The sequence below is a fragment of the Tamandua tetradactyla genome, chromosome 1 (genome assembly GCF_023851605.1).
Source record: "Tamandua tetradactyla isolate mTamTet1 chromosome 1, mTamTet1.pri, whole genome shotgun sequence".
Classification (NCBI taxonomy): Eukaryota; Metazoa; Chordata; class Mammalia; order Pilosa; family Myrmecophagidae; genus Tamandua; species Tamandua tetradactyla.
The window spans coordinates 216,406,360-217,559,792 of record NC_135327.1 but is presented as its reverse complement, the minus strand read 5'-3'; the positions used below and the strand labels follow the sequence as shown (position 1 = coordinate 217,559,792).

Here is a 1,153,433-nt window from a genome sequence, read left to right as displayed (position 1 = left end):
CTCTTATAGGAGAGCTAAATCTCCAAGAACAGACAAAACTGAGAGTCCAATTTCATTTGCAGCCAGTGGCTTTTTATCTTATCCAAGAAAACCTTAAACATTCTTCGAAAGATCTACAAAACTTGGCATTGTGTTCCTCCTTCAGGTACCTATTGCTACATAGCAAACTCCCAGCAAATCTACTGGTTTAAAACAATCACTGCATATTTAGCTATCATTCTGCTGGGCAGAGCTTGCATGGGCTCAGATGGTCTCTCCTGGGCTCAGTCATATGTCTGTGTTCAGTTGACATCTGCCAGGGGTTGGGTGGTCCCAAATGACTTCACTCACATGTTTGGAGCTTAGCTGGCAGTTGGCTGGGGCAACAGGGGAGGTGGCCCAGAGGCATCAGGCTAGCTCTGGGACCATTAGGATGGTGAGGCAGGGTTCCAAGAGTAGCAAGAGGGCAAGTCCAAAGTGCAAGCACTTTTTCAAATATCTGTTTGCTATTGTCCCATTGGCTACAACAACCACATGGCCAAGCCCAGGCCAGACTGGGAGAAGCCACCCCAACATGTGGGCACTTGTAAATTCCCATTTAATGAATGGGAATTCATTAAATGAATTCATTAAATGAATTCAGATAATGCTCAAAAAAGGAGGAATCTGGCAATAGCAATAGGGACCATTCCTGGAAAAATCCATTGAAAGTACATATTATATATGCTGAATGTTGTTAATTTTTAAAAATTAGATAAATTGTCAGTCTACAGAATAATCATGCATAAAAAATAGGATTCCCATATACCCTATATTAATACCTTGCATTGTTGGGGTACATTTGTTACAATTAATGAAAGCACATTTTTATAATTGCACTATTAACTATAGTTCATTAAATTTTTATTTTAGTATCATGAACACAGCCTAACATTTCCCCTTTCAACCACATTCGAATATACAGTTCAATACTGTTAATTACATTCACAATGTTGTGCTACCATCACCACCATCCATTCCCAAAACTTTTCCATCATCTCAAATTGAAACTTTGCACATTTGAAGCCTTAACTCTCTATTCCCTACCCCTATCCTGGTCCCTGGCAACCTATATTCTAGAGTTTAACTCTATGAGTTTGCTTATTCTAATTTCATATCAATGAGATCATACAATATTTGTCTTTTTTGTATCTGACTTATTTCACTCAACATGATGTCTTCAAGATTCATCCATGTTGCCGCATATATCAGGACGTCATTCCATTTTACAGTTGTGTGGTTTTAAACAAACAAATAAAAAACAAGAGTTTCGCCTTCTAAAACAGGGGTCCCCAGAATTTTGAGTTTTGTGGACTATTAACATTAAAAAAGGGATAAGGGAGGTGGGAGGAAAAACATAGGACTGCCAAGATTTTTATTTTGCTTAGTAAGAATATTAAATAACAAGGAAGTAATTCCCATCCATTATCACCTTTATTTTTAATAAAAGAAAGGGCAGGTCAATACCAAAGTAGGAGCAAGATGCAATTTTCGAATAAACACTTGTCCTTTAAATAGGATACATTTGGCTTTATGCAATGCTATCTCTCTTCCCCTTTTTTTGTTCTCATTTCACTGAATGTCATGGAAACTTCAATTAGAACTTGCCTTAATCAGATGACTGACATCTAGGAACCACTGGTCTAGAGAAAGATAACAGAGTAAGACAGGGTTTACTGATTAGTAGTCACTAGGCATTTATTGAGTGTGCTGTGCTAATACTATCATCTTAAGCACATTAAGGAGTGAGAGAAGAGGAGACAGTAATCATCCTCAAGGTGTCTGTAGTCTAGCCTGGAAGTAAAGACTGGGAGTTAACAGCAATGGTCAAAAATTTGGAAAACAGAAGCTCTACCTCCAAGCACAGAAAAGAATTGCAAAAATAATAGAAGTAATGCAGGAACCAGACTGCGATACCAGTTCCCAGGCAAGGAAGAAGACCAACATTGTTAATTCATTTCATCTTTAACTAGCTGCAAACCCTGAGTTAAATGAGGGCTTCCTAGAATCACATAGAAGACTGTTTTCTTGCTTATCTCCAGCATTCTGTCCATTCTGTCTTGTCTGTTTAGCTTGCATCTCTCCTGGGCATGCGTCTCTGTCTGTGTCTACTTCTAAGCTGCACACAGCATTAGTCTAGACCACGTGGTTGGTTAATTAGTACTGCAGCCCTCTGAGCATGCATTGCTTTTACATATTTGGATTTGCTGGTCACACTGAAATGAAGAAAGAGAAAATAGATTTTCCAAGTCCATTGCTTTCTATGATTCTTGGAATCATTTTGCTGAAGAGAAGCCAGTTGAAAAAGCACGTATGTGCCAGTAAGTTCCCACCTATCCTCTCTTTAAGACTCTAGTTTTATTCTCTGGTGATGGGTAGAGTAGGTGAGCCCAGGATAGTTTTGCCTATTTGGGAGAGGCTTTTTCTAGTTTCTTGCCTGTGTTACTGCTACTCAGTACAGCAGATGGGGTGATTCTCATTTGAACATCAGCCCACCAGAAGTTGAACTGAAACTGCTGCCAAAATTTGATCACTAAATTGTTATTCAATGTCTTCCTACATTCAAATGAGATGCCTTCTTTAAGAAACCACTTTCTAGGAGAAACATAACTTTAGAAAGACTATAATATAAAAAGTATTCAATATAGAATAAAAGTCCAGAGCCTATTATTTTGCTCTTTTTCATAAGTATCATTCTCTTTCACAGCTTGTCTCTTAGCCAGAAGATTGGCATGGCCGCACACTTCTTTCACTATTTCTAAGCAGAAGTTTCTTTGGTATTCAGATGCTTTTGATTGCCACATGTGGATTTGTGAATTTGGAAAGATCTAACAATTTCTAAAACATGTCTCCTTTATTCTTATTCAGTTACTCCAGATTTGAAATTAGAATTCATGGCTTGACAATGTCAATGCATTATACATTTACATTTCCTCCCAATACTTGGTTCTGCCCGAATCTGAAAACTTTGGTAGAAGATACCACATCACGTGTGTCCACTTGTTCTGAAAGCCTCAGAAACACTCTCGGGAAACAGAACCATTTACGCCCATAAACTGCCAGTTTTTGTTCACCTCTTCTGGTCCACTCAGAGAGAATCATTTTTTATTTCCTACAATCAGAGGCTATCAAGACATGACTTCGAGTAGCACTGTTCCGATTCATTATCTCAGAGTTCTATTGGGAAGAGAGTTGTGAATCTAACCAAGATATTACCTAATTAAAGGGACTTCACTTTCAAAGTGCCCTCCTCCAAACTGCTTTCCTTTAGTCTGGTACATTGTTCACCCCCTGTGAGGGAAACCACCCACCTGACTGGTGCTTTTTAAACCACTACCTTATACCATTTTCAGGCAAGCAGAAAAGACTCGCTGGTAGAGGTCTGAATTGAACATCAAAAGATCACTAAGTCCCTGTCTGCCTTTAACAGGAAGAGAGAAGACACTAAAAGATGGCCTTTGTTACTCTTCACACATAACTAACTTTCTGTAGCCATCTCCATGATCAGAAGATGTAAAAATATCCTCCCCTCACCTGATGACCTAGCTCCTTCCCTCTGCTGGGCACCTGTAGTGTTATCACTGAGCAAACTCTCTATAAATCCCTCTTAGCATGAGCACATTTTTGCGTGTGTGTATGAGGCTGTGGGATTCAGAATCCAAATTTCTCACTACATACAATTTTCATCATGGTAACCAAGTAAAAAATGTTAGTTCCAATTGCAGTAATCTTTACATCAAGAGCTGGGCATCTGGAAAGCCATTTATTGATTGGTGGGACCTAGGGCTACACGAGGCGTCCTGGTGCATTGAAAAAGAGTGATAATGCCAGTTGTCTTAACACTTGAAAGAAACATTAGCCACTACTTCCTCTGAGTCCATTACCGCGGTCTATCTTGTGTCAGATCTGGCAATGGTTCAAGGGAACTTCAAGTTCTCATGGGGATTTGTCTATCAGTTGAAAATCCAGAAGAATCCAAAGACTGGCCAATGAAAACTAGTTCAAATTTACTACATTCTGAGCTACAGTTCCTTTTACTATAAAATTACACTTAAATACAAAATTGCTGATGTCCAGACACAAAACTCACCTGCCTAGAAGGCCATAGTCGAGCTTCCACGTGACTAGGGAAGAGCAAGGGGAAGAGAAGAATTTCCTCCTGAGTCCAGCTGCATTGGCAGCTGCATCCCTTCCCCTGAGTATCCCTGCCCCCACCTCTGCCTCCAAGATGAGCTGCATCGTGTAGGGCTCATGCACAATTTATCTCTTAGTAAAATGTACCATGTGGGCATTATGAACAAATACCTTACAGCTTATTGTGTATACTTGTCCAGGGAAGGTCTCCATAGTGTTGTAAGAGGTCAGCTAGATGATTCAAGTTAAAGCACAAGACCATGCTGCACTGGCACACCATGGGCAACAGACATATGTGATGGGGATGTCCACTGAGTAGGGGAAGCAGGAGGTGAGCTCCTTTGTCAGAAAGAGATAAGAAGGGGATGAAGGCACATGTAGCAGGTGGGATGAGATGGGTGGTTCTGATCCCAAGAAAACTTTTCTATGATAAGGAAATAAATGCTATTAGGTTAAATATTGTGAATGGAAACTGTGCTTTGGAAAAGAATCCGTATGTGGTCATATAGGTTCCTTATTTTGTTAGTAGAAATAGAATTTATTGAATAAGTAGAATTAGGTAACCATGACTTTGTCAGCAAAACAATGCATGTCTCAGTCAGCAAGATACTCAGAGACACAGGAATAATAAAGAGGAAGAAACTGTAAGGTCTTGACATTTTTGCAACTATGAAAGAGAGGAACTAGAGGGGGTGGGAGGTAAATATTTGTGCAGTGGACAAAAAATGGAGTTAGGAGTAGAGAATTTGAACTATGGCTAATAAGTTGGTAATCCATGATAACTATGGAAATACTGAGCCTCTTTGCTGGAAACACAGGGGGGTCTGTATTCTGCTTACCAGCCCTTGTCAGCCTGGTTATAACAATCACAAATAAACCAATCTTTGAAGACCTACATTGGCTCAACTGTCCGCCTGTCAGGCCCCCAGAGCTGAGGAACAGCATAGCTTCTTTTCCTGTCAGCTTCTTAGCCATGGCTTGAGCTGCTAAAGAGCCAGAGAAGACAGCATATTGGTGACCTCACTCAGAGCCCTTGCTAAAGTCTGCCTTTCTTACAGAAAGCATTGGACAGGCCTCACAGGAGAGTTAAGCAGGGGCCTGGGCCATCTTTGGTTTTTGCCAAAAGACCCCAGGGCTTTCACTACCCAGCTCTCATAGCAAACCAAGTAAAGAGATGAAATAGCAAAGCCAGCCTCCTTGAGGAATAATTGCATGACAAGTCATTTACTTCCCAGATACATTTCTGATATTATAAGGGCCTCTCAGTGCCCCAGCGGTGTTCCTCAAGATCTCTGAGTCAACAAACCAGTTTGTGCAACTGCATGATTCTGTCATCTGAAATTGCTGAGCCTGGAAATGATTTTTACACAAGATCTTAGATCCGAGTGTGATGTGTCTGATTGCGACTCTACATTTGTTTTCGACTGTGGTCATCTTCTTGTTTTCAAAAAGCCCTTTTCTTTTTTGGAATGTTCATCTCCAAGCTAGTGTTATTCAGCCCGTTTTGTTTCTCCAAGGCCCTGCAAATGCCTACCTTGCCTTGGTAGAATAAGAGTGACCTTGGGTCAATCTTTCTAGACAGCATTGGAAGGTAGCAGAGAAATCAATCTCCCTCTCCGGTCCCATTAACTGCAAAGCAGCTACTCTACCTTCAGAAGGCATAGCTGGAGGTGCAAATGTGCCATCCAGGAAGGGTAAATATTCAGCTACTTCCAACTAGTAGCTACTTGTGTTGCCTTAGGTTCTCAGATTAGTTGACAAGGCCCAGGGAGAATATTCATAGTAATTTCTAAGATTTGAAGTATGTCTCAGATTATAGACACTTTGTTGAACTTTATGTTAGCTGATTTCACAAAAACCTAAGATGTAAGCAGGTATGATTTCTCTTTGCTGTTGAGAAACCTAATGCTCCAAAACGTTATAAAACGAGGAATGTGGTAGACCCAGGTCTTCAGACATGGCCTGCCTTTCTGCATATGTGGCTCGTAACTAAGTTTGGACAGAGGTGGGAAGGAAAGAGAGGCACCTAGGGGCTGCAGGAGGGAGCCAAAGCTCTGATGGGGCACTGAGGAAGGGGTGGGGTGGGAATGAGAACTCCTGGGGTGGGGGCAGGGCAGCTGGACAACATTAAGGTCCACGAGATAGTCTACCATAGCCCAAGATGGAAGCCACCAAGGGCATTTGGAGAAGAGGCCATATTTAGTGCTTGGAGGAATGTGGTACAAGGAAGGCACATTGGGCAGGAAACGAAGAGAACCTGCCTCCAGCCTGCTCTGTCAGCTTGACTTACCCGACCTCAGCCTCAGTATTTTCAGGTGTAAAACAAAGGACTTGACAGATTATTCCCCATGTCCTGATTCCTGGGGAGCATCGCAAACATCTGCAATCCTGACTGGATGTGAATGCATGAGGCAGAGGGGAGGGCGGAGGGCTACACTGGGTGCCCAAATAAATCTTCACCAATTATCCACTTCATAGCTTACCTTGAGCCAGCCTTGGCCAAACCAGACTCTGAACTGTGGGACCTGGGGACAGGAGTCCAGTGACAGTGCTTCAACCACATCAGTGACAGGAGGGGATATTGAGACCAGACTAAACTTAAGCTACTTTCTCAAAGTGTGGTGTCTTTATTAGCTTCTTCTTCATGTTTCAAGGAGCAAGAGGAGGACAAAGGGAATTCCGAGAACATGATTGAGGAGTAGCCTGGAAGCCCTGGGGGATTTGGATGTCTGGAGCTGCGCCACGATGCTGAGGCAACCCGACATCCATCCAGCCTCCCATCAGCCACCTTTGACCAACACTAAAAGCCCCTTTACCAAGAAGAGAGAGAAAATAATTTCTCTCCTATTAGTCCTTTCTCCTTCGCAAATGTGGTGCTAGCCATCGGGAGCTGTAATTGCAGACATCACCCAAGTACTGTGGATATAAATTTCACAAAGGGCAAGACCTTCCATTATGAGTAGGAAGATGGCTTTAATTAAAAAAAAAAATCAATATATTGTTTCCAATCATTAGAATCCCATGTCGGTGGCAAAAATCAATCCTTTTCATATTAAAATGCTTACATTCACACTAAAATGTTATATTACACATGAGTCACTGAGAGAAGTGGGACAGGGGTTTGGCCTAAGGGACAAGAGGGACACTCACCGAGCTGTGACATGGTGTGCTTTTCTGGTCAGTCTTCAGGAAAGCTCTGAAGAAATTCCTTACAGCATCACAGAGATTTGAAATTGCATGCAGTGGAAAGGGAGTCTCATCTTGACCGACTCTCCCGGCATGCTTCCAAATCCTCAAATGAAAACAAAAGGAAAAAAGCGAAGCTGGAATCACATTTTAAGAAGCGGGAGTGGTTTCCATTTCACAGTCATCTCTCTCTCTGCCATGATGGCAAATTTTTACCACAGGGTTCAACCAACAAGCACCAAGGGGATTCTAACGTTAAAAAAGGCCTCCGTTTTTAAAAAGATAATTTATTTATCTGTGCAAGAAAATGCTTCTGATTTTAATCAGTGGCAAGGGTTTGATTTCCCCCACTGATTTTCTGAGAAGTAACAGCAAATGGAGACGGCGTTGATCTTGTTTGTCACATATTACAGAAATCGACTCTTGACAGCATTAAATTCCCCAAAGTGCTATTCCATTTCCCACACAACATAATAGTAATGATCTTATGAAGAAATTTTGCTTTTATGGAAACTGTTTATTTCTGAGAACGTTCTAATGTCAGGCTAAGTGTGAAGCTTCCCTAATAAAGAAGTGAAAGAAAACAAGGGTCCTAATTAAAAACATCGTTTAAGGAGACACTTGTGAGATAAAAGAAAATCATACTTTACATTGAAAACTTAATCATGTATGTTGCTAGGAAGTACTGCCGATTATTCAAGCCAATTTCGCAGTCTCCGTTTCTTGCCATTATTTATGCTTTTCAAGCCCAATTCTTCGGAATATGGTTTCCCTTAACTCCAGTTGAGCTAACTGCTTCTTTTCAAGTCACTGTGAACCCTGTGCCCAGAGGGGAAAGAGATGCTGGGGCATATCTGCCTATTAGTCTCTCTCATTTCACTAGGTCAGAAAGTGACGGTGGAGTCTTGGTGTCTGCCCAATTTGATCCCTTACCTGTCTGAACAGAGCAGGTATGCTTGCGTAGTGCCTCGATGTTCATTGAGTATGACAATGAAAAAGGTTTCATTAACATTTTAGGAAATTGTGGGGCTGGATTTAAAAGCTTGCATATTTACCACACCTTGAAGTTTTCCTGACTGTGGGAACCAGGCTTTGGTTATTTTTTTCTGAGGGGGTGCACCTGCCTGGAGTCAGCCCGACTGGATTCAAAGGCTGGCTGTGCCCAGGTCGTGTGACCTTGGGATTTGGATGTCTGTGACCCTGGGACTTGCATGTGTGAGAGGTGACTTCTCCTCCCTGCATCTCATTTCTTCTCCTATCCCATGGGGATTTGATAAGGGCTTTTTGTATTGGGCCATCAAATCTATGCAAAAAGAAACCTTTATCAGATAGATACTACTATGATCATCATGTTACAGAAGAGGTTAAGTTCCTTGCTTAAAGTCTCAGCACCTGTACAAAGGGTTGTGTAGGAAAACGATGTCACCTAATATAGTGCCTGCCTGGTACATAGAATGGGTGCAGTACCTGTCAACTGTTATTGGTTTTGGATCATTCTGTTGCTATTTAAAAATAGTGAAAAGAAAAGTAGCTATAGTTAGAACTCCAGGCAACACCTATAATTAGGGGCAGGTAAAAGAAGAGAGAAGAGAGTCTTCAATAATAGCAATGATAAGACAATACGTGTTGATGGTTTGTGTATTAGTTCAGGATCTCCAGAGGAGCAGAGCCAGTAAATAGACTCATTATAAAGAACCGGTTCATGTGACGACAAGGGCTGGCAAGCCTGAACTCGATAGGCTGAAACTCAGATAAAGCAGAAGCTGAAGTCCTTCCTAGGAATTCCCCAGGGGACGCTATCTGGCTGGAAATTCAGGCAAGAGTCAGTGCTGACGTTGAGTCCAACATCGTCTTCTGACCTCTGAAAACCTCAGCTCTAGCTTTTCTGTCTTCCAACTGATTGGATGAGGAGATGCTGCATGTTGCTTAAGGCCAGCTCCTTTGTTGATTGTAGATAAATCAACTGATTATAGATACAAATCCCACTTATGAAATATCCTCACAGTAACAAACAGGCCAATGTTCAAACAAACAACTGAACACCATAACCCGCCCAAGCTGACATGTGGAATTTATCATCACAGTGTGCTTAGTACGTATCAAGGATTATTTAAGGCTTTACACATTTTAGCCCATTTCATCTTCATAAAGAAGCTCTGAAGTAGGTAAGCATTATATCTGCCATTCATAGATGAGGAAACGGAGGTCTAGTAAATTTCCAACGAGATGCAGACAGCCCATCTCTGGAGCCCATTTCCTTAAGCACCAACTCTGCTGTTTCTCAAAGGAGGACTGATAAACAGTGGCAGAGTTAAGAGAACAAAAGAATACCATCATTAGACAACCATTGAATGGTTGACAAAATTAACTTACCTTATATAGGTCATAGTTCCAGTGAAAAAGACATGGCACACATGAAACTAGGAAGCTTGATAAGAGGTTAGTGAAAGGATTATTTACAAATGGGGGGCAGGCATAGGGAACTCAAAATTAATCATGGGATACCCAAAGCTGGTAACACAGCAGATAGAAGAATTATCACATCTAAGCCTGGGGGGCTGAGAAGTGAATACTGGAACCCCAAGAGAAAGAGAACTGTGTGAAGGATCACTGAGGAGAAGGTACAATTTTTTGTTGAGGAGGCAATCTTCCCTTGGCAGGCTGTGCTGGTTTAAAGCTGTTATGTGCCCCAGAAAAAGCCGTATTCTTTTAATCCATTCTTGTGTTGTGTGCAGACCTATTGTGGGTGGCATGTTTTGATTAGATTATTTCAATTGAGATGTGACCCATCCAATTCAAAGTGGGTCTTAATCAGTTTCCTGGGGTCCTTTATGAGGGTAAGAAAGTGCAGAGAGAAAACACCCAGAGACGTTTTGGAGAGCAAGCTCAGAGAAATGCTCACAGAGGACCCAAAGATGCTCAGAGAGAAAGCCAATGAAACCAGAAGCTGAAAGCAATGAATCCCAGGAGCCAAGGACCAGCAGACACTGGCCATGTGCCTTCCCATGTGACAGAGGAAGCCCAGATGCCATTGGTCTTTCTTCAGAAAAGGTTTGGTCCTGTTGATGCCTTAATTGGGACATTTTCATGGGCTTATAATGGTAAGTTTGTAAACTAATAAATCTCCCATTGTTGAAAGCCAATCCATTGTAAAAGTCAGCCCATTCTTGGTGTATTGCATTATGGCAACTTTAGCAAACAGAAACAGCAGGCTCACTGGGAGGCAATGGGAAATAAAACCCAGACCTGTCACTTCTCCCTTTCTCCTATCATCTGCAGGGTCTTCCCATCGGCCAAACTCAACTGGAAGCCAGAGGACAAGGAAGCCCATGGATAGAACTCCTACAGCTCAGCTTCCCAGCATATGGAGCAGGGGGAGGAAGGTGGGGGAGGGAGGGGTTTGAAAGAGAACACACTAGCAGTGACTTAGAAAGGTTGAGTAAAATGAGGACCAGAGAATTTACTGCTGGATTTTGCAACTGGAATATTATTGAGAAATTTGTTGAGAACATTTTGGTGTTATGGGGTGCTGGAGAAGCTTAGTGGCTGTGGGTTAAATAATGAATGGAAAGTGATAGTCAACAGAGTTTTCAACAACTAGGCAAGGAAAGAGGCAGAAGGCAAATACAGTTATTAAAGGGAATATTTACAATCAAAGAGAAGAGGGAAAGAGTGGTTGAAATATAGGAGATGGAGTGAGGTCCTTGAGAAGTTGAAGGAGCCAGGATTAAGAGCACCTCTTCCAGGGAAAGAGAAAGGAAGCAGGGAAAGTAAAAGGCCCATATGGATGGAAATAATGTGTTCCTGTGGGGAACTAGAAGGAGATGGTATTGACAGCAGTTATCTCATCCTGTGAAATGGGCCAAAAAGTCACCACTAAGGATTGATGGGGAAGGCATTAAAGAAGAGGTATGAGTGGACAGTGAGTGCTTGAGGGAGCCCTTACGGGGAATGGGGGAAGGAATCAATCCCAATAAAATGGAAGGATTACCTAGCTCAGATAGGAGAAAGATTACCTGGCTCGCATAGGAGAAGGATTACCCGGAGAAGATGGAATTGCAGAAACATGGGTTTCCTGTTGCATGGTTTTCTCCAGGGAACCTTATAGGTCTGGATGTCCGAGGAGGGAAGGCAGGCAGTTGAAAGAATTCAAGGTTTGTCATTTTGTCAGTTGGGGTAGCAGAAAACTGAGAGCCAGAGAATTCAGAATATTGATGAGAAGCAGTATAAATGGTACAAGAGGGTAGATAATGGATTCTAAAATGAATAGAAGAAAAAAATAAAAATACAAGGAGACTGGCTGATAAGAAAAAACAGATAAGATGAACTGGAAAGCTTGAGGCGATATAAACACCTGTTTGTCTAGAATGATGTTAAAAGAGAGAGTTGAAAGGTGAGAAGGATATTACTAGAGAGTGGGATGTTAGAATTTGCAATTTGAAGGGATGGGATAACTTTTCGGTCATGGCCCTGAATTCATCATAGTGTTCATTTCGACCTATTTTTGAGTGCTTCCCGGTGCTGTAACTGAGGCTGGAGTGAAGAGTGTCGGCAGGCTGGGTACTGAGGTGGGAGAAGGAGGCACAGTGGGATCTTTTCCAGGCACTACGATGTGGAGATGGCACTGAGCCTGCAGTCTGGAGGGATCCCCTAACTGAGGCCAAGGAGAATTTCATCCTGGCTGGGGGAGAGGAGTGTCACAGTTGAGAGTGGAGGGAGGCAGCTGCTCAGGAGGGGGCATTGGATGAGGGTGGAAGGGACAGCATGGGTGCACAGAAGCACTGACGCCGGTGTAAGAGGCACCCATTCTGCTGCTATAAATTTAAAATGATGGAATTTCAGCAAGGGCTGTGCCCCTGGGGCAGCCCTGAGTTACTGCGCCCTCAGAGAAGTGATGCTACACCACGGGCCCCTGAAGAGCAGACACTGTGGGGAATGGGCAGAGGCCAGAGCGTCCCGTGGCCTGCTTCTTAGGCTTGCATGTGCAGTGTGTTGACTCTGGGCAGTAAAACTGTCCCTGGAAGTAAGGCCTGAGCATTCTCTGAAGCCACTTAACCACTTCGGTCTGGATTTTCGTCTGCTAAAAAAATGACTTTTGCACGACACCAAGAATAAGGATTTGATCATCTCTCAACTCTGAGCTTGCAACAATTTTATCCCGAAGTATTGGGGACATCATCATTTATTTTCAAGTTCTTTTTCTTCTGAGGAGTTAGTGGGGGAAGCAATCAAAACATTTCTTTAATTAGAAGAAGCCAAACATACAGGAGGGGGATTAATATTTAATTGCAAAATGCGAACCCAATTAAATGCAGTTGGAAAGTTCTGCGAAGAAATTATTAAATGGGTACGGGATGGAGGTAGAGGGGGAGATAAGAGGCAGAAGGAAGAGACTGTTCCCAAGCTGAGATTTTGTTTGCCAAGCTTGAACCAAGAGCAAAGCTTAGCACTGAAGGAGCAGCCCTGGAGAAACAGGGTTTAGGATAGAAATGCAAAGAGAAGCCCCAAGGGCGTGGGTTGAGGAGACAGTCTCTAAAGCAGCTCATCTTCAACAGGTGCTGGCAACATCTATAACAAGGCTGTCCCTGATAAAAAGCCTCTTATACCTTAATCCACACTATATTACATTCATAAACACATCGTCATCCTCCTCTATTTTCCTCCCCCAGAGGCAGGAATAAATAACACACTATTAAACTCACATCTCTGCTTTCTGCCTAAGAACATTAAAAGTAAATATATAAATATATTTTCTGATATGTATATTAGAAAATAAAATAGCTTCCACCATTACATTATTCCCAGAGGAATGCAAATGGCAAATATGAAGACATATTTGGGATTTTCCAATAGAGTAAGTCCATATATAACCATCATATTCATCTGTTATGTATATTATGATGCATATTATGTATATTATCTGTTATGAAGATTGTATATTGAGTGGCTTCTATAGAATATACAAATAAATGAACAATCTTAATTTACTGCAAATGTCATCAAGATAATACAGGTGCCTAAATTTGGAAAATAAAATCAATTTCTTCCTGAGGGATGAACTCCAGAGCCTGCCTACCTTCCTTCCTTCATTCATTCACACACTTACTCATTTTTCCAACAACTAATCTGTACTGCTCTTTTACTAAAGTGGAGAAATACACAGAGTACAGAAATTCAAAATCTAGAAAAATTTAAGAAAGCACTGCGTGCCACTTATGTTTTATGGTCTGTGTCTAAAGATGACTAGTAATTGGATATTCTCTGTTCATTAAAGTTTCCTACCTTAATAGCCTACCTCTACTATGGGCCTAATGTAAAACTCAGTTACTCAATTCAAAATGTATCTGAATACGGAACTTTATAATCTGGCATACTACTGTACTTTTTCATAAAAATAACATGAGATCTTGAATCTGATAGTCCTATTATTTTTGGCCTAGAAAAGAAATACATACCTTTCGCTCCTTACATGGCCCTTTCCTTTGATTGATTGATTGATTCATTCATCCATGCATTCATCAAAAAAATGTGCAGCATCTACTAAGCTCCAAAAAATGCTTGGTGCTGGGGATAGAAAGAAGAATAAGACAGTCTTTGCCATGTAGTGGGTTGACCAGAAGATGCAAGCATCCCTGCACAACTGTTACAAGGGCTGAGATAACATGGGTACAGTGGGGGCCAAGGGGAAAAAGGCTACTGGAGGGTCAAGAAATGATTCATCAAGTCAATGACACTTGGGCTGAATTTGAATGACAAGTAGGAAGGTAGGGTGGGAAAGGAGGAAGACATTTGAGGCAAAGGGAGTCATGGAACCATGACATGCACAGATGCAGAAAGAAACAGCCTGATATGTTTAGGGAATGGCAAGTGTCTGTTTGGCCAAGTAGGTGGGTCCATAGTGGGTGGAGGAGGATAGAAAAGTGTGAGACAAAGACAGGAAGATCTCCTGGGGTGAGGATTCTCTTCACAAGAACAGCGGTGCATGTGTATTGCAGGACACACACCTGAGAGGGCGGTGTGAGTGCAGGGAGGCTGTCCTTGTCACCGAAAGTGCCTCTGGGCTATAACAACTCGGACTTCCTTCACCTGTCATATAACTTAAGTCTACCTTACTGGAGGATTTTGCAAAAAACAATGTAGATTTAGAGAGAAAAATGGAGAAACTAAGAGATAATTCTGAAACTGTGATTTAAAGTGACTTTAAAGTATCGATTGGATACATTGGAATGTTTTGAGATCTGGCTAAAATAGAATGCCTAACAGTTTTCCGAAATGATTGGCCTAACAATTTTATTCTGCAAAGCAGACTTTTTTTGTAATTTACCAAATGAACGTGATTTTTTAAAAAAAATCAGGGGTGGGTTACCTTCTAACAAATCATGCAGGAGGTATTTTTTTTCCCTTTTGTTTTTTTGTTTGCATGGGCAGGCACTGGTAATTGAACCCGGGTCTCCAGCATGGCAGGTGAGAATTCTGCCATTGAGCCACCGTTGCACAGCCCCAGGAGGTATTTCTTAAATGTTGAAATACATGTACACAGAAGAATAAACAAAACAATATAAATCTCATATATCTCTATGATTATATATATGCAAAGTTTTATAGCTTTATATTTAGATAATATACTGTAGAGAATATATATATATATAGTATTTATATACAAATTCTCTAATCTATTTTTATACTCACTAGTCTTCTTTTAAAACTAAAAATACTACCCAAACCTGTAAAAAACAAATAAACTTTCCAATCCAGTGCCAATTTGCAGGGGGGAAAAATGGGATCAAACAAAAGTCAAGCAAGACATTGTTTATGAATCATTTATAGAGACAGCAGTTGGGACCTCTGCCCCTAGCTACATCGCATGACACAGCTACACATTAGCATCATTTTGCATGTTTTCAAATCCAAATTTACTTGAGGATGGACCACAAATAGGCATTTTACGGGCACGTCACAAATAGCAGCCTCAGAGCTGATTAACCATTTTGTTTCATAGGGTTTTCTACTTGGTTCCATGCTGTGTTGTGTCATCTAAGAGAGAGCAAGAGAGAATGATTTTGACCAAAGACTCCAGATTCTGCGGGAATCCTGAAATGTCCCTCATGTCTCTATCAAAGACTTATCTTCTGTTGTCACCAGCCAGCTTATAGGCATGTCACTGGAACAGGCCTGGAACACACCAGGCACATGAGAGCATCAACTGGTCACTGTTGCTTGGTCAGGTCTGGAGCTTAAAACATTAGGACTGGTGAATTGAGGAGGCAGGATACACTCACATCATTTCTGCTCATGTGAAATTGTTGTTCATGACAGACTTTTTCCAAAGTACTAAATAACTCCATCTAGCAGATTAATCTGTCTAGGTGACCTGACGGAACATTTCTGTAGTTAATTCACTTGAGCAGGTCTGCCAGAAGGTAGGGCTGATCAAAATCACACATGCCATAGGATAAATGTCTTCGTTCTTTATCAGCAAAGGCAGATGACTAGAGATTCCACCTCAAAACTTTCCAAATCACCCTCAACAGATGTTTAATTTTAGCCACATCTCTGGAAATCACTTGGATGCTGTTAAAAGAAAAAAAAAAAAAAGAATTAAGAAAAAGAAGCAAATTCCTAGGCCCAAACCTAGACTGTCCCAAACAGAGTCTCTGGAGGTGGAGTTCTGGATTCTGCCTTTTTACAGGGTTCCCCAGAAGCCCCAATTGCACACTCAAAATTGAGGACACCTGCAGCATGGCTTCAAGAGAATATTTTTCTAGACATAAGGACAGATCCATTTTCTGCAGGAAAACGGCATCCCTGCCTCTGGAAGCCTAATAGCCTTTTCTGCATTTCTCCCCCCACAGCAAAAATCAGCCAACCCCTTTGCCTGATTTGGGGGGTTAGACTACAATGGCGGGCATCCTCAGAGGAAAATTAAGTCCTCTGAGATATTCACCATCCAATCTCTTATATCCCACCACTGTATATTTTGCACTCCTCTTTTGTGGCCATCATTAATCTCATTCCACCAACAGGATCCCTCCTCAACTTTTTGTTCCTTACCATTCAAGATGACTTACCCAGAAAAATCAGGATGGTGGCACTTCCCATCACCTTGTGAGGTAGTGAGATAAATCAGTTAAGGTTTGGAGAGTGCTTGGAGAAAGGTTTTGTCTCAGCATTCAATATTATAATTTATTTGTAATGCAAGTCGAGAACTTTCTCCATAATGGGGAAAAATTACCAACATCCATTTAATTCCTCAGGGTACTTGAAAGCAAAAAGCCAGCTACAGGAGAGCAGGGAATTACGGCCAGCCTTTACGATAATAACCACCAGCATGGAAATGAAATAGGAATATATTAGCTCCAGGTGGAAGGTTATCAGAGGAATCTAAATGGGTCTGTGGCTGATAGACTCAGCTGGCACAAGTAGAATCCGGCCATTCAAACCCCTCCCACTGTCTCCTCTGGAGTGGTCAGTACAGACTCCCAGAAACCCCAAGTGTGTGAAGATGTCAGAGACAATAAATAATTTTTCAGTTAATGGGCTTCATGAACACACAGATTTTCAAGTTACGGCAATTATCTAGTTTTGAATCACCACTTGCTAATTTACTAATTCATTAACTCAGCAAACGGCCATCCTGTGTGATGCTAGTCTCCTGACAGCAGAGCTGAGCTTTGACAGGGATTTATTTTCAACAACACCAGGGACATATAGCATGAGATATTTTGAAGAACAATAAAAAATGAATTAAAGGGACTAGAAATAATTTATCATGCACAGATGTGCAGAAAGAAAAGATGGTAGCTTTGCAGCCCGGTTTTATAAAAGCTTATGGTCGAAGGCATCTTCTCACCCCAATCACCAATTTGTAAAAACAGGGACCTAAATGTCTGATGAGCCATTAGGTATACTAGCTTTCATTAAAAAACAATAATTTCACAATCAAAGGAATAAACCCGAAACCCCCCTCCTTGGGCTTTGCAACCTTGATGAGAAGGGAAGGCAAGAAAATCTGGCAGGTTCGTTGTTGAAAATATAAACAGGGTGTGCATGCCAAGGTGCCTCTAAGGAGGTTCCCAGCTGCCTAAAAAAGCCCTCTGCAAGTTCCACACAGTAGGAAAAGATGAAAAAAAGAAAGCCAAGGATGGAAGGAAGGAAATATGGTTTGAGTTTGGACTTGCAGCTTCTAGAGTCTTTTAAGGAGAAAGGCACTTCCAAGGAGCATTTTGAAAGGACCATGCTGGTTCTGGAAGGTAAGTGAATGGCCCAGGAATCCCATTTTAGTAGACAGCTGAAGATTTTATTCTGAGGATTGCCTTTAAGAAGCCCATGAAATTCGTCATGCATTTCAGAAAGATGTAAAATCAAAACAGTTACAAGTTTCTTCCATTTTGTGGTTTGCTTTCCATACTCTGTACCCTTCAATGAACAGGAGTTCTTGATTTTAACGTGGTCCAATGTGTTAATCTTTTTCTTTATAGTTAGTGCTTTTTCTGTCTGTTTAAAAAACTCTTTCTACAGTCTAAGCTCATGAAAATATTCTCCTGTATTATCTTCTATAAGCTCTACTGTTTTGGCAATTGTAGTTAAGTCAGGAATCTACATGGAACTGACTTTTTTAAGCCATAGAAGATGCTCTGATCTCATTAGCCACCAGGGAAATGTAAACTAAAACTGCAATCAAATACCTTCCCCTGCCCACAACTGCTAAATTTAAAATAATAGTAACCAACACTGGCTAGGATGTGAAGCGAACTCTAATACGCTGCTGGTGGGAGTATAAACTCTGTCAGGAAACAGTTTGGTTTTTGTGAGTAAAGCTGATGACACACATCTTATGACCCAGCAGTTCTACCTTAGAGAACACCCTAGAGAAATGTGTATATTTGTCCTCTCAAATATACATAAGAAACTTAAATAGCGAACTACAGAAGACTGGATAAATATATTGCAGTAAACTCATGTAATGGAATACTATTCAACAATTAAGATGAACAAAGCACAAATACACACAGAAATGTCTCACACTGTAATATTGAGTGTAAGAGCCCTAGAGAAAGGAATAGCTATTGTATGATTGCATTTACATCAAATTTTAAAATAGGCAAAACTAAACTCTCATGTTTATGATGCATACTCTGGGGGTGACAGTTCATAGAAGGGCAAGGAGATAATTACTAAAAAGGTCAGTCAAGAAGGAAGAGAGGTTTGTAACTGGAAGGGGAGCTTGGGGTGGTGGTTCTGGGGGTGTGGAAATGTTCTCTTTTAATACTGGGTATGCCCATGAGGCTGTTGTTGCTATAGTAAGTGATGAAGCTTTATATTTCTATTTTATGCAATTTTCTGTATGTGGCTATATTGCCAGATAATGACAAAAAATAGGTTTTTATCATTTCAATGTTAAAAACTTAGAACATTGCACACACACTGTACACACATCCTGCTTCATTATATAAAGTTTGTAGATTGCATCTGTGTGATTGTAAATACAACACACAGAGTTTGTGTTGGGAAATATTTCAAATCTTCAGTTGCTAAGTTATCAATTTGATAACTAAGTTATCAATCTGAATAAAGAACAATCTTATGATGTGAACTACTTGATTATAATGTTCAACTTTGAAATACATGTGTTTTCAGCACCATATTATATATCTATCAACATACATTTAATTATAAATATACCCCCATAAAAATATGTATACTTTGTTACAGGAAGAGTATTTAGTAGGTACTTTTGATAACGAGATTTTGCCTTGGGAGAAAGCATATGTCCAATTATATTTTATTTTGCATTTTTAAGTTGTTTCTGCATCTGGTTTTTGAATTCATAAACATTTAGATGGTATGAGTATACTCTCCCATAAAGCTGTTGAGTAACTTTTATATGGCTATGAATCATGGGAAATTATTTCATTTCTTCAGTAGCTAAAATAAGAATTGCTATGGCCTTCATAAATAACAAAAACTGATTAAACAGAGTGAGTCTCTATTACAAATACACGATGCTGCCTGAGCTTGGAACACATACTCTCCCTGTTTATTGTGTGTGGGGTCCGTGCTGTTTTTTTAACCCTTGTAATGTGTTTCTGATTCAGAGGAGGGACTACTAACTAAGAAGTGTTATTTCACATAATGCTAGAAAACTGGCTGATACTTTACATAGATTCTCAATAACCATTTGTTGAAGAAAGAAAAGAGAGCAAAGAAGAAAGAGAGAAAGAAGGAAGAAGTGAAAAGATGGGAAGAAAGTAAAAAATGAGTATAAGACACAATTAAAGAATAAATAATGAATGATAGAAAAACTAAGTGAACAAATGAAAGAAAAAAATGAATGAATTAATGGATAAAAGAATTAATGGATGGCTACAAAATGAATAGATGAATAAGGGTTATTGGCTGCTTTAAAATCAATAGACAAATGAGTGAGTGAATGAAGAAAATATATAAAAAATAGAAAAGAATGAGTGAAAAAGTGGATAGGTAGATGGATGAATAAATGAAAAGTGAATGAATGACAGAAAGACATAGTAAATTGATAAATGGATGAAGAATAAAAATGAGTGAATGAAAGATGAACACATGAAAGCATATATGAATGCATCAATGAAAAATGAGTGAATACGGAAAATATGAAAGAAAGAGAACCAAAGGGGTTAGTGTCATGCCTTCATTTTATAGAAGTGGAAACAGGGTATCAGTGAGATTAAAGGACTTACTTCTGATGGTGATAGAACAAACTAGAAACTAGGTTACCTGCGTATGAGTCTTGTATCTTTTATAAGCTTGGGTTTCCCTGAGGGCAGCGCCTGAGACAAAAGTCTTTACATGGGCTGTTTATTAGGGAGACATCTCAGGAGCAGGAGTAAATCTACAGGAAGAATAAATCAGGGAAGTAAAAAAAAAATCAAAATTGTTTTGGGGTCTAGAGCTCAGGGCTACAGATAGTGGGCATGAGGGAAATATCTGTGGAAGCTCCCTTCCCAGAATTGTCACCCAAAGAATGAGAGGTAGGAACATTCATCCATCCGTCCCACTCCCTTTTGTTTGGGGGTGGCCCTTGGGAGTGTTGCCTCTAGGCTATGCATGTGCTCCAGGTGTGTGACCTCCAGCAGGTGTGGGAGGGGCTCAGGGAACAAAAGTGTAGGAAGCCATGTGTGAGACAACGCACTGATAGCAGGAGAAAAGCTATGGCCTCTGCTGAATGTCCATGAGAGGTGGCTGAGATCAGGGCAGAGCTTGTGAGGATGCCAGTTATGGCATGAGAAGCATCTGGCACCCTCTTGCATATGATTTGTTCCAGGAAAGTTCTAGAAAGTGATAAAGAAATTGTTAGGGAATGGAAGATGAGTAAAACAATCATGATTTAGGTGTGTGGGTAATTAACACAAACTCAGCACAAAGTTAAATCATGTTGAAGTTTCTGTTTCCTTTAGGCTCCTGGTGCTTTACAATCCAGGTGGTAAATCCTAGTACTAGTAACAGATTATTAGAGTCTTGAAAGTGGCTTTTTAGGTTCCTGATAAATTAGCCTTTCTTTCAACACAGAGCAATTGTCAGATTTGACACAGAAAAGGGAAAGCTATTATAAAAAATAAGACTATGTAGAAACATTAAGGAATTAGGGAAACTATCAGCCCTTTGAAGAGTACCTAGGCTCTGACCAGCAAAGTGGAAAACTTCATAGGGAGAGTCCACACTCCAGGCATTGTTCCTTACCTTGCCTCTTATCACGTGTTAGGGCAACTCTGCCAGGCTATGGCTTAAATTTGGGGGGGTGGCCATTTTTCTAATCTCTGCGCTGCCAATGCTGGGGTCAGGCTCTGCCCACTTGCACATGCTCGGGGTAGTTGCTGAGCAAAGTGTTAACTACTTATCAGATATTTACCTTCAGCCCCATACCACCCCTGCCTCTTTACAGCTTCCCCCAATCATGTCTCCAAGATTTCCCCTGGAGCCTCCCACTGTGCCTTCCCCTCCCCTCAGCAGAGCCAGAGCTGACCTCCTTACCCTCCCTCAGCAACTGTTATCCACCTGCTTGCCCCTCCCAAAGCCTCCCCTTGTTAGAAGGGCCAAACTGATAAACTAGTTCAAAGTTAAGCATTTAAGGCTGGTTGTGGCTAAACAGGCCTCATTCCAAAGTAATGTTTAGATTTTAACAGGGAGTTTGGTTTTGCAATCCCAAGTAATAAATAATATGGAAATTTCTGGAACTTGAACAAGGCCAAAGAGGGAGATTCTGGACACCATGAAAGGCTTTCCCTTGACTTCCCATACAGGGGGAATAATTTTACTCCCAAATGCGCCTTCTACTGTGAACCTTCTCCTCTATATCTCTTACCTCAGTAACAAGAATTATCACCAATCCAGTCTCTAAGCCAGAAACCTGGACCTCAGTCTTCACTCTTTCTTCTATAACTCTCTCTATTCTCACTGTGGTAGGTTGAATTATGTTCTTCAACAAAGCATGTTCTTAATCTTATCTGCATTCCTGAGGGTGTGGACCCATGGTAGATTAGACCTTTTGCAGATGCTATTTTTATAAAAGATGGAGTCAACCAAAAAAGGGTGGGTCTTAATCTACATTATTGTAGGCCTTATAAAGAGAAGCAGGAGAAGTGCCAGAAACCAGAAGTCATTGGAAACGGGAAGAACAGATGCAGAAAGGAGAGGACATCACCTGGGATGGGCCAAGGAACCCAAGGATTGTGGCTCGCTGGCAAAAGAAGGCCACAGATTTTGGAGCAGAAAGCAAGCCTTGCTGAAATCATGATTTGGAATTTTGAGCCTCAAAACTGAGAGCCAGTAAATTCCTGTTAAGCCAACCCATTGTGAGGCATTGATCATAGTCAGATGGCGAATTAAGACACTAAACCTTCCCCATCTAATTCTCATCAATTCCCCTTTCTGACCATCTTGCACAGTTGTAAATTTCTCTGCTTCCACCACTTTAAGTTAGGTTTCCAGAGAGATTTTTGGGCAAGTTACATATGATCAGGATACTGCCTGCTCAAGACCCTTTAGTAGTTCCTTTTGTCTTCAAAGTCCACATCTTCTGTAACATGGCATATCTGCCAGTCAGCTTAACCTTTGGCCAATTTTCCCATTTTGAAGAATACATGATGTTTTCTCTTGGTCCCAGATTTTCACACTTCCTCTTTCTCTTACTGTTTCTTGCTTCCCTTCTTCTGGAATGTACTCAAAGCTTATCCTAAAATCTCAGCATTAACATGACTTTGACTTCATAGGAGGCATCCTCTGAACCGCAGTAACTCAGGATTGTGCAGATGCCATTACTGTCAGACTCCTATTGCCCTCGATTACTCTGATGGACCCCTCTTTGCCCTACTATTTATTGCCTATTCTATTAATCATTGCCTTATCAGAATTGTCAGTCGTGTGCTCCCTTGACCTCAGATTGAAAGGACCTGCTCAAATCTCTTCAGAATGCCAAGTACTATAAATATTTATCCTAAGCAGATCCTCAAGTCCTATTCTCTCCACTATCAACCCCAGTCTCTACCCTCAACACATTCCAATATCTGCTCTCCCCAAAGATTCTTCCTAGGGTTGAAAGTGGAGGGAATCCCTCTCCAGTTCAGAAAAATTCTTACCCAAATAGCAATCCCTCCTGAACAATGGGTCAGAGCAGGGAAGGGTCTCCATTCTTGCCAGGATTGACTCACCCTAGCCCAAGTTGCTGCTTTTCCCCCTATTCCTCCCAAAGGAATTGGAATCTCTCCTGAACCTGACCTGTCAGCACAAGGCTGACAGCACCAGTCACCATCTCTCTGAGGTGCCAATCTGGCTGCTTCTGCTTCCCCATAGGGATCAGTGGTGGCCTCCAAGTCCTTGCTTGTCTTGAGAATAAAAGGGAGCCCCATAGTGTTGGTACTATGCTTGCCATTTCAGTTCACGCAAGACATTGGACAGCATCCTATGCTCTCAAATTTTCCAGATCCTTCACCATACCTTCCAATGTCCTCAGCAGCAGACAGAATCCAAACACTCTTGTTTCTTTAGGGGATCTTTGGAAAAAGAATTATTTAAGCTTTATGTGCAAATGTTCATTCAAGGCTGTCTTCCTCCTTTCCATGCTGTAACTAAGCATCAGTAACTTGTCTCATCGCCTGTTGCAGGGATCATGGATCTTAAAGTCTCTCTCATGCTTTTAGGGGCCAAAGGAATGTATGCTCCTTTGGGGCAAATGGTCATGATCTGCTAATGTCCTTTTTTGAGAGAGTATAATCACCCTTAGGTATACTGTTTAGATCCTGTAGGTCATGGTTATACAAATTACATAAGATGCAACATTCCAAAATAGCAAAACCAAGCAGTATTGTTTAGCACTGTTTTTGCATCTCAGCTTTACCAATAAATATCTATGTGACCCGAGTAAATTAATTTGTTTAAGCCTCAGATTCCTCTTCTATTAAATGGAATAGTATCCATTAATAAGATTGTTGTCAGGGTTGAAGGAAAAAATGCCTGCCTAACAGAGGAGCTTTTCCTAGATACTCAAGGTGCATAAAATATTATAGTCCCCTACTGACTCCAGGATCTGCCAAATGGATATTTTCTAAGAAGTTAATGGCCATTTCTCTGTGGTCTTCACACAGAACACATCCAGGTGCTGGAAACAAATGGAGTTCCTATATAACAGACTTCTGAATGACATTATTTTTTCTGTTGTCCAGGAATCACAGAGTAAATTCCACCAGCAGGTGTCAAGAGACATTAATTGCTGTATCATTAAAAAAAAAAAATCGTATATGTAGCTCCTTACCAGCATCACTCTTAGAGACTGGGGTTGCCGGTGATCTTCTTTCCTTGCTGAATGTTTGCTGAGCTATTACACCTGAGGCCCACTCTGCAGCTGCCAGTGAACTGGAGAGGAGTTTGGGGAGAAATTCCTTGAAAGAGATTGACATTTGTCCTCAACTATTTGGGCATGCAGATGAACACAGAGAGGAGTTCCCATCTCATATCTGGGGATTTCTAAAGGTAGTGTGCTTGCCAGAGTGGACCTAGGAAAAGGGTTTCAGAAAGAATTGTAGAGACGTTGGCCTTGGAAGCACAGCGGGACACTCCCAACCCAGTTCTCCAACTCCTCTGAAGGATGAGAAGGAGGGCTCTGCATGAAGGAACACAGAAATAATAGAAGGAAGGGCAGAAGCATGGGCTGAGTGTGTGCTGGTGAGCAGGCTGAGGGTATAGGCTGTCAGGTGAAGAGAGACACAAGTCCCTCCCTCTGAGGGTCTTCAGCAATTCAGAGTAAAACTGAATACTGCCAAATACCAAAACCAAACGAAGGACACCACCACTTACATGGAGATGTCCATTTCAGCAGAGGTCAGCCACATCCAATAAAAATTGATGGAACCATGGAGAATGTGGGGCTACTTCCCTGCCACCACTGTGCCAGCTGCGAGGAGAAATGGTGTTGCAACCACTGTCACCTTTTCTCAACCTCTACCTCCCACCCTTTGGCAGGGAAGGCAGGAGGCATGGGCTGGGTCCTAGGGTGTTCCTCGTGCTGCAGCAGAAGGAAAGATGAAAGAGGAGACCTGGATCCAGGTCCCCTGAGCCTCCGGTCAAACCTGCACTAAGGGAGCGCTGAGATGTAAAGTAAGTTTGCAGTTAATGTACTAAGGTAGGCAGACTTTCTTTTTTTTTAAGAAAAACAATAGTAACACTTCTATCACATATATAGTTACCGAGAAGAGTTAATTTTTTTCACATGTGCTTCCAAATTTCTCCATTTCATTTTTAAATTTACTTTTATTTTTACAAACACTTCTGCCTCTTCCCCTCTTTCCATCTCCTTTGTAACCTCTAATCTCCTTTCTCTCTTGTTTTTAAGGTTCTTCCATGTTGTAGTATGTCTCAGAATCTCATTCTTTCTTATGACCAAATGCTATTCCACTGTGTGTATGTACCACATTTTGTTTATCAATTCATTTGTTGATGGGCACTTGGTTGTTTCTAGCTTTTGGTGATTGTGAATAGTGCTGATGTAAATATCGGTGGACAAGCATGCATTTGTACCTCTGTTTTTGCTGTCTTTGAAAAAGGAATGGGACTGTCAGGTCATAGGGCAATTTTATATTTAATGTTTCAGAACTCTCCATATTGCTTCCCTAGTGTCTGCACCATTTTGCATTACAAACAACAGTGCACCAGAGTTCCAATTTCTCTGCATCCTCTCCAACTGTTGTTATTTTCTGGGTTTTTTATTTTCTTCTTTTTCTTTTTTTACATAATAGTGATCCTGATGAACATTAAGTGGTGTCTCTCTTTTTTTTTCTTAACATGGGCAGGCACTGGGAATTGAACCTGGGTCTCTGGCGTGGCAGTGAAAACTCTGCCTACTGAGCCACCATGGCCCACCCTCATTGTTCTTTTGATTTGCGTTTCCCTCATGGCTAATGATGTGAAGCAAATTTTCATGTGCTTAATGTCCATTTATATATCTTCTTTGGAGAAATGTGTATTCAAGTCATTTGCCCATTTTAAAATTGAGTTGTTTGTCTTTTTATTGTTGTATTGTAAAAATTCTTAATATATTGTGATTGTAAGCCTTTATCTGGTATAGAGTTTGAAGCTATTTTCTCCCATTCTATAGGTTGTCTTTTCACTTTCTGCTAATTTCCTTTGTTACACAAAAGTTTTTAATTTTGATGAAATCAAATTTACCCACTGTTTCCTTTGTCGCTTATACTTTTGATGTAATGTTTATGAATTCTTTGCCAAATCCCAGGTCATGAAGCTATGCCTCTGTTTTACCTTCTAAGTGTTTTTATAGTTTTAGCTCTTATATTTAGGATGATGACCTTCTAATATTAAAAATAGATAGAGGGCGGGCCACAGTGGCTCAGCAGACAAGAATGCTTGCCTGCCAAGCCCGAGGACACAGGTTCGATTCCCGGTGCCTGCCCATGTAAAAGAAAAAAAAAGTAAAGAGAAAATACAGTATCTGCCTAAATTTAAGGGACAGAAAAGGATTTTTGACAGACCATGGTTTAGGTCAAGGTGTTAAACAAATTTCTTTTAAAAGATAGATTTGTGTTTACACCTCACCAAATCGAGAATTCTCAATAAACAGGTTCCACCCCTAAGCCCCCTCAATAAACAGGTTCCACCTCTCCCCTCCTTAGCCTCCAGGCAACCCCCTGTGCAGCCACGTCTCTCTTCTTTCATTTTCAAAGCCTGTAGTCTCCATCTGATTTCCTCCCACTTTTTCCAAATTCCAAGTAGTCCCTCCCTGGACCTAAGTTTTTGAAAGTCGTGGCCTGTTAAATCTTTTCTGTGGGGAAGGGAAACTTAGGGCTCCACTATCTTCTTGAGATGGAGATACATGCCACAAGGAAACAAAATTAAAAGTTCAGCAGTGCTATAACTCCATCCTGACTCTACCCCATCCCTAATCTTAAAGCAAATCTTTTGTTTTCCTCCAAAAGAAATCATATATCCCTAGACACCAAGATGGCTGGATGAGAGGGATGGGTGAGGAAGTATTGAAGAGAAAGTCCACGCAGGTTCTGGGTTTATTGATGATGAAGAAAAAAATCGATCTATCAAGAAGGCAGTGCTATGCTGGCCGTTGGAATTGCAGACCTAAGAATTCTTTCCAGAGCACACTACTTCACAATCCCCTATGGGGCTAATGTCTGCAAAGTGGTGCTGGCCTTTTATGAATTGTATTAATTACACTCTTAAGCCGCATGCAAATTGCAAAATAATTTTTTTCCAATTGAGTTAATGAAGCCAGTTTAGTAGAGCCGCATTGTTTTTCAGCAGAAAATTAGCTGGGCACATTGTTTGTAGATAGCAGGAATTTGGTGCATGGTCATCCTGGGTTATGATTGCAGTGCATTGTCAGATGCCTGCCTGGTAATTTCTCTTCTCCGTGAGCGAGTGTGATCTGTTTTCCCTCTGACTGAGCAGGATGTGCAGGGGGCTGTCACACTTTCTGATGGTGTTTTATCCATCACTGGGGAGCTGCAAATTCATTCTCCAAGTCTCAATACTGAGAGATGCTATTAGCACTTAGAAACTTTCACTGTAAAGAAGAGAGTCTTTGAGAGTGGCTGGCGGTCCTCTGACTGATCTGACTGACCTCCTGACAGCCTGGGCCTTCTTTCCTCAGGAACTCCAGGCAGCCAAAGAGAAAGCACCCACCCCACCCCCCTTACCTCCCAGCTCCCTGCATAGGAACCACAGATTTCTAAGAACCAGAATCCCTCCAGCATTTTTCTGACCTTGGAGTCTGGGAAGCAGCAGCCTGAATGGTTCAATAGGGCCTGTGGCAATTTTGCTTCCTGGGTATTTTCATGCACTTAGGAAGCCTTTGTGTGGTTTAGAAAAAAGATGTCTACTCTCGGCAGAGGAATTGCAATTAGCAGTCCCCGTGGGAAGGCACACCTTTCTCTGGACTACAGCAGCCCCCATTTCTAAGCTTCAACTGAAGGCCTTGTGTAAGGCACAACCCACATACCTGTTCACGGAGGCCTTTCCCACAAGGACACATCTGAAAATGAGAAGAGATAAAACTTGCCATTAGTGTTTTCTAAGCTGCCTATCCTGCATTTCATTTCCCTAGGGCTATAGTAGCAAAAGGAGATAACCCAATGAAGTTGGGCAAGAATGGCTGATAATAGTTTAATACGTTACCTCCTGGATGATTTACCTTTTACTGGGAAACCCTCAGAAACATTCAAATTATTTTGATCAAAAAAAGTTTTAGAATATTGGAATATTCGGGGCAATGATTAGCCCATGGTGGAAGGTGTATTTAGGTGAGGGGTTTTCACTGGAGGCTTCTCCAGCATGGCCATTTCAGTCACATGTCACCTGTCTCAACCACCAGGGAATGGGATCTAGAATTGGTTTCGTGGCTAGCACCAAGGTGATCCACATATTAGGGTTTTTTTCTGCATCCCCCTGCTCCCCACCTTGTTGATCTGTCCTTGGTGCCATTGGCTCGTATTTTGAGTACTGGATAGCACATTTTGCTTCACTATGGCCAGGATACTTAGCCAATCCCCTATCAGAGGATGGAGTTCTAGACTCTGAGATTCTGTTGGTGTCTGGAGTTCTCTTGTGAAGGAACTGACTCTTTCTCCTTCTTAACCAGGTATTAGCCTCCTAGAAAGGGCCTGCTGAACCACGTCAGTACTCACCCAGCATGAAATTGTCTGGCTTTCCAGGCCCTTATACTGTCTGTTCCAATGTGTCCTTCTACATAGGTTTGTGGATGTCCCACCATTTCCAATGTCTTGAACCTGCCTTGATCAGTATCAAATAAGGCTTCTCATTATGGTTCTTAAAAACAAATATGGTTACTTCTTGGTATACATACCCAACTAGTTTTCATCATTACATAAAAATTCATGATCATCATCCCATTTTATCCTCCTAACAATGTGAGTGGGGTAGATATAATAGACATTGCTATTCCAGTGAGAAATAATTATGAATTAGTAAATAGAAGTTCAATGTGAACTTCCAAGAATCATAAAGATTACCAGTATTAGAACAGAAAGGAGGGTCTAGGTGTTCTTGTTTTTATCCTAATGCTCTTAACACCACTACTTGTAACAATTTCCAGCTTCTTCCATTGTCCATCAAGATCTATTCTAATCTAGGGAGAGTGTTCTCATGAGAGAGCATGGCATGCTGAGCTCCTGACTGCACTGGCTAAAGAATACTTTTCTCCTAGTTTTGCAAAACAGAATTTCTCTGAGCTGCATGTGAAGGGCAGCACTTCCAGAAAGCACTGTAGTGCATGATAGAAGATAATGTAGATAGTGGATTTAGAAATAAGAGGAACCTCATGGAGGTGGAAAATAGAGAATACACAAACATTTCCATGTGCCTTGGTTCCTGTTGAAATGTCCCACCTATGCTTAGGTCCAGCATGTAGTGCACACCTACCTTGCAGCACAGCTGTCTCCAGGGCCTTCTTATTGAAACAAGGCATAGAGCACTCATGGATGACCTAAGAAGGCACATATTTTAAAATCCATCTAGTGTGTGATCATGAGAGTAAAACCACAGTCCAACAATTAATGGATAAAGGCCTAAGTGTTGGCGTTAGTTGTTGATGCAAATGCTGTTTGTTTTGAAATTGTACTAATCTTCCTTGAAAGTACTACCAATTTTTTTAATTGTTCTGCAGTCATCATAAAAACAAGTCTAGATTTTCTTTTTTTGATGCCTAATTCCATTTCAAATTCCAACATGAATGTGACTCATTTATTCATTTTAGTTTAAATTAGGCACACTTAGGTCATTACTCTTTTTTCTGAAAGGCCCAGAAAATAAATAAATATTTTAGGCTTTGCAGGCCATATAGTTATAGGAATGAATGGGTATGAGTGTGTTCAAATAAAGCTTTATTTACAAAAACAGGTGGTGGACCAAATTTGCTCTGGGACTGTAGTTTCCCAACTCCTGGTTTAGTTTATTGATATTGTGTATTATCTAATTTTTAAAAAGCCGTAATACTTGTTTCAGCCAGATAGCATTTTTGTAACTTCTCCCATGCTTAGTGAAAACCATTATTCCATGCGTAAGGGTCTTATTAGAAGAAGAAGTTCACTACTGTCAGCAAGGAGACACTATTCCAGAATTCTGATATACAATCCCTGTTTACAATTTCACTTACAAAATCCATTGATTTCTTGAATGAAAGGGTTTACCTCCATTAATGATATAATTAATGGAAACAATTTCATTATACAAGACTTTTAGGCTTTCAGAAGCTTTACCTTTTCTAAGAAAACATGAATGGCTTTTCCTTCTCTGATAAGCATAGATGCTTTATTTAAACAACCCAATAAAGACTACTTTGAAAAAGAAATATATACAAAATATATGCCATTAATGTATTTTAATTAATTTTCCATAATATAAATATTAGCCACAATTCCTTCTATATTATAAGCATTATGTTAAATCATAAGTAAAATATGAATAAATATAAATGTGATGGATTATATATATTCTTGGCTCTTTGTGGATATGCTGCTTATGAACAACCTATACTTGAATAGGGGTGGAAGGGCTGAAACAGTTCTCTGTATTCTCATCTTTCATGACTGACAAAGATGTGTCCCCTGACCTTACATTATATTGCCTTCCAGAAGTGAGAGAAATCATTAACGAGAATGTGTTGCTTAGGAAATGGTGTTGTTATTGGATAAAAACAGTGGATTCTTTGCCCAATGTGCTCAGTGACCAATTCGAGATACCTGGGTTTCAAAGACAGAAAGAGTTTATGTTAGGTGCAAAGCAGGGGAGTAGATGGCCTATTGGCTTCAAAATCTGTCTCCATGAACTACAGTAATTCTGATAGTTTTGTAGTATCAAAAGATGGGCAGGTTTTAGGATAATAAGCACAATGGCTCTAGAGGATGTAATTAGAGGTGATCTAATATTGAGCTTGCACAGATTAATTACATACTTAGTCACAGAATATACGTAAGAAAATGATGGCCTTAACATGATGATGGGTGTGTTTTTTAGTATTAAAATGAGGCATAGGTGACTTATAGGTTAAAATCTAATCTACTAATCATGTCAGGTGGGCCCATTTTGATTAGATCTAGCTTCGGTTATCAAGATAACTTTGGAATTGGGGATGGTTAGCTCTGGGCTGAGCCAAGGCCCTTCATTAATAAACATTAGGGGCTGTCTTCAGTGATCACAAGACTCCAAAGTAAAGAAAACTGGATAAAATGGGTACAAGTGAGGGTCAGTCACAAGGTTTTTACAAACACAAGGACACAAGATAAAGGCTATACATCAGAGATCAAGGAAGCTGGATTACAGTTAAAAATTTTCAGGTATTTTTCTCTGTCTACTCTGATATGCCAGAAAACAAAAAGGAATATCTATATAATGACTCAGCAACCATAATCATCCCTTAAATCCTAATGTCTCATTTCTAGTTCCTCTCTCTCATTTGATAATCATCTCTTAATCTTGATAGTATCTGGGCAATGACTTTTCTATTTTATTTATGTTGAAAAAGGGATGTCAAAATTATGGTGCAGAGGGATAAAGCTGGTTGTTGTGCTTGGAGAGACCAGTACTTCTGGTTTTTAGGGCTTATCTGGGCATTGGAACAATTTGGAGGCTTTAAGTCTCTGAAAACTGAACTTGATAAGTAAAAGTTTTATAGAGCGCAGGGTATCCTTTAGGGTTTCCAGGATCTTTCTTGGTTGGGGCTTGCCATACTGTGGCAGTCTGCAATATATGGCTGAAACTTTCATAAAAGTAATTTTCAGAATGACTTCTCAACTCGATTTGAAACCATTAATCCATTGAAACTGTATTTTTCCACCTTTTGGTTTACCAATCCTACAATGTCACCCAGGCTCATCCGTGGGAACTATGTCCCACATTAGCAGGGTCAGGCTTATCCCTGAGAGTATGTCCCATGTTGCCAGGGAAACTTACACCCTTAGAAGTCATCCCACATAGGGAGGGAGGTCAGAGTTTGGCTTAGGGAGACAACACATCTGAACAACAAAAGAGGCTTTCTGGGGATGATTTAAGCATTTATTATAAGTAGGCCCAGCTTTGCCATTATAGAAACCAGTTTTATAAGAGCAGGCCTCAAAGCTTGGCTTATTAAATTGGGAGCCCTTATAACTTAAGACAATATCAAGAATTCTCCAGGTGAGGAAGTTTAATAGTCACACTTTTTCTTTAATCCCTCAAGACTTCGCAAATATTTTTCTTTTTTTTTTTTTGCCCAAAATACTTTGAAATACATTGGGGCATAACATTAATGTGTATAAAATATCAAGATTTTATACCTTATTCTTGTTTCCATGTCAAATACAGCTGAATTAGACTGTTTAAATAAACTGACTAGACAGGTTAAATTAGATAGTGTGCTACATAAAATTTAAATTTTGGACAAAATATACATCACTTCTTTTGGTTTTGCACAAAAGTTAAAGTCTCAAAATACAGACAATATCATCTTTTACCCTGTATTCTGATTCAAAATACACACAATATCATCTTTTACCCTGTATTCTGATTTACCTTTGTCTTAAACAGATCAGCTTCATTCACACTTTAATTGAGGTCTGATTTTTTTTTTCAGCTTTCTAACAATTGCTGCATGGAATTAGTCTGACTTTCAGAGCTGGAGAACTCTAACTCTGAGCCTCAGGTGTCACACAGGTACTTAAAGTGCCAGGGAACTAATAGTTTATACAAAGAGTAAAGCATCTCAGATTTAAGAAATAACAGTAAAAGCTTAAGAGTAAATATGATTGCTGTAAAAGTTTACAGTTTAAGCCATAATTTTCTTATAAAAATTTTTAAATTAAGCTACTTTTAGAAATAAAATTATTTGATGGTTGCTTTTTATTGGGATCAACCACAAACTTCAAACCATAACAGAAGTTTGTCCTATTTCACCTTTACACATTTACCAGAGTTATGATAATTAACAGGTAAAATACAATTTATATATTTGTCCTGCCTTTTAAAAAAGTTTTTCCTTTTTTGCAGATGAAGCTCTAACCTATAACTGACTACATACACTTTTAGAGAAACATTAGAACAAAGCAGTGCAATTGACCTGACAAATAAACATTTTTCTATTCCCATGATCTGTATCCTTTCTCTAAGAATAACTAAAGCCATGTCTAACAGCATTATATTATTTGTCTAGGAGATCAGTATCAGGACATAATATGGACAATGAGTCAAGTTTTGCGGAATGTTTTACAGTCTCTAAATCTACAATAGAAAAAGATTGAAAATCCTCTTTAATTTCTGTAATACTTCCCAAACACCTCCTATGTAATATGTTAAACTATTTTGGCACCTCACTTTTACAAGGTGAAGAACAAATTCTTTTTAACAGTTTTCCTTTAAAAGAAGACTTGTCGGGCGGGCCGCGGTGGCTCAGCGGGCAAAGTGCTTGCCTGCTATGCCGGAGGACCTCGGTTCGATTCCCGGCCCCAGCCCATGTAACAAAAACAAAAGAAACAAAATACAATAAAACAAGAAAATGTTTAAAGATGTTTCCCTTTCTTCCTTCCTTCCTTCCTTCTATCCTTCCTTCCTTCTCTCTGTCTTTCCTTTAAAAAAAAAAAAAAAAAAAAAAAAAAAAAAAAAAAAGAAGACTTGTCTTCTGAAAGAAAGGGTGATAAGGTCAACATAAACATTAACAAGATTATTTTTCTGATACAAAATCTTTGTCTTCTAGACAGAATGTTCGGATGGCAAAAAAAAACTTTTTATAACTTTTCATTAAGAGCAGACTAACAATTAATATTATTTTAACAGAAAGCAAACTAGACTTTAGTTTTGTATGAATACCCAGTTTGACAGAAAGGTTTTTTAAAAAAATATTATAAACAGACCTATTAATTTTTAGTCAGCATTGACTATGACAGACAGAATTCACTTTATCAAACCTTCTACTACTTTCCATATCCATTCAGGGTTTGTAGTCAGATACAAACAAAATTCATTTTAATCAGAAAATATGGTCATTTTAGTGTGGAAAATAATAAAAATCCTATGTATCCCACCTATTGTTTTTATTTATCCAGATTGCATACAATCATAAATAAATGAGATAAATTTACATAGCCCTTTGAACATGCATGCTTCCTTCCAGTAACGGTATTCATGAAGGGCAGAAGAGACAGAGATAGAACAAAATAATGGAAGAAGGAAGAAATACGTGCTTAGGTTTGAGACATAGGCATTTATATACGTTATACTCACAACACACAAATGATTACAATATGCTTAAAATCTCTCACTCAAAACTAGCACTACCTTCAATTGTCAGAAGAGCCCAAGTTTGAAATATAATGAGCTTTTCAATGATTAAGGGATTTATATCCAGAAAAAACTCAAACTTTTCTTAACATTATTCCCAAGTGCTAAATAATACCAAGAATATGTTAGCTCACAAAATTAAGCTATGGCTACTTAAAAAACAAACAAACAACTAGTTCAGAGCCCTATACAAATGCTGTTTTCTTAAGTAAGTGTCATCTTTCTATGAGGCTTTCTTAGTTCATTTTTTATCTGGCTGGCTTTTAAAAATTTTACAGCATTTTTATTCCTTTATTAAGATAATCAGCAGGTACTTTAAATACTACTGTCTTACACTATGCCCTGGCACAAATGTATTTTAACTAGAATATAAATTCTTTGAAGCTAAGAATTATGTCTTTAAAAGTGTATTGACTGGGTGGGCCACAGTGGCTCAGCAAGTAGAATTCTCACCTGTGATGCTGGAGACATGGGTTCAATTCTGGGGCCTGCTCATGCCAAAAAAAAATTTTTTTTAAGTATATTGACTGTTGGGGTGCACAGGTGGTTCAGTAGTAGAATTTCACCTTTCATTCAGGAGACCCGGGTTCAAAAAAAAAAAAAGTATATTTACTATCAAGCTCTGGAAAATATACTGCAATTGCTTAATTTGTCCCAAGCCTAAATCCAGGAAAACTTTCCCATAGCTCTCAAGGACCTTTCATTTTATTTACTGAAATTTGACAATTAGATCTTATTCAATTACTCCTAACCCAAGGCTATTCATATTTTAATCATGATCTAATTGCTATGGTTACCATTGCAAAAATATTACTGAAAAAAAAATAATTTCAACAAATATGGCCTATTCCTCAGCACTTTTTCCTATGCCTACCATTTCTTATCTCCAGGCCCAGTTGGACAAATTCTAAACCACACTTTCCCCGTCTTTCTGCACCCAGTCTCTCCCTCATAACTGCCTTTGGTGCTTAGGCAGGGACCGGTTGCACAGAAAGCATGAAGCCTGGCCTGTTGAGCTTGGATTTAAAAGTTTTAGCTGAGGGCAGTGAGATTTGAGAGTTCTTATACCCTTCTTATAATTCTTTCCAATTAGTAGATCTATTTCACTTAAAGCTGTGACCCAGGCAATTGGAAAAAGTTTTTGCCTTTTCCCTGAGGCAGCCCTCTGGTAGCCCTCTGGTACCCCTCTGTTGCTGTAGGGAAATTCCAGGCATTGTTTCTTTCTAATGCCCAGGTTTGTTCACAGTAATTACAAAAACTAAGGCTTTGAACCTCACTGTTCAGAAGGCTTTTTCTCTGTGGCTACAGGAGTACTAATATGTGTGTGTATGTGCACACTTACTTATTTTTAGGCAATTCAAATAGAACCCTTTAAGAATTTTTTTTTTGTTAATTTGTTATTACCATATGGAGGTATGAGAATATACATTGAACAGGCAGACAGATACAAATAGAAAATTAATCACAAGTAACAGGAACACAGAAATACTTTGGCGAGGGACAAATAAAGGATTGAAAATACATTACTTTATCCTATTTCTGACCTTTTGCAGAACAGTGATAGAGCCATTCTCAGGTCATTTCTCTCCAGATTCTAAATCATATTGAAGCCAGATTGTGTTATAGAAATAAATTTTTTCCTCATAGGCTCATAACAAAAATCTTTCCAATTTTTCAGGACAGCCCAAAGGGTCCCATTTTAAAGAATTTCCATAATCAGTAACCAGTTAAGAACACTTGGCTAAGACAAATGCAGTAAGACACCAACTAACAAATTTAAAAACACTTATCACTTACTATATATTTAAGTAACACTCCCATTAGCAATTAGACCAAACACACCAATCAACAAATAAACAGGTATTAAACACTTACTATACCTAGGTAACACACCAGTTGACAGTTAAAAAGGCATACATAATTTCATTAAATATCAATTGTTAGAGGACTTATTTTGCAGGAGTAAACTCAACAGACAAATTCAGGGCAAAGTTTTAAACCCTGTGCAAACAAACACAGGTCAAGGCCTCAAACATCATACAGAATAGTACCCAGAAAACAGAAAGGCGTAGAGGTCAGAGCAAGGAGTAAGGGGAGTCGTTCTGGAAACAGGACCCACTGTACTAACTTCCTGGTCCACTTTTACCTTGATGACTCACTTGCCCAGTCAGATGGCCAGACTTGGAACTGGAAATGGTTTCTCTCTTTGAAGCTTTGTAAGGTGCCAAAAGGGTCTTGAGTGCTGGCAGAACAGAAAAAAACCTGATTGCTAAGCCTCTGGACTACAGAATGCCCAGCAATCTCAAAAGGCTTGGTTGCCACACTTACCTGTCCTTCTGGGGCCCCAGAACTTTGGACATTTGAACTCCTTAGGAATCTGTGTTTCATTTGGGTTGCCAAATTCTTACCAGACATAGGCAGTAGATACTATGCATGATGCACTCAATAACCAATTCCTGAGACACTGGAGTTTCAAAGAGAGAAAGAGTTTATTGTTAGGTATAAAGCAGGAGAGCAGATAACCTACTGGTCCAAAAATCTGTCTCCTTGAACTACACTAATTCTGATAGTTTTATGGTATTAAAAGATGGGCAGGTTTTAGGATAATGAGCACAATGGCTCCAGAGGATGTAATTAGAATGATCTAATTACATCCTCTGGAGTAAGATTGATTCCATGCGTAGTCACAGAATGTATATAAGAAAATGGTAACCTTAGTGTGATGATGGGAGTGATTTTAAGTATTATAATGAGGTATAGGTGATTTATAGATTAAAGTATAAGCTACTGCACATGTCAGGGGGCCCATTTTGATTAGATTCAGCTCCAGTTTTGAAGGTAACTTTGGAATTTGGGTGGGTTAGTTATGGGCTGAGACAAGGCTCTATGTTAATAAATATTGGAGGCTGTCTGAAGTGTTGACCAGACATCCAAAGTAAAAAAACTGGATAAAATGGGTACAACTGAGGGTCAGTCACAAGGTTTTTACAAACGCAAGGACACATGATAAAGACTATATCAGAGATCAAGGCAGTTGTTTTACAGTTAAAAAATGTAACTCTGCCTACCCCAATATGCCAGAAAACAAAAAGGAATGTCTACGTAATAACTCAGCAACCATAATCATCTCTTAAATCTTAATTTCTTGTTTACAGTATCAGGAATGAAAAATAAACAAGTTTTAGAACTTTGATGCTGAAGCAATAATTTCCTGTTAATCCATGGTAATGGGTTGACTTTCTATGCATTTGGGTTTCATAGTAGAGACTTGGATTCATACCATACATTTCATTTCCTGGAGGTCTCTCTTTTCAGACTTCATGGATTCCTAACAGCCATATCCTAATGTACACTGCTAAGGAAGGATGAGTTATGACTGCACAGATACCATGTTCAATTTCTCAAAAGCTATGTATGACCTTTTAAAATAGTGAAATGAGTGAATAAAATGAAAAGGCACATGACATACAAGTCTTTAGTAAGCAGCACCAAATGAACTGACAGGCAAAATGAAAAGTGAAAAAAAGCTGAGGATTCTTACACTGACAAGCCATTGTGAAATTCTGAGCCACAATAGAATCAAGCTGTTGTGCTTTCTTTGAGATCTCCACCGCCATGGAAACAAAAAAACATCATTCAGATTGGGAAAAAACTTCCTCCCCCACCATGGATATTCGCCAGTAGAGCATCCTTACCCCCTACAAATACACTAAATCTAGAAGTTGGGCCTGAAGTTAAGCTCTTCACGGGACCAGATTCCATTTAAGCCCTGGTTCTGTGCATTTAATTAACTATCTCTGTAAGAATTTGAAATACCAAAATGGATTGCGTATGCTTGGCATTTTTGCAGACCTATAAATAGCATGCTTGAAACAGAGAGTGAGGGCCTTTCGAATTTCATTGGTATATGTTGCTTGAATTCTTCATGTAAATGCACATCTTGAAGAATGAGAAAAAGGGCCAGTCTCCCAAATTCCTTGAAAGGTTTTCAGCAGTCTTCATTGAAATAAATGTACTGGAAACAGCAGAAGTAGAAAATGACACAAAGGCGATAACGTTTGCATAAAGAAGCCATTATGGAGGCCACCAATGGAAGAATTGTGTGATGTTGCATAACAAATGCACACTTTCCTTTAGTTATTTTAAAGATTCAGTTTATCTAGTGGGTTTTTTTTTTCTGCATTTAAAAAGCATGATGCTGACTGATTCTCCATTCTTGAGATGCCAGCAATTCTTGAAGAAGCATTCACAGAATTGATTAAAAACATAATAAAAGGGGAAACCCCAGAGTAATATTTTTCTAGTCTGAATTTTCAGCGTAGTGCATCCAACTCCATCCTCTCCCCCAATTTGCACAATCACAGCTTAATAAAGCACGTATTTTAAACTTTAAAAACGGTGAGAGAGAAACTAGAAATGGAACTACCAAAGCTCCCCTCATGCCTCCCAAATAGGGGCTAGATAGATTAAAATTTAAGGTGAATTTAGTAAGCTGTGCCTTCCAAATCCCTCTCAAGATAGGAGCTGAAGGTTCTTCAGGCCTCAGAGAGCAGAGCACGGAGCTAAATTCAATTCACTGCTCAAAGAAGATGAACTTCAGATGTCCAATGAGCACATGAAAAAAAGTAGCCTCAAGAGTCGTGGAAAATACAAATTAAAGGGAAAAGTCCTCTCTCATCTGTCACATTAAGAACAAGTAAATTCACCCTCCCTGGTTTCACCTTCACTCTTGCAGCCCCACCCTCATCTCTCCCCTGGTGGAAACCTCTCTAGGGCTTCCCTTCCCACTTAGAAGAAGCCCTCTTTCCCCACCTCCTTCCATCACATGCCACTCAGCTCACACTGGTCTCCTTGTCAGCCCTGGAAATTGCCAAATGGGTGCCATCCTCAGAGTCTTTGTATCTGCCCTTCAGTCTACCTGGAATGATGTTTCCTGGGATCCTCCTAGGCTTGTGTCATTTCCTCTCCAAAACAGCATCTGCCTCACCTTCCATCCTTGTCGTTTTCCATACGACATATCACTATGCAACATCTGACTGTGTATGTATGTATTTATTTTTTGTCTGTCTCCCCATGAGGACATAAGTCCCTTGGGGGCAGGAAATTCTCTGTGTCATTTGTGGCTGAATCTCAAGCACCTAGATCAGCACAAACATGCAGCAAACTAGTATTGATGAAGGGAGTTTCAGCGGTACTACCTCACGTCATCAAGGCTGTCCTTCCTGTGTTCTCCCATTCAAAGACAGTGGGATTGATGTCGGTATGGTCCCAATGGAAAATAATTCAGCGACATTGCCAAACACCTTTGCAAAGTTTATATCCTTAGATTCAGTTTATCACTTTCAGGAATTCATAAATGAGGAAACTAAGGCAACCTGCCTGAGTCATCTGTGGGAGAAATTGGGAATCAAACTCTCGCTGCCGGCCCTGAGCTAAGAAATAAAAGAATGGTGAGGTGAGCATCATTTATTGGAAACTGCCTGAACTGTGCCTGAATCACAGAACATTGCCATGCATTTTGTCTTGCAGGGTGGGGTGGGGTGGCGTGGGTGGTAGAGTAAAGGGGACAGTCCTGATCAGGACCAAGATACGCTAAAAGTCAATTCATTGCTCACTTTGGGTGGATTGTATGGTATGTGACTCTATCACAATAAAACTGTTTTTTTGGTTTTTTTTGAGGAATGACAGTTGTCCCTTTAGATGGGAACAGCCCCACTTCCCCTCTGCTGCACACATGGAACTCGATCCCGTCAGTCCTCTGAAGTTCTAAGTGTGTAGCTCTGGGGACTTTTCAAACATGTAACACTGACCCTTTATAGATCAACATTAAGCAAACAAGCTTTCCTCTACCGACCCTGCCTTCTTCCTATTGTTGCCAGGATCTATGTTTTCCTCTCGAATCCCTGGAATATTCTCCATGGAGTCTCATTCATTTCCTGCTAGGGAGCCTTGGCATCAGACCTGCAGTCCAGAGGCAGGCCGGGAGCCAGCAGCCCTCGCGGCTGTTTCTCCTCATTGTCTCTGGGGCGCCGGGGGTGGCTCTGTGCCCCTCCCATCTGATGGCCACTGGCTGAGCCCCACCTCCCATTTTGGTGTCCCGCCATCTAGGCCCTGCTGCAAGACTTGTTGATGGGCTGTTCCCTCCCTTCCTCCCGCCTGCCTCTGCCCCCTTCTGTGCACCCCGAACTGCAAAAGGAAACCTAGCATCCCAGATGCTTGCAGCTTGGGTCGACTCCTTCAGTTCTCAGGTCCATATGGTCTGGATTCACTTTTCCAAATGACTCTGCCTCTAATTCCCCATTTACTATTCATTTGCTCATTTTAAGATTGTGTCCCATTGCCATGTTTTCTTCTGCTCCATTTTAAATTGTTTTAATTTAAAGCTGATGCTACTCAACTGATTAATCAAACTTCTGCCAGCCATATGCACATATACATACAATCCTCTGCTGCATTTGCCTGTGTGTGTGTGTGTGTGTGTGTGCATGTGTTGAAAGGAAAATTCCTTTCACATGGCCTCTTGTCCCCAGAAATCTGAAAGTTTCTTTGTCTTGGCAGTTGTCCCAGCAACACCACTCTCTGCCCTTTTCTTTGGCCTATTCTTAGGGTATTTCGAAAAAAAGCCCAAAGGCTCGTGCAGTGCTGATTCTCACAAGTGCTTCAAGAAATGGGACCAGTTTGGCCTAGTTAGGGAAATCCAAATTTACCCAACTCAGGGCTTGCAGGAAGTGAAATTGTGACCACATTCTTCACTGTTGCTCAGATTCCTTTCTTTGCTCTTACTTTGGCACCCTGCCACATACCCAAGGACCATTGAATGCAAGCAAAGGTTACAGAACTTTTCTCCATCCCCTGCCTTAAGTGCTAATTCCTTGGAGTCATTCTGGGGAAAAAAAAATATTACTTTGATAAGTTAATTCAATAAGCACTCATGGTTGATGGGCAAAAGCAACCTCAGGCAATAACCTACTATTTAATATTTTATTGTAATATCAATGATATCTTAACCCAAAAGAGTTATTAATATGAGAACTTCAAACCATGATAATGGGAAAATTATTTTTAGTTATCTCACTTTTCAATTTTGTCTTTTGGCCTCTCTCATATTGTACCACACCACTAGGAAATATCTTCCTATAAGGCTGACTCTGACCTTACTGCAACCTGGGCAGGGAATGTTTTTGGAGTTGAAACCACTGAGCTATTCTGAGACTGCTGCTGTAGTCGTGGATCTTTTTCTGGTAACACAAATGTTCAAATGAACAGTCTGAAAGCTCAAATGAGAACCTGAATGTGGATTTAATTTCTAGTAGTGAGCATCAAACCTAAATTTCCTCCTATTCTTTGATTTAAATTTAGGGTTTTCCTTTTTTCTTTGTTTTTCTCAAAGTAGGATGAAGAAACAAAGGCTGGGTAACTACTGTGAAGCCAGAGGCCTGGACCTCCTTTTTAATATTGTTTTTATTGATGAACAGCCATCTAACTCCATTTCCTGGCTCTGTCCCTGGCTGCAGCACATTCAATTATAGTTTCAGGATTGTGTGCTACAAAGATCATTCTGCTTTCTTCTCTTAGAGATGGGTTGGAATTTAAAACAAAGAGGCCTGTGTTCTTAAGGAGGAGGATGGGGGAGTCAAAATCACTGTGTTTTCCTGATTGCAGACAAATGACTATTTGGTTAAGCTCGCAGAATCTGCCTGGCTAGTGTCTTTGTCCTCATTTCTATTTCTCCAGCATTGAAGGAGGCCTGGCCTCTTGGCTAAAGCAGGCCCTGCTCTGAGGAATGGTGCCCCCATTCCAGGAAAGACAGAAGGCTGCATGCAGAGGAACCAGGATTCCTATATGCCGCCAAATCAGGGCAACTAGTTGATTCAGACAGGAAAGTCAGCCAAACCAATGTGTCAGGGTTGCTAAGTTAAAAGGGTAAGTGGATTAATCTCAGTGTGGGGTAAGTGGATTGAAAGATCAGTAGCCAGGAGACCTAGGTTTAATTTCCAGCTCTGCTACATGCTACCTGTAGGTCATAGAAAGTGTTTAGCTCCCTTCCAAATCTCAGTTTCCTAACTGGTAGACTAGGGATAGAAACATCTTTCCTTACGGTGCTGTCATGAGGATCAGCTAAATGTTGCGTATGAAATACAAATCTCAATTGTGAGATTGGTGTCGTGGCTCAGTCTTAAGGGAATGTCCCAAAATCCACAACTCTCAGAAGTGAAGGTGTCTTGTCAGGCTCTCAGACCTGAATGGGAGAAGATGACACATAAAATTGGTGACTTTGAAAACTGTGTGGCCCTTTCTAATTTTAAAGAAAAAACAAGATTTCCTTTGTAGATACACAGACACTCTAGAATCAGTGTGGTCCCCATTCTGAATCAGAGCTCCAGTTCCAAACTTGACTGCTGCATTAGCTTCCTATGGCTGCTGTGATAAATTACTACAATCTGGGTGGTTTCAAACAACAGAAATGTATTGCCTCACTGTATTTGAGTAAGAAATATGAAATCAAGGTGTCATCAGGGCCTTGTTCCTCTAAGGGAGGATTTTATCATGCTTCCTCCAGCTTCCAATGGTTTTGACAACCAATCTCTGCCTCCATTTTCACATGCCGTCTTCCCTCTATGCCTGTGTCTCTCTGTCTAAATTTCCCTCTTCTTATAAGGACATCAATCACATCAGATGAGGGTACACCCTAATCCAGTATGACTTCATTTTAACTAATCTCATCTGCAAAGACTAGTTCCAAATTAGATCACATTCAGGTACCAGGGATGAAGACCTATCTTTGGGGAGAGAAGGCACAATTCAGCCTACACCAGCTATGCTTCTAGATGATGTGATGTATGTGTAAAAATCAATCTCTTATGCACATATGGACCTGTCTGTAGGGCCTCCATAGTTTGGGCATTGTAATGCCACCTCTTTTGTGGCAAAGAAAGAAATATAGATGATTTATAGTCCTGTGGAATGTGACTCACTCAATGGTTTATCGGCTTCTGACAGAATTGCATTGGTTCTATTAACTCTAGCCAAGCTTTTCTCAACTAAATTTCATAGGCCTGTGATCCAGCTTCTATTTGGGGGGTCGACTCTACACACGAAGGCTGAGTTGTCCCATCCATGAGTCATTCCCAAGACACACCTTGGGGATTCATAGTGGCAGTCACTTAAATTTTAAAATAAAGCACTAATTTTCTGTAGTTGAGTCCTTTTATGTTTCCTTGTAACTGAATGGTCCTTTGAAACCAAAGGTATTGATATATTCTACCCTGCAGGGAAATCAATAAAAACTTTAATCACAAAATTAAATAAACACCAAAGCTACTGACATTATGCGGTAATACTCAATGAAGCAAACAACTTGAAATTTTATGGTTCTCCAGTGGCTGGACTTATTATTTGTAGGAAAATCAATAACATCTTTAGAGTAATTTGGGATCTCATCATCATAGAAAGCAAGTTCCTGTGGACTTTACTAAAAAAGGTAAGAATGAGGCATCAGAATGCATCTGCCCACCCAGAAAGTGATTATTCCGTGATGGTAGGAAAAAGTACAAGCAGTATGCCTCCAAATGCACCTCCAGTTGCGTCTCAGAGTGCATCATCATCATCAAAGGCTGTGGACCCCTTCTACAAACACACTGCTGCTCTTGTTGATGGGCCATGGGCCTTTCCTTGAATAATGAAAAGCTTGGGGTAGTAAATGAGTTAAAATGTCCCCAGAAATGTAGCACAGGCTTCATAGCACATACAGTAATAGCACTTATTTGTCATATGACCTCAGTGATGTCCGATAATAAAAGTTCCTATTTCTTGCAAAAAAAAAAAAATGCTCTTGCATATCATGGGATCATAGAATAGGATATAGTCATAAGAGGCATTAAGCCCAGTAAGTCCACCTTCTTTGTAATGCAGGGAGTTTTCTATGGTATCCCTGAATAATGGATTTCTTCTTTAACTGTCGTATTTTCTTTCTCATCATTCAGTGGCAATGCATATCCAGACACATGTGTGTGTTCAAGACCTTTTATCTTCATCAGTCACAAGTTTTCCAGTTCTAATGAATTATTAGGCTGAAAGCATGTGCTTTCTCCCCCATAATACTGTCTGTGTGGTAAACCCCAAAGTGTAAAGTGAAACCGTTGGCAACCTGAACCATCAAGGGTTTCCCAGGCAGTGATGTGGTAACATACTTTCAATAAAGTTTAAGAGAACCTTGAATTGATGCAGGAGGTTATTGGAATCTAATGCAATAGGCTTTGGTCCCATGTTCCCTTGTGTTAGATCTTCCAAATGACTTTTTAAAGAAACACTTGAAACTGCTCACTCAGAATCAAAAGCAGAACTAGAGAATGAGACCCCGTTTAACATGTGGCAACAACCAGCTGGATTTGCAGTGGAGATTTTGAAAATCAGGAAATGAAACCAAAAGATTTTGCAAAGTGGAAGCCAGTAATAAACCCGACCAAGTTCGGCATGCATAGGCTTGGAGCCATCAACCTTGAATCAATAGAGCAAGACAGAATCCAGATTTCAAGGATAAGAATTATTCCTCAAAGGAAGAATCCAAACCCACCACTGGGGAATCCATTCTTGGGGAGAATGGAGGTAGGTCTTTACTACATGCTCATGGTTCTGTAAGATGCTTGTACTTTTTATCTTTTTACAACAGGGATTGCTGGTCAGTGACCAATGCTCAGGAACTAAGGTGGAATGTTGGTAGAGACAGGTTGAGGGAAAGTCAGGGCTTGTGAAAGAGCAAAGGAATCAAGGGATCAAGTTAGACACTTATGGACGTCCATGTCAGCATCTCAGGGTATCAGCACTTCTACTCTAAGGTTCTTCCTTTTCTGCACAACTTCTCTGATTGGGTAACTATGAGCCCCTTCAGCATAAGTTTCTATAGGCAGTCTGCTCCATCAAGACTGGCCTTAACATTGCCACACACATGGTCCATCCTTAGCTTAGCTAGCTCTTCCTCATCTTTGTGACCAGGTTCCAACAAGTCTCCCCTGCCAAACCTCGTCCCCTCTCTACAATTCACACTCCTTAAGGTAAGTGTGTCTTTCACAGGCTAAAAACAGAAAAACACACAAAATGGCTGTGCACATCTCTTTTGCAAATGGTGTTATAAATATTGAACCAATGAAAGGGCCAATATTTGACCATGTTTGACTTTTAAAACAACGGCCATTCCATATGGTTCAAACAAATAGTTTCCTATTTATGTATCTATATTCTCAGCTAGACCACAAGTAAGAACTTTGTCTTGTTTTCACTTTCCATAATCAGATTTTAATACGTTTCCTAGCACATCACTGGTATACAATCAATAGCTGATGAATAAATGAATACATGAAAGAGTTGAGAGTCTAAGCCTCAGGTCCAAGGATCCATCTTCTTGAAGAGGACTGCTTGGGTTGTGTATTTGACAGTAAGGAAATTATGTGACCCAGAAAATTCCCCTCCATCTGACAGAACTATAAGCACCACACATTTTGCTGGATGATCTATTTCTTCAATAGAAACAAGGTCATGCTGACAGATAAACATACTATTTTATGCCATAGCTGAATGATTGTTCTCTCAGGTTAGTATGTCCTCCAATACCTCATGGGATGGGAGCCAGACCTTTGGTCTTGTTCCTTCATCTGGTATTTATATACAGTCTGTTCATAACAAAGGCCAAAGCATTTTGGCTGAAGACACTGGCTTTGCATATTTCTGTACACTGTCATGTAGGGAGATGCTGGTTCTCAGAGGCCAACAACCACACAATGCTCATTCCCTTCCCTACATTTTCACCATATTGAAATTACAATCATGGTATGATTCAGTAAACCATGCATGGTTTGTTATTTGTGATTAAGCTGCTTTAATCTCTAGCTTGTGGAATTTCTGAGAAATCTTTAAAAAATGTTTTTAAGCTAACATTTTTTGGGGGGAGGAGGGCTATGTTCAGAGTTTTCCAGAATCAGATGAAGAATATTCTACCCAAACTATGATTATTTCCAATGCAAGTCTTCCATCTTACGGTGAACAAAGTTACATGACCTAAATATTAAGACCAGCAATCATCAAAGACAGATAAGGACAAGGAAGTGAAGCCAACTTACAAAGATTTTAAAGATTATTTTGGTTAAAATGATGTTTATTTCAAAATATGTATATCAACTTTAACAACTCTTTAGTGGGTCTATGAGACAAAATTAGTGCATTTCTTTTCCCTCTGGCTGTCACAATTTTTTTTTTTCTTTTTTAGCGGAATGGTTTAGGAGGGGTGAAAAATATTGCAACTTTGAAAAAGTAGACTAAAATTCTTGACATTAATTTTTAATTTTATTCCTAACATCTGGGGGACAATTATTCTAATGACTGGACATCTTTACATCAGCAGCAATAAAATCCACACAAAGTTCAATAGCAGCAATCCACAGAGGAGGTGTTCACATGTGGGGAGGGTTTCCTCAGTTTTTGATCTTAGGCTCAGAGGTATAACCATTTCAGTTCCAATTTTCGTATCCATAGTGCTTTGACTCACAATGCAGAAGAAAAAATAATTTTAGGGATAAAGTTCATACGTTTGTATAAGCATATTTTAAACCCAACCAGTTGATTTGCACTTGACATTCTCATCTTCACCACCTTCCCATTAGGAAACAAATGAAATTAGTGGTTTATTAGTATTGGGAGCTCTAGATGGATTAAGTAATAACCTATTAAGCCCCTTTTACATTTTCCAGGGAATGGTGAAAAAGCAGAGCTCTGCGAAGGGACAAAGGAGTTTTGTTTTTCTGTGCCACTTTGGGTCTACCTGGTTTAGGGGATCAACATTAACAGGTAGTGAGGTCCACCATAATGGATAATTTAAGTCCGATTAGATTATATTTAGATTTAGATTTAGGCGGTGTTGTACTGTATGTAGCTCTTGGTTTCTCAGGTTCTATCAGCTTGGGATCACTCAGGGCTTGGGTGATAATCCAAGTGGTATTTGGTGTTGAAAGTCTACTCCATTTGCTTACTGAATTACTAGTTGCTCTGGCTGGCTCAGGCTGCTTGCTACTCAGTGGCTGCTTGGTTATTCTCTGTTCCCTCACTGTCACTGCTCATCCTGGTCAGAGACCATGCCCTGCACAGGATCTGAAATGGTGAAACTGGTATCATACTGAACCATACTCCAAAGAATTTCCTCTAAGCCCACGCTGGGGTCTTGGAAAGGGAAGTAGGTACTTCAAGCCTCTCCTATCGCAGGACAAGTTCTTGGCTTTCTAGAAACAGCAAATTTCATCCCCTTCAAACCATCTAATTGGAACAATTTTGTGCTTCTCCTCTTTATTCTAGTCTTAAGAGTCCTAAACTGAGTGTCCTGAGGTCCTGATCAGCAATCTCAAAATTCCTTTCTCCATTTCTTTCAGGCATGGGTGGGGGCACATGTTGTTTATGCATAGAACACCAGTTGGTCCTAAAATGCCAGAATTCTCTATCAAAAGATAGCTCTCCCTACCACATTGTCCTACATGACCCTCAAAAATAATCACAGATCTCAAAATATCTAATGGGAATCTTCCAGAAATAAATGCCCAGAGCTACATTTTACAGAAATGGGAGTCAAAAACACAAACAGTAGTTATATAAATAGTGGACAACTTTGCATGAATTGTCAGTCATATAAATGTTGCAATTAGGAAAGAAGGCAAAGTGAGTTTTTCTTTCATTTGTTTGACTCAACAAGTGTGGAGGGTTTTTCCAAGACTAAGCAACAATATCTGCAGTGGAAGGGAAAAAAAAGATTCTCTTTACCTTCTCTAAGGAAAACTAGGATTTCCTTTGAAGACGTTCTAACATTTTTTTAAGTGTAAAAGTTGGCTGATCAATAGGTAAATATGATGTTTTAAAACATCTATTTGAGCATATTTTCATATGGATTTTGGAGGACTCATAACCTCAGGCTAAATTAACCTTTAAAAGTAAGCTTTGGACAATGTATATATTTTTCAGCAGGCCTTATGAATGCATGGGCTTTTTAGGAATTTGACTTCTCAGCATGTGAAATGTTACAGTTGCCTGGTCATATTGCATAGTATCCAAGAAATACTTTGCCTTGTTTTGCATTTTAATTTTGCAAAATTTAGCACTTCCCTTCTTCATTGTCCTGGTCTGGTTGTACTCCCTTTATGCGAGCCGAGCCAGGGACTTGAAGCCTTTAAGCTACCGATATTTACATTTGCTGTCTTCTTAGCACAAGGAAGGAAGGCTCCAAGGCTGAGACCTTCTGTCTCCAACCATGTTCTGATTTGGACACCTATTTTCTGAGCCCTGAGTAGCCCTGGGGCCAGTGAACTCATCTATGTCATGAATTACCCTCCCCAGAGGTGATGTTGTCATTTCAACAGTGCCCTTCTGAAAAAAAAAAATTTGCCTTTAATCAAAGTACTCTGATTGAAGAAATTTTAAATTCTGAAGATGCCAGTGGGGAGATTTGGGGGGCAAGGCGGTCTTCTGGACCCTTTCAATGACATCATGTCCATGGCCCTTTCTTCTGTCACATACAAGCTGTGACCTACGCTTACCCCCTGAGGAGCTGGCCTTTTCTGAATCCACAAGGCAGCAGAGGTCAGTGTCAGTGTTATTGCTAAGAGCTTTCCTGTTCCAAGAGCGAGCAAAATTCTTTCACACTTGGAATAACTCAAAAAGGACAATGTGAATTAGTGAAGGGTGAAGAGTGGAATGCTTTCGTATTTTGTAAATGTGTACAATTTATAGATCTAGATTTCCCTAAAAGTCTAATAGAGGTCCTCAGGGAGCTTGTTTTAATGAACAGATAAGAATGATTTGTAATTCAGACATTAATTGCTTATATGTAAATAGCTGCTTCTGAGATGCTTAAGGGTCTGTTTGAAACCAGCTCTTTTTAAACCTTGGCCTGCAATTTAATTTGCATTCGCAATTTACTCTCAAACTCCTTATTTTATAGATAATGCAAAGGGAAATTTCAGGGAAATGCTCTATGTATGAGGTCCAAATTTCTGTGGTTTTCACCAGAGTTGCTGGTTTTGAATCTCGGAGTATCTGGTGTTTTGTTGTGACTAATGCTCTGTTTCAAAGCACATTTAAAATATGCAATTTTGCTGTCCTTGCTTCATGATGCTAATTTTAGCCAAGGCTGCAGTGATAAAAATCTACATAAATAAATACATAAATAAATAAAATCTACACAGCTTCCTGGAATTACCACTTTCCTGAAACAATAGTTTCCAGAAATGATTCTAATTAGTGAGTGTTCCATTGGCTCCAGTGGACATTTTTATAGATGGTTTCCATTTGCAGGAACTTGCTCATAACACGCATCTATTTTCATAAACATATGTGTGTGTGTGATTTCTGTTCGTCTGTTGGCCTCAGTGTTTGCCATCCTCAGTTCAAGCTATCTTAAAACTAAATATTAAATATGGGTTCAGTAGGGTTCTGCTGACACTTTAAGCCTCCATCATGGTGGAAATAACACAGAGCTGTCTTCAAGAGATCTGGTTGCTGATAAATCTGTAATCCTTTTTATAACATTCCTGTACATTGAAAAATAGGGTTCCAAGATCTGAGAAATACACACAATGGAAATCCCAATGGCAATGAAGAGGATATTTTGCAGGTGGCCCCCTTTGGTCTTGGGAAGGAGTTGACTTCCCATGTAGCTCTTCCAAACAGCTGGAGAAATCCAACTCCAATGTCAATCAGATTGCACTAAGTAGAGGTCAGCACTAACATCTGGCTAGCCTGTCTTATTGCAGCATATACTCACACTCTGCTCCTTCCTGCACGTGTTCACTCTTCAGGAAATATTTTATTTATTCCACCGTCTGCAAAACAATATGGCCTCTGGAGCACAGATGAGAGTTGGATCTCTTCTTCGAATTTGTTTTAGGTCAGTGCACAACTGCACAGCAGAATGCATTCTTTTTTGCACTGACAGAGTGATTAACAATGTTCACCTCTCTCTTTTTGGAGTAATGGCTTTTATTAAGTCTCTTATGAGCAAAGGATTAAGCCATGAACTTGTAGTGATTTTCTTTTACAGGGTGAGAAAAGGACAGCATCATATCAATTAAAGTTGGCATATTATCAAGCACAAGAAAAATGAAACTCAATAGTTTTCTATGTTCCAGCCTTTGGAAAGTGCTCACTGTCAGAGTTATACCCCAAGGCAGGTGACAAGTAGCAACCTCTCTCAAGGTCCACAGATGCTAATTTCCCATCTTGAGCTTCCTTCTGGTATACAGGGAGCGGTTGCTAGGGTAACTCGTGCAGTGGGTGGGCTCCAGGTATGGGGGACTTGCTAAAGATGCAAATTTCCATTTGTTTTGGAGGAGTACCCTAAAAATGTTGGCAAGTCTTATTAAGGGTTTTTCTATTGTTTTAGAACTAGCTTGAATCGAACCAAACTCTGCTGGAATTCTCGTCAGAACAAACTCTCTCTCATGGTTTCTAGTATTTCCTGTCTCTGGCCAGGCTGAAGCAATCAGACCAAAGGTTCTTATGGTATTTTATCCTGTTTGGACTCCATTCCTGGGATAAAGTTGAGGCAATGGGAAACAGAAAAGAAAAAAAGCATTGAGGAAAGAATTAGCGCCAAAGTCTCAATTCCTGCTACAAGAGTGTAAAAGTTTATTATTACTGTTTAATTTAATGGCAGGTCAGTTTAGAGGGAAGAATGCAGGCGAAGAAACCTAAGTTGTGAACTTTTTTCTGTTGCTACCTAAGTTGAATTTGCAAAGATTTTTTTTTCCTCATCTGTAAGGGAACATCTTCTCTAAAATCTCTTTCAGCTTTAAGAGCACATATGCTGAGGGGCTAAACATTTCATTTTGAAAATACATGAATACTTTGGAAAGTTTGTTTTTCTGGCTAGTTCTTGCCTGAAAGTCAGAATACTTTTCACACATGGAGACTCTATGATTAGGCATTTTCACTTTCTTTTAACACCAATATTAATATTTTAAGCAGGTGCCAGGAGAATTTGTTACAAACACATTATTTCTAGTTAATGCTTTTGCTGACCCAGGAAAATGTATAGCTTTTGTTTTCAATAATGGGGAAATCTGATGTCATTTCCCCCTTCAAATCTTCTCCTACATTACATAAAAAATGAAAAATACCTATGGATCCTCCTTCCCACCCAGGGCCTCCACAATCAGCCTCTCAACTGCTTGCCCTGGACAACTCTCTACCCTACAATGGGATGGCACCTTTGGGAATTACCGGGTGATGGCCTTGATCCTCACTTCTTACTATTCTAATCATGATGTGTCACTTGTCTTTTGTGAAATAGTCGTACTCTTCCCTGTCTCCATACCTTTGCTCATAAGTTTCCTTTTGCCTGAAATAGCCTCCATGATAGCACTGTCCATCTTGCACCCTAATTAAGATTTTTAGTCTATTTCCTCAAGCACAATGAAATCCCCAAAGACAGCAAGCAACTCTGTACCATGCTTCGTAGCACAGGTAAATAAAAGTTTTTGGAAAGAATAGTATTTTGGTGTGTTTTGCCCAATCCATAAAATCTGGAAGTACAACTAACAATCAGAGGGAGAGATTAAACATCACATTTTAGATGGCATGCAATTAAAAATGCCTTGTGGCAATCTATATATACAATTTTTAATTTGTCTTCTCTTGCTTTTGAATTACCATCCTCAACTCGATTACTGGTTTTCTCCCCTTGTTTTTCTCACTACTGGCTCATCATTGAAGCCCAGAACTCTCTTAAAATCCGAAAGGTGCAAAAGCAAGTTTTCATATTCCTTATTGTTTCATATTTCTTCTAATATTCTACATGTTCCCATTTTTTTAAGTGGATCACAAAATAGAAGAAAGCATAAAATGAGACCCATGAAACACTAAAATTCCAGATAAGGCATCCATATAAAGGGATAAGCAAACAGAAAAGGCATGTATAGAAATTTAGCATTAGAAGAGCTATTTCACCAGGGTACAGTGTAGCAAGATGGTCAAGGGCACAAACACTGAAACCTGAATGGCCTGCGTTCTAATCCTGATCCCACCACTTATAAAACCTCTCTGTTCCTTAGTGTCCTTGTCTACAAAATGGAAATGATAGTGTTGTCCTAAATTTGAAGATATTCATATCCTTTTAAAACTCTTATAAGAGTGAGTGGCACATGGAAAACCCTATGTACATGTCTGTTGTCATTGTATGAAGTAGGTATATGTTTGACTGTTAATATCCTTGTTTTCAATTATTTTCCCTTGTGTTAAGGTGATAGAACAAAATGGGAAGGACACCATTGACCATCAGGAAGTCCAAATCTTTGTTTCATCTATGCCACCTTATCAGTGGGTTTCACCAGCCAAATGTTTGGACTGGCTCTAATCTGTGGACCCATTTGCTTCCAAGATTTCCTAGGCAGAGGAAAGCAATGAGCACAGGCCTTCTCCTCTCACTCACCCTGCCTTCCAACTCCCTTTAGAGACTCGCAGAAAGTGATGACTAGTACATTAGAGATTATTTCATCAAAATGCAGGTCCACATTTCCTTTCTTTCTCTTAAAACTGGGCATTGACACTTGTAGGACTTGCTCAGTCCCTCGCCAGACTCTCTGAACCCTTGGGAAGTGCTGCCAAGTGTAGGCTTCACAACAAAAAATTATGAGAGATTAACGGTGGGATGGAAGGGGGTGGGCAAAATGGGATCCTTTCAAAGCCCTGAAATGCTAGCAGAAAATTGATCAAAGCCTAGATGAATTTCACCCATCTCTTCTAATGAGCTGCTAATATGGCAGTGGCAGCCCTGTCAGGATAATTTGTCACACATACCCCTGTGTGGGCTGAAGCCCCTTCAGAATCATCTTCCCAACCCACTGCCACAGGCATTTTGCCTGACACAAAGCTCTTAAACATAATGGAAAGGAAAAGGGGGGGCAGTTAATGGCACTGGCACATTATCTGGACCCCACTCCACAGACTTGCAACCTCAACCATTGCTACCTTCATTAAATCTGAAGAGCCTGCTGTTACTCCAGTTACAGTTGTGTTACTGCCACAATGGCAGTGTCCGCTGTCACAAAGATGCTGTCCAGAAAAAAAAAAAGATACAACCTCCTGAAAAATAACACAGTGTCAACAGTAGTTACCAGACCAATCCAGAACTGTGATGAGCGGGACTCCTTACTGAGACAGGAGTGATCCCTAAGCCAGGACAAAGTGCTCTCGGGTGAAGAGTGGAGCGACTGCCTCTGACCCTGGAGGGACCTGAGTCTGAGCATCAGCTGTGGGGTCCCCAGCACACATAGCGAGTCCATCCATCAGACAGAGGACCCTATTACGTGCTTAAGTGGCTCTCGGGCCAGACCATCAATTGACTAACACAGTAGCCACCATTGAGTCTCACAAAGCTCCCATTCTTTCTTTCTGTTTTTAACACAAAAACTCCAACAGAACAGCTGTTGCGCGTAGACCAGAGAACAAAAAGATGTAATGGACTCCAAGGTGCAGTGGGCATTGGGGGCAGAAACTGGACCTACATCGTGATGCCTGCGATACGAGGTCTCTTCCAGACTGAACTGTTAAATATGGTAGAAGAAAAGGCATAATTTCCCCTTCTTTTTCCATGTCTTTGACATCATGCCAAATTATAAGGAAATTGTGCTGTGTTTTTTTGAAGCAAGATGTCTAAATTATCTATATGTTTATATATATGCTGCTTGAAACCAAGATAGATTTGAAATTGCATAATTTTTATAACAATGTTAATTGCATAAACCCTATATGGAAGCTACTCAACTAGGGCAAGCTAACAACTAATCACAATTATCCTAGGGTGCTACAGCTAGGGAGTACCTTAAAAATCAACCATCTAGTCTAAATCTATCACTTATCAGTAGAGTGATTGGCACAGATTGAAGAGGTGACTTTTCAAAACTTATACAGCTAGTGCATGGCAGAGCCATATTTCCAACCCAAATGTCCTCAAAACCTAGTGTTTTTTCCACTACCCCACACCAAACCCATATTAATTTAATTGGGAGTTAAGGCAGAATGAAAGTCCATAGGGAGCACTCTGGGAACAGGTAGGAATATCGCAGGTTCAAATGATCAATCAGGATTCAAAAAGTCATGCCATTTGGGCTGGTCAACTAGCTAGAGAATCAGCCTGAAAGTCAGGAGGGCAAGAAAAGAGGATCTTAGCCAGGGATAGAGGTGGAAATGGATACAACCAGGAGGAAAGCAAAGAAGGAGCTAAGCTTAGACAGAGTAAGTACTTAAAGACCTTACAATTTGTTTCAGATTATAAAATCAATAATTTCAACTTAAATTTTACACTGAGTAAAGAGGGGTCCATACCATGTAGTTTATCCTCCAGTTGCAAACCTGAGTATATGTGCTAGATTACTCCACTATTAGTAAAGTTCTTCAGCCTCCAGATGTGAAAATGTGCATATTGCTGATGATTAGCTAGTTTACAGAAAATAAAGTGAGAAAACATAGCGCAGAGAAGTCCCCACGCCCCACCCAAAGATGGGTGATGACAGTGCAGTGAATAATGGGGAGAAAAGCTCTGACAAAGTTCTAAACAGTCTTCCAGGAAGAACAGCAAGTCAGCATCGTGCTATAAAAACTACAAAGTGGAGTGAACAAATGTTTACTTTCCCCCTTCAAACTGCTCTTTTTGTATTTGCTCTCCTACCACATTCCCCAAGCCTTTTCCATTCAGGTTCTACAGGAGAAACAAATATCCAGCAAGTTAACTTGGCACATACTTTTTTTGTGAAAAAAATTGGGAAATATCCCTGTAACCAGATATTGGAAGCCAATTTTACCCATTTTCCCCCTCTGTTGTGCAGCTTCTTCTCTTGTCAGCCAGAGTAAACTGAATCTGGAAGCTCAAGATCTATGTGGGGAAGAGTTTTACAAAGACTCATCTATCATATACCACAAAAGTCACTAGGGAGCAGAGGAGTGAAGGGCTCAAATGCATGACCTCAGCAGCTGTGAGTCTCCCCATCTTAAAATTTTTCCAACAAAAGAATAGATGCAGTGGCTCTCATCCCAAATCAACCTGGTTGCTGAGCTGCTGAATTTACCTGCCATCTTCAGTAAGCTATGGATGACCCAACTTCTCAACCTCAGAGCGCAGAGAGATGCTCAAAGCCGATAAATAACACAATGCATGTAAAGCATTCAAGGTTCTCCAGAGAAGCAGAAACAACATATACATCATATATATGGATATATAAAACATCTATTGTAAGAAATTGACTCATGTGATTGTGGAGTTAGAAGGTCTGAGATCTATAGGCAGGCTTGCAGGCAGGAAATTCCAGTAAAAGATTGAGGTCTTGAGTCTGACATCCAGAAGGCAGGCCAGGAGGTGGAAACTCAGAGCATTTGATAGCGCAGTTTTGAGGCAGAATTTCTTCTCTCTGAAGGCCCCAGTTTTTTTGCTTGTAAGGTCTTCCACTTATGGGATGAGGCCTACCCACAGTATCAAGATAATATGCTTTACTTAAAGTCAATTGATTGTAGATGCTAATCCCATCTACAGAGAACCTCCACAGAAACTGCTAGGCCAATACTTAACCAACATTTGACCAGACAACTGGACACCATAATCTGGTGAAGTTGGAATGTGAAAGTAACCATCACGAGCACAGCACACAGGGCCTGGAATGTAATGAGTACTAGATAAATGCTCACTGCTGTTATGATCATGGTTACTGTAATCTCTCTCCTCCTCCTCCTGCTTCGTTCTCTCATCATCTCCAAGCAGATATCTGGCTGCTAGGTCACCTTTCACATTCTAGCCTTGTTTTTTAGTATAAGTGAATGAATATTGTTTTGGTTTGTTAAAGTGGATGAGATGCAATAAACCAGAAATGTTTCGGCTTTTAACAATGGGGATATATTAGTTTACAAATGTATAGTTCTAAAGCCATGAATATGTCCAAATTAAGGCATCTACAGGACAATACCTTCTCTGAAGACCAGCAGGTTTGGGGTCCTCTGTCAGATAGTAAAAGACCTGGCAACTTCTGCTGGTTTCATCTTCCGGCTTCTCCGTCTGTGGCTTTTTCCTCTACATTTTTCTGGGTGTCTCTGTTTTAACTTCTGCCTCTCTTTCTGTCTTTTATACTCTTATAAAGAACTCCAGTAAGAGGATTAAGACTCACCTTGAATGAGGTGGGTTACATCTCAATTGAAATAACGGAGTCAGAGGGTCCCATCTACAATCAGTCTACACCAACAAGGACAGATTAAAAGAGCATGGCCCTTTCTGGGGTGTATACCAGCTTTAAGCTACCACAAATGTTAAATCAGTTATAATGCTTCAAATATTTTTAGGTCCTTTGGGCAAGTAAATGGAATGAATTTGGGGAGTAGCTCATGGTTTCTCAGATCCAGAATTCATTCTCTTTCTCTCTCTCTTTTTCTCTCTGGCTTAACTAATTTTCTGGGAAGATAAAAGTGTAAAAACTATCCTGAACATATACATGACTAAATGAAATCACACATTATTAATTATAAATGTTCACTCTCATGTTATATATAATTTTAAAATACCTTATTGCTTTAGTGTACTACTTTTACAAATAAAAGCATGAATTACCTTGCATTTAATGACTTTCTATATTATTTTGATATTTAAGAAATTATTCTGGTGACACACTAATGCATTTCTCCATTGTTTCTTGCATTCTATTTTTCCCATGCTAGAATATAGCTTCTCCTAATTTTTTCAGAGAAGGCCTATGAATAGTTAAACATTCTGCATTTTTTTCTGAAAGTACACTTATTTTATGTTGCCTCTTGAATGATAGTTTAGCTAGGTACAGAACATTTGAATTTATCTGTTAGAAATTGCATTTGGCTGCATGAATAAAAATGTGACAAATGAGTCTTGACAAAATAGACTTTTTTTTCATGTAGCAATATCTGGAGATATAAGCCTTGGGCTAGTGCAGTTGCTCAGAGAAGTCACCAAAAACTATTTCTACTGTTTTAGTCTGCAAATTTTAGCATGTGGTTCTAATTTTATGGTCACAAAATGGCTCAAATATCTCTAGTCATTAAGTCCATGTTACCAGAAAAAATAAGGGGATAGGGAGAAGGGTCAAATATGCAAGTCAGCTATATCCGTCTGTTTTTAGTTGGAAAACAATAGATTTTCAGGAATCCCTACCCAATAATATTCTGCTTCCATTTTTGTGTCACATGGCCACTTCAGTTTGCAAGAAAATCAGGAGGAAGTGATTATTTTTAAGTGGGAGCATTACTGCTCTGAGTAATTTGGGAGTTAGTTTTTTACTAGCAAGAAGGTGAGAATAGATATTGTGTAAAACTGGCAGTGTCTGTCACTTAAAGAAATAATCATTTCCCTTCTGTACGAGAAATTACTCCACCCTCTTCTTCTTTCGTGCAGTATATTATAGATTTTGGCCTTTTTCCTTAAATCCTTTTCTGATTGTTCTATTAATTTTGTGCTTTTGGTGCAAGTTCTTCCATTTGCTCAGGATATTGTTGCTCCTTGAGAATAGTCACTTGAGAACCATCACTTGAGAACCTATTTCTATAGTTGAGATACCCTGTTAGTCTTTTGGTGGCCCCAGTTGTGCTGCTGCCTGATTGTCAGCTTCCTGGGCAATTTGGGGGAGCTGAACTGTAGCCCAGGGAAACTCCTCATCAAATCTTCAGCATACTGCAAACTCAAGCTTTTGGGAGTTGCAAATCAGCTGAGATTACTCGTATCTTCTTCTTAGGATACCACAGTCACTTCTTTTACCTGTGTCTGACATATCACTATTGTTACTTGTGGAGTGTGGAGAATGAAGGGCAGGGATAAAGCTACCTGGCTGCTCCACCTGTGGTATCACAATGAATCCATCTCCTCATGGTTCTTGGTCACATACTTCTCCCAGCTTTTTCCACCTCCAGGTGGAGAGCTGGTTCAGTGTTTCTCCTACGTTATGTCCTAGATTTCTCCTGTACTTATCCTGTCCTTGATTCCTCCCCCTGGTGATATTCCCTCTGCAGCTTTCCATTTGCTTCCTCCTAGAAGACTTCTTATAGTTTCTGGTTCCCTGAGAGTAGTTCTCTTTCTTCCTTCCAAGTAGGATAATGCATATATGTTTATTTCCGTGAACTTGGTGTAAGAAGTATGTAGTGGGTGTTGTGTTCATCAGCTTGGAAACTAGAGCCTTTTAAAAAATATATATGATCGAGCAAATTTCTGTGTGTTCTTTCATGCAATTATCTCCACTACCGTACAAAATAAGTTATGCAGTTATTATGAGGCCCGCATCATAGATAAGGAAACTGTGACACTATGCTTAATCATGATAATACCCTACATTTAAGAATACTTTTCTACTTGCAAAACACTTTCAAATTTATAATTTCATTTACTGTATGTCCATCTGTTTTACTTTCACTACTCAAGTCTACTTACTGCTCCATTAGGGAAATCTAACAGGCAGAGATTGTCCTTTCTTTTGTGAGCTATACAGTGTTACATACTGAAACAGCACCCTAAATCATCCAGTATGCTAGACTAGTTTGTCTTTGCACCCTTTCCATGGGCCTGGTGTCCCTGTTCCCGCCTTGCTTCTCCTGCCTTGATCTTTCCCATGCCCTTCAAACATTCTAGATTTATCTCTCCTATGCTTTCAATCCCTCATTCCCCAATCTGGAAAGAGGCCAGAGAGCTAAGTGGCTGTTATGGATTGAATTGCATTTCCCAAAAAGATATGTTGCAGTTCTAATCCCCAGCACCTCAGAATGTGATCTTACTCAGAAATAGGGTCGTTACAGATGGAATTAGGCAGATTAAAATGAGGTCATACGGGAGTAGGGTGGGCCATTAATCTAATATGACTGGTGTTCTTATAAAAAGGGGGAATTTGGACACAGACAGAGGGGAGAGTGCCATGTGAACATGGAGGCACAGAACCATGTGTTATTGAAAAACCACTGCCAAAAATCAGAAGAAAGCCATGGAAGCGATTCTTCCCTACAGACTTCAAAGGAAGCATGGCCATGTTAACACCTTGATTTCAGATTTCTAGGTTCCAGAACTGTGAGCTTGTGTTGCATGAAGCCAACCACTCAGTGGTACTTCGTTACTGCAGCACAAGTGAACTAAGACAGTGGCCTTTGCGTTTGATGTTGGGCACCAGAGCTATAATAAGCAAGAAATCACGTGCCCAAATATTCTAGGGTGGAAGAGTCAGAAATGAGTCTAATCCAGTGCTTTAGAAGGTGAGAAAGAAGAAATCCAGGGAAAATAATATTGATTGTTAAACCTAAGTGGCAAAAGAAAATTAGAATTACAGCCTAAGAGCCCAAAGCCAGTAGAACAGAAATTAGAAAGAGCAATAAAGAGGAGGAAGTGGAAGAGAGAGTGGAAAAAATGAGGCCCCTAAACAATTTTCTCAAATGGATTTGGGTTAAAGTGCCCAAGGCTTGAATTTTTGGGCCACTGACAAATGATATGGGTAGATAATGCTAATGTAAAGATCTAAAGGGTTAATGTAAATCCCTAACCTTTTCTCTCCAGGCCTTCCCATCAAGACAAAATTAGCTACCTACTCTGATAAATTCAAGAGAGTATTATGTCACCCCATTCCAGGTGGTATACTTAGAACTAATTTTGGATTCCTATATAAATCTTCTTAATTCATCAGTGGAATATGGAGAACCTTATACGAATACTAGGTTAGGTCATTTGGAGCCGGTAATAGTAACCTATGAGAAACTTGGGGTGATCTTATTATCCAAGAAGAACCTTGCCAAGAACAGTAACAATTTTTTTTTAATTATTGTAGGCCCCTCACAAACTGTATGAAAATGAAGTGTGTTTATGCCTATCCTACATTAATGAAAGATACACCCACTAGGGCTATAGATACCTGGTCCAATATAGGATAACCAGTAGCAGATACCAATAATTATTTGTGGGAAGAGAATCATTAGCTCTTTGGCAGTTTTGATGCTCTTATAAAGGGGAGACATTAATAGTTAGAGTGTCTTTCTGCATATTCATTTTTGAGTTGTTTCATCTTAATTTTTACAGACAAAGAGCCTAATGAGTGGTAGAAAACTGAATATAACATGCTGTGTTCCTAGTATATTCTCTACTGATCATGACTTACTTATAAACCTTGCCATCTTCCCTGGTACACGTGCCTCTTTTTCTTCTTCCAAATCCAGCAAGAGAGTTTGCATCCTAAGACCTTACTTTTGTACCTCCTATTGCCACAGCATACTGAGCCATAGCAGAGGCGAGTTGAAATTAAGATGACAAAAACAAACTCAAAAGCAGAAAACTCCACTCCCTAGATCCCTGCAAAATCTCCCAGCTGTGATCCAGATAAATGCCCATTTTGTGTATTTTTTCAGTGAGTGCCCTCAGGTGTACTTCAGTGCTGCCAGCTTTGTTATGGAATGACCCCTATTTTTCCTGTGGGTTCCGGAGGAAAAAAGCCTGATATGGCTCAAGGGAAAGAATAATGGTCCCAGGAAGAATGGTTAAAGGAATTGAAGTTGCTCCAAGCTTACTTAAATTTCATCTCCCTCATAAAAATTTCTCTGACTACCCAACTGAGGATGCTTTTCCAGTTCTCTGAATTCCTAAAACCCTTAGAATATATTGCATCTTCTGATGCGGAGAACCGTCTTCTGGTGGCTGTGGGTTTAGAACTCTTGTCTGCCTCCCTGAAAGATGATCTACGCATGCTCAGGGACAATGGCTTCCAGTTTTCAGGGCTACAGAGAACCCAGGACATTGGACGGAGGGCAGGCAGGGACTTATTAAAGATGTTTTCACTTGATTAAAAAAAAAAAAAGATCTAATTGTCTTCAAGCCAATGAGTTTCTTTTAAAGAAAATGGAGCCATTTTTAATGTTCACAGAGTATTAGACAAAAGGAATTTGTCATAAATTCAGGCAGGAGTGTTTCCTTCAAGCAGGTCCAGAATACATACAAAAGACTTCTGCAGCTGTGGATGCTGGAAATGGGAATGCATTGCTCCATAGGGTGGGTGGGAGGCTGCATCCTGACTCCAGTGAAAACACAGAATAATGATATGAAGTGGTCAATAAAATCCTTACAAAATAAATCCAGCAGATGCTATTTTTTTTAATAAAAAGCAACATTTACATACAATAAAATGTACCATTTAAAGTCAGTTCAATAAGTTCGCATAAATGCATACATTTATGTACTTTACAATCAAAATATAGAACATTTACAAGTTGCCTGTTGTTCCTTTTCAGGCAATCTCCATCCTTCTCCTACCCCCAGCTTCTGGCAACAATTCCCGTTCTTTCTGTCACTGTAGATTAGTTTGCCTTTTCTAGATTTTCATATGAATTGAATCATATAGAATGTTCTTTTTCTGCCAAGCTTCTTTTACTCAGCATGTTTCTGAGATTCATTGACATTGTTGTATCTATCTGTAGTTCCTTGTATGAATGTAGTACGTTTTGTTCATTCATTCACAGTTGATGAGCATTTGGGTGCTTTAGTTTTTGTGCTACTAGGAATAAAGCTGCTGTGAGGATCTGTATCCAAATCTTTGTTTCATGCCTCCTGGATAAACACGTAGAGGTGAAATTGCTGTGTGCTTGATAAGTGCATTTGCAACTTTAAGAGAAACTGTCAAACTGTTTTTCAAAGTGGTTATACCATCATAGATTCTCACCATCAATGTTTCAGCCTTCCAGTTGCTCTACATCCTTGTCGATGTTTGGTATTGTAATGCTTTTAATTTTAGGCATTTTCATGGGTGTGTAGTGATTTGTCAGTGTGTCATTAATTTGAATTTCCTGGTAACTACTGATGTTGAGTCTATTCCATTTATTTATTGGCCATGGTTTTATCTTAATTTGTGAAGTGTCTTTTTCAAATCTTTGCCCATTTTTAACTTTGATAGTTTGTTCTGCTATTATTGCATTACACAAGTACTGTATATATTTGGATGCAAGTTCTTTGTCAGGAATAGGTATGTTTTATTTTCTTAATAATATCTTTTGAAGTACAGTGTTTTTATTTTTATGAACTAGAATTGCTTATTTTTTCTTTTTCAGATACTGGCTTTTGTGTCCTGTCTAAGAAATGTTTGCTTACTTCAAAGTCACAAAGATATTATCTTATATATGTTTTCTTTTAGAATAGTGGTCAACAATTTTTTTTCAGTAAAGGGCCAGATGTGAAGTTATTCCTCTAAACCACTTTTTTCTCAATCTACTTCAAAATAATAGTTCATATATTATCCAGGAAATTTACATTCAATTACTTCTGTTTCCCTGCTCCCACTCCTGTGCTATTATTGCCATACAATTTACTTCTGCATATGTTACAAACCTTACAATATATTACTTTAAATTTTTGATTTAAGCAATCAGTGATCTTTTGGAATATTAAACCAGTTTTGCATTCCTGTGATAAACTCCACCTGGTCAAAATATATTATCACTTTTATATTTTTTAGATTCAACTTGCCAAAACAGTGTATATATACCATTAGAAATCATTTTAAGTATAATAGAGCAATTGAACAGAGTGTCATGGCAGAGAATATGCAGGGGACCTAAAAGAGATTGGGCTATCAGGGTAGGCATCTGGAAGGAGACAATGTGCAAGCTGTGACCTGAAAGATAAGAAGGAGACAGTCATAAATAGATTTCTTCCACCTATATCATTTAGTGATTCTATGACACCAGTAGAACTAGAAAAGAGTCTAGAAAACATTTTGGTGGAAACTCTTATTTTAAGGTGAGGATATAAAGTCCAAGAGAGGAAAGGAATAAAGTGGCTTGCCTGAGGTCACCCAATGGACTATTTGTGGAGCTGAGACCAGTCCACTTATCTCCTGGCCATAAGTCATGTGATTTATCCACTACATATGCTTTTCCATTATTAAATCTGATTGCAAATTATAATATCTGTGAGTATAAGAAGGATAATTGCCTTGATTTTGGAATGATCCAAAATAGTTTGCTTCTGGACACCAGAGGTGATTCTGGTATTGGATGGAGTTAAAATGGTTAAAAAGTAGCCCTTGAGAGAAGGGATATCTTAGATCTTGGGAAAAGAGAACTATCCCCAAGAGGCCCCTTTCTTTTTCAAATTGAGAAGTATTTTACATGCAGTGAAAAACATAGATCTTGAGTGTTGTATTTGATCAGTTTTGACAAATGTATATATTCATATAATTCCCACTCTTATCCACAAAAAGAACATTTCCAACACTCTAGAAAGTTCTCTCATATGCCTTCCCAATGGGTACCCCTTCCCAAAAGCAATCAGTTTTCTGATTTCTGTCAACACAAATTAGTCTTTTTTTTTGTTCTAAAACTTCATACAAAGAGAATCATGCCATAAGTACTCTTGCATGTGGCTTCTTTCTCTCAGCATGATGTTCTTGAGATTTAGCCATGTTGGTACATGGATCAGTAGTCCATTCCTTTTTTATTCCTGGGTAGTATTTCATTGTATGAATATACCACAACTTGTATACCTATGTTTGTGGGCATTTATGCTATTCCTGTTTCCTCTGGTTGTGGTCATTGTTACTTGAATAAAACTGCTATGAACATTCTTGCATATGTTTTCATTTTCTATAGATAAACACATAGGTATATAATTGCTGGGTCATAAGTAGATGCATGATTACTTTAAAAAAAATGGTCAAATATTGTTTTAAAATAGTCATGGCATTTTACACTCCCACCAGCAATGGACAAGAGTTCTCATTGCTTTAAATCCTCACCAATCTTTGATGTGGTCAATCTTTCTTATTTTTGCCATTTGGTAGGTATATACTGGCATTTCAATTGAATTTGCCTTTGTTTTGTAAATTGAATTTGTTTTTTTCTTTTCATTATTGAGCTCTGGGAGTTCTTTATATATTCAGAATACTAGTTCTTTGTCAGATATATGTCTGGCAAATTCCCAGGCATTTTAGATTTGCTCCAGAGCGAATTTAGCCTCAAGAACAGCACTGGGGCTAGGTAGAAAAATTGTGCCCCAGAATATTCTCATCTTCATCACCACATTCTCTGTAGGTCTGGGCATCTGGGAGAAATGAAGCAGAGCAGGGCTTGCCTAGGAATGCCTGTAAGGTAACTGCAGCAGCCAAGAGGAGTGAGAAAAGGACCTGAGTTTAAAAGAAAGTGTATATAATATCTCAATTCAGTTGCTCCAGAAACATGTCTCACTTCAGCCCTCACAGCAGTTTATCATCCCCTTACCCCCATTATTCCCTACAGGGAAGTTGTCACATCAGATCCGGTCACCAGGGACCCATTGCTTCCCCCTGCTTGACCTCGAACCCCATCAATTTAGAACTTTTAAACGGAATTAAGAATGGAAATTTAAAAGGAAGTTAAACCTAAAAACAGATGTCCTCTGGGTGAAAAAGATCCTTCCCTAAGCTGCCCCAGATTCCCTTATTAGACGTTCTCAACTTCTCCTAGCCTTTGTTCAAACTGTACAGGTTCAGGCCCACAGCTGTTCTTGGGTACCTGACCCTTTTCTTCCTTCCATATTGGCAGCAGGTCTTTCCATGCTGAAGTTAGGTCACTCCAAACTCCCCCCGCCCCCCCCCCCCCCCCCCCCCCCCCGCTGCCCAAAGTCCCTACTTCTAGTCTTCTGTTATCGTGAATTTTGGTTACTTGTGATTTGGCCATGAGACCCTCAATGCTGAATATAAATGTGCCTTCAGAAACCCAGCTGCCTGACCAACCTAATACTTGATGGACCAGGCTTCTTTCTTCAGCCTAAGGTTTTCAATGGCTCAGACAAGCAAGAAGATATTTATTAAAGAGGTTTGCACTGTCTAGATTCAAGTTGTTTTCTAAACAGCAGCAACCAAATGAGCAGCTGTGCTTGCTTACATCCGATTGCTCCATGCATTTCCTATTCTATTCATTAAGGGGTGACTCATGTGCTTATTAGTTGAAGCATACCCACCCCCCGAAGTGCATTATATTATTAGTCCCATCTGACAGAAAAGGAAACTGACAGTTTAAGGGAAAGGACCTCATAAAAATGCCTCCTATTTACACAAATGCTCTACACCTTCACTTGCATTATCTCATTTGGTTTTCACAAATCCCTCCTGGCTAGGTGGGTTCTTTGTTGTGTCCTCTTTTGCAACAGATTAACAGACAAGAGAGGTCTCAGGATGAAGCCATTTGCCCAAGGTCCCACCGAAGGTCAGCAAAGGAGCTTAAATCCAGAACACTGTACTCCTGCTTCCTGGGTTGGCCCTCCCTCCACCCCCACACTCTTAAATTACAGTGAGTCAGTGGGATGTCAGGATGGGAACAGAATCTGGACTGAAGACAAGGAGGTGATGCCATCAGTAGAACGAAATGAAGCCAAACCAAGGAGACTTCCAACTTACCCAGAAGGGGTAGAGGATTTTTCATTGAAAGTTTTTCTACCCAAAGCTGGGGCCACTGGCTCAGGCTCTCCCTTCAGTAGGAGCCTAGAAGCTTCTCCTGCAATAAACCTCCTCTTCCTTCTTGCCTCATGGGTGCATCTAGTATTGCTCAACTTGAGAAGAACTAGCCGGAATGCAAAATGACTTCAGGCAAGTTGTTACCTTTGGGAAAAGAACATCTTTTTTTGCTTTGTGTACAGACCTAGGTTGCAACTTAGCGGCCAGGTCCCTTTGCTCAGGAGAAAACAAAGAGAGTGCTGGAAGTTTTTTCTAATGTATTGTACAAGCACTTAGAGTTCAGTGTTTCTCTAGAGGGGAAAAGGCTGATTGTTAGTAGGAAGAAAGAGGCGATATAGGGGCAGGTTCAAACATGTTCAGCAAGAACCTGGCTCAGTATTTTCATTTGCTTGCTCCAGCAAAAAGAAAGTGCTAAAGGTGGTTTCAAGGTCAGCAACTGATAGCCCCCTTTACACTTGCTTTGGATGAGATTTTTGCAGTCTGACTTGTTTTTAGATCATAATGAGGAAAATTGACATTTAATATTGATATGAAGGGAAAAACATTTCGGAAAATGCCCAATTGATCTTACAGTTTCAGAAATTGCAATATAAACAGCAAAGGAGCCCCCATGGCAACAATAATTACTATAAGAATAATTATTATTTAAGTAGTCATTATACATTGACTAGGTACTAGGTACTCGCCCAAATGGAATATATATATGTGTTTGTGTGTCGTATTCTTCACAACAACCTATTAAATTGGTGCAATTATTCTTTTATAGATTAAAACAAACAAGCAAACAAAAGCTCAAGCTCGGCAAGTAAAATGACTTGCCCAAGTTCAGAATTTGGAAGCCAAGGAATTTAAGTTTGAAACTATGCACATCTGGTTGTTCAGACCATAGTCTTTGATAAATGATTATATCCTCAGTGCTGTGACCAAAATGCTTATCATTATATCAAATGTACCACACTATAGGAGATATGCATAATAGGGGAAACTATTTTTGTGGGGAAGTGTATGGGAACTTTCTGTATTTCTATGTAATTTTTCTATCAACCTAAAACTACTCTCAAACTAAAGTTATTATTTAAAAAGAATGCTTATTACTCTAACATGAGAATATCAGGTATTATTAGAATATGACTGGTGTCATGGCTCATATGGCTATTGCACTCAGTGCAATCACCACACATTTCGAACTTTGAGGGTTCAGCAGTTCAGTTGTACCCTTTCATCCAAAGACGAAAATGCATTGTTGAATTTATTTAAAATAATCAAATTCATAAAAGTTTGCTTTTTATATCAGGATACTGATGGATTCATTTTGGCAGGGTGATTTTCCCTTTCTGGCCATATTAATCAATTCTTTAGAAAGAATAATATAACAGTTGGAGGTAGGTAGCATTGGAACAGTCAAAGATAAACTGAAGCATTAACCTTTTTTTTTAAGTTCATCTAGGAAACATGATTTGAAAATCAGACAGTGCCAAACTGAAAGTGGTAAGGAGCTCCATCAAGGGCACGGAAAGGGGAATTATATAGGGCAAGCTGTGAGGCAAGTGATGAAATGTTCTGATTGACACTAAGTTCCCATTTTACAAAGTTCCACTTTTAGGGTTTTAGTGGAGAGCAGATATGCATTGATTAGCATGGTATGCTTTTCCATTCTAATCAGGTTTCTCTATTGGACTGACACTGGTTTCTCACCAGGTGTTGCTTATCTTCAGTTCTTTTGGGTGCTTTACATTGTTCCATTTTTTCCAAAAGCCACTACAGGTCAGTTGTTTTGTCTTCAGGAAAACCTTGTCTTGGAAAGGGGCCCTTCCCGGCAATGCCCAATGCAGGTGACAATCTTATTTTACTTAACAGAACAAATAGTAGTGAAAAAGTGGGGAGAACATTTTGGAATTAAAAAAAAAAAACTAGGATAATGGAAGTATAAATAGAAAAGAGATGCTATAACCTGAGAGACAGAGCAAGAGGAATCAAAAAATTTTTGAGGCTTCTAGCCTAGTGATGAAAAGATGGGTGATTCCATTTTTGGGAAGAAATTAATGAGAGAAAAGAGGTATTTGGGATTTGAGCATGGGGACTCCAAAGTGCCTCAAGTAAATCCAAATGTAGATAATGATTTAGCACCCCAAATCATGGAATTAATTAGGATAAAAACTCATTGTTGGGAGTTTTGGGGGAGCACTACGAATATCTAGGGCATCTAGATTGAAAATGTATGGAAGGCAGGAACGAGAACCATTATTTATTTATTTCCCTCTAAAAATTGCCCCTCGAACACACACACTAATGCCAAACCCAGTCTTAGCACCCTGGATTCCTCTTCAGTTGCATGCCATGGAATTTTAGCAAGCATTGGCTGACGGTTATTTCAAGCATATTTACACTGGTATCGTGGTCTCTTTCTTTTCCATGCTAGGAATTTTTTATTTGTCATACTTAGGGATCCTGCCTTTTGAGGGGAGGAGAATTGCTTTCCTGCTCAGTTTAGATCATGGGTGTTGCCATAAGGTCCACCCACAGGCCTCCTTCTACCCTCTGTGAAGCCAAAAAAGAAAATCTAGAAAAAGAAGGATGTTGCCAGTTGATGTATCTGTGTAGTAGTCCAACAATTATAACTTTAGGTACAGCTGGGACAAGGAAAATTTTATTAAATAATGCTTAAAGTACGGATTGTGGGAAGAGACAATGACCTCTTTCCCACACTGGCGTTTCCAAAAAAACCTGGAAATGTTCATAGGCCAGGCATCTTGCCATAGAGATCATGAGTCAGGTTCCCTGAGACTCTCAGACTATGTCCAAATCCTTGTTTGGCCCATTCTTCTCTCCAAGCCACTTGAGATTTCCTAAGATCAAAAGTCCTATCAGGATAGAAAACAATAAGGACTGTGTAGGTGTTTCCAGCTAGAGAGGGACCAGGAAGTTTTCTCCCTCATGGCCATAATTTTTAAACACCGTCACTTAATCAGTAATGCACACAGGACCTCTAAACCTATCATTTTTTCTCCTTGTAAAATTATCATAGTAATAATAACAGTTATTATGTTCTGTTAATAATAGATGCCTAATATCAGCAATGGTTCGCATTTATGAATGCTTATTACATGCCTGGCGCTGTGCCGTAGATTTTAACTGCATCATCAAATTTAACCCTCCCAGAACTCTCACATAATTACTTTCATTAGGAATTATTTTATTCCCATTTTGTTTACTGTTTAGTAATCTGAGACTTTCAGAAAGGAGAAAGGTTTGAGGTTGTCTAGGCTAGAATTAGTCATGAATTTAGCTTGGCCGTCCATGTTATCTAATAGGCCTGAGTTTCACTTTTTCTAGTCTACCTAACATTTACCTATCAGTTTACCTTGGATTCTTTTTCTCTTGGGGTGTCTGCTACAATTTTCCTCTCTTCAACTGCCAAATGGCAACTTATCCAGCATCCTAACAGCCACATAATTCTGGGGTATTTTTTCTTGTCCATGCAAAGGAAGCATTAAGTCCATTTATCAAATTCATCTAATATTCATCTAGTATGTACCAGGAACATCTTCTTCATTTTAGAGTTGTTTTGAATTAAAAACAAACTCATGTCGGTATATGTGTACCCCCTTTTGACCAGACCCTGAGTTCTTGAGAAGTTCATATTCTCTTCCAAAAATCCTTACCCTGAAAGGATCAGGACACTTGCAACCACTCAACCCAGAATGGAGGATGGCATTGAAAAGCAGGCCACATCAAGATACACAAGATTTAGATTCAGAATCCCTTCCAAATGTTTAAGTAGTCTATTCAATAACATGAGAGAAAAATAAGGTGAAATTTCATGTCACAAATATCTTCTTAGAACAGATCTTTGGAGCTCCCAAAACACATGGAGTTGGCAATTCTCACTTATGAATTTAAATGTCATCTAGACAGATTTTATCTGTAAATTCTTTGTCCACCAGCATGGCCCCTTGTTGGTAGGTGGCCTGAGCAGCTTCTGCCCCCTACTACAAACACCTCACGGGTGTTCTCAAGACAGAACACAAAGAACAAACCTGCATGAGCACTATGTCTGTGCTTCCTCTTTGCAAGTCAATGTAGAAAGGGACTCCTGTGTCGAGCATCTGCTCTTTACCTTTGCTGAGTGAATCAAGAATAGCTACAGCCCCCACTGTCATGAAATTCCCATTTCCCTAGTACTAAATTCATAGAAGCTGACAGGCATTCACTTTACCTCCCAAATCCCTGGTCAAAATTGGTCTATTTAACTAAATTGTTCTGTTCTCTTTTTTGGCCCTTTTCCCCCCAAACTGCTGGAACATAAGGTAGAAGTAACTAAAGAATACTGTGACTAATTTTATGTTGGGGTCTGGTGTATTTTAATTGAAGAAATATGAAGTACTATTACAAATCATATATTTGAAACCACAATCTTTTACAAAGACATGCAAAACACAATGGATGCAAGGGATAGCTTCGTTGGTCTAAAGAAATACAACCTGCAAGAAATGGAATGGCCATGGCCCAGGTCCAATTCTCCAAGATGTTTCAACTCTACTTCACCAACCAGACGTGAGGGCTTGGGAGCAGCATCGAGACTGTCCAGCTTCCTGGAAAACTAAGTCCCTGTCTTGAAACAAGAACCACAGTGCTTAGCTTATTTTCATCCGAATTTTATTTTTCAAGAATCTAAAATTAAACCACTTATAAGGGTATTATTAGAAATGATTTTAGTCTATGGTGGCTTTTGGGATTCTATCTTCACTCTACCTCCCTTTTTTTTTTCCCATCACAGAACAAAGGAAGACAGAGGAGACAGATGGGACAAACATGTGGAAAGTGGGGGCAGCTTCAAATGACAACAGGGTGGAAGGACAAAAATGGGCTCCACTCATTATGCTCATGGAACACCAAATATGAAGAAGTCAAGCTGCTTTTAAGACCAAAATGCTTGTGGTAGCTCATATTCCATTCGGAAAAATGTTAACATTAATAGGTTACAGATGAAAAGTGTCCAAAATCAACACATCCAAGGCCAGTAAAATTACCAGTATTATATTCAGATATGCAATTACTCCATTAGCACTAACACGCAGGAAAAGAAAATTCCAATTTGCATGGCTGTGACGCTTCTTTTGGTTGCCAGCAATTTTGAGAGTGTATTGAGATTTTCAAATTAACTGGGGACATTTTACTCAATTTTATCTCTCAGTGCCTTTGTGTCACTTTTTCTTCAAGGTCTATGCATTTTACTGATTGAAATGCTCAAACGTTTATTCATTTCAAAGGAACAGATCTTCATTATGAATTTTTTTAAAAGAAGTATTGTCAAATCTTACTAATATTCTTTTCTGTCTCCTCTCTCCCTAACCTCTCATCCTTTTATCTCCAAATCCTTTACTCTTCCCTCCCCGCAACCCCCACCCCCACCCTGGCCACCTCCTATTGTTTCATCGGGAACTTTTTCAATGTTTGGTCTTGACAAAGAATCTCTCCTTAATCTTAAAGCATTCTGTGGAGACTCAGCTTCCTAATGTCAGAATAAAATTGTCTGTGAACGCTTGGGTCCTGGACAGAATGTAAGGAAAGCGGACATGATGGTATGTAGTCTTAAAATCCAAAGGCTGTTCAGTAGCACCCTACCATCTGAACTAGCTGCAAATGGTAAATAAACCCAGCTTGTAACTTAATGATCCTTGTGTTTGTGTGTTTGTGAATACATTAAGAGCTCTCAAAGAAAAAAAATTGTGTAATCATAAATAAAAGATAGCAGTGGATTATAGGCAGACAGGCAGAAAGAAGCTTCAATTCTCCCAAATGTGTCAGTATGAATATTCACATGGGTTCCTTACCCCCTCGCTTTACTGTGACAGTGTGAAACCCACTCTGGGTGCAGGGCCATGGGCAAAAGTTGGGGGGGTCTTTGTGGCATGCTGTCTGCCCTGGAAAAATCATCTGCTTTACTTGGAATCGATTTCAAAATCAGATTCATGCGGTGCCTGATATACCACAATAAACAAATAAATTAGCTGCTGTGATATGGAAATTTACATGAGTCAGTGTACTTAAAAACTGTTAACAGTGAACTTATTAATTGAAAACCACAGGACAATAATCATCGTGTCCTTCGGTGGAAAAACGAATCTCTGGTTAAAGTGAATCTGTAAAGCAATAAAGATGTATTTTTCAAATAAACTTATGCCTCAAGCCGCTTGATGTGATATTTTTAACTTCATCTTTCAGCAGCTCATGCTTTGTTTGTAGACTACATATTGATTTGTTTCCCCAAAACGTGTAGTGTATAACTCTACATCCCCACATGGATTTTTTTCACCGTCCTATGCAGGTTAAATTCATTCCAGTCAATCTTGTTTTTTCTGCTTTCCATCTAGAGAACTTTAATTAAAATGGTCTGCTAAAGCTTGAAACACTTAAAAGGAAGCGCTTGGAATCCTAAGCTGCGTTTTCATCACAGAACTCCCAAGGAACATAAGCCTTCCCCCTCAAACATATGTTCGAAGGGGAATGTTTGTCTTGAACCTAGTAGGTTGCACTGAGGACTGAAACATAACAAACTCTGAGAGGAAAATGACAGTAGAGAAAATGTCAATGGTTTTTACAATCCGGCTATTCCCCAGTAGAAATTCTGAGGTTGGGCCAATCAAAGCCGGTCAATGCACCATCTATTAGCACCCCCCACTTGACCTCAGAGAAGAGTGCAGGATAACATGATGCCAGAACACAGAGAAAATCTGTTCACTGTGGCAATGGGTGCATCCCATGTCTCACTGGAGCTTGTCCTCTAAAACTGTCAGACTGATGCTGGTGCTACTGTCACTCCCAGTCTCCCTTGAGAGCAAGGGTTCTGAATGATCATTTCATGTGATGATAAATAATAGAAAATCTGAACCAGAATATTTATGTAAGAATTTGGCTTAAGAATTTTAAAATGTCTGTGTTTTCTCATGTTACTTTATCAATGCAACCATTTCCTGTATCATGGGGAAATCCTTCCCATTCATCTTTTTCTCTGTATTCTCCTTTTCTAGTTGACTCATCAGAGCTACCCCTGCAGTGGAAAAAGTGTCCATTGCTCCTGATATCTTACTTCCCATAGAGTCAACCCAGAGAACTTGGGAATGTTCCAGAAGGGTTTTAGACCATGAGACCTCCATTCTCTCCTGGGCTGAGCAGTGCCATTCCTCTGCCCAGAGGGTCCCAGGAGCTGGCACTTCTAGCTTCAAAGCAACTGGGCATGAAGAAGAAATAAGTGGTGATGCTCAGGGTTGAGAATCAAGTCACTTATGGAGGAGGTGTTAATTAAGCATAGCAATTATATGCATGGTTCATTGAAGCTTGAATACCACATGACACTGCACTCTACTCAACCCACCAAATATGGTGCTTTCTGAAATAGTCTATTGATCTTTAAATGCATATCCAAAACTGACACCAGTAATGAAAATTTTTAAAAACTCTCTAGGTGTTGAGCTTTGCAAATACATAACTCTTATGTGTATGCATTCTTGCTTTTCCTCCCTGAAGAAAATCTTTTTTAAAAATTGCATTCTCATATTATAAGACTCAATCGATTTGGAAAGTTGTCATTCACATGCCAGTCAGATGTGGCCTTTTCAAAAGTGACCCCAATTTCTTTGCCACGACTTACATTGAGAGGTGGAATATATGTCCCCTCACCTTGAATCTGGGCAGGCTTTTGTCTACTTTAGTGAGTAGGGGAAATGGCTGGTTTGTGACTTCTGAGACCAGGTCAAGAAAGGCTGAGTTGCTTTTCACCCTGATTATCTTGGGACATTTGCTCTCTGGATGCTTCTTTTTTGGAAACCAGGCACAGTGCTGTGAGAAGTCCAAGCCAATTTAAGATGCCACATGTAAGTGCTCAGGGTTCACAGCCCCAGCCAAGCCCAGCCTTGGAGTGATCCAAGCTTGGAGAATAGACATGTGAGTGAAGAAACTGCCAAACGATTTCAGCCCCCAGCTTTCTGAGTCATCCTCAGCCATTCATGTCTTTTCAGCTGAGTCCCAACATGGAGGAGCAGGACAAGCTCTCCTCGCCAAGCCCTGTCTGAATTTCTGATCGATAATCAATGAGCATAATAAAATGGCAGTTGTTTTAAGTGACTACATTTATAGATCAGTGGAGCATAAGAAATAATGGAGGAGGAAAGTGAGCACATAACAAAAATAAGAATGTCTTAAGCCATTCCTATCAAATGATTTGAAAGAGAAGAAATGTTCAAAATCCATCGTTCTGGACCTGTCCTATTTAATGCTAGACTTGGTGAGTTAAATGAAGACATAGAATGAGGTTTTGTTTGCTGTGCAGCTCTTACAGGTTTCAAAAGGGTAAAATAGTGTAGGATTATGGCACCAGCTCAGTAATTCTTGATGGACTGATATGCTGAACCAGATCTAACCAGATGAAATATGACAGGGATAAATATAAAATCTTCCCACTGTGTTAAAGAAATAAAGGAAGACCTGACTTAGTACCAGCAAAGGATGAAGGGTTTGTATGTTGAGAACAAGGTTCCTAGGAACCACGAGATTGCCTCAAAATAATGTAGTGTGAGGCTACATGAATAGAAACAGAGTGGCCAGCATAACAAACTAGGTGGGGCCTGGGATGGCCCTCCTCTCCTCGCTGGAGTTCAGTGTCCACCAAAAATTTTCTTTTTCATTCTGGCCATCTCTCTTAGAGACAAACAGGAGTAAGAATGATTGGATATTGAAGGTACTTGAAAACATGTGTTATGGGTAATAGCTAGAGAACCTTGGGGAATTCTTGGAAATTGTGGAAACCAGAAGACATAGAGATTTCATGACAACTATCTTCAATTTTATGGAGGCAAGTAAAGTGGCAGAAGATGAGAATCTTTCTGTATAACCCCCAAGGATAGGACAATGTACACTACTTAGTAGAAACTCTAGGGAGCTATGGTCGAGCGACATAAAGAACCTTACATGGTCAAAGTTATCTAAAACTGAAACTAACTATTGAGGTCAATAGAGAATATCTCAGTGTAAAAAAGCACTTGGCAGAGATGTCAGAGAGGGGATTAAATAATCAAATGACTTAAATCGTCCTTTAAATATTGTGGTTCTCTGAAACTTTGGGATATCATTTTTAGTGTGGTATTAGAATACAATGCCATATATTCAACAAATAATTGCTGAGTGCCTCTGAGTTAGGTGCCATGCCAGGACACGCAGGGGATAGAAGAATGAATAAAGCTCAACCCTACCCCCCAGGACCTGGTGATAAAGCAAATGGCTTACAGGCAAATATAGGAGTTTAAAGTAGAAAAGAAAAATGTGCAAGGGAAAGGGAGTCAAGCTGCTTTTAACCACATGTCGAGCGCAGTGCAACAACACTGCAATGCTTGGCTGCTGTATTTTAATAGCATTCTGAGATAGACACCTATACACAGCATAAACATGGATCTCACATCTTATTTGCCTCCATTTCAGGCTCAATGTTTGGGTTCTGTTTGAAAAATACATGAAATCTATGTTGGCATTTTATTTTAAACAACCTCATTCAGTGTTTCCTAATTGCCAAATTCTCTGACTTTGATCCCCCGAATCAGAGACCCTAGCAATAGGAAGTTGTGACAAATTGGGAAGGCTATTTATTTTGGTTAGGGACAAGTGAACAGAAAAGTAGGGCAGCCCCGAGGGTGTTCAAAACAAACACAGTGATCACAATATTTACCGCCATCCTAATAATGTGCTCTTAATTGTAACTATAACCTTAATGATAATTGTATTGGCTTGCTCAGGAGAACTCTCAATATCATATAAATTTATGGAACTTATTTAAGGTGAGTTTGGTTTCGAGCATATTGTCAGCTGTCTTATTGCTGCAATGAATTCTCATTTCCCCTGCTCGGAAGTGCAGACAACTGGGCGCTTTGACAGTTGACATCAGGACTCTTCCTTGGCCAGCTGTCAGAGGTGTCTCTTCCCTGGGGGCAGTATGCGTTATGGAAGTGACACATATGTGTTGCTCCTCCAACTGCACAGCAGCTGAGCCGAGCTGAACTGGGACTCGGCAGCCATTGCTTTCTGGTGCATACTTGGCACTTTTGCTCTTCAGAAGAGACGAGAACAAAGAATGATAGAGAGGACTTCAGGATCATCTGGGCTTTGGGTTTGAGAGATTTTAGAGGTTACTCAGTTCCACTTCTCACCTACAGCTGGAATCATCTATTCAACATTGCTGACAAGTAGCCTCCAGCCAACAGGGAGCTCACTACTTTGGGGAGGCTCCCCATGCTTCTTATGAACAAGTTCTCTGTATACTGAAATACGATGGGAATCCCTGTCATAGCTCATCAGTCACAGTCCTGCACTCTACTGCTTTTACACCTGGCAGACTTTGGAATACATGAAAAATACTCGTATGTCCACTTCCCTGCCTCCAATCTCATATTCTCCAAGCTAAACAACCCTAGTCCCCTCTATCATTTCTTATACAATCTGATTTCCACATTTATCCTCATGATTGTCCATTTGCACACTTTCTAGTTTGCTAATTTTCCTCTTAATGTGATTTCCAGACCTTGTTACACTTTCCCAGGAGGGCTTATCCTCTTCAGGGGACTGTGCAGCACCTACCTCCTTAAATTGGGGGTGATCTGGATGATTCCCAGATTTGCCATATTATTACCTTCCATGTTCACTCCAGGGCCAAGTCCAGGGCTATCCTCAGGCCAAGACGGACACACAGGTTAAAACCTACCTCCATTTAGAGTCAAATCCATTGTGCCAACAGTGTGACTCCATCTAACTTTACTAGTTAGATACAAATAATTGATTCTGTATCTTCTTTCCAGGGATCTTATTCATACATTTATTCAACAAATAATAATTGAGCACCTATTCTGTGACAGGCACTGTGCTATGCTTTGTTGAATTCTTTGCTAGCAAATTTCACCCCTCAAAGGGAATTGAGAAAAGGTTGATATGAGTGAAATATGGGCTCGCAGGGAATTCCAATTCTTTTCCAAATGCTCACAAATCAGCATTTAAATAATCTATTTTAGAGATTTCTGTGGATCCATGTTAAGCTTACCAAAGCCGGAGTTACCATTAGCTTGCTTTCTTTCCTTTCTGAAAATCAGGGTCTTTGCCTGTTTCCATACTCCTGACTCTGATTCTGTATGTTCTCATAAACGTTGGGATTCACCTAAGTCTGGAGGTTTGGATCCATTTTATAGGTTAGATGCTCTACTTACCAAAGTAGTTTCCCATCTTTCTTGAAGGAGAATACAGAAGGGGGTGGAGGCTGGGTGGGTCCCTGTGGCAGCTGTTACTGTTATACCATCTGTTCCAATTGCCGGGCCTGTTCCTTCCTGCCTTTTCTCTGACCAGAGTGTAAAGTTGTTTTGGTTGCTTTTCCTGACACATGATGGTCTTGGCAATTTTCTTTAATATATCCTGGCTCCCATATTTTGCTCATGACCTTTATTGCATGCTCTTTGGACACTGTGTATTTATATTGCCAAAATTTGCTTTCCTCTTAAATCTTTCCTTCCTTGGCGAACCATATTCACATTTTTGTTCTGTAACCAGGAGGTAATTGTATTTTCTTGGAAATCTTTGGAATCTGCTTACCTGAAATCCAGTGTCTATGCCCAACTGTGTCAATATTTCATATTCTTGCTCCTATGAACTCCTAGGTGATATGTTCACTTACTTCTACTATCTCTGTCATATTCCCATCCCCAATAAGATCAGACTGAATTTTGATAGACTTTATCTTCTGAAGTAAGGATAGCCACCTAAGAAAATCAAGAATTTATCAGCCTCAGATCACAGTAATAACAATGATTAGGAAATTTAATTTCACCAACCTCCTGATGATATAGAGCTACAAGAATGAAGGGACCTGGACCCCTGAAAGAATGTTCCAAGGGTAGCTTAAATTATGTACCTATTATAAATAGGCACTTATTATCAAGGAACCTGTTGTAAATAAGACCTTTTGAAGATACTATTTTTTAAGATGTTAGCGTGGCCAACTGAATCAGTTAAGAGTCTTAATCTTATTACTTGGGCCTTATAAAAGACAAAGCCTCTGGGGCAGGGGAGGGGGAAAGTTGAAAGTCAGAAGCCAACAGAACTGGAGGAGAAAGGGAAGGATATCGTCATGTGACAGGAAAGCCAAGGAACCACAGGGATTTCCAGCCTACCAGAAACCTACTGACTCTAGGAGAAAGCAAGCCTCCCAGCCTCCAAAACTGTAAGACAGTAAATTCCCATTGTTAAATCAACCCACACTGTTGCATTTGTTGCAGCATTTAGGAAGCTAAGAAACTTGGAGAAGAGCCACCGGTTAATCAGGAGTACCCTTTTGATCCTAACATGAGTAAGGAGCAAGCTTCTTTTTGTTAAGCCATTGGGAATTGAGATTTGTACGTTACTGCACCTGCGTGGAAGATAGTCATTAAAACAGATAATAAGAGCAGACTCCTGTCTATCACAAATGAAAGTCCATGTTTAATTACTTAACGAGCCCAAGCCACAGGTTCCTTATCTATAAAACAGCAATTATTATATCTACCTCATAGGGTTGCTGTGGGCATTACATAAAGTGATGCAAGTTAAGGGCATAGCAAATGGTCTGACATTTAGTATCTACTCAATAAATATACTGCTAAAACTCACATTACTGCTACATTGAACTTCCACAGAACCATATCTGCCTCTAGAAGTATTTTGTAATCTCTTTTATAGTAACATCACCTATGCTCTTTCTTTGGCTGAGTGCCTGTATCGTAACCCTGGCGCATTCTTTCTAATCATCTTTTCTAGATGCTTTTCCTTATGATCCCATACTTTGGTTAATAGACTTATATATGGAAGAATGAAAACCTTTTAGTTGACTACCAAGTGTGTAATCCTCTTATTTTTATTTTAGATAAAATATACTGTGTCTTCTTTGTCATCATCATAAAGCTCATGTTGCAAATATGATGATAAATTATCTTGGAGGTAAAATTAGACTGCTTGGCTAAAATTCTCACACAACTTTATTCCAACTTCTGAAACAATCATTCCTGATTGTCTGAAACAGTCTTCTAGAGAAGTGCACCTTGAGCAGATTTACAGATTAATTTGCAGATTAATTACCTGGAGTTCTTGTTACAATGCAGATTCAGAGTCAGGGGATCTGAGTAGGAGCCAGAGATTTTGTAGCATCATGAAGCTCCCAGGTGCTACCGATGCCAATGCAGCCAGACCAGGGACCACTCTGGGATATAACAAGACTCTGAGTTTTATACAAATATTCATCAGCCTCTGATTTGGTTGCAGTTAGTTTAATTCATGCCAGGTGATAAATTTATTCTATAAGAGTCAGAAAAAGATAAAACTAAGCCGTTCAACAAAGAAGAAGAGAAATGCATAGGTCTTCAAGGGTCAGAATAAGAAAAGTCAGTGCAGAAAATAGAATTCTATTTACAGAAAAACATTCTCATAGTCTTTTTTTTTTTTTTTATGGGTAGGCACTGGGAATTGAACCCAGATCTCCAGCATGGCAGGTGAGAATTCTACTGCTGAGACACCATCACACTGCCCTCTCATAGTCTTTTAACATATTATATAAAAGAATAAGGGAACTATATTAAGAATTAGATGGGTAGGAGAAAATATGACCTTTTATTAAGGCAGTAGCTCTCAAATTTAGTATGTCTCAGAAGCACCATAGTGTGTTTATTAAAACACAGACTGCTGATTCAGAGGTCTGGAATGGAGGGCCTGATAATTTGCATTTCTAACAAGTTCCCAGATAAACCTGATGCCAAGGGACCACACTTTGAGAACCTCTGTATTAGGGAACAGGGGTAATTGCTGACAGATGACACCAAACAATCAATATATTCAATTTCAGTGTATATGTAACAGTGTGGGAAGCCCTGTAACAGAAGAAAGGAAAATGTGCAAAATAAAAGAAGCAGTTAAAATCCATTGCAAGCCCTGACAACTTGCAACTACAAACACTTAAGCACATGTCCAGAGTAATATCAGGATCATCAGCTATTATTTTAAAGACTTTTTGAAGGGTAAACGATTTGAACAATTTAGCTTCTTTTTCTAAATGGAAAAATAAATGACCCTGAAAAACCCTGGACCTCTAAGTTTAACTTCTCTACATAGGAAGTTGGGGGGGGGAAGACAGGACATAATCACAAAATCTATTGTTAAGTACCTTGAAAAGAAGAGAGCATTGAGTAATAAAGAGGATAGCTTTCCAAAGAAAATGTTCTTTCATACAGCTTTAGATTTGAAGAAGGTCTTAGAATCACATGGCCCAAGCAGCTTATTTTAAAGATAAAAACCAACATATAAAGACATTTCTGTGCCCAAGATCATACGACTAGATAACTGCAGGTAAAGGAGAGAAACCCAGTCTCTCAGGTCATTCCTGGCTCTCTCCATCCTGAAGCAGCCTTGGGTTTGAAGCCTTTATCAGGTAGGCTCAGCTGTACCTAGTTCTTGAGCTAGTCTGACCAGGGAGGCAGCATAATTTGGAGAACCAACATACAGCAGGGCCAAGTTCACTATGCTTCATCAATATGCCACTCACAGACTCAGCTAGTCACCTGAGATAGACATGGCAAAGAGATGGCTGGCCAAGTCTGGGATGCACTGCATCTCACTCTTATAAGTTCTGACACCTACAAGACTATTCATTCTGTCTGTATAATTGGCTCATCAATACCCTTGGGGAGAATAATCTAAAGCCAGCACTTTCATTTGATCAACAGGAGTAAGTACCTACTGTGCACAAGAAAGTGTGGCACTGGGCACAGTGGAGCATCCAAGGAGAAAAGATTTCCTCATCCCCAATACTCGGTTGTGTAGCTGATGAGCTGATGGTACAAAGCTATATCATCAAAGGGCCATTCCTTTGAATGGGTCCTTTGAAAGGGTCATTCCATCAATGGGTCACTCGTGGAACAGGGCACTTTGTACTTTCTTTACCACATAAGTCACAACAGAAAGGAAGTTAGAGTCCTTCAAGTCTACAAACTTCCAGGTATAGGTGAGGCTTATAGGTGAAGAAATGACAGCATAGAGAGATGAAGTGACTTACCTAAGATAGTAGCTCCTTAGTGAAGAGTTTGGAGTATACTCCAATGTCTTGGCTCCTGATTCTGAGTCCTTTCTTCTTCATGGTTATCAAGATAGATCATCTTGATGTAAATTAAAGGCCTTCATATTACTGTCACACAGAAGGAAGGGAGAAAAGGTTGTAGAATATGTGTTAGGTCACTCTGTTCCTTGAGTAAAAGAGATTTTTTTTTTTTAATAACAAGCACTATTTCACAACCTTGGCTGAATATTAGAATCCCCTGGAGAGTTTAAAAACATGCTGATGCCTAGGACCCACCCCCAGAGATTTGGGTTCAATTAGTCTGGGGTGCAATCTGAACATCGGCATTGTTAAGAGAATCCCAGATGCTTCTGAAGCATGATCATAGTTGAGAAGTGCTGCTCTGTAGGTATTATTCTGAGCCTAGTTAGGTTAATAGAGTCAAAGGGCTTAAGAGATGCTGGTGAAGTGGCTTCTTACAAAGAGATCTGGATTCCCATAGTGAAATGGATTCCAGAGCCAGCTGGAGCTCGCAGGTGAGGGGGAGGCCAGCCAGACTGAGGGTTCTCCATTCTGTCTGGATTTCCCCAAGTTTCATCTTGCCTTTTGGGCTTCCCCTCACTTTCTCTCTCTCTCTCCCTGTCTTTTTTTTTTTTCTTTCCACATGGGAAGGCACCAGGAATCGAACCCGGGTCTCTGACATGGCAGGCAAGAACTCTGCCTGCTGAGCCACCATGGCCTGCCCTCTCTCTCTATCTTTTAATGGTGCTATTACTACTATTACTTCCATTGTCGGTATTAAATGCTCAGATGCAATGTGTGTTTCCAACCTCCTTTCCTTGTTTGTATGGCTGATAAAGGCTGTTAAACTCCTATGAGGCATGATAATATTACAGAAAATAAAAGAGGATGGAAATACAGAGAATATATGAAACATAAATATTCTGGCTTCCAAAGTAAAAGATTCTGAATTTACCATGGCTAACTTGTTCCCTGAGGTTTACAGATGCCAGTCCATTCTCACTGTGAGTAGAGAAGGCAAAGAGGCCTCTTCCAGGGAAGCCTTGCTCCACACCCTTTAAATGCTTTGCCTCTTCTCTCAGTTGAGACCAATCTGTCTTATAGAATTTTCTGTAATGGTGGAGATAAATGTCTTATATCTACGCTGTCAGATGTAGTACTCACTGACCAATGCTGGCCACATGTGGCTGTTGAGCACTTATGTGGCTAGTACAACCGATGAATTGAATTTTCTTTTTATTCTATTTTCATTCATTTCAACTGATACAGTCACACATGGCTAGTAGCTACCCATCTTGGATAGCACAACATGAGGATGCCATCTTGTCCCTGAAGCATATTCACCTGTAGTATCTTCCAGGAACATTCATGTAATAATAGCTTCACAATACTGACACAAGAAAAATAGTGCCCTTTTATGGAGTTGGATTGGAAAGAAGAGGCAGTAAAATACACGAGTGGCTTCAACATGGGCTGGAGGCCCTACCACCACGTACAGCCATGACTCAGATTAAAATTAAAACGCAATGCTAGTTTCATGATTGACAAAAACATTTCCCAAACCAGCAATTTAATTGGAATCTCCTGACTAGGGGGAAAAAATCCAAGTAGAAATGTTGCAATAACCATCTTTTTTTTTCAACAGTTCCCAGGACTTCCTGATTTCTTTTGTATCAAATTACTCTGACCATCACATTCCTGTTATGTTAGTAGTTCCTGGTTCCATAAATACTGGAAATAGACATTCGGGATCCCCAAAACCAAACAAAGCAGAACACCAAGGTTTTGTTTTTAGTAACATAACCTTTTGAACCTCCTGAAGTATTCAAACAAACGTGTAACAAGGGCTGGAGTTAAATTCTCAGATAATGTGAAAGACTAGGTAGGCACTATTTATTCCTGAAAGCTAAAAAGTTAAAGGTTAGTTTACATCTGCAGTTAATCTAAACTTGTTAAGCCTCTAACAGTTGCTGTGGCCTGAACTTGATGGGTTACCCTACTCCCTTTCTTTCTGAAAGCTCCATGCTCCTAGCCACTGGTGCTTTTCTCCCCTCTTCTCAGCCTGGACCTCAGAGCAAACCAAGCACAGAAGTGGTTAAGAGCACGGTTTCTGGACTCAGGCCACCTGGGCTTGAATCTCCACTCCACTATTAGTTGTATGACCTTGGGCAAACTACTTAACTTCTCTACCTGCATTTTCCTCACATCTAAATGGTAAAAAATAATAGCCCCATTCCTAGAGTTGTTCGAGAAATAAATGAGTTAATGTTTATAAAAGGCCTAGAAAGATTTCTCGGACATGCTCATTTCTTAATGCATTTAAGCTATTGATACTAATGGCATTACATTCTTAGTTAGAAGGCCTGATTCCCAGACCTTCCTCTGCAACCCATGAGTTATGGGCCCTTGGTCTGTTTACCTCTCTCTGACCTTTGGTTTGTAGCCATTGGAAAATGAGAATGAAATAACGATTCTCAGAGGGTTATTGTGAAGATTGAATGAGAAAGCATATATACAAAAGCAATTAGGGAGGAAGTAGATGGAAATTCCTAAAAGTAACAGGGTGCTGTTCATAATATCCCCAGGGAAGAGGATAGCTCAGCTTTCAAATAGCCTAGGGAGTGAATTTGCCAAGGTCCACAATCTGATCCTCAGTTTTACATACTTGGAAATCTCCATGGTCAGCCTGTGGAGCATGGGCTTATCACCCAAGATGGACAGAGCTCCGCCAAGCTCACAGGACTGAAGAATAAAAGTAGATGTACCAAATTAACCAGAAACAAATGGACAGAAACTGTATGGTCTCACTAATATGAACTAACGTTAATGAGGGAACTTTGAGAGTTAAACTTAAAAACACAGGTTTTCAGGAGATAGAAATAGGGTAGAGATGAGGTATTTGGTGCTGAAGAAATACAGGTTGTAAAAATTCAGAAATGGACAGCATAATGCTACCTAATGGTAGCACAATAATATAAGTACACTGAATGAAGCTGAATGTGAGTATGATTGAGGGAGAAGGGCTGGGGGCATGTATGAAACCGAAGGAAAGGTAGAGGATGAAGACTGAGGCAGTGTAATTTAGGATGGTGAAATTTAGACGGTGCCTGGAGTGGACAATGATGGTGATTAAATGTACATATATAAAAGCATTTTTTTGCATGAAGGAGAACAGATGAATGTCAACATTGCAAGGTGTTGAAAATAGATGGCGTGTGGAAAAAGTACAGTCAATTCCAGCTAGGGTCTGTAGTCCACAGTAATATTGTAATATGCTTCCACTGAATGTGACAGAGATATTAGGCCAAAACTAAATGTCAACATGTAGGGATGGGGTGGCGTGGGGTCAGGGGTAGGGGTGGAGGGAAGGTGTGGATTCTTGCAGAATAAAAGGAAATGTCTTCATATAGATTATGGTGGCGAAGACATGTCTGTTTACTTAGGTTGGATTATAAGATGTGCAAATAAAACTGTTTAAAAATGAACAGAGAGAAACAAGTGCTAGAGAAAATGTGGAGAAAGAGATGTACCTATTCACTGTTGGTAAAGAAACGGAGAGGTGTAGCCCCTTGGAGGGCAGTGTGGTGGTTCCACAGGAGGCTAGGGGTGGGGTTGCCATATGATCCTGCAACCCCCTTGCTAGGTATATGCCTGGAGAAACTGAAAGTGGGGACTGGAGTGGACATTTACACACTGGTGTTTCTGGCTGCAGCGTTCTCAGTTCACAATGGACGGAGGTGGCCTAAGGGCACAAAGACTCAGGAATGGAAGGGGGAACTATGGTGTTTACATATAAGGGACTACTGAGCAGCTACGAGAAAGAATGAAGTTGTGAGACATGCAACTAAGTGAATGAATCTTAAGGACGTTGAATGAAATGGCAGAAACAAAAAGATAAATATTATCATGCCTCACTAGTTTTACGTGGACTAACTATAATGTACAAACTGGCAGAATTGAAGTTGAGAGCATGGGTTATCAGGTTGGGGCCTATTGTAAAGGGTCCTAGATAGTCAGCTTTTGTAGCAGTCACATATATCCAGGAGTTGTAGCTGTTATTTCTGAATTCTGAGATACTGAGCTGTTTGTATATAACCTTGTCATTCCCAGAAACTTCAAGTATTTATTTGACACTGGAGACTCAGGGTTAGAGCTCTGAACCTATGAAAGTCAGCAGTACCCCATACAGCAACTATTTAAAAAGTTGAAAAAGTGACCAGACTTCGACTAGAGATATGAATGAAGCTGATCTGGATAGGACTAAGGTAATTCAGAATACAGGGTAAAGGATGAAATTATTTATATTTTAAAACTTCAACTTCTGTGTTAGACCAAAGGGAGAGATGTTTATTTGTGCAAAATATATATTTTGCATAGCACATTACCCAATTTATTTTGTATCATCAATTTAGTGGAACACCATAAGTACATAGAATTTTGAATAGGATGTGAGATCTTGTTGGTTTTTACAAGTTAGTGTAATGCCCCGATATATCCCAGAGTAACTTGGGCAGAGAATAAAAGGGTATTTGCAAAGTCTCCTTGGCGTACTAGGGAGAAAGGAGGAAATATTCAACTTCCCCATTTGGGGAATTCCTGATATTCTCACAAGCAGTGGGGACAATCAATTCAACAGGCTGAACCCTTGGTCTTGGGGTTTGTTCCTATGAAACTTTTTCTTGCAAAGAGAGGCTAAGCCTACTTAAAATTAGGCCTAAGAGTCACCCCCAGAGAACCTCTTTTGCTGTTCATATGTGGCTTCTCTCTCTATGCTAACTTGGCAGGTGAACGCACTGCCCTCCCTGCTATGTGGAACAGAACTCTTGGGATGAGCCAGGACCCAGCATCTAGGAATGAGAAAGCCTTCCTGACCAAAAGAGGGAAGAAAGAAATGATACAAAATAAAGTTTCAGTGGCTGAGCAATTTCAAACAGGGAGTCAAATGTTATCCTGGAGATTATTCCTATGCGTTAGATATTCCTTTCTGGTTTATGGTGTATTGGAGTGACTGGAGGGGAGTACCTGAAACTGTTGAACTGTGTGCCAGAACTCCTGATACTTGGAGATGATTGTATACCTATATAGCTTTTGCCATGTGACCATGCGCTAGTGAAAACTTTGTGTCTGATGCTCCTTTTATCCAAATATAGACAGATGCATTAAAAAAAGGGGTAAAAAATAAATAACGGGGAGATAAAAGGTAAAAAAAAATGGGTAGACTGAAATACTAGTGGTCAATGAGATGGAGGGGTAAGGGGTATGGGATTTATGAGATTTTTCTTTTTATTTCTCTTTCTGGAATGATGCAGATGTTCTAAAAATGATCATGGTAATGAATACACAAGTATGTGAAGATACTGTGGGCCATTGATTGTACTCCATGCATGTACTATATATGTGTGAAGATCTCTCAATAAGAATATTTTTTAAAAAAATAGATGTACCTCTTTGCTCAGTCCAAACATAACTGCCATCTCAGACAAAGGAGGCCAAACCAGCATATTCTTACTTTGTATCCATACTATAAGTCTACCCACTCCAGAATCAGTAGGCTGCTTGAAGAACATGTAGTCAAGACAACAGGCATTGGTTATATCTATGGTCCTGAGGTTTTGAGGAGTCAAGAGGCAGCCTCTGGTGTTTGCTACTCTGCAACAGGTTGCCAAACACAGGATCAAATTGGTTTCATCCTTGTGTCTCAGCAGTCTCTCTCCTGCTCATTGCTTAAATAAGTACAACCAACATCTTTTCTCCAAGATGCCTTCTGTTCTATGTTTACACAGCCCTTACCAATCTCTGACCAGGACCTTCCTTCTATGGATAAACAATAATCTAACATTATTCTGGCCCATTCAGACTCTTTTCACTGAGCTCCACTCTTATCCAATAAATGCTGATATCATCATTTATTGCTCAGAGGATAATAAGTTTTTCAGGTTCTCAGGTACTGCTTCCAGATTCTGTATAACAAAAGGCTAAACAAATATGTTACTATTATTATGCAACTAGTGATTGAAGGTTATCATTACCTAAGGAAAAAGATGGAAACCATTTTGCCCTGAGGTTGTGTTTATTTGTGTTATATGCTAGATATCTTTTCTTTGACTCTCTAGACCTCTTCTCCGTCCTTCTCTACTCTCCTTTCTGCTTCAGGAGGGGAATATGTATGGGTTATACCAATGGAAAGTCCTGCCTTTTGGCTTTAGCCAGAGAAGAGCCTTGGCAGAAGATAAGAAGGAGGGTGGAGAGTATGTTCAGATTATTCATTTTCCTTGGCTCCCTTTCTGAGAGATTATCTTGGACTATAGGTGTCCCTCAAACAAACATCACTGCTCCTCTGGAAAAAAGTCTCCTGTATAGGTCTTTCAAGGTTTGCAGACATCACTGCGTCCCCTCGTCTCTTCAGGCTAAGTCATGATAGCTACTCTACTGCCGATAACCTCCAGCTTACTGCAATATCCATTGTTATTCTCCACATTTTTATAAATAGTCCCTTTGTAAAAAAACCTTCTTTTAAATTCCCTAATTTGAGTGAGCCATCTGTTCCTTATTTGTATCTTGACTGATATGCTTTGTTTCAGTTTTTAATGTTTGTGATTTTTCGAGCAGATGTATGGAATACTAACATTTTAAGAGGTGAGTGAATGTCCTAGTGGTAGAAATACATCAATGAAGAAGGAGGCATGGATTCTGGGTTCACCAGCCCATATCTTAATGATAGCATCCCTTGCCCAGTAATCAGCACCCATAGACTAGTACCTTCCAATATGCACCAAGGAGACACTGCATCTTGAATAAGTGGTAGGGATGTGGGGAAAAAGTCTCATTAATGTACATGACTCCTCCTTCATTCAGAAAAGAACCAATCAAGGAGTGTGAAAAACATAGGAGTTGTAGGAAAATTCATATCCAGCATGTTTTCATATATTATAAAGTCATAATTTTTAGAGCTTAAAAGTTCATTAAATACCCCAGGCCTTCATTTCACAGGTGAGGAAATAAGCCCAGAGGTAAAGCCGTTGATCAAAGATTTTTCAGAAAGCCTGGTCAGGGACTCAGCTTTTTGATTTCTAGTCCAGCTAATTTCCAGGGGACAGTAGTTGCTCTTTATGACTTAAGGAAGAAGAGATCCAGCAGGGGCTTTTAAACATGTAAATTTTATTTGCTTACTGCAGAGATTGCATCAGCTCACTTCTGACTTAGATTTCCATTAAACCCATTGAAAAAGGATAGAAATAAAAAGCATATATTTTACGTATAGCTATTATATATATATATATATATACATACATATAGCTCCTTTTTATCCTTATACTTGGTTCTCATTAGTTTAGCTTGGTTGTTCTAGCCCTGGGCATGTGCTTCTCTTTATGGCTGGTTTAGCATTAACATTTTGGGAATTGTGACAGACTCTTTCAAACTGTGAAGGGAGAGCTGGATATTCAGTAGAAAAATAACCTATCAAATCACATTTTTCCTGTCATGAGTGAACTTAATGAAAAAGTAAGAAGAGTTATTTCTTAAACCTGCTATCTGAGAATAAAAAGGAATTTAAGGCAATGCCAGGATATTGAAATTCAGGCAAATTAGGGAAGTTTGGATTTGCCAAAGCCTTGTCACTTGCACTTTTATTTTTTATTCAAAATATATATGGAGTGATTTTTACACATTCAGAGTTTCCTTTTGTCACTTGAGAATGTCAAAAACAAACATTTTTCTTTCCATTTTGATATAATTTTTCTGTTTGGATATAATCAAATTTAAAAGGCCAGATTTCATCTGTAAAAGCCTATTATACCTCAAAACCTAGGACTTCAGCCAAATCAAAACTAGCCACCTGGGTACTAAAACCCCAGAAGTCAAGGAGTGAGATTTTCTTCCTGGTTGTCTTTCTTTCCTGGTGACCTGGGAAATATGCCATTGCTCCCACCATGGAGAAGATGACTGGTTCTTGGTTCAAACAACAGAAAAAGTGTCAGCCTTAACAAAACAACGGGGAGGGAATTCACTGGAAAGATGCACAAGGCTACAAGAGCTGGAGGGGCCTAAAGGAGCCCAAAGGAACCAAATGGAAGCAGAGGAACCCACCAGCTCAGGAGGCCCAAGAAGTGGGAATTATGAGAAGTGCCTTTTAGCAGAAATGGTCTGTCTGAGAAGCTGCCGTATGGACACCCTCTTTGTTACCATGAAGTTTCCTCTTTTGGTTGCCAGGAGTACTCAACCAAGTACCACAGCCTAGGTGACTGAATCAACAGAAATTTATTCTTTCTCATTTTTGAAGACTGGCAGCTTGAAATCAAAGTTTTTGGTAGGGCATACTTCCTCTGAACCCTGGAGAGTTCCAGTGGTAACCTGCAATGCATGCTATTCCTTGACTCATGGCTTAACTTAATCTCTACCTTCATTACAAGGTTGTCTCCTTCTTCATGTCCAAATTTCCTCTCTTTTTAAAAGGACACCAGTCACATTGGATTAGGGCCCACCCTACTCCAGTTTGGCCTCACACCCTACTCCAGCTTGGCCTCATCCTAATTAACAACGTCTTCAAAGATCCCCCTTAAAAATAAGTTTACACTCACAGGACCAGGAGTTAGGACTTGAACGTGTCTTTGGGAGGACACAATTCAATCCATCACACCATCCATTCCTCATCATGGTGACACCAGCTTTATTTCAAGTTCTCAGGTAGGGAATTCTAATTGGCCACACCAAGGCCACATGCTTAAAGCTTGGGCTTCAGAGGACAGTGGAAGATTTTCCACCTTCTTTTCACTTTCTATAGTACAGACAGAGCACAGTATCCCACCAAATAAACCCACAGTGGAGGACTTGTCTCACATAGGCATGGGGGTTGGATGCTGAACAGCCGAAAAAAAATAAAAAAAAAAACAAAAACCAAAACAATCACCCAACAAATTTCCCATGGGGGCAGGACTAGCTTCAGTCTCTCCCACCCAGTCACAGGGTCAAGGTATCCTTGTGATAATTTTTTCTTGTGTCTCTCTAAACTTAGCTGAGAATTCACCATCCCCCCAACCTGCTAAGTCATAATAGAGGTCTCCATAGATTTCCAACTGGTGGGTGGAAACAGTGCTAAGAGCAGGGGTTTTACGTAAGAGAAAGTAAGGTTTGTCTGCTTGCCCTGATCCTTTTCAATCATGCTTCCAGTAATTTCCACCAAATGATCTTAGCTTCCCCCCTTGTAAAATGGGAGAAAGTTGCCCACCTGGTAGGTTGTTATAAAGATTACAAGAGGTAATACATACAAAGCCCTAGGAACAGTCCTTGGCTCAGAGCTTACCCTTGATCTTAGCAGGTATTTCCAATGCCACGAATCTCCACTGGGTTCCAAACCAAGTCTGGAATATCCTTACACAGGCTTTCTCTGGACCGTGTGACCACTTCCTTAGACATGTACGCTAAAAATGGCTGACTGTCTTGCATATGTAACCACAGTCATTGACATTGCCCAGTAACGCCAGAATCCTGTGAATGTACTCCCTCACCGTGCTACCCAAATTAATCCTTGTCGAATACCTGGATCTGACCTACTTGCAGCAACTACATCAGAGTGGGGTTCCATGTTCCGTATTTTATACATTTTGGCTAAATTGTATTTGAAATGAAAATTGAAAATGTCAGCAGTTTATAAAACAGAAACACTTTTTTATTGGTCCACCAATACTAGAAAAGCTCTCATCTTTGGGTTAAATATTAATATGGATTTGTGGTTTGGGGAGGACGGTCATTGGATGCCTTGGCTGCTCTCTGCTTTGAGGATCCACGCAGGGGGGAAGCTTAAGCTTGTGGCTGAATGAGATGTGTAATTGTGGTACCAGAAGAGAAGAAAATCAAGAAATCATCCAGCCACAGGGGGTGCCCATTGAGCCAGTGAGTGAAGGGCAGAGGCCACTAAAAAGCCAAGATATGGCTTTATAACAATACCCCAGGCTTTTATCAATGACTCCAGGGCTATTTCCAGCAGCTTCTTCCTGTTGATAAGTGCTTGTGACTTCGTTCATGTAAAGAAAATGGAGCCTGACATACAGTGCATTTTTTCCAACTTCCTTTCCAGGGCACCAGAGACTGCCTCCAGGACAAAGCTGCAACTCGGAGCTGGCAGGACCATCCAAGAGGGATCAGTCTGACATGTCTGTGGGAGGCGAGTCCAGGTGCAAAGGGCACAAGGAGACCCAGATGTGAGTGAAAGATATTGTAATGGGGGTATGGGAGTCACAACAGGTGGGACCACCTGAGTCTTCAGAGCCCCACAACAAGGAGGTACCATGCGGGGCTCAGGGTGGGTTGCTGAGATGTCTGACTGCCTCCGGATCAAAGAAGGCCAGGCTTTATAAGGCAGGTTTTGTCCCCTGGCAATTTGTCATTCTCCCATCTTGACTTGGAAATCTGCCTACTTGAAGAACTAAACTGTAATCAAACCAAAGAACAAGGAGAAACCTAATGCTTTCTTTTAAAATTGGCTGGTCTCGGTTTTAAGAACTTCAGGAGCTTCATGTGAGCACGTCCAGATGGCATAAGAACCATAATGGCAACGTGAAGTAGGACCCTGGAGCTGCACTCCTGGAGGGGCCCTAAGCTTGTTCTATTCAACCTCATTCCCACAGAAAATACCACGACCCCACTCCCCTTGTGGGGAGTGACTCAAGGGCACAGGTGTGACTCAAGGGCAGGCTTTGGTCAGCAGCCTCCTTGAAGCTCGATAAAGAGCTAAAACATGGTCCATTAACCTTAAAAACCCAGACATTGAGGGGCGTAGATGCTTCAGAACTGCCTGACAGGTCTTATCAAATGCACCCCGATCCTCTCGTCACCTCGCCTCTCCCCACCCCACCACCACCACGGAGCCTTGCCATGGCACGGGGCACTTGCTAAAGGAGGGGACCTTACTCCACAGGTTTGATGGGGCATAAAACAGATGCAAACACTGCTTTAATGGGTTTCATTTCTGACTTCCTCGTTCCCTGACCTGTGTCTATCTGCCCATCGCTTCTTCAAATGAAACATTTAGACATCTGCTCACCAGGACACCTGGTGAGTACCAGACAGGTACACATAAAGCTCTTTGAGTTCTTAAACCCTGGCCACATCCAGAATAGCCTTCCATTTTCCTCTTACCATTTGTTCATATATTTGTGCAGCAGCTGCCATACAGACTATTTGATCTGTGATTCAGATCAACAAGAGGCTCTCTCAGTTTGGGATTTGATTTTTCATGTAAAATTTTGGAAGAGGGCAATCAACCAGAATTACAAATTTTGGAAGAGGGCAGTCAACCAGGGACCATTGTTCAAGTTTAGATCCCCAAAGTATAAAATCTGGATATGTTAAAACTGCATCGGGCACCCACCCCTGCCTTTCAGGATGCCAGGTCCTGTGCTGAGAACAGAACAGGCAAGTCTGTGACCATGGACTGGCTGTGCAAACTGCAAGTTCCTATACCTCACTACACTCAGTTTCTGTCATCTAAAACCATGGTGCCTACCTTGCAAGGTTGTTAGGCAGATTCAAGGAGTTCTGGGGCTCCTTGAGGAGAGGCTCGGTCCATCCTGGCTGGGAAGGTGAGAAAGTAAATGCTACCATTCCTTGCTAGTGCTACCACCTCCAAGATCTTTGAGTTACAAAGCCAAAGAGGAGTGGGATAAAGGGGATGCTTTCCTCAAGACTGGGAAGGCCCATGCATTGCAGGCTTAACTTGAAACCCTGCCCTGTCCCTGAACAAGTGTATGCCAGAGACTTTACAACAAATGCTGATATTTTTAAGGGCTCTGCACAACTCTGAATTTCCTATGGACATTGCTGAACCCCAGAGCCTCCTCCTCACTTACGTGCTGACATTTTCCCTTAAGACGTTGAGCCCACTTGCCGAGCAGACCAGCAAGTAATCAACAAGGATTCTTTCAGGAACCTGTGTTTATTAATGCACCTTCATCTTCAGTTCAGAATGTTTTTAATCTTGTAAATCAGTAACCGACTGAGGTGATTGCTGCTGATTTTAAATACTTCGTGTTGTTTTTAATGGGCTTTGCAGAGCTGGGATCTGATGAGCGTACATGCAATAAAAACACATCCTCCTATCATTTTTTTTTTCCTTAAACACATTTTCCTTGTACGATCTGGCAAAAAGACAGATACTTATAGAGTAAGTTCTTTTGCTGTTTATATTTCTCCTGGCAAAGCTCCAAAGAGCATTTAGCAGCGTATTAATCAGCCAAAATGTGAACTGAACGGACCACTGCATTTTCCTACTGCACCTGAGAACTCCAGCTGAATGCTCAGCAACTCTCATTGAGCCAGAACTCTATTTTCAGTATATATTGAATTCATGGATTGCATATTATCACCTTCAGCTTCCAGGTGAAGGCTGAAATTTCTAGCAGGACCTCCCAGCCCTAGGAATGTGGCAAACAGGGGGCCATGCTGCCCCTTTAAACATCACGAAAAAAAAAATTCTCCCTTACTCATATTCGATCTTAGAAATGTCCATCAGAATTGTCAATAGGTTTTTTGATTAGTTTATCAATGAGGATGCCACAGGGTGATGAGTTTTTTCTCATTGGGGATGAATTCTGAACAAGGGTTAAATTCTAAACAAGTTAAACATGAATGAAACTCAGCCTCTAAGCTTTAAAAAAAGAAATGTAAAAAATGGAATAAAAGATCAAAATGGATTTTGGGTATTGTGTACCAGAAAATCCAAAAAGTCCATTTATCTTCCTTTATTAGATTTTATGCAGGTCTAGAAAATATCATCAATTTAAAATAATCTGGCAGCTTTTCTCATTGTCGGAGGACGCTGTGCTTTTCAGCCTTCTGAGGAAAAGCTTCTGCTCGCCTTGCCTGTTCTTGGAGACTCTTGATGTGATAAGCCAAATGTGAAAGTTGCCAGATCTCAATTACACAAAAGGCAGGGAAGGCTGATGGCAGAGGCACTGGGAGCTGAAGCAATTGCTTCAAGGAATAGGAAGTCAACAGCTTTGCCTGCACACAAGTCCTTGTCTAGCACAGTGTATGAAATGCCCAGCTCTGGTAAACAGAATTTGAAAAGGATCATCCACCTTTTGGCAGTCTTGAGATATTAGAAAATTTAAACCTCTGAACATGAGCATTTTTAAAACTGGCTCCCCTTCCTCTGCTGGCGAATTATGACATATGTACATGCATATATATGTGTATGCACACACATATGCACACATGCATTTTGTTTATATATATGTGTGTGAATATATATATAAATGGAATTTGCATGCAAATAAGGCTATGCAATGGAGGCCTGTTTGGTTTACAAACTGCCCCCAAACTTTTGAGCATAATATTTCCTTAAAGATATGTCTTGCATACAAGAAGGGCCGATATACTTGTCTCTGACTTTGTTTTATTCTCAGAAATCTGAGAAGTTTATTCCCTGGAGCCTATTTATAATGATGCTTCAGGTTCAGCTGTGTGTCCCCTTTGGCTTTCCTCCTGAAGCAGAGAAGCATTTGCACAGAGCACACCAGGTGTTACTTTCATATTCTCAGACATACCAGAATACATTAACACAAATACTAAATCAAAACATGGCAAAATTAACGATCATTGCCAGGGTATCTAGACCAAACTCCTTGTTACTGCACAGGACTTGTGCGTCTTGTATTTCATTTTGCATTGTCCAGATGATTTGACATTAGATACTGGTATTAATGGACATTTTAACCATTGATTGATGTTCACATAAATTATAGACCAAAATGCATCTCGCTTAGTCAGTATCATGTCATCTATTTCCTTTGGCTCGTTAGATAATGACATATCCAAAGACTGGATATGGGGGCTTCATTTTGCTGGCCTGGACCCAAAGAAAAGTCACTTTCCTGGCTTGAGCCCCAATGTCAACCATGACAGCCATTTGTCATTCCCATTTCTTTTTTATTCTACTATCTGGAAGCCGATCCACCACTGGAACCTGATAAAACTCTTGTAAAACATTAAAGAAAAGGACATATGTGGATGTAGCCTTCCTACAGATGTCAAAATGCTCAAGAAAAGGGGATTCCTGGGCATTCCACACACGTTTCTAATTATATTCAAATTACCCAAGTGTTAAACCTGAACAGTCACCTCAGAGACAGAACTTCAATCCCATGCAGCTAAAGCAAAATCTTTTATTATCTGTCACCTTTCCATCCTTTCCTTAGCTGTGGTATTCTTTCATTAGGCACTGAACGCCAGTTGTTTCAATATAAAAATATCATCTTTTGAATTATACTTTCTGAATTCAGGCAAGGAACCTATTAGTGTCCTAGGGCTGCTGTAACAAAGCACCACCAACTACGTGGCTTAAAATAACAGAAATTTATTGTCTCACAGTGCTGGAGGCTATAAGTCCTAAATCAAGGTTATCAGCAGGACCGTGCTCCCTCTGAAATCCCTAAGGGAGACTCCTTCCTTGCTTCTTTTAGCTTCTTCTGGTGGTTTCCCGGCAAACCTTGGAGTTCCTTGACTTACAGCTGTAGCATTTCAGTCTCTGGCTCCATCATCACAGTGCAGTTTCTCCTATTGTCTGTCTCTCTGTCTATTTCTCTTTTCTCATAAGTACACTGTTGTATGGGATGAGGGCCCATCCTAATCTGCTTTGGCCTCATTTTAGCTAGTCATATCTTCAAAGACCCTATTTCCAAAAAGGGTCATAGTCACAGGACCAGGGATCAGGGCTTGAGTATATCTTTTGTAAGGAATATAATTTAGCCCATAATAATTACCAAGCAAAAAGGAACATATACTTTTCTAAAATCTATAGGTTAGGAAGGCAAAGTTACTCTACGGCACCTCAGCTCATCCAGCTTACAAATACCATAGAGGTGAACATAGTTGGTTCTCATGATGATAGGAATACAAAGTAGTGGATCTCATTCAAATTTCTCAGTTATTGAGCATTTTTCTTTCCCTAGAAAAGGATAGCCAGCTTTTCTCCTACAATGGCAATTGAGGAGTGAGGAAGATTCTATTTATCCATTGGAAAAATACTAGGATGGGATTTGACCTACAGAATCCTTGGGAGACCCCAGGAACACCTCTCTACCGAAGATAAACCCAAACTGCATTCCTGAGAAAGTTCTTGAAAGGACAGTAGTATGTACTGAATAATAGATGAGCAAAGGAAACTGAGAATTCCCAAAAGAAAGCAGAAAAAAAATTATTTACCAACAGGGGAGATAGATATTGCTAAAATTATTGAGTTAAAACTTTTCCCCTAGTTTACAACCTAAGTTGAAGGGAGATATCAAAAACAGATGGTAGTTTCCCAAATGGGAATGGAAGAAACTCTGGGCAAAAAGAATAACAAATGTTCTGTTCTGACAGCCAGTCAAGGACTCAATATCTTAGGAGATTAGGCCATTTTAATGCCCCATAGGTCTGTCTCTAAGTTCTAAAGTAAAAGGCAGATAAAAAGAAAATAATTAACCTATATAAGTTTTAACTTGTAACTATTAACTTGAGAAAAGTTTTGTTGGTCTGAATAGTGGGACAATTAGGGGGTATTGGATTGATTACTTTTAGGTCAGTCAGTAGTGCTACCTCAATCTCCCAAGTTCTATTTCTCCAGAGCAACAGAGATAACATTCCGTTTTCCTGATTACTCAACTAATGTTCTGTTTTGTTTTTTTTTCCTACTGAAACTTGCTGCCTACACTATTCAATATTTAGAGCTTCAAAACCTAGCCAATATGGCATGAGTTAAAACAGATTTCACCAATCAGTAAGTTAACATATATGAATTGCAGGCATCCTAGGTCAGAACGATTTTAGTTACACAAAATAAAGACCCAATTAAAGTGGCTTAAACAATTGTGGAAATGCACTATCTCACCTAAGGAGTCTGTAGATGAGGTGGTCCCAGGACTGGTGAGTTAGTAGCTCAATGATGTTGACAAAGCGCCAGAGTCTTTCTCTTTCCCACTCCATCATCATCAGAGAGCTAGCTTGTGCTCCTGACCTGGATCCCCTCCTAATGCCACAATGGCTACTGCAGATCCAGGCATCACACATTTATTTTCTAGGAGCAAGGACAACTGTTCCAAAAGCATGGTTCATGCCTGGTCTTAACCAATCTCTGGCAACAAAAGCAGGATTAACTAAGATTGACTTAGACTGATTACAGTGCACCTGAACCAGCATGGGGCCCTGGTCTTTTCTGAAGCACATGACGACAATAGCTGACAAAGCCCAGGTTGTGTTGGCATAGAAGCAGAGGTAGTAACTGACTGGTAGGCAATCAACAAAGTCTAGTACTCCACTACTCTAACAAGCAGAGATGTTTACCACACAAGACCCACAAAATTCTTGCTTTCAATCAGTTTGCTTTCCCACTGAGGGAGGAGAGTATAGGTGGCCAACTTAGTGGGAGAGATGAGCTTAGTTATAGTGCCAAACAGCCTCAACAATGTAAAGTAATATGATATATGTTATCTCCTTGTGGGTGGGTTTTAGTATTACTAGGATGTGCATATTATCAGTAGAATTGATGCGGCAATTGTGAGTGATAAAGATTTTAAACATGGGAACATAATGAAGATATAGAATAGGAACAGGTCAATCTCCATGTCATTTCTGAATATTTACTGCATGCAACGCATTGTGGAGGACTCTCATAACATATAGAACACGACCCAAAAACATCAGGGTAGTTGGGTGATGGTGCATGCATCATAAACATGGAGGTACAAATGAGAGATGGGAAGAGGGTGAGAGATGATGGGATCACTGCAATACATTTTGCAAGTTTGTATTTTGACAATAATTAGAAGCAAAGACTATATAGAGAGTAATTTTTTTTCTTTTTTTGCAGAAATTGAGCTAAGTAGGGAGGCAACAAAATTAAAACTGGAGGGTTCTACAGTAAGAGAGTAAGTTTGAAGATAATCCCACTGGATGCTATTGACTAATGAATCTAGGAAAGCTGATTAAATAAAAGAAAATGTTTTGTGTTCATCAAGCAAGATTCAACTTGGAGGTGACTACTGGATTTAAAAATACTGATGACAATAATAATAATAGCTAACACTTACATAGCCCTTACCAGGTACAAGGCACTATTCTAATAACTTTCTTTACATATGTAAAGTTTCTATTTTTATCCTTAATTTACAGATTAAGGGGGGTTAAGTAATTTGTCACACAAGCCAGACAATGACAGAATCGGGATTCACACCTGAGTTGGTGCTGTCAACCATCAGATTAGGAGGAAAACAAGCCCTGAAGGAACATGAGTATTAGAGAAAAAAGAAAGTACACCTGGGACATGTGGGGAGGAAAGTATCTTAGTTACACAGAGGATTTAGGAGTCTAAGAGAGGTTACGGAGAGGTCCTGGGATGACTCAGTTTTCACATGACTGGGAGGAAGATACCATGAGATGGTCACTGGTCACTGCTGGAGTTCCTAGGTGAGGATGAAGAGAGCATGAACATGTCAATGGGTCATCAGGCCTTAAGGGAGTTCTCTTTTATGGAGACTTAACAGAATAACTAAAATAATCGTATAAAAGGAACCTCTCATTAAATGGCTTCCAGAGTCACCTGATACAAACAACAGGACATGTTGGGGGATTCCACAGCAGGCAGAAGAGCAAGACTTGGCCTTCCTTATTTTAACCATCATTCAGTTGCCATAAACCTACTCTTTTGCCATCATCTCTCATTTTCTGTGGTTATCATCACCTCCTCTGTATCATAAAATTATCTCAACAGCATTCTCATGGCTTCTCTGCAGCTCTTCTGCTCATATGAGTCAGGGTACATCAACCATCACAGCTGCTGAAAGGCATAAAGAGAACTGAATTTTTTCCAAAGGTCCTTTGGCCTAATCTATTTAGAGATGTGCATCACGTAAAGAATCCTGGATTTGGCTCCAGAGACCTGGAGTACAAACTCTCAGGGTGACTTCTGATGAAACATGGATTCTTTTTATGACTCAGTTTTTCCAACTGTAAAATGACAGTAAGCAGACCCTGACTTCCACAAAGGGTCTTAAGAATATAATGAGAACCAAACCAAATAAAATGGATTACCACATTTGAAAGGGACAAATTACCGTACAAGGGCAAGGAGTTATTGTTACTTTACTCATGTTGCTTCCACTACACAAGTGTAAGAAAATCCCAGTACCTGCAACAGGGATCCTGGCCCTGCTCCTTGGCTCACCACCGCAAGACAATTCAGGAAGAAGAACTGCAGAGAAGAGGCAAACTGGCTGAGTTTCCTTTAGGCTGTCCCACCTCCTCCATCCTCTAGCACAGGCATTGCAACAGATTATCCTCAACGGGTCCCATTTTGACTGGTTCTAGAACTGGGGAACAGATGACCACTACAGGTATCTGTCCACATAAATTAATATGCTGGAAGATATTGAGCTTTTAGATGGAAAGAGGAGGTTTTAGTTGTTGTCTTGGTTGACTTGTACAGGGTTATCTGAGAACAGAATGGCATGGTATCTATTCCAGGCTCATCTTCACAATTGGCTTTGAGCCTCTTGGCATTAAGAGGTCAAAGGCGTAAGTTGAAGAAGGGCTTTCTTTGCATTTTCACCCAGAACCCATGACTGCTGGTACTTCACACCCCAGAAACGTAAGCATCCCTGGAAATCAGCACCGTGAGCACAGGCAACATCTCAGTACTGAGACTCCTTCAAGCTCGTTCATGGCCAGAAGATCTAGACAAAGAGGAGATGAAGGGGCAGGTGTAAGTCCTAACTGGCAGCGTATGTGAATACCCCAAGGTTTAAGGGATAAGTGGGGGGGGGGTATTTATTTGACTTATTTGTCTCTACAAGCTGGTGAGGCATAGCATCCAGGTCAAATGCACACTGCGAGAAGATTACAGTTTATGAAGAATGGCGGGGATGGAGGATGGGGAATTGCTGCTCAGTGGGCACAGAGCTTCTGTTTGGGGTGATGAAACCATTTCAGTGATGGATGGTGGTGATAGTAGAGTGACCCTGTGAATGGAATCAACACCACTGAACTGTACTCTTGGCAGTGGTTAAAATGGGAACTTTTGTGTTGTGTGTATGTTACCACAATCAAAAGTTATAAGATAAAATTTAAAAATGCTCATGAGGTCAGATATGAGGGAACACATTAGGGGAAGGGGATGAGGAGAAGCAAACAAGAGGAATTTCCGGAGGAGAGTGGAGATCAGCTCCCCAGCAGAGGTAGACTGGCCTTACAGAAGTTGAAAGAGATGGGCTTGAGGTGGAATCTCCTGGCCCCACACATCCTAGGACAGGATGCCATGCAGTTGGCAATCGAGGCACAATAGACTAAGGGAATCAGCTCATTCAAAAGTCAAGCAAGGAATGTGGGCTCCAAGAGTCTCTTTACCCACTTTACACATGGGTGGTAGAATCAGAAATCCTGATCTGTTTTAATCTGGGCCTTTTTACTCTATCAGAGTAGTCAGTTCTTTCTAATTAACTACTGGTTAGGACAGAACTGGTGTGCCCACAGTTGTGATGGAGTGCAGGTTGTAGGGAAGCCTCTGAACTTCATGAATGCTTTAATGACGGCACAGGTTTCACCTGTTCAGATGAGCACCACCTGAGAACAGCTCATGGGCACATGAAAGGGGCAGGATGCCAGGAGCCGGGTAGCCTAGGGGCCAGGGATGGGGCCTCAGTTATGCGACTTGTGCCACAGGCTCAGCAATCTCCCCAAGCAAGGCTCTGTTGCCAAAGGAGACAGCCTGAGTATGCAAAGCCTTCATTATAATCCAGTGCACCAGCCAACAGGGGCAGGTGGGAGGCATGTTTGGAAGCCAGCCTTGGGAAAAGCCAAGGAGAATAAGCATCCACCTCCAGCTTGCTAGTTAATCTTAGAGAGGCAGGCAGGGAGGCTGGGCCCTCAATGAAGCTCATAATTTCTAAAGAGAAGAATCTCCATTAAAGATCTCATACTCAGAATCTCTGAATGAGATTTATTTCAAGAACACATTTTCTCCCAGCCCTGAAATAAGTGTGAACTGAACTGTGAAAAACAAACCTTGACCATATTGTTGTCACTCCCAATTCACAGCAACAATCTTCACTTTTGAATTATCACTCTCTATTTTTTTCTCTTTTTGCCTTGAAGGATTTGGAGATTTAAAAAATTCTATCTAGACAAGAGGACTCAAAAGATTTCCATTTTTGAAATCTCGATCATTCTTATGCCAGCCTGCAGATCTATAATACAATCTATGCTCCAGTCGAGGCTGCTCACTGGGACGTGCCTAATGAGAGGGAGCTTTCCCCTGGGCTTCTAGAAAGGTCTCTGCAACGTAACTGTGCCCTCCATAATGAGAGAGAACTACCTGGGGAATTCCAGTCCTTAGCAAACCTCAAGTACAAACCAAGCTTGTTCTTTTCCATCATGTTCTAAGTCAATCTGAATGCATTACAAACCACAGAGTTGCAAATTGTATTTGATTATTCATAACCATAAAATAAATGGAATAATGTAGGACTTGTGATTTTTTTTTTCTTTCGGCAGATAAGGCAAGGAAAAGAAAATTCCCTGGCGGGGATAAATGATGAATGTATGATGAATTCATGACATTCATGCATTCCCAATCACTTTTCTTGAAGGGGTTGAGACCAGTTTCCTGGGTACAATACCTACAGTTTTCCAGAACTTTCAAGTTTTCTAGCCCTGAGCTCTTTCAAAAACCACTGGAGTTCAGAAAAATACATAAATTTTGAAGGCGAACACGTATTTCTTTTCTCTGGGCAACTCATCTTCTGATGGCAAAGGCCACAAAATAACATCCTTTCACCTGCTTCTAATTTGGTATAAAGGCAAAAATAATATGCCTAGGTTTTTACCTCTAAAATCATCCTATAAGAATACTCTGAGATGAAAGGGAGCTGTGGGTTGCTATCTGCCATTGGCTTATCATGATTAAAGGTAGGGTACCTATGTGACCTGGGCTAGCCACATCAAAGGCTTCATTAGGCCAGCAGGTGCAGGGCCGTGTGTCTGGCGATCATACTGCTCTGAAGTTAATATGCTTTCATTTGATTAAAGTCTGGATTCCTAACAAAATAGCAATATAGAGATGGAGCTGCTGTTCTCTGTGCGTCTTCCCTCTGGACACCTCTCTTCTTTGTGAAGCCTCTGATATACCCACATAACCTCACCCCTTATCCTCAACAGTGACCATGGCCCAAGTTTGTTGTGTCTCAACTACCTGATTGGCACTTTGCCAAATCCTTCCTGCGTGTTATCTCATTTAAGCTGCACATTGAAACTGTGATGGGGTTTACAGATAAGGAAGTTTTCTAATGTTCCATGGCAAAGTAGGGGTCGCCCAGGGTCTCCAGGCACAGATGGATGACTGCGGAGCCTTGCCTCATAACCACTCAGCTAGACTACCCCCACCTCCACCCCGTTCAACTCCCTTCAGTGAAGGGAAAAATACTCAAATCAGATTGACCTACAAGTTCTGGTAATCCAAGACCCCCTTATTGGAGAGGAAACTCTTTCACTGCCCCGGAAAAGGTACGGTAACCTGCAAAATAGTGGCTGCTATCACTTGAAGCAAAAACTAAGGGGAAAAAATGATTCACTCCTTTCTGTTCCTAAACCTCAAAATCCTCCCAAAGCAGTTGAAATGATCCCAAGCCCTGCCTTACCCCTTCGCAGCATTCATAGTCCTATACTGTTTCCCCCCGAGGATTGCAACTGAGATCCTACACTCTAGCAGAGAGGAAGAAGGAAGCAGTAAATGCGAGAAGCTTCCACCCCCACGGTGCAAAGTCCCTTTTTGTGAACACCTGCGTTTCCACGGGCGGACATAGAAGCTGAAAGTAATTGCCTATAAAGCAGACATTAAGGCTCTGAGCCTGCCAACACTTCCATCTTACATGTGCAAACGGGTTACACATAGGATGCACGGAGCTATTCCATTGAGAGAAATCCGTTCCGTCGGCCAAACAAGTACAGCTCAGCACATCCTTCTCCGCACACCCCCCTCCCCCCGCCAGCAAGGCTAATGGCAATCACTACCCCCATCTCGAGAAGAGAATGTGTTGCAAAGTCAGAACCTCTTTTACACCGAGCATCAAGAGCAGAATAACCGCCAGATCTACCCAAACACCTAAGGAGTCTGAGCTCAAAGAGCAAATTGATGGAAAGTTGCTGCTGAAACAAGTATACTTACACAGAGAACTATTGTGCATGCAGCACTCTGCCTAAGTAGTAGCAAAATGCGATGGTTTTGCCATCAGACATGCACCATTTGTAGCCCATCTGCACCTTAGGCTTTTATGGTATTCACTAAAGTTGGTTCAGGGTAAGCTGTCCACAGTTTAAAGTCTTTTCATATGTTTTATTTTCCAGCGATGAATTAAGATTAGCTTTTGCTAATATGGAATTAATTTGGCAGCTATCAAAACACCCACCTCCTTTCTTCAGACCAATATTTTGGGTGCTAGGAAGATAGACAGGTATATAGAAACTTTGCTGGGACTGTAAGGATGCTGATGTCTCAGAAATTTGGATTTTTTTTTCCTTCTTTTATTGCTAACTTTCAGAAGTAATTAGGGCACTCATTTCTAAGCTAATGCCTTCTAATGGTCACTTAATTCTGGACAAACTGCAGAGTAGAATGCTTTGAAACTAGAATTAATTGTTTAAAAAACATTATTGGTATTAGTCTGGTAAATGTAGGGAGAAGAAAAGATCTTTTACTGAGACATTAAAAATAATGAAGTTCCCTTACAGTCTTCAGCCCTCATATATTTTGTGGCCTTTTTTTTTCTCCCGGAAAATAATCAGCCAAAGGAATGAAGCAGTACAAAAGAACTTTACACCTGTTTATGGGAGTTCAGTGATGTTTCCTGCTATTCTATCAGATCAGTCAGGCAGAGAAAGGGAAAATGTATAGCCAGGATGGGCCATGCTGCAATTATTTTTCTCTCTCATTTCAACAAATATCCATCCAATCATGACCGTGCACAGAGTTTTCAAGAAAGCTAATAAGAAATACTAAGGAAAATGCTTTAGTGTCTAAAGCTCATAGTCTATTGATGGCCACAGAAATAGCCAAAAACACTAAAGGAAACGTCATAATAGAATTACAGACAGGATCCGATAAGAGTCAAGGAAGTAGGTTTGGAAAAGCTGGGAAGGCTTCAAAACCTTTAAGAGTGTGTAGGCTCCCAACCATTGGCTAAGAAAAGAAAGTGAACAACAAGTATAAGGAACTGTTTCAGCAAAGGCACAGAAGTAGAAAAGTTGACTTGGAAAATCAGGATGCATGAAGAGAGAAGAGATAGGGTTCTGGGGTATAGGTTACTTTGTGGCCATGATGTGAAAAATTCTGAATACTGCACAAAGAGTTGGGACACGGGTACAGAGACAATCATGAATGGTTTGTGAGTGAGAAGCTGACATAATCAAAGTGCAAGTTCAAGTTGGTTTTCAGCTCCTTTTCTTCCTATAGGAATGATAATGTAGCTAGAATTGAAGTTTTATGAGGGAACAGGCGGATCTATGGGGAAAAGGTAGAAAGGTAGAGTGGGAAGCATCAATGATACATGTTTTGACTTTGCCATTTTGGTCAGGGCTTATTCTTCTTATCTATTTTTTCATTTCCCACTTATTATTGAGTCTTGGCATTCTCCCCTCTTTAATATCTCTGTGATATTTAAATATCACCTCAAACCTGCATCAGCAGACAAGAATTCTGCCCCAAGAGCTTGTCCCAAATTTTCATCTCCCTGTTGAACATATAAACCACTCATCTTCAAATTCAGCATGGCCAACTTGAGTTTATCTTCCACTGGATGTCTGATCTTCTGCATTAACATTCTGTATTAATATTACCTTCATCCTCCAGACCACCCAGACTAGAACTATAAATGTTATCTTGAACTATGCTTTCTCTCAATCCTTCAATATACAATTCCCATCATATACAAATATGTATATACATTTCTTATTACCTATCCATCCATCCCCTTTATTTCATCATCCTCTGGCATGGCCCTATTTCAGGTCCTGGATGATCAGAATAATCCTCTAATTGATTTCTTTGTCTCCAGATTCTTACCTTACTGCTCCATCCTTTACTTGGCAGCAGACAACAAAGAATAGATCATGGTAGGATCTTCTCCTAACACTTTACTGTTTTCCCATTGACGATGCCATGAGGTCAAACATGATCTAGCCCAAAGCCCCATCTCTCCCTGTTTTCTTGATTGTCCATGCCCCAAACACATAACACCATATCTTGCCTCTGCCTGCATATTTTCCCCAGGTTTGCCTGTTGAAATTCTACTTATTTTTCAACTCCTAGCTCATATCCTACTTCTTCCACAAAATCTTTCATCATCTCCCCATCCCAGATGAATAAATGGATCCTTCTTTTCAGCTCACATGGTTCCTCATGTATCTTATTTCTGTTTGTTATTTTTTATTTTCTATGTACTTGTATTTACTCAATTGTAAATTCCTTGAGAACAAGAGTCATGCTACATTCATCAATGTATTCCCTATTATCTGGCATTGTGTTTTCCAAGTAATGGTCTCTGTGACAATCATTGAGAATTTGATTCATTCTTAAATGTATTGTCACGTATTAAATATTTTTTTTTTAGTATTGTGAGTTTCCTGACCAAAATCAGAGCAGCCTTTAGAAAGGGAAATTGTATCCACATTAGTTTGTTGAGTGATTTGTGCCTTAAACTTCCAATGGCTAATGAAATAAATGTTGGGTCCTAACTATCCTAGTGAATCCTTTACTCATTTGCTCATTAAACAACTATTAATTAAATATTAAGTTTGTTCCTGCAACTGTTCTACTTGTTGCAGATTCAGTGATTAATAAGACTTAGTATGGTTCAACTTTGTCTAATTTACATTTTAGTGGTGAAACAGATTTTTTTTAAGCAATGAATTAAGATAAAGTTAGGATAGAAATACATGGTAGGACAAAAACAAAACAGAATAATAGGATAGTGACTTGAGTTGTCAGGGAAAGTCTCTCTAAGGAGATGACACTTGAGCTGATACCCTAGTCTGTCATTCTATCAAGCCAGATGCTTGGGCTTAAAATGAGGATTCCTGATAAAATTAGTGACTCCGATGAAATCAGCCTTTTTTATCTGTAAGTAAGCTCCTAGGTCAGAACATTGTTAGGACCATGACAGTGCTTTCCTCTCCAAGGTGAAATGTCTGACACCAGATTACTGTCTGCTTCTGTCAGGGTTTCAAGACTGATCATTGCTGCTAATTAGACTCTTAGGGATAGCAGAATCCAGAAAAGCTTTATTGGAAAGAAATCCAAGTTGTTGAATCTATACTCAACCTCCATTTCTGCCACCAGGGTCACTTTATTCTGAACCCATAGAGGAGTCCTGAAATAGCTGGGCAGTAAGGTCAACCAATATCCACAAGGATGTTCATCTTGACTACTTGATAGTTGAAATATAATTTTGCTGTGGAATCCTTTTAGTGAATATCCATATGAAAAAATCACATTCAGGAAGCCGTTGCAATAGGTCCATCCACAAATTGCCTCTGCAAACTTCATTGTCACTAACCCTATGACATTTTTCTTTACAAGTACCCAACTTTATAGCCACATCTTTAACCAGGGTGCATACATTGGTATATATTCTTATTTCAGATTCTCTCTCTTTCCTGGCGGTGTGGTCATGAGATATTCCACTCAAAGTCATTTGTTCTGGAATGATGTCCTCTTCCCACTCCCTTCAGGACCATTTATGATGAATGGGGTTATAATAACACCACATACCATTACCAAGTTGGGGCCAATATAGTATCCAGAATCAATTATAAAGTAGACTTTGAAAGTTTCCTCTGTAGTCATCTGTTCTTGGGAACTCCTATGAGGTCATAGGGTGGATTAAGTGATAGTAGCCAAGAAACAGTAGTTACACTGGGAAAATGAGCTACATACTTATGTAACTGTGCTGTCCCTTCACGAATTGTTTTGTCCATCTCTCATATATCTTATTGTTATGTGATGCAGACGTACTGGGTTATGATAGGAATCAGAAAATCCTTATTCTATGATGGGTGACAAGGATCATATGGTTACCTTGTGTCTTGTGATCAGGCATTCAATTCCTACTATGGCCCAGCAATAACCTAAAAGCTGTTTCTCAGAAGGAGAACAACAATTTTCTACATAAGGTATGATTAATGTTTCTCCACTGGAAATGCCACCATTTCACTTAGGATTCCTATTTGCCAAGGCACTCAAAGTAACAGAATTCTGCTGGGTCATAAGAACTGAATAGTTGAACTGCTTTTCCTCAAGTTTGCCTTGACCAGATACTCATCTCTTGCTCTTGTTCCCACTTACGTCTTGTTCCCACTTGCATCTTTCATGTAAGTGGGTTAGAATCATATACCAAAATACATATTGCCTCCAAAATCTGAAGAGGCCTCCTCTTAGTATGAGGAACAAGGTGCACTGTTTTGTGGAGAGGATCCAAAAGTTAGCAGATAACTGTCCCCCAAATATCTCCAAGGTGATTGTACCCCACATTTTCAAGGGATTTATCTAGACCCTCTGGTTTGCATGTCTTATGGCTTCCATCTAGATTCAAACCAACAACGTTGATGTTATTCTTCATTTTACTCTCATGTCCATGATCAATCCTTTGGTAGTTTCTGTAGATTTTATCTCAAAATCATATCCTGCCTGATCATATTACACAATCCCTGCTGCTACAACACTTGTCCATGCTACCACCAACTCTTACCTAACTAATGAAATAGACTTCTAACCTGTCTTCGCCATTTTTACTCTTGTCTGCTTATGGTCCATTCTCTACCCAGAATCTATGATTATTTTTTGAAAAAAAAATCAAATCATACCACTCCCATGCCTAACATTTATAAATGACTTTCCACTGCAACAAGAATAAAATTCAAAGTCTTCATCATCAAGGGTCTGCATGATTTGAATCCTACAAAATTCACTGATATCAGCTCCTCCCAATCTCTCCCATCTTCAATATACTGCAGGCTACATTCATTCTGCCCCTAGAGTCTATGACACACTGTTCTCATCTCAGCATGTTTGCTCATCTGTTTTTTGTTTGGAACTCTCTTACAGGACACTTTCTTCCTCATAATTTGGGATATAATTCAAATATCATGCCTCTGTAGCTGACCCTGAATAACTTTTTTGCATTTTACTTCTTTAGCTTCTTCAGAGCATCAATCCATTGCTGACACTAACTTTTTAATCCTTTCTTTATTTATAATCTTTCTCCTCACTTTAGTGTAAGTTTTTTAGAGGACTCTATCATGCTTACCACTGGATTTCCTGCACTTAGAACAGTGTTTATTATACAGAAGGTGATCAATAAACATCTGTTGAGTGAATTACTGACCCCCTACAGTTACTCATTTGTATTGGTGGGCTGCAATGTTAATTTGAGTTCCCAGAAATTAAAGTTAGCTCAATCCAGTGTCTACTAATCCCTGGAATGACTGGGTATTTCCTTTACCTTAGTTCATAGTTACCTTGGTTAATAGCCACATGCTCCTTTGAGGAAAGGTAGGAGGATGTTTCATTGTCCCTATTTGTGAGATTATTGCAGGTTCCTCAAGGATTTTGTCTTTTAAAGAGCTTCATAGAAAGGGTTCCAGAACTATAAATGAGCACAGATCTGGAAATAGAATGAGGGGTTACCCACTCCCTCAATGGCTTTCTTTCAGGGGTCCTACAGTTTTATTTTATACTTAATATTAATCAAATATGATCTTAAAGAAATTCCTATATTTTTCAATCTTAGGATCCCATCATCAGTTAGCTATCACCCCATGTCCCTGTAGGCCAAATCATTCTGTTTACCAGGCAGGACCTGCAGCCTATTATGATAACCTGTCCCTTTGCCTTGGGCTGTTATTCACTGTCATATCATCTCTGCTGCTCCAGGATCCCTTTAGCATTTAACATTGACATTAAGGAACATATTTTAACTATAGGGCCTACAGAAAATAGGCACAAACATGTTTTTCAAAGATAACGGTATCCTTTCACCTATGTATTTCTCAAGGCTTTGATAAATAATGTTTTCTAGGCCCTCTCAGGAAAAAAATAGGGAAAGTCACAAAGATAAATTCATCTCAACACTACTAACTCTGAAGAATTTGGATTCTTTACTTTTCACTTTACCAAAGTGAATCCCATCTCAACTTCATTTAACAGAATCTGCTATTGAATATGGGTTCAGTTATCTAATTGAGTAAGCAACTAAGCCACTTCCAGGGCTCAAATCAAGCCACTGGAAAAGTCGTAGTATCTCCTGCTGAGATGCAGAGAGTAGTGGGGTTTTTATTCAAATAGGAAGGGGGAATTCAGATTCTGGATAGCAAAGAAGTGTCAAATATAAAATACATATTTTGGGGACTTTATAATATAAATTGCAATGAAAAGCTAAGAAGGAGGGCGTCAAACAAGGATGTAAGAAGGGGATATATGCTAAGTGGAAGGGAGAATTTCAAGGGAAAAGAGTAAAATCAGGAAGCCAGTTGGGAGGTGAGAGAGAATCGTGGTATGGACTAGTCAGTGAGGGGGTGAGAAGAAGTGAGATTAGAAATGCATTTTTGTCATAAAGCTGATAGGACTAACTTTTTAAATATGGGCAGGTAATAAAGAGAAAGAAATCAAGAATGAGTCCTTGGAATGTAAGATGGTCTACTAGCTATGGTAAACAGTTTGTAAATTCCTTAAGAAGTCAAAACGTAGAATTTCATGACCCAGAAGTTCCACTCTTAGGTATAATTCCCAAAGTTCCTGAAAACAGAGACTCAAACAGATACCTGTATCCCAATGTTCATAGCAGCATTATTCCCAATAGTCAAAAGGTGGAAATAGCTCAAGCATCCATCAACAGATGAATGGATGAACAAAATGTGGTATAACCATACAATGGAATATAATTCAGCCATGAAAGGAATGATGTTCTGATACATGGTACAACATGGATGAACCTTGAAAAGATTATATTAAGGAAAAGAAGCCAGATACAAAAAGGACAAATCCTGTATGATCCTGCCTATGTGAAATATCTAGAGTCAGCAAATTAATAGAGACAGAAAAATTAGAAGTTATCAGGGGCCTGGGTAAAGGAGGCATGAAGAGCTATTGCTTAACAGGTTTAGAGTTTGGGATGATGATACAGTTTTGGTAATGGATAGTGGTGATGGAAGCACAATATTGTGAATGTAAGTAATATCACTTAATTGTACACTCTAAAAATGATTACAATGGCAAATGGTATGTTATAGAAATGTTACCACAATAAAATTTAAAAACAAAATGAGTCTTATATTTTTGGCTTGGTGCCAGTAACTAAGGTGAAAAACTTGTGTGCATTATGGGATGAGAAAAGATTATTCTGCACCTGTCTTCAAGTTCACAGTCAATTTGTGACTCTTTATAGACATATCTAAGTAACTAACAGAACACGTTCAGCACCAAAGTAGTGACTGAGAAGTCAGGGCTTGAGTTGATAGGAAGGGCTTCCCAGAAAAGCTGTAAGTAGGAGGATGAGCAGGACTTCAGTTCTTAAAGTATGAGAAAAGGGTCTCCCAGAGAGGCAGAACAACCTCAAGAAGAACCACTGCATCAGGTCGCACATTGCACACCTCCAGGGGGCGTCATTCCCAGGCTCTGTGTGTGAGTTCAGGCTCAACAATGGGAAAAAGTCAGGTACGATATTAGGACAGCAAATAAACCAGTTTAACCAAAACAAAGACCGAGTAAAGGCAGCTTAGCAGGGTTAGAATGTTAAATGGATCTAGGGTGAGGCCATTACAGAGTTTCATTTTAAGGCATATTCGATAAAGCCTCACTCCACAGTATCTGACATCCGTGGGAAATGTTAGTAGGCAGTCTATTTTTCCCAAATCCCCTGTTAACTAATTATCAAATATTAGCTCATCCAAGTTGCAGTAGCAGAGGAGCCATAAACATTTTTTATGAGAAGCTTTTCTTTCATCCGCTAAGGTGAGACAGATGATTCCTCTAGTCCTTGTTCCAAGAAAGCACTCCAACTGCTGGGGCTGGACTTAGTTTCATCAATAAATGAGCTGTTAAAATTGATTTCTCCTCATTGAAAGGCACTTCATTCACAAATATATTCTGCCACATGGAGCCCATTTTATTCCACAATCTGGGCTCTTTCAAATGAAACTCTTTCATTAGAAACATGCTTTTCAGGACTCTTACTGGTGCTGCCACTGTGTAAAATCCCATTTTTCCACATAGTCACAGTACCTCGAACTTAAATGTGAGTCAGGATCTCAGGGCTTTTTTCAACCTTAGAAACAATACAATTGCATATAGAAAGCGTGTTATTCCTGTCACAGCACCCAGTGAACTATCTGGAAGGATAAATATCACTTACGGAAAGATGACTTATGATTACCTTCTCTATATCTTGTAATAGCATTATTCCATGCGACACATGGGCAAGGGAACATTTACTATATTCCTGCCATTTTCAGGGGGAAAATACCACAACTGGAGTAACATTGGTCCTATTTTGGAATTCAGGGAAATGTATAAAAACCTTACTTTAGAAAAATATGTTGGCTGTCAAATGTCTTCTTTGTTTGACGGACAAAGTGATGGCAATAAATGAACAAGCCTCGGATAGGGTTTGGGAGATGCCTGAAGTAGGAAATGCCCCGTGGACAGTGTCCATACTCAATTTTTCTGCCTGTCCAACTATTTTGTTTCACCCCGAGACTCAAAGAGGGAACAGTTAACAAGGTGCAATGCAACGGTGAGCACATTTAAAGAGACCTGGAATCGATCTATCATGATAAGATATATTTAAATGACTGGGTCAGGATTATAAATGCTGTTTCCTTCGGGGAAGACACTGCACTCCACATAGTCCTTCCTCACGCCCTGAGCTACACTGGCTGAGGGTTTTCCCCAACAGTCAGAGGTATATGCCCCCTCCCCTCTCCCTCTACACACAGAAAAATTCTTTATCTTTTGCTGGTTCCATATGTTTCTTGTGACATCTCCTAGTATTTCCACTAAAAAAAAAAAGCTGTTTTATATGTAGAATGGAATGATTAAAAAAAAAAAAAGCTGTTTTAAAATCCAACTCGGTGTGTTCCCTTGTTGGGATTAAGACGCTCCGCAGTGCTTTGCCCTGAAGAGTATGATTTGTTTGGGGTCTGTAAGCAGCATCTTGTTTTGAAAAATGTACTTTTTTTTTTTTGCAGAAATGTTTGAAAACAGTCAGGGGTAGGGGGGCAGCTGCAGCTCAAATGTTGATGTGGACATTAGCCAGTCCAAGGCTCTTTTACTCTTCACCTCCTTTTCCCTATACTGTTTGCAATAAGGAAGGGAGGGCAGCTTTTGTTCCTTAGAAAATGAGAAAGGAAGAAAAAAATTGATTAGCCCTTGCCTCCAATGGGTGGTCAGCCATTGTATAAGAAAGGGACAAAATGTTCAGAAGGTCCACTCAATTCTGTTAGCACAGCTGCACAATGACAACCATATGCTCCAGCCTGAGGGGTTAACTATTACATTGAAACTGATTAGAGCAGTTTATCTTCACTAAAAACAACTTCATCTGGATTGGTCGTTACCAGCAGTAGGTAAACATAAATACATTGAATTGGCTTTATATACCTTTACCTACTTTCCAAATAATATTCAGATTAAAGGAATTGATTTACACACTAAATGTACACACTAACCTTAAGCAAATGTGTTTACAGTATGAGATTCTAGGCAGCTGAAAGAAAGTAGGGAAAATCAAAAGGCAAGAGACTATCCACAAAAGGTTTCCATTTAGTTGCAGCACCATGTTAGAGAGGTAGAAACCTTAAATATAAGCTGTATGAGTGATGCCCAGTGGGTATGAGACATCGCCAGAATTAGCTGGATAGCTTTTCCAAAATCTACTTGTCAGCCCCTGCCCCCATATTTCCCCTCTTCTGTTCTAATATTTCTCCACATGATCAAGCTAGTGTGTGTGTGTGTGTGTGTGTGTGTGTATGATATGCCCTATTTTCCACCCTATCTCTGGTTGAGAGCTAGTAGTTGTTCAATACCTTCATTTTCCACGAAGTCCTTGACTAGTGAAGTGTTTTCCCCCAAGTCATAATATCATGCTCCTGACTGATAGCAGAGCTAAGTCTAGAAACTAAGTCTTCAAACTCCTAGGCCAGTTCTTCTTCCATTGTTTTTTTTCCCCTCCAGAATTACAAAACATGTGTGTGAGTCCAAATGAAGACCTGATTCTTCTCCCATAGACTGATTAGGTGATCCTTCCATTCAATCAACAGTGTTCATTGAGATACTGTTTCAGGTTTTGGGAAATAGTGATAAGCAAGATAAAGGAACTAAATAAATCAATGTTGTATGTGTAGATTTATCTTTAACCTAAACCAGGCTACAAAGAGGGACAAAGAAAATCCCTGAAATAACCTGTATGCCTGGGAAATAGTAACTATAATGATGATGCTTATCATTGATAATAACATGTTATACTTGTCTTATGTAGTAATTTAATGTTTACAAGATTTCAATTTCTTTGAACTATTATCATGATGCATGCCATCTGTCTACTCCTTCAGCATCAGCATAGAATGATGTCAGTGATTAACTATCTTCCATGAGTGTATGATTTTCCTGTGCAGATTATAAGTCCCTTAACATCAGGTACTAGGTCTTTTACCTCTGGCATCTTCCATAGCTACCACTGATGTGTTCAGTTCAAAGCAAATACTAAAACTGTCCTTAACTTACATAGGTCTTAAGAGTTTTTAAATACATTACCCCATTTGATTTTTAGAATATCCTGTATTTGGATTTTAAAGATGAGAAATTAGAGGTTCAAAGAGGACATGAGTTATTCACTCAAGATCACATAATTAGTTAGAGAGAAAGTACTATGTCTTTTTTGCTTTTTTTGGTCTAATGCTTTATTTCATTGTATCATGTGGTCTTGTGTATTGTGCATCAGATATTTTAGACATACAATGTCAGACATATATCAGGTTTCTATTTATATATGGTGAAAATGAACTTATCCTTGGGAATTAGGAGTGAAAATGGGATATTTGATTGCCTGATCCACAAAGCAAGCTGCTTATTGGGTAACCAAGATGGTCTGAGAATTAAGTGAGCAGAGGCAGAGATGCGACTTCACAGCTATAATCAGAAGGCCCAACACACTGAAGACATCCTTAGGATAAGTCATGGTCACACAGTGTTGAAATGATTAGAGAGTTCTATCAGTCAAGATGGTATTTGAGAGGTGTGGCAGCTAGTATAGTGCCTTTCAAGATGATAATTGAGCCCAAGCGAAGACTGTACCCTAGCCTTCATCTCAGTTGCTCCTATGCTTTCTCACTGCTTTTCTAAAAATGAGATGCCAATTTTCTAAAAACGAGAGCTTACTTCTCAATTCATGCTTGAAGTCCCTAAGGCTTGACATAGAATATATCAGTTTATCTACAGAGCATGCAGTCTCTGTCTGATGATCAAGCGAGAGATATAAAAAAAAGTTAAAGCTACTATGAGCAGTGGGGGACAGGACACAAACCAATTTTGTTCCCACTGTTTTTGAACACCACAAAGTTTCCAGCTAGACTCAGCCTTATTTGTTGTAAAATGCACGCACAGGAAGTCACTCAGGGATTCATGTCCTGCTTTTCTACAGTCTGACAGCAAACATCCAACAGCAGCAATGTCAGCCATGGGACATAACTTTTATACCAATTTTGCTATGCCTATAAAGTTTTCTCTCGTATCCATAAGGTCACAAAGACCTTCTCCTTTGATAGCATAACTTAGATGTACAAATTAAAATTCCATTTCCTGAATCCCTTTCATTCATAAGAAGCAATTAGTGTAGAGTATCTAATATACTGTATGACACTGGTGAGGGCATTCATTAGTCTTCATTTTCCTCAATGGACTATGCCAAAATATCTCTTTCGTTTATTAAAACCATTTGTGATTGCCACCAACATGGAGCTGAATGGCATCCCAAGGCCAAATTTTCTCATTCATCCACTTGTTTAAAAAAAAATACCAATAGAGGAGTCACTGATTGATTAACCTGTGGCAGTTTCTTATCTTAAGCATCTTTGACTGCATGTGAAGACAAAATTTGCAGTAAACTGTCCAATATGCAAAGCCATTGGAATTTGCATATTCCTGTCCAATATGCAAAGCCATGCCAGCAGCTATAGGAACATTATTCTACGACTTGAGCTTTACCCAGAGTTTGATTATCTGTGGCCATAGGCCCTTAGCAATCATTGTAGAGCACCAAGCTAGGTGGAGCAATAAAAACCTAGAAACCCACCCACCCACCTCCTGGGCTGCTTGGCTTTGCAGGGTGGAAAACAGAAAGCATCATTTAATAGCTATAATATGAAACAAGCTCAGAGAAAAGTGTTCATGGTTTTTTGTTTGTTTGTTTGTTTTTTAACATGGGCAGGCAGCAGGAACTGAACCCAGGTCTCCGTCATGCAGGCGAGAACACTGCCACTGAGCCACCGTGGCCCACCCAATGTTCTTGATTTTACCTTGAGAGAAGGCAAGAAAATTGATACTGATTTTTCTGCTATTTCTCAGGCCCTTACCTCATTCATTTTTCTGCTATTTCTAAGGCCTTTACCTCATTTAATTCCCACAACAACCATACAAAGTGGGTAATATTATCCCATTTTGCAGAATGAAAAAACAAGGCTCCGAAAGTAACTTGTCCAAGGTTATAAAGCTGGTAAATTATAAAGCTAGGTTTTAAACTTAATTCTGTTGAACTCCAGAGTGTCTTTGTACTCTAAGATTTTACCTATTAACAGCCATGAGCACAAGGTGAAAATGTTGATAATGAAGTAGAAAATTATTCATGGTCTCCCAATGCTGTTTTAGATAATTAGGGGAGAGAAAGAGAGATCTTTTAAAATATTTCTTTTAGTTTAAAATGGAGGCTTGGTGGATGATAACCAAAAACACTATTTTAATAGTAGAAGCCAGAAGATAAATTCACTCAAGATTCCATACTTTGTATGGCAATCCCTCAATGCTTGCATAAAGTTTACTCCAAACTGATCACTCAAATAGAAGCTGCCCAACTTCACAGACCCTCAAAATGGGTCTGGTGCTGATTTGTTTAATGTATTTGTTTATGAAAACACTCTAAACATTAATCATTTAGAAAGTCTACAAAATAGCATGTCTTAAGAGCCATGACCATATCTAATCTATCTTTAAATAGTCAATGTCCAGCATATATCTTGATATATATAATGAGTGTCTATTAAGTATTCAGTTGAGAGAAGGAATATTAGCCAAGTGACATGTACCATCCAAATGTTAGCATGGTGATAATCGGCTTGGCTGGTCAAACCATCTACTGGATGCTTCCCAGATCAGCAGAACTAGAACAAGGATACTAAAACCCAGCTTCATCATGGAAAAGCTTAAATTCTAACCCAGGGAAGAGACTAAATATATGTTTTTAAAAATGCACAGTACATAAAGCAGAAACAAAACGAAGTGTGACAAAATGTAGCTGTACGAAGAACTCCTTGTGCTTGGGGTAATTTCTCAGCTCACCATGATTCCTTTTTCTCAGGGAAATGAGTCTGAAGTCCAGACCTGGCCTGCAACAGTTGTGGCAATATTCTGTGTTCTATCCTCTTGTCTGAAACTGATTCATGCAAAGTTGGAAAGTTGGACAACCAAAGCTAAACGGGATCTGTCAAATTCTTCTGTGCAATAAATCAGGATTTTCGGTCAAGTTTCTTACATGGAGAAGGGATTCCCTGAAGCTGAATAACATTGGAACAATATTTTAGAAAGAAGGTTAATAGGAGTTCTGGTTGCTGAGATCACTGGAACTGTGCTTCTCTCTGCACTTCTGAAATTTTGTTTATCCAGTTCTTCCTGTAATTCTGTTATATCCCACTCTCCTCCCAATAGTTTTCCTGTCTTGCTCAAGTTACTCAGAGTTGGTTCCTAGGACTGGCAACCAAAAGAAACTTAAATGACTCAGAAATACAGATGGATGGCTCTAAGAATTGCTGTAATCAGAGCTAAGTGAATTAAACCTAGAAAGATGACAAATGTCTTATATCTGAAGCAACATTTTTTAAAGTACTATAGAATAGGAAAAGCATTCCAAAGTGGAGGAGTGGACCAAATAAAAGATAAAACATAGCACAGAGTTCATAGTGAGCAGGGAGCACAGCTCCAATGCCGGGAGTAGCATGGGATCCATGCCAACAGTCAAGAGAACATAACAGGAGTTGGGGAACCAGCCCAATTAAATTCAAGGGTAAAGTTTTTTCTTTTGTTTTATTTTATTTGGCTTGGGGCTTCATGTAGTAAGCTCTCAAGAACTTTGTTCTGTGGCTTGGCATCTCAGAACATTGCTGGTTTTGCTATAGGAAAGAACATTTAATGAGAAAAGCCTTGAGTAGAACTTTGAGTTTGGAAGACATTGAGGGATGAGTAGTGGCTGTCACTGGGAAGCTGTACCCCACCTGTGACATGGTACTGGCTGGTGCCATGACCAGAATGTCGTTTCTGGTGGCTGGAACTGGCCAAGGACCTCGAAGCAATGGGGCAGCCATGGTCAAGCCTACCAGCTTCTTAAATAGGAGCAGTAGACTTGAACCACATACAAGCAAACTTTTGAGAAATGCTTTTCGATTTGAGGGGTTTCTTTAGGAAGGAGCAGATCAGGCATTTTGTTCACCTTAGGTGATAGATGATTCTCGCCCATCTCAGGATCAGGAAAAGTGGGGTACATAGAAACAACAACTGTGGCTTAGTATCCTTTCCAAGATTTAGTCCTTCAGACCATCGTTCATCTGCTTCTGCAACTCCTGGGCTCAGCCCTCTGGTGCTCTCAGCTGGGGAAGGAGTATGAGAATTGTACTAATTTTACGATTAAGCCTAGTAGAAACAAAGTTATACTGCATATGGCAAAAGTTTAGTTCCTAGGGTCAATTTTCAGAAATTAAGTTAGTATATTTCACAATCCCAAGAAACAAAAAAAATTGTGTGGTTCTTTTGCCATATCTGTTTCCATCATACTTTCTCTTAAATAAAGTCTTTTAATATTTTCTTTGAATCCTTCCAATAAACTCTCTTTACCAATGGGGTTGGAAGCTAGGAGTAATTTTGAGTGAGACTGCTGAAGTTATCAGGTCAGGTGGATCTTATGCAATTAAACGCTGAAGCTAATATTGAATATTGCTCATCACATTAAATCACTTAAAGAAAAATTAAAGATTATCCTTAAAATGATGAATAGCCATTTTCCTCTTACTAGGTTTTTAGGAATTTTCACCAAAGACTAAAATTTAGTTCTATAAATTTAAGTGCAAAACAAATGTATACCCTAAACTCCAATTGGACTCTATTCTGGCTCAAAGGAATTTGATTAACAACTTTACAATTTTACAGCTTTTTACTTCTTGGTGTTGTTCAAAGTCAGAAGTAGAGAACAGAAACAGCCCCAGAAAGTCTGTTCTCTTGATATTTGCAACCTGGCAGGAAGCTCAAAATGTCTCCTGAGAGGGAATTAGATAAGTCCTAAGAAATTCCAGTGTACTGTGGGACACTTAGCCCAAAACAATTCTTATTTTTTAGAAAGATTCATTCACTCCTGGACTCAAGTTTCACATTGGGCTTTTCCAATGACCACAGAAATGTACGAATGATATTTGCCGAAACCTCTGAAGAAAATATTAGGTATCAGAAGCAGAGAATGATGAATAATAATAGCTCTTAAGCAATCATTACATCTTAATAACACATACTGTTTATTGCCATTTCCCAAAACTATTCCAAGGAGTTTGGACTCTGTCTTTTAGTATTGCTGCTCTTAGAGTGACAATTTGTCTGGGTTTCCCCTGTAAAATTTAGTGGCCACAGTGTGGAAGCATGGAAAAAACTATAATTTATTTATATAAATGTTTTTCATGACAGCATTTCCTATAATGTCGCTGTGATGTCTTGCTTTATTGCAAGTTTAAGAAACAAACAAATGAAGCAACTGGACTTTTAGGCAAAATAAGAAATTATTCCAGCTTCATTCTTTACAGCTAAGACATTAAATGACTTCTCTTTGGTAGGATAAAAATAGCACTGAATAGAGAAAACAAATCTGCTATTGATAAACTAGGAGTGATAGTAATAATACAGAACAAATATGTTCTGAAGACCAGTGCTTGGCAAGTCATTGTGGACAATGCAAAGCAACCACTTCTCCCAATAATTGATCTTGGGACCATGAACTTATAACCTGGGAACATTAATTCTGAAACCAATGATTCACATTAAGTTCTTTCTGAAGATGGAGTTTGTTGGAAAAGTCTTAGAGAAGGAGAGACCAAGGTCTTGAGATTTGAACGTTATGTGGAAAATTAGAGAGAAATGGAGAAAGTATCCAAGAAAACTGCAAGGACCATTTAGGGAGAGTGAATAAACCATATGTATTCCACAGTTAACTCAACCAATATTTACATAAGTGCCAGTTTCTCTCCAGGATTCAGCTAAGCTTACAAAACTGAGGAGATTCCTAAGCCTCAAGTAGCTTCAAGTCTAATGGTGGGAAATATACATGCACAGAAAATTACGACATACTGTGGAAAATGCCAGTACAACAGAAACATAGTTGGGGCATTAGGGGAGCAAGGAGGAGAAGAGTAAGCAGGGTCACCTTAGGCAGAGGGACCCACACTGTAAAGCTCAAGGGGTATCAGGGAGCATGGTCCAGTTCATGAACTCAAATTAATTCCAGGTTCTTGGAGTATAGGGTAGATTGGGAGAAATAAGACAGCTACAAGCCAGATTCCCAAAGGGTCTTTAATGTCATGCTAAAGACATTGAACTTTACCTAGTGGGCTATGGAGAAACAGAAAAATTGGGGGGAAAAAAGGGGGCTTGATCATATTTCTTCTTGAAAACATCTCACTTGCCAGATGTGGTGGTAGGGAGCTATGCTAGAGGCAGGGGACTAGCTAGGAGACTATGAAAGCAATCCAGGTTTGTCTCGGGTGTTGACATATTGGGATCAGAGGAGAGAAGACAGATTCAAGAAATATTTAATAGGAAAAAAATGGAAAAGTTTTGATGACTGACTTGATTATACCTGTTGGATATTGGGGAGAGTAAAGATTCTAACATGACTGCCAGGCCTCTAGCTTGGACAAGTGGGTAGCTAGGGTATAACCATTCAACCAGATATATGAAGAAAACATTGTGAACAACCACAATAAGCTCAGATTTGGAAATGGTGGGATGGTGGTGACTTGGGACACCACAATGGAGATGTCTCATGAAGTTGAAAACATGTAATTAGCAATCAAGAGAGACTTTTGGGTCAGGAGACTTAGATTGGTAGGGATAAGCTTTGAGGGATTAAACGACATTTTGGTTGTGGTTGAGCTCATTCAGGAAATTGAAGGAGGGGATTCTTGAAGATATGTATCATCAATATTTAAGGGTTGAGCAGAAGAAGCATTATCTGTGAGACTGAAAAGAAGCATTAGAGGAAGAAAGAAAACCAGGAAGCCCATGAAAGTTCCTAAAATGGGAGAATATTCAGCAGTTTAAATGACTATAGACAAGCCAAGGTCTAAATGTATATGGAATCTTAGAAATCATCTGGCTTCACTCAGTGTACTAAGTAATACTAATTATACTAAGCAAGTACTGAGTTCAGTAAGTATAAGGAAATTAAGACCAAGAGAAGTTATGGGACTTGCCATAAACACACAGCTGGTTAGAACAGAGCTGACAGAACCCAGATGCCCTGAACTCCCTTGATATGTTATATCCACTCTATTGTGCTGTACCTTTGGTTTGTTTGTGCTGAAGTTGCATGGAATGGAGTTGGGGAAGATAAGGCTTGGAAAGGTGAGTCAGGGCTATGCTGGAAACGTGCTGTGGTAAGGTGGAGTTAAAAATTATCCTGAAGGAATGGGGACTCACTGAAGAGTTTTGAGCAGGAAAGGACTTTTCCTACTTTGCCAGGGCAGCTGTAACAAAGTACCACACACAGATTGGCCTAAACAACAGGAATTTATTGTTTCACGGTTTTAAAGGTTAGAAATCTGAAATCAATGTGCCAGCAGGGTCATGGTTTCTCTGAAGCCTGTAGGTTTTGCTGGTGGCTTGTTGGCAAATCATAACTCAGTCTCTGCTTCCATCACATGGTCATTCTCTCCCCATCTGTCTCCTCCTACTGTGTTCAAATTTCCTCTTCTTATAAGGACCCAAGTCATAATGGATTAAGGCTTACCCTGTCCTCACCTTACCTAGAAACATCTGCAAAGATCCTGTTTACAAATGGGTTCATGTCAACAGAACCGGGGGTTAGGACTTGAACATGTCTTTGTGGGGGACATGATCAATCCATAACAGGTATTATAATCAAAGAGATCTTTTGGGAAATGTTATATGACTGTTTTCAGATACACTGTCAGTATTTTGTCCAGATTAGTCTTAGATTGAGCAATTATGAGACACCCCCCGCCATGATAATTGAACTGTGTTGGATAAAACCCCTTAATTATATCAGAAATTAATAATTAACCAATAAATTAAATCTGTTATAAATTAAATCATTTATTCCTTAACTCCACCCATACCATCTAAAATACATCTATAAATATAATGGGAGATTCTACGAGATTTGAAGCCATCTTAGGCCTTAAGTTCAGCTCTGCTTTGGCCTGAGTACACCATGGTCCATCCTTACATGCTTGAATAACGCTTTTAAGACTGATGATTAGTGCCAAATAGGGAGAAACATTATTTTTATACGATTTCTTGCTCTTCCTCTTTTTCCTTTCCCTTTGCTTTTTCTTCTTTAAATACACATCTGTTGGAAAGATGATTCTTAAAAAATTACTTTGGTATCTTTTGATGAATGTCTTAGAAGAGATTCCCACCATCCAATATGGCTTTCTCTTGAGAGTAGCCTTTGCATGAGCTGGTTATACGCAGTGAAGCCACAGAGCGAGCTGGGTGAAGACCCTACCTGACGGCCAAGAAACCCCTCAATGCCGTCCTCCATCTCTGTTTCCTTGGAGTGCCACAGCTTTGAGGTTCACAGAAGCACAGATCACAGTTTGCCTCGTTGGTGATGTTACATTGGTGGGTGGAAATTGACCTGACATTACCGAAAAGCCAAGGTCCCATGGCCCCTGAAGTCTGATTAGGTGGTTCATTGCAAGACTAACATCAAGTGATTGAACACAGGAAAATGTCACAAATAATGCTTGAAATTGATTTTCGGGTCACAGCAGCCTGAACTTCCGACCCTGACTTTTAACCTCCTCACATCTCGCTTTCCATCTCTGCTGTTATGATTGGGTACCCTCTGAGCAGAAAAGTCGGCTCTGCTTTCCACGGTCCAAGGCAGGATACTGCAGTGGGATTGTTGCCGGGCAACAGCAGCTAGAACAATTTGTTTGGGGAGCATTTTGAGAATGATTACACTTGCAGGGTTGGGTGTGTTTTTTTTTTTTTCTTTCCTATGGTACCTATTCCTGGATGCTGTAAATATTCATCTGAGTTTTGCATATATGAGAGGAAAACGTTATTTAAATGAGTTTGGGAGGGTAATTTGCCTGGGTGCATCACTACACTCCTTTATGTGTTGCAGGCAGACTGCTGCAGAAGGAGTAAAAGGGATTTTGTGACCATTATTGACATCGATGACAACGCTGTGCTGGCTTGTGTCAGCTGCATAGAACAATGGGAGCAGAAAAAGATGCTGCGTAGCAAAGGCATTTAGCACTCTGAGTGTCAGAAAACAGTGAGGATACAGAAGTCCCAGCTAAGTCACAGGGTACGTTTCCTCTCCAGGGTTGCTGCAGTTACTCCCCTGGCCTTCTTCACCACCCCATCCGGAGACGAATGCCTCCTCTTCCTCGTGTTTCGTCATATCAACACAACGAAATACAGCACTTAGTTAAAACCTCTGAGAGCTGACTTCGAAAGGTAATGGGCAGAAATATTTCCTTTCAAAAAGAGTCTGGCAGCCCTGAAGGATTTGCAGCACACACATTTCAAGCAAGTAGGAGTTGGGTAGGAATTACAAATACTTCAGAAATCACTGGGGTCAATATTGCCCACGCCCCTGGAATATTAATTTGTACACATACCCACATGCCGCCTGGGAACTGTGTTTATTTCACAATTCACAAATGGCAAAGGGACCTTTTCTGAAATTTTCTTCGGGAACTTGGGGAGCCAGCATTAAAATGGTGATTGTGCCAAATGTCTGCCCATATGCCTTAAATACCCCCATAAAGCCAATTTTCTCCATCCACACACATTCTCAGTGTCTCAGTGACCACGTCTTTGCCTCACTAGAGAATCTTTCCTTGAGACTGCTGAGGCCTCTCTTGGCTGTGACTTGGTCTGGAGCTTCTGATACCAGATGGCAGAATCCGAGGCTGTACCACTGGCCAAGTGCAGCAGTTGTTTCTGGGCCCAGTCAGTTATGGGCTCTATCTCTTTACCCTCAGGGACATGTCTATGGATATAAAATATGCCTCTAAGCCATCCGACAATATGCGCCCTGAAGCTGTTGGGCTTTCGGTCCAAACTGTATCCAAATAGATAACCAATCAAATGGACTCCAGTCTCTGGCCGATAATACCAGATCCTCAGGCTGTAGGTTCTATTGCATACGAGACAGCCTTTGGCATAGGAGCCAGTGAAATTGTTCCTGGTTACTAGCTTTGCTGATTCTAGTTAGGCAGTTTCATTTTGATTAGGAGGCTACTTAAATATCCGGAATTAAAATTGGGGTTCCAGGGGTTGACAGTAAGGAGAGTAGATATAGAAGAAGGAATGAACTTATGCTCCACCTTTCTTTTCATCTTTGGAATTGGTGCTAGATTAGAACAGCAGGTCATTCAAAACTTTCATTGTGAACTCACCCCTTCCTTATTTCTATCAAACCGTCTTATGTTTATTGAGAACTGTTATGTATATACAGTGGACTCCCGTAGCTCTTGCATAAGGTATAGAGAAACATAAAATGCAGACTTTCTCTTCAATAAAGCAGCACACAAGACATTCTCTTAGCTTAGAGGAGAGAAACTTAGCTTCAGACAATTATGCCAGCACTTGGCCATACTGCAATAGCCTGGTGATGAGTTAGGAGACGAGACTTTTCAACTCAGAGAAAAAATCTGGCTCCACTGACAACACTCAGCCCCATTTGACATTATTTGCCTTTGAAAAATGCACTATATGTCTTTTGTTTCAAAGTTTATATCCAGGAACAACCCCTTTCTTTTGTTACACCTCTAGGCAAGGAACATATGTCCCAAATGCCATACCCATATTTAGACATTGTCTGTTGTTCAGCTTCACTGAGCCCACCGCCAAGTTACCTTTTACATGGCAATTATTCATGAAATCTTAATGCTCCTGCAAATTAGTGTTAGGTGGCTTTCATTTCCCAATTAACTGCCCACCTGCTATTATAAGATTCAAGTTAGTCATCGTCAGGCATTTCCCCTACAGTCTTGGGGGGAGAAAAAGTACCCAACTTCTGATGCAGAGAATAATTAATGTGTTAAATGGTCTATCAAAGGCAACAATGAAACATGCAACTGTGGGTATATTCAAAGAAGAGCCAGACAACGGAGAAAAACATTCCATGATACAAACATTAGACAGGCAGGTGGATGGGTTTGGATAGACCATATGGCCTCCTTCTGTCTTGAAATGTACTGAGAGATTATATTTTGCAAAATCCCTTCGAGAACCAAATTGATTTCTAAATAGTAAATTAAGGCAAAGAAAATACTTGTGATGCCTTAGTAATGTCTATTATTTTAATGGCAGTTTTGTATTTCTGGGAATATGTTTCAAGACCGAACTAAAACACTTGTCATGCCATAAATGAGGTGGCAGAGAGTTAGGTGGAGTAATGGGGGACAACAACTTCGTCTTGTTTTCTTTTCTTAAGAGAAATGGATCTGTCCTTTCCAAATCTGTAGTGAACGCGCACACGCACGCACACACACACACACACACACACACACACACACACACAGAGAGCTTGTGGAAACAAATATCGTGATGTGAATCCAACGTATTGAGCTGAACAGCAGACATAAATGCACCAGAAAATGAAAAGCAGTGTCATTTCTGGAAAACATTAGAGAGTATCTTTCTTCCCCTCAGGAAGGCAAGGCATATGATTCCCATTCTCACATTGTGACAGGAATGTTGCCTGCACTGTGTGGAAAGGACTGCCCCTGAAATTTCAAAAGGCCATTAATGGTGGGCAGAGAAGAACATGCTTCTTCAAGCCCAGTTTAATTGACATCCTGGTTAACAAGATGAAACAGTTTTGACAGAGACTCTGCACTCTTGGATTTTCTCTTCGAATTTTCAAAATGTACCTCCTGTGAACAGGTTGTGATGCAAGAAATCCAAAAACCTTTAAGGACAATTTAGTTATGCCTTGGGAACATGGTCCATGTTCTGTGATACCACACTAGCCTAGGGACAATAAGGGGGTCACAGTCATGGTGACAAAATGGTATTCCTCTGTCTCTACTCTCCTCTAACCATCTGTGCCCACAGAATGGCCTGAACCCTCAAATCCTTATATTCCTTCTGGGGGGCTCCAGAGTTGACTTTGCTGGCACTTAGACCTTCACAATTGCCATGTGGTTCCTGCCATTGTCCTTCCCTCTGGCTTTTTGCCATGACACCACCAGTAGCTACAGATAACAAAGTTGCCAGTGCTGCTTTGATGACTGCCAATGGCACTGATCTTTCCACCAATGCCTACCAATGTCACTGCCTCCTGAGGTCTGGTCAAAGACTATCATGTTCACCACAAGTGCATCTGTCTAAACACACCTACAGTATGCTGCCAATGTGCAGTAGAAACATCCCACATCCAACTTGGTTGGAGTTGCTTCATGTTCCAACAATAAACTTGGGCTACACTGCCATTCAGACTATGCAGCCCATACTCCCCTGGTATATTATAGAGGTCTTAGGGTAGTGACTCTTTCCTTTGTCACTCAGCTCTTTGCTGTGGCTTCTTCCTCCTAGGATTGTGATGTGAGCCACTGGGAGCTTGGGAGCATCAATTTGAGTGACAGATATTATGGTGCCTTTCAGATGTTTCTCCACGAACCTCAGTGTACCCTTACCTGAGACCTGTCCTTTGTGCAATGAAACCCCTGGCAGATTTGCTTCAGGAACTTTCCCAACCTGGTCAAGGATGGCATCATGCTGGCTCCATACCACTAGCTTTAAGAACAGAACAAAATAGTATTTTTATACTCCCTTGGTTTCAATTTTATGTAAGAGAGTTCTATAAACTTCCAATGAGAAAATCTGGCTGTCTTAGATGATCACACTGCAAGCAAAAGGCAGAACTTGTGAATCTATAAAATTGAATTATTCCATTTTTTTCTCTGTTCTTATCTTTGTTGTAGATGAAAGAGAACTGGAAGGGAACTCATTTCTCCTGAGCTTGGGACAATCATATTGTCCTCAACAGAGAGCAGAGCAAGTAAAAATAATGTGGTAAAAATAGAAAAGACAAAGAGGCTAATCAGATAGTCTTTTCAATCTTTTGTCTCGTCTGTCCCCAAACTAATTTAAACTATAGCTACAGGATATCATGACAGCCTATTGGACAGCAAAAAGATTTGGTAATTTAACCAATCATTTTAGCTGTATAAGGCCAAGTACTTGGTTTGACCTACTTTTTTTCCCCCACTGAAATGATCGATTCATAAATTTGCTTGATTGGTCAGTATTTGAAAAATGAACTCTAATAGTACACTCCAAAAAGAAGTCATCACTTGTCTCAATTTTGAGATATTCTCTGTCTTTTTTTAGCACATCAAATGCAATAAGAATAATTTTGTAGGCCCTGTTATATGTTTTCTCAGTTTACTTAATCATTAAAGTCCATATGGTCCAAGAAATAGAGATGATATCACCTTCCAATAGCTAAGATATTCTTCTAAATTTATAAAATTGTAATGAGTTCAAATCTGGATGGATAGAAATGGAAATGGCTATTTTTCATTATGAAAATGTCAACAGTAAGCACTTCTCTTTTTATTTTATAGCTCTGTTATTGAATCTATTCAAGATGATTACAATCAATTTTTCTTTAGAATACTGACATAAGAAAAACATCTTTCTGACCTAAAAACTGAAAAAGGGTGCCATGTCCCCAAAATAACCCTAAAGTATACCTGGCTGTGAGCACCCTAAAGTTAGAAATCTGCCACTTTCAGAGGGAGATAAACAGCTCCACCAAGTATTTATAGCCTTTTCAACATTTCCTTGTATCACTTTTCAAAACAAATACAATCAACCAATACACTCTCAGAAAGAGTATCGATGTGTTCTGTATTGCTTTTTTAGTTTCTTGTGAATTCTAGGCCATTAAAGATATAATTAAAACACTTGCACGAAAAGAAAGCCCAAACTGAGGCAGCTTCAATCCACAGCAGCCTGTCTTCTCAGAACCTATAATTACTCTGTGTAGCTCAGTGCATTCAATAATAGTTGCCTGTTATTTGGGGACCATACTGTTTGGTGTATGTACAAAGAAGCACCTGTGTTAAACAATGCCCAGTTTTACAGAATGGCAGCTTTTCCTACACTATAAAGAGATGACAGATCAGCACTTTCCCACCACAACGCTGGCCCAGGATGGGAGGATTCCAATGATTGAAACACAGAAAATACGCACATATTTATAAATTGCCTCAAGAGAAAAAAAAAAAAAAGCAATTCTAGCTCCTGGGTCTAAAATATAAACTTTTAGGAGATAGAGAGAGTTGAGTATAGCATAACCCTGATAACAGAATGTGGCAATTCCCCAAAGATTGGGAGTCCCTAGATAAGTCATTCATCAAAAAGTAAGTTTTATTTGGGAGGTCGGCCCCAAAAAAGTCGATTCTCAAATTTTCCAATTTGGAAAATTTACACTGAACTGAGGAATATAGTTCTTCTGTCTCTTCCCAAGTGATTAATGACATACTGTGGTTGGAGTCTGCTATTTCACATGGAGAGAGCCTCCTGTGTGCAGCTGTGTGCATCGGATGGAGCAAAGGGGTTGGAGGAGAAAGGAATTACCCTGAAACACAAGCATTTCACCTTCGCCCGTTCCCCATAAAGCATTCAAAGCACCAACCCAAGCTCTCACTTCATGATAAATACTGTGATAGATGCTTAAGTGAGAAAGGCTTCAAATGTACATTACAACCCTGGGCTGGCATGTAGCCATTACTGGTTGAGTCGTTCATTTCTCAGCTACTCTCTGATGCCTAAGTGTGAAAAAGTCAGTATGCTTGAACTGAATTTTTAGACTGCTTTATGTCAATGCACATTTGTTTGTTTTCAAAATCAACAACGAATACAACATTAAATACTTTTGGCTGCTCAGTTGTGCGGCCTCATCTATGCCTTTTGCTGAAACGGGGTTCATCCCCTTTGTGCTTGAGCTGCTTCCTGATTGAACCAATGATGCATGTAGAATCATGATTCATTGAAGTGAATTAAATGATAAAATGCATTTTTCCTCCAGTTACTTATTATTTCCCTGTAGAAAACAGGCACCAATGTCTGTGCATGCCTCTGTGTGTGTGAATGTGTGTGTATGTACATGTATGCAAGCACGTCCATAGAGCTCAGAATAAAAAAGCAGACATTTGTGAAGGGGGATGGATTCAAAGAGTTTATACTCAGTTTTGCACAGGGCTCCCAGATTGAATTGGATCCCATTACTTGATTCTTAAGTGGCTGAGTCAAGTCGCTTGAAGTGGTGTTGCCGTTTGCACCATCCGCAAGCTGGAGAAATTCTTATCACTCTGGAAACGCTATATGGGAGAAGGCTGATGGGATTGAGTCTCAGAAATTTTGTTTCTAGTTAGTTCCAGAAATCCCAGGGATATAAACTAGAGTAAAAAATAAATAAATAAATAAATGAAATAAAATAAAACCCTAGAAATATGCAAAAGTTAAAAAAATCCGTAATTTACTAAAGACCAAAGCTGTCATGACTTCTGAACAGAATTGTGCTCCTAACCAAAGAGGGGGAGATGTTCCCACTGTTTTTATTGAGTGTGGGAGAGTACACTGTCCTTCTCAGAACCCAGGAGGCCTGCACACCCTCACAGGACAGTGTCCACCAAGACATTTCCTCTTTCTGGCCTATGGCTCTGGGAAGAACATCAGGTTGAGGAGCTTTTAGCATATAGATTTTAAGATTGTAAAGACTTCCATTCACTCAATTATACATCCATTCATTCAACTCTATATCAGCCCATATGTATAGTATATATATATGTATATATATATATATATATATATATATATATGCATATGCTCATATATATATATATAGTATAGAGATGCCTTCTGAGTGCCACTAGCACCATAGATATGAAGGAAAAGAAGTTTTGAGAAAGTTGACAGCAACTCCTTGAATTTACATCAGGGAAAGTTACAACCATTGGCTAACGGAAGCAAAAGAGAAAAATTGAAAGCAGAGATGGAACAGTATTGCAATCTTATCTAGCTCCATTCCAGCCAGCAAAATCTGAGTTACCAGGTAGAGGCCCTGATTTTCTTTTTCTAACATTTTTTTATTGTATAGTATAACATATATACAAAGCAAAGAAATAAAAAAAAAAAAATAGTTTTCAAAGCACTCTTCAACAAGTGGTCACAGGACAGATCCCAAAGTTTGTCATAGGCTACCATATGATCTTCTCCTATTTTTCCTTCTAGCTCCTCCAGAATACAGGCTTAAATATTTTTTTGTCATCACAATCGATTTTTTTTCCTTCTTTTTTTTTTTGTGAAAAATAACATATAAACAAAAGAGGCCCTGCTTTTTGACCATGGAATCCAACAGTAGAACAATGAGCTGATGTGGGCACTTCCTTCGGGCCCCGCTGTCAGAGAATGCACTCCTAGACCATCTGACCACAAACAGGTTTAAATCTGACCACACCTTCTGGGGCACCCAGTCTTGTTACACTCACACCTGTGATTTCCTCTCGGTTCAATATTGACCACAGACATTTAAATCCTACAAGAACTCTATGGGACAAGACTGTAAGGATGTCATGTCTGATAATCTGCACTTGTTTATTTTATTGTTACAGTTACAGTAAGCTTAGGTTTACACTGTAAATCTTTTATCGGACTAGCTAAGCTTTTCTCCCTGGGGATCAGACACCTCATTAGTCACAGATTATTGTTGCCTGAGCAGATCTGATGCCCTTTTTCTGAGCTTAAACTCTCTGTGGTCCCCAGTGCTGGTCATTCAATCCTTCAAAAACTCCCACTGAAATACAAAACTGCCAAAGTCCTCAGAGTGGCTGAGGAGGGTTCAGTGTGTCCGAGGGTGGTGAGCTATCCCCATGGCTTCAGGGCAGGTGGAGGTGGAGGTGAGGCTTGGGCAGAAAGGCATATAGCTTCTAAAGGATCTGTGCATACTGAATTCAGGTACATTTTTTATATCATCCTTTAGGTTACCCAGAGGGAACTGGGGAAAGAGGTGGTTTGAGATGAGAAGCAAGGAATAAGAGGAGAAGTTTACCCACATGATGGCTCTACTCATGCTTGCCAGCCTTGGTTAGGACACTCCATACAGATAAAGTGTAAATGGTTTCTGGCCTAGGATCCCACTCATCTTGCAAAGGGTAGGATTTGGACATCCTTCACTGCCCCCTTAGATGTGTGGTTTCTTGGGAATGCTGGGACACCCTGAACCTACAATTAGCTGCATGTTTACAAGGAAGCATCTAAGACACAGATAAGATAACAGGAATCTCTCCAGCTATTGGGAGGGGGACTTTGAGCCAACAAGTAACTGTAGCTGATAAACCATGGGCAGTGGGGGGCCTCAGAGTTCAGATGGTGATGACTTGGAAAGAAGTGGTGTCGGAGATCGGACCGTGGCCTCCACAAAACATGTTCAGATCCTCTACTCTGCTCCTCTGGGTGTGGCCTCATTTGTAATTAAGATCTCGGAAGATCATATTAAGATGAGGGCATACTGAATCAGTGTAGGCGCTAATCCAATAGAACTGGAGTGCTTGTAAGCAAAGGAAATTGGACACGCTAGAAACCAAGGAGGAGAAAGAGACACACAGCCATGTGATGAAGCCAGGGCTTGATTGCCGGCAAATACATGGCCAGCCAATACCTTGAGTTTGGACTTCTAGGCTCCAAATTGTGAACCAATAAATTCCTAGTGTTGATATGGTGGTATGGTATCTATGGTAGCAGCCCTAGCAAACCCAAGACAAGTGCACTTGTGAATTCTCACAAACAAACTTTGTATCTATGAGGGCCTGGACAGAGAGAGCGTTGAACTCTACTTTGCTCCAAACCCTCAGGAATTGCTCGTCAAGGCAACCCTCTGGTTGGGACTGAGAAACCAGTTAAACGACTGATCCCATTCTGGATGTGGCCTTCCCGCTCACAACAGCCAAGAGGAAAGGCATCCAAGTAGAGCACTGGGAGGTATGGTTTCACCTGGAGACATAAGTACCCACAGTTGGAAGTGAGGTTGAAAGGTTGGAAGTAGATCTTCAGCAGAGAGGCCTGAGGAGTTAATGTTTTACCTACTAGGTCTCCCAGCTTCCTTATTATTCTCTATATCTGCTGCATACGATTCAGCATGTGCTTTTCACCAATTTGTGTGGAAGGAGACTGCCTAAGCAAGAAGTTTTTTAAAATGTTGGGAAATCTCCCAAGAAGCTTCTAGAATTTGTCAGTGCCTGCTTTCATTTTAACATAATGCTGGGACTCAATCGGTGGGGACAAGGATGAGATCAACATGATTATTTAATATGAAGAATCCAGTGGAACCAAATAGTGAGATTAAAAACTGGGGCACCTTGGGGGTGCAAGGGTAGTTCAGTGGTAGAATTCTCACCAGCCATGCGGGAGATCCATGTTCGATTCCCAGCCCATGCACTTCCTCAAAAAACAAAGAATCAAACAAACAAACAATGAAACAAAAATGGTGCTGCAATAGCGGGATGCTCACGTGGAAAAAGAATGAAATGTGACTCCCACCTTACAGCCTACAAAAAGCAAAATAAACAAAATCGGGGCACCTTACCTTCTCTATGATTATTTTCTAAGAGATTCATCCTGCTCCCCTCTACCCTCTCTCCATCAGAGACTGAATCTTCTATTTCTAGTCATCTCTCATCAAAAAGCCTGTCATTTAAAATTTTTTTAAAAATTTGACTCAGGTAATAGAATTCTCTGAAGGCTGCTGACTTGTGAGAAAAGTAAAACAGCTGTTTCCATGTGTTAAAAAGAACTTGGATCAACAGTTAACATAATCTATCATGAACATTTTTTCCCCACTGTGGGTAGATAAGTACATTTGGCTTGACTTGTTCACTCTCTGAATTTGCAGATTGTATTGATATGCAATGAGCTGCAGAGACCTAATTGTCTACAGAATAGCTTGACAGTTCATGTTCAAGACAGGCAATTCCCCCCCCCCCCCCCCCCATGGATCTATCACTTTTAAAAGGAAAAAAACAAATCCTAATTTTTCCCCCTAAGCCAACAGGGGACCACTCCTGTCTTCTAGTGATAAGGCATGACAGAATCTGTCCCTGAGTAGTTGGAATAAGTCAAGCAAAGGCTTAAGGCCCACATGTTCACCAGCGCACACATGTGATCCAACAGTGCAATCCAGAAGCAGCGCTCTCTCCCAGTACAAGGAGAACGAGAAGCTGATAGAATTTAAAGCAGAACTGTCAGAGGGGTAGCTATAGGAAGGAAATGCTGACCATTTTCTTGAATTTTCAAAATGCCCTAGAGGAGGGCAAATCCCCCCAAAATAAGAATACACTTAAGCTAAAGTAAGGAAGATTTCAGCTCAATGAATGGAAGAAGGTCTTTGATCAGAGATAAAAGAAAAACAAAATTCTGCAATGGCTTTCTAAGGGAGAGATGCTTACTCATTTCACATTATATATTGAGTGCTTGCTATGTGCCTTGCTCTGGGGATCTTTTCTTTTATGTTTCTAAAATGTTAATTATATAAATCAAAAACAAATTAATACTACTTATCTACATTTTATGCATTAGAAATAAAATTCCCCAAGACTGACCCCTCCCCATCATACCCTTCTCAAAAAATGCAAAGCCCATTAACCTATTCATTCTGTAGTTTTCCAGATGTTTTCAGAAAAACACAAATATCTGGTGAGTGGCCTCTATTTATATATGACAGATGTTATTATACTGGATACATTATTCTATAGCTAGTTTTCATTAAAAAACATACCTTTTCGTGATCTGCCCATGTCATGTCATATATTGAGCCGAATGTTGCAAAGTATTCCAGAATATGGGTCTAAATATAAAAGTCAACCATTTCCTTATTGTAGATACTTGGATTATTTTTAATTTTGTCCACTGTGAACAGTGCTAGAAGTACCAGCTTAAACTCATAATGCATGGGTTAGAGACCCTCCCATGTTGGCTAATGCTTGATATTAGCATGAAGATCTTTGAGAATAAAGTCATCAATTTAATCTGCCCTAGGGGATTTGATAGTCACTCATGGGAAGACAGAAGAACAAGAAAACGAGATTGCTCAAGATCTCTTGACTGCTTGTTTGAGGCAATGGCATTGGCCAAGAAGGGTCTATGTGATGTCTACAGAAAGGTTATGCAGAACAGACATATTTTTAGAAAATATGTTGTCCCTTTAAATTTAACACGCAAATCCTCTAGAGAGAACGCAATTGACTGAGGGAATGACTGGCTACTTCGGCTGTGGGAGAGTCAGAAGCAGTCGGCTGAGGCACTATGGGAAGAAAGATTTTAGCCGCCACCTCCAGGTTATTTTTCATAATACAACTCTGAGTGCCATGGGAAGGAAATATTTATTATTTTAAGGCCCTTTCCCATGAATTCACAAATAAAGTATGGGCTAGGCCAAGTCCTGGACTCTGAGGAGAGGGAGAGATAAAGAAGATATTGACTCTCCCATCAAGGAGTCCACGCTCAAAATCTACCACCTTTCCAATATAACCTGAGAGGTGAGCTGTTCTCCCAGGTTGAGTCTGTCTTGCTGAGGCCAAACAGTGCTGTTTGGACAGCATGGACGCCTTCCATACAAGTTCTGAATGCATCCTTTAGAAAATGCCTGAATGATATTTTCACCATAGACATTGCCAATAGTTTCATCCCCCAAATCCTCTGTCTTGTTGGCCATACCTGTATTTCACAGCAGCCAAGCCACCATCTCAGAGCTGCAGTCTGGAGAACCGACAGCTGCTGGAACAGAGGCTCCCTCCAGCCCGGAGAATAATGTAATAATTGAAAACAGAGAGGTGACACTAGATTTGTGACTCAGAGGAAAACAGATGTATGCCCCAAGTGACTGATGACCCTGGGTCACTGCCCTCCTTTACACTAAACTTTAAACTAGCCTTAACTAAAAGCCCCATTACTTTTTTAACTTTTAAAATCAAAAGGAAGCCAACTTCCTTTTGCCTTGTATGGATAAACGGCAGGCACCAACTTTATAAATGAGCATATTACCTAAATTGGTACTTAGATCCCGACTCAATTAAATTCACAGGTGGTAAAATCTGGATATTCTGGAGACAGAGCAATTTATCTATAGATGCGCACATTTTGCCAAAAATAGAATGCAGCATTGTCGACAGATTCTCTTCCCATGTTAGTTTGTACTTTTCTAAAGATTAATTGCTTCGTCTAGTAGACATTCGTTATCCTTCTCCCCAACATCCAGATAAGAAGAGCATTTGAGGGGGTGAGTCATTCACTTGGATTTTCAGGGGCAGCTGGCGGACTGAATAAGAGACACAGTTGTGTGCCTAAAGTTGACATACCCGGCTGGGATCTCAATGACCACCATTGTTTCCTCTGTCCAGGAGGAGCTCATTGTGGATGGACGGGCCTTTCTCCAGGGTCCATAATGAACACTGGGCAGGTGGAGGGAAAATCAGCACTGGATGGAACCCATCGCTGCCAACGAGGCTTGAGTCTGCCAATTGGGACAATGTACATCATAAATTGGAATCACCCATGATGATGGTCTGCCCTTGCCAAATGAGACTGGCTATAAATCAGCAGCTCCTGGCATGGACGACTTTGAAAAACTGACCTAGGATCCAAACTTGGGTCTTAAAAGCGCTCCTAATGTTTGACCAAGTAATTCTTCTAGCAGACATTATTACAGGAAAAATACTTATTTATCTATCTACCTACATAAAAACAAACACATATACACATACACATAAAATAAACAGACATAAGATTGCTCATCAAGGGTTATTTATGCTAAATAAAAAAATTGTAAATCCTAAATGGCATGCATGGACATTGGTAATATTAATTTCTTAATTTCCTTAAGATAAGGAGGTAGTCTTCAAAATTCATATTTTTGATGAATTGTTAATATTATGGCAAAATGTTCAAGATAAACATATTAAATGGTAAAAGGTAGCTATGCAATTGTATATTTAATATGATGCTTAATATGATGCCTATGTATATGAATGTTTATTTCTATGCCATCCCCCAAAAGTATTTCAAGTGAGTGACACTCTTTAAAATATTCTCCTTTATATTCTTCTGTATTTTCCATTTTGACAATGAATATATATTAAAGTCAGCACCAGAAAATAAATATGCATTAAAAAATTTTAGGCTTGAGGATGAAGTTTCTCTTTCATCACACAGCATTCCCTGAAGACATTTAACTGAATTTCAATTGCATAATTTTAAAAAGTGCCAGATCTGTATTAACTCAAAGTAGACTTAGCCTTTTGAGAATCTGCTTATAGGTACTCCTGGATCCAGAAATTTTTAAATTTAAGTCTACTGATTCCTTAATATTACTTTGAAATATTTAGCATTTCAAATATCCTCTATCTAGAAAGTCAGAAATGAAAGCAACCTGGCTCTCCCAAGTTCGGACTTGATGAGGTCACAGTTCTCAATTGTTTTACTTATGTCCACTTATTTGTATTCCTCATGAAAACATCTACAAAACCAGCAAAGTGAACATTATAAAACATGAGGGGTTGATTTTATGTTACACAAAATTTTGGAAAACTCCACTGCAGTGTTTTGTGAATGTATCAATTGACCATTGATTATGTTTGTAACGATTAGTTGCTGTTGAATTTAATAAGCTAATGCATATTTTAACACTGCCTCTTTCATGTCCAACATCAATAATAAATAAATATAGAACCAAAAATGTGAAAGAAAAAAAAAAACTTAAATATTCTTGAAACTTCTGAAGGAGATAGCAAATGTCCAAATCTCCTCTAGTACCATTTCTTCTTTTCTTTCTCCTTCTTCTCTTCCTCTTCCTCCCCCTCCTCCTCCTGCTTCTCCTCCTCCTTCTTCTCTTCCTCCTTCTCTTCCTCCACAAATCTCTAGTTCACTTTAGTTCTGGGCCCAGCAGCTAACATTGCCTCTTCCTATCATCAGGGTCAAAGCCAGTCTCAATACATTTGAGAAGGTCAAAAACCTCCCTTCAGAGTCCCCGGTTCTGTGCCTCTCATCCTATCATCGGTGCCTCTGCTTAAGGTTTCTAGTGCCTTTACCACCTCTTTCCCTCAAGCCCTACAAAACTGTTCTCAGGAAAAACAAAACAAAAACCCTGAAACAAATTCGCTTTAGTTATAACTGGAGATAATTAAGCTCCAGTTTCAAGAACCAAATGATGAGTCAGGAAGAGTTTTGTGAGGACTAGCAGAGGAGTTGGAGGTGGAGGGGTAGAGAGTTGAAAGAGGAGGGCAGGCAATGGCTGCTCTCGTACCACACTCATTTAGCCTAGTGTGACCAGAGGAAGGGCTGGTCACCAGCGGCGTGATGAGACCAGAGGTACTTGGGCTTAGACACTGAGAGGCGTGGGTTTAAATCTCTTTGAGACTTTGGGCAAATCACCTTAAACTACTTGAGCCTCTGTTCCCTCAAACTGGGAAGATTAACTATAATCCTGGGCCAAAGGCCAAACCCATGGCCTGAGACATAAGCAGGTGCTCAAAATTGGCTAGTATTCTTATGATGTTAATTATGGATATATTTACATTGATAATAACAAAGGGGATAAAGAAGAATTTCCTCTGTTTAGAATTCTAAACCAAGGCCACTCACTACCTTAAATGTTATGAGAAAAATAAATACTTTTTATGTCTGAAAATAATCCTTTCTTGATAGGATATACAAGTATATCTATTAATAAAATACAAAGCATCCAGAGCCATTATTTCCTAAGGGAAAGGCCAAACTAGCACCAATGTCAAAAATTAAAAATGCAAAACAGAAGTAACAGGATCAGGTTAAAGAGAAGGGTTATGATTTTCTTTTTCTTTTTTACCCAACACCCGCTGCTTCTGACTAACCTGAGGTTTTCAATCTGCAACCTAACTTTCCATTATCATGTTTTAAATCCCACAAGATGTGGCTGTTTTCTCTTCTGGACACCCATAGTTTTGTCTTTATTCATGATTTATCATGGTGGTCCTGTTCTGCCTTGACTTAGAGTCTGGAGACTGTGTTTTTGCTCCTGCCCCTGCCCCAATCCCCTTTTCTGAGGTGGCTTCCTCATCATCACTGCGCCCTCCACCAGCCTGATTATTTTATTCCCCTTTCTACAGCTTGAACCTGGTATATTCCAGTACCTAGAAGGAGATTTGGTTCTCCATAAAAGTGGGTGGGGGCAGTGCGAGGGTAGTTCAGTGGTGGAATGCCTGTCATGCGGGAGACCTGGGTTTTATTCCCAGGCCATGCACCGCACCCCCCAACCCCCCCAAAAATGGGTGAGAAGGGTCAAATGCCAAAAATAAAGAAAACTCTGAAAGCCATAAAAGAGAAGCAACGTGTCTCTTGACAGCCTCAATAATATTAAATGCCAATTTCTCATCAGAGGGCATGGAGGCAAGAAGGCAGTGGGGTGACGTATTGAAAGTGCCAAAAGCAAAAAACTGCCAACCAAGAATTCTGTATCTGGCAAAACTGTCTTCCAAATTGAGAGAGAAGGACATTTCCAGGTAAGCAAAAGTTTAGGGAGTTTGTCACCAATAGTCTTGCTCTACAAGAGATGCTAAATAGAGTTCTGCAGGTTGAAAGGAAAGGTTAATAGACAGTAGATTGAAGCCACTTGAAGAAGAGAAGGTCTCTGGTAAGGGTAATGATGTGAGTAAATATAAATGTCAGTGCTATTGTATTTTCGGTTTGTAACGCCACTTTTTTGCTTCCTGCAGGATCTAAAATGCAAATGCATAAAATAAAATGATACATCAGTAGTTTTAGAATCATAGTGCATGAGCATGTAATTTGTGACAAGAACTATGTAAAGGTAGGGGGACAAGGGATGTAAAAACATAGTTTGCATATACTATTGAAGTTAAATTCGTATCAAATTAAATGAGAATGTTACAGATTTAGAATGTTAAATTTAAGCCCCACAGTAACTCAAAGGAAATGTCAGAGACTATGCAAGTTCATAGAGACAGAGATTAGAGTATAGGTTGCCAAAGGCAGGGGGCAATGGGAGTGGGGAATTAATGCATAGTGGGTACTGGGTTTCTGTTTGAGAAGATGGGAAAGTTTTAACAATGGTGAGGGTTCTACAACAAAGTGAATATGATTCATCCCACTGAATGGGATTGGGAAGTGATTGAGATGGGAAAGTTTTAGGTATAGATGTTCCTACAACGAAAAAAAAAAGGAGCAACTATAGAGACAGTGGTGATTAAATACAATACATGATCCTAGACGGATCTAGGAAAAGAAGAGAAAGGTTCAAAGGGACATTACTGGGATACATGAAAAAAATGGTATATAGGCTGTGAGAATGATATCAATTTTGAATTTCTTGAACTTGATAACTCCACTTAAGGTGGTCACACAAGAGGATATTGTTGTTCTTAGGAAATGTAAATGGCAATATTAAGTGTTCAAGGAGCGTGATGTATAAGGTCTGCAATCAAGTGTTCAGAAATGGATAGCGAATGATTGATAGATAGATGATGGATAGACAGGTAGGTAGATAGACAGATAGATAGATAGATAGATAGATAGATAGATAGATAGAATGATACAGAAAATATGGGAAATTTTTTAAATTGAAAGATCTGGGTATCTGGGGGGTGGAGTGGGAGTACGTTGGAGTTCTCTGTATGGAGCTTGTACTATTTTTATAACTGTCCTGTGAGTTTGAAAGTATTTCAAAATGAAAAGTTAAAGCAAATTTAAAAAGTGGATGATAAGGGAAGGAATGTAATGGAAATGATGAAAAGAAAGGAAAGTGAAGAGTGAATATTTGCCAAATAGTCACTAAAATTTTCCCAGTGATAGACCCGAACAATGAAACAAATTTAAGCTGTCAGAGCTACTTCTGTCTGCTGACTTTAATCTAAATAGTACCTGAAAAGATGGCAGTATGACTGACTGCCCCACATTTTATTTACACCAGGTTACACAATTTCCCCTCTAATCATTTCATTCTATTCCTTCCTTTTCCCAGAACCTTTGGCAGCAAAGGAGAGAGACTTGTATCCTGAGAGTGTACCAACTTGCATTTGCTTTTTGATATGAGCTGGGAACCTCTTGGTTCAAATACTGCTTCCCTGAGTCCACAACTGATGAGCTTGGGTCATACAAGCCATTTTCTCTGGGGTGAATATGGCATTTTTTAAGTGACTAAGGGCATTTACAATGGGCTTTTGTATAAACACCTTGTCATTTTTATTGCCTCTCTTTAAAGAAATATTTGCACAACAATTTTTATTTTATTAATAGGTATATTTTTCTTGCAGCAGGAAAGGATTATTTGCGGGCACTAAAGTGTTTATTTTTCCCATAACCTTCTGGGTATTGGCCTTGGGTTTGGAATTCACTTTCCCTATCAGGAAAGTGGAATAGAGAAAATTCCTCAAACATGACCAGTGAAAATAAACAGACGGGTTTGGGAGGCTGCTTTTAGAGCCGTCAGTTCTGTTGACATCTCTGTCTTGCCAAAGGAGAAAGGGCACATTCTGACCTTCTGTATAACACCAGCTCTCATTACCATACTCCTTCCTTCTAAATGAGTTGGGGGCGCCACATAAAGAAGAGGCAGGAAAGAATCAGAAAAGACTGCAGCTGAAATCTCTTAAATTGATGCAAAAAGATAAGGCAAATCAAAAGGAATGAAAAAGCCAAGCATGGTACTGTTAAATTAGACTTTTAAATATCCTTTTGATATCAGGAGTTTAGTACAATTGTCTCCTTGAATTTGGCAGGGAAATCATTAATCATTTGATGTTAAATTTATACAGATGGTTGACTAAATGAGCGGCACTAAGGCCTATGCTGCAGTAAACCAGAAGAAAAAAGGGAGAGAAAAAGAGGAAGAAAGAGAGAGGAGAGAATGGAGATAGAAGAAAGGGGAAATTTTCTCCTTGCAGGTCACTCATAAAACTAATCTAGTAGTCCTGACTATTTCAAGACTCCAGTCTTTGGATTCTTGCCTGCCTAAATGGTAAGTGGTTTTAAGAGCTTAAAACAAACAAACAAAAAACTTGCCAGGTCCAAAGATAGAACTCATTCTAGTACCAAGCAACTTTTAATAGATGTTAACTCCGGGCAGATTTGAGTGTTGCATAACTTAGGGCTTATGCTATCCACGTCAATCATTTGATGAGCTGCCAGTTTCCACCTGTCATCACCGGGCACCGGGGAGCACAGGCCAGATGCAGAGCAGTGTCCAGGGGAGAACACATTCCTGCTGTCATGCGACTTCATGGATGTGAAGTTAAAATGTTCAATGCAGGTGGTTCCCAGGTGAAATGCGTTCCCTCCTGCCTCCTAACACAGCCACAACCAATACATGTTTAAAGACCTCAAGTCTGGCTTTCTCTTACTTTTGTAGCAGAACAGCAGAAAGTGGAAAAACCCAGAAGCCCAGACAGATACGAACAGCCCACTCAAGTAAACCAGAGAAACAGAAGTCTATCAGGAAAAAATATACTTTGGAACATGTTATTTTTTTTATCTGTCTTCTAACTGGCCATCTTATAGAATTAAAATGCGCAATGATTATGGTGTATACCCTCAATATCAAAACCCCGAATCAACCGCCATGGACCTGCTTTGCCGTAGAATTATATTGTTCAAATGTTCCAATGCCATGCGGTTATTTGTCTATCAACATTTTATTTTTAATTTTTATTGTGTATTTGTGCACTAATGTCAAAACACTATGTAAATTACTACAGGGAGCCCAGAAGCAAATGAGATGTGGTACCTGCCATCAAGGACCTATCCTCACCAAATGTAATGTTCCCAGATAGGAATTCCTAAATCACCTCTCCCTCCCTCCATTTAAAAATATGTTAAAAGAACATATTTTTCCTTAGGCAATCTGAGATTCCTACATTATCTCAGTTGGAATGAGTATCAAGCCATCACCAACTTTTCTTGAGGAACAAATACCTTCTTTATCCACCCACCACCCACCACCCACCATCCACCTAGCTGTTTCCCCTTCTAGAGGCCCAATGCCATATTTCCTAGTTTATACCCTCACAGCTTTAGTTGGATGCCCTCCTAACTTCACTCCAAGCCTGCACGATCCTCGTCCACCGATAGGCCTACAGAGCTCTGCCAGATTCATTTTGCAAAAATGCCAGGTTCATCAAAGCACCCCCCTGAAAACATCAGTAAAGCTCTCTGCTGCCTATGACCTCAACTCTAGATTTCTCCAAGGGGTGCTCAAATTGGGACCCTCTCAAGGCACTGAAATAAAATGAAGAGATGTGGCCCAGCTAAAGTCAGTTGACCAGTAGGGTTTCTGGCCAGGTTGGAGTTTGTTAAGTGAGAATCACATTTGAACCTAACTCACCTGCAGTATTTAGGGCTGCATTCATTTTTTGGATGTGAGTGGCAGCCCCATTTGTGCATATAAATTGGATAATTACACTAATAATTTGGAATTTTTGCATTCAGAATCAGCACCTGTATATAACAGGAGAACGAGACAGAAGGCCAATTGAAACTTTGGCCCTTAATATGTGAAAACAGCACTTTCTAGACAGCTTAAAGACTGGAGGTTTGAAGAGACCTAAGAGGAAAGCGGGGTGGGGGTGGGGCAAAAAAAGAGTACATAGCCATTTTGTTTGTACATTATTTTCTATTTAAAGATAATAATGTGGTGCAGAAAAGTTGAAACATGAAAATTATATATTTGGTTGTCTCATCTCAACATCCAGCAGAGTAACAATTGTCATAAAATTACCATACTTGTGCTGGACATAATTTGTTACAGGTCGATGGTCTGAAGGCTCACATCTACCCTGAGATGGGAGAAGAACTTATCATAGCGTGAATTCTATCCTGCGTCTTTCTAGAAAGAACATGGATGGCAAATGGAAAGGACCAACTTTGCTAACCAGCCATAATATGTAAAATACTGTTGAGGAGGAGTAGAAATATCTGTGTGTTGATTGAGGGTAATTCATTTAACCCCCAACGCATCAGATCTGCCATGAAGGACTTAATCATGTGGGAAATGAAATGAGCATTCTCTGCATATCAACAACATAACAAACTATTTACCTATGATATCTCGTTTGTCTTAATGGCACTGTGCAATAGATTATTATGGTCCCCATCCTACAGATTGGGAAAGTAAGAGAGGTTAAATAACCTATCCAAACTCTTCAGCTAGTAAGTGGCACAACAAGGGTTAAAACTGGTTGGAGAGATGGCAATGGAGGTAGAGATGGCAATGGAGGTAGGGATGGAGGTAAGGATGGAGATGGAGGCAGAGATGGAAATGGAGGTAGAGATAGAGATGAAGGTAGAGCTGGAGATGGAGGAAGAGATAGAGATGGAGGTAGAGAGGGCAATGGAGGTAGAGATGGAGATGGAGATGGAGGTAGTGATGGAGATGGAGTTAGAGATAGAGATGGAGGTAGAGATAGAGATGGCGGTAGAGATGGAGATGGAGGTAGAGATGGCAATGGAGGTAGAGATAGAGATGGTGTAGAGATAGAAATGGAAGTAGAGATGAAGATGGAGATGGAGGTAGAGGTGGAAATGGAGGTAGGGGTGGAAATGGAAGTAGTAATGGATATGGAGGCAGAGATAGAGATGGAGGTAGGGATGAAGATAGAGGTAGAGCTGGAGATGGAGATGGAGATAGAGATAGAAATGGAGGTAGTGATGGAGATGGAGGTAGTGGTGGAGATGGAGGTAGGGATGGAGATGGATTTTAGTGGTGGAGATGGAGGTAGGGTTGGAGACGGGGAGTGTGAAAGGATACTAGTAAAATGTTTTGGGATTCTTCAAACTACTCCCTTAGGCTAGATGCCCAGAAGAAGAGAGAGAGGGGAGAATGGCTCAGCCACAGTGGCTGTTAGGAACATATCATTTCCTCAAGCATATTAGTGCACAGACCAAGACTGAAGGCTTTGGTCTGGTTTTGAAACTCTCAACTTACTGTACACTATCTCTTGGTCATCTTTAAGGTCTCTTTCTTCCATTTAATTTTTTTTTAATCAAGGGCCATGAAGCTTAAGTTAACCCAGGACCCTTGAACTTGATGAATGTCACATTTGAGCTTTAATATTATTTTCAAAGCTAATATAACATTCAAGCAACCGCAGAGATGTCACAGGATTTGAGGGATAGTAGAAACAACTTTCTTGAACAAGTTTCCCCCACTAATCTTGACACCATGCCTCTCTGCATTATTCTTCTTTAGGATTAAGGTAAAATGCTAAAATGTATATTAAATCTGGGAGCTTAACAGACTCAGCCATTGGCACTCTGCTTTCCTGAGCTTTTCCACCACACCCCCACTCAGTCCATGACAACTAAATTTAGTTTATCAGATTATTCCTAGCAGAGTGCAGCCTCCTAAGGCAGTAGGATAAATGCAAGTGGGTTTAGATGGGAAAATGAGATAAGGACAGATGCAGAGCCCTGGGCACTTCCTGAGGGTCATCAGCAGGGAGAATTGAAGTAGGGAGAGCCTCGAACCAGCAGAATCCTGAGCCCAGAGAACAAATTTTTTCCACTTCTCACCTTCTCCCAGCACTGGCTCCAAGGGAGCTCTGGTTACAAATGCTATGATTTGACAAATTTGGCTTTTAGGATCCCTTATCTGTACAGCTGGTTCTTTCCCAAGGAAGGAAGAGTCCTGGTCACTCCAGCACCTTTCTGAGGGCTGTGTGCATAAAAAGGATGCAGACAGGCTCTTTTGTGGCTTGTGATATAATTGCTCAAAAAAGTGTGCTTTGAGGCTTTTCTGACTCTCAAAAGTCATTTTTAAGCATGTGAGTAGAGCTGAGTTGTGTTTTTTGAAATATCAAAGTTCCAGCTTAGCCATAGTTAATCAGTAAAATCTTCATTACTGATACAGAGTAACAAAATTTGATCCTAATGAAATAACTTTAATAAACTACTTATTGGAAAAGTTGATGGTAGATATTAAAGAAATGAGTGACCATCTGTATACTTTATTTTAATAGATTGCACTTATGTTCTATTTAGCACACACTCCCTGTGGAAATAAAGGGTGCCTTAGGCCTGAGAAGTATTCCAGAGCTCGAGAGAATAAAGTTACAGGAAATGATGCACGTAAATATAAATTGGTGGGCAAATGTGACACTAATGTTATGGATTAAATTGTGTCTCCTCAAAAGACACATTCAAGTCCTAACTGCTGGTCCTGTGAATGTGACCTTCTTTGGAAACAGGATCTCTGAAGACGTGATTAGTTAAGATGAGACCAAACTGGAGAAGGTTGGGCCCCTAAATCAGTATGACTGGTGACCTTATTGATTTGGAGGAGAAGTGGACACAGACAGACATGAGAGGAGAAAGAACATGTGGTGAAGGAAGCAGAGATTGGAGTGATGCAGCAGCAAGCCAAGGAACATTGAGATGCTGACAAACATGGGAAGCTGAGGAGGCATGGAGTGTTCTCTTCTACAGGTCAAGAGAGAGCATGGGCTTGCCTACACCTTGATTTCAAACTTCTAGCTTCCAGAAAAGTGACAGGGTACATTTTTGTTTTAAGCCATCTAGTTTATGGTCATTTGTTATGCCCTATGCAATTAGGACACTCATAATTATTAAAATGATAATGATAGCAGAGAATATGGATAGCCTAGTGCCAGATGCAGTTCTAAGGACTAGACATTTAATCATTCTTCTATTCCTTCCAGCAATCATATGAGGTAGGCACTAATATCTCCATTTTATGGATGAAGGAACTCAGGTACAGAAAGGTTAAGTCAATTGCAAAAGTCACACATAAAATCAAGGGGTGGAACTGAGATTCAAACCCAGGCAGCTTGGTCCATGTTTTTAACCTCTCTGATGTAACAATGAGACAAAGCCTGGGCTAACTCTACCCTAAGGCAGGAGAACATTTATTCCAGTGAGGAAGGGGACAGATACACAAAATTAGGAGATAATGGAAACAATCCCATATCTGCTTTATGGAATCCCAAGTAAAGGTGTTGAAAACTTCTGAAAGATCTCATTTTTTAATGTTTTCTTCCATTTATTTGGTATCTCATAGCAAAGGACTTTTAAATGGTGAGTTTAGATATGATGTAAGTTCTGTTTTCCATATATACTCCCAAATAAATAAATAAACTACCTAAAGGGACAAAAGATAAAGAAAAAAACTTAGTAAAATGCTATAAGGTTTTTCTCTTGGAGCTAGATTTTAATACATTCAAGATTCTATCTCTGATATGTTTTTTTTTCAATAATCAAGAAGAGATCTTCTTTCTGGAGGTAATGTGAGTATAGGCGGGAAATATCAGCTATCTTGGAAGAGCTGCCTTGGGTCAAGCAGGTAGTCTCTCAATACAAGTCTTAATACATATTATTCACTAGAATTGTAGATAGGGCATGATTTGGGGAAGATGAAGGGAAGCTATTAGAAAAGAGAGGTCTAAACAACATTTGAAAACCAATTTAAAATCATAAAAATGCTATCTTCCTTTATCATCATGTGGTGTCTTTTCTAAAGAGATTTGTGAATAACCGTCTTGTCTTTGACTATATGTGTATTAAAGTTTATGCTCAAAATGATCACACCATTTAGTTACTGTGTTACTGTTAAACTGAATACAATTTTGGCCATCGTCATTGTTGGGAGAATGGCCTTTTCATAAACCATGATCACAAGCCCAGGCTTGGATGGCCTAATAGGCATCATTTGTTCCTCTACCTTCACATGTCTGCCTGGTGATAGGCTTTCCCATTTACTTCTCTCTGCTCCACATTTATGCAGCTTGTCCTACTGTGAACTTCTTCAAATTGACTCTCAAATGACCTTGAAGGTAGCTCATGAAATGAGATGCTGGGACTCTCCAGGTGACCCCTAACTCCAAGAACTCTGTATGATCTTTTGAACAGTTTTGAATACATACATATATATTTTCAAATATATATATTTATAACCATTTTTGTATTTATATATAAATATGTATTTTTATTTATATATATTTATAACAGTTTTGAATATATATAAAAAAGCCGCACAACTAATCCAAGCATTACCCAGAGACCTTTTATTCCCCATACCTCCCGCAGCTCCAGGGTATGTTTCCTATTAAGGAATTACTTTTCTCTGAGAAGTGATCTGCCTGGCCCCTGAAAGAGGCTCCATTCCCATTTAATGCCTGCTAGAAGTTCCTGAGATTGGTTTAGGCAGGTGGTCTCTGAATACAGGTTCAGCACACATTATTCATACAGGAAATAAGATCAGGGCTGAGAAAAATCCAGGTCTGAGGACAGGTGAGAAGGATTGACAGCCTTGATTTGGAGTCAAGTTGTCCTTCTTGCTTGACCTTGGGCAGTTCACTTAACCTGTGTCTTCACCTCTCTAGATAATATGCACAAATACTTCCTGTCCCCTTCCTATCTCATTCAAGCATTATATGGCAATTATATGAAGCATTTGGAGTTCCTCTGTTATCCTTGCCCTGGAAAGGTGAGAATTATTGGTATTATATATGATTCACCATTTACCAATTGCCCGGCATGAAAGGGGCATTCTCGGCTGACATACAAATAAGAGTGGTCCATTTTTTTGCAGCTGTACCACGTCACTGCCTGTGAAATACAGAAGTCACACATAAGCTAGCCTCAGGTGTGCCATGTACCCCACCCCTATTTTTAGTTATTTTAGAACTCTACCGAAGTGAAGCACAAAGTATAAACCTCTTGCAAACTTTTTCACCTGTGGCTCAGTTCTGAGCACATGCAATGCAAATAAAGTCCCATTGAACCATGTAAACTAATAAAAGAAGAAGCCAGCCCATGTGCTGGATCCAACAGCCATGGAAATATGAAAGTTTCTGCCTCCCTCTGGGCAATAATCTATCTGTCTCTCCAGTATTCTTCCCAGGAGGCCTCCCAGCTGCTCAAAGTTGACACAAAGAGGGACCAAGTTCACCCTTTTTCCCACAAAGCACCCCATTTTCCCTGCACACAGACACACACTCAGTTTGAGGCAATTATTGGCAATTTCACTTTCTTCAGCAAATTGGCTCAATTTGGTTGTTTCACCCTTCCTGCCACAGATAAGCTCCCGCCCATTGACTCTGATACATCGTTCATAGAATCTCATTTTCATCCCTGTCACAGGAGTCCAAATGCCAACATACTGATTATTCTTGCTGTGACAAATGCTGTACCTCTTCATCATTCTCTTCAGGTCTCAGTCTCTTGAGAAAACAGCTCCCTCCTTCTCCCAGCCTTGTCATAGCCCAGCCCGCTAAGATCACCACCATCCCTTTTCAATCCCTTTGCAAGTCCACCCTGGACATTTTTCATACAAGTTCTGAAATGACATCTTTTTTTTTTCTCAGTTCTGCCTCACCCATTTCTTGCCTATCTAAGTGTCCTTGGATAGCCCTTAGGTTAGCAGGGCAAATCCATCTGCCTGTGTAGACTATCTAGCCAAGATTAATTTTAGCACTCCACAAACCACAGTTCGTCCTGCTGATCTAATCGAGGTATCCAACCTGCATGCTGGCCAGAGCTGGGTGCTGGCTGATGGCACAGCAAACAACCTCAAAAATTTCTTGTGAGTCAGCTAAGGAGCATCCAGGCATGCAGAATCACTGGACAAGTTCACACATTTAAACATGATGACTTGGCAAGGATCATTTAGCATGAAAGTGACACTCATTTTCCAACTGCTACTTTGGGCAAGGTCGAAGGGCAGATCCAGTAAAGCATCTGGAAAGGACACCACATGGTGACCTGGCAGAGCTGGGAAAGTTCCTTGGACAGTGTCGCCTTCAGGACATCCTAAAATACACCGACTTGGGCAAATGTGGCCTAAGTGCTATTAGTAAATTTGATGTCAATTTGACAAAGAAGCTGGGGCTCAGCATCTCCAAAGCCCAGAATGCCCATTATATCCCTGAGAGCTGTGACTATAGGAATTTCTTTCTCAAACACTTAGCTTGCAAAACAATTGAATTGTTTGTCAAAATTATACCTCTTATTTCTTTCTTTTAAAATATGCCCGCCGAACCTTTTAGCAAGGAAATGCATCTTGTTTTTTTATTCTCTATTGGCCTACTTTGCCATTTAAAAATGCTTGAGAAGACTTTCCCTCACCCTTTCCCAATGGCGTATGGGGAAGTGATGAGTGCACAGATCAACTCCTCTCTGCTCTCTTAGAGTATCTTCAGTATCCCAGGAATTTAAATGTTGGTAATGTTGACAGGAGTGCTGACATTTCCCATCTGAAGTCTGGAAGGAGATCAGTCCTGTGAAACAGACAGCCTGATCTTGAAGTAAAGTTCACTGGAGAATGATTTAGATTGACTTTTTAGAGGCCAAGTATGATCAGACAAAATAGATATCTTTTATAAAATAAAAAAAGCAAGGCCCACTCTGGGCAGTTAAAACTCAGAGAAGTTAGGTTTCACTCTTTTTTTTAACAATATTTTTCCCACATCCACTTGATTTGTGTGAAACTGTGGAAAAAGCAAATCATTTTCTTTTCTTCCTTCTATCCTATCTCCTACATATCTTACTACTTTCCTATATGATAATTTTATTGCAGAAATATTTTAATGCTCCAAATAAATTGAAATTTGATTAAAGTATTAGGAATGAGGAAACACATTAGATGATAGGACCACTGAGTACCCAGCACCTTGCCCAATGTTGTCTAGATGAAACTAAGGTAGTTAGGTTTAGGTGTTAACTTGGCCAAGTGATGGTGCTCAGTCATTCTGTTGCTATGGACTTCAATCATCAGCATATGAAATTCACTGATGGCTGATTACAACTGCAGATGGCTAAGGGGAGTGCCTCCTATAATGAGTGATGCTTAATGTAATTAGCTGGAGGCTTAAAACGGAGCGGTCAGAAGAGAGCAAAACAGCCTAGCTCACCTCAGCTCAGTGCTCAGAGCAACTCAGACCCAGATGTTTAGAGATGCAGAAAGGAATGGCCTGGAAAAAGCCATTTGAACCCAGGAGCCAGGAGGGAAGGCCTGCAGACATCACTGTGTGCCTTCCCATGTGACAGAGAAAGCCAGAGGAAAACCAGCTGCCTTTCCTCCAAAGGACTGTAAATTTGTAACGAAATAAATCCCCTTTATAAAAGCCAATCCATCTCTGGTATATTGCATTCTGGCAGACTTAGCAAACTAAAACACTAAGGAATTGAAGAAATCTAACTCCCAAACTTGGGTAAAAATGAAATGACACCCAGGATTGTGCCTGGCACAGAGTAGGTATTCAATACTTTTTCCTTCCTTTCCCTTCCCAAAACAGCCAGAGAAATCTCTTTCTAGGGTAGGCCACCAATCAGTTTTCACAGACAGCAGATCAAGAATATTCAGTGTCTCATTCTACCCAGCCATGAAAAATATCCAGGTCAGCAAGCAAGGCCCAAAATGCCTATGAGGAGAGCCTGAATTCAGATTACAAAATCAGATAACTGCTCCAACTTTTCTATGTTGCCTTAGTCCTAGAACTTCCCTAACTGTTGTTAGTAAATACCTCCCTGAGCCAAGAATACGTTCAAAAGAAGGCTTTCTCCCTCACTCTAAGTGGTCAAAATGACTCTCTGCTCAGTGCTACTGCTGTTGATTGTACTTGCTGCTTCAGAGGGAAGTCTGAAGAACAAGTCCAGATCTGGGTCAGATGTCCATCAACAAAAGCCATGAAATATAGGGATATAGGATAATTCCAGATTCTACCACATATTTTTTTCAAAGTGAAAGATGATATCTTCTGGAAATGGCTTGAATACAACCCTTTCCAACAATCTAGTAACAAATTTCAGAACTTTGAGTTCTTTCCATCCTTAGAAATCTTTGGAAAACTTTTAAAAATATGCTCATGCATTGGCCTAAAAAATTGCACATGTGTGGAAGGGCCTACATTCATTCCTCTACTGAGAAGCTTTCTCATTTGGTGGAAACAGATTATTCTCTGGGATGAAAGAGTATAGTCTGGCCAAAAAAAAACAGAGTCAAACTTTCAAAAATTGCACTCCTTCAAACAATTCTTACCAATTGCTCATCATTTTTCTCAAGAAAATGGTCAGACCAATTGTAAGTTTTATTTAGGTAAATGCTTGATGGGTCATTAAAAGGTGTACATGGAAGACTATAATTTTTTTAATGCAGCCTTGGATCAGCAGCTTTGGATCAGTATTTGAACTAAGGAACTAAAGAGACAGGAAACTATGATGTAATAGTTTCATTTTTTTTCATATATAGTCTTGTTGATAGGTGTAACCCACATTTACATAGTCATATATATGAACAATTCATTATGTATACACATATGTGCACATTGTTCACCAATGAAAATTCATTATCAAATTCAAACATTACTAAAATATACATGTAACATCCCTCCTTAGTTTCCCAAAAGTGCCAGTCCAAACACAGTCAGGTGAACAATTCCGTCCATCACTGGCCTGTATTGTTCCAGGTACATGGTTTTCTTAGGTCTGGCTTAAAACAACAGTCAATTTTAGGGCATCAGAAAGAATGAAATGGCCTGGCTTGACTATTTTCCAAGCTATCCTTAATAATCATTAATTCCCTCTGCTGTATCTTTGAAGTGAAAACCCTAAAAAGCCACGTGAGAGGAGAAACTTGGCAGCCATAACCAAGTAACCAGGTAACCATACTTAACAAAACCAAGTCATTGAACTTAATGTCATCAATAATGGGACACCAGCATCATGCGGCTCCTTGCATGATGTCCTAAGAAGGCTACAACCTCATTCCTGTGGTCTTACTACCAAAAATTCATAATCTGAATCTACTCATGAGGAAACATAAACCTAACTGAGGGGTATTCTACAAAATAACAAGCCTGTACTCCTTAAAACAAAAGGGACATAACAACTAGATGGTGTCATTACTCTTGGGTTGGAGCTGGGCCAGGGAAGAAGTCATATTCTATCTAGACTGTGACCCGAATGATATTATTATGCCAATGGCAAATTTCCTGATTTTGATAATCACGTAGTACTTATGTGAGAAATTTCCTTGTTCTTAGGAAATACCCAAGGAAGTATTTAGGAGTCAATATAATGTGCCCGTATTTCACTATCAAATGGTTTCCCCCCCAAAAAAGAATATGTGTGTATTCCTTTTTTCATGTGTTTCTGTTATGCACACATGTGTATATATGTATATATATATGTGTGTGCATATATACACACTGTGTGGGAAGTTCTTTGGACCAAAACTTTTCATTAAGTTTGAAATCACATCAAAATAAAAAGCTGAAAAAATTTTTCATGTGTGAAGAGGGAGGAAATCTGTAACGATGCAAAAGAAAATACATAATTGGTCTAACAGACATAGACAGAGATGAGGGTGATTTTGATCCTCTGCTCCTTTTTCTAACTTAGGAGATTTTGATAAGAGGATGTTCTCATTTATTATTTTCATTCTTAAGTTTAAAAAAGAAACAACTTTCTTTCAACTTGAATATCCATTTCCCCCATTCTCACTGAATGGGGAACTCATTTATTCTTGTTACACTTACCCCAGGCAGAATACTGTGCACTTTACAGTAGGGAGCACAACAATGAACAGGCATATCTCCTTTTCCGCCAGCTTAAAGTTTTGTGGATAGAGAAGGCCTTCTCTCTTATGTTCAACTGTTTACCTGCAATAAGAATTGAAAAAAAAAAAAGTGATACAAACAAAGTGCCATAAGAGCTTGCACTTCTGCATTCTCTCTGAGTTTTGAGATGAGAGGAATTGGTGGAGGAAGAAGAGGATGGGGAGACAACACAAAGCATCTGGTCTTGCCCACACCACAGGCAGGGGTGAAAAGTGGGGCCCAGAAAGACCTGCCCTGCCCTTGACAGACATTTTTTTTACATAGGAAATATTTCCTTCAGGACCGGGTGTTGACAACTTGAAGTTGAATTGAAGTTTCCAAGTTGAAGTTGGACCAGAAACATAAGCAAAGATGTGCAAATCCTGACTCAGGTAAGAACGAAATTTGGTAATGACCTTTCGATGGAATCGATGTAAGGTGATTCTTGATTGGTTTTGTTGCAGATATTTTCACACACTAAAAGTGAACACTGTCTGCCACCTTTCCTATATTCCAAAACTGAGATACTGGAAATACGCTGAGATGACAGAGCTGGTCAGAGTAATTCTTGGATTTATAAGTTTTAATGCTATCAACAATCTGATCCATAGAAAAATATTTTTCTAGTTATACCAATTTTAGATAAAAGAGTCCAAATGGATTCCTATTATTTACAGTTTATAAATCTACCCTACTCCTCACCCTTCCTCTCTTTTAAAAACTACAGAGAAACAAGACATGTGACATATCAAAGGACCCCTGGTTCAACCTTTCCTAAATGAGATTGGAAGTCCATATATTTTTCAATACTAGGTATGGCCATTAGAAATCATGGCACCTATATATGATTCTTCCACAGCCATGGAGATAACTCTGACCTACTGAAATAGATTACTTCAAAAATATGGAAGAAGTAGCACTTTATTTTGTTAAGATATATGAAATCAGGGTCCTTTTTGCTTTTGGAACTGACATGACACAAAAGAAACAATTTCAACTTCTTTTTGTTGTAGAAAGATTTATATGTGGAAAGCATTCTACCCTCCCTTGGGCAAAAATATCTGGCATGGTTAACAAAAATACTGTGACTCATTATTTCTTGGCCAGAATTCTTTGCCATGCCATTGGTCTGGTCAGTTTGACTGAAAAGAACATTTTTAAAGATTGCTTTAATTTAATTTTATATTTTATTATATATTAGATATTTATATAAAGGCAAATTGGTTTTTGTAATTTAATTCCTGCAGTTTGGGCTATACATACACTTCATTTTGCCATAATATGCTTTGAGTAATTAGAAATGACAATTTCTCATCATAAATATTTGCAAAGCTCCCATTTAGTTCTGGGCACTTGGGAACTGTAAACTTATAACCACCAAAAAAAAAAATACTTCCAATGTTAGTATCTGCATGTGACTCCATGTTTATTTGTAGTTATGATGACCAGGAAAATTGAGGTGAGATATTAATCATACTGCTTTTAAAAGCAAGACAAATTCAGTTATAGTGTAGTCAAATATTCAAGAGATTAAGTGGACTAATTATGGGTCTAAGTACGCTTTATTTCTTGGGGGACTTTAAAGGATATTCATTACCATCACTCTTTAACTGGCTTGTGAACCCCCTTTTAACTGTCCTTACATTCCCTTTCTCTATCTAAAACCAAAGTGAAAAGGATCCAGGGAAATGAAGGAAGTCACGTACAACCAACTCTGCTCAGAGAACCTGCAAAAGATGGGAGCTTATTAAGAAGAAGAAGGAGGAGGAGGAGAAGGGAGAAGCGAAAGAGGAGGAGGGAAAGGATGGACAAGGACAAGGAGGAGGAGGAGGAGGAAGGAGAAGAAAAAGATCTTTGGGCAAACAAAGGGAGCCACCTAAATATTTAAATTGAACTGAGAAAGTGCTCATTCCTGGACTGACATCCTCACCTGAGCAAAACATCAACCAACTGTTGCCTCCAGCCTTGAAATACATGGTTCATGTGCTTGGACGCATTACACCTGCCCCAGTCCTGAACCCCACCCTCATCACACTAAGAGTTTGATGAGTCTTTCCCATTATTCTAGACTTTATCCTTTGATTTATTCTTGGTCATCTTTCCGCTCAGGTTTAAATGTTCCCTCTATCCCCCTTTCTGTTTTTCTCACCTCTTAATGCTTGACCTTTTCAGGACCCTGTATAAAAAGACATATCGCCTCTGTTACTTGAACATTTTTTCCTTCTCAGTCTACTCCCCGAGTCTCAGATTTCTTCTTTTGCCTTTTTAACTTTGCTTCAGCTGTCATTGGCATGTTAGTGCTGTCCTCCTTTGAAACCTGTCTGCCATTTCCCTTTCCCTCATCTGCTTTGACCTTTAACTCTATAACTACACTGAAAACTGTGAGGCATTTTGGGATACAGGCTGGATGAAAAGTGATGCATAAAAACTCATATGCTACAGTATGGTAACAGCTTCAGCTTCTATTGTTTGCTCTTTTCTATAGGTTGGTTTGAAAGGGATATCACATTTTTGCCATTTTACCTAACTTCATTATTTCATTCTCAATCCAAAATGACCAAACTGGTTGGGCACATAGCAGAGAACAATACATTTTATTTTTAAGTTATTAGAGCAAAGGGGGGAAAACATCAATTTCTTGGAGTTCTTATTTTGCTTTTTAATTACAGAGTAGTGAAAAATATGTATGGATGCAGAATAATAAATCTTAAAAGTGAATTTTCTCATTAGGCAAATTGGTAGTGTCCATTGCTGTTAAAATAATTTTGGTTTCCATCTTTAATAGTTTTATGTGGAACAGCAAAATGGAAAACTTCTTTTTTCCCCATTCAAGCTGAGGGCAGCAAAAATACATTTTGTTAGAAGGACTTGGTGCAAGGCACTGCCAAAGGGAGAAAGCTTTTGGAAGTTTGTCATGGTAAATCAATGTGTTTGTCATGGGTTAAAGAATGGCTGAAAATACATGAAAACCTGAGGCTGATCGCTTGGTTACAAATGACTTGCAGATGTTAGAATGCGTTTCCCAATAAAAACTACAACGACATGCCAGGCTGCCTGGCAAGAAGGGGCCAAACACCTGCCTAAAAACAATGAGAATCAAAACAAACAGCCACAACCCAGATATCCCTGAGACTTCCTTCCCCAAAGCTAACAATAGCTCCTTCTATATAGGTTTTTTTACATGGAGTGCAAATTCCAAGACTGAACACATTTAAAGTGCATCATTGCCATTTCTTTCCCAGTATATATGAAATGCACTCTTTTTTTCTTTTTTGCAACTTTCGTGACATTGTGATTTATAAGGGGCCTGCTTCTAATTCTCTCATTTCTATACTGATTGCAGAATGCTTCTTCAGAGCCGCCTCGCAGGGCCTGGCATCAGCCTCTCAATGACTAGCAGCTGCCTGATTGTACTTCAAATTCATCATAGAGATTCAGGAGAATTATAATGTGACAAATGGTAATGAAATAGACCCTCTGTTCCCTCCCTAGTTTGAGATACAGATCTACCCTGAAGTTGGATCATTTAAAAAAAAAAAAAAAAACAGATCAAACAATACCTAGGAGGTCTCTAGGCAGAGAAACAGGGACTGCAGGTCACCCACTGGGAAAAGCAACGTTTATTTCTCAGGTCAAAAGACAAGTACCCAATTACCTCCTAAGATAATCAGACCTCATTGAGAGCCAAGTTTCATATTTATAGGCAAGTCTAATGAATGGATTAGTGCAAGGATTTGCAGATTCTGGGAACCCATGCAGGAGAGAAAATGGATTATAAAAGCCCACAAGGATTAATCAAACATTCTGAACTTTTTTAACTTTACCATGAAAGCTGGAAATCACTGGAATATGGTTCAAGATACACTGTAGTTAGGCTACTCAAGGACCAAAGGAAGGAATCCCTCTTATAACTTTGGAAAATATGTAAGTTAGTATCTAGAGAAGGAAATTATAGATACGCATCACTGTTACAAGAAAGAATTTATTTATTTGTCTCAAATAATGGGAACTGCTATCTCTTTATTTACATGTGTATATTTTATTTGTGCTTTGGAAAGTTTTTAACTACCAGTAGCAATTGTGGGGACTTTTTGAGTTCAGGTTTACGTTTATTCTGGAAGGATTTGTTTTAGTTAGATGTGAGCTAACTGCATTTAAACCTATTAAAAGGGTATAATTAAAATGGTTAGGATGTTGAGGCCAAACATTTTGGAGTCTATTGCTTTGGCAGTTTAATTTTATGCAAACACATACACACACACACAGAAAACAATGAAGCCCACTTAAATGAACACCTGCTCAAAGAATAGCCTTGTAGGAAAGACCACATCTGAAATCAAACAAATACAAGTTAAAAACCTCGTGTTAAAGTGATTCAGCCATTACTCTTGTTCTGACTATAATGAAATAATGAATATTTATAATGCAAGCATGAAACAGAATGTAGATATCCACGTGGTCATTTTTAACTTCCAGTCTCAATTAATCACAATCATTCTCATTAAAGCAATTTTCAGTGAAAATATAAACAGATATCAAAACCATTAAAAAGAAGGTATTCATAAATAGATTCATCTTCTCACATGGGGCAGAGACATAATAAAAGGACATTTGCAGAAACCGAACCAGCAACCGAAAGTTTTTTAGAGGTTTGCCTTATCAAAATAATCTTGATTTGCAACATTTCCAAAGTTCAGTTGACGGGTAGCCTGGGTACTTTTTATATGTCATTCCTTTGAAATTTTGTGTCACTCATAAATTCAAAAATTCAGAAAAGATAAAGCTTATCTGGTATATAAATCAAACATAATTCTTCAAATCCCATTCTCTGTTAACTATTCAAGACATTTTCATGTTAAGATTTCCTTAATTACATTATTTTTGCGTAACAGAAGGCTATACATTACATTTAAGGCACAAAGATAAGGTAAGTTTTTACCCTCTCCTTAACTTTAATGACAAGTCCATAATTCCAATATTTCTCCCAAAAGAACCTAAATTCTTTGAAAATTGCAATGCATTTCATTTCAGAAATTCTGTTGTAACGTAGAACATGCAAAAGCATTGCTTTGTGGAATTTGACTCTATTCTGTTTCTAATTATTAGAAGAAGATTCCTGAATGGGCATTCTGATGATCAGATAATCCATTTCACTTTTAAATACGGAAGCATTTTCAGGAGTCCTATCAACTCTGATCTTTTTTTATAGACATTATTGGAAAATGTCACACCAACACTTAAGGACACAGCTCCAAGAGGACATTCTCCAATAACATTACTCTGCAGAAAGGTCAGAGTTGGTTTAAAGATTACATAGCCAAATCTTCCAGAAGAAGAGGTTTTAATTCGATTTTATTTCAGAGGAATAAAAAACAAAACAGGCTTTTCCTGTGATTAGTACCATGGAAACATGACAGCCTTATTTTTATTTATTTAATTTTATTAACAAAGACTTTAAAAGCATTTGTGCCCTTTAATGCCCTAGAAAAACTATCAGATTGATACAAATTTCTATTAGATTTTACAAAGATTGAAACTAAAGTAGAGGGAGAGTCTGTTCTAGGAGCTCACCCACGGTAAAAGGATTCCCAGGAACTGGAACGGCAGCCCCTGAGAGTCCAGCTGAGCCAGTGGTTGCATTTTCACATGGGGCTTATTCATGCCAAGCAGAAAGGAGGGCAGCTTGAGAGCCATGGGCAGTGGCTTCTCACCTTCTAATGACTGTACAATCCCTTGCTGGCTGGAAGGAAGCAAACTCACCTAGAGAAGGTCTGGTTCCTGCAAAGCGGAACAATATAATGAGGAAAATCCATAATTGGCAAGACAAAAATGTCTTGCGTGGCTCCTGGCCCAGTTAACATTCTTGATGCATCTTCTTCTTAGTTACTACTCCTGGCTACTTTGTTAACCAAGTCTCAAGCTTTGGCCTTGCTCAATGTGGCCAAATGTGGCGGACCATTTTGTCATCATAGAGCAAAGCAATGAATTTACAACTACAGTAACAACATATGTTGAATAGCTTCTGTGTGCCAAGGGCTTTGCACACTATCTCACCCAAACCTTGTAATCACCTTACTGAAAGGGAGTTGTTCTCAAATGTTCCAAATTAAGTTTTAGAGAGGTAAGGAACTTGTCCAAGATCACAGAGCTCTAAAGTGCCCAATCTGAGATTGGAAATTAGGTCTGTTTGATGCCAATTCCAATGCTTATTCCAGTTTGCTTAGTGATGAATTTTCAAGTGCAATGACAGGAGATGTACATCTTAGCACCCCTCTAATCCTATTATTTAAATGAGAGCCTACTCATGTGGCCAACACAATGGCCAAATTTCTTTAAGTGTTGCTGAGCATGTTTCCATAAACCAAATCCAAGGGCAGTCTATTAAGCCATTTGTGGTCTAGAGCATATCCTTGGATAAAAACAACTTCATAAATCACCACTAGACTAGGGTGATAGTTTATGTTCAGTTGACCCCCACCTGAGGATTTGTTTCATGTCTTGGATCAATTTGGCAATTTGGGGAATGGATGGCTGGACTGTAGCAGACTTTGATTCTCTTGCCTTGGATTTGCTATGACCAGGGAAGGTATTTTTGGCTTTTCTCTGCACAGCACAGTGATGAGAACTTCCTGTGGGATTTGAGCTTTGTCTCATTTTCCAGTTCCTTGCATAGTGCATTGTATGAGCTTTTGTTCCCTTGATTGTTGATTTTATCAAACAAGCCCACCACAACCTGCATCAGTATTAAGTTTCTACTAAGTACTAAGCACCACACTAGGCATTAGGGACTCAATTATGAATAAAACTTGGCCAGCCCCCAAGGTGTCTTATCTCTTATTCTCGATCATGGTGGATTGTCCAAATCTGATTTACTGAGTATTACCCATAGCCCAGCATGATAAGCCCCCACTTGTCACAGGCATAAAAGTAGGTAGTGGTTATTTCGAAAGCTGTGCAGAGCTATAAGAGCAGTTTTGCTTTGTACTGCTTTGCTTTGCAAGGAAGAGCCACTGTCTCTTTAAGAATGCAGTTTCTTCTAAACTTCCATGCCTAGATGATTAAAGGAATTTCTTAATCTTGATAAATTGCCGCTTGATTCTGGACATGGATTTGATAACATCTTTTTATCTGACAATAGAGTGTCTTCTGATTCAGAATAGCTTCTATTCACATGGAAAATAAAGAAAGGTGATATGGTTGGTTTCCTCTGATGCTTTTGAACATGATGGATGATTATCCTGGTCCAATGACTTGCATGTGTGGGAGACCCCCTTTGTAGTGAAGAGTTTTCTTCCAAGGTTTTCTCCCAAATGGTGTTTTATCTTATAGCCGTATCTCCAATTTGAAATGCCTTTTCAATGAAGTGAATAAAATCCATACCTCTTGACTTTTTTAACATCAAAACGAATTCTTGGACCAGATCTGCAGGCTGACAATCTGCCTTAATTATAATAACATCTAAAATTTTTATCTTAACTATTCACTAATCGAATTATTCCCATTTTTGGATTCAAACCAAAATATATAGTGGATATAAGGATTTGGATAGGGAAATTTGGGATTACATAAGTGATTTTGAAGCTTCATTTTTTCATAGCAGGATCCTTTCTTCCAATGATATTAGAATGTTAGATTTTATCTGAATATGTAAGTCAGATAATAGCAGACTTATTCTTACTGAGGTGAAGAGCAGAACCATCTTCCATTTTTTCCCTGTTTTCTCTTCCCTTGTCTACACTCCTATCCTCCCTTGATGTCTGAAGACCACAACCCCTAGAAGTTGAGTTTGGAAATGATAAGACCAGATTATCTACTTTTACACTAACTTCTAGCTCCAAAACTGGCATCACAATTCCTGGGTCAGCCACAGTCTCAGTATAATTGTCTTTCCAAAATGGATATTTCAAGATATTGAGAATCTGGACTTTTGTGCATGCATTATAATTGCCATTTCCTCTACAGAGTTACTTATTCTGTTTATCACAGAAGGTGTATTAGCCTCTAATTTGCCCTAATAAGACTGTAGGCAATGTTTTTATATTCTACAACACTGATTGTTGCTTATAGATATTTGACTCCCAACAATTGAAATATTTGTAAAGCCCCTGAGGACAGGAAGCATGTCTGTCTCCCTTGTCACTGTGGTCCCAATGTGTTGCACAAAACACCATGTGGTAGGTGCTCAATAAATGTTCATTAGATGTTGTTCTAGTTTTCAAGCCACTGGAGTGCGATATACCAGAAACAGAATGGTTTTCAAAAGGGGGAATTTATTAAGTTGTGAATTTGCTGTTCTGAGGCCATGAAAATGTCCAAATTAAATCAAGTCTATAAAAATGTCCAAATTAAGGCACCAACAAGGGGTTACCTTCATTCAAGAAAGACCAATGATGCTCAGAGTTTCTCTCTGAACTGAAAAGGCACATGGCGTACATAGTGATGTCTGCTAGGTTTCTCTCCAGGCTTCTTATTTCATGAAGCATTTTCCTTCTCTATCTCCAAACGTCTCCGGCTGCGTAGGTTCTGTGGCTCTCATGGCACTCAAGCTTTTTCCAAAATGTTTCCTCTTTTAAAGGATTCTTTTGAATGGGCCACAGTGGCTTGGTGGCAGAGTTCTTGCCTGCTTTGCTGGAGACCCGGGTTTGATTCTAGGTGCCTGCCCATGCAAAAAAAAAAAAAAAAAAGATTCTATTAAACTAATCAAGACCCACTGGGATAGGTGGAGTCACATTTCCCTCTGATCAAAGGTTAATACCACAATTGGGTGTGCCACTTCTCCTTGGAGAAAATCTAATCAAGTTTCCAACCTACAGTACTGAATAGGGATTAAAAGAAATGACTGTCTCCACAAGATGGATAAAAACATGACTTTTCTAGAGTACACAATCTTTTCAAACTGGCACAGATGTATAAAAGGTTAATTTACTAAATATGTCCATTTTACCTAAGTTGTTTTTCTAATTTGTGTCACGTTAAGCCTCAGTATTTTTATACACAAAATGGGGCAATCGTATCTTTTCCATGGGGTATTGGAGAAATCATGATGCTACACAAGAAAGGAACTGGTATTTGGCACAAAGTAGGCATTTAGGAAATATTTATTAATAAGTTAAGAACATTGAGATTAATCTAGGTTAAGTGTTTGGATTTATTGAATTAGTCATTTGCTTTATTATCTCAATGAAATAGGGTTGTATTTTTTTTCCCCCACCTTGAAACCAGAATAATCAGAAAATAGTAATATATGTGCCTTTTTCATGACACTATTTGGTTATGCACTTTTCTGTTGGGATAATGTCAATTCACTAAGTTTCTCAGAGATTATAAAATAAAGCATTTTACGATGGAAATAATCTTTTTTGCTTAAATTGACCAATAACTCAGAAGCAGCTGCAGACAATCTTTTTCTTATGTTCCCAAAAGAAAAAGGAAATCTTTGGCCTCAAAAGGAGGAAGAAAAATTTTAATCCCAAAGGATAATGTTTTAAAAAGTTACAATGGAGCAAAACTGAGGAGTACAATAGAAATTTCATACAAACCTAGCTATAGCTTACCCTAGAATGAATAGCATAATGCATATTGTGGGACCCAGCTTAATTTACTCTGTATCATACCAGACAACAAACATGATACAAACAGAAAGAACAGTGACGCCTTTTAAAATGAATAGTTGGTAGGAGAATATTGACAAAGGGAATTAGTCAGCAAAAAAAAACAGAAGTGGGACCTATATGTATCTAACTCTTCCCTTTATTCCTTTACGAGGTATTCATTTAAAAGGAATTTGCTAGTCTCTCATGTAGTTTACTTGTCAGATGGTACAATTACAGTTATTTTGCAGAGTCAATTTTCTGTTACATAATCGCACAGTCTTATGTCTAATGCAACAGAAAATTGCCTGGGTGGAATAACTTTCAGGTGTTGGTTTGACTCTAGAGGTTTTGCATAAGCATTTTGGTCACAAAACTTTATTTTTGCTCAACTCTCTGCTCAGAAGTCTTGGTTCCAACATCCCTCAGGAGAAGGAAGCATATGTGTCACTATTAAGAGGGTAGGCTTTAGAGTCAGATAAAACTGGGGTTGAACCCCAGCTCCAACGTTTTCCTGTTATTTATCTGTGGGCATGACGTGTTGAATGCTGCCTCACCCACAGTCACCCAGCATGGCCCCCTGATGAGACAAGACTGAGTCTAGCCCTCATCATGGGGAGGAAGGACGCTACCTTGGATGATATCTTGGAGGGGAAAAGGCAAGGTTGGATGTTATTTTATAGCACATGAGCAAGTAGAACAGAGGCAGAGGACATGGTTATATAAATGCAGCTGAGTGATGTGATTGGTGAGACAAAGGTGGGTTGGACCTGTCCACAAATCTATAAGCATGTTCACCCAAATGTATAGCATCTCCAAAGCTGTTCCCTGGAGAGACCCAAGAACTCAAACCATCTACTCCTCTGTACCGTACACTTATATCAAAACTCCCTCCCCCTCCTCAAAGCTTACTATCTGAAGAAATATATCTTTTTTCTCCATTGCCTTTATTAGCATAATTTACCATTCCAAGAGACTCTTGCCAAAGCAAATAATAGTATTTTTCATTAGTGGAACTTCTTTGTGTGTGTGTGTTTTAACATAATTGTACTACATTTAGGTAGTATTGTGCTGTCCATTTCTGAGTTTTTACATTCAGTCCTGTTGCAAGAAGTCCTGGAGCTTCTTGAAACACCTTCAACTTGTGGATAGGAATCATCAATGTACAGCTTATGCCCTAAAATTCTTCAAATCCTGCACTTCAAAACCCTTGACTCACTGTTTCCACCCACCCTGAATTGTTGCATTGTGGTCATTGCCCAATCCTAATCAAGACCCTGCTTTGAAAGACCCATCTTCAACCAAACTTCAAATCCTCAATAGTATCTAACCTTGCCTTTTGCCCTCCAAGGTACTATCAAAACTCTGCAAAGGTGGTGTCTCCCTTATTTCAGTAAGCAATAAACTCAGCTTTGTCTTTTCAACAGATTGTGCTGATTTCGGGAGAGCCAGTCTTTGACAGGCTACATGTTTATACATAATGGTGGTGTCATTTCTAAAATCCAATACACAACACTTAGAGTTTGGGAAAAGTATTTTATATGGAATCCTGTTAAAAACTATAAGAAAACAGTTACACACCCTCCCCACTCCATCCCCAGAGGTTAAACCAAGTGTCTCCTACCCCAAATCTGTTTCTCTGTTTATTCAAGTTGCAGAAATAACAAAAAAATTCAAGTTGGAAATATTCAAGTTGGAGAAATATCTCTGTCTCCCTGGGTTTGTATGTTATGTTTGCTTGGGTCTTCTTGTCACTTGTCATGCACTGTCTTCTTTTGTTCATTCATCAAACCATTTGGATGCTCAGTCTGGAAGTGGATTGAGTTGTATACGGCAAAGCCATTGGCCACTAAGAACACTCAGTCTAACAGTTTAAAGAAAATAAAGGTTTCCTCACTATTCTAAATGTCTTAAAAACAGACATCATGTCTTTATGATGCTCCGTATCACAGAACCAAATACATATCATGAACTCAAGGAGTAACTATGGATCAAAATTGGCTCCCCTCACCACCAATCAAACCCCTTTCTTCACAGACAGAGGATAGAATAGCGGTTTAGAAGATCTGGTGTTTCCAAGGACGAGATGAAGTTATATCTGCTTGACATTTAAATGATTTAGTCAAATTCATTCTAAAATTGAATCGGTCCAGATGTGTTTAATTGTGGAGACAATGCCCAAGCCTTCTAACACCATTGCTTTGGGAAATATGCCTTTAAGACTTACTTTCCTCCCTTCAGGTCTTTGAAAATGGTGGGGGGTGTTAACATTGCACGTAGAAGGCTCTGATTTTCCTGCTCAGAAACCTGACCTTACTGTGGATCTTGGAATTTCAGCAGGACTGATACCGACTGTCCATTAGACTCATTTGCAAAAGGTTTCCTGTCATTGCCCATCCTCCCTGGAAAGTCACATCATTGGCCCAGCTGTGGTATGAGTGGGATGGAATTGCTCTCAGACTTGCAAATACCCTGGGAAAAGAGAAGAACCCTTGTGTCCAGCACACCTTGGCACTATCTGGTCTCTGCTGCTTTGAGCCTATTTATTTCTCTCTGTTTTTGAGGCTCTTGGTATTATTCCAGTTCTTAATAGCCTCCCTTCTGTTGTTTTTCCAAACAAAGCATCCTTTGTGTCAACCGTCAAGTACTTTCCTTGGACTTTGCCCAGTGTCATCTACTCTCCTTTTGTGGTTTTTTTTTGGACTAATGTGCAGTGGCTGTTTGAAATATTTTTAGTTCTCTTCATTATTTTAAAACAGCAATTAAGACAACAACCAGAAATCTCCTGTGCTTTATTGGAAACAAACCCATCACACTCAGCCTTCCCTAAAATTTAATTATTGCGGCTTGAAGTCATTTTGGTTTCCATGCAGTACAAGTTCTTCAGAGTAATTTTATCCTTTCTCAGGCCTGATAAACTAGTCCTTGTGCCAACTCTCCAAGGTACCTGAGATCGAATCTTACAAGGCCCTAATTTCATTTTCTTTATCTGTAACGTAGCGTTTCTTGCCACATAACTGCTCTTAACATTGTTTGTATTGCCTTTATTATATTCATTTATGAAGTTAATGAAACTTTTGCTGTTTAAAATACTTGGAAGATTTTAAAATAGTTTTTGTAAAGTGATCGCAGGAGACCTAGTGGAGTTGGTTTAATTCTTCCAAATAATGCTGCAGTCATGCCATTGCAAAACATAATATTAATTCCTCATATTTTTCTTATTATTCAGTTTTAGTTTTATGATCAATTTTGCTACTTGATCTCTACTACTACTAAATCTGAGTCTATCAGCAGTTATGCTCTTTGCATGCTGCTGTGCCAACCCTTTGTGATAGTCCCCAGAGTTGAAACATTGGTCTCTGTTTTCTTCTCGGCAACTAATTTTCATTATAATGGCAAAATGCTAATTATTTTAATTGTATATTCCTCCAATGCGAACGCCCATCAATGGTCCTAGAACCAGTTTGACCTTATTGGTTACAAGTTGAAATAGCTGTCATATTATTGTAAAGAAGAACAGAATCTGGGCTCTCATTTTAAGTCAATCTAAAAGGCAAAAAAAGGTTCTACAAATGACTGTTACAGAATTAAAGAAGATTGTACAGACTTGTGACTACTTTCCAGGAGACCAAGCTGCATGCCCACTCCTAAAGCCTTGTTCTTCAACTTTTGCCGAACAATCATGAACCCCTCGCTGGGAAGGGGATAGATGTAGGATTCCCTTTATTCAGAGGCTGCTTCCATTTTCTGCCACATATTAATATGCAAGAGAACAGAAGATGTGGCAGGTGGAGCTATGTCAAATTATGTCATGAACTCTGCGTTAGTCACAAATGTTTTATGAATCCAATTCAGCCAATGTGTTGTGGTCCAAGAACATGGGAAATGAGCTCTCCCCAGTCTTTAACTAATCATTTAATAATAGAATTAATATATTACAGGGCATTGAGTGCACTGCAAATCAAAGTACAGGATCCATCTCCATTTGAGATCTAATGAAGAATTCTATCCCTTTCTGCCAATATGTTCAGTTCATTTCAGTGTCAAAATTCTCAGTTGTCCAATATCACAAGTTAACCTCTTCTTATTTCTGGAACAAATGTCTTTCAAGTATTTCCCAGACTGTCTCCTAAGAGGAGTTTTCCTGGGACTTCCAGTGGAGTAATATTCTGATTGAATGAAAGCCTTTTTATTCTATAAGAAGAACTTCCCTGCCACCTTTTGAAACCCAGTAACAAACGCTGGTTCCCCAAACATCACCAACCTCATGTTGGATGAAATAAAACTGGGTTTCTTGTTTATTACAGTAGGGAAAAACACCTCTGCCACATGGCTTTGAGTGTGTCTTGGAGTTGAAAAGGTAAGGTCAGATTTTACTGAGATTTTGAAGTTTGGTGTAAGGTGGGTGGTAGAGCCGGGTATTTGGTTAAGATTGAATGAGGATCATGATGTAATAGTTTAGGATTGGTGGAAAAGGCAAGGGGAGGAATTTTAAGGGAAAGGTACAAACAATTTTGGTATGCAAACTACATGCTTATGCTTTCTTTTGAAGAACTGATAGAATGAGTTGATTTATTATTCAACTAAAATAATAAATAATAAAATTATTTGCTGGGGGGCGGGCCACGGTGGCTCAGCAGGCAGGAATGCTTGCCTGCAATGCCAGAGGACCCAGGTTCGATTCCCGGTGACTGCCCATATAAAAAAAAAAGAAAGAAAGAAAGAAATTATTTTCTGGGCCAGAGTCTTCTAGAATAGTAAAGCTATGCCATTGAAGACATTGGAATATTAAAGCCACGTTAATGGGGATGGTAGACTGTGAGGTAGTTGGCTTCCATTCTGACCAATCAACATACTGGGCTCCTGCTATTTCTTTGGTTTATGCACCAGCTAAGATGGCCCTTAAATTTGCCTTCCTATAGAAAGAATTTTCCAATCAATATTAATTACCTTTTTTTTTTCACATGGGCAGGCACCAGGAATTAAACCTGGCATTGTAGGTGAGAATTCTACCACTGAGCACCACCCTATTAATTACTTTTAATAATAATTTCATGTATACTTTGAAAAGGCTGGACTTTTGGCTCTTTATTTTGAAATGTTCTTGAGCTACCATTTACAGCATACAATTACTGATTTTATTGAAATTCAACACATAAAATATAAAAACAAATTAATATATAGTCATATCTTCACATGCAAAGGCATATGTCCAACACTCCAGGCCACATAAAAAGTCATACCTCCCTGGTACACACTTGCATTCCTTTCTGGTGGTCAGAAGATAGGGACCTGACTCTGCCTGCCCTTAACTTTTCTTCCCTGTGGACTGATAGCTATCTGCAATCAGGGCTCCCAGTGAACCCCCAGAAGAGGTCCTGCTCAGGAGAGGCCCTCTCCCACAGGTGAGAGGTATGAAGGTGTCTTGCTACCTCAGTGAGAGCCCCTTTTACCCTTTGTTCACTACAGGTAAATTCAATCCCAGGTCAATCCTCTAGCTATTGAAGTTGATGTAAAAGAACTTATGGCCTGGGCTTTGAACGGAGGGGTCCAGGGTATTTAAAGGGATCTTGCTGACATCAGGGCTCTGCCATTTTTCGTTATATTTTTAGGGCCTGTCACATAGAAAGCACCCCAGGAAGGTTGGAATCATTTCCACTTCACATACTTGGAAAGCCCAAGAGCTTTTCCCTTTCCAGTTTACGAACCTTCTAGCCTAGCCATATCAATGTTCCACCAGAACAGCTCTATCAAACACAATTCTTTGGAAAGAGCAAGAGAAGAACAAATAGGGCATGACCGACTCACACGGACCCAGTTCCAGGCCAGCTTCAGAAAAAAGAAGTTTTATTTTAACAATCAAATGTTTTTCTCCCCATTTTTTTTTACTTCTCCTTTCAGGTGCTCACAATCTCATGTTATAACCTAGTTTGCTCAAGATCTTCCACCATGGATCCTGAATTTGACTTTCCCTTCTCAGCCAATGATTTGGCCTATTTCAAAATCAAAGTTGACTTTCCCCCAGTTTCCATTATTCAATGATTTCCTTTAGGATAACAGTTATTCATAGTTACTAGATGACTCTTCCTACAGAACACACTCATATCGTCAGCAGACACCTCCAAAATCATCATTGCAAAGAACTGAAGCACAGGTATTCTCAGGGACCTGAGCTTGAGATGATGCTAGTGCAAGTTAGACTGCTGTATACAGTTGCATATGCAGTGCACTGCACAACATGGATGTAAATGGTGCAGCTAGAGTTATACAGTAACAATCTTCACAATTGCACACAACTGTGAAGTAACCTTTTGTTGATCCCTCAGATTTCATGGTAGAGAGGCCTCTATGTAGGACCTTTGGTGAATTTACCATAAAAGGCATAAAAGGTAAACACACAGGCTGTGATTTTCCAGTGGCAGTGTTAGATGCAAATTGATTGATCCCCCTCCCTATAGTCACTTTGAAATTTATCTGGCTGGTTTTTAGGGTTTGGAACCAGACTCTTCTGTATACAATGTCAATTGTGAAGGAGGAGAAACTTTGCATCTTGGCTGCCATCATACACATCGTACTTTGGTTTCAAACCAATGCATCTCGAGGACTACCATCTGGGTTAGGTAGGGAAGAGGTGTCTTATTCCAGGAGGGTTTTATCAGAATGCCATGTAGGACAGAAAGTTAAGTCTAATTTCAAAAAGCTATGAAAAAAATTAATTTGGGAAGAAAAGTACAGTATGGTAATAAAATCTAAATAGAGTAAAGGTTAACAAGCCTCGACTGGTGAAGTGATTCTCAGGCAGGTGGAACATACCCCTTATGGGAATATATTGGAAACTCCTATAGGGCAAGTGGGCAACACTTTTGTTTAGCAAAATGGGACATAGGTACAAAAGAAACACTCTGCAAACTGTTGCATGCAAATTAATCTCTAGGAAGATCAGAGCTCATATTTGAAAACACATCATGATTCTATCAGACCAGAGTAGCAAAATAACATTAAAGAATGCAGATTGAAATCAGGCAGGCCAGGTTTATATCCTTGGCTCTGACATTCATTTGCTGTGTGATCTTGTACTTCTCTGAGCCTCAGTTTTATTGTCTTTAAAATAGGGTCAATAAGTAGTCATTGTGTCATGGGAAAAACTCTATGAAACAAAAATACATGTAAAAAAGCAAATACAAGAAAGTACTCCATTGATGATAGCTTCAATAATTATCACTACCCTGAGCATTTTAAACCATTTTTAAATCTCATAAAAGTCACCCAAAACTTTTCTCCTATTCTTAAGGAAAGCAGGGCTCCTGAACCTCTAAGTGTGTGTGAGTGTATGCATTTTAAGTATTTTAGTTTGTAATGCAAGTGACATTCGCCTATATCCATTGTGAGAGAGAAAAATTGCAAGTGGTTTAACCAGCAAAGACTAGCCAAAAGAGACAAGTAAGCACCGCTTTGCCTCCAGAAAGCCCTCACAATCTCTGTAGGTAAAAGACAAAATTTCTCAGAGAGAGAAATATACTGAGGGCCCTGGAAGAGAGAAAAACCACTGGGCAGAGAAACCAACAGGGCATAGTTCTAACTGTATTCAATGTTGCTGCCTGCAGGATACAACTCTGGATTATTTTCCAAATCCAAATAAAAGGAAAAGACATGAAGCCAGCTCAAGCTCTGTCTATGTGACTCTAAACGCCCACCCGCATTCAAACAGAGCCAAAAATCTGGGTGTTTTGGCACCCTATAGATAAAATACCCATTTTAAAATGGAATATTTAACATTTTTATTTGGATGTTTGACAGCCTGTATTTATTTATTTATGTATGCTCTACCTACTTCCCCAAAGGGTTGGAGATGGCAATGTCCTAAAGATAGCTTTAGGTTATAATTTGCTCTAAAAAGCCCCTGGCACCATGCTTTACAAAAACAGAGTGTTTAAAGGGGAGGAGTTGTGGGCTTATATAAACACAACATCATTAATTTAAGTAGCAAATTAAGACAATAAACAATATATTAGGCATAAAATTGAATCTGCCATTATACGTTTAAGTACAGGCATGGAAACATTATCATTTTAACCGGTGAAGGACACTCTTAACTTTATTAAAATTAATCTGCAAAACCCGTTTGCATTTATTTACGAGTTTGAAACCAATACCATTTCAAAAGCAAGTCTCCTAAGAATGAGGTCATTTACACACCTCTCTGGGCAAATTTGACCAGAACGAAAATTTAATTGGCCTTTAAGATCAGTAAGAAAGAAAAGACCATATTTTATGACACACCAGGATGAAGGCTTCACTTCCTCACCTCATTTGTACAATTTACCCATAAAAGGTAATCGTCAAATTATAAATAATAACTACAACGTAACAGCTGCCATCTCCTGAGCTGTTACATGCCAGGTACTCTAAGTACATTAACTATAATGACACTGGATTAGGACCCTAAGTTGAGTACTTATCAACATTACATCTCCATCATCATTATTATTGTATTTCATTAACAATAAATTTAAAATATGTGGTTGGGCTAATTTACCAAATTACACAAGCATTGAAATTCCAATTTGTAATCTAAGCAGGGACTTTGCAAAGAATGTATTTTCTCAGGCTGTTCTCCTGAGTGTATTTCGTACAGCATCTAAATAATCACGATGCCATCAGTCTATATCCAGGATCAAATATTTATGACTGCCTTTACTGAAAGCTTCTTACAATGTGCCAGGCACCGAGTTAACTTCATTTCATTCTCAGCACAAGCTTGGGAGGCAGGCAACCCTGTGCTTGCTTTCCTGTTGCAGCAGCTGAACCTCAGAGAGCTCAGAGTTCCAAGTGAAAGAGCCAAAATTCACATCTGCTTGTCCCCACAGACCATGCCCTGAATCACCACCCTCTTCTATCCTCTCTTAGCATTCTTATCTAATACTTAATTTTTATTATTTCCTTGCCTGGCTTTTGGCCCCTGATGCTGAGAGTATGTAATTCAATGAAGTTCATTGTCAAATTTTATGACTTTTGTTTCTGTGTGTCATGAACTAAAAGAACATTCTAGAAGCATGGGCCTGCCATTCAAATTCTCTAGCGTCCATTCCTTTGTGGAGACATGTGCTGACCACTCCTGCAGAAGACCGGTCCACTCATGCCCTGGCGACTTGGGGAAAATAGCCTGGCAATTTCTATGCTCCTTTTGGTGAGCAGAATGTAAGTCTGTCCTTCATTCATGAGTCACATTTGACTTCCCAGAGAGACTCTGAGTTGAGAACAATCATTGTGCATTACACTAGAATTCTCCCTTGGATGCTAAAACATGCAGCATAGCCCTGGGCTGTTACCGAGTAAGTACCCATGATAAGCATTCAATAAATACATGCTGCTTGTTCATATCAAGACTGTGAGAATCTGGTTCACAGCTACGGCTCCATCCCAAGCCAAATCAGGGCCTCAGGAAATGACGAGTGCATGGCAATGATACAAGCCTCAGAGTCACTCAAATTTTCCCTCTACTGTGCTTTGCAAATCCATTGTCCTGATGACACCCAAACTTTGTATTAACCACCTAGAACTGCTTTGTTGTTAGAACACCTTGTTCTCTCTCTAAATCCCTGCATATTCATATATTCAATCATTCAACAAACCTTTAAGGATCTACAGATGGTAAGCAACATGGTCAGTTGCAGGGATATGGAGATGGATAACCCCTGGGCCCAGATAAAGGTCTCACTGTTCTGGTGGCAAAGAAGATTAGGAAAAAAATCTACTGGCATCCAAAGGGGTATGAACCAGGAGCCATGAGGTGGGGACAGGGGGGAGAACAGTGGGGGGCTGTCATCCTGAGAAAGTCAGTACCCTCTTTTCCAATTGACACCCTGAATCAGCCCAACTTCCCCCTCCCATGAACATTAGCGAAGCCAAGGGAAGGGGTCTCTCCACACTAAGAGCCTCTACCTTGGCACCTGGCTCAGCTCCTCCAGGAACAGAAAAGCCAGTGCACCAGGAAAGAGTCCTTAAACTTCATAAACACTGCAAGTCTATTTGTCATGGCATGTACCCCTTTTACCTCCTTCTCTTGGGTCCTTCTTCCTTTCAAAAGCTGATGCTTCTGCAGAGCTTCAGGCCCTTTGCATCAACAATCCCTGTACCGGTTACCAAGTCAGGAATGAGTCGCACAAGACGTTACCCATCCAGTGTCCCATTGCACTGAATATGTATTCAGTTAAATTTCCCTCTTAGGAGACCGTTCTCCTGAATACCTCTTGAAACTGTCCCTTCATCTCCAACAGAATGACATGGGTAATGGAGATCAGATCATATTGCTTCCCTTTCACTAATTTCAGTGACTTCCCACTGTCTTTGGTTGGTATGCCAGGCTTTTCATTTGGCTCCTGCCACCTGGCTGCTTTCTCCCCACTTCCTTTTTCAAAAATTAAATTCCAGAAACCCCATCCCAAACTTCTCATGGTGCTTTGGACACCCCACATGCTTCCACATCCTCAAGGCTTTCTTATCATACGGGCTTCTCGCTCTTTTCATGACCCCTGACCACCAAGTCCTGATAATTCCAACTGCTCAATGGCTTTTGAGCACTCCTCCCTTGTCTCCTACGTTAAATCATATCTGCCCTTAAAATAAAAATATATTTTATTGATAAATCATATCATACAAGCAGTCCATACATGGTGTGCTCACCATATCACCACGTAACTGTGTATTCATCACTATGATCTTTTTTTAGAACATTTGTCTCACTCCAGAAAAAGAAATAAAAAGAAAAAAGAAAAAACTCATACATACCATACCCCTTACCCCTCCCTCTCACTGACTACTAGTATTTCCATCTACCCAATTTATTTTAACATTTGCCCCTCATGATTTTATTTTTTTTATCCATATCTTTTACTCATCCTCCATGCCCTAGACACTTTTATCAGGCAACAGACACAATCACACAGTCACATTGTAAAAGCTATATCTTTATACAATTGTCTTCAAGAATCAAGGCTACTGGAATACAGCTCAAGTTTCATGTACTTCCCTCCAGCCACCCCAATACACTATAAACTAAAGAAGGATATCTATATAATGCATAAGAGTAACCTCCAGGATAACCTCTTGACTCTGAAATCTCTAAGCCACTGAAATTTTATTTTGTCTCATTTCTCTTCTCTCCCTTTTGGTTAAGAAGGCTTTCTCTATCCTTTGATGCCAGGTCCCAGCTCATCCCAAGAGTTCTGTCCCATGTTGCTAGGGAGGTTTACACCCTTGGGAGTCATGTCCCATATGGGGGAAAGGCATGAGTTCACTTGTCACTTTGCCTTAGAGAGAGAGAAAGAGAGGCCACATCTGAGCAACAAAGGAGGTTCTCTGGGAAGGACTCTTAAGCCTAATTTTAAGTAGGCTTAGCCTATCTTTTGCAGGAATAAGTTTCATAGGGACGAACTCCAAGATCGAGGACTCAGCCTATTGATTTGGTTGTCTCCACCAGAATTTCTCAAATGGGGAAGTTGAATATTTCCTCTTTTCTCCCCAGTGTCCCAAGGGCACTTTGCAAATACTTCTTTATTCATTGCCCAAATTACTCTGTGATATATCAGGGCATCATACTAACCTGGACAAACCAATGAAGTCTCATGTCCTATTCAAGATTCCATGTACTTATGGCATGCAACTAAACTGGCCATACAAATTAAATTAGGAAATGCCCTACCCAAAATGTAAATTTTGTACCAAATAAACATCTCTTCCTTTGTTCTCACACAGAAGTTGAAGTTTTAAAATATGGACTATATCTTCCTTTACTCTGTATTCTAATTTACCTTAGTCCTACCCAGATCAGCTTCATTCATATCTCTACTTGAAGTCAGATCATTTCTTCAACTTTTTCAACAGTTCCTGTGTGGGGTACTGCTGACTTTCATAGCTTCAAAGCTCAATTATGAGTCTCAGATGGATGTCACATAAATATCTGAAGTTTCTGGGAATGACCAGGTTACAAACAGACACTCAGTATCTCAGAATTTAGAAATATGGCTCGTAAATATATGTGACTGCTGTAAGAGGTTACAATCTAGGACCCTTTACAATAGGCCCCAAAATAATAGCCCATGCTCTCGACTTCAGTTCACTGGGTTTTTATATTATAGTTAGTCCATGTCAGTGAGGCATGATAACATCTGTCTTTTCCTTTCTGACATTTCATTCAACATACAGTCCTTAAGGTTCATTCATCTAGTTGAATGCCTCACAACTAGGTCACTCAGTAGTCACTTGTATGTATACACCATAGTCCCCCCTTCCATTCCTCAGTCGTTGTACCCGTAGGCAGCCTCCATCCATTGTAGATTGCCAACACTGCCACCATAGACATCAGTGTGCAAATGTCCTTTCGTGTCCCCACACTCAGTTCCTCCAGGTATATACTGAGCAATGGAGTTTCAGGATCATATGGCCACCCCACCACTACCCTCCAGTGGGACCACCACATTGCCCTCCAAGTTTCCCTACCAACACTAAATAGGTACAGCTCTTTCTCCGCATTTTCTCTAGCATTTATTTCTCTCTGTTCACATGTGATACAATACAGCCTAAGTGTGTAGACATGCCTTTGCCACCATACTCTATCTGAAGACATTTCCTTTTCTTCCACAAAGAATCCTTACCCCTACCCCATGCCCCCCACCTATTGACATTTAGTTTTGGCATAATGCCTTTGTTACTTTCAATGGAAGCATATTACAATGTTACTGTTACTATAGACCTTAACTTGCATTGATTGTGTTTTTTCCCATAGACCATCTATTTTCAACACCCTGCAATATTGACATTCATTTGTTGTCACTCATGCAAAAATGTTTTTTTGTTTGTACATTTAATCACCATCATTGTCTACTCTAGGCATTCCTAAATTATACCGTCTGTCTTTATCCTCTACTTTCCTTCTGGTTTCATACATGCCTCCAGCCCTTCCCCACCATCATACTCACATTCAGCTTCATTCAGGATTTACACTGTTATGCTACAGTCAGGTAGTATTGTGATTTCCATTTCTGAATTTTTACAATCAGTTTGTATTCCTTCAGCACCAATTGCCCAATCTCTACTCTCTTTCTATCTCCTGATGACCTGTGTTCTTTATTATTATTTATTTATTTATTTTGCATGAGCAGGCATGACCTGTGTTAACTTCACTTCTCCAAGTTCACTCCTTGTGCTCAGTGAGACCATACAGTATTTGTCCTTCTGTTTGCCCTTAAACTTTCACTTTAAGCATCTGCTCCTCTGGTAGCTCTCCCCTGGTACTCTATCTTACAATGGCTGGCTTAGACACCTTGTCTAAGTCCTCCTGTAGTGCTCACTTCACAAGGGATATCTTCAGAGGGGTCTCATTGCTTGTCAGACTGCTCGCTCCTTGAGGGAAAGTGTTGCCCTTTCTTATCTGCCATGCCAGTACCTACTATGGAGTCTGAAACATAATAAACATTTAAATGATTGCAGAGTGAATGAAGAGATTGAAATGGGACATGTGGTCATTTTGACTTATCATCCACTAAGGACTAACTTTTGGGTTCTTAGTTTCTCTTCTTCCTTAAGAAGTATAAGCGTAACATTTACTGTGGGTTCTATGCACTCTCTCCCTGGCTTCCACATTTGGTTCTTTTTCATGTCCCACACTGATTTCTGAATTTCTTCTTAACTCACTGGTGGGAGAAAATTGTCAGAGGCTGGGGAGAGAAGGAAGGCAAACTAGGTGGCTGAGAGATATTTAACACAGTTTCCTATATTCAGCTGACCATTTCAGGTTTAAAATAATGAAACCTTTTACCACAGGAAGGTTTTGTCTTTATTTCCTCTAAGTTCTGGAATTTTTCTGTGGCTCTTGATAAAAGCCCTCCATTTAGGCAGAATTCATCAGCTTCTATGTTCTCCACCCTGCAACCTCAGCTCTTCCAGCTTCTGTCCAGTTACCCTGCTCTCCTTTTGAGACTTTTCCATCTTGTAGTGTCTCCTTAACTTGCTCTCATTTTGTGATTCTTTAATTCCAATGCCTTTGTACCATTTTCTTTCACAAGCCCTATATGTGAAAGCAGTCTCCTTTGCATTATTCCCTTTAGATCTTTAAGATACATTTCTACTCTTTAAGCACAACTTGTAGGGAACATGGGTTGATACTTTGAAAATGTTCATGCCTAATATTTAAATGAAGATAAGTCTATCTCAAAGTATAAGGGACCCCTCTGAATTCAACTGACCTTTTGGAAATGAACACATAACCTCAAGGGAAGAGGAAGTTTCTTTTTTTTCCCTTTTATCCAATACAGTATGACCCTAGATAGAGTGTGACAAAATAATGGAGACCATTGTTCATAAAGAATGGGACTCAGGGGATATCTGTCCATCCTGAAGGATTGAATCCAAGTATCTATTTAAGGCTTGGTACTGCCAAGACCTGCTCTTCCTGACATGTGCAGGGTTGGTCCTATGGTGGGGATGCTGATGAGTGAGATGGGTTAAGATGAACCCATGGCCCATTGGCCTCACATCTTGACCTCCGGAAGTCGTATGAGAGCATGACATGGGTGAATCCTCTGCTGAAGAAGATAAAACATCTAATAGTGGGTGGGTACTAATTTTTACTAGTTTCTATAAGAAATAGCCCATATGCACTCGGAGAGCACTTTTATCAAAATAATCAAGCACAAAATGGAAAGTTTGCAATGTTCCTCTCAATATGGTCCACATTTTGCTCAGAAAACTGTTCTAGAAATTAATTTTTGGAGGTTTTTACTGCCTCCAGAAAATGCAAGTTCTTTGATAAAAAGAGAGTGAGAGCATCCTCTCACCTTGTGGTCCTTGTGTCTCTTGTCTTTGATATGCTGTTTAAGTTTTTGCAACCAGGGTGTATAAATGTGAGCCCAGGCTACTGCGTGGATGAGGAGGAGTTGCCACTGAGATGGGCATCAGCTGTAATCTTCTGCATGGTCATTTGCACTTATTTTGCATTCAGAGAAAACAAACTTTTTTTAAGGCACTTGTTTTTTTTTTATAGATTTTTCCTTGAGAAACTCAAAACAACAATGAGGGCTGCAAAACTCTGGGAAAATTGATAGATTATCCTGTGCAAACATGGGCCTTTTCCTTCCTTCCATTTTCTCCCTCTTCTGAAGAATAGAATTTTTTTTTCACTGTTGGTTTTGAACATGGTCTAAAGGGGTCCCCTATAAAGCTAACATTTATGTGGATTCACAGTCTAAAGCTTACAGTTTCCACTATGCTTAGAGGCCATATCCTGCCATTGATTTTTACATACAACTCCCCATTGATTTCCATGGGGCGTTTTTTTCCCCTTAGATCGATGGCAGGATATAGCTGGTGACATTAAGCATAGATAAAAGACCCTTGAGTTAACTGTCAACAGAACTAAAATTTAGATGTAAACTCACTTAACAGAAATTGGCTTTCAAAGGGTCATCAGAAAGGAAAACATTTCCAAATGCCTCTTCCCCACTTAAGGTCACTGGCAATGAGATTTCTTAGTCCCAGATCATTATTTCCTCAGATTTCTCTTTTTGCTATTCATGTTTATCAAACTCACATTCTCATTAGTACGGCTAATAGATTTAAAGATTTTTTAAAAGGCGTGGCTTTTACTGTCAAAGAATTGACTACCTAGTGGAGGGAAAGATGCATATACTTACAACTCTAGTGCAAAGTGGGTCACAGGGACAAAGAGCAGAAAAGGAAGAGATTGTTTCTAACTCTATGGTATTAAGAAAGATATATCTCTATAGTATTCCACAGGCTCTTAAGTAATGGAAGCAAAAATAAATAAATAAATAAATAAATAATTATCGAAAAAATTTTAATGCTCTGTGATGCTACTCAGTTACTGACCCTTTGTACATACTGCTACTACATACACTGAAATCCAAATGAGGGCAGAATGGGCTCTTAGTAAGGCAGTCATACCTCCTAGTATTCCTGGGAGAGCCCAGTTTGTGCCTGAAGTTCCAGAGTAATAAATAAGAGCACCCCTTTCACTCTCAAAAGGGACCCTGCCTAGATGATGAATTCTAGAGTCACCTTTTTAGCAGTACTGACGTCAAGTTGGGTCTTCCTCATGGAAAGTCAATGAGAAAACGAAGTCTCTGGTCTGGGCCCAGACCCTTGAGAGTCTGGATTCGAACTTGAAGGTTAGGCTGGGTAGGCAGTGCTGGCAGTGGGAACGGCACTCTGTGGCACCCCATAACCTTGGAATTGTCCCATTCTTTTCCTCCTTTTTTTCCTTTCTTTCCTCCTTTGCTTTCTTTCTTTCTTTCTTCCCCTACTAAATGCATATATATATATATTTTTTTATTTCTTTTTTTTTCCTTCTCCCCTTTTCATTCCATCCTAAGGTGATCAATTGCTAGATTATTATCCCTTAAATCAGCTGTTCTGCTGGTCAGCCTAAGAGCTTCCAAAATCTCTTTCTGTTTGTTGGAAAGTCGTCCATTCCAATCTATCAGCCAGTATTTGAATAACTCTTTGGAGCCAAGTACACTGATAGATGCTAGGTATATAATGGTGAAAAGTCAAAAAGAGCAATAATAGTTTATCTTTTTAGATTTTTACATAGGTTCATCATGTAGGACAGGAACCATAAAAATGTGATTTCAAATTTGCTGACAAATTTGTGAATGTAATCACGTGATGTTGTCTTGAAGATTTCTTCAGTATGATCAATTTAGATTGCAGCCAGTAACTCAGAAACATTTTTCTAAGTAGCAGGGGAACATTTGGGGTTGATTGATGTATATTTGAAATTGATATTAATCAAATTCAAACATGTTTAATGAGCAATCATTAAAATTTGATACAAGTAGACTTCCCGGAGCTAGTCCTTTTTTAACAAAGGAATTGTATGGGTAAAATGAAACACAACACAGTAGCTTTGTTCATTGGACATAAAGACATCTGATTGATAGATTTTTTTTAATCTATCAGCTTAATGTTTAGGAATGATTGTTTAGTTTTCAGGTTGCTTATTTTTCCCTGCCTTTATAAGCCAGAGTAAAGAATCTCTGATTTTGCACAAAATAAGCTGCTTGGGTTGACATTCTGGGAATAAAATCCTAAATTTGAAGAAACTCCAATGGCTACAAATATAGGCAAACTCATAGTTAACACATTTCAGAGATCTGATTTCTGGAACCTCTAGGTAGCAAAAAGCATTTTATATAGCTCTTGAAGTTTCTCCATCGGACACAGAACTCTAGCTGTTTCATCTCATTACCCTTGTCATCTCTGCCCACCAATTTCCTCTTTCACTGGAGCTAGCGATTAAGAATGGGCCTGGATCCGACCATTCAGATGCAAGTGTGATATTTGGATTCAGCCTTATTTGTAAACAGCATGATTTCCAAAAACCCATGCGACTAACAAAAGAAAGAGGACAGTGCCCAGTGCCATGTGAAGCTTTAATTAATGTGAAGCTAACCCCAGGATGTGCAAACTGTCAATTTCTTCCTGCTGTATGGGAGGCCATGACCAAAGTGTCAGGCTTGATTCAAGGATGGTTTGCAATCTCAATAAAGCAGTAATCATGCAAAAGGCTGGTAGAGCTGCAAAGTTGTTTCAGAAAATGATCACACTCTTCTGAAGGATTGTCCTCTGGGTGAAGAGTGAAGAAAATATGTTCATTTCTCTCAATTCTTTCTGTGCCAGATAAAATCATCACACCAGATTAGAAGCTCAGAGGGTGGGAAGTACTTCCTCACCAGCAAACCCTTCCCGTTTCTCCAAGCCTTCATGCTTTCTGCTGGCATCTGGAGCCAACAGCTGCCTTCCGGCCTCCTGACCAAGACAGTTCAATGTCTCTTTCCTTCTCTCTGACTCAGAAATTCTCTTCAGTCATGTCCAGCTGTCTCCAGCTCATTTTCAGCCCAGCAGACAGGGATTGTTAGAATATAAATTAAACAATTTGATTATAGTTAAATACCTGGGTGCTTAGGTTTATTAGGGGAAGATGACTGTAACTTTCTTTGTCTGCTTTCACACCTTAGCCCCTCTCTTTACTTTTGTGGCACACATAGAAACACATGCTCATTCACTAGAAATTAGAGGAGATTATCTGGAGTTTTGGAGTCACTTCAACTTGCTATCCAAATTTCATCTATTTGCATTATTTGTAGCTATGATAGTCATTAGTGTTCTTTAGCCAATCGTTTTGCTTTTCCTTCCATGCGTGTGGTAGGATTGCAATTCTTTGTCCTCTTAAAGTGGAATGTAACTGTGTGGTCTGCTTTTGCTCACGAATGAAGTGGGAAGGGCATCCCTTCCAGGAGGAAGCTTTAAGAGCCAGTGTCCAATCTGTCACCCTCTTTCATGTCTCTTCCACATTGACCCAAAAGTTTTGCTGGTGTTATCCTGTCAGACCCAGTCATAGGCAAAGGACAACACAGAAAAGAAAACAGACAAATGCCTGAACAGAAAATACAATTTGCTTTTATAAGATACTGAGATTCAAAAGTTGGTCATCACTTTAGTTTACCTGAGCCTGTATGGCTGATACACTAACCTTGACTATCTCATGGTGTTGTGATTTGCTAAAGCTGCCAGAATGCACTATATCAGAAATGGGTTGGCTTTTACAGTGGGGATTTATTAGCAGATACGTTTATAGTCATAAGGCCATGAAAATGTCCAAATTAAGGCATCGATAGGATGATACCTTCTCTGAAGAAAGACTGCCAGCATCTGGGACTCCTCTGTCACCTGGAAAGGCACATGGCCCCTTTCTGCTGGTCCTTCGCACCTAGGTTTCATTGCTTTCAGTTCCTGGCTTCAGTGGCTTCCTCTCCTCTTCTGTAGATATGTTTTTGTCACATGGCCCCTTTCTGCTGGTCCTTCGCACCTAGGTTTCATTGCTTTCAGTTCCTGGCTTCAGTGGCTTCCTCTCCTCTTCTGTAGATATGTTTTTGTCTCTCAGCTTCTCAGGGACTTCTCTGAGCTCTGTTCTCTTATAAAGAACTCCAGTAAGGGGATTTAAGACCCATGTCATTGAAGGTAGGCCACATCTCAATTGAAATAATCTAATTAAAAGGTCCCACCCACAGCAAGTCTGCACTTATTATGGAAAGTCACCTGGAAAGGCACATGGCCCCTTTCTGCTGGTCCTTCGCACCTAGGTTTCATTGCTTTCAGTTCCTGGCTTCAGTGGCTTCCTCTCCTCTTCTGTAGATATGTTTTTGTCACATGGCCCCTTTCTGCTGGTCCTTCGCACCTAGGTTAGAATGGATTAAAAGAGCATGGCCTTTCCTGGGTCACATGCAACTTCTAATTACCACACATGGAATGGAAGAAATTCTCATGTTTCCTCAGCCTATCTTAGACAGAGCCTCAGGGGACAGCACTTGACCTATGTCCTTCTCTTTGAACAACACTGATGGAGTATCTGTGATGCTAGAGCCCACGTAGACTCCTACTGATTTGTGCACCTGCAAGATACTTTGCAAAAGCTTCCTGATGCTTTTGACATCAGAACTGCTCTGGGCACCTCTGCAAAGAAAAAAGGTCCCTTTAAACATCTATACCATTGGGTTTTGAAAATAGCTCTTGATCTTGATGCCTTTCCTACCTGAACTTATTCTTTCATAAACTCTAACAAGAGAACTAGCCCATCAGACATTAATCAAGACATAGTGCAGCCTATCCATTTTGGGAAAGATGCGCTTAGTCATCCATTTCTCCACCTAACTAGTCATCTGCTCCTACTTCCAGGAATTATTTCTGTTAAGAACAGCAGTTATTCATTCTCAGTTCCCCAGATCTTCCTGGGCTGAGACATCTCTCAATTCATAAGAGGGCAATTTTGAACACAAACCAACTCAAGAGATGGACTGTGACTCAGCACATGTGTTCTGCCCAGGTTTCTCCATATGCCCCGCTGCCTTGGCTTCCCTAGCAGAATCCACCACTAGTTTAGGATTCTTGCCTTCCATAAGCACACACATAATAGATATAGAATCTGCAATTGTAGCCTTCTGCAAATTTTAGATTTATTAACCTGAAGTTAAAAGAAAAAAGTTCACATGGTGATGCCAGAACTTAATCTCTCCCACAAGCCCAAAAGAAATGAAATTTGAAGAAAAAAATAGGGTGGCACTGAAACATTCAAATATAGAATTTGCATGATATTAGGGAAATAGATTAACATTTTCACCATTCTACAACAAATGACTATAGAGCTGTATAATTGCTTGCACAGCAAAAGCAAATAATATTTAGACTAAACGCTGAAGTTCAAAAGATTGAGAGACCCCTCTTGCTCATTTCCAAAACAAAGGCAACAGAAGACACCAGAATATACCCCGATCTTGCTCTCTCTTTCCAAGCTCAAGAACAGAGCTTTTCATCATCATGAAAGCCCTTTCTGCTGAAACAACCTGCAATGTGGGTTAGAGCAGAGCACATTGTTCTGAAAACATCTCAGTTTAGGAAAAGTCACCCCTTATCTCTGGTTGGGTGTCACTTCTTCATGCTCCTCGAATTCTCTCAACATCTTTCTCTGGTATACTGTTTATTGTTCACACCGCACTGGGGTTTGTCTGACACCCTTCTCAGATTGCACATTCCTGAAGGGCAGGGACTGAATCTGATTTCATTCCTGGATCTTTGGCAGTGAGCGCCATGCCTGGTCCGATAGCAGACACCCAGATACCCAGTAAATATCGCGTGTTTAAGGCTTTCCAATGATGCTACTGCTGAGTGTCTTACGCTGTCCTCGTCATGGGACAGGAGTGGAGGGAAGCCTGGAGTTCCACTAACTAGTCCCTCTCACAAGAAAACACACATGAGGAATGGGGAACTGGGGAAGAACTTTCTCCAGTTGGGGGGAAAGTTGGGAGAACGGCCTATCTGCTAATCACCTTAAATGACTATAATTCTAATTTAGGACCTACATTCCTATATCTTAATGCATTGAACTCTGCCTTAAAAATTATGCAAACATTTGATTCTGCATTCTGCAGATTGAGCTCTCTCTCTCTCTCTCACACACACACCCACACATACACACACACGCACACACATACACAAAAGCTTCCATTAGAGTCTAAAAAATTCAACTTCTTATTGCAGCTGACAAGGCCCTCATGATCTAACACCATTAGGGCCCACCTCTCTGAACTCATCCCCTATCATATCCTCCACCCCACTTGCTCATTCCATTCCGGATCATTCCATTCCAGCCACACCTGTCTTCCTTTACACTGACTTACAACAAGCACATTCCCAATTCAGGGTCTTTACAGCACAATAGTCCCTCTGCCTGGAACACTTTCCCCCCAGAACATGGCATGACTCACTCCTTCCCAATGTCCGGTCTGCCTCAGATGTTTCTTCTTTAGCAAGGACTTTCCTAATCACCTGTTCTTTTCTCAACCCTACTGCTCTTAATCCCTGGATTCACTATATTTTCTCCCCGACACTTAACACCTTCTGCAATGGCATTACTTACTTACTTATTTTTACCTGTTTCTCTCTTTGTTGCTAGTGTCCCCCTCGAGAATGAAAGTTCAGTGTCTTAGCTTACCAGGGCTACTATGACAAGTACCATGTGATAGGTTGTCTTAACAACAGGAATTTATTGGTGCAAGGTTTGGAAGGCTGAAAGTCCAAAATCAAGCCATCAGCAAGGACATGCTGTCCCCTCAAAGTCTGTATTTATTCTTGTGTTGGCTTGCTACATTTCTTGGGGTTCCTGGGCTCTTCAGAGAACTACCTTCAGTCTTTGGAGTTCTCTCTCTCTCCTCGTGTCTGTTCTTCCAATTTCCTCTGGCTCTGGCTGCTCCCCATGACCTCCTCTGGCTGAATGTACCCAAATTTCTTCTTTTTATAAAAGCCTCCAGTAATACAAATTAAGGCCTGCTTAATTTAACTGGGTCACACCTTAACTAAAAAGAATATCTTCTAAAGCTCCTATTTATAAATAGGTTCACACCCACAGGAACACAGATTCAGACAAAGGACACATCTCTGTGAAGTATGTAATTCCATTCTCCCACACTCAGTAAGGACCAAGACTTCATCACAACACCCAGAAGTACTCAACAGACACTACTCGAGCAGGTGAGTGTGGGAGCAAGTAAATTAATAAGCTCAAGGTTCTCAGGGGAAATGACCTGCTCAGAGCCAGAAGACTGGAGCCTTTCAATCTCCTTCTGGACTCTTTCTCTAACACCAAGGTGCAGGCAACAGGAGTTCTAAGTCACTTCCTCTTAACTCCAGGAGAACTGGGAGCCCTTTCCTAGTGCCAACCAGGTTATTTGCATGAAGCTCATGAGAGCCACTTCAAGAACAAACACAACCTTCTGGCTTGGTCTTGTGTCCGGGCCATACAGCATCTGCCAGGACACCAGTAAAGTGGCTGCCACACAGCCTGTGCTGCCCAGAAGCATTTGGAATTGGGGGGGCAGGACCTGTGGTAGAGAAAGTCTCTACCATCTTCACCACTGGCCATGAAGGGGAGTAAACACAATATATAGGAAGTATTTAATTGATGGAAAGTTGGGAATATTGGCAAGGAGCAGGGAATCACACTTAGTGTTCCTAAGAAGGCCAGGATTTTAGAAAAGAGACAGAGTCCACATTTTTAGCAGGAAAGCAAACAAGTCTAGTCATAGCAGTGAAAATATATTTACCAAGTGGCACAAATTTCTGGAGCAGAAATGTGAGAAATGACCCCTGAAGTCTAGACAGCAAGTGGTTATTCTGTATACACGAAAAACTAAAATTACATCCCAGTAATGCCAAAACCACCAGATGATAGAGTAAAAATACCATAAACATGCTACTTGTTCTATATGATACCAAATGTCCAACTGTTGTGTGTTTTTTATTTTGTTTTGTTTGTTTTTTGGGCAGAACTAACAGTTTGATTTGGTGTTACAGTCATGTAAAGTGTAATGAGAAGTTAGGTGGGAGCTAGGATATCTGAGGTGACCCTGGGCCATTTCCCTCTATCACAGCCATTCGAAGAAGTTCTGCCCTAACCAGTCTGAGGATTTCAGAAGGCATGCTGTTTCTCTCATCTACCATGACTACCCCTGGTGGCAAATGAGGGGCACCAACAGGAGAATTGTGGATTTGCTGAAAGATCTAATTTGACAGAAGGCATTGAAATGGTGATTACGAAATGTGAATGTGTTCCATTCCTAAGAAAACTGACTATTTGACTTGGGGTTCTCAAGAAGTAATGAGGGAAGATGTGATATCTCTTAAGATTTATGTAACTTGAAGACCTTAAAAAGAGAAATGAATTTCATTTGGCTCAATAGTGACTTCCCAAATATAAAATCTTCTTCCATGTTTGGAAACAAGTGCCTAATTTTGCAAATATACAAGCAGTGACCAAGTAGGGTAGTATAGAATGAATTCCTGCAAAATTGTGGGAGATAGTTTCTCATGTTCTTTCCAACTCTAAAAATTGTTTAATTTTGAAGATTGAGTTCAGTTCCAGAAGAATTCAGATATACAGATATTTCATATGCTTTGAGAGAGAGAGAGGTCAGAGAAGAAAACAATAATAAATGATATAGAAGGGGTTTACTCATGGATACAGTGCACAAACAAGCAGCTGATGCCCCAAACCAAATATCTGAGAACATCAAGAGCAGTTGTCTTCACTCTCAGAGGTTGATCTTTCCTCAAAGGACTAAGGTCATGGAACAATTTCAGAGAATGGCCTTGGGATAATACATCCCTCTAAAAGAGCCTTAAGAAGGGGTACTTCTTTTATGATTTATGCTTTATGGCAGTAGTTCTAAAATTGGGAAAGAGGGTGCCTGGATGGGGAGGAGAAAACAGTTTGCGATCATCTCAAAAGCCCTCCCAAATTCCATCTGCCCATTCCTAGAAGGCTCAGGGGACGGATGGAGAGAGAGGATGGAGAGGGTGGCCAGGCATGTAGAGTTTGAGAAAGTTCTCCAAAGGTGAGATGGATAGACTTACCTGTGTGAGAATCACTTTATATGAAGTAGAAGAAAAAGAACTTCCATTCTTTTCCTTCTACCATTCTTAATGAAAATTTCTCCACAGTTGGTTTCATTTTTCATGGGGCTTGTCTTTTCTAGTGCCTGGGAGGCTGCTATAGAAATCAATGTGAATAACAATTTACTTCTAAGAAATTGTCTTAGCCAAGTGAAAAAGTTTTTCATCAATTTCAAAAACTCTATTAAATTGTGGTGATAACCATCTTTCGCATCTTGAGAGTTTGGGGAAAAATTCAAAATTATATGATTGCCAAGAAATGTGCCTAATTCCCCTTTGTATTGCTGCACAAATATGAATTTACCCCAACCAGACCTCCCAAGTTTAGGGACTTTCCTCAAATCTCCTGACTTTTCAAGCTTATGAAACTTGCTCTGGGTACATCTCCCTTAAGTATCCACACCCTCCCACTCCATGAAAGAAGCAGAACATCTGTTCCTGATCTCTCTGGGAAAGTATCTTTATTTCTTAGATATTTTTTCTTTTCAAAATGATGCCTTTTTTTTTTTTTTTTTAGCCTCCAGGGCACAAACAAAATAAAATCATCCCTCCGATGCTTAAATCAGATAATAACATCTGCATCAACAGAAATAACAGCTAATAGCATAAAAAATGTGTCTTCGGTACTTGCTGAGATGCAAGAGTCAGTACCAGAGCATTGTTTTTTCCCAGCATCCATGGAAAGAATTTACCTCAGGCAACTTCCAGAAGCAAAGGCATGGCAAGAAGGAGACAGCTGGTGAACAAAAAGAGATTATGGAATCTTGCAGACTTGAGGGTCCCAAATAATCAGCTATTGTTTTTCAATTCTAGCAGAATCTATTGGACAATTGTATGTGTGTGTCTGTGCATATCTGTGGTTCTCTGTGTGTGTGTGAGAGAGAGAGAGAGTGAGAGAGAGAGGGAGGTGGAGAGAGATATTGAAAGAGAAAGGATAACCAAACATCTAAATCTCTGTACTGAGAAAACATAACAATATTCTCCATATCTCAGAATAAGAGTCTGATAAAATGAGATAGAAGGAATTCCCTGAAGTAAATATTTTAAAACAAGCAAACAGCAAACAAATTTAAGCAAAGGTGCATCTGGCATCATTCACATTTTAACACCAAGCAAAGACCAATACTAAAAGTCTTTGTAAGAAATGTTTGCGAGTTTGTAATTTCTCTACTGTCTTATTTGTATTAAATCCTGTTTCTCTAAAAACAAACAAAAACCAGCCTAAAAGAAATTTGGTTCAAGAGCAGGAGAGGAAAAACATTAGGAATAATAATTAAATAAAGGTCAGAATCAAAAAATATATTCTGAGTCATTCTCTGGTTTGAATTCAGTTCAATTCAAAACTATTTTGTGAACCATTTCTAAGCCAAACAGAGCCCCTGCCCTCACAGGGAGGACATTTATTGGGGAAATATGCAATTAAAGGCATTTCTAGTCCAGATGAAACTTAGCTCAGAGATGGAGGAGTGAATCAGGGATGGTTTGCCTGATGCCAACACATGGTCTCAGCCTTGTCCATTCTTGAGAATTTTCAGTGAAGTCTTTGAAATGGCATATTCCAGAATCTCTCTCCAGATCTTTTATATTGGAATCTCTAATTGACAATCTCATGTTTAAAATCTTCCCCATGTGAAACTGAGGCAATGGATCTGACACCGGGCTCTGGGAAGGGAAGACAAAGAAAGGATGCTTAAGAACCCGGAGGTGAGAAAGCACATTGGAGAGAGAACTGGAAAATAACCGGGTGTGGCTGGAATTTAGCAAGCAAAGTGGGGATTGTTGGCTGCTAGTGCTGGAGATAAGGGAAAACCAAATCATGTCCAATGTCAAGGAGTTTGGACTTTATCCCAAGGACGATGGAGTTGGAAGAATGGAAGGCAGCAACTGGGAAGGAGTAGAGGCCACCCTAAAGCCTGTGAGAATAAAGATGAGAGGATATCAGAGAGCCATTCCAGATCTAAGCCTCTCTCCAGTCAGCCAAATACCAGTTCCATTGCCCTTGATCCATTGCTCATCCCCCACCTTCCCTTTTATCTGAAACACATCTTATTTTCCACTGGGGGAAAGGGGATGAGGTGGATTATATATACTGCTTAATGATCAGCTGAGACCGCCACACATTTTCACATGCATAAGCAGAAATGCACATCACCTTCACCAAAGAAGAAAGCGATCCTTGCCATTATGCCTTCCACCATACCTCTCTCAATCTGCCCTGTACAACCTCCTTCTCCAAATAAGGCTGCTTTCGAAGCTCATTTTAACTGATCTCACTTGTATAAAAACATTGCGATTTCTTTGAACCCTCACCCTCTGACTATGGGGCTTGCCAACAACAATAAAATGCACTGTAGGGTGATGACCACATTGTCCTCCCTGCCCTGTGACCGTGTCCTGAGACTGAAGTTCTTCTTCCCAGCTTCAATGAGGAGTCATAACGTAATAATGAATGGCATCAGAGTGGATGCAACGGTGAAGACCTGTTACAGGACCAAAGGAAAGGTGGACTCTTTCCCCTTGAACTTGTAGCCATCCTTGTTTCTCCACCCAAAGTGCCTCAATGCTGGTTTGACTAGAGAAACTAGAAATCAGGTACAGACATCAGTGGGAAGATTTAATAACAATATTTGATGGTGACAGGTCAAGAGATGGGTCTTTGAAAACCACAATTTCCTCCCCGTGCCTCTGTTTAAGTGAATACACTTGCACAAATAAGAAGTGAGATTTCCATAAGTAGAAGAAGAAGGTGAGTAAGAGGAGTGAAGTACTTTAAAAATCAAAGCCTTAATGAAAAGGTTATTGTCTTTACCTGAAATCACGTATAAAACAAACAGCACTGGGACGGGGTGGATGCAAAGGAAGTTCAGTGGTAGAATTCTCGCCTGCCATGGGGGAGACCTGGGTTCAATTCCCAGCCCATGTACTTTCCAGAAAACCAACCAAACAAGCAAAACAAACAAACGAAAAACCAACCAAACAAAAATTCAACAAATGATGCTGCAATAAGAGGATACTCACATCGAAAAAGAATGAAATGTGACCTCCACCATACAGCATGCAAAAATAAATAAATAAATAAACTCTACTGGGGCATGGCTTTAAAGGCATACCTTCTTTATCCATAGGGTTTTAAAACAAGACTGTTATTGAAAGACTTGCCTAATATGAACAACCTCAATTTAAATGCAATTAGGGACATTGGCCAATGGGTCACTTCAGATGCTGCACAGCTTTTTTATTCTGGTGTTCCTAATTTTCATAGGTCTACATACATTCGAAGGGGAGAGTAATCAAGGAATGAGCCCAAACTTTATTTTCTACCCTGGGTCTAACTCAAACCATTTCATCCCAAATTAAAAAATAGATAAATTTGCCTCTCTCTCCCCTACCAGAAATATTTTCCCTTAAAGATAAGCAAGTATCTTGGTAAGAGTATTCAAGTATCGAAAACCTCTAATAAAGGTCATATTGAGGTCTAGAAACTAATTTTGATGAAAAAGCTTCCACATAATAGATAATATTAAAGAGTGGGGAGAAGCATCTTTGCAGTAGGTTCTTAGTGTTTTGGAAAAAAAATCCTTAAACATGAATTGAGTCACTATTCTAATGCTATAGTTTAATTTATTGAATGAAGCCAAGATCCAGATTAAAAAGAAAGCAATTTAAAATACAAATCTAAAAGATGAGCTCATAACTGAGCTCTTCTTAAAATACACACACACACACAACTGAAAGCATCAGAGTTTTGAGCTATTCTTCCCCAGAGAGAGAAAGGAAAAAAATGGAGCAGTAAGCAGAAACAGAGAAATGCCAGGTAAATAAGGAAGCCAGAATATTCTGTTATCCATGGGTAGGTAGCTTGTCTGTGGTTCACACTTCGACTGAACCCAAATTCTGAATGTACAAGTGAGATAGAATAATAATTCTTTCCTTGGGTGTTGGATAGAGTCTAAATGCCTGTGCATATGGATTCAGAAACATCTGTCTTCCACATCCTATTTCTCTATGCCTGCCTTAGACTAAAATCTTGGGTGGAACTAACAGTGCTAGTCATGCAAGCTGCTGCCTCCAGGGAAAGGAGCGAGAACACAGAATATTCATACAGCCATCAGAGAAATTACTCGAAGCCAGCAGCTGACACTGTTTAGTCTCTTTGACGGTCAAGGACTGAGTTATTTTAAAATGAATTATCAAAGTGGTTAAAGGCTTGCTTGAGGAAAATGCTAGCAGGTATCGAAACCAGAATGTTTGTGGCCACTTTTAAGATTTCAGCTGACGTGGGTCTATGGCTGAGGAGTTAGGAAGGCTCCCCAGGGGCTACAGTTCAACCCGTCTAAGTCCGGTGCCAAATCCAAGCTGGGCATGAAAGCCAATTTTTATAGAGTCAAAGGCACTGACAGTATATAAAGTTTTATAATCTGATTTCTACAACTGGATTCTTGCCTTTAGATTTCCATCCTGCTGAGAATGTGGGTCGGAAGACCCCTGATGCAGGCACATCGAGATGTGGTCAGGGCCTGCAGGTTAAACCTGAGCGATCACCCAGCCTTCAAACCTGAAAAAAAAAATCAGTATCAAAGTCAGGGCTGGTCTTAAAGCGATAACTCTGGGCATTAGGGACCTCACCTAGGGGAAGGTACGTGGAGATGCCTCAATGGTTGTGGGACCTGGCAAAGTTTCAGATGAAAGTCAAAGGAAGAAAAAACACAGGTGGTGAGTCCCTCCAAGCTCTCCTTGAAGCAAACATTCTGCAACAGCAAGGCAATGACCCTTAGTTTTTAAGCCTAAAAGCAAATTAAGTAAATGTGACCAACATAAAAAAAAAAAAAAAAACCACTTCACGGACAATTCGTTTCAACTTAATTAATGATCAGCCCCTCCGCCCCCAATAGCATATGATTATGTAATTTTTTTTTTTACTTAATGCTGAACATACACTAAAATTAGCATCATGCTTTCCAATTTTGTAAAAATAAATCCATTTTATTCTTAACTATTCAAAAATATCCACAGAGGCATGGAATGATTTCTATGACAATTTCATGGGTCTGATTTCAAAGAAGGCACATTGTTTTCCTAGATTGGCCCAGCAGCACAGATGACAAAACAGCAGGACCACGTAGTTCTCATTCTCAGCTTGGCCAGTCATGTCCAGTCCCCAGAGATATGGGACAGTGACTGGAACAAGCCCTAATTTTGAGTCATGGGATCTGGTTTGGAGCCCCGGCTCTACTACCTCCTGGCTGAAGGACAGTAGGCTAACTGGAAGAGATTTCTACTTTTGATTTGCTCTAGATCTATCTCCTTTAAGAGCACATTCTCATCGGTTTTATACATAAGTTCGTTAACTTTATCCATTCACCACTTTTATTACATCTGTTTTGTCATGTGTTTATGAAACAGCGTTATGCCAGATCACACAGTTGCAAGCTACCTGATCAGTGTATAAATATAGCCCCAGAGGTAGAATGCTACCATGAGTAAACAGCTTCTGGAATCAAATACTTGGGCTCACAGCCCCTCTGTGACACTGACTGGCTGTGTAAATCTGGGCAAGTTTTGTCACTTCTCTGAGCCTGAGGTTTTATAAGGTATCTCTCTTACAGTTTTCAATGAGGAAAATAAGGTATCTACTACATAGAGTAAATGTGAGTTCATGTAAAGTTATTAAAATTGGTGCCTATCTAAGAATAGATGCATAGGCGTCTATTCTTATCAAGTCAAATCTGTGCACATCATTTATAGAGTAACATGGTACAATAAAGTCACTTCTTTCCACCCTCTGAGTCCAGCTGCCTAGTGGTAACAGCTTTCAATTTCTTAGCTGGTTCTTTGATATTTACTTCCATTTTTCTAAATAACATAGTTAAATTCAGACCTGATCTATCAATTCCCTATAAAAGTAGGTAAGAATTTTACTGTTATTATACCAATATCCAATATCCATCTCTCTCTCTCTCTCTCCATAGCTGTGATCTTGTGTGTCCCCTCCACCCTAACCCAAGAACTCTTTATTCTCTCTGTCAGGTTAGATCCACAGTTTTCTGATGTCTTCTCTTTCTCTTTTTCTTTTTCCCCCCTCGTTTTATTAGAACTATCTTCCAGTAGCTTCCACAGAAAGATGCATGGGAGGTAACTGTTCTGAGATTCTAGCATGTCTGAAAATAACCTCATTTTTGTTTGCTAATTTGACTGATAAAGGATTCCAAGCTGGAAAACATTGTCCTTCAGAATTTCAAAGGCATTGCTACATTGTTTCACTAAAATTCTACTGGGGCTAAGAAGACATTTGGTTCATTTTACAACTCAGTCCTCTGTGTGTTCAATCTGTACAGGCTTCTGGGTTTAATCTGTTTAAGCTTCTCTTTATGCTTGTTGTGGTGGAATTTCATAATAACGTGCCTTTGTGTTTTGTTTATTTTAATTTTGTTTTTATTTTTAATTCATTAGTCTGGTGCTTCTACGTGGAAACCCATGTTCTTCCGTTTTAGAAAATTTTCTTGAATTATATCTTTGATAATTTCCTTCCTTTTTTCTCTTACTATTAATCAGATTTAATTACTGGATTGAGCCTCTAATTTTATTTTCTTTTTCTCCTTTTGGGAGGATAAAAGTCTTCATCTTTTTATTCTACTTTCTAAATGATTATCAACTTTATTATTCTGCCTTTCAAGCAATATTTTAGTTTAGTTTATTTATTTTTAATTTCCAATGGCTCTTTGTAGTTTTCCCATTACATCCTCTTCTTGTTTCATAAAAGCAGTCTCTTCTTTATCTCTTCGAGGAGAATAACTTTTGGGATGTTTGTTTGCTTCATTTTTACTTTCTTCTGCTCCTTGCTTTGCTGTTTCCATCGAACTTTTTTTTTTTTCCTTTTGCTTTTTTCTGTTTTGTTTTGCCTTTCAAGGGAAAGTTCCTCCCAAGGACCTGGTGAGGAACTGGAGAGTTAGTTATCTAATCTCCTAGAGAGCTAACAACCTCCTTAAGAGAAAGGAGCTAGAGATCTAATTATAAACTCAGTATGCCTGGGTTTCACCATAGCATGTTAAACAGTGACCAACCATTTCACTGGGTGACCCCAAATATCAATATCTCTTAGACCAGTCAATTTCTTTGGAGAGAAATACTCCAATCTCCTGTCTGGGGTGAAAAATAACCTACAGCCAGGGTTCTGGAAGCCCTGGGGGCAGGGAGGGAGTTGGGGAGAGGTTGCTGCTGCACCCATTAAGTACGCATCACTGAATCTCCCTGTCCTGCATTTCACCCTGCCTTTAGCTGCCCTTTTTGTCCAGCATCGGACTCTCAACTGTGAGTTCTAGAGACACTACACCTGCCTTCTGCTGAGGTCTAGACGGGTCACCCAGCCGTGTGGGGTAAGAAGCGACGGGATTTCAAACTACTCCTTAAACAGACTCTCAGGCCTTCTGAGGTCCCTGTCCTGCCACTGCGTGAGCCTGACCCAGGTTCAATGAAATAATAAATTGATTTTTCATTGTCATTTCTCTCCGAAGACACATAGACTTCAGATAAGTCTATTTCCGATTTCCCCTCTGCTTTCCAGCTTCTGAAATGTTGCTGACTTGCAGCCCACCACCTGTGTGCCCTCTCTGTCTCTTTCTCTTCTGGATTTATTCCTTTCATTTATTTGCTGTCCTGTTTTGCATGGTTTAGGAGGAAGTGAGGGTAGTCATGTGTGTTCAATCCACGACGGTTTATATATATATAATGTTAACGATTTAATTTTGTAATTAGTAGTAATTCATAACATTAGTATATTACAATATAGTTACAACAGCCATTGCTCACATCCCCTGGTCACTATAGATATAAAGAAATTAATTAAAAGTAGGAAGTGTTGCTGATGAAAAATCAGAACCAGGGCAGGTTTTGTATCAGTCTCTGTATCAGTAGAAAATTCTTTTTCCACCCTCTCCACTAAATTGCACCTCCTAGCGGATTTGCCAAAACTTCCTGGGTTCCTTTCCTCCTGTAGCTTTTTAATAGGTCCCCTGGCTACATTTTGACCTCCCTATGACCTTTTGCTTCCTTATAAGTCCTTTGCTTCACAACCTCATTTCCCTCACTTTCTGACTGTTTCCATTTGGCTTTCTCCTTGTCAGATCATCAGCAGATCTCAATAATTCTGCTCCCAGATCACTGACCCAGCAAGGCATAACTGAGCTTTGAATTAAGTCCTTTGGTTGTGGTATGTGGCCCTGAGCTCCTAAGGAAGACGAAAAGGCTCTGTGTGAGGGTGAAATAATAAAGGAAATAAGAACAAACAAGTGCAGCTAAGAACGCTTCCAATCATTCTACAAACAAGTAGTAAAGGAAGGATTGCTACAGCAACACCAGAGGGGTGAGAACTGAGAGCTGCCGCTATCGAAAAAGTGCTGCCACAAGAATACATCGCGATAAAGAGACATTTTTCTGTCCTAGGTTGCATGAGGGGAGAAAAGGAAGGACGATCTTTCTGGCTTTCTTAAATTGGAGTTGTTCAGTGGGATGAGCCAACATGCTTTCTTTGCCTGGAATATGAATTATTGGCAATTTCCCCATAGACCTTCGGATGCAGGGACTCAAATTTCTGAAGCAAGCTTCAATTTCCATTCCACCTTTCTCTCTAAGTACTGCATAATCATCATGCTGAGAGAATTGGGATTCTGATTGCAAGTGAGATCCCTGCTCTTCTCACTGTTTCCTTTGACTCCAAGATTCTTCAGTTTATATATATATAGTAAAGAGGCATAAGTGCCCTAAAAGAACTGCCATGCTCTGAAACCTCCGGTTTTGCACAGGAAATTTCAGCTCTATAGTGAAAAGAGCAGAGAAAAGATGTGTGGAAATAATGGAAAGACACAGCTTCACCACCGCAACAGAAAATATGAATAGCCTTGAGGGGACATGTGCAAAAGGGCAATTGTTTGGCAACTTCCCTTCTACCAAAAGACAACACCACAAAACCAAGCTAAGAAAACTATACAGTGAATCATGCAGTATGTGAATCAGGTTAAATAATAGAAGAATTTAAGGGAAGGCACTATAATTGGCTGAAAACTCCTGAACTGTAATCGTTTGATACAAAAGAAACACTGGCAAAATCTCAAGTTAGAAATCCCTTGGCTGATTTAACTTTGCATTCCCACTGCCCCTTAGCAAACCTCCCAGTAAGTTGAGGAGGTTTGCCAGCGCCATGAAATATCTTGGTTTAATAGAAAATTGTTTATCTTGGCTGCTAAAATTCCACATGTTGTCCCCTACCTTCTCTTGGATTGAAAAATATTGAATTTGCAGAAGAGATAAGAAAACATGCCCTTTGGAATAAAGAAAATATGTTTTGATTTATCAGACTCTCCTAGAATGATGGAAGACACACAGTCTTTAAATGCACCCCCTGCCACCACCACAATCCATTGCCTCCCCCACCCCCAAATAAAGGTATTTAGTAAGACTGAACAATGAGAATTTATAGCAGCATCAGACCATTCATGATATGACCCATTTGTTTTAACCAAACAGGCTCCATTGAGCAATCACAACACTAACTTTAATTATAGTTTCCACCATCAATACCCAATTGTGAATAAAGCAATACAGTAAAATAATGTCATAGAGGTGACTTTCCAATTAAATTTTCTCCCACTTTTTTCTTTTATAAATAAAGAATCTTTGTCATTTCTGTAGAAAAATTAAAATGATTCACGTAAAAGAAAATTTGAGAGGTTTAATAAATTGGGGGGGTACATAAACAATCAAACAAAGTGACAAAATTGGGGGAGGGTTATCTCACAAACTCTAATTAAAAATATCAATAGGGCATAAGGTTCTACGTCTTTCCACCAGTGATGACTTTAAGATAATATTTTAAAGCTTGCATCACACTTGCAGAGGTGCAGCTGTGGGGCTGTTTTTCTTGGCAGGCATCAGGATCCTTTGTGGGTACTGAATAAACTTGAGTTTCGAAGCTGAGCAACTCTAGAACCAGATTGCTGGATGGTTCTCCCGAGAGTTCAAATATTTGAGGAAAAGATGTGTACAAGACTCGCTTCTTGTTGGGATGCAAGGAGATACGGACACTCAGCCAGGTGTGAGAACACGGCTGAGCTTCTGTAAATGTGGTGTTGGTATCTGCTAGTCTCAAGGGATGATGTAAAGTGAGCCTTCCCAGGGCACTGACGCTTGTGCATAAATAGGGAGCCTCCCAACTTGCCCTAAGTAAATATCCACCTGGACTTTGGTGACCTGGTTTTCTTGGGGTCTTTCAGTTAGGAGCACGTTCCTTTTTCTCCCTTTGCCGTTTTCAAGTTTAATCCAGGTCAGTGAGCACCTGAAGCTTTTAGAACAGTGAATAATAAGCTTAATCAGCCTCCTGATGAGTGAAAATGCTCGCTGAGACTTACAGCCTTTGAGCCTTTGGCATTTTCCCATTCAAGATAAGCCTAGATAATATCTGGGATCAAATTTAGTTGAGGCGGTCCGAAGTGTCCAAACACCCTTCTTTTTCTTTTTAGAGAGAATTTAGTCTGATTACACTTGCCTACTAAGCACCCCACCTCTTCCATTTTTTTAAAAAAAGTTTTCTTATAGCCAGAGTATAAAAGTGGCAAGCATTTCTGCTGCAATATTCCTTGGCTAAGCAACCAAGGAAGAGAATGTCTCAACTTCGTAAATAACTGAAAAACAACCATCTTAGTATCTGTGGAAGTTACAAAAGTCTGTTTAATTTGAGGAGGGCTGGCAGAAAGCGAATGAATAGTTTTATGCAAATAAACAATCCCTACGCAATTCACGGTGGTCTTCTCAGAAACACACCATCTGTGACTTTCTTTGGCAAATTAACTTAGTTCAAGTTACTATTCATAAACAAAAGAATACCTTAGCCATTATTTTTTTTTAACCTATTGTTGGAAAAATTAAATCCATATTTCCAGGGATTTTTTTTTTCTATGCATCCATATGAATAAATTGCTCTCTGGGCCCTGGCACACTTTTATTTCTCATGCAGCTCATTTATAGGAGACAATCACTGTTTCTGATTATGAGGGCACTATTCAATGAACTGAAGTCATAATCATTTGGAAATGTATTGGACCCCATTACTCACTGTGAACTAATGGAAGAAAGCCTGTCCTTGTTAAAGGGCTGAGGATTTCCTTTTATCCCTCAACATGGTCTCTAAGCCCCTAGATGGGACTGAAAGGGAAGATATGAGTCATCCCATTATGGGGGGGAACTTGTTTCATTAAACTTGGCAACAAAACTCATCTGCCTGGAGGAGAGCCTCGGTGTCACCTACCTCGCACTGTCCTTGCCCCACCACCCCGTTTAACTTCTGCTTGGAGCCTTGAAACCACGGCTTCCTCACTCCTTTCGCCTGGCAGAATGCCAGAGAATGATCTCTTCTGAACTGTTTCATAATGACGAGGAAAGTGTGTTACCATAATGCAGCAGCTAACCATTACAAAACCAACATCATCTCTGTATAACAGCAGAAGAAAATGAAGAAACCCGGTTATAATAGAAGATCAACCACAGTAAAAAAAAAAAATTAAACCATAAGTATGCAAGACAATCATTCTTCTACAGACAAAAGGACCAGAAACCTTGGAGTTAAGTGCAATGTGAGCTTTAGTTACACAAGTAGCTAGAGAGTGTATGTTTGAGAAAGAATTGTGATTAGACCTTGATCAAATATTAATGTTTCAATTTATCAATTTAACTTAATCAATATTCTGTGCAATAGAAACCCAGGGGTGGGGGGGGTGTGGAGAAAAAGATGACTTCTAACTAGAAAATTGGGAATAACTTTATGAAGAAACCAGCACTTGAGCAAGACTTTGAAGTTTAGACAGAATATGGTTTCATGGAGGGGGGTGGGGAGAGAGAGAATCTGGGGCAGAAGAAATATCATCAGCAAAGGCATTGAGGCAGAGAATGGAAGCTGTTGTGTAAGGAGGAACAATAGGAGGGTAATAAGCTGGAAAAAGTGTGTCTTATCTTGGTTGGCTTCAATTTCCACATTAAAGGATGTAAAGTTATTCTATAGACAAGGAGAGCAATGAAAGGCCTCTAAGCAGGAGATTGTCATCATCAGAGGAGTATTTTTAGAACAATGAATCTGGCCATGGTAAGTGGATTGGATTGGAGGTAGGAAGGAGAGGAAACAGGCAGCAATGGGGAAGTTATTGCAGTAATAATCCTCAAGATACGCAAAGGACTGAGCCATTGTTGAAGTGATATGGGAAGTCAGAAATAGATGTGAGAGGCACAAGAAGGAAAGGACCAAAAACTTGGGTATGTATGGATTGGAGTTGAGCAGGGATGGAAGAGGGACACACAAGGCATTGCACAGGTTTTGTGCCCAGCTGACCAGGATAGCATTGTTACTATGGACAGACAAAGGGACCTTGTCTTAGGTATGTTTCATTTGAGAACCAGGCATCCAAGTCCATTTTTGAAGACAGAGGACTGAGGACTAGAAAAGAGAGAAGCACCCTAAATGCAAATGGCTGGTGGGATGATGGGAAGGATGGGGGTCTGCACAAAGCAAGACCCCAAGGCAATTAGCACCATGTTGCTCATTCAGTCCCCACTCAATAAATATTAATTAAATAAATGAGAGTGGAAAAGGGGAGAAAAATATGAATCTATATTCATGAATCCCACTTAAAACAAAGTTGATCCCAGTGAAATCCAGAAACAAATAAAGACTAAAAAGTATAAAAGACCCAAGTAAGTGAGTGCTATAAAAAAAAACTGAGTTAAATAGAAACCACTTCTGCCATCTAGAATTTACTTAATAAAATAGGCATAGAATGATGTAATTATATCCGAGAGAGTAACTTGCATTAATAAAGTATAGCAACCACTCCTGTAAAGCCAAGAATATTTTTTGAAGTATCAAAAGTACTTCTCTGCTCAATAAATTATGCAAGTCAAATGAATCTATGGCATTCTTCTTCCAAAGCAGTGTAATTTCAAAATTGGAGAATCTAGGAACCTTGCTCCAGAGGTCATCATTACACAGAATTTCTTCCCAGTGCCTTGAATCTCTCAATGAGGATCCTGCTTCAGTTCATCAAACTTGAAAATTGTTTTGTGCCCCCCGCCCCCCAAAATAGTGGCATGTCTCAGGAAAGTTATTGACAATGGTTATTTCTCTAAGCACTTGTTTTTTTTCTCTCTCTCACTTCTTGAGAGGTTGGGTGTTGGTGGAAGAAGAAATGTATGTATATTTGTCCAGGAAACTGTCAGTGGTTGAAAAGAAATGGGGAGCTGTGATAATATTACCAATTCGTATTTATATAGCATCCTTACTGGAAAGAGCTTAGAATGGTTTTAGAACTATTTCATTACATCAGTGTGCATGGAAAATATTATGGCATTCATGTTATAGATTTCTTTAGCTTAGTCAATAAAACTTTCTGTACTCTACCAATAGAGTTCTACTCTTAAGACGTCATCTCCTAAATCTGAGTTCTCTTTTCATGAATGGTCAGTTATTCCTAAACCTCCATAGTGTATGTATCATCCAAAATCATTTTCACTGAAGTTCCCTTGGCTGCAGATCTAAGCAAAATTAATAATTTGAAGAAGCACAGCCTTTCATTTCCAAAGGAAATAATGTTACCATATGAGTAATGGTAGGGGATGGAGGTAGAAGGGAGAGAGTGAGTTGGGCTAGTGGAGAGGGGTGTTGTTTAGAGAATCCTTTACAGGAAAAACTTACCTCTTAAATATAAATAAGAAAACAGATAAATGATAAAAAAAAAAAAGCATTCTAACTCTGTCGGTGAAGTCCAGAAATTTCTGAGTTCCTCCTCAGCTTTTCTCAAGCCAGCTGCCAAGGGTAAGGTAAAATGAGTTCCAGCAAATGACATTAGTAAATCATTTGTAAAAGCCTGAACATCTTTCAATGTTAGCATTCTTTTGTGTGGTCCTCAAATAAGTTGGCAGCTGAAGCCTTTAAAATATTTCTGAGCCACTGTCCTTTCCACACTGCCACAAAACCCTCAAAGAAAGGGTGAGATAGGGAGCTACCAATTCTGTCTTCCAGGCCCACCAGTTGCGCCACATCAAATGGGATCAAAAAGAGGATCTCATCTAGTTTAGCAATGGTGAGAAAACATGGCCCAGAGACTCTTCCATGCAGCCCTCCAATGTTTATATAGAGGCTTCTGGGAGCTAGTGTTATGAGGGATTAAAAAATAAATAGAATCCCACTCCTGCCCTTGAAAGCACCTGTCAATGGAGGAACTATGAAATGCCTCATTCATTGCCAAAATGAGAGGGCTGGGCCAACAAACTTTGCTCTAGGCCCCCCCAGGTATCTGCAAACCTCCATAATACATTATCTTCCCAGTGTAGGAGAAGGGAGAAGGCAAAACTATGAAGTCTTTACCGTGTGTCTTGGCATCTCCAGTTCCTTCAGATCCACTCTTTTCTCTCCTTCTTGCTGCTATTTCCTGTTCTTCACTGACCCATTTTGGAAATCCTGTTATCTGGCTCACAGTTCCCTCATCTCTTTCAGGAGAGGGTCTGAGGCCAGCCATTCAACAAGAACTGTTAAGTGTCAGGTATTCTTCTCGGTTCAGAATGTAACAATGCATCTTTAGCAGGAGCTAACTTCTCTAAATTGAGGAGGCTGATTTTCTCTCATGATTTATGGAAAGCCATGTAATCCCTTCCTTTATAGCCACAACCACCCCACCTTAGCAAGAATTTAAATCCAAATGCTACTTGCATTTAAGGTTTTGTTGCTATGGACACTATCTGAAACATTAGGAGCTGGCAGGTGGGGCAGCAATTTTGGAGTAGAGGGCCCTTCTGATATCTCTGAAATCACACCATTCACCGAAACTAGCATTGTTCAGTATGATGGGCACAGCCACAGGTAGCTGTTTACATTTAAATGAATTAAAATTAAATTAAATTCAGTATCCCAGTTACTCTAGCTGTATTTCAAGTGCTCAGTAGCCACATGCAGCTAGACACTGCCATGGTGGACAGCACAGAGCATGTTCATCTTCGCAGAAATTTCTGTTGGACTATGCGGCTCTGAGCCTATATTTTAAACCATGACTGAGCTTTACTTTCAGATGTAAAATTACGCTGTAGTGATCTAACCCATTACATGAAAGGGCCAGCTACAATAAAAAGTTAAGCCATAATTATGCAAGACAATTATTCTCCTACACGTAAAAGGACCAGAGACAACATTTTTCATTGTATACCCAAGAAAGAACGTAACAAAGACTTCCCGCATATAGTAAGGATTGAACTGTAATGCATTAGGAAAAAAAGAAAAAGATCAATTTATCTTGTAAATATGCTTAGTCTTTTTGTAGAGGTACTTCATAATTATAATGTTTCTTACACAATACTCTAAAATCTACACAAGCATGTTAATCTTCATATTGTTCCTTTACCGTCCAATAAAAACATTCAATGAGAGCCTGCAGTGTTATCATTTGATATATCAAACATAGAGTACAAGCTGAGTCCCCAGCCCTTGGGCAATGGGGTTGTAAATCACAGAACCCAAGAACCAAAGAGATTAGTGTTAAGAACAAAGAACATTCACGTGACAGCCATTCACTATGGCCCTCCTGGTGCTCTGGCAGCCAAGGACACACTTGTCTTTACCGCACACAAGTTCTGGTTAGTATTCTCTTTCTCATTTGCAGCAGAAGCTGTAACATTTCTTGCCCAAGAGGGTGCTCTTGCTGCCTCCATTTTGCATGCCTATGGACAGCCTGCTGGTGGCCTCACCTATGTAAGGCAGCAGAGCTATGAAGGGAGAAACACCATAGAGAGCGGTGAATTGTAAGCCAGTGAGATTTTGAGAATGACTTTGTGCTAGTTTGAAACTGTTGTATACTCCAGAAAAGCCATACCCTTTAATCCTGATTCAGTACAGTGCAGTGAAAACCCTTTTAATTAGATTATCTCCAGGGAGTTGTGGTGCGTCCAATTGTAGGTGTGGCCTTTTGGTTAGATGGAGATGTGACTCCGCCCATTCAAGGTGGGTCTTAGTTTACTGGAATCCTTTAAAAGGGGGAAACATTTTAAAGAAACTTTAGATGCAGATTCAGACACAGAGGTTTGGAAATGCAGAAGCCTCAGGAGACACAGTTGCTTGAGAACCCAGCAGACATTGCCTTCTTTTGTGATGCTAAGCAAGTCAGAACCCAGAGTTGTGTCCCAGAGAAGCTAAGTGAATGTCCACAGATGCTTAGAGAAGAAATCACTGGCATTAGAAGCTGGAAGCAATGAAACTGGGAGCAAGGACCAGCATACTCCAGCTATGTGCCTTCCCAGATCAGCCTTTCTTGAGTCAAATTATCTTTCTCTGGTTGACTTAGTTTGGACATTTGTTATGGCCTTAGAATCATAAACTTGCAACTTATTATATTCCTTTTTTTAAAGCTGTCCCACTTTCGGCATATTGCATTCCTTCAACTTTAGCAAACCAAAACAGGCTCGAACTTCAGAGAAGAAACAATATATACCCATCCCTGAGAAACCCCCATCGGCCTCTGTCTGCATCCATCTCTATTTCTATCTCATCACTTAATAGAAACACAAAATACAGAATGGCAAAAAGAGGAAACAAAGATTGAATTTTGTAGGCTATCCTTGCCTCTTTCCCCTGTGCGTACTCTGATAGTCACTTCATTCCTGAAAGCTAACTGCCTTTCCCCAGAATGGCTTATCCTCAGGGCAATTTACCACACAAAAACATCCAGAATCAGCTTCTCTATTTTGAGTAGAAGTTAAGACGCATCCCGAAGATTCTTACTCTGCGCCACCCACACCCCAACCTTACCCTAATTCTCCTGGTGGCCTGTCACGAGACATAAGAAGCAGCCATTCAAAGTTTTATCAGTCAGTCAATTAATATTTCTTGGTACTCATTTTTGATCCATTCTCCTTGCTGCCTGGGACTTCTAGATCAAAACACTCTCCTCTGTTAAAATGCAAACACATGAGAAAAGAGGATGAGCTAGAGACACATTGGTGAGAATGAGACTTCATAAGGACCTAGCCAGTGATGACTGAGCAAGGTCTAAGACAAATAGACAGCAAGGGTGAAGGAGCTGGGGCTAGGAGGACACGAGGAGGCCACACTTGGGATAGAATATCAAGAGTGTTAGTGAGACTGAAAGGCAAGAGAGTAAAAGACTGTGAGGGCTAACCTTGGCACAGCCAATCAGCCCTTGCTAAAGCTCAAGACTCTATCCTCCTCCATTTTGCCATCAAGAAGCCACCCACAGTTAGTTACACATCTTTACCTTTGCCTCCTCTTTAGTTTTGTTCATTGTTTCCTCCAACATTTAGCCATGTTTGTACCAGAAGAATTGCATTCAGAACATTTGTTAAACCTCAGAAATTCACTTATTAATACACAATCCTGAAATGATAAGCTTTTTCCTTTATTATAGTCAACTTAGGAAAACACGTGGCACATCATCTGTGGTGCCAGCTCTCCCCTTGCTCTCATGTTCTGAGAGAGGAGAGAGGTTTCAGTGCAGAGCTGATGGGTTGAGAGTTAACTGGCAGGTACTTTCTTGGCTTTCAGGCTGGATGGGAACGTTTTCTTGAAAGAGATAAATAGGACCAAGCATGCTTTAAAGCTTGCTAAAGAAAGTCAGTAGGCTTAGCTACTGAGCTGCCCTGTGACTCCACCAAAATGACAGTTTTAATTGCACTTGGAGGATGAGCTAATTATGGTCAGAGAAAGTTAACACCAGGGTTGCAACAAGTGACACATTCTTTTTCTGGGAAACACAGCACACAGGTGACAACCTTATGCAAGTCAAGTGTTCCTTCAAGAGTTCGAAAACATATTCAAACCAAAAGAGTTCAAGATAAAGGGGCAAGGGGAAAAAAGAATTTCTGCATGGGATTGTGAAGGTTGAGTGGTGAGCAGGAAGTGGAGTTCAAAAGAGGTAGAATAATAGCTCACAAAAGGCACAATAAGTGGGAAAGAGCAATTAATTGGATCAGTCTGTTAAGGCTCAAAACAGTCTGAGAGAGACGACGTAATATCCTGATTTTCTCAAGTTAGGTTTCCAAATCTTCCATATGACTAATAATTAAAGTCAGTTCTTGGGAAATAAATTCTTTAATTCATATATTCAAGAGAGGGGAATGCAGTTAGCCCTTTGACCTTACTCCAAATTTTCTTTTAGGAGGTAGATTCCTTTAGATCCTTGAAAAGACCTTTGGAAGTATTCTATGTAGCCATGAAGAATTTGAGGCCCTAATGATAATATCAGAGAACAATCTTCACTTCCAAATGTTCACCCATGCCCTACACAACCCATGGACTCTTCCCCTGAAGACTCACTTCCAGCATCAGCATGTTCTTCAGAGATCCTTACCAAAGATATTGTCTTTTTTTGTTTCTGTTTCTCCATTTTAATATCCCACTTTTACACTCACAGGCATACACATACATTCACCAACCTTAAAATGAATTCTAGCTGAAAAGGACAACTGGTCAATCTAAAATGAACAGAGGTACAAAACAGTCCAGTTTTAGTTTAGCATCTTAGAATAGAACACAGAGATACAAATCAGTGAGCTCTCCTTCACCAGCTCTCACCTGGAGAGGACTGTGGACCTACCAGAGGAAGAACAACCCTGGACTCTGCCAAAACAGTCACTAGCATGACCTTACTGAATGCTGAAGATGATTTTATTGTTTTCATGCAGTTTTTAAACTGGATAATGGACCCACTGTCATTCAGGTTTTGTGGCTGAAAACAAAAAGAGCGATCAGTAGCCTTTGAAGTACACAGAATTGGCAGTTGAGAAATGAAGAAACAAAGATGCTTCTTTTGAAGGAGGATGGCACTTGCTGCTTCCAGGAATAGTCAATGATTGTTGTGGCCATGAGATTGTGATGAAGTAAAGGAAGATGTAGCACACTGCTCGTGGCAGGGCTCAGCAGACCGGCTTTACCAGGACACTCTGAGACTGAGGGTTCCATGCCCAGGATTGCTGAGAAGCATTGCTCCATGCTTCTCAAACTGAAGTGATCATCAGTTATCTGTTCTAACACATGGTGGAACCCTCCAGGTCCCAGAGATGTTGATTCTGAAGTTCTGGGGTAGAACCCATCAATTTGCATTGAAGCTGATGCTTTGAGTACTGGGCAGCACTTTAATAGACAAATTTATGCAAAAGAGCTTGGTTAATTGTCAAGAAGTGTTAGGGGAAACAGTCTCCATTTTAGCTTAACAAGCAGTATAATGATATATTCTTCATAGAACGTGGTGAAGATATGCTTGCAAGTGACAAACATTGACTGTCCAGTGGGGTCCATGTTTCCAAAAACTGGGGAAAGGCTATTTGATGAATCAGTCCCTTTGTGACAGAATGTCTTGTTCACAATGACCACATTGGGAAAAGGTTCAGATATACACTCAGCTTTTTGGAGTCTTCTTTAGATTAATGGAAAGCTTTGTTATCCTGTTGTTCCATTCCTTCTTGTTTACAGTCTTTAAGACTCAATTCAAGCTCTCCAGGACTTTTTGTCCCCACTGCTGCATGAGCAATTGGTTTATATCTAGACCTATTAAAATTCCTTGGAGATTCCTGAACACCTGTCAGAAGAACTGAGAATTACATTAGCTGTGGAAAGAGAGCTGAGATTGTCAAACACATTGGGTTTGTGTGGTGTTGAACTTAATTTGGTGAAGGGAAGAGGCTCTTGCAAAAGGGAATTGCAGGGATATGTGCAATGCTTTTAACTGAAAGAATCAATGACTTCCAGGCAGGTGTATTCTGTTTGGCCACCAAAAAACAGTGTCTCCAGGTGATTTGTGTGAGATAGCCATTTTAGCTATTGGTTCAAAAACCATACTTCCACCCCAAAACCATTTCAGCACTTGTTCATTAAATTTAAAACATCAAAGAGGATTTTCAAATCTGGAAAACATTTATGAAAAATTTAAATGGGGTGTCACTCTGGCAGTGTAATTGGCATGAACTGTTTGATTTTCAACCATTTACAGATGTATCTCACTCTGGGATCAATGCATCTATTTTCCAGGAGAAATTGTATATGCAAAGTTTTGACCAAATTTGTCAAAGAGGAAAATTAGTTTAAGTCTAAATAGTGTGGTATGTAGTGTGGTATGTAGTGTGGTGTCTTTCTTTGCATGAATGAGGTAGGGAGAAACTTTCTTTTCAAGTTGTGTATTGTTGAAATCAGAAATTCTGCATAAGGAAATGTAAGAACTTACTGTTCTATCCACATTTTAGTTTGGAATTCCTGAGTTCCAAAGTTGCCAATTCTTCTCTTTCCTAGTTCATATTTATGTTTGGGAACTTTCTTTAAATAACTATCTGGGAACTGGTCACTTAAGACAATGTCAAAAGACAATATGAACTGAGAACATATCTGGCCCTTTACAAATCTAGGAGTTTCCTCAAATATTGTTTTACTGCTATAGATTCCAGTAAATGAATGACCCTCTGACTCAGAGCTTCAATCCTTGGGGGTGAAAAAGGGGAAAAAGTTCAGGTTTTAGCCTAGGATATTTCGAAAACTTAAACTTTTTTTTTTTTAATTCACACTTGGGTTATTGCTCATCACTTCTTTCTCCTAAATGATTTGAAGTAGCTTACAAAAACACATGCAATACTTTAAAAAGCAAGCTAAGGAAAATGGGACAAAGTAAAAAAAAATGTCATAAGTTCATTTCACTAGAGGTAGGCTAAATATTTGGGCTTAAATGTCCCATCATCCCACCCAAGGAAGGAAACACTTTTATTGAAACTATTAGGGAAAAAAAAATTAATTACTCAAGATAAGTACAGTCAGTCCTGTTGCTAAGACCTAAGTGAAACTCCTTTTTGCACGGGTCATTAGAGAAAGAATACCCAATAATATTCTCAACAGCATGCCTTATGACATAATAATGAGTTTTAAAAAACTGAGTTCTGTATGCCTCTCCCTGTAGGCCAGTGGATCTACCCCAAAGGACAGTTCAATTAGAGAATGCTATTAGGGGCAGAACGACACATTCCAGAAAACCAGCTGTACCATATTCTGGCTTCATCCAAGAAAAAAATATGTGTATATCTTGCAAAATGGATGGATGGCGTATCTTTCAGGCAATCCTCCCAAGAAAATTTTTCATGAAAGCAAACTTTAGATAAATGTTGTATAGTGTGTCACCATCCTTCTCCAGGGTATCAGGTGTGGAGCTTTAAAAACTGCAGTTCCTAAGCGTGACCCCAGGTCTAACAGAATGTCTGAGTGAATAGCCTGGGCATTGTTACTTTGTAAAGCTCCTCAGGTGATTCTGATGGACAACCAGGTTTGGTTACCTTTGCTCTTAACTGCTATACTCTGTTGATCCATCAATGAGTTTCTTTCAATGCCTTCAGTGACTCTGTGACATGTTCCTGTCAGTCTCTTACAGCTGCTTTTCTGATTCCTCCTCTTTCTCTGGCCTCTAAATGGTTTTGACCCCTTTTCTTCTTTGTCCTGTTCACTCTCACTCTTAGCAACATGGACAGACACATACATTTAATCACCCCACCAGAATCAACTTCTTTCCCAACACTTTTAATGTCCTACCAGACCTCTTCACCTAAATCTCTTATCAGCCTTTTGAAGTGGTATCAACTCATTCTTCTTTGTGATTAGCTCCATTTTCAATATTTTCCATCTGTGGGGATGATACCAGTACTTTTCCAGTTCTGCCAATTTGAAACTTCAATGTCAATGTCCCCTCTCTCTTGCTCTCAGAGTCCCCTCTCTCTTCCCCCATTTCCAATCAGTTGAAAAGTCCTCTTAATGGTATTTCTAGAATCTCAATTCCATGTCTCAATCTTGACTCTCTTCTCTTGGCTACTGCCCTAGGTTGGGTCATCAGTGCATCTCTCCTAGAATTATGGGACTCTATACTCCCTCAGTTTAGAAGCTTTGGGGATAGTAGGAACAGATTGGATAGGATTAAGTTTTTGATTCCTAAATCACATTTCCGACCTTAAAGTCTTTTACTTTCCAGAATGAATTGCAAGATCTCCCACCATCTAACCTCAATCTACCATTCCAAACATCCTTACCCCATACAAATCCTGCATTTTCCCATCTCTTTGCCAATGCTCACATTGTCTCCTTCAGTGGAAACATCTGTCTGTCCTGCCCAAATAATGCCCAAATCTCACCCAGTCTTCAAGGCCTATTTTAGTTAACTGTATTTCCCATGCACCAATTAGAATAATGTCTTTCCCAAAGTTGGAGCTCAACCAATATTGAGTGAATGAATGGATAAATGTTCATCTCAGAATATTCTTTTGGCTGCATTATCCAGGGAAGTTTTCCAACTGACAATTAAGCCACAATTCATATGAAAATCTCTCAATGTAAGGATATTTCCCCTCATTATTTCTAATTTCTTTGACTCAGTCCTTTCAGGGCAACAGTCTTGGGGGCCTCCTTCGACACTCCCTAAAAATTGAGAAAAGCTTTCATATGTGACCCTCACAGAATGCAGACAATCGTTCAAATGAGTCACCTCACACTAGTTTCTCTTTACAGGAAACAAGTCTCAGCCACGAGAGGCAAGCCTAGGCATGACATAGAGGGAACCACAAGCTAGGAACTTGGCATGGCGGCTTGGTGCAAGAACAATAGCTCCGTTAGGGAGAGGCATGGGGACATGGAAGCATCCTTTGCTCTTCACCTGCTGGCTAGTACGAGTGAAACGACACCATAGGACACTGTGATTCATCAGAGGAAAAGGGCAGGGCAGTAGAAGTAGAACTAGATCTCATTAAGATGAAACAGTGCCTGCTATCCTTGAGTCAGACAAAAGAGAATATGAAATTGATGTGGTCAGCATTACTGTCACGCTGCATTTGAAAAGAATCAAATGAAGTGTCAGTTGACAGCACTTTAGGAGGAAAATAACCCACAAGTGAAACAGAAGCATGTTGCATGTAAACCTTGAGTCTTAAATGCATTAAAATATGACTTTACAGTTGATTTCCCTCCCACGATGAGATCATTTAGATTAAATCTATAAAAGGTACAAGGTGTATACATTTAATATGCTTTGTCAAAGCCCTACAGCAATGGGTGGTGGTGGGATTAATTTAATTACCAAATTATTGGCCTCTTAAAATAAGTACAGGCATGTTTGTAGTGCTGAAAAGACACAATGCTTCATGAAAGGGGGATGGAAGAGAAGAACAGCTGGTGGTTCTTGACTGGGAGAATATCACTGCCCCTGGTCACAGCACTGCAAAGACCCTTGACTATTAAATAAATGGGGTGTCAGTCATCCAACATTACCGTGCTTCCTGCCTCTTTCCAAAAATGTAGGTAAGATGGGGGCCTTTGTTTAGAATGCCTTTTAGCTAATGAGCTACACAGTCTATCAATGTGAAATAGTCTTCATTCATTTGAAAGTTAACTTACTGCAGTCGTTTCAAAGGAAAACAATCAACATGGTTTTGTCTGAAAGGCAAATGGTACCTAGTGGCCTTTCACTCCACATCAGATGCTGTGTTGATTGTGGTTGTTTATTGCCATTTATTGATCAACAGAAGAAAACCTGGTTGGTGATAATTTTTTCTCCCAACAAAAATATCTTTGGATTTTTCCATTAAAATTCTCCAAAGGTACTACCCCTGGTCCCCTACCTAGGGACCATCTCCCCCTTTTTGTCTCCCAGTCTTTGATCTCCCTTCCCCTCCCTCTCCACATTGGCAAACAACCAAAGGCGGCATTACTTTGGACTTTTTTGGGGTGCAGCAGACATCAGATCTTACAGGGATCCCACCTTGAGGGCTGGCACATGAGGAAGGCTGGCTCTACTGCTCCCTACTGCCTACAATGATGCTTCTTTCTTTTCTGGTTGTTGAGCATTTTAAAAGTGAGAAATATGTGGACTTGATAATAGGAGGTCGTAGTTTAAAAATGATTAATATATAATCCATGTCCTAATTTTTAGAACTTCAAGTTCAATATTTTTATATGTGGTAGATATTACTTTGCTCTAAGATATCCTGTTTTTAGACCATTACCCTAGAAGAGAATGTTTGTTATATGAAATAAACCTTTGGAGACCATCACCTTATTGGACACACAGCTCTTCAGCTGACTGTGACAGCAATAATACAGGGCACAGTTATGTGCTGTGGGAAAAGGCAAAGTAAACAAAAAAATGCAATATGCTCCTAACAGAGATTTGCTCTGCAACATGACCCATAATAATTGCAGAAGAGGGAAATACTTTCCCATCATTCTTCATACGTCGACCTCATCTGAACAGCTGATTTAAAACTAAGAAACAACCACGTTTCTGATCTTAATCTTATTTCTTAAAATAAATAGATTTCCTCCACAGGGCAAAAGGATAAGGTGATCAAGGGCAAAACAATGTACTGGAAATGCAGATTCTCACATCTATCTCTGGTTGACCAGCACTCCATGAATCAGTTTCTGAAGCTTTCGGATCCAGCTTCCCCCACCTGAAATGTGACATCCAACAACTGACATCTCATAGATTGAGAGAAAATTCACCCAAAAAGTAATCACAAGGAAAGCCTCTATTGGAAGATTCTGAACTTTGTGAATATTTAATTCAAAACCCAACATTTACACTATTTTAACAGAACCTCTGTAAGGGGCTCATCTTTCTAGTTTTGGCCCTCCAAAAATTTCTAAGAAGTAAAACGAAAAGGCAATGGGGTTGAACGATCTTTTTCCAAATCCAGGAGACAAAATAAATTCATGGTATGCATGTATGTGTGCATGGTATGGCAAGAGGAGAGGAAACGTGAGAAGCCCCACGTTGACCTTGCTCAAGAGACCTCTGCCAACCCACCTTCTATCAGTTTGATGCTCCTACTCAAGCCAAGAATGGCAGTTCCCTCCGTAAGTGATGCTGAGGTTAGAAAACAAGCAAGCACTACAAAAAATCATCATCCTTTTATTTCACTGTGAAAAATTTGCATTTCATTTCCTCTGCATTTAAAGCACAGCAAAGAGTTACTAGTTAGTGAATTACATGTTTATGTATTAAAAGAGATTTTTATATGTGATTTAGAAAAAACATGAAACCCCACCAAAAAAAAGAACCATCATTTCAACATTAATATAACGCCTTTCCCCACCCATTTCTCACAATCATGTACTCTTGATATGTTTAATCTTTGGCAGTGGTTCCCATAGCAACCCCTCCCAGTTGTAGCATTGCTGAAGGCTACTGTCTTGAAACCCAGTCCTGCCCTGGCAGCTTTTATTCCCCTTCTCTCCATTCCTCTTTTCATTTCTTTGTTTATATTAAGTCTTGGGTATCTCAGAACTCTCCTTGCACTGACCAGCAGAATCCTGCCAGAGATGGAGCATGAGATTCCTTTAAAGACAAAAGATGTGCTGTTTTGTTTTGTTCTGCTTTGCTTTTGCTTTCCAGAGCAGAAGCCCTGATCTATTGAAATCTATGCTCTCCTTCCCCACTCACAACTTCCTTAAAAGCGCTGACGAACGTAAGGAGGTGTTCTTTAAGGGGTATTAATTAAAATCGGTCTCTAAGGAGTAAAATCATCACCCCTCATCGGCCTCAGCTCTAGAGTGACCAGGAAAACAAGATTCTGGAAATCCCCTGTGTAAGCATTCATGGGGGTGGCACAGGCAGGGCTTGTACTGGCAGTTTTGCGATTGTGTAATGCTTAAGAAGTCAAATGGTGGAACATACTTCTAATTTCCTTCCATCAATTTGTTTCTCTGCCCCCAGATAATACCAGCTCTGAGGAGTGGGTTTGGGGACTGAAAAATCAAATATTATTATTAATCGCTATAATTACTTTTCTTGGCCCAACTGTGGAGCTGGGAAGCAAACCAAATTCTCTTGAGTGCAAGTCTTAGCTAAAACATGTTGTTGAGCCACCATTACCTCAGCCTTAGTCATCTCAAACTAGAAAGAATATTACTGCAATTTTTAAAAACTATAATTGAACATGTTTATTTATATACACTGAACTCATAAAAGACAAGGTTTAAAGTGTTTCTGCCTAATACTGAGAAAAAAACTTGTCTCTAACTCCCAAATGTCAAAAAAAAAAAAAAACACTTCAATGTAAACAAAATTATAGTTTAAAAGTTACTTACTTACATTGACATGCTTAGCAGTTGAGGAAGATTAAAGTTTCAGAGTTAATAGTACTTAAATACCTTTTTTGAAATTATAACATTTACACATCTAATAACTTAGTAGCACATTCTCTTTTCTAATAAATGTGCATCCAGGGCTTCCATTGCTACAAAACCCTAAGGGTTGCCATTCATACTGAAGAAATTCTGATTTGTGTATTTATTATAACCATTCTCCAGCAGCTAGAACTATTTTGCACTTTAAAATTAAAAACAAAACAAAACAGGATACTATGACAATTTTTTGAGAGTGGGAAGTAAAATATCTTAAGGAAAGTATGCCTTTATACTAATTTGCACAAAGCCCAATATTAAGTATATTCATCCATCTCTTTTAAATCCATCAGAACGGACTACAGAATATGCCCAAATATTTTGATTGAGATGTCTGATCAAATAAAACTATTGGTTATTTTGTGCTCTAGTCAACAAAAATTTAACAATTCACTTGAATTTTTCAATCAATGGATTTACTATCAGACAGACAAGTTTGAGACTACATGAACTCAGCATTATTGGCCATTTATTAAAATGTCACAGTGACTTAGCATTACGAGTGGCAGGAAACCAAAACTTTCATTTTCATGAGTTGGTTTAGACACACTGCATTCTTCTTTGATTTCAGGACATCAATTTATCCCATACGGTCTAGTTTCATCTGAAAAAAAGGATCTGTTACATATCCCTAAGATCTCTTTGATTATATATTTTATACACTAATTCTTTTAGCAATGGATAATTGTATTGAAGTCAAAGAGACACAGCCGTACATATTCCTACAATCTCTTTGAACATACATTTTATGAGATTATGAATTGGATACACTGATACTTTTAGCAATGAATAATTGTATAGGAGTCCAAGAAACACAGGCTTTAAAAAATATTTGTATTTCATGGGTCAGATGGCAGCATATAAGACACTCAAATAGTCTAAGTCTTTTATTCTTTTTTAAAAAAAGCATAGATTGGGTTTTAAATGGCATACAACAGACTGCACATAATTAAAGTGTAAAGCGTGACAAGTTCTAACATATGCATATTGCCAAGACCACCACAATAAAGATTACGAACATATCCATCACCCCCATAATTTCCTCACTCCCTTTTTTAATTCCTCCTTCCCATCCCTTCCCTCCCCCAACTGCATTCCCGCTCCCAGGCAACCATTGGTCTGCTTTATGTCACTATAGATTAGTTTGCATTTTCCAGAATTTTATATAAGTAGACTCATATAATTTATACTTTTTTTGCAATCTGGCTTCTTTCACTTAACATAATTACTTAGAGATTCATCTGTGTTGTCAATATCAATAGCCTATTCCTTTTCTTGCTGAGCAGTATTCCGTCAGATAGAGATAACAGAGTTTAGTCACTTCTTCGTGGATATTGTGATTGTTTCCAGTTTGGAATTCATACAAATAAATCCACTATAATCATTTGTGCATGAATCTTCATACGGACATATGTGTTCCTTTCTAGGAATGGGATGGCTGGATCATATGGTAGGTGTATGTTTAACATTTTAAAAAGATAAGCTGTTTTCCAAAGAGGTTGTACATTTGGTCAGATGTGTAAGAGAATTACAGCCGCTCTATACCCTTGCCAACATTGGTAACATCAGTCATTTTAATTTTAGACATTCTATTAGTGTTACCTTATTTGGTTTTAATTTGCATTTCCCTAATGACAAATGATGTCCAGCATCTTCCTATGTGCTACCCGCATCCACATATCTTCTTTGGTGAAGTGTCTATTTAAATCTTTTGCCCATTTTGTTTTTGGTTGTTTGTCTTCTTATTACTGAGTTTTCATTTTTGCATATATGGCTGCCCAATTGCTGAGTACCATTTAGTGAAAAGATTATTCCTTTTCCACTAATTTGCCTTTGCAAAAGAAATTTCTGTCAAAAATTCATTAATCATATATGCATGGGCCTGTTGTGGTCATTCTATTTTCTTGCATCTGTCTACCTGTCTCTTCCCCAATACCACTGCACTGGACTGATTACTGATGCTTTACATTAAGTCCTGAAGTGAAGGAATGCAAGTCATTCAAATTTGCTTATTGTTTCCAAAGTTGTTTTGGCTACTCTGAGTCCCTTGCATTTCTATATGAATTCTAGACTCAGTCTCATAATTTTCTTTATTTTAATAAAAGCATGCTGGGATTTTGATTGGAATGCTCTAAAAAACAGCATTTTTTTTTTCAGAGCATTGACCTGCAATGACCTGTTTGCAAATAAAGACAATTCACTTCCCTTTCAATCTAGATGCCTTTCATTTCTTTGCCTTGACTTGAACTTCCAGTACAATGTTGAATAGAAGTTGTGAGACCATATATTCTTTCATTGTTCCTGACATCAGGGAGAAAACATTCTTTATATTAAATATGATGCCAGCTCTAATTTTTCTTACATGCCTTTTATCAGGTTGAAAAAGTTTTCTTCCACTTCTAGTTTGTTGAGAGTTTTTATCAGAAACGGATGTTAGATTTTTTTCAGATGCTGTTTGTTTCTGTGTCTATTGAGAGGATCATATGGTTTATATTTATTAATATGGTGAATTATCTACATTTTTGAATGTTAAAACAATCTCATATTTCTGAAATAATCCCCACTCTTCGATGATGTATTTTCTTTTTTATAAATTGTTGGATTTGCTTTGCTTAAATTTTCTTAACATTTTTTGCATCAATTTTCAGACAAGTTTTTGTTTTAACTAGCAAATTCTTGGTTTGGTTTGATATCACAGTAATGATGACCTCACAAAAAGAGTTGGAAAATGTTTCTTCATTTTCATTTCTCTGGAAGAATTTTGTATAATTGTTATTACTTGTCCTTTGAAATTTGGCAGAATTTATGAGTTTGGGCCTGGAGTTTCCTTCAGGGAAGGTTTTAAATATAAATCCAACTTATTTAATGATATAGGATGTTTCAGGTAGTCTATTTCTCTGAGTGAGCTTTGGTTATCTTTGCTTTCAACAAATTTATCTCTTTCATCTCGGTTGTTTAATTTACTAGCATAATGTTTCTCATAATATTTCTCTATTATTCTTTTCATATTTGTAGGATCTGTAGTGATGCTACCTCTCTCAGACCTGACATCAGTAACTTGTACTTTACATTTATTTTCTCTAATCAGTCTGGCTAGAGGGTTATTAATTTTATTGATCTCAAAGAAACAGCACTTGATTTCATTGCTTTTCTCTATTAGTCTTTCTTTTTTTTAGTTCATTGATTTCTTCTTTAATCTGTGTTATTTTCTTTCTGCTACTTACGTGTGCACTTTATTTGCTCTTCTTTTCCTTTTTTTTTAAGATAGAAGCTGAGATCATTGCTTCAAAACCATTCTACTTTTCTAATTTAATGCATATATTTCCCTATAACTATTGCTTTAGCTGCATGGCATGAATATTGATATTCAGTGTTTTCAGTTTCATTCAGCTCAAAATACTTTTATAATTTCCCTTTTGATATCATCTTTGACCCATAGGATATTTAATTTCTCAATACTAGGAAATTTCCTAGATATCTTTTTATTACTGATTTCCAGTTAATTCCCTTGAAGTCAGAGATTTTTATGACTTGAATCTTTTTAAATTTATCAAGAACTTGTTTTATGGTGCTGAATATGGCTTATTTTGAGTGCACTTGAGAAGAATGTAGCATCCACTATCATTAGTGGATATATCATTTGTTCTATTAATTATACAGAGAGGGCTGTTTAAATCTCTTACTTTTACTTTGGATTTTTCTGTTTCTCCATTCATTTCTATTAGTTTACACGTCTTGTATTTTGAAGCTGTTATTAAGTGCATTAATATTTGCTCTGAAAACTACTTTTCTGATATTAATATAGCCATTACACCTTACTTATGATTAGTGTTAGCATGGAATGCCTTTTTGCAACACATAATTGTGTCTTTATAGTTAAAGGGTGTTTCTTATAGGCAATGCGTCTTACTCTTTTTTGTTCAACCTGAAAATCTCTGCCTTTTAATTGGGGTGTTAAGCTATTGTAAATTCTTGTAATCATATGGTTGAGTTATATCAAATATCTTACTATCTGTTTTCTATGGTACCATCTATTTTTATACCCTTTTTCATTTTTGTCTACATTCTTTTCGATTTTTATTCATTTATCTATTTTAAAACCACTAATTGGCACCTCCTCTGTGCCAGGCATTGTTTTAGACACTGGGAAAACAACAGTGAGTAAAACAGACACAATGTCTGCCTTCTGAGGCTTATCTTCTAATTGGTGAGATAACAAGGAGATCAGCACAGCTGGAGCAAGATGTGCAAGGAGAAGAGTGGAAGAAGTTGAAGTAGGCGAGTGTCAGGGTCAGCTCACATAAGGCCTTGTAGATCAAGGTAGGGTATTTGGATTTTATTCTCAGTGTGATGAGAAAGCTACTGATGAGTTTTGAGTATGAAATTGTTATGGTCTGTTTACATTTTAAAGAATCGCTTTGGCTGTCATGTGGGAAAGCTAGAGCAGAAAAGAGATATCTAGGAGGCATCAGTGAGCTTCGGTAGACATTTAAGGAAATATCTCAATTGCTATATTCCAAGGAAAGAAGAATTTATTTTCTTGTAATAGAAATATATATTTTTTGCAGTCTGAGTCCCAACACACAGCCTAAGTTAGTGAAGGGTCTTTTGACTCCATGCAACAGAAACTGACACTGAATAGTTCAAGCAAAAAGAGGAAATTAATTGTAAGGAGTTTTTCAGGAACCTTATAAAACTGAAGGAATATTGAAGACCATGACTCAACATGGCAACCAAGGCCAGACAAAAAATCTCAGTGTCAATAGTCTGAGGACCTCCCATTAAAATACTCCACTCCAAGGGCTTTAAGTCCACAGGAGCCATTATAACATCCTCAAAAGGAAAGTGAAGGCCACCTATTCTTCATCTGTTAAACAAAGGGGTTGAGGTAAATCCTTGCTGTTCAAACTGTGTTCAGCAGCTTGTTGGGAATAAAGAATCTTAAGACCTAACCTAGGCCTAGTCAATAAGAATTTGCATTTTAACAAGATACCCAGGGGATTAACATACACTTTAATGTTTGAGAAACACTGGATTAAATGATCTTATAGCTATAAAATTCTCTGACTGCCTGAAGTGGGCAGGTGTTTCCATAGAGCAGCTATGTCATGGAAGGTCCTTGGGGTCTTAGCCACATTTTATGATTCCATGTTAATTTATTTATAGAGGGTTTAATGCTTTATGTGTAGTTTCCATATTGGTTGCTCTGGGTACTATTATCTGTATGTCTATGTCCATTTCTATGTCTATATCTATATCTTCTTCCATGTCTATTTTTCCACCGTTCATGGTTTGCAGGTGATTTTTAATTGCATTTTGGACATTTTAGTTTTTATGTTAGGAGACTCTGAGATCTGTTTAGTCTTTAATTATAGCAGGTAATCATCCTAGTTAGGGGTTACACACAGGTCTTGTTCTACTTTTGTGAGATGTGGTTCCAAAAAAATTTAATTTTCATATGCTTTGGGGTGCTTTTGTCTACTTATTTTATCTGATGTGACTGGGTCTCACAAATTCCTGCTGTGCTGCCTGATGTGATGGAGAGTATCCTCAAGCCAAGCTGACACATGCCTCCTCATAGGGAAAGGAATTCTCTAGCTCATGGGGATAGAGGCTTCCTGAACCAGAAATCTTTATTGTGGCAGAATTCTCCTAGCCAATGCCACCCACCACCAAATGTCCCTGGGTAACGAATCAGCATCTCAGGCCTACTGGATAATTAGAGCTTATCTTGGGCCAACCACCTGTTGTGGTGGGATCCCTTTGTCACTGCCACTCAGATATCTCTGGGTGCGGAGGGGCTTCTCAGACCCAGTGGAGGAGGCATGACCTCTGGCCATTTATTGTTAGCAGGGCTCTCAATCAATCCCCCTTGCTGGTGCTGCGGGGTTTACCTGTTGTTGTTTGTGGGATTCTTATTCTATCCAAGGGAGGAGTGAGTCTACCTGGGCTGCCTTCTCTTTTTTTCCCCCATTATTTATTTATTTTTAACCCATATTTTTTACTAATCTGTCCATACCGTAGATAAAAGGGGCATCAGACACAAGGTTTTCATAATCACGCAGTCACATTGCAAATCTATATTATTAGACAGTCATCTTCAAGAATCAAGGCTACTGGAACACAGCTCTCTGGTTTCAGGCACTTTCCTCTAGCCACTCTAATACACCTTAAACAAAAAACGGGAATATGCACATAATGCATAAAAATAACCTCCAGGATGACCTCTCTACTCTGTTTGAAATCTCTCAGCCACTGACATTTATTTTGTCTCATTTCTGTCTTCCCCCTTTTGGTCAAAAAAGTTTTCTCAATCCCTTGATGCTTAGTTCCAGCTTATTCTAGGATTTCTGTCCCATTTTGCCAGGGAGATTTATACTCCTGGGAGTCATATCCTATGTAGAGAGGGGGAGTGAAGTGAGTTTGCTTGTTGCATTGGCTGAGAGAGAGAGAGGCCACATCTGAGCAACAAAAGAGGTTCTCTGGGGGTGACTCTTAAGCCTAATTTTAAGTAAGCTTAGCCTATCCTTTGCAGGGGTAAGTTTCAAAGGAACAAACCCCAAGATTGAGGACTTGGCCTATTGATTTGATTGTTCCCACTTGAACCACCTTCTCTTGATAGATTGGATGTCAGAAAATGCCAAGGCTTGATTGCCTTCTTCTATTGAATGGGAGGATGTAGGAATTATAGTAAACGTCTTTCCCTTTTCAGACTCTACCATCAAGTGATTTTAAACCATTCTGCAAGGAGTATGAGGACCTTGTAACAGTATACTTTCTGTTCTACCATCCTAGCCTGTATCTTGTTGTCACCAAACATTTTATTTCTGCACACAATATAGAGTACACAATACATTGTCACTTCTTAAGTAGTTTACTATCTTTTCAAGAGATTTAAATAATAATAAAAAAAGTCTGTATATTTAACCACACAATTACCATTTCCTGGACTCCTCATACCTTTGTATAGATACAGACTTCCACCTAGAATCATTTTCCTTCTGCTTGAAGACGTCCTTGCAGTATAGGTATATTGCTAATGCATTTTTTCCATTTGCTCTGTTTGAAAAAGTCTTTAATGCACCTTCATTTTTGAAAGATGATGTTTTCAGTACTTTAAAGATGTTCCTCACTATCTCTCACTTGCATTGTTTCTAAGGAGAAAGCTGCTGTCATGTTTTTCTTTGATCCTCTGCACATAACATATCCTTCTTTTCTGTTTTAAATATAGTGTCTTTATCACTGGTTCTAAACAACTTCAATATGATGTGTCTTGCTTCGCATTTCTTGTACTTGGGTTTTTTTTTTTTAAGCTTCTTGAATCAGATAGTTTATACCTTTCATCAAATTCAGAAAAAAAAATTTTTTCAAATAATTTTTCTGTCCTACCCCAAGTACATCTCTATTAGGCTTCTTAAAGTCATCCTGTGGCTCACCAATTCTCTCCCTTTTGAATCTTTTTTTCTGTTTGTTTCAGTTTGAATATTTCCCATTGCTATGTCTTAATCTTTTCTTTTGTGAAGTATAATCTACTGTTAACCACATCCAGTGAGTTTTTCATCTCAATATTGTATTTTTATTTCTACAAGTTTGATTTGGTTCTTTCTTTGTCTTTCCTTAACACATTCAGTCTTTTCTCTAACTTTCTGATCATACAGAACAGTTATAATAACTGTTTTAATATCCATATCCACTACTTCTATCATCTGTGTCAGTCCTGAATCAATAGTGGCTAATTCGTTTTCATACACATTATGTGATCTATTTTCCTCCTTTTTTTGCCTCTCTGGTAATTTTTGATTGGATATCGGAGATTATGATCTTTACCTTGTTGGATATTGAACAATTTTTGCATTCTTAATCTTTTTTCTGGGATGTGGTTAAATTATAGTTTGATTTTCCTAGTCAAGTATTTTTATATTTTAAATATTGCTGTGCCAAATCAGTGGAGCATTTAGTCTACGAACTAACTTTCTCTCCACTGAGGCAAAACTCTTCTGAGTACTCTACTTGTTGAACCATAAATCAGGTTTTATGCTAAGATTGGTAGGAATATGCATTATTCCAGGTCATGTCTGAGCTCTTGGAATTGTTCCCCTACTCTTTTTAACTGGTTCTTCCCCAATCATTTCTCACATATATGCTCTGAGCAGTACTCAGCTGAATACTTGAGGAAGATACCCTGAAGATCTCCAAGGTTTTCCCACTTTCCATCATTCTTCTCTCTGGTCTTCTCCCCTGCAAACTTGACCCACCTCAATGCTGCTGAACTTCCAGCAACCCTCTCCTTAACTCAGAGACTACTGCACTCCACGTGGCTCCCCCTCCATGCATTGTGGCCTGGAAGCTTTCTCCAGATAATAGGCTAGGGAACTCATGGAGTTTACCTTGTTTGTTCCCTGTGTCTTGGTTAGTTCTGCACTTCATTGCGGGTGCCCTAATGTCCAATATTTTGTGAAACTTTGTTTCATTTTTTTTTTTTTCTGGTCCTTAGTGGTTTCAGGTGAGAGGGTAAATCTGGTCCCTGTTAATTTATCTTGGCCTGAAGTCGAAATTTCACTCCTATGTATTTTACATAAAAAGTGATCTAGAGGAGGACAGTGTAACAGTGGCTCAATGGCAGAATTCTCGCCTGTCATGTGGGAGACCGGGATTCAATTCCCAGAGCCTGACCATGCCAAAAAAAAAAAGTGATCTATAGGGACGAGAATGATTGTGAGGATCCAGTTAGAAGGTTACATCCGGGTATGACTAGGATAGTGGCAGCAGAGTCGGGGAAAAGTAACTAGATTTGGTATTTATGAGGTACTTGATGACTGGTGGACAATGCTGGAGCAGGCAAAAAAGGGAAGAAAGACATAATATATGCAATGGGGGGTGTGGTGATGCTCTTTGCTAACACGGGAAACTCTGGAAGAGAAGTTATCTTGGAATTAGATAAGTTCATTTTAGAAAATGTCCAACTTGATTTGATGAGTAGAGTGTTTATAGAGTAACTCATTAAAAAATATAACATATATCCCGGTGCCTGCCCATGTTAAAATATTATATATATAATATATATATATATATATATATATATATATATGTACAAAAGAAAAGAAAAAAGCAATAATTTTCAAAGCCCATTTCAAAAAATATTTACAGGACAGATACCAGAGTTTGTAATGGGTTACCATTCCATCATCTCAGATTTTTCCTTCTAGCTGCTCAAAAACACTGGAAACTAGAAGGAATATTAATATATGATTCAGCAGCCATATTCCTTTGTTAAATTCTGTTTTCTCTGTTATACCTCTTTCTTCTCCTTTAATCCTTCCCTCAATCTAAAGGGGTCTTTGGGCAATGCCTGTTCCGAATTTTTCCTGTTGAGAAAGGGTATCCACACTAAAGCATAGGGAGATGCAATTAATTGATAATCCTGCAGAGGCTGGTCCCTCTGAGTTTCAGAATTTATCTGACCTAGGAACCCATAGGAATTATAGATTCCAGGAAGTCAAACCTATGGAGGAGATACATGCTGGTTTGAAACTATCATGTACCCCAGAAAAGCAATGTTCTTTAATCTTCATTCAATATTGCTGTGTGGGATCTTTTTATTGTTTCCATGGTAATGTGACCCACCCAACTGTGAGTGGTAACTTTTGGTTAGATAGTTTCCATGGAGATGTGTCTCTACCATTCAAAGCAGGGTCGCTTACTGGAGTCCTTTAAGAGGGAACCATTTTGGAAAAAGCTTTAGTGCCAACAGAGCCCACACAGCCAGAGATCTTTGGAGATGCGAAAGGAAAATACTCCTGGGGAAGCTTTATGAAATGAGTAAAGAAAGCTAGCAGGGCTGCCATGTGCCTTCCCAGCTGAGAGAGGTGTTCAGAAGCCAGAGACCCCAGCAGATGCCAGCATGTGTCTTCCCAGCTTATAGAGGTGTTCCAGATGGTATCAGCCTTTCTTGAGTGAAAGTAACCTCTTATTGGGGCCTTAATTTGAATATCTTTATGGCCTTAGAACCGTAAACTTGCAACTTAATAAATTCCTTTTTATTAAGCCATTCCATTACTGATATAGTGCATTCCAGCAGCTTTAACAAACTAAAACAAGATATTTCATAATGAAATCTCTATAAGTAACTTTTTACATATTTGTAAATTCTAAATTTGCACCAGTAGGCTCTTATGTTACAAGCTGTTATGTATCTATCAGGAAAGTACTGACTCCAAATGAAGATAGCAGGTTGATGTCCGAAACATGCAAAGTATTGAGTCAGGTTGAGAAAGGGAAGTACAGTAATTCACCTCAGTATTCTGAGAAAAATCTGGGCTTACAAGTAATGCAATCAAAGAGAAAAAAAAAATCCACTTAAGGACGTAAACTGAGAATTGTCAAATATGTAAAAACAATTACAGGAAATTTATTATAACATATCCATATCTTTAACAATGATAACAACAATAACTTTACCATCCCTAGTTTTAAAATCAGAAGAAGCTTTTTTCATCTTTCATTGACATGTTAAAAGCAGACAGGGTGGTTTCAGGCTGAGTCCAAACAATCTGATTATGAGCCAACATCAAAAGTGTAGGCAGTTTTGAGCAGCAATAGCAAACACCTGCTGAACTTACCATCATGTTTGATATTGTGCTGAATTTTGAGATATAAGATCATAGTTTAAATACTTGTCTAACAAAACAGCATCAAGCTTAAGACATTGACCTTTGTCTAAAACACACAGAACATTCTCTCTCCTGTCAATAAGCATAGCTGTCAGACGCTCTGTGTGCAGTCACAAAACACCCTCAAGATTGCAAGTTGAAGCATGGATATTAAGGATTCATTTAATCAGCTGGGGAAGGTGAGAAGTAGCCTTACACTAACTAATTTCAATAGTAACTCTAATGGGCTCTTAATTATATTTGGTGTGTGGTAGATTCATTTAGTGGCTGATTGCAAGGCAGAGTGGCAAATATTGAACAGGTTTACCTCACTTCACAGACAGTGCTCATTTTTAAAAGAAACCCATATCGTCACACGACGTTGTTGAACATGAAATTCAGGAAACACCTTAAAGGGCAATTCAGCAACACCTGTCAGAGTGGCAGATGTGCTTAGACACCTTTTGCTCCTAAATTAGAGTCCAATACTTCATTCTACAGATAGTTTCATGCGTGCACGAAGACATACACACAAAGATAGTCATTGCAGAATTGATGGTAGTAGCTAAATATTGAAAACAGCCTAAATGTTTATCAATAGGGAACTGAATGAATTATAGTAAAGCCATACGATGGAATAAAATGCAGCTATAAAAGCAATAAGATAGTACTTCTATATGTACTGATTTAGAACAGTTTCTAAGATTATTGATATGTGAAGAAAATAAGGTAGCGTCTAAATTATACTACTACTTATGGGTATAAATATTATGCATATATAAATAAATGTTTATCTCTGAAAAGATACATAAGAAACCAGTAATCATAGCTGTCTCTGAAAAGAAGAACTGGGAACTGGAGAACTGAGAGGCCAGGGAGACAGCAAAAGATTTACACTTGACTGTATACTCTTTATATGCTTTGAATATTTTACCATATAATATATATTACTTACTCAAAAATTAAAAATTAAAAATCCATAAAATATTTAACATTATAGCAAGCTCCAGTACAAACTCTGACATGACTGCGAGAAAAATATTTGACTAGAAGATGGAGAAGAGATTATTAAGAATGCACCAAATCCATTTAAAATAGCATATTTAAAGGAAATTAGGAAGTTTCTGATAAAACTAACGGTCATTAAAAAGAAGTCAGAGATAATAGAAACAATGGAACTAGGACACTTTCTCTGCTTGGCACATCAACTTCAAGCTCTGAGAAAAAAAATAATGACTGCTTTCCTGAACAAGAGACAAGTCTGAAATTCACTTCACTCCCGTCAGATCCTTCTCCTTCTCTTGGGTCACTCGGACCCTGTGGTTACCCAGCATTTATTAGGCTTTTATAAATAAACAGGTTGGTCTGGCTAACGGGAAAAGGAGATTCAGGGAAGTGGGAAAAGAAACCATTTAAAATGGAGCTATACATGAACAAAGGGGCATGTTTTCTGCTATTTGTATTTAAAAGCAGCTCATCTCTAAGGCAATGCTCCTGTTCCTTTTAATAGCTTGACATTCTAAAATGAAAATATTTTATTTGTCAAATTTCTGTGTAATGAACTGCAATTACCTATTTATTTAAAATGTCCTTGAATGGAAAACTACAGACTTTATAGAATATAAATAAGTGCATAAAATAAAATAGGTCACAGGTAGAGTTACCACCTGAGTAGCTCTGTGGTGCTTTGTAGCCCAGAAAAAGAACTTCTAGACTATCTTTGTAAATTTTGTTAGGAGATATATAATGTACACTTAGAATAATTTATAAATGCATTTATAAATATCAGAGACATTGTTAACACTTCAGCTTCTATTCTAACAAGTATTTTTTAACGGTTCTGGTTCAAGACCTTAACATACTAAGGGCTCTTTTTTTTTTTTAAATTCAACATAAAAAACAAGTGTTTCATTTTCCTTTTTTGGCTAGTTTTAACAATTATGAACTAACAGACCCTAATGAAGACAGGGACAGTAGCCATCAGTTAAAGAAGCAACAAATTGGCCTGGTCATGAATTGACTATAAGAAAAGTCACTTCTTAGCTATGTTAGTTGCTAACAATTGCCTTCATTAAAGTTTCATCATATTCCACAAGTTGCTGATGTTTTCTTGGGCAGATTCTGCTCTGGCAGAACTTAAGTGACTCTAAATACAACATATGAGAAGATGAAAAGCATATGCTCCCTAACATTCACAGGTGGTCACATTTTTAAGAAGCAAACTTAAGCCAAAGACAGACAGCAATCTCTATGGAAGAGACATGTGGAGAAAGGAAAAGGAAATCCAAGAGAATGATGAAAAGAGGGGATACATCAGATAATGAAAAAAGAGTTAATTTCTTCTATAGAAACAGACTCCTTCCCTTCCTGCCTGCCTCACTCCCCAAGAGGACAGTTTTTCTGTATAACATAGACCTCAAGTCGCACCTCCATTTCCTAATAAAAATAATTTTGTATCACATCTCAATCCATTTTACCCTATCCTTGAACAATTTCTCTCACTTCACTTTGTATCCATTCATTGTACACTTCTATACAAATGGAACCATAGCTGGAAGATGAGAAAGGCATGATCTGCCATCAAACTCACAGTTAAATAAATGTGTATATGACTGCAGTTTAAGCCAAATAGGGTAGACCTGACTTTAAAATGATCCATCTTCACACAGAGCTCTTATCTGCCCTACGAATTAGCAGCTGGACTAAATATTGAACTGATCTATTTCCTCCTGAGTTAATATTGTTTCTGTTCACAAGGTTTTCTGCAGCTCCAAACAGTGAATATCTGGAGACACTTTATCAGGGACATGGGGAGTTAGAAGTGGTCACTCAAAAAGCTCTTATCCCTGCAGTTGTATGACTCTATGACTCTGAACATTGGGTAACCAAAAACCATACAGGAGTCTTAGTACCTTTATCGTTTATTGATTCTTCAAATTTGTATTGAATGTTTTCTATGTGTTAGTTGCTATGCAAGGTCCTAATGATACCAATATGAATAAGACATAGATCCTGAATTAAAATTGCAAAGAAATTTAACATGACTGGAGTGTTGAGTGGGATTGAAGGGTGGAGGGAAGTCTCATAAGTAAACACTTGACTAGAATAAGAGTGGCCATTGCTACGGTAGAGATGTGACCTCACTAGTGAAGGAATGCAAAAAAGACCTAAGGCCAGAACTCAGAGAAGATTTCTGAGAGGAGGTAGATCTTGAGAGAAATCACAGAGGATGTAGGAGAGCCTTCTTCAAAGAGGGGAGAGCGTATAACTTAGCATTCAGAGGGGAAGTGTCTGAGAGAGGGCAGAATATGCAAAACCCACTGGTCCATTCCTATGTGTCCCAGTTCTAACACAAGACTTGGTACATCACATGCCATCAGGAAGTATTTGTTGAATGAATAAATGTTTAATGGATGAATGTAATTGTTCTGTATATCTGCAGTGTAGAGTGAGGTGCAAAGGGGAATATCAAAAGACCAAGTTTTAGTAGTAAGAATGTCATAGTCTTAAATGTCTCTGTCTCTTGGAAAGGAGTTTATGGTTCTACAGGCAATAAAAAGCTGTGAAGGACTATTCACAGTAATGGACATAGAAGCATTTGTCATCATTTTCCCCTTTTGTTAAATGCCATGTGTCAGTGCCTGTCACTGCATCAGTCTACAAGCATGTGTGTGCAGACCTGGGATGTAGCCCTTAGCACAGCTGTGTTGGTACACTCTCCTTTGGTAGGAGCTTTCCAGAAATAAGTTCGAAAGAATGCAGACTAAATCTTATGGCATGGTACTAACTGAATGTGCAGAGGTATTCCTGATGCAATCCTAACACTTTGAAAAAGGGGAGGTTTAGGGTCTGAGTTTTCACCCTATTCACCAGCCAACAAATTAGCCTATTACCGTGTAGGTACATGCTGGCAGACAACACAAGATTCCTGGGTCAGAGACAAACGACTTTATAAGTCACAACACAGCAAGCAGAGGCAGCCCTGAAATGCTGGTTCTTCTTGTCCCCTAAGTGTGTGATATGACATGGGCTCAGATAAATACTATGCATACAGTGGGTCTGCATCACAATCAAGAAGGATCCATTGCTTTTAAACAGTAAGCAAAACTGTTCTTTGTCTGGGGGAGATATGACTTATGTCTGAAGGCTGCCAGCTTCAAACACAACCTTGAGAAGTGGCCTAGGTAAAGAGCCACCCAGTAAGATGCCTAGTGCACGAGAGTCCCATGAAAAACAGGAGGCATAGATTTCATATCTGGGGAGGAAAATAAAAATTCAATTCAATTAAGATTTGGCATTTTTAAAATGCATCAACCTTTCTTCAATGACAGGCTAAATTAGAAATCCAGGAGCTGCAATGATTGAGAAAGCAGCACAGTCTGCTCCCACATTTTGCATAGCTTGACTTATTAATGGTAATGGAATAATAATGTATTTTATTTGTGGTGCTTACTATTTCTAGCACTGGACTAAATGCTTTAAAGAAATCATCTCATTTAATCTTCAAACGGCACGAGGTAAGTACTTTTATCATCATTCTCACTTTACAGACAAGGTGAGAGGCAGAAAAGTTAAATACTTGTACAAGGCCACTTACATGGTGTCACGGATTGAATTGTACCCACCCACCCACCAAAAGATACGTTCAAGAGCTAATCCCCAGTTCTGGGAACATGTCCCTATTTCAATAGGGATCTTTGAAGATGCGATTAGTTAAGTGAAGCCAAACTAATTAGGGTGGCTTTAATCCAATATGACTGGGGTAGAAGGGGAGAGAAAACAGTGAACAGAGGGGAGAATGTCATTTGGCAACTAAGGCCAAGAATGTTCCAGCTGCCAGAAAGCAAGCCACCCCCAGAAACCTGGAGAGAAGCATGGAACAGATTCTTCACTGCAGACTTTGGAGGAGGCAGGCCCTTGAGCATACGATGATTTCTGCCTTTCAGCCCTGAGAACTGGGAGACAACTTGCTGTTGTTTAAAGTCGCGACTTGTGGACAAATACACATGGAAAAGCTGGAAACTCCAGGCAGGTCTGACTGACTTCAGGTTCATTTTCAAAAAAGGTTTTGAAGCATCTAATTATCATTTCAGAAATTATAGACACGGGCTTAAGACTATGTCAGTTTGAACACATTGTGTTCTCTAAATGACGTATCCATTTTGAGTAATGAAGGCCTTGGGTTACTCATGGGTTTGCCTCACAGGAACGCCAGCCAGGGTCTCATGTTGGAGAGCTCTGGGGAGATGAGGTGGAAAGAGATTCTCAGAGAGGAAAGATGAGTACCAAGGGCAGGGAAAACGGGAACAGAAATGGGTAGGCATTTAAGACTTGAAAGTCGCAGATTGAGGTTCTAATCTGGAGAGTTGAAGTGGGGACGTTATAAAAGGAGCATAAGGAGTGGCAATGGAGTGAAACAAGGTCAAATATAACCTGTGTCCCTGCTTTGTCTCTCCAGGTCCAGCTTTGAGAGAAAGGGCAGCCTTCCCAAGGGTCTCAGCTCCTGCCAGTGTGGTTACCTAACAACAGAAACACCACCCTCGGCAAGATCAAAACGACCAGATGAGGAAAGTGCCTGATGAGCAGACAGCCTAAGGGAAACAGACTTTCAAAAGACAGAGGCTGCTTGCCAGGTTCCATACCGATCAACAATTTTACAACCCTGCCCATCTTTGTTTAAGACAATTCTGTAACACTTCATCCAGGAGAGGAACAAGGTGTGTGTCAGGAGGGGGGTGACAGACATTGTGCCTGGAATGACTTAAAGAGATTATGCTAGGTGAAAAGGACATCTTTAAAACCAAAGGCAGGGCAGTGCGATGGTGGCTCAGTGGTAGAGTTCTCGCCTGCCATGCCACAGACGCGGATTCGATTCCCGTTGCCTTCTCATGCAAACAAACAAAAAAACTAAAAGCATTGCTTCTTAAGGAAGGATGAGACTAAAACAATGTTTACCTAAGTATATGTATACCTGTGTAGGCATGCATCAAAGTAAAAACTGACACACATATATCCATTCATGTCCAATCAAGTCGCCATGCTACCTTTTCCCTGCCTTACCACTCCACTAAAATTGTAAAATTTTTGTCGTTTGGATGCTTGTTTCAGTCTGCTTTGTGGTTCTTCTCTGATTTTGAAGGCATAGGGCATTGATGATATATGATAAGGTAATATTTTAATTTTATAAAGTGGGAAAGTAGGATGGACAGCCACATAGATCTTTGCGAATATTTTTGGTTGGTTTTTTTTTTTTCCTTCCTTTTTTCTTTTTATAGTATGAGAAAGAGATGAGGTTCTTAATTTTAAATGTTCAAAACAAAAATAGAAGTATCTTCCCTCACCTTTATTTTTTTATTACTTTTTTTAAATACCAAAAAACACTGAACAAATGCAAACATTCCTAACTTTTGATCATTCCGTTCTACATATATAATCAGTAATTCACAATATCATCACATAGTTGCATATTCATCACCATGATCATTTCTTGGAACATTTGTATCTATTCAGAAAAAGAAATAAAAAGAAAACAGAAAAAAATTCATACATACCATACCCCTTACCCCTCCCTTTCATTGATCACTAGCATTTCAATCTAAATTTATTTTAACATTTGTCCCCCCTATTATTTATTTTTATTCCACATGTTTTACTCCTCTGTTGACAAGGTAGATAAAAGGAGCATCAGACACAAGGTTTTCACAATCACACAGTCACATTGTGAGAGCTATATCATTATACAATCATCTTCAAGAAACATGGCTACTGGAACACAGCTCTACATTTCCAGGCAGTCCCCTCCAGCCTCTCCATACATCTTGACTAACAAGATGATACCTATTTAATGCGTAAGAATCACCTCCAGGATAACCTTTTGACTCTGTTTGTAATCTCTCAGCCATTGACACTTTATTTTGTCTCATTTCACTCTTCTCCCTTTTGGTCAAGAAGGTTTTCTCAATCCCTCGATGCTGAGTCTCAGCTCATTCAAGGATTTCTGTCCCACGTTGCCAGGAAGGTCCACACCCCTGGGAGTCATGTCCCATGTAGACAGGGGGAGGGTGGCCTCACCTTTATTTTTGATTCCCTACCACTAGTGGACAATGCTTTAGGATTGATACTCAGCAAATGATAAAATTCTAGGCCTGAGAACAACTCATTTATGGAGGAGAAGGGTCTGGATGTATGGAACACAATGTATTTTTTGACAATCTACTCTCACATGCACATGTCAATGAGGAAAACAATGACGCAGTGACAGACCACAGAACAGCTCGAGGGCAAATTATAAACAGTAGCAGAGGTGTAGGCATTTACACTCAGGGGTTGTCACCTTACTATTAGTTCTAAGTGTTGCTGCCTTCCATGGAATCTACTTAAAATACTTTATTCCAAATTTCAAGTTATAATCAGCCAATTATTTATCATCTGAGCCAAGGGCTATAAGTAAAGAAACTTTGGATGATCCAATAATACCTGGAATACCTGTCTCAAAGTTTTATTCTTTATTATTAAAAAGAAAAAGAAAAATACCTTAAATAATGAAAGGGGAAAAACCCAGAAGATGTTAATAACTGTAGCTTCAAAGTCAAATTAGTTAATCTGGTGTTACGCGCAAAGTTAATTTCCATTTTCCTGCAGAAGAGTAAAGCTAATTGAAGGTTTAGCTGACATTTCTTCTCCCAGTGCCATGAGTTCTTTTCTGGGCCATTTTTCTCTGGCAAATTGATGCACACCATTATTTTCTGAAGCACACTTGGAAGTAGATGCTTCAGCTGAAGTTGCCTTTTGCTGCCTTCCATAGACTTAGCCAGACATGCGTTAGAGAAGACAGCATTGGCCTGGCATCCGAGAGATGGGATACACGTCTCAGCTCCTGTACCAACTTGCTGTGTGACCTTGATGAAGTCAGTTGGCCTCTCTGGGACCAATTCTTCTTACCTAATTTAAGGGGGCAACACAGGATGATCTCAAGAGTCCCCTCCAGTCCTAATATTATATTCTGTGGTTATGAGAAAAAAAAATGTGGCCAGAGCGAGGGTAGGGAACCCAGAAAAGGAACTGAGGCCTATAAGGAAATTTGTTCAACCTAAAAATCCAGGCCAGCAATTTGATCAAAAAAACAAAAAAGGTAGGTGGCAGTAGTTTAAGAAACTATTTCCCAGTTTCAAGTTTCTCATCTCAGGAATTAGAAAGCCAACATCTCAAAGCAGTCTTGGCTCCATTTTGGCATCTTCAAACTCCAAATCAGCTCTAAGACAAACCATTCAATTGTAGTGCTCCTACTGAGGGGTTGCTCCACCCTAAACCTCATCTTTCATTGATCTATCAATAGCGTGAAGAGTAAAGAGGCAAATCAAACATGGAGAGAATGTGTAGATATTCAGTAACAAAATCACAAAGTTAAAGAAAAACTGGCTTTGCAAGGGAATCCTGAGCAAGCAGGACTCAGCCAAATGATGACAAAGAAGGAGATAAAAGATGCATCACATCTGCCTGACAGGTAAAGCTCACAGAAGCAAAGGAGAATGAGCAAAGTATTGCAAGGAATGATGGGATAAATCAAGAAAGGGAAAATATAGGTGGAAATCAGGAAGAGAATATACTGTCAACCCCAAGAGAAGAAGCTGATGTCCTGTTGCTGGTATTACTCAAATCCAGACAAGTCAGGGCATCAGGAAGACATTCCAGAGGGAATACCCACCAGGATCAGATGAGCAGTCTGCATGACTTAACAAGCCTTTCCTCATCTTTCTATTTTGGTGCATGGATGAAAGCGGCAGTGAAGACCCAGGGGCTCCAAGAACAAAAGCCACATTGGGGAAATTATTCGAGTTTGATAGTGTATCATGGTGTAGTGGGATACAAATGTGCCTTGCTTACTGGCACCCAAGTTTTCCACTGCCATAAAAGCAAACTGCCTCTTAATAACGAACACAACTTCTCTAAGAACATGTTGGGTCCTCATGGAGTTTTCAGGTACGGGGAGGTACATGTGAGAGAAGGAGCATTTTGCATGCTATTCATTGAACTAAACGTGAGAGTGTAACAAATATTTTCTAATCTCGATAAGAAGAAGAATATATTCCAACAAAACCATGCTGCTTCTCTTCAGCCTGACTAGAGTGGGTGAGCAGCTCAAGTCTCTGCCTTTGCAAACAACCCCTGTGAGTGCCCTCCTCAGAGAAGAACTCTGGTGGCTTCCTTTCTGGTATGAAAGGACAGTGATGCACTCTGGAGTTCATCCTGATGTATTCCTGTTGCTGCCAGGGTGACATGCCCTCAACAGGACAGTCTCTGCTTTTAGGTCTGGTAACTCCCACTGTGATATACAACAGACCTGCAAATGAGTTCTGCTCTGAAATTGAAGAGGCAAAGAATATAACTACTGAAACAAAGCAGCAGAGGCAGTTACTCAGCATCTTCAGTTTACCTTCTCCTCAGCCTGAAATGGATTTTGTGGTTGTTGGGAAACAAGTCGGTTCCTAGTTAACAAGAATTCTGGATTCATTTTCACTGCAGCTTCTGACCTAGCTCTACCTGATGGAGTTCTTAAATTCTAACAACCTTTCTACAGGAATGGGGTGTCCTCCAGGATACGACTTGACCTCCTCCTTAAACTGCTTTCATCCTAATGAAAGATTGTGAGGTTAGAAAAGAACAAAATCCACTCCCCCTCTTATTGTTGGGTTCATGTGTCAACCTGGCCAGGTGATGGTGCCCAGTTGTCTGGTCATGAAAGACTGGCTTGCCCTTTACTATAAGGACATTTTGTGGCTGGTTAGTAAACCAGAGGTCTGGTTTATTAGATCACCAGCACATTGATTCCATCTATGGCTGATTACATGGGAGATCAACTGAAGGGAGTGTCTTCCACAATGAGTGATGTTTAATCTAATCAATTGAAGGCTTTAAAGGAGAAATCAGAGGAGAACACCTCTCTGCTTCAGCCAACCAACCTCTACTGGGGAATTCTCAATCACCTCCATCAGAGTTGCTAGCTGGCAGCCTGCCCTATAGCATTTGTACTCATGCATACCCACAGTTGCATGAGACACTTTTTTATAATATATCTCATAGTTACAGATATCTCCTATTGGCTCTGTTTCCCTAGAGAACTCTGATTAATGCACACACCCCAAATCCAAACTTTCTGTCCAACAATAAAATCAAAAGAAATCAGACTGGCTATTTAAAGTCATCCCTGGGTTCATTAGAGCTTCAATATCATACCTACTGCTGAGCTGATGACAAGTGGGGATTTTACTGAAATCAGTGGATCCAATTAGCACCAGGGGTCCACAAGTCAAGCACTTCCAGGCTACAAATTATTGGTGACATTTCTAAATGCAGATTGACAGCGGAAGCCAGGGCAGCCTTTCTACACAACTTTGAAACCTTATTAGGGACCAAATACCCTGGGCAACTTTTATAATCTACTATATATAAATAGAGCATTCCAAGAATTTTGCTGCCACACTGACCCATAAGCTCATGAGACCTGGTAGGTGCTTACTCTAATGAACCCAAAACAAGCTTATTAGTAGTATGCACATTTTATGCTCTAAGAAATATTTATATTCAGGCACACAGATTGTGTAAAACTCATTATTGTAATAAGATTATGTAGTTGTTTGCTGTTAATGAAGTAATTTCTAGACTATCCTGTCCTTGTAAATTTCCAGTCCCCTATCTTGCGGTAAATGGCCAAACCACAAGTTAAGAGTCCACTTCTCTTTCAAACTAGTCAGTCTCAAACTGTTCTCATAAAACAATGCCCCATAGGCAAGCCAAAATATTCTGCCAATAAAATCTAATAATGTCAGGCCCAACCAATTGCTAGAAAAAAGATTGAATTAACAATCGTCAAGCAGGTTTCTTCAGATATTTTCCTTAAACCCTTAGCATCTGTTCCCCACTTGTCTGTTATAATCCATTGGTAGATGACAAAATGAATAAAAAAAACAACAAATAGGAAGAGGAAAACTCAGTAACAGTGATCCTGTTCATTCAACAGCTTGTTTCTTTTTTCTCATGTACATGTGTGCTTATGGTTGAGGTTTTATATCACAAACATATAATTGGTTCCCATTAAGCTTTTCTACTTTCACAACTACCCACAGTTCAACTGACTGTTTAAAAATATGTCTGTCCTGGGCGGGCCGCGGTGGCTCAGCGGGCAAAGTGCTTGCCTGCCATGCCGGAGGACCTCGGTTCGATTCCCGGCCCCAGCCCATGTAAAAAACAAACAAACAAACAAAATACAATAAAACAAGAAAATGTTTAAAGATGTTTCCCTTTCTTCCTTCCTTCCTTCCTTCTCTCTGTCTTTCCTTCCCTTCCTCCCTCTCTCTTTAAAAAAAAAAAAAAAAAAAAATATGTCTGTCCTTAATAAAAGGAAAATAAAGCATACCCACATTCTAGATACTTGTTAGGAGCTGGAACTTACAACTCATTGCCTCTCAGTGTTGAGCAAAGTTTAGTTGAGAAAAATAAAATTGGTTTGGTTTGGAGAAGCAGAAAGAAAAGAAAAACAAGCTGACGGATATATATTCCACTCTTTTCTCAATGATCTAAAGCAAGGGCACATTTTAGCTATAAAGGGCTAGATGGTAAATATTTTAGGCTTTGTGGGCCATGCAATTTCTTTTGTAGTTACTCAACTGTGCTGTCTTAGCATATAAGCGGTCATAGATAATACACAAATAAATGATTGTAGTTTGTTCCAATATAGACACTGAAATTTGAATTTTATATAATTTTCAACTCATGAAATAGTCTTCTTCTTTCCTTTTTTTTTTTTTTTAACTGCTTATCAATATAAAAGCATTCACATTTGATCCACAGGCCATAATTTGCCAAATGCTGATTTCAAGTCTAAAGACTTTAAAGTGTTTTCTTGGACATCATAGAATGAAGTACCTGGGCATCTTTGTTTTGGCCCTTCGCTGGATTTACTTACTGAGTTGGCTTCACTGCAGAACCATCAAACAACACAAAAGGAAGTGTGAGGAACAGCAGATGGAACTTGCCACTGGGTTTCCTCTGAAGATACTGCCCATGGTGCCATATGTTTTATTAGAGCAGGGGAACTTCTCTCGGGTCTTGACATAAGAATGGATGTACTCCTTCTGCACAAATGGCTCATTTCAAAGAACATGACATTGATCACCTTCCTTCTTTGCTGTAGTTGCCAGAAAGTTCACAAACAAATTTGCTCAATTCTATCCACTAGAGTTAGTTTCTGCTCCAACAGCAGGCATATTGGATCGCACAGCATATATACACTCTACCTTTATCTTATTTTTTCTATCTCCTTTTTCCCTTTATAACACATTCATCACTGTAAAAATTTGATTGTATGTATTTTGATAAGTAGCCTAAATAATTGTTAGTTTTCCAGCACTGCTTTGTCAAATACCACACAATAGGCTGACTTCAGCAACAGGGATTTCATATCTCAGGGTTTGGGAAGCTAAAAACAAAAAATCAGGGTCTCCGAGGCCATGCTTTCTCCTGGAGGCTGCAGTGTTCTGGTTCTGGCTTGCCACAATCTGGTTCCATGGCTTCCATGCTGCCTCTGTCACATAGCAATCTGCCTCATTCTCCTCCTGTGGATTCCCACGATTCCTACTTCAACTGACTCGACTTTGTCTTAATTTCCTTTGCTCATAAAGATTCCAGTTACATGGGTTAAACCTACCCTGATTCAACGGAGTTTCATTTTAAATAGCGTCTTCAAAGATCCTGTTCATAGATGAGCCTGTACCTTAGCTACTTAGAGCATCTTCAAAGGTCTCATTTACAAATGGGTTCACACCCACAGGAACACAGACTGAGATTGGAACATGCCTCTTTTGGGATACATGATTCAATCCCCAAATCAGGGTTCCAATAAAACTATACAAATAAAAAAATATATATATATATAAACTATGTTCATATTTTTGTACCTAAAAATGTGGGTTATTTATTCATCAAAAATTATTTTTCATAATGTTTCCAAAAAGAGTCTGTGACCCCCAGGTGTGTACCCAGTATTTGAGACCAGTGACTTTCTAACTAGTCCTAGCTGAAGAATCCTTTCTTCAAAGAAAATCTTGACCAGAAGCCCAGAAAATGCAAAGAACACCAAGTGGGACTGGTCCAGGTGAAGTGGGATGAGAGCCCCAGGGCAATGGGGTACAGAGGTACAATGGGGTTCAGAAACTACCCTAAGGACAATGGCAGGGAGTGCTTCTTAGTGTGACAGATCTCTGGGTTCCACTTCAGAAACTCCTCATCCCTCTCTCTTGGATATGTCACATGGGAACCTGAATTTTAAATGAGGTCCTTGGGAAATTCCTTGAAACTCAAATCGGAGCAACACCACCCAAGAGCACTCTAGAAGACAATTTTAAACTCATTGTTTTCAGCAATTACAAGTATTATGAATTTAGAGAGGATAGGAATAGGGCAAAAGAGCCACCTGAGTTCTTGGCATAAAAGCAGAGGGTACAGAGAACAGGAGCATGGGCTCTAGAACCCGTTGGTCTGGGTTCAAGTCCTGGCTCTACAGGTTATTAGCTGGGTCACCTTGGGCAAGTTACTCAATGTCCCTGTAAGTACCTTCTTATTATCTGTATCCCCTGTTGTAAAGTGAGGATTCTGACAATCAAAGGTTTGTTGGAAAGATTTTGTAAGTCATTGTTCTATGTTTTAAGAACAGTATTTAGAATATAGAAAAATGCTTTCTTTTATTTCCCTACCAACTTTCAAACAAGCATTTCACAGTGCCTTTCCTAGTTTTTCTTTCTAGTTCCCCTTTTTAAAAATTCTTTCCTCATTTTATTATCTATTTCATGCATACTTCTTGGTACTTGAACTTTGTGGTACCAGGTATTCAATATAGAAAGATGGATGTGGAAAAAAGGGAGTCACATCTTTATGGCTGAAAGGGTTCGAGTTGAAGATGATGAGGAGGGTTGGGAGGGAGAGAGACTGCAGTGCAAGCATATGTGCACACTAGTCTTAGCTGAAGGCCCCTCACTTCCATAACAGATGGGGCTAACTTCGGATGATGCACCTGCAGGCACAGAGCTAGTTTCGACCTTCTCACGTGGGTCAAGCCATGGCCACTTCCCCTAGCAGCCCTGCAGTCACGGTGCTGGCATCCCTGGGAGGTGGGGCACATGACATGCATGAACAGCTGTAATCGCCTTTCTTTCTAAGTGCAAAAGTGCAGACCTACATGTTCAGTATGGGTGAGTCAGCAGCCAATCATTTCAAAAGGCTTCAGTGTTCCATAGTGCCTTAAGGAAACAAATGTTGAATAGTTATTTGGTATATTGTGTACATATTGTAGGGTAGGCTTTCCATGGTTGGGGTGCTGTTGTCCACAAAGGGAAAAAAATTGATTTGGGGGATGCAAAAAATCTTAGATATTGCAATGGTGCACAGTAAGGGCCATGGTACATAAACAGATAAACATTTTATCTGAGGCTCTAAGGTTCCGTGGGTGGAGAGGGACAATTAAGGAAAAGTGTCTAAAAACGCTCCTGGGCTGGAGGCTATAATATAAACCATATAAAAATGGTTGGGAAACATGGTTTTGGTGGAATTCGCTGATGCAAACATGGTGGCAAAAGAAGCCCAGAGGTGCTAGGATAAAAGAGATTTTAAGGGAGAGTCATTAAAACAATCCTACTAAAAATTCCGAGGGAGCCCCAGAGGTCCTGGAAGGCATCACAATTGGTAAAAGTTTTAAGATTTCCTGTAGGACAGGGTTAAGTTAAATAAATGTATAGTTAAATATACTGTGTTCTTAGTTACACTGTGGCCTGATTTTGAAAAGCCTTATCATTGGAAATGGAAAATTATTTTTTTAAAAAAGAGAGAGCTACTCTATATCCTTGAATTAAAAATTATGCCCCACAAATTTTAAACTATAACAACAGCTACAATAAAATGATCGAGATGCCCAAATTCATCTAATCACACATTCTGTCTGACCTATTCAAGCACACACACTATACAAAAAGATGAGTCCCAGCCTTTCTTTCTCTCCACTATGTATAAATAAGAAGGAATGTCTGAAAGGTTGTGATCAAAGTTTTGTCATAAAGGCATATGTTTTCTGAAAATGTAGATTGCATTTAGAGAGGAGATCAGTTTAAAACTTAGTGCAACAAAACAGGGTAAAAACCAAAAGTTTAAAAGAGCAGCATTAATATTCTGTTCGTATCATCTCTTGATTTCTATTTTGAAGGGCACCATACGACAGCTTGATTTTGATTACAGCAAAAAACATAAAATGACTCCTTTCCACTAATCAAAAAGAATTGTAAGAATAGGTTTCACTAAAAGCTAACACTGACAAGTCCAAATGGAATGTTTGGCTTTGTGAAAAGACAAAGAATATCATTAGCAATACCATAATCAATTCTGAAGACTTAATTTTTTTTCTTCCTTAGCTTTTCAGCTATGGCAAGCTTCAGTCTCAAGTGTGGCTTTGAGTGATTTTATTCCAGTCCAAGAAGAAAATGAACTATTTCACTCCACACTTAATGGCAAAGTCCATTTCAGCATGCACATTACGCCCAGGCTTCAGCAGGCCGCGATCAATACATTTGGTTATGAACCAGAGGCCCTTTACATGGTCAAAGACCCTCGTAGGCAATGAAGGACTGAGCGCTGTCACTGATTTACGCTATCTCAGCAGTACTCTGACAAGCGATGCCCTAGAAAGCAAAGTGGAAAACCATATGAAGGCAACCAACAGGTCCTTGGGGAAATGCAGGCCAGCACGGATCAGAAATCCTACCTAAAAGGCAACAGAACTGAGGCCTGGTGTAGCACATGTTTCTTAATATGAAATTTGGACTCTGTCAGCATATCCTATGTTAACCACAGGAGCTCTCTTGCACTCAGGCTGATGAGCCTGTTTCTGAGGGTTATCACGGAATTGTCCAGGCAGCTCTTCAGTCTCACCCGATAGATTTCTTTGATTGGTGGCTATGATGGGAATAGTTATTGCAACTACAGCCTCCCGAGTGTTTGGACATAGGCTAAGATACCCTAAAGCTCTAACACCTTTTTGGGACAAGAGGCAGTAGAGAGGAACCAGTGGCCCAACCTTATTGCAGGTAGCCCACCCACATAGAAATTCTGCTGGTTATGACACAGATTCATTTCACTAGACAGATATGTAATAAAATGCTGAGATACTTTTTGACTCACTTGTTTGTTTCTCTGAGTGGCAAGGTAGAATGGGTTTTCAGAATATCGTGCAGTTTTGCTGGAGAAGTTTGAAGTTCATTAAAACTTTTGAGAGAAGCAGTCATAGCTCAACTTGATAGCAAGAAACTGCAGAGAGAGAAGCTGATGGAGAAGAGCAGTCAGTAACGTTTGGGACGCCGTGAATGATTCACACAGGTTCAGAGAGTGCAAGGATTCCAGTTCCCCAGACTTTGTGCCTTTTTGTCTTCTGGAGAGAAATCACAAATAGTTTTTTAAAAGATATCTTATCTGCAATTCCTCCTAGAGAGCATTGGAGTAATGCTGTCAGTCAAATGTCCAAAACCTTTAAATTAATGCGTTGGCTGTTTAAAAAGGAAGAAAATAAGGGTCAAAAACATGTTACTAGAAGGAGCTGACATGAAAAACTGTCATTTGAGTTCAAAGGGTTCCATTTGGATGAATCTGCACATAGGGCATAAGAGATGAGATGATTACTCATGCTCTTGAAAACATCTGCCCATCCACTGTTAAAGTAAGGACAGAGAAATCGTATTTTCTCTCAATAGTTTCATATAGTATAAATTTACCCCTGCCCCCCCCCAAATTACTATTTTAAATGAATCACTGTTGTTGGAGCATCCTATGGAGTAGGCAATGGATAAATGTTATCACCTTCCTAGTATTTGAGAGGCCAACTTGGTTTTTTTGGAAGAGGTCCTAGCTAGCACAGAAAATAAATGTCACTCCTGTCAAAAAGTCTTAACACTAACGTGAAACTCTTCATCCAGATGACCAGTTATGAAAACCTTTCCTTTAACTCTCTCCCTGAACCAGGGGTTTCCTGAAGCCCTCTACTTATTTCAACACAGTGACCCAGGCGTTGCCTCCAGTGATGAAGTGCGTTCTGATGATGAGAGCCCTTATCCATTTGTTGCCACTCCAGGTAATTCATTTGGAATGATATTTTGATGAGCATTTTTTTCCCTTTCTCTTTTCTTTTTGATTTTGCTTTTGAATAACCGAACAACAGCTGTGCTCTGAATCAGCCTTCTTTTTGTTCCTTTTAAAGTGGCTGGAATCTGGGAGTTTTGAGAGATGCTTCTTCATACCACTGATCAAAGATGCTTTTCCCTGAGAACTGGTTCACTCCCTCGCTGCACATTAATCAAATCCTCCCCTTTGGCTCAGGCTCCAAGGGTGTTTTGCTTACCTCCCTATAGCTTTCCACATTAGGAAAGTTGATGAAGTAACTTTGGCATGAGGGAGATCCGGAGCCCCTTCATCTCAAAGGATACAAATTCCCATTTATTAATGGGGTAAGGCCATGTCTTATCTGGCCCCTTTGAGCACCGCCCCCCACCCTCCTTGCATTGTGGGGTTGGTGCCAACACCTGAGAATTGGTGGCCACCAATCTTGCATGTTCATGAAGCAATGACCTATGGGGGAAGCTTCCTGTGGGGCATGACCTTTGGCTACAATCCGGGATCTATTTCTTGAAAGCATCTCCTCACTTTCTTCACCCACGGCCTCCCAATCATTTGTCTTCAGCAATTTATTTTATCTTTTACCATAAATTTTTATTGGTCATCTATAATTGGCTGAGTTTGAAGCATTAAAGAGGAATCATCTTGGCCGTGTAAAACTGACTTTTGTCTTAGTAGCTTTAGGTAGCTGCTGATTCACAACACAAGAGCAAATGCTTTTTTAGGTGCCCAGCTTTTGGCTTCCTAATCATATTATAATTGCCTGCATTTGTGCTCCTTCTGGCTCAGCCAGTCTCATTCTGAGAACAGTCATTCTAATTCACAGTGAATAAGTAAATAAATAGCTAGTATTTGCAAAACCAAAACATTTGCACCAGTCCTTTAAGAAATGAGAACGCAGACTAGAAATCCGTTGCCTAGCAACAGGGTACTAACTTTGTACTCCCTTTTCCAAACCCTCCTGTTGGTTTGTCAGCCTTCCAATAGAAAACTTTTCCCCACTTTATAAGTTAAGAATGAATTTTTGTTTTGTTTTGTTTTGTTTTATTTTCTCATTTTCAGGGAACTCTTTAGCTGTCATCACTATTTTCTGAATTTCATAGTAATCCTGATTCTCAGCAGATCCTGATTTGATTTTTCTCTAAAAATTACTTTTACCTTCCAATTACATCCTAGATCTAAGAGCAATTTGCACATTTCTCATAGAAGGACAGAAATCTCAAATGGCAGTTTGATTTTAATTAGTAATAACACCACCAGCCAATCAAATGGCACTTTATACTTTGCAAAGTCCTTTCATGCCCACTAATTTTTTTTAAATTAAAATTTTCGGTGCTTATCTGAACTTCTTCAGCTTATGACATCATGTTCAACATTTTCCAAACTACAGAGAAAGAGATTCTGGGTGCTATTTTTTTGTTGTGTGGTGTTGTTTGAAATGAGGAGACAGTGCCTTGTCTCTAAGAGTTCACATAGTCATTTGGTATTTCAACGCCTCAGTCTGGTCAGAAATCTAGAGGAAAATCAAAACTTTTTTTTTTTTACTGTTTTTTCTTCTTTCCGACATTGTGCTCCATCTCATAGGTGATAAGTCTTGTGTAGCAGCAGGCTCAACAAGCAGGGAGCCCCATTTCGACCTCTTCTCCAGCACCCAACTCCTCCAGGCCTCTGCTGGAGCAATCTCAAGTAGATGCAGGGAAAGCCGCGCATTTGACGGAGCTCCTGCATTTGCTGTTGTCTTGATGCCTATTTCTCACAATTCAAGGTCTTGGAAAACTTCTCCAGACAGAAGGCAAAGAGATTCTGTGAAAGAGCATCTCCTTATATGTCATAGCCCTATAGGTTTAAATGTCACCCCGAGCCATGGTCAGCTGTGATAAATGGATGTGTGAGCCTTCATTTTGACTCTGCTTAAGCCACTTCCAATTCTCTTTGGCTTCCATGTTGCCTCCCAAATCTTGGGCTAGCAAGTGGGTATCACTGACATTATATGCACAGTGGTTTCTATATTTTGCCAGTACATGTCAGGCAACAACTTCCTAGGTGGCTGGGGCCCAGGTTAGGCAAAATAAATGGGAAATTTTATCTAAGTCTCCGCATCTCTTCACTGTATATACTCTCCGGGGCCCTGGCCAGAAACGAACCTTAGCAGAACTCTTCATAAAAATAACTGAGAGAGTCAATATAAAGATGTGAATAAATTAAATTAGATGAGGGAATCTCATTTTGAAGGACTGTGTTTAGACATCAACAAAATGTAAGAGAAACAAATGCATCTTAAAATATCTATATTCTTTGGCAGCTGTATTATTTGGTATATGTTTAAGGATATGTGAATATGTATATTTTCAGGATCCAAATATGTAATGTAAAGAGAAGGAATATATTTAAATATCCATCCTTACTTCCCACTGTACTTTTACTGACCAAGTAAACCTTAACAAAAAGTGTACTTCTTTCATTCCTTCTTTTATTCTTTCATACCAGAAAAAGACTTTCCCAAGACTCCTTCCCATCCCCCTTCCTCATTCCCCCCACCGCAGGTAGCTGGCCCAGACATGCCCTGCAAGTCGTCCACCTCTTTGGAAAGCAGAAGAAGAAAAGCCCAAACACATGCCAAGAGGACAGGCCTATCCCACCAAATAAATGTCCTCTGGCCAGGGCTGCTATATAATTTGCAGAACCCCAACCAAAATAAAAATGCCATGCCCCCTTTTTTAAATATTAAGAATTTCGAAGCACGGACAAAAGATCAGGGTCATTCTCAGCTCAAGGCCCTGTGTGGCTGCACAAGTCACAAGCCCAGGAATCCAGCCCTGCCTTTCTATTAGATGAAGCTGGAACCTCAGCAAACACACAAACAAAGCTGCCAAGAAGAGGACCACTGTTTTGGGGATCTTCAACAGGAAAAACAGAGACAGAAATAACACTGCCACGCTCCCTCAGCTTTCTATCACTCTCCTTTGTTAGGAAAACAAGACTGGGTGGAGAAGAAAGGAAAAGAACCTTTGCTAGGTGCCAGGTATGATACCAATGGCCATATTTAATGTGTGTGATTGCACTGAAGCCCTTCACAACAGTCTGAGGAAGATAGGTCAATTCAACAGATGAAAGATATTCAAAGAAAGTTAGCAATGTTCCCAGGTTTTGCAAGTTAAATGTGATAGAGACTGTATTTGAATCTGGGTCTGGCTTTTCCCACAGCTGGCCCCTGGCTCTTGTCTCCTATAAGTTTAGGAAAACCTATTCATGGTTTCGTTTCTTAACAGTAGGGTCATGCCTATTCCAAGTAGTGAATGAAGAAAGCTAATGAGTCAATGAGTATGTTCATGGAGTAATAAAGCTTGTGTTTCTCCAGACCCCCTCCTTTTGGTGGGTATTTGCCATCTTTCCAGGAATCCAGCATTATCAGTAGTGCCTAGTCCTTGTTTTCTTGATGTCATCTTCCTTCACACACACAACATATCCTTCCTAGACAAAATCCCAAACCCTGACTTTTCCCAACCTTTCTTTCCTTTGTTGGTGGGAATGCTATCTGCTGAGTTAACTGATCATATCAACACCTCAGTGAGTCAATACCTTAGCTTGACCGAAAGATATGGGTAATGTGTCCATTTCAAGGTATTATAGCAAATTCAATGAGGTGAGGGGTTTTTGGTTTGTTTGTTTGTTTTTTAATTTCTTGAGAGATGTTTTTCTGAACCCCTCAAATTATACCTTCTGGTCACATTAGGCCTGGTGTGTCAACTGCATTTTTGTCCAAATAAAACAAAAGATTTAGCCATGCTTATCAGATCTGTAGGTTAGTTAACAGGGATTCAGAAAAGAACTTGAGGTATCATAGAGCTTTCCCAGGCAACAGTGATAAAATACTTTATCTGGTCTGTAATGTACTGCATCTGTTAAAGCTAGTCCTGCAGTGAACAAAATTGCTACTTCTGCCAAATGTCATGGTCAGTGATTCTGTGATAGGGATTAAAATTAAATCATCAATGGCCCTTCACTGATGACCTTTGACAGACTGAACCAGGTCTCTCCAAAGTACTTTGATAACTTGAACCACCATTTTAAAACTACTTGGGAAAAGCATTAATATAAAAGGCACACACAATATAGTCTCAATATTATTCTTACTGGATACAATACATTTTTATCTCACAGTTCCTAGACTTTAGAATTTAAATTCTCATCTTTGACAAGAAAGAAGCTATATTTTGCATTGAGTCAAGTGCATCACACAAGTTTGGGAAAATCTGAAAAGGCTAAGTTGTTTATATCTTGGTTGGATTTGGAATATAATGATCTCCTTCTTATATTTAAATACGGTTTTGTTTGATATTCTAGGTGTGGTAGATTGAATCAGGCATCCCAGTTTAGAAAGCTTCTCTATCTTAATCCATTTCCCTGAGGGTATGAACTAGTTGTAAATAGAACCTTTGAAGATGTTAATTTTGGTTAAGGTGTGGCCCAACTGAATCAGGTTGGGTTTTAATCCAGATCACTGGAGCCCTTTATAAAGAGGGGGCTTTCAAACAGAAAGAGAAAGCCACAGGGAGGCTGGAACCTGGGAGTCAAGGGAACCTTGAACAGAACGGAGAAGACTTGGCCATGTGATGGAGGCAGAGATGCTAGCCAAGGAACCCCAAGAACCACTGGCAAGCCAGCACCAGAATGTTGCAGGGGGGAAAGATTTCCTTACTGATATAACTTGATTTTGGACTTTTCTTAGCCTCAAAATCATAAGCCCAAAAATTCCTAATGTTTAAACCAACCTGTGGAGTGATGTTTGTCATAGCAGCTTGGCAAACTAAGACTCTAGGAAATAACTTCTAACATGAAAATCAAGCCATACTATGAAGAGCTAACATAGAAATATCTTCCAGTTTTCTAATCTTGTTCTTTCTGCTTATCTTCTTTAGCATTTGCCATTATTTACCCTCTTTTGAAATCCTCTCTTTCTCATAGCCGCGGACCATGCTTATATTTTCCTCATTCTTTCACCTGGCCACCATAAATCCCTCTGAATTGAAGACTTATTGCAACCTCCACTTATCAAGGTTCTAGCTGTTCTTCAAAACCTAACCAAAAACCTTCTTATTGTCTAAGCTTCTCTTCTAATTTCAGTCAGAAATTATCTCCTCCTTTTCGCAATCCTCTAGGATTGTTTATCATTTATATAATGGCATTTCCTGCCCAAAGTAATTTAGTTATCACATCTGTGTTGTCATTTTTGCCCACAACTTAGCTTTTCCACTGGTTCACTTGTTGGGGCTCTTACTAAAATTGATTAGGTGCATCATTTTATTAAATGTAGTGTCTCACACTCAGTAAGTAGACATTTGAAAAGTTTTCACTTGACAACTGAATTAATGAATTATTATATCTCTTGCTAATAAAAGATTATTTTGTCTTAAACGTCTGTAAATTTTGCTCTCTCATTATTCCTTGAGAGAGAGACAAGTGGTTTTGGTTTCATAAGATTTTGCTGCATAAAAAGAAAATAGAGACAGTTGAGGTGTGAACCAAGCTATAATTAATATTAGTTACTGTTAATGGTGAGTGCACAGTTTGTTTGTTTTTTTTAACACAGTATTTAGGTAGGATGAATGTTATCAAACTTGAAAGCAACATTTTCCTCAGATAAATTAATTAACAATTATCTAGAGTTACCATGGTAACTATATGTGCATAATCCCATAACTACCCTGGAACAAAATTACTATGTGACCACTAAATTCAAAATATCACCTTAAGTCTAGAAAAAAAATATGCACAAAAACACAAAGTATAAATGAGACAAGATCTCCACAATCAACTCTAACACTCATGTAAGATTTATACCACTCTCAAAAGAATAATTCTTTTTCCCTAGTATATGATGAAGGAAAGTAGTTGATAAATGGGAAATTACTAGTCTTTTGTCTCAAAACCATTAAAGTTCATTTAATGTTATAACACCAATTTGAAAGAAGGTTGGATGAGATACTACTTGTGCTCTTTGAATAAAGAGCCATCCATCTGGTATCAAAACTGGCATATTCAAAATGCCAGAATGTTTCCTATATAGTTAAGTCTCAAATGACATAGAAACCCATTGAAATTTCTTGAGTTTTTAAAATGATGCTGAGCATAATTCCATCCAGGGTAGTGATTCAGCCAAGCCTACACACTCCCAGTGCCTGTGGTACCATACATTGGTTCAAGATGTTGACAGTTGCCAGGCATGATGTTAAGTTTAGGAATAAAAAGATGAACAAGGCTAGAGCTCTAAAGGAGCTTTAATTCTGGGCTGGGAGAGAAACATATACACTAACTTTTACCATGAAGAAGGTGCTTTAGTGAAGGAATGTTCCTGGTGCAATAGAGGCAACACTCAACTCTGCCTGAGAAGCAGAGAAAGATTGGAGAAGGAGAAAGAAGAAGGTAGAGATAGCTTCACCTAGGAGAGAGCATGTGAGCTGGATCTCGAAAAGGGAGTAGGCTTCTGTCACATGAAAGACGGCGGTTACAGGTAGAGTGAATAACATGTTTAAGGCATGGGAGAACAAGAATAAGTATCTTTAATGTGATGTGCCCTCTAGATCATCAAAGATTAAATTATGTTTCGTACAATTGTAACATTGAAAGAATTTTTAGAATCTGGAATATTAAAAATTTGTAAGCAGGAAAAAAAGATTGTTTTTTCATTGGTTGTTTCATTTTTTGACCCGGAAATCTCTGATAGTTTTCTTTGAAGACATAGATTCCCCCATTGAATCCTAGCTCCTTTGACCTGACAAGTCACCTTAATGACCTTGACTTATTCAGATATAGCATAGCATTGAGGTGGCTGGGGAAGGAGGTGAACAAATGTCCTTATACTCCAGAGAAATGATGTTGCACGTGAGTTAACTGAAACAGCTCTGTCAGTAGGGGTGCTGGGGAGCCATTATGCCTACTTTACCAGAAAACCTGGCTGTGCTTGAACTGGGAGAATTGCTGGCTATTGGCCACTCTGAACAGTGCTGCTCAAAATAAGTCTGGGCAGGCTATCAAGAAAGAAATCTGGTATCAGAAGACTTAAAAAGATGGTTCATTTCCTTTGACCCAAGAATCCCATTTGTAGACTCGAAATGAGTCAAAATGTGGTTTAAGAAACTGACAAAAATATAATTAATAAAGAATTGTTTATAAGAAAACAATATAAAATAACTACATGCAACTGGATGATCTAACAGTCAGGCTATGCTTGTATAAATTATAAAACATCTGTAAAGTAAAATACGATGCAGTCATGAAAACATGCTCATGAAGAACTTAAGACAAGAGGAAACGTTTATAACACATTAAATTTAAATTAAGAAGGTGCACGACTATGTATACAGCATGATCTCAATTAGCCAGTGAAGCCTCCTTCTGACTTTGCACTCCCTTCATTCTCTCTCTCCACATCTAGCCGCTTGACTATAACCTCCACGCATGCAGGGACCTGTCTTGTATCAGTGGTGAACACAGGACCTCATATGCAATCACTCACATATAATACACTCTGATTAATCAATTAACTTTGTAAACAATACCTATGGAATCCCTTGGTAAGCTTTAACATTTAGATGAACTGAAAGTACAACCCACTGAAAGCAAAGCAAAGCATTACTCTTAGTTTCTCAGGCACAAAGCAGAGTCCAGAAAATAATGGAAAGAGTCATTATTTTCTTTTATTGCCTGAGAGACACCCCCACCCCGCCCCACTCTGGGAATACCTAGAGGCAGGAAGTGTGAGCACCCGGGAGCCCTCCCTCTCTTCTCCCACCACAGCCTCCTTGATCACTGAACCCTTTCCCCTGCCCCCACATTCCTCCTTCCAATTGGGATTTCCTTATCCCAATCAAGCCTGTTTGAAACATTTACAAGAAAAAATTTCTTCTATTCCTAGACTGACCATCCAGTGTGCTAAAAGAGTCACTGTCTTATTTCTTTCCGCCTTACCCGAAACCACTTTCTGCTGTAAGTAACGAATATGGGTCAGCGCTATGGATGGAGCTGAGTATGTGAAAGATGGATACTCTTTGCTGCTATGACTATAAACACATTGTGAAATGACTAGGGAAATATACACCAAAGTATCAAAAGTGTTTTTCTTGGGGTCGTTAGACTGCTAATAATTTTCTATCATATTGATACATGCGCACCAGTTTTCCATTTCCTAGAACTGGCATACAAAAATTAGGAAAACAGCAAAGAGTTTTAAACCTAATTGACTCAATTCACAAGCCATACTCAAAATCATTCTCTATCAATCCACAAGCATATTAAAAGAAACCACAATTTAGAGAAGAAAATGAAGTGGCAATTAAGACAAAGCTACAGAGCAGTGTTTTCTTTGAAACCACACCAAAACTGAATGGAACATCACATCACACTACTTCGTCTGGCCCAATCAAAACATACCTCCTAGATTATTTTGAGGCAACACACAATTTGTACACAATTTATCAAAAGTTTGCTTTTAAAAGATTCCTCATGATCGTTTTTGATGTCCTATAATTAATGAATTCTGGAACAGTGAGCCTGAAGGCAAACAACAACCCTTCTTAAGATTTCTGTTCAATATTTATTATGAAGAGATTTGGACCTCTGCACTAGGTAGGAAAATCTAAATGTCAGTCTCATTGGTGAAAGTGATGATGATTATGGCAAGGAAAGCTAGATCTTATATATTTTACTGGTCCAAACCCTTAAAGTCATTAAATATACACCACTTTTGGAAAGCAGAAAAACTGCAGGTGGCACGCATGGGCTATTTCACATATATCTGTTTATTTTTTGCTAAATACAAGTCAGTTAAATTTTAACCATGTTGCTACCATTATGAGGGAAACAGCAGATACATTTTTTTAATGCTGTATGGTGGGCGTCACATTTTATTCTTTTTCCATGTGCATATCCCCTTATTACAGCACCATTTTTTAATTTTTTTTGGTTTAGTTTGGTTTTTCATTTGTTTGTTTGTTTGTTTGTTTGGGAAGTGCATGGGCCGGGAATTGAGCCTAGGTCTCCTGCATGGCAGGTGAGAATTCTACAATTGAACTACCCTCACACCCACCAGAAGATTATTATTATCAACTTGATAAAGGGAATATATGAAAAACTCACAGCTAACACTATACTCAATGGTGAAAGATTAAAAGCCTTCTCCCTGGCATCAGGAATAAAAAAAGGATGCCTGCTTTCATCACTGCTATTCAACATTGTATTGAATGTACTTGCCAGAGCAACTAGACAGGATAAAGAAAGAAAACCCATCTAAATTGCAAAGGCATAAGTAACACTATCTCAAGTCACAGATGACATGATCATTAACATGGATAGGAAATCCAAAACAGATCCACAAGAAAACTGCTAGAACTTCGAATTCAGCAAAGTTGCAAGCCACAAGATTAATATGCAAAAATCAGCTATGTTGCTAAACATCCAGAAAAGAATATTCTGAAATGGCAATTTAAAAAAAAAATCCATTCACAGTAGTTCCTGGAGGATTAAAATATCTAGGAATAAATTTAACCAAGGAGGTGAAAGACTTGTACATGGAAACAAGATAAAACAAAACAAAACAAAAAATATCACAGAAAGAAATTAAACAAGAACTAAATAAATGACAAGAAAACCTATGCTCATAGATAGGGCTAGACTAAGAATCAGTGAACTACAGATTCAAAGAAATGTCTATCAAAATCCCAGGAGGCTTTTATGTGAAAATGGAAAAGTCTATTCTCAAATTCACATGGAATCACAAGGCGCCCCCAAATAGCCAAATCAACATTGCAAAAGAAGAACAAATTTGAAGGTCTCACACTTCCTGATTTCAAACTTACCAAAAAGCCACAATAATCAAAACAGTGTGCTACTGGCATAAAGAAAGATATATAGACCAGTGAAATAGAATTGAAAGTTCAGAAATAAACCCATACATCAAAGGCCAACAGATTTTCAACACACGGTACCAAATATATTAATTAAGGAAAGAACTGTCTTTTCAACAAGTGATGCTAGGAAAACTGGATATTCACTCAACAAAAAATGAAATTAGACCCACAGTTCATATCATAAACAAAAATTAACTGTAAATGGATCAAGGACCTAAATATAGAACTAAAAACATAAAACTCCTAGAAGAAAATATAGGGAGGAAACTTCATAACCTTGGATTTGGTAGTAATTTCTAAGCTATGATGCTAAAAGCATGAGTAATAAGAGAAAAATTAGATTAAATGAACTTGATCAAAATTAAAAACTTTTATTTGTCAAAGGACACTATCAAGAGAGTGAGAAAATAACCTACAGAGTGGGAGAAAATAATTGCTAATACTATATCCATAAGGGTTAGATATCCAGAGTATATAAAAAACTGCTATAACATAAAGGATTTAAATAGACATTTCTCCGAAGAATATATACAAGTGGCCAATAAGCACATGAAGAGATACTCAGTATCACTGGTCATCAAGGAAATGCAAATCAAAATTTGCATTTTGAGAAGAGAGAGTTGTTGCTTAATGTAATCAGAGTTTCTTTTAAAGGTGATGAAAAGCAGGGGTAATAGATACTGGTGATGGTAGCACAATACTGTGACTGTAATTAATTAATACTACTGAATTGCACATTGGGAAGTTATGCTTCCACTTCACTCTAGTAGGATGGCTATTAATTCACTAAAAAAAAAGAAAAGAAAGGAATAAGTGTGGTGAGAAGATGGAGAAATAGTAACCCTTAGACATTGCTGCTAGCATTGTAACTTGCTGCAGCCAATGTGGAAATCAGTTGGGCAGGTCCTCCGAAAGTTGATAATAGAATCACCATATGACCTAGCAGTCTTGGAATATACCCCCAAAACGAAAGGCAGAGACTCAAAAGAGATATTTGCACACCAATTTTATAGCAGCATTATTCACGATAGCTAAAAATTGGAAACAACCCAAGTGTCCATCAACAGATATATGGATAAATAAAATGTGGTACATGCATACAGTGGAATTATTATTCGGCCTTAAAAAGGAGTGAAGTCCTGATACATGCTACAACACAGACGAACTTTGAAGACGTCATGTTGAGTGAAATATTGTATGATTTTGCTTATAAACAATCACAAGAGAAGAAAATTTCTTAGAGTCAGATAGTAGATTATGGGTTACCAGGAGCAGGAAGCTGGGGAGAGGAGAAGAGAGAGAGTTGTTGCTTAATGTAATCAGAGTTTCTTTTAAAGGTGATGAAAAGCAGGGGTAATAGATACTGGTGATGGTAGCACAATACTGTGAATGTAATTAATTAATACTACTGAATTGCACATTTGAAAGTGGTTAAAATGGACAGTTTTGAGCTGTGTATATGTTACTACATTAAAAAGTTAAAAAAAATTCAATGTATATTTTGTCAAAATTCAGTTCTTTACATCTTATATACAGCCACTGTAATGGCCTATCAACTGCAACGATCTTCCTTAGTTATTTCTACATATTCTAATAGGCACTTCATGATAATATCTCCATTCTCTGGCTCCCGAGAGCAGACTAATTGAGAGGGTGTGCTGTATTACAAAGTACGATTTGCCTAAAAAGGAGATTGCTATCTTTCTCATTAATTTTACATTACCATACTGTGCTTCTATTGATGTTATCACAATGCTTTCTACAGCTACTCACTGCGATTGCAAAAATACACAGATTGTTCTGTCATTAAGAAGAGTAAATGATTTTTTGGAGAGATGCAAGTAAAGAAAAAAGTTGTATGATCATTTTCTCTGCTATAGTAAACTGTTCTATGATTACAAGTATGTGTTTATATATCAACAGTCATGTGTAATATACATTGATGTGTTCAAATTACTTTGCTGCTCTTGTACTATTGAGCTGTTTACAATGTCTCGCTCCCATGTAGAATGTTGTTTTTATGGAGAAGGAGTCTATTGATATCTTTATAAAGAAGTTTCTCCATCTCAAATTTTTCTCTTATTCCTAAATCATTGAAAAGCAGCTGGGAAAAGATAGCCGTGGTAGAACTACTAGCATAGTTGACCTCATACAGGAGTCAATAAAGCTCTACATGTCAACATACCAAAAATCAAAACCACACAGAAAACGCTTTGGGACCAAAAATACTATTTTGCTGTGGAAAAAGGGCTAGTCTCAGAAACAAATACAAGGGTTTCAAACCAGCATCTGTTACTTACTTATGTAACCCGAAGGGCAAGTTTAGCACATTTGTTTGCTAAGAGCCTGGGCTTTAGAAGTAACACTGGCCTAGGTCTAACCAGAAGTTACACCACTTACTTCCATGTGACCTTGAACAAATTATTCTCTGAGCTGCAGGTTTATTTATAAAAGGGAGATAATAATAGAATCTAATCCATGAAGTTGTTGTAAATATTACATGCAATAATGCATGTAAAAGTTCTTAGCACAGCATTTGTAAATAGCAAGCATCCAATAACGATAAGTATCATTATTACCATTTAGACATTATTTGAGGGCTGCAGCTTTTTCAGTTCTATGAGACAATTAGATGAGACCATATCTGCAGGACCATTCAGATATTAGAGTCTATTATTAGACTAGAGGATGATTATATTTTATAAAAGAATTCCTCACAAAAAGATTCAAGATAATATTTCAGTTCAAGCCACAAAAAAAATGTTCTTTTAGAAGTCTTATGTGAAGACCTGTGGGAATTAAGACCTGTGGGAAATAAGATAACATTTCTCTGTGTTTTTTTTTTGTTGTTGTCCTTCCCACTAGACTGTAAAGTTTTTGGAGGCAAAGATTACATCTTATTTGACTTTGGAATACCAATATGCAGTTCTCTGAGTGATTTAAAAACAAACATGAAAATGAATTAATGATTTAAAGATGGGAACAAGCAGCCTAAAATCCCTGCACTTATGGACAATTATATAATAATCATAATAATCCAGTGTCATATATGTAATACATAATATATAATAGTCCAGTGGTAAGGATTTCAAAGAAAAATAAAAGTACAGAAGAGGTCAAAGTAACATGCACTGAAGTTTGTAATTTTATGGAGAACAGCCAGGGAAGAGCTCACTAAGAAAGTGACATTCAAGTGAAGATTGAAGAAAGAGGGAGCAAGACACTTTGATATGTGAGGGAAGAACATTCCAGATGGAGGGAAAGCAGGTGCAAAGGCTCTGATCTTAAAGTCTGATTGAGTGTGTTAAAGGAGCAGTAAGAAGACTGATGAGATTGAAAGGGAGGGACAATGGGGAAAGTAGCAGGAGATAAAGTCAAAGAGGCAATGGGAAGAGGACCAGACGTTGTGCGGTCTTAAGTAGGTTCTTGCGAGGCTTTGATTTCTACTTTGAGTAAATAGAAAAGACTTTGGAGGTGATAAGACTTGATTTGCTCTAACTGGATTACACTGGCTGCTGTGATGAGTATTTCTGGGGGTAGGGATGAGTTTGGGCCTGGAGGAATAAAGGATATCAGTTGGAGATTATTGCTTCTTAGATGGGAAGAAAGAATGGTGGCTTGGGCCATCACAGTAGAGCTGATGATAACTAGCCATATTCGGCATCAATTGTGAAATTGAGCTGCAGGTTTTTCTTACAGATTAGATTTAGTAAAAAGAGAAAGAAAGGAACCAAAGATGAGCAAATGGATGGATTTTCCATTGCTTAAAGTGGTAAGATTGTGGGGAAAATATGTTTGAAGGGAACTATTAGGAACTCAGCTTTTGACTTGTTTGGTTTGAGATGCAGAGTAGACATCTGAATAGTGTGTCAAATAGAGAGTTAGATGGAGAGTCTGGAGTTCAGGGTCCAGGCTATAGCTGAAGGCATAAATTGTGAATCATCAGTAAATAGATGGCATTTAAAGCTATGAAACTGAATGAAATCATAAAGGTTATTGTATAGATAGAAAAGAGCAAGGTCCAAGGACTGAGCCTGAAATGCTTGTCTTTAGGAACTTAGAGATGGGTATCTATAGATAAACCAACAAAAGAGTCTGAGAAGTGTATCTAGCAAGGAAGGACAAAAGCCAGGCAAGTTTGGAGTATGGAAATCAAGTACACAAAGATGAAGGAGAAAGAAAGTCAAGCGACTGTGTCCAATGTTGCTAGTAGATTAACTAAGATAATAGCTGAAAATTAGAGATTGGGTTTAGCTATGCAGAAGTCATTGGTGATCTTGATAATGGAAGCTTTGGTGGTGTGGTGGGAGCAAAAATGTGATTCCAGTGGATACAAAGGAGGACTGGGGAGAGCAGGTATGGCTTTCCATTCATTTTTGCTAAAAGTAAAAGAGAGAATTGGAGTGGTAGCTAGAGGGGAAGAGGCCTCAAGAGAAGGGTTATTTTTGCTGTTGCTGTTGTTGTTTTGGGGGGTGCATGGTCCAGGAATCAAACCTGGATCTTCCACATGGAAGGTGGGCATTCTAACTACTGAACTACCTGTGCACCTGGTTTTGTTGTTTTAAGATGAGAGAAATAATCACAGGTCTGTGTACTGATGGGAATAGCCTACTAGAGAGGAAAAAACAGTGATGCTAAAGCAACTTCCTCTTTGAGAAAAACGATGATTGCTAAAGCAATTTCCTACCTTGAGAAGGTAAGACTAAGTGGTTATATGGAACATTTGGCTTTATCTAAAGGACAGCTCCTCCATTATCTTCAGAATGAAGATAAAGAAAAAATAGGCAAATTCAATCATGTGATCCTTCATTTTTCTTCTTTGCTAATGATGAAAACAGATTGGCTTCTTTCTTAAATTCACGTATACAAATCAGAACAGCTTTGGAGTTATTATTCTAAATTGAAGATGTTTGGAAAAAGATTTTAATTCAGCAAGTAACACTTTCACCAGACTTTTTAGGAACACATCTATTGTCTGAAGTAAATTACTCCTAGGCAATAGAGCTCACTTTGGAACCAGCCATGGAACAGTGTTTTTTGAGAATAGACTTTTTTTTTTAACCATTCCCCAAAAGGGACTTTGAGAATACTTTTTTATTCACTGTTCAAATCACTCTGGGGGTAGGGCATGAGATTTTGTAGGTTTGTCCAGAGTGATGCCCTGATAAATTCCAGAAAATAGACTTTCTTTTTTCTTTTTTTTTTTTTACATGGGCAGGCACCAGAAATCGAACCCGGGTCCTTGGGCATGGCAGGCAAGCACTCTTACCTGCTGAGCCACCGTGGCCCGCCCCAGAAAATAGACTTTTGTATATAGATTTATTATGATGCTTATGCTCTCTTTAAAACAGAAGTCTACAATAATTTATTTCATATCTGAATTAACTCTCTATATTTTTAAGCAACAGCCTTTGAAGTCCCTTTTGATTACTCCCCATGTTCTGAGAATATCAACAGTTCCCTGATATGTGTCATTTATTCAGTACCTTATCACATAGAATCTTGTATTGTTATCATCTTCATATATGTGATAAACAATATGAACATATCATAACCAGTGGTAAAACATGGGCTGTATTTGCTCACGGTGGCACATTATTGAAGATGAATGAAGTAGTACCTTAGTTCTCTATGGTTGCTATAATAGATATTGCAGATAGGTTGACTTAAATGATAGGATTTATTTTTCCACATTTTTAGAGACCAGAAATCCAAAGTAAAGGTATTGGTAGGCTGTGCTTTCTCTGAAGTCTGGTGGTGGCTTCCTGGCAATCCCCTTGTCACCTGGCCATCTCTCTCTCCTCCTCATTCTTACTACTGTTTCACATTTCCTTTGCTTATAAGGACACCTGTCATACTGGATTAAGATCCACCCTGTTTCAGTTTGGTTTCATCTTTGTAAGATCTTCAAAGCTCCCATTTACAGATGAGTCCACACCCACAGGACCAGAGGTGGTGACATGAGCACATCTGTGGGGGACACGAGACAACCAACAACAAGCAGTCACCTAAAATCAGGCAAAACCAAGAAATTTCTGGAGAAACATCCCTTAATTGTTGGATAGTCATAAACTAAATTGTTGGATAGTCATAAAAATAAATATAAGAATGAATCCCTGGAGAAATGAAACCCTTGGATTACTATACTAGTAACAAATGCTGAGCATGCATGTATTCTTTAAAGAAGGAAGCCACTTCCCAAAACTAATATCAGAGCACTTTTTAAAAACCAATTTCTTCTTTTAAAAAATTGGGCAAACATGTTTCTTGAAGATGATTGTATAATGATATAGCTTTCACAATGTGACTGTGTGATTGTGAAAACTTTGTGTCTGATGCCCCTTTTATCTACCTGATCAACAGACAAGAAAAACATATGGAATAAAGATGAATAATAAGGGGAACAAATGTTAAAATAAATTTAGAGTGAAATGCTAGTGATCGGTGGGGGGGCGGGGTGGGGGTTATGATATGTATGAATTTTTTTCTGTTTTCTTTTTATTTCTTTTTCTGAATAGATGCAAATGTTCCAAGAAATGATCATGATGATGAATATGCAACTATGTGATGACATTGTGAATTACTGATTATATGTGTAGAACGAAATGATCAAAAGCTACGAATGTTTGTGTTTGTTTGATTTTTTTTTTTTTTTGGTATTTTAAAAAAGTTTTAAAAGTAAATAAATAAAAATTCAAAAAAAAAATTGGGCAAAAAAAATTTTTTTTCCTGAGGAAGACAATACCTGAAAATAAAATTGTTAGGACTATAGATCTTCCATTATAAACCTCTCTTAGAGAAATGCGCTGTCCATGCATGGACACAATTAAAAGTTAAAAGAGGTTAAAAAGGTTGTGACTTGGCATCATAAAGATTTTCATTGGCATTCTGTGTGTACCCATAAACATGCATAAGTGTTTCAACCGCTATCAATTCCTCTTTCCCATTGTAGGTTGACTCTTTTTTTTACAGTAGATGCACCTTCCTGCTATAGGCTTCTTAAGGGAAAGTCTTACACCATGTTGCATCATGGCAACAGGCATGTAAAAGCACTTGACATATACCTATTGAATTTAATTATCACAGAAGGATCTACCTAGGGATAAATATTTTTGCTTATTGCAGTTCTTAATTATTTGAGAATCAAGTTAAAGCAAAATTGTGGTATATATTATTTGTATTAATAAACCATACAATGCAAATGACTATGTCAGTCAACACTGTACAATATCCTTAAAATGATAGATTTATTCATATTTATTAAACTGTGCTTTTTTACAAAAGTCATAATTCACTGTAAAACATTTGAGAGGACCCAGGTTTGATTTCCGGTGCCTGCCCATGTTAAAAAAAAAAAAAAATGAGAAATACAGAAAAACACAAAGAAAATATTTAAATCATTATCCTAAGTCCATTTCCCAAATAAAGTAATCATTAACATTGTATTATATCATCATACGCAAAAAAAATTTTCTAGGTTATAAGGGTTTTATAGTACCCATTTCATTACATGGCTTTTTGACAATAATATAACATGAACGGGCTTCTATGCCATTAAATCATTTTCTCTAACATTAATTTTAATGGCCGCCTCAGTACACAGATACACCTTAACTTATTTAACTAATTCTCTATTTTTATTCAATTATGTTGCTTATAGTTTTTCACTATTGTAAATGATGTTGAAATGAATATTCCAGAGAATTCATTGCCCAAAATTGAAGGCTATTTCCTTAGGTTAAATTCATCAATTCATTTATTTCCTTAGGTTAAATTCATCAATTCATTTAGTCAAAGGGCTTAAATATTATTAAGATTTTGAGTATATACTGTAAAATAATCCTATAAAGAGAAAGAGTAATTTACACTCAACAGCAGGGTGTTTGAAAATGCTATTTCCCTATGTTCTGGTATTAGTCTGGGGAAATTTCTTCTTCCTTTAATAAAAGAGAATTACTAATTTTGAAAAATTTGATAGATGAAAAATATTTCATCATTATTTTAATTTGCATTTCTTTGAATGCTAATGAGTTGATCTTCTTAAAAACTTCTCTGGCTGTTTATAGCCCATATTTTAAAAATTATTCTTCATGTATTTTGGCTTGATATGGTGCTCTTTCTATTGACATAGTCCTCTTTTACTTTTTCATTTGTATGTTTATATATTAAGGATACTAGTCATTTGCCCTCTGGCACGTCATAAATAATTTTCCTGTTTCTCTTTAATGTGTTAAAATGGTACTTTTTTGATCTACTGAGTTTTGTAAAAATTGGTCGAATCCATTGGTATTTAGGTGCTGACCACTGGTACTTTGCTGTTCAGCATCCATTTCCTTTCCTTAGTATGCCAATTTCCTTTCTTCACTCCCTTGAATATAGTCTAGAGAGACTGCCATTAGAAGCTTCAACCTTCCTTAACCATGAGGTGGATATGTGATCAAAATTAAGCTCATAGGATACGACCTCTATAAAATTTACATTTTTAGCTAAGGAATAAAGAAATTGAAAACAGTTAGCATGGAAATTGGAAGTTAGTTGATCATACTGTTTTCTGCTACAAAACTCATTCATATAGTTTCCGTTTCCTAAACTATTATGATAACTATGATAAAGCTCTTACAATAACTAGCATTTCCCAAGCCTGCCCATTTCCAAGAATTCTTATCCACTCTCTGAGCACCTGATATTAGCCTAATAAATAGCTCTTTATTTGATAAATCAGTCAGTATAAGCAAGGTTATGTCAGAGTAACAAAGAATCTTACACCCTTACCAAAGTTCACTTCTCACTGAAGTCACGTATTTGCAAAAAGGCTCAGCTCATCACCATCACTCAGGACCCAACTGGTAGAACTTCCATTGTTATAGAGGTGGAGAAAATAGTAGGTTAAACTTCTAAAATTTTCTGCCCAGTACACCATTATCTCTACTTATTTTTCATGGGCCAAAGCATGCCACATGGCTAAGCTGGATGTTGCAGAGGTATAATCCTTGTCCAAGGAGAGACAGCATGTATGTGGAACCAATATTAGAGAACTATACTCAGGTAACCAAAGAGGTTTCCTATTACTATAACCAAAGAACCCTTAATGGCACGAATCTCCTTTTCAAGTTCTACCTTTGATATTATGTTTGGAAAGTCCTTCCTAACAGGAAATAAAAAATAAAAAAATTCTTGAAATTGCCCTCTAGTTTGTTGAGACATTTTAATCCAAATTTCCCAAATGGTATTACATATTGAAAAAAATACTTCTACATACTTATGCCAATAGCTGAATTATAGTGTAACTTATGAATTCACAATACACGTCAAAGTTCTTTTTAGAACTTTTGCAGAAAACAAGATAGTTTAATTCAGTTTAATTGAGAGCTTTCCAAATTTGGGTAGCCATAGAACTAATTTTTCATTTTAATGGTATTAACAACCCACAGATTAGTATTCCTTTGAACATGAACACGTGTAGGAAATGCTATTTTATCTTATTTGGAATTTATTTTTCTATCCAGTAGGAAGTAGAGTTCAACAATTTTTAATCAAAAGAGTTAGCCAAATCTCCTAGCACCCATATTACATAAATTTTACTTTCCCTAGTAATTTGATATGGTATCTTTAACATATACTAAATATTTATCTATACTAGGGTTTGTTTCTGGATGCTATATTCTGCTTCATTTCTATTCTTTCTGCTCCAGCATGAGCAAAATATTGTTTTAATCATTATAGTTTTATTATATTTATGTATCTGGTAGTACAGGTCTTTTATTTATACCACTTTTTTCTTTATTTTCATTTAATATTCCATAAAGTAGAGTACCTGCTAATGGAAGGAATTTGTTAGGCAAAAAAGGTATACAGGTGAATAAGAAAAGGGTCTCTGTATGCATGGAATGTATATTTTAATAGGTGTGCTGGTTTGAAAAGATATATGTCCCCTTGAAAAGCCATGTTTTAATTTAAATCTCATTTTGTAAAGGCAGAATAATCCCTATTCAATACTGTATGTTTGAAACTGTAATCAGATCATCTCCCTGGAGATGTGATTTAATCAAGAGTGGTTGTTAAACTGGATTAGGTGACAACATGTCTCCACCCACTTGGGCGGGTCTTGATAAATTTCTGGAGTCCTGTAAAAGAGGTAACATTTTGGAGAAAGGAGATTCAACGAGAGCAGAGAATGCTGCAGCACCATGAAGCAAAGTCCATCAGCCAACGCTTTGGATATGAAGAAGGAAAATGTCTCCCAGGGAGCTTCATGAAACAGGAAGCCAGGAGAGAAAGCTAGTGCAGATGACGCCATGCTTGCCATGTGCCCTTCCAGCTGAGGGAGAAACTGGTGACTGTGTTCACCATGTGCCTTCTCACTTGAGGCAGAAACCCTGAACATCATCGGCCTTCTTGAACCAAGGTATCTTTCCCTGGATGCCTTTGATTGGACATATCTATAGACTTGTTTTAATTGGGATATTTTCTCAGCCTTAGACCTGTAAACTAGGAAACTTACTAAATTCCCCCTTTTAAAAGCCATTCTACTTCTGGTATATTGCATTCTGACAACTAGCAAACTGGAACAACAGGATATACAGGCATTAAACAGTTAATGGCACCTATTATTAACTCCAATTTTGACACATTCGGTGAAGTATGGGTCCACAAAATCAAAGAAGAAGGGGATATACTTAGGTCTTCTTTGCAATAAGTCACGTTGGACTGACTCTTAAAGGACAAGGAAGAAATTCCCAGGTGAAGAGGAAGAGAGAGAGAGGGAGATTTGAGCAGAAGGAATAGAATGGTCTGGAAGGGAAAACACACGAGACTTCAAGAAACTAAAGTCCCCATGTCTGGAGCATGGTCTACGTTCAAAGTAGACCAGGAAGTGACTGGTAAGGTAGGCAGGGGCCAATAGATACAGGACCTTATGGACCTTAAGAAAGCTTTCAGATGTTATTTTAATAGTGATAACAAGTTATGGACTACTTTGAATAGTGGAGTCACGAGATCAGATATTACCCTTTCATTATTATTTTTAAGGCTCTGTGGCTGCAGTGCATGAGAGTTGAAAAGGGGAGACCAGTTAGCAGGCAATCCAAGAAATGAAAGTTCCTCAGTGGCAGAAGAGATGAAGTGATGTAGAGAGACCTGAAACTATTTGGAAGGTAAAATCAAATGAATTTGATATTCTATGGGATTTTCCCACATAAATTCAGAACCCAAAACCCATTGTGATGTTGATTAGGACTGAATTCCACCCATAAACAGATCTCTGGAGAGTTGTTATTTTATACAATATTTATTCTACCCAACCAGAAATATGGTTTGCTTTTCTATTTAGTCACATCTTCCTTTATGGTTATATTTGGTTGTCTTCATTTAGGTAAATCACATTTACTTCTTTTAAGGTTCATTTCGGGGGTTGCATTTTCTTGTGGCTGTTATGAATTGGAATTTTTTTCCCAAAAGTATCTTTTTACTTGATTGGTATAGAAGAATGCCTTCAGCCTTGAGAATTACTGTGCAATTCACTATCTTAAAGTAGTATTCACTTGTTTTAGGTACTTTTTTTTTCAAATAACTGACTTGAATTTTCTGTAAATGATGTTGTCTTAATTTCTCCTTTCCAGTGGCAATAACTACCAACTTCCTTTCCTAAATGACTATCTTAGCTAGAAGTTCTAGAGATGATAGCAAGTATTCTTATCTTGTTCCTAGCTTTAATTGGATTACCCAAACACTGTGATCTCCAAAGAACATTCCATAGGAATCTGACACATAGTTGTACAAATAAACAGTTCCAGGCTGAAAGAAATTTAGGAAATAATAACTTAAACAAAATAAAGCTGATTTATTGCATTTACTTTCTCAAAGTCTTTCATATGTCAATATTCATCTTGAATATCCAAAAAAGAATCTTGTACTCAGTATTTCCCAAATTTATTTGAACATATGTGCCTCCATTTCTTTTCTGTTCTTTCCAGCCAATATCTTTAGGCCTGGTATGTTGTGGGATGAGAATCTGGAAGATGCTTCCTAACTATCTCTTCATTGTTTTTCTCTAGAATCCTTTAATTATAAGAGAGGACTACTCAAACTAACTAATTTTTTTTTCCCATGTTAGTCCCAAGTTCTTGGGAGAGGGAATCTATTGGTCCAGCTAGGGCTGAGAATCTCCCCACCCCCTGGAAAAAGTTCTACAATCATGGGTTCTGGCGGCACATTCCTAGGATAAAGCACAATTCTCAGTTCTCCAAATTAGTGAAGTCAGGCCAATAGGCAGATTATCTCTGTCCTCTTTTCCTGGTTATGTGAGGGTTACTCAAGAGATGCCTAGGAAAATCCCCAGTGGATAGCCTGGTTTGTCCCTGCATAGCTCCAAACCACCAGTGGGTTCCCCTTGATGTTGCCCTGTGATCTACGCCTCTAGAACTGTCTAACCAGTTGACACTTGGCGAAGACTGGAGAAGACTGCGTAGGTGGGAATAACAAATATTACTCTTAGTAATGATTGTACAACGACAGTGAAGCCCTTATCTTTATATGACAATATCCCCAAAGTTCAATCTACTTGTTTAGATTAAATACAAAATTAGATTAAATGAAAAATTTAGACTTGCCATAGCCCAAACACCCCTAAAGAGAGGGATGGAAAGCTCAAAGGGGATGGTGGAGTTATACAGAGAAGATAGGATTTAACAAATGAATATGAATGCTAAATCATTAAATTGATATCTCTTTTACTCTCCAGTATTTTAGAACAGCTAGAAGTAAAAACCTAAAGTTGTAGAATTGCAACCCATGTCAAACTCTGAAATATGTTCTACAACTAACTGTGGTGCTGTGCTTTGAAATTTATAGCTTTTTTTGGTATATATGTTATTTTTCACACAAAAAAAAAAGGAAAAAAAGTCGATTGTGATGATAAAAAAATATTTAAGCCCCCTAGCCTCCTATATTCTGGAGCAGCTAGAAGGAAAAATATGAGAGGATTGTATGGCAGCCCATGACAAACTCTGGGATCTGTCCTGTAACTACTTGTTGAAGAGTGCTTTGAAAACTATTGCTTTTTTATTTCTTTGCTTTGTATATATGTAATACTATACAATAAAGAGGTTAAAAATAAAAACAAAACAAACAAAACACATCATCCTTCACCTAACATTTTATTTTTTTTTAATTCTCCAATCAAAGCAATCAGCTCATAATACAAAAGTACGCTGCAAGTTGAACAGATAGCTAGGAGTTAAATATTCACCTTCCACACTGATGATGAAACCAGTGGGTAATTTGTATGGACAGGCACTTGAAAAAATATACGTGGGGCACTGCAGTGCCTCAGACGGACAACTTTTATATCAAAGGAGTATGTTTTCCCAAGCATTAGCCATCTGTAGCTGTGTTGTAATGTCTTTTTTTCTAGATACTACCCCATAGTGCATGTTCCTGCAAAAAATTCAAAACTCAAGTAATGTCTCATACACAAAGTCACAAAATATGAGCACACATACTCTATACGAATAACCCAAGACATTGCTCAAATAAAGTTATTTTTCATCGCCACTCATTAAATTGCTATGTTTGAATGTCTCAAACAAATGCTTTGGAACTGTGTCACGCCAAGCACCCACACAAACAGAAAGGCAGCACAGCTTAAAAAACAAAAAACAAAGTGCTAACAACCACATGGTGCTTTGAGGTGCCATGTGCTGCCATTTCCACCAAAATTAACTTGGAACATTTCCTCTTGAATGCCCTCTCTCCCATTTCCTTCCCCTCTTCTGATTTAGAACACATTGCAAAACACTCAAATGCTCTTTATCCTTTATCATATCATAACACGAAATGATTATGATCAAATGTTTATTTAACCCTTATATCAAAGTTATTATTAATTTTTTAATCCCCAAGCTACCAAGACTACCTCTTATCTGTTCAAATAAAGACCCACCCAACTACCAGCCAGAAGGGTCACTTGCCCACTGGAAGACAAATGGCCCCACATTTGCCTAGTGCCCCAGGCAGGTGGTGGCATCTCCTGTGTGAACACTTGGGCACAGCCAGGTGCTGCATGAAGCTGGAGAGAGGGAGAAGTCCTGAGATTCTTCTCACCTGAAACATAGTTTGCTCTGGAACAAAGCTGGCTTACGATGTGGGGGAAGAAGAAATGATGAAAACACATTTTACGTATGGAGAAACTGAGCTGTGAAGGTTTATTTGTGTGTCCAAGATGTCACAGCATCTGTAATGTGGAAGGAGAAGAAAGTGGAGGTCTAATAGACTCCAAAAGCCAGTTTCCTCTCTACCTCTTATATGCTGAGGATTGTTTACAGCAGGCTTTCACATCAGCATAAGAATGAAGTATATATCCACCCCAAAACAAGAAAACACTGATTTCATTGCATGTCAAAGTTGCAGCATTTAGTACTGTATAAAAGCAGTTTTATAAGAAAAGAAAATCTTTGAACTTTATTTGACTACAACAGAGCATGACAGTAGTTCATCTCCTTGCAATAGTGCCCCCTAAGTACCTCTATGGAAGCCATCGTGATGACCTTGTACGGTATTTTCCCCCACCTTATAGATGAAAAAGCTCTTTGACAATAACCAGAACATCCATTTGAATGCCCTATGGCTTGGTAATATTTGCTGCAAATGAGCATCCCATAAAGATGGAACTACACTCCAGCAGCTAATGAGTGCAGATCACTAGGCCCCTAAATAAATCAAGGTGCCCCATCTACCGAGCGCTCTTGCAGGAGCAGGCTCTCCATTTGCACCTCCATTCTCACCACATTGCCTCCCTGCTCCTTGGCCTCCTGCAAATGCCTGGACCTTTCCAGGTTGGCTCAAGGTTGGTTAGAAGCTGCTCATCTGTTGCACAAGAGAACTCAAGGGTAGCTACGCCATGCCAAAAAAAACATATGGTCTAATTTCCTGAAAGAAAGCATGGAAGGGAAGGGTTCAAAGGGTGTTCAATTTATTTTTAGAAGTGAAAGCAATTGAGCAGGGCAGTAAGTTGGCTGAATTGTTTTAAAGATTATTTTTAAAGGCAGGTGTGCTAGACCAGGTGTGATGTTTCCTGAGATCAGATCATATTTAAAAAAAAAAACTAGAAAGGAAATGTGTGCAAATGCGTCATCCACTTGACATTGGAGATGGTAAGGTTAAACGTTAACCCCTCCATCCCCCACCACTGCCACCCAGCAGGATATAGAATTGAGGCCTCCAGAGAAAAATAACTCTCTCCATGGGTTGACCCTTTTCACTCTGACCCAGTCAGGAATTTAACCATCCCTCCAGAGAAGTGAAGTTTTCAACCCCTCTCCTTACCAAAGCATGATGTCAAAATGCAAAAGCTGTGGCCAGAATACCGAGGGAATTCCCAGAGAAAGAAAGTTGTGAGACTAAGAGAAAGAAGTCATTCCTGGGCCAGAGGGCACCGACAGCGAGGCATATGAAGAGGTATGGGGAGAAGCAAAGCCTCCCTAATAGCGTCTTCCTGAGCAATTGGGTCCTTCAGGAGAACTGGGAGCAAGAGTGCAGCAAAGACTGAGGATTTCCTCTAGGTGGCTCTAAGGGCCCCACAACATGAAGGCCCAGGCGGAGGGCACAACTGGGCAAAGTCTGCAGGAGGACAAAATTTGGTGGGCTAAGAATAGGAGAAATAGGGACAGCATTCTAACAACACTGGTTCACATGCCCAAATTGGGAGCAGCATTATTACTAACATCCAACTCAGAAGAAATTGGAGATTTTTTGGGGGGGGAGGAGGGGCTAAAATCCTGATAAATGGCAGTACCAATATTGTAAAACACACTCACGTTGCATCAGTGACAATTAATTCTGTTGAAAACTGCATAGGATTCTCATTCCATTGACGGGTTCATTCATTCTTTAGTCTGATGTTGGCTTTAGGTAGACTGGAGTCAAAGACCGCCATCCCACTTGGAAGGACTGACTCTCACAGTCTTACATGGTCCTAACTGGAGACACAAGGTGGGCAGCTCTGTTGACAGGTAGTCCAAGTTTGCCTCCATCTGCATGCACTACACCTTGTGTCAGGACAGATGAGAAATGTGGGTTTTTAATTACTTGATTAGACTTTTACTATATTCCTAAATACCATCATAGATGTGAGGTGGATTTATTCCTTTCTGCTTTGTTGGCCACCCTAAAGCCCCTTCCTAGAACTAACCTATCCCAAGCAAAGCCCTTCTCTTAACAAGAGACCTCCCCGGGGGGCAGGGAGCATGAAAGCTTGCTCATTTTTGTCACTCATCCCCTTCCCAGAACCACTCCCTCAAATTCCCAGCACAGCAGCTTACACAACCGGCACTCAATAAATATTTATTGAAGGCAATCTGCTGTAACCTTCTCCATGCTAACACTTTGACAGTGCTAAACATCCAAGCCAGTCATCTTGAGAATAACAAAAACTGTCTTACTAAGGAGGAAGCATATTTTCCAGTGACACTTGTGAGCTTTTTTCTGATTACAAATGTAATACATATTCATTATAGAAATTTGGAAACTTCAAGAAAGCATAAATAAAAAGTAAAATAATTAATAATCCCACCATCTACAAAAGGATCATTGTTTATATTTGAATGCTTGTCCTTCCAGGTTTCTTTAATTGCCTCTACATAACATATATTATAAAACTGGGATCATAGCGATGACTATTCTTAATCTTTTTAGCATAAATTATGAGTTTATCATGCATGTCCTTAAATATTCTTGAAGAACATGATTTCTAATGATTGCAATGTGTTCTACCATATGGATGTTACAGTATTCCATAATTTAACCAATTTCCTTTGTTGGATATTTTGGTTGTTTTCAATTTTCTACTATTATAAATAAAGCTCCAGCAAACATCCTAGTCTATAAATCTTTGCACCCATTTTAATTATTTCCATACGTCAAATTCCTAGAAGTGGAGTTGCTCAAAGAATGAAAAAGCAAGACAATTTTGAAGATGACAAATGATATGCAAGCCAGAATCTAACTTTGACCATTTAAGGAGAAGAGAAGAAGGTAACGATTCCTTAGCCTCAGGACACAACCTCTTGAACCCTGACTTTACCGTTCACTGATCTATTGTCTACGACAAGACTGTCTTCTGTTGAGAGTTGGTGCCACATACTGAAAGGAGACTTGACCATGAAGCCAGTCAGGCCTGTGTTCTAATCCTGGCACTTCCTTTAGCCAGCGATGGTGGCTCACGCACTAGCCCTATCTTCAACAAAGACAAGATGAAGCTAAGAGTACTGTGTCAGAAAATGCTAATTGATATTCCCTCTTCCTTAGTATCAGAAGCCTGATTTTTATTTGGGGAGGCATTGTACCTAGTAAATTTATGATAAATCCTTTCTCCTTTGCAGCTATATGTGGCCCTATGGATTGGAACTGAGTCATAAGATATAGTGGAAAATGGTTGCAGGACTCCTGGGAAGACTCCTTCAAAGTAGAGATAGTTGGAGAAAAAATTTTGTTTCCTCCTTCCTCATTCCTGTTACTTGGAATTCAGATGTGATAGCTACTACTCCAGCAGTCATCTTGGGATCTTGAAAATGAAGCCATACACTAAGGATATTCAAAAAGAAAAACTAGGGCCTGGGTCCCTTGTGATTCCATGGATTGCCACATCTGCCATGGACTGGCATTCACACTGTTTTAACTGAGAGAATAAACTGTTGGTATTTAAGCAGGCATTATTTTATCTTTTCTCTTATAGACAGCCAAGCTTAATCCTAATTGATGAGAATACCTCTATTATACAGTCATTGTGAGAATGAAATAATTTATTAACATACTTGGCCCATAGCTCTCAGTAAAGGTTAGGTCCTTCATTTTTCATATAGTTCCCCTAGCTTTTATTCCCAGAATATGCTAAGATTCTACTGACTCCCTCACTCTCTGGCCCCACACACAAACACACAAACACAAAAGGACCTTCCTTCTGACATCTGATCAAGGCTTTCTTCCTGGTAATCTCAGCAGTTTATCTAGTGATATAAATTTTTCCTTTTTTCCTTGCTTTCTACTTTTCACCTTGAAGCCTAGGTTTCCATTGATTTACTGGGATTTCTGGCTATGCAACTCTCTTGGGGACACAAAAACCAATTCTGATTTTCCCAGTAATTAACTCAAATATATAACTTTAAATATGTATCATCATATTAAAAGTCAGAGTAGCCATATTGTTATGTTATTTGTACATTTTATTTTCTCCTAAGATTATAAACAGTGTCCTTGCTATGTTTCATAAACATAATTTTTATAACTGAGAATAATTTGCTCTACATTTATAACATAATCTATATATCCTCTGTTGCGTTCGGATTGTTCCCAATTTTACACATTAAAAATAATGTTGGGGCAGGTCACGGCGGCTGCCTGAAATCTCTGAAGTAATGATGATCCATTCATTACCTTCTCATTGTAAACTGGGACTCTGAAGTTACAGACAAGGAAGGCCCTAGCTCTTGAATGTTCATAACTAAATCAAGTTTACCAGTCACAAAGTGACTTGGCCAAATTTGATCAGTTGTCTAAAAAACAAAACAATTGTTGTCATTTAAAAATTGTCTTCAAATTTGCAAATGCATATGCAATTAGAAAAGGGACATTTACCTAGCATTATTATTTTGGGGAGGGGGGGCGATGAATGGTCTGGGAATCAAACCCAGGTCTCCTGCATGAATGGCGAGCATTCTACCATTGAACCATCAGTGTACCCCAGCATTATGATTATTATTTTTTTTGTTTTGTTTTTTACTTAGCAGACACTGGGAATCAAACCTAGGTCTCCAGCACTGCAAGCAAGAACTCTGCCACTGAGCCACCGTGGCCCGCCCCAGCATTATTTCTAAAAAGTGAAAAATTGGAAACAATATGAATGCAACAGAGGATACACAAATTACGTTATAAATGTAGAACAAATTATTCTCAGTTATAAAAATTATGTTTACGAAACATAACAAGGACAATGTTTATCATCTTAGGAGAAAATAAAATACACAAATAACATAACAATATGGTTACTCTGTCTTTCCCAATCACTGTTACCTATTGATTTTTTAGTTACTAGCACCATTCATTGAGCATCTTGGCACCTACATCCCCAAATTTCTCTCCATCCTAGTTCTACTCAATCTACCTGGGAGATATGATTATCCTGTTAGAAAAAACATCCATTAACCAGGCTAATTCAGTGCCTTGATTTTCTCAACTCCAATCGCCCTCCATCCTACTTCAGCAGCTTACTTCCATCATCACTCTAAATCTTATTAAAGAGAATTTTTCTCTCTTCTAAATTTTAAAATCTGGTATCCCATTTACTGAGAACAATCTCCCATTATTAGGGCTCTTCCCTGGTCTTACTCCCCTCTCACCTACACTTTAACCTTTCTTCTACCTTCAGCCCATTAATCTCTCCATTTTTTCTTCTCATCAACTCCTTTCTATCTTCACATCTTCCCCATCCAAGCAGTAACATGCTTCACCCTCCAGCACTCGTTCAATTTTCTGACCCTTGGGCTGTCCTAAACATCCGATTTCTCTGAAGTCTACTCAGCAGTACAAATAGGAGCTCAGACCAAATTGTGATTTCTTCTAAGCTGAGCTGAAACTTTGATGTTCCCTGCTCATCCCAGCGTGCTCCTCTTCTTGATTCCTTTGGACAAAAATTGCCTTAAATTCCACAGCACAGATGCTCTGGAAAAGGGGTTCATCTTTCCATCACAAGCTAATTCCTCCACTTGTCCTTTACAGCCTATCTTGTCCCTCCTCCACAGAGACGCTGTTCCGCCTGTTACCATGTTTTCGGGCTTTTTCTTCAGTGTCAAAACTACTCAAGTCTCTCGCATCTCAAAAAACTTATTTTTTCCCTCATGTCCATTCTAGCTGCCATTCTTTACTTTCCTTTCAGAGCCAAGCTACCTAAAAGAACACCCTGCTCACAGTTTTTACCTCATTTTCACTTATCAACTTCTCAAATCTGGCTTTTATCCCCCAAACTACTCTTTCCAAGATTACTAAGTGACTCAACTCGAGCAATTTCCAAATCTCATTTTGTGGACCACTCTATAGACCTTGATTTTTTTGCCAATAGCTTTATTGAGATATAATTTGCCACCATACAATCCACCCAATTAAGGTGTGCAATTCTCTTAGCCTTTTAGTATGCTCACAGCTGCACAACCATCACCCCCAAAATGAATCCTGTACTAATTAGCAGTCACCCTCCCATTTCTCTCATCCTCCTAGCTCTAGGCAACGACCAATATACTTTCCATAGATTTGCTTATTCTAGATATTTCATATAAATGGAATAACAAATATACAACGTGGTTTATTGAGACTGGTCTCTTTCATGTAGCATAATGTTTATAAGGTTCATCCACATTGTAGCATGTGTCAACACTTTTTTCCTTACATATTGTTGAATAATATTCCATTCCTTTGTTTATCCATTCATTCATTGATTTCTATTTGTTTGGTTTCTACTTTTCAGCTATTATAGATAATGCTTCTATGAGTGTACACATACAAATTTTTGTGTGGACATATGTTTTCATTTCTTCCGGGTATATAATTAGAAGTAGAATTGCTGGGCAATTTATGCTGGGCATAAAATAAAATGGTTATTTTATGTTCAACCTTTTGAGGAACTGCCAGGCTGTTTTCCAAAGTGGCTGCACCGTTTTGTATCCCCACCAGCAGTGTACAAGAGCTCCAATTTCTCTAAATCACTGCCATTACTAAGTATCTATCTTTTTTGCCTCTAGCTATTTTACTGTATATGAAGTGATATCTCACTGTGGTCTTGATCTGCATTTCCTTGATGGCTAATGATGTTGAGCATGTTTTCTTGTGCTTGTTAGCAATTTGTTTATCTTTCTATTATTGAGTTTTATGAGTCCTTTATATAGTATAGATACAAGTCACTTTATTAAATACATGCTTGGAAAATGTTTTCTACAATTTATGGGTTTTCTTTTCACTTTCTTAATGGTATCCACTGAAGAACAAAAATTTTTCATTTTAATCAAGTCCAACTTATCTATGTTTCATTTGTTTCCTGTGCTTTTGGTGTCACATCTAAGAAATCATTGTCTAGTCCAGATCATGAAGATTTAGCTGTATGCTTTCTCCTAAGTTTTTTTTTTTAATAGTTTTAGCTCTTATATTTAGGGTTTTGAGCCATTTCGAGTTAATTTTTGTATATGGTGTGAGGTAGGAATCAACTTTGATGTCCTTGATACTTGAAACTCCCTCTTCCCTTGGACTTAGAGATTAGCTTCCCTCTCCAGCTTTTACCCTGCCTTACTTCAAACTCTTTTAGTTTCCATAAAAGTGTTTCTTTCTTTTCCAATGCCTCTTTTGTAATTACTGCTTCCATTTTTGACTTCCTCTCTAGCTAGTAAGACAGAGAACAGAAATTTTCTTATTTGATTTTGAATTCATCAAAGTCTCTGACAAAGCCTGGCACTTTGAAGGTATTGATATATGTTGATGCAAAAACCAAAAATGCCATCAGAACAAAGGACTGAAAGTAAATATAGCTATGTATGCATGTATATACGTGTATATGTGTATAAGTCTTCTCTTTTTCTATTCCTCATGTTTTCTATACTAAAGTACATGGATATAAAAATAAGCATGCTGCCATCAAATGTACCACAGCAATGCAAATTTTTAATATTAGGATGATATATGGGAGCCTGTATTTTATTCATGATTGCTCTATAAACCCACAACTTCTCTACTAAAAAAATGATTAAAAATAAAGATTCATGGAAATAATGGGGAAATATCTGTATTTCAGGAGAAGAGAAAAAGGAGCTAAAACTTTTGACAAACAAAAAGAGTACAGTTTTATTGGATTGTGAGATCAAATAAAACCATGTAAGTGAAAGCAGCTTTGATTTAAAACATTTTACAAAGGCTCTAAATGAACCTTCAATATTGGTTTCCTTTTCATCATCTCCTAAATTCTTAATTCCTTTAGGGCCAGACCCATGTCTTATTTTAATGTATTTGTGAAGAACTTAGCACAATGCCTGCCACATAGGACATCTTGATTTTTTACTTATTTAACTAATATTTATTGAGCAGCTACCATGTACCAGGAACTATGTTATGTACTGGAAAAAAAGAACAAACAATATTTTAAGAAAGCTGAAGGACAATCCGGGAAATGTCAGCAAAACTGAGATTGTTCAAACACTCATTGGGTATGTACTATAGGTGAAGCACTGATTGTTCTAGAATCTGTGATGAATAGAGAAATGAGTGCAGCCTGGCATCTGCCATGAAAGTGCAGAGACTAGGTGAGAGAAAGGGGTAGACAAGCACAGGAAACACTAATCCAAGGCAGGTCATGATAAACGCTAAAGTGAAGAGCAAAACAAGTGCTGAGATAGGTCAGGGGAGGGCAAGATTAAGAGAAGAGCATCATTTTATCATCATTCTGTTCATGCCTATCTGGCTGGTAAATTAGGCTGTGATGGCTTCCTGGACAGATTCAAGTATCCACGTGCCCACAAAATGTTTCCACTTCCCTGTTCACCCTGTTTGGGTGATGGTGACTGTTTGAGTGATCACTGAATGCTGGCTTCCCATGAATGAGTAGTGCAAGGCCAAATTATGGGACCTATTTCCCATCTCTGATGAAATGTATGGGGTCTGCATTGCAGGACAGAGAGGGAGCCTGGAGAGCATCTATTCCCACCTCCCAGTCACATCGTGACTTGTTTGGTTTTTCAATCCCGAGCATGTGTCTGCGCTCCAGGACTAATGACTGCCAGACCCCACCCTCCAGTGGATCCTCGGATTTTTGAAGTTACCCACACATAAAGCTAAAGTCGAAGAATGGACGTTCAATTAGATTTAACTCAAACAATCTGCTTTATCGAAGCCAGACCATGATAAATCAGAAGAGGCGGAGTCTAAATGATATAAACGTGACTGGAACTTGGCAACGGTCCCACCTTGGCAAGCTGTCATCCCAGGTCTACACAAGGTCAATATGGTAATGCATTTCCTGAAATCGCTTAATGCTGCTGTCTGCAACCGAACGGTTATTTATCTTCAAGTACAGGAATACGTCACTTTAGGTAAAATTGATTTTTGGAAATCCGAGTTTATGCTAGGGTGAATTGTTACTATACCTTAGGAATGACTCCTTCAGAGAACAACATTTCTTAAGCACTTTACAATAGGATTCCATTTACTGAAAAAATGAAAATCATTTTGCATCGCCTTTCCTGGAACATGGTAATAGTATAGAGCTAGTTATATCTCTACTAAAAATGCCCCACTATGCTTAGCAGATAATGTCTGTGTTAAGGAAGTTCCCCAAATTTTAGTGGTAAAATATGTTTACACTGCCAAATCAGATTGCTGGAGGTCAATTTTAAATTCTTTTCAAATTATAGTATTAATTATTGTTAATTAAGTAAGTAATTAATAACAGATTTTTTTTCCTGTTATTGACCCAGCAATAAACAAAAGCTTGAAAAACAGCCCAAATAGATCTATGTGATACCCTAAAGAAAATTTCCCTCTATAACAGCAATACAAGTCTTATTACAGACTTCTGGCAAAGCTTGTCTCAGTTGTCTTTCTCCAGTGAAATGGGCATAGGCAAACTTTAAAATAAACTCAGAGAATGCTCAGCAATGTGCTGGGTGGAGGTGCAGGCTAAGAGAGTATCTCTCCCCTCTATAAGACAAAGTGCGATCCTTTCGCTGTTCACCTCATTTGCATTACCTAATGAAAAACGTATACTCCTGGACTATTTTTAAAGCTCTGAGCTTATTAGACTTTTATAAGCCAGGTCTTTACTGTACACATGTTAAAAGAGTGTGGCATATACATTATTTGAGGAAAGTGATGAAATACTTCATCTATCCATACAACTTCATGAATTTATTCAATAAATATTTAACAAACATTAGGAAGGCAACGTAAGAACTTTGCACTTTGGTAGAAAGATGAACTTGAAGTAGAACAGAGGTTAGACGTGTGTTCTAGTGTGAAGCTGCCAGAATGCAATATACCAGAACTGGAACAGCTTTAAAAAGGAGAATTTAATAAGTTACAAGTTTACAGTTCTAAGGAAGTGAAGGTGTCCAGATTAAGGCACCAACAAAAGGTTACCTTCACTCAAGAAAGGCTGATACTGTCCAGAACAGCTCTGTCAGCTGGGAAATCATGTAGCTGGGATCTGCTGGTCCCTTGCTCCTGGGCTCTGTTGCTTCCAGCTTCTGTTCCTCAGTTTGCTTCTCCAGGGATGGCCTTCATCTCTTGGCTTCCTTTGGCTTTCTCCAGGCTCTGGCTTGCTTAACACCTCATGGCAATGTCTGCTGGGCTCCAAGCATCTCTAAACATCTGTCTGTAGTCTCCAAGTGTCGGCATCTGTGTTAGCTCTTGTTCTGTAGTTTCTGAGGTTTCTCCAACATGTTTCTAGTAAATCAAACCTTCCTGGAAAGGGTGGAGTCACATCTCCATCTAATCAAAGGTCACACCCACAATTGGTGAGTTACATCTCTGTGGAGATAATCTAATCAAAAGCTTCCAATTTAAAGTGTGGAATGGAGATTAAAAGAAACAACTGCCTCCACAATATTCGATCAGGATTAAAACATGGCTTTTCTGGAATACATAATACTTTCAAACCGGCACACTGTGCTATAAGAAAAATGGGATGGGCCCTCAGGAGAGTGGTTGACTTTATTTTAGGGCAGAGGATGGATTTTCAATTTATTGAATGTACAATTTGAGAAGAGAAACTGACCAGATGGCTCTACAAACATCATATCTTCCTTAGACAAACATGAATACTTTCAAATAATGGTATCTCTATGGGAGGCACAAATCTATTGTTTTTCTAAAATTGAAAGTATGTTTGGAACAACCTAGGTGATACATTATGCTGAAAATGCTTTCTTCCAAAAAGAAGAGATTTCATTTTGCACAGACAATTTGTACAGCCGACAGACTTCCTTACTCTGTGCATAAAGCTCAACTTCTCAATATAAGTTTTATGCTGCAGGTGAGCTGATGAGACTCTCCCCTCTTATGAGGAGGGAAATGACAGCATGCCTAGCACAAGGCATTTCTATCTGTAGGCATTAGATTAAGCCAATTTAATTTTTTGAATAGGACTTTCCAATGTTTGAAAGCTAAAAGCAAAAGAAATTTTAAAAAGCCTTATTAGACTTGCTTGGATTTTGGAACTGATTTTTCTCCCTGATGTAAATTCTTAAGGTAGAGAAAACCACCAACATCCCTGTAGTTATTCCAAAATATCCTGTTGTGTAGCTATATTTGAATACATAGTACAAAAAAGAAATAATAAAATGGTAGGTGGGATGATCTATTAGTATTGGAGCTAAAAAGTACACACACTTCACTACAGATTGGGTTTCTGGGTGGAGTATTTGCAAATGTCAGAAAACATCAGGGCCATCAGAGGGAGTAAGGATGCTCAACATGTTGTGAATCTGGGAAGTTGTCCTGTGTTTCCTATGGAAAGGCACAAGCAGAATCAATCAAATTGGGTTTTAATTAGAAAGTGAGTCAATCATGAGACTAAATCCCAAGGCTAATTCTGTCACTGTCCAAAAAGAAAAAAATAAAAAAGCTAAATTAGACATTGTCTTCTGGTCCTCAGCTAAAACGGAAGCATCTGCCTAATTAGAAAAAGACATCATTCATCCAACACAATTAGGAGACTCTTCCATAGAGGTTGCACGCAAAATTACATGAGGATGGATAGGAATTTCTATAACTTTCAAGAACATGCCTACAGAATTACACAGCCTTGAATGAAATTCTCATTGCATCCTGCTTTCAGTGTTGTATGAAGGGAATTATCCTTATCTTTAAATGAGCAAACCCAAGAATATCCCACCCCGATAGGCTCTCTCAACAGAGCAAGAAAAATGTGTATTTTTTTTTTACTGGATGCACACTTAGCTTCCTTTTCCTGTGCTGATTATATTTCACAAATTCATTCTTATTGAATTGTTCCTGCTTACAATTTAATTGGCTTCATATAAGACAAAAATAGGGCTTATAACAGTTGCACTGAATTTTTAAAATGCAAAATAGAAAAAGGGACTAATGTAAGCACATTTATTCAAGCGTGCCAATTCTAGCCCACATCTTCATATATGTGATTCCCTCCAGACTGCACACCTGCCATTTGAAAGTGCCCAGAAAATGATTACATGCGTGACCATATTAAGCAACTTATCATTTGGCTTTAGTGGGAGTAAGATCATCTAAGTTACAACTCTGCATTTTAATTTAGAGGAGACAATTCCTTGCACCCACACCACACATTTAGCAACAGCTCCTCACTGGAAAACATCTATTAAGAAGCCACCTGCACAGGTGGTTATGGAGAGTGAACTAGCTCACCTGTTTCTGAAGAAACCAAAATGCCGCTGCCTACAAATAATCTACTTTGCAAAGATCATATTTTGTTCACATGGAATTCGGTTTTCATATGCAGAGTAAATCTTTAATGAAATATTTTACTTTTCTCTATCAAAATATCATTCCCGGACTACTCTTGAAGCAAAAAGGCATCTAATATTCAGCCTTAAATCTATTTTTTTTTTCCAATTGAAGCCACACTCAAAATAAGATTTTAGGTTAAAATAATTATGTGTGTGTCAGTGCCTCTAATGACCTAAAATGGGTTGTTCAGAGCTGAAGTACTTGCTCATTACAAAGGATTCGTGCGCATTTAACAACAAGAGAGGGGAGATAGTGGGAAGCCCAGATCCAAACAGAGAAGGACCTAGCAGCTGAAGGCAGTAGGAATGGCTCAATCCAAACACAAGGGGAAATGGTCAAATGCGCCACCCTTGAAAATGTCTCTTCTACTTTCCCAAGCTCCTTTATAGAATTCCTTACCTCTGCTTTCATTGCCAAAATCTCCCACAGTTGCCTCTTTGACAAAAATACAAGGCCTGCATGCTCTCAGTTATTTGTTTTGCTTAACACATCACTCACTCACGCTAAACTGAGCAGTGTTGAGAAGGTGCCAGCCAACCAGGGCCATTTTCCACTTTGAGCTAAATGCCCTGCACTCAGCTACAGCAAGTAGCATAGCACTTGGGCGGCTCTTGGTTTGGGGACAGCCACTGATGGGCAAACAGAGGAAGCCAGAGGTAGCCCACCCAGGACCTAGGCTTTTGTCAAGAATAGCTGTAACCAATGGGGTCAATGCTAAAGAGTCAGTCAGATGGGCTTTCTAGGATTAGGCCTGCAAATGCACAGGAGCAGGGTTATGTGGTATCAATAGTAGACTAGAGCAAATAGGAGGAGATGCATCATGACGAAGAAACTGTACAGATCTTAAGAAGACGGAGGGACTAACCAGACCCCTGACCATTTCCCATTTTGATGGCCTTCAGTTTGAGGTGGCATTCATCTGGGGTGAGTCTGTTGCTTAAAACAGAAAATGCCTGATTAAACGTGTACTAAACCGCTAAACCACCATTTTTTTCTCCATAATGCATCTCCTTCTCTTTTCCCTCCATGTCCAGGGATCTCAGTGCTGTTGCTTATGACTGTAGAACCTTTTCTCACCTCTGCCAACCTCCTGCTCCTTCCGAATACATCCCCCATGACCAGCCATGGAGAATATTACAATAGTCTTTGACCATCTGTTAAACACAGAGAAAATGTTCTGAAGACACTTTGGGAAAACAACATTGGCTAGCAAAATGTGCAGGAGAACAGTCGGGAAAGAATTGTATGGGCTATAAAGGGGAAACAGGTTTTGGAGACTGTTTCTAGAAATGCAGTGGAAACTAGAACAAGTCAACATGTGTTAGCTTACCCAGTTTCAGAAGGCAGTTGAAGCAAATGAAGAAGAATGGAGGAAAGAAACAATGACTAAAGTAGGTCCAAAAGCAGTCTTTGGTGGCCTATGGTAAACAGGAATGATAAGGCAAATGTCTTTTGGGAAATGTGATATGTGAGTGAAGGGGGCTCTAAATGATGACAATTTTCAACTCAAGTTTAACTGGCAGATTTTTTTTTCTGTAAACTTTTTAAGTTTATTCCTGGTTTCTGATGCCTAAGTGAGAGCAGTGAAATGAGCTTAATATTAAATAAGCAGTATTTAATATTATGTTAGCCCACAATTTATTAAGGGGGCTAAGTTTACTGCCGTCATGACAGAAATATAGCTTGCTACATTATAGCTCCGCATTTAGGCCATTTTGATAACCAATAGAACCAATTATGAACACACACACAAAAAAGGACTGAAACTCATAACTTTAAAGTAAAATAAATGTCCCGTATATTTTTAAGCCAAAGAGACTCTTTTATCAAAACCACTCCATTTGATTCAACTCTGAAAAATTATCCCACTTCTCCTCTTCACTGATGCAGGCATTTTTATTCCTCAACCCAAGTCTTTATTATCCTGTTTCCAAGCACACAATACAGTCTTTCCACCAAGGTTATGAAGCACCTCTGCATCTCTTTCACAACCACAATATAACCCACTGCCAAATCCTTCCAAGTAACACAATGTCAGCAAAATCCATGAAAACCAGGAAATCCCATAGATTAAAAATTCATTCACTATAGAAGGCAGGTATTGAAATTAAAGAGAACCAATCAACATTGGCTTCATTCCCTCATAAAGGGGAGAAAACCTATGTCTTGAGAGTTACTTTGTGGTACAAACAACAGCACAAACTTCTTGATGAAGCAGGAATTAAATAAATATACCATTGGTGCCACTTTAATTTCGTAGTTATCTCAAATTTCTCAGGAGAAAATTAATTGTAATTCATCTGTGCATGTGTGTGTCTGTGTGTATTCATGTGTACATATAAATGTGTATATTACGTACATATACTTACACGTACATATATAAGCAAACCTAGAGGTTTCACAAATCACCTTTAGAAAAAGTAGATTAAAAACATCACTGTCAAAGTATATTAGAAACAGTGAAAAAATTGGAAATTGCTGAACTAGACAATGTGCACAAATTTTTATCACAGTTTTACTTGTCTTTGCTTTAACATGGTCTTTGGTAGAGAAACAAGTATGTTCATTTTCTACAAAGTGGCTGTAGATTGACAGGTGGTTCCAGACAATCTCAGCCAAAGTCAGCTGAAATGACTATTTCTCTAAGAAGCTTTGGCCTTCCCATTCCAAACCATGAGTTTTTCACTTTGGAGTGTAATTCCTTTTAATTATTGATCTGCTCTTGGCTCCATTCACACTGCCATAAGATAAAAATGTTAATACAAGCATGCTACCCATCTCCGCTCATATTTTGGGGTCTCAGTATGAAATGTTCTCAGATCTGATACATTTTAAGGATGATTTATAAGAACAGAATCTGTACCTGGATGCAGGTAATATATACAAAAGTTATTGATTATATCAGCTTTTTGTATCTAGAATTGACAACTCTTCCAATTGGCCCTCCTTCCTCAGTCAGGTTGCCCAGCCTGATGACTTTTAAACATTCTCATCATTCAATATAGAAGATGAAACAAGGAACCTTCGAGCAATAAAATAAGACTTCAAATACCTCTTTAAATTCCTTCTACTTTAAGGCAATCCATCCACCAGTTTATTTGTTAAAAATGTCTTCTAAAGCACCTGTATAAAGCATCTTCTCCCTACTTAAATACTATTATGCTGAAACAAAAAAAAATCAAATCTTTACATTGAATGTTGACCTGAATTTAGCTTTTGAATCACTGAGAGATAACATCCTACATTATACATCTATCATATGCAATTTCAGAAGGGTCTAAATGACACAAAGACAAATTGCTAGGGCAATTTAGAAGAAAAAAGTGATATGCTATCTAAATATTTAGGACATAAAAATACTTCACAAATGTTCCTTTGTATCCTGATTTCTGTGCTAATTTTACCATTTCATTATACTGTCTGTGCACAGGACAAAGCAGCCCATCATTTTCTTCCTCCATAATGGGTTGGTAAGCCTAGAGGGAATTAAGCATTTTGTGACTTTGAAATTTTATATCTCTGGCAAAGAGGTATAGAATAAGCTTATTTATGCCATTTCATAGATCGCTAATAGGTAGTCTACATTCGATACAGATTGACTGGTTGTTTCAAAAACATGCATGGAATAGCGAAAAAAAATACTAAATTTTTCCTTCTTGACTTTAATAGATTCTCATTAAAAAAAGTAACCATTGCAAATTTATCATAGATTAAGTTTTTTGAGAACTGGAGTATAAGATTAATCATTCATTTCATAAATAGTAAAGTCCATTAGGTAACAAGAAGTGGAAATAAAAGAGGAAAACCCAGGGACATTGTTCAGTTACCAAACTACAAATGACAAGACTAACATTTCCCTTTTCCAGAGTATTGTTAGCTAAAAACTGGGTCCTATTAGGATAGGAAGTGTTCAGAAAAAGAGAAGACAGAGAATGTGAGCACTGGCAGGGAAGAGGGTGGTATTTGGCCACCTACCTATTAAAATGCATTGCACCTGAACTAAAAAAAAGGAATTAAAAAAGAAAGAAAGATACACCTTGAACTGGGTAAGCCACTTCCTGTATGCCAGACAAACATATTGCATTTTATTCACACTTTCCTTGTAACAGGTTTCTTTCAAAGGTAAGGCCTATTTTTGTACTAACAGTTCTTTTTAAAACAGTAAATGCTGAGTTAAAAAAAAAAAAGTGCCTAATTCACATAGGGCCATTTTAGGAGGGGACTGAGGTGGTTAGACTCAGAAGACATTCAGCATTTTCTAAATGCATACCGGTTCATCACTTTCCTCAGGAGGGAAAGCAAAAGCTACCTTGCATTTTCCTTTGCTGTAAACATCAGTGTATTCATTTTTGGAACATAAAATAATAATGATTTATAATAGCATCCCCTCCTGGTCTAGAATCTATTGGCTAGGATCATGTTACTAATGGAATTTAAGCTATTTTCACTTATTATTCATAGTAATGCTCAGGTTAGCTCTAGGCAAAATTGTTAAGTAGGCAAAACTCATCCTTGGTGCCTGCCCACTTACTGAAATTCTCCTGGTGGAGAAAACTAGATCCATACTTACTAAGATATTTTATAGCTAGCATAGCAAAATATCCTTTTCTAGGGATATTTGAATGTTCATAGGGAATTCTTAACATTCCAGAAAGAAATGATTCTCTAATTTCGAATTCCAGGTTCTAGTGGCTGGCCAGAGAAGAACAGCTTGGTCAGCATCTTTTATCTCATTCCATGGGGGTTTCTACCTACTCTGTCCATGAGGAGCTGACTCTCAGAAAAACACTGAAGCACTCAACTGTAAGCATAAATATAACCATGACTTATGAATATATATTAAATTGTCTTGTAATTGTATAAAATAACACCTCAAAAAGTTTTATGCAATCTGACTGTGAATGTGGAGTTTTTGTTCCCTGTGCTTTTTCAAAATACAGTGAAGAACATGCAACACAATTTTGTTCTTTGTTCATCTGAAGGAAATTTCCATAAACTAAGGAGAGAGAACACTGTGTAGACTGTAAGCAGACTCATGGCTCTCCTTAGCTATTTCTATCTCCAGACATTCTTATTGATGAGAAAAGAGAACAGAATTTTCATGGACCTGGATGCTAAGTCAACTTCTCCATTGTTCAGAATCATTCCTGGAGAAAGGAGATAATAGAATGGAATATATTTTTGATTAATAACTAAAGTGTAAAGTTCAAGCCATAAGTCTACCATTGTGAGACCTTGAGCAAAGCATAGCTTCCCAATCTACAGAACCTCAACTCTAGATTGAGAACTAGATTTCAAACTTCCCTGTCAGCACTAAAAACACAGCCATAGACAAATATGAAGAATGGTCCATTTGAAACCCCACCTTCGAGCAATAAAATAAGACTTCAAATATCTGAATTATTTCAAATAATGAATGATATTCTTATTTCCTCTTCCACGTCCATATTCACACTTGCATTTATCACAGTCTTCCAATTATGATTCATTAAGAAGGGGGAAAAAATCTTTCTTCCTGATTTAGTGAAAGACCCATTTTTAATGTAATTCAGGTCAAAGTTTCCTCTTCTGTGTCGGATGAAATTACGTAACTAACTCCAGAAATAGGATTACAGAATAGTAAGATAATAGCATTTCCAATAATTAATGAGTCTGGTTGTCTCGGCCTATGCAATGAATGTTTCATACAGATCTATATTTATTCTGTAGTCAAAGACAGGCAAAATAGGACAGACACTGAACACCGATTTAGGTTTAAAGTCAAAATGGGGGAAAGCCCTGTCAATACTGCTGCTCAGCCTGCTTTCCATGAATTGCTTAATAACAATTAAGTGGCTTTTGAGAAATGGTATTTCCCCTGCTTCTCCTTGGGAAGGAACCAAAAACAGGAAAAACTCTAAATATGGTTACAGAACACTTTCCTCCAGACTATTTCCTGGGGCTGAATATTCATCATGGGGTGGACCCCTTCCTTTATTCTCATTTAACATCATCTTCAGATGGATGCTTTTAAATAATGGACTACTCTCCGAGTCTCCGATTTAAGTAGTGACTATTGATTGATTAGTTAGGACTTCCGTGCTTTATGAATTGTTCTCTAGAGGTGATGAAATGAGGAAATCAATGTTCTTATTTGCGTTTATAGTTAATCTATGGAGTGAACTGGATTTTCAAACACTAGAGACAAAAGGATATGGTAGAACGCCATTAGTTAAGGAATAAAATTTAAAAAGACTAATCATATCAAAGCAAATGTGGCTCAAAATATTCCTAAACATGCTGAAATCAGTGATTAATGTGAAGAGAGTCAACCCTTAACCAATAGATTATGAATTTCTTTAAAACAGAAATTGTCTTATTCATCATTGTTTCCTTGCCACATAACACGTGCAAAGCAGAATATTCCAATGAGTACGAGCATGGGCTTGGAGTCCTGTAGAATGTATTCAGTCCTGACTGTGTGCCCTGAAACAGGTTGCTTAGTTTATAAAATCATAGTTCTCTTTTCTATAACATGGGCTAATTACATTTCTTACTTCTAGTATTGAAAAGAGGATTAAGTGAAGCCGTGTACGGCATGATGCCCAGCCTATGGGAAGCAATATAATAAATAATAGCAGTCATTACTATTAATATTAGTACTATTACCATTATTATTATCATCATTATTACTACTATCACTAGAGTAAGTAGAAACTCAATAAATGTTGATGGAACAAAGCTTGGAAACAAGTATTCAATAGTCAGCTCCTCTGGCCTGCCTCTGATGTCCTCCCACATACATCCCCAACCCCTATACTTCAATTATCTAGACCTTGGTAGCCCAAACCAAGACCCCTCTCTTCCATTTGGATCTTTATTGTTCATTTATTATATACACTCCTCCACCAACCAGATTCAGCCTCCTGATCCCTTCTCTATACTTGTCCTATAAAACTAACACTTCTCAGCTGCCCTTATTTCTGTAGTCCACAATCACCCACCTCTTAGATTTAGACCCTACTTTGATGTGATCTTTGGTGCGTGAATTCTGGTCCTGTCCAGCTTTCATCCTCTGCTGGCTCACGCCACCAGACTGACCAGGGCCTCGGACCCTCATCCACACTTGACCATCTTGTTCACAATCCTCCCTCCTGTTCCTGCCAGCACAGCCAGTGACAACTCCTCACAGTTCTTCGACATTCTCAACCCTAACACTATTTTTTCACACTCCACTTCTAATGATACAGATTAGAGCTGCACAAACACTCTGCACCAGTTCAATTTTTACAGGTCTCAAATTATCCTATGCCTGTCCTCCCAACCACTTCATTCCCCTAAAGTCACACCAAAGCTAGTCTTTTCTCATCAACACTGGTATTTACTTTCCTCTCTTTTCTTCCAGACTACCTGCCCCTTCTAACTTCTCTTACCTCCCTCTTTATGCTGCTACATCATTTCAATGAATTCCTTCAAAGAATCATTAACTCCCTTGCTCACTTGTCTTTCTAACCACTCATGTGAATTCTTCAGCCTGGGTAGACTCCCTAACCTTGTTCCTTCTTAACTGTTGACTAATACTTGAGGAGAACAGAGGACTCTACTGTGTGATTCATTGAAATTGCTTACAATTACTCCTTACTCGGTACTCTGCTTTGCCTGACAATCTTTTATTCTTAATCTTTATTGTGATAACATATATACCACAAAAATTTCCTGTTCTAACCACTTTTATGTGTATAATCACATCTTCTAAGCCTTATTCCTCCTCCTTCTGCTCCACATCTGGGAAGGCTGTTAAGAAAGCTCAGGTGCTTCTACTTTGGCATCAGTGGGACGTTAAACTACAAGCAGGAACAGTTTTCCTTGTATGACCCCTTTACTACCATAAATATCTTAAACCAGCCTCCTTCCTTTGCGCTCTTGAGATATTTTTGGGTCTTCTTGTGAGCCATCCTGTTGTTCCCAGAAAGTCTCATGATGTTACTAATAAAATTTTTCATATGTTCTTGGTGTGTGTGTGTGTTCTGTATGTGAGGCATCATCATCTCAATATCTAACCCAAATTTTGGGTGGGGGTCCATCCTGGTTCTGCAGAGTAGTCACAACATTTACCTTATTAGCTTTCCATGTCTTATTCCAAATGCCTAACTACTCTGCCCTCCCAAGTTTTACTTTATTAAATCCATCCAACATTCTCCATGAAGTCAGCTATTTTTACTCCTCTCAGATTCTACTCCTTTCCAAAATGAAAAATTTCACCTAACATTCAAAACCATCCATGACCAATCCTAACCAATGTTTCTAGACTTTGTTTCCCTTCATTGCCTTAAAATCCAACTAAATTGTACCATTCTCTCTGCATTTTCTACAACTGGCACTTTTGCTTTTAGTTAGTTTCCTTAGATTCACTGGCCCATTACTTTCAGTCCACATCCTTCCTGAGTGGATTACCAAGGATTTTTTTGGTTATAAGAGACAGAAAATTCATCCAAAACTGTAAAGAAAAAAGGAAATGCACTGACTTACATAATTTAAAAATCTAGAAGTAGTTCAGGCTTTGAGTAAGTTTGATGCAGGAGTGTATACAATGCCCTCAAGACCTAAGATTTTTCTCGTCTTCCAACTCTAAATTCTGCAACAATTTCAGCTTTATATCTTTACAATATCTACCCAGCGGAAAGGTATGACTTCCAATAAACTCCTACATTCACTCTAATGGGGTCATTCTAAGTGATGTGTTACTCTGGAACAAATTACAGTCAATGGTTTGCAAAGCTCTGCATGGCTCAGGCTTGGGTTACATGACCCATCCCAGGAGTAGTAGGTGGAGGGCCACTTAGACCACAAGGAACGTAAGTTGGGAAAGTTTAGATACCAAAAAAAAAAAAAAAAAAGGATGCTGGGAAAGAATATAATAAAGGTCTACCAGATCATGTGTGCTGTCCCAGCTCAAATTTCATTTCTTTTATGAATCATCCAACTTGCCTCCATTGAAAATAATTTCCCTCTCTTCTCAGCTCCCATTACATTTTTACCTCCTTGTCTGATACCATTTGATCCGATTCCACCTTGTACAGTGTTATTTCTGCAAACTCTAAAGGTAGAGACTACATTACACTTTTTTTATATTTACTACTCAGTACTCCCTTACATACTAAGTGTTTTATAAATGTTTGTTGGATGAAATTAATAAACATCTAATGAAAATATTAGAATCAATAATTTTTATTACCATAACTAGCTATTCTATTTTTGACAATTATTCATCTTTTCTGTTCACACTTTCTTTGTGAAAAGAATAACTTTAAATAATCACTTCCCAAAACTTAAATGGTTAGATTTCATAGGAGAGGATAATGGTTACACTAAAGAAGATGTGAGAATAGTTAGACTAAAGAGGAGGTGAGAATAAACAGACTAAAGATGAGGTGATGTATGGTTAATTTAGAACATCTTCACCCAAGATGTACATATCAAATTGGAAACTGTTTTCTTTCTCTTTTCCCATGATATTCTCCAAAGAAAAATGGAGTAATTTCAATGTATATATTACTAAGTAAAGGAATGCAGCTGTAGACTTACAAATAATAATGAATACAAATATACTCTTAAAAATTCTCCAGGTCATCATCTGATCTTAGTGGAACAGATAAGCAGCAAGGTATTAAGGAGAAATGACCTCTGTAGTATTTCTAGTCAATAAAATTTCTGTCTGGGAACAAAATCTCTTCTATGCTCCAAAGTCTACTGATGGTTGGGCAGACCAAGGAGAGAGGTCACCAAAGATGGCTGGAAGGAAAGGCTTGAAAATTATCTTTTAACTAAGATTGGATGTGCAGTCTCCCAATTTTTCATCCTTTAATCAACAATAGGTCCTGTATTAGTCAAGGTCCTCTAGGGAAACAAGGCAACAGGAAATATCTGTAAAAAGTACAAGATTTTATAAAGAGGTCTCACAACTACAAGGATGCCTGAGTCCAAATTCTGTAGGGCAAGCTAAAAACTGGCAACTCTAAAGAAGGTTTTAGATGAATTCTCCCAGAAAGGCTGGCTGGCTTAAGTAGAGATAAAAGTTCTTTCTTCTGACTGCTGAAGTCATCACCTATGCCATAAAAGCCTTTGACTGATTGGGTTAAAAACCTCTTATTGGGGAAGACACACCCCTTAGTTGATCATAGATGAAATCAACCATAGATGCAATCGACTGACTAAGGATTTAAGTCACACAAATTGTGCTCACAGTAATAGTTAGGCCAGCGCTTGCTTGACCAGGCAACTGGACACAATCACCTGGCCAAGTTGACACATGAACCTAGCCATCAAGTGCCCCAAAAAGGTGGGACAGTGGGGATAACAATGGGCAAGAATGCAGGATAGATGTGGAGCAAAGAGAAGGCCAAAGGAAATAAATTTGTACAGTTAAGGATTATCTTCCTTAATTATGTCCTTATAATTGAGAACAAGAAAAATTAAATCGTGAAATCTTTAAAAGATCTAGGAAATCATCTGGTTTCTCTCCAATGAAGCAGTGAAATAGCCAAGGGGCCTTTACTTTTCTTTTTAAAATGAATGTCATTTGCTGTGCTCATCCATATGATCTTTTAGATGGTTGGATTTAGCTCATGATGTAAACATTTAATCATGAAGTATGTTTTCCATTCCATCATGCCTTACAATAATTTGAGCAGATTATCACTCTTAAAGTATGTTTGAATTAACTCATTTGACCATTAATACACTCTAACACATTTCCTCACTCTGTAACATCATTACAGAACCTACAAAAAAAAAAATGAAATGATTTTTCTCTACAGCTGAAAACTGCATTTTAAAGTAGGTGAATCAAAATCTAGAGAACTTACTGTTTCAGTATCATGAAAACCTATGTTAATTTAGGATACTCCAACAGATTCTGCAGCTCTCTGTAATGATTTTTTCAAATAATTATATTACTGGAAGTACAATATACTATTCTATTAATATTCTCTATTAACCTTTACAGCATTGTAGATGTTATCAGCTTAAGTGACTAAGTAGGTTCCAGTGAGGAGAGGAGACAATGAAAATTTGGGGGGCAGTGTTTTGTTCTGTGCTTTATGTTAAATTTTTTTCAAGGATAGTAAAATATATGATCACTGTTTTGATTTCAAAGGCGAATGAAAGCTCCTACTCTGCATTACATTTCAGTATATCTCAATGCAGTTAACTTTACAGATTTCAATCCCACTTAAAATAACCTTATCTTACACGTAAAAGTGATAACACCAACCGAAATAAAGGATATATTCTTGAGAAGAAGAAATAATTATTTCCATTTTATGGTAACTCATTCAATAGTGAGGATCAGAGAAAATTCAGATTACAAAATGAAACTACCATTAATGCAGAAATGAGTTAATAGAAGAAAATATGTAAACCAAAATGCTATGAATACTTTGAGCTAATGAAAGAAAAAATGTAAAGCAAAATGATATGAATACCTTTGACAATTAAAAAAACAAATCATGATAAACATTAATGACAAGTGCCTTGCATTTCTAAAATTGCTTCTATGCAGAAGCCCTGAAAAAAAGCAAACATACGATTTTTTTTGATACATGGGAAGAAATGCAAAGGAAGATAGCATTCCCTTTAATCTTTAGTGAAAGGAAATAAAATTCAAAAGGAAAATAAAAATTCAAGGACTTTTTTTTTTCTGCCTTACTCCTAACCCTTTAACATTCTGCTGAGAACTGAGTTTTCTTTGAAGATATTTTTCTCTCAGTGGGTTTTCTATATTCTGTGAGCTCTCTTGGATTGTTGAGCAAGTTAGGGTTGGTATATTGGGGCCAAAGTTGGTAATGTGTGTGTATTTTGGAAGGAATACAATCCTTTTTTGCTTTACTTCTTTTCTCCCCCGGCTATGGTACTTCTGAGTGAAGGGGAAGACTGAATGGGAAGGCATTCAGTCCAACCAAGTGTACTCTGGAAACCTTCTGAGGTCGCTTAAACCTATGCCAAGCTCATCAAAACATGGACAGATCTGGAAACTACAGAATTTGTGGGTTGTGCCAAAAGGTAGCACTACAAAAATTCTGTCTTTGTATAGCGTTTTGGTTTTTTCCCCCATATATGCCAAGACATACCTTTATTACCAGCATTAACTGTGTCTGTTTTCTTCTATAAACTAGAAATTCTAGAAGAATCTTTGTTACAGTTTAATCCAAAGGAACGGGAATCTTTTTTTAAATCTCAAAATCTTCATCCAGATTATGGAAACTTTACCTATTCCTCTGGGTGTACACACATTTAAAGGAAAGAAAAATATAGTAAAAAAGTTCTCAGGAGAAAAGGTACATGCTGATTTTGAGCCTTATGACCAGATTATTGCAGATACCCAATGACCTTGACAAAGTCCCAGAATGGTCTCTGCTTGCACCTACAGCTTTGCATCATGGAGCTGGGGCTGAGAAGCTTTATGTCAGGTGCTGTTGAAGATCTGCAAGTCAGACATCTCACATCCAGGCCTGGGCAAGTCACTCAACCTCTTGAGGCCTCCAAATTTTCTCAGCTACAAAATGGGAACCAAGCTAGATAATGCACTCTGGCACACTGTAAGTGCTCAGTAACTGTTCTATATTAGTTATTAATTCTAGCCAGTGGTCATTAAGGAAAACAGAGGGGAGGCACATTAGTAATAAAGAGGCAAGTATGTTTCAGAAGCAATTTTCAGTTCACACCATGTTTAGATTATAAAATGAGGAATTAATATCCGTCAGCTCGAAAGAGAATTGATGGTAAGCATTCCACGGCAAAGTCAAGAAAGGCAGGACATGGGACTAAGATACAAGTTAGAACACTTGCTTGACCTTGTTATGAATTTCTCCCAGGTGCTCAAAAACCTTTGAATTAATCCTTCAGATTGCCCCAGAGCCGGTGGAAGGCCGTGTTCAGAAGTGGCATTCTTTCTTCTAGACACAGAAGCTACCATAAGACAAGCACCACTGAAGAAAGCATAACAAATACATGCAGCCAAATCCTACCTCTCATGTACCTGTGGGACCCTGGCATGAAACTTAGTCATTTTTGGCAAACCTCTATTTTACCATCTGTCAAATGGTGATTTTTTGACAGGATCTTCTTCATTGGTTGTTTTGAAGAATACATGTAAATGTTGATGCTTAGCAAATGGTGGACTTTCCATAAATATTCTCTATGATTAGTAATATTATTGCTTCTTTTCTAAATTCCAAAAGTTAGATATTAAGTACGTAGAAAAGTGTTCTCCTAATGAGGTCAGTTCAAGTTAGTTTCCTCTGGCCTATTCCTGAAACTATGATAGATGGAGTCCCATCGTAGAATGGCTGCATTTAGCATCACTTTCAAACAAGAAGGATTAATTGCCTGCTCTGCAATCTAAAGAGTGGGCCAGCTAGGGCTAGTGGTTATGAAAACAGTGCTTACCCTCCTCGTGTTAACCCCACTCTGGCCCCTCCCTCCCAAAGATCCTTTCTCTTTCCGGCTCACACAGTGTCCAGGGTATCCCACCCATTGGTAATAGCTGCAGCCGCCATTACTTCAAAGTGAGGCGGGGACTGCTACTGAGGGTGTTATCTTTTAGCTGATGACTAGAGTCCGGAGGCGATAATCATTTCAAACTAGCCAGGAGAAGGAGAAAGAGGGAACTATAATAATGTTAGTCAGGTAGTGGGTTCTACCTTATCAGCAGCAGCAGATGCAAACATGAGCTGGCAAATACTACACCAGAGGGTAGGATAAAAGTGGAATTAGAAAATTACTGCCTTCAGGAGATACTGAGCTTCCACATTCGATATGCAATTGTAATATAGATAACATGGAAAAACAGATAATAAATACAGTTTCTAATTCAAACATGACCTTCAAAGAGCTTTTTCCCTCAGAAACACAGACTAAAAGCCCCAAAGCTTTGAAAGAGCAGATCCAAGCAATAAACATCCACCCTCCCCACCCCCACCTCAGGGTCCTGGGTACATCACAATCCATTCTTCTCAATAACAGCTTTGCAGTGTGCTTTTATCACATTTTATCACATATTCTAAAGCTCTTTATCACATTTGAAAGATATGCTTCCTTTTCCACATTTTATCTCATTCCAAAGGTATCTTATCAATATTCACTGGGCACGCTGTATGAGTATTTCTAAATGACAGTCCAGAACAGTCTATGATAAACGGGAACATTGCTTCCACTCTGATCGGTGGGTGAGATACAGAGAATGTGGCCAGCCGGAAAAATCAACTAGGCTTGGCTGAAGTGTCAGGACCATCTGTAACGAGTCAGGGGATGATTCATCACTGAGCAAACGGGCCCTCCTAAAGATGAAGGGAACCAGGCAGCCTAAGGTCGGAATGCCCAAAGTTTCTTGCAGAAGTGGCTTCCAACTACAGCCAAGTGGAAGCTACTCATTGTCCTTGAGAAGTGAGGGAGGCTCTGTAGGAAGCTGTTCTCTCCTAAAGTCGTATTTTATGGGTGCCAGAGCCAGAGCATTTTAATTACATTGAAGTACGTGCATCAGACTTTTAAGACTCACTCTGTGCTCTTCCACTAGGACATTGAAAAAGACACTGTTTCTGCTCCTCAGCTGTTGGTAAATCACATAGAAAATCTTGAAAGGACAAAGGCCCCTCCAGTGCCCTTGATGTCTCAAACATTCCCTTGTCCCTGCCCTGTATCAGTGGTTTCCATTCAGAAGAGCATCCTTCTTGTTTTGGGTAGAAAGTCCTCCACAGGACAAGGGGGCGTTGGAGAGCAGGCTGTGTGCTTTCTCAAAAAAGAACATGCCACTGCTTCACAGATTTCCAACAGTACTAAAAATAAAAATGTTTAACAAAGTTATATGAATGGTCTGGTTAAGAAAAGCTGTTACACAAAGAAATTAAATTCTACCAATATAACAAGAAGCACACATTCTCATCTCTGCCATAAGACCTGAAAAACATTTTCAAGTTAATAAAATTAAAAGGCAAGTTTTTAAACTTGGTCTTTAAAAAGTAATAGGAAAACACTGAATGAAGCTGCATGTGAGGTATAGGTTTTTTGTTTTTGTTTTTTTTGTTTTTTTTCTTTCTATTATTGTTTTAATTCTTATTCTGTTGTCTTTTTATTTCTTTTTCTAAATCGATGCAAATGTACTAAGAAATGATGAATATGCAACTATGTGATGTTATTAAGAATTACTGATTGTACATGTAGATTGGAATGATTTCTAATTGTTTTGTTAATTCTTTTTTTAATTAATAAAAAAAAAAAAAATGTCAAGGGAACCAGTACAGAACTAATACTAAAAAAAAACAAAAAAAAACAAAAAACAAACAAACAAACAAAAAAAAAGTAATAGGAATTCAATCCTAACAATGAATATATTAACTGATCCAAATGCAGATGAAGTCATACTACTATTCAGAAAACTTCCTAGCATTATCAGTCGATTGCCTATAGGCCAGGTGTAAAACCACCCAAAAAGCTGTTAATGTCACAGATGACTGAGTAGGCAGGGCAATGACCCCACATGGACACCATGATCCTTTTCACTGGACAAAAGAATCAAGATTCACAAGCAATTGAGCAGAAATTATTTCCTCTCTGGGGCAGTTGAACTAGCATAACGAAATCACCAATGCTGTGACCCTGTTACCTTAGTTGTTTCAAAAACAATTCCAATGATGTCAGGGTTGCAGGGTCAAACCCCATATGGGCTCATTGTTGTTGGAGAGAGAGATGGCATCCCAGAGCCCTGAAGGCTCCTGGAGCAAATGTCTCTGATCAAGTGGGACCCAGCATCAAGAGTTCACCAAAAACATAAGCATTTTTAGGAAAGTAGATCAAATGGCAATTTCTCTATATCAAGTTATGCCCAACGAGAATGACCTTGGACGGAAGACACGATGTCATGATAGAATCTCATCATCAAAGAGTACAAAAGATCAAGGAAGTGATCAGATTTTTTAGCTTAGATTGCCAAAGAGATTAGAGAAAAAGATGGGTGGGAAATCAGGCTCAGAAGCGTGATTGCTTTGGGAAAAATGAAAGATCTCTCAAAAATCAAAATCTGACAGAATAATCACAAATGAATGGGAACAATAAGAACAATCTAAAAAGGCCAATTTGACAGCCCAAAAAGAGTGCTCCAAAGATAGGAGAGTCTCTTGCAGCTGCTCCCAACAACTTTCACTAAACTCTCACCCAAATGGGGCCCTCTCTCAGCTCCAAAACCATAGCATTGTTATTTCTATTCCACTCAAATGGTGCCACTGCCTTGCAATGTAAAATGGTTTTAGGGGATGTGGCTTTTCCTTCTTTGACATAAGGCATTCTAATTATAAAACACAAATGTCATTTAAAACATAACTAGAAAAATATGATTAAGCACTACATTCTAAAATAACTTATCATGTTTTTCACATTTGTGTTTGCTCATCACTACTAATTAAAGATTAACTACCACTTCTGAAGAGGAGTTTGGTGAATCAGAGTCTGGAAAACAAATTACTTTGACAACAGCAGCATCAAAGAGCCAACACAGATAAGAATCACCTACCAATGCAGAGTTCAACCCTTTTCTGTAAATATGTTTAGATCCAGCCTCACTACCAGGCTGGGGAATAATCCAACAGTTCTCAATTCCATTTAAAAAAAATGAAAAGATGGAAAGAGATGAGTTGAGTGATTAATATAGATGGCCAATCATTAAAATAAGTCATTTCATCTTGAACTCCAGCATTCCTCCAACATTTACCAACAGAAGACCATTCACAAAATATAAGACATGACTGGTAGAGATGTTAGAAGAGAAACAGTGGAGATAAGGGCACAGAATTGAGACATGGTAACTGAGCTTGAGAAATCCATTAACCATGTCTATGAAGAAGTCAATAATTAAAATTCCCATTTCCCTAAAGGAATAACTCTATCTTCAGACCTACAAATAAACACTCTGATATTTAGCATAACTTTTATGATCAAGGTTTATGATCTTGGAAACATTCACAATTGTTTCTCTCCTTTCTAGGCCATTTAATTGTATTATACTCAGAAGCACATTCAGTTATTTCTCTCAAACCTAAGCCATTTAATTGTACCACAATCAGAAGCAGGCTGGGGGAAATACTACCCCCAAATTATGTAGACCTTTAGCAAGTCAGTCAGGGAAGCAAAACCAGCTGAGAAGTCCGGACACATATCTTTATAAATTTAATCTATGATTTGATGGACATTCCTTAAATTGTTTTCCTTTAGAATATATTTCTAGCTCTAACTAACTGATGAGGAGAAAGTGGGAGAGAAAAGGTCAACAGCTGAAAAGATAGTGCTGGCATGTCAAAAGATCCAAATACTCAAGTTAAAAAAAAAAAAAAAAGACCTGGGGTTAATAAGAAAAATGAGAAATGTAATTAAAATTTTTCCGTTCCATTCTAAGTAGAAGAACAATTTACTCTTTTAGCATCTTAATGACTGCCTGCTACATTCCTTGATAGAGTGAAGCTTTCCACAAAGGATTCATCCTGGGAAATCTCATTTGTGGCTTTCTGAAACATTTTGCCCATGAAGCCTTTCTCCTGACTCATAGTGTCACACCTGAATTCTAGCTCAACATGACTCAAGCCCTCCTGGGAAAATGTGATTGCTTACCTGGTATTCAGGGAAAACAGATAAGGGGAAGGAAGGTTGATTCTGTTGCTGACATCCTGTATAATGGAATCTCAACATAACTTTCAAGTAATAGAGAATTAGCTTCCTTTCAGACCAAGCTCCCCTCCTCCAAGAAAGCTTCCCAGATTAAGAGTTCTTTTAGTTTCTTAGGCTGCTCAAAGAAAATACCATGAAATGGTTCTACTTCAGCCTCCAGAAGTACAGCCCAAAGTAATTGCTCCCTTCTCCCCCTTTCCAAAAAGCTCTTATCCCTAACATTCATTTGGTACTTCCCTTGCCCTGGAGAGTTAGTTGTCTGTTTATGTAAACTTGTCATGCTTCCCAAGTATATGGCAAACTAATTGACTCAGGGGCCATTAAATGAGATAACATAGGTGATTGATACCATATTTCTGTAACTCCTTTACACCACTTAGCCCAATACCTTCGATAATAAATAATCAATTAGCCCAATACCTTCGATAATAAATAATCAATGAATATTTGTTGATTAAATAAACATTTATCTTTATAGGTATTTTGTTAAATAAGCAAATGTCACTAATCAACCTCAAAGTGAAAAACTTAAGTTAGCTGATGTTTAAAGTCTATTTAAGCTTTAATAGTCTATGATTATTCATTTATCTTTCCATAAAATGTTAGACCAAAGTTTATCTTTGTATAATCTATAAAAATATTTGCTGGTGAACTAATTGAGTCAGGCAAACGAGACTCAGAAAATGTTTGACTAAAGGCATTTTTTTGTTTGCACTGCAGGTGCACCTACTTGATTCAAATTGGAAAGTTAATTATGAAATCCTTGTTATTAATTTTGACAACTTTGTTTTCTTTGGTACTTGAAAACAATAAAATTATATTTCTTTAAAATATAATCTGTGATTCTGCATCTTAATGTACTAAAACTCACTTCATTCCACCCTGTTAGTGCAAAGACAGGTTCAATCACTGCTTCTTTCTCCCAAGACCCACAAACTCTTAAAGACCATGCAAGGTGGGAAACGCCCAAGCCATCCTATTGAGTTTCCTCAAGTCAGTACCCGTCTATTATTTGCCAAATCTAATAGCTCACTCATAGCCAATTCAATAGATATTTACCAAGAGGCTATTATTATGTTTCAGATGGAAGTCTACAAACTAGACAGAAAAATTAAAAATCCAGGAGAGAAAGGCAAAATTATCCAGGCAACTGTAATTCAATAGTCACAAGACAGAGAAGAGCACAATGCTCTCCTAAGCCTCAATGAAATTTCCCAGAAAATGAGTTGTCCCAGCTAAAATCTGAAGGAGTAGAAGTATTTAGCAAAAAGTGATAGTTTTATTAGGGAGTACTTTCTAGGAAGAAGGAATTAGTTATGTAAAGGTGAGAAAAAGCATGTTGTTAAAAAACAACTTTAAGTTGGCTGACCTAAAGTGCGATTTAGGGAATGGGGAGAAGTAAAATAAAAACAAAGAAAAGAAACTAAAGGGATGAGTAGTGGCAAAATCATGCCAAAAGGTCTTGTGAGGCATATTAGGGAGTTTGACTATCTTCTAGATGAAGAAAAAAACCCATTGATGTGATCAACCTGTATGAAGATATCATGTAGAGAAACTTAATGGAAGTTGATAGGTACTTGTCATGGGGATTGCAGCTAGGAGCATGAGAAGATGGTGGCCTGGACCAGGGCAGTTTCTGTGGACATAGAGAGGAGTGGTCAGTCTTCTGACACATCAAAGAGGAAGCATCTACGGGAGTCGCTGATTGGTTGAACATGGAGGTGGAGAAGTCAAGGTTGATGCTTAGTTACTGGCTCAGGTAACTGGTTGAGTAGAATGATCATTCACTGAGATTTGGAACAGGAGGCAGTGGCTGTGGGTGGGGAGGGGAGCAGTGAGGAGAGGATGTGGGAGGAAAAGGAGATAATACCTTAGGTTTTGTGGCATTGCATTTGATATGTTTGTGAAACATTCAAATGGAGAGGTCCAGCTGGCAATTGACTATGTGGGTCTACAGATTGGATAAGAGTGCTTACCTGTAGATAGGCCACCATTAACATATAAATAGCAATTGAAGCCTTTGGAGGTTAGAAACAGGAAATTAAGTGTTGAAGAGAACAGGGACAACTAATTAGTAGCAATGTTTAGCAGTGGTTAGAGGAAGAAAAAATCAGAAAGGGGACTGAAAGAGAAGAGCTGGAGAGTGAGAAGGAAAACTAGGTGAGCATGGTCTCATGCAATTCAAAGGGAGAGAATGTTTCTAGAAGGAGAAATAGTTTGACGATGCTGAACGGTACTGCTAGATGAAGATGAAAACACAGCCATTGGTTTTACAGGCAGAGACATCATGGTAGGGTTTGGTGGGAACAATTTAGTAGCATGATGATTAAAAGCCAAAGTGCAGAATTCACCTTACTGACCTCTCAGTACTGAATATAGGCATCCACTGTCTCACCCACAAAGCATTTTCATTGACTTATGTATCCCAGCCCCTCTAGCTTCCCTTTTCCATCCATGACTCCACATTCTCTGGATCCTTTCCTCCTACTCTCATTTACTGAGCATGAGCACTCTCCAAGGTGCAGCATCAGATTGCTCTGCTCTTCCTCACTCTTGATCTTCTCTCCTCACCCCCATCAAGGACCTCATCCTCCCACTTAAATCACTTCTACAGCCACTCTATTTCCTGTAGCTGCCTCCCAATTCTCTCTCACTCTCTCGCTCTTTCCTCCTTAGCAGTGATCACTGTGTCTCATGTCAGAACCATACCTTTAACTGTATACTTCACTTCTGTAACTTCATCAACTGAAAGCAGCTTAAACTCAAAGTAACCCAAACTGAAATCTTAACTGGACTCATCCTCCCATCTCCCAGTTCTTCTATTCTTCCTGATTTCTCCACTTCCTTCATTTCAAAACATAGGGATACTTTTTCCATTTTCTTTTGGTCCCTGTATCCAATCTGTTGAGATATCACACATCTATCTTATCCCCCTACATTCCTCATGTCTTCTTCTGCCTTTCATTACCACCACATCCCCCATTTTAGTTCAGGCTATTCTTACTCTTTATCAAGATTAAAATAGATTTCCAATCAGTCTTTCTACATCCTGCCTTTGAACATGTATACACGTCAATCTAAGGTACAGTGTTAATCATGTCTCTCCCATGTTTAAAAAACTTTAATGTTTCCCCATTGCCTATTGAATTTAGTGTGACCCTATCAAATGTGCCTTCAGAGCCCTCCATTACATGACATTTGCTATCCTACTTTTCCAGTTCACTATTTCTCTATTGCTCTCTAAGTCTCAACCAAACTAGATTGCTCACCCTTTAACAAATTAAACCCTACTTTTTTATCCGACTTCTAACCATCATGTTTCCTCTCTGGAAGTCCTTTCTCTTCAATAAGGCCCAACTCCAATACTATCCTTGCACTCTACCAACTCTTTCCCACTTATGTACTCCATGCCCAAAAATTGTCATAGGATATTTATTTTACATTTCTCTTGTAGTATTTATTATTTCTTTCTTAATTGCAATCATTTGTGTTCTGAAATTCTCACTTTCTACTACAATCCAAGTTTCCTATAAACAATGTCCATGTCTGCTAACCTACACAGTATAGAACTCGGGGCTTTGGGTGGGCAGTAACTATCTGTTAGCCTGAATTAATGAGATTCCATTGCACATGTGTAATCATTTCTTAATGAGTTAATTTTCCCTTCTCTAGTGGTATCTAGAACAGAAGTCCCAAATTGGCAGCTGGAGGCTGAATCTGGTCCACAGATGTGTTTCACTGAGTCCATAGTTGTGTTTTTTTTTTAATTGAGTCAACATTTTAAAATGGAAATGTTATATAAAATGCCAGATTTTCAGCTTCTCTATAAAAGTTGAGTTTTTTTTTTTTATGCTGAGCCCATATTTACTTATGATATTAAAGGAGTCAAGTCGGGTTGTACCTGTTCTTTTGTGTATTCTTCAGTTCATTTCACTCTCCAACCCTCCATATAGCTTCTTATACCTGACCTCCTTCTTCTTTCTTTTTTTTTTTAACATTTTTTATTATGAAATATAACATACACAAAAAGGCAATAAATTTCCAAGTACATTTTAATAAGTAGTTATAGAAAAGATTTCAAAGTTTGTTAGGGGTTTCAGCTCCACAGTTTCAAGTTTTTCCCTCTAACTGCTCTAAAACACTGGAGATCAAAAAGAAATATCAATGTAAGGATTCAGTAGTCATGCTTATTTGTTATATCCTAACTTTTCTGTTATAACTTTGCCTTCTCCTTTGATTATTCTCCCAATCTTTAGAGATACTTGCATAACCCATTCTAACATTTTTCATATTGAAAAGGAGTGTGACAATATGGGATAGAGGTATGGAACTGGTTGATGTTCTTGGAGAGACTGGCACTGCTGGGTTTCAGAACCTATCTGGTCTAGGCACCACCTGAAGATTTTAGTTTTCTGAAAAGTAAACTTATTTTTTGCAACTTTTGTGGGATCTCAGATAGAACTCTGCGAGTATTCTTTAGGGTTAACAGGTATCATGTTTGTTAGGGGTTGGCAAACTATGGCAATTAGGAATATCTAGCTGAAGCCTGGAGAAAAGAAGCCTCCAGAATAGGTTCTTGACTCTACTTGAACTCTTTTAGCCATTTCTTTTCCCCCTTTTGGTCAGGAAGGCATTGTCGATTCCACAGTGCCAGAGCCAGGCTCATCCCTGGGAGTCACATCCCACGTTGCCAAGGAGACCCATACACCTAGACACCATGTTCTAAATAGTGGGGCGGGTAATGATTTTACTTGCAGAATTGGGCTTAGAGAGAGAGATACCTGGCCTACTTCTTTAGTTATGTTATTTATGGGTTTCCAGTAGACAGAGTTCACAACCCTTAATCTAATTCTCTTTAAGAGTACTACAGAGTCTATGATGGCCTGTGTTTCTAGTGTTGAACTGTTTCTATAATCAAATTTGATGGGTAAATGAATCAGATTATAACATTCCCTCCTTAGGTGAGGGGCTTCACCCTTACCTCCACTGCACATTGTCCTTTTGCAGCCAGGAATGCTGCTGTGGTTTTCCAGCTGAAACAACCCTTCCACGGATTGTGCCATGCTCCTTTCTCTTCAAAATGTACCATACAATGGATGATAAGTATGTGTCCAAACGTTGATGAATTAATAATAATATTTCCTGCCTGGGCATAATGCAAGTATGATAAGTTTGTGTCAAGAATATCATGTGCTCACTCATGCACACACACCTTCATACATTCATGGTAGACATCACAAATCAGTCATAGGACTTCTTCCAGCTAGGTCCAAACAGATTCTCAGAAATCATCTCAAAATGACACTTCAGAATGTCATTACTGATGTCTGGGAGCTGGCACTATCGAGGAGCTCAGCTGTACAAGATACATACGTACATCATCTCTTTACACTCATGGCTGGAATGGGTGGTGAGCAGAAATGTCATCATTGCCATTTTGAAGTTGAGAAAGCAATTCTGAAAGATGCATTGCTTGTCCAACATTAAATAAGGTACAGGTAACTAGGAAACACTGAAAATTCTGCCTGTGGGACCAAAATCTGCTCCCATATGGGCAGGACAAGGAACGACAATTCACTAGGAAAAAGGCTTAGAGGCTTGAGTTGATTTTAACCTAAAAAAGGCATGAAAATACGACATAGCTCCTCCAAAAGTTGGTGAAAAATTTAGGCTGACTTACTGATCAAGAGAGGCAAGATTCCTACTCTGAGCCTCATGGAGCATCCATGGGGAGTACCAGGAACATTGCAATTGCCTCCATTTAACAGAGATAAACAGATCCACATTGGGGGTAGACAGCAAAACATGGGGAAAAAAGCTCGAAGGAAATGAGGGTATCTCACTTGGAAGAGAAAAGTTGGCCATGGCATAGAAGCCTTTCTCAGCAATGGGAAGACATCAGAAAGAAGACTTGGACCCAAGAAGGGAAGGGCATTTAAATGAAGAATGTTGCTCACTTTGTGATTGCTGTCATGGAAATATTTGAGGAGGTTTGGGGGAAATGTCATATATTGAGATAGAAAGAATCATCTCTAATCATGTGTGCAGCCATATAAAGGTTACTTAGTGAGGAAAGGTTGAAACCAAATTTGCCAATACCTGGGCTGGTACACTTTCCTCCACACTATAGGCTTACAAGTACAAGGCCACAAGGCCCCTCAGATAAATATATTTGCATTTTAACAAAGAATTTAGGTGCCTTAGGGCAAAGGAACGTGTAATGTGGTGTATTTGAACGGGATGTGCGGGAGTCATACAGTTTTTGTTTGCTTCTTGTACAAGGTAAGTTATCACTAGCCCTCATACTATCCTTCATAGCATCTCCTTCTTAACCTATATGTAAGCTCAGCATGCAAATTAAACTCTAAAAGGCCCAAAGTTATTAGCCTTTTAAAAAAAAATCACAAATAATCAGGGTACATCTAGCTAATAATCTGCACGGAACTACAACGTAGGGGCTCAGTTCTGAGTTTTGTGACAACAAATAGCCCACCTATAGGGGCCATGCTCCACCTATATTTGGAGTAGTGGGATCCTGGGACTAGGTGAGCTGTGGCAGGGAATGGATGAGAATCAGATAGCAGACTAATTACAGCGAATGGGGCCAATGGGCAGCAAAGCAAGCAGACAGGGTCAGATACGAGAAGAGTTGAGCTAAAGGGCAGGCAAAAGAGTTGGAGAATGGACCAACCAGGCAGTTGGCCAAAAGTACCAGCAAATGCAGAGAATTTTACAGGTTAAGAAATTATGATGAGCTTTGACAATAGGCTGGTAGACTTGATTTGAAATCATCCTGGGGCACCTGAGGACCCTGCCCTGATCTGCCTATGGAGGGAAGCTTGTAAGTCATCCAGGGGCTCCCTACATGCTTTCTGTTAGATCAGAAGCCAAACTCACAGCAATTGTAGCCCAACATTTAATGGTGGAAGCAGCAAGAGAATGTTTCTCTAGAACAAGAGGGAATGAAATAGTTTGAGGAAAATTCTGACCCATGGCAACAGATTCGGATGCGTTTTTCACAGGTTTTCCAATTGGACAATATGTTTTCTAAGGTCACCAGAGGTAGTTAGAAGAATGGAAGACAATTGCATTTCCAGAGCTGAGTAGTAAATACATTATGGCTAGGGAGTATGCCCTTGTTCCTGCAGATACCCTGCACACACGGGCATGTACACGTACACACATTTCTACTTCCTTGTATGGCTCAACTACATAGCTTGACAAGTACACAAATAGAGAAAAAAATAAACAGAATATCCTTGCATATCACTCTCTGGCAATGCTGCCTCCCTGGTGGAGTATAAGCCTTACCTTCTGCTAGATTTTCAAATGTGGAAAAACAAAGCACACATTCCCAGACAGCAAATACTTTCCTGCTTCCTATGTGGCCATGTTGTACAAAGTTCCATATGCAGGTGGCTGCCTATTAAATGCCTTTTAATGACTCTGGTGAGATACCAAGAATTGTACAATGAATGCAGAGATAGCAGTTTTTCTAGACTGTGTTCTAAGAGAAGCTGAATGCCTTTAGCACTCTAGGCTAAATCCATGGGAGAGAAAGGGTGACTAGCATCCACTTTCACCTAAATAGTCAATCAAATAGCTTTGTTCAAAAGACAAACTATCACTAAAAAAGAAAAGGGAAAATTTTGCTTGTAAAATAATCCAAAAATAGTGATTAATGGATATACTTTACACGGTATTGCTTACATTCATCTTTGTCACAAAGTTGCCTCGATAGCTTTTGGGGACCATTATCAGTGCTAATTTTGAAAGAGATCATCAGGAGAAGCAGGTTAGAGACGTCACCTTTCATCTCTCAGGACTGGGTGGTAGAGGGGCTCTCTGGAAGCGGATCGCGGCACTTAATGAGGGTGATGGGTGAGGACCACCTAAGGTACAAAGGACTGGGGAAAAACTGCCTGCTGTTCTCTGAACAGAAAATGCCACTCTTTCTTCTGGTGCCACGTTCAGGCCCAGGATCAATGTCTATTTCTAAGAGTCAGGCTTGGGTAATAACTCAATACTAAATGCTTGACTGAATGGGATTCTTAATCAGATGCATTACATGGTGTTAATCTACTTTCTGGGACTACAAAGACATGAAAAAAGAACAGGGCTCCAAATAATCCACAAAGTGTATATAAAAAAGTAACATAAAGTCTCCTATTAATAAATATGGTTGGATTAGCACAGCATGACCCTAAAATCCTGTAATGCTAATGAAGCTCTGTCAGATTTGGGGAACTGCTGTTAGGGCGACGGGGGTTCTTGACATGGAAGCTATACTTCTTGCATGTTCTTTCTGAATGGCTTCTAAAGTAATGGAGAATTTGGGGGACTATGCTTCAACTTCTCTAACATAAGTAATCTGATCAAATTAAATGCACAAAGGAGATTTAATTGGCCACTTTCAATCTACACAAATATTACAGGACACGATTTTAAAGAAAATAAAGAGAACAGAAAATCCTGAGCAGTCTGATAACTTCCCAAGGTCCTTAGCATTTGCTTCCATTGTGCTCTGCAGCTCATTCACAGAACATCCAAACTTTGAAAAGCACCTCCCCAGTAGCCTATCCACCGACACTGCAGTCTCCATGACACTTCAGCCAAATGCCTGAGTTGTAATTTAAGTCTTTCTAGAAGTGGAAACATTTCAATTTCTAGAAATGGAATCGGATCCTCCCTCCAAATGGGGCATTTTGGAAATGGCATTTCCCATTCAAATGGCAAATGGCTATTACACAAATCTTGACTTACTTTGGCTTGAATATCACAGTTACCTTCTCAACTATTAGTTCACCGATTAAGACTTGTTACAACATTTTACAAATCACTGATCTCATCCTCTGATGGTCAGACATGGCCATGAGTGACCCCCTCTCCACATGCAAAGGGTACCTGAGCACTATAAAGCACGATGATTTTTTCTGGTAATTACACACGAGAGGACTAGAACTCAGACAAGTTAGGTTACATATCTCCTGCCTCAGAGCAAGTAAGTGGCTGAGCTAGCTGCAAATTCAGGTCAGCATGATTGTGGAGCCCACACTCCTCACAGGGACTACTTACCACCTTCAGCGGTTCAATCACTGAATGAGGAAAGAAATTTTTAGCCTCTGAAAGGGCTGGGAAAAGAGACTGGAGAAAGGGGAGAAGAGTAGGGTAGCAATGGGTTCAGAGACTGAATAAGCAAGTAGCATACTAGACCGGAGATACCAAAATTCAAATCAAGGCAGGAAATCCAGAGTCTCAACAAAGCTTATAGGAAGTTGTAGCAGCAGTGCAGGGTAGGTCAGAGAAAAACAAGGGGTCAGCAGACAATGGCCCTATGAGGGAAACCACAGCAAGGTGAGCTGGAAACCGGACACAAGGGACAAGAAGTAACCCTAACGCAGAGATAGCTACTGCCCCGCAGACCAGATGCTTTTATTCTCTCTCACCTTGGTTTGAGCCAATCCTCAGTGAGCCTGGCCTAAAGCCCTGCAGGTGAGGAAAATGGGGAACAGCTGACAGGCCAGTGAGGGAGGCAGCAGGGAGCATGCCCTCCTCTCTGGCAAAAGTATTCCCCTGACAGGTGGCAAGGGCCTGTTCCCAATCACATCGAGTTGGCTGGAAATAGCTAAGATGAAAAACAAACTCCATGCCGTTCCTTCAAAATCTCTACATGCAATGGAAAGTGGCTGCTGAGCTGGAACTTTGCAGGGGAGAAGAATGTTTTCCCAGTTGAGAACTGACATGGAAACTTCTGTGGCCAGCTCCCGGATTGCAGTCGAGTCCTCACGGTCGGTGAAATTCTGACTCAAAGCGATAACGCTTGTCATAATAATAATACTACCTATTTGAAAACCACTCATGGCTGAACCCTTGACATACATTTCCTCATGTTCTCATCCCATCAATCCTGGGGTTTTCCCATTTTACAGGTGAGGAGATGATGAGTGACTCAGCCATTGTCAGCAGGCACCTAACACTCCTGTGAGAGAATGTTCCAGCAGTCTAGAGTAGATTATCAGCCTCAAAGCCTCTGCTCCTTCCACTACTTAAGGGATTCCTCCTTCACCAGAACATCAGAACCTGGAGGGTAGGAGGTGAGGTGAATAGACTTTGCATGTTTTTTATTAACTGAGAAAGATTTCACACACACACGCTTGCACACACAATATACAATTCCTATATCAAACTTTGCAGGCTTTAAAGTCATTCCCAGAAAAAGTCATTTTTTTCTTTTTCTTTTTAAAATGACCATATACATCCCTTTTCTATTAGAAGATGGAAACACACGCAACTTTATAACAGGAATATGAAGAAGTTTCTTTATAATCCCTTTTAAGAGAAACTGGCTTGATCATTCCCCAGAATTTAACTTTTTTCCAAAATGGAAATAAATTATTTTACTTCAGAGTTCTACATCCATTATTTTCAAATTTTATATGACATTACTTTAGATGAAATTTCCCAGTTATTAAGTGCTAACCTGATCCCATATTCCATGAATATTCTTGCTAAATTCTATAGCGGTTAAAAGGGACTTGGGTAAATTTCATGGAAATATTCCCAGCTGGAATATTTAAACCCCTGATTTTAGGCCAGGAATTGTGGAATCTACCAGTCAAAATGTAAGTTCCCTCTGCACAAGGAAAACTTTTATAAGACTATTTTTTACTGCTAACTAAAATGTAGACTATGCAGTACATTTGGCCTATTAACAAGATAAGAAGAGAATATCATATTTTAAAAAAGTCTTCACTGGCTCATCTAAAAGCTTTATTTTTAATTTTAAACAGACTTCACCTTTAGAAAATCAGTTTCATGATTTAAAGGACATATACACATTATTAGTTGGGAGTTCTTTTTTGCAATTTTATTGCAAACACCAGCAGGACCCTTCAAAGAAATTCCCAGGACCTTCCCTGCCTAAACAAAGTTCCTTTTCTTAAGTGCACTGCCCTTGTTCCTAAATGGGCTCTTCCTAACAAGCACAGAAGCTGAAAACAACACCGGGAAAATATCCTGGAAAATGGTTCACAGCATTATAATGGGTTACAGATGGGTTGGGAGCCTTCCTGCCATTTTTTATTGTTTGCTAGTTTCCTTTCTTCTGTCTGGATTTTTATTGCTTGCTTTCCTTGTTAGCCTCCTGGACGCTTGAATTAACCCACTGAATCTTTCCACTCTGGTGGACAGGGCCAGCAGCCCTTTGCCACAAAGGTCTCCAAATGACTTAAAGGGTTCTAAGGCTTTGGGTCATATTTCCACATAATCTGTAATAAATGCTCATATGAACAGGGTCCCAGCAAGATGATTGGACTTAAGCTTACTTTAGTTTTGTATTTTTTTTTTTTTTTAAGTTTTAAATCTCCACAGTTAGAATGATGTCCTTGGAGACAAGCAGAAGCTTATCCAGATCAGCTTTATTAGATCGAATATCAATCATTCAAACTCAGGCTGCCAGAAGATTATGATGTTGGGAAAGTAAATCAGCATGTTAATGGTTCTGCCTGTTAGCTGTGTTAACTGGTTCACAAGACTGAGAAGGATTATTTCCTGACACTTATGTATCCTTGCTGAACTTGGGAATGAGACAGCTCAAATCCAACCTAAATTAATTGTTGGATGCTACTGATGTGTACATAAAAATCAACTAGGCCAAATGACAGGAGAAAAGGTGGGATGTAGGAAGCGCACTGGGTCAGGAATCAGAAGACTTGAATTCAGTCTTCATGGCCACCCCCCAGGGCTGTACTTTTGCTTGCTCAGCACTTCTCCCCTTTTTCTTCTGGGAAATGCTTTCCTCCCATGAGCTTCTAGTGGAGCTGTCAATCACAAGTCTCACATTGCCCATGACCCAAGCCTGCCCTTGGAATTTTTTACTTTGAACTAAGAGAAGATGTCCACTGTGCTCTGTAGTGGAGCCTGGGAGCCACCAATGGCCATGCTCCCCACCGTGTAGAGGAGGCAGGTGGATGGGATGAAAGTAGGATGCCAAAAGCCAAGAGAGGTCCAGAGATGGGAGAAATAGAAAGTTTGGTGGTTGCCCAGCTCCAACTCCAGTCATTCCTAAGGTTTAGATCCAGTTTTGCCCTCCTGTAGTTTTGGTCCATGAGCCAATATCATTTTGCCTGAGCTTACTGAGACGGGTTTCTCACAGGGCCAAAAAATAAAGTTCGTTCATTTCTGATGAATAAAATGGTATGAAGCAATCTCTCAGAGACTCGGTGTTTTTGTTTGTTTGTTTTTTCTTTTAATTTAAAAATTAGATCTGAAGTAATAACAGTTTATTACTTTCAGGTAAAATTTCAAGTTGCTTCACTTGAACTAGATGCTGTGAATTTGTCAGGAGCTCAGGTTCCTTCTCACCAGAGGCAATCAGAGGTGCTTACCAAGGAAATAATTCCATAGCCAGGGTAGGGATTTCTTGTCCTTCAGGCAGGACCTGATCATTGTGTATCGATGACCATTAGGTATTTCCCATTCCTTCCTTTTCTGAATGGGCATTTTTACTGTGGTATTCTAATCCTGCAATATCATTGTATGATGACTGTGAAAAACAAAGCAGATGGCTCACTTTTACTGTGTGGTGGAATCTCATCTAGACACGACAGACATGGCTCTATGTCACCCAGTGACATAGACGTTGAATTAGAAGCTGTGACTCAAGGGAACTTTAGGATGGTCTCCCTTGAAGAAGGGCTGGGTGTGAACCATAAGGGAAGAATGTGTACGGATCTCTGAATGGCCAAAATGGGTACTGCGACAGAGACTGCTAGTTGTCCCCCACTGTCTCCTTCTTCTCTTAATAGAATGCCCAGTTTCTACCTGTGTGAACCACTGCAGAATATGGAGTCTATTTCCCAGCCTTCTTGCAGCTAGAAGAGGTCACATGACTGAGTTTTGGCTAATGGGATAGAGCAGAATTTATGTGTTTACTTATGGGAGATTCCCTCAAAGGGAGAGAAAGGTATGTCCTCCTCTCTGACTTTCTACCACCTCCTGAGAGCTGATAGGCAGACATGATGGTAAGCCATCTCCAACAAAGCAAGAGATGAGACCACTATATTGACCCCTGTTTGGGAAGTGAGATATAATTTACTACTTTTACAAGCACTATATAAATGTGTATCCAAATAGAAACTCATTTCAGAAGTTAAGTTCCTAGAAGTCTAAGACTTGGGCTATTTGATTCCCTGTGCAGATGTAAAACTAATAAATGCTCTCTCTCTCTCTCTCTGAGAAAATAATTTAAGGTGATTAAGATGGTTAACAATGCCTTTTCCTCCTTCCCCATTTCCTTAGGGCAGCAGTTGGGCTTGCCTTTCTCCTGGAGGAATGCTTTTGCCTGGGTTCCACGTCAGTCTTGTCCAGAAGATGAAAGGCTCTAGCTCCTTCAGTCTCCCCAGTGGTTAGGCAGAACTTGAAATGTGCTTTCCCCTGTGGATTTAGAATTTGTTAGAATACAGTTTGGTTGATGAAACACATATCCAAAATGATAGGGCCCCTGTGCTACTGTGCCAAGGGTGAACCTTGAGTAGCCCTTATAAGTGGGACATATTCTTGTGCCCTAACACCTAACCTCTTCTTTATCCCCATCCTTCCCTCAACTCAGCATCTCAGGGATTAGCAAGATTTACCAGGACCTTTTTCTGAAACTAAATTTAGAGTTCTTTCTGGTTGAGTCATAAAATATCTTGAATCACCCTTACTTATAAGTACTAGGCTACATTTGTCCACCCACCTGAATGATCAGACCATTCAAATTCATTTCCACAGTTTCTTTGCCAATTATTTCTTATTCCTCCTGGAACTGGAGTCCTGCCTTCAAACCCAGATTTATGCTCTGCCAAGTCCTTGCAAATTCTTTTCCTCATTGGGACTGGTTGGCCTGCCAGAAACATAAAAGACCCCATTGCCAGTTTCTTGCCTACCACTTGACTCCTCTGGTCATGCTCAGCCCACTGGACACACATGGGAATGTTGTGTGACTTACAGTTAAAAGCTTTAGATTCTGAAGATCTAGATTCAAATCCTAGTTCCATTACTAGCAAGCAAGGTGACCTTTCTAAACTTCATCATCATCAACTTCAAAATGAAGATAATAAAGCTTACCTATTGGGTTGTCATGAGAATTCAGTGGCATATAGCAAGTATTCAAAAAATCATAGCTAATCTGGGCTGTCATGTCTGGGCTCACCCTTTCCCTGGCCATTAGGAGTCAGCCTCCACGGCTCAGATATTCTCCTCAATCCATCTGGTCCTGGTTTCTGTCTCTGTTCCACCTGACAGTATTGCCAAACCCTCAATTGAGGGAACTTAATTCCACCCAAAGCATATGACCTTGTACATGTTTATGGAATACATTTTTATGGAATAAATGAATGAATAAGCACATGAATTAAACAGTGTTGTATTCTTTCACTGTTTTCACATACTCTCTGAATATCTACTGTAAGCAAAGACCGGCCACAATTGCTGTGGAGATTGCATGAAGTTGATAAGCATGGTGGCTTTCCCCAAGGAGCTCTCCATACTCTGTAATATCAGTGTCATTGTCAGAAAGGACACATCATCTCTTCAGCTCCACACTCCCAAGTACATCCTATTATTTATATGAAGAGAAATACCACAAAGGAAGCTCATGTTTGCTTCTGAGTTCCAGGGATTAGCTCGACTCTAGCTCTAGGGTGCTGTGGTCAACAAGAGTCAGCCAAAGCAACCTGTGCTTTTTCTCTCCCATGGGGATGGCATTGCTGCACAAACCTGTGGAGGCTTGCCCTGCTAAGGGGCGAGTCAGCAGGAGATGAGGGAGGTGGGAAGATATGAGTGCCACTGTGAGTTCCTCTGCTGGGAAGGAATTTCTAGACCCTGGCACCGAACCCAGAAGCAGCTGCTCCTGCCCTGGGAACAGAGCTGGCCTCTGACAGCAGGTAAAACTGAAGAAATAGCAAAAGGGGAAAATTTCTCTTTCTTCTAGATTTGCAAATATGTCAGCTATTCTATGAACTGGGAAAGTTCTCCTCTCCTTCACCTCACAGCTTAACTCCTGAGCACTGCCCTCGGGTTTAAAACAAAGAGCAGTGCTGAAGTGACTTTGCTGCAGTGAACACCTCCTTGCCTTGGAGAACTGTGTAGATTTGATAAAAACAATCTCTCTCTTTTTTTCCCTTTGTTGTTCTCTAGCCTCAAGTGTAAATAAATAATCAAGTCCTAGAAATATTAATAGAGAGGGATGGGAATGTGACATGATGTTGGGAAGGACAGAAGTAACAAAGGAGATGCAAGCAATCTAATGAAAGAAGGGTGGAGATGAAGGTAAGTGGAAGAAAGGGCTGCACTGATCCTTAAAGCACCCTAGAAGATGTATAGCTGCAGGAGCCCATCTGCCTTATAGCTTTGATCTTAGAATGTCAGAGACACAGATGGTTGAACTTGGAGTTTGACATATCCACAGCAGGCTCAGAAATGTTACCAATGGAATTTCATGATCATGAAATTCATAGTTTCCTCTTATTGCCCTACTTATAGCATCACTAGCTACAAGCATAAGCCAAGTCCACAGAGAAATTCAGCCCTGCCGGGCAGTTGTGGCTGCTGAGCTGCACACAGACATTCCCGGCGGACGCTGTCTTCCCTCTCCCCTCTCTCACTGCCTCCCAGGCACCCAGGCTGCACTCCTAGTGGAAGGAAGATTTCCACAAGACTCTGCCCAGGTTGCAGCCTTGGCAATCTGCCCTAGAGGGCTGGCATGCCTGATGCACAGACAGGAGTTTAGTTGTTGCTAAGGAGTTGAGGATTCTTTTGGGCTCTGCTCACTTAGGCCCAGGCTTTCATTCCAGTAAATCCTACAAGCAAAGCTAGCGAGAGAATGGGGGAGGGACAGCCATTTATTTTGCCCCCTCACGTTATTCATTGTAGCAGTTGATGGAGCCCTGGTACACATGTGCCTTTTGCTCTGTGTTAGTTATGTAGACCCTTCAAGGATAAGGACCGTGGCCTAGTCATGGTGATTCTCTGCAGTGCCAAGCAGGGTGCCAGGTATATATCTGAATGTAGAGTTTGGAGGTGGACACAAGGGCCTCAGGGTTCTGTTTTTGTGCCTCCTTGGCCATCCCAACAGACCTCTCTGTATAGAAATATGACTTCCATCTGTGGCAAAGGAGCATGAAAGTTTGCCAAAACTGCAGAGTCTCTCTCTGGCCAAAAATGACTCAATCAGTCTCAAGCAATAGACCTGGAACGGCTGTCCCTTCTAGAGGCCTCGTGCCAAGCACAGGATGTGAAAGCTCACTTTTTACTTCTGCTGCCCACTTCTTGTATTGTACTATATAAATCTTCTCTCTGCTTGCAGACGACCTTCCTATCGGAAGTACAAAGGCACTCACTCTCTTTCGGCACCACGTTGCCAACAGTCACAGATTTCTGCACCATGGTGGCCCCTCTTTCCTGGGAGAGCATCCCAAACTTCCTCTCACCTTGGAATATTTTTGGGTACTGGGAACTAGACAGGAATGGTGGAAAACCTACCCTCAAAGTAGCCAAGCTAACCTCACCTCCTCCACTTCCTTCATTACTACCTAACCATTCTTTTGCACTGTACAAGTAGAACAAGACAATCATGTGCAATATCTAGCACCTAGAAGGGGCTCCAAACATGTTTATTGAAATATTTGATACAAAGATGTCTACTGGGATGGATTTTCAAGTCTTTATGAAAGACTATCAGGGTGTTACCTTCCATCAGAAGCCACCCAGTGGAATCCTTTTAATTAGATCACTTTTGAACAATGGTGTCTCCTGTGTGATGTACATCCATATAGTCCAGACACCATCAAGAATTATTTCCCCATTGTTTTTATTAGATGCAACAAACGTCAATGGAGTGACTACTGTGTGCAATCCTCCAGGCAGCTGCAAGACCAGAACGGGAAGGACACAGTGTCTGTTCTCAGGGAGCACAACTTTATTGCATGAAGGATGAGCTCATGATTCACGAAGATGTATTGAGACCCCCCAATCCTGTAATACCAACTAGCCGTAATTGTTCCTGAAGGTGGGGGTCAGCAGACAGAGGTGGGGGCAAGACTGAGAACGTGATAAAGTGATGCTTGCCCTGAGCTTGCAATTGGGCCAGAGCTTCCCTGGATAGCAGGTGTTTGTGTGTGAGGGTGAGAGGGAAGGGTGATGAGGGTAGGGAACACATGAGCCAAGGCATGGAAGGGTAAAGAGACCTGAGCTCTTTGGAAGCAGCAACTATTTTAATGTGGACAATGTGGTTATGGTATGGTGAGAAGGTGCCAAATTAGACCTGGAAGGATGTGGTGGGCCTCACTGTAAAAGGGCATTTCACACAGTGGTGCAGACATGCCCTGGAGGCAGGTGGAAGTGCCTAAAAGGGTTAATATTGGAAATGACATGATCCAACCTGTGTTTTAGAGATATTAGCCCTGGCAGAGGGAATTTTACCTCTTAGTGAGCTGCAAGACACTAAGAATCCACTCTTTTGAGAGGATGTGTTAAAGGAGTTTCTCCACTTGGGGTTACTCAGACAGGAAAGCAACAATAGGGCACAGACAGATGAGCAGTCATGGGAGGGGTCTTGGCTGCTGCTTACCCCTGTGAGGCCAGGCAGGCAACGCATAGCAACTCTGTGGATCTACCAGGGTTGGGACAACTGGTCTACCAAGGAAGGCTAAGGTGAGGTGAGGAGGGGTGGGAGCATAACTCTTGCTTATGAAGTTTTCCGACATATTTTGCCTTGGGTGAGTCCTTGCCTTTCCCATTAAAAAAAATAAGAATAAGAAGGAAAAAGCTAAGAAGAGGTTTATATTCCTCCACTTTCACTCATTTCTCCTTCAACAGTCAATAGTTCCAGAATAGTCTTACAGCTTGAAGGGGAAAAAGGACAAAGTAGAAAAAGAAAGAGTGGGAAAAGGTTGTTTAATCTTTCAAAAATGCTATCTTATGACAAAAGGACACTTTCAATGTTATTGGGTTTTATTATATCTATTTATTACATGCATAAAAATACAAAATTCTTTCTTACTGTCTTTTAAGTTTATCCAAGTCACCAGAGAACACGTATTTATAGACCAGAAGGCACCAATGAATCTGCCTGAATGTGGGTTAGCACAATTATCTTTCCACACAAATATAACTCCAGAGTGATCATTCCTGTCATGTTTCAGCTGGCTGGCCCCTTCCCGACAACATCACAATTCTGAGTAATTGGGCAGAGAAAATATTTTAGCAAATCACCTTTTTCCTTTTGAAAAAAGGAAGTTAAGATACACAGATAATTCTCTTCATTACTCATCTCTAAACCCTAATCCAGTCAAAGAATATTCATATCTCTTTTAAATAGTCTCTTTAGGCTCCTTAAGCATTCTAATCTTTTCTTTTAAAAAAAAAAATAGCTAAATCCTGAAAAACATCTCTCTTGGAATAATTCTGGTTAGGGAAATTTTGTCCTGGACTCTTATCAACTTGGGAGGCTCCACCACAGGAAACAGGTGGGCTCTCCCAGGTGAGCTCATCCTGCAAGGAGTCTGGTACCTTCTACAGATTGAGCCTCTTGATAAAGTTTCCAGGATGCCATTGTAGTACTCGCTCATCATATATTGCCCCCCCAAAAAGAACCAGAAGCCTTTGCTTTCCATCCTGCTAGATGACGTGGTTCAACATATTTGAACAGTGTCATCCTGTGAGTGGTTCATACAGGGACCCTGGAAGACACAGAAGCTGCTCTATTTCATGGCATGCCCACAGCAAAACAGGGGCACTTTTTTCAGCTTTGTTTCTTCTTCTTTTTTTATATGCTGTATGGTAGGGGGGTCACATTTCATTCTTTTTCCATGTGGGTGTCCCTTTGTTGCAGCACCATTTGTTGAATTTTTGCTTGTTTGATTTTTTTCTTTCTTTGTTTGCTTGTTTGTTTTTTTGGGGGGGGGAAAGTGCATGGGCTGGAAATCGAATCTGAGTCTCCCACATGGCAGGCGAGAATTCTACCACTGAACTCCCCTTGCACTCCCACTTTTTTCAGTTTTTGATAGGCCTTAAACTCAGACCCTCACAAGATCCAGAAGGGACTGTCCCAGGAGTAAATAGAAATTAGTGAAGGAGTCTAAGGAAGATTCTTGCCCTGCCTTTGTTTCTCTAAACCTAACACATATGTTTTTTGAAACCTCATCCTTCTGCTGGTTCAGTAATCCATTCATTTTTCTGATGAGCAGAAGTGATCTGGAAAAGATTCCTTTGACCTGGGCTTCTTTTGATTTCCTTTACTGAAATTCAAGAATGCTGTGTCCTTTGGTATTTTTTGTATGATTGATTTTCACCTTACATGGGTCTTAGAATGATAAATAAGCAGGGAAGTTATTCACACGGCGTGGTGAAATGTAGGAAAGCCCTTCATCACTCCAAAACTGTATATATGCATAAGTGAGTGTCAATTTGTGTGTATGTATGCGTGAGTGTGCATGTGTGGGTGAGTGTGCATGTGTGTGTAGCAGCAAGTTTTTGCTTTAAAGCCCATCATTAGTGAATCAAGCACCTCGAATTCATTATATATGTACACACACACACTCACTTATACTTACAAATATATACATTCATATATATATACACACACTCATATTCTTAATTTTGAAGGAATTAAAATTCAAGGAACTTCAAAAGTTCTAACTGATTAAGTCATTGATTCTTCGAGCATCAGAATTGCCTGCAATATTCTTCTGAAGTGCCGATTTCTGGACCCTACCCCAGTCCTACCGAATCAGCATCTCTGGTGGCAGAAGCCAAGATTCACACTCTGATTCTTAAGAACCCTACGTCTGACAACCACTGGATTAAATAGTAAGAGCATCTATTATTATCCTAGCATATGTAATCACTGCACACACTCGCGTGCACAAGCACTCACACACATCTGGGGTCCCTGACAGCTTAGACTTTACATAAACTTGCCTTCAAAGAAACAGCCTGAAACCAGGATGCACAAAGAAATCTTTACAACTGACATCCTGAAAATGGCAGAGTATGATTTTACAAAGAACTCTACAAAAATAAAGGTAACAAGATTCCTAACAATCCTCTTCAAGTATCTCTTCTACTCCAATTTTTCTCCTTTCAAGGAAAAAAAAAAGCTATTAAAAATCTTTCCCTCTAATGCCCTGGAAAACAAAAGATGCAAAAGGCATCTTCCAATAGTTGGAGAAATGTGAATACGGACTGTATATTAAATGTTGGTATAGAATTATTAATTTGCTCAGGTATGAGGGCAGTAATGTATCTGGGTGAATGTCCCTTATGGCTAGGAGATGTGTGTTTTTGAACTACTTAGGGCTGAGCTGCCATGATACCTTCAACTTTCTTTCAATGGGTTCAGAAAGCATGTACATGTGTGTGTATATACATACACATACATAATTTGTATATGGGCACACACACATAAACACATACATGTGTATGCAAATGTGTTAAAGGATAACAATTGATAAAACTAGGGTACTCATTATGTTGTTCTTCTAACTTTCTATAGATTCTATAGATTTAAGGTTTTTCAAAATAAAAGTCGGAGAAATCAAATCTCTTTCTGTTTTTCTTGCTGCTCTCTCACCGCTTCCCAAGCCCTATCCCATACTGTGCACCCTCCAGCTGGAAGTGGCCACCACTTGCTTGACCACAAAAGGCCCCTCCAGCCCAGAGGGCACCCTAATTCACGTGTCTCCCCTTACAAGCCACTGACGAAAGCAAGCAGGTTTCCCAGCCCCATCTCCTCCCAGAACTATTGTTTTTTGCTTTCACTTTCACTGATTTTCTTTCAAGAAGTTCCAGCATATAAAATTATCTACCTCATAACACATGGATATGCTTATAGTTCCAACTAACAGCTGAAAAACTTCCAAACATATAGTTTAGAAGGCACTAGGAAAATACAACCCTGCAGACAGTCTAGGGCAGTCTAGATGCTGATTCCATCTTTAGGTGGAAGTGTAGAGGAGACGTTGGTATTTCTGTCCTAGAGAGACCAGGAGAACCCTAAAGAGCAAATATTTTGCATTGTCCACTAAACCTATTGTGGTACCTTCCCCAGAAAAAAAGAAAGTTCTTAATCCATTCCTGTGGATGTGAACTCAATGTAAATAGGACCTTTAGAAGATGTGACTTTCAGTTAAGGTGTGGCCTCACTAAACCCCAGAACTTGTGAATCTTACTTTATAGGACTTAAAGAACTTTGAAGATATGATTAAATGAAGGATCTTGAGACTGGGAGATTATCCTGGATTATCTGGGTGGGCTCGAAATATAGGCAGGAAGATCAAAGACAGAGAAGTCATGTCACATTGGAAGCAGCAATGGAAAGGATGCAGCCACAAGCCAAGGAATGCCAGCAGCCTCTAGAAGCTAGATTTTAAACTTCTGATCTCCTGAACTGTAAGATAAACTTGTGTTGTTTTGAGCCATTAAATCTGTGGTACTATGTTGTATTAGCAACAGGAAAATAAAACACTAGCCTTGTAAATGTTTATTTTATGTGGTTATGCTTAAATTAGCTGAATAGTAAGCTGAAAGTCTCATTACACAGCATAGATTTGATATTTCTCACTAGCCCTAATTTCTGTATCTCCTAAAATTCTGCATTAGTTAATTCTTTCAAGAATTGGTGAAGACTGTAGAGAGTTATCTAGAGGATATGAAATGTAACATCTATAGCAGTTAAGCTGGTTTGAAAGGATTCATATACCCTAGAATAGCCATGTTTTAATCCTAATCAATCTTGTGGGAGCAACTGTTTCTTTTACTCCCTATTCAATAATGTCGGTCGGTAGATTAATTAGATTATCTCCACGGAGCTGTGACTCACCCACTTGTGGGTATGAACTTTTGAGTAGAGGGAGATGATTAGTTTACTGGAATCCTTTAAAAGAGGAAACATTTTGAAGAAAGCTTGAGGATGACAGGAGAGCAATAGAACAGGGTAATGAGAGTGATGAGAGCCAGAGCCCATGCAACCAGAGACCTTCAGAGATGAAAAAGAAATACACCCCTGGGAAGGCTTCATGAACCAAGAAGCCTGGAGAGAAAGTTAGCAGACATCACTATATTGACCATGTTACTCTCCAGTTGAGAGAGAAACCCTGAGCAGCACTGGCCTTCTTGAACCAAGGTATCTTTCCCTGGATGCCTTAGATCAGACAGTTTTATAGACTTGCTTTAATTGGGACATTTCCACATCCTTAGCACTGTAAACTAGCGATTTATTAAATTCCCCTTTTTAAAGGCTGTTCCATTTCTGGTATATTGCATTCTGGCAGCTCACAAACTAGAACAATGACAGACTCTGGTAGCAAGATGAGGGAATAACTCAATGTTCTCTTTTGTAGGGATGGCCATTTGATATTATGCCCCGATCGCTGCTCCTTTTTTCAGCTCATATCTGAGCCCCATTCAAAGTATCATGGGAAACTGGAACTGAGGGAAACTTGGAGGTTTAACAACAGCGCTCCACAGAGGCAAGTAGGAGACAGTTTGATGTGGTAGAGACACAACAGACACATGTGCATTTGAATCCTGGCTCTACAAGTCGCCAGGAATAAATCCTATACTTTTATTTCAACTGAAAATCAGCAATAATATTTATCTGCAGACTAGCTTGAAATGAGATTATGTAAGGAAAGCCTCAACATGATATCTATAATGATTATTATTGTTAAAAGTAGTAGATGACTTTCCCAACTCATAGAGTGTTATTGTCTGTGGTGGTTTGAAGGTGTGTGTATCCCAGAAAAATGGATTAGGTTCTTAAACCTAATCTATTCCTGTGGGTGTGAGTCCATTGTAAGTAGTTTTTGATGAGGAGACTTCAATTAAAGTGTGGTTCTCCCCCATCAGGATGAGTCTTATCCTATTGTTTTATAAGCAGAATGAAATTCAGACAGGGGATAGAAAGCCAGAGGGAGCAGCCAGAAGCTGAACATCCACAGAACCCAGAAGAGAAGGAAGAGACCAGGAGTCATACCATGTGCACTATACTGTAACAAGCTAAGTCCAAGGATCACCAGCAGCCAGCCCCAGAACATGATTCTTTGGGAAGAAAGTACCATTTTGATAATGCTCTGATTTGGGCTTTCTCTTTGCTTCAGAATTGTGAGCCAACAAATTCCCAATGTTTAAACCAACCCTTTGCATGGCATTTGCCTGAGCAGTCAAGGAAATTAAAACATTGTCCAAAAAAAAAGAGGACCAAATTTCCCATCCATAAAGGTAGGCCTAGCACATCAAACTTGATATTATCTCAAGATTTATCAGAATGCTTACTACTTTGGAACTCCTGCCCATATCCCTTTCAGTTCCTTTGATCTCTTTTTCTGGCTATTCAGCTGCTGCTGCCTAGATTGCCCTCACTTCATTGTAGTCTTTATGGGCACAACACCAGCTGGCTGTAGGGATGATTCTGGATGGGGGCAGGGGTAGGAGAGACTTAGATGTGCAAGTCAATGCCTCCTTCCCCAAAGAAATGATATTGCCATATGTCTGGACAAGTATAAAAACAAGTGAAGAGTGAATAAGGGGACAGAGCAAAGTGTCATGAGGAGTTCCTAGGCAGATGAAAGGCTTCAGAGTGGCTGCACAAAAGGAACTGTGGTTCACATCACTGTTGGAGGATGGGTAGGATTTTGACAGATGGTATGGGGACAAGGAATATGTTATATGAGGAAGGAGTAGGAACACCTGGGATTTGCTTAGGCAAAGGCAAGAACTCTGCTGTGCATGTAATTGGGGGATGTAGTGGACTTACTTACATCCACCGCACTCCAAATATGAATTCCATGTCACGTCAGGATATTTCTGCTTTATTTATTCTTTTTGGTTAAAGCAGGGTATGGAGAAGGACAAAGGATTTAAACTGGTGCTCAGCCTCTTCCTTGCTTAAGTATAATCAACAAGTAAATTTGAAGCTGATTTTCACTATTACCACTAACTCCAAAAAAGAGAACATGTCGGGTAGGAAGAATGCTTCCCTTTAAACCCATTGGCACAGAGGACTTGGCAGAGAGGGTGAGCCAGTAACCAGAGGCTGAGGCCCCTGATTCCCAATCCTGTGAATCAGAAAAACCTGCTGGTGTGGCTCAGGGACTCTCACCATGGTTCGCAGTAGGAAATACACCCAGGATTTCAAGAGGAAGTTTCCAAGAGGGAGGAAGCAGGATTGGAGGAAGAAGGATTGGTGCTGATGAATCAAGCTCAGTGCAGGATCCCACGAGGCATGAGTGGGGATGGACCAGCCCCAGGCAAAGCCTTGCTTGGTGCTCAAGCCCCTTCACATCCACAAGGCTGCCACAGTACAGCATTTTGGAACAGATACCTGAGAAGGTGAATGAGAATGAAAGTGGCAGTCACCACCACTGCAGAGGTAAAGCACCCATGGGACAGCACAGGACCATTCTTCAGGGGTGATGACTATCTCATGATGGCACAGAAGCAACTGAGCCAGCAGACTGTCCAACCTTTCCAGTTCTTTCTCTGCTGCTATTTGGAAATGGAGCTGACCTCTTAGGATGAGGCAAATCTCCAGGATTCCTACATATTGAAGGGGACGGCGGTATCCCAAGGGGAGGAGACTAAAGCCAGTGGAGGAACTGTGCATACACTTGAAGAAACAGAAGGATGTTTACCACATTGGTGATAATATTGGCCGCTCTGGACAAAGAGGTCCTTCCATTTCCATACGGACTCACTGTTTGACTACAGATTTGAGTACATCAATATCACATGCTTTCCTGCATAGATGGCATGGCTTTCCACATGGTGAATTCCTGTGGAGCATGCCTCTTTCAGCCATCAAGGTGGCAGTGGCCCAGGTATGGGAATGCTTTTTGATGACAGCCATGAGGAAGTACTTGTTAAACATCTTAAAAATCTTTCCTCTCACAGGATCTACTTAGATTATATTAAAATTCAGAGGTAGAATCCTTGTCACTTTGCCTCATTTATATTCAATCCTAGATAAAGTCCCCCTTTCTCTACAACTTCTCATCACATGTTACTATTTAATCGGGCAAGTTAACATCTAACTAGACTGACATGGAAGCGAGCGAATGAGAACAAGGCAGGGTGGTTCATTTCAGTTGACCTTCTGAGTCCTGGACTGAACACCGTGGGAGTCTCAAATTGGTTGAGATCAGTTGCCATGCTTTTTTATGAGCCCAAAGCACCTCCAATCTGTCTCCCTACATGCAGAATTTAATATCATTAAAGAGTGAAGAATAGTTTCTGGAACCCTCAAAATAAGAATAGAACAGGGTGAGGCAGGGAGGTAGTCCTTGTGGTTCATCTACCTGGACATTCACTGTTGAAAGGATCTGCAAGGGGACAGGGGACAATGGCCTGGAGCTCCTGACCTCAAGATCCCCAGCTCCCATTATGCTAGGAAGCACCAGGGGAGACAGCTGCTCCAGGCATGTTTGCGTATCTGTAAACATCCATGCATTTACTCTGAACTCTGAGAGCTATCTGGCTATCGGCCACACATTTAGAGTGCGTCTCAACTCCATGGTCCACGTAACAGATGGACAGAAGGAGAAGTGCTGTGCATTTATACGCCAGTCCTGGATCAGGCACATAGAGAGCCCCGTGACTGAATATCTGCCTCAGGTTCTTCCATCACATTATTACAATAAACGGAAAACACAGGTCAAATTAAATCCTGTCATATTGTTGCATTTTTCTAAATGCTAAATAATAGTGCTAAAGCATTATGAACAAGACAAGGTTGGAAATGCCCAGACAAAAGGACAGCCAGATGCCCTTTCTCTCCCTCATCCAAAGCTGTTCTATAAACACAACCAATAACCCTCCCCTCTCAGATCTAAATCAACCGCCCATTGAATAATTCCCTACTTCAGATCCCAGAGACAAAAGTGGACAGCCAAGGATAGTCCCAAGTAAATTCTATTATTCCTCCACCTATTTCCCCTCCCTTTCCACCAACCTCAAAGCTTTGCTCTGAACTTTCTTTCACTGGATTCTCAACACTGCTGCCTTGTTTCCATAGAAGCACAGAAGTCAAAGCTAAAAAAGACTTTGTCTGATTTTTCCCTTCACACAATCCCCCAAGGGCAAAATGTTACCAAATTCTTTCCCTTAGATCCACAACAGACTTTTCTGCTGGGAATCAGGCCTAAGTACAGAGTCACATGTGACCGTGGAGTTCTGTCATACACGTCGGAGAACTGGAGCGAGTTTGGCAGGTATAAGACAGCTGTGGTAATATTTTCTCCTTCCAAGAGAGCTTTCATCACTATGCTTAGCTCTCATTTCCTGCTCAGGATGGGAAACCTCAAGTTCATGTCTATTTCTAAGCACTCTCATGATATACTCTATCTATCACTAATAATGCAGGGCATACCCCAGGCCAAGAAGCACTCAGAAAGATGTATGGGGTAGAAGACAAGCTGGGGAAGACAAATTCCAAGAGAGCTGGCAAGGTAGTTTAAAACTGCACGTACCCCAGAAAAACATGTTCTTAAATTTAATCCATTCCTGTGGGTGTGAACCCATTATAAGTAGGGCTTTTTGATGAGACTACTTCAATTGAGTTGTGACTCACCTCATTCAGGATGAGACTTAATTATATTACTGGAGTCCTTCATAAACAGAAATGAAGAGTGAGAGTGAGACAGAGAGAGACAGAGAGAGGCAGAGAGAGAGTGCCATAGGAGCCAAAAACTGAAATCAGCGAAACCTGGAAGAGAAGGGAGGGACCAAGAGATGCTGCTATGTGCCTTGCCATTTGGCAGAGGAGCCAAGGATTGCCTGCAGCCGGTCTTTGGGAAGAAAACATTCACCTTCAGGATGCCTTGATTAGGACGTTTCCCCAGCCTCTAGACTGGAAGCTACAAATTCCCATTGTTTAAGCCACCCCATTTCGTGGTATTTCCTGGAGCAGTCTAGAAAACTAAAATGGCTGGTCTTGCCTGTGCCACTATATGATCTTGAGGGAGGGCTCAAGTTGCTGTGCCCAGAACAATGACAAGTGACCAGGAAACTGATTGTTTGGGATATGGCGATGAATCAAAGTATCTGCCTTGAAGGATTAGCTTTCTGTGTCCCATTTATAGGCCTTCCCTTCCTTCCTCCAGACCAAAAACTTCCTGCCCTCTCTATTGTTGCTTCAGGGTCTGCTCTGATTGTTAAAATGATAAATTAGCCTGTAAAACAGGACACTTACATGGCCCAGCTTGCATCCTAACACCTCAAAAGCTTAACACTGAAAGTGACGCCTAATGGTAGAAATGTTGAATATTGAGAGCTACCCTGTGGGATAAAACATTTAAGAACCCAGAATGATGGTCACTGACCATCAATTACCCTGTGAGCTCTTGTTTTTATTTTTAAGCAATAAAATCAGCAATTTGAAATTGATTTTCCACAAATCTTCACATTGCCTCAATTTCCCAGGACAGATGGAAATAATAATGCTCTAGGAGGTACATTAACTAGGTAGACATTAGAGACAAGAAACTGTCCCCAAACCTTTCAATTTCCTAGTCTAGATTCTGAGGATGTGGCTTTGTCTCGTGGTCCATGATGAGTCCTTTCTGCTAGGTCAGCCCACAAAAGCAACAGGGTTCTATGGACCATGTCCTACCAACAGGGAACACAAAGGACAGACATATTATCATGAGCCTTCCAATTTCAAAACTACTCTATTTTGTTCTCCATTCTGGTCTGAAAAGCAGCACTGTTAGGAATCATGATCAGACCATATTGATCACTTCTCTAAGCATCTTTTCAAGGGACTCTCCAGACACACTCAAGTGAGCTGGATTTAATTTAAGCCCTTTGCTATCTACAGATTCTATCAGGCAAGCTTGGCGAAAATTATGATTTTAAGGATCTAGCACACTTAGGGAGCCCAGAGGACTAATATTCTCAATGTCTTACATGCTCCCAGCTAAAGGGAGGATTTGGGTAAATCAGATCCTCCTTTACAGGCTAACCCTGCATTGCCGGCCCCTTACTCTCACCATCAGCACATCCTCTTTCCACCCATATTTCTCTCTCTGACAAGCAATGGATTCCAGAGTGCCTCCTAGGACCACACACCCAACCTTCTAAGCACATTCCATTCAACTCTGAAAAGCAACTTTCTTGTCTGCATACAGAGAGTAATGAAGCAATTGAAAGGATTCACATCCCATCCCTACAGTGTTTTATAAAAATCATCTTTGACACCTCCAAAGAAGGTTATTCTGGTTAATGTGTGCTGGCCTGGTTCTTTGACTCGTTGACAGTGGGACAGACTCTGTCTGTGCAGAGGAGATAGATTTTCAACCCCTTTATTTTCTTGAAACTATTTCCTCTCATAGTGTGAATGGAATTTTAAAAATGATATCTAAAGCACAGCAGGAAAATAATGTAAATCCAGTGCTGGGAAACTCTTCCCTCCAGGCACGATTCAAAAGCCAAACTCATTTGAGAGAAGTTCCAGGGGTCTGGAGCAGTTGAGAGGGCACTTGCTTTGCCTGGCCCGGTTACATCGAGGAAGGAGCTGAGAGTGAGGAATGAGACCCTGCGCTCAGAGCGGGGAGCAATGAGTCAGCCTTGGAGACACCCACTGAAAACAACCATTCAGACTTGTGGAGATGAAATCTGTAGGCGTGCGTAGGTGGCTCTCATGTTTCAGATGCTTTTAGAGTATTTTGCCATGTCATTTGTTCCACTAAGGTTTGTTTAAAGGAGGAAAAAAAATCCCAGAAGCTAATGTCAATGACTAAGAGGACTTTGTAAATACCATTCCTCCCACTCCACGTGGCATTGCCCACATCAACACTTACCCATAGGCTGGTAATGCTCTTGAAGAAAATTGAGAAAACTACAGTCAAAAGTTCCTATTATTTCACCAGGCTTGTACCAAACATCTACTTTGATTTGATACTTTCAAACACAGCAGCCACAATAATACTTCTAAGTGTAAGCCCTGTTCTGAAATGGATGAGTGATGTCTATAAAACAAGAAGCAGGTGGGCCCCAAAGCATAAATGTGACATGACTGCAGCATTTGTGTAAAAGGCCCTCCTCATCTTATATGATAGGTGCTCCTGTACCTTAAGCCACTTGGGGAAAATCTGGATGCTTAAATCACCCACCAAATGGGTATAAACCCCTTAAATAACAATAGAGGCAGAAAGTTTCTTTAGAGATGGGATGATTGCAGTAAGACACCAGGAAATAACCAAAGATGAAGAAGAGGTTGAATGAAATGGCCACCTTTTAGGTTACTCTTATATTGAGAAGGAGTTTTTATTTTTCCCCTAATTTAAAACCGCAGTGTTACAAGCCTTTCCCATTGCGTCAGCAGAACATGTTGAAGGTGGTGAAAAGTTTTTGTTTGTTTGTTGGATGTAGGCAGCAGAATCAAAGAATGGAGAAGAGCCACAAGAGCAACAGAAATGCAACTGAGGAGCAATGGATAGCTGGGGAAGGAAACCTCTGCTCCTGGAGCTCAACTCAGAGAAACCTCAGTGGCTGTTCTTCCACCCAGGACATAACAAGAGGAGTCCAAGTGTAGGACTTAGTGTTCCTATCTCATCCTCAGGATGATGTTGAAGCAAGCTCAAGTGAGGTCTTGTTTAAATGAACAGGGGCAATTTTTCAAAGTAAGGAGAGGCTTGTAATCCAAATCATAAAAACACGATATGAGCCATCCTAATCCTTCCTTTTCCTGAATTATTTAGTCCTGGCATACCAGGTTGTACAGATGGAATTTTTTTAGCATGCTCCTACCTAATACAGAGGTAAGCTAGTGCCCTGTGGCCCATCCCTCACCTCAGAGACCAGGGCATATCAGGTCCATACCCAAAGCTTGTTGGCCTAGATTTCTGCCATGTCCACCTAATCCTCTGCATCATCCAACTCATTCTGGGCCCTGTGGCATTGGCAGGTTGGTATCTACCTGCTGTCTTGTCTCCTCAAACTGATGCTTGTAGCTCTTGACCTTGCTCTGCAACTTGTCCACCAAGTCTTGCATACAAGCCAGGTTCTTCCTGTCCTCCTCAGACTTCTATGAGAGCTCCTTGTCCCAGCGCTCATGTTTCCACACCCCTTTGGGGGCCTTAGCATGCTTCTTCTGCTCTGCATTGAGGTTGGGCAGAGAAATGGATGGAGGTAGTTGTCACAGTGGCCCTGAGTAGGGTGAAGAAGCGAAAGAGGATAAGGAGGACAATTGCATAGAAGGATGCCTGCAAGAGGAATTAGAGTTCAACCTGGTAAGGAGGACATCCAAAAAAACCAAGTAGGCTGTTCTAGCTTGCTAGCCACCAGAATGCAGTATATCAGAAATAGAATGGCTTTTAAAAAGGGGAATTAATAAGTTGCTAGTTTACAGTTCTAAGGCTGAGAAAATGTCCCAATTAAAACAATTCTTTAAAAATGTCCAATCAAAGGCATCCAGGGAAAGATACCTTGGTTCAAGAAGGCCGATGAAGTTCACAGTTTCTCTTCCATCTGGAAGGGCACATGGCGAACACAGTCAGAGTTTCTCTCTCATCTGGAAAGGCACATGGTGAACACAGCATCCTCTGCTAGTTTCTTCTCCTGGCTCCCTGTTTCATGAAGCTATCCAGAAGGCATTTTCCTTCTTTATCTCCAAATGCCGCTAGCTGGTGGACTCTGCTTCTTGTGGCTATGTCATTCTGCTCTGCTTTCTCTAAATCTCTGATTCTCCAAAATGTTTCCTCTTTTATAAGACTCCAGAAACTAATCAAGACCCACCCAAATAAGTGGAGATACGTCATCACCTAATCCAGTTTAACAACCACTCTTGATTACATCACATTTCCAGGGAGATGATCTAATTACAGTTTCAAACATACAATGCTGAATAGGGATTAGAAGAAACAGCTGCCTTTACAAAATGGGATTAGAATTAAAACATGACTTTTCTAGGGGACATACATTCTTTCAAACCAGCACATAGGCCAAGGGAGGCATCCATGCAGGGATGGCTTAGATAGGGGCTGGATACAGACAGGGGGATTGATCAAAAAGGCAAGTATGTTAAGGAGAATGGGATTGGGTTTCTCAGTCAGATGGAAGTCACACAAATGGAAAGAGAGAAAACTAGAGTGAATCCCATAATATTCTATTAGAAATTGGAGATATTATAAGAATTGGATGTTTTCAGAACAGATAAAGAGATGGATGGATGGATGGATGGATGGATGGATGGATGGATGGATGGATGGATGGATGGATGGATGGATAGATAGATAGATAGATAGATAGATAGATAGATAGATAGATAGAAATATAGAGGTGAATTTGTGTATGTATTTGTATGTGTATCCTATATTGCCACCACACATTGCTATGGGTTGAATTGTGTCCTCCCAAAAAATACACTGAAGCCCAAACTTGCAATGCCTCAAAATGTGACCTTTTTTGAAAATCAGGTTGTTGCAGATGGAATTAAAGTAAGATGAGGTCACATCAGAGTAGGGTGGCCCCTCAAGCCAAAAAAATAGTGCCCTTGTAAGAGAAGAGAGAGACACAGAGAGAAGATGGCTATTTGGAGATTGAAGCAGTGATTGGAGTTATGCTGCTACAAGCCAAGGAACACCAAGGATTGTTAGGAAACTACCAAGAGCTAGGAAGAAACAAGGAAGTATCTACCCTACAGATTTCAGAGGCAGCATGATCCTGTTGACACCTTCATTTCAGACTTCTAGTCTCCAGATCTGTGAGACGATGAATTTATGTTGCTTTATATCACCTAGTCTGTGATACGTAGGAAATTAAGACTCACATATGTACCCTTTCTCTGTCTACTGGGAGAAAGCACCCTGTTGTGAATAGCAGTCTTCCAAGGGAAATGAATATACCTAGCACCCAAATACTGGCTTCTAAATACTGCTCTGCTCTAAAAGGGACAAGATCTCCTTGGAAAATAATTCCATGGCTAGGACATTAAAAATAAGAATGAATCCAGAACACTTATTGTTAGAAAACAAGGAAGTATTCAAATAATGATTGGGGACATGTCAAAAGGTTGCAGGAGCCAGTTACAAGGGGTCACTGGCCAAATCTAGGACAGTTAGTGAGTCAAAATAAATGATAGCAGAGGGCTTGGAACTTCCGGGAAAGACAGATGAATAGGGAGTTTCAGAACATAGACCTTCTACCAAAGCAACTATTAAACAAGCGGGAACCTTCTGAAACAACAATTTTGAATATCTGGGAGAACACTGTACAGCATCCAGGGAAGAACAAAGGAAAAAGCTGATAAATTGCAGTAAAGAACAGCACTCACTTGTGACAGAAAGGATGTGAAAATTCTCTTCTCCAAGAACAGGGCTGGACATGGCTGATCACTGATTACGGCTTTCATTAGCAGATTTGGAACACTGGGGAACCAGTTCTGAGGGTAGCCATTGTTTCAACCCACCCAGACAAAGACAGCAGCAACCATTGCTTCAACCTTCCCCAGACAGAGGCAGAGGCTATGGAGATTTAATGACACAGCACTTCCTCAAAGGCTGACCCGGGGATGGGGTGGTGGGGGGTGGGGTGGGGTGGGACAGTTAGCTGAAGGGCTGCATTCGCAAGGAAGGCCAGAAAAGCTCAGCTTTGGGGAGCCATCAGATAAGATTAGTGTTCCCCTTCCCAGGGCACATTGGAGACAGTCTGAGGCCATGATCCTGTTTTAACAGGGAAAGACTAACTTGAGAAAATCCTCTCCAGGTTGCCCCTCCTCCCAGAATTTGCCTTCTAGGCCAAAGCAGCTTGATACAATGAAAGGACCATAAAAAATTACAGAAACAGAAAGTCTGGGGGACAAGGTATGATAGCTTCAAAACTAAGAGAGGGAGATCCATCTCCAGGGAAATAAAGGGGACAACCAAACTTCTGTAAACAGGGAACTCAAAACAACTGTGATGGTTGGGTACTGGTGCCAACTTGGCCAGATGATGATGCTCAGTTGTCTGGTCAGGCAAGCACTGGCCTGACTATTGCTATAATGATATTTTGTGGCTGGTTGATAAACCAGAAGACTGATTTATTAAATCATCAGTCAGTTGACTGCAACTATGGCTGATTAAATCTGCGATCAACTAAGGGCATGCCTCCCACAGATGTTATAATCCAATCAGATGGAGATTTTTAAGGGAGAAAAGAGACTTTTTCACTGCTTCTTCAGCCTACGGAGTCTGCTGAGACCCTTCATCGGAGCTGCCAGCTTAACAGCATGCCCTACAGATTTTGGACTCTTCCATTCCCATGTTTGCATGGGACACCTTTATAAATCTCATATTTATAGATATCTCCTGTTAGTTATGTTTCTCTAAAGAACCCTGACTGATACAACAACTAACAAGCAAAATCACAGGGCAAGATACAGGCCCAGAAAAAAAGGGAAAATCCTACACATTGCATTTGCATTGGGCAGATTTTCCTGATAAGAGGGCTGAAGCTCATGAAAATCTCTGTCTTTATAACAGCTGGTTACAAAACCAAGAAACAGACATCTCAGGGAATAAATCCCAGAGTTAACATTTTTAAGTATTAAAATATACAGTGTTCAACAAAATCACAGGAGACAAGCCAACAGGAAATGATGGACCATCCAAAGGAAGAGGCTAAAAATAAGAAGACACCAATGAAGGTGACAAGAATATGGACATAACAACCAAAGCCTTTTAAAAAATGATCTTAAAAATACTCAAGGAGATGAAGGAAAATACAGAGGAAGAACTAAAGAATATCAGGAAAACAATGAATGAGCAATACCAGTGTCTAAGTAAAGAGAGAGAAAATTTTTAAAAAGGAATTGAATAGCTAATGGAGTGGAAGATAACAATAACAGAAATGAAAAATGTTCAGACGGGTTTCAAGAGCAGATTGGAGCTGGCAGAAGAAATAATCAGTGAACTTGAAAACAAGACAGAACTCAGTTAGGCTAAGGAGCAGAAAGAAAAAATAATATTAAAGTGAAATTAGCCTAGATGCATCCGGGACACCATCAATTGCACCAATACCTGCATTATGGCAGTTCCAGAAGAAGAAATAGAGAAAGGGGCAGGAGGAATAATCAAAGAAATAATGACAGAGAGCTTCCCAAGCTTAGCAATAGACATGCATATGCACATTCAAAAGCTCAGAGAATATCAAACAGGGTAAACAAGAAGGAAAATATATATATTGATCACACAATCAAATGCAAAGTATATGGAAAGAATTCTGAAAGCTGCAAGAGAAAAGTAACATGTTATATACAAGGGAGTCTCAATTAGACTGAGTACTGATTTCTTATCAGAAACCATGGAGGCAAAAAAGCCTCCGTGGGCTTGAAATACTTAAAGTACTGGAAGAAAACAACTTCCAGCCAAGAATTTTATAAAAAGTGAGACTCTCTTTCAAAAATGAGGGAGAGGCTAAGACATTTACAGATAAACAGAAGTTGAGGAAGTTCATCACCACTAGACCTACCCTAAAAACAATGCTAAAGGGAGTTCTGCCAACTGAAAAGAAAGCACACTAGACAGTGGTTTGAAGTAGAATAAAGTAATAAAGACCCATGGTAAAATTAAGATTTTAGGTAATTATAAATGCTAGTATTATCATATTGTGTTTGAAATGTAACTTCACTTCTTATTTCCTAAAAGTGCTAAAATGCAAATGCATTAAAAAATAATGACAAATTTATGTTTTTGGACATACAATGTTCAATGATATTAGTGATACCATATACAAAAAAAGTGGGGGGGTTACAGAGAAGTACAGGAAAAGTATATGTTCATGTTACTGAAAAAAAGTTTGATATAACAAATATGACTGTTATATGTTTAGGATGTTAAATTATAACACAGTGAAAATAGATTAAATAATATGCAGATGGAAATGAGAATGCACACAATATAGTACAACACACACACAAAAACAAATAAATATAAAAGAAAAGATTAACAGAAATAAAGGACAAAGAAGGCATAGGACTAATACAAAGGCTAAACAACAAAGTGGCAAAAGAAAGACCCATATTACCATATTATCAGTATTGACCTTATGTCTAAATGCATTAAACTTTTTAGTCAAAAGGCAGAAACTGGCAGAATAAATTTTGAAAAGCATGACCCAACTATGTGTTGTCTGCAAGAAACTCACCTTTAATTTAAAGCTACAAGTAAGTTGAAAGTAAAGGGATGGAAAATACATATACCATGCAAATAGTAGTCGAGAGAGTTGGGATGGCTATACTAAAATCAAATAGAATAGACTTTAACTCAAAAACAGGTAGGAGGGTCAAAGATGGTCATTATATATTGATAATAGGGACAATTCAACAAGAAGATGTAACAATTATAAATATATATGCACCAAACAGCAGAGCCCCCCCAAAAAATATATATTAAATAAATACTAACAGATTTGAAGGGGGAAATTGATGGTTCTACAGTAATAGTAAGAGACTTGAACATACCACTCTCAATGATGGATAGACCATTTAGTCAGAAGATTAATAAGAAAACACAAGGACTTGAATGGCACATTAAAGCAATTAGAACTAACGCACAGATATAAAGCACTGCACCCAAGGAAAATAGAAATCCTATTCCTCTCAAGTGCACATGGATCATTCTCCAGGATTGATCTTATGTTGGGCCACAACCAAGTGTCAATAAACTCAAAAAGATTGAAATCATACAATGAATAGTTTCTGCCCACATGGATGAAGCTAGAAATCAATAACAGAGGGAGAAATGAAAAGCTCACAAACGTGTGGAAATTAAACATATTCTTAAATAACCAGTGGGTTAAAGAGGAAATCAGAAGCAAAGTTAGGATACATCTTGAGGTGAAAGAAAATGAAAACACAACGTACCAAATGTTATGTGATGCAGCAAAGGCAGTGCTGACAGGGAAATTTATAGTTCTAAATGCTTGAATTAAAAAAGAAAAACTTGAATCAAAGATCTAACCTCAAAACTGGAAGAACTAGAAAAAAAAAGAATATATTAAACCCAAAGGAAGCAGAAGGAAGGAAATAACAAAAATTGAAATAGAAAACAAACAAACAAAAAATCAATAGAGGCAATCAAAAAAAACAAAAGTTGATTCTTTGAAAAGATCAATAGATTTGATAAAGCTTTGGCTAGACTGACATATCAAAAAGAGAGGATACAAATAACAAAAATCAGAACTGAAAAAGCGGGATGTTACTACCGATACTGTCAAAATAAAAAGGATTATAAGAGGATACTATGAACAATTGCCTGCCAAAAAATTAGATAAGTTTGATGAAGTGGATAAATTCTTAGGAACACACAATCTATCTACATTGACTCAAGAAATAGAAGCTCTCAATAAACCAATTATTAGTAAAGAGATTAAATCAATAATCAAAAATCTCCCAACAAAGAAAAGCCCAGGGCCAGATGGCTTCTCTGGTGAATTCTACCAAACATTCCAAGTAGACTTAATTTCAATTCTGCTCAAATTCTTCCAAAAAACTGAAGAGGAAGAAACATTCCCTAACTAATTCTATGAGTCCAACATAACTCTCATACCAAAACCAGATAAAGCTACCACAAGAAAAGAAAACTGGAGACCAGTATTTCTTATAAATATAGATGGAACTATCCTCAAGAAAATGCTAGCAAGCTGAACACAGCACATTAAAAAGAATTATACATCATGATGTTCTAGTTTGCTAGCTGCCGGAATGCAATATACCTGAAATAGAATGGCTTTTAAAAGGGGGAATTTAATAAGTTGCTAATTTGCAGTTCCAAGGCCAAGAAAATGTCCCAATTAAAACAACTCTATAGAAATGTCCAATCTAAGACATCCAGGGAAAGATACCTTGATTCAAGAAGGCCGATGAAGTTCAGAATTTCTTTCTCAAGTAGAAAGGTACATGGCGAATATGGTCAGGATTTCTCTCTCATCTGCAAAGGCACATGGTGAACACGGCATCATCTGTTAACTTCCTCTCCAGCTCCCTGGGAGGTGTTTTCCTTCTTCATCCCCAAAGGTTGCTGGCTCATGGAGTCTCTGCTTTGTGGTGCTGCAGCATTCTCTGCTCTCTCTGAATCTCATGGCTTTCTCTCTTATAGTTCTCTAACTTCTTCCAAAGTGCTTCTTCTCTTAAAGGATTCCAGTAAAACCAATCAAGATCCACCTGGAATGGATGGAGACATGTTTCCACCTAATCCGGTCTGACACCCACTCTTTAGTGATTCACATCTCCATGAAGATAATCTAATTAAAGTTTCCAACATACAGTACTGAATAGGGATTAGAAGAAACCATTGCTTCCATAAAATGGGACTAGGAATAAAACATGGCTTTTCTAGGATACATAAACCTTTTCAAACTGGCACAATGATCAAGTGAGATTTACCTCTGGTATGCAAGGTTGGTTCAATATACGGTAACAGAATAAAAATTCAAAAATAAAATCCTTGGAACTACACTACCCAAACAGTGAACTTTAAATTAAACCATGGACTTTAAGTAACAGTACAATTATAAAAATGCACTATCATAATTCACATACACCAATCCAAGGTGTTGGGGTTGGGGTTGTATATGGGAATCCTGTATTTTATGCATGATTTTTCTGTAAACCCACAACTTCTCTAATAAAGAAAAAAATACAAAAATAAATAATAGTAGTGATGATTATAACCCATCAATTAACAAAGAAAACCATGAATCCCTATTGAAATACATAAATTATCCAATAAAATGGAAGTTTACAGTGTTTTAGCTTCTTCATTGCTGACGCAAACACTACACAAAAGGTTAGCACCTGAAATGTATTGGCCGAGGGCTTTGAGGCTAGCAGAAGTCCAAAATCAAGTCATCATCAAGGCAATGCTTTCTCCCAGAAGACTGTGGCATTTTAATCCATGATTATTGGTCCTGGATTTTCTATCAACCAAGATAATGCACATGGTACATCTTCTGGCTCCTCCCTTCTCAATCAGGTTCCATTGCTGTTCAGCTTCCATCGGTGTCCAGGTCTCTCCCTGTGACCTTCTCTATAAGGTCTTCAGCAATAGGATTAAGACCCATCCTGATTCAGCTGAGTCACACCTCAACAAATAACCTAATTAAAGAGTCCCATTTATAAAAGTTCACACCCACAGGATTGAGCCCAGTCTAAGAACATGTTTTTCTAGGGTACATAGTTTCAAACTACCACATAGAGTAACGGGACATTTACATAATTTCAAATTACTCCCGTACAAAATCCTTATTAATTACAAAAAGGTAAAAGAATAAATTACACTGGAGAAGGCTGGTAAATATCATAATCAAATGTCAAAGTGAACCCTAGCATTAATGTAACAAAAATTGTGTGCCACCTAATTGTGTTGCCCATAGGAAACACACACTAAAGTATTTAGAAATAATGGCGCATTAGGTCTGCAACTTACTATTGCAACTTAGGGGGCATTGGAAAGAACACAGCAGCACATCTGGGATATTCATACTGAAGATACTGACCAAAATCTAATCACTAGGACATATCCAACAAACCCAAATTGGGAGACATATTACATAATAACTGGCCTGGACTTTTAAACAATATCAAGGTCCTTAGATTCAAGCAAAGGCTGGTGAACTATTCCAGAGTGAGAGACTCAAGTGGCGTGATGGCTAGAGACAACACATCATTCTGGACTGGATCTTTTTGTCATAAAGGCCATTATTGTGGCAACTGGTAAAACACAAATGGGGTTGAGAATTATATTGAAGAAATGTGTCATTGTTGATAACCTAATTTTGATGGTTGCATTTCAGTTGTATAAGAGGATTCCTTGCCTGTAGGAAACACACACTCAAGTATTCAGAAATAATGGTGTATTAGGTCTGCAACTTACTCTCATGTTTCTGGAAGAAGCAAAAGTACTACACCTGTGAGTTTTCTGTAAGTTTGACATTGTTTCAAAGATTAAAAATTTTAAAAAAGAACTTCTGGTAGAGATATAAATTCTACAAAGATTCTACATAAATTAACACAGCAATGAGGCTTACTGGATAGGGATTTTAAGCCAACAGGCATAACAGAATTATCTAGGGATTCTTTTTTCAAAACATGAGCATGCACACACATACACAAAGAGAGAGACAGAGAGAACTGCCAAATTTAGCCATTGATATTTGCTGAATGGACTTTAGTAAGAAGGCATTGATGTCACAGCACAGAACTGGCCTGTGGTTATGTGTGCCTACCATTATAACATAAATGAGAGGATTCAAAAGGAAATTTGGTGAGTGTAAAGAAGCATTTGCTGCTGTCTCTCCTCCTATTGATATAGTACCCAGGTTCACACATAAAGATAACTCCCTTTGAAATCTATATGATTACTAAAAGTTTAGGTCAGAGTAATAGCAGGTGTTCAATAAGGGCAGCCACTGTCATTACCATGTACCAGAAGCTATGCTAAGTGCTTTGACTCTGCTGTCCCGAATCACCACAAGAACACTGCAAGGCACATACCAAGAGAGTTTCCTATGACTCCCTGAGTAACACCTGTCCAAATGAGGCTGAGAGAGGCTAAGGGACTTGCCGGAGTTCTCTTGGTTGTGTTGTTGGTAACAGCTTGTTTCCTGATCCTGCACAGAAGCCAGGTGGCCCTCCCTCCCGGGCACTCTTCTCTTAGTTGCACAATTCCCTTCATTCTCATGTAGGTAAAACCTGGAAGGTAAAGAGGAAAAATAAGGAAGGATTTTCAATATCCCAAAAGACCGAAAGAAATCTCCACCAGAGCACCTCTGAATCGAGGGGAGGCAATTCAATGTCAAGACACATCATCACTATCCCAATCCAGGAAGGAAATGGAGGGTGGTAGCCCTCCCCTTCCCTGCTGATAGGATCATCCACTTTCTTTTTCAAGAAAATGGCTGGGAAGAGCAGTACAGCCATGAACACCATACACTGGGTTAGAACCTGAGTCCTCCCCAACTCCCAACCTATGTGCAGTGGGAAGAGACATACCAGTCCCCACCCATGCAGGAAGCAGGCAGATGTTCAGCAGCTCTGCTCCTAGCCAAGCTAGAGCCACCCACCCTTCTTCCTGACTCCTGCAATCAGCCTCAGCCATTGCTGGGCTCTAGAGCAAACACTGTCGGGCAGGCTGTGAGCCCTCACGTCATGTGGCTTCTAGGTCCAAGCAGATGGGCCTTCACGAGCCTCAACACATGTGGTCTTTAAATAGCACCTGAGCAGTGCTAAACACTTTAGGTTAACTTGTTTGCAATTTGTGAGATGTACTTATATGTACATTAGCGCTCAGCAAATTTCCAAATGACAATCCCTACAGTGATTGTTTAAAAGAAGCATATAAACTGGATCCTAGATTTTAGCCCCTATCCTCATAGTCCTGATTTGATAGACAAGCAATTACCCCAAACACCAGCAATGCTAATTGCATCAGCTCACATGTTACAAGACCCTATAAAATAAGGAGGAAGAAATAAATATAGGGATTTTTAAGGTAGCATACAATGGGAAGACTCACAAAAGTTTAGTAATGCAAAATGGACCCAGTTTCAACAATTAACTCCCAGAAGTGAATGGTCCAATCCATTCATACATTCAACAAATAAGTATTGAGAATCTGCAGAATAGCAGGCACTGGTCTAGGCTCTAAGTACCCAGAGGTAACATGACAAACAAAAACCCTGTCCTCATGCATATCAGTTACCCATTCACTCAATAGATGGTCATTTGCTCACACAATATTTAAAGCCCAGAGATGATAGTCACCCACTGTTTGCCATCCCTGTCCAGCTACTTAGCTTTTATTCAGACTTTGTGACCACCCACCCATGATCACCTCCACCAGTGAATGCAAAAGAAAAAATGTGAAACCCTCATCTTACTTTCTCTCAACCAACACTACAGAAATCAGAAGTTGCTGAGCATGAATTCTATTCCAAAGAACGGTGCAGTGATACAAGATGTACAAGGCATTGGGGGATATTTTCATGAAGAGCAACTACAAAGAGATATCCAGGATGATTAATTGAAAAATATGCAGTCTTGTTTGCTCTATATGATTACTTTTGCCACCTAAATGTAAAGTTCATTTATCCTAAAAAGCAAAACTAAGATTGTTTTCCCTTCTGGAGTCCGAATGGAACAAAACTACCACCACCTGGTTCCCACGGCCAATTAGCTGACCAGCTTGTATCTTCTCTCAGTGCAGTGAGGCAGCTCTCAATGAATTCCACTATTTTTATGGCAAAGACAAATTTCCAGAGTTGCCTGGGATTTACTTCAGGCCCTCTTTATGAGGAGAAAGTAAAGCCTCCCTATTTGCACAAGCCACAATATGTTTACAGAGAGATTCTAAACCTACTGCCAACTGGATAACATGGTACTGGCCTCATTTGGAAGAGAATCCTAATTAGTAACCCTAGCAAAAATCCCACTTGGATTAAAACTTCACATTGCAAAAGTTTTCATCTCAGAATCCCTAAGGCTTGTGGATGACTGTTTCCGGGATGGTCTAATGAAGAGGAAGGAAGAGTTTCCGAGATCATACATTTATCTCATTGTATCAGAGTCAAAAACTCAGGTAACTCCAAATTCATAAGTTAGAACATGAAAATGAGTCCACATAAACAGTTTTGATCCAGAGCCTTGGATTTCCTTGAAAAGTCCTTCTGTCCTAGGGAAGGTCCTTCTGTCTCTCAGATGCTTGCCTGCCCAGATCACAGGGCAAGTTCTACAAACCTGGGGAGGAAGGGCATCTCTCTTAGAACAACTTATCTGCTTTCTGGGTCAGCAATTCTCCAACATTAATGTGCATATGAACCATGTGGGAATCTTGTTAAAATTCGGATTTTGTTTCAGGAGGTCTGGGGTGAGGTCTGTCAACCTACGTTCCTAAGAAGCCCCCACATGGTGCTGCTGCTCCTGGTCCATGGACCATATTTTGGTTCTATGTGATGATTCTGCATCTGAAAAGTCAAAACGACCTCACTCAGAAATGGCTTTAAGTGATGTGGTGCTGGAGAACAGTGGTGAGACTGAGAAGCCTGGAAGACAAATGTTCACAGGTTCCTGGACTACTTGGCCTATGCATGGTGCCTTCCCACCTGTCATGAGAGATGGGTCCCAAAAGATGACACTCACACTCAGCAGCAGCACTTCCAAAGTCTTCTCTCCCATGCATCCAGGGTTGCTCACATCCAATGCTGCTGAAGGATAGAGATTCACATTTGTGGCTTAGATTTACTATTTAAAGTCTTGTTTTTGGAACTTTCTTCATGGGCACAAACTTGCTGACTTGCCTTACTCCTCATTCCAGGTGGTCTGCTTTGAGGTAGGGACCTCGCCTGTCCCCAGTTTAGAATGTTCCTCACCTAAGATTTGGGACTGCCGGTCTCTATTGTTTCAGAAGATTTCCAGTATCATTTCTGTCCTCCAGATGTCATTGGTTCGCAGAGAGCTACTTGGTCAGCCCTGAGAATGATCTGACTTTATACATGAAGGAACCTCCTTATCAACCCCACCCCTTATTCTCCTCCCCATATCTAACTATTTACCTAACTAAAGGAGGAATCTTTTCAAATAAAATTGCCCCCTTAGTGAAAGCAAGGATTAAGATGGAGGGACTTAAGTAAATTAAAAAGCAAAATGATCTGGAAAAAAAGAAAATACAAAGCAATCATTCATTAGTATGCTCAATGAAAAGTAAAATGTGAAACTGCTGTCTGATGTTGGTTTGGGGGTTCTGCTTATACAGGAATCCCCTTAAGGCAATCTACTTCACCCACACTTCTGGGATCCAAGGAGATAATTCCAGTTGTGAGGAGATGGACTTGCAGTGCAGCTGTAAACACTTAATTACCTTGCCAGTTGAGATGACTTCTCTCTTGACATTCCAGTTTTTATTAAATCCAAAAAGTTTTTTCCATCTGTGGGAAAGCCTGGTATGGGAAAGAAAGCAGATCCAGGTTCAATTGTAATGTTTTCTGTGCTATAGAACCTTGCTACTCAAAGTGTGCTTTAGGGACTAGCAACACAGGGATCACTTGGGAGCTTGTTAAAAGAACATACTCTCTGGCCCTACCCCAGACCTATTGAATTCAGCATCTGCATTTTAACAAGCTTGCCACATGATTTGTATATGCATTAAATTTTGAGAAGTACTGCCATAGAGCCCCAGGGCTTATGTTATAAAGAGTTTTGACAACTCTCATTTGAAGCAAAATGTTTTGCTCAAGGAACCAGCCCTGAAATTTCAAATGAGCTAACCATATAGCTTGCAATTCCAGCCTAGAATCTCTAGTCCAGGAGATAAGACTCAAAGGTACCCCTCCATAGTGTCTTCTGAAGAAAATAAGATATTTTTGTTTTTGTTTTTTTTAACATGTATGGACATCCTCATGTGTCTTTAAAAACATTTTCCAGGACAGACTAAAATATGTCCAAAAATTCTACTACATGGAACATAATCAATGGATTGCATTTTATCTTACTTCATATTTCATTTGTGGCATGATGTCCAAGTGACAAAGGTTCAAACTTTGTTCTGGGTCACGGAACAAAAGTCTAAGTAAAATTCCTCTTTCAGGGACTGCCTCTATTCTCTTTCACTCCTGCTGACCATAACTGAGACACATCTTCAATTAGTGGTTCTCCTGCTCTAAATTATGAATGGAAGTAGCTTTCTACATTGGAGAATGGTAAGCTAAATTATTTGGACCAATCCTCTTGCTGAAAGCAACAAAAATTTGCTGACTAAAAAAAAACAAGAAACTATCTTTTTAGAGAGTTGACAAGGAAGCTCCATCCCCAAAAGCAAGCAAGCACAGAAGCACTTTTGCCCTGAAAGCATTTGACAATTTGGGTAAATATGAATTTTCATTTTGATAACTTCTTGATGGAGGAAAAAACAAATCACAATGCAGAGTTTTTAAAGCGTGTGGTGATCCTCATATTAGCTGGCACCCAAAAGGGATTCTCTCTGGGGTAAGAGTGAGCCAGAGGTAAACAGGCTTTAATAAAGATTTGCTCCCAGGTTCATATTACCTCAATGGTGCAAGAAACCATAAGCTTTACATTTGGCTTATATAGTGCCTGAGACTGGTAATACCCCCAAGTCATTCACAGAAGCAAACCTAAACCAGCTGTGAAGAAGGTGCATTTATGCCAGAGCACAAATTATTCCTACAAGTAGTTTTTTAAATACAATGACTAGCACTCAGTCTAAGATAACCAGCCAAGTAAGGAAGCAAGATATCATAAGTAAGAACCATCAGAAACAAGATGCATTCCAGAAAAAGACCCACAAAACTTCACATATTGGAATTATCAGACAAGAATTATCAACAGAGTGTACCTGATGTTAAAAGAAACAAAAAACTAGCTTGAAAATACATGCAAGAAAGAGGAAGCTATTAAAAGTGGCATTATATATTAGAAAATGTCAAATAAAATTTCTAGAAATGAAAAATTTAATAACCAAAACTAAGACTCATTATCAAGCTTAACAGTATATTATATAGAGCAAAAGTGAGAATTAATAAACTAGTAAATACTTCAGAAAAGTGATCCAGATTGCAGCACAGGGGCAAAAAGATGGAAAATACAGAAGAAAGTTTGAGGGCATAGAGAACAGATTGATGATATCTAGCATACGTTTTATTCAATGTTCCGAAAGGAAGAAGAACCAACATTAGAAGAAATAATAATTGAGAATTTTCCAGAATTGATGAAAGATCCCAAAAGACAGATTACAGGAGTACAATGAATCCCAAATACAGTAACTGAAAAGAGCCACACCTCTATATATTATAGTAAAACTACAGAAAATGAAAGATAAGAACATCTAAAAACAATAAGAAAATAAAAAAAGCACAGTTAAATTGACAACTGGTGTTCTAATTTGCTAACTGCCAGAATGCAATATACCAGAAATGGAATGGCTTTTAAAAGGGGGAATTTAATAAGTTGCTAGTTTACAGTTCTAAGGCCAAGAAAATGTTTCAATTAAAACAAGTCTATAGAAATGTCCAATCAAAGGCATCCATCCAGGGAAAGATATCTTGGTTCAGGAAGTCCAACGAAGTTCAGGGTTTCTCTGTCAAGTGAGAAAGCACATGGCGAACACAGTCAAGGGCTTCTCTCTCAGCTGGAAGGGCACGTGGTGAACATGGCGTCATCTGCTAGCTTTCTCTCCTGGCTTCCAGTTTCATGAAGCCCCCTGGGAGGCTTTGTCTTTCTTCATCTCCAAAGGTCATTAGCTCATGGACTCTTTGCTTCATGGTGCTGCAGCATTCTCTGCTCTCTTCAAATCTCTTGTCACTAAAGTGTTTCCTCTTTTATGGGACTTCAGAAACTAATCGAGACCCACCCAAATGGGTGGAGACATGTCATCACCTAATCCAGTTTAACAACCATTCTCGATTACATCACATCTCCAGGGAGATGATCTAATTACAGTTTCAAACATACAATGCTGAATAGGGATTAGAAGAAATGGCTGCCTTTACAAAATGGGATTAGGATTAAAACATGGCTTTTTCAGGGGACACACATCCTTTCAAACCAGCACAACTGGCTTCTCCAAAGTAAAACTAAAAGCTGGAAGAAAACTTTGCATGTACTGAAGAAAATTATTGCCAGTATAGATGCAAAAATCTTCCAAGGATACAGGTAAAATAAGAACTAATTGCCTGTTACCAGTGGACCTTCACTAAAGAAAATTCTAAAGCACTACTTCTCAACTCGCTATAGTAAAGCACCAGGTTTTTGGTCTTGTATATATTGTCTTAATTTCTAGGCTGTCATGGACAGTTTGGACATGGATGGACTTGGACATGAATAGCTTACACCCTGTTCAACAAGTCAAGTTCACTGGTTATGCCCTTGGATGTTTCAACAATGTCACTTTCTGTATTTACCTTGCAGTGAAGAGCTAGCTAGCAGTTTGTGGACTGGTAATTGGTCCATGGATCACATGGTAATTGGCACAATTCTAAAAGGTGCACTTGAGTCAGGATTGTGATCCTATATGGGTGGCCTGATATACCAGAAAGAAAAAAGAAAAAAAGAAAGTGACCAGTTTTCTTGAGGACACACTAGTAAGGAATCTGAATGTCAAGTCTGACACTGGAGCAATTTCACATCTCCCTTTAAATTAAGTGAACCAAGTTGGCTGACGTGACTCATTAAAGCAGCTTTGCAGCCCAGATTATCCTATGTAGCAGGAAAGAGTGACTATCATTCCAAAAAAGGAATTTTCTCTCCTTTTTTAAAAAATCAAATACATTCTGCAATAATGCACAGTCTTTTAGGAATTATTGCATTTCCATGATTTTATGTAAGTAATTGCACTTGAGAAAACTCTCCCAGAAAAATCTCTTAAAACCAAAATGAAAAATCAACAATATTTTCTCTCTAATTTTATCATGAACAGAGAATGAACACAAACTGTGGCTATAATGATATATTATGGAATTCCCAGGTAGAGATCTCGTGGGAACATGGAAGTAACAAAAGCGATGATCCTATTTTGATTGTTTTAATAAATTAGAGCATCACAGTATAAAACAAATATTTAGAATCCAAGCCTAGTTTTACTCAAAAGACCGAGAGCTTAAAAATAAAATTCCCACTGCTGATGACTGAAGAATTTATTCTACTAAAATTGGCATGCAGCTATTTCTTGTTCTACATAAAAGTATACCAAAAAAATTTCTCATTTTTTTCTTTCCCTTTTCTCAACTAATTAATTTATGTATTTCCTTTTATTCCCATACCCCAATCCTACTTCCCCCCATACAAAGTCATTCTATTTCATTTAATGTATATTTACTTTTACAAAATTCACATTCTTACAAAATGCATATTGTTGTTTAGTACAAAAGGACTTCTAGTATTTATGAATGGTGTTATGTTGCATATTTTTAAAATATATACATATTTGTATATGCCCAAATATGAATATTTGATGGCTCCTTATTTCATTGATGTGCAGATTTACAGAAATGAAACTGATCTTTGAAGTCAAATCCATCCATCTTCTGAGGATGGCTTTGTCTATTAGCTCATCCATGACAGAGAGGCCAGATGTCCAGCTAACTAAAACACCCTGAGAAACAGGAATCTCAGAACTTGTAGGAGACTAATTTCATGTTGTTTCTAAATCAAAGCCAAGAGAAGCCTCTTCCTTCTCCTGGGCTGACATGCCATCCATCCTATCAACTCAGCATCTCAGCCATGTGCCATCCACAAGGGGATTAGAAATCCACCAAATGTGTATGTGGTCAGTGCACCAGAATCCATTGCAGCATCACAGCACATTAGACATCTCAGCAGGCATCATACTGTCTCCTGGTTTCCCAAGATGAGATTTAGGGATTGGATTTTTAAAGACCTAATGATTGACATCCTGATTAACTCAGCATCCGTCAGGTCATTTCCTTATTCAGAAATTGTCAATGGCTCCTTAGTTTCTGTTGCATTATGTTTTACTTCCTCTGCCCAGCTTTCAGTGGCATTTCTCATTGAGCCTCTTTTTTTTATTTTTTAAACTTCTTTTATAGTATAATATAACATATATACAAAGCAAAGAAAGAAAAAAACAACACACACTTCAACTAGTAACTACAGGACAGACCCCAGAGTTCATCATGGGCTACCATTCCATCATCTCAGATTTTTCCTTTCAGCTGCTCTAGAACACTGGAAGTTAGAAGGAATATATATATATATATATATATATATATATATATATATATATATATATATATATATATACATATTCATCACAATTGATTTTTTTTTCTTTTTTGTGAAAAATAACATATATACAAAAAAGCAATAAATTTCAAAGCACAGCACAATTAGTTGTAGAACAGATTTCAGAGTTTGGTATGGATTACAATTCCACAATTTTAGGTTTTTACTTCTAGCTGCTTGAGGGTTCTGGAGACTAAAATAAATATCAATATAATGATTCAGCAATCATACTAATTTGTTAAACCCTACCTTCTCTGTATAACTCCACCATCACCTTTGATCTTTCTCCCACTCTTTAGGGTAATTGGGCTATGCCACTCTAACTTTTTCAGGTTGAAAGAACCTGTTGATAATATGGGATAGTGGGGTGGAACTAGTTGATGTTCTGGAGAGGCTGGCCCCTCTGCATTTCAAGACTTATCTGGTCCATAGTTTCACATCTTAGTACATTTATTCCTCTGTTTTACTCTTCCCCAACATACCTGCCACTAGGAGTGGGTATTCTCTTCACTCTCACATGTACACTCTGCTTGTTCCTATCTTTGCTGCTTTTCTCACTTTGCTCCTTGCTCCTGATATCTCTTCCTCTCTCTCTTACGAGACCCAGTGCAACTTCTACTTCCTGTGTAAAGCATTAAAGACACACAACAAGGGAGGAAAGAAGTGCATGGGGAAAAGCAGATGAGGGAAAATGCGATATATGATCACAGGCATGCATGGTAGAGTCGTGACTGTCTTGGTTGCAAGCAACTGATTCCAACTCTAGTTAACTTAAGTTGAGGAATTTAATATAAGGCTGTCATGTATGTCTTAGTTTGCCAGGGCTGCTATGACAAATACCACATACTGGTGGGCTTAACAACAGGAATCTACTGCCTTATGGTTCTGGAGGTTAGAAGTCCAACATCAAAGTGTTGGGAGGGCCATGCTTTTTCTGAAGTCAGTAGCAATCCAGTGGTGGCTTGCCAGAGATCCATAACTCAATCTCTACCTCTGTCATATGGCCATTTGTCTCCTTCCGTCTTTTACTGTTACTGTGTCCCAATTTCCTTCACTTAAAGGACTCAAGTCATATTGGATTATGGTCTACTCTCATGCTGTTTGCCCCCATCTCAATAGGATCTTCAAAGACCCTATTTACAAATGAGTCCACACCCATGGGTCCAGGGGTTAAGACTTGAGAAGTCTTTGTGGGGAATTTGATTCAACCCATAACAAAGTAGATCATAGAATTTCTGGTAAAAAGCAAATAAGCAAAAAACAAAGCAAAACAAAACTAGAGAACTAGATTTGGCAAGCAGAGTAGGAGCTAGAGAGCAAGGAGTAAAGCTGAGATGTACCATGGAATCATCTCCTTTGGTGCCACCACCCCCAGTAGATCCTCAACATACCACTGCTCCCAGTAAGGGGGCACCACTGAACTCCTGCCACCATAACTCATTTCTCAACTCCCAATATGTCTTTGATTCACTTCCTTAAAATTCAGAGTCTTGGGCAAAGGCATCTGATTCCCAGGAAAGGGGGAGAGGGAAGAAAGCCTCCTGCATCTTCCTGCATCAGAACTGAGGCCCTTCTTCCCACCCAGTCCCACATCATTGGAAGCTTGAGACTCTGAGTAGCCAGAAACAAAATATTTACTATAGGTTATTAGAAAATTAACTTGCACTTTTTGATGTGGGTCCATACTTCATAACCCAACAACACAATATACATTTTAGAAAGTTTGTGAAAGCATCTCAATCAAGATTCTTGGTCATAGAGGGAAAGCCAAAGTATCTACAACTCTCTGAAAACACGATAATTTACCAAAAAGGAGCTTAACATGCTAATAATATTTGACGGTTAAAAAACAATAGGGAATGGTACAACCACTTTGGAAGGCTGTTTGGTGGTTCCTCAAAAAGCTGAATATAGAATTGCCATATGACCCAGCAATACCACTGCTAGGTATCTACTCAGAGGACATAAGGGCAAAGACACAAATGGACACTTGTGCACCAATGTTTATAGCAGTATTATTTACAATTGCAAAGAGATGGAAACAGCCAAAATGTCCATCAACAGAGGAGTGGCTAAACAAACTGTGATATATACATACGATGGAATATTATGCAGCTGTAAGACAGAATAAACTTATGAAGTATGTAACAACATGGATGAACCTTGAGAACATTATGCTGAGTGAGACTAGCCAAAAACTAAAGACCTGTATGGTCTTACTGATATGAACTGACATTAATTATTCCAGTGAATAAACTTGGAATATTTCGTTGGTAACAGAGACCATCAGGAGATAGAAATAGGGTAAGATAGTGGGTAATTGGAGCTGAAGGGATACAGACTGTGCAACAGGACTGAATACAAAAACTCAGAAATGGACAGCACAATACTACCTAACTGTAATACATTTATGTCAAACACTGAACGAAGCTGCATGTGAGAATGATAGAGGGAGGGCTGGGGACATAAATGAAATCAGAAAGAAAGATAGATGTTAAAGATTGAGATGGTATAATCTAGGAATGCCTAGAGTGTATAATAATAGTGAAATATACAGTGTACAAATTTTAAAAATGTTTTTGCATGAGGAAGAACAAAGGAATGTCATTATTGCAGGGTGCTGAAAATAGATGGTAATTAATATTTTAAAATGTCATCTTATGTGTGAGACTAAAGCAAAAAATGTTTATTTGTTACAAAATTTGTATTTTGACTAGTGCATTTCCTAATATAACTTATGTAGATAGTTTGATTGAACTTATGATTCCATAAGTACTTGGAATCTCAGGTAGGACATGAGATTTTGTTGGTTTGTCCAGAGTGATGCCCGGATGAATCCCAGAGTGATTTGATCAGTGAGTGGAAAAGTATCTGCAGAGCCCCTTTGGGGGATTGTGAGAATGGGGAGAAATTCAACTTCCCCAAGCTGAATTCTTGATATTCTCACAAGCAGTGTGGACAACCAAAGCTATAGGCTGAGCCCCCAGTCTTGGGATTTGTTCATACGAAACTTAACCCACGAAGGATAGGTCAAGTCTACTTAAAATTTAGGCCTAAGAGTCACCCCCAAAAGAGCCTCTTTTGTTGCTCAGATATAGCCTCTCTCTCCAGCCAACACAACGAGCAGTCTCACCACCCTCCCCCTCTCTGCGTGGGACATGACTCCCAGGGGTGCGGACCTTCCTGGCAAGGTGGGACAGAGATCCTGGAATGAGCTGAGACTCAGCATCAAGGGATTGAGAAAAACCCTAGAATGAGCTGAGAATTAACATCAAAGGATTGAGAGAACCTTCTGGACCAGAAGGGGGAAGAGTGAAATGAAACTAAGTGTCAATGGCTGACAGATTCCAAACAGAGTCGAGAGGTTATCCTGAAGGTTATTCTTATGCATTAAATAGATATCACCTTGTTGTTCAAGATGTAGTGGAGAGGCTGGAGGGAACTGCCTGAAAATGTAGAGCTGTGTTCCAGTAGCCATGTTTCTTGATGATGATTGAACAATGATATAGCTTTCACAGTGTGACTCTGGGATTATGAAAACCTCGTGTCTGATGCTCCTTTTATCTACCATATCAACAGATGAGTAGAACATATGGAATAAAAATAAATAATAGGGGGAACAAATAAATGAATAAATTTAGTTTGAAATGCTAGTGATAAATGAAAGCGAGGGGTCAGGGGTATGGTATGTATAATCTTTTTTTTCTGTTATTGTTTTATTTCTTTTTCTGTTGTCTTTTTATTCCTTTTTCTAAATCGATGCAAGTGTTCTAAGAAATGATGAATATGCAACTATTTGATGATATTAAGAATTACTGATTATATATGTAGAACGGAATATGTTAATGTTTTTGTTTGTTAATTTTTTAAAATTAATAAATTAAAAAAGATAAGAAAAAAATTTTTAACAAAACAATAGGGACTGTGAGAATAGGGTCTTGCACTTCTTTGGTGTTTCCTAGCACCCAGAAAAAAACACAAGGAGGGTGGCAGTGAACATCAATAGCCTCAATTACAAAGATGGTTTTATTCATCAGTATTACTTTTCCAACTGGACCCACTTGAAAAGTGTTTGTCATTTCAGACCTTTTACATGATTCTTTTCCAGAGCCTAAAGAGTTAAGATCCACTTGCCATTCTTAGTGAGGTAGAGTCTCAAGGCCATCCATGCAGAGTTCAATGTCATTCTCATGAGCACACCTGGAGATGTCTCCTGCTGCCATTCACACAGAGGCAGGTGTTAAGGCCATAGATGCTCTGTCTTGCTCAAACAGTTGTCTTATTGCAGGCCACAGCCAGTACCAGCCTAGTGAGCTATTATTATTGGAGAGCATAGTTTAGGAGAGAACTGGACCCTAAACTAGATCTTGTCATTGCAGTAAGGCAGCCTCAGCATACCCCTAGAAAACCAGTCAGAACTGTAGAGGAGGAGGGAAGGAAGGAAGAAAGGAAGGAAGGAAGGAAGGAAGGAAGGAAGGAAGGAAGGAAGGAAGGAAGGAAGGAAGGGAGGGAGGGAGGGAGGGAGGGAGGGAGGGAGGGAGGGAAGGAGGGAGGGAAGGAAGGAAGGAAGGAAGGTAGGTCAGCACAGGGTCCGGAGACTACAGCAGCCATCAGCATTAGTCTCAACAGGAGAAGAATAAGATGCCACAGGAACTGCTGGTTGCTTAATCAACATCTGATCTTCCCTTCCTCCTTAGTAACTGAACACTAACCCCATTCAGTTCAGCAATGTACCCATGTAAAAGTTTACACATTACAGACACTCTTGCATGTAGTAGTGGACAAAGGAGATGCAAGGAGAAATCATCGACTGGAATTTCTGGGAAATCCCTCTAAAATTATTTGTCCTTTCCTTTCTTCTTGCTTGGAATATAGACATAATGGCTGGATTCCTGCAGCCATCTTATAATGCTGAGGATATAAACATTAAGTAAGTCAGGCAGAAAGATAAAAGGACTCTGGATCCCTGATGACTCCATGAAACCACCATAGCAGTCCTGGACTGCTTACCTCCATGCTCTCCTTTATGTGAGGGAATAAACCTCTGATTTGTCAATGTCATGTATTTGGGTCTTGGTTAACCTAATAATCCTAACTCATAGTAGGGACAAAACAGAGCACGAAGACATGTGAGACAGATGTCCAAGAAGGGAAGCAGTTGCACATGTTGGAAAAGAGGATCAGCAAGGAGCAGGGCTTTACCCACCCAGATCCTGCAACGCAGAGCTCTCACTACAGGCCACTGGTAAGGTTACAAGTTGGAACTTTGTCCAACAAGCTAGACAACATCAAGATCCAGACTTTGTGCACAAATAAAAATTGGACCCCAGGAACAAATAAAAACACAATTATCAGAACCAGCTGTGACCCAAGAACAAAGCCATATGAGTGGAAAAGGGAAGTCAATGCCAATTCTTAAATTCCTCCTGTCTGCAGTCAGAATTGGGTCCAGAAACAAGAGTGAGGACAAGTGTGTGGGCAGAGGACAAGTGGCTTCAGCCACAGGAGAGTCGATGCAGGATGATGAGGCTGGGGAACAGATAAGGCCATGAGAGAAGTTTCCTCCCACTCTGATGGTGAAGAGCCACATCCCCACAAAAGGGTCAACTCACAAGATGTCCTCCTACAAGATCCTTCAAACCCCATTTCCATCTGATCCCTCACAGCAAAGGAGCTGGGCAGAGGAGGGAGACAGAAAGGAGCTCCAATGACGGGAAGGAGAGCCAGTTGGAGGAGGCTGTGACAGGGGAGGCTGCCCCTGCCCCCTGCCCCTGGGGGATCCTGTTCCTCTGTGCTTCTGTGTGGCCCTCCTGCTGGTGTTGAATCCCAAGAGGGCCAGTTCCCCTGAGGGCAGCTGTGCTTTTTCCCAATGCTTGAATTAGAATGTTGCAGTTGCACTTAACACTATACCTGATTAAAATGGCTTAAATGCCAAAGGCATCTCTTATTTAACTTAACGAGAAGCTGAGGTAGTTTCTTTCAGGTTTGGTTAATTCAATAAGTTACCCAGGACTTCCATCTGCCATCCTCAGCTTACTGACTTTCAACCTCAGTTTTGTCCTCCATGGTCCCAAAATGACTGCCACCATTCCAAGCATCACATCTGTATGAAAGCCTTTCTCAGACCTCCCCTTGTTAACTGGCTAAAACTGGGCCATATGACTTGGCTGCAGGAGAAAATGCCAAGGTAAGTATTTGGCATTTTTCAACTCTTCTGTGAGAAGTGGCTTCTGCCAGTGAAGAAAGGGGATAGAAATGGATGTCAAGTAGACAACCAATGGTGTCTGCCATGGGGAGAACAGGCACTGCTTTAGAAAGGAGAAGGAACGGCTATATTTGAGGCCCTGGAAACTGTCTAGAGACCACTGCCATGGGAATTTGCCTACATGCTTAAAGAAGGTGGGATAGAAAAAATTCTTCTCCTACCTGAAGAATTGTCAGTCAAGTGTGCTACATTATCCTTGGTGAAGGGGTGGGCCTGTCGTCTTGGCACTAAGAAGTGACTTCCAGTGTCACAAACCACTCAGAAATCTTCCATCAGCTCCCTCCCTACTGCCGCCACCCACTCCCATTTGCCATGAGCAGCATGCTTGCTTTAGTCCACCTTCTGATCAAATGGCCTCTCCTAAGTTCCTACTGCATAGAAATTCTGGAGCCACTGAGGGCAATTAAATAAATTATCCTCTCTTGATATTTGAGTCTCAAACAAAGGACATATACAGGAAATGGTTGAAGCTAATATATTCACTTTTAGTTGCTCTGTATATACCCTAGCACATGTCTTTCTGGTGGTTGTTCAAATCTTTCTTCAGATATGTGAACCACTCAATATCCTTTTAACAAACTCCTTTTCAGGTTAAGGTCAGCAGAATTTCTGTTGCTTGCAATCAAAGAATTGTCATGATTGGGATACCACCTGTGACTCCTGCTAGCAAACGAGAGCTGAGAAGGGTTATAACACCCATTGTTAAAAACACCATTCTAACTAACCCTATAAAACAAAAGATCTTAAAAAGCCGATTTACGAACAACTTTCATGTTTTTAGGCCATGTTTTTAACACTAAAATCAGCCCATCAAGGTGAAAAACAAAACATTTACCTGAGGTCTCAAAACAATTAACACCCTCAACTGATTCGTCTATCTGATTTCTTAGTAAACAGGTATGAACCCAGTCTTCCAGCCCACTATATCCTCATGCTAGAAAATTGCATGACAACAATGCCCAAACCTCCTTCTGTCTCTGAAGGAAAAGAACACATTAATTTTATCAGTGCACTCACAGCTAGGATGATTTTTCCACTTCACTCACTTCCCCCTGGAGACTTAGCCAAACAATGTCTCTCAATTGTGAGAAACAAAATAGAAAGCAATTACTATTAGGAATATTAAACTTTAATCTTAGCTTTTTTAATGACACTAAAGTCTTTTCTCCAAAGAGAAAAGAGATCTCCAGTCAGGTGCTCACTCCTGACTACAAAAGAAACCCACACTGCCTCTGTGAAGCAGGGATTAGGAGCCAAGGGCCATGATAGACAGCCAGCTCTATGGAAGTAACAATATCTCATTACCCTGCCTCAAATTCCTGCACCGCTAGAGTAATCTCATCACTAGGACCATCCAGACTGAGAGCCCACAAAAATATCACCCTATCAAACAAAGCTGGCTTTGGTTATGGGCATGGATAGCAAGCTGCAAGGTGCTGTCACAGTCTTGGGGTGGGGAGGGTTGGGGGGACCTTGCATATACAATCACAAATCAACGCCTCAGCACCCTGGGAGGAAAATCTGGAAAGACACTTGTGTGTTAGAGCTTGCCTGTTGTGAGAAATGGCCTGATTGTAACTTGGGCACCATGCTCGTCTCCTGACATCTGCATGGTATAATATCCTACTATAGCCCCTCAACCCAATATTCAATTAAAGAAGGGTTTCTTAGCAACCAAAACAATATTATTGTGCAGCCGGAGGAAAAGCACCAGATCAGCTGAAAATCCAGATTCCAAGTTCTGAATCAAGACTTTCGGCCAAACACACACTCTGCCCTTAACTCAAAGAAGCCTCATGGGCCAGTATTTCACCTGGGGCTTTTCTTTCCAGCCACTGCTTTGCTGGTAACCTCAGGGGGGTGAGTGCAGGGTGGGAGGCCAACAGGCAGCTCTGGAACAAAGCACAAAGCCTGCCAGTGACTATGTTGGGGTGTGGGAGGCCCAGAAGGCATTGTCCCTAAAGAACCACCTGCCCCTTCACTGTGGCAGCAGCAATCTGCAGAGCCCAGATTGTTTCAGCACAGACCCAGGCCTCCTTGTACTTTCTCTTTTTGGGCACCTCCCTCTTGTGAAGCTTGACATAGTTTCCGTGGGTGTACCATGACATCCTAGAGCACTGCTCTTCCTGACAGCTTGGAGCCTTCCCTCTGGGAGCTGGCAGCCAGGCCCATTACCATGGGGAAATTTGCTGGAACTGAACTTGAGAATGACTTTGCCTGGGAAGAGGGACATAGTGCTGGAATTCCACACAAGGATCTTTGGAATTTCCTGGTGTGCTCTCAAAGGGAAGAAAGGACTCCAATGATTCCTTATTTCCTTCCTCCCAGCCTCATCCTCTTCTCTATGACTCTAGACTCTGGAGGAAGAAAGAAGTTCAGGCTCTAGGATCATTCCCTGAAACTCAAGGTTAGTAAGATACACCTTCCATGTGCTTTCAAAACAACCTGTGTTTCTACCTCTTGCAGCACCTATCACATATATTGAAAATTACCAATATATTTGATTTATGGGGATGAGACCATGTCTTCTTCACAGCTTATCCCCAAATGTAACATGATGCCTGGCAGAAAAAAAAGGAAGTGAAAGACTCAATTACCTTCACACACAGCACAATAAAACTGTGTCATAGGAGACAAAATGCTGTCCTTGTCCTCTTAGAGCTGCAGATAGGATAAAATAAGGAAGTGGGAGTTCAGGGATTGGAGGGGGTTGGCAGAGACAGTCGTGAGTCATTTGCATGTATTCAGAAGTTGTGGAAAGGAATTAAAGCCTCCAAAAGGGAAGCAGAGCTGCCATTCATTACCTCCCACTGTGTTAACTCCTCACCTCAAGCAAGGCCCAATGCCAGATATTGAAATGGGGAAAAAAATGTTCTTGTTTCCTTCTAAGAGCAACTCCCCAAAAGGTGACTGTTTATATTTCACTTCTGAGATTTATGCCTCATTCAGTTAGGATGCCCTTGAAAACCCAATCCAAACTAGATGAATAAATAAGGAAATTTGTCATTTTACTTAGCCAGAAGTAGCTACAACTACAGTATATCAGGGCTTTGCTTCTCTTCTCTTCTCTTCTCTTTCTCTGCTCTACTTCCTATGTGGTGTTAAACTCATCTTCAGGCTAGTTGCGAGATGGCTGCAGCAGCTCCGGGCATCACATCACACATGGCAACATTGGAAACACAAAGGGAGTGCTCTTTTTCTAAGGATTCTTTTCCCCAACAGACTGCTCATGTCTCATTGGCCAGGCCACAGGGCTCTTCCTGGACAACCTAGTCAGGCAAATGGAATTATCCTCATTGGATTAAGTTCTTTATCTGGAATGAAATGAAGGTGGGAAAGGAAACCACGATGGCCACTGCATAGCCCCATGATGGATAATTCCCACTCTGTTTCTTGGCCCCTTGCTGTTCCCACACAGAGACAGTAGTAGGTTAGGAAAATCCAGAATATAGACAATGAATTATACTATTCTTTGTTACAGCCTTTAAGTTGTTACGGTAAATCTAATCAATTTTGTAGCAACTAATAATTATTTACCTTGTGAAATCAAATCTGGTTTGTAAAGAAAGACCCAGCTTCCACAAAAGAATCATCTAATATTTGTCCTTTGAGGAAAACGGCAAAATGTCCCTTCTCATCACCTAGCCTGTCTTTCCAAAATAGTTAAGATCAGCTGAGAGTTGTACAGTCTCTCACACATAGTTGGAGCCCAATAGGTAAAAGAAGATTACCAGTTACTTCAAAAACGCTTAACTTTACGGGAAAAAAAAGGAAGAATTTAAGGGAAATCTAGGTGGTGATTGAGCGCTAAACAGAACCAATGAAAGCTAAGCAACAGATTGATAAATTAGATGTTCTCCTTCTGCAATGATTATATCTAGATTTTGACAGGTCACTCTGTCTACAGGTGACTATATAGTTTCTTTGCAAACAGTTTGGATTATTTCATAAATTGGGGAAAAAATGTTATAGATACTGTCCTACGATCCCCAAGGAAAACGGGGCTGGACTTACGTGGCCCAAGTCTGCCATGCCTGTAGCCTCTGTGCAAGCAGCTGCCCTGTTCCTGGGACCTGCAGAAGGGGACATCTTCCGTGTTTAAAATAACATTGCCCCTCTCCCCAGTCATGTTGTATTGGAATACAGATGGACGACCAATCCACACAGAGCCAATCACTCCACTCACCCATGACATCTTGCAGCAAAGATATGGGATATGTAGCCAGATTCTTTTTGTGAGAAATCAGAACTGTGAAACTCAATCAGCAAGTTAGCTACAAAAACTGTATCCAAAAGGATGCAAAGACAAAGCTTCTACAATAGCTTTGACTAGTTACAGTAGGGATGAAAGGAGCTGGGATGTAGAGCTGGAGTCATGGCAAGCAGCAGGAACTAAAAGGTTCTGATCAGGTGGGCATGTCTGCTTTATGAATCAGCTCAAGCAGACAAAATCTTGGTAAAACGATGCTACCATTTCTCAGAGCAGTTTGTGAAATCTTCAGCACCTTCCTTCAGGGCAAGGAGTGTGTTCTATTGGATAGCCCCAAACGCAGGGTCTTTTTTCTTTAATAGTGGATTTACGCTTACCCCAAAATTACTTATGGCCAAATCTTACCTGCAGAGTCTATGAATCAACCAGCTAAAGAAAATCACTAAGCCTGCCGCTGGGCTTCTGCTTCCAGATTTGTAGTTTGGGGGCTAAGACAAGGATGTCACTGCAGTCTTTTCAAGTGCTGTGATTCTGGTGTCAGCTTGGCCAAGTGGAGACACCCAGTTGTCTGGTCAGACAAGCCTGGCCTGGTCTTTGCTGCAAGGATATGTTATGGCTGGTAGGTAAACCAGAAGGCTGGTGTATTAAATCATCAGTCGGTTGATTGCATCTGTGGCTCATTACATCTGCAATCAAGTAAGAGCTGTCATCCACCAACAAGATAATCCAATCAGTTGACAGATTTCAGGAAGGAGAGAGACTCTTTCACTACTCTTCAGCCAGCAAACCTCTCCTGTGGATTTCGTCGAGACCCTTCATCAGAGCTGCCAGCTTCACAGCCTGCCCTGGGGATTTTGGACTCTTCCAGTCCCACGGTTGTGTGACACCTTTATAAATCTCATATATACTGGTATCACCATTTGATTCTGTTTCTCTAAAAGAACCCTGATTAATACAAGTGCCAACATTCTTGATTTTCACCAACATTTTCCCTTCCACCCTGTATCAGTCTAAACATGAGGAAATTAGCTTCCCAAGAGGATCAGAACCCTTATAAGGTAGATCTCAAGAAACCTGATGAAACACTTCTAAAATTTAGAAATTGCAGCTTATTTCTATCCCCGCTCTGTCCTTGGAAAGCAGTGACCTCAGCTGGGCTATTTTGTCCCAGGCTCTCCCCCAAGCTCCTGGTCCGGGTTCCTGCCTTCAGCTCATCCTTCTGTCCCATTCCGGTCATCCTGCCAGCAAATGGTTGGGAGTCGTTTCCCAAGAATTTCCAGCCCTCAACCGTGGAGAATCCTGACTTCACTTGGCCAATGGAACCTACATACCCAATGTCAAAGGGATACCTCCTCACAGGAAATGCTCACTTGCAAACATCAACTTTCTACTTTCTAGTTTCCTCTGTTAGCTTATTTCCCACAAGCCCAGTCCCTGGAGACCCCTGGGTGCAAATACAAAGATTCACATTGAACCAAAATTCCCCTGGAAAGAAAACCAATGAAAACAATATGGATCATTCTGGGCAGTTGTGAAGAGAAAGGAAACTATTCGTGAAGGGAAAGGACAACTTGCATCTGGTTAGTGGGGATATTGGGCCCCACAATTTCCAGGCAGACACACCTCGAGCATTCCAAGGCTGTCTAAATCCTCCTTAGAGTTTGCTGCTCCCACTATCTTCCCCCTTGTCAGATGCTGAGGGTGGGGATTAGCTGTGAGAAGCTCCCCTGTTTGGGAGGCATGTTGGAGAGTACAAGTGTGCCCTCTCCATCACCGCATTTTCAAATGCCTATAGAAAGTGTCAGGAAAAATTAGGTAAAATGGTTTCCGAAATAAAGGCCCTGGTCAAAGGGAAATAGCAGGAGTGCTTTATTTCCCACTTACTAGGAGGACCCATGGATTACACTTTGGGATTCAGGACAAAGCAAGGTGGGTGGCTGGCCAGCTTCAAGGGAAAACACATGCAAGGCAGGCTTTAGAGCATCACGTGAGCTATTTTCCATAATCCCTCCTCACTGACAGATGCATACATTTAGGAAGGATTTGGGTTCTGCCAGGTAGATGGAATTGAAACCTCTCATGAGGAAAAATGATAAAGGAACAATGTCTATAGTTCAGCAGCTTTTCTGGGAAGAGTTGTTTCACAAAAGCAGCAGCCTGTGCTCCGCATTTGATGACTGCCTGGCTGCCCATGGGTTTTCAGCACTGGTTTCTAACATGAGCCGTCCAAGGCCACTCTTGCTCTAAGAGGGCCACGGTCCAGCTGGGGGGGGCAGGCGGGGTGACCAGGCATGTAGGCACCTTGGCACCGCCCCGTCACTCAGCCTCTCTGAAACTCAGTTTCCTTCACTCCAAAAGGCAGGCAAAAAATAGAAATGCTTTTTATGAGGATACAGAGAAATGGGAGCTCTGACACTGGCGGGAATGGGTACAACCACTTTGGAAAAAAGGTGGCAGTTTTTTAAAAAGCTAAACATTGCATGGCCCAGTTATGTACCCATGAGAAGAGAAAGTCAATGTCCCTGCAAAGTCCTGTACGTGAATCTTATAACAGCTTTCTCTGTACTGGTCCCAGGCTGGAAATATCCCACCTGTCCATGAACAAGTGAATAAACACACTGTGGGTGGACTGAATGAGTGTGAAGATTTCTCAATAAAAATATTAAAAAAAAAAACAAGTGAATAAACAAATTATGGTCCAGCCAGACAATGGAATACCACTGAGCGAAAAAAAAATACTTCTGATGCATACAACGACATGGGTGAATCTCAAACTAATCATGCTGACTGAAAGAAGCCAGATCAAAAATTAGAGTGCATTCTGTATAATTTCATTTATATAAAATTCTAGAACATGCGGACTAATCTGTAACTGCAAAGTGTATCAGTGGTTGCCTGGTGTTGGGTTTGAGTTACGTCTCCCCCTAAAAGACTCTGAAATCTTCATCTGTTTTCCTGGGGGGTGGAAACCATTTGCAAATAGCATGTTTGAGTAGGTTGAAGAGAATCAGGGTGTGCTCTCCTTTGTCAATAGGAGCGTTGAAGATCTCATTTAGGTGTGGACAAACTGAAACAGGGTGAACCTTAATCCTTATGACTGTAGACCTCATAAAAAAAGAGGAAATTTGGATACATTTAGTAGAAGCCAGAATTGGATGAAGTTGGAGAGCAGAGAGAGATTGCCCGGTGATGGAGAATCACCTCCGCCAGGACCCTACCAGCTCTAGCAGAAAGCATAGCCTTGCAGACATCTTAATTTGGGATGTTCAGCCTTCAGAATCATGAGACAATTCATGCTTGTTTAGGCCAGCCCATTGCGTGGTATTTGTCTAGGGATGGTGGGGCAGCAAGGAGGAATTACAGAGGGGCGCAAGGAAACTTTGAGGAGTCATGAGTATGTTCATTATCATGATGGTGATTTCACAGGGGTAGACCTATGTCAAAACTTATCAATTATACACTTTCAGTATGAGCAGTTTATTTTATACCATTTATACTCCAATAAAGCTGTTTTGAAAACATAAGAATTTTTCGCACTTTTCATGGAATTGTTTCTGGTTTATTTTTTGAGGCTGAAGCATCTATCACCTTCTCTGGGAAGGCTTCTTGATCACTCCCCACTCTCTTCTATACATACACCTGTTCAGGCCTCCTCTGCACTCACTCCCACCCACCTCTCTAGCACAGTACTTACTATGATATTTTGTACTGACTGGTCAGCTTGTCTGGTACTGAAGGGCAGGGCTCCACCTTTCTCTGTGATCTTGGCACCTCCCATGGTGTCAGGTACACAGATGCTCAGTGTTTCTTGAATGAATGAATCAATCAATCAATATTCAGTTTGCATCTTTTAAAACACTAAATAGCTGGTTAGGGACATAATACAGGCCTAACATTCAATAAAGGATAGATGGATGGATGGACAGATGGATAGAGAGATGAATGGATGGATGGATGGAAACTCGCTGGTTTGACCACACTCAAACCTGTCGGATCTGAGACTGTATTTCCCCACGGCCTGGAGTCGGCTTCTGAAACCATTCTCAACCTCTAGCCAACAGCCATGGTGTCCCAGGCCAGCAGTGTGGACCTCTTGCTTCCTCCTTATCAGGTATCCACTAGGTCCAGTCTGCCCCAGGGCCCTGGTCTAGTCTCTGTTGTGACATCAAAATTTTTCCCAAGCCTTTCCAAATCAATATTTCACTTGTAGAATGTTCTACTTTATCATGATGCTGAGGGGGGAAATGGAATAAATTATTCCAGTCTGATGCCTTCTTTTCTTTCTAATAAACCCCAATTTCTCATAGTATAATTAAAAGGAAAATATTAGCGCACAAACAGCATTACAACATTGACTCACTGTGTTTGGTAGACTTTCCTTTCTAAATCCACATCAATAGGCAATTTAACAATAGGAGAAATCTCAATGGGAGTTTAACAGATGAAATTAACACAGTGCAAAGCTGTGGACTAAAATATTTCTTTGCCCATGTAATTACTTGCAGTCACCGTTGTGTAAAACCCCCATCACATTACAGGATTTGTTGTATATAAATTGAAGACTAAATGGTTGGTAGCACCTTTCAGCTCTGCAATGCTGGAAATAAGTTTTTTAATAGGAAATTAGATTAGTAATATTCTAGTCAACAAAAATGTGGGAAAATTCTGCATAGAGATGAGAAAATTATTCATGCAAAGAGACTTTTAGAATCAAGAATGAACAATTGTTGAAATTTTGTGAGGGGTTATTGACGAAAGAATTTCTCTACCCTTCTCCTGGCCAAAGACCAGGGTAGAAAAAAAATGACTCTCTATATATTTATCATAAATTCCACCTTAATGAACGTTCTAGATAATGACAATACTGTCCCTTCCTCCACAGCTCCTGACAGTTATGTGTCACCTGTAAAGTTTGAACTGGCTGTAGGACAATTACAGTGCCTCCTGTATCCTAATCCATGGGGTGTAGATGAGAAGGTTTTGTAAGATCATTAGCACGTGGTCTCTGGAGGGACGGGGGTGGGGGGCACAGGGCAGGAAGGGGAGCTCTGGGTGACTAACCGCCTTGCCCCAGCAAATGAACCTGGCTGGGTTCTAAGAGCTGGGGTTAATGGACTTTACCTGCTGTTATATTATAAGCCAGGAGTGAAGGGAAATTGACAGTTGGCCCTCTCTCTCATCCCAGAAAAAGTGGACATGGGAATCTAGTACAGAGTATCCAGGATCCGGTATGGAACAGAGGGTCAGGACAGAGAATAGAAATTAAAGGTCAGTCATGGAGGTGCCAAGTGCGAGGCCAAGGAGGAAGAGGATTGAACATTTCATTTTTGGAGGCAACATCTAGAGGGAGCCTTAGAGTAGGGGCAAATCTAGATTTTTGTGGAATGTGGGCAATTGGAAAAATAGAATAAAATTATACAATTACGTGTAAGGCCTTGGAAGGGACTCTGATTAAGCTTCTTGTGCTACCCTGTTGTGGTAGTTTGAAACTACATGTACCCAAGAAAAACATGTTCTTAAACTTAATCCATCGCTGTGGATGGGAATCCATAGTAAGGAGGAACTTTTGATGCAGCTACTTCAGTTAAGGCAGGGCCCACCTCCATCAGGATGGGTCTCAATCCTCTTACTGGAGACCTATATAAGTAGAATGAAATTCAGACAGAAAGAGAGAAAGCCAGAGGCAGCAGCCAGAAACTGAACATCAACAGAACCCAGAAGGGAAGGAAGAGCTCAGGAAATGCCACCACGTGCCTTGCCACATGACAAGCTAAGGACCAAGAATTGCCAGCAGCCAGTCCTCCCCAGAATGCAACAGTCTTTGGGTAAAAAAGCGTCAACTGGATGATGCCTTGATTTAGACTTTTTCCCAGCCTCAGACCATGAGTGAATAAATTCCCGTTGTTTAACCCAACCCACTTCATGGTATTTTCTTGAGCATCCCAGGAAAATGAAACACCTGTGTGTCCACCTCTGCCCACAATACACCTTTAAAAAGGAAGGAAGCCTTTTGTGGAGTCTGCCATCCATGCATGGGAAGAAACTTACGCCAAGAGATTGACTGCTTTTTTGCCCTGAGGTTGAGCGACATGGAGGTCATAGGAAAAAGCACGGCCACAGGGGCTGGTCCCTAGACAAGGTCACATGAAATTGACTGGCCCTGAGCAGCCATCTTCCACCACAAATGGAAGCGATAGTGTTTGAATTGCCAGATGATCCAGGCCTACAGACAGCTGGGCAGCCTCTTATAAAATAGCCATTCAGAGATCTGAAGTGAGGGACAGAAAAGCAAGGAACTAGGTAGAATTAAGTGCCAAAGAAACCTGAGCAAAACATGTATGGCCCTCTCCTCCTCCAGTTGTGCCACTCTTGGGATAGTTATGCCCTGTGTCCAAGGATGAAATGGCTAAAAGGGGTGTATAGGTACCCAGCCAGACAACTCATGAGAGAGAGAGAATTTAGCAACCAGAGCTGTTGATTAGAGCATGCCAGCCCTTTGTATAGAAAGTTTTCAGACTGTGTAGGTTCAGCATCTTAGTATGTCATGAAACAAAGGATTGATTATCTGGAGCCACATAGCCTAGTTTGAATCCTAACACTCTAGCTGTGTAGACTTGGACAAATAATAAACCTCTCTGTGCTCAGTTTTCACATCTGCAAAATGGTGATTATAATAGTGTGATGGTTGATTTCATGTGTCAGCTTGGTTAGGTTATGATGCACAGTTGTTTGGTCAAGCTGCACTGTCCTGATTGTTACTGGGAGGATATTTCATAGATAGATTTTTGTCTGTAATCAGTTGATTGCATCTATGGCTGATTGCATCTACAATCAACAAAGGAGATTGCATTTAGCAGTGAGATGAGTCTCTGCATTCAGTCAATTGGAGGCCTTAAAGCAAGACCTGAGGATGTCAACAGTCACAAAGAAGAATTTCTATTTCTACTTCAGCTAGCCCCTTCTCCTATGGGATTCAAATTTACCATCAGTGAGTTTCTAACTTGAAGCCTGCTCTACAGTATTCAGACTTGCCAATCCCCATGTTTGCATGCACCAATTCCCATAACAAGTCTCTTAATATTTTTTGTTGCTCTAGGGAGTCCTGACTAATACAAATCATATCTAACTCATGGGATCTTTGTATATTAATACACACAAAGCATTAAGAACAGAGTAATACTCAATAAAGATTATTATTATTATCTGTTCTGCTAAATGATGATAATGCAGTTATTCAAACCAATGGATCCTAAATGTCATGTTCTTTAGCTAGGGACGCTTTCTAAGACAACCTTTTATTGAAGTATAACATATGCATAGAAAAATGCAGAAATTATAACTCCACAGCTTAATACATCTTCACAAAGTAACTACCAGCTAGATCAAAAGTAGAATATTGTCATGACCTGAAGTGCTCTTATAAATGTAGATTCTCAAGCTTCTATTTATAGTTTATGATAATGGAGTAAGTCTTAGAATTCCCAGCTGCCCTAATAAAAGCACCTACTGGGGACCTGGAATGGTACCCAAAAAATATGGGCTAGCATATCACTCAGGTCATAGTTACTGAATTGTCTAATTAAATTTAAATTGAATAGAGGTTGAGATATCTCAGTACAATCACAGGTCAGATTTTATCCATAGCAGAGACTGCATTTGAAAAGGGTCTTATATTATCAAACTATTGCTCTATAACAGATTAGCCCCTATTTTGGTTTGCTAAAGCTTCCAGAATACAATATACCAAAAATGGAAAGGATTTTTTAAAAGGGAATTTATTAAGTTGCAAGTTTACAGCTCTAAGGCCACAAAAATATCCAAATTAAGGCACCAACAAGAGGTTACCTTCACTCAAAGAAAGCTGATGCCATCCGAAACATCTCTGGTGGCTGGGAAGGCACCTGGCAAGTATCTGCTGTGGTCTTTGGCTCCTGGACATCTCTGTCAGCTGGGAAGGCACATGCTAGCTTTCCTTCCCAGCTTCTTGCTTCATAAGTCTTCCCCAGCAGGTGTTTTCTTTCTTCATCTCTGAAGGTCTCTGGCTGTGTGGGCTCTGGAAGTGACCCACCTTGAATGTGTGGAGACACATCTCCATGGAAACCACCTAATTAAAAGGCCCCACTCACAATTGGATGGGTCGCATCTCTATGGAAATAACTTAATCAAAAAGACCCACCCAACAATATTGAATGAGGATTAAAGAACATGGCTTTTCTGGGGTATACAACAGTTCCAAACTGGCACAGCTCCCCCCCCCCCCAAATCTAGTACCTTAAAGCAGCACTTATCATCTCCATTTCCATTGGGTCAGGAATCTGGGTGAGACTTAGCTGGGTTCTCTGTTCCATGGTCCTCACCAGCTGCAATCGGGCTGTCAACTGTGGCTGCAGTTTCATCTGAGAACTTGATTGGAGAAGGATCTGCTGCAAAGGTCTCACATGTGGTTGTTGGCAACATTCAGCCCTCAGGTGTTGGACTGAAGATGCTTCCAGTTCCTTGCCCTATGGGCTTCTCCATTAGGCAGCTTTAATATGTAAGAAGAGTCAGAGAGAGCCCATGTTGGGAAGAGGAAGAGTGCACCCAGGATGGAAGTTGTAGTTGGTTATAACTCAATAATGGAACATACAGTCTATCATTTTTGCTGTTTTCCATTCATGAGAACCAGTTCTTAGGTCCAGCCTGAAAACAAGAAGAGGGGATTGTACAGGAGACATTTGCTAGGAAGTAGGGATCACAGGGAGGCATTTTAGAAGTGGTCCAGAGCGGGTCTTGTTTCTATGTTCAACACTTCTCTTTTAAACTACATAAGGAGTGAATACTGGAACCCAGGGGCTGCTCAGCACTGCATTCTTCCTCACAGCTCAGCCCTCATGCTCTGAATGCCAACTGGCTTGGTGTGATGGGCAGAGCACAGGGTTGGCTTTGGAATCCAGCTGCCAGGTGATGTCTGTGTGTCTTGAGCAAGTTACTTAAGCTTCCTCTGTGATCCAAGATTAGATATACCTTGGAGGGAATGTGAGGGGTAAATGTAATGGCATCCACAAAATGCCCAGTCTATAACTAGTGCTCAATTTATTTGATTTCCCTGACCCCATGTTCCCAACAGGTATTTGTTGCTCCATCATCATCTGGTGATGCTTTATCTCAGATGTCCTACCTCTTCCTGAAATCTTATGCTACCCCAGACTCCCAGATTCCCTGAGGCAAACATCTCTGATCTCTCCTTCACCTTGAAACCACACTGTTTAGTACTTGCTCTTCATACCTTAACCCTGGAGTTCATTCAATTTAGGGCTTCAGTGGAAATGTGCTTTTATTTTTGGCTAATTGTTTCCTAATTCTTTCATATTGGAAATGAAGTCTCCTCCTAAACAATTGGCTGTTCTAAGGTAGGGCTGTGCCCTAGACATATTTTATATTTATGTATATAGTTTGGTGCAATGTTCAGCCCATAGTATTTGTTCAATACTTGCTGAATTTATTTGAACTAGTTATTATCCCTCTATCAGAACAAAAATTGATTCAATCATTTTGCCTTGTTGCACTTCTGTTAGACAGGGAATTACACCACTGATGAGCTGGCAGGTTTCCAAAGAGTCTGGACTTGCTTGCTTTAAATTAATCAACGAATCACAAACATTTCAGAGAAGCCACCATGAGCGAGGCACCATGGGGTGTTACAAAGAAACACAAAATACAGTGTTTCCCCCAGGAAGCCATAAGACATGAGCACACAAAAAAGTTGCCAATAAGAAAAATCAAACACAAGAAGTGTTTAATGGCTAGTGTAATCGAAGAGCTCTGTGTAAAGAGAAATCAGGAGGCTGGAGTAGCTGAAGAGGATTTTATAGGTGAAGAAATTGAGTTGGGTTTTGAGGAGTGAGTAGGATTCAGGAAGACAGAATGGCTAATGGTGGGGTAAAGGGAGAAGGGAGACTTTAATACAGAGTAAGTCACGTGCTCAAGTATCAGACAGGGATGCAGGATGTGTTTTGATAGGAGGGGAATTTGGGGATAGGGTGCAATGGGAGAAAAACCTACAAGGTAAGTCTGGGTCATAGAAGGCCTTAAAGCCAAGCTAAGTGAAGTGGGACATTTTGTCATAGGCCATGAGGATCTGTGAGATTTTTGAGTTGCAGAATGATGCTAGAAGTTACCTCTGTGGAAAGTTGTTCTGGCTTCAGGGCACAGCTACAGGTGTAGTTGGTACTGAATAGTCTAGAACATTACCCCAACCTTTGACCTCTACAGGACAACCTGGCCCTGACCATTCAAGACTATTCAGGGTCAGCTCCTCAGGCTTTGTGTGTCCAGTTAATGAGGATGACCCCTCACCCTCGATTGAGCTTTATTTCTGTATCTGGCCTGCCTTTCATGGAGGGGTTCTTTTGTTGGGAAAAAAAAAAAAAAGGAAAAACAAAAGCAAAAGGGAGTCATTTGAGTATTCTTGCAGCATCTGTGTAAGCTGGGTTATTGACTAATATTCTCTTACCTGAGACTATGTCCTCACTGAGCTGCAGAATCATGAAAATTAAAGAACAAATTGACAATAGGTTTTGTACAGTGTCCCCTAGATAGTACCAATTGTTCCCCATCGTATAGAATTAAATTACTCTAAAGCACAGCTACTTCCTAAGAAACCAGATAATCTTAATAATTTAAGGAACTTAAGGAGAATAATAAGCTTAAAAAATGAATTATGATTTTGAAATGATTTATGCAACCACCATAGAAGCATGTTGGGAAATGCTCTCAGAAACATAAACCTAGAAAGGAGCTAAAGTAAATATCCTGAATGCATTAACCTAATCCTCAGGAAGTGATGGTGTTATCAGTCCAGGCCTGGCAAGGTGAGCAGGTTCTCCTGGGAACAGGATGGTCCCCTGCTCATGGAAATCTAAGAGCCAATTCCATGATCCTGGAAAAATTGTTGGTTCAAGGTCCCAGCCCAGATGCAAGAAAGTGACGAATTGGGGACCAAAGCTTGTGTGATGGTTAACTTTATGTGTCAACTTGGCTGGGTTATGTTGTCCAGTTGTTTGCTCAAATGCTGGCTTAGCTATTGCTGTTAAGTATTTTGTAGATGTTATTAGCATCTACAATCAGTTGACTTTATGGAGAGTACCCTCCATAATGTGGGTGGACCTCATCCAATTGAGTTGGGATTTAAAAGCAAGAACTGAGGATTCCAGTTACCTCAGCTCTTCTCTGAGTTTCCAGCCTCTGGGTTTCAGCTGTAAATGGCAACGTCACTCTTATCAGAAGCCGTGTGAGTGATTCCTTAAAATAAGCCTCTTTATATATATTATAAATTATACATATATCCTTTGGGTTTTGTTTCTCTGGGGACCCCTGACTGATATAACTGCTAACAGCCAGTTTTCATCAAAGGCCTCAGCCAGAGGATAGGAGGAACCAGGGGAGAGGAACAATTGGATGGGTGGTGGACAGCACGGTGCCTCTCTGTCTAGGATACTTGTTTCTGAATATCACTGAAAACTTCCTTCTAAGCCCCATGGACAGAGAGCACTGCCAGGAAATACTTTCACAGAAGAATCTGTGAAGAAGAACAACAACTTGTCGGGGCACACATTATGCTCTACACATGGGGCTAAGTGGTTGCATTATCAGTAAATCCTCTCCACAGCCCTGGGAGATAGGTCTCATCACAGGTCCCATTGCACAGATGAGGATGCTAAGACTCTAAGGGGTCATTCAAGGTCACCTAATGAGTAAGTGGCAAAGCTGGATCAGCCGACTCTGGGGCCCGTGGTCCTCACCCTGCACTCAACTGTGTCACAAGCAAGTCTGGGAACAACTACTACCCAGTACAGAGGGTGGATGGGAGGGAACTAGCGTGCCCGAGCAGTGCAGTAAGGGCTTCAGTAAACCAGAGCGGCCACAGAACAAACAGCGAATTCACACGAGGCACTAGCAGCAGAGGCAATTGCTCATCAGGCTGTAGAGTGAAGAGCCTGAGAGAACTGAGGGGTCCCAGAGAGCTGGGTGTGGAGTCTTCAAGATGGGGGTGGCAATGGGAGAAACTGTGCAGGAAGCGGACAGAATGAGAAGAGGGCCTCTCACGGAATCCAGAGTTGCACCGTTATTTCAGGGATGAACAAAGGGAAGGGATCCCAAAATCAAAACTGATCAATACTAACCAATTGCCACTGATCAAGTGTCTTAGTTTTCCAGGTTGCTATGAAAAATACCACACAATGGGTTGGCTTAACCAACAGGAATTTATTTTCTCATGGTTTTGGAGGTTGGAAAGTTTGCTTCCTCCCAACAGTCTAGCTGGCTGGAAATCCTTGGGTTCCTTGGTTCTCCCATCATATAGCGATGTCCTCTCCTTTCTCTTCTGGGTTCCACTGACATTCAGCTTTTGTCTCATCCCCATGGATTACTCTTTATAATTCTATCTAGTAAGAATTTCACTATCTCTAACTAGTAACCGTGACATAGTCTATGAGTAAGTATAATTGATCAAAATTATTTTGACCAATCAAAATAATTCTATTAATTATTCTATATTCATCAAAACAATTCTATTAAAATGTGTTGGATTTCATTAAAGATGTCTCCCAAACACAGTCACTCCAAAGTCTAGGTTATTTGTCTTCTTAAGCTTCTCTACTCAGACTTACACCCATACTTCTGTGTGAGATTGAATCATGCACCTCAACAAAAGACACGTTCATACTCAGTCTTTGCTCCTATGGGCACGATTCCATTGTACATAGGACTCTTTGAAGATATATTATTAGTTAAGGGTCTTCTAACATTCTATTTAGCTATGGCCAAACTGAACAAGGGCAGGCCTTAATCTGTAAGACCAGAAGCCTTGTGGAGAAAGGAAAAAATGGAAGCAGCCAAAGGATCCAGAAGCTAGATGTCAGTGGAAACAGGAAGAGTAGACACAAGGAGAGAGAAAGAGACTGCTTTCTGAAGGAGGTCGAGTCACAGGTTCGTGACAAGCCAGCATTAGAACTGTACAAGCTTCAAAGAAAAAGCATGGCCTTCCAAAACTGTGATCTGGAACATCTGGCCTCTGAAACCATGAGCCAATGACTTCCTGTTCTTAAGCTGAACAGTGTGTGATCTTTGTCATAACAACCTGGCAAACTAAGACAATCCCATTTCTTATAACTTGCTCCCCTTTTCTATTATTGTTTACAGAGACATTACATGTTTGTTCTAAATGTAATACAGAAAATTAGACAGATACTACAGCCTAAAAAAAATGAATTCACTACAACTTTCATGAAAGCATTCATTCAACAAACATTTATTGAGGGCCTACTATGAGAAAAAAAGCCAGAATTACCTAGGTTAATTTCATGGTCAATTAATTTCACAACGTTAACCCACCATAAGTGATGGATGTAGTGTCCCTGGGTGCCATCTGGGGACAATGGTCTGATCCAAGCCTGGAACACATTTGGAAAGATGCAGCTGAGCTGTTTGGTCAAACAAACAAACAAACAAAAATGCTGAAGCTCAATAGACATAAGAAGGACCTGTTTAGGGTACAAGAAAAACCAAAGTCAGAAATAAGACCTGAGACACCTTGTTGAGATTAAACAGATTCAAGAGGTTAACTGGGTGAAGAGATGAGCATGAAGTAGCCAGGAGCCAGAACCATTCCTCAGGGCCAGCCCAAGAGCAAGGACACAAGGTGCAATGCTGGCTTATCAAAGAACTCCAGCTATGTTTGAACCAAAGATCCAAAATCCCAACTGGATTTCAATGGATCTCAGTCCTGCAAGCGCGTGGATGAATCACTTTGGTAGGTGTTGTAATGCCGCTTTAGGAATCTCACTTTCAGACTCTAAAATGGAATTTAACCTGTGTCCCTAAAAATACCAATGGCTTTGTTCCCAGCTGATCACCCCATTTTCACAGGAAGGTCTTAGCAAAGAAAAGTAGATCTTGAAAAAATGGGCAAAAGAGAAGATGGATGGTGATTTAGCCAAACTAAAGAAGGAGACAGCATCTAAAAGGGAAAAAGAACAATAAAGGATCCATTAAAGTTACACTGTGGCAACAATCAGAAAGTACCTTCTGGCACAGACACCCCTTAATGTAGAGATTTCTTTAATGTAGGCTATTAACCATGTCGACCACCTCAGGCCTTTGCTCTCCTTTGTAAGAAACTTTTAATCAAAAAGATAGTAGCATTTCCTACCCTTCAAGGCTGATCAATACTCCCACCAGAGCCAAGAGGCCATCTGACAAAGCCAGCTTTTTGCCAGTCTGCTCCAGGGCTGGAGAGGAAAGTTGGCACTCCCAAGAAGAATATGAATCTTTGACAGTCTCCTAATGGCCAGCATTATTAAATAGTAATCATCTGGCTCAAAACTCTTTAGGCTCTTGTTATCTCAGCATTCAAAGGGCTGCATCCTTCCCTGGCTCCTGTTCTTTGTCTCATCTTCCTTATCCTCCCAAAGAGGAGCTGGAAACCTTGTACCCTAAATTCCTAGTATATGAGTTTTCTGTCTTTGGCTCACCCTCAGATTGAGCCTTGTGAAAAAAAAAATAGTCATCTTATGACTTTTAAAAAAATAGTCATAACACATTCTGGAGTTGTGATTTGGACCTGGCTTATGCTGTGGGGGGAGGGTGGTCCCTGGGTGGTTGCCATCCCATAGAGAACATCTGAATCCAGGGGAAGCTCTAGTATGCTCCCTTCACAAGAGTCCAACTCAACTGTCCACTCTGGAGATAAGCAGCAGCCATTGGGAGGGCCTCGGAAGATGAGATAGGACCCAAGTAGAATCCTTTTCTTTTCACTATTTGTGTAAATGGAAACTTTGAGCAATTCTTTTTCTGACTAAACCTTAAGATATTTTGATAGAGCCGGTAAGGAAAAATCAGGCCAAGAACTCATTTTGAGACCTTTCACTTGTCCCGCCATGGGATCGGTGAATAAGAAAAGGGGTGAGAAGGACAACAGACGATTTTTTGCTTCTCAACCAACTTGAAACGTTAAAAAAAAACCTTCTTGGGTTCTTCTTTATCGCACTGAGTTTTGTTGTTGTTTTAAGGAAAAATATAAAACTGTAAAAAGCCTCTCATAAATGCACACTGGTAGGTAGTTTCTCTAGTACCTTCTGTAGTTTAAATCACTGATCAATACTAACCAATTGCCACTGATCAAGTGTCTTAGTTTTCCAGGCTGCTATGAAAAATACCACACAATGGGTTGGCTTAACCAACAGGAATTTATTTTCTCATGGTTTTGGAGGTTGGAAAGTTTGCTTCCTCCCAACAGTCTAGCTGGCTGGAAATCCTTGGGTTCCTTGGTTCTCCCATCATATAGCGATGTCCTCTCCTTTCTCTTCTGGGTTCCACTGACATTCAGCTTTTGTCTCATCCCCATGGATTACTCTTTATAAGGCTTCCAGTAATAGAATTAAGATCCATCCTGATTCAATAGGTCACACCTTATATCAAAAGACCATCTTCAAGAGGTTCTATTTATATTGGGTTCACACGCACAGGAATTGGACTTAGATTCAGAATTTATTTTTTGCTGGGTTACATAACTCAATCAATCACAGCAAGTATATTTGGAGAGCAGTCAAAATAATTTTGATCAATTATACTTACTCATAGACTATGTCACGGTTACTAGTTAGAGATAGTGAAATTCTTACTAGATAGAAGTCAGTCTAAACACTAAAGGGCTTTAACTTAGCAATAACTTGGAAAGGGAAGGAGCAGTGAGAAGAGCTGTTTCATGGACAGAGCAGATAAGATTGAAGTCACATGGACAGACAGTATTCTCTACATTCTTGCCACCCAGCCTCAACCGTCTTTTAAAATGTGTGGATTGGGTGGGAAGGTCTATTGGGTGATAGATGGAGTGCCGATGGTTTGGGGAAATCACCCATTTATGAATGGAAATTCAACCCAAGATATGGTGGCCATGACTGAGAGCCTCTGGAATCTTCTACGGGGAGCATAATTGACTGAGAGTCCCAGCTGCTGCTCTCTGAAATGCATCCCTATCATTGTGCCATCATACCTGTTTTTCATGAACTTCTCCCAGCAAATGATCCAGGGCAGCAGGGATGATAAGCAGAGCCAGAGGATGCAGGGCATCTCTGAGGGGTGTCTTTGATTCAAGAACTCTCTGTTGGCCTTGTCAAACTTTCTTAGAACTTCACTGACAACTATGACTTTCCTTCCTCCTCTTATTCACAGCAGTCTGAACTATACCATGTTCTGATGGCTCTCCCAGGCTCATCCCTCCCCACTTTTTTCTAGAATTAACTAGATTCTAGAAACTGAAGCCCCAGGATCACAGTATATGAAGACTGTCAAATTCCTGATAGATTTCCAAATTCTCACTAAGGTTTTAGAAACCTTCAAGCCTCAGCTTAAAAGCCATTCCTCATGAACTTTCATGGGCCCGATCTAAATTATGTTCCCTCTCCCAGTTGTTCTCTCACAGCAACTTTGTTTTGAGAGCCCTTATCACAATTTGAAATACTATATTTATCAGCCCATTTATTTAATTAATAATTGTGTCTGTCTATGGGTTATTATTTTATGAGCTCATCAAAGTCTCTTTGGTTCACCATTAAAGATGACTTATACATTGTCTGGCATAGAGTAGACAATGAATAAATTAATGAATATGTCTATTATCAAGACATAGGCACAGATGGTATAAAGCAGGTTTGAGGATTTGGGCTGTAATGTAAGAAGCTATGCACCCCACTGTGAGCAAAGGGGGCCCAGAGCTCCTTGCAGTACCCTGCTTTATCACCTCAGAAGATGGTTAGAACTGCAATTCTACCTTCCTTTTAGAGGCCATTTCAATGTATTCTAACTGGTCCTGCATAGTTTTATACTTCAGGCATCAGAAACTCAAGACCTCCATACCACCCCTCATTCTGTACTCACATCCTGAAAGCCTGGTCCGTGCTTTACCTTCTTCTTGCTCTAATTGTCAACTGCAGCCTCCCCAGTAGGGGCTCTTTTTGTCATATTTTGGGCTTGGATATGGGGTAGATGTCTTTCTTATTCTTCATTGACATTTCCAGTTCCTTTGTCCTCCCTTCTCGTTAAATCCACCATCCTCCTCTTTTGAAGCTTAATAATTACACTATATTATTTATTGTATCATTCCTTGTTGCAGTTTTCCATAGATCTTCATTCTGTGAAGATTTTAGCGCCTGACTGATTATCCTCAATCTTTGTTTGCTATTGTTGATCTCAGTGGCCATGAAGAAGATCCTTCTGTTGTTCTGGTCTCTCAGTTCCTTAAACTCCTCACCTCTGTTGACTTCTCATCAACTACCCTCTCCCACGGTTGTACCTACCAGTCATTCCTCTCAACACTCCCATCATAATCTTCACTGAAAGCCCCTCCTCACTGCCAACTCTCATCCTCCAACTCTGGCAGCTCTTTAACCACAGCAGGATCCCCAATCCATTGACCCAGCAGTGTTTCAGGTCCTTCCCTGACTATTGTCCTCACTTTTCTCCTTATCCAGCTGAGATCATCATTATTGGAAATTGAGTCTCACTTCTCAGCCATACTCACCTGAAGCAATGCTAAGGCTGGCCCCCTCACTCTTCTTTGTGCATCCCAGGCACCCTCCTGTCTCAGGGTTCTGGGCTTGCCAGTCCTCCTCCCAGGCATGCTGTTCCTTCACATGTCCGTAAGGCTCTCTCACTTCCTCAGGTCTCCACTACTAGAGATCTCCCCCATTTCACTTACAGTGGCAGCCCCCTTGCTCCTTCTCATTCTCTCCCCTAGGCCTGCTTTAACTTTCTCCAGGCTGTTTCACCTTCTGAACATTAGCTAGCTAAGCTTTTATTGTTTGCTTCTCCATTGGCGTTTAAGTCTATGTTATTCCTTGTTCTATTCTGAGCATCTACAATAGTACTTGGCATACAGCGGGTGCTATGAATGAATGCATGAACAAATATGAGATAATTTTTTTTCCCTAAACTCCCTCCAAATTCTACATTAAAACTTTCAAGGCATATAAAGCTGCATCTTCTTTAAAAATCAATATCGTCTTCCTCATGGCCTTACAATTACCTTGAACAAATCACACAAATAGGATATCTCGGATTTTCAATTAATCTAGAGGGAACACCTAAAAGGATTTAAGACACGCTGCGAAGATACTGGCATAGTATACAAAGCAACCTATCAGGGATTGGAAGTCCCTGATGAGCCATCCCTTAATGAATGGAGAGAACATTTCCTGGCTTACGGGTAGGAATGCTGGAGCCAAGGGAGGTGGCTCGTTCAGCTGGATTCATTATTGGAAACGTGTTTCCTTAGCCAGCCAGTTCTTCCAGACACTGAGAGCCTGTGGCTGTCTGCCTCTCTTCTCCAGGGGCACAGGGTCAGAGGGGATAGGCCTGCAGCCCAGGAACATCAGCCACTGGCTCCGCCTTCACAACCCACAAGCAGTCCATTTAAAGGGACAGTGGTGGCAAAGGGGTCCTGCTAGCAGAGATGGGCACAAAGCCTTGTGGCCAAATAGCTAACACCAGAGAGCTTCCCGCGAGAGGAAATTCGGTCCTAGGGAGCTGGCCAAACTGCCTGCTGCTCTGAAACTGGACCAGAAAAGCAGACACTCTCAGCAACTGCCAGTGTTTCTCTCGGAGATATTGTTGACTGTGTTTGATTAGGATCTTGAATGAAAAAAAAAAAGCTACTTGTTTCATTGGGAATGTCTCAGAGCTAGAAGTTTCTTTCTGTGCACAATTAATATTCTACCTCTTTGAAGATAAATTTTTATCTCTCCAACTCTGTAAAGTGGATCATTTCCTCCTGGCTATGACTATGTCATCTCCTTACCAAAAATAAAATAAAATACAGGGAAAAAATATGTAAAGAAAAAACCTCACTAAAAATGATTTACGTTTTTATTCCCAACACAAAAAGCCTAAGAATGTTTTTAGCGCATGTCCAGCTTGAAACCCGCTGCAAACGTCTTACAACATTTTGTAACAGGTTTTTCCCATCTGTGCTGAAAGCAGCTGATGATTTAATGCAAATTATTATTGTTTTGCAATCTCCCAGCGATCTCTGCAATTTTGGATTAGCATTCGGGGGCTCTTTTGCATCTGCTTTCAGTAATTTGACTGCGAGGACTGGCTTTTTGTGTGGCCGCTCTGTGTCATGATGCCTCCCCACATCCTTCATGTTTAAGGCCCTGCACATTTTTCAGTTTTCACTGTCCTCAGTCTCATATGACACTTATTTTCCTCAACATTAAAATTTGGCTTAGAAGTGAGAATCTTCTAGTCTAAGCACCTTAATAGTGGAGAAAAGCAGGCACAGCATGGGGCCAGGTGGGCTGCAAATCCACATGGTTGCCTGGCATTTGCAGATTCAACAGAAATTTGAAATGTTTGACACATTGTGTTATCGTGACACACAGTGAAACCATTATATGTATATATACACACATATGTATGTATATATACATTCACACATGTTTATCATTTCCAAGTGTATGTAAATAGTATTGTGATTTATAAAATTCATTTTAAAAGAATTACTAATTTTATAACTCTTACTACGTAATGTGCTTACTTTTTCTAATCAACAAAATGTATAACTACCATAAGGCAAGGAATTTAAAATAAAGACAGAAATTTTTATTTTTTTGTAACATCGCTAAGTCAAAAAGTTAGATGGTCATTGGGGCAATGGGTTTTGTGCTTTGACTGAGTCACTCGCCAACTCCAAGGTGTGACAAGTTATAGCCATGGGTAAATTTGGACTGTCATTTCTCTGATCTGTTTTATGGAGTGTGGGGACTCAGAAAGGAGTGTTTTGCAAACTGTAAAGTGCCATAGACATGAATCGACCACATCAAGTGAGAAGACAGGGGCAGCAGGTGGACTCTTCATGGTTCAGATTTTGTGGGAATGCTTTGGCTGTTTGGACCAGAGTAGGAGCTTCTTGGGTTTGGATGGAAGTCAAGCCAAGCAGATAAAATTTAAAAAGCTTGGAAATGGAGTTGCAAGTTGGGACATGTGTAGGACAAATTTACTCTGGGGCTTCACAAGATAAATTTAAAGGTTTGCATTCGTCCAAAATACCCTGCATTCATTGGCAAGGCCTAATCTGGCCCATCTCTGGGTTGTTAGGCAGATGTTTTCACCCATTCCATCCCAACATAAACAACTAGAATAAGTATGGTGCCACTGACAACTGGAGCTGCATAAAAGCAGGTCAGATATGAACCAAGCCCTGAAACAGAACGTTAACCAAGGTTACGATTGGTTAAGAAATTTGCTTTGTTTTCTTTTCTGTCATTTTTGCCAGTGATGTATGACACTTTTCCCCTTGTAGTTTGCAATCAGCTGGGCCCTGAGCCATGTGAGAATGCTTTTAATGGCAAAATCTTCAAAGTTGTACTTAAAATATTTGCATCATAAAACCCCCGTGGAAGCCAAACTTCAGTTTTAGAAGGAACCTTCTAGCAAGTGGCCAAACTTGCCTTTAGAGAGAGAGGAAAGGCTCTTGCAGACATCTCTCACAACCAGCCCCTGACCCGTCCAAGCTGAGAACTTTCTGGAAAAGGATCACCTGATGGCAAGACAGCTCTAGTGCCCAGGATTCAACTCCAGCTGGCCTTTGTGAGCCAATGACAGTGTGAGGTGACTCAGCAGTTAACTGAGCAATTCAGAAAAAGGGTGTTTTTCACACATTTAATTGATCCTGTGAGTAAATAAGTGCTAAGCATGAAAAATGAATAACTGTTCAACTCCATGGAGGGAGGACTTCTTCCATTTTTTTCTTGCACTTTTCTCCTCTGCTCCATATGAAATAGACCCATCTGGATAGTGACAGGCTAATGCCACTGTCACTTGCTTGAAAAAAAATAAGAAATTAGAAAATAGAAACTGATAATTAAAATCTGAATATAGAAAAGAAAATAACTTGCGAGGATATGGGCTTACCCTCTTGAACAAAGGATTTTCGATCTTATGGGACCCATAATGTGATTCTCTAAAAAGGAAATTCTTGACTCTATGGTTTAACCTAAAGAAACTCAATTTATAGACAAACTGAAAAATAGAGAGTTTTGGTTTGCTGAATGGGATAGGAAAGCTGAGAGTAAGGTGCCACTGCTAGGATATTTAAAGGAAGAGGAAAAGAGATGAGCTGGCTTTGATGATGAATTTTGGTGGAAAGAATATATCTAATGGCAAAAGAAGTTCCTACTCTGCATTGTGCCATGCCTTCCTTCCCCTCTCCTCCACAAGCGCTGAAGTAAAATGTCATTTGCTTTTTACTTTTTTTTGTTTAAGAGCTTATGCTCCAAATTACAATCCTCATTTCCCACACATTAAAAATAGAATCAATTTAATTCAACCAGCTTTTGTGATCTAATCATTACTCACAGCTGAAGGTGGTTTTCCATTAAAGCATCCCGTCACTCTCTCTTTCTGACCTGTGAATGTTCTTATTAGCTGCCTTATTAAGATGATATCCTGTCTCTGAAGTAAGAAAAGAAGATTATCTCCTTACCTGACATGTCATCATGTGAGTAATCTCTGTTAAAAAAAAAAAAACAAAAACCTGATTGTTAAATAGACATTTAAATTTATGGCACACCATGCTATCCAAAGGAAGCCATTCATCACAGGATATTCTTCCAGGTAGTTGGTTGAACCTGCCTGGTTTACTCTTCCATGATTAGCAAACAAACCAGTAACAAGCTATCTGCTTAGTATTAGATTGGTTTAAACTGAAGGCAATAGCAAGAGTCATAGGAAGAAATAGGGAACACATTGGAATTACCAGACAAATATAGAATTACACGTGTACATAAGCACATACCTGTTATATGGATATGTACACATGTGTGCTTTCCAATAAAACATACCAGTGGGAGTGGTCTTGAAGACAGCCGTATTTGGATATATTAAAAGCAGCAAACTGGGCAGAGGTAGACGGCGTCTGACCCAAGAAGCTTCAGTGATTCCTGGTTTCTTACCTTTTGTAGCCTTGTTTCCAGACTCTTCTTGGTGGACTCTCCTGAAATACATTGTGGACAAAATGCTCTGCTCCGTTTGCTTATTTTCTCTGCCCCCTTTCAAAAATTTGGACTTGAAATAAAAACAATTGCCCCCACTCAACACAAAAGAAATTATTTGATGTTTTAGACTTCCTTGGTGGTCACCTGAGAAGCCCATGTCCCACTCTCCTTCCTGGTGGTAGAAAGCTTTGACCTCTGAGCTGCCTTTGGACTACATGTCCACAGGAAGAGCAGGTGGTGGTGCTTAAATTATACATACACCTGCGCTGGTGTGAATCTGTTATGTACCCAAGAAAAGCCAATCTTCTTTTAATCCATCCCAGTGGGTGCAGGCCTACTGTGGGTGGGAACTTTTGTTACGTTGTTTCCATGGCAATGTGACCCAGCCCATTCAAGGTGAGTTAATCCTCTTGCTGGCATCCTTTATGAGAGGATAGAAGGCAGAGACATTTTGGAGAGAGTTCAAAGAAGTCAAGAGAAAGAAAAGACTTCAGGAGAAGTCAGAAGGACCCATAGGAGTGGAGAGAATCATCTTGAAACCAGAGCCCAAGAGAGAAGGTCCAGGAGATGTTGCTATGCGCCTTCCAATGTGACAGAGGAACCCTAGAGGCCAGCAGCCTTTCCTTGAAAAGAAGGGATCTCCCTCTTGATGCCTTAACTCAAACATTTTCACAGCCTTAAAACTTTACATTTTTAACCTGATAAATTTCCTTCATAAAAGCCAACCCATTCTGGTATATTGCATTCTGGCAGCTTTAGCAAGCCAAAACAACATACATGCACACACATATATTATATATGTGATATAGTATGTAATATATATCACACATATGATATGGATTGTGTCCCCTAAAAAGCCATGTTCATGTCCCAACCCCTAGTCCTGTGAATGCAAACTTATGTATAGATAAGATCTTTGAAGATATTATTAACTAGGATGAGGATGTGAAGACAGAGACGCAAAGCCGGAGCGGAATGGCCATGTCCTGGGGTCAGAGACTGAGTTCTGCATCACAGTCCTACTGACACCCTGATTGTGGACATCTGGCCTCCAGAACTGTGAGAGAATTTTCTGTTGTTTACACCTACTAGTCTGCGGTTCTTTGTTACAGTAGCCCTGGCAAAGTAAGATGCACATTTATTTATATCATATAAATATGCATATATAATATGTAACATAAAAAATGTATATGTCTTAATAAACTAAGAGGCAATAATTGTACACTAGGGGCCCTCTCCAAGGAACAGTTGAGCTATTCCACCTCCATACTCATCTGAGTTTGTGCCTCAGGGGCTCGACCTGCCCCCCCTCTTGACTTGGGGTGTCTCTCTGAGGGTGCAAGGCTAGGAACAGCCAAAGTCTTGATAGTGCCTCACTTGGCTCCTCCTCTGGACTTTGCTTTTCCTGATAATACCCTTAAGTCCCCATAAAGTGTTCTGCCAGTTCAGTTCATTTAGATAAGATTGCTTTCTGGAGTATATTTTCACTTCTATGCTAACTCATATCTATTTCTCCTTCTCTGCACAGTGTGGTCCAAATTGTCAGTCTTAATCTACAAATCCCTTTGTGATCTGAGTCCCCACAACATTCAATATTGCCTCTCTCGGTCTGTACCTGTCAGTTGAGATAAATAACCTGAAAATTTTGGCATTTGCAATGGACCTCCTGGCCAGTGAGAAAATTAACAAATCTGTCCATCTTTCCTTTTATACTTTCCCACACCTTGCAGGTATGTACAAAACAAACAGGTGATATTAACTTGGCACACCATATCCTTTCACTACTAATCCTGAGGAGCCTAGTATTTGGATTTAGTAGCAGGATAATCACTACTATGAAACCAAGTGATGCTAAACCACACCACAAGGAGGACATTTCTACAGGTCCTTACAAAGCTTGCCCTTTGGGTGGAGACCACATCTCCTTCTGTGTTTGCACAGAAGCAAGTTAATAAAGACCAGGAATGTGTTGCCTTTTTATGCCTCCAAAACACTACACAAGTATGTGTACATTTGAAAGCCAGGATAGTTTGGGGAACAAACTAGAATCAGAACTTTCTCTGGACTCATGATACTCGAGGTTAAATAAATCAAAACAGCCGGCTTGCCAAAATGACTCAGAGGTGGGGAAGGGCAGTCAGAGAAACAGCATGTAGAATTAGCTTATATAATTCCCCCTTTATTTAGTTCTAGCGTGTTGGCTCCTTTCGTTGAGAATTCTCCGTGCTTCTTTAGTCAAGCTTAGATCTTGCAGTGGACTCATTAAGACAGTCCTTCTCGCTTTTCCTATGCTTCTCTCCTCAGGCATTCAATCACCCATTTCTGTGTTTGCACACAGAGATATTTGAGGAAACTTTCAGCTTTCTCTGAATATGAAAAAAAAATCACATCTGTTAATATACTTAAAAAAAAAAAACAGCTAGGAGAGTTTCCACATGAATACTACAGGCACCAAAAAGAACAGGAAGAAATATGCCTTTTATTATAAGTCTCATATGTACAGGGAAAGCTATTTCTCACAGCTCAGGGAAGGCCATGAGAAAGAGCCACTGCCACCCGCGCTGACCGCGTCTACACTAACAGCATTGAAACACGGCTGCACATTATTAACAAGTAGAACCAGTACACAGAAATGCATAAAAGACACAGGTACGTGTGTGAACACTTCACATATTTTCTAGAAACAAGTTGACACAAAAATACAATGTGCCAGTAAAAAAAAATAGGCATATCAATACATGTCTCTCTCTCTTTTTTTTTTTCTTTTTCTTTTTGTTAATACATGATATGCTGAGCTTTAATCTCAAGCTTTTTGTTTTTTTCACATCAGGATTTGCAGGCACTTCAGCAACCCAGCTATGGTTTACAATACATGAAGAGTTCAGACCGACAAATGAAAAACGTGAGCTACACAAGTTCTCACGACCCTCTGTACACTGAAAATATCGACACAAGCAATCTTTTGTTACCACTGTTTTGGGACCCCAAAATGTTTGGTGTGTGATGCATCACGGCTTTTCCCTTCCTTGTCATTTATATTTCAAGGTGGAAATTTTGAGCAACGTGGTGCTGCCAGGTGGGTACAGCAGGTGGATGTGCTGGGGCACTCGACTTCAACCGACTTTAAAACCACTGAAAGCAGATCCAATTTTACATTCCAAAAATGGCCGATTTCTCTGTCCCACTCTAAGCCCTCCCTGCCAACCTGTCAAAACAAAAACTAATTAAAATAATGATTGGGGTGTGCTGGACCGTGAGCTCATCCTGGGAGACTTCTTTTCTCAGCTACCATCTCCCAGAACCTGACTCAGGCAGAAGCTGGTGGTCAGACCTGCCCTGTCCCTCCCCTGGGTGGCGGTGATGCCACCAAGGCATCGGGACCGTGAGAGGACACGGTTATTTATAAACACAGACCATCATCATTGCTATTCATTTTGTTAATTGTGTTGAGTTATAAGGCAGTTCCAAAAGGACTCTCATGATAACCAAAGAAAAAGCATTAGAACATGGCTTAGCTCCTTCCATAGGCTAAGGGGACTTTCCTTTTATGGGGAGCTGAGGAAGGGAAGGGAAAAGCGTACTGGTTACAAAGCACTGCAATGAAAAGGTGCTGTGAAGAAGCTTTCAGCTCCAATTTCTGGTGTACGTCACCCACTTTCGTCCACCAGAGGCTGAGCGGTCACTACATACCTAAGAAAACATAAAGGGAGCAAGAGGCGCCATCCCACCTGTCACCCCAAGCTGGGTGGGGCTGGAATACCAGCGCCTGAGTTGGGCCAGGAGTCCCGGGACTGCAGAGAGAAGCAGGGCGTGCAAACACCTGGAACGGACGATTGTCAGATGGTGGGAAATCCTTCCGTGAAACACACACTTGAGACACAGTGGCAAACAATTAAGGCCTTCCATGTTTTGCCCACACTGCTTAAAGGCACTGATACCGACAACAGAAATATTCCATAGTACCATCAGGTTTTTAAAAAACGCCCAAAGTACAAGTCTTCAGAGGAAAATGTCCTTTATTGCGTGACCTGGAGGATCTGTTCTTCTGCTCAGGAAAAGAAGGGCCTCCCCTTCTCAGGAGTCTGGAGTCTGTTCAGTCTGGCGACCTGAGAAGGGGAGGGGGGCACGTCTTGCCGAAAGGGCCCCTTGGGAGGGGTGTAATTGGGGTCCTGGACTTTCTTATACGAGTCATAGTTGCTGGGCCCTTCGGGAGGAAGCTTTTTCTTCATCTGCTGCTCTTTCCGCCTCTGTTCCTGGCGAAGGAGTTCCTGGGTCTCCAGCATCACCCGGGCATTGAAGCCGTGCCCGCCCATGTAGCCGTTCCTGGAGCCCTGGTAGCTGGAGTACCTGGGGTTCTCCTTGGCGCTCTGGAAGCCTTCCCCAGGGGAGTAGCTCTGCTCCCAAGAATCCTGGGAGACTGAGCTGGCGTTCTTCCTGCTTTGCCTAGAAAGTAAAGCGCAGAGGTTAGTATGAGGGTCGGAGGAAGGGGAGAGAGGAAGGAGGACGTAGGGGCAAGCAGTGGGGATAGAAGAGGTGTTACAATGTTTCCCCAGATATCACCATGTTCCAATCATGGGCCAGATGCTATGCAAGGTGCTGGAGAAAAAATGAGAAAACTGGACTGTCCTCAGCAAGCTCCCAGTCCTAGATAGTAAACAATGACTGCACAGGGGAGAGAACGAAGATGTGCAGCAGCTATTCAACAAGGAGGGCCGTCTTCCTGTGTCTGGGTAGGTACTGGTCTGTTCTGCTTGGGATACAATGTCTTCAGCAATTTCCACACGTTGGCAAGATGCTGTATAGGAGCATTAGAGATTTGGCGGCTTCTGCTGCCGTGATAATTGCTCGCTTTCGATTGTTACAATTCGATTCTAAACAAGCAAAACAAATATTTTACACAGCTGCCACCATAAGGCCAGAGAAGCTAGCTGATATGGAGTACATGTAATGGATTGCAATATGAGTTCAGTTATGAAAGATTTAAGTCTAGACTCCTTTATGATTAAAAATGCAACAGGCAGTCCCTTAAAGCACCGGCTTTAGACTTGTGTATGTCAGCAACTGACTCTCGTCAGAACACATGCTCATCAAGATTTTAGGACCTGGAAGTCTGAGAGTAAGCATTATTTTCCTACACGTGTACCTGTACCAAAGGCCAGGAAAACCTACTTAGCCTGTTTTCTGTCACCCTGGGATAGGGAGATAAATCAGAATCATACAAAAATTTCAAATTCCTTTCTCTTCTGCAATAAAGTTGCACATCATTTTCAGGAAACATTATTGTCTTGAAATATCTTTAATTTATTATCAAGTCTCTAGATGCTTTTATGAATTTACAATAAGATTGGCTATGATAAAGTAAAACAATTTTGTGCCAAAAAGGAAGACATGCCCTAATTTTTTGCCTTGAAAATGGAAAAGGGGGAGAGAGAATTGAGTAATAAAAGAAAATGTACTGCTCCATATATCAATAAGAAAATCATTTGGCAGCAGAATGTATTGCTCAGCCTTTCACATCAACAGACACACAATGTGGCTGAATATTCAAAGAGACTCCTAGAGAGGTAAGACAAGGTCCGTGAAGCCACTGAGCCTACCTGCGGGAATCAAACCATTTGCATTTTTTAACATTCAGAAGTGCCTTCAATACGGTTTGGGAGGAAATCTGCCCATTTTCCTTATGGCCTAAAATGCAGTCAGGGATATTTTCAATAAGGAAATGACTCAATATCTGGCACCATCTCTGGCTTTGGCTGTGAATAATTGTACACTCCACCATACATCTATCTGCTTCTCTTTTAATGGGAGTCAAAACCATTTGTACAATCAGCCCAGGCAAGAATCCTTAGATTTGATGGGATAGTTTATTTGCCTAAAGCACTGATTATCTTCACTTAGAAAGTCATAAATTTATCTGCCCAGAGACAAGAATGATGGAAAGCGTCGGCATGAAACCAGGGATTTGACATTAATCATGAAACTTTAATTAAAACAACGAACTTTTTACTGATGTTACAGCAACAACTGTGGGATTCCTCCACGGGTTAGTTATCAGTTTGAAGATAACCAGAAATAGGCTGTAGAAAAGTGGCCTCTTCTTTCATCCATAGCCTACTGAGATCCACTAATACACACACACACACACACACACACACACACACACACACACACACACACACACACACACACACACACACACACACACACCCCTCCAGGATGCCTGGGCTCTATGCCACTCTGCTATATGCCGAAATTGACCTCAGCCTCGGAAGCCGGAATCTTTCTATATTTAAACACATTGAAATCTCATAACAGGCTTGTTAGTGATGGAAATTGGGGAGATGTAGGGAAAATAATTTCTCTTAGTTAAAATTTTCTTCAAATTAATCAGAATGGAGAAAAGGAAGCAGGAAGTCGTGAGGTTTTTAAGTAAGATACATGGGGGAAATACATCCACACACATACATATGCACGTGAACACACACACATATACATCCTCCCTTAGTAAGGCAGCTAATGGTGTCAGCAAGCTCTTGATTAAGAAGAGGAAGAGAAATGAGCAGATTGTAAAGAAATAAAAGAAGGAAGAAACAGACAATGAGAAGATGAGTTTTCTGCATTAGAAAACTTGGCACCCAGGCGAGTGGCTTTAGACCAGACAGACATAGAACCAAATGCTACGTCTGCCACTTGCCAGCTGGGTGGTCTCTGGGACCAAGACATCTCACCTGTGAAATCAGCAGATCTAACTTCAGAGGGCTGTGTGGAGAAAGAAAAGAATTAGCACATGTAACGTGCAAAGAAAAGTTTCTAGACCATAGTCAATGGCGAATGAGCCTGTGTTGGAGGAGGGACTTGAAGGAAAAGTCATTTTGCCTTCAAAGATTGGGTGACCTGTTTTGAGGGCACCTTTCTGACTGTTAATTTTAAGCGGCATGCTGGCTAGGGTACAGCGTCCACTTGTTTGGTCAAGTTCTGGCCTGCTTGTTACTGTGAGGGTATTTCATAGATGGAATATGTATCTATAATCAGTTGTTTGTATCTACAATCAACAAAGTAGACTGCCCTCAGCAGTGTGGGGAGTTGCCTCATATAGCCAAGTGGAAGTCTTAGATGCCAGAACTGAGGAGTTCGTAGGTCAGACAAGGAATCTGGCTTCAACCTCAACTTTAGCTCTTACCAAAATTGCCAGCCAGCTAGCTTCCCTCTCCCGGGGGAATTTGGACTAGGGACTTCGGCATAAGATTCCTAATCATCGTCTGCCTATGAATTCTGACTTGCCAGCCCCCATGGTCATGTAAGCCAATTGCTTCTAATAAATCTTACTATAGAAATATCCTGTTGGTTCTGTTTCTCTGGAGAGCCCTGACTAATACAGTGACCAAAGAAGAAATATTCACAAAACATGAGTTTTTCCTTGCTTGGTTCAAGGAATTGTGTAAAGATCAAGGAATAGAGAAAGGTACCCAAAAGCAGCTGAAGAAGCCTCACTATGAGGGTAAGTCCTCAAGTCCTGCCATGGAGAAGAGAAGGGAGACCAAGCTTGGAAGCCCACATTCTTTCTAGTATCCCATCATCCTTCAATCAAAGCCTACTAATAACAGCACCAATAAAATATCAATTTCCTTTCACTGAATTTCTTGGTCCTGGGAATGAGCCCATTGAAATTTCTGAATCCACTCAAAGCACAGACCCCGGTTTGGCAATAACTAGCTCAAGGACTACAGCTATCTCCACTTGGCCTGAAGACTGCCTTTGTGCAGAAGCTCAAACTTAAGGACCTAAGGGAAGCCTGCCAGCCTCCAAGGCAGGGATGTGCACAAGAGGTGGAGGGAAAAGGCTAAAAAAAGATATAAAGCCCATGGCTGAAAAGTTGACAAGCTGATTACAGACCTGATCAACAGCCTGATGGGGTGACCATGGGGAGACCATGGGGAGACATTGAGAAGTGAAACATACATAGCAAGAAAGTCAGACAATACACAAGTGAAGCTGAGGGAGAAGGGACAGATAAAGAGGATGTGGAGAGAGGGAAGGAAAAGCAAAGAAAGAAGAGTATTTAATAAAGGATTTGGAGCAAGCCTTTCCATCAGCAGTTATGACTGAACACATTTCTGCTGGGCTGAAAGCTGCTGTTTGTATAAGCAGTAAAGGAACCAATTTAGGAATGAGAAAAAAAGAAAACATCCTAGTCTGATTGAGAATTGAGTGTGGGGCCACTCAGGCCCCCTTTCCGCCTGAACTTGCATTACCACCTGGCTAATGTTTCTTATTTGACATTTCAAAATGTAACTTGAATTCTGGCTATAGAATTCCTTAATTACAGTTAGAACTTTCAAACCACGCTGGCTCGTATACTTCACTCTAATTCAAACCACCTTATCTCATGTGATTGATACAAAGTCTTGACCATTTGTTTTATTTTATGTTCCACTTTGTAATGGAGCTTTGTTGGTGTGTGAAATCTTTTTGGTTTCAAATACCATACCAACTTGTTTAGACAAATCTCCGCTAATTGTCAACATCCGAAAAGCAGAGGTCAAGTGTCTCTGAAGACTAGCACATGGCAGGAAGTTGGCCTTGGCTCAACTGCCCATGGGTTGTTACAGTTCTTCTGACCTTGGCGGCTTCCTGACCTTCGCTTCTGTATACAGCTTGTCGCCTGGTGCCACTGCTGCGCAAGGCAGCAAGCCAGGTGCGCGGCTCAACATTTAAAATCCTCTAGGAGATGTATATGGTCACACTGAGGAATTCTTCTCTGAAAGTGGAGAAGCACCTATGGAGGCCAACCAACCCCTCTTGCCTAAACTTACCCAATTCTTTAATTTGGGGATTACTACTCTTCTCTTATCTGTACAGAATAAAGGGATTATTAATTGAGGAGCTACAATGATCCTGGAGGGAAAGTTCTGGCTATTCAGGAAAACACTACAAAAGCCACAAGAACAGAGACAGCCCTCGTGTGGATTTCAATACCAGTCCCTCTGCAGGGTGTCTCAGAAGGCAGTGGGAGTTATGCATGGACGGGCTGGTAGAAAAGGAAGGGGTCAGAGAGAAGAAGCAAGGAGGAAGCCTAAGAGAAAATACCCACTTTGGACTATATGAGCTACTGACGCCATGAGCAGGAGAAACTCCCCCCACCACCACCCACACACCTCGCCCCTTGGCCCCTGCCCTCCTCTTCCTCCAAGCTGTCCTGCCCTGGCTGCATCCCGGCACGCCCCTCTCCTACGTCCCTTTCTTGGCAAAATTTCCCAGCTCACTCCTCGTGTGACATACACTTTGTTCATTTTCTCCTTCGTTTCTCAGACGCTCAACTATAACCGACATAGGTGAAGTCAAACAATTTGCCAATAAAAATAAGAGGATGACCCTGCGCTGTGGCCCTGCTCACGCAGGCGACGTGCTCCACGCAGCCCCAGCCCCGCCCCGTACGCTGTGAGTAGCAGGCCGCACGGGGTGTCAGTGCAGCCACGTTACCACCCTCACCTTTCCCAGAGGATGCGAGCCAAGCAGGCTGGGGGAATGCATTTCCTAGAGACGAACTTCTACATATAATCCTTTAAGTGCTTAGCATTTTTTTTTTCACACTTATATCTGTGTGCATTTTTAAACAGTTTTATTCACACATTATGCAATTCAACCTAAGTAAAAAATCAATGGTTTCCTGTATAATCACATAGCTATGCCTTTACCACCACAATCTATATGAGGACATTTCCTTTTTTTCCACAAAGAATCCCATACCCTTCCTCCATATCCCCAGCTTGTTGACATTTAGCTTTGACATAATGCCTTTGTTACATTCAATGGAAGCATATTACAATGTTACTGTTAACTAGAGACCCTGGTTTGCATTGATTGTATTTTTTTCCTGTATACCATCCTATTTTCAACACCTTGCGATGCTGGCATTCATTTGTTCTCCCTCATGCAAAAATATTCTTATTTTTGTATATTTAAGCACCATCACTGTCCACTCTAGGCATCACTAGGTTATACCATCCCAATCTTAATCCTCTATCTCTCCTTCTGGTATCATACATGCCCCCAGCCCTTCTTCCTCAACCATACTCACACTCAGCGTCATTCATTGTACTCATATTACTGTGCTACCATCAGATAGTACTGTGCTATCCATTCCTGGATTTTCACAATCACTGTTGCACATTCTGTACTCCTTCAGCACCAAATGTCAGGTCTCCACCCTCTTTCTATCGCCTGATAACCTATGTTCTTAACTTTAACTCTCAAAGTTCATTCATTAAAGTGCTTAGAAAGTCAATTCACTGGTTTGATTCATATGGTAGCCTTCTTCCAAATGCTCCAGGCATACAGAGGGGAACATAATACTTGTTAATATTCCACCCTTGAAAACAAAAGCCCTTATAATATGGGCCTTGCAACATAATGCTCTAGGGCATGGGCAGGTTTGCATTCTGGCAGAATTACTTCCTAGCCATCTCACCTTGAAGAGTTACCTAATTTCTCTGAGCTTGCTTTCTGGCATGTAAAGCGAGATGACCTCCAAGGGCCTGTCCAGATCTAAACTTCAATGACTTTTGCATAGAGCAGAATAAACAACTATTAGTGGCTAATTCTCATATTTAAAGGAAAAAGTGATTTTAGTACTCAAAGGAGACACAGCTTTATAGATTGGAAAAGAACAACTGAATGAACAAAGTTACTAAAATAGATGACACACTTCCTAGTAGAAATTTGCACTCCCACATTCCCTTAACTAACCTGTGTCATTGTAGTTAAATCTCTGATGGTTTTTAGAATGATTATTTAACATTTAAAAAGACTCAACTTTATTAGAAACTGAATCAAGATCACTTTTACATGGGTCACACATGTCTACACAGATAAGCATTTGCCAACAAGCAAACATTATTTGGTTCAAGTTCAAAATAATTCACTCAATATCAAAACGGCAAGTGGATTCCACCCCCTACCCCAAAATGTTTTTGTTTCCTAGAATATTTTTGAAACAAAGTAACAAATGCTTGTTAGAGTCAAGATCAGAGGAGTGACTTGTTTGGGGAAGTCTAGAAGTTGAATGTTTCAAAATGTTTTATTCGTTTCAAAATGTTGTATTCCTTACTACACATGGAGGAAATGCTTAGATAAAAAATCGGGGATTATTTCATGTGCTAAGGTTTAGTCACCTGAGGGCTTTCCAGTCCAAGGATGGAGAAGGGCCTTTAGCAGAGACGCCTCTCACTGGGACTTCAGTTGAGACGAACATTCCTTATATTCCCTTATATACAAGTTGAACTCCCAGAAGTTTAACACTGAGTCACAGCACGTTGTTGGGACAAGAGAGCAAGGTTTGGTACACCAGTAAATACCTTATCCTTTCACAGAGCTCTAGATCTTATGAAGCATCATTTCTTCTAATTACCCTACGAGCTAAGCAAATAAGAGTTACTTTCCCCTCTTTCAGATGAGGACTCTGGCTTGCCAGTGGCAAGTAGCAGAACCATAACTAGAAGTCAGGTCTGCCCACTAAGCGTAGCGTTTGGATGTCACGCAGCCTCACTTCTGGGGAGGGAGCTTTGGGGTAGAAATGTCTGCATGTCCTTGAAGCACCTCTCTTTTCAGTCTTGCTATCCAGTAAGATGGCACCCCTAGCTACCTGCAATCATTCCCATCCATCCATTTGCCAGCTCCTCTGGCTAGAAACAAGTTGGAAATGTCAGCGAGATTTTGGAAGGAGGGATTTCTTGGACGGGGGTAGGGTGGGGAGGGGGAGAATCTGAACATCTGGAGCTGTCCTACCGAGGCAGAGAGCTGTACTGGCGCTGGGCTTGCTGAAAGCTCTCCCGTTCCTCCTGCCGCTGCCTCTGCATCTGCACCTCCACCGACACTGAGTGCCTGCCGCTCTGCACCGAGGGCTTGGAGTTTGGCTGAAGGAGAAGGACACAAAAGAATGAAAGAGAAAGAAACAAGTGATATGGCTAACTTGTTGATTTAATTACAATTCTGAAGACTGATTTTGAAACATTTTGCAACTTGGTGACCTTTTTTTTCCCTCTTCAAAATCAAGGAATATAATTTGCACTTTTGGGCCCTAGATACACAATCATCTTCAATTTTGATTTTGGCTTTGGAATGTAGATTAAAATTGAGAGGTCAAGCTTTTTAGTCTTCTTAATGAAGCTTGGCAAATACTGATATTAGATACCAGTTTGCAGTCCTTGTATCTACAGCAAATACAAGGAGAGTGAGGCACTCAAGACAAGAAGTCTGTGCAAAAAAAAAAAAAGTGACAATAATTCACACTTGAGACTTGGCTGTACTGGTTAATTTTTTCCTGCTATAGTTATATATATTTTACCATTGAAGCCCAGGAGACAATATAGCTGGATGACATTTAACAAAGATTAATTTAAACTAGGCACTGATAGTCGTGTACAGGTTTCCTCCAATGCACGAATGGTAGCCAAATGGAAAGAAACATCTATGAAAAGAATAAACCTGAAAGCTAATAGCTTATTAACTATTGGTTATTAGGTGATGACATTTTACCCGAGTTAATCATAACCGTATAGAGAAGTTATTGATCCTTTGAGCTAAATACTTTGGTCAGCAGGCTCATGCCTTACACCCAAATCACATATTGAATACATGTATCACGCTGTAAAATCGAGTCCCTGTGGGGACTTCAACTGGCAATCGTTACATTACCTTCTAGATCTGGCCTTTTGAGAAAAGGGTAGCTCTGCTCAAAATAGAGAGCTATGTTTCTAACTTTACAAAACATCAAACAACGGTTTATCACAGCATCAGTGACCTGCCCTCTTAAGCAATCATTTTTGGTACTTGCTAACCTTCACTCCCCTTTTGCGTTATGCAGCATTGTGTAAAAGGCATATTCTGAGTGAAGAATGCTGTTAAAACAAAGTTATTGATTTTCTGTTAGAGTTCAAAGCCAGTGGCAGGCTTTGACTCCATAATCATTTTCTAAAATAACTGATTCTTAGCACTCATTAATGTAGTTCTAAGACAACATGTTGGTTTGTTACCTAATGAATGCTCCTATGGCTGGCTTTTATCTGAATAGGTAGCAAGCATCATCTATTGTCCTCTTTCTGCCTGGCGAGCGCTATCTTTTTTGTTGGTAAGCAATAATAAGGAAATACACAGGACAAAAATTTCAAAGCATATGGCCGTAGTCAGTGAGCATATTAAAAAATATCCCGATACAAAAATAATGCGTGAAGAAATTAGGTTTTATAATACCCCAGTCCCTACTAGGAGATGTTTATAACCACACTCATTGGAACAAATGTGTGTTCAGAGACTTACTCCACACCGCAGTTCAAATAACACATCAGTGGTGCCTTCAGCAAGAAAAACACTTCACTGAGTTCTGCTTATGCAAACAAAGCACCAACCAATTGTTCATCAACTACATTAGAGGAGACGGACATTTTCTTCCATAACACTTCATGAGCGTGGCCGAAGAGGAAACTGAGATGTTGTATTTTTCATGGTGAGCCATGGGAAGCTTGAGGGAACCCACTGGACAAGAGGGAAAGCCAAGCAAGAAAACACTACACAATTTCTCTTATGCCCTCAAAAAAAGAACCACATTTTCCCTTCCTTTTCACTCAGTATAAGCTATGTACATGTGTCAAGCAGTCTTGAAAGATCTGGCATTCTGCAGCAGGATTTAGTAACCAGCTTTTAAAAACTCATGCTGTTCTGTGACACACTGCTTGTGGAGATGTGAAAAGAAAATGCAAGGTCTTGTAGAAATTTCAGGTGTATTTTTAAGTTGTTTCTCCCAAAGGCCTGAAAATTTGATCCTGACAGAGCAAAAAGAAGTTGAGGGCTTTTGTTTCTTCAACTGAGTGGTTTTTTTTTTTTTGACACTGTTCACCTCAAACTTTATCAGCTGCAAGTATCTAGTTGGATCTTGACAAACTCCAATAATGAAATTATCATCATATGGGACCAGAATGCTTAAAATGAGTGAATGAGTTTGGTATCAGCATAGTGCTTGCGGCGATAAAATAGACATCTTAACTGCACCATTAAGATTTTACTCCAATTCTCTTTGCAGAGTATGCTAAAGAGGTAAGTTATTGACAAGAATCACCCTTACTTCTTTTTTTTCCACCCTTATTTTTAAGATAAAAGTTTAACGGGCCACACAAGTTCAAGGAAGATGGTACACTGGACTAGCCCACAGCAACAGCTAAGTCAGTCCATCTTGGCAAGTTTTACACTTGACCGGAATATGAAATAACCTCTTGCCTTCATAATTTCAATGAAGATCTCATAAAAATGTAAAGGGTGGGAATAGTATGATATTGACAATCCTGACTTTTAATTACTATGGTTTTGGTCCCTAAGGCAAAAACAGAAGAATGTATCTGAGACCAAAAGTATAAAAATAAAATAAATGCAGAAAGAGGTAATTTATAACCCCAGAGAGAAGCGCATGTTTTCTAATAAAATTTCATCATCAATAACAATAGCAAGGTAGCATCTGTTCAGGGAAATACACGTGTAAGCATAATTGTAATAATTCTGGAGATTCATCAGATAAAAAGGCAATAGCTCCATTTTAACGGTGCAAATTACAATTAACTCTGGCCTTGTTTGCGATGAAATGGATGCAAGCAATGACCTTTAAAATTTAAATAAATAAATAAACATAAATCAGCCAAAAATGCCATGGCCATAATAACAATAGAAGTTGGCAGATAAAAATAAATGCATGCATTATCTGTTATACTGCACACTGAAAGGCCATCATATATGAATATTTTCGTGGCTTGTGCTTAAACCCACAAGTGAAAACTATGCATGTTGCTTTTGTAAATGAGCTGCAAAGAACTGGTTTTTATCATGGTTATAAAGAGATACCATTTAAAACTAGGAAAGCTACATAATTTTGATGTCACATACTGGTGTAAAATAAAATGCAAAAAATATCTTCCACATAGAGTTTCACTGAATTAAGTTATTAAGCATTTTTCTCAATTAAATTAAATCATTCTTATTTTTCCAAAATAATAAATAAAAATACAAAAATCAAAATAGTTAATAGGTAATAGGCAAAAGAATAAAACTAAACAGTACAAAGCTTCAGAACTAATTAGGATTAGTTAATATTATAATATCTTGACAGCTTAATATAAAAGTATAAGTAGCACTTATGAAATGAAATTCATTACTTATTTAAAAGAAATAACATTTACATAAAATATTCAATAACTTAAAATTTGAGGAGGAAGACAATAATAACCCAAAGACCGATGATACCCCTTTGAGATTTGGAAGCCTTATTTTAGTAATTCAAATGTGCTGCAAACCAAATATGAGTTACCTATTCTGATAAAAAGTGGTAATTTAATGATCTGATGGGGGATAGAAATAAATTTTTTCCATTAAATTATGTGAAGTGTAATTTTTCACTATTTTAAGAGTAGTCATTAGCCAATATTCATAATTATTTTCTATTATGGACTTTCAAAAAAATTTTAAATCAAAACAAAGTTAACTTTTGTCTATCAATCCTGTCTTCCCGTCCCACCACCCACACCCCATCACATACCATACTTATAGAACTATCGATTAAACTCTTAATTGAACTCTCGTGGGTTCTGAAGGTTGAAAAGCTTAATTGCTACTAATGATGTTTGTAATGGCTGAAAAATCTGCAGAGCATACCAATTTCCCTCATAAAGTTTTTATAAATGCATGTTTTGATCTTAACCCGTTATTTGTCTTCATCTTTCCTAACCATTGCTTAGATCTATTTTTTCCCCATTTTAACATTCTCATCTTAAGTGCCAGGTACACTGAAGAATAAAATGATACCTCTAAAAAGTGAGCCCATCTCTCTAGGATCCTGTGCTAATACCAACCAAAAGGACCTTTGTGAAAGTCCACCTGCCCAAGATTCTGTGGGTAGAAGGGTCTGTGAGTCAAGGAGGTTTGGGCTGCCTGGCTGGGCCACGAGGCTGAAAGTGATCTGTTTCACTGCAGGCCAGAGCCTTTCCATGGGTAGATGGTGCCCCTTTGCTGTAAAAGTGGCTCTCTCCAAGTCTATATATAAGGAAGATGATTTTCACTCAATTTGAGCCTGGGTAACTTCCCTTGAAAGGCTGTCAAGTAAGAAGCATTTTTTTTAAGCCCATGTGTGGAGGCTAACTATTAGGAAATGACAGCAGATACCCTTTTAAGTCTTAAAAAAAGGTAAAAACAAAATATTTTCTCAAATTCCCTAGGTACTTGGAAGGCAATCTAAGGGTACAGGGGTGCTGTGAACTGTGGCTTGACTTTCCAGTCAGAGCAGGTACAACCCTCAAAGACAAAGTCTAACCCAGGAGAAAATGGAGAACAGGACAGATTTTTAAAATTTGTTGCACGACAGACCACTCAGCAGAAGGCTTTGGGGAGAAGAGGATATCCACATAGAATATCAATTTTCTATCTGAAGGACTAAACTATTTTCAGTCACTACCAGCCTAGGATGGAAAAGATTTAGCAATATAGCTATTAAAGGCTCCATTATCCCATCCATCAAGCGTCTCAGCCAGCAAGTCTTCTCGTGGACAACACTCAGGTATCTGCAAAGTTTTAACAGCATACTGTACTTATGTCTGCAGCTTGCAATTTAATTCTTTTAAAAACAACACTAAGTCCTGTCCATAGCTAAGCTCTGTGATAATAACCTATCCTCTGCTATTGTTCCATTATAGTAAGGAAAGATTTAAAGCAACTTACTGCTTTATTTAAGTTGCACCTGCAAACATGGGGAAGAAGGCTGCTTGTATTCCCCCCCCCCCCCCGCCCACCTCTTCTTTTACTCAACTAGGGAGGCAATTCGCTTCAATTATGGAGCCAAGGAAATTTTCTGGGCCTCTGCTCATCTAAAGACCTTTTGTGCCACAAATCAGCTCCCTCAGGCCCAAACATTATTTTGAACAAAAGCTCAGGAACAGGTGCATTCCAAACTGCTAGAGTTTATGGGGAACATTTTGAAAATGGACGACCTGAAAAGGGTGACTTGAATGAATTTTCTGCAGCATCCTTCTAAATATGCACAGCAATTGGCTTGGCTATTTTTCTCTATGACACATCTGGATGTACTTCGTGTGTGGGCATTTCTAACATGCACCCCGATTTCAACTAATGTGGTCTAAATTGAACACACAGTTTGAAGATGAATTTATGGCTCTTTAAAATGAAAATGATTACAATCCATCCCAATGGGTTAGATCATGGTCTCATCCTTTCCAAACACAGTGACCTTTCAAGGTCAGAAGACAAAAGGAAAAAGAAAAAAAAATCCAATATATTCAAAGCCCATTTTGTGAAATAGATAATAAAAACCATAGACTAAGTCACATTTTGAACAACTGAGCAACTCCTATTAAGGCAACAAAGAGAATTGGTATTAAAATTAATACGCTAAATGGAATTACAGTCACTTGAAGCTCATTTGCATGATCTGTAGAGTGGAGAGTACATGGCAAGATCCCAATTTCTTGAAAATGAAGAAGGAAAAAAAAAAGAAAGAAAAGAAAAGAGAAGGAAAGGTCAACTTCTGGTCCACAATTTAGGAAATTATTCCATTCCTAAGGTAATCAGCCTGTCATCCAAATAATTCCATGCTCACTCATTATAGGAAATAATAATACAAGCCAAGTTGTCTCTCTGAAGTTGCCATGACATTTTGATATACAATAATTTGGCCTATGACCTTCTGGAGTTGAGTTCCCAAATGTACAAGATTTTTCTCAAACCTTTTTCCTAATATGATTCACATATTAAGGAGTAGATAGCATAGAAACATATGCCAATATATTCACTTTCCCAATTCAAAAAAAAAAAGAGAGACAGAGAGAAAGAGGGAAATCTTATAAAGAATCCAAAGTGGATATCAAATCATTTTCACACCTCCCAATGAAAAACATCTGGCATGAAGAAGTAGAAAGTATTCATTGAGTCTCAAAGGAATACAGAGGCCTTGCACGTGGATACAGTGTCGCCAACCAGACATAAATTCAATTTAGTTCCTAAAGATGAATTTCTCTAAGTTATATATTCAAAATACTTTCCAACTTCGAAGAGGCATTCTTTCCAGCCTCCCAAAGCTGATCTGGATACAGCTCTTCTGTGTTCCTCAAAAATCCCATGCACACCTCTCTCCAACCACTTCTAAACAGCATCAAGTATTCCTTGGCTAGACTGTACAGTTCTAAGGCCAGTCTTTTGTGTCCAGCACCAAACACAATGGCTGAAATGCAGAAAACACTCAATAAGTTCAATGAATAAAAATGATTACTCAAAGGATAAATGTTGTGAAGATGCTGATCTGAAATCCACGTTTCTAGATAAACTAAAATGGCCTACTACTGGTCCACAATATTGGCTCTTGGGACATAATATAGAGACTGACAAACCCATGGTGTGTGATAACCATTTCCATATGCAGTTGCTCGTTTCTTCTCCAGGTTGGCACTGTTTCTGTAACTTTTTTCAGCCCCTTTATCTAAATACACATTGTTAAGAATGTTTTCCACGCATCACAAAGCAATTCTGTTTTAAGAAAGCTGGTAGGAATAGATGAGTCATTTATGCCAATATAGGTAGATGAACAAAATTTGGTCACTTCCTACTAGAAATGATTCAATTTACTTAGTCATCTAGAAAAATTCACTAGATATTTTGGGGTAAAAAAAAAAACATTAACAGTGATATTGTTGCAGAAGACAATTAGAGATTTCCTTAGATAATGGTTCTGCTGGACTTGTTTTGTAACTTCCCAAAGTCAGGCTAGAATTGATTTCAGGAGGGATTTTATCTCGTGTTCTCTGGTTCCATAATGCCAGTTTCCTTCCTAAGCACATCCGCCTCACCTTCAAACCAGTACCTCATCTCCCATGTTTTCCTTCTTCTCTTCCCATCCACAATATGAGTTTACTAAATGCAGGACATTGTATACAGTAGATACACAATAGGCCTCTGCTCAATTCATTTATTTTGGCTCTTTGATTCTGAGGAAAGATGTATCTATTAAAAAAAAAATTCTGGCTAAACTTTTTAAAAAAGGCACTGTTGAGGGCAAGAATATTTTTTGCTATGCCTTGTCATAAGGTAAATGAAATCTATTATGCAATAGACAGATGGCACAACATGATACACAATTAAATTAGCAATGATGAAACCCAGATGGAAATGAGCGAAAGGTCGATAAGTTAAAGGTCAAAGGAATTTGGCTCCATCTTGTCTCCTTCCTTAGAGGACTGAGGTCATAGCTCAGCTGCTTTGACTGCAGGGAAGTTGCAGGACTGATCCTTCATTGTGCCCTAGAACCAAACACTCACCCAGGGTTGTTCGAAGCTGTAGGTCCGCCGCCGGTCTTCCCCGTCTTCGTCCTGCTTTGCTTGCTGGAATTCCTGCCTCAGACGCTGTATCCGATCATGGTTGCTAGGCGTGGGTCTGTTGCTAAAAGAGAGAAGGTGCAACAATGAACAGCCTTCAAAATATCATGTGAACTCCAGGAGCTAGGAAAACAAAATGGCAGATTGCTGTGAAATGACTCTACTTAAGAGGAAGTGAATTAAAAAAAAGTTTAGGTGTTTAAAATATGTTTTCATTTTGTTAGGATGAATAAGACTTATAGAAGCTAAGACAGATATTCAAGACAGTGAACAGTATTTTTAAATATTCTTTTCTTACACAGTTCTTTAAAAGTCTCCTTTCCTCTAAGCTGGCAGGGTATTGGCAATGAAACTTTTAAACACAAGAAATACCAAGATCTAATCCTGGCTCCTCCATCCTCCCTAAGGTACTTAACGCCTCTAAGATGTAGTTTCTTAATATACAAAGTGGAGATAATCATTGTGCTCTAAATATCAAAGTTGTAATCATCAAGTGAGAAAACGCAATAATATACCACCTCACAAATGTTCGGTATTATTTTCATAACACCATCGTGTGAAATTCCTATTTATGAGTCATCAGAGGTCTTCCACAAAATGCAATTCTCAGAGCATAAAGAAAAAGGATTTTTAACATTAAGTTCAGGTAGTAGTTAAATTCAGTTATTTAATAATAGCATTGCCTTCTTTTTGTGCAGCACTGAATTTTATTTTATCCTCATATGCAGGATATGTATATTTCATATGCATGCACACACACGTCTTCCAATGAAGAAAGTGACATTTGATGACGATAAGTGGCTTGTCCATAACCTCCCAGCTGGCCAGTGGGGAAAGTGAGATTAGAATCCAGATCTTCTGACTTCAAGTTCAACCCTCATTTCATTATGCCATCGTGTATCAGTTTGTAAAACACATTAAAATCTCCAAAGCCTCGCCTTATACAATCAAACAAATCTTCAAAAACAGTGTTTGAAAGAGCAGCACAGATCAATGACAAAAATTAAAATCAGACTTAAATCTCACAACACTTTTTGTCTATTCCACCCATTAAGGCACTAAATTGCATCCTACAGGGAAAGCTATTCTAACACATCAGGTCTACACTATGTTTTGCCAATCAAACCTCAGCCTTCTCGAGGCCTAGAATCAAGTCTTATATTTATCATACATACCTCTTGGCTGCTAGCAGAATGGGCAGCTACTAGCTATTGGGAAGATCAACTCTCTTCATTGAAAACACATTGCTCAAAGTATGTATCTGAATTGCTCACCCCTGGGTGAATAATTTGCAAATGACTTGGAAACAAAGCATATCATAACAGAATATATAAAATTCTGCAACAAACAAATGTCTATGCAAAATTCCATGTATTTTGAAGAATTTCAAAAATTTTTAAACCTCAAGTTGAGAATGTTACTGCACAGGACTACAGTGTGAATGGCTTCCAATAATATTGGATAGTATTTCATCATTTAATCTACTGGCTTTCTGTCACCTTCATGTGCCTATCAATTTCATTACAGCTTCTTAAACATCCTGTCAATACAGTCAATTTGATTATCTTCCTAGTCAATAAAATCCTGCCATCCCTTTGTTCTTCCTCTGACAAATATTTTGAACTATCAGCCTGAGAACACTGAAGGTGAATGGTTGTGTAAAATGTGATACTTTTGACAACATGAGGCTTCAGGCCACATTGGATATAGGTTCCAAACTTCCTCTCCACACTTCTGAGCCAGGCAGGTTGTTATTTCTACTGGCTTTTGAAAATTGGACATCATTCTAATGAACATTTTCAATAATGGCTACCCAATGCAAGCCCCATCCATAGAACCCCTTATTCTCTGTGTGAGACTGTGATGGTGCAGGCATGAGAAAGAGCAACTTCATAAGACTGAGAGGAGAGGGAACTTGCGTTAATCTCATTGCCTTCTTTCCAGCTAGGCCTTTTGCTGTTCCTGGCATACATCACAGCTTTTAATATGAGGATGGTAAGAAGCTTGACTGACAAAGTGGCTTACAAGTCTAGCCAGAAATACCTCTCTATCATGTTCATGTGTCGCAGATAGACTTAACCTCCTAACTCGAATTTTCATGAAGTCCAGACCATTGGTGAGACTTGACCTTTTACCATTTGTGATTAAGTAAAAGTTCAATCTCCCAAGAAGGGAAGCTGACCAAGAGGTCTTAATTTTCAATTCTAGTACTTCAATGTTTTTCAAAATGTAAGACAGGTTCTGGAAGGCACTTCTGCCTTTATTTTCAACTCTGAGTGGCTTGTGGGACGATTGTCCCCGTCTTCTCCTTTGCCTCCTTGATTTGCTTAAGACTAGCAAGGCCACTTGAACTTGGAAAACAGGCTGCTCTTGGAAAATAGGCTGCTCTGGTTTTCATGCCCGATGATGACTTCCAAAGACTGGGAGGTCCCCAGGCATTCTTGAAGAACAACAGTTGGCAGTCAGAAGGTGAAACCGTGGCTTCACAAGATAAAACTATTTTAACTGCTTGCTCCTGTCTCTTGGGCCAGTCTCTACTGGGCCAACAATTCACATTTGGATTTCTAAAATTTTTGGTCAGCTCTGCTGCCAAGAAAGCTAAAGGAAATTTTAAATATTCATTAGAGTAGTGACTAATCCCTACACTCTCCAATAAACTTACATTTAGGTTCACTGCCAGCTTAAAGTTGCTCATTATTTTTTTGTGAGCAATATAATAAAGATACCACCTAAGTTGATCAGATAGGTGAGTGCAGCAATAAACTCTTCGGAGGAGTCAAGTAAATCACAATTTACCGATCGAACTCAGAAAGGAGGGACAAAGAAAGGAGGGAACTATAGAGAGGTTTTGTGTAAAAATCTACACAATAGACACAAAAGTTTAAGCCCAGCAGAGGCATTTAGCCCTCTCGGGCACATTGACGTCTGTAGCCCAATTGGAGCTTTCTGAAATAAATACGAATTTACATATTATGTACACATACAAACTAAAATGAAGAGGGTTAGTTCTGGTTCATTCTTTTCTGAAAAAATTAAAGAAGGCAACACTGGGCTGCATACTATGGAGATTTCCAACGTGGACCTGCCCCCTCTGATCCTGAATTATACAGAATTCAGATCTTTCTCACCCAAAACTACCATGGGGGCTACAATCTCTCCAGTCAGAGGTAGACCACCCAATGTACTAGGCTTTAAATTGGGTGAGTGGAATGGGCTTTGCTAAAGCACCCAAAAATGTCAATTCATACTCAGTGCAGCAATGAGCCTATTCACAGGTAAGCAAGGAGCCTATCCTTTACCAGCCCTCTGGAGCCATGCTAATCCATCTCCTTGGGGACAGGAAAAGAAAAAGAAAAAACTTGACAACAGCAGTTCTCACTCATAAACATGTGTGTGTTTAAGAATCATCCAGAGTGTGTATGTAAAAATGCTGATTCCTGAGGGGCACCTTTGGACTTTCTGATTCAGTAGGTGTAGTGGAGAGCCCAGCATCTGCCTGTGTGAAGAAAGTACTGCAGATGCTATACAGGTTATACTCTGGAAACTTTGCCTGGAAGGCTTGAGGGTTGGGGCAAATTCAAATGCCCATGGGGCAATTAATTTAGGAATAAAGGAGACTCGGCTGCATTGGAAGCACCTGCATACATGTGACAATCTGGGGTGGGGGTAGGGGGTGGAGGTAAAAATTCTTGATCTAGTGGAGGGAAGCCTTTATTTGGCGCCAGTGGATTTCTGCCTTGAAGGGATACAGGCCTGGTGCAGCCTTCCAATTTTTCATGAGAAGCCAGAAATACAGGTTTTTAACAAAATTTTAAAAGGTGGCTTATTCTTGCTTTTAATCCTAGGTAAGCCAAACAAAATAGGTCTACTAGCTGCGAGCCTACAACCTCTGCTTTATATTCTGTCGATGCTGCCCATTTTATACGTCGTTTCACTAGGCTATTACTTTCACTGCACCAAGATAAGGCCACCAATCACCCAGTAACAGTCCCAAGAAATAAATATTAAGAAACTGAGAGCTGGATATTGTCCATGCAGTCTTGTATCTCTTAAAGCACATGTAGCTTCTGATCTTTCTATATCTGGGTATAATGGCCTGCAGGCTTGAGGTCTGACCTCTCTTCCCAAACCTGCATATTGGGAGAGAGAGGAGTTTGTGATGCGACTGAATAATTCCTTATGGATTAAAAATACTTCAACATTTGTGTCTTAAATTATGCAAAAGACATTGGGGCACCCTGGTAGAGAGAGCTTAGCTTTAAGATCCAGAACTCAATGGAAGAGAGAGTAACCACTCATTGTTTGTGGTTTAACCCATGTGTCCCATCTTAGTATGTACTCTTCTTCCCAAAGAAGAAAGGGAAAGTGAGAGGGAAGAAGAGAAAGTGGATGAATTGTGACATGTTTTCGATGTTGCTCAAGGGAAAATGATTATAATCTCTGGTATAAGAGGAGAGAAGCTGTCAAGGAGAAGAGGAAGATAAATTTGCTCAGATTTTTCTTTCGTAATGCCCTCTCATTTTCTTTCTATTTTTCCAAATTTGCCAGTAAGTCAAAGAAATCACATGCCACTTCCTTGAAGCCTTTCCTAACTACTCTAACACTCATTCATCTTTTCCTTTCAATTTTCAAATATAATTATCTTCTGATCCAAACACTGTCATGCAGTGTTTACTAGAACTTGTATATGTTTTTCTTTAGGTTTATGCCTTGATGACAACCACTGGATATGCATATATTTGCATGTTACTTTCTTGTTCAGCAAATATTTGCAAGGGAGAGGCTTTAAGGTGGTCCCCATCATCCCTGCACAATCTCCCCAGGAGGCTGGTGGAATCTGTGGCATGCTTCTACCCAACGAAATGTGGCCAAGGTGATGGAATGTATACAGTTACATTAATGTGATGTCATCGGAGTGTCATGATCTGAAAGTGTAATGTCCTTCTTGCTATTCTCTCTCTCCCCCTTGCTAGCTTTGAAGAAGCAAGGGCCCATGAACCCTACAGCCGCCAGTGATGGAATGCTGCCAGCAACTGCAGGAGCTGGGAAGCTGCTGCTCCTCTGGTCCAGTCTCCATGTGGTAGACACCTTGACTGCAGCCTTGGGAGACCCTGAGCAGAGGATCCACTGAAGCTGCACCCAGACTCCAGCCCCCTACCCAGGAACTGTGAGGTAATGGAGGTGTGATGCTTTAAGCTGCTAAGTTGGTGGTAATTTGTGACTCAGCAATAGAAAGTGTTTACCCATTCATGCTGGCCTCGGCATGTGATTGAAATGCGATTACACGGTGGGGTCTGCTCCCTTGTGTTTGTGCCTTTCCCCCTGGGAAGAACATGCTCACAGAGTAAGGAGAGTAAGAGAAAGAGGGAGGAAGTTGGACCCAACTTGTAGCTTAAAGTCAAGTCCAACACAGCTCAGCCTTGATCAGCCAATCACCAACCTGTCTGCAGATGTTTGTGCAATAAGTAAATGCTTGCTATAGTATCCCACTGAGGTTTTTTTTGGGGGGGTGGGGGAGTTGTTATGCAGCAGTTTTGTGCCAATAAATAAAGTGCCCTTCTTCAAATACTCACACACACCATCACCACCACATCAAACACATATCACCTACAAAACTGTTGAGTTCCATATATGGGGGTTTACATGTTTGTTAAACTAAATGAAGTAAAGAGGCCTAGAAACAGCTAAACCTGTGCCTACCCTCAGCTGGAACTACATCACTATTGCCTGCTATAAAAATGTATCAATTAGAAGAGCAGAAGCAAAGAATATTAGAGAAGCCACATTCTATGAATGAGTTTCACCACTACCATTCAGATGGTCAGTTACTTCAAAGTTCTGGTCTGTGAGAAAAACTGCAAATAGTAAAAACTACAGCAGAAGATGCAAGTGAAAGATGGAAAATGCCGGATCCTAACACATAAACTCAATCAGTTGTGCTTTCCACTGAGCTCCACTGTGCAGCCAAGAATGCCTTCCAGAAATCTCTCCAGTTACTCAGAGCGACTCCTCTTGTTGCCATTCCTACCAATTCACCCAAAATGTTCTACTCTGGCTCTATGATTTCCGAAAATCAGCCCTTATGAGACCCAGGGACATGGGTATTTTCCTAGAGCATGGCATAATAGATCTGACAACAGGGCTATGCAGTAAAACTGAACTCATGTGCCTATTCCTAGTTTCTTTTTCTGGCAGAGAAGCAGACCTGCTGAGATCTGGGTCAAACACACAAGTCAGCTCAAAAGGAGATAGCCCCAGTTAAAATGTGCTTTATTAGGAAGCCTGGGACTTAATAGATGACCTTCAAAAATCAGCAATTTCCAAAAGATCAGGTATATGGTTAAGATTTTTATTAACCACATCAGCTTACATCTTGAACCATTATACTTTTGCTATATATTTTTCAGCTCTAGCAATTTACTTTTGGTCTAAGTACAAAACTCTACTCCAAATGCTAGTGAATGTCACACCTGCACTTGGCATCCAATTACTGGGGATGTAAATGGGATCATTATTCTTTTCCCAATTAAAAACAAATAGACAAAAAAGTACATTTCCAAATTATATCTGCAATATTGAAAATGATGCCGTACAACACTCGGAGCTCTTCCTTGCTAACATATCTCTATAACCACCCCTTACCTCCACGGTGACCAACGCAGACACCAAGGGGAAAACCACATTACAGTTCTGCTAATTGCCAAATGTCTATGCTTATAGAACTCTTGTCTCCTTCACCTGCCAGCTCTTCAAATCATATTGCCTCCCAGATTCTGGGTTTCCACATTCAAACATCATGTGGCCTGCACCCCCCACACTTATAAAGCTTCCAAGACTGGACTCATTTATACTCAGAGATTCTAGTTTTTTAAACCCTGACCTTCTCAAGCTTTGTTAATGTCTTTAGGCAACAAACTCAATCTTCTGGGAGGGTTCCTGTTTTTAAGTCCACTTATTTATGGGACGTGTATTTCTTTAATGACTTCCTTTGCCATTTGCAAATAGAAGGACTAAAGGTCTGGTTCGTTATATAAGATATCCCCTTCTCCCCTCCAAAAGTGCTATTGTTTTTCTGAACATTCTCACTGAAGAAAAATTGGAGCATTTCCCCGCTTCCTTGCCCAATTACAGATTCTTATTGCATCCTATGAAAGGAAAAGCTTTCAGTCCCTGTATCTGCAATAATGGCAAATCTAAATTTCAACCATTTCATGGATGTCATTTAAACCAGACACCAGGGCCAGAGTAGGCAAAAAGTGACACAGGAAGAAACATGTAAGGCGGACCTGTCAGTAGCTTTAGTAACAGGCAGCCAGCAATGGCCACAAGCTTCTCAGCTCATTAAGCAACGTCTCACTGTGATGTCATGCACCAACTACAGAGTTGTAATCCTTTCAAAACAGACAGATTGTCAGCATGATAAAGTGGATACAAACAAGCTCTTGAACAGGGATGACTAAAGCATTGGAGGGAAAAACATCTCTGAACTAGAAAGAGGAGCTAACCACACTACCAGGAAATAACAGCATTCAGAGACTCCAGGCAAACAACCCTCACCCCACTAGAGATTTTTTTCTATAGTGATTAGCAATTCCATAAAATATTCTCGATCTTTTAATCACCAGATAAATAGTCATAATCTACAGATGTTGGGACTGAGTTCTTAATTGTTGTAAATTAGTGAGCAAACATAGGTTTCTCATTAAACCCATGCACCCCACATGTTAAAATGGAGCACTCATCATTTGCGTTCCCTCCTGGTTCTAAAATCAGAAGCTTTCTTTTTCATAGTCTAGGTATAGACAGGAGAAACAGAGATTGCTAGGTTGTGTCTGTCAGGTTCCTGCTAGTTGTACTAATTCTCAGGGAGGAAACCTTTAAATGGCAATAGATCTGTTGCCTAAATTTTAATGAAAAACTTCACTGGGGACCTATTTCTGCTTTCTTAAGAAAGAGTAAAGTGGTGTCCCCCCTTGTTGAAGCTTTTCTGTTCTTAGAGGAACTTAGCACTTTTTCCCATGGTGCCTACTCAAAACCCAGGGGTTTGCCTCCTCTGCTTGGACAGGTGAAGATGCATAAATTAAAAGGAAAGGGAAGGAAAAGAGTAAAATGTTGTGGAAAAGCAAACTCTGAACTTTCAAATCAAGTAAGCATTAGACCAAGCTGGCTAAAGACAACTGGGGCTTTGCACTCTGGCCATTTTTCTCAAGCTGAAAGATTTATGAGGACTGGGGGGAAAGGGTGGGAGGGTTAAACCAAGAAATGTATCAATTACCAAACTACAAATAAAAATAGCTCCTCTGCACAAGCTTCATTAAGTTTTATCAGTAAGTATCTTGGGGTTTTACACTCAAACCACAGATCATAAATTCACAGTAAAGCCCCCATATGTTCACCAAACACCTGAATTCAATTTCTCTTCTGGTTGTGAAGTAGGAATGTGGTGCTCAACTTAATTATGCATGCAAAGTTAGTTTCTAACAAGGGCAGGTTCTTTGCAAGGCTGAAGGGTATTTATAACATCTGAAATTTGGAGATAGATCGTTCTTCAATCTTAGCTTTTTTTTAATACTAGTATGTAGCTCTAAATTCCCTCTTCCAAATGTGAACCTTAAAAAACTAAAGTTGGGGGCCGCGGTGGCTCAGCGGGCAAGAGTGTTTGCCTGCCATGCCGGCGGACCTCGGTTCGGTTCCCGGCCCCAGCCCATGTAACAAACAAACAAACAAACAAAATATAATAAAAATAAGAAAATGTTTAAAGATGTTTCCCTTTCTTCCTCCCTTCCTTCCTTCTATCCTTCCTTCCTTCTCTGTCTTTCTTTAAAAAAAAAAAAAAAAAAACTAAAGTTGGTAAATAACCTGTCATTTTTGCATTTTTCTGCAGATGATCCCAGATATTTAGGTTATGTTACAAATGGTCTTAATATTACTAAAGGGTTCTAGACAAATATTTCTGTGGGTATGTACAAATCACCTTGAATTATAGACAATGTCTAAACTTTGGCCAAGGGGCTCCATTTGTCTGTGTCTATGTATACATGTGAAATTAGCTACTTAGGATAGATCATGTCGTTTTCAGTTTATTTTCACAGTTTTGCTCATCATCTGTAATATGAAAAGAATTATGTGGAATTTATACAAACCCCAAAGGCACTCACTTTCCTCAGCTGATGAAATTCATTTCCAGATTCTGACACCCATGATTTGTTGTCCATTTCACACCAGTTTCAGTGCAATAAATCATAACAAATTAAAAGCATACAGCAATATTCTCTGGGTTAAAAAGGTGGTCGCCAAACTGTTAATGCCACGTTCACTTCTGCTGGGCCAGCCCCAGTTCTGCGGATCACAGGGTGGGTCAGCTCGCTCCATCAGAGAGACCCGAGACTAGATTTTACTTTGAGTCCCTCTGTGGTCTTTCTGTAACAGGGCTATCATTTCATAAGCAGCAAAATTTCAGGAATGTACCCCTCGCCCCATTTTATTACTGCCATCACTCTTCCTTATTAGCCTGTCACTGGTCTCAGGCAGTAGTGAGAACATTTAGTTTGACTTTTTCGAAGGGGATTCCTGCCGCGCCAGAGAACACACCCGTGCACACACACGTTATTTTAGGACCCAACAATGAATACACGAAAAAAGACATTCTATTGTGAGCTCTAGGTAGCTTTGCCTGACTACTGAATTTCAGGGAAATAACCCACACTTCTTTCTAACCCCAAAGGACTGCTAAATCTGTTGCAGCCACACGTCCAAGGAGGCATTTGCTGAAAACTCAGCACGAAAGTAATCTCATCTAGAAAGTTTTTAAACTATCGATATAAAGTTATTTATCAAACTTTTTGATGAAGGAATCAAATTCTAATAAAATTTCTTAAAACAAATGACCTTTGACTATTGTGAGACATACTTGTATCTTAAAACGTCTGAGATGGTGAAAAAATCTTCAGCCCAGCGAGGGAAACAAGCAGAGGGATCCTGGAAGAAGCAGAGCATCCCTGACTCTCTAGCAGACAACACTATGTGCTTTCAACAAATAAATCATGGGAAATAAGTTTTTCCCCGGTATACTTAGGAATTTAAATGCATTCTTGAAAATAAAAATGTTACTGCCTATAAGAAACCATATATGTCATTTTTCTTTCAACAATGCATGAAGCTCTGATAATTTAGGGTTAATGACAAAAACGCATTTACTTTTCCTAGATAGTGTGATTTCCTCAAACTGTCTAATAAATGGCAAGGACAGGTAAGGTATTCTAATGGGTTAGAGAGCTGAAGGAAGTTTACGGATATATTATTCATTCAATAGAACCACTGGAGATACGAAGGTCAGCCCGAGTGACACAGAGTTAGTCTGTGCCTCAAACTGAAATGTACATTTAAGTGTCTAAATAAAGAGCAAAAGGAATTCAGTGTTATAGGTGAAAATCTTAAGGGACTAAAAGAGGAGTGAAAGTTAGGAATATATTAGGAAACTTTAAAATGAAAAAGCAATGGAAATCAAATTACAAAACCTGATGGGTTTGATGACAAACTAAAATGATTATCATGTTCTTTTTCTATTGAGAGGCTTTATCATACAAGCATAGAAACTAATTAGAGAACCATTATTTTAATTCTTTAATCAGGAAATGATTACATCAAATTCAAGGCTAATATTTTCTTTGTTTTTTGGCATTCTCTGTTTTTAATGACAGCATAATTGCAAAATACTATACAAAACTAAGCTATGCTATGTTTTAAAGACAAAAACTCCAGTGAAACATGATGCTTAATACTTACTCCATACTTCTAAATTATGGCTAAGTTCTACGTGGCTTTCCTGAAATGACTCAAAATGGGAAACAATGTGAGGGGACATGATGCCTCAAGATTTCATGAGAGGCCACCACTGAAATGTCTGAAAACCAGCATAAAAATAGTTGAACTTAAATTTATTCTTTTTCTAAAAACAAAACCAGAATACCGGCTGCATCTAAATGAAGAGTTTGTATATATTATTGGTGTGTAGACATTTTAAAGAACATTAGAACATTTTTCTTGGCTGATTTTTTTTTTTAACTTTTATTTATTTTATGCACTTGAGAACCTCAAATTATTAGTTTAATAGTTTTCTTGGCTTCTCTTCTATTCACAATTTGGCAATGTCCCAACTTAAAAATCTACTTATCTGAATAGATAGTATAAATGAGATGAAAGTGTCAATCAATTTCATTTCTCTTTCATAATAATAGTTCAGCTAACTTATTATATGGAAAAAATTACAAAAAGTATGACGATATAGGTTTGGAATTATTGACAGATTTATATTTGCCACGTGAATAACCAGAAACTTGTCAGCAACCCTTATTGGACTGAATACATGTTATTAAGCATGACTTAAATTAATGAGGTACAGTAGAACAAGTTTAAACTCTCTTGAGTGCCAGTTTTTAATGACAGCAAGAACTGTCAGCTGGCTCATAAGACTTTGAAAACTATAAACAAAATAAAATAATCATAACATATTATAATTACCTGGCTGGCAACTTTCTTTTGTAAATTCTTTTTTTTTAAGTAATACATATATACATTTAACATATATTTAAACATGCTAACTAAAGGGTTTTAAATAAAAAGAAGTTCCTGTTATCATCACAGTGTCCCTCTGTTGACCCAATCATATGAAAAAAATTTTCAACAGTTTTATCTGTTTTCTATATTTCTTTTGAAACTCAACCTGAGATACAGAGTAGATACACACTATCATCAATTGTTGCTGCCTGTTTCACTTTCATGTAGTGAGCTCTTTTAAACACTGTAATTGATGTAATCAGTAAATGTAAATTATTAATATGAATTTGTTACCCAAAACAAAAGCTAGGGATTTAACAATATTCCACATCTAACCAAATTCCTCTGATTTTTATCTCCATTTTCTGAATATGTTTATTTCATTATCACCTGATTCATTAATTTAAATATTGTTGACTTCCCTAAATTAATTAATTTAAATATCTGTTGACTTTCCTTTAAGTTAGAAGAGGTGTGAGCTTTCTTACACATTGCAATCCCAATTCACACTCTTGATTTACATCTCCTACATCCTCCCAATATAGCTATAGTACAATTTTATATTATTCCTCAGAGTTTACATTATTATAACTACATAAATATTGTTGGCTGATAATTCAAATAGGGAATATGATTATATTAACTTTCCTTTCTGATATTCTTGGCTTTCCTTTTGCTTTGATATCTCAGAGCCAGTCTATAATTATTGCCACCTTAATAGGCTTTTAATACAAATTTCTGCAAGATCAAATCTATCATAGTTTATGAATCCCAATTTTTTTTCTTGAAGATTTCCAACCTTGAGCCCTCCTCATGCTGGCTCCAATCTGGACTGGTTGTTCTCTAATTCTCTGCACAAAACTTCTCACACCTCCCTTCATCATCAACCCAGGTTTTGCTAGAGCACGCATCCCATAGCTTCCTGAAAAGGGAGTTATTGAAAAAATTTTTAAATGTCTTTGAATGCTTAAAATATATTTATTCTACCTTCACCCCTCATGGATAGTTTAGCTAGGCATGGAATTCTATGTTAGAACATGCTACCCTTCAATATTTGAAGGTGCTGATCTATTATCTTTTAGCTACTAATGTTACTGTTGTGAAGTCTGATGATATTCTGATTCCCAACTCTTCACAGGGTAATTTTTAAAGATTCTTCTCTCTCTCTCTCTCTCTCTCTCTTTTTTTTTTTTTTTTTCTGGTATTGTAAGACATCACAATGCTGCTCTTTTTTTTAAATTGACCTTGCTGGGCAGTAGGTGATTCTTCAATCTAGAATCTCAAGTCTCCTAGTTCTGGGAAAATTTCTTATGCTCCTTCTTTAATTCTCTTCTCTCCGTTATTATCTCTTCTCTTTCTAGAAAGCATAATAATTGTATTCTGGATCTCCTAGAATTAACTTTTGATTTCTTGTTCCTTTCTTTCTTACTATTTCTCTTTGTCCTGTGTCTCAAGTTTTACTTTCAGGAAATGTCCTTAACCTTATCTACCAAACATTCCACTGACTTTCCTCACACTGTTACCATAGTTATTATTTTCTAAGAATTATTTTCTGAATAATCCTTTCTAAAAATCTCTTATTCATGTTTTCTGGTTGCAGTATCTTATTTCTCAGTGGGTTTATTTTAGTTCTTTAAATTTCTCACTTCTTTTTCTTGTACTTTTTGTTTCCTCCAAGCTCTTTTTTAAATGTCTTATTGCTGAGAGAGTTTTTCAAGAGACTTGCCCTACAAGAAATACTAAAGGGAGTTCTGCAGGCTGCAAGGAAAAGGCAGGAGAGAGAGAGGTGGAGGTATGCTGTTTTGAAGCTATGTACCCCAGAAAACACATGTTCTTTTAATCCAATCTTGTGAGGGCAGGCCTATTGTTGGGCAGACTATTCAGTTAGGTTGTTCCCATGGAGATGAGACCCACCCAATTGTGAATGGGACCTTTTGATTAAGTCATTTCCATGGAGATGTGAGCCCACTGTTTAAGGTAGGTCTTAATCCACTTACTGGAGTCCTTTAAGAGAGGGACATTTTGGAGAGCACAGAGATATTTGGAAATGCAGAAGGGAAATGCAGCTGAGAAAGACGGGCCAGCAGTCATTATCATGTACCTTCCCGTGTCATAGAGAAAACCCAGACACAACTGGCCTTTCTTGAGTGGAAGTATCCTCCTGTTGGCCTTAATTTTCATGGCCTTGGAAGTGTAAATTTGTAAACTAATAAATTTCCTTTGTAAAAGCCAATCCATTTCTGATATATTGCATTCTGGCAGCTTTAGCCAAACAAAACAGGAAGAGAGTGTAGAAATGAAGATTATCAGTAAGGGTAATTAAGAAGGTAAAAAGAAAGACAAAAATAAGATATGACATATAAGAACCAAAGGATAAATTGGATGAAGTAAGTATTGCCTTCAAAGTAATAATATTGAATGATAATGGATTAAACTCTCCAGTCAAAAGACACAGATTGGCAAAATGGATACATAGGTATGATCCACTATATGCTGTTGACAAGAGAATCACCCTAGATGCAAGGACACAAATAGGTTGAAAGTGAAAGTTTAGAAAAAGATATACCATGCAAATAGTAACCAAAAAAGAGCTTGGGTAGCTATACTAACATCAGATAAAATAGACTTTAAATGCAAAACTCTTATAAGAGACAAAGAAGGACACTAAATACTAATAAAAGGGTCAATCCACCAAGAAGAAGTAACACTCATAAATATATATGCACCTAACCAGGGTGCCCAAAACACCTGAGGCAAACACTGGCAAAAAGTGAAGGAAGAAATAGACACTGCTACAATAATATTTGAAGATTTTAATTCACCACTCTCATCAATAGACAGAACATCTAAACAGAGGATCAGTAAGGAAACAGAGAACTTGAATAATATGATAAGCCAACTAGACCTAACAGACATATACAAAACAGCAGGATATACATTCTTCTCAAATGCCCATGGAACATTCTCCAGGATAGACTGCATGTTGGGTCACAAGACAAGTCTCAAAATTTAAAAAGATTGAAATTATAGAAAACATTTTCTCTGATCATAATGGAATGAAGCCAGAAATCAGTAACAGGTGGAGAACTGGAAAATTCACAACTATATGAAGGTTCAACAACATACTCTTAAGCAATCAGTGGGTCAAAGAAGAAACTGCTAGGGAGATCAGCAAATATTTTGTGATGAATGAAAGCAAAAACACAACTTATCAAAACTTATATGATGCAGCAAAGGTGGAGCTGAGAGGGAAATTATAGTCCTAAATGCTGACATTAAAAAAAGAAGAGCTTAAGTCCAAAGACCAAACACACACCTGGAGGAACTAGAATAAGAACAGCAAATTAATCCTAAAGCTAGCAGAAGGAAAGAAGTACAATGATTAGAGAAGAAATAAATGCAATTGAGAATTTAAAAAAGAACAAACAAAGCAAACTTTGATTCTTTGAGAGAATCAACACAATTGGCAAGCCCTTAGCTAGACTGACACAGAATAAAAGAGAGAATATGCAAATAACTAAGGTCAGAAATGAGATGGGGCATTACCACAGAAAAAGAAATGATCATAAGGAGGGTATTATGAACAACTGTATGCAAACAAATTAGGCAACTACATGAAATGGAAAAATTCCTAGAAACACATAAGCTACACTGACTCAGAAGAAAACTGAAGCCCGTAACAATCCAATTACAAGAGATTGAATTAGTTACCAAACACCTCCCAACAAAGAAAACTGCAGGACCAGATGACTTTGCAGGTGAATGCTACCAAGCATTCTGAGAAGAATTAATATCAATCCTGCTCAAACTCATCCAAAATTTTGAAGAGGAGAGAGCACTCTCTAACACATTCAATGAGGCCAACATCACTCTAATACCAAAGCCAAAGATACTACAAGAAAAAAAATTCACAGACCAGTTTCTCTAATGAATGCAGATGCAAAAATTCTCAACAAAATAATTGCAATAGAATCCAATAGTTCATTAAAGAATTATTCACCATGACTAAGTGTGCTTTAACCCAGGTTTTTGCAAGGTGTTTAAACTCAAGAAAGTCAATTAATGCAATACTCCAATTAACAAATAAAAGGGGAAAAACACATGATCATCTTGATTCACACAGAAGAGGCATTTGACAAAATCCAGCATCCTTCTTGATAAAAACACTTCAAAAGATAGGATTAGAAAGAAACTTCCTCGACATGATAAAGGACATACATGGAAAAAGAAAAAACACAGTTAACATACTCAATGGTGAAAAACTAAAGGATTTCCCTCTAAGATCTGGAAGAAGACAAGGACGCCCACTGTCATCACTGTTACTCAACAGTGTTCTAACTGGAGCAGTTAGGCAAGAAAAAGAAATAAAAGGCATGCGAATTCGAAAGGAAGAAAGAAACTTTCACTATTTGCAGATGACATGATCTTATAGGTAGAATATCCTGAAAAATCTACAACAAAGATAATAAAGCTAATAAACAAGTTCACCAAAGTGGCAGGATCCAAGATCACACAAAAATCAATTTCTATAGAGTGGTAATGAGCAATCTGAGGAGGAAATCATTTCCAAGAGCAACTAAAAGAATCAAGTATACCTAAGAATAAATGTAACCAGGATGTAAAGGAGTTGTACACACAAAACTACAAGACAAGGCTAAAAGAAATCAAAGAAGATCTAAATAAATGGAAGGAGTTCTGTGTTCATGGATTGGAAGACTAAATATTGTTAAGATGTCATTTCTACCAGTAGATTTACAGATTCAGTGCAATCCCAATTAAAATTCTAACAGCCTCCTTTGCAGACATGGAAAAGCCAACTATCAAATTTATTTGGAAGGGTAATGGACTCTGAAGAGCCAAAACATCTTGAAAAAAGAAGTTGGGGGCCATGGTGGCTCAGTGGCTGAGTTCTCGTCTGCCATGCCGGAGACCTGGGTTCAGTTCCCAGTGCCTGCCCATGTTAAAAAAAAAAAAAAAAAAAGAAAATTGAAAGACTTACACTTGCTGACTTAAATGCATATTACAAAGCTGCAAGTGGTCAAAACAGCATGGTACTGGCATACCATATATACTGACCAATGGAATCAAATTGAGAGTTCAGAAACAGACCCTCACATCTATGGCCAATCGATATTTGACAAGGGTGCCAAGTCCACTCAACCAGGACAAAATAGTCTCCTTAACAAATGGTGCTGGGAGAATTTGATATCCATACACAAATGAATGAAAGAGGACCCCTTTTTTCATAACTAATACAAGAATTAACTCAAAATAGATCAAAGACCTAAATATAAGAGCCAGGACCATTGTACTCTTAGAAAATAATGTGGGGAAGCACCTTCAAGATCTGTGGTAGGCAACAGTTTCTCAGACTTTACACCCAAAGTATAAGCAATGAATGAAAAAATAGACAAGCAGGATCACCTCAAAATTAAAAACTCCTCTGCTTCAAAGGACTTTCTCAAGAAAGTGAAAAGGCAGCCAACTTAATGGGAGACAATATTTGGAAGTTACATATCCAATAAAGGTTTAATATCCAGAATATACAAAGAAATCCTATAACTCAACAACAAAAAGACAATCAATCCAACTTTAAAAATGGGAAAAATACTTGAAAAGACATTTTTCCAAAGAGGAAATATAAATGGCTACAAAGCACATTAAAAGATGCTCAACTACATTAGCCAACAGGAAAATATATAACTCAAAACCACAATGAGATACCATTTCAAACGTACAAGAATGGCCATTATTAAAAACAAACAAACAAACAGAAAAGTACAAGTGTTGGCGAGGTTGTGGAGAACTAGGAATATTAATTCATTGCTGGTGGGAGTATAAAATGGTTCAGCCATGGTGGAAGACAGTTTGGTGGTTCCTTAGGAAGTTAAGTATAGAATTGCTATATGATCCAGTAATCTAACTACTAGGTATTTTGCCCAGAAGAAATGAAAGTAAGGATGCAAACAGACATTTGCACACTGATGTTCACAGCTGCATTATTCACAATTGCCAAAAGATGGAAGCAACCCAAGTGTAAGCAATGAATGGATAAAGAAAATGTGGTATGTATATATATATGATGAAATATTATTCAGCTACAAGAAGGAATGAAGTCCTGATACATGTGACAACATGGATGCAACTTGAGGACATTATATTGAGTAAGCTAAGGCAGACACAAAAGGACAATATATTGTATCATTTCACTGATATGAACTAATTATAGAAACTAGAATATAAGTTACCATGAGAGATAGAATGTAGGTAGAGAAGGGGGAGCTGATGCTTAATTTGTGATGAATTTCTAATTAGGATGCTAATAAATATTTGAAAATGGATAATCGTGACAGTAGCACAATATCATGAATGTAATTAACAGCACTGAATTATGTCTGTGAATGTGGTGGAATGGGGACGTTTTGGGTGGTGTATGTTACTAAAAGGAAAGTTAGAGCATAAAACATGGGGCTGTGTAACAGTGAAAGCTGTTGTGGACAATGACTGAGGTTAATAGTACAACTATAAGAACGTTCTTTCAAGAATTATAACAAATGAAAGGCACCATTATAAGGTATTAATAATAGGATTGTACATGGGGAAAATGCACCTAATGCACAGCACGGACTATAGTTACCAATAGTATTTTAATATTCTTTCCTCAGTTGTAATGAAGGTATATACCAATGCAAAGTGTCAACAACCAGGTGGGTATATAGGAATGTTGTGTTTTTATATGACTTATATGTAAACTTGCAAGTACCTTATGCTAAGTGAAATAAACATATAAAAAGTGCTGCATATTATATTATTCCATTTGTAGAAAATGTAATCATAAATAAATCTATAAAGACGGAAGCAAAAAACTGGACTTTCTGGTTTATGGTACACTTACTATTTCTCAATTATTTTCAGATAGATCGAACTTCTTTTCAAGAATAAAGATATTTATATATGGTTACTTTCACTGTTGTTTTTTTAAGTATATGAAACATATTGTTCCAATATGATAATATCTCTTTGTTCTAATAACAGGATTACCTCTAACCCCCACCACCAAACTTTTGGGATTTTTGCTGTATTACTTTTAATAATCAATAATATATATACTAAGTTAACACAGGTACTAAAATTGTAAAGCATTGAATTTATAATCTACTAAACTGCAAATATAAATAAATCCTACTTTTATGACTTAGCTAAGACTTCTAAACTTCTTCCCTTGAGTGTACCTCTGACATCACATTTTCTTTCCTTTGACATGTGACAAAATTCACAATTTGGCTTTAGATATCTATTATACAAGTTTACTACCTCTGGTTGGTGTGGTAATTACAGTTTATAACTTTCAAGGCTCTCTTTCAATATTTGCAGGCCTTCACTCTCAATTCTCCTACCAAATACAACCAGCTACCATTTGGAACTCTTAAGGTAATTCTACTGGTGCTCAGAGCATTTCAGTTTCCTCACAGGCTGCTCCTGACAGAGCTGCAGAAGCACAGTTTGGGACTAGAATTCAGGTTCCAGCACGCCCACACTGCACACATAGCTAATGTCATTTCCTAGGAGTTACTATAGTTTTATGCCTAATGCCTGTAAATCAATAAAAGCAAAGTGAACCTGAATAATAATGTCTCCTAAGAACCGGCTGACAATAAGTTTACCAAAAGCCCTTTTTGTTTGTTTCAATCCTTGTGTTTGAAAATCCTACTAGAAAGCACTAAAAGTCTCTCTCATTTGTCAAAGTAGACAATAATGGATATAATTTAACTTTTTAAAAAAGGTTTTAAGATTGTCATGAATTTCAAGTCTCATTAAATACCCTAAGTAGGAAAAGGATGAAATTGGGCTGAATTTTATTCTATTCGCTACCTGCAGGTATCACTAAAAGTTCTGTTTTCTTTCTCACTGATATTTTGGACACACTCTTACTAGCACATTTTTTAGGCATCTGCCTCTTTTTCCAAAGACGCATAATGTTGCAAATATATTGGCTAATTGAGAGTTTGCTTGACTACTTTCTAATTAATCAATGCCTTATTGCATTATGTTTGCTAAATATATGATTTATTAATTATGCTACAACTGATTTAAATAAGAAAGATAAATCAATCTTTTTGTGGGCACAATGTTCATGGAGTTTTTATTTTTTCCTTGAGTTTTACTTCTTCCTCTTAGTTTCAGAGATTTTTCGAATTTCTGAAACTAAAAGTCAGTACTGAATTTCAGACACAAATTCAGTAACTTTTGACCTTTATAGATTGACCTATAAAGTTTTCATTCTATGTCTAAGATGTTGTGCAAATATTTTATTTCGACACTTTGATAGCTTAAAAATACCTTCTTTAGAAGAGGAAAAAATCTTTCCATTTAACAAGCTTGCAGCCTTTAATAAAGATTTGTTTTTCTTCAATAAACAGGATTTTTGACATTTCAATTAATATCGAAGGGCTGGGGAGGGAAGGCAGAGTAACTACTCAGCTAAGGTACTACTGAATTGTGAGTAGGAAGGGCAAAGGTCCCAGGGATTCAGGTGCACATTTCAACATCAGCCTGAATGCCTGAAGGTTCAACTCTGGAGGCTGTAGTGCCAGCTTCCACCTGATGACAGATGAGTAAGAGACAGAGCAAAGCATCTGTTAAAGCTCAGTACAATTCTTTGCAAGCAGATTGTAACATTACTTTTCCTGTATATTATACCTTGAACTGACATCCCAGTACTGTGTGTATAGGGAAGCCAAGCCAAGACCAAATGGAGTTAATTATGCATTTGGTAGCAAAAGAAGTCTAGAATGAATATATAGAGACATAGATGTAGACACAGATATAGAGAGACATACCGAAAAAGAGACAGACATAGATATAAATATCAGCAGTATTCTAACTCAGTCATTAAATACTAGAGAACCATGTTCTTTTCTTGAGTTGCAAAAAACTGTTCAGGAAGTATATACTGAATTATAACCCATATGTGTCAAAGCCAACTGTCTGACGTGGAGTTACACTGAGATTCAGAAGAGACAGGCTTCATTTGTTTTGTCTTTTCACAGACTGTAATGTCTCTACAGACTTGCACTGATATTGTTTCATTTTGATATCATAATAGTGTCTCCATGGGTTTTGGCTGACATTTTGTTTTGACATTATGTTACAATAGACCTCCACTGACATTTCATTTTTGTCACTGCAACATTGTTTCTATAGGTTTGTGTGGCATTATTTTGTTTTGACATCAAAATGTCATCTCCATGGTCTTGGGACTGACAATGTCTACAGAACTTTATGAGAAGATATGGGGGGTCCATGGAATAGAATGGTAAAATGACACCAGATAAAGCATTTAATAAACTTGAGGGTGTTTTTGATAAACACAAATTTATGATACAATACAAACTTAACAAAATTGCTTCTACCAAGCAATTAGAACTTATGGATTCAGTTAAGATTGATAGTCCATCTTTCCCACTCCCCCCCAAAAATTCCTTTTACATGTGAAAAACAAACTTCAGAGAAGTAATCCTCTTTTCCCCTCTGCTGCCAAAACCAAGCTATTTTTTTTTTTAATGAATATGGTCTGGGTGTTTGTGTGAATGTGATTCAAAACTACATTAAAATGTACAAGTATGTTTGAAGTAAACAGTTATACTGCATTTCAATTGAACTTAAGTAATTGTTGATTATGACACATCTTATTTTATATCTCTAAGAAAGAAAGAAAATGATACCAATTTAACATTAATTATAAGAAGCACCTTGATTTCAGAGATTTTAAATTGTAAAAAAAAAAAAAAAAAGAACCCTTATTGCTAAAAATGGTGGTAATATAGTATTTGATAAAATCAACATTACTAAAAACAGTAATAGAAAGCAACTGGGGGTGGGCCATGGTGGCTCAGCAGGCAGAGTTCTCGCCCGCCATGCCAGAGACCTGGGTTCAATTCTCGGTGCCTGCCCAGGCAAAAAACCAAACCAAAACAAAACAAACAAAAAAAAAAATTGATGATAGTTTGAGTGTGTTTTATTAACCATGGGATAAAAACATAACCCAAAATTGATTTTGTAGTTTTAGGTTGAAGATGTTTGGTGAATTTCCTTTTATCACAGAGTAGGAATGTTTTCTTCTTTTGCCTTGGCTACCAGGAAACTCTGAGATGAATTTAATGTCCAATTGTAATTAGTCAGTCTCACCAATTTCCTAATATATCTTTTAACTTTTATGTTTCCTTCTATACTTTAATATCTATTTTTAAAAGCTGCTTCAAATAATTTGTGGAAATTAGGAGGTCATAACTCATACATGAATAAATTTAATATCATTAATCATATTCCTGAAGAATTACAATGGCCATCTATTGAATATGGACTATAAAGCCTAGAGGTTCTGTTTCTATCTTGAGTGGTTAATGCCTTCTGATTCTTCTAATGGACACAATAACATTTAGTTCCATGTACATGTGAATAATATGAGATGACATATAAGAAAGCACCTCACATAGTGCCTAGCACACAACAGGCACTCTATAAACACTAAAATACAATTATGAAGCTAGACAGAGACATCTAGTAGGTATTATAAGTCTAGGCCTGCAGCCCAGGGGAGAGGTGAAACTGGAAGTATAGCTTGTGTCAGTGACATCATACAGGTGTAATTTAAGTCATGGGAGTGCCTGAGATCACCCTGAGATAACAGGGAGAGTGAGAAGGGGCCAAGTGGATATGACAAACCCAACCAGTGCTCTCCTGAGCAAAGAACTTCTTTCCCACTTTTCGTGCATTAGTGTGACAGCAATAGAAAAGAAAAAAGGATGATTAGGAAGAGGGAATCTCATGGGATGTAAAAATTGGCTGCTGTTACCACTAAAGGCTTATTCCAGGGAATACCTGGAAGGCCCCAACACAAGCCTCTCTGCTCCCTCCAGGCTGAGACTCAGGCTTGGGAAACCTGGGCTGCTGGCAGCAAGGTCTCTGCTTTGCTGGTGACAAAGAAGATTCTCCTCGGGTGGCTGACAATCTGATAACTTTCAGGAGCACTAGGGTTTCACTCTTGAAAAGAAACTTTTAAAATAAATTAAAAGCTTGTAGAAATGAACTGTGACAGCCCTGAAGAATTGCTGTCATGATTATCCTAAATCCATGGCTCTAAGATTAACCCTCCTAATTCCTTGATGCTAGATCATTACCTGTCATCAAATATGTCCCTCATCCCTCCGATGGTTTGACCAACTCCTCTAATGAAAAAAATCAAAGAAATGATGCAGGTTGTGTCCGTCTCTTGACCAAGTTTACATGGTTACATTCCTTTATATTCTTTCTGGAGAAACTAGGTAATTAATGTAATTTCTAAATCTAAATGAATATTGTTACGAACATGATGTTGTATTTTTAAAAGCTGCCTGGACATCTTCAATTTATTTAGATACTTTCCAGGAAACCACTAATCTTCATAAACTATTTTTTGTCCTTGTAACTCAGAACCATGATTCTTTGCAGCATCTTAGAAGAAATTTGGTACAAGTATTAAGTTAAAGAACTCACAACTCACATAAATGTGATTAATGACAAAAGGAGCACAAAAGTACAACAAGCTTTTAAACTTTTAAGCAAAAAGCCAGGATTTGTTATCAGTAACGGAGGCTTATGCTGTGATTGGCAGGTCAAAATGTTTGGCATCACAGAGGAGAAAAGAGCTATTATTTTAAGAACATTTGAAAAATAAAATTCTCATTCCAAAACCATGAGTGTATATATGTGCAGCTCTGAATTTTCAAAATAAAGCTTAAATTTGACATATATATATTTTATCCCTTTTGTACGCATTTGGAGGAAGGGCTGCAAGACCACACTCAAATCCAATCCATAAACAATCTTCAATTTAAGACACATTGTTCACATCTTGCCAAGTCATAACTGATGTTAGAAAGGGTTGAAAAGCTTATGTTTTAAAAAAACACAGGCAGTCCCTATTTTTTACCACAGTGTGTTTCTAAAACCACATCATAAAGTGGATCAAATTTTCCCATAGGAGCAAGATTATAATTGGAGGTTATGTTTCTGACCAAGAAGTTGGCTTCAGATAACTCCATGACATAGCAACAAGAGTTCTTATAAGCAAAGATAAATGAACTCCAAACCCTTATAGTGATTTTAACAATAAAAGCAGACTGCAAGTACCATAAAATGGTTTAATTATATTCCATCAGTTATTATATAAGAGAACCTGAGATTCTACAGAATATATATATATATATCAAGGATACGTACAGTCCAAGGGAGTTTTTAGAAATGTGGCATGAAATGAATATGCTATCTAAATACCACAATACTTCTGCCCTTCTTTTCCAGTTAAAATAGATTTGCAAAGAACTTAGATTAGATTTTTTGATGGGGAAACGGGACATCTTGTAGTTTAACCCTTTAATTTTACTCCCAAGACCTGAGGTGCTTTTTATGTGATTTTTCACAGGATCTTTCATTTTGGAAAAACTTATTCCCTTTAGCTATGGGCAGACTGTCAAAAAGTGTTCCATCAACTTCAGAAATATTAAAAAACGCTAGACCAGGAGATCACAGATTGTTCAATTAAGTGCTTGAGTTGAGTGTTGACTCTTATCATGACATTTTAAGATTTTATTCAAATGGCATTAAAAAAAAAACCTGGCTTTTAAGAAAGGAATAGTCAATCACTTCCCAGATAACTGACAGAACTGGCATAGAACAATGCCCAAACTGCACTGGTACAGTTTGCTTTCCTGTCTTCCAGTTGGGACACTGGTGCTGAATGAATGGTTTCAGGCAGAAAAAAGCGGAATGGGGGTGGTGATTCCATGGTCTGTACTGGCTGTGTGACCAGCCTAACATCTTATGCGGCAGACTGTGCTTCACGGTCATGAGATCACTGCTGCCAGAATAGAAGAGCCGTCAGAGTACAAGGTAGCTTTGAGATCCGCAGAACCAATCTCTCCAGTTTACAGATGAGAAGCTGAGGCCCAGAGGGATACAAGAGCTAACACCCTAGGAGATGGCAGGCCTGGGACCACCCCAATAAGTTGATTTCTGGCCCAGGGCTGCTACAGGTTGGCTCATAATTTAGCACTTAATTGCTAAAATTTTCCTGATACATAGAAATTGGGGGAAATCTTCCTAATCAGTACCATAATTCATTTGGGAGCTCTCTCCCTCCTTCTTCCCCTTCAGTCTCACACACACACACACACACACACACACACACACTTTCAGTTCATAACATGCATTTACAGTAAACAGGATACTACCTCTTATTTATTTCACATGGGATCAGCCAACTAAAGGTATCATTCCTAAAAGAGTACCACATTTGAGGTATACTAAACACAGAAGTAAGAAGAAAACCAGCCTTTGGCCATCTGATTCAGCCTCTATAAAAGTAAGTTAAATTTACATAATTCCTTTGTCCAAAATGCATGTGTTATTAGCACTCGGTTTAATTAAAATCCAAAGCCTTTTAGAGGAGATTAACTAAATATTAATTGAAGTTCAGAGAATTTTAAACGTCTATTCCATTATTTTAAACCAATGCCAGAAAAACCACCAAAGCTAACCTCTTTTTTTTCCCTTACCCTTCAACATAAATAAACTTTTTTAGCTTTCCCCTTATGGTATAACTCATATCAAATGATGACACTATTTACAGTGCCTGCTTTAAAAGGGCAAAGCTTCTATTCCTATTTCAATTAAAGCCTTTGTGTAATTATGCTTTTAAGAAACAATTAACATAGGAAAAAAAACATTTCCCTAGTTCCAGCCTTTTTCTCATTGGGTAGTGAATACCCTCTCTTACCACTAGTGGCATTGAAGTAATTATTTAAAGCTAAGATTCACTTCCTTGGGTGCAAATTTTGGTTTTAGTTGACACTAAAAAGAAACATCAATTTATTAGGAGATAAAACTTGTTCTCCAGTAATGGAGCAGCTGCGTATATAAATTTATTGCACTTTAATGTTCTCATACATAAAGCAATTAGAGTTTTCTGACAGATTTGCCACTGAAATGATAGCATGTATATGTGGTGGGATGGTCTGTAGGACATGAAAGGATAATATGAGGCTTTGATGAAAATCTCTCTGAAGAAATGTAAAAATGGTCATTGTAATATGTGTTGGGCAGATTAAGTGAAAATCTTCTCTCAGTTAAGTTCAGATGAAAAGAAAGGCTGCAAATTGTGCAGTGCTGGTAAACCCTCTGCTCTGCTTACTCCTACTATAGCACAGCTGGCAGTGGACTCACTTAAGGTGCCTATTGAGCTGAGTTTGTTGGATTCGAGCAAGAACAATACAAACAGTCTGGAATAGCCATAAACTGATTTTCCTCATCAATAAGGACCAGCAGCAGATAGGTGCACAATTAATTTTTTTTTCCCAATTGATGAACATTGCAGAATGCCTGGAGCTACACTGGCCTGCAGGCAATTAAAGCATATTTATGCAGGAGTTTGGTTCTCCGGGAAAGTGCCTCCATCTTTCCCATAGCACCTCTCATGTTTAATGTGAGAAAGCGAGTGGCAGAGATGGCAGGAAAAAAGTGGTTTATGTCTTTGCATCCCTGACACCCTCACACCACAACCACCACAAACACTGCGCCTGCTATGGAAGCAGCTTCCTCCAGGTGATGCTCATTGATTTTGGTTGAGAATGTTTCTTCTTGGGATGATTAGTTGAGGCTTAAAACTGCTATCACATATTGCAATAATATGTGGCCACAATTATCATTGTTACATTAAGCACTTATTAAATGCCAGACACTATGAAAATTATGGAAACAAAACGATGTGGAAAACAGTTCCTACACTCAACAGTCAGGTGACATAATAGTAGATGATGCCTTAAGCCACAAGGAAAATGTCTATTTTTTTATGAAAGAGTGAGGAGGGAGTGATCCATTCTTAAGGGAAAGTGGGAGACTGGGGGCAGATATGTTTTGCCAGATTCCTTAACACTTGGGCTGAGCTTGGAGTGAGGAGAGACAGATAGCCAGGCTGAGGGATCAGACCGCACAAAGGCAAGGCATGTTTAAGAAGCAACAAGTGGTTCAAAGGTCTCTGGACTGGGTAAAGATTAGTTTAAACAGATGGTGCTAAGAGTCCCAATTAAATGGGACAGACTGAACATCTCTGGTAGCTCAGGTCTCTCCTGAACCCACTATCATGACAATCAAGAAATGAAAAGTCCTAAAACCACAAGGATAAAGACTGGTAGAGAAGACCTTAGAGCAAATGAAAGGTAAGATTTTAGGAGATGGAAGCCTCATGGACTTTGCATTCTGTTGGAAAAGGCTGAAATGTAAGCCTGCCTTGGGGGAAAGACACAAAGAGCCAAAGTACTGGGCTCTGCAGAACCCTAGAAAGGCTCTGACTTGGAGGCACCAAGGTCCTCTTAAGCTGGAAGTGTATCCATTGGGCATTTTTGTTTTTCACAGTTTTTCCCCTTCTTTATTCTCAGAAACCACAAAACCTTTTTAAAAAAGTATGTATGTGTGACAGGCCACGATGGCTCAGCAGGCAGAATTCTCGCCTGCTGTGCCGGAGACCTGGGTTCGATTCCCGATGTCTGCCCATGCGAAAAAAAAAAGTACGTGTGTGTATGTATGTGTATATAAGGTTATATATAAAAATATATATTTTCATTTATTTGGTTCCCATGGCAGTAGCAACAGGGTGCCTGAAAGGAGCCTGATGGCCAGGTGGTGGCTACTGGTGGAAATACAAGTCCTTTGTAAATTGAGTGTTTGATCACTGAGCCAATCTGTCCAGAGCAACATACTCAAAAGCAGGAGGAGGGTACAGTGCTGCCCGACCACGGCGTGCAATCTGTGGCTGGAGCGCCTTTACTAAGGCTGTGCAGAAACACTGCTGCTTGGCTAAGTCCAAAGGGGTTGTGGCCACTGCAGGGTGCTTCCTCACTCTTATCCCTTTTACTCCTTTGAGCAGGCTGAAGGCGAGGCCATGCCAGGCACCTGGCCTGGGGCGATAAATAAGCACTCAATTAAATGATCAAATGTAAAACAACCACATGTCCTGGATCTTGCAGGATGTCCACTATTTCAAATATTCCATGCCCTTAACCATACAGCTCATGGTCAAACTATACATCCAAATGTTTAAATTTGAACAAAATGGTCCCTGTGGGGTAAAGAGTTAAAAGGGAAGGGTTTAGTGACAAGTGCTCCTGCAAGAAAGCAGGAGGGACAGGTGAGTGGGGCAAATCAAGGATCTACACCAGAAGGCCTTCCTTGTAGCCCACGTCAGTCCTTGGGGCCGAGTCAGCCACAGGGGCTGCGTGTCCCCCTTTGAGGAGCAGTGGTGGCTAAGCTGAGCTGGCCCCTGCGCCCGATTTCACTTCAGCACTCTCCTCATTAGACGGAGCCACCGCCCAGGCACACGTTACATTCTTTAAATCTTCGGTATACATGAATGGGAAGAACAGGTTTTGCACATTTAAATTTGTTACTATAAATACCTAAGTGAAGAAAAAAGGTGACAAGAAAGGCTTATCCCACTCAATTTATTCCTGTTGGCATTCTTACAGTGGAAAGGAGGAGGGGGGAGAAACACATCCCTAGAGTAGGACTGTAACATAAAAAAAAAAAAAAAAAAACTGTGCTGAATCATGAGCATGATTATTATAAAGATAAAAAGATTCAAACTGAATTTTTAAATCTCATTTTATAACTCTCTATAAATCCTGTGAATTGGTAGCATCTATCTAAGCAAATTTACCCAGGAGCCTGTCTTAGCAACTGCAGGGATTTTCAAACTCAGTGTGGAAGCTGAGGCCAACGCTCGGCAGAAGACCCGGGTTTGGACAAGGCAAGAACTCAAGGATAAAATCCCCTCCACCGGGCCAGGCAGGCACATCTGCACCACTAGTCCTGTGCACTCTCACGTAAGCTCATCCCGCGTGGTAGGTGTCTGCTTACTGGACCTTTCTCTGGAATTTTTGAGGGCAGGGGACCTTGTTGTATTCACCTTTGTGTACTCAGCTCTTAGCCCACACCTGACAAATAAGGGCTCAATAAACTTGTGCAATGAATGAGAACTTCTCATCTATACTTCTCAGTCATGTGCTCCTATTTTCTCCATTCTCTTTCATTTTCTTTTACAAGTATTTATATTTTGTGTCAGCACCTCCTGACATAAAAATGTTATGACTACAGGTATAATATTTTCAACATGAAACCAATCAGAAAGAATTTTCTATAACCAATTTCACAATAAGGCTGTTTGGTGATTTTTTTTCCTACTAAATTCCTGACAAGTGTTTAAAGACTTGAGTCCGTCAGCTGCTTTCTATAGAGGATCTCCCCAGCTCCCTAAACACACACACAAATTAAGCACTTGCTTTTCATGGTTCTTGTACTCATAAAAGGATGACATAAAACACCTGACAAAGAAAGTGTGACACCATAACAGAAACACATTGGAGAATTAGAAAGAGAATCCTGTTTATTGTGTTAGCTAAAATTCCAACCCAGTGTTAACTGTGACTACAACCCATAATAAAAAGGATATTTTATGTAATGACCAGTACAAATGCACATAAACATAAAACTGAAAGAGATTATAAAATAAAAGTATTTCTATTTGAAATGTGCTCTAATTCTTTTTCTATTCTATTCTACCTAGTTTTTGTTTGTTTGTTTGTTTGTTTGTTTAAGTGCTGAGGCCAACTTACTGGGTAATTCAATGGAAGAACTGAATTTTAAATTTCATCTAATTTTAGTGGTTTCCATATAGGAGTGAGTAAGCTCTTGAACCTATCAAAGATAGACAAGAGAGGAGAGGTAGGAAGATTTAGGGGTGGGTGAGAATTTAGAGATACTGACCGTGGCCATATATTTCCATCAGATATTTTCAAGATCAAGGAACTAATTGTGGCCTCCTTAAATTTTTTTATTTTTTTATTTTTATTTTTTTTTGGTTTTTTGCATGGGCAGGCTTCAGGAATCGAACCTGGGTCTCGGGGATGGCAGGCGAGAATTCTGGCCTCAAATTTTCAAACAGCGAGTTTATAGAATCAAGCAACCACAGAGTTTCAAGTGTGGAATTTTTTCACTGAAAATAAGGAATCCCTAGATCTGTGACTGCATGTTCTTTGAGGGGTAGAGAAGGCAAGATTCTAACACATTGAAAGATTTTTAAAGACTTAAGGTTTACATCCTGCTCTGTCACTTACTGGCAGTGAGACATATAGCAAGTTACAAATGCCCTTTTTGGCTTCAACAACTATTCATGGACTGTTCAGAGTAGTAAATGAGTTGGTCTAAGGGAAACACTCCAGCGCTGTGGTTTATTAATGATACACGCGGTAGTTATTCACAACACTCAAAGATGGGCATACACAGATATGCAAAGAACTTGTTCTCTCTAGCTGAGGAAAACTATGAATTAAAAAGCAGAAGTACAAAGAAAGCAGACTGTATTCATTTTACATCTCTGTGACTCTTAAAAAGAATGGTGTAATAATTTTTTTAAAAATGCAGAAGAGATAGGATCATTTGAATTTCCCAACTTCTCAGATCTACACTCCTAGTAACTCCTTATATCTAGAACGTGGTTGGCCAGAATTAAAAGGTCTCTGAGAGACAAGAAAGTTATATGCAATGAAACATAAATATTTATTTATATAACATAACCCATGCATTTCTAGTATTTTTAAGGCTACCTGCAATGATAAAATATGTCTGCACAATAAATATGCTTAAAACTTTTTGTGAAAATTATTGTGCAAAGTGACAAATTAATTACTTTTTCATGTTTAATATGCTGAAATTAAATGCAACACATAATTTCTGTTTGGGCTTCTTTCTTGATTATTAGTACATGGAATTTATGTAAAATCTCCTAAGTAAAATACTTAGACTTTGATCAGCACGTTGGAAAGCATCGGGCCCCCTTGAGTCTATAGGTTTTTGAATAACTTAGTACTTATTAAATTTCTATGATTGAACTTTTGTGTCCCGAAGAAATGTAAAGTGTCTGAAGACTTGTTATTGTTTATATTGATTATATGCTATAGGGTTCGATTTTATTTGAGAAAAGAAAAAGTTAAGCCACTTTTATCCTAAATGCTCCTCAAGTGGACTAATTTATTATTGAAGGTATTTTATAAACTATTCTTTTATAATTTACCACTCAACACTGATTATCTTTTAAAAGAATATCTTTAGGCACTAGTAAAAAAGTTAAATCACCCCAGAATTTGCTTATTTCCACATCTCATTATTTCACAATTTTGAGACTGCTTATACTTACAGATATGACTTTTCAGGAATAGCAGTTCTTATAATACCACGAAGACCTTTTTCTCTCTTGTACTTAATTCATATGATAGTAACTATAGGGTAATTTTTAAAAAATTTCCATGTAATTAGTTAAAAATACCATTTCAGCATGAAGCAATGGAGTCTAGTATTTTCCATCCCATGGATTAAGTCCAAAAATGTTATGTAGATAATTTTTTAAGAGAATTTGAAACTTTTGACTTTCTCTACACACAGATCTTTATTTTTATTTGTTTACATTTTCTTTAATGTATTTTCTGGCAGTGTAAAAATGTTAATGTTTGGCAAGCAGCATTATAAGTAGAATAGAAACATTTATTAAAAAGAAGATGTGTTGAGAGGCCCTTACCCATTAGCGTAACCACAACAAAAGTAGCTAGCTCTGGGCACTGTTCTATGTGCCTGGTCCTCACAACAGTTCTAGAAGGCCAGTACTACTATGCCCATTGGGTGGGTGCAGTAAGTGAGGAGAGAAATGGAAAGATTAAGTGTCTGGTTCAAGGTAACAAAGTGAGGAGATTGCAGAGCTAGGATTTAAACACAGAGTGCATACTCCACCTGGATATTTAAGACCTCCTTTCTATGAGTGGATTCTATGTGGAATACAGTTATCTTAACATTTTCACTCAGACACTTGTGTTTAAAATAAGATAGCATATTAAGAGCATCGAGTGCACAAGGACAGAAAAGAAAAACCATTAACATCTACAGAGTAAGTAGATTCAAATTCTGTATATATATATATAAAGACTAAAACATTTTAACCATCTGGGCTCACCAGTTCTTCAAATCTGAAAAGTCCAAGGAAATAATCGACATAAGTAGTAATGGCACTGAACCGTCAAGTAAGGTTCAATGGCGATTTGAGTACACTGCCAAGGAAGGCTTGGAATCATGAAATAAACTTTAGAAGGATTTCTATTAAATACTTAAGAGAGTAATAGGGGAAAAACCTTGGTTCTTAAAAATTGTAAACTTTGGTTGTTTGGGACATTCGCTGTATTGAACACATTACACAGTCATGTAGAACTAAAGAAAAAATAAGAAGACTGATCTCAGTACCTACCAAATGCTTATATTCAAAAAGGAGTTTACAGCCTGGAACAATCAATAGACACCAGCTCAAGAGCCTTCAAGGGAACTGCAGTTTCAACATTGCTGTTGGGTACATTAAAAAATGTGCTAAAATAACGGGCAATTGAGGCATTCTGAAATTAGATCTAACAAGGTGAGTAATTGCTGTGCAAGTCACACCACATTTTACAGACTGTGTTCTCACACTGAACGAGATGCAGAGATTGCTTTTAAAAGGTATAATCTTCTGTAATCTTTGTGTGTGTGTTCAAAGCAATTGCTTTTCTATGTAAAAAGAAAGCAAGAGAACAACTGTGCACATCCCCAGATTTCTTGCCAACACGTAAACTCCGACCATTTACAGTATGCAGTTATTGACTAACTGGGCTAAAGGACAGCTTAGCTATTACTTTTTTACAATTGTCATCTGAAGAGACAAAAAGCAAAAATTCAAAAGTGCCTATGCCTGTTTCTAATATGTAGGCCCAACTGAGGGAGTGCAAGGGAATAGAATTAATTATCACATGTGTAGTTCATTTTTCAAACCAGTGCAAAGAAGAGAGATGCATCATAGTTAGAAGAGAAAACTGAGTTAGCATGAATCAGAGGACAATTCTCAATTGAAATTCAATGCCAAGAGGGTACAGATTCATTCAAAAATTTTACAGTGTACAGTGAGTAAAAGCCACTATGTTATGTCTGTAAGAAATAAAAAGATGACTGAGACAGAGTCGCTGGAATACAAAAGACAGGATACAGACACAGGGTACAGCAATCCAGCCTGGTGGAATTAGCTATGACTTCTTGGGTGAAAAGCATACGTGCTGAGTCTTAAGAGAGAGGTAGAATTTGAAAAGATGAGGAAAGGGCATAAGAAGAAAAAATGACATAGGCAGAATCTAGTGCTGAGATTAAAAAGAAACATCAATTTGGCTGGGATGCAGGACCCGCAGAGGAGGGAGGAGTGGGAAAAGAATGGATGATAAATCTATAACGATGCAGGGACCAGATTCCATTAGTAGCACTAGAAACCACTAGCAAATGTTTCCTTTACAGGGCCAAAGAGTCAACTTCTTCAGCCTTGTAGGCCAGACCACCTCTGTTATAACTACTCAACTCTGCTTCTGTAGCATAAATGCTGCCATAGACAACACCTAATCCAACAGGTGGGCAGAAGTGAGCCAGGGGGGCAGCGTTTGCAGACTCCCAGGCTAGAGGATTTAAGAGTCTGATCTGTTCGTGCCCTGCTGGGGAAGGGGTGACTGACGGCAGAATCAGCGATGAGGATTATCACATGCGCAGTTCATTTTGGGGCCAGTGCAAAGAAGAGAGAAGCCTGGATTTAGTGGAGGGAAACCAGAGGTTAACATGAACGCTCTGAAGTAAGGGATTCTTATTGTTCAACCAAAGCGTTCCCAAAGCAAGAAATACCTGAGGACTGAGATAACATGGAACAAAGTAACGGCGCTGGATTATTATTCCATTTGTTAGTTTAAGCAATTATTATTATTTTTCTTAATATGTCAAGAGTAAACATGAACTAAAAATGGTGACTTAAGACCCTGCGCACCCATCCATCTATGGAAGACAATACTTGGCAAATCATTAACATAGTCTGCCTAAAGCAGGCACATAAATAGCTTCTTAGAGGGTGGGAATCCAAAACAAAGAACCTCCAATAATGGAGAAAAGGAAGGAGGTGGCCAAAAAAAGCATTCCTTCTGCTTTGGCCAACTTTGAAAGATAAGAGGAAAAGTTTCTCCAATGTGGACTCTCTCCACCTAACTGTCAACATTATTAAACATGTTGAAGAAGGGACACAGGTTGCCTCTGCAATGAACAAGGTTTGGGGCAAGTCTGCAACTGCCCTAATACTTCTTATATTCTCCGGGAATTAACCAAAAATAGATAATTTCACGACATTCAGTACCATAAACCAACAGATTATGTAAATACATCTGAATACTCTAGAAAGGGATATTCTAAAGCGTTCGATAAAGAGCAGCACATAACTGAGTTATCCTCGCCAGAATGTACTACTGAACATTCAACAGAATCAGACTCACAAGCAGACGTCTGAATGAACCAGTGAGCAGTTTTTCCCCCACTTTGAGAAACATTTAAGCAAATTCTAAAGACCACTTTCCTGGGGATGTTTTATAGCCATTGCACAAGGCAATTTATAGTTCTTCCGTACGCAATCTAATTTAGAGTAACCAGAAACTTACTCGTATGTAAAGAAGTTGCTCCTTTTACAAAATTCAAAAAGTATTGCATGGAAACACACACACACATACACACTCCCTCCTGGGTGAGGACACACACACAAACACAGAACTTTATTTTCATTGTACCTTTCTCCGATGAAAAAGATCGCAGAGATGTGCCAGTGCTAGCATCTCTGAAGCAACCTGATTAAATTCATTCATTATAGTTATCCAGTCACTAACTGGAAAGATTCTCAAGAAACCACCTGGCCTTGACTAAATGGAAATTATTTGAAAGAGATAATCCTTTTTTTTTTTCTTTCTCTAAAGAGTTTCCATTTTCACTTCACTTGAAGGCCCCTGTTTCGTTGAGTCCTTCCTAAGGCACAGACAAAAATATCTCCTTTAGTTTAAACCCATTTATCCTCATTTTTGCCTCCAGGAAAGTGGGGGAAACTAATCAGAATCTTTCTCAGAAGACCTTTTGTGTGTTGAGAATGAGAACTAGGTCACCCCCCAGTTTTCTTTTTATAAGCTTAATAAATCTCAATTCCTTTCCCACTTTATCATGAAGCCTCTCCTCCAACTCTTTGGTACTATCTACTAATTTTCTCAGAAATCTTGCCAACCTCTCAGCTTCCTTTTCAAAGGGCAGATACAAAATTTTACTTTGGATTTCCATCATATCTCCTGGATGTCAGAATATTCTTATGTTAAAATGAGGAAAATTAGAAACTTTAAAGCTCAGACATGCAGTGAAAGTCTTCCTGGCAGCGTGGGAGATGACTCTCAGGGATGAGCCTGGCCCTGGCACCGTGGGATCAACAATGCCATCCTGACCGAAAGGGGGAAAAGAAGTGTAGTAATTAAGTTATCAGTGGCTGAAAGAGTTCAAATAGAGTCGAGAAGCTGCTCTGTAGGTCACTTTTACACAAGCTTCAGTTAGACATTGCTATCATAGCTTGCCAAATTCCAACCAAAACCATTCCTGCCAATCCTAAAGAATACCTAGGGTGTTACATAAGATTCTACAAAGCTTCCATGCACTAAGGTAACTTTCCAGAAACCTACAACCTCCAGATGGATCCCTGGACCAGCTCAGTCCTAAAACCTACAGGGGCCAGCCTCTCCAGAACATCAACTAGTTTCATTCCCCATCCCGTATTATTGATAGCCTCTTCCAACATGAAAAAATTAGAATGGGCATAGCCCAAATACCCCTAAAGAGTGGGAGAAAGATTAAAGGTGATGGTAGAGTTATACAGAGAAAGTCAGGTTTAATAAATGAGTGTGAGTGCTGAATCTAGTCATACAGTAAGGGCTTAGTTATTACGCTGTAATAGCTAACATGAAAGTAGTCCATATTAGTAAATAAAATAAGTGAAAGCTATTATGCTGCTGTTTGCCAATATAGGACTTTCAGATTTTTCCCTGAACCCATCCATGTATACATTCATCTGTTCCATGAATGTTTTGGAATGGGTTGCTTCAGGTTTGAGTAGCTCTGTTGGTGTATTCTTGTGTCCAAAACCAGCGTATAATTACTTCAACGTAGACATCAATATTCAACTATCTAGAGAATGAGTGATTCCTAAGAATCTTTCTAGTCATTACAGAAAGACCAGGAGGTATAATAACAACAAGAATTAATTAGGAGGCAGAGAGACACGGGTTCAAATTCTCACCAGGCTGAGTACTATTAATACTAGTGCATTCTTAAGAAACTCACCTGACCTCTGATCTTCTCCATCTGTAAAAAACAAAGCTGTTGTATTTATTAAAAGAGCACATGTAAACTTCCTGGCCTATAGCAAATGCTCAATAAATAGAAGTTTATAGTTACTTTTTAAACTTATCAAAAAACACCCCCACAAAAACCCAGTCATGTATTTCCTGAAAATTTATTTGAATGCCTAGCATTTTGTAAGCTACTGTAGGGGAAAAAATTCCATGATGGCCAAGGAGGAAAGGGTGCTTTTGTTCTCTCACAAGGGCAGCTTTATCATTGGTATCTGTAGTTTTATAATTCCCCCACCTCCACCAGCACACCTCCCGCCTCACCCCCCTCATCCTAGAGGCCTAATTGGAACTTCTCTGTGTTATGTTAAATAAAATGAACACCACCTTGGGTGTTGCCAGGAGGGATCCCTTTCAGAGAAGGGTGTTTCTAGAAGATAGGAACAATTGACCAAAGGGGTTTCCGAGAAAATGGGACCTTGCCCTACAGAACACTAATCGATGTTTATCTTTGTAAAACCCCACAATATGAACTGGGTACTTAGTCTCAGCCTATCAGATCATTTCCCCACTTGCTTCCCCATTCATCCTATCCTAACCTCCCCTTTCCACCCCCTTGGGGAAGCTCGCTTCAACTTTCTGAATGGGATGCTGCCTGATTCACGAATTGCTCCAAAAAGCTGGGAGATCCTAAACTGTATGAAAAGTTTTTCTTTTGTGAGTTATTTTCCTCTTATATCATCAATACTTTACATCATGATCTATTTCAGCTTAATACCTTTTCCTTCACCTTTCTAGTTATAAATACTGAGTTCCAACTCTATTCAGTTTTTCACTCCAACATAGGATGAGAGACATTGAACCCCACTCCCTCACTTCACCCTGACCCCTCCATGCCCAGCAATTTGGCTTCTTTTGCTCCTGTTGCATTCTCAAGGGCAGTCAGTGATCTTTTAAAAGCTTAATGCAATGAGTGATCTCTTTATGGTACTCATATTTCTTAGAAAAGTTGACCCTGCTGATTCTCTTCTCTTGGCTAAAACATTAATTATCCATCTCTGTTGTGTTTCCAAGATTATTGCTCACCTTTTATCTCTGTTTGCTCCATCCATAGGCTCAGCCATCCCATGACAACAATTATCACTTTCATGCAGCAGAATCTACCTGTCCAGCTATGAGCTCACATCTAAAAACCAGATCCATTATTCTAATTGCCTATCGGACATCTCAGCTGGACATGCTCATGACACTCTGATCCTGTCATATACAAATACGAAGCACCTTTCCTCCTAAGCTTGCCTTACTTCTGTGATCCTTATATTGGTTATATTGGTTAATGTCAACACCATTCTGTCTTTTAAATTGGTCACTTTATACTCTTGTCCGTAATCCCTCAATTCCAATGAGCTGGACACACCAATATGAAGTAGGAACAAGGAATTTTACTTTATTGCTGCAAATATACTATCATTTCATAAACATGTGGAGAAAGAGGTATTCCTATTCACTGTTGGTAGGGAAGTAGAATGGAGGACAGTGTGGTGGTTCCTCAGGAAGCTAAATACAGGATTGCCATATTATCTAGGAATTGTGTTGCTAGGTGTCTACTTGGAAGAACTGAAGGTAGGGAACACGAGTAGACATTTGCACACAGATGTACGCAGCATCATTATTCACAACTGCCAACGGATGGAGGAAGCCCAAGGGTCCGGTGACTGATGAGCAGAAGGGTATTTACAGAGGAGGGAATGTTTGTGGCCAACAGAAAGGAGTGTAGTCATGAGGCATAATGTCCACGAGGACATTATGTTGAGCGAAATAAGTCAGAAACAAGGGGGCAGATATGGTATGGTCTCACTAATGCGGACTAACCATAATTAGCAAACTCTGAGAATTAAAGTTGAAAGCATAGGTTACCAATAGACAGAAAGAGGGAAGAATTGGACAATCGATGCATAAATAGTACAGAATGGTCAATAAGGTTGTAAAGGTTTGGAATTGGATAGCACAATACTGTGTGTCTGTAGCACAATATTGTAAGTGTAATTAACAAAGCTGAGTGTGAGTATGTTAAAAGAAGTTTAGAGCCATGTATGTCACCAGAAGGACAGCTAAAGGATAAAAACTGAGACTGTAACTTAGTCTCCTTTATGGGGAAAAAATACAATTAATGTAAACTAAGGTCTATAGTAAACAGTAACATTGTAACATTCTGGTATTAATGGCAACAAATCACTATACCAGAGCTAAATATCAATAATAGGGGAATGTAAGCGGTATGAAATTTCTTTCTTTGGAAGAAATGAAAATGCTCTCATACTAACTGGAGTGGAAAATGCATAACTATGTGATTATACCAACAGCCACTGATTGTACACTTCGGATGGACTGTGTGGTGTGTGAGCAAAACTGTTAAAAATGATACTAGGTGGGGATATGGGGTATGGGATGCTTTGGGTTGCCTTTTTCATTTTTCTTTCTTTTTTTTTGGAGTGATGAAAATGTTGTAAAATTGATTGTGATGATGAATGCATAACTTGGTGTTGATACTGTGAGGCAATAATTGTATACGTTGGATGGATTATATGGTGTGTGAACATATCTCAATAAAATTGCATTTACAAAAAATACAAACATCGGTGAATCAAGAAAAAAAATCAACTGGAAAATGAATTTAAATTTAGCAATAAAGTTTAGAGTATTGCAAAGATGTACGGATTGATGTTAATTCTTTCTCTGAGCCTCGCAACAAAATTCCGTGGTGACCCTGACAGATGGAAACCCCAGAAGTCTCACTTGCATTGAAAAGTGCTCCCATTGCTGCAAAACTCTAAAGCAAGGGCTGGGACTGCCTCAGGCCCCTCATTTTTCCGGGAAGAAAGGTCACTCAGGAAACCCTAAGCGAGCAGGCACTCCCACAGTGCCCGCCCCATGACCCCCATCAGTACTTTCCTAAAAACAAACGGAAAATAAACCTTAAAGATTTTTATAGGCTGTGTTTGCTCCACTTCTAGTTAAGAATGTTTGGCTAGTATAATTCGTTATCAACACTCTGATTACTCCATGTGAAATGATATACTCCACTCTGTTGGAGTCATTATTTACAAAACAAAACTATCAAGCCAATTAAGTGATTTGTGAGAACAAATAATACAAGCATGACCAATTTGTATGGGCAGAAGATGGAAACCTGCCGCTGTGACAGGACAGGGTTTCCAGCTGCCTTTAACTCTATGGCTTAAGAATTGATGTCCATGTGTCTGTCTGAGGCAACAGCCTGTCAGGGGCAAGGGCAGCTGAGCTTGGCTACAGACCACTACCACTTAACCACAAGGGTCAATTTAATCCTATCCCCCAGCAATTATTCATATAGCTCTTACTTCTAGAAAGTTCGACCAAAATGAAGTATCTTTAGCCCCAAATTACACTGAACATGGAAAGGTCATTTTGCGCACCAACCATCATTGCATGATTCATCCTGCAAACATGTGCATTTTGGTATGTGATGGGTTGGAGCGTGCGAAAGCATACTGTGCCATGCACAATTAGTCTCCAGAACTGCCTTTCTATTATCTATAACAGTCTATAACAGGATCAGCACTGAGTGGTTTTCTTGAAAAGGAGTTGCATAAATAACAAGACTTTTTCATTCTCTAAGGAAATGCAAAACATTAAAAAAAACTAACAAACAAATAAAAAACAAACCCTCAAGTCAAGAAATTACTCCTATGGTTAGCAACAGAAAATGGGAAAAGTATTATTCAGGTAAATGTAAAGAACATCTTTTCCTGAAATGAAAAAAATAAAAATAAATAAAAAGCAGAACCAAGAATAAAATGGAATCCTGTCTTCCTTACAGGATTTTTCTTTGATATTTTCTAAACCTATTCTATGAACTTCAACCAGAAGAACTTGTTTATGCTTGAATCCATTTCTACCCTAGCCATGGAAGGTAGATTAATACGACTTTTTAATTTATAATTTGTTTCCTAATTTAATTATTTTTAAAGCCTCTTATTTGTGTTCTTTGGTACAATAATTGACTCTTGGTACTAACTGAAATAGCCATTGACCCTGTGTCTTAAAATCATGTCCCACCATTGATAGAAAGGGCCGCCCTTTGACCTTAACTATTCTCATGGGTGCAAGAGTGTTAGGTTGAAACATGGATCTCTTTTGAGCAAAGGTCAAGCCATTAAGTAATGGCTTGGATAGGGGTTTTTCTCTTTTCTTCTTAATGAAATGGCTGAATATTTGACAGAATGTTATCTTGTGAGCTGTCTTCATTTTATGTCTTTGCCAACAGTTGCTGAAACACAGTTCTGAGATGCATGGCTTAAACATTTTATGAAAAAAATGCCTCCTCTACCCCAAAAATTAATCATTTAAAATATGATCAACTATACATCTAGTTATTTCATAGTATTTTTGTATGGGGATTGAAAGCTTAGTAGATGAGACTCTGGCTACACACTTGGACTCAAAATGGTATTTTTCCTGCAAACTTACGTTAGTATAAAACATATCATGGTAAACACCAATTTTAAAATGAGTTTCACTTTTTTTTCCTTTTATCCAGAGGACTGAAAGCATGTTCATGAGCTATGCCCAACACTTCTTGCCAACTCTTGGTTTTGATGTTAAATATTCAAGCCCACATGTTGCTTTTAGTTGGTTCCATTGAGCCAAATACTTCCGAAGACATTGAGGGAAATCTCTAAGCCAGGCATGCAATTGTGTAAGTCATCATGAGGATAGTGAGCTCTGCTCTGATTTGTCCTGACAGCTCTCCCTACACAGAGTTCATTGGCTCAGCAGTAGTTATTGAAAAGTACATCCATAATCAACAGCTGTGTCCTGATGTTTTGCCAATCTGTGCTCATAAAACATGATGTTTGGTAACATATTTCAGACATAGTTTGCTTTTGTCTTTTCAACACCAAAACTCCCACTTCTCTAGTTCCTTTCATCCAAGAATTTCTAAATAGTTTGAGGGCATTAATTATGCCATACAAAATCCTTTCACAGTAATTATTGATGTTACTGCTGTTCTAATTATCTCTAATACCATCAAATCTACTTCTCATATTGGATTGCACCACGAAAATGGACTTAGAACATGTCTTAACACTACCTGGAAATGTCTGCTGCCTTGTTGAAGAATAAAGGGCTCCTGAAATACAGAATACAGAAAATTCTTTTTTCACCACGTGCTTTTCACATTAAATTTTGGTGCTGAATTTCTTTTTCTAAAATGTCTCTTTAACATGCAGACTGGCTTTTCCCTGTTAGTAGGAATTAAGATGACCAGTTACATTTTTTGATCAGTTTCAGACAAATGGGGGATAGGTGGGCCAAAAGAAGGGGCAGTTGCTGTGAAATTTAATGTCTATGTGCTTTGCATTTGCAGAAACGCAAGGAAAAGTCATGAAATGTAATCATGGCTTTTAAGAAGTCTGTAATTGCAGGGGAAGACCAGCGTAGATCATAGCAAAGGAGTAAGTTTCGTTTTACATGATGGTGACCAAAAAACAGTCTGGGAAGAAGACATGTATGTGAAGAGGAGGGGATGGCAAAAGCTGGATATTCAGGGGATAACCTGGAATTGAAAGTTCAAGTCTTAGTTTTACACATAAATTCAGTGAGGAACTTCTGGAAACCCTAAGGAGATGATTCAGTATTCAAGTGATGGGTAGAGAATAGTTTAAGGTGGCCAGCAACTCCCCTGCTCTATTGGGGACCGAATGGAGGAAAACAGGCATTTGGGATTTAGATTAGAGAAAAATAATATACTTCTGACAGCAAGACTTATTAAACATATAATGGAATAGGTTACAGAAGGAAACTACGAAAACGTCATCTGCGAAAGTCTTTAAAACTGGGATCTATTTTCAACAATCTAAAGTGGAGTAAGTGATGTATAGAGAGAGCATACTAGCTTAATGGAAACCCTGGGGCCATAAGGTCTAATGAATGAATATGTGCTTCTTGGATCTGTCTGCCTGGGATTCTTTTTCTAGTAATGATGATCATGGTAAGCCTCCATCTTCCTTCATGCAGCCTCCCCTGAGACCCACAGTGAACATCTGGGAGGTGGTTAGTAAAGGACTGGAGCACAGGATATTATCAGATAAGCAAGGCTTAGCTCCTTTATGATATTAACCTGCAACACAGGATTTGTTAACAGAATTCTTAATAAACTCATCCACAAGCTCAGATTTTAAGTTTTGCATCGGTTGAAGATGTTTAGCCTTTCTGAGCTGGTTTAGGATACTATTTAAGCCACAGGTTTATTTGTTCAACAACTTTATCAGTTTGAGCTAGGCAGTAGAGATATAGAGGCACAAGGCACTTACTATCCTGCAGAGGACAGGCACGTAAGCAGTTAATTCTACACCAGTGTGACAAATATTAGAATAGAGATAAACCCAGAATGTGTGGGAAGCACAGATGGTGGACAGTGACCCCAGACAGAGGGGCACGGGCAGGCTCACAAAGTGACAATGGTTTGAGTTTGGAAGGAAAGAGTCAGGCAGCTGATGAAGGAGGAGAAATGCTTTCCGTTCAGATAAAGGGAACGGCACACTTGAAGGTATTATATGTCACAGCTAAAGCTGATCGTGCAAAAGCCTACAGCAATGGGAAAACCGGCAAAATCACAATCTAGACTAGTGTTCCATGTACCTTCTAGTACCACCGTTGCTCTTTAAAATATTCAAGTAAGACCTTCAGCCTTGATTAGAACATCTGCCATATGAATATGTATTTGCTGGCTCTCTGGAATAATGTGTTAGACATGGAATTCAAATGCCCTTTCATTCACCAATGGCTACTAAGAACTGTAATCAAGTTTGACTATCTAAACAAACATTACATTTAGGAATAGATGTATAAATAGAAAACAAGATTAATTTGGTCACTGTTTTCTTCCACCATAAACACTCAGGCTGTATTCATCTGACATATATTCAGTGCATATATACACATTTATACCTATTATCCATCAACCAAAAAAATGGTGTTGCATTGAATTTATGACACAAGAAACTAGCACTCAAGCTTTACTTAGAGGCAGAGGGAAGCTTAATGAAATTTTTAAATTCTCTGGTTATACATCAGCTCAAACTAAAACACTTTAAGTAAAGATAATCAAGATTGCTTTTTTAAGTTCATCAACCATTGAGACTTTCCCAGCAGCTATTTGTAGCAGCCTATTTTCTCATCCTTCATCAGCATCACTAAGAGGTTGGATAATGCTAAATGAGAATAAATTCTCTGTGGGGGCCAAAAAAAAAATTTCTCAAAGTGATAGGAATACAATTTGTAGAAGAAAGGGAGAGAAGTGGTCACATCTGTTTAATAAAAATGTGGATTTTGACAATGTTACCTGACCACCACAATCCCTGCTGCTTTTCAACCCTGCCAAAGATGTGTGATAAAGCAGCCATTCAAAAGATGAAATCTGCACAGAAAGATCTTCAGGTTCAGAGCCCTGAACCCAAACTCCCAACTTCTTTGGGGTTTTCCACTGACTTCACTCCAGTTTTGTTTTCTCCATCTCTTGGCCCTTTGGAAGGATTTACTAAAAAGACTGAGATTTTTTTGGACAGGCAATTGCTATTGTAATGCAACCTTCTCAAGGGTTAAGTGTAAATGAATCAAAAACATGTGGTTTAAATTTCCCACAAAATTGAATTCATATGGGCTCAGATATAAAAGAGAAAATAGTGTTTTCTAAAACATGGTTTGAGTTTTGGAAAACTCCAAGTGCTGAGAAAACAGTTTAGGTATTCACTTAACTTTTAACTATGACCAGAATCACTCATCCGTAATAACTACAATTCACCATTCTATTAAATAACATGTCATGCTCTGAGAAAATTGCATATACAGTGATTAAACACCCCATGTTCACAATTTCTTTAAAATCTCCAACAGAATAGAAAAAGAACAGAACTCTAAATGCTCAGTGTGGACAACTGAGACAAGGAATTCCTATCATTTCATATGTATGTCTGTTATTTGAGGATCTTGTGAAAATGCAGATTTGGTTTCAGTCAGGGTTGGGGAAACTAAAGGGCGGGGAGGTGGGGGATTAAGGGGAGGTTGATATTCTGCATTTATTATAAGCTTCCAGGTGATGCCAATGCTGCTCATTCCTGGGCCACATTTTGAGTAGCAAGGGCTCAGACGATGGGTGCTGCATGTCACCCCTACAGAAGTCTGTTTATACTATATTACATATCTCTGAGCTTCCCCAGATTCCGATTTGTTTGGCGGCAAAAAGTAAAAAAAATCCAAGCAAAATTGCATAAGCAGAAATAAAACAAAGTATCCTGCTAAGAGGGTGTCCTGGTTGGAAACCACTATGTGCCCCAGAAAAGCCATGTTCTTCTAACACTGATTCAATATTGTGGGTGGGACCTTTTGACCAGGTTGTTTCTATAAATGGAGATGTGACACACCCAATTGTGGGTGTGACCTTAGATTAGATGGACGTGTGACTCTGCCCATTCAAGGTGTGTCCTGATTATTTTACTGGAGTCCTTAACAGAGCAGACACAGGGAAACATTTAGGAGAAGGCTCAGATGCAGACGTTTGGAAGTGCAGAAGCCTCAGGAGACCCCACGAGCTGAGAGAGCCAACAGAAGCTAGACAGGAACCAGAGCCCAGAAGATGACACCATGTTTTTTCCACGCAATGCTAAGCTCAGAGATGAAACCCAGAGTTTTGCCCAGAAGCAGCTAAGTCAGGACCCACAGAAGCCTAAAGAGAAAGTCACTTGGAATCAGAAGCTAAAGGCAGCAGAACCCGGAACAAGGGCCAGCCATGTGCCTGCCCATGTGACAGACATCAGTATTTCTTCAGAGTCCAGGTATCTTTCTCTAGAAGCCTTGGTTTGGATGTTTTAAAGGTCTTAAATCTGTAAACTTGTAACTTAATAAATCCCCTTTATAAAAGTCAATTCATTTCTGACATATTGCATTCCAGTAGCTTTTGCAAACCAAAACAGAGGGTATATATAATTGCAGTGAAATTTACATAACAATATCCACTGATTAGAAGTAATAAGTAACATATTCATTATTAAATGTGAGCTATGAAAAAACAAATAAGAAACAGTAAATATTAATCACTACCAGCTCTGCTACTACTTAATCTCTTACTTCAACTGGGAGTCCTCTTTTCAGGAAATCTTCCCAAATCACTTGAGACACCAGACATATCACTTTTTAAAAACTCAAACACCTTTGGTTTACCACATGACTAACTGGTCAGGACCCATCTAGTCCTAGCACATTTATTAGTTTTATGCATATGGATGCCTCATTTTCATGACTAGATTTTAATCTCATGACGACATCTTCTTCCTTCCTGTATCCCCCAGAGTCCCTCCATCATGCTTTCTTGGTTGACTATGAAATAAACTGCACATCCTGTTTAACCACATAGAGTACCGATGAACCTCAGCTTGTAATTTTTCAAGGCCATACAAATAGCCATACCCATTTCCGCAATGTTAGGAGCCACCCTGCTCAGCAGGCTGCAATAAATCCAGCTCAATCTGTCGACTGAGGGCAGGGGTTGAGGGCAGGTGATGGACATTGGGTCTGTGTAGGTAAACATGTTGATTTTCGGGGGAAACTATTGCTCATCATGCACAAGGTTTGAGGAAATCTTTGTAACTTCTTTCCTCTCACAGGTATTAAATAGGCCCATTTCTCATATATGCAATTTTACAGGAATCTCATTAAAATAAAGAATGCTATCATTTTCCTCCTGGGTAAACTAAAGCATAGAAGCAACTTAACCTCTATGTACATTGCACACACCACCACAATGGCAGTGCTAGGGAAAGTGTCCATCAAACCTTCCAACTTCCAGACCATTATTCCCACTATTCTTATGGGGAGATATATTTGCCTGCCTTTCTACAGCCAAGGCCATTCCCAACTTCTGGGGAAGCAACTCACACACGCTGCCACAGAAGCCACCTTGTCACTGCCTTCATTGTCTATGTCAGAGGTCCTGGGCATGCCGAACAGAGAAGGCTCTAGATTCTCAGAGGCAAATGAAGAAGCTTCACAAGTTGGTGTGGCCCAGGAAATCCCAATTACCACCTTCTATGCCTGCACTGAGTTTTTCTGCCGTTGAAGCTCTGAGGCCTTCACTGAGCTGCACGGAGACTCTGCTCAACCGCTCAGGCAAAGAAGGAAGCTTTGCCTCAACTGGGCGTGTCATGTGGAAGCAATGTCCTATGGGCTGCTTGGGTGGGTTAAACAGTAAACCTAGGTATCAGGTAGATCATCAAGCAGAATGATGCTTCTCTGGGAACATGTAATCCAACTTTCATATGGATGAAACTAAGGAGAACTAAGGAGAAACGTAAATGCTGTCTGTTCTAACAGGACTGCTCTACATTTAAAGAAGGTATGACTGCCATAAATTCAGCCTGCAAATACTAGTTAAACAGCAATTTTATAGAGAGTGCTATGCTAGGCTGGAGTGGAGGGATGGGTGAAGATCCTTTTTCTCATTTTTTTACCAAAGAAATTAGTAATCTAGGTGGATAGAGAAGGCATATACACATAAACAGATAAAACTTCAAAGAGCCAAGAATATTAATGCAGGAGATATTATGATATGGTATTAAATACAATGGAAGAAGCATTTGAGTTAAATCTCGATGTCAAGGAAAAATATGGAAAGAAAGAGGAGGCTGGTGGTGATGTCATGAAAACACAGTATTTGCGGCACAGAGAGTCAATATGACTGGCTGGTGCAAAAGGGGTACTATCGGGTAGAAATTTAGGTTGAGGAAATTATCAAATCAAAGAGCTTGTATTCAGTTTGATAGACATATATTTTCAAACAATATTCCTTGGAATTCTAAGATTGTACCAAGGTGCCTCAATATTTTCAATGGTTGATTTGAAAAATAAATCAATGTGATGTTCTTGACCTTAAAAATACATTTATAGGGTGGGCCGCGGTGGCTCAGCGGGCAAAGTGCTTGCCTGCTATGCCGGAGGACCTCGGTTCGATTCCCGGCCCCAGCCCATGTAACAAAAACGGAGAAACAGAATACAATAAAACAAGAAAATGTTTAAAAATGTTTCCCTTTCTTCCTTCCTTCCTTCCTTCTATCCTTCCTTCCTTCTCTCTGTCTTTCCTTAAAAAATAAAAAAAATAAAAAAAAATACATTTATATTAATAAAATAATATAGTTTTATCAGGTTTATAGATTGAGGCTTTCCATACAATTTATTGGGGAATAAAAGATTGACCCTGATAATGGGGAGCTATCTCTTTAGTTATCACGGAAAAGGAAGGCATTTATTAAAGTCTTTAATTGTATTTATAATACATATTCACTTCAAAATTAATTTAAAATTCACTGTATTTTTAAAACAAGGCACATGCTTAATTTGACACTCTGAGTTTCTGGTGTCTTATAGAAGCAAAGTTGTTATTAGCATCATCATTATTAATTTTATCAATCTGGCTGCATCACATTATATGATGAGAACTAATTAAATCTGAACAAGTACCATTATGGGATATAACTGCACACGCTATAAAGGAATTGCTTGGTTTTTCCTGATCGTGCCGTCCTTATACACAAAATGCACATTCACTTCATGGAGAGCGTAGTATCAAGTAGGGCTGGCAGATGATGTACTTTTGTCCTTCATGACTCTAAAGAAAGATATTAATTTCAGTTTTGCAGTTCATTCAGAAAATTGCGTTGATAACTTGGGAAAGCCCTGTTTATGCTTTCTGGAAGCATGTGTGTGTGGGTGTGAAGATGTGCAGACATGCACATTCGCACTTGTGTATGAAACCAAAAAAGACTATGCCAGCCTTAAAGGAAATTAAAAATAAACTTAAATATACTTCGATGTGCTAGTATAGGGACCTGGGAGACTTGATCATAAGCTTGCCCATTTAAATTGTCTACGTGAATTTTGTGATTCAAACCATGTACTAAGCAATTTCATCATCACAATCACATAAAATAAAATATATTTTCACCTGGGAAAAATACTCCATAGGCAAGCAATGGGATATTTTATTTAGACATTTGAGTACCAGATAATTCATAATAAATGAATGTTCTGGATTTTAAGCAGCCTAATAAAGCCACTACTTTCCCTAGTATTAGAAGAAAATACAGAGTGAATGTAGAACATATAGGAAAGGGACTATAAAACAATTACTTTTATGGGATGATTGAGAATTTTAAAGTAAAGTCATACTAGCAATTTAGTATTAAATCCCCACATGCCGATTCTTCTAAAACCTTTTGTATTGTCAAATAGAAAACAGGTGCTTAAGTTGTTATGCTACATTTGTCAAACTTAGACTATTTGCCTCCTGACTGTACTGAGAAATTATTCATTTTTGGGGGGTGGGGTGGGGTGCACGGTCCAGGAATCAAACCCGGGTCTCCTACATGAAAGGTGAGCACTTTACCATTGAGCCATCTGTGCATTCTGTATTGGGACACTTTTTAAATGGTGACTTTAGTTACTGAGCTCACTGACACAGTGGCTGAGAATAATGGATAAATAAATTAGCAATTGTTAACACGTATGTTTCTCTAACATGTTATCTCATATTTTTGGAGTAAAAGTAATTTCTCTGATAAGACAAGATTTAAAAATAAGGTGCTGTTATAAATAAGGAGTCTTGCTCCTAAAATTACTAGGTCTTGGGCAACTATGGGTTGCTGTGGCTACCACTTTTATTCCTTGATTTATTAGAGCCAAGAAAATGAAAAGAGCTGAATCAATTTAATTTTAATTCCAATTAAAAAAAAAAAGTGCCCCGCAATCAAATGACAGTCACGGACTTCTAAGCCAAGAGGATGCAAAAATAGGGACGTGAAGCATTATTAATACGTAATGTTATTAAGATAAAATGAAGGGAGCACAAGACGGGGGAGGCAGAAGAACACTGGAGATTAAATTGGTAAAAGTGCTTGTTAGCAGAAAATCCACTTGTTTATTGAGAGACAGACTCAATTAGCTGATGGGGGAAGTAGATAATTTGTTTATTGTTTCCACTTTGAGAACAGGTTTTCTTACGTATTTCCAACCAAAATAATAGGCCCAGTGGTGGTGTGTTCTGTCTCTTGGGCAGCTTGTGCCACCTGTACCACTTTACCACAGTCCCCCAACTCCTGATCCGAGCACGCCATCTCCAGCACCATCAGGGGCCTGTGAGGAACCAGACTTCCGGGACAACTGGCTGGTGTTGCAGAGGCTGGTGTCATCAGATCTGAAAATGACTACAATTTAGAAAAGAAAGAAAGACACCTTACAGAAGCGCAGGGGAGAAAAAGCCCTGCTAAGGGGAGAAAAGCCAACCAGTTGCAAACCCTAAATGACAAAGCGAATCCCAGCAACTGAATGCACAGGGCTTTCCTTGGTTTCAGACTTGTCAGTGTGAAGTGATTCACAACTGAGTACAATTAGGTTGGTTTTCTCTCTAAAATCCTTCCTTGAGAGGAGCATTCTGTGTGTGTGTGTGTGTGTGTGTGTGTTCTTAAATCGCAAACTCCTAGCTCTGGATATCTATAGTAATGGAAGGGAGCTGTTTTTCCAGAACCAACATCACCGGTGTTTCAGTTTAAAGCACTGGGTTATCTACACTCTCCTTAAAGGAACCTATGCCAAAGGGTTTTTTTTGTTTGTTTTTATTATAAATGCCTTAAGCTTAAAATTTAAGGCTAGCGTATAGAGGCATGCTAGAGAGGGAAAAGCAGCATAAAGATTTTTAATATTTAAAATACATGTCAAAATTGCACCATAGCACAACCAGACGCCGAAGGTACAAGTGAGAGAGAACACGAGCGATCTGCAGTCTGCCTCCTGTGCCCTTCCCACTCCCTTCTCTCCTCCTGTAGCTCTGCTCTCTTATCTTTCTCTTTGTGGCAGCAGACTTGTCCTAAGCCTCTTCCGGAGGTGTCGTTTTCGTTCATGATCCCATGCAATAAAATAAGACAAACGCCCCCAAATCTATTTGACAAGTGTTCATCAACCAGATGCCCAAATGTTTCGGAAAGGAACCCTCTACCTTCGACAAAACAATTAGCAATCACAAAAAAAGGGATCCTTCGCTCTCCTCAGTGTGCACCGTTCGCTGGGTTGCCAGCTTTCAAGCCTGACCCTTCCTTGATAACCACTTATTGTTCCCGGCCTCAACCCGCTGGGCAATTAGAACGCGAAGCCTGGCTCTAAGAGAGTGGCATGATCAAGGCGTGCCCTTGAAGCGGCAGGCAGCCTGCGCGGAGCTGGGGACATCACAGCCGCTGCGACGATCATCTCGGCAGATCCGGTCTCATGCCGCCCTTACAGTTAACACGGTGACACCAGAAAAGAGGGAGTTCTCATCTCTCGGGGCCTCTCGACGTAATCTGCTGCACACTGTGTCTCTCTTCCCTGATGGGGATTTCTAGCCTTCAGCCACTCTGAGTTCTTCAAAGGCTTCAGACCTCACAAAGTTATTTGCACAAATTAGTATCACCGGCCCCGAGTTGTGGTATTATCATAAAAGCATTGCCTAATATATGTATATCAATGTCTGCAGAAGTTTTAACAACTGTCTTTGTTGTTAAAAAAAAATGACATAGAAATGAAATTTTTATGTTTGGCAAAAGTGATCTAATGAGAACAATATATTTTTGGCTGCAAATCACTGAAAGGCACGCATTTATAGAGACAAGGGGATAAAAGACGCATTGAGAATAAGCTGAGCCTTCTCTAATAAAGTGAACAGTGACACCAATAAACTTTCCTCTAACGTGATTACCTACAACAAAGTTGGTTTCTTTTATTCATAAATCCAAACCCAGCAAGTGGAATTCTTCAGCAGTGAAAGGAGAGATTAATTTCAGTCAATGCGTTCCAACCCACAGCCCACTCTCTACCAGACCACAAAGATGTGGGTGCCAACATTCATGTTTTTCCTTTTTAAGGCAAGATAATGAATTTTAATGTCTCCCTATGGAGAAGAAACCCACGCGGGACAGCACACTTCACAAATACTGACCTTTATCGTAAGAATTTAACCTAAGGGAAGACAGGGATAGGAACATAAACGTTTTGATCTAAAAGTCCACAGCTCCTCCTCACAAAACGGTTGCTATGGGATTACTGCAATCACAATATAGAATGGACCATGCCCATCTCAACGTAAACTCATCAACAAATGCTGCACCCTTAGTCTAGCCTGGTCTCAGTCCCATGTCGTAACAGTTCATCTAACCTGGTCTCAGTTGCGTGTATTGACTGTTGTAATGGTTCATCTGGCCTGGTCTCAGTTGTGTGTACTTACTATAATAATGGTTAATCTAACCTGGTCTCAGGGCTGTGCATACTGACTATCATAATGGTTCATCTGACCTGGTCTCAGTTGTGTATACTTACTACAATAACGGTTAATCTAACCTGCTCTCAGGCCTGTGCATGCTTACTGTTATACACATACTTACTTGCATTACATTGCTATTTCAATGGCTACTCTAGCATAGTCTCCCCCTCTTTTAAACTTACTACTGTAATTGTAACAACTCCATCTTTCCTTATTTGAATCCATAAAAACCCTGAACTCCTTAGACTCAGGGAGACAGATATTTGGGCTGCTAGGTCATTTGATTCCCTGCTTTGTGCCTAGAAATAAGCTCTTTCTGTCTTAGGGAGGAAAAAAAAAAAGAAAGAAAAAAAAGAAAAGAAATACTGACCCCTGAGGTCTGGGGTTGGGGTCTACAAGGGATCAGCATTTGCCAGCCCTAACAAAGAAAGCTTTGGGGTAGAATGGGGAAAAACCATCTCATGGTCGGAAGGCAGAATAATCTTAGCATCTCATCATTTGTACAATAGTCAGCAAATAGAGAACTTTCTTACCCTTTCTTATGTTAATTAGAACGTAGTATTATAGCTACTCTGATGCTAAAACTTGGGTTCAAAGAAGAGGATGTTTCAGTTAGGACATCATAGTGCAGAGTCAGGACTCCATGCTGGTTCCCCAAATCAGACGACGGCTGATGACCTGTGGCTGTCCACACAGACAGACTCACAAAATAACCAGCCTGGAAAGGGTCCCGCCTCCCAAATGAACTAAGGAAGGGAGAGAGGAAAGCAAGAGAGAACACCAAGAGGGGGAGAATGATGCTACTATTGCTCCATGCCTTTCTAACAGACAGAGCAGGAGACAGTTCATTTAGGGCAAGTGCACATGCATGCACACACACACACACACACACACACACACAAGTTTGGAGACTGCGTTGTAAAACTGAATGCAGGTCAGCAGAGGCCCCATGAGGAGGCGTGTATAAATAGCAGGAGGCTGTGGAAGGCCGGCCGGCCGGCTGGGGGACCAGCACATCGGCTGTAACTGCCAACCCCTTCTGAAAATCTGGGTGGACACACTTTCCATTCTTCAACCTGGGAAGGCCTCTGCATGCGATGCAGGAGGCAGAGAGTGGTTTCCATCACCGTGGTAACATGAGAAACCTGAGTGCTTTAGTGGAGTAAAAGCATGGCTTCATATCAATCAACTCCAAACGTAAACACACCACTTAAATATTAATCAAGGTAATTATAGAAAAGCAGTCCAGAAAATCTCTGTCACAATCCAAGATAAATAAATGTTCCTACACTAAAGAGAAATTCAAAACTCATTTGTTCATAACCTAACTTGACTTTCCTCACATAACTCATACCAAAATACCACACGCTTGGCTGTATGTGTCCTAAATGAAATTATCTTCTAGTTGTTATCTAATGCTAATCCAGCAAACCTACCCAAAACATAAATCTGGGCATATGAAAGGGGAAAACTAAGTCCAAGGAAAAAAGCATAAAAATCATCCCCACATACTCTCAAAATGAGCCATGTTACATTTCTAACAGAGCCTATTTTCAACTGCTTTCCTCTGCTGACACATAGAGCAGGAGAAAGAGCACAAGGGCAGTGAAACAGGTATGTGTTAGACCAGACTGTGGTTAAAACTCCTTGATAACATAGGTCAGCATTAACTTAGGAAGGAAGAGAAATGGATTCAAGTTTGCTGAGACAGGGTGTTCAGTTGGGCTCTCTAAGGAGAAGGGTGGTGAATCTAAATGACAAGAAGGACATCTATATTAGAGGATGATCTGGGGGGAAAGCAGCGCAGACAGAAGAAACAGCAAGTGCAAAGGCCCTGAGGCAACCACATGTATGCTTGTAGAACAGAAGAAAGGTCTCAGCATTGCTAGCCAGGGGAAAGTATCTAGCTTCGAGCTGGGTACACCATTCTGAGACTTCAAGATGTTACTTTCCTTTCCAGCTTCTGAGTTCTTTAGAATAGGAGGAAGGACTAGATTAGGTAATTCAAGATAATTACCTAGGTTCCAACATATTTTGCTTACCAGCGAGGCAAATGACCCAATTGCTTAAAAAAAAAATCTAGTACATTAAAACAAATTTATGACATTGATAGACCAAGAAGAGATTACCGAGACAATGACCTAGAAAATTAAGCAGAAATAGCAAAGTTTGAAATGAGACTAGCTGTGTTTGAATCTTTACTTTGTCACTGAGTAGCTGTGTGACCTGGGGCAAGCTACTCCACCTCTCTGAGCCTCACTGTAGAATGGGGATAATTATCATCATATTGATTGGACTGTGAGTGATTCATATCTGGCAGTCAAGAGGTGTGCAGCATGAACACAGACCTACTATTAAGATCCTTGGCTTTTACTGGTTGTTCTCTTTTAAAAAGAACTTTCTGTAGTGGATTTTAACAGGTCACTAAAATCTTCAGACACTTCACACTGAAGACAACAGCAGACCAATTACCAACCCTGATCAGCCAGCTCTGAAGTCATAACTCAGTGGGAGACTATGATTCAATTAACAGAAGTGTGGTTTGTATACAGCCTTTCAAAGTATATATTTGTATAATGTCCATTTTGCTAGTTGAAAAACAAAAACATCTACATGCTAAAACTCAGAGATAGATAACAGATTTCATTTTCACTCTCCGATTTTCCCCACCAGACCCTGTAAAGGGCTGCAGAAGAAAATGAGTTACAGAATCATATAGCATGCTTTCAAAAGGCAAACACAACCAAACCAGTCACAGCACCAGAGTTTGTGCTTGTTTCTTTGTTGAATCTGCTGACATCTGGTTACATGGGATTGCTCTGAAACCTCACAATTCAAGAAGTTCCTACAGGAGATAGTACGTTTGCCCTCTATGCAAATAACTGCTCAGTGCTTTCACAAATCACTACTGATAGTGCCTTGAAAGCTCCAGATAAAGGCAGAACTCCAAATTTTAAAAATCAGGATTCTTCCAGAAGCAGGGGAAGGACAGAAGAGAAAAGCTATACCTCTGGAAACAGGACTCATCCTTGGAGATTGCCCGAACTTATCACATTAGGGTCGACTAAATGTGTCAGGTAAGAATTTGGTGAATTGATTTGGGGGGACACTGCTGTCCTTCTGAGTGCACACGGCTGATGAAAAGCCAGATGTTTTCCATCTGTGAAGCTTGACTCTAAGGTACAGTGAAAGCAGCTGGCAGTGGTCTGGAAGCAAGCGTGTCTTGCTGGGAGGAATCCCAGGACTGGCTTGTTTGATCTTTTCACATGTACCCAGACTTTTCCTTTTCCCCAACGCCAGTCCATTGTCCCTCATCAGTATCAGTCCTAGCTAAGCAATTTGGTGCAATGACATAATCTCACTCTGTTTTTTTCCTAGAGTATAGAAATGCATTGCAAGAAATAACTTACTTTTTTTTCCAACTAGATCTCTCTCAAGTTAACACTAGTTAACTTTATAGTAATGTGAGAATGACTGAAACATTTCCCCTGACTTATACTGGGGTAAAAACATACTTACGTGGGAACATAAAATAAGTCTCCAGAATTCCCATCACCCCTAATTGATATCATTTGGAGAAAGCTAGTCTGTAACTGGCTTTTGTACTAACTTTTTTGCACATATTGATTAAAAAAAAAAAGAAATCTAAAGGAATAGGAATCTATTTAAGGAAAGAACTGACATAACCAGCTTCTAAGCATTTCACACACACCCACCTGCTCCAGTATGATAATGCTGGCTGATCACAAACAATACTTATTTATTCAGAAACAAACAAACAAACAAATTTCCTACATACCACCACTACATAGAACTTTGTGGTTCTAACTTCGCACTACATTTCTTTAAAAAAAGGTAAAATGTAAACTTTTTACAAATTCTCACAAGCCTTCCCCCTAATAGGCTGGAATTTCTGAGATTTAACTGTACATATAAATGTGTTTTGTTAGGTTTTATAGTTGCTGACCTTTATGTACAGTGTGTCTTTCTGATAAGAAATTCAAACACATAATGAATACCTTCAAATTACATGAAATGCAAAAATACTCCAATAATCCTAACATCGACATCAGATAGCAGACTGGCTAAACCAAAACACTCACGAGACATGGAAAGACTAAAGTATGCAGCCCTGAACCCCTAGACCAGGAGCAGGAAATTGTTTTACTTGCATGTAAGTCCCAGGGGTTAATCCTTCTGCCTAACAGGGAGCAAGAATGCAAAAATCTGTATTTGTGAAATAAATGAGTGACAGAGTGAAGAAACGAATGAATCTTTGAAATGACAGGCCACAGAAACTGAGTTCCAGTGTGCTCTGGCAGGTGTCTGTTCCCCAATGAAGCCGGCAGGTGAACTGAGCTCAGCTCTTATTTTGGGGTTTCACACCACGTACAAGCAGAATTTCAAAATGAAGGGAGAATACTGAGGGGCCAAACAGTAGCCATACAGCATGCTTCTTGACAAACGCCGAGAATCACAGATGGAAGCTAAATTGAGTAGTCAACAGAAGTTCATCCGTGGTGATATTATCCAGTTCGATTTCCCACACAGGCTGATCAGCCTTCTACCTTTGTTGTTCCTTCTCATAAAAATTCGACTCGACTTCCTCGGCTCCCAGGGCTGTGGGGTTCTCTAACTTGCATATAGATTCAGGCTGGCAAGGATTGCCGGGTCCTCCTTCCTGATTAGTTACCAGTAGCACCCCCTGGCTCACAGGGGGTTTAGAGAATTAATTAATGTTTGCAAAGTGCTTGTAGATCCACAAGCCAAGGGCTATTATATAAATGCAAATTATTAGCATTATTCTGTTTTCCACTGGGGCACACTGCCCAGAGCACTTATTCATGCTTTATAAGCAAACCTAAGTCTCCTTAACTAGGTCTTCCCCTGTTAAAGGGATCTTCAATTTATAACCCCACATCGCCAATGCCTGCACATCTGAGTTCTGATGGTTTTTTTGTTTTTTTTGTCTTTTTTTTTTTTACTTCAAGGAGCTATTTTGGGACACTTGGTTCTTATGCTCAGAGCCTGCAAAAGAGTTCAGAACCTACCATTAAAAACCAATCCTGTCTCCAGAAGCGTGGCTCATATCAAATGTTCTCATCTTTTGGAGGAGATAAGACCAAGGTCCTGACTTTTTTTTAGAAAGTTCACAGCATCCCTTTGAGGGGCTCTGGAGGCCCTGGCCAAATTCCTCTTTGAGTGATTGCATTCTGCTCACCTCAAGGTCCCCTGCTGCTCCCACTGCATGTGTAGTATTTATTGCCACTTCCTGCCCCTGAAGGTTTTGCAGTCTTCCTCTGTGCTGTTTAAACAAATGCTGTGTTTTACCTGTCAAAGCTCCTTCCTCTGGAATAAAGGGGGCCAGGAAATCCGACCCTGTGGCTATCATTTTGAGGACCTAGACCCCTGGTCTATTTTGTTATGTAGATTGGATGAGCTATTAATACACCATGTTTACACATGCGGTTTCTGCCTTTATCTCTGTTATTTTCACTGAAACCTGGGACAACAGTTGGGAGGTTATGCAAGCCTCGTCCTGGGCCCTGATCCACAAATATCTTTGGCATCTTTTATCATTCTTTGAGAATGTCATTTCCTCATAGTAAACAACATTGTCTTTCATATTATGCCATTAGTGCTATTCAATTTTAGGAGCAAAGTTCTTTGTCTCATAGACCTCTATACATGCTTGAAGGGAGAAAAGGCTTTAGATTAGTTGCCACGTATATTAAAAACAGAAACAAAAACAAAAGCCAGAAAGAAAGAAAGAGAGAGAGGGAGGAACAAAGGAAGGAAAGAAGGAAGGAAGGGATGGAGGGAGGGGGAGGAGGCAGGGTAGGAGGGAGGGAGGGAGGGAGGGAGGAAAAAAGAAGGAATTATTTTAAGTAATTCCTTCATTTATTAGATATTTATTGATCTTCTACTACATGAAACACAGGCACAGCTTTTATTTTTAGGATAATTTTACTTCTCAGATTTCAGCTCTAGGACACTTAAAAAGGTCACTTTGGTAAGAAGTGACAGGGCAGGCAACAACTGCAACTTCCACTCTGGGCTTTTGCCCTCCACTAGAAGAGTTATGGGGACATCCACAGGCAGGAGGTTAGGAGGAATAATAAATACCATACAATAAAATAACCTTTTACATATCATATTGTGGAGTTTTACAGCTTTTAGAGTGCTTTTAAAATTACCTGATTCAATCCTTCCAACAAGCCCATGTTTTAAATCCATTTTACAGAAAAGAAAATTTTGCTTCAAAGGGACATGCCCGAGGTCACACCCCAATCAAGGTGCACGGCCCAAAACTGAGCCCAGGTAGCTGCCAGGACTTGGAGAAGAGTTTGCCCCCTCACCAGCTCTACCCCAGCGATGAGAAAGTGAGCAGAGTGTGAGAGAAGAAATCGGAGCAGGAAGGAAGGGGAAATGTCCTAGGCAAGAGTGACACAACTTCCACAGAAAGCCAGCCAGCCTGTGCATTGCTCCCCTACTCCATCAGAAAAATTCCCAAACCCTATGATGTAGATATATGAAGTGGAATATGAGTTGTCCCCTCCCTGTTCTGACTCAACACTTCTACCGCAGTAAACTCCCTGTAAGGACCTCATCGACTCCTCCATCTTAGGGAGCCATTCTGGAAATTTCCTAACAAGGACGAAGGCCAATCTCAAATGCTATGCATTTTAGTTTCCCTCTGATCATTGTGGAGGGAGCTACTATACCCAGAGAACAGTGAGTGGGACAGCAGGTGGAGAAGGAGGCACCGCCAACCTCACAAGCCCATGGGGATGCAGTCCTGGGAACTTACAGCCTCCTCTTCCTCTTTCCTGGACTCTAAGGGTCCAGCCATTGCATTTCCCCACCAGCCCTTCTGAAGACAACCCCTTCCTCTCCCCTCTGTTCCTAATGGTGGAAATCGAGCCTCCTTGCTGCCCTCTCCCCTCCAGGACAGAAGTTGGGCTTCATTTTTCTTGATCTTCTCTGTAGTACTAATTCCAAGGCAGACATTCCAAAAATGCTTGCTGTATTAAGCTTCCAAAACATCCCAAGTCCTTTCAGAAATCACCTTTCTTCTTTCCCACTGTTTTATTGATAATATGCACTCTTTTCAATGCTTAAAAACATGACCTTCTGGAGACATGACACCGGGCCAGCCACTAGTATTGAACTGGAGTTTCAGTTCACTAGTTCACGAAGTCTTAGACCCCAGCTTTGCGTGTCCCGGAAGGTTACAGAGGGATACAGGGTGGAAATATTTAAAAACTTGGACTTGAAGGCCACTGAACTCCTTAGCACTCTGTCATTTAGACATGCTTCAATAGAAGCAAGACGTACAGCATTGGGCAAGATGTGTAACAAAACATCTCAACGCTACTTTAAGTGGCTTCTACAATGACAACCCAGGGAGCTGTCATTTAAAATTCCCATCTGTTATAATCATGTCTAAAAGTCCCAGGCCAAGGCCCACACATTCCTGTACCCTCCACAAGTACAACAAAAACAGATGCTTGGACGCTCCACTTCGGAACAAAGGCAGGCTGGTTCCTGGTGGCGATTATTTTCTTTTGCATCTCTTCTTACAGAAAAAAAAAAAAAAAAAAAAGATTCAAGCCCCAACATTCATCAAGACATTGCTTAAGAGGGCAAAAGTACAAATCCCATTTTGGAGAGCCTTAGCTCGAGGAACCCACAAAGCATCTTCAACAACCCAGTAATTTGGGGAGTAATATAAAGTTAGCTTTCAAAATGTCTTACACCTTAATCTCTTTCCTGTGATTCTAGCCTCCCTATGTTTTGAGGGTAAATTGATTTTGAGGACAGTCACTATCCACAACAGCATATTCCAGCTGCATGGAAATTAGTAACATATTCTTCATTTGCAAGGGAAATGTTAACGGCAGTCTCCAAAGTAAAGCCACAATGCTTTATTTTTAAGGCATTTAACTAAATCATTTTAAACCAAACTTAGTCTATCATGGATGTGCAATATATTATCTGTCTACCATGGCAATGAAAAACTCCCTGTCACCCTTGCCAAAATGAGACAGCAAGCTACCCGGGTAAATATGGCCAAGAAAGGAAAATGAGGCTGCAGATAATTAAAGTGCTTCAGACCACTCACCAATTGATTTTCCTCTTGTAAAGGTAGCTCAATTGAAATGTTCAGAATAAATCATGTGTTAGAATTATCTTCTGAAGTAAGAGCTGAGAGCCTATTGATTAATAATTATTTGTACTAACAGACTCAACTAAGGCAATATCATCAATTACCTTAAAAATTGGCTCAGATCAATCACAATGGAATCAGCTGAGTTTGAAGATTCATTGTCTTTGCTGAGTATCTTTTAAAGAGATCAAGAGAGAGGCAGGACTCCTGAATGGAATCTCAAGCACGCATGGCTGACATGGTTGGGATGATTTGAGATTACTTTGGAATATCATATTGACCCAGACCTTTTATCCACGTGATGACTCTCCCTAGCCTTCACTGTCTGGGAGGTCCCCATGGTAAGCAAATGTTTTTCATATATGATACAGGATAATGGATAGAGTCCAAGAAATGGACTGCCGAGTATAAAACTTAAAGACAAACTGGGCCAGAAAGTAATGACCTGGGAGGTTAATGAGCCAGCAGTGCATGTCCATCCAAGGTTTATGCATCCAGTTTTACACATACCCAATGTTTATCCACAGAATGACATTTTGGGTAGAAATAAGAACACTCAGGAAATACCTTCAATCTAGTTCGCTCATACAACTGTGATTCTGAATGGAAATATCACTTCAAAAGTGTGTTTAAGAATTTAGGGCTCACTTAATTTGGGCAGAGAATAAAAAAGTGTTTGCAAAGTCCTCTTGGGGGACTGGGAAGAAAGGAGGAAATATTCAACTTCCCCATTTGGAGAATTCCTGATACTCTCACAAACAGTGGGGACAACCAAATCAATAGGGCAGGCCCTCGATTTTGGGGTTTGCCCCTATGAAAATTATTCCTGAAAAGGAGAAGCTAAGCCTATTTATGATTATGCTTAAGTGGCACTGCCAGAGAGCCTCTTCTGTTGCTCATATGTGACCTCTCTCACTAAGCTAACTTAGCAGGTGAACTCACTGCCCTTCCCTCTACATGGGACATGACTCCCAGGGGTGTAAATCTTCCTGGTAACATGGGACATAACTCCTGGGATGAGCCAGATCTGGCATCATGAGATTAAGAAAGCCTTCTTGACCAAAAAGGGAAAGAAAGAAATGAGACAAAATAAAGTTTCAGTGGCTATGAGATTTCAAACACAGTCAAGAATGTATCCTGGAGGTTATTTTTATGTGTAACATAGATATTTTAGTTTATGGTGTATTAGAGTGGTTGGAGGGAAGAACCTGAAACTGCTGAGATGTGTTCTAGTAGTCTTGACTCTTGAAGATGATTGTATAACAATATAGCTTTTACAATGTGACTCTGTGATTGTGAAATGCTTGTGTCTGATGCTGCTTTTATCCAGGGTATGGATAGATGAGTTAAAAAAAATATGGATAAAAAATAAATAATAGGAGGGATAAGGTAAAATAAACTGGGTAGATTGAAATTCTAGTGATTAATGAGAGGGAGGGGAAGGGGTATGGGATGTATGCGTTTTTTCTTTCTATTTCTTTGTCTGGAGTAACACAAATGTTTAAAAATGATCATGGTGATGAATGTGCAACTATATGATGATATTAATATTGTGAGCCACATATATACCAAGTATGGACTGTATATACATGAAGATTTGTCAATAAAAATATAAAAAAATAAAAAGAATTTAGGTCTTACTCAATCTTACACACGCATCTAGAAATGGATATATTTTGGCAAAATGTCCCTTTCAATTTCCCAGATCCCCAGGATGATCTACTCTCTGAGCCAGGAATGTTCTCAGGTACAGATCTGTTCATGTGGGCCTTCTCTTTAAATCCTTCTCTGGCCCAGTACTGACAAATTCTGTACCCTGATGTGAACAGCCGCTGCCTGACTCTCTAGCCCTGCAGCACTCAAAATGTGGCCTATGGACTTCGGGGGATTCCCAAGATCCTTTGATAGGTTCACAAGGTCAGAGCTGTTTCATAATAATAAGAAATGATTTGCCTTCTTCCCTGGATTGACATTTGCACTGATGATGCACAGGCAATGTGGGGTGGGGAAAATGGCTGGGTCCTTAGCACAAATCAAGGCAAAAACACCTAATAGTCCTGTTATCCATCCTGTCATTCATTGTATGCTTCTCCTCCAAGCACTTGAAGGAAAATAAATGCCCATTTCACTTAAGAGTGCCCTTGATGGAGCAGTAAATGTTGACCTGAATGCATGTCTTTTAAAAATATTCTGTCACGAAAAGTAAAGTGTACACAAAACATTTCCATTGCACACTGAAGTATGGTGGTTATCTCCAGGAAAACTCCTGTGTGATTGAGTTGCATGCTGAACTAGCTTGGTTTGTTTACCAAGCACCATTTTTTACCAAGCAACTGAGAAAAACCTGTTACGCATTGTAAGGCATGCAACTAGGTTAATTAAACTTAAGGACAGTATGTTGAAGGAAATAGCAGAAACAAAAGACAAACATTATCATGCCTCACTCCTATGGGCTAACCATAATGCACAAACTCTGACAACTGAAGTCAAGACCATGGGTTATCAGGTTGGGGTCTATTGTAAAGGGTCCTAGATTGCAAGCGTTTATAGCAGTCCCCTATAATCAGGAGTTGTTACTCTTATCTCTAAATACTACTATTTCTAAACTAGCTTTTGTATATAACCTAGTCATTCCCAGAAACTTCAGGTATTTATGTGACACATGAGACTTCAGAGCTCTGAAGGTATGAAAGTCAGCAGTACTCCATACAGCAACTGTTTAAAAAGTTGAAAACATGATCAGGCTTTGACTAGAGATATGAAGGAAGCTGATCTGGACAGGACTAAGGTAAATCAGAATACAGGGTGTTTTAGTTTGCTAGCTACCAGAATGCAATATACCAGAAACGGAATGGCTTTTAAAAAGGCGAATTTAATAAGTTGGTAGTTTGCAGTTCTAAGGCCGAGAAAATGTCCCAATTACAAGTCTATAGAAATGTCCAACCAAAAGCATCCAGGGAAAGATACCTTGGTTCAAGAAAGACAATGAAATTCACAGTTTCTTTCTCAAGTGAGAAGGCACATGGCAAACACAGTCAGAGTTTCTCTCTCATCTGGAAAGGTACATGGTGAACACGGTCAGGGTTCCTCTCTCATTTGGAAGGGCACATGGCGAACACGGCGTCATCTGCTAGCTTCTTCTCCTGGCCTCCTGCTCCATGAAGCTCCCTGGGAGCCATTCTCCTTCTTCATCTCCAAAGGTCGCTGGCTGGTGGACTCTCTGCTCCGTGGTGCTGCAGCATTCTCTGCTGTCTCGAATCTCCTTCATTCTCCAAAATGTTTCCTCTTTTATAGGATTCCAGAAACTTATCAAGACCCACCCAAATGGGTGGAGACATGTCATCACCTAATCCAGCTTAACAACCACTCGATTAAATCACATCTCCAGGGAGATGACCTGATTATAGTTGCAAACATACAGTATTGAATAGGGATTACTCTGCCTTTATGAAATGAGATTTAGATTAAAACACGGCTTTTCTAGGGGACATACATCCTTTCCTTTCAAACCAGCACACAGAGTAAAGGATGATATGATCCATATTTTAAAACATCAACTTTTGTGTGAGACCAAAGGGAGAAATGTTCATCTGGTGCAAAATTTGTATTTTGGGTAGAACATTTCCTAATTTAACTTGCATGGTCAGTTTGCTTGAACACCGTAAGTACATGGAATCTGGAATAGTGCGCGAGATCTTTTTGGTTTGTTCAGGTTAGTGTGGTGCCTGAATGCACTTCTTTTAAAAATATTCTGTCATGGAATGGTAAGTCACAAAAAACCATTCCAATGCACCTGAAGTATGGTGGTTGGCTCCAGGAAAAGGTCTTGTGCAGTTGAGTTTAATAAAAGTGCTCTATATCTCCCACAGTAATTTGGGCAGAGAATAAAAAAGTTCTGCCAAGTCCTCTTGGGGGACTGGGAAGAAAGGAAGAAATATTCAACATACACATTTGGGGAATTCCTGATACTCTCACAAGCAGCAGAGACAACCAACTCAACAGGCTGAGGCCTTGATCTTGGGGCTTGCCCCTAAGAAACTTATTTCTACAAAGGAGAAGTTAAGCCTACTTATGATTATGCCTAAAAGTCACACCCAGAGATCCTCTTTTGTTGCCCAGATGTGGCCTCTCTCCCTAAGCCAACTCGGCAGGTGAACTCACTGCCCTCCCCACTATGTGGGACATGAGTCCCTGGCAATGTGGGACAGGACTCCCAGAATGAGCCAGGATCCAGTATCATGGGATTGAGAAAGGCTTCTTGACCAAAAGGGGGAAGTAAGAAATGAGACAAAATGAAGTTTCAGTGGCTGAGAGATTTCAAACAGAGTTGAGAGGTTATCCTAGAGGTTATTCATTACATAGACATCCCTTTTTAGTTTATGGTGTAGTGGAGTGGCTGGAGGGAAGTACCCGAAGCTGTTGAGCTCTGTTCCAGTAGCTTTGATTCTTGAAAACAACTGTATACCGATATAGTTTCTACAATGTGGCTGTGTGATTGTGAAAACCTGTGTCTCATGCTCCTTTTATGCAGAGCATGGACAGATAAGCAAAAATAAAAAATAAGGGCAAAAAATAAATAAATAATAGGGGGAACAAAGGGTAAAACATTGGGTAGATTGAAATACTAGTGGTCAATGAGGGGGGGTAAGGAGTATGAGGTGTATGAGTTTTTTCTTTTTATCTCTGTCTGGAGTGATGCAAATGCTCTAAAAGTGATCGTGGTGATGAATACATAACTATATGAAATTGTGAGCTATTGATCATACACCATGTATGACAGTATGTGTGTGTGAAGATTTCTCAATAAAAACATTAAAAAAATAAAAATAAAAAAACCAACCTGTTATGCAGACTTTAGAATTTAAAAGGCACTTTCTTGAAGATAAATGAAGTGAGCCTGTCACTTTGAGGAAAACTGAAGTTTTCCTTTCAGAAGCCTCTTTTGCCACTGATTAAATTAAGCTTTCCAAGTGAAAATGAGAATTTTGGAAAACTTGTATTTATCACCTTGAGTTTGACAACTTCCTAATACTTAAAGATCTCTTATTTTTTCTTATTGTATAATGAAATGCATTATCTTTTGGAAGATCTGCATAACCAAGCAGATGCATACTGTCCATGTGTATATTGGAACCAAATCATGCATGAGTAAAAGAGCCATTCCAGGTGAAAGAGAGTGCAGTGATTTTAAGATATCGTTATGGAAGGTTCATTGCTATGTTTTCAGGTTTCACATCTTTAAAACATGTAGGAAATCACCACTTCCCAAGTCTTTGGTGTAGAAAAATACCCACATTTAGGATGGACTTTCTTCATATACTTCAACCAAGACAACACATTGAATCAGATTGAACGCAGAAAGCACACGTAACAATCCAGCTATCTTCCTTTAGTAAGTAAGTCATGAAAGAGATCTGTAAAAATATTTTTAAATACTGCTCTTTCACTACAAATTTTTATTTTGAAAAATAGTTATTTTTTATAAAAACATGTTATTTAGAGTACCATTACCACGTCATGAGTTTGTGATTGTTTATTTTAAAGGAATAAGTAAATATTTTAAAGTTTCTCTGTTTTAATTGCAAATATGTTAAATCTTGATAAATGTTACCCACATCATAAACAAAAAGCTCTTTGAACACCTCAACAATTTTTAATAAAACTGCTGCGGTTTTATCATGGGGATCTTCTTACCCGACACAATTTCACCCTCAAGGAACTCATAATCTACTAGGGAGATGTTCCAGGAAATAACAATTTAGGATTCTGTGCACTAAATGCTGCAACAGCGGCCTGGGATGTGACTAAAGAGAAAAGGACAAATTCAGCCAGGTAGGAAGGGAGGAGGGCAAACTCTCAGAAGAGTCGGTGAGGATAGCAGAAGTTTCCCAGGCAGACATAGAGGATGCCAGTGGGAAGGAAGCATTTCAGGCAGAGAAAGCAGCTTATACAAAGGCATCAAAATCCAAATGGCACGGCCCACTGTAGGCTTTGGAGTTCAAAAGGCTGGAGCAAAGGGGTTGAGGAATGTGAGAGCAGAGGCCAGAACATTCCATACAGTAGAAACCAGATGATGGTAGGGTATCAAGAAAGCCTTTAATCAAAGATGTGATGGAACATTTGTGTTTCAAGAAAAGGTGTTTTATCAGCAGTAGGAAAAAGGAAGTGAAGAGCATGACTAGAGGTAGAGAGAGCAGGTAGAAGGCGATTGTAAGAAGTTTAGGCCAAAACTGGTGTGATGATTATGTGTCAAATAGGCTGTAAGTGCCCGGTTGTTCAATAACACACTAATCTAGGTGTGGCTGTGGAAGTGTTCTGTAGATGTGGTTAACATCTATAATCAGTCGATTTTAAGTAAAGGAGATTATCCTTGATCGTCTGGCTGGGACTTATCCAATCAGCTAAAAGGCATTAAGAGCAAAACTGAGGTTTCCCAGAGGAAGAAGAAATTCTGCCTTTGGACTGTAGCATCAGCTCCTGCCCCAGAGTTTCCAGCCTGCTGGCCCACCTTAAGGATTTTGGGCCTGCCAACCCCTGCCATCACATAAGCCAATTCTTTGCAATAAATTCTACTGGTTCTGTTTCTTAGATGCCATTGCCAATTTGGAAGGAAAGGAGGGCAGGTCATGGTATCATTCACCAGTAGAGACTTAGTGTGGGAAATGAATCAGTTGAGAGGAAAGTTATTGAGTTCATTTTGGGAGATGCTGAATATGCTGATCATGGGACCTCCAGGAAAAAGACATTTGGTGGCTGTGACATATATTCTGTACTGTGAATATAGCAATTACCAAACGAACTGATCATTGATTGAGAAGCACCCACTGAAATTATCAAAGGAATCAGAGACATATTATACAGGAAGGCATAATGCCCTATGTTTCATATAAGAAACATCTCCTGACCCAAAAGGGAAACACCAACTGTGACTTTTTCTGATTAAACCTAAATGTACCTATTAGATATTAGTAAACAGATGTCACCAGCCAGAAGATGCTTTCCAATTCACAATCTTGCACGGCTCAGGGTCTGCGGGGAACAGGGTAGAGACTGGGGGAAAAAGGGGGAGGGAGGAATAAAGAAGACTGGCATTGATTCAGGAGGATGGCTGCCTCTGCTGAAGACAGAATATGTCTAACCCTCCAAATAAAGAATGTCAGTATCGGCATTGAGTTCCAATTCCCCCACCTCAGACAGAGGAATTTCAGATTAGGGAACCTAGTTCTAGGAGGGAAGTTTGCACAATGAACGTGATCAGTCTTGTTTCAGAGCAATTAACTATTTTTATCTCTGAAGCCAGGGAATAGAGACCATGGGCTCAGTCGAATTCAGAGGATGGTGTCTTAATACACAACAAGGTAGAAATCAAGAACTATTACCACGTTAAGTGGAACATAACTACATACTGAACAGTAGCATAGACACTATCCTGTGTGTTTTTCTGTCTGCCTTTTAGTCTGTTAAGTCAGGGGCAGGGACAGCACTGATCTTATAAGATAGTTGATATTCTCATAGCACAAGGTTTTAGATTTTTTGATTATTTGCACGTTGCTTTATGCTTTGCAAGAAAGGTCTTCCATCTGGCTAACTGCAAGGCTTCTAACTGGAGACCAAAATCCTCTCCTTTTCTTCTGTTGCTGGCAGAGTTGGAAGAAGATGGCTTCTGCTCTGCAGAGTAGAGAAGGTGACAGGCTGGAAGGCAGTATTTGGGGTGTGGGTGTTTTTGGGGCACTGTTGATGGCATGGGCTTGGGTTCTCACCGTTTCGCACAGATAACCTCCATAGGATCCAGGGATAAGTAACTAGCTGTGGTCTGTGTATCCCAAGGCTTTCTAAGAAACCATTCCAGGAAAGTACTAGAGGAGCATCCTGTGCTAGAAATAATGACATCCTCGCCCGCCCATCCCCACTCTCAAATCATCAATCCCGCCTCTCTCGGCTTCATTAGTGTTAAAGGCATGAAAACTAGAAATGCATTTTCATAGTATTCTCATTCTTTGGTTAAGCCCTATATGAAAGTTAACTGAGCCAGCACAAGCTCCTAAAACTGATTTTTGAGGGAAATGGAAACACCACGAAGGACAAGTCTTCCCTGAATTATACAAAACACCTTTTGAATTAAACAAGTAATTCTTTCTACTGAAGTATCTAATTTGAATTTAAACATTTCTTTACGTGTACTTTAATTAGATGCACATTTCTCTCAGCATCTTAATTTTATGCGTTTTACACTTCTAAGCAGCTTGCTAGTGAGGATTGCTTATTTGCATTCATTTACATACAATTTGCAAGAAATGTTGAAAAACCTAGAAAGGAAGAGATTGTAAATTCATGGATTTTCCCCTAAATAAAAATGTCAGTTATAGGAGGAAACAAACAGTGCCTTCCTTTCCTTGCTTACCTATAGTATTTTCATGTAGTGGAAGACTACTTTTAATATTTGTATATACAAAGCGACCCATTTTAATGAATACTGGAATAGAAATATTTTCTTCTGCAAGTTAATAACAACGATGAAAAAGGTTCCCAAACTTCAAATCGCCTTCTTTATATGAACATGAAACATTCTCAAGCAGATGATGTCTCCTGAAAATATTATTTTGAATCAACTGCATCTTCTCATAAAATAAGTACATCTTATCAATCCTGCTGTAAATATCCATCCAATTTAAAAACTATTTCTTTTAACGATGAGTACTTGATTCTGTATGACTGTCACTCCAGTTAATTGGATTTTCTCCACATCTCTCTCTCTTTTCTTGAGCGTGAATCTATATTCACAATATTTCCTGCCTTTCCTTCCAGGAACCCTAACTGAAGCTTGAGGACCAGTTTGGGCTACTCTTTATGTGAGAAAATTCAGTTGGTTATTTTTTAGAGATAGAAGTTGTTGATACTTCACTAGCTTTCAATGCCTCGTATTTCTACTAACATCAGGAAATACAGGGGCTGTTTTCCTGTGACCTTGGATGTGGCCTCACACAGAGCTCTGGAGATAGATTTTCTGCAGCAGCCATTTCTACAAGGACTGCAGAGGGAGCTGAGCAGCAGAAAACACTTTAAAATATAAGTCCCTTCAAAAATTAAAATCTTATCTCTTTAATTTCATTGGGACGTGGCAAGGAACTCTCCCTCAACCAAGCTCCACTAATAACCCCTGCACTTACCAAGGCTCCCCTCCTCTGCATATGGGAAGTAATTTTAGGTTGCTGCTTTGAGCTTCACAGAGGAAAGCGGCTTGTCCAAAATAAGACATACGTAGGCAAAATTTGAGTTTTGACATTCTTCTAGCTGTAAAATAACATCGTGTATCTGGACATTGCTTGGAGGCAGTCTCCGACTCGGCAGGTCCCCAGAGCTTCCTGGGTGGTCCCCAGCCAGTCACATGACTGCCCTGTGCCTCAGTCCCTGATGGAAAACCGAGATTTCACAAAAAAAGCAAAAACAGATGCTGCACTTGAAATGATCTCTCTAAAGTAAACAAATTAGGGAATTTATATATCAACTGTGGTCTCTTGAAATCAGTGAGAACTAAGTTTCCTAAAGTAATTCAAGAAATCACTATGAATATCCTGTAACAAGCCAAAGCTTTTTCTTCTTCTTCTTTTTTTTTAAACAAGCACTTCTCCCTCTGTTCTCAAGGCACCGTAAAGTGAGTCATGGGAGGGCGGATTGTGGGTTAAAGAGGAAATGCACCTAAGTCCTCACCCTGTCTTCCCGAAGGAGCCACCTGGAATTGTGGTAAAGGCAAAAAGGAAGCACTATTTTTTTATCTACATGGTTAAGGATATTTTTTGTCTTTTAGAATTAAATTTTATAGCAGGCGGCTTATAGATATTTGAGAAAGTAAAATTTCATGCACATATCTAAAGTCAAATTCAATCGTGTGTTTATTTATAAAACAGATTTGCTCCTTTTGGCCTAGCAGAATGATCTTCAAGGCCCGATTTTGTAGCTTCTTAAATTGTCTTCAATTATCTCAAGATGTGCCCAAGACACTTCTCTAAGCTAATAAGAGACTCCAAAGTGTCTTACTTAATAAATAAATATGCCGAACAATATTTTTTAGGGAAGAAGCTCCTTGATATTTAATCAAGCAGAATAAGTTACGAACAAATCAAACAGAACTGATCCAACACTTACACTTTCTTCCTTGAAATGTCCTCTTACCTGATACCAACTTTAAAATAAACTTCTTAACTTTTTTGTGGGTCCATTTTCAGAGTTATACAAAGAACAGAGACCCTTGGCTCTGACAGTGGACTCTGTACCTGGAACTTGGAATACAGCACATAATAGCCATATTCATGGACTGCCTGCTATGCAGACATCCAAACTAAGTGCCCAAAGTGAATATGAACTGGTAGCCACAGTAACACGCCAGCTGCCTTCAGGGAACCCTCCTCTAAGACAGCCACAGCCACAGCACTCATGTCGAAAACAAACATTTATAAAACCCTTATGTCCTGGGATGGGAGGCACATTCCCCATCTTCAAGCAATAAGCTCCAGTTTAGGAGACAAAAGATATCTACAGCTAAGAATATAAACCATTGCGCTTTACATGAAAAAATGACACAGGAGCGAGTTTTACCATTAGCAGTAAAACATAAAAACTTATTTCCAGTCTCATGGGTGAGAACAAACATCCAGAACAAAGTTTTCTGCAAGAGGTGTGCGATATCAAGTCAAATCAAATCAGATGTTCTCTATGTCCATGCAAACATGCTGCATCACCTAAAAACAGAAAAAACTTGCCACTTGCCTGCTAGGGACTGTTGGCTCCGTGAAAAGAGGTGCTGTGAAAGCTGCACCCAGGTAAAGGCTGACTTACACAGTGCCTGCCACTTATGCTGCAAAGAAGAACCATTCGAGAAATACTGTCTATTGTTAGAGCCGATTTACATTAACTTTAGTTCACCCTTCTTAGCCCAATTATGCATACTTATGTCATTTAATTTGTTCTCATAATGACTCCTCCTATCCCCTTAATCAGTCAAGTTGCTGGCCTGTGAGCTTCCATCTACCGCTTTCTAGAAACTACGTGACCCAGCCAAAGGGCAGGGCTCCCATGCTCTGCAGTTACACGAGCACAATGGTTACATCTCAGCTTTGTGACACGAGGCCTTCATACAGAGGGCAGTATGCTGGCTTACACCCTATCAAATCTGATTAAAAAGCACCATAATTTGAGAGTCAATTTTCTTATCACCCTTATTCTCAATATCTCTGAATGGCCTCGTATCGTGGACTGGTTCTTGTGTGTGTGGCAATTTTTGATATAATGCAGGCATGGCCCTACCTCCCAACCTAAACTGAACATTACTGGAAACAAACAGGTTCTGGGGGATGCTTGGAAATCGTTCTGTTACATAGCTTTTCATGGTAGTGACATTTGTTGTTACTGACTTTTGACATGGATTATCTTTTAAGGTACAGATGCTTTATCCCCTTTCCTTTCTGGCTGGTAACAAAGTTAAGAGGATCCCAGACCTAAAACCGATATCTGTGTTGACATCCTGTGAGGTAGCTCCTACACCTAATTCTTTCCTTATCCATGCTACTATGCAAGGTGAGCTCTGCAAGCCTACCCTATGAAATGCTGGTGTGTCTGGAGGCAGGTATACACCTTATTCTTTTCGGGGTTTCTCATCTGCACTTGGCAGATCAGAAAATAGCCCCAAACTAAGTTCATTTGAAGAGTGGAATGTCCTGAGGCATTGTAATCTCTTCCTAATTCAATGTAGGTGCGAGTGCAGGTACATAATACTAGCTCAAAATCTTGCATCTCCATACAATTTATCACACTGACCAAATACCATGTATTCTCAGGAAAAAGGCTTGCTTGTTTTTCAAGATTCAGTTGGCTTCTGAGTATTCACAGATGGTCTTAACGTCTTAATTACTCAGTCTGAGGGACTGATTGGACCAGAACTCGAATTAAACCTTCAACCTCCTGTTTTCTGTCCCATCTAGCTCTCAGTCCAGACTGAACTCTTAGGATTATATATTGTTTTTCTCTCAGAAAAAAGCAGACCACCTGCCCACACCCACCAACCTAACCAAAAAAACTAAGCTCCCACTTGCCAGGCATGTGTGCATGTGTTAAACCTTCAACAGCGTAAACATCATTAGTGTGTGTTTAATTACTCTGGGACATGAAAATTGCTCTAGCCCTTTCCTTTTAGTTAAACCAGGTGTATACTGAGTAACCCAAAAAATTCAGAGCTCCCTGTTAAACACATCAAGGTATTTTTAACATAAAGTACTTAGTTACTTGCTTGAATTCCCCACTATATTTTGTTGTGCAGCCTCACTCTTACCACAGAAGAACATGCATCTGTTGTGATTTAATGAAAAGGATGAGTTAGAAATGGTTTTGGACCTTGATGTTCACAATAACAGTTCTTAGCATTAATAATGATGGAAGTTTCTAGAAGATGGTTTCGAAATTAAAAGTTTTAAAAAAATGTCTAAGTCAAGCATATGCATAATTAGTCAACTCAAATTTGGAAATCACTTGATTTTTTGATAATTAAAGAGCCATACTAAATTCAGATAATATAGCTATTTAAAAAGAAAAAAATGAAAATCATGCATAATTCTGGTGATGATGACTTTAACATTTTGACCTACAAATAGCCAACATTCAATTAGACACTTAGAGAAAGAGAGATTTCTCTTATTTCAGTAAGTTCCACCTAGGTACCAATTTCAACTCAAATTAACCGAAAATACAAAAGAATGCCCATTTGAAGTCACTGGTTGGCATGTGCCTGTGTGCATAAAGAGACCTCCAGAAGGATTTTCCTAGAAGGACACTGGTACAATTTCAGGGACATTTTTTTCTTTATGTTTTTCTGCACTTCTGGATTTTTATAATGAACATTATTATTTCATCATCTTTTAAAAAAGAAACTATTCCATTTTTGGTGGAAATTGTCCCCTGCCTGGCATTTTGCTTTACAACAGCAGACTGAACCACAAAGGCACCTTGATTGCCTTCACAGATTAAAAATTTGTCAAAATCAGTTAATTCCTTCAAAAGGTGTCATAAAAGAATAGGCCGATGCAGAGAAGAAGCCATATAGGTGAAACCCCAGACTCGTGAGGATTAGATCAGTGATGCAGCAGCTCTGTCTGGATCACACAGCAAGCACGTTGAGCAGCTCAACAGGCAGCGGGGGCTGTTTAAAATTAAGCACTGGCCTTTGCCTGGAGAGCCACAGATGTCGTGCCCATAGAACTGGACCAGAAACACTGATGTGAGGACAAACAGATCTAGTGCTCTAAGCTGACAGTGCCCTGTGACTGGTCTGCGCAGGCAAAGCCCAGAGTTAAAAAGGCCAGGTCATGGCCTTCTTTCCCGCAGCCACTGACTGCGCCCCTGAACCTGTCCAGGAACCGCCAGCCTGCAGTGCTATGAAAACCTGAATGAGGTCCTTAATAGGCTGAGACAACCAGAATATGTAACATTCACCTGCTAAGGGGTGTGTAATGAGAGTCCCTCTCTCCTACTCTTGAGAAGAGAGGAAGCAACCTTTCTTCTGAGCAATTGGTTTATTAGAACAGGATAATCAATAACTGAGGCACCCCCCCCCCCCCAAAAAAAAGGGGTGAATTCCCAATTATAGCAACTTCTACCTGGAATTCTCCTAGGTTCTTTGGTGACAAAGGCTGCCCTTCAGATGTGTGTAGCAATTGCAAGGCTGTGTTGTTTTGATGCTGTTATGTACCCCAGAAAAGGTCATGTTCTTTTAATCCATTCTTGTGGGTACAGACCTACTATGGGTGGGACCTTTTGACTACTTTGTTTCAGCTGAGATGTGACCCACCCAATTCAAGGTGGGTCTTCATCCTTCACCGGAGTCCTTAATGAGGGTAAAAGACAGAAAAAGTCCAGAGCTCAGAGAGAAACATCCAGAAAGCTTGGACAGAAAAATCCCTGAGGGGCTAAGAAAGGATCCTCGGAAGCTCAAAGGAGGCCACCGGACCCAGATGCTGAAAGCAATGAGACCCAGCGGTGAAGGATCAGAAGATGCTGGTCATGTGCCTTGCAATCTGACAGAAGAACCCTGGATGCCAGCAGCTTGTCTTCAGAGTCCAGATACTATCCTGTTAATGCCTTAATTGGAACAGTTTCATGGCCTTAGAACTGTACATTTTAAGTTAATAAATCCCCACTGTAAAAGCCAATCCATTTCCGGTATATTGCATTCCAGCAGCTTTAGCAAACAGAAACATAGTCTAACAACAACGACAAAAAGCAGAACATCATGCCCAGGAAAAATGCTCTAGTGATTCCAGGACACTTATCAAATTGCCTGAACTTGGTTAAGCCAAGGAAATAATCAAGAGCCACGGAATGGGACTGGTAAGTGAAGGCCATGCTGAAAGATAGTGGACTTTTATTCAAATGAACCATCTTGGAGGGTGATGGTCACATGGATCTTTATTACAAAGAGCAACAGCAATAAAATTTGTTGATCTCTAGCTCCTGAAGCATCGTTATACTCATGATCTGAATCCTGGAAACAGCCCCATGAGATAGGGGAGCATTAAGGTTCTTCTTTTGTAGAAGAAAACAATGTATGGAGTTTAAATAACTGGCCTAATGTCACACAGCTAATTAGAGATGGAAAAAGCAAGACTCTAAGTATGCTGGCTTTCAACGCCTCCTAAATAACAAAATAAGCTAATCTTAGATTGTCCCAAAGACAGCATATTTAGACCACCTTAGAGTTGGTCACTGCTTGGGAGAGGAGGCAGAAGCATATGACAGCTTAGTGTGAAAACTTTGCCAAAGACTGAGGAGTTAAACCCCTGGGGAGGGAAGAAAAGGTCAGGAAAGGAATTGGTGGCAGCAGATGAGGTCTCTGCTTGTAGGTCTCATTCCTTGTTCAGGAGATTAGTCATTACCACAAAAAAAGGAAACCTTAATAGTCCTTTGCCCATCTATCACATGGCCTACCACTTATTGAACCCCAATAAAGCATCAATAGCTCATCAGTGCCAGACCAACTGCTCAGCTAGAACAACAAAGAACAGGGGCTAGCTGGGAACTAGGCATCAATAAGCACCAAGAGGTGACAATAGGATGGAAGGGACAAAGCGTTAGTTACTAGGCTACTGGCTTTTCCACACTAGGGATATTGCTGCATCAGGAACAAAAGCTCACATGCAGATGCCAGGGCTAGAATAGCAGATGTTTTTTTCAGCTGGCCACGGTGGCCCATGCAGGTCTGGAGATGAGCAGGGCTGTTCCTGCATCAACCACTGTTATTGAGAAACAGGGGAGACGCTGAACAAGCTCTCTGGCAGCTTCTTGGCAGATCCCCTCCTTTTCTCTCCAGTGTATGTGTGAGTGCTGTGTGTGTGCATGCAGACACGTGCCCTCACCAAATTATCTTCATAAACTGTATCTGTTTGTAGCGAGGCAGCTTGGAAAGGGGAAGGTGTGGAATTTGGAGCCAGAGAGGACTGGGTTCCAATTCAGTCTCTGTCTCTATCCACTGCACAGCCACTCTAGGTCTCTAATTTCCCACCTGTCAAGGGGAGCGCCGAGGATTAAAAAAATAATGTATGCTCCAGAGCTAATAGTGTTGGCAACCTGGACACTGAATGAATGCCATTCACTAATACTGCTGTTCATAACCGATTTGCAGGAAATGCTGATAAACCACATTTCATTTCCCCGTGAGAGTCTTCTTAGAAGAAAATGAATATTCTCTAATTATTTACAAACAATATTTTATAATAAAGGCAGATCCTTATCTCAGCATGAATAAAAGATTATTTAAATAAATTATTAGAGAATGAAAGAGAAATATATTTATAAATTAGAAAGAAATGAAAAGCCATTTATAGAAAGAGGCCTAGGATACTTTGGAGAGAAATTCTAGCTACTGGTTTATCCCTTCGAAGTCTTCATTCTTTCAAAAGGAAAGAAAAATTTTTTTTTTTACGTTTTTCCTTTTTTTTTTTCATTTTTCATTTTTTTAAACATGGGCAGGCACTGGGAATCGAATCCAGGTCTCTGGCATGGCAGGCAAGAACTCTGCCACTGAGCTACTGTTGCCCTCCCAGAAAAAAAACATTTTTAAAGTTTTATTTTCCAAATTAACATACAGTAACATTGACTTTTTTGGTATACAGCTCTGTATGTTAAAATTCATAGAATTGTACATCAAAAATGTCAATGCTATTCCAAGTTAATTCAAAAAATAAAATGAATTTTTACACATGAATAGATTTGTGTAACCCCTACCAGAGCCAGGCTACAGAACTTCCATTACCATAATAAACCAAAAGGGGAGAAATGTGGTTCTAACAAACTTGCAGTACATATGCTGATCATTTTGCTGGGTGTTGAGAAGATAAAGCCAGAGGACAAGATGTTTAGCCTAGAGAGAAGATATCAGAGAGCTTCCAAAATATCTTAAGGACCTTTCAAGGCTCTTAATTTCATCTATTTTACCATTTTACAGATACGAATTGTAAATGAGCCCATCTAAGTTTGAGATCCACTCTTTGGAAGACGGGAGTATCGTTTCCAGTCCAAACATCCCATTTAATACATGAAGAACAGAGGTACAGAGAAGCAAAGTGACATAATCAAGACACAGTGGGCCCAGAACCAAGGGCAATGTTGGCAGTCAAATATATTTCATCAACAATATTTTAAAAATCAGTAAGACAAACCTTTCTGGTCCCTTTATTATTTTGCCTCTGGTGACAGTCCTTATATGCACTGATGCAATCAAATTGCACTGTAGAGTCAATTTTAAATATATTTATCAGTTCAATAGCTACAGAAGAAAAAAAGGGAAAGGGAGCTAACTAAATATATGATTAATATGTTATTTTCCTGACAATATTTCAGGTCAGTACACAAATCTCTTTTGCATATTGTGACACAAAACACATGAAAGACAAGTCCTTAGATTCAGAAAAAAAATAAAATAGTAAATCCCCGTAGGAACAGTGGCCAACTCGAGCTGACTGGAACTGAGATGCCAACACTGTGTCAGGCACTCCAAGGGCCAGGACTTGCATCCGATGACATAAGAATTTGAATTCGACCAAGTGGGTGCACCCTCCTTGTGTTAACACAGCCTTCTCCGCCATGGAGCCTGACTACTAGCTGCAGAACCAGCGTTTATATCCCCAGATTCTACCTCTGTCCGCGCCAAGACAACATGATGGTTTAATTTAGAGGGTAAGTTTTGAAGGCACTTTAGGGTATAGGAATACTGCAAGAGGAAGAGCTCTGTTTCTCTTTGTCTATGCCGAGAGAACAGTGAAACACTTCAGTCTCTAAGCCAAGCAGCTGAAGAAGGAAGGCAGAACAGATTAACTGTCAATACCTCACAGGAAGGAGTTCTCGTTCTAGATGGAGAGCAAATGAATTGCTGTCCCGAGTTTGCAAAGCTCCTAGTACTCCTGGTCGTATGCATCTGTCTTTAGAGCCTCTGAAGCAAGCATTCCCAAATACAATCAGAGAAAAGCACTGCCTGGATTTCAGACACTCTAGTTCTGCTGTCCTACCTACCCATCTCTGCTTTTGTGACAATAGAAAGTACACGCTGGCATGGAGTGGGGCTAATGGGAAATGTTCTGTTCAGATGCAGTTTAGTAGTTGTCTGATTTTTTTCGAAAAATTTTCTGGATGCCCCAAAGAGGACTCAGGTGTAATGCTTAAAAATCAGTGTCAGCTAGATAGTCATTAGACTATTCATGAGTCGGTGTTCCAGGCTATCCTTTAATTCCAAGTTCCTGAATAGTAAATGTGTTGACTAAGTCTAGATCCCCTTTAGAAAATGGAAAGTATATGGAAAGTTAAACATAATGTTCATTAATCGTATTCATTCTAATGATGGCGCTGTACTACTTTTCGAAGCAAGTCACCAGAGGGTCTGAATTAATGTCCAAGTTATCGTTCTTGATGTGGACATCAGCCAGAATAACATTTTCAACTCATGCCATCTATACTGTGTTTTCATATTCAGAAATGTATAACAATAAGTAGAACAAGTGTTACTTGGCAAACTCTGGATTTGCTTCTCTTGTATCTAATTACAAGCTCATTAATTTTTGTAATCATATTAAAGAACTCCAATAAAACTTCCGAAGACTCGAGGGAAAGGTAGTTTTAGATAGTCAAACGTAATTAAGCAAAACGATCGGACCTGCATCATTACCACAAATGTAAGGTGTAATTTGAGTCTGGGGACAATCATCTTCAGAAAAAAAGGGAAAACAACACTCTGTGAACCTTTGCATCATAAGCACATTTCGTCAACAGCAGCCTCAGGGCTCCAGTGAAATAAATTAGGAGTGTTATATACCTAACAATGATAAAAAAAAAAATCTTTGATTTTGTATTTCTGAACTAAGAAGCATCTGATGCTGAAGTCATTGAAACTTTCAGGTGAGAATCAGCAGGAGCTGAGCTCTTTAACACCTGCTTGTTAAACTTGCCTAATCTGACTATATTTAGTCTGCTATATTGATCTCTGAACTCAATTTAAAAAAATTCCTAGGCTAGCCTAAATTCTTTTGAAAGGCTGAATAGGTCAGGTAGAATGAGGAAAACATTTCAATTAATCAGAAATAATAATTAATAAAGTAATCACATTTTTTGGTAATGATTTTTTTTTTAATTATATTTAAGAACAACAGTATCCCAACTCCGTTCTCTTTATCAATTTTCAGAAGTAAAATCCATGAGCCCTCATTCACACATGACCATGGGGGTGTCAGGGTTCAAAGGCAGGCAGAAGTCCTTGAGTTCTGGAGGACGCCAAGTGAGTGGCAAGGGCTGGAAAGGTGAGGGAGATGTTGCAGCCGGTAAAAGCCTGGGTGTGGGGGCTCAGGAAGAAGGGAAAGGAAGTAAAGGCAGCCCTTGAAGAAGAGAAAGGACTCACCCCTCTCCTGACACTGCACCTTGTGGCTCCTCATTGCTTAACCTCACGTGGGCCCTAGTAAACGCCACCAATCTCAAAGACTCTCTGGCTGGTTTCTGCTGTGGCTACTGCAGCGGCTGGCAAGTAGCACCTGCTGGTGCGTCCTCCGCATAGGAGTCCCCCGTGTCCTGGGGCTGGGCATATGAGGGCTGCTGCCACTGAACACCTGTGGGCCGGCAGGCTGCGTGAACAGGTGCTGTGCATTGGGAGAAAGGGCCCCCACAGCGGCAGGAGGTGGGGAGAAGGAGGAATGGATGATTAAAAACACAAAACTTCCATGTGCATGAATTTTGATAGTCACCTGCACAATTTTCCTGACACTCATTTCAGCCCTATGAAAGAGAGAAGAAAGAGGGTGGTAGGGTCCAGGTGCAGGTGTGAAGGTGACTGCTGGGGGAGATGGGGCAAGGAGAAAGAACTCTGCCTGAGATAGTGGCACAACTATCATGAGTCAACAGCTGTGTGATCTTTTGTCTATTAACTCCACGTCCTTAGCACTAGATTAAAAAACACAGATCTCAGGTGATGTTGGCTATCATGTCAGAGTTTCAGCAAATCCGGTGCTGTCAGTAAATGGGAAATAGGTGGCATTTGCCTTGAATGAGTGTCCAGCATCCTTCTGAGCAGCCCTCCTCCTGCTATTGAGATCTGTGAAGCCCCGAGTGGATCCAGGCCTTGAACCATTTGCATGTAAAGTTTCTGGAGGAAGTTCTTTTGAACACAGTCAGAGAAAAGCAGTGGAATTGCCCTATAATTCAAAAGGATAGAAACTCTGGATTTTAGTTTCATCAGCCAACATGCATATGATTGTCACTTACAGTATGCCCAGTTTTAAGACCCCATAAAGCCTTGGTGGTTATGAGCATGCCTGTGTATTTGCTAGGACAGAGCAGGTAAGGTCTCCTGCTTACAACTGAACACTTCATGTTATGGAGGGATTCATCATTAGTTAAGATTCAGCCTTCTGATTATCTCCCATTCAAATGGTTGTTTGTTTTGCAACTCTTGGGTAAAAAAAAAAAATAAACAATAAAAGTAAAAATAAGCACAGCAGCAAATGTTTTCAATAAGCAACCCTTCCACTAACTGCTGGGAGATAGAGCTGATCTCCTGCAAGCTAATTTAATGTAAACAAGTCAAGACAGAGAAAAAGTAAAAAACCCAGCCGCATGGTTCTTGGTAAAAGTATTTCCAATTGTAGGTGGAGGACAACTGCCCACTGGTCCTCAGATGGAGTGTCAGAGGTCGCCGCAGGCTGTGACACCACGGATCCAGTTTCACATACTTCAAGACAGAACAAGTAACATAAATAAAGTGTGCAGTCACCGAAGGGTTAAATGCATATACCATCTGTTGGAAACTGATTCCCACCCACCACAGAAATGTTCAAGTCCTACCCCTGGTCCTGTGAGCACGCACCCATTTGTAAAATGACCTCTGATGATGTTATTATGAGTGAAGGTGTGGACTCATTCGTGAACACGATCGTCCAAGTCCTACTTAGTTGAGGCTAAGTTGAACCAAGGTAGGACTTACTCCATATGGCTGGAGTTCTTAAAAGGCAAAGGAAGTTTGGATGCAGTCAGTCTGTAGAAATCAGAAGCTAGCAGAAATCAGAGGAGCAGGCACAAGGAGAGAGAGATGGCCACGTGTAAGAGGCAGAGATGCAATCCGGGGAAAACCAGGATTGCGGCAAGTGAGCCCCAGAACACTAGTGAGTCCTGGTGAAAGCACGGCTGCCAAGACTGGATGTTGAACGTCCAGACTCCAATAAATTCCTGCTGTTGGAGCCCATCAGTTTGTGGTATTTGTCATAGCAGCCGTGGCAAACTAAGACATCATCTTTTCTTTGACCAAGAAAAGGTGGTTTCTAATAAAGAGACAGAGGAAACCTTATAGGAATTCCCAGTTGATATTTATCAAAAGGGTTTCATTTTAATCTCTCACAATCCCAGCTTTAAATAAAATAACTTGTATGACTCTAGTTTTTAAGGTGATATATATTCCTTCAGAGTGACCACTGAAGCTTTATTAGAAAAGTTAGAATGGCGCATTTAAAAAAATTACCTTCTATCTTTTTTCAGAAAATACATACATATTTTTTCATAGCAAAACAGGCAGTCATCTAATTTTTTATAAAGAGAAACAAGTAATGAGCTCTCCCTAGAAAAAAAAAGTCTGTGATCCTCATGCAAAGAACACACTTTTCTAGTTCTTCAAAGCCTGAATATCATCTATGGTATAAAACAATTTAGGTACTTGTGTTACTCAATGTGATGGTTTTGGTCATAAACCAGCAGAACTGCATTCTTCAGTGCTATATCAAAATGAACCCAAAAGATTTACTTCTTTTCTTATATGTATCTTTAAACAATAAAATCCACTCTCTCTCACAGACAGGAGTCAAGCAGAAAATAATAAGCCATTCTCTAAAGTGCAAATGATAGTATTCATTAAAAGAAGAAGTATTTTAGCAAAGAAAAGTAATTGACAATAAGGGTGCTGTATAAGTGAACATTGCCTGCAGGTGGCCTGAATGTAGAAAGCAGAGGCAAATTACTGACATTTTGCATGACGATTTATTCAGTTGTTCAATATGAGAACAGCAATATTAGTGACTCTTCTTCTAACATTACTAATGATATCCCTTCTGTATTCCATCTTCAAAATCTTTGCCAGTGCAACCAGGGGAATGCCAGGCCTTTAAATAAGTTTTTAACAAGACTGTTTACTAATATATCACACATTATGGCACAGGCACGTCAACAGCTGATTTCTTCTGAGACTCATTTTGCACAGGGTTAAAGTTAACAGATAATAGAGGAGAGGACAGGTAGCGAGGACAGCAGCGGGACCGGGTTGTGTATGATGCAACAGTTCCCTCCTACTTCTCTTGCATGGCAACAGCAGAGAAAATAGAAGCTGTCTGACCCAGAAATCAGGCCTTTATCGACACAAGGAGGTTTTAATGAGACCCTAACCAAACCTTAGGGAAACAACCTCCATGAGGATCCCAGGATGCTCTGTATCTATGAGCATGTTTTGGGATAAGCTGAGACCCTTTCAAAGATTTACAGTGATGGGTTTTGATATTAAAAAAAAAATAACAAAGGGAGTCCACATTCTTCAATGAATACTGAAAGTCCTCTATAAGACGCAGACATATTAGAACTTTCCCTAAGAATTTAAATGTCCCAAATTCTTTAAACTTCCAGAAATATGCTTGTCTAACATACATGGATATTATGACCAAAGGGACAAAGTAATATTATTTGATAACCACTTTGATGCAAACTAAATCTCCACATACGATATTTTGACCAGGAAAAAAGAATGTAAAACAAAGCAAACTTTAACTCTGCCATTTTAAATTAACTAGAAGGAAAAAAAAAATTACTTCTGCTGTGGTAACTTAAGATCCCTTATTCCTTTAAATTCCATTCCGTGGGGTTAAGGGATGAACAACATCTGAATGCACTCATTATTTTAATGAGAAAAAAACTTCATTTCAATGGAAATATTTTCTCATCAAAAATCTAGCAGAATATTTAGTCAGAAAATTGTGTGGTTACAGGGAGCCCAAAGGGTTAGGTGCTACTTAACTTTCCACGTTATGCTATTCAATATTCTAGAAATGAAAGAGAGGCAGGACTGGCAGAGACTTCATCAGTACCACTAATAGAGTTTGGGCTAGGAAGAGAAGTATTCCTAGGAGCAAAGCTAAGAGTTGATTCTGTCCTTTGTGAGATAACTGATATTAAAATTAATGTTAAATATTAATGTGTGGTACAAGAAATTATCATGGAAGTAAAAATTTGACATCTCTTATGAATAGGAAGATATTCTTCAATTTAGATTTCCTAACCAAAAGTAAAAAAGCTGGATTCAAACAGGCACGGGTTCAAATCTTGGCTGTACCACTTACTAATTATGGGATCATGGGTGATTATGACTCTAAGCCTTTGTATAACTGTATACTCTAAACTGTTTTTTTTTTTAAAGGGCCCACTCATAGGTATGCTGTGAAAACTAAATGAGAAAATGAATGCAAATTCTTTCAAGAGAAAGCGCTTTAATAAATGTTACCAATTATTAGTTATCATTGACATCATTATTTTTATTTCAAAGTATGGTAATGATGAAACTCCACTAGGCTGAGATATTTATGGGTAGATGACCAAAATAGGTATCCAATTTGATCATCAGTCATATGTAGGCTTCATCCTCAGTGACCCAAAGTCCTATCTTGTGAAGATTTGATGAATTGCATTTCTATGAAATATTTTTCTAAAATTATTTGTTTATTCTAAAGATAGAAAGTTTTTTGGGAAACTAAATGTGACCATCTACATGACAATGTCTGTGTAGCACACCCAATGCAAGGCCAGGACTATGCATTTCTCAACATATAACATATGAAACCAGCTCATATATCTCCTCTGTGACCATAATCAATGTAAACAAAAGAGTCGTGGGAGCTGCACATATGTATTGTGTGTGTGTGTGTGTGTGTGTGTGTGTGTTGTAGGTGGTGGACACGGAGAATTAAGAGAATATGAAGAGTACTTGGTTTTTGTGTCTATATTCTATTCAGTAAGGTACGTGGTCTACTTCCTGGGTGATATGTAACTCAGATGCTCTTTCATAGGCGAATCAACCCAATATGTGGGTGGGGAATACCAATGAGGCATTTAATGGGAACCGTGGACAAAGAATGTGGACCCCACCTTCTGCACTGGAAGCATGATGGCTCCTGGAGCATCTAGAACAGTACAACTTGTCACAGCTCTTCTATACACAAGGCAAGAAATACCCAGTGGTACAAAAGTGGAAATAATTTATCATTTTCTCTTGACTGGCATAGCAGATACTAATTATTGCAAGCTTGCTACCTGTGAAGACAACTGATCTGAGAAGTGGAGGGAACTGCGTCTCTGTGCCCTACCTGGAAGACATCTGTCACACCACTGCCCTCACAGGCACAGCCTGAACTTGTTTCTCAGAGAATGTGGTGCCCTGGGTTGATCTCATCCATCTGATTTCTGAGAAAACCAGAATTAAATCCACAGTGGCCACGAAGGATCAGAGATCTTTCTGACTTGATTTTTCAACATAGTGTGGTGGTAAGGAATATGGCACCACTCTGCCTTGACCACCTCCCCCCTCCCATATGAGGAGAAGGCAGCAATGTATGGTTTCCTACCTGCTGGTGACAATTCCTAAAAGTTTGGGGAGAGAAGTTACTTTTTAATGGGACAAGTAAGTGTGGGGAACTGTAATAGCTGTTTATGGGTGTTACTTCATTTAATCACATCTACTTCACAGGGTGGTCATGAGAATTGAAAAAGATATCAACTGAGAGTGACAAATGTTTATTCTGTTCTCTTGGCCCTTGATTCTTATATTTCTGTGAGGTCAGTGCAATCACCCAGTGTAATAGACGCAGAAACAGGTGTAGGGTCATAAAGACAGAAATGGCTGAGTGAGGATTTAGGTCCAGTTCTGGCCCATCTCAGCTCAGAGCCCAGGCATGCCCTTTCCTCTCTGCCCGTCACCTCCTATAAAGGATGTTACTTCTGTTTACGATTTGGGGAAATGATTATACATGTGAGAAATGCTCAGGATCTGGGGAGGGCATTAGCAGGGAGACTGGAGGACAAATGCAAAGCCAGGTGATAAAACAAAACAGAGGCAAAAACAATTTTAAAAACCAGGAAAGAAAATTCTATCTGGAAAACTGAGTAAAGGCATCTCTTCGCTGCACCAAAAGCCTCATCATCAGTTAGTGTTTCCACTCTTTTCCTTTACTTATCCTCCCATGGCTTCTGCTGCCAGGAATTCTGACCCTTTGTGTTTCCATCTAACCATTAATAAAAAAGGCCACTTTAGATATACCATGTAAGATATTATTTACTTAGAAGCTGACAGTGCCCTGGACTGTCTTTGTATTTTTTGCCTATATAAGTTATTTCTTACCATTCTTAAGTCACCTATTTAAGAGTGCTCCAATCACTGACATCCTAGCTTAATTCATGATGCTATCAGATGAGACATATTGGGGAACCCATGCTGATAACTATTACTTCCCTTCCCGCATCTTCATGCCTTTAGTTTCCTATGTTACCACAACTTTGCCAATATATATTTTTAAAATATCTCGAATAAACTTATCACATTTGAATTCGAACCTTATTCCCTAGGTCCATTCTTCTTGATCTCGTGGCTGTCAATGCCTCTCCCTAAACAGGCTTCCATTCTTCATGTTTTTCTGATGGCAATATCTTATAACCCAAACTAGAATGATTATTTTGTCTTCCGCTTCCTACCCCCTGCCCCAACCCCAGCTCTGTTGCAATCATTCCAAAGTCAGAATTCTATGCTATAAAGACATTCAGGACAAGCATCCCATTTAGGGAAATAACTCCTGATGCGTAACCATAAAAGGTGAAAATACAAGGCAGACAAGATTAAGACCATGCCTTGCATGTCCTTTAACCCACACGGTGCGGGAAAGTTGGGTGGAGAGTTCAGATGGTTCGCTGGCGGGGGTGGGGTGTGTGTGTGCTGAAGAGAAGGTTGAGGCAGTGGGATGAGGTTACAGAGGGAAGGTCCTGGGCTTATTGTAAGGTGTGGAGATGTGATCCCTTAGGCAGGGGTGAGGTAGGATAGGGAGGTGGCTAAGAAAGGCTGATAATGTATCAGGAGTATGACCTGGACAGAAAGTCTTCATGTTGAAGATGGGCTGGAATGAGGAGAAGCTTGTGATTAAAAAACCAGTTAGGAGGCTCCTACAAGAGTCCAGGAATGAGCAAACAGACAGTGACAAATAAATGCAATACATGATCCTAGACTGCACAGAATAATGGAGGAGGAAAGGCCCAAAATAACATTAGTGGAAAATATGAAAAAAATTGGAATATAGACTCTCTTTATTCTTTGTTTCAATGTTAAAGATCTTGAATGTCATAAATATTTAAGGTGGTTACATGAGGAGTGAATATCCTTGTGCTTAGGAAATATACATAAAAGTATTATGTGTACAACCCACTTCCAAATGTTTAGAAGATGAATGGATGGATGGACGGATGGATGGATAGATGGATGAATAGATAAAATGATAGAGCAAATGTGATATAATGCTAAATTTGGTGGATCTAGGTTTCTGGGAGCTGGAGGGGGCTATGTTTGAGTTCTCTATATGGGTTTTGAATCAGTTTTGCAACTGTCCTATAAGTCTGAAATTACTTCAGAAAAAGTTAAAAAAAAAAAAAAAAAAAGTCCAGGAAAGAAGCACCTCATCTTCACCAATACTTCCACCAAATCTCAGGCTTGTAGAAACTATCAAAACATTCTTCTTGAAAGACCCTTCATCCACAATGTCTTTTTCCTTTGATCCCACTCTTAAAATCTTCTCAAACCAACCTGAAATGTCTTTGGCCTCTCTTTGTTCTTCATGACACCTTAGACCTTTTAGAAACTCTCCTAGATCTTCTACCCGATGAATCAAATCTTTACCACATTATCCCTCCCCCATTCCACTCAGGCTTAGAAAACCTGTCAGCCTACCTTGACTTGACTCAATGATTAAATAAATGTGTGCTGAGGGTCTGTGTTCAAGTCTGCATGGCCCTGTGTTAGGTGTACAGGGATATAAAGATATAAGAGAGAGACCCTCAAAGGCAGTAGAGAGAAGATGGTTCCTAAACAGCAGGTACCAGTCTCTCAGAGGAGCGGCAATGAAGCATCCAATGCTATTGCTCATTTTATGACCATTTAATTTGGTAATGAGAAACCATTGATTGTGTTCTATTATACATTTTCCAACTTATTTTGATTTTTTCCAGGGTTACTGTTCATGCTAGTTTTTATATGTGGGCTCTTTTGATTAAGGAGCATGTCTTAATCTATAGCTCTCCAGGGTACACAGATTGGAGGCGGGTGGGTGTTTGTGATTTCAGAGACATAATTAAGTCAATGCCATTATTAATCTGGTGATACATTCAATTCTTAAGAAAGAATTCAATAATTCTTCCTTCCACATTATCAGCAACAAGTTGAACTGACCATTAAGGCTCTCATAGTTTCCTGTTCCTGTGCAAGGGAGACTAGAACAGCTCATGAACCTCCATGTGTCCTTCCTTCCAATTGACACCACCACTGTATTTTGGCAAATGGGAAAAAAAAAGCGTGGTTGTTTGTATCAGGTTTGTCATTGTGTAGTGAACGTCTGAGAGTGTTATATAAAGGCCTTTGACAACTCTTTCTCAAGAGAAGAAGAACCTCAGAAGGTGATATTTTGAACATAATTGAAAACTTTACAAAGTCAAGATTTTTCAGTAAGGGAGGACGACGAGATGAGTTTTTAGTACTTCAAAGAATCTAGGTCTCTTGAAAAACCTAAAATTGTCAGGCATGGTTTTCTTTAAGGGCCAGACCTCATCAGGAACTTACTATACTGGCTTTGCTAACGGACATCATATCAGCATTAATTGTAATGGTCCATTTTACTTATTAGGTCCCTCTCGCCTCCTGGCATTCCAGGCACCTTACATAAATCCTGCAATAAAACCAATTAAAATCTCATTAAAAGATAAAGCCTAAAACTCTGCCAATAAAATGCTAAATACATTTTAAATACATTCATTTTGCATCACTCTTGGAAGGTCTAAAATGAAAAAGAATAGAGTGAATGTTGCAAAGCCTTACCGAGGACAGTGCTAATCTCAGGAGGTCAATCTGGAAAATACAATTAAATTAGCTAAATGTGCCCAGGCTTGTCAATTTTCCTGGTCTGGTTTCCATCAGCACTGGATTTAAAGGTGTTCCTAAGTTTCATATTAAATTCTGTTTCTAGCTACTCTGAAGGAAGGGAGTTATTTCCGAGATAATATGTATTGAAAAATACATAAAATGTCATGATAGGCAATTGGAAATGTCACTTTAAAAAATCTCTTTTTATCCAATTCATGGCACATATGTCTCACTGAAAAGCATGGAATTTGCTCTGTGAACATCTCTTACAGAACTAAGGGGTTGTACTATAAGCCTTAAACTTAAGAAAATTTGTGTGAACAGACCTAAAGAGCTGGCCCGTCAAGAATTTTGAAGAATCCTGACTCTATGGATTATAAAAATGTCTTTTTTTTACTTCTTCAAAAGTATGTGAGCATGGGCTCGCTTTCTATCCTTTCTGTGAATGATAGAAACAAGGTAAGAGGTTAGACTCCTCTAAAATATCCTTTTCAGTGCATGCCCAACAAGACTGTCATTGAGTCTGTTTATTCCTTCAGAGAGGAATTGGGGGCACCTTTATTGGGTTGTCCCCTTAGCTCAGGTAGAGACCACCTTAAAGCGTGGTCGAGAAACTAGACACAGCTTTTTAAAACAAGATTGTTGATTAAATCCACTGAAGTCCCATTCAAAGCTCAATCCTTGCTGTCTAAGAAGGGAGATTTTGCCTGTTCGATCTCACTTTGTTGACTCAAATATGACCAAGTGAACTTTTGTGTATTCACAATATCTGTACACAGGAAGTACTCAATAAGGGTTAGCTATTTCAAAGAATAAAGACAAGATTTTTGCATTGAGGAAAAAAAGAACAGCCTAAGGAAGTCATATTTCCTCTCATTTTATGCATTCTATAAATATTTATCTAAAAAACAAAAAAAATCAAGAAAATGAAAACAAATCATATTCAAATTAAATGAGTGTTTAGTAAAGAAAAGGGTATATTTTAAAATAATGCCAAAATTATCTTCATCCAAAAACTCAAATGATTTTCACTGAATAGTGATTTTTTTTCTCAAAATGCTTTTCTCTATCCTCCATGTTTTTGCATCAAAGACGTAGTATTTAATATTTAGAAAAATAACTGCTCTATAGAAACAAATGAGTGGGTATTAGAAATACAAATAAAGTAGTAGATGGAATCTATATGATCGGTCCCAGAAAAAAAAAAGAAAAGAAAAATATTCAATTCAAATGGTTAACATTTATCTCTTATATTATACCACATCTCCTCATTTAGACAAAGCTGGTGGTCTAAAATGGCTCCACAACATTCTCACCATCCGGCCACTCAATTCAATATCTTTTTACAAATATTTAAGAAACATGCATGAAATTGAGCAAGAGGGATACAAGATTTTAACAACAAGCATTCATAATGCTATTTGTACTACTACTTGCAGAGAATAACACTGGATGATATCTTTGGAAATTTTATAAATGGAACACTGTCAAATTTATAAGCAACATTTTAGACAGCAAATACGTTGCTTGGATTTTTGCAGCCTTAAACACTGCAAGCAGCTTAACCTTATCTCCCAGTGCCACTGCCTTCCTGGAGTAATTGATGCTTGGAGTCCCCAATTTCACATAAACCAGGCCACTGTGTTATTGTATACAGCAATCTGACTGCTGGCAGAGACAGGAAACTGCACTGAACCCAGATCAATAGACATGTCAACAGTAAGCTGCTTAATCTAATTCAGCCTATCTCATCTCAGAGCACAGAGTTTGCAATTTTGCTGTTGGGTCCCTCTGACAGGAAATGGTTTGGAAAGTTTAGTCTTAAGAAGTTTAAGTGATATGCTTATCCTTCAGGCTCTTGAATGTTTATTCAGCAGAATAGCTGCTTTAAATGTTTTATAAATGGCAGCAATGTAAACAAGGCACGTCTAGGTTACTTCACATGTGAAAACTATAATGGTGATTTCCTTGGCTAGGGACCCAGAGATTAACACTACAACCAATTACACTTTAGACTAAATTGCTTTGGCTCACATGTTCTGAGATAATGTCAGCATTAAACTCTGTTCCCACCCATCCAATGGCATTGTTCTAGGAGAAAGAAACTCTTCATTTTAAAGAAATATTCGTCTCTTCTTTATCTAGTGGATGAATGGCTTCCTTAGCTATGAAACCCCGAAAGAATGTCCATTAAAGTATCGTACTTGTTCCTCAGAATAGTGTAGGTGATAAGACATGGTGGCCTGGAGAAGGCAACTATTTGTGGCATCCATGATTACAGTCTAAAATCCATTCATTCTGGCCCTGGCTGGGGTAAGTCCCACCACTTCCAGTGAAGCCAGAGTTACATTCTATGTGTCATCACTTGGAAGATGTAACTGCTAAGTCTCCTAAACTGCTGGCAGTCCTGGTGTAAGTTGTCCTTTAATTATCAAAACAGGAAGGGCACCGATTACTTTCACATTAGTGCAAGCCCCGATCCTTTAAAAGAACAATTCATTATCACCATCTTCCTTAAAATGGTCTTTAACAGAGCTGTAACATATGATACAATCCCACTTCATGCCTTAAGAAATAGGGTGGGGGGGGATGCACACCTAAGATCACATATCAGATTAGAGGTATAGATGGGCATGATGGTTAATTTCATGTGTCAGTGTGGCTAGGCTATGGTGTCCACTTGTCTGGTCAGCACAAGTGGCCCAAATCCTATTTTCGTAAATGGATTAGCATCTACAATCAGTTGATTGCATCTAAGGCTGATTACATCTACAATCAACACAGGAGACTGCCCTTAGCAAAGGGGTGAGTGTTCTTATCCAATCAGTTGGAGATGCAAAAGTAGAACTGAGGATTTCAGAAGTTAGAAAGAAGAAGCTTTGCCTTTCTTTTCTGGCAAGCCAGTTTCTCCTGGGTAATTCAATATCACCATCACTGAAGTCTCAAGTTTGTGGCCTGCCCTATGGAATTTGGGTTTGCCAATCTCAAAGGTTTCATGAGCCATCTCCTATAATAAATCTCTTTATTTTATATAGATAAAATAAAGAGATTTATACAGATATATCTATATAAAATATATGTGGTTGGTTCTATTTCTCTGATAGTTTCATGGAGAACCCTGGTAAAATGTGCATTGAAGCAAATCTTTTGTGTGCTTTCTACACAGTAAATGAGATGAAGCTTTGTAATAATGGAGCCCTGTGCAGTACTAACTGTGAGATAGAATAATCAGGGGTATAGAGTCATTCATATATTATTGCGGTCCAAAGGCAGGACACTTTTGAACTGGATTTTCATTCAACTCCTACTTACTGAATTCCTACCGTATGCCAGGCTTTGTGCTCCATTCTGGGAACACAATGGTGAACAAGACAGGCAGGACCCCTACCCATGGGATTCATAGTATAAAGAGGGAGCTAGACAGGGAACAAGTAAATAAACAAATCACACAGTTTCAGATACTGGCAAGCACTTAAAAAGAATATAATGCTGTAAGGAAATAAAGAGTGTGGGTGGGGGTAGGGATTGGACACGCTGGATGGCCCAAGACAGCCTCTGTGAAGAAGCGACGTTCGGACTCAGGCTTGCAATCAATGCCACATATTACATGTGCATTTCAGACACTCTCCTGCACACCCCTATGTCCCCGAAGCATTACTCAGTGGGGAAGGTTAAGGAAAGGAAGTAATATCATCCACAATTTACTGCTAGTTTTTTTTAGCATCAGAATGCTTGCAGTTTCTGAACTATGCTCTGACTCTCAGGATTTCACAACCCAGCAGAACTCTATTCTAGTGAGTGCTAGGGAAGGGACATATTTATCTTTACCTTCTTAGTATTAAGGGGCTGGCACGCAGTACTATACATAGATGCTCTGCAATTCTTTGTTGAATGGAGAAATGAATGAATAGGACCAAAAAAATTCTCGTGGACAACTTCTATTAACCTACCATCAAAAAGAAAGAGTGATTCACCAGATGTCTGTCAAGAGGGTACTTTTAAGTAGCAAACATTTAAAGCGAACTAGCACTCTGACACCCCCTCCCAAGCATCCCTTCTCAAAGATACTCAACTCTGAAATGCTAGGGCTCTCCATATCCCCGGTGGGGGTGTCTCTACTCAGAGCAAATCCCTGGTATGCTGGGGCAGGCTGGGACGGGGAGGCAGGGATTGCAGGCTGAAGGAGAACTCCGAAGCTATCTGCTCTGACCCCCTCAGCCAGGCACACTGACTGCTGGGAAACACCAAAGCAATACACAGACTGAAGGGAGAGTTGGGAAAGAGATTATTTGCCATTCGGCGCATCTCCTCCAAATTGTAAAGGCTCCTAAACTTTTTTTTTTTTTTTTTAAAGAAGAACAAGACAAGAGGAAAAGGAGGAAGAAAGAAAAAATGAGTGGTGAATGGAGAGATAGATTGGAAGGGGGAGGGCATGGAGGAGAGCTGATGGGGGTATGGAGGACAAGAGCTGCAGAAGGAGAAAGAGCGAGGGAAGGGCCAACGGCTGATTCCTCCTGCACCAGTGGCATCTGAGAATGACTGACCTGGATGACATTTGAAGACTAGGGTCTGCTTTTGGAAATTAAGGGCTCTTCTGCTCAAACTAAACTAGCCAAATACTTTCTGAAGCAAGACAGTGTTAAAGAAGGTCTAAAAGGGAAGTTTACAGAAGAGTGGAAGCACCTAAGAATTGCCAACTGAAAGGCCTGAGAATTCAACCAAAATTTAAAAAAAAAAATCACTTTTAGTGCCCAGTACTCAGAGCACAGAAAAAAATGATTAAGGATTAATTTGAGCCAATAAGACTGGACCAAGTGTCCACAGGGATGTGGGGACAGTCCATTTCCCAATTTTTATCTTTGGGATGCAACTTATGCTGACAAGCAAGATCACTATATCAGGTGCCAGTCCACTGGTGATAAAATAGTAACTAGCTAAATAATGGAGCGCCAATGGTTAAAAGTTTTGCTTAACTGGTAGGCACCTGAATTTCATTATATTAAGATGGCTATTTGTCAGAATTTCACATACTTAATGTTATTTTTATTAATCTAAAAAAATGGTGCAACAGCGGCTCAGTGGCAGAATTTTCGCCTGCCATGCTGGAGACCTGGGTTCGATTCCCGGAGCCTGCCCATACAAAAAAAAAAAAAAAAAGGTGGCAAACTAGAATAAACTGTGGCAAATTTTTCTGTCTTGTAGTAAGCACTTAGAATAACACCCAAAAGCCAGACACTAGAGGTACTAGCAGCAATAGCATTAAAAAGAAACAATCACTGGGATGGACCCCATCACAATCTTGAGGGAGTCTTCATCCAGCTCAAGAGGACATTGGTAGGGAAAATTTACAAAGCGAGTATCAAAAACCTAAGATGGGACCTAACAACAGAAATCAACATCATTGTGTGTGTGTGTGTGTGTATGTGTGTGTGTATGCATGCCTGCACACCAGAGTTAGCTTAAAATGATAAGCCATCTGGCAGGAAGTGCTATTCTCATTTCCAATAGCTAAGGAAACTGAGGCTGAGAGGTTCAATAGTTTGCTCAAGGCCACACACTGGTGAGTGGCAAACTCAGGATTCTGACCCTGATTTTAAAGCCCAAGCCCCTTCTCCAAGTCCTTCAGGGCATCCCTGTACGGCTGCCCGTCTAGGGCACTGCATAAATGTGTCAAGACTAAGCGGCCACCAGTCACACTGCAGAAAACGGCAATACGTAATTTGCAGTAACAGTTTTCTGGTGGCTGGCGATAAGTGTTCTGTTTTAATAAAATGATACAAGGAGTGGAAACAGCAGGAAGGAGTGTAAAAGGCACTGTGTTAGCAAACAAGGCCCTGACACAAGGCATGTTTCAGATTCAGAAAGTGCAGGAGCAAAACTTGAGCACGGAGCAGGATGACACTTGAGAGAGCTTTAGTAAGGCCTGCTCAGGTTCTCACTTCACCTTGGATCTCCAGATTGTACACTCTGAGGTCCACCAGCCAATACCAAATGAGCAGCTCAAATGATCACAAGAGGAAACTATGATGCTGAGCTAACAGTAGTTATAACATTCACAGGCCTAAAGTAGGAGGAAAAGCCTGCTTTAAAAACTCAATTTTCAATTGAGATTATTCGTTTCCTTTTTTTCAGTTTGGTCTGCACCAATTTAAAACATTGAAAACAAAATGAAATCCTCTAGTAACCTTTTCTCTGGATTTTTAAATAATCTTACCCTCCCTTGTTCTTCAAGGTTAATCAGAAAATGCAATCCTAGGAGGCATATCTTCCATTTGGGGGGAGAAGCGCAGTAGGAGGGAAGCGTTGCACAATGGAGTAGGAGAAACAAAATTTTGACAAACCTCCATTAGCAGAAATAAAATAGGAATTCTAAAAAAACGCATTTGTTCCACTTATTCCAGCACATATTTTTAATTAAAGGTGAGGATGAACCCTGAAGAAATACGCCATTAGCTCTTTCACTTTAGCTGGATTATGCACACAGCACCCCCCCCCCCTCCCCCCCAGTTACTAGACAAAGTTCTCCTTTATGCACCTGGCGATTTTCTATGCAATGGCGTAGTATAATGTTCAACAGGGATTGTTTTAATAGGGCCGGTAATGAGATCTGGGTGAAAAATCTCTCTGTTAATTTAGGAAGCCTCCAGAGATGTTAAAATTGTAGTTTGCAGGTGTTTAAAGTTTTTCGCCAATCATGACCCCAGCCTGCCCCCTAGTTTTGACATTCGGTTTTAAATATCATCTGTAAACCTCTTACTCAATTTGTCTCCATCAAAAAAATCACTTCTAATCTATCCTTGCCTCTATGCCAGTGTGAGTCTCTTTAGATTTGCCCAGGACTAACTAAAATATTATTAAATTAATAATTTGACCCTATTATTATCCATAAATTTTGAAAGCAAACCTCCATAGAGTTTGAAATCTTAAGATCTTTCCAATCAAAAAGCAAAGCAACCTCAAATGGGCAGAATCGAATCGAACAGCTGCCATCGTTCGTTGACCTTTCTGTTTAACGAATGCATCAGTCCTTTGTAACTGTACTCAGATAAATGACTTGCAAATTAAAAGAAACATTTTTATGATTCACTGCAGTAGCTTGCTTTTTGGGATACAAGGTTAAAAGTGAACAGTAAACCTTTTAAGGTTATTGAAACTAAATTATTAACGCTGCGCTTCACCTTCCTTTTGTCCCCTTCATGGCATTCTCCCTGATTCCTCGCTGCCACTCCACTCCTACAAGTTGTAAATCAGATGAAAAATCTTTAAAGTATAAAAACAGCTGATTAAAATGTTTAACCGCAGGGGAACTACAGAGAGGATGGTGGGAAACATACGGCATTTAAAAAAAAAAAAAGAAATTTTGATAGCTCTTAAAATGTGTTGTCAAAATCACGCACTTTCATCTCTAGAAGGAACCACTCTTGAAATCCAGTTGCAAACTTCAAAATAATGAGTCCTTCTCTGCTTGGATCCCACCTGGTAGCTCATACCTGAAGTGCATGTTACCTGTATAGCTTTATGCTCAGACATGAACTACCTCAAAAGGGGATCATGATATCCTAGCAGAAAGTGGAGTCTTTGAGTAGCTCTTCTGATTAGTGGGTGACTGATAAAGCTCTTACATCTGCATATGGGGACCTGCAGGTAGTTGAGGTCTACCTTATCCTCGTGGAACCTCAGTTTCCTCAGCTGAAAAATAGGCTGATAGCATTTTTATTCTTAAATTCATAGTTATGAATGCTACTTGTAGCTCCCAGCACATAGTTGGCTCAATAAAATACTTTTGGGTGACTGATACTTCACACACTTAAACAAGTTATGGGTCTATATTTCACCAGGCAGCTGGAAGTAGTGGAATGTATTCTAATTCATAAAGCATATCCAACCTACCGCTTGGCACTGTCATTCTGCATCTGGGATATCAGCAAGGAGCTCCTGAAATGGAGTGTGCTGGTTTGAATTTGTGGACCCCAGAAAAGCCATGTCCTTTAATCCTCATTCAATATTTCTGGGTGGGAGCTTTTTGATTATCCATGGAGTTGTGACCTACCCAATTATGGGTGGTAACTTCTGATTAGATGATTTCCATGGAGGTGTGTCTCTACCCATTCAAGGTGGGGTTGCTTACTGGAGCCCTTTAAGAGGGAACCATTTTGGAGAGAGAGCCAAAGAGCCACAGAGCCCGTGCAGCCAGAGACCTTTGGAGATGAAGAAGGAAAACGACCCTGGGGAAACTTTCCTGAAGAGAAAGCTAGCAGACGTTGCCATGTTCGCCATGTGCCTTTCCAGTTGAGAGAGAAACCCTGAACTTCATTGGCCTTTCTTGAGTGAACGTAACCTCTTGTTGGTGCCTTACTTTGGACATTTTTATAGACTTGTTTTGATTGGCACATTTTCATGGCCTTAGAACTGTAAATTAGCAACTTAATAAATTTCCCTTTTAAAAAGCTATTCCATTTCTGGTATATCGCATTCCGGCAGCTAGGAAACCAGAACAGTGAGCAAGGGGGAGGAGTGCAAGCAGGGTCCGTTTCTGGGAGACAGCCTTGGAGTCAGGCTCCAAGAGGTCAGGTCAAGGGGCTTCCAAAAGCAGTAGAAACCTGAGTATCATCCTCCCTTTCCACAGCGACGTGTGAACTATCCACTGAGCGTGGGGCCTGCTCCATGGGTGTGTGACCTGTGCAGTGACATGGGGCCCCACAGTCAGAGGGGGCCTGAACTAGGTTTAATGCTCTGCCCTTACTATCTTAAAATTCTTATTAAAATTATTTTTGAACTAGTGTCTTGTAAGCGGAGTCCTGGGGCAATGGGGCATGCGTGTGAGGAAAGGAGACACGTGCACCATGCGTGTCCACTGCCCCTCCTTGCCACCCCACTTGCAGGCAGCATCAGTGATGCACCAGCACTGAATCCAGTGGGCGCAGGGTGTGGGGAGCTCAGCAGGGCTTGAGGTCAGAATGGGAGAGTGAGTAGGCGGGGACGCTGACATTCCCAAAAAAGCACTCTTTCTGTTCAGGCCAGCGCTTGCTTCAAATGCAGAAGGAAGGTAACGGCACTCTAAGAAACACAGTGACCAAAGGGCCTAATCATATCCTTTCCTAACAAGTGTGTCACTTCCTTTATTAGCCAACTACTTACGTGGCAAGTGATGACAGAGAAAAAGGCAAAGACAGGACAACCCACAGCTCCTTTTCCCTTTAATCCTCTCTTACTCATCAGTAAGCCAAAAGTAGAGAGCATTGGTAGAATGTGCCATATCAAGAAGTGAAATACAAATAGTTTAACTATTTTGTACAGCTTTTCATGATTCTGTTAACAAAGCGATAAGCGTATGTATGAGCTACAGAAGGCGATTTATGTCCTTTCGGCGATCCCGCGTGTGAGTTAAATGCTCTTATATTTGTGTTTAACACTGACACGGCACAGACAGCATACTAGTAATTTAAAACTTGAATGTTTCTTTTCTTAGAATAACATTAATAGCAAATTAAAAACACTATGACAAGTTGAGAAAGAGAAGAAAGGAACAAGCTTTCCTTCTGTGCCTTTAGCAGGACTATTTTGTTCCCTGCACCTTGAACAAGGAGCTTGGCATTTTCACTTTGCACTGGGCCTCACAAGTTATCTAGCCGGCCCTAACCAAGAACCAGCTTTCTGAGTGACCGCTCTGTCCCTGACATGACCTAAGGAAAACTGAGGCCTGCCCAAAAAGGGATAGCTCCTGCACCTCTCCCTGCAGATAGCAGCAGAGATAGAGTAAGGGCCCTTCCTGCTAAAGGACAGGGACCCCTTAAAGATTTAGGAACCCCCTGCTTACCCTGTTGCTGTGAAAACAGAGCAGCAGTAGCAACAGCAGCTTTCCAGCATAACCAGGACAGCAACACATTGTGAGAGAGAGAGATCCACCTGGTGGCAGTGAAGGGGGAAAGTAGGTTCTCAGCTACCTGAATGCTCCCTGGGAGTACCTGCTGGGTCGGGGAAGGGCTTCCAGAGACCGAGGACTGGCCCAACACTTTAGCTCGGTGAACAGAAGCCACCAACCACAGCTTCACCTTTATAGGGGGCTTTTCTACTCCATCCTGTCTGAATCAGCTGCCTCTGTCTCCACAGTTGCATTGCTCCCTCTGTACTCCAAGTTACAGCACAATAAATACAAGAAAGGAAAATGAAACCAATCAACCCTCTTAAGCACTTTCTCCCTTCAACCACTCTAGTTTACTCTCATCCTTTCTGAGACCCCTCCAGATTCCCTTTCACCTCTCCACCCCACATTCCCCTCTCTGTTGGCTGCTGAAAGCCTTTCTGAGGGTCCTCCATGCCCCTGGGATTATCAGGGACTTTATGTAAGTCATCTCATTTGGAATGCATAGCAGTCCCGAGTGGGGTGTGTTATAACGCCCACGTTTCCGGTGAGAAGCACGTTCTGTGAAAATGAGTAGGAGATGTGAAGTCACCATGCAAACAACTGGCAGGGAGGGAACTGAACCAGCTGCAGACTACATTTTTCCATTCATGAGGAAAATAAACCAGGCAGATGGAGAATACAGGACATTATCTAAGACTGGTCTGGAGTCTTCAAATACGCACTGTCAGAAAGACACAAAGAGGGGATAGGAGAGAGGGAGGGAGACTTCCAGACAAGAGGAAAGAGAACAAGACATTGCACCCAATGTGATGCAATAAACTTAAAAAGGTCCTGTATCCAAAATAAATAAACAAACAAAAAATGGCAAGGGACAATATATGTGTCACAAGGCAGTGTACTAACAGGTAGCATTGGCTTAACATAATCAAGTTCGTGCTAGCACAGAAACAGATGAAAACACAAGAATGATGACCAGCTATGACCAATGTTGTATGAACCTTCTATGGATTTCTTGGTTAACCTTTAGGACTCTCTGTGAGACAGGCATCAAAACCATTTTTGTAGAAAAAGAAACTGAGGCTCAGTGAGAACATGTAAGATACTCAAGGATGCACAGCCTTGAGTTTGAGATTCCAGCTCAGGTCTTCGTGGCTGCAAATCCCAGCCTAACAATTACTTTAAGCTGCATGTTTTCAACCAGATGAAAGGAGAGGAAATAAAGGTGGGTATTTAAAGGCTTGCTCTTAAACTTTGAGATTATATTTGATACCTACAGATAAGTAAAGCCCAAACTCATGCTGAGAGCCAACCCCAAATCCTATAATCATTACTGCCCTTATATTCCCATCTCCAAACAACAAACCTTAAGAGATTGACTCAAAAGCTTTTCATAAGACATAGTTAAGAAGATCAATAGCCAAATACATTGCTCACTGAATCCTGCTTAAGTTGACAATATGGAAAGATTATTTCTCTGCTGGCGTTGGAAAAAAACATCTCAGAAGATTTTGTGGAGGTGCATGGGGGAATTGGGGCAATATTTCTTCCTCTTTCGTCAATGTTTTAAACATATTGGAAATTCCTCTTGGGGAAACAGGTCTCATTCGGGACTCTGTGTGTGTGTGTGTGTGTGTGTATCTTCCACAGGGCATAGGGTAAAGAGGGCTTTATACATATTAAACCATCAGTAAATATCAGGAAAAAGTAAACCAGATTTTCTTTTACCTGATTATAAAGAAATATAAACTAAACCATTATTGCAGCAAACAAAATTAATACTCAAACACTGTTGTTACACCTTGTGGAGCAGGAAACCGTCTCAGGTGGCATGAAAGGAAGTTGCAGGGCAGAAAGCTGGGAAATGCACACCTTTGAGATCAATGGCAGACAATGAAACCATCGGCAGAACAGAGTATGGAATTGCTGAGAGTAAATAAGGAAGACAGAACTGGGAGCATGCCTACTATAGTCTGAGGGTTTCCAGGTTTTCTTAGATATGCTATTTCATCAGGACCATAGCAGTTATCCATCACTCAGCTCAAGTCTCATCAAATAACTGTTCCTTTTTATATGTCTATCTCCCAAAGCTAAAAAGCAGCTCTGCAGAAGTCTGGACACTGTCAGCAAGAATGATTTATTCATTTTCCCAAACAATCTGGTTACCTGGACTATTTTTGTTGTTTTACATACTAGTGTGCTTTACATTTTGAGAGAGAGATTGATTTTTAAAATACACAGAGGGTGATGTTTCATCAAACTCATCCAAAAATGTATTAGAGCCCACTATGTCTCAGGCGCTGAGGCTATGGAGACGAAGAAGGCCATGTTTTACTAGGGAGGACAGACATACAGTAACAATACAGGGTTTTATAGTCGACAACAGACAGATGTACAAAGAGATAGGGAAGGAGAAGATTCTATCAGAGAGAGGAAACGACATGAAAAACATCACAGAAGACTTAAATTTCCATGCTGGGTTCTGAAGATGAATGAAATATCTTTCAAACAGACTTTAGTCCATTTTGACTTAAGTAATTATTGGTTAGAATGCCCACATGCAAAAAAAGATGACTTCCATTCTTTGCATCACACTACATACAAACATCTCAGAATGGACTACAGACCTGAATGTAAGAGATCAGACTATAAAACTTCTAGAAAAAAACTATGGGAGAATATCTTCATGACTTTGGGCCAGGAAAAGAGTTATAAGATACACCACCAAAAGCACAGTCAATAGAAGAAAAAAATGGACATCTTGGATTTGGTATTAGAAACATATGTTTTCAAAATACAGCATTAAGAAAATGAAGAGACAAGCCACAGATTGGAAGAAATATTTTTAAGTAATATATCTTCTAAAGGACTTTTATCAAGAATATATAAAAGACTATTATATCTCAGTAAAAAGAAAGTCATAATAAACCCAGGCAAAAGATTTGAATAGACAGTTTACCAAAGAAGATATGCAAAAAGCTAATAAGCATATAAAAAGGCATATGACTTCATTAGTCATTAGGAAAATGCAAATTAAAATAATAAAATACTACTTCACATCCACTAGAAAGATTGTAATATAAAAAAGTAGACAATAATAGGTGTTGGTGAGGATATGAAGAAATTGGAACTCTCCTACATTGCTCGTGTGAATGTAAAATGGTGCAGCCACTTTGGAAGAAAGCTTGACAGTTTCTTAAAAAGTTAAACACCAACTTACCATACAACTCAATAATCTCACTCCTAGATATCTACAAAAGAAAAATGAAACTCTCTCCCAAACTGGAAACAATCCCAATAGCCATCTCCTGGTAAATGGATATAGAAAATATGATATATCCATACAATGGAACATTAGAAAGCAATAAAAAGGAAAGAGCTATCAATATATGCTAATATGTTACAACACAGAAGAACTATACTTCATGAAAGAATCAAAAAGCAAAAATTATATAAATATTGTGTTTCTATTTAAAAGGAATGTCCAGAAAAGTCAGATCTACAGTAACAGAAAGTAGGTAAGTGATTGCTTGGGGTTGGTGATGAGAAGAGGGATTGTCTCCTAGCAGTCATTAGAGTTTATGGGGGATGATGGAAATGTTCTAAAACAGGATTGTGGTGATGGCTGCACAACTAGGTAAATTTACTAAAATTCATTGAACTGTACACTTAGAACTGGTGAATTTTATGGTATGTAAATTATACCTTAATAATGGTTAGGACAAAACTAGGGGAGAAAAGGAATGGATTTGTAGTAGCACAGTAACTGAATCTAGTCTGGTGCTCAATTACATTTTTTTTACCAAATGAATCAATAAATGAAAGAATGAACACGGTGTCCAAATACATGCTGAGAAATGCCCTCCAGGAAGGGAAACTTTTCACCTTCTTTGTTTTCCATGTACGCTTTTGTGCCTAGAGGATATACTTGGAAGTCTTTCTCCTTTCTACTCTGTATTTCTATAGTTACCTTATCTCGCCTGTAATTTAGCTTTCTTCCACTTTTACCCAAGGCCCCTGTTCTCTCTAACCCTCCATGAGTGGATTACTGTAGTGTCTCCTTATATTTCCTTCAGCCTAATTTTAAAACCTCCAGCCACTGCCTCCCCTGTGCCTTTTGTTCTCTTGCCTCATTCCCTGGAACAGTTACTCCATCAACTAATACAGCTGGCTAGTGGGCTCACCAAGCCCAGATTTCTGGGTATCAGCTACCTCGTTCTTTCTACATGGGATGTCTGTTCTTCCTGCCTAGTAACTGTGGCTTAAAACTCTTCTTTTTAAACACATCCCACAATGTTAAGCCTAAATATGCCTCTTTAATGGTATCATTTTGTTTATTTATATGTCTCTTTGTTACGAATATGTAGTTGGTGTGTGCGTGTGTGTGTGTGTGTCTTCTCAACCAGACCAAAAGCTCAAGCTTAGGGACCATGCCCCAAGCCAACTTTTTATACTTTCAGAGCACTTAATCCATTTTTTTGTGTTATTGTTCCCATTGTGCAATAAATGAATAAATGACCTACTGATGCCACAAAGAGACATTTATTTCATTTTAAATTATCATTCCAATTTGCCCATCAAATACCTTTTGTTAGATGAAAGAGAAATCTTGAATACACACTGTTCATCCACTAGCCCTTCCTTACCATGTGGCTCTCATGTTAATGCATATTTCCCTTTGGACAGTTTTAAAACACTATAGCTTTAGTTTGTATTTATGCGCTTGGTCAGCTATGAAGTGGAACAGGAAACTCAAATACATTAGTGTCAAATATGAATAACCTTTCTCTGCCCAGCTCCAGGTAGGGCCCTGAGCTGAGGAAACAATTTGGCCTTTTGGCTCTATTTAATACATCGAGCAACCACAAATCAAAGACTGCAACCAATAAATAAATTCAGACAATGAAGCATATACCAGCTCAGCCACAGAAACAGGGAAAGCAGCAACATGTCGATTTCCTGCCTCAAGAGAACACACCAGGGCAGGAGGCACAGTACCCAGCTCCAGCTGGTCCAGCAAGCATTCTACACTTGGTCCCTGCTTGCCGTCCTTCCCCATCCTAGACTCCTACATGAAGACAGTTTTCTGTTTAAATTCATATTAGTAAAGCTAAGCATTTTGTCTACATGCATCAAAAAGTAATAGTAAAAGGACATCTCAGCATACCAGTATTAAGGTATTTGCATCAGGAAGAAACAGTTTGGAAGATTTCCGTACTAGCAATTTCCTCCAGGCACTTGAATACAGACGTGGAACCACCCTATCTCCTGCAAGTTATTTTTCCTTTAATCAACTTAATGCCGGGACTGTCTGGCCCTATTTAGCCTTTACTTCTCAATGCAAACCAGCCACCTGGAAAACAAGGCCCTCTTTTTCACTTCTTCCTATAGTGACAACACATTTAGAAGGCAGAGGGGAACGTGTATGAGCCACAAAAAAAAAAAAGAAAAGAAAGCGAAAAAAAAAAACAATCATCTTTAAGGTTGCTTTTCATTCTTGGGTTATTCCAGCTGTTTCCACAAAGAGAGATTCATCCTAGATACAAAAACCTGCCAAAACTTGTCCAATTAGATAGAGATATATATGTATTATTAGAAATATATGTATACAGAGACCCACAATTTCTTGACATGCATGAAATAATACATTTCACGCCTACAGGAAAAAATATATATACTACATGAATTTTTTTCCTGTTTATTTCACTCGTGCTTTTTAGCATTACATTCTTAAAAGAGAGAAAAAGAACTTATGAACTTACTCATGGACTATTTGCTATGATGGTGCAACTTTCGGTTGTGGAAATATATGTTACCTCTGAAGGCCTTAAAAATTTCAGTCAAGTTTAGAGTGTCAGGGCTGCCTGCAGTGTATTCCAAAACTCCACATTCAAAGTGGCAGTTGTGGTTTAAAGCTGATGATCTTCTAGGTCCATCCCTGACTAACACAGTTCTCACAGGGTAGAGATGCACACAGAAAACTAACTTCTCTGAAGCCAGATGCCTCCTCTAGGAAGTTGCTGCCATTCCCTCTAAACAGCAGCTCATTGTTCCTCCAACATGGACAGACTTTGCTTTAAATCTTCATCTTTTTCTTTTTTCAAAGCTCTCTTGCTTGTTAATGCCCTGACCTTGGCATCTGTGCTGGGATGACAGCTAATGTGAGCTGCTCAAACAATGCTGACTATTGGCAAGGAATATGGCAGGCTCGGTGATGTCACTGAACTCATTAAGGATATATTTGACATTTTGGCCCAAGAGAACATACTTATTAAACACAACCTCAGTGAAAAGCAGTGTGGCCTGTTGATAAGTAAAGTAAAACAACACATGTTTTGTCCGGCTATAAAAATAGCACTTTGACCAAGAAATAGGGTTTCTGCTCTTAACCCTCTAATTATGGTAGCAAAGCAAACTGAGCGATAACTTATGCAAGGAGAGATAATAGTCTGAAAATGCTCAGTGCTATGCTAGGCATTTTACAGAACTAATAAAGATCCAAATATTAATTGATCATTTAGCAAATAGTCCCTTTTCTAATTCTAGCCCAAGAGCACAGGCAAATGCTACAACAAATGGGACAATATTACTTGAGAAAATGTCTGCTTGTATAAATGGTCTAAATGATACTTTAAATCCAGAGGAGATATTTGGGGACTGACAAAGCTGATAAAATGTTGGCTTTCAAGGACCCCAATCAGCAATTTTACTGCAATATCTGTTCAGTAAAGATAGTTTCATCTGCAAATGCCAGGCAGGAAGGAAATCCAGAAAAAGATTATAGGGACACTTCTGAACTCTGGAATTAGGGAGCAGAACTACCACATTTAGGAAATCTGCTCAGAAACAAACCTTCAACTAGTGTTTAAAAGAAGTCAAGTTCCAACAGCATATTGTCTGAGATGTTTTTCAAACAAGATGATTTTAGACATGTGAATGGGTTTTTCCTAATTTATAGAGCAATATGACCAAAGAAAGCTGGTTATTGAAATCATTAGATAATAGATACTGTGCAATGTTAACAACCACTTGATCCCCAAATTATAACTTATAGGAAGCAACTTGGAGAGCAGATATGACCTTTTACCTCATAGTGGGTAGAGATAAATGCTAGGAACTCAGATACATTAGCATATCCTTTCTTTACCCAGTTGCCTACAGGACTATGAGCTGAGAAAACCATTTTGCTTTTACATCACCTCACAATTCTTTGGGTCAGAATGGAGTGTCCTTGCTTCCTGTAAGTCTTCAGCCTTCTATCCTTCCCAGGCATGTTAATTTCTTTATGTGTCTAAATCCATGGACATTTTTCTATCTACATCTTACTGAACAGTCCATTACACACAACTGATTACTACCTCCTTCCTCTCTCAGCTTCCTCAGTACTACTTTCTCATGATTTCCCTTCTACTGTTCTTGCTTTCCATCCAAGTTTCCTTTGCTCTTGTTCACTTCTATACTGATCTCTTAGGGCTCAGAACTAGCCTGTTTCTCTCTTCATTCTCTCCCAGATGATATTATCCAGTTCCATCATTTTAAGTATCATTTGACTATTGATGATTCCTAAATTTATATCTCCAGCTTACATATCTTCTCTGAACGCCATACTCACATATCCAATTGTTGACTTAACGACCCCAAACTTAACATGGCCTAGACTCAACACTTACTTTCCATCCTAAACCTGCTCTTCTCTGTTGCCCTGTCTCAATAAGTAGTATTACCATACACATACTTGTTCAAGTCAGAAGCTAGGGAATCATGACTCATTTCTACTCAATAAAACCAATCTATCAGCAGGTTCTATTGATTCTGACTCTAAATTCTGTCTCAAATCTATTCACTTCTTTCTGCATCTCACCACCCTAATCCAACCTCCATTATTTCATCTCTGGACTCCTGCAGTAGCTCCCTAACTCATTATCCTGCCTTCATTTTTGTCCACTGCCCTGGTTATTTATCTATCATTTCTCAGCTCCAAAGCCACCTATCCTTTTATTTTCTGCTCTACAATGTGGTATCTGCTTCCTGCAGTTATTATCTGAGTTTCTTTTGTGTTTCCTTTTTCCTTTTCTAAATCTGTGTCATCAATCCCCTACATTAAATCCCACCTGTTTGTATGATCTAGAGTGGTTTCAGTTTTCCTGGCTGACAGACCCATGTTGTAATCTATTTTCCACACAGCAGTCATTGGATATTTTAAAATTATAAATCAGATTATGCTCACAATCTAAGAAATGGTATAATGGCTCTCCAAGACACCTTGAATATAATCTCACCTTGTTAGTTTAGTTTGGACTTCCACCTACATCTCTGATTTTATCCAACACCACTGAACATGTTTTGATAAAATTGGCTTCCTTCTAGTTCAGAGAACATGCTAAGCTTTCCCTGCTTTTGGCTCAGCTCCTGCAGCTCCTTCTGCTTGGAATGCTCTTTCCTCCATTCCTTAAATGTCTAACTTCTTTGCATCCTGCTACCCTCAGCACACAGTTCATTTCTCAAAGTTTGCATTTGCATGTGTTTTAGATAGTATCACATGATTTTGATTTCTTCTAAGAAAATGTCTGACAATATCCAATTCAATGCATTTTCCAGCTGAAATGCTTCCAAAACAAGGTATTTTCCACTAAAAGTGTCCAATCATATGACAGCATTCACATACTTTTTTTATTCATACACTTTTAGAGATATTTATATTAAAAAAGACAGAAGATACCAGGCAAACTCTGTGCCACCAAAGGATGCCATTAGTGCATTATCAACCACTTAATAATTTGTAAATACCAAATGCTGGAACCAAAGCAAGAAAAGAGCTTGGAAATTATACCCAATCCTATGGTCTCGAAGGTGAGGACAATTTTGGTCCCTGTGATGGCTATTATAAGTTATAAGACCTAGAGAAACAGGCAGGAGAGCAAGTACCAGAAGGTTGATGGCTAAATTCCACAATCCACATAGCTACTGTCCAGTGATACAACATCAATCAGAGAAAGCTGTATTGCGAGTAACAGGTACTGTATTTTAGTGCAAAAATACTGGAACTTATTTTACTCCTTACCACCCCAGTTCAATTTTCAGGGCCTCTTGAGCAATACCATTTTAACCAGCACGTTTACTAAAGTTTTCCCACAGTTATAATAAACATCAGGTAATTTATCTTAATGTGTCAAATACAAGACTAAATAAATAATGGAAAACTAAAACTATAATTATGAAAAATATTCTTTCACTTCTAGCAAAGTAGCAACCTTTTTTCAGTTGTTGATGTTTCGCCCATTCACTATCATGTGGACACTGTCTTGCAACCCTGTCCGTCTCTCAACAGTGCTTCACAGGAAGGAACAGACTTGTACCCACACTGGTGGTCAAAGTCAGAAAATGTAAAATTTTCCAAAGTTTTCATGGACTTCAATAAGGAGAAATGTGGGATTAAAAAGCTTCACAGTTCTTTTAGCACCAATTGTGTCAATTATCAACTAAGGCTGAATGAACTCCATTATGCAAACATGTTACTGGCACATCTCTATGATGCCTTTCATCGAAGAGGTAGAGTGAGAATTATAATTCTTAAACATTTGGAAACTTCAAGAATAATTTAGCTTCTGGAAAATATTACTTGGAAATATTATCTGGAAAATGTAAACGCTAATGGTACAATAATGCAGCATTAGATCCTCTACAAAAAATAATTTAAAAATTACTACTAAGAACTGAGAAGAGGTAGCTGACAGATGCTAAGGTCAAGTTGTCCAACCTTTTCCTGCTAATACAAAACCTATTACAGCTCTTGGTGTACATTTCTGGGTTGTGAGAACGAGCATGTGTCTTTAAACTCTTAACCACAGATTAGAGGTTTGCTTCCTGAGGGTTCTTAGTTTCTTTTAAACAGATGGTCCTAAGTGAGGATGAAGGAAGCTGTTTTGATCCATTGTGTAGGTAGAAGATGTTATCTTTGTTTTGTTTAAGCATCACACTGGCTAGAGTTAAATAATTGGGTGAATATTTTCAGCTTTAACTTTGAAGTTACAGCACATGGAAATGAAGTGTTTAATCATTTTTCTAAGTACATTTGCATAAATGTTTACTCTCCTGCAAATATAAATATAAACACATATCATTCCTAACTATTCTTAGTGCTTATGTAATTATTGAAGGGACATTATTGAAGGGCATTCTTCTATATCAGGTCTTTACTTTCATTTTTATTTAAGCAACACCGATAACCTTTTATAGAAGTAGCAGAGAGTGCTGCCGTTTAAGAAAGTCTAACTAAAGATAGAATATAGCCATGTTTAACTGTCCATACAGCATTTCAAAGAACTTTCAAAAGGTGGAAAGTAAACCTTCCTGATATCTTTTGATTATTATAAACTGAGAACAAATACAAATGAATTTAACTCTAAAATTCTGATTGACTCATGGGCATTTGGGTACAAAATCATTCTAATATACATTATAAGCCCACATTTTATTGCTAAAATAATAAGGCTTAAAGCCTTGCTTCTCCATGTACACAGGAACAGGGATAAAGAACACTGTCTTTTTTAAGCTTAGTGTTTGAATGTATTACTTTATATGTCTCTCCTGGCTTAGCTTCACAGTGGCAAATGGTGTTTCATCAACCCAATTGATTGGGAAGATGGTTCATGAATTTAGTTTATGAATACTGACACATTTCAACCCACAAATAGGGATGTAACACTGCATCAAAACAGAGCTAAAAGAGGAAAAGACTGCAGCAGCCAATAGGAAAATCTAGATGAACTGAACAAAGGCACTTAATTTAATAATGAAAATCACTCAGACCTACAATATACTGTACTATACTTCTAGTCACTCAATTATTACAATAAATGCATATTCAGATGTTTCCCAAAGATGCTTTCCTTTGCTTTCAAATTCAAAAGAATGCCTTTCTAATCCAATACAATTCTTTTCACTCTACATTTCAGCAGCTGTCTTTCCTGATTTCTAATCAAAGCTGATGAGAACTGGCTTTGGCAACAGACTGTAGTATCCCAAATGAGTAATTAAAGCTATAAATGTGCTCACTTCTTCCTCAAAACCCAGGGTGCATTTCATAGCCTAACAGACTCAGGCTCAACGAGGCTCTACTGGATTTTTAATTTGGTTGGGATCTTTCATACAATAATAAAAGAATGGCTGAGATTTTGTCTTTGCATTTTTTAATAGGCAGTTCCACTTAAACAATACAGATGTCAGTAGGTCTAACAAAGTCCCTCAGTCCCAAACATCTCCCACACATATGGGTCCAGGACAAAGAAGCTGCTGGCCAACAACTGATTTAGACTAAGAAAGAAAGTAATGGAAACAACAACAACAAACAAACAAACTCTGCAGCGCTCAGCACTTTAAAATCGCTGTCTGAAGAACAGTGGTAAAAGTGAAGAGATGCTGTCTTTGAAGATGACTGTCCTTTGAAAGATTATGTTCTCTAATAACCCACCCAACCCCCACAAAAAGATTTTGAGGAACTCATGAATTGGAGAGAAATGTAATAGGCACACCATAGCAATTTAATTAAAGCCTAAACTGCATTTTGGTGTTAGCTCTTAATAGCATGAATAAACGGAGAATTTTAATGCATAACTTCAAAACAGAATCTTAAGTTTCAATATTTAAAAGGGCGATAGAACTTCATTAGAAATAAGGACGGGTATTTTTTTTTTTTTAACAATCTAAAACAAGAGGAAGAGTCCCACATTTCCAAATTTGTTAATTTGCATGCTTAACCAAAGGGGAGGAAAGACATGATTTTAAGTCTAATACCCATCCTGAGGTCAGCAGCTCAAGGAACCCTGAGAGGGAATAAGAAAGAAGAGACTAGAAGGGCAGTTCTACCTGCTTTGGAGGGGCTCAGCTGTGCTTCCCTGTGGAACAGCAGCCCTGAGCAAGCACCAACCCTTAGGGGCAGGCTTAGGAGGAAGGCACTGCAAAGGCTGAGATGGTAGAGGCTGCAGGAAGTGGGATGAACTTCCTCTACTTTAAGATGGAAACTCCAAAGACAACTTCTTTTATAAAAACAGAGGGTTTTTTTTAAAAACTGGGATTTACTTCAACTAGAAATACCCTTCTCACATATTTTGATGATACTATCTGAAGATGAAGAAAAGCATGCATTTTTTAGAGTTTAAAAATGATGTTGGGCGGGCAACGGTAGCTCAGTGGCAGAGTTCTTGCCTGCTGTGCCGGAGACCTGGGTTTGATATCCAGTGCCTGCCCATGCGAAAAAAAAAAAGAAAATCCGAAGATAAAATGATGTTTTATTTACTGCATATTAAAATTCACAGGAAATAGTAATAGGATAGCTGCTACTGTATTTTAACTGTTGTTTTAAATACAACAGGATATTGGATAAATAGTAACAAGCAGCTGATAATCATTGAGCCAGGCATTATTCTCAGTCTTTAGATGTATTTTCTCATTTAATTCCATATGCGACTGTTTAAGGCAGCATTATTAATCCCTTTTTACACATGAGGAAAATGAAGTTGGGGGTTAAGCAACTTGACCAAGATAATTCCATAAAAAGAAATATCACACAGCTATTTTAAAAATGCCTTTCTAAGAGGATGCTTAATGGCATGGAAAGATGTTCACGACATATAAGGAAAAACACACACTATGAAGGAGCATGTATAGTATGATTCTATTTTTAGTTTTGCATCTGTGTGTGTGTGTGTGTGTCTGTGTGTGCGCGTGCGTATTTCTGGAAGAATATACTCCAAAGGATTAACAAAAATTGTTTCTGGTGGGATGATTTTTTTCCTTTTCAGTATTTTCTAAGTTTTAGGAAAAAAAAAAAGACTTTCATATTCAGAAAATGTATATAAAATCATATTGTTTTATCCAAAGGAATCATACTATTAATGAGTGTCAATTCAATTAAAACAGTTTCCAGAAACTTTCCAATATCTACTACCTAAAGAATTTTTTTCCTGAAGACATGCAAGAAAGGGTAAGAGCAAAATCTTCAATAAACCATCTTTTAAATATATGGTCATGAAGCAAGATGGGATTTTTTGATTTGGTAAAAAGGGCCGCTTTGAAAATAAGAAACAGGAAGCACCATAAAGAGAGGGTTTGTTTTGCTTCCTGATGGGACTGTTTTTTTGGTGGCATACCCAGGAGTCAGGCTCACGTTCTCCATTCCCCATGCCCCAACAAAAGCAGGGTTCTCCGAGGGTAGGTAAATAGTCCCTCCCTTCCCGCAGGGTTCAAAGCTGCAGACAGAAGGAGCTAGAACAGGAAATACAGACTCACGCTGTGCCTGGGTTTGCACCACAGGGCAAACAGAAGGGAGCAGGCAGGCAAGGAGCCAGCCTCACACCTACACACACATCTACGCACACTAATAAACATTAACTAGGCACCTACTGCATGCTGGCCGCTGTTCTGGAGCTTACCAATATAGAGTGGACAGAACAGATGGGTTCTTTGTGCCTAAAGAGTTACACTCAAGAGGGCAAAATCAGATATAAAACCCAGGAATGAATAGGACAATTTGCAATAGGGACACGTGCGTGTGAAGAGGGTGACAGGCTGTGGAGGGCGTGCATGTGTGTGTGTGGCGGGGCTGCTTCAGGGAAGCCCTCTCTGAAGAGGAGAGCTTGCACTGAACCTGCAGGGACAGGAAGACGCCAATCTGTGAAGGTCCAGGGCGGAGCACTCGGACAGACGTGATGGCGAGGACAAAGGCACGGCTGCGTGGCCTGGCCCAGGGACCGCAAGAGGCCAGGGAGGCTGGATGCAGTGAGCGTGGCACGTGGCCTCGGGCCAGCAGGCCTCCATCGAGTGCCCAGGGAGCACAGAAGTGACAAGGCGAGGCTTGGTCACTGACAGGAAAAAGAAAAACAAACAGAAGAGTGCAAAACAGTATCGATGTTAGAAAGGAAGGGGGCGGCAGGGAGCACAGAGCAGGGGCCCTGTGCCTTAGCAGAACTGCAGGAAACGGACACCAAGATGTTTAATGGACAGACACAGTCCCGGCTGCACAAGCCTTGGTGCAGTGGGACGGTTAAGAGCGTGTGGAATTGGGGAGGGGAATGGAAGCCAGAGCGTTCTTATACAGGCTCTAAGTGAGAAACCATCTCTAGTTAAAAATTCAAATCACATTGGCATTGTTTACTCACAGAAAAACAGCTATATCTGTTTAACTGTGAAGGAAATCTGGCGATAACTATCTGTATTGTGCATATGAATTCTTTAAAAAGATTCTTCCTCCCTTTTAGACCAATTAAGAATCTTAACCAGGTACTGTTTGTAACGGAAATACCTGAATCCAGGTGTACTCCAAGAGCCAGCTGGCCTGGGAAGGTGCACTCTCCATTTCAAAGTTGCTACCAGATACATCTCCTCATTTGGATTAATTAGCTTCCTCCACACAATTCTAGAAGTCATGAAAGAGGTCAGCCCACAGGAGAAATTATAATAGTTGTGCAAATATATGCAGGTCAAGGTTTATATTTTTAAGCAAGCTTTTATATATATCCTTTGATCAGTGCATGAATCTGTGAACTTGTAAACAGCTATTGATAGCTAAGTCACTTAGGGTTGTACACGGATTGAAGGCAGCTAGTTCTCATGCCTCCTGTTTCAAATCAGGTGTTCCTGCCATGATACCACAGTGATGTTCTGAAAATGAACAATAACCATAAGCAGCAACTTCGCCTGTTCCCCTTCCTTCCCTCTCTCTGCTCCCATTTTTATAAAATGAGGGGGCTGTTCAATCAGGTTCCTTTCAGCTCTAAAATGGTAAAAATCAATGATTCTAAATAAGTTTTTTGAACATACAATGGAACGAAGATGGATATTTCATCAACAATAAAGGCAACATTACAGCTGTCAAACCATCACTACCCCTCAATGCTGGAAACTGGGAAATGATCACCACTTTAAGTACCCTGCTAAAAAGCGTGCACATTAAAGATCATTTACAGAGCCCGTTCTCTGCTTGCAGCCACAGTTTTAGAAACAGGAAAATCCATTTGCATTTCTATCTTGTTAATTCCCGTGTTACGCTAGTGTTACTAATAACATAAAATATTTTAAAATTTGTTACACACGGAGCCAATTATAATTATCTAAGTGAGAAAACAATTTTATATTGGGGATCTAAAAATAATCTATTTTCCCCAGCAAGAGATGGCACACATTATGAAATTATGAAATAAATTTGATCGCCAATTAATGTAACAGTGGTTCAGCTCCTGACAGGCCTATTTTGGTTCACCAATTTGAAAGGCTCTCATCCCAGCTGATGCCCAGTCATAACACAATGCACAGAAAGCATGAGATGGATGCAAATCATTTTTAGGCAGATACAACACATTTTATGTATACTGCCCCATGGAACACGTTCATGGATTATCTCATTTTGTTTACTTCCAGTTTGGCCTGCAATTCATATAGATTAAATTCCATTTAAAATGAGGTCCAAGAGGTTGTCCCCCAATTTCATAATATGTGAAAAACTCTCTGTTTCTTGAAGCAACTGTGCCACCCATTGAATTTTGAAGAGCTATTTTTTTTCCTAATCATAATATATTTTTCTTAGTAGATTTAGCCTGTGCCAAATCAATTGATTTTAAAACAATTAAAAATATTTATGATATACTTACTAGAGGCAAGGCATCATGCCAAATGTCTCACCTATATTATCTCATTCATCTGACACAACAACCTTACAAGACAGTGATCATTATTAATTTGTCTATAGTTATCTCATTTTACAGATGATGATACAGAGGTGTTAAGCTGCCCAGTTCACATAGTGCTTAAATTTGAGAAAAAAAGAATCCCTAATTCCTTACTTTAGTAGTCTCATCCTTCTGTGTGGCGGATCAATTAAAGAATACCAATAAATTGATAAACATGCTAATAAATTTAATATTTGTTTCCGCTGTGCCTTAGCTTCGCTTGTACAGTAAAAGTAACAGGATGATGCTTCAGACAATGTTTAATTACCAGAGCTTTTGCACTGAATTAAAAGCTAATTGGAATAGGACTTTGTTTAGTGTAAACAGACATCTCAAAAGAAGCTGATTAAGGGATAATATGTGTCTTACTCAGGAAACATTTAAAGGAAATCAGCAAAATGTCGCATCTAGTTAAAAATAGTGCCCAGTCATGTTTGAATATCTACACAGGAAGAAAGCATGGACAAGAGCAGACATGAAGGGTCCCAAAATAACCTACACTCTTTGTTTGCTTCTGATACCTGTTCTTGAGTCTGGCAGTGTCAACAGAAGGACATATCATGATCCCTGGCTTAAAAAATTTACCAAGAAATGTATGCAATTTTATCAATTCTGAATTAGTACAGTTATTTTTGAGGAGGGGGAATACCTAGTGAAAAATTACAGTATAATAATGGATATGTAAAGCAATATATTCCATCCCATGTCATTGTTATGTTACTGAAAAGTTATATACACATAATTTTAATACATTGAATCATCTTTACTTGCTAAGGTCATATGCTATACAAAGGAATCTTTTTAAATAAGTAGAGTCAAATAAATTTGGGGGTCAAATTTTCTCTATCCATTCATCTTACACATCCGCTTTTAAATTCCCCAAAACTGTATAAAAGTATTTGGAGGGTATAAAGGCAAATAAGGTATGGTACCTTATCCTTTTCTCCTTGTAGATAAGCCCTTATCTCCTGTACAGAGTGATCACAACATTCTTAGGCAGAAGACTGCTTTCCAGCAGCAGTAAAAGTCCTAAACACAGTCTTCAGGGGAGGCTTGAATGATTCCACACGACCAAAGATGTCCAGAAGAACATGGGGAAAAGTACAAATTGTGCAAAGAACAGAAGGATCCAGTACATGGAATACTTCTAGCGGTCATACAGAGACTTCTATGGAATATCTAGGTGGACAGGTTGTTTTGGATCCAGGGAAGAGGAGAGGTTTGTTCCAACTAGATGCACATGGAAAACTGGGACTTTAACACAGGATGTAGAGGATGTGGCAGGGGGTTCCACACCAATGAAATAGCATGACCAATTCAGGGAAAGGGGAAATGTAGGAAAGCGTTTGACATATTCTGGGATAGGAAAGAATCTAGAGTGACTAGAATTTTGTTGAGGACAAATATAGGGAAATGAGATTTTGATGGTTCACTAGGATGAGAACACTATACCAAGAAGCCTGGGCTCAAAAAAGTCAGTTTTTTGAGCAGGTGAGTTACATCACCCATGCTAGACTTAGGGAGGTAATGTTGACAGATCAAAAGTGGTTACAAAGGAGTTAGAAAGGTGCTGCTACTTTATACAGCCAAGGGGTGATGCAGCCCTGAGTCAGGAAAATGAGATAGGTGGGAAAAGATTAGAGGGACAGTGTTGAGGTAGAATCAGTAAAACCTGATGACCAGATATGGATGCTAAGGAAAGAGAAGGAAGGAAAGCGTGGGAGATGAGAGGGAGGTGGTAGAAACTGTAGAGGGAGGAGACACAGTAGCAGCCAGATTCTGATAATGAAGAACACGTCAGCTTTGTTCTTGTTGGGTGTATGATGGTGTCAGGATACTAAGAGGGATCTGTAAGAAGTTGAATCTGTCACAAAGAAACAAGACAGGTCTACTTACAATGAGCATGGGTCACTAACACTTAAGTGTCAGGTGAAGAGAGGGATGATAAGGAGAAAACTAAACAAAAGAGTAGGTGCTTGGGAATGTTAACATGTGGGGCGGGTGCAAAGAACACCCCGCCCAAAAGGCGAGAGTCAGCAAAGAAGACATAGAGATGAAGTAAGAGACTAAGAAGTGTCCTGTAAGTCAAATGTGAACAAATTTTCAAGGAGAGGTGGCGAAGCGGTCATTGATACCAAATGCTCCAGAGACTGCACAGAGGACGAAGACTAGGCTGTGGGCTTCAGATTTGGCACTATGTTCACTTGGAAAGAGTCTTTCTTAATGGAGGGTGTCTGAAACTGATTCTAAGTGATTTCGGAGTTAGAATGAAGTGAGTAAATAGAATAAGGGTCTTCTACTTCCAGCAATGACAGAATGAGGTTTTCCATGTCCCATTGTAAACAACTAGAAAACTACACAAAAACATAGAAAACTATTTTCAGACGTGGGGGAGCAGGGAGGCCAGATGAAAAAAGGAAACAAATGAGACTAACTACTGTGGCCCCAGCTTTCTGACTGGAAGCAATTCCTAGAATGCAGTGCAAGGAGGAGGAGTCAAACAACACTACAACTGACCAGACAGGAGTAGACAGGATTCTGAAGTCGGGACGCTGAGGCAGTTAGGATGTGTGAGATTACCTGCAAGGAGGAATTTATGTAGAAATTGCTCTCTAGAAATCTGCACAGGGTCGTCTTCAGTCTGGCCTGCACTCTTTGAATACCAAACTGTTCATGAATAAAGTAATACCGCACAAGCCCAGACAAGAACAACTTCCACAAAAAGAATAATTACCAGGGAGCAGTAAGATGAACAATTCCCAGTGCTCTTATAGGGCCAGGAACTGGGCAAGTTCCCTCCAACTAGAGGGAGAGACCTCCATGGAATGCACTGGCTGAATTTACTGGGTATTCATTCAAGAAAGGCCACACTTTGGTAATTAAAGGGGTAATTTGGTAAATAAAGGCTACTCTGGATCTGACCTAAAAGAGATTAAAAACCAACCTCAAAATAATAATATAATCAAGGAACTTAACTGCCTGCCAGGAAAGAGCCAACAAAAGCCAGTCTTTAACAGCAAAGAATTCACAATGTCTGACATTCAATAAAAAATTATTAGACATAAGGAGGTACAAAATTCAGAAAATTCAGTTAATAGAAACATTGAGAAAAGACAGTGATGATGGAATTAGCAGAAAAGGACATTTAAAAAGCTTTTAAGCATAGTATATATGCTAAAAGGATACAAAGGAAAACAAAGATATAAGGACAAGAGAGATGAAAGGCACAAATACTTTGATGCTACCGAGGAGGTTAGGGATGGCATGAATTGTCAAGAATTGATTGATTAGAGTAGAATATTACAAATGCTGCTATATTGTTTCATTGCTCTGTACAGGAACTGGTGGAATTCTGATTCAGATGACTTGTACACTGAACCCTTTATAAGTATGAGAAAAGTAGTTTTCCTTTTAAAAGCAAACTATTTCCGATTACAAAAACTATGCTTCCACTAAGTACTTTTAAGTTTCCATATTTCACCTTTCCCAGGTATTATGCACCACTGAAAAGAAAGTATTCTATACTGTGTGCTCATAACCAACTGATTTAAGGCAGTTTTATAAGGTTTTTTTTAGGTATCCTTAACCACATTTTGCACATTTCTTTCTAAATCAAGATCATGTCATATACTGGTTGCCTACAGATCTTCAGTGCAACAAATTTCCAATGACTGATGAATGATAACCTGCACTTTCTCTGTTAGCATGGGTGTTTATATCACCAAGAGCTTGGAAAATGGATCAATTCAAGATAAAACATTTTACTAACAACTTTCATGGTTCACTGGCAGCGAAAAGAAGGCTTATTAGCTTGGCACTCCAGATATGGCCCTATCCATATGGTAAAAAACATACCAGATTTTTAAAAAGTCAATCAAACCATTCTGGTCTCGCTATTAAAATAAACAGCATGGTCAATAAAACTGGTTGTGTTATTTAAGCCCGTCTGTTACTCTCCCCAAAGACTAGAAGAGCATTTCTATCAGAGATTATACCCACATTTCTCTTCTAGCCCCGACAGCTTCTAGCACGGATCGTGACACACAGTTATAAAGAACATGTTTTCTAAGTATAAAAATCAGGACACAGCTGACATATGGCCTAACAATGGGATAAAAAAGATGGAACATACAGATGAATATAATGAGGCTTACAGAGGGTAAATAACTTGCTGAATATGCAAGCATCAAAGCCATGTTTGGTCTGCAATACCCCAGGACCTCCCTTGTTCATACCTGAACACACATGTAGAGTAAAAGATTGTCAGGCCAGAAAGGGAGGTTGAGAAGATCCCAAAGTTAAGAAAATTATCCAATAAAGAGACAGTTCATATTCTACCTTAAAACTTTGTCCAACCTTCCTGGCAATGTAGGTCAGAAATCCTAGAATGAGCTGAGACTCAGCATCAAGGGATTGAGAAAACCTTCTCGACCAAAAGGCAGAAGAGTGAAATGAGACAAAGTGTCAATGGCTGAGAGATTCCAAACAGAGTCAAGAGGTTATCCTGGAGGTTATTCTTACGCAGGAAATAGATATCACCTTGTTAGTCAAGATATAGTGGAGAGGCTGGAGGGAACTGCCTGAAAATGTAGAGCTGTGTTCCAGTAGCCATGTTTCTTGAAGATGATTGTATAATGATACAGCTTACACAGTGTGACTGTGTGATTGTGAAACCTTGTGTCTGATGCTCCTTTTATCTACCTTGTCAACAGAGTAGAACACATGGAATAAAAATAAATAATAGGGGGAACAAATGTTAAAATAAATTTAGTTTGAAATGCTAGTGATCAATGAAAGGGAGGGGTAAGGGGTATGGTATGTTTAAATTTTTTTTCTATTTTCATTTTATTTCTTTTTCTGAATAGATGCAAATGTTTCAAGAAATGATCATGATGATGAATATGCAACTATGTGATGATATTGTGAATTACTGATTATATATGTAGAACGGAATGATCAAAATAGGAATGTTTGCGTTTGGTGTTTTTGGTATTTAAAAAAATAAAATTAAAAAATTAAAAAAAAAACAACTTTGTCCAAGAATCTTGAAGAACATCACAAGCCAAGAAAAAAATGATTAAAACATAACATACACAAAGTGAATCATCTTAACTCTAACATGTACAAAGCATTTATCATATAGAAAAGCATTATCAGTGAAAACCCCAAGGCTGAGCAAAAAGTGTAGAGTAGTTCTGGGTAAAGGCTGAGTTATAATATTTAATGCTGGTTAATATCTTAACACGTGAACGTTCTTTTAATCCTCCCCACATAGATACTTGTATATCTACTGTTGACTCAATATTTTTAGACATATTTCTGGAATTAAAATCTGAGACTTGAAGAAGACCACCTTTAAGTTTTCTGGCAAATATTAAAAAGGTAATAAAGGGTCCAGTATAATGAAATTATTTATAATTCTGAACACATATACACAACACATTTTTAATGCTAAAAGCACAAAATTTCATTCACATCTTGTAATTTTTACACACCATCAAAACGAATACAGCTAGTGAAAGGTAATGATGTGTACTTTATACAAACTGTTTGACATGGCTGTAGAAGCTGGCATGTAGCAATTCACAATTATGGTTATGTTTACCTCTGGAAAAAAAAAAAGAAAAAGAAAAATATCTGTCCGCCTGTCTGTATGACTGACTAACTCTATTCTGTCTTCTTATTGCCAGCTTCAGCCAGTCAGAATCTCAATCCGTGCTGGGTGTGTGTCCGTGTTGTAGATTAGTCACTCCCAAAAGACTTAGGACATTACTCTGAAGTTAAGGAGAGATGCTTGGAATTTTGAGTTTTAAGAGGTTCCAGCTAGGTAGTCCCTACAGCATATGGCTTGACTGTGATTCCCATATGGTCCCTGGACACTTGGCAGTGGGGGTGGGGGGAGTCTCCTCCCCTGTGTCCTGTCAATGTGGGGTCCCTCTCTCAGTTTCACTGAGCAATTAGTCTCTAGATGGCAGCAGAGAAGCCACTGCTGCTGCACCCAGGCACCTGGTGTTTCTGAGGCCAGATGTTAAGTCTGTGTCTAAAGCAACCAAGAAAAGGTTTTGCAAATAAAGTATAGGCGCCCAGAGTTATATCATCTGTTAAGTATGCCACACAAGATTTGTTTTGCTCTTTCAAACGTATGGCATGGTCTAAGAATGTGCCCAAATGATTCACTTCTTTACTTTTGCAGATGATAAATCAGTCCTTACTCTCAGGACATATAAAACTGAACATTTATACATTATTATCAGCTGTTCAAATGATGAAATTAAACTTTCCCAAAACTTGCACACACACATGCGCACACAAATACACAGCTCTTCCTGGCCTCAAACTCTTAGTTTTAAGTACAGTTAAAAGAAAAAAAACAAAGGTGGCTCAATTAGCAGCCCTGTGGATGTTGGAAACATCTTAACGGTGTCTTAGAGATGAAAGAGCATGATACAGAATGAGAAAAAGAAGGAAAGTTAAATTATGTCTGCAGTCATAATGAATCAAAGCCCAGAAGGAGGTCTGCAAATCAGCAGGTTCTATGAAATATTAAGGTAAGTGATTATTGATGAAAAATGAATAAGCCTTTTTTATTTCAGCAAACTTTAAATCACACCTAGCTAATTAAAACAACTCACACTCATTCATTTATTCCTTGATGGGCATTTAGCTATTCTTGGGTATAATGAGACTTTATTTTATGAGATATGTATATAGTTGATCCCAGGTAAGTGGACAAAGAATGCCAGAAAATGACATATTCATTAAAAAAAAAGAAAGAGAAGGAAATCTAGCCTCTTTTACTATTTCTTTTATCATCTCCATGCTGGGAATAAAAACAAACAAACTACTCATGATATTTTCTATTTACTCTAAAGAAAATACTCATAATATTCTGTGTCACATATTTACTAATAAAATTTATTTTAACTAATTATCATATAATGAATACCACACACTTTAATACTAATATTTTGCAATTACATGGTAGTTTGTATTTCAGTACCTCAGAGCACTATTTAAAATGGTCTTATTATTCCATCCCACACCTCCAGGAGGGAAGCAGTAAATAGCTTCTCAGGCATGGCAAGAGAGGTCTGAAGAAGGTGGGAATTTTTCACAGGTTGCATCACAAGCTGCGGGAGGATCTCAGACTCCAGCCCCTGGGCATGTCTGCCTGCACAGCCCTCCTTCAATTTCTCAAATATATTAACACTTGTTCACCTTAGTCTCCTGTTTTGGAAATTAATCTGTGGCTATTCAAGTTAAATACTACACCAAATTCCTGCAGAGTAAGTTGCTTCCTAATTACAGAGATTAATCAAATTTTCACAGCAAGGCGTATCTTGGTACCTGTAGACAAGCTAGCTACAGACATAAATTGCAGCAGCAAAGTAAAAAGTTACAAAACCTAAAATAAGTTTTTATATGCTAAAGATACTTTAAAAGGGCACAAAATCATCATATATCATAGCCATACAAAAACAATTTATGCAGCAAATTTTTTAGCTTCTACATGCCCTTAGGTCACAAGAATGAACAATACAATGATATTGATGATGGCATAAAAATAATAATAAGAAAAGCAACTACATGAGGTAAACATTGGCAAAACTGAAGGGTGCAATAGACATTTCAAAAATAATAGTGGCAGACTTCAGTACACCACTCTCTTCTATAGATAGAACAACCAGGCAGAGGATCAACAAGGAAACAGAGAACTTAATACGATAAATGAAACAAACCTAACAGACATAGACAGGTAGTTACACCACAAAACACTAGGATATACATTCTTCTCAAGTGCTCATGGAATGTTTTCCAGGGTAGATCTTATTTATGCTGGGGCACAAAACAGGTCTTCACAAATTTAAAATGACTGAAATCATTCAAAGCATTTATTTTCTCTGACCACAATGGAATGGAGCTGGAAATCAATAACCACCAAAGAACCAGAACTTTTACAAATAAATGGAGATCAGATAACACATTCTTAAACAATCAGTGGGTCAAAGAAGAAATTGGTAAATATCTGGAGGTGAATGAAAATGAGAATACAACATATCAGAACTTATGGGATGTGGCAAAGGCAGTGCTGAGCGGAAAATTTATTGCCCTAAATGTCTATATGAATTAAGAAGAACGAGCAAAAATCGAGGACTTAACTGCTCACTGGAAGACTAGAGAAAGAACAGCAAATAGAAGAGAAATAACAAAGATTAAAGCAGAAACAAATGAATTGGAAAACAAACAAACAAAAAACAATAGAAAGAATCAGTAAAATCAAAGATTGTGGTTTTCTTTGAGAAAATCAATAAAACCAGTGGACCCCTAGCTAGGCTGACAAAGATAAAATGAAGAGTGAATGCAAATAAACAAAGTCATAAATGAGAGGAAAGTTGTAACCATGGACCCTGAAGAAATTTTTAAAATCATAAGAGGATACTATGAACTATACGCCAACAAACTATACAACTTAGATGAAATGGGTAAATTCCTAGAAACACATGAACAACATACACTGACTCAAGAAGAAATAGAAAATCTCAACAAGCCAATCACAAGAGATTCAATCAGTCATCAAAAATCTTCCTACAAAGAAAAGACCAGGGCCATATGGCTTCACAGGGGAATTTTATCAAACGTTCCAAAAATAACTAACACCAATCCTGCTCAAATTCTCCAAAAAACAGAGGATATTACCTAATTCATTTTATGAAGGTAATATTACTCCAATACCAAAAGCAGAGAAGGATCCTCCAAGAAAGGAAAACTACAGACCAATCTTCCTAGTGAATATACATGCAAAAATTCTTAACAAAATACTAGCAAATTAAATCCAACAACACATTAAAAGAATTATACATCACAACCAAGTGGGTTTATATCAATAATGCAAAGGTGGTTCAATGCAAGAAAATCAATGTTATACAGCATATTAACGAATCAAAAGGGAAAAAAATTGCATGATCATCTTGATTGATGCTGAAAAAGCATTTGACAAAAATTCAGCATTCTTTTCTGATAAAAACTCTTCAAAAGTAGGAATCTAAGGAAACTTCCTCAATATGATAAAGGGCATATATGAAAAACCCATAGCCAGTATCACAATGAACACTGTGAGAGATTGAAAGCTTTTCCCCTAAGATAGGGAATGAGACAAGGATGCTCATTGTCACCACTATTATTCAACACTGTGCTAGAAGTTCTAGCTAGAACAATCAGATAGGAGAAAGAAATAAACAGCCACCAAACAGGAAAGGAAGAAGTAAAACTTTCATTATTTGCAGATGACATATCCTAAATACGTGGAAAATCCTGAAAAATCTATGACAAAGCTACTTGAGCTAATAAGTAAATTCAGCAATGTGGCGGGACACAAGATTAATGTACAAAAATCAGTAATGTTTCAACATACAAGTCATGACCTAATTGAGGAGACAATTAAGGAAAAAATTCCATTCAAAACAGCAACAAAAAGAATCAAGTATTGAGGAATAAACTTAACTTGGGATGTAAAGATATACACAGAAAACTACAAAACATTGCTAAAAGAAATCAAAGAAGACCTAAATAGATGGAAAGACATTCCCTTCTCATGGATACAAAGGTTAAAATGCAGTTAAGAAGTCAATTCTATGCAAATTATCTATAGATTTAATGCAATATCAATTAAAATTCCAATGTCTGACTTTGAAGACTTGGAAAAGCTAGTTATCAATTTTACTTGGAAGGGATAGAGACCTTGATTAGCTAAAGATATCCTAAAATAGAAGAACGAAGTGGAAGGACTAGCACTTCCTGACTTTAAAGCTTATTATAAAGCTACAGTGATCAAAACAGTATCATACTAGCACAAAGACAGAAGTACCGATCAATGGAATAAGATCAAGAGTATGGAGATAGACACCAAATCTATGGTCAATTGATCGGTAAGTTCCTCAAATCCACCTAACTGGGACAGAATAGTCTTTTCAATAAATGGGCATGGGAGAACCGGATATCAATAGTCAAAAGAATGAACGAGGACCCCTATTTTACACCCTATACAAAATTAACTTTAAGTGGATCAAAGACCTAAATATAAGAGCCATGCCATAAAACACCCAGAAGATATATAGGGAAACATCTTTAAGACCTAGTAATAGGAGGTACTTCTTAAACTTTAAACTCAAAACAAAAACAATGAAAGAAAAAACAGATAAATGGAAATTCCTCAAGATCAAATGTTCTGTGCCTCAAAGGACTTTGTCAAGAAGGTGAGGTGGCAGCCAACTCAATGGGAGAAAATATTTAAAAGCCACAAACCCAATAAATGTTTTATATCCTGTATACATAAAGAAATCATACAATTCAACAACAAAAGAACAAACAACCCAATTATAAATGGGCAAAATATATGAATAGACATTTTTCCAAAGAGCAAATACAAACAGCTAAAAAGCACATGATGAGATGTACACTTTCATTAACTATAAGGAAAATGCATATCAAGAGTACAAAGAGGGCGGGCCGCGGTGGCTCAGCGGGCAAAGTGCTTGCCTGCTATGCCGGAGGACCTCGGTTCGATTCCCGGCCCCAGCCCATGTAACAAAAACAAAAAAACAAAATACAATAAAACAAGAAAATGTTTAAAGATGTTTCCCTTTCTTCCTTCCTTCCTTCCTTCTATCCTTCCTTCCTTCTCTCTGTCTTTCCTTAAAAAAAAAAAAAAAAAAAAAAAAAAGAGTACAAAGAGATGTCACCTCACACCTAGAAGAATGGGGGCTATTAAACAAACAGGAAATTACAAATGTTGGAGAGGATGTGGAGATATTACAACACTTATTCACTGCTTGTAGGAATGTATAATGGTACAGCCACTGTGGAAGACAGTTTGGTAGTTCCTCAGAAAACTAAATATTGAGTTGCCCATGACCCAGCAATATCACTTCTTAGTATATAATCAGAAGAACTGAAAGCAGTGACATGAATAGACACAAATGTTCATAAGCAGCATTATGACAATTGCCAAAAGATGGAAACAATTCAAGTTGCCCATCAAGAGACAAGTGGATTAACAAAATGTGGTATATACATATAATGGAATATTATGCAGCAGTAAGACAAAATGACGTCCTGAAGTATATGACAACATTGATGAACCTTGAGAACATAATGCTGAGTGAAATAAGCCAGACACAAAAGGATAGAAATTATATGATTTCATTAATATGACCCTGGTAAAGGTAAACTCAGTGGCTTATAATGTAGAATATGGGGGAATTAGTGATACCCAGAAGCTAGAATTGGGTGAACAGTTACCTAATGAGGTTGAACATCAATATATGGGAATGGATACAACTGAAGGGCAGCTCATTAATGGATTTATAAGTAATATTGCTGTACTGAAGGTAAATATGATTGAAAGAGGTTGTACAGAGCCATGTATCCCACCAATTAACACTACAAATACAAATAAGTTCTTGCACAAACTACTTCACAGGTAGGAATTTTGTACAAGGGATCAATAATAGAGGGGTATAGAGGAAAAACTACTATCACATGCTATGACCTATAGTTAATAGGGAGACATTAACAGTCCCACAGCAATACCAGGGGTAAACAATTGGGGTGGGAGGAGCAAGAGTTAAGGGTAGGTTTTGATTTGCTCTTTGGTGAAGGGTATGTTTATCTATTATTTTTCTCTTTGGATTAATGGAAGTTGTCTAAAATTGGGAGTACTGATCATTGTACAACTAAGTGAGGATACTTTAAGAGATGGATTACTTATTTTGGACATTATCCATAATACCCAATGGATGGAGGTGGCCAGAGGGAACACTGAGAAGCAGAAAGGTGAACTGAACTGTACATACATATGATGGAATATTGTGTGGCGACAGAAAGGAATGAAGTCGTGAGGTATGCAATGAAGTGAATGAACCTTGAGGACATTATGTTGTGCAAAATAAGCCAGAAACAAATGAACAAATATTGTATGGTCTCTTTTAGAAAATACTTTTAAGAAAATTGGGGTCTAGAGTGTAAACTTTTATAAACATTTAGTACGGAGTTGTAAGTGTATTTCTAGATTCTGAGATGCTGTGCTATATGTGGAGAAGCTAGCATTTCCTTGGAACTGTGGGCACCTGGGTGACACCTAAGACTCAGAGCTAGAGTTCTGCAGCTCTGACAGTCAGCACTGCCACATACGATAACAGTTAAAAAAAACTGAAAAAGAGATCAGCTTCAATTAGAGATAAGAACAAAGCAAATCTGGTTGGGATTAAGGTATATCAGAATGCAGGGTAAAGGATGAAACTCACAGAGTTTCACCTACTGTATGAGACCAAAGGTAGAGAGGTTCATTCTGTCTAAAATCTAAATTTTGTGTAACATACAATCTAAATTAACCTGCCTGGATAGCTCATTTAAACAACCCAAACACATGGAGCCCAGAAAGGGAACAAGAGCTTGTAATTCTGTTTAGCTTAATGTAATATCCAGATACCTCCCAGGTTATATTGGGCAGATAATTTAAAAGGATTGGCAATGTCCCTTGAGGGACTGGAGAAAAAACATGGAACTATTAAACTTTCCCATTCTGGAAAATTTCTGACAGTCTCTCAAATATTACAGATTCCCACGAAAATAGGAATAAGCCCTGATCCTGAGGCTTGCTCTTATGAAGTTTATTTCAGTAGTGGAAAAGCTAAGGCTAACTACAATTATGCCTAAAAGAAACTTCCAGAAAACCTCTTTTGTTGCTCAGATGTGGCCTCTCTCTCTCTAAGCCCAATTCTGCAAGGAAAATCATTACCCTCCCCACTATGTGGGACATGACATTCTGGGGTGAACGTCTCCCTGACAACATGGGACATGACTCCCAGGGATGAGCCTGGCCCTGGCACCATGGGATCAACAATGCCTTCCTGACCAAAAGGGGGAAAAGAAACGTAACAAAATAAGGTATTAGTGGCTAAGTGAGTTCAAATAGAGCTGAGTGGCTGTTCTGGAGGCTACTCTAATGCAAGCTTCTGATAGATATTGCTAACTGCCATGGTTTGCCAAACCCCAACCAAGATCACTCCATTAACCCTAAAGAACATCTAGGGTTCTATCTGAGATCCTACAAAAGGTTCATGGATCAAGTTTACTTTCCAGGAACCTACCACCTCCAGATGGGTTCCTAGGCCAAATAAGCCCTGAAACCCAGAGGAGCCAGCCTCTCCAAGAACATAAACTAATTCCATCCTCCGATTATATATTTTCAATATGAAAAATTTAGAATGGGCATAACCCAAACATCTCTAAAGACTGGGAGAAGGATCAAAGGAGAAGTAAGAGTTTTAACAGAGAAGTTAGGATTTAACAAATGTGTATCACTATTGAATCATTATATTGATGCTTCTTTTTCATCTCCAGTGTCTTGGAGCAGTTAGAAGGAAACACCTGAAATTGTGGAACTGTAACCCATTCCAAACTCTGAAATCTGTTTCTATAACTAATTGTTGCAGTGTGCTCTGAGATGTATTGCTTTTTTATATATACGTTTGTGCTGGTTTGAAAGGATGTATGTCCCCTAGAAAAGCCATGTTTTAATCAAAATCCCATTTCATAAAGGCAAAATAATTCCTATTCAATACTATATGTTTGAAACTGTAATCAGATCATCTCCCTGGAGATGTGATTTAATCAAGAGTGGTTGTTAAACTGGATCAGGTGATGACATGTCTCCACCCATTTGGGTGGGTCTTGATTTTAGTTTTTGAAATCCTATAAAAGAGGAAACATTTTGGAGAATGCGAGATTCAGAGATAGCAGAGAAGAATGACATAACCAGGAGAAGCAGAGAGTCCATCAGCCCATGCTTTGGAGATAAAGAAGGAAAACGCCTCCCGGGGAGCTTCATGAAACAGGAAGCCAGGAGAGAAAACTAGCAGATGATGTTGTGCTCACCATGTGCCCTTCCAGATGAGAGAGAAACCCTGAACTTCATTGGCCTTCTTGAACCAAAGTATCTTTTCCTGGATGCCTCTGATTGGACATTTCTATAGACTTATTCTAATTGGGACATTTTCTCGGCTTTAGAACTGTAAACTAGCAACTTATTAAATTCCCCTTTTTAAAAGCTATTTCATTTCTGGTATACTGCATTCCGGCAGCAATATACCAGAACAATGTTATATTTCACAATTTAAAAAAAAACATTAAAATAAAAAAATAAGAAGAGCAACTAATATTTCGAGGGCTCTTCCTATGTACCATGCAATATTCAAAGTGCCTTATTCATAGTAATTGATTTTATCCACACACACATGCAGTGAGGAAATTACTGTTATTTTCCCTATTTTACAGATTTAAGAAGTGAGGCCAAGAGGGTTAACAGGCAGAGCTGAGATTTGAACTCAGGCAGGCCGGCTCCATACCTGTGCTCTTAGCAAAAGCTCTCTCATATGTCCTGCTTATGGGAGTAGGGGCTGTTGTCCTCACGCAATAGCTATAAAGGAGGTCCTGGACACAGATCTATTTCCCACTGTTTCAGCTGGGAGAGGGAAAGAATTCTGGGACATCAGAAGCCACCCATAGGTAAGAGTAACCCCACAGCTACAGCCAGTTTGCCTCAGTCTAGTACAAAAGCTGAAAATCTTATAGAGAATCCAAAACAATTCACAGATTGTGCTGCTCTTTAGAAGAAACTGAGCAGTAATAAATTTTTGACTTGTCCCTTCCAGAGGGATTAATGAGACTCTCTTTGATGCAAATGAAGTTTCTTAGAAATATTAGAAGGAAGACGTTGACTAAACCATGATTTTATGAAACCTGCCAGTGTTTTTTATTTGGCCTACTCGGGTAGTTTGTGCACAGTGGGTGCTTATCAGACACTGTAGGTGACTAGTGCAGGTCAGCTCCCCTGATGTCCTAACAAACCTGCAGGCCAGTACAATATTGCAAATCACCTGTCATTCATGGTCACAAATGGCCAAAACCAACAATGTTAAATTTTTCCAATGTCAAAGTGTAGTATACTAAGGACATTATTTTGACACTGATCTACTTTGAAACTGATTCCATAAGGTCCTATTTACCACTCACAGCCACGATAAATGACACCTGGCTCCTAAATCCTGGACTCACCTACCCAGAAGCCCGTAACTGCTATCTAAAAAGGTCTCCAGCATCTATTCCTGTCCAGGCTCTATTATCCCATAAGCCTCAGGGCCCACCCACCTGAGAGTTTAAGACTCCAAGAGCCCCAAAGAGGCTGAGCAAGCCTTATTTGCTGAAACCTCCTAAAATTAAAACAAACAAACAAAAAAAATCAGAACACTCAGAGACAAGCCACAATAGTTCTGAAAAAAATCTGGTTGGTGATGTCATCTTCAATAAATGAAACTACCAGTGGCGTTTAAGGGCAGGAGGTATCTAGGACCTTTCATAATAAATTTTACACCATATTTAATATTTGCCAGAAGTAAATAAACCCAGCATCTTAACTAGACTTCATCGTTCATCAAAACAAGGTCAGTTCGTTGTTTTTTGTTTTTATACAAGAATATAAGTCTTACCCAGTTAGGATGCTGCTCCAGCCCACCACTTCTCAAAAGCCCCTCTTCCCTAAAGCTGAGCCAAGCTTCTTGAGGCTTCCTTAGCACCCAGTTTTAATTCCTTTCACTGTGCAGACTGTACACAGCATGTGGCCTGTGGTCTGCAGGCCTCACTGGGATGGGTGGAACTTGGAGATGAACTGGGTCTTGCTCATTTTTGTATCCCAGGACTCAGAAGGTAGACACCAAACAACTGCAGAGGAGAGTGGGCAGCCACAGAGGCTGCCAGATACACTGGAAAACGAATGCATACAAGAGCCTTGAGCTTGTGCAAGCTTAAACTCTTGACCAGTTCACAAAGCTCAGACTTAAAAACTACAGGAAATAAGGGAAGGAGAATAATTGGAAATAAGTCATTTGTTTAACTTCAATCAGTTTAAATATCTGTTACAAAGCAGGCTAATTCTGTTTTAAAGTTATGTTAAGGCAGCTTGCAAAAAAACTCTTCTTCACTAGAACTATAACGATCTAGGGTTTAAGCCATTTTTCTAGATTTTGCCCCTTTCCAGCACCTGCCCACCAGTGCAAACTCACAATGCCTGTTCAAATCTGAAATGACTAGTATTAGAATGGTATGCTCTGGACAATTCATGCCCCATGAGCCCCCAGCATTCCCCAGTTCCATCTCCATCCTACCTGTCCCCTCTCACAACCTTCTTCAGGAATTCTAGGGGACATTATTATTAAAAACAAAATTGGCATTAAGTTCTACTTTACTACTTCCACTATTGCTTTTCATATTTTGTACCTGGTACTTGTGTTTCTCAACATAAATAACCTCTTAAGTATTAAAGTAGACGGCACAGAAGAGAGATGCAAATTCATTGGAAGGGAATTATTTTCAAGTCATGATAGTAAGTTACAAAATGGCAAACGTCTTTTAAATAATATTTTCCTTAATGGAATACAACAGAATAATTTCAATATTAAAATATATTTTAATAATTAATTCCAGAATTATGAAATTTCAGAATTATATGAAGTCAATATAAAACCAAAGTGATTTGAGATGCAACTAATTTACAACTTTTAAAAATTAGGAAGGAACTTATTTGTTCATTATTAAATGAATTTTTAAAAACAAATTAATAGTATATGTAAGTTTTTAATTCAAAAGAAATTAAGAACAATCATTTTCTTTTCCAGTAGTGCTGGAATCAACAACAGGGTCTCACTGAAAATGCATTAAGCAAACTCGACTTATTTTTAAATTAGAATTAAAAACAATATACAATAGAATTTTTTTAAAAAAGAAGGGGTTGCTAACAAAAACATTGTTGATCCTTCATCTCAGTTGTTGGGTACAATTTAAAGTTCAAAGTATCATCTGCTTGAGCATATTCTCTAATTCAGACTTCAACTATTTTCTCTATTAGGTTGACAAACCCAATTAATTCCAAGTCTTAAAGTTTTAGTCCAAATTCATGGACAGCCAGGAAATCCTCCTGACTCATGAATTTAGTATTCATCATTTCATTTGGACAGTCTATAGCTTTTAAGATCTGCACTCAGCAGCCTTTTGCTCTTTGGTTTCCTCCAGACTCAGCCTAGTTTCAGCATAGTCCTTGGAACTTTATCATCGCTGGAGCCTGGGCCAGGCAAGCGTCTCTTGGAGGCAGTCAGGACTTCCAGTTAAAACAAAAGTCATATAGGATCACCAATTCAGACTAAAATTAGTTTTCTGCCTAGAGATGTTTGTTTAACTTAAATTTACAGTTTGCATAAAATTTAAACTGAAAGAGCCCTCTATCTGCACTACCACCTCGCCAAAACAAATCATCACCTTAGAGGCAATTATTTGGTTCCAAGGATTTTGTTTGTGGAATGAATATTTCCAAAATTCTATATTACAAGGGACTCAATAATAGAGTGCCTGAATATCCTATGAGTTAGAACTAATGGTGAAAGGCATAAGCTGATACAGAAAATTCAATTTAAAAAAATAGTTGTGAGGTTTACAGAAATGTCTATTAATATAAATTCATTGATTCTGCTAACATTTTGAGTTCCTTTTACATGATATTCAAATACACATTCATAGAATACATAAATTATAAATGAGGGCACTTTAGTCATTTTCTGTTCTGTAACAATACAAAAAGTTCCAGATTTTCATGTTTCTATGAACATACCTACCTTAATGAAAGGAGCTAAGGGTGTATCAATCTCTTCCTTGAATGGAAAAAGACATCAAGAATCTTTCTAAAAAGTAATTACCGCTACTTTTATTTAATTACAAAAATTGACCAATAGGATTGTTAAAACTTTGTGGCTGACTCTCCCTTTATCCAGGGTATGGACAGATAAGTAAACAAAAGCAAGAACAAAAAATAAATAAATAATGGGGAGAGCTTAAGGGGTAAAAAGAAAAAATGTGAGTAGATTGCAATACTAGGGGTCAATGAGAGGGACAGGTAAGAGGTATGGGATTGTATGTTTTCTTTTTCTTTGTATTTCTTCTTCTGGAGTGATGGAAATGTTCTGAAACTAATCATGGGGATAAATACACAACTATGTGATAATATTGTGAGCTACTGATTGTATAGTTTGGATGGACTATATGTGCATGAAGATAGCTCAATAAAAATATTTTCAAAAACAGAACATATCTATCACCCCAAAAGTTTCTTTGTATCCCCTTAAAATCATTCCCTTCCCTCTCTGTTCACTCTTATCACCAGAAATTACTGAACTTTTTTTCTGACACAATAGATATTTTTTGTACTTTCTAGAATTTTAAATAAACGGGCTGAAAGAGATTTAAAAAATCTACCAATGGGGGATAAATGCAAGGGAAAGGAATGAAGCAACAAACAGAGAATAATCAAATAGTGATCCACACTGAGGGCTTAGGTGCCCAAGGAAAAGGTCCAGAACATCTATAAGTTAATTTAAAAATGGATTTTGGATTCAGGTCTTGATAAAGTATCCCAAGAAGTTGAAAATGCACCTCACAACAAAACTCCACATAAATCCTCATGAATTTATATTAATAGTTGATTTATAGTCCATCGTTATGGAGCAAGAAAGAAAACAACACCAACCTAAGACCACTAAATACCACTAAGATTGGTATTTGAACCCACTGGTTTTGTCTGCCTAGCAGACAGGAGAATCAGGCAGTAGGGTTGAAATAAAAAGATAAAATATCATGCCAAGCTGCATGCAAAGCAAGAGTTTTGAGCTTCTCTTGGATGGATGGCTAAAGTCAAATGAAATATCAAGCAAGTCAATGAGATTTTGAACACGGTATTATGGCCAGCTCATCATTAAAAACTTAGAAGGACAGTGCCCTGCAAAGGAAAGGAAATTAAAACCAACACAAGCACATCCTGGAGGAGGATGATTTGCCTGTTAACTGCCAAAGTTTGAAATTGTTTTCTTTTATCCCCATATTTCTACAGAATACTTAAACTTTCTCTAAGGCTAAAATAAATAAATAAATAAATAACTCCCATTACACATTACTTCTCCAAACAAATTGTGGTTTCGGGCAATGTTAATCAACAAAAAGAATTAAACAAGGAGTCTTTAAAATTAGCCATGACCTTATTTATGGCTTCATTACTTTCAAGATTTCATTTGTTGGGCTGTTTATGTCACCTCAGCCTTTAATTTAATTGCTGTATCTCTAACTATATTAGAGTAGCTTAATGAATGGTGATTGCTTGTTTTCACTCACCAAAACTTAACATTTGCGGAATGCATGACACCAAAGAGTCATTTCATTCACCCGTGCTTTAGATGAAGTTAGATTTATAGTTTTAGAAAAGCATGATGTTGAGAACCAACATGGCACATCTGGAGATAAACTGAGACGAGGCTGAAAAGAGAGTGAGGTGAAACGCCAGGCTAAGGAGCTTAGATGTCACTGGGAAGACAACAGGGGGCCACAGGATAATGTAAGCAAGGAAATTACATGGTCAGGTTTCTATTTTAGATAGAGAATTCCAGGTACTGGGTGAAGAAGGGATTTGAGGAAAAGATGACTAGAGGCAGGGAAAGAACTACCATCCATGTGTAACTTAGGAGAGGAAGGATTTCAGATTGTTTTTACAACGTAAAATTAGCAGGCCCTCCATACTGACCAACAGGGTAGGGGGAGGGTGAGAAAGAAGCTTTGGCTTGAGTATGTGAGTTGGCACGAATCTCATTAGCTGAGGTTAGGTCTCTGGTTCGAACAGAGGAGGTGAAGAACGAAAACTGGTAAATTCACTTTTGAATAGGATGGGTATAAGGAGCCAAAGAGATCTAGGAAGTAAACATTCCCACCCGGTGCTTAGCTACCAGAACCTGAGAAGGCCAGGCTATAGTAGACTAGGTCTCAACAACTGGAGTTGAGACCTCAACTAAGGGACTTCAGGAAGATGGTCCACTAGAGTAGCTCGAGATTAGCCCTGCTCCACGGAAAAGTTAGAGAAGGGACAGGAGGGCAACTGAGGCGGTGATTTGGGAGTGAGGCTGACCTGGGAGAGCCTTCTGCACCACACGTGGCAGCCCTGGTTGCAGAGGCCGAGGAACTGAGAGGCAGAAAGCTGGAGCCTGGTACGGAGGTGCTGAGATCGCCGGAGTGCACAGACGGGAGCACGGGATTAGGAAGTAAACCAGGCCACGTTCCTCGGGCACATTACCCTCACCGGTGCAGCCCCATGACCGGCGACTCACCCCACACCCCACGCACCGGAAGCCCATCACCCACTCCCATTCCCCAGGCTCCAGGAAACCCCACCCCACCAGCCCCCAGTGCATGTAGCTGCCCCACCCCCCCACCTCAAATGCAACCCAACCCACCTCTCCTGCACCCCTCCTGAGCACTACCTCCCCCTCTCTGTTCCCTGCAGGCTGTTGCCAGCGCACAAAGGTTGCCGGCACTAACCTCCATACCTAGGATACCCCCGCCCCCTGCCCATAGGCGCAGCCTCACCCTGCCACCCCCCTACCCCCCCCACACCAAATTAAAACACCAAAGGAGACATAGACATTGGAACAACTAATCAAGGATGTTCACACAAGTCTACTTAATAAAATAAGTGGGATAAGCACATGACATAAAGGAAATCAAGAAGACAGCAGAAGAGCACAAAGGGGAATTTGAAAAAATAAACCAAAAAATAGGGGAAATCACAGAGATTAAAGACTCTTGACCAAATAAAAAACATACTAGAGGCATACAACACTAGATTTGAAGAGAGAGAAGAAAGAATAGGTGATATAACTTATGAATGAAGGCTGTGCTGCTAGAAAAAGGAACAGTGTCGTGAGGCATGTGACGATGTGAATGAACATGTGGGACCTTTGGTAAGACAAAAGCCAGAAACAAAAAAAACAACAATGATGAGGTTGCCTTTAGAAAATGCTTCTAAGATAACAGGGGCCTAGATTGTAAGCTTTTAGAGCAGACACATTAAGTCCAGAGTGCTGATGATTATTTCTGGATTTTGAGAGGCTGTTTTATAAATATAGCCTGATATTTAGAGATAAGAATGAAGCCGAACAGGTTGGGGTTAAAGTAACTCAGAACATAGGGATAAGGAAGACAGTGTCTATATTTTTTGACCAAATACATATTTGTCACATACTCTTTGAGACCAATGGAAGAAAGGCTTATTTGATACGGAACTGAAATTTTTTGTAGTACATAATCTAATTCAACCCATCTGTACAGCTCATTTGAACAAATGAAACAGAAAGCACAGAATGAGAAAGAAGTCCTTTAATCCGGAGGTCCTTTAATCCTGTATAGGTTATTGTAATGCCTGGAAACATCTTAGAGTATATTAACCAGATAATCAAAAAGCATTGGCAAAGTCCCCTGAGGGAGGGGAGAAAGACTATGGAACTATTAAACCTTACTATCAGGGAATCCCCTGATATTGCATCAAACTTTAGGGACACCCAAATCAATAGGTCATGACCTCAGTCGTGAGGCTTACTCTTGTGAAGCTTATGTAGGTAGCACAGAAGCTTAGACTACCTGTGGGCATGCCTAAGAGTTACTTCTGGAGGACCTCTGTTGTGGCTCAGATGTGGCCTTAATCTCTCTAAGCCCAACTCTGCAAATGAAGTCATTGCCCTACCCACTATGTGGGACATGACATCCAGGAGTGAAAGTCTCCCTGGCAATGTGGGAGAGGACTCTCAGGGATGAATCCAGATCTGGCATTGTGGGATCAACAATTATATCCTGACCAAACTGGGGAAGAGAAGTGTAACTAATAGAGTATCAGTGGCAGAGAGAGTTCAAATAAAGTTGAGAGGTTACTCTGGAGGTTGTGCTTATACAAGCTTCAGGTAGACCTTGCTACCTATCATAACCTGCCAATCCCCAACAAGGACCATTCCAGCCAATCCTAAAGAACACCTAGGGCAATATATAAGATTCCACAAGGGTTCCAGGCACTAGAGTAACTTTCCAGAAACCTACAACCTCCAGATGGGTCCCTGGTCCAGATAAATTCTGAAACCTAGAGGGCCCAGCCTCTCCAGAATATCAGATAGCTCCATGTCCCTACCCCGTGTTAGTGACAGACCCTTCCAATATCAGAACTTTAGAACTGCCATAGCCCAACAACCCTAATGAGAGGTATGGAAAGATCAAAGGTGATGGTGAAATTATACATAGAAGATAGGAATTAACAAATGAATATGAATGCTGAATCATTAAACGGATATCTTTTAGTCTCCTGTATTTTAGAGCAGCTAGAAGTAAAAATTAAAATTGTGAAATTGTAACCCATGTCATAGTCTAAAATATGTTCTACAACTAATTGTGGTGCTGCGCTTTGAAATTTATAGCTTTTTTCTATATATGCTCTATTTCACCAAAAAAGAAGGAAAAAAAAGTCAATTGTGATGATAAAGTATTTAAGCCCTTGTTCTTGTTTGCTACCTGCCAGAATGCAACACACCAGAGATGGATCGGCTTTCAATAAAAAGGGAATTTATTTAGTTAACATATCACTCTTTAGAGGAAAGGCAGTTAACTTTCGACTGAGGTTCTTTCTTAGGTGGGAAGGCACAGGGCGATCTCTGCTGGCCTTCTCTACAGGCCTCCGGGTTCCAACAACTTTCCCTGGGGTGATTCCTTTCTGCATCTCCAAAGGCCTGGCTGGGCTGAGCTGCGAGTGCTGAGATGAGGTATGCTGAGCTGCTTCAGCTGTGTGACATTGAGTGCTCTCATTTAAGCACCAGCCAATTAAATCAAACATCATTCACTGCAGCAGGCAGCCTCATAGCCAACTGCGGGTGTAATGAGCAACAGATAAGGTTCATGTGCCATTGGCTCATGGCCACAGCAACAGAACTAGGCACGTTCACCTAGCCAAGTTGACATCTGAACCTAACTACCACAGCCCTCTAGCCTCCTATATTCTGGAAAAGCTAGAAGGAAAAATATGAAAGAATTATATGGTAGCCCATGACAAACTCTGGGATCTGTCCTGTACCCACTTTTTGAAGAGTGCTTCGAAAACTATTGCTTTTTTATTTTTTTGCTTTGTGTATATGTTATACTATACTAAATAAAAAAAGTAAAAGAAAAAAAGTCGGAAAACTGAGAGCAGTCAGGAATATTTTTGAATAAAAAATATGAGGATGTTCGGATGGGTTATCCTAGGCCAGGTAAGTCCTGAAACCCAAAGATGCCAGTCTCCAAGAACATCAACCAGTTCCATCCTCTTATCCCGTGGTGTCAACACCCCTTCTCACATGAAAAAAGTCAGAACTGGCATAATCCAAATTCCCTAAAAACTGAGAGAAGGATCAAAAGAGAAGGAGGAGTTATAACAGAAATTAGGATTTAACAAATGAGTAGAACTACTGAATCTTTATATTGATATATCTTTTTAGTCTCCAGTGTCTTGGAGCAGCCAGAAAGAAAAACCTGAAATTTGTAACCTGTATCCAACATTGAAACCTGTTCTGTAACCACATGTTAAAATGCATTTTGAAATTTATTGCCTTTTTTGAATATATGTTAGTTCACAATAAAAATGTTAAATAAAAAAAAAGAAAATATGGAGAACTACAGAGGTTCAATGATATATCTTTGGGAAATCCAAACTTTACGGATAAGTAGAAAGGGACCTCCAAAGACACGGTTAAGGAATAGTCAGAAATGAAAGTTCAACTAGGAGAGAACAATACCACGGAAACCAAGCGAACAGAGAGCTTCAGAAATGCCGTGAGTGATCCAGTGTGAAAAGGATTGACAAGTCCTTAATAGATGAGATTTAGGTCATCGCTACCCTTTGTGAAATCATGGATTAAAAAATGTGTTGCATAGAATGTGCAGTATATCAGTTTTCTGTTGCTGCTGCTGTAACAAATTACCAAAGTCATAGTGGCTTAAGATGATGTGAATTTATCATCTCACAGCCTAGAGATCAGAAGTCTAAAATGGGTCTCACTGGGCTAAAATCAAGGTGTCAGCAGGGCTGCATTCCTCTGTAAGCTCTAGGGGTTAATCTGTTTCCTTTCCCATGTCAGCCTCCAGAGGCTCCCTCCAGTCCTTCTCTCATGGCCCCTTCTATCTTCAAGCCCAGAATAGCTTCTGCCAATATTTCTCCAACTCTCCTGCCTTCCTTCTCCATTTATAAAAACCCTTGTGATTACAATAGGCCCACTTGATAATTCAGGAAAATTTCCCCATCTCAAAGTCCTTAACCTAGTCACATCTACAATGTCCACCTTGCCATTAGGTGACATATTCAGAGGTTATACAGATTAGCATGTAGACATCTTCAGTAAGAGGTGGCATTAATCTGCCTACAACATGAATGAATGAGATGTGAGAAAAGAAGAATCAAATCTAGAATAACCTTTCAAGAAGCTTGAATTAGAAGTGAAGAGTAAAAATAGGGCAGAAAATAACTAAAGAGCAAAAGAGTATTTAAAAAAAAAAAAAGACAGAATGATACAGACTTGCCCACGTTTGGTCTACGTGGAAGTGCTGGTAGAGGGGCAGAGGCTTCAGACAGCGTTGAGAGGCAATAACTGATGGGGCAGGTTCATTGAAGAGTAAGTGTGGGACCAAGAACCCACAGCAATGAGTTGGTCTGGAAGGAGGAGGAGGGGCAGTTCTAAGCAGGCACGGAAAAAAGACGTGGGCTCAGATATAGATGGACTGTAGGTTTGGAGCTGATGTATAATGAAAGATCCGGCTGGTCTCTGTCCCTGGACCTAGGAGATGTCCTCTAAATCTTTGGAGTTCCCCCATGATAGACATGTCTACTGTTATTTATGGTGGGTTGTAGACCACATGCAGGGGAGATGACTCAAGGTGGAAGTGGCCTCCCTGGTATTCTTAGGGTGGGACCTGGCCACTCTAGTAGACCAACCATGGTTTTAGGGGGGTTGAGCCACATCATATCAACTGGCCCTTCAAGAAAAGGGAGGAGGGGAAGGGGCTGAGATTGAATTCAACATATGGTCATTGATTCAGTCAAGCATGCCTATGTAATGACACGCCAATACAAACTCTGGACACCAAAGCTTTTTTGGCTGATGAGATACATTGACGTGCTTAGAAGGTGACACATCCTGACTCCAAAGGGAGTGGACACAGGAACTCCACATGGCAGAACCCTCTGAGACCTCACCCCATATACCTCTTCTTTTGGCTTTTATTTCTGTCTTTTTTAACTATAATAACACTATAATTTTAAGTATAGTACTTAATTTTAGTTCTATGAGTTATTCTAATGAATTATTGAGCCTGAGGGGGGGATGGAAATCCCCCAATTTGTGGTTAGTTGGTCAGAAGTGTGGATGGCTGGGAACACCCACGTAAGTGGCTGATGCCTGAAATGACGGAAGCTTTTTAGGGCCTTTGACCTTGACCTGTGGAGCCCAACTGGATCCAAGTAGGTAGAGTCAGAATTGCATTGTGGTTGGTGTCAGAAGCTGTTTCAGGAGCTGAGGCAAGTTGGAGGAAACAACAAAGTTGGGGACATTTGCCAAGGCGAATGGAGAAGCAGCAAGTCAAGGTGAGAAACAAACAGCCAAAGGTCCTGATGTTGAAGTGCAGATTGGAGCATATTAATTAGCAACGCACCACTTTGCAGAACTCGTATTACGGTGAGATTCACCACCTTTAAGAATTCATGTCTCACATTTCAAGAAAAACAGGGGTAAATAACACTAACCAAAAGGAAGTAAATCAAAGGGCATTTAACTACTTTAAGGGTGTAACAATTTTGTTATATGACCCAACATTTTTTAAAAGAGACATGTTTAATAATTGCCTGTATCTAAGAAAATTAGCTTTGATCTGCATTTGCCAGACTTCTTTTTGTCACAACTGGATTTCAGTTTTAAAGGGGGGAAAAACTAGTTCACGAAGGTCCTTTCTTTTGAAATTGGCATTTTCTCTTTAGTGGTAAAATGCATGCAAAAAGCATATGATTATGGTTTTTATGTTTCCATTAAAGTGTCCTCAGTAAGCTGGGGGAGTCTAGCCTACTATTTTCCTGCTATTTAGATTTGTAGCAGCACAGTACCTATTTTATTTCAATTATATTTGAGGACAAAGCACTCTTGGTGGCAAATGATTGCATAGTGACAGTTAGTAAAAGTCCATTAGAGCTGTCTTTCTCTGTAGTTTAACTACAGATTCTGGTTTCTGAACATAAAAAGATGAATTGCATAGTATCTTCAAGTAAATAAAAAACATCATCGATCAACATGCCATCATTTCTTGGTTAGAATTCAACCATACTAAACTTTCTAAATTGGAATGTTTTAACTGTACATGAAAAGGAACTTTTTGGTAAGTGTCAAGAAACACCTTGTGCCAGTTTGAAAGTATTATGCACCCCAGAAAAGCTATGTCTTAATCCTGATGCAATATTGTGGAAGCAGCCTTTTCTTTCAATCCTGATTCAGTGCTGTAGGCTGGAATATTTTGATTTGATTATCCCCCCAGAGATGTGACACGCCCAATTGTGGATGTGAGTTTTTCTTTATTGTGTGTGTGTGTGTGTGTGCTTTGGGGGGGGGGGGTGGATGAGCTTTTGATTAGCTTGAGATGTAACTCCAGCCATTCCCGGAGGGTCTTGATTAGTTTACTGGAATCCTATAAAAGAGGACACATTTTGGAGAGTATCAGAAATGACAGAAACCCCAGAGCCAATAGAAACTTCACATCAGAGCTGACACAGATGCGGATACATGGAGAACACAAACATGGATGTTTGGAGATACGTGGAGCCCAGCAGAAGTTGCCATGAGATGTTAAGCAAGCCAGAACCCGGAGAGAGTCAAGGGAAGCTAAGAGATGAAAGCCAGTCCTGGAGAAGTAAGGTGAGGAGCCCCGCAGGAACAGAGGCTGAAAGCAATGGAGCCCAGGAGCAAGGGACCAGCAGATGCCAGCCACGTGACTACCCATTAGAGGTGTTCCTGACCCACTGGCCTTTCTTGACTGAAGGTAGCTTCTTATTGGTACCTTAATTTGGACACTTTTACTTCCTTAGAACTGTAAATTTGTAACTCATTAAATTCCCTTTATAAAAGCCATTCCATTTCTGGCATACTGCATTCTGGCAGCTTTCAAACTAATACAAATCTGAATAAAGTTTAGGCACATCATGCCTGCAGGCTGACCTTTTAAATAAAATGATTATTTAATCATGGGTGAACAATGAACATTTATGAATATCACGATAAAGCTTAGTCTAATATAGAAATTATAAATTATTCCACAGTTTCATTCTTAATAGACCTTAATAAACTAACTCACATTAGGGTCCCACTTTATTTTTGCATTAGCCCAAGGGTAGTATTTTTCAAAATGGGGATGGATCACTTGCATTAGAACCAAATGGGGAGCAAGTAAAAAATCTGGATTGCTAATCCACAACTGCATCTACCATATCAGAATATCTATGAGGGTAAGTCAGGAAATTTGCATTTGTGAGTACTCCTCCAGTTTCTCCTTATACATGCTAAAATCTGAAAACCACTGTTCTGGAGTACATTCTCCTAGTCTTGCTGATAAATTTATCTTACTACCAACTTTTAAACTCATGGACAGTAAAAATTCCTGCCTCTTCATTCTCACCAGGCTATAACTTGATGTAAATAGAAATGCCAACATTTTAAACAAGGTATGAGAAACAAGATGTACTGTGATTTACCGAAAATACTTAGGGACCAAGTTATTTAATGAAAAAGTGATATCAGCAGAATTGCATGCCCGCATTTTTATATCCAACTCAAATATAAGGAATATAACCTATCTTTATTCATTTCAGCTTGTTTCCTCGTTTAGCCTTCTGTATCAATGTGGGGACTCTGCTTTCTCAGGAGCAAAAGCTTGTTTTCTAAATAACAGCAGCAAAAGCAAATGCTTAAGTGGTGTTTACTAAGTGCTATGATTTGTATTTATTAACAGATTTAATTCTCCCCAAACCTAATGAGGTAGTTACTTACTAATGAGGTGAGTATTATTATATCCCCATTTTACAGATGAGGAAAATGAAACACAGAGTTTACACTTCTGATAGAACAGCCCAGTATCAGACTCAGGCAACCTGGCTCCATTGTTTCTCTCTTATCCATTACACTCAACTGCCTCCTACATTATATCAGGATTGTGTTTAGGGTTAGGAGCTGTGCTGGTTTGAAAGGATGTATGTCCCCTAGAAAAGCCATGTTTTAATCTAAATACTGTATGTTTGAAACTGTAATCAGATCATCTCCCTGGAGATGTGATTTAATCAAAAGTGGTTGTTAAACTGGATTAGGTGACAACATGTCTCCACCCATTTGGGTGGGTCTTGATAAGTTTCTGAAGTCCTATAAAAGAGGAAACATTTTGGAGAATGAGAGAGATTCGGAGAGAGCAGAGGATGCTGTAGCACCATGAAGCAGAGTCCTCCAGCCAGCAACCTTTGGAGATAAAGAAGGAAAATGCCTCCCAGGAAGCTTCATGAAACCGGAAGCCAGGAAAGAAAGTTAGCAGATGACACCATGTTCACCATGTGCCCTACCAGATGAGAAAGAAACCATGAACTTCATCGGTCTTCTTGAACCAAGGTTCCCTGGATACTTTCGGTTGGACATTTCTATAGACTTGTTGTAATTGGGACATTTTCTCGGCCTTAGAACTGTAACCTAGCAACTTATTAAATTCCCCTTTTTAAATGTCATTCTGTTCTGGTATATTGCATTCTGGCAGCTAGCAAACTAGAACAGGAACTATAGGGGAAGAGTCAGGTATCAAAGAGTGAAGGATATAAGCATCCAACATCTGACTGATCACATTTCTTAAAAAAAGACTTACCAAAATGAAAAGCTGAAGAACTAACTGGGCAACCCTGGAGAGTTGTGCCTGTTATTTAAATTCACAGAATACTGTAGAAATGATATGATGAGGGGATAGTTCTCCAATATGCAGACTGTCTTTATCCAAAGAAGGTGAATCCTTTCAGGTTCTTCCATGTGTAATTCATTATACTTGGAATGTTTATTTTGACTATTTGAAGCAGATACCTGGCAGAGGGTGCTTTATAAGCAAGGGGCTAACTTTTCACAAATAACAAGGTGTCCAGAATAGACTGGTATAGTCTTCAAGAGACAAGGCTACTTTCTTCTTACTTTTCTTTTATCCTCAGAGTTAAACCCAAAGTAAGGACAGCCCTACCTTGGAGCACTGTGTCCAGGTTCCAGGGAGGGAAAAGGGAGAATGGCAAAGGGCAAAAGCTAAAATTGCCTCTTTTAAAGCAGAAAAAAGCCAGTTTTGCAGAAAGACTCATCCAATAGATCCACTACTAGTTCACTACTTAAAACTATTCTCATGGTCATCTCATACTACAAGAGAGCCTAGGAAATAGAAATTATTAGCTGGATATATTGCAGCCTGTACAAAATGGGGATTCTATTGTAAGGGAGAAAGGATACTGGCTACACAACTAGTAATGTCTTCCACAGTGGGGAAGAAAGACAGAAACACACATACCATTGACTTGGACTCTAATATATTATGGCCAGTTGAAGATGCAGCAATCAAAGAGGAAACTTACTCTTGCCCAAAAATTTTCAGCTACAAATCATTTTCATTTGCTGAATTTTCTAATGAGGATTTTAAAATATTTTGAGGTCCTCTTTACACGTAGTATAAAGACTAAGTACACTAACAATTTCTGTGAGGTTATGCTTTGTTATTCACAGGAAGCTATGGTCTGTTCCTGTTATAAAACAGGAAGCTATGGTCTGCTTCTCTTTAGCATCAATCCAACATGAAAACATCAAAATGTTACCAAGGTTATTAATAAATAGTAGTAACAATGGTAGTTTGACCAAAGGATACATCAGATAGGTTCATTTGCCAATCAAATCAAATAGGCATGGAAATATTTCTAGACATAGGATGCTGCTATCTGTGCTTAGGTCTGAAAGGATTTATGTACCCTAGAAAAGACATGCTTTGAACCTGATCAATCTTGAGGGAGCATTGGTTTCTTCTAATCCCTATTCAGCACTATAGGTTGGAAACTTGATTAGGTTATCTCTACAGAGATGTGACTCAATCAACTGTAGATATTAAACTTGATTACATGGAGGTGTGTCTCCACCCATTCTACATGGCTCTTGATTCATTTACTGCAAACCTATAAAAGAGGAGACATTTTGGAGAGAGTCCCTTCTGAGAATAAGGAGAGAGCCACAGAACTATGACAGAAAGACAAGAAAACCACAGAGTCTACCAACCAGTGACCTTTGGAGATGAAGAAGCAACATGCCTCCCATGGAGCTTCATGAAGCAAGAGGCCTGGAGAGAAAGCTAGCAGATGCTGCCATGTTCACCAGGTGCCCTTCCAGCTGAGAGAGAAACACTGAACATCATAGGCCTTCTTGAACCAAGGTATCTTTCCCTGGATGCCTTAGATTGGACATTTCTATAGACGTGTTTTAATTTGGACAATTTCATAGCCTTAGAACTGTAAACTAGCAACTTATTAAATTCTCTCTTTTAAAAACCATTCTGTTTCTGTTATATTGCATTCTCGCAGCTAGCTGAACAGAACAGATTTTCATACCAGGAGTGGGGTGCTGCTGTGGTTTGCAAATGCCAGACATGTTGGAACGGCTTTTTAAATGGATAAGGGGAAGATTTTGGAGAGTTTTGAGGATATTGATAAAGAAAGCCAAAATGTTTGGAGAGACTGTTGGTAGAAATGTGGACTCTAAAGATACCTCTGACGAAGTTCTAGACAGAGATGAGGCATGTGTAATTGCAAACTGGAAGGAAAGTGACCCTTGTTTTAAAATGGCAGATAATCTGGCAAAATTGACTAGTGGCTTTGGCTGCAAGGCAGCTTTTAAAAGCCATGAACTTAGATATTTAGCAGAGGAGATTTCCTAATTAAATGTGGAAAGTGCAGCTTGGTTTCTCCTCATAGCTTATAGTGAACTGAGACAGGAAAGAGATAAGCTGAGAACTGAACTTTTTGGTACAAAGAAAGCAGAAATTGATGCTCTGGAAAACACTGGGCTTCCAGGAAGGGAGATACCAGAGAATAGTGCTCCATGTGAGGATTTGGCCAGATGTGGAACCAGGTCAGCCATTTCAGAGAAAGACAGGATTGGAAATGGAGTTATCCAGGAAGGATTTGTGGAACCTCTTTATATTTGATGGGCACAATCCAAGGCTACTGCATAGAAATCAATGAGAATGCTACAGGATCTGTATAAAGAGAACCACTGACAGTAGGGTCTGAGAGGGACAGAAAAGGGACACATTGGAGGAAAAATAACTTCAGAGTCAAACATGAGGAGTCTGGGATCTGAAGTCAAAAAGTCTTGGGCTAGGAGAGCAGACCCACCCAAGCACTAGGAGAGGGTGAGTTTGCCCTGAAGGCAGAGGATGAGTCTTCTACTTTGTCGCAGTGGAAGAGTGGTGCTGCCTCAGGCTTTGGAGAGGGGGCAGTACACTCCTTGGCGATTGGGGAGAGCCTGCCTGCTACCACATGGAAGGGTTGAACATGTGCCTTGGAGGTGACAGAAAGCCTGGATGTGACCCCAATGCTTGGAGCCAAGAAAAAGGTGGTCTCTCCAATGCCTCCCCCCCCCCCCGCCACTGCATTTGGAGAGAGGCAGGCCATGGCATAGGCCCTTGGAAAGGGTGGGACTGCTCTGTTCTAAAGCCCCAAAGATAAATGGCTCTCGAACTTTGAAAGCTAATGGACTTGGCTCTGCAGGTTTTCGAAACTGCTTGGATCTGGTGATCCCTGTGTTCCTTCCTCCCTATGGAAATGGGTATATGTATCCTATGACTGTTCCTCCTTTGGATGTCGGCAGCAAATAACTTGTTCTTCAGTTTTTACAGGTCCAGAGCCAGAGAGAGCTTTGCTTTAGGACAGAACATACCTGTAACTGACTTTGTACTGATTTTAACCTTGTATTGTATTTGTATTGTTATTGAAATGGTTTAATGGTTTCTGATATTGTGATGGAATGAATGTATTTTGTATATGAGAAAAAACAAGTCTTTTTAGGGTCCAAAGGGTGGAATGTGAAGGTTTGAAAAGATTTATGTACTCTAGAAAAGCTATGTTTTGATTCTAATCAATCTTATGGGAGCAATGGTTTCTTCTAATCCCTATTCAGTATTATAGGTTGGAAACTTAATTAGACTAGCTCCACAGAGATGTGACTCAATCAATTGTGGGATTAAATTTGATTAGATGGAGGCATGTCTCAACCCATTCTATGTGGCTCTTGATTCATTTACTAGAAACCTATAAAAGAGGAGACATTTTGGAGAGAGTCCCTTCGAGAATGAGGAGAGAGCTGCAGAACTACAACAGAAGGACAAGAGAACCACTCCGAGTACACCAGCCAGCGATCTTTGGAGATGAAGAAGGAAAGTGCCTCCGGGGAGCTTCATGAAGCAAGAGGCCTGGAGAGAAAGCTAGCAGATGCTGCCATGTTCACCCCATAACCTTCTAGCTGAGAGAGAAACGTTGAATGTCATATACCTTCTTGAACCAAGTATCTTTCCCTGGATGCCTTAGAGTAGACATTTCTATACACGTGTTTTAATTCAGACAATTTCATAGCCTTAGAACTGTAAATTAGCAACTTATTAAATTCCTCTTTTAAAAGCCATTGCATTTCTGGTATATTGCATTCCAGCAGGAGCAAACTAGAACGCTATCCTATAGAAAGCATTTTATAAATAATATGTGAAAATTGAGAAAGTTTCCCTTTTTGACATCAAATTCACAGCATTTAATAAATAATTGCTGGCTGTTTCCATGTGGGACTACTAGATTCATACTGCTGACTATAAAATCAATCAAAATGATGAAGCAAATAAATTCAGAATACTGTTTTCTTTCAATGAAAATTCCAGAACAGATCAGAGGCTGCACGTCTGTCTCTCAACTGACTGTTCACTCCCATAAAATCCAAAAAGTTGAATAATAAAATTCATTGGACACAAATTCCAAATGTTGGTGGAATTTAATTCATTTATAGGAGCTTCCTTGTTGTGGATAGTTCTCAAAAATACCCTTGGAGGAGTTGCAAATTTGGGTTTTCATTTGAACCACAGTCTTTTAAAAAAGCTATTATAAGCATATTCTGAATCCCATCCTACAGATGAGTGATTTCATTGTCTAAATCTAAGTTTATGGAGGCAAGAAGCAGTGCTACTTTCACTGTCTTAAGCAAATCAAAATAGAAATGGATTGGTCCTCAAGCATAAATGATGCATCTATCTGTACCATATGTAGGTCAAATGTCACTCAAAAAGGGCATGCAAAAAATTAGCAGCAAAAATCTAAAAGAGAAAGAGTGGGAACATCGAGTTAGTAGTTGGCTTGTGAGGGGAAGCAAATAAACTCAAATGAACCTGCAATGTAGTTGCCACCATCATATCCATGATTTGTGCAAGAGTTTAGATTTAGAAAAACATTATTGGTGACATTAAATTAATGCTGTTCGTTTGAATGTAATAGTTTTGCCGTTTTGTTTGTATTTAATTTGTAAAGATGTTTGGTTTTATGGTTGCATAATGGCTATAAACAGAAGGAGTCTAGCCCTATTTTATTTTTATACATATTTAAATAACATTATAATCAAAACAATTTAATTCAATACTGCAGTACCAAGAGATTGTCTTTCCTCTGGGGGGAAAAAATGTCTCTACACTACTCAAGACTTGGAAACACTTCTCTGTAGCTCTGACGGGAAAAGACAATGGAGGTAGTACCATTACTTCCAAGCCAAATTCACTTTTTACTGTACGTAGGTGAAAGAGTACTTTAAACATGCAATAATCCTCACACTTCGGATTGGTAACACTAGTCATTGTTGAATGGACAGCTTATTCTCTGCAAAAACAGTATATACAAAAATTAAACTTTATTTTCTTATATGTTTCTTGAGTTGGAAGTACTTTAGAAATCCTCTAGTCCAACCACCTCCTGGGAATGCAAATGCATAAAACAGTAAAATTAGAGCCCTCTAGGCTGGGCTTGGGTAAGACTGAGAATATGTGGAATAAAAGGTGTGATGTGATTTTGAGTTGTTTATTGCTTGATGGGACTCATCCCCATAACAAAGGCCCCTCTGGATGTGGGGATTTGTGATAGAAATGGGCTAGGAGTCTGAGCTCTACTTCAGGTCCATGTTACAGAACACACCCGAGCCCAGGAGTAGAGGGGGCTGTGGACACATGAAGCCTGTTTGAAAAGATGCAGAAATCTCCAGAAGAGATTTAGACTCTTGTAGGAACTGAAACTGGGGTTTAAAGCAACCATTTCTGGATCTCAACAGCTGGGGAGGGCCTCCTGACTCCTGTCTCTGATGTCAGTGAAACCTCAGGGTTACGTGGATAATTTCTACAAAGCACACCCACTGGTTTTTAGAATTTCAGACTAGATGTAGACAGTGCTAAAAACAATGAATGTTTGTCTCAATGATCAATAATGCATTAACTGATTTTTTTTTTTTTTGCTCAGTCTCTCTACAGATTACCCAACAGGCAAGGGCAGTGTTCAGGTATCTCCTATCATGATCTTCAATGCTACTGCACTGACCACAAGCAGCTTTCACAAGTACAGCAAAATCCAAGACAGAAGCGTTTTAAGAAAATGTCAGGATCACTGATAATAACTTTATTCTTTGACTTCTGCAACATCTGTGTTAGTTAATAAGCACTGTGAACCTTCTAGGTGATTAGACCAAAGGGCTCTAAATAAGGAAGCCTCTTGTGTTACCTTTTTACTTACTCATTACAATCCACATTAAATACACTCCCATAAAAAATAAAAATAAAAAATAAAAACAGAACTCCCAACCAAAACTAAACAGAGAGGAGAGAATGAATATCTACCTAGAGTTTTACCTTAAGATCTGCTGCTCCATTTGCTACTCTTTGTAATGCTTCCTTCTGGGTTTGCCTGAAGGTTACCTGTTTGCATTTGCAAACGTCTAGTAAAAATTGCTGGAAGTAGCTAAAATATAGTTGGCACGTAAAATGTAGTGGTCAAATAACACGTGGATGCAATAAATGAAATCATTTTAGTATAACTCTAGTTTTGCAAGTGTTTTCAATGTATAGTCTCCAGGAACTGGCAGCATCAGCATCAAACCTGGGAACTTGTTACAAATGCAAATTTTTCAGATTCCACCCCAGACCCACTGAACCAAAAATTCTGGGGGAGGGTCAGATGATCTGCATTTCAAAGAGCCCTCCAATGATTTCGATGCACACTAAAATTTGAGAAACAGTATTTTAAATGAAACCCGCAATTTTTATTTAATTTTAATTTTCATTTGAAGCCCAGTTCCCACAGGGAGCAGTGATTAGGAATCGTGTAAGAAGTGATGGGATTAATGTATTGTTCATGGAAATAACATCCATATGTTTGAAATAAATAATATATTGCTTTCTTTGTGAATCTAATTCTATTTGGTGTATGTAATATGTAAATGGAGGTTGGGAAAAGAGATCAGTTCTTAACTTGATTCAGTTAAAATTTGAAAGAAAAATATAGCCATTAATATATAGTCCACATTGCAGTTCTTTGTTCTGTGCACATAGTTCAGACTTGTCCTTTGCAGCTGTTAGTGTACAATTTGAAAACTGGCTATACTACACATCTCATTTACTAATTCTTTCATAAAACTATGCCACCAGAAAAAGAAATCCAGTGCTTCTAAATCATAATCCGAACAAAGCATGTCATTCCCCATCTATTTAATCACCACATCTAGACACTCTCCTAGTCTCCTAGCAATAAGAGGAAATACTACTTAAGTGAAACAGCCATAATTTCAGGTTTGCTTTTTATTTGAATTATAAACTAAAGGTTGATTCTCTGATCTAAAACCATTTTAAGAACAAGATGAAATATGCTGGCATCATTAGGAAAGCTATCAAAACATCTGCTGTGCCTTCCATTAGGCTTCCAGTTGTGGAAATGCGATACTTTTAGATACAACGGTTCTTTAAAGGCCATTAATAAAAGTCAGTTCAGGTTTGAGGATTGATGAAGAATTGACTCCCCTGTCAAAAACAGATACAAAAGTTGATTTGGAAGCAATTCCCTGATTGTTCGCGGAGCCTACCTGTCTGCAGGTGAAGGTTTGGAATTCCGTGGCTTCTTTACTTGAGCATACAAGGCATCCATCATCTGTCCCTCCCGTGGGCTCTGGGGCCTGGTGTTGAGTGGCACGGAGCCTTCATACGAAGAAAGGCCCCCAAACATCAACTCATCTTCACAGCCAAACGTCCGATGAAAATCTTGGATTTCAGCGTAGTCACGCTCTCGAGCTTGTCGCTCTCGAAATTCGCGAGTTTTGGCTTGAATCCTGCAAAATTAGAACAGAGCTGAAATGAGAGATTTGCCCTTTTCCTAAGAAATTGCACTTAGAAACACATATCAAAACATGTTGTAAAATACATTTTATTTTACAAAGCTATAGGATGATCAGTAATATGAATGCTCACTTCTACGTGTTTTTCCTAAGTTGTTAAGGTGATGTCACATGCCCATTTCAGAGAGCTTTTGTTCATTTCAGTAAGATGTAGTCATAAATTAAATCTTACATCTAAAATTTCACTTATTAACTAGCTTTAATAAGTCACTAGGAGTAGATCACTTTAGGCATCCACTAGGATTTTACTCATAAAGATTTTTTAAGGCAAGAAGTGATTTTTAAATAGTTACATAGATGCATATGTATTATATATGTATGTATGCATGTATATGTGTATATAATTTATGTCTGACTCATAAGTTAGCCATAAGTGTTGAAAATGCTTTGAAACTTAAACATGAGTCCACACCATAACTCTTCAGTAAGAACAAGAAGTCATAGCTCCAATCAAATTCTGAAATAAAGCTTCCCTGCATTACAAATAAGAAATAGACATTAGATAATCACTTTTACCAAAAATATATCTTAATGGTTTAAGTAGACTTTATTAAACTACTTTGGTACAAAGTCCTTTTTGGTTTAGAATATATTATAATAATTTATACCTTAAATCAAGCTAAGTCTCTAAAATCAATTAAATTAAATTGATTAATTAACCAATTAAAAAAATTCAATAGAATTTTTATGTTTTTTGATGGAAATAATAGTTTTCATTATATACTTTCAAATTTAAACAATTACTTGGGAGTAGAGAAGTCTGAGATTTATATTCAGGAATATCTTCCTAATACACTGATGAAGTGATATCTAACTGAGTTTAATATTTTACTGCAAAGTTATTTACTTTTTTCATATTTGAAGTAGACCTCTGATAACATAAATGATATACTGACTTAAATATAGATTTAAAAGAACCCAGAGGTTGTACCAAAACTAGACCAAGGCAGTACAAAAAGAATACCATAGACTAACATCCCTCATGAACATAGAGGCAAAAATCCTTAACAAAATATTACCAAGTGGAATTTAGCAATATATAAAAAGAATTATCCATCATGACTAGATGGTGTTTATTCCAGAAATGTAAAGCTAGATCAATATTCAAGAATTAATCAATGTAATTTATTATATTAACTGGCTAAAGAAGAAAAATCACAATCATATTGACCAATGCAGAAAAAGCATTTAACAAAATTCAACTACACCTATTCATGACTAAAACTCTAAGAAAACAAGGAGTAGACTGGAACTTCCTCAGCTTAACAGAGAACATTTACCAAAAAATGTACAGTTAATGTCATACATAATGAAGAAGGACTGAATGCTTTGCCCTAAGATTAGGAACAAGGATGAGATGTCTGCTCTTACCTCTGTTATTTAGCATGGTATTGGAAGCACTATCCAGTACAGTAGGTTAGAAAAGGAAATAAAAGACATGCAGAAGAAGGTAAGAACAAAACTGTCCCTATTTACAGCTGACCTCAGGGTCAGCATAGAAAATCCCAAAGAATCGACAATGGACTTCAAGAACTAGTAAACTAATCCAGCAAGTTTGCAGGATACAAGATCAAATTACAGAAATCAATTATATTTCTATATTTTGGCAATGAGCATGTAGGAACTAAAATTAAAAGTACAATTCCATTTAAAATTGTTAAAACATGAAACAGTTGCAAATTTAACAAAAGACGTGAAGGACTTAAAAACTGAAATCTACAAAAGGCTGATGAAAGAAATTAAAGATATAAGTAAGTGGATATGTACAGTATTCATGGATGGAAAGATTCAATGAATAATGAAGTCAGTTCTCCCCAAATTGATATACAGTTTTGATGCAATTTCTATTAAAATCCCAGTAAGATTTTTGTAGATACAGACATTATTTTAAAACTGATATAAAAAGGCAAAATAAATTTATTGCTTTTCTGTATTTGCGTTATTTTTCACACAAAAAAAGAAAGAAAAAAAGTCGATTGTGGTGATTAAAAACATATATATATTTAAGCCCTCTAACCTCCTATATTCTGGAGCAGCTAGAAGGAAAAATCTGAGCAGATCATATGGTAGCCCATGACAAACTCTGGGATCTGTCCTGTAATTACTTGTTGAACAGTGCTTTGAAAACTGTTGCTTTCTCATATGGAATAAAAATAAATAATAGGGGGAACAAATGTTAAAATAAATTTAGCAGATTGACATGCTAGTGATCAAGGAAAGGGAGGGGTAAGCGGTATGGTATGTATGAATTTTTTTCTGTTGTCTTTTTATTTCTTTTTCTGAATTGATGCAAATGTTCTAAGAAATGATCATGATGATGATATGCAACTATGTGATGATATTGTGGATTACTGGTTATATATGTAGAACGGAATGATCATATGTTAAGGATGTTTGGGTTTGTTTGTTGTTATATTTTTTAAAAATTAAAAAATTAAAAACAAACAAACATAGAACTGTACAGTAGGTATATTAGGTACCTTTTCGGTCCAGAGCTTACATTAGGACTCTAGTTAATAATATAATTATGACAATGTTGCTTCATCAATTGTAACAAAAGTACCACACTAACAAAAACTGTTAATAATAGAGTGGGGCATATGGGAATTCTGCATGTTTTTTTTCTGTAAACCTCCAACTGCTCTAAAAATAAAGCAAAAAATATATATATTGCCTTTTTATTTCTTTGCTTTGTATATATGTTATAACTATACAATTAAAAAGTTAAGGGCAGGCAACTGTGGTGCAGTGGCAGGGTTCTCGCCTACCATGCCAGAGACCTGGGTTTGTTTCCCAGTGCCTTCCCCCCCACACACACACAAAAAGTTAAAAAAAAAAAAAAAAAGGCAACAGAATTAGAAATGCTAAAACAATTTAAACCAACTGTGAAAAAGAACAACGGAAGAAGGAAGATTGCAAGACTTATTATACAGCTGTATTAATTAACACTGTAGTATTTTCAGAAGGACTGACACACAAATCAATGAACAGAATAAAAAACCCAGAAATAGCCCACAAGTATGGCCAAGTGATTGTGGATCACAGATTTAAATGTAAAACTACTAAACTTGATAAGAAAATCGTCAGGACCAAGGGCTTGGTGATGACTTTAGATAAAACACCAAAGCATGAGCCATAAAAGAAAAAAAGGCACAAATTATATGTCATCAAAACTTAAAACTTTTGCTTTGTTAAGATAAAAAGAACAGCTATAGACTGGGAGAAAATATTTGCAAACCACATATCTGACAAACAGACTCATAGCCTGAATATATAAAGAATTCTCAAAATTTAACCATGATAGAAACAAACATCCAATTAGAAAATGGGCAAAAGACAAGAGATTTCACAGAAAAGGAATATTATTAGCTATTAGGGAATGCAAGTTAAAACCATAAAGAACTATCATTACACACCTATTAGATCAACTAAGATAAAAAATAGTGACAATACCAAACGCTAGTAAATATGCAGAGAGACTTGGTCTCTCATACTTTGGTGATGGGGATATAAAATGGCACAGCCATTCTAGAAAATCATCCAGCAATTGCTTAAAACACACACACACAAACCTAGACATACACCTAACATAATGCCCAGAAATCCCATCCTTGGCATTTTATCTCAAAGAAATGAAAACATTTATCCTCCCAAAAACCTGTACACAACTGTTGATAGAAGTTTTATTAATAATACTCAAAATCTGAAAAAAAATCAAATATCTTGCAATCATAGGTGAATGGTTATTAAACAAACTGTAGTCCATATATACCATGGAATACTATTCAACAATAAAAATTCGTGAACTCCTGATACATACTGTGACTTGAATGGCTCTCAAGGGCATTACGATATCTTAAAAAACAAATATCAAAAGATTACATTCTGCATGGCTTCATTTACATACTGTTCTCTAAGAGACAAAATTACCGAGATGGAGAACAGATTAGTGGTTGCCCTGGGTGAGATATAGGAGGGGTAGAGAGGTGGGTGGGAGGTGAAGGGGGAGAAAGAGGAAGGTCTTTGTGATGAAGGAACAGTTCTGCTTCTTGCCCACAGCGGGTGATTGACACATGCGGTAAAATGACATAGAACGATGCACACATGTAGAGCCAACACCACAGCCCTGGGTTTTATCTCATAGGATGGCTACTCAAGGTGCAGTCATTGGGGAAAACAGAACAAAGGGTGCACAGTACCTCTCTGTATTATCTTTGCAACTTCCTGTGAATCTATATTTTATCTCAAAATAAAAAGTTTTAAAAAAAGCTGGAAAATTGTCACATGGCATTGCAAGCAAAATCTGCATTTTTCTCCCTTGTTTCTTTCTTAGTCTAGCTTATCATGATCACTCCCGTCTTATTTTCTAAACCTGGGACCTTGGCGTCAAATTTCTCTAATTTCTCAAATTACCTCTCAGTGGTAAAGTGAAAAGACTTAATTCACCTGACTCAGTGTTTCTCAACAGGGGTCCAGTGACATTTGAGAAGGGACAGTTTGTTGTACCCGATCTCTGGCTCCAGCCATAAATCATCAAGCAGCATCTTCAGTCATGGCACCACTCAAACATGCTTTACATATTTCCAAACATTCCCTAGAAGATCTGATTCCTGAGTTGGGAACCAATGACTTTCCCAGCTCATAAGAAATTACTGGAAATTTGGACATTTTTATCAGGAGATTTCTAGATTCTAATAGGTCTGTCTTACAGACAAAATACCCATAAGAGAAACTGTAACTCAAATTCTAATGTCAAATTTAGTTAAAATTACACTAGAGTTCTTTATACTCCATTTATCCATTTAGAAGCCATTATGACAGTCAAGGATGCTATAAAAGTTGATTACCACTAAATACTGGATATCTGTGATGAAAAGTTCATGCAGTTTGAGAAGTAATTTTAATCTTTGCATCATACTGTCTTTTTGACTCTGTGTTCAGCCAGATAAACTGCCAGATAGAGGGAAATGAGTTCTTTCTTCAGCTCGGTGAGACATTAATTTGAAGCTCAATTACAATCACTTATCTGACAACCCACTCTACTACTACAATTGGTAACCACCAGATAATCACCTTATCATAGGTACTATCCAGGGTGAATGGGCATTCATTTAAGTTTTGATGTTTGGGAATGTAAAGAAATCTAGAGGGATGCGCTAACAAAAAAAATAAAGCAAAGTTCTGAATTTGGAGAACCTCCTGATTTTAAAAGGGAGTGACTTAGACCGGGTTAGACATAACTGAACTCTATGGTATATGAACGTCAATTCACGAAAAGTGGAGATCGTGTTCTGTTATAAAGTGTGCCCTTGTTAGGAAAGGAAGCCGTCAGAAAAGAGAATGTGGACTTTCAAGGGAAGTGGGAGTTAAATCTCCCACCACTTTTTTGTACGTATGTTTCACTATATCAGTAATGGGACCTAGATTTGAAGTCTCTTTGGTTTCTAATTACACTGAAAAAAATATTCCTTGGGGGTACATTTCTAACAAGTCAGTTTCTCAAAAGAAATGCTCAGCAGCATGGGGCAACATCCATAAAATCCAGCTCTTGATTCTTTTCTTTTACCCAAATTTGTACACTCACCACTAATCCTTAAATACAGAAAACACAGTCAAATCTCTAGTGGTCCTAAACACATAGATTTTCTCTCTCAGCATCAATAATATAAGAAATTATATTTGTATTGCTGACCTTGTAGTCACCATTGTATTTTATCCTAAGAGTTATGAAAGTGGTTTGCATCATTCTTTTCCACTCTGGTGTCCCACACTTGTGATGAAAACATTAGACTAAAACTATACTATAAAAACAATCACAAAAGTAGCACTACTATTGCAAAAGATGAACAAACCTGATTACTAACATGAACTAAAGTGCATTTTAAAGTTCCTTCCAGATATTCATGCAGAGGCTTTCTACACAAATAACCCTGAAGAGTAGACTGTAAACAACAGGAATACACTGTGGTTTTCATTAATTTTAGAAACAATTCAGGGGCAAAATAAACAAAAATTACAACTGCTTTTCTTTAATATATTCTTTCACACGTGAATATCTTGCTTATTATAAAATGATAAAAGGTACTCTGCAATATCACCAAAAGGTTATATTTACATAGCGTACGCTTTTATCCTTTATGGAGGAACTTAATCAGAAAAGAAATATTTGGCTCAGGGGAGAAAACATTTTTGGTTTTCTAATAAAAATAGTAGGGTTTCTTATGGAAATTAAAAAAAAAAATAGTATCTTGCAGTTAAGCCCTTAATGATTCCAGATGGTCAACACTATAAAAAGACACCCCTCTATTCTTTTATTGTGACCCTGAGGTCACAAATTATCTCTAGGATGTTAGATTCATTCAATTTTCTGAACAGTCAGGTTGTTGTTAAACATTATCCATCCCACTTATCTCGCTGGGGCCAAACCTCAGCAATGGCAGAAGTTAACTGATTAGCCCAAAACCTAGCAAAAGAAAAAAATGTCTATTTTCTTAACTATTTTGGTATGTTCTTCCTAGCTATATCCAAGAGCATTATTCTGAGGCTTAAATCATGGCAGGCAGCTGTACCGACTACCATCGATGGATGGCATCATCAGGTACTATTTCCCTGTGCTTGAAATACATTAAAAAAAAAAAAAAAGAAAAAGGAAACAGGACCAATTGGAACTTTTTAGCAAGGCTTAATAAAAAAAAGTTAGTAGAAAATTTATTATTTCAATGCATCATATTCCAACATAAATATTCACACCCTTTTTTTGTAAAAAAAAAAATGCTTTTCCATTATGATAATGAAATTGCCTTGAACCTGCATAGAAAATAATACACAAAATAATGCAATATACTAAATAAAGTAATAAGGTTAATTTCTTTCCTGCTGTCACTAAATTCATGCTAACAGTCTCTCTTCAGCTTGACATCAATTAATGATTTTAATTCCAGACTCTTGTCACAGTGTTCACCACCCTTTTCTCTAATTAAAATGGATGATGCATTTTGAAGAGAAAACACGCAAGACTTCTGTTCTTGTAACATTTCTATTCATTAGGATTTTTGCTTTTACAATAAATGCCTTTTAGCACTAATTGCAGCAGAGTAAGATGAAAAGGATTTTTCTATGACTACCAGGTATGGTCTCTATATACTCACAAAAGATACACAGCCTTAGGTCCACCACTGAATGGCAACTCATTGGGATGGAAAATTCAACAGTGTACTTCAATGACGCGATTATTTACAATATACCTCTACCTCCAATGCTACAGAGATTCAGTACATGAAAACAGCCACGGTGCATTTTTTTTAAGGCTCCAAGAAAAAGAAATTGACCTTTAATGAACTGAATAAGGAATGCTCTGACTTCTACAGAAGATATAATATAGTAGTACTAATTGAGGAGAAAAAAAAAGTCAAAATAAATTTCAGTTGGCTACATGGTAAATAGTTCTTAACTATCTTCAAAACATTGCTTAAGATCTTGCAATCAATTCTCCTGGAAAACGTTTTACTCCCCCCCTACCCCCACAACCCACAACTTACTGCCTTGCCTTCCAAAAGACTAATTCTACAAAGTTCTTGGATCTTTTCCCAATAGTATTTCCTCTCTCTCTAAAAATAAGTGTTAGAGATATTCATCAAATAAGACCAAAATTCATGGCAGAATGGAAGTCAACCTACAAGACAACCGGAAAGAACAGCTTGATTTAATACCATTTTTTTTAGTCAAATGACAGAATGCTTTACGAAATTGGCCCCTCAAAACACTTGAGAAAAACACGGACTTCAGAAATACTACGGCTCAACTCAAAATACTTTAACCTACACTCCTTCTGAAGGGTAAATCCAACAATTGCCACCTACCAGTATATAAATTGTCAAATTGGTGTCTATGACAGATTTCCAAGGGACACCACACTCCACTAAATGTCTTACTTTGAAAACGGTCACAATTTTAGGTGGGATTTTAATATCTTGGCAATATATGGGTAAAGGTTGATCGGCTAGAAAGGACTTCCATATTCTAAATGAGTCCTGAAAAATTTTTCTGGAGCAAGAACAACAGTTTTGAAGGTTTATTTCCAATTCCAGGGAAGACATGCAAGATGTTGAAGTACCTTACAAACAAGTTGGGAAAAAAAAAAGCTAAATTGCATCCCTTAATGTCATAATGAGATGACAACTGCTTTAAAAATATAAGATGGTTAAACTGTAAAAATGGGATACAAGAAGAGCATTGACAGAGAAATTCCCCACCTCTAATGCAACTACAATTTAAAAAGACTCCAAGCAGTTAAAAGATTACCACAACCATCAGGAGCCTCGTACTAGGGGGAGGCGGGGAGGAGAGTTTTGGGGCAGAAATGCTTCCATTTTGCTAAATGAAAGTGCATGAGTACTTAGGAACTAGACCTAGTTCCCAAGCTACCATCTCTATGAAGTCCTGCCAGTCTTTTAACGGCAGCCTCTATTTTCTCTTTCCTTCCCAATTGTTGAGGTCATCATTTTCAACATTGATCCTATTGTCTTTTATCAATGTTTTAATGTTAAGATGCTTAAATCTTTTCTCCCTCTTGATAAAGTGAGGGATCCTTGAGAGAAGGAACTGCACTATAATGTTAAAAAAAAACAAACACTGTATTACAGTAATATATTACAATAGTAATATATTGTGAAACAGCAAATCCTTCTCTTTTCCATCAACGAATAAAACTCTAAAATAATGTTTCACTAGCCAAAACACACACATACACATTTAGAAACACTCAGTCACACACACGTCTTCAGGCTTTCACAGGTTTCAAAGCATTTCTACGAATCTCCAACTTACAGAGATGCTCCAATGAGAAATGTACCTGAGAAACCTCTCATCAGACACCAAACTGAGTTTTCTTGCTCCAGTTGAAATTTCTGCCCATAAAATCAGTTCCATATATTTGGTATGCCCAAGGCTTAATATCCCCATGTATTAGTCTAAGTTGTAAACTTTCACAAAGCTAGTAAACAGATTCTTAAAAATTCTTGTTCACCTATACAATAAACAAACAAACAAAATACTGGCTGAAAACTGATCTCATTGATTAGAGTTGGCTTTTCTGACAAAGGTCAGAGAAAATATGAAAAATGCTACTGTCAGAAACTATATTTTCAATCAAAGTTCAAAGGTTACAGTCAGCAAAACAAACATCTATCACCTGCCAAAAAGAATCTTATCAACTAAGACAAAAATGTTTATCAAGAATTCAAGTAATCACTGAAAGCAGGCATTGAGAAGAGGTGGTAAAACTGAAAAGAGAGAACACTAGTGAATGGGAACCACATGCAGAAATGCCACAAATACTTGCAAAATGACACACCAACAAGGCCCAGGAGTGTACACTTGAGGACATGGATAGTTCAATGGCTTCTTGGTGAAAAAACAAGGATTTTAAAAGTGGATCATTTTGAATAATGGAAAATTCCAAGCCATATAATCTCTTAAACAGAATTATAAAAACCTTGCACATATTGGGAGGATTTCATAAGAAATTCATTAACCTTTTGTTTCCAAGCATGACTTAGCATGTAAATATATATAATAATACATGATACCTATCACTTGCTGACTAATTAAAAAATACAAGCTAGTGATCTGAATAGGACTAGGGCAGATCAGAATACAGGATAAAGGATGATATTATCCATATTTTAAAACTTTAACTTCCATGTGAGAACAAAGGGAGAGATGTTTAGTTGGCACAAAATTTATATTTTAGGTAGTGCATTACATAATTTAACTTGAATGGTCAGTTTAGCTGAACAACACTTAAGTACATGGAATCTTGAATAGGGAGTCAGGTCTTTTTGGTTTGTCCAGGTTAGTGTTATGCCCCGATATATACCAGAGTCATTTGGACAGTGAAAAAAGAAGTATTTTTAAAGTTGCCTAGGGGGGCTGGGGAGAAAGGGGGAAATATTCAACTTCCCCATTTGGAGAATTCCTGATATCCATGCAAGCAGTGGCGAAAACCAAATCAATAGCCTGAGCCCTCAATCTTGGGGTTTGCCCCTATGAGACTTATTCCTGCAAAAGATAAGCTAAGCCTACTTATAATTATGTCTAAGAACTATCCCCAGAGAACCTTTTTTGTTGTTCAGATGTGGCCTCTCTCTCTAAATCAACTGGGGCAGGTGAACTCACAACCCTTTCCCCTATGTGAAACGTGACTCCCAGGGGTGTAAATCTCCCTGGCAACATGGGACAGGACTCCCAGGATGAGCCAGGACCTGGCATCATGGGACTGGGAAAGCCTTCTTGACCAAAAGGAAGAAGAGAGAAATGAGACAAAATAAAGTTTCAGTGGCTGAAAAATTTCAAACAGAATTGAGAGGTTACCCTAGAGGTTATTTTTATACATTATATAGTTGATGGTGTACTGGAGAGGCTGGAGGGAGGTACCTGAAACTGTGGAGCTGTGTTCCAGTAGCCTTGATTCTTGAAGATGATTATATAGTGATATAGCTTTTACAATGTGATCGTGTGATTGTGAAAGCCTTATTTCGGATGTTCTTTTTATCCAGAGTATGGAGAGATGAGCAAAAAATATGGACAAAAATAAATAAATAATAGGGGGGATAAGAGGTAAAATAAATTGGGTAGATGGAAATACTAGTGGTCAATGAGAGGGAAGGGTAAGGGGTATGGGATGTATGAGATTTTTCTTTTTTCCTAGTTCTCTTTTTCTGGAGTGATGCAAATGTTCTAAAAATGATCATGGTAACGAATACACAACTATGTGATGATATTGTGAGCCACTGATTTTATTCTATGGATGTAATGTATATGTGTGAAGATTTGTCAATAAAAATATATTTTAAAAAATACCAGCTACTAAACATTAAGAATTTCATTAATAGAACGTAGAACTTAAGTGGTAAATATTTGCGAGTTGAATTTGGCCAGATATTACAACTCTCATTTTATCTTTCAGAACTTCTTTCCTTCTCTCTGTCTTTTCTTTCCATCCTTCCATCTCTTCCTAGAGACTTGGCTTTGTTCTAGAAAACTTTTAACATGATTTTATAAGAATGCATAAAAATGCAAAATAAATCAAAATAAAAAGATGTAAACTTTTTTTAAAGGATGTATATGTACAAATATATATTTTCATAGGAAAAAATTCAAATGACATAGCCAATATGTTAGCAATGGTATCATTACAGAAAAATTTCTGTTTTCCTATTTTTAATTTTATCTTTTTTATTTCAAATTTTCTGTAGTTTTAGAATTTAGAATGTTAGGATTAGAATACATTTAGAATCAAATATAAAGTATATGTTTCCAAACAGGTAAGAAACGTGAGAAAGAGAAAATTTAAAAAGAAAGATGGAAACAGGAATAAAATTCTTTAGGGCACGAAAAAACATAAATAGAGGCAGGTTACAATACTGGAGCTAAACTTGCTCACAGGTCCAGGAAACAAGGAACTCTGTTTTCTACAGCCAGTTAAATGCATCAGCTGTTCATGATTGAATCATGAGCCAAAGATTTTCACTCCCAATCAGTATTTCCCAAACGACTCTGGATTCTGAAAGATGTTAGTGTTCCATGAAAAGAGGAACTGTGTGGTGTGGTGGTGGTGGGGTCCATAGTTAAATATTAACAGAATGATGATTTTCTCTTCTTCTCTTCGTGACCCATAATGTACATTAGCATAGTTAGGGTTCTGAGTTATAACAAAGTAAAGAAACATGCATAAACTGGTTTAACCAAGTGCTTTGCAAAGATAATTGCACATGGGACCCCACTTGTTCTAGTTTGCTAGCTGCCGGAATGCAACACACCAGAGAAGGTTTGGCTTTTAATAAAAGGGGATTTATTTCATTAGTTCTTCAGAGGAAAGGCAGCTAACTTTCATCTGAGGTTCTTTCTTAAGTGGGAAGGCTCGGGGTGATCTCTGCTGGCTTCTCTCCAGGCCTCTGGGTTCCAACAACTTTCCCCGGGGTGATTTCTTTCTGCATCTCCAAAGGCCTGGGTTGAGCTGCGAGTGCAGAGATGAGGTATGCCGAGCTGCTTGGGCTGTGCTACATTGAGCTCTCTCATTTAAGCACCGGTCAATTAAATCAAACATCATTCACTGAAGCAAGCATGCCTCCTAGCCGACTGCAGATGTAAATCAGCAACAGATGAGGCTCATGTCCACAGCAACAGAACTAGGTGCCTTCACCTGGCCAAGCTGACAACTGAATCTAACTATCACACCACTGCTGTCACTGAGCAGGAAACCCACACCACATTGTTTTTACACTGACCATTAAAACATACGGAGAGATGTCACTGGAATATAAATGCAACAGAAAGCCAAAAAGTTACTTCTGAGGCTTGGCCAACAGAGAAATCTAGCACTGTGCTTTATTACGGAAGACAAGGGGACATGAAGTTTCATAAATCATTTTTATATGATTAAATTAAAAATCATTTAATTGAACATGTTCTATTTTTGGTTTGGCACCAATCCTTTTGCGCTGTGGAAACAATAGGAGCTCTTTCCCTAGGGCTGCCTGAAAGACAAACCTGCAGTGGCAGTAAAAAGCCCTGAATTCACACCTCAGCTCCTATCTCTTTGCTTGGTCACCATGCCTGACCCAAATGTAGCCAAGGGCCCGGCTGAAGTGCTAGGGGGTCCAGCTTCAGAGCTCAGAAAGGGAAGTCAAATTAGCACCTCACTGGCTCAGTCAACTTCACCCTTGGTGTCATCCCCAGACTCCTGCTTCTCAGGAAGAGAAGAGAGTTGAGTGAAGCAGGCTCAGTCTGTGGCAGGCAGGAATAGTGCAGCCAGAGAACAGAGACCCATGTGGTGAGCCTCAGCTTCCTTCTCCCCTTCTTTCCACACCCAAGCAGCCTGTTTGGGCAACAGGTGGCAGGGCAAAGCAAGAATGAAATCAAGTTCAATCTTAGGTCCATGCTCAGAAGAATCTGATTTATCTTCAACACGGAAACAGATCTTAATATGGTAGGGAAAAAATGTAAAATATATGCACTGTCCTTTCAGTTTTTTGATATCTGTATCTTGAGTAACAAGCAGGCTTCACTGAATGTGTATGGGAAAAGCATTTTGGTGTGTGGACATGTCATAACTAATGACTGTCAGATTTCCTATTTTTTTATATGCAATCCACCAAATTAATTTTGGATCAGTTACAATAACATGATAAATGATGTTATTGGGGATACTTTACTACTAATCAGCAATGAGGTAAAGGGCGGGATGAAAATATAAGCAGTCGTTCATCTACTTTCATCTATTCCTTCAATCAAATTTTTCCAAGTAAGTTGTCAATTTCATTCTCAAAAAGAGTACCAATATGCCATGTTGAGAGAGGAGAAATGAGGACATATAAAAGGAAGCTTGCTCTATCACAATAAGAAACACTAAACACCCTGGTGATGTAGTTCAGTAAGTCTCATGCATTTACTTGCTCTATTACAAAATCCATGAGTTTAAATAAAACATACTTGTAAAAACTGTTATTGAACTATGAAGTATAATAATTTTCTTAAATTATGAGCCTAATTGATTTTTTTTAATGGACCATTCACTTGTTCCTTGACCCTAAAAGATTTTTATTCTAGTCCTTCTGTATGACTATCCTAGTTCCCAGAAGTATTGCATCATCAGAGGTACAGAGACAGAGATTAAAAGCAAAACTGCGACACGGACTGTGCCTTAGGCAAATTAATAATACAAGCGAAATCATTATGTAAAAGTCATCCTTGGGCTGGAGACATTTGACAATGCATTATAAAAGTATTTTGAAAATGTCGATAGACTTCTGCATTGAAATACAGCAGTCATCTCAAACTGTAAAGGAGGGAATATTCAGAACACAGGAAAATGGTGCCCTATTAATGAAGCCGTCCCCTCTGGCAGGCATCAAGACAGAGGCAGGGGGCGGGGTCTGTGCAATGTTTCCTTCCAGGACTCAGATTGCTCTCTAACTAAATCACATCTCAGCCTGAGGATAAAACTGAAGTCATACACTTACCTGGTATATTTTCTTGTTTTAGAAACAGGGAACTCTGGGGGGTAGAAGTTAATTCTTCAGAGTAATTAGATACCATAATCAAGGCACTAAGAGAACACTGTGTGCCCTTAAACCTACACAGAATGAGTTTATTAATAAGTTTGGGGATCTCATAATTGGTCAGGACTAGAGAAAGTTAGAAGCAAGAAAGGTCTAGGTTGTAAACTTGGAATAATTAAAAAAAAAAATTGGAAAAAAACCAGCAGAAATAAACTCAGACTTTCATCATAAATTCAATCAAGTCTCCTGTTTTCTCACTTACATAATTTATACTTAGAAAAATTACCAACAGAGAAATAGAGTAACTATTTTACCAAAACAAAACAAAAAAGAACCCTCAGAGATATTAGAAAGATGAATGGAAATATTAATTTCTTTAAAAAAAATGTCATTGAGCACTGCTCTTTGTTCTTTCATACATTATTTCTTTTCTGTGTGTGCGTCTCCCTATATATATGTATTTCTATACCTATACATACACACAGAGACAGATATGTGACATGTATATCACAGGGAATTTTTGGGGGGGTTGGGGGTTGCATGAACCCAAAACTGGGTCTTTCGCATGGCAGGTGAGAATTCTACCACTGCAGTACCTGGGCACCCCTTCCTTCATACATTATTCAAGTATAAGATTGAAAGCTTCACCGACTCTAGAATAGAATTTTAATAAAAACATTAGACTCAGACTCAATGACACTGGTTTATAGGCCAAGTTGTGGACTATATTTAGCTTTATAACCATGACCAACTCACCAAAATCTCACTTAAGACCCAGATTATGCAAAGTAAAATAGCAACAGGCCTGTGTGCCATGGTTGTCCTGGACATTAAATGAGATGATAAAGATGAGCTCACTGCCAGGACTGGAAACTCTGATAACAACAGTAGGACGAGGTAGGCTTTCCATTCTTTGGGAGTTTGAATGAGGAAAATTCTAATCATCTATAAAAATGGTTTCCAGGTCTCTCCTTAAAGTAACACTTTTCATTCATTTCATTGGTCTTTGGGTCATGGAATAATTCAATAATAAAGAGCAATCTTTCTGGAAGAGATGGAATAAAATTTAATTGGAAAATGTGATAAAATGTGAGGAGACAGTGAAATATAAGGAGAAATAAGAAATGCCATGTTTGAGAAGAAAACAACAAAGAGGAATACTAACATACTCCCCAATTCTCATAAATCAAGATAATTAAAATGAGATACAAAATTTCAAATAATTTTATTTCCAAATAAGTACATCTTAAAATATTATAGTAAACCACATACCCATAAATGTAGGAAGGAAGATTTTAAATACTTTCATGTGATTTTCTTAAAAAAGATCATAAACTGAGTGCTTTTATGCCCTATTATTCCCTATGCATAAAATCTTAACTAAAGATTTTATTTGAAGTCTTTAATAAATATAACACTAAAAAAATATTTCTTTACATTTTGTTCATACCACAACCAACAATAATTGGATTGACACCAAAAAATTAAAGACAATTAAACGCAAAGCCTTTACTTGAAGGAAGAAAGAAAGAAAGGGAGGGAGGGAGGGGAGCAGAAAGAAACAAGAAAGGACCTCTTTCTCAAGAGGTTAATTCAAATATTAAAATCTACCTCTCCTGCTCGTGCCTCATTCGTATCCTCTCCTCTTCTGATGTAAGGGTTTCCTGCATTTTTATTTTACCCGTTTTCTCAATCTTGTCATCTTTTCGATGTTTGCCAAACCTGTTGATAACAAAACATTCTAACTTGTCAATGTATACTAAAAGAGATTTCCTTCTTTTGTGATATAGACTTATATGTACTTAGCAAAATGCAAGCATCCAAAAATGATGGCCAAATGTCTCCTCGGTCATTAGTTTTGAGCAGAATTGATCTTTTCAGATTATTTTATTAATAACTTTCCAGAGAAAAGCCTTTTGGAAAATAGTCTCAATATTCAAATATCAAAAATAGATTTTGGTCAAAAGTAAGCAAATAAACAAAAAAATACTTGCAATTCTTCCTATTAAACAATAAATGTATAGGACTGAGTGTCGAATACTTCAGATGCTGGAGAATAAAAACCTACATTAGAGTGCGTTTCTGGGGACTAAAAAATGATAGTATGCGATCACCTATTTAATAATCTCTCCATAAACAACTATCCTTTTTTATTTTCACAGTCAGGTTTATTGGAAGCATTCATCATAGTTTAAAAACTGACAAATAAACCAATGTTTGCAAGGCTTCAAGAACAAAGGATAATTTATACTGCTCTAATACTTCAGCTTATTAAATTGAAAGCTTAAGGCATTCTCATCAAATACTCTCCTAAATCTTATGAAAAGTGACTGCCAACTGTGGCATCTTTGACTTGGAAATCTACATCTGATCACAAATAAACACTAGGAACACACCTGATTCCAAAATGGTACACACAAGCTGCTATAGATGGGCTGTGTTTAAGTAAACGCTAAAATCATTCTATACTGTCATCCAAAGTATTTCAGAAGCCTTAGGCTTCGTAGACATTCATTCCCTGCCCGGTTATCTTTCTCACTGAAAGACTAGGTTGCCTGGAGTGCGTGTCTTACATGAGTAAAATTCATGCATGGTGGTAGGTCACCAGATGTTTCCAAAAAGAAATAGGAAGTTACTCAATGACACATTCATAAATATATAAAGTATACTGAGCATTTCTTTCTGAGTAGGAACCTGGAATCTGGTTTACAGTGATAACCATATCTAAAGGAGAAGAAAAGGGGGTAGATTTAAAGTTGATATAAAAGAAAGAAAATATTTCAGGGAATAGGTTGGTTAGTAGTACAGTGAACTTTTTTTATTAACACAAATCTGATTTCAAATTCTAGTCTAAGCATAAATTGAAATGTATGTAGGAATACTTCATATATTAATAAAAGTAATACATGTTTGCAAAAGAATTTGTCAATAAGGAAGGGGAAATATTCTTAAATGTTAGAATAGAAAAAAGTTAAAATCTCACCACCACCACCACGGCTTTTAACATTACATATATTATTTGTTACTGGCTATAAAATTAATTCATGTTAAGTAAATTCATTTAAAAAAATTTAACTTTATATGAAAATGGAAGATTTTTGCAAATGCAAAGAGAAAAAAGGAAGAGAAAAATCCTCTGAAACTTAAGCCCAGAATCTGACCACTTCTGAGACAGAACAAAACATGACGCTTTTAAAATTAAAAATAAAGCATTAAAATAAAATATTTTTCCTTCCTTTATTTTTTCAGCTTTAGCAATAATACCTCAGAGTTGAGGCTGATGATCGTCCTTATCAAATAAATGAATAAATAAAAAAACAGAAAATCGATATATCCCATCATATAAAACATGATGTTCATTCACTCAACAAAAATTTATTTAGCATCTACTATGTACCTGGCCTCAGTCTAAGCACTATGGCTATAAGCAGTGACAGAAACAGATGAAATCATCATAATTGTCATAGAACTTATATTTTAGCTTACATTTAGGTAACAAATTAGTGCGTAACAGACTGGGTAGTGAAAAGTGCCATGAAGGAAAACAAAGCAGAATAAGGAGATAAAGGGTCACAGACCTTTTCATTTGAAATGGTGCAAAGATGGCCTCTCTGAAAAGGTGACATCTGAGGCAATGGAAGTGAGGGAGCCAGCCATGTGGGGGAGGAGTCATCAAGACAGAAGGAGGAACAAGAGCAAAGGTCCCGAGGCATGCGGAGGCTGGCTTTATTTGAGTAATTGCAAGGGCAACAATATGGCTCAATCCAGAGAGAAGAGAAGATGGGAGGAAATGAAGTAGAGAAGCAGGCTATGTAAGACCTTGGGTTTTAACTTAGAACACATGAAAAGCCACTGGCACAGTCTGAACAGAGGAGTGACATGGGTGACTTGCTAGAAAATCATACTGGCTTCAGTGTGAACAATGTACTGGATGTAAAAAGGTGGAATCAGGGAGAAGAGTTGGAGGCTACAGTAACAAGCCAGGTGGTAGTGCATGAGATTGAGAAAAGTAGTTAGTTTTGAGACATATTTTTCCAATGGCACCAAGAAGATTTCTTGGTGAGATGGGGAGGACATGGGTGTGAAGGAAAAAGAGGAGTCACTGATGATTTCAAGCTTTTAGTCTGAGTAACAGGAGTTATTGTGCAGTGAGATGAAGGGGACCAGGAAAGGAGCAGATACGATCCAGGGACAAAGGTGGAGTGATGATGAAGATTTGGCTTGCACACTCAAGTCTGAGAGACCTATTAGACTTCCAAGCAGAGGTGAGTAGTTACTTGGATATGTGGGAATGGTGCCTAAGAGAGAGGACAGGGCCGGGCAGATTAATTTGAGTGTCATCAGTCTAATATATGAGATTTAAAACCATGGACCATCTGGAAATTCTACCGTGGAGGCCACCGGAAATATAAAATGTATTGAATTCCAACTTCAAGAAAAGTGTGAGTTCAAATTTTAATATATCATATTTACTTAAAATTAGGTTCTCTTAAATCACTTTAACAATTTAATTTTTCAGTTCATAAATATCTTTCAAGTAATTCAAGGTTATCCACATTGACCTTTTTTTAAAGAATATCATTCTGCTTGACAGTCTAGATTTCAGATTATATAAATCCAACCCTGTATTCTATATCATCTATCTGTATCAACAATACTGTACTAAATCTGTCTGTACTAAACGATACAGTTTAATCTTACAATCAGTTCATGTATTTCTGCCCTTTTAGTCAATGACGTGGGGGGAAACTGAGAGTAGGTGTCTCTTCCACATTTTTAAATAATTTAGATCTTTTTCTCAGCCCAAACCTGGTGTTGAGTTTAATTACCTATTTTAAAATCCTTTAAAAATGTCTTGTACTGCTTTATAAGTAAAGTTTTCAGTTGGTTCACTAAGTCATATGTATAAAAAAAATCTCAATCTATTAACTTTCAGATATTTATCTTAATTATACATGACTGAAAAAGGGGTAAAAAAAAAAGAATAGGAATCGTAATTCATATCCAAGAACTGCATTTTCTCTCGTATTTGGTACCAAAATATTAATTAGTTTCCTAGACTATCTTCTAATTAACAGACTGCACTTTCTATTTCATGATTTATAAATGCATTATATCAAACTTTTATAGTACACTTTCCTTTTTTGAAGTACAGATTCAAGATTAATGCATGCAAAAAAACAAAGAAAGCATAGACAAAATGTTTGTAGGTTAGTATTTGGATATTTCCCTTAATACTTGCTTTAGTTAATAAATTATGTGATTTCTCCAAGACACACTATAAAATCACAGCATATTACTCTATAATTGGGGCAAAAATGGATCCCTCAGCTGTAATTTTTTGACAGAATGAAATAAAGATTATAAATGAAAATATAAATACACCAAGCATTCTAGAGTATAAAAAAGAAAATGCAAATGCCTCTAAACCCTCATTCATTCCAATTTCCAGTATTTCTTAGTATTCTTAATTTATAGTTGCTTTATTTTTCCTGAAAAGGGGGTTTCTTTGAAAGCTTTCAGCTACATATGTATTCTCAAAGTAGTTTCACAGTTCAATTCTATAATTAACTTATGCAGACAACCATTTAATAGCGAGACATATAAACACTTGGAAGACACGAATAATATTTATTCAATTATCTTTTAAAAGCCGTGGACGGATTTCAGACAGGTCGTTTCCAAGTAACAGCATTGCTGAAGAAATGCTGTACTAAGATGGTATGTCCAGGAAGCAATCTCATCAGCAGCAGAGAACTAGTTTTGTGAACTACTTCTTGGACTAACCCACACATATATTCATGTTGCAAATCTCTTGGGTGGTGATGCTGAAATAGAAGGTGGGACCCTTCCGAGCACATCTTTGCTAATGAGAATGCCAACACAGAAGTGCAGACTCCTTTACAGAGAGATGCAGTGGGCAAGCCCTGTCTTATTCAGAGTAGAATTGATGGTAACATTTCTTAAATGTAAGCTTTCTTCATAAAAGATAAAGCAATCTTTTCATTCAGCTAAAGTAATCTCAGTGTAATCTGCTAAATGGGTTTTACTGGGACGTTTACGGATGAAATTACTGCCATCTGCCAGAACAGCCAGATTTATCACTGCAAGAAAAAAACATGGGCAAAATGTACACTCATTGATGAATGGGGAACCCAAAAAGGAAACAAACAAAACCACAGAAAAGGATTAGGACAGATTCTACTGTTCTTAAATAGAAGGAACTGTCATTAAAACTTAACTACTGGTGAGTATATTTACTGCTATTGAATCATTGGCTTGGTTTTTAGTCAAATTAACATAATTCTCTCTGCAGTGTTGTGATTTGGGAACACACTTTCACTCAAATCAACACAAAGTCATCAGCCTCAACCTCATCCCTCCACAGTCCATCAGGTCAGACTTTCTGTACCCGATTTTTGATCCCAGTGTCTCTAGGAAACATTTTCAGTTGATTCTGGTACTATCCTCGGTCACGTTGTTGGTGTGAACTTTGACTTCCCTATCACCCTGGTTTCCAACACATATGTGAACTTATTTTTGCCTTAAAGCCCTACTAGGTAACTGCTCTTTTATCTAAAAAAAAAAAACTAGCTATTTACATGCAAAGATTGTTATATTTCATTATTATCTGTGTGCACTGCACAGATAAGCTCACATATTTCTGAAAAATCAAAGATCAGCAGTTCAGCCATCAAACCCAATATCTTTATTTGACTGCAAGAAAACTGAGGCCCAGGGGTTTAGGGAACCACATAGCAAGTCAGGAATAGAGTTCAGTTGCTTTATGCTTCCTTGGCTCTGAGCTTGGATACTCTGAAAGAACATGAAATTCCCAGATCTGTGAAGTTCATTTTGTATAATCTCTAAGTGGGACATATAATTGAGCACTGGATGAATGTGCCTTTGATTATTTAATTACATTTCAGTGGAATTTGTTGAATTCTTATTACGAACTTGATCTCTTCCATTCCAGTAACCAGCATGTAAGACAGGTGTCTGTCATCCTCCCATCAGAGGATCCAAACCTCAGAAAGTACAGAGGGAGGAAACGATTTGTCCAATCATATAGCAAGGAAGGGGCAAACCCATAATTCAGGCCCAAGACTCTCTTTTACCAAACCAGGCTACCTCAAAAGTTTCCTACAGAGAGCACTTATTTAACAAACCTTTGTTGAAATCAAAGTGATAAATCTTGCATAGTTGCAGCAATTACGTCCTGGGGACTTCCTGAAGGCCAGGAATTTGAATACTAGAACAAGAACTGCTCTCAACCATTGGAAAGGAACCTAAAACCTGTGCATATACATCCATAAAACATGGCCAACATTTCTAAGTCCAATGGCACTGCAAACGTCAAAATCATGGGTACTGCCATATGCAAATATTGTTAGGCAACAGCAAAAGCCTGTGAAACTGCCCAGACCTAATCAAAGAGTAAAATCGCCAGGAATTCACTGGATACATTTATCTTCTGTAATGATTGGCTCATGATTTCTGGCCATGTTTTTTGTAACTTTGCCTCCATTTTAAAAATGAGAAAAAGAAAAAAAAAGTTATTTCCAATATGTCCTTCTTGTGCAGGATCTTACATATTTTAGTGACATTTTAAGAAATTGCTACCATGATAGAGAACTGATTTGCTCAGCAGTAGATTGTGGCGATGCTCAATGAATCAGGGAAGAGGAGGCTGATTATGAAAAGCAGAAAGCTCCTATTTAGGGGAAAAAAAAACCCTACATCTTGGTAATCAACAATGATGAGGAGGGAGCCTTAGAAAAGGGTACATGACAAGTTGATGGTGCTTTTGTAAAATGGGATGCAGTTTTAAGTTCGCAGTGTGTAGCAGGGGTTCTCTTTAAAAGGAAATTCAAAAACTTGAGAATCATTATTTGATTGTGTACAGTTTTCATCAGGGCTAGTCTGATTAGATTTAATAAACTAAATTTGCGCTGCTTGGCATCCAGGGAAAAAGAAGTGACTTTTTTATTTAAAGAAAAAAATAGCTTCTACTTAACCAAGTTGGAACAGCCTTCGGACGTGCAGTGCACCCTTAATGGATAATATATCCTTTCCGTGACTCTCATTAAATATTCTTTTAAGTGCACTCTTCCCTTCCCCCCAACACAGGCTGCATTATCTAATCCAGGATGCACTGATACACCCAGTAACCTGACACGTCAGCAGTCCTACAAGGATATGGAACAAGGAAATATTAAAACAATTAAGAAATCATAAATAGGAAAAAAAGAAACCATGCACATAATCAATTTTGACTTTACAAGAAGTACTGTAAACTCCAAAATACAAAGGAAAAGCGAAAAACAAAAAACTGTGTGATTCAGACATGAGGACATAAAAAAATTAACACAACACCCCTTCAAAACACAAGATAAATAACTCTGAACTAATAGCTATAATTTACACTTAGAACCATCCTAGTAAAATGACAGAAGATGAGTGGATATTTGTTAATTATAATGTTGGTGCTTCTTTCAGGATCAGCTAGTGCGTAGTCCACATGACATATTTTCTGTGGCAAATAAACTCCATCTTTGTAAAAAGGGACCAATTAGTAATTATCGTTCCATACAAAGTTTTTATAAGACTTGATACACCTCATTTTTTTCAAATCATACGCACAGGTAATCAAACCACACAAACCCTGCAACCCCTAACATGCAAATGAAAATAACATGCAAAGTATATATATCTATTTTGTTTCTTTTAACTCGATCGACTTTATTATAAATATATATGACTACAAAATAAAGTGTTTATGTAATGTATGTATATGTAAAAACACCAAAAATAGATAAAAATACGTTTAGAAAAACACACGATTCTGATTTGTCTAAATGTTTAATTTGGGTATTGAAATCAGCCATGTCCACTCAAAATGATTTTGAACATGCCTTTCACTCAACTTCTCTGGATCCTTTCTTGACTACTATACTCCTAATTCTTGCTCTGTTCATTTAATGCATTATTGTTTCATAATACAATACTACAAATTGCAAATTACATTTGGCTCAAGGAGCAATTATGAAAAATACTACCACTGCTGCTTTTGCTCGAATAACTCTGATAATAATGAAAGATTGATTGAGCTTTAAGCAGCCCAAATGATGAGAAGGGTCAATTTGAACATTTCTATTAAGCGTCTTTTGTTAAACCCAACACTTTGCCAGGTCAGAGGCAAATAATCATACCCTACATCTGGTTACCATGGTTTTCCTTTTCCTAAAGCATCAGAACAATTTAGCAACTAGCACTGCCCTGAAGGCAGTCCCTTTAAGAAATGCTAATGAGACCTAAGTCACAAAAACACGTCCGTTTAAAAGGGCACTTGAAAGAAGAAAAAGTAAAAGGTAGAACCATATTTTCCTACACTCCTTTTTCCATTAGGACAAGGAATAAGAAGTATTTAGTGGCATAAATAATCCCCAAAATCATTCCGATCCTCCTATTCTGATACTTAAATTGACACGCTGGCTGTCAACGCTTATGAAGTAAGGCAACACATGCACAACTTAAAGTTATCTTCTTTGAGTTAGAAATCTTCGCTCTGAATTAAATATACATTGCAATCCAAGTTAAATATTTTAATGACCAAGATTAAGAGACACTTCAGTGACAGCAGCTGAAACACCCTCAAATATTTTCTTACACTTATAGGTTTACATAGGAGATAAAAGTCAGAAAGGAAGGAAAATAATATGGTCATTGAGGTTTAGGGAAAAAAAAAAAAACAACACACATTTTGTACAGCTCCTGGAAACTCAAATTTGAAAGATTAAAACTTCCCCAAAGATCTCATTATCTGTAAAGTTGAGGTGTCAGTCAGCACTTTTTTTCTGTCGATTATAGGAAATAATTTCTGTTGATTCACACTTCTTAAAGCACGCTCTCTACAGAGTAAATTAAGAGGTGTAGCTTTTCATTTTTTATCTTTAAGTTGATCTGCATATTCAGATTCTACGTTCAGGAGCTGATACCTGTCTAAGGCCCAATAGATGGCTCTGTCTGCAAATTTCCAAAGCTCGGAGGCCCCACCTAATTCTTAGAATCAGGAAGAGCCTGAAGACTTTCCCAAGAGTTGGCAGGCTCTGACATCCACCATTTATACGTGAGTCCAAACCACACTGAAAAAACAAGGGAACCAAAGGCCATGCACATATTCAGTTAAAACCGAAGCACACCTGCAGCAGCCCTGGTGCTGGCAAGTTTAACGCACACAGAAAAATGATGATGTGACCAAAAAAAAAAAGGCAACGGCCCTTTCCCAGAAAGTATCCTATCCTGGTCTGTGCTGTGGTTTCACTCTGCCAGAACGTGCAGCTCTGAAGATTATTTATGACTCAACAGTGGGTTACAAATCCAGCTGGTAACTAAGATTTGAAATCCTGGGGTGGTTTCAGGGATGGAGAGACAAGCGGTTAGAAGGCTACTTTATTGTCTCATTTCTAGTCAGCATGCCCTTGATCTGAAATGAGACATGAGAGTCGACAAATGTCAAATCACCACATTCTTCCTTATTTGACTAAATAGTTCAACAAGCGTTCAAACACAGAACTTGTCGACTTGTGCACTGGCCTAGAATTCCGCTCATCCCAACTCATTTCCACCTCCTAAGAATCACGTCTCTTGCTGCCTCCTGTGTGGCCGCTGACACTAGAACTTGTGAGCAAACACAAGCAAAAAATGTGGAGCTCTGTAAAAAACACACAGTGTTTATCCAACAACCCAGCCTGGAACTGACAGGAATACCACTAATATCGGTTTAAATTTTCAAGTCTGCCCCAGTTACAGTTTTTCTTACAGGCTGTCATTATGCTGTATTACCCTGACCGAAGTTTGAAACTGTCTGGTCTAAACTTGTGTGTACAGTCATGTTGTATTAGCAAACCTCACTTCACTCAGGAGATAGATAAACACACACATATATATTTTTATCCCAGAAGACAGAAATAAACTATCTATCTTTTAGTATAGAGGCTCAGACAATTTCTCTAGGAAATAATTCAGGAATGCTTAAGCTGAGAGAGGGACACGAGAACTTTGATACACAAGCTGACAGACGTACGGTACCTTAAAATTTTAAAGAGCTTTTCATACACATCCTTTCATTCAGTTCTTAAAATTAAATGCGAAGAAAGTGGGAATGAGGAAACTGAGGCTGAGAAGTGAAATGCCAGAGCTGGCAGGTCCAGGTTGGGAAAGGAGGGCTTCAAACCCCAAACCCAGCATCACACGATGCTCTCGGCCCTCTGAGATTAACCCCAAGGGCTCTGGATGACTCCCAGGCTCCCTGTGATAACGGACATGTCAAGGGCCCATGAGGTGCGCATGTGGGAAGGTGGTGGCTGGGTTGGGGACCCGGGACCCGCCCCTCCCCCCCCGCCCCCCGTGGCTGCGGCTCCAGCAGGGGACAGGGACCCTGGTCAGGGGCATTCATCTACTACCTGCCCTAGACAACATCAGGCCTTTCTCAGAATCAGATGGCACATGAGGAACGGGAGCCCCACCTGCCCAGAAGGGATATTCCCCCATCAGGGACATGCGGTGAGGCTGAACCAGCTCGTGGAGGTGGCCGGTCCCAACGGAGACAGGCTGTGGGTATAAAACAAGCGCGGGATGGCCAGGACTCAGGGAAAGAGAAGACAAGCCATCTCATTGATACAGTGTGTATTGGCTACATATAAATGATATTTTGGGTAACTTGGTTTAAGTAAAATATATTACCAAAAAAAATTTTTAAGTCCATGAGGTAAAGTAAAATCTTTTTTAATTACACTAAAATCGTATTAGAAACAAATCTTAAACGAAGATCACTATGTAAGAATCTTAAATAGTGTAACACCAACTGGCTTGTAAAACACTCATGGTAAATGTGATTTTAACTCTCAAAAACATTCATTAAGAGGGTGCACAGGTGGTTCTGTGGAAGAATCTTGCCTGCCATGGGGGAGTCCTGGGTTTGATTTCCAGCCCATGCACCACCCCCTGACCCCCAATAAAAGACATTCACCAAAATGCATGGTATACTGTCCCTCTACACAGAATAACAACTAGTATGTGCTGAAGATAATCTGACATGAACACCCAAAGCATTTGGGTAATTTATCTCATGGTCAACAACTCAATTATGTGTCATGTGACAGTTGAGTTTGGGCAGGGGCAGGGTTTCTCAATCTCAGCTGCGCTATGGACATTTTGGGTCAGATAATTCTTTGCTATGGGGACCTCTCTTGTGCATCTGAGGGTATTTATCACCATCCATGGTATCCACTTGCTAGATGCCAGGAGCAGCCCCCCCCACACCTGTAAGAATCTAAGAGTCTCCAGATATTGACCAATGTTCCCAGGGGGCAAAATCCTGGGGATGGAGAACCATGGAGCCAGGGTTTAAGACAAATACTAAATTCTGTGGGAGAGCTTTATTATTTACAAAGGATAAGAATAAGATAATTCAAAGAACAGTGATATGTATATTGGTCTTCATTCCCAAATGCTCCATATATTTCAGGAAGACTTCCTACACACTAAAGGAGGAAGTCTCTTTCTACCAAGATGGTTATGGTTGGAGGCAGATAATACCCGTCTAAACCCCAGGAGATAAGATCTGGCTTTCTATAACCCAAGAATACTTTTGGAGATTGTAGCCAAACAAATCAGTAGATTAAAAAGGCATCAAAGTCAGTCATTAACTTTAGAATGTCATTAAGTGCTGGTAATCCAAAATTAGAAAGACATGGGTTACTTGATATATGACTTTGGACACTGTTAAATAATAATAATAAATAACATATATAAAAACAGTAGTAGGGGGGCAATGTGATAGAGTCTCAATGGCAGAATTCTCGCCTGCCATGCCAGAGACCCAGGTTGGATTCCCGGTGCCTGGCCATGTTAAAAAGAAAAAAAAAAAAAGTAGTAGGGAAGATTAAATGCAAACATGTATTCAATGCTGGTAGAGAATCACCACTCAATAAATAACAAAATATTTTCTAACAAGAATATTTATTAAGACTATCTGTACGCTCACTCTCCCCTCCTTCCAGGTAGCCACTCCATGTTCCCTAAGTTCAGAAAAGCCATAATCATGTAAGTGGTGATATAATTAGGTTTTCCAGCATTTGTGGCCACCTCCCTGTCTTTTTGGTTAACCCAAAATAATCTGGCCAACAGTGGTTAGTCTTGGTTGGCATAATATAGTAAGGGTGCTACAAACTAATTGCAATTTCAGAGGGCTGAGGCCTTTTAGCTTCAGAAACAATGGGCTGGAGAGGCAATTCCCCGCAGCATCGAGGATGCAGGCAGCTACTTGCTTACCCCAATACCCGTTCTCCTCCGCCTCCTTACTAGAACCCTGATTTGGTTGGGAGATATTCGGCTAGCTATACTTGGGCAAGCCACTTCATCTCTTTGAGCCTCCAATTTCCGTTCAGTAAAAAGCAACCATCCTTACATGGTTAATTGTGAGGATTAAATGAGTTATATGCCTGCTGTGTGTTGGCACATTGAACATTAAATAAATACTACTTATTTATCATTGTTATTCTTAATGTCTGGTTCAGAGAAACAGATGAGTAGAGCTTCTGGAAAGTCCCTTAGAAAGGTGAGGTAACCCTGAGAACAGAAATACGTATTAAGGAAGGCTGAACAAAAGGAAGCAGTGACACTGATGACATTCTAGGGCCAACACAGGAGCCTTGGACTGCCAATCTCCAGACTTCTGAATGGGAGAAGAATAAGCCACAGCCATTTGCGTTTGTGTTACAGTCCAAATAATCTCTAACAGATACAGTCATGGAGAAAAGAAAGCAAGCAGTGCTTCCTTTAATATATTTCGCTCTCCAAGCAGAGAAAAGGTGAAAACATTCTTTGTAAACGATCCCATCTTTAGATCAGTATCTCACTGGCTCAGTCCTACCATTCCCAGTGACTAATTTCACCCCAAATGATACAAAGTCAATTCATGATGGCCAACAGAGGGCAGGATGGAGCCAACAGCCTTCCAAGTGTAGAAGGGCAGAACTAATTGAGACAAGTGAAAATTACCACCCAAATGAAACCCTATCTATTTAGGCCAACGCTGCCATGCCAACTGACAAAGACTTTCATTATCGAAAGCCAGGAGAAAACAACAATGCACGAGTTCGGAAATTATTTTCATTTTCTCCTCATTGTTTCTAATGCTATTTGGGTACTCTTCAGTTGGTGAATAGCATCGGCTTCATGAACTTTCAATTATTTTGGCTGTTAACAGGTGCTTTCTCTCTGATTAGGCAGCTGCCCATCAGCTCCAGAGAGAATTGTGGAGGACAATTCTTAAAACAAAAGGTCCTTTCCTATTACTGACCAGACTAAATGGAAAGAGTACGAGCAGCCTTAATATGAAGATTCTGCTGCAGTGGTTTATGTAACTTCTACCTCACCAAAAAATTATGTTCAAATGAATTTTACCACACCAAATGGACAGGGGTGTATTTTCAGAGTAAAAGCATAAAACTTTGAAAGCAGAAGATACCCAGACCCATGTGGGTTAAGAAGGTATTTGACTTTGGGGCTTTTCTGGAAAAGAGCTCCATAAGGAAAAATGTTATATAAACATTTTCTCTTTGTTCATTAAAATTGAGGAGACAGAAGACAGATATGAAATCTTATCAGTAACCAATGTAAAGATTGCAATCATATCTAACTGACAAAGCAATAGCTAACAAGCTACATTTTCTACCTTTTGAAAAAAACTTTATTATTGAAAATATCAAAGAATCAAAATTGTGTCACAGGAGAACCGTATCACAGGAAACTAACACAGGAAATAGACATAATTTTATTCTTTCCTGGGAAATACATTTCCAGAAAGAAATCTAGTTAAAATTGTTTTGAATACATCAGTAACCTCAAAATGAATACACAGAATAATTCATGATATTTAAAATGCATGTAAAAAATAATAAAGGTTGTTAAAAATTCACATAGGCAGGAACCAGCCATAGAACCTTTGGAAAAGGCCAAGAAACTAAAATTATAGGCATAGTCCATATACCAATTCCAACAGCCTATTTAAAAAATTGAAAGTTGGACACACCCAAAACTTTACATCCCCTTGGATAGAATATAAAAAATAAACACTGTTTAAAAGAATCTCCAGGTCATAGCTTATTCCTTTTTTTTTTTTTTATAATGTAGGTAAATTTATTTTGCTTAATCCTATTTTTTTTTAAGCCACAGGAATAAAAGTACTCATGAATTTGGAAAACATCCCTGGGAAAAACACAGAAGAAAATATATGCAAGTACAGGTACACACTCTTGATTACGCTTATGCTTTATAATGGTTAAATGTCACCATATTAAAAAAAAAAGCCTTCAAAAAAGGTAATTGTGAAGCTGGCACTTTGATGAAGCAAGCTATTTATCTGACCTAAGTACTTTTCTTGTTTTGTAAACATAAGAGAAAATTGGAAGTAGGTAACTAATTTAGAGCAGCTAAAGCCATCAGGAGCCTTGATTCAAATCTACCTCTGGGAAAGCCATGCACTCAACAGCAGTGCGACTGCCAAAGCAGGAGAGAAAAAGCAAAACAGAGAGAGTGAGCGATTAATTCTCCAATGACTGCAGTAAGAAATGATTGCGTAATCAGCAAAGTCAATTACTAAATTTATGTACTCCAAGTTGTGCTTTGATAATCATTAATCTAAAACTTAATTCATAACGCCCTAATTTCTATAATCCTATGAGCAATTTGGATTAATACGCCACTCCAACTTTTATTTCTGTTGCTCAAAAATATGGAAATCTGACACAGGCTTGTGATTGTAGAGAGTGAGGGTTGAAATCTCTTTGACACTTTGCTTCATAAAGTGGAAACTAATAGATGATGTCCTTTATTTGAAACAGATACTAACATTCTATGCAATTACACTGGGATTGATGAGATTTGGCATCAAAGAGATTCTGTCTATACTGGCATCATATAGTTAACACTCAAGTATTCTGCCATGGGGAACCACTCAAAATAGGTCCAGTGACATCCATTGGCTTTGATAATGGATGCAGCCAAGGCCATGAATACATTTCGACCCTCCAGCATGAACGCTGCTGACCACTACTTTCTAATTAACTAAAAGCACTGTCTCACTTGAGTCAATGGCCAACCTTCCTGGCTTCTCTCCTCTCTCTCCAACAGCCTCTCCTCAGACACCATCTCCTCCCTGGGCCTCCCTGCTGCGCTGATACCTGAATGGTCCTTAGAACTCTGATGCAGGTAGCCTGCTCCTCCTTCCCTGCGCACACTTCCCGGACAACCACTTCCTCGAATCCGCCCATTGTTTCAAGTCTCACCTACACAGCCACGACGTCCAAACATCTACATGGCCGCCTGTCCCCCTCATCCCCCTACAGTCACACTCAACAGGACGCAGCACAAACATGGCCAATTCTACATATCACACTTTTTTCTACTATGATCCTCCTCCATTGTTTTCTAGCCAATATGTGATGACTAGAGCAGGCCCCAAACCTGGGGCTTATTTCTTTTTGTTCCTTCTCTCTCATCGCTCACATCAAAACAAATAACCAAGCCACACAGACTCCAGCTGAGAATACATCCTGAGTCTATTCACCTAACTCTGTCCCCATTCCCTCCACCAAGGCCAAGCCACCGCCACCGCTGGCCAGGATTTTTATAGCAGCTACTTAACAGAGTTCCCCATTCACTCCCATCCAGCCCTTCGGCTCATTCTCTAGATTGGAGTTCATCTCGTGATCGTCTTGAAAATGGAAGTTTTATCCTTTCTCTTGAATGACTTCCCTTTGTCCTCAGAGAGAAACTCAGATGTCATAAGTTATTTACAAGTCTCCACCTGCCCCTCAAATGCTTCCAGCCACTCCCCTTTTTGCAAACTTACCAGAGGATGGCCTCCATCTGAACAGTGGTTTTCAAACTTTGGGTTGCAACCCATAGGAACTCACCTAGCATTTTTTCATAATGAGTTACAGAATGACAATAGTAACAGCAGTTAGCATCCTCATTTGACTTGCTTTGTACCAGGGGCAGTTTTAGGGCCCTGCATATATTAACTCATTCTAGCCTCAAAACTACTTGTAAGGGGGGTTCCCTTATTAACCACATTCAGTTGAGAAAAGCAAATCACAGTGGTTGATGTGACCCAAACTCACAGGTGGTGAGAAGTCCAGCTGGAATCTGTAGCCAGGCAGTCCAACTTTGTGGTGCCTGGACTCTAACCCGCTACAGCGTGCAGCCTCTTAGTAAAATGCAGCAGAGTGCAGTCCATATAGGAAGGGCAAGTATTATTTTGTGAAATGTTTATATTAGATATTTGTGTACATCTATATAGACCAGGCCGCAATGTAGAATGTATTTCTTATTATGGGTTGTGTCAAAAAAGTTTGAACCCCATTGATATGGCAAAACACCTCCCCCTACCCCACCTTGGATCTGAGTTTTAATGTTATTTTCTTCAGGGACGCTTACTCTTATTCCTAGTCTGGGTTAGGTCCACTTGCCAAAAGCTCCTATAGCAATTCACACATCCCCTTTTCAGGAAGCCCATTGGATCCACCTACGTGCTTAGAGCCTGTGTTGTGTCATGACGTCCACCACTAGAACCCTAACCCCTAACTGCACCTAGCACAGTGCCCAGCATGTGTTAGGAACTAAAGTAAAAATGTGTTGAATGAATGAATGGTCTTGCTTCACAATTACTAAAAGCAGTCTACATATGCCATAGTCAGATTTTGAGAAAAAAATCCACCTGCTCTAATGTGAAACCGCTTTTGGCAGGTGAGTACGAAATCTATTTGACTGCCTGGGTGATTCTTTCGGGTAAAGCTGGTAAAATTTTATGTGGATGTGTAAATCTACTGTGCTTGGTTTCAGAGTTGGAGAAACTCCAAATCTGGGGTGAGGTAAGAGCAGGAAATGGCTGTAGTGAGAGAATGAAGTTGTTCCCTGGTGAAGCCATCAGCACCCATAGCCCGGTACCAGGGCTGCATCAGGTATCTGCCAGGAGCACCTATCTCAGGGAGACATTTCATCAAGGGGCCCTCACAAGCTGCACACCTGCAACTCTGAACTGCCAATTTGCAAAGGAGCAGTAAAAGTTAATCTTTAATGGGTTAGTTATCATCAGCTGCTGAAATATGACTGCCTATCAGAAGGTTCACTGCTCATTTGCAAATATACTTACCTGAATGTTGAGATGCATCAAACCAAGTTTATTTTAGGGCAATTGTCTTTTTTCAACTGGTGTGGTTAGGACAACCCTAGTGGGCAGCAGAGAGTGATTTGCATAAAGGATCATAAATTATCTGCCATTTTGCCCTAAGTCACAACAGGCAACTGGCTGCTGCTATGCTTTAGAAGGAACATTCAAGGGAAATTCTGTCCTGCTTAGAGTACCAGTTGTTCTTAAATCTACTTTTTGTAAACTGTTCTATTACCTACCTAAAAGGAAGAAAATTAAGCAACGGCTATCATTTTCTAAATTTAAAAAGTTCTTAGCACTAAATCCTAAAAGGAGAAAAAGATAAACACACAAAAGAAACCCAGCCTTCCAGGAATTCAAAAGTTATATTAGGCACAATTCCCTAATGACTAAAATTAGTTATAAAATCAGGAATTAGAGAGAAAGTTATTTACTTACAGCAACAGGAGTTAATGGAAATTTACAAAGGCCAGCTATCAGGAAAGCAGAGGGACACAATGAGTAATGACCCCCTAGGAACTTTCCAAGAGAGCATGACCGAAAGGCGTGGGCTATGGGTCACTGTGGCACATTCCAAGGAGCAGACAATTATTTTGCCAATCTGGGTGGCACTGATAGGGCATGGGTTAAGGCTCTCTGCAACACAGGAAACAGCCAAGGAATTAGGAAATAAAGATTGCAGAGTGATTCTGACAAAAAGAAGGGCTTCAAAATTATTTTAATTAAGATGCTTGTGGGAGGTTAAAATAAGAACTAGAGGAAATTAAAGAAAGTAGAAGAAATAGTAGAGGTTCATGATCTGAGATAAAAGTAGGTCTGTAGTAAGGAATGAGAAAAGTGGGTTATAACGGAAAGGAACTGGTGTATGTATAGGATTATAAGGCCACCTTATAAAAGAAGAGCTGGAGGAAAGCTAGCATATCTTTCAATATGGATATCTTTGTGGAGTGGGGCACATTTCCATCACCTAGAGCACAGACAGGTCTGGGGGTCAGTTAAGGGGCAAAAAAGAAGTTGCTAATTTTAAAAATTAACAACAAAACCTCTGCTTCCAAAGGAATTGTTTTGGGACAAGAAGGGCCTGTGGACAGAGAACGCTACAGAGAACAGGTAGAAACATACATCAAAAGTGCGGTTCAAAAGACATTAACTTCTGCATGCCTGATCCAGCAAAGGGAATCTATAAACTGCAGCACTCCCTCACGTGATGCACTGCAATGTAGTCCTGGCTTCCCTGCAGGTTTTGCTGGTAGCATAACAGACAAGAAGCTGAGCGGTCACCAGCTCGGCCACAAAGGCTGACCAGTGTTCAAATCCTGTTTGGCTCTACCAAGGTTACGGGTGGCCTCGCTGAGTGACTTCACCTGTCTGAACCTTTATGTTTTAGGGGCTTCATCCACAAAATGGAGCTGAAAGCAGCACCTACCTTATAGGGTTACTGTGAAGGTTAAACGGGCTCGTACACGTAATATTCGCAGCAGAACGTTCATCAGAGTATCAGCATTTAATGAATGCGGACCGCTAAAAGCCGTGTTAGTGGGAGTGAGCTGCGCCAGGATTCTTTGCTCCATTGGGGGTCATAATGGCCAGCACACAACCCAAACAAAATCAGAAGCATGGACCAAGAAGTGATCCTGGATAACCCTTAAATTAGCTGGAAGAATCGAAACGGAGAAACCCTTGAGATACCAAACGGGGGCACTTGCAGCTAGCTTGGTTCATTCCAAAGTCTCTTATTAAGGGCAGAGAACGTTAAAGTTATTCGTTTATTTTCGTTTTTAAAGACTGAAATTGTTACATAACCAAGGGCAACGCTATTTTCAACCCAGAAGAAATTAAAATATAAGTACTACAAATGTACAAAAGGAAACAGTAAGGAGGGGAAGCCGTCCCTGCCTCTTCTCAAAGCAACCCCTCCTTTAAGAACGCATAGGTGAGGGAGGTTCCCAGGCTCCAGGAACAGACAGGGAGAGACGGTTCCTGAGCGCCACCTGTCGGTGAGGCAGAGGTTGCCTTTAGAAGGAAGGAGAAATTTTCAAGTCTTACCTTCTCTGCAGCAGTTGCAGAGAATTTGTGAGTAGTAAAACCAAAGTTCTGACTTACTTTAATCTTACAACATCTCCTGGACCCTGTCGTTTTGAAGCTTAGAATGACCTTAATAGGGCAATTTTAATATTGCTCCTGGCTTGAATCTATGACCACCTGGACTGTGCAACCCTAGACTGAAAAGTGGGAACTGCCCAGCATGAAGGATTTAATTTGAAAATCATATCATCTTTTTTGCAAGTTGAATGTTCTTAAATCGCTTATAGCTATCAATAGCAGACAAACCAAAGAACATTATCTAGACCCAAGGGGCAGGAGAAGGCCAGCTCTGCAGGGCTGCTGCTCCAGGCCCAGGCAGGTCCATACATAAGGCAGAGACTTCGGTGATGTCATGCCCCAGAGACACCAGCATTGCTCCACTATGATAACATCATAGATTGTAAAAGTAACCTGGGTAGAGATTTCTTATACCAGATAATAAGCTTACCCCTTACTCTAAAAGTTTTGTTCATTCATTCATTCATTCAGCAAATACTTCTTGTCTTAGTCTAGATTTCTCAAGAAGCAGATCAAGGATTTCAGAAAAGTGGTTCAAATGGAAACTGCAAGAACAACACTGGTAGGGCAGTGGAGATGTGACAGAGGGGAAGAAAGGCAGCCCAAATGGGGTGCTTTCAATGCCATTACAACAGCACGCTACTGGAGCTCACTCCAGCAGGCAAACTTGGAGAGGCTGGTGCAGACTCTGTCTTTGATGCACATATGAAACTTCAGGTTTTGTGATCTCAGGAGGTCTGGGGTAGTGCCTGAGACTCTGCCTTGCTGAGAGGCTATCGGGTTCTGCCCGTGCTCCTGGCCAAGGACCATACTTGCACCGGGATGGGGTGCAAAGTGATGCTTTAGGTGTAAACCACTGGGCTGTGCAGACAGGGTTGTTTTACAGGGGCTTCCTGCCTTGGAATGGAGTGGGGGCTGCTATGGTGTGGAGGGGGATGCTCACATCTGCTACACTTATTGCGCAACTACTATATGCCAGACACTTTCTTTCCTCCTTCTTCTTCTTTTTTTTTTTTTTTTTTTGGCATGGGCAGGCACCAGGAATCGAACCCCAGTCTCTGGCATGGCAGGCGAGAACTCTGCCAGCTGAGTCACTGTGGCCCGCCCTATATGCCAGACACTTTCTAGTGATATAGTGAGGGGGATAGAAAGAGAGAGAAAAAAAAAGTAAAGAATAAAGAAAATCCTTGCCATCTCTGACTTCTTAAATCGAAGAAAGAGATATATTCTATACAGAGTGATAAGTGCAAAGGAGCAGAATGAAGTATTTTGAGGTTGGCGGGAGGGCAGTTTTGCGATTACATGGGTGTATTTATAAAGCTGACATTTGAGCAAAGATGTTAAGGGAGTGAGAGTGACCCATGTGGATATCTGAGAAAGAAATATTCTGAATACAGGAATGAGCATGGACAAAGGCCCTAGAAGACCTGGCCTGTTCAGGGAAGAAGGAGTCAAGTGGCTACAGTATGGTTAGCTAAGGAAGGAGGAGGTAGAGGGAACGGATAGGTCACCCTCAAGGTTTCAGTTTTTACTCTGAATGACTTGGGAAGCTACTGAGAGGCTAAACAGAGGAGGGAAATGTTGCAACCTTTGTTTTAATTAAATTGGTCTAGCTGTGGTGTTAAAAACACACAGGAGGGAGGCAAGGGTGGAAGCAGGGGGTGCTGTTGGGAGGCCACTGCCATGGGGGCAGCAGTGGAGGTACAGAGAAGCCACCGGGTCCTAGATGTGTTTTAAAGCAGCTCAGATAGGTTTTTGCTTTTGTACATTAATAAACTGAATGCCGGGTGTAAGGAAAAAAAAGGAGTCTGAAAGAAAAAAAAGGAACTGCTATTATCTGAGAATGGACTAAGAGAAGAACAGCTCTGGGGGAAACAGCAGCAACTGAGTTGGGAATGCGTTACATTTCAGAAGGCTGTGAGACATTCAACTGAACATAGCAAGAAGATGGCTCCATCTACAAACCTAGAGTTCAGAGAAGATGGCCAGCGGAAGATGAAAACGTAAAAGTCTTCCACCGACAGAGTGTATTCAGAGTCCAGAGGTTGAAGGTAGTGATTGACTAGCCTTCGTTTCACAAGAATGTCAACATTTTATACTAGTGAAAAGAGAAAAGGAGGAGAGGGCTAAGAACTGAGCCTGGAGGACTCCCCATATCAGGAGGACAGAGAATGATAAAGGGTTAGCAAAGGAGGCTGAAAAGCAGTGGACAGAGGGGTAGGAGCTAAAGCTGTTGTGTAACCTCAAGGAAGAAACTCAACATGTTGAGTGCTACGGGCAGCTCCAGGTAGGGGTGAGAAGGGACCGCAGCCTTACCAAAAAGAAGTACTGGTGAGGTGGATGAGAGTAGGTTTTGTGGAGGGGAGGGGGAGGAAAGCTTCACTGAAATAAGTCCGAAAGAGAGAATGAAAACAGCAGATACAAACAACCCCATCAAAGAGATCTGCTGTGACTGGGAGGAGAGAAAATGACATAGGAGTTGGACAGGTTAGTAGAGTGAAGAGAGATTTTTCTCCAAAAAAGAGGATGTAACAGCCTGGCTTAGGACAAGGAGAATAATCCAATTTAGAGGGAATCACTGACAATGCAAGAGAGCAGAGAGAACTGCTGGAGGAATGGCCCAGACTAGTCCAGAAAGGATTAAGATGGCTTTAGAGGGCTTGGCCTTAGCTTAAAGCATGTATGACTCATGAATCCTTTAAAAATTTTTAAATGTGAATGGAAAGGTTACCAGGAGACATGTATATTTCATCATGACATGAAGTGCAACCCAATTTTAATCTTTTGTTTCTAAGACGGCTATTATTAAACATAGGTCAGAAGAAAACCATCCCAACCTTCAATTACATAAGAGGTCACTTTCCCAATGAATTCTTTAAAAGACTCTTTGAAAGGATAAAACAATTGCTCTTATATAATAATTTGTAGCTTGATTAAAAACTCATTTTGTAGTTACATGTACTTGGTCCATTATATTTAATGTAAAAGATAGCCTCTAATGGCAACATATAAAAATATTCAGGAAGAATATTTTCAATATATGCTGTGGCAAATGTCATTAGCCAAGCCTGTCTCCTAGAACATTTTTCAATGGTGTGATAGTATTTATTTACCCTATGTTATTAGAGAGCGAATAGTCACTAGCCTTCAATTTTCACATCAATTGCAGAAAAAAATATTCCATTTTCTACACAGTCTGGAATTGAAATTGACTTAGCAAATCAGAACTGTCAAAAATTTCTTTTGCGAAAAGGTTTGCTTTGCAGAGACTATAAAGTGGGTGTCATCCTTGCCAGCTGCATTCTGTATTCATGCTGCAGGTCTATGGAAAAGAAATGTTAAAGAACATCAGAAAAGGTATTAGAGAGGCTCAGCTGTCAAAACTCGTCTGACTTCCTTCGCAATGTGGTAGATGTCAGAGTTCTCTATTTAAAACTGCTAACAAGGAATAGAAGAATACTAGAAGAATATGATATCAGCTCTCCAGACTTGCTTTGTTCACAGGTCAGTATGACACTTATTTTCCTGCCTTAAAAATGGGAACCTCTGTTTCAAGGCAAATTAAAAGGCATATACAATAAGTCCTTGGGATTTACAAATTGAGGGTTTAGTCTAAGGATACCTCACAATATGCACACTTATAAAACAGAACTGTTGTCTGTCCAAGTGACAAGCAAGGAGGTAAAAAGAGTTATGCAAAATCTCTTTTCAAGTACTTTCTTTTCAATTACGTAACACTGCTCCTGTGTCTCATAGCTTTCTTCTTGCTTATTTTAACCGCAACCCCTAATCCACTGACAGATCACATAGGATGCCATGTAATGTTACCAATGAGAAAGTGGATGCGTTAATCCACACGGCAATTAGGCCCAAGTAAAAAACTCTACGTCCTGATATTTCTGATATGAACAATTAAACGCTGGCATGTTGTCTGGCTGGGCGGAGGGTGGGAGTGCAAACTGCTATCATGCCAGGGAGAGTTAAATCCTTCTCACAGGCACTCAAACCAGTTCCAGCATACCCTTTATTAAACGGTTTTCTTTTCCATCTTCACATTTATTTTTAATTAGGAAGCCATGCTAACGTTCTCGGGAAACAGAGCTAACTAATTACAATCGTGGTCTGAAATCCGAAGGGGCGATGAGGAATGGTAAGATGATCAATTAAGTCTTCCTACAAGGCAGAAGGCTCGCTCTCCAGGAAGGGCCATGCGACACCCTCGGGTCCTAACGGGCTGGCCTGTGCTTACACACTTGGCCAGGGAGACCCTTTCCAGCCTCTATAAGCGAGTGTGCGCTCTTACTCTGTGTGGTCGCAGCAAACATTGGGACAACCATCTTCCGGAGACTCTCTATTTTTTTCACACTGGAAAAATGAACATCCTGAATCTGCCATCCTAGAGCTCCCATCTTTTGTCTACACTCTCTAACCCATAAAGGGTCACAAAAGTGCCTCTCAAACTGGCCTATCTGGCTATCAGCGTGGGTCACCACTGCGTTTTGTCACCGGTGGTGACTTGCCCATTGATGTGTGCTGATGATTTCTGAATACGCCAGCAGCTAGAACCATGGTTTTCCACTATGAAAAGGGGCTAATAAAAATGATAGGAAAAATAAAACACATCCTCTGCCTTTTCAAGCAGCCATTTAAACCCCCAAGCTTGAAATCGAGATAAAAAAGTTTCAAATTGATTAATATGGAAATTACTAAACCATCAAAACTGCTGATGTCGTAAACAAAATTCAACAGCCACTAAGAATTCATTAAAAGTAAATTTATTGTTTGCTTTAAAAAAAAAAACAACTGTGCAATATGTGCTGCTCAATACATTTTTGAATCTGGTTTGGTGCTCATCTCTTCTCGGGCTTCAGTTTGGCAAGGCTAAATGAGAAACACGGTACAGACACACAGTTAGTAAGCACAAGTAAGGAAAGCAACAATAATTTGCGTTTGCTATACTCTCAAAAGTCTACAACTCATATGCTAAGATGTGTAATTCAAAACTACAAACATTAAGTTTTAAAACTTGATCATGGTCCGTGTGTTCTGAAAACTATTATATTCTAAAAAGGAAGAGTTAGCAGTGTATCTGATTTCAACCAAATGAGGTTTCAAACTCAATTATCTATTTCCTCTTGCAGAACTGAATAAAACAATGCTGCAGGGACCCAGGTAATCATTTTAAATGTAATTGGAGGATTCAGTTTTAATGGTAATATCACAACATAGGCTTTTGCTTTCCACAGCAACAGGCTCTTGCCTGGCATACATGGACAATGGCAGGGAATATATCTGAGAAGTGCACCTAAAGGTCACTTCTAAGAATCTTAAGTTCTAGAGTACACACAATTCTAAGACATTCAGATGATAACAACTCCAATTTTCAGGCAAAGTGATATCAAATTACATTACTCCAGGGCTGAAAAATAAGTGAAGATGTAATTTTAATTCAGAATATCTGAGAATATTTTCCTAAATACAGGATCTTACTATCTTGTTGGTTATTTCAATTTGGAGATGGAAACTAAGCCAAGAACATGTTGCTTAAGAATGCTGTTGCTTTCCTTTAGAAATGAACACATTTAAAATATTAACTAACAGATCTTCCTCCTTCTAGAGAACATAGCTAATTCCCTCTCTAGCAACAATTTCATTTAATTGGAGAAATCTCAGAAATACTATATGGTATGTAATTTCAACGGCCATGTGTTAGACAATCAAGCATGCACAAAGCCTCAAATTTTCTGACGCTCCCTCTGTTCTGTACTTTGTACACAGAATGATTACATTAATAAGTTATGTTTACCTATTTTGTAAGCACACTAAGCTTTCTTAGATACAAAGTCATTTTTTAACTAAGGCAATAGGAAATGCTTATGTGCAAAAAAGATGTGGTTTATACAAGGAGAAACTAACACAAACATGAAACGCTTTACATTTGTTATTTGAATCCTTATAGATTTAAATTTCATGATTTAAAACTTGCATTTAGGCAGCTTTTGTACTCTGCATAGTCCATAATTTATAAATAGAAAAGTGATTTATATGACTCACAACATTCTTTCCTAGAGCTCTTTATCAATAATTAAATCATTTCTGTGGCTACCATTCAACCTGTGAAATGGAATTCCATGTTGTCTGTACATGCCAATCAATGGGAAAACCTACTCAATGAACCATCACATTCTCTGGTACAGTTTTTAAAACATGGCCATCTATTTAGCCCTCATCAAATTTAACCAAAAATCACAGACAACCTATGGGACAGAGGAGGGGCTTGGGTGGTTGGAGAGCCTGTTTTTGAAGGAAAACATTACTTCCTCAAGCTGACCAAAGAGAAAACACTCAAATTTAGCTACATTTATCTAGAAAGCTGGACTCCCAATATCTAACGTCCCTTAGCCTTGGTTTTTTCTTGTTCTGATCTGAACTACAAAATAGAAAGGAAAACCTAACACACACACACACACCCACATGCCTGCTTTGTACACCAGGCCTGTCCCAGGCAGCCATCCTGAACTTTTTCACAACTGCTAAGAAATGTCTATGCACATGCACACTCTGGTGAAGCTATGTAAAAGTCATATTGCCGATGCAATCACATCCTAGGCTCCTTAAAAGAACAAAGTAGAAGGAAGAGACTAATTTTAAAATCTGACCACATTTTCTTTATGCTGTGAAAAAAACAAAACAAAACATAGAAGAATCAATCTGAGGGTATATTAATCTCAAATAATCAGATCCAGTAGGTACGAAAAGTCATTAAAAAATGGTTTGACAAATCTTACCATGCTTTAAGAGAATTCTCAAGTATTAATGGCATATAATAATGGTAAGGATTAAGGAAGGATTAAGAGCTAACATTTGATAAAACAAAAAGCTGCCTTTACGTTGAATAGATTATTCTCGACTCATTTCCAAAGAGCAGTGGCGAGCTTAATGACTTTCATAATTCCATGTGTTTGTATATGTTTCAAAACCAGCTCCTGGGAGAAAAGCTCTTTTGTGGAATTGTCACTGTGGGCTGATTTCAAGGTACCAGCAAGATGGCACAAATGCCAAGTCAGTCCCCCAGTCTAGCATGCCCACTATGTGATATAATAGGTGGAAATGATGTCAAAACAGAGACAATAGTAAAAGGCAGTATAATAAGTAGGAAATGGTGAGCTTTGAGTTTTAATTACCTGTGATTTAAAAATAAATATTTTTAAATTATGGCTGTGTTTAACAACCGGTTTGCAAAATTTCTAAAAATGTGTCAATCAACCCTCACAAACCAGTGTGGGTTGATTCCAACAAATCACCGATTCCATGTATCAAGAAAAGCATGTTTACCCATGATTTTTCTTAACAGCAATTCTTAAACACTGGGAGAATATTAGCCTTCTTTAGAAGGAGTACTTCAGCTCCTACACCTGAACACAGAAGCTGAATTTCAAGAAGATGCAGGTCTTTAAAACTACAGATGGGTTGACTTCTTTATCACAAAGGGAACTTTCACTACATTTTATAGCTACATTCTGTAGAGACAGACCTATGGAAACATTTAGCATTTTATAGGACTTTTACAACAAAGGGCATGTGCTGTGTTGCTTTCCAGCATTCCTTGGCAACAGTATATGTTTTCCCCATACTTTCTACTCCTCTGACCTCAAATAGAAGACTATCATGAGGTCTCAAGGCTTCTGGAGTTACACATTGCAGAAAAAAGTTACTCTTATTTAATGCATTTCTAACATACTGGCAATTTATTTATTATTTTATGACTAAAACAGAGTATTGTATCTATCAGATAAGGGTTGTTTAATAAATGAAAACTAACAAGACTTTATCTTTCAATAAGACTTCAGTAATGTCAGTGGACTGGCATGGTGCTAAAAATCCCACTTGTAAGTCTCAGGGGAAGTTTTCCCTTTTATTCTCTAATTTAAAGACAACAGTACTACAAATTCCTAAATTTTAATTGATGGGCGGCAGCCTTATCTCTGTGCATTACATGGGCACATCACATTACATGGGCACCAGTTTACGAGCTGCCAGCTTTCCTATATGGAATGAGAAGCTCCCTGGCTAACACAGAAATGGAAATAAAGTGCCAGTTAGAGTGATTTCATCCTGCAGGCGTTCCTGGACGTGGAATATAATGAAGAAAGATTATCTGACTGAAATGCATTCAGAAGCAGCAGTATACAAACAAGAAAACTCTAATGAAAAACTATGAAAATATAAGCGTTCGGAAGCATGAAAGACCGAAGTCCAATCCTATTTAAATTACAGATAGCGTGACTTACTAATAGGCTGGGCTTTGCATTGACTGTCTCCCTAGTCAGTGTGCTTCTTCCATGTATTTTACATAACCAGACATCGACGGAATACATCTGCTGTGTGGTGTGGCCTGCAGGCTAGGCTGTGACTCTTATACTTTCCAGACCTGACTTATCTATAACTCCCTGAGTTATTGAGGTCAATCTCAGAATCGTAAATCAAGACATTGATGAAAATGAAAACTCTTGTTCACATTTTGCAATTTAAAAAAAAGTCAAAAGGAAGGGATTCATAATGCAGGATAACGACTTTTTGAGGAGTCAAGTGGCTATGCTGTATGTTTTCAATTTTAAACCATCATCCTGATATGTTTAGGGGTTGAATTTATGGGACAATCAAGCAAGTTTTATATTTAACATTAAATGCCTGAATATTATAAATCACCTTAGATGAACATTTATGGGAGAGTTTCAGTGCAACTTCTGAACAACTTGTCACTTTTATTGTTTAGCAATGATTTGTAAAAAAATGATATGCTAAGTAATCCCGGAGTATAATTTAGGGACACAAAAACAACTGTCAAGAAACAGCCAGACACTACATTTAATGAAATCTTTACAGACTGAAGTAACAAGTATTAAATTAATCAACACAGCTTAATTGAAGCTCTATTTGTAACATTTTTTATTAGACTTGTTATTAATGAACCTTTAAATGTTACCACTAACTCAAGCTCTATGGCAGATTTAAATAATGAACCATTGTTCCCACGCAAAAAAGAACAAACACTGCTTTAATGGTCCTTTGTCTCAATGAGGCTTTTACTCTTGTGCATAGCTGAGACACAGACTCTTGTCCCTCCTTCCTCTTAGCTGTTATTTTCCTGGTTGGCAAGACTTCATCTTTCAGGCTGCTAAAATGGCCTGAAATAACTAAGGTGAAATCTCCAAGAAATTAAAAATGCAGTAATTAAAACTGGAAAATATACCAGAATTTTGGTTAACCTCAAAGAGAATGTTTTCAAATCTCTGCATTTGGTAGTTTTTATTAACCTCACCCTCGTATATGTTTTGGGTCAGTAACGTACTTACCTGAACATGTCTCCTAAGCCCTTCAGCATTCCCTTCTTGGCTTTCATTTTATCCTTTTCTTTCTCTCTCTCTTTCTTCTTCTCTTTTCCAGTTTTATCCTTTTTCCTATCAGTCTTATCACCTTTCTCTTGGTTTCCATTCATTTGTCTCTCCAAAGAGTGGGAAGGCTGGTCACTGGCTGTGGATACAGACTCTCTCCCTGATCTTGAACTTTCTTCTGTGTCTTCTTCCACTTTGTAGGCAAAAAAATAAAGACAAGAAATACTGTGAACCCCCACATCAAAAACAAGGAGTCTAAAATACATGTAAGCATTTTGCTTTCCCATATTTTCCTTATCAAACTCTTCCCTGCAGCACAGACCTGCCATTCACATGGACTTCCCTGATGCTAATTTTGAGCAGAACGAGAGCTGGGTCTATGCTGGCCTAGCATGCTCAGGTGTACTCATGTGCAAAGCTGATGTATCAGTGGTCAGAAGACAGCAGATCCCTGGCTGGATGCCAACTGACTCACCCCAATACACCTGTCAGTACAGGTGGTATATTGCTGGGAAAACCAGCAGGGCTTCATTACACAGGGCAGCCTCCTAAGGACTCAAAGGATAGTATAGAAGGTTTCTGTATTGAAAAGAAATAAAACAAGCAGCCTCTTTCAAACTACTTTGACATTCTTCTGAGAAAGGATGACCATTCTGGTCCTTCCTTATTTTGCTAACTACACCATTCACTACTCAGTAAGCACACCAAGGTCAATAAGGACTCTGTGGTACTTGGAAGCTTTTGCACACCCCAGAAAAGGCCATGTTCTTTTATTTCATTCCTGTGGATTCAGACTTATTTAGGTGGGACCTTTTGATTAGGTTATTTCAATTTAGATGTGTCCCACCCCTTTATCCTTTATAAGAGGATAACGGTCACACAAAAATGTCCAGATTGTTCAGAGAAGCCCCAGAGAAGCTGAGAGATGCAATTCAGGGAAACACCCTATGCTGGATTCAGTCCTTCAAGCCTGATTCAATATTGTAAGGCAGAAAACTTTGATTATATCGTTTCCATGGAGACTAACCCCCTCAACCATGGGTGTGGCCCTTTGATAAGATTACTCCACAGAGATGTGACATGCCCAATTGTGGGAGTGGCATTTTGATGAGATGGAGATGTGACTCTAGACATTCAAGGTGAGGTCTGGATTAGTACTAGAGTCCCTTAAAAGGGGAAACATTTTGGAGAAACCTCAGATGCACAAGCTTGGAGAAGGTGCTTCAGAGCTGGCGTAGATGCAGACATGTAGAGATGCAGAGCCAAGCAGATGTCTCTATGTGCCTTCCCATGAGATGCTAAGCAAGCCAGAACCCAGAGTTTTGCCCCGGAGCAGCTAAGTGATACTCACGCATGCTTAAAGAGGAAGCCACTGGAATCAGAAGCACAAAGCAATGGAACTAGGAACAAGAACCAGCAGATACCAGCCACATGCCTTCCTATGTGGCAGAAATTGGCCTTTCTTGAGTCAAGGTATCTTTCTCTGTATGTCTTGGTTTGGACATTTTTATGGCCTTAGAAATATAAACTTGTAACTTAATAGATTTCCTTTTAAAAAGCTGCTCCATTTCTGGTATATTGCATTCCATCAATTTTAACAAACTAATATATACCCAGAGATGAAATTTAGAGAAAAAGCCACAGTTGGAGAAGCCGGAAGCTGAAACAACAAAACCTCAGAGGGAAGGACAAGCAGATGTCACCAAATGCCTTGCTATCAAATAGAGGAGCCCAAGCTCTCACTGGTAACCAGTCTTCAGATAAGGTATCATCCTGTTGATGCCTTAATGGGGGCATTTTCATGGCTTTAGAGTTGTAAATTTAGAAGCTAATAAATCCCCATGTTCAAAGCCAGTCCATGTCTGGTATACTGCATGCTGGCAACTTTAGCAAAGCACAAAAACTCCTTTCCTTGGTCTCTCAGGTATGTCCATTTGTGCCTTCTACACACAGGACAGTGGTCTTTTGATTTGTAGCTCTCATAGGTCTTCATAGTCTTTGTCACTTTTCCTTATAATGTCATTACATAATGCCAATATTATAAGCAAATACTATTACAGGTTCTAATCTTAAATAATTTTGCATGTTTGACTACAAAACAGCAGCTTAGTAGGAGTGGATAGCTCTGTGATAATGAGTAAATCAATAATCATACTTCTCTGATCACAGATATAAGGTCTACTTACTGATGACAATACTCCAACCCTTGAACTTACTCTTATGAACATACAGTCCAAGCACCAAGGGTGCCACAATATCACAGACTTTTTATATGAACGAATGACAAGTAATTAAAATAGGGATCCACCTACAAAAAGAATACTCAGGATTTCTATGTTAAATAAGAAGCATATATGTACTCAATCTCAGAAATCTTATCTAAGATTGGTTACTTAAAATTGTCTTTTCCAAATATAGTAAGAATTATTGGAGCTTTAGGTTAGCCCGTGATTTCTGAGGACATTTTTCTTTGGGCTTCAACAAATAAAGTCTGGATCAGTATTTCTGAGTTTCTTCTAACACAGAGCCAAACAGCACAGCTGAGCCTCTTCCAAATCTTTCATAAAGAGCAGATCTCCAAATCAAGATAATATATTTACAAAAGAAATTCAGTCTTGCCTTTCCACCAGCAAGGGACTATTCAAGTTAGCAATATATATGTATATAATTTCAAGAGTATATTTATTAAGACCAATTAGAACAATTCTTATATTTTCTTTTTGTTTTTAAGCCTTCACAAAAGGTTACCGAATTATAACATAGCCACAGCCAAGAAATACAGTTAAAATATGCCAGCTATTTAGCATAATACAAAAAAAGGCACAAACATGTGCCTTTTCACTTGACACATTTGGTTAAAAAAAAATGTGCCAACAAATTTCACATCCCAATAGGCTGTGCCCTAGTATGGCAGATTGAATTATATACCCCAATTTAGATACATTCTTTATCTCAATCCCTATTCCTGCAGGTATGAAGCCATTGCAAACAGGGCCTCCTAAAGATGTTATTCTTAAGTAAAGAGTGGCCCACTGAGTGAGGGTTGGGTGTAAATCCAGATTACCGAAGGCCTTATGAAGAGGACCTGGAGGTCACAGAAGCCAGAATGGAGAGTGCATCACCACATGATAGGAGACAGAAATTCCAGCCAAGGAACCCCAAGGATCACTGGCAGCCAGTGCTAGAATGCCAGAGTTTTCAGGGAGAAAGCAAGCCTTGCCAATATCATGATTTGGGACTTCTTCTTGCCTCAAAACCAGGAGCCAATAAACTGCTGCTGTTTCAGCCAAACCATTGTGTGGTATTTTTTATAGCAGCTCTGGTGGACGAAGACACTCATGTATATAGGCAAAGAGGGAAACCATAATAGGACTAAATCTAGAAGGTACTTTGGAGATCATGAAACCCAACTTCTTCCTTTAATGCTGAAGAAACAAAAGCTCAGAAAGGTTTGGGGACCAGCACATTCCTAGACCAGTGCTCTTTCTACTATTATATTATTGTACAGTTTTACTTCAGCCAGACTTCCATGCATTTCTTCGATCAACTCTGTGACTGCTCAGTTCCATGCTTCATACAGCATGTATTTGGGTACTCTATCATCCAGTCACTATACAATGAGCCCAGAAGATCACTCCAGCAGTCAGCACTGTATTTCAGAAACCTATTGTCAATCCTGTTTGGCCATTTCATGCTGAGACTTGTGGCTCATACTAGCTTCTTGAGTGGTTGATGAAATGTTGCCTTTTTTCTTCTTTATCAATGAATATATAAATAGGAATTGCACTGGTTTCTTAGAGGAAACCAATTCCAACATTCAGATGAGCATTGCTAGTGAAAATCCATAGCCTTACACATAAATAAATGTTCAGTCAAGTCTGTAATTACCAGTTGGCTCAAGTGCTTGTCAACTGTGTGTAATCTTTTCAAATTAGAATTCCCAAAAAGAACGTAAATATATCTTAAGCAGGGTTACAGCATTTGGTCACAGCTAGGTTTTATTTGATTGCAAACCACAGCATCAAACTTTTAGGTAATGGGTATGCCTTCAACTTTGAGACTGTCAACCAGATCATTATAAAACAATTCTCAAAAGTTTTCTGGAGCTACAAAATCTTGGTCTACTGTCCAGAATTCTTGGTCTATACTTCTATTAGTGTATTTCTCATAAAACATGATAATGTGTCTGTTTCCTCAAACTGTGGACTCTTATAATGAGGATGACCACACTGCTGGGCAGAGAACAGCTATTCATAAATGACTGTTTAAGTGAAAGACTACTAGTAAAACATGACTCATGACTTTCATCCCAATCAAACAAGCTTTTATGCACTCTCTGGGAGCCACCATTCAACCAGCTTCAGAACAATGCCTATCTCCTCTAATAAAACATCACAAGACAGGCCACAACCCAACTATAGTAACATAAGGAAGGCCCACTGTACTTGGTTGAGGTAGAGGCAGATTCTGGTGTGTTGTTATGCTATTATTGTTAGTGCTATTTGTATTGCCTAATGGATTTTACAACCCTCTACGATGTCTGAAACCATAAACAAAAAACGAGCTCCATAAATGTAAATGACTTAGTCTTCCACAGTCACCATTATCATAAATCACGAATGGAAGTATCAGTAGCGATTCTGCTAGTTTTCTGCCTAATCGTTTTGGCAGAAGTACAAGGGGCATATGTCGGCTCTTGGCTCGTAACACAATAAAGGCAGTGCCTGCAAAACCAACTATATACTGAAGTCATATTTGTTGCCAATTTTTTCATATTCACAATCATTTTCTGGTGCCTGTAATATAGCTTATTTTCTAAATTGGGTGAAACAGAAAGTTAGTATTAAATCACATATTAACTTTGGGCTTTGTAACCTCATATTATAAGATCAAAACTACTAGCTCAGTTTCCTGTTGCAAGCAAGTGGACTATTTAAAATGATACTTGCACATTTGAGAATTCTTTATGCTTATTCTGAACATTTTAATTTAGATAATACGTTATCACAGAAACTCTTCTGGGGGTATACTGATCTAACTAATCCCTTTGAATGCCAACTAATTAAAAATATTTAGCAATATGTGGCTTCATATGTAGCAAACATAAGATGTTCCTTTAGAGCATTGCATTATATATATGCTTCACACACAAAAATTATTCAACAGAGAAAAAAGAAGTCTTGCTTTTCTCTTCCTGTACACAGAAATATTATGCTTTTTAAAGCTTAAATAAATTGGTCACTTGCTTCATTTTAAATATTTATTTATCCAAGGTCACTAATATACTAGTCAGGTTTTTTTAAAGCTGTAAAAACCAATCTCTGTACATTTCATGCTAATTTTTTAATAAAGTACATAAAATATTTTTATTCCTTTAAACTATGAAAATACAGAAAAATACTCATATAAAATGTTTTTTAAGTTAGAAAAATACTAGCAGCACATCTGGAGTGAATGGCTTGATCTATTGTGTTTATACAATAAATTATACATAAGAACTAATCATAAACCAATACGTAGAAAATTTACTGTTTTAAATGCTTTTTAAATTTTGACTTTTTTTTTCTTTAATTTTGCTCATCTTTACAGGTTATTTGCTTTCCTTTTGTAGATAGCCTGCACAAAGAAAGATGAGTATCTCCTTCCAAACAAACAGAAATGTCTATTTTTGACAAACACTTCTACTTGTTTTAACCTACTATATGTTTTAAGGTACTTTCCCATGTGATTACCTATAAAGACTGATACTTTCAAATTTCTTTTTCTTAAGAAGGTATAACATGAAGCTGTTTATTTCTCTTTAATGCAACACAGTCATTCTGCAATTAAGATATACCTAATTACCATGTTTTCAACAAATGCAAATGTGGCTCAATTAAAATTCTGGTCCATGATACAAATTAAGCTACTCAATTCTACAAGGTATCACATTAGGAATGGGTCACCAAGAAGTTTAGAAAAGAGTGGGTATTTATGTGTTAGTAATTCTGGAGAAAAATTGCTCTGGGTTTCAATTAAAGCTCAAAGTTCTTTGACTTCTGCCATAAATACACACTTCTATATAGTCACTGCCACCATTTTACAGCTAGAAGATGGTCATTAGAATCTATCTTCCTGCCCCTCCTCACTGAGAAGTTGCTGCTGCTGCCGTGAGTAATGATATCTGTGGGTTGCTTATCCAAAATCCATTCCTCCCTTTCTATTTCCTAATAGAATTTTTATTTGGTTGAGGAATGCAATCTACCTTCAGTGGGTGAACTCATTATGAAGTCTAAACTAACCAGTGGATGACATGCCTCTGCTGACTTGTAAGTCCAAGGCTATTAGACCAAAAATAACCCAGACCAAGCATTCTATTCCATGCTTGGAGAAATGTTCTGCTCCCTTCTGTTAGACATAAACAAGAAAGTAAAAGGTTTCTGAGCCCTGGAATTCGCTTCTGGATAAGATGACTTGCGGACATTGGAACAGAAGGGGTAGGAAGGTGTTGGGTCTTTGATGACATTGCTAGGCCATGGAACTAACAAACTGTGAAGGTGCCCAACTCTGGAATTCAGCTATGTAAGGCAATGTACTTCCTCATGGTTTGAACTGAATTTTCTATCAAATGCAGCTAGAAGCTTCCTAACATGAACTTTAGAGCAGCTGTCAAATATATATATATATAGTGCTATCTATCGCATGTTTAAGTTTTAGCAGCTAAATGCCATTTTAGCATGCATTGATAATTTTGCCACATTTAAATAATAATGTGTTCAGACTTGTTACTACGTGTAAATGACTTGCTTAATCAGTGTAAACAGAGGAATATGAAGCTAAAATGATAATATAATATTACTTTTCATTCACCTTTCCATAAGTACTCTTCTTGAGCATAAGGGCCAAAGAAGGTATGATAGGTTTAACTGTACACCCAAGTTTGGACAAGTTCTTGGTCTTAATGCACATTTTGGTGGGTGTGGATCTGTTGTAAATAAGATCTCTTTCAAGATGTTACTTCAGGTAAAGTGCAGCCCAAATAAATCGGGTTGGGCTTTAATCCAGAAACCAATGGAACCCAGAGGAGAAAGGAGACAAGGGCACCATGTGAATTGCCATGTGACCCTGGGAAGAAGCAAGCTTTCTAGCCTTTGAAACTGTGAGTCAACCCATTGTATGGAATTTGTTTTAGCAGCCAGGAAACTAAAACAGAAAGAATTATTACACATTTGTTGAATGAATGATCAAATAATTAAACAAATAACAAACCAAATGAAAAACCATCACTAATTTCTCACTATCTATAAAGACCTACCCAAGTATGAAGAATGACTAACAATAGAAACACAAGATTCCTGTGCAATTTTTAATTTACTTTGGAAGACAAATGATCAAACATAAAAATTTTATATAGGTTGACTTAGTCAATCTTTATAAACTATCTCCTTAAAATAAATCTAAAAAATGAGTTACCAAGTTACTATGAACTATGGAAAATTCCACTGGACTCAGGAACTCCAGTGACCAATTGATATTGATAAATATTAAAAAATAATTAATAAAAATAAATGAGGGCTGGACTTTCAGACACTGTAAAATCTAGAATAGGAATCAAGAACTTTGGGGACATAAGTATTATTTTTGTTTCTTATATAAGTATTATTTTTGTTTCTTATTTCAGGTGAATATTTTGTTTTCTGGAAAGGACGAAAAATATAGGAAATGAACAGCTAGTGACACAGACGGTGTCAAATAACAGGATCTGCCTTTCTGGACTCTGAATTCTAACATTAGAATGATGAGCTCTTGGCAAAGAAAACCCTAGCTTTCTCTGAACATGAAAAAACACACATAACAGAGCTGTAACGAAACATGACGACTTCAAAAAAGCTTTTATACTAAAACATGGGGTGGGAATAATAAAATGACAGATAATGAAGAAGGGAAAGTTTGACTGAAAAAAAGGAAAAAAATATGAAGGAGCCAGGTGACCAATTATCAGTGATATTAGAGATTTCAGCATCTAGAGGAAAGATGAAAGAGATGACTCCTAAGACATTCCACTCTTAAAGTATTTTCTAAGACATATTTAAAAAACACACGTCTACACATAAAACTTCCAGTTTATGTGAAGGGTAAGGGGGACAGAAGGACAAATGTCATAGGATCTTTCCTCCAGAGGACAGGCTTATTCCCACAAGCAATTCTTCACTTTTCCTTTACATTTTAAAATTGTTATTAATCCATCCCCCCAAATCAAGCAGGTATAATGCTTCTGGGGGTACTGATAGAATGCCTCTTCCATCACACCTTCCTTCCAAGAGATGCTGTAGAATGAGCACAAGCTAGGTAAGCCCCCTTAATTTTCTGAATACTTGCAAATTTGTGTTTGGCATCCAATTGATTTTTACCTTCAAATGATGGTCCATAATGAATGCTGTCTTCTACCCACTGGAGAAAATGGATAGTAAATTTGAAGGCTCTCCTTTCAACCATTTTGTTTAATAGACTAGTCACACAATCAAATTGGTAGCATTCATGGCCCTACTATTGGAACTGCCATTAAAACTTTTGATTTAATTAGAAAGTGAACTTGGTATCGTGAATAGCATACAAAATACTACGTATTGAGTCAAGGAAAGAGATTCCATGCTACTGCTTGGACCCCTTTAACTGAAAAACAAAACAATGGCTGCAGCATGTGTGAATGTGATGAAATTGTGAATGGCTAGCAAGGCTGCATCCATTTTGCTATTTTTGAGACATCAGACTGCCTGTTCCCCCAAACGCCAGTATTCTTAACCACCACACCATACAATCTAAATTGGGAAATCCACAAAAATTTCTTCATGTTAAAAAAGAGGCTTTATATTAAATGTCTCAGAAGCACCCTTTATAATCAGTTTGGGCTTTAGAAAGTCAAGAGAAAAACCAGCATGCTTCGAGAAAGTTTCAATAAGGAGGATGACAGTCTAATGTTCATTGATTGGAGGCCAGGAGGAAAGTTAGGGGGCAGTGAGAAGATATACTCTGTGGAGGGGGCACACATTCTGGGCAAGAATGGGGCTGGGGCAGGTGATTACAGAACCAATTGTGCAAATCTAGAGATACAAGGACCAGGCAGGAGAGTCTGACAATAAGTTCAGATATTAAATAATGAGGGTTTGGGCTAGTTGGAAAGAACTGCTGAAATGATGAGGTTTCCTGGGGAAAAAATTAAGAAAACTTGGTAATGGAATGGTTACACAGTGAGAAGATGATTCTGAGTTCCTGAGCCTGTTGGTGCTAATGAGGGAAATCACATCATAATCATCCATCTTTATGTGCAAGGTGCTAAGCAAGTAAATGCAGTTTCCTCCTTTTCACCGGCATTGCCAAGCATCATTACTTACCTGAATTATTGCATTATTATCATAGAACTGATCTTCTTGTCACCAACACTGCTACTCACAATCCCATCCTTGATAACCCATTCTCTAATCTATGATTCCAACAATTGGCTCTTTTACTTGAAATTCATCAGATATTCTTTAACATCCTTAATATAAAAGGCAAATAACTTTAATACGGTTGTCTACAATCTGGTCTCTGCCCGAGTCGGCAACCTCATCCTTCCTCACTGTCCTCTCATCTATACCATACCCACTATCTTAATAGAATGATTACGGCTATCCTAGGTCCTCTCCACCATCATACCTCTACATGCCCTCCACTCTTTGCTCCTTATGACCTTTCTGCACCTAGCTAAAAACTACTTAGTCGATAGGATTCAACTCAAGAAATAACTCCCTGGGAAGTCTTCCCTTCTGCACCTTCCCTCTCTACCCTAATTTCTCACAAGCTGAGTGGGCACCCCATCCTTGGTTCCTATGGTAACCTGTGCTTTTCCCTGTCATGGCCGTCACCACATTTCTCAAGTGTTGGTGCACTCACCAGTCTGAACTATCCCCTGACTTCTCGGGAACTTAGAGCACAAACATCGATTTTAGGTGCCACAACTCCTTAATGCACACTTAAATACTTTAAAGGAGATTTAATGGGATGGACTTTACTTTTGAGAGTTTGTCTAAAATTCTAGACAAATCACATAATGGAGAATCAGGAGATAACGCATTGTAAGATTCAGTTCCTAAGAAATAAATTATCTTGATAATTTATCATCTAAAATATGGCTAGAAATGAGATTCTATCATTCAAACACTTCAGGTAGGACTTTTCATTGAAATTTTAGCTTAAGTCACTTCCCAATTAGAAAAAAAAAAAAAATTAAGGAATAGATGAGGCCCTTTCATATGCATGCATCCATATTGCATTCAGAAACTTTCTAAAAATTACTCCTTTGCTTAAAAAGCATCTCTTAAGTGTACAAATTGGTATAAAAATAAGAGCAAAGGTTATTCTTATTCATTCCACAACAAATATTTTTACAGATCAACATCCAATTATACTTTAAAATGGATTAACCATATAGGAAATTTGGACTCTGCACCCATATCTTGAGTTCTTTTCACTGTAGATTTGCTGTAATGTAATGCCTTCTGCTTAAGATTAGAGTTTGTTTGCTTAGTTAGACTATTTTTGTTCACACAGGTGGTAATGACTGTGGGTGGAAGTATGAATGGTGTTAAGAGAAGAAAACGGATTATCAAAGGTACTGTTATTCTATAGCTAATAAAACAACAAAATAATAATTCCCTTGGAAGCACCCATATCACCTGATTTAATAAAGTAAAATTAGTTTCTTCAAATTTCATCCTGCTAACCTGATTTAAGTACATTTTAGAACAATTTTTGCTTATCCCCTAATAAGAACAATATAAGCAGGTAAAATACTCAAAAGCAGTGTCTCTATATTTTCAAGGCATATATTTTTGACATTTAAAATCCTAAATTGGCTAAAATTTAAAAATCAAGATGTACAATTAATAGGACAGTATTTGGTTTTGTTGTGTTTTACCTACCAGACCCCAAAGAAAAGCTGCTACTCAGTTGAAGTTGAGGCTTACAGTTGTTGGCAACATTTAACAGAGAAAGCATGGGATTGTATACTCTTCAAAAAGAAAACAAAGCAAGGCTACTGCGTGCATTTTCTGGCAAGCGACAGAAACGATTTATGAGGGGGGTGCGGAAGCTGCTTGCCACGAGCCAGGCAGGGGCCTTCATTTGCATAGAAGCAGGGGCAGATTGAGGAGCCCTCACCTGTCAAGCACAGGTAGCGCCTTGGAGGTAATGGGTCCCACAGTACAAAGCTCCATCTCCATCCAGACTGACACACGCTACACGGAGAGGCCAGATGGATCCAAGGAGAGACAAAAACGCCGGCTTCTGCCATCTCCACAGGGGGAACGTAAGCATTCCAGGAGCTGACAGATACCAGATCCCTCCTTACTCTCGCGGTTCCCCTTGCTGGGCCCCTGCCATGCCTCCAACCCGGCTGAGAAGAGGCATGCCTGCTCAGGGACCAGAAAGAGATTCCTGGTAAAGTGCTCAACCCTGTCAACAAAAGCAATAAACTATGCCTCTGCCTATGTCTGTCTTACCTAGGCAGAGAGAAAGCGCTACCTGGTAGGAGAAACAAGAGATTAGAGGAAGACAAGGAACTCTTCATTCCTTACAACCCATCTTCTGCTCCCTGGGTGGGCAGCTTTTCACCTGCAGCCCACCCTCCACTTCAACTTATTAAGGAACACCGCATTCCTACAGGATGTCCTGGGAAACAAAAGACTGTCTGTTCAGAGAGAGGTCATCTTAACAGAGCAATATTCAATGTGAGATGGCACTGTAATTTAACAAGAGGATGTGACTGAGTCACAGCACTCTGGCTGCAGCAGAGTCCCAAAGAGCCCTGACAAGGCACAGTGCTCGTCATGCAAGAGGAGGAAGGAGAGAGCTGCTAAGGACACCATGAGGGGACAGCCCAAGCACAGGACCATGAGGTTGCACAACCACAACCAACAATGGGAACGCAGATTCTGGGACAGAAAGTGTGCGGACCACGTCAGAGAGATTCACATGCAGACTCCGAACGACAGCTATTCAAGAATCTAAAGAAGCATCTAACTGGCCACCTTGTTTCCCACAATGTGGTGGCACAGTAAACGTTTTGTCTCTAGCCATATGCGGCCATGGTCTAATGACCGCCACTGGTGCCACCACCCTCGACACTTTTTTCTTTTTCAAGGATAACAAACACATGTATACAGTGTTTGCTGAGATGCAGACGTTCTAGTACAGGTTAAGCTCCAGTGCGGGATACAAAGAGGTATAATAAAATGCTGCTCCATCAGACTATGGTATATTAAAAATCTCAGTCAATCTCTCTCTCACACGTGCGCACACACACAGACACACAAACACTCACACATGGGTAGCAGTCATGCGAGCATTCCCTAGCCCACTTGCCCACCTAACAGACATTCACTGGATCCTATGACTTGCCAAGTCCTGTGCTAGGGCTGGTTGTGCCGGAGCCAGTAAAAAAGACATGGTGAGCCCTTCCTTCCTGGAGCTCAGCAGGCAGTTTGTAGGGCAGTAAATGAATGGGGGCTACGGGTTGAACTGTGTCCCCTCAAAATACATGATAGAGTCTAACCCCCTGTGAACGTGACTTATTTGGAGACAAGGTTGTGCAGATGTGATTCGATACAATGAGGCCAAACTGGACCAGCATGGGCGCTCATCCAACATGGCTGGAATCCTTGTAAGAGGAGGAAACTGGACAGAGACAGACAGACAGACACAGGTGGGGAGGAGGCCATGTGCAGACAGAGACATGGAGAGAGAAGAAGGCCATTTCTCAGAGACTGAGGTATGCCACGAACCAAGAATCACCGAGAACTGTGGGCCACAGCCAGAAGTGCGGAGAGTGGAGCAGAACAGTCTCGCCCCCGACCCCCGACTTCAGAGGGACGCTTGATTTCAGACTTGCTGCTTCCAGAACTGAGAGAGAATACATTCCTGTTGTTTTCAGCCATCCAGCTTGTGGTACAATTACAGAAACCATAGTAAAATCAGAGAATGGGTATACAGAGTTATAGAATTTTAGAACTAGAAGGGACTTCAGAAACCATCTAAATTGGTGCTTTCCAATTTTTTTCTTAAAACTGAAAGGCACCTTTTTAAAAAAATTAAAGTGTACAAAGAACGCCAACTTATAAAAGTGATTTTAAAAAAAGAAACTACTGAAGCGGAGTAATGGTTAGAGGGTGTGGGGTGCAGCTGGGTGGCCTTTCTGGGGTCCCCTCACTCAGACTGAGGAAATGCCCGACTACAGGTCACAACACACAGTTTGAAAATCAATGATCTAGTTATTCAAGTCTTCAGTTTGATAACTGAGGAAATTAAAGCTCAAGGACTTTAAGAGGTTTGACCCAGATCCTAAATTAGTTTGAAGAATCTAGACTAGAATAGAAGTCATTTGAATTCCAATCCAGTGCTTATTCCACTCTATTAACACAATTTCAACAATGCAAATTCTGAAAATATGAATTTATAATAGATGCCATTTTTTTGCAGATAGGTCTGGAAAAATACATAGTAGCAGGGCTTTAGAAAAGTCTAGTATTTTCTGGTTGTAGGTACAGCATGTCAAATGCCACAAATGCCTTTCCTAGCTTTTGCATATAACTTTTTCTTTGGATTTTCTATTTGACTATCTGTTTGTCTTTCTGTTCTTATGGAAGGTTTAATGAATACATTTTAATATACTGAAATTTGTTATTTCCAGTTAAAAAGGGAAAATAAGTTCACATTGGGATGAGTTCAGATTTCCATATTGGTGGGAAACTCTGGAAGACTGTACCTATAGAATTAAGAACATATCTTGTGTTGGTATGTATTATGTCCCTTATTCCTTTTTTAAATTGGTGACATATTATGTGAGAAAATGGCATTTTCTAAGTAAGGGAACTTGACACTTTAACTGGAACAAGAAAGAATTTCAGGAGCATCATAAATCAGAGATGCTAAAGAAAAAAAATTATTGAGGGGTCAAAATATTATATCTGTTATTCAATATATACCCAGGGCAGACAGAGACAAGATCTATAAGCACCAAGGTCCTTACCCTAGAAGGGCTACATGTGCCAAATTTGTTAGGTTGGTAAGAAAACATCAATAAAACAGGAAAATGCAAACACTTCTATGACTCAGGATCTTGGAGACTAGGCCTGGCAGCAAAAACAAGAAATATGTTCTTCATCTGGCAAGAATAGGCTACATATATTTGAAATCATTGGCTGGAAAGAGTGAAAAAACTGTCCAGATTTAGAGGCAGAATTAGATGGGGGAGGGAGTGAAGAAAGTAGCAACAGTTTTCCTAAATTTTGCCTTACGTTTTGGGATTATGGCAAAAAAATATTCACCTCTCCTAATACCTTATTAGTTAAAAGGCAAGACTTACATTGTTTGCTTTAAATTTCCTAAGAACTTGATATTTTTTATTGAAAACGCCTCTTTTTCACCACAGTATTCCTTAGGTACGTGTGGGTGGGTGGAATGGTACATCCAAATATCAAATCGCATGTAATTTATAATCAACCAAACCCCCATAAATTATCTCCTGTCTCTGCTTTAACTTCAGGCTGTGCTACCTCCCACCTTTCTTACAAAGATTTAGAGTGACAAAATATTGCTTTCTTACTTGTATCTTTTTCCATGGGTAGAGTCACATTTGAGGTTAAAACAACAAAATGTAAATTAGTACTTATGAACGGCATAAGCTAACCAACAATATTTCCCATTTATTAGGACTCCTAATTTCTTTCTCTAAGTAAATACTCTAGTAGAGTTTTTAAAAATAAAGTGAAGATTTTTACACCATAAATGTTTAACTCTAAAGATAACACCTTTGATGTGTATATTTGTACATATCTATTCAGTTTATCTTTTTCTCACTATACTATAGAAAACATCCTGCTCATTCTTATTAACCTTTGACTTCCAATAATCTGTGCTTAAAATACTTTTCAATTTGAAATATGCACACACATATCTTGCTAGCTACATTTAAGGAAAGCAAAAGTAATTCCTACAAACAAAACCAGACTAAAAAAAAAAAAAAAGATGTGTTCACAATTCTAGACGTTACATTTATTCATTGGAGATATCACACTATGAACATACTATACAGCATTGGTTTTCAAACATTTTATACCCCTAAAAAATATTAAAGACTTCAAATAACTTTTTTTTTGTATGTTGTATGGTAGGGGTCACATTTCATTCTTTTTCCATGTAAGTATCCCCTTATTGCCGCACCATTTGATTAATTTTTATTTGTTTGGTTTTTCATTTGTCTGCTTGTTTGAGAAGTGCATGGGCTGGGAATTGAACCCGGATCTCCCACATGGTAGGTGAGAATTCTACCACTAAACTATCCTCGCCATGCTCCCCACCTAAGAACATTTTTTTTTACATGGGTTAAACTTATCAATATTTACTCAATTAATACTAACAAAGTTCTCAAACAGTAATTACTTTATAAAAATAATAAACCAATTTCATGCTAATGAAAATAATATTTCTATGAAAAATAAGCAATTAGTGAGAAGAATGACACTTTTAAATTTTTGCACATCTTTTTTTGGGGGGGTAGTGGGGGGTGGTGCATGGCCCAGGAATTGAACCAGGTCTCTTGCATGGAAGGCGAGCAATCTACCACTGAACCACCTGTGCACTCTGCACATCTCTTTTAATTTTTTTTTTCCATGGGTAGGCACCAGGAATTGAACCTGGGTCTCTGGCATGGCAGGCAAGAACTCTGCCACTGCACCACCATTGCCCGCCCTGTGCACATCTCTTTTAAAGGCAAATAATATCTTAGCATTATTATAGAAGTAGTTTTGACCTCATAGATTCCCATTAAGAGTCTAGGAACCTCCCCCACCTCCCCTCACCCCCGCTGCAGGATTCCCCAGAATCCTGGTTTGAGAACCACTGCTCTACAGAGCCATATGTGATTGCTGTTATTTCAGTAATCATAAACTTACAGGTCTCCATGCCCTCATCATCATCGTCGACAGCAGGTTTGTCATAAGACTTGTCGATTGCAGCTCGGAAGCTCTCATTGCAACCCCTTCCTCTGATTATCCGTGGTCGGGGACGATGGAAAGGAATATCCCCATTCAAGGTGACCTCAGCCACTGCTGTTTGCAGACTCTCTAAGGAACTGGACTTCTTCAGGCCCAGAGAAGGCCCCACATCTCTGCTCGGGGAGCCTTGGAGGTTTACCAAAACAGAAAGTTAGGATTAATGGTGAAAATTACATATCTGCATCTCTATGAATTACGGAAAACTTAAAGGACATAATAATGAAATTATTTGTTCAATGATGGGTTCTGGAATGTGAACGGAAAAGGGAACCAAAGAGTAAATAAAATAATGAGAACTCGTTCTTAATTTTCCTAAATTTATATTAGATTCGACCTATTTTCCCTATCTTCAATTAGGAAGAACTATTTAAAATATAACTCTAAAAACAGTTCTTAAAGACATCTGAAATCAGTTACCATTTTGTAAGTGAAAAGCTTCTATCTTTTAAAAAATTTCCCTTTATATAGGACTCAGTAGGTAAAAATAAGTTATTAGTCTCCAATTTTAACCCAACAGATAACTTTCTTTTCAAATCATTTTCCTCCCAGTACTAAAAATAATGTAAAAGAACCAGAATTGACCAGAAGCTCATCTGCAAAGAAGAGGTGATGAGAAGGATGAAGTAAGCAACCAATAGGGAGTGTTTTTAACTTAAGACATTTTTGACAGTTCATTTACAACAGAAGTTAAATATTCCTATCAATGAACTCCCTCAAATCTCTTTCTTACTATGGTGAAGATTCGCAACCCTCAATAAGTAAGAAGAGCACAAGACATTACATGTCACTAATACAAAAACAGCAACATGGCAGCAGAAAGAAACATAACTCTAAGAAAATATGAATGTTCTGTGGAAAGAGCAATTCAGGATTTGAACGGAAACAAATTGCATAAGGGCTTTTTTTTTTTGTAGAGAGATAAAAGCAAGGAGACTAAAGAACTGGGTAAGAGTATTTATATCTCCAAGTCTGGGAATAGTCCTCTGTCCTGAGAAAAATAGATGACGGGCAGAAGGAAGATGAATTGGCAATTACCAAGAAAATTTCAATAGGATAGCAGGTGAGGAATCAGGGAACTAAAAACGTGGCTCTAACTCTAAGGATCTAGGGCAGAAAGGCTAAGATGGAACCAACAGCATCAAGATTTAGACAGCAATCAAAATGGATTCCTTTAATCAGGCGAGGCAGACTCATCCATCATTTAGCTGGAACCCACACTCAAAGGTAGGCTAATTTAGTTTCTAAATAACAGTTAGACCAGCTTTGTATCACCATCCAGGCAATCCAATCTATAAGAAGGTTTCTTCACACATCCTGCTAAACAGGTGAGAACAATGGAAAAGTAGGAAGAACTGAAGCATTAATCTCTACACGGGGTCATCAGCCCATATTGTTGGTAATTAAACAGTAGCCTTCTCACCTAGAATATGAACAGTTATGACAAGAGTTTTTCAGGGCACAGAGGATAAAGCAGGACAAAAATTTAATTGAGAGAGTCAAGACAAGAACCGTCTTCTTAAGTTTCATTCGTTTTATATCTTTCACCTAAGCTTCACAAAAGGATAGCAGTTTTAAAGCAAATATGTTAAAGCATACCATATATATAAATAACATACATCCACAAAAACGATGTTTTCATGATAATCTTTATTGGAAGTAAGAAATGGAAGAGAATATATAGATACGTATCTCCCTTTCAGAAAGGCTAGCTGAGACCTGACTTAATTTAGTCAAAGTACTGAAAATTTTAATAATGAACTTCACAGATGGCATGACTGTTTATTAAAACTGAGTGTCCCTGAGCAAGTTTGGAAAGAAAACACAAGGGAGAAAATGTCACTAATTGTCGATGAAAATGTAACAAAGGCTCTCTTAAGTGCTAAATTATGATTCCCTAACTATGGTTACTGAGATTCCTAACATTATAAACGTAACATTTACTAGTAAGGAAAAATTGAAAATTCCTTCTCTACATAAAGTATGGGCAAAAGATTAGTTTTATTTACACAAATATTGGTCATTTATTTTCATTTTAAAACAATTTTTCAAAGTCCTTAATATAAATCTATTATGTCAATAGTATACTTTGAATATTTTCATTTTTCAAGGAATAAACCATTAGAAATTCAGTTTTCCTGTTTGCGCTGTTTTTCAGAAAGCAAATTTACCACTCAAAATACTATACAAGATCACTAAATTCAGGAGTAAAGGGAGAAATCACAATCGTATTATTTTCCCTAGATCTATTTTTCTCTTCCTAATATCTCTCTACATGAAAAAAAAAAAAGGATATATATATATGGAGGATGACTTTGAAGGGGCAAAGGGAAATGGAATTCAATTTTCATTATGAAAGGCTTAGGACAGACAGATGATCTATGTTAAAATGCCATTACAACTCTACCGAAAACCTTTGAACAACTCTAAAATCAAGATATTCTTGACAATTCAAGTGAAGTGAAGGAAGAAAAATAAATGAAAATTTGTTCACCATCTAATATTAGCAGAGGTCAGGTAGGAGAGATTAAGTTTAGATATTTTATTCATATAAATTTAAAACCAACAAACACAAAGATACTTTAGAGTCTATGTAATATTTTTTTGCCCCAAGATTTTGCTATTTATTTTAGTAAGATAGATTGTACATTGTGCAAAAATAAAAAAGAAAGCTTTTTAAAAAATATAGCATCTAATATTTAAAAACATTATAAAAACACAGCATTCGATTAGATTACTGAAATTTCCTTAATGCTATGAGTAACTCAATGTGGTTTTTAATGAATAGTGACTTGGAAAGGAGTTACTTCTTTAAAAGTACTAAATTCTATTAACTCCAAAAACTAATCACTGTTTTACATATGTGAACTATAAAATGATGTTTTTCTACAAACCTGCTTCAGAATTTCAGTGAATTTTATGTTGGATAAGAGAAACAACTACTTAGTAAAGGCTAAGACTATAGTTAATGGCCTTGCAGTTCAGTTAATCTTATGACTGATTGGATATAACTTTTGCAATCTATCATTTACTCTACAGAATATGATAACATGGTCCCTGTCAACAATAATCTTTATATATGTGTGTGGGGTACACATTTTTCAAGCAGGCTAAAACTAATTACTACTGCAGGTTAAAAAGGTGAATTGAAGCAAATTAGAGCTAAGTGCTATAAGTACATCATACTGGACTCAGAATAATTAAAATACTATTCCAAACTTGCAATAATAAATCATAAATGCACAAGTGCACAAAACACATTACTTCAATTACACATAAAAACTTTCCTCTGATTATTTTCATACAATAACACAAAAGGTAAAACCTACCATAATCTTAATTGAATAGAATCCATTGTTTCTAAGGAATGATTTAGGCAGCATTTTAAAAGCAAGCCAAAAACAGTAAAAAAGAAAAAAAAAACTCCTTAAAATAGGATCACAAAGTTAAAATAAGGAACAACTGTGCATTATATAGCCAAATTCAAGTTACCTATGATCTAATTTGTGCACACAAAGAAGAGGTAAAGTTTCTAAATCACTAATGATAGCATCACTGGACAATGTCCTTCAGTGAAAAATATTTATATTTGCTCTATTAACCTTCAAATAAAAAATCATCAGTTTGAGAATCATTTCTTGACTGTTAATCTAGAAATCAATAGATGACTTAAATACTTACAAGTCTATGATAAGAGATCAAATTTCCAGGATTTGGGTTAAAAAAAGACGTTAGAAAACCTCCTTGCATAAATATAATTAAGAAAATCTAGGCTGTTTTAGGATTTTTGAAGCAAGAAATTATATTTCCGTTTAGTATATTCTACACTGATAATTTCGTTTACATAAAATTTTTCATTTCTTGTACAATTAGACTTCCCAAAATGAAAACATCCATGCAAGACTGAGATATTTATGTTTATGTGCAATCTGATTGACAGCTCTATAATTGTGATAAGCTCCTTCCACCGTGGTTTCTATGGCAACAGTCTAACTGTCCATTCTTACCTGCTTTCTGGTCATCCACTGTATTGAGTTTAGTCTCGTCAGCTACTGTTAAAAGGTAAATGTATAATGGTTAGTCCAGTTAGTACCCACAGCCCAACATGCTTCAACTTTTCCCAGGGCTTTTCGGTTAGGTGACAATTCTTAGATAATATTTCATGCAAATAATATGAAACACCAGGCAAAATGTTCATAATCATAAACAGAGGGGGAAAAAAGCAGTGTCTCCATGCAATATGCCAGTCATTTCATCTCACAGGCACGTGGGTTATTTATATGTTAGCATATCATCATTAGCCAAGGCAATTCATCACCAAATTTTTCTTTTATGCATGTGATAAATTAATGCTTTTAGTTTTGAAGTACAAACAGCCACCAGAGAATAGCATAAATAAGTTACAGTTGATTAACAAAGATTTTTTAAATCATTCAATAAGCTTATGGATATAATTAATTGATGTACTTTTTTTTTTGGTGGATTTGGATTTAAAGAGAGACACTACCTGATTGGTGTTTGATTGAACAGCTATGATTATTTTCCTCCTCTCATTTGCTTCCAAATACCTTCTACAATAAATATTCTCTCAAATTATTACTTCAATTAAATGACTTAATTATCAACACGTAAGCATTTGTATTACATAAACCTTAAAGAATAGCCATGAAAGGAAGATATCATGTAGTAACCAAATTCTAGACATGGATTGAGATAATGGTTTCTCTCCAAAATGTTTTCTTCTAGTTCAAAAATCCCACAGCCAACCAAAAACAATTTAAATGAAATTGATTTAAACAGCCAAAGTGTTAAAACTTATTCTACACCATACATGATAATAACGTGATATGCACATTTGTTTGTTTCTTTTCTCATAAGAAAACATATATATCAACATATTGCATATTATGTAAACATGCCACTTATGAGTAATATGGATATCTCAAACTCAAAGAAAAACCACTTTTTGCCAAATGGCCACATTTCACATTTAATTTCTTCTATTTCTTAAAGTTGACAGACATGTTTGGGACCATCAATTTTATCCTAAAAGCATCTAAACCTTATTTAGATAAAGATTCATGGAGATTGTACTCACTACCTAAATCCATGCTTTTTGATTTTCGCGTTTTAACGAAATCCAATTGACTGGCATCTGAAAATTGCTTTGTACGTTTTTCTGACATACTCTGGCGTCCAAATCCTTCTCGTTGAAAAGCAAGACCTGGATCAACATCTGGACTCAAAGAGCTGGTATGGAAGGAAAGATACACAGAAAAATAGGTCTTAAAATTAGAAGACACCCAATTTGGGAAACTGCATATACACCTGTGTAATGTGTGTGTGATTGTGTGTGCATGTCACGCTCCTCACAAAAGCTGAAACTAATTAACATAAATATAGTCCATTAAAAAAAAAAGCTGTGGCTATGCAGGAGGCAATAGAAATATACAAATCCAATTTACATTTGGAATAATTTTTTCTCCATATGAGCTTTCTCCTCCTCTGCTTACTTCCCAGTTTCTTCTATTTGGCAGTGTTTCATTTATTTCTAAGAGATTATTTAAAAATTAGCCTAATGCATTTGAAGAATTGAATATTTGAAGAAACCTGTCATATACCATATATAAATATTAGGGGCAAACAAGTGACAACATGAATCGCAACTGAATTGAAGTCTTAAAGGGGATGCCTTCTGGCCTGCTTATATAATAGATGTGTTTCGAGAATAGATTTTAAAATCCCTTTATGGCTAACTTCATGATAATGGAGGTTCTCTGTAATACTTAATCAACTGACAAAAATCTATTCTGATTAAGGTGATGTGTCAGATATCAAGGTCACAATAATAAATAGGAAAAAAACATCCCTGTTCTTTACGAGTTTACAAGAAAAATGTGAAACCAGAAATATGAAACGTTCTGTAGTGGGTGCAAAGATGAGAGAATAAACAGTAATTTATGGAGTCAGGAAAAGGATGACCAAGTTTAAATGACATTTGATTTGGGTGGCACCAATACAGTAGCTTAAACAGAGATGATATGTAAGTATAAGGTAAATAATCAGTAACAAGATAAATTTTTATTTGTTTCTCTAGTGACAGTGGTGGACTCTGGACCACTCTTACTTTATTTAGTCCTATCTATAAAAATCCATGAACATTTCATGAAGCTCTACCAGGTATTCTAAGCACAGTCCATATTATGAAAACGGTTTTTCTGTGTGCTCAGCCCATTAAGTAAATAAATACACTAGTGTTCTTAGATCAGGGTGAAGCCACCAAATCTATCTGGGCTGGTAGTAGGATGCCCCACCATGGCTAAGAAACCACGTGCCACTCCATTAGGTGAGCTCAATTTATGACAGCCTCCTTTATGTTTCTGATAAAACAAGCTTCTCTAGCCCTTTATGACCTTATGAGAACTAATATTCACATTGGTAAAAGTGCAGTCATATGAGTTGGACAGACATCAGAAACTTGGCTTCAGTCTACTGTGCCCAGGATGATAGCAGGCTCCTAAAAGAAGAGCTAATCCAAAAATTGTGAAAAGTAGGATGCCAAGGAAAATGCTCTGCCACTGAGTGTGTATTTCTTAAGATACACAATAAAAAGAAAAGTCGCCTCAGCCATCTCACCAGGCCAATGGAAGAATTTGAGGATGGAAGGTAAAAGTCCTCTGCAAATTGCAAACCACTATTGCCCAATAAAGACTACCTTAAATTATCAAAGCAATACAAATTATGGTACGAGAGAATCTAGGGTCTTTAAAGCCACACAGAGGAGGTGAACAGTCCTTTCCAATTAAAATTTTTCCACTAAGTACAGAACAGGGCCAACTGGGTGATGCAAGAGAGCTGCCTAGGGTGCAACATTTGCACTCACTCTCAGAGTCATGCAAGTTCACGCACGTCCTTAAACTCTGCAGTGTAGGCACCTCCCTGCTGCCCCCTAGTCCCAGCCCAAGTACAGGAAAAGGAGGCATCTCTCAAAGGAGCTGGGGAGGTTATCCCTAGGCAAGAACAATTTTTTTTTTGTTTTTTTTTGCATAACGCCATGCTCTGTCTTAATAAATGTTATTATTATTTTTGCATTCTTCTCCATTTTTTAAAAACTTTTGAATGTAATATATTTCTTCCCCCAAACTTTGAATATATTTGATGTTCCAGGAAGCAGAACCATGTTTATATTGAAGACTCAAGGGCCTCCCAATCCATACTACTATGCTTTGGTGCACATGCCTTAAAATTTCTAGAGCGCAGACACTTCAAGAACTACAGTTTCAGAAGAGAAAAACCAAAACTCATGGGATGAGAACTATGACTCAAGTGTGCAGCAGCAAACTCTAAATAACATACTTCTAGTAATATTAATTCTTTAATTCCCATTAACTGTATAAAGTCTAGGTTCATTTTCTCACTTCTTCAACCATTGTGCACATGCCTACCAACTCTTTTTTTGAATCGTGTAGAATACTTTAAAACCTGAATTTCAGTAAGAAAGTCAAACTTGTGGACAAAGTGCATTTGAAATCCATTTTTAACAGGATATTCCCAGTAAAAATTTTTTCAAAGAAATATAAACCGATGGTGCTCATGTTATCTAAAAAACTACATACTGGCATTTTTTAAAACCAGTTTCTATCCTCTGAAATTATGTTGTTGCTGTGATTAGAATTTGCTGTCTTATCTTTTCCCCCTCAAAAACACGATTGTTAAAGTTACCTAAATCAATTAATGTATTGAAAAAAGTAGGTGCTGTTAGCTAACAAATTAAAAGTTTAGCCACTTGACATATTTAGCCCTCTGCAATTGTGCAGAGAACTGTAAACATCACAATTTTAAATGTCAAACGAGTTTGTGCGTTAGTAAGAGTCTTTAAATAACTGAATATTCTTAAACCATGACATAATTAATTCTTTCCTATTAATATGCCCATTAAACTAATTTCAAGCACAATACATAGTACACTAGGAATATTTAACAAGTTAGACTGCAGGACTGACAGCTGATTCTTTCAAGAATGTAACCATTTCCTGACCCCCGATGTTATTAAAATTCCAGTTATTAATCCTTTCTTATTGCCCTTTTGTTTTCATAACATTTTCATCAAGGATTAGGGAGATATTGTCAGGCTGGAAAAGCTTACATTTTCTGCTGTGATTCAGAGCAGCTGCCATTTTTGTTTGGATAACCCTTCATTCATATTCTTTGCTGTACACCACATTCCCCACAGCAAACTCACACAAGTCCTCTCTGTTTTACGAATCCCTCTTTGGGAAATTAATGCAACAATCTATCCCTGCTAGTTATGCATTTACTTTCACCTATACAGTGCTTTATTAGGCACAAAACTGATCTATTCCTATAAATACCTTTTCAATTTCTTATCATGGAGGGGATTCAAAATCTTTTGTCCCTAAGATGGATACTGCAAATATTTACTCCTCACTTTCTCTGTTGTTGCTTTCACTCTCAGAAAGAGATAAAAACTGCAGCAATAAATGTAAGTCCATTTGCAGATTTCAGATCGGTTTCTACTTTATATTGTAGTTATATTGTGGAGAATTCAGTGGCAGAATTCTCAATGTCAAAGACCCGGGTTCGATTCCTGAAGCCTGCCCATGCAAAAAAAAAAAAAAATCTCTCTCTATTTTTTAAATGCCAATTTATCAACGATGCTCTGCAATAAACCATTTAAACATTCCACAAAATGTGATTGCAGTTCACTGTTGTATTCAAGTCCTGGATCTTACCAATCAGCTGAATCACTGATTGCAACTTTTGCCCAGGTGCTCATGTCCGTGGTGCCAAAGCCCACGTCATCATGGGAGCTCGAGGACGACTGGTCGGAAAGATGTGGAGGAAGCACTGGCAACCTGTCATCTTCGATCATGACAGTGTCATCTTGGGGCATATTCACTGTGGGGGACAGCTGATATTTACCTGTCCAGTGGAAGAAGAGAAAAAAAATGATATACACTGATCTGTTATACGCATGAATATTGCTATTTTTCTGCCTTATGAAAAGTCTAAACTTCCACACATCTGCTCAACCTGGTAGAACAAAATAGAATTTAGCACATTTATTTTTCATAAGTGGACCTGGGTCACCTATTACCTCTGATACCACAGCTGGTCATCATGCAATTTTCCTGGGTTTATGTTTCCTAAGACCACAGATGATCTCCAAAATGCCTTCTCATGTGAAAACGCTAAGATTCCAAGTTGTGAGAGTTTTTGAAGACTTTAGAAGAAAGTTAGAGGGGCACATTACAGGCCTTTATCCATCATTCACCCACTCTTTCATTTGGTGTCTAGCACAGAACAGGTACTCTAGGTCAGACATAAGTTCTGTCCCCAAAGAGCTCACTCTACTGAAGGACAAAGACATATAAACAGTTGTATGGTGATGCGAACAAAAACCAGTTACTGACACTAGTTACCAGTGTCAGTAAATGACTGGGTAGTTGGAGGCAGGGACGTGCTGGGAATCTCAAGAAAAGTTGAGTTGGGCTTTGAATCATGCATGTGACATTTCTTTTAGACATCAGTGACATCATCATGAGCACATGGTGGTGAAAAGCCCACAGTGCATTCTGGTGGCACCTGGAAGCTGAGTATGTCCAGGATAAAGAGGCGGGGGAGAGAATGGCGGGAGTGATTTCAAAGAGAAAAGATCAGGTTCTGAATGAGAAGAGCCTTTCAGGTCATCCCAGAGCAGCCTGCACATTTTTATTTATTTTAGTTACAATATATTTTTCTTGGTAAGGAAGGACACATCATTGCTTATACTGATCATTTTCCTACAGGAAAATCTCCTCTGGTTTTTGGATCAGCATGATGGGTTTTTTCATTTCACAACCTTTCTGGAGATAAAAATTAAGTTTCAAGGTCCTGATTTTTTAAAAAATGAAGTTAGGGTCCAGGGGACACCATCTTCTTCCTCTTCTGGCTTCCTTCCAAATCTTGGGCCATGCTTCTGTGGAGCTAGAACAGGTGGACAAGGCTTCGGTCCACATGGATGTCTTGTTAAGAGGCAATGGCCACAGAAACCAGCATCAAATAGGAAACAGGTCCCTGGGCTTGGCTCTCCCAAGAAAGCACTGTCCCTGACCCTTACTGGATGATGGAAAACTATCATTTTATATCCAAGCAGGGTTCCCACCCTAATACAATATTTGTTGCATTTTCCCAAGATACTGCCATCCTTACACACGGGGAGCATTTTTCCTTTGTTATAATTTAGTTTTCAAAATAGCACATCAGCAATGTATAAGAAATCTACTAATATTTTAATATTTGCCTTAGATCTAATTTTTAAATAAACATTCAAAGGAATATGTATGTTTTAACTCTGCACTAGAAATTTGGGATTGGCATAAATACACGTGTAGGATTTCTTCAAAGCATGCATTTTTCAAAACATATGGATAAAGGAACAAAAAATAATCAAGTAAATTGATGCTTATTTTTTCAGGGCAACCCCAAAAAGGATATGTACTGGTTTGAAATTATGTATGTACCCTAGAAAAGCCATGTTTTAATCCTAACCCTATTTTGTAAAGGCAGCTGTTTCTTCTAATCCCTCTTCAGTATTGCATGCTTGAAACTGTAATCAGATCATCTCCCTAGAGATGTGATTTAATCAAGAGTGGTTGTTAAACTGGATTAGGTGACAACATGTCTCCACCCATTTGGGTGGGTCTTATTAGTTTACTGGAATCCTATAAAAGAGGAAATATTTTGGAGAATGGGAGATTCAGAGAGAGCAGAGCATAACAACATAGCCACAAGAAGTAGAGTCCACCAGCCAGTGACCTTTGGAGATAAAGAAGGAAAATGTCTGCCGGGGAGCTTCGCGACAGGAAACCAGGACAGAAAACTAGCAGATGATGCCAAGTTCACCACATGCCTTTCCAGATGAGAGAGAAACCCTGACTGTGTTCACCATGTGCCTTTCCAGGTGAGAGAGGAACCCTGACCATGTTCACCATATGCCCTTCCAGATGAGAAAGGAACCCTGACTGTGTTCACCATGTGCCTTTCCACTTGAGAGAGAAACCCTGAACTTCATCAGCCTTCTTGAACTGAGATATCTCTCCCTGGATGCATTAGATTGGACATTTCTATAGACTTGTTTTAATTGGGACATTTTCTCGGCCTTAGAACTATAAACTAGCAACTTATTAAATTCCCATTTTTAAAAGCCATTCTGTTTCTCATATATTACATTCCAGCAGCTAGCAAACTAGAACAGGATACCTGCTAGAAATTTCTCATGCATACATTATTTACCACCAGCTCCTCTGTTATTGCAGAAATTCTTTGTGCTCACTAAGCTTCTTCTCAGAATTTTTATCAAGAAGAGTGTTCTACTTTGATTTCAGATACACCCATTCTGACAAACTGAAAAATCTCTTCTGAAGAACACTCATCAGATAAATGTAAATCAGTTTAATACTTAATCATTTCTCTTTGCTGCATTCAAGTCACTTACTTATTCCTACTCTCTAGTCTTAGGATATTAGTCCAGAAAGCTGGTCAACACAATATCATTCATAAATAATGTAGGACATTGTAGCAATATTAGCCAAACAAATGGTTTCTTCTTGAGACATTTTTTCCCCCTTAAAAATGTTATAGAATTACAAAACCAGGACTATCCCTGACTGACAACCCATACTGATAAAACATGTGCCATAGTAATAAGTACCAAGTCTTCACCTAGGAATCATTTAGTGGAAGGAAATATTAACGTGTAATTATTAATGCACTCATTTTCAGATGTAAAAACTAAACGACTTAACTCTTGGATTTACACAGTATATTCTGAGAGACAACCTACTAAACAAAATGGAACACTGAATGATTCTTCATATTCTAATTATTTTTTGTAATAGTTGTTCTAAGTCAGGTACCTAAGTAAAACAAAATTTTATACATAAATAACAAGATATCTCTTTAATAGTGAAAAAAAATTCACTTTTTTTTACCCATGATCCTGGTACCCAGTACTTCACAAGATTCATGAATTCATGTTTTCCATGTTTTAACATGCCTGACAGGAAAATAAGGGAGAATCATCATACAAGGAAGACTATACTACATAACCACATATTCTACTAAACTCTACCTAAGCAATACCATAATCTCATATTTAGGTTTGCTAGTACTTGGCATTTCACAAATGTGAAACCTTCTAATAACTTGAGAAGACTTCAAACTATTTTTAATGGATAAACTTTCCTTTTCCCCCAACTGTTAGCCAATACCTACTGAGAGTAGAAGTGAAACAATGAGATACAGAGCAATTGTTCACCAAACATTTATTCATTAGTAGGTTTACATAGAAGCAACACCAGACAAGACACTAGAAACAGATGAAATGAGAACATTTTTGCCAGTGGTTTGACTCCCACTGAAAAGCATTCATGTTCCATTTATCTACATTGAATACCTAAGATGAAAATATTCTGAACATCATTATTTTTAAAGTCACCACGAAAGTATGATGACAGCATTATTAACATTAAATTTTAAAATGGATACACAGATTATGCTTTTTACTTTCAACAGAAAAATTTTCAGTTAAAAAAGTTACAAAAAAATTTAAGGTCCCATGCTCCCAAACGTCCACTTGTATGTGGTGAAGCGAGCATGTTGGTTTCTTTAGCTATGCCTATCATTACTATTAATAGCTAAGATAGTTTAGCTAAAATACTTTCCATGTAAGAAAAAAATCTTATATATAGTCAGAACAAATTATATTTTGGTGAATACCCAGGACTACCCTTCTAAAATCAACAGCAGTGGAAACTTGCCCAGGACAAATGACGGTTGGAGAAATCTTGCTTTGGCTCACAAAAAAGCTCTGACCAACTCCACTGAGAGATACAGGGACCACTTATTTTCGAGTCTTATGGGACTATCGAGTCAGAAAACATACATTCTAATTTGGGTTCAGAAATAAAGAAGTTGTGCATGTCTTCATTCAAGTCACTGAATGCCTTTTATCCATTACTCCCTGAAGACAAGATAAGTAGCTTGGAGTACATGGCTTTCTAAGGCTGCTTTCAAGGACTAACTTCTTTGATATTTAGAGGACAGGGTGGCCAGGATGCAATCGATTCTAGAGAACCACTTTGGCCTTTCGTGTAAACGTGGATTCTTAAAAATTGATGTTAGGGCGGGCCACGGTGGCTCAGCAGGCAAGAATGCTTGCCTGTCATGTCAGAGGACCCAGGTTCGATTCCCGGTGTCTGCCCATGTTAAAAAAAAAAAAAAAATTGACGTTAATTAAGAATGGATGTCGCTAGTACTAACAGTGTGATATTAGCATTCCCCAGAGAAGGTTATTTTTTTTTTAAGCTGCATTTATTTTTTTTTTAACTTTTTTTACTGTATAGTATCAGAGAGGGCTATTTTAAAAAATGGGAAATAATCTAAAACAAAACAAAACTGTCATGGGATCTTGGCCTTCATTTCATCTTCTGTTAAGTTGGAAAGTGGGGATGATGACATCCTTCCAGGTATAATGTCTCTTCTCTTTTGCTCTGAAGTTCTACATGAGGAATATTCCATATGAAAACTCCCTGTCCATATAAAGTTCATCAGTTCTCAACTTATTCAGTGGCATATCAATACAACGTTCTCTGTTAAACATAGAGATCATAAAGTAAATACCACCACCTCTACCAGCATTGTTCTAAGCATACCAAAGACAATTATCATCCAAACAATGGCCAATTGAGAAATTTCCATGCACCCAAATACTGGGCAAGTCAATAAATAAAACTGTTATTTATTTAGGCTAGTGGTAATTTGATACCCTAATATCTTTGGTACCCTGTTTTGGTATTTTCTGTTGCAAGGGGAAAGGTATATAGATTTCTACTTAAAATGGGAACTAACTCCATAAACATTTGTTTCTTAGGGCCCACAGTAGTGGAATAGGAACTGAAAAAGACTGAGGAATTCCCAGAATTGTGAATTCCCAGAATTGTAAAAAGGAAGATCAGTCAAATTAAACATGTACATTTCTCAAGATAAAGCTATCAGGGATCCCTAGTTTCCAACATAATACATAAAAAAAAAATTGTCTTAAAATATCTAAATCATTCAACATCACTTTGGCCTACATCAAACAATAACGAGTCTGTCACCCCTAGTCCAAAGCCAACGGCCCACATTGTACAACAAAAAGCACAGAGCTGGGAGGCCAGTTATTGCCGCGGGGGAGGCATCTGGAGCTTTAAAAGTTCATTACATCTCTAGGAGAGAGAAGGAGAAACCACATCAACTATAGTGCAGACTTATTGAGGACTGATGACACCATGGCTAATAAAACCAGGGCAACAGTCTATGCAGAAAATGAAGGAATCCTCAACCCATATATTTCACATTTCAAAAGGTCACTAGGTGGATTTTGGGGTTGTTTTTGTCTGTTTGGTTTTTAGTTTTAGTTTTTCGCCTTCCTCTGAAGCATCAGGGATTGGAGGCAGGATGCAGGTTACAGGATCTGGTGGATCAGTGCTCTGATTCAGTATGGCAAGTCCTATGTTCCTATAATAAAGGGGAAATTACAGCATATCACTTTGTATGCACACAGCTCCAAGGACACAAGCACTGCCTCTCTCCCTCGCCCTCTCTCTCTCTCCAGGAGTCTGAATTTTCATCAATATAAAGTATTTAACAAAGATAAAGTTTTAACACCAGAGCCAAAAACATTTGGAAACTTCAATAGCAATGACGGGAATGAAAATTAATAAGCAAAGAGTAAATGTGATAAACCATGTCTAACACCTGGCACCTAGCATTTAGCATCTTCCCTATCCTTTCACTTACACCAAGCAGGCAAAAAGAAAAATGCTAACCAAGTTAAACCAGAGAGCTGACACCTCTAAGTTCTACATGTAGCAAGATACAAAAAAAAAAGGAAAGAAAGAAATTAGCAATTTTTGAAAACTAGGAAGATTAGAGGAAGAAAGGAAAATTCTGCTAGTAATGTTTTGCGTATTTGTCTTATCACTCCCAGTAGAAAGTTCTTTGAAGGCAATGACTGCTTCTTATTCATCTTGGCATTCTACAGCAAAAATATACACCATGTCTTGCCAATAGTAGGTTTTCCATAAACATCCACTGATGAATGAAATAAATTCTTGTTCCAATGAAGCTCAATAATTGAAACTTGAATTCTATTACATCTGCATTAAATGTTCTCAGAATGGAGTTAAATTTAGGGCCTTACTTTATATTAGAGCCTTGCAGAACATACCAGCAACAAAAGTGCTTTATGTCAGGTGCTGTTTTAATCAAAACAGCTTCTTGTGTTTTAAAATTTGAAAACTCTCGCAAGCTAATCCCAAGATGAGCAACTCAGTAAATCCAACCACTCCTGTGGCAAAGCAAGTCTTTATTAACTGGATCTGTTAGGAGAAAGCTGAAATGCTGCAGAGCAAGTGCTAATAACCTCATTATCCACTGGGGGCCATGCAGACAGTATGGTGGTGAATCCAAACAAAGGATGCAGAAAATTAGTTTTAGGATTTAAGAGCTATTGCTCTGAAAAAGTAGAACTACAGCTAAAATACAGTAACATTCTATTAAGTACAAACAAAATAAATGCTAATATTTCACATACATATATATATTTACATATGCATAGCTGTAGTTTTCCTTCCCTTTGAGCATATATTACTTCTTGGCATAAACCACTAGATTCTGATTTTTTTTTTTAACACAGCTTCACTTATGATCTCAAACAAGTTTAAGAATGCCTTGATCACAGAAAGCATTTCTATAAGATCCCTTTCATTCCCACCCCATCACCCACACCCACACACATTACAGAATCTAAAACTCTAATCAATGTATTGATTTGCTCTCTTCACATTAACGTTTCTTGAATGATTATAATGAACCTGTTATTTTTCCTTCTGGAAGTAAGGGCCTTCTTCACATTAATATTACATTAATAACCCCTCAGTGAGCCAGTGAAAGCATAGAAATAAGACGTGATAAACAGAGTTTACCTGACTCACCCATTATCCTGCTGAGTGCAGCATTTCTTGAGGGCGAGTCATCAAGCCCCTCGATCCCACTGCAGAGGGAATGGGAAATTCTCCGTTCCCTGTCATCCAACACTGTATCAATGGGCAGCTCAGGTCCAGGGGAGCTCCCAGGTAACTTCAGCTGTAGAGAAAAGGGGGCAAGGAAGAATCAGTGCTGGCGGTCCATTTAACAGCATGGGGGGATTCTAACAACTTGCCCAAGGCCTGTGTCCCACTGGGTACCAAATGAACTAGAACTTTTCACCCTATACCAAAATAATTTGTGATGACAGCTCTGCCTAATGACCAACTTTCTGATCTACTTTACACTGTACCTCCCATGAAGAGCTGTCAGATTTCAACCATTGGAGGGAAAATATGAATAGTAAAAGCTTTCTTTTTTTAAATTCTCATCTTGTTGCTTATATATTTTTAATTTGACTGTTGGTATCTGTTGAGATCAATTTAAGTTACAGCTTAAATAAGAATGTTTGCTTTGCAGTATGCATACATTATCAGAATGGAAGATGGATCAGGCTATATATTTTATACCTATAATAGTAAACATACCTAACAATGCAAATTTCTGCGTGTGTTTGATGGAATTATTTCCTACCATAAGACCTAAAGACCCCACTTATTAACTCTGTTGTCTTGAACACTGAACCTCAATTTCTTCTGCCATAAATCAAGAATGACCATTCTATTCTGTTCTTGCAATTTTTAAATATGAGATACTGAGTGATTGAGATAAGCATTTTGATAGCGAGAGAATAATATGAAAGCACCAAATATTCTAATGCAACAAAGGTCTGAGTATTTCAAAAACATATATAATCTATTAAATAAGCAGAAGAATAAAGGCCAATTTGTATAATCATAAATTCAAACAGTACATGGCATTCTTTATAACAGCCAGGTCTTATACGTCATACCCTTCACGGAAATAATATGAATAAGGGATTTATGCTAGTAGGGCCTTGAAACAAATTTGCTTCAAGGAGAACAAAGCACACTCAGCTACAATCTCCACAACACGGGCTCTGAGGTCAACTCAATGGACTAATATCTCAGGACACTTTGGAGTTGGCTGGCAGCCAGGAGGGAGGAAGTACAGCCCAGCCCAATAAAGTGGGAGAGAGACGGCTGCACATGCCAAACAGAAGAAACCACAACTGTAGTGGGTTCCTTCGTTTGAACAAATTATTTTATTTTTGTTCGAAGCTATCATGTGTTTAATATAAATGAGATATTTAATGAAGCTCCAAATTGTAGACTTCTCTCTCCCAGTTTGATAAGCACTGGGGAGGATTTAATGCATTGAAGGGTCAACACAATTACAATTGGAGGCACGTCAAACTGCAGGAGAATAATAAACTTGCAGCACTAGTGAATTAGACTCAATAAGGTTTAAGTTGTGAAATGAGGATTTGTCTTATTAGCTTTTTTTTAAATTGCAGATTACAAATGGCAGCATTACTGAAAAGTAAATTAAATATTCAGTGTCTCTGAAGTAAAAAATAAAAGAACATTTTTTGAAAGAATACTATGTCTAAACTCCAACGCACCATGGGGAGATACAAACAAAAACAATAAAATAAATACACTAATACCCTGTGCATTTAAGAACAAATATTTTTGAATTTAAAAAACTAGTCCAAGGTGGTGCAATGGTGGCTCAGTGACAGACTTCTCATCTGCCATGCCAGAGACCTGGGTTTGATTCCAGATGCCTGCCCATGCAATAAAAAAATATATAAAAAAATTTAAAAATTAAAAAAAAAAATTAGCACATACATTAAAGACACTAGAGCCTGCTTACTATACAATAATTTATTTCCAGAAGACAGCAATTGCATCCTCAAGTTTGCTTAACAGATGCATTTAATTCAACCATAAAACCCTGTGATTTTCTAGATGATAAAACCTTTATAAAGTTCATTCATGAGAAATCCCTCAATAGCTCAAGGGACTCTAATAAAATTTTATAAAATTCAAACAAAAATTCCATTAAAAAATAGTACACTCAGGCCTTTCTAGAGAAGCACAATAAGATGCCTGTTGGGAAAAGGCCTTGTCCTGGACCATTTTCACGGGAAAGATCCTCCACCTCCCTACTTCCCTTCCCCTGCCTAATTTGCATCTCAAAAGACAGATTTAAATGGAGACATCAACAGCCCACTACATAAATATTTAACAGAAGACACAATGTCTTTTAATTTAAAAAAAAAAAAAAACCAAAAACTGATCGGGGCACACAGTTTTAAGTCGTTTGATGATTTTATTTTTTTTAATTGAAAGAAAATGAGCTTATGAAAAAGAAACACGTCTGACTGATCCAACTCAGAGGACGGTGGTCTAGGAAGAAAGCAAGCCACAGCCCTTTCTCACAATCTAGCCAAACCCGCGTGGTCTTGTTCTATGAAAACCTTAGTAAAATTACACTTAATTAGAAGAATAAACTAATGTAAACAGAAAGAGCAATTTCATGCGGTGGGTGGTAGTTGTTGAAAATGCAAAGATTTTCTTCAATCCAACTTGATTCAGCCACAGGTAGAGGCAGTTCTACTGTTTGAACTGCCAGCTTCATTGCTAGGAGACTCTTTCTATTGTGAAAGACAAGACCAGCTCTAGGCTGCAGCAACTCCTACTGGTGGGTGTACAATGCGAATGTTCATTTCTAAAGCAATTTGGAAACGCACATCACAGGCCAAAAATATATACCCCATCTCCTTTGATTAGGTGTTTACAAATAATTAGGCCACTATCCTAAGCAAGAAATAAGCTAAGTGACTAATAGTTAAGTGACTCAATACGTGCTATCATTTTATTTACATAGATATAAAAATTGAGCATCATCTCAAAATCTAAAGTCATTGTAATTACACTAAACTTTTTGCTTTCATAATCAGAAAATAATAAATGCTATTTAATAACAAAAAAACTGGACAATGTCCAAGTAAAACGCTTTTCACACAGTCGCGACATAGTCTTCTTTTCTTAGGAAAAGTTAAATTCTTTGTTTCTTTTAAAACTCTAATGCAATTTCTGTGGGATTTAGTAAAACCTCATTCTGTTGTAAGCACGCATTTGTGGGTCTTTCATGTAAAGAAAATGTATCCCACCATCTCCACAATAAATGCTGAAAAGTTGGCATGGATGTGGCCTAATCCCCTTCAACAAACCTAAAACTTTACCCTGGTTAGTAATTGGCACAATCTTATTATTCAATATTTCAGTCTTTATGGGTTTATTCTATTTTATCCCCAATGCCTGGCAGAGAACAGGCCCCGGGTGAATAATTGGATGAATAAATTCATTCCTAGGAAAAGGGAATGACTCAGATTTTCCTTAAAATTTTTTAGAGATCTTTAACATACTAGGTCACGTAGAAGGAAGTCTTTAAAGCTGAGGGCGCAGCACAATGATAACTGAAAAGAAGTTTGACCTCAATTACAATCATACATTGTAGGAACTACTAACATCCAAAGGACAGGTAAGCACACAATAGTTAATGAAGAGGCAGGTTTCGGTTCTAGAAGCGAGTGGTGGGGAATTGGGAGTTTTAGGATACTGCGACCAATGCTGCTTTCACATAGGATCACATTTAATTTCCTGTATACCCCCACGGGGGGTGGAGGGGACGAAGCAAGAATCAGAGAGGTTAAGTATGAGCCCCAAGATATTCTGCAGGTACCCAAATCACTCTTCTGGTATGCAACAGAGTCAGAGTTTTAACTGATTCTGCCTGATTCTGAAGCCCATGCTTTTACTGTATACTACTTTCCAGTATAAATGGCCTGCACAAGCCATCACAGTCAATTAGACCCACTCATATGCATAAGAGGAACGGACAACTTGCTTCTAAATCACTTTGCCACTACCCTGGCCTTGCAACTATTGAGCAAATCATTTGACCTCTTTGCATTTATTTCTTAATAGATAAAATGAAGAGGATAAAAAAGATGCCTTTGGCCCTTTCCTATTTTAATATACTTTTCTTATTCTAAATGGATTAAGCCTAGAGAGAGAATTCATTTTAAAGTGGTCTTGATAACTAAATCTCTCTACATGAGGTCCAAGGCAACAGCTCACCTCAGACAATATTCTCTATTGGTACTACAGGAGGGCATTATACAAAATCACTTCTAACATAAATATAATTAAATGACCTGATGCGATGTTAAATATAGCAAATTTCCAAAAACATCAATTAGCTTAAAATATTCAAAATTGGCACAATTCTTCAAGACAGGATATTTTCAGTATTCCAACAACAATGACAGGTGGTTTTCCCCATTCCTCTCCAACCCCCTTCAAGGTTCTCAAGAAACTTGACCTTTGTGCCAAGTTTTAGCTTCTTTCTTTGTGTTTTCCAAAGCCAAAACAATGAAAAAGAGTGTCAGGACTTAGGAAAATGCTCTCTAAAAAACATAAGCTATCACTAAGGAGCACAAAACAAGGGGGGGCATTTCTTTTCTCTTTCTCTCTCTTTTTAAAGAAAAGAAATAATTATTGCTTATGAAATGTTTAAATATAAGTAAAAGCATTAGACCCAAGGAAAGGAAATCTGGATTCCCTGTAAAAAACAAACAAACAAACAAAAACAAAACATTTTGTTACATTTCTCTTTCTTTTAAGAAATTCAGACTATGATATATATATATATATATTTTTTTTTTTTTTTACATGGGCAGGCACCAGGAATCAAACCCGGGTCCTCGGGCATGGCAGGCAAGCATTCTTACCTGCTGAGCCACTGTGGCCTGCCCAAGACTATGATATTAACTAAGTTTTCTTTTTGTTTTAAAAGTGCTGGATTCTCTACATGACTGTTTGAGCATTCAATACAGGTCTATATGTCAGGTTCTGTTTAGATACACAGAAAGAAAAGGGTCATGGTAGATGGACATGGCCCCAGCTGACTCAGAACTTAACAGTTCCCAGGAAAGAAAAACAAATGAAGAGGCAATCACAATGGCATGCTAACTGCTTGATGAAGTAAGTATACTGGGCTACGGAAATAATATGGAGAGAGAAACTGAACGTTAGGAGTTGTGCAAGTCTTTGCTGGGTCAATGGCCCAAAAGGCCTGACGTGGGAAACCTAGAGTGGAGAGTGGGCATTGGTGCTGGAGCAGATGTCGGGTATTGCATGTCCTTGTGGGCCATGTCAGGAGGCTGGCATCTGTCCCAGAGACACTGGACAGTTCTCAAAGGGATCTCAGCAGGGAAGGTCACAATCAGATAGGTTTTCTAGGAAAATCTTCTCACTGCCAGTGGATTGAGAGAGAAAGCCGAGATGCAGAGAAATCCTTCAGGGAAGCTGCCACAGTCAAACTGATGGGATGACGGGACCTGAACTAGGGCAGTGGCAGAAGGTAGAGAAAAGTGGGTTGAGTGGAGAGAAATTCGGGGGGCTGAGCCTACAGATAGAATCAAGGCATTTGAGGAGTCAGGCATGACTCTAGATTTCTGCTTTCTATAACTGAAGGGTAAATGAAGGCACCATTTATTGCATGTGAGAGAGGAGCTGAAAGAGGAACTGCTTTTGGAGGAAAAAAACATTAAAACAGAGTTTAGGGTACCTTATGAATTAGGTGCCCGGAAAGCAGACCAGGGACTATTTCCTTGGGCAATTGAAGAGAAGGATCTAGAGCTAGAGTGGAGTTCTGAGCTGGAAACAGAGATGTGGGAGTCATCAGAAAATAGTCTCTATTTTCTAACTGGAGATGGGGCTGTGGAGATCCCCAAGGAACATGTGCAGAATAAGAGGCAGCAGCTCAAGAGCCTTGCAAAGCACAAAAAGAGAAAGAGGAGCCTCCTCAGAGGAGACTGAGAAGGAGCCAGAGCCTAGTAGGAGAAAATCAAGTTGGTTAGGGAAACACTTCTGGAATGAGGTACTGCTCAACGATTCCTGAGAGGTCAAAATAGACTGAGAAATAATTTCCAGAGAATGCCTCAAAAGTATTGTATAGGGATGAATATTAGTGATATGTGAGGATTTAAGATGGTTCCTACAAGGAAAGTTGGAAATAATTTTAAAGAAAATATATTGAGATATCTCACAGCGCTTCCCACATACAAGAGAAGGGGAAGGAAAGATGTGGTACAAGAGACTTTCTGCTGCAATTTTTTTACTTTCTCTAGTTTGCAATTAAGTGTGCAAACCCTTGTTTTAAAAATTAGAAAGTGAAGTAAAGTTTTTTGATATTGTCAAAGACTGGAATACATGTCTAACAGACCCAGAAGGAGAGAACTCAAGTACATTCTTTTGGCTTGAGGTCCATTCAGAACAACAAGATGTTCTAGGCTCATATCAATATTTACTGCAACATAATTTAGACACGCTCTCCTGGTGATTCAGGGAGAGGTTTTCCAAAGGTAATATGTAAGTACCACAGCACAAATCATATCTTATGGCTTATAGGAAGCTGAATTAAGCTTCTGTCTTCATCTAATTCTTTAGTTAAAACCTGTCAGTACAAAAGGCTTCTCGCTAGTATTACAAAGAAAGCACAGCACTCGTAAGAATTTTTTTTATATAATTGCTTTCTAAGCTTACTGTCCTAAGAAACCGTAATAACCAGCAATGTATGAAAATGACACTATGAGGAATACTGAATAAAGTTTATTACCATTTATTGCAGCTGTTCTCATACTAAAACCATTTCCATTCACATAAATTCACTTGCAGAAATGAACGAGACACAGAGATATTTCAGTGGGACTCCAATTTCATGTCTCTTACAGTGCAACAGGGAATAAAATCAGTGCTGTTATCAAAACATTTTCAGGCTAGCAGAGGTTTGCTTTGCTACTGTTTGGAGAACAATAGGGAGTAACCCAAATCAGACTAAAGTATGTCTGGATTCAGAATGCTAATCTTTAGTATGTTTCTTATATTCTTAGTCCTCCTATAAAGTTCAAGGTTTTCCTTCCAAGAAAAATTTTGAGATGGTGTTACGAGTTTTGGTTTGGTTTTAAGGAAACTAAGTAGAAGATATATTTTTCTGTAGAATATAAGTTTTATGAGAGAAGGATACTGCATCAGTTTTATTTTCCACTGTATCCTCAAGATCCAAGACACTTTCTGACACATAGTAGAAGCTCAGTAAGCCTCTACTGAATGGATATTATCTTGTGAGATGTGCAATAATTCAGCTGGCCAAGAGAAAAATACCTAATAAGGAACATGTATCTTATAAACTTACAGTTGAGAATTTTTCAGGTAGTACTTTGCAGGACTTACATTTAACAGATCAGTTAATGGTTCAGCAACCAATAAACACTATTATTTAACAAAAACCAGTCCAGTAGCCTACTATGAAGGACTAGTTTTTTATCTTACATAAGTAAATATTTTCATGTTCTGCTCCTCCCTTCTCTGACATTTTAGTGAAAGCTACTTTGTTCTCTTGTTCTTGTAGAAATTAGTCAATTGCTGTTGACTCATCCTACATTTGGCAAATAAAAACAATATGAAAACATCAGTGCAAATAACCTTCCAAAAATTGGTCACCTCTGTATTGACTAGCCACTGCGCTCACAAGCACATTTACTCTACAAAATATCATTATACAATATAGATTTAAATGAGTGGCCATTCCACCCTGTAAAGCTTGCATTTATAGAGCATTAAAAAAAAGAAGCAAAAAAGATTTATTAAATGTAAATATGGATTTAAAAATTAAGGACACAAATAATTTAGAGATAGTTTTTATTTATCTAATTTACTAGTAATTTTCTCTTTATTAATTTTAAAAGTAGGGATTTGAATATCAACAAAAACAAGAACACAATAAACTTTATGCTTGCAAAATGTAATTTTTTTCAGCAAATTATCAGGTATCATCTTTTTTCCATAGATGGCATATAATTTATTCCAGATGTAGATTTGTTTTTTGGGGTTCCAATATTAATTATCAAATCTGTATAAAACTTCTTTTTAATGTTCAAGCATTCAGCTATACCAGGAAGTATATTTTTACTTTTTGGGAAAACATATGAAGATACCATTCAGGAGAGGATATTCTCTTTCCTACTCACTAATTCCACACACAGCATACAGTTAGAACCAACCAGGGGGGTGTGTAATACATGCAAATGTGCAGTTTATATACATTACTGAATAAGGAGACATGCAGGGTGAAACACTCAACCCCACAATGAAGGAGAACAGGAAGACTGGGTGGGGGGGCAGAGGGATGCTTCACACTCTTGACCAGTCTCATAAGAGACCAACAACCTGTAAGAAAGTCAGACTGTCTCTTTAGGAATTTTGTAAGAGGCAACCTGTTTTTAGATAAACAGATGAGTAAGTTAAGTGGTTGCTTCATTGTTTTTCCCAGATTATGACCTCCCAGGTTCAATACTGCTGAATAGAAGATAAATTATTGGTTCTGAGAAGGAAGGTGCAGCCCAGTTTTCAAGAAGTGAACCCAATTATAGGTGCCCCTTAAAATCCCAGCATTACTTGTTAGTTAGCAGTAGAAAATTTTAATTTACATTTATAAATATCTTAAGGTAAGTGCTTTTTGTTTGTTTGTTTGTTTTTTGCATGGGTAGGCTCTGGGAATCAAACCAGGTCTCTGGCATGACAGGCAAGAATTCTGCCACTGAGCCACCACTGCCCGCCCCATTTAGAAATATTTTGATCACAGAATTAAGAAAACAAATTGTGATCCAGCAATAAAACAATAAATCTATAGCAAGCAAAGAGAATTTATAGAATCTTTTAAGATAAAGTCCCAGGACCTCTCATTCTTTGTCCAATATTAGGATGGAATCTCAGTCTAATTGCAATTTCAGATGGTAGTGGCTTTTGTGCTTTTAGGTTTTTATTTTTTACCTCATTGCACTTGCTTATTCGCCGTGCTACAATAAGCTGGATCATTCCTCGTTTGTTTCCTTCGGTAGACATAGACCTTCTTAGTGTTTCCATGGCATCTTGGTTTGTCTTACCCAACAGGGACTCTCCATTTACTGCTATCAGTTGATCATTCACTCGAAGCCTTCCATCCTGGGAAGAAAATAGGTAAAAATAACTGCTATAAAATATCCTGTTATAAATGAAGCCGCTTTGCCTTGAATTAAAAAAGAAAACAACAAAACAACAACAAAACCCCCTTTAATCCTAATGGACTATGCCCAATTGAACACTGGCATAATAACATCTAAGCAGCCATGGTAGTCTGTGTCTATTTCAATCATTCATACATTTGTAAATCAAGTCATTATCATAATCCGTTTGCCAAAATAGCATACTAATTCAAAGGACACAAAGTGATTACTTTCTTGCTTCCAGAGACCCCCATAGAGGTTATTTACAACCCAAGACATGGAAAAGCTCAAAGCTATTAGACAATTGCAGCCAAGGAAGTTTTTCCAGGCTGTGAAATCAGACAGAGTGACCCAGGGAAGGGGAAAAGACTAACCTTTACTATTCACCCCTCTGTGTCAGGACCTATCCTAAGTCTTGCATAGTTTATCTTCCTCTACCTTGAATGACTATGGAGGGTCTGTGAGATACAAAATGAAGAGGTGACGTCATGGGCTCCATTCCAAAACCACAGCTCACCGGATTTCTCCTAGTCTGATCACGGGGTTTCGTGAAGAAATCAGAAAACCTCTAAGTGTACACAATTCCTAATTAGGAACCGGGTTGAAATTAAAAATGTCTGTTGCGCATACGACTGACAAAGTTGAAATTGGCTTACTTTAGAGGCTGCTCCTCCGTTAATGATGGACTTGACAAAGATTCCCAGATCCGCATGGTTCTCTTTTGACCGGTTACCTTTGACACTGACGCCAAGACCAGCTGATCCCGAATCATTAAGTGGAACTTCAAACGTCAGAAATTCCCTGGTGCCATCAGGTGTGAGAACAATATCCTCATCTTCTGTTTTCTAATAGGGAACAAAATTGCATGACATATTTTATTGCGATGTTTCTTTCTCGTGGTTATTTGTAAAGATGGCTAATGAGTAGTTCTTCAGTCACAACAACGACACTATTTCCATCAAAGTTCCAGGGCACCAGGGGCAGCCGCACCTCTCCGGGTGATTCAGAGAACCAGCTGTTAATAAACCAGCTGTAGCACTTGTTTCAATATTAAAACAAACCTAAACCAGATTATGAGGAAAAAGGAGAAATATAGCAGAAGGACTGAAGATATGCAGAGTCTGACAGTTTGGAATTTTTGTTGTATGTGTGCCTGTTCATATACTCTAAATCACAAGATAAAAACTGTAGCAGCAGGAATCAAAATAAATAAATAGAGTAACGCATGTGTCCCCAGTTTTTTTTAGTAGGATTTTTCAACGTTATTCATAGTTTAATGTTCACTAATGTGTATCTTTTTCATTCACAAACAATAACAAATGCTGATGGTATCAGTCAGTAGAGGCAGGCATTCATGTTAAGAGAGCTAGTAAAGGGTTTTAAGCTTCAACATCTGTGAGACAAATTGAAGATAAACAACATTAGAGAAAATTTTTCCACAATATTGTGTCATACATAATACAGCTGGAGAATATTATTCAAGCAATATTGTTTAATTAATTAGTTGTCTATGCAAGCTTTGATTTCATAATTGCAGTCACCAAATGCATAAGACAATTGTCTTAAAAATGCAACATATTTATGATGTGCAAACTCTTGCTATTCCCCTTATAACAAGGTGTGCATGGGGGTGGGGGGAGAGGATTGAAAGCTTAAAATATAATCTGATGAGCTGAAGTGAGATGACATATTCTATCATGAAGAAACAATGGGTGCCAGAAAGGAAGCAGGCTGTCTTCTGAGTGTCTCTTCGACAATTCCTTCCACTGCTCCAAGACTTCAACCACCATCCACACAGATCACCTCCTGCTCGGTAAGACCAAAGCTCTTTCAAGCTCAGTGCTCCCAACCACATGATGGACGTGCGGCATCAGCTCCACAAATCACAACGAAATATCTCATCTAGTTCCACAACCTATTCCTCCTATTCTTTTCCCTGTGTTGAAATATTTCTTCAACATCCATTTAGTCACTCAAGACGGAATGATCATCTCATACTTGAGGAATGGCAAAACATATAAGGGGACATGGTTAGTCTGGGATAGAATGCATCTTTTAAAACTTGAGTTTTTGAAGAATGTTCAATTGTACACATAAAAGATAGATTGTCACACAAAATGGACTATTGCAGGGTAATGGAAATGTGGGTAGCTTTAATTTTTTTCTTTGTATCCCACCAAATGTTTGACATTTTGAAGGAGTCTAAATTAATATAAGGATGAAAAAATAACTTTAAAAAGGAATCTTTAGAATTTAATAGGAAATCTCAGCTGTCTCAATTTGCCAGAAATATTTTTTGGAAGTATAACGTTTATCAATAATATTACTTTTTTAGTAATTTTAATACATGAGATGCTATTTTTGAAATTAAAATTTATAATGTGATTTTTTTCAATGACATTTCTAATTAATATATAATAACATTTTGTGGCAGTATACTCTTTAAGTGATCTCAAAGGATTAAAACAATGAACTGAAGCAAAATTGATAAGGTTTAAAACAAAAATTATATTAAGAAATACAAAAAAAGAACAAATTGAAAAGATACAGGGCAGTAGCAATTAATACAGACAATACACTCAACTTTGCAAAGTAAACATATGTCGGCAAAGGGTCAAAACAAGGCCTTAAGATTGTTCACTAAACAGACTTTCTTATGTTTGACAATATTCCCAGAAAACAATTACATTTAAAATCAAACCAATGTGTTGGGGAGAAATAAACATCAAACACTCATGTGAAAAATACTTTCACACATTTGTTATGCAAAAGTATCTTTATGGACACATAGTTGGAAACAATTAAAGAATCAAATAAGGACTGTGTGAAATAAAAGAGCCACATCAGTATAAAATCTTTTCCCAAAATATAATACACATGGGTAAATTTTGTTGTTTGAACTTCAAGATATTATCAATAGCATGAGAACACATTGCAGTTCCCTTTTATTTTAAAAATTGAAGCAAATGAAAAATAACACATTGTTAATCAGTAAATTCCTAGAAAAACTGCATTTTTAAAGATATTGAGACCAAAGATAGTCCTTAGGAGGCTATGTTTAGGTCTGATCATTGAGTAAGTATGTTTGTCTCAAATCTAGATGATCCTTAATTGTCACCTAGTTATTTGGCTCTTGACTTTGGCTTTTTAATATTTATGATTTTGGCATTTCCATGTTTCACTGAGGTTTAAAATCCTCACTTTTTTCCCTACTTGAAAAATTAAGATTAAGAAGCTAACTGAAAATATGAAGACATGTTTTAATCAAGTTGGAGTCATTTCCTGACAAGCCCTATTCTAAACCTGCTTTAAAGGAGATTATATTATCTATCGAAAAGTTATATTTACTAGCAAAACTACAGGATAGGTACAATTTTTATCTTGAGCTCTTCTCATCGAGTCTTAAGCGTTATCATTATTAAAAACATTTAAGTGAGAGAATGCACTTTCCATATGATATTACATGATTAATCCATTTGGCTTTTGACATAATACTAAAATTAATGTCAGCTTTAGAACTCAATATCCTGATAGCAAAATGTTAAAAAAAAAAATTACCCTTCAAGAGCAATTTGAAATGTTAGATTATAGGAAACTTTTACAGAGTTACACTAATATGGGGATCCCTATATTCTGATAGAAAGTAGAAGCTAATTTTTCATCACTGTGATTGTTATTCAATCCAGATTCTGTACTGTATCAACATTTCTTAAATTAAGTTCTTTCTACAGAAATTCAATGTGTTTTTTTTAATTACCCTCAAGGCATTTATACATGATCAAGTCATTCAAACACATGCCATGCATTCAATCACATGCACACATGCATTTACATGCATGAGCTTATATAAACATGACCGTCCCCCATCAGTTCATCCTGTCAGTTATTCCTTTATCTACTACTCCATTTGCAGTTCTGGCTTTTAAAGCCCAGGAAAATCAAGGCATTTTTTGCTAAGCATATTAGAATAGGGCATAGCTACTGAACGGACAGTATAAAACCTTTTCCCAGCGTCCTCAGAGCAGCAGTGATATGCTCTGAAATGAGATAGGAAAATATTCATAAGTGGCCAGCCACAAGCCTGCTTTTCCTTCTTTCCCAAACTCTCACTCCAGTACCCACTGATAGTGATACAAATGACCAACAGGCCACTCTGAAACTGCAGCTAATCTATACCACGGTCCTCTCTGTAGGAGAGGAAATAAAAATTGATCATGTTAGATAGCAGAAATTCTAATCATGAGAAGAACAATCTCTGAACCTTATTATATGAAAATTTTGTTGAGTAAATAAAATATTGTGAAGAGAGGCGAAATAAACATGATATGTACACACATCATACGAAACCATACAATTATAGAACTGGGTCCAAACTCCGATTCTGAGCGCTGCAAAGAAATAAATCACTCTGCAAACATTTTATCACTCCCATTATAATTTACGGATTTTGCTCTCTACATTATGACCTCCTTCATGAAGTTACTATCTTTAATAATAAAAAGATCACTGTTCCCACAACAAATAGGAAAGGAAGAGAACAAGCCCTTCATTAAAGAAAAGTAAGTGAACCAATAAATAAGCTTCCAAAACAAGGTTAACTTTTTCTAGCAATGAAAGATATGCAAATTAATCTAGCAAATAGCTATCAAATTACTAAAGATATATATTTTTTTAATAATGATGCACAACATCATAGAAGGTGTGGGGAAATGGGTACTTTTTTTACGCTGCTGGGGAAAATACAGAAAGGTACAATGTTTGTGGAAGTCAGTTTGCAATGCTTATCAAAGACCTCTACGTTTTCCTTACTGCTTAACCCAGAAATATTACTTTAAGTTACATATCCTAAAAAGCTAATTGTGGCCACACACGAAGATTTAACCATGAGGATGGGCACTGCTTTAATTGTAATAGCTAAAAATTGAAAATAATCAACACAAATGACACTGTGTATACACAATGGAATGTCAGCCATTAAATGGTCTCAGAAAGGCTTATTTAGTAGCACAGAATAATATCTGTGGCTAAGAAATTGGGTTTTATCTATGGATTTTCATAACTTCCAGTAAGTACTTCATCCATCATAAGCTTTGACACCCCATTTTTATACATTGTTCAATGTCCTTTTTCCCATAGCAGTAGCCACAAAAGGAAGGAATTTACGGACGTTTTTCCTTGTGCCAGGAACAAGGTGCACGGTTACGATATTCATAGGTAAAGGGGAAAAAATCATGAAAAAATGTACGACAAAATGATGACACTGAAGTAACATAATTGCAGGAGATTTGAATTTTCTTCTGTGTCTATCTGAATTTTCTACAGTTGATATGTGCATTATTTTTGTAATATAAAAGTTAATTTCTTCCATTTTTTCTTGCTCAAGAGCAAAATGTGGGGATGGCGGGGGGGTGAGGAGAGTATATACATGGGGCAGAGGGTGGTGCTGGGAGAAGAAAGAAAAGGACCCTGGGAGCATCATACAATGGCTCTAACCAAAACAGGCTGTGGTGGCACACCATCTAATCCTCAAACCTGTCACAAGTTTTCTTAGAAGCTAAAAAGAGAACACACTCCATAATCACACAGAGATCAAATAATGCACACGCCTTTCAGAAAAATATCAACCACCATTTACGTTTTTAATTAGAAGGAGGAGCTTTTAAATTCCTCGATTATCTTGATTTTTTTCTTTTTTACTTTAATGACAGAATAATCGCAGTCATATGCCAAGGCTTCTTTTAAGTTATTTTAACTTATCCCACATGTGAGGTAAACATGCACGCATGTTATTTGAGTCGTTATATTATGGTTTATTATTCTTATTAGCAAAGTTAAAATGACACATCAGGCTTCATAATGTTCTTTTCTAATTCCAACAGGAGATGCCAAATAAATAGAACTTAAGAGATTTCTTTAAAATTTCATATGGTAATAAAAATACTAAGATAAACTGTTTTACACAGTTTTTGATCTTTAATGTTAACCAAGAAAAATACTTATTCAGAGAAACATCAGATAAGCCCTAAATGGGGAACATTCTACCAAATAATTACCCTGTATTCTTTAAAAAAAAAATCAAGGTTATTAAAAAAAAAAAGGTAAAGAAATATCTACATTAAAGGATATTGAGGAGACATAACAACTAAATGTAACATGTGATCTCAGATTGGTCCCTGAACAAAAATTCTCTTCTATTCCATTCTTATTTATGAGTTCATGCAATAGAAGACATTAAAAGGGACAATTAATGGTCTAACAGTTCAATACTATTTTCCTGATTTTGATAACAATGAATTTACCTAAGAAAATATCCTTGTTCTTAGGTTATATACACAGGAGGGCTTAGGGAAAAGGATGCATTTATAGCTATGATTTATTTTAAATTCAGGAAAGAAATTACAAGGGGAGTGGAGAGAAGAGGAAAGGAAATGGAGGAGAAGAAAGTGCATTACAATATTAACTTTTAGGGATCTGGGTTAAGGGTATACTGGAGTTTAATTCTTTAAACTTTCCTGAAAATCTGATGCTTCAGAATCAAAATTACAAAGAATAATTAACCCAGATTAATCTTGCTATTTTAAAAATAGACATTATGCCAATAATATTTTTTAAGTAAGTAAATTGCAAAAATCATGCCACAAATTTTAAATGTATTATCAGTTTTATTACCATATAGCAAAAGGGAGACAACAAAAAAATAAGTAAGACCGATTTTCCCAAGGGAAAATACACTGAACATCAAGAAATCTTTATCTTACAACAGTAAGAATAAGTAATTGCAGGGTGGGCCACAGTGGCTCAGGAGGCATAGTTCTTGCCTGCTAGACCGGAGACCTGGGTTCATTTCCCAGTGTCTTCCCATGTAAAAATAAATAAATAAATAGATAGATGATAGATAGATAGATAGATAGATAGATAGATAAATAATAAACAAACAAACTTGTAGATCTTTAAAAAAAAGAATAAGTCATTGCAAATGAATGCCTTAAAAATGGTTACAAAGATTCATATATATTATCATTACTATTTTTGTAGAATCATGAAAATATTCTAAGCCAATTTTGGAATGTCTGTTTTAAAATAAGTTTGAATGAACAAAGCACTGGAAGTAGCATTTTATAGAAATCTTTGTGACAATAGCATTATTTAATGTTCAAAACCAAACTGTCAAGTGCATTGCTAAAGGAAAAGCTATTATAAAACCATAAAAAAAAGAAATCAAACTGTTGAGATGACCGTATAGTTAACACGTTAGTAAAAATCTTCCCCCAAAACTCAAATTAGACTTGTGTACACTTCCACATGTGTATTCTATGGCATTCAAATGAATTCAGCACTGTGAGTCTTAAGTTCTTGCTAAAGAGTTTATCACAGAGAATGTATACACAGTTTGGTATGAAGAGGTGATATATCAGATTCATAGTCCCATTATCCCCACTTTCCCACTTACGGTGGGGCCAGTGAAGTAGCCTATACCTGATCTACTACAACAATTAATTATAAGAACATATCAATGACCATGCTTATGCTTACCTCATTAAACTAAAAAATGGAGACTAAACCTTTCTGAAGCTAGCTTATCAAGATGTCCCATGATCTTCAGGGAGGTTCCCAAATAATTCCCAAAGCATCCCTGCTGTTTTTTGAAGGAGATCCCACTAACTCTCTTCAAACCCCTTTTAAGCTCTTGAAATTTAAGCATGTATGTTACCGACTTAACTCTGTTCTAGTAACGTCTCTAAACTCCTGACTACATTCTTCTCTAGAACTCTATTCATACCCAAAGCTCTGGATGTTTCTAACATGCAATTATATTCTTATGGATCCCACACAAGTATTCTTAGGAGGCTTCCAAAGCCAGTTTGCATTCATCCTATTTGAAGCCCAAGAAAGACACTGGTGCTTTGGAAAGTCACTGCCTGGAAGACTAGTTGGTAAATTCACTACCTCATATATTCTCTAGCCCAACCAGAATATCCACAGTGACAGGCTCATATCAAGCAAATAAACTTCAAAGGCAAAGCAAATAAACTTCTAGGACCTGGGGCCTTTATTAAATAATTTAGCTTTTTGCCCTGGTTTTGAATTGGTAATCTAAAACTAGAATTTCTAATCTCCAACTCTTACAAATGTGTCTAATATTTGGAAAATATGCAGTAAATTTACTTCTCAGGCATTGAAAAGATCTCTTTTCCACTGGGTCTACCCATCTCCCAGACTAATTTATGGGTCTGGGTAATACTCAAGGAAGGAACAAATTCATTGAGTTTCTAATTTGGGCAAGGTAAGGAGTTACGTGCTTTAGGACAGATCTGTTCTCCAGGTACTTAAATCATATAAAAGTGTAAAGAATAACAGAGACCTTAAATGATAAGACATATTCAGTCAACAAATACATACAAACAAGACAAATATGATGAAAATCAGAGAAGGGACTAAACACTACTTCCATTTTGGGACAGACACTTCTCACCATCTTGACTAATAAGGTAAACATCCAAGCTCCCCTATATATATATATATATATATATATATACACACACATACTTTTCCTTCTCTTTTTCTTTCATCGTGTTTTAGCAAAATTCAATCATATTTTATTAATATCCAATGTGAAACTTATAGTGCATTACCTTAGAGTTAAAATACTTATGTGTGTCTAATCCTGTAGATTCTTTTTTTTTGTATTTCTGCATAGGAAGCTGTTTCACAACTGACATGGAAGGGTAGGAGAAATCTGTCCTTAGATACTTGAGTCAGGCAACCTGAGTTTCATAACTGTCTCCTTCTCTTAAATAAAAGCTGACAGGATTGGGAGAAATGACCTACACATTCCAAATTTAGTTCTTTTTCCCTCTCTTTTAATTAGGATAATATTGTTAACTAAATCCTAGTAATTGTGAAGATTAAATGAGATAATCCAAATAAAAAGCTCAGCAAAATAATACATCAATAAAAGCATTCACTGATAGTGCCTTAATGTTAAAATCAACGTTAAATTTTACAGGTAACAGGAACTATTTTCTGTTTTCTGTGGGTCTGTGCAAATCATGCATAGTACATGATAAGAACAATACTTCTCTTCAGGAAAAGAGAAAGAGATAATTCTCCCTAAAGTTACCTACCCTGTGTTGTAAGTGGATACACCATGGTTTGCTTTGGAATCTATGTTGATAAAACTCCAAATGAAAACTGCATTCAACTCAGATTTACAGTGAAATCCCTGATACATTTTTTTCCTTTTGTATTTCTAAGCAACAACAAACAAAAATGACCCAGGATTTCATAAACCTAGAATGAGAAACAAAAGAAAATCACTAAGACAAAATATTAAATAAAAACAGCCAAAGCTTGTCATGAAGTTTCCTTTGAGCTTTACTGTGTGCCAAGGATGGGTAATATTTAAAATGCCGGAAACAGACCCTTGCCATCAAAATGAACAAAAAGCAGCAATGATCCAGGGGTGATTTTTTTAAGACTACAATTTTTAACATGAAGCCTTTAACAACCAGAAATGTACTGTATAGCCAGAGGACAAACAGAACCACAGGTGGTGTAAAGGGAGATATAAAAAACAACCGATCGGAGGGGGCCAAGACGGTGGCTTAGCAACGTGTGCGTTTTAGTTCGTCCTCCAGAACAACTACTAAATAACCAGAAACAGTACAGAACAGCTCCCGGAGCCACGACAGTGGCCGAATACACAGCGTACCCCAGTCTGGACCAGCTGGACCGGCTGCGAGTCTCCGGAACTGTGAGTTCCACAAGCCGCAGCGGCCGAAGCCCGGCACCCCTCAACCACAGGTAGCTTCCCGGAGGGAAAGGAAAGAGACTCTAACAGTAGCAGGGACTGAGTCCAACCAAACACCAATTGCCGCATTAATAAACAAATTCTGACTACTAAAAATAGGCCCCCAGCTCAGGCGAAAGTGGTCAAGGTGGAGGTCGTTTATTGGGCTAACCGAAAAAGAGGAAAGGGGATGAAACAGAGGTTTTTGTGGCTGTTTCAACGGAGGCTTGGCTGCCTCTGGATTCAGCGGTGGGACTACTTCGGCTGCAACTGCCCCAGGCATAGGCAGAAACAGACTGCTTTCAGGGCTATTTCCCACCTGTGCCTTCCCCAGAGGAGGGGTGAAGCCCAACTTAGGTGGAATCCCTCTCTCAAGGAATTCAGACCCCAGGGCTTGGCAATTTGAAGCCATTAAAGCCAGCCTACAACCTCTCCTCTGTCTCCACCATGCCCCCAGCAGGGAGAGCCTTCCAAAGTTAAAGGAGCCACAACATCTTTTGCTGGTGGGACCCGCAGACAGACAAGCGCCACATACTGGGCAGGATAAGAAAACAGAGCCCAGAGACTTCACAGGAAAGTCTTTCAACCTGCTGGGTGTCACCCTCAGGGAAAACTGATGCAAGTAACTCCTTTCCCCTGATAGGAGGCCAGTTTAGTCCGGGAAATCCTGGCTGGAGTCTATAATACCTACGTAAACCCTCCTAAGGGTGGGGAGGGAAAAGGCACCTTACAAGCAGAACAAGAAACAAGAAAACAAGAACTGAAAAATTACTCTCTGTTAAACAAAACTTAAACTACAGGCTCAGAAAAAGCTGAACTGAAGGTTAAAGAACAGATAGACAACAAACTCATCTAGCAAGAAAAACCTAGGTAAGATAAGTGAAAGCAATCTCCAGAATAAACTAATTAAGGTAATTAAATGTCTAGACGCCAGCAAAAAGTAACAAATCACACCAGGAAAATTGAAGATATGGCCCAGTCAAAAGAACAAACCAATAGTTCAAATGAGATACAGGAGCTGAAACAACTAATTCAGAATATACGAACAGAAATGGAAAACCTCATCAAAAATCAAATCAATGAATTGAGGGAGGACATGAAGAAGGCAAGGAATGAGCAAAAAGAAGAAATGGAAAGTCTGAAAAAACAAATCACAGAACTTATGGGAATGAAAGATAAAGTTGAAGAGATGAAAAAAACAATGGAAACCTACAATGGTAGATTTCAAGAGACAGAGGGTAGAATTAGTGAACTGGAGGATGGAACATCTGAAATCCAAAAAGAAACAGAAACTATAGGGAAAAGAATGGAAAAATACGAGCAGGGACTTAGGGAATTGAATGATAATATGAAGCGCACAAATATATGTGTTGTGGGTGTCCCAGAAGGAGAAGAGAAGGGAAAACGAGGAGAAAAACTAATGGGAGAAATTATCACTGAAAATTTCCCAACCCTTATGAAAGACCTAAAATTACAGATCCAAGAAGTGCAGTGCACCCCAAAGAGAACAGATCCAAATAGACGTTCTCCAAGACACTTACTAGTCAGAATGTCAGAGGTCAAAGAGAAAGAGAGGATCTTGAAAGCAGCAAGAGAAAAGCAATCCATCACATACAAGGGAAACCCAATAAGACTACGTGTAGCTTTCTCAGCAGAAACCATGGAGGTGAGAAGACAGTGGGATGATGTATTTAAATTACTAAAAGAGAAAAACTGCCAACCAAGAATTCTATACCGAGCAAAACTGTCCTTCAAAAATGAGGGAGAAATTAAAACATTTTCAGACAAAAAGTCACTGAGAGAATTTGTGACCAAGAGACCAGCGCTGCAAGAAATACTAAAGGGAGCACTAGAGACAGATACAAAAAGATAGAAGAGAGAGGTATGGAGAAGAGTGTAGAAAGAAGGAAAATTAGATATGACATATAAAATACAAAAGGCAAAATGGTAGAGGAAAGTACTACCCAAACAGTAACAACACTAAATGTTAATGGAGTGAACTCCCCAATCAAAAGACAGAGACTGGCAGAATGGATTAAAAAACAGGATTCTTCTATATGCTGTCTACAGGAAATACATCTTAGACCCAAAGATAAACATAGGTTGAAAGTGAAAGGTTGCGAAAAGATATTTCATGCAAATAACAACCAGAAAAGAGCAGGAGTAGCTATACTAATATCCAACAAATTAAACTTCAAATGTAAAACAGTTAAAAGAGACAAAGAAGGATATGTCTACTAATAAAAGGAACAATTCAACAAGAAGACATAACAATCATAAATATTTATGCACCAAACCAGAATGCCCCAAAATACGTGAGGGAAACACTGCAAACACTGAAAAGGGAAATAGACACATCTACCATAATAGTTGGAGACTTCAATTCCCCACTCCCATCAATGGTCAGAACATCTAGACAGAGGATCAATAAAGAAACAGAGAATTTGAATATTACAGTAAATGAGCTAGACTTAACAGACATTTATAGGACATTACACCCCACAACAGCAGGATACACCTTTTTCTCAAGTGCTCATGGATCATTCTCAAACATAGACCATATGCTGGGTCACAAAGCAAGTCTCAACGAATTTAAAAAGACTTAAATCATACACAACACTTTCTCAGATCATAAAGGAATAAAGTCGGTAATCAATAATAGGCAGAGCACCAGAAAATTCACAAATACGTGGAGGCTCAACAACACACTCTTAAACAACCTTGACAGTGGGTCAAGGAAGAAATTACAAGAGAAATCAGTAAATATATCGAGGCAAATGAAAATGAAAACACAACATATCAAAACTTATGGGATGCAGCAAAGGTAGGGCTAAGAGGGAAATTTATTGCCCTAAATGCCTATATCAAAAAAGAAGAAAGAGCAAAAATTCGGGAATTAACTGCCCATTTGGAAGAACTGGAGAAAGAACAGCAAACTAACACCAAGGCAAGCAAAAGGAAAGAAATAACAAAGATTAGAGCAGAAATAAATGAAATTGAGAGCATGAAAACAATAGAGAAAATCAGTAAAACCAGAAGTTGGTTCTATGAGAAAATCAATAAGATTGATGGGCCCTTAGCACTACTGACAAAAAGAAGAAGAGAGAGGACGCAAATACATAAGATCAGAAATGGAAGAGGAGATAAAACCACTGACCTCACAGAAATAAAGGAGGTAATAACAGGATACTATGAACAATTTTACGCTAATAAATATAACAATGTACATGAAATGGACAAGTTCCTAGAAAGGCATGAACAACCAACTTTGACTCAAGAAGAAAGAGATGACCTCAACAAACCAATCACAAGTAAAGAAATTGAATCAGTCATTAAAAAGCCTCCTAAAAAGAAAAGTTGAGGACCAGATGGCTTCACATGTGAATTCTACCAAACATTCCAGAAGGAATTAGTACCAACCCTGCTCAAACTCTTCAAAAAAATTGAAGTGGAGGGAAAGCTACCTAATTCATTCTATAAAGCCAACATCACCCTCATACCAAAACCAGGCAAAGATATTACAAAAAAAGAAAACCACAAACCAATCTCTCTAATGAATATAGATGTAAAAATCCTCAACAAAATTCTAGCAAATCGAATCCAGCAACACATTAAAAGAATTATACATCATAACCAAGTAGGATTCATCCCAGGTATGCAAGGATGGTTCAACATAAGAAAATCAATTAATGTAATACACCATATCAACAAATCAAAGCAGAAAAATCACATGATCATCTCAATTGATGCACAGAAGGGATTTGACAAGATTCAACATCCTTTCCTGTTGAAAACACTTCAAAGGATAGGAATACAAGGGAACTTCCTTAAAATGATAAAGGGAATATATGAAAAACCCACAGCTAATATCATCCTCAATGGGGAAAAACTGAAAACTTTCCCCCTAAGATCAGGAACAAGACAAGGATGTCCACTATTACCACTGTTATTCAACATTGTGTGGGAAGTTCTAGCCAGAGCAATTAGACAAGAAAAAGAAATACAAGGCATCAAAATTGGAAAGGAAGAAGTAAAACTATCACTGTTTGCAGATGATATAATATTATATGTTGAAAACCCTGAAAAATCCACAGCAAAACTACTAGAGCTAATAAACGAGTACAGCAAAGTGGCAGGTTACAAGATCCAACACTCAAAAATCTGTAGTGTTTCTATACACTAGTAATGAACAAGCTGAGGGGGAAATCAAGAAACGAATTCCATTTACAATTGCAACTAAAAGAAGAAAATACTTAGGAATAAATTTAACTAAAGAGACAAAAGACTTATACAAAGAAAACTACAAAAAACTGTTAAAAGAAATCGCAGAAGACCTAAATAGATGGAAGGGCATACCGTGTTCATGGATTGGAAGACTAAATAGAGTTAAGATGTCAATTCTACCTAAATTGATCTGCAGATTCAATGCAATACCAATCAAAATCCCAACAACTTATTTTTCAGAAATAGAAAAACCAATAAACAAATTTATCTGGAAGGGCAGGGTGCCCTGAATTGCTAAAAGTATCTTGAGGAAAAAAAATGAAGCTGGAGATCTCATACTGCCTGACTTTAAGGCATATTATGAAGCCACAGTGCTCAAAACAGCATGGTACTGGCATAAAGATAGATATATTGACCAATGGAATCGAATAGAGTACTCAAATATAGACCCTCTCATCTATGGAGATTTGATCTTTGATAAGGCAATCAAGCCAACTCATTTGGGACAGAACAGTCTCTTCAATAAATGGTGCCTAGAGAACTGGATATCCATATGCAAAAGAATGAAAGAGGACCCGTATCTCACACCCTATACAAAAGTTAACTCAAAATGGATTAAAGATCTAAACATTAGGTCTAAGACCATAAAACAGTTAGAGGAAAATGTAGGGAGATATCTTATAAATCTTATAATTGGAGGCGGTTTTATGGACCTTACACCTGAAGTAAGATCACTGAAGAAAGAAAGAAAGAAATGGGAGCTCCTCAAAATTAAACACTTTTGTGCATCAAAGAACATCATCAAAAAAGTAAAAAGACAGCCTACACAATGGGAGACAATATTTGGAAACGACATATCAGACAAAGGTCTAGTATCCAGAATTTATAAAGAGATTGTTCAACTCAGCAACAAAAAGACAGCCAATCCAATTACAAAATGGGAAAAAGATTTGAACAGACACTTCTCAGAACAGGAAATACAAATGGCCAAAAGGCACATGAAGAGATGCTCAATGTTCCTGGCCATTAGAGAAATGCAAATCAAAACCACAATGAGATATCATCTCACACCCACCAGAATGGCCATTATCAACAAAACAGAAAATGACAAGTGCTGGAGAGGATGTGGAGAAAGAGGCACACTTATTCACTGTTGGTGGGAATGTCAAATGGTGCAACCACTGTGGAAGGCAGTTTGGCGGTTCCTCAAAAAGATGAATACAGAATTGCCATATGACCCAGCAATACCATTGCTAGGTATCTACTCAGAGGACTTAAGGGCAAAGACACAAACAGACATTTGCACACCAATGTTTATAGCAGCATTATTTACAATTGCAAGGAGATGGAAACAGCCAAAATGTCCATCAACAGATGAGTGGCTAAACAAACTGTGATATATACATACGATGGAATATTATGCAGCTTTAAGACAGAATAAACTTATGAAGCATGTAATAACATGGATGGACCTAGAGAACATTATGCTCAGTGAGACTAGCCAAAAACTAAAGAACAAATACTGTATGGCCTTACTGATATGAACTGACATTATTGAATAAACTTGGAATATTTCGTTGGTAACAGAGACCATCAGGAGATAGAAATAGGGTAAGATAGTGGGTAATTGGAGCTGAAGGGATAGACTGTGCAATAGGACTGGATACAAAAACTCAGAAATGGACAGCACAATACTACCTAACTGTAATGTAATTATGTTAAAACACTGAATGAAGCTGCATGTGAGAATGATAGAGGGAGGAGGGCTGGGGACATAAATGAAATCAGAAAGAAAGATAGATGTTAAAGATCGAGATGGTATAATCTTGAAATGCCTAGAGTGTATAATAATAGTGAAATGTACAATGTACAAATTTTAAAAACGTTTTTGCATGAGGAGGAACAAAGGAATGCCACTGTTGCAGGGTGCTGAAAACAGATGATAATCAATACTTTAAAATGTCACCTTATGTGTGAGACTAAAGCAAAAAATGTTTATTTGTTACAAAATTTAGGTTTTGACTAGAGCATTTCCTAATATAACTCATGTAGATAGTTTGATTGGATGTCATAAGTACTTGGAATCTCAGGTAGCACATGAGATTTTGTTGGTTTGTCCAGAGTGATGCCCCGATGAATCCCAGAATGATTTGATCAGTGACTGGAAAAGTATTTGCAAGCCCCCTTCGGGGAATGGTGAGAGTGGGGAGAAATTCAACTTCCCCAGGTTGAATTCTTGGTATTCTCACAAGCAGTGTGGACAACCAAAGCTATAGGCTGAGCCCCCAGTCTTCGGGTTTGTTCATATGAAACTTAACTCCACAAAGGATAGGTCAAGTCTACTTAAAATTTAGGCCTAAGAGTCACCCCCAAGAGAGCCTCTTTTGTTACTCGGATGTGGCCTCTCTCTCCAGCCAACATGACGAGAAGTCTCACCACCCTCCCCCTCTCTGCGTGGGACATGACTCCCAGGGGTGTGGACCTTCCTCGCAAGGTGGGACAGAGATCCTGGAATGAGATGAGACTCAGCATCAAGGGACTGAGAAAAACCCTAGAATGAGCTGAGAATTAACATCAAGGGATTGAGAGAACCTTCTCGACCAAAAGGGGGAAGAGTGAAATGAGACTAAGTGTCAATGGCTGAGAGATTCCAAACAGAGTCGAGAGGTTATCCTGGAGGTTATCCTTATGCATTAAGTAGATATCACCTTGTTGTTCAAGATGTAGTGGAGAGGCTGGAGGGAACTGCCTGAAAATGTAGAGCTGTGTTCCAGTAGTCATGTTTCTTGATGATGATTGAACAATGATATAGCTTTCACAATGAGACTCTGTGAATATGAAAACCTTGTGTCTGATGCTTCTTTTAGCTACTATATCAACAGAAGAGTAGAACATATGGAATAAAAATAAATAATGGGAACAAATGTTAAAATAAATTCAGTTTGAAATGCTAGTGGTAAATGAAAGCGAGGGGTAAGGGGTATGGTATGTATAATCTTTTTTTTTCTCTATTATCATTTCATTTCTTTTTCTGTTGTCTTTTTCTTTTTCTAAATCGATGCAAATGTACTAAGAAATGATGAATATGCAGCTATGTGATGATATTAAGAATTACTGATTGTATATGTAGAATGGAATGATATCTTAATGTTTTGTTAATTTTTTTAATTAATAAAAAGTTTTAAAAAAAACAAGAAATTAAAAAGGAAAACACTTTCAAATGAAAACTGTGCTTTTGACTTAGTTTAAAACTAATATCAGAAAAAATTTCCATTTGTCATTACAAATCAGACACACATACATGTGCATATTCCTTCTTCTGTTAATGTGATTAAACTTTAATTTGTGTACAGAGAAGTTTGGGGGTGAGGGGAGAATAAGGACGGACTTTGCATTTTTAAATAGAACATCAAATATAAAGCCCATGCTGCTTCTTCACCTAGTGATTGAAAAACTGATGGCTAATCACTAGTTTCTTTGACAGGATTGATCACATATGTTGAAAGAGCATGCCTATCTTTCCTACTTACATCATCTTTTCCCCATCTCAGATATTCTTAGGCATCAAGAGACATTGTTTATGTGTAAAGTGATTTGTTTTCCAAAAACTTTTATGATATTAAGAGCTCAAACCAAAAAGGAAATGGTTCTTCATCCAGGAATCAGATTGCAAATATTCCCCTTATTTTAGCACTTATCTTGCAATGATTTCAGACTATGGTTATTTATATACAAAAGTCTTAAAATTCATATAAACAACATGAAATTCAATTTCCTAATGACACTTTGAGTTAGCAATGCTTAGATGAACATTCACTTTCTATGTTTCTCTTAGGCTTTTTAGTACTTTATTAGGTTTCAAATTCACAACCAACCAACTTTTTTTTTTGGCAAATAATGAGAAAAAGGCATGAAAACTAACTTCATGCTTTTAAAGCAAATAGCCAATTATTCTAAGCACTAATAAATCATCCACTATCAATAATTTGAAACGCCACCTCTAATATACACAGATACATATCATATCTATTTCTATAATCTCTAAATAGTTTAAATGGCCTATTTGTCTATTTTTGTAATAATACTCTGCAGTTTTAATTATTGTAATTTTACTATATATTTTGCTATCATTGTCATCTATTGAAATAGTATAATTGGCTCTTGTGCATTTGTTCATTAGAATCTGTTTATCCAATCTCCCCTTCCCTCTTAACCGTCTCTATCCCTCCTCTCCATACACACACAATACCACTGTGGTTTTTATTAGATATCACTGGCACATTTATTTTATAACAAAAAAACTAACTTATCCAACTTAAACTTATCAATATGCATAGTCTCACAGCTGTTTAGTGATCTCCCATTGAGGGCTGGTTGGGTATTCATTTTCATAATTATGGAATATTTGAAAATAATATGCTTCTTTGTTGGCTTTTATTTATTAGGGGCAAAGTTGCATGTTTAAGAATGTGTGAAGAAAATCAGTCCTGTTAGTTACATTAGTCAGATCGTTTATATTCTAACTTGTTCTTGTCTATTCAATATGGCAATTTTAGGAAAGATATATTAACATCAGCCACTATGGATACGGTTTTGCTAAATTTTCTTTCTACTTACAACAGTCTAGAAATGATATGTTTTCATGTTTCGCTATTTGATATATAAAAGGGCCTATTAGAATGTCTACTGATTTGATTTTGTGTCAATAGAAAACACCATTTCTTTTCCCCTCATCTTGTACATCTGCACTAAAATGAAACTTACACAGATACTGAAATGGTTGTGCTTATTTTTATTTTTATTGTTAGTAATGCCTGCTAGAACTCAACTCATTACTTTATTTCTAGTTCGTAGTCGCATTTTTTTTTTCCTAAAACAGAATTCAACATTTCTTTTTTAATCTGATCTGGGAGTACTCGACTTTTTTTAAGAGAAATGACCTCCTTTGTAGTTTATATGACAACTGTTATGTTTAGTCTAATTATTGACATATTTCATTTTTCCGGGTTAGTATACATTTTCCTTGTACCCTTTCAGCCACTGTCATTTTTTCCATGCCTGCATCATTTTCTTTTTTTATTTTCTTTCACTTTGTGATCTATTTTATAAGATTACATTTCACAACTCACGAAGTCCTGTCTGTCAAACTGTAAAGCTCTCTAATTTTAGGTCCCTCTTATTATATAGGTGAACAGGCATTTAATCTCTCTTTTATGCCTGTCTGACCAAAAATAATCACAAAATATTCTCCATTCATAGTAATAGCAATAGGTCACCTTAAAATAAGGCCACTTTGGAATTTAATAAACCTATGTATCACCTATTATGACCAGGAAAAGAAAGGGAGTACAAGTAACTTCATATTTAATTAGTAAGAAGTTAGTTCCATTTATCTTGCCAACATCTACTTCCTGCAAAAGATGAAGCTCTTACCGTTTCTTTTGGAATCTGCATCTGGCTTGGCTCTGCATTCTAGAAGAATTGAAGAGAAACATAAATACAGACTGACCAAAGCCATCGTCAACACACAGGGACACAAAGCTTCATTTTAAAAGAAATTTTGTTGGTTCTCAAAATGCACAAAATATTTAATGATTATACTATGGCTAATATATTCCGAACTTTCACTGAAGTGGTTTTGTTGTTTTCTATTTGTGTGTATGTGTGTGTTTTAAGACATTTGTCTTGACTTGAATTTTCACTTATTCATTCACAGCCCATTATGAATTTATTGTTTTGGAGGAAAACAAATCTCACCAAAGCTGCTTTTCCTATTCAAGGCACTGATCTAATTTCATTTTTTAATTCTCCCAACTAAATCAGTCATAAGGTAGATGATAATTTGACAGCTAAACCAGATAATGAAAGCCTCAACTGCAGTCTGAACCATAAGTATTTTACACTTTATAAAACTACATATAGAATAAATGTGATATTTTTCATAGAATATGAAGTCACTTTAATTACATAGATACATATATGGTTGATTTATAAAAATATATCAATAAGTGTATTTCGTTTAGACACAGAATTTAAACACAGACACCCCAAAGAAGAAAGTTTTGTTATTTAGATACAAGGATAATTTTTAATAAATGCCCCCTATAGCTTAAGTTTTCAAGTTTTTATCCTTTTAAATCTTGAAAAGTAGCTGCAACACACACAATTGTCTGAGTGTTTACTCCATCCTGAAAAGCTTCATACTCCATAATGAAAAGCTCACAAGCAATAAATTAAATAACAATCACAACAACAACAAAAAGGAGGTGGTAGAACGGAAAAAAAGAAGTCTAGAAGATAAAAATTGGACTAGAAAACCCTGAATAACCTTAGCTAGCTAGATGTTGGCCCCAGCTCTGGGAAAGGCTGCTACAGGGCAACGTTTAGCTTTGGCAATCTAATAATGTTAACCGTTACCCAGGTTCAGATAAAGTGAGGAAGAATGGAAGCTTCCTCAAATCACATCGAAGCCTCCATTTCTGTTTAAAAGGTGCTCATTTACCATTCAATAGTGATATCTCCAGATTTAGGATCAAGTGGCATTTTTAAGCACAAAATTAGATAACAGCAGAGGGGTGGGGCATGAAAAACTGAGCTTAAACTAAGAAATAATGCATTAAAGATTTTAAAATATAAATAAAGAAGCTTGTATAACTTATTCAAAACTCACTGAATACATATGTTCCCTTTATACTCTATTACTATCTGAAGAGACCACAAAATTGCAGCAAGTTTTAGATCTGTGTGTGATCAAGAGATAAGTTAGCTGTATGACTAAATTTATCAGGCTTATAACAAAGGGAGAATTTTATCAACCATGACATATTCATACTTGACATTGCAACCTAACGGAATTGGGCTATATGACAAATTTGGAAGCTGCACCCTTAAACTCTTGCCACTATAGTTTACAAGGATTAAATTGTGTAAGTAGAAACTAAAATCTAGCTAAAAGAGACATCAAATAGTCTAAAAGGATTCAGCTGCAATGTATTTTGAGATATTTAAAACACCACACAACTTGAAGTAAAACAATTTTCTCACTGAATCAAAGACAAAGGTGGCTCCTCCAATGAAGCCATTTTTACATATAAATAAAACCTAGGGCATTTTGCAAAATACACTCAGAACTATGTAACTTTAACATACATATTTCATTCATCCCAAAACGATATAAATGCCCCTAACAGCTAGATGTATTTGTGCATGCATTAAAAAGTGAAATAGATACTTTGCAAACAAATGTCTTTTCATTTACCCCATTTCAAATAATGGCATCTGTATTGGTAATTAATAACCCTGGAACTTATTGCCACATAGTTCTTTTCATTCTCAAAAATAATCCTCTTTTTTTAAAGTACTCTTTTTCATACACCAGCAATCAAACATGTTTATTGGGCTTAACTACATGTACCATGAAAAATTTGTCATAAGCATTGGAGAAAATGACAAGCTTTCAATAACAGCCTTTGAAGTGACAGCTATGAAATAATCGAGTTCACGGTATTCAATCAGTCCATCCGAAAGCTTTTCAGTAATAAACATTTGCTGTCCTGGAAAAGATCCCTACAATCTGGTTCTTAAATACCCCAAACTCGTTAGTGCAGAGATCTAGTTCTAAAACAGAGAGTAAGAGGGAAAAGAATGCCTGTCTTAAGGCTGGAAGAATATAAAATACAAAAATGTCTTGGGGAAAAAATGTCTCAAGAAACATTTGCCATCAGGTAGCTAAACAAGATCCCTGGCTCAAGTGCCTAAGAAATCTTTCATCTGCTCTAAATTTACACACCAGTTCCCGTGGGTGGAAGGCGTCTTCCTGGCGAAAGATCAGAAGGTTCACAGTCCCTTCCATCTTGGTACTTCTCAGCAGGGAGACAACCTCCTCTTGGGATTTGCCTGCTAAATCTACTCCATTCACCTAAAACAAATAAAAAGTTTTCAGCTGCAATCCTGTGCAAACAGATGACAGAAGAAAAGAGACACATCCCAGGACTGACCATGTCTGCGAAGAACATAAATTATTTCATGGTAAATCTTGCAATGATCTGATAATCACTAGGCTTCTGTGGCTGCTAAAGAAACTCAGACCAGAAATAAGATAGTAAGTAGCAAAATAGTTTATTTAGTATTCATCAATAAACCAAAAGCTGCAACTACCAGGGAATTAATAAGCAACAAGTAATAAGTAATAAACAAATCTATCTAAAATGTCAAGTTAAATGTAAAACTTATTGGCCTTGAACTGAGATCCTCTGACGGTGTTGCATATTATTGGCTGTCTTATATCAAAATTAAAAGGCACTGATTTTAGAAGGGGTAGTAAAAATACCCCAAAAATATTTTGGCATAAACATTTTTTCAATGAAATTTTACTGAAAATTATGATGAAAACTTTTCATTCCCAAAAGGCAAATATTAAAGGAGAATCACTACAGAAGAATGGTAACCTTTTTAGCGGAACTGCAATTTTTTTCAGTGTTATAACAAAATTCTACCAGGAAAAAGCGATTTGAAGTACCTAATGCCTAGGGACTCTCATTACTTTTATCCCATAGGAAATATCACACCATTATCAGAAAGTATTAAATATTTAACAGGAATCAGTGTTTCTTTAAAATGTATCTGTACATTATTTTCTTTAGAAAAAAAAATATTTTTGTTGAAGGCAATTAGGTTATTTTGTACTATCAACATTTTCCTACAGTTAAAATGTGGGTGGGAACCAGTTTCCCAGCACTAAGAAAAAACCCTTTAGATCTCAAAGTACTTCTATTCAGGGACTGTAGGAGAGATAAGTAACAATAGATTCAGAGAAGACAAGAAATTTCTAGACAAAATATATATATTTTTAAAGTGAGCCATTTGGAACATTTTTTAATGTAAGATTCCAAATTTCCAGATATACAGGTAAACTATCACAGATGTGTCAATATTGTACGATATGACTACAGGTAGTAGAAAGTTAGCTTCAAAATGTGCAAAAATGAAGTCTCAGTTTAAAGAGAAAGCTGACAGCTATAGAAAATAAAGCCCACTTTTGAAGCAGGCTCTTCGCACTTAAGAAAAAAAAAGAAAAGAACAAAACACTTTGTGATACGTTTAAAGTAAAGCAATTACGTGATGAGAGAAAGACTTGAAAATAAAATGATAACATTTTGAAACAAGGTGGTCAGGGATAAAAGGGCCAAACTTATTTTTTAGACTTAGAGGCACAAGAGGGTTGGATCCAAGTTCCTGACTCAGCAATAAAACAAGATAAAACATAATACAACAAAATTGGACTAATAATACTACTCTTTCTGGAAGAAATACTCTATAATTTGTACTCAAACCCTCCCATTTGTTTAATCCCTATCATATCCCTTTTTAAAAAAAGAGTCACATACCAGGACAAACAGGAAAGGAGACAGATTTAAGGATCTAGGCTCAAAATACAGACACGGAAAGAAGCAATTCCTTTACTCCATTACTTTTAAAGAAAACTTAAGGAGAGTTCAATGTATAGAATTCAAAACTACTTATGAAACTACAAACAAAAGAAAAAAAATACTGTATTAAATGTTAAACATTAGTATTTGAGTACTGGTGAATAACTAGGAAACATAATAACTATTGATATGAATATAGGTTATGTATTCTGAAGAAAACACTAGGAAGGGAACAAAGACTAATGAAGTACATTTCTTTCTCTCTCTTCTTTCTTTACATATGCACAAACAGTCACAAACAGAAATTATGTTTATGCATCTCAAAAGAGCAATGCATAGAAAGTCATAAGAAACAAAATGGAAATTTTGAAAAGACAATTTCTCTTTTTCTGACATTTGACTCTAAGTCTCAGTTCATTCCCCAATCTGCTGTTTCATAATTTCCTTTTTTTCTCTCATCAAGACACACATTTTTCATTTACTTCACTTGCTCTATTCTGACTTCTAAGTAGATAATAATTCTATGCTGTCAGACATAAATTTAAAAACATCTAGAAGTAAAACCCAACAGACACTGGACTTATTTAATGACAAAATGTTGCCTCATAAACCAAATGTTCTGAGAAACTAAAAATAAATGAGTAAAGTAAATGAAAAGATTATTTCTCATCAAATCACATGGAAGAGCTGTAAAGGTAAAATATAGAAACATACTGTTTTGTGATATGTACTTCCACTAAAATATATATTATTCATAAAAATATTAAAAAGTGATTCCTAAAACTGGAACTTTTAAAAGAATCACGAAACTTCTCACCTAGAGATATTACTTACCTCAACAAGTCTGTCTCCCGCCTTAAGCCTGCCATCTTGAATAGCAGCTCCTCTTGGGAGGATGTTTTTCACATAAATTGGAGCTGAACCACCTATTGTCACATCTCGGGAAGTGATGCTAAATCCCAAACCTTCTGTACCTGAATATGCAGCAGAAAAATCAAATAGATAAAAAGATATAACTTGAACTGTCCTTAGAAGATTTATTTTTATCTCTTTATCTCAACTTGTAAATCTTTTTGTAATTTTCACAATGGGTGAAACTTTTAGTATATTAAAAGTCTATAATTAGATTTTTTAAAACATATAAATTATTATAGGTGCAAATGGTTCAGCTATCAAAATCATTACTCCAAGAAGATATGGCAATCTCCTCACAGGAGATGAAGGCTAAAATACAGCTATGCCTATTAAAAAATTTTTTACGTGTATATCTTTGGACATAAAAACCAATTTGACTTCTCCAAATGAGAAAAGCAACTTCTGTTAAAACCCATGTACCTCAAAAATAAAGTACTATTCTGCAATAATGATATCTGGGCTTGAAGGGTGGGAGGTGGAAGAAAGGAAAGAGATATGGAAAAAAATATATTGAAACGAGAAAATCTTCTAGATACAAATAATGGAAACTTCCTACACTATAATTACTCATAGCGACTTACTGATCTGGACTGTTTCAAGTCATCTTTGTCTAGTATGTTTTAATTCCTTTACGTACTACCAATGTACTTTTTTTTTCCCCCAAGAATGAAGGGAGGGAGGGAGGGAGGAAGGAAGGAAAGAAGGAAGATGAAAATCTCTTGGTGAAGTATTCATCTCAGATTATGTCTGAAGATCTTCATATTATATTTAAAGGTACTAAAATTACTGAGGCATTTACATATTACTTTGCTAATTCATATAATTTAAATTTTAGGTTCTTTGAGAGCCTTCTTGACAGGCCGTCTTATAAGCACAACACAGTGTAAAAAGAGGGCATATTTGCCACCACAACCGACAAGCAGTAAGCCAAAATGTGCCACGATAAAATGGACAGATAATGAAAAATTCCTAATGAGTCACAGAATTTGTATATCACCTCTAATAATCATTAATTTCAACTTAAGCCCTTTAAAATTTTACTTTTAATATATCATGTTCCATTTCAGTTAAAATGATACTTAGATCAAATACTACCTCATCCCAGAAAGAATAAAGAGATCTGTAAAAGTGAAAAATCTAGAGAACAATACATTAATCTGATGCTGCTCCTCAGTATAAAACTATAAACAAAAGTACAAAATTACAAGTAAGCAAACAAATATGGGCAAATAAATATGAGTAAAATGTGGGTTAAAAATGAAATAAAAAGCAGAAACGAGGAAAACACTCAATAATTATCCATATAACTTAACCTACTATAAATATTCCCATCATTTACTTCAAGTCCAAAGTCACTGTAATATGTCTCAACTGTTTATTTCTTCAGTCTTCTGTGCTGAAGAATGGCATACTGTCTTTATGAAATTTTCCTAATTATTCTGCTGGGTCTTTTCCATATGTCTCTGTACTTTCATGGAACTATAATGATTTGCAATAACATTTATTAAGAAAGGATTCTAAATTAATCTTCTTTTGTAATATTAATTTGTCTGAACTATAAAGACTGACTGTTATATGAACCTCAATACTATTAAAATATCAGCAACAACCCCTAAATCTGTAAGCTAAAAGTTCAGGCAATGACCTTTAAAGGAAAGATAAATAGATATCAATTTTCATTTAGCAAAGCCAACAAAACATTTTGCACTGACTGAAACAGATTACTGACCTTCTCCTCTGGCTTTATTAAAAAGCTAATTTCTACAAAACAGCAGGGTATTTGAGAATGTGAAAATGGTGATAAATATTAAGAAATCATAATTATGGAAGCAAGTGAATATGGGCTATTCTATTTTGTCATGTTATACGACATAATTCAAAATGATGATAAAGAATCATTATAAGGAAGGCTTCCTTTTTTAGTATTTAGAATTATCTTCTGTTTTTAAAGAAGTGCTATCGCTCAAAGCACATTAGTTCACTCTGAACTGAATTTAAACTTCAACATTTACATATTTTATGTTTTCAATGTACCTCATTAAATACTGCAATGGCAATAATTGATAAAATTGTCTGCTAGCTCCTATGAAAACTTACTAAATTCCTATAAAATCACTATTATTAAAATGAGTATTTAGTACTAACCAAAGGCAAATTTATAGTAAACATAATTTATTTTTCAATATACACTATTTTTAAGCATTAACTACTTTATGTATTGGCAGCATGCATCACCAGTTTGCCCCTTTTATCATATATTTTCAAGTTTCAGTTATTAAGTTAAAATCAAGATAGATACATAGGGTGGTATATTATCAAGATTCTCCAAGGTCAGAAAAATATTTAAAAGGAAACCAACAGTTCTATTTTTTTATACTGATTAAACACATCCTTTCTAAATTAGGTAGTATAAAATGTAATCACATTTTAAAAATGCTATTAAAATAATAATTCCTACAAAACAACTGAACAAGAATGATTCTTTGAATGGCAAACAAAATTTCACTATATTAGAAAAGTTCATATCATGCCATAATTTGTTAAATATCATAACTGTATGAAAAATTTGTAATGAAATAAAGATATCTGTATCAGTTTAAAGGGTCAAAGCTATTTATAAATAAATATCTTCTTAACTATGGCTGAGTGAAATACTTCACCTTTATTAAAAAATCCCAAGCAGAATTTTATTTTTTAAACAACTTTATCTGTAGTTGCTGGTGTCTTTTTGCTTAAAAACTAGTACCTGTCATTTGAGTAGAAAAAGAAGGAAAAGAGGTCTGGTATTTTCCTCATTCAGGAACTGAAAGGGCTAAAAGAGAGCTTATGCTGACATGCCTCTGGCTTTATAAGAGGCATCAAAAATGGAGGCATGCTGTCAACTCCAGTTTACATCAACCAAATATTTAGAGCTTAAAATCCAGTAACCAGAAGTAAGGGCTTTGTGGTTCACCTAAAGTTCAGTTGAGAGAGCATGATTTAGGAAAATAGCAGTCTCAGAGTTTACAACCTTGTAAACTGAAAAGAAAGAAGTATGGTCTGAGCATGAGGATATGGAAAACATTCTAGTCAGAATTGCAGCCAGCAGCTACGCGCCTTCAGGAAGCCACCCAGCCCCTCTAGGACTCATTTCCTTCCGACCCTGGGAGTTGGGTGAGTTCATAAAAAAAGAAATATTCTTTGTAATGACATTATTTGGAAGACGTCATTAAAAAGGGTGGTCTACCAAAATGCTCAGCAGCAAAAGTGCATCTCGGTGCCAGGAAGGGGTCACTCGTTTGGAAATCAGAAAGTCATCGAGTCCAGAGGTCCGCTCTGAGCTGTGGACGGGGCCAAACCGGGAAAGCATACTTCCTGCACACTCAGTTTCAGGTCTACAAGAGGAAGGCACTTAAATAACCTATTAGAAACTGATACGAGGGTATGTAAGGAAGAACGGATGATCCCCATGACAATTCCCCATGTCATCTTAAAATTCTGGGAAGCAGGAGGCTGGATTGCTACTGCAATCACAGCACTGCAGCAGGATCACCTCAGACAGCTTCAAGCAACTCAAACACCCACCCTCACCAAAACAACGGGGTTGCAGCACAAGACCTCCAAAGACCTCTGAGGGATATCTGGACGACAAATGGGCCAATCAAGGCAATCAAATCCTTGCTGCACATTTTGGGTTTGTTGGTGACCCGAAAGCATTTTTCATGCATTCGTTATCAAAAATTTTACGGCAGCAGCAACTGCTGCTACTTTCTTCACGTAAACTTTTTACAAAAAGTCTTGTCCTCTGAACATTTTACATTTCAATTTCTGCATAGCAAAATGAATTGGAAAAGTATAAAAACGCAATTCGAAACAGGCTAAAATGAAGAGAGCTTTTTTTAAAACGCATTTAGAGCAATTCCTTCACAATAATGGAGTTGAAACATGGGGTGTCTTGGGTGAGCCGGGCGCCTCTCAAAGCAAATGTCATAAAACAAAGCCTAGACGGGTTTTACCTTTTTTTAGCTGGATGTTAAGCCGCTTGCCTACTTTTTTGGTGTTATAGCCACTGCTCACGCTCGTGTTAAATACATTTTGCAGGGCCGGAGCCAGGGCGGACGGCGGTTTGGCGGCGGGGTTGGCGCCGGGAGGTAGGCGCGGGTGCGGGGCCGCCTGCTCCGGCGGGCTGCCCAGTCTGGGGACCCTCTGCAGGGCGTGGGGCCCCGCGCTGCTCACGCCCCGGTCATCAGCGGCATGGCTGTCGGGGCCCAAGCGGCTGGAATAGTAAGTGTTCTCACTCTGGGAGAGTTGCTCGTACTGCTCTTTCTTTGCTGCCGGAACCACGTGGAACCAAATGACGGGTGTTCGCATGGCTTGGCGAAACATATGCTGTGCTCTGGGATTTCAAATGAAGAGAAAATCAGCAAATTAAGATTGGCAGACTGGAAGATATTAAAAGCTTAATTAAGTATACTAATTAAACAACCAGAACCGACAGACCCTGTCGAAACTGAAGAGCAAAATATTCATAACCCACTGATCAATCAAATTCGCAGGCTCTGCTCTGAGCATGGCTGATTCCCCAAATGTAAATTTCTCATTCTCTAAATAAAAATGTCAAATGATCTACAGTTATAGATACAATACCGTGCTCTCAACTGTAAATCACTAAATGAGAGTTTCAAGCACACTGTTGAATACAGGTATTATAATTTCTAAATTAACAGAAATTAAATACACTTTTTTCTCTACCAATATAACTTATCATATTATATAGTATTTCCTTGCAGGTGGGCCAGTTGTGACCTCAAGAACAAAATCTCCTGGTATATCTATTTCAGAAACTTATAAAATTATAGAGTTAAAGAAAATCATCAATATTCATTCTCTATCAGCAAAAGGAAGTCAAGTCTGTGTATGTAAAAACTTCAACACCAGCCCCGTCTCAGTGATTGCAACCTTAACAGTGGTGAATTCCATCGCCACCCCAGGACTCCCACATGCTGCGAAGTGGTCACATCTTAGGCTGGTTCCCTACTCAGTCTCCCTGGGCCTTCACAATTTCTCCTCACTCTGGCCTCATTTTATAGGAACTGCTCAACATTTTGTTTTTATTTAATTGAATAAGGGCTCATATAAGGATAAAGAAAATCTGAATGTGCCCCGATATTGCAGTTCAAAGGAACTGTTTATTTGGACTGAGGAATAGAATTTTCACCAAAGTTGGAAAATGGGTTTAAGTATAATAAAAAACTAGCACCTTTTACCAAAAGGTGAAGAAGCAGCAGAAAAACTGGAAAGCCTAAATTGAGTCCATAATATGTTAAAAAGAGCTGTATCAGTCAGAGGGCATTTTGAAATATAGCCTAATGGTAGTAATTACCTTGCATTTGATTAAATTTTTAAAAGCTAGATAATGACATGAAATACTCCTCTCCAGTACGACGACAGAGAGCACAGACATGTTGCTCAAAGCATTTCAATGGACTGCACTCTGCCACTCCTAAAGCACTGCAGCCAGCGCACACTTACTGTTCAAATCTTCTATTTCGAAGGTCGCCATCATTAATCCTGACAATGCAATCGTTCTCATGAAAAAGGTTTTCTTGTTCGGCTTTACCACCTTTCTCCAACCGTTTTACTAATAATCCCAGGGTTCTGGAACATTAAGAATGCAAATGATTACACACATAATATTTCCATGGTACATAATGTCCCATTGCTGTGAAAGCTAGTATTATATTTACAAAGACTTACTTATAAGGAGGTGCATTAAATCACTAATGGTACATTTTAAAATAACACCAAGACAAAAACCACAACAGCCCAAAAGAGTGTAGAAATGGATCCCTTCAATAAAAACAAGAAATCATTTTCTGGCTTCTCAGGATCATGTATGTGAAACAAACCAAATACCTTTCTCTATACTTAAAAAAGCTTCTAACAGGGCTAGCCTGATGATTCAGTGGGTATGGCAGTGTGGAGCATGGGATGAGCGTGGATTGGTGAATGACTTTGGCAGCTGGTACACTGCTGTGATGGCAACTCAATGTCCCATGAAAGTAAAGGTAACAGGGAAGGCTGGTCTTAGGGTACTGGAGGTTTGAGAAGAATAACAGGAAAGAATTTAGATATAGAAGAGTTTCTGTGCTCAGCATTTGAAATTCAGAGAAGCTAATATCCTGAGTTCCAAAGTGTGTTAGGTCTCTCAAAAGCAACTAATTTATGACCAGTATTTCCATTTGAAGAAAAATAAGGGAAAACCAATGACAGGGTCAAATAATGCTGGTCATTATACATCTCTTCAATAAATGTACTTAATTTCAGATGAAAAGAAAAGCGCAAATGAACTTTTAGAGACCCATATGGAGAAAATCAAAAGTAAAAGTTACTAACGTACTTGGTCTGAAACACTGACTTCTTAAGTAAAGGACATTCTGTACACCTGGAGACAAATAACAGCCCTTTATGCCATCACAGAATAAGGAACACCAGTCTTTACTAGTTCTGATTGTCATGATTTACTAGATGATTAGCATAAATACCATATCATGATCACATTAAAATATTTATGTGAACCTATTTTCCAAAGCTTGCATTTTCTTCCATGATTTCTAATACTTAGAGACAAATAAAACATGTCCATATAGATTAAAGAATTTAGATGTCTGTATAAATTTAAGTTGAAGATACCAAAATTTCCCACTGCCTATGTTTTTTTTTAAAAAAACAAACTTTATTTAATGTATTTCAGTAGAAATATATCCAAACAGATAGCTTCCCTCTTCTGAACTCTTACGGTAATTACTGTATGTGCTCTATGGCCATTTATCTCATTCTCCTGTTAAAGTTACTTAAATACATACTTTATCTCTACTATAGGACTATAAGCTCCAGAAGCTAGAGAAGAAAGGATTTAGCAGTACATGCTCAAGCACTTAGCTCAGTAGTACAGTCTTGATAAATGGAAATTGCATAAATGGATGACCGAGTTTAGCTGAGGTAAATGAGTTTCATATTTCTAATAAAATTATTACAAAATGAAAACAAGTGAAACAGATTTTAGAGCTAGACCTTTTTTTTTTAACACTAAGTTATCATATATACTGGATTGGATTGGATCGAATTGAAGGAACTGGTTCACTTCTTACTCTATAGCTAAACTTTGTTTCTGCCATGAATATTTATAGGCACTGATTAACTTCAATCTAATTTTGGTAATCAACCATAGGAAAGAGTTGTTGTGTTTTACTAGGGTCGAGTATACTAACTTGGATGAAAAATAACAGGAGATAATATGTAAACTGTCTTGTAATTTTACTAATTGAAGATGAGCACCTACTAACATAGGAATCTAAAAATATTGTTAATATTTACTACCTATGTTAGAATTAAGTAAATGTGAATAGTTTCTTAGCTCAAAATAAGACTAACATAAACTGATCTAGTTGCAAGAGCAACATACTGTCTTGCTCCATATTTAAAAGGATGAGCTTCCACAATATGCCATGCCAATAATTAAGTTATCATTAAAGTGTCATCTTCCCTAGAATCTATCACCCTAGACTTCTCAATTACTTAAGCCTGTTTCTATCTGCAATTGAACAAAGTGTTCTATCAAAGAATGAAGGAAATGAAGATACATACATCTAGGAATCTGCTGAATGGGAAAAAAATTAACTTGAGAATTCAAACAACAAATCACAGTAATCAATAACACTCGAGTTGGAAGAAAACATTGGGGCACTTCACCTTCACAAGCAGCCACATAAAAGGACAGCTTGTCAGAAAAGATGCCTCAGTCACCCACAGGTAATCACGAAGAAATTATACATGTGGTAACATGCCTGTTCCTAAAAGCTGTCTCTACATGCCTAGGACACTTTTTTAAAAGTATATGCATTCAATCCTTGCAATAAAACTATGCCCTACAAAGAGTCACTTAAGTTAATTAAATAGCTTTCAATCAGTGAAATCGCAATTTCTCAACATGGTTACAACATTTCTGCACTTTAAAATGACTAATTGCTATGTTTTTTACATTCTCTGAAATTGTGTGCATTCTAAAATACCTCATGGAATCTTTTCAGAGACATATGTATAGACTATGCTCAATATATATTAGCAGTTCATTAGTACTAATAATTTGTTTAAATTCAAAAATTTATCTCAAATAGGCCCTTTCAGTACTTATGAAAGCACCTATACTTTAAGTTTCCAGTGGCAGCAACAGTTTTCAATTGAATAGGTCAATGGAATTAAATTCACTATAGTAATTTTTTTTCTTTTTAAAAATCTACTTTTTCTGCTGGTAATCATCAGAGAATAATATCCAAAGTGGAAAAGCCTGGCATGCTTCATTGATTGAACAGCCTGTCTCTCCTGATAAGCCCTCCCTTATGGCCAAGTGCATCAAATTCCAACATACAGTAAAAATGTCATGAACCAAAAATACACTATCCGATGTACATTATATATAATGGAAGCTTATTCACTGAGGCTTCAGCATCCAACGTTGTCATAATAGTCACAAAATTTCAGAAGGCTTTTTCTCAGCACTAGAGCCCGGAGAACTGATGAGGGAATTGGGGGGAGGGATAGCGCAGGAGGGAGAAGATTCCCTGAGTGACACGGCAAGTGATCAGGGAATCAAGGAAACAGACTGAATTAAGGCAAAGTTAGCAGCCTGCTGGTTTCTAAGCACTTGACCACACTATTAGAATCATTCTCTCAAAAAAGAATGGATTAATTTAAAAGTAAAGTGGTATAATCTACAAAATTATCTCATTTGCTCCACTAGGTGAAAATGATTACAAAAGGAATGGGAATGAACTATCAAAAACTTCACAAGAAAATTGAACTGATAACATAACAGCTAGACTGAGAATAAAAAGTTCCCTCTGAAGGGAAATCAGTGGAAAGTAGTAATAACAGCACTTTCATTTTCCTAAAAAATGTGCATGTGCAAGCAGATATTTCTAAACCTCTGATTTTCCAATTTAAAGGTATCTCAAATATTATAATTAAAAGGAAATTCAGCCAGTAACTAGAATTTGAAATTCTAGCTCAAGTTGTAAAATAATAAAGCATCTAGCAAGCATGATGTTATTTTTTTGAAACACTTTTATTAGAGAAAATCAATGATATTGAAGTTCAGAACATTTTATTCTATCATGTGCTGGTATGGAGGAGAGTTTTTCTCACCCTCATTAGGGGCAACCATGTACCCTGGAAGAAGAAACCATATTGCCAAAAATAAAAAGGAAGAGGAGAGGAAAAGGAGGATTTGGGGAGAGATTTGGAAAAATGGTACAGGAGCAGAACCTATGAGCTCTTGCTTGGCTGTGCTGGCAGGCATGGGAAAAGAGACATGAAAGATTCACTAATGGTGCTGGGATTTAGAGAGATATAATTACAGGGTTTAGGGCTATGTGCAAAAAACCCAACAACTCCTTTCTAAGCTAATGGAAACCATACATGACTCATATTCTTTTCAAGCAAATTGATCTTTTTCTGGTAAATCTGAAGCATCCCCAACCCTACACTTCTTCCACTGTTTCGAAAATTGGAAAATGTCCACTTATGTCCACTGAGTGCAAATATCACCTCGGTATCACTTGTCGTAAAACATAAAATATACAAATACACATGTATCTCTTTGAAGTCTTTCCTCAGAGTTATGAGCAGTGTTTCAAATAAATAGGAAGAATAAAGTCACAAAAAAGCAAGCCATTGGGATGCTACATATTTGTACATGATCTGGGATGCATAATTAGAAAGTTAGCTGCTTAGATTATATTAAGGATTGCACCACTAAATTTTTACAAGGCTCATTAGCCTAATTATACACTTAATTAAATCAAACTCAGTCACACATGTTAACATTTTCAATTCTAAGTATAAATTACAGCCAATGATATAACTGAAAATAAGAAGTAACAAATGTTTTATTGACATCTAAATTGGCTGAGTTACTCAGAGTTTTGCTTTGATAACGTAAACTCCCACAACTGCCACCCAGCTGTATGGAAATGATCATAATTCATCTTAATAAAAGCTGACAGTATAAACACCACGAGTGTAGTGAAGACAGGGTATGAATGAGCAGAATGGGATCCGTCACCCAGGAACATTTTACCTTGCGGAATGTGCAGGAAAATTACCTACATTTGAACCTCAGAAGCACAGCTACTATCATAGAGGATGCCAACAGAAGAAAGAATAAAGGAATTCTCAGGAAAAATAAAGCCTTATTATTATTTTTAATCTTTATGGGATGAGAAAAAGTAGGCCGAAAAAGGTAAATAAAAATATAGAATTCCCTGAGATTAAAAAGAGACAGGCACTATACCACCACATTTAAAGAACCATGATTTATCTAAAGGTAAATTCTACTCTCTAAAACAAATGCATTTGTAATTGTCCTTTTTTATAATAGGCCAGCTTGCAACTGAGAATGTACTTTGAAGACTTCCAGAACAAAGACAATGGATTCAGAAAATAAAACTGTATTTGTTTCCTAAAATAAATTAAAATTGAATGCTCAAAGTTCAACAGCACATTTATTCACTTAATGTAATATTCAATTCTAAAACTCTATACTGAACTGCAAAATACAAGCTGAAAACTTTTCTTAACACCTGGCTCGTTCCCAAGAAGTTCAAATTGGCTCTAAATTGTCATTAACATATGCACGCAACTAACTAAACACGTAGGTACTGGGATCCTCAAATTTATGATAGATAAGTAAATTCTAATCTCAGATTCATGATGTAAGTTAAATCATGTTCCCTGATTGCATAGACTACTCAGAACCTATCTAGACAGCCAGGATTATCAAGCAACCCAGAAGGGAACTGTAATGCATACAACAGGAAGATAAGCTAAACATAAAATATATTTCCATTTAATCATTCTTATTTGCTTCCATAGCCAAGTACCTTTCTAATGATATACCTGTATTTTCTTATTTAAACCAAGCAGAAATCATACCAGTGTCCATCTCTCAAATGTGAAGATGAAATTAATTAACATTAATTTACCAGGCCACACTTAGTATAAGACAGAGCCAGTCTCTGTCTTCATCCAAGGTCTCTTGGGTTTCAAATATTGGTCCATTCCTAACAATCCCTCTGCCAATAATGTGAAAACTTAACATATGATCAAATCAATCATCAACTGACACAGAGGTAACCCAACATTTCTAACTAAAAATTCCAAGAAAAAAAAAAGAATTGTTTGTTTTAGATGTTTATGGAGCAAAAAGTGATAGAGGAGTCTAGGTTAGACTGGTGAGATGGCTAACTTCTTGCATTAACTTGTCTAGGTGATGGTGCCCACTCAGTCTGATAGTCACCGTGAGGGGATTTTGTGGACTTAAATTATTAGTCAGTTGACTGCATCTATGGCTGATTACATCCCTAATCAACAAAGGAGATTGTCTTATGTAGTGAGAGAAGTCTCATCCAATCAGTTGAAGGCCTTGAAGGGATAACTGATGATTTCAACAGTAAGAAGGAAGAATATCTATCTTCACTTCAGCCAGCCAGCAGCTTCTCTGGGCAATTAAAACCTTTATCAGAGATCCCAAATTGTGTCCTGTCCTACGGAATTCCATCTTGCCAATCCCCATGGTCCCATGATTCAATTCCTAGATCTCATAAAATTTATACACACACACATACACACAATCATTATCAATTCTGCTTCTCTGGAGAACAATAGGCTAAGAGCTTTAGCTAACATAGGATAATCACGTAAATCTTAGTAGAAGAGACCTAACTCACATTTTGACTCAATATTTTGATTAATGAGTATATTACTTCTTCAGACTTTCCAAAGATATTTGCTTACAACTATTATAGCCAGAGGAACTTTGCTTTTATTTGAGAGAGAAGTTATTTGGTAATTATATCCAAGATGCACTCATATTTATATTTCAATCTTTTTTATATTCAATCATTCTATACCCCAATCATTTTTATATTAATCTAATCACAATCCTCCTATAAGTTATTTTTAAATATTATAAAGTATTCTATTAGATATGCAATTTTTTCAGCTCTCAATAGTAGAAGTTATTGTCAATATTGTAAGTAAGAAATAAGTCTAGAGGAAAAAGTCACGGAAAGAAATTTTAACATAATCACTGAAGTTTTTCCAAAGGATGCTGACTCTTCACCTGGTACTCTGAATATTAAATTGAACTTAAGTGGTCAAAAAGTCATTTGTGACCAAAATAATCTGATAAATCAAAAGATGGTACATATGTAAAAAAGAAGTTGAGAAGTAAAGGAAATGGAACCTCTAGTAAATGGAAGTGAAAGAATAGTGGCCTCTTGCCACCACTACCTCTTCCCCCCCAAGTAATATGAACAGGAAAATAGAGATGAAGTTTTAGACATGAAAAATCCTAGAATATAAACCCTGTGACAGAAGCAGTTTTATTTGTTTGCTTCTGCAGGACAGGGTTGGCAAACTGTGGCCCATGAGCCAAATGTGACCTGTCACCTCTTCAAAACTTTACTGGAACACAGACACATACATTTGTTTATACAATGGTTACTTATGAGCTACAATGGCAAAGTTGAATGGTGGCCACATAGATTTGGTGGTCAACAACGTCTAAAATAGTTAATAGATGGCTCTTTACAGAAAAATTTTGTCAACCCCACATCCAGGGTAATCCAGCATCGAAAATGGTGCCTGGTACATACTAGATTTAAACAATACATGCTTAATAAAATAAACTAGCACACAATTACTAGTTGCAGAAGGTGAAATACTGTGAAAGTTAGAGAGTTTGAAGTGCCATAGATTAAAGAATAAAGATGGATATATAGAAATGGTAAATGTCCATGACCAGAAACGCTTCAGAGAAGCAAAGACTGCACTTTATTAAGAATCACATATTTTAGGCATAATTGTTTCCATATGGGAAAAGAGTTAGAATATCTACAATAAGTTAGATCGCAGTCCAAGTGGAAGAGTAATAATTTTTAAAATAGCACGAATATATTGCTTGAAAACCTTCTACAACTCCCATTATTTCCTGTTGAAGTCCAAATTCCTTCCCCTGGAGTCAAAAGCCTTACTTTCCTCAAGTACTTTCTAACAACCTCTCCAGTGCCACCTTCCAGCACTTTCTGATTCTAATAATTTACTCATTATTTCCCACCAAGACATGAATATGTAAGTAGCTTTTTCCTTTCATATCTTCTCTTCCTAGAAAGAATGCTCTCCCAATACAAGGTCTTTAGTTTAAGTCTTGTATTTCCTTCAAAGAAGAGATGGCATTCCATTGCTTCCCAGAAGGTCTCAATATCCAATATTCAATAGTGACTACTGCCTCCAAATGCCTTTGGCACATGTGCATAAACTTCTTTTGACACACAGTATTACCTTTTTATATACATATTTCTCAATTAGACTTTAATACCCTTAGAATTAAATACAAAAATCTTATTTCATAGGCCCAACCCTTATGCCAGTGTACAATTTTATATCTTGCTTTACAAATTCTTAGCATTACATCATAATCATATCTCAACGTCATTCTAAATGTCTTGGAAAAATCTCTTTAAGCACTATAAAAACCAGGATGCATCATTGCTGATTTATTTTTAAGAGAGTTATACAATAACTAATATGAACAATTGTGGGTTCATTTGCTCCTTTGCTGAGTAAGCTTTATTGAGCAATACCTATGGGCTTGGTTTATATATATATAAACAAAACATGATTTTTGTGCCAAAAGAAACCACAATTATTTCATGTAGCCTTCCTGAAACAAATAGCATTTGTGATTTTAAAATGGAGGTCATGTTTGACATTTAAATCAGGAGAAATGTAATGATATGCGTGAAGTGAAAACTTATTTTAATGTAATGAAAGAACGTGAACAGAGAGTTCTAGATGGGGATTAGTTAATTTATTTTTAATAAAACACAAGATGACTAAAGAAAAACAGCATCAAGGGGAAGATAATACTCTTTGCTATGCCATTAGAGTAGATGGCATCTAATTATCTCATTCCTAGAAACCAGGAGGTGTTGGTTCAGGCAGCAGTTGGGGAATAAGCCATCACGTGCTAAATGTCACTTCACTGATCAAGGAAAAACACTCAACCTACTTGGAAAATACCCTTTTTAAGTAGGTCTGGCAGGATCCTTATTTAGATAAACTTCATTATATAGCAGACCACAATAACTACCTATTTTAAAAATTTCCCTAACAGTCACTTCCCATGCTTAAATGACTATTTTCCTGAATTAGAGTTGATATCGTTTCCTGCATTATTTCTTCTCTTTGCAATATTTAATTCCAGTTGGCATTGTTTTTAGACTCTTTGATCTTGAACACCTAAATCAGAAAATATACTCACATATACTGTGAATTTTATAAAAATAAAGTATTCAGTAAGAGGTATGCAATTAGCTATATCTCCAAAAGCAAGATTTAATAATGCTGAACTATGACTGGAATTTTGTACAAAGGAAAGTATTCTTAGAAATGTCAACTTATACACCATGAATATGTATTCTTGTATTCCCACTACATGTATGTGAAATTTCTTCATGATTTCCTTTTTTTTTTTTCCTTTCTGCTATATTGCATAGCTCAATTTGCCCCCGCATCCTCCACGCAATTGGTAACTGTGATCACAATTAAAATCACTTCCCCTACAAACCAGCTTCAGTTGCCTACTTCGGACAATTCTTCCTCCATCAGCTTACAGGGAATCTACTATATAACTGTTTCAGCCTTTCTCACATAACTATAACTGTATGATTTCTCAGTTATCACTCCATCTACACTGCAAATCCCAGGAGAAAGAGCATGTTCTGTTCATCTTTGTTCCCCAGCACCTAACGCAGGAATTATACTGTACTCAGTACAGTAAATGGCTAGGAAAGTTCTCTTACTGAATGAGAAGACTCTCCTTCTAAGCATTTCTCTGATGATACAGGAAACAGGTGTTTCTGGCCCCTGAAGATTGGCATCTGTGATGCTGAGCAGCCCACATACTTTTATTCTCCCATCATCAACCTAACACTGCAGAAATGTTATTAACCTAACCCTGCACAGCCATTTTTCTACTAAGTCCTCGAAGGGCTTAAAGCTACTACACACAGATGCTGGCTAAAAATAAAATATTTCTGTTCTATTTCCCAATATGAAAATCAGTGATGCCTAAAAGGGTTAATAAAGAATGTGTCGGGCGGGCCGCGGTGGCTCAGCGGGCAAAGTGCTTGCCTGCTATGCCGGAGGACCTCGGTTCGATTCCCGGCCCCAGCCCATGTAACAAAAACGGAGAAACAGAATACAATAAAACAAGAAAATGTTTAAAGATGTTTCCCTTTCTTCCTTCCTTCCTTCCTTCTATCCTTCCTTCCTTCTCTCTGTCTTTCCTTTAAAAAAAAAAAAAAAAAAAAAAAAAAAAAAAAAAAAAAAAAGAATGTGTCTCTTAAATCTTTTTGCTCTGTAGGTAGGAAAGACGCATGAGATTTTCCTCATTAAATGCCATATTAAAAAGGATTAAACGTAGCTTAGCTAGAGAACAACTCTCAGTTCTGCAGAAGGAGACTTGTTTAGTTGAATAATTTCTGTGCATCAAAACTCAAGACTAAAGGTATGGTAACTAGCAACTGCTGGATTCTCTAAAATGTCTTCCTTTGAATTAATCTTTCTAATATGTACATATTTTTCTCTTATTTTCCTTTTGCCTTAGGCTTTTCATCTATATATTTTATCCTAATATCCTTTTCACTCTGAAGTAAGAAAGATGTAATAAAAGATAGAAAATAATATGTCTGTAATAGAAATATGAGTTCAAAGTTGGTACGTACACAATTAAATCTCATTTGTGAAAATTTATGTTTCACAAGTAGATAAAGACACATCAAGATTGGAAAGCTCTAATCGAATGTACCTTCCTGTCATTTATTCAACTCAAGAAAGGAACAAAAATACTTGTAAACTTTTATATCATTTAAAATTATACTTTCAAAGGAAATAAAGGCAACAGCCACTTAAAAAATAACTAATTCTGTTTAAATGAAAGTTATCTGAAGAAATGTCAATGCTTCTACAGAGCTTAAAAATTAAAAGAAAAAAGTGAAAGCAGCCACAACTCTGTGAATATAATAGTACCCAACATTTCATTTGAATTTTACATATTTCTATATAGCACAAACATTCAATCTTCATTTGCCAACAGAATTGTAAATAAATCAAAAGTTTCCACTTCAGGACATTATATAAGACATGTGTTTTACCAAAGACATGAAATCTGGACTCGCCATAGTTACTAACATATACCAGGAAGGTAGTACAACTGGTCAAATAGGTATTCATAAAAATAAAAAATAAAATAAATGAATTACACACTTGTAACTGACATTTCACGTATCTTTTACAACATAATTGATACTTTTCATTCCTTGATGTCATAGTTTAATGTTCTAAATTATCAGTCATTGGTCTAAGTCTTCTTTGTAGTCTCCCTGTTCTTTTCCAGGTGCAAAGGAGGTTAAAACAAATGGTGGAAAATAAGGTGTGGTAGGTTCAATTATATACCCCAGGTACATAATCCTAATCCATTCCTGTGGGTATGAACTTAGTGTAAACAGGATTTATGTTATTTTTAGTTAAGGTGTGGCCAAGAGGATGAGTTTGGGCCTTAATCCTATTACAAGGGTCTTTAGGAAGACAAAGCCACATGCAGGAACAAGAAGTTGAAAGGATCTGAACACAGAAGAGAAAGGAGAGCACATCACCATGCATCTTGCCATATGACCAAAAAGCCAAGAACCCAAGGATCACCTGCAGACAGCACCATCTTCCGGGACAAAGCATTGCCTTGCCAAAACTGTGGTAGTTAGATTCAGTTGTCAACTTGGCCAGGTGAAGGCACCTAGTTCTGTTGCTGTGGACATGAGCCAATAGTATGCGAACCTCATCTGCTGCTCATTACATCTGCAGTCAGCTAGGAGGCATGCCTGCTACAATGAATGATGTGTGGCTTAATTGGCTGGTGCTTAAATGAGAGAGTGCAACGTAGCACAGCCCAAGCAGCTCAGCATACCTCATCTCAGTACTCGACGCTCAGTCCAGGCCTTTGGAGATGCAGAAAGAAATCACCCTGGGGAAAGTTGTTGGAACCCAGAGGCCTGGAGAGAAGGCCAGCAGACACCATCATGTGTCTTCCCATGTAAGAAAGAACCTCAGTTGAAAGTTAGCTGCCTTTCCTCTGAAGAACTAACAAAATAAATCTCCTTTTATTAAACGCTAATCTGTCTCTGGTGTGTTGCATTCTGGCAGCGAGCAAACTAGAACACCAACGTCTGGATTTTTAACTTCTCCTAGTCTCAAAATCGTAAGCCTGTTGTTAAAGCCAACCCACTGTATGCTATTTGTTTTAGCAGCTGGGAAACTAAGACATAAGGTAGGGGTAATAAAAGGAAAAAAAATCAAAATTAGGAAATCAAATATTGCATAGACACATTTTATCAGGGAATCACTAGATGAGTAAAGAAGAGAAGAGGAGATTCAAACTCAACAAGTGAGATGTGTAGGGCTTTAGGCTCCTAGAGGAGAATGCCTGTACACTGAACTTGTTGTCAATCACAGGGAGTCACCAGCCATTAGCTGCAAATCAATTACAAAGCACCTGAATATATTAAAATAAAAATACAACAGTCCTTTCACAGAAAAAAAAAAAGCAGTAGAATCAAGGAAATTTATGTTGCACTGGAAATTTTTAGGGATATATGTTTCATAAAATCATGAAGTCAGATTATCAAATTGCAAAAATGTAATGCTCGAGTGTGTGCAGACTGAAGGGAAGGAGCCACAAATCACGTGCTAAAGGATAAGACAATAGTCTGCCTAATTTTTAAAAATTTTAAACATAATCATAAACAACCTTCTAAAAGTGAAAAACTAAATAGACATAAAGATGAATTTAAAATGAATCATTACCTAAATTATCCAAATAACTTTTATTCAATAAATTTCTTCAAAAATTGCTTTAAGCACCCCTTTACCTTTCAAATGCAGCTGGAGTTTCTGACTTTAAAGTCTCCCATCACTTTAAGGCAAAGTAAAACGTTTGCATGGATGAGAGGAACAATAAACTCATTAAGAGAATTTGAATGCATGGTTACTCAGCTGTTCCTGCAAACCTGCTCCTCATCAGCCTAAGTGCTTTCCGTGATTACAATGTATACATGTGAATGAAGCAGCAGTTGCCCCCAAATGAAAATGTTTTCTATTAAGCATATGCTAAATCAACACCACTCTATATGTGAGCATAAATGAAGATAAAACACTCCATGTTACGATTCAATTAAAAACCTCCAGGATACGTTACCTGCCGCCTCGAGCACTGAAAGGCACTACATGGATTCCCAGAGGCCCTCCATCGTTGGGGACTTGTACGAGCTTTACCATATCACTGTGAGACAATGATGAATGAGGGAGCATGAACATGTACTGTAAACAAACCAAAACCAAACCAAAACAAAACAAAAAACCACAACAAAACGGACACACAATAAACAACTAAGGAAGACAAAACGAAAATCCCACCAAGCACACACGCATACACACGGATATTCTGGAATATAAGCATGGTGGTGGAGGCAACAACACTACATACCTGAGCACTAGTCTGATGGCATGAAGGAAGAGCAATCATCAGAAATAACTACATTAAAAAGGACACAGAATCATTTCTCTTGGACCCTACTCTTCTGTGTAATACTACACATTTTGCAAGTCAAATCTATAGACTTCCACTGAAGATTTTCCATCCCCAATATCATGCAAGGATTCTGAGGATTAACTGAAAAAATATGTTGCAGGTAGACAGTACTTTAGTATTTCTAAGGTGCTCTTTCAATGGATCTTTCCAAAAAGCGAGCAAGGTCAAAAGTTTCCACATTTAAGCAACAGTCCAGAGTTGTCCTTCTCACTACCCACTATAACATGACAACTCAGTCACCATTCCCTAAACTGCCATAAGAGCACTATGAGTGCTGGCTGGAAAACTCCTCACTCAAAACCAATGGGCAGCTACTGAAAATGAAATAATTCTCATAAAAACATTTATAATTGAACTTCCAAGTCATGATGTTAGTTCTATTACATAACTAAAGTACTTTGTGCAAGGGATACAACATTAGATAAAATTTTCAAGTCACTTCCGTTAATCTTTAATGTTAAAACAATAAGCAAGTTCAATGGAAGTTGGTGAAATTTTGGAAAACATAAATTTTCCAGACCATTTAAGTGGAATTTTGTTTTCTTTGTAGAGCGACAGGCAGTACTTGTCTAACAATCAATATTTAGAATATTTCAATAAAACATCTAGTTTGAAGAATATGGATGACTATAAATTTTAACAAATGGATTTGACCAAGATCATGATATAATTTCTACTTATATAATAGTTATTTATATAATTGAAAATTTCTTTAAAAAAAACTTAGTTATTTTATGTACTGAGTGTCCTGCTTATATAACACAAAGACTAAATATAAATAAGGATAAACATATAAACAACATTGAAAATATGCATATAAATTTAATCACATGCACTAATTTGGAAAAAATAAAAATTTTGCCATCTGTTAAAATACTTCCGTAATGTAACACTACTTAAATGGATATTTTCTTTCTTTATTTTTTCATAGAGTTTCTTAGACATTCTATATTATATACTGATGCTATTTGAACATTATCAGCTTGTCAATTAAGAATAGCATAATAACTTCAATAAATTCATTTTATTCCAAATTGAGGTGGCAGGTATTTCTTAAGTATAAATACTCAGAGAGTGGTGGTTGTTATATCCAAATACAATCTGATTCAAAAACTTGTCTGAATTCACTGAGAAAGTTCTAAAAGCACTCCCTTGGAAGGCCAACTTTACACAAAGTCAAAGAAAAAAATCAAAATGCCCCTCACTTCTGAATAGCAAGGAAAGAAGTCTGAAGAACATCTTCCATTTAAACACACAAATATTTAAGATAACCAGAAAGTTATGATAAAATAGGAAAAATTTCCCTTGCCCTTTAATACTTAAGGGTTCAAGGTCCCTAACCTATAGCTCTAATTTTTCATCAAATACCTTGAGAGGTTCTATTTCTTCAAATAAATAAACAACAAATAAATACTAAATACTAAAACTTACTACTACTCACATGGTCCAACTAGTTTTTCAAGTAAAGTAAGTATGTCTACAATTTATTTTAAATTTAGTAAAGTTAAGGAGCAAACAAATGACCAAAATGTTGACACACACAAAGCAATCTGAAAACAGTTACAGTTTTGTTACAGTTCACAGTGCTGTTACCATGACAAACACTTTAAATCAAATACTATTTTATATTATAATCTAATAGTATTTGTTAAAAAGCATGTAACACAGGACAGGTGCATGTGAATTTCCATGCTATACTTCTCATATTACATAGTAAGCTCAATTGATGAAAGATGTTCTTTGAAAAACAAACGAATGCAAGGCATGTCTTTAACTAAACACAAACATTCCACATGCCATATGCTCTGGGGATACTTGCTGCTATCAATGATGCTACATGTATCTTGCAAATGTAGATAAAACCATCAGGAACTTACTCCAGAGAAAAGTTGGGTATGTTCTCCAGTCCAGTGTCAGCATGTCCAACTGGCTCAACACGGCTACTGTCTTCTTCTGTCCCATCCTCGTCCTAGGGGCAGCACAACACAAAAGTGCATTCGGTGTTAAGTTTACTTCTGTCACGTGAAAGGAACCCAGGCAAAGCCGGAGTCTAATAAACACTATGATAATGTTAACAAGGTCTTTGCCCCTAGGGATGATGAGCTTTAGTAAGAAAAAGATGGATGTGTAAGTGTGAAAAGCTCTATGTTGAAGCAATAGCCTTCCGAGTCAAAACGTACCAGGAGGAGAACAAGATCCCACTGGGATAGGGAAAGAAAACATTTGAACTTCAATTTACATTAATTTTCTTATTTCATCATTCCATTTCTTTTTTTAGTGCATGTTTTGGGAGGTAGTTTTCTATTACTATAAGGTAACACTACATGAATAGGAATATATGAAACTGGGGGTATACATTAAAAAATTGTACTGATATCATTTTGAATCAAAATACTTGAGACCATTATAAATATGACCAAAGTCATATCTGTAGGGGCTTCAGTTCCTGCTGTTACGGCTTGTCACAATAAGCATGCAGTGGGTACTGTCCCATACTTAGGACCCTTCCTCCTTAGTTACCCTAAGCCAACTGACTGATTATTTGGAAGTATCTGTAAAATCACTAAGATCTGAGCCATAAGGAACCAATTCTGTTTACTTCTTTTATGAAGGCCCAAGTGTAGGAAAAGGCACAAGTAGCCACATAAGTAAAACTCCACCCTTGTATTCTTCCTTTTCTAAGGCAATATTTTATACAAACCACATTTCAGCATGGTTCAGAAATCGGGTAGTCATGCTGGTACTCTAAAACATGCACGTGGATTAACGTGGTGATGCACAAAAATGAACAAACGTCACCCAAGGATATGATTTATAATAATTTTGGCCACTATCTTTTCATTAAGAATTCACTAATAACTTAGGTAGGCTTTTCAAGATCTTTTGAATAAAAACTTAAGTTGCCTTTTCAAGACCAGCTGAATAAAAATAAACATGCCTGTCTGATGTCAACGGTCTTACTGACCAAATTAGAATATTTTTAAAAGAAACAGGAGGCCCATGTGTTCTTCACCTTCCAGCTACAGTGTCTGGCACCTAGTAGCTAGTCTGTAAATATTTTGCTAATTAAGGCAAAATTATTCCAAGGAATCTCTGGGTAAAAAGTTTCCAAATACAGCCACGCAAAATTTATTTAATCTATTCTTTTGAAGTTTATGTGGATAATTTGTGTATACACATATATTTTCAGCTTTATCATTTTTACCATAAAAAAGTGATAAGTGATCTTATGTGTGAATTTATTAAGCTACTCATAGTAGGAAAGAGAATCCACCACTTAAGAAACATTTTATCTTTTTAAACATGTATTTGAGAAAGTCCTAGTAGATACCTATATGCCATCAACAGAGACATCAATCAACAAAAGATAAGCAAGGGTTTAGTTTCAAGAGACAGTGTCAGATATATATTAAATTATTGAAGAAACATTAAGGCCAGGTAGAGCAGTTGGCAATGTTCAATCGACATTTCCTTCGAGAATCTACCAAAAGAAGAAGCTGAATATAAACTAAGAAGCTGTGACTTGTAGATATGCTGTTTGCCCTATGACAGTGCACTGCATGAAGCCAGGCTACTGGAAGATTGATGAGCCTGTGTTTTGAGAGGCTTTAATTTGCACTTCTTAGACATTTATCTCTTTTAAGCACCAGCACGTAATACATTTCAAAGGTTAACCAGCATCTTGAACCTGCCTAAGAACTGCACTTTGAATGTAAACAAGAACTCCCAAAATGATGCGTTTCCATGGAGCAGGAGCGAGGAGAAGAGCAAACGTGATTGTTTATAAACCAGAATGTAAAACAATAAAAATAATCTTACAAGTGAAAGACACTTTGTTCCAAGCTTCATTACTAATAGAAGAACCACTGAAATGCCACCAAGATGTATAACCAGCTGAAAACACCTCTGTTGCACTAAGAAACGGCCACATAAATGAAATGCTCCAAACCAAAATGATAAAACAGTGACTGATAATTTACACATTCATTGTTCCTACAGTGGCCATTATCAGGCTCCCAAAAGCATGCTGAATATTATTTCATGTTGCTGCATATGGTGTTTGATTTGAACTGCCATGTTCACTGCCCTCGGGCTGAATTGCAGTTGCTGTGGGAACCACTATACAGAATTTCCCAAGTTTTGGATGTGTAAATCTCAGCTCCTAAATTGCTTTACTCTTTCACTGGGTCCTTTCTTTCTTTCTTTTTATTGTGAAAAAATGGCATATATACAAAAAAAAAAAAAAACAATAAACTTCAAAGCACACTGCAACAATCAGTTATAGAACAGATTTCAGAGTTTGGTATGGGTTACAGTTCCACAATTTTAGGTTTTTCCTTATAGCTGCTCCAAGACAATGGAGACTCAAATAAATATCAATATAATGATTCAGCAGTCATACTCATTTGTTAAACCCTACCTTCTCTGTTATAACTCCTCCCTCTCCTTTGATCTTCCTTCTAGTCTTTACGGGTATTTGGGTTATGCCCATTCTAACTTTTTCATATTGGAAGGGGCTGCCGATAATATAGAATAGCAGCATAGAACTATTTGATGTTCTAGAGAGGCTGGTCCCTCTAGGTTTCAGGATTTATCTGGCCTAGGAACCCATCTGAAGGATGTAGGTTTCTAGAAAGTAATCATAGTTCATGGGGGTCCTTTCTTTTTAAGCTATTCAATTGAACATGGTTGCATTGAGCAAGTGTCAAACTCTGAATTCCTTATAAACATAGTAAACAAAGTTCAGATATGTCAAATCAACATCTGAGGAATTCATTACTAAACTAAATGGTGGTAAAATTTTTCTGGATAAGTTAATATACTTTTTTTTCCTTTCTTTTTCTCCATTTTATCACATAGTGCAGTAATTAAGAGCTCGCATTGAACAGACTTGGGTTTAAATACCAACTCAACCATTTACTAAATTTACAGCCTACAGCAAGATATACCACACTTGCATGTTTCTATCCCTTCTTCTATATAATGGGGGCAATAAAAACATCTTCCTCTTAGGAATACTATGAAGAATAGGTAAGATAATCCATGTCACATGGACAACATGCTACCTAACACACAATAATTGCCCAATAAACGTTAGCAGTTATTATTGAAAGCAGAAATAAATTCCTGATATCTAAAACACACCTCAATAAATGTTTTAGGGTAATGACACACAAACATGGAACACAAATAAATAATCATCATACATTCACACTCTCTGTCTGGCAAAACAATTAAATGTAATTCATATTACCTACTCAAAGAAATATAAAATATATTTTCATTTCAGAAACTTCATAACACCTAAAATTTATTGTGCTTTGCTATATACAAGTACTATCATTGTAAAACGTCTCTGGGAAAAGAAAACAAATTAAAAGAAAGATGAACAACCGAACACTATATACATTTAAGTAAATGATACAGGGGAGGAAAGAACTATGGGTCAGTGGTTAAAGAAATTTTCAGGAGAAAACAGATGTCAAGCACAGTAAAGAGTCTAGCATTTCACCCTACTTGAATGCTAGTAAGGTAACGTGCCAAGGTTTCATGGATGCTTGCAGACATTATAAGACTCCTCGGTCAGAGATAAAGACACAGTGATAGAAGAGTCAACAGATCATCTTTTTGCACTGGTTCCTCGAGTCAAAATCCTCACAAGGAAATGTGAACAGGGCTAGGGGACACTGGCAGACACAGAGGAACCTGAGCTTAGAGAACCCAACTCTTGTATTCAGGACAGTCAGCGTGCCTCTCATTGCCCTGGAAGGCGATACTACGTCTTCCAAGGCTGTTCACTGTGCACACATCCTTGAAAAGACAGTCCCGAATGAAGGCAGTCAGCACCCCTCCTCTCGTGACGTACAGAGCTTGAGAGGACCACAGAAAACTGGCTCCCAGCAATAGAGGTTAATCTAAGCATGGGCATGTGGCAGCAGCCGGATGATTACCAGCACACTGAAGCTAGGAAGATCACTAACACGTGCTCTATAACAACGTTTTCTTCACCGTAACATTAAATTCTACCAGATAAAGAGTGTGCCTTCTCAACTGAGGAAAAACAAATTTTCAGTATATATTCAACCAAAAGAAAAATCAATTGTGAATGTGGGAAAAATAAAAAGAAATTTTGCAGACATGCATAGATTTCACTTCCTGAGGACCCTTTTCATCAAGCTATTTTTGGATGTGCCCCACCAAATGAGGAAGTAAACTCAAAAAGAGGAAGGCATAGGGGGCCTCAATCAAGTACTAGAGAGCACGCAAGGAAAGTCCCAGAAAACATGTGAAAGCACAGCCTAGGGAACCAGAAACCAGTTCAAATGGGAACAGGGGATGGAGAGGTCCAGCAAGTCAGTTTCCATGGGAAAAACGAAATCGATCATTGTTGTGACATTTTTGAACATTTGGGAAGTAACAGACATTTTGACAGGCCTGACAGAGCATGTAGGGGAAAACTAAAAATTCATACAGAGAAAAGAAAACAGATTTTTAAAAATCAAAGTAATGAACTCCAAGAAAGACAAAAGAAAGTGTTGAGAGGGAAACTAAGCACAGGACGTACTTGGTTATGCAGTGTGCATTTTTTACATAGCCAATTAAGCAAAGGTCATTAATTTAACTTAGAGTTTTGATGTAACAGTACTGGAAGGATGCAGAAAGAAAAAGTGGAAGTAGCATAAAAGGAAAAACATTCATCTTCCATAATGGCAAGTTAACAGATATTAACAGTAACTGGTAATCAGGAAATAGCAACATCAATATATTATTTAGAGACATGGAAGTAAACACCAGGACAAACATTTACCCAAGTTAAAACTGGTTGCCTAGAGGGAGTGACACTGGAGATCTAGAGCAGAAAGACTAGTTTTCATTATAAGCCTTTAAAGTACTATTTATTTTTGTTCTGAATATGTATCTGAAATACTCACCAGGGGATGGAGGGGCTTTTTAGGGCTAATGAAACATTGACACTCATAAAATTTCCATGGACAACCTGGCCCCAGAGTTTCTGGGGAAAAAAAATAGGCAGGAAACCCAGACAGCAGGGCAGCCCCCTATTTTTAGAGGGAGTAGGTCTCACAGCACGCCCATATCACCAGTGAGGAGCTGGTCTCTTGGTCCCCCAATTGGCAGCTCAGGTACAAGGAAAGAGACTCATATCCGGGACTAAAAGAACTACCATGGCTTAAAAACCTCATGCCCCACAGAAGCCAATAACTCTTAGAATAACCGCATAGACACAGCTATTTGTCAGGTATTTATAATCTTCTGAGTGTAGGTACACCCTACCAATCAGACGTCACTTTCACTGTACAAAAATATTTGGTAAACCTCCTTGATCAAGTGTCCAGAGAAAGGGAACCAAAAATTAACACAGTTTACTTTCTGAAGTAAAGGGGAAGGGGAAAAACATTTTTTTAACATTACACCCACATAATACTGATTAAAAAAAAAAAAGACAGGGTTCAGAGCAGTCAAAGAAGAGAAAAGAATGAGAGAAACTGAATATTTTATAAACATGGGCGGGAAGGATGAGTTTTAGATCAAGCAGAAATGTGCCTAGAAGGCAAAGTGGTGATAAAAGCATGATGTGAAGCTATTAGTTCTTTGCTTCTAGTAAAAATTAATAATCTGACCCTTGTGCAAACTATTAATAATACGAAGATGAATCCTCAATAATGGAAAAGTCCATCACCATGGCAACAGATGATACATTCAGAAGGCATGAGCTCTCACATAAGCCAGAAAACTAAATTTGCCTAAACTTCTATTATTCTAATTCTTAAAAATATTTTCCCATTTTTTTTTTATTTGAGTATTTAATACCAGCTCAGTCAGTGGCTGAGAAATTTCAGAGTCGAGAGGTTATCCTGGAGGTATTCTTACACATTATATAGATATTCCTTTTTAGTTTATAGTGTATTTGAGTGGCTAAAGGGAAGTGCCTGAAACTGTAGAGCTGTGCTCTAATGGCCTTGTTTCTTGAAAATGACTGTATAAAGATGTAACTTTTATAATGTGACTGTGCGATTGTGAAAACCTTGTGTCTGGGGCTCCCTTTATCTAGCGTATGGACAGATGAGTAAAAAAGATGGATTAAAAAAATAAACAAATAATAGGAGGAATAAAGGTTAAAATATCTTGGGTAGATGGAAATACTGGTGGCCAATGAGACAGAGGGGTAAGGGGTATGGGATGTAGGACTTTTTTTTTTTTTTCTATATATTTCTTTTTCTGGAGTGATGCAAATGTTCTAAAAAATGACCATGGTGATGAACGCACAACTAAGTGATGATACTGTGAGCCACTGATTGTGCACCATGGATGGAATGTTTGCATGTTAAGAATGTTTGTGTTTGTAAGTTGTTTTAGCGATAAAAATATTTTTTTAAAAATACCACCTTAGTTTACATTTACAGATTTAAAAAAAGAAGACACAAAAATTTGAAGTAGAGGCCACTACAAAAAAGTCCAAGAACTGAATCCTGCCTCCATTATTCGCCATGTCTATTTTCACATATGAAGGAAAAGTTTTTGCTTTTTGCATATTTCTACACAACAAGAAAAACAAACCCACACTTTCTACTTTACAGGAAACATAATAAAGCTTAATATGGACACCAGTCACCTGCAGATCTACATTAAAACTCAATTTCAAGGATCAAAATATTTTGAATAGGTATTACTTGAAGGAAAACACTACAATTTTAAAATATTTATCATCTTTAAAAAGTTTTGTAAGAATTAAAGTTATGCTTTCCTAATTCCTGAAATACCTATCTTTATTTTTTATGCTTAGTAAGCACAAAAGGAAATGAAAGTTCTTGTGTCACTCTCTTAAATTTATAATATTTTTCTTCAAGTGTTTTGATTATTATTCTTAACAGAGTCAAATATTTTAACTGGTTCCAACATAGTGCTATAGAAATGCTCAGTTAGTAGGTCTTTTCCGCACTTTAGGGTATCTCCCAAACTTTCCTAATTTAATGAGAGACATGCTAACTATTCATAAGCTACAGTATCCTAGGTAAGATACTTATCTGGACGTTGACAGGGTGGGTAAACCAAATTTTGCCTTAAGTTTACAACTGGTGGAAAACAATTCCCAAGGGTTTGTTTCCAAGTCCCCTCTGTATCACCAACAGGATTCTGCCGCAGGCTTTTTGTGTTAATGTTGCAACTATTTGGTTAATTGCCAAATCACCAGGGAAAAGTAATTTCTCATCATATGCGGAAGACAATTGGAAACACCTGGGGGCAGGGACCTTTACAACTGGAAATGACAAATCCATAGCAACTCCCCCCCACCCCGCAAAAAAACCCAGAAATCTGTAATGTAATTTTACCACATGATCATTATATTTGATTAGAGTAAAAACATTCATGCCAAACAGAGCCAAATTCAAAAGAACAGACCACACTAAATAATAAACAAAACCTTATGAAATAGAACAGTCTTCTTGTGCAGTGAGGGAAATTAATAGTTGTTTTACATTTAGATACAGTCCAGTCCCATTAAAATATAAACTGTGCTTCACAGAAATCAGGTATCAACACCATATCATTTAATATTATGCAAAGGATTATTCAGTATGATGCTGATTATCGTATGCATTTCATCATTGCAACCAGATAACTAACGTTCTCATCTTAAGATAACAGTGACCAAATGGGATGGCAAAAGTGGTATTTAACACAGCCGATGAAATTTCCATTTCTCAGAGAAGTGAAAGAGAAATGAAATGTTTCCTATATTGAAAAACACACAGCACGATGAATATTCATGGAGCCACAAACTAGAATATGGGCTTGCCAGGGTCCAGAGTGGGGGCAGGAATGGGGAGTTAATATTTAATTAGTACAGACTTTCTGTTGGGAGTGATGGAAAAGCTTTGGTAATAGACGGTGGCGATGGTAGCACAACATTGTGAATGCAATTAACACCACTGAATTATATTCGAATGTGGTTAAAAGAGGTAGTCTAGTTTACATACATGTTACTAGAACAAAAATTTTAAAGTAAATCAAAGGACTGTACAACAGAGTGGACCCTACTGTAAACCATGTATCGTTAATAGTACAATAATATCCTTTCATCAATTGTAATAAAGCTACCATACTAATTCAAAATGTTAAGGAAAACTGCACGTGAGAGGGGATATATGGGAACTGTATTTTGTGCATGATTTTTCTGTAAACCTAAAACTTTTCTAATTAAAAAAAAATACACAACATGACTCCACACAACCCAAGGCAAGAAAACAGTCTTTAAAAGAAGAACAGATGGTACTGATTTATGAAAGCTATCTAACTACAGAGAACAACAAAAAATATGTATCTTTGCACCTGTTACATACAGCATGGAATCTAAAAATTAAGTTTTAAAAGTAAACCTATTTCTCATAGTTAATTTTAGAAGCTCAGGATATGGAGAAATCATATTGGAAGACATCTAGTCCAATATCCAATCATGTTCTTAAGTCTTCTTCTTAGATTCGTCTTCCATTTTTTTCTGCACCCCAGAATAACACAATGAAGCCTTATGTTAGTGCTTACTAAATTTCACTGAGCTCAATAAATAACCCCAGCAAGACTCCTGCATTATCTGTCTCACTCCTGTCCATATTTATCCAAGATTACCACTCAAGCAGCTGCCATCTCTCCAATATCATTGGGGCCACTTGTATTGCATGAAATGATTCTGTACTATTCACTGTTCCACCACCATGCTAACAGTAGCCAAATGGCCACCCATTTAGAACCATAATTTTAACCCAGCTAATCCACATGGTTACAGATGTTATTGCTTAACACACACACACATCTTTCTTTTAAGATTTCTGAAAAAAAAATACTCTGACGTAGGGATTTATTGTAATGTGTGGTATTCTGAACAATCTTGCCTTATGACCAACAGCACTCTAATCCTCATCAAGGTAACATTTAAAAGTTCTTTTATTCTCTGGAGTGAGATACACTGCACGGGAAGGTAGGCAATCCTTACCTTCCTCAGTGGTATCTTAAATTACAGTAGATAACTATTTTCATTCAAAGAGAAAAAATATGCTTGGCTTAAAAATGTCTTAAAATCAGTAATTGATTCATTAAGGCTAGAACTAAAACAATTTTAAATAGCCCTTTATTTGAATAAGTGAGTGATAAAACAAATCTAAACAAATATTGTCTTGCTAGTGATAAATGAAAATCATTTATCAAAAAGGTAATAAACTGAGATTTTAAAATACATAACAAAAAATAAACATGATTATGGCTAATATATATCGAGAACTTTTTATGTGCCGGTCAGTAAAGAACACACAACTTTATACTTCAATACAATCTCAATTTAATCCTCAGCACAAGACTTTAAAATATTTTAGTAAACAAAACATATGGGACTTTTAATGAGTTAAGTGGCAGACCAAGTCTTTTTTCCCACCATGATTGAGTAATGTGGCCACAAGACAAGCTCCTGGAACCATCCTGAAAATTGGAACACAACCAATTTTGTGTAGTTTGGGTAACAGAGCTGTGATACTGTCTTCATTGTCCGCACTAAGCCCTAGTTTCTTAATTGGATAAAGAAAATGGCAACTCCGTCTATCTCATAAACTTTCTGGGATGCGCTCACAGATATCACTACATGCAAAGCATCTCACACATAAAAACACAAATTCTAAGGGAAAGAGAAAGAATTAATTTTACCAAACATTTCTAACACACCACAAACTATACATACATTTGCTCATTTAATCCTCACAACATGGTAGGAATTCTTATTACAAGGAAATTAGGCCTATAAAAGAGTTCCTCTCTCTCTCCAGTGGGCAGAGTGGGATTTTGACACCTGTACCAAGGCCTGTGCTCCTTCCGTTTTGCCATGCTTTATTCACTCATTCAACTGACGGAAGAGGAACCCAGAACTATTAAATAATAAATGTGATCCAAGCCAACTTGGTCAGGATTGTGAGAAAAGAAAATACAATAAAATTTACATTGACAAAAAAAAAAAGTTCTGAACATATATACATAATTTCCATATAGAGTGAGAATTATTATTAGATTCTCAAAATTCACTATTTTGAGAATTTTCATTTTAGGAAGAACATTAAATAATGAACATCAAGAAGATTTCAAGGGTTATACACGAAAATGTCAGTGGTTATATCTGGGTGACAGGGGTTACAAGTAATTTTCATTTTCTTCATAAACTTAAGTATTTTTTACAACGAGCATAAACTCATTTAGAAATAAAGTGGGGCTACTTTCAATTTTTTTTTAAAGCACACAATACTTTTATAAATTGCGTTTTATCACATATATACCATTATATTCTAATTTATCAGAAAAGCTATTTAGCTACAAGTCAAGGGCTTAGAAAGACACTAGAACATCACAGTGAAGTATGAAGATGTCATTGCTCACTGACATGGGTGTATATCATATTTAATCAGTCCTAGCAAGCAAGCATAGGGATTAAAAAAAAAATCAATGTTTCCATCTAGTCTTCTTAATGAAAGATAAGTTTAAGATGAGAAAAAGACAGACTACTAAGATGTCACATCAAATAAATTAGAAAACGCGAAGAAATTTCAATTAAACTGAATAAAGGAAAGAATGGAATAAAGATTGAAGAATCACAAAGAGACAAGTTTATCAGTGGGCTTTATAATTCACAAAGACCTACAGGGCTTCCTAAAGGAAACAAGATATAATTTTTTCCGGTTTTCCCCAATGAAAAAGACATATTTTGCATTATTAATTTTGTAGAGTCTCATAAAGAAAACAGTAAGAAAGAACTTCAGAGTCTCAAAAGACCTCCACCCTCATTATTTTAAACTGGTAACAAACATGTAAAGAGCAAAAACAGGTCCTATAACAAAACCCAATCATGCCGACACGTATTATATTTGCACTGGTTTATTACTTTCCAATACAATACTACAATTTCAAAAATGAGATGTAATCATTAGCTTTCTCGAAACCAGTAAACGGCTTGAATGAAGTAAGTAGCTTTCCAACAAAAGTTTGTTTTCACTCAATTTTCTACTTGAATTCAATAAAACAAAGCTAGTTGGTAGGTTTCCTGAGGCTCAAGGGGTTGTATTATCTCTGAGAAAATTAAAATCTATTATATATTCAATATACATATATATAGGTATATAGCAGTGATGATTAGTTTGAAGTTTCAATTCTAAATTATGGTTTCAAAAATGTATCACAATGATTTATTAGAAATAATTCCTCAAATCTGATACAAATGTAGCAATAATATAGCAATAAAGTAGAAAGCACATAGTACTTGTTGTCACAGCATAAACCCATAGTTAAAAACATGGCACCTGCAGCCAGAATGATTTTGATGCATTACTTCTCTATACTGTTTATTCACTGACTTTATGGGAAGAATAATATTATTTACCTCATAGATTCTATGAGGATCGAATGAGTTAGTTAATGCCAAATGCTTACAACATCACCTGGAATCTTGTAAATGTAAGTAGGAATTCAATACCGCCTTTGAGATGAAATAAAAGAAAATAAAACTAAAATTTGATATTATTATTTAGTATAAAAAAATAAGTCCATCTTCTCGTGGAAAGAAAGCCTGATTATAGTGATTAAAATGCCATGCCCTTTGGGAAAAGGATGTTCTTATGAGATGATTTTAACCTTTTCACCTTATGTCTTTGGTATTTCCTCCCAGTTTCTTAAAAATCATATAGGCTTTCTTCCTTTACATAGTAAGAGTATTATAATATTTTTCCAATATTTATAAAAAGTACATTTTGTGATTTACTATTCCATCAGGTAAATATGTCATAGTTTATTTAACAATTCACTCATCATAAGACATTTAACCTCCTGTAATTAGTGGACTTCTAAATAAAACCATTTCAATATTTAGGATTACTCTCTCAGAAGGAAGTTGCAAATAAAATGTGTCAAAGGGCAGACAATTTTTAAGTTACTTAGCATCAAAGTACCTTCTAAAAGGACCAAGCCAATTGACTTCACTACCAGCATCATATTAGACTGGCCATTTCATAGCTCTCATTGTCTATGCGGAGAGATAATTCTCCACGGGACTTTTGCATATTTGCCCATCTCAAGAACATGGTTCTGAATATGCTTTTCAAGTATATTTGCATAGAGAACAGTGTTGGAAGACTGAGAAAGCATCTCTCTCTAACTAAAAGGCCTGCTTACTGCCCATTATAAAAGATTCAGGTTTCCTAAACTCAGGTTTCCTCTCCTGTAATGACAACCCACTGTGTGTGCAGGAACCCAGCTGGGCCTCTATGCCATCTCCATGGGATGTGGGGATAAGGGAACTGACCCAAATGTGCTGACACTCATAGGGCTTGCTGGCTGAGAGAGTAATAAAACCCTTTGCTTCTGCCCCAGGAGTCGTATGTCTTAGATGCATATTAACGAAGCTATGGCAGCTAACTTATCCTATGATTATGATAAAATCTTAGAAGCCTTGCAGTTCTTAACTAGCTGCTCACACACGCACACACACAAGCATGCTGCCACAAATCTTTTTGCTTTTTTTTTTTTCTTGCTATTCTAGTTTGAATTTAAGATTAGTAGTGAGAGTAAATATTTCATGATGTTTGTGAAATGGTCACATCTGCCCTTTCTAGAATAATTTGCCCATCTCACTTGCCTATTTATCAGGAACTTTAAATATTGTAATGAGGGTCTTATGAACTAATATTAATCCTTTAGGTGCAATATATACTTTGCCAATTTATAGCTCTATTTCATTTTATATAAAAGGAAAATGATGATATAAGAAAATATGTTTAAACAAGTAATTTACTCCATTCATCGCTTTCCCTCTGCCTTCAATAAAGGCTGAAACTTCTTTTCCTGCCACCATTCCTTTCGCCCAATGTACCAACAAATATCAATGTGCTTTAAGGTGTAAACTTTAGAAATAATTCCAACTTTACAAACATCTCTATTGAAAAGGACTATTTAAGAGTGTGACTGCCCAGGAAGTCCATTTGAAACACTACATATTACCAAAATTTCTTCAATCAGAGAAATGAAATAAATGCTGGGAAATCATTTCATTAGATTTAATAACCATATCATTTGCTTTTGATTACACAATTTGTCCCAATTATGTTCGTACTTTTGGTTTCCTCAGGTTGTTCTCTTGGGATATAATTAAATCAAGAATTCATGATTTGCAAATGGACTAAAAAACTTCAGCTCTTTTTATATGAAACATTGCCTTATCAATATTTACCAGAGATACATTCAGAGAAACTCATTTTTTTTAGGATAAAATGATTGAATACATGACATACGAAACATAAAATACAACATAGATTATGTTAAGTTATAAAAATAAGCCATTTGAAATATTTATTTAGGTCATACTCAGGGATGTGAACTGTGATACTCTTGAAATATTTACTTTGAAATATAAGAGGATCAGGTTGTCTGCTTATTTGTTCTCCAAAAAGTAGACCAGATTGAATTATACTACTAAAAACACAATTTTCTCTATTGAAAACAAAAGAAGTCTATTGGGCAGTACTTCTGTCAGGGAGGAAAATAAACCTTGCAAATGATAGCAAGCTAATATAAGTTTTAAAAACATTAAACAATATTTTAAAAATCAAAACAAAACAAAACACCTATGCATCGAATCCCATGTTGTGATAGCATGGTCACGTTTAACTGTGCAAGAACAACGTGCAGTTTCCTCAAATAAAGACAAAGAAAAGGAAAGTACATTCAGAAGCCTTGAACACTTTTCCTGAAAAGTCAGCTCAGTCATCGTTATTCAGATTAGCTTTTCAAGGATCAGAAGGACCTTTTTCCTCTTGAATGCCAAACACTATTTCCTATTCTAAACCCTGAATCTATCATTAGAGAATTTCTAAAATAAGTCTCAAAGCTCTTTCATCCTTATTATTATTATTTTTTATCTCTAGTAGTCCCTCTTTGCCTGATTCTAGGCTTGTTAACAGCCTGTTGGATTTCTCAAGCTTTAGCTTATTCGGACTCAGGCTCAGGCTCATCTCTTGGATCATAAATTAAAACCCAACCTTGAGGTGCCCACTCAGCTTTGGCTCTGTTCTCTATCATTTTGAAAATCACCTTCTACAGGCAAGGATTCTTTCAAAATTGGGGAAAAAAAAACAAAAACAAAAACAAAAACTGTTTTTGTTGTCTCTGAATATTCTGTAAGGGAATATTCTGTAACTCACATGTTAAAAGAATTGCAACTTCTAAAAAGAATCATTAAACCATGAGAAAATTAGTAACACTAGAATTAATATTGAAAAATTCAAGGTAGTTGAGTCAAACATATTTGATCAGGTCAAAGAACATGTACAGACCTCATGTCTTCTGACAGTTTTTAAAAAATATCATCGAGATACAAATCACATAATTAAAAAACAGAATGAACAAATAAACAAAAACAAAACAGAAATCTGCAATCCTGTACCAGATATGTCTATGGTGCTTCTCGCTATGGCACATATCCTCCCCACACATTTATAACCCATTAGCTATAAAAGACTCCAAAGAACACAAGTCTTGCCCAGATTCCCTGACAAGACTGGAAAGTGCAAAAATCGATTTTAAATCATGTCCTTAGGGCAAAATCCTGGGGTTTCTCTAAAAGTAATGTCACCAAAAAAGAGTTTGGAAAACATAACTTGAAAAGACTTGGCCATGCACACCTGCTAATCACAACTCCTGCAGGGGCCCAGGACAGAAGGTAGGGCTGGACAGATAAGACAGACACACACAGACAAAACTGTTTGGGGGTAACCAGGGATTGGATCATACCAGTTTACAGGATGAATACCCATGTAATGAACGGACTGCCAAAGCAGTGATCTCAAGGGAGAAAATGACTTCTAGGAATCACTGTGAAGATGTGATACTTAATTTCCTTTGTATGCTTTTAAATATATTATATAGTCATATACTCACATAATTTTTACATAAATTGAAACATATTATACATATTGGTGAAACTTGTTCTTTTCATACACATATTATGTATGTGTGTACACACACACATATATACACAGTTCAATTATTTTAGTGATTACAGAGTATGCCATAGTACAAATATCAGATAATTCTGGCTACTCCTTCACGAATGGAATTTCAGTTTGTTTCTAGTATACTACATACCCATCCATATATATCTGTAGGCAAACTTTCCAGATGTAGAATTTTTAAACTGAAAATAGATATTGCCAAATTCACTTTTAGAAAAGTTTCATTAATTATACTTCAACGTACATAAGTGTAACTATTTGGCCACATCTTTGCAAACATATGATGTAATGATGTTACAAATAGCTTTAATTTTTGCTAAGCTAATTTTTAAAAATCAACATTTTAATTCAAATTTTCATGATTACTAGTGACAGTAAACATCTATTTATAAAATAATTATTCTTTCATTTTCTTTGAATTGGGTCACAAAAAATTTCAGTGAAAAGGGTTTCATTAAGCTAATATATTAAATTTGAAAGAAATTTTTATTCTTATTTGTTTTAAGTAATCCACGCTGATCAACCAAATACAAGTTTTTAATGACCAGACCATATGGGAGACAAGTTGCCAAAACAAGGGTAATCCTTGAGAAATAGGATGAAAGAGACGTCCAAATGGCTCAGTGATCATAAGTCCAGAACACAACAGAATTCAACTATATGCCTGTGTCCACACACAGACGCTCCTGGTTTAAATTGTCTTATTCTATAACATTACTGTCAATTATTTACATGACAAAGACAAGCACTCCTCCCTTTTTGACCACGAGATGTTCATCGCCTAAGCCTGGTTATGTAACGTACACATACAAAAGTTCCTGAAGTGAATGGTGACACATTCATACACCCACAGAAAAAAGACATGAAAGTAATTTATGACACATTTATGTGGCATTAACTCCCACAATTGGCCTGCTGTATTAAAACGCAGGCATGCAAAATATATGCATGTTAACACATTCAACATGTTAACCTTGAATCCACAATTTAAAAAACAAAACACAATTTATCTTTCCAAAATAATCCCAAGGAAAAATCTTCACTAAACTTGGATTTATTATTTATTGTTATTTTCAATTTTCCTAAAATCGTACGGAGATGAAAACTATACCATCCTTTTTCTTAAATTCTTTCTATTCAACTTAACATCATACAAATCACTGTTCCTTATGGCAGACGTTGGGTCCAGTCCAACAAAAGGCGTGAACGCTCTTCCTAGAAATAAGCTGACAAAACCAGACATCTTTCTTACGAATCCAGGGTGTTCTCATCCATCCAGATTCACACATTTATTCATTCAATTATTGAGTGCCTATGATGTACCAAGCACTGTCCTAGGCACATGGTGCACAAAAGTGAACAAGACAGAAATGACTTCTGTCCTCCTTAACTTTCTATTTAATAAGTGGGGATAGATAATATATGATAAATGTAATAAGTAAATTATATATGTGCTAAAAAACCACTCTCGCAAAATAGAATCAGGTAAAAGGAACAATATAAGAAGGTGGGAGAAGTGAGAAGATAGCAGGTCCAGCCAGTTAAAGATTTAAATAGAGGCTAGGGTAGGTCTTGTTGAGAAGGTGAGATTCAAGTAAAAATGTGAAGGACCCAAGAGGGTTGGTTCACCACAGGGATATTTGAGGTAAGAGCATTCCAAGCAGAGGACCAGAAAAAAAGATCCTAATGGGCCCAGGGCGTGAAGGAAAAGACTTCACAGACTTCCTTAAGAACATCCAGGAATGGGCGGCCACGGTGGCTCAGCAGGTAAGAATGCTTGCCTGCCAAGCCCGAGGACCCGGTGTTCGATTCCTGGTGCCTGCCCATGTAAAAAAAAGAAAAGAACATCCAGGCTCACTGACTGCAACCACCAGACTCTCAGTTAGTAGAGAATCCATCTTCATCTAGGCAGTTACCTCGATTCAGGGCCTCATGTTTCTCGCCCTGAATATGGGGATAATAATGCCAAAATCTACCTTCTAGGTTCTCCACATAAAAGAGCTTACCAGAGTAAAATTCAGAAACGATTGTTCTTGTCATTATCATTAATGGAAAATTACAAATTACAAATTACAGATATACAAACATACACAAAATCACCCACAGTGACTGTTGGGTTGTTGTTTTTTTTTAAGTCAGACATGTTTTTACGGTTATTAAACTGCATTTATGAAAATTTCAATGTCAAGAAATTAAACTAAATTACGGAACAATTACCCAGGTTTTCCAGACTATCTTAAAATTATAATAGTATTTTTCAGTTTATGCAATCATTGTTAAAGTTCAGGTATAAACTGGGAAATTTATATGTACGTGGAAAACTGAAAAGGAATCACGAAACCCTAGTCTAGTTTTTATCTTAGTCATAGGACGTCACCAAGCAACATATTCCAGCAAAAAGGCAGCTTTTCACAGACTAAAGATTAACCCTTAAATTTCCTTTTATTTTGACACTCATACATGTTTCTATATTTGAAAGTGATGTATACCATAAAACATGATGATTCATAAGTTAACCTATAAATTTAACATTCTGATTAATAGCACAAAAGCAATAGAAGAAGGAAGGCAAAACTGATGATAGTTTCAGCATGTCATTATTTGTTATAATGCATGCAGAGGGTAAAAAAATACAATCACCAGCCATATCAGATTTTCTAACAAATAAACATAAAAAGTTCCTGGGAATGAACAAAGATTTTCATAATCAGAATCTCCTGGGATGAGAAACAAGGTCAATGTTATTTAATATATTCATAATAATCTGTTGGAAGAAATAGACAACAAGATGTATTCCAGTAACACAAAACCATTTAGGTCAGTACAAACCAGAAGAGTCTTTGAAAGACTCCAGAAGGAACTAATCAAATATGAAGCATGATGAAATTTGGCTTTTTAATGCAAGGTAATCAAGGTTCTCTCTAACTTTAAATTTCAAGTAAACAGCCCTATCAAATGAGCAATGTTTTCTTCCCAAGAGCAGACAACCAGGCAACAATCTCCCCATCATTAACACACACACATGCATGCACACACATCCCAACAACAACCACAACCATCACCACTCTATCTATTCCTCTTAGCAGTCCATATATTTTGGTTTTTACCTCCCATTTACTCCTCACTCTATTGGAAATCTGGAATATATTCCTCAATTCCACTGAATTGTTGCAAACCATTTTTAATGCCTCAACCATAAAAAATTACATTTTGATTACTACCTAGACCGATTGATTCTACTTCCTACTACCTACAAAATCTATACTTTCTATTTTCAGTGCCACAGCTTGGGTGTAGGACCTTATTTCGCAACTGGTAACTGGACTTCCTCCTTTTTAAACTGCTCTTTTAAAATTCATTTTCAGTTCATTTTAATAGTTTAAAAAACATAAATTTGTATCAGTGTGACAGACTTGATTCCTTCTCTCATGATTACATATAATTAGACACTTCCACAATTTAGAGCCAATCTAACTTTTAATATCCATCCTATTAAACTTTCAACACATCAGAAAACTCACCAAAAACATTCTACCTATCTTCATGTTTCTATGCCCTGACACAGGTATGCTCTTTCTTTGGTCAGGATTATATTATTCTTCTAAGTCAACTCTTACTTGAGTTTCAAGACCCAAAATGAATACTATCTATTTATCCAAAGCATTCGACACCTATTCCATCTCTCTGGTTATCTGTCCAATTGTCACATCCACTGAAATGCTCCCCTACTGCCTTTCCCCACCTCTACAGGGATAACAAGTATCCATATCCTCCAGTGACTATAAAGTTTTTGAGAGCAAAGTGGAATTTTTGCCAATGCTGAGTATCAAACACGATAGAAAATACTAAAGAAATATTCAATGACTGAACAAAAACAAGGACAAATTTAGAATTATATTTTCAATTATACAATAAACTTGCTTTGGAAATAGACTCAACTGGCTTTACGTTATACCTCCACCACTTACACGGTAGATAAAGCTATGCAGGCAGTTTTCCCAGCTTTAAAAAGAGGCTAGGAAAGCCTTCCTCACCACAAGATCAGAAAGCACAGCACAAATCCCAGAGCACGGTGAACATTCAGCAAATCAGGTTTCATTATTTGAAGCATTTTAGATATAAATGTCAAACATGCAAAGAATGCCCCCTTTGCATGTGCTTTTTAGCATACTTTAGAATTACAAATAGGAAATGTCCTTTCATAGAAAAAAGAAGAGTAAAAATAATTCCAGTGTCATAAAACCCACTTCTATATAATACAGTAATATAGGCAACTTAAGGATCAATAATAACATGAGTACTTCAAAATATCTAACTTCTTAAATATTTCTCAATAAAAATAACATATCACATTGGTTTTAAAAACTAAAATTTTACATTAAAACTAAAAACTTTAAAGTAAATATTTGCACTGTTGCAAATGCACCTGAGGAATGTGGGAAACTCTCTCAAATGAGTCCTAGTAAAAGACTGGTTGAAAACAGGAATGAAATAGAGCGATGGCAACCAGAGGCCTGCACAGGTGAGGAAAGGGATTGGGAAGAAGGAGGCACAGTAGGACAAATCATGCCAGCACGTGGAAGCAAGAGAGAGCTGGGTAGAGAGTGGGAATCTAGAACAAGAGAAAGCTTTAGTGAGAGGGAGCATAGAACAAAGTGCAGCCAGGTGGGCTGCTCCCAAGAACACTTTATCAGGCAGTAAGGCCAGTTCCCAAAGGCATGTCCACGCCTCCAACCTTCAAGACAGGAGGCTTAATTGAAGAAAATCCCCACCCACTTCACGTACAACACAGCTCCTCTCTTCCCTACCCCAGCTGCCACTTACTGTGAAAATTTTTATCAATGTGACTTTCGGAGCTGTTCTTATGAACAGGACTAGTAAGAGTCAGAGACAACAATGCCAAGAGCTCTAGGTCACCCAAATTTCCTAGCCTGCTTACAAATACGCAAAAGTGCCTTATCATTGAAGGTGCCTAAAATTCTACAAATAATTAAATTTGGAAATAAAGAACAGAAAAATCATTGAAATGAATGCATAAATTAATTATTTAACATACAGATGGAGGTGATTTGACCTTTTACTTTGAGGATGGAAACAAAGTTATAGAGGTCAAAGCTCTACGGGGACAAAAGGAGTAGGAAAGGACACCCAGGTGGCCCTCGGGGAGGCCAGCCAGCTACTTTGCTAATTCAAGCCACGGGTAAGGGTAGGAAGGGTAAAAAATGTTTTTATTATACCCTGCGCCGGTTTGAATCGGTGGTGATCCCTGAAAAGCCATATCCTTTAATCCTTATTCCATATTGCTGGCTGAGCGCTTTCTGATTGTTCTCATGGAGATGTGACCCACCCAACTGTGGGTGGTAACTTTTGATTAGATGGCTTCCATGGAGTTGTGTCTCCACCCATTCCAAGCAGGTCTTGTTTAGTTTGCTGGAATCCTTTAAAAGAGGAAGCATTTCAGAATGTGTCTCTCTCTCAGCCAACAAGACAAGCAAACGCACTGCCCTACCCCTCTCTGGATGGGACATGACTCTCAGGGGTGTAAACCTTCCTGGCCATGTGGGACAGAAACCCTAGAGGGAGCTGGGACTCAGCATCAATCAAAGGATTGAGAAAACCTTCCAGACCAAAAGGGGGAAGAAAGAAATTAGAGAAAATAAAGTGTCAACGGCTAAGAGATTTCAAACAGGGTCAAGAGGTTACCTTGGAGGTTATTCTTATGCAATATATAGATCTGACCTTTTTAGTTAAGGTATAATGGAGAGCTGGCGGAAGTGGGTGAAAATGTAGAGCTGTGTTCCAGTAGCCATGTTTCTTGAAGATAACTGTATAATGATATAGCTTTCACAATGTGACTGTGTGATTATGAAAACCTTGTGTCTGATGCTCCTTTTATCTACCTTATGGACAAATGAGTAAAACATATGGATTAAAAATAAATAAATAATAGGGGAAGCAAATGTTAAAATAAATTTAGTAGATTGAAATGCTAGTGATCAATGAAAGGAAGGGGCAAGGGGTATGGTATGTATGGATTTTTTTTTCTTTTTTCTTTTTCTGAATTGATGCAAATGTTCTAAGAAATGATCATGATGATGAATATACAACTATGTGATGATATTGTGAGTTATTGATTATATACCAAGAATGGAATAATCATACGGTAAGAATGTTCATGTTTGCATGTTGTTATGTTTTAAAAATATTTAAAAATTAAAAAAAAAAAAAAAGAGGGAACGTTTTAGAGAGCAAAGAGAAAGCCACGAGAGGACAAAGCGAGGAGAACCACGAGAGCCTGCACAGTCAGAGACCTTTGGAGATGAAGAAGGAAACCACCCCGGGACAGCTTCATGAAACAAACAAGAAGCCTGGAGAGAAAGCTAGCAGGCACTGCCATGTTTGCCATGTGCCTTTCCAGTTGAGAGAGAAACCTTGAACGTCATCAGCCTTCTTGAGCCAAGGTATTTTTCCCTGTTGCCTTAGATTGGACATTTTTATAGCCTTGCTTTAATTTGGACATTCTTTTGGGCTTAGAACTGTAAACTAGCAACTTAATAAATTCCCCTTTTTAAAAGCCATTTCACTTCTGCAATATAGCATTCTGGCAGCTAGGAAACTAGAACATACACTATGACGTAAACAATGCCGGAACATTAAATGTAAATAATTCTTTATTATTTTGCATACACACTTGGTTGCATAGACATGGATACATAGGCAAAATAAAATTAACTGTGGAAAATTCCATTAAAAATTGTTAGCAATGAACAATTTTGCTCCAATGAAGTAAAGAAAAGCTAACATAGGCCAGAAGTGGTAAGGGAAAGAATCAACAGTAAATAATTGTTTAATAATTGTTTTAGTTTGGAAGGGCTTCTAAAAAGGGAATTTAGTAAGTTATACGTTTATAGTTCTAAGCCATAAAAAGTCCAAACTAAGGCATCCAGGAATGATACCCTTGCCTCAAGAGAGGCCAGTGCCTGTCACATGGGAAGGCACATGGCTGATGTCTGCTGGTCCTTGTTTCTGGTTCCATTGCTTCCAGCTTCTGATGCCAGTGGTTTCCTCTCTAAGCATCTGTGGTCCTTCACTTAGTTCCTCTGGGACACAACTCTGGGTCCTGGTTTGCTTAGCATCTCATGGGAAGGCACATGGTGATGTCCGCCGGTTTCTGACTGTGTATGTCTAAGCATCTGCTCTCTCTGTTGGCACTCCAAGCATCCCCAAATGTCTGTGTCTCTGTGAGCTCTGAAGCAACTGTTCTCCAAACATCTGCATCTAAGATTTCTCCAAAATGTTTACCCTTTTAAAGGACTCCAGAAAACGCATCAAAGACCCACCTTGAATGAGTGGAGTCATACATCCATCTAATCAAAAGGTCATACCTAAAATTGAATGTGTTACATCATCATGGAAGCAATCTAATCAAAAAGGGTTTCCACCCCACAATATTGAGTCAAGATTCAAAGAAACATGGTTGCCTCCACAAAACTGGAGCAAGCAAAAGGGTACATAACAGCTTCAAACCAGCACAATAATCAAAAAACAATATATGGAAATATTACAGAAGTTGAAATTTTACTTTTTAGAAACAGGAAAACGCTTATAAATGTAACTTCATTTCTAAAGATTCTAAATGAAGTTGAAACAGAAAATATCACAAAAATTAATTCATTTTACATTTTAAAACCAAAAGTAGTTACAACACAGAAAATGAAAAAGACTACTAGTTTGAATGAGGAGAAAAAGAAATCACTGAATCTAGTAAAGCAAAATTTTATAAATCAAATGTCTTGGCTAACTTAGTCATGGAATGAAATAACAGGAGTAAATTCATAAATTAAATTCTAGTTACAATTTTGCTTCAATCTAGATGCTGATTTGGATTTAAATAAAAGGGCAGTTCAGGTAAGAAGCAGTGCAGTCACAAGTAAAAAAAAAATGTTTGAACTCTGCTTTATTTACAGGAGAAATATTTAGCCATAATGCTATTTTTTTAATAGGACATTAAGAAATACCTTCTATACAACAAAATAAAGACAGACATCCCAATTACAAAATGGGCAAAAGACTTGAACAGACATTTCTCAGAAGAGGAAATACAAATGGCCAAAAGGCACAGGAAAAGATGCTCAACTTCTCTAGCTATTAGGGAAATGCAAATCAAAACCACAATGAGATATCATTTCACACCCACCAGAACAGCCATTATCAATAAAAGAGAAAACAACAAGTGCTGAAGAGGATGTGGAAAAAGAGGCACACCTATCCACTATTGGTGGGAATGTCAAATGATACAACCACTGTGAAAGGCAATTAGGCGGTTCCTCAGGAAGCTAAGTATAGAACTGCCATATGACCTGGCAATACAATTGCTAGGTATCTACTCAGAGGACATGAGGGCAAGGACACAAACAGACATTTGCACACCAATGTTTATAGCAGCATTATTTACAATTGTGAAGAGATGGAAACAGCCAAAATGTCCATCAACAGATGAGTGGCTAGACAAGCTATGGTATGTACATATAATGGAATATTAAGCAGCTGTAAGACAGAATAAAGTTATGAATTATATAACAACATGGATGGACCTTAAGGACATTATGCTGAGTGAGATTAGCCAAAAACAAAAGGACAAATACTGTATGGTCTCACTAATATGAACTAACATTAATGAATGAACTCGGAGAATTTCAGTTAAGAACAGAGGCCATCAGGAGATAGAAATAGTGTAGATATTGTATAATTGGAGCTGAAGAGATAGAGACTGTGAATGGTCTGATTGTAGAAATTCAGAAGTGGTTAGCACAATACTACCTGATTGCAGCACAATAATGTTAGAGCACTGAATGAAGCTGAATGTGAGAATGATAGAGGGAGGAGGCCTGGGGACACAAATGAAATCAGAAGGAAAGATAGATGATTAAGACTGAGATGGCATAATCTAGGAATGCCTAGAGTGTATAATGATAGTGACTAAATGTACAAATTAAAAAATGTTTTTGCATGAAGAAGAATAAAGGACTGTCAATACTGCAGGATATTGAAAATAGATGGTAATTAATATTTAAAAACTTTAACTTATGTGTGAGACTAAAGCAAAAAATGTTTTTTTGGTACAAAATTTATATTTTGACTAGTGCATTTCCTAATATAACTTACGTGTACAACTTAACTGAACACCATAGTACATGGAACCTTGAGTAGGGCATGAGATTTTGTAGGTCTGTCCAGAGTGATGCTCTAATATACCCCAGAGTGATTTGAACAATGAATAAAAACATATTTGCAAAATCCCTTTGGGGGAATGGCAATAAAGGGGGACAATTCAACTTCCCCAAGTGGACAATTATTGATATTCTCACAGGCAGTGGGAACAACCAAAGCAATAGGCCGAGTCCCCAATCTTGCAGTTTGTTCATATGAAACTTATGCTAGCAAAGGATAGGCTAAGCCTACTTAAAATTAGGCCTAATAGTCACCCTCAAGAGAACCTCTTTTGTTGCTCAAATGTGGCCTCTCTCACTCTCAGTCAACACGACAAGCAAACTCAGTGCCCTCCCCCTCTAGGCATGGGACATGACTCCCAGGGGTGTGGACTTTCCTGGTAACATGGGACAGATATCCCAGAATGAGCTGGGATTCAGCATCAAGGGATTGAGAAAAACCTTCTCGACGAAAAGGGGGAAAAGCGAAATGAGACAAAGTGTCAATGGCTGAGACATTCCAAACAGAGTTGAGAGGTTATCCTGGAGGTTATTCTTACCATAATATAGATACCACCTTTTTAGTTAAGGCGTAATGGAGAGGCTGGAGGGAACTGCCTGAAACTGTAGAGCTGTGTTCCAGTAGCCATGTTTCTTGAAGATAACTGCATAATGATACAGCTTTCACAATGTGACTGTGTGAGTGTGAAAACTTTGTGTCTGATGCTCCTTTTATCCACCTTATCGACAGACGAATAAAACATATGGATTAAAAATAAATAAATAATGGGGGAACAAATGTTAAAATAAATTTAGTAGATTGAAATGCTAGTGATCAAAGAAAGGGAGGGGTAAGGGGTATGGTATGTATGAATTTTTTTTGTTTTTTCTTTTTATTTCTTTTTCTGAATTGATGCAAATGTTCTAAGAAATGATCACGATGATGAATATACAACTACGTGATGATATTGTGAGTTATTGATTATATGAAAGAATGGAATGATCATATGGTAAGAATATTTATGTTTGTATGTTGATGCTTAATAAAAAAATGAATTAAAAAAAGAAATACCTTATATAAAGTATTTGCAGTTCTAGTACAATCTTGAGAATATGCTGATTTCATATCTCAGCTACACATGTTTTTATTATCAAAGGTTTCTAACCTTTTAAAACATATGCATAATTATATGAAAAGCATATACCACCTTTACAGGTGGAAAACTCAGTGGGAATTCTGATCATATATTAAAAATGAATTTCAAATCCTCAAAATAGTGACGTAGGATCTCTGATATTAGAATAGATTGTTGCATGTAATGCTTATCGTTCTATTCCACAAGGGATAAAAGGGAGACAGACTCCTTAATGACAGAAAATGACTATAGAAATTTATAGTAGGCACAAGGGGCAGAGAACAACATTGAAGTTTATATTAGGTTTTGACTGGAACATTACGATAGTTACAACAACCAACATTTCTTGGATATTGTGTTAGATTATTTTATCTAATTCCCACATAAGTCCATAAGGTAGGTTCTATCCTCCATCATTTTACAAATAGGAAAAACAAAACAAGGAAAAAGCCAGTCAACTTTGTCTCAGTCGCACAGCTAAGGGCAAGAGGAATCTAACTTTTTCTGCATCCAGAGCATAAGCTGTTACCCACTATGGTACAAGCATTAAAGCTTCCAAACAATATGGGAAATAAAGAATAATTTCTCCAATTACCCAGATAAGGAAATGGTGGCTCAGAGAGTTCAGGCTAATACACCCCTCTGGGAGGGAACTACTACAGCAAAAGCCATTTTAAGCCATCTATTCACAGGAGGCAGAGGCAGCACCGGGATATCTTTTACACCACAGTAATAAAAATAATATGCAAACTACGCGATAAAAATTGACCAATACTTTGTAGGAAGATCATTAACTGAAATAAATAAATATGAATTTACTACCTTCCTTTTCTCAGAGAGACTTTTGGACTATTAATTCTCATTAAGTGACCATTTCAACATAGGCTTCTGTTCCTCCAGGAAACCAGTAGCTCACCCAGGAGTCCAATTAGTAAGCATGACATGGGATTCAACTTCGGTGCGGCTGACCAACAGCCCCCGCCCTGGCCACACCTTTTCAAGCACAGAGCTAGCTGAGCACAAACCTCCAAACAAACACACGTGATCAAAAATCGAATTAATTAATGAGACAAGGCTGATACAAAAGGTGGGCAAAATCTTGTATCCTAGGGTTTTCTGAGACTAAAGGAATAGAATACTTATTTCAAAGGAAGGAACAGTAGCATAATAGCCCATTCGAGTATGAGATATGCCTGAAATCGTGGTAAGAAAGGATACCTAAAAAAAGTTAAATTGGAATTTGGATCGTAAAATAAGCCGAGACACAAAAGGACAAATGTTTTATGCTTTCTCTTTATGAAATACTTAGAATAAGCAAATTCACAGAGACAGAAAGCAGAATAGAGGTTAACAAGGGAGGAGATGGGGTCAATGAGGTGTTACGGCTAAATGAGGTTTGTTTTGGGACGATAAAAATAGCCTGGAAATAGAAAGTGGTGAAAGTTACATAGTGTTGTCAATGTAGCTAATGGCAAAGAATTGCTCATTGAAATGGCTAAAATGTTTTTTTTTTTATATTATGTGTTTTTACCACGATTAAAAATAAATAAAAAATCACAGAGAATTTTCTAGGTCGTGGAAGCATGTGGAAATTAACCACTCGTCATTTCACAGGTGAGAGGCTGTCATGTGTTACCCAGGATTATGCAGGTGGACAGACAGCCAGGTCTGAGAGAGGAGTTTCAACTCACACTGTCCTTTATACAGGGCCTGCTTCACCTCTGCTTGGGAAAAAGTATTAAAGATTAAAGATTAGTTCACTTTCATATGTGTTGAATCTGAGTGATCACAGGCATCTAGAAAGAAGTGGCCAGTTAGTAATTGTTAAGTGCAAGGCTGGAGGGACGAACACAGAAGCTAAAGTAACGTGTAAGTTCACAAAATAAGAGCATAAACAAATCCATGGAGAAAGGACAGCACACATGTAGGGAGAGCAGAAGGAAGAGCGGTCTGTAAATAATACAATGAGAGAGCATAGTAACTGAACATCAAAGAAGGCAAAAGGGGAGCCTTCCCAAAGTTGGGATAGTTTCAGGGTGCCAGTTCAACCACTTATTAATAGCAGGGGGAACCACTGCACGTGCATCTTAAAGAAAACATTTTCACCCTCAATAAAAATTCCTTGCATGTTTTACCATTTCTAATGCATTTTTTAAGATAATAGGATGCAAGATTCATTCTTTCATTAAAATCCACAACAAAAGGAATAATAAAATCTACTCGTTAAATAATAATGTATACTCTATCCCTAACCACAAAAAAAGATAAAACTTTACAATTTAAGCAGTCATTATACCGAGCCACAGAAAATAAATCAAAACACTGACTAAGCAGTGTTCAATATTAAACAACTAAATTAGCAAAAGGTTTAACACACTGCTTAATGGAAAAGTCTCTCTAAAATAGCAAATACATTATTTTTACTCGAATGAAGACCTATTTTTTTTGGCCAACATACAAAAAAATATGTTTCTCTTTCTAAGGGTTTGGGACATTAATGCCAAAGTCGGAGCCAAATGTTTATGAAAGTATTACTGAATTGGGTCTGTTTATGATTAAAATACAAAGTTCTCAGGAAAATTAGTCCCTCCAGGGGCTTAAAAAAATGAGTAAGTAGTAAAGCCTAGATTTCTGCTGATAGGAACAAACTAATATTCCTTGCCCTCCCCCAACTTTTCCCCAATTTAATCTAGAAGACATTCTTGAGAAGTCAAACATTCAGTGTAAGGAAAGATATACTATCTATGGAATAGGATATTTTTATCAAAATGCTCACTATAGAAAAGGTTTTAAGAGATCTTTAGATTCATGAATTTCAAACAGACAGCCCTTTACAGTGACAAATTTATTCATTAAAAGTATGCTCGATGCAAATGTATTTGAAAGTGATCCAATGCCACCAGAATTTTAGCCATACCCTTCTCAAAAACAAAAAATAAGCGAGAAATAGACATGGGCTCTGCCCTCACTAATAGAGAAAGACACATAATTAAAATGAAATACAGTGAGGGCTAAGATGGAAAAGGTATATGAAACTACTGTGTGTTCTTATGCAGATTTTGGTAGGGGTGGGGATATGGGGAAAAGGGCCAGTGTCAGGAAAAATATCCTAGAGGTAAAGACTCCAAGTTGAGACCAGAAAAATAGGACTTAGTAAGACGAAAGGGAAAAGTCATCCAGCCTGTGCCCAGAGGTGCAAGAGCAAGGTGGATTTGGGGGGCTGGAATTCAGCTGCATGGGAGGCAAGCCTGGGAGTGTTCAGGAGAAGCAGCTGGGAACAGCTTATGGAAGGAATGCCAGGAAGACCCAACAGCTACAAGAGCACAATCATGAAAACGACTCTTTACTGAGTGTTTATTGTGTGCTAGGTACTGTTTTACAAACGTGACATGAATGATCTCATCTAATCCTCACAACCCTCTGAAATGTATCTTAGAAGGGTCTGAAACTTGCTCTGAAGCTTAGAAACTTCAGGAACTTGCTCAACACAACACATGTCATGGAATTCCAAAGCAGTCACTGACTGCGAGCTGCTGATAACCATCTCAGCCTGCACTCACTCCCAGGAGGGCCAAAGTCCTGAGGGGGTTTACACAGGACAACCAGATCTTTCTGGTGCTGCATCCCCATCTCTGGGACTACAGTGGCACCACCGGAAGGGATACAACAGGAGGTGGAGAATGCCTGTGATGCTGCTATAATGAGGGACTCAAGCCAGAGATGGCGGCAGTCTGACTCGGGAATGAGAGACAGCGGTAGAGAGAAAGGGATGAACTGAGAGACATGAAACAAGAAAGGACTTGGAGGTGTAGTGCAAAGAAATAGGAAAAGTGAAGAATACTTCTCAAAAAGCCAGGTTGGTAAAAGATGCATGAATCAGTGAAAATAGCCTCCAGGGCATGGATTCACCACTACTTTCAAACACTAACACATACTAATATTTACACAAAGCTTTACTCTTAGCAGCTCAAAATGATATAACAATTCTCATCAGCCTGGACATGTAATAAACTAGAACCACTTCATCTAGGTACAGGAGACAGGAAAGTCGATGTGAATGAAGGTGTTCAAAACAATGGATCACATGATGGAAAAAAGATTTAAATGAGGACATAAATTCCATCTTTCTAGATATTTAAACACCATTTTAGAAATTCCACATTTGGTGTCTATATTTAATGTAATACTTATTTATACTAGGTGTTTTGGTTTGCTAAAGCTGCTGGAATGCAATATACCAGAAATGTATTGGCTTTCATAAAGGGGATTTATTAAATTACCATTCTAATTCCGTGAAAATGTCCAAATTAAGGCGCCAAATAAGGATAACTTCTCAGATAAAGGACTGATATTCTCTGTCTGGGGTTTCTCTGTCATGTGGGAAGGCACATGGCAATGTCTGCTTTCCTTCTCTCTCAGCTTTTGGCACCTTGTGCATCTCCAAACAACTGTATCTGAGCTTTCTCCTCAAAATGTTTCCCTGTGGAACATTTTAAGGATTCCACTAAACTAATTAAGAAATACCTTAAATGGGTGGGGGCCACACCTCCACGGAAATAATCTAATAAAAGAGCCCACCCCATAGCTAGGTGTGTCGCATTTCCATGGAAACAACCTAATCAATGGTTCTACCCTAAACAGTGGGTCTGCTCCCACAAGACGGGATTAAAAGCACATGGTTTTTCTGGGGTACATAAGAGTTTCAAACCAGCACACTTGCTTCTGATCATTTCTGGTCTACCTTTTGCTGTTACAAATAACAAAATACATAAGAAGGAAATCACTGGAGGGATCTCTGACTGGTCAGGACTCCTCACACACTGGACTAAGCTAATAAAACAAGACACTAACTTCTGTGGACTCACATTCTGAATCCCCTAAACAGATCAATTCCATAACACAAATCTGTAACTCAAGAATATGAGCTTTTTAACATTAATGAATAAACTTGGAGAATTTCAGATAAGAGCAAACACCATCAAGAGATAGAAATAGGGTAGATTTGGGGTAATTGGAGCTGGAGGGATACAGATTGCACAACAGGACTCATCGTAAAAATTCAGAAATGGACAGCACAATACTACCTAACTGTAGTACAATAATGTCAGTACACTGAATGAAGCTGAATGTGAGAATGATAGAGGGAGGAGGGCTGGGGGCACAAATGAAACCAGAAAGAAAAACAGACAATAAAGACTGAGATGATATAATCTAGGAAGGCCTAGAGTATACAAGGATAGTGACTAAATGTACAAATTTAAAAACGTTTTTACATGAAGAAGAACAAAGGAATGTCAATATTGCAGGGTGTTGAAAACAGATGGTAATTCATATTTTAAAACTTTAACTTATGTGTGGGACTAAGGAAAAAAATGTTTATTTGGTACAAAATTTATATTTTGACCAGTGCATTTCCTGATAAAACTTATATGGACAGTTTAATCGAACAGCATAAGTACATGGAACCTTAAATAGGGCATGAGATTTTGTAGTTTGTCCAGAGTGATGTCCCAATAAATCCCGAGTGATCTGAACAGTGAATAAAAAAGTAGTTGCAAAGCCCCCTTGGGGGAATGGTGAGAAAGGGGGAAAATTCAACTCCCCCATTTGGAGGATTCCTGATATTCTCGCAAACCACTGTTAGGACAACTAAGTCAACAGGCCGAGCCCCCAGCCTTGAGGTTTGTTCATATGAAACTTATCCCCACAAAGGATAGGTTAAGCCTACTTAAAATTAGGCCTAAGAGTCACCCCCAGAGAATCTCTTTTATTGCTCAGGCCTCTCTCTCTCAGTCAACACAACAAGCAAACTCACCATCCTCCCCCTCTCTACATGCAACATGACTCCTGGAGTGTAAACCTCCCAGGCAACATGGGACAGAAATACTAGAACGAGCTGGGTCTCAGCATCAAGGAATTGAGAAAATCTTGACCAAAAGGGGGAATAGAGAAAAGTGACAAAATAAAGTGTCAGTGGCTGAGAGATTCCAAACAGAGTGGAGAGGTTATCCTGGAGGTTATTCTTATGCATTTTATAGGAACCCCCTTTTTCAGTTTAAGGTGTATTAGAGAGGCTAGAGGGAAGTGCCAGAAACTGTAGAGCTGTGTTCTAGCAGACATATTTTTTGAAGATGACTGTATAATGATAGAGCTTTTGCAATGTGAAAAAAAAAAAAAAAGAAAGCACCATACTCAAAATTGATATACTTGGGCCACAGTGGCTCAGTGGCAGAGTTCTCACCTGCCATGCCAGAGACCCAGGTTCGAGTCCCGGTGCCTGCCCATGTAAAAAAAGAAAAAAGATACACTTACGTAGATTGAAGTAAGGAATTGAGGTTAATATCAAAACAAAACCAAAAAAAAGCATGCTATCTAGATCTTGCTACTAATTTTAATAAATATGGGTACTTTTTTGACCTGAAAAAAAAAAAAACGTGTTTTTTCAACCAATGCCAGCAACCAAGGTCTCATAGAGAAAAGAAGAAAATAGCATGTTTAAAGTTTGGCAATAAGATTTTGGTAAAAAGATTGTGTTCATCCCCAAGAATTTAAATCTTTCAAATAGGTGGTTTTTATACTATTATATAATGTATAGTCTAAGCCATAGTAGAAAAATATAAGATTTTTTAATGTAAGATTACTGAAGCAAATTTTTATTAATATATTGTACTTGAGAAAAACAACTATCATGACTTTATTAAACTCCTGCCCTTTAACATCTGTGTTTTTTGAAGGGCTTTGAACTTAAAAATAAAAAGAAATTGAAATCAGTATGATCCCCTCAAAGTGTGATAAACCTCAACCCCCAAGTACTTTGGGGGGTGTGACAGGAAAAAAGAATTAGAGAAAGTTAAAGGAAGGAAGGGAGAGAAGGAGGTGAAGAGAGGGGAGGGAGGATGGAAATACTGGAATGAGTTCAAAATCAGCTGAGGCATTTCAGAAAGGCCATAGATGAAGCACAGAACAGAGAACTGAATTCTTAGCTTTCTAAAAGAGTAACGAGAAATCCATTCTCCTCCTAAACTCTTCCTTCTCCTTAAGTTCTGCTGCCAACGTGTTAGGAATGAGAGCGGTGGTTGAATTGCCTGAGCTTCTGAATGATAAGGAAGCTGCCTTCAGCCTACATGCTGGCCAACTGTGTCAACAGTCTCCTGCTTAGGCCTGCTCATGTCCCTTTACTAGATGGGACAGAACATCATCTGGCAATGAGAAGGGACAGGAGATGGAAACAGAGACTCTTGAACATTACTAGTGGGAGTTACATTGGTCCAATATCTATGGAAGTCAATTTGGCAATACCTATTATGGTTCCAAATGCATATACTCTTGTACAAATGCAGATATGTATAATTTCATTTTTAAGCATTTATCCAAGAGATGCTCAACACAAAATGACTTGCGTAAAAATGTTATGCAATGCAATATTGTACACAACAACAAAAGACAGTAAAAAACCTCAATGTCCATCAGTAGATAATGGTTCATCTATACAAACAAAAATTATTAAACTGTTCCAAAATAAGGATATTTTTAATGTACTACTATGGAAAGGTTGCCAAGCTATCTTAAGTGGCAAAACAAAACATAGGTCACTGAAAAGGGTATTTATGCAAAAAAGTGAAAAGAATATATTTTCATATTTGCTCATAAAAGCATGGTTTTATTTTAAAGGACCCATAAAAAACAAATCACTTGGTTGCTTATGGAGAGGAAAAACACGACTTGAAGATGCTGGTGGGAGGGAGTCTACTTTTTTATACCATTGTATGATATTTAATTAGGGAACTATCTATCTTTTTGAAAATCAAATAAATAACATATCCTTAGAACATTTTTTTACAATGTTATCAAATTCACCCACATATAGTTCCATGAGTTAGACCGTGTTCCATGGAACTAGGCAGATCACCTGGTTCTGATCACTCATCTCACGTAGATGTCTAATGAATCGTGAGGGTAATAAGGAATGAATCGGGACACCCACCATTTTCAATGAACAAAACATTCTCTATAGTCTGTGTGGGGTAATTTCATCTGAGGATTCTTCTAACTAAAAAATCTGTATGTAATTCATAAGAAACAAGAATTTTTCTTGTCTATTTGAAAATGATTTATAAAGATCAAAAAAGTTCATATCAAATACTCATTCCTAAATCCATGTATAAAACTAGAACTTTGGTCAAAGAATTTAATGAAGAAAATAACCTCAAAAAACTATACTCTAGGAGGAAAAAAAGCTATACATTAGGGTATATCATATTAACAGCAGATCAGAATTTATAATGTTCATATTTTATATATTGAACATGTGATTTCCAGAAGTCCACTATGCCTAGAATTAAAAAAAAAAAGTGCTTTTAAAAGAAAATAAAAATTTTGCCAACATGGGGGTCCCAGAATAATATTACCATTCATTTTCATCCTAATGAAAATGAAAAACCTCTGAACTCTGAAAATAATTTAAAAAAACAGCAAAATAACATCTCCCAAACCAATTAATTAAAGGATAATTTCAAGAAAAAACCTTAACTGTATTCCTCTCAACCGCACTTACAAATTATTAAACATAATCACATTTTGTTCAAATATTGTTTTTCCAAATTAAGCAGAAAATTTTTATATCATTATAGCTGTAAACATGTAGTAAAGAGTGATTTAAAATTTTTAGGTAAATGTTTTAAATATTTAAATAATTAACTATTTTTAGAGGTAATAAATTGACAGCTATCTTGAGCCCATAACAATACCTTTTTGGGTCTATACTTTCTTATGTCCCACAAAAGCCTGGCTTAAGTAGGTCACAGCAGGGTTTATCCTCTACTTCTTTCTGATCCCCTACAAAGCCTTTACACACACAGCTGGGCTCCCCAGGGTTACTGTCAACAACTGTGACACAGCAAAACCCACTAGGACACAGGGAGTCTGGGCAGCAGACTGGCGGTGCTCACCTCTGAACACCTGGATACATGTTCAATTATAAAACATTCTCAGAGAAAGACCAGAAGAGATTAAATAAACTTGTGGATAAGGAAAAGCTGTGCTATCCATTCTACCACCAAATTCTTCAAAGCGGGGACCTGTTCTACTTGAACTTATTTTTTCCATTTCTTAGACCTTTATTCAGAAATAGCCCAGTATTCTGAATTACCTTAATCCCGACCTGATCAGCTTCATTCTTATCTCTAAATACCAGGTTATACATATACAAAACAGCCCCTCAAAATCCAGAATAATAATTTATTTGGAACTCACTTTCCAGCCCTTTTGCCACGTGCGGATGCTAAGTGACAGGCAATGATGCAATCAAAAATCAATGAGTCAATGCCTGAAAATGTAGAGCTGTGTTCAGTAGCCATGTTTCTTGAAGATGATTGTATAATAACATAGTTTTCACAATGTGACTGTGTGATTGTGAAAACTTTGTGTCTGATGCTCCTTTTATCTACCTTATCAACAGATGAGTAAAATACATGGAATAAAAATAAATAATAGGGGGAACAAATGTTAAAATAAATTTAGATTGAAATGTTACTGATCAATGAAAGGGAGGGGTAAGGGGTATGATGTGTATGAATTTTTTTCTGTTTTCTTTTTATTTCTTTTTCTGAATAGATGCAGATGTTCCAAGAAATGATCATGATGGCGAATACACAACTATGTGATGATACTATGAATTACTGATTATATATGTAGAATGGAATGATCAAAAGTTAGGAATGTTTGCGTTTGTTTGGTGTTTTTTGGTATTTTAAAACAATAAAATTAATTTTAAAAAATCGATGAGTTGATAGTATGGCTGTGTTTGTAAGGTTTACAAATGTCTGCATTTTAATGTTTAACAGATTTTCAATGATTTAGCTATCATTGAAGCCTTTAGCTCATAATTAATAAAGAAAAAAGAAGCAATGTTATATAGTATGGTGTTACAAAATAGTCAATCTAGTCTACTCGCCAAAGAATCCACTCATAATACTAGTTAGGAGAAAAAAATGAAGGTATCAAGTTTGGGTTTTTTTTCTATCAGTATATTTAAAGACTTGCTTGAGAATACTTGGGGGCTAACTAGGGGCTTCAAACAAACAGTGAACAAGACAATGTCTGTGACATTTTAATACAGGGAAACAGACATAACCAAAGGTATATTTAACTGTAAAAATGGTGTGGAAAAAAAAAAGAGAGGGGAGACAATAATGGAAGGCAGCAAGGGCGTCACCCTCCCTCAAATGTGGAGATCAGAGAATGTTCCTCCGAGGAGATATTTGACTCCAAACAGGCAAGAAAGTTAGGAACCAAACCCGTGAAGAGAGAGGGAGAACAAACCAGGCTGAGGCAACAGAGAGACAAGGTCCCTGCAGGATAGGGGTGGGGGTGCGAATGCGGGTCCTGGTCAGCTCAAGGTGCTGCCAAGGGTCTGACGGGACAGTTGTGCAATGAGCAAAGCAGAGAACAGGATAAGAGAGGCAAGCGTTTCATCGCGAACAGCTTTGTAGGCCGTGGTAAGAAATTCGGATATAATTTCAAATATATAGGAAAAACAAGGCTAATTTTTACATCTGTAGCTTCAGCAATTAGGGTAACAGTGCCTTGTCAACAGGAGAAGTGGGGCAAAAACAGCTTGAAGAAATCAAGACATCGTTCCTTAGACACCCAACCGCAGACAAAAAGCAAAGAATCAGACACGTGAGTCGGAAGTTGACGCATAGAAGCCATCTTTGCGTGGGACACAGAGATCAGAACAAGGTTGACTGGGGAGAGACCTAGGAGAGGAGGCCCAAGACCAAGCTCTGGAACAGTACACTCTTCGAATGGAACCAGACCAATAAGGCAGAAGAGCAACATCTCAACAAGGCAATGTTGGGGATGGTGTAGACCAATAAGGCAGAAGAGCAACATCTCAACAAGGCAATGTTGGGGATGGTGTAGACCAATAAGGCAGAAGAGCAACATCTCAACAAGGCAATGTTGGGGATGGTGTAGACCAATAAGGCAGAAGAGCAACATCTCAACAAGGCAATGTTGGGGATGGTATAGACCAATAAGGCAGAAGAGCAACATCTCAACAAGGCAATGTTGGGGATGGTGTCAAGACAAAGAAATGACAAACTACCAGGATGTCGGGAAGAGAAAGAAGACGACATTGGAGATGGGATGGTTGCATTTATCAACACAGAGGTTAGTGGTGCCTGACAAGCAATTTCAGTGGCATATTAGGGATAGAAGCCGGATTGTCGTGAGTTGAAGAATATCTAGAAGGAAAAAGAACCAGTGAGCGCAGTAAAGAAAACTTTTTCACAAAGATTTACTTTGATGGGATACAGAGAAATGAACGTGCTGAGGAGCACATGGGAGTCAAGGGGTTTCAGAAATGCTTCGTTGAAGTTTTTTTTTGTTTTGTTTTGTTTTTTACATAGGCAGGAACCGGGAATCAAACCCGCGTCCTCTGGCATGGCAGGAAAGCATTCTTGCCTGCTGAGCCACAATGGCCCACCCTTCGTTGACGTTTAAGGTGGGAATTAGTCAAGCATATTTGTCTGCTGATAGGAAAGATCTAGTTCAAAAGAGAGAGGTTTATAATTTGGGAGAGATAAGTTTAATACAAAATCAGTCTTAAGATTGACAAGGGACAGGAGGCAGAATAGAAGTGAAGGGGTTGGCATTTCCAAGGTCCAGGGAAGCTTCTTCCGTGGCAAGAGAAGGGAAGGTATGAGTATAAACATGGGTAAATTTGCAACTTTGGTGGTGGGAACACAAAGATGTCTCTGTAATATTGCTTCTGTTTTCTCGATGAAATATGAAGCAAAATCAGAAAAGGACCAATTAATGAACGACATCTGAGAATTCAGGGGAATCCCAGAGGTATGAAGGAAAACTATGTTTCTCAAAGGGTTTAACTTCATTCCAACGAATATCAATATCGCAATATTGCAATTTCTACCTTACAATCTGGGAATTGAGATACTTGCGAGAAAAAAAAAAGAGAGAGGGAGAAAATACTCAGTCTTCCAACCTTACAAAGTTTGATGTAATAAAATAAAAGCATTTCTTTCATCTTTTGGGGATATGCAGGTGGTTCCGTGGTAGAATGCTCACCTGCCATGTGGGAGACCTGGGTTCGATTCCCAGACCATGCATCCAAAAATAAATAAATAAAATAAAGCATTTCAAAGGTAATACATGCTTCTTGTAAAGGAGTGTAAACAATAAAGGAAATAACATTGAAAAACACATGCCAGACCCCTGATAACATCTGCTTAAGAGCAGGGGGAAGAATAAAAAAGACATACAGACCCAATGAAATACTCTAGGGCACATATGTCCAGCTCTTGGTGAGAGGAGAAGAACATAAAATCATCGGACATAATGTTTTTGCAGTTAAAACAGGATTTTTCTAAGCCATTTTAAGACTATGTTCAAGGTAGCTGGCAAAAACCTGTGCAGAACAGATAAAAAGTACAGCTACCTATATATCATTAAATTCTAAAATTAAAATGCAGCCTATGAGTGAGTCAATTTTTCCTCATAGGCTGCAGGAAATTGGTAGTAAAAACAACATACTGTAGGCTGAAAATGTTAATGCAATTTCTTAAGCAGGATTGTTTAGAGAATAGCATCTCCCCTGCTCAGTGAACTTAGAAATAATTAACAAAATTTCAAAAACAAATGACATACAGATGGGTAAGAATAAAGAGAGTTATAGTATGAATCGTGTATTCTTTTCATCCCCATATTTAAACTTGCAATTCATAACAAAAATCTCTAAGACTGTCTGCAAGAAAAATATAAAAAGGTACCTGAGGTTCGAGACTAAAAATGAAGGCACCTAAAAATAAAAAAAGGCATCTGAGGTTCGAGACTTTATCTACTGTGCAAGCTTTAAATTTCTAGATCTTGCAGGTGCATTTGCAGGCAAGAAAATCAGCTACTGAAGATTCCTTGTGAAAGTTAATCCATATTCCACCATAGATTTTTCACTCAGTAAAATTTCTGATTCGCTTCCCTGCTGCTTGCACGCTTTTAGCTCCAAAGGCCAAAGAAGCAATAAAAATAGCCAATTATAAGGGAGGAGGAAAATTTGGCGAGAACCTCTTAAAATTATATAATCCATTTCCCAAAAAAAGATGAGTGACATAGTGCCCCAGATTCATTCTTATCACAAAAGGATCCTGATGTTAGGAAGCGGTCAAGCCAAAGCCTAGTGTTCTAGCCCTTTCTGAGACACTTAGCATTCTCAAATGGTTTTCTTACATGTAATCACATTAAAACCAAGCATGTTCATTGAAAACAAAAGGAAATATTTTTTTAAAAAAGAGAGAGACAGACACAGAGATTAAGCACTAATGTCATTCTTGTGTCAGATTATGTTCTTCAGAAAAGAACCAGAGATGATTTAAAAAGATTAAATTGTATTCTAATGCTGACATGATGCCATAGAAGCAAGAATCCAATTCTTGAAGAAAGGATGACAAAGGCATCAGAAATACACAAAGGATGAAAATGAACCAGACCAGCATACCAAATGGCATTTCCAATATGGAAGGAGAACAGAAGGTTAGTTTTACTTGCCCCTAGAGAGCGTTGCTGAGGGGGTAATAATTAAATCTTTTCTTACCACGAATGGAAGATAGGAAGGAAAGTGACAGTTAATGAGTGCTTATGATGAAGCAGCCATAGGAGCCACATTTTGACAGGTGCTATGTCAGTCTTTACTCGAAAACAAACAAGAAGATCTGTCCCACGGGGATTATTTTCTCCATTTCGCTAACAGTGAAAATGAAGTTTGCAGAGTTTCCAGAAGCTGCACAACCAGCAAGTTATAGAGTCAGAAAACAGGACCCACAAATTGGAGGGCCAGGGTTCCAAGGCACAGCTGTTCCATCCTGACACAGGTTTCCAAGACTCAGAATCCTTTGTTGACACGCATATGTGAGGGTGAGATGCTGCTTGCTGCTCTCAGGAGGAAACCCCATCCAAAGGGCCCTACATGCATGGGGCTGGCAAGATTCTCCAGGAACCCAGCCTGGCCCCCTAGCGAGAATGCCCACCAGCCCCCTGTGTGCTAGCCCTGTGCTTCCCCTTGAGTTTCTATTCCATGGCCCTGTGATAATAAAATTAGAAAACAGGCAGGGCTCAGAGAAAATGACGTGTGTCCTATACATGTAGGATGCCCTTATCAATGTATTTCAAAATTTAATAATGCCCAAAGACCTTAAGATGTACATTATAATAGCAATCGCCCTACTTACAAAGCACATCAAAATAATCATACCCAGATAACAAAACGTTCTTAAAAGGTTGCTGTGATTTTGTTTTTGGCATATCATGAACATGACAGATTTCTACTATATAAAAAACAAATCTCTGACATTTTATAAAGAAAACTAAATTTAATTTGAAAACAATCTTGATGTTTTTAGTCTCTACATTTGTCATTACTGGAGATAAACACACTTATGTTTGCTTCTGCACAAATTTTCCAAAGTTTGCCAAATGGGAAATTAATAAGCCCTCCTAGTTTTAACAGAAAACTGTAGAGTTTTAGAATTTGGAGTGAGGGAGCTTTATTTTTATTCAAGTAACCAGAATAGTCATTTGGTTACTCAGTGCCTTTGGGCTAAGAAAAAACCACCCCCATCTTTTCAATTACTACTTAACATCAGAAGTTCTAGAGCATTCTTGTTTTAATGCTATGACTCTGTGATCATCCCACCGGCAAGTTTATAGCTATTATAATCATATTTCTGAAGAAGTCATTTCCTAAATTTGTTAATTAAGAAATTATCTTCACTTCATAATCTGTAAACCAACTTCTTTAAGTCCTAGGTCTGAACAAAATCAGAAAAAAAATTTTTTTTCTATATAGAAAAGGCTAAATTAAGCACCTGGGGAAAGAAAGTGGACCTCCATCTTTACAGAGGAAAAAAAAGCACTATGTAAGCAGAACTTCAGCCTGACTGCCCCAACACGTGTCATTTTATAATATCAAATTAAAACAGACAGAACCTAGTACCATAGTTATTTACTGGATGGTTCACTCATTGACCTGAATGGAAAATACTTTAAAAAAAAAAAAAGAGCCTGCCCCCATGTAAAACCTAGAAAACTGTAAGACTGCTTTGTTACTCCTGTATATTTAATGATTTACAACACATAACATAATCTCTAATTTTGTTAAATTTACTTTTACCTTAGAGCTTCAAAATTAATTTCATTAATCAAATTATAATGAAAAGTAAATAGGACCGTGACAAACTCTGGGATCTGTCCTGTAACTACTTGTTGAAGAGTGCTTTGAAAATTATTGCTTTTTATTTCTTTGCTTTGTATATGTGTTATACTATATGCCAAAAAAAAAATTTTTAAGTAAATAGGAAACACTTTCATAGAAACTAATTTCTCTATGATTTTTAATGTATTTACTGTATATCATCTGAATGTTATTTATAATGTGTAAATATTTATAAGTGTTTAAAAAGTGTCAGAATAAGCAATTTTAAACTACCCTTTTGTGAGACTAAGGCAAACAATGTGACATTTATTCTCTATCATTATTTTATCTAAAAGTATTTTTATTGAACATAGTTATTTTCTACTTTTAAGATCTAGGACTCAACCAATACAGGTTAGGTATATGTAGACACTAACCACGTATTAGTCATTTTCATTTCAGAAGGAATAAATAATAAGAGGTCAGGAATGTTCTCTTGTGCATAAAGACAAGGGTGAGGCAAAGAATCGTGGCTAAAAAGAAAGACACAAAGGTGCCTAGAAAAAGTAAAAGGTACAAAAGCAATTGCCGTTGCTCCTAAAATTCTAGCTTTGAGGCTCTGGTGCTGGATTTTGGGACCCCTTTTTGACTGGCAGGGTACAAAGTTCAGGGTACAACATATTCAATGTCACCTTTGAATTGTGTCATCACAGCAATATATGACACTTAAGGTGGTTTTACTCACAGTTCACTTTCTTTAGTAAAATTTGCCAGTTCAATGAAGCTTTCACTTAAAGGGAAGAACCCTAAAACGTGGAGTTTTCTCTAAAGGTCAGGCAGTCAGACCTCTCAAGTAGAGCTGAAGTGGTGGGAGAAAGCACCTCTCAACCTCCTTGAGGCTTCTACTAATTGGGTACAGGCCTGTTCACCAAGAGAAGGTAGTGAAAATGGCAAGCTCCCAATTAGCTTATACTTCCCTTAAGGTCCCTCTACTTTCTTTACTAAATTCTTCCAATCAAGCATTGTAAAGTTCCTGTCTCCTCTTTTGTGGAATTTATTAGTTGCAATAAAGTGTGGGGATATGAGAACAAAGTCTGCTATGACTTATTATCTGCCAATATTAAATTATATTCCAGGCACAGGCAGGGAGATGGTAATGGTTAAAAGGAATTCAAACTTCCTAAAACATGGCCAATCATCAAAACCAAAGTTTTTGCTGCTTTTTGCTTGCTTCTGGGGTTTCAAAAGAGTGAAAATTTCAGGAACACAAGGGCTCCAGGTAACGCATTTTCAACAACAACCCATTTAGTTGTCAAATCCTTTGTGTTTCCTCTGAGATCCCTCAGCCAAAAGGAAGTTACAAGATTGACTGGAGAAAAAGATCTTCTTTCAAGCTACAGTGCAGTGTCCTCGGCAGCATGAGATGAGCCTGATGAAGCATTCTGCTAGAGGCTATTCTATCTGAGCATGGTAAATCTGTCACTGGGAAGCAAAGACTTCTGTTTCTGGAGATTACACTGTGCTGGACCAAGAGGCTTCCTTGTGCAGAGTTTTAAAAACATACATCACCTACCTTTTGCTACAGAGAAGCAAAACTTACCAACATTCTGAGAAAGGGAAAGACTTTTCAATATCCCCTTACAAACCAATCCCACACAAAGAATAAGGCACCCCCAGCTTCTAAAGGTAGCAGCCAGCTCAGCTAGCTCAACAGTCTTTTGTCCTTTCATCCCTAGAGTTTATTCCCACTGGTAGAATTGATGTGGCCACAACTGCCTTCAAAAGCAAAGATAATGAGAGACAAGCACTCTAGTAGGAAATAGAGCAGAAACAAACCCATTAAAGCCATATAAAACCTAGAACTCCATTGACCTGTCTGGTCCAGATGCCATAACTAAAGGAAGGCAGACATCAGTTCTACCCTGGTGAAGCCCAAACAGTAAAGACAGAGAGTGGATTTTTTTTTAAGTACATAAAACATTCTTTTATATAATGAGATGCCATCGCTTTGTTATCTTTCCAATGACAAAAACTAAGAAGAAACGAAGTCACAAAACAGGTATCAGGTCACTAAAGCCTGATGACTCATGGAGAATTTTAAAACAATAAATTCACAATTAAATGAGAATGGTTACACTGGCTTTCCAGTGAAACCTATTCTTCTTCTTCTCCCCAAAAAGCATATTTTCATAATATCAAATTTTAAAAATTGGTTTCCTTCTACTGTCCTTGCCTGTTGGACAGTATTTATACTAATTAACTATCCTACTGATGGGAAATTACCAATGGCTTCCACCCTTTCAGGTATACAAATTTTTAAAATGGGTTTCCTTCTACCGTCCTTGCCTGCTGAACAGTATTCACACTAATTAATTATCCTGCTGCTGGGAAGTCACCAATGGCTTCCACTCTTCCAGGTATACACAGCCTCATTAATATCAATTTTAGTGTCGGGATCATTTTTTAAACTATGCCAAGGAAGATGTTTTTAGGCTTAAGAATCAATTAGCTAATGTTATCTTCATAGACTGAGAGAATAAGAGTGCATGCTTTAAAAAACACACTCACACATACACAAAAACCCTGCTTAAAACATACAACAAATACTTCAAATAACCAACAAAAGTTCAGTTTTTTTTTAAAAGAAAATGCGTGGATTCTCAATGCCATCCCTTTTCCAAAGAAACTATTTTATAACCAAAATTACAAAGAAAAACCATACTACTTCCTTAAAACAGATCTACAAAACTGCAATAGTAAGATAGGTTACTTTATATCTTTACAATGTTATTAAATGCAACATTTTAGAAATACGGGGCTGCCGATTTTTGTCTCCTAATTTTTCATTGAAAAGTCATACTTACTGATTTATTGGTTGCCATCCAACCCCCACCTATGCCAAGACTGGTTCCTCCTTTCTTGCTTTAACAGAACCCCAATTAGGTTCAGGTATGAGTAATCAGGCTTGGCCACCCCTGCCCCCATCTCCATTAGCTCAATTAGTCTAATCCAATTGTGGTCATTTCACTCCCTTTGATTTACAAGTAGGCATGTCATGAAATTCTGGCTGACAAAACAGGAAAGGAAGTCTGCTTAGGGGCTTGTGAGGAAAGCGTATTTGTTTTCAAAAAGAGCCATGAAGAAAGAAAAAAAAAAAAGCCCTATTGCCCTATTGCCCTATTTCCCTTCCTCTCCTGTAGGAAGTGATGGTTGGAGCTCTGGCTGGAAGGGGCAGGCTGGAGAACAAAGCCAGTGTGCTATGCCGGCTGAAAGACATGGATCCCTGATGTCATCACAGAGCTGCAAAATTCAGCCTTCTGGCCGTCCCTTCCCCCAGACTTCATGTTCTATTAATTAGGAATTTTTCCTTATTATTTAGTCTGCCATTAGTTATGTTTTCTATTGGCAGCTGCATTTTTTCTAATTCATATATTAAGAATTGTTGAGTGCTTCTAGATGCCAGGCGTGATTCTAAATCCTCTACATCATTTGACAAGGCAGCCCTGTGAGTTGTGTTCTGGGAACGCCCTGGTTGATAGATGAAGGCTAAGATATGGGCAGGTTTAGTAAAGGACCGAAAACTCAGATATGACAAATAGCCAGTAAGACTGACAAGCTAGTCTGACCCCAGTGCCTAAGCGAAACTAAATCTGAACAGCATTTATTTAAAAGTGATAATGAAATTAACTTTAAAAGCTGGTATTATTTTGAGAAAAGTATTACCTAGATAGAACTTCCATACATTTTTTACTATTTAAAATTATTTTTCCCCACTGAGGGAATTTCTAATATACTTTGAAGCATTAGGGAGTTCCAATTTAATAAGTTAATCCCTCGATCTTGAAGCTTGCCCTCAGGAAACCTATTTCTGCAATGGCAAAGCTAAGCCTATTTATAATTATGCCTAAGAGTCACCCCCAGAGAAGCTATTTTGCTACTCAGATGTGGGCTCTCTTTTTAAGCCAACTCTCCAAATAAACTCACTACTCCCACCCCCCAAGTGGGACATGACTCCCAGTGATGAGCCTGACCCTGGCATTGTGGAATTGAGAATGACTTCGTGACCAAAAGGGGGAAAGAAATGTAACAAAATAAGTTTCACTGGCTAAAAGATTTCAAACAGAGTTGAGAAGTCATTCTGTGGATTACTCTTACGCAAGCTACAGCCAGATATTGCAAATTGACACAGTATGCCAAGCCCCAACTAACAGCATTCCTGGAAACCTTAAAAGAACACCCTGGGCTCTACCTAAGACTCTATAAAAGCCTTTCTTAGTAAACTTATTTTTTCAAAACCGTAAGGTCTTCAGATTGTTCCTAAACCAGATAAATCCTGAAACCTAGAGGTACTAGTCTCTCCAAGAACATCAAATAGTTTCATCCTTCTACCCCATAAGGTCGATATCACGTTTCAGCAAGAAGAAGTTAAAATGGTCATTGCCCAGATATCCCTGAAGTTTGAGAGAATGATCAAATGAGAGGGAGGAGGTAGAACTGAGAAATTAGGAGTTAACAAATAATTGTGATTGCTGACTCATTACAGACATTTCTTTTTAGTTCCTAGTGCTTTAGAATAGGTAGAAAGAAATACCTGAAATTGTTAAACTGGAATCCAGCAGCCTAGGTATTTGATAATGATTGTAAAACTATATAGCTTTAATCATGTGTCTATGTGATTGTAAAAATCTTGTGACTGGTATGTGGGTAGAGGAGTAATAAAATAAAGACAAAAAATAATAATAATAAAAGGGAGGAGAGAATCAGTATGGGATGCTTTGGGTTTTCTTTTTAATTTTTATTTCTTCAATTGGAGTAATGAAAATGTTCTAAATTTGATCGTGGTGATGAATAAACAACTATATGATGACACTGTGAGCCATTAATTGTATACTTCGGATGGATTATAAGATGTGTGAATATATCTCAATAAAATTGTATTAAAAGTATTTCCAGGGCTGGCCACGGTGGCTCAGCAGGCAAGAATGCTTGCCTGCCATGCCAGAGGACCTGGGTTCGATTCCCGGTGCCTGTCCATGTGGGGAAAAAAAAAAAAAAAGCATTTCCAGGGGCTTTCTATCCTGCAATGATTGTATGCTAGCATTTATCATGATAAAGTATTTTTGTCATAGCATCAATGACATCAAAAGCAAATACTGTCCTTTTTGCTATTGTTTTATATTTGCCATACACCCTCTCACATACATAATTATTATTTTAGGAGATCCACAAGATAAAACATAGACAGAAATGAAGTAAGTAAAATGCAATTTCTCTCTGCTGATATCACTAATCTAAATGGGAAAAAACACCTATTCCGATACTTAAGCAACAGAATTATTATGAATTTAAAAATTATTGAATCAGGTCAAAGACAAAACATTCTTTCACTGAGTACTCAACTCAGTTTTCCATGGATGGGGAATTCTCTAAGGAAATAAACAAGTGGCCAAGAATGCACATTTTACTAACAAAGAAAACATGGGGATCCTAGCTATAAAGAAAATATTGTGACTAACAATTTTAAAAATTGAGATTTTAGAAGAACATTGGAAAAATTTGAAATTCATACCTTCAAATTTACAGGTTAAATTTTTTTGTCTCCATATGATGTTAAGGAAAGTTTGCTTCTCTAACAACGATGTAACTATTTTGCAAATAGTCACTCTCCCCAAGACGGAAAACAATTTTTATATTGCGTGGTAAGCTACACTAATTTCATGAATTGTAAATGACTACAGTGCCGTGTGTACCTAAATAATGTAAAACAGGTCCTGGATATTTATGAAGGGATAAATCCCCAGACCTGATAAAACAATCTAAATTCTGAAACAACACTATTTCACATGTTTCTCTAATAAAATGAAGTCTGGCATAAGAGAAAAATCTAATTTGCCTCTTCAGATCCTGTGCATTATTGTCTGTCAATGGAGAAAAGAGTCTGTGGTCTGCCTTGAAAGTCTCTTCACTAACTGCATTATCTGCAGCCAAATACCTGTGCCTCAGCAACATTACAAAGTCTAAAAGTCATGATCCTTCAGAATCTGTAGCAAATAATCAGAGCTTCTCAGACAAAATCTTTGACCAGGGACCACTGCAGAAATATTCTTAATTTATGTTAGATGAACTCTAACAAAGAGCCTGGTACTTAAAGTTTGTTGGAATAATTTACCTTCAATCATCATTGTTATGGGGAAACATCTTGGGGGTGTGGCCAGGATGCTACACCAGTGACGCCTGTAGTAGGATTCGCTGATTTACCTGCTCTTGCTTCTCCAGCCACTTGTCCACCATGGGATGACTGGCGCTCAGGGACGAGCGAGCATTGTCTCTCTGAAATTGGTTAGACCAGTTACTAGTGTCCCGTGGGAGGCTTCTGTAGTTTTCATCTTTCTGTTCCAAAAGAAAAAAAAAAAGATGTCTTAGAAAAAAAACAGTCCTTGCAAATTAATGACATAACTGGGTTGTTTTTTTTTTCTTCAAAAACAGCAGAAAAAAATGATTCCACATATTTCAAATATTTTCCCAAGCCTACACAAAATAGCTGATTGGGGAAATTCCATGCAGATTAGACCTCAGGAATGTGCCTAGGACAGGGGAGACTAAAGGCTGCCCAAGGATGCCGGCCACAAGAGGCAAAGGCACGCAAGAGGCTGAAACAGCCCCCGCGCGCTCCTGCCCAGTTCAACCTCCCAGGCCAACCACATACACCGGAAGTGAGAAATATTTCTCCAGCATAGCATTTGTTCTTTTCTCTTTTGAATCTTATAATTTATATTGTGAGGCAACTTTCATAAGTCCCCCCAAATTTTCAAAACAAGGAAGACAAGTCAATCTGCTCTTTATTTGGATCCTTCTAATTTTTTATTTTGATCAAAATACTTAAGACTCTCTAGGCCTGAATTGTCACCCACACCTACTTCACATGTGCTCATAAGCAGTCACTGAAATATCAAGTAAAGAAAGAAAATTAGCTTCTCACAACACACTGCATTATAGATGCATGATTGCTCCCTCGGACATACTTTAGACAACGGATGTCTGTACAAATCAACCTATTTAGTCAATAAATGTTTATTTAATAATGTCTAGAACAGTCAAATGCTGCTAGGTATTTCTTCCAAATAACGATTTATAACAACTTACTTCAGCTTTTGGACTGTCAAATTTAATGTCAATGATCTGAAAAGAAATGAGAAAGCTAGGGAAGTCAAACTTTTTAGTATGATAACTAAATCTGGATATCCCCTACAAGAACAAATCAAAATTCTAACATTCATTCGACCCACTTACATCAGTGTTCCACTTTAAGAGAAGTACTGAAATATTCCCATTAATAGCTCAGTTAAGAGTAGTTTGGCTACAAATACTATATATATAATTGTTTCTTTATTCTTTTCTACTTAAACTATCTTAGCAACCAGTTGAAACATAAAACAAACAAAAAATACAATTTGAAATATTTGAATGGTATAGACCTTAGCCGCTGACCAATAGAATGTTTTCTTTTGCTTCATGAGTTCGCCAAGTAAAAGAACTTAAAAATGAATTCATATTCTAGGTATTTGTGAGAGGTTGAATTAAGTTCCCCAATTTAGACATGTTTTTAATCCTAACCCATGTTTCTGTGAGTGTGAACCCACGGTAAACAGGATCTTTTGAAGATGCTGTTTTTCATTAAGGTATGGCCAACTGAACCAGGGTGCATCTCACTCTGGATTACTTCTCTTAATGGAAAGAGAAGGTCACAGGAAGAAGCAGAAAACCAGTGGGGACCAGAAGAGCAAGGAGGGAGGAAGGAGAGGATGTCACCTGTGCCAGGAGGCAGAGATGCAAGCCAAGGAACCCCAAGGATTGTGGCAAGCCAGCATCAGAATGCTACAGTCTTGGGGGAGAAAGCACGGTCTTGCAGATGCCTCAACTTGGACTTGTAGGCTCGGAAACCATGAGCCAATAAATTACCAGTATCGAAGCCGATACATTGTATGGAACTTGTGGCACACTAAAACAGTATTCGCTGTAAATGCTATGACATATGAAAATCTACCAACCAAAAAACAAAAAAATTGCACACATTTACCAACATAACCTTTGAAACAAAACTCTGAAACTGTTATCTTTTTTTTTCTTTTTTTTTAGAATTAATCTATGAAACCAAAAATGAACTTCAGAAATGCAGTACCAGAATTAAATTTTAGCAGCAAGTAAATAAGTTTTACTAGAAGTAAACTCTATACATTTCTGGTCACTGTACCTCAAGAAAATGGTAATGAAGCATAACCACAAGTGCAAAGGAAATGTTGCTAAAATAAAGAGGCCCGTCCATGCACAGGGACTGTGGACTGACTTGGCTTATAGTATGGAAATGGTAAGTAGAGGAAATGGTCAAAGTTTAAAGAAAAGAATGAAGCAAATAAGGGAGCTAAAGCTCACCAAATCTCAAAATACTAAGAGCCCCTTCTTAAAATTTGATTATGATAACTTCAGAACAAATGAAAAGAGACGTTGCGTTACAGGATAGGAATAAACATACTGACGAGAAACTTAAATAACATCATAAAAGGTGGTCAAACTTATTAATGACAGAAACTCAAATATCTACAAAGAAAAGGGACCTGATTTTATACTCATTTTCCACCATTGCAGGGAGTGATTACAACACCTCCTTACTTTGAAAATGCATAATTAAATAGAAAGTATTAAAAGTCTATTCTGCCTTGCAGTAAGAACTGTATTTTACAGAAACCAAACAGAGCCAGTTAATGAGGAGAAACTTGGCTTTTCAGAAGAATGACAAGTAATGGAAGTTGAATACATAATAGATTTAGAAAAATCACATTTTCAACTCCTAATGAAATAATTCATTCAGGCAACAATAATCAATGGATGCAAAAACTGTTAGGTGAAAAGTTGAGAGGGGAACTGGATGTTTGCATAGTGCCAAATGTCATTTACAAAGGGAAAAGTATATCATTAAAACGAAGAGATCAGAGGCCGCAAAACTCTTACTTTTCTGCGTTTTTAGAATCCAGTATGCTACTGGCATTGATTGCTCTTTCTGATTCACCATCATTTTAATGATAAATATAATGATATGTTATCATTCTTCCCTTAAATTTGGCCTTTATTGAGTGTTTGTATGGACTGTTTAGAGCTACCTCCTTGGGCAATTTCCAAATTCTTTACCCTGATAATTTCTAGGCACAGGTCACCAACACCAATCATTTTTTTGAGATCCAGATCTGAATCTTTAACAGGAAGTCTCAAAGATTCTGCAAATTCAACAGACCCAAAATGAAACTTATCTCTTATATGAACCCACCAACTCTTCCCCAAAATATTGAAAATCTTTTCCTTCCTCTCTAATTGTCAGTTACTAGGCTTGGCAGATTCAATACCTTTTGCCAACATTTCATTCCTTGGCCATCAACCTACTTAAGATCCATCTTTCATTGGTATCCCTTAACTGGACTCTGGCTGAAGCCATACCTTCTCTAAAAGAGTTCTCCACTGCTTCCCAGCACAGGATTTTTCTAAGACGTTTGCTGAACCACATCACACCTATGGGAAGCACTGCAGGTAGACCAGAGGAACTTTCAGACAGCTGTGCTCACTGCACCTGCACACGGAGTCCTTTACTTATGCTTTTTCAGACCTGGCCGTCCAGTAACATTCCTTCTATAAAAATACCTATCATTTGCCAAAGCCCAGGTCAAATGCTACTTTCTCTAAAAAGCATTCTCTAATTCTCAACAGAGGTAATCATGCCATGCTTTTTGTCACCACTATATTCTAATTTTACTTCTAATTATAGTTCTAATGGAAATTGCCATTTCCATTATTACCATGAAACTTGGGCAGAACATTCCCATTCATCTTTAAACCCAACCACTTAGTACAGTGGTCTACATCAACATGGAGGCCGTTTTCTTGAATATTTTCATATTTACATTCTTCATATGGTTTCAGAATCATAGAATTTTTAAAGAACACTTTTATCTATTTTTTGAATGGATAAGGCATCAAGATGAAATTATTGTATTTTTAGATTTATACTAAAAGGTATAGACCTTGTGTCATGCCTATTGTAATTTATTAAAATTGAGTATCATATAACAATCATATTAAGACAGGTAATGGGTATTTAAAAAAAGACATCTGTCCTTGCGAATCACGTCTGAAAAATTTTGTAACTTTTTATATCTGTAGAAGCAACTCTGAGTAGTTTAGGGATGAGAAAAATAAAGCTGATATTAATCCCGCATAAGAAAAAAGTTCTCCTAATTCAACATTGTTATAGGAAAGTCAATAAGGAATCCATATTTTTTATATTTATGCATGCCTCTTAATCATACATATTTATACAAAACACCTACATACATGCACATATATACTGCACTTTATCTTTTAATGAATAACTCATCATTTATTGCATCCCATGTATTAATTTATTTATAATTTTGAAAGGCTGAATCTATTATAGTAATTGTCACTATCAATTATGAGAACAATTTCTAAAATATTATTCATCACTATGTACCATACACATTTATTTTGTTGATGACATCCTGAAGGCACTATTAGCATTTCAGCCACGCTCTTCTTCACAATCCAGCCAAAAGTTTGGATCAAGTATTTGCAATGTAGTCATATAAAACTGTGAATCTGTATTCATGATGTGAGAATATCAATTCTTAGCATAACATGGAAGTACTTTCTACTTCTCAATATATACTTGTGATATAATGCATGCTAGTCTCTTTAATTTAAAAATACGAATTTCAGTGTCAATGATTTTTTAATATGGTAGTTTTAACTATATCTATTTAATACTATCCATGTACATTTATAGATCAAATTGCAACCCACTACAAAAGTCAGTGTAGGTGTATTTGTAACACTTATATTTCATCATCTAAAGATGGGAAAACCAAACCATTAAATTTTGTAGCCATTAATATTTTTTTCAAAATGTCAGTATTGCATTTACAATGAATTGGAGAATACAGTTTAAATATTGCTCCATCTCAAATGAATTCCTCCATTCTGTATGTGTGCATACATATTATACTAAAAAGAAAAAACTGAAATATTTTTCTTTAGACTTATAAACATCTACAAGTAGCAACAATATGCAAAATTTACAAAGATTCTAATGGTTCTAATGTAATAATGTATTACAGTAAAGTCACTACCTTATCTAAAAGACTATACAAGAAAAATGCCTGAAGGAATCATTTTCTTTTAAAAAAAAATTTTAACTTTAATCCTCCACTTATGAGGCTGCCCTCAAACAGTCATTCAGCTTTGCAGTGGTTGGGAAGTTTTCCCTCTTGCCATGAAAAAACAGATGTTACTGCTGTGATCAGGGATTTTTCTCATCATCTAAATCTACTGCTACATCATCAGGTGTCAAAAAGCCATTCAGGCCGGGAAATGCATATTAACTTGCCACTTACTGGTAGCAGTACTCTAATTATGAAGTAAACCCCTTTCAGGGTAGAGAAAGTGTACATTCTCTCCTTTCACCCCTCCCCAAACCAATTACAATTCATTAAAAAGAAATCACACCCAATTCCTTGAGACAGAAGCTTATTCCTGGTAGACTAAGCTGCAACTCCAAGGCTTTGCCTCACAGAAACAATTATTGAGCTGGTGGTCAGGGTTCTCGGCAAGGCTCTACCTGTATGTGGCAGAAATTTAGGACTTTTTCATGAATGTTAGTAAGCAGCAAAATAAAACATTTTTTCTTTTTTTTTTTCTTACATGGGCAGGCACCGGGAATCGAACCCAGGTCCTCGGGCATGGCAGGCAAGCACTCTTACCTGCTGAGCCACCGTGGCCCGTCCTAAAACAATTTTTTTAATAAACAAAAAAGATAAAGTAACATTTTTTTAAGTGGGAGTACCCAGCCACAAGAATGCAGCAAGTTTAAAAACCATGAGTATTTGTCAAATTCAGGCTTGTCATGGAAATGGATGCCAACCATGAGTCAATAATTATCAAAATCAATTGACAAATGTTTAATATAATTCATTTCCAAGGAGGAAACTTAGATCTTTCAGGAATGGCTAGGTGTATGAGGATGCTCACAGACCTGTGGGCTCCAGTCACCTGAGGGTAAACTGCAGATGACATATCCTACCTTACAATTTTTTTTTTAATTTCTCATTTTGGGATAATTTTAAATGTATGGAAAAGTTGCAAAGGTAGTACAGAAGCTTCCCATATATTCTTCACCCAAATCCTCTAATATTAACATCTTACATCAGGGTATATTTGCCCAAACCCAGAAATTAACATTGGTAACCATTAACTAAACTCCAGACTTTATTTGCATTTCCTCAGCTTTCCCACTGATGTTGCTTTTTTTACCCAGGCTCCAATCCAGGACCCCCACATTACATCTAGTTTTCCTATCTCCTTAGTCTCCTCTGACCCATGAGTTTTGCAGCCTTTGCTTGATTTTCGTGACCACGACAACCTCTTCGTGCTGGTCAGGTGTTTGCTGGAATGAACCTCCAACCCCAATGGGGTTCCCAGATGTTTTCTCACAATTAAACTGGGGTCTTGAGTTTTGGGAAAGAAAAGGACAGGGAAGAAGCCTTGTCTCATCCTCACGTATCTGGGGTACATGCTATTCCTGTGGTATCACTGGGAAGGGTGAACTTAATCTGTTTGTTAGGGGTGTCTGTCAGGCTTTTTCACTATACAGCTACTATTTTTCATTTTCCATACTCTATTGAAGTGGCAAACAAGCCACTCAATGCAGCCAACATTGAAGAAGAAAGGAATTTAAACTCCATCTCTGGAGGGGGAAGCATTACTTAAAATATTTGGAATTCTTCTGTAACGAAGATTTGTCCCTTCTGCTTCTTTATTTGTTTATTCAATTATGTACTTTTATCATGACGTGTATTTCATTCTTTAGGCTACAATCCAACGCTATCATGATTTACTTTATAGTTGTTATATTGATGGGAGCAATATATACAAAATACCAAGGAGAATACCTTAGCATATGATTTTCCAATAATGATAGCACTAATTACAAGGATTAAATAACAACAACAACAATGATAATATATTAACAACAAGGATTAGTGAAAAACAGACAACCACAAATCTGGAAGGGGAAAGAAATGGAGATTGATCAACATAATTAGATCATGAATAGTGATATGAAGAAAACCAGTATGTTTTTACTTAAGACAACATAATATAGACTTCTTGAGGTTTTAAAAAATTGTACCAGTTCTAATAAACAGATGCCCATTATTATGAAATATTTTACAGTTTAAAATAACCAACTAAATGAACTTTTCGGCTATGTATAAATTTTGTAATTAGGTGGGGGAAAAGGAAGCCTATTTTTAAGAGTACAGAATTTGAAATTGGACTATCTGGGTTCATGTCACAACTCCAACACTTAACAGCTGGTTTAACTGTCAGGTGAGTTTTTCAAACTCTCTCAGGCTTGCCAACAAAATGGGAATAACAGCACTACCTGACCTCGGAGGGTGCTCAAACAAGGTATAACATGGAGCACGCTAAGCATCATGCCAGGCACATAGTAAGTACGTGAGCTCACACACACACACACACACACACACACACACACACACACACACACACAACCACTTGGCCAGCATTACATGAAAATACCAAAACCTCAAAACCAGGTTTAGAGCTGGGGTAAAAGGAAATCACTTCTACCACAAATTGTAAAGCAACTCACTTGGAATGCGCTTCTCTGATGGCCACTCCAGAATACAGCAGCAATTGGAATACATGAATCAAAACCAACGTTGCTCAAAGCTAGGCCATTTAGAATGCAGAAACCAGATGCTGCCATCTCAAGATATCCCATCTTATATTTCTCAGGCTAACAACTGGACTTGAAATGATTAGATCTAGCTTAATGACTGGAAATAGGTAGGTTTATAAGCTAAAGTAACAAAAAAATTAAAAATAGAAACCAAGTTAAAAAGATGAAGTGAGGCCGAAATCTTATTAAGTGTATAAAGACTATATATAAATGTTTTAGTTCAAAATAATCATTCAATCAATGCTATTTCCTGGTCCTCTAGCTAAAGTCAAGAAAAACGCAGCCAATACATTCATTTCCCTCAGCTGTAACTGTGAGAGTACTCAGTAACAATTCTGACATTACCTTACATTTATATTTCCAGAGCGGTTTGTGAACTCTAAAAATATCACATCCATGCTCAAATAAAAGTTTTCTCAATAATACCTTAGGATTTTATAACTTTGAGCACAAATTATAATATTTAAAGGATGGGAAGACAGATTATATTCCTAAAGTTTCACAAAAATACATGAGACTTACTAAGGTTATTAGCAACTCAGAGGAAGTGAGCTTGGCATATGAAATTGGCCTACTGTGACAATGATTATAACTATTGCCTACTGAAAGTACAAAATTGCATTGCATTCAAATGAGTATCTTTTAATATACAAAATAGAGGGCTGAAATTTATAGTTTTAGGAACCTTTAACAAATACAAATATTGCAAGAGAACAATCTAAGTCTCAGCCCTCCTGAAGCTAATGCCACAGAACATTAAGCACAGCTATAATTCCTCATAGAGGAAACATTGTTCTAAAGAACTACTTGAACTCCACCTTTGAGGTTCTAAATGCACAGTTTCTGTAACTGGTCAGCAGCTACACTTGGCTCGAGAACAACCCAAAGACAAATGTGTTTTGTTCTTTTTTTTTTTCAACAGTCAACTAGTCAAGTGTACTGGTTCAGAAATAGTATTTTCAAATTTACTGATATGTCAATTGGCCATACACATCAGAAAGAATAAATAAGGCAAAGCAGAGACAAGAAAGCCAGTGTTGAGAAGGGGCATGAAGGAGCAGAAAGAAATAGATAAACATAGAGTTTTTCATTAAAATGCATAAAAAATCCAATAGATACTCTGTCCCAAACCAAGAAGTTATTGTAGAGTAGCATGGAGTAGGACTCAATGAAATTGTTAATATCCTGTCTGCATAGCAATAGCAAAAGTTTTCTCACTCAACAAAACAGAAAGCAGGAATTTTCTGGAGATGTCTTGATGGTGAATTAGCACTGGTGACCTCATGCGTGATATGGGAAATTTAGCATCTTGATCCTGTACATTCAAATGTACTGTGAACTAAGATGAGAAGGGTGCCAAAGAACATTAGGCAGAAGCATTGTTTTTATCTAGAAAAATTATTTCCAGTTCTGGTTTCACATTGATAGGAAGTATCCAATATCTCCATGGGTTGCTGTAGTACTCTTTAAAACTCAAAACAAAGCAATTTTAATAGACTTTTCATTTGAAAATGATAAATTTGTGCAAACTACGTGTGAAGAGAAGTGAGATATTATAAAACCAAATAAAGTAAATGCTCCAAATGTCCTCTCCCAAAGGCATACATGCTTGTCCTCTACAGTAGACCAGAGGGTCTCAAAAAAAAATGACCAAACTCAGGAAGCAACAGAGGAGCTTTAAAAAAATACACACAAATTTCCAGGTGTGCATATGTTTCTTCCTTTAAAAGTTCATGACTAATTCTGATGTTCAGCCAAATAGAACCATTAAATTATAAAGGAAGTTTTGGAAGTCAGGAGAAGCACTGGTTTCATCTCTGGTTTTCTTCATCCCCTCAAATCCACCTCCGAGCCCAGCCTGTCTAGAACTTCTCACATAAGCCATAAGTTAAGTTTCACTTTATTACTGATGAATTTATGGGAATCAACTGTCAATAGCTTTTAAAATGCTCATCTCCTTGATGAATATTTTACTTCAAAAATCTATTCTAAGAAGATAATCAGAGATGCCATCATAAATTTATGTATAAGGAAACTCACCGAAGGGTACTTTAAAATCTTACTTAAATAGGAAAACAAAACAACAAAAAAAACCTGGCAAAATATAAATGTCAAAGTATTGGAAAAAAAAATAGGAAGAAGACCAAATAAGATTAATAAACACCAACTACAATAAAAAATCAGTACATGATAGAATATTTTGCAAGCTATCATGATTTATGACATAGGACAATGCTCTCAATATAACACAAATTGAGAAAAACAGAAATTGAACTATATATATTGCATAATTACCTACTGGTAATAAGGACCATGACCATCTGTACGAGCTATGCTCCACAAGAAGTCATGAAGTTACACCAAAATGTCAGCTCTGCTCATCTTCAAGATTCAAAATTAATTATATCATTCTTCATACTTTTCATTACTTCATAAATGCAAAAAGCAAATATTATCAGAAAAACTGTTTTCAGAACCTGAAAATCCACCACAAGACATGTTTATAAAAATTAACTTTCTAAAGTTAAGAACAACAAGATCTCAAACTCTTCTAACAGCACAGAAAGGGAGATGACAAAGACATAATTAAGAAAGAAGAAAGCATTTTTTCCAAGAGTCTGCATCTTTCGGGGGTATTGGAAAGATACCAAACATGCCAAGCTACTAAATCAAACAGAAATAATAAACCCAGGGGGTCAGAAACATTCCAAGTTCTCACTTTAAGAAATGGAAAAAAAAAAGCTAATGATGCCAAGACAATATGTTCTCCTATCACTTTCTTCCCCTTTCCCTAATCAGGTAAGACTTTCTCTTGGAAACTAGTCAAGATAAGACTTTTATGCTAAATCTTCCTATGTCAATGTTTTTTTATGGAAGCTATAACTTTAAGAAAGCAACAGCTCTGATTTAAGAGAAAGGAACAATATCTTATAACTGCACAATGAAATAGTACAAGGGCTTTATCCTTGGAACTTCATGGTACGCTGATTCTGATAAGTGCCTCATTACAGCTTTCTTTATAGGATGAATCAAACACTCTCCACGTACCAGGCTGCCTCTTTATTCACAGTGACACTGACTTAATAAGGGTGACCAGAGATGACAAAGATCACTTACGTATTCACACTGACTGAAATACTCTTTCCTGAGATGAAATATTAACCACGCGTACAATCTCAAATGAGAATACATCTTCTAGTAAGATATTTTCTATACAAAGTAAGAGCACATGGGCTCCAGAACAATGGGAAAAGGCAGACAGCCACAAAGTGTTGGGAAACTTTAACGAGCAAACACCCCAAAGAACTTTTAAAAAGGCCAAGACTTCCTTCTTCACACCTCCACATAAAAGTATGAAAAGTTTAAACAAATGCAGAAACCCATAGACCCTTTGGCCTCTCCAAGCTCTCGGCTGGCTTTAGTAGCATCAAAATCTGCCTACACTGCTCCGTAAACTTTAGAGTACAATGTGACATTATTGCTGTTTCAACTAGGAAGACGCATCTCTCATCTGTGATTTTTGAATCACAAGGGAGATTCCAACATGGTAGTTTCCTAATAAATCAGAATGGAACTTCCCTTTTCAGAAATAAGAGATTTTAACTGATTGGCATCTTTATTCTAAAACCATTTATTTGACTTATTCAACTTGGAAGAAAAGTCAATTAACAACATAGGTGCATAGGTGACATATACAAGAATGTCAACTTATTTGAACCATTAGAGATCAATAAATCACAATTCTATGAACTCTTAATTAATTTATTTACATGAGTTTATACAGAAACCGCTAAATGCTGCTAAGAATTTACAGTATCCTGAAATACCCGGAAAACGTAAATGCTCATGGACTGAACAGAAATCAATAAATATAATGTTTTGTGCCTGCTCAGCAAGTATACTTTCCTCTAAGCATACTTTCTAAATACTGAAAACATGAGAAGTCTTTTTATAACTGAAAATAAGAACATTTAACTTAGATAAATACAAATTAAAAAAACCTTTCAGACTAAAACACAAATAGCAGCAAATTGAGATAGCATGTTTAGAAAATTTGTATTGGAAAAGTACAGCAAAAGAATTCAAAAGTCTAATTCATTGCAGTTTGCACTTTATGAGTGTTATATGAAAATATAATTTCACCTAGTTATACATATGCAGGCAAAGCCCTTCCTATGTAAAGTGTGGGCCCTTGCCTATATTAATAACCATTTGAGGTACAAAAAAACACTGTTGAATAAGTAACAATTAAAAAGAAATACCTTTGAAGGATGCCTCACAGCACTGTTACTTGTAATATGAAAAAATGGAAATAATATAAATGCCCAACAATAGGAGAACGGTAAATAAAATATAGTGCAGTCTACAATGATGGGATATTTGCACACACTACAAATATTTTCAAATAGAATTTACACCAAGAGGAACTCTGTATATGAGAAAAATGCAAAAATAATCAGAATGAAAACTTGCATTTCTAACTGCAATTCTAAGGTGTGTGTGTGTCTGTGTTTGTGTAGTCACCAATATTGTAATACTGGTTTTTGGAATTATGGGAATTTTGTTTTGTTCTATTTCACTGAGTTTTCCAAATTTTCTTCAATGATAGATATATGTTATTTAGAGCAAAATGTCACTGTGGTGGTTGCATTTAATTAGCAATAAACATTTTCTCCCTCTTCTAGTGTGTTGTGTCTTCCTGGTCTCACAGACTGGAAAACCAAAGTTACGTTTCCCAAACTCTGCTGCAGATAAGGTCCTGGATACAAACTGGAGATGGCCAACCTGGATTCACCAGCATATGAATTTTAATGGGCAACAGTACTGTTTCTTTGACTGCTAGCAATGGCAAGTATGGCTATGGAGAGGACAGTGCTCAGAGGCACTATCCAGGGGTCCAAAGTTAACTATACAGGTGAAGACACCTGGAGATGGAATGCTAGTGGCTAACGGCTAGGCATTGGTGAGCAGATTCCAGGTTCCTGGACTTCTGCCACTGTAGCACATTCTTCTACTCAACAAACTGCACAGAACTAAAGCTTCCCCCCTACACTGGGGCAGAGGTAGCAGCTCCCATGGCTAGCCTAATCTGTAGTGTTTGTTTTATTTTTATTTTTTATTTGTTTGGGTACATGGTCCAGGAATCGAACCCGGGTCTCCTGCATGAAAGTCAGGCATTCTAAGCACGAACTACCCGTGCACCCTTGAATTGTAGTGTTGTACTGTTCTGAAAAGTCCTTGAGGTCCAATCTATGACTTGCTATTCAAACCCTTCTAATGATTTCATAAGAAACAAATTCTAAATATTAAGTTCTTTTATGTTGAAAATAGCTACCAAGGTTCAGTTTGCTGTATCTGAAACTAATACACCTTAGATGTTGAAAGATTAAATGAAAACACTGATAATCTAATGACTCCTGATCCAGTATCTTCCAACTAATTGAAAACTTTTATAAAAAGTACAGAACTCCTTGTAAATTCCCAACTTGACTTGTCTATACATTTATGAATATCCATATAAAGTGTTTCTATTCTGAGTAAAAATTAAATGTCATGAGACATATGCATAAATTGGAATCTGCTGCTTTGAATACTTTACTGCAGGATAAAGCTCTCTAAAATTTCAATCTCAATAATCTTAATCAGAAGATACTCCAATGTGATTCCTCATCAAATCTATAACAAAATATTTCAGTAAAATGCATCTAAAAGTTAAGCCCCTAATCCAAAAATCAGAGAATAAAGTATATGCTATATTTTTCTTGGTAGATTCTCCTCTTTAAATTATGCACTCCATTTTTTTTAACTTGAACTAGTATAAAGAAGATGTAAAATAAACTTAAAAGAAATGTTTAAAACAGGCATTCTTACAAAGATGCAAAGAACAAATCAAACAAGTATCAAGCTACATCCACTTAAAATATTAATATCAATAGATGACTAGTATATTTTCACATAATTCATTACATGCTGGGCAAAATTACTGGCTGCTCTTTTAAAAATGTTTATTAATTCATTCAAAAAAGGTTTATTGAGCATCTATTCTACAGATTCAGCAATGAAAATGACAAACAGCTTAAGGTTCTTTGGATAAAAGCATGGAATCATGGCAGAATGGGATAATAAGAGTACTGTAGGAATACATGACAAAGAACATTACAAACAAACTGAAAAAATAGACGAATACTCCAATAAGTGTTATGTATTTAGACTACATAAATTTGTTCAAGGACTAAAATAAATTTGATCAAAGTCAAGGAAGAAAATTTTATTAAGATTAGACAGACAGCCAACTTCCATAATTTAGGAGGGAGACTTAAAGAGGATAGAATTATCTACTCAGTAATTAGAATACATTATCATTAAGGCTACTTTCATCCTCTAATATCCATAATGCTATAATTTCCTTAATGGACCTCACAAGCCAATATGAATATTTGCTTCTATCTGTGTATAACACCCCTGTGAATATGTGCAGAAAACTAATCTAAGGGTTGCCCATGAAGAGAAGCACTAGGAGATAGTATGGAAGGGGGACATTCACTGCATACTTTTCATGTCAGAAATTGTCTTTTAATCATATGAGTATTTTATCTATTCAAAAACTAAAGACTTTCGGGCGGGCCACGGTGGCTCAGCAGGTAAGAATGCTTGCCTGCCAAGCCCGAGGACCCGGGTTCGATTCCCGGTGCCTGCCCATGTAAAAAAAAAAAAAGAAAAAAGATAGAAAAACTAAAGACTTCCCTTTTAGAGCCATGAGACAGCCATGAGAGCCCATGCAGCCAGAGATCTTTGGAGATGAAAAAGGAAACCACCTCCAGTGGAGCTCCAAGAAATAAGAGGGCTGGAAAGGAAGCTAGCAGATGTCACCATGTTCACCATGTAACTTTCCAGTTAAGAGAGAAACCCCGAACTTCATCAGCCTTTCTTGAGTGAAGGTAACCTCTTGTTGGTGCCTTAATATGGACATTATTTACACAGGCTTTAATTGGGACATTCTCACGGCCTTAGAACTATAAACTCGTAACTTAATAAACTCCCCTTTTAAAACTCTGTTTCATTTCTGGCATATCACATTCCAGCAGCTAGCAAACTAGAACAGATTTTGGTACCAGAGAAGTGTGGTGCTGCTACAGTTTGCAAATGCTAAACTTGTTGGAACAGCTTTTTAAATGAAAAGGGGAAAATCCTGGAAGAGTTGTGAGGAGCTTGATAGAGAAGGCCTAGAATGCTTTGAAGAGACTGCTGGTAGAAATGTGGACTCTAAAGATTCCTCTGACGAAGCTCTAGACAGAAATAAGGCACAGGTGATTGCAAACTGAAAGGAAGGCAATCCTTGCTTTAAAATGGCAGATAATCTGGCAAAATTAACTAGTGGCTTTGGCTGGAAGGCAGATTTTAAAACCATGAACTTGGATATTTAACAGAAGAGATTTCCAAATTAAACGTGGAAAGTGCAGCCTGGTTTCTCCTCACAGCTTAGAGTGAAATGTGACAGGAAAGGATAAGCTAAGAGCTGAACTCTTGGGTTCAAAGAAACCAGAAATTGATGTTCTGGAAAATTCTGGGTTTCCAGGAAGGGAGACCCTAAGGAATGGTGCCCCATGTGAGAATTTGGCCAAATGTATAACTGGTCAGCCATTTCAGAAAAAGCTAGGATTGGAGATGGAGTTGTCCAGGGAGGATCTGTGGAAACTCCTTATGTCTGATGAGCACAATCAGAGCCTACTACATAGAAAGCCAATAAGAGTGTTGCAGGATCTGTAAAAACAGAACCACTGCCAGTCTGGACTGAGAGGGACAGGAAAGGGACACATTGGAGAAAAATAATATCTTTATGGAAGATAAAGTCCAGAGTCAAGAAAACTTGAACCAGGAGAGTAGACCCAACCACGGGGAGAGGGTGAGTTTGACTCAAATGCAGAGGATGGGTCTTCTACCAACCTACAGTGGAAGAGTCATGTGACCTCAGGCCTGAGAGTGGAGCATATTTCTTGGGGATTGGGGAGAGCCTGGCTGTCACCACATGGAGGGGTTGAGCATGTGGTCCAGAAATGGCAGAGAGCTGGGTGTGTGTCCCCAGTGCTTGGAGAGGGTGGAGCCAAAAAAACAAGGTGTTCTCCCCAATGTCCCCCAAGGTTGTATTCACAGAGAGGCACGTCACTGTGCAGGCCCTGGAAAGGGTGGGACTGCTGCTTCCTAAAGTCCCGAAGATAAATGACTCTCAGACTTTGAAATCGAATGGACTTTGCCTGGCAGGTTTTTGAAAGTGCTTAGGTCCAGTGACCTAAGCACTTTCTCTCTATGAAAATGGGGGTACTTATCCTATGACTGTCTCTCTTTTTAAGTTGGCAGCAAATAACTTGTTCTGAGTTTTACAGGTCCAGAACCAGAGGAGAATTTTTTCTTAGGATAGACCATACTGGTGGCTGACTTTGATGAGATTCTTACTGTTTGTTTGTGACTTTGTACTGTATTTGTATGGTTACTGAAATGGTTTAAGGCTTTCTAATATTGTGATGGAATGAATGTATTTGCATTTGGAAAGAACATATCTTTTGGGGGTCCAAAGGGTGGAATGTGCTGGCTTGAATCTGTGGTGGACCCCAGAAAAGCCACGTCCTTCAATTCTCATGCAATATTGCCGGTAGGAGCTTTTTGATCGTTCCCATAGAGATGTGATTCACTCAATTGTGGGTAAACTTTTGATTAGAGGGAGACGTGATTCCACTCATTCCAGGTGGGCCTTGACTGGAATCCTTTAAAAGAGGAAACATTTTGGAGAGAGTCCCTTTTAGAGCAGTGAGATAGCAGTGAGATAGACATGAGAACCACGAGAGCCCACACAGCCAGAGATGAACCAGAGATGGAGATGAAACATCCCTGGGGGAAGCCTGGAAATAAAGCTAGCAGATGTCGCCATGGTCACCATATGACTTTCCAGTTGAGAGAGTGACCCTAAACACCACTGGTCTTTCTTGAGTGAAGGTAACCTCTTGTTGGTGCCTTAATTTGGACATTATTATAGACTTGCTTTAATTGGGACAGTTTCATGGTCTTAGAACTGCAACTTAAAAATTCCCCTTTTAAAAAGTAAGAAAAAAACCCAAAAAACTAAAGACATAAAAAATGTATGTCACATATAGCACTGAATTTTATCAGAAAACTCAACTTCAATTTAAAGTAGGAGAGGCCCTGAAATTCATGTCAAAGCTGAGTGAGCACACAAAGGGCCACAGTGAGGAGACCCTAGAAACAAAGGATCCAGCCCACAACAGACACGCGTCACTGATGCCAAGAAGACAGAGACACAAAGGGCTGCAGCAAGAGAGGAAGTGCTTACCTTCCTATCACAGGCTTTCGGGCTGCCAGCAGTGTTTTGCTTGAGGAAGCCAGCAGTCGTGGACCAGCGTGTGGGGTTCTTCCGTGAAGGCTCTTCAGAGGAAAAATTATTATCACTGACAGAAGTTGAGATGCCAATTAAAGCTGGATCACTGCTTCGTCGGACATGAAGAGGCATATCTATAAATACAAAAGAAAAGCACTATGTTAAAAAAAAGAAAAAAAAAGACACTAATGTTTGAAGACCACATGTTAGGACAAAGGCAGTTAAATCTCTAAGATTGAACTGCAACACTTTTAAGACAATGACAGTGGCCCAGCATTCTACATAGAAGTCCCATTAGTTCCTTTAAAACACTTGGTGGCAAATGAGCTCAGCACTCAGTGTGGTTCAGGGATGAGCAGGGATGGAGGCAGACTGCCCGGTTGGGACCCAGATGCCATTCCTTGTTATCCAGGTGAATTCCAGCAAGTTGCCACCTGCCCTGTACCTCTAGTCCTTCCCATGAACCCGTGGCGTGAGGTTGCTGCGAGCGTGAAATTACGTAGTGCGATTAAAACAGTGCCTGGCATGTGGTAACACTCAATAGAGGGTAACCATAAAAACCATAACCACTAATATTCTTCAAATATCTCATATCCCTCACACAAAATATAAATGAAAATCTAAGCAAGGGGACAAATTTCAGCTAACTTATAACCGTATCTGGTGGATTAGAGATACAGAATCTAGATAACGCCAGGCTAGTCTATCAAAGAATTCTGTTGAATAAAATATTTTTGTTCAATCATGTATTATCCGATAACATATTTATGTTTAAGATGGAGTAGATCTTGATGGTTTGCTAAAAAGCAGGTAGTATTTTTTATTTATACATACACACCATTACATGAGACAGTATTTTAGCAACTGTATTCATGTGAAGAGGAGTCTGCAAGCCAATTGTTGTGATGAAATCAATAACAAAATCAGGCTAGCATTTATATCACTCGCACTGAAAGTATCTTCACAGAGATGATCATTGTTAGAGCACAGAGGAAACAGAACTCAGAACGCAGAGAGAAGGGTAAAAGCACATTTGGAATGGGGACAAAAAGCCCCTCTCATCAACTGGATCAAAGCACATCAAAATATAATAAGCATAAGACACAAATTTCTTATTACATTGTGTTTAGAATAATCTTTTTTCAAAAAACTAGGACGCAGGTTAAATATTATTATTATTTTCTTTTTTTTTAAAAAAAACCTCTAACAAAACAACTTTATCCGTGAGGAACATTTTTGGAACTCTGATGAATGCAGGCATCGGTCTACGGTTTAGGACTAAGGATGGTTCATATACACTGACAATTACATTTAAGCTATTGTCTGTTCAAGAGTCTCAAAGATGTTAAAGCAAATTGGAAAGAAATGATCAGAGAAAACAGAAGCATATAAACCACAGGAACACTGCCATTTAACAGTTGTTTCTATATCATGAGGATATAAAAAATAATAATAGAGACTAACTAACATTACCAGAGAAAAAAATATGCTGAAAAGTAACTCAATATTGTTGGTGGTTATAATAATCTGTTGAGAGAAACACACACATGCATATTACAGGGAAGAAAAATGTCCAGTTTTTAAGTATATGTAAATAATTATGGTAGCCTTTGCTTCTTGAAATTTATGTTACTGCCCTGTTCCACCCCCCAAAAAACATCCCTCCACAAAAAAAAACAGTAAGAATCATATTCACTTTCAGAACAAGTTCACAAAAGCATACATCTAGGTGTCTATACACTTTAGTTTATACTACAGTGCTCTAGAGATTATCTCCCAAGAGGCAACAAAATAATTCTTAGACTCATCAGATAAAATCATAAGCAGAAAAGGAAAAAAAAAAGGAAGTTGAGGGGAAAAGTAAAATACTTCTTGGCAAACATAATATTTGTTACCAAAATATGGGTTCTTTTGCTTTCCAATTACAGAAGCTTTAATAATTTGGTTGTAAAGCAACTCTGGACACCCCAATGTCTGTGTTTTTAAGTCTAAAAGACATACCAGCAGCTCCCAAGAGAAGGCTTTTTAAAAATGTTGCAGAGGTAATGACCAAAAGTGTATCTATTTTAAAAACTAACCACATAAGAGCATAAATTCAGAGACTACACACCCCCATGGAATTTGCTTTGTCATAATAAAACAACTTACATTGAAAATTTCTTCAGGAGAATACAGTGCATACATGATTTATATTAGATAACTAATTAGGGGCATCATCATTTACCTAGATATGATCACAGTATCAGTGTGTTTGTCTGAAACAGACAAAAATAATCAACATTTTACCATTTTGTATCTGTAACTCTCAATACATATGGTGGTACTGAGTGGGTGCATGGACAAAATGGTTTAGAGAGTAGGGACTGTAGACACTTGTGAGTTGTCTCTTAACAGTCCAGGATCAGGGTACCACTCCAGAGTTACCATTTACATAAAGTACAATACGGGTGACACCTCCTGGAGATGTGTGATAAGGTGGTCCCTTCAGTGAATTCTTCGTGGATTAAAAATGATTCCTTTTCTGTTCATTTTGGTAAATGAAATCAATGGATCTTTTATTGGAAGTACTTGATAACTGAGTACTTCTTGCAATTTCAGAGCCCATGTTTACATGTGTGTTCACTGTCAAATCCAGTAAGGTATCCTCGATTTGATTAGCAGGCTGATGAGAAAGGAACAGAATCCAGTTGAAGAAGTAAACAATATGTTCTCACCAAAGAATGACATCATGATGCTGTAATCAAGGCTTTCTTTCTAGCAATCTGAAGTGAGGAAAGAACTGAGTCGGCATATCACACACACCCACACACATACACACACATGCTATAACCACTTTGGAACCAAGGGTCCAGGCGGCCAGGCCACCAGGGCCATGTCCACGCGGCCTTCAACACAGACCCAGCAAGATGCTGTCGCCTCTGAGCAATGATCATCATGGTTTACCATCTCTTCTTGGTTCTATGGTTGCACAGTGGATGGATAAATCACTTTCATCTAACACAAAGTAGGTTTTAGTAATATCAGGAAATAGTTTTATATTTATATATAAATATAACTTATATATCCAGATTCCCTTAAATAGTCTTAGTGACCCCCAAAAGGATCCACAGCCACCATACTGAAAACCACTGGCCAGGCAGAATTGTGATCAATTCTCGTCACTTCGCTTCATCAGGGCTCAGCCTTCTAATCTACTGAATCAGAGTCTGCACTAAAGGGTTTAGAGCTTCCTCTTAATTCTAAAAATACCAATATTCATCCACCAAACCTCACCCTAACAGAATCTGATAACAATATATGAAAGAGAGCATTTCATAAGGTGCCTGTAAACAATGTATTTATAAGCAACACAGAAGAACAATAAAACATAAGAGTTGTAAGTAATGCTACAGAAACAGCTACAAACAACATGCAGTCTTTGGGCAAACTGAACCTGCTCTTAAGAAACAAGAATATCGGCCTTATAACACAATGAATCATGAAACACAACGGCCTGCGTTCATCTGACAGGTGTCCCTTCTCATGATCCTACTAAAATATAACATTACATAAAGATAGCTATTTTGTGTTGGTCTCAGAGAAATACAATATGAATAAACCTTTCTCATCTATGATTTGCTAGCTTTTCCTAGAGTCCATGGCATATTTCAGCATTACTAAAAATGTGCTGTAATTTGTGTTCTTTATGGTAATTAGGAGTAATAAGAACATCTCATTTAAGGTAATTTGGTCATTATTATTGCAATTTCTCATCCCCAATTTTAGGAAAATTAATGCATTTTAAAACCTGATAATAAAACTTTCTCACCCCCATAGTCTTCTGATTTATTTAAAATATGGATTTTCAGAGTATGTCCTCTAAAATATTAAAAAGAAAATTCAAAGACAGGGATCCTCAATAATTAAGCTGCTGCATGAAGCGCACGGGGGACTGGTGCAATGTCACTGAATCCAGGCTGAAGGCAGAGACTATTTGATGTCTGTAGCTGCTTTGAAGAGTGGATAAAACATCAATAAATCCTAATCACAATGTTTCAAAGTCTCTGTGGCATTAATGCACTGTAAATATTGATATGCCTCTTTAAGTAAGGTGCCTTTTAAATAAGTGGGAGAAACGGCAAATGCAATAATGAATTAGAACCAAGAATAAAAGGATATATATTTTTTCTTACCTGCTAAATACCCTACCCCTTCTCATCCGTGTTCCCAATGCTTTTCTCCCCTCCCCCACACTTCTAGTAATTTTTAAGTTATTTAACCACTCAAGGCAACGAGTAAACCTTTTCCAAGAAGACAGGCGTAAGCCGCCAAGCTATTCAATCAAAATCTAAAAATAATACTCAGTTCCACATGTTCTATGAGAATTTATGATGTAAACTGCATAATTACTCTGCATGCAAAATGAGGGCTGCCTCCCCCTCCTCTAAAGCAATTAGATGCCCCCTCTTCACAGTGGGAAAAGCCAATCTGCTAACAGGTACCATGGGGATAAACCCTGTCATCAGGTCAAATGAACCTTCATATATACATATATATATTGCCCCTTTTTAAAAAGGTACTTCTCAGTATCTCAATTAGTGAGGTATAATTCTTAGGAAGAAATTTCTGGAAGCTAGAGCTGAAAATAAGATTCGAAGAACAATGAATGGCCCAGAGAAGAGGCTATAAAACAAGTTCTATCACACTGTTATTAACTATTTATATATATATAGAAGCAATAACCATAGAACACTCTTGTTGGAAGGGACCTCAGAGGTAAACTGAAATAGCACATTTTGCAGATAAGATCCATAGTCAAAGGTGGGGTCAAAGGTCACATTGCTCCTCTGTGACCTGGCTGGAACCCAAGTCGTGTTCATTGACTCCCCGTCATGTGCAATTTGGATTTGGTCACACTGTTGTCTGGGAAGAACTAAGATGTATCAACTCCCTGAGAGGCCTATGCACACCTGAGATAAGGGAGGTTTCTTGGGAATGCTGAGTTTAAAACACATTTCTATATATTTCTCAATAGCTTCTATTGATTCTCAGACACATATGGGAGGGGGGAAGGGTGGTGGAATCCAAATCGCGGCTTTTTATTTGAAAAAAAGGAACTCTTAACAGTGAAGGAGAAAGAATATGTGTAACTTTCTAATGTCATATTAATGGTCCCAAAGAAAAATCAAGACTTTTTCCTAGCTGTACTAACCTTTTAGCATTAGGATTCTCCTGGAACGGAAACTATAACCACTCTGATCAAAACAACCACAGGCACTCATATGAGCACAAGTAAAAAAGGGGGAAATCTGAATAAGATCAGTAGATTGTATCAATGTTAATATCCTTGTTTTGATACAGTCCTATAGTTTTTCAAAATGTTACCACTGGGAGAGCTATAAAATAATCTCTGAGCATTATTTCTGACAATTGCCTGTGAATCTACCATTATATCAACAACAATAATAATAATAAAGAATCTCTGTTATGTCCCCACAGAGACATGTTAAAGTCCGCACCTTGGGGGAGGACTCACTTGTAAACAGGATCTCCAAAGATCTTACCAAGATGAGGCCAAACTCCATCAGGGTGGGTCTGGAACCCTTACAGGCAGAGGAAATTTGTACATAGGGAGGAGACAGGAGACAGGCAGAAGGAGAGAGATGGCCATGTGACAGGGCAGAAGTTGAGCTATGGAGAGCAAGTCACGACCGGGATACTACAGATTCAGTGTCCAGGGCTGCAGCAAGCAGAAGTTAAGGTGTCTTTCTAACACCTCTTCCTGTAATAGTTGTCTCACAGCCCAGTGCCCATTTGGCTAAGTGTAGCCCAGTGTAGCCAAATCGCACTGGCGGTTCCATTAACACGCTTGTGCTGGTTTGAAAATATTATGTACCTATTATTATGTAGCTATTATTGGGAAAGGTGGCCAGTAGATAAAACAAATCCGTCATGAGTCAGGAGCGTCAATCAAAATTGATGAGCCTTTAGACGGATCTGAAGATTGGATCATGACCATTACAGGAACACAGGACCAGATACAGAATGCGCAGTATTTGCTGCAAAATAGTGTGAAGCAGTATTCTGGAAAGTTTTTCTAAGACTAGTGAAGAACCGAAGGAGTCCTGCATCTTTTTTTCTTTTTAATCTGCTTCTTTTTTTAAAAGCCAACATCCCTCTGCTTCACAGGTATTCTACATTTGAGGTGTAATGAAATCTTTGCTGTTCACCAGATGTAATGTTTTAGTTCCTTACAAATGGGGTAGGGAAGGTATGGGGAAAAAATTTTGAACAGCAAAATATACATATATATGTGTGTGTGTGTGTATATATATATATATAATGTTCCCAAAAAGCCATGTTTTAATCCTGATTCACTCTTGTGGGAGTAGCTATTTCTTTTAATCCTAATTCAATAATGTAGGTTGGAATCCTTTAATTAGATTTAGCTCCATAGGGATACGATGTGGCCAATAGTGGGTGTGACCTCTGATTAGAGGCGGATGTGACTCTGCCCATTCCAGGTGGGTCTTAATTAGTCTCCTGGAATCCTTTAAAAGAGGAAACATTTTGGAGAGAGTCAGAGCTGACAGAAACCACAGAGCCCACCGGGAGAGCTGAGACACGGATGTTTGGAGATGCTTGGAGCCAGCAGACACCACTGTGGGCTTTCCCACACGATGTTAAGCAAGCCAGATCCTGGAGAGAGCGACGGGAAGACAAGAAATGAAAGCCAGCCCCAGAGAAGCAAAGTGAGGAACCCCCACAGGAACAGAGACCGAAAGCAACAGAGGCCAGGAGCAAGGGACCAACAGATGCCAGCCACGTGACTTCCCAGCTGACAAATGTGTTCCTGACTCATTGGCTTTCTTAAATGAAGGTAACCTCTTGTTGGTGCCTTAATTTGGGCACTTTCACTTCCTTAGAACTTTAAACGTGTAACTTATTAAATCCCCCTTTTGAAAAAGCTGTTCCAGTTCTGGTATATCACATTCCAGCAGCTAGCAAACTAACATAACACTTCACCGTCATAAATCGCTGACAGCACCACAGCAGAGGACTCAGCCGGGAAGCCCCTCGCCCCTTGCCCACACCCGTTCCTTATTCTGCAAATGCCCACAGGTTTCCTACAAAGGCATCAATTCTTCTGATCCATCAGAGCCAGTGTTAGTGTCCCAGCAGCAAGCAGCTGGCAGACTCAAGTAGGAGTAACGGAGTATTTACAAACACACAGACAGGATTCAGAAGCAGCGCCTAGAGGTGGCCAACGGTGCTGCACCCGACCAAGTGCGAGGGGAGCTGTGGCGTTCCCTGGGGAGCACAGCTAGCAGCAGCAACCACAGCCGGGCAGGGACACAGCCCAGGCACCAGTCCCAGCTCTTCTCTCTGCCCACTCTCCTGACACATCCCCTGGTCCAGCCAGGCAGAATCCCAAACATGGAGCCTGTCTGTGGCAATGATTAAAGTTGGCCGCTTGGAGCATGGGGCAGATTGAAGAATGAGTATACAACAGGAAAGGAAAATTAACCTGCCCCTTTCTCCCGTGGTACTTTGTTTCTACTTCTAAGAGCCTTTGGCCATGTATTCAATTAGTTGTGTATTTTCACACCCTGGCTCCCCAGCCCTGGAGGGCAAGTATTTACTCTATTCATTGTATTTGCTCACCCCTCCCCCCATGTGTGCATACACAAGCACAAATGCATGTGCACACACATACGTACACACATATAAACCCGCAGGTGCAGAGACCAGAAACTAAAATTCTTAGAAAATTAAAAAAGCTACAAGAAATTCAGCATGGCCAGAGTGCTAAAGAATGAGAAAGCCAGGAGGTAGCCTTGGATGAGTCAACACAAGATCTTTTTTAGGTCAGAGTTTCTCAAACTGTAGTGTGCACACAAGTCACTCAGGGATCTCGCTAACATCATTCAGTAGGTCTCAGGTCATGTGGGACCTGAGATTCTGCATTTCTAATATTCCAGTGACATCAACACTGTTGATATGCAAACCACACTTGAGACCCTGAGCAGTAAAACTGTAGATGTGCTAAACAATTTGGATGTCATATGGTGAGTCTTGAGCTCCCACCGTTTTTCAACCAGATTTACTCTTTCCTTCCATTATTGGCAAGGTCAAGTCACAGTACCATCAACTAAGCCATGGCACATGGAAAGGAAAATGCCTCTCAACCATCATGCTGAGACACTTCTGGCTTGCATAGAAATTACCAGAAGGCCACAGGCTCTTTACTCCCATTTCTACCCCTCTTCCCCTCTCCAAGGCCAGCCTGGAGTGGCCTTGCCTCTGCTAGGAGATCTAAGATGTTCAGAGGGCATAAGTGAAATCAGGCCTTGATGTTAACTTCACTGATTAGAACTGGCTGCTCTCTTGCCTGTCTCCCTGGTTAAGTTTTTAGATTCTTAAGAGATGGGAACAATGTTTCTTCATTGTTCCCTTAGTGCCCAGCCCATCAAATACCATTTAAGAAATGTTTGTTGAAGTTCTGCCGTATAAACAAAAGGAGTGAGTATGCCTATCCCTCCACCTCTATCCTTTCCAAATCAACTATTTCAAGATTACAAGGGCATTATGTGCACAATCTTTTTTCAAAAGATCAAACCTTTAATTATAGATATTGGACAGTGTAAGTGTACCAAAAAAAAAAAAAAAAAGCTTCCCTGGTAGAAAACAGACAAAGAATTGCTGCTTCATGTAATAATAAATTCACTGGTTAGAAATTCCAACAACTTTTTACTGTTTTTTTACTTCTAATTTTGCATTATTGTCTCTCAGTCAGTGTTTACTACCCTGTGAGAATATTTGAGTACATGCCAATCTAAATTAATTCTTCACATATAATTTTATAGGACACTGTATCAAATCCCTCATGTCACTTATACTTAAGCAATTTAATTCAACAATCATGTAATTACATTTTAAAATTTCCAATTTCCTCTGACAAGTAATTTGTCTGTCATAAATTGACATTGATTATTGATTGCATTAAAGAAATTCTCTAAATGTTTAGTGCCCTCTCTTTGACATTTGTCTTCTACTATTTTATTAAGGATTAAAGTCTTCAGTAACTGTCAAGTTAACTGTTGGTACTCATTATTTTCCCATTCCTTTATTATTATTATATCCTATATTCCATAATACTATACAAAAGTATATTAATTTTCACTTAACTGGAGACTGGTGATTCACTAATTCCATTAGCCAATTTTCTGTCATTTAATGAAGTACATTTGATGCTCTCCTAATTTACTTGATTTTATAATAATTTCACCAGCACATTCACCATCATCAACCACTTCATGGTAGGTAAACATTTTCTCTAACTCTCAGGCATTAAACTTCCATTACAGTCTCTACATTTCATTTTGGTCATAGTAGACTTTTCATCTTGAGCTTGAATCTTCATAGTATTAAAAACTAAAAGATTTCTATTCATTTGTCTAATCATTCATTCAAGACAAATGTTTATGCAGCACCTAAATTGTGCAAGGTGCTCTCTTCTAATCACTAGCAGTAAATAAAGTACTTACCTTCAAGGATTTTATATCCTCGTAAGGCAAGAAGGGTGACATGTACATGATCTAATCAGCATTCAATTAAGGGTCCTGTTTCTCCTATAGCTAATATTCACGGGTCCAGGAACCAAGGGGTAGAAATGGGAGTGACACCACTCACCATTACCCCTAGTGATCCACTAGAAAAGTGCTTGCTTCGTCTCCCCACATCCTTCAGCTCTGCTTAGTTCCAAAGGAGGTGTGCTTCCACCAGGTCGAATTCCAAAAGGAAGAGTGTTTCCACAAGGAAATACAACAATGATTCTACTGAACTGGAAGTTAAAATTGCTACCTGGCCACTTTGGGCTCTTCATGCCTCTGAATAAACAGGCAAAGAAGGGAATTACTGTACTGGCTGTGATGACTGATCCTGACTATCAAGAGGAAATGGAACTGCAACTACACAATTGAGGTAAAGAAGAGTTTTCCTGGAATATAGGAAATCTCCTAGGGCATCTCTTAGTCCTACCATGCCCTTGATTAAAGTTACTGGAAAACTGCAACAACCCAGGGAGAACCACCAATGGCCTAAAGGATTGAGTCATTCCAGGAGGCAAATATCACAGCCAGCCAAGGTGTTTGCTGAGGATAAAGGAAATATGGGATGGGTAGTAGAAGTCTGTTGTATACTTAAGTTACCATCATACGACCCATTACAGAAACAAGGACTGTAATGGTTATGAGTATTTCTTCTTTGTTTTGTTTGGATACACACACACACACACACACACACATACTATAGGCAAAAAAAATCAAAGATATTTGTTATGTATATAGAACTTATATTACATAAGTTGTATTAACTTTATATAGCAATATTTAAGGCATAAGATATCAGGTTTAAGAATGAATATTACCAAGGACTCACATGCTCTTTTAGGCAAAGGATGCATGTATTTTCAGTTCTACACAGGTCTCTGTATTATGCTAGGTGAGTGTATGACTATGCTAGCATGTCTTTATTTAGGGATTAGATATGGCTTAAGGAAATATATATAGGTGCCAAGTGGAAAAGGGGTGGACTGTGATGGTTAAGTTTAAGTTCTGTTGTTTGGTTAAGTAAGCTCTAGCCTGATTGTTACTATGAGGAGATTTTTTGAATTTAAATCATTAATCAGTTGACTGTATCATGGTTGATCACACCTACAATCAACAAAAGAGATTGTCATCAGCAATGAGATCTCATCCAATTACAGGGAGAAATGATGATTCAAACAGTCAGAAAATAGCCAGCTTCTCCTGGGGAATTCAACATCACCATCTAGTCCCCAACTCACAGCCTCCCCCTATGGAATTAGGATTCGTCAATCTCAATGGTTGTGTGAGCTAATTCCTATGACAAATCTTTTAACATTTACACACACATACACACACATAATACGCCATCTTGTCGGGTTTGTTTCTTTGAAGAACCCCTAACTAATACAACAATGAATGAACAGACAAATAAATATAAAATATGTCACCAGGTGATCAGTGCCATGAAGAAAAATAAAGAAAAGTAAAGGCTCAGGGTCTGCTGGAAGTTCAAGAAAAGTTATTTTTTACTGGAAAAGTACCCAGAAGCACTTCAGAAGCGTTTATGGCATTTTATTATTCATTTTTCTGTCTTGAGTGTTCTAGTTTCAAATTAATTGCTTACACAGAGCTTATATACACTGGCCATTAATATAGCTATTTGGCACCAACTGGTTGCTTGAAGGCTGCAATCAGCCTTCATGGTTCTGAAGCATATGGCTGCATGTCTGTTTATATTTCCTTCAAAGTGCAGAAATCTTTCATAGCTAATCGGACCCACTAATTTTTCCCTTTAACAGAACAGCAATGTAAAAGTAAATACCTCCTTATCATTTATAATAAGTCAAATAACTCTGTAATCACTAACATTTATTGGGCATTTACTATGGATCATGCATTGTGCTGAGAACCTTAATGCATTAACTGATTATTCCTCAGAACAAGGCTTACCCTATTATTCCCATTTTATAGGTAGGGAACCATGCTGTTGTTACAGGGCTATGGGATCTTGGCACAAATTAATCCAAGGAAGGCGGCGGGGTGGGGGGAGGCGCAAAATTCAAACCTCAGTAGTCGGGCCAGAGAGAACTTGCCCCTATTCACAGAATCGTGGAATACCAAAAGACTTAATGGTGGGAACAGTGATTTGTTTATACCTTTTAGTACCAACATCTACCATCAGTATCATTACATGGTAGGAATTTAGTAAGTAGACAGTAGCTGAACTCATTGTCATTTGCCCGATGACTCCTCTGGTGCTTGGGTTTTTTTATTCACTCTCTACAGCTAAAAAGAAGGGCCATGAAAATTCTAAGAATGAGACAAGTACTCCCTTAGCTATGACTGGCAAACAGACAAGGTTTTAACATCACTGTAATTTATTTTATTATTGGAGGATTTGCAGGGAAAGGTAGGAGTGATGCACAAGACAGGGGATCCCAGTAAATATTTCTGTATTAAATAAAAGTATATTTAATATACTTACTACTTAAATGAAAATTCCCAAGTAGTGTAGGTGCCACAGTTAAATAAACCCATTTTCAAATTCCTGTTGCACATCTCATATACTATCTCTGGGCTTTGGGCAAGTGCCTATCGCCTTAAATCATAGTTTCTTAATGTGTAAAATTTTAATAATAACACATATCTCTAAAAGGTTGAGGATATATAATTATACATTTTATAATTAAATACTTTCTATATAATTATGTATGAGAAAATTATATTGTATTATATTAATTATATTATATTAATTTAATATCTGTCATATACAAAGCACACAATAAGGACTAGATTCTCTTTCTCTCTACTACATTCACCTATAATAGAATTAACCAAAAGTTGGAATTCAATTCCAGGTCAGTAGTTAAAATAGCCATTTTCCACCTTCCATTTCCCACACCCACTCCTGAAACTATATTAGTGTTTTCAAATCTTGGCAAGCCATTAAATGATCTGGGGCTATTTTTTAAAATACTGATTCCAGGGCCCCACATCCAGAGATACTGAAAATTGTTTTAGATGAGGCTCAGTCACTATTTTTTATAAGTTCTCCAGGAGATTTTAACACACAGCCGAGATTGGGAATCTTCTCTGGACTGGAGCAGTGCTTCTCAGATGAAATTTGCCTACAAATCCTTAAAACGTAGATTTGGATTTAATAAGTCTGGGGTGGAGCCTGTGATTCTGCATGTCTAACAAGCTCCCAGGTGATTTGCCTCTTGCATAGCTGTGCTGCTATCCGTGCCATTGAAGATAGCCCCCACTAACCACACAGGGCAATCCAAATTCAGTCCTTCAGTCACACTCTAGCCTCATTTTGAGAGTGCAACACGGGGTAAGTGGCTACCATACTGTACAAATATACATACCTGTGAATTTTTTTAAGCAATCAGCAATTTTGTGGGATATTAGAAAGTATGATTCAATAACCATTAATTTTACACTCTCAGTTTTATTAACTTTCAATCACTAAGAAAAAAAATGGACTGGGGCAGTTACAACTGCTTCTATTTATCTTTAATTTGAAAAAGTTACAGACAGCCAACAGTTTTTCAAGTGATCCGTATAGGGCAAAAAAAAAAATCTACATTTTCAAACATTTCATTGTGCTTTTTAAGAAAATATTTATATGTTTATATTTGCTTGCTTTGAGTATCCTGATACATATCCATGAGAACTTCCCAAGGAAGTAAACAAATATTTATGTAAGCAATTTTTTAATTAAAGTGCTATGTTTATAACTGAACCACTGCAACCATTCAAATCCTATTGCAAATGTGTATACAAAATGGAATATTCCAATAATAATCATGGAAAAAAGTAATCTTCTATTTGGTACTTTACAAACACCTGCTTGGCTGCTTTTTAATGGAGGTGATAAAACACTTTAGTATTGATAAAGCATTCTAATATTTAAGTAGCACTTTTACACCTATAAAACTAAGACCTTTACCTGTCACTCTAACAGCCTAACAACCATGCAACAGAATTCAACCCAATAATTGTTTCCTAGGAAACAAGCACAGATACGATCAGTGGAAAAAAAGAAAAAAAAAAAGCACTGCAGCATTTCCAGTAGGTTTGAGAAATGAATACATTTGAATTGTCAAAATGTCACAAATACAACAATATTGAAAATCATTTCATTGGAAATGATTCAAAGCAGAATGTCATTTCATTAAGGCAAACGAGCTGTGGAAAAACAGAAAAATTAGATTCCCTTCCTTTGTTCTGAATTAAGTAGGGATGGTAATCAATCTTGTTTGATTTTTAAAAATTTATCTACATTAGCACAAATTTCTAAAATGCCCCCTTAGCTTTCTCTGCAAACATGAACATCCATTGATTCAACATACAAAAGACAAGAGTCACCAAAGCAGCATAGGAGAAAACAATCAACCTGACCACCATTTGTTAGAAACACAAGCTCATACATGTTTAAGTCTTAATTCAAACAGTAAACCACACATCTCAAAACGCAGATGAAAATAGCACTGGGATGCCCATACTTTTGCTTGACTTCAATTTCCTCATCCATAACAAAAAGGGTTTAGATTCCAACTTAAAAACTTTCCAGTTCTAACAGCTTTTGATTTTTAGATACAAAGCTTAGAACGGCTGCTTTGTCTAGCAATATCGATTACACAATAAATATTATCTTCTATGACATTCTTAAACTTTTTTTTATGGGACCTAAACTTTGACAGTTAACCTTTAAAAAACAATATTGGAAACGTCCTACTACACGGCTATTAAAATGTCTAAATTTTACACCATCTTTTTAAACCATGATGGCATTTGATCTCATGTCTATGTCAGGAACATTTACTTGGATTAACAAAAATGTGTTTTATGGTCTTAATCCATACTTTCACACAATATGTCACTGTAAGTCTCATGAAATACACTATATTTTCACTAAAAGAGTCTTTTTCAGTCAATTTAGAAAGTTAGGCTGAATTGATCAAGTAATGAACACAAAACTACCAATTTAGTAGCTGCAGGAAGAAAATATCACTGAAGTGTTTTTCTGATAATTCGCCTTTCAATGATTGGTAGATTAACAGAAAGAATAGCAACAAAATGGGACTTCCAAGGGAGAAAATATTTATCATTTTTTCCTTTTATCTCTTCTATTCAATTTTCCCAGAAAAGTAAGATTAATATTTTATAATTCATTCCCCAGAGCCAATCGCCTGCCATTGAACTTATTAGATCAATGGTAATGACTTCATTCAGTTGTACCACTGGAGTAGCCTCGAGATTCTGCTTCACTTGCATGTATTTCCTTATTTTTTATACGTACTACTCATATAAAAGCCAGTCTAATGCAAGGCATGCAGGTTATAGCAGAGTAAGTTGGTAATTCAAAAATAAAGTGACTTCCAAAATATATTAGCACATATGTTTATAAGTACATTCTTGTAAATCAATTACAATTCACTTATACTTGGTTTCTGTCTTGTTTTTTTTTTAATCTTATTTTCTAGATTCTCTTTAATGCTTAATATTTAGAAAAGTATTTTTCTAAATACTTGCCCAATACAAAATATTTGGGCAGCAGTCCACTTCCATAAAAATAAGCTCTTCCATACTTGATATAAGATAAGTTCAAAGAAAATTTAAATACGGCCATTCAAAGGAAAATGAGAGGAATAAATCCTAAAAGAATCTCATAGGTAGGTAGACGAAATGATGTGTGCATATCAGGAGTCTGACAAAGCCTGTGTTTGGTCAGGAAGGTTGATAAGGGGTAAAACGTTAGATAACCGGTCTAATTTCCTTTTTGATTTTTAGCTGCCAGGAAACAAATTCGAAGCTTTGTGGTCCTTGGTAATATGAGATATATTCTATAGATACGAATTAGATAAAAATACATCGTCCTTTGCTTTGTTTTTCATCTCCAATTCACATTTTCCCTTTTTACAATTCTCTGATTTTTATTTCATAATAATTATTTGAACCGTCATTTCAGAAGTCAACATAAATTTATATTTATTACATAACCAGAGCACATATATTACACTATTGGGCCTATATAGGGACAACTATATCTTTATACAAAGGATAGTAAGCTTTGAAGAATCAAATATATTGATAAAAAAATATTGATACATCTTGAAAATTTTCTCCCTTTCCCTTATCCAACCCCCTTTACCCACTTTATCTAAAATTGTTTCAGGTACCTCACAATTTGAATTGTCTGCAGTAATCACCTACCATACTTGCCTTATTCCAGTGACTTCAATCCACTTAACAGATGTGATTTGCCTGTTCATGGAATAGAGGGTTGCCAGATTTGGCCCATACCAATGCATGAGGGCAGTTTATTAAATTTTCAGGGTTTTTTTAGTTGAAAGTTTAACAGAGTCATTATCAAAAGTTAAATTATATAAATGCACAATTGTTAAAAGGATTAAAAACAGAAGTCATAAGCAATCAAAATGCTTCAATTTCTAACTATTTTATTACAATTTATTATTATCTGTGCTCTTGGTATATCTGCTGCATCTGTACAATGGAAATACCATATATTTTGTGCTACCATGCATCTCTTTCCAGCTCCATGTTAAGTGACACGACTCTGGTAGCAAGAAGTTGGCCATGGTGGGAATATTTACACTGTGAAATGCGCACATGCTACAAGCCAGGACTTCTTGTTTTCAAAGAGCCAGTTAAACACCAGTGGATCTAAAAGACCCAGACAAATTCCCTGTTCTTCTGGAGTCACCCAAAGTACAAGGCCCTATGGGAATATGCAGCAAGAAGATGTAGTCTAGTCTAGTTTAGTACATTATGAAAAATGTACCAGAGATATTGCTACTTGACTGGAGTCTTGAGCCAGCTGGGAATAGGGTCAGAGAAGAAGCTTTTTCAGGCAAAGGGAGAACATTTTGCTTCAAGTCAAGCAGGACTGACATTCCTTCAAGAAATTCACAGAGGTCCAGGAAACTAACTATGGAATAGAAAGAGAGGCACAAAACAATTCTTGCAAACTTTAACAAACTTTTACACTAATATTCTCACTGTACTCGGCACCTGTGGAAAACTACTGTTTTTAAGCATGGGAACAGAGGGAGGATAGCGTTGAGAAATTACTATCTTTTTAATGTGATAACAATATTGGGTTATATAAAAAAGCTGTATCTTTTAAAAATATATATTGAAACATTCACAGAAGAAATGATATGAGCTCTGGAATTTGCTTTGAAATAATCCCATTTGGGAGAATTTGGGGAAGGTGAAGCAAAACCGGCCATAAATTGATCATTAAAACCTGATAGGTAGGTACATGGGATTTTGCTATATTACTCTCTGTAGATTTGCATATGTTTAGAAATGAATAAAGATAAGTCAAATATGCAATGTAATGATGCTAAAGTTTTTCCCAAATAAAGGTTAAATTATACACACACACACACACACACACACACACACACACAAAGAGAATTGACTAAAGTTAGCATTCACCATAATAATTTCTATAATATTTTCTGTGCTACCATTGAGTAAGTCTCTTTAGAACAGGCTGGGTTGATTCATACAACATAATTCAAAAGAAATTCAGTATCACTGAAAAAGATTTGCTAAAGCAGGCCTCCTAAAATGCTGTTTCTCACATGTTAAATGGCTTTTAAGATGCAACATGAAATTTAACGACATGATTAGTGTATCTACATGTGACCTGAACCCCATTTGCTTTGATGAGCCTCAACTTTAAAAAGGTAAGCAACGAATCCTACTGAGGTCTGATTTCTTCAATCTTCAAGAAAGATGAGGCACGTTTAATCGTAATCAAGTTACAGATATGAAGCGGTTGCATTTTACTCACTCAGCCTTAGTAGATCATTTCAAAAAAGAATTCAATGGGCAATGAAGTAATATATAATAAATAATGGTGAAGAAATATGAAAAATAGTCTTATATTATTATGATGCCACTGAAGTATACTATCAGAAGATGCTCAAAAAATGATGGCATTTTCCAACAAGATTACTACTAATCTGAAAGCAGAATCAAACAAAATTTTCAAATCTGAGTAGCATAAAACTAGAAGTTCAAAACCGACAGGAACTAAAAGCAAATTATAAAGAGCAAATGTAGATAAAGAAACCTCACTATTTATTAGCTTCATTTGATTATTAACTCCCTTAAAAGAAAATATATATGTGTGTGTGTGTGTGTGTGTGTGTGTGTATGTTTATTTCAGAGTAAAACATGAAAAAAATCTAGAGAATAAAACATTTCATTTACTTAGAAACAAAATATTTTCAACATACAGAAAAAAGGTGAGTTTTATAAATAATATTTTCAAATCACATGGTATTTTCTAATAATGATCTCGATATTTGAAATGTAAAAGTCTGTATCAATAATCAATTTTTGGTCAACAAATGAGGATAATCAGTTATTTGTTGATATATGAAAATAAGGGCAAGGAATTGCCATAATACACACGCCTATCAACATTTTTCATTACCAATGATGGCAAAGCATAACATCAAGATATGAAAATGAAGATCAGTAAACTTGAGTCTAGGTCTAAAACATACAAGCTCCTGACAATAAACTTGTGCCTTCACAATAATAATTTCACAAAAATTACTTAGGTTTGTTTACTTCAAAACACTGTTTTTTTCCCCCCAAGAATATAATATTTCACCAGAGTCAGAGATAATTCTCACAACTGTAAAACCATGTATAAGAAGCATTTAGCAAAATCAAATGTCCTCTAAAGCAATGAAGTCTTATACTAGGAGCTTAACAAAAGTACAGCGATTCAGTATGTCTCGACAATAAAGGAAGTGGATGAAAATAGATGATGTAACTATAAACCGGAGGGCCATCATTTCAAATGTGCTTCCAGTAGATATTTTTTCTAATTAAGGATCTCAATTTTCTACACTAATAGAGTATTGCTTTGGCCATTAATCAAGCATATCCAGTTGAGGGTATAGATGTGAAAAGTTATTTGTGGGGTTTCCCTAAAAATTTACAATTTTGAGAAATGTACAACAATTTTAAATGTATGTAAAATTGTTTCAGTAAAAAATACTGTAAAATATTACAAATATGTTTTTGGTGCAAAAGAACATTCCTATTTAAGGAGCATCAACAATACTGATCAATAAAATGAAAAGATGAAGTATAACGTGGACTTGTTAAAATAAATAAAGGATGTGTTTTATACATTTCCTTTTAATATCAAGTCTAGTCTCATAGGCTTGAATGCAAAGCACTGAGCCAGCTGCTGCTGACACCCAGGGATAATGAAGACATGATTCTTAATGTATAAAAACCTGCATCTACAGAAGCATAGAAGTAGCTAAAAAATAAAGTAAGGGTGGACCACGGTGGCTCAGTAGACAGAGTTCTCGCCTGTCACGCTGGAGATCCAAGTTGGATTCCCAGTGCCTGCCCAAACAAAAGTAATAAATAAAGCAGAAGTTTAAAGGCATGCAAAAACAGAAGAGGGAACAATGTTTCAAACAATCTTAATTCTTTAAAGGCTGACAAATTCCCAAGAATTCATTTCTTCACTATCAAAAGAAGAAAAAAAGTAAAGTAATACAAAAAAGGCCTTATGAACGTGCTCATGAGGACTCATTAGAACTCATCTTTGGTCCCTTTAAAGCCTCTCTTCAAGTCAGAATTATTAAGAGCTTCTAAATTAACTCAAGAATTAGAACTAGTAAGAGAGGTTCAAGAATGAAAATTATAGCCAGCATTTACATGTTCCATCAGTTTTTGTAGTCATCCCAGGAGTCATTTTTCAAATCTTATGGAAAGGGCTAGAACCCAACTAAATAAACATCTACACTAACTGTTAAAGCTTAAAAGATTAGGCAAACAAATGATGATGGGAAGAGGGAGCGCTTGAGCAAGTAAGAGTCCAGATGAGAAAGAGAAAGATTGAAGCTTTTCTTGCAAAACATTATCAACCTGAAGTTTAATTCACATTCAAAAACATATTCTATGAGTAGGCATCTTTTTTTATCCCTCCATCTTTCTTTCTTACCTTCAATTGCACACAATGTCAGAAACTCACAAAATCTGAGAGGCCTAAAAGGTAGCAACATGTGAGAACTGGTTGATCTGGGTGTCTGGGGAGGAGGGGTTATGTTGGTGTTCTTCGGATGAGGTTTGTATTATTTTTGCAACTGTCCTACAATTTGAAATTATCTCAAAATGAAAAGTTGAAAATATATATATATATATGATTATGGCCCAGTTCATAAGAATCGCTGTCCCTTTTCAAGATTGTTCAATTACATGACACCTTCCAGGTATGGAAGCAAATTGGAAAGAGAAACAGCTTAAGCATATAATTATGCCCAAGCATTTATTTCCTTTATGGTTATTGCAATAACTATTTGGCTATTGTCTAGTTTTACATTTACGTTAAGCATAGTGGTTTGCCGATTCTGACATTCAAAAAATACAAAGAAAACACTTGAGAAGAATTTTTCCAAGAGAAAAACTAATCAACCATCAACAAATGAGAACAGGGCTACCAATGCTGGGACAGACTGAAGCAGCTCCACGATGTTATTTAATCCAAACTGACTTCTCCATCAAATAAGGCTAATGGATGATTCTAAAAAATGATAATGAAACTGCCAACAGTTTTCAGTTTTCACAACTTGCACATAATTTTTCTAATTAAAATTTCATGCTTATAGCATAAAACCCAATAATTATTATGAAAATTCCTTTTACTCATGCAAATAGATAAACATCAACTAAATTTAACATCACTGATTATTTTTTCAAGCAAACAGAAGTACGTAATATTGGAGAGAGTTTTATTTTTACAAAGATTGTCCCATGTGGCTCGCCTAAATGAAAAAATGTTTACACAGAAATACTTACTTAGGAGGTAGTTTGCCCCTCCCTGCTCATTACTTTTCCTTCCAACATACTTAAATCAAAATGACCAGCAAATGAATGTTGTTGGGTCAGATGCTCATTTCCACACCCAAAGTCATCAGGTCAGGGATGACAACACTTTTATTCAAAAAACAATGAAGGGCAGGCCACAATGGCTCAGCAGGCAGAATTCTTGCCTGCCATGCCAGAGACCTGGGTTCGATTCCCGGTGCCTGCCCATGCAAAAAAAAAAAAAAAAGCAAGGAAATAATACTGTTTTCATATTACCCTAAAATATTAAAAATGTGTGTGTGCATGTGTACACACATATAGCGGTAGGCAGAATAACATCTCCCTCCCAAAGATGTCAACGGAACCTAATCCATGGAACTTGCCATATTACCTACATGGTAAAAGGGACTTTGCAGATGTACTTAATTAAGGATTAAGAGATGAGGAGATTATCCTGATTATTAAAATGGACCATAGACCCACTGTAATCATGAGTCCTTATAAGTGGAAGAGGGAGGCAGGAAATGAGAGTCAGAGGGAGAGAAGCCTATGAAGACTGGGCAGATGCCACGTTGCTGACTTCAGAGACAGAGGAAGGGGCCACAAGTCAAAGAACACAGGCGGCCACAAAAAAACTGGAAAAGGAAAGGAAGAGATTCTTCCCTGGGGTCTCCAGAGGTGAAGGCAGCCCTCTGACACCTTGGTTTTAGGCCAATGAGATCCAGATCAGACTTCTGCACTCAAGAAGACATTTATAGTCATGTGCTACATGCAGCACTAGCGGAAAACCAACAGATTCATATGCACACCCCCACAAAGTCACATATACCCTGCTCTTCAAAAGTTGGGCCAAATAAACTACATTTTACGTTGTATCTTTGATTATGCTGATTTCCCAGTGTTCAAGAGGAGCGAACCCTTAAAGAGCAACAGAAATGGGGAACGGATAACGGGCAGAAGAGCTGGCAGCTTCTCTGGTTATAGCATGGGGGACAGGCCCATCCCTGCCCCGCTGGCTCTCCCTTACCTCTTCTTAATGGAATCAAGAGCCTCCCAGGCTTTAATGATACACCTCAGACCACTTTCAGAATTCAATGCCATTTTGTTCTTAACTATGAATCTGATTCATCAGTGACCTTGCATCTGCCTTTCCATTTCCCAACTCCCTTTCTCTGGTTACAAAAGAATGGGAACTATCAAATGTTAGCAGATGCTTATATACTACTTATGCAAACTGATCACCAGCTGGCTGTTCTAAGTCACAAATTCTTTAAGCTATAACATCTCTGCCAAGCAACTGAAGATTCTTTTCCAATTCATTAACACAAATTCTATATTTAAAATAAATACTTCTCAAAATGACTTAAACAACAAATTAACCAATTAATCAATCATGGCACAAACTGACATTTTAATTAAATGTGATGATGAGTTGAGTAGCCTTGTGGTACTTGGAAATAACCTTTCTTATCGCTTTTTCTATAGTGTTTGGTCTGAGGCTTCCTGGATTGACCAGATTATAATTTTCTATCTTTAAACACATAAATCATTTTAATTACATATTTTCTTAAATTACATGCTAATATATTATATTATTATATTATATATATCTTAAAAATTATTACTAGGGTACCACTACAAAAACAATTGCAAGTGTGTGATTTCAAGCATGCCCCCACCTGCAGCATAGGCAGAAAAATACTGAGACTATTTGTTTTTACCCTCTAAGAGATTAAAAATAACCAATAGTGGTTGCTTAACTCTAAGAACAAATAGAAAATGGAGGGTACAGAAAACTTTCTACTTTTTGAGAGAACATAAATAGAAAGGATTTGCATGCACGGAAAACAGAGAGTGCTCCTACTTAAGAATAAGCAAGATCAATGATTTGGATTTCGGGGACCATGAGGGAGACAGAGTAGATGAGGTAATACAGGCATATTCCCCTTTTAGAAAAGTTATGGAAATTCTAGACTTTATTTTAGTATAAGTACCATCAAATGTAAACTGGAAGAAAACATATAAAGGAAGCATCAAATCTGTGACAAGGAAAGATCTTTATTAGAAAAGACCTTTCTTTCTGAGACTGCATTATCAATCTTTCTCAAATCAAGAGGTGACAGAGGTGAGCATGTGGGTGTCATGAGCACTCACAGGCTCCAGGCACGTGGGCACCCCTATGCCACGCCTGGGTGCACACGACAACACCCAGATTCTTTAATAAGGAGGAAAATCACATGCTGACATACAGGACATACAATGATAAGTAAATAAAACTATTCATTTATAAATCAATATAATGAATTTAATAAATACAAAAATTAATAACTTTATTTAGACTTTAACTTTTCTGATTATTTAATTTAATTTTATTTTATTTACACAGACAACTAGTTGTTCCTTCCAGGGATACATCAGAGGGAGTTAAAATATCAGAGCCCTGTTTACCAAGCACCATGCCACCTTTTGTGCAACTTCTCTCAGTCCTCTACCACTTAGAGCTGACACTGATCTGGAGATAGGAAGCCCATCTCCAGCTGGGTACAGGGGCCAGACAGCAGCAAAGAGTGGTGCTACAGAGCCATTTCTGACATTAAAGGAAATGAAATAAATAAATAAATAAAACATGGTCTCCAGAAGTAAACAAGAGATGTATATGAAATGCAGCAAGAAGGGAAGAAAGGATTTTATCTGTCGGGCTTTCAAGGTGACAAAATAGTCCACAATACGGGTCTCTCCGTGACACATGCTAACAGAAAAAAAGCTCTCAGATACCTAGATGGAATGGAAGATGAGAATGAATAAGAAATCTTGTTTATTCACCAGAGTACAACTAATCTTGTCTACTGAAACAGAGACATTTTCTTACAGTTACTTTCTTTATATGACACATTTCTTATTGCTATTAAGATCTGGGCTTCCTTGCTTTCATTTATATTATATTTCCTTAACATATCCATATCAACATCACCATTACAAACCTATAGGTGTAAGTAACAGTTTACTGCATATGAGAAACAGATAACATAACAGGGCAAATAAGGTATATTCTCATACCAAGGCAAGACCTTACGGTCAAGTAAAATATAATAGTCAAGAATGAAAAGAAGTGATGAGGGAAAAAGTGATTGGGCAATGAGGAAATCTTGGGGGAGAGGGGAAGGAATCTGTAAAGCTGCTCGATTCAGGATTTTGGCAGGTGCTAGCTGATACAAAGAGAGAGCTCTGCCTAAGAAGGGTCCCAGCAGTTCCATGGGAGGTTGGGTCTAATTTCAAAAGCAAAGGAGATTAGGACTTACCTCACTTAAGTGCCACACTTCAAGGGTATGGGGATCCCCTGCAGGTGGTGCTATGAAGACCCCGAAAATAGCAGGACACATTCAGATGCTAACCACACATCTAATTACATGGGTAGGAACTCTCCAGAAAGGTCAATAGACAGCCAACCACTAGCATTAAGGGTAGAATATTGCATTTTGAATGTATGAAGATTAAAAAAAATAATGTAAATGGCAAATGTTTCTTCTGCTTAAAGATAACTTAGAAATAATGATGCCAGGCACAAGCTGCAAGGATTCTGTGACCCAAAGTTATGTATTTGGAAACCCTCCAAAGAACCAACAAAGGAAATCTGGAGGTACAAAAAGTGACCACACAATCTCAGCCACAGTTCTGCTTGTTTTGAATCTGAAGACCTGAGCTCTGATTATAAGCACAGACTATGTTACTATTGTACTATTTTACTTCATTGAGCCTCAGTTTCCTGGAGGTAAAAAAAAAAGGGAGGCAGGGATGGGAGTGTCTGGAAGTTTCTGAAGGGACTGTATAAATTCCTTCCCACTTTTACAGTCTATGAAAATCTTTTCCAAATGTTCTTTATACAGTACAAAATACTGATGCATTCAATGGGGAAAAGCCATGCCCACATCTAAATTTTATGAGCTCAGTGGGAGGAAAAAAAGATTCTGGGATAAGCAAGTAGATATAAAGGACACAGTACATCGAAAAGACTATAATGTTTCTTCAGTGTTCCAACATAAAGACCACAGATGAAATGTTTCAGTTCAATGAAGCAAGTGATCGCTGATACTTATTAGTGTGTTTTACAACCTAATATTACTTAACATTCTGATGTGAGGAAGATATTTTTATGGATGGTATATGTGAAAAGGCAAATTTAAAAATAATTTTACAACCAAAATCACTGCATGCTGATTGCGGGTAATTTATTTGGAAATCTGAAGGGTAAGGAAAAAATATATCTCTTGGTGATATCAAATATCAATGAAAAAGAAGACTATTTATGGCATTTAAACGTAGTCCTTTGGAACAAACAACTTGGTTCAAGACAGTGCACCCGCTGCCGAACTGCTGTCGCCTGACAGCCTGTCTTATCTGCCAAATTGCTCATTAGGTTTGGCAATTTTCACCTGCGCCTCCAGTTTATATTTCAGCAGGGAATAAACAGCAGTCTGCTTTAACCACCTTCAGCGGTGGGCTTCCAACATCCCCTCGGTGGCAGAGACCCACACCCCCTCCCATCCGCCATCCTCCAAACACTCACCTTGTGTACATACCATTATTTTTTTAAATGTCAGCTCAGCTTCCAGCTTTGGCAGCTGGCTTAACTCAAATAATGCAAAAACTTAAGTGGGAGAATATGCAAAATAAGTGTTAACGACAGCAAACCTTATATCACAATACTTAGTGGGCTGACCAATAACACTTCACAATTTTTTAATTCTAGAAAAGAGCACACACAATCTGAATTTAATAAAGAAAGTTCATTTCAGGGAGTAGCTCTGAATGGGGCACAGGTGACAAGAGAGCAGAGAAGAGGATTCCTCTTCCAATTGGATCCGACCCATCTAACCTTTACCATGGGTCTGAAAGGAAAGTACTCCAAATTATAAATAAACAATAGAGGTAACATGGCAACGAGAACAAAGAGGCAGCTGAAAGTACCACCTCAGCTCTCTGCCTTTGCCTGATTCCACTGATCCCTGCCAATAAAAACTCTGGCTTTCAGAGGCAAATCAATATGCAAAAAAAAAAAAAAACAAAACCAAAAAGATATACTTTGTGGGCAAAAAGCATCAAAGACATAAAACAAAATGTCTGAAACCCCATAAAACAACTTCTGATGGAACACTGTTTTTCATTTTGCAGAAGTAAAATATTCACTACCAACCCTGCAATTAGCTAGAAAATTACAATAATTACAGCAATTTTGTCTCCCATCTCCAATCCAATTAATAGATATATGACCTTGTCAACATGTAATAATCAGATTGCATCTACAACAAAACTGGATGAGTTCTATATGCCGAATAGAACTTGCACAGTAAGAAGGTAATTATTTGAAATATTGAGAATGCCATTTTGTATGCCATGCTCCTCTTCACAAGTTAAAAGGAAATATAATAGGCATTTATATCTATTTTCCATATTTTTTAAATCAAATCCAGAAAATATTATCTCTAAGGCCAGTTAATGTAAAGAGGATAGACGTCCAAACCAAAGACCTTAGATCTCCTAGGAAGAAAAAATTATTTATGTATTTTGGGGTAAGAAAAATATCAAGAGATCAAGAAGCATGTGTGTTGGAGGGAGGGGGTGCTTAACTTGATGCTCAATTACAGTTTTTGATATGTCTTCACGTTCTAAAACTTAAAAGAGTTAGTAAAATCTTACTAATTAAGTAAATTGCACCATTTCTGAAAAAATGTTGACAGTAATGGATAAAATTTTAAAATTAAGAAAGTTTAGAAAAGGTTAAAAAGTTAAAAGAATTAAAAAGGAAATAAAATTGTATGTAAAAAGTCAGATAACTTATTTCCCAACATTTTTATAGCAGTAGTACTCCCAGAAGTTTTCCAGCATTAGGGTAGTAACTTTTACAAAGTAACCTTGATTCCTCAGGATAGATCTTCCAGAGGAGACACAAAAGAAGTTAGAATCGAAGAATGAAAAGGAATCCTGCGACCCCCAGGTGTCTGTCCTCCCTAAAAGCTCCTTGAGAGGTAAAGAAATCATGGAGTGAAACGATTGACTTGGACTCAATGATGGGCACATGAATTATGTGCAATGAGCACCTTTGATCTCTCCAAGCCCGAGTCTGCTAATATTGAAAATAGACACTGTTAAACATACCTCACAGAATTGTGAGGTTCAGAGAAAATGGCCCCAGTTTGACTCGGTATGAAAGTACTCCCTCCATCTACCCAAGACGTAGAGTGAGTCCCACTCCAGGATATACATCTAATGTAATTAGATTCCTGAACTGCTAAACCTTTTGGAAACATCTGTTAAGATGTGGGTCTGTCCTCAAGAGACATTATTATCACCATCACCATCCTACCGCCTTCTGCGAACCTAGCACTCATCACGTACCAGGCATTGTATCAGCACTTTAAACATGATCGCACATACTGCTCACAAAGATCCGAGATAGTTACTCATAGATTAAGCTGAGGCTTAATTGAGGCTGGGGGAGATTCCTTAGCTTACCCTCATGCTCAAGCTGATCTGACATGGCAAGCCCAGCCTGCTCCCTCTCTTAAACATGAATAGCTACACTACGCTCCTACAAGTACTATCTGCACAGTAAGCTCACGTTAAAAGCACAAAGAAAATTTACTCCCACACAAAACTTATCAAAAGTTGGGGTAAAAGAAACAACATCAAGGTAGACTCCTCAATGTTCAGATATCTGTAAATGGAGGTATGTAAACTCTTGGGAGGATACTAAGACCTTCCAGAGAACACATGGGCGCACAGAGAGTCTAAGAAAATTGAGTAAGATCTTTACCACCGGTCTGAAAATGCATGCTGATTCTGCACAGGGCCTGGGACCACAGGACTTTCAGGGGCTAGCTACTACATGATTTCCTTTAAAATCAAAAGAAAGAAAGAAAGAAACTTTTAGAGTAAAAAAAAAGAAGAAGATGTTTTAATTCTGTTCTCACATCAGAAAAATGAAATATTTAAGACCCATGAAAATCTATTAAATTTTGCTTAAAACAGAAATAAAATGCTGAAACATCTAATGTTATATCAAATACTGTGTTACTGCTATCGTAGTAAGAGGGGCCCTTGAAGGTGAAAGTGCCCCAGTTCCAGGAAAGTCATGATAAGATCCAAAATGGTTCTTTCCCTCCTTTATGATATAAAAACATAAGCAGCACTCACCCTCAATCATACAACTGATGCAATGTACAATTGCCCAGAAAAACTCACAGGATGCCAAACAAAGGGACATGTTGATGCAGTGGTCTTGTAACTGAGAAAGTAAATGGCTCTGGATAATCCTTTTACCACTAAGTTGGTTTTTAGTTCATTGCTTTCAACAAAATGGAAGGAAGGCACAAGCCAGCAGTCTGTACACTGATATCTCATTAAAAATAATTTTTGATTAAGAATCACTAACTGATAACTGATGCCCGGCATTTAAGGATGAGTATACTAATTGTGGAGAAATCCATCTTACAGAGATACATTTCTAGTAAAAATAATTTTATAATTAATAAAATTTGTTATATATCCATACAATTATGTTATTTTGATCTAGTACTGTCTAATTTGATCACAGTATATTTAAATTTTATAGAAAACTTAAAACAGTTAAAATGTTAATGTTTTTTGAGTTGCAGAGAAATATGAACAGATGTCCAATAAAAGAAATTGCAAGCTTAAAAATATATTAGGTTATGGCAGTGCGACAGTGGCTCCGCAGGCAGACCTGCCATGCTGGGGACAAGGGTTCAATTCCTGGTGCCCCACAATGTTTAAAATATATATATATAATAATATATATATAATATATATAAAATACAATATATATGTATGAAGTTAGAAGGGCGCACGGGTGGTTCAGTGGTAGAATGCTCACCTTCCACGCGGGAGATCAGGGTTTGATTCCCAGGAAATACATATATATATATATATATACATATTAGGTTAAAATTCTAGATTGAGTGGAATGGAAATAAAAGTTCAAAGAGAAAAAGGAACTAAGTAAACTTTCTAAAAGTTATACAAAAGGTTTGTAGGTACATGTGTTCTTTACAAAAAAAAACCTTTATTATGAGTAAATTCAAACCTATAAAGAAGTAGAGTGTCAGTACACTGATTTCTCAGTTAATCACTCAGTTACCAATTTCCTACTTCCCAGACAATTTATTTTGAGGTAACATATAGCTATAACATTTCAGCCATAAATATCACAGCATGCATTACTAAAATACCCTTAAAAAAATAATAATTGCAACAATATTATCAGAACTTAAAATAATTCCGTAATATCAAGTATCCAAACAACATTCAACTCAGCACATGAATGTCATTCTTTCTAAAATTTTTGTTTTAATCGGGATTTAAATGAAATCTGCACAGTATGGTTGGTTATTATGTCTTTAAAATTTATTAATCTATGATCTTCCTCTCCACCTCTTTCTCCCCTTGCGTTTTATTGAAGAACCTGGGTCATCTGTCTTGTACAGTTTCCCAGTCTCGATTTGGCTGCTTGCATCCCCATGGCGTCAACACGCTTCTCAGGGGCCTGTAGCTACTGTCAAATGGCAGTTGCATCTGTATGTTTGAGCAGATTCAGGGTATTGTGTTGTTTTTTTCAATGTTACAGTGTTGTGTTCTTCCATCAGGTGGCACACAATGCTTGCTTGTGTCTTCTTAAATTATTAATTTTTTTGATGCTCAATATCTAGATCCACTACTTTATCACTAGTTGTAAATCAGTGTATTCTAATTCAATCATGACTTTTTGATTTACTAAGTGGACTACTTCTATAGAAAGAAACTTCCTCTCAATTTGGTTAGCCAGTGCTACCATCTGAAAAGGAAATACAGGAAAGATGACTGAATCTTTCCTTCATTTATCAGTTTCCAAAATTAGTTGGTGCATGAGCATCCTTTACCAGGGACTAAGTAGGCTTCTGTATTTATTATTATAAATTGAGAATTTTATTGCTGCTCCTCTCCTTATCAATGCTGCAACTGCCCCTTCATTGGCCAACGTAGCCATCGGTCCTTTAGACAAAATCCTAGTAATTTATTTTCTTATAATAACAATTTTAACAAAAAATTTTCCATTAGAACCATTTTAAGTGTATGCTTCAGAGGCATTAGTTACATTTATAAGGTCATGCTACCATCACCACCATTCATTACCAAAACTTACTCAAATATAAACTCTGCTTGCAATTAAGCAATAGCTTCCCATTTCCCCCCTCTCCCAGGCCCCTGATAATCTCCAATCTACTTTCTGTCTTCATGAATTTGCTTATTCTAGATATTTCAATTAAGTGCAATCACTATTTGTCAAATATTGACAATATATGTTCTTTTGAGTTTGGCTTATTTTACTTAGCATAACGATTTCAAGGCTCATCCATGCTGAGGCACGTAGAAAAACTGTCTCCCTTTTCTGATTTTTTTTGGGAGGGGAGGGTGCATGAACTGGAAAACAAAAAAAAAAACTGTATTCCTTTTTAAGGATGAATAAAATTCTATTGTACGGATATACCACTTTTTTTTTCATCTAGTCATCAGTTGATGGAAACCTAGTAGCACTTGACTTCTTCCTTACTTTCTGAAATGGCAAGATGACCTGCGATATTTATTCTCATACATTTCATGCCCTGGACCTGAATTCAGCCATTTCTCTGAAACGCTCTGGTACTTTTTAGTGAAAAATACTATTTCCACACCACAGCCTGAATATCTGGATATTTAAATTTTAACACTTAGGACCAGCCAAATGCGGACAGCTGAATGTTAGAAATTCTGTTGAGGCCAGAGGAGTCAAAGGTAAAAACTGAAGGAAAACATGCCATTCAAATTCGTCTTACTACAGAAACATGCTGTACTTTTCCTCAAACTTTTTTTTAAGGTGCAGCCAAAAGAAAAGGTATAACTTGCTTTATAAAACACAAAACTTAAAAAACTACAATAACAACAAAATTTCTGTATTTAGCTAGATACATATAGTTGTAATTTCTTACATAAAGACACTTTTCCAAACTTCAGACACCTGGATACCCATGCTATTATTTTATTTAAGTGTTCTTTAAGTAAAATTTAGGCAACCTCTCCTCCCAACCCCCACGTTGCCCCAAAACAAGTCAATAATTAAGAAAAGAATTAAGCAACCTACTTTATAAGCATAGGTTCATTTAAAGGAGCTATCCACTACATCACAGTTTTGTTAAGCTGGTATACATTAAAGAAAATATAGTAACTGTGTACCAGCCACATATTACCTCACATATTTGAATAGTAGTACATGTACCATCTTTAGAAAAACACTGCCCAAAATAAATCCAAAATAAGATTTTTTTAAGTGGCATATTCATGGAGGAATCAAATATTATTTCACACAACTTGTTTTAAAAGATATTTGTTTGTACATATGCACAAACAAATCTCCTGCATATAAAGAAATGTTGTACTGAATATGTCCTGGCTTCTTTGGAAAATTTTCTACTTTTATCTGGGTCCACTTGTGATTAGTTCTTGTCAGATGATGAAAAGCAATTTTAGTGAGTGGTTAACTTAACTAGTTTGCAATGATACATGATGCTCTAGGGCATTACTTACGTATCCCATCATACAATAAATTTTCTATACTCCTCTACAGCATACTTTTCTTGTACTCTCTAATTGACCATCAGGTTTGTTAACTGTTAGATCCAAATTACTTTCCTTGTTCTCCTTTCATATACCTTCGGAGAACAGTAGAAGCACAAGTAGTTTCTGAGCATCTATAGGCAAACTGCCAAAACAATGTAGACTTCGACCAATGCAAAACATAGGAATAATGATGTTATATTCTAAATAATAGAAGAATACGCTATATTCTGTTAGGATAACCTAACAGCAGCTCTTACAGATCACTGAACTCTAATCTGAGGTCTCTTCTGTCTCTGCTCTTCAGATAAAGTTCAAGTGAAAGGAGTTCAAGTTTAATCAAGTTAGCTGTCAATCAATGATGATATACTTTGTTTCAATGTAAAACATCTTGAGTATTTCTATTTGTTCTAGCATTCAGATGAAATACATAGAAAGGAAAATACAGGCAGTTTAAATTATGATTCTTATATACCTTGAGTAAGCAATTAAAAGTCTAGCATGCACACGTAAAGTAAATCCAATCTATTAAGGTGTAAAGATGCTTGCTTACTTCTGTGCTAACGATTTTTGCCCAGGTTCTGAACTTAATCAAGTTTTGATAAAAACAGATAATGAATTCAATTCACAGTAGCATGGATGGATAGTATAAGTTGGCATCCTTGTAAATTAAGATGACATGTGCAGAGAAGGAAAATACTTTCACTTACTTGCACGAAGGACAGAAGGTGTGACCTCAATTTCACTTGTTGCTTGATAAGGCTGAAAGGCTGAAACATTATTGGTGCCAAGCTCACTGCCAAATATCTCTGGACTCTGGGTGCCGGTGGAGCTGGCACTGGTGCCATCACCTCCATGGTGTGGCTGCTGTTCATCAAACACCGCTACCAGCTAGAAAAGAAAAGTAAATTTACATTTATAAATGAAGGCATTTAAATTGCTAGTAAAAACTTAACCATATTTGGTGTACATCTACACGGGGAAAATATTAATATTTATGCACCCAGAAATACTACATTTTATGAATCAATGCTTCAAAGATAAAGTCTTTCCCTAAATTTTGAGGCTCTGCTTCCATATCTTAAACCCATGCAATTTATATCCAAAAGTGTATGGGTGGGGAAAAATGGTTTCACATCACAGAATGCTAAGGTAGAGGTGGAAAGGATTTAAATGTTTTCTCTATATTGTAAAGGTTGCTTTTGCCCAAATAGTTGGGAAAAATGCAAAAGGGTATGCATAATAAAGTTACCTTCATATAGGAAGAAAGGATTGTGAAAAAAATATACTTCTGCTCATGTGTGCAAAAGAAATACTGAGAGGACAAAAGAGAAACAAATGAGATTGGTTACCTCCAGGAAGGGTGGGGGATAGGGCTGGGAAGAGGGTAATGGGGTAGTGGAGAGGGACACTTTCTGGAGTGTATTTTTCTGTATCACTTTCACTCTTCGAACCAGAACATTGATTCCAAAATCCAAAATGTAAAGAAATAAATGAGCCCAACCAGGGCACGTATAAGGGCAGGAAGAAAGGGACCAAAATGAAACTATAATCAAATAAATCTATGTTACAATGAACAATATAATCACACCATAAAGGATGGGGAAGAAAAGAACTAATTTTGGAAACCTATTTTCACAATTCAATGTAAGGCTAAAGAAAAAAAAAGAATTATCACTCAAATATTGTGCTTTAGTTAGTAAATTTTTTCCCCACAAATGTATTGTTTGACAAATCTTATACAACTATCTATACACAGAGAGAGAGAGAAAAAGAGAGAGAGAGAGAGAGAGAGGCATATAAACATCATACCTGGGATGAATAAATAAGTAAAAAACAGTTTAGACAATGAGAGTCAAGGCTCTCACTGTGAAACACAGAAGTCAAAATAAGGAAAGGTTAGAACAAACTCTGTGGTGTCAGACTGGAGTCAGAGGCATCATCAGTACAAACTCATGGGATTTTATATGTAGGTGGGTGAGTGGGTAGATGAGTGAGTGGGTGGATAGATACATACTACAAGCATATATGGACGGATGGATGGAAGGGATAGATAGGGATGATAGCACATGTGTGAATAAACAAATATCTATTTCCTAGCTCGTTCACTAGGAGGTCCCAGAAGCAATAGCACCTAGTACCAATGAACATACCTAGTACCTACATCTTGGTTTCTAAATACTATCCCCCCTTAAATGAGCCAGGGCTTCTTGAAAACATGGTGGATGTGCCTAGAAGATCTTGAGATGCCAAAAAGAAAGGAGGTACTGAAAAGTAATGGAGACATGTCACAGCACAACAGGGGACCATTTGAAGAAGTTTCCAATGGCCAAAGCCAGAACTACTTGTAAACAAAATAAATAATTTTATTACTGGATTACAACCCAAAGAAAAACTAAATATCTCTGAACATATAGTGATATCAACAAATCATTGAAGAAATAATTAAAGGGTAGAAGGGGCAACTATTTCTCACAGGAGCATCACAATTAAAGGAAGGATTGAAATAAAAAATCATCACTATGCAGCCACTGCAGTAATAACTATTGCAGGCAATATTTACCAGTGGATGCTAAACACAGAAGGTAAAAATACGATAAGTAATAGAATACTTGCAAATTTCAAAGCATCTCCCCATGAGATACCTTTTAATTAAAAAGGTAATAGAATATTTGCAATAGAGAAACCTGGCAGACCCCACCTTAACTAAGGTTTGCATAACCAGAAATAAAATGTATCAATATCATGTACCCTCCGATACAATGCATTGAGACGCAGAAAACATTACTTCTGTGGTATGTTGACAAAAATGTATAACTTCATGATCTACTCATGAGAAAACAGGCAAACTCAAACTGAGGGACATTCTACAAAGCTGACTAATACTATTTTTTTGGGCATGGGCAGGCTCCGGGAATCAAACCCAGGTCTCCAGAATGGCAGGCAAGAACTCTGCCACTGAGCCACCATTGCCTGCCCTGACTAATACTATTTTAAAACATCAGATATGACGATCAGAGAAAGACTGAGGAAACTGCAGATTGGTGGAACCCAAGGAGAAATGATAACTACATGCAACGTGAGAACCCTGACAACAGCCTGAACCAGAGAAAGGATGTTAGCAAGAAAGCTGGCAGATTCACACAAGATCTGACCATTAATTGTACTGACTAAATGTTAGTTTCCTAATTTTTTTTTTTTTTAACGTGGGCAGGCACCAGGAATCGAACCCGGGTCCTCGGGCATGGCAGGCAAGCATTCTTACCTGCTGAGCCACCGTGGCCCGCCCATAGTTTCCTAATTTTGATACATTGTACTATGGTTTTGAAGGATGTTAACGTTAGGGGAGCATGAAGGATATATGAGAACTCTCCTACCACTTCTGCAAATCTTCTGAAATATAAAACTACTTCAAAGTAAATGTAAAAGAATTTTTTATAGTATAAAATTTTAAAATTCTAAAAATAAAATTCATTGTTCCCTCATATAAATAATACAGTAAAAGTGCTTCTTAAAAAGAATAATAAAGTTCCAAGAAGCAGCAGTTATCCCCTTAAATCATTAAGCCTAAACTCAAGTTTAGCAGCTAAGCTTAGCATTCCAAGGAAAAGAAAATCTTGGCTATACCCAAAACAAACTACCTCATGTGCTTCCAAACCAAGCTTTTTCAATGTCAATGTCCCTATCAGTTAAAGGAGAAGGTAAATTTTCAGACTGTGAGCAGTACTTATAAACCTCACTTCATAGACAGCTTTGTCATTTTGAACAACTGCTATTCCACAAACATTTACATATCATCAATCAGTTCATAAGACAAAAAAGAACACCATCGTAAGGTCATAGAGACATGTAGACAAACAGGAAGCTCAGAACCCTGCTGCGGCATACTATATAATTAGCTGATTAAACAATCTGGAGGGAGGTTAAGTGGTAAGAAGAAATCAAAGTAGGATGAATAGTTGGGCCACTCAACCTTATAATAAGCAGCATAAGTGGGGAAAGAAATCTTTAATAGCTACAAAAACTGGAAAAGTGTTTGTGTATATATATCAAAGTTTCAATACACCATAATAAAATCATTCCATTTTTCTGACACTGACTGGTAGCATGAGTTTAGGGGTCAGGAAACTTCTTGAAAATGGCCAGAAAGGTAAGTATCTTTGACTTTGCATATGGTCTCTGTTACAACTACTCTTTCCACTGTTGTAATGTGAAAGCAGCCACAGACAACATATTTACAAATGAGTGTGATTATTTTTAATAAAACTTTCATAGATAAATCGGCCAAATTATTGCCCTCCCTTCTAACACCACCCAATTTTAAAATTTCAATTATTTGGAAATAAGAGTTAATGAAATCCATGCCAAGCTCTTCTCAGGTATTCTGAATTTCTATACTTAATTTTAATATCATCAGACTTCTCAAAAGGTGTGTGGCTTAATATCCATTTTGAAGATGTTAAGTTTTGACATTATGGTGCTTGATTACAAACCAATGAAATCTCAGTTTTGTTATTAACTTTTCACTATGTGTTCTCAAGAATCAAGTTCTTTCTGCAAACTTAAAATGGAAATTGAAGATTACAAAGAATCTTTGTAAATGCCACAAATGATGGAAAAACTTATACATGTATATTAGTTTCAATAATTATCTCTAGCATTTTTAGAAAACAGTGTTAAGAAATCTGGACTGTGTCACGAACAAATGCTGCTTGAATTTCAGTGGCAGAATCACAGTTGGTGATTTGCAATATGCCAATATAAGACACAATCCCACAGCTTTCTTTTAAACCAAAATTTAAGTGCCAGGTGCAGATATGAAGTAATTTTGTGTTAAATTGGGAAGGATATATAATTTTAGAAAAATCTACTCTACAAGAATAAATACAGTAACATAGCAAAAGAAAATGAGACCTTCACAAAAACATCACATATTAAAAATCTCTATCACGCTCTTCAAAAAGTAAAGGAAATGTCTGCTTTTAAATTTGTGAATATGACTCAAATCCATATTTTAACAGATGGAATTTTCACTAATGCCCATGAAATAGATCATCTGCAAAAGTTCATTTTTATTTTCAATAGTTATTATTTAATGCTACTTCAATTCCATCCATCCATCAAGTCTCTATGACAAAAAAGGCAAAAAGTTATTATAACAATTGGGATACTCTAGGTATAAAGAAAGTGCTTTGCCATGTAATCCCACCTACCACATGACAAGTCATTTTAACTCTTTGAAATGCTAAAAAAAAAACAAAAACTGTTATATCGATTTTCACACATAAATACTGGTGAATGACTTGGATCTAGGATGGCACCTTTACTAGGTGAAAACCTGTAACTGGGTGTAACAAAGTAGCTAAGAGCACAGAATTTGGAATCTGAGAGACCTAGTTCTTGGATGGCTGTTGATAAATAAATCCACTGGCCTCTAAAATCTCTAAAGCCTTGCTCTACTCATCTAGAAGAAGGCAGTGGTCATAGGGGGCAAAAAATAACACCCAAGATCTTCTGGAACCTGCGAATATTTTGCTTCACATGGCAAAGGAGACTTTGCAGATGTTACACAGATTAAGCACTAGATTCAGATCTGGGAAGATTATCCTGGATTCTCTAGGTGGGCCCAACCTAATCACATGAGTCTGGAAAAGCGGAAAACCTTTCTCAGCTGTGGTCAGAAAGAAAAGTGACATCGAATGAATAGTCAGGCAAAAGCCATGTTGCTGGCCTTGAGGATGAAAGGAGGGAATGCAGCAAAGAAGTCAAGGAATGCAGGCAACCTCTCGACTGCAAGAAATGAATTCAAAAGGAATACAGCTCTGCTGACACCTTGATTTTAGCCAGTGAGATCCATGTCAGACTTCTAATCCTACAGAACTATAAGATAACAAATTTGAGTTGTTTAAAGCCATTAAATTTGTAGCAATTTTTAATGATGACAACAGAAAACTGATATGGTAGTAATAGCTACCGTTCTAGATCTGTGGTGACAAAGGGATATGAGATAACAATTTCTGAAACAAAGTAAGCACAAATTTGCTATTAGCTTTTGGTAAGGCGTAATATGTTGGTGGTTGGTAAAATTTCATAAATTTGAGAATCCATTTCAAGAGTAACCTGAAGACTGATGAAAAACACTTCTACATTGTAGTAATAAGAGAGAGAGAGAGAAAGGGAAGGAGAAGGAGAAGCCTTGCTAGAAAATATCCTGGTCAAAGACCGTACTAACCAGAAAATCATATGCTTTACTTCTTACATTAAACAATGACGTATCTTTTATTATTCCATTTTGCAGAAAAGAAAAGTGAGGCTCAGAGATTAATAAGAGACTGAGATGATTATCTATAAGTCTTTAAAAATAGGATTCTATCATCCTTGATTAGCCAAAGGTAATTACCCACCTTACTAATTTAATGTAATTTTGATAACAACACCTAAAAGTTTTCTGAACATAATTGAAGGTAACCAAGATAACATCAAACAATTCAATGCTTGTGATATGATCATTCAATCTTAATCAGAAGAGCTTAAAAAGATTCAAAGATCTGGCAGATTCTGCCTTCAACCAGGAAAATGGCAGACACCTTAAGTTGAGTGAATCTCTAAGTGATATCTCTGGGTTCTCTAGGCTCTGACTCCATGCACCTTCAGAAGCCACATCATGGGCACATGCCTTGAGCAATACGTCTATTGCGTTCTCCAAGCACAGGCTGAACATATCCAGAGGGAGCTGATTATCATGGGTCTCAAGAAAGTCCTTTGAACACACGACATTAATACATGGAATTGTTTGGCTTTAAAATAATGACCTACAATTCTTTAGAGAGGCATCACATTTTCAGTCCCAGAGAAGACCCAAAGCATGTGGAAAAATACTTTAAAAACCAGGATAAATTTGAAGATTCGTCAAATAGACCTTTCATACACAGGAGCATAAGAGAGAGGAATTCAATGTATAAGAAAGATTCAATGAATCATATGTCTGCAACATCCAAAAAAAACCCAGCAAGAAACAAAGGAAAAAACCACTTGACTGTGCTTCTGGCACATAGATCTCTGTGTTTGTCACATCTCTCAATATTCTAACACAGTACTATTACAACAACACTTTTGGACACCAAAATAATGATGGCATCATATAATAACATGTCTGAGAAATGGCAGAGCGTTTGAAAGGGTAGATCTGCCTATAAAGAATAAAGGCAAAATACATAAAAATGTGAAAACTACAGCAAATTGCAGTTTCCAAAAAGTAACAATAAAATTAAAGTAGTTGGAGATACATGTATTTTAAGTTTAAAATGTAGCTGTTCCGCTCATGAAATTCTAAATTAGTACTATCTCTTAGATGACTTTTCCTTCCCATAGGTCAGTCTGTGAATTTCTATAAATAAGGCCACCCAGGTCAATACTTCAAAATTTTTCTCTCCTTTCATTCAGGTACGTCGTTGGAAAAAATCGTAAATAGACCAAGTATAAGGAATTCTTTTTTATTCTTTTCAAAATTTTTTTCACTTAGTTGTTTGCCCTAAAGCAAATGTGATAATAATGACACATATATAAAAGGAAAAATGATCAGACACTAGCATGGTTGTGTTAGATTAGCTTAGTGTGTTATCAACTCACAAGAAATGAACCTAATGTGGTAAACCTTTCACAGTGCCATTTCAAATACCACATGATCTAGAAACAGCAAAACATTTCCGTGACTACCTGAACAACACAGCAGATCACCAATATCATGAGGTTCTACCTCTCGGTAATCAGAGGTCAACTGTCCCACAAGAGCTAACAGCATGCTTTAAGAAGGTAATATTTCTTGGTTGTGGATGATTTCGTGCTTCATCTGGAAATCACACCATAAAAGAAGTTTATCTCAGACACGTTCCAGTCCTGACGCTTACATTTCAGAGCTGGGATTTAATTCTGCCTCCCTTCAAAAGTGACACACTCCATCACTCATCAAGCCTTCATACTAATTAGGATCCCATTTTAAGAGTTATGTTCAACTAATAGCCTTGAGTGTGTCAACCACAAACCACAATGAAATACGCAAATGTGAAGAGCTGTGGGCTAGCTGACCTACACCTCAAATACATTCTAAACCCTCTTTCCTCTCACCCCAGACACAAGCGCCACCCTTCCATGTGTGCCCCTTCGTGATGTTACAACTACATCGTACTACTGCGAGCGTGTTCACATGCACACACAAAAAAACAGCAGTAGCATCTCAGTCAGATACAGCAAAGTAACTGTGAAATGGACTAGTCACATACAGATAGGCTGGTTCCAAGTTGGAGGAGGTAGTGTTAGTGTGATTTGGTATCAACACACGGTCAAAGAAACCACATAACTGGGAAAGAAGAAATATGACCTTGAAGTGAAATAATGAAATTAGTAATTATTATGTAGACATGGAAAAAAAAGGTACCATAAAATCAATTTGTAAGCTTTCTGATGACTGAACTTACTTTAATGACACAGTCCATACTAAATCCTTAATCATCTTCTGAGCCTCAGTTGCTCTCATGGTTCATTAAAAACATTTAAATAGAGCTACTATTTTAGAGGGAGAGTAAGCAAGACAATAGCAGAAGGATATATCTGGGCCAATGATATTTGGAATAAGTAATACAAACTATAACCAATAAAAGCAAACTGACTACAGAAGACTGTCAAGCTCACCACTGAAAACATTTAAACATTATGTATGTGACATTAATTCTGTGCTTCATCAGCATTTTAAGGATTAAATATACTTTGTCTGATGCAAAATATTCAGAGCTTCATATGGAACTTTAAAGTGCCAGGAGCACGTCAAACACTAGCCACTCTTCCTTCTGGCTAAGCCAAAAATGGCAAAGAGCTAGGAGGTCTTTCCCTGCATTGCATCATGAGATGACTTCAAATCTGCCTTAACTTCTCAGCTCCATAGCTAGAGATTTTGAAGACAGCTGTTTCTCACCTGTGCATCTCATCCCCCACCACCCTACCAACCTTTCAACATATATCTATCTAAAAGTAAGATGTGGAAATAGGATTTAATAACATAGTGCTTTAATCTGCGGACAATAATTCTGTGTTACATGTGTTCAGGAATCATGGCATTAATGAATGGTAAATAATAGAATACATCAAGAATTATTTCTTCAATGAATACCACAATCTGGGTATTGAGGATACAGTTTTTTTTAAATGTATTAATCAAAAGTACAAGGTGGGCCACGGTGGCTCAGCAGGCAGAGTTCTCGCCTGCCATGTTTGATTTCTGCTACCTACCCATGACAAAAAAAAAAAAGAAAAAATACAACATCATACAGAAAACAGATATGGCTTAATGAGTCAAGTGAAAATACCATAGCCACACACATACACAACTTGGTTCTTGAAAGGTTTAGGAGGAGAAAGGGTGAGAAAGAAGAAAGTTAGACCAGGAAATTTAAAGTGTGTATGGGGGGTATTTCTGTGCTCCCGGGCAGAGCTCACCAAACCCAAGATGGAGGGAGGTGAGTCACCGCATGGACCTTGGCGCAGGAAGCTTTTAAGGATGGAGGTCAGGTGACATCTGGAAGGGGCGGTTCATTAGTTCCAGAAGTCAGGTTGGGAGGCATGACACAGCCTCCACAGCTCCAGTTGCAGTGCCCTTCCACATTCCCCCGACCTAACAGTTCTCAGTAGCATACTCTAAGCTGTAAATAAAAGCCCTGCTACCAAAACCCACCAACAAAGTGTGGGCAAAGTGACACTCTGGCCTTCTTCCCACCCTCTGTGGTTTTTCCCCCTTCACTCTAGTTCTACATCAGCTCTCCCCAGTCCTTGACTTATGGCAGCCAGAAACAACACGCTGATGTGAATTTTCTGCCTAGAAAAGCAGCACATAATTTCCATCAGGCATGATCACCCTAAAAAGCAAGAGCTCATGCCCTGCTCCCTAGAGCTACTGGATTTCTGTCTCAATTTGATGGGTACTGAGTCTTTTGGTTAGGAAGGTACCCTTGTAGTCTTTTTACCTCTTCCATGTAGGCAACTAGCTTGGTAAATTAAACTAGGGCCTACTCCATTGACCTGGAAATCTTATTTCCATACACCCACCAACACATCCAAATTCTGTCCCACCATGCAACCAGCATATAAATAATAACCAGCATATAAAAACAACCGATATAAATGTTTTATTAGAGAAAGTAAGAAGCCCCATTTAAGTTACAAGACCAACCAACTTGTACCATAGAGCTCTGTACCTGAGTTTGCATCAGGTGCCTCCAGGAAGACAGGTAAAATCAGCCCATGTCTTCCTTCAAGTTACATCATGTCATAGAACTTGAACATTTACATTGAGTCCCCAATTAACCCATCCTTCATTCCACTGCTGAAAAATGTAAAAATCTAGCCATCATTAAAACTTCTTGCCAGTCAAATCTGGTGAACTACATTACTTTATATTTTGGCAATAGTGGTAGAAAACTTCCTATCTTAAAATAGAAATTGAAGGATCAATTCCTCAGCTCTAAATTTTGCAAATCATGTTTAAAATTAAAAGCACTAGAAAAGAAAACTTGGCAATGGCTCCAGTCAATCAATCAGAACTAGGAAGTAGTTAAGCAATTTGCACAAGTCACAGAAAATATCTCAACACAATGTTAGATCTAAAGATGATGCAATAGGAACATATTTCTTAAGAGGTGAGCAAATCATCATCTCTGGCATTTCCAGACAAGATAATATCTCCAATTCAAAGAGCCAGACATGTTTCCAAGGCAACCTGCCATTTGTATACGGAACTCACCTGGGAGTTACTATTCCTTTCAACTGCTGACTTCACAATTTGAACTAGGCCCCCCACTGACATCTTAGCTTCCATCTGAAAGCTTCATCAGAAAAAAATGAGAGCACTTTAACTGCTTTAAAAGACGGAAAGAAATCCCACTGATTCTATTAAGATATATTGGGGGAATGGGTATCTAGAGGGAGTCAGCCATATAGGATAAAAAAGTGACCTAAGGAAAGCAAAGTAGGAATGAATGGAAGTTGCTGCTTATAAGTGATTCATTTTCAAATTAAGATGCATCACAATCATTACTTCGTTTCACTTAAAGTTCTGACTGAAAGTTCAGTTTAAAATGATGCATAATAAAATGCCAGTATTCAGTCTGACAACCACAAGCCAACATTAGCAAAGATCAAAATTCAATGAATTTGTTTCGTAAAATATAATGCTAATGTTACATTGAAAATGCCTTTCAGTTTAATTTGCATGCAAAAAGGAACAGAGTGTGATTTTTAAATATCCACCCAGAGGCAAAGATGAAAAACTTCAAATGTTTTCTGACTCCTTTCCTACTAATCTCATTATTTCAATACCTTTTACAAAGAAGAGATAAAGGTGTCCTTAACATTAGCCTAAATTATCTTCAGTATGTAATACAATGCTGATTAAATTAGGCTCATTTTAATCAACTGTCAGTTTTATTAAAGAAGTAACTAAATAATAAAATTCATTATAACAACTCTTCATTAATATAACCTGTTTAACAATTTTTTTTTTAAAGCGAACATAGAATAAATACCAATTGTGTGTCAATTTCTTCTCCCCCATATTTGACAGGTAAAAGAAATAAGCTACAAGTTAAATATTTCCCCCAATCCACAAGTCGCTAAATACTGGCATTTAATGCAAATCTTTTTTTAAATGCAAATCTTTTCAAAAGTAAATACCAGTGCCATCTAATGGATTTAGCAAAGCACAAATATTTTTTGGAAACTTTGAAATTTCAAAGAAAATAGTTTGAGGAAAGACAAAACCTCTGCTTTCTTTTCATTTGATTCTCACAGAAAACATAGTTGACCACCAATATGGAGGTGGGGTCAAGTTCATCCAGTGGTTTGTATTACACTGTCTTCATTTCATTACCAGGAGGTTATTAATCTTGAACCAGCTCCCTAAAATAAATAAGGCAGAAAGAGGTGACCTCCTAATAGTGTGACCTTGGGAAGTTTCTTCAACTCGTTGTGTCTCACTGCTACATAGTTTCTTGTATATGTTATCTTATTTAATTATGACAAATTGCTTCGACTAGTACCTGGAATATATCAACTACTCAGTAAATGTTAGCTAGTAGTATTATCTGGGAAGTTACCGGAGTTTAAGGTTATCCACAAAGGAAGGTGATGGGTGCTGGTATTAAGTTAAGTAGTGCAGACTACACTGGAAATGGTGGGACATCCTTGAATGCACACCAATTTAATTTGCATTTATTCTGCAGATGGTTTTAAGGAGTATGAAGAAAGAACTAGAGGGTAAATACTCACACCTCGTTAGTCCAATAATGAAGAAGCCATGAGGGCCTGGATTAATGGAAAGGCAGTGGAATGAAGAAACAATTAAAATGTATAATTATTAAAATGCAGAATTTAGACTTATTTAAAAGGATTTGGTTAGTGGGATAGGTAGGACTGTGAAAGAGGAGGCAGCGCCTTGGGGCTTGGGTGACTGGGCGAAGGACAAACAAGTTTGGGACAAAATATGATGCTTTCCATTTGAAGCAATTTTCACAAACCCAGTACCCAATTCCCAGTCTATGGTGAAAAGGCGAGTTCAAAGCTAGAAATATGTACTTATGCTATATACTTATGCTACATCAGCATTTAAGTGGGAGGTGAAGCTATAGGTTTTATTAAGCACCCCAATCTGAATGTGGAAAGTGCAAGAAAACCAGGACCAAAACCTGGATGGCAGAGTTGAAACTGCAGGTTTATCTTTCCTTCCTCTGATCCCACCTTCAAAGGACTTTGAGAAGAATTGACAAAAGAAGGTATGTTCACCCAAGAAAGCACGGTTTCATAAAAACTGGAAAGGGAAAATATAAGGAGTGATCAATAGTATTCAAATATCACAAAGAGGCATATAAATACACTCTCAGGAAAGGTTACAGCAAAAAATATTTTTAACAAATGTAACTAACATTATTTCACACCAGTGCTAAAATAATTTCAATAATTTTGGATGAATACCAAAAGTATCGATAAACTTAATATTTAGCCCACTGTCTTAAAAAAAGACACTCAAATACTTGTTCAAGTAACACTAAGAAGATCAATTCAAATTCAAAATGTGCTCGTCTTAAGAGATGAAGATTCTATAGACAGTTCTTTATTTTCTTGTAAAAAGGGTTGTTTCATTAATCTTTCCGACCCTCCCTGCTAATGCTCCATCCCTTTTTTTTCCCTTTGCCCAATTCTCAAGATAATGGTGCACAAAAAATATATGATAAATTAATATCAATTATCCTATCATCAAAAAGTGTAGGCAAGTTATAATAAGCAGTGCAAGTCTTCTCCATTCCTGACCTCAATCTTTTGCTTAGACCAGTTTACAAGCAGAAGAAAAAAACATATTTGTTTCAGACCCCTCAGTTCAAGGAATGACACCAATTACCCATGTCACTGTCCTCTTATTTTTCAATACTCTGAATAAAAATCTAGATCTTATTACTCTTCGAAAACCCAAAAGTACGTTTGGACTATGCTGAGTCTAGAATCCCAGGAAACAGTAAATTAATGCAAAAAAAACAGATCTCGTTTTTGGAATTCCCGCCCCCTCTTGTCTTGTTTCTACCTTTCCTCTTCCTAAAATACAGCAGCTCCAATCTCTGATTAGTCAACTCTGCACCAGCCAAGAAGGTGGCCCACCACCTGCTTCTCTTAAATCATTCTCTTATTTAGACTATGCAACTACTATATGCCAGGAACTGTGTTAAATGCTGTTGATAATTTAATAAAGCTATGAATGAATCTTTCCCATAGAAAGGTACACAGAGGCTTTAAATTCTGAATATAGTGTCAGCAGATTCACAGATTCCTGTTCTTAGAGAAAGAATAAAAACCACACTTTCGTAAGTCAACTAAAAATCAATAAACATTCCTTAAATCCATCATATCACTCTGACATCAAAATGTTACATATTAGCAGAGTATGAATCTTTTCTAAACATCTTCTAATTCTCATTATTTTTAACCTGAAGTATCAATTCAAAATTTTCAAATCTGTTCCATCTTCCTATTTTACAGTTTATATATGTTCAAAGTTAGGACCTAGAATGAAGCAATGTTCAATAACTCTACATCGTTAGAAGAGAAGAAAATCATAACACAAGACTCCTGAATGTTAAATTGATTACAATAGCAGCAGCAGTAGAGGCAGGGATACTAACGACAGCTACTAACATCACAGTAGTAGTAACCACTACTGTGCTTACTTAGCCTTTGACACATTATCTTATTTAATCTTCAAAAACACACCAAGTCGTACTATCATCCCATTTTACATCAAAAGAAACTGAAAACTTAGCTAAGATACTTAGCCATGGTCAACCACAGCTTCTAAGTGGCAGAACTGGGATTTTGCCCAAAGGTACCCAAAGTAATGATTTTGCTCAGAATCACTGCACGATGCTGTCCAGGACACAGCACACAGCATGGCCAGTAAGCATAGGGTTGCTCAGAAAAGGCCATGTCAAAGAAAAAGAAAGTCACATATCACCTGGAAGAGTATTAGTTCTGAGAGACACATTTACCCAGAAATGCATTGTGCTCCTCTGATTCAACTGGCTTTCCCCTAAACACCTACATTCGCTAGGAATTACAAAACAGCCACTGCAAGGCTATTTTTCAGGACAGATATTTCAGCTCTATAAAACATGCAGTAGACTTCCATGAACTAGCAGGGGATATGAAAGAACCCAATTTTCATGGAAGGCTACATTTTAATTTCCAAATAGCCAACAAGTTAATTTTTGGAGGATTACCTATGTGTGTAAGGCAACAACTGTCATATCAGGAGGTATTAAGCTATGGAAATAATATGAATATTATGCGAATACAGAAAAGAGAAGTCAATGTGGGGTCAAGTAAATGGAAAGACTTAATGAAACAGGAAGGAATTGAGTACAGCCTTAAGGATGCATTCACTTTTGAGGCTGGCGAGTGACAGAAGACAAAACATTTGAAGTCTGGGAGACACAGGTCGAAATCCAAACTCTACTACTAACAAGCTGAGTGGTGTTGGGTAACCTCTCTGAGCCTCAGTTTTTTAAATGAAGATGATGATAACAGCAACCTCATGAAGCTGTTATAATCCTTGTAAAGCTGTTAGCAGCATGAAATAAGTCTATATTTGTAGGTGCTAAGCAAAGTGACAGGCACAAAGAAAGTGAGCTCAAGAACTGGTGACAGTAGAGAAGTGGCGCGGGGGCAGAGTTTGCGGTGGTGGTTGTAGTTGTGCTGGCAGTTGTCCTGGCTGTGTGGTGGTGGTTGTTGTAGTGGTTGTTGTGGCTGTGTGGTGGTGGCTGTCATGGCTGTGTGGTAGCAGTTATTGTGGCTGTGTAGTAGAAGTTGTCATGGCGGTTGTTGTGGCTGTGTGGTGGTGGCTGTCATGGCTGTGTGGTGGTGGTTGTTATGGCAGTTGTTATGCCTGTGTGGTGGTGGTTGTTGTAGCTGTGTGGTAGTGTCTGTCATGGCTGTGTGGTGGCAGTTATCATGGCAGTTGTCCTGGCTGTGTGGTGGTGCTTGTTGTGGTGGTTGTGATGGCTGTGTGGTGGTGGTTGTCATGGTGGCGGTTGTTGTAGCTGAGTGATGGTGGCTGCCATGGCCGTGTGGTGGCGGTTGTTGTAGCGGTTGTCATGGCTGTGTGGTGGTGGTTGTCATGGCTGTGTGGGGGTGGCTGTCATGGCTGTGTGGTGGTGGTTGTTGTGGTGGTTGATGTGGCTGTGTGGTGGTGGCTGTCGTGGTGGTTGTCGAGGCTATGTGGTGGTGGTCGTCATGGCGGTTGTCATGGCTGTGTGGTGGCTGTTGTGGTGGTTGCAGAGGCTATGTGGTGGTGGTTGTCATGGCGGTTGTCATGACTGTGTGGTGGCAGTTGTTGTGGTGGTTGTCGTGGCTGTGTGGTGGTGGTTGTCATGGCGGTTGTCATGGCTGTGTGGTGGTGGCTGTCATGGGTGTGTGGTGGCGGTTGTCGTGGCTGTGTGGCAGTGGTGGATGTAGTGGAGGTGTAGTGGTTGTCTTCATCACATCATGATCACCCTGTTACGTTTATTTGGAAGACTAACTGTATTACTGGGCAAGTTACTCAGGGCTTAAAATAATATTAAATCCAAAAACATTATGTAACCACTTCTACTCACATGTCTGAAACACCCGGAATCTCTGTCAACGTGGCCCAGAAAAACTCCGCAAGCAAGATCGTTGCTACATGTCAAAGGTGCCATCACACTAAACTCAGAAGATCAGCTGAAGATCCTCAGACACTTTCAACCAAAACCTTCCCCCAGGTTATGCCACCAAACAAAAGCTTGCTTTAGAAATTAACACCAAAGAGTCTGGAATCCAGATTTGGTTTTGGAATCTAAGAGCTACACACTCATTCCAGAGAACAGAACCTGAGCAGGCCTTAGGACCAAGCCAAGCCCACAGGCAAGATCCCCCTGCAGAGACTCAAGTGAGAGAAGCCAGATGGTGCCCTACCACCTCTCCACCTTCCCAATTACGCGCTCTCATCAAGGCGCGCAAGACAAACCCGCACCCTGGGACTGGTTCCAGAGAACGACTTGCTAAAGAAATTGGGGTTTCAGAGTCAAGAGTCCAAATCTTGTTTCAAAACCAAAGACCTAGATTCCATGTCCAAGGAAAAAGAGAACCTGGTGAGACCCTAGAACAAATATAAGACAAGGCACAAGATCTCTGAGAAGAAAGAGTTCAAGGAATGCACTCTTCCTCTGAGACTGCAGGTTGAGCATTTTGGAAATGGTAAGTGTCTTGCAGGGGTAAGACAGGTCCCAGAGGCACTTCACAGTGCTACTCAGCCAGCCTGGACCTAGATTTCAGCAGGGTTTGAGGACAGTGAAAAAAAAGCTAATACATATCATTTTTAACCATCACAGTAATAGCTGATTCAGGCAAAAAAAACACTAGTGGATGTAAAACTCTTGAAATGAATGTTTTACAGAGACAACACTTATATTGTTTCAAAGAATCTACCCATGGATTTCTTATTAATTACAGAAGGAAAATTGGTAAATTTGTATTGGAGAAACCTAACAGACGCCACCTTATCCAAGTGATCGAAATGTGAATGTGCTTACTAACAATAACACGGACTAATGTGAGATGCCTCCTGACACGAAGCATCTAAGAAAGACACATCCTTTCTGTGGTATCACTGCCAAAAGTGTGCGTGCTTAATTTAATCACGAGGAAACACCGGACAAGCAAAACTCAGCGACATACTACAAAGTAACAGACTTGTACTTTTCAACAATGGATTGAATAATTATTGTTTATTATTAACAATAAACAATACTTTGCTGTTGTTGTTAGAGAGATGGAGAGATAGTATGCTAACTCAGGAAGTCTCCTGAAGAGAGTCATATACTCGATATGTAAAATGTGCTACATTGATGTGGGGAATGGTCACAAATTCAGAGACCTGCTTATGCCTACAATTTCTCTCCAGAGATGTTCAAGAAACTGGTAACAGTAGTTATCTCTTTTTTTATGAATGTAATTTGATTGAGATACATTCACATAGCATACAACCCATCCAAAGTACACAATCAGTGGTTCACATAGCAGTGCATTCATCACCCGATCATTTTGAGAACATTAGTATTTCTCCTGAAAAAGAAATAAAAAGAAAAAAAGAAAACCCCAAACATCCCATAGCCCCTTACCCTTCCCTCTTACCGACCACTAGTATTGCACTGTACCCAATTTTAAGACTTACCATAGAGTTAAATAAGACAGTGCTAGTTAACAGAACAAAACAGCCAGAAGTAGAGCCAAACACACATGGGCAACTGACTTTTCTTCAGTACAGTTATACAGTCATTATCAAAGATCAGGGCTATAGGCTTACTGTTCAACAACTTCAAATATTTCCTTTTGGTTATTCTAAAATACTAGATACTAAAAAGAAATATCTATATAATGAGGCAGTAGTCACAGTCATTTGTTAAATCCTAATTTCTCAGTTACACGTCCTCCACCTCACACCAGTTATCTCTTGGGAAGAGAGGTGGAAAATTGAAGATAGAGCAATTTTTCACTTTAATTTTATTTATACTGTTTGTTGTAGTACCAGATATACAACTCAAAATTCCTCATTTTTACCGCTTTCAAGTGCACAATTCAGCGACATTAATTCCATTCACAATTTTGTGCTAGGATCTGTACCTCAACTTTTTCATCATCTCAAACAGAAACTCTGTATCTATTAAGCAATAACTCCCCCTTGGCCACACCCACTGCTGCCACCCCACAGCCATGGCTGCTGTAACCTGTAATCGACTTGTCTGTGACGTTTGCTTATTATATGAATTTCATATAAATGAGATCATACAGTCATACAATATTTGTCTTTTTGTGTCTGGCTTATTTCACTCCACATCACATTTCCAAGATTCATCCATGCTGCAGTGCAAATCAGAACTCCATTCCTTTTTATGGTTGAATAATATTCCATTACGTGAATCAACAACGTTTTGTTTATCCAATCATCTATTGATGGACACTTGGGTTGCTTCGACCTTTTGACTATTGTAAATAAAGTTGCTATGAACAGGGATGTTAAAGAAAAAAAAAAGCTTCTCGCCTCCCTCACTTCTGTCTTCTAGAGAGTGCCTGCATGCTGTATGTACTCTTACATGGGTATTTCATAAGTTTTCTGCCTTCTTTTTACTCTTAAAAAAAAATCATGTAACCATTTAGAAAACCATAGTAGATAGCCATTTATGTGTACACTCTCTCCTATATTTTCTTCTCCATGTTTCTTATGGAAGTTTAATGTCATGGGTAGAAACAGGTGGAGATGGGGAGAATGAAAGGAAGAACATCATAATTTAAAAAAAAAAGAAAAACTAGTACAGCAGCAAAAAATACTAAATTTGGTGGAAAGATCAGATGGCTGGCACCACCAAAGAATGCTATCTCAGCCTGCATCAATCCCAAGTGTCTAAGAGACTAAGAGGAATGACTATTTCCTGTAACATATAAAAAGGGGTAATTCATACAATAGACTAAGTTTCTTCCATCATCTTATTTAACCAAGGATAGCAGTACATATTCAAGTAGTCTACTGTGAAAGTAGGACAATTTTTAAAACTAATGTTCAACTTACAATTATCTTGAAAATATATTAACGCTAAAAAGTCAAATATGATTATAATTAACACCAGGTAAACATTCAAAATTTTATTGTTACAAAACCCTCTTGTTCAAAGGTACTAAACCTACTAGATAATTACCCAAATCAGTGGTAATGGAATTAAGTCATTATTCTTATTAATAATGTTAAAGAAAAAAGTGGGGCAGTGTAAGGAATTCTGTGTACAAAAGGCTGCTGGAATGTTCCAAAGATAATCCATCCCACATCCTTCACCACCACTTCACATCGGCGTCCCTCCCACCATGCATCTCAACCTCTAGCTAATACCTATGTTTCCAAAATCAGAACCAATGAATGAGGCTTCAGCATAGCAGAATAGTAGTAAAGAACATTAGAAACAGCATGTCTCCACATATTCCTCAAAAAATGTTCTGAGAGCTTTCATTTCACCCCCCCCCATTGAAACTGATTTTTAGTTTATAAAAGTTTAAAAACATGTAAATCACTGAGTGTTATTATGTCTCCAAATCTATAGGGACTCACAAATTCACTGAACAAAAGGAATGAGTGGTAGCAGAAGTGGGTCCAAAACCAATATGCATCAAAGAGTAAAACATGCCAAGGATTTGATCTGGACAAGGTTCACGTTCTTTATATCCTTATTCTAAAGACGCTACTTGAAAATCTATAGAAAGACAGTCATAAGGAAATAAGAACAGAATGATTATTTCCAAAGTATCATCACATTTCTTTGTAGAGGTCCTAAAAACACTCATCATCTCTTAGAAGATGGGGTGCGCATGAGAATACCCACCACCAATATGGAATCTTAAATTCTGGTTTCCATAGCTCCTGGTTGAGCCTTTGTCCTTGGATGGGACATCATAAATTTAAAGTATAACAGTATTGGAAAGAAAGGTGATACAGGCTTTAGGTGGGAACTGAGCAACATCTGATTGGGATCAAAGTCAAAAATGAAATTGAAAGGAATTTTCTACTCTTTTTTTTTTTTTTAACTCAAGGTCTACTCAATCCTGAATTGAATTATATTATATATAAAGAAAATAAAGGATAGAAATGCAAATAAAGATTCTGACACAGGACAAGAGGAACAAGCTACAAGAAGTTAAGGACAGAGTTAGAAGAGGCACAGCAGAACTGTACACCCAAGCCCAGGAGGCTGAGATGGGGTGTCCATGGACTCAAAAGCACATCACCCCAAACCATGACTGCTTCAGGGTCCACACTCTTCACCAACAACTTTCTCTCTCAACTCACAGAAGAAACATCGCTACAAGCTATAAATGCACCAATGACCCAGAAGCTGGAAACCACCTGGACAATAAAATGACTGTCAGACCAGAGTCCCCCTGGACAGCAGGACTATGGAGGCATGATAGTAAATGCAGAAAAAGCCAACGCAGAAACATGTAAAACCAGTGTTGATATGTAACTGACCTAAAAGCAAGGGAAATTTAAACTAAAAAAAATGGGCAAACTGATATTTATTTCAAAACATAAATCTGATTAGACAATAAGCATCAAGATTACCTAAAAATAAAACAAAAAAAAAACTTCATATAAATAAACCATTATAAGCTGCTGCTTTTTCTTTGGGAAAAAAAAGAACATTATTTATAAGTTGCTGCCACATAAAAACTGACCTGATTCAACACTGTCAGATGGAAAAGTACACTTAGGCAAGTGGTAAATTAGGAGGGAAAAAAGTCACTTCAAAACTGGTGACATCTCATTCTAAGTGTAAGAAATGAATAAAAGTAGCGTATTGCACAACTAGATTTTCAAAGCTTTATATATAATACTTTTCACCAAGAAAGAAAGGTCTAAAGCTGAATGAAACTTTTATATAATTAAAATAAGCTGTTTGTTCATTAGTTTTCCCTCATAAAAATATAATTTTTATGAAAAACTCCTAAAACTGGGGAGTCAGAGTTCTTGATATTAAATATTCACTGTGGAGCCTTAAAAACTATGAAAGAGTCAAGAAATTGGCACACTTAGTATTCACACAAGGAGAAGATGCATCACCTCTGATTCCCTAATGTGGCTTCATTTCTAGATGCTACAACCAGCTGAAGTCCCTCAGATAGATACACGCTCACTGATAAACAGGTCACAACAGGTATACAAAGGCATGTATAAGCGCCTGATTGGACTCTAACTAAAGCTATCTCAATCATGGGAGTTGAGAGAAAAGAAGTTTTTCAAAGAAACAAAGTCAATATCCCAAGCACTGGGAGAAATGCATTTCCACTGCAGGGATCCACAATTGAGAAGTAGCTATGGGCTTCATCACACTTGCGAGAGTATCAGCCCAGGGGCTGATTGAATTGTAGCCTCTGTATCCCTTACCATTTGGCATTAAACACCCAACATGGGGTAAAAGGGCAGCCATAGAAGGTCGTGTAAAGCGCAGAGGGCTGCACACAGAGAAGCAGCAGATCCATGGGGGAGAAGCACGGGAGCAGGTGGGGTCAGGAGGCTTGCCAGAAAGAATGAAGCACAGGACGAGTCTTGAAGGATGGAAAAGAGGGTCCCAAGGGAAGAGCCTTCCAGGGAAACCTAGCTGGCACAAATGCCTGCCAATGTACCTGACCTGAAAGGGCAGCTAGGATGCGAAAAGGAAAGTGTGCGGAACTTATGTTCTCTCACATATTGAGAAAGCAAACACACGACAGTCTACAGCTGGAATACAAACCTTGATTTGCGCACATACAAGTTCATTATCCCCTAGCCACAATTCCAAAATCCAAATGCTTCCAGAAATGAAGTTTTCTCCTAAGTTTGTAAGAGGCACATTTGGTAGTAAATCTTCCCCGATGCAAAATTAGTCCTAATATTATTTACTCACTTGTTGGTAAATATTCATGTTTTGCCACAGAAATATCAATGTTTTGACTACAGGGTTCCACCTCAGACATCACAGGGGCGTTCCGTATTATGACACATTTTAGACATTACCATTCTAAAAAAACCTGGGTTCCAACAGACCTCTGGCCACAGGGATATTAGGGAAGGTGTTGTAGTGGGCTGGAGCTGTCAGGACGGACTTATTAAGAGCTGACTGTTAAATTTTCAGGAATTTTGCAACTTATTTATTTAAATTAAAACCAAATGTAATAAATACTTAAAACTCACCATTTCCTAATCATCTTACTGCATTTTGCAATAAGGAATATTACATCTCTTTCCATCTCCACACTCATCTTGACTTCTTGAAATAGGCCATGGCAGGAGTATTTACACCACAGAAAGTGGCAAACATTAAGCTAGCCAAGAGCCAATTGTTAAATATCTACCAGCACATCAGTGATTTTAGGCTTTCTTGAAACATGAAGACTACGCAGAATTTGTGGCTACCTTTAGGATCCTATGGTTTAGGAGGGGAGTTCCCTTGTACCACAGATAGTGCAGAGGTTGGAATTTTGTAGCCAGAGTCTAAAGAGCAGAAGCTTCGAGGACCACAATGTTTCTTTCCTAATGATTTTTTGCCATTTAGTGGAAAAGCCATGCAGCTAGACTTTTTCTGCTGGCCTCTCCCTCCTTTCTTAGGGCATTTAATTAGTTATACTCCCAAATACCAGCAGCTTTAGGGCAGAAGTTGTTGTCCATTTTGTACATTGCTGTATCCCCAGGGCCTAGAAAAAAATGCCTTGCACCTAGTAGGCACAGAGTAAATCTTTATTGAAGGAATTAATAAATCCTCCAGTGCACACTATGGTTCAACACACACTATTATTTTGAATCCCATAAGGCAAGAAGAACTGCCATTCAAAGAGACCATCTGCTATGCCTCCCTCTTCAGAGCAAGCATTAATCGGGGGGAGAGGAGAAGGGACAGGAACCAGTAAATGTACAAATGGTTTCTTTACTTTCTGACTTAATTAAGTGTTTTTAATAAGTCCGGAACATATTATTTATACTATTGTTTCTCTGTAAAAATAATGAAGTTCCAAATAAGTGAATTTAAAATATAGTTTAGAACAGAATCCCATGCTTAAATTGGAGACATCATGTTTAACTCTAAAATCACCATAGCAACTTTTTCTCAAGATCCCACAGTCTTAATTTAAATTAACATTCAGGCAAAATTTTAAACAACAACAACAACAAAAATCCCCATTCAAAAAATATTAAATAATCAAAACATAAGGACATACTGAAAGTAACACTGCAGAAAGAAGATGTTTAGGAATAAAGTTAATAACTTTCTTTTCCAGTCTGAACACATTATTTAACAAGGCACTTAGAAGATTTCTTATTTATTGCCTAAGAGAAACCTTAATCCTGTATGTAACTGCAGAATAATTAATATTTCACATGTGATATTTGCATAAGCAACAAATGCAAAGAGAAGGGAAGGACTTCCGACACTGAAGTACCAACACTGCAGATCAACTCCTTTCGAGAAATGAAAATTTAAATCTCTCTAATCTATAGTGTAAGATTCAAAAAGCCTTCTGTGCCAAGATCCGATCTATATTCCTAAAGGGACAAAAAAAAAAATTTTCGCATTCTAAAAATTTTCTATAGATGAATTCTGACATCATAGGAAACCTTCAATCTGAATCTTATACCAACCCCCTGAAGCCCAGGAAGTAACACTCTTTCGGGCTGACAGCATAACCTCTGTCTGCTAAACAAAGATGTTGGCATATTTAGACCACACCACTGACGATGTCTTCTGTGGAACATGTCACATCACAGAGACAAGGGCCATCAGGCAGTTTTGGGGCTTCAACTGCAGCTATTTTTCAGTCTCGTTGCTACAAATGACATCTACAGAAGTACAGAATTAAGGAATGTTCTTGAAGCTTGGTGTGCCTCGCTTTAAGAAAACCCATATCCCATGTATATTATTAAGTGAATACTAAATGCCTCTAGGATCATTCTATCCAGAAAAACATCCACATGGTAACTTTTAAATGAAATTATATGGTAAGAACAGAATGGAAAAAAATAGAATAGGAAATAACATACACTTTAAATAGTGAGGCTACTAAGTGTGTGTGCACACACGTGTGTGTACACACTTCCTCACTGAGCTGTCATGTCACATGTATTTCTTAGTAGGTGGCAGTGGCTCTCCATCCAGGGGCAATGTTGCCCCCAGGAGACACGACAGTGTCTGGAAACATTTTTGGTTGTTACAACTAGAGGAGAATGTTATTGACATCTAATGGTAGAGGCCAGGGAAGCTGCTAAGCACACTACAATGCACAGGACCGTCCATACAACAAAGAATAAGCCAGTCCAAATGTCACCAGTGCCAAGGTAGAGAAAACCTTTTTAAGAAGGACTCAAAATTCAAAGGCTACCAGCTGACCCTACACTTCAACCTGTCTGATGGCCACTCCAAGAGAACATACATAAATCTCTTTGTGTATTGCCTTAAGTGGAGTCTGCTGAAATTTTTAAAGCAAATGTAAGAATAGCCGCTTGATGGGCATCATTAAAACTTGGTTACAAATTTTTTTTTCCTAATTATGAAAAATCAGGGGATCTCACTGCAGAGAATTGTGAAGCTAAAAAAAGAATAAAGCATTCTGTCACGTATTTTCAAAGGGATAGGGGCAAGGCAGAACAGTCTCATTAATTTGTAAATCCTTTATCAAAAGTAACAAACTCCTAGCGTATACATACATTGTGAATTAACATGCTTTTGAGAATGGTTGTCTAGACTTCACAATTTCCATTCAAGAACTTTAAAGATAGGGCAATCTTCACTTACAGTAACATCATCAGAAAATGCCAATCAGAATTGACTTAATCTTCTAAATGTTCAAAGTAAGAAAACAAATGAGATATAGATGGCTAGAAATTGAAAAGTAGAGAAGAAAAAAGACCAAACCAGGAAAGCAGAGACAGAAATCTACTTCCTATTTACTGTGCATGTTTAGTCAAACTACAGCGCAACTTCAAATCACGTTTCTTTGAAACGGCTAAACACCCATCTCCAGCCTGTTCAGAGAGACAGCTACTGAGATGGAAAACCACAGACCTGGAAGGACTAACATTGACAAGCCCCTATTTCTTCTTAAAACTGTTGAGAAAAGACAACTACGCAACCCAACAACAAACTATGAAGTTCTAAGGTAGAGATTTTATTAAAAAAATGTCTTTTAATCTCAGTCTCTTAAATTTGAGTCATTATATTTAAAAGAACCTTAATAATATTCCAAAGAAAAGTGGATATGATTGCTGTCACTAATAAGATCTCAGGGTATGTGAATTATTTCAGAAACAGCAGCTAGGGTCCTAGGATGCATTTTTTCATCATTTGCATTAAACTAAAATTTTATCAGAAGGCTAATTAATAGGCAATTTAATAGCTTTGTGGAAGGACTACTAAATTAAGTATGTCAACACCCCACATTCAGTGCCTGCCCCTGACTTGCACTCATCAAAAAAAATTACAAGAGTGAAGCTGAATTCTCGCAGATGATGGCAGATCACTGCCACCTCACAACATTTGTTGACAATTCCAGTTGTGTTAACATGATAGAAATAATGCCACTAAAAGGAGTCCCTACAGAGCTTTCACAGGGAAATTTTAAAAATTAAAGTTCATAGTCTAATATTATTTAAAATCCTGTATTTACTTTGAAATTCTGAAAAATCTCTCAAGTTCAAGTGAACTAGAGCCTTCAGAAACCTTTATCACAGAGTTCACATCCAAGGAAAACAATCTGTATTGAACTTGTATTAAAAGTAAATAATATAGGGTGGGCCATGATGGCTCAGCAGGCAGAATTCTTGCCTGCCATGATGGAGACCCAGGTTCAATTTCCGGTACTGGCCAGAAAAAAATTGGCAAAAAAGAAAAGTAAATACTATAATATGCATATTATTAAATATTGTCAGAACCCGCATAAATCTAGATCACTTTGGTTCTATATTATCGAGATCAGTCTAGCTCTAAAATTCTATAATAACCCAAAACAATTCAAATTTGGCTACTCAACTTCCAGAAATGGGACTAGATGATACCCAGTTTGACCCAAGAAATGATTTAACTTTTATCTACACGGGTGGTTAAAAAGAAAAAAAATTATATAACTTACAGGTTCAACCCTACAACTGATTCTACAATCTCCTTGTCCAGTGGTTCTTAAAGTACAGCCCTCAGACCAGCAGCAGCACCTGGGAACATGTGAGAAATGCAAAATCTCCAGCTCTGTCACAAACTGCTGAATCAGAAACTCAGAGAGCCCAGAAATCTGTATTTTAACAAGCACTCCAGGTAATTCTGATGCATGCTCACATTTGAGAAACACCATCCTGACAACATGAGGATAAAAGACAAGTACAAAAAATAATTAGAGCATTTAGTAAGAGTAAAGTACTAAGTGCCATCCCCGTTGAGCTCATTTAACGCTCATAATAATCTTATGATTTAGGAACTATTATTCTCATTTACAATGAAGTAGCTCTGGATTAATGATTTTAAGCAAGTTGCCTCAGGTCAGACTGTCTTTAGGTAGAAGAGCCTGAGAGGCAGTGGAAAGAGCCCAAGGCCATTATTAACCACTACTGCACATGAGTAAGTGGTGTTTCTCACGCTTTCTGCTCTCGTAACACTGGACTCCAGCACCCAATAAATTACAAAGATTTTGGGGAAAAAAGGGGTTCCATCAGGACATACGTAATTTTGGTCTTCTACCTCGTGTGTTTCAAAACCCCACCCATTAATGCTATTCAATCCTCTATAAATAGGCTCTATTAATGTTAGACATTCATTTGATTCATCTTCTCAGTCTAAGAATTTCATTTAATTACTTGGCTGAAAAATAACTTATTATACAAAGCCCACCAAAGACTCCATCTTTACAATCTGATTATCTGTTCCTGAATGGAGGCAAAGTTTCCACAACCAGTTCTTCTCCAGCTGATAATCCAACGCCCCCAGCCTGAAGCAGTTAGGTGGGCAGAGAACAGGCACTCTCAGGAGAAGAGTTTAAGTGGAAAATCCTCAAGATTATGGAAAAGAGAGAAGTTAGGGCCAAAAGTCACCGCTGTCTTAGCCTAGAAAGCACTTGCAAAAGAGATAAGCATGTGGACAAGTTGCCTCAAAAAAATCTGTCCCTTAAACTGAGTAAATACATAAATGCTCATCTACATGGACGCTGAAAGGAAAAACACAAAAGTTTATTAAAATTTGTGGAAAAAAACACAATGTACACCATAGAATCTGATTAAATAAGCCATTTTATACCCTATTATTTAAAATCTACTTAGCTATCAAAAAATAAATCCATGGGCATGGAAAGAAGACCAATGGGATATGAACTCAAATATCAATTTCTGGTATTAAACATTGGATGGTGTAGAATTACAGAGATTTACTTTCTGTTTTGTGCTCCTTTATTTTCAGTTCCTTACATGAAAATTTGACTTTAAATGTAAGAAGCAGTTTAAAATTAAATTAGGAATAAATTCAATAAATTAAAAAAATGCATGTCCTACTTTTAGAACCCAGCAAATTATGGACATATAATAAATGTTAATATTAAGGTAATGATGGATAGTTTTAATTTTTGTTAACATTTTATACTGACTGTTAAAATATGGCGCATTTTAATGAAACTCACTGGATGTAACATACAGAATATGCTACATGAACACATTTTTGAACAATTAAGAAAAATATACACTTTACAGACTATGGCAATTACTAACAACCATCTCATCAGGTTTCAGGGTTCCTCCGGGAATAAATACATAGCTTCTATTTTCACTGGAATTAACTGAGCGCGCTGTCCTCCTCTTTCACATTGTTTTAGATATTTAATGTATTCTTTCTCCTCAACGCAATGAACGAGCACAGCAGAATTTAAGAGCATGCCAGAAGAACCCCTGACAGCCAGATAAAACAGTTACTAGTGTCAGAACACAAATGAAATAATCTGAGAAAAGGTAAGAAATTATTACCCTGCTGTTGAGTTTTCAAACCCACAAAAGCAAGAAATACGCATTTTATTTTTATTTTTAACTTACTCTATACTAAGTGATTTTATAAAACTTAGTTATTCAGTATTTGATAATAAAAACATAAATGTTTCTAGACCGCAACGGCTAATGAAACATTCAACCCTTCACACAAATTTATGGACTGTGTGACACATCCACTGAACAGTTTATCAAAGTCAGAGGAAAGTTTTCACGGTCAATTCATTTGAACATAAGCTATTCACAGTAATTTACAAAAGGAAATATTTAGAAACAAAATTACTCTTTCTTAGTTTTTATTTTCATACAACCATTTACAAATAGAACAGTGGAGTTTCAAAGTCAGGTATCTATACAGTATTTTTCACCACACATTTCAAACATAAACAACACAAGTAATCTTTCAGAAGTATGCCATATAATTTTTCCCCTTGGTAAGATTATAGATATTATATAGATCATATTTATTAAATAATTATGACTAGAGATAATCACAGCACACATAAAAGGTATGTATCACTGCCAGGAATCAGTCTAGAGATTTATTACATTAAGACAAAAGCTTTTATACTCTTTAAAGAAATCATATGTTTGGTTATTATTATTTTTTATTACTACATAGAAGTAATGATCAAAGACTAGGAGGAGGGGATAGTAAACATATTCACTTGGGTAAGCTTGCAGATGGATGGGTTACTGAGAGTTTTCTTCTGCATGGGCTGGCATAACCTGACATCTATTGCTCAAGTGATGAGTCAAATTAAATTACTGATTTTAATGAGGAGAGGAAGAATAAAAAGAAAAAAAAAGCATTATGCAGGCAGGAAAACATTTTCCAGGCAATAACTATGCTTAAAACTGTCTAATTAACCAGGAAATGCTGATCATCAGCTCTATTAACTACTGAAAAATTGGCTTACATTAAGAATTCTTAACATAAAAATTTTCCACAATTTCATAAACGTGGCTGTACCTCCATGGGGTTCTAAAAACCAACCAGAGAGCAACAAGCATGTTACACAAAACGGCTGGCCTCCTTAGGCAACTCATTTCTACTTACCAAATACACAATCCTTCCATTTATTCTGGCTGTACTTTTTTTTTTAATTAACAAATCTTCACACACATATATTCCACACATGGTGTACAATTAATGGCTCACAATATCATCCATCACATAGGTGTGTATTCACAACCGTGATCATTTTTTAGAACATTTGTATCACATCAGAAAAAGAAATAAAAAGAAAAAACTCATACATACCATTTGTCTTACCCCTTCCTCTCTTGGACCTCTAGTATTTCCATTGACCCAATTTGTTTTACCCCTTATCCCCCCTATTTTTATTTATTTTTTTAATCCATATTTTTTCACTCATCTGTCCATACCCTGGATAAAAGGAGTATCTGTCCCAACACAAGGTGTTCATAATCACACAGTCATATTGTAAAAGTTATATCATTATACAATCATCTTCAAGAATCAAGGCTACTGGAACACAGCTCAACGGTTTCAGGTACTTCCCTCCAGCCTCTCCAATATATGATACACTAAAAAGGGATATCTAGATAGTTAATAACCTCTAGGATGAAACCTCTTGACTCTCTGCTTGAAATCTCTCAGAAACTAAAACTTTATTTTGTCTCACTTCTATCTTGCTCCGTTTGGTCAAGAAGGCTTTCTCAATCACTTGGGGCTGGTTCCGGCTCATTCTGGGGGTTCTGTCCCATGTTGCCAGGGAGATTTACACACTTGAGAATAATGTCAGGTAGTGGGGAGGGCAGTGAGTTCACCTGCCATGTTGGCTTAGAGAAAGAGGCCACATCTGAGCAACAAGAGGTTCTTTGGGGATGACTCTTAGACCTAATTTTAAGTAAGCTTTGCCTATCCTTTGAAGGAATAAGTTTCATAGGGGTGAACCCCAAGATCCAGGGCTCAGCCTATTGATTTGGTTGCACCATGGCTTGCAAGAATATCAGAAATTTTCCAAATGGGGAAGGTGAATATTTCCTCTTTTCTCCCCAGTCCCCCAAGAGGACTTTGCAAATACTTCTTTATTCACTTCCCAAATTATTCTGAGACACCAGAGTAACCTGGACAAACCAACAAAATCTCACACCCTATTCAAGAGTCCATATATTTTTGGTGTTCAACTAAACTGACCACACATGTTAAATTAGTCAATTCACTACCCAAAATATAAAATTCCCACCAAATAAACATCTCTCCCTTTGGTCACACACAGAAGTAGAAGTTTTAAAATATGGACAGTATCATCCTTTACCCTGTGTTCTGCTCGACCTGCCTATCTAGATCAGCTTCATTCACATCTCTACTCAAAGTCTGATCCCTTTCTCAACTTAGGCTGTACTTTTAAAACTTATTTGAAAGCAATAACATATCTTAAGCATGGAAACTAAGTTTACTGTAGATCATAGGCAGTCTCTTTTACTGTTCCTTTCATTTTAAATTTCATTTCCTACTGATGTTTTCTCATTATTCAAAATAGCATGAAATTCACTACCCGAATAGCCACTCAATACATATGGCTCATTGACACTCCTCAAACTCTAGTTTTCTAAACAGGGAGTGCCATTCTTCTCTCAGACCTCAAAACCAATGGCAGAAGCTACTGAAAGAGCCACAGAGAAGATGGCCTTCTGATTGATGTTTGCAAATACTTTGAACAAAATAAAACATCTGTCATTTTCCAACAAGCCCTTCTTTGGTCTCTATCACATACCAAGTCCAATTTCCTGTTTCTCACTCTCAAAAGTGAGGTCATTTTATGTACTCAACCTTCAATTACTAAGGGAGAATTACCAGGTAGATTTGCTCTCAAAACTTGCTTCTGTAAGTCCAACTAGTCAACAGTGAAAGTCCAGGCATCTCTACAGAGCATGGGCTGGAGCAGGAAAGCAACCACCAGATAACTGACATCTCACTAGTTATACTTTGGTATGTTTTAGCTGATATCGTCTGTTCTAATTTGTTAGCTGCCGGAATGCAACACACCAGAGATGGATTGGCTTTTAATGAAAGGGGATTTATTTCTTTAGTTCTTCAGAGGAAAGGCAGCTAACTTTCATCTGAGGTTCTTTCTTACGTGGGAAGGCTCAGGGTGATCTCTGTAGCCTTCTTTCCAGGCCTTTGGGTTCCAACAACTTTTCCCAGGGTGATTTCTTTCTGCATCTCCAAAGGCCTGGGCTGAGCTGCAAAGGCAGAGATGAGGAATGCCGAGCTGCTTGGGCTGTGCTATGTTGTGCTCTCTCATTTAAGCACCAGCCAATTAAGTCAAACGTCATTCATTGCAGCAGGCATGCCTCCTAGCGGACTGCAGATGTAAATCAGCAACAGATGAGGTTCACATACCACTGGCTCATGTCCACAACAGAACTAGGTGCCTTCACCTGGCCAAGTTGACAACTGAATCTAACTACCACATCGTCCAACATCAATGGAAACTTCAACCCAATGTTTTTTTTTCCATAAATTAATTGTGGTACTTTTTAAAACCTAGTACCCTGGAAATTACATGCAATCATGCTGATTTTCACATGAGACAGCCTCTGAATGAATAACTATGCTGGCATATGCTAAGGCTCTGCATTCCAAGGAGAACTCTGATGCTTGACAACAAAACCTACTTTAAATAATTCTCTCCTCTAATGATCTTTTAGCCTTTAGGAAGGACCTCCTATTCTAAAGTAGACAATGAAGAAAACACCCTCTTATCTATAGCCCTTGCCTTCACTTTATTGAGGAATGTCTTCTCTTTTAACGTCCTACAAAATCACCCACACTCCTCAATATAAAATTAGAAAGATATGTAACGAGATGGGTTTGTTGTTGTTTAAGCTGGTTTTCTGCATTTTGTCAAAAGCTAGCCAATCCCTGCACATTGCATCCAGGCAGATTTGCTTTCCCATTATATTGTCATTTTAGTAATGACACATTTATTAACATCTCCCAAAATGCATGGGACTTGCCACCTATTTGATTAGAGTTGTATGAAAGAGATCATCCTACTGTGCTGATTTGAAAGGATGCATGGCCCCTAGAAAAGCCACGTTTTAATCAAAATCCTATTTTATAAAGGTAGACTAATCCCTATTCAATACTGTATGTTTGAAACTGTAATCAGATCAGCTCCCTGGATGACGTGATTTAGTCAAGAGTGCTTGTTAAGTTGGATTAGGTGACGACATGTCTCCACCCATTTGGGTGGGCCTTGATTGGTTTATTGGAGTTGTATAACAAGGAAACATTTTGGAGAATGGGAGATTCAGAGAGAGCAGAGAATGCTGCAGCACCACGAAGCAGCGAGTCCACCAGCCAGAGATCTCTGGAGATGAAGAAGGAAAACACCTCCCGGGGAGCTTCATGAAACTAGAAGCCAGGAGAGAAAGCTAGCAGATGACGCCATGCTTGCCATGTGCCCTTCCACTTCAGAAAGAAACTGTGAACTTCATTGGCCTTCTTGAACCAAGGTATCTTTCCCTGGATGCCTTTGATTGGACATTTCTATAGACTTGTTTTAATTGGGACATTTTCTTGGCCTTAGAACTGTAAACAAGCAACTCATTAAATTCCTCTTTTTAAAAGCCATTCCGTTTCTGTATATTGCATTCTGGCAGCTAGCAAACTAGACCACCTACTATCCTCAAAGAGGAATAAATTTCACTGACATGCTAGAGTCAGAAATTCTATTTAAAACAGAAACCATCCTGCCTGTATTTTGGGGGGAGATGGGCTATAAGAAAGTTCTCATGCCAGAGACAAGCAAGATCTGAACTAGTCCACACCCCTACTTCTCCCGAATGACTGTGCCCACACAACTTAACAAATGGGCACCATCCATCATGCACCATTACAATGCAGTCAACGAGAATCATACTGCTGTGATTCAACAATCACCAAAGCTGCCAAACACCTTACAATGAGGCAAGATGCTGCTGGACCCTCTCCCGGCCAGGTTAGATTGATTTTTTTACTTTAATTCCACAGGTTCATTTGCTGATTCTTTAACAAACAGTATGGGCGGATGCACAATGAAAAAGACCCAGTCCCTGTATATCACTAGATAACATTCAGATCATAAAGGAATCACTGCCGAACACTCTCACCCTTTAATGTGTTGGAACTTATACCATACAGAGAAAAACATACTTAAAAAATATATATCACAGTGCAGCATAAAAATGTTCAAGAAAATAGGGTGGGCCACGGTGGCTCAGCAGGCAGAGTTCTCGCCTGCTGTGCCGGAGACCCGGGAAAGTTCAAGAAAATCATGTTCGCAGAGCCTTAAGGAAAACAAATGTTCTTCCATCAGCGCTTACATACTTTACAAACTCTACATACGTGGAGATAATTATGACTTTTCGTCTGAACCAGAAGAAAACAAATTGTCATTGGAGTCTTTTAACCATTAGTTAAAAAACAAAATAGCAGGAAGCACGATATTAAAATGTTTCACTTCAAAAACAAAATGTTATTAATTATTTAAATATTCTATTCATTTCTCTTCTATTCATTATTCTTAAATGACAACACATCTGCATGACCCCTATCAAAATATCACAAAGGTAGCATATCGTATTAAACATGTCCTTCACCTTAGACATGAAACAAGAGTTCTACTTAGTAAGTCAATTTTAATGCCATGAGTGCTAGAAAGTTCTTCCATGTTTATCTAGCTCCTAGAGTCTCAGTTGTAGAAACATGTTAGAATCCAATGTTTTCTTAAAACACATGCAAAAGAGAATGACCCCGAATCATCTTCAGTTGTAAGAAAAAGTTCCATATAAATTATGCACATTGCTTAGCTATAAATATGAAGATATGGAATTTCAAAGTCACAAAATTTTGCTCCTCAAAGGAGTAAAAAAGAAATATTCATGTTCTCAGGCACATAAGTTAGTTTTATTTTTCTGGGAAGCTTGGTGGGAGGACAGGGGACGTGGCTGCCAGCATAACAACTCAACCATTAATAATAAATAAATGTTATATTTTGCATCTGAAAAAAAAACTAAAACCTACAAAAAGTTGCAATAACCAAAAATGCTTAACTGCCTTGCACAACATCAAAAGCAAATGAAAGAATAAAAATGTTCTTTCGTGAATTGTGGCAAATCCATCACACTAATGCAAGGTGTTATGACAGGGCCTTCTATGACAATTCTGTATGTTATGTATGATTGTTCTGTAAACTTACAATTTCTCTGATAAAAAAATAAAATAAATTTTAAAAATTGGAAAAAAAAAGAAATTGAAAGAAGCACCTTAGAAGTCACACAAAAAATATATTAGCAATCATCTTTTAACCTGCTGAGGACATTCACCCACTCACATCTGCACAGCTGGCAGAAAGCTACAGACCCTGTGGAGCCTGGAGCTCCTCCGCCCACCTTTGTTTTCCACCGCTCTGGTTCTAAGTTCGGGGCGTGGCAAGAGGACCGGGAGACGAGCCCACTACGTTTGCCCACACATTTGAAGGAAAAACATAAAGGGGGAGGTGTACACGGAGAGAGGCCGGCTGCAGCCCGGTGGCCTCCTCTAACTCCACTCCCTGAGCACTGGGACCTGGGTAGCAGCAGAGGCCAGGCGAGGCAAGAGGGACCCCAACAGGAAGGGGCCAGAAGCTTCCCACAGCCGAGAGGCAAACGCCACTCTCAGCTTTGGCCAGGCAAGGGAGCCAGGGACGCAGGAGATGATGAGGCGGCCAGCCTGGTCAGCTGGGAGTGAGGAGGGGGCCAAACCAGCCGGCCCCCGTGTCCTCCCAGGTCAGACCTCCAGGCACCCACCCCGCCCCCCACCCCAAATAAAGAAAATCTGCCTTCATAGGAGTGATAGGATTACTCCATACATTTGAAAAGAGGTAAAATCTCTTAAAACAGCAGAGTGGCAATAGAGATTTGTCTTCACACACACCTCAGTTGTTTGTGTGTGTGTGTGTATGTGTGTGTGTGTGTGTGGTTTGGTCCTGCTACAAACAAGAACTGGTCAAGGCCCCTGGGATAAGACACCATATACACTTAAAATAGTGTCTTAGGCATCATCATCTCTAAACACACCTGTAACTACATTTAGGATTCAGTGTTTAAAAAATAATTTCGAAAAAATTACTTGAGCAAATAATCATTTCAATCTAAGTTTACCTTTCAGAATCAAACTAATGCATGTGCCTAATTTAAAATTTTAAAGAAGGTTTAATAAATAGACTAAGGGAGCAGTCACAATATCATCATAAATCCCTTTAGAATATAATAGGAAAACCTACTGAAAACTTTGTCAATGTCATCTTTGAAGTGACTCTTAAGACCATACATAAAACAAACATTTCAAATCCTCAAATAGTACATGAAAACAACGTGAGATATAACTAAACAACCGTGCTAGGTGACTATACTTTAAAACAGACTTAAACACATCCCAGCAGACATCCTGGAAAGGATGTAGGAGAAGGTGGCAAGTTACTATTCATTAACCAGCCCGTGGGAAACAGTCACCGAGGTTTCAGTTCGTGGTGGCAGCGAGGTGGAGAGCAGTGGAAAAGACTGAACAGGTGCTGCGGGGGGGCCGACGCTGTGCTGGGTCAGAACCACTGAAGACACCCGTTAAAACGGGCCTTGTAGACCACTTCCTCTGTCTACTCCATCAGTGCAGGGTGCCGTGGGAGAATGGACACACCCACACAGTCATACAAGCAAGTGTCCTGGGGAGGTCTTGCAGATCAATTCTGCCTTTGTAGAAAATAAGCATTTGAAGATTAGAGTTAGTCAAACGAGGTAACTCTTGGTGGTGTAGGAAACCACCGAGAGTCAAGGGAAGATAAACGGGTAGGTGTAAAGGATACCTTGCTCACTGGAGCAAGCTCAAGGCGCTGGAAGTGTATGTATTTTTTGTGGAACACACAAATGATAAATTACACAAAAGTAAATCTGGGAAGGAGAAAATGCATGAGATAGAAAGCAAGAGTGAGATACAAAAGCTCATATTAATCAGATATCAAGGTTTTAGAAGAAAGGGTTTACTTTTAGCTCCACTAGATCAAACAAGCTGTAATACATAAATAGGCAATGTTTTTGTTCAAAAGAAGGAGACCCATGCTATAACACTTACAATACTACAAAAACTATCAAATTCTGCAGAGGCAGACCCTGTGCCGGGCTCTGGTAAGGTAAATACTAAACTGCCTACTGCTGTTTTATGTATTTTACTGCTCGACTAGTGATGCATTTAAGGCAGAATTAATTCCAGGCCAGCAATTCCAGGCCAGGATACAAAAATTTATTGTGGATGTGCTTTAAGCTAATGTCGACTCCAACAGTTTACCATCTATCAGCTATTCTAGTACCAATTAGCACCTTAAACTTCATGTGTAAATATTTGAAAAAGCATGTTAGCAATTAAAAGGAGGAAATATTCCACATCAAAATTAGGAAGAGACTTTACTTAAAATGTTAAAAGGTAACTGCATTCTCAAAACGTCAGGTTTTCAAAGCATAACACAAAATGGTATATGCACTCTAAAACAAAAAATATAACATGCAAATCCTATTTAAAATTCAATAAATGCATTTAAAATTCAGTAAATGCCAATTATTATTTACTGCTTTCAAAGCTAATAGGTCCTCCAATTGAATATAAGAGGTTTTAAACTTTGTGCATCATTAACTTATACTCCATGTTAGCAATGAAATGTTGACAAATGCTTTCTGAATTAAGAATGTACAAAATTCTGAATAAAAGTGGCTTAGGATCTTTCTGCATACCAAATTTTTATGCTTGTCTTTTTAAAACAATAGGAAAAGTTATAGGCTCTAGCATATGGCTTAAAGTCAGCTACTACATTTGCACAATCTGAAGGGGAAAACAAATTGTTCATTAACTTAAAGGCTTTATTGTTTAAGGAAAACACTGTTAATAGTTAAAAGAGAAACTTTAATATAAACTGAAAGAAAATATTTTCAGTTACAATTCAGGCCGGTGACAACTCAGCAGCCTTTCATTAGGCATCAGAATCTCACAGTATTGGGATCCATTTGTAAAACAGCAGGGCTTTAAGAAAAGGAAAAAATAACTTTTAATAGCAGGAGTTGATACATTTTTATCAAAATCACATCAACTCTTCACAATGAGAAAAGTAGCCCAAAGGCATTCATCCATGGGAAAAAAAATCTTGAAAACTAATATTAAGGTATTTAGATGGCATTAAAGAAAGTTTTTGAGAATCTATTAATAGATTTCAGGTGACTATTTAGACACATCTTTCAAAAATAGTAAGTAACTTAAACTTTAGTTTAAGACATGAGCTTTGTGGTCAAATCCATTTAACTAGAATGATGCTATTATCTACTTGAAGAAAAATACTGGAGGAGTTTTTATTCTATTTTAACATTCAATTAGAAAACAAAAGTCTTTCACATTGTACATAAGAAAATTATCTCATATAACTGAGAAATAACAGCTATATCAGAAATAACTGAGAGGCAAAACAAAATTCATATAATCAAAGAATAAAGACTCAAGTTTTGCTTTAATATTAGGTGGATCATGCACCTTCCATACCTGTGTGGTTATCTTATGTTAATAGTTTACGCTCCCTATTTTTTCTTATCCCCTTCAATAGATTTGATTCTTTAGTAATCCTATGTATCTTTTAGGTCAGTTCACTTGAGTCCAGGACAGAGTCCGCACTCTCTGAACCACACCTACACTCACCCACACCACATCCCACTTCAACTACCTACCGGCCATCTGGCCAAAGGAGCTGCCACAGCCATCAGCCACCAGCAGCGTGACTGCCCTGCCCCCTCCAGCCACAGCGGATGAGATCCCGGATGGACACTTGATCCAAGCCGGACCAATTAGATTCTCCACCCAGAGCACTCGGAAGTGAGACTGAGACACAGGCAATCAATCTGTTTGTGACTAAAACTATAACAAGGAAAATTTAGCAACGGGAGGTAGATAAATTCTAACACGGTGACAGGGTAAGCGTGAAGCAAAGAACGCTGCTCCTCACAAAGGAGAAGGAAGCAGAAGGCCGATATAAAACAGGAAACGGGCTGAACAGGGCTGCTCGAGGGGTCCCCAAAGCCGTTCCCGCTCGTGGTTCCCTTAACCTGCTCGGCTTGATGAGGCTGTAAGGAACCACTGTCACACCATTACACTCCTTTCCTTTTTACCTAAGCTAACGTGGTTGATTTCTGTTGTGAGGAACATCAAGAAGCTCTAGTGAGCACACTCTTAAATCCCAGGTGCAGCAAGGATTTAATCTATCCAACCACCCTGCCACTGTTCAATAACTGAAGAGAATTTAGATGAACAAAGTTATAGCATTTATCTTCTTCTGTCCATGTATTCCAATAATGAATGTCAAGGGTTATTAACTAACCTCCCCCCACATGCCACCTTACCTTTTCCCTAGTGCACTGCCCTTTCCTGTTAAATACAATGTCCCCAAACATCTATAAAGAGATATTCCTGGATTACAGATTGTCTATATTCTCACATAAAACCTTTCTGAATGCACAGATATATCTGACTCTGCCCCACCTCCAAACCAAGCCAGATGTTATCTCCCCCTCCCCTTTAAATTCCCATGGGTTATAAATGAGGGTATAACTGCTGGCATAATCTCTCAGCCACCAGATGAGCAAAGCTCCGTGGAATCAATGGTTTGCCCTGGATGGAGGAATCTAAATACCCAGGACTTTCTCCTTACAACACCCATGCCATGGTTTCCCCTTCTCTACCCTTGCCAATGCTTCCCACTAGAGTGTGTTACTATCTCTGAATGTGTTGATTTGCTGAGAGGTGGGTGGGAGGGACAGTTTAGAACGAAGCTACTTAAAAACAAGGATTGTGCTTTACTCCTGTTTGCATCCTCAGTGCCCAACACACCTTACAGTATACAGTTTAGGCACAGAAAATAATTCTCAAACACAATAATTTAAAAACCACAAAACGCGTGATAGAATCTGGGAGGCAGGCACAAAGCTATGTTTTAACCAAACATGAAGAGGACTGTGATGTTACTAGTTGTACATAACAGGTATGAACAAGGTAAGCCCGTTCAACACAATCCCCTGGAGAAGATGCCAAACATTCTCACCTACTACTTACTTTCACAAGTGGACTGTACATCTCTTTGCTCAAAAATATTGAGAGAACTGAGCAGGCAGTGGTGGCACAATGGCAGAGTTCTCACCTGACATGTCAGAGAGCCGGGTTCGATTCCCGGAGCCTGCCCATGCAAAGAAAACATATATATATATATATATATATATATATATATATATAGAGAGAGAGAGAGAGAGAGAGAGAGAGAGAGAGAGAGAGAGAGAGAACTATTTTATCTCCTATTGCTACACCCCAAATAGCTCTTACACTGATATTTTCAGAGGCTTATCTATGACTTGCTTGCTCAAAACCAATTTGAGTAGAGGCTGTTAAAAAGTTTTTGATAGTTAACAGTTCTTAATAGAAAATGTGCTTCATTGTATTAGCCGTATGGAATTATAAACAAGAATCACATAGTAAACCCATGTTACAATTCCCTAGATCTTTAGAATAATTGATAAAATACTTATTATTTCTACTAACTCATTTGCTCAAAATCTTAAGTCATACATAATTTGGAAATAAATTGTATCTCCTTTCTCACAGAACCCTTGATTCCTGATACACAGCTTCTATTGCACAAGGCTTCCTCCCCTGAATGTGTACACTTATCTTTTATTCCAATTACACTTAGCCAATTATTTATTATACAATGCATGCTGCTTCCAAACCCACATATTTGTCATTCCCTCTGCCTTGGATAAACTGCTCCCTTCGAATTGAAAATCTTCTGTTCTCCCAGTTCCCCTCCCCCAATCTTTTAAATTTTCTTGAGCCCCCATGTCAAAGAACTCTTTTTTAATGCCTCTGTACTTTTTCTGCATCTCTTCCTAGTATAGGTTTCACAATCTGTCCTACCTTTCAGTTATTTCTACACGTCTTACAGTACCTTGCAAGAGCTCCATTTGATTTAATTGATCTTATTGGCAAAGTAGTACTTTTCATTGATCCAAGATAAAAAAGCTTGCAAGTTAAGCGATACGAAATTTTTATGATTTTCTATAGCCCATGTCATAGGTGGGGTGTCTTGGCCTCTTATTTGAAACTATTAATATGTGGCATTACACATGTATTTTTAGACAATGACAATGAATTCTAGAGATTTAGCTAGAGATGTTTATGTAATTGCCTCCAATATATATACATTTTATGTCCGACTTCTATACCTATCAGCCCTTTAGACCTTTCACAATACTTTCTAAAATAAAACTGAAATATTGATAAGTGAATTTTACCTGAATCACATTAGGTAGCAGTCAGGAGAGCAAACATTATACCAACAAAAGAGGAAAAAAGATTGCTACCTTTTTAACAATCCAGCAAATCAAGATTCTTTAAGTGAATGCCCACTAGTCAATGCCACAATTTCTTCTGTAAATCATTATTCCACAGTTTAATAAATAGAGTTACTCACCCAACAGAAAGACACACAATAAGTGATGAAAAAGATGACTCCCCAGACAGCAATATAACTTGACCTTACTTACTCAATGAGAATAGAAGTCACTATAACAACAAAAATGCACTTCAGAGACTTATACTGCTACCACTTGTCAAAGTGAAGAAGAGTACAATGGATGTTATTTTAAATGATCCTGGGAGCTGAACTGAGATTGCTCATGTTACATCAAAACAGGCATTTAAAAGAAGTCAGTGAAGAGAGTTTTTTTTTGTTTCTTAACAAAATGTTTTTTTTATATAAAATAACAGATTTTTAAAAGTTCACCATTCAAGCAATCTCCTTTAAATTAGAGTCTATCACAGGTCTCGAACCTTAATTATCTGCAGCATAAAAACCAGTATGTCTAACTGTGCATAACAATTCTAGAATAATTCAAAGTAATGATAAATATTTGGCTTCTTTGGGAAAAGAAATTACTTAAGTTCTAGAAATTAAATATGACAACTTGTAAGCTAACCACGATTCGTAATGAAGGAATCAGAGCCGGTGAAAAGTATTTTCTTGACCTTAGAGTGCTGACTGCACCAGACCCTATTTTTTTCAGTAGCGGACAGAAGGCTTTTGATTTTAAGGGAGCAGTTTATGCCAGGCAGAGGGAATGACAAATGTGTGGGTTTGGAAGCAGCATGAGGCACTGGATTATAGCAATAATATTTTTTGAACTCAGAACACCTACCACTCAAAATGGGCCAGGTGGGAGGAGTTAATGACAGCACAGATACTAGGCACATGCAGATATTGGTATATTTGTGCATTTTCATTTTAATGTTTCAGGAGTTTGGAGGATGATTATAGGTATAGGACCTGATAAAGAAAAAGGAAAATAGGTGATTCATCAACATGGCAAGATAAAACAAATACTGAAAATCTCTCTTCAGAGACTCAATGTTTAAAAAGAACAATCCTGAATTTTGAGAAATCTGGAGGAGGATAAGGACTGGAGAGGGACCCTACAAAACCTGGGTAGAAGTAGAAGAAGATCAGGTGGGAAATTTCCCAGACCAGCTGGTCCTCTCCCCTCCCCCTGACCCATTTTCACAGTGAGGGACAGGCAGAGAAGCAACAGCAGGGAGCCCTCCCCATGGGGACACAGAATACGTGTTCTCTCACAGCAACAGGACAGACCCTCACCTTCTGGAGACCTGGGGGTTAGGGGAGAGCATGTCAAGGCCCAGGTGTGAGGGCCAGAGAGCCTCAGAAAACGTGGACAGAAGCTGTGTTACCAGCCCTGGGTCAGAAAGTACTCCCTGCACCCCTGTGAGAAATGGTGGTGGGAGGCATGATCCCTGCCTGGAGGAAGGCTAAAGACTGGAGAGCTAGAGGTCTATTCTGCCACTTTATTTGGGGAATACAGACCCACATACAGATTTTTGCCTGCAAAGAGAGGGAAGAGGATCCCTGCAGTCAGCCTGATTGGGTGAGACGCAGCTTGTGCTCTAAAGGCAAACAGTTCTGAGGACAATTATGTTATCCAACAGCGCCATCTGCTGAGAAGAAAAGAAAATGCAAGGGAAATAGAGGGGTTTTTTTTTTTTTTTTTTTTTTTTTTTTTTGAGAGACTACCTAGAAAATCATTTCAGGCTGACAGGGGTGGGTCTAGACACCCTGCACAGGAACCCAATCCTATTTTGGTTGAGAAACATAGACGATCCAACCATTAAAGCAGTTTTTTTAAACAAACCAAGGTTTTGCAGGATAGTAAAAAACAGAGCATCACTGGAAGACAAAAGACTTGTTTTACCCACAGAGACACAGCTGTGGTGCCGAGTGATTACTCCCATCCATGAGGCAGGAGGCTGTGGGTGCCTGGTTTTAAAGAGGGGAGAGGAGAGACAAGGAGGCAGGACAAATCTGACAACTGGCCAGTGAGAGAGAATAACAGATAGAGAACAAATCCAACCAACAAGAGAACTGTACACAAAAGAGATGAAATGACATCTGCACTGATTTAAAGCTGCTGTATACCCCAGAAAAGCCACATTCTTTTATTCTACTTCAATATTGCTGGGTGGGATCTTTTTGACTACCTTGTTTCCATGGAGCTGTGACCCACCCAACTGTGGGTGGGACCTTTTGATTAAGTGGTTGCCATGGAAATGTGTCTCCACCCATTCAAGGTAGGGTTGATTGCTGGAGTCCCTTAAGAGAAAACCATTTTGGAAAGAGCTAACAGAGCCCACACAGTCCAAGCCCTTTGGAGATGAAAAAAAAAAACACCCCCAGGGAAACTTCACAAAACGAGAAGCCAGGAGAGAAAACTAGCAGACATCACTGTGTACCTTCCCAGACAAAGGTGTTCTGGATGGCATCAGCTTTTCTTCAAGTGAAGTTAACCTATCATTGGTGCCTTATTTTGGACATTTTCAGAGATTTAGAACCGTAAACTTACAACTTAATAAATTCCCTTTTTAAAAGCCATTCTATTTCTGATATATTGCATTCTGGAAGCTTTAGGAAACTAAAACAACATTTAAAATAAAGTAAGCAAGAAAATCAGATGCCTGGACACCAACAAAAAATCACAGCTCATACCAGGAAGAATGAAGAGATGACCCAACCAAAAGAACAAACTAACACCTCAACTGTGATGTAGGAACTGAAACAATGAATTATTGATGTTAAAACATCTTCTAAACCAATTCAAAGAGTTGAAGGAAAATACGGGAAAAGACACAAAGGACATAAAGAAGACACTGGGTGTCTATGCAGAAGAACTTGAAAGCTTAGAAAACAAATGGCAGAACTCATGGGAATGAAAGGGACAACAAAAGAGATGAAAAACAAAATGGAGACACACAACAGGAGAGATGAAAGGGCAGAAGAAAGGATTAGAGAACTAGAAGACAGGACACAGGAAATTCTACATATAAAAGAACAGATAAGGGGCAAAAAACGGAAAAATTTGATCAGGGTCTCAGGGAACTGAATGAAGTTCATGAATATATTTGCTATGGGTGTCCCAGAAGGAGAAGAGAAGGGAAAATGGGCAGAAAGAATAATGAAGGGGAGAATAAATGAAAATTTCCCAACTCTTTTGAAGGACATAAAACTATAGGTACAAGAAGCAAAGCATACCCCAAATGGGATAGATCCAAAGAGACCTACACCAAGACACTTACTAATCAGATTGTCAAATGTCAAAGACAAAGAAAGAATTCTGAAAGCAACAAGAGAAAAGCAATTCATCACATACAATGGAAACTTGATAAGAGTAGGTACAAATCTCTCAGCAAGAAGGCAGTGCAATGATACATTTAAGATGCTGAAAGAGAACCCTGACAACCAAGAATTCTATATCTGGCAAAACTGACTCAAAAATGAGGGAAATTTTTAAATATTAACAGATAGACACTGAGAGAGTTCATGAATAAGAGACCTGCTCTACAAAAAATATTAAAGGGAGTACTACAGGCAGATAGGAAAAGACAAGAAAGAGAAGTTTGGAGACAAGTGTTGAAATGAAGATTAGAAGGAAAAGTAATTAATAGCAAAAAAAAAAAAAAAAAAGAGGAAAGTAAGACATGACGATAAAATCTAAAGAAAAACAATGGATGAATGTTACAGTAATAACATTAAAAGTTAGTGGATTAAATTACCAATTAAAAGACACTGATTGGCAGCATGGATAAAAAACAAAACAAAAAACAAAACAAAACAAAAAACAAGGTTCATCTATTTGCTGTCTACAAGAGACTCACTTAAGACCCAAGGGCAAAAACAGGTTGAAAGTGAAGGATTGGGAAATGATACTCCATGCAAATAACAACCAGAAAAGAGCAGAGGTAGCTATATTAATATCAGACAAATTAGACTTCAAATGTAAAACAATTAAAAGAAACAAAGAAGGACATTATATATTAATAAAAGGGACAATTCATCAGAAAGAAACAACAATCATAAATATCTGTGCACCAAGCCAGAGTGTCTCAAAATATATAAGGCAAATGCAGACAACACTGAAAGAAGTGGACACTTCTACAATGGCAGATGGAGACTTCAATATACCACCCTCATCAATAGATAGACTATCTAGACAGAGGATCAATAAGAAAACAGAGATCTTGAGTAGTAAGATAAATGAACTAGACTTAAACATTTACAGAACATCACATCCAACAAAAGCAGGACACATATTCTTCTCGAATGCCCATGTATCATTCTCAAGGATGGACCATATGTCATGGCACAAAGCAGGTCTCAGTAAGTTTAAGAATATCAAAATTATACAAAGCTCTTCCTCAGATCATAATGGAACTAAGTTGAACTCGATAAGAGGCAGAAGCTTGGAAAATTCAGAAATCTATGGAGGTTAAACAACATACTCTTGAACAACCAGGGGTCATGGAAGAAATTACAAGAGGAATCAGTAAATATCTTGTCGCAAAAGAAAATGAGAACACAAACATGTCAAAACTTATGGGATGCAGCAAAGGCAATGCTGAGCGGGAAATGTATTGCCCTAAATGTCTATATTAAATAAGAAGAGAGGGCTGGCCACAGCGGCTCAGTGGCAGAGTTCCCACCTGCTATGCCAGAGACCCGGGTTCAATTCCCAGGGCCTGCTCAGGTTAAAATAAAAAATAAAAAAATAAAAAAAAGAAGAAGAAAGAACAAAAACTGAACAGCAAGCTAACCCAAAAGCAAACAGAAGTAAAAAATAAAAATAAAAAATAAAAGTAACAAAGATTAGAGCAGAAATAAATGAAATTGAGAATATGAGAGAGAATCAATAAAACCAGATGTTGGTTCTTTGAGAAAATCAATAAAATGGATGAACTCTTAACTTAGGCTGACAAAGAAACAAAGAGAGAGGATGCAAATATATAATATCAGAAATGGGAGGGGGGACATAACTATTGACCCCACAGTATAGAGACAACAAGAGGATTCTATGAATAACTATATATTAAATCAGCACCTTCCTAGAAAAGCATGAACAACCAACACTGATTTGAAAAGAAACAGAAGACCTCAACAAACCAATCACAAGTGAAGAGATTGAATCGGCCATCAAAACACTCTCCAAAAAGAAAAGTCCAGGACTTTTCACATGTGAATTCTACCAAACCCTGAAGAAAGAATTAGTACCAATCTTGCTCAAACTCTTCAAGAAGATTGAAGAGGATAGAAACTACTCACCTCATTCGATGAAGCCAACATTACCCTAATACAAAGCCAAACAAAGACACTACAAAAAAAGACAATTAGGACAGGCCACGGTGGCTTAGCAGGCAGAGTTCTCACCTGCCATGCCAGAGACCCGGGTTTGATTCCCAGTGCCTGGCCATGTAAAAAAAAAAAAAAGAAAAAGAAAATTACAGACCAAGTCTATAATGAATATAGATGCAAAAATCCTCAACAAAATACATGCAAACCAAATCTAGCAGAATGTTAAAGAACTATACACCATGACCAAGTGGGTTTTATCCCAGGTATGCAAGATGGTTCAACACAACAAAATCAATTACTGTAACAGAGCACATCACTAAATTAAAGAGGAGAAACCACGTGATCATCTTGATTGATGCATGTTCTTTCTTATTTGCTGGCTGCCAGAATGCAACACACCAAAGACAGATTGGCTTTTAATAAAAAGGGGATTTATTTCATTAGTTCTTCAGAGGAAAGGCAGCTAACTTTCTTTTTTTTTTTTTTTTTTTACTAATTTTTTAGTTTTTTTTAAAAAATATTACAACAAACACAAACATTCTTAACTTATGGTCATTACATTCTACATATATAACCAGTAATTCACAATATCATCACATAGTTGCACATTCATCATCATGATCATTTCTTAGAATATTTGCATCAATTCAGAAAAAGAAATAAAAAGACAAAAGACAAAAAAAATCACACATACCATACCCTTTACCCCTCCCTTTCACTGATTACTAGCATTTCAATCTAAATTTATTTTAACATTTGTTCCCCTTATTATTTATTTTTATTCCATATGTTCTACTCGTCTGTTGATAAGGTAGATAAAAGGAGCATCAGACACAAGGTTTTCACAATCACATTGTGAAAGTTACATCATTATACAATCATCTTCAAGAAACATGGCTACTGGAACATAGCTCTACATTTCCAGGCAGTTCCCTCCAGCCTCTCTATTACATACATCTTGGCTAACAAGGTGATATCTATTTAATGCATAAGAATAAGCTCCAGGATAACCTCTTCCCTCTAAGATTAGGAATAAGACGGATGCACATTGTCACCACTGATACTCAGTCAATTGTGCTGGAAGTTCTAGTTAGAGCAATTAGGCAAGAAAAAGAAGTAAGAAGCATATGAATTGAAAAGGAAGAAGTAAAAGTCTTCATTGTTCATAGATGATATGATCCTGTACGTAGAAAATCCTGAAAAATCTACAGTAAAGCTACTAGAGCTAATAAACAAGTATAGCAAAGTGGCAGGATGCAAAATCAATATGCGAAAATCAGTTATGTTTCTATACACAAGCAATGAGCAATCTGAGGAGGAATTCAAGAAAATCAATAGCAACCAAAAGAATCAAATTTTTCAGAATAAATTTAACCAAGGACATAAAAGACCTATACACAGAAAATTACAAAACTTTGCTAAGAGAAATCAAGGAAGACCTAAAGGGAAAGGCATCCCGTGTTAGTACTTGAAAATTAGTTGTCAATAGATTCAAGGACCAAGTACTCTATTTTTAAAATTCCAGGAAGACATGGCATTTTCAGGAAAGGGGGCCTGTGTTCTGTAATTTGGCTGGGGAGATGGGATTGGTGAGCCTAAGGAAAAAGAATAACAAAACCATTATTCTTTTGAAGTCTTCTACTTTTGAAAAAGTGTTAAATAAATTATGATTATGTTTGCCTGATTTCCAAAGGATAGCTAGGGGAGTAAGTGTCAGCACCTCATTTTAATATGCTGAAGTACTGGAAACTAACTCAGCATTTCATGCAAAAATTTCAGAATCTGAGGTCATCAAATTAATCTGTCTTTCTCTCCCTCTGAGCATGTTTTCAGGTGAGGGTTCCCTGTTTTGTTTGGGGGTTAGTTTTAAGGTTAAAAAAAGTATCCTCACAGCATAAATAGGTAGCTCTGCTTCTCAATACCAAGGGTACAATAGCTGAGGCTCTAAATCTTGAGTACAGAGGAGGGGAAAGGAAATCTACTTTATTTCAAAAATTTTTATGCAAATTATGCCCCGTCTCCAATCTTAAAGAAGCGGGCCATGATAACAAGAAAATCAGAAGCTGTTTGCAATCAAATCTTCCTCATATCAAGCATTCCTTTTACCATCACCCCCATCCTGAAATTTTTGTTCTGTAGGAACTAAATTACTCTAGCTTTTAACAGTCTTCACCCTAGTAATTATAAAGCCAAAATGATGAGAATCTTATCTTGCTAAAGGTTTACAATTGCTTTACATTTTTCTTCTCAATCCCAAGCCAGTATTTGCTTTGTCAGTTCCAATTTCAGTTTATCCTCATATAGAATCTTGTTCATTAAAACAATGCATAGTGCACAAATCATGTTAAAATTTCATTTTCCACATCAGGCAGACTTCACAGGTTCCCAGTGATCACTGAAGCATATTAAGACTTGAGTTTTGCATTTGTTGGCTTAGTGAAGCATCTTAGGCCTCGAATCCCTGACCACGCTGGTCACACCAAGCTCAAAGGGCCTTTTACAAGTACATTATGATTTTCTGTATTCCAAGAGTCTTGTCAGTAACTGTGAGAATTATCATTTGTATTTTTTTAAATTTTATCATCTCTATAAATGTATTTTTTAAGTAATAAATATATTTTTAAAATGTAACCAAGCAGAACATAAATGGTTTCGACCAAATGAAACATCACCATCTTCTGAAGGAAGAAGGAGGAGCACAGAAAAGAATAGCACCCCCTTTTTAATCCACCTCAAGTAATGATTTGTATTTAATGTTTAAAAATGAATCCCTTTTCTGGTTCCAAGACATTCTGTTAATTCTATTCTATACTAACCGTGACACAACAGGTCATTCATTCTTCTAAATGAAACCATATTTTGGATCACAATTCTTTCAGTTACCTAACTTATGAGCAATCATATACTAAGTATAGAAAAAAATAAAGAACTCTCTTGGGTTTTTATTTTAACATCTGGAAAATAAGAGTTTAAAACTTATTTTAGGGTGAGTTGATGAAGTCATAGAGCAGAGAAGAATATCTAATGAACTATTTCACTAATCTTTTATGCCATTCATATGTAATAAAACAGTTAACAATTCATTAGGAAAAATTTTATAGTACAAGAATATAGAACATGTGTTTAGAGGGGTGCTTGATCACATTGCTGAGATAGATAATTAACAGAACCTCAGAATCACCCTATCTTGGTATATGCAGTTAAACAAAATGCAAATATTCTTTGGTCTGAATCTCTTTTAAGTGAATTTTCTGATAGCTGTATGCAGGTTGATTGCATAGACATTTGGGATGCTTTTAATTTATGAGAACATGTAAACACATTCTATTATCTCAGTCTATACTTGTAAGCCATTAACATGATAATTTTAATGTACTTATGGAATACAATGGTCAACAATAATTAAATTATTATTGCAATTTTATGAGGTAGGTACATGTCTTGCCTCCACTTTAGATGGGTAGACTGAGGCCAGGAATGTCACTTAACTTGCTCAAGTGTTCAGATCTATTAACTTGCAGAGCCAAGATGGAGCTCAGGCAAACTGGCTCTCAAATCCACACTCATGTGTTATGCAATACTTTCTAACAAATCAATAGCATTAAAACAAACGTTTAGACCATCCGTAATATTAATCGCTGGTCAGAAACCTAAGATTGTACAATTATACCTAATTATGAGAGCTAGTTAAATTATATTAAGACAGTTCTTCATCTGGTCACTATTAGAGACCATATGGTCAAGCAGAAGACATAACATTAAAAGAATTAAGTGCACTTTTCTTTAACAACTTTATTGTTCAGGTCATTTATTACCAATCCTTAAAATCTGAGGTTTTATAAAGTGATTTTGATGCACAGAATGCCTGGTAACCACTGCTTCAGATAACAAGCCATTTATTACATCTTGATGGCATTTACTTTGCAAATGTGGAAAGCACAATGACCTTTAAGATCAAGGGAAACTTAGAACACTAATTGGGTGACCAGATTTTGGGGGAAGGGGACAAGCACCTTCAAAAAAAGTAGAATTAAAATTATCATGATAATTACCTTTTCAAAATTTTCCCCATTTTCCAAAGTGCACAAACAGAAAAAATTATGATTTAACTTTTTTCATCTTATCAAAGGGAAAACATCCATCTTGATTTTTCAATCGTTAAACACAATCCAGTGTACTGATCAGTGACAATCCAGTTAATACATCCCATTGATCTTAAGATCACCCAAAGGATAACCCAAGGAACTCATTTTACTGGGTAGAGCCCATGACTCAGCCAATGAACTCCTGAGGTGAGGCTGAGGAATAATGCCCAGTGAGGGACAACCCCATCACTACCACAGCACATAATGAAATTTCTATTTTGCAATAAGTTTTGCACAGCAAAACTGGAAATGTTTTGAACTTTTATTTCTTCCAGAGATTGACTGAGCTTGGATATTCCTGAAAGTGATATAAAAGCAGCATGAAGCTGCCCCGTGGGACACTTCTAAAGAAGTCGTTAAAAGCATTTGCAAAGAGAAAAGATGCATCCGTTAAAGGTTTAGTCTCAGAGCAAAGCACAGATTTTGATTAATTTCAAAAACAGATTAAAATCCTTAAAAATGGGATTACGGTCATGAGGTGGTCCTTTTTGACCAGCAAGTGAAAAGATATCCTGGGGGGAGGATTAAGTGTAATGAATAAAATGTGTGGTAAACATATTATACCCAAGAAATACAACACTTTGACTAAAAATGGTAAAGAAAGTGGTACAAAAAGGGTGAAAATGAAAAATTTCCCTATTACAAAAAAAACCCCCACCTTTTTCTTTGCTTTTACAATAATCTATTTACAGCATGCTATCTGGACATCATAACAAACTAATCAGTGTTTTTACAAATGGCATCATCCATTTTTGCAGCAAGCCAAATAAAGCAAAAGTCACTGATCTGATTGTTGTCAAAGCCAATATTGCTGTAAGACAAGAATATATCTTTAAATGATCTCATTAATATTCTTTTTGAATGTACTATTTTAGAAAATTCAAAATTTAAAGAAAGCAGATTTCTCAAACAATTCAGCCCCTTTCAAGGGGTTTTTTTTTCTTTTAATTGTATTTTAGGATAAAATTTAATTTTTCTGGTCATTTATAGTTACTTCCTCTATAAAGACCTGGAAATAAAGCGTAGTATTGACTGGTTAAGAAAGATCGCTACCCAGGAAACTAATAACAGGAAATGCAATTTATAGCTGTAAGCATAGTGCACCACTCAAAGAAAACAGGAGGTTAATGAGATCTTGTTGAGGCAAGCTTTCCTGAAAGGAGGATTGCTACGTAATGTGCAGTAGGGAAACAAGATGCGATATAAAGTGTTGATAACATTTATAACATGTTTCTATTACACTATGTACTGATTTAGTACCTGTTCTGAGAATATCACTAGTGCACTATCATTATTCTATTCAAAAAGTTTTTAAAATACAGTAAACATAAATATTTCAAAAATAATAATGAAGAAATATTTTGATTTAAATATTAATTGTGTGTGTGTGCATATGTATGCATGTATATGTGTATACATACAAATGTTTCCCTGGGTATAAGGTGTATTCAACATTATGAAAATCTAAATCACCAAGTCATTTCTGAAATAGTTTTTTTTTTTTTTTAAACTATAAGAAAACTGTGTCCTTTGGCAGCATTCTCTTTATACACTGGTTTTACAACATTAGCCAAGAAGTATAGTCAGAATTTCAAACATTCAGTGGTTCAATTCATCCACAGAACACTTCCTACAAATCACCAATTAATACAAATACAGAGTTACGCAAACATCGCAGTTATACTGTTTTACAGTTTAATCTGATTTAAAATTTGTCAGTAGCTTTTAAAGTAGTAACAGCATTATTCATTTACACATTACGATAAAAATAGGAAGACCAGAAGCCAGCAGTTACAGCTGGACACTAAGCTATCAACATTTTCCCAAGAAGTCTTGTACAATAGACTTGACATTAACATTTTCGAATGTAGGCTCGAGCCATCTGTCTTCAGGATCGGGTGATTTGTATAACTGTTGTAGGCTCGAGCTAGCAAGCAGTCAGTTTACTACAAGGCACATGCTACTGAGTTCTATTTCCAGCAAAATAAAATAGAGTTCTGTCACTGGGAGAACTCCTGGGTAGGAAGGAGGGAAACCAACTGTCTTGTATTCACTCGGCTTTTCTCTTCCTGCGGGGTCATCAAACAAGCCTGCCGTGTCCTCTCCCAGGCAGTGGCAGTCCATAACCACCCCCAGGGACGCTCACTCTGCTAGTGGTACTTGATAGTGAATAAAGAAGGGATTTTAGTAACTGCCTTCAATACATTGTATTTTACTCGGCTGGGAATATCACTGGACATAAAAGCTAAATAAAAACTCCCCCAACTGAAGTTAGCACTGCAAATATGAATGATACTCACCACCATCATGCTTACACTTTTTCATCCCACCCAAAGGGTAAAAATGTTTTTACCATAAGCAAATGAGATCCTCTTTGAAGAGACTTATTCAATATGCTTTTAAGTGCTTTGTCACCAATCAAAACCTTGTCCGTTTTGAAAGAAAACGGGTCTCTCGGTTAATTAGACAAAAATAACATAAATCACATTAAAATATTTTTAACATAAGCAAAAAAAATCATAGGGGTTTTATTTTTTAAAAAAAGCTTAGAGATTTTAATTTTCATAAATAACAAAACTCTTCAGTTTTAGGAATAATGATTCACAGAGTCAAGCAAGTAAGTGGGGGCAGGGCCTGTGCAGCAACCCACAAGCAATCCCTAGATGCAGCAATTTGCAAGTTAAAAGACAGGGACACTGGGAGTCAGAGAGATAAGAACCACAGTCAGGCTCCAGGACTTAATCTCATTCCAGAATATATTTAGCTGTTTAACTTCAGGCAAATTAACCTCTCTGAACTTCAAGTCCCTCATCTGCAAAAAGGATGCACTCAATAACTATTGCCCCATTTCCTTCCCTAAATTTTTCCATAATAATATTGAATATGAAATACTTCAATTGATAAAGACTTAAGTACATTTACAGTGCATATCATCTCCAAATAAGTGTTAACTAAGCCATCCCAAAACGAGGAGCATTAATATTCAAATCTAAACATTACATTATTTCAGAGTCACCTTCTTATTACATAAAAGTATTAAAAAAAACTTTTTAAATTCTAGGTGCACTACATTTTATAAATAATAATCTAAGGAAAAAATATGTTATATTTTCCCTCAGAAGAAAACCATTTATAGAACTCTCCTGAATAAGCAAAGACTGTAACATTACATTATCCAACTGCCAAATAAGAACTTTATTGCATTAACATTTCAACAACAGCAGAAGAAATGCAAGAATCATTCCACAGAAGAATGGAGATTGGGGAAGAGTTGAATCTTACTGTCACAAGAAAATGTACAGAGGCCAATTAATTCAGTTTTGATTTTTTAAATATTTTGAAATTATGAAGGAGAAATGATTCACAAAATAAATTTGCAATAGTTAAATATAATACTGTATCATGGGACAGTAATTTTGGTATGGCAGCCCCATGACAAACTCTGGGATGTTTTCCTGTAACTACTTGTCAAAGAGTGCTTTAAAACCTGTTTCTTTTTTCTTTCTTCATCTTGTATATATGTTATATTATACAATAAAGAAAAGTAAAAAAAAAAGTCAACACATGCTAGTATCACTAAATGCCACTACCAAGTTTTAGAAGAGAACTACCATCAGATAAAAATGGTGAAAGTATATCATCTTAGCTAAGATTTGAATGCACGTAAAGCAGCCATAGGTCAAGCAAGACTTCTTGTTCAGAGAACTAGAAACATCTGAGAGTATAAATACTTTCTATTTCATTATCAAAAGGATTTCCACTTTGCTAAAAATAGGAATCAGTGATTCCCAGTGCCACCAACAGATGTTTTACTTGTCTCAAGCAGAGACAAAGACTAGACTCAAAAGAAATTTTCTAAATATAGAAAAACAGAATAAAACACAGGTGTACAATCCTATAATAAGTAAAGAATCCTCCGTTGTGAATTTCAAAAGTTGCTTATTGTCCCAATCATCACCAAAATGCACAAAAGTATATTCAAATTCCTACCTGTTTATTGGGTTATCTTATAACACAACGAATTGTTTATAACAGGACTTAGCTATTCTCTTCTTCTTAGTGGGGATGGAAGGGTACAGGTCCTATTCAGAAAAAATTAATGTGCAATGGACAGTTTTTGTTTCCATTCAAAATTCCAAAAGCTTTACTGAGTCTTAAATGGTGTAAGGCAGGAAGGATAATTTACTCTTACAATTGGATGAGCGTAAATTAATATAGGTTGCACTCTGTAGACATTAAAATGTTCAATTCACAGATTCTATGAGAAGTGACCATACAGATAGAGGTTTGTAAACTTTTCTCCTACTGCCCTAGAAAGTAGACGGAGTTTAAAAGTCAGGCCTGCCATGTGGGACTGAGAAACTGTGATTTCAAAGGAGGCCTTTATACTCTTAAAAACCACTGAGACCTCCACAGAACTTTTGTTTATGTGCATTACATCCACTGATGTTACCTATATTAGAACTCTAAAGAGAAATTCTTAATGCACAAGAATAATCAAGTGCACATCACACTAGTTCCCACAGTTATGAAGCTACCATACATCATGAAGCTCCTAGAAAACTCTGTTGCACACAGCTGAAAGAATGAGGGTGAAAAGACACCACAGCCTAGCATTACGAAACTATTTGTGACCTCAAGGACCCCAAAAAGGGGACTCCCAAAGGTCCCCAGAACATACTCTGAGCCATAGTACTAAAGAAGTGTCGATGAATAAAAAATATGGATTAAAAATAAATAAATAATAAGGGGAACAAAGGTTAAAATCTATTGAGTAAATGGAAATACTAGTGAACAATGAAAGGGAGGGGTAAGGGGTATGGTACGTATGAGTTTTTTCTTTTTATTTCTTTTTCTGGAGTGATGTAAATGTTTTAAAAATTGATCATGGTGATGAATATACTAACTATATGATGATATTGTGAGCCACTGATTGTACACTATGCACGGAATGTTTATATGTTAAGAATGTTCATGTTTGTATGTTGTTTTGGTTTGATAACAAAAAATAAAAATTAAAAAAAGAAGTGCCCTCTTGAGTACCAGCCATATGGGGTCTCTTACATTGTCCTTTTAAAATGTAGATATATATATATATTTTTAACTAATTTAAAACTTTGGCAAATATTTACCTTCATAATATTAATTTCCTCTTCTTGAGTGGTAAGAAGGATAAACCAGATAAATTTTGTGGCCACTGCCTGCGATGATGATGAGAACAGCTGATATTTATACTGCACTTAGTATAGGCCAAGCATTCTCCTATGCCTGATACATATATAACTCATTAGGTCTTTGCAACCCTGTGAAGTAGAATTAAACCTTGTTAAGCAGCAACTCCAAAACATAAACGGTCACAAGTTTTCTTCTTAAGCATGAGGTAGCAAAACCAGCAATAATTTTAAATGACAAAAGCAAAACTCTTGTCTAATTTGGGAAATAAAGCAAATGGCACACCAAAGAATAATAAACCAAAAGAACAGATGGAATGGAAACTTTTGTTGAAGAAAGAAATGATTGATTCAATTAAGAATGCTAACATCCCTGGTGTAATTAAACCAACAATTCAGGCTTTGGAACACTGGGTTGTGAAATTACTCTCTCATTCGAAATAGGAATTCATATTTGGGTCAATTTCATGTGTACCACTTGTGCAAGGTTAGCTACTTGGCTAATTGAAAATGTTTGTTTAAAAAAATACCTAACGGGAAAAATAATGCACGACTACAGATTTTGTGACAGAACGCAAATAAATATCAGTGTACTCTATCCTATGAGAAATGGCTTGCTCTTGCATTATCCAAGCAATCAGAATTTCCACAAAGAAAAAAAAAACACATTTCTCAAATTGTGTAAATATGAACACTTTGAAGGTATGAATGATGAGAGCAAGCAACTCTAATAACTCTATATGCTTTCCACAATATTTGATATCTTGAAATATTACTTAAGAAAACAGCTTCTTTTTCAGAAAAAAAAAGTTTTCCATTCTATTCTAGGAAAAAGGTTTGTTTTAACTGATCAAACTCGAAGGGTAGTGTGGGTGTTCATGTTCATTTAAGTCAGGTTCTGACAAACTGAAATCCTGCCATCAAAACAGAATTCCAATCCCATGGATTCCCTCCTACTCCTCTGACTACGTCCCCTACCGTTCTAAAGGGAGAGAGACGTGGAAGACTAGATAATTTCTAAAGGCCTTGTCTACCTTCCAGCTCTATTATTCGATAATTCTGGACATTTCTATAAAATTGTATAACCCTAAAGAGAGGAAGCCCTTCCAAGTGCTCCGTCCACTACTGTCTGGGATCAGAGCTCGTTATCACGCTTAGAGGTCATATGAGTCAATAGCCTAGGATCGCGGTATTTGCAGATTTTACAGACTGGTGCCAACTCTTAGACAACCTACATCCAGTCCCTGGGACAGAAGGGATGGGAGTTGCCAAGCCCAGCTTAAAATCCTCGGCTTTCCAGGCTCCCCTACAGCTAGCGAAGAGCACGCAGCAAGGTGGACGGAGCCCGGGTAGGAAGGGGCTACGTGGGCGGCAGTAGCAGGCTGGGTTTCTGGAAAGGTGGGTAAACAGCGTCTCGGCTGCATCTTTCTATTTAGACTCCGGCTCCTTGAGGGCTCCCTCTTCCTGCCAGAAGCACAGACAGGATCCTTGGATGTGTACGGCTGCCCTGAACCATGAAGACCAGACCCCACCCCGTGGGTGACCAGCTGGGAAGCCAGAGGAGCCAGATTACCGTCCGCAGCTGACACTTCTCGTCCCCAGAGAAAATCACCCCCTATTTGGTGAAGCCGCTGAGGCCTGGGTTCTGTGTTCCATGAAGCAAAGCTCAATCCTCACGGATACAGAGATTTTCCCAGGCAAGAAATGACGTGAAAAAAGTACAAGAGGAGTTAAAATGAATGATTTGGTGACCCTGTCTATCCTAAACTGACTGGTTTCATGTCTCATCATGGTTTTGCTGCTTTCCACTTGGCATCTTTTACATGTGACCTCGTGAGGTGACTTTCTCCTTTATTAAAAAAAAATGGATAAAAATCTGCTAGTTGTGATACCAAAAATAAGCGATAGTACAGTTGTCTGATTTAATGACGTGAGGTAATGTAATACAAAATTTATTAGGGGGCAGTATTTTTTTTAATAATGTTGTATATAAAAATGTGTTGTGCCTTATTTAACATATTTGTGGGAGGGGAGGGAAATATTACATCATACACTGGTGTGCGCGTTTGAATTTATGGAGTCCAGAAAAGCCAGGTCCTTCAATCCTCATTCAGTATTGCTGGGTGGGAGTTTTTTCATTTATCCATGGAGATGTGACCCACCCAATTGTAGGTAGTAACTTTTGATTAGATGGTTTCCATGGAGATGTGTCTCCACTCATTCAAGGTGGGGTTGCTTACTGGAGCCCTTTAAGATGGAACCATTTTAGAAAGAGCTACAGAGCCCACACAGCCCTCTAGAGACCTTTGGAGATGAAGAAGGAAAACGCCCCTGGGAAGCTTCATGAAAAAAGAAGCCTGTAGAGAAAGCTAGCAGACACTGCCATGTTCACCATGTGCCTTTCCAGTTGAGAGAGAAACCCTGAACGTCATCTGCTTTCTGGAACCAAGATATCTTTCCCTGGATGCCTTAGACTGGACATTTCTACAGCCTCACTTTATTTGGAATATTTTCACGGCCTTAGAACTGTGGACTTGCAACTTAGTAAATTCTCCCTTTTAAAAGCTGTTCTGTTTCTGGTATATCACATTTCAGCTGCTAGCAAACTACATCAACTGGTGTTCCAAATTTTGGAGAATTGAAAATAGCCACTGTACTCCACATCAAGAAACTCAAGAATCTATTATACTCATGACTTAAAAAGATTCACAAAGTCAACATCAACCTGATTTCTGAATTGTATTTGCTTCATGCAGACATTCTTTAGAAAATGTTATCAGGAATTATAAGTTTAAATCAGAATTTTTCAAGGGTTGCTGTGCTACCCCCAAAGGGATGTTTTGAAATTGTGATGGCATTTCTTTTGCAGTTTAGTCATACCTGAGAATTTACATATTAAAATGATATTCTTACTGAAAGTTACTTCTTCTTATTTATCTTTCAATTTGATAGATTATCAACTAGCAAATAACATATAATAAAGCATATCCTGTAAGAAGTAAGGCATTATATTTTTCTGTCTGCCTATTTATTATATTGATAGTTAGGTATGCTTTCTAGAGTTTCATTTCAGGATACCAAAATTATAAAAAAAAACTATTATCAAAGAGGATATTATATCTGAGGGTTAAAAACCACTGCTTTAAACAATAAAAACCAAAATGTGCTTAATTTCCCAATGAAGACACACAGTCTTCTCTGCTCTCTAGCCAAACCTACCTACATTCCCCAAGTTCACTGTCACATTTAATAGACACCCCCGCTCTTCCAAAATTTTTGACCCAATCATCACCAGACCAAGCCATTTGTTCAAAGTCCCTTACATGTTCTCATGGCCCTCAGACATATTGGGATCCACTAATTAGGGTTTCTACTGCAAGAAGGAGCCTAGAAATCCTAGCAATTTCTAGGAATCACACCTACGCTGCCATGAGGCTCCAAAATAGGGATGTACCACAGTGACAAGATGGTATAGGACAGCTGAAATCTCATCAAAAATGGGTTCAGAGGCCTTACTGAAGCCATTCAGCTTGATCTCAGTTTCCTTGATGAAAAGTGCGAGTTAAAAACAATTTTTTAAAAATTGCCCCACTTATATATCAAGTTGGTTCTTATGATAAGAAAGTTTTCCTTAAAAGTAATCTATGATTCCTTGGCTTTGAGAAAATTTCTTCTTGCTCTTTCCTCTGCAGTGATGGTAAATAACTGGTCAAACTCTTATAACAACTTTTTACATGCCTAAATCTTTATTTATCGATGAACTTCAGCCTCCTGCTTTGATAATTTATACAACTTTTTCCCTTATGCTCCATTTTTCAAGCCTTGGGTTAGTTATATAGCTAAGCAACTTGGCCCATTTCTTAAGAGTTTCTTTTAAAATGGGAAGCCAAATGAAACAATGTCTGTATCCACCAGGGTCCAGGCAGGAAAAGAGAACTCACTCCAGATACTCCAAAGAGAACTTAATAGAGGTGATTGCTTACAAAGGGTTGGAAGGGCTGAAGAAGCAAAATGGAAAGATGAGGCTACCCAGGGATTCCTGACTGCAGGAAGCCTTCCCACTTCCAGGACCGGACGCTGCTCCCAAAACCTGTGCTGCAGTCTCCTAGGAGGAAGTCAAGCACCTGCATTCCCACTCATGCCGCAGGTGCCCCATGGTGACTCTTTCAAAAGGTTTTTTAATGACACGATGTCATGGGTTGAATCGTGCCACCCCCACCCCAAAAGACATGTTCAAATCCTAACCCCCAGACCCCCAAATGTGACCTTATTTGGAAACAGCCTCTTTGAAGACGTGGTTAGTCAAAACGAAGCTAAACTGAATTGAGGGGGGGCCCTAATCCAATACTCTGGGAAATGTGGAGACAAGAGAAGAGGGTCACGTGACGATGGAGGCAGAGATGAGAGGGTGTACAGCCTTCCTGAAACCTCGAGTTTGGACCTCTAGCCCCCAGAACCGTGAGACAATACATTTCTGTTGTGTTAAGGGGAAAAAGTAAATTTAAAGGACCCATCCAAAGTCAGAGGGTGAATTACTGACAGAGCAGGGACTGGAACCCAGGTCTCTGAATTTATCTTTGGTAATCTTTCACTCTTTTTTATACTGTCCGTGTATTTCAGTTCTCATGCTTATTTAATGCTTGTTGTTGTTGTACACTGTATGGAGACGTCACATTTCATTCTTTTTTCACGTGAGTATCACATTATTGCAGCACCACTTGTTGAATTTTTGTTTGTTTTTGCTTGTTTGTTTGTTTTGGAGGAAGTACATGGGCCAGGAACTGAGTCCAGGTCTCCCGCATGGCAGGCCAGAATTTTACCACTGAACTATCCTTGCACCCCCATACTGTGCTTCATTTAATGATGATAGTGGCAGTGGTGAAGGTAATAAAAATTCTAACAGCTAAAAAAAATTCTAAAATTTTTTTGTGCTTTCTTACACCATGGCCCCATGAATAAAATACGTATGACAGTCCTACTTTTATACAGGAACTCACAGAACCAAGACAGGGAAGCGCCATCACCCCTCAGGAAAATACTCTCTTAAGAAAGAATGGGGGTAAGCCCAGAGGAGCTCTACGTGCTTTGGAATAAGAAACATTTACAAAGCTCGCCAGCAACAGATGCCCTGAGGACCAGTTCCCAGGTAGCCTACAAACCAGAGCCATCAGCAATCTGAGGCCATCTAGCCTAGCGATTCTATCCAGAGCAGTTTCTGCATATGAACACATTCACAGAACAAAAAACGTTACTCAAATGTATTTTAAAGAAAACTAAAACAAAGCAGAGTTCTGAGAATGAACAAATTCTAAAATTACTCTCAACATCCCAGAATATTTATTTAACAAGATCTTATTTAAGCTTAATATTACATGAAAAACACTAATAATAAAGACCAATGAGCAACTGGTTTTATGCAATCTTATTTCACAGGAAAATCCAATTTCAATATCAAATTTCAGTTAGATTTCAAACCACTGGGACATAATCATTAAGTAGGAGGCTTTTTTTACCCCCCAAATTGGGCTGAATCGAAAGTTATCCAGATTCAGAAACAGTGCCGGACCCCATTACTATTTATGTATAGAAAGACCTCGCTTCATGGCACAGGGTTCACTTTTTTACAGGCTGAAATCTCAGGCCTTCGCCTTATAGCTCGAAATTAAAGTAATGCTTCTCAACCACCCCTGGGTAGTGGATTTTCAGAAAATCAGATGTCTGCGTGGTTCCCAATACATTTTGGCTTAGTAAGATAAACCTAGGCATCTTGACTTCTTAATCACAAGCTGCAAAGAGTAAGCCAGGTACTATGTACTGTTTCTTCAAGCACCGAGGTGATTTTTAAGTGCAGTCTTGAAAAATAAGAACCAGTATTATGGACATTGGACCAATGGGTAATAGTTAAGGTCTTCCCCAAATCTCAATCCTTCCATTTCAGTGAGAGTCATCAAAAAAAAAGAAAAAAGAAAAAAAATACATGATGCAAAAGATAGCATACTTTAATTACACAAGCTCACTTATGTGCTTACAGAGGTCCAGAGCTAAAGACCCAAAGTAAAAACACCACGGCTGGCTTGCCTCTGGTCTCTCTTCCTTATCCCACCTCTACCCATTCCTACATCAGAGATATTTTGCGTTCACTTGCTCATGTAACTTTCTCATCCTCAGTGTCCCTGTTTGCTTCAGCTTCTAAGACTTACTGTTAATAGCCAATCACTTGGAAGATCAATTCAAGTCCAAATAAATCATCCCTACATCCACATGGCATTCATTATTTTACATTTTAGGGTAAGAAATTTTTGGAAATGACTATCTGGCAAGATGGGAAGGGGAGAGAGAAGGAAAAAACAGACAAAGGCATTTTTTGGACCACATAAAATTATAGGTAACCAGACGGCAATTGGTTTTCGTTTCACTCCTCCACGCCCCCCCCCCCCCAATCTAGTTTGTCACCTCCAGACTGCACTAATCAGAACTCTATTGAAAGAGACGGCCGTGTGAATTTAGTGGAAACCAAAGAAATCACTACACAGTCTCCAAAACCCAAAGATAATCCTGTAAGCTGACCAGTGTCAAGATCTGAATACTAAAATGTCGAAATCCAAATTTAGATACCTCTACGACAATTTTAGTTGCAGTAGAATGTGTGTTATTGTGTACAGTTTCTCTGCAGCTAATGCTAATGCACAAAAAGGAAAGGAAACCTAGTTTTCAACATCATCCTCCCACTAAAACAACTTGCAATCAATTAACGTTGTCAGCAGCAAAACTAAATTTTCTCCCCTGCGTGGAGAGGTGATCGCACAGAACAGATTGATAATTCCCGTCGAGAGGGTGGCTAAGTGTTTCTAAGCAACCTTGCGCCATCATCTCCTCCGACAAAAACAAGGGAGAGTTTGAACCGCAAGCTGATGGGGCTCTGAATACTAATGGAGAGGCAGAGAGGAGTGTTTCATTACTGACTTAGGGCATAAAAACAGGGGGGCAGCGCCTCGCTTTAAATAAACTCTAATTAAAACTTAGCATGCCATTCGTATAGCTGAACCCAAGCCTCCATATGACGTTCCTTCGGTGACAGCCCGTTCATGTGAGATGGGTTCATTAATATACAAGTACATTTGGTTTTGCAAATGATTTATGTGTGTTTTCTGGAAATTACTTGAGGGAAAAAAAAAAAAAACCTTCCAAACATGTCTATTTATTTGCTGTGGAATTTGTTTAATCCTCTCAGGAACATTTAGACTGACAACATTCTTAAATTAGCACCTCTGCCCAAGAGACCTTTCCAGTCACATGCACGGAGCTATATGACAACTCAGAATTTAAATGAAAAACTCTTCAAAGAGTTGGCCATGCTGCCGAAAACCACAAAGCACAACAGAAAGGATCCAATTTGAAAGACAATCAAAGATGCTTTTCTCTTCACACCCTTTTCCTTTCTTTCCCAAATCCATCACCACTGCTCTTATAAATGACTGTCATATGACTCATCTTTCTCTGTAAAATTGGAGTGAAAACTACATTCTCCTAATAAAACTCCACAGAACTACTAGGGGAAAAAAAATACATACATAAATGTATTAAACATAAATGTATTAAGTACATATATATATTAAAATTTTTAATCAATGTTCTCTGCTATTCAAGGATAGGAATCTTTTACTTAATACTTTATACAACAAACTTTTTAAAAATATACTTCTCCAGAATATTTCAACTATTATTAATAAAAATATCACAGGAACAATGAAAGGATTCTTTACTTTGAAAACACATTGATACTTTACTTTGAAAAACTAAAATAAAATCTTCAACTAAATCACATACTAAGTACAATGAAAAAAATTCTACTTAGAGGAATTGTGTAGAATATTTCTATGAATAAGCTGTACAAATACCCCCCAGTATTAGTTAGGTAAATCTTCATTTCTTATTTTAATAATTCGTAAAAGACGACTTTCTAAAAAATCAAACAAGAATGAGAAACAGAATTCATCAAGGGATAAATGTTAAAATATCAAGATCAAGGAACCCCAAGTGCATATGACTATGCAGCCAGCACTGGGCTGTCACATATGCCTTTTCTCATTTTAACCCTACAGCTCTGAGGGGAGTTCTGTTACTCCCATTTAACATAGAAAGAAACGGAGGCTCTAAAATGTCCCATGTCAAGTACTTGGTGGAGCTGGAATTCAAAGCCTGTCCACAGAGCCTGTGCCCTTACCAATTCACTTAAAATTTCCAACTGCCCCAAATACGCTCAATCCCTGACCACAGGTTTCTGCAAGTGGCTTTATTCCCTTAACTACATACATGCCATACACCAACCAGACTTTCACATGGCCAAAATTTTTAATTCCTTATTTTTCTTATTCACTTAAGGCTGAATTTATATTATTGATGGGGTGATTCTGAAGGAGAGGGAAGGGGGGAGATTTGCTAAGCATATAAAATTTCAAGAGATCTTATTTAGGAAAGCAGTCATTAAAACACTTGAGCAAGATCCTTCTCCGTACTTCCCCCACCCCTCCCACCCTACCCCCACCCTACCCCACCCCCCATCTCTGAGCACTGAGGTCAGGTGAGGGGAAAGTGCCAGCTGTGCTCCACCAGGGAAGCCCACCTGCAGTTTTGACTCCCCCTACACCTGCACCCATGCCCCACTCAAGTAAATGGCCTTGATTTCTTCACCTGTGAAATGGGCACTCTGCTTGGGAATTTTTGTAAAGTCTAAACAAGAAGCTATATGTAAAGAGCCTGTTCACTGTCAGACAGTAGGCACTGAAGAAATAATAGCCCAACATATTCACTAAAGAAAGTAATTCTAAATCTCCCAATTAAAAGTCTTGATAGAATCCCAGAATGCACTTTCATCTGTTTGTTGAAAGTCGTAAAATTAGATTTCTTTTTAAAGGTTGTATCTATTCCCCATACTTTTTTCTCCTCCCATCTCTCAAAATTATACCAAAATCTTGGAAGTGCTCACATTTTAAATATTTAAGCTTAAAATCATGATCAAATATGGGGACATAAAAACTTATTTTCTGGATATGTATACGTGAACTTCAGATCAATGTAGCTGCCAATAAAATGAAATATGTACTATTTGAATATAAAAAAAACATATTCTTATCAAGTAGGTTGACCTAATTTGCAGAAGTCTAGGGTGACCCCTTTGCCACTTGGCTTATTAAGTGTTCTAAAACATCATTTGATTTCTAACAGAAAATGTAGAACATGGTCAGGTGTGGACTGATATTTTGCTGTTTCTGCTTTTTGGCTTTTCCCCCTCATAAAATATAGGTACCATCTTAAAAATTAGCTTCCATGTTTGAACCTATAATAAAATACTCAATGTCCTAAACGTTTATTGCTTTAAATTTATTTTAAAAAGCTAATAATTAACTTCTGTGTGAGACTAAAGCAAAAAAGTTTATTTGGTACAAAATTTATATTTTGACTAGTGTATTTCCTAATATAACTTATACAGACAGTTTAATTGAATACCATAAGTACATGGAACCTTTAATAGGGCATGAGATTTTGTAGGTTTGTCCAGTGTGATACCCTGATAAATCCCAGAGTGATTTGAACAATGAATAATTCAGAAGTATTTGCAAAGCCCCCAATGGCGAGAAAGGGAGAAAATTCAACTTTCCTATTTGGAGAACTTTCCTATTCAACAGCCTAATATTCTGGTAAGCAATGGGGACAACCTAATCAATAGGCCAAGCCCCCAATCTTGGGGTCTGTTCATATGAAACTTATCCCCATAAAGGATAAGCTAAGCCTACTTAAACTTAGGCCTAAGAATCACCCCCCCCCCCCCCACCAGAGAACCTCTTTTGTTGCTCCAATGTGGCTGATCTCTTTCTCAGCCAACACAGCAAGCAAACTCATTGCTCTCCTGCTCTCTATATGGGACATAACTCCCAGGGGTGTAAACTCCCTGGCAATGTGGGACAGAAATCCTAGAATGAGCTGGGATTCAGCACCAAGCAATTGAGAAAACCTTCTCAATCGAAAGGTAGAAGAGAGAAATGAGACAAAATAAAGTGTCAGTGGGTGAGAGATTTCAAACAGAGTTAAGAGGTTATCTTGGAAGTTATTCTTACACATTATACAGATAACCCCTTTTTAGTTTAAGGTGTATTAGAGAAGCTAGAGGGAAGTGCCTGAAACTGTAGAGCTGTGTTCCAGTAGCCATGTGAAGATGATTGTATAATGATATAGCTTTCTCAGTGTGACTGTTCGATTGTGAAAACCTTGTGTCTGATGCTCTTTTTATCTATGGTATGGATAGATGAGTAAAAAATGTGGATTAAAAATAAATAATAGGTGGAATAAATGTTTTTAAAAAGCTGATAATTATTACATTGTTTATAAATTAATTTTTATCTGGGATTCTGGTGAAAAGATGTTCTAGAAATATCGTTCAGTTTATTAAAAGAAAAAGCTACTGTGCAGAGTTAAAGAACTTCAGAAGTTGAAGAAGACAGTATTTTAATTCAATCCCTATTTTAAATGTGGGGATACTACAGCCTTGAAAGACACACAAGCTTGCCTGATTCCACACACTATTGTAATAGGGCATCGAGAACTAAGATCCAGGTCTTTGAGGAATGAGGAATCTCTCTTGGGATTGAATATAATGAAAACAGATTGAGGAAAGAGATGGCTGTGCTGTAGGGACTGTCAGAGGCAGTGGTGGAAAGAAGGGATTTCACTAAATATAAATGAGAAATAGACTCTCACAACAATGGTCATATGGGCAATCCCTGAAGTGACTATAAACTACCATTAGCAGGCTTGGCAACTGAAACATGCATGAGCTGATTCACTGGCTAACTAGAAGGCATTCTTTGTAACACAGCAAGCTGCTTTCACATTAGCTCTACAACTAAAGGAATATAAAGAATAGAAAAGCTGATATCAACTATTTAAAAATTTACACCAAGAGCCAAGGAATTCCCAAGCAGAAATATAAAGACTTGCTGGAAGTTTCATTATGTGAATTTATCGTCATTCAGTTGTCATAAAAACCATGCTATAAAATATATTGCCCTTTACTGTTCCAAACACTTGAAAGAAATAATAAGTTTCTTAAAAGTATCCCTAGAATTTTCTTCTATTCTCTGAAGCCAAATCTTAGACCCTTAAAATGGTGAAGTGGCATTTTGTCCATTTCTCTGGGTGAGTTTTAATTCCATTAAAGAATGAAGGGTTGGGAGATGGGGGGGAATCACATAGAAAACCAGGTAGAAATAAAGCATGATTTTAGAATCAAATTGCTTCTATGACCTCCTGAAGACTGTGGAAATAATGTGAAATTATAAGCAGGAAAGAACTCTAGTATTAGAATTATAAGCTAGAAAATGACTTGTGAGGATATGCTCTCTAATATAGTCTTGCATCCACTTGTTTAAATGAACAAAATAGTTCAAAACATATGCACATATACATAAACAGTAATTAGTTGGTCAAACTCTTAATTAAAGATTTTAAAACTGATTGAAAACAATGCAAAAACAAACGAATCAATTGTAGTGTAGCATCCTCACTGCTGATCACTGGGTTATACTCTATGTGTGTCAGAGACTGACTGGTGCCTACACCAACACCCATTTCCCCCTTCCTCTTTAGTTAAGGAAACCCTGATTTTTAGCTGAGCAGGCACATGCAAATAAAATGTGTGATAAAAGCAGGAGTACTATTTGGTATTTCTCAAAAGCATCCTAAAAGGGAAGACATGTACTCTTCTTCCTCCCTTCCTTCTGCCACCTGGAATGTGAACTTGATGCCTGGAGCTCAGGCAGCCACCTTGGACCATGTGGTGACGCACTAAGGATGATATCACAGCCAAGACAGGTACCTGGTTTCCTAACTGAGATCAATAAACATACCAGCCCTGGACTGCCTATGGCTTGACTTCTTTTACATAAGAGAGAACCATCTACGTGTTTAAGACACTGTTGTTGTTATTTGGGGAAATTTCTCTTACATTCAGCCATATTTAATCCTAACTAATAAAATAAAAGATTTTTAGAAAATAAATATTCAAATATATCTATGAATAGAAGGAGATAGAGATCTCAGTTTTTGTTTTAATGCTATGAAATTTAAATCATGTTTAAGTAGATGCCAGTAAAACAACAAAACACTGACAGAGAGAGAAAAAAAAGTTGTCCTTGTAAAACAGACATTCTATTCTCAAAAATAGCTAAGAAAGCTGCTACTCTAATAGGCTCCAAGACAGATATGCTCCCTCTGTTTTCATTGCTATTTTGGGTTTTGTTTTGGATTTTTTTGTTTTGCAGCCTTTGGAAAAATGAGTGTGACTGCTCCTCAAATCACTTCAGGAGTGGCTTTTTTATTATTTGGAGCCCCTGCCCTTTTTTATCCCATCTTCTTGAATGTTCCATCAAATAGGCAATCAGTCCAGCCTTCTAAATTGTGAAGATGGAGCTCAATCAATTCACTTTTAGATGGAGTTAAGAAATAGACATTAAAAAATGTAATTAAGAAATCTTATCTCCCAGAGGTCGTTGCACAGATGAAATATGAGAATATGTGAATCTACTTTGTAAACACTGAAGTACAATACAAATGATATTAGTATTGATTCTATGTTAAAATAACCTAGAAAGGAAAACAGACCATTTTTTCCTACCAGAAGCAAATGTGCTTTGTAATTTTCTATTCTCTTTAATGCTCCAAAATTTCCTATAAAATTGATACCAAAAAAATCAATGCAAATTATGGATTAATATTTATTCTTTCATCTCCGCCTATTCAATTCACACCAATAATGCTAACCTTTCTAGATGTCTTATTTTTAATCTTTAATATACATAAATCATACAGTATGACAAATTCTCAGCATCACTCAGATTACAAAATCCAAGCTTAATACAAATTTGAAGATATGATGATTCCTGGCATGACTTACTGCTTTTTCCAATTAAATTATTTTTTCTTGGTCCAAGGCAGGCATGCCTTTTTTCAATCTATGCCTCTTTAACTGAAAAGAACAACCCATCATTATTGCTCTAGAGACTGAAACCTTCTCCTGATTGTGTATTTAAGAATGTCAGTTCCTTCTTCCTAAAACAAAGCAAGAGCTACAGGTACTGTCTTAGAACATTCCTGTGCAAAGTTCTTTCTAGTGCAGTAAGGAGTAAAGAGGCTCGTACTTGCAGTAACGAGCCGCGCATTCCAATTCCACTTCAGCATTTACCATCTACACATACTTGATATGACACTGCAACTTCTCCAAGTCCAGCCTAAATGTGTAAAATGGGGACAAGAGCCACGGGGTGCCCAAACAAATGCATTCACACAACAGTTCCCTGGTCCCTCTTCCCAAGCAGCTATGTTTAGTACCTGGAGGAAAAGAAGAACATAGTTATAGCTCCCAATTCATTGAAAAGTTGAATATCCTAATAATTCACAAGAAGACAAATGTCACCTGATGCAACCAATTTTGGTGTGCCTCTGCAACATGTACCTAGTTTGCCTCTTATTTTCTCAGTCGTATGACACACTCTTTTTGAAATTTTCCTTTACTTTAGGAGCTCCCATTTCTGTGATTGCCTAATCATAATGCTACCCAATGCTGGGGAAAGAAAGGTAACTGAGCTGACAGAATATATAATACTATTTCTAGATTTCAGCTTTTCTAAAAAATTCTTGGTTAATTGTACTTGAAATTCATATCCAATTCACAAAATAATCAACTACCATTGAACTAGCCATCTTCTAAAACAGTTACATGATCATCAGATTCTTCCTTCCCTTGATCATATGGAAATCACTGGATTATTTTTTCCCCGTATGTATCAGTTAGCTTTTTGTAAAAAAAGTCCATTTCATCTTTTGCAGCTTTATTAAACTTTCAGGTTTGAGTCTATTACTTCATTATCACTAATATCCATGAAAAAACTAAAGGCATCCTGTTCACCATTATCTGTAGATTTCATTAATATACATCTTAGCTAATTCTTCCAGATCATTAAAGAAATACACAAATTATTCTGTGGTTCTCTTCTTATGGGACATGTTTTCAATAATCACTACCTTTTTGGACAGTTTACTACACAGTTGCCATTCTTTGTATTCAATTCACTTAAACTGGTGGCTAAGACTCCAAGAAAAACTACTTTCTCAAAATCATGATGTTCAACATCTACAGGCTGTTTTTAGTCAAGTAATTCTACAAAGCTATCAAGGAAAGCAATCATGTTTTTGTATGATGATTACTACTTTAAAGTCTTTGATCCTGGTTCCATTATCTTATAGGTGTTTACGCATTCCTGTTAATGTTTATTTCATCAGTCCATTAGAAATTGAAATTAAGCTAACTGGATGCTAATTTTTCTTCTTAAGAAGAATCTAGCAAATTTCCTCTGCTAATTCTCTACTATTGCTAATAATAAGAGCTATCATTTCTCTAATTTTTCTTTTCTTTCTTTCCTTCTTTTTTAACTCTGGAAGCCTACAAGGAGTTCTATTTCTGTAGAACTAGAGAGAAGATGACCACTGGGTATGATTTCGAAGGTCACTGGCACACATACTTCCTAGAATTCCAGCCATCCGCCTTCACTGCTGCTGTCCTGAAGGTTTCTGCCTTATGTAAAATTCCGTAATGTTACAGTTCATATAATTTTTTAAAAGATGTGAAACAGTAAAAATAGATGGTTGTTTAAGTAAAATGAGGGAGGAGGGATGTACTTGCACCTGCTGCTATAGGATAAACTAACCCAAAGGACATACTGGGGGGGGGGGGTGGGGGGACTAGTAACACTGATTGTTTCAAGGAAAGGAAAGTGAACGGCTTGGAGATGGGGTGTTACTTAAACCTTTTGAACTGCGAACCATGTGAATGCTTTACTTATTCCACTCAAATCTATCAGCAAATATCATGCCAAACCTAGAGAACCCAAATCTTCCCCAAGATTTTATCTGCACTTTTTAAAACGACCACCTCAAAATCACCATATTCAAATATCCATGCAAAGAAAATAGTCATATCAAGTAACAGACCACTACTTTAATGCAGACTCCTTTCCAACCTCAGTGAAGGACACACTATAGAAATAGTACACGTTGAAATAGAGATATGGGAAAGAAGGTAGAAAGAATCAAAGATAAAAAAGAATTAATGACCCTAGAGAAATCTAATTATTTCTCTGAAACAATTGCTTGATTAAAGGAACTGAGTATCAAGAATTTAGAAAAGTACAAAGAGGCAATCTGGTAGAATGAATAGGACTATACCTCACACCATTTTCATCATATTCAATGTTTTTTGTTTTTTGTTTTTTTTGTTGCATGGGCAGGCACCGGGAATTGAACCCAGGTCCAGGGCATGGCAGGTGAGAACTCTGCTTACTGAGCCACCTTGGCCTACCCCATACCTCATGTTTTTCCTGGGGATAATCTTAAGTGAAAAATATTTCCTTGGCTTACCGAATTATATACCTCTACAGTTCACCTTAATGTAAGGAGGGAGCAGGGAAATAGGAAGGCAGGTTTGAAGTTGTTTGAATGACTGTATCAGTGTGCTCTGTGTAGACCAACTGATAAATCTATGTATATGTGCAATCCAAGCATCTTATCAATTTTTATATTATTATAACGATTGCTTACTTCTGAAAATGAATTGAATGTTGTTCCTAGAGTTAAATGCTACCATTAAAAAGCAGGCAGACACAGTAGTATCTCAAGGGCAGAGGAGAATAATCGCCATTTGGCAGAGGAATTCATATGCCATAGCCTAGATCTCTTTGAAACTTTCCAAAGGAAGCACAAGTCGCATATTGTAATCACTGTGGCATTGGTGGCAATACCCTGGATTTTATACACAATGATATTTAGAGTGTGGGGAGCAAATAACTATTTATATATCCTGCATGCTAACACTTCCCCATATCCTGAGGGGAGTTATGTGTAAATATTTTGCAGAAACCATGATTAGTTAGAAAGTAAAAGGATTTTACCAACGTGCCCATAAAAACAGCTTACAAATCAGGGTGAAGAAGTGCCCTGCAATAATTTCCATGGGCACTTGATGCCCTGCCCAGGGCCAGCTTCGTGGGCACACTACCTTTGCCTTCCTACAAGGTCCCACGTTTGTTTAAGGCTCTGCTTTTGCTGTCTCAAAATTCTTAATTTTTGGACCAGAAACCAATATTTTCATTCTTCACTGGGACCTGCAAGTTCTGTAGCAGGTCCTGGCCCTGCTTCTCCAGCATCAGGATCACCCGGAATCCCAAACCCCAGACCTACTGGATCAAAAGCTACATTTGAGCAAGACCGCTAGGATATAAATATACATTTTTAAATCCAAGAAGCATTAATCTATTGGAAAAAAGTCTGCATTAAAATGCAAAGTACCTTCAAAAATATCATCCTGCGGAAGATTCATGCCAAATGGTTCAAAAATAAAGCAATCTGGGAGATTAAACAGTGACTAGCAGAAGCAGAATATTTTGTTTTACGGAAAGTCAATATGAGAACTTTGGGTAAACCAAGTCGGTTTATCAAAATGTCCCTTAAATTCATTTAACAAGAGCTTCACAGTCACTGAAAGAAAAATGTGCGTTACGTTACAAAAAGAAAAAAAGCACCTCAACATGTAGTTTCTTCCTAGCTCTGCTAACATCCACCCTGGGTCACAGAAAACATGAAAAGTGAGTAAAAAACAAAAATCTATAAACCTTTAAATCTATTCCAAGTTCTTTCGTTTGTATAAATATTAGAGCTGGACACTGATTGTGACCTGTCAACCTTCGATTCACAGTTCCATTAGGGGGAAAATGGTATAAAGTGCTGCTTTTTAAAAATTTTCTAATTAGCCTGACATCAGAATAACCAAATGAATAACCAAATTTTCTAATTAGCCTGACATCAGAATAACCAAATTCATCTACAGAATTGGCTCCTCATTCCTATGGCTAAACATAACTAGGATTTGCAAGTTGTCAGGAAAGAGGAGAGCGACCTGGTAGTGTTGTTAAGAAAGCCCGATACTGACCTCCAGTTCTGCTATTTATACAAAGATGGTACTATCACCTAACTAGAATCATTTCATATATACTTTTTCTTGGAAAGCTCAACCGCCATCCTCATGCTACGTTTTACTAACACTAGATATAATTATACTTTACGTGGAAAACAACCTCAGAAGAGTCCCATTTCCAAGCCTTCCATTAGTTTCTTCTCTTTCACAGAAGATGGACAAGGAGTAACATTAGCCAGAGAAACTCCTCTGTGCCTGGCAGCCACTAGTCCCCAAGCTCTGATTCAGATCTAATTTAAAATGAGTGCCAAAGGAGGGGGAAGACTCAAAATGCTCACTCAGAGAGTCCTAGAAATTGGGAGAAATCAAGTTCAATGTTTATCTATTTTCTTTTCAGAATATATAACATGGTGTGGTCTGGTTGATGCTTCTCTTTGTTGCCTCCTCATCTCCAGTTTCTCTCCTGGCAGGAGGTAGAAAGGCAAGACACAAACGTTAATTCAAGAATTGTGTCAATGTAGAATCTATAGAACCCAGAACTGATCCCATTTCCACTGATTCACAGTATAATTGTTACTTAGCATTTTAACATCGTAGGAGCGTGTGTATGTGTGAGGAGAGAGGTGACATTTGGAAACTCCATTAAAGAAAAGCGAGGAAAACACTAGCTTTTGATTTTTCTGTCAACCAAAGCAGAGGTTTCATTGAAGAGCACAATTCTGGTCTCGCCATCTGCTAAGGCTCTGTAACCAAAGGCTCGGTAACCAACAAGGATTAAGCAACATTAGGGCACTTCAGAGTTTGCAAAGAGAATCATTCCTAAAATGGTCTTTAAAAGCAAAGAAGTAGACAGGAACGTTCAGAGAATCCAGGTGTGTCTCTTATAGTTTTTCCATAGAAATTCTGGCTTTAAAATGATGATCTGCTAGATGCTGGAGCGCTAACCTCATAAGCCTGGTTACAGGAGCAGCTACACACGGAAAAGAACTGCAGGCAAGTGATCCAGATGCATGAAAAAGACTTTTTTTTTCTTTCTGTTTTCACAGTGACTTTCATGAAATCTTCTTTCTACCCTCAGCAGAACAGCTGGGACAGGGGACAGGACGGAGCAGGGGAAAGTAAGCCCTGCTCACCATCCAGGTGTCCCAACCCAGATTCCACCGACGCCAGCCAGGATCCCAGCTTCCTTCCAGGCCCTGTACCACTTCTGTACCATTTTTAATGGAAATGAAACACCCATTTTTGAATCTAGGACTTCTTCTAAAGAATAAATGTATCTCACTTTATCTCTATGTGTCATTAATTAATAAATGTGGTCTTTTTATTTTTTTTTAGACGTAAGTCAGTTGTGGGAGAGATACAGACATGAGAAAGGAGGCCTTGATTCCTTTACCTACCCATTCATTCATTCTCTCCTTCAACCAAAATCTGAGTGCCTAACCATATGCCAAGCATCATTTCATCCACAGGGGATGGAGCAGTGAACTAGACAAAGACCCTATTCTTGTGAGCTCATATTATGTGAATAAGGTAGCATCAAATAGTATATTGAGAACTAAAACAGGAAGACATGATGAAGAATCATTTGGTGATGAGGGAAGATGTCTCTGAGCCCCAAGACGAAAGGAGCCCATCATTCTAAAATTGACGAAGGCGAATTCCCAGCACAGAAACAAACAACTGCAAGGTGTTCAACCAGAAATGAACTCGCTGGGCTCAAGGAGCAGAAAGAAATCCCAGGTGCCCAGAGCACAGGCAGTGCAAGAATAGCAGGGGCCAGATTGCTGAGGGCGTTTTAGGCCAGGGTTAAGAGTGTTCATGCTCATTGTTAACAAGTGACAACTTAAACCTGATGGCTTCAGATGAGACAAGATAGCCGTGGGTATGAGAAACTGTATTCTGTATTATGATGGGCTGGAGTTAAGATGCAATGGTTGGAAACATGCCACAGAGAAGCCATAGGGTCCACGGGAGAAACTGATGATGGCTCAGGATACAGGCCAAGATTTACAACATACTCCCGAAGCATAGTTATTCTAAAGTTCTTCATTCCCGGTTCCCAAAATTTTTGTCTCCAACCTTTAACCCTACTAGAGACCCAATCTTCACAAACTCCAAACTGTCTAACAAATTAATCGGAAATTTCCTATCCTTAATTCACAGCCCTCCACAACCTAAGCCCAACACTCCTTTTCAGATTCATGATGCATTACAATGGAGTCTTCAACACTATTTATTCATAATACACTCAACTTGCTTGAAAAAATCTTAGGAATACAAAAAATGAGAATCCAAGGGAGGTGATATCTCCCTCCTTTGAATCACCTGAAACTTGATCTGTTTGGGTGGATACTAATACAAGGACGCAAATTAGGATGGGTGTTGAGTAAACGATACATTCCTTCCGTTAGAATGCAGTATTAAAATGTGTTCTATAGCATGAACACACAGCCCTAGCTCTTGCACAGCTGAGCTTGCAGGACAAGATTTATTGCTTTTTAACCCCCTTACCAGCTAGGCTGGGACCCCTAACAGAAGGGTCTGTGACTTACTCACTTTTATGTCTCTGGTGTTTCTCATAATGTTAGGCTCGTATAAATGCTCAATGAATGCTAACTGAATAAGAATCTTGAATAAAATTTATTCCCAATTATCTTAAAAAAAAAATGTGTTCTATCCTCTTCACCTTCTGTTAGAATGCTCCCCATGGTGCCTAGTACAGAACACTGCCTTCAAAAAGAGTAGGAAACTATAGTTTAAAAACCTAGCATGTCCCAGGCACTGCATAAAGAATTTCATTTCCATGGTCTCATTTAATTCTCTCAGCTCAATGATTTAGTTCTAATAATGCATATTTTGCAGATTAGGAACTAAGTCTCAAGACATGAAACAGCTTGTCCAAAGTGACACAAAATAGAAGTAGACTTCTTTAGAATCTTGAGACACTGCTTCTTGCTTCCTTTCAGGCCATACCCACTACAGATGACCTACCACAGGCCAGACACTGCTCCGTCCCTGAAGAGGCAAAACTGAACAAAATGAAAGACAAATGAGAGTTACATCCTATTGTTATTTTTGAAAGAAATCGGCAGTGAGAAACTGAAGCATATTATCAATATGGGTTTGCAGCAGAATTGCTGTGAGGTAGGGAATGGGAGAAAAAATAATAAAAGAACTCTAAGAGAGGGAAATGATGGATGGGAAAATTAATAGTTCCATAGTAGCCAGAGGTTCAGAGTATAATAATCAAATTAGAATAAATTCAGTGGGGTCTAATATTTTAGGACTAACAGCACATAAATATATGTGCCTGTGTCTACACATATTCACACATATGTATGAATGGGTATTTAAATGTCCTTAAGAACAACAAATATTTCTTGAGTACTGTGTACTAGGTATAGGATAGAAAGCGATGAATAGGTTAAGATGACAGACACAAATAAACCATATTAATATTCACTCATCACAGTTAATACATGTATTTATGATACAAATGTATATCATCTGTAATCGCATATTTAGATTAGCTAGTGTGTGTATAAACACACACATACTTTCCAGCATCAGAACCTATAAATCTCTGAATACCTCAAGGCTATTAGAAAACATTAATTCAATTCCTCAAGTTAAATTACATTTCACAATTTCCATCGATAGACTTGAATAGAATCTTGAGATGATTAATGTTTTATCAGAGATTATCCAGACAGGGGAACAGAGAGCCTGCCATTTCGAATTTAGCATGTTAGTTCAGTGCCACTGATGAAGTGAAGGCCTGAGCTATTATTTGTATAGGCATTGTTATTTAAATTCAGTAAAAACTTGAAAAAGTTTAACTTATTTGGGAATTCATTTCTGTCATTTAACCTTGATATTGTTCTCTTACTGGAAACCAAGAGACAAGAGATTTTGGGAAGCCTTAGAAATCTCACTGTCAAAAAAGACAGATAATTCTTACATGATTTGGGCTCCAGAGAGGAAAACTGGGGCTTGGTTTTACAAGCCTCTGCTACTCAGCTGTTGGAAGCTAAACCACTTTTCATGGATTTCCATCCATTATAGTCTACAATTATGACTTCTGCCAAGCACTCCGAATATAGCTTCCCTCTCTACCTCAGATAAAGAAAAAGTGTATTACTTTAAAAGTAAGCCCTTAGGACAAATACAAGGCACGAGGAACATGTTCCGTTAGTAATGTTTTTTCTGGGCGACCAAAGCACCCTATTTGTAGGTTCCAGGATGTGTGCAATCAATTTGTAAAAACAGTGTCTTAGGAGCAAACCCACAATTTACACTTAATTTAATGACTATTACATTTAAACTCAAATTTCTAATGAAGAGAAGGCCTTAATAAAATTGTTACAAAGAAATGAACTAAATAGACTTCTCCAAGATTTTTCCTTAACTCTGTGACCCACTTATAGAAAGAGACAATTCACCACAGCCTGTGTTAAAAAGCTCTTCAACTCTCCTCTCACTTGGACCAGAAAAACTCAAGGATGGGAAGTGATCCCAGGAGTTATAAACATAGGATTATCCTATCCATTAAGTCCTTCTGATGGCAGAAGAGGATAATAAAAGAAGGATGGGCTTTTATCCCAGTTTGGGGACTCTGGATGTGGGGCATTTTGGCAAAGTGATTCTCTGAGCTTAGTTTCTACATAAAGCATCCCAAGATTGTTTGATTCCCCAATAAAACAGCAGTCTAAAACACCTAGGGCAGAGCCAAGCAAACGACAAGCACTTAGTAAAGGACTACTCCAGTATTATTATTTATTTGCTTGTCAAACACACTAACCATCAGTCTAGAATTGTATAGCTCAGGAATATATGAGAATTCTGTCTTCACTCTTCCGTTCCAGCTGTAAAGTCAAATAGCCTCTGATTCAATTCGTAAGTCATTCATGTGGGATGGGAAGAGGGGAAAAGAGTGGTGGTCGATATCTATTTTTCCAATAGCATGACAAAGATCAGCAAATTGAAAACACTAAATATCATATGTGCTAATTTGAAATGTTGTGCACCCCAGAAAAGACATGTTCTTTAATCCTGATTCAATATTGAAGGGTGGAAGACCTTTGGATCAGATTACCTCTGCAGAGACGTGGTGTGCCCAATTATGGTTGTGGCCTTTTGGTTAGATAGAGACGTGACGCTCCTCATTCAAGGTGTGTCTTGATCAGTTTACTAGAGTCTTTTAACAAGGGAAACATTTTGAAGAAACCTCAGAGGTGGAGTCTTGGAGAACACTTGCTTCAGAGCTGACAGAGACACAGATGTTTGGAGATGCTTGTAGTGCCAACAGAGAGAGCAGATGCCTAGACATGAGCAGAGTGCAGCAGATGTCACCATAGGCCTTCCCATGAGATACTAAGCAAGCCAGAACCCAGGGCTGTGTTCCTGAGGAGATAAGTGAAGGCCCACAGATGCTTAGAGAAGAAACCACAGAAAACAGAGGTGAAAGCAACAGAGCCCAGGAGCAAGGGACCAGCAGATGCCAGCCACGTGCCTTCCCAACTGACAGAGGAGTTCCAAATAGCATCAGCCTTTCTTGAGTGAAGGTAACCTCTTGTTGATGTCTTAGTTTGGACATTTTCATAGCCTTAGAATTGTAACTAGTAACGTAATAAATTCCCTTTATAAAAGCCACTCCATTTATGATATATTGCATCCTAGCAGCTTTAACAAACTAACACATCATACTACAATGGAAATTTCCTTTGCAAAATATTTACTAATGGCTTAAGTTTACTGAGAATTCTCTCAGAGTTGTTATTGTTTTTTTAATCTTTTGGAAACTAAAAATAAAAGATTTTTTGCTTGCAACTAGAACTTTGCAAATCTACCACAAAGAAGTACAAAATATGTCCAAACTATACAAAGCACCTTATACAACATAATGCCCAAGTTGGCTACATTTTGAGTTACTTCACTATATCTTCTTACTTCTCCTCATATGTATCCAATAGCATTCCAAATGCTACTTATGGTGATCTTTTTCAGTTTCACCCACTTTAAGCATTTCAAGGAAGGAAGGTGTTTGCTACTGCAACTAAATCACCTTCTAGGAAAAGGAATAAAGTTCATGTACGTTGAAGTGAAATATATCTTTTCCATCAAAAGACACAAAACAAAATTTTATTTTTCACTTAGTCATTTCACATATAAAGAACATATTATTTAGAGTTAAGATATTGTTTCATTTTATGCATTAGTTTTTACTCGGTTTTCCTTTTCCTATTCTTACCTCAAATACCAAATAATGATGAGAATAAAAATTTTATTTTTGCTCTTGTGGTGCATACCGATTCCTTCCACACAAAACAATTTATAAGTGGAAGTGGATGTCATATGCCCTTTAAGAACTTAATTTTCACATTCTTGCCTTTGTCCCCAGGCTCCAACACAAGTTAAACACTATGGCATCACTAGGGAACAAGTACATCCTTCTTCAGATGAGGACCTTTCAAGTTTGCAAGGAATATCCATTCACCCAACCCCAACCTCTACCCCTTTTTTGGAAAATGTGCTTACTTAGTTGACCATAACTGCATATGGCCTGTCCTTCTATATACACAAATTTCCAAAGCGTGGGAGGAAATCCGCACACACACCACAGCCACCCACCCAATCCTAGGAGTTGGGAAGATAGCAAAGGAAAGGGAAGGAGTAAAGTCTTGAAAACTCCTTAATGTAATAATCTCAGAGAGCAGCAAAGGTTTGCCCTGGCAATGTTTAATACATCATCTCAATCTTAAATAAGTCTGAAGAGAGAATGCTAATGAGAGTAGGGATTTAGCTAGCTTTCAGCACATAAATAAGAAATCACTCCCAGCTGTAGAGTTTAAATATAGGAAGAACAAATTTTACACCCCCAGAGCCCAAGATTCTCCAAAGATCTGCTTTATCAAAGAAACTTTGAAAATGCCAGAGGTCCCTAGGCTACTAAGAGAATGGCCAAGGAAAAGGTCCTGAGTGTTAAGCTGGAGCAGGGAATAAGTTAGCTGATAGACATTATCAGGAATATACTCATATAGAAAGTGTTGGAAAGAATTTGATGTTGGGTGTTTCTAGTAGCACTGGAGCTATGGTGATGGCAGGAAGAGAACATCTAAGGCTGCTAAGAGGAATCAATATCCTAAGAGGCATAGGATTGCTTGAAAATTATTTTCAAAACCATTTTACTTTGCCATCATTTAAAACACTGTTTTACATTTTAAGCAGTATTCACATATTCTTTATGGGTAAGATGAATGGTGGAGGGGGCCGAAAACTGGCGTATACACACAGAGAGCAGAAATGAAGTCAGAATCTTTGGGGGTGGGGGTGAGGATGGCAATTGTCTTTTAAAAGCCACCCCTATCCTTCTTGACTCTAATTTTTTGCAACTGAGTGTCAATTACTATTTGTTTAGTTCTGATTCCTAAATAGTGACTTTGTTACAGTCCCCACATCAGCTCCCCTAGGAATATATCAAATGATAACTCAAGAAGTCTGAAGTCATTTTCTCTTTGGAACTTTGAACATATTTATCTACTTTAAAAATGAGCTCAAAAGTAACAACTATTGCCCATAAATATCTGTCTACAAAAGTTGAAAAAGAGTCTTAGCTAAGAACTGCAGAATGTATTTAATTATACACATATTCATATAATCTATTTAAGACATTGAAAAAGAGAAGGAATTCTAATATGTTCTGAAGAGCAGGAAGGAATCTCTGGAGTTTAGGCAGAATGAAAGTGAGGCTTAATAAATAATGCCTTATTGAAAGGCAGGACACAAAGATACAGTTACGAAAAGCAGACATTAAAAATGGGAAATTTAAATATAAATAAAATAAACTGGAACAAAAAATTGGCACCAGATGTTAGTCTGAAATTAAAGTTTCAACTTTATCACAAAGAACTGCTCTTTCCTGGAATAACATACTTTGCTATTCAAATTTAAAATTACGCAGAACATTCAATTTATGAAACATTTTAAGTTTTCAGAGTACCTACTTGAAAACATGAGAGGAAAAAAAGTTAAAAGAAAAAGAAAGTGAGGGAGGAGAGAGCTTCAATAAATGAGGCTCTTTTGACCCAAAACATCCATACGAACTATTATCTGATATGCTTCAGTTTATACCCAGACTTCAGGAAAAAATTGGGTTACACTAGAACACCAAATAAAAATTTCAAAAAATAAGGTAGAGGCTAAGTTAGTCACGTGGTTACAACAGTGAACAGATATGAACAGCTTCTAGTATAGGGGACAATGCTACAGCTGGGATGAACTACGATGGCAAATCTGAACACTCCCTAGCCTGCCCAATACTGAAAGCACAAATTCCTCAGGATCTCCTAGAAGCAAACCCTGGTCTACTCAACACATCCACTTAAAAGTTACTCACACTAAAACACTTCACAGCCCGTGCCAGTGTCCACCATGAATATACTTGCCCCTTCCCTGCCACTAAAACTTAATCACTACTCAGGAGACCCCTCTGAAAACCTTCCCCACTCACTACCATATCATCTCCCACACCGCCACTTTCCCAAACAAAACATCAACTGGATTAAATATCCTTCTTCTGTGATCATTCAGATATACTGAGCCTGACTTCTTCTCCCTATGTCTGAATTTCAATCTTCTTATAAAGGATTTTAGTAATACAGTTAAGACCCATTCTGATTGAGATGGACCATTCCTTAACTGAAGGAATCTCACCAAAAGATCCTAGGAACAATGGGTTTACAACCACAGGAGTGATTAGGTTTGAGAATATGCTTTTCTGAAGTACATACAGCTTCAAACTACCACTCCATACACTTATAATTTCAAAAAATTTCAATGATAAAATACTCCTCCCCAAAGGAATTTTTTGACAGTCTAAATTCTAAGCAATTGTTATTGTTATTACCTTTGAGTTTTAATAATATATATGTTTAGATCTATCCATAGACTTCAAGTTTGCATAGTTTTATTGGTTATTATTTAGTAAACATTGTTTTCATGTGGAAGTTAATTCAGAGGACTCCTAGTTATAGAGCTGCCCCCTCATCCACCACCACAAGACCTCACCCATACAGATTTATTTTGAGTAAGTTCCCAACCATTTGGTACCATTCAAGCTTGTACTAGGCACAGCTTTTTTCTTCAGTTCCGGGTGTACTATATATTCCTTTACTTACAAAGATTTGAGTTAAAAACAATAGTAGACTGGGTTCGTTTCCTGGACCATGCACTCCCCTCCACACACACACACACACACACACACACACACACACACACACACAAAGAAACAGTAGAGTTATTGTAATGATAAAGAAATATAACATGAGTCATTGCAGTTCTGACATTATATGTGAATGAAACCTTAAGTGCTTTTATTTATACTTAAATTTTTCAACTATGGAGACACCGTTTGAAACCCACTAGAATCATTCCCCAAAAAACAAAGACACTAAAATTCCAGGTATTTAACTACTCATAGAGAGGTTGCTGATTTATGTCAAAGAAATTTTTCAAAAATTACAATAAATTAAAACAAAATTTTTTGTGAATTATAGACAAAGATGGACCGATAAATCTGACTGTGCTGTCTACTGAAAATGAAAAGTGACACAGAAAATTTTTTAAAAGTCACCTGCAAATTTGGAGAAGTTAAGGATCAAAAACAGAAACTATAACGTGGTTATACATAACTGTGACCCAACAGTATATAGGTATTATGATTGAATTGTGTCTCCTAAAAAGACACATTCAAATCCTAAACCCTGGTCCTGTGAACGTGATCTTATTTGGAAATACAATTTGAGAAGATGTGATTAGTTAAGATGAGGCCAAACTGGATTAGGGTGAGTCCTAATTCAATATGACTGGTGTCCTTAAAAAAAGGGGGAAACTGTGACACAAGACAGACAAGAGAAGGCCAGGAGAAGATGGAGAAGGCAGAGACTGGAATGATGCATCTATAAGCCACATAACGCCAAAGAGTGCCAGCAAACATAAGAAACTAGAACAGGCAAGGAAGGATTCTCCATTACAGGTTTCAGATAGACCTGCTGGCATTTTGATTTCAGACTTCAGATTTCAGACTCCAGAATTGTGAGACAATAAGTGCTATTGAGACAACAAAGTTAGTGATACATTGTTACAACAGCCTTAGAAAACTAAGAAAACAGGTATACATTTTCTACTTTTATTTTTAAAAAAGCAACAAAAGCTATGAGCCCATTTCTTTTTTCCTTTTTATTATATTTATTTTATTTTTAGCTGACAGGATTAAATATGGAGATTCAATAAAGAAAAAATTCCACTGTCTGCATTTCCTTTCTTGTCAATATTATTGTGTTTTATGTCATAATTACGAATACAAATAACTTTGCTATATAGGAGGTGGTATAAAAAATGATCCATGCTTGATGTCAAATCATTAGCTGTGTTACTGATCTGAAATAGCTCCAAACTGGAAGCAACCCAAGCTCATCAGCTCTAGAATGGATAAACTGCAGCATAATCACACAATACTACACAAAAAGGACTATGGCAACGCCTGACAACATGGATGAATGTCACAGAAATAATAACAGCAAAGGAGGTCAGAAACAAAAGAGTGCATAATGAATGACACATGTGAAGTTCCAGAAAAGGAAAAACCCAGCTATAGTGATAAGTCAGAGCATTGCAAGGGGTAAGGTGATTGGAAAGGACACAGTGAGCTTTCTGGGGCACAGGAAATGCTCTCTATCTTCACGGGTATGGCAGTGCCATGGGTTCATGAATACATGAAAAAAATTATTCAGCATTCATATATGTATGCTCTAATGTTTTTAAAGGCCTTTTCTGCTGTTCATATAAGCATACAATTAACAGAAAGAAAAACCGGGGTTCAAAAAAATGTAAAATATATAAACAAGGCCATGAGTACTTAAAATACATAAAAGTAGTTGGTGAATGGTTTTTAAATTTCAAACCAAGACTATGTTCTGTCTGTCCTTGATGAGATCGTTTGGTAGAGAGAGAGTAATGGAAAGAAGAAAGTTTGTCCAATACTAGTGCTGTAAGTGGCTATCAAAATGAAGCAGAGTGTACAGGGCCTGAGGGAGTATGTGAGAAAAAATAAATGATGTGTTTTGAAAATTATTCTTCCCTGGCACATTGTCAAAGTATCCCAGAGTGAAGCACTTGGTGGGCTCAAGTTTAAATTAGAAAGGACCACCTGCCTAGTGTTCTGCAGCTCTGGTGTTAATAAAGTTGCATCCTTGTTTCCCTTTAGAGCTTGTCTTTGTACTTGATGGCATCCTGCCCATGGCAAAGAAGACATGACACATTCCAAGAGACCCGGGGGGTAATACCCTTTGCCCAATGACAATTATTTACTCGCCTAGGTTTAATCTGCAAAGATGGTCCCTTCTGCCCAGTTCCCTCAAAATAATGCAGGAGGAAGGCAAACAGTTAAGGAATACATTACAAAGCAGATAGTTTGGGATGGAGCAATTTCAGCCAGTGTTTGAGAAAAGAGACCCCCAAAGCCGACAGAGCTGAAAACACAGAACAGAGCTTCAACTGTCAAAGCAATTAGCACAGAGGTGATTCCAACAACTCACTTCTTTGCCCCAAAACTGCATAACCAGAGGCCTGTAATGGTACGGAGCCCATAATATTCATTCCAGCATATCTAATATGGAGAAGGAGCCCAAGAGAAAAAGAAGTGAGGGGGAAAATGATAATAGAGAAAATAAATATATCAGAAAACAAAATATTCTTCTCGCAGGCAGAAGAGAAAGGAGGAAAGATACTAGAAAACTGGTTTAGGATACTGACCTGAATTCAATGAAAGACAATGACCAAGAGATCATATTGCATCAAGAAGACCATCCAAAATACAACCAGGGAAATGCCTTCTATAACCAAATCCTGGACAAGGTAACAGCAGGCACCGATGTCTTTGGTCCGAGATACTTTCAAAAACAAGAAATTCAAATTTTATCTAATCTTCCCTCCCAAGCCTGCTATCTGGAAACCCTCTTAAACAGGGGTTAATTTCCTCATTCCATGGCAAGGTCCCCAAAAGCAAAGAGCAAATGTCACACTGCTCATATCAAGCTATAAGCAATCAGCAAATGCATGGAATTCTTTGTTGGTCTTCCCAGTTTTCACAAGAAAAGGAAAACTATATATGTGTGCATGTAGGGGTGAGTGGGGTGTAAAGGGATGTGCTTGGGGTGGGAAAGAAAATGATATGGGAGTATGGCCACCTCAAACTTAGGCAGAAAACCAAGAGCAGCGAAACAGGAGCAGAAGACAAGGCTGGAGATAAGTCAGAAAAGTCTGGTTCTGTCTGATCCAATCCCTTCATTAAGTTAGCATGGTGTGGAACAAGATTTGCAAAGATATTTTTTTTGTGGGGGGGCGGGCAGTGATGGTGGTTTTTCCTTTAATTCCTTTGGGGTCAAAGAAGCTACATTTCTACAAAAGTAGGAGCGTCAATAAGAGAACTCTAGCACAGCTGGGGCACGGAAGGGGATTTATAGAAGGTGCATTATTTTTGTGGTGAGAGGCGAACCTCAAAAATGTGCTTCAACACAATCTTTGGGGGCCAATTTAAGTTTCTTGAAAGGCATTACCAAGTTTTCTGCATTTTACAGATTTCCAAATTGATAGTGCTTCACCCCATCTCACCCACAAAGTCATTACTCAAGATACATTAAAACCATAAAACTATTCCATCATTTTATGGATAAATGCACAACACATGCAACCCATATTTGCAAACAACCCTCCAGGGTAGCACAAATGTGCTAAAAACTGCAACATTTCACAGGCATATCACAAATAATAAAGATGAGACAGCATTCCCAAGATGAGGTTTAAGTGATGAATTTTGTGCCAACAGTAGGAGTTCTTAATGTATAATAGCTAGAAAAACAGTTAAATAATTAAGTAACTTCCTGGGATACTGGAAGGGAACAGAGTGTGAAGGAAGAAAGATGGGATTAAAGAAAGGGATATTCTGCGTTTTATATAAATTCTTATGATTAATCCCCCAAATTTGGGATGGCAGTTACCTTGGCTGATACATGTTTTGGTAATCCTTTTTCTGTTCCAATTACGTTGGGGGGGGGGGGGGGGTAAGTCCATCCTTTTGGCACATATAAGACATTTCTGTTTGTGTTATTTGGCATCCCACAGGGCTCATTTTGCAGCCAGTGGGAAGGCCAAAGGTTAAAAGGCAAAAGATGAATCAGATTCAAAGAAAAAAGAATGGTTAGAGCTAACAAAGTTACCCTACTCCATTCTGCTCTCTAGCATTAGCATTAGGAACAAAGTGTCAAGTAAAGCTTTATGAGACACACTTAGGTATTTTTTTCTTTCATTTGTTTGGAAGAGCAGAACTAGCTTCATGGGGTGCAACCAACCTGTGCATTAGCACAAAGTCCCATGCTTAGTTTAAAGCTCTGTTTTCACCGTCTTGAAATCCTAAATCCTTGTTGAGCAACATGCCCTGCATTTTGATTTTGCACTTGGCCCTGCAAATTATGTGGGTGGTCCTGAGTAAGAGCCTTGCTTGTTCTTTGGTGCTTACTCTTCTTCCCTGATGCTATTCACTCTTCTGTATCCTAACATGCATTGAGCTTCTAGCTGGACAAGCATACCACTGGCTATTGCAAAAGTCAAAGCAGCAGAGTTCACGCCCCTCTGAATTCTATTAAAAGGTATTTCAATTTTAACACATTGATGGCCTTCCAAAATTATTTCTCCTCTATTCCTCCCTACTCTTCTCCAACCATTCTTCCATGCCCAGGATTTGGCCATTTAAAACTCGGCAGGATGAAAAGCATTGTCTTTCCCATTGAAAAAAAAAAGAACAAAACGAATCTCCTAAAGTGGACTAGTTCTGGGAGAAAACACCACTCTGTTCTACTCCATGGCCGGACATGACTGGATCCTTGGGCTGAGGATGTCTCTTAGTACAACTTGATCTTACTCGGCATCCCCATTGATAGCCACATTAAAGATCTTAACATTTGCAACATTTGTGGCACTACACAACCCAGACAGGCAATCTGAACAAGTTATTCATTACAGATTTTGGACTGAAGACAGAATTTCCTCTTAAGTGATAGAGTACATTTCTAAAAGTGACAATACTAGTGAAAACTTATAAATGCAGGTACATTGTCAACTTATTTTTGGTCAGTTCATCATGAAAACCTAACTTTAATTAATATCCATACTCCATTACAAAGATCCTGCTGCTGAAATTATAGCTAATACATAAATATAGCAGGCCAAAATTATAGCTAATGTATAAAGATAAGCTATGTGAATTTAATACAGCCCAAGCTTGAAGGGCCTCAAAAACAAAAGGCACAACAGTTTGCATGGCGGATTTTCTAAAAATGAAAAACTCAGACAATGCAAGAGTGAACAACACCTATCTCAATATGGTCAAGACTGTGTGAACAGGTTTTTGCTGTTCCCAGGTCTCCGGAATGTTGAGGCAGCTGACTATGGAATAGAGACGAGATCAAGGCCTTGGGGACTTTATCCTGTCCTGATAATGTTTTAAAAGCACAAGAAATTATGAGACAGTTACATATATACAAAGGGCTTGGCAATGAACTATTAGAGGAGAAAATTCCTTCAACATTAAACCATCTTTGGAAAAGCGGAAAACTTTCTGCAAAATTATTTTTATTAAGAATAGTGAAGTTTATATTTAGTGGGGAAAGATACAAAACTTTGTAGAATACCACAAATGAGGCTGGTTCAAAAACTCACTATTGCCAGTTAGCTGTTTCAAAGCACAAAAGTTTATACCAAAGTGTCCTTTCATTGAAACTCTGGTAATTCATGGTGGATTCGCCAACATATATTCCCATCTCCTCCTGTACTGACCAGAGGACAATCAAATCAGCAACAGCTGGAAATAATACTAAATATACCGGTTAAGGGTACATAGCAAAGAGAATGACAGCCTTTAAAACTATCCGAAGTTCCAAAAACGAATCCAGGTATCTAATAAGCCATCCAGACAACCAATAAACCAACAAGCTAACGTGAAAGTTATCAACTGTTCTTGACAAGGAATTCACATTTGTGACTATTTGTCATTGTTCCCTAATCCTCAAAAGCACTCAAACGACACACATACAAACAAAAATTGTGGCTATATTATGTCACTGTTTAAAACACAACAGAAAGGGCAAAACTCAAAAAAAAAAAACTGGTTAGGCATTGTGGGAACAGGAAATTGGTGAAACACCCAAATCATTATGCAAACAACAGTAACAGAAATCTGGTCTCCTACAGCTCAGAGGATTACAAAATAAATAAAAAAGCCTTACATTTAGATCTGTGTTAACTGTCATGGGGCAGGGGTGGGGGTGGGGGTGGGGGTGCATGCTATCTATACAAAGAGTGAATACAGGGAAATTCTGAACAACTGGTATCACTATAGCTCTATTTTATTTATTCACTAAAGAATATTTATGAGGTTCCTAGAATACGTTAGAAGTCATTAACTGTTCTTATAATGATGGTGGTGGTGGCATCTTGTTCTAGTTCATAATCTGTGTTCTTTCTGAACAAAATGAAGCAATGAGCACCATATACGCATGGTTAGTGAGAATTCTAAGTTTTTTAAAATATGGCACCCAAAAGAACTATAAAACCCATCATTTTTTATTACTGAAATTTTAATTTATGCTTGCAAATTAAATTCATTTAACTGGACTGTGTGTGTATGTGTGTGTGTGTGTGTGTGTGTGTGTGTGTGTGTGTGTGTGTGTGCTGATGGAAAACTTGGAAATCTTCAGCTCTTCCATGATATTAGAATGTAAGCAGCACCCAGGGAATTACATTCATGCAACAGTAGAAAAAGCGGGTGGTTTTGTTTTCTTCTTTTAAAGACCTACTTGGAAAATATTTTGTACAATCTAGCAGAGCTGTAGTTGGTCTATTTTCATGACGCTTGCCAAACTCTGTTCCAAAAGTGGAAGGGAAACATCCATCTAGAATTAGGCAGAATAGGGACCAGCTTCTTCCTGTATTCATGAATGCTTCAATGCTTGCGTAAAACAAAAATCTGCGGTAGCTTGAAAAATTAAATAAAAGTTTCAAAGGTATTCTCTTTACTAGTTACATGGAAAACAGAAGGTAACGCAAGTGTGAATAAAGGCTTCCCATCACAATTCAGTACCTTTAATAAGATATCTTAGAGACCTTATCTAACAGCTAAGTTAGTTTACTGTTAACCAATTGCAGTTTTCAATCTGAAAAGTGAAAGGTAATAAGTTAGTGAAAACAAGAATTTTTTCTGGAAAAACAAAATGATTTACAATAAAGCACAACCCCTATATAGGCATTATCCAATCAATATAACCCGAACAATACTGGAAGCCATAGCAAGTTAGAAACCAAGCCTTAAAACAAAAGAAGCACAGAGTATTTATGTACTAAAGCAGGCAAGGAAAAAAAATGGGATGATTTTAGGTTTTTCTATTAACTTTTCAAATTTAATTTGAAATATGGCCAGAAAAAATAACTTGGCAAATCACAAAATCAATGCAGTTTTCAAAATCCCTTCCTTCTGAACTTCCTATAGGACAAATCAGAATAAAATTATAGGAGATCTACAGCAACATCTGGATCTAGAGTCAACCACAAGAATTCTAACACTCCTGAGGGCTCTTACAACTTTACATAATCCATGCACATAAAGACCAAATAAATTTGCTGCCTGGCATTTAGGATAAAGTAGTTCAAATCAAGTAGTATTCGATTCAATAAGAATTGAATTTATTAAGTTGGAAATACGTGTATATAATTGTACATATAGGTCCAATTGTTCTAAAGTTGTGATTAAAATGCAAAAAATATATAAAAATGAAAACAATTTTGACATATAAAATCCTTTTCAAAATACACATCAAAATCCTTAACTACAGACACATCTTTCCTTACAGGGAGAGAAGAATTATCACTCAGGAAGAGGGAAACCGTGATTTTGCAAAATATCTTAAGACAATGGAATGTTAGCTGTGGAACTATGTTGTTTCCAACTCTCAACCCTTCCAAACGATCATTATGGATCTGTAATGATGTGGCTACCCTGGGAGGGGCAAGGCTGGTGCTCTGTGTGTGCTGTCCTAGCTCAGCTTCCTAGGAGCTCATGCAACCTTGGGCAAATCATGATTGGTTACTGCATCTGAAAAACTGGGGCAATAATCCCTACCCCAAAGGATGGTGGTGGGCTTTAATGAAATAATGATGCTGGTCAATATCCTAGACACAAAGAACGGAAGCAAGCATGCTAGTCAGCATGGCAACACAGCAAGGTGGGTATCAACATTCTCATTCTGGGAAAAATGACAGTATGGGGACTTTCAATGATTTGTCTGTGATCTCCAAATAGCGGTTCCCCTTTATTCTTTGGTCATAAAGAAAATTAGATTAAAATTCCAATTGTATCTATGAATTACTGTTTAAAGAAAAAACTTATAAAAAAAGGGAAAAATATACACTAACTGCTTCTCCTGAAACTCAATGGTTTTGCTTTTTTCATAGACAACTCATTGTGGAGACCATCATAATATACCCTCATAGGAGAACTACATGCATTAAGGACTCAACAGAAGATCACCCATTTTTTCATTATGCTTTGGTTCCAGGGAAACAAACAGATCTATGGATTCATCCCACCACCAACTAACTTCTCTCCGGGCACTCTCTAACCACAACTACAGACACACATAGAGACACACAAACAGCCATAATATCAACTTAAAGCTTCACAATGTAACAAAATGAAAGCAAAATCAGTTAGACTTATACTTTCTGCTCTGTTGAGCCTTAAAGAAAATAAAATCAGAGAAACAGAATTTTAAAGTAAAATCACACAAAATAGAGACTTTTTAGCATGTGATATAGAAAGTATGTTATGTATATAAAATACATGTTTAAAAATAGAATTATATTGATTATCATCATTCATGACGGCTGAGTTTTAACTAGTACTATATTGTGTTCTGAGGCTCTTTCAGATTATCTTGTTGCAAAATTCTAAGATAAATTCCTAAAACAGAATTGCTTCGTCAAAGGGTGCTCGCCAATTTAAGAGGAAATGCACACACACACACACACACACACACACACAAATCAAAGATACTTTATGGACAGTTTACAATTCACTAAGCATCTGAGGATTCCTTGCCCTTTTCCTCACCAACACAGTGTGGCATTATTTATTTTTTATCATGACAAGTTTGACATGCTAAAAAGAAAAGTCTATTTTTTCTCTTCACATTTCTTTGAATGCACACATACTGTTTTCCATTTCTTTGATTGCTTGTGTATTACCCATGTATACTGTTCATTTGGATTCCTCTTTTGAATTGTGTACTTTAGTCCTCATTTTGTTATATGCTAGAAATGTTTAGAATATTAATTATAAATGATACTAATATTTCACCTTAGTTTGTAGGCTAACTATTGGTTTTATAGTGCTTTTGGGGTAGAAAATTGTATACAGAAAAATCTTTTGATCTTTTTCCTTTACTGGTTTTGCATTATGTTCTTTTTACTAGTTTTTAATGAAAATTTTTAATTAATATAGTAAAATTAACATTTTTAACATATAGAAATCTGATATACATTTAACAAGTACAGATTTGTGCTACCACAACAATCTGGATACACAGCAGTTCCAGTATATATACATGAAAAAAAAGTCTATTTTAGAATGAAGAGGCTACACAGAAGGTGACTCTTACACATGCTTCAGTTAGACACTGCTACCTATCATAACTTGCCAAACCCCAACCAAAACCATTCCTGCCAATCCTAAATAACACCTAGGGCATTATATAAGATTCTACAAAGCTTCCATGGTCTAGGTTAACTCTCCAAAACCTACAACCTCCAGATGACTCCCTGGACCAAATAAGCGCTGAGATGCAGAGGGGCCAGCCCTTTCAGAACATCTACTAGTTCCATCCTTTATCCATGTTATTGACAACCCCTTCCAGCATGAAAATTTAGAAGGGGAATAGTCCAAATACCCCTAAGGAGTGGGAGAAAGATCAAAGGTGATAGTGGAGTTATACAGAGAAGGTAAGGTTTAATAAATGAGTACGAGCGCTGAATCATTATATTGAAATCTTTTATAAAGAAATTTCTTTCTATAAAGAAATCTTTTAGCTTCCAGTAAATAAATGAGTATGAGTGCTGAATCATTATACTGATATTTCTTTTAGCCTCCAGTACCTTAGAGCAACTAGAAATAAAAACCTGAAAATGTAGAATTGTAACCCATACCAAACTCTGAAATCTGTTCTACAACTAATTGTTGTGATGTGCTTTGAAATTTATTGTTTTTATGTATATACATTATTTAAAGAGAAAGAGGAGTATAACAGAGAAGATAGGATCTAACAAATGAGTATGACTGCTGAACTATTATATATTGATATTTCTGTTGGTCTCCAGTGTCTTGGAGCAGCTAAAAGAAAAAACAAAATATTGTGGAACTACAACCCATGCCAAACTTTAAAATCTGTTCTATAACTACTAGTTAAAATATACTTGGAAATTTATCGCTTTTTTGTATGTTATATTTCACACACACAAAAAAAAGTATAAAAAAAAAACAGGCTTTTTTGTCTGACATTAGTATACCTACCCACGCCCTTTCTTGGTTACTATTTGCATGGAATAATGTTTTTCAACTTTCGCTTTCAAACTATTTGTGCCTTTGAGTTTAAGATGAGTCTCTTGTTAATGGCATATAGTTGGATCATGCTTTTTTATCCTTTCTACCAATCTGAATCTTTTGACTGGGGAGATGAATAAATTAACATCCAATGTTATTACTGTAAAGACAATACTTCAGACTTTCTATCCTTTGGTTTTTACATGTCATATCCTTGTTTTGTTTTTTCCTATTTTCACATTTTTAGTTACTCTTACTGATAATCTTCATTTATTCACACTACCCAAGCCTCTCTCTCCTGTATTTTCCTTTCAACCTGCAGGATTCCCTTTAGTATTTCTATTAAGGTAGGTTCCTTGTTCACAACCTTTCTCAGTTTTTATTTAATTGGGAGCATTTTAAACTCACCCTCATTTTTTTTTTTTTTTTTTTTTTTTGGGCTTTAAATAAAAGGGGATTTATTTTGTTAGTTCTTCAGAGGAAAGGCAGCTAACTTTCAACTGAGGTTCTTGCTTACGTGGGAAGGCTCAGGGTAATCTCTGCTGGCCTTCTCTGCAGGCCTCTGGGTTCCAACAACTTTCCTTTCTGCATCTCCAAAGGCCTGGGTTGAGCTGCGAGTGCTGAGATGAGGTATGCTGAGTTGCTTGGGCTGTGCTGCCGTTGAGCTCTCTCATTTAAGCACCAGCCAATTAACTCAAACATCATTCACTGCAGCAGGCACGCCTCGTAGCCGACTGTCACCCTCATTTTTGAAGGACAGTTTTGTTGGATAAAGAATTCTAGGCTGGCAGTTTTTCTCTTTCTATACCTTAAAATATATCATACCACTACTTTCTCACCTCCATGGTTTCTGATGGGAAATCAGCACTTAGTCTTATTGAGGATCCCATGTATGTGACGAATTGCTTTATTTTGCTGTTTTTCGAATTTTCTCTTTATCTTTGGCATTTGACATGTTGATTAGTATGTGTCTCAAAGTAGGTCTGACAGGCCTTATTCTTTTTGGAACACAATGAGTTTCTTGAACATGTATATTTATGCCTTTCATAAGACTTGGGAAAATTTTGTCCCTTATTTCTGCAAATATTCCTTCTGCCCCTTTTTCCTTCTCTTCTTATTCTGGATCACCTATCATACATGTTTCTGTGCTTCATGCAGCATTCAAATCCCTCAGCCTCTGCTCAATATTCTCCATTCTCTTCTTTACCTGTTCTTCTGTTGTAAGATTGGAATTGCATTTTTCTTCTAGTTTGCTGATTCTTTCTTCTCCCTGTTCAAATCTGCCTTTTGCTGTTTTCTAGGCATCTAATTACCTTGATGAGTTTACTCTGAAGATCAGCTTTCTCTCTCTTGTCTACAGTTTTATTGTTGATTGGCTTTGTGTTAAGGCTCTTTGATGGTTACTCCACATTATTCTATAACTTCCTATGTTTGATAAGATTTTTTTCAGCTCTTCTTTACTTGATTCCAATCCTGGATGTGCAGTACAACTTTGAATAGTGCACTTTTCCTGCAATGGTTTCTCGACCAGGAGAAAGCTTCCTTTCCTCTGTTCCTTCTCTAGAAATTGTATCCACTCTGTCTGTATTTTTTCTCTATAGTTTTTATTCTCCTTTCATTGACTCTAGCTGCTTTTGCCTGGAGGACAACTTCTGGGAGGAGGGTCATCTCAGAGAGAATTTTCCCAAGTCAGCATTTCCCAGCCAAAACAGGATCAGTGGCACCGGATGGAGGTGCAGACTGGCTCCAAAGTACCCTGGGGAGGGTATCAGGAAAGGTGCCAAAAGCCTCTCTGACAGCTCCCTAAATCTGTGCTTTCCTGGCCTGCCCAGCAAGTGCAGCTCTTCAGCTAGCTGCCCCCCACAGCCCTGAGGAAGTGCTGCATCCCTACATCTCCACCACCTCCCTCCTGTCCAGGGCCAGTTCACAATAACAGCTGCCACTGTCTTGTCCCAGGTGGGTTGAAATACTAGTCCAGAGCCAGGGCCTGGCAATCCAAAATTACTAATTAAAACCTGTGATCAGTGATCTGCCACGTCCACCCCTGTTCTTGGGGAAGTGAATTTTTTTGAGCCTTTTTGTCCCCAGAGAGCTAGTCAGGGACCAAGGCAGCCCTCTGTGAGAGCAGAGAATGTGCACCCACAGCCTCTGCACAGAGACAGCAGCTCAATTTCTTCACCACAGTTTATCAGCCTCTTCTTCCTGCTTTTCCCTGGATTTTGTACCTTTCTCTTCTGACCTCCAGAACCCCAGAACGGTTGTTTCAGACAGTTTCTGCCTTTTTAATAGCTGTTTTGGTGGAAGAACTGAGTTCTGGAGCTCCCTCCTCTGTCATCTTCCCCGGAAGTCCTTATTAATTTTTTTTGGAAATGAAATTTAACTGATTAATCTTTCTAAAAAAATTTAATATGAATAATTCTCCAAGCAACTATGCAAAGTCTAAACCCATGCAAGGGATCATAAATAAAGCAACTTAGAGTTCAATATTAATAAATATTGATACCTGAAGTCCAACTCATAAAATAACTTGTTTTCCTGAATTTAAAGGCAGGTTTCAGGGCCAACCCAAAAATGCTCAATCATTTCTAGTTATTTGCAAGCATTAACATAAATGTGTTCTTTGCACTCTTTCAAATGTAGAAACACAGTGAAGCGAAAATAAATTAAAAAAGAAAACATCTCCTGATTAGTAAAGTGTGTGTGTGCACGTGTTCAATTGACCAGTTGCTTTCTTTTTGACTCAGCGCTTAGACTTCACCTTTCTTAGGTCTAGCCTGTGAAATACAAAGATGTATAAACCCTTATGTTCATTACAAAGCTGCCCCAAAACATTTTCATGGCTTGAAATCTGAGCTCAACAACATCTGTGCAATTACAAACAGACCTATGTATCATAAATACATACCAGTAGCACAATGTTAAAATCATTAAGTTTTATTTCATTACAAGCCACTCTCTGAAATATACATGGTCCAGGTTACAGTTTATCACAATTTCGCAACCCCAGAGCATCAAGAGGATTACCGAATATGTGGCTTTCTTATCCTTTCTGCCTAGCATAAAAACAGAAAGAAAATTTAGACAATATGGCACCACAGGAAAAGGGTAAACAAATTCATTTCCTGTAGAATTTTTTTTTTAAATAAAAGGTTTCTGTATCATATTCTCTGGAGATCAGTTTCCCAGTTTCGAAGTTTATAGAGGAAACCATTTAGGTTCAATGTGCTAAAAGCACTTACTTATCTTTTACTAAAATCTTTGTCAATTTTTATTTTAAATTTGCTTTTTAAAATTATGTTACATCATAGGCTGTGGATTTAGATTCCCAAGCTTTATTGATAAGCAGATATTTTAATAAGCCAAATTATTCAAGTTACTAAAGCCAGGCCATTTTTACAGGAAAAGTTTATAAATTTAGAAATGCATGAACATGTATGTATACTTGCACATATAAATTCGTGCATATATATAAAATAAAACCCTGGATCTAGCTTGAAAAAGGCAAGAAGCTAATTCAGAGAAAGGGAAAAAAAAAGTTTTTCTTCCTTTAAAAAATTGTTCTTTCTTGGAAATAATGAACATGATATTTTAAGTTGACTAACATGGAGAAGTCATTTGAGTCCATGACCTATCTCTTTCTCGTTTTGCTCCATTTCATGAGACAAAAGGATTTATTCTCTCAGAGAAAGGAACAGGAACCTCTGGGAAATTACTTCAGAGATGGCTCTGAGAGAGAGCTAATAGAAACTGAAGCTCCAGAGATTGAAAATTTTGAATATCGTGAAGTCCTGTGACAGCAAGTAGTCAGAAGACTGAGGAAAAAAAAAAAGGATAAAAATTAAATTTAAGAGAAAATCAGAGTGATAAAATGGATCCTATTCAAGGGTAACAGAAACATACTAACGCAGGGGGCCAAGGTGGCTCAGCAGGCAGAGTTCTCGCCTGCCATGCTGGAGACCCAGGTTTGATTCCCTGTGCCTGCCCGTGTTAAAAAAAAAAAGAAACTTATTAAGAAATGGTAAACAGAGATTATTAGCAAGTTATTTAATTGTGCCCAGATCCTTTCTCTCTTTAAGCATACTCTAAATTTCTAACGTATTTTAGAAGTATTTTAATATGGCCTGATATATTTGCATAACTTTCTAAATAGAAAAGTTTTTTAAAGTATATGTTCAGCTTATCTATAAATAGCCTAGAAATTTGGCCCACAGGATTGTAACCACGTAATCGCTTCTTAAACTGAAAGCAAGGTACACAAACAGGAACAAAACCAACTTTCTTAAGACCGCTTTAGTCAATTCCAACTCACAAAAGAGACAGCCACCCTCAAAGAGTGAAGACAACACTCCAGGGAAGAGAAAAATTACCTCTAATAGATTTTTTTAACTTTTTTAATTTTTCAGTTTAGGTACAACTGTGAGAGAGAAAATTTAAGAGAAATGCAACTTGGTTTGAAATTTTTAAAAGAAAACCTTTCTAAACTATTATCACTTCTCTATAAATACTGGCACGGTACTCAATTATATTTTCTGATGACATAATTATGTTCCAACTGAATCCTCTCAAAACCATGACCCTTCTAAGCATCATCACAACAACCCCAGAGCTTGGGGGGAAGAAGGGAGCGGGGGTGTGGGGGACAGAGCAAAAAAGAGAGAGAACACAAACCCCTCTGCCATATCCACTAAACTTCAGGCTTCCTAATTTTTATCACAAATTTTTTAAAAAAACTTAACATGCAAGTGTATTTGTGTATTATTATTACATGTTTAATGATGTTCTGCAAACAATGATCTTTAAATGACGAACCATAGTAAAGTCAACCCAAGATCTCCAAACACTGGAAAATGGCAAAAGTATGTAGGTTCTTCAGAAATTTTTACTTTTGCTTGAAAACTTAGCAACTCCTTTAAAAATGGAAATACATTCCTTTCCACTCCCTGAAAATAGCTTTCTTTTCTCAACTCTTGGTAATACTAAGTGACATCCTGTGCCAGTGAAGCCAGCATGTGAGAACATTTCAATAACAGTAATAAAATCAGTCAGAATTAGTGTAGAATTGAGAAAGTAACATCTCAGAAAATAGCACTTTTGAAAGAAAACAGACCCAAAAAAGAATAAACCTAAAATGAACCGAATATATATGTATGCTTAAATCAACAAATAGACGAGCCGCTCTCAAAATTCAAATGCCTTTTTAGCTATGACAACCTTCCTGATTGACTATGTACTTTCAGTTGAATATCCAAAATGCAAGCCCAACATGTCTAAAATTAAATCCATTTTCACCTCTGTCACAATCCATTCCACAATTTCTCTATGGCAGAGTTCACTTTTCTAACTCCTTGAGCCACAAGCGCTCTAACTTGTGCTTCCCTCTCTGTATTTAGTCCCCAGGTTCTCACCACAGGGCTAAATGAATATTTAAGGTCTACCACAATATTCTCCCAGCTTCCTTTCTGGTTTTACCTGCTCCACTTCCTAAGGTTTCCTTATTGTCCACTGGACACACCTCATCATCCCTTAGCTTTCACCCGCCACATCCCTTTACTGAATGCTCTAGCCTGCCAACATATGCTACAAAATCTTCACATCTAACTCAAACTCAACCCCCTCCCAGGACTTTTGCTGTTCTCTCCAGCCACAAGGAAGATCCTGTCACTTACAATGTTTATTGGCACTCAGATGCTCACTGCATAAATGAATAGTTTAAATAACTGAATTTTATAATATATAATTATAATTTGCTATTTGATTACTTCTATGTTTTAATTTTTATCTTATCACCAAAGTGAGATAGGGAACACCCAAGTAAGGGCAGGTATTTTGTTTCACACATGACTGTATCTCTCCATGGTTACTCACACATGGTTATGGAAATAGTAGATGCTCAAATATTTAACCAAGTCTCAGAGTATAAATACCATTTTAGAATCATCTGGTTTACCCATTAGAAGTTTCTGCATGTCCACCACAATATTCCTCCCACCTGCATCTGCCCGCTCCCTCCCGAGGAAGCCTACAAAAGCTCTGACTTCAGAAAGTTCCTCCTTACTTGGCCTTTTCCATCATCTGTACCAAGCAAGTCTACCTCTGCTTCAACATAATACCAAACCAACTTCTAGAGGCAGTCCTTCACGTATCCATTCAGCAAACACTTACTGAACACCCATAATGAGCTTCCACCTCTATGTCAGGCACACACCAGCAACAGCATGGCCCCCGCCCCGAGGAATTAAAGCAAGAAAATGGAGACAATGACTAGACAACCACCAGCCTGTGCATCTCCACCTGCGTGGACCACTGACAGGGCCATCTTGGTTTCTCACCTCCAAATGTCAATTTCTATAAGTATTCAAGAAAATATCAGCTACATGCCTAACTGCCAAGATTTGACTCTCTTACTCCATCAATAACCCACAGTAGGCTCATGTCTACTTGTGATCCCAGATTGTATTCATAGTTCCATCCTTCTTTTCCAGAAAACCCAAATTCACCATCACTAGAAAGGGAGAGATTTTGATAATGTAGAAATTCTCTCTCTGTTCCTCCATTTCCCATCTGAACCAGAAGCAGAACTTATTTTATAAACAAAATCTTACATAGAACCCTAATATTAAAAAGCTAAAAATCAATATTACCATCCATTTATCACTGAACTTGAGATGTATATCATTTCTTATTAAAAAGACAGAAGACAAGGAGGCTCTCTGATGAAGAAAATAGTAACTTGAAATTGGTATTTAGCTCTACATCAACTTCAGAATCCAATTTGTTTCTGCATTTCTGTGCTGATCACAAATTATATGCTCAAAACTAACAAATAGAAAGGTAGGTAGTCGCTCATCTTGCAGTTTCAGGACACACTTCAAACTGATTAAGAAGCTTGAAAGGGGGAAATGTCTGTTTCAAAGTTGAATCACTAACAATAAACTTAGTCTTTATGAAAAACACAGAACATGAGAAGGACCAAAACCTTAGACTAGGCACAAAAATTGCTTTATCACCACATTACCACTTGTGTTCCCTCATTATCATACTTCTTGAAGCACCTAAAACTTTTCTGGCATTTGATTAAGCATGAAGCATGGGTTGTTTTGCAGTGTACAGGATGGTATACATTTGTCCAAACAGTTCAACACAAAACTACAGCCTTCCTGAGACTAGATCTTTGAATACAGATGGTGGGAAAAGCCTGTTTTATTCTAAGGTTTGCATGGAAAAAAAAAAGATTTAACCCGGCAGGACATACTACAAAATTAGTGACTGTCAACATTTAGCATTAGAACGTGACATGTGTGTACATTCCTGACACTAAGAACGTTCTTGATCCATCCGTCGATGAATGGATCATTAAAATGTGGTATATACATTCAGTGGAATGTCATTCAGTCGTAAATAGGAATGCAGTTCTGAGAAATGAGATCACACGGACGAACCTCAAAGACATCACATTGACTGAAATAAGCCAGACACAAAACGTCAAATAATGCACAGCGAACAATAATGGACAATGTAGTACAGCACTGTGAATGCATTGACCACCACTGAGTCATATATTTGAATGCAATGAAAACGGAAAATTTTAGGCTGTAGAATTTCATGGAACTGTACAACACCAACAGTGAATCCTGATATACACTATGGGCATTGGTTAATTGGCTCATTAATCATAATAAAGGTGCCACAGTAACGCAATGAGTTACTAATATGAGAAAATGTGTGTGTGTGTGTGTGTGTGTGTGTGTGTGTGTGTGTGTGTGGTAGGGAGGTATGGAAACTCTGTACTTCCTGCATGATTTTTCTGTAAATCTACAACTTCTCTAACGAATGAGAGAGCAAGAGAGAGAAAGGAAAAAAAAAAAACTTGAAAACTCCTAAGACAAAACAGAACCCAAACCACCTCCATTCACACACCTTTAAAGCGCTTAGAAAAATCATTACATCGATTACCTATTTAAATACTACACCTTCGAAAAGACCACAGATCAATTTTATTATTCTCTACAAGCTATTCCAATTAGCAAAAAAAAAGTGATCATTTTACGCATAGATCTTCAATTTTTTTTAAATGTCAGATTTTTCCATTGTGATATCTATCTACTTCACAGCACCGAAATTTTTATTAGTTTATCAAGGTTTTGTGCCCAAATTTAAATTTTCATTTAAAATGCCTGTTGATGGAATAAGAATCCAAACTCAGGTGATCAGGTTTGTATAACATTCTGTGCAAATGAAGGAAAAGAGTCTCAATCAATATATGACTATCAATCAATGTTTTAATTTTCACATACTTCTTAAAATCCAGTAGAAAAAAAAGGAACTCCTAAAGGTAGACATATCTATACCTGTTTTTGGTTCCCGGAAGTCAAACTTGTGCTAAATACACATTTACAGAACCTAATTTGGAAAACAGTCCTTGAATGGAAATCCAAGATCAATTTTATTCTGAAGAAGTTAATTTCTTCTGATTTTCCAATTTACATAAATGTTACATAAATATGAATTTTTCATTTGCAGACTGATGCTTTTTAAATTAAAACGAAAAGCCTCAAGATCTCATGAGTTAATATATCAAAGGATATCAAATAAAGTTTAAAAAGAAATCATGCTTCTTTTTTTGAAATTTCTGAAAAGGATTCCATATTAGAACTTTCATTTTGTTGTCATCGAAGGATGAGTTAGAGAATATTTGTTACAAGAGACATTCCCCTCTATAGCATAAAAATCTGAGCAAAAAGAAAACCTATCAACCTATTTCAGAGACAAGTGAGTTTATATCCATAAGCAAAATATTAATTATAATTAGTCCAGTCAGGCTATGCAAAAAAATGCGGAAATTATGGTTAAATGAATTTACCGGGCGAACTTTAGTCAGTTTTTTTTCCGTTTCTTCTACAAAAGAGCAAGAGCCTCTTGGAAAAGAAGGCTTTTCTGCTAGGACAAAATGTATGGCAGGGCCTAAGCAGAAGCTTCTTAAGTAACTGAAGTGCTTACTGACTCACATCGCTTGGGTTGCTTTAGTACACAGGGCATATTCCTATTTATATTAATTACCTATAACGTCCTATAATCCTCCTGAAATGATCACTGAAAAGAGTGTGAACTGAGATTCTTCAGGAAATTTTCACATATTTATCTGTTTTCTGACACAGGGACAGTCCTATTTTCCCTTTTTCCTGACCCTTGAGCCATGTGTGAGAAATTTAAGAGTTTGCAGGTCACATGTTAAACTTCAGTATTTCTGGCCCCTGAAGGAAGAGAAAGAAAAGTGATGAAATAGCAAAAGTCTACCCAGAGAGAGCTCAACGACACACAAAAGCATGTGGGAATATAAATTGGGCTTCAGCAGCCTGCGAGTGAAAATTGATACTTTCACACAGCTTTGTCATTAACACCTCCAGTAGAGGCACAGAGAACACAACCTGAAGGCTGTTCCCACAGGTGAAGGAACTGCATTTCACCACCGTCTGACAACATCGTATTTATAGCAGACCTGATTTCTCTAGACACGTGATTATTTATGCACATGAGACATGCATTATTTAACGGTATTACTGAACCAAAATGGGCACTTTCTGCACATCTTTCAATAGACTATCATATTCTTTCAAGCCTACATAATTATATTCAATTTTAATTGAACACAGGACATTTGAATCTAAAACCTCAGAACCAAAGGTTAGTCCATCTTACCAAACCAAGTGTTTAAAAGAAAAATTAAGAGACAAGGCTTGCCAGTTACCAGAAAAAAAAAAGGGGGGGGGGGGAACATAAAAAAATTTTTTAAGAGGGCATATTCTTGCCAAAAATAATAATCCAATTCATTCTTCAATGCCCAAAATGCATGTTCCATCTCCTCCAGACAGGTGTGCTCAACCACCACTGCCCAAACACACCTGTCCCTCCTCCAGGAGAGCTTACACAACTGCCCGGCCCTACAAAACATACTTCACCACGTGCATACTGCTATCATTTGCCCATCATCCCCTGCCTGCGTGTTAGGTCAGCTCCCAAGGAGAAAGTAAGGTCCTTAAGTGAAAAGGACCTTCCAGCCCTGAGGGGCACCCAGGCAAGCCCACCTGTGACGGGGGCAGACCCTGTGTCCAGGGGGACCCACTGAGCAGCAGGGGCAGACAGAGTGTCAGCAGTGACCGCCAGAGAGGCCCCGAAGTAGCCTGGGAGGAAGACAAGTCCATTCCACCCTACTCCTCCAGGTTCTGCAGACAGACGGGGCCCGCCCAAGACGTAGGAAATCTGAGCTGGCCCTGCTGAGACTCACACACACCCACAGCCACAACTGTTCATTCCTCTCGGGTGCAGGTGCAGATGTGACTACAGGAGCGGGCTGTCTGGGCAGCAGGTCCTCCAGGGTCCATGCGGGGCCTCCGCCGCAGCATCTACCCGGAAGGCTAGTGAGGCAAAGGCATAGGGACCCCCTTCTGTGGGAGGACAGCTCAGCTTTTGGGGTAAAAGCCAGAGGCAGGGGTGACCCACCTCTAACAAGCAAGCATCACTAGCTCTAAGCTCCTGGAGTTCAAAGGCACACGGGAAGGCAAGGGAGCTCTGGGTGTACAGTCCTCGCCAGGCCCAGCATGCAGGCTCACAAGTCTGTGGCAGCTATTACTGAGCTGGGGGTTACTGAGAATTGCCTTGATAGTCCCTGGCATCGTCCAGAACCTTCTGTTTCAGCATTTTGAGAACACAGAAGGAGACACAAAAACTTCTGAGTGTGGCCTGTGGGATCTGAGACCATGGCCCCTTATTATTTAAGGTTCTGACTCCAGGAGGAAACTTTTGAAAGCACTCTGCATGTGTGTGACAGTTTACAGCTCTGAGGGAGGCTCCTAGAGTACAAACAGGACAGGTAGGAATTATTTTTCTCACCTAACAAAACCAGGCAACTGAGGATCAGAAAGAGGCATGTATAAACTGGAGCCAGGTTGCCAGCTGGTACATGACAAACACGGGCAACGTTTACTGAGTTCCCGCTAGAGACCAGGCACACGCCTTGTGTCAGTCTGGGGTATGGTGATACCCACGTCAGAACTGTGACAGATGCCTGTGTTCCTAGTGGCCCCACAACTCATTCAATGGTAGCTTTGGTCCACGTGCCCTCGGTGATGCCATACAACTGGGCCAACCCTAACTAACTTAGTTCCCTCCAATGTTATCAGACTGGGAGCTTTAACTCGGTATTTTGAAAACACTGGAATTGAGTAGATTCAAAATAAGATTAAAAGTCAACTTCCTCAGAACCCCATCTTAATTTGGGGGTCGGTTCTTAAGTCTACATCTGCACAAATGGCTGAGATGTCAATTCAATGTTATCTTTTAAAAATTCCTTAGGACTGCCGATTGCTTCATCTGGGTGCCTACAATGTTAAGTAACTGGCCAGCATTTAGGGACCTTGGCATACCATGCCCTCCTCCCCCAAAAAAGGGAGGAGGAAGATCTTTGGACCGTGGAATTACACTCCATGCAGCAAGCTGTTCCTCCTGGGAGGCCAGAGGGGGAAGACACCGAGGGGGAGCTGATTATCTCCCATCTGATGCTCGTCCTGAGACATGGTCTGGTAGAACACTTGAAATTTTCTGTGTCTATGTGGTGCTCCCTTTCTGAGTGCCTCTCTCGCCTCTCTGGTGGGAAAAGTGTCCTCTCTCTGAGTCTCAGTTTTTGTGAGAATAGAGTTTGTCCTTTTCAATCCGGGGAAGGAGAACAAGGGAGCGGGACATTGCTCTCTGATTAACTCGTAATGCTCTATCTTGGCAGCCCCTCGTCCTGGAAACCACTCCCAGCATATGTAATGTATCTGCTACGACTGAAATCTAAAACCAAGAAGAAAGTTCTGACTGATCTGAGGGTCCTAACCCATGCTTGGATACACACCCCTGAAAACCAGCCAAGGAAACGACGGCCATGAGCGGGCATGGCCACGTTCCTCATATCTAACACATTCGTGTGAACTACAACTTTGGACAAACTTTCAAAGCACTACTTCCTTCTAAACTACACTCATAAACTGCAAGTGCCCAGATGTACATATTCACTATGTGATGTAATAACCCACACAATCGATACTTGAGCCCATCGCTGAGGTCTAAGCCGAAGTGTCCCAAACTTCCTAGGCCAGACAACGGCACGCGGTGTCCGTCCCTAAGTGGGCGGGGCTGAGCTGCAATAACCAGCCCACGGGTCATGTTTGCCAACCCCTTTTAGATGACAGGGACACAAGATGGCCCTGTCCTCAAGGAGCTGAGTCTAGCCTAGACTCAGGGACCAAGTCATAAAGGACCTCGCAATTCAGGCTACACAGCAGGGAGCATCCCCGATGAGAGGGCTGACCATCCCTGTGTCCCAGACGAACACAATTTTGTCAAGGGAGAAGGCGGAAAATTGGAGATCAACAAAGAAAAAAACAGAAGGAGATGGAAAAGATGAAAAACGAAAAGAGAAAGAGAAAATGCATTACAGATAGGAGTGTTTCCAGAGACACCATTTATTACCAACGCCACTCAGCAATTTTAATATCACCTGCCTACGTGCCTCAAATAAGATTTTTGTCAAGTCCCCGTGGAAAGCCAAATGACCTACAAATGGGTAAAAGAATAGGTCTTTAAACCATCCCCCCAAAGGGGAAGAGGGGCGTTAAAACCTTCCTTCGCCACGATCTGCACCGGCCATCTAATACTGCAGAGTTATGAGGTGAGAATAATGGACCTGATTGGTGCAGTAATGAAAAGTCCCTGGACGGAGACGCATGCTCTGACGGCCATACACCACGGACATCTATTTTAACAAGGCTGAGTGTGATTTACGGCCCCTGCCTCTCATATTAAACATTTTCAATATCTTTTAGCAGTTTGATAAAACCTGTTAAAATTAAATTCCAACCACAACTCACTCATCCACACCTTAGGAGGCAAAGGTTATACTAATGTGATCTCTCTTTATAGCCCTTGCCAAAAAAAAGACAGGAAGTCTTTCAGCCTGTATGTGCAAAAGCAGTAATCCACAAGCATGGAAGGGGATTTCCCCCCTTCATTCACACATGCGACCGTGTGCGCGCACGCACGCGCGCACACACACACACACACACACACACACACGCACACACACACACACATGCACACACACACACGCACACACACACACACACACACACGCAGGCTAAGGACTATGAATGCAGATTTGGGAATACGATTCGGTTCCTCGGAATACCAACTTGCTGAGACCCCAGAAAGAAAGATCACCTCTGACTTGCTAGAGTAAAACCTCAGAGTGGGGTCTCTCTTACACACATTCCATCCATATGCACACAGACTGATCAGAATTTCCATTGTGTTGCCAAACATTAGACTGCCTTAAGAAGAGACCACCCAGCCACTCAAATGTTTGAGATAAAACACCTCATCTGTTTGTCATAACCCCATATAGTGATAAAATGCCTTGTTTAAAACAAGCACCAAAATACCTGAGACCCTAGCATTTGTTGGGAGATTTCGGTACTTTGTGGGTTTTCTGGGTGATGTGTGGTAATCTCAAGGTCACGGGCCTCAGTGCTTACTGAGTCTATTTAGATGTTGGGAAGATTTGGCATATGTAGATATTTAAATAGAGCTAGGCATAAGAATGTGGGCTGCTGCCCTCCCGCTGTGGTCAGCTGTATTTGACCTGTACCCCACACAGATGAGCAGCTCCTATGTAAGTAACCTAAGCTGTGGCCCATCTGATTACAAGAAAGTGGGAAGAGAAGGTGGATAGGTCCAGGAGACCTGACATCACAGACACAGCAGGGATACTAAGGGTCTTAGAAAGTCAAATCATTTCCACTCTCTGTGGCCAGCGCTGAGTCAGCATGGAGTATTGTCCAATCATAACTGGAAAAATAGATTCCTTCTACATACATTACCAGGCTTTGTCTGATTTCACAGGGGCTTAAATACAGCCTGGAATATACTGCCCTGATCGGGCAGGCAGCCCAGGCCTTCGTGGGAAGGGCCCCAGGTTCCCAACACTCAAGCAGCCATGTCCAACCATCACCAAGCCATTAGGCCTGGGCGCCCCAGCCACGCACATATCCTCCCTCTCCCGAAGCCCGCACCAGCAGGAACAAACACAAACAGTGATTTCTGTGAAGAGAGACCTTCATTTCCAACATCCCAAATCCACAAGTCATCGTACGTGGCTGAAGTGATCATGGAGGCAAAATGCTGGTGTGAGCAAGTGTCTCTACTCAGCCCCTTTCCTGCAGCCCTGTTCAATTTAACACGCTTTCCTCCGAGTTTCCCAAACATAACCATATGCAGCCTGAAAAGGCAAATGACATTAAGGTATAAATGCTGGGGTAGGGTGAGAGGGGCTAGTGCAGGGAAACATTCATAGGGCCAAGTAGTCGGCCCAGATCCCTAAGAGGAGACACTGGTTTAGAGGCTGTAGGAAAGCTTCATTTTAAAATTCATGGTACCTGTTAAGGCTCTGACCCCACTGTCTCGCCCACTGCCTGCCTAGGGGACAGATAGCTAAACCACCCCCAGGAGTTGCCAAAATACTGAGAACCAACCCTAGTGTTCTGATTTCATATAACACAAGAGTGGTATGTGGCTTGGAATAAATACTGAGTATTTATATTGAAACACTGATAAAAGTGACCTAAAAATTTTAAAAAAACACACTCCGTTAAAAAAACATTCATCTATTAAGTAAGACCTCAGCAACTGGTCCTTTGTTCCCAGGGTCTCCTCCTGTCCCATACTCCCCAAGGACAGTCCCTAGAATCCAACTCCTTATTCTACCCTCAAAGAGCTAGCATGACCTTCACACTGACACCAGAAAGGGGACTGATGGGCATTGCTTTTTCCCTAGGAGTCTTAGGCTGACTTAGAATGGAGAATTTAACTTTTGTGTTAACGTGCTGATATAATACTGTAAAGAAGGATTTTATAAAGCTTAACAGTAGCTAACTTTTCTTAGGTAAAGAAGGATTTTATAAAACTTAACAGTAGCTAACTTTTCTTATGTAAAGAAGGATTTTATAAAACTTAACAGTAGCTAACTTTTCTTATGTAAAGAAGGATTTTATAAAACTCAGCAGTAGCTAACTTTTCTTGCCTAATTTAGCTATTTACATGTATTTTAGCTTCTGAATGATAGAAATATCTAGCAAAAGGATTTGTTGTCATTTTATATTCACTACTATGCATTTGGTGTGAGTTAAGGATTGTAAAGGAAAGAGTTATGGGCCCCATCAGGCTAAGAAAAACAACTCGGGACCTTCCGGGGTGGTTATCTGCCTCTTCCAACCCCCATGACTCCTTGCACCAGAAACGTTCGTTGTGAAAATGATCGTTAACTGCTTCTTGCATGAAGCAACACCTGTGACCCATGCTCGACCCCCACCCCCCCCCTCCTCCCCCTTAAAAAGCTTCCCCAAACCCAGGCTAGGGGCTCTCTCTGTTCCTGCATGTTCAGTGAGCCCCACACATGTGTGGTAAATAAACCCCTTGCGTGTTGCATGAGAGAACGTCTCTTGGACGTTCTCTCGAACGTGGAAAACTCTCGAATTCTTACAATACATACCAGATGTCCTGGTATGAAACTGTTATGTATCCCAGAAAAGCCATGTTTCTCTACTCCACATCCAATACTACAGAGTGAGTTGTCTTGATTAGGTTGCTGCCATGGAGATGTAGCCCACCCAATTGTGGGTGTGACTTCTGATTAGATGGAGATGTGACTCCACCCATTCAAGGCGCGTCTTAATTAGTTTATTGGAGTCTTTAAGAGAGCTCCCAGAGAAGGAAAGAGCTCAGAGCTGGCATAGACACAGACGTTTGGAGATGTAAAGGACAACTTCAGAGGGAGCCAGATCTACAAGATTTGTTTGAAACCAGAAGCCAGGAGAGGAGCCCAGCAGACATCACCTTGTACCTGACCAGGAGATGCTAAGCAAGCCAGAACCCAGGGTTTTGCCCCAGAGAAACTAAGAAATCCAGAGTGCACCCAAGAGAAGCTAAGAAAGAACCAGCAGACATCAGCCACGTGACTTCCTATGTGACAGAGGAAACAAAGATGCCAACTGATCCTTTCTTCCGAGTCAAGTTATCTCTGTCTGGATGCCCTAGTCTGGACATTTTTACAGCCTTAGAACTGTAAACTTGTAACTTCATAAATCCCCTTTAAAAAAGCCAATCCATTTCTGGTACATTGCATTCCAGCAGCTTTAGCAAACCAAAACACCAGATGACAAGAGCAAGTAAGAAGAGAGTGGAGAGCCAATCTCAGGTAGCAGTAGAGAATGCTGCCAACACTAACTTCCTTGGCATGTACCCCAAGTATGTAAAACTCAGACAAGCTGCCTGCAGAGAGAAAATAGAAATGGGCTAGCTAAAAATGTATATCATAAAAATGAGAAACTCATGCAGTCAACAGCTAATTATACCAGTGATGCACAAATACAATTCACTGGTAACATGCAGCTCTAGAAAACAGAAGAACTTGCAATATATACATTGGTCCAAACAAAAGAAGTCAATGATCACTTTGCTTGTGATTTTTCTAGCGCACTGTTTGTCTTTTTGCTTCCTACTAAATAAAAATGGTGAACAAAACCCCGGTGACTGCATAAGGCTCAGGAAATAGCAAAGCAGACAGAGAGGAGGTGGCCATGGGTTACACACTCAGGCGATGAGAAGTACAAAGCAGTAAGAGCTAAAGACACTGGCAGATGAAGCTCTTTCCCTAAAGAAAGCAGAATTGGAAGAGCCCTGAAAAGTAGGAAATAGTGTGGGGAAAAGCCATGGGAAAATGTCCAAAGTATTTTGTTTCGGAACCAAAAAAATAAATAAATAAAAGTGGGGGGAGTTGTGAGAAATTATCCCCTAATTATTAAAGAGCTGATAACAGATGAAATCAATCTATATATGCTGATGCGGAAACATATGCAAGATATATTGGCAGAACACTATGTAGAGCAGGAAACCATTTGAGTGTGTGGGTGTGTTTAAAATGCTCATATATGTGCATAAAATTTCTGGAAGGATGCAACAACAACAAAAAATGATAATTGTGGTTTCCCTCCAGAGAAGGGGAGTGATATATTCAAGGCATTTTTATTTATTTTCCACATTACACACTTCTCTCCGTTTTTACCTTTTTCATGAGCTTTTATAATTGGAACTTTTACAATTCTAAAAGAAATACTTAGATTTTAAGGGAACAGAAATAAAATGGGACAAAGGCAGGTGAAAGTCAGCAGGGTTTTAAAGAGTTGCTCTACTTAATAAAAAGTAAAGGAACAAAGGCATGGCCGAAAAAAATCCTCTCATCAGCACAATTAATGACCGAAAACAAAAACAACTCCAAACTAAACATGGGGTGACCTTAGTTTTTGGCAAAGACCTTAAAGTTGATGCTTTCAAACAGACTGGTGATTGAATGAAAGACTGAAAATACAATTTACAGAAATGGGAGCCGGTTCACTTTGCTAGGTGATTTCTAGTTAAGTTTGAGGCAGTAGTGTGGAGAACAAAAGGAATCAAAAAGCAAAGAGGAAGCATTCCGAATATGAATGAGGTGAGGGCAAGGAGAAAGGGGATTTGAAGTGTAACTACTCCCACCTGAAGAATGAGGTCCTACCTATGGTAGGATGCTTTATAATGGTGGTTCCAGAGCACGCTCAGATACTTTGAGAATGTCTCAATTTGTAATAGTCCTTAAAACAATGAATTCAGAAATGCACTGGCATGATCCCTTTAGAAGTCATAGAAGAGGAGGAAGGTTTAGGACTTAAAAATCATCTTTTATAAAGAAAGAAACAACACCCAAAGAAGTAAAGTGATCTACTCAAGGGTAAGCATCATGAACTAAAGCAAGTATCCTCCCCTGACTCCTAAGGGTGTTTTCTCTCAACCACACTGGCAAAAATATATTAAAGGTATAGTATTTCAAATTGCAGCAGCCAGAAAATAGTAGGAAGTCTATTTTTGCTGCAGATAGCTCTTAGCTGTCTTTCTGAGTACATGACAGTTGAAGGTCGACATAGATTTGAGTCCTGATTGCCACTTCTTCCAACATAGAAAAGTTTCTTGACCTCCCTGTCTGCTCCTCAGAGACCTTTGGGGTCAAACCAGAATCACAGTGGCAAGGAAATACCAACATGATAGGGTCATTCAAGGCTCTAAACGAGAGAACACATATAAAAATACCCAGAACAGTGTCTTGACTATTTAAAATTATATTCCCTATTATTCAGATGTCCAGAAAATTTGTTAAATTGTTAATTCCTTGTGGTCAGTCAACTGGCATATAGAAAATACTCCATGCATTTGTGTTTTAGCTTTTATTCTTCTCTGTTTATTCAATCCTAAAGGATGCTGTAGAAAGGCAATGCACATTGGATTGCCAATTGGCATGTGAGAGACATTGTGCTGGTCTTTTACAAACACAACCGAACTTCATTTTCACATTCGCCACATGAATACCTGAGTAGACAAAGTTGGGGAAGAACTTGGAACCTCCCCCAGGTAACAGAGCTTATGGGGGGGGGGGGGGGGGGGCAGGCTTGACCTTTCAGTCACGTCTGATTAGCCATGAGACTGTACTTACTAGACCAATGGATGTTTGGTTCTAATGACAGTAAAGATTACTTTTCTTAATTTACTGTTCTTCTACAAAAAAAACTCCAAGGGATGGTCTTTCACTGCCAGGATAAACTTACTCCTTTGCATCTGCTGAAGGTTTCCTATCAGCTTGTTAAGGCAACCTAACATTTCATGCTCAACTCGGTCAGCACCTAGATGCAAACCCTCTGCTCTGCTCCCGCAACACTTGGCAACTTCACTTTTTTTATATACCCTGTTCTGCCCTAATTTCTCCATCACCTCAGTTACCCAAACCCCTATTGGCCCAGGTAGGACTCAAGCCCTACCTTCTCCTTCAGGAGCTAACCCTTCTTTTTTTGTGACCCTTCCTGAATACAATATGGCCTTTCCTGCACTGTCACTCCTCTGGCATTTACTCTTCGCCTTGTGCCTCGCCGGAGCTCGCAGCCCAGTCTGAGAGGGTCACTGGTCAGCGGCTAGGTAAGATGTGCAAAGACATGTTCACAAAGACAGTTACTGCACAAGTGCTTTGTCAGGCAGGAGAATGAAAAACAGAAGTCAAACTGCGCCCCAAGTCATCTCACAAAGAGTCAAAGTAATAGTGATGCTACAACTAATGTGCCAGCTCCCATCAAGCCTAATGTTGTCAACCAATTAGTAGAATAAATTGATTTACTTCATAATGGGCTATGGCTCTGCGTTAATTTGCCTGCCTGCCAGAGAGGAGGGTTAGCACAGAAAGGAAAGGCGGGCAGGGTGAAGTGGCTGCTGAACAAGGCAGTGCCTGCAGAGATGGACAGCCGAGGGGGCAGGGGGGCATGCGGCTGGCATAGCAGGATCCAAACACGATCTGGAAAAAGTAAGTTAAACTTGATATCCAAGGAGGGTGGAGGAATCTGACATTGCACATGCAAAAAAAAAAAAAAAAAAAAAAACCTATTTGACAGATATTAATAGAGCCTTATCACATTGAAAATTCCATGCTAGGCAATAAGATAGTTTAAAATAAACATTAAACCTAAAGGAAAGGAACTTAAAACCAAATGGTAATCCAAAACACAAATTACACGAGCGATATGAAAACAAATCTAAAACTGTAATGACTCTTTTACAAAGATTTGAATTGTTGAATGGTCCTAGTTTTGTGTTTGTTTTACTTTACAGAAATCAATAAGTAAAATAAACCTGTTAGTCACAACTCAATCAGGTGCCATAAGAAAAGTTTCTTGCAAGATGCTTACAATAATCCATATGCCCTTACTTGCATTTGTTTTCCATTCTTTGCAAAAACAAAGATGAAGCCAGGGCACAAGCTTTCTTCCAAGTAACTTCTTATTTTTATACCTCATAACTATTCAGGACATTTTTGAACGCTTACTATCAAAGGCCTGCCACATATTTTGAAAGTTCTGCAATGAGAAGTTTCTATTAACCTCATAGCTCACCCCCTATGCACAAGTGTTAGTTTTAATTACATGTGATCTTGTGTTATCAAGCCTTGCCATGGAGACCAGGCAAGGGGGCTGTGAGAATTTCCCAGATCATGTATTTGAATTCACTACAATGCTTTGTCACTAGGGGTTTCAGCGTTTAGTAATAATGTGCTTTGTTCTCACAAGTGCCCCTCACACCTGCCAACTGAAAAGAAAACCAGAGGTTTTTACTGGACAGTGTGCAAACATGCTGCCCTCTAGTGGCTGTGGGTGGCATGTTTAAAATGGGACAGGGGAAGAAAAAGACAATAAAAAAAAGCAGGAGGGAAAAAGTCTGATACAAATAAGGTGGGGGGGAAAAAAACTGAAAAAGAAAACAACAAACGATCTCTTCTAAAAATTCAAAGGTTTTTATAGGCATCAAATAGTCAAGTGCAGGCAAGAATTATACTCAAATCTCAGAAATATATAGACAAGTCTATATATTTTTCAGTATAAAATTTTAGGTAAAAAAGATAGCTGAATGTACAGACGTGCATACATACGCAACACATACTTTTATTGCACCCTACCATACTAATACTGGGAAAAAAAACTACCAACATTTCAATATCCACAGAACAGTTTGTGTTGGTCTCAAGGACAAAGAATGTTGAAAGATACTTTGGATGTTCTGGGAAGATGGGGAGGTGGAGAGAGGACTTAACTAGGCTTGCGATTCTCCACTAAAAGTGCAGTCAATTCTCAGGACTCATAGCTGATGAAGAAATATGTGAAATTTAAGAAAAATTTTAAATCAACAGGAAATCACAAAGCACTAATAAAGAATTGTCATGATTTTCTTTGCATTTTAAAATAACATAAAAATGAAAATTTTCCCCTACATGCATAGCTAGTGTTTCTTTCTAAAACCAAAATCAAATTTGGGCATGTATATGGCGAAATAGAGAACAAAGTAACACTTTAGTAGTATTTCCCATATTATGCCATGCTATTCTAACTAGCTGTCTATAAGAAGTTCAACATATTTAGCTGGTAGGAAACAGTTACATCGTCTGAGATACTTTTAAAATGCTATTATGACACCTATAGTAATTTTCATGGCAACATCCTAAAATAAAAGCTAACTATTTTCACATCACACTCAGACCTATCTCCAGAAAGTAACTGTAGATCTGAGACTCATTTGCTAGCAATAAGGCTGAATCACAAACCAGCAGTGACCTCTGCTGGACTGCCTGTGAATCACATCCTAGTAATGATTCACTTCCATTCCTTGTTACTCCAAAATAAAAATAATACCATAAAACAGTTCAACTATTTAGTTACTTCAATCTTATTTTATAAAGCACTATAAAAGCTAAAACTTTCAGGAGATTTTCTTTGATTCATTAATTTACTCAGTTACAAATTCAGAGTTCAATCATCCAAAAATGTCTTTGTCTGTGTTACTATTTGTATGATTTGTAGTTCTCCCTCCAGGAAAAATTAATTAAATTCTTTCACAGTTCTTAGAAGAGAATTAATATAAAATACGGTTATGAGGTTATTTCAAAGATTTCTCTAGTGAGCCTAGGGGCCCCATGCATTAGTATAATATCTAAAATTTTCTCTGGTTTCAAATTCATTTTAATCCATGAAACAAAATATGATGAGGCACAAAGGTGGATAAAGATGATACCAAGCCTCTCCTAGTAAGAGTGTGCATGGGAAAATACTTACTGTACACATTACAACCACCACTTTTGTTTTGTGTGGTTTTTTTTTTTTTTTTTTTTTTTGCATGAGCAGGAACAGGGAATTGAACCCAGGTCTCTGGCATGGCAGGTGAGAACTCTGCCTGCTGAGCCACCATGGCCCACCCTAATCACCTCTTAATGCACATAGGAAAAGACAATATATATATATATATAACAATGTATTTAAACAAACAATAGCAAAGCAGGTGCCCTCGGTGCATGTCCCCCATTCAGGGTAGCAGAGAGAGGAGGGTTTGGAAAATGACCTCAGCTTTACCACTCACTAGACAAGAAGGCTTGAGTCTCAGTTTCTTCAATTGAAAAAAGGGAAAATAGCAGCTGCCTAGAAAGGTGTCATGAAATCCCTGTGTGTAGCATGCCTAGCACACATTTCATGCTCTTTTAAATAAACACTAGATATTAGATAAACAGAAACAGAGATACAGATATACATATACATACATATGTATGCTTGTGAGTATTTTCCCTCCACAAAACCTTCCAAGGTTCTTTAAGGGCAGAAGTAAACCAACCTTCCTCCTGTACAAAAAGGGCTGCTATAATCAGGATGCAGTGAGGGAGCAGGAGGTTACAGAGATTGCTCCTACGTAAGAAAAGAGTCTGTTTAGGTGCTTCAAAGCCCTGTGGAATATTCTAATGTTAGTCAGGTTACAACTTATCAACATGATCTGCACCTATAAAACAGCATTTTTAGGGAGCACAATTTGACATCTATCCAAATTTCAAATGCACAATCCCTTTCACCCAGCAACCCCATGGCCAGTTTATGGATTCTGTGGCAGATATTCAAACAAGTTCACTGAAGTGCTGTTGCTTTTTACAGTAAGCAAAAGAGAAATTGATATATCAATAAAAATAGAATACTTTGTGAAACCAGGTCTATTGTGGTGATCTTGAAAGAAACCTGGATTATTCATTAAATTAAAAAATAACAATTACAGAAGACCATGCACTGTAGACTCACGTGTATATTTAACATGTCTAGAACAACACACACCAAAAATAGTATTGGTGATTAATTCTCTTGTGTACCTAGAGGTGCAGAGGGCAGGCACTTGTAGTTTCTTCCTTGCATTCTTCTGGGATGCACAACTTCCTTACCACGAGCAAATTTATTTCATAATTAAAAGAAATCCAATGCTGAACTTTCACTTGTGTTACCATACTGCCAAGGCCAAAGAGGAAACCACAGAGGCCAAAGCAGCAAAGCAATTAAAATTAACAGAGGTCTCCCTCCAGGCACCAGCCTACACTCTGAATTACAATCTCAAACCCTTTGAGGAATTAAAACAAAAAAATATATAGGAAATTTGGCGCTGTATCAGGGTTTTTGTTTTCAGCAAGAAAGTCCATCGCACCTGGGCTATCTTCTCAAAAGTCTCTGAGCTCTGTATTCTAGCCTGATCTCTTACTTAACTGTAGCCTCCTACAGGTAGATGAAGTCATTATAAAGCATACCCCATGAAAGTTTGGGGGAACCTCAGGCTGTCCTCACACAAATTGTTCTGGAGTCATTACCGCATGCAAAAGAAACAAGAAGGTGCCTTGTCTCAGGGAGGCCCCCAGCGCCAGGCCCTGCCGGGCCCCAGCCTCGCGGGATCCCTTCCAGCACCTTCCCCCAGGCCACAGGCTTCCGCGCACTGGGTGGTCCCGCACCTCTCTGTCACCCAGGCCACAGTCCTACACCTGAGTCTGTCCCCTCATCTGTAAAAAGTGGGCTAGTCACTAGCCGGCTGTGAGGTACGTGACTCGCCTGCACGACTCGATAAGCAACAGCTGGCTGAACATGAACTTGTCATATGCAGTACTAAGTGCACGGCAGGCCCGAGGGAGGGGACAAGGGAGACCCTGGCGCAGGGCTTTGGAAGAACCAGAATACCAGCTCCTGGTGCCATCCCTGCTGGGACTGGGCAGGAACCCTAGGAACCCCATCCCCTGGGCCATCAAGTACAGACAGGGTTATGAAAAGGAATAAATGAGAATATAGGCAAATGGTCCCATTCAAATGGTCAGCCCTCCTCGGGTACGTACCCGGCAGCCCCGCAGCTGGCCCCAGGCCCCGCGCCTCTGGGGACCTCACCCTAGCTGTTATCTCTATCTTCCACCTCTCTCTCCCCACCAGATCCTTCTAAGTACCATGGAAACAGGCTCAGTTTTTACCCATCTTCCCAAAAATGTAGTTTTCCTTTCGGCCCCTCCCAAAAGAAGCCTGTCCTCACTCCTCTTCGAGTGTCAGCCACACTCCTACCTAGCATCCCACTTTCAGAGGCAAATTCTACTCTCACCGCCTGTAGCATCACAGCTCCCACTCACCCTTTCACCCCCAAGATGGCCTGTACCCCCAGAACATCAGGATCCAGCTCTCTACAAGGCCGCAAGACCTCCAACTCTACAGAGGCTGGCTCACAACCTCCCCCCAGCCCTCTGCCCCATCCCCACCCCTCCTGGCTGCCAGAGTCCAGCCCCTCCCTAGTCCCACCTGCAGCCCCACCCTCCTGGCTGGCAGGGTCCCGCCCCTTCACAGCCCCGCCTCCAACTCCACCGCAGCCCCACCCTCCTGGCTGGCAGGGTCCCGCCCCTTCACAGCCCCGCCTCCAACTCCACCGCAGCCCCACCCTCCTGGCTGGCAGGGTCCCGCCCCTTCACAGCCCCGCCTCCAACTCCACCGCAGCCCCACCCTCCTGGCTGGCAGGGTCCCGCCCTTTCACAGCCCCACCCTCCAGCCTAGTAGGGTTCCACCCCTCAGGGGCCCATCCTCACCAGTGGCCTTTCCTAAGGGAGGGTCCCGGGGCTCCCCCAGACGGCTCACGTCCCACCCCACACCCTCCTTAGACAATGACCTCCACTCCCCCCGCCTGGCTCACAATCCAGAGGCTGAGGATTCCCGAGCCCCGAGCACCCCTAGGAGCCCCAGACCAATGGCCTGCACAGTATTTCAATTTTAACGCCACTCCACCATCCACAGGCAAGGCGCCCAGAACGTGCTGTGCTCACTCTGCTCCTGACCAAGCCTCTTCCCTTCTCTGTTGTACCAGCAGAAACCCAGACCCCGACACCCCCTCCTGCCTCCCAGGCGGTCACCAGCTGTGGCGCCGCCGCCTCCTGAACGCAGGCCCTCCGCACCTCCCCACGCCTCCGCGCATCCCCCCCCCACCACTGCAGCCCGCTCCCCGCCCCCAGCTCCCACAGCCACCGCCCCCACCTGGCTCCAGGCCCCGCAGTGGGGCCACACTGCAGCCAAGCTGCCTCTAGAAAGCCCTCCGCCTCAGGCTCCCCTGCCCCTGAGCTTTCCTCGTCCTGTCAGCTCCACCCCCACCCAGCCCCCACAGCCATCGCCAACCCCACAAGGAAAAGAGCACAGGTGCTCGGATTGGTGGCGGAACCTACGAGGCTGCTAAGGGTGCCAGCACCCAGCAGCCCCTCCAGGGTCCGCGGAGGGGTGGACCCGCCGCCCTCCCCATGCACATGGAGTCTCGCCTCCTGCACGCTGCCAACCGACCAGTGCCCCCCAGGAGCCTTCCCCACCCCCTCCCGCATCACCTGGCCTCTTCTTTCCATTTCTTTGGTTTCAGAGCGGCCACCTCCGAGACAGCTTCCCGGGCAATCTCATCATCAGGATTAAGTGTGGTCTCCCTCTACACGAGGAGAGCCCAGAAAGGAATGAGATGGTCTGCACACACCGACGGACTTCGGACAAGAAAACAAAAAATAAAGGGGACACAAGGCCTTCTCTAATTCCATTAGTGGTGCATTGACATTTATAAATATAGGGCCCCTGGAATTCCCCGAATTCAGGGCACTGCATTTTCCAAAATTAGAAAAGAGAATTAAAACATGAAAGACATACAAAAGTGAAGGATCTGGGGTGTGTGTATATGTGATAAGAGAAGGGGTTGAGGGGAAGAGAGAGATTTCCAGATTTTTATTCCATTTACTGCCTGGATAATTTTTTTTTGAAGACAGCAAAATATTGCCAAGCTGTCCACAATGACTGGGTATTGAAGTCTAAAGCCAAAAGAACACAGAAGAGACAATAAACAAAATTCAAAACCGTTCCTCTGTGCCCACTGGGGCTTCTGAAGTCCTATCTGCCAGCTGCACCTCCTACAGCCTAAGACTGTGACCCAGGGGAGACATCTGCCCTGCAGCCGGAAACTTATAAAGCAAGGAGAGGGACCCCAAGGACAGAGTCTTTACCCAGCTCAGTGGGAGTTTTCCAGGCTTCGTATTTTAAAACTGTTTCGTACAAGTAGCAGATAAATCCCAAGGGTACAGCTCTGAGCTCCAACAATTTTATTACAGCTCAGAGGGTGGGTGGTTTATCCTCTGGGTGGGACACTACTGGCTGACACAACCTGGGCAGAGGAAGGCGGGGTTCAGGTTTCAGGCACCATAAATGTTTCATGCAGCTTAGAATTATTGGAGGCTAGTTTCAAGAACAGATCCATAGAATAAGGATGGGAGGTGGGTTCCTTGACGTTTTGACTCCAGTTTCTCGAGGCTGTCATTTAAGCGGTGCCACAGCAAACCAAACAAGTCTTCACGTTGTGCTGCACTGAAGATGCCTGAGTGAGAGGGATGAGAAATACCTTTGGCATAGGGAGCTTGTGAAGGGCAGCAGCATTCTCAGCGGCAAGGAGACATGGGTTACAATTCTTCTGTAGTTTGGGGATGGTAAGAAAGTTTTTTGCTGTTGCCATTCGGCTTCCATGTGGCGCTTGGCTGCACACTTCATTTTCTGCCAGGAGCGCCAGGTGTGATCAGTCCAGCAGGCCGCATGGTTTAGAGAAAAGGACACGAAATGAGGAAGCAAGGTGCGGGCATCTATGTGTCACGTGGCCACTAAAGAGCACTATAACCCTAAGGCGAGCTTCTGTTCTCTCTGCGGCATTATACTGGTTGTTATATTTGACATGCTCTAATTCTTTGCTTTTATATTTAAATAATATTTGGACTATACGTTACCACTAAAATAAAGCAAAGCTGAACACCGAGATGGAAAATAAAATCTCTATAACTGAGTAGCTCTCTGGAGTATCACTCAGGCATTATTTATTGAACCTTGATAAAAGCATATATCATGGTATCTAGGACACAACCCCCAAAACACACAGTGACTTGGTCACTATATCAAAATACCATTTTTCATCTAAGAGGCAAGTCAGAAAGACTGAAGATGTGGTTATAATATCTAAAATACTTATGGACTAAAAATAAACTGGTTTTTTTTTTCTGAAATAACTATCATCAACTCTTTTCATTTTTTATTGTTCGAATATTACAGATGAGTGACTACAATTAACTAAACTTTTTTTTTTTTTTTAGTAACCATAATTAAGTCCAGGTACATGAAAAACCAACTCTCCTCCCTCATGAGTAGTTTAGAAAATAATATACTTTATTATAGCAATTTTGCCCTAAAGCTTTCTTGGCTGTCCAAATAATTTCCCAACTGCATTTCAAATTAAACTCCTAAGTTTTCATCTCTCCCCCTAGGGTGTTCTTCGGCATTACAGCATATTTTAATATGTTTAAATGATAGCAAGGCTATAAAGCGTTATTTCTCATTGGAAACGGTCATTAATATCGCTTCATACCTCAGAGAGCATAATAGCAATTCAGCAATAAAACAAAGTATGACCATCATCCACTAATAACCTGAGAGAGAAGACCTACTAGGACTTAATGTCAGTCACAGAATATTCTTCAAACACACACCCTCCGGGCATTACTCAGATAGGGCTATTTCCCATGTCATTTCTCTAATTCAATAATTGCATGTTCTCTTTCTAACTACCATCTCCTTACAAAATTTCGATCAACTTCTCGTGCTTATCTTTGACACTGGAGCCATATAGACTCCTGCTTATTTATTTATTTCCTGGAAATGGCAAACTATTTGCTTCTATTTAAACAAGGAGCTTTATTAATTACTCTTCCAACTTGATTTCTATTGCACAGTTTAAGGGGAAGGAGAAAGTGGATAAAGCAAGAAAGTCTTTTATACCTGGAATTTCAGATGGCCTGGACTATCCGTTATGAATCATTTCCTGTGAATAACTTCATTCAAATTATTTATTATTGTGAACAAGTAGTAAGCTAGAATGTAAGCCCTATGTAAACAAGCACTTCGCTCTTCTTCACTGCTGTATCCCAGCATCTAAGAATGCCCACAGCAGGCGTTCAATATATAGTTGCCCTGAGGAAGAGTGAATGGATTAACTGCATGAGGCAACTATAGAGTGTCCATCCGGGCAAAGCATCAGAAAGTTGGCAGTCCCATAGATGCTCTTCCAGAAAGTTTGAGTTGCTTTGTATTCTAAGGCATACACAATGCCAAGGCAGTAAAATGGAAGCTGTTAAGACTTTTCCCCTGCAAGCCCACTGGAACAGACCCATACCTGAAACAAAAATCCAAAAGACTACCAGAGCCTACAATTGAAAAAGTCCTCCTTTCTCAATGCGGTGTACCAGAAGCTTTAATTAACTTGTTACTTTCCAGCTGAAAGGCAAGCAGGAATAACAGAGTAGTTTCGCTTCCTGTGCTTTCATTGATAGTTGTATTTGCTGACACTTATTTGAGAGAAATCCTAGGATCTGTTAGGTTTTGCAAATATTCAATCGAGAAATGATAAATACATTTTGAGACCTAGCTTTGTACTCTTCAAAGCTGGCAGTCATTTGTAGGGGAGAAGGGCAGGGATGGGGAGTACATTCAATCACTGCCTAACAAGTCTAAATTAAAACCTCCAAAAAATAGGTGCAAAGAGTAGGGTGCAACAAGAACACTAAAATTTTATCATTCCTTCTCTGTGCATACAGAGATGTAATCACTCTAAATACAAACCTAACATGCAAACACATCTAAAATATTCGTGAATGTATCTTTTTCTTCATCCTGATTCGCCATGTGGCATACATATGGGTCTAGGACAGCATGTGATTTTTATAAACAGCCTAAAACATCACATAATGCTATATCATCTCAAAACACATATGCAAACCCAAGATTAAAACCTATAAAGCAAAAATGAACTACAGCATGACTGTAATAAATGTACCAATGTTAAGTCAGCTTCAAAGAAATTCTTAAAATCTTTCATGAATGTTTTATAGTTTATTTTTAAGATTAGATGTATTTCATCACAAAACACATGCCACGGGCTGCTGCAACTGACTCCTCTTTTCATGCTTTTCTTGTTAGGAATCTTTGATAAGACCAAAGGCATGTGGAACCACCAAGTCTAAAGAATACTACACAAACAGGGAAATATATACCTCTACACGTGACCCTTTTAGAGGCCCCGCTCCTAGATGGCCGTCATAGATGATCATCCCTTACAAATGAATTCTCTAAAAATAGGAAACCATCGTCATCAGTTTTGAAGCATGTCTGTGGTGCTGTGCTAAGCATTAAATAAATCCAGTTCAGCAGAATCCTTACCTTCCAGGGATTTGCACTCTCCAGCGAGTAACCTCTGATAGACGCTGCACGTTAAGGAGAAAGGCTAGGCACTCTACACATTTGCCTTTGCACACGAACTGCGAAGCCCAGAAAACTCAGTGCGCTGTGATGAAAGCTGCACAGCTGAGCAGGGGGAGAACCGTAAAAATGAAATTGAATTTTTTTTTAAGTTACTTAAGTGATCAGAGAAAGCCTAGCAAAAGCTGAGCAGTCCTTTAGGGTATGCTCTTAGGAATTCTCTTCATTGTCAATTCATTCATTAAGTTATGTGTTGTTAACCAGCAGTTAGATCAGAAAACCACAAGATAACACAAAAATGAAAAAAGAACAAATAAAAAGGGTAAAAATATGAGCATCTGATTACACCTTGGCTGTATTATACCTTATGGCAGCTAAATAGCCACAGTGACCCGTCCATGCAGGAATCAAAGAATTGTGCCTACCAGTGGGCAAGGAACTGAGGAATACAACAAAATGTTCCCAGCATCACTCTTACACAAAAAGTAGACTTTTTCTTCCTGTGGCAAAAATCAATAAGGCCAAAGACTTCCAGTGCAATTTTTTGTTGGTCCGAGTAGAAAAGGATTCACATTTTCAGTTAAGACCAGAGTCTTTCCCTCAGATGCTGAGCACAATCACCTGACACTCCTTCCGAAAAGGGCATGTTATCAGGAATTTCTCTCAGAAATGGCTCAACCACCCACCCATAGGGGAACTACCCATAAAAAGAGCAGCTTCTGCATATATAAAAGTAAGAGGGAAAGAGGCTTACACCCAGGAGACAGGCAAGTTCTTTGGGCCCCACGGCCAAGCCCGAGGCATCCCCCCAACCTCACCACAACCAGTCTCATGACAGGCTTCCAGATCATCCTGCAGGATCCAGCAATCTCCAGGAACCCCAGGGCCCAGCGAGCCCTTCTTGAGCACTGTCACTGAGCCTTACCAGGTCTAGACACCACCCAGAATTCCACACCTTGAATAAAGAATGAGTTCGCCTCCCCAGATTCTGGGACTGGCATTCCACTGAGAGCTCCATCTATGGGGGAACACAGCATACAAAAAGCCAGCCAGGCAGTTCTAGAGCCGAGTGCCCGGGAGAGTGGCCTTTAGTGACCGAGACTATTCACATGGCTGGCCGGGTCACTAAAGGCTGACCCTGCTATGCTGGACTTTCCTGAGTAATTCTGATATTGCATTAAATAACGTGCAAGAGACCAGGGTCTAAGAAAAATCATATTAAATGCATTAGGTCCATTTCTTTTTGGGATGACAGGGGAAAAAAATTTCAAAATTAAATGGCGGGCAGGCCACGGTGGCTCAGCAGGCAGAGTTCTCACCTGCTATGCTGGAAACCTGGGTTTGAGTCTCAATGCCTGCCCAAGCCAAAAAAATTAAATGCATTGACTGGTCACTTATCTCCTGCTCCTATTCCCCATGCCAGCACAATTATTTTCTGCTGAAAAGGTCTGAGTGGAAACCTCTTTTCCTATCATTCCAGCATCCCCTTCCTGTCAAATTTATACTTCAGTGCAGGATCATCTGATAATGACAGGACCTTCACCAGAACTAAGTTCCATGAAGGAAACGCAGTGTCTGCTCTTTTATCAATCAATCACTACTCTCCATCACAGACTGCCCCAGTGTCCATTCTCCATTGTCCATCACAGACCTGCTCCAGTGTCCATTTGCCACTGTTCATCACAGACCTTCACAAACATGCCCCAATGCCCAACTCCCTCTATCCCCCCACAAGGCCTGATCCACATGACTGGCACTTTGTTTTCTCCTGGTTAAGTTCCTAAGCATCTGGCTATGCGTGAAATCATGCGTGATTACTGGGCATGCAGTCTACATGTGCATCTTCAACTTCTACTATTTTCACTTGCTCCAGAGTAGAATCCATCATCCATAGGAATCTAAACGCCATGGATTAACATCAATCCAATGCTTCCTATCTGGGAGATATTGACAAACATCTGTGGGGACCTGCCCAGTGGCCCATTCTTTTAGATACAGATTTATCTTCCTATTTGGAAAATTCCACAATACACATTTTTGTGAGCAGAACAGGGTTGCTCTAATGTGAGAAAAACCTGGAAAATTTTTTTTCCTCTTTGTACCCTTGAGAATAGTATAACAGATATTGTAATTGGTCTCTGACCACTTCCTGCCTCCTAGCAACATGTATTATACCCTGGACAGGGACTGAGGACTCCCCTGTCTTTGAGCCAGTTATCAAGAGCATGATATGAGGGTTGGTGATTGAGAAGAACCAAATTCTGGGCAGCTTTCATACTTTGGTGGTGGTGGTGGTGTCTGTACCCTGTTCTTTCAGGAAGTGTAAGGAAGAGGACTTTCTTTTCACTTTTTCTCCAAAGCCCCAACACCAGGTCCAGGGAAACAAAAACTTACCTAGTCTGAGAAGTTCTGCTGGATAACCAATGGATGTTGAGGCATTGGGTGGGAAGCAACACAGAAATACTAAGATCCCCAAAATGGTCTATATTCTTCTATCAGACAAAAGTATAAATATGAATGTATGGGAAATAGTGACAACCTTACATGATAATAATACACATATTTATGTTGTTTGTGGATGAACCAACTGCGTCACACTAATTTAGTAAGAAGAACACATATGCTCTCTGTATGCCAAAGCTTTGCCAAATTTCCCATATGGAAAATATGGGCACATACACAAATTCTAGAGGATGAAAACATATTAGGTCAAGGCGTACTACAAGCATAGCCAAGCAACTGCACGATTTTTCTACTTGTAAGAAGGAGCTTATATATAAAGTAGGAGGTGGAATAAGTGGGCTAGATTTTGAATAACTTGTTATATGGAGATTAGAATTTATTTTCTTTCTTTTTTTTTTTTGGAGATTTGAATTTCAAATAAAAAAACTGGTAGCAAAAGCAAATAGAATAATAAGGTGAGGAGCATTAAAACAGAAGGGCCCATTTAAATGCAAGTCTTTAAGTTTCAAGAAAGTAAGGAACAAAGCATAGGGAAAAAAAAAAGTGAATCACATTTAAGAGGAAAAAAAAACGTGTTAGCCTAAGTTACCTGTAAGGAGGAGAATGGTTGTAAGAGGACTGATAATCAGGAGGTGATATTCAGGGCTAAGTTATGAGCACTGAGGTCTTTATTAATAAGAGGGAACAAATCATATCCAAATATCAAAAAGTAGACACTATTTAGGAGACATAACACTTACTCAAAAGAGCCCCTGTTTCAGACACTCAGATGTGGGAGATGTGATGTCCTCCTGAAGTCCTTTATGATTATCCTTTTCCCTCCTGCCCAACAATGCAGAATAATGTTCATCACGTTTAAGGTTTCAAAAATCAGAGCTTTCTATGTTCCAGCAGCCATGTTTCTTGAAGATGATGGTATAATGATATAGCTTTCACAATGTGACTGTGTGATTGTGAAAACCTTGTGTCTGATGCTCCTTTTATCTACCTTATCAACAGATGGGTAAAACATACGGCATAAAAATAAATAATAAGGGGAACAAATGTTAAAAAAAAATTAGTAGATTGAAATGCTAGTGATCAATGAAAGGGAGGGGTAAGGGGTATGGTATGTATGAATTTTTTCTGTTGTCTTTTTATTTCTTTTTCTGAATTGATGCAAGCATTCTAAGAAATGATCATGATGATGAATATGCAACTATGTGATGATATTGTGAATTACTGATTATATATGTAGAATGGAATGATCATTTGTTAAGAATGTTTGAGCTTGTTTATTGTTTTTTTAATTAAAAATTAATAAAAAAGATTAATAAAAAATCATAGCTTTTTACCTTTTCCCTATTTTTCTATAAAGAAAATGCTCCCACAAAGGAGCTTAAAAGTAGCATGTATAGCACTAGGTACTATATTATCCACAGTCAGGAACCAAAAGTTTAGATGGAGGAAGGGGCTCAGACCAACACAATAGTCTTATATAAAAATGCACATGAAGATTGAATTTCTAGGCTACCCCAGAGGACCCTGAGACTTCTGTGTGTCCATGGGGCACCTGATCTATGATGGAACTGGACTTTCTATGACTGGAGATGTGATTGCAGGGCAGAAAGAAGAGAAACCTACAAGAGAAATGCTTTTGCACATGTACGCAGTTATGGAATGCCTATAAGTGGCTTCCTATTAACACAGAAGGCATGAGTTAACAAAACCATTCACACCTGGTCTTTATTAATTGCTTTAATATTAAACTGACAACCTTTACAAAAATAGAAATGTGACTACATGACTCTAATGGGGATTATGTGAAGATAAACACATTTGGTGCCAGTAAAAATGTGAAAAACAGTTCAAGGAAACTAGAATAAAAATAATTCCACTGCTGGTATCTAGGGAAAGGTATGGCAAGTACAATAATAACAGTAATAATAGCTAACATATACATGCTCATAACAGTTTTCACCCTCACAATAACTCCATGCAATAGGAATTATCATTAACACCACTTGACAGATGCACTGAGAATCTAAGTAAATTTCCCAGGGTCATTCAACCCAGAAATAGCAGGACTAGAATCTGAACCCAAACCATCTAAATCCAGATCCTGTGTTCTAAGGAAAAAGTACTCTCAAAAAAAACACATCTGGCTGGCTGATGTAAAACAAAAGCATAACTCCACAACACCATGGAAACTCCTACATTGCTAAATTATATCACATTCCATTCTTATTCTTATTTCTTATTTCTCTGTTTTCCTTACTCTATTCCCCCTACCAGCTCTTGGTACTCCACAACTCAACTCTGATGTCTGGCTTTTACAATATTCCATTTTGCGTTTTTTCCCAAACAATTCTCCAGTGCAGAAATTCTGCCTGTTTAGAAACAGCCAAGCTACCTCTTATGTAAGCACACGATACTCATTTCCAGTCTACACTTTGTTAAAGAATGATGTCCAAAACATTTTGACCCCAACCTCTTTCTTCCAAAATCACAATCTTTCCCTGATTGCTCACAGATATATCGATTTCCCCTTCTATACTCAAATTGCCTTATAATGAAAATCATAAAATTAAACACTGAAAAATTACCTTGTATTCTTTCCCATTATGAAAACAGAAGAGCATATGACAAATGCTTTTTCAGAGTCCAACACTCCACCCAACATTTGCTAAGCACATCAATGACAAGCAGTTATTTGCAATTCAAACCTATTTTTAAGACGACAGCCATTTCCTTTACATAATCAAGAGATTTATTTTTATGTGCGTTAGCATGCTTACTCAGTAATCCTACCTGTATTATGTTGGCAGTTTGAAGATGAGGTTTGTCAAAAGAAAAGTAAACTTAGCCGCCTGTCAAATCATCACAAATTCCTAAAAAGGACAGTTTGAATTATATGTAGCATAAAAACTTTATATGAATACCTCTTTAATCATCAGCTGTTTAGCTTTTTCATAATGTTCAGCATCTGTCTGTATATCTTTCCAGCATATTAGGTCTCCCTGATTTCTTAATATGTTTTCTCTAAACACAGTAGAGACTGCCCCGGCCTGTGCTTCTCCTGATCACAGAGAACCCAGAGTAAAGGCAGGTTCGTGATGTACCTAAAAAACCTGCAGAGTATTGGGCAGGCCACAGTGGCCCAGCAGAGGTGGCTCAGAAGGCAGAGTGCTCGCCTGCCATGCTGGAGACCCGGGTTCGATTCCCAGTGCCTGCCCATGTGAAAGAAAAAAAAAAAGAAAAGAAACCTGCAAAGGATGGCATATTGCAGGGAAGAGTAACAATGGAATGAGAACTCTGAGGAAGATGACCATGTTGTCTTTTTGGGGGGAGGGGGGTGAATGCATGGGCCGGGAATTGAACCTGAGTCTCCTGCATGGCAGGTGAGTATTCTACACTGAATCACCTGAACACCCCTCATGTTGCTTCTTAAAGAGAAGTAATGGAACACTGCGACGGAGGCTTAGTGGCAGAATTCTTGCTGCCATGCCTGAGACCCAGGTTCAATTCCTGGCACCTGTTCATGCAGAAAAAAAAAAAAAAGAGAGAGAAGTAATGAAGTTGCATCACTGTGCTGCTACCAAGAGCCTTGCAATGATGATGAAACAAGTAGACACAAGGGGGAGCAACTGAGTCCATCTGAACACTGAACAGGAGACTTGGAATTTGGGTTTTTAAGAGCTATAAATCCATAAAGACAAGCTACAGGAGACCTCACTCTCTCTAAGCCCAACTCTGCAAGAGAAATCATTATCCTATGTTGGACAGACTACCAGGGGTGAAAGTCTCCCTGGCAACATCGGATGTGACCCCAGGGATGAGTCTGGCCCTGGTACCAAGAGATTGACAATTCCATCCTGACCAATAGGGGGAAAAGAAGTGTAACAACGTATCGGTGGCTGAGAGAGTTCAAATAGAGCCAAGAGGCTACCCTAGAGGTCACTCTTATGCAAACTTCAGGTAGACTCTGCCACCTATCATAACTTGCCAAACCCCAACCAAAACCATTCCAGTCAATCCTAAAGAACACCTAGGGCAATATATAAGATTCTACAAAGGTTCCATGCACTAGGGTAACTTTACAGAAACCTACAACCTCAGATGGGTCCCTGGATCAGATAAGTCCTGAAACCTAGAGGAGCCAGCCTCTCCAGAACATCAGCTAGTTTCATCTCCTTGCCCTATATTATTGACAGACCCTTCCAACATGAAAAAGTTTAGAATGGACATAGCTCAAATACACCTAAAGAGTGGGATAGAAAAATCAAAGATGATAGTGGAGTTACACAGAGAAGGTAGGGTTTAACAAATGAGTGACTGCTGAATCATTATGTTGACATTTCTTTTAGTTTCCAGTATCTAGAGCAGCTAGAAGTAAAACTCTAAAATTGTGTAATTGTAACCCATACCAAACTCTGAAATCTGCTCTACAACAAATTGTTGTGCCGTGCATTGAAATGTATTGCTTTCTTGCATATACGCTATTTTTCGCACACAAAAAAAGAAAAAGAAGTCGATTGTGATGATTAAAAAAATACGTATTCCTTCTAGCCTCCAATATTCTGTAGTAGCCAGAAGGAAAAACCTCAGATGATGCATTGTAGACCATGACAAACTCTGGGATCTGTCCTGTAACTACTTGTTGAAGACTGCTTTGAAAACTACCGCTTTTTTCTTTCCTTGCTTTGTATATATATTATACAATTTAAAAAGTTAAAAAAAAAAAAGCCACAGGAAAAAGAATGAACAAAAACTAAAAGTAATAAGTGAGGCAGTGAGACACAATAGCAGAGTTGGAGGCACAGAGATTTCTTATACTTCTCAGAACTTAATTCAAAACCCAAAAGATTTTTTTTTTACTGCAATCTTCTTCAGTGCAAGCTGAAAGACATATTTAAGGATGGATTGAAAACAGCCCTCTAACTCGTTTTTTCAGTCAAATTTATTTACAGCCACTCCCCTTAAACAGAATGTAAATGCATTCTCTACTCTTTAACATGGGAATTCCCTGAGCCTCTCCTATTCTGTATTTTCTTTTTTAACATTCAAGATAAAACAGCATCTGGAACATGCTTGATTCCAATATTTACTGGAGATCCAGATAACTGACCTTAACTCCAGGAAATTTCATAGGATAAATATAGTCAGTACAAATGTAAAATATTGCTACTAAAGATGCAATTATAGATGCTCAAGTTTTCATACTATTGAAGCACATTAATTAAAACTTGGCACAGTTGAAGGAAATCAGGGAACAAATGAAAAGGATGACATGTATTTCATATTCAGTGTAGCATAATTATTACCTCTTTTTGATAAAGATGTTCAGAAAAAGGCACTAGTGTTATGCCTCTAATCACTTTAATCATCATTCAATACAAAAGGACCAATCCATCAAAATCCAAAGGGATTTGCTTATCAGTATGCTTTTAAAAAGCTTATCAGGTCTTTCCAAATGCTTCCTACAGACAATAATTAAACTTCTGGTAATGGTGACCTACTTGTGACTACAAAACTTCCTTGGATAGTCTTTTCCATTAATTATGTACATGCTGGGAACTGAGAGAGAATTTACATTATGAATAATAACTCAAGACCACAGGAGAAGTCAGAAACCCACATGAGCAGCTCCCTGCTGTCCTCGCTGCTATCTGCATTCAGGCCTTGTTAGTGCTCTTGGATTTGAGAACAGATGCGACATAAAAATTGCAAAAGCACCAAGCTAAGGCGTAAGCTCGATGTAAACATGTTGTGAGCAAACAGACTTTGATTAAACATTCAAAACTGTGCCTACAGGGGGAAACTGGCCAATCTGTTACGTTTTCTACATTTTTAATCTGGGCAGAATTATGTTGCAAAGCAAACTCTGACCCTAAACTTTTGCAAATAATGCCCAGGTCTTTTTTGCTTGGCAAAAGCAAAAAAAGAAAAAGTTAGCTGAAGAACTTCACACTCTTCAATACCATTTTAAGGTTTCTTGAATTTGGAGGTGAGAGCAAAGAAAACAGAAGGGCTTGTGGCGATTTAAAATTCATTTGGTAATGAAAGCATTATTCTCCAAATAAGAAGTCTACTTAATTCTCATAAACATCAACTGATATCCATTTATTCTAATCTGACCAACATCTTTCCTGAAATTAACATATTGCTGCTATCTTCTACTTTAGTTTTTGCTTCCTTTTAAATTTTTTGGAGATCAAAAAAGGTAATGGCATCTATTTTTTTAAAAAAGATTGTTCAGGTCTGTGCTGGTTTGAAAATATTAGAAAAGGCATTTTTAAATTCTGATCCAATGTTGTGGGAGCAGATGTTTCTTTTAATCCTGATTCAACATTATGGGGTAGAACTTTTGATTAGATTATCTCCACAGAGACATGCATGCCCAATTGTGGGTGTAACCTTTAATTACCCCCATTCCAGATGTGCCTTGATTAGTCAGTTTATTGGACTTCTTTAAAAGAGGAAACATTTTGGAGAGAGCCAGGAATGGCAGAGCTGACAGAAACTTCAGAGCAGAGCTGACACGGATGCGCACACTTGGAGAAGAGGGACACAGATATTTGGAGATGCTTACAGCCCAGCAGACATTGCCATGAGGTTAAGCAAGCCAGAACCTGGAGAGAGCCAAGGGAAGCCAAGAGATGAAAGCCAGCCCTGGAGAAGCCAAGTGAGGAGCCCCCACAGGGTCAGAGGCTAAAAGCAACAGAGCCCAGGAGCAAGGGACCAGCAGATGGCAGTCACATGACTACCCAGCTGATGGAGGTGTTCCTGACCCATCCGCCTTCCTTGAATTAAGGTATCTTTCCCTGGATGTCTTACTGTGGACATTTTTATAGGCTTAGAACTGTAAGCTTGCAACTTATTAAATTCCCCTTTTTAAAAGCCATTCCAGTTCTGGTACATCGCATTCCAGCAGCTTACAAACCAAAACAGGGTCTTACATCCTTTAGTAAATATGTGAAAATGTATATTAGTACTAATTAACAGGCTTTTTTTTTTTTTGCATGGGCAGACTCTGAGAATCAAATCCGGGTCTCTGGCACAGCAGGCAGCAATTCTGCCACTGAGGCACTGGTACACCACTTGACATTATTTTTTAATTACACTATTACTTAGAATAGATTTACCAAAATTATTTCCTGACTTGTTTAATCCTAAAAATTGTTTAATATACATCAAAAATACAGTCAGGTTCCAGTGAGGAAAATGTAAATCACAACAGAGAATGTAATATAAGAAACCTGGTAAACTGCCTGTAGCAGCTACAACCCATGGAGTTGGGGAAACCTGAGGAAGAGCTTGGGGTTATCAGCACCCAGGAGCTCAGAGGTATGGTCCTGTGCAGAGGGTGCCAGACCTTTGAGGAGGGGCCTGCAGGCCAGGGTTGCTAAGTCAGGAGCTCAGCAGGACTTCGTGGAGCTGGGCCAAGACCCGCAGAGGCGGTGCTGGTTCCTTGGGAAGTCAGAGGAGGGGCTCAGGGCTGCCACTGGAGCATCTGAGGAGGGGTGCTGGGCTAGTGTTGGTACCGCCTGGGAGGCTCGAGGATGCTGGTTCTGGGCCTACCAGGAAAAAAAAGCTAAAGCTTAAAGAAACCAATTGCTGCTTTCGGAATGAATGGCCATTGCTGGGCTGATGCTGACCAGAACAGCAAACAAACAAGTAAAAGCAAGCCCCATGTTTTGGTTCGCTAAAGCTGCTGGAATGCAATATACCAGAGATGGATTCGCTTTTACAAAAGGGATTTATTAGACCTAATAAATAGTTCTAAGACCATGAAAATGTCCAAATTAAGGCACCAACAAGATGACACCTGGACTCGGAAGAAAGGCTGCGGCATCTGGAGCCCTCTGTCAGCTGGGAAGGCATGTGACTGGCATGTGCTGGTCCTTGCTTCTGGTTCACTGCTTTCAGCTTGTGATTCCAGTGGCTTCCGCTCTGTGTCCTGCAGGTGTTCTCTTAGTTTCTCTGGGGCAAGCTCTGGATTCCATCTCCTAATTTAGTGCTTCCCAGGGTGCTTTCCCTTTCCAGGCATCTGTAAAACCGCAATGTCTCCCTCTTAAAGGACTCCAGTGAGTGGGTTAAGACCCACCTTGAAGGGGTGGAGTCACATCTCCATGGAAACAACCTGATCTAAAGGTCCCACCCAACAGTAGGTCTGCCCTCACAAGACTGGATTAAAAGAACATGCCTCTTCTGGGGTCATAACAGTTTCAAACCAGCACCCCCATCTCCCCCTCTTGCCTCTTCGATTCCTCGGGTGCCCCCAAGGAGGAAGCCAGCTCACAGGGGAGAAACACAACCTGCAGGAGCCCAGAAGCCCCAGCAGCGCAAAGCAGAGTTCAAAGGGCTTTGCCGGCATCGAGATACAATAGTTTAACCCTGGCCCATTAACACCGTGCCTCAATTTCCTCATCCATAACATGGAAAAAATACCAATACCCATTCACAGAACTCTGATAATCAAGTGTTTTAAAATCTGTAAAGTATTTATAACCATGCGTGGCACAGAATTAAGTGCTATATTTTTATATGCTATTATTGTCAAAGTGTTTTTTATTTAATTTCTACAATTCTATTCAATAGAATTTACCCACAAAACCCATGTAAATAGTCAATATTAATGTATTCCGGAGTATACATAAGCACCTGGCTTAGTCTACACCCTAAGGAATCTCATCCTAAAAGGCAGAAAGATTAAGGTAAACTGTTCAAGGAATCAGGAGACCTGGAACCCGGTATGGGGTGCTGCCTCCAACAGCTTTGGGGCAACAGGCCTGGGTTTCTTCTATTAAATAAGAGAACCGGATAAAATTATCACAAATTTTCTCCCACTATTAAAAATATATACTTATAAAAACTATTTGAGTTTATTTTTAATGATGGAATGTTTCCGAATTTGCACAAAAGTAAAGGACAATCTAATGAACCCCAATGTACCATCATCCTGTTTTTATCATTAATACTCTGCCAATATTGTTTTATTCCTTCCCTTTTTTTTTTTGCTGGAGTATTTTATAGCAAATATCACTTATTATAAAATGTCATAGTAGGTGCACAGGTGATTCAGTGGTGGAATGCTTGCCTTCCATGCTGGGAAACCTGGGTTCAATTCCTGGACCATGTGCTACCTCCCCCCCCCCCCCAAAAGTCACAGCACCCAGATGCTGCTTCTTACCTATTCACAGTCTTGCACCAGAGGATACACAAGAACATTAAGATCAAGTTATAATCATTGAACTGAAATTAGATTTGTTAATAATTCCTTCCTTAAAGTGTTAGCCTGGATCATTTTCCATTTTCCCCACTGTTTGATTCAAATTTTATATTAAATTTTAAAAAGCATGATGAAAATAACTCCACTTTAAAACCCACCAAGCTCTATCCACAAAGAACACTGTTAAGTTTCCATTCAGGTGTCACTAGGTGACTAAGTAGTCTTTCTTCTTCCTGTAATCCCTAAATTATGTCACTAATTGGATTATTTATTACTAAGCCATGTCATCTAGAGGTTATAAAATACAAACTCAAGGGCTTTATCTAAGTACTCTTCTTAAAATTGACATCCCCATGTTGCTACCTCCCTGTGTGTTCCTCCCTAGGGAGTTATTTATATTAACCACCAACTAGAAGACGTGCCTTCATCTTCATAGGACAAATGTACTAAAAAGTGCTTGGGACACCGTCAGGATTTATCTAGCTTTGGGTGGGAAAATTAGAATATATAACAATTCAAAATGCATTTGTTTTCCCCAAATCTGACTTCTGTCATCGTTGGAATACCTAAAATCAATAACTAGGAGAAAATACTATTTGAGTTTTGACCAAGACAAAGGCCAAAAGAAATGCAGAAGCTAGAAAATCTTTGGGATAAAGACTATCTAGACAGCACACATTCAAAATTAAAAATGGAGCTTTATGGTAGCTATTTATTACATGCAACTTCCTCTCTACCCACATCACCAATGTTATGTATTTCTCTTCCAACACCAATAACTAGGGAAATTAGTCTTCAAATTTTGTGAAACTCATTTTTATAAGTTTCCTTGATTTTAATGAAAGCTTATCACAAGACAGAAGTTTGGTTGAACCACATATATCTGCATTAACGTCCATTCTATAGGTTCATTTTTTCCTAAACATGGACAATTTAAAATTGACAATAACATTTTAGAATGTAATTAAAGCACATTTTAAAGCCGGGAATGTTTCCAGAGGAGCCTGAGGCACAGAGCTGCACAAAGCACCGTGGCATATGGGAGTGGAACGTGTGCAAACACAGAGGTGGGGAGGCCGTGTGCAGCAGCCCTGAATGGGCACAGGGCTGCACACGGCACCGTGGCATATGGAGGTGGAACGTGTGCAAACAGAGGTGGGGAGGCTATGCGCAGCAGTGCTGCATGCTGCTAAAATGCAGAGTAATAAAGGTCAAAATGAGGATGCATCTGAGAATAAAGCACATTTACCATTTGCTAACTGGCCCAAATACACAACAATGAAATCTGGACTATAAATTATAAATTGTAAGCTCATCAACCATTAGGCATGCCTTAGCTGAAACTGCCAAACACCAGAGCCAAACAGTACCAAATATGATAGCAATTCTTGTCCAGCTGGAACTCAGAGAGGTAAGTCACTCAAGAAAAGTTATACATACCTGTTTTCAAACTAGAACATTACCTTAAAGCATGACGCAGAAATATTATTGTGTTCCATTCAACCCTAACATTAATTCAGTATTACAGTTAGACTCTAGATGGCGCTATAGGAATTATGCAACAAAATCCTGAGTACACTATTAGATATTTAGATTTGTCCTTCACTAATTTCCTATTGTCCACATTTGTTGTACAGCTGCTTCTGGGATTGCTCATCTAAACCTCACCCTTAAAGGCACGAACAGAAGAAGCCTGGCAAAATCGCCTATTACAGGACCGATGGTTCCAAAAATCAAAGTTTTGAATCAGACCTTGTTTGAATTTCATTTTGAATCACACCTTGTATGCCAAACTCTCCACGTCACCAAAAATTCAATTCCAGGTCTTTCAGAGACATGCTAAGCTAAATTATAAATAGCTAATCCATGACATGATTATTCATATATGGGTTGAGAAATTGGTTTGGAAATCTGAAAACAGAATCCAAATATGAAAATGAACAGATCATCAGGGGAAAACCCAGATCATGACAAAAGCAATCTTTCAGTTAAAAAAATAATGCTATTAGGTCAGAAATAATAATTACGTTTGTAAAGAAGGATGGACTGTACTTCAAGTGCCATTGGCTGGCTCTTCAGTGGCATTCTCTGTGGAGGGCTAAAAGTAATGCAATAACGTGAAGCTACAATGCAGTCACCTTATTCATTACTAAACCGTAAGAATATTATGCAGAAAGAAATATTTTTATTTAACAAGTTTTTGGCCCTAAAAAAAATGTATAATGATGTACAATGATTGTGTTCCTAGCAGTATTTGAGACAATTTTACAATAGGTGATTCGAAACTCTAAACTACTCTCATATGAGTAGACCAGGACAATGTCAAGTCATGCCATCAGTCCAACTAGATGAGCCCAAAGAGTTACAGCATAATGCCCAGCCTGGGTGGACAAAATCTTGGTAAATTAAGCAGAATGTAAGTATCAGCTACTGTAGTTAATGCTTGTTTTTACATTTTACAGGAAATATTCCTTATATGGTGTGCTGGTTTGAAAGGATGCATGTACCCTAGAAGAGCCATGTTTTAATGCTAATCCCATTTTGTAAAGGCAGCCATTTCTTCTAAACCATTCATTCAGTACTGCACGTTTGAATCTGAATTAGATCATCTCCCTGGAGATGTGACTCAGTTAAGAGTGGTTGTTAAACTGGATTAGTTGGAGATGTGTCACTACCCATTCGGGTGGGTCTTGATTAGTTTACTGGAATCCTATAAAAGAGGAACCATTTTAGAGAAAGCTGCCGATTCAGAGAGAGCAGAGAATGCTGCAGCACGCCACAAAGCAGAGAGTCCACCATCCAGTGCTTTGGAGGTAAAGAAGGAAAATGCCTCCTGGGGAGCTTCATGAAATAGGAAGCCAGGAGAGAAAGTCAGCAGATGATGCCATGTTTGCCATGTGCCCTTCCAGCTGAGAGAGAAGCCCTGACTGTGTCCGCCATGTGCCTTCTCACTTGAGAGAGAAACCCTGAACTTCATCGGCCTTCTTGAACCGAGGTATCTTTCCCTGGATGCCTTCGATTGGACATTTCTATAGACTTGTCTTAATTGGGACATTTTCTTGGCCTTAGAACTGTAAACTAGCAACTTATTAAATTCCCCTTTTTAAAAGCCATTCTGTTTCTGGTATATTGCTTTCCAGCAGTTAGCAAACTAGAACATATGGTGATGGATTATGTTAAAATGAACACATTATGGTAAACTTCATTCTCATTTGTGGGGTCTGAAGGAGAATGTACCTGCTGTTTTAACATGTCCTAAAGTCAAATAAGGGTGAGTGAGGAGGAGGGATTTCCTGACTAAAGGAAGGAGATGCAGTGCACAGTTTCACATCTCTCCTCCAGCCTTTAATTTCTTGGATGGGTTGATAATGAATACGGGATTTCCTCAGGTCGCCCGGAGTGGTTAAGGTGGAAAGATGTGCTAAAGAGTCACTGCTACTTGTTAACAAATCAAAAGTAATAAAGCAGCTCAGCAACATGTAAGTATATAACTCTTTACTTAGAACTAATGCAAACAAATTTAAACAAATGAAGCTTCTAGAACAGTGACTAGATATAATTCATATACATACATTTCTTGACCATATCAAAAACATTATTTCTGCCAGCATAAAACACCTTTCTATACATAATCGTTCCTTTTCGATTATAATGGGATTTTCCAAGCACTCTTCGCCTTGTAAAACCTGTTCCATGTAAGTAACTTCATTGCTGTGACAGCACACCTGCGGCGGTCCATGGAAGATGTGAATTAGAAAGTAAGTTTACCTACGCATTTCACCTTCATTTGTGTAGCTTCAAGGAAAAGTTCAAAATTGAGGAAGAATTGAGAGACAGACGAAAACCAGACATTTCTCTTCCCCCATGCCTAGCCTCCCAATAATTTCATTATCGTGACTCCTACGATACAATTGTCTTCAAATAGAGACTAAAGAGACCATTCCAAACCTTCTTTGTAAATTATGTTAAAACAATTATATTTAAATAAATCCAGGGAAAATATTTAATTTTCATGGATAAGAAAAAAAAAAGTTTAATTAGATAGTAGAATCTTCTCAAAGCAAAGATACTTTGGGTATCAATTCATTCCATTCATTCAACAAATATTTGAGTATCTACTATATGTCAGCATTGTTCCAGTGATGTAAATACACAAGGGAATACAACAGATGAAAATTTACAATATAGGAGAAAATGACAAGAGAAGAAAAGACTAGACGTAATTACTAATGAAACTATGCACTGTATGAGAAGAGAAGGTGGTGAGGATTTGCTTGAAACTAAAGAAAAGCATCTGGATCCTTTACAGAACATCTATTTTCCCTTATTTTGATGATTTGAATAGTCTAGTCGTCAGCATCATAATGTGATTTAAAAAAAAAACTTATCTTTTATACCTGACTGCTCAGATGGTTTTCAAACATAGGTACAAATACATATCCCAAACTCATTTATTAAAAATTTGGCTTTCAGTCTTGTGATTACAGTAAAGTTCAACTGTGAAGAATAAAAATACATATACACTATGTGACAACATGGCTTATGCATCTGTCACCAAGATTTATACAGAAAAGCTACCCAAAGTCAGATAACTAATGACTGATATTAACAAATTCACGCTTTGTGTTGAAAGGGCTAAGAGATTCTTAATTAGTAACTAGTTAGATACTTCAATACGGAGTTCAGTTTTTAATAAAAAAGGTAGGCCTTTTAATCAAAGGCCTTCTCTGGTGACAGCTGGTCATTTTCTGCTTGGGGACCTGAGCAGTGGCTGGGGGCTGGCCTCCTATCCCGGCGGAGATCACCCCTTGGTGGCTGTGGGTGCTTCATTAGCTAATGCTTGCCCTCATCAACCCTCTGCCACTCGGGGGCAAGTGACATCCACAGGTCTACGAGCCATGATGCTCCTAATTTCTTACTGGGATGGGCAGGGGTAATATCCTCAGCTCTCTTATCTCAGATCTACACTAAACGGCTGCATCATCTTCAGCAAGTCAAAAGAGCTCTCCAGAGCTCAGTTTCTTCACCTGGAAAAAGTCATTGGTACAGACCAGACTCACCTGAAGACCTCTCAGGGTGGACGGACCTAATGGTTCTCCATCAGGGGAGGTTCTGGTTTAGCAAGAACCCTGAGCTGGGGGCGGGTGGGGGCACAGGGGGTACACGTATGTGCTGTGAGGTGTGTGCACCTGATTCGATACAGCAACTGAAGGTTTTTTTTTAAGGGCCTCACAAATGTAACCCAGCAAGGAAAATGCAAGAATGAATTTCTGCCCCCTAATTTTCCAACTGGTTACTTTAATAATACATGGGCAGCCATTCAAGTTTACTAAGATGAAAGCAGACCAACTCCAAACTCATCAGACAGAGTATAAGAGGCAACCCTGGCTAGATGAGGGCCCTTGATACTGTCAGTACCTGCCTGGACAGCAAGCACAGTTATCACAAGTTTTGCCTGTGTGTGTGATTTCTATTACAAAGTCATGGTTCAAATGAAAGGAGATGCATGATAAAGTTTCCTGCTTTTTGGCATTTAAGAAATAGTTTCAGTCAAGGGACTCACATGCATAGGTAGATATTCAAACTAGAAGAAATGCCAATTTCAGTAGGGAAAATAAAGTGACACATGCAAGTCAACTTTTAAAAAAAAAGAGAGAGAAGGAATTTAAAATCTACTTACTAAGTGTTCTATTTCTTCCACAATATTCAAACCTTAAAGGAATAATCCTTAAAAAGGTTGTTTGGTGCTTCATAGAAAGCATAGTGATAACTCAAATTTTTTTTTTTTACCAAATGCCTCATAGTAGTAAGTATTTCAAATTAAAACAAAGAAAAATGAATGTACTAAGGGGCTGCTATTTGCCATATAATGCTATGAGAAATCAAAGAGAATTATTTTAAGAGTCATGTCAATTGTTCCATCCATTATAAAGATCAGCAATGACTACACTGTTAAACTATACTGCTCCACAATTCAAAGTGGCATTTCTAAAGGGACAAAAAAAATTCATGAATTTCCAAAACCAAAGTGTGCTAAAGTTCTAAAGACAGAACTCTAAAATCTACATACTGTGAGAAAACCCTGGGTTTAGTTACATAGACTTTCATTCGAAAGAATAACCTCCCTCCCTTTCATCACTAGCATTCTTATGATCAAGGACAAAACTGAAGACTTTTTAAGAGCACAATTTAATATAAATTACAGTGCCATTAGCTCAGAGCCCAAAAAAGGCAAACAAAAAGTTTATCACCAGCCACACGCATAACACTCCAAGGAAGCATCTCAGTATTCCCACCTGGCAGGTGTAATCATTGTTTTAGTCTTATAAAGACAGCTCCCTACTGTGATCACGGATAACCAACAGTTCATAATACACATCGTATTCCCTAACTAACCACCTGCATTATATCCACTTTGTATTAACCAAACTACTTCCTGTATAGAACTGTTGCCTTTTCCAAAAATAGATATCTTCAGCTAAATGCCCTAAAAGTTTTTTATTCAAAATGAGTAATGGCTTCATGCCAGGTTCTTCTGTACTTTGGTAGCTAATCGGTGTTTTAGCTCATATTATGCTGCTGCATAATTTTCATCCAGAATACAGGTAAAGCTAGCGACCTTGACTTCACTTGACACTTTCCTGCTTACACTGCATTCAGCCATCTTTTTAAGAATACCTCTACGATGATAAATTCCTCTCTCTCTCACCATCATATACTCCCACTTCCATTTAGTATTTATACTAAATATCATCAATGCTCCTGAGTGATCTATTCTTAAATCCAAAGACATCTCAGCCTACTTTCAACCTGGCTCCATTTCACACCAAAGTTCTGTGTGTAGAAATGTTGGCAGAGAACTGAGAGGAATTAATCTGATACGCTGTACAACACCTTCCTAAAAAACAGAGTCTGCCTCAATCCAAATCAGAAATTTCTCAATCTGGGGACGGCATGTTTTCGAAAGAAAGCCTATTTATCCTAGGTTAGCTGAAAGCAGCAAATACTTAAGGTTTATATTTTTGTTTTCTTCTATTTAACAAATATTCTGAGTGGTGTGAAATGCACGTTTTCACCTAATTACTTATTAATATTTAGACAATTATAAGTTATTCTTGAAAATATGAATTGTATTAATTGTATTAATGATTAGGAACTTCTCATTAAAAAGAACTAATTCCAGGGGATGTAAAAAAAGTTAAGAATACGATTTTATCATTATAAGAGTAACAAGAAGTCAAACTGTATAATATTTTAATGTTTACACAGCAAATCTATCTCACACAACTTATCACTATCACAAACACATTTCTCGTTTAAGTCTGGATAGCATTAATAACTAACACCATTTTTTTTGTGTGATTAGGAAACTGTTACTGGAAATGAAGAAAAAAAAATACTCATGAAGGTACATATGTATACACAAATTAATTACAGTCTTCTTTCTACTTAGAATCTAAGTCATACTTTCTTTAAAAAAAAAAATATGAGCCTGGCTAAAATGTCACTTAAAAAGTGGTTGTAATGATTTTGATTTGTTAGCAATTTGTTCAGAAGAGTTATATATTGCTAACCCATTTGCTAACCCATTAGATATTCCTAACAGGCAGTATTCTAGCACATCACTTAACCAGTGCATAATATGTTTTAGTGTTTTGTGATAAGTAATGTTGTACTTCAAATTATCCTGGATATACTTTCTCATTAACTAGAAGTGATACTGTCCAAAGTGGAGACAGATTGGTATAAAAATACAACTTTTTTTTTCAGAACTAAACTTTGATTAACTAATTCTTCACATGCCACTTTTAGTAGAACATGGAAAATTACAAGACAATACACAGTAGTAAGTTATGTTCACAGATACATAATACATAATACAAATTTCTAGAGTGTTTAAATATAAAATCTACCCAATTTCCTTCACTTCCTACATTAGGATAATTATCAGTGGTGTCCAAAATTACACTTTACAGTCCTGCAAGATTAAGGAAGCATGATTTTGGGTCCTGTGTATTCTGTTTACAATGGATGGCCTTTTAACTGATGAACCATAAACTACATTTCTAACTCAAAACTTTTAAAGTTTCTTTTTGTTGAATTTTTAAAAATCATCTAATCTGGGTGGGCCATGTGGTTCAGCAGACAGAGTTCTTGCTTGCCGGAGACCCAAGTTCAATTCCTGGTGCCTCCCCACACAAAAATAAATAAATAAAACCCTTATAAAAAACCATCTAATGTTAAAATAAATTTAGGGTGAAATGCTGGTGATCAGTGAGGTGGAGAGGTGGGGGTATGGTATGTATGAATTTTTTTCCATTTTCTTTTTATTTCTTTTTCTGAATAGATGCAAATGTTCCAAGAAATGATCATGATGATGAATATGCAACTATGTGATGATTTGCGAATTACTGATTATATATGTAGAACAGAATGGTAAAAAATTACGAGTGTTTGTGTTTGGTGTTTTTTGATATTTAAAAAAATTTTTTAATTAATTTAAAAAAAGATCACCTAATCTTCTGAATTGGCATCACTGTTTTTCACAGTTAACCAACCTTTGTCAGAATGTATCATCCTGCTGACTTCTACATCTAGACTGTGATTTTCTATGTAATCTAGATATAGATATATCAATAAAATAATCACAAATAAGGAGTTGCAAAAATGGGTGAAATCTATGCATTAGAGGGCACACACATGTGCATACGCACACACGTGCATGCTTACACTTACACGCTAAGGCATGGATTTCAACCGCTAGCTTTATACCCTCACTCATGTTGTGGATTGGCTGAGGCAGGAATTTGAATAGTGCATGCTTTAAAGTGAACCCCTTACCTAGTGAGCCCAGTAAACTGCCCAGTATATGGTATTTCAGCTTCATTTGGGTTTTTCCTATTTGAACCATCATTTCACTTAATTCTCTTGACAATGCTCACAGGTATTATTTTACTTTTGATCAAACTACATCCTACCCCAACAAAGCCTACAAAACCATGACAGAAAAACTGATGCTTTCTAAAGGAGTCTATCCTCAAACTGAAAACGATTTACAAAACGGAAATTATATCACTGCTCAAATGTCACAAGAGGTTACAGATAACTAAAGCTGCTTCTAGCCAGGAAACAATGCACTAAAGATGGGGTGTTTCTTCCCTGAGGGGGGAAAAAAAAGGTCTTTCTTTGTCATCAGTATTAATTTCACAAACCAAATGACCTCAGACCTTTGTGAAGGAGCTGTAGCTGAGCTCATCACTTATACCACCAGGGAAGGACCCCATCAGTCTCCAAAAGACCACAGCCTCATTTTTTTTTTTTTTTACATATGCAATCAGTAACTCTTAACATCATCACATAGATGCATGATCATCGTTTCTTAGTACATTTGCATCGGTTTAGAAGAACTAGCAACACAACCGAAAAAGATATAGAATGTTAATATAGAGAAAAAAATAAAAGTAATAATAGTAAAAACAAAACAAAACAAAAACCTATAGCTCGGATGCAGCTTCATTCAGTGTTTTAACATGATTACTTTACAATTAGGTATTATTGTGCTGTCCATTTTTGAGTTTTTATATCTAGTCCTGTTGCACAGTCTGTATCCCATCAGCTCCAATTACCCATTATCTTACCCTGTTTCTAACTCCTGCTGGACTCTGTTACCAATGACATATTCCAAGTTTATTCTCGAATGTCGATTCACATCATTGGGACCATACAGTATTTGTCTTTTAGTTTTTGGCTAGACTCACTCAGCATAATGTTCTCTAGGTCCATCCATGTTATTACATGCTTCATAAGTTTATCCTGTCTTAAAGCTGCATAATATTCCATCGTATGTATATACCACAGTTTGTTTAGCCACTCGTCTGTTGATGGACATTTTGGCTGTTGCCATCTCTTTGCAATTGTAAATAACGCTGCTATAAACATTGGTGTGCAAATGTCCGTTTGAGTTTTTGCCCTTAATTCCTTTGAGTAGATTCCCAGCAATGGTATTGCTGGGTCGTATGGCAATTCTCACAGCCTCATTTTTAAGATGAAATATTCAACCTGATAGTTTGGGAATTAAGTCAATAATTTAAAAGCACGTTTACAAGAGCAGACCACAATCATTGTTATACTAGCACCAGAATTACATACAACGAGAATTAGTGTAGGTCAAGAAGTTAGACATGCTCCCCAGAATTTAATTAAACAAACTGAATTTTGGCAGAGAACTCTGGGTTGACACCCTATTTGTATAAACATACCATGCGATCTTTCATGTAAGACCCTCATACTTCAATTCTCAAGGACCAAATGCCAACACAGTGGGTCCTTCAGGTACCAGTATAGTTTTACAGTTTTAAATTTGCTTCTTCTTCAAGGGGAGAGTGAAGAGGTTTTGCCAGCTGAATCAGCAAGAATACTTTAAAGAAGTACCCTTAAGTTCCTCATTCATTTCATAGCATTACTTTCCACATACTCTACCATAGGTTTACTTTCTAAAAAGTTTTACTGTTTCCTTACTCAATTTACATTGTTTTATTGCTCTGAACATAAACATTATCACACTGAAATAATTCATGATTGTTGAGAAATGTTAACCAACAAACGTCTATTATGATTGTAATTTCTGGAGGAAATCTATTATTTATAAAATAATTAGAGATTTGGAACATCTCAGACTTTATTGGTTTCTGTCTGATATGTCAATGTTCTCCAAGTTCCTTAATAAGGAAATAAATGACTCAAGATTTAGCAGACCTGTGGAGAACAAAATGAGTGTACAATCAATGATGCATATAAATTTCCACATCCAATGTTTTTTTAACCCATGGAAATATGTTGCTAAAATACATCATTTGCAAACTTGCCACAATCAATATCACACATTTGAGCTGAATTTGAATTATAAATGGGAAATAGCTCTGAAGGGTTTTTCCATAATGTCCAAAGCCCAATTCTTCCCCAGGCGGGGGACAGGGGTATCAGGACTAATTCTCAATGCTTTCAGAACTCAAAAACAACTGTTCTACCTAAAGACCACTGGGGGGCACACAGCACCCATGGCAGTCATCTGAAAATAAATTCAAAAAGAAAAGAAAAAAAAAATCCCATTTTATTTTTACTTTTTCCTTGTTGTTGTCATTTGATAATTGAAAACTAGCTCCAAAAATATTAATATTACAAAAGGGATCTTTTCACTTTAAACGGGCAATACTATTAAAAGATATGCTGCTATCTTATTATTTGAACAGCCTAAACTTGTATATTCAGCACACAAATCCTAAAATAAAGCATTAAAGCACTCAGTCAAAATCACTTCCTTTCATTAATATTTCCATTCTGTAGGCTCAAAGCATGTTTTAGGAAACCTACATTTAATTTCAAACAATCCCATGGAATTTTCCTTAAAACTATACTTTGATAGAAGATTCCATATTAATAATCAGGATCTTTGTGTCACAGTGAGTGACTTCAAAGTCAGGTAATATATGGAAAAACAAACATGTACACATATAAGTAAATACATATCCACAAACAACAAGGTAACCAATATGCTTTTGATGCCTCAAAAGAATGCACAGATCAATCAAGAAACATTTTCAAAAGAATACTTAGGAATAAAGACAGAGTTACTTTCAACTCCAAAGGAAATTTAAAGCGGTCAGAAATTTCTGTACCAACCTGCCTTCTGCAGTTTTCTGAAGTGGCTTTTTTCAGATTCAATGATCTTGAAGACCTCAATGCCTTCACCGAGTCCTTCCGAGAGGTGCCAGAAAAAGAATAATACCTCTTTGCAGGCTTCCTCTTCAATCTATCTGCCATTTCGATCCATTAGAAAAGCAAAATTCAGACTGACCACGAAATAAAATGATCTCCCAAACCCAGATACACCCTCTGGTTTTCGTTCAGTCCTCTAGAAAGGATGACAAATTGGAAATGGGTGGGAAATACAGGTCAGAACCCATTCCAAATAAGTAAGCCTGGATGGGCTGCGTGGACCATGCATCTGGCAACTTCTCTCTCAGGCTCACCGTGGAAGGTCAGGTCCAGGTTCCCCCATGGGATGAAAACAACCTTCTCCAGTTAAACAGGCCAAGAGCAGTTTGTCAAGAGTAAAACAGGGTGTAGCGACACTGCGAGGAGTCAGCAGGGTGTGAGTAAATACACCAGGTTCAAAGGAGTCTCTTTAACTCACTCTTTGCCAAAACAGACAGCAGGCTACAGGTTAAGAGTGACTCCTGCTTCCTAACAGGGACACTCTTACTTATTGTGGCATTTTAAGATTGCTGCACATTCCCTTCTGTAGTGCATGAGAAGTGAAGTGATCAGATGCCCAAATACAAGCATTTTGCTCAGAAAAATTTGGGTCAAAATTTTCACAAGAATTATGAATTAGGAGTCTGATCCACCTCCACTGTTCCAGAAAGGGGGGGGGGGGGGGATTTTTTTGTCCCTTCAAATGGCAACAAAAACCTCTTTCCTTTCCTTTATCTCAAGTCTAACCGAATTGAGGTTGAATTTGAGAAGAGATCATGAAAAATAAGATATAAGAAAATAGAGAACTAGGCCGTTAGTGATTTTTGGATCATAACAATAAATATTCACAGCATTATTAATAACTATATTAATACTTTTTTTAAATAGCTAATGGCTAAATCTTAAGAATTTGCTAGTATTATTTTTAAACAAGAAACATGCAATTATTACTTTTTTAAACACACACACCAATTATTAAAGTAACTACAAAACTGAAGAAACTACATAATCGAACATCGCCTATACTAGAAATTTACCTAACGAATAAAACAAACACAAGAAATTTAAAGGAGGCATTATGTAACAAAAGGTTAGCTATTGCAGGGACTCAGTGAAGCAGTGAAACAGCAAGTTTTTGGAAACTTTCACGGCAATTTGGCTGAGTGATTTTATGTCTAGTGACTCTAACAACAGACGCGATAAAGGCATGCAAAACACAAACATATTTTCCCTAGTAATTCATTCGTGTTGTATTTTATAAAAGTATTGGGTTGCCACAGATACAGAAAAGAGAATAACTCCAGCCCTTCACCAAAGTAGCTTGAGAAGCAGCAATTTAATGTGTTTATTGAAGACAGACTTTCTCTGCATAAGACTAGAAAGCAGTTGATGGCCTAATTTCAGGGAGAAAGGGTAATTTGGAAGCAAAACTCACTAATACCAGTCAGAGTTTGAACAGGAACATTCCTCCTAATTTATCCAACCTTAACATTCCCCATTTACATATGGAATATTTCTTGCTTTGAAAGTACTTGGATTAAAAGAATGAAAAGATAAACCACAGACAGGGAGAAAATATTTGCAAAACGCATGTCTGATAAACAACTCATATCCAAAGCACGAAAAGAATACTTAAAACTCAACAATAAGAAAACAAACAACCCAATTACAAAGTGAACAAAAAATATGAGCACACACCTCATCAAAGAAGAAATATGGATGACAAGTAAACATATGAAAAGATGCTCAGCATATCATGTCATTAGAGAACTGCAAATTAAAATAGGGAGTTGTCACTACACACCAATTGGAATGGCTAAAATTCAAAACCCCAACACCACCAAGTGCTGGTGACAATGTGGAAAGCCAGGACTTCTCATCCATTAGTGGTGGGGGTGCAAAATGGTATAGTTACTTTGGAAGACAGCCCAGAAGTCTCTTACAGAGCCAAAAATAGGCTTACCATACAATCCAGCAATCACACCACTGGACATTTACCTAAATGAACTGAAAAGTTACATCCACCAAAAACACATGCGCACAAATTGGTTATAGAAGCTTTATTCATATTTGCTAAAACTTAGAAGCAACTAAGGCGTCTTCAAGAGGTCGATGGATAAATAAACTGTTACATCCACACAATGGAGTATTATCCAGCAATAAAGAGAAATGAGATACTGAGTCCCAAGAAGACATAGTGGAATCTTAAATGTATACTGTTACATGAAAGAAGCCAGTGTGAAAAAGCTACATACTGCATGAATCCAACTACATGACATTCTGGAAAAGGAAAAACCACAGGATCGTGAAAAGATCAGTGGTTGCCAGTGGTTCAGGGCGATAAGGAAGAAAGGATAAACAGGTGGAATACAGGGCATTTTTAGCGTGAAACTACGCTCAATGATACTGTAATGGTGACTACATGACATTATACATTTGTCAAAACCCATAGCACTGTACAAAAAAAAGAGTGAACCCTAGGTAAGCCATGGACTTCAATTTAATGTTTTAGTATAATAATATCAGTTCCTCAATTGTAGCAAATGTATCACACTAATGCAAGATGTTAAATAACAGGAGAAACTGGGGTAAAAGCGGGGTGCTGTGGTCCAGGAACTCTACTTTCTGCAGAATTTTTCTGTAAACCTAAAACTGCTCTAAAAAAATAATGTGTGTGTATATATATGTATGTATAAAATAAAGTATATGTATATATATTTTAAAGTACTTGGAATTACTTTATTTTTTATACTAAGAAAAAAAAGATGAAAGACACGGCCAAATTACAGGACATGAAATAAAACCAATGCCCTCGAAAAATATTTAGTAAGAATTTTCATCATCCTGTTTCATGGGTCCCTAAAGGTGAAGAACCTCTACTCAGTTTGCTGTCCTAAGCTCTGCCTGGAATGGAATAACTCCTCAATAAATATGTACAGGCTAAATTAAAGGAAATGACGCAGTTAACAGAAATGCAATGCTCTCTTCGCTTCAGTACAAAATCCCAGTACAATTCACAAACACTACCTTTTACCTCTAACAACAAAATTTCTGACATCAAAAGGTCATCATTTGACTGTCCCCTTAAAAAAAAAAAAAGTATTTCATCAATCTTTTATAAAAAATTAGATGCAAAAAACTCAAGGGTTTTGAAATGGGAGCTACAGATGCTATAAATCCCTCATCCCAGGAGTATTTCCAATTTTCAACTATTTGCCTCATTTATACTAAGTAAGCTCTTTCCTGAGTGGCAATCAAGTGCTTGCCAATTAAACTCAAAGCAGTTATGAATTGCTAGTGGCTCTCTGTGAATTTCTGTACAGTTTCTAGACATTAGAAATAATATTTCCATTGCCTTGTGTCTGAAGAGTAATTTCCCTTCATTTACTCCTTATCATACTTCAAATTCAGTTGTTTTTCTCAAAATGTAATTTTATGTTACTCTCATTCAAATGTTTTGAGGCAGGAAAATTTAAGGACTTTCATTTCCACACATTATACTATATTTCCTAATTACAGTTTATTAGTATTTTCCATCACAGTCAAGAGCCAGTATTAAGTCAAGGGTGTACACCATTGGCGGAACCAATAAAGAATATTAGGTTAGAATGGCTGCAAATATTTACCACTTGGCAATGTTATTATTTGTCACATACCTTTATATGCCATCTATTCTATATGGTGGTGATTCCCAAATTTATATTTCCAACTCTCGCCTCTCCCTTGAGTTCCAGGCTTACATACTCAGTGACCCATTTGACATCTAATAGGCATCTTAAGATCATCTAAAAGTCCCAATAGAAGACATGACTAGTCCAAACCTTGTAGCCCTATTCCACTCTGAAATGCAGAGGGCTCAACCTCTTTAGAACATCAACTAGTTCCATTCCCTATCTCATATTACAGACAGTCCCTTCCAACATGAAGAAGCTAGAATGGGCATAGCCCAAATACCCCAAAAGAGTAGGAGAAAGATCAAAGGTGATGGTGGAGTTATACAGATATATATATAAGGTTTAACAAATGAATATGACTGCTGAATCATTATATTGCTATTTCTTTTAGTTTCCAGTGTTTTGGAGCAGCTAGAAGCAAAAACCTAACACTGTGGAATTGTAACCCTTACCAAACTCTGAAATCTGTTCTACAACTAATTATTGTACTGTGCATTGAAATTTATTGCTTTCTTTGTATATATGTTATTTTTCACACACACACACACACACAAAAAGAAGGAGGAGTATAACAGAGAAGACAGTATTTAACAAATAATCATTTGCTGAATCATTATATTGATATTTCTTTTGGTCTCCAGTGTCTTGGAGCAGTTAGAAGAAAAAATGTAAAATTGTGGAACTGTAGCCCATACCAAATTTTAAAATCTGTTCTATAACTACTTGTCAAAATGCACTTTGAAATTTATTACTTTTTTTGTATATATGTTATATTTAGCAATAAAAAAATGTTTTTTTTTTAAAAAAGTCATTTTTAGTTCCTTCTTTGCCCTCATTTCCCACAGCCTGAATCCTGGGCATACTAACTCCAAAACATATCTTAACTGTTCATTTTTCACTCACTCCTGTTTATTCTCAGTCATCATTATCTCTTTCCTGGATGACAATCCTCTTACTCATCTTCTTTTTTCCCTCTCTTGCTCAGAGACAATGAACTCTTCACAAAGCAACCAAGGCAATTTTCTAAAAATATAAATTGGATTAGTTTGCTCCAGAGTTGGAAAGTCCAGTGACTTTTCATGATATTCAGTATCAAATCTCTTAAGTTACATAACAATGAACCCTTCCTTCCTACCAGCCCCATCTTTTTCCCCCTCCCAATCGCTCACTGCCTTGGTATGGCTCAAAGCCATACTAATTCCCTTTTGGTCCTTGCACGCTCCCAACTTTTTTTCACTTCAGGCTGTTGTCCTTGAGCTCCCTCTACCTAGAATGCTTTGATCCTAGCTGTTTCCCAGGACTGGTCCTTCTCATGTATCAGGGTCCAGCACCCCCGTCCCCTCCTGAGAGAGGCTCTTTCCAACTATCTTCAAGCGCTATTATCACATCCCCCTGGAATGCATCATCCCTAATACCTTCTACCACATCACGGGTTCCCTGCCTTCATAGTCCACTGCCCTGGCCACAATGAGAGCCAATGAGGTCGAGGAGCTAAGTCCCCTTTCCTGCTCACCAATACATCCTCGGCACCTCCAGTTGTTTCTCAAATATATTAAGGACCAGCAAGCATTTTTCGAATGATGTGGGAAGGATGGACTGAATGAAGGAAGGAAGGAATCTGCAATATCTGCTTAATATTTGCTCAAACAGAAGTTATAATTTCACCTAGATATATGAACAATCATTATGAACCATCAGTAAAATATGAGCTGTGGTACAATTATACATGACACCCAACTCTTGGCACTTTAACAAACAGCCATTTATGAAAACATAGAAATCTGACAAAATATAATATATTTTTTAATTAATAAAAAAATTAAAAAATATATATATATATATAATACAGTTAATATCCACTTTCCTGGGTGGTGCAATGGTGACTCAGTGGCAGAAATCTTGCCTGCCATGCCAAAGACCCTAGTTCAATTCCTGGTGCCTGTTCATGCAAACAAAGAAAATCCACTTTCCTACTAACCAAACAAATTCTTTCTCTGAGCCCAACTAATAATTTAAAAATTTGTTATCTGGGGTCAGGCAAGAGATTCATAAGTTTGGGAAGCATATTTGGTTCTCCCTTATTTAAAATGAGGACTTAATCATTTATTTTAGGGTTGCCACAAGTGTGTGATCATATCCTACTATAGTGTCAAGCACCAAAGGCTGAATTTTTAAAACTGTAGCTATATTAATTGACTTATTCTAGAATTATAGGAGGATCAAAGGACAGAGGGTCTCCCTGTTTTCCTCTTCTTTACCCATAAAATCCAGGAGAAAAAATACTTCTATTTTCTACATGATTTCTCTACTTTTCCAGGTGAAAAAAATAAATGTCTGAATAAATGCATGAATGGTATGACGTTATCATTTAAAATTACTTCTCTAAAATTATTTAGAAAATGCTAATGAAGAAACCAATGGTCATTTACCTTCTGCTTCATTTTTTCTTTATTTTTAATGATACAGTCCTTTGTATGTTGCCAAACTAAAAATACAAAACTGATTATCTTTGCTTCTTTTTTGTATCAGAAGAACATACATATTCATAGTATATTGGGAGTCCTGAAATTCAAGGGATGCAGAAAATAAATAATGTATTTCATCGAACAACTATTATTGAGCACGTATTATGTACCAATGACTAAATAGATAGGTCTCTTTAAATTGATAAAAATGCAAAAATGAGCAAACAAAAATGATTATCTAAGGAAACTCATTTTTTAAGACAAATATCTAAGAGAGCCTGGTTTATTTGCTGTTGTTTTTTCAAAGTCCTCAGAAACTGATAATAAAAGACCGAACGATCAGCCTGGGTGGGCAACGGTGGTTCAGTAGCAGAGTTCTTGCCTGCCATGCCAGAGACGCGGGTTCGATTCCTGGGGCCTTTCCAGGTAATAATAATAATAAAAATAGAATGATCAGCCTAAATTGTTTTGTTTTTTTTCAAATCATGGAACTTTATTTAGACATGTAAAGGCCTAAAATGCAGGTTTCCAGAAATAAATTCCCACACACAAGGTCATTTCCAAATTTTCATACCAAGAGATAATTTTATTATGCAAGCAATCTTTTTCATCAGAGAATTTTTGCATTCTTTTTTCTTGTCCCTCTTTGTCTCCTATTTAATAGGAGACTGGGAGATTTTACTTTGCCTTTTGCTCCTTACCCACCCCCATGACTACTCACAAGTTTAAAGTTAGAGCCAGTTTTAGAAATGGATGACCTATAAACCAGAGCAGGTAAGTGATCATGCTAATATTTAAATTACAAATCAAACCTTCCTGCAATGGAATTCACCCACCCAACTCCCAAAACCACAAGTGGAAGTCAAGGCATATGACACTTCAGCATGTGGAGGAGGGGTCCAGAGAGAAAATGCCTGGAATCAGAACCACACCACAAATGCCCCTTCCTCCCCTTAGAAGGCAGAGGTCAGTAAGCAGAGAGAATCTCAAGGCAGTGGAGGGGAGTCTTAGGCTGCCTCAGTACATTAGCAGAGTTTAAAACCATATATTGCCAAGTGCCATTAGGTTGCTTGACCTAAAAAATAACACCCTTCCTTCTGACCCATCTGGCCATGGCTCTTCAGTTACACGGACAAGCACACCTTACTTAATACACCAGCTAGATCATAAAGGTAGAAATACACTGAAATCCTTCAATAAAATCATATTTTCCCCTGACAAAATGTTTTTGCCTTTTTCCAGGCAGAATGTCACCTGTTCTAATGCTGCGCCTTGAAGAGGTGTTTTTGTTTGTTGGTTTGTCCATTTGGTGGGGGGAGTTATATGGTCCGGGAATTGAACCTGGGTGTCCCACATGGCTGGTGAGAATTCTACCACTGAACTACCCTTGCACCACCCTTGATCAGTCTAATTTGACGATAGTGACTGGTAATGACTGGTAATTAACATTTATCGGGGACTTATTTGGGCCAAGCACAATACTAAAACCTTGACAAGAAGTCTCAGGTGTAAATTTAAATGAAAACAACCATATAAGGTAGGTATAATCATTATTCCCGATTTGCAAGTGGGAAAAGTGAATTAGAGTTAAGTATATTACCCAAGCTCATAAAATACAGAAAGAGTGGAACAAGGATTCAAACCCAGGCAGTGGCCCCCGACCCACTCCACGAGACTCCCACAGTTTATGAAGAGCCATAAAACAAAGTACAGCACATCAAGAAACCAAGTCCTGCCCTAAGACTAACATAACAGCTGAAAGATACTCTGCTCGCACTTCTTCTCCTGACTCACAGGGGGGCCCTAGACACCCAAAGTCTTGAATGCTTTCCCTAGGAAGCCTGAGGAGCAGGCAGTCTATGCCAACTGTCCCCTACTTCAGGGGTCCCATTGCTTCTGGGAAGCCTGTACACTCAACACGCTCAGGCAGGAGCCACGGCCCCCTTCCCTGCTCCCTTCCACCTCACCCCACCACCTCCAACAGAGCAGCCCCTGCTCTCCCAACATGCCCCACCACAAATGTGATGAACTGTGGATGAGTCAGCACCCACAAAATAGTTCAACGTGGGAAATCATCACTTTGAATTAATTAGCCATTTAGTGCTCGATTTGGCATCTAATCTAAATGTTTTCAGTTTTAAAGTCTAAATAAAATGAAGCCATTTAGCAGGCAATTAATCAAGTCATCCAGTTAATGGGGTCTACTTATACAGATTATTTCAAGTCCGGGTTATCAAACTCCCAGAAGCCAGTCCTGGCCTATTCCCATTCATACTAAAGTTTACAAAGATGATTCTATTCTAAGCTACATTTGGAACTGCTTAACGCTTTCTTCATATTAGAATTAGGCAGAAGTAGAACTAAGGACACATTAAAAGGTAGAAAGAGGAGGAAGAGAAAAGAAAAAAAGAAGGGAAAGGAAAGAAAAGAAAATCCCCCAATAAATCACACAATCTACTTACACAGGCTATTGACATTCTTCTGTCTATCCTTTCAAATTTTTTGAAATGTATATAATTATTCCTACTCAAACTAGACCATATTTTACTTGTTGTTTTGATCTAAATTTTAACACCTTTTAAATTATTCACTTAGCCCCAAACATCCAACCGCCTAACTCATATCTCCATGGCACCTTAAACTCAGTAAAGGCAAGACCCCACCCATGCCTGGCCACTGGTTTACCCCCTACATCAGTGAATGACCCCTACCCTCAGGGTAGATTTTACCTACTGGATAGCTCCTACATCCACCTGCTCCCTGGTCCAACCTCCACCTGTCTCACACCTCCTACCACAGAACCTCCTAACAGGACTCTCTGCATCAGCTGGGCTTCCCCCACTCCCTTTCATCCTTCACCTAGCAACCAGGTGGATGACTTTCAAATGCAATCTGATCACTTACCCCTGCCTTGGGTTTTCATCTATCTATCCTTGAGGTTTCAGCTTCATCAGCACCCCACTCCACACCAGCCCACCCTCCTAGGCAAACCTTGTTTTACCCTGAGTTTGTCAGGGTACTTTAAAACATCTCTCATAGGACCCATTCCTTTTCTTCAGAATGGATTCCGGATAGCAATTACATACCTAATTTGTGTGATTATGTATTTAATTCTGACTGTCACACTACAACACAAGGCCCAAGACAGCAGAGAGCATGTCCTGCTTTTGTTCAATATTGTATACTAGCACAATGTACAATGCCTGGAACATAAGATGCTCAATCAATTTGCTTAATTAACTAAAAACACTACTTTCATAATCTTTCAAAGGAAATTATTACATGTGCTATCTTCTAAATTATTATTTATACCCTGGTTTGCCAAAGATTATCTTCTTGATTTAGGGACTTAGCTTTGGTTTAACACTGAGGCCAGATTTTAAATCATCTATTCCATTTCATCTCAATCTCAAATAGCCATCAGAAGACAGTGGAATATGTATTTATGCATAGCTATTATTATTCCTTTTGATTAAGACAACAGTAAAGTATTTTGTAAGCATTTCGTTGTAATGTTTATGTAAACAAAGAGGTTTGCTGATGGGTTATAACTTCAGAAAACATTACTTCTTTAAAAGGTATATTTCCTTAAATTTGAAAGATGGAGATGGTTGCATTAGAAGTATTATATTTTGGGCTAAATGCATTTCACTTAAGGGAAAGGAAAAAAATAGATTCTATAACTAACCAACCTAATCAACAAAGAAACATTAAAACCGGTCACTGTGTAACACCTTAGCCAGACATAAAAATTCACTAGAACTTACAGAAATTAAGTCAGAATTTGCCCAAAGAAATATATTCTGTGTAAATTGTTTCTACTAAAGCATTCTAAAGGGGTTAACAACATAATGCGCATGACTTCTACAATCATTTTAAATTTGGAAAAGTAAGCATTGATGCCATGTCCTAACAAAGCAATTATATACGTGTTTCTGGGCATCCCATTCTACAACCCATCCCTTTTGTCTGTAAAACATTTAACTCAAATTAATTTCATATGCATAATAATAACCAAAATAATCTACTTAATTGAAATGAAGATATCTTAGTCATTTCAACTATCACTGCTTTTCCTCAATACATATCACTGTTTTTCCTTAACATATACTTGAATTCCATGTGAGCTACAGTTGTTACACATTTAGCATCAGATGTCTTATTTCATTCAATTTGTTTTGTTTCTACAGCCTGACAGCTCTCAGAAAGTGCACTACCTAATGTTAATAAATCATTATCTTTATTCCTGATATTCTCGCAGGCAGTGGGGACAACCAAATCAATAAGCTGAGCCCTCAATCTTGGAGTCTGCCCATGTGAGACTTAGCCCAGCAAAGGAAAGGCTAAGCCTACTTAAAATTAAGCGTTAAGAGTCACCCCCAGAGAACCTCTTTTGTTGCTCAGATGTGGCCTCTCTCTTTCTCAGCTGATATGGCAGGTGAACTCCCTGCCCTGCCTCTACATGGGACATGACTCCCAGGGGTGTAAACCTCCCTGACAACATGGGATAGAAATCCTAGAATGAGCTGGGACTCAGCATTAAGGGATTGAGAAAAGCTTCTCAACCAAAAGGAGAAAGAGAGAAATGAGACAAAAAGAGTCAGTGGTTGAGAGATTTCAAACAGAGTTGAGAGGTTGTCCTAGAGGTTGGTCTTACATATTATATAGATATCCCCTTTATAGTTTGTGGTGTATTGGAGTGGCTAGAGGAAAGTACCTAAAACTGTAGAGCTGCGTTCCAGTAGCCATGTTACTTGAATATGATTGTATAATGATGTAGCTTTTGCAATGTGACTGTGTGATTGTGAAAAACTTGTGTCTGATGCTCCTTTTATCTATGGTATGAACAGATGAGTAAAAAAATATGGATAAGAAATAAATAATAGGCGGAACAAAGGTTAAAATAAATTGGGTAGATTGAAATACTACCCAATGAGAGGGAGGGGTAAGGTCCCTCTCATGGTCAATGAGAGGGAGAGGTAAGGGATATGGCATGCAAGAGTTTTTTCTTTTTTCTTTCTTTTGTTGGAGAGATGCAATTGCTCAAAAAGATGATCATGACGATGAATACACAACTATGTGATGATATTGGGAGCCAAGATTGTAACCATGTCAAGAATGCTTGTATGTCAAGACTGTTTGCATGCTTGTTTGTTGTTTATAATTTTTTAAAAAGTATTAGTAAAACAAATAATTAAATCATTATCTTTGATATCACCCACAAAATGGGTCCCAATCCATTAACTTTCCAATGGCCCTTTTCTGTCTTTTCACAATATTACCCAAGTTATAAGATCGTGTGTATTTCAAGGTTAAATGACTTTGAAGAACTGTGAAAAGTCTACCAAAGACAGCTTGTCAGTTCATATTAGTAGGAAAGTCCTTAAAACAATAAAACTATCATATTCTGTATAAGGACCATGTTCTCAAAAATAAATTAACTTAAAAAATTGTTTTCTGGATGAAAAACGATCTCCCCAACCCACCCCCCAAGCCCAGGGGATAGACATTTAAAAAATAAGTGACCCTGTTTGGCAACATTCCACCTTTCCATTTTATACTTATTGAGAATAATGGAAGTTAAACTTCAGATTTTCCTATCAGGCACATACATGGTCATGCATTAAATAGAGAGAGAATGAAAATCTTTAAATGTTAAAAATGTAGTTGTGTCAATTATAAGATGTTAACTCTCATTTGAATTTAAGCAGCAATCCATTCCTAAACAGAGCAGGATTTATTAAGGTTTTAAAATTTCATTTTGAGATCACCAAATAAATTAATTTTAATCATCCTTATTCCAGATGCAAAAATATGTCCTGCATGCTCATCTACAAACTGTACAGATTCTGACTACCCACAACAGAGAAATAAATTACTTCCCTCCACATTACCAATAGCTAGAAACTGACACTTTTTCAAATACACACACATATATACAAATTTTTTCCACCAATAAGCAGGATATACTTATACCACCACCTTGCTGGACACTGATTATATTTTTTATGACTTGATGCCAAAAAAAGAATGATTTACACATAATTTTAAAATAACACTTAAAGAGGGAGAAAATTGCAAACTTTTAAAATTAAAGCATGTTTCTTACCTGAGAGTTCTGCCACAGGCGTATTTCAAAAAGTAAAATTTATTACAATACGTTTCAGAAACAGTAAAATAAAACATCTAACGGGGCAGTAATTTTATTAACAAAAGCACAAAAACTCTATCAGTCTATAGATGTAGAAGCTAGCAACAGGGAGAACAGATGAAAATCTGTGACAAATGTCTTCCTGCTAGCTTTTCCCCAACACATGGAGGTTGTTACTTGCCCATGATCCCAATAAACTTTAAAAAGATTCTTTTTGCCCAATATTCTAACTGAGGAAACCTGCCAACCTGTCCACAAGAGAATCACAGTTTCCTTAATAAATACCAACAAGCAGCACCCAAATCTCCACCACAATCCTTCACATCATGCCTGGACCCCAATCTAAATGTAAAAACTCTTAAAAATGAGTTTAAATTGCATTTCATTCAGCCCTTTCTCCACACAGGATCAGAAACAAATAGTGTTAGAACTTCACAAGCTTATCACCAAAACAGAGCAAACACAGCATCATTCTTGGTCATAATAAAATTACATCAAGGTAAGATAGAATGTTGACATCACATCTGAAATCACCTTCAACACCAAATATATAAAAAAGACTAAGGGTTTAAGAGAAAATTTTTTTCTTGTGGATCACATGCCCACAAAAATGCACAAAAGAGTACTCTAGGTGCTTGTTCAGATATGAGGTCTTTTGTTTCCAAATATTTTTATTCTGTAATATATGTGCAAATTTATAAATCATGATATACAGAAGGAATGCAAGCCACTGATGAAAACTGAATGAAGGCTCACTAAAACAATGAGGACCAAAACCAGAAACAACTTCTGACAAATTAAAATATAGCTTGGCACTCAGAAAAGCTCACACAGACAAACTCTTTACAGCTGCTCTAAGTGGTGCCAGGGACAACATGCAGACCATTTTACTTCATCATAATTACACACAATGTCAACTGGGAAAACTGTGGATTAAATACTTAAAGTAAATAAGACATCATGATAGCATGCACACACTAATTCCCGGTTCCCTTACTGGAAGGCAGCAATGTAGGTGAGGGACAAACCAAATAGGGCACAATTTGTACACCCAGAGTAAGATAGAATATTCCTTACCTTTGAAAATCAAACTTACTCCAAAAACCCATGACAACCTACACCAGTCTGAACAAATGTACATAAATCCAGGAAATTGGAATTGCATAGGCACCAAAGAAAACTTTCTCAGTGCTGTATGTTGAACCTTAATAATTACAGGATAATGTGCAAAATTATGGCTAATTAAGTACTTAACTTTAATTTCCTTTTGCCAGCATTTGATATATGACCTCAATCCTAATTTCCCCTCCACAAAAACAGAATTTTGCATAATTTCAAAAACTCATGCCAGGTATAAAATTTGGGAGTTTGAAAGAATTTTCCCCATTACAGAGACTGAAGTCAGGCCTTTTCAAGCCAGGTTTTCCAAGGTTAGTAAGTCTAAATACCAACTGGAGGAGACTGTTAAAGGTAGGTGCCCAAGAATCCAAATTCTCTAGTCTTGGGGTGGGTTGGGGTGTCTGCATTTTAAATATACACTGAGGGGATTTTCATGAAACAGGCCATTTTTAGAGGAATTTTTCTTGCTGTTTAGGTGAGTTGTAATGCTTTTGTTAAACCTAAAAGCAAACAGGTGTCAAGATCCTTACTCAGAGTCACTGCCAAAAATAGTTGAAAACACTCCAAGATGATTAAATCAGAGTCGCATTTCAGAGCCGTGGATAAAAGCCATACAACTGAGTATATCACATAACGCCTCAGTTTGAATAATATATCAGATAGTACCAGTGAATCTGAATGTTGCTATTCAGGGTTATTCCATTTTTTTTACAATTAAAACTTAAAATACAGGACAACCATGGTGGCTCAGCAGGCAGAGTTCTCAACTGCCATGCTGGAGACCCGGGTTCCATTCCCGGTGCTTGCCCATGCAAAAAAAATTTTTAATAAATTAATTAAAATATGATCTTTAACCTAGGAAGCTCATTCAAGAAAATTTAAATTATTGTTTTATAACTTTTAAGTATTCCTGAGCCAATAAAACAATGAGTTAAGAACTACATTAATCTGTGATACATTGTATTCTAAAGTATTTTTCCATTTGGAAGCTGAATTCAATCAGCATGATATAAAATTGTCTAAAAATTCATTTCACATTAATGCTTAAAACATGATGTTTAAGACATGATGTTTCCTCAAGTTAAAGGATTTTTTTTATTGTAGAAAATATAACAAAGGCTTCTGGAAAATGTAGATTCTGGAAAATGTAGATCTGTTTTCCAGTTGGGTAACAAATTACCCCAAAGATTTCAACCACAATATCAGCTTTCTTAACTTAGTTGATCTTTAGGAAACACTAAATCCAACTACTGCAGAGTGCACAGTATTTTCAAGTACATATGGAATGTTTGCTAAAAAGGCCATAAGCTGGACTATAAAGTGAGTCTCAATGAAGTTCAAAGATTTTTTTAAAAACCATTTTGCTCAACATCTACATCTCAATAGTCAACCTACTCAAACAGTATAGTGTGTATGTCAGCACAGAGTGCAGGGAACAAGGATGAGAAACAGCAAGCTGTACCTCATACACCCGGAATACATCATTGTGTTGTTCTGTGTAGTTAGGTACGATATTGTACATAAATGAGTCCATTTAGCTTAGTTTCTTAGGGAGCATTTTGACTCAGACCAGCTCCATAAATCTTATTCATTCAACAACACAACTTCCACAATAGGATGTTCCATGCAGTACCCCAGAGCCAGGCAGATCCCAGAAGCTACCTTATAACTGATTCTACAGCTTCCCTGCTGAAAGGTACAAAGCCAAGTGCAAAGTAGGATGCTACCAGCTTGAAGAAATCCAAACTCTGTACTTTACTAAAAAGAAAACACAGAGAAATGGGGCATTTGTCACTACCACTCAGAGTGCAAAAAATGCCTAATAACTAAGGTACACGTTCCATAACAATGGAAATGTCTAAAGCAGTGAGATAATTAGAAGACATAAATTGATAAAACCAATCCCTACACAGCTATGTCGGCACAGCTAAGGTTAATGAGCATGGAAATATATTTATGTTCAATTCAAAGGGGGAGAAAAGCAGGCTACTCTTCAAGCCTCCTTATTATAAGAAAAAAGGATGTGAAAATATCTGAATGAAAAAAAAGGTCAGGATGCAAAGCTTACTAAAACAAGTGTATGACCTTTGGGCAACAATAGGATTACAGATGTTTATTTCTTCTCTAAATGTTCTGTGTTTTCTGAATTTGGTTTATAAAGATCTGTTTTGTTATTATAGAAGAAAAGAAAAAAAAAAAAAAAAACAGAAGCATCTCCACTTCAAGGAAGAGGAAAATATTGAAAGATCAATACATATTCATCTCCCTCTAATATTATAGCTGGGAAATACGTTTAAATTACTCCATTTCTACAGCCACTTAAACTATGGAGCTGAGCCATGCAATAAATTCACTGTGATCTAAGTCTCTAGATAGTACTCTTCAAGTGGTTTTCAGGGAAAGGATTTGAGAGTCACCCTATTCCTGACTCAAAAAGCCCCAAAATGCCACCAAACAGCAGCAAATCATAAACTGGAAGAAAAGTCTTGTATTTGACCCACGATAGCTACGTGGGACAAACTCCACCAAGCCAGATGCTAGCGAATCAAATATCTCTGAATTTACACAACATTTGGTATCTGGAAATTTTCCTTCTCCTTGTGGGCCAACAAGGAGACAGGCAGGCTGCTAATTGTCTAGAATGTACAAGTTGAATACACAGAGCAGCTGCTCTCACTCGGCTCACAGAGAAGTGAAATGAACGGATGGCAGGAGGGGGCAGAGGACCAGCAGTTAGAGCACTCCACCACAAAGGTCCAGTGTGAGTGTCCAGAAATATCCAAGCATCCTCCAACCCATGATGTCAACACCACTCTGGTTTAAGGGCTGATGTCTGTGAAGTTTTAGGAGGAAATAGATCCATCAGGCGGTTACCTCAACACTGCAAGGATGATACAGTGTGGTACGTGGCTGTCAGCCCTCACGCAATTTCGTTTACAAGTCAAACACAAAAGAGAGTATGGCCAAATGGCTCTATTATCCCTGATCAAGCCTCAACATATTATTAAAATAAAGAATGTGCTGACTTCAATACACAGAGCCAAAACATACGGTCACAAATTCTCAAAATGCTGAGTGTCCCTGCTCCCCTTCCTCCGCCTTCTTCTCCTTCCATCAAAGAGGACAGACCAAGGGGATGGGTGCAAGTTCATGCTCAAGCTCCTGGGGGCAGCCATGTTCCTGGGGCCAAAATTACAGCCTCCACTGAAAATGGTTTCTCAGGGTGAACACACACTGGGAGCAACAATGGAGAAAAGTATGGCTTTCAGCAATCCAAGAAAACCACTAGAGAGACCCTTATGTGTCTGTTAATTTGGTAGCAAGGCAGACCCATCACAGAGGCCCAGCTGCTGGGAAGATCATTTCTTGGTCAATGCTGGGATCAGAGCTCAGAGACCTTCTATGGAGCACCTGAAATACAATGTTCATCACGATGGACCTGAGTTAGAAAGACACGACGTTTGGTTAAAAAAAAAAAAAAAAAAAAGACAAAATGGCATGACAACATTTTAAATTGGTGAGATTTAAACGTCCTAAATTGGCTAATATCTTGCCAATTCAAAAGTTGCCATTTTTTAAAAAATTTCAACTGTTGTAAAGTCCCAAGTATTAAGGAAATCGTTAACCATACCCTGTACTCTACCCTGGGGTTCAGGGCGGTGAGAATTTGCAATACTTATTATGAAATAAAACACACTTGAGTGAATGGCCCAAATGTTCCTTACAGCATGTGTGTCTAAAAACAGGAAGGAAAGTCTTCCCTCCCTACCCACCTCCTAACTCCCACCCCCAGACCTTGCAAAACACACTTAGAGCAGCTTTGCCCTGGACTTGAACTCACTCTGTCTTTATCATCTGCTACATCGCAGAGAATGTCATCAAGATCTAGTATTCCTCCATCTCCATGTTCCAATCGATGCACCTGAATCCAGTAGTTTGGATCCTATACAAAAGAACGGGAATACTGCAAGTTAGCATCACCAAAAGGGAATTCGGCAATATAAACTGTACTAACTTTCTGCCCATAAAAGTGAATTGACCACATAAACAATATTGCAATTGATTAAAAATTCAGAAAGCTCCTTATCTTTGATATTCAGTCAATTTTCCTTTTTTTTTTTTTATGATGGAGTCTTCCATGCATAAGTTTTCCCTCTGGCTCAGAGGCTTTTATATTTTTATGCTAGGAACTGCAAGAAACAGAAAAACTCACTGCACAGGAAATATTGATTTCTCTAAAGTATACTCGGTTTCCCACTGTCCAATACAAAATACTTATTTATCCTCTTAATGCAATCTATAGAAATACTCTAATAAGCAAGCAGCATAAATTGTATGTCTAGAAAAACTCATGTTACAGCCTCCCTGCAAATACTAAGTTGCTCAGCCTGGTGGCTGAAATGCTCCCTGCAAATAAGTCCTGAAGGAGACTGGCAATGGCGTCACGACAGCAAACTCAGGACAGTATGTGTGATTTCAGCCTACTTTGGAAAGGGACAATTATGTACACATCTATGTGCATTTAAAATACACACCAAAATTCACAAAAGTGTTTATCTCTAAGAAGTAGAATTGGCTGAAAAAGAAATAAAAGAGTTCATTTTAAGTTTTATACGCTTCTATTTAGTGCATGTATGAGAGAGAAAAAGGGGGGAGTAAATGTATGTAGTTAAAATATGCATACTCAGAAATACACAGAAATATAAATATATGTAATGGAAAACCATGTTTTACAACTGAAGAACAGAGATAGCTGTTTGTTTTTAAACTTGCACAATCTTTCACATTTATATACATACTCAAATCAAACCATAGGAAATTGTTTACATTGCCATGGCTACTGAATTCTTCACAGCACAGAACTGCTAACAAAAACATCCAATGTGAGTTCACACTCTACTTTTCTAATCTAGAAGTGATCACTAGTACAGTTCTTTCCAGAAGGAATGGCTGTGAGAAAGAAGGCAAAAGACTCATACAAATTAAAACACATATTTCTGGACCCAACTCTAGATCTATTGACTAAAACTCTCTAGGTTGGGGCCAGGGAATTCAAAGCCACTAAAACGAAAACAGAGACTTACAAATCCTTGTCACTGTAAGCACAAGGACAAATAATTTATAGTTACTCTATGAATCATATCTGGTTAGGTCTCTTTAAAAGGAATTTCAGAGGCTCTCCATCAACTAAGATGGTGGCCTAAGAAACTACAGGGGGCTGTTCCTCCAAAGATTCCTTGAATAGATAACAAAAATTGGCAGAAACATCTTCCTTAAAACACACAAACACTCCAGAAAATACTTAAAGGTTGCAGTAACTGGGTGAACACTAAATTAAGAAAAAGCAGCTCTAAGAACAGTAGGAGAAACCTGTGGTGGCCTTACTGGTTCCTCTGTCATCACCTGCCTGGTGCGGTATGGAACCAGCCTGAGCACCCATTGTGGGTGGCTGGCCCAGTTTCAGAGAGGGCAGAGTAATCCTGATGAACATACTAGAAAACCTGTATGTCGGTGTTAATCTTTTGGGTGGTACCCTAAAAGCGTAAACCTGCTGGCCCTCCCAGAAATTGGCCTGAAGGCAAAAGCAGTTAGCAGACAGCTAAAACCTTGTAAGAAACAATTAAGTCGGAGCAGCGTGAGCAAAGGATTACTTGCTTTAAGTAATACAACAGAGCACCCTAGAGGGGGTGGAAAGTCTATTTCATAGGGAATAAAGGGAACATTTAAATTCCTAGAATGGGAATTCCTAAAGCTGCTGGCAAGTACGAGCCCAGGTTGAGACTTAGGCTCCGAAAACACAGAGAAAACCCTGCACTTCGCAGGCACCTCAGATTGATCTTCTTGATAGAAGGGCTAAATACTAAAGGAAACCAGAGTCAATGAAGATTCAGTTTTCAAAACTGTGAAAGGTGTTTTTAATTGGTTTGTTTTTGTTAGTTCCTGGCACTGGAATAAATCTCTTTCACATCATTAGTAGGATACAAACTTTATGAACAGATAGCTCAAGGACTACATCCCAGAGTTAACGTGTTAAAATGTTGAAATATACAGTGTACAACAAAAGATTACAAAAAAAAACAAAAACAGGAAATGATGGCCATCCAAAGGAACAACATAAAAATCCAGAAACCAAAATACAAGACCAGACTATAGACATACCAGACAAAGACTTTAAAAGAATAATCCTGAAATATACTCAGGGACATTAAAAAGAAAGAAAGAAAGAAAGAAAGAACTAAAGGATATCAGGAGAGCAATGAAAGAATATGAGAATCTCAATAAAGAGATAGAAATTCCTAAAAGGAACCAGGGAGAAATACCAGTACTGAAGACCACAAGAACTAAAATGAAAAATTTCCCAAGGCTTCCAAAAGCAGATTGGTGATAGAAGAAGAAAGAATCAGTGAACTCAAAGACAACTGAAATGATCAGGCTAAGGAGGAAAAAGAGAAAAAGTAATTAAAAAAAGCAAACCGGGTTTAAGAAGAGTGTGGGACACCATCATTTATACCAATATAAACATTACTAGGTTCCTAGAAGGAATAAGAGAGAAAAGGGAAGAAAGAACAGTCAAAGAAATAATGACAGAAAACATCCCAAATTTAACTTAAGATATAAAGACACACATTCAAGAACCCCAATGTACCCAAAACAGGATAAACTGGAAGAAAGCTACACCCATACACATAGCAGTCAAACTATTGAATGGCGGGGACAAAGACAGAGTTTTGAAACCTGCAAAAGAAAAGCAATGTGTTATGTACAAAGCAGGCCCCATAAGATTAAACGCTGATTTCTCCTCAGGAGCCTTGGAGGCAGCAAGAAAGTGGTACAAAATATTTTAAATGCTGAAAGAAAACAATTGCCTATCAAACTTTTATATCTGGCAAGACTGTCTTTCAAAAATGAGGGGGAAATTTAAGATATTCCCAGATAAACAAAAGCTGAGGGAGTTCATCACGACTAGACCTGCACTATAAGCAATGTTCAAGCAAGTTCTTCAGAAAGAAAAGAAAGGATATAACACAATGGATTAAAGTAGTATAAAGAAATAAAGATACCTGGTAAGGCAACCGTATGGGTAATTATAAATGCCAGTAATATTGTACTATATTTTTCACAGGTAACTCTACTTCTACTTTATAGTGGCTCTGAAATGCAAATTCATAAAAAGTAATGATAAATCTTTGACTATGGACACACAATGGAAAAAGACACAATTATAACAAGTACAACAAAAGGTTGGGGCAAAAAGGGGCACAGGAACGGTGTATGTATAACCTATTGACATTCAACTGGTATCAAATCAAACATGATAACTGAGAAATGACTCAAAATGGAGCATTATAAAAAAATTAATATGAAAGTAGGCATTAATGCAGGAATGGAGGGACAAAAAGGGATAAGGCTCATGAAGACAAAACAGCAGAAGATAGGGTGGTATGATGGTGGCTCAGTGGCAGAATTCTTGCCTGCCCATGAAAAAAAAAAAAGAAAAATGGCAGAAGATAATCCTGAAATATCAGTAGTTACTTTAAGTGTAAATAGTTCAAACTCTCCACTCAAAAGGCAGATTTTGACAGAAAGTATTAAAAAGCATGACCCAATGAAAGGCTGTTCACAAGAGATTCGCCTTAAATTCAAAAGCACAAGTTGGGTGAAAGTGAAAGAATAAGAAAAAATAGATACCATGTAAATAGTAACCAAAGGAAAGCTGGAATAGCTATACTAATATCAGATAAAAGAGACCTGAAGTAAAAAACTATTACAAGGTACAACAAAGACGACCATATATCGATAAGGGGACCAATTCAGCAAAGGAGACATGATAATTATAAAGATGTATGCACCTAACAGCAAAACCTCAATATATATGAAGCAAATATTGACAGATTTGAAGAAAGAAATACACAGTTCTACATTAATAGAAGGAGACTTAAATAATCACTTTCTCTAATGAATAAAACATCTAAGTAGAACATCAATAAGGAAAGAGAAGACTTGAAAGATGCTATAAACCAAATGAACCTAGGAGACATACATAGACCACTTCACCAAACAACAACAGAATACACATTCTCCTCTAGAGCACGTGGAGTACCTCTCCAGGACAGACCACATGTTAGGTTATAAAACAGGTCTCAATAACTTTACAAATATTGAAACTGTGCAATATGTCTTCTCCAGTCAAAATGTTATGAAGCTAGAAATCAGTAATAGAGAGAGAACTGGAAAATTCACAAATATGGAAATTAAACAATGTACACTTAAACAATCAATGGGTCAAAGAAGCAACCACAAGGGAAATTAGGAAATATCTTGAGGGAATGAAGAAACACAACATACCAAAACTTATGTGAGGCAGCAAAGGCAGTACTGAGAGAGAAATTTACAGCTAGAATTGCTACACTAAAAAAGAAGATTTCAAATCAGAGACCTAACTTCACAACTGGAGGATCTAAAAAACGAAGAGCAAACTAATAAACTCAAAGTCAGCAGAAGAAGGAAATAATAAAAATTATAGTGGAGCTAAAAGAAATAAAGAATAAAAGAAACAATAAATAAAATCAAAAGATGATTCTTTGAGAAGATCAATAAAATCAACAAACCTTTAGCTAGACTGAAAATGAAAGAGAGAGAGAGGATGCAAATGACTAAAAGCAGAGATGAAAGGTGGGACATTATTACTGACCCCACAGAAATAAAAAGATAATAAAGAAGATACCATGAACAACTGCACGCCAAGAAATTACATAACTGAGATGAAATGGACAAATGAATTTTTTTTTAACTCTAGATTTGTTGTAGAGTTTTCAGTATTTTCAATATATATATATTTCAATATATATATATGCTCTTCTTTTTTTAGATCCTCCAGTTGTGAAGTTAGGTCTCTGATCTGAAATCTTCTCTTTTAGTGTAGCAATTCTAGCTGTAAATTTCTCTCTCAGAGAAATTCAGACAGAATTTCTACATTAACTCAAGAAACAGAAGAACTTAACAAACCAATAATTAGTAAAGAGACTGAACCATTCACCAAAAATCTCCCAAGAAAGTCATAGGGAAATTCTACCAAATATCCAAAACTAGTTAACACCAACCCAGCTCAAACTCTTCCAAAACACTGAAGAGGAGGGAGCACTCCCTGGGTCATTCTACAAAGCAAACATCACCCTCATATCAATGCCAGATAAAGACTCCACAAGTAAAGAAAATTAGACACCAATATCCCTTATTAACATAGATGCAAAAATCCCTAACAAAATATAAATGAAACAAATCCAACAGCATATTAAATGAATTATATACCACAACTCAGGGAGATTTATCATTAGTATGTAAGCGTGGTTCAACTTAAGAAAATCAGTTAAAGCCATACACCATATTAACGAACAAAGGAAAAATATCAAAAGATCTTTCCAATTGATACAAGGAAAAAAAGGGGGGGGGGGTCTGACCAAATCCAGCCCTTTTATTAATGAAAACACTTAGAAAACTAAGAATAGAAGAAAATTTCCTCAACATGACAAAGGGCATATATGAAAAACCCACAGTTGACTGCATACTTAATGGTGAAAGACTGAAAACTTTCCTTCTAAGATCAGAAAAAGACAAGGACATCTACTATCACCACTATTATTAAGCATTGTACTGGATGTTCTAGCCAGAGCAATTAGGCAAGGAAGAGAAATAAAATCATCAGAATTGGAAAGGAAGAAGGAAAACGTTCCCTGTTTTCAGTTGACACAACCCATATATATATATATATATATATTGAACATACTGAAAACTCTACAACAAAGCTACTAGAGTTAAAACAAATTCAGTAAAGTGACAGGGTACAATATCAACATGCAAAAATCACAGTGTTTCAATACATAAGTAATGAACAACCTCAAAAGGAAATCAAGAAGACAATTCAACTTACAACAGCAACTAAAGGAGTCAGATACCTAGGAACAAATTTAGCCAAGGATGTAAAGAATTTTACATGGAAAACAATGAAATACCGCCAAAAGAAATCAGAGACAATCTAAATAAATGGAGGAAAATTCCATGTTCATGGATTGAAAGACTAATCATTAAGATGCCAGTAGTACCTAAAGTATAAAGTGATTACATGTACCCCAATCAAAATTCCAACAGCCTTCTTTGCAGAAATGGAAAAGTCAATTATCAAATTTATTTAGAAGAGCAAGAGGCCCAGAACAGCCAAAAAAAAATTTTTTTTAACTATGAAATTGGAGGAGTCACACACTTCCTGATTTTTAAAACTTATTACAAAGCTGGGTAGTATGATGGTGGCTCAGTGGCAGAACTATCACTTGCCATGCCAGAGAACCAGGTTCGAATCCCGATGCCTGCCCATGTTAAAAGAAAAAAACTTATTACAAAGCTATAGTAATCAAAACTGCATGTGACTGGCACAAGGGCAGACATATAGACAAAGGAAATGGAATTGAGAATACAGAAATAAACCCTCACATGTGTAGCCAACTGATTTTTCACAATAGTGCCAAATCAATTCAATTAGGAAGGAATAATCTCTTCAACAAATTAGGTGCTGGGAAAATTGGATATCCATAAGTAAAAGAACGAAGGTAGACCCCTACCTCATAATGTATACAAAAACTCATAATGTATCAAAGAACTAAATATAATAATCAGAACTATAAAACTCCTACAAGAAAACATAGGGAGACATCATCAGAACGTTAGGCAATGATTTCTTAGACCTTACAACAAAAGCATAAGCAAAGAAAATATATATAAGTATATAAGTAGGATTTCATCAATATTAAAAACTTTTGTGTATCAAAGGGCTTCATCACGAAAGAGGACAACCTACAAGATAAGATAAAATATTTGGAAACCACATTTCTGATAAGTGTCTAGATTATATCTAGAATATATGGAAATCCTACAACTCAACAACAAAAAGACAAACCCAGTTAAAAACAGGTAAAAGACTTGAAGACACATTTCTCCAAAAAGATATACAAATTGTCAAAAACTCATGAGAAATGTTAAACATCATTACCCATTAGGAAAATGATCATCAAAACCACAATGAGGTACCACCTCATGCCCAACAGAATAGCTACAATTCAAAAAATGGAAAAGAAGTTTTAGAGAAGATTTGGATAAATGCTCATTCATTGCTAGTGGGAATGTAAAATTGTACAACTGCTGTGGAAAATAGTTTGGCAATTTCCCAGAAAGTTATGAGTAGAATCACTATATGACTTGACAATCCTACTTCTAGGTGTACAGAAAAATTGAAAACAGGGACTCGAACAGATATTTTCACACTGATACTCCTAGCGGCATTATTCACTACGGTCAAAAGATGGAAGCAATGCAAGATGCAAGTATCCATCAACAGATGAACGGATAAACAAAACGTGGCATGTCCATAAAGTGGAATATTATTCAGCCATAAAAAGGAATGAAGTTCTGATAATGTGATAAATGGATGAACCTTGAAAACGTCACATTGAGTGAAACAGGCCAAATACAAAAGGAGAAATATGTATGCTCTCACTAATATAAAATAATTAGAATAAGCAAATTCTTAGAGTTAGAGACCAGGAAACAGGTACCAGGGTCCAGGGTGACAGCAGGCAATGGGGAGTTAATTGATACACAATTTCTTTTTGGAGCGATAGAAATTTGTTAATGAATGGTGGTGGTGGAGCACAACATTTTAAATGTAATTAACACTAGTGAATTATATATTTGAATGTGGTAAAAAGGGAAAATTTCAGATTGTATATATGTTAGCGAAATAAATTTTTTAGAAATAGGACACTACAACACAAACGGTGAACTCTAATGTAATACAGACTATACTTAATAGGACATTTATAGTAATTTCTTTAATCAATTGTAACAAAGATATTATACCAATGCAAGGTGTTAATAATAGGAAAAACTGCATGTGAGTTGGAGAGGTATATGGAAACTATGTATTTTCCTCATGATTTTTCTGTAAACCTATCACTTAAATAATTTTTAAAAATAGGCAAAAATACTTCAATGTTCTGGAGTAGCTAGAAGGAAAACTTTAAGATGATGGTATGGTAGCACATGACAAACTCTGGGATCTGTTCTGTAACTATTTGTTGAAGAGTGCTTTGAAAACTATTTTTTCTTTTTTCACTTTATATATGTATGTTATATTATACAATTTTAAAAAGTTTTTAAAAACTTAAGCTAAAGTAAAAAAAAAATTCAATATTCAAATCAATCATTCATCCAGAATAGCAAGATCAATTTGTAAAGCACATTTACATGCACATACATACACACGCTCACACACACATACACCCTTTAGTATCCTTTTCATTCATGGGTCCCCTTTGACTCTGCCTGAATTCCCTAAAATGATGTCATCCAGGGCATACTTGGGAACCCTGCTGACTGTTAATTCAGGAGTGAGCCAGAATACGTCATTTTTAGATTTGTTGAGCTGGCAAAGACCAAAGTCTAAAAATAAATTATACTCATAGTCTTCTTTACCAAGCGGTATTAATTCCCCAAGGGAATTCAGAAGTAACTACTATCCTGGGGGTGAATAAACAGTATTAGTTAGCTATTCTCTAGCAACTGAAAACAGGGACATCTGCTCACCCCTTCCCACCACCCAAGCTCTAGGGTGACCTAATCAACTTAAATATCAACTCTCATTTCCTAAAATACTTCCTTACATACCAAAGTAGACTGATATCCAACATGTAACTTATAATAATAACAGTTCTTTAAACTTTCTAACCCTTCCCACACTCTCCATATGAGATCAGAAGCTGCAGCCCGTATAAAATATATGTGACCACCCTTTGGAGTAAATTCTTACCTGAAGACTTTCCCAGCCTGGAGACTCCGTGCTTTAGAACCTCCTATCTTCTAACACCTCTCCCACCACAACCTCTTCCACAGCCTTTATCAAGCAATGTATTATTGACCTCCCCATAACATGCCCAGTGTGTTCCTGTGCCTCAGATGCCGAGTCCATCTCAACCTCCAGGCTAACCTTCTCCCAGCCCTCCGGAGTTCTCAGTCACCCTCTGCCCAAGAGCTTTTCTTGACCCCCGCACTCCGCGGGCAAGTTAGAAGGCTGGTTCTACCCTCACTGTTAATGTTCCCAGTAGCCATGACAGTACTGAAAATAGGGGTCTGTGGTCAAGTTTAAACCTTCCAAAGCTGTTAAGATTCTACTTTTAGACATACTAAAATAATAGTTCCAAACTTTTCCTTAACGCACTTCACGCTCTAGTTATTAAACCATCCCTTTTCTCTTCATAGCAAAGTTTTTCAAAACATTGTCCATAATTTATGTCTCAGCTTCTGCTTACACCACAAACTCATTCTAACAAGGCTTCCCCCCACCCCAAACCTGTCCATCAAGGCCACCAATAATCTCTGTGAGGAGACATGCGATGGTCAATTCTCAACCCTAAGATCCTACTTGGTCTATCAGCAGAATTTGATTCCAGGGATGACTCCCTCCAACTTGAAATACTCTATAAACTTAGCTTCTAATCCACTAATTAGACAGTCAAATCTTTTCAAAATGTGAGACTCAGAGTTGTGGACTCCAGCCACTCGGAGGGGTCCTGATTCAACAGCCAGCTATGCCAAGCAGTCATGACAGCCACAAGCCAACACATTTGTCAGGCTGGCACTCACTAAATCCCACTCTAAACAACGTTTTGGGGAGAGAGAACCAAGAAGGAGATCAACCGTAATTCCAACAAAATGTACTACATTAATGAAACCAGATCTGTGCATAGCATACAAGAATGACCTCCCCCTCTCGGAAGAGCATAAAAACCAGGAAGGGCATCTTTACCACTGAGTGATACAACCCCCAGGAACACTAGTCCCTCGTGAGCTCTTACAGGAAGCTTTGATCAATGCAATTCCCTTTCACTAAACAGAGGGACATGTATTTTCAAGAGAGGATCCAATGAGGAAAACCTAAAGAGCATACCTGTTGATTCCACTGCATGGTTTTTCACATTGAATAATTTGAAAAAAATAACAGAAATCATTGTTGCCCAGGCTACAGAAACTTACAAACATAAGTGAACAAAAAGCTGTGGTAAGCTACTCTTTACAACACCAATGAAAACTAACTCTACAACAGGTGCCTATCACTGGGTCAAAAAATAAATGTGACACAACTCTATAATAATAATAATAATAATAATAATAATAAATATTTCTCATTTATGATGTATACATTTAAAATAACCAAAGACTTGAACACAAACTAGTTTTAAGCCATGATGACCAAAAATCCACTACACACAAGCAACAAACTAGCAAAGAAGTTCACTCATGTACTGAGTAGCTGGAAGAGGGCCAAGAGGTGAATGTCTGGATCACAGCATGATTCCCAAAGGATGGATCTCAGTCCAGAAGAAGGCTGGAGTAAGAAAAACACCTCAAGCATCACTGGTTACCATCCAGAAAATCAAAGAATAGATAGGGAACTGGCCAGTGCTGTAAGAACAAGAGTGGAGAGAACATTCCTAAGACCAGGGAGAATGCAAGCATGGGTGATTTTACAAAATGCAAGCTGCGAGGAATGCTGGTGCCTGCTTTATTTCAGAGACACAGTGAGAGAAAACAGTGCAGGAGAATTACTAACAAAAAACTGACTCGTATCCCACCTCTAAGAAATCTCTCAAATTCCATGAAGAACATCATGACATTATGCATCAAGTTCATGAACTTTTGAGTTCTGACCTGTCCAAGGCAAAGCTTCTGCACAGTTTATGCTTGTGCAAGTTCCAAGAAAAGCACCTGAAATTAGAAAAAGCCCACTACTCTTGCATTAACCCCGGCACACATCAATGGTCCATATCCTGTCAAATTTTCAAAGGAGAGCATATGTGGAAATGAAATATAAGACGAGATAAAGATCACTGAAAGTCCACGTCCATCAAAAAACTGAGTATTAAACTATGTGCAAAGCAAAAAATGAAGGCAAAGCAGCACACACTGCCTACTCTAGAGTTAAAAATTTATTATTGGAGAGCAGGCCACAGTGGCTCAGCAGGCAGAGTTCTCGCCTGTCATGCCAGAGATCTGGGTTCGATTCCCAGTGCCTGCCCATGCAAAAAAAAAAAAAAAGAAGGAAAAAAAAATTATTGGATAAGACATATACAGATAGTTAAAAAGTGGTAGACCACACGCCATAAGAAAAATAGAGAAAAAACGTTTCAAGCATTCAAGGGAGGGCAAAATTACTTTTATTTTGAAAGTTCAGGGAAGGTGTGTGAGGGATCGGGTCATAATAGGTGAGAAGATGGGAGGAAGGAAAGAACGTGAATAAAAGTCTAAGCAAAGGGGAAGGTATGTGAAGGCAGGGAGGAATGGCAGAATTTATTCAGAAAACTGTGAACTGGCTAAGAGGCAAAAACTGAAGCGTAACAAAATCCTATCAAATGACATATTTATTCTGACTCCCTCATGAAAGTCCACGGGAACTACACAAATGGAATTTTCTTTCAAGATATAATCCTACAAGACCGGCTGCTGAGACGAACGCTTCACTGGGGCAGTCTCCGCATATCATGGGGAGATAGACGCTGCTGCCTTTGATTGGCCTTGGTCCTCACAGCTCCAAAAGGAAACAGGATCTTGATAAGCTCTATGAGCTGAAATCCAAAGCTCGGCAGATTATGAACCAGTTTGGCCCCTCAGCCCTAATCAACCTTTCCAATTTCTCATCCATAAAACCGGAACCAGCCAGCTCTCCTCCACAAGGCTCCATGGCCAATAGCACTACAGTAGTAAAGATACCAGGTACTCCTGGAACAGGAGGTCGTCTCAGCCCTGAAAACAATCAGGTATTGACCAAGAAGAAATTGCAAGACTTAGTAAGAGAAGTGGATCCTAATGAGCAGTTGGATGAAGATGTGGAGGAGATGCTGCTACAGATCGCTGATGATTTTATCGAAAGTGTAGTGACAGCAGCTTGCCAGCTTGCTCGGCATCGCAAGTCCAGCACCCTGGAGGTGAAAGATGTCCAGTTGCATCTAGAGCGTCAGTGGAACATGTGGATCCCAGGATTTGGCTCTGAAGAAATCCGACCCTACAAAAAAGCTTGCACCACAGAAGCTCACAAACAGAGAATGGCATTGATCCGGAAAACAACCAAGAAATAACACACGGAAAGGTAAGGGAATGGACAACAATGTATTTGGAGATACTTGAGCTGAGGCCTCAGCCATCTCACCCATGGAATTTTTTTTTTTAATGCTTTACAGAGAAGCATATATTTTTTATTAACAGTGCAGCAATATCTATAATGACTGAGAGGATCTGCCAAAAGAATAAAAGCTTCCTACCCCAACTTCCAGTCCCTTTTCCCTGCCATCTCAAAGAGGAACAAAGTATCTTCCAGAGAAGATTTTATTTGTGGTTTATTACATAAGTGATTGAATATGGGACAAAGCATTATGGTACTGTTTGGTGAGACAGCATTAGCAGGATTTGTAGAGATTTTGTTTCCTTCTCCCTTGTCCTTTTCTTTTTACTTCGTAATGTCAGTGTTTATATGAATAAGACTTTCGTTTGCTTTTTCAGAATAAAGAAGTTATTAATATCGACAAAAAAAAAAAAGATATAATCCTACAAAGAGAAAGACAACAAAGGGAAACAAGAACACCACAATTTGGGAGGCTGAAAGCAGACGGACCGGTGGCAACTCAGCAAAACTGAGAAAGTTGAATCCTCGGCTGGCTGTAGGAAACCCAGGAAGATACATGGTTTCCACTGCCAAGACTCCAAGGAGCTCTGGAACTATGTGGGCCAAGTATCTTAGACCATAAGAAAGAAGATGGGAGGAAAAAAGAGTGGGACTGGCTGAAAGTCTGTTTACGAAGCAGTTACAGTCCCAGATTCCCTCATTCCCTGCCAACTCCACACAGGCCAGAGACTGCTGATCCCTTTCCCCAGTCGTTCACTGGAGAGGATAAAATGGAGGATCTGGACTGGGAAATCCAAGGCAGAGCGACTTCAGTGACTGCTCATGCACTGAATGCTGAGAAATCCCACTTGATTCCCTTTAGAACGCTGGCAGCTTATACCATCCAAACAGATCTTTCCTTGGGCCTCTGACCATCCGAAGAGAAAAGACTGGGGATATGACTCAGTCAAGTGACCTTACTGAGCTCCTCTGTCCCAGCAGCCCCTCTTGCACTTGGTGCTTTTAAGTTATTGTTTGTGCCTCTTAAACTGGAGCCAACAACGAAGGACCAAACTTCTGAGAATCCAAGGACAGAAGAGAGATTAAAGTAAGCAGAAAAGCACAACTTGAAAGAAACAGAAACTATATAAAAAGAAGACTTTTTAAAAATCCGTCATTAATACCCAGAGAGTCCAGAAATAATGGTATATCCAAGTTGCCTACAAAGATGAGAAGGAAGGGACTGAGGAAAGGAAGATGCATTCAGAGAACAACAAGTTCTCAGAAATTAAAAGACTAAAAATGAAAACCTGAATGGTAGGGTTGAAAAGCACTGAAGAAATCTCTGCCAGAAAGTACAGCAAAAGGCAAAGAGAGAAGATAAAAGAGAAAGAGTCATAAAATTAGAAGGCCAGTCAAGTTAAGTCAAACATCTGAATAAAGACAACTAGGGAAACAACAAAAATTATTTCAAATAATTACCCAGAACTACATGTTTTATGTTTTTCTATATTGAAAAGGTCCATAAAGAACCCAGTATTGCAATGTGATGGTGGCTTAGCTGGTAGAATTCTCCGGTAGTATGCCAGAGACCCAGGTTCAATTCCCAGCGCCTGCCTATGCAAAAAAAAAAAAAGAAAAAAGAAAAAGAAACCAATACTACTTATTAAAAAAGACATACAGCAAAGCACATCAAAACACAGAAGACAGCAAGCAAAAGCTCCAAATAAACAAAAGAAACCTATAAAACTTCCAGAAAGGAAAAAAAAAAAAACAACAAGTCACAATGAAGGGATAAGGAATCAGAATGGGGTTGAGCTTCAGAAGATCAACTCTGAAATCTAGATAATAATGGAAGCGCAACTTCAAAGTTCCTAAGAGAAATGGTCCCCATCTCACCCAATTATCAATAAAAGCAAAGGTAGAAAAAAACATTTTCAGAAATGCAAAGTCTCTAAAAAATAACACCCTCTGTGCATCTTTCTCTGGAAACTACTAGAAGATGCATTCCAACAAAAAAGGAAATAAGCATGAACAAGGATGATGTGGGATATGGAAATAAGGACATAAAATGCAGAAGGGAAGTTAAGAGCACTCGCACGACAACAGTGAAGGTCGGCATCAGGGTGTCAGCTGTGTGCCAGGTATGGAGGGCAACCAGCCCAGATGGGAGCAGGTCAGACTCCAAATGAGATGCCTTTGAGATGATATGAAAGAGCATCCAGTGCACACCAAGGGCTACTATAACAGATGGCAGAGTTGGGTTTGAATAAGTTGCAAATTCACAGATGACCAAGCAAAGGAATACAAGTTGTTCACTCCTGAGAAGGGGTGTGATGGAAAGAAAAAGCAATCAAGATAAAGTACATGTATCAGCTATGAACAGCCTGTAATAAAGAAAACACTGTGAACACTGGATTTTATCTAATCAAACTTTTGATATAACTACATTGGGGGGAACGAGGCATAAAAAGTATGTGTGTGAGAGAGAAAGAGGAACAGAGATAGAGAGGTCTCCAAGAAGCACCTACACAGGAGATTGGGGACACGGCATACATGGGGTGAAATAAGGCTAAATCCTCCATGTTAAATCAATAGAAGATGGTAAACCAAAGCATCAAGAAGTAACAATATAAATAGGCTATACAGAAATACAGAAGTAAACATCAAAAGAGTCAGGCTCAAGAGTTAGACAAGGCAACCTCTCAGATAGGAAGCACTTCTCTTTTTCATAACAATTGTAGTAGCCCTATTACACTAGGCACATATATAATGTTGAAAAACAAAAAGTAAGAAGGGAGCATTTAAACATTCCCCAAAATAATAACCATGGCACACAGCTTAAAGTTTAGCCTCCATCAATCCTGTTAACCAGAGGATAATTATGTGGCAAAGAAAACTGAAGTAACTGTTAATGTCAAGACCAATGGAAAATATTTCATTTTTTAAAAAGTCAACAGAAGAGTGCAATCAGTAGGAATAATGGCTCACTCTAGATTCTCTTGTAAGTCTCTCTCCAATATAGTTATGCCCAAAACAACACATTTTAAATATGTCCGAAGCTCTTTCTTAAAAAATAAATCATTAGCATTTCAAGATAGAACTGCCGCATAATTTTGATTTTACTTGATTCAATCAACTTCCATTTCAAAGACCCCTTTCTTTCAGTAGAAATTCAAACCACAGGAACCATTTTTAATTTATTTGCAGTAACGCTGTTAAACATGAAACGGAGTATTTGTATCACCTTCTCAATAAAGACTGAAGGCATAGATGGTCAGATGCCACAGCTGATAATTTAGTGATAAAATAACCTCTGTGAACATGAGGGAGCGCCTAATACCTAGCGGGAAGCACCTCCTGTGCCTGGAGTGCTCCAGTCCTAACCCACACACCGCCACCGCCACCACAACAGAAGACAGAGCAACCAAACCCTGCCGCTTCCCTGGAAGGGTGGATGGCTTAATTTACCATGTCAACCAAAAAAAGGAAAAGTCAGCAGAAAACCCAAGGTACATTCCAACCTCCAGGACATAACTTTCTGGCATTTTGTTTTACCAGAACCAACACACACTTCCCTACAGCATCACATGGTACTCTAGAAATGCAGGAAATCAGCCCACTGACCACCGGCACTCACATAACTTCCACAGCAACAGGCAGGGCCCTGTAGAGTGTGGATGCTTCTCGGTTCCTCCACCTTCCCACATATTCTCAGGGAACGGCCCACGGCACAGAACTGGCTCGGAACCGAGACAAGGCAAAGATGAGGACACAGTAGGTTCTGGTTAAATGGGGACCATGTTTTACAAGTTAAAAACTGCACACACGTGCATTATCTAATGCGGTGAGAGGACGTATCAGCCCTGTCTTCAGATGATAAAACTGAAACTCAGAGAGCCCAAGTCACTGAAAGGAGGTCAAGAGTGAATAAATGGCATTAGCAGGACTCAAAACTGCAGCCTTATGCCTGGCCCTGGACTGCCACGGAGGGCTTCCATCTGCAGTGTGGTGGGGGAAGGGGGCTCATCATGCCCCTAGGGTCCCTCCCCACAACCACTTCATTTTGTAATACTTTGCATGGTGGGGAGGTTCTGTAAGATACTTCTTTTAATGTTGTGGCTTTGACTGGTAAAAGCAATGAAATAGGAGGAGGTGCAAGGACAGTTCAGTGGTAGAATTCTCGCCTGCCATGTGGGAGACCCAGGTTCGATTCCTGCCCCATGCACTTCCCAAGAAAACAAAGACGCCAACAAAACAAACAAAATTCAACAAATGGTGCTGTAATAACGGGATACTCACATGGAAAAAGAATGAAGTATGACCCTCACTACACAGCATATACACAAAAAAAGACCAAATAGGAAAACAGACTCGTTAAACGGACTCAAAGTATGATTTCCAACCAGAAGCATCAGCCTCACTTAGAACTTCTCAGAAATTCAAATGCTCCACCAGGACTCAATCCACCCGGACATGCTGATTTGAAGTTTCTAGAGGTAGGACCCAGAAATCTAGGTTTAAACAAGTCCTCCAGGTGATTCTGATGTACAATAAAGTGTGAGAACCAGTGACTTAGAATTTGGGGGTGAAGGGAGGGGAAAGCCCAAAAGATCTGTCCCTTCCGCATATTAGGTTTTCATCCATAAATAGAAGGGTTTAGTGCTTTCATAATTCTTAAATCAAACAGCTGTTAGCTATTAAATCTTAAAAATGGTTACCATAAACACATCCTTATATATTTGTCTCCTGTGATAAACATACAGATACATTTCAGCATCCACTATCAGTTGCGGTCTCTTTCTCAGCAGTGTTTCAACTCTGAGCTTTGCACAGATTGCAAAAACCACACCTCTCGATCAGAGCACTGCCAGCACTCCAGCTTCAGATGTCCACCCCTCACTGGTGAGGGGTGAATCCCCCAAGGAGCTTGTTTTAAAGGCTTGCCAGGAAACCATTATTCAATGAGTAAAAGGACCTCCATTTGGGAGTAACCCAATGGAGTTATTGGGTTGACTCCAATAACTGGAAAATGTTTTGATCAAGTTCTATTTATTTCCAATTTATTAAGCTTCTATTTTTTAATCTTCCCCCTAAAACTTCTTTTTTAACTTCCTGTCCACTTCTTCTTTCCTACTGGCAGCACCATTTTCCTCTGAGTTAATCTACAAAAGCCATACAGGATTTTTTCTTCCGTACAGGAAATATAGGGGATAGAGAACCAAGTTAAATGACTCAAGGAAACAGGCAGACAAATCCAGACTGTGAGACTTTTTATAACACAACTAAACAGATCTCAAAAAAAAAAAAAAAGGAAAAGAAGTCCGAGTCATCTGGAATCCAAATGCAATGCCTGATCCTATAAGGATCCTGCATCCATAGAGGAAAATTGTGAAAAATGACAGTATTGGGACAATTGAAGAAATCTGTCATATTAGGTAAGAGAATTCTATCATTGATAAGTGTTATGAATGTGATCATTGTACCATGGCTATAAAAGAATATTTTTGTTTTTAGGGGATATATGCTGAAGTATGTAGATATGCATTTATCTAAATACTTACCTAAATATCTAACATGCATTTAGAGATGAGAAAAATCACTGAATCTTAATATAATTTCAAATGGTTAAGCACAAAAAAATCATTGCAACTTAATTTAATTTCAAACAGTTAAGCACAAAAAAAGAAATTACTCATATTTATTTATGTGTATATGTAGATAGAAAGAAAGCAGTGTTCATCTCACCAATTTGTAGGTTAAATTTTTTTCAAAAAAAATATTAAATATTAAAAGGCTGTCATTTCAAAGAAACTGGGGACTGTTCTAGGTCAAACAGGCATAACCAAATTCAAGGCACGATCCCTGATTGGATCATTGTTGGGGTTTAAAAAAATCACTGTAAAAGGCATTTTGGAGACAGATGGGGAAATTTTAACATGGGCTTGATATTAGATGATACTAGGAAATTACTGTAAATTTTCATAGGTGTGATAACAGTGCATGGATATGAAAAGAATATCCTTATTCTTGATATGTGCCAAAATATTGAAAAAGGAAGTGTCAGGATGTCTGCTACTTTAAAACAATTCAAATATATACATATGAATGCATATCTATCATTCAGAGCACAAGCAGGAAAATGCATATCATAAACATTTTAAACAGAGGGAATTGGTTACAAAGATGTAGGCAGAGTTAGACTCCAAACCAGGATGTGTGTGTGCTGGGGAGAGAATTAACAATAGCAAGAAGCTACTACTATGCCTAGGCTCAAGAGACAAAGGGATGGGGGTGGGGGGACGTCAGAGACCAGGCTCAAAGGACAGAAGCTGGAACCAGGAGGCCTGCTTGGGCTGCAGCTGGAATTTGGGAAGAGACTCAGCTCTCTGCAGTGATAGAGGTCAAAGCAGAGAGGGGATGGGGACATGTTGGGGTTCTCTATCATATGCCACCCTCCCACCCCCATCACCCACCACACCTCCCACCAGCCAAGCCCAGCTGGCATGGCTGTACTATGGATGACTGTCTGAACTACAATTTGAGTTTTTCATAACAAATTGGTAAAATGGGTTTGTTTTTAACAAATTTATTGCCCTGGGATTCCACTGAATACAGGGAAGCTATCATTCTCACACACTGCTCCTAGGTTCTAAATTATCACATACATTTTAGTATATGGGGGAGGGGGGTGATCAAGGAAATGGAATTTGGTACTGTGCATATTGTACATACCCATTAACCCTGTAAACTAAAAATGTATGTAAAGATACATGGTCAGCTTGTGATTGTGAAAACCTCGTGTCTGATCCAGAGTATGGACACATAAGTTAAAAAAGAAAAAGATAAAAAATAATTAAATAATAGGAGGGATAAAGGGTTAAAAATTGGGTAGACTGAATTACTAGTGGTCAATGAGAGGGAGGGGTAAGGGGAATGGGATGTATGAGTTTTCTCTTTTTTCTTTTCATTTCTTTTTCTGGAGTGATGCAAATGTTCTAAAAATGATCATGGTGATGAATGCACAACTATGTAATGATGTTGTGAGCCACTGATTGCACACTGTGTATGGACTGTGTGTAAAGATTTCTCAATAAAAATATTTTAAAAAAATTTTTTTTTAATTAAGAAAAATACATGGTCAGAATGTACATATTAAATTGAATGTTAATGATAAACAAAATTGGAAACCAGCCACATATCCAACAACTGGCAGAGTCCATCCATTCAATGAAGTACTGTACAACAGTTTAAAATATTGCTCACAAAATATTACGTAAGGCATCATCTTATCTTCAGTTTGAAGAGTGCTACATATAGATATGGACAAAAAGACAAGAATTACTATACACAACTGGAAGTGCTTGCCTATCTGACCTGATTTTCCATAATGGACAGATGTGCATACATTTTGAATTTTATCATTTAAAAAAAACTACTAAATACATTTCTTCCTTCCTCATTCCTTCATCTCTTGAATACATGAAGGACATCTAACTCATCCCAGCTTCTAGCCCTTATCTTGTCACGCCTGTCCTGCATCTTACTACCATATTTCTCTTGATGTCTTCTCTGTCCTGTGACTTGAGTCATCTGCAGTGACTCCCTCCAGTCTAAAGGTCAAAATGCAGCATCCTTGGCCAAGCAGTCAAAGCTCTTCTGAATCTTACTGCCCTTTGTTTTCCATCAACTTCTCAGCCCTCCCCACAAGCCTTGATGCTGCCTTGGCATATCTGGACCTTCAATTGTCTGTTCACTGATAAATCCCAACAACAGTGCCTGGGACAGAGATAAGGCTCAATAAATAGTTGCCAAATCAAAGAATGAATCCTTATATTTTCATTCATTCTATGCCACACATCTGGAACAATTTCAACCCCACAATTTCAATAACCCACACCCTACATGTCCTTCCAAACTTGAGTCAAAAACTACCTCCTTGTGACGTGTCCTCCCACCCTAAAGTATTTACCCAGTCCACATATTTGTCACTTAATATCATATTTCCTTGTACGTTTGTGGTGTCTTACTTATCTCCTAAATAAGGTCCCCAAAGGCAGGGACCATCTGTGCGTATGTGTGTTTTTTCAAACACAGAACAAAGAACAAAGCACAGCATTGTATAAATAGAGAGTTCTAAAGAAGAAAAAATTTAAAAATAACCCTATTGGGTAAAGGAAAGAATTTACACAAGAGTTTCTCAGAAAATATAGTCAACAAACGTGGGCTTGTGCTCTCTTAACTGCCAACAGAAATGCCACAAACATGCTCATGCTTTGTTTTGTCCAGGATAAATGCCCTCCACTCAGCCCATATCCTATGACTTGCAGAGTTGGCTAAAGGAAAGATGTGCTATTATTCTAGCTTACATTCCAGATACCATCTTAGATGTGGGGAAAGATGATATCCAGATACTTTTCCATTCCAGTGAAAAGGAATCAACACCTTCATTCTGACCCCAGGTGTGTCCCCAGCATCCCTGGCCTGGGACACTGGGCAGGAGTGAGTTTAAACCTGGGTTAACTTCCCAGGCCCCAGGAAAAGGAGGGCGAGGCAAAACCCACCACGCACCACCGAGTCCTCCCCATCCAGTCCTGGTGAGTGGGACGGTGAAGGGCATGGGGGAAGGGAGGGGAATCTGATGACCAGGCAAACGGAGCACGGAAGCCTTTGCTGAAGGAAGGAAACAGGCTGTGGCTGACCTGCTGCATATCCAAGCTTAAGTCACTAAAAACCAATACAGACCTACAGGATATTCTGCTCCAGAACTCAAAAATTCTATTTGCAAGCTTTGTAACCCTCAGCCTTACAGGCCGTCCCTCATGCCCCTCACCTCCACCCCATCCCGGGGCGGGCACTGGGAGGTACCTGGTACTGAGCACTCCTGTTTTCATGACAATCCCAAAGGTGGATGTTTTATAGACAAGGGGCTAAGGAACAGGGAACTTGATTCATCTGCAGTCGCACATGTAATTAAAGAGCAAAAGGGTGTTTAAACTCAGATATTAACCCAATTTCTAAATCTGTGCGGTATCCTACCTACACTGCCTGTTTCAGGAAGGACGCCAGGCTTGCCAGGGTACACATGTGGAAGAGAAAGATTGAAGCTATGACCAAGTAGAGGCCTTACTGTTTGCTTGTCTGTTACTTAGAATTGGGGGGGGGGGGGGGATTGAATAAAAATTCTATCGCCCATTAGTTAATATATTTTACTGACTTCAATATGAAGTAAGGCTTACCACGCTACCTTTCAAAAAGCCAAAAACATACAGATGTAAGAAGCGTTACATTCCAGCCATGTACCAGGCAGCAGTGGAGTCAAAGCTGGAGAAAAGCATCCACACACATAAAGCAGGGTCACCCACACCTTAAGGAACTCAAACTCCAGTCTGGTAGGGAACCCAGGTCCCTGGCATATGTAGATAAGGCAATAACCACTATAGTACCTGAGATGTTTTAAAGCCAAAAAAAATCGAACATTTTTCTAGTGTTTAGAAAAGAAATAACACCCCAAAAAAACTAGGAGAACTGTGAGGGTACTCATCCGAACCAGCAAAAGAAAAGCACATTCTTACATGTCTACTCTCTCACCAGCAAGCAAAGAAGACTGACTCAGCCCAAAAGGAATTTTTCTGACCTGGAAGCAAGCCTCACTGAAATATGATAAACTTTAAACAGCTCTGAAAAGCAAACAAACAATACCCTGACCCCAAAAAAGCACCTTTCTTCCATCCACATTACTTGACCTAAAAAGCATTTCCCAATTTTTCTGTCTAATTAGTTAAAAATACACCAGCAATTCCTTATACCTGGCTATATGAAATATGACTGAATCAGGAGAAATATTCCTAAGCTAATACAGAAGAAGAGACAATAACGAAAATAATGAATTTTGTCAGAGGACTTCTACCTACCTCCAGTTTCCTCTTTGGAAGCCTAGGTAAACAGCTGTCCAGCTGTACCTTGTGGCGCCTATATTCAAATTTAGCACACCCCATCCTGCTTGGGGTCTGGGGTACAGGCCCACAGCAACACAACATTACAAGTGGGTCCAATGACTGTGGACACCAGGCAGCAATGGCCTTGGTGTAGCTCAGGCCACAGCCAATGGGGCAGGTGAGTGGACCTGTCCCAAGTTTCCATGGGACTACTGATGCCAGAGGTGGGGCTCCCTTCTCTCCTGGGAAACTCCCACCACCAGCCAAGGGAGGAATCTAGGATGGTATCTTCAAAAGATTTGCCAAAGGCCAGCTAGTGCTTCTGAGTCTTACTGCCACTGACATCTTTACAGGCAAGGAAACTGCACCAGCTTTTCGGAAAGCATTGCAGTAAGGAAAGGAGATACAGACAGACAGAGGGTGCAAGGGTATAGGTATTTCAATATACCACTACGTGAGCTATTCAACCCCTGGGTTCTTCTCGTTGCTAACACATCATAAAATGTGTTCTTCATTTGTTTCTCCCTTCCTGGAAAGCCATTTCCATTTCTTCACGCATGGAATCTCAACCATGTTCACAGCCTAGTTGAAATCTCTCTCTCTATATCAGTCTTCAATCCCACTTTATCTTATTCCCAATCTCTCCATGACTTAATGTCTTGTAGATTTGCATGTTTTACAATGATTACCCTCAGGAGTCTTAGGCAACATGTATTCATTCACCCAGTAAGGAATGTCTACTATGTGGCAGGCTCTGTAGTAGATCACAGCGGGGGTCCTTAGCCTCCCAGAGTCTCTAGTCTAGCACACAAAACCACAGGGACTCTCTCTTTAATACAACCCCATACCCCAAAACATTCAGCAATATATGTGACTAGCTATACTTATCTCAAGCCAAAGATCAATTTGCATTCCCTTACTAACCTCCTTGCTTCAAAGTTTGTTGGTACTTTGGAGATCCATTAGAAAATGTGGATTTTCAAGTTCCCTGGTTCCTTAGCCCCTTGTCTATAAAACATCCACCTTCAGGATTGTTATGAAAACATTTGTCAGGCCACCTGATGAAATATACATAAAGGATATTATGTACGCGAACGCTGTATTATTTCTAAATTCCTTAAACATGTGGTTAGTTTTCTGTCCCTATAAAGTTTTCTCTTATGAGAGATTTGAAATGTAGTTACATATGCCTTAGATGTTTTCCTTTTAAGATATTATGCTACAGAATATCTCAGAAGAAAAAAATCATTAAGTAGCACAAATTTACACACTAAGAGAGAAAACATAGCAAGTACAAATAAAACTAGTCTGCACTATTTACATTCTCTAGGATATCAAAAAGTAAAGTTTCTGATAAAAATCCTGCATGGAAGCAAAGAAACTAATAAGCACTATGGGAACTCAGGCAAAACATAATTATGCAACCAGTAATTAAAGTGTGAAATGGACTACATCAAACCACAATTACTCTGTGATGCACAAATAGATACAACAAGAAACCAGGGACCTAACGACAAAGTCATGTCCACGTGTGATTGCACACCCCATCTGTAAGTAGCCACAGAAAAAGGCAATAAAATGACTCTTTGGGGTTAAGTGGCCTGACGTTGCACAAGTCATTTCCTCTTTGTGGGCACCCATAGCCTTGTGTGTAAAAATGAAGGGGTTGTGCTATCTCTGAGGTTTGTATATTGCTCTTAACAGTCTATGATGCAAGATCATGAAAATTAAACATGCTCCAGGCAGCTTCTCATTTCTATGTGGAAGTAAAACAGCCATTCCTACCACTACCATAATTTGATCTTGAAAAACAGATCACAATACAAAATTAAAACCACCTAACCTTCCCTGCAACATCCTGTGTCCTAATAAACATGCTTTCTGGCAGTAGCATTTTGCAAACCTCTAAGCCCCATGGAGCATCCATGGGACAGCCTTCCAAGCCCAGAGTCTGCTGATGACCCAAGGGCCACAAGTGTGCACTGCCAAAGTGGACAATTTCACTGCAGGGAGCAAGCCACAGGTCTGATGCAGATTTCAGGAAAGGGTTCCTGCCAGCAGCTTACAAAAGAAGGGCCAAGTGGAGGCACCTAATGCCTGAAAGAGCTACTAATACTTAAGACCTACCACCAGAGCTACCAGGATTGTGCGCTAAATACCACCAACCGATTAGGAACTTCGCATGCACTCTGGGATTAAACTTTTTAGGAATAAAGGGGACACAACCAAGTCTACAATAACACACATTCCCCAAAACTTTAACATCATAGCTATGTGGAAAGCTCACTAAAAGTACAGAAATATAAAAAGTAAATAAAAAATAAATGCCAATGTTGTTAAGGGGGGGGTGGAATTTAGGTTGTAACTTTGTTTCTAGAATAAAAATTTAAAACAAAAAACAGGACTGTACAACTCAAAGAGAGAACTCTAATGCAAACCATGGACTCTAGCTAATGATTCAATTAAAACAACATTCTTTCAGTTGTAACAAAGGAACCATGCTCATTCAAGGTGTTAATCACAGGAAGATGTACGAAAACTCTGCATTTACTGCATGATTTTTCTGTAAATCTACAGCTGAATTTAAAAAGAAGAAGCAGCAGAAGAAAGAATGAACGTAAAGACAGCCACAGGGTACAGGAGTTCTAAAAACTCAGAACACTGAAGACAAAGAACACCTCATGAAGGGATTATCATTATCATTTTATTTCAATCAGAGGAAATCTTACTGCAAAGGTAAGGAGGCTGAAACATGCCTGGTGTGTTAGAGCAACAGGGAATAAATCCTAGCCAGGACACACCCTTGGCACATGCGCCTTATTCATTTTCTTTTTCCCAGGGCAAGTGGTACATTGCCCTGACCCAGCAGATTAAGGCAGAGCCCTTTTCAGACTTTTGTGAAAATCTCTGGGGTTCAAGCTTTAACCTCAAAGGCATCATTGTCAAGAATCGTGTCTGTTTTTAACTATTAAAACAAGAAGATCCATCCCCAACAGAAGCCTACAATTTGAGGTTTGAAGGGAAAAGAGCATTTCAAAAGAGTCAAAATCCTAAATTCAAAGGGTTGTGTGACTGTCTGGGGCTGCCGCCTTCCCATTCCTCAAATTTGTTTACAGTTCCTTAAAACATTCCCTGGGTGTATTGCAGCAGCTCTTCCTGTTTATTGAAAGACTGACATAAATAGCAGGTCAACAAGACAAGACAAGGAAAACATAAAACTCGTTTGACAGCTGAGGCCACAAATATGTTCATATGCGCACAGAAGAAACCGCCAAGCTTTCATTTAGACCTGTTCAATATGCAGCAATCAGCTGTTTCCAGTATAATCCTCAGTCCATACTCCTCCTTTCTCCCCATCACCAAGAAATTTCAAGTTAACTTGAACTTTGAACAGCATGCTTATGAATGTCAAGGCTCTGAAATTTCCCATCACAACTCAGTAAAGAAGATGATATATACGACTTGACTAACATAAAAATGAGCATATCCACATATGTGAAATACAAATACTAGCATCCTTCTCACTAAAAGTCTATGATGCCAAATTATTCAAAGGCAAAGCCATGTGGTTTAAATGGGTATTTGTTTTGCTATGAACACTCTGGTTTTGTTCTCGCACAGGCCTGTCCCTACAGTCATCTAACATTCCTGCAAAAACTTGTCTCTGTTTTGGATGGACACACAAACAACTATATTGGCACCAAAATCTCGATTTGTGGTGCAAGACACATTAGGAAACAATTTTTCCCTCAAATTTTGATCATTTCCATGTAAAGAAGTCTTTACACACATAGTTTTTTTTTTTTTTAACTGCTTTGGAAATATGCCATTTTATACTTTGTCAAGAGTTCTTCTCGACTCACCTAAAATAAAACTTACGATAAAGATAATGCCTCTGTGTTCTACCATTAAGGCCATAAAGCGTTCTCAAATTATTTAGTAAGCTAAATCCACCATAATTTAAAGAAAATAACTTGCCTTTAAGAACTGTCACTCTTAATCAAAAGCCATGGCATTATGAAGTAAAGAAAACACTTTTTGGGTTAAGTACAGGGCACTTGATAAAACTTTGTACCACATTAAACCAGAAAGGCAGTCAGAATAGTGTGAGAATGATGATTAGTTTATTCTAAATCTACAGCAAATAGTCAAAGTAGCCTCGAAAAAGCCTACCTAAAGGAATATGATAGTGAAGTAAAATTGACTTGTAACATATAAACCTTAAACGGCATCACACTCTACAAAGACCAATGGTAACGAAAGAAATCAATTCCAGAGTTGAAGGAAATTGCATTCCTTTTAGAATACAAATCCTCAGATCAACTTACTTCTTTCCTACTTCTCCATCCTGTCTTTGAGAAAAGTTGATAGAGGAGAATAGAGTGTAAAGTAAACCATGTGAAAAGAAGATAAATAATAGAGGCCAGTACTACAGGAATGCTTTAATTCAGCACCCAACCTGCCTGGACAGAATGAGGAAGATGGAACATAACCTGCCCTTTTCTCCCACTCCACCGCACCTGTGACAGCCAGAGGCCCTGAGTTGACAGAGAAGAGGAGCCCTCAGGAGAGGAGCCCAAGATTCTCATTAAGAGCACCTGCCAGCCACAAGTGACAAGCTAAACAGCCTGGATGCACAACTACTTGGCCACATAAATAAAGCACCACTGCTTCACCCCTCAAATCACAGGCAGACACCCCTGGACATGCAGCTTCTGAAGTTCTCAGATCCTAAGTGCTCGATCACGATAAAATGCAATATGAAAAGGAAAGAGCCAACATGTAAACTGAATCCAGATATCTGATGAAAGATATAAGTAAAGCATCAAGCATCACTGCCAATCAGGATTAATGGAAAAGAATATACATTTGAATTATACCAACAGTCTGATTAACTATCTATTACATTACAAATATATAAACTCAAGCAGCAGAAAAAACATTGGCTTTAATTTTTTCCACACAATAACAAGTAGGGTTTCTACCACCCCTGTCCTTCCCTCACCCTTGCCATTTCCACTTGATGTCACTACACAGAAAACAAATTATAGTCTACCTCCTACAAACTTTCATAGTAAACCCCGCGTAACGCGTTTGCAAAGAGTCACTGTAAACTACAATCATAGGAAAACATCCACGGAAGGGGTGTGGCAGGTGAAGATGGAAGAACAGGCCTGGTAACTGCATGGCAACTTCGAGAGCCAAGTTCACACAGACTTAATATCCAATCCTGCTTCCCATCCCATCCTCCTGTCAGGACATGCCAGACCTCACACTTCCTGCACACTCACCACGCGAGTCCTCTTAACTATGTTGTAAAAGCTATTTAAGGCTTCAATCTCAAAGACATTTAACTTCATATTGTTTGCCTCTTGGGTTTGGGAATATTGCAAAGCATTTTAAAACCACCTTTGTAGAATCATCTCTACAAAACTTGGCTAAGGGCACAGTATTAAATGGTCCCACTGCCAAATACATATATCGACTTGAAGGAACAGAGGATGCCCTCAGTATAAATGCATCCTATAAAACCTTAGGAGAACAAAATCATCAGCGATAGGTCTCACTCACACACACGCACGTGCACGCATGCACACAAACCAGCAGAATCATTCTTCCTTTCTAGTTGTTTTCTTTCTTTCAAGGAACAAGGTGCTTTTGATTTCTGTTGCTGACTCCCCAAACTTTAAAGTCAGCATCTGTCATAGAAAAGATCATACATTTCTTTCAGCTCAGATTACTGTAGATTTCAAATAGCTTTTCAAAAACAAAATGTATTCGATATGAATCAGATCATGGTAATTAATCTTGGCTTTATGGTGTCAGGAAACTTTTAAATTCCCCCCACTCTCCATGGCTAGTTCTTTGCTAGGGGAAAAAAAAACCAACCACTTCATAAATTTTGCAGTACCCTAGGACATTGGGTTTCAAACTACGCTCATGTATTGATCATAATGCAGCAGAGGCACTGAAGATGCCCGCGGGACACGGGGCCAGGGCCAGGGCTGGTTAGCTGCTTCAGCTGCCGGCACGGACCTCCGCAGGTGGGTGGGGCTTAAGGCGATAGGGCTCCTTTAGCTCTCAAGTTCACATTCCTACACGTGGACTCTCCTGCGCTCGCTTCTTTCACACTAGTGAAGCCCAAAGCAGCCGGCAGAGGGCACGCGACTGGCACACAGGTTCCCACTCTCCACCGAGGGAAATCAGAGTTCTTCATCCACTCAAGGCAGAAACACCTTTGTAAACTGAAACTTCATGTCCAGCACAGGGACAGTTTAATCAGCAATTAGAACAATCTGATGCTCATGAAAAAAGAAACAGGCAATCTGAGGATGCTTCAAAACTAATCCTGTGTTTCTAAAAACGTATATAAAACACTGTAGCGAGGCGGGGGTGGGAGGGATCAATGAAGCGCAGTTGGAAAATGCATCATGATTTATGGCTTATTTCCATGCAATTACACTTTGCCTTCTAAATCATGCCCTCTTCTAAAAGCTTGTACAAGCATCCACTCTCTTGAAATGGTTGGAGACAGAATGTTGTTTATTTCTCTTTTAATTTCTTGAATGACCAGATAGTTTGTTTGTTTGTATTTTTATTTTTTTTTAACATGGGCAGGCACCGGGAATCGAACCAGGTCTCCAGCATGGCGGGTGGGTGGGCGGGCCGGGGGGGGGGGGCACTCTGCCACTGAGCCACCATCACACCGCCCAGATGGTTTGTTTTTAAAGTGCATGGAAATTGCTTAATTTTTTAGCAAAAAAAAGTTATAGACAATAATCTGCCCTGTGCTTAATCGTGATAAAATATCTAAGATAATATGATTATCACCACAGTAAACACGGCACAATGTTAAAGGTGTTTGGCTCTACTCAAAAAAAAAAAAAAATCCAGTTAAAGAACTGCATGGAATACTACAGTGAAAATACATTGTTAAATCGTCCAATTTTCATTAAATGCAGGGATTAAAAAATGACCATGAGATATTCGTGGGTTTCTTTTTTTTTCTTTTACCTTTCTACTTTATTAATGACCCTTCAGACAAAGTCTCACAGGTAGGAACGTGAGGAGAGCTTTGTGGAAAAGTTAAGCATCCCTCTGCCACCAAGAGGAGCAAAGTCTCCACTACAACCACAGGGCTGAGTCTACAGAGACCAAGACTGGGTAGGGAGCAGATAGCCAGGGAGCAGAAATGCTAAAGCATTTTAAATCAGTTTCCAGGAGCTCCACAGAGCCACAGTCTGATAATATGAATATGAAGGCAGCATCAGCTCACTCAAACCCAGCAAGACAGCCACAGAGGTAAGAGAAAAGGCTCTGGACTTAGCTGGAGCGAATCATTTAACCTCTCTCTGCTTAGCTTCCTTATCTGAAAAATGTGGATAACAATAACACCTAGGTCAGAGTTAGGATTAAATGAGTCAAAACCTTGAAAGCAGTTAAAACAGTGCACGGCATTGAGTCACTGCTCAATAAATAAAGTTGCTGTCATTATTAGCCAGGATTTTGCAAAAGTCCCTACTCTTACTCAGCTGGGTACACTAGAATCATACACTGTAAACTCAGCCCTTTTAGGAGCACAAGTATCTGATGTCATCTATCTCAAACAGGAATCAGTTTGAAATACATACACTTATGGTTCACAATCCTTGATGCCTTTGTAATACCTGGGGAGTGGCATTAGAAACCCACCACCCAACCAACTAGAACATTCACTAGAAACCCAGGTGATACTAATGTACAGTCAGAGTTAGGAGTCACTGACCTCCACAACCACTAGAGTTGTTAACTGAATAACAAGTTACTTTGCAAATGGGCAAATTCTCTAGTGCACCTAAAACCCTATTTGCTTGATCTGAACTAAGTTCACTCTCTTAGGTGAGGTACGTGTATGTTGTGGTATTAAAAAATTCCATATTCTCAATCATGTAGCAGCAAAATGCAGTGTCTGAGTGTAAATTCCCCTAGATTTAGAAAATGAACCTGGCTTAAAATTTTTCCCAGCTTTAAGGGTTTGACTTGGTCATTGATTATCATCTCATGAATTTATTATTTTTTTTTGGCTTAAAATATGTTGAACCATCAACAGTCAACTCTCTCTGAGTCATATGCAATATAACTTCCTAAAGCTTCCAGCTATAATTATTTTTTTATACTTAGGGCAGAGAGAACACAGCTAGTGGTTTCTTAAAGCAAAACTTTTTCCCTTATATTTACAGGAAATGCCAGTATTGCATATTTACATTCTTTCTGAGCACACAACTAAGAGAAGCTTCTCCTCTTAACCAGAGCCTCTCAGAAACCCAGGTGGTCAGCAGCTTTCCACACATTTCAGTGGACTGAAGAAGCAATTCTAGTCTTTGCTTCACCAGCAATTCATTGTGTGAGCTCAGGCAATGAAGAACTCTGGCCAGTTTCCACATACGTAAAATACAGGTGATAGTACAAACTCTAAAGGCCTCCCTACACCTAACATTACATTACCCTTAAATCCACACACAAAATCAAACCCTCCACCGCTCCACCGCACAAGCTGAGTGGTAATACTTGGTGGGGAGTGGGGATGAAGGGGTGGGTGTTTCCTCATTCTGAGATGTCAAGTTTAAATACTTCAGCCCAAGAGTCACAGGCCTAGTGGACTAAATGAAAGGAGTGACATAGGTGGATTTGGGGCAAACTGGAGAGCACAAACCACAGCTGAAGTTACAGCTGCTATGGGGCCAGGAAGGAATGCGAGTCCTTCCTAATGAGCTTCCAATGTCTCAGGAAAAGCTGTACGATTTTTGCATCTTCTGATTTTTTTTTCAGGCTGCTTATTAAAGACAAATTTGCAGCACTGTTGGCTGAACCACCTCTTGGCAGGCAGCAGGGACTCCCCAGCTGGGGGTGTCCAGTTTGCCACCTCTGAGTGAGCCTTTCAGAACCCCAAAGACACAACCAAAGCACAAATAACGACCACTTCGTACTCTGGAAACAGGCGGAAATCCATTTAATTGAAACAATTCTGAACACTGTGAGAGGCTGCTACTATTTTTTAATAAAAAAAAATAACGATCCAAGTTAAGAAACATGACAATTTATGGGCAACTTGAAGGTTTTTTTACATTTTCTTTCTGCCCCATCCTACACAGCGGGGCCAGAATAAAATTCTTCCAGCCCTGCTGCTCAATACTCCCTTGCACAAGAATGAAAAGTGGTTTCCCTATTGTGTGAGACAAAAATATTCAAGCCACCAGGCACTCCATCCGATTTCTGCAGCTTCATCTAGTACCAGCATGGGCACAGCCCTGCCAGTGTCTGATGACGACAATGGCATCTGAAAAGCAATGCTAAAAATGGTAGCCCTGAGACAGTGCCAGACCCTTGAAATGCATGCTAAATCAATGGTTGAGCTTACTAAGTCTATTTTACCAGGTTCTGGATGTCAGGTTTGAAGCATAGCATTTATGATGTATCTGTAGGAGAGTGAGACATCCAGAGCAAAAGCCTTTGATTCTCCATAAATCAAACACCCATTTTCCTCAGCCAGTCTAGTTAAGACTTTACCATAATAAGAACTCTCAAATTTAGGACTCCTGAATACTTTACAAAATTATCTCATGAGTCAAATATACACAAATACCCTTCAGGAAACCTGTGCATAAAAACATAGCAAATAAAATGTCTGTAAGATTCTGATTATTTAGTGTTATTTCTAAACGTTGCCATAAATTTTAAAAATAGTCAAATTAAGCAGCTAGCTATTCTCCCATCCTGAACGTTTCCACAGACTGCAGTGACACAAAAGCAGCTCCTGAAAAGAAAGCAGCAAACTTCTCTTCAGTCCTTAAATGTATCATAACAGATAAGTAATAAAATAATGGAAAACAAGCACTTTAAGATGGGTCTCCACTTTAAAGTGATGTGCTTCCACTGGTTTTAATGCTACTAATCAATTTTAGATAAATGTATCAAATCATCTATTTTGGAGGTGGGGGGACATGGACAGGCACTGGGACTCGAACCCAGGTCTCTGGCATGGCAGGCAAGAATTCTGCCACTGAGCCACCATTGCACCACCCTTGTCTCCTATTTTTAAGTGCTACCAAATTAGGGGATGTCATTGCAAGATACAATAAAAGGTTTTCATTGTTTTATAAAGTCTCCAGCAGAATGCAACCAATTCCGCCATTCTGCATTTTCTCATTCCTCTAAGCAATGACCAAAAATCCAAAATTTTAGGGAGGCACATCTAAAACGTACCTTTAAACATAAAATGTTTAAAATAGTTTCTATGACATTTAGTGTGTTATATCATGCTAAACTCTCAAATTATTCTCATACGTAAACCCTTTCAAAGATGAAAGCAGTCTACTTTTTAAAAGATATAATGCAAGCTTTATTGCTTTGTTGTATATATGTTATTTTCACAATTAAGAAAAGATAAAATGCTATATTATAAAAGAACTGTTGTGAAAATGTGAAGTATTCTACATGAAAAATGGAAGCGAAACACGTTTAAATGGTACAAACTTGATTTAAAATTAAGGGGTCTACTAATTAAACAAACCAACCTGGCAAGTAAGTGCCAGGCACACACACACACAAAAATTCCACTTAATTAAAAATAGACTAAGGAAGTTACATGCAACAAATTGACTTTATTATGCAATGAACACTCTCCTAGAGGAGCCGGAAAGTAATCTGACAGCAGCCCAAGTAGCTCATTGTGTTTCACTTGCTGGCTTTTGTGTACTTGTCTGTGATCCATCCCTGGGGAGAGATTAAATTTAAAAGGATGAGGAAAAGAAGGAAATATCCTTCTGATTTAAACTATATCCAACATCCCCCTCACTCTTTCCTTTCAAAATGAAGAGCTTTTAAAAATGTGTTTTGGAGAATCTTACTAGGTTTTATAGTCTGAATCAGAACTAAAGGGCAATTCATAAAGAATATACATGTTTCCTGAAATGCTCAATAGCATCATTTCTCCAGGCTAATGATGGCCTAAGATAAGTGTTATCGTGCACAGAACATCTAACATGAACGACATGAGCTGTGAAATACTTCTGACACCTGTAAAAGCCCTAATCTCTTAGTTTATCCTTTGGAAAGTATGTCCTTCTGGGCAAATAAATATACAGATGGACGGAATGCTTGACCGTTGGACATGTAAACTTCTCAGCTTGAAAAATACACTGAAGTACATCAAAACGCATTGAAACTTTAACGTTGCCAGGGTTTTAAATATATATATTGTAAATATTTTTAATCTTTTGACTAGTTAATAACTCAATTATTGATTGAAATTAATTTCCAGGAAACTGCCTCCTTTGATCTAATAAAGTCCTAAGACATGCTGAATTATATATTAGTATTTTTGTATTGAGCTGGTTGTTAGTTGGGGCTGTTGTTATGATTTTAATGATTTTAAACCTATCACAGTCTGGTACAGGGAAAGTGCTTTTTATAATCAAACATCTAGGGAATAGTGAAATTCAGCAGTTCTATTTCTATAAAACAAAATTTAATTTACATTGCGAAGTTGTTTTTATTTGATAGAGTCTCTTGCTGTCAAGGTTCTATCAGAGAATAGGATGAAATTTTTGATAATCCCCAGGTGTTTTATTCTACCTGCTTCATTCCAGCTATAAAATTCTACATTAAGAGAGAAAAGATTCAAGCCATCAAATTTTAGAATTTATATTAATGGGAAAATGCATAGCAGACTGATGATCATTTCACAACAAAACAGTCTGAGTTTATTCACAGCTCTAAAAATGATCATCCCCACTATATGTATTCAAATCACCTAAAAGACCTGCTGCTGAAAAAATGGAATCAGTGAAACAAATAGTATTTTCATCATTTTTTTTAGTTGTGTTATATTTTATGCCTCCTTGTCAAAAAAAAAAAAAGTGTGAGTGAATTTGCAATTTGGGGAAGGAACCAATTCAGCAATCTTCATTTCATCAGCTACAAGACAACTTTCCTCCTTGTCTCATTAAGGCTTTGCGGTCACCCGCATTTGGGAAAGGGCTCACAGTCCCCTCCCTTTTAAAATACATGGGCAAAGCCACTGAGAACTCAGCTAACCATGTGGCCCCCACATCTCCGCTTGGCTGAAGAAGCCATTATGTTCTCAACCCCCAACTTTTCTCTCTTCATCTGGCTAGAATTAAAAGCAAAAAAATGCACATAGTACATTCACCAAAATAAAACAGATGCTGGGCCACAAAAGAAGAAAACATATTTCAAAGGACTGAAATCACACAGCATATGTTTGTTCTCCACAGACAAATTATAAAACAATAATAAATTTATTTGTAAAATGTCCAATATTTGGATATTTGGAAATTAAGGAAAATACTTGAAAATAGCCCATGGGTAAAAGAATGCAAAGGGAAATCAGAAAGGTTTTGAATTGAATGATAATGAAAAGTCGACACATGGCAGTTTGTGAATTGCAGCTAGAGCTTGAAGGGAAATGGACACTTCTGAATGTGTTAGAAAAGAAAAAAGTTTAAAAGCAATTATCTAAGTTTCTGCCTTAAGAAGTTAGAAAAAAAGGAGAGTAAATTAAAACAAATTAAGTATGAAGAAGGAAACAATAAAGGCAAGCAGGAAATAAATGAAATTGAAGGTGACCAAATATAGAATATCAACCAAACCAAAAATTGGCTTTTTAAAAATTAATGAAATTGATAAATCCCTAAACTAATCAGGAAAAAAAAGAGATCGCAAATTTCAATGTCAGGTATGCAAGAGGGATATTACAACAAAAATCACACGTATATTGAAGAACAATAATGGAATATTATGAGCAACTTAATGCTGGTAAATTAACAACTTCGAAGAAATAAAACCAAGTCCATGAAGGACCCAAATTATCAAAATGTATACGAGAAGAAATGGAAAATCTTTGAAAACCCTATATTTGTTTTTAGAAATGGATCTGTAATTTAAAACTCTGCCACAAAGGAAATCCCATATTCAGATGGTGTCATGGTTGAATTCTAGCAATCATTTAAGGATGACTGCCAGTTTCACACAGAACTGGGTGGATAGGAGACACACATACACCCGGATGCACACACACACCCCTCATAAATACAGGCACAAAAATTCTTAACAAAACATTAGCAAATTAAACCCAGAAATATATAAAAAGAAGTGATTGGGGATATCAAGCCATCTTGTCTACAACCATAAATCTCAAAAGTTCTTCTCCCTCCCAAAATCCAAATGTGTTTTATTTTCTAAAAACAAATTAACTAGGTCTGGGGGTTAAATGAATTAATGAATTTGCAAATTGAAAAGCTGTTCACTAACTTTTAATTTCACTACTTAGCTATAAATAGGCATAATGCAGCAGGATTATTTTTGAATAAAATCAGGAAATCAGAAGTAGAGAGACTAAATTTATAAAAGTAAGATGATGTCAAAGGCAGCACTTAAAATATAAGCAGCTCCTGATCAAAAGGGGGAAAAGAAATGTAACAAAATAAGGTGTCAGTGGCTAAGAGAGTTCAAATAGAGTCGAGAAGCTATTCTGGAGGCTACTCTTACGCAAGCTTCAGCTAGATATCACTAAGTACCATGGTTTGCTAAACCCCAATCAACAGCATTTCTGTTAACCCTAAATAAAACCCAGGGCCCTATCTGAAATTCTACCAAAGTTTCAGGTACTAAGATTACTTTCCAGAAACCCACAATATCCAGATGGGTTCCTAGGCCAGAATAAATCCTGAAACCCAGAGGGGCCAGCGTCTCCAAGAATCTCAACTAGTTCCATCCCCATACCCCATATTATTGACACCCATTTTCAAGATGAAAAGATTAGAATAGGCAGAGCCCAAATATCCCTTAAGATTGGGAGAACGATCAAAAGAAAAGTAGGAGTTACAACAGAGAAGACAGGATTGTAACAAATGAGGATGACTGCTGAATCATTATATTGATATTTCTTTTAGACTCCAGTGTCTTAGAGCAGCTAAAAGGAAAAACCTAAAATTGCAAAACACTAGCCCATACCAAACTATGAAATCTGTTCTACAACTGCTCATTACAATGTACTTTGAAATGTATTGCTTTTTTAATTATATGTTCTATTTACCAATAAAAAGTGTTTTGTTTTGTTTTTAATGCAAGCTGTGGAGTCTTTTGCTGCAACTAGAAAGGAACCACAGATTTGGCGAGGTTCCTAACAGCCAAAGCAAGGAGGGAATCCCTTTCACAGTGAGGCACCTACACAAAAGGTAAAATAAGCCAGTTGTCTTAACAGAACCACAACCATTTCAACTGCTAGAAAGAAATTTCTCTCGTGAATTCTCAAAGAGAATGCTGCTTGAGACATAGTAAAACCATGTCCTCAAAGTAATTTTTTAATAAATCTATCAATGAGTATACTATGCCTGATCATTTTAAGATCTATCAACTAAAGGGAAATGACCTAATGCCAAAAGGTATGAAGGTGGGGAAGCTACCCATAATTTGATCTGGTTGCACAGCATAATGATCCTAAATTACACAATTGTGTTCCCCAAACTGAAGAACTTCACAGTTACCGATATCTATAGGCAATGTCTCCACATTATAAAGATATTTCTATCTGTATGAACGAATACATGATTATGCCATCATTACAAGCATCCATAGGATACACTTTCAATTATTTTTTATACTGTTTTCTCTCTGCTTTATCATGGACTTCTAATTCAGAAAAATGTCAAAATGCAATCTATGACTGGTCATCTTCTTGTAGGTACTCTTCTGTAGAGCAGGTCTGAGATTTTTATGTTGTATGCAAAGAAAATACATTCTAGCATTAGCCTCCTTTGCCCTGTAAATCTCACTGAACTGTCAGTGAGGGTATTGTCCTTTCATGCTGCTCATTTACGTTAGCCCTTGGTTCTATCACTGACACTGACAATTGTAAAAGCTATACTTACTACTCTACTAATAACAAGAGTGGGAACAAAGCCGTCCATATCAGACAGCAAATTACCTGAACCCTTGTCCCAAGGCTGTTTGGAAGTAACACAAAAACTCATAGTCAAATGTTCAATAAAATTCAGAATCTTCATAAAATAACATTTTTGGACCAAAAAAAGAAGATAAAATAATTATTTTGTCATTAAAATCACTGAACTTTAAGTGACTGCAAAGACTTTGGAGGTCACCATCATCAACAGAAAACTTGAGTCTCAGAAAGGTTAAGACATTTCTCAAAATCAAATAGTAATTTAAGAGCCAGATTTAAAATATACATCCCCTAAATGCCTATCAGATTTTTTTTTCCCAGTGTGCCACACACATTTTGCCAAAATTTTTATTCTCAAGTTAAGCCAGAGGGAAAGTAAATACTATAATGAATTTGCAAATATTTACAAGACGGGAGCAATGAAGTAAGCCTACAGAATTCAGACAAGTATAATTGGAAATAATCCCACACTTCGGTTTTCGCAGCTTCTCTGAATTGATGGGTTAAGAATGAAAGGAAGAGAAAGAATTTTGCAAGACTAAATTTTAAAAAGGAATAGCTATTTGCAAATTTCATTGCAGCTATTAATCTTTCCTTGAATAATATAATACAACAGAGTTTTTCACAACTCGAACTCTAAAGGAACCCAGAGTCCAACTAAAGAACTATTAGAGGAAAGCAAAACATACGTTCCTTTAAAAAGTCATGGAAAATAAAATGCAATATAAAATGTTTCTTCATCCCCTAATTTATGATTTAGAGTGACAATTTATATCTCAGGTTCAAATAAAAATTAAAAAAAAAAAGAACTTCTGTAATTCAATGCTTCAGTAATATCCAATTCAAAAAAAAAATAAACACATGATACTATATCAATTCAGTTGATTGTCATTATTCACATACTTTGAATTTGCAAATTCACTTTCTTGCTAAAACTTATTTTTAGCCTCAAAATCAATACTCGCAGTTCTTTTGCAGTCATTTGCAGACGTGCAGAACGGGAAAAAAATCTGAGCCACCCAACGCACATGTTCTCAGCTGAAGTTGAACAAGATGACAACTCGGTTTTCTTGCTTCAGCTCTCATATAGTAAACAAGTGCCACATATTTTCGCATTTCTGTGCACTTTGTTCGCTATTCTGCTGTTTAAAGATACCTGCCACTCTAAAGATATCCACCAAGCATAGCCCTGAACCGCTGCCCAGTTTTCCCAAGCACGAAAAGGCTATGATATACCTTAAGGGAAAAAAATATATGTGTTAGATAAGCCTCTCTTAGGCATGAACTATAGTTCTGCCAGCCATGATACAATATTAACACACACCAAACAAGGTTATGCCTTGATCAATTGATCAAATTGCAACCATAGGAACCTAACCTTGCATTCCCCTCGGTGCAGTGGTTCAGTATTCAATAATTCAGCATGTGTGGCAACTTTATAGAATGTTACAGCAAATAACAAGAATCAGCAATAGTTCATAAAACATTTGGATAATACTGCTTCAGCACTTGAAGATGTCTCAGATTCCCGTCAATGAAGATTTACCCCACATAAAAAATATATGTGGTACTGTGAAAACAAACAGGAACAAAAAGTTCATGTGCTATATTAAAACAATTTGCTCTACACTTGCAAGGGCAGGCAGGGGGCGAGGAAGGGGGTGAAAGGAAGAATTTAGATTACTATTTTACCAAACACAAAATCTATTTCACATGAATTCAAGATTAAGATGATAAATGCTTTTTTTTTTAGTTTTATTTTAAAATTATAGAATTTTTTCTAATTTGGAGTAATGCGTTTTTTTGACAGCTGAAGTTTTTTTTTTTCTTTATTTCAAGACATTTTTCTCATAGATTTCCACTGTAAAAGTAGTAAGGCTTTCTGAATCGACAAGAACAAATTTCAAAGGATGGTATGGGTTACAGTTCCACCATTTCAGGTATTTGCTTCAAGCTGGAGACTAAATAGAAATATCAGTATAATCAGTCAGTAGTCATGCTCATTTGCTAAATCTTATCTTCTCTGTTACAACTCCTCCTTTGATCTTTCTCCCAAACTTTAGGGATATTTGAGCAATGACCATTCTAATTTCTTCAGGTGGAAAAGGGGTGTCCATATTATGGGGTGGGGAGGTGCAACTGGTTGATGCTCTTGGAGAGACTAGCAGCTCTGGATTTCAGGGCTTATCTGGCCTGGGAACCACCTGGAGGTAATAGGTTTCTGAAAAATAAACACAGTGAGCGAAACTTTTATAGAGTCTCAGACAGAGCCCTGGGTATTCTTTAGGGTTTACAGGAATACCATTGGTTGGGGCTTGGCATGCCATGGCAATTAGTACTATATAGCTGAAGCTTGCATAAGAGTGATTTCCAGAATAACTTCTCAACTCTATATGAAATCTCTTGGCCACTGACACCTTATTCTGTTACATTTATTTTTCCCCTTTTGGTCGTAGGCATTGTCAATCCCATGGTGCCTGGGTCAGGCTCACCCCTGGACATCATGTTCCACATAGAGGGGAGGGTAATGAGTTTCCATGCAGCGTTGGGGTTAGAGAGAGAGAAGCCACATCTGAGCAACAAAGAGGTTCTCTGGAAGTAACTGTTAGGTATAGTTACAGAAATAAATTTAACAGGAGCAAGCCTCAAGATTAAGGGCTTGGCCTATTAACTTGGGAGTCCCTAATGTTTGAGAGCAGATCAGGGATTTCCCAGGTGGGAAAGTTTAATAGTTCTATATATTTTTTCACCAGTCCCTCAAGGGACTTAGCCAATACTTTTAAATTATCTGTCCAACATACTCTGAATTATATCCAGATATTATATTAAGCTTAATATGTTATATTAAGAAATGCAAGACCTCATCCCTAATTCTAGACTCCTTGTGTTTAGGTTGTTTAATTAAACTGGCCAGACAGGTTAATTAGATTGACTGTTACAGAAAATTTAGGTTTTGGACAAAATAGATCTCTCTTCCTTTGGTCTCCTACAACAGGTAAAATTCTAAAATTACAGACACTATCATCCGTTACCCTGTATTTTGATTTACCTTAGTTCCAACCAGATTGGCTTTGTTGATAACTCTAATAGAAGCCTGATGTCTTTTTCAGTTTCTTTAACAGTTGCTGTACGTAGGAATGCTGACTCTCAGAGCTGCAGAATTCCTACTGTCTTAGGTGTCACACAGGTACCCACAGAGGCAGGGAAATACAAGATAATATACATCTAGCACAATATGACTACTGACACAAATATGACTGTCATAAGAGCTTATAATCCAGGTCCCAATTTTCTTATAAGTATTTTCGAAAAGAGATGATAAAATATTTGTCCTTTTGTTTCTGGCTTATTTTGCTCAACACAATATCCTTATGGTTCATTCATCTCATTGCATGCCTCCTGACTTCCTTCCTTTCTGTAGCTACACAACGTCCCATCACATGTATACACCACAGTTCGCCCTTTAGTTTGTCAGTCAATGTAGCCTTCAGCCACCTCCATCCTTTGGGTGTCATGAATATGTCTCCATAACATCAGTGTGCAAATGTCTATCCAAGCCCATGCTTTCAGTTCCTTCAAGTATATTCCCAGTAACAGGACTGCCTACTCACATGGCAACCCTATATTTAGCCTCCTGTGGATCCCCTACATTACCCTCTGGAGGGGTTGCCCCATTCCGCTACTCTACAACACTTAATAAGTATACCTCTCTCTCCACATTTTCCCTAGCACTTGAATCTTTCAATTTTTTATTTATTTTGAGTCTGCAAATTTTATTGTGATATATTCATATAGCATATATTCTATGCAAAATAAACAATGTTTCACAGTATCCTCACTTAATTGTACAATCAGCATTACTCTCCATTTAGATCATTTTCATGGAGTAAAGCCTTTTTAAACAAGACAGTGGATGCAAAAGCCAAAAGCCAAAAAAATTAAAATTTCTGTACAGAGTATGGTATACACTATTTAAGAAAATGTCAAAGACAGAAAATATATTTTCTGCATCACAATTTAAAGTTACTATAATAAAGGACTCATAAGAAAAACAACCCATTCACATCACCCCCAAAAATAAATAAATAAGTATATAAGGAAATATCAAGAGAAAGACAAGCATGTGAACAGACACTGAAACATACTGGTACTAAGGGAAATTAAAGCAATGGTGATATACCACTTTTGACTACCAAACTGACATAAGTGCAAAAGATATATAACAAGCACTCACAAGAGAAAGCATAAATTATCAGATTTTTAGTGCAATTTGTCAATATCTTGCACTTATACATTTCCTTTGCCCCAGCAATGCCACTTTCAGGAACATACTCTATAGTAAAAACACACATACAAGAATAGATGTGTAAAGATGCTTGTATCAGAATTTATAACAGATTATCAAAAGAACTCTTAATCATTATCATTAGAGGAATGGTTACCTCAGCTCTAAAATCTCCCTGCTATGGGATACCACACAGCAATATCTGAAAATGAGAACTTCTAAGTGTAGTGATGATTAAAGTTTAAAACCAAGACATCAGTAGATGTAAACTGAAATCCAGACTCAATCTGGTAATCAAGCCCCAACATAAACAACTACAATCTAAATGCTCTGCCTTATCTCCCACCTCTCCTAGATGAGCTGTTCCAGGTCAACCAAACTGCTTTCCAGCCCCCAAATTTGCCTTAATCTTTAAGCATTGCATTGCCCCGAACTTTTTCATGAATGCCTCCCTCCCTATCCTCACCAAACAAGCTCCAAAGATTTTACCCTAAGAAAATGAATCAGATGTATGAATTATTCAGAAAGTCTCACCACATTCTTAATTGAAAAAAAAATGAAACAATCCACTTTTTAAAAATTCCTTTCAAAGTCAGTAACAGGCATCAGTATACACGGTCCATAATGACTTTAGCAAGACTGTACATGTAGCATGATCTCAATTTTGTAAAGAAATATTGGGACTTCCGGAGAAGATGGCGGCTTAGTAAGACGCGCGGGTCTAAGATCCTCCTCCAGAAAAGCAACTAAAGAAACAGAAACAATACGAAACAGCTCCCGGAGCCACGACAGAGACCAAAAAGACAACGTACCCCATTCTGGAACGGCTGAACGGGTAGGGAGAATCCACTGCTGTGAGATACCCGAGGGGTGCACGTTTTCCCGGCTGGGGTGGCTGGCGTCTGGGGTCCCCTCCACGCACGTGGCTCCCCGGTCTGACTGGGAACATTGGATAGCGGGGCCCTCCCATCACGCTTGGCGTCTCGGGCCAGCTGGGCAATTTGGACCGGCACTCCCCCAGGCCACGGCCAGCGACCCCCGCCTCCACGCGCGGTTTCCCGGGCCGACTGCCCCGCAGACAAACGACCGCCACGAGCGCCACCTACTGGGCAGGAAAAGAAAAACAGAGCCCAGAGATTCCACAGAAAAACCTTTCAACCAGCTGGGTCCCACACCCAGGGAGATCTGATCAAATGCCCAGACACCAGCAGAAAATAATGGATGACGCTCGGAAAATTGAAGACATGGCCCAATCAAAGGAACAAACCAATAGTTCAAATGAGATACAGGAGCTGAGACAACTAATGCTGAATATACGAACAGAAATGGAAAAACTCTTCAAAAACCAAATCAATAAATTGAGGGAGGACATGAAGAAGATATGGGCTGAACAAAAAGAAGAAATAGAAAATCTGAAAAAACAAATCACAGAACTTGTGGGAGTGAAGGACAAAGAAGAAAAAATGGAAAAAACAATGGATACCTACAATGGTAGATTTAAAGAGACAGAAGCTACAATTAGTGAACTGGAGGATGGAACAACTGAATTCCAAAAAGAAACAGAAACTATAGGGAAAAGAATGGAAAAACTTGAGCAGGGAATCAGGGAACTGAATGACAATATGAAGCGCACAAATATACGTGTTGTGGGTGTCCCAGAAGGAGAAGAGAAGGGAAAAGGAGGAGAAAAACTAATGGAAGAAATTATCACTGAAAATTTCCCAACTCTTATGAAAGACCTAAATATACAGATCCAAGAAGTGCAGCGCACCCCAAAGAGAATAGACCCAAATAGGCATTCTCCAAGACATTTACTAGTTAGAATGTCAGAGGTCAAAGAGAAAGAGAGGATCTTGAAAGCAGCAAGAGAAAAACAATCTGTCACATACAAGGGAAACCCAATAAGACTATGTGTAGATTTCTCAGCAGAAACCATGGAAGCTAGAAGACAGTGGGATGATATATTTAAATCACTAAAAGAGAAAAACTGCCAACCAAGACTCCTATATCCAGCAAAATTGTCCTTCAAAAATGAAGGAGAAATTAAAACATTTATAGACAAAAAGTCACTGAGAGAATTTGTGACCAAGAGACCAGCTCTGCAAGAAATACTAAAGGGAGCACTAGAGTCAGATATGAAAAGACAGAAGAGAGAGGTATGGAGTAAAGTGTAGAAAGAAGGAAAATCAGATATGATATATATAATACAAAAGCCAAAATGGTAGAGGAAAATATTATCCAAACAGTAATAACACTAAAAGTTAATGGACTGAATTTCCCAATCAAAAGACATAGAATGGCAGAATGGATTACGACCCAGCAATACCACTGCTAGGTATCTACTCAAAGGACTTAAGGGCAGAGACACAGACGGACATTTGCACACCAGTGTTTATAGCAGCATTATCTACAACTTCAAAGAGATGGAAACAGCCAAAATGCCCATCAACAGACGAGTGGCTAAACAAACTGTGGCGTATACCTACGATGGAATATTATGCAGCTTTAAGACAGACTAAACTTATGAAGCATGTAATAACATAGATGGACCTAGAGAACATTATGCTGAGTGAGTCTAGCCAAAAACTAAAGGACAAATACTGTATGGTCCCACTGATGTGAACCGACATTCGAGAATCAGCTTGGACTATATCATTGGTAACAGAGACCAGCAGGAGTTAGAAACAGGGTAAGATAATGGGTAATTGGAGCTGAAGGGATACAGACTGTGCAACAGGACTAGATACAAAAACTCAAAAATGGACAGCACAATAATACCTAAGTGTAATGTAACTAGGTTGGAACACTGAATGAAGCTGCACCTGAAATATGGTTTTTTGTTTGTTTGTTTGTGTGTTTGTATCTTTTGTTTTTGTTTTTTTCTTTTTCCTTTTTATATATATATATATTATTAGTATTATTATTTTAATTCTCTTCTCTATATTAACATTCTATATCTTTTTCTGCTGTTTTGCTAGTTCTTTTCCTAAATCGATGCAAATGTACTAAGAAATGATGATCATACATCTATGTGATGATACTAAGAATTACTGAGTGCATGTGTAGAATGGAATGATTTCTAAATGTTGTGTTAATTTCTTTTCTTTTTTTTGATTAATAAAAAAATTAAAAAAAAAAAAAAAAAAAAGAAATATTTATTTTATACTCGGTTGTGTAACAGACACTTTTCCTGCAGCGTTAAATCATAGATGATTATTCTCATGTATTTTTCCCCAAATAGTAGGCACGAGCAATTAATACTTTTAATGTCATCCCCCAAATGTTAATGAATGTTACTACATTCACACTAAGATATTTTTAACCTGTTTTAATGCCGGCTTTATGCACTAATGGAACAGAACCACTTATTCTTTAGAAGCACTTTTTTCCCCTTATTTTATTATAAAACTACTCATATATACAGAAAGTTGAAAGAATTGTACCATGAACACTGATGTTATCCACTACTTAGACTACAATTAACAGTTTGCCATGTTTGCTTTATCACAAATCTATCCATCTATCCATTCCTCTCAGCAATCCATTATTCCATCTTATTTTTTGCTGCATGGCAAAGTAAGTTTAGACACTGGTATGCTGTGCTCCTAAACACTTCAGCATGCATATCATTATTAACCAGAAATCAATATTTGAAATACTCAGTTTTAATTCAGGCATGTTTTCTTCCTTCTTGCAAAAGCCATAACGGCAGTTAAAATTTTATGGAGAAAAGCTCCCTGGGCCCATTCTACCAGGAGGCTGCACTCTCCATGGGAGCCTGCCTCCAACCAAATAGAGTTGCTGGCAAACAATCACTCAGTGCTCTAGACAAGCACCACGGCATGGAGAACCAAGGAGAGCTGTACCACCTGTTACTTATCTCTACCTTCTATCATCATCATCATACTTGCATAATTTCTGAGATTTTAATGATGTACATATCTTCTCAAAGAGTTTACTGCCTTCTCAAACGTAGAGACCATTCTCTACAACATTTAATAAGCATTTTAATTCAAATATTCATCTTTAATTAACACATAGGGACCAAATGAAGAAAGAAAAACAGATGACCAATATAATTGCAACAATATAAAACAGTATTTTCAAGACTTACAAAATAGAAGATAGGAGGCTTTAATAATTTCCTTTGGTCATGAGAAAATGAGTACAGAGTTCTGGCCTTTACAAAAACAAATAATATACTGATGGTATCTCAAACTTGGCCAAATGCAAGTCTCCCACGTTCATGCAAACATGCTCCTCCCTGGACTTTCCTACCTCAGCAAAAGATGCCACCCTCTCCAAGACTAGACTGAAAGCCAGTGCAGAAGAGAGCTCTTGGGTGTTTATTCACTTCTGTAGCCCCAGCAGCAAGAATGGGGCCTAGGAGAGAGAGGGAGGGAGAGGGAGGGGGAGGGGGAGGGGGAGAGAGAGAGAGGAAGGGAGGGAGGGAGGGGGAGGGGGAGGGGGAGGGGGAGGGGGAGGGGGAGGGGGGGAGGGAGAGGGAGAGGGAGAGGGAGAGGGAGAGGGAGAGGGAGAGGGAGAGGGAGAGGGAGAGGGAGAGGAAATGGTATTTACCTGGTCCCAAGAATTCATTACACAGTGTGTTTATTTTGGTGGCTGAGCTAATAGCAAGTGAGGTCAAAGGTCTCTCACTCAGACAATTTGCCTTTGACTTTGCCACAGAAGCCGAAGTTTGCTCTGTGATTATGTGGTCAGGCAAAAAGGGTTTCCTAGTGCAGCAGTACCGGCAGGGACAGCGGAAAGCTCTTCTCTAGGCACTTGGCTGCCTTCTGCCTTATAGAGCAGGCGACACCATGCAGCTGACGGTGGCCCCCACCAGGGACCGAGAAAGGAGTCGTGGCGCACGTTCCTGAGCAGCACTCGGGACCAGAGACGTGGAAGGCACATCCTGCTCCCTCTACAAGCTTCTCTCGGGGGCACACAAAACCACCGCAAGGTAGTAAGACACTTGTCCAAAACAGGGTCCAAGAACGTGGCAGGGTGGAAGGGCCGGGGATGCCGAAAGCTCAGAACAAAGGCTGCTGCTGGGGCGGAGGCAGTTTTTCATAACTCAGCACTCTGAACTCCATCCTGAAGGCAACACACTCGAATACTTTCCATTCTATTCTCGAATCAATCCAGTTTTAACCCACTGATGGAACGACCCACACACACACCGCATACACGCCCATACACAGACCTCACGGTGTAATCATCCTCATGTGCCTTGCTTTTACATGTGTTTGTATAATCTTAAGGAAAATACTTCGATAGAAAGCTACAGGGAGTGGGTCGGCTGTGGTACTTTGAAGCTGTTACGTACCACCAGAAAAGGTCATGTTTTTTATCCACTCCTGTGAGTGTAGACCTATCATGGGTGGGACCTTTTGATTCGATTATTTCAGTAGGGGTCTCGATCGCTTGATGGAGTCCTTTATAAGAGGAGAACACATACAGAAACCGAGAGGCGAAATTCAGAGAAGCTCACAGGAAAAGACGCAGAAGCTGAGAAAGGAAGCTGCAGGCAGTGAGGCCAGTAGCTGGAGCAACGAAACCCAGGAGAGAGGGACCAGCAGTCACGGCCACAGGCCTGGCCATGGACAGAGGAGTCTGGATTGCCAGCAGCCTCTCTGCAGAGAAGGTTTCATCCTGTTGACACTTTAATTTGGACATTTTCACAGCCTTTGAACTGTAGATTGTAAGTTAATAAACATCCACTGTTAAAAGCCAAACCGTGTCTGGTCTATTGCACTTTGGCAGCTTTAGCAAATCAAAAGAGCCAGCTTTTACTGACACCATTGGTGCCAGGAAGCTAGCACTAGATGCATCTGGTCATACAGGCTGAATCCCATTTTAAATAATCTCCACAGCACATCAAAACTGCTACGTACCTTATACTTCATTAAAACAAAAGGAAGTCTATTGCCACGTCTTACAAAGTACTACTCATTTTATTTGTAATACAAAGTGTTTAATGTGTGCTGTACTACAAAACATAAAAATGAAACAAGTGCAAATGGGGGTATTTGGTGTATGGTTATAATGGGTATATCTGAATGAAATATTTACAAATGGCACTGAGGAAACACTACTGTTAGGAGAAGGAAACTTACCCTCCTAGCACCTCCTTAAACATAATCGCCAGTGAAATTCATGTAAAGTTTTATTAAAACACAATTGAGCTTTTTCATGAATTAAAACAAAACAAAAAACACAATTGAGGGGGTGGAAAAGTAGTTCAGTGGCAGAATTCTCACCTACCATGCAGGAGATGCAGGTTTGATTCCTGGTCCATGCATTTTCCAGAAAACAAACAAACAAAAAGCAAACCAACTAAACAAACAAAAAATTCAACAAATGGTGCTGCAATAACGGAATACTCACATGGAAAAATGATGAAATGCGACCCCATCATACAGCTCTCCAAAAAACAAACAAACAAACCACAATGGCCAACTAAACATAACGTGGTACATTATATAAATGTAATGTGGATTGGATCCTGGAACAGAAAGAGAATGATCACAGAAAAACTGCTGAAGAACATAGTCAAGAATCTTATTAATAGTAACATACCAATGTTGGGCTCTTAGTTTTGATAAATGGACCATGGCATTGGAAAATGTCAGCAACAGGAAAACGGGGTGAGGGGTGCAAGGGAACTCTCTCTGTGCTATCTCTGTGCTAGCTCTGCAACTTTTCTCTTAATCTAAAATTATATTCCAAATTTAAAAGTTTATTTTTAAAATGCAGTTAATGTACATAATTATTGGACCAAAAGCTGTTTAAGAGAAGAGGAAGCCCTCTTTTGTTGCTCAGATGTGGCCATTCTCTCTCTAAGCCCAACTCTGCAAATAAAGGCATTGCCATCCCCACTACATGGGACATAACATCAGGGATGAAAGTCTCCCTGGTGGTGAGGGAGATGACTCCCAGGGATGAGCCTGGCCCTGGCAGAGTGGGATCAACAATGACATCCTGACCAAAAGGGGGAAAAGAAATGTAACAAGGTATCAGTGGCTGAGAGAGTTCAAATAGTGTCAAGACGCTACTCTGGAGGTCACTCTTAACTCATGCATCAGTTAGACATTCCTACCTATCATAACTTGTCAAACCCCAACCAAAACTATTCCTGCCAGTCCTACAGAATACCTAGAGCATTATAAAAGATTCTACAAAGGTTCCATGGACTAGGGTAATTCTCCAACCCCTACAACATTCAGATGGGTCCCTGGACCAGATAAGTCCTGAAATGCAGAGGGGTCAGCCCTTCTAGAACATCAACTAGCTCCGTCCTCCATCCCCTATTATTGATAGCTCCCTCCAACATGAAAAAGTTGGAATGTGAATAGCCCAAATACTCCCCCTAAAGAGTAGCAGAAAGATCAAAGGTGACGGTTGAGTTATACAGAGAAGGTCAAGTTTAACATATGAGTGCTGAATCATTATACTGATATTTCTTCCAGCCTCCAGTATCTTAGAGCAGCTAGAAATAAAATCCTAAAATTGTGGAATTATAACCCATACCAAACTCTGAAATCTGTTCCACAACTGATTGTGTTGCAATGTACTTTGAAATTTATTGTTTTTATGTATATATGTTATTTTAAGAGAAGGAGAAGTATAACAGAGAAAACAGGATTTAATAAACAAATACGACTGCTAAATCATTATATTGGTATTTCTGTTGGTCTCCAGTGTGTTGGAGCAGCTAGACGAAAAAATTAAAAATCATGTAACTGGAACCATATCAAACTTTAAAATTGTTCTATAACTACTTGTTAAAATGCACTTGGAAATTTATTGTTTTTTTGTATATGTTATGTTTCACAATTTAAGAAAACACTAAAAAAAAGAGAGAGAGAAAAGGAAGTTATCAACTATTCCAAGTGCTTACTGAAGAGTCTAATAAGGTAAGAGTCCATGTGACTTATATTAGTTAAAATACTGAAATCTCGGGCCACTGTGGCTCAGCAGGCAGAGTTCTCGCCTGCCACGCCAAAGACCCAGGTTCGATTCCCGGTGCCTGCCCATGTAAAAAAAAAAAACAAAAACTGAAATCTCATGTGCTGGGGAAGAGGGGATGGGGAGAAGGAATAACAGAAGCCGAAAGGCAGCAGGAGCTCTCTTCTGACCTGGACAATCCTGCTTTAGTACCACGGTCCCTAGAGCCTGCCTCCCTCTATCACCTTCCACCGGCATCTACGGCCAGCTCTAACCTAAATGACACTCCAGAAGGTTCTAGAATGCATCAAAAGACTCCGACAGCTTTTCCAGAACTTATATATGCATCCTAAACTATTTACCAAACTTTTACTGATGGTTAATAAAACTTTCATAGGGAGTAAAACAGATAGCGTGCATTATTCTCTTAACTAAAATCCTACCACCAAGCGCAAATTCTACATAGAGGGACTCTGTACACAAACCACAGAATATTTTGTGAACCCTAGTGGAAAATGCTCTAGTCTTTCTGAGAAATTAGGACAAATAGTTTACAAGGGAGAACAGAACAAGACTCAGAGCAGGCAAGCAAAGAACGAGAGAGGGCATGGACGAATACTACAGCTCTCCCCACTACATACTGGCCCAGAGTCAGGGAGAAGTGAAGGGAGGGAGGGAAGATGTCAGATGACTTCCTGAGGGAGAGACAAAAGGCAAAGATGACAGCTGGTGAGAGGGCCCCGGAAGAGAAGATGAAAAGGAAATATGAAACCATTGCAATGGGGAAGACAAGCATGTTCCTACGGCCACTTGTTTTTCCCAAGCTGCCATCAGTGCAAGGTCAGGGCTGGCCATCAGATGCATCACAGCCAGAAAAACACTAAATTGAGAGACCGGAGACGAGGACCCTAATTGCTGTCCCAGATTCCGAGATATGATTAGCTCAAGGAGAAATAGATGCTCTGAGAGAAGAATGATAAAAAGTGCATCTGGACTCCCCATATTATAGGTTGTTAAACACATCTGTCATAAAGATCCAGCCTCTTTCATGACCCAAGTACCTCAAAGACATCAAGCTTTGGAATCCATGCGCACGGCACTAGTCAACTTGCCTTTTGTCACACACCTTCACCATTATATGGATCTTTTCATCCTTAGTTACAGACAGTACTATAAATAGTGCATTCGGAATTGAACTGTTCTTTGGCTCCTGCCCCACCCATCTCACACCTCCCACACCTCCCACCTCCTCATCTCCCTGTTGCCTCACTTTTATGTCAATCTGTTTCAAAGCTTCATGTCTTTTCTCCCCAGCCTCTCTGATATCTTAAGAACAATAAATTATGATCCCTTTCCTTTTCCCCTAGCAATTCAACAATTGATTCTTTAATCTGAACAACCACAAAATGGCATAGCTCTTTTTTTTTTTTTTGAGATCCAGAATTCACAGCTGAAGATCAATTAAATCTACCAATTATCCCAAGGGGGAAAATATTGATTTAAAGCTTTTAAAATGGCAAATTTGCCTTGTAAATCTATTTATGCAGAAACACAAGCTGGACGGAAGGAATCATTACATCGGCAATCTGGTGGCCATGAAACATTTTAGACGTCACCACTGATCCTCAAGTTCAACCTTTTTTTTTTTTTATTTACATGGGCAGGCACCGGGAACCGAACCCAGGTCCTCTGGCATGGCAGGTGAGCATTCTTGCCTGCTGAGCCACCGTGGCCCACCCTCAAGTTCAACTTTTAACAAAGCACATGGCAGTATAAACACAAAGAACTTTTTTTACACTAAACTTTTTTTTTCCCCAAGAATGAATGTCATGGCTCAAAGCAACTGGCCTGTTTGCATATAGACAAACTATAGACTAAACGAATTACTCAAAACTGTCTCCCATACCCGTAAAGAGTGGGAGAAAAATTAAAGGTGATGGTGGATTTATATAGAGAAGGTTGGGTTTAACAAATGAGTACGAGTACTGAATCATTATATTGATATTTCTTTTAGCCTCCAGTATTTTAGAGCAGCTAGAAGTAAAAACCTAAAATTGTGGAATTGTAACCCATAACAAACTCTGAAATCTGCTCTACAACTAATTGTTGTGATGTGCTTTAAAATTTACTGCTTTTTTGTATATATGTTATTTTTCACAAAAAAAGAAAAGACGATGTGATGATAAATGCATAGCTATATGACGATATCGTGAACCACTGATTATATACTTTGGATGATTATATGGCATGTGAATATATAATAAATATCAATAAAATTTTTTTAAAAACTACATCCCCCAATCAGTCATAAAAGGGAATAAAGTTCTGATACATACTACAACATGGATGAGACTTGTATAAATTATACTAAGTGAAATAAGCCAGGCACAAAAGGACAAATATTGTATGATTCCACTTATGTAAAATAACTGGGAATAAGCAAATTCACAAAGACACATATCAGGTTAGAGACTACCAGGGCTGGGGAAGGGGAAATGTGAGTAACTGCTTAATGGATACAGAGTTTCTGTTTTGGGTGATGAAAAAGTTTTCGTAACAGACAATGGTGATGCTAGCACAGCACAGTAGCAATGCCACTGAATTGTTCACTTAAAAAAATGATTAAAATGGCAAATTTAATGTTACATATCTATGCTACCACAAACAGTTCTAATTAGAAATAGGTTTTTTTAAAAGTACATCTCCAGGGCGGGCCACGGTGGCTCAGCAGGTAAGAGTGCTTGCCTGCCATGCCCGAGGACCCGGGTTCGATTTCCGGTGCCTGCCCATGTGAAAAAAAAAAAAAAAAGTACATCTCCAAACCTTTAGAATATATTTACAATAAATAAATGCCAGAACAATAATTTAGAAATTTCAAATTTAGAAATACATTTACCACTTACGGGAAAGTTCATCGCTGTGTTTTTACAGGACCAAAATTTCTTTTTAATTTAAGAAAGAAAACCTTTGATGAACAAGAAAGAGAACAGTTAAATCCCATTTGTATAGCCCTTCTGACACCAAGAATCCTAAATAGTTTTTAATGGCCCCAAATATATCTCCAAATCTGTACAGACTTACAGCCCCTGTGCAGATAAGCTCAGTCGTCTGCAAACAGAGCAGAAACCCAACGTAACACCCAGCTGTCACCACTGAAAATATTCACATGCTGCTCAGTGGCATTAGGGTGCCATTTCCCTGGGGTGGAAGATTCTGGAATCACATTGCCAACAGCATGTATGACACCAGTACGTTTTTCATTTCACTTAGAAATTGCTTACAGTTTAACAGAAGTCTACAAAGTTCATACAACACAAATAAGTTAACAAAAGTTGACGAAACACTTCAATCAAGAAACTGATTACAGGTTTCGTTTTTAAGTTCCTAGGATTAGTTTTAAGATTTTGAAAGCATTAGAGACCTAAAACTTCACTAAATTCATTCAGGCACACAACAATAAGGTATATCTATAATGAACAGTGTCAGTGATAAGACTTGCTAGCAATAAAATATTTCCGTCACTACCATTTAGCATAGGAATTGCTTTTTTATTGGCAAAGGGTTTCTACTTCTATCTCACTCTCCCCACAACAACCTTGGAGGGATGAAAATGCAAGTGATATTCCATTCTCCTGCTGCACAGAGCAAGGGACAAAAGAGAAGAACGAGGGCTACTGCCTTAAATCACACATTGCACAGCAGACCTCCTCCTGAGTCCTGGCTCTTGGGTTGACTGCTTCCGAACAGCCCAGCACTGACTGTCTCCAAAACATAGCATAAATTCATTACTTCTCTTTAGCCTCCCAGTCTCTAAAACACCCTGGCAAGTTTCGGGTATAGTGCCGGTTTGAATCTGTGGTGTACCCCAGAAAAATCACGTCTGTTAACCCTCATTCAATATTGCTGGCTGGGAGTTTTTTGATTAGCCATGGAGATGTGACCCACCCAACTGTGGGTGGTAACTTTAGATTGGATGCTTTCCATGGAGATTTGTCTCCACTCATTCAAGGCGGGTTGCTTACTGGAGCCCTTTAAGAAGGAACCATTTTGGAAAAAGCTAGAGAACTCACACAGCCAGAAAACTCTGGAGGCGAAGAAGGAAAACAACCCCAGGGGAGCTTCATGAAACAAGAAGCCAGGAGAGAAAGCTAGCAAACTTTGCCATATGCCCTTCCAGTTGAAAGAGAAACCCTAACTTTATTGGCATCTTTTTTTAACTTTTTTATTGTATAATATAACATATATACAAAGCAAAGAAATAAAAAAGCAATAGTTTTCAAAGCACTCTTCAACAAGTAGTTACAGGACAGATCCCAGAGTTTGTCATGGGCTACATATGATCCTCTCAAATTTTTCCTTCTAGCTGCTTCAGAATATAGAAGGCTGGAAGGCTTAAATATCTTTTTATCATCACAATTGACTTTTTTCCTCTTTTTTTGTGAAAAATAACATATTTATTAAAAAATAAATAAATTCAAAGCACAGCACCACAATTAGTTGTAGAACATATTTCAGAGTTTGATAAGAGTTACAACTCCACAATTTTAGGTTTTTACCTCTACCTATTCTAAGATACTAGAGACTAAAAGAGATATCAATTTAATGATTCTGCATTCTTATTCATTTGTTAAATCCTATCTCCACTGTATAACTCCACCATTACCTCTGATCTTTCCTTCCCTCTCTTTAAGGGTGGGTTATGGCCATTCTAACTTTTTCATGTTGGAAGGGTCTGCTGCTAATATGGGGTAGCGAGATGAAACTAGCTGATGTTCTGGAGAGGCTGAGCCCTCTAGGTTTCAGGACTTATCTGGTCCAGGGACCCATCTGGAAGTTGTAGGTTTCTGGAAAGCTACTCTAGTGCATGGAAATCTTGTAGAATCATCGGCATTTTTTGAGTGAAGGTAACCTCTTGTTGGTACCTTAATTTGGACATTTCCAATGCCTTAGTACTATAAACTTGCAGCTTAATAAATTTCCCCTTTTTAAAAGCCATTCCATTTCTGGTATATTGCATTCTGGCAGCTTGTAAACTAGAACAGGTATACATAAGGGCAAGTGTTGTTACTTTGATCTAAAAAATACAGTCAATCCACTGTACCACTCCCCCACCAGACCAATTCAGAGGGAGTCTGCCCACACCGTCTCTCATTAATGTGGACAGAGTACAGGAAATGGGCAGATTTAACACAGATCACCGCTAGGGAGGGAAACTGGCAAGAAGAGATTGCATTCCTTGCTTACTCGCTGTCATATTACTAACAACCTTTAAAAAACACAAGCTGGGCAGTGCAAAGGTGGCACAGTGGCAGAATCTCACCTGCCATGCTGGAGACCCAGGTTCAATTCCCTGAGCCTGCCCATGCCTAAGGGAAAAAAAAGAGCCAATACGCTGTTTCCTTTTTTAATTTTCAAAAAAAGGAAAAGAAAAAAATACATGCAGGTCTCCCTGTGTCCACTTAAATCTGTAACCAGCAACAAGGAGTGGCAGGCTGTGACCCATCAGAAACCACGGCAGACCAGATGTTCCTACTCAGACTCCTTCACTGAAAGTGAGTGCTCCAGGATCCACTCAGCCACTAATGTCACCAAGCCCCAATTTCCTTTTGTAGGAAATGAAAATAATGCCCAATTCACAGGGTAAAAATTGCATGTGCTGAATGTCAAGGACAATGTGTTAGACTCAGATATCAAACTTCATTATCAACATCTCATTATTTATTTTTCTGCTCTATCTTTTTCCCAACAGAAAACCTAAGACAACAGGTACACAAAAAGGACTAGAGATGGAATCCCAAATTAGGCCACGAAGCTTACTCACTGCCATCTTCACCAGTGAGCGGTTTTCTAAGGACCCTCACACAGTAACCTTGCCAGTAAATAACTTAAGTCCCCTTCTCAGCACTGCTCAGAGCCACTGACCCCATACAGATTTATCTTGGAAGAGAAGGTGGTAGCACAACTTAAAAGCAGCTTCTTTGATAGACCTGGTGAATAGACAACTGATTATACTATTTGAAATCAATCTAAACTGATAGGATCCCAACTTAACTAACAACATCTGCCCCACAAAGCCTCTCATGCTACACTCACCTTTCCAAATACAATGAAACCATCACTAAATTTCAGGTCCTGAAATTCCCCACCAATTAATGTAAAGCACAGAACTACAAAAGGCAAGTAGCTAAAAACCTCTCCTTACCTAAAGCATATCCTAACTAGCTTTGACAGATCTTTCAGACACCATGGCAAGCCACTAGCTGGCAACTGAGCAGCTGGAGTTCAAGTGGCTTGTCCATTAAATGGGGAGATTCCACCTGTATATCGACTGTCCAAAATTAAGAAGAGGACAACAGAATTGGTTCGAGCATGCGTGTAAGCTACGTGAGCGAGATGATTCTGGGCTGCTATGCAGTGCTAGGGTGCATCTGGACATCTCCCCCTCCTGCCCTTACGCTACTGTCCTTTCCCTGCCATATACAGCTGCACCGGGTGTCTGGCTCAGACGCCTTCTATGCTCACCAACGCCTGTGAGATTGCTCAGAGTTAATGGCATGTCTCTGCTTGTTCAGATCCCCAGACGCACTGAGCCTGCTAACAGCAAAAAGACTTAAGCACAGGCCCACGAAGTTGACTAACAGAGCAGCAGGAGATCTCAGCTGCTCTAACCAGCCAATGCAATCCTCACTCCCTGTATTACACTCTGGTCCAATTAGCCTCCACAGTGCCACTTAAAAAAAGAATAAGAATAAAAAGACAGCATAGCTTAATTTTATAAGTTAAAAGGTTCTATCTGTTCTCACTAACACTTGATAATTTAACTCGGCATTATCCATGTAAATCTTGCAGTATTTACTATGAGAAACCCGTTTTTAAACACATTCCCCTTTAAAAAGTAATTCAGTAACCAAGATATTATATCTACCATCTCAAAAGTAAGAATTTTTTAAGTTAATTCAATGATTTTTTTTCAAATGATTTACATTCCAGGACTGAAAAAATAAAAGGCTTCTTTTCACCCCAAAGGAACAGATTAGCAGTGCTATTGCTGGATACTCTACAGCTGCGATTCTGGCACAGGCTTTTACAAATGCAATTGCCCAGCTATTGACTATGTCAGCAAAAGCAGGCATTCTCTCATCAGCATATCGTTGGGATTACTTGGCTCTGATAAATAATTTTGAATGACAAACTACAAAGGATGATGGTTTTTACAAGGCAGTGATTTGAGCAGGGCTGGGACAATGAGATGAGTCAGGCACATGCCTGGGACATAGAACTTAACGGAACACCAAGAATCTCATGATAAATATTTGAATGCAATAGTTTTAAAACTTACAATCAATGCAAAAGACTCTTTAATGAACAAAATATCAAAATTTTAAATACAGACAGGATCATCTGAGTGCTGTCTGAAAACAGGGGAGTTTAGAAAACTTCTCTCCGAGGGACCCATCATCATCGCAGGCCTTGCTGCTCCTTCCAGGGAAAACAAGGTGCCACCAGAGACTCAGGAGCCTCAGGTGAGCGGACAGCGGCCTCCCTCTCCTCCCTCCACTTGGATCTTTTGAAACGGGGTCTCCCAATGCAGCCCCTCCCCGGCAGATCTCAGCCTCCAGCCCTCAGCAGGCTTGCAGCAGGGGATGGCATGGGGAACCAGAGGTGAAGGGTCCTTGCTGTGGAGGACACCAATCACCAGTGGAAAGGCAGGGACAGAACCAAACACTCCTGAACCCCACCCCAGGGCCTGCTCTGAGCTGGCCTTGCCCATCCTCAGGTGAACTTTCCACACAAAGCACCTCACCATCTTGGGCATGCCTATATCTTAAGTTAATCTGAACACCTAATTGTGTGATGGTAGTAACCCTTAAAATTTTCTATATTAAAATCTCTTCTCATTTGTCTTCTAAGGATTATTCAAAAATCAAAGCTACAACCAAAAACACTCTACGGCAACAATAAAAATAATGCTAATATAATTGGGGGGATTGTTTGGCCTGATCCAGAAGAAAGAGTTTGGGAGTTCATACATTCAATTTTTGAAAACTGTAACCTTTCTCAAATATTTAAATATATCAGAAGTCATATTTTATGGCCATCCCATCATACACCTTTATTTGAAAACTAGAGAACTAAAGCCTCACATCTCTTTAAAAAGCAGCTTCCCATTTTGCAGTGTGTTAGCAAATATGCCTATGAGTTTGCAAATTCCAGGTAGTTGACCCCAAAACCCAAAATTGCTTCCCCTCTCCCAAAAAAACCATAAGGTGACCAATACATCTTTCTTCAAAGTTTCTCATTGTAAGAAATAACTAGATTTGCAAAGGATAACTAGCTTGAACAAAAATCCCTCGTGTTAGCAATGTGTAGCTCCATTTTTATAAAGGTTTGCAATTTCCAACACAAAGTCTTTGCCCAAGCTGCTTTTAATGGCCGAGGCTGACTGATCACGTGTGGAATAATTCCTCTCACGAGTGCCCACACCCGTTACCACTAGCACACACCATCTGTATTCGGGAGGGAAGTAATGGAACACTGAATTCTCAGCATAGGGAGAAATGCCAGTCCCTTCCAGCCCTGCATCCCTGCCCCTCTACTAAATACACTCTCCAGCCAGCAGCCCAGAGCCCCTGGCAGCCTCCACCCCAGCAAGGAGCTGCAATCAGACACTGCTGGGTTCCAACCTGGCCATCCAGCTACTTCACCTCACCGGGCTTCTTTCTAATTTTCTACCAAATTGGGGACAATCTCACCTACGATATAGTGTGAGAACTAACTCAAACAATGTATACAAAACCCCTAGACTTTTATGACATAAATATTACTGTTCATCCTATAGCTGACTATGAAAATTTGGCCAATTAAAGATATTTCTCTAAGCAGCACTATAGAAAGCATATGAATGTTTTAAAAGCATTATCAGATTAAGGACTTCTAATAACACCCTATACCAAGATTCATAAACATCATGGTGAAACATCCTATTTCTTATAAATTGCCCAATTCCTTCCAACTTAGAAGGAAATAAGACTACAGCAGAGTTCTTCCCCCATGGGGATAAAATGATCTGACGTTTTATTGCTATCAGTGCCCTTAGCAAGTATATATTGTGCAAAGAGAAGAGTATAGATCTTAAAAAAATAAAAGAGAGAGAAACATAAGAAGCCTCCAAAAATAAATGTATTATTGAAAATCGACAATAGAATTTATTTTTTTAAACCAGAGAAAATAGGGTGCATGGGTGGTTCAGTGGTAGAACGCTCACCTTCCATGCGGGAGACCGGGGTTCAATTCCCGGACCATGGGACCATGCACCAAAAAAAAAAAAAAAAGAAGTTAGATGTCTTCAAACTTAGGTCTCCAAATACTTTTGCAAATATACCCAGAGTAGCTCCCAAATTTTCCTAGCTCCAAAGAACCTAGAAAATTATATACATCTATAATAAATAAAAACTGCCAACTTCATTGACTTAACTATATAAAAAGGTGAAAAATTGTGAAAGAAACTCAGAAGAGCAGCCAATCTACATACCCAATTACCTTTCTATTTTAAGTTTCTAGGTTTCCAGGAATCTACTCTGAGAAGCAGGAATTTACCTCTACTAATGAATCATTTGGAAACAAACAAAAATTTCTGCGACATTTTTCCAAAAGGGAACCACATCCTCTTCTAGACAGAAAGAGCATATTCTCTCAGCAGCACCCAGGCAGAACGCTGCCTGCTGCAGAGAATGCCTAGCGTGCCAGGATCAGATGACTCGGCCCTTTCCTACACTGAGGTTAGAAGGTAGATGCTGTGGGTTGAACTGTGCCCCCTGAAAAGATAAGAAGTCCCAAGTCCCAGTGCCCGTGAATAAGACCTTATTTGGAAATAGGGTCTTGCTATATACAATCAAGTTAAGATGAGATCATACTGAATGGGGGGGGGGGGGGGGGAGCTAGGTGATAATCCAATATGACTAGTATCCTTATAAGATGAGGAGAGGAGGCCCAGAAACACAGGAAGATGATGCAGGCTGAGAACAGACTGATGTATCTACAAGCCAAGGAATGCCAAGGACTGCTGGCAAACACCAGAATCGAGAAGAGGCAAGAAGGGGTTTAGAGTGAGGCTGGCCCTGCCGACATTGACTTCAGACTTCTGGCTCCCAGAATTGCAAGACAAGAAATTCCTGCTGGTAAGATAATGGGTAATTGGAGCTGAAGGGATACAGACTGTGCAACAGGACTAGATACAAAAACTCAAAAATGGACAGCACAATAATACCTAATTGCAATGTAATTATGTTAGAACACTGAATGAAGCTGAATCTGAGCTATAGTTTTGTTTGTTTGTTTGTTTGTGTCTTTTGTTTTTTTCTTTTTCCTTTTCTTTTTTTATTATTATTATTTTTATTTTTTTCTCTATGTTAACATTCTATATCTTTTTCTGTTGTTTTGCTAGTTCTTTTCCTAAATCAATGCAAATGTACTAAGAAATGATGATCATGCATCTATGTGATGATATTAAGAATTATTGATTGCATATGTAGAATGGAATGATTTCTAAATGTTGTGTTAATTTCTTTTTTTTCTTTAATTAATAAAAAAAAAGAAAAAAAGAAAGAAAAAAAAAAGAAATTCCTGCTGTTTTAAGTCACCCAGTTTGTGGCATTTTGTTACAGCAGCTCTAGGGAGCTAAGACAACCAATCCTAGTCCTTGCTCCTTATTCCCATGTCCTGCTTTGTTGAAATGTTGCTGGTTATGGAGACCAAATAGCTCTAACAAAAAGAGAATCTGATTCACAGCCCTGCTTTTACTGAATTTATAAGGACAGAAACCTGCTCTCAAAAAGAAATCATTGCTTTGTTGTTTACATTTTCTGGCTAGTTTGCTGGGTTTCTTTTTTTTCCCCCCATTAGCTTTAAAAATGCAGGAAAGGGGACTAGAAACATCACCTAGCCATGATTCAAAGCAGCTGTACAGGGTTCCAGTGTGATCGTGTCTGAAGAAAGCGAAAAACAAGACTACAGGGAGACAATGTCTCTGAGGAACTCGGGGTCCTTTTCCACCTGGAAATTCTTCTTCAGGATTTACCACCAGGTCAAATTTTGCAAGGTTTGGTATTTTAATAAGGGAGGCTTTTCCAAATCCTCAAAGATATAATATTCTTCTTCTTTAAAAAAAATAAAATCACCTGGAGCTATGAACATAAAATCAAATCCTCATAGTAGTTATTTCTACCGCCCATCTCTCAATTAAAATGGAAATTTTGCATGCAGGACTACACTTTGGTAATACTCTCACTGAGCTTCACGGGGCTTCCATGAACCCTCACTCAAGTCCCTCACTTGCAGATGGGTAAACCGAGTTCCCAGAAGGTAGTGGAATGGTTAAGGAGATTGAGGCTCAAACAGATGGTCTTTGCTCTTCTCTTCTGAATATCCTCTCTCCCAAAATCGGGCTTCTTTGCAAGAAGGTTCATCTAATCAAAGCTTCTAGGACTAAAAATCATTTAAAAACCACATGCAAAAGATATTGAAATGTTTAAATATAGTAACTGAAGAAACACAAATTACAAAAACAGCTTTCATAGGATGCTCCTGTGGTGGGCACTGCAATTAACTGACTCAATATCCATTCCTACGTCTCTTTGACCCTTGCTGGTTTCCACTGAATTGGCTTGGAAAACTCAATCTCAATCTCATATCTACTATTCCAGGCTGTGCTACAGCTGGAGGTGGTCACAAGACACAGGTCTGCAAACAGTGAGACCAAGATGGGGCAGGGACAGAGGGCAACAGCTGACACAGCAGGACCACTTCTACAGCCATTTTCTGTCTTGAGCATCACGATAAATACAAAAAATGTAAGATGAGAGGAGTGGTCCAATCAGCCACCTCAAGGTCTAGGGATTTACATCTCAGGCACCAGAATCCATGCACCCTTCCGTTGGTTGGAAGGAGCTGCTCTCGGCCACACCTACACCCTCATCCCCCCATACCCCCACTCCTCGCTCCTCTGCAAGTGCCTCACACGTCAAATAGAATAGACTCCCTGCCCTGAACCTTGTTTTTGATAATTCACTTGTCAAACTTGTACATCTCCAAGTAGCAGCCTCTCCCCCTCCTCCCACTCTATCAGTAAAAATCTTATCCACCTCTCCCGTGACACTAAGCAAGGTCTCAAGAAGCAGTGATTTCATTCATTCATTTAATGTATACATGGTACCTGCTCTGGGCTGGGCACTGATCTAGGTGTGGGGAATGCGACAGAGCAGGCAAGGCTGCCTTCTTCTAAAACCTAGGGCAAGGTACGCCTCTCATGACCCAGTAACTTTCAGGCTCTACAGTACTCATTAAGATTTTTCCTACATTTATCCTTTCACAAGCTTTTACTGGGTGCACTCTACGTACCAGGCATGTCATGAAAGAACAAAGTTACTGTATTTAACTTCAGGGTGCCCATCAGATATAGCACTGGGCCTGATGTACAACTGGTTAACAAACACCAACTGAATCAACAGATAGCACCAGGGCCTCAAGTGTAATCCATCAACCTCATTTGACTTTAATTTTTTTCCATTAGATTTTTCCATTATTTTCTTTTCAAGCTCTAGCCCTATTTTTTTAACTTTCCCTATGTGCTTTTGTGTTTTTTTTTTCCCAATTTATTTTCTCTCATACTCTTCATTATCTGTTCCCAACATTGTAAATATACAGTGCATGTCCTTTATGGTAGAACTTGATCTCCTTATACCAAAAACATCTTTTATGTCAGCCAGCATTTAGTTAACTACATGTCCACCATTGCCACTATTATTTAATATTGTTCTGGAAATGCTGGCCAGTGCAATTAAACAAGAGAGGTTAATATTGGCTATAAATTCAGGACTGAAGTAAAATTATCATTATTTGCATAATATAAAATTGCATAGCTGGAAAACCCAAGAGAATAACCTGAATTATTATAAACATTGAAAGAATTCATGGTTATAAAATTAATGCAATAAAATAACTACTTCACTATATATAAACAATAACCAGTTTAAAAATGAGAGGAAATGTTCTATCAACAATAGCAATAAAAAAATATTTAAGTATGTAGGGAACACTTACAAACATGTAAGACTAACATGATTAAAAACTTTAAAACTCTACAAAGTAACATCAAAGACAACTGAAGAGGGAAGATCTACTATGTTCTAGGGTAGTTAGAATTAACTATTTTAAAGACATTAATTCTTTAAATAAATTCCTAAATACAACACAGTCCCAATTAAAAAATTAACAAGATTTCATTTTGTTTTGTTACTGTGGGGTGGATCAGCCTTGCCAAAATGATTCCAATGTGATTTCACCCAAGGCAAGTTCACAGGCACCATTAAAACTGAGGATGAGTTGTTATCAATGGGAAGCCCATCTCTGTTTTCCAGACGCAAGACCCCTCCAACAGCAAATGGGGCGATGCTCTTGTCAAATATGTTGTGGGGTCCACTGGTATCTTTAAGACCTTGGAGAAGGGGAGTCCTTGCCCCAACTCCACCCAACACTGAGTTGTGATACAGTTTCCACCCCAGACCCCCTGAAGAAGGGGAGAGGTTTAAAAAGCCCTACCTTATCATATACTGTCAATAAAGTACACTGTACTTAGCCACAAAAAAGAACTATATATAGTAAAGGCCATGCCCTTCCATCCCAAATTCAAATCCTAATAGCACAGCTGTGAAAAATAACTTATTCAAGACAGCTTTGGTTCAGACAGCATCACCAAACTGGAAGTAGCCACTGACCATCACGGTACTGACAAGCCAGTCCTTTATATTATTTATGTCATAAGCTTTTAAGGAACATCATTTAAATGCCCCTGAAACTATAGCAAAAGCTAATAAAAATAAATTCTTCATAAAAAAACCTTTTATATATATAGCTAAGTCTGAGCTGCCTGATATGAAAACCAGTTGTAACATTTAAAGTGTTTTCCATGATCACACAATTCCTGCAATCATGCACTCCTGTCCCTCAATTCAACAGAATGTCTTTACAAACAAAATACAGGTAGCAGACCATGCACATATCTGTCCTTAATTAGAAGGGGAGTATTACTCTCTGTCTCACAACTAAATCTAACAAGACTGGAAGTCAGCAACTGCTAGCAGACAGTGCTTTGATTTGTGGCTATTATCTCCACTTGCAGAGCTAGAGGCTAAGAATACCTCAGCCAAAAGCTTCAGTTTCAAGAAAACCCATCTTTACTATATCAAAGCCAATCTTTACCATGTCCCAGACACGGGTGTACTCTTTCCTCAGTGTCCCCACAGCCCCCTGGTATTTAACCTGGTTATACTGTTATCCCTGGTTATACCGTTAAATGCCTCTGTTTTAACCTATTTCTCTTCATACATCAACACAAACTAAATTATGAGCTAAAAAAAAATAAAATAAAAATAACAGAAATTGGTCCCAAAGTCAGAGAAGACAATTTTTTTTCTTCTTCTACCACCATCTATTTTTCCGAATGTTCTATAATGAGATGTTATTTTATAATGGAAGAAAATGGCCACAGTAGCAGACAAAAACTTCCTCCTTAACAGACTCCAGTCGCCTTAGCCGGCACCTGCTTTCCAGCCGTGGTGTCCTCATCCCTGAAGCATCGCTACTCAAGCTCACGGGAGCCACTCCTCTCCACACACACAGAACTGAGGCAGCCGAACAGGACACACTATCCGCTACCCAAGGGCCCTTGTATTGACAAATGGAAAAATAAAGAGCCTAGAACATCCTTTGAGAAGCTGTCAGACAAGCTCCAGGCAAAACTCGAAGGAGGGACTTGGTGTCAACCGTGGACCCACCTCATGTGAACACAGCAATTAATTTTACCGTGAAAATCCTCCTATGTATGAAACCTTGGAATGCAGTCATTTAAAATGTCAAAACACAAATATTTTTAAAAGACTTACTGCATGGACAACACTTGTAGAAAGTAGCTTATACTCTGGTTAAATAATACAATTTCATGCTTTACTGCTGCCTACCAAATTCCCCAGGGTGATAAAAGCAAACATTTAGCTACTTATCAATAATTGTTATAGGATACCAGTCAGAGGATGATGAATTTTTAGCAGAAGTTCTAGACCAAGGTTGAAAGGTTAAATTGCATCTTTTAATTCTCGTGTATTTGGAAGTGAATTCTCCTACCCCCTTCCTAAAATCCTAATAGAAGGACCCAATTTAATGAACTACATACAAGTATCTCATGCTGTAAAATGCAACCCCTACCAAAATCATACAATTAAAAGTTTCTTTTAAAGTATGTGGATGTCCCTGAACGGGCATTTTCATTTCCTACCTAAAGCCTTCCAATAATAGACGTGATCTGGGCTGAATCCCTTTTGGAGCCACTCCTTTCTCAATGCTGCTACTTGTTTCCCGTGACTCCCGACCTCATCTTCGTCCCTAGATGGTGAACTCCCTGAGAACAGAGAACGTCCTCCTGGCAGTCCAGACCGATAATGCAAGCAGAGGGTTCATATTTGATTAACATGATCAAAGAGGACATTTGCTTCAAAGCTTCATCTCTCCTAGACCAGCAGGTTCTAGAGAGAGGAGGAGAATCAGGAAAATGCACCAGTAAGAGAGGAACTGTGAGAGCAATCTCACAGTGTGGGGAAGGGGTAGAGATGAGATCAAATACAATGGAGGAAAAAACTTAAAAGAAAACGGAGCAAATGTTTATAACTTAGGATACTTTGAAAACAGGAGTGTGTTAGGCTTCTTGCATACTAACAAAAAAGATCAGGCTTATAGCGAAAACCTTCAAAAACGGCTTCCCCTGAATAATACAGTATAAGTGATTTTTATAGCAATGTAGAACAGCAAAAAAACAGCCATCATAAGTCAGTCGGCATATGGGATTTTTATGTTGCTGGATTATTAATTTATTGAGCAATATATAAGTATCTGTTCACAATACCAATGAAAACACTTCCAAGTCATAAATGGTTATTTCTACAACCCCTATCTTAGATAACTTGTGCCTTGCGCCTTACCTTTCAAGATAAGCAAATTCCTTGAAACCAAGGATTGTATTTTGTTTTTGTCTATTTTCTATACACTCACATTGCTATCCATAAAAATACTCAAATGCTTTACTGACAATAAAGAATTGTTTGTTGGTCTTTTTCATATCATACAGACACTTGTTATAAGTCATTGACTGGCAGATTTTTTCTTTTTCCACCTTCTGCTAACATCTGTACGTTCTAGGCGTCTCTGAACAAACTGGACAAGCTAAACTGAAACCATGCTAAGAGCTATTACAGACTATATTGGATTACAGCCAATCTTCTGACTTAAACTACATATATACAAACATCTCATCACAAATAAATCTCATGGAAATAAAAAATGGCATTTATGATTATTAATAAAAACAAGGCACACTTCGACAAGGACCAAGGATCAAATGCAACAAATCCTTAACAAATTGGGGATTTTGATCAAGGAGGAATTGTGTTCCCAAGGTCTTTAGAACAGGTCTAGTGAGCCAAAGAAAAACATTTGGGAAGCAAAGGATAGATTAACAACTTCAGTAGGATCTGTTGAGCACAGCATTAGAGTTCAAGTACAAGCTGCAACCATGAAATAGGCCATCCTCACTTAATTGAATTGAATTGAATCAATTTACAGCTCACAAGGTCATAATTGGGGTGTTTGTCCATGCTCAGTGCTACTGTGACTTGGACCTGCATCTCTGTTGGCAAAAGATAACTGAACCTGGCCTCTGCGCTCAACATCTGTAACTGCTTCTTGGCAGTTTCCTTTTCAAAAGGTTTCCAAGAGCAGACTCTCCTCAAAGAGATGGACAAAGACTTGGCATTGAGATGGAAGTTGAGATGAGGGATGAGAAAAAGAAAACACCCCATCCTCATCATAAACAACATGACTTTTTCCATTTTTTCCCTTCCAGTCTGTGACAGAACTGAAACAATGATGACAAATGAACGAAACAACCATTACTCTGAAGGCTCAAGAACGGCTGTGCTTACCTGCCCCAAAGAGGACAGGAACGAAGAGTTGTGCTCACTACAGTGGGGCTTGCTCTAGCCCTGGGGATCGAGAGCTTTCCCACGATCAAGGAGAAGGTATAAAGTCACTGATCCCGAGCTCAATAAGAGTTTGCAATATCCTGGCCTCACAGTAATATCTTAAGCAAACCAGAGTGGGACAAAGGTCCTTTCTGATATCTATGAATGGGTTACACAATACCCCTTCCCACTCCTCACAGGCAAAAATAATCTTTTGCCTTTTAAAAAACCTTTGTCCTTTTGAATGGATAAAATGTTTAAAATACAAAGTTCCTAGTTTCTGGAAAATTGGCTGAAAAAAGGTAGATAGAGCATTCTAATAAAGAGGGTCATCTGTCGCTTCCTACTCTTGATATTTTCTTCTACTTACCTTTCTGCATGATTCTTAGGTTACAGTTTTAGACTCATGTGTTAGTTAGATTCAGTTGTCAACTTGGCCAGGTGAGCATACCTAGTCTTGTTGCTGCGGACATAAGCCAATGGCACGTGAACCTCATCTGTTGCTAATTACATGTGCAGTCAGCTAGGAGGCGTGTCTGCTGCAATGAGTGACGTTTGACTTAATTGGCTGGAGCTTAAATGAGAGCTCAACGTAGCACAGCCTAAGCAGCTTGGCATTCCTCATCTCAGCACTCACAGCTATGGCCCAGGCCTTTGGAGATGCAGAGAGAGGTCACCCCGGGGAAAGCTGTTGGAACCCAAGGGCCTGGAGAGAAGACCAGCAGAGACCATCCTGTGCCTTCCACGTAAGAAAGAACCTCAGTGGAAAGTTAGCTGCCTTTCCTCTGAAGAACTAACAAAATAAATCCCCTTTTATTAAAAGCCAATCTGTCTGTGGTGTGTTGCATTCTGGCAGTTAGCAAACTAGAACAACTCAAAACACAAAAAGTTACTGCTCTTCTCTCGAAAGGAGGGTTCCAAATGAATGAATAACATAATTTCCCTAATATTTGTGAAATAATTAATTTTCTGAATCCAACGCTGTTTTCAAAGTCTGCGATACCATATCAAAACCTTTTCTTTACCTCAAGCCTTCACTTACATTAAACTTTCTCAAGTCTCAAATATAGATTTCCAGGATATCTTCATGATAGATTCAAATATAGTGAATCTACCAACTGAACTTTATAGCTAATTATTATCCTGCACTAAAAACAAATTTATGTATTCTCTCCTAACACAGTAACTGGTTAACAGAAACTCACCACAGTAATGAAGTCTGACAAACTACAACCTGTCCTTCACCTACCTGTCTTTCCTCATCCACTCATTAAATTATCCCTCTTAAGTTATCTCTAAGAAAATGATATGTCCTGAATATCCTTCCAAATTCTATCCGTATCAACTGGGACCATGCCCAAGATTCTAGGAGCTGCCATTTTAGACGTGAAAATCTTAAGCATGAAATTAAATTTCCTAAACCAACCTCCCTAACGTCAATTCAACTGCAAGCTCACCTCTGATCTTTACTCCTAAAATGCACCTATCCTTCTGACCCCATGCACTATCTACCTAAACTATGAAATGATTGAAAATGCTTAGTTATGAACAAGGACTTCAATCAATCATAACATAATTTGGTGTTCTGCATTGAACAGGGAAAGCTAGGCTAGAATAATGTAGGAGCTGGATAAAGTAGGAGTAAAGGATAAAGGAGTAAAGTAGGATAAAGTAGCTGGATAGAGTAGGAGTTTTAAAATCCCACCAACTGTTTTTGGGTACCCACCCATCACCATGCACTGTGTTAACTGTTATTCAACATATCCTCATTAACCTTCAGAATGCCCTTCAAGAACAGGTGTTCTCCCCATTCTACAGATCAGAAAACCCAGGTTCACAGAGATTAATTTTTCCAAACAATATAGCTAGAATATGGCAGCCCCTCATTCCAAAGCCTACCCACCGAGCCACACTACAACTCACAACAAACTGCAGGACAGCAGCTTTGAAATAAAAGATAAAATGTGAGTAGGTGAGTCGCTGTTTCACTTGTGATTTCCTTTTTGCCTTCAACGTGTCCTACTCTCGGCAAAACTACACCTTAATGATGAATCATTTTCTAGTTGGGGCATGCAAGTACTTCGGACTTTCAATTTACAGACAGTGCAATACGTACATATGCTTTATTACTGGAAGCACTGCATTTAAATTAATTTCACTGTTACTCATTCAAAGAAGAAAGAAATCCTGAGAACAGCTTCTACCTAAAATGCAAGAAGAGCAGAGGAAATCCAAGCCCACCTCTGAAAAGGCACACCTTAAAGCTGCTTGAGCTTTAGGCTGGTGATGGGGTGACAAGGAAGGCATCAATCACAACACTGGAAATCCCCGTTGTATTATAATGGGTGTGACAGAAACAACTAAATCAAGTCATGATAGGAGATTGTGTCAGACAGATTAAGTTATATAAACAAAGGATGAAACAGGATGATTTTGTTCCTCGAAGCTGCCTGAGAAGAAGGAAAAAAAGGTATGGCATCAGAAGTACTACACGTAGATGAAAAATAAAAGGAATGAGGAAGAGAAAATATTCTAATACCACTGTCATTAATCAAAAGTCAATTCTGATAATAAATATAACTCAGTGAGCACTGGACATGAAAGATGTTTTACTGTTCTTTTTTAATAGGAAACCAAAGAAATCTACTCTGGCAGAGAAAAGTACTATAACAAAGGCTTGGCAAGGGATTTTTGCTACAACTTTCAAATCTCCAAACTTAGGACCTTAACATTCCTATCACTTCAAAGGAAAACTATGTATAAATTTAATCAATTAATATTTATTAAGTGTCAACTTGACACAATGTACTCTTCAGAAATGTTTCACAGTTGGCCCTGCTTAGAGAAAATATCACATTGTTGATTAAAATTATCTAGGGTATTTCTGCAAGTAATTGTCACAAGGATTTCAGCCAGAATGCTGAAAAAACTAATATTAAAGAAGATTCCTGAACAAAGGTTCAACTACAACGGCAAATTTCAAATGAATGCATTTTAGAAATGAAATAAAAGAGAAAAATAGTCCTGTGATTTGTTTGCATACTGTTAAGCTTTCTATTTCCCCTCTACTTTAAAGATCAGCTTAAACGATTTAAGAATAAAAAAATATTTCATTTTCCTTAGAGAGGGATTTCATTACTCATTTTAGTAAATGTAACTCTGCCCATCAAGACCTTTCACATTGCCCTGATAAATCCCAGAATAATTTGGACAGCGAATAAAGAAGTATCTGCTAAGTCCACTTGGGAGAATGGGGGACTACTCAACTTTCCCATTTGGAGAATTTCTGATATTCTCACAAGCAGTGGGGACAACCAATTCAACAGGCTGAGCCCTCGATCTTGGGGTTCACCCCTATGAAACTTATTCCTGTAAAGGATAGGCTAAGCCTACTTAAAATTAGGCCTGAGGGCAGCACACAGTGGCTCAGCAGGCAAGAATGTTAGCCTGCAATGCCAGAGGACCCGGGTTCAGTTCCCGGTGCCTGCCCATGTTAAAAAAAAAAAAAAAAAAAAATTAGGACTGAGAGTCACCCCCAGAGAACCTCTTTTGTTGCTCAGATGTGGTCTCTCTCTCTAAGCCAACTTGGCAGATGAACTCACTGCCCTCCCCCTTATGTGGGACATGACTCCCACGGGTGAAAGTTTCCCTGGCAATGTGGTACAGAAATACTGGGATGAGCTGGGACCCGGCATCAAGGGATTGAGAAAACCTTCTCAATCAAAAAGGGGAAGCGAGAAAATGAGACAAAATAAAGTGTCAGTGGCTGAGAGATTTCAGAGTTGAAAGATTATCCTGGAGATTATTCTTACATATTATATAGATCTCCCCTTTTTAGTTTATGGTGTATTGGAGTAGCTAGAGAGAAGTATCTGAAACTGTAGAGCTATGTTCCGATGGCCATGTTTCCTGAAGATGATTGTATAATGATAGAGCTTTTACAATGTGACTGTACAATTGTGAAAACCTTGTGTCTGATGCTCTTTTTATCTAGGGTACGGCAGATGAGTAAAACATATGGATAAAAATAAATAATGGGGGAACAAAGGTTAAAATAAATTGAGTGGATTGAAATACTAGTGGGTCAATGAGAAGGAGGGGTAAGGGGTATGGTATGTACGAGATTTTTCTTTTTATTTCTTTTGCTGGAGTGATACAAATTTCTACAAAAATGATCATGGTGATAAACACACAACTGTGTGATGATATTATAAGCCATTGATTGTACACCATGTATAGAATGTTTGTATGCCAAGAGCGTGTCTATGCTTGTTTGTTAAGGTTTTACAATAAAAATATTAAAAAAAAAAAAAAAAAAGACCGTTCACATTGCCATTAGGTATACAAGTATCAACAAGTTTACCATTTGCCAGTAAATGCCAGAAGGTAGAAAGAGGACAAGACAGATTCTCTCCTAGTGCCTTCAGAGAGAACATGACCCTGCTTATAACTTGATCTTGAGCTTCTGGCCTCCAGAATTGTGAGGCAATTCATTTCTGTTGTTTTAAGCTGCTCAGTTACGATACTCTGTGATGGTAGCCCTAGGGAACTTAATATACCCTCAAAGCATCTCAAAATGTTACTTTGCAAATACTATATATACTGAGGGCATGTTATTAGTCTTAGGAATAAGAATCACTATATACCAGAACATTGATAATATCATATTGGTTCAAACCATCACTCCAGATACTCAAAATTTCCTTCCGACCTGGGCACTAAGGGACAGATTCTGTTGAAAAAGGTACATTTATATCTGCCTAGATTAGTGGTTCTCAAATGGGTGGTACCACTCTCGGGGGGTTCTTTTGGAATTCCTAGTTGTCACAATGGTTGGAGGGGTGGAGCGGGAGAAGTGCTGCCATATAGGGACAGAAATCAGGGAATGCTAGGCATCTGCAATGTGTGGGACAGTTTCGTAGAAGGAATTGTCCAAAATCCCACACAACATCTGAAGATACCACCAGATGCTCAGATAGTTAACAAACCTTAGGAAACAGAAACCTAAACCTATGCCTAACCAAATGCCATTTAGATACTTACTAAATGAGACACAGGTCCTAGAATCCAAACTTCTTGACTCCCAATTCAATCCTTTTGCTAGAACACAGGAGATATGCTTCTGTCCACCACAGTTATTGTGCAGAGCTACCCCCAAACAACAGTTTTCAGGTAGAACTTTCTTTACAAAACTTAAATTCCACTGACTCCATCTCTCTTCCAGCCATATATTATAAGATCCAAAAATGTCAATAGGGACATCTAGAATGTTTTTCACTTTCAGCTTGTGTAACCATCCATCACCAATGGGCTGTGGGTCGCAATCCTTAGTACTCCATGGCACACAGAGAACATGGGACTACTTATACCTGGTCTCCCCAAGGACTGAGGGACAAGAGCACACCACACACTGACCAGGAAGCTCTGAACTACACTAAGCATTGGCCACATGTCATTACAGGTTCAGAATTTGCAGGAAGCCCAGTGGAAATCTCTCCATATGGGTCTGTCTACAAGACCTTCACGAGAATGACCTCACTCAGATTTCTTTGAAACTTCTAAAGCAATGTCATGTCAATGTAGGTTGCTTGTTAAATACAAGATTCCTAATTCTGTAACCACTTGACATATTCCTGCCATCCTACTTCAGCCAATGAAGGCAACTGCCAAGACTAAAAAATGACTTGAAAGTATAATTCAAAATAAAAATATTTTTAAGAGTCCTTATGTTTAAGCAATAGAGAGAAATTTATAGATAGAATAAGACATTTCCTGGAACTTACTTTGAAATAATACAGTAAGTGGTACAGGATAAATGGGAGAAGAAATCATAGACGAAACAACATTGACCATGTATTAATAGCAGTTGAAGATGGGGGTGGGGGGATGGAGTCTGTAGGTTCATTGTTCTACTGTCTACTTGCATATATTTGAAAATCAGCATAATGAAAAGTCACCAAAAAATTAGCTTGGGGTGTGCCGAAAACAGCATGTAATGAGGTCAACGGTGGGAGTCGCTACTGGGAAGAAAGTAAAGTGGGTGCAGATTACCTTCTTAACACTGGCTCTACATAACCTTTTTCCAAGACAGTGCACTTTTAGAGGAACACCTTGTCGTCTTGTGTTTCTCACAGGCCAGCACACAAGCACTCCATCAAAATGCTGTAAGAAGAAAAGCTCATTTGTCTTTATACTTGCCCTGCATTGTCAGTAGTCAGACATATTCCACCTTCCAGTAGAGTTGTAAACTTTAGGAGGGGAGGAGCAGGTCTTAAAGTGCTTAGTACCATCCACAGCATGAAAAATATATTTGCTAGTTATAAGATCCCTGCATCCTCCCACACCATTGCCATTATATGGCCAGAAGTAATATGCAGTATTGAGAAAAAAGACATACATCTGCCAAAAAAATATGGTTCAAATTCAACATACTAGTTTCCTAATACTTTTATTCAACATTTATTATAAATAAATAATATAAAATATTATTCAATATTTTATTCTATCCTGAGACAAGGAAGAATATAAAGATTTGAGAGTCAAAGCTCAATCCTAAACAAGACGTCCAAAACTTATACTTTCACGCTCATGTGCACCACAAGCAGTGCAAGCATCCCAGGTAACAGCTGCTCAGCTAGCATCTTAGAATGAAAAGCAAAGCCAAATCAGGTAGACCAGACAACAGGGTTCAGCTGGGCACTTTTTAATAAGACATCTTGTGCATTGTCCAAGCTTTGTACTAAAAAACAGGGGCAGTGAGTGCCCTTATTGCTCAGATGATGATGATGATGATGATGGTGTATTAAATCTATTAATAAGAGTAGCTAACATTTCTATAATGAACACACACTAGGAAGCATTCTCAGCACTCTTCATCTATTAACTCATGTAATTCTCACCACAATCCTAAAAGTAAGTATTATTATTACTGTCACTTCCATTTTACAGATGAGGGAAAACTTAGATACTACATGTTAAATAACTTCCCTAAAAGGTGGCAAACCCAAGCAGCTTGGTCCAGTGTGTTCTTAATCACTCCACCAATACCTTCTCTCCACACATAATCTGAAAAATAAACTATATTTCATTGAAATCTCTTTTTTTAGTGTTATGAATCAAGAGTTTGTATTAACTGTGTATTAATGAATTATTGGGTAATCAAAGGCAATCAGGACATTGTACTTGCAACAGAATAAACACTGTAGACTAACTAGAACTGAAGTATTTATGTTTTATTAGTGGTATTTTACCATACCTCTTTTGTAAGAGCCTGCAAGGTCCCTTATTAGGTAAAAATCACCCAAAGCCAAAACAAGCAGGTCAGAAGTGGATAATTGCCAAGGGAAACACTTGAAGGTACAAGAGTAGATTAAAAGCCTCTGATTCAACACAGACATCTGTTCTGCCATAAGCGACCATCTGCTTCATATCCCAGACAGCACAGCATTTCAATAGGAAGTGTCAAATCTGACTCCTAATCAGGAAACAATTATCTACATTTGCTACTAGCCCCAAAGCTGATTCGAAACTCCTGGGGCAAAAGTTAATGGGAAAACCGTAGTAGAAGCACATATTCTAATGAGATGAAATGCTGGCCAAGATTCTTACCAGCTCTAATATTTTAAGTATTTAATTGACAAAAAAAATAAATAAATAATAACTAACACAACTTAAGAGGTAAGAAGAGATACTGAGAAAATTTTCATAGGAGGAAAAAAAGCAGTACAAGAGCAAAGACCTTTGAGTTAACGATTCATTGACCCTTAAATTGTCTAAACACAAATCAGGCCAGGGACTAAGGGTGAGTTAAAACACAACCCCTGACTCTAAGAAGCCTACAGTCAAACAGACAATTACACACAGTTACAAAGCAACAAAGTGTTGCAAGATACTTTCATGATAATTACAACAACTTTCAGAGGTTCAAAGGAGGGAGAACTAGTCCTAGTTCAGAGGTATGGGAAAGGTCTGGCGGACGAGATGAGCAACCGAGTGGGTTCCTAAAGACTCAGCGTTTCCAGAGAAGGGGACACAGTGCAAAAGGAGGTAATCAGGAAAAGGGATCCCCACAAGTAGCAGCGCCCTAGGAATCAGGGAGTGGTGAGACATAGGATTCGGTCACAGGAAAACTCAAAACGGTCTGAGAAAGTACCCTGGGCAAATAAATGAAAGATAAGGATAAAAGTCTGCTCTTGTTTCTACGGGCAATAAAAAGCCTCTGGAGTTCATTCAATGAGCATTTATTGAGCACCTTTTCTGGGCCAGACCCTGAGGATACAGCACCAACTAGAAAAGCCCCAGACTTGTTTTACTAGAGTTTGGGTTCCAGGGGGAGGAGACTGAATCAATCGTGGAAGATGATTTCAGTTAGTAAGACGTGCTCGGAGGAAAATCAAGCAAGAGAACGACACTGAAAGAAGCAGGTAAAGTGCTACCTTGGCTAGCACGGCAGCTGGCTGCTGCTGCTTGGTGAATTTACCTTGTTCCTCTGACAAAGCATGGTCAGGACCCAGGAAATGGAGGGGAAGGCAGCTCTGGAATTGCAGCGACAGACAGACCCCCACAAAAAAGTGCCAAAATACCTATATATAGGAAGTTTGTTTCCTTTGACCCATAAATTCCTCTTCTGGAATCTAACGATATTTAGATAAGCACTTACATATAAACCAGTCCAGTGTGGTGTTATTAAAATAACAAATGTCCAAGGAGTGTTAGAAAACATTACATCCATACAAAGAAATACATGCGCCATTAAAAGTACTTGAAATGTTTAATAATACAAGGAAACAATATTTGTTCAAAGCAGACAACAATCAGTATAATCCTAAGAATAGTTAAGAGTTAATAATCCTAAGAATAGGAAAGAGTTAAAAAAAAAAAAAAAGAAAAAAGGAGATGTTAAGTGGTGTTAAGTGGTGAGATTCCAATCTCTCCATAGGAAACATGACTTTGTCTTGAAAACAGAAGGGCAAAATGTTTCTTCTGGGAACTCTTTATCAAGTTAGTACCCTTAGGTTGGCAGTTTCATCACCTAACAGAACTTCAATGCTGTAAGGATTTTCCAAGGTCCACATCCTCCACAGTCAGCCTGTAACCGTGACTGGACACTCTGATGGTGTTACAGATAGAGTGGACGATGGAAACAAGACCTGACTTGGCCCCGGCCCACCTTCAGTCTCTAAACACCGGATGCAGAGCCAGGCGCAGGTTTGGGCCCTGGCTGCCAGCCCCGTGCACATGCTACCACTTGTTGAGCATAATGGGGATGTGCCTCGCCCCCGGCACAGTGACAGAGCTCTGACGGGCGTGATTCTCTCTTGTGTAAACAGGTAAATATCCAGTTCCCAGCACTGGCCTCTAGTTCACTGGCAACCTTGGGGTACAAACTCTCCTCCTTACACTCCTCACCTCCCTTTCTCAAGGCTTACATCAATCAACTTGTGTCTCCTGCAAAACGGAAGAGATTCTATTAAGCCACCCTATTGCAACCTCAAACTCATGTCACTGTCAACAAAACTTCCCTCTGCAGGTACTAAATTCACCCCCATTCACCCCTTGCAGCTGTCTGCACAGTCGTGAAGACACAGTGAGAGCTCGGGGCTTCTGTGTGCTTGAGGCTGGCGGACTTCCCATCACACTGCACACTTCGGCCACGGCCACAGCTCTAAGACCACATCTGTCCACCCCAAAGCCAGGCTCTCGCTTGAAGTTCTGCCTTCAAATGGCTCAACAGGTCTTCTGAAAACTGAACGCCAGTATTAGCATCACCAACGAAAGGAGCCTTCCCTGCACTCGTTCTGCACCCCTCCTTCGCGCCATGCTCAGGTCTGCACCCCCACTTCTGTATGAGCCTACGTTTTCAAAACTTGTGAGCAACAACTGGATTCACCTTTCTCCTCCAGAGAGAGCTCCTCCAGAATCTCATCAACTGCTTTTCAGTCAGACCTCACCCCTGGCCAAGGACATGCTCCTGTAATTATGGGTTCTGCAGTTGAATGTTTTGCTGCCATTTCAATGAAAGCCCCTTGAGGCCCAGTATAGGACTCCCCTTTACTGTGTACCCTCAAATGCTTCACACAGCTCTAGGTGCTCTATGGGTGCTTTGAAATAATTTATCTGAAGGTTAAACAAATTAATCTGAAGTATGACGTGTATGAAAATGAACTAGTCATCTGTGCCCTTTCCGTATTCCTCTGCCATTTTCGGTGTGACTTGGGCAAGTTCTCTCATCTGCCCAAGCCTTGTGTTATTACTCTATAAAATGTGGCGGGGCATGACGCAGTTTCTATGTTCCTCATCAAGTGGTGGTTTGAGTAGCTCGCTGCAATTATGATAGTTTTCATTTTAGTGCCAAAAGCCCACCCAAGTACCCTGCAGAAATACAAGAAAATTTGACAGCCATTGAGCAGACACACCCTGGGGATACAAAGAGGAACAGGAGAACTCTGCTCTCCAGAAGTTCTTGTTCTATTACTTTACCCGTGTTCTACACATGGGTAAAAATATTATGTCGTGCTGTAACGTAAGTGCACCAGAAATGCCATGGAATCACTGAAAAGAATGTGGGTGAGTGAGAGTGAGAAAGAATGTATGTATGTGTGTAAGGGGAGGAATTTAGGAACGCTGGGTCAGATCAAAAAAGCCTTCTTATTCTCACCTGCCATGCCAGAGACCTGGGTTCGATTCCCAGTGCCTGCCCATGCAATAAAAAAGGCCTATATATATAAAAAAAAAAAAAGACGCCTGTATAAAGATGAAAGTTTTACAATGTGACTGTGGGATTATGAAAACCTTGTATCTGTTGCTCCTTTTATTCAGGGTATGGACAGATGATTAAACAAAAATATGGATTAAAAAATAAATAAATAATAGAGGGGACAAAGGGCCAAATAAACTGGGTAGATGGAAATACTAGTGGTCAATGGGAGGGAGGGATAAGGACTACGGGATGCATGAGTTTTTTTCTTTTTATTTCTTTTTCTAGAGTGATGCAAATGTTCTAAAAAATGATCATGGTGATGAATGCATAACTATGTGATGATATTGTGAGCCACTGATTGTACAACATGTATGGAATGTATGTGTGAAGATTTGTCAATAAAAATATTTTTTTTAAAAAAGGGTTCTTAATCGAACAATTAAGGAAATTAACTAGGAAAACTGACATTGACAGATTATAAAATGGATCTTGTCTCCATTAAATTATTTCAACCCTTTGGCCTCAGTTTTTCTCATTTCACTCATATTAAAAATAGCACAATACTTTTGGCAGTACTGTTGAAAAATCAACCAAAATGCTCCAAATAGCTAAAAAGGTTTTTTAAAAAAAATAAGATATGCATCTGTAAAGTCTGTGACCCTGACAAAATGATTTCTGAGAATTTTAAAGAATTATATCAGCCAAAAAATCTTTAGTATAAATTTTTTTCTTTGTAAAAAGCCACCACCAGTGTTTTTCAGTTACACATGTTCATCAAATTCAAACACACATACACACAATGATAACCATTCCATACTTATGAGAATGAGAATTTCCTTTAATGTACCTTCTAATTAACTCGGTAGATGCACGCTTTCACTGTCACAATTGCTACCATTTATTTTCAAAGAGCACCAGTTTTTCTCTAGCGTATCTCACTTCTTAGACTGACAACAACCATTTCTGTTTGAAATTGGTTGTAAGCCTTAAGCGCCTCTTTTCTTTAGATCTCCAGCTGCTGAGTTTCTGGTGCTTTTTTTCTAAATGATATTAATTCCAAATGGGATGGGATTTCCACCCCCCACCCCCGAACACTAATCCACCCTTACCACCAAAGCCAGCTTCATTTTGTTAAAATACAGTCCCAATCATTTTACTGCTCCACTCAAAAATTTTCAATGGCTCCCAATTACTTTCCAGATTAAGTACCAGCTGACAGCCCTATATTCAAGACCCTCTGTTATCAGATGCCAATCTCTACTTGCAGCATCATTTAGATTATCCAACCCAATACTTCTGGTACCTCAAACACAAGCCAAGCCTTCATCTCTGAGTTCCTGTCTCCCACTTAAAGTAGACTAAGGTCTATATTAGGTCTGAGTCTATTAAGGTCTACTTTAAATGCCATCTCCTCCACAGTGTCTCCGAGTTATGACCAAACAAATCTACCTCATGGTTTTGAACCTCAAAAGCACTATTCATCTCTAATTAAAGTATCACATTGATTTCCTAATATAACTTATATGGACAAGTTAATTGAACACCATAACTACATGGAACCTTGAATAGGGCATGAGATTTTGTAGATTTGTCCAGTGGATGCCCTGATAAATCCCAGAGTGATTTGAATGGTGAATAAAGAAGTATTTGCAAAGTTCCCTTAGGGGAATGGTGAGAAAGGGGAAAAATTCAACTTCCCCACTTGGAGAATTCCTGATATGCTTGCAAGCAGTGGGAACAACCAAATCAATAGGTTGAGCCCTTAATGTTGGGATTTGTTCATATGAAACTTATCCCTGAAAAGGATAGGATAAGCCTACTTAAAATTAGGTCTAAGAGTAACCCCAGAGAACCTCTTTTGTTGCTCAGATGTTGCCTATCTCTCTCTAAGCCAACACAGCAAGCAAACTCACTGCCCCCCACCCCCTCTCTACATGGGAGACGACTTCTGGGGATATAAACTTCCCTGGAAACATGGGACAGAAATCCTAAAATAAGCTGGAGCTCAGCATAAAGGGATTCAGAAAACCTTCTTGACTGAAAAGGGGAAGAGAAAAATGAGACAAAATAAAGTGTCAGTGGCTGAGAGATTTCAAACAGAGTCAAGAGGTTATCCTGGAGGTTATTCTTACGCATTATCCAGATATCCCCTTTTTAGTTTAATATGTACTAGAGAGGCTACAACCTGAAACTGTAGAGCTGTATTCCAGTAACCACGTTTCTTGAAGATGATTGTATAATGATATAGCTTTCACAATGTGACTGTGTGATTATGAAAACTTTGTGTCTGATGCTCCTTTTATCTAGGGTATGGACAGATGAGTAAAATATATGGATTAAAAATAAATAAATAATAGGGGGAACAAATGTTAAAATAAATTGGGTAGTTTGAAATACTAGTGATGACTGAAAGGGAGTGGTAAGGGGTATAGGAAAAAGAAATAGGGGGAACAAAGGTTAAAATATATTGGGTAGATGGAAATACTAGCAGTCAATGAGAGGGAGGGATAGGGGTATGGTATGTTTGAATTTTTTTCTTTTTCTCTTTTTATATCTCTTTCTGGAGTGATGCAAATGTTCTAAGAAATGATCATGGTGATGAATGTACAACTATTATGATGATATTGTGAGCCACAGATTGTGCACCAGGTGTGGAATGTTCATATGTTAAGAATGTTTGTGTTTGTATGTAGTTTGTTTCATCAATAAAATATATATATATATAAAATAAGTACTGCATTGCCTGGTATTCTAAGGATCCCTCTACTAATATTATACCTCCAGCCCTTAACTAGACAGTAAATGTCTTCAGGACAGAGTTTTGAAGTTTGACTCATCTTAGCATCCCCTACTAAATGCCATCAAAACCCAAGTTATCTGGATTTGATGAAGTGACTTTCACCCAAACTTTTCAATACTGCAGGCCCTGAATGTCAGGACAAACTCTGTAGGTCAAAGGGAACCAGTGAACATTTCTGAGCAGGGGAGTCATATGATTGGCTCTATATCCTAAGAGGATCAAGGTGGCCTAGAAGAGTGGAAGGCTCTTTGCTTGGGGCTCAAGACCTCCCTGCTACTTACTCAGTATGAATTTGGTACGGACCTTGGACAAAGCTTACCCACCCTGGACCACAGGTACCTAAATCTAGAACTTTGCTCTGAGAGTAAACTAGAAATGGCAAATATGTTTTATCTCAAGTTCTGATTCTAATCTCCTGGTGGTGACTACCCAGAATGACTGAGGCTATTGTGGAGACTCCAGGCAGAAAAGATGTGGCCCATTCTCAGTATCCATCACAGAGCTGGGAAGGCAGGGTAGTAACGAGAGGGCCATGGATCTGTCACCCTGGACTACATATCTTTAAGCTCTAACATCATGAGACTGGGGGAGGTTTGGAAATGTTCCTCTAGGAAGTCAAAATTCTAAATTCCAAGTGGTTGTTCTGGAATGGAACTGCAGGGCTCCTCTGGGAAATGGAAAAAAAGGAAAATAAAAAATCAATTTTAAAATATGCAAACACATAAAAAACACGCAAAAAGTAAATGCTTAAGGTTAAAAACAAAGTTTGCTGTCCTTTGCCTAAAATATTCTGGCCTTTGAAAACAAATATGGACAAAGGAACTTGTTGAGGTGAAGCCGTAGAAAGTGTCAGTTAAAGCTCAAAGGGCCAACCCAGTGGAGCTCTGGCTCCATGACAAACTTTAATTTGACATTCTTAATCATCCCCATTCTTTTTCTGAATTAACAGCAATAATCAAAGCCAGTCAGCCTTGCTGAGCTTAAAGGTGGTCAAGTGGTAGTATAATGCCCAGCACACATGAGATCTCAATATTTTGTACAGCTGTTATTATCACCATTAGCAAGTTCATTACTACTGCAATTAGCAGGTATTTCTGTGCTATCTGTGCAAAACAATAAACATTCTCACACAAAACTGAGAAAGGAAAATAGCATCAGCCAATCTTAGACACAATAGTCTTAGAGACACCTGCTGGCTTTTCTTTGGTGTCTGGTTTTAATGTCAGCCAAGGAACAGTTTTCACTAACTTTCCAATTTCATGGGGTATTTTATGAAGCAGTAGGTACTTAGGCAAAGAAATGCACGTGTCTAGGCTGGTATATTTAAAAGAACCAATATGATAAAAATGAACATCCTGTCTTTTTAGGTAGAACCAAAGGCATTTTTCAATGGGGTGAGCTCAGACCTTGTTTTACAGAATTTCACAAAATATATCAAATGAAAATGACACTATTTTCTAGCAGCTCACCAGGATAAGCCAATGAAGGCTGGTGCCATCTGCAAACTTCAGATCAAGTCTTGGCATTAGGTAAGAAGTCCTGTCTTCATGCCTTTCACAAAGAGGAATACCGAGAAAGTTCTTCCACATCCTAGGCAGGACTACCTAAATCTATCCACAAATGGCTGGCAAAATGCAAGTATGCTCATCCCTAAGGGTTTGTGCTTTTACCAGCAACTTCATAATGCCTTGGTCAGTTTCATAACAGAAATATGTTAAAGTCAAAGCTCAACTCACTTCTGAGTATGCCGCCTGGCACGAAATAGACACCCAGACCCCTCTGAATTAAGTGAACAAACCCAGTGAATACTACACTGCATGGAAATGAACAGACCTTGCAGAGAACCAGGTTTGAAGCCCACCCTTCCAAGGTAGCTTGATCTCTCTAAAATGCTTCACCTTATGGCAAAACTGCCCACATTTGCTACTGAAACAGTTGCTAATGCAGGTGTGTCCATCAGCACCATCAGAGCTAACAGAAACGGGGGCAAGGAATATCTTTACTACATGAAACAGTTGGCATTCATACATATATATATTGTTTTGTTCTGCCGCTAAGGGTTTATGACACATATAATTTGAGCTAGTAAACTCTCGAAAATAACCATAACAAACATAACCACATTAGATCTTTAGACAAAGGAAACTGTACTAAGGGCAAAGATCAAGGTGTGCCCTGAGAGGCTCAATTACATTAAACGTGAATGGAAAATAATCCAAATGATTATTTTAACAGAACTTAAAAATGCCTTGATTTAATATTCAGAAATGAATCTGCAACTCCATATATGAAGGACAATAGTTGGAGTTTCAACACTTAATACAATAAAAAACAAATCCATTTAATAAAACCAGACTAAGGTACACTACAAACACATAAAAAATACATTAAATATTAAAATTAAAGCAATAAACAGAGTAAAAATTGCCAAAAAAAATGCAACTCAATGAAAATGGATATAGAAAAACTAAATGCTTATTCAACCTGTTTTTGAAAATTCTTTCCTCTGTATTTCCTTTAAGGTGCCTATTTATAGATATTTATCTGAAAGAAACATAATCAGGAGCTGACAAACCAAAGAAAGAAAAATACCATTCTCTACCCACGATTATTTTCATCTGCAGCCACAATAACTTTCATTTCAAATTATTTGGCACCAAAGCGTGACAGAATATAAACTGATGGTTAAAATTTCACTAACCCAATTACAAAATATTTTCAGGGGGGTTTACTACACTATGTTTTTGTGATTCAAAAGTAATAGGGGGACATCTTTATTTGAAACTATTAAAATAAACTCTTCTAATTTTTCTTAGGATTAATCTGAATTGCAGTTTACCCAAAAGCCATTTGGAACCACACTGTGCTAGGCAGCTATTATTAAGCAGTGTAGATTTCTTCAACTTTAAAAAGTATCACTATTCAAAATGTCAAGCTTATTTAATAAGTATGACTTTTACAAAATATTAATATCTCTATAGTGCAAGCTCAAGAAAAAAGAGGGAGGCCATCCTTTTTTGATGTTTCAGCAATATGGAAAGCACAGAGCAAAGAAAATCTGCCTTCACAGCAATATTAAAATGACACTAAAACCTGGAGCAACAAAGTTCTCCAAAAAGTGAATATACTCTTAAAATAGGCGATTTAAGTTGAATTGTACTTCCTACAAGACCAGTAGCATCTGCATCATCTGAGAACCTGTTTGGAATGCAGACCCTCAGTTCCCACCCCAGATCTGCTAAATCAGAATCTGCATTAGAACAAGATCCCCAGACGGAGGTACTTTCAAGTTTGAAAAGCACTACTCTAGAAGGGCATGGCAGATTTCAAAAACTTCAAATGAAGTATAGGCAGAAAACAGTTAACTCATAATATCACACCTTCCAAATGTGGCAGTCAGAGAATCCCAACAGTCTCCCTGTAATATCCAGATGAGCAATTTTTACAGCAAATATAACAATGCCCAGGACCGGAAAGCAATCCTCAAATTTCAAAGCAGAGCTGTCCTCAGAAAATAAGACGTGACTGCCATCAAAGCAGATAATCACAGCACTTTCAAGCTGGAAGAGATCTTACAAGTTGATTCCATAATTTATAGATAAGAAAATTAATGTGCAAGATCCCAAAGGAAACCTCTGAACTAGAACTATGAATTATTATTGAGTAATTCTTTATAACAAAAACGGACTGAAGACTCTTATTAGATGACAGATCTGTCTTTTCCACAGTGTTGTGATTTTTCAAATGGACATTAATCTATAATTCAGAGCTGGTTTAAATCTTCAAGGATTTTCAAGGGAAATCGTTTTTAGAGGGACGAAAGGAAAAGAAACAATAAGGAATGGGAAAATGTTGGGGAACTCTGAAGGAGGACTCAGGATTGCTGAAGACAGGGCTTTTAAGAATGAGAAGACCCTGCACAAGCGCTTCTAACATCCAAACATTGCCCAGTAAAATCCCCTTGAAATTTTCGTACCTTGCCAAAGGTCCTCCAATCTTAAAGCCATTTTCTTTCTTCCTTCCTACACCCCACAGAAAAAGGAACATCTCAGGGCTGACGCCATTTGGTTTCACACCCTCCCTTTCTCCTCCCTGTTCTCCTGCCTGAATTTCACAAGCCATCTTTGCCTCCTTCCTCTCATTTCCCATCAAACAAAGCACCAGGTCTCCTGCTTTTAGCCTTTTCTCTTCCCAGTGGAATCTTCGTTCAGCAATTCACCACTTCACCACTAAGGTAACAGTGTTCCAATTTGGTCTCCTCTCTGAAGGAAATCCATCCTACAGATCCTTGACAGCTCAGAATTGCCAGAACCTTTCTCACATTAGGCATCTCACCAGTTCAAAATATCCCTATTTCTTAGAGATTAAGGGGAGATCCCCAAGTCTGTGTCTGAGATCTGCCAAACGCAAGCCCAAGCTGTCTGTCCGACATTCCTTCCTTGACTCCCAGCCACCACCCTCTGAGGCACTGGTCTCCCTGCTGCAGTCCACCATGCCTGGCATTTTCAACCATCCACCTTGGCTCACACTTGTCCCCTGACCTGGATTTGTTACTGCCTAGTCTTCAAGGGCAAGTCCCACTTTCAACATGGAGCCCCTCTCGAGCATCCAAAGCCACAAACCTCTCCAGAGATTTCACACTTGCTGACATTCACTTTGCCTTTTCATTGTACTGTTAGTGAGTTTACAATGAGCTTCATGAGAGTAACAACTTCATTTTCAATTCTTTTATAATGACAAGCCCTGTAAATAATCCATAAATACACTGGGGCTGAAGTAATGACTTGCTGACCCTGTAGAAAAAAAGGAATCTCTTCTGAAATGTTACCAAACCTACACACTTGAGTAAAGATTAGTAAACTACTTATGTGCCAGCAAAAAAGGGGAAAAATATAAAGGACCCTTTATTGATTTTTTTCTCTCAAAATTTTTTTTAATAGTTCTCAAACTCAGGTCTAACAGTATACCAATTATCACACTCAAAAGCAGGGTTTAATCCTATTTTCCAAACTATCCAAGTGCGAGGACACCAGACATCTTGGCACCTCACAAAGTGCCAGATATCAATAGTTTCACAACAAATATTTGTTGAATAAATAACAGAGCTTCATTTTTGTCATTTATCATACAAAGAGAACAGTAGGCAAAGAACCCAAGGACCCAGAATAAAAGGGAAGAGTTAAAGAAACTCAAGAATCTACCCTAAGCAGAATTTATCTTCTCCCTCCACTTCTTTCCCTCAAACACCCACAATAAAACAAATTTCCTTCACCTGATGAAGTTCTTTGGTAGAACTCAATGAAAAAACTGTCACTAGACAGTGAATGACCAGTGTGCTTGCCAGCTCCCACAAACCTTCCCACAAAACCTACACACACCAAACACAAACAAAAATACAGAAAAGGGACTACCTATGGTGTACACACTGATTCCTCCTGAAAAATAAATAATACAGCCATGAAAAGTCTCCATATATTCTTCCTAAAGTAACATTTACTCTATAAAGGAGTTTTAAGTTTCAAGTTTCTTCTAGAGCAATAAGGAAAAATATAAACAAAATTTTTAAAATAAATGGGATGTCAAGAATGTATAGAGTCTACTGGCTTTTTATATCAGCCTGCAGTGCATGAATAAGCATTTATGCAAATTTCTACTTTTATCCAACTGTGTGCAATCTTAGGCATTATGACTATATTTTTGAGGGGCACATGGAAAAAGGTACTAAAGACTGTACATTCCCTAAAATTATGATTTAGCATATCAATTATAAATCCATTTTAAATGTGTGGTTATCAATTTACAACATCAAAGTTAGGACACCACCTTTGAAAACAAAGTGAAAAAGAGCCAAAGCCTTACAATGATGGGCAAAAGTCAATACATCTGATGATTCAAAGATTTACTCAAAAATACTTGAAAAATAAAATAAAATAAATTTTTAAAAAATTATTTTACATAGTTCCACAGCTCAGGTTCTAATAGAGCAAGTCAGGTTGCAGTAACTACCTTCACAAATACAGACACTCAGCAGATTGAATTTGAGTTTTAAAAATATAGTCTTAGAGGATACGAGGGTAGTTCAGTGGTAGAATTCTCTCCTGCCATGCAGGAGATGCAGGTTCGATTCCCAGTCTATGCACTTTGCAAAACAAACAAAAGAAACCAACACAAACAAACAAGCAAAAAAATCAAGAAATGGTGCTGCAATAACGGGATACTCACATGAGAAAAGACTGAAATGTGACCCCACCATACAGCATACAAAAAATATATATATATACAGTCTTAACATGTACCTTAACTACCAAAATTACCTCTCATTCATACTAAGGGACCTAGAAAAACAATATCCATTTACACTGCAAATGAACTGTTGACAGAACTAGGCAGCACACCAAAAAAGAACATCAAAAAAAGCCGACATATCCCAGGATTTAAAAACAAAGTCTACTCTTTAATCTCAGCATCTCATTTTCATCCTACCATAACTTTATCTAATTCCTTAATGTTCTCTTTGCCTTCATGAAGATTTTAATAACAAACAAAGACTAGAAAATACATTTGTAACCTCTCAAAAATACCATTTGGGTATTACCTCAGTCATACCATGTATAACATTGTTCTACTCATGGTATACATTTATTTTTATTTTATTTTTTCACTTAACCTAATATAACCCTTTTTCACTTTGGAATATAGTTTTTACGTCCATTTAATGGCAGCATAATAGTTTTCTAATGGACAAAACGTGGCTTAATTAACCATTTGCCCTTTGTTGGACCTTTGAATTGATTCTGATCACTTTCAAATTTAAATAATGCTCTGCTGAATACCCTCACCATAATTACAATTTCCTACAGCAAAACAATATCCCAGAGGAGAAGTACTGAAAAAAAAGAATATGAACACTTTCATATAGCCTGATCATCTTGCCAAATTGTTTTTCAAAAGAGATGTACATCTTTCACACAATGTCACCAGCAACATCCAAACGCACCATTCGCTGAGATTTTGCAGCATCAAGTATGTTCTGGGTTTTGGTTTTGACAATTAAATAGACTAAAGGATGACATTTTAATTTGTGAGCCTTTGAATACTAGGTGGCTTTTTACTGGTTAATTCTCTTCCTTGCAAATTGCCACTTGGGGCCTTTGGCCAAGCATCCATTGGGTTCTTAAGCATCTTCTCATTAATTTGATAGAATCGTAAGTGCTTTGCATTTTCAGTTAGAAGCTTCCAAGTTAGAAGAAAAATAGCAGACGTTTCATTTCATTAATGGTCAGCTGGATGAATATTCAAAAATACACCAACATATCAGTACTCCCACCTCCAGAAAATAAAATATTTCATTTTAAACAAATGACTTTTTGGAAATGGATAGTGGTGATGGTGGCACAATATTGTAAATGTAGCTAACAACACTGAAATATATATATCTGAATGCAGTTAGAAAGGTAAATGTTAGGTTGTATAAAAATAATTTAAAAAATCCATGGAAGTGCAAAAGTTAAACCATGGACTACAGTTAATAGTACAACTATAAAAATGTGCTTTCATCAATTGTAGCAAATATATTACACCAATGCAGGGCATTAATAACAAGGTGGTATATGGGAATCTTGTATTTTATGCATGACTGTTCCTTAGACCCACAAAGGGGGAGAGGGGAGAGGACCAGAGGGAAGGGGAGAAGAAGACGGGGGAAGGGAGAGGAGGGGAGGGGAGGGGAGAAGAGGAGAGGAGAGGGCAGGAAAGGAGAGGGGAGGGGAGAGGAAGAAACATACCACTACTCCTATACTCCCACCTCTGGGAAATAAAATTTGCTTTAACTAAGCAACTAGTTTAACTCAGTCCACCTTTCTTACCCATTACCACCTTCTAAAAGAAAACAAACTCAGGGGCAGGCCACGGTGGCTCAGCAGGCACAGTTCTTGCCTGCCATGCTGGAGACCTAGTTAGATTCCTGGTGCCTGCCCACGCAAAAGAAAAAAAAAAGAAAACCAAAAACTCAATGATAAAAATGGACCATCACTGTACAAGTAAAATGGAGGATGAAAAAATATATATATTTAGAAATAGGCTAATGGATAATTAATATTCGAACAGCAAAGCATACTTGGCTTAAATTCTCATTATTAGAAAATTGTAACTCCCAAACACTGTTGACAATAAAATGCATCACCACACCATGTAGATGCGGCCAAATAATTCACAATGGAATGAAGTCACCATTTAAGCAAGGCCTAGTTTCTAAACCCAAGGCTAACGTTAAGACAAAATTATCCTTGAAAATTACTTAAATAGCCCACAGAGTTCAGCATGTGTGATTTTTTTTGAGTATGGCACCATCATTCACAAAGTTCAGCATTGCCAGTTTTTCCTGCAGTGTTGGAATAGATTGCTGTTTCTCTGGACAGCAAAAGAAATTCGTCTGGCTTGTATTTAAGGGAATGGTACATGGAATAACTATTGCTAATTATTTTTAAGCAAATGCTTATAGTTGAACTAACATAAGTTAAACGCACATGATACAATGCCACTATAAATTAATCATGATAAGGCCAAATGAACTAACTAATAATTTAAAAGCAAAATAAAAGCAGCAGTTGAAAACCACAACCAACTTTGATTGCATACTGATAAAATGCTCTTCTCAGAACTTACCTGAATTTAAAATACCTTCATGTACACACCTGTCATAGTTTTGCAACCTTGTCAGATATTGAGTGACATCCAGATTTAAGAATACTGAATGCAAATCTTCAATGAAATGTAATAATTATTAATTATTAATATAAATTAATTATTAATATAAATATAATGTAAACATTATTATTTCATTTATGGATACCAAAGTTCAGTAATCTCTTAGTTTTCAAAATGAATGACCATTCTCTAGATCTAAAGAATGATCTAGAATGGAATTTCCCTGAAAGAACCCAAGAAAGGATGTGCATCTGACACTTAATACTTCTCAGTAACTGTGCTTTGAAAAATCACTGCTTCAAGACAAGTACCAACCAGATAAAATAAATCTAAAAAATCTGAGCTACAAAGAGATTTTAAGTCCAAAATCCCTTTGTCCTGGAGAACTGTTCAACACTGAGAGCAGCAGTACAGCCACAGGATCTAGTACTTCAAGATTATATAACAGAGAAGCTGCTCAAAATCCAGCAATTCTCTAACTTCAGGTGTTTATGTACCATTAGAGCAAGATTAACTACCAAAAAGAACCAATCTCTTTCCAGTATCAAGACTGGACAGGCAAGTGGAACTCAAGGCTGCCTGTTAAAAGTACTCTTTGCTATAAAATTTTACTACAAGGAGAGGTGTTGTAAGTAGAAATAGAGGCATGAAAAAATTTGGGTGTGAATAAAAAGGAAACAAACCAGGCAAAACACTGACATGAGGGTTTGCCATTTATGGTCCAAAGAAACCAAAGACATGGATGTAACTTTATTTTTCAAAGACAAATTTGCACTGAATCAAGACATAGTATAAGGAAAACATCTAGGTATTACTCTAGAACTAAAAATTTAATACAATTGGTAAGAACTCCTCCAAGCTACCATCCTCAATTTCATTCATTTTAATCAATAACACTTTGTTCTTTTACAAAAGTAACACATACTCACTGTAGAAATTTTGGGAAAGTGTGAAGAAACTAAAATTTTCCTTAATTCTAACCAAAAGAGAACTATCAACCAGGTAATCAAGAACCCTAGAAGAAAGAGAATATATAAATTTGGAATGAGTAATAACAAGACAAGGAAATAAGAAAGCACAGGATGGTACTATCCCCAAACTCTTGAGAACTAATTTTGAAAAAAACAAGAAAAAGTATATTACACACATAAAAGTGTTACTGCTATTGTGACACAGAGGACACTAAAATATGACAATCTAAGGAAAAAAGATGGCATTATCCAAAGTAGTAAATCTAACTGGGGAGCTCAGTTTGTAAAACAATAGATATAAAAATTGGAGGGACAGGCACATGGCCAAGAGGAGACAAAAATGTGCATGAACCACAAAGAACCTTGTCAGGAAAGTAAACCCCAGAATTAGTTAAAACTCAGGAACTTTTTTTTTTTTAAAGTAAGTGGAGGAGGAAAGCAAGGTCTGAAGTTATACTTGGAGCAAAGAAGAGATAAGCTACAGACCGGGGCATGCAGTGTTCCAATAACCTATCCTATTTTTCTCTTGGTCTTTTACAACAAAAGAATTGTCAAGTTAGAGAAGGAACAATGTGAGCAGAAAATTAGAAGCTTCCCTCCCCACCACCACCGCCCCCCCAAAAATAATTTAAGGAGAAAATTTCCAAGCCATTTTCAGTTATTTGGTGTCATTTCTCCACTTTCCAACCTAAGAACACTCCCCACTGCTCAAAGAGAACTTCTCTACTGAGTGAACAGGCCTTCTATGCTGATTCTTCGAGAGCTTCGCTCCACCGTCCCTCTTCTCCAAATCCCTCACAAACACCCACTTCTCTGGGCAGTCTGCTCCTCGCTGTCAGTCTTGGAAGAGTTACGATGGCCTTCCGTTGGTTGCCACAGCACATGGTACAGGAGTCGCCCACCCCATTGTCTGCCTTTGCCGCCATTATTTCTAGGCACCCATCTCTCTCTCTCTCTCTGGACTGCAAGTTCTAACGAGGTGTCCTCACATCGCTAGCACCAGGAATCAGTAGGTGATGCTCATTAAGCATTTATGAAACAACTAATAAATGATTCTCTGAGTAATGATCATAGAGAATAGGAAAAAGACCAGAAAATTGAGACAAGCAGTACACTGCCTCCCTCAAGAATGTGAGCCACGAGGAATCTCTGCTGGGCTCCCAAAATGTACACAGAGGCATCACTCTCAACACCCTTAGCAGTTAGGTCACGTTAAAATAAAAATTTTAGCACAGAGACTAAGTAACACGCTTAAAGTCCCACAGTCAAGAAATCATTCTAAACCACATGTCCATCTGCCTCCAAACCTTTTCCCCTTCTCCACTTTATCAAGCTAAGGGGAGGGGAAGTCAGAAAGGAGGAGAAAAGGAAAAGAAGCAAATTCCAGGGAAACTGGAAATAGTCACTGATGAGCATCAGCAAAGAATGAGGCACACTGTAACAACCGGCGGATCATCACGGCCAGGCTCACAAAACCAGCGTCTGGGTTTTTATAAAAGGGTGGCCAAATGTCAGCAAAGTAATTTTGTACCAATTTTCCAAGATACTATTATGAATCAGGTGAGAACCTGAAGCATTAAGGTGGATAGTTCCGCCTTAAGCTAGTCTTGGGTTCTGAACTTCAAGAACTGGCTACTTGAAGCGGATCATGAGTAAAGGGAAACAGACTTGGTCTGTTTCTTACGGTAAACAGCATGAATGGGCAGAGGTGAAAATGCAGCAGATGTCAAGCCAAGAGAGCATTTTCCAAAAAGAACCGATAACCTTTAGAAGTAGCTGTTTTGAGAGGCGATGATTACATCACCACAGGTGTTACCTCCCAGCAAAGACACCGTGGAGGAAATATTTCTACATTGTTTGGAAGGTCTTTTAAATAATCTCTAAGGCTCCTTTCAACTTTAAAATCTACTATATGAGTTATAGGGGCTAAAAACTGTAAGTATGCCAAATTGATATAAATGAAAAATACCAATTATTTTAATGGATATTAAGATCTTTCTGTTTAAAAGACCTAGGGTGATTTTCTTCTTAGCACATCTTTTTTTTTATTGCAATTTTTTTTATTCAACATACAAACACATTTTTACCATATGATCATTCCATTCCTGATATATAAGCAATAACTCACAATATCATCGCATAGGTGTATATTCACCATGATCATTTCTTAGAACATTTGCATCAATTCAAAAAAAGAAAACAGAAAAAGATTCATTCATACCATAACCCTTTCCCCTCTTTCATTGATCACTAACATTTCAATCTACTAAATTTATTTTAACATTTGTTCCCCATATTATTTATTTTTTATCCATATGTTTTCTTAGTGCATCTTATTAAAAAATACATCTACAATTCTCACAAGCAGTGGGGACAACCAAACTCATACACCAAACCCTCGAGTTTAGGGTTTGCTCTATGAAATTTATTCCTGCAAAGCATAGCCTAAGGCTACTTAAAATTATGCCTAAGAGTCACCCCCAGAGAATCTCTTTTGTTGCTCAGATGTGACCTCTCTAAGCCAACTCATCAGGTGAACTCACTGCCATCCCCACGTGAGACATGACTCCCAGAAATATAAACCTCGCTGGCAACATGGGACAGAAATCCTAGGATGAGCTCGGACCTGGCATCAAGGGATTGAGAAAGCCTTCTTGGCCAAAAGGGGGAAGAAAGAAATGAGACAAAATAAAGTTTCAGTGACTGAGAGATTTCAGAGTCGAGAGGTTATCCCAGAAGTTATTCATATGCATTATATAGATATCCCTAAACTAAAAAGTTTATGGTGTATTGGAGTGGCTGGCCAGAATTAGCTGAAACTGTTGAGCTGTGTTCCTGTAGCCTTGATTCTTGAAGACAGCTGTATAAAGATACAACGTTTACAATATGACTGTGTGATTGTGAAAAGCTTGTGTCTGATGCTCCTTTTATCCAGGGTAATAGGCAGATTAGTCAAATCTCATGTATAAAAAAATAAATAACAGGGGGACAGGGTAAAATGAACTGGGTAGATGAAAATACTGGTGGTCAGTGAGAGGTCACGGTTAAGGGTTTATGGTATGCATGAGTTTTTTCTTTTTATTTCTTTTTCTGGAGTGATACAAATGTTCAAAAAAATGATCATGGTAATGAATACACAACTATATGATGATATTATGAGTCACTGATTGTACACCATGGATGGAACATGTATGAAGATTTTTCAATAAAAATATTACCAAAAAAAAAAAAATTATCAGGATACAAGGGTAGTGTAGTAGTAGAATTCTCTCACCTGCCATGTAGGAGACCTAGGTTAGATTCCCAGCCCATGCATACACACACAAGCTGTGAACAAAATTCCCCATGATATACATACCACGTACCTGCCTCTGTGTGTATGTATGAATAGACATAGAAATACACATAGGTAGGGAGACATAAAAAAAAAACAAAACAATCACCAAATATTTTCCTAGTTTTCCATTTCTTCCCCTAGACCTGGATGTTTCTCAACAATGAAGGTGCAGGTACAATTTATAAGGAGCTTTGAGATTACTCGGTAAGTTCAAGTACAGATTTATGGTAGAACTCTTGGAAATTTAGCTCCAAAGGCGTTTCACAAAACTTGGGGGATGATATGGAAAATGCAATAATCTGCATGATAAGGTGCATAAGCACTTCCCTTGAACTCTGAATAAATTTTTGTCGGCATTTCTTTTTCTGAGGATAAGCATCTCATTATTACAAGACTTCAGCCAGAAATATGTCACGTGTGTACTATCCTAAGAAATTCTCTCTCGGAGGTCATCAGGAATCACAATAGGAGGAAATCGTGCTCTGCTGTTAAAACTCTACTGGGATTTGTTAAATAAAATCATTACTAACTAGGAATTTAGCCTTCCTTGGTCACATCCCTATTTTCTCCCCAAGGACAACAGTACGCCCCTTCTTTTATCCTGCCATAGTTTTTTAGAGATGTTGTACCTTTGAAAATAAAAATGGGGAGAGCTGCAATTCAAAATTGGTGTTATTTTCCTCTTCTGTTTCTCTGGGTAAAATAAGATTTCTAAACTAAGAACAATAATCAGCGCCGATGAAAGATCCAATACACTGTAATAAGAAAGCACTGAAAACCTTCATGTCACCACACTCAGAGGACCTGAATCTCAATGTTAAGGCTAAGTCACCAGATAATACTTCACACAGCTGTGAGGAGAAAATAAAAACAACTTGGGATTTACTATATTTGAGGGGATATATTTTCGTTTCCCTTGTACTTGGCCTGGTCTAAGGGCAGCAGATCATTTTTCCATCCCACGCTTCTCAGTTCCGGCTTCAGATCCAAATAAAACTTCTCGACCTTAAGGGATTTGGGGTATCCCTCCCCCATTGAACCCACCTGAGCCCCCACTCGTGTATGAGCTCAAAGGAACATAAACTGAGAAATGTGGATGGCGCTAAGCACTTCTGAAAGTCTGCACGTCCGCAGATGTTGGTCATGGCATTAAAAGACGCGTGTCTCATGACTCCCAGGGGTGTGGACCTTCCTGGCAATGTGGGACAGAAATCCTAGAATGAGCTGAGACTCAGCATCAAGGGATTGAGAAAAACTCTAGAATGAGCTGAGAATTAACATCAAGGGATTGAGAAAACCTTCTGGACCAAAAGGGGGAAGAGTGAAATGAGACAAAGTGTCAGTGGCTGAGAGATTCCAAACAGAGTGGAGAGGTTATCCTGGAGGTTATTCTTACGCATTAAGTAGATATCACCTTGTTATCCAAGATGTAATGGAGAGGCTGGAGGGAACTGCCTGAAAATGTAGAGCTGTGTTCCAGTAGCCATGTTTCTTGATGATGACTGTATAACGATATAGCTTTCACAATGTGACTGGGTGAGTGTGAAAACCTGTGTCTGATGCTCCTTTTATCTACCTTGTCAACAGACGAGTAGAACACATGGAATAAAAATAAATAATAGGGGGAACAAATGATAAAATAAATTTAGTTTGAAATGCTAGTGATCAATGAAAGGGAGGGGTAAGGGATATGGTACGTATAATTTCTTTTTCTGCTTTCGTTTTCTTTTTCTGTTGTCTTTTTATTTCTTTTTCTGAATTGATGCAAATGTTCTAAGAAATTATCATGATGATGAATATGCAACTATGTGATGATATTGTGAGTTACTGATCATATATGTAGAATGGAATGAGCATATGTTAAGAATGTTTGTGTTTCTTTCTTGTAATATTTTCTTAAAAAATTTAAAAATTAAAAAAAAAGATACATCCCTTTTCAGAACACAGCTGCGGTCACTTTGACCCCCTGACCTGAGGCCATGCAGTCCTCAACTGTGGTTCCCACTATAAGAACTGGTATTTCCTGTCTGTGCATCAGACATTTCCTATTCTTTTTTATTGGTTTCCATATACGGAAAAAAAGGGTAGAAGAAAATGGTCCACCAGATTTCGGCTTTCTTTCAGAGACAATAATTGATTCAAATGGCAAATGAGCAGAAGAAACCAATTCATAAAAGCAAAACAGTGTTTTTAAGAAAAGGTAGTATGTTTCTGTAACAGAATGTCCAAAGGAAACTAGATCTGACTTTCTAAATATATTAGACATTAGGCATATACGTCTAATATATATATTAGACATTCCTATAATACATTTAATTTCAAATATTTGCTCTTGAATTCAGGTGGGGCTTCTGGGAGAAATAAGTGTGGGGTGATGGAATCAAACAGAAATGAATTCCCAATTCCAACTGTACGTTGAAAAAGATACAAAATATTGCCCTGGCCTAGAGTTCCCATTGAAACAATTAAAGAACCTTGCACTACACTAGATAATCCAGAACTAAATCGTTAGTTTTAGTTCCATGCCACAAGCATGCACAGGCAGCAGTGGTGACGTTTTTGAACTTTTTAGAAAAACAGAGCTGTGTTATTCATGGAATTTTCCCTTCACAGTGCCTAAGTACTCTAAAAGGTGATACCCAACTCTGGCACCTACTGAGAAACTGTGACAAGGTTGCTGTAATTTTAAGATATTTTTAACTTCTAAAGGGAACCAGAGTACGGGAATGAACCTTGACTCAACTGTTACCACCTAATTTTTTAATAATAAACTATTTTTAGATTTTTAGGTTTACAGAAAAATTGCACAGAAATTAGAGTCCCTAAACACTATCCCCACCACAGCTTCTCCTATTATAGCTAACACATTATAAAAACTTCAGGAAGAAAAATAAGGGGAGAAATCACCCATAAATGCACCACTCTAAAAAACATTATTATTGTATATGTTTCACTATTACTCCTAGTGATCCACTAGGAAAATTTTTGCTTCCTGTCCCTGCTACCCTGAGTTCTGCTGGTCTACAGGTTTTAGTTCCAAAACAGGGTGTGCTTTCTCCAGGAGAAACAACAGTGATACCACTGAACTGGAAGTTAAGATTGCCACCTGGCCACTTTGGGCTACTTATGCCTCTGGATCAACACACCAAGAAGGGGATTACATTATTGTCTGGGGTAATTGACCCTGACTATCAGAAGGAAGTAGGACTGCAACTACATAATAGAGGTAAAGAAGAGTTTTCTTGGAATATAGGAGATCCCCTGGGGCGTCTATTAGTACTACCATGCCCTGTGATTAAAATCAATGGAAAACTGCAACAACACAATCCAGGCAGGACCACTAATGGCTCTGAGACTTCAGGAATGAAGGTTTGGGTCACCCCACCAGGCAAAGAACCACGGCCAGCTGAAGTGCTTGCTGAGGGGAAAGGGAACATGGAATGGGTAGTGGAAGAAGGTAGTGATAAATATGAACTTCGACCATGTGATCAGTTACAGAAACGAGGACTGTAATGCTGTTTTGTTTGTTATACTATTTAAGTTGTAAGATATCAAGTTTAAGAATGAATGTTGCCCAAGGATTTGCACGCTATTCTGGAGAGATTTAATGTGTTTCCAGTTATATGCAGGACAGTTGAGTATTGTCAGGTAAAAGAAAAAATGTATGCTTATTTGTTTTCATTTGGAAATTAAGTATGGTCTAAGGTGATATATATATATATATATATATATATATATAGGTGCCAAGTTGACAAGGGGTGGACTGTCATGGTTAGGGACAGGTGTCAACTTGGCCAAGTTGTGGTACCTGTTCATCTGATTGGGCAAGCGCTGGCCTGTCTGTTGCAATGAGGACATTTCATAGGATTAGGTCATGATCACTTCAGCTACATCCACAGCTGATTCCATTTGTAATCAGCCAAAGGGGAGTGTCTTCTGCAATTAGTGATGCTAAATCCAATCATGGGAAGACTTTTAAGGAGGACTCAGAGGAGACAGGTGGCATTCCTGCTTTGGCTGGTGAGCCTCTCCTGTGGAGTTCATCCAGGCCATCCATTGGAGTCATCAGCTTCGCAGCCTGCCCTGTGGATTTTGGACTCTGTATTCCTACGGTCACGTGAGACACTTTCATAAATTTTATATTTGCAAGTGTTCCCTGTTGATTCTGTTTCTCTAGAGAACCCTAACTAATACAGTTTCCAAATCATTTCATATATTCCTTTAAATATTTGGAAGCAACTATACATAAAATCTGCATCTTATAAATGGTTTTGAAACTACTATAGTCACTGTGTACTTAGGTATACAATCACTGTAAGACTTAAAGTTAGTGTTCTAGTACATGAATAGCATTCTAAGTCATACGATAAAAAGAGTAATGTATAAAAAAAGTAAAGAACATTCTTGAAGTCCTTAGGCCCACCTCCTTGACCCTATCTCCCACCTTTCCTTTCTAGAGAGAACCACTGTCCTAAATTTTGTGTTTACCATTCCCTAACTTTTGCCTACAGTTTTGCCAAAGAGGTGTCTTGTAAAGTCTATTTGATATACTGAACTGCTCTATTGAACTGTTCTATATATATTCTATAACTTGTTTTTTTTTCTTTTTAAATTTTTTTTGGCGTGGGCAGGCTCCAGGAATCGAACCCAGGTCTCCGGCACGGCAGGCGAGAATTCTGCCACTGATCCACCAGTGCCCACCCTATGACTTGTTTTTTTATAACAGCATTTTGGGATTCATCTACGCTATTCATCTAGGCTAAATATGCTATTCATTTTTCACTGTGCATAATATCTCACTATTCAGGTCCCATATCCCATTGTATAAGTCTGTTGGTGGAAATTTGGGCTGTTCCACTGCTTTGCTATTACACAATAAATATTCTTGTATTCACCTCCTAAAAAAAAGTAAAGAAATTTATAACCCCCTGTTGAGATGGTGGGAGCAAAACGACCCAAGAAGTCTTTCACTTTACCCATGATGACCTGGATACAAGCAAAAGAGCAGGGATAGGTGGAGCTAAATTTCTTCCTGGTATTTTCAAATATACTTCTAAAGATTGTCTTCCCTTTTTCCCCATCCCTTTATTTCTATCTAACCTCAAGGAACTCTGGAAAAACTCCATAAGCTTCCCCCCATTCAATCAAGTGGGAATACTGTTCATTGGCATGAAAACCCTCTTCAAATATATGATAAGAGTAATTTTTCTAGCACTCATGCCTCAATTTTTTTTTTGTATTATCCCCTTTAAAAAGATAATGCCAGAAATTTAACTGCCAGCTCATTTCCTCCTTGCCTTAGAACTGCTGGAAATGGTCATAGTGGATCTTGGAATTAATTTAAATTAATTTATAAGAACAAATATTAAACAGTTTACTTAATCCTGGGGCTGCAGAAAAAGTCATCATACTGAATGCTAGTCAAAGAGATATAAAAACTTTCTGTAAGAGGGGCAAAAAAGTGCCAGGGCTTCATTTAGTAATGTTGTCAATATGTTGTCATATGTTGTCAAAGCCCACATATTTCTAAGTTAATTGGGATGTTAAGTTACATTTTTATTTGAACAAACAATGACAAGTGCCTTGACCCTTTTAAAGTTGAATGGGCTTTCAAACTCTCAAATGACCTCAATCTCCAAAAACCTGCACAAGTATCAAAAAATGAAGCTTTTAAAACTCTAGAAACATAAAATCATCACTTTAATAACTTCATCATTCCTTTAATTTTGCACTTAACAGTCAATATTCTTATAAAGGCTGAGGAAAACCCATCTAAAAGCTTTTCATGCATGAAAAAGGAAATAAGGTTTTTCCTTCATCCCTCCCCATCCTGAACAGCCCCTTCTTCCTTGCCAGCAATTGTGGAATTGCTAGTAATCACTAAAATAATTTCTATGAATATAGATACATATATAAACAAAAACACATATAAAATACAGAGCTCTGACAACTTACTCCCAGTGAAGGAAAGTTCGCTCAATCAACTGATCTCACAAAGCTTTGCCCTGAGCTCTGTGAACACTCCAGGCTACAAATGTTCTCAATCAATGAACCCACCGCTTGTGAACTACCTCAAGATGAGCAGAATATGCAACATATTTACTCTAAATATAACTGTCGACTTTTGGTGTTCCACCAAAAAGCTTTGACCCATGACCACTGACAAAAGATAAGTGTTGATGTTGGAATTGCCCCAATAAACAGAGTAATCCTACTGAATGTTAAAATGCAGGTTTTAGGGTAGTTCAAGGGTACTTCAGTGGTAGAATTCTTGCCGCCCATGTTGGAAACTCGAGTTTGATTCCTGGACCATGCATTGTAAAATGCAGGTGTTACAAAGGTGTGTACCTTGGAAGGGAAATGGCAGTTAGACTATTAGGGAGTGGCAGGAGACCTCTGATATTGTGAATGGCATCTTAAATACCACTGCAATCTGAGAAGATTGACCAACAATTTTATGAATGGCAAATGGAAGTAACTATAGTCAGAGGCATCTCACTACATCTGGGGATTAGAAAGGAATGAAGAACAAGTGCCAACATATGACAGGGGACAGAGCTCCCTAAGATCCATGCACCAATCCAATTAAGGTTTCTATTTAAATAACATGTTCCAAATATCCACTTAAAATTTCTCCATTCCTGACACTTAGTGTTCATTTATAAGCCTCTTAAAAAATGTAAAAAAAGAACATTAGGATCCTGCATTTACCTCTTCCTAATATTATATATACACATTAGTTTTGACAGGTTAAAAAAAAATGACATGCAGGGTGCACGGGTAGTTCAGTGGTAGAATGCTCGCCTTCCACACAGGAGACCTGGGTTCAATTCCTGGACCATGCACCACCACCCCACCACCCCCCAAAAAATGACATGCAAAGTTCAAAGAAAGACCAACTAATATACATCTTTGTTTTAGGTTGACCAAAACACCAAAAAATGGTATTCGCAGTTGCAAACCTTTTAAAAAGTTCTTTAAAACAACTGGTTTAAAATGAGCACTCCCAAACAGCTAATAACTGAAAAGTTGCTGGGCTTTTACATTTTTTTCTTGATCCCTGGAGACTCAACAAAAATGCTATAAACCTAGTATGCACCTCACAAATACAAAGACTCAACTCATTTCATATGAACGGCTATAGATTAATGCAAACACAACAGGTAATAAGGACATAACTTTCTTACAAAATGGGGGGAAAGGGGCACACCCAAAAGCTCGGGCCATCAAATTCAATTGTGAAAGTTCGCGGTACTGACGAGTTCGGCTCGCTTGTCTATGCTGAAGGTTTAGCATTGCTATCTTCAGGGGAGATACTTCAAGGTTTCAAACTGGCAGAATATTAAAAACGGAAAATATCTTTATCAGATTACTAAATTAAGTTATCCCTACTTATATAAGGGTGAGTAGTCAAGTAAGGCTTGTTAAGGAAACTGCAAAAGTGTAGTATGCTTTAAAATTGGTCTAAATAAAGTTTGAGAACCTTGAGGCACTAGATTAACAATGCAGCAGAGATACTTAACTTTTTTTTAATACTCATTAAAGATGGACAAAATTGGAACCATGGCAGGTGTAGCTGCTGTTTTCAGGGCTTTAGGGAAGAAGTTGGTTGACTCACTTGGTAACAAAAGCCGTTTGCCTCACAGATTCTGGGACTCACTCTGTGCTGTGGATTAGAGACGATTCACAATAGAAACAGGTGACCAGCCATGAGGACTTGTCCATTCCAATGGAAAACCTTATAAGAAATCTCTTTTAAAATGTATCTGGTGTGGAAAATGCGCAGCGTATAATAATGCCCAGCTTTTGTCCCAGATTATTTCTCCATTTACTGGATGCATGCATGGAAGGTACATAACAGGTTTTTGTGGAAGAAACAGAAAGTAATCACAAAAGCAATTAAGAGGGCTCATAACTAGTTTTATGCCAGTTATATACAAGCGTCCTGCCTATCTCAAAGATCCTAAGGTTTGTAACATCAGGTATTAAGAATAAATTTTATATATAAGGTCATTACCAATCAGCTTATTTTACAGCAAACGGTTATATAATACTAATATTGATTCAAATTAGAAAGGCTAATAATCTTTAGGCAGAAAATTAAGAACAGGTTAAATCTTACCAAACTACATATTAAGAGGCGTTTTGGCTGGAAAACTTTGAAGTTGAATGGGAAAAAATTGTGTTTCAGGAGAAAACTCATGAGTAAAGCATTTTTTTTCACTAAAAAAATTTGCTTATTTTTTAAAATGCTAGCATTTATTACATTTTCTGTATCTTGAATTAGTAAAATTGGTACTATATGATTGTCACCTCTATCAAATAGCTCATAGTGATGTACTGCTGATACTGGAAGTAACTATAGAAGGGATGGCTTGTGCTAAGATTTTACTCCAGGCTTAGATCATTTTGTAAATGGGATGATTTTAGGAATATGAGTACAGAAGGTGGAATGCTTATATAATATCTGCATTCTGTGTAACTAGCAGTGGATTTGCGATTGCTCTGAATGGTTTCCTAACTAGCAAAATTAACGTAGGCCTAGGAGAGAGCCTTCTCTTTGTAGAGATGTTACCTGGGGATGGATAGCGGTGCTGTCACAGGATGTAATGTTTATTCCTGATTCAAATTGATAATTACTATCTAATTTGTCATCAGTCATCTTATCTCACTCCAATGATACAAGCTAATTGCCAAAAGATGAGCAGCTGGGGGTAAACATTCCTGTAAGGACTCTTCCTCCAGTTCATCGGATCCTCTGAAGTTCGGGCCCTCAAATTCAATTGTGAAAGTTCAGCTGTACTGATGACTTCAGCTCGCTTATCTATGGTCGAAGGTTTACCATTGCTATCTTCAAGAGAGAAAGATCATTATGCAAATTATGTGCTAAATATTTACTCTGTATCACCAACATTTTAGTAAACTGAACTTTGTATAAAAGCCTGTTTTTACACTTCAGTTCCAATAAATATCCAAGCACTCTTTGAAAAAATCTCTGCATTACTACCTTACGACATCTGCATATAATACTGGCTGCTTGTCACTTCAGCTGCTCCTGTCTTTAGCCTAAGTATTCGGTTTTGCTCATATGTTGCTGCATTTTCTGTCATTATCCGTGTCCTTTGTGATAAGTTCCATATGCTCTGGTGATGTTTGTGGTAATTTTAAAATTTGGGTTCAGACTGAAAACTCTGTTTTCCCTCGTTATGCCTTGTGCAGCACCATAGTACTTCCTATGCAACCAATAAAACACCATCCCAACAGTAGAAACTCATTTGCACACATCATCTCTGGTATTATATGGGCCTCATAAACCCCATGATAATGCATAGAACATGGATAAAAAAATTATTTTTTTGAAGGTAGGTATAAATTTGCCCAGCTGTCAAATAAGGCATGGTTAAGACAACAGATTATGGTTGGGGGTGAAAGGATGGTGTGAAATGGAAAATCACAGTTCACTTCGTACTTAGATTGCCTTGCAAGTATCTTTAAATTCTTGCTTCACCTTAAAAAAAACCAAAAATGGGAATTATTAAAGGTTGAGTAATGGGTGTGAACCTCAATCAGTGGATTTAACACTCACGGAAGAGTTCTTGGCCATATACCAAAGAAAGGCAAATGAATATACTTTTCTGTTTTATGTTAAAATAAAATCTTTTTGACATACATTCACAGTATATTAAAAAAATAAGGAAAACAAATCTTTTTAAAAAGATGGAAGAAATCCTTGAAGACCAAAGAGGCAAAATACATATATATGTATACATACATATACATGTGTGTGTATATATATATATACATATATATATACACACACACACTTTTACAGTCATAAACCACTCAGACTCGCAGAAAAGTTCTGAAAAATACCATCCAGCATCAAGAGTACAGAACAAAGGGGCAGCAACATGTATTTACAAAGCATGGCCTGCTCATTTAAGGGCCTTAGAAGAGACAGATGGGCTATGCAGATAGACGGAAATCACCTAGACATCTGAAAACCATTCAATTTCATTCCACACAACGTTCTCAGAAAAAAAAAAAGGAACAGCTTTCAAACTGTTTAAATGGAACCCCAGTTCAAAGAAGCGCTCTGTGTGCGTTTTCCTGAAAGCGTAGCACAAATTGATGTAATTACCTTCACCTCCCGAGCCTTCACTCAACTCCGCTCCCACGGAAGGTTCCAAACAGTGGACATAAAATTAATCACCAACACAGCATATACCATGCACCCACTGCCTACCCTGGCCAAGCTCTATGTCAGGCCCTTTACATATACGATCTCTCATTTAATCTTCAAAGAGAAGAAGGAGGTAGCATGGCCCCACCCACGGAGGAGGCTGAAGACTTGAGTAATGGACCCAAGGTCTTGCAGCTGAGTAGCAGCTGCAGCACTTGGGACCCAATCACGTGAATCTTGCTGGCAAAGGCAGGGGACAATTTCCCACTGCTGACTGTGATATAAACCAATGCAACCTTTCTAGAAAATAAATTGGCAAAATGCATAAGCTTAGGGCCTTAACAATGTTCATGACTTCAGACCCAATTGTTATATTTCAGAAAAAGTCATTTAAGTAAATGATCCCAACTGTGAATCAAATTTTATGTACTATGATTGTTAAAATACTTTTGATGATGAAAAGTAGGGAAAGAAAACCAAATTTCCAATAATAGCAAAGAGGTAAATATTTACATATCCATACAAACAGACATTTTTCAAAAGACATGGGATATTCTAGCCTATTAAATAAAAGAAGTTGGAACGATTGTACGTGCATCATGATTTTAATTGTTTTTAAACAGATTCGCATTTCTATGCACACCAATGGACCCTGAAAAGAAACGCTCTTTATTTGGATGCAAAAATTATGGGTGGCTTATTATGTTCTTTAAAATCTTCTGAACTTTCCAAATTTCCTACAATAAGCATGGATTATTGTGATAGAAACAATGCCTAACTTGTTTGCAAGAAAACTTTCATTATGCTCGTTCCAAACATGTCTCTGTGGAAGAACCCTGCGCTTTGTGATACCAAACCAGGAACTAGAAAGAGAGTGCATTAGCAAGAGCAGATTGCCGAAACACTGTGCAGCTTTGGGTTTGGATAAAACTTGTCATTTTCCCAGTTAATTATTGATGAGTCTGGAAATTGCCTCATTTATTAAAGACTTATGTGTCTCAAAGACAACAGCAATGTTCTGGGAGACCTGGCATCGGGTATGAGCCAGCAGTTTCTAGACTGCAGTGGGATTACTTGCGGTGTTTGCATTTAAGAGACAAAATCCAATAAAATAAATTGTAGTGTGTTTATTCAAATAAAGCACACTCGCCCATTGTTTTCCACTTCCTCTGCTGGCACTAATTTACCAATCAGCCAGATCCCCAAGGAGGCAAGCAAGCAATGATGCTGATGCATAAACAAGGAGAAGAAAAAATGCTACAATTATTTCCGTGGCTGTAGCACAGAGCACCCGCGACAGAGTAACTGAAAGTGACAGAGAATGGAAACTTAGAAGCTTTGTCCTCCCCCATGAGAAGTCCAGCCAGCTTGTCCCTGCTCTGGTTTCTGTACCACCCCCTTTGTATATTCCCTCTCTCATGGTCAGAACCAGCATTTATGAAACGCAGTGGTTGTTAACTAAATGAGAAGTCAGGTTACAAGGAAAGGGAAAATAAGAGTACGTATTCTCTTTAAAACGAAGCATGAAAAATCAACTTACCACTGAGTTAATCAGAGAGAAGCTTTATTTGTACATTTTTTTCCTAAATATTCTAGTAGTGGATTCCAACATCATTTTTCTTAAGATTTGCTGAGCCATACAATAACTCAGTACCATTTTTTAACCCATAGAGTTATCTAAGAGAATCATATATTACTATAGAGATACCAAAAGACTGGAAAATAAACTGTAAGTCTTCACTAGAAAACTCAGAGTTCAGTAATTATGATTCCTTCCATCCCAGCCACACCACACATACACATGAACACACACATAATACATGAATACACACAGACTGAAATTCACATGGACATGCACACAAAAACACACACATATGTGGATGAATGTATACACAGGTATTTGCACAGATGCAGGCACATTCACACACTTTCAGTTGATAATTTAAGAGTATCACAAAATACTAAACAATTCCATTTAGGAGAAGTAGGAAAAACAGAGCTTAACTCTATTTTAAAATGTTTATTTCTCTATTCAGTCAAGCAATACAAAATACAATTTTTTTCCTATCAGAACATTCCCAGGTCTGACCAAACAGATGCTACCATTTAAAAATACCCAAAGCCACCCCAATGACAGGTACAGAAATGTGGACCTGTCACCAGACAGTTATCTTCTGTGTTGGTTTAAAAGGATGTATGCCCCTTAGAAAAGCCATGTTTTAATCAAAATCCCATTTCATAAAGGTAGAATAATATGTTTGAAACTGTAATCAGATCATCTCCCTGGATGATGTGATTTAGTCAAGAGTGGTTGTTTAGGTGACGACATGTCTCCACCTATTCGGGTGGGTCTTGACTGGTTTATTGGAGTCCTATCAAAGAGGAAACGTTTTGGAGAACGGGAGATTCAGAGAGAACAGAGAATGCTGCAGCACCACGAAGCAGACAGTCCACAACCCAGCGACCTTTGGAAATGAAGAAGGAAAATGCCTCCCGGGGAGCTTCATGAAACCGGAAGCCAGGAGAGAAAGCTAGCAGATGACACCCGTGCTCACCATGTGTCCTTCCAGCTGAGAGAGAAGCCCTGACTGTGTTCGCCATGTGCTTTCTCACTTGAGAGAGAAACCCTGAACTTCATCTTGAACCAGGTTATCTTTCCCTGGATGCCTTAGATTGGACATTTCTATAGACTTATTTTAATTGGGACATTTTCTCGGCCTTAGAACTATAAACTAGCAACTCATTAAATTCCCCTTTTAAAAGCCATTCTGTTTCTGGTACACTGCATTCTGGCAGCTAGCAAACTAGAACCCCTTCCTACAGGGGACACCGGCCCAAGCTAACAGGGCCCCCCACACCCTGTGCTGCCAACACCGAAGCCCCCCCAGGGTAGCCCCAGAGCCACAGGCAGCAGAGCTCGCTCTCTTCAGGGACTGCACCGCCCAGTGCTCTCTTTAGGAAGCTGCGGCCTAAGCCAGGCCTAAGCCAATGCCGTATCCTGATTCCAAGGTTGCAGCCTTCTTGGGAAGAGACAAGAAGGGGTGACCTGTGCTGCGGTGAGAAGCCAGAGGCCTGGGCCAGCCAGCCAGCCCCCTCCAAACATATGGAGTCTAACTAAAGGGCTTACTGACCCCTGCAAGCCAACCTCTGGGCTAAATACTGACTTCTTTGTACATTTCTGTCTTTACAAGTAGACTCTAAATTTCCTTGAACTTCTCTTCAGGTGCCTCCTAGAGATGGATGTGTCAATCTCTGCACGAAGCTGCCTGCACTCGTCAAGACTCTTTCCATCTACCTGTTGCCATGTACAACGCTGGAAGAGAGAAACCAGTGCCCAGGGAGCGAAGTCCAAGGACTCTCCCCAACCCGAGATCGCTACTTCCAACATCCAGTCCAAGCTACCCATTTTCACTTTCCTTGCTCAATTCAAAATCTCTGCTTCCCGATACTCCGAAGACTCCACTCAACAAGAGTACAGCCAAAAACACACCATATAGCCTTTCAGATTTAAATACAAAAGATGGAAAAAAAAAAAAAACTTTTGGCTACATGGAAACAGAGGAGTGTTTCTTAATTAACTAAAGCATTAATTATGGGACCGTGTTTTCTCCACAAAGAATACATTTCGCCCTCTTTTATCTACTTCATGAACAAGTCATCTGCCACCTGGAACTTGCACATCCACCCATAATCTTTACAGCAACACCTGAATGTAGTAAATCCAGCGCATCAGGCCCCAGCTGACAGCAGCCCAAGTCCAAGCCGGCAGTGGCTTTTCATGGAGACAAGCTCCTAGAATGAGCCCTCTTGCTAAAGGGGGTTTAAGAAATTCTTCTTGATGGTATCAGCGCATTCTCTCTTAAAGGTCCATTCACTTTTAATTATTTACAAGTCATAAAACATGTAATAACAGTCAAAATTGTTGGGGGAACTTCCTTTCAAAGAGTGTTTGCCCAGCGATTTCTTAGATCCCCTTAATTGGACATATCTGTTGTGAATCCTTCCACCAGGCAGTGTGTGCTCTCGGGGCTGGGGCTGGGGCTGGGGAGCTGAGAAGGAGCCCCCAGCAGGGAGACCTGGGGGCAGAGAGGAGACCAGAGTCTTGAATGCCATCTCGGGGGTGGGGTGGAAGGGAAGGGACTTGCCTGGAGGCAAAAGGTTGTCTCTGAAGCTTTCTGGGGAAAAAAGATCCCGCTGACAGCAGTGTAGGTGAAACAAGGTGAGAGAGACAAGAGAGGAGAGAAGGTTCCAGGCCAAGAGGGCCACCAAAGCAAGGGAACTGGAAAGTATGGCCCAATTTGGGTGGATGGTGAGAGGCTAAGTTACATCAAGACGGGGTAAAGTGAAGAGGGACAGAGGAAGGAAAGGGGCAAAAGGTAGTAGGCTGGGTCCAATTTTTAGGGAGGTAAATTTGAATTTTACCTGGAAAACCATGGATTTCTCAGTAACAGAGAGTAACTTAATGAAAGCTTTCCTTAGGAAGTTTACTCTATTGGAAATATGTAGGCTGGATCCTTCCATTATGGGGTAGACATCTATAAACCAGGAGACAGCAATAAAAAAAATAGGAGATTTTTATATTTCCAAAACCTGGTACATGTCAATTATATGTAATGCATCTCATTTTAAGCAAAACTCAACTAGCAAGATCAAAGGTAGGTATCACAGCAGAGTTATATCCTTCTCAAAGGTCAGCCTCTATATGGCAGGGTAAAGCAAATTTCACATATGCTTAAATTATCCTCGAGAATCCATTTAATTGCCCATAAGCACAAGGAGATGGTCTCATAATGGGGGGGCCTCAGAACCTGAGACCACCCAGTAGACATGGAATTCCAGCTTGCGATGTCACCTTCAGCATGGGTCGCAGTCTCCTGAAGAGGGACAGCCGTACAAATGCCTTTGCTCGTTCCGTCTCTTTGCTGAGCATTAGCATTTAATCCATTACAACCAAGCACCTCTGTGATGCAACAGCAGTGAACTTCTACTAAAAAAAATGTTCATATTAGAAAAATAGCAGATTTTTCTTTAACTGTGACACTTTTTTGGTAAATGGAATATAATTTTTAAATATTACCAGATGTTCAAAAGGCAATTTCCACATTTTCTAGAATCATATCTAAGAATGGTAGATTCGTACTTTAGTTCTAATTGTCAAATGGATCATTAGGTGAACTTGCCTTCTGAATGAACACTATTCGTTGGTAGACCAATGAAACTACTTCATTCGCTCACCTGGATATGAACTTGGGGGATAGGATGGCTTACATACATCACAGGGCATTCCAATAAAGGGTCATGAGTGCTACAAGCACCCTGAACCTCTTAGAAGAAGATGCTACAGAAAACTAAGGTGTTATTATCATGAGCTCTTTCTACCATGTAGCCTGGGAAAGCTGTCAGATCTCTGGACTGGTGAAATACGAACACAAACTACTTCTTAGGTTTGTCGGTCTCAAAAGTTCAGAGTATACATTTTATTAGCCCTTGCCCAGATCAAGAAAAGAATAATTTTGCAACATGACACAAAACAATATGCTTTGTACACACATACCTACGGCAGATGAAAGAGGGCCACAAGTTCTTTGACACTCATCACATTGAGACGTGGAGCCTACCTGGCCTCCCTTGAATGTAGGCAGGCTCTATGACTGTTCTGGTGGATAGAACACAGGAGAAATCATTCTGTACTGGTTTCTATAGGCCTAGGTCTTAAGAGACTGGCAATAATGTCACCCTCCTGACTTCTGGAACAACTCTCTATGGAAGCCACAAGCTTCCAAAGTCCAACTAACCTGAGACCACCATGCTGGAGAGACCATGGCTAGGTACTCCAGCAGCAATCCCAGCTGAGCCCAACCTCCCAGCTCTACCTGCCCAGCACCTGACATGAAAGTGAAATCACCCGAGACCCTCAAAACCAGGCCACTTGTCAGCTGAATACCAGTCCCAGTTGACTTCATGTAGAGCAGAAGAACCATCCAGCTGAACCCTACCCAAATTCCCAAGCCACAAAATTAGGAGGTAAAATTACAAAGTTGTTGATTTAAGCCACTAAGTTTTGCAGCAGCTGGTTGTGCAGCATTAGATAACCAGAATAATACTCTAGTAAGAGAGGTGTTTGGTTCGCTGCACATAAGTCTTCTTCCCCTTATTTACCTAAAACCAAACATCTTGGTTGTCCTGTGTCTATATATCATGATGTACCCGGAGGACAGAATGTCGCTCACTGCAGAACTCAAGTGTTTTTAGCGAACCTGACCTTCCCCACCTACCCCGCCCCTCACCATTATCCCCTGTAATGTCTTTTTTCTTCTTCTTCTTTTTTTTTTTTTTTTTGCATGGGCAGGCACCGGGAATCGAACCAGGGTCTCCGGCACAGCAGGTGAGAACTGTGCCTGCTGAGCCATCATCGCAGAACAGTGATTTTTAAACTCAGACTAGGCATTGTTAAGGGTTAACTACCCAAACCAAAGAAACATCTAACATACGTATTGTCAGTTGTTTCCATACATAAATGTCAACAAAATTAACAGGCAGGAGAATTGGATAACTAAAAAAGTCAGAAATGAAAATGTAGAGACTGGCACATTGTCACACAAGGGGCCACCCCTGGGCAACCTGCCTGATCCCCTCAACCTGTACTCTGGAAATCTCGGTGCACAACCAAAAAGCAAAGCAGGGCCCCACATCACGTAACAAAACAGCCCAAACCATCTGGTGGTTGCTCTAGACCAACTCTGCCTGTACAGAGAACTGCTTGAGGAGCTGGGTAGAAATATAAATATCCAACTCTAACCCCAAAAAACTTTATTCTCTTAGTCTGTGTTGGAACCTGGGCACCCATTTTTTTTAAAAACCTTTCAGGTGTTTCTACCTTGCAGCCAGGGTTGAAAACAACTGCTCTGGTACCATCTGGGGAACTTATTCAAACGTAGATTCAGATATAGTGGGTCTGGGATGGAGTCAGAGATTCTGCATGTGTAGTAAGGGTTTCTGACAGCTAGTCAAGCCTTCTTGACCCTCATCAACTTAATGTCATCCCAGAGAAACACTTCTTCCCTAAACCCATGTGAGCCATTCAACAAACCAAAGTCAGTAAAGAACCTGTTCTTCTACAGGCACTGGTTACTCATTCTGGTGGAATTGCAACATCTTAGGTTGCACAGCCCATATCAGTTGTTAATTGATGGATTCACAGCAGAGGCTCCACCATCAGATGGGCCTAAAAAGGTCAAGCCATGTAACAGATACGCAGCCTTTGGCAACTTTCTTATTCTCTTTAGCCCAAGCCTCCTTATCTATAAAACTAAGGACCATATCAACACCCCACCCCCACCCCCAATGGGATTAATGTATACATTTAGGGTCTGCTATAAAACCGGCTCTATAAATGCCACTACTCTTAATAATCATGGTTTTACTACCACTATTTCTTGAGAACAATATCTCCTGGTTCTCCACCTACCTCTCCAGAATTCCTTCTCAATAAATTATGGCTGAGAAATGGTGAGGGATATCACAGCTTAAGGTCCTGTCTATAGTAACTCTCCAACCTGATAGGCAGATAAAATTATGTCCCTGGGGATGCAAGGATAGTTCAGTGGTAGAATTCTGGTCTGCCATGCCGGAGACCCAGGTTCTTTCCCAGCTTGTGCACTTCCCCCACCTCCCCCCCCCAAAAAGTCAACAAATGGTGCTACAATAATGGGCTAGTCACATGGAAAAAGAATGAAATGTGACCCCCACTATGCAGCATACAAAAAAAAAAAGATGTCCTTGATGCAGCACCTCTTGTGCAAGAGCTTTCAATCATCAGCGTCCTGACCTAAAATGCCTTAGTACACCAAAAGCAAAGAGCTGAAACTATCACTCCCCTGAATTCATAAAGGAAGTAGCTTTCTGTCTCATAGGTGAAAACACTGAGCCCAGGACCAAAAACCTCTTCGGCTCAGACTGAAATCTCATCCATACACCTATCAAAACAGACTAAGATCTGTCTAAAACTCTCTATACTTTTATGAAATGCTTGGGTATTCTGGAAAGTTTTTGAAAGTATCATTCATCACTTTCATTAGTAAAGCACAAAAACAAGGAGCAAGATATGAGGAGAAAAAGAAAAAAATCTTTCCGATCTCCCACTCTTTTTCATGTCTTTTATGAAGCAAAAGCTTTGGATTTCAAATGCACTCATATGCAACAATGTTTACAAACAAACACTGGAAGGGACCAAAGTCAAAATACAGAAGTTGCACAACTAGATAAGCTTATTATTTTAATCACTACTTAGCAACTTCCCTAATCACATTTGGTGAGAGGGAGAGACCATTACCTTAATTAATAAGATGCTTAAAATCTCAAAGAGAGGAAAACAACTTTCCATACTGTGCTGGGGGAAAGATGAATTAGAAGAGGTGTTCTTTTTGAATATGAAGCTAAAGTGCTGATAATTTTGCAAATATGATGCAACAGTACTGCCATGCCCAAAACCTGAGCAAGCCTTAAAGCACCACTCCCTATTCAGTATGATAAATAGGTCAACTTCTTGGTGAAGTTTTCAGGAGATTGGCATTAGTTCATACTAATACCTTCAGCTGAACTAAGGTATTAAAGTTGCATCAATCTGTCAACCCTTAAAACTACCTACCTAAGCAAAAGATGTTGTGTTCTTTTATTGCTGATTTAGCTGCCCAAAATCACCATCTTAAGATCCAGAGAAGAGCAAAGTAGTATTATGGGCACAAGAATTATAGAGGCCTATATAATAAAGGATTAGAGAGGTTACAAAAACGTCAACTTTCCCATTTTATTTTATTGCTGAGATTATCTCTTTGAGCTCCAAGGTATTCTCAGAACTAGTACTAGTTAGTACATGCTAAAGGTCTTAAAACTTCAGTGCATTTTATAAATATCAATAGTATTTACAGTCTCCAGTATTATTCTTTCCAAAAGAATTTTAAAAAGACCTTTAAAAAAAGGAAAAATGTATAACTAATGCCTTCTAAAATACTGTAAATACAGCAAAGAAATTTTTACATGATATCCTTTGATCTAGCAGTGAGCAGCTGCAATTATTTTAGATAGTAACAAGGACTAATAGTAGAAAAATCCACCAAGCGATGATACCTAGCCAAACTCAATTCTCCTCAATCTGTAAGTGAATCAGTTTTGAGAGATCTGAACTTTCTTGAACCTAGAATGATTTCCTCTATTTCCAGTTGAATTAGTAAATACTCATACCTAAAACTTCAGCAGTACTTTCAGAAGGAAACAATGACCCTTTCAGGCCCAAGTCTGAAAACTCAAGTTGAGTTTTACTTTGTAAAATAGCCATTAAAATTGTGCCTAAAATGTACAGATTGAAATACGAGTGGCCAATGAGAGGGAGGAGTAAGGGGTATGGGATGCATGAGTTTTTTCTTTTTTCTTTTTATTTTTTTTTCTGCAGTGATGCAAATGTTCTAAAAATCATCATGGTGATGAATACACAACTATGTGATGACACTGTAAGCCACTGACTGTACACCACATATGGACTGTATGTGTGTAAAGGTTGCCATTAAAATTTTTTTTTTTAATTGTACCTAATCTATGCTTAAAGCTTGGGAAAGAAAAAGAATATTCACTAAGCACATACTATACGATAGGAACATTAACACATTAAGTCATTTATCTTCATGACAGTTGTCAAAAGATAACACCCCCAGGCAGGCCAAGGTGGCTCAGCAGGCAAAGTTCCGGACCCAGGTTCGATTATGGTGCCTGCCCATGCAAAAAAAAAAAAAAAAAAAAAAAAAGATAACATTCCCCAATTTATAAATGGAAAAATTGAGACTTGCAGAGCTTGTGGGATTTGCCAAAGCTCAAAATTACTGGGGACAAAACCAAAAAACTGGAAAAGCTCTTCCATTGTGGACATCTTTGGGGCATCCAAATCAATGTCACTGGGATTTTATTTCTTAAATTGTAGAAGAATGATTCCTTGAACAATTTTTAAAGGGAGAAGAATTTTGCCACACATTGTTTCCCACATCTAGTGCCGTTCTATCGAGGATGAGAAGAAACCATTTAGAAAAACTCATACAAGGAAGCCTTAACCACTGCCAATGATTCTTAGCTGAAAAGGAAAGAAGAGTTAACAGCTAACATCTACTCCATTTAACTTTCTGTAACGTTCTTTCACATCTCTCTTTTAACCCTGACAATCATCCCATGGAGGAGATGGTATCAGAAGGAAATGACCCTGGGCTCACAAAGGTTCTTATTGTCAGACACACAAATTATGAAATCGACTTTTCTAAATTCTGACCCAGAGTCGCCACTCTAATGTACCTGCCACCTGGGAGTAAAAACAGCCACCCCCAAACTTCTCACTCTCGGCCAATTGTGTTTTTACAAATATCTGTTTTTTTGCAGTAGTTTGCACATTACAAAAGAAAAAACTGACCCCACCTTAGAAAATCACCAGGGAGTTATTAGCTTTCCAGATTTCCTTATAAAAGCATATTTCTGATAGTGTGTGCCTGCGTAATTTAAAATATCTTCTTTTCATACTCCTTAAAAATGGTACAAATGCTAAAATGTCACCATCTCCCAGATGCAGTTATCTAGTTTTCAATCCTAGACAACGCACTTTCATTTTCAGATGCACCTGATTTGTTCAGAAAGGTTTTTTCCAGATCTCTAACAAAATGTAAAGGTCCCAAATTCTGTACTCAACTTTAATGGATTTAATGATTGGTCACATCCTGCGTGTGGTACATCAGGAACCAATATCCTGTACATTCTACCTCCCTTTTCTGCAGGTGCTGCCGGCTATAATGGAAATCTGAGTTTGCAGTAAAACCCCACTGGGCAGGAACCCAGGTAACCGTTATTCACATATGACTTTGCACACTGGGTTATATGACTTTATGGTATAAGAAAATGTGCTTCCTGGGAAAGGATTTATTTTTAATTTTGGACTTAATACTGGGTTTAGAAAATAAAAAGCACAGACATGAAAAGATTTTTCCAATTTTTATCGTACAGTTAAAAGAAATAGCACAAAAAGTCCATTTCCATATCAACCACCTACACAAAAAGGGCACACTGCTTTTAAAGTGTTAATAAAATGCATCTTGATTACTTAGCAACTTTAAGTTTTTGAGACATATAGCAAGTTGTTTTCTGAAGTTGTTAAAGAAGGGAACATTGATTTTTATTTTAAGATTATCTCAAAGAGGCCTTTTTGGGAATAGACTCAATTTCATTCACCACTATGAACTTAAATCATCTACCAACATGACCCAATGTCATTCATCCTTCCCTAATCCCCAAGCCTTTACAGCCATCCTATTTTTCAGCTGGATTGTTGATGCCACTTTCCTTCTGAAAAACTGAAAGGCTGCTGGAAAAAGGACCAGTTACCTAACAAGTCAAGCACTGACTATTCCCATTAAACAAGACCCAGCAAACTGGGAATCTGTCCTTCACTGCCCAGTGTATGACATTCTTTAATAAGATGTACCATTCTATAGAAATAGGGAAAACATGGTCACCACCACTGTTTTGACACAAGGTGTTGAACCTAAAGTGATACAGTACAAATTACAAGAACAGATAAACCATATACCAGAAAAAATATATCTGAGTGCCAAAAACGTAAATCTACGATGTCTGAAACACTACGCACATTCAGAGTGGGAGAAATAATATTTACCTGATTGTCATCTCTAAGCCACGTAAGTTTAAACCTTTATAAAAACATGAACTTCACGAATATATATGTATGGTGCATATATATAAACACACAGCAGACACGCATTTAGTCATAATTCACCGAGAGAATGGCCTATTAAGTCACTCCTGAGCATGTGTTTTTTTTATTGTTTGATTGTTTGTTTTTTGCATGGGCAGGCACCGGGAATCGAACCTGGGTCTCCGGCATGGCAGGCAAGAACTCTGCCTGCTGAGCCACAGCGGCCCACCCTGAGCATGTGATTTATCTTATAAATATATATTTCTCTTGAGACAATAAGAAATTCCAAAGGACACCCTAGGCAAAATTTACCCAGACTCTTGTTTTATGACCTGGAGGATGAGCCCTATCATTTTCAAAGTAAGGGAAGCAAAATATTCTCACGGGGTAGATGAGTGGAGTAAGTTCTGTGCCCTGTTTGCTCCTCTGAAATATCTTCTGCAGAACATTCATGTCTCATGGTCCCAGAGAGCACTGAAGTTGACCAAGCAGACCAGAAGCATCTGACTAGCTCAGGAGACTGATGGATAGAACCCAGCACTTCTGAATATATCTGAGTGGGTCAGAAATAATGGATGGGAAAGGTGAAGCTCATAGAGCTTGTGGGATTTGGCAAGATCAAAACTAGTGGGGCACAAAACGGAAAAACTGGAAAAGCTCTTCCATTATGGACACTGCTGGGGCATCCAAGTCAACCTTCACTCAGCAAAGGCAGCTGGGTGGGAAGGTGTATCTGACTGAGAGAGAGTAGAGGAACAGTTCGTGAAGCCTTTAATGTGGGAAGAAGGGGGGATGGCAAGGAGAAACCAAGGGGCTTGAAGCCCCAGTAGTCAAGAACATACCAAACATGACCGAGAGAGGGGGCATGTCCTAGAAAGTAAGGTTTACATGTTTTCATTTGAAGTTTTTGAATACCCCTTTCACATAAATACATGTTGCTATGAAAAAGGAGCCATGTTCAGGAAGGTTTATATATTTTAATAATCTTCACTGAGATATAATCTTGTAACATTAATATCCACCCATTTAAAGTGTGTGATTCAGTGACTTTTAGTATATTCAGAGTTGTGCAACCACCACCATTGTCTAAATAAAGAATACTTTCATCACCCCAAAAGAAAATGTAGGACTCATCAGCAGTCACTGCCCATTCCCCCCAATTTCTAGCCTGAAGCAATCTATTTTCTGTCTCTATAGATTTGCCTATTCTGGACACTTTCTATTAATGGAATCATACAATATATGAGGTTTTTTGCGATTGGCTTTTTTCACTTGGCATAATGTTTTCAAGGTCACCCATTTGTAGTATTCTGTTCCTTTTCATTGCTAAATAATGGTCCAATTTATGGAAACCCACACATTGTTTATCCATTTATCTGTTGATGGACATTTGGGTTTTTCCACTTTTTGGCTGTGGACAATGCTGCTGTACAAGTTCTTGTGTAGTGAGCTTTTTTGTGGAAATGCAACTTCATTTCTCTTGACAATTCAAGTCATTTGGATGTGAAACTTGAAATCCTATTTGTGAGTCCTTATATCATCTAATGAAGAAAAAAGAATAAGCAAAAGTAAAATTTAAAGCATGAACCACCTAAAAAACAGCTATGAAGGAAAGTCAGTTTTACATTATCACTCCAAAAACAAAACCCTATTTCAAACAAAATAGGATAAAATAATGATCAAAAGACTTCGATCACTCACTGAGTGTGCATTTCTTTTCATAATTAAACCCGTTTTCCCATTTCCCACATAAAGCAGAAAAAGTCCCAAACTAGGTAAATTTTTATAAATTTACTAAGCCCCTGCTCTACTGCCACTGACCTTGGTTCCAATGAAGAATGCTGCATGAGAAGAAAGCTAGAGAAAAACCCCAAATAAGCGTGAATGGGGACAACCATGAAAAATAACCTATAAAGACCACCTTCCTGGCTGTCAAAAGCATCTTCCTGGAAATGCCAAGCACTTCTTTCCTGCCTTGAAAACAGAAAGAGGGCTCTGATAATCTACTGGGTGTCCATCACCACCAACCTGCATCCAACTCTAGAGGTTCACCTCCCAGGAGAGACAGAGCCTCCTTCCACGGGTTAGCGGTTCTCTTAAGCTTCCTAGGTCTGCTAGGAAGGACCACAAACGAATGTCTCACAGTCCTGAAGGATACAATCTGAAATCAAGGTGTTGGCAGGCTGTGCTCCCTCTGAGATCTCAAGGGAAGACTCTATTCCATGTCTCTCTCCTGGCATCTGGTGGTTTGCCAGCAGTCCTTGGGCTTCGAGCTCTGCCTCGGCTGTCAGACAGCCCTCTTCTCTTCTCTGTATGCCCATATGACCTCTTTTTATTAGGTCAACAGTCATATAGGATTAATGGCCAACCTAAGCTAGTTTGGCCTCCTCAACTAATAATACCTTCAAAAGTTGCCTTTTCATAAAGGTCACATTCACAGGACCACAGATAGGACTTGGGCATGTCTTTTGTGGGGGCGGGGGGGGGCATAATTCAACCCATAAAGGTGGCTCAATTGGAATGGTAAATGTTCCCACCACGACCAAGTCATACATGCTCACCACTATTCAAGAAACACTACATATTGGCCAGATTCTCCCTGTGAATCACAGATCCCAAACATTTCTGTTTAGTCCTGGCATTTACCCAAGGATCACAACTGACAGAATTACAGGCGCCAGACCAAGCATAGGTGTGTTTCAGGGCCAGATTCCCACACTGCCCTGGCCACCTTCCTTGAACCTGGCCCCAGGACCACCCTCTGCTTGATCTGGAGAAAAAATTCAAAGACAGAACTCCCTGCCCCCTTCAAAATAACTGCCACAAAAGAACAACTTCCAGATACTCCAAATCATATTACATCTTCATTTTAATTACAAGCTGTTTATGCCAATATGTCGAACACACAAGAAAGTCCTTAAAAGTAACAAGTGCTGGTTACAGTCTCCTAAGTAAAAGGGTAACACATGTGTGTGAATGTATGCTGATGTGTCTATTCTCAGCTCTTTATTCAACTTTTATGTGACACTCTGTGACAGACACTAGCTATACAAACACGGCTGGGGCAGGGCCAGCACCTTGAAGTATTTCACCCAGTAGGAGAAGGGGACACAGTTCTAGTCGATAGACAAACACACTTAAATAACACACAGTAAGGTGTATGCATCATTTAAGTTGAACAGCACCAAGGAGGGGGCCCCTTAAACAGCCTTAGGGTGCAGGGACAGTCTCCCAGAGATGGCTGGTTTTCGCTGGATCAGTGGATGGGTAGATACTCTGAGTGTGAAGAGGGAGCAAGCATCCCAAGCAGAAGAAACAGAAAATGCGAGAGCTGGAGGCAGGAATGAGCAAGCAAGGCAACTGAGGTATGAGGCATGGGTTCTGGTGAGCAGAAGGCTGGGAGGCGGGAAGGGGTAGGCTGTGCTGGGGGGCAGGACTTGCCCTCTGAGGAAGAGAGTGGTCACAGAGGCACTTAAGGAGAAGAGTACAATTCGATTTGAATTTTAGAAAGACCAGCCTTTCAAATATGGTTGGTTTCTTTTTCCTTTTTGAAAGGGAAGACTGAAAACGTTAATAAAAATAATAAATTGTCTTTATTTCACTACTTTTATGCTTGCCTCTATTTCCACTCAATCCCTGCAATAGTATAACTATTTCCCTGAAAGCTTCAATAAGCTTGTAAACGTGTAACAAAGCTCAGTCATACATTTATTCACAGACAAAAAACTCATACTAACCACAAGATTTTTCATTAAAACCATGACTTACCTTTTAGTAATCAGCAGTGCCTGGGGGGGGGGGGGGGGAGCACACTTTCAAACGTACAATTAGTTACCATTCAGAAACCCAAGTTGTTTTTTTAAAAAACAATAAATTGCTATTAAATAACACTTAAGTATCCAAGCTTGGGAGAAAGGGACAGTGTCACAAAAACCGGAGACCCAGATTATCAACCTATAATAAAGCAAATAATGGCGGCTTTTACATGCCCTGCCCCCCCTCCCCCAGCACACACACACACTTTTATCCCCCTCCCCCCACATACTTTTTCATTGTGGTGATACTTAGGCAGATACTAACATTTCTACCTAGTCTTTAACTAAATTACACTGCCTTGAAATGAAGAGGAAAAGCCCATACAGGAATAGCTCCCACTATTAGGAAAGTTTTCCAGGGAATAAAACATTTGGTGGGTGAACCACACCAGGCATTCAACTAATATTTACCAGGCGGTTACCGCAGACCAGGCCTGGTGCCGAAGAGCTGCACAGCCCACGTCCTGTTACATTCGAGTTAACCCTGCCAGGGATTATCCCATTTTCAGATGAGGGAAGTGAGGCTCAGAGGGACTGATGTGCCCAACGGTAAACGTATAAATGGTCCTGGGTCTCCAAACCAGTTCAAAGCTCACCCCCACCCCCCACAGAGGAAAGGGCTAATCAGGTCAAATAAAGTGAGCTAAGAGGTTCCAGGAACTGCCTGCACCCATGCTCGCCCTTCAGTCCCCTCTCCTGCCAGTTCCTTAGCAGCGGGCTAAGCAGGATGTCTTTGGACTGAGGAGCCTGTCCAAGCAGCTGCTCATTGCATCACGGCCCTGCTCCCTCACACGGGTGATAAACACTCCCTGTGTCCTGCACTGGCCTCCACGGTCCTCTCATCTGGATCCCAAACCACCAGTCCAACCCGAACCCTCAGCAGAGCCAAACTGGCCTTGGCTGTGGGAAGCACCTGTGTCCCACTGTTCTCTTTCCTAGAATGCCCCCATGCCACCACTTCTCAGAACCACAGGGCAGCCTCCCCAGACTCTCACGTCTGCACCCCACTGCAAGCCTACAGAACCAGAACCACAGGGATCCCACCACCCAGTCAGGAAGCACCGCCCTAAACCAAGGCCTGATGCAATTCCAGGGTCTGAATGGGGTTCCCCCCATCTCCATGCCATAAAGACAGCTCCCACCTCTGAGACCCAGAAACAATAGCTGTCACTACCACCCTATTGTCAATTAGAGGCGACCCCCTATTGTTATTTACAGTTTTATACATTTGTGCTGTCTCCTAAACTAGATTATATTCTTCTTGAGGGCAGGAGTAGAATCTGATGGCTCTTTATCAGACTCTACTGCACACTTTAACACAGCAGTCTGATTCTTTGCACACAGCAGCCAAATACCATCCTCAACATTGGCACTCTGCACCCGGTGTCCACTGGGAATCAGGAGTGAATTAGTCTCCAGGAAAAGAACGGACACGTACGTGGTCAGTCACTCCTCCCCATTCTAAGCATTCAGGAGAAAGGCCCATAAACCTGCTTCTCTATATCTAACATGACACCTTCCTCAGAGACCGTCTGGGTGAGGATGGACAGATGGGGACAGTCAAGAAGTGTCCACCCATCGGTGATCCTAACCACCAAAACCTTTTCTACTGAAGCAATAACAACCACATAGGACTAAATGCAAGCCCTCTAATATCTGCTTACTGAGGACATTTCTGGTGGTAAGTGACCCCACCCTGCTGTCCAGAAAAAAATTCATTTATTTAATCTGAAGAGAATACAACTCAAATACAATGCAGTAAATGAAACCCGGCAGAGAAAGACTTGGTGAGTTTTGATTTTTCTTTTTCTCCTTTTTCTTTTGTTGCATGAAGTTGTTGTTGTTATCAGGTTTTGATTTTGTTTTGGGGGGGTTAATTTTTTTGGCTTGGTTGGCTTTTACATGAAGTCATTAATATGATCTGCCCACATCTTCCCCTACCAGATGGGAGCTCATCACCACATGTCACCTAGCAACCTAAACACCACTCTGCAGCTACCCAGCTACTCAACCCTCTATACAGAATTAATCTTGTTCTAGTAAACAATAAGGGGTAAGGAAGAGATAAAAGAATAAAAGCTGATGCAAGTGTTAATGTGTGTTTGTTCTGTAATCATCTTAAATGGGATAGGGCAAGTGAGAAGTAAGGATTCATTTTAATCACTACCTAACAATTTAAGAGAAAAAAGGTTCTTGGAGATGCTCACTCATGTCTTTCCGAAAATTTGAGTCAAAACAGTGCTGCGACCTGATTACACTTCATGTACTGCAAAGCCCATCTTAAAACTCCCCTGCCACGCTGTGAGTTGCACTGAAAGAACAATAATTCGGAAAACCCCTGAATCATCTGATGCTACCTCTTGTTTACAACCAAGTCTACGATCATCACCCCCCTCAGAGAATCACCTGACATTTCTTCTCCATCTGATTATCTCCTAAGTACCCTTCAAAACTCAGCTCACATGCCTCTTCATAATACCTCCCAAGGCTCCCTTAGGAAAAGTGCTCCTGCTTCTAGGCTCCCAGGTCAACCACCACTAAGACTCAAGAACAAGGTCCAGGCCTATTGTCTCCCACCTCTCAACCTCACCCACCTAGCATCTCAGCCCCTTCTCTTCACTGCCCACATCACACTCCTGCACACTGGGGACACTAGTCCCAGACTCTCACAATCTATTTTCCACAAACCTGCCAATGGGTCACTGAGTATCAACTCACCCCCCTTCAGCCCCACCCCCAAGAGTGCCTGGGACACAGTAAATGCTTAAAATTTTTTGCTGGAATGAATGTTCAATCAATCATATCCCCCATCTGTATCTCCCAATCAAGGTCCATTGTGTGCATGAGGAAACATAATTTTAAACACTGTAGAATTAATAAAGCTGAAAGAAAACGTCCATCACCTTCTCCCCTTTCCAGAACCTCACACATTGCAGAGCATATTTTACTGTATTTCTCTTTCCTATCCTGACTTATTTTGTTGGCTTCTAGAGTTGCATGGGCAATCTGTTTATTGATTTAGAACATTTAGATCATAAAGTGCCAATCATATACGAACCTTTAAAATATTAAACAAAGATGCTTTTTTCTTGCAGGCTTTGCAAGATACACAGATGCCAAATTTCCACTAATTTTATTTGCTTTTCAATAAAAGTGTTCAACCAACTGTAAAGAAACATTTTCGAGTTGTCAAATACATGGAAGTCAACATTTTCCATCAAAGTGGCAGGTTCCTAATCGCTCCCCCCCCCCCCAAGATTATCTTTAAGACATCAAATTTATGCAGTTGCATTGTTTTCTTTTTCAATACACACTAAAACAACAACAACAGTAACAAAGTTTTTCTTCTCTATCTTAGAAGTGGAGGATGTTACACTACACTCTGGACCTATCCTGGATACAGGTTGAAAAGCCACCCCCGAGCTCACCTGCAGCCCGAAAGCCTACAGGACCGAGGCCTCTCTACCATTAGCAAGTCCGAGAAGCTCAAGGGTACATACTTTCCACCAGAAGTTACTACATCACAAAGGAAATATCCTCAGGTGCTTGAGAGAAACTTCAGTGTGGGCTGTTGTCAAACACAGGCATAGCCGATAAAACAACTTAACAAAATGCCTTTTCACTTCTGACACATTGTAGAGGAATGCGGCTAAGAGGAAACAATGTTATCACTGCACCAAGAAAAAGGGAAACCCACTCCACTCCGAAATCGGGTCCTGGCTGGGCAGTGCCGGCACCACAAGGAACCAATTCCAGATGGCTAGAACCCGCGGTCCTTGCTGAAAACTTTTCAGCCCTTGAATCACTCTAGAGTTGTTCTTTTTTAATGAGCCCTGTACAGGGAGATGAATCGCGGAGATTGTCGACTCAACAAATGCTCGCGACCGAGGCCGCCCAAATGCTCTCCGTGGCCGCCTTCCCGACCCCGAGCGGCTGCTCCCCGATACCCAGCCCGACCCAAAGGCGCAGGGCCGCCCCTGGCCGCCGTCGAACAGTAGGAAAAGGCTCTTCGCTTTGGCCTCTTCCCCAATTCTCAGCTCCGAACTCGGAGTAAAGGAGTGGAAAGGGAAGAAATGCAACCACTTTACGTTGTATATGGATTAAACTCTTCTCCCACTTATAAAAAATAATGTTAATAAAGTTGTCTTTTCCCAAGCCTTTGCCTACGGGGCCTGGAATCGGGGAAAGGCCTGGGGCTGGATTTCATCTGCCCGCAGCCACAGCCCAGGAAAGAGGCGTCGGCCGACGCTCCCTCCTGCGCCCTGGCTTGGGGGCTTCTGCTTCTGGTTTTCACAAGCTCCTGGGGGAAGCCGGCGGCCCAGGGCACGGAGCTGGCTGCCCCCTCCTCTGCCCAGCGACCCCGCGGCCCGGCCCGGCCCCGAGGCAAGACCGGAGCCCGAGGGGGCGGCCCCGGGGTGGGGGCAAGAGAGCAGCGGGGACCTCCCGCGCGGTCGCCGCCCCGGCCCGCGGACTGGGTCCCGGCCTCGGGCATGATGCGGCGCTCGGGGCGGCCAGGCCTGAAAACTTTCCAGCCCGCCCGGGAACTCCTGGGGAGAGAGCGCCGGAGTCCCCAGTGGGAGCGACCGCCAGGCCGCCCGGGCCCCGCGGCCCTGCCGCCGCACTTTCCCTTTCCCCGCCTCTCCCCCTCCGCGTTCCCTCCTCCCGGGTTCCAGGAAGCGCCATATTGATCCCGGGCGCCTTCCCTCCTCCCTCCTCCTCCGCCTCCTCCTCCTCCCTCCCCCCTCCCTTCCCCGCCGCCCCCCCGCCCCCGCCCCTCCAGCGCCTCCGCGCGCCGGGCCCCGGCCCCTCACCTTGGCGATGGCCTTCCTGTAGCGGGTCACCGCTTGCTGGATGAGGTTGAAAACTTTCATGTTGCCGTCTCCGCACGGCACGACCACCCGGGTCCTCCCGAAACACACCGTCACTTTCATGCTGCCGCCGCCGCCGCCGCCGTCCCGCTGGCGCTACCTCGCTGGCCCCTCGGCTGGAGCGGCCCCGGGCCGGGGCGGCTGGACCCTGGGCGCCGCGGAGCCCCGCGCTCGGGCCGCGGGCCCGGGGACGGCACAACAGGCGCCCGGGCGCAGCCGGCGGCGGCTAGGGGCGCGCGGCGGCGGCGGGACCGGGGGGCCGCTCGGCTCGCATGCCCGGCGCCCGGAGGCCCGCGCGGCCCGGCCTCTCGCTGCCCCGCGGACCGCCCTCCGCCCTCCGCCCTCGCCTCGGCGCCCGCAGCCTCCGGCCACCTGTTCGGCGTCTCGGGCGCGCTCCGCGGCGGCGGCGGCTCCGGGCTCTGTGGCGCTCGCGCTCACTCGCGGCCGCTGGGGGAGGGGAGCGGGCAGGGAGGAGAGGAGGAGGAGGAGGAGGAGGAGGAGGAGGAGCAGGGCCGAGGCACAAAACACAGCTCACATGCGGCAGGGGGGCGGCGCGGCGCTGGCCCGGACTCCTCGCCGTGGAGGCGGAGCGTGGCTGCGGCCCCGCACTCACCTCGCCCCCTCCCTCCCCGAGGGGTGCGGGCGGCGGGAGCACCGAGTGGGGCGGGGGGGGGGGGGGACACGCGGAGAAAGAAGGCCGGACCTTTCACCCCGCGCCCCACTCCTGCAGGCTGGCTTTTCGCCTTTTTTGAGTCCTTGCCTTCCGCGGCGCCGCTGGAGACAGGAGGCCGGGACGCGGGGGGCGCCTCGGCGCTGGGGACGCTGCAGCCCCCTCTCCCCCGACCCAGGCCGCCGCACCGCACCCTCTTCCCCAGGCTCCTTCACCCACCCCGACACACTTCGGATCTGCGCTCGCCTCGCCGAGCCCCGCCTCGGGGGACCACAGCTCCACGCCCCCCAGAGCTCTCCAAAGGCCACCCCCCCCCCCCGCCTCTTTCTTTGTCACTTTTAATCCCTTATCCTGGAATTGGAGCGTTTCGGGTGAAATCGCTTCTATGGAAAGCGGTTTAGGCTCGGCGCATCCGAGTTGACGAACCCAGAACGGGTCGAGAGGATCCGTAAGCTGCCCCCGGGAGCTCCGGGACGAGGCTGTGCCCGGAGGTTCGGCGGAGGTTTCTACCCCACCCCCCACCCCCACCCCAGGGTGGGTCCTCGCACCCCGGCCGCCGCTCCCCCTCCCGCGGCTTGGCAGGGTTTTTGCCTGGGTCTCTCGGCTGCAGAGGTGGTTATGCATCGAAAGGAAAAATTAATCCGTCTGCTCTCGGGAGGATTTGGTGAAGCTTTACCGCGGCCCAGCCTTTCTCCTGGGACGGCTATTTACCTTGAAGTTTCCTGTGACCCCGTGGCTACCCACCCGCTAAGATATGTATTACTTTATACATCAGCGATTCAGATACTTTTATATTTAAAAAGAAAATCTGCACCATAAAGCCATCCCAACACACGTCTATGAACAATATGCTCAGAATGCCTTGGGGAAAAGCTGTGCAAAGGGATCCCAGGGATGTGCCAGGCAGGCACTCATGCCCAGCGAGTTAGTGGCAGAAAGGAGGCTCTTTAAAAGGACGTGGACCAAGTCGAGAAAAGTAACTGAAGGTCATCTCTGCCTTCGTTATGAGCTGTGGTTTCTTAATAAGTGTGTGCTGTTGTGTTCAAAGAATGGCAAATGTCAGCAAAGATTCTTTCTTGACTCTAATCTGTCCCAAACCATGGTAAATTTATTTTTGCCAGTTGTTTCCAGGATATGGGAAAACAGTTAATAGTTCCAGTGAACTGGAGAAGAGAATGCCAGCATTTAGAGCAGGAAGAGTTGGTTATCCTCTAGTTCATCGCAGCGACCTTCCAGGACAACGAAATTAATAGTGCTTTCAGACTCCTGCGAGTTCCACTGCCCACACTGCCCCAGGCACGGTGCAATTTGCCCAACATGCTCATTACCTTTCCTTGCAAACCGGTGCAATAAGTAGGTGCCATGTGTTGTCATACCCCAGGATACCAACATTGCAGTGAAGCCCTTTGCCCAAGGTTACAGAGAAAGCTTGAGGGAGACCCAGAAACGGAGTCCTGGTTTCCTTTCACACAGTCATGGGAAAGCTCATCACACTCTTCTCCTGTTTGGCTGCAAGTCCAATATTTCTACCCAGTAATTTCTTTTCTGACAACTATGACTTAATCCTTACTGAGTTCTCCTTGCTTCTTGAATTAATACTTGGTTCCACAACAATTACTGGTAATTACAGGTGTTGTTCCTGTTTTAATGCATTGGGGGAGGGTGGGACATAACTAGTTTAGAGTGGAGCTTTCTCAAAATAATTCTAATAGAAAAGTAAGTTCAGGAATGGCCAGAGTACATCAGATATTCCACAGATTTGACCCCCATTTATTAGTGCCTTAGATATGGCCCTCAGTCTCTCTCCAGTCTCATGTTTATCAGCTGGAAAAAAATTTTCGGAGCTGATGATATTTCTCTCATAAGTTTTGAGGATTAAATAAAATAATGAATGTGTAGTTACCATAACTTGGATGAAAGGTAACAAAATCCAGCACAGGATAGCATATGGTGATGATGGGACAGGGTTGGGGAAAACCGAGGGAAGCCAGAGGCCAAGACTCTGAGAGATGACTGGACCGGTGATACGATGAGTGAGTCAGTGACTGGGCCAGGACTAGAACCAAGACCAGAACTAGAACAATGACTCTTAGGCTTGTGCTCGCTTGACTTTCATTCAATTCCTCAAGCCGTTGCTAAAGACCTTGCACATGGAGCGCTGGCTAAATATTACAGAATTATACAGGTGAGTAAGAGAAAGACAATCTAGTGGTTAGAATAAGATAGGCACTCCAATAGCTAAACTTCAAGACATTAAATATTAAGTGTCAGCAAAGTGTTTACAGTGGTGCTGGGGAGAGAGGCATGCCTTCAGAAAACAGGTGACATCAGAATTGATGTGTACCACCTTACATCCATTCCTTCCATTCTTCAACTGTTAATGGTTTAGACAGTTTTTCAAAGATATAATCCACATTAGTGACTACATAGAATCTGTTCAACTAGCCAGATAAAGTCTTGGAGTTTCATTTAAATCTAGTTAGCTAGATGTAATGATTCTGGTTATGTTAATAGTTGTTTAAAAATGAATGTGGGGGAAAAAATGAATGTGGGATGGGCAATGGTGGCGCAGTGGCAGAGCTCTCGCCTGCCATGCCAGAGACCTGGGTTCAATTCCTGGTGCTTACCCCTGTAAAAAAAAGAAAAAAAGAATGTGTATAATTTTAGATACCAGACACTTTGGTGATTTGAATCGAATGCATCAAATTTCATGACAAATAATGAATCCATTTCACTATTACACCCCTCAGCTAACATTTATCCATAAACTCAATTCAGGGCCAGTCCACCTTTGGAATGTTCAGCTTCAACAAATTGCTGTAAAATGTTCAGCTTCAACAAACCACTTCTGGTCTGAGATGAGCAGAAAAGTAAACCCAGTTAAGCAAATTGTTAACTTAGTCAAGGTCATCGAAGCCAAGGATCAAATATAGCATAAATACTTTCTAGTGTATTTACTTTTTAAAATTCTGCATACTTTATGCGCACACACACACAAAGATGACTATTACCTCACTTGAACTTTTCTTTTGCAGTTGACTGACTCAATGAGTTTTGAATTCCCCCAGACAATTCTGAGAATTAATCAGTATCAACCTGGACTTTCTGATCTCTCTGCAAGTGAGCAAGTATGACCACATGAATTATTATTTCAATGATATCTAGTTGCACTCATGTACACCATGAAATAAGCCCATAAGCATATGCTGTTGTGTTCAAACAACAGGATGCACTTATGTTGTGTGTATAGTGATGGTATTGTGTTGTGTGTATAGGGGTTGTATTGTATTGCCCAGCACATTTTATTTAAAGTTATCTCTGTGGTAGTTCACTCCAGGGGGAAAGTTTGCTCACTCATTAACCCAGGGGTGATTGTCCACCTGTCATGTATTAACTGCTGCAGGGCTGGGTGTGTAAATCCCTCCCTCATGAGGGACACAGGCTGGTAAAAGTTGCAGATATGTCAGCAAATAGCCAGTAGGGTATGCTAGGGGTAGAGTCCAATGGGCACTGCTATGGATTGCAGTGGTAGAGAGAGGAAATACTCCATCCATGGAAGAGAGGAACGGGAGAGAGGAGAATCAGGTCATCTAGGGCATGCTGCCCAAGGGGAATATAATGCGAACCACATTTGTCACTTTACATTTTCTAGTAGATACAGATAAAGTTCATTTTAATAATATATTTTATTTAATCTAATGTATCCTACTTATTATCATTTCAACATGTACTCAACTGTAAAAAGTCACAGATTACACTCTTGTTCTGGCCACATTGTCTGGATCCTGTCTGCTTTGTGCTCATAGCACACCCAGGGCAGAAAAGCTACATTTCAAGATCTCAGTGGCCATGTGTGGCCAGTGGCTGCCGTATTGCACAACACAAGCCCTGAGGATGGAACTGCCAAGGAGCTGACTGAGGAATGCTCCAGCCCCTTGAGGGCAGAGACTACTTACTCTTCACAGCATTTCCCCAAAAGCCATCACCATGTGCAACACATAGTAGTTCCTCAGTGAGTGTTTGATGAATGGATCAAACATCACAAATTCATCACAAATTCAGGTGTGAATGAATGATGAATATGGAATGGGTGGAGGGAAAGATGGCTTCTTGGCACAGACAAATTACATGATGTTATAAAAGACTGAAATCCTCCAGTCCTGAGATAGAATGAATTTTAGGGAAAAATGAAAAGAGCAAGGAAATTAAGAACTGCACCCGGGTCAAGTAGAGTTTTCCTTGTTCTTTTGCAACATAAAACACAAGTTGAATTATGTTGAATGAAATAAGCCAGAGACGAAAGGACGAAAACTGTGTGGTCTCACTTGTCTGAACTAACTACAATGAGCAAACTCTGAGAGGTAAATTTGAGAACACAGGTTATCAGAGATGGAAAGAGGGTAGAGATTGGTCATTTGATGCTTAAAGAGACAAAATGTTTAACAAGATTGATTATAAAGGTTCAGAAATGGATAGCACAATACTGTGTGATGGTAGCACAATATTGTAAGTATAATGAATGAAGGTGAGTGTCAATATGGTTGAAAGAGGAAGGCTAAGGGCATGTGTGGCACCAGCAGGAAAGATAGAGGACAAAAACTGGGAAGGTATAGAAGCGAAACTTAGAGTGGACAATGATGGTAGTTCACTGTACAAATATAAGGAAGTTTTTACATGAACGAGAACAAAGGTATGTCACTATTAGAAGGTGTTAAAAATGGGATGGTACAAGGAAAACTACATTTAATGCAAACTCTGGTGGATAGTTAATGGTAACATTGTAATATTCTTTCATTGATTGTAACAAAGGCAATATATATACCAAAGCTAATTATCAATAAAGGGGATATAAGCGAGGGCATGTGATATTTTTTTCTCTTTTCTTCTTTTTTTTCAGAAGAAATGGAAATGTTCTCATATAGATTGTGGTGGCAGATGCATAACTATATGATCATGCCAGAAGCCATTGATTATACACTTGTGATGGATTGTTTGGTTTGTGAATAAACTGTTTAAGAAAATAAACAGAAAACCACAAGTGCTAGAGAAGATGTGGAGAAAGAGGTATACCTATTCACTGTTGGTAGGGAAGTAGAGCTGTGCGACCCCTCTGCGTGGTGGTTCCACAGAAGCTAAGTGTAGGGTTGCCATATGATCCCACAATCCTGTCACTAAATATTTCCTCAGAAGAACTGAAAGCAGGGACACAGATGGTCATTTGAACACCAATGACTATAGCAGCATTATTCATGATATTGCCAATGGATGGAGGCTATCCAAGGGTCCATTGATTGATGAGCGGAAGGACAAACTGTGGTATATACAATGGAATATCGAGCAACTGCAGGAGGGAATGAAAGTCGCAAGGCATGCAAGGAGGTAAATGAATCTTGAGGATGTTATGTTGAGCAAAATAAGCCAGAACCAAAAAGACAGATATTATATGGCCTCACTAATATGAAGTGGCTATAATGAGCAAACTCAGAATTAAATCTGAAAGCATAAGTTATCAGGAGATAGAAAGTGGGCAAAGATTGGGCAATCAATGATTTAGGAGTATGGAATGTTCAATAACCTTATTGAAAGAGCCTCTTTGTAAAGGTTTGGAAATGAATAGCTCAATACTGTGCGATGATAGCACAATACCTTAAGTGTAATTAACAAAGCAGAACGTAAATATGTTGAAAGAGTAAGGCTAGAGTCATGTGTATTACCAGAAGGAAAGCTAGAGGATTAAAAACTGGGACTGTATAACTCGGCAAAACCCAGGATGAGCACTTGTGGTTAATTGTATAAATACAAGAGACTTTTTAAATGAATTAGAACAAACGTACGCCACCATTACGAGGTGTTAATAATAGGGTGTTGTATGAGAAAAAAATACAACTATTGTAAACTGAGGTCTGTAGTTAACAGCAACATTGTGATTGTCTTTCATTAATTGTAACAGGCAATATACCAAAGCTAAATGTCAATAATAGAAGGGTATAAGAGAAATAGGATTTTTTCTTTGGAAGAAATGAGAATGTTCTCATATTGACCGTAGCGGTGAATGCATAACTTTGTGATGATACCCAGAGCCGCTGATTGTGTACTTAGGATGGATTGCATGGTTTATGAATAAAAGTGATTAAAATTAATGAATAAATAACAGAAAGCAAAAATATGAAAAATACAAGAAGTGGTAACAATTTGGTGGTTGGATTTCTCAGTAATGTAATAGAGTTCCCCACGCCTCGGTATATACTCATGTTTCATTACAGCAAACTCCCATAATGTAATGAAACATTGTTATTTCACTTTATTCACAAATAAATGAAACTAACACTCAAAAAACAAAAATGTACGTCTAAAAAGAGTGGTTTTTCTAATAAAGCATGAGCCCATAAGAATTGTAAGGGTGAAAGTAACCGCCAATGAAGGGAAAGGAATGGAACAAGAAAGGAAAGCAGTAAGCATGAGGAGGAGTTGAATGAGCTGGAAGGAGTCATCAGACGTAAAAAAGGACAGGGGACGAACCTGATCCAAAACAGAAGTAAACTCAATGGGCCAGAGAAGACCTTGCCACGCTTCCTCAAGCCTTCTCCTTCCCCTCACACCAATGCACTTGTCCTGACCCTAAAGACCTTTGTAATCCAAGTGGCACCTGCCTCACTAGTCTGGGGTTACAGGATAGGGTATGCCCTACTGAAATACATCCAGCTTTTATGTCCCACTCATACATATCCAACTCTCCACCTCCCCATCATAGCCCCCTTCAAAATATTCCAGGGTTGTTTTTATGGCTCCAAAGGGGCCACTTAGTGTGCCCTCCATCCGTCCCTCAGCTACAATCACCAAAATCTTTGTCCTGTTCCAGCTCCCAGAATCTGTTTGAAGACCAGTCACCATCTGCCTAGCTGAGAGTGCCTGATTTGAAAAAGCCAAGATCCAGGCTTCTTACTGCCACTTACAGATGCTTTTAGGGTCCCACAATGTCCCAGTGCCAGAAGTGGCCTGGGTTCCTTGCAGAGAACAACTGCCTCCCATCCTTGGGACTGCACTTTGGTCTTCCACTCAGAGCCAAGGTCCCCAGTCAAATTCTCCCACCTGCCCAGGCTCCAAAGACAAAGAACAAGGGAGCTTGTTGACCATATCCATGAAGGTCCACCCACCAGAGTAGAGGGTGAGGAGGTCCAGGGCTGGCACAGTGGTGATGTTCAAACTCAAGTCTATTGAAGACAAATTTACAAGAGGGCCAAGATAAAATAGCCTAAACCCCTTAACGTTTTGTTGTCTCAGCTTGACCAGAGGCAGAATTCAGAGACTATAGAAGTGTAGAGAGGGGGTTTCCACATGATGCTTTATAAACTCCAATTTTTTAAGCTGAACTTTTAAGAGCAAAGCTTACTGTTAAGTTCTCTAGTGAGGCTTAGGGTGCTTGGCTTTCCAAGTTGCTGGGAGAAACCAGAGATAGAGGTGGTGTGATTATCATTATCTACGGAATTTCAGAATTTCTGCTGGCTAAAAGTTCATCCTGCCTTCCCCTGGGTGGGTATGATTCTAACATGAACATAAAGTACTGAATGTCACCTTTTTTTTTTTAATCTAAAAATCTTGGAGAAAACGACGTGGGGATGGGGCAGATCAAGGAAGAATTCTAAGCACTTTTTTTTTTAGACAGAGAGAAGGAAGGAAGGATGGAAGGAAGGAAGGGAGGAAGAAAGGGAAACATCTTTAAACATTTTCTTGTTTTATTATATTTTGTTTGTTTGTTTGTTTTTTACATGGGCTGGGGCCGGGAATCGAACCGAGGTCCTCCGGCATGGCAGGCAAGCACTCTTGCCCGCTGAGCCACCGCGGCCCTCTAAGCACTTTTAAGGAAGACATTCTCCTAGAGTACACGTAATATTTAATGACCATGACTGATAAAGAAAAAGGATGAAATGAAGGACACCAATTCTTAGGTAAATCTCAGTTATCAAGAATTTTGGGTAAGATCTGAATCAGCTTTTCAAGACTTTTTAATGAGTATGACTAAGGCATTTCATTCATTGAAAAAGGGGGAAATGCATTAAGGTTGCTAATTGAAACAATGTACTTAAAAGTCTGAAATTCTCAAATCCTGAAACAAGAGAGATGATTAAGGGAAAGCTTTAGCCCCATCTAATGTGGCGGGATTAAGCCATCCAAGTCCTTCTCCGCTGCCCTCAGGGACCCGTGGCCCTACATGGGTTACCAGCCTGAACGCCTCCTCAGTGCCACCTTAGCCCACCGGAAGCAGGGACGTCTTCCCCCCATGAGACAGAGTCCACCAGAGCTGGAACCTGCTGAAGTCAGAGTGGGTGGCTGTGGGGCTACTTTCCAAGGAAGCGCAGGGTTCAGAGATCCCTGGCATTCTATGAAAGGATTCAGTGCGCATGCAACCCTACTGCTTCTCTTTATCTGGTTTTAAATGGCTGACTCATCCTTCCTTCCTCTGTCAAGTTACTCTGTAAATCCAAAAGTTCAGTTTCAAAAGCTCTCTCTGGTGCTTTGGAATTTCTCCTGTTCTACAGTTTGTTTCAGCTGGGACTGCTTAGTGGGTGGAGCATGATTCAATGAGTCTGCAGTCCCAATCCAGAACTCAAAGGAGCAAGAAATCTCCTGCTCTGGTCTGGCCCTATCTCAAATGGGTTATCTTGCACACCAGATCCTGTCACTTCTTTGCTTGAAAACCTGGAATGCTCTCCATCTCATTCAGAGATAAAATCCAAGTCCTTATCATTATTACAAGGACCTGCGTAGTCCTTCCTCCATTCCTAAGCTTTTTCTACTCATCTCGCTTGTTCACTCTGCTCCAAGAACACTGGTCTCTTTGCTGATCCCTAATCGGGTGAAGCAGGCTCCCGCCTCAGGACCTTTGTACTTGCTGTCCCCTCAACCTGGAATATTCTTCCCTGAGTATCTGCTTGGCTTCCTCCCTCACTTCCCTCAAATCTCTGCTCAAACGCTACTTGCAGAATATTAATAACTTTTCCCTATCTCTCTCTATCCGCCTTGCTCTAGTTTTCTCTAAAGTACTTATCACCATCTGACTGTCTTAGTGTGCCAGGGTTGCTATGACAGACCCCACACAGCTGGCTGGCTTAAATAACAAGCTCTCAGTTTTAAAGGCCACAAGTCTCAAGATCATGACATCAGCTGGGCCGTGTTTTTTCCCTGAAGTCTGAAGCATTCTAGTGTTGACTCACTGCAGTCCTTGCAGTTCCCTGGCTTACACCTCTGCCTCCCATCTCGTGCTGTGGTGGTTTGGAGTTATGTGCCCCAGAAAGACATGTTCTTAAACGTAATACACTCTTGTAGGTGTGGGCCCATTATAAGTAAGATCCCTTCTAGGTGTTACTTCAGTTAAGGTGTGGCCCACATGAATCAGGTCGGGCTTTAATTCAGATTACTAGGGTGCTTTATAAACAGCATGAAAATCAGACTAAAAATCCAGAAGCAGCAGCCAGAAGTCAAGAGAACCGGGAAGAGAAGAGAGAGGCCAGAAGAGGCCAGGAGATGCCTCCATGTGCATCACTGTGTGACAGAGAAGCCAAGGACCAGGGATCACTGGCAGCCAGCCCCAGAATGCCTCTTTAAGAAGAAAGCATCTCCTTGATGATGCCTTGATTTGGACTTCTCCTAGCCTCAAAACTACAAGCCCATAAGTTCCCATTGTTTCCACCAAACCGTTGCGTGGAATTTGCTTTAGCAACAAGGAAACTAAGACATATGTGATGTCTTCAGTTTCCTTCTGTGACTTGCTCAGACTGACTCCATTTGAGTTTCTTTTGCTTAAAAATGATTAAGAATAAGAATATGGCTTTTTTTTCCTTTTTTATTTTTGAGGGGGGAGGGATTACATAATTCAGTCTACCACAGACAAATTACATAGTTACTTGTGTATTAACTCCATGGAAGCCCCGTGGGAGAAGATCTCATGTCTCCTTTGCTTACGGCTGTGTCACCATTGTCTATGACAGTGCTGAGTGCATCACAGGTGTCAAAACGTATTTGTCAAATACATTTCAGTCACTAAGGAACCATCAAGACACTTGTCACTTGGAGAAAATGTCACCTCATGGATCTGTGGCATGGTCTTGCCTTCAGAGAGTAGCCTTGAGAGGTAGGTGTTGTTATGATTCCTAAGTTAGTATCTTTGAAATAGTTAGCAAATGCCAGCTGTGTGTATGACTCTATGCTGGGCACGCCTCAGGCAGAGGCATATACAATGCATGGCCCCAGCCCTCCTTGTAGCTAGAAGGAAGGTGTGTACCCAGGAAGGTACAGCTGTCTGTTCAGAGCAGGGATTCACAAACTATGGTTTGCTCAAAGCTGACCCACCACCTGTTTTTGTGTGACCTATAGCTAAGAAGGGTTTTTATGTGTTAAACAATTGGGAAAAATCAAAATGAGGAGAATATTCTGTGACATGAGAATTTGATGAAATTCACATTTCATGCATAAAGATTTACTGGAACACAGGCACATTCATTCATTTACATATCGTCTATGACTGCTCTTAGTTTTTTCTTTATTAGAGAAGTTGTGCATTTACAGATCATGCCTAAAATACAGGATTTCCATATACTACCCTGTTACAATTTTTGTTACAATTGATGAAAGCAGATTTTAAAGAATTAATTATAGTCCATGATTTAACTTAGGGTTCACTATGTAGTGTAGGTCCATGGATTTTTTTTCTTTATTTTTATTCTGTTACCATATATACAATTTAACATTTCTCCTTTTAGTCACATTTAGATATATATTTCAGGGCTGTTAATTATGTTCACAGTGTTGTGCTGCATCACCAATATCCACTATCAAAACATTTCCATCATTCCAAGTAAGAACCCTGTACATTTTAAGCCTTAACTTCCCACTCCCTATCCCCACTCCATCCCCTGGTATCCTAAATTCTAGATTCCTATTCTACAGGTTTGTTTATTCTAATTGTTTCAAATCAGTGAGATGGATATATATGGCTGCTTTGTACCCCATTGGCAGAGTTGAACAGTTGCAACAGAAACCATATGGCCAACGAAATCTACAATATTTGCTATCTGGCCTTTCAAAGAAAAAGTTGGCTGATCTTTGGTTTAGAGCCATAAAAGATGACTAGATGATGAGAGGCAGTGTAGAGTAAAAGGAACACTTGGCTGGGAGCAAGAAATATGTCTTCTCTTTCTATGTGCCTTCTCTTTCTATTTGCCTTTTCTCGTCTGTGGAACCTTGAGAGGCTAACCTCTTAGAGCTTCTGTTTCCTCTTCTATTGTGGTAGGTACACCATAAAGCAATCCCCAGTGAATTACAGCCTTCTGTAATACTCTCCCTTTGAGTATGGGCAAAGTCTGTGACTTGCTTCTAACCAATAGAATATGGCAAATGGATGGAACGTCACTCCTGTGATCAATTTCCATTATATGAGACTCCATTTTAGTGGACTGGAAGAAGCCTATCCTGCTGGCCTTGAAGAAGCAAGCTGCCATGATGTGAATGGTTTTGGGGGGGGTGGCATGTAGCAGGGAACTGTGGACAGCTCTTAGAACCTGAGGAGCCAAGACCTAGTCATGCAGCCACGAGTAAATGACTTCTGCCATCAACTTGAATGAGCTTCCAAGTGAATTCTTCTCTGGTCAAGCCTCCAGATGAGACTGCAGCTGACCAGCTGACCAGCACTTTGGTTGCAGCCTGTGGACCTGAGTAAAGGACACACCTAAGCTATGTGTAGACTCCTGACCTATAGAAACTGTGGAAGAACAAATGGACATTATGTTAGCTACTAAGTTTGTGGTTGTTTGTTACATAGCAATGGAAAACAAATATATCTTAACATAAAGTCTTTGAACTATATTTTTAAGTACCTTAAAATTCTAGGGTTCCTCTTAAAGCAGTTTTGCCTAATACTGAGTATCACTTAGCTTGCTTAATAAAAATACGGATGATCCTATTCAACATTGTATAGAACTCAGCATAGTATCTGGCACATAAAGGGTCTTAATTCACCATATCTCCATCCTATTCAAATGGTCTGCATATTTTGCACTCCAGAAGAGAAAAAAGGGAACTTCATTTGTTTTGCTTGTGTTCTTTCTTTTTTGTTGTTGTTGTGGTTATTTTGCTTTCAACTGCAGTATATAAACAAAATTGCATGTTAAAGGTCAGTGTTTCCCATGTAACAATAAAAATGATACCAAATTTTTTTCAAAAAAGGGTTTTAATTCATGTGTTGAATAAATCATGTAGTAGATGATGATCATTGTCTTAGATTCCCAGCTGCTATGACAGACACAACACAATGGGTTGTCTTAAACAACAGGAATTTATTGTTTCTGTGAGTTCCTTTAGGACAGAATCAAAAAGACTTTAAAAATAATCAGATATGGAATAAAATGAGAAAGAGAAATAAAAGATAACTGAAGTTTGTGACTGCAATCCTGGAAAAACGATGATATTATAGTAACATTGATAGATTCGGAAATCGGCAAGAATATCAGGTGAGAAAAGGGGTGAGGTATGAAAGAATATAAGTTCAGAAGAGTATTGTTAATTCGGGCTATATTAATTTGGCTTTATTATGTCATGTCCACTAAGGTACCATGTGCCATTGGGAATAGGCCAGGAAAATATTTCCTGGGAACTAAATATCTTTGCACTACAACATTTGGCATTGCGAAATGGAAAGAATATGGCACGTATTGCCAGAAGACCTGAATTTGAGGCTTCAATTCACTGGCAGTGTTGTCGGCCAAGTAAAGTCACCAACAATTATGACCCTCTGTTTGCACATCTACAAAATGTGAACAATCTATAACTCTAGGGTTGCTGTCAATGATCAAATGAGATAATTAAAATGAAAAGTTTTGCAAAGTGTAATGCATCAGGCAAGCCATGGTGGCTCAGCAGGCAAGAATGCTCACCTGCCATGCCAGAGGACCCAGGTTCGATTCCCGGTGCTTGCTCATGTGAAAGAAAAAAAAAATGTAATGCATCCTCCAAATGCTAGCTATGATTATTACTATTTCATTCTTCAGCTTGCTCTCATTCTCACAATATTTTAATCTCATAAAATATCTTCATCATTAAAAAAAAGAATGTTTTTTCCACTAATATTGTAGATGGGCTCCCTTATCATCATAGTTTTCCTGACTACAAAAGTTGCCTGCTCTGTTAACATAATTCAAATATAATGGAAATAGATAAGAGAAAAAGCCAGCAACTCCCACATCTCTGAACCGCTGAGATAACCAGAGGTTGATTTATCTTCTCTCTGAATGCCTTGCCTTGTTTATAATACCAGTCTCTCCATAAAGCACAACAAAGGACCATAATAGAAACTCAATTTTCTTTGTTTCCCTCTGCCCCTTTAAGGTCTATTAGTAGGAAAAATTTCTTCTGTCACTGTCTGAAAACTTGGCAGGCCCTACAACTTTCCTGCTCAGTTTTTTAGGTACTACACTGTCCTACAACGACAAAATACATTGTTAGAATCAGAAATTAGGTATCCAGTCCAAGATTATTTTCATCAATTCAGTCTTTAGTCAGATACTGGGGGTTAGTTTTTTTCTGTTTAACCCTCTTCCCCACTTGTTCACTTGGCAAAGTCAAGTGAGATAAAGAGAAGAGGTGAGGGGATGTGTAGGAATCTTCTTACTTGACTGCTGACTGGTACTTTCTGGGCTGACTGATGTTTAACTCTTTCTCTCCAAGGTGTCCCTGAGGGCCTTGGAGGTCGTCTGTTAGGCTTGGAGATGCCCCTTCTTCAGTGGGATGTGTCTGCTTCAGCCAGGAGCTCTCTAAGGATCCACTCCTCATTTAGACTCAGGGGTCCTCCCCAGCAGTACTTTTGGACTTCAGATGGACTGAGAGAGCTCCAGCCTTGTATTCCTTCCCTCTTGCCCCAGGATCTAAAAGAAAGTCACACCTTCCTTACCCATTAGCATTGTCACGGATAGGAGCATCATTACTTCTCAAACACAGCCCTCCACTCGCTCTCTGCCCTGGCTGAGCCACTTTAGTTCTCTCAGATGTAATCATGAGTCAATCCGTGTGGCCCCAACCCAAAGCACACATACCAAGCTCTACAATCATCTGTCAAAGTCCATCCTCTCTAGGATTCAGATCAAGAGACATAGCATGTCACCATTTCTCACCCTTGGGAGCAGAACCCTTCAAATAAGTTTCCTCCCCAAACCCTCTAACTCCACTTTCTTATAGTCTCAAAATGTGTAAGAGGATTCAAGGATCCGAGAACCAGTTTCCAGTAACATTTTGAAGATTCATATAATGCACCCTGTCTCACACTGCATTAGGTATCTGGTATCTACCCTATTTTCATGATTCAGTTAAAACTTAAAATTTAACATCCAGCTCCAGGTATTAATATATATGTGTAAATATACAATGTTTAACAAAATGCAACCATATTATGGACACAGTTTTGCAATTGCTTTTTTCAATTGATATCCTTGCACATCTTTGTGTGTTAGTACAAATAGAGCTACCTCTTTAACACAGATTGTTATGATTAGTCTAGATAGCACATGACCTATAAATGTAAAAGAACTTCGATATGGTTTAAGACAATGCTCTTGGAACAGAATGGTAATCTAACCTAGTTTTTGGCCTTCAACCATAGCAAAGGAGATGGCAGCTATGGGCCTGGACTGGGCAGCAGCAATAGGCATGGATGGAGGGTAGAGGGTGTGGGTGGTGGAAAGAGATTGGAGGTTGCATGACAACATTTCCTGAAGGACTGTGATTAGAGTAAGTCCTCCATAGAGGTACACCCTGGTCCCTGGGATGAAGTGAGAATTTAAATTATGGGTTGGGAAATAAAGATACCATCCTTCTACCTTTTTTCAAGTCCCAAATACATCCCATCATTGTTTAATTGTCCAAATGCATCCTGGAAAAATACTTTTATCCTTCAGACCGTTCCAGTCTTCCTTCCTTTATCCTCAATGCTTGGAGGTTGATTTTAGGGGAGTGGGGGTAAAGGGGGGTAGGTAGGGAGTGTTAGTAATTAAGGCTAATGCTGAAACAGGAGGCAAGGTGGGATGCAAAAGAAATACAGAACATCAAGAAGCTGAATGGGGGAAAGTGACAAAAGAAGTAAAAGCAAATACTTTCTCTAAATCTTCTAATTCCTTTCTCTCTTTCGTCCTCTCATGCCATCCCACCACTTCAAGTAGAAATGAGCAAAAGTTATTAGTCTAGTTCCAAAATTACATAGCTTAGGAAAGCAAAAATCAGAAAACAAGCCACTAATGAAGCACCATTCATGACCATTAAAATCTCTCCCTGTTTAATATTCATGTCCCTAACGTCAGTCATTAATAACTCTCAGCAGTTGTAAACATTCAATGCCTACTGTGCACAAAGTGAGATTGCAATCGCACAAAATAGGTGGATGACTGGTGTAATTGCAGGCAAAGCCAGTGAGGATTTGGCAACATTACCCTGTTTAAAAGTTAAGAGAAAATCTGCATAGGTGATACAAATATGTGCTTCAAAAAGAATGATTTGTACAGCACAGGATTAAGAAAGGCTCTTGAGAAAACTGATAAAACTAGGACATTTTTTGTAAAAATAATTCTGTTTACGATCAGAATGCAAAATCATCCAGGAAGCAAAAGATGCTATATTATACAATTTTGTCTGAAAAATTCACCCTTATGTAACTAATTCATGCTTTTGTTGTCTATTTTGAGACTTGTACATATTTATAATATGATATAAACTAAATTTTCTCAAATATGAATTTTGAATATAAGTTTTTGAAAGCTTTTTACATCTTTAAAGTTACATTTTTCCAGATAAATCCCAGTTTAAACACGAAACAAAAAATAGTTGGCATGAAATTTTGTTCCCCATTGGAAGTGGATTTCTTAATTTAAGTGACCATTTTATCCCCAGATAATAAGGATTTCTTGTATGGCATACAGGCACAAAGAACAGCGTATTTTTAAAGTTTAGTGATTGATCATTCCACAGGTTAAAGTTAAAAATGGAAGGAAGTCTTTTTCAATCAAGAGCCAACCCAATGAAGTTTTCATTCCCTGGAGCTCTTTATGACCTAGATAGGGGAAAATAGTAAGAATCTTAGCTTTCCACAAACACCAGGCAATAGCTTCTCTTTTGAGCATCTTTTCTGCATACCAAGCTCCTAGAGAATTATAAAGGAAGTAGTAGTAAAACACACAGTTCTTGTTCTCAAGCAGATTGCAATACAAACACATGCACACATTTATTTACGAAGTCCACAGCAAGCGCCTTTAGAAAATATAAATAACTTTATCCACAGCTTGCTAGAACTTGCCTGAACAGATCATATTTATTCCCACGGGACTTTTTGTTTTCAGGCAGTGGCTGGGATGTTAAAAAGAGCACTTGGGCATAGCAATGATAACCATTTTAGTCATGGGAGAGGTGATTTAATAATTTCAAGTAGGAAAAAATGAAGCAACCTCTAAATTTAACCACTTGGACACCAAGTATGATGGGCTGCCAGTATCTTGGCAACAACCAGAAGTGACTAAGCCAAGGTGTGCTATGGTAGACGCACAAGGAGTAGAGGGACACGGAGAAGCACAGGGTGGAGAGGTGTCTGCAGGGGAACTTGCAAAACCTGACTCTGCCTATAGTTGAGTAATCAAGGCTCTTCATTGTCAACCAACCTGGATTTGGATCCTGGATTTCTCACCTATGTATCTTGGTCAAATCCAACTCTTTGAGCCTTCCCTTCCTCATCTGTAAAAAGGAAATCATTTATTTTTCATCCAAGTATTGTCTGAGTGAAAAATAAAGAAGCACTTATAGAAAGTGCTTACTAAATGGTTGCCATCTCACTATCATCATCAAAATTACTCTTATTTATTCTACAGGCAGAGTTCTAGAATGATCCTGTTTTCATCACAATAAACTCTTAGTAACACTCTTACTGACAATAACTCAAATTCCATGTTTCTTACCTCTTCTTGTCTCGAGAACTTTGGTCCCCAAATTGTTCATCAATATTTCCCTCTCTATTGAATTATTCCCATTGTTATATAAGCAAGTTATAGAATCTCATATTGTGAAATAAAAGCAAAAGACCAACCACCTTCTCTTGTCCCTCATCTATTTCTCTGCTACTCTTTAAAGCAAAACATTTTGAAAGACTTGTCTGGTGTTGCTATCCTCACTTTCACCTTCTATGTTTTCATAAACCTTCTCAAATCAGGTTTCTGAGCACACATTTCCACTGATGTTGTTTTTGCATAACTACCTGGTTTCCAAAGCCAACGGTCATGTCTCTGTTCATTCCTTACTTGGCCTTTCAATAACACTTTACACTATTTCTTCTCTTGGTTCCATGATATTGCATTCCTACCTTTCTGGCTACTACTTCTCCCTCTCCTTGGCTGAATATCCAAAGCCTGCAGAGTCACTAAATTTTAGAGTCCCACAAGGATCAGTCCATTATCTTCACCATCTCTCCTGGCTGCCTGGATAATCCCATCCAGTCACATGGGTTTAAGTAGCATCTGTGTCTTTGACTTTTTCCTTTGACTTTGATAGATAGATGGGTAGATAGAGAAATGGATACAGTTATCCAGCCCCCACTTTTCCTCTGAATTCCAGACTCCTAATTCTATCTGCATACAAAACATCTCATTCTGGATGCAGAAAAGATGCTTCAAATCTAATACACGCGAAAAAGAACTTTTGAAACCTAATGCCACGCTCGCCCAAAATCCGTTTCTCTCCATAGGCTTCGGAATCTCAGCAAAAGGCACCACCATCCACATAGCTGCTCAATCCATAAACCTGAAAATCGCCCTGAGTCTTCCCTTCCCCTCACACTCTTATTCTATGGACTGTACTTCCCAAACTCACTGGAATCTGCCCAGTTCTCTTCAGGTCCTTTGCTAGCACCCAAGCCCAGGCCACTTCCACCTTGTGCCTGGATAACACAATAGCCTCCTAGTTGGTGTCTTTATTTTCACTTTTGCCAGTTCCCACCCAGAAAGCTCTTTTTAAAAAGATGAATTAGGGTGGGCCACGGTGGCTCAGCAGGGAGAGTTCTCGCCTGCCATGCCAGAGGCCCACGTTCGATTCCTGGTACCTGCCCATGCAAAAAAAATAAAAAAAGAATGAGATTGGGCCACTCCTCTTTTTAAAATCCTTGAATGACTTTCCATCACAGTTAGAGTAGAAGAACACCCTGTGAGATCCGGTCCTGTGCACGTCTCCAAGCTCCTTTTCCTCCCACTCTTCTCCCCAGCCCACCGTGCTCCAGACCCACCTGCAGAATTTCTGTTTCCCAGTCGTGCAGAGCTCAGCCCAGTTCTCCCACGGGGCCCCTGCACTTCACTTCCTCCACCCGGAATCCTCTTCCCATGGATTTTCACATCTGCTGCTTGTCATTCAGGTCTCAGCTCAAATGTTAGCTCCTCAGACAGGGCTTCCCTGGACGTCCAATCTAAAGTCACCCCCCCACCCCCATTACTCTCTACCCCCTGATCGACTTGAATGATTGGCACAGCACATATTACTATCTGATATTTTCTTGTTCAAGAATGAAGGCCCTACAGGAAATACTCTGTTCACTGCTCTGACCCCGGTACAGACTAGCATTGGATAAGCATTCTTTGAATGAAAGAGCGACGCCAGCAGTCAATCATCAAAAATCTGTGTAAGGATGGCCCCTTTATAAGAGGATCAGCTGTAAAACTTTTAATCCTGTACTTTCTTTTGGGATGAAAAATAGGGGGTGTTGGTGGTGACATTTATTTTCATTTTAATGGAGAATACACTAGAAATGCAAACCAATTTCAGTATTAGCTGTTCCTCTCCCTCCCCAGAATTCATATAATATTTCAAGGCAAAATAAAGTAAATATAAATAAAATGAAAACCATGGCTTTGGATGGTTCTTGTTTCCCTGGGCTCCCTGTTCTGGGGTATCATCTGACTGTCCTACTGCATCCACCCGAGGAGCAGTCATTACACGCTTACTGTGTGCCAGGCACTGCCCTCCTGGGAAGGTAAGCTCCTCCGCCTGCCCTCAGAGAGCTCGCAGTCTAGGGAAGAGAGACAAAAGCAGGTCGTTGCAGTCTGTAGTGGTCTTTGTAAAGCTAGAGACAGGCACAGCATGACTGTGAGGTCCCAGCCCATGGGACCAGCTTAAAACTTGTGAATTACTGTGCTGTAAAATATTCACTATTGAGGTTCTGTCTTTTAAGGTATTTAATTTTCAATGATCAAAAACATGCACATACAGAGACATGGGAGGGGGTGGGCAGGGGGAGTGGACTCGTGAACCAATCTTGGGTGAGTGACCATCCTGATGGGGCGTGGGACCCTTGCACCCCCATGTGACCCGTAAGTGGAGGGGAATAGATCTTAGCAGATGATCGGAAATGCTCCTTAAAGCAGGGGATGATTTTGTGAAATTGTGAAAACAGAAGGAGAATATGGTCTTCCTCCTGATAATAAAAGATGTAGAGATTTGGATGAGAAAATTTAAGGTCCACGTACACTTAATTATCCTTAGAGCCAAAGGAACATTAGATAAATCAAAGATAAAAAGCTAAGGCTTTAAATCAGAAAAACATGACAGAGCTAAATGTTTTGAAAATTGCCTGGTAGGCAAATATATGTGTTTTTGTTTTTGTTTTCAGAAATATCTACATTTACAAAGAGAGAACATTCTATAATTGCCAAATGAAAACCACCCAAGAGCCTCCTTTTAAAGTTAGACATAATATTCCATCAGGGTCGATTGTTACTGCTTGAAAAATTGAGGTAGGAGATGAAATTATTTCTCCTGGGAGAGAAATTTCTAAATTAGTAAGCAGTGAATGAGCTTTGGGATGTGACAATTTCATGGCATATTTCTTCAAAGACTCAGATCAGATTCCTCGACCGTATTTGCATTGTTAGAGAGCCCGAGTCAAATGGAGAAGTTGCTCAAAGGAAAGAGGCTTCATCTAATCCCACAAGGATTGTTTCCACTAACGCAGCTAAATTTGAGATGGACACTATTATTATATAGCTGTATTTTTCCATGTTAATCATAAACCATTTTCCAACAGCAAAAATAATGTATCTAAAAGAACTTAGGAAATCAATGGTAACTTTGTTTTCCTATGCTATAATTCAGTAGAGTTAGCAAACAAACAATTTCTGAATTAGAAGGCTGTATAAAATGGTTATGAAAGTCCCTTCTAAGAGTCTATACTTCCAAAACCATGAGCTTTTTGTGAGGAGTTGGTGTAATTTTACAAAAATTACTACTAATAAAGGATTCCGTTGTATGCTATCCCCTCTCACTTCTAAGGACTGCTGAAGTATTGTCAGAAAGTTCAAGAAATATCAAGAAGATGGTCATAAACTCAATTTTACTGCTTCCTATAACCATCCTCTTCCTAAAAACAAAGTGAATGAAACTTTGTAGGAAAGGTGATAGTCAGGAATGTGATTTTAAATAACCAGGACTGGCTCAGTGTTAGGAGATGCCAGGAGGAACTTTATCATATAAGAAGTTTAATGTTTAAATCAATCATATGTTTGAACTTTGCAAAAAATCTTTAAGCAAACTCAACAGAATGAGGGAAACACAGAAGTTATCCTTGATTTCTCCCTTGCCTCTCAAGTAAACTTAGACACACCCAATTTATGAGGAGAGCTTTGAAAAAATGATAACTCAGCACAGACTGTAATTTGTAATAAAATCCTGTTTTTATGTATCTCTTTACTGTTAAGTCTGGGCTTCCCCAAACACAGTATCATTTACAAATATCTGATTGTTTTAAAGAGATAAAAGCCCTGAAAACTTACTAAATCTATGTAAACATTAAGGACAAAACCCTAGATTTATAATCTTATGGCTTGGGCAATTTTGTCTCATATTTACCAGCTTTCAAAAAATGATATTTTTATTCAGTAGCATAACTATTGAGTATAAATACGTTTTCATCATATAATATAAATCCTCTTTTAAAAGAAAATGTAAAACCAAGGTTTCCCTTAAGGTAAATATTTCCATTCTCTAATCTGAATTTTTGTCCTCTCTCTAAACTAATTCAAGGCTCTTTGGTACAAGCAATATGTTAAATAATGTATGCTTAAAAAGAACATACTAATGGTTTTCTTTCACATGTGAAAAAAGGCTTTGGTATAAAAAACTTGTGTCCTGTTAAGACAGCATAATAGGAAATTAAACATAAGATCAAGCAAAATTTTAAAATGAATACATAAAGCCTAAAACCAATTGTTTTTTCATGATTAGGGAAGTGGGTTCTGGAGGTAGGCTGCCTAGATTTATTCAGGCTCTGCCACTTACAGTTGTGTGGTTTTGGACAAGCTCATTAACTTTTCTGGGACTTAGTTTGCTCCCCTGTAAAATGGGAATAATAACAAATACCTCCCTCACAGGGCAGTAATGAAGATTAGAGTCAAGAAATATGACTTAGAGTTTAGGGAAGTGCTTAGAGCAATGCCCAGCAAAGTCTAAATGTGTCCATCTGTTTATCCGTCCATTCATTCAACAAATATGTCATGAGCATCTAGTATGTGACGGGCACTATTTTAGGTACTAAAAATACATCAATGAAAAGAATAGACAGCAATTCCTGCCCTCGTGGTGCTTCCATTCAAATGGGATGAGACACACAATCAACCTAATACAGAAGTACAGTAAAACTGTTTCTAGGGGAAATACATCCTTTCAAACCAGCATATTCCACCCTCTGGATCCTAAAAAAGACATGTTTTCCCCATATACAAAATACGTTAATTTCATAACAATATCACAAATCCTTAAACCATTCCAGTAACATTTCAAATACAAGAGTAGTACAAGATTAAAATTGGTACAAAGTCTCATCAAAGTTAGTTAAAGGCATGGACAGTCTTAAGGCAAAATTATCCTCTGGCTCTGGAAACGCAGAACAAGTTATTTGCTGCCAACATACAAAAGACGAACATTCATAGGATACATATACCCATTTCCATAGGGAGGAAGGGACACAGGGGTCACTGGGCCCATGCAGCTTCAAAAACCCACAGGGCAAAGTCCATTATTTCAAAGTCTGAGAGTCATTTATCTCAGGGCTTCTGAAAACAGCAGTCCCACCCTTTCCAAGGGCCTATGCAGTGGCCCACCTCTCTCCAAATGCAACCTTGGGGGACACTGGGGAGCCCACCTTTTTCTTGGCTCCATCCTCTCCAAGTATTGGGGCTGCACCCAGGCTCTCTGCCATCTTTGGGGCACACGCTTAACCCTTCCAAGTGGTGGCAGCCAGGCTCTCCCTAAACCCCAAGGAATATGCTTCACCCTCTCCAAGGCCTGAGGTAGCATGACTCTTCCACTGCAACGAGGTGGAAGGCCCATCCTCTGCCTTCGGGGCAAACTCACCCTCTCCATGGGCTTGGGTGGGTTCACTCTCCTGGCCCGAGGCTTCTTGACTTCAGACCTCAGCCTCCATGGTTTTGCCTCTGAAGTTATTTTTCCTCCAATGTGTCCCTTCTCTGAACCCCCCCAGTTCAGACTGGCAGTGGCTCTGTTTATACAGGTCCCACAGCACTCTCATTGACTTTCTATGCAGTAGGCTTAGGAGAGAGTGATAAAGGTTTAGGGAAAATATGGAGTAAGGGGGAGCAGTGATGTGCGGTGAGCGGCAATTTTTAATAAGGTCAGAGTAGGTATCTTGGAGAGCTGGCACTTGGAGCCTTGGCAGATGAGAAGTGATGCAGATGTGTGGGAGGGAAGCAGCAGTGCTGAGTCCCTGGAGGAAGGGCGTGCCTGCCCTCCTCACCCAGCAGTGATGAGACCAGAGGGCTGGGCCAGGGCAGAGTGGGGGAGGGGGGCCATGCCAGCAAAGAGGCTCAGGAATGACAAGGCCACCACAGGATGCGTCTTCTGCTGCAGATGAAATGGGAACCTTTGCAAGGTTTTGACCAGAGGAGTTGCAAGGTCTAACTAAGGGTTTGGAAGGATGGCTCTAGCTGCAGTGCAGACAATCAACTGCGGGGCAGAAAGGGGGGAAACAGAAGAGCCTTGCGGGGCGATGGGGTAACCTGATGATTGAGACGTGGCCCAGGGTGGCTGTGGAGGTCGTGAGAAGCAGAGAGACTCTAGACATAGCTTGAAATTAGAGAGCTCAATAAGTGTTCGCTATTATTTATTATTATTTTCATCAATCATGAGGATAAGATCAGGAAATAAATTAATGCAATAGAATTGCTTTGATTGAGTTAATAAAATAGTAAAGCATATGAATCTAATTTAAGAAACATTCAGTTTCCTTTTTCCACGGAAAACTGAAAACACATTCGAGGCAGGCAAAGACAACTCATGCACCAAATGTGGGAGCACCACTCTCAGTTCCAGAATATTCTCAAGGCTCAGATTTTCTACGGCCTCTCAGCTTTTCAAGCTAAAGATGCCTCTGAAAATCTCTGCTCCCTCATACCAATCAGGCTCCATTCTGAGACTCACTCCACTGCATCACTTTAGGTTACACCAAGGCACTTGACTGCATTTTTGTTGTTTTGTTTAGTTGTTTATCTGCTGCTTCCTGGGTTTCTGTCAGCGATCCAGTTTTACAAATTGCTTGGCTGAGATTTGTATTTGTCGTCTTCCTTTGAAACTGTGATTCACAGTGTATACCCTTTAAACAGATTCCTCTCAGCCTGTGAGTCTGAAAAGCTTGTTTTAAAAACAAATTGCAGAACAGGCTGTCTACCCAGAGTTTTCCCTCAGCACGCTCAAGTGGTCAAATATAATTAAGAAGGCATTCAAAATTTCTATTTTTTTTTTTTAATTAGCCACAACATTTTTAGATGCTGCTTAAAGGGTGATGTCACTTCACACCTCCAGGGAGCCCAAGAAAATCCAATCTGCTGAGAAAACAAATTTCACGGTTAGAATTTAATAAAGAAGAACAAGAGAACACTCTGGCCATCTTTAGAGTAGCCTTAGATTTATAAAAGAAGGATTCAAACTTGGAACTTTTAATTCGATAAAAAAAGGGAGACACTTATAATAAGACTATAGGACCTGTGATTCAGAAACTTAATTCTCAATGGAGCTCGGAGTTAGCTCCTCTAGTCCTACTTTGCTGCATGGTATTATTTTCAGGGTTAAATAAGATAATGTTGTAGACACTTAATGCCATAACTGGGACAGAGTAAACTGTCCACAAATGTTGGCTGTTATTATTTATTATTTATTGTAGAACCTGTGCTACATGCACTAGCCTGAGGGGAAAAATAGGGTTACAGTAGCAAAGCAATATGTCTTTGACTCTATCACATCCACAGAATTGTAGGAACCTTAGTCTTCTTTAAATTATTCCTCAATGAAGGGAATTTTCATTAGAAACCACCCCCCCCCCGAGTGTCATCCATCTTTGTGAGAATTGAACCCTCTTGTCTCCACAGGGAGATGTCCATTTTCTGCTGTCTGGCCCCTGAAGCATCCATCTCAGACCCCTAAGCCTCCAAACACTCTGACAAGGGCTAGACAGCTCTATTTATCTAACCCAGATGCCCAGCTGCTCAGCTTTCTCACTGGGCCTCTGTGTCCTCCTGAGGCTGCCAACATAGTCTACTCTTCCCCACCTGTTCTGCAATGTCTTAAGCCGTACATGGAACAGGCCCTTCACTCTTACCATGTGCTCCATTCATTGGTCTAACACAAGACCCAGGGGCAAAGGTGTGGACTGAACCCCTGAGCTTCACCCCCTACACCACCCTGCCAGGGTCCCTTTCTTGGACCCAGTGTCTTCCCTCCTATGAGCTCTTTGCCTGGGTTCCTCTATCATTCATGCACATGCACCCTAGTGGGTCTGCCCAACCTGGCCTCTAAATCCTGGAATGTGTCAGACCTTCAAACCGAATTACAACTTGACATACTGGGAAGGCAACCATTATACACAGTGGTTACGGGAAAGATGGACATGGGGTCCAGATCCAGCTTGGCCAATTATGGATTGAGTCAACTTGGTCAGCTCATTTCATCTTTCTGTGCCTCAGTTCTCCCCTATCTAAAGTGGGGATAATAATACCCCTGCACAGGGTCGCAATAAGGATTCAATGAAATAACCCATGTAAAGTAGTTAGTACTGTGCCAGGAGAAAATTAAGCTCTCACTGTTGCTACTTTTAGTTATTCCAAATTCCATCCCCATACAGTGTACAGCCTTTTAAACAGGTCAACTCCAACTGCATTTCCATTAAACACCATTCACACAAAACCATTCCTCGTTCCTCTCCTTCATGCAATAATGCAAGATCCTACCTTTCTATCCCAGAAACTCCTGCAGAGTCTCTGCGTTTCTACAATCATTATCTTCCCTAAACCTCCACAGAGTCCCTGGAAGCATTGCAATAGCATCCTAAATGAACATGGAATCACTGTCTTGATCCCTTTCCTTCTTTCCTTCCTAAACATTCTCCACACTGCAAAATTATACAGTCTACCGTTCACCCCTGTCCGTAGGAAAGTGTAAAAACTTAGCCCCTTAGAAAGATACAGAAGGCGCTTCAGCAATCCACAAACCTATCTCTCGAGAACCTGCCTTGCTGTTCTTCAGCCCAGGATTCCTCGTTTATAGGTGTTTACACTGCCCTAGGCCCTTTAAACGAACTTCACCCGCACCTACAATTATGTCCCCTCTGGTTTGTAAGCCCTCTCTCTGGCTGTGGAGAGTGTACAATATGGACTTCCTTCAGGTCCCTTACTCAGACCAGTCATTTCATTAGTTTCTCAGGCCTAACCCTTGGAGTTCACTCCTGGAAATGAATTTAGTGGCCCCCTTCTGAGTCCAAGCACCCAAGCTGAGGGTGATCAGTGCTTCCCCCTTCTGATAAGTACTGAGGGATGTGTCTTGTGGAGAGCAGTCCTACCCAGCCGAGAGGAAGAGGTTTCTGTGTGCTGGTCTCTCCAAACTTCTCAGAATAAGCCATGGTCTTCCCTCCCATTTCCTTTTACACATGCCATGCCATCATGCTAGAATGTCTTTCATCTTTCAGCCTCTTAATTCATTCTTCAAGAAATAACATCAGCTGCTCCATGAAGTCTTTTCTGCTGGCTTACAGCTGAAATACTAACAATATCAATAGCTAGATCTTCTGGTTTATATTAAATGATATATATTTATCAACATTTAAATTATATGTTTTTAGGGCACCGGAAATCCAACTTTCCTATTAGATAAAAACCAAAGATGATGGCATAAGATATTCCAGGATTCCATTCCTTCACAAACTATTTGTGAGGCAGAGCCATCTTCCTCAAAACTCTGGCAAAGAGTTAAAGGGTTATAGTAACTAGGCAAGTGCTGAATCAAGTAAACACAGCTAGGATTCTTCTCCAAGAGTTCAGAGTAAAACTTCTGCCCAGCACCACGGCTCCTTACTTTCTCTGCCGATTCCAACCAGGCCCTGCTTGGACTTGGGCTCTCTGTGAGGCCCTCGGGACTTCTACTTACGCAACGGCAAAGACTTGCAGACTTGAGGTGAGGGTTCCGTCTGTGTGTGGACATTTATTTCAGTAAACTAGTACATTGGCGGTGACTCCAGCAGAGAATCATCCATAGAAATAATGGAAAATTCTAAGCCATATGACTCTTTTCAACATAAACTTGAGAATTATATTAAAAAGCAGAGAGCCAGAGGATTACAACCAAAGGTTTGCTTTAGGAAGGTGACAGAAGACTCTCTGTAAAGAGTAAGAGGCCACACCAGATCCCAACCTTTAATGCTGGAGTAGAGACTCTCCTTCAGAAGGTTCCACAAATTTCCCAGTTCCTACAAAGGGCTAAAAACAGTGGAAGGCCAGTTTCCTCCCTGGTCCAGAATTCAAACATCCAAACAAAGACAAGGATCTCTAAGCCACTGTCAGAGAAAACAGTGTCATTTCTTCAAATACCCTTGGCTTCCAAGCCCAGCTGTGCAAGGAAGAAATTCTGGTCCCTACAGAGCACAACCCAGAGAAGATTCCTGTTGCCTCTCCTGGGAGACCCACATGGGCCACAAAGACAGCTACCGAAGGAGAAAACACAGCAGGAGGCGGGAAGGTACCCAGAGGAGAAGCAGGTGGTACAGACAAGGAAGCAGCACATGGACAGAGATGCCCCCAGAGAGAGTAAGAACAGCAAAGGAAAAAGTCAAAGGTGGATTCTGTCAGTGCAGGGAAGCTTAAATGCAGAAGGAACAAACAAGATGGTGACAACACAAAAGAGAAAAGACGGGCCATAGGAAGAGAGGACCTGGCAAGGAAAGTACACAGGGGAGGGACCTGTGCTTTCCTCGGCAGTTCTTACTGACACATGGGGATTGGGGCCCTAATTCTCAATCAGTTGGAAAGCATGGATTAAATGACTTTGAGGCAATTAAATGACCACCCTCTTTTGGAAAAAAATAAAGTTATATCACCACCTCATACTTTGTCCAAACATAAAAGCTAGATGGTTTAAAGATAAAATGCAAAAACTAAAATATAAAAGTCTTAGAGGAAAATAGTTTTTTATTTTTGTGTGAGATATAGAGAGATATATACACAAAACATACATTTCCCATTTTAATCATTATCAAGTATATAATGCAGTAGTATTGATTATATTCACCGTGTTGTGCTACCATCACCCATCACCTATTACCAAAACCTTTCTATCATCTCACATAGAAAGTCTGTACACATTAAGCATTAACTCCCCATTCCCTAACCCCAACCCTCCCCCAAGTAAACTGTATTCTAATTTCTGTCTCTATGAATTTGCACATTCTAATTATTTCATTTTAGTGTGATCACTCATATTAGTCCATTTCTGTCTGATTTCATTCAGCAGGAGTCTTTAGGGCTCACCCATCTTGTACTATGTGTCAGAACATCAATCCTTCTCATGAAATAATATTCCATAGTACATATATACCACATTTCATTTATCTATTCATCCATGGATGGATACTCAGGTTTCTCCCACATTTGGGCCATTGTAAACAATGCCACTAAGAACATAATTATGTAAATATCTGTTATAGCCCCTGCTTTCAATTCTTTTGAATATATACAAGTAGGATTGCCATGTCACATGGTACTTCTGTATTTAACTTTCTGAGGAACTGCCAAGCTGTTTTTCCACAGTGCTGCACCATTTCACATTCCCACCAATAACGTAACACATCCATGCCAACGCTTATTTTCCATTCTTTAAATCTAGTGGCTATGAAGTGGTATATCATTGTGGCTTTAATTTGCATTTCCCTACTGATTAATGAATGATGTTGAGCAACTTGTCATGGGCTTATTGGCCATTTGTATATCTTTGTAGACATGTCCTTTGTCCATTTAAAAATTGTTTTATCTTTATTGCTGGTGAGTTCTAGGAGATCTTTCTACATTTTAGCTATTAAAACTTTATTAGATCAAAAAAGAAAGAAAGAAAGAAAGAAGACATCACTATTAAAATGGTAGGAGAAGCCTGTGACACTGTTGTGGGCCCCTCTTCATCTCCCTCCCCAGTGCGTTGGGGAGCCAGCAATGCTCCCATTGGGAGTCTCTGGCCCTTTTCTGGAGAGTACAGAAAAAATCCCATGCAGATGCTAGAATGCCTATATATCAGTGCCTGAAAGACTGAACAAGGAAACTCCTCTCAGGCTCAACTTCCCAGAACTTGCTCTCCAGACAGAAGCAGCTGGCAGAGAGCTAAAGTGATGTAAGAAACATTTAAGATGAAGTGGCCTATGGCAAAGCAGAAAAAAAGGGATGTTTTTATGTCATACAATAAAGAAACTGAAGGGAAAAAAATCTATTTCATAAGGAATGGAGGGGGTATTCAAATTTCTATAAATAGAGAAATTTCTGAGGCCATGAGCAAGCTGAGCATAGTACAAAACACAGGCTCATAAAAGAGAGTAGGATTCTGAACTTCATATATGCCTTGGCCTGATATTCTTGATATGAGGGTTAAACTCTAAAGAAAAGCACCAGTCAATGCAGAGCTAATTTACAAAGACCGTGAAAGTGATTTTTTAGTTTGTTTGTTTTTGTTAACTCCTGGCACTCAAGGAAATCTCTGTTTTATCACTACCTGGATACAAACTTAAGGAACAAGACAGCTCAGGGACTAAATCCTAGAGTTAACACTTTAAAATATTAAAATGGTTAATGTGTAACAAAAGCTTATAAGACAAAGAATAGGAAATGATGGTTATCCATGCAAAGGAACAAAATAAAAACCCAAAAAGATAAAGAAACAAATAAAGAACTAAAGGATATCAGGAAAAGAATGAAAGAACAATATGAGAATAAAGTGGAACGTTAAAGAAGAACCAACTGAGAATATCTCATTGAAGAACACAACAATAATGAAATGAAAAATTCCCTAGCGGGTTTCAACATGTTGGATCTGGCAAAAGAAAGAATCAGTGAACTTAAAAGAAGGATAATCAGAATGATTCTGACTAAGGAGCAGAAAGAAAAAAGAATTTTAAAAAGCAAAAACCCTAAGAGACCTAAGATGGGACACCATCAAGCATATCAATGTGTGCATTATGGGAGACCTACAAGGAGAAGAGAAAGAGTTAGAAAGAATATTCCAATAAACAATGGCTGAAATTTCCCCAAATTTAACAAAAGATAGGCACATTTGAGAATCCCAACAAACCTCAAAAAGGAAAAACTCAAAGAGAAACATGCCCAGACCAATAATAGTCAAAATGTGGAATGCCAAGGACAAGGAGAAGGTTCTGAAAACTGTAAGAAAAAAGTAATGAGTTATACACAAAGAAGTCTCAATAAAATTAAGTGCTGATTTCCCATTAGAAACCCTGGAGGAAAGAATGCAGTGGGATGAAATATTTATAGTGCTGAGAGAAAACAATTGTCAACCAAGAATTTTATGTCCACTGATACTATCTTTCAAAATTGAGGGAGAGATTAAGACGTTCCAAGATAATGTCATCACTAGACCTGCTCTACAAACAATGCAAACAATGCAGAGTGGAAGAAGAGTATACCAAACAGTAAGTTGAAGTGACATAAAGAAATAAAGATGTCTGGAAAAGGTAACGATAAAGGTAATTATAAATACCAGTACAATACCAGTGTTGTATTTTTTGGTATATAACTCCACTTTTTACTTTGTACAATTTCTAAAATGCAAATGCATTAAAAGTAACGGTTACAAAAGTTAAATGAAAAAAAAGTAGCGATTAATCTATGGTTTAGGATATATAATATATAAAGATACAATTTGTAATAAACAGCAACAAAAGTGGGGGACAGAGAGTACAGGAATAGTGTATATGTATGTTACTGAAGTTAAGTTGGTAACAAATCAAACATAATTGTTATAGATTTAGGATATTAGATTTAAGTCCCATGGTAACCACAAAGAAAATATTTGAAAAATATGTACAGAAAGAAATTATAAGTGTCTCAAAATGTTTAATACCAAAAAATCAAATAAATATGAAGACTGGCATAATGGAAGAATTGAGGGACAAGAAAGGAATAAGAATTACAAAGATGAAATAGCAGAATGACAAAAGAAAGTTGTTTTCATTTGCTAAACTGCCAGAATGCAATATACCAGAAATGGCTTGGCTTTTTCAAAGGAGATTTATTTGGTTACAAATTAGCAGTTCTAAGGCCATGAAAATGTCCAAATTAAGGCATCAGCAAAAATATACATTCGCTCAAGAAAGTCCAGTCATGTCCAGGGTTTCTCTATTACGTGGGAAGGCACATGGCAATGTCTGCTGTCCTTCTCTCCCATCTCCTGTCTTCAAACAGCTCTCTCAACATATCTAAATGTCTGTATCAGCTCTCCAAGCATCTGTGCACTCTACAAAATGTCTCCCTTCTAAAGAACTCCAGGAAGTGGATTAAGACCCACTTTGAATGTGCAGGGTCTCATTTCCAAGGAAACAACCTAATCATAAGGTCTGCCCCTGCAAGATTGGATTAGATGACCATTGCTTTTCTGGGATACATAACAGTTTCAAACCAGCACAAAAGTCATACAATATCAGTAGTTACTTTATATGTAAATGGATTAAACCCTTCCAGTCAAAAGGTAGACATTGGAGAATGGATTTAAAAAGAATGACCTAAATATAAGCTGTTTACAAGAGATTCACCTTAAATTCAAAGACACAAGCAGGCTGAAAGTGAAGGTTTGAAAAAAATATGCCACGCAAATAATAAAAGTGAACTCAGGTAGCTATACTAATATCAGATAAAAGGGATGTGTGGTGGTTTGAAGCTGTATGTACCCCAGAAAGACATATTTTTACATTGAATCCACTCCTGTGGGTGTGAACCCATTGTAGGTAGGACCCTTTTCTTTCTTTTTTTATTTTTTTACAGCGCTATGTTTTAATTTATTTATTATTTTTTTAATTACCAAAAAACACATAACAAATGCAAACATTCCTATTTTGATCATTCCATTCTACATATATAATCAGTAATTCACAATATCATCATGTAGTTGCATATTCATCATCATGATCATTTCTTGGAACATTTGCATCTATTCAGAAAAATAAATAAAACAAAAACAGAAAAAAAATTTATACATACCATACCACTTACCCCTCCCTTTCATTGATCACTTGTGCATTTATCACCACAATCAATTTTAGAACATGTCCATTTACTCCAAGAAGTAAAATGCCATGTCCCTTAGTAGTCACTCTTCAGTCCTTCTATCTTTCCCCAGTCCCAACTAATCACTAATCTAATTCTGTCTCTATAAATTTATTTATATTTACATTTTATATAATGAAATCATTTGTCGTATTTTTTTGCCTGGTTTCTTTCATTTAACATAAGTTTTTAAATTATTGTTCATTTTTTCTTAGTTAGAAAGGTCGTAGTTTACAGAGAAGTCACGTGAAATATACAACATTTCCATATACCTCCTTATTAGTAGGACTTTTGATGAGGCTACTTCAGTTAAGACTCATTCAGAATGAGTCTTAATCCTCTTACTGGAGTCCTTTAAAAATGGAATGAATACAGAGAGAGAGAAAGCCATGGAAGCAAGAAGCAGAAGTCAACAAAATCCAGAAGAGAAGGGACAGACCAGCAGACACTGCCATGTGCCTTGCTATGTCACAGAAGGGCCAAAAATTGTTGGCAGCCAGTCTTTAGAAAGAAAGCATCACCCTGACGATGACTTGATTTGGACATTTTCATGGACTCAAAACTGTAAGCTTGTAAGCTAATAAATTCCCACTGTTTAAGCCTAAACCATTTCATGGTATCTGCTTTGGGCAGCCTAGGAAACTAAAGCAAGACCTTGAGTAAAAACTATTATATATATTGATAAAGTGTTAATTTAAGAAGAAGATAAAACACTTACAAATATATATGCACCTAACAACAGAGCCCCAAAATATATGAAGCAAATATTGACAGATTTCAAGGGAATCATAGTCCTATATTAATAGAAGACTTTAACACACCTCTTTCAACAATGTACAGAACACTTAGGTAGAAGACCAGTAAGGAAACAGAAGACTTGAACAATACTATAAACCAACTAGTCCTAACAGACATATATAGAACACTTCACCCAATAACAACAGAATATACATTCTTTTCTAGTACACATGGATCACTCTCCAGGATAGACCATATGTTAGGTCACAAAACAAATCTCAAAATATTTAAAAATATTTAAATAATATACTGTACCGTCTCTGATCACAATGGAAATGAATCTAGAAATCAATTACAGAGGGAGAACTGGAAAGCCCACATTTATATGGAAATTAAATAATGCCCCCCTTAGACAACTAAAGGGCCAAAAAAGAAATCACAAGGGAATTAGGAAATATCTTGAGGCAAATGAAAATAAAATGCAACATATAAAAATTTATGGGATGCAGCGAAGGCAGTGCTAAGAGGGATATTTATAGCACTAAATGCTTACATTAAAAAAGAAGAAAAATCTCAAATCAGAGACCTACTCCCATGACTGGAAGATCTAGAAATAGAAGAGCAATCTAAAGCCAAAGCAAGCAGAAGGAAGGAAATAAAGATTAGGGCAGAGATAAACAAAACAGAGAATTAAAAACAACAGAATCGATGACTAAAGTTGGTTCCTTGAACAGGCCATTAAAATCAACTCTCCTTTAGCTAGACTGATAAAGAAAAAAAAGAGAGGATACAAAAAACAAAAATCAGAAATGAAAGGTGGGACAATACCACTGCAGAAATGAAAAGTATTATGAGGATACTATGAACAATTGTATGCCAACAAATTAGTCAACCTAGAGGAAATGGATAAATACCTAGAAACACATAAACAACCTACACTGAGTCAAGAAGAAATAGAAGAGCTCAACAGACCAATTACAAGTAGAGATTGAATTAGTCATCAATAACCTCTCAATAAAGAAAAGCCCAGATGGTTTCATTGATGAATTTTGCAAAACGTTCCAAGAAGAATTAACACCAATCCTGCTCAAACTCTTCCAAAAAGCTGAAGAGGAGGGAGCACTCATTAACTCGTTGTGTAACACATCATTACCTTAATACCAAGGCCAAATAAAGATACCACAAGAAAAGAAAATTACCGATCAAGGTCCTTGTGCCAGTTTGAAAGGATTTATGTACCCTAGAAAAGCCATGTTTCGGTCCTAATCCCATTTTGTAAAGACAGCCATTTCTTCTAATTCCTATTCAGCAGTGTATATTGGAAACTGCAATTAGATTTTCCCCATGGAGATGCGACTCAATCAAGTGTGGGTATTAAACTTGATTAGGTGGAGACGTGTCTCCACCCACTCTATGTGAGTCTAATTAGTTTACTGGAATCCTATAAAAGAAGTATTTTGGAGAAAGCTTCAGAATGCTGCAGAACCATGAGATTCAGAGAGAGCAGAGAATGCTGCAGAACCATGAAGCAGAGTGTCCATCAGCCAGTGACTTTTGGAGATGAAGAAGGAAAACACCTCCTAGGGAGTTACAGGAAACAACAAGCCAGGAGAGAAACCTAGCAGACTTCATCATGTGCCCTTCCAGCCAAGAGAGAAACCCTGAATGTCATCAGCCTTCTGGAACCTAGGTAACTTTCCCTGGATGTCTTAGATTGGATATTTCTATAGACTTGTTTTAATTGGGACATTTTCTCGGCCTTAGAACTGTAAACTAGCAAATTATTAAATTCCCCATTTTAAAAGCTATTCCATTTCTGGTATATTGCATTCTGGCAGCTAGCAAACCAGAACAGTCTTTTATGAATATAGATGCAAAAATCCTCGACAAAATATTAGTAAACTGAATCCATCAACACAATAACAGAATTATGTACCATATAGCATATTAATAGAATGAAGAGGGGAAAAACCACATGATCATCTCAAGTGACCCAGAAAGGGCTTTTGACAAAATCCAGCACGCTTCTTGATAAAATCACTTTAAAAACTAGGAATAAAAGGAAACTTCCTGGGCTGGTTTGAGGCTTTTATGTACCCCAGAAAAGTCATGTCCTTTCTCCTGATCCAATCTGGTGGTGACAGCCATGTTTCTTTTAATCCTGATTCAATATTGTGAGATGGTATCTTTTAAATGATTTGTTTCTATGGAGCTGTGACACACCCAATTGTGGGTGTTAACTTTTGATTAGCTAGAGATGTGACTCCACCCATTCCAGGTGGGTCTTGATTAGTTTACTGGAGTCCTTTAAAAGGGGAAACACTGGGCGGGCCACAGTGGCTCAGCAGGCAGAGTACTCGCCTGCCATGCCGGAGACCCAGGTTCGATTCCTGGTGCCTGCCCATGCAAAAAAATAAGGAGAGTGGGAAACACTTAGGAGAAACCTCAGATTCATATACAGACACAGACATTGGAAATGCAGAAGCCCCAGGAGACACAGCTGCTTCAGAACTGACAGAGAAGCCTAGACACGGAAGTTTGGGGATGCAGAGTCCAGCAGACATCACCATGTGCCTTCCCATGAGATGGTAAGCAAGCCAGAACCCAGAGTTGTGTCCCAGAGTTGCTAAGCAAAGTTTCACAGATGCTTAAAGAGGAAACCACTAGCATCGAAGCTGGAAGCAACAGAACCAGGAACAATGACCAGCAGACACATGCTATGTGGCTTTCGATGTGACAAACATGGGCCTTTCTTGAGTCAAGGTATCTTCTTAGTTTCTGAATCATTTCTGATTTTTGTTTTTTGTATCCTCTCTTTTTTTTCTTTATCAGTCTAGCTAAAGGAGAGTTGATTTTAATGGCCTGTTCAAGGAACCAACTTTAGTCATCGATTCTGTTGTTTTTAATTTTTATGACCTTAGAGCTGTAAACTTGTACCTTAATTCCTTTTTAAAAAGCCATTCCAATACTCGTGGTTAATGAGAGGAAAGGGTAAAGGGTATGATATGCATGAGTCTTTTCTTTTTTCTTTTTCTTTCTTTTTTCTGGAGTGTTGCAAATGTTCTAACAAATGATCATGGTGATGAATATACAACTATGTGATGACATTGTGAGCCATTGATTATGCACCATGTACGGAATGTTTGTATGTTAAGAATGTATGTGCTTGTATGCTATTGTATCAATAAAATTTTATTAAAAAGCCGTTCCATTTCTGGTATGTTTTATTCTGGTAGCTTCAGCAAACCAAAACACTTCCTCAACTCGATAAAGGGTAAATCTGAAAAGTTGACAGCTAACAAACTCAATAATGAAAGACAGAAAGCTTTCCCTCTATGATGTAAAACAAGACAAGGATGCCCACTGTCACCCACCGTTATTCAGTATTGTACCAGAGGTTCTAGTCAGAGCAATTAGGAAAGATAAAGAAACAAAAGGCATGCAAATTGGAAGGAGGAAAACTTTCCCTATTTGCAAACAGAATGATCCTATATACAGAAAATTCCAACAATACATGATAAGGCTACTAGAGCTAATAAATGAATGAGCAAAGTGGCAGGGTATAAGATCGATATGCAAAAATGAATAGTGTTTCTATACACTACTAATCAACAATCTGAAGAAGACATAAAAATTTTCATATGCAATAGCAAGGAAAAGAATCAAATACCTAGGAATAAATTTAACCAAGGACATAAAGCACTTATACATGACAAACTATAAAACATTGCCAAAAGAAATCAAAGAAGACCTAAGTAAATGGAAGGACACTCCATGTTCATGGTTTGGAAGACCAAATATCCTTAAGATGTCAATCTAGGTCACCATTCAGAACCAGAGCAAGAACTGTGGCCAAGAGGTGGGAGAAGGAGGAGGAGGTGGAGAGCCACAGGATGGTGGGGGGAGGTGATTGTCAGTACTTAGACCACACCGTGTGTGAGTACAAGCTAGTGGCTTGGTTTAGGAGATGTGGGGAAGTAGAGAATTTTTGTGGAATATTTTCCAATGATAGAAGATTCCTACAGAAAGCAAGTTGAAGTAGATTGTCAACAGTGTATGCTCCAAATCCTGGGTATAGCAGGGACAGAGCAATTTACAGCAGTGAGGGATCTGTATATGAAAAATGGCCAAGGTTTTGTACTAGTATATTCTATTACAGCTCAGTGTACATTTGATGACTTACAGGACCTGAGGGAACAGATTTTATGGGTTAAGGACACAGAAGGTGTTCCAATGATTTTGGTTGGCAATAAATGCGACCTGGAAGATGAGAGAGTAGTTGGCAAAGAACAGAGTCAGTATTTAGCAAGACAGTGGTATAACTGTGCCTTTTTAGAATCTTCTGCAAAGTCAAAGATCGATGTTAATGAGATATTTTATGATCTGTTCAGACAGATAAATAGAAAAACACCACTGGAAGAGAAGAAGCCTAAAAAGAAATCATGTCGGCTGCTCTGGACCCATAGTAAGCAGCAGGTCTGAGCCAGATTACAGGAATGAAGAACTGTTGCCTAACTGAAAGTGCCAGCATTCCGTATTTCAAAAAATAAATCTGAAGGGCTTCTCCTATTTTGTATAGTATGTGAAGAATTTAGATCTTATATTGGTTTGCACAAGTTCCCTGGAGAAAAATGCTCTGTGCACATCTCTTGGAAAACAAGACAAAATAGTATATCTCCTTTGCAACAGTAATCATAACATATGTGAAAATAAATATAATTTACTCTAATATGGTTGTTCAAAAGAACATGGATGCATTTCAAACATTAGATATTGCTACTATAATCCAATGATTTCATATTGACCTTTTTATCATGATTCTTTCCTGTCAAGCACTAAAAAGTTGAACCACTATACTTTATAGGTGTAATGATATAGATAATGAAATTTCCCCTCTTTGCATTGCAGCAGATAACTATTTTGAGTCATTGACATCATTTTATATTTTTAAAATTATGAAATATCATTCTTTCATTATATTCTCATTAAAATTATTTGTGCATAATGCTTAGGAAAAATAAGTCTTTTATAGGAAAAAACTAGCATAACCAACTTCTATAGCTTTCAAACTGAAAAATATAATATACTAAACCACCTCTAACATTGCTTCTTGTGTTTTACTATCAGATTAAATTACAGCCTTTATGAATGATTAAATTTTAGTACTTAAAAAAATGATGTCAATCTACTAAAAATGATTCACAGATTCAATGCAATCCCAGTCAAAATTCCTAGAGACTTTTTTGCAGATATAGAAAAGCCAGTCATCAAATCTATATGTAAGGGTATAAGAAGCCCTGAATAGCCAAAGCCATCTTGAAAAAGAACACTGAAGTTGGAGAACTCGAACTCTCTGCTTCTAAAGCTTGTAAAACTACAAAAACTGAAAACAACATAGTACTGACAGAAAGAAAGACATATAGGCCAATGGAATTGAATTGAGAGTTCAGAAAGAAACCTCGCATCTATGGCCAATTGACTTCAGTTTTTCATTTATTTTTCACATGGACAGCCTCCGGAAATCGAACCTGGGTCTCTGACAGGGCAGGCGAGAGCTCTGCTTGCTGAGCCACCATGGTCCGGCCCCCACTTGACTTTTGTTTTGTTTTGTTTTAACATAGGCAGGCACCAGGAACCAAATCCCCAATTGACTTTTGACTTTTGACAAGGTGCCAAGCCCACTCAATGGGGAAAGAATAGTCTCTTCAACAGATGATACCAGGAAAACTGGATATCCCCTTGCAGAAGAATGAAGGTTGAACCTCATGCCATATATGAAAATCCACATAAAATGGATTAAATACTTAATTAAAAGAACCAAAACAATAAAATTGTTCAAAGAAAATATAGGGAAGCATCTCCAAGTCTTATTAGGCAATGGTTTCTTAGACTTTACAACAAAAATATGAGGAAAAAAAAGGAAAAAATAAACAGGACTACATCAAAATTTAAAACTTTTGTGCAACGAAAGACTTCATCATGAAAGTAAACAGACAATCTACACAATGAGAGGGAATATGGAAACCACATATCCGTCAAGGGTTTAATATCTAGAATATTAAAAGAGATTTTGCAGCTCAAGAACAGAAAGACAAAACAAGGAGTCTGATTTTAAAATGAAAAACACACTTGAATAGACATTTCTCCAAAAGCACATGAAAAGATGGTCAAAATCATAGCTATTAGGGAAATGAAAATCAAAACCACAATGAGATACCCTTTTACATCCACTAGACTATTGAAAAAAAACAGAAAAGTGTTGGAAAGCATGTGGAGAAACAGTAACACTCATTCATTGTTGTTAGCAATGTAAAATGGTGCAGCTGCTGTGGAAAACCTTCTAGCGATATCTCAGAAAGTTAAGTATAAAATTATCATATTATCCAGCAATTCTATTTCTAGTTATATATCAAAAGAATTGAAAGCAGGTACCCAAACAGATATTTCCACACTGATGTTTATATGTCATTCACAATTGTCAAAAGATGGAAGCAACCCAAGTGTTTGTTAATGGATGAATGGATGAACAAAAGATGGTACATACAGACAATGGAAATATTATTTAGCTGTGAAAAGGGCTGAAGTTCTGATACATGCAAAAACATAGAAGAACCTTGAAGAAATTGTGCTGAGTGAAATAAATCAGACAGAAAAGGGCAAACTTTGTATGAATTAATTAGAATAAGCAAATTCATAGGGCCAGAAACTAGAATACAGGTTACCAGCAGCCTGAGTGGGAGAAGGGAAGGAAAGTCAGTGCTTAATCAGTGCTGAGTTTCACTGATTTGGGGTATTTAGGGTGACAGAAAAGTTTTAGTAATGGATAGTAGTGATGGTAGGACATTATTGTGAATGTAATTAACAACACTGAATTATATATTTGCATATGGTTAAAGGAAAAATCCAAGTTTCATACATGTTTACTAGAATAAAACTTTTTAAAAACCCATAGGACAGTTGATCAAAAGCAGTGAACCCTAATGTGATTTATGGACTATAGTTAATAAGACAATTATAATAATATTCTTTCTTCCATCGTAACCAGGTTACCACACTAATGCAAAACGCTAATAATAGGGAAAACCATGGAGGAGGGAGTTTGGGGTGGTGGTGGTATATGAGCACTCTGTATTTCCTGGATGTATTTTTCTGTAAATCTAGTTCTCTAAACAAATAAAAATAAATAAATAAATGCAACCAAATAGGGCATAAATACACAAAAGAGTTCAGAAGCAGACCCCTTATCTTATTTTCAAACTAAAAAGAACTGCACTGGATCTGGAGGGCAAATATGGTTCTTGGAGCTGTCTCTGGAATCTTGGAGCTGTTGCTGGGGCTTCCTTCTCAGGGATGTGGCAGGCCCTGCCTTCTGTCCTTGCATGTTCCAAGAAGCATTGGCCTGCTCACTGAAATCCAAAGCTACGCAATGTCAACAGAGTACTCCTGTGTAAATATTTGTTCCAGAGAAAATTTCTTAAATGTTTGCACTACCAATTTTCTAGCAGGCGGTAAGATGAAAAGGAGAATTAATGCATGTATTAAAAGAATTTCATATAAGAGCTCTAACAATTACTGTGCCACCTTCCTCATTCACCATTTTTTCCTACTTCTCTCTCTTTCCAGTCTTCCTGACCACCCCGTTACCTCCGATGAGAACACATTCTATGTCTTTAGCTCTTTGGCAAGGAGAATTAAATTGCTATTTGCCACCTGGTGTGGTTTTATTTAACTTATTTCCAAATTACTCTTAAAACCTCCCTAGGAGTTATGAGAATAAATACTAGAAGAAGGAAAAGGAATAAGCAGAGTAAAACAGAAAACTGAGCACATTTGTATAATCTCTTAGCTTTCTTTTTAATGTGCTCAAGTCTTTTTTTCCATTGCTTTGCCTGCATTTTCTGTTCTTTATCTTATTCATCTCCTCTCCACATTCATCTTGTTTTTGTTCTTTTCCTTCTGCAGAAATTTATTCAAAGAAGAAATACATTTCATCTCCATGACAAAGTCATTTTCATGCTCAAAATAGGGTGGTCTGGTTGTTTTTTTAAAGGATTTTTTTTTTACCCCAAATACTCTGAAATCTTGCTGATTTTAAAAACCTTGGTTTTAAAATTTTAGGGTTCCTTTTCTCCTTTTCATTTATTTATTCAACAAGCATTCACTGAGAACTTATTCTTGCCAGGCACTGTGCTCTTCTCTTTTTCTACTGTTTTCTGATTTGTTTTCTTTTTTGCTTAATTATCAACTACCGAGAATGAATGAAATAACAAAATTGAAGGACAAAAGTCCACTTTTTTCCAACTATAAGACATTCTTTCCTCTGCAGCTTTCAGAATCCAAATGAGGAATTGCAATTAGCAAAAGTTCTATAAGAAAACAAATCACAAACATTCAATTTCTATTAAAATGAGTTATTTTTTAAGGAATATGATTGAGTTGTCCCCAACAACCAAAGTGATGCTTTTATTCTAAATGGGGCTCTTTCACTTGCTCTCAGAGACTCTCTGAAATTTGGTCTTCAATTATTAAAATAGCAACTTAATAAAACCTTAAATAAGAAACAAAGGAAAAAGAACCGATTGACAAACCAATAAATTCAGCATCAATTTTATGACCCCTCAGGGAATGTAACATCAGAGAAAAAAAAAAAAAAGGTAATCAGACTCACATATGAAAATAAGCCATAATAAAGCACTAAGACACTTTATTGATGGGTTGCCTAGTGATGGTGATGACATGAGCCACGGGTGAGTAAACTTGAGTTTCCTAAGGAAGAGCTGGACCCACTTTGTTGTGGGAAGGAACCACTCTGGCATGTTTAAACCCATTCTGAAAAATAAAAAAAAAAGACGTTTAAGATATTTAGAATTCAGACTATATTCAACTCAGAGGGAGACAGTCTAATTCATTGAGAATTAAGTGCAGCAGATGAAATGTCATTTCTGTACTTCTCCTGGAGGGCAAACTAGTGTCCTTCTCCAAAAAAAGATGGTTGGGAGAAAGGAGTTCTTAGTTTTGCTGCTGTGAAAGCTAGAGAAAGGTTTGGGTGTTGAGAAACTATGAGTTGCTTGGGGACATTTGAGATTCAGAGCAAGGGCAGGGAAATATTAAAAAGGTAATTAACATGTGTATTCTAAATAGTAGAGAAGAGCAGGTTAGAACAGATGGTTTCAGAAACCATAAAAATAACCTGGGACAGTCTGTTAGTGGGAAAAAGAGCTTAACATGTTTGAGTGACAAGGTACTGGAGCAAATAGTTCATTAGTGTTTTCTTTTATCCTAGCACATGCTTTTAATTGTCTAGTTTGGGCATTAATAAGATGACTCGTGTGTTGTTATCTAAATGAATAATTTCTTTGGAAATAAAAGAACTTGTAAATGTGATGAGTTTGCATCTGTGTTCTCTACATCTGGAAGTAAATCTAATCTCTGGTACTCTGTCAGGAACTATCAACAAAGGAGTGGCAGCTACCTACCAGAAAGCTGCATATTCTATAGTATCTTATAGAAATCTAGGGCTATTTGAAAATCCTCCCCAGTGAAAATCTCAGCTGCATAAATGGCACTTCGTAAAATGTAGAGAACAGGGGACTCATATATAAAAGTCGATTCAAAACATGTCATCAAAATTGCAACAGGAAAAGTCTCATGCTGTTAAAGCTGCAGTTACATAAAGCTCAGTAGAAGCATTTTCTTTCAAAAGGCTAAATTCTGAACAGCAAAGATTTCATTGATTTTGTGGACATTCTGAATAACTAAACATTCTGGGCTTCAGGAGTATCTTGAGTTTCGAAGAGATTGGAATAGAGAAAGGGTAGGGCACTGAGAGGAGAGCATTTATTCAGGACGTGTCTTGTTTCCCTGCTTTTAAAAAGTGCTCCACTGGAGGACTTTGTGGGTTTGTAGTAAGATGGATAGCACTACATTTTTAAAAATTGCTTTAGACCGTGTGATTGCGAAAACCTTGTATCTGATGCTTTTTTTTTTTTTTACATGGGCAGGCACCAGGAATTGAACCCGGGTCCTCTGGCATGGCAGGTGAGCATTCTTTCCTGCTGAGCCACCATGGCCTGCCCTAATGTTTCTTTTATCTACCTTATGGACAGATGAGTAAAATATATGGACTAAAAATAAATAAATAATAGGGGAAACAAATGTTAAAATAAATTTAGTAGATTGAAATGCCAGTGATCAATGAAAGGGAGGGTAAGGGTATGGTATGTATGAATTTTTTCTGTTTTCTTTTTATTTTTTTTCTGAATTGATGCAAATATTCTAAGAAATGATCATGATGATGCATATACAACTATATGATGATATTGTGAATTACTGATTATATATGTAAAATGGAATGATCATATGGTAAGAATGTTTGTGTTTATATGTTGGTATGTTCAATAAATAAAATAAATTAAAAAAAAAAACACCCCTAAAGAGAGGGATGGAAAGATCAAAGGTGATGGTGGAGTTATACAGTAAAGATAGGATTTAACCAATGAATATGAATGCTGAATCATTAAATCAATATCTCTTTTAGTCTCTAGTATCTCAGAGCAGCTAGAAGTAAAAACCTAAAATTGTGAAATTGTAACCCATGTCAAACTCTGAAATATGTTCTACAACTAATTGTGGAGCTGTGCATTTAAATTTATTGCATTTTGTATATATATTATTTTTCACACAAAAAAAGGAAAAAATGCTTTATTTGCATTTAAGACAGTGACTTAGGTGTGCTTAATCATCATTTCAAGTCAAATGCTTAAAATTGCCTTTATACATATTATGTTGTCCCAAACACTTTCCCTTACCCTAGTCTTTAGTTACAGAGAGTGAAATTTACAATCAATGAAAATTCTTGGTTGTGGAGTTTGAAAACTAGGAGATTTTTGTCTAGAAAATTCCCTAGGATTACCGTAACTAAAGTGCAACTAAGAAAGCAAAAATACCTAAGCTGTATTTTGCTACCTACTAGGATTTGGTCCAATTTTTAACTTGCCAAAATATTTGACAAATAAGATGCTATTTATTTATACCTTTGGTTATTCTACAGGTTGTTAAATTTGATTTGCAATGTGATCATATTAGCAAAAAGCAGAAGTTAGTTGGTGTATTAAAAAAAAAAAACAGTAGTTAGCACACAGTAGTTCCTTTCCAAGTATTGTGGGAAAACTTTTGTAAGTTTTTGAAAATGGAATTGATAAGGTTAAATAAATGGAATTCAGGAAAGAGTAAAAACACAAATATGGTTTTAATTATTTCTGGCACTAGGACTTCTCTTTGCTTAGGGCCTTCACAAGGAGGTGATATATCATTTCTTAAAGGATGAATAGAGGTTTGCTACGCAGGAAGCAAGAGAGGAAAGGACTCTAGGCAGGGCAGCAGGGGCCCACACGTAGCAGTCAGGAGGGACCCTGGCACGTTCAGGAGACAGATTTGGGGTGACCAGGGCCTGGTGCCCTCCCTACCTGCTGGGGTGCTGGGTCCCCAGGTCATGTCCCTCAGAATCAGAGCCAAACGTGGAAGCATCAATCACCCACAGCATTAGGGCTTAAAATCGTCCTGTGAGAGAGGGGGTAAGGGCACAATTATATCACAAAAGAAGAAACGGAAGCTCAGAGAGTTATGTGATTGACCAAGCTCAAAAGCCATCAAGGAATGGAGTGGCACAGGAGGTCCCCCCACGGTCCCCGCACTGATGCAAGGATTCCTGTACGGGTGCTTTGTGGATGGCTTTTCTTTCTATTTTTGTTATTACTGATACAATGCTTTTGTTTGTCATCAGCAGAAACAATATGAAGTGTAAAGCAAAACTGGAAAGGAAGATAAGGCTCCCCCACCTCACCCCCATCACAAACTTTCTTTTTTTCTCTCTCTCTTTTTTTTTTACATGGGCAGGCAACCGGAACCGAACCCGGGTCTCCAGCATGGGAGGCGAAAACTCTGCCTGCTGAGCCACAGTGGCCCAGCCCCATTATAAACTTTTAGAAATCAAATACTTATAAGAAAATTGGGGCCTGGGTTATAAACTCTCATAACCATCCCATTTAGTCAGGAATTGTAAGTGTTATTTCTAAATTCGGAGATGCTGTGCTGTATGTGTATAACCTGGTATTGCCCTGGAACTGTGGGTACCTGGGTGACACCTAAGCCTCAGCGGTGGACTTCTGCAGCTCTGAGAGTCAACATTCCTACATACAGCGACTGTTAAAAGAAACTGCAAAAGAGTCCAGGCTTCAATTAGAGATAAGAATGAAGCCCCTCTGGTTGGGACTAAGGTAAATCAGAACACAGGGTGAAGGATGACAGTGTCTGTATTTTTAGAACCTCACCTATTGTATGAGACCAAAAGAAGGAATTTTGTCCAAAACCTGAATTTTGTGTAGCACACAATTTAACTCAACCTGCCTCATTTAAACAACCCAAACACAGGAAGCCCAGAGTGGGAATGAGGGCTTGTAATTCTGTAAGCTTAATGTAATACCCAAATACATTACAGAGTATGTTGGGTAGACAATTAAAAAGAATTGGCAAAGTCCCTCGAGGGACTGGAGAAAAAAATATGGAACTAGTAAACTTTTCCACTTGGGAAACCCCTGATAGTCCTTCAAACATTACAGATTCCCAAGAGGCCACACCCTTGATTTTGAGGCTTGCTGTTATGAAACTTATTTCTATAGTGGAAATCTAAGCCTACCTATAATTATGCCTAAGAGTTACTTCCAGAGAACCTCTTTTACTGCTCACATAAGGCCTCTCTCTTTCTAAGCCCAACTCTGCAAGGAAAATCATTGCCCTTTCCCCTACTTGGGACATGACATCCAGGGGTGTAAATCTCCCGGGGATGAGCCTGGGTCTGGCAATGTGGCATCAACAACACCCTCCGGACAAAAAGGTGGAGAAGAAATATAACAAAATAAAGTGGCTAAGTGAGTTCAAATAGAGTCAAGAGGCTATTCTGGAGACTACTCTTACACAAGCTTCAGCTAGATGTTGCTAATTGCCACAGTTTGACAAACTCCAACAGACATCATTTGTGCTAACCCTAAAGAGCACCTAAGGCTCTAGCTGAGATTCTACAGAAGTTTCACATACTAAATTTACTTTCCAGAAACCTATAACTTCCAGGTGGTTTTTAGGTCAGATGAGTCCTGAAATCCAGAGGAACCAGCCTCTCCAAGAACATCAGCTAGTTCCATCTGCCATCCCATATTGTTGACATCCTTTTCAACAGGAAAAAGTTAGAATAGACAAAGCCCAAATATCCCTAAAGATTGGGAGAAGGATCAAAGGAGAAGGAGGAGTTATAACAGAGAAGACAGGATATAACAAATGAATATGGCTGCTGAATCATTACATTGTTGTTTATTTTAGTCTCCAGTGTCTTGGAGTAGCTAGAAGGAAACACCTGAAATTGTGGAACTGTAACCCATACCACACTCTGAAATCTGTTCTATAATTATTTGTTAAAATTTACTTTGAAATAAAATGTTCTATAATTATTTGTTAAAATGTACTTTGAAATAAAAAATGTTAAGAAATCAAATAGATTTTATGGCCATTTGACTATATCACTTTAGATTCTCTGGGAGAAAAGGAAAGCATTCTTCAATTTATGGACTGTATTTAGGTTTTGGTCAGAAAATGAGTGTTGTTTAACCTGGATTTTTAAAAATCCCTGGTTCTATGCAAGGAATATGCTGAGATGAGATATAGGTAACAAATATCAGAATGCCGAAAATTCAGCGACATATAATCAATTTGATAATTTGCGAGATTACTGTTATCCACACTCAAAATAATGGACGATTTTATAACGATGCATTTATAATCTATAGATCTCATGATTCCTTTTTTTTAAGTGTTAAAAAAAAAAACACACACACACAAGAGCTCCAAGCATCACAACATAAAATGCATGCAATACAAGAAATGGAGACTCAAGATGAGGTTGTTCATTCATTGTCAGGACTGAAAAAATGCACTCCTGTTACTAGGAACTATAAAAGAAAGCAACGAAAATATCCCTGTGGGAATAGTGTTAGAGCAATCAGAAGGATATTTAAAACTACTCAGAATAAAATGCCAGGTGGTGTCCTGAGGGATGCAATCCCGAGGAGACAGCAGCCTGCAGTAGATAACATTATACAGCTTCCATCTCTACCCACCGTAATAGTGCTCCATAAAGCACACTTAATGTAGCAGATGGTGTCATTCGGATTATATACTTAGGTCAATGACGTTTTAGAATGCCATATCCAACTTTGGCCAAATTGAACATGATGAGCTTTTGAAGTGAAAATGAAGAGTATTTTTGTTTCATTTTCAAGTAAAAGCATATGTATCTATAATGTTAATGAAATCCAGAAGGTGAGTGAGACAGAGACTATGAGAACACAGGAAAGATATTCCCTTTGGGAAGCAGGAGACCACATAATGCTTCAGGAAAGGAAAGCACTGCAGAAGAACTGGGCGTACAGACTAAAGAAGGGAAGTCAGGAGGGTGCCTTTAAGAAAAATTCACTTTGTCAAAATAGAAGGGTGGAATGTGGAATGAAATACCAAAGGAAAGAATCCACAGGAAGTACTAGCCTCTTGGATCCTTCGTTACAAAAAGAATTATTTAAATCCAATTGATTTCATACTAATGAAGTCATGCTTCCAGTATACATAATTGGCAATGTAATTGAATAGTGGCAAAGGATTATTCCTACACATGTACCTAGACTCAAACCATTTCTCACAATTATTCTTACCATCTCCCTGTTCCAAACCACTATTGTCTCTCCCCTGGACTATTATTATGGCCTCCTAGCTGACCATGTTCCATGTATTCTTGTCCCTTTCAGACCCAGAGTGTTATAAAAATATCCAAGAATGCACGCTGGATTCCAGTATCTACTGGCTAAAGAAAATCTCAGCTTTAGACTATTGCCACAGAACAAGAGTTTTTCATTTTAACTCTGGTCATATTTCTCCTTTGACCAGTAGCTTCCAATGGTGATCCATCTGGTTCAGAAAGCTAAGTATGGAATTATCATATGATCTCACAATCCCACTGCTAGGTATATACCCAGCAGAATTGAAAGCAGGGATGCAAACAGGCATTTGCACATCGAGGTTCAAAGTGGCATTATTCACAATTGCCAAAAGATGGAAGCAACCCAACTGTCTATCAACCAACGAATAGATAAATGAAATGCCATATATACATGCAATAGAATATTATTCAGCCATAAAAAGGAATGAAGTCCTGATACATATGACAGTATGGATGAACTTGAAGACATCAAGTTGAGTGAAATAATCCAGATGTAAAAGACTAAATATTGTATGAGCTGACTGATTTGAAACAATTAAAATAAACAAACTCTTGGGCAGGCCACGGTAGCTCAGCAGGCATGAATGCTTGCCTGCAATGCCAGAGGAGCCAGGTTTGATTCCCAGTGCCTGCCCATGTAAAAAAAAAAATTAAAAAAAAAAAACTGTTAGAGTGAGAATTTAGAATATAGGTTACTAGGGGATAGGGTGGGTAAAGAGAACAGGAAATCAAGGCTTAAATGCACAGGGCTCATAATTAGACTGATAGAAATGTTTTGGTAATGGATAGTAGTGATGGTAGCACAGCACAACATTGTGAACGTAATTATCAGCACTGAAATATATATATGAATATGATTAAAAGAAGAAATGTTAGAATGTATATATGGTAACCAAATAAAAATTTTTTTTTTAAAAATCTATGGAAAGACACTTCAAAAATAGTGAACCCTAGGTTAAATCATGGACTTTAAATATAAAAATGTGCCATCTTCCATTGTAACAAGTATTCCACACCAGTGTAAAGTGTTGGCAGTGAAGCGCTATATGGGAATCCTGAATTTTATGCATGATTGTTCTGTAAACCCAAAACTGCACTAAAAAATAAATAAATATATATATAGCACTGATAGTCCATGGTGTGTGTTGGCAATACAGATATGCAAAATGTCACCATTGAATATGACTACTCAAATGCCTATATGAGGCAAGGCTCTTGTTGAGGTTGTTTTTTTGTTTTTGTATCCTGTATGGTAGGTCACATTTCATTCTTTTTCCATGTGAGCATCCCATTATTGTAGCACCATTTGTTGAATTTTTGTTCGGTTGGATTTTCGTTTGTTTGCTTGTTTGCTTTGTTGGGAAGTGCATGGGCCAGGAATCGAACCTGGGTCTCCCTCATGGCAGACGAGAATTCTACCACTGAACTAATCTCGACCCTCCTGGTTGAGGGCGTTTTAACAACTTTAGGGAGTTTTGTGGAGTTAAAAGTTATAGTGATGTTGACTGGTGGTTCCTAAATACTCTGGATACAGTTGTAAAAGAAATGGATATGCTCAAGGCTTCAAATTCCCAAGTAATGTATCACATTAAGAACGTGAAAATTTCCATGTATGTCTTAAATTTGATATCCTATAAATTAAAACTGTAACATGAACTTACAGAATGCCTTATCAACCTTCATGGTATTTCACACAGCATTGTTTCTGATCCAGAAATCCACTTAACAGAAAATAAAACGCAGGAATGGGCACATACTCATGAAGTTCTGCAGTCTTACCATGTTCCCCATCATCCTGAAGCAGCTGGATTGATAGCTTAACGGGATGGCCTTTTGAAGATTCAGTTATGGTGCCAACTAAGTGGCAATACCTTGTAGGGTTGGGACCATGTTCTCCTGGAGGCTGTGCATGCCCTGAATTATCATTCACTTTATGATGCTATTTTTCCTATAGCCAGGATTCACAGTTGCAGGAATCAAGGGGTGAAAATGGGGGTGGCACCACTCACTTTTAGCCCTAGCAATCCACTATAAAATTTGTTGCCTCCTGTCCTGCAACCAAAAGTTCTGCTTTTCTATAGATCTTAGTTCCAAAAGGAGGAGTGTTTCTACTAAAGGACACAGTAATGATCTCATTGAACTGGGAACTTAAGAGTGTCACCTGGCCACTTTGGGCTCTCATGACTCTGAATCAATATGAAAGAAGGGGATTACTATATTGGCTGGGATGAATGATGCTGACTATCAAGGGGAAATAGGACTGCAACTATACAGCAGATGTAAAAAAGAGATTGCCTGTAATACAGGAGATCCCCTAGGCTGTCTCTTATTACTCCCATGCCCTGTGATTAAAGTCAATGGAGAATTGTAACAACCCAATACGTGAAGGACTATGGATGGCCCAAAAACTTCAGGAATGAAGATTTGTGTCACCCCACCAGGGAAAGAACCAAGGCCAACTGAGGTGCTTGCTGAGGGTAAAGGGAATATGGAATGGGTAGTGGGAGAATGTAGTTATAAATATGAGCTATGACCATGTGACCATTTACAGAAATGAGAACTGTAACGATTATGAATATTTCTCTGTTGTTTTGAGTATGTTTGTATATGTACATAAAGCAAATATCATTGTTTTCTTTCCCATTTCATCTCCTTATTATATGATATAAGTTGTACTAGCTTCATGTTATAGTTTTAAGTTATAGCATATCAAATTTAAGAGTTAAAGGGGGTGTGAGGGTAGTTCAGTGGTAGAATTCTCACCTGCCATGTGGGTCTGATTCCTGGCCCATGTACTTTCCAAACAAACAAAAGAAAACAACAAAAACAAACAGACAAAAAATCCAACAAATTGTACTGCAATCAGGGGATACTCATATGGAAAGAGAATGAAATGTGACCCTGCCATACAGCATACAAAAAAAAAAAAAATTCAAGCCAATATTATCCAAGGACTTGTACTTTATCCTGGGGGAAGCTAGTGAATTTTTTCAGTTACACGTGGGATTGTTATGCAAAAATATGGTCGGTTACTGTTTTTATTTAGAGATTAAATATGGCTTAAAAAGAAATGTATGGCTGCCAAATTGACAAGGAGTGCACTGAGATGGTTAAGTTCATGTGTCAACTTGGCCAGGTTGTCGTATCCAGATGTTTGATCAAACAAGTACTGGACTGATGTTGTGAAGATATTTCATGGACTTATATCATTTTACATTTTACATTGATTGCATCTGTGGCTGATAACATCTAAAATCAACTAAGGAGATTGCCTTCAACAATGAAAGAAGTCTCAGCCAATCAGCTAAAGGCCTTAAAAGGAGAAGTGATGATATCAGCAGTGAGGAGGGAGAATTTCCATCTTTCCTTCAGTCAGCTAGCTTCTCCTAGGGAATATACCAAAAGCTTTCATCAGTTTCCACCTTTAGGTTTGCCTTACGGAATTTGGACTTGCCCATCCCCACAACAATGTGTGAGACAATTCTTATAAAAATCTCATAATATCTACATATATCTCCCATTGGTTCTTTTTCCCTAGAGAATCCTGATGAATACTCCACTCAATTATTAACACCTTGCATTACTATGGTACATTCATTATAACTCATGAAAGCACATTTCAGTAATTGTCCTATTAACTATAGTCCATTGTTTATAATAGGGTTCACTCCGTAGTACAGTCCTATGTTTTCCTTCTAAATTTTTATTTTAGTAATACATATATGACTTAAAATTTCCCCCTTTAACCACACTCATATATACAATTCAGTGTTGTCAATTGCATTTACAGTGCTGTGCTACAAACACCACCATCCATTTTCAAAACTTTACTGCCAATCCAAATAGAAATTCTGTACAATTTGAGCATTAACTCCCCATTTCCTACCCCCAACCCTGCCCCTTGTAACCTATATTCTAGATTCTAACTCTATGAGTTTTATTATTATAATTAGTTTATATCAGTGAGCTCATACAACATTTGTCATTTTGTGTTTGGCTTATTTCATTCAACATGATACCTTCAAGATTAATCCATGCTGTCACATAAATCAGAACTTCATTCCTTTATAATGGTGAATAATATTTCATCAGATGTATATACCACATTTTCTCTAACCATTTAACAGCTGATGAAGTCCTGAGTTGCTACTATCATTTGACAACTGTGAATAATGTCATTATGAACATTGGTGTGCAAATATCTGCTTACAACTCTGCTCTCAATTCTGCTGGGTATATGCCTAGTAGTGGGATTACCAGATCATATGGTAATTCTATACTTAACTTTTTGAGAAACCACCAAGCTGTCTTCCATGGTGGCTACACCATCTTATATTCTTACCAGCAGTGAATGAGTCCTCTTCAACACTTGCAATTTTCTGTTTTTTTTTTTTTCCTTAATAGTAGCTATTCTAGTGGGTATAGTTTTGTTTTGCATTTCTCTAGTAGCTAGTGATACTGAGCATCTTTTCATGTGCTTTTTAGCCAGTTGTATATCCTCTTCGGAGAAATTTCTAGTCAAGTTTTGTCCATTTTAAAATTGCGTTATTGTCTTTTTATTGTTGAGTTATTGTAGTATTTCTTTATATAATATAGATATTAAACCCTAATCAGATATGTAGTTTTCAAATATTTTCTCCCATTGAGCTGGTTGTCTTTCCACTTTAATGATGAAGTCCTTTAATGTACAAAAGTCGTTCATTTTTATGAAGTCTCACTTTTCTATTTTTTATTTTGTTGCTTGTGCTTTAGGTCTTGGATTTTAGCTCTTTCTCTTTTAATGCAAGCATCTAGGGCTATAAATTTCCCTCTCAGCACTACCTTCACTGCATCCCATAAGTTTTGATATGTTGTGTTCTTGTTTTCATTTGTCTCAAGATATTTATTGATTTCCCTTGCAATTTCTTCTCTGACCTACTGATTGTTTAAGACTGTCATTTAACTTCCATATATTTGTGGATCTTCCAGCCTGTTATTGATTTCCAGCTTCTATCCATTATGGTAGAGAAGATGCTTTGTATTATTTTAATCTTTCTAAATTTATTGAGGCTTCTTTTTTCACTCAACACATGGTCCATCCTGGAGAATGATCCATGTGCACTTGAGGAATTTACATCCTGCTGTTGTGGGGTGCAATTTTCTGTATATATCTGTTAGGTCCATTTCATTTATCATATTATTGAAGGTCTCTGTTTCCCTATTGGTCTTTTGTCTAGATGTTCTATCTATTGATGAGGGTGGTGTATTAAAGTCTACAACTATTACCATAAAGGTGTCTATTTCTCCCTTCACTTTTGCCAGTGTTTGCCTCATATATTTTGGGATACTGCGGTTAGGTACATATTTTAGTTTGCTAGCTGCCAGAATGCAATATGCCAGATATGGAATGGCTTTTAAAAAGGGGAATCTAATGAGTTGCTAGTTTACAGTTCAAAGGCAGAAAAAATGTCTCAATTAAAGCAAGTCTATAGAAATGTCCAATCTAAGGCATCCAGGAAAGATACCTTGATTCAAGAAAGCCAATGAAGTTCAGGGTTTCTCTCTCAAGTGGGTAGCCACATGGCAAACACAGTCACAGTCTCTCTCTTGGCTGGAAGGGCACATGGCGAACACAGTCAGAGTTTCTCTCTCATCTGAAAAGGCAAATGGTGAACACGGTCAGGGTTCCTCTCTCATCTGGAAGGGCACATGGCGAACACAGCATCATCTGCTAGACCAGCACAGTACATAAATATATATGATTGTTATTTCTTCTTGGTGGGTTGCCCCTTCTATTAATATATAGGGTCCTTCTTTCTCTCTCATAACAGCTTTTGCCTTAAAGTCTATTTTGTCCAATATTAATATAGCTACTCCAGCTCTTTTTGGTTACTAGGTTAGTTAGTAACATACCGGATCACAATATACCAGAACTAGAACAACTTTTATAAAGGGGAATTTCATAAGTTATGAGTTTACAGTTCTAAGGAAGTGAAAGTGTCCAAATTAAGGTACCAACAAGAGGTTACCTTCACTCAAGAGAGGTTTATATTGTCCAAAACAGCTCTGTCAGCTGGGAAGTCATGTGGTTGGCATCTGCTGGTCCCTTGCTTCTGGGTTCCGTTGCTTTCAGCCTCTGTTCCTGTTGGGGGGGGCGGTGCAGAGCAGGGGGTCCTCACTTTGCTTCTCCAGAGCTGGCTTTCATCGGCTCTCCCCAGGTTTTGGTTTGCTTAACATCTCATGGCAATGTCTGCTGGGCTCCAAGCATCTCCAAACATCATTTCTCTGTTCTCTGTTGGCTCTGAAGTTTCAGACTCTCTCTCCAAAATGTTTCCTCTTTTAAAGGATTCTAGTAAACTAATCAAGAACCATCTGAAATGGGTGGAGTCACATCTCCATCTAATCATAGTTACACCCACAATTGGGTACATCACATCCAACCTACAGTATTGAATCAGGATGAAAAGAAATGGCTGCTCCCATAAGATTGGATCAGAATTAAAACATGGCATTTCTGGGGTATATAATAGATTCAAACAAGCACAGTTACTATTTGAATGGGTTATCATTTTCCTGTCTTACACTTTCAACCTATTTGTGTCCTTGGATCTATGTTTCTTCTCTCATAAACAATATGCAGTCAGATAATGCTTTTTAATACATTCTTTGTCAGCCTATGCCTTTTGATTGTGGATTTTAATACATTAACATTCAGTGTTATTATTGTAAAGGTAGTACTTTGGCCATTTTGCCCTTCGGTTTTTATATGTCATATCTCTTTTCCTTGATTGCAGCCTCTTTTTCTGTATAATTGATCTTTTGTGTTGTATCTGACTGATCCCTTTCTCATTTTCTCATTTCTGCTTCTGTATGTATATATATATTTTCCTTTGCATGGGCAAGCACCAGGAATTGAACCTGGGTCTCCAGCATTGCAGGCAACAACTCTGCCTGCTGAGCCACTGTGGCCTGCCTTGCTTCTGTATATTTTTAAATACTTTCCTTGTGGTTACCCTGGGGTTTGTATACACAACCTACCTCTTTACAGTCTACTAATTTGAAAAGATACCACCTTAGTTTCAATAGTATACATGTTCTCTGCTCCCATTCTCATTCATCTCCCCTCTGTATGTGTTTTTTTTTTTTTTTTTTTTTTTTTTAAAGACAGAGAGAAGGAAGGAAGGATAGAAGGAAGGAAGGAAGGAAGAAAGGGAAACATCTTTAAACATTTTCTTGTTTTTATTGTATTCTGTTTCTCCGTTTTTGTTACATGGGCTGGGGCCGGGAATCGAACCGAGGTCCTCCGGCATAGCAGGCAAGCACTTTGCCCGCTGAGCCACCGCGGCCCACCCTCTGTATGTGTTTTTGCCTCAGTTTACCTCTTATATTTTGCATGTCCATCAGCAGGAAATATGAATTTTGTTGTTTAATTGTATTCTGAGCGATATAGGAATGAAAGATTAGAGTTATATATTGAGGTTACAGTACTATTGAGTTTTGCATTTACCCTTTCATTACATTTACTGAAGTTCTTCATTTCTTCATGCTACTCAAGCCACTCTATTATCTTTTCCTTTCCACCTATAGGATTTCCTTTAGTAATTCTTGTAGGGCAGATCTTTTGCTGAAAAACTCAGTTTCTGTTCATCTGTGAATAATTTAAATTCTCCCTCTTTTTTGTAGACAGTTTTTCTGGACAAAGAATTCTAGGCTGGCAGTTTTTCTCTTTCAGTACCTTAAATATACTATTGCCTTCTCACCTCCATGGTTTCTGATAAGAAAGCATCACTTAGTCTTTTTGATGATCACAATATTATGAATTGCTTTTCTCTTGCTGCTTTAAGAATTCTCTGTTTTTCTTTGGCATTTGGCATTCTGATTAGTATATGTCTTGGAGTATATGTTTATTAGGGTTTATTCTTTTAGGAGTTTGTTGTACTTCTTGGACATGTATATTTGTGTCTTTCATAAAAGTTTATAGCCATTGCTTGCTCCAATAGTCTTTCTACTCCTTTTCATTTCTCCTTTTTCTTCTGGGACACCCAAAATGTGTATGCTTGTATGCTTCATGCCGTCACTCAAGTCTCTGAGACACTGCTCAATATTTTCTATTCTTTTCTCCATTTGTTCTTATGAATGTATGATTTCTATTGGCCTGACTTCTAGTTCACTGATTCTTTCTTCTGTCCATTCAAATCTGCTGTTGTATGCCTCTAGTGTGTTTTTAATCTCCATTATAGTGCCTTTCAGTCCCATAATTTATGGTTTCTTTTTTTAAATGCTCAGTAAGTATTTATTTGTTTGTTTCTGTATTTATTTAAGGTCTAATGCCTTTTCAAGCAGACTTTTCTTTTCTCTTTTTTAACAGAATCTGTATTATGCATGGTCAAAGTTAAAAATGTGAAACATATGGGAGCCATTGCTTGTGAAGTTATTTGTGTATTCTAGTTGCTGGGAAGCAACATTTAGTTCATTACTATATATGAGTACAGATTTTCTTCCTGGGCTGTATGATTTGGAATTTGCTCTCTTTTCCAAGGTCAAAACTGTGAAATCATACTATATCTATCTTTTGTGTTTGAATTATATTACTTGGCATTATGTCCTCTAGGTTTATCCATGTTTTCATATGCTTCAGGACCTCATTTTGTCTTACTACTGCATAATATTCCATCGTGTTTATACACATCTTGTTTATCCACTCATTGGTTGATAGGCACATGGATTGTTTACATCTTTTGGCAATTATGAATAGTGCCACTATGAACATTGGTGTACAAGTGTCTTTGTGTCACTGCTTTCAACTCTTCTGGGTATATACACTGTATTGGTATTTCTGGGTCATAGAGCAACTCAATATTTAGTTTTCTAAGTGTTCTAGTTTGCTAGCTGCCAAAATGTGATAGACCAGAAATTAAATGGCTTTTTAAAAAGGGGGAATTTATTAAGTTGCAAGTTTACAGTTCTAAGGCCATGAAAATGTCCCAATTAATGCAAGTCTATAAAAATATCCAAATTAAGACATCAACAAGAGAGTTTACCTTCACTCAAGAAAGGCCAACAAAGTTCAGGGTTCCTCTCTCAACCAGAAAGGCAAATGGCAAACATGGTGACGTCTGCTAGCTTTCTCTCCAGGTTTCTTCTTTCATGAAGCTCCTCCAGGGACACTTTCTTTCTTCTTCTCCAAAGGTCTCTGGCTGTGTGGGCTCTTATGGTTCTCATGGCTTTCTGTGACTCTCAAGCTTTTTCCAAAATGCTTCCTCTTTTTAAGGATTCCTGTAAAGAATCCCACCTGGAATGGATGGAGTCACAACTCCATGGAAGCCATCTAATCAAAAGATACCACCCACAGTTGGGTGGGTCACATCTCCATGGGAACAATCAAAAAGTTCCCAGCCAGTGATATTGAATGAGTATTAAAGGACATGGCTTTTCTGGGGTCCACCACAGATTCAAATTAGCACACTAAGGAACCACCAAACTGTTTTCCACAGTGGCTATACCATTATACATTTCCACCAGCAAAGAATAAGTATCCCAATATCTCCACATCTTCTTCAAAATTTGTAGTTTCTTGTTTGTTTAATAGTAGCCAATTTTACAGGTGTGAAATGATAGCTCACACTTCCCTTATAGCTAATGAAGATGAGCATCTCCTCATTTGCGTTTTAGCCATTTATTTGCATATGCTCTTCAGAAAAGTGTCTATTTATATCTTTTCCCCATTTCATAATTGGTTTGTTTATTCTTTGTTATTTTTCTTTTTAAAGTTTCAAATTCTTTGTTATGCTCACACATTGTCTTCTTAATATCCTGTAACTTTATATCAACGATTAGTTTATTTCTGTCCACATTTTCCTTCAGATCCTTGAATTGATTTAGATTTGTTTTAACTTGTTTAATTAGCTGTACCAAATTCTGTGTCTTCCCTGGAGTTTTAATTTATTTCTTTGACTGAGACATATCTTCCTGTTTATTAGTATGGCTTGTAATTTTTGTTGATGTCTAGACATCTGACTATTTTGATGTATGTTCTAGTTTGCTAGCTGCCAGAATGCAAAATACCAGAAGCAGAATGGCTTTAAAGGGGGAATTTAATAAGTTGCTAGTTTACAATTCTAAGGCTGAGAAAACATCCCAATTAAAACAAGTCTATAGAAATGTCCAATCAAAGGCATCCAGAGAAAGACACCTTGGTTCAGGAAGGCTGATGGTTCAGTGTTTCTCTCTCAGCTGGAAGTGCACATGGCAAACATGGCAGTGCCTGATGGCTTTCTCGTGGTTCTACAAAAGGGACTCTCTCCAAAACATTTCCTCTTTTAAAGGATTCCAGCAAGCAACTCCACCTTCAATGGGTAGAGACACACCTCCATGGAAATCATCTAATCAAAAGTTACCACTCACAATTAGGTGGGTCACATTTCCATGGAAACAATAAAAATGTTCCCACCCAGCAATATTGAATGAGGATTAAAGGACATGGCTTTTCTGAGGTCCACCATGGATTCAAACCAGCACGTTCTACCCTTTGGACCCCTAAAAGACATGCTCTTTCCAAATGCAAAATACATTAATTCCATAACAACATCAGAAAGCCTTAAATCATTTCGGTAACAATACAAATAAAATACAAAGTTAGAAACAGTATAAAATCTCATCAAAGTCAGTTACAAGTATGGTCTGGCCTAAGGCAAAATTCTTCTCTGGCTCTGGACCTATAAAACTCAAAACAAGTTATTTGCTGCCAACATACAAAGGAGGAGCCTTCATAGGATACATATACCCATTTCCATAGGGAGGAAGGAACACGGGTCACTGGACCCATACAGTTTCGAAAACTTGCAAGGCGAAGTCCACTAGATGTCAAAGTCTGAGAATCATTTATCTTCAGGGCTTCTGAAAGCAGCAGTCCCACCCTTTCCAAAGGCCTATCCGGAGGTTTGCCTTTCTCCAAATGTAACTTTGGGGGACACTGGGGAGACCACCTTTTTCTCAGCTCCACCCTCTCCAAGCACTAGGGCTGCACCCCGGCTCTCTGCCATCTCTGGGGCACATGCTCAATCCCTCTATGTGGTGGCAGCCAGGCTCGCCCCAAACCCCAGGGAATGTGCTTCACCCTCTCCAAGGCCTGAGGCAGCATGACTCTTCCACTGCAATGAGGTGGAAGGCCCATCCTCTGCCTTTAGGGCAAACTCACCCTCTCTACGTGCTTGGGTGGGTCTGCTGTCCTGGCCCCAAGCTTTTTAACTCCAGACCCCAGACTCAAAGGTTTTTCTCTGAAGCTGTTTTTCTTCTAACATGTCCCTTCTCTGTCCCTCTCAGTCCCGACTGACAGTGGTTCTCTTTATACAAATCTTGCAACAGTCTTGCTGGCTTTCTATGCAGTAGCCTTGGATCATGCCCATCAGACATAAGGAGTTTCCACAAATCCTTCCTGGATAACTCCACGTCCAAGCCTGACTTTCTCTGAAATGGCTGGCTGGTTCCACATTTGGTTAAATCCTCACATAGGGCACTTTTCTCTGGGGTCTCCCTTTCTGGAGGCCTAGAGTTTTCCAGATCTTCAATTTCTGGTTTCTTTGTACCCAAGAGTTCAGTTCTCAGTTTATCTCTTTCCTGTAGCATTTCACTATAAGCTGTGAGGAGAAACCAGGCTACACTTTCCACATTCAATTTGGAAATCTTTTCTGCTAATAACCATATTATTATTATTAGCAAATCTCTTCTGCTAAGAACCATAACGAAGTTCATGGTTCTTAAAATATGCCTTCCAGCCAAAGCCATTAGTCAAATTAGCCAGATTATCTGCCATTTTAAAACAAGGATTGCTTTCCTTCCAGTCTGTAATGACACACATCTCATTTCTGTCTAGAGCTTGGTCAGAGGTATCTTTAGAGTCCACATTTCTACCAAGATTCTTTCCAAAACATTCTAGGCCTTTTCCATCAAGCTCCTCAGAACTCCTCCAGATTCTTCCCCTTACCCATTTAAAAAGCCATTCCAACATGTTTGGTATTTGCAAACCACAGCAGCATTCCACTCTCCCATACCAAAATCTGTTCTAGTTTGCTAGCTGCCAGAATGCAAAATACCAGAAGCAGAATGGCTTTAAAAGGGGAATTTAATAAGTTGCTAACTCACAGTTCTAAGGCCGAGAAAATTAAGTCTATAGAAATGTCCAATCAAAAGCACCCAGAGAAAGATACCTTGGTTCAAGGAGGCTGATGAAGTTCAGGGTTTCTTTCTCAGCTAGAAGGGCACATGGCAAACATGGTGATGTCTGCTGGCTTTCTCGTGGCTCTACAAAAAGGGACTGTGGTAGCTAGATTCTGGTGTCAACTTGGCTAGGTAAAGGTGCTTAGTTCTATTGCTGTGGACATGAGCCAATGGCATGTGAACCTCATCTGTTGTTGATTACATCTGCAGTTGGCTAGGAGGTGTGCCTGCTGTATTGAATGATGTTTGATTTAATTGGCTGGTGCTTAAATGAGAGACTCAAAGTAGCACAGCCCAAGTAGCTCAGCATACCTCATCTCAGCACTTGCAGCTCAGCCCAGGCCTTTGGAGATGCAGAAAGAAATCACCCTGGGGAAAGTTGTTGGAACCCAGAGGCCTGGAGAGAAGGCCAGCAGAGACCATTCTGTGCCTTCCCACGTAAGAAAGAACCTCAGTGGAAAATTAGCCGCCTTTCCTCCAAAAAACTCATGAAAATAAATCCCCTTTTATTAAAAGCCAATCCGTCTCTGGTGTGTTGCCTTCTGGTAGCTAGCAAACTAGAACAGGAACTCTCTAAGGATTCCAGTAAGCAACTCCACCTTCAATGGGTGGAGACACACCTCCACTGAAATCATCTAATCAAAAGTTACCACTCACAATTGGGTGGGTCACATTTCCATGGGAACAATCAAAATGTTCCCACCGAGCAATATCGAATGAGGATTAAAGGACATGGCTTTTCTGGGGTCTACTATAGATTCAAACCAGCACAATGTATTAACTCTGAAGACCAGTTTGTCCCTCCTGCCTAGGGTTTTATTCTTGATTGGCTTTGTGTTAAAGTTCTTCTTTGATTCTTGGTCCAAAATACTGAGCCTTTAGAGTACTCCATGTTTAATTGTTTACATTTTTGATGCGCTTCTTCACCTAAGTTTTGCCCTAGATATGTGGTACAATTTTTAAGATTGCTTTTTTGTGTGCAATTTTTTCACCTCCAGGAGAAAGATTCCTTTTCCCTATGCCTTATCCTGGAATCTTGATCTATTCTGTTCGTATAGAATTTTCTCCCTAGCTTCTATGATATGTTTAAAGTCACTCCTTCACTCAGTGTCCCCTTTTCATTACACTTTTCAGTCCTGGGACCCATCCTTCCTTATAGCAGTTCGGTCACACACACACACACACACACACACACACACACACACACACACACACACCACCTTTTTCCATTTGGCTATTCTGCCTGTGGTTTCTTCCCTGTTAGAGTATCTCACCCCAGAAAGCTGGATGGGATCAATCCAGAAAAGTCCATTTTGCATTTAGGTGGTCCGGCAAACAGAGACTGGATTGAGTATAAGAACCTCTTGCCAACAGCTTTGTCAAGGTCCCTTTTGTCCCTGGGGGCACTCCTCAGCATCATATCCCACCCTGTGTCTCTGTGGACTTGGGTCCCTGTGCCTGGATTTGCATAGGTCCAACTTGTGGCTGTGAGTGGCTCTATGGTCTGCATCCATGGCAGGAGGAACCCAGGCTGTGCTGCCTCAGTGTGACATTTAATCTGCACACGACCTAGTGAAGGGGAGAGTTCTGGACTGGCAGATCTGGGATGTAAACTTCCTATCTGAGTTTGCTGGGGGTTTTTCCTTTGATTTGGCATTTGTGGAGTCATCCAGTCTCTATCACACTCCAGAGATCCAAGCAAGTGGGACTTGTCCTTTTATTAGTTGATTCTAAAGGGAGACTTTTCTAAGGGATGTCTTATGTCACCATGTTGATACAGTAGTTCTTCTGATCCTTGAAGAAACTCTATGATATAGACAGACGTGAAAAAAATTAATTTTCAGAGAAATGACCTGACATGGGTCAACAACCATCATCAACCACCAAATCACATCTACAACCTGGACCTCTGGCTCCCTATACTGAGCTTCATCCTCACTTCCTTCCCCTACAAGAGGTGTTGCCTTTCCCAAATAATCCAGGGCTTTTGGGCTTCCCAACCTGCCTTCCCTGCTAATGCCATATACACTGATTTAGAGCCACTATTGATGGGGCACTTTCTCATTTCTAAGCACTCTGCTAAACGATTTACATATGACCCTATATAATCCTTCCACCAACTTTCTGAGGCTCCTATTACTATGACCATTTGACAGATAAGGAAACTGAGATTCAGAGAGGTGAAGTAATTTATTCAAGTTTATTCAACTAGTAAGTAGCAAAATAAAGGATTTCTGCATGGATTTGATCTACTCTGCCAACTTTTTCACTCCCATTAAAATGTACCTGTCTTCATTCATTTTTTTTTAATGCATTCTTTATACAGAAAACTATTGAGCACCTTCTATGTGCCAAGTATTGTTCTCAGGAAGCTTATGTTTTAATAGAGAGAGGGCAGAGACTGTAGATAGATAGATAGACAGATTAGTAAAGCTAAATGCCAAGAAAGCTAAAGAGGATGAGGGGATAGAGAAGGATGGCGGGGGGGCTGCTGTTTTAGGTAGGATGGTCTGTGAATGCCTCAGTAAGGATATTTAAACAGAGACCCACATAAAGTGAGGGGGCAACTACCTAGGGGCAGAACATTCCAGGCAAAGGGTCTCTAAGTGCAAAGGCCCTGAGGCTGCTTTGGAAACAGCGATGAGGTGGCTACCAGTATTCGAAGGCCCAGAGTGAAGGACAGGATGGCAGGAGATGAGGTGCAAGAGGTAGCCAGGAAATAAGCATGATAAAGTTTTTTTTTTTTTCTGAGAAGATAAGAGGGGAGAGTTTTCTGGGGTTTTAAAAATATATTTTAATTGTGGTTATATATATATATACCTCAACCACTTTCAAGTGTACAATTCAATGGTATTTCTCATATTCACAGTGTTGTGCAACCATTACCGTTATCCTCAAATTTTTCATCACCCAAAACAGAACTCTGTACCCATGCCCTCTTTCCCCAGCCTCTGGTAACCTTTATTTTCTGACTCTAGGAATTTGTTTATTCTCAATATTTCATCTAAGTGGAAGAATCATACAATATTTATCCTCTTGTGCCTGGCTTATTTCACTCAACATAACGTCTTCAAGTTTCATCCGCATTGCCACATGAATTAGAACTTCATTCCCTTTTAATGCTGAATAATATTCCATTGGATGGATATATCACATTTTATTTATCCATTCATCACTGCTGAACCCTGGGTTGCTTCCACTTTTGGGCTAATGTTAGTAATGCTGCTATGGACAATCGTGTACAAAATATGTTTCAAGTCCCTGCTTTCAAAACGTTTGGGAATAATGTTACAAGTGACATTGCTACGTCATATAGTCATTCTATATTCAACTTTCTGAGGAACCACCATGCTGATTTCCACAGCAGCTGCACCATTGCACATTTGCCAGCAATGCCCTGGGGTTCTTATTTCAGCAGGAGAGTTTCTGAACAGAGGAGTGCTGTCATCTCACCCGCACTTTAGGAGCATCACTGTGGTGGCTGGGTTGAAAATAAATGATAGGGAGGCACTGGAATAATCCAGGCAAGAGGTGTTGGTGGCTGGGATCAGGTTGTTAGTGGGGGAGGGTGTGAAAATAGATGAGATTCAGTTCATCCTGAAGATACAGCCAACAGAACTTGCTAATGCACGGGAGGTAGGTTGTGACAGAAACAGAGCAAGCCAAGCAAGTCTGTGGCCTGAGCATCTAACGCAGAGGTTCTGGGAAATTGACTCCATTGGAATCACCTGGGAGAGATTTTAAAGCTCTGATGGCCTGAACACATCACTTCCTAATTAGTTAGAGACGCTGGTAGTGAGACCCAGGCATTCGTGTCTTTTTAGCGCTCCCGAGGTGATTGCAATGTGCAACCATGCTTGTGAGCCACCGAGCATGGAGATGCCAAAAACTCAGATGGAGAAGACTAGGGAGGAAGAGCTGGCTTGTGTTCCATTTCCTCGGGGCTTGGTCCCTCTTGGAAAACTAAGGGACACATCTATTGGTGTGGGAGTGAATGTGAACATGCTAATGATGTCAATGCGCGCTTGGTCTGCTGGCTTGGAAAACTGCAGGTTAGCAGTGACTTTTTACAAGTAGTACTTTAACCTAAGATGAATACTGATTCCACAGCTGGCTGTCATTACCTGTACCTCTCAGCCCCATTAGTATTATGTTCATCTCTCTCATGGAAATGAGCACTTGCTGCATTGTATTATGTTTAGTGATGCTCAGACTCAACTCTTCTTCCCTATGGGCAAGTGAGCATCCAGCCCGGTGGCTAGAGTACGGGGAGTTGTCACATGTTCAGTTTCCTAGGCTGCTTAAACAAATACCATGAAATGGGTGGGTTTAAACAATGGGCATTTATATGTTCACCATTTTAAGGGCGGAAGATGTCCAAATCAAGGCATCATCAAGGTGTTGCTTTCTTTTCGAAGACTGGCTGTCAGTGCTGCTTGGCTTTTCTGTCACATGGTAAGGCTCGTGGTGCCGCCAGCAGGTCTCTCTCTTCTCTTCTGGGTTCTGTCGAGGCCCAGCCTCTTGCTTCCTGTGGCTTTTTCTCTCTTTGTCTAAATTGCATTCTGCTTATAAAGGATTCTAGTAATAGATTAGATTAAGACCCACCCTGATCGGAGGTGGGACACACCTTAACTGAAGTAGACTCATCAAAGGTCCTGCTCACTGTGGATTAGATTTGAGAAGATGTTTTTCTGGGGTATATACAGCTTCAAACCACCATACCATGGATGTGTGTTTGATGAATGGATAAAGGGTCACTTGTGTGGCTAGCCCCTTTGGCATTGCTTGGCCAGAGAAAGGGCTCTCAGAAGTTACTTCCAAGGAGAGAGTAGTCCGGCACTACTCGGGGGGATTGTTGGAGCCAGGTTGTGCCCACGTGGGGTAGGTAACTAACCTGCCTAAACTCTAGGGCTTGTATGGTCAGAAAGGAATAAATTTTAGATACTTGGAAAAAATATATTATAGGATAAGAAATGGAAGCAGCATATGACAGTAGAAATCATACAAAGCAGGAATTAACTCAGTATTAATTTTCTGGCCGTTAAACCTTCTCTCTATGTAAATGCTTGTGCAAAGTGAACAACTAGCAAAGCAAGGAGATATTATAGTAGGGATCCTACTTTGGTTCGAAGTAGGGTGACCAGATGTCCTGGTTTGCTTGGGACTGCAGAGGTTTCCAGGATATGGGAAAACCAGGAAAAGCCTCAAACAAACTTAAAGGAGTTGGCCATCTAGTTGGAAGTTTGGACCAAAGATTTGCATAAAACCTGGTATGTCATAGGTGCTCAATCAATACCTGTTGAGTGAATAAAACCTCATCCAGATGACTTCTTATAAAAGTGGAGATGGCTGAAAGGTTATAGAGAATTCACATAATAAAAAGTAAGCAAAGCAAGTAAGCCTTAGGGGGGTGGAGCAGGGAGTGGGAAATTGTTCGAAAATAAAGCAAAAGCCTCTCTTCCCTTTCTCTGTTCCCTCCATCTCTCTTTCCTTCTCCCTTCCCCACCTCTCTCTCTATGTATATCTCCTCCCTCCCTCTCTTCCCAGCCCCACCCATCTCTACACATGGCCTCGTGCCTTTGCTTCTCACTGTGCACCTGCTCTGTCTTTTTACCCTCCATTCATCTCTGTGCTCAGGGCTCCTCATGGCCACATCCCAAAAGTCTAAGCTCTGAATTAACACGGCCCATCTGTTTTGCTCATCACAGCAAAATAACTCAGGCTCTCAAATCTAAATTCCTAGGCAGAAGAGACTGACTGGCCCAGGTGAGTCAGGCGTCCACCTTTGTTTAATCACCTGTGGCTGGAGGGGAAGGTGCAGGAACACGAAGGCTGTGGGGTTAGCTCGTCTAGGACTGTGGACGTTTCTTTAAAGTCAGGACAGTGATTTTCACTGATGGGAAGGGAAGGGGGAAGGGATGCACTGGCGGCTTCAAAATGTTTGGTTTTATTTTATTTCTAAAGGTCTACAGTGGACCCCCTATTAAATTATTTTTTATACTTTTTTAATGTCAAACATTTCTTAGAGCTTTCAAAATAAAAATAATGCACTCCTTTAAAATAAAGAAAACTATAAAATTGCATTAAATGTATATACAATAAAGTTATATAAAATGCATATACACATACACATCTACTAATGATCAGAAAAAGGTTATTAGATAATTCTGTATTAATCTTTTGGTTTCCAATCTACTGTCTTAGTTTACTGATGGACACTGTGTTATTTAGTCATTGGCGATTACTCCTATGACTCAACAAATATTTGTTGAATGCCTTACCCTATGCCAGGACTGGTAGGAAGCACTGGCTTTATAGGGGAAAACAAAAGATGTTAAGTTTGGGGGTGTGAGAGTAGTTCAGCGGTGGAGTTCTCGCCTGCCATGCGGGTGGTCCAGGTTCAATTCCTGGCCCATTCACCTCCCAAAAACAAGCAAGCGAACAAACAAATAAACAAAATAATTCAACAAAAGTAGGGCTGTAATAACAGGATAGTCACATAGAAAAAGAATGAAATGTGACCCCTGCCATACAGCATACAAAAGGGAAAAAAAAAATTCTGAGCTTTACAACCAGGGAAGGCAGACACAATGCTGGTAAACACATAGCAAGATGGAACTCTTTTTCTCTTCTCTTTTTATCTGAAATAAGCTTCTATTTAAAAGTTTGCTATAGTTGTCACCAGGGAAATCCGCAATTATTCAAGAGCAAATTGCCATTGTATCAGAAAGAATCATCGAGGGGCCTGTGTTGGTTTGAAAGGATGTATGTCCCCTAGACAAACGATGTTTTAATCTAAATCCCATTTTGGAAAGTCAGAATAATCCCTATTCAATACTGTATGTTTGAAACTGTAATCAGATCATCTCCCTGGAGATGTGATTTAATCAAGAGTGGTTGTTAAACTGGATTAGGTGATGACATGGCTCCACCCATTTGGGTGGGTCTTGATAAGTTTCAGGAGTCCTATAAAAGAGGAAACATTTTGGAGAAAGCTGGAGACTTGGAGAGAGCAGAGGATGCTACAGCACCACAAAGCACAGAGTCTGCCAGGCAGGGCTTTGGAGATGAAGGAGGAAAATGCCTCTCAGGGAGCTTTATGAAACAGGAAGCCAGGAGAGAAAGCTAGCAGATGACGCCGTGCTCGCCATGTGCCCTTCCAGCTGAGAGAGAAACTGTGACTGTGTTCACCATGTGTCTTCTCACTTGAGTGAGAAACCTTGAACTTCATTGGCCCTCCTGAACCAAGGTATCTCTCCCTGGATTCCTTACATCGGACATTTCTATAGACTTGCTTTAATTGGGACATTTTCTCGGCTTTAGAACTGTAAACTAGCAACTCTTTAAATTCCCCTTTTTAAAAGCCACCCCATTTCTGGTATATTGCATTCCGGCAGCCAGCAAACCAGAACAGGGCCCTTCTTGGTTATCTTATGGGAAGTTCAGGGGGTATCTAGGGGTAGAAAATAAATGCATTTTTATGCGTGTGGCTTCACAAAAGCTGGTTTTCCTGATTCCTCTAAGTAGGCAGAGCTGGGAGGAGGTGGGCAAATAACACAGGGGACTGAGGGCGAAAGGGCTCTGCTGGCAGAAGTGCAAGGGTTCCTGAGGAGGGTCTCATGGTGAGGGCGGGGGTCATAGGTGACCTTCAAAGCAGACCCTGAGACCCGCGCAGATCCATCAGCAAGCGAGCTCCTAAGGAGGGGCTCGTGAAGGACACAGGCAAGGAGGGGCGAAGTCAAGCACGGGTGTGCTGTCAGGCAAAGTTCCCAGGAGGTAGCTACCATCTCATCTCACAGGGGCGCCTCTGGAGTGTCAGTCATGTATGGAGTACACTGAAATGGGAGGGAGAGGAGCACAAGACTGGGCTACAGGGATCTGCGTGAGCAGCACAGAGGAGTAGGCTCGACTGGTGCCGGGTCCTGGCTGGCCACGGGGTGGGCTGAGAGGTTGGGAACTGACCTTGGCACCACCTGTGACAAGCCCGGGACCCCCCACCCCCCGATCCAGGCGCCCAGACACAGTGAGTGTTCTTTGGAAGCCATGATTGACCAGACCATTTCTTAAAACCTAATTAGATGTTGAGATAGTCAATTTTTTAAATTGATTTTTAAGTTGTTAGGGAAATCACATATATATATAATCCTTTGTATTCCTAATGACATTCTGTCAATACATTTGTATGATCTTTGTAGCCAAATGTCAGGATAGAACATACACAGTTTCATGGATAAAACTGTACTTTGCTTGGTTTTAGACACAGATTTAATGTCTTTAGTTTTTACTACATGGAAAAGGAAAATTCATCTAAATATTACTGATATCAGGGATTAAACTTGAAATAAAAGTTCTAAGGGCAGCATTATTCATCTTTTTCAGAGTATTTAATTCTGTTGTCATAGGTACCTATATATGATGAATATGTAGAGAAGGATAGGAATTGAAAAAATGTGATATTCTCTAAGTCAAGGTATTTTGAAGTTATGGTTTAAGGGAGCAGTTTTATGAGGGAATCATCAGTATATTATGCTTTATTTTTGAGAACATTAAAGGATAAGGAATCATCTAGCGCTAATATTATATTTGGTTCACTTGTATTGTTTGTACTTCAAAGATTTAAATTTGTAACAAGAAAGTATCCTCAGTGGTCTAAAATTATAAGGCTAAATTGTTATTGCGATTGTTTCATCTCTGTCAAATTTTAAACAATGTTGCCTCCTCTTTAATAAATTTCTATGAACAACTTTAAACTATTAAAATTATTTCTTCACGGATAGCTAGTAACTCATACTTCCCCTACTTCCTTTTTTGAAGCTTCATAAAAAGCTTTCTTAGATACTACTCAAAGTTTTGTGGTTTGCTTATTAAAAAAAAACCTAATTAGAAATCAAAATAGAAATACATACATAAATAAATAAAAACCTAATTAGAACTGGAAGCTCCCGAGAATGAATCCGGGACCTAGGAAAGTATATCAAGAGTTGTGGATGAGGGCCTGTTGGACTAAACAAGACCTGCTTTTTGCTTTTGTTTTTTTACTTTTTATTTTGAAATAATTTCAAACTTACAGGAAAGTTGCAAACATAATACAAGAATAATACAGAGAACTCCAGTCCGGATTTACCAACTTTCAACATTTTGCCACATTTGTTATATCATTCTATATTTGTCTGTCTGTCTACTTTCTACACCTTTATAAGTTGCAAACCTCATGCCCCGCTACCATTTAATACTCAGGACCAGTTTTTTTTTTCATAATGGAAGCAATAACAGTTTAAAAACAGAGCCCACTACCCCAGCTTATTCTCGTCATCAAGGTATTTGGGATCAGGCTGGCCCCTTGGAGCTGAGTAAATCTCTCAAGTTCTTGGACAATTCAATGGGAGGAGAAAACACCCATGAGAAATAGTGAGCTTCCTGAAAATCTGGCATGTGGGAACTAGAGCCAGTTCTAACTTGAAGAGTAAAGCATTGTGGCTTAATTTTTACTCCCAGCTGGTGAAGCAGGTCTTACCAGTTAAACAGAAATAAGATAATTTCAAACTGTGATAAATGCTAAGGATGTAAAACACAGGTTAAAATGAGAGAAAATAATAGGGAGATCTATTTAGATTTGGAAAAGAGGGGAGTCAGGGAAGCTGCTCTGAAAAATACATTTCAACCGAGTGTGAAGAATGAGTGATGGGGTGGGGGTGGGGGTGGGGGAATAGAGCCTTCCACACAAAGATAAGCCGCAACAGGAAACCATACAATGTCTTTGGGAATCCAAAGCAAGGTGGTCATGGATGGGTGAATGAGAACAAAAGGGGCTTCCAGGAGACTGGGAAAAAATGACAGGGGAGTCAGATCACTCAGGATCTAATAAACAATATCAAGGATTGGGGTATGTTTCCTCTGTGGGCCATGGGAATCCATTGAGAGGATTATAGCAGAAAACTGACCTGATAAAATCTACCTTTAAGAAAACTAGTCCAGGCAGTTGGGTGGAGAGTGAACTGGAGCAGATAGGGAACAGAAGTAGTGGGTCAGGCCAGTGTATTGGAATCAGATCGCTTGGATCCAAAATCCAGTTCTGCCACCTTCTGTGTGACTGTGGCTGATTACTTAACCTCCCTGAGCTCTGCTTTCATCATTTCCAAAGTTCTATTGTTCTGCTGTTACTATTACTATCCATAGGAAGACAAGGCTATTGGAGTTTCAGAAGACAAATAACATCTCCATCTTTCCCTTCTGAGTTTGGAACCGACTGAAAAGTAAAACTCTGAAGGCAGACAGGTGGACGCCTATTATATCTTATTGACACCTACTGTGTGCCAAATACACTGAAAAGCCTTGTCCTTGTACAACTTATATTATAGGGTGGGTGAAAAGGCATGAGGAATGGGGACTGAAATAAATAAATGTTTAAATCAGTCAATTATTTAGTACTTTACAAGGTATTTGTTTTATTGCTGATAAAGAAAAACATGTGGCTTAGGTCTGCAGTCAAATCGATCTCCCTAATATTTCCCCTTAATAAGACAGACTTACCCATTAGTCATAATCAGAGCTGCACAATCACAGCTCCTCCTACCCCAGCGTTTCACAGGTAGACTTGCCCTACAAGCTGGTTAGATAGCAGAAAGAAGACCAGACCTGGTGTCCTTTCTTAACATCAACTTTACTGAGATATAACTTATACACAATAAAATATACTCATTTTAAATGTACAGACAAATGAATATTGACACATTTATACATCTGTATATCTACCACCAAAATCAAACAATGATTACTTCCATCACTCCAGAAAGTTCCCTAAGGCCCCTTTGTTGAAAGTCACATGCGTGTGCACACACACACACACACACACACCCCACAGGCAGCAACTATAGATTATTTTCAACTATAGATTAGTTTTGCCTCTTCTAGACTTGCTTTTAAATGCAGTCGTGTAGTGTGTTCACTTGTCTGGCTGCTTTCAGTGTGAGAGTTCCTGCTCCTCCACATTCTCGTCAACATTTGGTTTGGGCAGTCTTTTTAATTTTAACCATCCGCATGGGTGTGTAGAGGTATTTCACTGTGGCTTGATTTTCATTTCTTTCATGACTAATGGAGTTGAGCATCTTTTCCTATGTTTTTGGGCTATTCCTATCTATGTCTTCTTTTCTGAAGAGTCGGTTCAAATCTTTTGCCTATTTTTAAATTAGGTTATTTTTATTCTCATTATTGACTTGTAAGTCCTTTATATACACTGGATACATATTCTTAGGCAAATATATTGGTTGCAAATATTTTCTCACTATCTACGTAATTCCTATTCATTTTCTAATAATGCCTTTCAGGAAACAGAAGTTGCTAAATGTTGATAAAGCACAAATTGTCAGTTCTTTTCTTTTATGGTTTGTGCTTTTGGTCTTATCTAAGGAATCTTTGCTTACCCCAAGGCTGCAGAGATTTTGTTCTCTGTTTTCTTCTAGAAGTTTTATACTTTCAGCTTTTACCTATAGGTTTTGGATAGCCAGTTTTTCAGCATCATTTTCCTGAAAAGACTACAATTGAATTAGATTGCACTTTTGTCAAAATCAATTAACCATCTATGTGTGGGTCTGTCTCCAGACTCTCAATTCTGTTGCTTTCATCCCTATGTCATTTTTTACACCATTCTTTACCAAAGGACAGCATGTAAGTCCCTCAACTTTATTCTTCTTTTTGACCCTATTTTGCCTTATTCTAAATCCTTTGCATTTTCATAAAATTTCAAAATCAGCATGCTAATTTCTACCAAAAACAAAAAAGCATACTGAGAATTTATTGGGATTACACTGAATCTATAGATCAGTTTGGGGAGAACTGATGTCTTAGCAGCAGGTCTTCCAATCAATGAACATGGCCCATCTCTCCATTCTCCCGGCAATTTCTGTAGTTTTCAGTGTACACATTCTACAATTCTTTTGTCAGATTTATTTCTAGTATTAAATATTTTTTAATGATATTTTAAAATTTCAATTTCTGATAGTTTGTTAATATATACAAATGCAATCGATGTTTTCTTTTTTTATTTTTTATAACTTTTTATTAATTAAAAAAATTACAAGAAAGAAATGCAAACGTCCTTAATATATGCTCATTCCGTTCTACATACATAATCAGTAATTCACAATATCATAACATAGTTGCATATTCATCATCATGATCATTTCTTAGAACATTTGCATCAATTCAGAAAAAGAAATAAAAACACAACAGAAAAATAAAACAAAAACAGAAAAAGAAAAATGTTTGCATACCATACCCCTTACCTCTCCCTTTCATTGATCACCAGCATTTCAAACTGTATTTATTTTAACATTTGTTCCCCCTATTATTTATTTTTATTCCATATGTTCTACTTGCCTGTTGACAAGGTAGATAAAAGGAGCATCAGACACAAGGTTTTCACAATCACACAGTCACAGCTTGTGAAAGCTATATCACTATACAATCATCATCAAGAAACATGGCTACTGGAACACAACTCTACATTTTCAGGCAGTTCCCTCCAGCCTCTCCATTACATCTTGAATAACAAGGTGATATCTACTTAATGCGTAAGAATAACCTTCAGGAAACCTGTTGACACTATTTGGAATCCCTCAGCCATTGACACTTTGTCTCATTTCCCTCTTCCCCCTTTTGGTTGAGAAGGTTTTCTCAATCCCTTGATGCTGGGTCTCAGCTCATTCGAGAGTTTTTCTCAATCCCTTGATGCTGAGTCTCAGCTCATTCTAGGATTTCTGTCCCACGTTGCCAGGAAGGTCCACACCTCTGGGACTCATGTCCCACGTAGACAGAAGGAGAGTGATGAGTTTGCTTGTTGTATTGGCTGGAGACAGAGGCCACATCTGAGCAACAAAAGAGGTTCTCTTGGGGGTGACTCTCAGGCCATTCATTTTCAGCACACTGCAGTAATGACATTCTTTTGTTCTTCCTCATGCAAAAACATTTTTTAAATTTGTACATTTAGTCACTGTCATTATACACTCTAGGCATTCCTAGATTACACCATCTCAATCTTTATCGTCTATCTTTCTTTGTGATTTCATTTATGCCCCAGCCCTCCTCCCTCTATCATTCTCATATGCAGCTTCATTCAGTGTTTTAACATAATTGTATTACAGTTAGGTAAAATTGTGCTGTCCATTTCTGAGTTTTTATATTCAGTCCTGTTGCACAATCTGTATCCCTTCAGCTCCAATTACTCAATATCTTACCCTATTTCTATCTCCTGATGGTCTCTGTTACCAAGGAAATATTCCAAGTTTATTCACTAATGTCAGTTCGTATCAGTGAGACCATACAGTATTTGTCCTTTTGTTTCTGTCTAATCACACTCAGCATAATGTCCTTAAGGTCCATTCATGTTGTAACATACTTCATAACTTTATTCTGTCTTACAGCTGCATAATATTCTATCTTATGTAAATGTCACAGTTTGTTTAGCCAACTTTCTGTTGATGGACATTTTGGCTGTTTCCATCTCTTGGTAATTGTTAATAACGCTGCTATAAACATTGGTGTGTAAATGTCCATTTGTGTCCTTGGCCTCGTGTCCTTTGAGTAGAGACAGCATATAGATGGGTCCTGTTTTTTAATCCGTTCTACCAGACTATGTCTTTTGATTGGAGAGTTTAATCCATTAACATTCAGTGTTATTACTGCATGGGTAGTACTTCCTTCTACTATTTTGCCTTCTGGATTTTATATGTCATATCTAATTTTCCTTCTTTTTACCTTTACTCATAGTCTTCCTTTCTACACTCTTCTCCACACCTCTCTCTTCTGTCTTCATATCTGTCTCTAGTGTTCCCTTTAGTATTTCTTGCAGAGCTGGTCTCTTGGTCACAAATTCTCTCAGTGAATTTTTGTCTGAAAATGTTTTAATTTCTCCCTCATTTTTGAAGGACAGTTTTGCTGGATATAAAATTCTTGGTTGGGAGTTTTTCTCTTTCAGTAATTTAAATATATTATCCCACTGTCTTCTCGCCTCCATGGTTTCTGCTGAGAAATCTACACATAGTCTTATTGGACTTCCCTTGTATGTGATGGATTGCTTTTCTCTTGCTGCTTTCAAGATCCTCTCTTTCTCTCTGACCTCTGACATTCTGATTATTAAATGTCTTGGAGTATGTCTATTTGGATCTATTCTCTTTGGGGTATGCTGCTCTTCTTGGATCTGTAATTTTAAGTCTTTCATAAGAGTTGGGAAATTTTCAGTGATAATTTCCTCCATTAGTTTTTCTCCTCCTTTTCCCTTCTCTTCTCCTTCTGGGACACCCACAACACGTATATTCATGCACTTCATATTGTCTTTCAATTCCCTGAGTCCCTGCTCATATTTTTCCATTTTTTTTCCTATAGTTTCTGTTTCTTGTCGGATTTCAGATGTTCCATCCTCCAGTTTTGAAATCCTATGTTCTGTCTCTCGAAATCTACCATTGTAGGTTTCCATTGTTTTTTTCATCTCTTCTACTGTGTCTTTCATTCCCATAAGTTCTGTGATTTGTTTTTTCAGACTTTCAGTTTCTTCTTTTTGTTCTTTCCTTGCCTTCTTTAGATCTTCCCTCAATTCATTGATTTGGTTTTTGATGAGGTTTTCCATGTCTGTCCGTACATTCTGAATTAATTGTTTCAGCTCCTGTATGCCATTTGAATTGTTGTTGGTTTGTTCCTTTGACTGGGCCATATCTTCAATTTTCCTAGTGTGATTTGTTATTTTTTGCTGGCATCTAGGCATTTAATTACCTTAATTAGTTTATTCTGGAGATTGCTTTCACTTGTTTTATCTAGGGGTTTCTTGCTGGATGAATTTGTTGTCTATCTGTTCTTTGACATTCTGTTCAGCTTTATCTGGACTTTTAGCTTAAGTTTTGTTTAACAGAGGAGAATTTTTCAGTTCTTGTTTTCTTGTTTCTTGCCCTGCTTGTGTGGTGCCTTTCCCCCACACACACTTAGGAGGGTCTACTTAGATATTATAGACCCCAGCCAGATTTTCCCAGACCAAACTGGCCTCCTATCAGGAGGAAAGAGTGACCTGCGTTGGTTTTCCCTGAGGGTGAGACCCAGCAGGTTGAAAGACTTTCCTGTGAAGTCTCTGGACTCTGTTTTTCTTATCCTGCCCAGTATGTAACGCTTGTCTGACTGCAGGTTCCACCAGCATAAGATGATGCGGTACCTTTAACTTTGGCAGACTCTCCCTGCTGGGGGTGTGGTGGAGACAGAGGAGAGGTTGTAGGCTGATTTTTATGGCTTCAAATTACCAAGCCCTGGTGTCTGAATTCCTTGATGGAGGGATTCCACCTGGGTGGGGCTTCACCCCTCCCCTGGGGAAGGCACAAGCTCCAGATAAGCCCCCAAAAGAGCTCATTTCTGTCTATGCCTGGGGCATTTGCAGCCTGAAAAGTCCTGCCGCTATATCCAGAGGCAGTCAAGCCTTTGTAGGTACACAGCCACAAAAACTCTGTTTCCTTCTTTTTTTTCCCCCTTTTTCTGTCAGTCCTGCCCCCTTGGTGCCGGGGCAAAAATGAGCAACCTCCGCTTTGACCAGGTTTACCTGAGCTGGGGCCTATTTTTAGTAGTGAGAATTTGTTAATTAGTTCCACAATTGGCGTTTGATTGTGCCCAGTCCCTGCTGCTGGTAAAGTCCTTTCCTTTCCCCTCTGGGAAGTGGCCTGTGAGGGAGGGGCACTGGCTGCCGCAGCTTTGGGAACTCACCATTCTGGGGGGTGCTCGCAGCCAGTCCAGCTGGTTCAGACTGGGGTACGTTGTGTGTCCGGTCAGTATTGTGGCTCCTGGAGCTATTCTGTACTGTTTCTGGTTATTTAGTAGTTGTTCTGGAGGACGAACTAAAATGCGCACATTGTTAAGCTGCCATCTTGACCCGGAAGCCTGATGTTTTCTTATTGATATTGTGTCCAACAATATCAACAATAGTGCTGCATGCCTGCTAGAGCAGGGACCATGGGTCTCCCCACCGTATATTTTATGCCCTATCAATTAGGAGTGCATTTGGTTAAAAGTACAGAAAATCCTCGCTATCATGACTTAAGCAAACATATAAAGACGATCCCCGCCTTATATAATAAGATGTCCAAGGGTGGGTGGCTACTCTTGAGTAGCTCATAGTTGCAGGATGGCTACCAAAGCTGGAATCCTTGCATCCTTGTTCAAGGCAGGAGGAGGGAGGGAGGAAGGGGTACCAGGCACATCTGTTCACTTTCATCAGCAAAACAAGAGCTTTCCTGTAAAACAGTAGCTCTCAACCCGAGGGTGAATTTACCACCAAGGGAACACTTGCCAATGTCTAGAGACATTTTGGTTCTAATGTCTGGGGGTGGGGGTGGGGTTTCCTACTGGCTGTGGGTGCCACTAAACATCCCACAACAGACAAGACAGTCCTCCCACAGAAAGGCTTCCTTTTCCAAATGCCAACAGTGCCGTGGCTGCTATAAAGCCACCCTGTAGCCTTTCGTCAGGGAACATCTGGGCATATGGTCATTCCTAGCTGTAAGGGAGACTAAAATAGTAGGAAACATGATTGTAATGACTACATTAGACCTATGAAACCTATAATCTGAGACTGGGCAAAGCGGTTTCCAAACACAATTGGAGGTCTGTTAACAAGGAAGAAGATGGGTGGTAAAATACAACGGTCAGGCCACAGGTATAAATCAAACTAAATCTACCCAGTGTTCCAGTGTTTCCCAGAGATCTAAATGAAGACCATTTTTTATATTTTTTCTTGCAAGTCCTCTGTTTCTAGGGCTCAGAATTCCCAGTCTGTGAGGAAATTTCAATGTGACGTTCTAGATCTCTTGCAGGAATATGATGAATACTCCTTCCAATAATTTTCTTTTGAACCTTGAACTGTATCACCAGTACCCTGGACACAAAGTAAGGCTATTATATTGTGCTTCAAATACTTTAATTAATTATACCACATTATAGGCTAGTGGGCATAGGTGAAATAAAACTATTATGAAAACAGAGAAACCAAGAAACAACATAACTTGCCACTGGCTAGTTATAATACCAGAGTCAACATAAGAACTGTATCCCTGTGCTGCACAGGCAGCCAGCAAGCTCCCCTGGTTTCCTTGTACCATGAATTTTATAGATCCTGTACCAATTAGCTTATGGAAAAGTGAGAATTTGTTAGTTCAAATATATGGAAGACCAGGATAAAATAGCAGCAGACCAAGTTGAATCCAGACATTTATAGGACGGTACTGAGTTCCCATCTGTTACAGTTTCCTTAGCTGCTCAACCAAATACCATGCAATGGGTTGGCTTAAACAATGAGAATTTATTGGCTTATGGTTTTGAAGCTAAGAAAAGGCCAACTACATATGTCATCAACACAACACTTTCTTCTCAAAGACTGGCATTCTGAGGCTGGCTGTCAATGAGCCTTGGTCCTTGGAACTTTTGTCCCATGGCCATGCACAGGATGGCCTGTCTTGGCCACTCCATTCTCTCCCAGGTTATGTTGACTTTCAGCTTCTGGCTGTGGCTTTTTTCTCTCTCTGTGAACTTCCCTGTAAGACTTTCAACAAAAAGATTGAGACCCATCCTGGGCCACCCCTTATTGGAAGTAACCTCATCAAAAAGTCCTATATACAAGGGCTCACATGCCCAGGAATGGACTAAGCATGTTTTTCTGACCATGATGCTATCTTTATCTCCTGGGTCTGTTTGTCTCTATTCACCTTCCTTCTGCACCATGGATAAGATGGTCACCCATCTAAGACAGCAAACCCAGCCTCACCTCCTTTCAGGGGAAAAAGGGTATATCTACAGTCTTAGCAGACAATAGATAGCACACTCAAAATGAGGCAATGCAAGGATTATTTAATTAAGGGGCTATTGACAGTGGTGACTGTAGGTTTTAAGAAAACCAGCAAAGGATATTTACTACCTTGGTACTATAATCTGCAAGGAGCTGCTATCATCCCTAGAGTTGAGGGGCGGGGGGATGGAAAGCTAAAATGCAGACTTGTATGGAGAAGGCTTTCTGGCAGGAGCCTTTGTTAGAGGGCCAGGGTGAAGCCTTTGTTAGAGGGCCAGGGTGAAGCCCTGCAATCTGGCAGGGGCAAGCAGGGAAATCAGTACATGTACTACTATCCTCCCTGACTTAGTTTCTTAGGGCTGCTGTAGCAAAATACCACAAACTTATTGGACGAAAGCAATAGAAATATATTGTCTGGAGGCTAGTAGTCTAAAGCCAAGTGTCAGGAGGGCCCTCCTCCATCTAAAACCTATGGGAGGAATCCTTCCTTGCCTCTTCTACTTCTGGTGTTTGCAGAACATCCTTAGCTTTCCTTGGCTTGTAGATGCATCACTCTAATCTCTGCCTCTGTCTCCACATGGCCTTCTTTCTTGTCCTCATCTTCTCATGCCATTCTCCTCTCTGTGCCTGTCTTTGGGTCCAAAGCCCTTCTCTTATAAGGCCACCAGTCATATTGGACTAAGACCCACCTTAATCCACTTTGGCCTCACCTTAACTAATCATATCTTCAAAGACCCTATTTCCAAATAAGGTCACATTCTAACATACTAGGAATTAGGAATTGAACATATCTTTTGGGCAGACACAAGTCAACCCATAACACCCCCTTTCACTGATCTCTTGGCATTATCTCTATTGGGTCAACCCAACAGGAGGCTGTAAGACAAGGAAGTCTCTCAGGATGCAGAATAGAGTAAAAGCAGGACCAGGGTGTATCTGGAGGGACAAACAGAAGATATCCAGCACTGAGGGCTCTATTTCTCTCAGGATATATTATTAATGCCAGAGGAGAACTTTGATTGGCCTTACTTGAATTCTCCATCTATCCTTGTGGTCCAGTGGAGGACACTGTGATTGACCAGATACACCACAGGAAATGGAAGAGATGATTTCTCTTTGGACGAGGTGCTTGCAGATAAATACAATGTGTTCATTTAAACACAAAACCATAACCTAAACAAAAGCAGATATAAGTTCCATTCTTGGGTTGGATAGAGAAATCTTCTAGGACTTTTATAGAACTTTATAGGTTTATTTCTTTTCGTTATTTATAAATATCTTTCCATAATGAAGGCCATAGAAACCAATGGTTAAGAACCTATGTTTTGGTTTTCTAAAGCTTCTGGAATGCACTATACCAGAAATGTGTTGGCTTTTACAACAGAAATTTATTAACTTACAATTTACAGTTCTTGGGCTGTGAAAATGTCCCGATTAAAGCATTAATAGGATGATACCTGAACTCTGAAGACAGGCATCTGGGACTCCTCTGTCACATGGGAAGGTACATGGCCAATCTCAGCTGATCCTCTACTCCCAGGTTTTATTGCTTTCAGCTTCTGATTCCAGTGGCTTTCTCTCTTAGCATCTGTGGGTCCTCTCTTAGCTTCTCTGGGTCTCCTCTCTCTATTCTCTCTCAATGTTTCTCTCTCTAAGTTTTCTCAGCTTTATCTGTCCTTTATTCTCTTCATAGAAGACTCCAGTAAAAGGATTAAGACCCACCTTAAAATGGGGTGAGTCACTTCTCAATTGAAATAAACTAACCTAAAGTTCCCACCCACAATAGGTCTGCACCCATAGGAATGGATTAAAAGAACATGGCATCTTTTGGGGTACCTAACAGCTTCAAACCATCACAACCTATATAGCCATATTGTCAATCAAATATGAGGTAGAATAAAGAAACTTTTAAATATACAAATTTGCTGAAATTTTACCTCCTATGTATGCTCACTCGGGAATATCAAAGAGTATATATCCTATCCATATGAGAGAGTACATCAAAAAAGAAGAATCAAGAAGTCTAACACAGAGGGAGGAGAAAGGAATTTCCAGTTTTGTCATCAAGAGATAGCACAAAGAATGACTGCTGTGTAGAGAACAACTAGAAGAAAATAGAGAGCTGATAGTGGAGAACTTCAGAAGTGATGTCTTAGTGTATTAGTTTCCAACTGCTGCTGAAACAAATTACCATAAACTCAGTGGCTTAACACAAGACAAACTTTATTGTTTTACTGTTCTGGAGGACAGAAGTCTAAAAGGGGTCTTAGCTAAAACCCAGGTATTGGCAAGTCTGCATTCCTTCTGGAGACTCTAGGGAAGACTGGATTCCTTCCTTTTTCAGGTTTTTATGGGCTATATGCACTCTTTGACTTGTGGCCCCTTTCTCCATCTTCAAAGCCATTGGCATAGCATCTTTCAATATTGTTCTGACTCTGCTTCCATCATTGCATCCCTTTCTCTGATTCTTTTAAGGACTCACATGATTACAGTGGGGCCACCCAGATCATCCAAGACATTCTTCTCATCTCAAGGTCCTTAACTTCATCACATCTGCAAATTCCCCTTTTCCACATGAGATAACATATTCACAAGTTACAGGGATTAGAATGCATACAGCTCATTTAATTGTTATCCTTTTATTGTTTGGAGGATTCTGAAACACAGACAGGTAAACTGTTTTAAAATCTCACAGGTCCAGAAGAATAGACAGGACCTTTCAGACCAACTTTACACTTGACATTGGGTGATTCCATGAGGCCACCGATCCTAGAAACAGAACCCAGTGTTCTGCCAGTCTGGTGCTCTGGCTCATTCTACTCACTATGAAAATAAATCAAAATAAAACACAGCAGATCTTCAGCAAAAAGGCACCATTGTGACAGTATAGCCTCTCTGCTGTACAGTGGTTTTTGGACATATTCAGATGTAAATAATTTTAACCACATTATCCATGTAGGATGTGAAGCACATTTGCTAACTCAGGTACACAAGAAACATCATACTTTTTCTATTTCTATAATCAATTAATTTTTTATTGGCACTCTCATTCTTCTCACCCATTGTTCTAGTTTGCTAACTGCCAGAATGCATTATACCAGAAACAGAATGGCTTTTAAAAAGGGGGAATTTAATATGTTGCTAGTTTACAGTTCTAAGGCTGAAAAAATGTCCCAATTAAAACAAGTCTATAGAAATGTACCATCTAAGGCATCCAGAGAAAGATACCTTGGATCTTTCCAAGAAGGCCAATGAAGTTCAGGGTTTCTCTTTCAGTGGAAGGACACAGGGCAAACACAGTCAGAGTTTCTCTCTCATCTGGAACGGCACATGGTGAACATGGTATCATCTGCTAGCTTCTTCTCCTGGTTTACTGTTTCATGAAGCTCCCTGGGAGACATTTTCCTTCTTCATCTCCAAAGATCACTGGCTGATGGACTATGCTTCTTGTGGCTACTTCATTCTGCTCTGCTCTCTCTGAATCTCTCTCATTCTCCAAAATGTTTCCTCTTTTATAGGACTTCAGAAACGAATCAAGACCCACCCAAATGGGTGGAGACATGTCATCACCTAATCCAGTTTAGCAACTACTCTTGATTAAATCACATCTCCAGGAAGATGATCTAATTACAAGTTTCAAACACAGCATTGAATAGGGATTAGAAGAAACGGCTGCCTTCATAAAATGTGATTAGGATTACAACATGGCTTTTCTAGAGTACATACAACCTTTCAAACCAGCGCACCCATCATGTGTTCTCTCTGCTCTGAGTCCTTTAAAGGCCTAGACTCTTGCAGCCCAAAATGCTAATCATCTGAAACTCTAAAGCAGGTGTCCTCCTGTCTCAGGGCTGCTGTAATAAGATATCACAACCTGATGGCTTAAAACAACAGCTGTATCAACTCACAGTTCTGGGGGCTAGATGTATCAAAATCAGGATGTTGGCAGACCATGATCCCTCTGAAACCTTCTGAATCCCTCTTTGCTTTGTCTAGCTTCTGGAGGTTTCCAGGCAATCCTTGGCATCCCTTGGTTTGCAGCCGCACCATCTCAATCTCCATCTCTATCTTCACATGGTTTCTTCCCTATGTTTGACTGTGCCCACAACCCCTCTTCATATAAGGACACTAGTCATATTGGATAAGGGCCCACCTAAACCAGTTTGGCCTCACCTAAATTAATAGCATCTTCAAAGACCCTATTTTCAAATAAGGTCACATTCATGGAACCAAGGGCTAAGACTTGAATATGTCTTTTTGGGTGACGTGATTTAATCCATAACACCAGGGTTCTTAAACATTTTGCAGATCTGATAAATACCATGGATCTTTTACTAGAAAATATTCCGCAGTGAAGAAAAAGTACATAGGATTATAAAATAAACCAAATATATGAAAATACACCTGTCAAATATTTTTGAGTTGATATGTAATGCTTCTTTTTTATACCCATTAAATAGTAAGCTCTCGCAGGCAGTCTATTACTGCCATAATTTCTAATGTGTACAAATGATAGTATGAGATATCTGCAATAACTCTCATGATATAAAAGCATCTGTGATTTCCACTGGTGACAAAGTCTTAGATATTGTCGCTACCACTGTGGTTTGCTGCCTACATTCATTATTGAAGGAAATGTTCAATTCCAGCCAGAGCTTACTGAAAATAAAGATATGGTATTTTCCCATGTAAATTCATGGACTCCATGAATTCTATCCATAGACTCCTCAGTCCATGGACCCCAGTTTCAGAAACTATGAATCTAAAGACTTTTCTTTGCCTTTCTGTGTATCACCTCTACATAAGGCAAGGATGTGGCTGATTGAGTAGGGGAAGACCTAAAAGATCAAAGGAAGTTTCAGAAACAAAATTTTATCCTGCCTCAGTTGCAAGAATTAACTGTTTATCTCACCAGGGTTCTGAGTAGACACCTTAAAGCCCACAAGTGGAGAGTCTCTCCCTTCCCCTTCTGTTCCCAGTGCTGGTGGAATTTCTTTGATCAAATCAAAAAATCAAAAACTTCTAGTGGTGAACTGGCCACATATATTTCTCTCTTTTCCCTTCAGAATAAAGATATATAAAACCATGAGGACAAGGACTTTGGGAGAGGAGTTATCAGTGGATGAAAGATTTTAAAACATTTCTCAGAGCTAGACAGCTGATGGAGTGGTAACTGACTTAGCAGAGCAAAGGAACACATGCTTGATAACAGTTTGGCTTATAGAAGGAATAATGAAGAGAGCCCCAGTTCCTTCCATGGCAGCCCTGAACAGTTCAGGACCTTAAGATAAGGTGAGAGGTGGAATTCACTCCCCTACCACCAGGGATGATATGTTTACATCATCCCCCATGTATCCCCCAAGCATCAGCCCACTCTCTGGAACTTAACAGCTAGCTTCTGGAGAAGTTAAATTAGAGAGAAAGCAGAGATGTGCCTTGGGTTTGAACACAGGACTATAAAGTAATATCCTACAAGCTGCATCCATTCCCCTCACCCCATCTGCTCCCAGAATAGCAACAACCTTTGGCCACCTGGAAATGGGGGGCAGGAGTTTGAAGGACTCTTCTCCAAAAAAACCTGAACAATGTCTAGGTTCTGGCATTTGAGGGTGTCTCCAATGAAAAGGCCACATGATCATCCCACAGGGAAGCCTCTGAGTTGAAAAGCTCCACCATCAGACAACTTCCAAAGAACTTTTTAGTGTCTTACTCTTAAATATGATTGGCTAGTCAAGAAGCACCATAATATCAGAGAAAAGTTCCCAATGTGAGTTTTGCAAGGACTCAAACTTATCTCACAAACATTTATTTTCAGGAAATCCCTGGAGGATTTTTTTAACTCCAAATTAAGGGAATAAATGACTAAAAAAAAAACAAAAACACAACAACATGGGACCCAGGAAAAGGGGATTTACATATAATAGAGCAGTAAGCAAGGAAGTTCATTTCTATGACAACAGCTTTGTCAGGCCTGTACCTTCTGAAATAGGAGGTGGACAGCCACTGGGAGGGAGAGTTCCTACAGAGGCAGGGGAGAAAGAGTGGCAGGAATGGAATTGATAAAGTAATTATTTATTTGACCATGTGAAAAATAATATTGAAAGGTTTATAATATCTTAGAATAAGCATAGAGATCAAATTAAGTTTAAGTTTGTTACAAAGCAAAATAAGATTAAAAAAAGTGATCATTTCAGGAAAAATGGAAAGTTGTATAAACAAGGAAATGTAATTATAGCGCACTATATGGCTCAGCAAGGTCCTATCATGCTCAAAATTAACTATCAATATAACCCTCTCAATAGATACAACCACCCAGGGGGGAAGGGTAACGTAATTAAATATTTAGCTATTATAATAGGAAGTCATTAGAAAATATCTAACATTGATTGGAGCAAAAACTAGAAGAAAAAGCACACTGTCTAGAAACAGGAAGGTATATTCCCGAAGAAAAAGCTAGAAGAAACTGAAGTATTTACCTTTGTGGAGTGGCACTGCGACGTGTGGGTCTCAGGAACTTCCTGTGCGGACAGGGGCTGGGGAGAGGTGTTTAATTTCTAGTTCGAATCAATAATAAACTGTCCCCCAAATTAGACCTCTCCCATCTTTCTCTTGAGCACCACACACTCTTGATAAAGAACATTTTATTTTGTCCTAGGTTTATAAAAACCAATAAACTATAGTTAAAAAGAGATCAACTAATCCTAACCACTATGTATTTAGCCTTGGATTATATTTTGGTTGTTTTCCCCATAAAAAAAAGTTTACTGTTATAATGATGTGCTTATTAAAATGTGATGTAATATTAAAATGTGATGTATTTCCTGACAACACACGTGATTGGAGATGAGAGCGTGGATGGGTAGATTTCCCATTCACCCAGAGAGCAGATGACTAAAATCAAAAGTAGATCATTCAATGATTTGGAAATATTTGTTCTTGGAAAACTACCATATGCCCAGCTGAGTGCTGTTTCTTTCCAATGTTGAGAAGATTGTGGTTCCACATAATTAATCTATTCTTTCCTCTGAGGCATTGCTGACTGCCTTTAGAAATATTAAGCAATTTGAGGGTAAAAATAGCAACCATTTGTGTCCTGTATATTCTTTATCCTATCTAAATGATCTTGCAAGTTTAGGCATTAATCTCTACAGTTTTCATATGAAAAACTGAAGCTCAAAGAGACTAAGCAATGCTCTCAAGCTCACACAGCTGATAAATTGCCTAAACCTGGTATCTCTTTCCATCTAAGCTCTACCTAATACAGATTTTTAGGTAGAGAGGAAACTGCCGCCAATGAACAAAACTGAAAACAGCTTTACAGTTTGTTTTCCTTCTGGCAGCAGGAAAGGAGAAATAAACAGAACTCTCAGCCCCTCATTTCCAAATCTGTCCTCTGAATGGGTCTGTCCAAACACCAGGGCCTAAAATAGAGCTTCAGCTAAAAGACAGCACAATGAGGAGAGGGAGGGGCAGGATGCCTCTGGGCTCACAAAACAATCCTCTTCTGTGTTGCAGGAGCATTGCATAGATCACATTATCTCCATCAAGGCAGACATTTATTATTTTCATTTTATACATAAAGAAACTAGAAAGTTAAGTGACTTCTTACAGTCACAAAGCTATGGGTTAAGTCCCAGGTTTGGGCTTTTCCCTTTAGTTCTAATATGTGTGTCTTTTTTTTTGCCCCCCATTTTATGACTTCAGAAACATTCCCCTATCAAGTCTGAATAAACTCCTCTGAGAGAGCAGGATGGCAAGGCAGTAGACCAGATTCTCAGCGTCAAGTCCAAATCTCAGGCCTGGTGGAGGCAGCACCCCCACTTTCCACCGCCCCGCTCTGGCCAGGCAGCCCAGAAACCCGGAGCATATCATGACGGAGCTCTGACCCACACTCAGAGAAAGACCCCCCCCAGGTCGGCGGAGAGGTGGAGTCCCCACCCCCGCTCACATTAGCTAACTCTTAAAAAATGAATCGGAGTTTCAAATGATGCTCCTATAAAATCAGGGGCTACTCAGACAGCAAATTGTTAACAGATGTCTTTTTGGTTAGTGTGCAATCGCATTCCTGCCGATGATATGAGAAGTTAGAGAGCAGATCATTTTATTATCACATAAGGAAAACCACCCAAATGAATGTACATCATTTTAGGGTATATGTGGCATGCGTTTCAGAATCTCCTTGCAAGAGGCCATATTTTTATAGCTAAAGAAGGCTTCGACTGTTAGAGAAGAGGACCTGTGCCTCAGAACTCTATCCATTCAAAAAAAGAGTGAAATTGAGGGTATGTATTTACAGTATCACATATCAGGGGGAGGGGTTTTCTTTTAAAACTTTACTACAAACCACTCTAAAATATTTTATTACTAAACTTTCATCTTTACCTAAATTATTTCCTTTGTTTTCTCTTATTCTATGATCTATGTACAATAAATTATAGGATTTCAGCTAAAAGGCGAAACATATTTAAGCTATAATTTTTTCCTTTTGTGGATAATGGGTGGGGCTTTTCATTGAATATCTTTACTCATCAGGTTTATAGTATAGTTATCATAAGACTTCTATTTTAAGATACTTATTAGCCTGGTTGAACACTCCTAAAAATGTCAATTGTCAATAACCTTTAAAAGTAATCAGCCTAGCTGGATTAGGGACAAGTTTAATTTAGCAATTAGCCTGGCCAAATTGTTTTTCATAATATAAGAAGTTTACAATAGAGAACATTCCTCCCATACAAATATTTTTGCCAGGCACAGTAAAAAGAATAATTAAAAACCATACTACTACTGAGTCAGCTCCAAATATACATAGGCATGACTGCTAAAAATGTCTCTGACATAATGAAATTCAGATCCTTAATATTTAACATTAAACCTAAATACAAAGATAAACATTGCAATTTAGCGCATACCCACGAACTTATAATTTCTCTGTGCTATTCAAATGTATGTCTTGCTGGCTTCTTTGTGTAGGAGATCGTGAAAGGAAAAAAAAATGGACTGCTTCTGCCTAGCTAATTCAGCAAGAAACCAGCAGGCCTACCACACTTGTTTTTGTTTGGTTGCACATGGCTTTGAGCCACAGAAAATTGCATATTGGTCTGGGAGCTGCTCCAAATGATCTCGCCCGACCCCCACCCCCAAGATTTTTTAATCCTGATACTTTGAGCATTTTGATGCCCCTCTGGATTTAATCATGCAAATGTCAGTGTCTCTGAGCTGGACCTCTTGGGATGAAGTGGTTTTCTAAACTTTTAAGCCAGTTCCAGCACAGCCCATTCCTCAAATTCAGGCCACACATCCCTTCCTTCTTAAACAGACGATTTCATCCTCAGTCCCGCTGCAGTGAGCTAAGCAAAAAGCAGCTTGGCTTTGGAAAGTAAGCAGGGAGCCTACAATCAATCAATCAATTAGTTAATCAACCAATCAATCAATGTTTATCGAGCATCTGCTGTGTGCCGCCCAACACTTGCTCTTAAAATATCAGCCCTGGAGCGATGAGTGGACAGAAAGGAGGAGCTATAGCATCACCATGAAACAGCAAACACAGTTGGCTGACTTCCTGCTAGCAACCTAATTCAAAAAGAGACAGCACAACAGATGTGAGGTGAGGAAGACACTCTGGAAAAGATGAAATGTTCACAGGAGAATGAGAGCGAGCGGGCCCCGCTGCTCAGAACTCCACCGAGGAGCTCGCCCTCTGCACGGGACAGGCCGTGGGCCAGCAGCCAGCTGGGGCCAGCTCTCCTCTGTCTCTCGCTCTGCTGGAGCCGTGAGTCCACATTCACAGGCCCACCACTAGCCAAAGGCGATGGAAGGAGCATTGCTCCAGGTCCCAGAGTCATAGCAGCAGCAGATCTGGACGTGAACCCTGCCACAGAGGCACCACATTCGTGAACTTCTAGGAAAAAAAGGTAGCTGAGAGAACCATCTTCACGCTTCAGCTCCAGACTGAGGCTGGCTGGCGGCCGGCATTTAATTACCCCTGAGCCTGAACTGAGGACCAGTGTTCAGAAATCACTGTAGGCCAACAGCCCTCAAATCTGGACCTTTGGCTTCTCATTAGCACACCATCATTTCCGATGGCCGACCAGCTGGCCTCCTATTTGAGGTATTGGCTGATGGGATGATTTGGAAGGGTGAAGGGGAGAAGTCATTTCCCTTGTTCATTAAAAATCATCTCATAGTTTCATTTTAATGTGTTTTCAAATTCGTCTCCATATGTCCAAATTACTCTAGCATGAGAAAGAAATGCACATGGAAAAATTACCTGGCCCTTTGAAAAATGTATCGTTGTTTATTATTTTGAGTAGACAAGGAAGTTGCTCAAATAGTGACTATTTCCGTAAGCATCCCCTAAGCAGAGTCAGAGAGAAGCAGTGTCATAGCTAGAGAAAAAGTAAGCTTCCCAGGGGTGATATCTACTTGTTTCTTTATACTAGGCTGAAAATTTGTTTTACTCTTCCTAAAAAAAGATGTGGGAAAAGTCTTTCTCGTGTCCGAATAGAGTGTTCTTTCCCAGACTGCCATGCTCCCTTTGAAATGAAAATGACTGTGTCTGCCCAGAAGAATGCAAATCTCCCCAACAATGAACGCTTTCTAAAGAAGACAAAAGATTATGAGTTGTTTCTACACATTCTTCTCCTTTCCAAAAATGAGTTATTTGTAGAAACAGGATATAACTGGCTCTCATGAAACACCAAACATGTCGACATGGAACACTGCCTAGTGAAATGTGCATAATGGAAACAAATGTTGAGCCCCACGTCACTTATATCTAAAGCAACCGTGAAACTAGGGGGTCAGTTGTGGGGGGTGGAAATAAAATTTGGGGGGTGGCCTTACTATCTGCTCTAAGCAAAAAGTGAAAGTGGGTCCTGCAGGGTGAGTTTATTTCTACATCTATATTTGACCACCTTATAAGGAGAGAAGGATCCGGAAGAAAGTACCCTTTAAGGAAAATAGGAATCTAGAAGTTAGAAAGCAGGTTCTCCTCTACTCTGATTGAATCCAGCTTAAGTCAGGATTTCTACACAGACAACGAAAGAGTTTTCATTCCACAGACTACTTAGTAATACATGCCCAGATTCTTGAAGACACGCTTTAAGAACTTCTACTTATAAACCTTTCGCCAGTGCTTCCCTTGTATAGTCCAGGTAAAGGAAAAGTTGCATGACAACAGAGATAGGTGTCACCTAAATGCCACCATATCCACATAACAAGTGGCATTTTCAATTTTTATTCAAATCTGAGCTCTTTCAAGCTTAACTCAGCTCTGTGCGGGCCCTGAAGCTGTTGGTCAAAATCAATGTGTTGAGCAGATTGAGTATGTCTTGAGTTTCGATACTGTAATATAAAAAAGAAAACAAGGACAGAATAACTATTTCAACACGCAGCACGAGTTTATGAAGCCCACATCAGATGTGTCTACAGGCTGCCTCTAAGTGATACAGTGTTGATGTTTCTGCATGTGTTTAATTCTTAATTCCACCAACAGCTTGAATTTTTTAAAAGGCGCTTTTGACTCATTCACATGTGGCTGCCTGACGCGAGCCCACACACCATTTGCTCACAAATATGTCAAAGTCTAATAAACCCAGAGCCTTGACCTGACAAACCTTGGCCTGTGTTACCAGGAAGCTATTCCACAGCCACTCTAACATCTAATCTCCCCCCATCCAACTCCAGGTATTAATGTCATGCATTATCATAGAATTGCTCCTTATTAAGATGCAAATAGCTTTGGCAAGGGGCTATGTTTGTACTGTCAGCTCTGAGTAAATGTTAATTATTTTTTTCTTTTGAGTGCTGAAGTTGGATCCTAGAGGAACTTAAGCAGAGTTGGCCTTCTAATACCTGCTCCACCCCACCCCCAAAAATCTCTTTAAAAACCAGTTCTTATCCTAGTAGATTATAATTATCAGAGAGAAGCGAGTTAGCAGAGTGGTGGCACGTGTGGATTCTACAGCCCCAAGCCTCTCTGAATCCCAGTTCTGCTCCTTCCCAGCTGTGCGACCTTGGGCAAATTACCCTGCCTCTCTGTGCCTCCATTTCTTTATCTGTACAATGGGAGTAATGACGATAATAGCATCTGCCTCATGGGGTTGGTATGAGTTGCATACACTGACACATGGCAACTACTGAGAACGGCACTTGGCACATAATGTGCACCCAGTAATCCTCAGGAGCCTTCCAAACAGTCACAGGCAAAACACTGCACAGGGGCTGCTCTGCTTATTGCCAACACATCCTCAAGACTTACAAGGAGTGGATATCTCCGTTCATTGAGAGCTTTCTTTAGGTTGTGAATTATAATCCTTGTACCAAGCTGATGAGGTAGGTGGTATTCTCTGTATTTGATAAATGAGGGAAAGCAACATGCCCAGGTTCACTTGCTGGGGAGAGGCCATGTGCAGGATTTGAACTCAGGCTCAACGGATTCCTGAGTCTGGACTCCTAACCACTGCTAAGCTTCCTTCAATTATTACTGAAAATAAGCTTATCTGGTTCTTTTAAACTGACACCCAGTTGTGTGAACTATATGAGACTGCTGACATTTGACTCCTTTTACCCCATACAGAAGACAGTTTCATATGGTTTATCCTAGTAGTTAAAGCTCCATTATTTAGAATAAGCCTTTACGCAGATTCTGAGAGTGGTCTTGATTCTGGGGATTCCTGGGATAGAGAGGTTAGTGCAGGAGGGGGTATGGGGAGGAAGGGGAAGAGAAGGATAAGGTGAGTAGGAGGGCATGAAACCTCAGCCACACCTCAGCTGGAAAAGACGAACACCCCTGATGTCCCTCTTTTGCCAAAAGCAGACCCTGTGGGCCTAGCCGGCAGGAAACTGGAGGGGGGTGGGGTCCAGCCACTCAGAACTCAGGAAAACAAACTGTCTTTACTCTCTAAAAACTATGATTACTGTGCCTTAAGAACTGACTCTGAGAGGAAGAACCATCTTATTAGATATCCTATAAATAGTATTTGGCTCATTGCAAAAGCTTAATGGATATTTTAGAATTAAAAGAAAAGTCACAATAAATCCTTTGTTTCTAGAAAACAAAAGAGCTCTCTGGCATTTGCTGTCCTCACTTCCAAGCTTTGATGTGGCTCTGGAAATGCCCAGATCCACAAAAAGGGGCCAACATGGGTGTGCCAGTTTGAAAGGTTTATGTACCCTAGAAAAACCATGTTTTAATCCTAATCCCATTTTGTAAGGCAGCCATTTCTTCTAATCCTTATTGGGTACTGTGTTTAAAACTTTAATTAGATTATCTCCCTGGAGATGTGACTCGATCAAGAATGGTGGTTAAATTGGATTAGGTGGAGACATGTCTCCACTCGTTCTAGGTGGGTCTTGATTACTTTACTGGAATCCTATAAAAGAGGAAACGTTTTAAAGGAAGGGTAGGTTCAGAGAGCGCAGAGAGGACTACAGAACACAGCAGAACCACAAAGCAGACAGACCACTGGCCACCGAATGTTGGAGATGAAGAAAGAAAACGCCTCCCAGGAAGCTGGAGAGGAAGCTAGCAGATGGCGCCTTGTTCACCACATGCCCTTCCAGATAAGAGAGAAACTTTGACCATGTTCACCATGTGTCCTTCCACTTGAGAGAGAAACCCTGAACTTCATCTGTCTTCTTGAACCAAGGTATCTTTCCCTGGATGCCTTAGACTGGACATTTCTACAGACTTAATTTAATTGGGATGTTTCCATGGCCTAAAAACTGTTAACTTGCAACTTATTAAATTCCCCTTTTAAAAGCCGTTGTTTCTGGTATATTGCATTCTGGCAGCTAGCAAACTAGAGCAGTGGGGGCTGCTAGGACAGCCTGTAGGCACCATCTGAACTCCGCTCATTCCCGACTTCTTGCACGTTTGGGACAATCTGGCCAGCCTCTCCCTTTCTGCTTTTTGCACAGCAGTGACAACCCCACAACTCTTATTCCAGGGTAGTAAATTTAATCCCAAGAATAACAGAAAGCCTGGCAAAACTGTTAAAATTATAAAATTAAAACAAGGCCATTTCAGTCCTCTAATCAGAAGAGTAGGTGGCCAGGTATCTGTTAAGACAAATATATTGAGCCCAGTTTCTGCCCTCCAGGCTTGGGCATCTTTTCTGGGAGTCTTGGACGAATGCAAGGGCATGGTGCCATCTCCAAGTGTTAGCTCACATGCACAGACTATAATTCAGGAGAGGGAGAAGCTGAGCCCTCTCCTGCAGGAAAGGATTTTAGCTGAAATTTAGGGAGAGGAGGATCTGGAAGGAGAAGGGCTATGAAGATAACGTGAGGAAGGGCATGGGAGTGGGAAGGAGGATGAGATGGGAGAGGAGATTTGTGTTGGGGAGGAGTGGATGCTGCCGTTTGCACCGCACTGCGCAGTGCTCAAAGCTTTCACGTGACGCGTCTCATCTGACCTCACACCCACCCTGCGGGGCGCGCTGTGGCTCCCACTCACAGGCGAGTATATCCTCTTATGGAGCCTGACCTACTACCATCCAGTTTGCAAGAGGCAAAACCTGGACCCAAAGGCAGGTTCTGTGACACCAAATCCCACCACCTGTGCTCCAAGACCCGTTGCCTCTTAGGAATCATTCGTTTCCTGACAGTTCATCTTTCCCATCTGTCATCTAATAGTAATAATAATGCGGATGAGAGTGGTAAGATCAGCATGGTGGGGTTAGACATCCCCTGAAAAAGCCCCCATCCCCACCTCCACCCAGGGATTTAGCAAAGAAAAGGACAAACTCCACTTGCTTAGCATCCTGGAGGACGAGCAGAGGCTGGAGAAGGACTCCTCAAATGCTGGATCAAAGAAACTGAAAAATCTCAGATAGGAGAATTCGGACCCGGCACTGGCGGGTCCTGTTCCCCTCGCCCGCATGGGTCCCGCCAGCTTGGGAGTCGCCTGGGTCCACTGGAGACAAGATGGCAGACTCACAGCAGAGAGTCGGAACTCCACCTCCAGGCACATCCAGGCATAGGACCTCAGTCCACAGAGACCCAGGGCAGAATGCAAGCTGCTGCAGAATGCTGCATAAAACCCCCCACTCCTACCCCGGAGTGGGGCGGAGGGGAGGGGGTTGTGGGTAAGAGAAAGATATACCATGATAGAAAGGCTGCTAGGAACTGTCGTGCCCTCACTCCGATGGGTTTCAGTTGACTGGACATCTAAAGGCAAAACTGACTTTTCTGAAATGGCTCAGCTTTCTGGACTAACCCCAGTAGCCTCCCCGGGTCAGGATATCATAATGAAGAAGAAACAGGAGGGAGAAAAGCTTCACAGAAAAATTTAGAAAAGTACAAAAGAGGGTAAAACTGCACTGCTGTAAGATAGGGTGGGTCCAAGAACTGAAAAGTGTAAGGAAAATGGGGGCACTGAGTGAGGGAGGGAATTTAAGTAAATCATAGGAGCTGGGGAGAAAATTCTGTACAAAATAAATAAATACATACTTTGCAGAAATGGAAAAGCCAATTATTAAATTTATTCAGGAGGGTAGAGGCCTTGAAAAGCCAAAAATGTATTGAAAAAAAGATTTGGAGAACTCACACATCCTGATTTTAAAGCATATTATAAAGCCACAATGGTCAAAACAGCATGGAACAAGGATAGATCAGCTAATGGACTTGAAAGTTCAGAAATAGACCTTCACACCTATGGCCAATTGATTTCTTTTCTTTTCTTTTCTTTTTTTGCGTGCTGTATGGCAAAGTCACATATCATTATTTTTCCATGTGAGTATCCTGCTATTGCAGCACCATTTGCTGAATTTTTGTTTGTTTTTTGTTTATTTGTTTTGCTTGTTTGCTTGTTTTTTGGGAAGTGCATGGACAGGGAATTGAACCTGGGTCTCCTGCATGGCAGATGAGAATTCTACCACTGAACTACCCTTGTACCCCCTGACTGGTTGGTTTTGACAAGAATGTCAAATCCACTTGCTTTGGTTTGTTAATGTGCTGGAATACATAGAAATGAATTGGCTTTTATAAAAGAAATTTATTAAGTTACAAGTTTACAGTTTTAAGGCCATAAAAATGTCCAAAGTAAGGCATCCAGGGAAAAAAACCTTGATCTAAGAAAGGCTAATGGGTCTGGAACACCTCTGTCCACCGGGAAGGCATGTGGTAAAGTCTGCCAGCTTTCTGTCCCGGCTTCTCTTCTCATCTCTAACAGCTTCCCCGGGGGCGTTTTCTTTCTGCCTCTCCAAAGGTCTCTCTCTGTGTCAGCTCTAAAGCTTTTTCCAAAATGGTTCCCTTTTAAAGGACTCCAGTAAGCAACCCATCTTGAATGGGTGGAGACACATCTCCATGGAAATCACCTGTGCCAATTTGACTATGTCGTGTACCCCGAAAAGCCATGCCCTTTAATCCTCCTTCAATTATAGCTAGGTGGGATCTTTTTTATTGTTTCTATGGAGATGTGTCTCCACTTATTTAAGGTGGAGTTGCTTATGGGAGCCCTTTAAGAGGGAAACATTTTGGAAAGAGCCAACAGAACCCACACAACCGGAGACCTTTGGAGATGCATAAAGAAAACACCCCTGGGGAAGATATTTAAGGAACCTGGAGAGAAAGCTAGCAGACATCACCATGTGCCATGTGCCTTTCCAGCTGAGAGAGAGACCCCAAATATCATCAGCCTTCTTGAACCAAGGTATCTTTCCCTGGATGTCTTAATTTGGACATTTTCATAACCTTGTCGTAACTTGGACATTTTCACGGCCTTAGAACTGTAAACTTGTAACTTAATAAATTCCCCTGTTTAAAAGCCATTCTGTTTCTGGCATTATTGCATTCTAGCAGTTTTTACAAACTAAACACCACCTAATCAAAAGGTCCTACTCACAATTGAGGGTCACATTTCCATGGAAACAACTTAAAAAAGATCTTACCCAACAATATTGAATCAGGATTAAAGAACATGGCTTTTCTGGGCTACACAACACTTTCAAGCCAGCACACCACTCAACAGGGAAAGAATTGTCTCTTCAACTAATGGTTCAAGGAGAACTGGCTATCCATAGGCAAAAGCATGAAAGAGGACCCACATTTCATGTTAAACAAAAATTAACTCAAAGTGGATCAAGGACCTAAACATAAGAACCAGGAATTAAAAACTCCTAGAATAAAATGTAAGGAAGCATCTTTAGGATCTTGTGTTAAACAGTGGTTTCTCAGACTTTAACCCCAAAGAATAAGCAACAAAGGAAAAAGAGATAAATGGGAACTCCTCAAAATTAAAAAGTTTTGGACATCAAAGGACTTTGTCACAAAAGTGAAAAGACAACCTCAGTGGGAGAAGATATGTGTAAACTACATATCTGATAAGGGTTTAACATCCAGAATATATAATGAAATTTACAACTCAACAGTAAAAAGACGATACAATTAAAAATGGCTTAAAAAGCACATGAAAAGATGCTCAACATCACTAGCCATTAGGGAAATGCAAACCAAAACCACAATGACGGCAGGCCACAGTGGCTCAGCAGGCAGAGTTCTCACCTGCCTTGCCAGAGACCCAGGTTCAATTCCTGGTGCCTACCCATGCGGGAGAAAAACAAAAAACAAAAAAAACCACAATGAGATATCATTTCAAAACCACTAGATTGACTACTATTAAAAAAAAAAAACAGAAAATTACAAATGTTGCAGAGGATGTTAGAGAAATTGGTACATTCATTCATTGCTGGTAGGAATGTAAAATGGTACAGCCACTGTGGAAAACAGTTTGACAGTTCCTCAGGAAGCTAGATAGAGAATTACCTTATGACCTGGCAATCGTGCTATTAGGTATATACCCAGAAGTATTGAAAGCAGGAACTTGAACAGATATTTGCACAGCAGTACTCATAGCAGCATTAGTCACAATTATCAAAAGATGGAAGCGACCCAAGTGTCCATCAACTGATGAATGGATAAACAAAATGTGGTATATACCATATAATGCAATATTATTCAGTAGTAAAAAGGAATGAAGTGCTGATACATGTGACACAAAAAGGCAAATATTATATCATCTCACTGAAGTGAACTAATTCTAACAAGCAAACTCAAAGAGTTGGAATCTAGAATATAAGTTACCAGAGAAACAGGGGTAGAGAATGGGGAACTGGTGCTTAATTTGTACAGAATTTCTATTTAGGTTGATTGTAAAGGTTTGGAAAAGGACGGTGGTGATGGTAGCACATTATTGTGTGTATAATTAGCAGCACTGAATTACAATATTTCAATGAGGTTAAAAGCGGAAGTTTTGGATCTTATATGATACTAGAATGAGAGTTTCAAGATGAACATGGGACCGTATAACACAATGAACTCTTTTGTGGATAATGGGCTGGGGCTGATAGAACAAGTATAATAACATACTCTCATGAATTAAAATAAATGTATGACACTAATACAAGGTGTTAATAATAGGATGGTATATGGAAAAATTATACCTAATGTAAACCATGGACTATAGTTAATCGTATTATTTTATTTTTTTTGATCATTGTAACAAAAGCACCATACCAACGCAAACTGTCAACAATAGGAGGTATATGGGAACACTGTATTTTGTATATGACTTTTCTGTAAACCTACTTCTCTAATTAAAAAAAAGTAACTGTAATTTTTAAAAAATATATTATGCTAAGTGAACGTAACCAGACACATATACTACATATTGTATGATTCTTTTTATATAAAATGCAAATATAAATAAATCTATACATAGAGGCATAATTAGTGGTTATATAGGGCTGGGGAAGGACAGTAGGGCTGAATAGTGATTGCTAAGGAGTCTGGGGTTTTTCTTTTTGGAGGCATGAAAATGTTCTAAAATTGATTGTGGTGACGAATGCACAACTCTGTGAGTACACTAACAGCTATTGATCGTACACGTTGAATGGATTGCACGGTATGTGAATATATCTCAATAAAACTGCTTTAAAAATAATAATAACAATTTCTCAAATGTATTGATTGTCTTTCATCTATAGACTCATGATGTTATCACATGTATACATCTTAGACTTGATTTGAGCTTTAGAGATTTTCTCTTTTCACAGAGCTAACACTAAATTATGCACCACTAACATTAAAAGCGTAAAGTCCTCACAGACAAGTGCTTCTGGGGACAGCTTTCCAGTGCATGCTGCTCCTGGCACTTCTCAAACTTCCATGGAGAAGGGGATGGGGTAAGGAAGGCACCTCTAGTAGAAGTTAAGGGAAATGTCTATAATAACAGTGATTATTAGAGAAAGGAATCTTCATACATTCCCGTATGTGAGCCCTGCTGCAATTAGCAGGGTTTTTATGGGCGCTGTGGAAGCATATTAACCTATGACTGTAGGATTTGACCAGAAGTGGATCCTTTCTTCACACTCCCTGTCTCTTTGGAGGACTGGCTGGCTTCATCCCTTAATACCCGACGCGAAATGAAGTGTGTAAAACAGCAACCAAATCACTGACACCAGATGTGATGCCAAATGCTCAGAATTACCCAAACAGCTGAGTGGGGGCCGCCGTCCACACTTCTCCAGCTTCTGGCTCTGGAAAATGAGCCTGTGGGGTCTGCTGAGGCGGAGCCTGCAGCTGTCACCTGGCAAATTGGCTCGGGGAACTCTGCCTTCCCTGGCCTGCCAGGTTGGTGGCTATTTGGGGCGGTGACTCCTCAGGGACTCCCCTTCAGCTGCTCTCTTTTTGTGTGTGTCAGTTGTTCTCCAGGGTCGACCACCTCCCGAGAGAACTTCACAGCTGCTCCAGGACTGAGCCCTCGGCCCACCCCACCCCACCCCCATTAGACTTTCTTCTCGTTCCATTTTCCTGAGATGTCAGATTTCATCATCCACGAACTGCTGCAAGATCAACCTTATCAAGATACTGATGAATTTAAGAGATTCCTTTTGTCCCCTTCAATGTCGCTAAGTGCACCCTGCCTCAGAAATACAGCTGTGTCATTCCATGCCTCCCCCCTCCCTTGCCATCAGCAGCTGAAAATATGATGGAGAAGGGGGCTTTGTTCTCTCAGCACAGCTGCCTCTCTGTGACACATCAAAGGAAGTGCGTTTCCACCCGCGTCCCCCAGGCACTCGGTAAGTGGCATTCAAGGGAGTTTGATGGAACAGTCTGAGTGAGTACTTGGGTTTAATGAGATTCGTTCTTCATTTGTTCCCACTCGCTGCAAGACGGTTTTGCATTTAACAGAATTATAACGCCATAACACTCCATTTTAATTATGGCCAATGGCAGCTGGCACCCCAATTCGCAACACCAACTTAGTGTTAGTGACATGCAATTTGCATGTATTTATTCTCTATTGAAAGATGGGAGCATGGTAGTCAGTTGGCTTATGCTCCTCCAGCTTAAACCTGAAAAGTCCGGTTGTCGTGATCAATTGTCTTTTGCTGCTTCTCAGGTCCTGAGAGCCCCATGGCACCATAAAACCCTGCTGAAGCTCATGGAACCCCTGCTGCTGGGGGGCAGTGAGGTTAGCCACTGCCAGCTCCAGTCGCTCACCCTTTGTAAAAACGGCATCTTTAGACTTGCACCAGCAGATCTTTGTAATAAACTCAGACCACAGCAAGATACTTTTACAGGTGGAACAAACATCAAGAGTGTTCATTCATTCATTCATTCCTCCGTTCATTTGTTCACTCAATGAACAACAAAGATGCAACTGTGTAACTGTCAGAAGGTGATAAGAATCAGGAAGGGGACAGAGAACTCTGGAGTGGAGGTGGAGTTTGCGGTTGTGTATTGCTTGATCAGAGACTGCCTGACTGAAAGGTTGACATTGAGGATGACATCGAGAAGCACCTGCAGGGCTAGGAAGAGTGAGGCATGCTGAGATGTGGAGGAAGAGTGTTGGGGTAGGACAATCAAAGTGGGCCTACACAGGAGCAAGATTGGAGTAAAGAGGCCAACATGGATGGAGTAGGGAGAAGAGTGAAGATTCTAGGAGATGAGGTCAGACAGAGGGCAGGGCCCAAGAAGCGGTCTTAAGCAGAGGAGAGGTATGCCCTGGTTATGTTTTAAGAGGATCATCCTGCTGTGATGTCAAGAATGCACTACAGATGGGCATGTGCAGAAGTAGGAAGACGAGTAAGGAGGTCATTGCAATAATCCCAACCACAGACAATCACGCCTTGGACCAAGGCTGCACCAGTGGAGATGGTGAGAAGGAGCTGGATTTAAGTTCCTCTTTTCCAAAGGTAGAATTAAGACAGAATCATGCTTATACCCATTTTCATCAACATTAAGGATAAGCAGAAGGAAGCCATTAAATTGTTAGTTCTAAAAAGAGGGTAGAGGAAGCGTTAGAGGGATGGTTGAGTTGATTTCTCTTTGAACTCCTCTGAGTTTGTTTTATTTTTGGTTTTGTTTTGTTGGTTTTCATAGAATAGAGCTTAGTTTTTGAAAATTAAAGGTTTAATTTAAAAAATAAAAGAGGCTTCTTAGCTTTTAATTGAAGGATAACCTATATTCAGGGACATGCACAAATCTTAAATGTACAGCTTGGTGAACTTTTACACAGGTACTCACTCGTCTGGTCACCACCCAGGTCAAGATAAAGAACATTTCCAGTACTCTAGAAGATTCCCGCATTCCTTCTCCCAATCAACAACTCCCTAATGGTGACCAGTATCCTGACTTCTAACACCATGGATTAGTCTTTTCTGTTCTTAAATTTCATATGAATGGAATCAGTCTGTATTTTTTTTGAGTCTTACTTTCACTCACTATTATGTATAATTCTTCCACGTTGTTGCATATAGGTAAAGTTCATTCATTTTTATGGCTGAATAGTATTCCATACAATAAATATGCCACCACTTATTTACCTATTCTACTCAGTTAGAGATTTGAGTTGCCTTTACTTTATAATTATCATACATGTGAATGATTATGCTAAGAATATACTTGTACTTGTCTTTTGTAGGATATGTGAATTCAGGAAAAGCATTTCTTCACAACAAACATGAGGTCATTCTCTCTCTCTCTCTCTGTTAAAATGTAGAACTTTGTGCCAGTTTGAAAGGATTATGTACCCTAGAAAAGCCATGTTTTAATCCTGATCCAATCTTATGGGAGCAACCATTTCTTTTAATCTCTATTCAATAATACAGGTTGGAATATTTGATTATATTATCTCCATGCCCAATTGCGGGTATTAACATTTGATTAGATGGAGATGTGACTCCACCCATTCCAGGTGGGTCTTGATTAGTTTACTGGAATCCTTTAACAGAGGAAACATTTTGGAGAGAACAACGAGAGAACCATGAGAATCTCAGAGCCCATGCAGCCAAAGACCTTTGGAGAAGAAGGAAAACGTTCCCAGGGGAGCTTCATGAAACAAGAAGCCT

General features: G+C 38.7%; 1 protein-coding gene, 1 long non-coding RNA gene and 2 pseudogenes across 24 annotated transcripts; 3 read left to right on the top strand and 1 right to left on the bottom strand.

Moving 5' to 3' along the window:
• Window positions 1-96,294: 96,294 nt before the first annotated feature.
• LOC143688113 (uncharacterized) lies at window positions 96,295-101,189 on the top strand. Of its 2 annotated transcripts, none has more exons than XR_013177837.1 (4): window positions 96,295-96,514; window positions 97,604-97,768; window positions 99,345-99,493; window positions 100,882-101,189. It is a non-coding gene; the product is annotated as an uncharacterized LOC143688113 (long non-coding RNA). The 2 variants fall into 2 exon arrangements; XR_013177836.1 differs by having other exon boundaries at window positions 97,604-97,837.
• Window positions 101,190-376,492: 275,303 nt separating this feature from the next.
• On the bottom strand, window positions 376,493-1,053,331 carry PARD3 (par-3 family cell polarity regulator). Of its 22 annotated transcripts, none has more exons than XM_077152059.1 (25): window positions 1,053,143-1,053,331; window positions 929,523-929,624; window positions 768,350-768,530; window positions 736,498-736,676; window positions 719,588-719,719; window positions 672,609-672,700; window positions 670,339-670,422; window positions 657,498-657,623; window positions 655,982-656,361; window positions 651,906-652,045; window positions 649,433-649,561; window positions 647,077-647,115; window positions 628,286-628,474; window positions 627,418-627,588; window positions 618,550-618,709; window positions 611,272-611,461; window positions 607,617-607,768; window positions 606,526-606,570; window positions 602,420-602,647; window positions 586,413-586,644; window positions 558,327-558,437; window positions 542,347-542,589; window positions 393,390-393,510; window positions 385,819-385,946; window positions 376,493-378,477 (listed from the first exon to the last, which is right to left on the bottom strand). In XM_077152059.1, exons 1-25 carry the CDS (start codon window positions 1,053,260-1,053,262, stop codon window positions 378,084-378,086), a joined length of 4,068 nt encoding a protein of 1,355 aa, XP_077008174.1. In that variant the 5' UTR covers window positions 1,053,263-1,053,331; the 3' UTR covers window positions 376,493-378,083. The 22 variants fall into 22 exon arrangements, with proteins under 22 accessions (XP_077008174.1, XP_077008181.1, XP_077008215.1 ...); XM_077152066.1 differs by having other exon boundaries at window positions 607,620-607,768; XM_077152100.1 differs by having other exon boundaries at window positions 607,707-607,768.
• LOC143676611 (transcription initiation factor TFIID subunit 12 pseudogene) lies at window positions 941,283-942,305 on the top strand (annotated as a pseudogene).
• Window positions 1,053,332-1,080,892: 27,561 nt separating the features above from the next.
• On the top strand, window positions 1,080,893-1,090,741 carry LOC143682715 (ras-related protein Rap-1A pseudogene; annotated as a pseudogene).
• Window positions 1,090,742-1,153,433: the final 62,692 nt, after the last annotated feature.

Excerpts from the sequence above, each read along its gene's own strand:
- PARD3 (XM_077152059.1), bottom strand. The coding sequence starts at position 1,053,262 with ATGAAAGTGACGGTGTGTTTCGGGAGGACCCGGGTGGTCGTGCCGTGC. Across the intron at positions 719,720-736,497 it reads CGAAAGCCTGTGATAGGAAG|AAAGATGAAAACTACAGAAG; the intron begins GTAAGCACTTCC and ends CTTTTGGAACAG. Across the intron at positions 628,475-647,076 it reads TGCAGATTCCAAAAGAAACG|AAAACAGAAGATGAGGATAT; the intron begins GTAAGAGCTTCA and ends GTTCCCTATTAG.